This window comes from Triturus cristatus, chromosome 10 (genome assembly GCF_964204655.1).
Source record: "Triturus cristatus chromosome 10, aTriCri1.1, whole genome shotgun sequence".
Classification (NCBI taxonomy): Eukaryota; Metazoa; Chordata; class Amphibia; order Caudata; family Salamandridae; genus Triturus; species Triturus cristatus.
The window spans coordinates 239,679,030-240,693,259 of record NC_140593.1 but is presented as its reverse complement, the minus strand read 5'-3'; the positions used below and the strand labels follow the sequence as shown (position 1 = coordinate 240,693,259).

The window sequence follows — 1,014,230 nt, the reverse complement described above, 5'->3', positions numbered from 1 at the left end:
GTTTGGAGGTATGGAGGAGAGCAAGAATTTCCTTCTCCGAGAGGTGGCAGGGTTGCTTGCGGGGGCGCAGGTGTCTCAGGGATAGTGGTAGTGGGTGAAGGAGGGGCTTTGTGATGGGGATGTGGGTCGCGTTCAGCGAGAACCAGAGATTAGAGAAGGAGAGGTCGGTGATGTGAAGAAGGTGCTTTAGGTCCAGAATGGACTTGTGGATGCCTAGTGTTAATTTGGTAGCTCTGCGGTGAAGATTATCAATCTCTCTAAGAGAGGTAGGTTCTGGAAGATTATCAATATCTCTAAGAGAGGTAGGTTCTGGCAGGCAGGGGGCCAGTTGCAAGGGAGCGGTCCTGCTAGTGTGTGCTGGTAGCCTAGAGGTTGGTTTAGGCGGGCTGAGGGCCGGTTGCAGGCGAGCCATTCGGATGGATTGAGGGGGGCTAGGATGATCAGTGTCATTATGAGAGGGAAGATCTTGCGGGCAGGGGGCCGGAAGGGAGGGAGCGATTTCGTCTGACTGAGTGTGTAGCCTAGTGGTGGGGCTAACTCGACCAGAGTTCTGGGCCCTATTAGGCGTTTCCATACCAGTGTGGTGGGCCCTAGTAGGAGTTTCCGTATCCCAGAGTGCAGGAAGATTACGCGGGCAGGAGCTTGAGGGTTTAGGGGCACTTCTGAGGGTATGTGCTGGATGCGTGATAGTGGGGCTGGGTTGGCATGTGAAGTGGGCCCTAGGGGGAGTTTCGTAAGCCAACGGAGTGGGGATCACTTGAAGGTCTAGGTTCAGTGGTGTGAGCGCGCAGTGGTTGGCATGCATTGGTGACAGGGTGTCAGGGCCGGGACGCCCAGTGACAAGGTTCATGGCAGGAGTGTTTGGTGCGAGGCAAGGTACACTAGGCGGATTGGGTGAGAGGTGGAGCGTCAGGAGCGTGGACTGAGACGGGTTGTGAACAGGTCTGCAAATTTGATGAGGTTTTTGGGAGGCCCTTGAATTAGGATAATGCCGCTGTTGTATAAGGTGATGGTAAGGTCAGCACACAGGGTTGCGGATGGAGTGATTGTGAGGTTTTTACCGTGAGGGATGTTCCTGGCTTCCTGTACTTTGAGGAGGCTCTAAAAGGCATTGCGCCAGAGAGACTTATTCCTGGAATGGAAGATGAGGTCGTTGATGACAGTGCCCTGGTTAACGCAGAAACGATGGTCAGATATCAGTGTCTCGGGATGACTTTTCAGGATGGAGTGTTTGAGGGATTTGGAGGTGGATTTAGAGAGATTAGGAGGATAGATAACAGTGTAGTAATTATCTTCCGTGTAGGTCAAGCAGGGCTCTGCCATGCTGGGGCGAGTGATGGGATTACTGCCCCAGCGTTCGGTTTGCATCATGAAATATATCCACAGGTCTGCCCTACTATCAAGGTTTGCTTACGGAAATTGCAACCGAGTCCAGATGGCCCATCTTAAATGGGAAGCTAAAAGCAAGTGCAAGGGCTGTTAGACATATGCCCATGCCCGGGTGGGAGTTTACCAGGTCACATTCAGTAGATTAGGTTGAGATGGCTGAAGAACAAAGCGCATACTAAGATGGCCACTGTAAAGGTCTTCTTTCTGTTATTGTAGGTAGCTTCTGGCCCAGTCCTCTTTCTATTTTTTTTAAAGCATGGATCCGTCCTCATTCACTTATTATGAGTAGGGCAAGTGAGGACAGCTTCTATTGTGTGATGCAATCGTCATCAAAGTGGATGAACCAGCACATAACGGTTAAGACAGTTACAATCCTAGGGTGTATACAGAGCCAGCGTCTCTCAAGTGGCGCACAAAAGGACGATCACCCCTACAGTCATGGTAGCCAGCGTGGCGCTCACCATCTGTTAGGTCGGGCAGGCTGTGACAAAAACAAAGCAAGCCTCTCTCAAGTGGCAAATACAGAGATCACCCTTGCAATCATAGTAGCCAGCGTGGCGCTCACCATCCGTTAGATCAGGCAGGCTGTTGGCGGTTTTGTCAAGCAGGCAAGCCGGGATCTGAAGTCAGGGACTCAGGTGAGACGCCCTGCAAGGCGCTCCCCGCTTCCAATTAGCAATTAGGGTCCGGGCGGTCCGCCGAGAGATATAAAGCGTAGGACTCGCTCATCGGGAACCACGCCGCAACCAATGCCGTCATGGTCCTCCTTCAGCGCCTTGCAAAATGAAATGACCTGTTTGCAGCTGATGGAGGACACGATGTTGCACCAACAGGCCCTGTTGGATGCTGATTCTTTGTTGTGGCTTGTGCGTGGTCCCCGCAACACCAAACACCAAAAAGAGACACACTGCACACCAGTATATGTCCATAGCTGCCAAGGTTTCAGATTGCTTATGTGCGATATTTTCATAATTTCAGTGTAATGAGCGACTTTCAACGACCATGAGAGACACTTTCTCGCGAACAGTATAATGTCACCCACAATTAGTAGTAGAATGGCACAGCCTAGATTGGACACCTATTGTCGAGAGAGGCTGCAGAGAAACAATACATTTAACAGAGATTCCCAGCCTGTGCCTTCCTGGCTGGCAATCAAACAAATTATTTGCATAATCAGATCTGCTCAAGTGGCAGAGTTTATGCAGGCTCTCTGTCACGTGGGACCCGTGGCTGACGTCAAGATATGGGAGGGGCCCCAGCATAGAGCTCTCAGTACAGCTCTCCAATTAGGCCTCTCTTTTACTGCAGTTTAGACTGACCCAGTTTTTGGCATGCATTTAGAAGCTTCGTTTTGCGGCTGGACGTCCACCTCTGTTTGATACAATGGCTTGAACAGGAGGTGTTTTTTTGCACATTTATTAGGCAGGTGTGTGGTTTTGTGTTTTGGTCTTGAAATCTCTGAAGTTCATTTGGCTTACTGTGATAGCAGGATAATTCCACATCATAATATACTGAGAATAAAAAAATAAAAAATTCTAGCTGACGCAACAAGAATTTTCAATTCTATTAAGGACACGGAGGCGAGGATTATGCTTCTCCTAACGTTACGGGCATTCACAGCAGCCAATAAACTTTAAAATTGCATAATCCCGAAGGACAACCCCCTCCATTGTATGCACCAATCACCTATGAGTCCCATATATAACAGTCCTTGCATGACCTTCCTCTTCCTCTTTCTTTGTGAAAAAACCTTTAAATTCAGTCTTGAACTCGACTGCTGAACCGGAGCGGCGCAGACCACGCCTCCAACTGTAACTAACTTTAACCGTAGCGCTTCCTTACGAGCGAGACTTCCAATGAGTTCTATCCTGATCGTTCAGATTTGCTTGCCTTGATCCCCTGCAAAGACAATAGTAGTCGTAATACGCCATTCATAATCCATATATCTTTCATAACAATCATGTTATTCAATAGTCACAGTCTTTATATTTCCAATATCAAAAAACGGGTGGGAAGAAAAACCAAATCATCACCATGAACAGTACATGACATTTTTTACCAATTTTGCAATGACTAAGCTATCACATAGAGTACCATCCTCATATTGCCTGGGTGGGATAATCCTCGCCTCCGTGTCCTTAATAGAATTGAAAATTCTTGTCGCGTCAGCAAGAATTAATTTTATTCTATGTCAGTCCACGGAGGCTCAGATTATGCTAGTTTAAAGTTGTTCCATAACCGTCGAGGCCACACCTACAATAGGTTTATGATAAAATATCTTAAACGTTGAGTCAGAGGACCAGTCTGCCTCAGTCGTAATATCTGGTAAATGGGAGCCAGTATAAAAGACCTTGGAAGACATCGCTCCTCTAACAGAATGTGCTCCAAACATTGCAGTATCAACACCTGCTAGCTTTAATAATCAAGTAACCCACCTGGCTAAAGTTGCTGCAGTGACTGGGCGGAAAGATCTCTGTAATGAAATTAACAATTGCCCTGCAACATCATTCCTGAATTCTCTAGTACAATCCTCATAACATTTTAAACATTCTACCACACATAACTTGCTGTGATGGGGAAAGGCAGGGTATGAAATACATCTGGAATGTGTTTTTGTCCTCTTTGAAATTGTGAAAGAGATTCCAGAAGGAGTAAATACTCTACCTGCTATATCCAAAGCTCGCACATCCGAGACACGTCAGCAGGATACAAGACATAGTAGCATCGTAAGTTTAGCCGACAATTGCTTACGCAATAATCCCTCATTAGCTGGCCAAACCTTAAGGAAATGTAACACTACGGTAACGTCCCACAAAACAGAATACTTGGGTTTCGGAGGGTTAACCAAACGGATGCCCCTCACCACCTTACATACCAGGGGGTGTTCCCCCACCGGTTTACCATCCACGTGTGGATGTCCTGCTGAAATTACTGAACGAAAGTTGTTAATTGTCCGATATGCCATGCCTGAATTCGCCAGTTCTGAAAGAAAATTAACTATCAGATGGACACCGGATCCCAAGGGATCTCCTTGCCATTCAGAACACCAACTAACCCATCTACGCCGAGCTGATTCATATTGTTTGTGCGTAGCGGGTGCCCACAATTGTGATAAGAAGAACAGAGCCTCTTGTGAAACTCCCAGCATTTGCCATCGTTGCCTGAAAGTCTCCACGCCATGAGTGACAGTTGGCCTTGCAGTGCCAACAGGTGAGGTAACCCCAGAGGGTCCTCCAGAATCTCTGGAAATGACCGTAGTTGCAGTGGAAGTGCGCACGACAAGGTTAGAGCCACTGGAAACCACGCTTGCACTTTCCAACATGGTGAGACCAGTATCACCTCCGCCTTCTGTCGATGGACCTGAGCCAATACCCTCGGTATCATGGCGAAAGGTGGAAAGGCATATAGAATGCCCATCGTCCATGACTGAAGGAATGAGTCTGAGCTGATCGCCAACTGTAAAACTACGGTAGTTGTGCATTGAGTCTGGACGCAGAAAGATCCACTGAACATGGACCCCACTTGTTCAGTTGCCTGAATATTCTAGGATGCAGTCTCCAGTCGCTGGCATCCCGCAGAAGCCGAGAGTTCCAATCCGCTACCACATTGGAAGAGCCCGGAATGTGTTTCGCTGTTACAGCTAAATGATGGTCCAGGCAATAATGCCGAAAGTCTTTGGCTATCTCTACCAGAAGGCGAGACCTCGCGCCCCCCAAATGATTGATGTATCGTACTGCTGACACATTGTGTATTCGCAGTAGAATACAGCAACTCGCCCGTTGTAGTGAGAGTGTCCGAATCGCAAACGAGCCTGCAAGAAGCTCCAGACAGTTTATATGGAGTTTCAGTTCCTACTGAGACCACCGACCCCCAGTCTCCACCGAGCCGCATCGGGCTCCCCAGCCCCATCTGCTGGCATCTGATTCAATGACTATCTCCGGACTGGCTCCGAAAATGGCCTTGCCATTCCATGCATCCATGTAATCCAGCCACCAAGTCATTTCGGTCCGGGCCTTTCTGGAGATCGAGATCTGCTCTGCATAACTCAGACCTGTGCTTAAATGCAGAATCTTCAAACGTTGAAGTGCCCTGTAATGTAAGGGTCCCGGGAACATCGCCGGAATTGATGCGGCAAGAAGCCCCACCAATCTGGCCAGCGTCCTCTAAGATATAGTCGGAGAGGCAATTGCTCGCCTCAACTCCTTCTTGATAGCTACTCTCTTTCTCAATGGTAATAGTAATTGAGCCATAATCTAGTCTACCTGAAACCCCAGGAATTCCATTGACTGCGTTGGGATCAGAATGGACTTCTGTGCGTTGATGACGAATCCCAATTCTTGTAGGAGTTGGACCGTCCAGTTCAGATGAAGAAGAACCGTGTCCATATTCTGTGCCATAATCAGAATATCGTCTAAATGAATTATTAGTCTCACCCCTCGTTCCCTCAGATACTGAACCACTGGTTTTAATAACTTGGTGAAACACCAAGGGGCGGATGAGAGACCAGGGCATGGCTGAAAACTCGAACCACTGATCTCTCCACTGGAACTGCAGAAACCTCCGGTGAGAAGGAAAAATGGGCACCGCCAGGTACGCGTCCTTCAAATCCAGACACACCATCCAATCCTTTTCCAATAGTCTGAAACCTTTGTCCTTTTTTGGCACTAGAAAGATTGTACTTACAAAACCCAGCGGATGAGGAATTGCTTGCACGATTGCCCCTTTTTCCAACAGTGACTGAATCTCGTCGTCTATGAAAGACATCTCTGCATGGGAAAAATGTAGGGGAGGAGGAATATGAACCTGATGGGGCGAGGCATAAAACTCTATCTGAAACTCTCTTTTAAAAAAAAAAATCCTTTTTATTAAACAGCTTGCACATGTAGATTATACGAAGCCCCAGAACCGGGGTAAATAAGGCACTGAGTACAATATCCTGATACAAGCTAACGTTTCCGTATTGTGACATATCAGAACCCCCATAAAACCCCATCAAACAACCCGTCACCCATCCCCACCCAAATCCCGGCATGGTTTCCTATAATGAATACACCTAATGGCAGTACATTGTTCCATATGACATTACTCACATTCTAGTCCAAAAGTCCCAGCACACCAGTGTATCTCAAATCGCACAATAACTCACTGCAGGTCTGGATTCCCGAGAAGGTACCCCTCCAGAGGCGCCCAAAAGTCTTTGGGACGTGAGACCTCAGGCAGCTCCTCAGCGTATATACCCAACTGATCCCTGCTGTATATCAAGTCATGAATCCACCTCTGTACAGTCGGAACTGTTTTCGCTCTCCAACATTGTGCCACAGCCCACTTGGCGAACAAAGTAGAAATGGCTATCAGCCGTCTATTACAGGGTTTGAGCTTCTGCACCCAACCCAACAAGCACACCACCGGCTCACACTCAACAGTTTCCAGTACAATGGCAGTAAGTATGCGCGTGACCTTCGCCCAGAATTTAGAGATACCCATGCAGCTCCAGGCAAGATGCATAAAGTCCGCATCCGCCTGCCCACAACGCACACAACATGCATCATCCCGCAACCCAAACCTCAGCTGTAGTGGTGTATAATAAAGCTGGTGTATATATTTAAAATGAATTATGCGAAGATTACAGTTCGCCGTTAAGCGCCCCATTAATGTACAACAAGATTTCCAAGTTTCTAAAAGGAACGCATAGCCCAAAATTGCCTTCCATTTATTGTAGGAAGGGGAGTCGCTAAGATCAGTTTCCCTTAGAGACGCATTGTACAATTTGGTGATCAGACCCCCACGTGCCGCACACGCCAGCACCGCCCGCAGTGCCAACAGTGTGTGTGGCTCAGTCGGGTATGCCGGGTACACTGCGCGAATAGCCTGTCGCACCTGCACATACGTGAATCGCAGCATCATTCCAGCCTCACACCCACCCTGGCGATCTGGCAATGAGCGGGAGCGACCCTGACTATACAAGTCTCCCAGATGCTTAATCCCCGCGTCACTCAGCGCCTTCAGAGCTGCCGGCTCTCGCGCCGCCGATATGCCAGGATGTGCAGCGAGGGGCAGCGAGGGGCATTTAAATATTCCAGAATCACTCTCTTGGCCAGAGTTTTCCACGCCCAGGCTGTGCAATGTACAGGACTAATTTCTGCACGCGAACACCCCACTCCACCTGTCAAGGTCGCAGCAACCAGAGGTAATGGGAGCACCGAATCCGCCTCCACAGCCGTATGTGGCTGAAACCTCTGTGGATAGTACCAAAAATGCACATATTGCACCTGCGGCATAGGTAATAGAGGCGCATGTTAGGGGCCTCGAAACCGCCGCGCTCAGACGGCTGAACCAGCACACTCCAACTACACAGGGCTTCTTACCCCCCCCCAAACAAATGACAACACGGTCGACTGCAGCGTATTAAACTGCGCGCTTCAAGCGAATGGGAATATTAACAAATAAACAAAGCACCTTGGGTAAGAAGGTCATTTTTATGACCGCTATGCGGTACACAAGAGAGAGAGGGAGTTTAGCCCAGCTCTCAGCCTGTTTGGTAATCGTGGTGACTACTCTACCATAATTAGCGGTGATCACAACTTCCTGATCCCTGTGCAGCCACACAGCCAGGTACTTCACCGGATCATTCGACCACTTCGGGGGAAATTCAAGATCTATTTCCCTGGTGCCAGCTGTAAGCCGGAACACATTTGATTTAGCCCAGTTAATACCCAGGCCAGAGTATCTTTCAAACCGGATATACTCTTGCAACAGTTACGATAAATGTGTAGCAGGGTCGCGGACGTAAAGTAACATATCATCTGCATACAGCGACATACTAGGGGCCGCTGTCTAAACCACAGTGCAGCCCCAGCATGTCTCTGACGTAACTTACATGCCAGCGGCTCAAGAGCTAACGCAAATAGCATTGGCGACAAGGGGCACCCCTGTCGCGTGCCACAGTGGATAGAAAAGGCATCAGACACCCAGCCATTTACACGGACACGGGTCATTGGCGCAGTATACAAAAGATAGATCCACTTTAAAAAGAATGGTGACAGGCCCATTCGTAACAAGATAGCAAACATATATTCCCACTGGAGAGAATTGAACGCCTTGGCGGCATCTAAAAGCACCGCCACTGCCTGAAGGTCATGCTCGAAATAGTGTAATGTAGAAAAAACAGTCCGGAGTTTATGCGATGTGGATCTAGAGGGCACAAACCCCGACTGGTCCGGGAGCACAAGTTTAGGAACTAATGGCTGGAGTCTAGTAGCTATCATTTTCGCCAAAATTTTGGCATCAATGTTTATGATAGAGAGCGGTCGGTAAGAGTCACAAGCGTTGGGGGGCGGAGCTTGGCTCGCAACGAAGATGGCTGCTTGAGCTCGGAGCTCCGGCGAGCCACGCCATATATTCGCCAATAATCCTGATCCCAACGTCTCCCAGAACAACGGTTGGCCCCAGCGGAACATCCTGAGGTGCTGGGCAGTCGGCCGGCGTAATTTCCAGCCCGCTCGAGCGAAGGGGCGACCTCCGGAGCCGGCGACTCGGGAAGCGTCCTAGGCCGCAGATCCCCAGCCTCGAGTGAGGAGGACGGCCGACGACGTGGGGCAACGTGCGGCCGGCGGCGGCCGCGAGGGGCGGACCCGAGGCGCATAGTGGCGGACAGCAGAGATCGGATGTGATGACCCGCGGCGTGCACAGAGGCAGCAGATAGCGCCGTGAGCGGGGCGCCGAGAAGGAGCGAGCGAGATCGGCGGAGAGCACGCTGGGAGGCCCTGGGTGAGCCCCGCGGCGCTCGGAGCGCGGAAGGTCAGCAGCACCCCCTTCAAACCCCGAGGCGAGCAGGATAAGTGGCAGAGCGGCTTGGAGTGAGGAACGTTGGGGGCATTTCCGGGCCTCGTTGAAGTGGCGGCCTGGGCTGGGGGCACCGGTGTACCCGGCGGCGGCAGTGCGGAGGAGGCAACAGGATAGGAGAAACCACGGGCGAGGTGCCTCCGGGGTAGAGCTGGGCGCGAACGCCACGAGCAGGGAGTGAGAGAAGCTGAGGCAGAGCGGGCGGCCTAACAGCAGCACGGTGAAGACTACAGACGGCTGGTGCGCCAGGTGGTGCCAACGGGTGCTGAGCAAGCCACCAGGACGCCCGCGGAGGGCTGCCTGCGATTGCGCCACAGCTACGTGGCGGCGGGAGCGTGCCCAGGCCGAACGGCATCGCGCTGAACGGTGTGTGGGTACAAGATGGGTAAATCCGACAAAACCCAGTCAAAACTGAAGTTCGAGCAGCGGCGCCCCCAGACGCAAACACCGCAGGAGGATGCTACGGGAGGCGGATCTGAGCCCGCGGAGGACGACCGGGACTTGAGGGGCCTCTTGTTGTCCATGGAGAAGGGGTTGCAGAGCGGCATCACCGCCCTGGGCGCTAAGATTGATGCGCTCTCCTACCGAATGGACCGCATGGGGGAGCGCCTGGACAAGCACTCGGAGCGCCTGGACCAAGCTGACAGTCGCATATCGGAGGTGGAGGGCGCGCAGACGACACTGGATCGCGACCACAAGAAGCTCGAGCGCCAAATGCAGATGCTGCAGGACAAAACGGAGGACTTAGAGGCCCGTTCTCGGCGGTGCAACTTGCGAATCACTGGCCTGCCGGAGTCCACTGCCACGGGCCGAATGGAGACCTTCGTGGAAACACTGCTGATTGCGCTGCTGGGGAAAGATGTGTTCTCCGGGATGTTCGTGGTAGAGAGAGCGCACAGGTCCCTGGGCCCAAGGCCCCCGCCGGGTGCACCGCCCCGACCGGTTATAGCTAAACTATTGAACTACAGGGACCGGGATGCAGCGCTGAGAGTTGCCCGGGAAAAGAAGACATTGTCCTACGAAGGGTCGCCCATCTCGCTCTACCCGGACTTCACGGCCCGGGTGCAGGAGGCCAGGCGACAGTTTGCCCCTGCCAAAAAGCAGCTCCGGGAACTAGGAGTGGACTATGCAATGCTGTACCCGGCTAAGCTGCGAGTTAACCGGCAGGGCAAGTCGCACATCTTCCAAGACCCTAAAGCACTCCAAAAGGCGCTGAAGGACTGGGCGAAGGAGCAGCGCCGGAGCCCAGCGACGTCACCGCGGGGGGACGAGAGAGACGGCGACCTGGACGCACAGGACTGACCATGAGGGCAGGACTCACCTAGTTGGTATTATTGGCGGGACATGCTTGGCTGAAGGGATGTAGGCTTTGGGGGGCGCGGGTGGGGGGCGTTTGGACGATATCGTTATGGGGTACAGTACATTGTGAGATGCACCCCCCCCCTGACTAGGCGCAAAAGGGAGGCACATGGACAGTGACTCATCCCCCAATTGCTCCAATCCTTTATATGGTTATCGAGGACGCTGCTGGGGCCTACCATCTGAGAGGGCCGCTGAGTTGTGATAACAGTGCGCTGGGAGGGGACGGGAGACACAATAGTGGCTCGCTGGGCCGGGCGGCGGCAGTTAGGTACTAGGCGCTTCCACACTAGTGTGTGAGCGCTGAGCGACCTCCGCCCGCGTGTGCGTCCCACACCTTTGAGGGTTCAAAAGTTATGGGTGGGGTGGCGGGAGGTATGGGGTGCCCAAGTTTGGGAATCTGTAAGGCCGAGTTGGGGTGGGATGGTTAATCCCCGCGTCACTCAGCGCCTTCAGAGCTGCCGGCTCTCGCGCCGCCGATATGCCAGGATGTGCAGCGAGGGGCAGCGAGGGGCATTTAAATATTCCAGAATCACTCTCTTGGCCAGAGTTTTCCACGCCCAGGCTGTGCAATGTACAGGACTAATTTCTGCACGCGAACACCCCACTCCACCTGTCAAGGTCGCAGCAACCAGAGGTAATGGGAGCACCGAATCCGCCTCCACAGCCGTATGTGGCTGAAACCTCTGTGGATAGTACCAAAAATGCACATATTGCACCTGCGGCATAGGTAATAGAGGCGCATGTTAGGGGCCTCGAAACCGCCGCGCTCAGACGGCTGAACCAGCACACTCCAACTACACAGGGCTTCTTACCCCCCCCAAACAAATGACAACACGGTCGACTGCAGCGTATTAAACTGCGCGCTTCAAGCGAATGGGAATATTAACAAATAAACAAAGCACCTTGGGTAAGAAGGTCATTTTTATGACCGCTATGCGGTACACAAGAGAGAGAGGGAGTTTAGCCCAGCTCTCAGCCTGTTTGGTAATCGTGGTGACTACTCTACCATAATTAGCGGTGATCACAACTTCCTGATCCCTGTGCAGCCACACAGCCAGGTACTTCACCGGATCATTCGACCACTTCGGGGGAAATTCAAGATCTATTTCCCTGGTGCCAGCTGTAAGCCGGAACACATTTGATTTAGCCCAGTTAATACCCAGGCCAGAGTATCTTTCAAACCGGATATACTCTTGCAACAGTTACGATAAATGTGTAGCAGGGTCGCGGACGTAAAGTAACATATCATCTGCATACAGCGACATACTAGGGGCCGCTGTCTAAACCACAGTGCAGCCCCAGCATGTCTCTGACGTAACTTACATGCCAGCGGCTCAAGAGCTAACGCAAATAGCATAGGCGACAAGGGGCACCCCTGTCGCGTGCCACAGTGGATAGAAAAGGCATCAGACACCCAGCCATTTACACGGACACGGGTCATTGGCGCAGTATACAAAAGATAGATCCACTTTAAAAAGAATGGTGACAGGCCCATTCGTAACAAGATAGCAAACATATATTCCCACTGGAGAGAATTGAACGCCTTGGCGGCATCTAAAAGCACCGCCACTGCCTGAAGGTCATGCTCGAAATAGTGTAATGTAGAAAAAACAGTCTGGAGTTTATGCGATGTGGATCTAGAGGGCACAAACCCCGACTGGTCCGGGAGCACAAGTTTAGGAACTAATGGCTGGAGTCTAGTAGCTATCATTTTCGCCAACATTTTGGCATCAATGTTTATGATAGAGAGCGGTCGGTAAGAGTCACAAGCGTTGGGGGGCGGAGCTTGGCTCGCAACGAAGATGGCAGCTTGAGCTCGGAGCTCCGGCGAGCCACGCCATATATTCGCCAATAATCCTGATCCCAACGTCTCCCAGAACAACGGTTGGCCCCAGCGGAACATCCTGAGGTGCTGGGCAGTCGGCCGGCGTAATTTCCAGCCCGCTCGAGCAAAGGGGCGACCTCCGGAGCCGGCGACTCGGGAAGCGTCCTAGGCCGCAGATCCCCAGCCTCGAGTGAGGAGGACGGCCGACGACGTGGGGCAACGTGCGGCCGGCGGCGGCCGCGAGGGGCGGACCCGAGGCGCATAGTGGCGGACAGCAGAGATCGGATGTGATGACCCGCGGCGTGCACAGAGGCAGCAGATAGCGCCGTGAGCGGGGCGCAGAGAAGGAGCGAGCGAGATCGGCGGAGAGCACGCTGGGAGGCCCTGGGTGAGCCCCGCGGCGCTCGGAGCGCGGAAGGTCAGCAGCACCCCCTTCAAACCCCGAGGCGAGCAGGATAAGTGGCAGAGCGGCTTGGAGTGAGGAACGTTGGGGGCATTTCCGGGCCTCGTTGAAGTGGCGGCCTGGGCTGGGGGCACCGGTGTACCCGGCGGCGGCAGTGCGGAGGAGGCAACAGGATAGGAGAAACCACGGGCGAGGTGCCTCCGGGGTAGAGCTGGGCGCGAACGCCACGAGCAGGGAGTGAGAGAAGCTGAGGCAGAGCGGGCGGCCTAACAGCAGCACGGTGAAGACTACAGACGGCTGGTGCGCCAGGTGGTGCCAACGGGTGCTGAGCAAGCCACCAGGACACCCGCGGAGGGCTGCCTGCGATTGCGCCACAGCTACGTGGCGGCGGGAGCGTGCCCAGGCCGAACGGCATCGCGCTGAACGGTGTGTGGGTACAAGATGGGTAAATCCGACAAAACCCAGTCAAAACTGAAGTTCGAGCAGCGGCGCCCCCAGACGCAAACACCGCAGGAGGATGCTACGGGAGGCGGATCTGAGCCCGCGGAGGACGACCGGGACTTGAGGGGCCTCTTGTTGTCCATGGAGAAGGGGTTGCAGAGCGGCATCACCGCCCTGGGCGCTAAGATTGACTCGCTCTCCTACCGAATGGACCGCATGGGGGAGCGCCTGGACAAGCACTCGGAGCGCCTGGACCAAGCTGACAGTCGCATATCGGAGGTGGAGGGCGCGCAGACGACACTGGATCGCGACCACAAGAAGCTCGAGCGCCAAATGCAGATGCTGCAGGACAAAACGGAGGACTTAGAGGCCCGTTCTCGGCGGTGCAACTTGCGAATCACTGGCCTGCCGGAGTCCACTGCCACGGGCCGAATGGAGACCTTCGTGGAAACACTGCTGATTGCGCTGCTGGGGAAAGATGTGTTCTCCGGGATGTTCGTGGTAGAGAGAGCGCACAGGTCCCTGGGCCCAAGGCCCCCGCCGGGTGCACCGCCCCGACCGGTTATAGCTAAACTATTGAACTACAGGGACCGGGATGCAGCGCTGAGAGTTGCCCGGGAAAAGAAGACATTGTCCTACGAAGGGTCGCCCATCTCGCTCTACCCGGACTTCACGGCCCGGGTGCAGGAGGCCAGGCGACAGTTTGCCCCTGCCAAAAAGCAGCTCCGGGAACTAGGAGTGGACTATGCAATGCTGTACCCGGCTAAGCTGCGAGTTAACCGGCAGGGCAAGTCACACATCTTCCAAGACCCTAAAGCACTCCAAAAGGCGCTGAAGGACTGGGCGAAGGAGCAGCGCCGGAGCCCAGCGACGTCACCGCGGGGGGACGAGAGAGACGGCGACCTGGACGCACAGGACTGACCATGAGGGCAGGACTCACCTAGTTGGTATTATTGGCGGGACATGCTTGGCTGAAGGGATGTAGGCTTTGGGGGGCGCGGGTGGGGGGCGTTTGGACGATATCGTTATGGGGTACAGTACATTGTGAGATGCACCCCCCCCCCTGACTAGGCGCAAAAGGGAGGCACATGGACAGTGACTCATCCCCCAATTGCTCCAATCCTTTATATGGTTATCGAGGACGCTGCTGGGGCCTACCATCTGAGAGGGCCGCTGAGTTGTGATAACAGTGCGCTGGGAGGGGACGGGAGACACAATAGTGGCTCGCTGGGCCGGGCGGCGGCAGTTAGGTACTAGGCGCTTCCACACTAGTGTGTGAGCGCTGAGCGACCTCCGCCCGCGTATGCGTCCCACACCTTTGAGGGTTCAAAAGTTATGGGTGGGGTGGCGGGAGGTATGGGGTGCCCAAGTTTGGGAATCTGTAAGGCCGAGTTGGGGTGGGTCTTCAGTGGGTGGGGGGGAGGGAGGGGTTTGGGTTACGGGGGTTTGAGGTCACTAGGTCGGGGTGCGCGGTTTGATCTGCTAGTATGCTCCTGCGCTTGGAGACGCGCTCAGTTGAGGGATTTGCACCCTAGAGCAAGCTATGGCGAACACCGAAGCGGCCATACCTGAGAGGCACGACACACTAAGAATCCTCACTTGGAATGTAAGGGGACTTAATGATTACCGCAAAGCCCGTAAAGTAATGCACTATCTTAAGAGGCATAAGATAGATATTGCTTTCCTACAGGAGACGCATCTTCCTAATAACAGCCCTATCCTACGCACTAGGGACCTGCGGGAGGCACATGCGGCGGGGTTCACTACACACTCTAGAGGGGTGCTGACATGGGTAAGCGCGCGGGTGGAGCACAGATTGCAGTGCATTGCCACAGACAACGCGGGCAGGTTTGCGCTCACGCGCTTCCAGGGAAAGGGCATGGATTTACTCCTGGTTAATTGTTATGGGCCGAACTATGACTGCCCTGAGTTTTTCACAGCGCTGACAGGAGCGGTGGGGGATGCAGGCGCGCGGCATGTGCTTTGGGGCGGCGACTTTAATGTAGTGTTAGACCCGGAGCTGGATAGATCAGGCGGCCCGAAACGAGCGCAACCAGCGGCAGCGAAGGCGATTGCTCGAGGTATGCTTTGTTTGGATCTCGTGGATTTGTGGAGAACTCGTAACCCGGCAATAGGGGGCTACACACATTACTCAGCATACCATAACCTGCATACGCGGATAGATTACTGGCTACTATCTGCGCCCCTCCTACCGCAGATACGCGAGTGCGCGGTACTCCCGCGCACGCTTTCCGACCATTCGCCGATACTGGTCTCCCTGGCGGCGCCCAGAAAGGTCCCCCCGCCGTTTCTTTGGCGATTTCCCCCTTACTCGCTGCTGGATCCCCTATTTAAGGAGGAGCTGACGGCTGCTATCGAGCTATTCTTTGCCACCAATCTGGGCTCCGTGGAGGATTTCCAGACTGTCTGGGAGTCCTTTAAGGTCTACATTCGCGGAGTGGCGATGGCCAAACACTCGGGGGTACTCCGGGATATCCGGCGGCGCCTTGCGATGCAGGAGCGCAATCTGACTGCACTGGAGACCAGACTGCTAGAGGCGGGCGGAGAGGACGCTACTGAGGAGATAAAAACTCTCCTGGCAGAGTACCACGAAACTGCTGATGCAGAGGTGCTGCATCTAGGGAAGTACGCTACGGCCAGGGTTTATGGTGAGGGTGACAGACCGGGGTCGGTGTTAGCTAATCTGCTCAAGGCTCGCAGACGCAGAACCGCCGTCACGCAGATCAAGTCGGGGGATGGCTCGCTGCTCACGGCGGAGGAGGAGGTGGTGGAGCGATTTAGGTCGTATTACGCCAGGCTCTACGCTTCTCAGCAAGCCGGGATGGAAGACAGCATAGGGGACTATCTGGACTATATAAAGTTGCCGTTCCTAGCGAACGAACACAGGGAGTTTCTATCCCTGCCTATCGAGAGGGATGAAATTCTAGAGGCCCTTGCGAGCATGAAGGCGCAGAGCGCCCCTGGAGCTGATGGCCTCACTGTCGCGTTCTACCGCGCTTTTATAGACCAGCTTTTGCCGCACGTGTCGACGCTGTTCGACGATATGTGCATCAAGGGACATATGCCGCCGTCCATGCGCGAGGCGCTCTTGGTCGCTATACCGAAGCCGGGCAAACCACCCGATGAGTGCAGCTCCTATCGACCATTATCGCTGCTCAACGTGGATGCGAAATTATATGCCAAGGTCCTGGCCACGCGGTTAGCCCTTCTCGCTCCCGAACTGGTCGCCCCAGAGCAGGCGGGGTTCATGCCGGGCAGGAACCTCACATACAATTTGCGGACAGTGTTTGGCGTCATGCAACATGTTCGCCCTGACGTGCGCGCGCTCGCTGTCTTCCTCGACATGGAAAAGGCCTTTGACTCTGTCGAGTGGCCATTCATGCGATAGGTCCTGACGAGAATGGGGCTAGGCCCGATCTTCCTTCAAATGATAGGGGTGCTGTATAGTGGCCCCACGGCGAGAATACGATTGGGCGATCGAGTCACGGAACCGATAACAATCTCGAGGGGCACGAGGCAGGGCTGCCCCCTATCGCCTCTGCTGTACGCCCTGGTGGCGGAACCGCTGGCGTGCGCTATGCGTGAATACCACAGCCTACGAGGTATTAATTTTCCGACTTACAGGATAACGGTATCCACGTATGCAGATGACACCCTGCTGTATGTCAGGGACACAGAAAATAACCTGGCCCCAGTGTTGAGGGAGGTTGTTCAATTTGGAGCGCTCTCCGGGCTGAAGGTTAACTGGGACAAGTCTATCGTGTTCCCGCTGACACCGGTAACGACCCCATTTGATATGGAATATCCGTTGCAATGGTCGGAGGAACCGGTCCGATACCTGGGGATCCAGCTCCATAGGGACTCAGAGGTGGTGCTGTCTGAGAATTACGGAAGGGCCATCAGTAAACTGGAGGACGACGTGGAGACCTGGATCAAGCTGCCCCTTTCGTTATTGGGGCGCATATCCATCATGAAGATGGTGGTACTCCCTCGGTTTCTGTTTCTGTTTGCGAACATCCCCATGGTGCTGTCACGTGCTTTCTTCGCGCGGCTACAGGCGTCAATGCTAAGGCTGGCGTGGGCTGGCAAGCAGGCGCGGACCAGCTGGAGAGTACTGACGCTACCTTACCAGATGGGTGGCCTGGGGGCACCCGACATGGAGCTGTACTATCGGGTGGCGCAGGGGGCTCAGGCGCTTAGCTGGATACACGGGGTGAGACTGTCCCGTATCTCAAGTTAGAGACATTGTTTGCGGCGCCGCTGCCGCTCCCCGCGGTCATTTTTGAGCATCCGGACCGTCGCACGGGATTTCTTGATTCCTTGAACTCCACTAGGCATGCCTGGAACTGTATACTACAGCGCGAGTCGGGGGCGCAGCTATATTCACCGGCAATGTCAATTGCTTGGGCGGTGTGGCTGGCCCCTTGTAATGAGGAAGCAGTGCGGCGATCGCTTAACGAGATAGGTGTACACACCATGGGTGACATGTTTGCTGACGGCCAAGTCAAGACGTGGGAGGCGGTGGCAACCTCGGGCATGGAGGGCACGCAGTTGCAGCGTTTTCAGTATCACAGAGTTAGGCATGCCTGGAAACAGTTGTTGGGGTGTGACATGGAGGAGCCGGCGGAGGTTCAGGAACTGACATACATAATTAAGAATGACAACCCCCGCTGGCTGATCTCTAAGCTGTACCGAATGGCGCAATCTCATAGGGTGCACGAGTTTGCAAAATGCAGATTGGACTGGCAAAGAGACTTAGGGATCACCATTGACGATGCTATGTGGGCGTACTGCTGCACGGGGATCAAACGCATCTCTCTGCATGGCAGACATCGACTCGTTCATTTCAAGTTCCTCAACAGGTACTACTACACACCAGAGCGCTTACATAGATATGGGCTGCGTGAAGACCCTGTATGTGAACGGTGCAAACACCCGGCGGCGGACTTCCTTCACCTAGCGTGGCAATGCCCGGGCATATACAACTACTGGGAAGCGGTATACCACCAGATAGTAGGGGTGACGGGGGTAGTGTTGGCTCCGGACCCGGCAGTGGCGTTATTGGGGCATTCCAGAGTGGTGCCGAAGGCGGCCCGACGCCTGGTGGATATGGGGATGCTCGTTGCGAAACGACGAGTTGCGATGAGCTGGATGCGTGGCCCCTTGCCCACGGTGGAGCAGTGGAAGCGAGATGTGCTATACTGCTGCACCCAAGCGGAGAGGTTCAGCGAGTTGCTGCCACCGCGTAGCCGGCCTAAAAACTTCTGGGAATTGTACGTAGACTACCTGAGCGGGCGGGAGACTGCAGCGGGGAGCCCCGATGGGGGTCCTGATACGGAGATTGCAGTAGAGGAGGCTCCCGGGAGAGGTGTTTGTGTGGGGGACGCATGATGAAGATGAGTGGCGGCTGAGTGCGGGAAGCGAATGGGGCTGCGACTGACTTAGGACCTCAATTGTTTAGTTGGGGTGGGTGGGTTAGGGGAGTTGGGGGGAATCGTGGGGGGAGGAAGGGGGTTTGGAGTTTATGGCCATAAAATGTGTGACTGTGCCCTACGTTCTGGGGGAAGGAACACGCTAGAGCCTGGCCGCCGACAGGGGGTCTGCCCCGCACATGAGCGTCGAGATGGAGGGACACTCGAGAAGCAGTGGGTATTAAATCAGTCATGGTGGGATAGCCGATACAGTTGGTTGCGATATGAGAAAAAGTGGCGGGCCTCCGGTTGGTGGCGCATGGATATGTACATTACTGTGCCTTGTTTGCAGTCAATAAAAACATTTAAACAAAAAGAGTCACAAGCGTTCCCCGCCTTGTCGGGCTTCAGAAGAAGAGAGGGAGGCAGGGTACCAGAATCATACGCCTCCGCATAGACCTCCAGCAACCACGGCGCAAGTTCATCGACATGCCTTATAAAACTCGCTGGGGAGGCCATCCAATCCCGCCGCCTTACACGTGGGGAGCGACATAATAGCTAATTTACCATCATCAACATCAAATGGCTGCGTGATATAGTCGCACTGTGTTGTGGACAACCACCCCAGGGAGACATCCTCCAGATATGCATTAATTTCAGCGGCAGGCGGAGAAGCTCGCTTCCCATACAGGTCAGAATAAAAGTCCAGCACCACCCTACTTATCCCTAAGGTGTCATAATATGCCACTCCCTCCCTGTCCAGCAGTTCGGTGATGTGAGCCTGGCATCGCGGAGCCGCCAATTTTTGAGCCAACGAGCGGCTAGGATGTCCCCCCTCCCCATAATATCGAGCAGTGCTCCGACGGGATCTATGCACCATTTCTTGGTCCACCGTTTCGTTGTGTTCCGATACAAGCTCACATATCTTAGATAAGAGTTCAGGGGGTAGGAGTCTGAACTATTTCCGCAGCAAGCTTACCAATTCTACGTCGCAAATCTTTTAAAACCCCAGCCTGCGCTCCAATACATACCCCTCAGATCGTGACCTTAAAGGCCTCCCACAAGACACCCTTATTTTCAACCGTATCGACATTTTCCTTGAAGTAGTTGTTTATGGCGTCACCAACAGTTTAAACACCGGATCGGTCAGAGACGAAGGCTGCAACCGCCATAAAAAAGGGGGCCTAGCATAACCGGGAACCTGTATCTCAAGGAGTACTGTCGTAAATAAAGTATTACGCACTCATAATTTCTATAGGTATCAATAGGATCATGCATAAAGCAAGAGGCTGAGTCCGTGGTATCAGGTTCAAAAGGGCTTTATTCCAATAACTCGAGTTATAGGGAGAATGGTTCCATCACCACAAGGGATCAGGAAGGGTCTTCTGAAACTTTATTCACAGAGTACAGTATATATACATTCAATATTATACGTAAGCAGGAGCGCTTCAGGCAGAGCAAGAGAGAATGAGATAAGAGCATGTGGGCGTGTAAGTAGGCGTGAAGGTGGGTGTCCATGTGGGCGTCCACTTGATGAGTCATAGGTGAGTGTCATAGGTGGGTGGGTACCTGGAGGGGGTTGCGTGATCAGCTGGAACTTTACTGGAACTTTGCCTTACTTGTGCTCAACTCGAGCATGACGTGTAACTGACGTGTAACTGGGGGAAGGTTGCTGTGCAGTCGGGGAGTCTGGAAGAGAGGCCTTCAGTGTCAGGACGATCAGCACATCTTGTATTATCTGATATCTAAAGTCCAGAGCAGGAACTGATCTGTGACATAGGTTGCCCATCACCAAGAGCCGATGTGGCTTCTATTTCTTTATTCACTGCGTGGGCCGTACATGGGGGCTATGGGTTTTTCACTGACGTGAGCTTTGCAATCACTGAAAGGGAGACAGAAAGGCTAGGCTCTATCCTTTGCAGGCGGGTTTTGTTTATTCCTCCTTTTCCAGGCAGGAATGTGATTCAGTAGGAGTAAGCAGATAATCGTGCTCAATACCTTCTCGGCACCCCGGACTGGGCCCTTTTGGCTGAGGCCCAAGTGTGCGAGGCCAAGGCTACGCAGCTGCAGCTCTCAGAGCGTCTGAGGCCTGAAACCTCTTTTCGGGCTCCGGCTGAGCCACAAATTGGGCTTTCATGAAAATGGCACGAGTGCAGGAAAACATGATGCAAAACGTGTAGGCCTCAGTGCAGATTTGTCGTTTCTCTCATGGGAGACTTGATGGCAGGCCACGTTATAGCATAGGCATCATGGTTGACAGGCCATGGAGGGAAAATGCATGGCGTACATGCATGTACACGAAACGTTGGGGAACACATAGGGGACACATAGGCCTTGTCATAATCTTTATTTTCTCATTCTCTCCTTGTCCCCTAGTGGACCCTTCATGTCACATCTATTCTCATGAGACAGTCGATCTGTTCTTGCAGCATTATTTTTCCATTTTCAATGCTTTGTATATGGGGACGTGGAACACATGCAGTAGCACACAGGCCGCAAATGGCCGGGCCACACTGCAGACATAGACAACAACTGAATACCATTAGTAGTATTAACCCACAGACGGTCAACACTTTCCATCCCCATGCCGATATTACTCCCCAGAGCCAACTGGACCAAGTCCACGTGCCTGGGTCTTGATGTATGCTTTGGGCAATCTTGTGGAGCCTTGTTATTGCTTTGTATACAGATGGTGCGTTATTAGGAATAAAAACGCAACAGCTGGAGCCGATGATTCTACAAGCCCCGCCCCTATCCGCCAGGATGACGTCAAGAACAAGGCGGTTCTGAAGAACGACCATTCTCATAGCAGACTGTTCCTGGGTCAAGTTCCCCAGGGCTGATGCAGTCTCATTTACAACTGTTTCTAGAATCCTTGTTAGCCTGCGGATAAGTTTACTATTCTGGACGGGACCTATGAAGAAAAAGAATCCTTTGTTGAAATCTGTATATTGCTCCCAAGCTGTCTCGGTCTGGTCAATGCCGGAGGCATCGAGCCCTCGTCTGTGTCTGATAAGTGCTAGTTGGGGATCTTGATGATAGTTCGATGGGGCCAAGAAAACGGGTGGTAAAAGAAATGATATGTAGCACGTCCCACCCCAGTCTAAGGGCAGCTGTACATAGGCTGTCTGGCCACAAATAAAGTAGGTGTGTCGTGATGCTCTGAAATAGGACTTTCCTTTGTCTTTAAACTCTATTATAGTATTACACTCGCTGTGCCCCAAATGTACTGAGCCTTCTTTTCTGACACACAAGTCCCCTTTTACTGGCAGGATTGTAATTGAGGATGGACCTACATTGTGTATGGGCTTGACATTCAACATTATAAAGTCGAGGGTCGCATTTCCTTGCTGATACTCTTCATTTTCTAGATCTGTACCTTTTCTTTGGGGAAGACCTTCTTCATCTGGGAAACATGCTTCATTCATGACTTTATTCAAGTTACCCCATACCCAGTCACCCCTACACTCCTTGTCTTGACATTCTTTGGCATCACCGTTGATGGATGTCATTAAGGCAAACCATGCTCCGCAAGAACCATTATGGGGGAGAACGGAAAAGGGAAAAGAGACAACACTCCCTTCACCTTCTGATACGGGGGAAGTCGGCCACAGACCCAGCAGTCTGTAGCATTGCTAGTCTGATGTGAATGGTGCAGCATCTGAATAAAGGTATTGTTGCGCAGGGCAAGTCGATAGGATAGCTCATAGGATGGCAGATCACTAAATGTGTGCTTTATGGTATCATTAGTGGAGGAGTGTAAGAGTGAGGCAATAGGAGGAAAAATAGCATGTAGTATTAAGCTGATACATATTATCGTGATGCACAGAAGAGATAGAAAAATCAAAGTCACTATACATCTACCACGTGATATTTTACAGTATTTGCTTTTCATCTTGCTCTTTTTATGATTATCATTGTCCGAGATCTTATGCAAGTCAGAATACATGTTCAACCGATTCACCACCTAGTGGACTTAATTGATCAAACGGGGTCTGGCTTTCTAGATCTAAGTTTAGCTTTGTACTCCTGCTGAGGAGTCTCCTCTAGTAAAGGGGGCTCAAAGTCTGAAAAGTTTGTTTCCTTTTTAAAAGAGTCGTTATTCCCGAAGTAGCGCTTGCAGTGATGTATATGCAGCCATCCTTTCCGTCCTTCGACTTTAACGGCTGTCCTTGTGGTCAATAGCACTAACTTCGGCGCCTTCCACCTCGGCTCAAGAGGGCTCGTCCTGTCAAAGTTCCTTATTAAAATATAATCCCCAGGAGCGATGGAGTGTTCCTTGACCTGGGTGTTGTCAGGGAAGGCGGCGGCAACCTGCGAACGACAAGAGAGTAGTGCAGACATCAAGGAAGCCAGGTAATCTGTCAGCATGTTACTATCAACATCAGTAATCTTTTTAGGCATCGGAGTGCCCCACATATTCGGTGGCCTACCAAAGACCACTTCGTAAGGAGATAAGCCAGTTCTAGAATGGGCTACCATTCTCATGTAAAAGAGGGCAACCGGCAGGGCTACCATCCAATCTACACCTTTTTCTGCACAAATCTTTGCTAGTTTTGTCTTTAAGGTCTGATTGTGCCTTTCTACAAGGCCTGCTGCTTCAGGATGTCGCACACAATGAAACTTCCAGGTATACCCTAACAGAAGGGACACCTGCTTAATGAGTTCAGAGGAGAAAGGCTGACCGTTGTCGGAATATACGACACGCGGTAATCCCTAACGTGGGAAAAACTCTTGCACCAATTGTCTGGCGGTAGTTACAGCAGTATAATCAGGGACTGGATAGGCTTCTGTCCATCTTGTGAGTGAACATACAACTACCAGGACATATTTGTAACCTCTACATCTGTTCATTTGGATATAATCCATTTGGAGGACTTCAAAAGGATGGTCAGGTGGAGAGAATCCACCTTGTTCCACCGGAATGCCTTTACCTGGATTGAATTGGCAACAGATCATACATGTTCCGACTTTTTGTTTCGCTGCTGCACGCAGGTGCTTGTTGAACCAGATATTCTGTAAGCTGTCTAGCATTGCTTTCTCTCCTAAGTGTGCAGGACTATGTGCGGTATTTATGATCACTTGTACCATCGAATCAGGAAGAAACCTGTTGCCTTGCCCTTAGTCATCCAACCCTGATCAGTCAGTACCCCTCCTTGTTCCGACCATTTCTTTAATTCGTCTACAGTAGCATGTGTCTGTATATCTTGTACATCCCTGGAAGGATCCCTGACTGTCATGGCTTTGGTCATTGATGGTATCTGTGAGTTCGTCATGTCTAGTGGGGTCTGAGCTGTCTGTTTAGCAGTTCGGTCTGCCAGATCATTGCCTTGAGAAATGGTATCTGTGGCTTTAGTATGTGCTTTGCATTTCATTATAGCTATGGCTGTCGGTAAATGTATCGCTTCCAGAAGGGCTTGTATAAGGGGGCCATGCTGTATCTTGGCCCCGTGAGAGGTCAAGAAACCTCTTTCTCTCCATAGTACTCCAAAATCGTGAACTACCCCGAATGCATATTGTGAATCGGTGTAAATGTTTACTCTCAAGTGCTTAGCTCTTATGCATGCTTGTGTCAGAGCGATGAGCTCTGCTGCTTGTGCTGACAGTATGTCTATTCTTTTAGTCTCTATGATTTCAGTAGCAGTGGTCACTGCATACGCTGCCACTAATTCTCCCGCCCCCGTCCTCATGCATGAGCCGTCAACATAGAGTGTTAGGTCAGGGTCTGGGAGTGCAACATCTGTCAAGTCTTGTCTTGGTTTAGTCACGGTATGTATCACTTCAACACAGTCATGTGGTGGAACGTTGTCTGTACTAGAGGGCAAAAGAGTAGCAGGATTCAGTATGTTGCATCGTCTGATCTCTATGTGTGGTTGAAATAACGTCAGCTCATATCCTGTCAGTCTCGCTACAGTCAGGTGTTGGGTTTGTGTCCGGTTCAAGAGAACCTCCACTGCGTGCGGTACTTGTACTGTCAGGGGGTGGCCCAGCACTATCGAGTCACTTTGTCTTATGGCTAAGGCCGTTGCTGCAACAGATTTTAGGCACGCAGGCAAAGCCTGGGCTACTGGGTCCAATGTACTAGAAAAATAAGCACAGGGCTTGTGTTTTCCTGCATGATCTTGTGTGAGGACAGATAGTGCTGTTCCATCCTGCTCTGTCACAAAAAGCATAAAAGATTTGTTGTAATCAGGGGTCGCTAAAACTGGTGCTTGACATAAAGCTCTTTTTAATTCTTCAAATGCCACAGTGTGTTCTTGTGTCCAAGGGAGGACATTAGTAGAAGCTGCCTCCTGTGTCGTCAACTGTCTTAGGGGCTTGGCTATGTAAGCATACTGGGGAATCCACTGCCTGCAATATGAAGTGAGGCCAATTAATGCACGTACCTCCTTTTGTGTCTTGGGCTGTGAAAGGCCAGAAATCAATTGAATACGTTCCGGTGTCAGTCGCCTACCGTCCTTGGACAGCAAGTGCCCAAGGTACGCCACTTGCTGTTCACAGAATTGTAACTTCGAAGGGGACACTTTGTGCCCCTTGTCAGCCAGAAAGTGTAAAACCGTGAGTGATGCATCTTCGCAGTCAGTTTCTGATCTTGCTGTGATGAGAATGTCATCTACGTACTGTATCAGCGCTGTAGTGGTAGGCATATGAATACTGTCTAGTTGTCGTTTGAGTGCCTGACTGTAGATGCTAGGACTCTCTGTGTAGCCCTGTGGTGCTCTTGTGAATCTGAAGCTGCGGCCTTTTAAACTGAAGCCAAAAAGATATTGGCTGTCTGGATGTATTGGGATACTGAAAAATGCGTTCTTCAGATCGATAACTGTAAAGAACGTAGCCTCTGCGTCAATAGCAGTCAATAATGAAGAAATGTCCGGGACCACCGGGTACTGTGGGACTACACATTTGTTCAATTCTCGCAGGTCCACAACTAATCTATAGACAGGTGGTGCTTTGCGATCAGTTCGCTTAAGAATAGGAAGAACAGGTGAGTTGCATATGTTTGAATCAGTCTCCACCACCACCCCTTGTGTAATGAGTTTGTCGATTAATTTCAGTAACCCTACTTCAGCCTCAGGTGGGATCTTGTATTGTCGTATCCGTGGCAGCGCTACTCCTGCTTTGAGGGAGACCTGGTGTGGTGTAATGTTCATGAAACCTACGTCAGTCGGACCTTGTGCCCATAGGTGCTGTGGTACATTTTGGAGCCTGATGTCAAAATCTTTTATTACAAAATGTCCCTTGAAATCACGTAAATACAGTCGCACTCCTTCTGGCGAGCAACAGATAATTGCTCCCAGTTCCTTTAATGTCTTTATACCAAGTAAGTTTTCTGGACATGATTTAGTAAGCAGTAAGTCTGTTGTATGTATCAGTGAACCAACTCCTAAAGAGACTGGTTCCGAAACCTCATTAATAATTGGCTTTCCTGAAAAACCCAGGGATATGCTCTTTGAGCCCGAGAGGGGTGCCCCTGGAACCTCGGAATGACTGATGGTAGTTCTACTCGCCCCAGTGTCAATCAAAAACTTTTTATCCTGTCCCAGTAAACGTGCATGTACATAGGGACCCTCTTGGTCCACAGGAACTGGAATAAGGGGCAAGTCGAATTCCCTCTCTAGGCTGCTTTATGAATATGCTTGGTATTCTGGATAGTTAGGTTGAGCGTGCTGATACATTTGTGCTGTTGCGTGGGTGGGTGCAGGTGCATGGACTGGCGGTGGCGGCGGTGGAAACGTATCTGATGTCTGATGCGTGTTATTTTCCTTGGGAGGATATGGACGTGGCTTTGTTTTACCTGTAGCTATATTGTGTTTCAGTACTGCACATTCATTTACGTAGTGGCCTGGCTTCTTGCAATAATTACAGTTCCCTTTAACTGGTGTCGCGCTACTTTTGTTCGTGTTTGTGTTTGCCGGTGCCGATTGGGCCACCAGCATCTTCATCTTTGTGTCTTTCATGCGTCTCTTTTCCTGCTCGTGTTCTTCTCTAATTCTGTTCTGGTGATATTGTAACATTTGTATCATTTGTGAAGGGCTGTTTGCTTGCCAAGTACTCTCAACCTTCAGTACCCTATACTTAATCTCGGGTAGGGAATTTTCTACTAGTTTGCTCACGAAAAGATGGGGATATGATTCGCTACCGGGCTTAAGGCCACTATTGATAGTAAAACATTTCTCAAACCTAGAGTAAAAATCGCTTGTGTCCTCGTCTGGTTTCTGCTTACAGGCTGAAATAGCATCCCAGTCTTCCTTTTTAGTAACTAATAATCTAGGCAACACTTGTACAAGGAGTTCAGGTAATTCTTTAGCTCGGGGACCCAGACCAACCCCCGGGGCTCTGGCTGCATCCTCTCTTTCCAACACATCCCAGCTAATCTTTTTCTCTCCCACCTCCCAGTCCTTTTCTTTAAGCTTCTCGTAAATACCAGCAGGCAATAGTACTTTCAATAATTTTAGAATGTCAGCATATGTATACTCTCCTAAGCGGAGAATGTCTTTTAGTTCTCGGTGAAAACCCCCCGGGTCTTTATCATGGGAGGGCAACATCTTTTTCATTTCCAGTCTCTCTAATTTCGACAAGGGGGTGTAGACATACACCCGTTGTAGCACATTGTTTGTATCTTTTACAGGATGAACCTCTCGTAGGGGGTTCAGCTTGTCGTATAACTGTCGCCTATCATGGGGTGGAGCGGGAAGCAGGGACCTAGTCACGAATTCTATATATTTGTGTCGCTGATCTAGGATGACATTAATCAATTCAGTACCCAAGTTCGTCCACCTGTCTAATACTATGTCGTCTAGCAACTTATACAATAGACCGGGATCAGAATATTGACTCTCATACAATGTAATCAAATGTTGGACCATGTAAACACCAGCTATGCGCTGTTCATTTGGTGGGAGGCTCAAGAACGTTTGGGCTACTATATCATTATTATATGTATCATATTGGGACACCCACAGGGTGGCTGACCGTGCTAGTCCTTTTTCGGTCGGGGTGAGGGGCTGGTCGTTACCTATCCATCTATTCAGGGCCTTTTCGGTAGTTTGGAATAAACTCTCAAGGGAATATCTTTCTTTTATAGCCGTTCCCTGTTTACGGTAATTGAGGCCCTTGGGCCTCTCGAACCGTCGGGCATGGCCCACGTATAGTACTTTGTCTTTGTCCCCGGCTTCATCATCAGAGGATGACTCAGCCTTTCCGTCCGGTCCTGCTTCGTGTGAGGCTATTATTGCCTTTCGGATTTTGGTCAACATGCTGTCTGTCTGTCCTGATTTATCATGCTGACCGGCATCTATGTGATCACTCCAACCTATATAACAAGGGTGTACGTCCCCGTCACCTTCATCTTTTTCCCTGATCAGACAGTTAATTAGGAAACGAAGGATATAGTTCTTAATAATTACTTTTCTGTTTTGTGTGGCCTCTGCTATGCACTCAGGACCTTCCCCTGTTCTTATGAAATTGTACATTTTCTTTAGGTTTTTATCCATATCTGGTAATTTTTCCAAATATGCGACTGCTTGTCTAAGTCTTAGTGAAATCACGAGCATATTGCCCTTTCCTGGATCTGGATCGTATATACATTCGGAGATGTCTACTTTTACAGTCGGCCCCCCTCCTGATGCTGTCCCGGATCCCTCCCCGCCGTCCTCGAGTGCCTGGAGCTGGGCCTGTGTTGGGGGTGCAGGGAAAGATTCGTCTAGGTATGCTGGTGGGGATTCCTCTAGGTAGGCGGTAACAAACGCTTCGGATGCTGTTGGTCTTATTTTTCGGGGTACTTGTGGTGGCACTCTAAAGGGTCTTTCTACTGGGGCCACTCTTGCTAGTTCCTCTGAAAGGACCGGATAAATACCAGCAACAACAGTATTTCTTTCTCTTTCAGCCTGTTCTCTTTTTACCCGCTCCCCTTCCTCCTGTAACTTCTTTTCTTTGGCTTTTTCAGACTCCTGTCTACTTCTCTCTGCTTTGTGGAACTCTTTCTCTGTTCTTCTATGTGACTCCTTGCGCCAAAACTCAATGGCATCCTTCTGAGCAGGCCTACATTTTCTCTTCCATAGCTCTTCCTCTACCTTCATAATGCATTCCGCATCCCACGTTCCTGTGATAGGCCATCTATACTGTGTCTCTAAATCCTTCGTGTAATCCACCCATAGCTCTAAAAACAACACGGCCTCTAAACCATGTTTACAGTACATGAAATGTCCAGGTGTGTCTCTAGGCGGAATGTTAACTGATTCCTCTAATACACCTTTCCTAGTACCTACTTTACGCAGTTTCGAAAACAACGGCATGCTGAAATGTAACCTAAAACAAAATCACAATGAAACAATCTTATATACAAACCTGACACATTCAAACCTAACTGAACCTGACTAAGACAATAACATTCATACAGTTGAATCGGTGCACCTGAATACTTGAATACTTGAATTTCTCTATGCATGCACTTGTATACTTGAATACTTGAAAACTCTGTGCACTGGAATACAGCACAACCATACCGGTCTCACGAGTGAGACATGTCTTTACCGTGTTCATTAAATGAACCAGTCTTTATGCAACCCCCATGAAACTCACCGGGAAGCAGAACTTGAAGGCCTCGGACACTCGACGCTGCGCATGCGCGGGAATGGCGTATCTTTGGCGGATCTCTAGAAACCTTGGACACAGCTCTCTCGCAGGGTGGGCTCTGGGTCGGGACGATCCGCAATCCTCACCGCCTCGTATGGATGCCTGGTCGCAGTCCGTCTCCTCCGTTGGCCTGAGGGAGTTGGCGGGAAAACCCGCGACGTGTACACTTGAAGTCCGTCACGGCTGTAGAAGGGGGCAAAACTGGACCTTCATCTCCGGCGCGTGGGGAAGGGGATTCGTCCCTTTTCGGGCGCCATATAAATGTCGTAAATAAAGTATTACGCACTCATAATTTCTATAGGTATCAATAGGATCATGCATAAAGTAAGAGGCTGAGTCCGTGGTATCAGGTTCAAAAGGGCTTTATTCCAATAACTCGAGTTATAGGGAGAATGGTTCCATCACCACAAGGGATCAGGAAGGGTCTTCTGAAACTTTATTCACAGAGTACAGTATATATACATTCAATATTATACGTAAGCAGGAGCGCTTCAGGCAGAGCAAGAGAGAATGAGATAAGAGCATGTGGGCGTGTAAGTAGGCGTGAAGGTGGGTGTCCATGTGGGCGTCCACTTGATGAGTCATAGGTGAGTGTCATAGGTGGGTGGGTACCTGGAGGGGGTTGCGTGATCAGCTGGAACTTTACTGGAACTTTGCCTTACTTGTGCTCAACTCGAGCATGACGTGTAACTGACGTGTAACTGGGGGAAGGTTGCTGTGCAGTCGGGGAGTCTGGAAGAGAGGCCTTCAGTGTCAGGACGACCAGCACATCTTGTATTATCTGATATCTAAAGTCCGGAGCAGGAACTGATCTGTGACATAGGTTGCCCATCACCAAGAGCCGATGTGGCTTCTATTTCTTTATTCACTGCGTGGGCCTTACATGGGGGCTATGGGTTTTTCACTGACGTGAGCTTTGCAATCACTGAAAGGGAGACAGAAAGGCTCTATCCTTTGCAGGCGGGTTTTGTTTATTCCTCCTTTTCCAGGCAGGAATGTGATTCAGTAGGAGTAAGCAGATAATCGTGCTCAATACTATCTCGGCACCCCGGACTGGGCCCTTTTGGCTGAGGCCCAAGTGTGCGAGGCCAAGGCTACGCAGCTGCAGCTCTCAGAGCGTCTGAGGCCTGAAACCTCTTTTCGGGCTCCGGCTGAGCCACAAATTGGGCTTTCATGAAAATGGCACGAGTGCAGGAAAACATGATGCAAAACGTGTAGGCCTCAGTGCAGATTTGTCGTTTCTCTCATGGGAGACTTGATGGCAGGCCACGTTATAGCATAGGCATCATGGTTGACAGGCCATGGAGGGAAAATGCATGGCGTACATGCATGTACACGAAACGTTGGGGAACACATAGGGGACACATAGGCCTTGTCATAATCTTTATTTTCTCAGTACAGGAGAGTGATCAGACAGAGTTTTGGCCAAGTGTTGAACTTCGACCACATAGGGACACACCGTTTCTGACAAAATCCAGTAATCCAGGCGGGATCAAGTACCATGTTCAGTGGAGATAAAGTTATTTTCCCTGGTACCAGGATGCCGCGTTCGCCAGATATCATGCAAATTGCCAGCCTCCATTATTCCCAGGAGGGCGTCAGTAGATAACCTGTGTCTCGCCACCCCAGAGGCCTCCCTATCCACAGCCACATGCAAGCAAGTATTAAACCCCCCCCCCCAAATAATGTCTGCAGCAGGAAAAGCGGAGACTCTGTGCCATACATCATCAAAAAAGGAGTGATCGTCCACATTGGGGCCATAAACATTTACCAAAAGGACACTCATGCCTCCAATCGTCCCATGCACAATAGCCAGTCAACCCTGCTCATCTACATCTGTGCCATGCACGTGAAATGGAATACCCTTCTTAACAAGGATCATCACCCCCCGTGAGTAAGAAGAATATGAAGAGGCTACCCTCAACCCAGCCCATCTCATACCTACGTTCTTCTCAGAGATCCTAGTGAGGTGGGTCTCCTGCAGCAACAGTACATTTAACCTATCTAAGCAAGCAATCACAGTGCGAATCTTCTTAGGACCATTAAGACCACGTACATTCCAAGTAAGGAACCTTAATTTACTGCCCATATATCATAATATCTGCTATCAGGATAAAAAAGAATTTTTGATAGCGCAAACATATCCCGTCTTCAAGATGTACACATATTACTTTCAACACATGCCACAAGGTCCCCACCCCCCCACAGACCCTCCACCCACTTCGGCTCCCCCAACTTGCCAAAGCCATCCCAGGAGTGTTCAAACAAACCCCAAGAAAACCAGAACAAACTAGCATAGTGTGGGGAACTCCCATACAGGGGGCGTCGGAGTGCTACTACCCTCCCACGTCGTAGGGGGTGGCTGATCAGGTCTAATACCTGTGTTAGAATTCACGAACGAATACTAAATCATAAGGCATCCCCCAGCATACATATATCAATGTAAGACTAGCCATGCCATCAATGTAAGCAGCAATACACATATAAATTTTCAAACAGACGAATCCCACCAAAAGGAGGAGGCACAGAAAAAACACAATGACAGCCCGCACTTATTATCATCAGTCCTCCTCCCCATGTTCATTGTCGGCCTCACGCCGTTGTCTCTTCAATTGTTTTGCGTGTTCCATTGCTGCCTTTGGGGTGGAAAAAACCTTGAAATTCCCCTCTGTCCCCACACGGAGACGTGCGGGATACAGCATAGCGTAAGGAATGCTTTCGGCCTGAAGAACTTTTTTGACAGCACCATACTCATGCTGGGCAGCCTGAACTGCGACAGTTAAATCGGGAAAAAAAGACAGAGTGTTCCCCTGATGACTGATGGTGCCCTTCTCCCTGGCAAGCCGTAAGATAACATCTCTATCCCGATAGTTCAATAGCCTAGCTATTATGGGACGAGGGGGAGCACCAGGGAACCGGGCGCGCTGCCAAGGAGCGGTATGCACGCTCCACTACAAACATGGAGGACAGGTGCTCAGGGCCAAAGATGTCCGTGAGGAGAGTCTCAATGAAGTGCTCCATTCTTCCTGTGTTCGTCGACTCAGGGAGTCCCATAATGCGAATATTATTCCTCCTAGACCGAGCCTCCAAGTCCTCATTCTTGGCCTGTATGAGGGCTAGCACCTTTTCCATATTGAGGGCCTTACTAGTTACCTCACTGAGTCCATCTTTAGTATTAGAGACCCTCTGCTCAACCTCCCCCACCCTCGCAGACTGCTTTTCCAGTTGTGAGGACATATGATCCAGTCTATGATTAATAGTCGCCATGCTCCCCTCTATAGCCTGGAGACTTTTTTGCATCGCCAGCAGCGTGGACTCTAGATTAGGCGGGCTGTCTCCTAGTCCAACAGCCTCAGAGTCTGATGCCGCTTTTTGTTGGGCCCTACCTGACTTTCGCGCCTCAAACGTGAGGCAGGGTGCGACTTATCTGGTTTCCCCATAGTAACTGAGAAGGAGGGCAGGTGGGTGGCAATAACCCAGGCAATATTCCAGAGCAGCAGTCTCCCCCTACAGAACAGGAAATGTATGCCTTCGCAGACACGTCAACAGTCGGGAACAAGGCAGCGGAACACCTCATGAGCAGAAAGCGTGGCAGGGCAGGACAACAATGCTACGCTACTCAGTCGTTCCCAGCAGGCCCCTTTACTCGAGTAGGAAACACTGTACTAAGCTCCCAAGACGTGAAGGGACCAGAAGTCAAATGCAGGCCCAAACGTAGACCCACCCCTGATCAGCGACTCCCTGGTGCGTTGGTGATACCAATTCCCAATCAGCAGGCAAAAATATGAGTACGAAGCAACCCCATACAGCAGGCTATATACTACGTGATCGACCGAAACACAGCTGTCGCCATAGCGATAGCAGCACACAGGCATCTCCAAGGGTGGGGGGTGCCCCCCCCCACCCTGGTAGCAGGGAAACGCAGGCAGCCCCACGCGCGCTGCGCACACGAACCGCAGCCGGCAGGCCACGACCCAGAGCCCCGGCCCACCGCCACTTCCGCAGCCGTGGACCAAAGCCTGGGCCGCACCCACCTACCGCAGCCCACGACGGGCGCCAACAGCTGTCCTCCGCAGGGCCCAGGGACCGCACACAGGCCCCCGCAGTGACTTCCAAGCTCCACAAGATCTTCAAGCCCGCGTCAGGGCAGCAAGCAGGCCGCAACTAGGTGAGGACGCGGGGCCGTCCAGAAGCAGGATGCAGTCCTGATCGAGCCAGAAGCAGAGCGAAGCTCAACCCGCCAGAGGGGCACAGGATCCAGGCACAGGTACCGTGGGATCGCGGCTCTTGTCATCTCCGGGCGCTGGTCTTCAGGCAATCTCCACTCACATACAGCTCAGGCCGCCATCTTGACCGCATGGCGAGCAGAGCGATCCTCGCCGGTTTGCAATGCACTACAGACGCCCTTTCGGACCCAAACTGCAGCAGGGCTGGCATTCCACACAGGGCAGCAGACAGGTAGCTTGGATGCCTCTAGAAATGTCCGATATTAGGTGGATAAGGGATCAGCCGGGCGGAGCTGCATAAAGGGCGGCCATCTTGCCTGGCGCCCTCTAGCGCCCCCCATCTGAAACTCTCTTACCGTCTGAAGGATCCAAGGATCTTGTGTGAGAGTCTCCCTAATTTGGTGGAACAAAGCAATCTGACCTCCCACCTTGGTGTCCACAGTTTGCATTAGGCTTACCTGAATAAGAGGTGTCTCCGGAGGAATTATTCTGTCCTAACCTCTGTGTTGTCTCCCTCTGTCACCCCGAATGTGGGTAGGGTAGAATTTTGAGCGCTGTGCACCACCTCTACCACGTTGCTCGAAGCCTCGAGAGGTTTGATTAAATCCTCGGCCGTTCGCTCGACCCCTGAAGCGGCCGGCCCAGTAAAAAAGGCCAGTATGGAATACTTTTTTGATGTTCGCCTGAGCCTTATCTAGGGCGGAGAATGTGTTCACATATTTCCCCATCTCCTTCACAAATTTGTCCCCGAAAAGCATGCCACTGGCAAGCTTGCCTGGTTCTGTCTTCGCCATTTCCACAAGTTGCGGATCAATGCGCAAAAGGAAAGACCTTCTTCGTTCCGCCGAAAGGGCGCAGATCGCGTTCCCTAGAAAACACATAGCTTGATGCCCCCACTCCAGAACCTCCGTGGGGTCCAATGTAGTGTTGGAGTCTTTGGAGGTGACCGCGGCATCCAATATCTTTGTCAGGGGTCCGGTAACGTCAAAGAGTTTATCCTGACAGCCCCTCCAAGCCCAGTTGAGTCCCTTTTTGGGATCCTTGGCGAACTTTTTCGTAAAAGTGGCCATGTTCGGATCTATTTCTGGTGTGTCCGCCACTTTTCCCATTAAAGATGGTCTGGGACATTCGGAACATAAGGTAGACCTGACTTCCTTCTCGAAACCTCTCCAGAGATTCTCCTGCACACAGTGTGCCACCTCGACACAGGGAACCCACTCGGTGAACCTCGGGTGAATGATGTTTCTGGGGTCAAACAAAAGATTTTAATTGACCGGCTTGTCCTCATCGTTGTGGGACTTACGTTTCCGTTTCGTTGCCTTCCACGAGGCCTGCGACTCCCTATCCGAATCAGATGTGTCAGGCCCGGTAGGAGAAGACTCCTCCGCCTCCCCCGTCTTTAGTAGACTTGGAGGACCCCATGTAGCCATGGTCATTCATAACATTGCGGGCCATCCGAGTAAGGACCTCAGCCGAGGTATGACCTGAGGATTCCCCCTGCGAAGCACCAAACTTTCGTTTGCCATAGTTCTTTAATGGCTTGGTAAATGGCGGTAAGGCCTTAATTAATGCCCTGTTTACAGAGCCCTGGACGTGGGTATCCAGGGCCTCAAACAATTGCTCCTCCATATGGTGCTCTTCAGGTTCATCATATTCTGCGTATTCATTAAACTCAACCAACTGATCTTCCTCCTCGGCGTAGTATGCCATCGTGCTGCAGGAGGTCTGAAGGAGCTTCAGGGTGGGGAGAAACCCTGGGGTGTTCTTGCATGTGCAGGCACTGGTTAACACTGTCCCTGTCACAATCAACTTTCCCTAAACCAGTTCACCACAGAATTAAACTGTAAAGTGCCACCAATTGTAGTTGTTGTGGAGGGAGCCACCCCTATTCTCCCTTAAGGCAGAGCCTTAATCCAGAAATACGCTCCGGTCAGCGTTAGAATGGGACCGGAGATAGAGCATTCTGTTGGAAGCTGATGCGTGAAGAGCCGATCGGTAATTTCACTTGCATCGGCTTTTCACGCATGTGCAGAGCATGGGCAAGAAAAGAGGACTGCTCCCCGAGTGTGTGAAGCGCTCCACATGAAATCAGCCCAAAGGGCGCCGGAGCGCCTAAATGCCACAAAGAAAACAATCAGCACAAAAATCCTGACAATATCAAGTCTAACACCACAAAGTCATAAAGGGCGAGAATATCGGCAAATATAAGTAGCGCGAAAGCGTGCGTCTGCTGACGCAAGGCCTTGCGGCGTGAAAACGCTTAATTATACCAATCTGTGCAAATAAAGATACCCCCAAGTTCCCCACGATAGAGAAACGAAAAGGTACTTATCTTGCTGCTGCAGCAGCAAAGAAAGAGGATGAGGAAGGTCATGCAAGGGCTGTTATGTATGGGACTCATAGGTGATTGGTGCATACAATGGAGGGGGTTGTCCTTCCGGGATAATGCAGATTTAAAGTTTATTGGCTGCTGTGAATGTCAGTAAAGTTAAGAGAAGCATAATCTGAGCCTCCGTGGACTGATATAGAATCCTATACCTCCCGTTGTACACTAGTGCCATCTTGTGGCATTTGAAAAACGGCACTCGGAGCTCAGCTTTTATGCCTTACATCCCAGCAAAGCGAGAAACTGGAACTGCTGCACTGCAAGACACGGTTGTTTTGTGTGACAATCTCAGGTAATGAGGGAAAATTACGGGGAATGCGTTATTACAAAGCGAGATGCGTGGCACTGGGCAGAGCTGTATGTCTGGTGGGAAAGACCCCGATCAGTCTTATTCCCATTTATTTATATCATCGGCCGCGTCCGGCATTACATTCTGGACCCACGGCCACGCCGTAGTGGCCGGGTGGCTCACTACAGTCCCTTCCCACTTTGCTTCAAAAGAACCAATCACAATTCACACACAAAGTCCTTCAACCTCTGGCTCCGTTGAGTTTTAAGGCTCGGACTGTATCTGGCTTTGTGACTCGCCAACGTGGAACCCATCACTACGTTCATGTGATGGCCGGAAACTAGGTCCTTCGGGACCCACCCTGGATCACTTCTTTGGGGAGGTGTGCCACTCGTGTCAGCATCATAACTGCCTCCACATTCATCCAAGTCACTCCCTTCTGCGACTTTCTCACTTGAGGGATCAGTCACTCTTTTGAACCATGACACGTTCCTCATTACTGTTTCATCTCCATGTTCAGTTTTCACCATTGTGCTTTCCACTAATGTCATCTTCCACATCCCAGCTTCATACAGAGTACAGAATTTCCAACCTGGATGGCGATCTTTCACGAGTACCACATCTCCAGAAACCACATCTTCCACATATGCTCAACACCACCTGCTAGCATTGTCATTGTTGCTCTTCCTCCAGCCCTGCGTCCCGTCCTGGTCATAATCAGGCGGCGATCCCTCAGGTTGGACAGGAATGTTGTCCCTCCAATGTCCTTTCATCATCATCATTCATGGGGAGCATCTCGTGGTCCAGTGCAGAGTGCCCTTGAATTTCGGCAAGAAATTTGTTGGGGTAGTCTCAGGGTTGGACCCCTTGGCACTGCAAATCTCATGGCTTTGTTTAGAGTTCTCATGAAGCTTTCTGCATTTCCGTTTGCCTGTTGTTACTGGGGAGTGATGCGTCCGTGATATGTCCCAAGATGTTGCAAGAATTCCCCACATTCTGCTCTCTCAAACGGCGGCCTATTATCCGCCCTGATCTCCTCTGGTAGCACATATGTCGCCAGGACGTTATTGAGCGCAGAACACACATTGCTGAAAGCAGTTGAGTTCACTAATTCCACGATCAGATATTTGGAATGGCTGTCAACCAATGCTATGGTTAAGCGCCCATCGGGAAAACTGCGAAATCCAGACTTACCCTCTGCCAGGGAATGTTGCTTCTTCCTTCTGGAATTACTGGTGCAGGGGCTTCAGGACTGCTAGTTATCTAGCATGCTTCACAGTTGGGAACCACCTCGTCGACAGCTACCTCCGGGCCCGGGAACCACACTTTCTCCCCAAGACGGCTTTTGGCTTTGGCAGCCTCTTGATGGCCTCCATGCGCCAGCCCTGCCACATGACGGCCCGATTTGGCTGGCACCACATTGTGGCACCCTCTCAGTACCATACCTTAAGGGGTAGAGCAGAGTCCATGTCGGACCCTCCATAGTTGCATCAGCCTCTCTTTGTCCATGCCACCCCTTTTGTTCTTATCCTGCAAAAACAAGTTTCATGTCCCACTATGCAGCGTCTAGCTGACTCTTATCAACACGGCATTCTTTTTGGTAGCTTGACTGATGTCCTTGAAACTCAGAGCCCTTGGGCATGCCCATGTGTCACTAGCCTTAGGTAACCATCTGCTGACCATCAGTCACGTCCTGTGTTGTCATTACCACTCAGCTGGTGCTGGGAGAAGAAATCAGCGGAATTCCGTGATCCGTGCCGTTAGGCCACTTCGAGCTGGTATTGCGCAGTTGGGTCAATCACTGCTCATATCCTGGGAGGAGTGTGAGGCGCAGAGCCTTTGAAAAAGTGTTTGAGTGGTTGATGGTCAGTCCGGACTCTTAATGGACGCCCACACAAATACAGGTTAAATGCCCACACACCTATTAGATGGCCAGGGCTTCACGTTCAATCTGGGTGTACCTCGTCTCCGTCAGTGTGAGTGCCTTGTTTGCAAAGGCTACGGGCGCCCATCTGCCAGGCTCCATCTCCTGCGTTAGGGCAGCATCCAATCCTACCGGGCTGGCATCCACCAGTACCTCGGTCTTTTGCTTGGGTCAACGTAGGCCATTGTGGATTTGCTCAGAAGCACCAGTATAATCTTTTGAAACGAGTCTTCTTCTGGCCCCCAAACCCATCGAGCATCCGCTTCCGTCAAGACCCTAAGCGGCTCTGCAATGTTTGCCAGATTTGCGATAAGTTATCCACAGTAGGTTGCCGTCCCCAGGAAACTGCGAACCTTGGTGACAGTGCAGGGCGCCTGAGCCTGCTGTATGGCCTCTGAATTTCTGGGGCCAACTGGATGCCATCCTTGATGAACACACACTCAAAGAAGTCAATGGTAGACTCAAAAAACGAACACTTCTATGAAGGGTAAGACCATGGTCAAACAGCCATTTCAGAGTGTCTTTCAGGCGCTGGTAATTTTCTTCATGGATATATGTCATTACATCGCATACCAATATCACGCATGCCTTTACAACGCTGGTATTACTACGCGATGTCAATGAAAACAACATGCCATTACATCGCAAAATTTTACCACGACTATGCTTTTACCACGCATGCCATTACAACGCAAAGGCATGCATGGTAAAGCTATACTCGTGGTTAAAGTTTGCAAGGTAAGTGACTCTACCCTACCCCTGCACAACCCTCCCCCGACCCCCAGTCCTCTCCCTACAATAACACTACACTACCCTGCACGACCCCCTGACACTACCCTAAAACACTCCACAAACACTACAACACTACCCTAAACCCTAAAACACTACACTGCAAAACACTACAACACTACCCTAAACCCAAAATCACTACACTACACAAACACTACAACACTACCTAAACGCTAAAACGCTACACTACAGAAACACTACAATACTACCCTAAACGCTAAAACACTACACTACACAAACACTACAACACTGCCCTAAACCCTAAAACACTACACAAACACTACAACACTACCCTAAACCCTAAACCACTACACTACACAAACACTACAACACTACCCTAAACCCAAAATCACTACACTACACAAACACTACAACACTACCTAAACGCTAAAACGCTATACTACAGAAACACTACAATACTACCCTAAACCCTAAATCACTACACTACACAAACACTACAACACTACCCTAAACCCTAAAATACTACACTACACAAACACTACAACACTACCTAAACCACTACACTACACAAACACTACAACACTACCCTAAAACCTAAAACACTACACTACACAAACACTACAACAGTACCCTAAACCCTAAAACACTACACTACACAAACACTACAACACTACCCTAAACACTACACAAATACTACAACACTACCCTAAACCCTAAAACACTACACTACAACACTACCCTAAACCCTAAAACACTACACTACACAAACACTACAATACTACCCTAAATCCTAAAACACTACACTACACAAACACTACAACACTACCCTAAAACCTAAAACACTACACAAACACTACAACACTACCCTAAAACCTAAAACACTACACTACACAAATACTACAACACTACCCTAAACCCTAAAACACTACACAAACACTACAACACTACCCTAAAACCTAAAACACTACACAAACACTACAACACTACCCCAAACCGTAAAACACTACACAAACAAACACTACAACACTACCCTAAACCCTAAAACACTACACAAACACTACAACACTACCCTAAACCCTAAAACACTACACAAACACTACAACACTACCCTAAACCCTAAACCACTACACTACACAAACACTACAACACTACCCTAAACCACTACCCACACTACTCCGACCCCATACACTACCCAAACACCACTACACCACCCTAAACCCTAAAACACTACAACACCACAACACTACCCTAAACCACTACCCACACTACTCCCACACCTACACTACCCCTAACCCTAAAACACTACCCCTAGCACGACCCCCTACACTACCCAAACACCACTACACTACCCTGAACCCTAAAACATTACAACACTACAACACTACCCTAAACCACTACCCACACTACTCCCACCCCAAGAACAATCACCCTTACCTCTCTTTCCTCATGGTTCCTCTCCAGCGTCGACATCTCTGCTCCCGGTTCCTGCTTCACGTCGAGGAGCAGTGCACATCGTTGTGAGGAAACGGAAAAGCCTCTGTTTCCTCACAACGAGATGGATGGGCATTACATCGCATGTGTTGTAACAGCGCATGCGATGTAAAAACACGCGTAGTAATGGCTACGCTTTGTTACATCGCATGCGTTGTTACGCTTGCGATGTAATGGCATTGTGGGGAAACAGCCGCGTTGTAATGGCTGTTTCCTGTTCTTCAGCTGTAGTGGAACGCATAAGTCCCTGACATTCATTATGCCTTGTAGGCCAGACAAGACCTCATGGATAATGTTTTGAAATACCTCAGCTGCCGGCAATATGCTAAAGCTAAGGTGTAGTACCTGCGAAAAGCTAGGTGTGTCGAAAATGTTGTAATATATCGGCTGCCCTCATCCAGCTGAAGTTGTTGGTAGCCGGCATTAGGTCAAGCTTTGAGAACCAACTGGCACCGTTTAGATCAGCCATGATATGGTCCATTGTTGGAGTGATGAGCCTTTCATGCTTGATGGCTTTATTTGGTGGGCGCATATCCACGCAAATCCAGATCTCGTGAGGTTGCTTTGGTTTTTCGGCAGTGACCACACGGACACCCAGGCTGTGGGTCCGAACACTTTCTTAATCACATCCAGCTGCTCTAGTTTTTATATGGTTCTTCCTCAACCTGCGGTGGCATTTGAAATGGTACCCTACTGTGTCTGAGGGCCACCGGTTTGATGGATCTATCAATATGCATTTTTATCGGCGACGCTCAGAGGCAGGCCAGTCCTTGAAATAAGCTTGGGAACTGGTGCAGTAGCTCATCCATATTGAAACCCTAGGTCCTCCACCATGTGACATCCAACAAGCATTTACACGTTTGGGTCAATGATGTGGGATTTTGCTGGCTGTTCCATTCCATTGGAGCAGACTCGCACCTCCATGAAACCTCTCAGTTGCAGAGGGGTCTGCCCCCAGTAAGTGTAAATATTAGTATTAGGGGGATAAGCTCTGGTCTTGGATAAAGACAGAAGCACTGCTGATAACACATTACATTTACTGAGACTCCTGTATCTATTATAGACAGTCATGCCAGCGATCACCACGGCACATGCGGTACACCACCTTACACCACCAAACCCAAGGATATCGTCCACAGTGTACCCCAGAGCTCAACCCCATGCTCTTCAATGCATATAAGACCCTATTAGCCAACATCGTCAGATGTCACTGTCTCAACATAATATCTTGCGCAGATGACACCCAACTCATCCTCTCACTCACTGATGACCCTACCACCACCAGGACCAACTTCCACAGATGCATGAAAAGCATCTCCTACTGGATGAGAAACAACTGCCTTAAGCTGAACATGGAAAAAATGGTACTAAACTTTGGCAAGAACAAAAGCCCATAGAACGACTCCTGGTGTTCATTAGACCTGGGACCCTCACCCATACCCGCAGACCATGTCAGAAACCTTGGGATCATCATTGATAAGCTCACAATGAAATCACAGATCAATGCCGTCTCCTCTGCCTGCATCCTGACTCTGCGCATGCCACGCAAGATCTTCAAGTGGCTACCCTGTACACGAGATGCACTGTGACACAGGCCCTCATCACTAGCCGAGTGGACTATGGTAACACTCTAAGTAGGAATTGCCGCACACCTCCTACAGAGACATCAAAACCATACAGAACGCTCCAGCCAGACTCAGCCTCGACATCCCCTGACTAGCCCACATCACACCCCACCTCAAGCAACTCCACTGGCTCCCCGTACAGAAGAGATTACAATTCAAAGTGCTTTCCCAAACACAAGGCTCTACACAACGAAGGAACCACCTATATTAACCATCTCCTGAACTTCCACCAACCGTCGAGAAGACTACGCTCCGCCTCCCTGTCACTTGCTCACTCTACCCGCATCTACCGAAGCAGTAGTGGAGGACACTCCTTCTCCTATATCACAGCAGAGAACTTAAACAGCCTCCCCACACTCTCCGGATTTCAGATCACTAATGTGCCCTTCTCAACTGTAATGATATGCTGTGGTGTTCATTGCTCTCTAGACTTGGGTGATTTTTAAGAACTGTACACACACACACACATCTTCTTTAACCTTAGTGTTCAGACCCAGTTGTGTCTCCGGCATGTGTGGTCAGTGTTCAATGGAACCTGAAGCCACGGGGTAATGTGCCTGGTAGGTGAATATTCATTACCTTTCAAGTTTGATAATATACCCTCTATTGCTTACAATGTAAATAGAGTTGCTTTGTGTTTGCCCTTATTCTACCATTGGATTTCTTGGTCCAGCCTTTTTGAGCTATTGGCTTGAGACTTTGTCATTCACTTCTTGGCACAGCACAGTGGAGGATTCATCTCTTACCTAATGCTATTGGTTTCTTGAGTGTATTCTTCCACCTTCACTCAAGTGCTTGCTTTGAACTGCAAGAGTGGCTACATGACCACTATAGCCCTCTTTGCCCACCCTACTGACGTTACAAGCTTATGCTGCATTTGTTACAACATCAAACCCAAACTTATTGGTTTGCCAATGCTCTTTTTCCTTTTCCCTACTCTTCTTTTTTCTGCCCTTTCTCTTAATTTCTCCCATTTTGATTTCTCCTCGGTCAGTGTTTAAACTGATCTTTGTTCCTCCATATACGTCATGTAGCAGAGAAGACATTTTTAAATAGGACTTACATTTTATATCTGTTTCTATACACTGTCATTTAAATACATACAAACAGTAGACATTACCAGAATACAATTTGTTACAATTGACTCTGTCCATGGGATGGAATGCACAATAGTAACCTTTTGGTCTCCATCTGTGGTAGCACAGTTACTTCAAGATAAAAGATTTTGCACAGTGGGTTATTGCCATCTAAAACAGAGAGCCAAAGAGATAGCCCTTAGTCCTAATTAAGCCTAAGGATGTTGGTCTCATGTAATACACTTAGGCACAAGCAATGCCACTGAAATCATTCATATCCACCTAATTAATAAGAACCCAATGAATTGTACAGTTATTGCCCCTTTAGGCACAGAGAATGAGGCAGATTGGATGTGGTTGGCCTCTACTTTAAGCAGGCAGGATCTGGTAAATATGCCCCCATTAAACACCGTCATCTCATAAAGCACACTAACTCTGGCTTGCTGAAGATTCTTCTACCAGAGATATACATGGCCCATTACGACCCGTGGTCTGTATACTTAGCAATAGCTAATAAAGATCTATAATTGACTAGGGTTACAGAAAGCTAATTTTTATGTTTCACCTACAGAGCACATGCACTGTGCTGAAAGATGTATAGTTTAAAATTTAGTGGGCTTCCACCCTGCCCACAGCACACCATTAAGTTGTTTTATTTGCCACTCTCATCTGTAATCTTTTGATTGCTTAGCTCCCATAGGCTTCCCTTCCTTTCTTGTATTAGCTCCTCCCTGGAGCATGAACCGGGTACATGTGTTTTTCAACATATTTTCTTTTATTTTATGAGCATTTCGGTCCTATTCCTGGACATGGAATGTGCTTTTCTACTTCTAACACAGACAAACATTTTCTTATTTATGTTGCTTTCACCCTATCTGCTGTCCATTTTGATGCTTTATGTACTTTTACCAACAACTGTACTACTCAGCGCTGCTCCACTCTATGTCACTCTACGCCACTCAATCCCACTCCACACAATGCCACTCTACACCATTGTAGTTTAGATCATGGCACTCTACTCTGTAGTGTCTTACCCAGCCCTGGAGTATGCAAACAGATTACACCACACACGGAAGCTGTGGTTGAACATGTCTTCATTCTCCAACCTCCATTCATACTCTACCCATTACATCATACTTCCAAAACCACACCCGAACACCTGCCCCGCACATCATGTAATTCCTATTCAGAGTCTGTCCAGAACCACCAGGGTCCAAGTCCGCATAGCATCAATATGCTACATCTCCTTCATTAAATAAAAAGTGACAGGCATCACTTAAATCACATTTCCTCAGTTAGTCTGCGAGAAGCTTGCACTTGTCTGTCAGCTCAGGTGATCGTGATCTACCCTCATCAAGCAATGGAGGTTTAGGCTCGGAAGCTGGACCTGAAGGTGCGGTCACCTCCAAAGTAGTTTCCGTAGCTGGTGAGTGTTGAGTAACGTGTTTAAAGTGTGATGTGTCCTGAGTGATGAACTTCCCAGGACAATGTGCTGTCACCTTATATTCCTTGCACAACACCACCTGTGAAGGATCAGTGGCGAATCGGGTGTCCATTTTTTGTTTCTGTCTCTGTTTTACCAGTACCCAGTCTAATTTGGGCGCATATCAGCATATACTTTCATTTTACTCTTACGAGTAGTGTCGATGTCACGAAGTCTTTCAGCGTTCACTGACCCATCTGTGTCCATTGAGGTAGTTTTGTTCTGAATGCTCTCCCAAACAGCAGGGTAGCCGGACTCTCACCCGCTTTGGAATGGGCAGTTGATCGATAGGCACATAGGGCCTGACACATAGCTTGGTTCAAGTCAATTCTATCCATGGACACTCTTTGAATTACCGTCTTGAGGGTGCCCATAAATCTTTCAATTACCCCATTGGCTTAGAGCAGAGGGGTGTACTTTTTTGGTGTTTGACGTTGAGTTGTGCAAGAAACTCTACTGTTGAAGGGCAGGCCATTTATGGACTTGAGGGTCTCGAGGGAAACCCCAGGTTGCAAAGATGTAATCAAGATTTTCTATGACTTTATTATGAGTTGTGGATGACAGTGTTTCCACCAAAGGGAAACATGAATATTCGTCTATAGCTACTATTAAATGTTGTCCATTTCCTAATGGTCCAAAGAAGTCAACTGTGATTCTCTCCCAGGCATGGGCAGAAAGGTGAGACATTGTCACTGGCTGCTGAGTCATCTTGGGGGACAGGCAATTGCAGATGTGGCATGTTTTCAATTCATTTTCTACTCATCTAGTCGAGGGAACCACACTCTGTCCCTCAGTGCTCTTTTGGTGGCTACAATGCCAAAATGTCCTTCATGGAACCGCTGTCTCAGGCTCTCAGGTATGATGATCCTTGAGCCTCTCAGTATTATGCCTTCTTGTGTGACAGCTAACTCATCCTGTACGTCTTTGAACTTTTGGAATTCAGTATCATCAGCCGGAGGCTCTATGCTTCGTCTCCGTGAGTGTGTCTCAGTGAGTTCTTTGACTATAGTCATTTCATTGTTTGTGTTGTTGGCAACAATGATTTGATCTACAGCCAGAGCTGCAGGTGTACTGAACCTCACAAGAAAGTTGAGATATTTTTCCGCCATCCTGGATGTCGAGCTTGAAAAATGTAGCGCTTCTCATGAAAAGTAATCCACTGTGTTCTGATCCTTCCCAGGTTTGTGCACAATCTCATAGTCGTACTCTTGCAGCCTTAACCCCCACCTTTAATGCAAGGTAGCATCTTAGCCTTCTTGTTTCCAAAAATAGTGAGCAAGGCCTGGTGATCCGTGATGACAGTGAATCGTTTTCCATAGAGGAATACATGAAAAGGTTTGCAGGCCCACAGCCAGACTCTCCTTATCAGGCCAAGAGTAGGCACTTTCCGTTTCAGACAGGCTTTGACTGGCATAGGCCACAATATGCTTCTGAGCATTTGGGTGGCCGCTGTGTTGAGGCATCGTGCCCTCCAGCCCCACCGGGCTCGCATCTACCATGACTTCGGTGTATAGCCTGGGATGGAAGTAGGCCATTTCAATTGCATTGTCAATTTTGTGTTTTTTTCTTTGTAAATTTGATCACACTCAGGAGGCCATTGAATTGGAACATTCCACTTTGTCAAGTCTTATCTTATCTTATCTTATTGTTTTGGTAAAGCGCTACAGCTGCCCCGGCAATGAGGCGTTCCGGCGCTGGAACCCAGATCAGATCCTAAGCGTGGAGAGTCCATGGACAGAGGAAGGGTTACAGGCAAGGGAATAGAAAAGTTTTCACTGCTTTCCGGAAAGCTGATAAGTTGTCTATCGAGCGAATATGATGTGGTAGTTCATTCCACATCTTGGCTCCCAGGAACCTAAAGGAGCGGCCGCCCATGCGGCAGAGTTTTATGCGTGGGACGCATAGAAGGTTTTGGTTGGAAGATCTTAGGTTCCGTGACGGCGCGTAGGGAGTGAGAAGGGGTTGAAGCAGAGGGGGGGTATTGAGTTTGAGGATTTTGAAGGTCATAATGAGGGTCTTGAACTTGATTCTGGAGTCAACAGGGAGCCAGTGCAGTTTTCTGATGGTCGCTCTGGCTGAACATCTGCGGGGAAGGCCGACCAAAGTTCTAGCCGCAGAGTTCTGCACGCGTTGGAGTCGTGCTAACTCACATTTGTTGGCACCAAGAAGGAGCACATTGGCATAGTCTAGACGCGAGAGGATGGTGGCTTGGATGATGAGTTGGCGGGTCTTTGCGTCGAAGAAGCCTAGTATGTGGCTGAGGCTTCTCAGTAGGCCAATGCAGGTGCCGGCAACTTTTTTGGTGTGGGCTCGAAAATTGAGTGAGTCGTCCATCCAGACACCCAAGTTTTTCACTAGGGTTTTGGGGGGAGGGATGGTACCAAGGGAGGGCGGCCACCAGTGCTCATTCCAAAGGCTGGTGTTTTTGCCAAGGAGAAGCACCTCTGTTTTTCCGCCATTAAGTTGTAAACAGTTCGTTGTCATCCATTGGGCGACCGCAGAGAGTCCGTTTTTGAAATTAGAGGAAAAGTTGGAAGGACCATCTGAGAGAGCGATGGCCAGTTGTGTATCGTCAGCATACGATACTAATGTCAAGCCCCATTCTTTGGCCACTGCCGCCAGAGGCTGAACATAAAGATTAAAAAGAGAGGGGCTTAACGCAGAGCCCTGCGGGACTCCCTGTTCAATAGGGTGGGGTTTAGATAGAAAGGGGGGGGCAGAGACTCGAAAAGACCTGTTCTCGAGAAAGGATCTGAACCACTCCAAGGCATGACCAGTTACTCCAAAAGTCTCCAGACGTTTAAGAAGGATGACATGGGATACCGTGTCAAATGCCGCGCTGAGATCCAGAAGGATCAGCGCAGCACTTTGACCGGCATCTAAGATCGTGCGGAGGTGCTCTGTGGTGGCTAAGAGAGCAGACTCAGTGCTATGGCCTGGTCTGAACCCATTTTGTGATGGGTCCAGAATGTTGTTTTTGACCATATGCTGGGATAGAGTGCTGTTGACATGCGCTTCAGCGAGTTTGGATAGCCATGGGAGCAGGGAGATTGGACGAAAATTCCCCGGTTTAGATGGATCTAGGGTGGGTTTCTTGATGATAGGCGAAACCCACGCTTGCTTCCAGGCAGAAGGTACACACGCTGAAGTGAAGGAGAGGTTCAGGATGGCGGTTAATGCTGGTAGGAAGAAGTTGAGTGACTCTAGGAATTGAGCCGGGCGCATGGGGTCTGCGGGGGAGCCAGATTTGACTTTATTGCCTAGTCTGATGAGGGTGTCTTTGGAGATTTCTGGGATGTGGGTCAAGGTCGAGTAGCTAGGAGAAACAGAAGGATTACTGATAGTACTAGGGGCGTGCTGGGGGAAGGAGGTGTAGATTTTCCGTACCTTGTCAACGAAGAACCTGGCAAGTTCTTCGCATTGTTGCTCGGAGGAAATAGTAGGGAGGGGTGTTTTGTTGCTCTGCAGTTCTTGTACAAGTTTGAAGATTTCTTTAGCGGGGGTGGGACTAGATTCGATTTTGTCGGCGTAGAAAGCGGTCCGTGCAGCACGGATGGCTTTGTGATAAGTTTTCTGTAACAGAAGGTATTTAGCTTTATCTTCTTTGTTATATTCCCTACGCCAGAGGCGTTCTGCCTTTTTGCACTCTTTCCGTAGATTTTTGAGTGTGTCGTTGTACCAGGGGTTGGATGGAGAGTTACGACCTTTTGTCCATTTTGCTGGGATGAGACTGTCTAGTCCGCCCGTAATCCACTCATGAAACGTGCTGTAGTTAGCGTTGATGTCAGAGTTGTTGTCAAAGTAGAAATCCCCTAGGGTCTTGTGAAAGTCCTCTTGAGACAGTTTATGCCATGGTCTTTTTAGGCGGCTGGTCGATGCCGTATTGAGCCTGCTTTTATTGACCGGAATGGCCAGTTTAATAAGGGAGTGATCTGTCCATCCCATAGGAAGGGGTGGCTCTGAGGTGAGTTCTTCTAAGTTTGAAAAAACTGGGTCTAGGATGTGGCCAGCTAGGTGAGTTGGAGTGGAGATGAGGGGGTTGAGTTGCAGTGCGGAGAGGTCTGCAAGGAGTGTTTTGATCGTAGGGTCATTAAGTAGATCAAAATGAAGATTAAGGTCTCCCAGAATGGTAAAATTGGGGCTTTTGGTTATTAGAGAGGTTGTTGACTCAAGGAGGGCCTCAATGAATTTTGAAGAGGGGCCAGGTGGGCGGTAGATGTAGAGACCCGACACGGTGAAGTTAGGATTTATGATGATTTTGAAGTGGGCGCTTTCGGAGTCTGACAGATCTTCCTTGACAAAAGAACAGGAGAGCGTTTTTTTGTAGATTATAGCGAGACCGCCTCCTCTTCCCTCTCTGTTGATGGCCGACATCAAATAGTCGTCTGGTAGCGTAAGGTTGGGAATGGTGGAGGTGCCATCGCGAAGCCATGTTTCACAGAGGAAGAGGATATCTGGATTTTCATCCAGGATTAGGGTATTAACCTCAAGGTGATGTTTGGCTAGTGATCTTACATTGAGGTGAAGTATCGTGATGGAGGTGGTTTTGTCCGGACCTAAGAGCTGTCGAATGGCGTGGGGTTTAGTAGAGGAGAAATTGCAGGTTTGGCATTGTAGGCAGGTGAAGCCGGGCTTACCTGTAATGTTAGCGCAAGTTCTTCCGGGGTTCCAGCTATGAAGTGTCTCACTATCGTAGGCAAGGGGCGGTGACGGAAAAAGGCCAGGGGGTCTGGCGAGAGGCGATGACTTGGCGATGACGGGCGCAGACGGGCTTGCCTTTGGCGCGCCTTCGGCGCGCTGACGGCGCGCCCGCTGCGCCCGTCCGCTGCGCGTCCGGTGGTTGCACATTTTTTAAGGGGGAGGAAAGGGGCGGTGGGCGTGGCCTAGGATAGGCGTGGCCTCGTGTCCTCGCCGTCAATGGCGGCAGGCAAGTGATTCTGCCAAGTATTTGTTGCAGCGAGATGCGCTGTTTAAGGGGTTTCTGTCGCTCGATTCTGGAGAAGCCAGGCAGGTGAGTGGGGCTTTAAAATCAGTTATTTCAGCGAAAGGTGACACAGAAAATACAATAATTTTTAAAAAGGTGGACTCCCGGCTTCCGCCTCAGGAGTAATCAGGTTCTGTTTCCGTGGCGCCGCGAGCGGCGTTTTATACTAGATTGGGCGGTGGGCGTGGCCTAGGGTAGGCGTGGCCTCGTGTCCTCGCCGTCAATGGCGGCAGGCAAGTGATTCTGCCAAGTATTTGTTGCAGCGAGATGCGCTGTTTAAGGGGTTTCTGTCGCTCGTTTCTGGAGAAGCCAGGCAGGTGAGTGGGGCTTTAAAATCAGTTATTTCAGCGAAAGGTGACACAGAAAATACAATAATTTTTAAAAAGGTGGACTCCCGGCTTCCGCCTCAGGAGTAATCAGGTTCTGTTTCCGTGGCGCTGCGAGCGGCGTTTTATACTAGATTGGGCGGTGGGCGTGGCCTAGGGTAGGCGTGGCCTCGTGTCCTCGCCGTCAATGGCGGCAGGCAAGTGATTCTGCCAAGTATTTGTTGCAGCGAGATGCGCTGTTTAAGGGGTTTCTGTCGCTCGTTTCTGGAGAAGCCAGGCAGGTGAGTGGGGCTTTAAAATCAGTTATTTCAGCGAAAGGTGACACAGAAAATACAATAATTTTTAAAAAGGTGGACTCCCGGCTTCCGCCTCAGGAGTAATCAGTCTCTCAATGGAGCTCTCACTGTGGTGAAATTGCTAATGTATTGTGAGCAATAACTGGCTATGCCTAGAAAGGATCCCAGCGTGGTAACATCTTGGGGGGCGCAAATGAATGTCAGTTCTTGGATCTGGAGTAATTCTTCCATTAAAGAATATGTGCTCAAAAAACTTCAGTTTGGTGTTGTGGAATTCACATTTTGCTGCATTCAAATTGAGGCCTGCTTCAGCAAGTAACTAACACACTTGAGTCAGGGCTTTGTCGTGTTCTCTTTGAGTGCTTCAATAAACCAGTATGTTGTCACTGTAATTGAAAGCATGTGCAATAGAGGCCATTTTACGGAAGTGCCCCACTTTGCGCTTGGGGCATTTTGGTATTACAGAATGGGCCGCAGACGCTTGTGCGGCCCCTTCTGTAATACAGATACTGCTGGTGCAAATATAGCACCTGCGCTATCACCAGAGGATATTCCTCATTTTCATGAGGGCATGGCACCATTCAAATGAGGGAATCCCTTTGCCGCTGCAACCATGCCGTATTATAGACGCAGGCACAGAGACAAAGAAGCTGTCAAGAGGTGCACTGTCAGTGCGCCCCCTGATTCCAGCCCTCTGGAGGGGGGAACTGGGGTCCTATGGACCCCCCAGACACCCCATTGCAGGCAAGTGCAGTCACTCACTGCACCCGCCTGCAAGGGGATCTCTCTCCCCTCTTAAAAGTGCAGGCCGGTTGTTGCCTGCACAGTGAGTAGAAGCGGTTGCTTCAAAGGCACTCTGTTTTTCACTTGAATGCACCACCTCATGGGCAATTCGCGGCTGACCTTGGGGCAGTGCATTTAATGTAATAGGGCACATTTTCCCTGTTTGCACCACGGTGCATCTGTTTTAAGGAGCGCCGTGGCGCAAACAGGGAAAGTGCACCCATCCCATAATGCAGCCCCAGGTCAGATTACTCTGCGGATGATATTCTGAAATATCTCAGCAGTCAAAGATACCCCAAAGCTCAGTCTCTTATATCTGAACAAACCAAAGTGAGTGGAAAAAGTGGCTATATATCTGCAGTACTCTTCTAGCTCAAGTAGGTGATACTCTTTGTTTAGGTCAAGATGGAAAAAAACTTTAGCTCCGTTCACCTGCATGATCATGTCATGGGGACCAGGTTGTCTCATCCTCTCGATGGCTTTGTTTGGCTAGCACATATCAACACAAATGCGCACCGCTTTGCTGTCTTTCTTTGGTACTACTACTATCGGCAAAACCCATGGCGTGGGGCATGTGGACTGTCCAATGATGTCATGTTTTAACAGCATTGCCAACGTGTTCTCTACCGCTTCTTGCAACTGATAAGCGACTATATGATGCCGCTGGGCAACAGGACAAACGTCTTCATTGATGGGAATTGCCGCGTAATATGAGATTGAGCACAGATGTTATAGTTGAGGGATATTAACCCCATGTCAGATGCTGTGGCAAAACTGAGCGAGCATGTACTAGACAAAGTTCCTTGTAGAACATGAATGGTAGCTCCTACTGACGTTGCTTTGTGTTGTATTGTCGCTGTAAATGCCCCTTGGCTTTGTAATGGTTTAGAAACCGCCTAGGTGTATATCATGTCTGAAGTAGTGAGGCGTGGCACAGGCGAGAGGCAGTTGAACTTTTCCACTGGCATGATATTAATCGACACTTCACTGTCGTTGATGAACGTTATGGGGTGGCAGTTTACTTTCAATGTAATTCTGGGACAGTGTCTGAATGAAGTTCGATGTTTTGTTTGGTGAGCTTTTCCTAAACTTCGGTCTTCTTCGCAAGCAGCTAGCCCCACATGTGCATGGCATCTTTTGGTGGACATCATAAGCAAGCACCCTTCCTGTTCACCAGTACTTGATAATGATTTTGAACAATTGTTATGTGATAAATTTGACGAAGATTGACTTTGATGGGTCTCTAATTGGCACAGTTGATGTTGCGTCTTGGTTTTGTGAGAGTAGTGAGAGTGTTTCTGGCTCACTCTTGCATCGATCTTTTCTTTCTGTACTGATGACCTTGACATTTCATTAGCTCGACACACAATTATGAAATGATTCTCTTTTTCACAACCTTTGCAGATTTCTCCTAGAGTTGGACATTTGCCGTTAATGGGGAAACAAAAATCCACATCGGAAGCATAGTTTTGGTTTCTTCAAAGAGGTCGACTTATGTGCATCCATTTTGTGCTTACTTTTCATAGTCAATGTTCATTCATTGTGCGCCATCCCAGCTTCAATGTCATCAGCTTGTCGTTCTGCTTCTTCCTCTGCTCTATCAGCTATCAGCATTTGTTCTAGATTAATTGTCTCTCTCAACATGCGCCTTTTAAAAGAATCTGAAAGGCAGCCATCAATGACTCTGAGGTGCATGGCTTCTTCAACAGTAAAGTCACAGAATGTGCTATATTTAATAAGTGCGTGAAGTCTTTCAACAAACTCATCTATTGTTTCACCAGTCTGTTCTCTCGCCTTGTAGAAAACATACCTTTCAAAGTCAACATTTGGCATTGGATTGAACTTGACTTCCTGCGCTTTCACTTTTCGGTACGATGTTACGTCAGTCTATGAAACCTTCGTTAGTCCTTCTTTCACTCCATCACCTGCAAGGTTTTTCAAATACTTTATGATTTTCTTGTCATCCTCCACTTCAGGGGCATCTATAAAGTCTTCAAATGTTTCAATCAATGCAGTCCATCTGGCACCAATGTTTTATTTCATGGTTGTGTCGAATGGCAGTGGTGGCTTTAAGAACACTGCTGCATTGTAGTTCACGCTCCCTTCCTCTGCCATTGTGTTAGCACATGACTTTCAACTGATTACTGCGCACAGTGACTCACACAACTATAGCGAGCATCAGCCATGTGTAAGAGCATGTGTCACAGTACACTCCAATCGCTTATGAATGTGAGTGCTCTCTTTGCTTTCTGTTTCTTGTATTTTATTAGCGTTATAGTCAATTTCCTACGTCATCTGAATAGTTGCTCCCTTGGTCTGTGCAGATACTCTAGCTAGTGATTGGTCATTGCCCTTCGCAGGCGTGCATCGCACCTTCTTCGATCTACTCCATTTCTCAGTACGGACATGCGCGCAACACCATGCGTAGTTCAGGCCATTTCTGTAACTTTGGCGCGTTCAGAGCAATGTGTTGTTTCAGTTCGCTCCCTAATTGCTCTATGTTTGGGGCACAGCACAGCGTCCTTACCAACAAGCTCACCAGCAGTATTGGCAGTCGTTTTGAACAAGCTGCTTTGCAGGGCCTCTGATTGCTTCTGTGGCCGTGTATGGGCTGGAGCGGAGCTTTGACTCCGCATGTGCCGGCCGCAAACTGCTTTACATCGATTGTGGCACACACGGTACCGTAGCCAACTCTCAGGGAGTGCAGCCTTGTTTTCCAAGGGCACGTACCCCCTACTCGTTGAGAGATGTAATGTCTTCCCCAGCCCTGGAGCATGCGAACAGATAACTCCATACACTGGACCTGCTGTTGAACATGTCTTTATTCACCAGCCTTCATTCATACTCTACACATTACTTCATACTTCGCAAACCACATCCTAACATCTACCCAGCATATCATGTAGTTCTTGTTCAGTCTGCCCAGACCACCAGGGTCCTAGTGCACATAGCATCAATTCTGCTACATACTCCCGTCCACTCTAAGCCACTAGATTTGACACAACTCTACTCTATGCTGCTCCATTCTTCTGTTTGCCACTCTACAACACTCTGCTCTCCTCTATGCCACTTTCCTATACGCCACGCCCCTAACCTTTAGCCATGCTGAACAGCAGCCACACCACTGTACAACATGGCTAAAAGACATTGGCAAAGCCCATAGGTCTCACATAGGTGAGACCTATGGGCTTTGCCAATGCTTGTTAATCAAAGCCCCTTCTTAACCTGAATTGAAACTCATTTTAAAGAGGCAATTATTGATAATATCGAAGAAAACAGATCAAGAAAAGCTTGAATCTTATGCCCATTTTAATAGGAAACAAGTCAAATGCAGTATTATTTAACGGCGCCGGTTTGAAGGTCCTGCAGATATGATATTTTGTCCGTAATTGTTATGGTCCTGCCAATCAACATTTATAGACACAACTGGAGGAGTGCTCAGACCGCCAATCCTCATTGCAGATCCTGGAAGAGTAAAAAAAATGTTTTAATCCATCTTGCGCTTACAATACCTACAAAGCCTACTCTCGACCCTCTGACTCCTGGGAACTATCGCCCGATTTCTCTCCTCCCCAGTCTGTGAGAAGGTGGTCACCAGACAACTCACTGAGTTTGTGGATAAATCTGATGCTTTGCATCCGATGCAGTCTGGGTTTCGAGCCTCTTACAGCACGGAGACAGCGCTAGTTGAGATCTCTGAAGCCATTCGTGACTGCTTAGATGCTGGTGGTAGAGCAGCTTTGGTTTTGCTCGATCTGTCGGCTGCTTTCGACACGGTCCCGCACTCCAAGCTGCTCACCCGCCTCACGGAGATTGGTGTCTCTGGCCTGGCTTTGGCCTGGCTGAGGTCTTTCCTGTAAGGGCGGGTCCAACAGGTTTGGCTGCCACCTGCTGCCTCTTCTTCGCAGGAGGTCACTACGGGTGTACCTCAGGGGTCTTCCCTTAGCCCCCTTCTTTTTAATATCTATGTTACTCCTTTGGTCTCTTTGGCTGAGGAGTTGGGGGCTAAGGTGATAGCATATGCTGACGACACCCAGCTCCTCTTCACATGGGGTAAGGATGCGGACTCAGTAATGCCCGTACAGAAGTGTTTGTCTTCGGTATTTGGGTGGCTTGCTAGGGCTCAACTCAAGTGTAACGAAGACAAATCTGAGATCCTTCTCTACGGCAACTTTCCCCTGGACTTCAGAAATATGATTTGGCCTCCTGGATTTCCCCTTCCTTCCTCTAATGGGAAATCCGAAAAAAATCCAGGAGTATGGTTTGAGGATAACCTCTCCTTTTCTGTTCAGGTGAATAAGATTTCAGGTTGCTGTTTTGGTCTCCTCAAAACACTCAGGAGTTTTCTCCCTCTCCTCCCTAGGTCTGCCAAAGAGACGGTTATTCGGGCATTAGTCTTGTCTCGTTTGGATTATGCTAATGCCCTGTATATTGGTATCCTTGGCTACTCTATGAATAAACGGCAGGTGATCCAGAATGCGGCTGCCAGGCTGCTTTCGGGAATCGCTAGGAGGAGAAGTGTGCGTGTTCATCTCCGCGCCCTGCACTGGTTGCCCGTGGCGGAGAGGGTCAAATTTAAATCATTGGTAATCGCTCACAGGGCACTTTATGCTCATGAATCCATCTCTTTGTGTGTCCCGTCCAGACTATTGCGTTCTTCTGCCCTTTGGTTGGCGACAGTGGCTCGCTTCTCCCGCTCCAAATTGGGCGGTTGCTCTCTTGCTGTTAAAGCCTCTCAGGCTTGGAAAGCTCTTTCATTCTTTTTGTGTAACACTCAAGACCCGTTTGTATTTAAGAAACTATTGAAAACTCACCTGTTTCCGTAATTGTTGGCCCTATGCTGAAACTCCTCTTGGCTCCGCGCTGGGACACTCTTTGGAGTAGCTATTGCGCGTTATAAAAGGATTTAACATAACATAACAATGCTGCTGTCCAGAATTATTTAGATCGCCAAACTCTTTATAAACCAATGTTTAAAAAAATATGATATCAATTTGCAAAGAAGCTTTACAATTCTGCTCCTTTAATGCCTGTACTATAACAGTGCTAGTCTAGCTCTGTTTGGCAAAATCTAAAGAGAGTTCTTGATTGATTTGCGATGTTCACAATAGCACTTTTATAATTTACCTATTAAGTTAACAAAGCAGTTAAAGCAGCAGTTGAATAAGACATTTTTATACATAAACCGGCTAGAATTTTCAATTGTTTTAAGGGCTCTTTCTTCACTATATATTACATTTGTTTTTCTCAGCACCCATTCACATTAAAGATTTAAAAAACAAACTACATTCCCTGTAGTTCTTGTATGACATCATGCCATTTGCTCTAGTCAGCATGTCCCTGATGACTTAAAAGTCATCAATACCATTTTAGTGCCTCTTTCTTTGAAACTTGCAAACCATACTTAGAGTAAACCTTTATAGAAGACGTTCCAGAACTCTAGACTCCAGAGTGAGAAGGGAACCCAAACGTATCCGGCAGAAGAATAACTGCTGTGGATTTGTCTTCATTCAAGACCTGAACTGTTTAAATGTCTTTTCAGGAATGTTTCCATCTTGTCTCCTATTCTTGTATTTGATCAGCACCTAAAAATAAAACAAAGGATATGCATGTGACCTCTCTATGGAGTTTGGATTTTTTTTTTTTTATGTTTGAAATGCTTTATTGAAGAAAAAGTATAGTAAACAACAAAATACAGATCATATAAAGAACATTGTCATACAGAATCAAAAAGAGAAAAAATAGAGGATCATCATGTGTTAACATAAGAAACCTGAGGGAAAATTAAAAAGCATTTTGTAAAATTTTAAAGGCAACCAGGAGGAAAAGGGGGAAAGAGGAGAAAAAAGAAGGAGAAGGGAAGGAAGGGAAAGGAGAAAGAGAAAGGTAAATACGAGGCGTTAGGAGAAGAATAGATAAAGAGATCAGAGAAAAACTAGGTAGAATAGAAAGAGCAAATAAGCCAAGGGTAGGGAATAGTTGAAAGGCAGGAAAGAGAAATGCAAAATGTAAAAGATATAAGAGGGGTAGAGGAAGAAGAAGAAGAAGAAGGACAGAGAAAGAGTCACTTATGGGGGTTTGAAATTCTCAGAGGATAAAGGAGAGATAGATTTCAGAGCCATGCGGTCAAGATATGCTGTGAGAGGTAACCAGAATAAATCTCTATTGAGGGTAGGAGTGGAGGCAGCAGCAAAACGAACATCAAGCCTGTGATAGTGACAGAGAGAATTCCACCAACATTGTATAGAGAGCTTAGAGAGATCCTTCCAATTAGAAGAAATATGTTGGAAAGCCAGAGCCAACATAAGATCTAATAGACCAGAGGAGCGAGAAGGAATATCAAGAGTGTCAGAGATACTACCTAAAAAAAGAAGAGGGATAGAGTATGGAATAGAGATAGAAAATAGACGAGAGATATGAGACCACACCTGATCCCAAAGTGCTAGAACAGAAGGACACAGAAAAAGTAAATGAAAAAGATCAGCATTAGGGGCAGAGCAGGTCCAACAGGTAGAGTTCTTATCAGGGGAAAAACGAGAAATAGAAACAGGAGAGAGATAAAGTCTATGATATAGAAAGAACATAGATTGAGTTAGTGAGGCGGAACGGGAAATTTTTAAGGACCTGGCCCAAACTTTGTCCCAAACAGCTATAGACCAGTCACAGCCCAAATCAAGCTCCCAAGCAAGTTCCAATTTAGATTTCGGGCGGGTCGGATTGGGGGAGGAGAAGAATTTATAAATAAGAGAGGCTTTAGGGAGAGTAGACAGGATCTGAAGAAGTGGGGAATGGGATACGGAAGAGGATGACAAGGGAAGTGAATAATAAACATCAAGTATGATGGCCATGAGGACAGTGAATCCGCGGAAAAAAGACTGGGGGCAGTGAAACAGAAGTCGGAATCGAGGAAAAGAACATGGGAGAAAACCATCGAAAAGTTGGTTAACCCACATCAGACCCTTTGATCTCCACACAGTCCAACAAATAGGACGATTATTGAGGAGAATAAGCGAATTGTACCAGATAGGGGAGGCCAAAAAGGATTCACGAGAGACCGGGTCAGGACGGACCAGAGCGTGTAGAAGAGAAGAAGTGTGCTTGAACAGGGGTAGAGGAGTGGTTAAGTTCTTAGCAGAGAAATGTACAATTTCAGATAGAGAGAAAGGAGAGAGGAGTGAGCGTTCAATAGAGAGCCAAAGAGGAGCAAGAGGGGAGTGTGCAAGAACAAGCCAATTAGAAGCCTGACGGAGAGAAAAAGATTTATGATAGAGACGGAAATCCGGAAAGTTGACTCCGCCATTGGATTTCGGTTTACGAAGAGCAACTAGAGCAACTCTCGATTTTTAATTATTCCAGAGAAACTTAGAGAGACAGGAATCAATGCGTTTGAAATAGATATCAGGGATATGAATGGGGAGCATGGAAAGGATGTATATAAGAATGGGAGATATCATCATTTTGATCGAATCCAGCCGACCCCACCATGAGAGAAAGAGAGGATTCCAAGAAGAGAACAACTTATCGATACGGGATAATACAGCAGACATGTTCAACCGAATAGATGAAGAGATGGAGTTAGAGAACAAAATTCCAAGGTACTTAATTTTAGAGGAATTCCATGCAAAACCAGTGGTCGAAAACTGATGAGGGAGACAAAATTTAGTAAGAGGAAGAATCTCAGTTTTATCAGAGTTAATCTTGTAACCAGAAACTTGGGAAAAGGAGTCAAACTCAAGTAGTAAGGCCGGAATGGATTGGTCAGGGTCAGAAATAAACAAAAGAATGTCATCCGCATACGCAGAGAGTTTCAAATGAGTCTTGTCATAAGGGAAGCCAGAAATAGAAATGTTGTTTCTAATAGACGTAAGAAATGGCTCTAAAGCTAGGACAAAAAGTAGAGGGGACAAAGGGCAGCTCTGACGGACGCCACGCTGCAAGGGAAAATAAGGGGATAGCTGGCCGTTAACTAAAACAGACGCTTTAGGGGAGGAATAAAGTAAAGAAACAAGAGAAATAAAATTAGGACCAAAACCGTGCCAACGCAGGGAGGCAAACAGAAAGGACCAATCTACTCTATCAAAAGCCTTCTCAGCATCAACCGAGATGGCAGCTAGAGAAATGTTGAGAGAAGGTACCTTATTGAGAACATTGAGAAAAAGGCGGGAATTATCCGAGGTGAGTCTGCCCTTTACGAATCCACATTGTTCCTTACCTATGAGATGTGGGAGGAAAGGATCTAAGCGCCGGGCAAGAAGTTTAGCAAATAATTTATAGTCTACATTAACAAGGGATATTGGGCGATAATTTTTACAAAATTGGGGGTCGCGACCCTCTTTAGGTATTAGGCAGATCATAGCCTCGTGAAAGGTACCGGCAGCTGTGCCAGAGGTAAAGAAGGATTGGAAGAGGGAGAGAAGTTTAGGAAGCAGAAGATCTGAGAAATGCAGGTAGAATTCCACAGAGAAACCGTCCGGACCCAGAGATTTACCTTTGGTTAGAGATGTTAAGGCGCTATCCAGTTCGGTAATAGAAAGGTCAAGTTCAAGATCAGGGAAGTTAAGATGAGAAGTGGAGGGGGCAGGAATTTTATCCAAGTAGGATTGAATAAGAGCCGCCGAAGGGGGGGACTCAGGAGTATAAAGAGATTGGTAGAACTGTTGAAATTGGGCGAGTATATCCTGCTCCTTATGCAAGAGAAGATTATCGGTGGAATATATCGAATCAATCAGGTTACGCTCCTTGCGAGACTTAAGGTAGTTGGCCAAAAGTTTACCTGACTTGTTGCGACCTCCGTAGTAGCGGGCGCTGCTGCGAAGTAATATTGAGGAAGCGTTATCAGTGGTGATTTTGTTAAAATCGAGTTTGGCGCGTATAAGGTCTGGTAAAACCGTTTTAGTAGAAGAGGTGTAGAATTTATGCTCCAGGGATTTAATATGGGAGAGAAGGTCTTTCTGTTTCTTAAGGTAAGACTTCTTTTTCTTTGAGACAAAATCAATCACAAAACCGCGAGCGGTAGCCTTAAAAGAGTCCCAAATAACATGAGGGGGTAAAGAGGGATCAGAATTGAGTAGAAAAAATTCCGTAGCAAAGGAAAGAAAAGAAGAGGAAAAGAGGGGATCCAGGAGGAGAGAGTTATTGAAACGCCAGCGGGAGGATTTGGGATGAGGAGGAAGAAGATCAAGAACTGTGACAATGGGAGCATGGTCTGAGATAACTATCGGCTCTATAGAAGAGGAAAGAAGATTTTGAGAAAGAGACTGAGAAAGGAAGATGTAGTCAATCCGAGAGAAAGAGGCATGAGGAGGTGAAAAGAAAGAATAGTCCAAAGAGTCAGGATGGGACAGTCTCCATGAGTCAAGAAGGTGAGATTTAGAAATAGTGTCAAGGAATTGTGTATGTGATTTATGGGGGGTAAAGCGGGCAGAGGATTTGCGATCAAGAAACGGGTCAACAATTTGATTACAATCCCCCCCCAGAATGAACAGAGAATCACTGTATTGAAAACACTTAGAAGTTATTAGAGGCCAAAAATTACAATCAGGATGAGTGGGGCCATATACGTTAAAAACAGTCAAGGATACAGAATTGATTAACAGCTTAACTAAGACCCAACGACCCTCAGTATCATTTTCTTGAGAAAGAACTTTACATTTGAGCTTCTTGTGACACAAAATGGCCACACCATTCTTTTTATTAGATGTAGGAGAAAATAAAACCGTTCCCACCCAGCCTCTCTTTAATTTAAAAGACTCCGCCTCAGAAAGATGAGTTTCTTGTAAAAGAACTAAATCAGGAGTATAAGAGGCTAGATGGGAAAGCACTCGCTGTCGTTTAATAGGGCTAACAAAACCTTTCACATTCCATGAGATAACTTTGAATTAAATAACAATAAAATGTGCAAGGAACAGAGAAAAGGTATAAAACCAAGAACGCCATAAAGGACAACAACAAGTGAATGAGAGAAAAGAGCAAGACAAAGGAAAGTCAGGAGATACAGTAAGAGAAGAACAAAGAAAAAGGAAAGAGAGGAAAAGGGAGGAAAAGAGAAATAGAAGAAGAGACAGTACATATCCAAAACGGATGACTGAGGAAAACATACCTGAAGGGGGAAGGGAGATGACAAGATGACGATGGGGTATGGGAGGATTCGACAAGAACGGCCTCCTAAGCCGGAGAGCAACACACCGCACCAGGACGGAATATGAGGAAGACGAATCATATGATACGGAGAGGGATACAAGAGGGTTTATCGAATAAAAATCTAAGGGAGGGAAAAAGAAAAACGTGTTATGCAGAAGTCATGGTGATATAACAGTGCAAAAGCAGACATTATATGCAAAACAGGAAACCCAAACAACAACCAATATATAATCACATCAAGCAGAAGAAGAATCAAACCAAGGAGGGAAAAATTTCAGCAAAAACCTGTAAAGAGAAAAAACCAAACAGATAAATAATCAACCAGTAGGGGGATTGGATGTGTCCATGCCAGCATTGGTCTGAATGTGAATAAAATTCTTAAGTTCAGCCGGATCTTGGAAAGTCCAGGTGTTGTTTTGATGAGTTACCTTGAAGGTACAGGGGTGAAAGAGGCCATATCTAGCTCCAATAGAGCGCAGAGGGGCACGAAGAGATAAGAATTCTTTTCTTCTGGCAGCAGTGACATTAGAGACATCCTGAGAGAGAAAAACTCTCTGACCCATCCAGGACACTTGGCGCTTCGCTCGAGCTGAAGAGAGGACCAGAAGGAGATCAGTAAACTTGAGGAAGAGGATGATGACCCCTCGCGGTTTGGTTGAGGAGGAGGAGCGAGGGCCAAGTCTATGGGCTCGTTGGATACTGAGAGAGGTAGTAGCGGGAAGGTCCAGGAGTTTCAGGAGGAAAGAGGAGAAAAACGTGACAGGATCATCTCCTTCCAGGGATTCCGGCAGGCCGTAAACGCGTAGGTTGTTCCTCCTATTCCTGTTTTCCAAGTCTTCAGTGTGCTGTTGAAGGGCGAGAAGAGACTTTTCCAGAGAGGAGATGCGTTGAGAGTTTGACTGAATTTCTGGAACCTGCTGATCCACAGAAGAAACACGAGCTTCCATAGTTGACCATTTAGCCTCAAAAAGCTGCATCTTAGTATTAGTCTCCTCCACGAACGGGCGCAAAGCGCGAATCTCCTCAAGTATCAACTCCATAGATATAGGGGGTGGAGATGACTCGGATGGAGGAGGAGAGGAGTCCTGCTTCAAGCGCTTAGGTAAGGAGGCAGGAGGAGAAGACTTGCTGGAGGAAAGTTGTGATGGAGAAGAACGGGTGGAGGACATTGTCGCCATTTGATCTGTGGAAGGAGGATGAGGAGAATGACCTGTTGATGAGGAAGAGGCGGAGGAAGGTGGAGTCTTCGAGGGCACAAAGACAAACTTTGGGTTGCGTAGCTTGCCCATAGAAGCCTAAACGTGCCAGTGACAGGAAGGCAAAGAAGCAAACCAACACAACGACCTGCACTCAAAAAGCAGAGAATGTCAATATGTCTGGTCTGAAGAGCCCAGCGGTCAGCAGAAGTAGTGAAGGACACCAGAAAAAATCATGAAGAAACCCCGGACCCAGAGGTAATGCAAGCAGATGTCAAAGAGTGTTTCCAGTAATAACAAGGAGGTCACCAGTGAGCGCGAAAGCCATGCGCACTAAGACTTGGTGAACATAATTGCAACAAAAAGGAACCAGCATAAAGACGCAATGATGATGGTATGAGTCTTACGCCTTGAAACTGAAGAAAGTTATCATTGAAGAGCACAGCGCATGTGGTAGGCTGTGAGGGGAGCATGAAGGCAGAGGTCCCACAGGAAGGAGCGTCAACATGAGGAGTAAGTTGGAAGCATAGCGCACTGACAGGGCGCAAAACACAAAGGAGAGGTCCTTAGTTGCTTAGAGTAAAGTCCAGTGACTGGAGGGAGAGCAGGAAGAGCATGTCTGTAGTCACCTCAGCGACGCGCGCACATCGCGCATATTACAAAATGGCGGTCGCGCTGAGGGACTTACATCGAGAGGCAGGAATGGGCGAATAACTGCAGGAAAACGAAGTCTGGCAGTCACATCTTCAGCACGAAGTCATCCGGTTATAGGAGCCACAAGAAATCTGCCGAAATGATCGCGGATAACGGCAAAGAGATGAAAAGTCCGCCGCGGTACGGGAGAGCTCCGGTCTCAGGCGGCCATCTTGTTCGGCGTCCAAGCCACGCCCCTGGATTTTAAAGTACTAAAATACAATAATACATGAGAATTGTCAGGGTGGGCAGTAAAAGTCATTCAATCAAACAATTAATCATTAAACTGTTTCTGAAGGTGGGATAATCCTCTCCTCAAGTCCTTAACAGAAGTGATAATTCTAGATGTGTAAGCTAGAAAATGTTTAATTCTATGTAAAGGCTGGAGGCTTTGACTTATGCTTGTTTTAACATTCTCCATCACCACTGAAGTGATATCTAGTATTGGTTTGTATTAGAAAGATTTAAAATGGAGTCTGTAAACCAGTCTGCAGCTCTCATGTGATCGCCCAACTAGGCAACTAGTAGAAAGGATTTGAAATTCATTGCTTCCTTTACTGAGTGGACAGTAAATCTGGTCATGTCTATACCTGCTTCTGACATTAACCATTTTACCCATCTCGCTAAAGTCGCAGGTGAAACAAGATTGTAAAGTTTCTGTAGGGCGAGCTATAATTGGCTCCCATTGGTTTGCCTGAACTTTCTTTTATTTTTTTTTTTAAAAACCTTTATTGACATTTCAATCAATAACAAGTATGGGCCTACAACCCCCCGGGGCCGGCCGCTAAGCAATCAGAGCAACAAAGATCAAGTGTGAACACAGGCAGCACCTCGGGGAGCAGAATCTTCATGCTAATATAGTCTGGCCAGTGAACAGCGCAGGTAGGACACCAGGATAAAAAGGGTTTTCATTTTATAATGGAAAAAGACAGAAGGATCAGGTGCCGAACAATTTCCCAACAGCGATAAGAGGCAGGCAGAATAATGACATAAGCAATAATCAGCAATCTATTGGATCAATGGCGCAGACACAGGAAATTCAGGATGGGGAAGAATATCATGAGCAGTTGCGCCTGCAGTCCCCTGCCCTAAAGCCCAGGGAACACCCCGGAAATTGTGGCACACATGAAAAGGCGACGATTCACAACAAAGGAGGTGTACCACGCTGATCCCAGAAAAGAAAAAACAAGAAGAATCAGAGAAGAAAAAGGAGGCCATGGAAAAAGGAGATGAAAGACTAAAGAACCCCTTCCCCCAACCCCCCACCCTGCACCTCTGCAGATGAGTACGGCCCCCCCCCCCAGCAGTGTGCCTGTCGCCCCGGAACCAGACCCGAAATATAGAAGAAACAGGGAAAAAAGGAGTAAGAAAAGAACCCCACCAGACGGGGGGGTAGAGAAAGTATTAATAAACTGGAGGAGGGCCTTCAAAACATACCCCCGGCTTCCCCCTCCCGCACGGTAAGTTTTCCCCAAAGCAAACAGTAAACAGCACAAAATTGACCATGTCAAAGAAAGATGGGGAGCATTATGCACCGATTATGCTAATAGCTATACCATGAGAGCACGCAACCCCTGAGCCCGCCCGTCTACTAGATGACCACCCCTGAAGGATCAGCCTTATCCTTGACCACTCTTTGCAATTCTGCCCATGCCTACCCCTCGACCCAGCGCCATGTCCGATGTTCCAAGGTAAAGGAGTGTCCAAAAACGACCGGGAAGCGACACACACAGGTGGGGTGGAAGTCTCTGAGTACCAACACAGTCCACATCATGGAGGGACGGCCTTCCCAGTGCTGCCCCAGAGTCTGCACTGCACACAGGGTCCAGAAAGGCGGAAGCAGCCAAAGTAGACAACTGTTGCTTGAATTGTCCCTGGGTCACCGGAGGCCGTGCACGGAACGAGGCCACCACCTCCCACTCAGGTCCAATACCTCCGGAACAGATCAGACCCACAGCCAGCCGATCACACTGTAGCATACTGTCCGGAGTGTCCAGCTGTGCACTAATCTCAGGGGTGGCCGCGACTTTGTCCTCCGGTGTGCAGTGTGGGAAGTCCCTGTGTACCTGAGGACAGGAAGGCCGCCACTGTCCCAACGCTGATGCCACACCATCGAGCTTACTCCCCAAGACCCCGACGCCATGAACCAAGGAGGAATGAAGGGCACCGAGGGCCTCGAGGAGGTCGCCGTACCCCAGCATAGCTCTCTGCGATAGCTCCGCCACACTCCCAAAAGTCACACACTCCCAATCCTGGTGTGACCCAGTGGACAGGATGGTAGGCTTCATCGCAACAAAATGGCCGCCGGGTAGGCCCGACCCGTATGGGGGTCGGGACCCAGGAACAAGCGCCTCGAGGCCCACGGCGCTGGAAACAGGGTCCGGGGGCAGGCAAAAATTTATCCGTTGCGTGGTCACGGGCAACAGTCGTCCCCACCACGGACCAGCTCCCGCGAAAATCCGGGAGCTGCCCACAAGAATCAGGGCGAGTTACGGGCGGCGTCCGGACAGCTCGCCGCCAAGGGCAGGGGCTATCACCGGGGAATCTGAGAGTTGTACCCCCGGGCAGGCACTCGGTCCGCTTCGCTTAGCGGCAGGAACGACCACGGCGAAATGTAGGCCGAGGTTGGCACCGCTCCGGTGGACCGACTCCACCCAGTCACCACAGGCCGCTGTTGTTGAACTGCCACCCGGCCAAGGCGTCCACTCGAGGTCCTGGCTCCAGGGCTGCACGGGCCGCAAATTTAAAATGCACTTTTCTCCGGCGGTACCGCAGCCAGAAACCTCGGAGTCACACGATCGGTTGCCACTCTCATTCACAAACACGATCGCATCGCGCAGGCTGAGGATCTCATGCAGGATATCCGTGCGGGATGCGGAGGTTCACGGAGCCGGGAGTCTACGCTGCCGTCTCGGTCGCCATCTTGGCTCCTCCCCTGCCTGAACTTTCTTGTGCAGTCCTCATACTCTTTCAGATAATGAACAATACACCATTATGAATTGTCTGCGATACATAACGTGTTTTGAGAATGTTTTTGTTCTTCTAGATATGTTAAATGAAACCACATGTAGGGGAAAAACTCCTACCAGATAGATCCAGGGCTTTGAAGTCTGATACTCTTCTGCAGGATTCCTGGCAAAGTAGCATTGTTAGTTTTGCGGAAAGCTGTTCCGTAGATAAATGAGAGTTTGCTGGCCACCTCTAAAGGAATCAGAACACAGTATTCACATTCCATAGGTGTGTGTATTTTGGGTTTGGAGGATTAGCGAGGCAAATGCCTTGCATCACTACATACCTGAGGGTGGTCCCTTACCAAGGAATGACCTGACGATATGGCTGGGCTGTAGTTTACTGAAGTATATGCTAGACCTTCTGAAGCTAGTTTTGCCATTAAGTTAATCACAAAAAAAGTCTGGGCCCCCAAGGTATCCATCTTCTGTTAGTCGTTTCAACCCAGTCACCTCTGCCATGCTGATTAATATTGTTTATGGGCAGCCTTGGACCAGGATTGTGAGATGAAGGATGTAGACTGTCTCGGTACGCCTAGCAAAAACCAGCAACTCCTGCAATTTTCCAGGCCATGAGGTGTAACTGGCTTTGCAGTAACAAGGGGTTTTGGAACCTCTGTGTGTCCTACAGGAGGTCTAGGAACATAGGAAGTTTGACTAGAGAGATGCACGACATCTCTAGAAGTACAGGAAACCATGACTGAGCTCTCCAAAGAGGAGTTACTAGGATCAGTTCTGCTTGTTGGTTATGTTCATGAGCTGGAACTCTGGGAATCATTGGACAAGATGAGATGGTGCGGGTGAAACCTTACTCTCCCCTCCAATGGACTCTGATTTATCCCACGAAGACAGATGCTACAGAGCGGCAAAGACTCCAGCGAAACATCATAACAGATCACATTCCTGATGGAGGAACTCCCGGCGGACCGAAGACACTCCAGCTGCCGAGAGTAGAGCCCACAGATGCAACAGAGCGGCAAAGACCCCAGCAAAACATCATAACAGATCACATTCCTGATGGAGGAACTCCCGGCGGACCGAAGACACTCCAGCTGCCGAGAGTAGAGCCCACAACACCCTGGCATTGACCACAGTAACCTCCAACTAACATTGATGGGAAATCTAAATCCTTGGGGTCAGTGGCATAACGAAATTTGAGGGGGGCCTACAGCAAAGTACTTGGAGGGCCCCCTACACTCTGGACCCAGTCATGAGCTCTTAGCCTCCGCCTGTGCAGAGTGCCAGAGGGGGCCTCCTGGTGCTCGATGTCCCCTGCCCCGCAGGGGCTGCAGGGCCTTTTGTTATGCCATTGCTTGGGGTGCTTCCTCTGAACTCCAGTGTACTCTCCTCTATGTGTGGCCATAATACATTTGGAGTGGTTGGTTACTTTCCCCCACTGTTCTTTCCTTTTTCTATTGGGTACGGGGAATCATTGGGTCAGACTTGACTGGGCTCCCCATTGGGGATCAGGTGTGGTCTGCCTTGCGACAGGTACTTCCTGTTTCCAAATTATGGGTGGGGGATTGAGGGTTAGTTGTTCTTGAAAGTTTGGATATAATTTTCGAGGGGTATTTCTTGGTTTTATCATTGTGTTACATGCCTGCCGCACACCTGACATCCCACATGCCTCATCTGTCGACACTCACACCCTCCTTCTTTATGAGTGACCATCTTCCCACTGTTCAAATAGACCACTTGCAGGTAGTATCATGGAACGTAAATGGCCTACTTGATAGGGTTAAGAGAGGGGTGGTACTAAGGCATGCCAAGAGGGTGGGTGTAGATGTCCTCCTCCTCTGAGAGACACACCTCATTGGTAACAAAGTGTCATGGCTGGCTAGGTTCAGTTATTCTGAAGTCTTCTGCTCTAGGTTCATGAGGGGGACCAGGGGTACAGGTATCCTGATTAAAAATACTGTCCCATATCAACATATCAAATTATGGTCGGACCGACAGGGCCTATACCTTACAGTTACAGGCACACTGTTTAGGGAATCCCTCACATTTATATGTGTTTATGCCCCTGCCGCCTTGGTCCTACCTTCATGGCACTAATGACGAATTTATGGGGAGATCTGCTTGGGGTACTAATGGTGTTGGGTGGGGACTGGAATGGGGTGATGAACCCTACAATGGATTGATGGCGCCCTAGTGGAGCACTCCCGAAGTCTGGAGCGACAACATTGTCCTTCTTCATCTCCTCTTTGGGCTTGGCTGACGTATGGAGGGCCCATCATAAGGCTGAAGGGAGCTACACATTCTTCTAAGTTGCCTAGGGCTCATTATCCCATCTAGATTATTTCTTTGTCCCACCGCCCTACCAACATAGAGTTTCTGACATCACGGTTTTGGCCAGAGTACTGTCCGATCACTTCCTGATTGATATGCAGCTCCAGGTGAGCTTCCGTCGCCCAGCCTTCCGCTGGCACCTATTGCCCAGGTACCTGAAGAACCTGGAACGCTGTGGGAAGCACTGAAACCCACATTAAGGGGGTAGACATTAGCTATTGCATAGAGTTGCGGCAGCGTAAGACACTTGACTTGGTGTACCTCAAAACTCAAATAACAGCATTGGACGAGCGAAGTTGTGAGGCAGATGAACAGGTGGCATGCAGGCAACTGGGTCTCTTAAAGTAACAATACCAACAAGTCATGCAAGATGAGGCCAAACAATCCTGACATGTGACTCAGATTGGCATTTATCAATGGGGGGATACATCTAGTAAAATACTCCATAGACTATGTCAGAGTGTTCTCCACTCCTTGTTCCCCTAATTCAGAACTCCTCTGGCACGTTGCTCACAGATCCTCAGAAGATAGCACGCAGCCTTGCTCTTCATTTCAAGGGCGTATAGGCTGTTATGGAGGTCCCATCCCGGGGGCAGATTGTAGATTTTGTACAGTCCCTCCACCTCAAGATTTTTTCCACAACGGACTGTGAGTTTCTGGATAGTGCCCTTACCGTGGATGAACTCTCATCTGCTCTAGCGGGCTTGAATACTAGGAAGAACCAGAGCCCAACAAGTTCCCATGCAAGTTTTATAAAGCTTATATGTCCAAACTGCAGGACCATATGCTCAGAGTAGTATACTCTGCGGCCTGGGCTGCCATCCTCCCACTCGATTGGCGCCATGCAGAGATTGTGGTTTTCCCCAAGCCTGGCCGGCTGGCAGATAAGCATTCCTTATATTGCCCAACTTCTCTGTTAAATCTAGAGGTACAGATTGTGGCAAGGCACTTGCGAACAGGCTGATGCGCTTGATCCCCGATTTGGTCCATTCGGACCAGACGGGCTTTGTGACTCGTCGCGCCACTCGCCACAATATTCAACGCCTATTCAGCACGCTGGCACTTGCCAAAAGGCTGGGAGGTCTAGCGGCAATTCTTTTAGCTGACATCGACAAAGCCTTTGACCCCATGATTTGGGATTACCTGTTCGTTCTTCTTTAACGTCTTCATTTTGGGTCCCGATTTCTTTCTTACCTTAAACTATTGTATTCTGAATTAACAGTATCGGTCCTAGTGGTAGGTGCTCAGTCATTCCCGGGACATCGGAGAGGTGTGGCTCACTGGTTAGAGGCGGCAGATCTGTAAGCAGAGAATCGGCCAGGGACCAGGGTTCAATTCCCGACGCGGCAGGGTCATGGACCAGGGTCAAAATGGACTCGATAATTCTCGCCTCGGTACCTACTCTAACCAGGAACACACTCGGCAACTCTGGGCATTAGCTTGCCTCATCTCCACAACGGCCCCCCACATTCGCCGGGGATGCCTGGTTTCACCTTGGAGATACCCTGGAGGGACCATCTCACAGGGATAGCCAGGACGGGTTCCCCAGCGGTCTACAGCGCCAGGATGCCTCAGGGCAGCAGTGCGCTTTACAAGACACATACATTTACATTTACATTTACACAGCAGGTTTGTCTCCTATCTCCCGTACTGTTCTCTCTTGCTATGAAGTCGTTGGCAGTGTGGGTGAGAAAGGACTCCCAGGTGCTGGGCTTCGAATGGGGAGAGGGACTGTTGAATAGCATATTGTTATATGCAGATTATGTACTTTTCTTCCTCTCCACCCCTGAAGTCTCGGGCCCTGCGTGCTACAGAACCTGCATATTTTTTGGGAAACCTCGTTCCTCTACATCAACATATCTTAATCTGCGGTGTTCCTGTGGTGGGTGGTTGTCGGGATCTGACTGGGCATCCGGCTTGCAGGTGGTGGTGAATGGGTTTAAATATTTTGGCATATATATATCCTGATGAGACTCTAACGTGTTCAGTAATCTGGAACCGGATTTGGCTTGTCTGTGGGAGGATGTTCAGATATGGTCCATCTTTCCACTGTCACTGACAGGCCGCTATCCCATTTTTAAATGGTGTCCTTACCTCAGTTCCAATATCAACTGCAGAACTTCCCATATGACATTCCAAGACGATGTATCTGGAAATTGAATTACCTTCTTACTGCCTTTCTTTGGGACAGGGGGGCCCCATGTATTGCTCAGAGTAAATGTTTCCAATCCACCTACTGTGGGGGAATCACTGCACAGATATCAAGTCATATTATTGTGCATCCCATCTTTTGCTTAGCAACGATTGGTGGTACGACGTCCAGGTTACCCTGCTTATGTATCTGAAAGGTGGGCAATGAGGGACACTCAGACCCTTACTTATCTGTATGGTGGTGGTGGAGACAAGTGTTTTCTCTAACTGACGACAAGGGCAGCATTTAGTCTATGGCACGCCTCACTACAACAAATGAAGTGGTGGGGCAAATTGACAGAATAGACACCTCTGTGAAGAGGTAGCCAGCTCTCACAGGTAGCCACACTGGAAGGTTTCCGTAAGTGGGACCTCTTCGGGATCTGTACCTTAAAAGATGTAATGCCCTGGATGCCCTGGACAGTCTTTTTTTTTTTTTTTTTTTTTAAACCGTTTATTGCAATCTCAAGTATATACAAGTATGGGCCTACAACCTTCCGGCCGGCCGCTAGAGTGACAGGAGCACCTGACAAACGTACAAAAAGGCACTTGGCGTTGCAGAGAAGTAAATCAGGAGGTATCAACGACGTAGGCCACATGACTCTAAGCCCACAGTACGGTTTCATTTTATACAAACACAACAACACAGAAAAACCACACCCGCAAGGCAACCCGCAATCAAAAGTAACCGCACGTGCTCCTCAAATGAGGGACCCCGACCATCCACAGGAATCTAAAGAGGGGGAAGGGAAACAAATCCAGGACTGGGGGAACTCTGTGCCCGGGGCTGGGGGAGGGGGTCAACTAGGGGGACGGAGCCGGTGAGGCAGCAGGCAGCAGTGGTGGCTCGCAGATACCCCCACGGTAGGCGTTCCAGGGGCCCCATACTTTCACCCACGCCCCAGGCTTACCCCTCGCCACATACACCACCTTTTCTCGGAACATGCACCAATCCATATGTTCTTTCCAGGCCGACACCGCCGGGGGCCGCTGGGATCCCCACAGTTGAGCGATGTCGCGCTTAGCTATCATATATCCCAGAGTCACCCATCGCGTCTGCGGAACCGAGTAATCAGTTGGTTCCCACACATTCAGCAAGCATCTCCTCGCTTCAGGCAACAGCGCGACATGCGTAACCAGTCGCAGGACCTCATGCGCCCTGGACAGTCTTAAAGTTTTTCCATACTTTACAAACGGAATATCAATTTATCATAGCCAGTTTCATAGGTACCTCCAACTCAGCCATGCACTGACCCCCTACATAGCTGCCCTGACTGACCTCCCCGAAGGTAATCTGTTGAAGGACAAGCGTCTTATGGGCAACCTGGGAGACTAAGTTGCACAGATCTATCACAAACATATTCAGTCACCCAGACACGTTTCTTTCCCTCAGGGAGGCAGATGTTGGGGTTCTTGAGAACGAGGATTGGAAGGAGGCACTAGAGGCACCCCGTACTGCTGCCATAGTGGCCTGGCTCAGGCTGATCCAGCTTAAGTGTCTCCACAGAATATATTTTACACAATATAGCCTCTGCCGCATGGGTGTGATAGCCTCCCTGACCTGGCTCTGGTGTGGCGCTGGGGAGGGCACATTTATTCATACTGTGCGGAGCTGCCCTGATCTTCAGAGATTCTGGCATGGGGTGACAATCTGTCTAGGCAGAGTTCTCGCTTGGTCGATCCCAATGGACCCAAAAATCACCCTTCTATAGCTCAACAATGATTTGGGTGGAAATAGAAACCAATTGTCTCTCTTGTATTTGGGTCTGACGTTAGTAAAGAGGAACAGCATGGGAGTCGGAGGCTGTGACTCCCCCGTCCTTGGCAGTGTGGAAGAAAGGTATGGAACCCTTTTATGGGTTTGGAAGTGGCAGTATTTAAAGCATGGATTGCCCCCAGAAGCACCCCCAAAATAAGGCAGGTGTGGGTAGACTACCGGGGCATATAATTGGAACCTGTCCATCCAGTGTGCCAGTCGATTGATGATGAAATCCGGGCATTTGTGGATTGAGGGTGGCAAGGGTGAATGTGAGACATCGACTGCTACATGTGGATTTTCGTTATGTTCTTTTGATGGATGTCAAATTAAGGAGAGGAGGGATACGTGCGTGCAGGCATTTGAGTTTTTCTTTGTAAATCTTGTTGGTAAAAAATGTAATACAGGATTCAAAGAAAGAGCTAACCCTGCAAGTCCTAAGATTAGTACTCTAAGAGGAAATGGGTAATAAAGTCATTCTTAAACAATCACGCAGGGTTGAGGATTACTCAGATTAATTTATCCTTGTCAGACAGGCCTTGATAGGTGCAAATAGATTGGTGGGATTCAGTAGCAGCAACTGAAAAATCACCCTAACACTAAGCAGACAGGGCTGGCAAAATTAAAATTCAGTCTTTAATAACTGTAATGTGTGCTTAAGGCTTTATTAGGAAGTAGATTATGCAAGTTTAAGTGATATTGACTAGGAAGCAGGGTGCCATGATAACCTACAGGTCTATTCCTGGAATTCCTATGGACTCAGTTGGTTTTATAAGCTCATAATATATTTTTTTAAAGTGTTAGATGAAAAGGTAATACACCGTCTCCAAAAGATGTGGCAATCTGGTGATGAATGGTTCGCCCAAATTTACACAGAAGCAAGAAGATTGGCCATGGGGCGTCCCCCTGGTGGTTTCATTACATTCAACCAAGATCGCAAAAGGAATTACAGAAAGAAGAACTGAATATGAATGACTACAAGCATGTTTTATAAACCTATATGCAAATTCTGTTTTTATTGAAACCCTAATTATGATGAATGCATATGTTTCTTTGGGTGAGAATTTAATATGAATCAGGTTAAATTGCTGAACACTATTTGTTCTTTGTATCAAAACACCCCGTCTTAATACTGGGCGATTCAAACCTATGCCTCAGCCCATTCGAGGAGGACAGATGGGAGAGATATAATGTATCCTTCACTGAATTCCCCAAATCTGCCAAAGCAAAATTTGCAAGTGAAATGCCAGACTGTCGGGCTGAACCGGGTTTTATCTGTCTGAATGGATGATTCGTGGATGATATCCCTGCTGCTCAAACGATCAAACAAGGTAATCAGAAGTACCCTATTGATTATATGTTTATTTCGTTTTGCTACTTTGAGTTGTGTAAAATGTTTGAGGTGGTTAATGTAAGAGGGCGTAATGATCTTCCGCTAAATGTGGCAGTACATATGGAAATGAGTCCAAAGAAACGCGTGCTTTCCTTGAAAGTTAGTTTTTCAAAGCGCTTGGTAGCCCGGATAGATGACAAACAGCAGTACTTGTGCAGATGCAAATGCCACTGACATTTGATAGTATAGTTGTCAACCAAGGTGATATAATTAACTAGTATACCCAGATTATGAGGATATTGTGTACTGTTTAGTAGTTAATCCTAATGAAAATAAAGCTCATAAATCCCAGGAGGTGCTCAAGGCTAATAAAACACCTCTCTGGTTCAGTGCACAGTTCTGAGAAAACTTAGGCAAAAAAGTGGTCAATTTTGAAATGATAGCTGGCATAAGAACATCAGAGAAAATAGAGCAGAACATACCGCACTGATCAAAAGGAATAACATCATCTACTATAAATCTAAGTGGGAAGAAATTAGTAATGTGATCTCTTCAAAGCATTTAAGAAAGATTTAGGGCCTTATGTAGGTGGGCTGGCATTTACCACTTCATAAATACCGAATCATACCGATTCGGTATTTATGAAGTGGTAAATGCAATGTAGGTAATGAGTCGGTAAATATTACCGATTCGGAAAAATTCGGTAATTACCGAATCGGTAATGAGGCATACCTTCCCATTGATGGGAAGGTATGCCTCATTACCGAATCGGTAAATACCGATTCGGTAATGGGGGAGCACATGCAAGGGTGGCAGGGTGTCACATTGACACCCTGTTGCACCCCTGATTCGGCCATGTGTGCACATGGGGCGAACATACATGCCCTAAGGGCATGTATGTCTGCCACATTGCACACTTAAACGTGCACAGAAATGCTTTTTTACACATATTCGTCATTTACCACCAACCTTTAGTTGGTGGTAAATAACGAATCCCCACACCCACCACACACTCCCCCTACATCTCATTTCATGATTCGGTATTTACCGAATCGGTAAATTTACCGAATCGGTAATATTACCGATTCGGTAGTTTTACCGATTCGGTAAATACCGAATCATGAAATTCTCCCCCTACATCTCAAAAGCCAAAATACCGGTCGGTAACGGTATAATTACCGAAAATCGGCCGTTACCGACCGGTATTTGGCTTCCTACATGAGGCCCTTAGACACTTGCCCAAAAAGGGAAAAATGCAGACAGTAGTGTACCATAGTGTATTTTGCAAGAAGAATGTTTGGTCAAATATTTAAGTGAAATATATGTTAATAAAAATAACCATATTCAATATGAGTTGACATATTTCAGAGAAACTCGTTAAGAAAGATTAGAACGTTAGCCTTTGGAGCAATGGAAAAACAAGGAAACGCATTCTGTTGCTTTGCTGATTTCGCTCTGCCTTTGACCTAACTGACTGGGAGACTTTGGAAAAAATATAGAGGGAGGAATATACCCTTGACCATGGTGGAGTTAGACAATAGCAGAGCCATATCTCACTAAAGTTCAATAGAAAATGGTCTTCGGCGCGTTTGCATAATAGCCCCTCCTGGTTTACACAGTGCCTTGCAAAACTTCTCGTGACCCTACAGACTTTGCATTAATTTTCCCCATGGACGGAGACGTGTTCTGTGTTTACCATATGCTGATGATTTAACAATTTTGGACATGATGCAAGTAGAGCACCTAAGGAAACTTTATACCTTTCAAATACATTGTGAGTCAAGTTATTTAACAAATAATAATGGAGAAAATAATAATTTTGTTGATAGGAAAAATATGTAAACCTTTTAGTGGCTCAATTGGGAAGAAGAGGAAACCCCTCTTATATGTATTTCAGGTATGATTTTCAATAACGAATTAAAGTGGAAAATACATTTAGACACTTTGAAAACTCGACCGCTAACATCTGTAGGAGGGCTAAGGAAATTCCAATTGGACTTTGGTGGTTCCTCTCTACATTCAGTGATTACCCGATTTAAAGCTATGGTACCTGCAAAAATGCTAAACGGGGTTGAGATTATGTGCCTCAACTCAAAGTATGATTGTGTTAAGACAGCAGGAAAATTCCTTAAAAATCTGTTGGTCGAGGAGCGTGGCTTGGCAAGCCAGCAAGGCGGACGTGTACTGAGCGAGCTCCGTCCAGCCCGCCATATATCCTTCAATTATCCTGATTCCCCTGAAGCTCAAGTGACCACTACGACGACTCTGCAGCATCGACATATCTGCAGTGTCGCTCGGTGAGGTTTTGGGGTGCCTACCGTGGTTGGTGATGGAGTGATCGTGCCTTGGCCGGTGCGTGGCCTTGAGGGGTCACAGCCTAGCTGCCGGCGGTGGAGCCGGGACATCGCGCTCGAGACTGCTGGAAGTGGCTGGAGTGAGAGGGGCAGCCTTGGCTCCGTCTACTGGTGCGGAGAGCTGAACGACGTGCCCCGGAAACATCTGAAGGGCTGAGAAAGCTGGTGGGGAATTGACCGCCGCTCTGCGACGCGGCCTGCGACGGTGCCCGACTAGGGGGCCCGGCGGCTGGATCGAGCCGTGAAGGTGAGGTGTGGCGCTGGGGAGCGGGAACTGCGGCCCCCGATCGGATCCCCCGGCCATTTTGACGCGCCCACTTCATGTTGCTCCGGCGGTGAGTGCTTTGGAAGCGGTGGAGGTCACCTGTGGGTTGGATATGGCCGGGCTTGCTCTTCTTGACGTTCCCCTCCCCCTGTACTGCAGCCGGGGATCGGCGGCACAATCGGGCCGCGCAGGGGGTGGCCAAATGAGCAGCAGGGAGTCAGTGTGATACCTGGGGGGCTTCCAGACCCGCCTGGGGCCTCAGCGGATGTGAGCCTTCTTCCCTCCCCTCTGAATCTTCCCGGGCCTTGGGTGTGCTCATATCGGCAGCCGATCGGACCGCGTGGGTGCCTCTCAGGTCCCTGAGTCTGGTGATTTTCATTACATGCCGTGGGGGTGCTCAGCTTGGGGAAGTGTGCCCCGCGGAGGCCACGGACTTGGGGGACTGCAGGCGTGTGAGGGCTCTTCATATTGACCCAGAACGCTGTCACTTCGGCGGTCAGTCAGACCGCGCGTGCGCTGCTGGGAGCCTCTGGCTTGGTCTTGCACAGCGCGGCCCCTGGGGTGGCTCGCTGGCCCTAGTTCCGGGGTAGCTCCTCACAGGCTCCTGTTCGACAGTCAGGTCGGGCCGTGAGAGCTCGTCGCTGGGTGATTTCCACTTTTGCACCCTCCCCGGTTCTTCCCAGGCCTGCGTGGGGAGTCCAGAGGGCAGTCATGACAAGGGACAAAGGTCGCAGTGGCTAGACCAAGCAAGGCCCCATAGATAAATTCACAGGTCCGGGGGCCAGCCGGGGGCTATGCCGGGCAATACAGCACTCATGGCCGCTATCACCCAATCCAGGGACATGTTGGATGCCAAAATTGGGGCAGTGGGGTCAGACGTCATGCTGTTGCGGCAAGATTTGCGCAATGCAGTGTCACGCATCACCGAAGCTGAGACCCGTATCTCTGGAGTAGAGGATGATGTCATTTTGCTGAAGCAGAAGGTGGCTACTATGGAGTCTGTTCAGAAAGGGCTTGCACTGCGAGTGGAGGATGCGGAGTGACGGGCCCGACGCAATGATCTTCGATTTGTTGGGTTTCCGGAGGGCTGCGAGGAGGGCAACATGGAACGCTTTCTTACGCAATGGCTGGAGAGCTGGCTACCTCCGGAGGCCATGTCCCGATGTTTTGTTGTGGAGCCATTTATAGCAAAACATTTGAATTACCTTGATCGCGACGCAATATTGAAGCAGGCTCGGGCCCCTGGTCTATGACAATGTATGCATTCTTATTTTCCCTGATTACACGTGGCAGGTGCAGCAATAGCGCCAATCGTTCATGGCTGCGAAGGCCCGCCTGAGGGACCCCAAGCTCCCATACGCCCTCCTGTTTCCGGCCCACCTGCAGGTGGTGTATCGCTCCCGCACTCACTTCTTTGACACCCAAGAGGAGGTCTTCAAATGGACAGATGAAACGGTGTGGGTGAGGGCACACACGCCACCTGGAAGAGAGTCGGACTTCTCATCGAGCGAGATGTCCCGAAGGGGCCCCGGGGACAGCAGCAGAAGGGTAACAGACGGTCGCGTTCCTGGCGGCCCTCCTTGTCCTGTGGCGCCTCCTCTCGGGGGGAGGGGGGGGCCCTACCTCTGGGCGACAGACATTGGAAATCTAACGTACAGGCCCGCGAGGTACTGTAGAGTCCTGGACTGTTGAATGTTTACCGGGAGAGTCCTGATGTGGGCTGGTTTCTTCATCAGGCCAGTGCTGACGGGGGACGCGCCCAGTGGCCATGGGCTGTAAGTTGGGGATCCATTGGTTGGGGCGGTCCCTGTCCCCCCGTTGGGGATTGAAGACCAGCCCCGCCGCAACAGTTGCTTCAGTCTTTTTGAGGTGTGTGGTGGGGGGTTTGTTGGGTGTGGGTTGTTTATGTTCACAAGTCGCACTTCCGCTAGGGGTCCGCTGTTCTCCACACATACACCGACACAGCCTACTGCCTGTTATGCTGGTAGATGCGCTCCCTCATGGCTAGTATGCCCAACAGAGGACAGGTAACCCCGGGTACTCTCTGGCCAGGGATAGGTGTAGAGCTTGGGGTAGCTCCGAGAGTAGCCATCCCACGAAACTGCATTCTTTGGTGACGGGACTTGACTGGGTTGATGTATGGCGGCGCTTTCACGGTGATAGCCGAGAATTCACCTACCTTTCGGCGGCTCATGAGTCATTTTCTATAATTGACTACATCTTTGTTCCCCGGGCGGCGGTTGGTAGGGTGGTGTCGGTGGAGATTCTGCACCGCGGCCTTTCGGATCATTCCCCGGTGGCTCTAGAGCTCCATATAGGCAGGTGGAAGCAACCATTCCGGTGGCGCCTCTCTGTATGGCATTTACAGAATGATGATTACGGGGCTCATATGAGCGAAGCAATTGATCACTACTTGACGTCTAATGTGGGGTCTGTCTCTAGCGCTGACATTCTGTGGGAGGCGCTGAAACCCACACTGAGGGGAGTAGATAGATCCTGGTGCGTAGCATCGCGTAGGAAGCGCAGGGAGGAACTGACTCGTGCAGAAGCGGACATAGAGGCACTCGAACGTCGGCGTCAGGAGGCGGGAGGGTCAGCTTAGGAGACAACTACTCCTGGCTCAACAGAATTGTGCTGCCCTTCTGATGGACGAAGCCCGTCAAGTCTGGCTGGCGATGCATAGCAGGGTCTACCAATGGGGAGACGAGTCCAGCAAGATGCTGCACCGACTTTGCCAGGGCACCTTCCATTCACAGGCCCCCCGCGGGTATTCTGGATTGAGCAGGAACACCGATCACGGATGCCCCGGCCATAGTGGAGAGCTTCGCCGCATACTATGCGGATCTTTATGCCCCCCAGGAATGTCTGTCAGCGGCCCCAATAGATAAATTCATTACTGACTTACCACCCAAAACAGTGTCGGATGAGGTGCGGGACCAGTTGGAGATACCCCTGACAGATGAGGAGTTGGGCACGGCCCTGGGAGAGCTCAATCCCAGGAAGGCGCCGGGACCCAATGTGTTCCCAAGTGAATTTTTCCGGTGCTACTCGGTGCAGCTGGCCCCACATTATCGGGCGGTGGTGGGAGAGGCTCGAGAGAGGGGCTTGCTCCCCCCAGACTGGAGGCATGCGGAGGTGGTGGTGTTTCCTAAGCCCAGCCGGCCCCCGGAGCAACATGCCTCGTATCGCCCCATCTCTCTCCTAAATGTAGAGGAAAAAAGTTTGGCCAAAGCATTGGCCAATCGCCTTCTGCCCCACATCTCTGCCCTTATACACCCCGATCAGGCTTGGTTCATGCCCCAGAGGGCGACCAGACACAACATTAGGTGGGCGCACGTGGCGGTGGCGGCTATTCGGCAGATGGGGGAACCAGCGGCACTTCTCTTGGCTGACATAGATAGAGCGTTTGATTCCCTGAGTTGAGTATACTTATTTGCATTGCTACGCAGGCTCAATCTCGGCTCACGCTTCCCCTCTTATCTCACACTCCTGTACACGGATCTGACGGCGTCGGTGCAGGTAGCAGGTGCGGCCTCATCCACCTTTTCCATCGGACGGGGCACGCGGCAGGGCTGTCCCCTGTCTCCATACTTGTTCGCTCTAGCCATGGAGCCGTTGGCGGCATGGATGCGCATTGATGCACAGTTCCGGGGTTTTTAGTGGGCTCTGGGCCTGTCTGACAGGATCGCACTATACGCGGACAATGTGCTCTTCTTCCTTATAGCAGTTGACAGGACGGGGCCACGGCTCCAGCACATCATGCAAGTCTTTGGGGAGACATCAGGGCTTTATATGAACCCCCACAAATCCACATTGTGGGCTTTGGGGGATCGGACGAGAATGGGCAGGTGGGTTTCCTCAGTTCAGTTGGCGGTGGGCTGACTGAAGTATTTGGGCGTGTTTCTCTCGGATGTGCCGGCATTCTCCTGGGAGCGTAACTTGGCCCCAGTGTGGGAGCGGGTTCGTGCAGACTTCAAGTCCTGGTCCCGTATTCCCCTGACATTGTATGTTAGATTGGCGATATTCAAGATGGTGGCACTTCCCCGGCTTCTTTACCAGTTACAGAATCACCCTTTTCCCGATCCCTCCCCGATGGTTCTGGCAGGTGAATGCTGCGCTTGGGCAATTCTTGTGGGACGGGGGGAAAGGAGCGTGTGGCTCTACGTGCTTCCTGTCCACTTACTGTGGAGGCTCGCGTCCTCGGACATTCTCTCTTACTACCAGGCCTTGCCCCTGCTGGTCCTTAATGAATGGTTGTGTGGCGATAGGGGAGACCCGGCATATGCGCTCGAGCGGCAACTCATAGGGTGCCACTCGCTACATGCAATTTTTTATTCAGTGCCGGTGCGGTGCGCGTTGCCGTCGTCGCGCGGGTAGTGTTCCTGATTTGGAAATAGGCATTACGACGAATGGGATGGTGGAATACTCTGACTCGTGAAACTCCCATCTGGAATAATGGCTGCCTACCCCAATTGGCGGCCCTGCAAGGTTTCCGGGGATGGGACGATATCGGTATTTCAGTTCTGGGGGATGTTATGAGGGGCTCAACGCTCAAATCTTTCCAAGACCTCCAGGGGGAATTCCTTCTGCCACGGTCCCAGTTGTATCGCTATCTTCAATTTCGTCATGCCCTATCCCCTAGCTTAGAGGTTCTGGAGTCTCTCCCCGAGTTTAGTCCACTCGAAGCAAAAGTGTTGATGGGGGATCTGAAGGAAAAGAAAATTTCCCGATCTATCAATCCCTGGTTACTCATTGCTCCCGCAGACTTCAGAGGCTTCGGGGGGACTAGGAAGAGGATGTGGGCACACTGGAGGAGGAAGACTGGAGGGAGGCCTTGGGGCCTCCGTTGGGAGCAGCCATAGCGATGCTACTCCCCCTCTTCCAGTTAAAGTATCTACACAGGCTCTACTTTACTCGGGTGCGCTTGTGGCGGGCGGGACTGATCACTTCCTCGGAATGTCTTTGATGTGGTCGGGAGGAGGGCACATTCATACATACCGTTTGGCATTGCCCTTCCCTGGATTGCTTTTGGAGGGGGATATTTGTCTGCCTCTCGGAGGTCCAGGGGTGGGAGCTTCCCCGTATGCTGCAGCTGGCCCTGCTTCATGTCATGGAAGGGATAGGGGGTAATGTCTACAAGCAACACCTCATGCAATTGGGTTTCACACTGGCGAAACGGGACATCGTCAAGGCGTTGAAGGCACCGCGGGCCCCATCGGTGGCCGCATGCAAGAATGGATTAGATTTCTGTATGGGGCTAGAACAACCTACTTTTGTAGCCAGGGGGTGCCAACGCAAGCATTACAAAATTTGGAAAAGGTGGGCGGATTATCGGGGCTTATGGTTGGACCCGCCAGCTGTAGCAGAGATTCATCCATTGGGGTAATTTATCTGTGTATATTTGGTTTGTGGAGATGCTGTGTGGAGGGGGCCCGGGGGGGGGGTGTACTCTAGTATTCTAGGATTCTTCTGTTCTATATATAGGCTGTGGACAGGACTATGTGGACTTGGTGCGATCAAGGGGGAGGGGCCAGGGTGGGAGGGATTTGGGGGCGTTTTTTTTTCTATAATTTTTTGTACTGTTTGTATGTCTTCTTTACGTATATTGATCTTGTTCACAAAAGTCGATTGCCCTTATGTCTATATGGTTTGATTCTGCAGATGTCTCTGGTATACAGAGCCCTGCGATGTATGCGCAACTTGACAAATAAAATATGCTTTAAAAAAAACAAATTCTGTTGGTCCTCCCTTTATGTGCAATGTTTTAAACTCCAAAAATAGATGCCAATATAAAATCTTGGAACAATATAGTGAACTTTTGCTCATGGTTTTGGAATAAGCAGGTAACGATTATGGAATTCAAAGTGCCATAACACTGTTTTAAGGAAATATGCTAAAGTGAACTACAGTGGGCAAGATACCTGAAGGAACGCCTTCACTAGATTGCACATGATTTTACTATACACAAGTTTAGGATTGAAGGCCGTCTTCTTCTAACAAAAATGAATTAAAGAATGGAAACTCTATGGAATCCAGGTTAAAAGAACCTAAGTTACCTGGCCACAAAGCGCTCTCCCGTTTGCGTGAGAGAGTCCTGGTAGGATTTTAATATATACCCTCACCTCATAGAGCTTCCCAATCCCTCCATGCCTAGTGCACTATTGAAATTTTGAATAAGGTTGAACCTAGTTTACACATGTAGAGATGGAGTGAAAGCTGTTCAAGATGGAGATGGGAATTATGGGTGTAGGCTATGGGTTTGTTGTTCTAATGTACATGTACACATGGATTGTACATACTTTATAACTTTAAGATGTCTACTTTTAAAACCTGTTCTTGTTAAATATGGGAGAAAGGCCAGGATGGATGTGATAAGGTTTTTATATGCCATGCAGTTTTTTAAGTAATATGTGCAGTGGGTGGGTTGTTATTGCCTGTAATGCCACAGAAAGATTTTACATGATTTACATTTTTAATGTAAATGAAATAACATATTTTCAGTTTAAAGGATCATGGTCTTAATACCCATTTCTTTTCCACTACTCAATCTTAGGTACGCTTATTTGGTGTTCACCTCTAAATGGGAATCTAAGGCTGTGTCTTCATAGAATAAGTACTTTGCACTTTGTGTAGATTAAGGATAGAGGTAGGTAAGTAAAATAGTCAGCACTTTTTATTTTTCCGTTTTACAATATGTTCAGGTTGTACTTTATACATAGGTTAAGGCGTTTCTAAACAGGGTAATGATTCTATTAACACCTATAAATAACGCCAACCTGGTAGCAGAGATTCTGGAAACAACTTTGTTACAGGTAAGTTTATCATGATGTTAATCTCTGTGAGTATACAATCACACAAATAGTTTACACATGTAATGTTGTCCTGTTGTTCAGAGCTGTCAGGGAAGTAAGACCTTGGGCCATTTGTACGACCATACTAAATTACGACTCACAAATTGCCCTCGTTTGCGAGTAGCAAATTGCGAGTCACAATTTAGTATGTACGGCAGTGTCAGAGACACTGATTGCGAATTCCCAATGGGGTCGCAAAATGGGAGGCTCGCGAATATTAATGAGCACTCGCATTTTGTGACCCCATTTGGAATGGCTGGCCCTCCCAGGGATGGTGGCCTGCTGGGCTCAGCAGACCACCATGTCTGGGACTGCTTTTAGATAAAGCAGCTTTTTATTTTTTTAAATGCATCCCGTTTCTCTTTAAGGAAAACGGGATGCATTTAAACACAACATGTGCCCCCCAACGCATGCACCCCCAGGGTCACCTTACCTGCATGTCCGCCACCCTTTTCATGACAGAGTCCCTGCCATGAAAAGGGCGGAAGATATTCAGGTTCGAATATGCTCAGCACTGCCAGCATATTCAGGCGGTTGTCAGACTGCCACCGCTGAGGGATCCTTGATCCTGGCAAAGGCTGCGTGCTTGTGACAGTCCCACCGACACAATTGTATGAGGGAGGACGGCGGGTTGTGGTGGTCGAACTACCACCACATGTATGGTGGTCCCAGGACCGTAATAAGGCCCATAGACTTATTTTAGTTTCATTTAGTGACCAATTCGTTTTACCACCACCTTCTATTTTATAGTCTGTTTGTGTCATTTTAGTCTATTTTCTGGGATTAATATCGCAGTAAGGTCCTGCTGTTCCTCGGAAAGTCCTTTTAAAGGATTTTTTAAGGGTTTTGAGAGTGGGGGAATACAGGAGGAAGGTGTAGAGGTTAATTATAGTGTTGTTTCTGTTTTTATTTACATTTAGGGTCCTATTACGAGTTTCCTCGGACTGACACCGTGGCGGAAACGGGACCGACCCTTCGTCCGGTCGGCGGTGCCGACCGCCTGATTATGATGCGACTGCACATGGTGCGGTCGCATTCCCACATTTCTCTATAGGAGCATGTGTTACGACCATAAACTGGCAGTAGTACATGCTCCCATAGGGAAAAGTGAGGTTGTGTTAATCCCTGCCCGCGTGGCAGGCACCTCAAGGTGCCTGCCACAAGTTGCTGGGATTAACAGGGGAAAAATCAAAGGAAATGATGGACGGAGTGTTGAACATTGCAAGCACTCACCCCCAGTCAACTGATGTGGGTTTAATCCATCACTGTTCTTTAGCCCACTCTGCCACCCTAGTTCAGACATGGCCATATGCAAATCAGTCTGACCCTGTGCCTCATGGGAACAGTCCAGCTCGAACTGCCAAGCCATGTCTTCCCTGGACCGGAAACAAGCTTCCTAGGACCGGTTTCTGGCATTTCAGCCGTCTTCAGCCAGGCTTGCTTGAATCCAGTGGCAAAGTGAGCAAGGGACTCACGTCTCAGCATACCCTGCCAACTTATGGCGAACAAAGCAAAAACCAAAGGAAATGATGGACGGAGTGTTGAACATTGCAAGCACTCACCCCCAGTCAACTGATCTGGGTTTAATCCATCACCGTTCTTTAGCCCACACTGCCACCCCAGTTCAGACATGGCCATATGCAAATCAGTCTGACCCTGTGCCTCATGGGAACAGTCCAACCCGAACTGCCAAGCCATGTCTTCCCTGGACCGGAAACAAGCTTCCTAGGACCGGTTTCTGGCATTTCAGCCGTCTTCAGCCCGGCTTGCTTGAATCCAGTAGCAAGGGACTCACGTCTGAGCATACCCTGACAACTTATGGCGAACAAAGCAAAAACCAAAGGAAATGATGGACGGAGTGTTGAACATTGCAAGCACTCACCCCCAGTCAACTGATCTGGGTTTAATCCATCACCGTTCTTTAGCCCACTCTGCCACCCCAGTTCAGACATGGCCATATGCAAATCAGTCTGACCCTGTGCCTCATGGGAACAGTCCAGCCCGAACTGCCAAGCCATGTCTTCCCTGGACCGGAAACAAGCTTCCTAGGACCGGTTTCTGGCATTTCAGCCGTCTTCAGCCAGGCTTGCTTGAATCCAGTGACAAAGTGAGCAAGGGACTCACGTCTGAGCATACCCTGCCAACTTATGGCGAACAAAGCAAAAACCAAAGGAAATGATGGACGGAGTGTTGAACATTGCAAGCACTCACCCCCAGTCAACTGATCTGGGTTTAATCCATCACCGTTCTTTAGCCCACTCTGCCACCGAAGTTCAGACATGGCCATACGCAAATCAGTCTGACCCTGTGCCTCATGGGAACAGTCCAGCCCGAACTGCCAAGCCATGTCTTCCCTGGACCGGAAACAAGCTTCCTAGGACCGGTTTCTGGCATTTCAGCCGTCTTCAGCCAGGCTTGCTTGAATCCAGGGGCAAAGTGAGCAAGGGACTCACGTCTGACCATACCCTGCCAACTTATGGCGAACAAAGCAAAAACCAAAGGAAATGATGGACGGAGTGTTGAACATTGCAAGCACTCACCCCCAGTCAACTGATCTGGGTTTAATCCATCACCGTTCTTTAGCCCACTCTGCCACCCCAGTTCAGACATGGTGGCCATATGCAAATCAGTCTGACCCTGTGCCTCATGGGAACAGTCCAGCCCGAACTGCCAAGCCATGTCTTCCCTGGACCGGAAACAAGCTTCCTAGGACCGGTTTCTGGCATTTCAGCCGTCTTCAGCCAGGCTTGCTTGAATCCAGTGGCAAAGTGAGTAAGGGACTCACGTCTGAGCATACCCTGCCAACTTATGGCGAACAAAGCAAAGACCAAAGGAAATGATGGACGGAGTGTTGAACATTGCAAGCACTCACCCCCAGTTAACTGATCTGGGTTTAATCCATCACCGTTCTTTAGCCCACTCTGCCACCCCAGTTCAGACTTGGCCATATGCAAATCAGTCTGACCCTGTGCCTCATGGGAACAGTCCAGCCCGAACTGCCAAGCCATGTCTTCCCTGGACCGGAAACATGCTTCCTAGGACCGGTTTCTGGCATTTCAGCCGTCTTCAGCCAGGCTTGCTTGAATCCAGTGGCAAAGTGAGCAAGGGACTCACGTCTGAGCATACCCTGCCAACTTATGGCGAACAAAGTAAAAACCAAAGGAAATGATGGACGGAGTGTTGAACATTGCAAGCACTCACCCCCAGTCAACTGATCTGGGTTTAATCCATCACCGTTCTTTAGCCCACTCTGCCACCCCAGTTCAGACATGGCCATATGCAAATCAGTCTGACCCTGTGCCTCATGGGAACAGTCCAACCCGAACTGCCAAGCCATGTCTTCCCTGGACCGGAAACTAACTTCCTAGGACCGGTTTCTGGAATTTCAGCCGTCTTCAGCCCGGCTTGCTTGAATCCAGTGGCAAAGTGAGCAAGGGACTCACGTCTGAGCATACCCTGCCAACTTATGGCGAACAAAGCAAAAACCAAAGGAAATGATGGACGGAGTGTTGAACATTGCAAGCACTCACCCCCAGTCAACTGATCTGGGTTTAATCCATCACCGTTCTTTAGCCCACTCTGCCACCCCAGTTGAATCCAGTGGCAAAGTGAGCAAGGGACTCACGTCTGAGCATACCCTGCCAACAGGGGGGCACTCGGCAGGACGCCACAAGGGAAATGGGGCCATGCTTTCTGACAGGGTTTCCTGTAATCCAGATGGCATAAACCGCCATCCATTGGGATTATGGGCTGGTTCAGACTGGTCGATGGGCTCCTTGAGCCCATCAGAAGCCAGCCGGAATGACCATCCACTTTGAGTTCCGAACGACTGTATCGTAATCAGCCGCTCAGTATTGAAACCGATTGTAATCGGCCCCTTAGTTGTATTAATAGTATTTTTTTACTAGTTTGTAGTTTGGGGTTTTCATACACTGTTTTAGTAATGTATTGCTATGTTATATTGTATTATGTTACTTATTTTATGATGATTAAGTGTAATGTATGTGTATTTTTGGGAATGTAATGTGTTTTGCGGGTGAGTCTTCGTCTTTACTTTACAGGTTTTTGCCTACAATAAAGATCTGCTCCAGAAAATATTAGGATTTGTTTATCATTATTTAGGTTGTCTTATAACAGGAAAGGTTACTCAATTATGTGTCATTGTAAAATGTTCAGAGATTTCTATGTCTTGGTATCTTCTAGTTGCGGGAGGAGTATTGCTGGTGGCTTTTTTAGTTTGTGCAATTAAATGTTTTAAAATGGGTATTGGTGGTAGTTGGCCTTTGATGTGTTTGGGGACTGTAGGGAGCATATCTTTTAGGATTTTGGTTGTGGGTTCCTAGGAGCTTGCTCCCCTTATCTCCTGCAATACCTCCCTTACTTCTATTTTTTTCACATTTGGGGGGGGGGTTTCCTTACATTAATTACATCATCTTTTGTTGTGGCTCTTCCATAGAATGCATTAGAATAATATTTGGTAAATATCCAATTCAATTTTTCTGCCAATGTAGGTTATATATTTAGCTCTCCATCATTGTATCTGAAAGTAGTGTGATACTAGAAATAAATACCACTTTTTAAAGTTATACGTTTGTTATTACGTATAAATTCTGCAAATATTTCTATTATTTATACATACATGTATGTTCATTTTAGATATTTCACACTGTTTTGCAGCTTTTCTGTTTATGGTGTTGTAATGTGGAGCAAGTGCATTCTTTTACGTCAGGTTATTTGCTGGTAGTTTGTAGAGGTTGAGGTTATTAGCTTTATTTTTACTCGTTTTTGAGGTGAGTTTATATTTTCTAATAATTTATGCATAGTGCATAGTTACTTTATTACATCTTTTTGCTGGTTTGTGAAAGCTGTTTCTTTCTGGCAGCTTATCACTTTTCGAAGATGTAGTGTTTTCTTTCTGGAAGTGCATGTAAAGATATAGAAGTTGGAGAGTGTTTTGTTAAATATTTGCTATGTTACATTTTTTATTTACATGGTTAGGTAGTTGTTGAGATGTATGTACTTCTTCTTTAAGTGTCTGATCAGCAAATCCTGCATTTATCATTTTTGAAGTATTTAGTTGATAAAATTAATGTGCATTTTATATTGTTGATTTAATTGTTTGTCTGGTTTCATTGGTTAATGTTGTTTATAGTTTCATTTTATTGGTCAGTTTAGTTTTATTTTTTTTAAAATCAGTTATGTTCTTTTATGGTAAATGCAGTTTTGTACATGTTTGATATATATATAGTTTGATAGTTTTGAATATAATTATATATATTTTATGAATTTAGTTGTACATTTTATTAGGGTGAATTATAACTATTTTGGTGATGTACTATATTTATTTTTAATTAAAATATATGCATACAATATTTTATGTTTATCTTAAATACTTGTTTTACGTAAAAGTGTCGTATTTATATTTATTAAGGATAATATAATTTTCTGTAATATTATTGTAGTTGATGTTGTGTAAATCGATATTTTTGACATATATATTTCATTAAAGGTGATATTTTTGTTTCCGATATTTGTGTTTTCGATGTAAGTAAAAATGTATATTTTTAAAACAATATTTTGTTCTTGATATTTGTTCTTTTGTTAGTTAAGTTTAAGAAGGCAATACTTTTGTTACCAATATTTAGTTTCCAATATTTTCGTGTTTTGATATTGTATGCATCAATATTATGTCAGTGATCCCAGCCATGCCTAGGGTATGTTGGTTAAATAAAAAAAAACAGTTCTTCAGCTTCTTGGAGAACTCGAGAAGAAAGGAGGAGGCTCTGATGTGAAGTGGTAAGTAGTATCCAGCTTTAGGAGCAATATAAGAAAACTCCTGTCCTCCTGAACTGTTTCGCTGCATGGTTGATAATTATGCAAGTAGGAGTCATGTGAAGCACAGCTTTCTGAATGGCTGGTGGAAGGAGATGTGACTGTTCAGGTAGGTGGGGCCTAAGTTGTGTAGTGGCCTGAAGGTGTGTGTGAGGAATTTGAAATGAGTTCCTTTGTGTATAGAGAGCCAGTGGAGCTCCCTTAGGTTTGGTGTATTGTGAGTTCTGTGAGGTTGAGGTTGAGAATGCATCTGGCTGCCGGGTTCTGGATAGTTTGCAGTCTTTTGGTGAGATACTTGGCAATCCCAATGTAGAGGATGTTCCCATAGTCAAACTTGCTGGTGACAAGGGTGGGCATGAGGGACAGTTTTTCTTTGTTGCTTGGGAGTCATTTGAAGATTTTCCTCAGCATATGCAGAGTATGGAAGCAGCATGCAGTAAAAGGATTGAATTGTGTAGTCATTTCCAAATTGCTGCTGCTGATGATTTTGAGGTTATTGGCCTGGGCAGTGGGTATGGGCGTGGGTCCTTGTTTGTTTAGCTACCAGTTGGGGTCCCATGGTGAGCTGATCTAGCCAAAGATCTGTCTTGTTTGCGTTGAGCTTGCGACAGTTTGCTTTAATCCAGTTAATGGCTTAGGTCATGCAGGCAGTGAACATCTTTCTTGTGTTGTTGGTCTTGTCTGAGAGGGAGAGTATTAGTTGCTTGTTGCAGGTGTAGCAGAGGATGTTGATGTTGTGTGTGCAGATGACGTTGGCCAGAGGGATCAAGTACACATTGAAGTGGATGAGGCTAATTGATGATCCTTGATGAGTGTGCCGGCTTCTGAGGAGTAAGATGCCAGACTGACAGTTCTGTTCTGTCCGTTAAGAAAGAACAAATCCAGTAGAGAGTGGATCCTTGTATGCCAATCTCATGCAAGTGTCTGATAAGGATGGGTAATGAGACTGTATCAAGTGCTGCAGAGACCTCCAGGAGGATGAGGGCTGCTGCGTCTCCTCTAACAAGGATCCTGCGTAGCGTCTGTGGTGGTGAGGAGTGTTGTTTCTGTACTGTGGTTTGGCCTGAATATAGACTGCATGGCCTTGAGTCGTGACTGTTGAGGTAGTCAGTTAGGGATCAGTTGATAAGTTTCTCTAAGATATTGGCTGGGAATGGAGATGGGTCTGTACTTGGTGAGAATGGCTGTGTTAGTTGATGGTTTCTTGAACAGGCACATGATAGTGGCATATATATAGGTGCCCGGAATGTGTCAATTGAGGCACTGAGGATCGGTGTTGGTGCTCTGCTGATCGGTAGGAGTCCCTTGATGAAGGCGTGGTGGGGGCAAAGGTTAGATGGGGCTCCAGAGTGGATGGTTAATGGTAGTAGCTGTTTTGATGGTGATGACTGCTCGCCTTGAGGTCCGGGTTCTTTCTTCGGCCATGATAGGAAGTTGAGTTGCGATAATGATGGGGTCCAATTAAGAGTTAAAGCTGCTGTATATTTATGTGATTTTGTTGCAGAAGAATTCTGAGAGCTTGTTGCAAAGGTTTTGCGAGGAATGGTGTTCCTAGAGGTGGCAGGAGGCACAGTAAAGTCTTTGATGATGGATTTAGGCCCAGATCTCTGTACTGGGGTGAATGTTTGACAATGTTCAGCATTCCGCCCACCATCTTTTTTTGTGCTACTTTTAGAAAGTTGGAATTTTTCTGCCCTTAGCCTCTTTGTACCTGCAGCCTGGCCTAGGTCACATGGTTGAGTGTAACTGACAGTTAGACTTTGTGAATTCTTCCCAGACAGTCACACAATAAAGGGACTAGGTGTGCTTGGATGGCCATCTCTTGGCAGGATGGGGGGTGGAGCTGAGCACAACCCATTTGCAACTGACTAGGGAGTACTGTGCCTTCACACCAAGTACCTCACACCACCACATTGACACTGCAGTCATCTTAGAGCCACAACAGGGGAGTCAGAAAATTCAATGCACTTAAAAGCCATTATCTAGAAGCTTCTCTCACCTTCTAGATGGAAGGCATCGGGGTATAAAAAAAGGACTTCAGACATCAACTCTTCAGTACACTTCTGGATCTCAGGATAATCTGCCAAGAAGAAGGACTGCTGTGCCGCTGAAGGGGCCAACACTCTGCTAGACTGCTGACCTGCTGCTACCTTGCTGAATTGCTGCCTTTCTTGCTTGGGGAAGAAGGACTGGACTTTCAGTTTAAACCCAGGACCACCAGAATGACTCCAAAGCTCTAATTTGTTGGCATCCTAATCTGAGCCACAGGGACACAAAAGGCTCCCATCACCTTGGACCTACAACTGAACCTTGCCGAAGTGAGTCCTGACCCTCCAGGTGTTCCCCACCAGTCCTGGACCCATGGAAGTGATGCAGAAGGGGACCAGTGAGTCAATACTCAAAAGTGGGTACTTAGAAAAGATTTGGCTAAAAACTGCTCTGAAACCAGGAGGAGACTAAGACCAACCTGCTCGCCTATCTGCCCCGTCGGATTGACTTTGTAGCTTCTCCCGCTACGTTGTTCTCCGCAGCAGCAAATCCTTTACAGCTATACTTCGCCAAAGAGGTATCTGGCCTCGTGGAACTGTCTTTGGCTACAGCCCTCTGCCTTGTCCTCCTGGAGATTTTTGAATTTCATTTCAGAGACTAAGGTGCCGATTAGGATGCCATAGGAAACGGCTCCCACCCCCTGTTGAAGCCGTTCCTACTGCATTGTAATTGGCTGTTCGGATTCCTTTCCGACCGACCCATTTTGGTGGGTTCAGTCGCATCCTAATTTCTGGGTTGGGACTGATGACAGGAGATTGTTCTGTCCCAGTTCCGATCCGTCCGACATCATAATCGGGGGCCTAAGTCTGAATGTAGAAATCTTCACAGAGGCTTTGACCCAAGGTTATCTGACGGTGATGCTCCCTTCTTGGGCATGTCCTGCAGTCTTGCCCCGCTGAACCTTACCTTCTCAGAACATTTTCCTAAGAAATTCTTCTAAGTCTGAAGGTAAACAATGACTGGGCCTAATCCACTTCTTGTATCTGAAAAGCGCCCCATAGCGGTCGGTCATATTTTTCTACTTTGAGACGTTCTCGTGCGACTAGATGTCCCTGGTAGGCGCTTTGGTTTTTAAGGTGCTAGTTTTTACTAAAAACTTTAGAAATCCATAACTCCAGTTCTACTGATCGGATTTTTGTCATTTTGGTGTCAAATAATTAAATAACATTTACTCTAGTTATCTAAATTGGAATGGGAATTTTCTTATGTTGTGTTTTCCCTTTATCACTGTTTGTGTGCTGCATAAATACTTTACTTATTGCCTCTAAATTAAGCCTGTCTGCTTTTTGTGCCAAGCAGGATGAAGCACAGGTTAACTAAGTGACTTTTTGTGGTTCACCCTACAAGGGATTGTGGCTGTTGCTTCACCAGGACTCCCACCCCAGTCAATCAACAACCCAATTCCTCGTGACAATGTTTTGATTATTTGTGTATTTAGATGAAAGGAAGTTAAACACTTTTTAGCAAAATGGATTCCTAGGCCTGTGAACAAGAGTACAGGGGTATATTACAGTTATTGAGTAAAATGTTAAAACTGGACATGAAGTCCTGGTCCCATTTTTGATTTAACCTTTTTGTGAGTGCAATATTCTAGACTATGTTTTGGCATTGAATACTTTGACATGTTCTGTTGAAGTATTTTTGATTTGTCATGTATCATATTCTTCCATTTAAGTGTAGTGTGTTGTGGGTCGTGATGGGTTTCTGCTCTTTTTATTATTTAAAAGTCATCACATTCAGAGACATCTGCTGCAGACATAAATGTATAGACAACAATATAGCTAAAACCCATTGAATGAAGTGTGGAGGGCCTGGCAGGAGAGTTTTAATCTTCTATTTAAGAATTGAAAACCTAGATAACCAAGGAAGTATAGATGATTTTCCCAGCCTTTTTAGATCTTGTGTTAAATGTAACTTATGGAAAGTTGCAGTGAAATTTAAGAGAATATTCCTGTACAGCTTGAGATGTATAGCACCTCTGAGTACGTCCCCAGTGGTTAATGCAGACGTGTTTACATGACTTCTCATAAGATACTCAGTTTCTTCTAAAATGTAATTAGTTCCCATACTATTTTTAATGATCATACATACAGACATTATTAATAGCTCATTTTATTGTAGGCTTTTAGAAGTATTGCAAAGAGACACTTAGGGCCTCATGTAGGAAGCCAAATACCGGTCGGTAACGGCTGATTTTCGGTAATTATACCGTTACCGACCGGTATTTTGGCTTTTGAGATGTAGGGGGAGAATTTCATGATTCGGTATTTACCGAATCGGTAAAATTACCGAATCGGTAAAATTACCGATTCGGTAATATTACCGATTCGGTAAATACTGAATCATGAAATGAGATGTAGGGGGAGTGTGTGGTGGGTGTGGGGATTCGTTATTTACCACCAACTAAAGGTTGGTGGTAAATGACGAATATGTGTAAAAAAGCATTTTTGTGCACGTTTAAGTGTGCAATGTGGCAGACATACATGCCCTTAGGGCATGTATGTGCGCCACATGTGCACACATGGCCGAATCAGGGGTGCAACAGGGTGTCAATGTGACACCCTGCCACCCTTGCATGTGCTCCCCCATTACCGAATCGGTATTTACCGATTCGGTAATGAGGCATACCTTCCCATCAATGGGAAGGTATGCCTCATTACCGAATCGGTAAATACCGATTCGGTAATTACCGAATTTTTCCGAGTTGGTAATATTTACCGACTCATTACCTACATTGCATTTACCACTTCATAAATACCGAATCGGTATGATTCGGTATTTATGAAGTGGTAAATGCCAGCCCACCTACATAAGGCCCCTAGAGTTTAAATGAAGGTTTTATCCCTTCTATTCTTGGTTTAGTGTTAACCAAAATTAGTAGACTACTGCTTGGCCTTCTTATTGAGCTTTTGATGCCAGTATTTCCTAACTACAAAAAGCACTATGATAAAAACTTGAAGTTTTCCAGGATTATTGTAGATAGATGATAGGATTTAAAAAATTAGATCAAATTTGGACCACTTTGCTTTTTTTTTCTTTTCAATTCCAGCTATATTCTTTGTGCAAATTAGAATTTTGGCAGTGAGAGTACAATCATAATGTATTTGCTCGTCATATATCCTATGACTGTGACCGTATCAGGGACTTGATAATCCAGTCCCCTTCTATCCAAATTGTCTTCTTGATGTTCTTCTGACCCCACATTGTTTAACTTGTCTTTATGAAGAAAATATCTTGTAAATGCAGATTTAAGTTGTCGACGTTGTTGGAAGTACTTACCTCAGGGCCTTTAAAGTTTTTGTTCATACTGTGCATGGGGGGCATTAGGGATAGTTGTATCCAATCTTTGCTTTTCTTAAGGATATACAGCTGTGGGGGATAGTTTTGAGTAGAATGCCCCAGGCAGCTGATTTTGGTTGCCTATCCTATATTTTAGTTGTCCACGAGTTGATCAACCTGTTTTGTTAGTTACAGCTTTGGTGTAATCTCTACAAGGTGTGCTTTCACACCCACGGGTGACATGGGTGAACTTGGTTTAAATGCACCAGTGATGAATGTGAAAGACAGATTATTGTAGCCCCACAAGACTCTATTCAATGTATAACTGACATAGAAGTATTGCTTTTGGGTTACTAAGGCAATTTGGTAACAATTACGAACCTTATTTTTTTATTCATTGTATCAATCAATCAGGATCTATAAAGCGCAGCAAATCACCGTGACACACACTGTACTAAGAATTAACACTTTTAAGTTAAAAGCATGTATTACTACTTAGTACATATAAAACAACTGCACAGAATATTATAAAAACAGCAAGAAGACATGTTATAAATAAGGAGAATGAAATGAACATTTCTAGCATGGTTCAAAATGTCATCTAAAACTCAAAATCCTAATGCCTGTTTCTATGTGCTATACTAGGAGAGCATGGAAGACAGAGCAACATGCATTGTAGAGTTTCTTAGGAAAAAGAGATGCACTGCATACCTTGTTGACAGCAAAGGCTTCCTTTATCAGCGGAGGCATGAAGACAGTGTTCCCCACAAAGGGCAAACACATGCTGTGGTAGCGTTCTTGTCTTCCTCTGGGACTCAACTTTATCTGCTTCAGGAAAATGAGCATCTGCGAAGTGCACAGTGTGCTGGCAGTAGCTGAGACTGTCTCTGGCAGAATCTTGGGTGATAATTTGGGCGAAGTGCCTCTCCTGACAAGGGGTCAAGCTGATGCCCTTATATACGAAATCCTACCAGAAATTGAAATTTCTGACATGTTTAGAAATGTCTGACATAGATTATGTGTATCAAGGTGTGCGTCCCAGAAGCTTCCTTATGAACATATAAGTTGGAAGGACGTCAATTCAGACTACACTATTTTGGCTATATGTCTGTTTGTGTTCCTAATTAACCTTGACATGGTGAAAAGTAGACATTTGAACCAGGTGAATGTTGCATCAAGTGTTGTATCTGTGTCATTGATCAGATTAGTTGATGCTTTCACAATTCTTAGAAAGATAAGGTCAGGCGACATCTGTGTTTAATGGCAGACATGACAATAATTCTGCATAAATTGGGAAAGATGGCAACTTCTATTGTTTAAGAATGAGAAGATGGCGACCTCCATTAATCAAGATGGAGTCGGGCCTAGATAAGATGGAGTTGGACCTTGGGACTTTACGTCATTCCCAGCTTGTACGTCTGAATGTGATGTTATAGGGGCGTGTATAACCATAAAGGATTTAAAAACCTTGAATAAAATCCACACTTAATCAAACTATGTGCTTACCAGGTAATAAATGGCATTCAAATATCACAACTTATAGATGAAGCATTAATACATCATAGAGATACATGGAAAATACATATAAGTAATATAGTGAAGCACAAATACTTTTAAGCCCTGTGTTGTTTCAAATAATCAGTATATATATATTGTAATCTATCTGGAATGTTTCTTGCATGTTAGCGATAAAATATGCGATAAAAGAATGAAAAATAGGAGAAAATGAATCTAAATGAGTCTTATATAAAGAGTATAGATGATTCAGATATTTGCGGTATATTTCTTGAATTATTTTCGTTGGTCGAACTTAACTTGAGGAATTCATTCCTAGACAGAGGACATGTTAGCCTCATCAGGTGCACTAGCAGCATACATGTGATCTTTACGGAAACGATACAGAGCATGTTCATATTCAATATCTTGTGCGTTTCATGGACCAACAGTTGGTTTTTCGCCATAGCGGCTGGTGTTATGGAAGAGTGGCAGGGCAGGCGGGGGAAGGGGTTGGGGGCAACAAAATAAAAAAAATAAGTAAAAAACGTACCTGCAGCGGGCCGTGTCGTGCTCTCCTGATTGTCTTCACACATACACAGGCTCCCAGACTCCACTGCGGCCAATCCCAACGCTGCTAGAGCAGCCTTAGGATTGGCCTGAGTGCTCTGAATTTACGTTCCCAGTGAAACTGAGAACCTGTGCCTGCTCTCTCCAACGCTGCTCGGGTTAGAGACAGCTTCAGTGCGCATGACAGTTTGGCTGCCTGAGACAACCAATAAGACCATCATGCACATTAAAAAAGTGCCCATCAGTCCTTTGCAGCCTGTCCTTCTCCCATGCCCCCCTAAAGACTATTCAGGAAAGGAAAAATAAAACAATAATAAAACGTGCTTATTGTCGTTTTATTTTCCTTTCCTGATGGTTTGAGGCAGCTGGCAGGGGGGGGGGGGGGGTGACGTTCCTTGCCATAGCGGAGGAGCCACCGCTGGTTGCTTGTCTTGGACATTCAATGGTATTTGCGGCTCCTAACCAGGGGGCTCTAAAGATGACAGCGAGTCAAGCAATTCATCAAGAGTTGGGTCGAAATGCGCCATTGGTAATATTGCTCTGTCATAGATAGCATCCTGTAGAAGGGACAGATGCATTGCTCGGCATTATTTCTGGTGCTCATGTAGGGGAGAATAAGTGCTTCTGCATCACGATAAAACACCAGGGGTTGCTCCAGATGACTTCAGTTGGACAGTTTATGCACCAGAACTGCTTCTGTAGCATGTATTTTGCGAAAGCTGAGCATCCAATGCTCACTGAGTTCAGATAGCCAAGCATGTCCCTTTTAGAATGCTAGAGTCTATCTGCAGCCTTGTTCAGCTGGACTTGTGTCCTGCATGTTGTTGATTTCCCTTTCAAAACAGGAAAAAGATGATGATATCACAACCAATTAGCAGTATGATGATTGGAAATCCTCCAAAAAGACTTAAGAACACAGAATGAAGAAATGATGGAATCAGTCACCAGACCAGATCTAATGTTCTTAAAAAGATGCACAACACTATTTGTCACAGACAAATGAAATATCGTTTGTACGATATCTGTAAAATGTGTGGGGTATTGTCTGTGTAACTGCCTCTGAATTTTGAAGCAGTTCTGGTTGCCTGCAATATATAAACTTCAACCACTGTAATTAAAGAGACTTCTTTTTGTAATAGTACAGACAATAGTCTGTTCAGATTGCCAAAACACATAGATTTCATACTTATGCTGGGCCAAGGGGTGTTCCTATTGATATTTCGAGGTGGAGGATACAAGGTCCTTCACAACATCGCATTGTTTATGAAACTATTATGAAGTATGGCTGGCCAGGTTTCAACTCTCAGCAAGTATCATTTTTTTAAATAAATGAGAACTGTTATTCAGAAGATTATGATGTGTGGGAGTGGATACAAAGGGGAGAGGATGTAGTCTAACCGCTAGGGCGGTCAACCTAAAACCTGGGGAACTGGGTTTGAATCTCGGCAAGGACACCCAACATCCTGTGATTCTGGGCACATCACTTAATCTCCCCGTGCCTACCAAAAATTAATGTGTCTTAATGTAACGCAACTTATGCTAGTGCAAAGCGCTCTGATGCCTGATACATTCGGGTCAAGTTCCCGCTATATCAAACTCAGTAAAAAAAAGAACGGGGAAAACAGATAAAACACAGCTTAACCCTGCCCTAGGCCCACCTCTGTCGTACTGCTGCGCCGCTCTCCTTCTCCCCCATTTTTCTGAGTGTTTTCTCTTGCTTTTCCGTAGTTATTTACTGTTATCTCCTTCCTTTTTCCCATTGTTCTGAGTGCTTTCGCCTGCATTTGCTTTGTTTGTTACTAATTTCTCCTTCTTTTCCTCCATTTTTGAGTGCTTTCTCCTGCTTTTTCCTAGTTTTTTACTGGTTTTTCCTTCCTCTCCCCCATTTTTCCGAGTGCTTTCTCCTGCCTTTGCCTCTTTTTTTTATTGCTTTCTCCTTCCTCTCCTTGTTCTTCTGAGTGCTTTCTCCTGCTTTTGCCTCCCCAGGAAGCATGATTGATTGATCATAGCTCTACACATTCTGTTCAATGAAATAGTATCACACACAGAAGGGAGTGTCTAAGGGGTTTTGTACAATTTGCTGTACTGATATACACAGGGTCATCTTCATCATGGAAAGACATGTTTTCATGTTTATTTTGTCCTTGGAACAAGTAGGCCCAACCCCCTGCAGCACAAACTCTTTGGCTGCCATTTACAGTATCACATTATGGATCAGGGAAGGGCAATGTCTGCTGTTAAGGCAATATTTTTGTCCAGATTTAAATGCTATTTGAACTTGTATTTATGGTTCATTGATGCAAAGCCTTTATTATTAGAGTGAGCACTCTGATAAAATGAAAGCTCACACTGCAGTACTGACAATGGTTGCAGTATAAAAATGTGTACAAATATTTGTAAAGTTTAACAATATGAGGCTGTGTATAATGCTCCCAGAATGCTTTCTGATTAGATGGAAATATTTGCAGAAGCTTGAAAGCAAGATTGGTGGTTCTTTGCTTTCAAGATAAAAAGTTTTAAACAAATGCAACTAGGAATAAAATGTTATGCTAAACTACTGTGAAATGTTAGGTACCATATCTTTGAAGCATCATTTTGTAAAAGGTGCATGCTAGTATTATTTCCCAAAAATATTCATAATGGAAAATCAGTGCAAGCAGTTTCAAGATGATTATGGGAAACATGAAAATAACAAGCATTGGCAAAGTCAACAGGTCTTACATTTATGGTCAGCCTTTTACCTTTGTCAATGCTTGTCTTGTTTTGACATGAGTTTTGTAAAACTTTATTGTTCTGGGAGGTACTGGGCCCTCACCATTAAAACAAACATTGGCAAAAACCCAAAATATTTTATGGTCTCAAAAAGCACACATTGCCTTAGTAGTTCGTGACACTGAACAAAACTACTTTGTGTGCCGATAGGCTTCTTGTGAAAGAGCAAAATGCTGTAACTCACAATGAAGCAAGCCAATAGATAGCGAAAGAATTGTAACAAAAAATAAGGTGTTGGTTAACACTAGACCTAATTAGGGGCCCAATTGTTAAAGAAAGTCATGAAAGTGCACCCATGGTATATGTCCTTGCATTAGTGTAGATTTACGGCTTTCATTAATTCACAAGAATTTAAGAAGTAGGCCATGAAATCGTACTCCTAGAAAATGTTTGTGAACTGCATATTTGATAGAGACTTCCAGCCATAGGTTCCTTACCTTAGAATTTTCCCCAGGTGTCAGACAGGATCTGGATATTTTTCTTGAGCAGTACCCCTGCACGCTGGTAGGTGGTGTCGTTCGGCTCTGCGTGCCATCGTCCATGCCGGAGTGACGTGCACGGTGTCAATATTAGTGCCACCCCAGCATGCTGACGTCAATTCCTTCCTGTCCACACCAGTCAGTGCCGATCCGGGAAGATGTTTTATTGACTTTTTTTGATGTTTGTCTAAGGTTTTTGAGGTTTTTTTCTCTCGGTGTGGAAATGTCATTGATTATGTATAGGGCTCCCAGTTTTCCGTTTAAACGGATTTTTACATATAAATACAGACGGAAAACAATTTTTCCTTTGTCTGTATTTATATGTAAAAACGGCAAAATACTAGAAAAGTTTGCATACGTTTAGAAATGTTGGATTTTGGCCTTTTTACTGTTCTCCCCAGGCGCGCAACACCCATTACGCTCAAAGAGCTTCAGCCCCCTCCCCTTCGTGTATGTCAGCCTGGCGGAGACAGTTTACCAGGCTCACACACAGCCGACCCGAGTATTTCACAGGTCTTTAAAAGACCATTCACTTGCTAACGAGGCTTTGTTCTTTCACTCCTTAGAGCCCCTGCATATTCACTCTGCCAATTGCTTGGAAGAATCAGCCACCCCCCACCCCCCTCCCCCGAAATTGTGATTAGCCGCTCCCAAAATGTCACTCTAGTTGTGCCTCTGGTACTCCCCACGGGATACATTAATGTTTTGTCTGCGGAGTTGATTTTAGAGGCATTGTGTATATTGTTGTGGAAAGAAATTGGAAAATAAAGATGTTAATAAAAGAGAACACTGGTACCATTATACATCAATGTTATACTAATTTTCATGGGCACAGTATTTCCTCATTCTATTCTTTACATTGACCTCGGTTGCTCGTGCTCGGCACCCTAGTTCCAGACCACCCGACATCTTGCGCATGCCCATTCACCCCTGTGGCCTCTTACTTACCCTGCAGTCAAACAGCAATTTGAAATGTTGCCTTACTTTATTTTATCATGGGCCCCCTGATAGAGCCAGCTCTGTTCTGCAGTCTTGCCCTAATGACCTTCAATATGTCTTTAAAAGAGTGCTTAACTACAGTTTTCATGTAATTTCTTTTTAATATGGAACCAGCATGTGTTTCAGCTTTTCGTGCCCTCTTTTGCCAGGTCATTAGAGTGCACAGGAACACTCCTTCAAATTCTAAATGTGTTTACATGGATTATTCTGGGATAGTGAGGTGTGTTTTTAATATTGTTGTAACACAACAGCAGCTTATTTATATATATTACCGAAAATAATCAAGCATTGTCAATTTAAATAAATGTGGAAAAATACAAGCTGTAGCGTCGTCTTTTGCTTATAGCCAAAATAAATGTGGATAAATACAGAAAAAATGCCCCAAAAATAAATATGGATAAATACACACCTCGCACAGAAAGTTCTCTCGATAGGCCTCAACACTAGACCTCACTCCGTCAAACGCTGTCCTCTTTCCGATGGGTCAGACTGGTCTTGGTGCTACAGCCTGCAAGGCAGGTGGTCTTAGTTTCCCTGTATGATGCCCCCTCATCCAGCAGGGAGACTAGGAGGCCTTGGCCCCCAGTCTTGGTCACAGGCAGTAGTCTGGCTGAGCTTACGCTTCTCACACAGCTCGTATGGCTTCTTAGCAGATGACAAATTCTTGGGTCTCCACCTACACTTCTTTTAGTTCATTTCCAGATACCAAATGTAATTCTTTTGAAGTGTACATTTTTCTTTCTCTTCTTTCTTCTTGGAAGGCTGTCTGTCAGAGCAGGAGAGACTCTGAAGCTGATAGCTCCCAACACCAACCATGGGAGCGACTAGAGTTCACATCTGGATGTCAGCCACAGTAATATGTGCATCAAAAGGTTGATCCAGGGCTTCCAGCCATACTTTTTTTGATTCTCTTATCAGCCCCATCTACTTCCTGACATGTTTCCAGGCCCCTTCCTTGTGATCTATCACCAAATCAAAGAACAACCTTTTGAAGTGAAAAGAGGGAGTCATTCTCTTTGTACCTCCAATGTGTACCATCCAGTTCACAGGAATGGAGCAATACACAAATCTGTGTGGGGGATGCCTCTACTCCTCAAGTCTTATCCAGGCAGGTCCGGGCTTCTCAAAATGGAAACCAGAGTCCTCCATGTAATGTACCATTGCAGGCATACTTGCAATCAGTGTACATATACAGCACACAAACTGTCCAGTGCTGTCACCTCAATGTATTGTGCCTTCACAGAGACACATATATTCAGCCCACACATTCAATTTGATCGCATTGTTCAGTCCTGTAGACTTTCTGTATAGTAACAGGATGTACTATTTGCAAACCCACACACTACAAGCACACACCCCATGTGCGCTCTGCACAACACTTCACCCTTTATGTATTGTACTTGTCGCAAGAACACATACACCCACCAAATGCCTTTTTTTGCACACACACACTGCACAGCACTACATCTCTCATGTAATGTATTCCTCGCAGGCAAAGATACACTCAATACATGAACTAACCATGCATGTACTGCACAGTACTGCTCTATCCCTGTACTGTACCCTTCCCAGGCACACATACATCCAGTGCAGAGTCACAACTTTTTTGTAAATATTTGTATTGAGTTTGTGCAAAACAAAGGCATGTATACACCAAAATAAAATTAACAGCAGATATTAGGTGATATCTAGTGAAATATGCAACACAATAGTGCCGACATGCACTTGTTAACATCCTGTTATATGAATGAGTACATGCATATACAATATCGTATAAAATACAGTGGCACATATGCCGAAAAGAACAATAAGAAACCAAGAAAAAAAAGTGAAAAGAAAACAACAAATCAAATCATACAATACAACTAAGCTCAATATCGCCATTCCCACATGTTACCCCCTTCCACCGTTCCACATCAGCAGCTACACAGTGTGAAATTCTCTATAGGTTCAGCGATCTCTTGTGGATACCCAGTCAAACCCCAGGATGTCGACCAGGAGGTGACAACAGATCATTAAGCACTTCAATGTAGTAATCCACCCACTGCTCCAGGAGGTTACATCTCCCGTCCCTAGCATGTGCATCTGTCCTAATGGAAAGTTCTGCTGAGGCCCAACGAACCACATCCGACTGCCATGCCAAAAGTAAAGGAGCTGACGTTGCCTTCCATGACATGGCTATACTTCGCTGCAGAGTCACTACTTCTGCGCAGCACTGTACATCTACCTGATGTAGGCCAAGAGTGAGTTAAGCAACCAGTAGAGGAACTTTTAAAAAGGTGATTGAACCCGTATGCCTTATACTATTGACACGGTATAAAAAAGACCTATTCACTCCTACTGAACACTGCACTGCACTCTTGGTAAAATTGGCAGCCCTCCACCACTATGAGAGTAGCGCTTTGGGGTACACTCCTGTTCCAACAAGACCACAATCTTTTAAATAGGCCTATGTCATAGCACATAACCATGCTTGCCTATAACAACAAAAATCAGCATTAGGGATCCAAACAACAGTGCTGTTTGGCACTCAGGGTAGGGGTAAACTTCTTCTTTGTACGTGCAGGGAACCTTTCCATCCCAACAGCATTCATGTTGTCCTTCTATGGTGACCCATTTCAAGTCCTGATAGATAACACAAACACGATCTGAAATGCCTCCTGTGCTTGGATGCACTGAAACTGTGGTCTTGGGCTCATGATCATAATATCTGGCTGGTCATATCAATCTGATGGGCTTCATGAACATGCAAGCGGCGATCTCAGTCAGGGCCCTCACGCCACATGCAAGTGGTGTCTTCACCTAGAGGTATTAGAGCCCATCTCTGCCCTCAGTGGCAACCCTCTGGAGGATCTCTTTGCCACTCACAAGAAAATACACTGTATGCAGTTACGTGCCCTACAAGTCCCACTTCTGGGAGCTATGGGAAACATGTTCCACCTGAGGTGGAATATCCATCTCCATTATGCATTTCATCCGTACCCTCCGATTCCTCAAGCTTTAAAGAAGCTACATCAGACTGTGCGCAGATGATCTTAATCACGCAGGACTGGCAAAGATTGGTGTGATACTCTGCTTCATCTGTCCATGTGCTCTTCTCTTCCATTTCCGCTTAGGGTGGAGCTCCTCCCGCAATGGGAGGGCAGGCTCTGCATACAAACCTCTAGAGCCTTCACCTTCATGCCTTGAGCTTGAGCAGGGCAAACTGAGCTCCTAAGAACTGCCTAGATAGGTGGTGAATGTCATCTTGCCAGCGCATTGCCCCTCTAAAAAATAGGTTTGTTCTTGGTGCACTGAGGAGGAAATTGACCCCCTTCAAAGCGTGCATATCTCATGTGTTGCATGTTGCTTTTTCCTTGCCCAGCAAGGTTTTGCTGCGGGCACTTTTAAGGGTCTGTCTGCCCTTTCGTTTGACAAATCAACTGTCACTGTTTAAGGTCACTATTGATATGTATTTTCTGAAGGGTATGACCCATTTGTTTATTTCTTTTCATTTTGTCATGTCCTTCAGCCTAGGGCTTCATTTCTGCCAGTGGTGGCTAGCCTGTTTCACATAGGTCAGTGCATCACTCTAGCAACATTCTACCCATATCCCGCCATGGAGGTGGAGAGACTGCACAACCTAGATACTCACAGAACCCTCAGTTTCTACATTGACAGGACCCATGAGTACCTGATTGATGATCAGCTTCTCCTTCTGGATTGCACTGAGAATCAAAATCTGCTATTATCTTGTCAAGTAGGATCCTTCTGAGGACATCAGGGCCTGTTTTACCAAGACAAAGGCTGCTTCTTCATCAATATATGTTCCTTACCTGGCTAATTGCCCAGCTGCAATGTGGGCTTTTGTTCACACCTTCTGGGATGGCCATTTTGTGTGATATGTGTTGAGGTACTACATGTAAACCTACCCTGTCTGGCAACTATGTTGGGTATAGCATGTGAGGTAAATAAAGGAGGATCAGTGCATGGGCTTTCTCCTAAACCATCCACCAGAGTGTGATGTGTCTCTTCTATGCCTTGTTGCATCACCTAGTCACACTCGCGACTATCTTCAGAGATTCATCTATAAATGATAGCTAACTATGAATCATTCATGTTAGTAATTGCCCAGGCTTGAGCATAATTAATGCATTGTTTCACTGAGAATTAAATAACTATGTATTAATGATCCAATGCGTCCTTATTCGTATTCTTATCATTGTCTTCCATGAATACCAATTAAAAAAATCTTTTGTGCAGTCAACTGACTTGTGTTGATTTTGTAATTGGGAGCCAAAGTCAAACATGTTTCCTATGTGACTTTTATAGCTTGATGTGCCTTTAAAATGGACTGTTCGGGTGTGACGTCAATAAAGTGGCAAAAACAACAGGCATTCCGATTTCCATGCAGCAGACACCAAATGTAATAATGCCGTTTATGCGCTGTAACAAACAAACATAGCCACATAGAGCTGGAAGTACTAATATTAGGATTTGCTATGTCCAAATTACGATTCTCCCCAAATGAATTTGGAAAATGCAATTCCTAATGTACCCACAAATTCTTTTTAAAGTAGCCTTTCCTAGTATGGTTGCAAATAGACCTAACTCATGAATATTAATGAGGTAGGTCGCATACTTTAAAAGAAAAATGCAGCCTGTATTCCTTAAAGGAAAACAGATGCGTTAAAAAAAAAAAGGCATTCAAATTTTAAGTTTAATTGTTTAATTGTAGGCAGTGGTCCGTTTGAGCCCTGCGTGCTCTTAAAAATAATTTTTTTACATTCTCAAAGAGGACGGAGTCTCTTGGGAACCCCTTCCCATTTGCAAATGGGTTACCACCTCCTTTGAGGTGTTGGTGAAATAATAATGTTTTGTGACTTGACAAGTCGCATAACATTAATCCATACTAATGTGAAAAGAATTTGGAAGGGATGCCCTAAAAACCTTCCTTCCAAATACTGAATCGTAAATGCAAATTGTGATTCTGTAACAATTTTACAGTTTCACAATGTGTCTTTTGTACATCAAGAAAGCCTTTTTAGGGTGACTAGCAGCCCAATCCTGAATTTTAGGCCGTATACACCCTCAAAAAAGCTTTGTACATGTGGTCATAATCTTTATTTATGGGCAGGGTCTTATTGATCCGTATACAGGGGTGGATGGAGGATCAGGGAATTTTGAACCCCTACCAGGTCGGCTTCAGATCAAGTATGTCCACCGTGGACCAGATATTCAGATTACAGCTACTTTTCTGGAAAACGGTGAGGATGGAGGGTGGCAGCCTCTATCTCATATTTGTTGACCTGAAGTCCGCCTTCCATCTTGTCCCTAGAAAGAAGCTGCGGGAGGCGCTTGGTGAGCTTGGGATTCCATCATACCTTCTCAATGTGCTGGTGAGGCTACACACAGATAATTATGCACCTGTTAGATGCGGTAAATATGGGGAACTTTCCTCGCGCTTCTCTGTCAGAAAGTGGGTTAGACAGGGCTGTGTTTTAGCCCCTACATTATTTTGTCTTTACATCAATGGGCTTATTGCTTTTTTAAACAACATAAAAGATACTGATGCACCAAAACTGGCCACCGGTAAAATACCTGCGTTGATGTTTGCGGACAACACTTTGCTGTTGTCCAAGTCACCCCTAGGCATTCAACGCATCCTCGATGGGTTTGCACAGTTCTGTAATATGAGAGGTTTGGAAGTAAATTTATCTAAGACCCAATTTATGGTCTTCAACCCTCCAAAGAGCACACGCCCAAACCCCTCTCTCAATGGCATCTACCTTGACAAAGTAAGGACATTTGATTATCTTGGCATAACATTGTCCGAGCAATTCGGGTGGGGCCCTCAGATGAACAAAGCATGGCTTAGGCTCACCCAGTCAGTAGGGGGGATAATGAAAATGCTCAGAACATCTGCTTTCAAGCCAGCAGCCCCTGTGGTGGAGATATACAAGGCTCAAGCAAGAGGGGCCACATTATATGGGGCGGAGCTTTGGGGGCATAGTTCTACTATGGATTTTGTGAAGCTAGAAAATAACTTCATGAGACAGCTCTTAGGTCTACCACGCAGCACCCCACTGGTTCCCCTCCGCATGGACTTGGGCATGAGGCCAATCGATCAAGAGATTGCCCTCAGGCCCTTGACATTTTGGCAGAGGTTATGGGTAACACCCGAGCTGAATGCGTTTAAAGAAGAGCTGAAGGAGCTCCTCCCCAGACTCAAGCCTAGTAAAACACCCTGGTTGGCCCATATTAGAAGCCTTTCGAATAGGCTTGGGAGACCAGAGCTTTGGACATCACCTGAGCTATCCTGTCCCATGATTTCTAGGGTGGACCTTGTAAAACATTTTAGGCAATTCAACCTGCTGTCTTTACAGGAGAACGCTAAAGAGGGCAGGTTGACAAGGGAGTTTTTGCAAGTAAAGGAGGTGTACATGAAGGAACCCTTTCTGGATGCAATCCAGCCACCTATGGCGAGGAAACTGTACGCGCTATTTAGATGGGAGAATTTACCTTTGGCAGAGTACACTAGTTCATGGGCTCCGGAGAATTCGAGTGAGTGCCCTAGTTGTAAACTAACGGCTGAAAATGATCTGCATGTGCTGTTTTTCTGCCCGGCATATGTGCTACCCCCCAAACGCTGGGTAACCCATTTATGTAAAAACGTAGAATTTATTCGTTGTGCCGAGGCTTTTAGAGTTTTAAAATATGATACTGATCCTCCAATTGTATTCTTGGTATCTCGGTTTTTAAATGCCATGTGGCATATTAGGAGAGGACTTTTAAAGCATCTATAGGGGAGGATCAACTGGAGGCACCCCTTGTCTATTCTTAAAGTGTATTTAATGATTATCCGGCTCTTTTTTTTTTAAAACTGAACTTGGTAGTATGTGTTTTTAATTGTGCTTACACTATGAAAATGTAATTGTTGTATAAACTTGGGAATTGCTTTTTTTTGCAACTTTATGGCCTGATCGGCCGAAATAAAGTTTTTACAACAACATAATCTTTATTTGTTTTTTAATTTTAATATAGGATAGGGCGGTATATTCTAACTTATAGACAAGCACAAATATAGTTTAAGAAGCTCTAAATACATGCTGCTTCATTTCAACAAGAAGGCTAATGCTGGTGACCAAGCACTTTCAGAGTGCCCACCTGTGCACAATCAAGGAAGGGGAAGATAGGAAATGCAAAGCACTAAATTGTGAATCATGTGAACTATTTAAAACCTCATAGAAAAATAAAAGTGTTATTAGTGGTTTATTATTGTAAGACGATCAGAACAGTGGCGTAGCAAGAGTATCATGGGCTCTACTGCAAGGAAGAAAATGTGCACCCGAGCTGCTGTTTAAATTCTAAATACTGCAATAATCAGGGAATGGAAGCCACACCCCTTGATCGTAACAATAAAAAACCATTAGAAGCACCCATTTGTGGAGATGGCTCATACTGCCCTGTGAAGCCGATTGCTTGGAGCAGACCCTCCTGAGAGCAGAGAGCATGCCTTAGTGACACAACTCCAAAAATTACTGTACTGTACCCCTAACCATAAGACACCCATTTTTGTTAATTAAAGAAACTTGCTTTGAGTATAAAATTTAACTGAAAACCCCTATTTTGGGGCCTTATGTACTAACATTAGGAATACTGATGACCTAATTGTGATTACATGCAATAGAACCGAATCAGGTGGGAGACTCCTGATTTGTTAAGCCAAAAATAGCTTCGTTTTGGCGGTCTTCTGCCTGAAATTGCCTCTGCTTCAATAGAAGTCAATGGGAGAAATACATTCTCCTGATTACTTTTTTTTTAATTCTCCCACTTTTCTCTTCTAAAATGGTGGCATGTATGAGAATATATCAGAATCACAATTAGTAAATCAGTACTTCTAATGTGCAAACCGTTTTATTACTAAATAGCGATCCCCAGTAGGTTACAAATGTACCTACATTAATGAATATTAATGAGGTAGGTCAAAATTTGCGACCCATTAGGAACGCTGCCATCACAGGGACATCACAGCTGAGCTCAGCAGACCACCATTTCTGTGATTGCTTTTTAATAAAGCAATCTTTTTTTTTAATGCAACCCGTTTTCCTTAAAGGAAAATTAGATACGCTTAAAAAGAAAAACATGATACTTTGAAGTTTCATTTCTTACTCAACATTCTCATTTGTGAATGGGTTACCACTACTTTTTAAAATGGTGGTGAAGTATTACTGTTCTGTGATCTGAATTTGGTCACAAAATAGTACTACATACCATTATCACCCCCCTACCAAATATCAAATGCAAATTGTAATTCAGTAAGAAGTTACCAAATTGCATTTTACAATTTGTGCATTTGCAAAAGATTCTTTGGATCGGGACGTTTGTGACTAGAAAAATGCTTTGGACATCTGGACCTTGGTTCATATGGATTTTCACAGTGCAGTTCTCTGATTAAAACATTACTGTGACCTGTACAAGTTCATATAGTTTAACAAATAAAGTGTGGTATGGCAATTTTACCAGATGCCTTTCTGTTAAGTCTGGGATACGATTTCTTGGAGCACACCTGGCTGGGTAGAGGGTCACATTGTGAGTCTGTGAAGCTGATCTCTTTAAGCACACCTCCCTGGGGCGATGGCTCTCACTGCACATCAGAGAAGATGATCTAGTGCTTAGCAGATAACACAGGCAAACGTTGTGGTTCAAAAACGTATTGCACCTAACTAAACAAGCATTGGCATAGTGTGGGAGAGCAGGTTTGATATGCAGACGAGGAGGCTGTATATATTTTCCAAACGAAAGAATTTTATTTTCTTTAGTTGCAGTGATATGTCTAGAAAACACAGTTCCTTCTGGTTGTCCTCCTGCTGCTCCCTGAGCTGGACCCAAAGGGGACGTTGAAGCTGATGTGCCGGGCTCCTCGTCGTCGCTTGTATCGCTGTCTTCCCGGAGGCTCATAGGAGGAAAGAGAGAAGGAGCCGTCAGTTACGAATTTTGTTACACTCCTTTGTGTATTTCATATGACCTCCACCACACCATGAAGTGCTCGTTCTGGTTCTCTTTTGTTAGGGGTTGTGAGGGGAGGGGGAATACGTAAATAAACAAAGGGGCAACAGAAAATAACTGCGACACTATTTTTATGTGTCAATGAGGTCCCTTGTTCGTCTTACAATCCTGAGACGGGTTCGGGTTTTTTCTTTAGGAGGTTTCTCAGGGTCGGAGAAAACCGGGACTACCCGTGTCACACTCAGTTATATACTTAAGGGTGCGCTGAGGTCTTTATTCTCTATGGTCAAGACACGTTCCACTCAGTCCGAGCCTAGGGAGGAATATCTACACGTATCACCCCCTTTTATTTCAGGCCCTCCCCATTCCCCTTTCGTCCCCCCCTGGATCCCTTGGGACGGTTGTACTCACCGGCTCCGCCGCAACTCTCCAGAGTTGCGGCCGCTCCCCAGCATCCTCCGTCGGACACCACCACTCTTCACACCACTGCTCTTCCGGTTCTACGACATCGCCGCCTTCCGTCCAAATGACCTGCTTCTTGGCTTCACCTTCTGCTACCTCCGTATCGGGTCCGCCTTCTTTCTTGTGCTCGTCTCGCCGTCCTCCTTCCACTCTACCGCTGTTCTGGCACACCATCTCTCCGCTACTGCCTTCTTTCATTGGGTCATGGATAACACTTCCGAGGTCAACCCCGCCTACTTCCGGGTGCTCCTCTATCTCCTTCTGTGGAGACACAGGAGGTTTGCATGGGAAATGTAGTCCTTGGCAGTCCCGTTCTCCCGGAACACAGGGATGACCGCTTCGGCTACGAGAAGAACCCTCCCATAGCGCTCCACGGGTAGGTCCGTCCTGCGTTTCCTCACACATAGCCAATAGGTCTCGCTTTTGGGACCATGTAAGTATTTAGATATGCAGCAAAATATCCTTGGTGCAACAACATCAACTGTTGCATGGCTAAACACTTATAAGGTCCCAAAGGCGAGACCTATTGGCTATGCCAATGCTTGTTTTTATAAGATGGAGCAACAGTACTGGAGAAACTTCTCTTCATAAACCAGGCACACCTTGGGCAGCAACAGAACAAGCTTCCTTCTTCTGAGGAAAGGTGAAGCTAGGGCAGCATCAGCACATGCTTTTCCCATCACAGGACCGGTGAAATCCAACAGCAGCAGTGCAAGCTTTACTTTCTCATAGAACAGGAACAGCATGGCAGTAACAAAACAAGCTTCCCTCTCAAACAGAAGGTGATACAGTAAATATTCCATTTTCCACATATAAACTTCAGCATGGGACACTATTACAAGCCTTAATATCTTATCGAACATGTAGTTAAGGCATGAGTGACGTGCAGGTTACAGACAGATCTCCAGAGCCGGTGCTTCACAAAATTAGAGGAATGTATAGGTGGGAGAGTGAGTGAGTGAAAATCACACAGTAGAAGCGGTAACTGGTGTTTGTTTTGGGATCTACTTCAAATACTGGCAGTGTCCTGGTGTTAAGCAAAGGTGTAAGTACACTGAGCTACTTTCTTATTGATGAAAATTCCCGTTATTCGGATCGCAGCGATACACATGTAAACACATTCTGAAAACTAAATGATGCAAAGATAAAAGTTATGCAGATCTCAGACATTTTTTCGTTGTACATGTCATCTCAGTAGTAAAAACTCAGACTGCACCAAAGATGTCATCATCGACCCACAATTACAACCATTTTCGTTGACATAAAAAAGTTGTGAACAAAATTTCTAAACTGGTGAAGACATAATTGGTATTTGGAGCCTCTTACAAAAGTCACGATCCGCACATACTTATTAGTAAAAAAAAAAAACTACAAAAGTCCCTGTTTATTCCCTACAATTGTGTTAAAACCTTAATGATAAATAAATGCATTTGTTTTGTAAGCACCAACGCCAAACATATAATGCCCCAAAAAGATTAATTTATTTTTCGATAGAACTAACTCGTTTTGCTAAGGAAACGAGGAAGTGTTATCGAGATAACCAAGAAAAAGTAAAATGAAATAAACAGTACAGCAAACAAAAAGAAGGGGGAGAGAAAGGAAACAGTTAAGAATAACAAGGGCGCGTGCTCCTCGCGCTAAAAGTGGGAGGGGTGGGGGGAGTGCAACAGCACCCAAAGCATTTCCCTTGCGGGAGCGAGCCAGGGGCACCATGTGTTTGTAAGTTAATTATAAACATATGGTGTCAAGCTCGCTCCCGCAAGGCAATCGCCACACGTGCACGCATTGCCATTGAAGGCAATGGAACGCGTGCACGTTTTCAGCTGAAAAGCAGAAGCGATTGCATAGGTCTTTTTGCCTATGCAGCGCATGCGCGCTGTGTAGGCGAGACCTAAAAAGGAGATGCTACTTCCAAAAATATTAAATAAATAATGCTGCACACATGAAATTAACAAAAATAAAGAAGTACCTTTTACCCCATCACTACTTGCATTTAAATAAATGTACAAATTTGCAATATACTGATGGAGTGGAGATCCTTGGACCTCAATCACTGATCGTATAGACCTTTAGTTGTCATCTGAAATCATAAGTAAGGAACTAGCAGCAGCAATACATTGCAATCACAGTGAAACCAATGTAGCTCCACAGAAACAACAAAGAGGATGGTGTCCAGACCATAATGGTTTTATTAGCAGTTTAGTCAAGGTTACTCTTCAATCAATTAGCAGTAATTAATCAATTTATCATGTAAGAGTATTTATTCAAAATAATCATGCAATCTTAATTTGTATATTATAAGGAAGAAGATGCAAAATATGAAGACACATAGAAGACAAAATGTAAGATACTTTTAAGATTCAGGGGATAAGCACGGGTGCTCAAGCATACCGCTCCACACCCCGAGCAGGGGAAATCAGCTGAGTTGAGAATAGGTCTTCTCTCAGTGAAGTCAGAACAGGATCTGCTCAACTAATCTAAAGAACACATCATTAATATATCGAAGACATTTCTGGATGCCTCTCCACATCAGTTTCCACCAAACGGTCCAAGTGGATGAAGTCTGGGAGAAGGTATACTCCCTAGTTTCCCATCCTAGGGCAAAGAGCCACACACCTTCATGACCTTGAAGTAAGCAACAGTCCGGTCTACCTGGTAAAGGATGATCTCGCTCATCCCCACTCTCTACTTATCCACAGCCAGGTTCCCATTATCTCGAGCTGGCTTACAGTCTCAAAACAATAATAGTGAGGCTATTCTATCTAACGAGTATGTTGAGAAGACACCAGTGGAGAGAGAAAAACATGAAGCTTACAGGGCATTTTATGAATGAGCAATTTGTGTGACTCAGGCCTGGTTACAAGTTAGACCAACTTTAGAAAAACATGGCTTCCAAGCAAATGTAGTTAACATAAGCAAACACATTGATTACATTTAGAATATATATGTGGCTCTCACTTCGAGTAAATCCAGCTACATACTGTTAATCTGTTAAGTGCGACCATCATGAGGTGTATAAAGGACCCAGACGGGTCCCTCTACATTTATCTCGGAAGGCTTGGGAAGAGCGTTTTTCTTTTTTTATTGTAATGACGATCAGTGCACAGGGGGGGGCTAATTTCATCACATAAAGTGAAAGTATAATGAGCTGATTGCCTTGTTTTACTTTCACTGCATCAGTGCTCGGGCATATCTCAGCCCCGAGCACTGATTCTCTTGGGAGTGGTATCATTAGAAAGACGAGAATCTTCCCTTTTCAATTACATCTGTGCCCAGTGGGTCCCTGCTTGGTGATCGCAACAGGAGAGAGATTGCGAAGCAGCGATCCGCCCACTAGATGCCAGGGATTTGGGGGTAGCAGGCACATGGCTTGTCCAGGGGCTTGTGCTTCCCTTCCACCCTCCATAAAAAATGCAGTCTTTCGGCCCTCTGGGAGGCAGATGAGGGTAATTACCCCCGATCTGCCCCCTTCTCCCCCGGGGCAGAAAGCCCAAGAGAACCCAGGGAATATTACAAAAAGAAACATAGGGATGGGACTGACTGCCGTTAGCATGGCCATGCCCCCACCCCAAAGAAATGTGCGGACTGTCTTTCTGCACCCCATGCTGGTAGAAGGAGGTTATTACCCCCAAAATGCCCCTCTGGCATGGCCGAAAGCCCACTACACACCAGAGAAAAAAGCACCAGAGAAAATAGCATAAGGGTGGGGGCTGTCCACCATGGGCATGTCATGTCCCCACCCCAAAAAAGACTCAAAAGACTTCCTGTATCCCCGGGAGGCAGATGAGGCAATTCACCCCAAAGCCCATTAAACACCAGGGATTTTTAAAAATAAAAGAATATGGAGGTGGGATCTGACCACTATGGACATGGCCATTCCTCCAACCCAGCTAGGGCACAGACAGTCCTTCTTTCCCCCCAGGGTAGCGAATGGGGGCCGATTAGCCCCAATCGGCTCCTTGGAGGGACAAAACGGGCACTAGACAAAAGGGCAAAAAAACATAGTAGTGGGGCTGCCCACCATTGGAATGGCCATGCCACTATTCCCAAAAAAGGGCTGAACAGTCTTTCTGTCCCCCGGGAGGCAGGTGGGATAATTACCCCTGATTTGCAGCATAGATCCCACTAGACACCAGGGACTAAATTTATGCTGTAATTGTTTGGGTGGGGCTACCTAACTGGGCATAGTCCTATGTCCACCTCCACCTTGGGCCCAATAGACTTTCTCCTTCCACTGTGGGTAGATAGGGGTATTCACCCCAATCTGCCTCCTGGGGGCGAGTGGCAGAAAGTGCACTAAACAACAGGGATTTTAAGATGGTTGCAAAACAAACAAAGGGAAAGGGTGGCCCACCCTGTCATAGAGACATACCCATGCCCCAGAAGCTTCAATAGTGTTGTTCAGCCCTCCTGGGGGAAGATAGAGGTTTGTCCAATTGGGGAGGTTCCCCAAATCTGCTCCCAGGGTGAGTAGAAAGCCTACTAGACACTGGGAATTTTAAATGAGGGGCATAGAAATGAGCGTGGAGTTGCAATCTGGTGATGGCCACACCTTGACTTCATAAGGGGCAAACCAGCCTTCCTACCCCCCCTCCCCCCTCCAGAGGCAGACGGGTATTTTTCCCAGGTTGCCCCAGTTGATAGCATAAATCTCACTAGAACCTAGGGAATTCAAAGTGGTGTCAAAACAAACAAAAGGAGGGCCGGCCTACCCTGTTTTTGATCCATACCCCCAGCCTAGAAAGGGGAATAGTCTTTCTGCCCACTGGACAGAAATAGGAATTTTGTCTCATGGGGAGCGATTGCTCCAAATCTGCCCCCAGGGGGGTATAAAGACCATTAGACACCGGACATTTTGCATTTGGAGTAAAAGAAAGAGGCACAAGCGTTGCACTCTGGCACTGCCCAAACCCTCACCCCAAAAGGGACAAACCAGTCTTCCTGACCCCCCTCCGGGAACAAACAATGGGGTTTGTTTCTCATTTGCCCCTGTTCAGGGGGGACAGAAAGCCCACTAGACATCAGGGAATTCAAAATTGCACCACAGCAAACAAAAGGAGATAGAGGCCTACCATGACATTGAGCCATACCCTTACCCCAGAAAGGGCAATAGTGTCTCCCGCGAGGACAAATAGGAAGTTTGGCCCAATTGGAGAGGTTGCTACAAATATGCCCCCCCCAAGGGAATAGAAAGCCCACTAGACACCAGGAATTTTGCATGTGGGCTTAGGCAAGGCTGCAGGCATTGCTTTCTGACATTAGGCCATACTCCCATCCCAAATGTGGCAAGCTAGTATTTGAGCCACCTCAGAGGGCAGAGAGGAAGTTTGCCCTCAATATACCCCTGGGGCAAAAATCCTAAAGGATGACAGGACTATTTAAAAATAATAATAATAATAATAATGTGGTGGGTCTGGCCCATCCTGACATCAGGCCCCACCCTCACCTCAACAGTCTTTCTGCTCTCCTGCAGACTATAGAATTGCTTCCCACTGGCAAGTGAGAGGACATTTGATTCTTCTGAGTGTTGTTTTTAAATATATGCCAGGAGGGTGGTGCTAAATCCCAATATTGTCTGACTTGGCATGGCGATTGGCTGTACGTTTTGGTCTTGGGTAGGCTGCCCTCTGGAGAAAACTATATCACAAAAGGTATGGGGCTGGTAACAAAGTAAAGGAGTGAAAACACGTAGAGAAGTGAGGCAAATAAAGGGCTAGGAAGCACACAAGATAGTTGTTAGACCTGGCACCATTGGCGTGGGTCTCCCTTCCATTTTGTGCTGTTGCCTCTGATGTTTTTGCTGGTTTTAGATGCTTTGGGCACTGTGCCACTGCTATTCAGGGGCACGGTGCAAGTGCTCCCTATGTTAAATTGATGTATGGATTAGTAACTCCATGATTGGATTATTTGGTTTACTTGTCAGACCCTAGTACGGTGCACTGTGTGTGCCCAGGGCTTGTAAATCAAATGCTGCTGGTGGGCTTGCAGCACTGATTGTGCCACCCACCGAGGCAGCTTGTAAAGTGTGTCTCAGGTCTGCTTTGCAGAGCCTGAGTGCAGTCTGGTACTGCCATGTTGACTTGTCAAATGCACCCACTTGCCAGTCCCCAAACCTTCCCTTTTCCACATATCAGACACCCCTAAGGTAGGCCCAAGAGCAGGGTGCATTGTAGGTAAAAGGTAGGACATGCCCTGATGTGTGTGACATGTCCTGATAGTGAATTTTAGCCTTTTTTCGTTTTTCACTATTGCAAGGCTACCTGTCCCCATAGGCCAGAATGGGCAGTTTGATTATAACACCTTATAATCATAACTAACCCAGGGAACATGGTAGAGAAACAAATTTAGTATGCCTGAACTCAGAATGATAAAATACATCTTTTAGTGAAGTTGGTTTTAACATTCTGTGTTTGAAAATACCACTTTTAGAAAGTAGGTATTTTCTTGCCTAAGTATCCAAGCCTGCCTCTGCTAGGTTGTGTATTCCATGTCTGGTTTCTGAGTGACAGGGGCTGGGGGGCTCCAGGAGACAGGGTGAGTCAGCACAAGGCTGAATGGACCTATTCGCATGAGGAATGGTGGGAGGAGTAGCACCTGGGCCTGAATAGGGCTGTGCCTGCCTTCCACAATGCTGGCTCTACCTCCTGTGGTGTGTCTAAAGACCCTGTCCCACACTGACAAAGGAAGAAGGTGTACAGTGGCAGGGTGCACCCAGAACTGGTTTGGACTAGGTACAGACACTCTCTGCCTTCAGCGACAAAGGATTTGTGTGTATAAAAAGGGGGACCCAGACCCCAGAACTTCAGATTATTTCTGGCAATCAAGACAAACCTTTGCTGAGGAGAAGAACCTGGAAGCTGAAGGAGGAGACTGACTGCCCCTGTGCTGTGTGTTTGGGGGTTGGCCTGCAGTGGTTGCTTCATTGCCAAAGAAAGGAGAAGAGGACTGAGTGTCCTTTTCATCAACTTGAAGAAGAATCTCCAAGGGCCTGAACTTTGAGCATGCCTCCTGCCTGAAGTCTCAGGATACAAGACTTCACCAACCAGCTCCCCCCTGAATTCCCTTGCTGGGAATTGAAGTGCCTGCTGTTGTGCTGGCCTTCTAAGAGACTGCGTGCCGCTGGGAGCTGGAAGCGCGATTCAACGACGAGAAGCTTGTCGACGCCGCAGCAGTTGCCGTCGCATCGCCAAGGAAGTGTGCCGCCGCTGTCACCATCGCATTAACGAAGCGCGTCGCATCACCGGAGAAGCGTGCCGCCGCAGAGGTCGCCATCGCATCACTGGAGAAGCATGTCTCAGGGCCTGTCGGGGCTCAGAAGATTATCGAGTCGCCGCTCGGCCGTCGGGCATGCATGCATCGCATCAACGTTGTCGCATCGTAACCAAGACGCCATTTTGCCGCATCGCACCAGAGAGGGGTATCGCATCGAGGCGCCATCTTGTTGCATCATACCGGAGAGCAGTAATAAACCAGCGCATCACCTCCCCACACAGTAAGGAAGCGAGCATCAACTCCTCAGCACAGCAGTAAGGAACCGACGCATCCACTCCCCTGAGTGTAAGGAACCGATGCATCACCTTCCCTGCGACCCTTTTGTTTGCTTGGCATTATGCATCCAAGGTACTTTCAGAGTAAAGAGTCGCATTTACAATCTTAAGAGAACTTAGCTATTTCCTAACATTTTAAAGTCTATTTTTGAGTACAGTATTGTGGATTTTTGTCGTTTGGTCTTGTGATAAATCTATATAAAAATACTTATTTTTATAATACAACCTGTGTGGTGTTCATCTGTAGTGTTATCACTGTATTACTGTATGGGTTCACAAATGCTGTACACACTGCCTCTGAGATAAGCCTGCCTGCTCGTGCCAAGCTACCAAGGGGGTGAGCAGGGGTTGTTTTAGGAGTGTAGCCCCTTACCCTGACTAAACGCAAGGGTCCCTATTTGGCCAAAGGTACCTACCTCTGCCAACTAGAGACCCCCAAATCTAACAATAGTTTTAACTCGCAAAAAAAAAATTGTTTGCACTCTGCCCCTCCCTCACCTACAGATTCTAAAGTAGGGATGACAAAAGAAAACTCCCTGCTCTTCTCCTACGGGGAAATTGTAGCCTGCACTGGGTACCTTGCGGTCCCAGTGTGAAGAGGGGACCCTTTGAGGAAGCATGTCACCCTAGGGTGAGTGAGGGTTCTCATCTTAAAACAGCAGTGCTTCCTAGCCCCCTATTGTCCTCTCTCCTCTATGTGTTTTTGCTCCTTCACTTTGTTACCAGCCCTGTACCTTTTGTGAGATAGGGACTTAGGAGTAGTACGGTGGGTGGTGCTAAATACTCCAATTAGACTCTTTCCTGTGAGATACCCCTCTGGAGAAAACTACCAGACCCAGGCATTTCGGAAACTAGACATCGAGCGAAGTTCATGGTGGTATTCCTTGCATGGATTCCATGACGTTTTCATACCCACAATGCTCTGCGTACCTCAGACTCTGCCTAAAATCACACATTTTCTTTGCATTTCTGTGATGTAAACTTCCGGAATATACAGGGATACACACAATTTCTAATGTCCATCTTTTTCTCCCAATTGTTCCGATAAAAACACTACCTTCTTCAATGAGTGGGCCTAGTGTCCACAACAGGAAAAGCCCCTAAACGTACTGTAAAAACATTAACATTTCCTGGCAAAAAACCTGATTTGGCAATAGGGGTAGCTGTGTTAACTGGGCTCGGGCTCCACGTTGGAAAACCCACCAAACCCACACATTTATGAAAAGTAGACACCAGGGGGAGTCCTGGGTGGTGTGCTTTGTGTGGATTCCATTATGTTTTTTTTTACCTACAATGCCCTGTAAAACTCAAACATTGGCTAAAATAACACATTTTCCTTGCATTTCCCACAATTGTCCAATAAAAACACTACCCCACTTGTGTGGCTGGGCCTTGGATCGGTCCGGTCCTGTCAATGGCACTAGGCCCAGCCCCATGAGTGGGGCAGCATTTTTATCGGGACAATCAGGGGAAAGCTGGATGGTAGGAATTTTGTGAACACAAGGCATGCCACTGTGGAATCTCATGGGTGTGTACTTTTCATAAATGTCCGTGGTTGGTAGGTTTCCATGGGTAGGTGTAGCTAAATTTTGTTTTTAGAGGGGAAACACATGAAAAAAGTTTTGGGCAAGAAGTGTATTATTTTTCAAAAAATGGAATCGATGAAAGATTTGCTATGCTAAGATCACCATTTTCCCAGCTTTCAAGAACAAACAAAGCTGTTTCAAAAAATGTTTTGACAGTTTTGGTATTTTTCTAAGAAGCAGTCAATTTTTCCTAATTTATGTGATTTTAGCCTACTTGCAGTTTGTGTTGGAAACAAGTGTGAAATCTATGGGCTAGCACAGAAGGCTATGCATTTCTGAAAGAGTAGATACAATTCTGAATTTAGGAAGGGGTCATTTGTGTAGCTCCCTGAACTTTTTGCCAAAACAACAAATCAATGAAATATAAAATTAATGAAATTGAGTAAGACGAAATAGCCATTGTTGACAACATTTCCACTTGTAATTTTTTGTCTTGAAGGCCGATTTATGAAAGCAATACACCATAACATCTGTTAGACACTTCTGGTCAAAACCCTATACATGATTTCTAGGTTTTTCGAACAACACCCGAAACCCAGAGCCAACAACTGAGCTACAGCTTATAATTATTTTTCATCGTACACCAATAATGCAGCTATTCATATGGTAAACTCTAGTAAAAGAAAAATGGGTATGAAGAAAACCTATGTATTTCTAAAATGTTTACAAGATACTGAGTTTACGAATAGTAGTTATTTGCACACTCTGAATTTGGGGTTACCCATACTATCGTGTGATGGAGAGGGCGTTCTGCAAAATGTGTTCTTTCTTGCACACTGACTTACATTTGAAGGTCATAAATGCAGAGAAATCCAACTGGTAATAGCAAATGTTCTAATATTCAGTGTTCCCATGCTTCTCTCGATAAAACGGTATCGAACTTGTGTGGCTGTGTCTGGTGTCCAGCATACAACACACCTCAAAACTCGACCTGTAGACATCACATTTCACTTAGCGTGATCAACACATATTTATTACATTGTGGGTAGCTGCAGAATTTCCGCCCTAACTTAGCCACCACCCAGCGAAAGCCACTGAAACCAGACATTTCTGAAATTTAGACACTCTGGGAAGTCCAGAGGGATATGGCTGCATTGATCCCCCTACCTTTTCTTAGAAACAATGCCCTTCAAGCCTCAAACTTTGGCAAAAACGCACATCTTTCTCACATTCATATAATACTAAATTCCAGAAGCTGCAGGGATTCACCAAATTCCTACCACCCAGCATCCTCATGCCCCTCCGAATAAAAATGGTGCCCCATTTGTGTAAGTGGGCCCAACAGCCACAACACGAATGGCCCCAAATGCAACATGAACAGTTAAACCTTTTTCCACTTAAAACCAACCAATTTGTAGGTCGAGCCTAGAGCCAGCACGCATGCACTACTCTGCGAGATTTGTTGTAGTGGATTATGGAATAGAAGCCCTGCCCACTCGCCGCCCATATTTGTCATTGGCTTGTGTCATTGTCCTTTGTAAAGGCTGGATTCTGATTCATAAATAGGGTTGTTAGCCCCTCCTTAGTACCCGCTTGTCTTTTTTTGTAACCTCCCATGGCGACTGGCCCTTTTAATGCGGTTGTTACACGGTACGTGTTATTTAGTCACGTAAGCACTATTTTCTTTATTGAGTTTCTCTTATTGCAGGCAGCACATGGACGCCCGCTTTCAATAAAAACACGGGCCCCCACTTTCACTGTAACACGGGTGCCCGCTTTCTCTGTAACATGGGCCCCTGGTATTATAACAATCCCCACCCGCCCCGTCCCGGATAAATACCGCCCTCCTGTCTGTTTCCCCCCCCCCCACCAACCAGACCTAAAGCCTTGCCTCCTCCACGAGACCCTCTACGTTGCCCATACCCTAGTTTGTTTATTTTTACCTGCCCAGATATAGTACTGATCGAAAATATCTAGAAAAATGTAAGCGTTGTCTGAAGCCATTAAATGTGCTGACTCACACACAATGTACAGCGGGGGCAGGTCTGAGTATTGAACACGTCTATTTAGCTAAGTAAACTTTACAGGCATAGTTCAGCGTGGGCCTGCTTTCCAGGGGCGGGCCTTCATCCTGATAATTAGGCCTCACTTTACCACTTGCTATTGACGTTAAGCTGCCAATGAAATGAGACGCTCTCCCATGCAAGGGACACCGCATAACTCCTGTGGAAACGCTTCGGTTTACTTTCCACACAGTTACGGAGGCGTTGTTTTAAAGTTGCTAATTATTATCGGTGCATCGCACCCTCGTTTTTGTTTATCTGTCAGTTATTGTTCTTGATGGTGCTTTTGCAATTGTAGTTTGTGATGATTGACAGGTTGTTGTACCAGCTCTGTAGTTTTTAATGTTTTGTTTTTATAGCATCAGTATTCATATTTTTTGCAGCTCGATCAAAATGAGGCTTAGAACCTCATCCCACGCATTGAGAGAGGCCATAGGTCTATGTTGAAGGTGAGGGATGAAAACTCAGACCCCTTCCAAAATTATCCCTTCTCAGTCTCACTTGCTTTTTCTCAAGGAAAGTTCTGGATATCTGTGAATTCAAAGATTCAGCACCCCTGGGAGTCCAACAGACAAGTCTTTGCAATGCCCTGCTAGGTCGCTCCCCAGCCACTGCGCTGCCCCGCTGAGTGCCGCTCTGGTTCGCCCGCTACCTGATCGCCCGATCACCGATTCCCGCCGATTCCCACTGTTGTTTTTCCCCGCCCCCCTCCCCTCGCTGCCTGGTTCCCGCCGCTGCTCCCCTGCGGCCCCGCCAGACTCAGATACGACGCCGACTCCCTCCACTCACTCAACGCCGGCCGACACAACACCTACTTCCAGGCCACCCCGAAACGGACCCACGGACCCTTCTCCTGCCGCACCTGCAGCTTCACCTGCGACAGACCCACCAAACCTCCAAGAACTGGACCCAACCACCTCCGCTGCATTCTACTCAACACCCGCTCCGCACGCAAACACGCCGTCGAGCTCTGGGACCTGCTCGACACCTTCGCCCCAGACGTGGCCTTCCTCACCGAGACCTGGTGGAACGACTCCTCGGCACCCGGCATCGCCATAGCCATCCCGGACGGCTACAAGATCACCCGCAGGGACCGCGCCAATGGAATCGGAGGAGGAATAGCCATCGTCTACAAGTCCACCCTCAAGGTCACCACCCACGCAGACGACACCCTCAACACCGCCGAACACCTGCTCTTCCGGATCCACATCGACCCCAACACCACCCTCAGAGGAACCCTCATCTACAGACCCCCCGGACCACGAGCACAGTTCAACGACTCCATCGCCGGCCTCGCCAGCACCCATGCACTCGCCTCCATGGACTACATCCTCCTCGGGGACCTGAATTTCCACCTTGAGAACAACTACGACACCAACTCCGCCACTCTGAACGGAAACCTCGCCAACCTCGGCCTCAGACAATTCGTCACCGCACCCACCCACGCCGCAGGCCACACGCTGGACGCCGTCTTCTCCACAAGCACCCACGTCGCCTTCGACCACACCTCCGAACCCCACTGGACCGACCACCGCTGCATCCACTTCACCTTCAAAAAACCAACCATGCACCATTGCACCCAACAGCTGCCGCGCCGCAGCCCGCAACCTCAGACAGTGGATCGACGACTGCGCCAACACCCTCGCCCCACTCAAGAGACCATCCAACAGCCACGCCAGCAGGAGAGCCACCTGGTTCACCGACGAGCTCCTGACCTCCAAACGCACCTGCCGTAAGCTGGAGAAGAAATGGCTCCACAAACAAACACCAGAAAACCACGCAGCCCACAAGGATGCCACCCGCAGACATCACCACCTCATCAGACTTGCCAAGAGATCCTCCTTCAAAGTCCGCCTGGATAACATCGCACACGACAGCAAAGAGCTCTTCCGCATCGTGAAAGAACTCTCCAATCCCGACGCCAGCGCCAACGACATCCCGCCCTCACAAGAACTGTGCGACTCACTGGCCATCTTCTTCCACCGCAAGATCGCTGACATCCACGACAGCTTCAACTCCACGACCGCACCAACGATGCACGACTCCTCCCGCCCCGCGATCACCAACAGCGCCAACCGCCTGACCTCCTGGGCCAACAGCAACGACGACGGGACATGTAAGATCATGAACTCCATCCACTCAGGATCTCCGTCAGACCCATGCCCACACCACGTATTCAACAAAGCAGACGCGGCCATCGCACCCCAACTACGGAAGGTCATCAACATCTCCTTCGAAAAAGCGACATTTCCGGAAAGCTGGAAGCACACTGAAATCAACGCCCTCCTCAAAAAGCCCAAGGCGGACCCCACGGACCTCAAGAACTTCCGACCCATCTCCCTGGTCCCGTTCCCGGCAAAGGTCATCGAGAAAATCATCAACATTCAACTGACCCACCACCTCGAAGACAACAACATCCTGGACCCGTCCAAATCCGGATTCAGACGTAACCACAGCACCGAGACAGCCCTTATCGCCGCCACAGACGACATCAGACGCCAACTGGACAACGGCGAAACATCAGTCCTCATCCTCCTGGACCTGTCAGCCACATTCGACACGATCTGCCACCGCACCCTACAGACACGCCTCCAAGAAGCCGGAATCCAAGAGAAGGCCCTTGACTGGACCACGTCCTTCCTCTCCGATAGAACACAGAGCGTCCGCCTCCCACCTTTCCGGTCAGAAGCCACCGACATCATCTGCGGCATCCCCCAGGGCTCATCCCTCAGCCCGACGCTGTTCAACATCTACATGGCCCCCCTCGCACAAGTGGCCTCAACATCATCTCCTACGCCGACGACACCCAGCTCATCCTCTCCCTCACCAAGGACCCTCACACCGCCAAAACCAACATTCACGAGGGCATGAAGGCCATCGCCGACTGGATGAGGAGCAGCCGTCTGAAACTGAACTCGGACAAGACAGAGGTCCTCATCCTAGGACCCACCCCCTCAGCCTGGGACGACTCCTGGTGGCCGACCGCCCTGGGGACAGCACTGATACCAACCGACCACGCACGCAACCTAGGATTCATCCTCGACTCCTCCCTCTCCATGTCCAAGCAAGTCAACGCCGTCTCCTCCTCCTGCTACAACACTCTACGCATGCTCCGCCGGATCTACAAATGGATCCCAACCGAAACAAGAAGAACAGAGACACAGGCCCTTGTCAGCAGCAGACTGGACTACGGCAACGCACTCTACGCAGGAATCCCAGCCAAACACCAACGGCGGCTACAACGCATCCAAAACGCCTCCGCCCAACTGATCGTCAACGCCCCCTGCCGCAGCCACATCACCCCCGTCCTGAGAGACCTGCACTGGCTCCCCATCGACAAGAGGATCACCTTGAAGCTCCTCACCCACGCACACAAAGCATTCCACAACGCCGGACCAGCCTACCTGAACAGCAGACTCAGCTTCTACACCCCCACCCGCCAGCTCCGCTCCGCCAACCTCGCCCTCGCAGATGTCCCCCGCATCCACCGTACGACCGCCGGTGGCAGATCCTTCTCTTACCTCGCCGCCAAAACCTGGAACACCCTCCCAACCCACCTGCGACAGACCCAAGACCTACTCGCCTTCAGAAGACTCCTCAAGACCTGGCTCTTCGAGCAGTAGCGGCACCCACCCCCCCCACCCCGCAGCGCCTTGGGACCCTCACGGGTAAGTAGCGCGCTTTACAAGTACCCTGATTGATTGATTGATTGATTGATAACTCTCGCATTTGCTAGAGTTTGAGCTATTGACATTGTAAATGACGATGCCTTTTATTTATGACTTGGTTTTTAAAACATAAATAAAAGGCATTGTCATTTACAATGCCAATAGCTTAAACTCTTGCAAAGGCGAGACCTATTGCATTGCAAATGCTTGTTTTTCAATGTGAGTAACTGGATTTTGGGCCTGGGATTGGTCATCACTCAGAGAAACCTACCAAACTCAGACATTTCAGAAAACTAGATGCTCAGGAGAGTCCAGTTATGTGCCATTTACACATCCTTCATGTCCCACACACAATGTCGTTCATACCGCCAGCCACCGACCCAACTCAACGGTCCATGGCTGGTGCGTGACTCAGGGTCCTTGTTTTACAAGGACCGTAAATGATTGTTGAGAATTTGCTGCAAAGGGCTGTGCTGTTATTGTGTTTGTTGATAAACTTGTTGATCACTATTTATCACTTGAGTGTATCACCTCTAAAGAGAGCACTGAGCACATATAATTTGGAACAATATTCACTGCGCCACTATGTGCCATGACATTCTTTTTCATAATCTCCTTTGAATACATTTTATTTGCCATTTATTTCTTTGCACTAGAATATCGCTATGAGGGACCAGTGTGTTTTTTGTTATAGTTATTACCCCAGGTTCCCAGTGATGCTTGGGTCTCCCCTGTTGAAATAATATTACCAAGTTCCCTAAAGAACACTTCCATAACTAATAAGGGCTTTAGGTTTTGGAGCACAGTGTATTCTGTATCAACGTGGCTTATGTCCCCGTTCACCTTTTTGTGCACTGCTGTGACTGTAATGCACGTGTCATACAGCAATCAAATATCTACCACATTCTGACGGAGGATGTATATGACAAGCAGGCCACAAAAATGACCCATTTGTGTAGTGCTTGGTACATTGTTTTGTGTGTCTGTTGTATCATGGCCATCCGCCTTCTACCTACATGGTATCCTTATGAAAACATGCCTAGGCTAAGCTTTTCTGTATCTGTTCAGATCTCTGTATCCTTCAAAGTCCTGGCTAATCTTGTATATGTGGCAAGCGAACCTTTATTAACACCTGCCTCTTTCATCAACCTGAGGTTCAAGAATATGTGTCTTTCATGCACTTTTAGCACATTTGCTGTTCTAAAATGAACTCCTTACAGTTGTGGATCTAAGTTGGGGAGGGTGCAAGAGTACCTTTGGGACTTGACCTACATTGCTCAGACTTTGTGAGCATATTTAACTTTGAAACTAATGTAAGCATGCCGGATTAGACTGTCCTAAGTTCCCTAAAGGGCACTTCCAAACTCCTAAGGGCATTAGGTTTAGGTGCTCAGGGTACTCTGAGATAATGTGACATATATCTATCCCGTTCATTGTAATGTCTAGTGCGTTGACTGTAATGCACTTGTCATTCGGTGAATAGAACCTGAGCTACATTCTGATGGAGGATGAAGGTGGCAGGCAAGGCATAAGCAAGATAAAGTTGTAAGGATTTGCTCAACTGGAGGAAACATTTTGAAAGGCTGCTAGCCTAGTCAAGTAGGGGCCCATGAAAGATATGTATCCATGCACAACCACTGAAAGATGTAGAAACAACTAGAGAGTAAGGAAATAGTTGACTTGTCCTTTTCCCTGCGTAGCATATGAATAAACAAAATGGACAAGTACTTTTTTGAGGTTTTTATGTCAATGGTCCTGGCCAGAACATTCAAAAGAAAGGAGTGCAAACAACTGAAAGTAGTTTTAGGAAACCCCTCACCCACCTACCTAGTAGGTGGCATGCTTCATCATCGGGTCCCAGCTGGATCACATAATGCAATCCAGCTGTGCTTCAACGCCTGAGTTACAGCGGAGCAGGTTGTTTGTGTAGAAAAGTGAAGTGCTATGTGAAGTGCAGTTATGGGTTAAAAATGCCTCTAGGAATAACCCTTGTAAAAGTTTTAATAAAAGGGTCCTAGGACATAGGTAAAAAACATCATCGGGATCTGCATGAGGTTTTATATGTACCTCGGTATCCCTTCAAAGATTTAGGTCTACTAGTTTCAGCCTTTAGGTTAGTTCAAGAGGCTTTCGTCAGGACCAAATTAAAGTGAGTGATCAAAAAGAGAGAAAAATGGTCACGTGGGTGAAGATATCAGCACACACCCTAAAGTGTGCTGTGAGTGTAGTGGATTGTAGTTACTTACAAATCCTCTGTTTGGAGTACTTAAACTCTGAGTGTATTATGCCTCATGGATCCGATCGGTCTCTGCTACTCCCCATGCTATTCCCCATGCTGACCGTTTGACAGGGGAAAATAAGACGGTATGACCTACGCAGATGATCGGGTGGTATGCACCCGATCATCTGCGTAGGTCATACCGTCTTATTTTCCCCTGACAAACGGTCAGCATGGGTAATAGCAGAGACCGATCGGATCCATGAGGCATAATACACTCAGAAATATAGGCTAACAGTACACCCAAAAATACTCATTAAAATATTTTGACAATTTTATGTAACTAGAAAAAAAGTATATTTCAAGTAAATGTATTAAAATTTTAATAAAACATTTCAATATTTAAATGTTACTAATAAATAATATTTGTAAATATTAATTTCAAAAACGCAATTATATCACTGTCTTTAAAAGTAATACCTGTCAAGCCCTCACAAAATTCATAAATAAATAAAAATAATAAAAATAACTTTCTAATAATTTAAAACCAATTACATAACAAAATATTATATGTACTTATTTAAAAATAAGAATTATTATTAATTACTATTTCTTTAAAATAAATGACTACCCATAAATGGCCCCATTAGACCACACAACAGGAAAAACAATTCAATCATTTAAAATTATTTAAACATATTAATAAATAATTACCAGTTCATAAGTTTACAGAAATATTATATTCAATAAATAACAGGGTATATATATCTTTAAAAATAATTAAAACAATATTAAACATATAAACACATAATTTTGAAAAAATAAAACATGTAAATCTTTACTAATTAAAAAAATAACATACTTATTATAATAATTACCTCAACCAATATATATTATAAATAAAATACCCTCCCAATTGCTGAATAATCCCTATAATCAGAAAAATACAGTAAATAAAAAATTGAAAATAATCAAACATTTAACAATGTAGATATGTACATGAATAACATATTAATGAATTTACATTAATGTATACTTTAAAATAACACCACTCACCCACTCCCCCTATAAAGCCAACAACCAAAAAAAATAAACATTATTACAATTTTATTAAATAAAAATGAAAAATAAATGTCACAATAAAATAATTCAAGAAATGAAAACATAATACTACGTATTAAAACCATATAATAAAAAAAGCAACATTATTGTAAACAATATTTCAAACTTCGATTTTATCGTAACAAATTCAAAAAACGTATACTTGCATTCAGTATTTTGGTCTGAAATATGTTTGTAGTCATGAATCAATATTTTGGTGGAATAACTCAAGGGTGTCTAAGAATTCCACAAGAGATTCAAGATATAAGTTAAACAGGATGGGGAGGGTCAATATTTTTTCTTGTGAGAAATCAAATTGTGTTTTCATGTGGTGGGAGTATGATTCATTTATTTTCCCTATCTGTAAGTGATCATGTTTATGTTATTTGAATCACATAAGAATAATTTTAGCAAAACCAGTACGTGAGGAGAATATGTTAAGCAGTCTGTCAAGGTTAATTGTATCAAATGCTGCTGTAAGTCAAGCATGATCAACAGGTTTCATTGTTATTAAGCATTTAGGGCCTTATTACGAGTACAGCGGTCCATAGGACCACCTTATTTACGATGGCGGTCCGACCACCGCCACACTGCGGGCAAGCCGCATTACGAGTGTAGCGGTTGGACCACCACAGGACCGCTGCGTCCACGGGGGATCCATGAACCTGCGGTGGTCACGCAGCAGTCGGGAGCAGTAGTATGCTGGCGGTGCCGCTTCTGCACCACTGAGCATATTCTGAGTTGCATGTCCAACGCCCTTTTCATGGCAGTGAGCTGGCCATGGAATGGGTGGTAGAGAGGCAACTAAGGGGGCCTTAAAAGGACCCCCGTGCTGCTCCTGGGCCTGTGGGGTATGCAGGGGGGACATGTAGTGCCCTCGTGGAATTGCAGACTTTGACCTGCACAGTGTGGCATGCATGCCACACTGTGTAGGAACGTGCTGCAGGTGCTGTCACAGCAGTGGGCTGCATGTTAAGCTCTCCTATGAGCCAAACAGCCCTCCGCCGTGAGACCACCTCAGCACCGCTCATCCGCCATGGATTACAATTATAATCCGGCAGGCAGACACACCATGGCTTTGACGGTCCTGCCATGGATGTCATGGTGGTGGCGCCGCAGGAGAACCACCAAACTCGTAATAAGGCCCTTAGTATGTGTCTAAGATGTTAAGTGTAGGTATTTCAGTGATGTGGCTGTCAATGCAGTGCAGATGCAATCATTAATCTTAGTATGGAGCACTGATGGGGATTGCTACTCTTCCATCTCTCCCCAATGACCAATGGAACTAAACACTGAGAGGGGCTGAGGGTAAGACTGGTAAGGAAGAAGGTATAGGGATGATTCCTCTTGAGACTTGTTGTGATTTGGAGCTTTGTTATGCTTCACATGCTTGACTCATGCTGTCTGAAAAACATGTAATGCACACATGGTTCTTTATAGCGTTCTGAGTGTTTCTATCTCTTTGGTTCCCTCACTCACTTCTTACACCTATGTTCCTCCCCGTCCTTGAGCATAACCTACCTGTGACTGGTCTTGATTTTTAGATCGGCTGAAGTTAATGGGAAGAACTGATATAAAAGGGTTTAGTGAAGGTATAGAAGCTTGAAAAAGCAAAAGATAAAGGTTTGTAGACATTCACATGAATCATAACCACAAAGTTTTTCAAGTTGCCTTTAGTTCTTCAACTTGCCTTTAGCTGGATCAAGTCTCTTTATGACTGAAAGTGTAAGTCATACGACATGCGATTTGCAGTTCTTGATGAGTTGGGGTTAGCTGCTGCACTAAGCTGACTGAGGCTCCTGCATTGATTCCGATTCCCGACCGAGCAGGAGCAGTGGAGGCTCAGGCTTCAGTTCTGCCTTCTTCTACCTGATCAGCAGAGTGTGCGAGCAGGTAGAGAAAGCGAAGGCAGTGGCGGCTAGAAAAGACTGGTGGCCAGGCTGCGCCGCCACTGATAGCCGCCAGCCAACCAATGAGGCTATGGTATGGTCAGGAGGCCTTACCATGCAGGGGGTGCAGTTACTCCAGTAACTCCCAGCAATTCGCTGAGTAAAACTCTGCAAATACTGCCCAGGCTTAGTTGAAAGGTTATCTTTCTGCCATTTTAGCATTTCTGTGGTTGCTACAACAGCTGTCCCTTTTTAAATCCCCTATTGTACATAGGTTCTTGAAAGTTCTCCGACATATGTTTCAACCAACGTCTTTTATTATGCCCCAGTGGGACTTGAATTTGGTTGTTATGTTTCTGATGTGCGCTCCCTTGGAGCCGCTTCACAACTGCCCACTCAAACTGCTAACCATCAAAACGGCCAATCTATTGACGATAACATCTGCCAGGAGGGTCAGTGAGGTACAGGCACTGTCTGCAAAACCTCAGTATTATACCATTCATTTAGATAAGCTGGTCCTTCGGCATACTTTTTACCAAAGGGGAAATTTCTTTCCATGTAGGCTAGTCTATCACTCTGCCTACCTTAGTCCCTCCCCTAATCCATCTAAAGAAGAGGAAAGACTCCAGTGGCTGAACCCAAAAACAGCGCACAAAAAAGCTCTGGGTGGATGATCAACTCTTAATGGGGTACGTCGAGCGAAAAAGGGAAGGCAGTGCAGAAATGGACCATCCTGCAATGGATAGTGTTCTGCATCAAAATCTGGTTAGCATTGGCAAAAAAGCAGCCCTCTAAGGGCTTGTTTGCTCACTCTTTCAGAGCCAAGGCAGCGACCTCTGCATTTGCTCGCGGTGTTCCTGTCTTGGAAATCTATCAGGTAGCAACGTGGTCTTCTTTGCATACATTTATGAAGCACTGTTGCCCATTCAGCCCTACAGGACCTTATCTGGTTGAGACTCCATCTAGCTATAGATTCTTACCAACCCTCCCATCCTTCCTGCTCTGCAAACAGATTATAGTGTTTCAGGGCGGTTACCTCTTCTATGGGACCTAGCTTCAGAAATCAGTGGTCAGTGTTCCACGGGGCACAGCGCTTTTGTCATGGAAAGTCACAAAATGTAACTGATGTCAGTGCTCTTGGGTGGCACCTATATAGGCACTGTGCACATAATTCCCAGTGCGCCCGATGACGCCATGTGGAGAAAGACACCACCTACAGGCGCGCAGGGGTACTGCTTATCAAAGGTTTCCGGATCCAGTCTAATGCCTGGGGAATATTCTAAGGTAAGGAGTTTGCAGCTAGATAGAGTCTCATCAAATAAGGCATTACCAAATAAGTAACGTGTTCTTTATTTTCTTTCCTTCCATTACCATGTGCTGTTTTATTTACACGTATGAATACTGCAGTGCAGTCGCTCTAGCTGCAGAAACAGAGGAAGCTGCATTGCACAGATGACGCATAAATCAGTTCAGGGTTTCCCAGAAAGGGGTGTCTTGTCCAATATAAACGAGACTCATGGGCACAGCTGCATTATTAATTTAAAGGGGATCGTAAATTTTGCTTCTCTGGTTATGACAATTTGTGGTCTCTGCTACGTGTTTTGAACGGCTTAACAATAGTACCAGTTGAAATTCCTGCTCATGTTTGCAGTTTCGTAGGAGTAGGTTGTATGCTCAGCAGACCCTGTATTTCTTAATTGTAAGCATAGACACTTTTTTCCAATGTTAAACTTTTCGACGCCCTTTCATTCGCACGCTTCTCATAGCTGTAACAAATATTTCTGAAGTCTAATGTACAGAAAGAGTGTGCAGAATGTAGCTACGCTGCATAAGCTGCAACACATATTCGCTGGAATCTATTTGGGAAAATGATCCTTTGCAATTGATTCCGCCCAAAAATACTTTGAAACAACAGCACCTCCTGCACTCTATCGTGGGGATAATATTTGCACGAGAGCCTTGGTGTTAAGCTTCTGCGGAACCTGTGTCCTCTCTTTGTGATGCAAACGAGGTGTAAATGCCATGTCTGGTAAGGAATGTGAGGTGCCACGTCCGCAGTCGGGCCAGTAAGGTGCCCCATGCAAATGCTCCACATATTCTCAGTCAATAAGCATTGCTGTCCTCGTGGAATGACGTACCCAGAAGATTGAGTCAAAACATGGTCCAGATTTCAACCACGTACCTTTTAGCAGTGGCAACGTTGTAGTCATGGCTGTAGTGGCTTTCCCAGAATGTATTTTAGTTGAAGCGTCACAATTATAATATGAAAATTAAACACACTGAGGTTCCACGCTTATTGTCAACTGGGTACTTTAATGCCACTGATTCTCCCAATGCCTTGCTCATGGCCTCACAACTAAAATCACCGTTGGCATCAGAAATGACGTCATCGATAGCCATGCCCAAAAGTCCTCCGGGCACAGGTGGATGACCTATTCCGTTCCTCTCTACCCTCAGACTCCACCAGGCAGAGTGCATGGGCCACAGTCATGCCATTGTCACATTTTGCATGCCCCCAGAGTTAGGCCCTCTAACAGGCCTATTAGTCAAAACTCCTTGCCTTTTTTTTTTTTACCATTTTATCGCTTTTCAGTGTTGTGTTTTATGGTATGGCGCAGCGGCCAGAGCAGCTGACGCAGGAGTGCGGTGTTCACGGTTCGATCACCAGTGGCAGCTCAGCTCAGCATCATGTGACTCTGGGCAAAAGCTCACTTAATCTCCCCGACAGACCCCAGCACCTCGAAACCCTTAAGGGGTGCCATGTTTGCGCTTTACCAATAGGAATTATTATCATCATGGTATACCCTTGCGGGTGATAGTGCGCTTGATAAATCACATATCATAAAGTCACATAGCATAACATAACATGCAAATACAGACTCGCGCAAATGCTATTTATCTGCATTAGCACATTTTTGCCAGTGTTTGCTTAGGGAAGAGTGACTAATGTTTTGTTAAAGGGCGATATTTATCTTGCTCTGTCATATAAGAGGAAAGGAGGTAATTACTAAATTTCCTAGATTAAGCAGCACTGGGCTCAGTTCCTGAATGTTGTTTCAGGTGAGGTTAAAGTCGGCAAGTAGAAGGTCGTTGTCCTACAACACTGATGTAGTGTTTCCGAAGTCAATCGGTACCTCCTAGAAGGTTTTTCTATTTCCTGGAGGAGTGGTGGGATAAAAGCATGGTGATGTTTATTAAGCAAAATTGAGATCTGCATGTTAAATTTCAAGTAGTCCAAGAGTAGGGTGGGAGAGCTACAAACTAGGTGAATCTAACATGATCCATGTGAATAATAGCTATTCCACCTCCTGGTCTAGTTTCTCTATATTTCCCCAATATTTTTATCCTTTTGGGATCATCATGTCCATTTGTTTGGGTGCTAAGTGCACAAGCCATGTCTGCATTAGAAAGAGGCTGTCAGGCTCGTATGCTATCATGCCTGCAGTAGATGGGGCGTGAGTATTACAGACCAGCATTTTTTAAGAATGGACCTTAGTAGCAGGTCTTTCTTGTTTGTTCTTCATTTCTGTTTTATAAGAAAAGGGTCACTAAGACATTCTCTTCATCGAATAGTGGTTGTGATCACATTTATTTTATTTTTTCTGTGTGTAATTCTGATGGAAGGGTGGGCATTTTGGGTTGCTGCTGGCCCCTGGGTTGTGCCATCCAGACACAGGCCGCAATGTAGGGCCACCAATAATAATAGCACACACCACACCCTGGATCTCTGGTACTAAAGTGGCCCTGAGTGACCCGCACCCTTTTTAGGTCTCGCCTAGGCAGCGCTTGTGCTGTCTGTTCGAGACATGTTCTATTCAGGATATGTGTGCTGCGCAAACAAATGATGGACGTAATGCTGAATAAATCATACATTCACCCCCAGTCAAAAGATCTGGGTTAAATCCATCGTTCTTTTGCTCACCATGCCACCCCAGTTTAGACCCAGCCATATGCAAATCCGTCTTGACCCTGTGCCTTATGGGAACAGCCCAGACCAAACTGCCAAGCCAGGTCCTCCCTGGACCGGAAACAAGCATCCTGGGACCGGTTTCTGGGTATTACCCTTCATCAGCCAGGCAAGCTTGAATCCAGTGGCACAGTAAGCAAGGGATCCACGTCTGGGCATTCCCATCCCACTTAGGGTGAAAAATGCTATGCAAACAAATGATGGACGGAATGCTGAATAAATCATACATTCACCTCCAGTCAAGAGATCTGGGTTAAATCAATTGTTCTTTTGCTCTCCATGCCACCCCAGTTTAGACCCAGCCATATGGAAATCAGTCTTGACCCTGTGCCTCATGGGAACAGTCCAGACCATAATGCCAAGCCAGGTTCTCCCTAGACCGGAAACAAGCATCCTGGGACCGCTTTTAGGGTATTACCCTTCATTAGCCAGGCTAGCTTGAATCCAGTGGCACAGTGAGCAAGGGACCCACGTCTGGGCATACCCATTCCACTTAGGATGAAAAGTGCTACGCAAACAAATGATGGACGGGATGCTGAATAAATCAAACATTCACCCCCAGTCAAGAGATCTGGGTTAAATCCATTGTTCTTTTGCTCACTATGCCACCTCAGTTTAGACCCAGCCATATGCAAATCAGTCTTGACCCTGTGCCTCATGGGAAGAGGCCAGACCGAACTGCAAAGCCAGGGCCTCCCTGGACCAGAAACAAGCATCCTGGGACCAGGTTCTGGGTATTACCTTTCATCAGCCAGGATAGCTTGAATCCAGTGGCACAGTGAGCAAGGGACCCACGTCTGGGCATAACCCTCCCACTTAGGGTGAAAATTGCTATGCAAACAAATAATGGACGGAATGCTGAATAAATCATACATTCACCCCAGTCAAGAGATCTGGGTTAAATCAATCGTTCTTTTGCTCACTGTGCCACCCCAGGTTAGACCCAGCCATATGCAAATCAATCTTGACACTGTGCTTAATGGGAACAGTCTAGACCGAACTGCCAAGCCAGGTCCTCTCTGGACCGTAAACAAGCATCCTGGGGCCATTTCAGGGCATTACCCTTAATTTGCCAGGCTAGCTTGAATCCAGTGGCACAGTGAACAAGGGACCCACGTCTGGGCATACCCATCCCACTTAGGGTGAAAAGTGCTACGCAAACAAATGATGGACGGGATGCTGAATAAATCAAACATTCACCCCCAGTCAAGAGATCTGGGTTAAATCCATCGTTCTTTTGCTCACTATGCCACCTCAGTTTAGACCCAGCCATATGCAAATCAGTCTTGACCCTGTGCCTCATGGGAACAGTCCAGGCCGAACTGCCTAGTCAGGTCCTCCCTGGACCGGAACAGGCATCCTGGGACCGGTTTCTGGGTATTGCCCTTCATCAGCCAGGCTAGCTTTAATCCAGTGGCACAGTGAGCAAGGGACCCATATCTTGGCATACCCATCCCACTTAGGGTGAAAAGTGCTACGCAAACAAATGATGGAAGGAATGCTGAATAAATCATACATTCACCCCCAGTCAAGAGATCTGGGTTAAAGCCATTGTTATGTTGCTCACCATGCCTTGAACACTGTGGGCCTGCTTCACAAAGGTCCTTCGCACTAGTCATGGCAGAGACCCTGCAGCCGTGTGAGAGTCTCAGCGCTCAGGATGGAATCTCGGCAATGAGAATTATCATTGCGGGGATTCCACCGCGAGTGCGCAGACTCCCCCACTACTTCGGGGCCTCTGCCATGACTAGTATGGAGACCCTATGTAAATCAAGCCCTGTGGGTGTGTGTCCAACTTGCACTCAGAGCCAAATAGACATGAACTTTTAAACGTTCAAATGTGTTTAAAAGTGACATATATTCGTATTAAAATACTTAATTTACTGAGTCGATGATTATGGAGAGGTGCACCACTAGATTGTCTTTTCCAATGATATAGACGGACAAAATTCCTTTATGTTTAGGTTTCCTTTATTTTAATAATATCATATAATAGGCTCCAGCCAACGCGTTTCGTTCACTGAGGATTGAACTTCATCAGGGCTAAAAGCAACAATATAAAAGAACATAAATATGCATGTACGCTGAAGTAAACACGATGTGACAATATACATGACGTAGGAGTCATGTGATCTGGAAAGAAGTACACAATACAATCATACAATAATCCATTGGACAACAAAAATGCAAAACTAGCATCAGGAGACAACGAAGACAGAAGTAACCATGGTCACAAATAACATACAATATAAACAACATACAATATAAAAATCATTTTCATGTTGTGCTACACATAAATATTTACAACACCAGCATAGTAACACACAAACCCGTGAAATTGTTTGTTAAAAAGAGGCCTAGCACTTACCACATAATTGTATTTAACAATTAGTGATGATTGAAGGGCATCAGAAATGAAAAATGTATATATATGTATTCCAGTGAGGGGCTATTAATCCCATTTTATTGTGTCCTTTATGTGTTTATTCCATTACTGCTTTGCCCTGCATTCAGTTTTACTACATACTGAAGCCTGCACGATCATTTAATATTGTATGCTATAACATTTTTATATATATATATATATATATATATATATATATATATATATATATATATATATATATATATATATATATATTCACTGAAAAAACCATAGGTTTCACACACGTTATAGTTAGGAATTAGCATTTAAAAAACCTTGCAAATTCACTGAAAAAACCATAGGTTTCACACATGTTATAGTTAGCGGAAATGTTACTGATAAAAAACCAATGAAATTCCCCCGTTATAGTTAGTGCAGGCAACTATAACTCACGCGACCGCAATCCTCTGCTGATGCTAATACTGTATTTAGACACTTATTTGCCCATGTCTTCTTCCATACATTTTTAGCTATACATATATTACAAATATTTTTTTTTCATAAAGACACATATGTCATCAGCAGAAGATTGCGGTCGCGTGAGTTATAGTTGCCTGCACTAACTATAACGGGGGAATTTCATTGGTTTTTTATCAGTAAAATTTCCGCTAACTATAACATGTGTGAAACCTATGGTTTTTTCAGTGAATTTGCAAGGTTTTTTAAATGCTAATTCCTAACTATAACGTGTGTGAAACCTATGGTTTTTTCAGTGAATTTGTACGGTTTTTTAAATGCTAAGTTACTTTACGCCACTCGTGGCGTGCGCGCACACTTAACGCAGTTCGTTCCGTGCGCGCACGGTGCGCTTCGCGCACCGTGCGCGCACAGTAAGCACGCGGTGCGCTTCGCGCACCGCACGCCCACTTTACGCAGTTAGTGCCGTGCACGCACGGTGGGCACGCGGTGCGCGCGCTAGATGGGCCATGTACGCACGATGCGCTTCGCGCACCGTGCGCACATGGAGGACATATGATGCACTTCGTTTTGAAAGGTAATATTTTAATTTTTCGTAATTTTTATAAGCCATGCACAAATGGTGCCCTTCGGGCACCATTTGCACACAGGGTGGACAGAGTGTGGATAATTTTTTTTTTAATTTTTTTTTTTTAAAATATTATAGTTTATCTCATCTGTTATAAGCTATGCACAAATGGTGCCCTTCGGCCACCAATTGCACACGGGGTGGGGAGAGTGTGGATAATTTTTTTTTTTATATCATTTTTTACCGTACGCGTACGGTAAGCGTAATCGGCGAAATTAGCGAAAAAAAAAAAAATCCGTTTTTGGCCTTGGGGGATCTTTGGGGACTCCCTCAACATGGCTATGTGTGTGGGAGCTGTCTAAACAGCCCCTTTACATGTTTTTGTGCTTTGTATTTTCATCATCACTCTCAGTGCGAGAGAGAAAATGGCGGCCGCCGCTTCCTGGTTTCGGCCAATTCGAATGTTTACTAAGATCTAAGAGCCAATCAGAATCGCGCTCGCGCACGCCACCGTACGCGTACGGTAAGCGTACCGTAAGCGCACCGTAAGCTGGCTCAGATATCTATATTGATTTAAAGGCTATTTTCTCAGAATCTACTGAACAGATTTACACCAAACCTACAAAAGGCACTTCCTTGACCTGAGGACTACATCTCTGCCAAATTTCAAGTAATTCTGTTCAGCCGTTCGGGCTGTAGCCCTGTCTAAAGGTCCTATGGAAAAATGCATGGGAAAAACGCGTTTTGGGACCCCCCTTTCATCTCAGCCCCCGCTTGACGAATCCCCCCGAGACTTTCAGGGTAGGAGCGGAGCGTAGCGCCCCACCTATTTTGAAAAATTCGCGAGGATTCGTCGACCGGCGCCAAAGTTATTCAAAATAGAATGTTGCGGATTTCTTATGGAAACGTGGTCCTAACTATAACTACCTACTGGCGACCGCCAGTAGGTAATATATATATATATATATATATATATATATATATATATATATATAAATAATCTACTGGCGGTCACCAGTAGATAGTTATAGTTAGGACCGTCTTTCCATAGGAAATCTGAAAATTCTATTTTGAATAACTTTGGCGCCGGTTGACGAATCCTCGCAAAATTTTCAAAACTAATGGGGCGCTCCACTCAGCTCCTACCCTGAAAGTCTCGGGGGGATTTGTCAAGCGGGGGCCGAGAAAAAAGGGGGGTCCCAAAACGCGTTTTCCCCATGCATTTTCCCATAGGACCTTTAGTCGAAGGTACAGCCCGAACGGCTGAACAGAATTACTTGAAATTTGGCAAAAAGGTAGTCCTCAGGTCAGGCATGTGCCTTTTGCATATATGGTGTCAATCTGTTCAGTAGTTCCTGAGAAAATTGCATTTAAAAGCACATACATATCTATAGCCGCGCAACGTGCGCAAGCGTAATTCTGATTGGTGGATTCATGACAGTCAACATTCGAATCGGTCGAAATCAGGAAGTGTCAGCCGCCATTTTGTGTGTTGTGTGTGTGGCAGGGAAAAAGAAAGGACCCTTAAGGGTGAAAAAAACATTTTATTTTTTTTGAAAAAATCGCGGGGTGCCGCCATTTTGAGTTTTAGAGGTAGAAGAGAGCTAAAAACACAAGTGGAGAACGTGAAAAGGGGGCAGGGTAGAGAGTCCCTGACCCCCTAGGCTTTCTCAGGGGGACCATAAAAGACCTCTTAGGTCTCAAAAAAATAAAATAAAAAAAAATATCGCGGGGTGCGCGCACGGTGCGCGCACGATGGCAAAAAAACATTAAGAAAATAGATTACCTACAAGTAAGTACCGATGCAGAGTCTAAAGTTCAAGAGGAAGACTCTGTTCCCTTCATCTGTGAAATGAACACCGTCGTTGTTGTGGTATATAGAACCCATACCATAGTCTCTGAGGAAAGCAGAAACAGACTTATTGACGTGCTTTCTTGCTTTGTCAATCTGTGGACAATATTGGTTGGACCAGTTCCACTTTTGCCTTTGGCATATATTAGAATATACAAAGGTAGTTTGTGGAAAAAGTGACATCAATTGCACAAAGGTGTCCTTAACAAGCATTTCCAGACCTACCCCAGTTAAAGTGCCTAGGTCATTTCCACCACAGTGCACAATTATAAGGTCAGGCTGTGGAAGATGTAGAAAGGATTTCACCAAAGGCATTAATTGGTGCCACTTTAACCCTCTCTGATCAATCCATTTAATGTCTACATTTGGCAAAGCAAGGTCTTTGAAAATACCTCTTTTTTCTGCATACTTTTCACTCCAGAAGACATAGCTGTAACCTACAATCCACACTGTGAACATCTTTCAAGGAGATCTGGATGCACTCAGAAGGTGTCTTTCAGTAGAATGTCAATATGAAAAGAAAGATAGTTGTAAAATGGAGGCCTACAAACTTTTTTTAATAAAAAGAGCTCATTGGCTGTTTCAGATCATTCTACACTAAAAACTAGGCTGTAAGTTTAAATTTTAAAAAGCATGTTTTGTATTGGTTCAGAAAAATGTGTTCCCACAGAACATTACTTTGGATTTGCTGTTAGGTTTGAAAAGTCAAACACTCTTGCTCTTTGGATTAGAAACATTGTGTGCTGAACTTCTGACCTCTCTGCTCACACCAGTGTTCCATGACCTGTTGCTATGGTAGGAGGCAGAAGTCATGTTGGGGGTAGGGATCATTTGGAAAGGGTTGAAATTTGCAACCAATAGAAATGTGTGTTTCCATTTGAAAAAATGTGGGAAGCACTGTGATTTGAAGTTAACATGTATATGTGTGAAAAAAGAGAGGGAAACATTGCCATTTACTGGTCCTGCTGAGAGGTGTACAGTTCAGAGATTCTGGCTCTGATAATCTGCTGTGTGAGTCCCACATTTCTTTCTCAACTAACTACTTTTAAAGGTGAGTTATGAATTTGAGAGGGGATGTATGTGGTGCATTTTGATAAAAAAAATGTAAATGAGATTCTTGTTTTAAAGTTGTGTTTTACATTTTATGTTTTGGAAGATATTTAACTGCCTTGAACTTGTCAGATATTATGGAGTATGTCTTCACCATAAGTAAAGGTGTACTGGTATCACCCAGGAATATTGTTTTCTGCCTAGAATCACACCATGAGTCTGTGTGCAAAAAGGAATTTGTTGTCAGAGATTTAATTTGTGGTGGTCTGGTTCTGTAAGACTTGCATTCGTAGGAAAGGGGCAGCTTGTTTTCTTGAACTGTGATGGTTTGCATTCAGCAGAAATCACTATCTCACAAATGAGAGGCAAATGCTAACACATTTGAAAACAACAGGGTAGATTTTCTTTCAACTCCTGCCATGGGTGAGGTAGATTCTACATGTTCAAAACTGCAATTAACCCTTACCCCACATGTACTCTTACATACATCTGTGCAGTCTTCATGCAGTTCTGCAAGCGTCCATGCAGATCTCTCTTGCACCTGACAATACACAGTCCCAGAAGCACGCTCTTATCACACAGGCAGTTGCTTCTCCTGCACTCCCATGCTAAGTATTCAGCACTGTGTGGTATTTAGATAGCAGTGTGTAACGCTAACACATTCAATGTCAACAAGGCTCATTTCCTTTGCTCTAGTCTAACCACTCACCCAGGTTCCACATGCTCATGCTCTCAAGTAGCTGTTAGGACATGTGCTCTTTTCTGCCTCTCTTAACTATAAGGAAAATGTGTCAGGCTATTACAGTAATTATCACTTGCAAAACCACAGCTGTAAATGTGCTTTGAAATTGCAAATGAAAAATCGTTTTCTGTCTAGAATCACACCATGAGTCTGTGTGCACACAGGAATTTGTTGTCAGAGATTTAATTCATGTTGGTCTGGTTCTGTAAGACTTGCATTCGTAGGAAAGGGGCAGCTTGTTTTCTTGAACTGTGATTGTTTGCATTCAGCCGAAATCACTATCTCACAAATGAGAGGCAAATGCTAACACATTTGAAAACAACAGGGTAGATTTTCCTTCCACTCCTGCCATGGGTGAGGTAGATCCTACATGTTCAAAACTGCAATTAACCCTTACCCCACATGTACTCTTACATACATCTCTGTAGTCTTCATGCAGTTGTGGAAGCGTCCATGCAGATCTCTCTTGCACCTGACAATACACAGTCTCCAGAAGCACACTCTTATCACACAGGCAGTAGCTTCTCCTGCACTCCCATGCTAAGTATTCAGCACTGTGTGGTATTTTAGATAGTAGTGTGTAACGCTAACACATTCAATGTCACCAAGGCTCATTTCCTTTGCTCTAGTCTAATCACTCACTCAGGTTCCACATGCTCATGCTCTCAAGTAGCAGTTAGGACATGTGCTCTTTTCTGCCTCTCTAAACTATAAGGAAAATGTGTCAGGCTCCTACAGTAATTATCACTTGCAAAACCACAGTGGTAAATGTGCTTTGAAATTGCCAATGAAAAATCTTTTTCTGCCTAGAATCACACCATGAGTCTGTGTGCACACAGGAATTTGTTGTCAGAGATTTAATTTGTGTTGGTCTGGTTCTGTAAGACTTTCATTCGTAGGAAAGGGGCAGCTTATTTTCTTGAACTGTGATGGTTTGCATTCAGCAGAAATCACTATCTCACAAATGAGAGGCAAATGCTAACACATTTGAAAACAACAGGGTAGATTTTCCTTCCACTCCTGCCATGGGTGAGGTAGATCCTACATGTTCAAAACTGCAATTAACCCTTACCCCACATGTACTCTTACATACATCTCTGTAGTCTTCATGCAGTTGTGGAAGCGTCCATGCAGATCTCTCTTGCACCTGACAATACACAGTCTCCAGAAGCACACTCTTATTACACAGGCAGTAGCTTCTCCTGCACTCCCATGCTAAGTATTCAGCACTGTGTGGTATTTTAGATAGTAGTGTGTAACGCTAACACATTCAATGTCACCAAGGCTCATTTCCTTTGCTCTGGTCTAATCACTCACTCAGGTTCCACATGCTCATGCTCTCAAGTAGCAGTTAGGACATGTGCTCTTTTCTGCCTCTCTAAACTATAAGGAAAATGTGTCAGGCTCCTACAGTAATTATCACTTGCAAAACCACAGTGGTAAATGTGCTTTGAAATTGCCAATGAAAAATCGTTTTCTGCCTAGAATCACACCATGAGTCTGTGTGCACACAGGAATTTGTTGTCAGAGATTTAATTTGTGTTGGTCTGGTTCTGTAAGACTTGCATTCGTAGGAAAGGGGCAGCTTGTTTTCTTGATCTGTGATGGTTTGCATTCAGCAGAAATCGCTATCTCACAAATGAGAGGCAAATGCTAACACATTTGAAAACAACAGGGTAGATTTTCCTTCCACACCTGCCATGGGTGAGGTAGATCCTACATGTTCAAAACTGCAATTAACCCTTACCCCACATGTACTCTTACATACATCTGTGCAGTCTTCATGCAGTTGTGGAAGTGTCCATGCAGATCTCTCTTGCACCTGACAATACACAGTCTCCAGAAGCACGCTCTTATCACACAGGCAGTAGCTTCTCCTGCACTCCCATGCTAAGTATTCAGCACTGTGTGGTATTTTAGATAGTAGTGTGTAACGCTACCACATTCAACATCACCAAGGCTCATTTCCTTTGCTCTAGTCTAATCACTCACCCAGGTTCCACATGCTCATGCTCTCAAGTAGCTGTTAGGACATGTGCTCTTTTCTGCCTCTCTAAACTATAAGGAAAATGTGTCAGGCTCTTACAGTAATTATCACTTGCAAAACCACATCGGTAAATGTGCTTTGAAATTGCCAATGAAAAATCGTTTTCTGCCTAGAATCACATCATGAGTCTGTGTGCACACAGGAAATAGTTGTCAGAGATTTAATTCGTGTTGGTCTGGTTCTTTAAGACTTGCATTCGTAGGAAAGGGCAGCTTGTTTTCTTGAACTGTAATGGTTTGCATTCAGCAGAAATCACTATCTCACAAATGAGAGGCAAATGCTAACACATTTGAAAACAACAGGGTAGATTTTCCTTCCACTCCTGCCATGGGTGAGGTAGATCCTACATGTTCAAAACTGCAATTAACCCTTACCCCACATGTACTCTTACATACATCTCTGCAGTCTTCATGCAGTAGTGGAAGCGTCCATGCAGATCTCTCTTGCACCTGACAATACACAGTCTCCAGAAGCACGCTCTTATCACACCGGCAGTAGCTTCTCCTGCACTCCCATGCTAAGTATTCAGCACTGTGTGGTATTTTAGATAGTAGTGTGTAACGCTACCACATTCAACATCACCAAGGCTCATTTCCTTTGCTCTAGTCTAATCACTCACCCAGGTTCCACATGCTCATGCTCTCAAGTAGCTGTTAGGACATGTGCTCTTTTCTGCCTCTCTAAACTATAAGGAAAATGTGTCAGGCTCTTACAGTAATTATCACTTGCAAAACCACAGCGGTAAATGTGCTTTGAAATTGCCAATGAAAAATCGTTTTCTGCCTAGAATCACACCATGAGTCTGTGTGCACACAGGAATTTGTTGTCAGAGATTTAATTTGTGTTGGCCTGGTTCTGTAAGACTTGCATTCGCAGGAAAGGGGCAGCTTGTTTTCTTGAACTGTGATGGCTAGCATTCAGCACAAATCAATATCTCACAAATGAGAAGTAAATGCTAACACATTTGAAAACAACAGGGTAGATTTTCCTTACACTCCTGCAATGGTTGAGGTAGATCCTACGTGTTCAAAACTCCAATTAACCCTTACGCCACATGTACTCTTACATACAACTCTGCAGTCTTCATGCAGTTGTGCAAGCGTCCATGCAGATCTCTCTTGCACCTGACAATACACAGTCTCCAGAAGCATGCTCTTAGCACACAGGCAGTAGCTTCTCCTGCACTCCCATGCTAAGTATTCAGCACTGTGTGGTATTTCAGATAGTAGTGTGTAACGCTACGACATTCAACATCACCAAGGCTCATTTCTTTTGCTCTAGTCTAACCACTCACTCAGGTTCCACATGCTCATGCTCTCAAGTAGCTGTTAGGACATGTTCTCTTTTCTGCCTCTCTAAACTATAAGGAAAATGTGTCAGGCTCTTACAGTAATTATCACTTGCTCAACCACAGTAGTAAATGTGCTTTGAAATTGCCAATCAAATATTGTTTTCTGCCTAGAATCACACCATGAGTCTGTGTGCACACAGGAAATGTTGTCAGAGATTTAATTTGTGTAGCTTTTATTGTGTAAGACTTGCAGTCGTAGGAAAGGGATAGCTCATATGATATGTTTTGAAAAGCTCATAAAAAATATAGTAATATATATAAATTACATAAAGGTATTTTTTTTAGTTTCTTTCAGGTATTGCTGAACAAGACTGAAATAAATTAAAGATGCCTATAAAATCAAGAAAGAGAAAAGAACAGCAACAACATCTATATTTGAAGACAACTGGACAAAAAAATTAGTTGAAGAACCTCATGTTGGAAAAAAGAAAAAACCTTCTGGTAAGCAGACTAAGGATTTTTTTTTAAATATCCTCAAGCAAAGAAAAAATGTAAAAAATATATCCACTGGAAATAGTGTTTCAAGTAGAAAACAACAAGACAATCGACAGAATATACTAAATGCTAATGTACAAACAGAAGTAAGAAAGAATGACTTAAAAAGAAAATAGATTTTAAAAACATTCGTAGAAAAATGTTTGAGAGAAGAGTGATGTTCAATTTGCTAAAGGATGTGAAAAAATATAGGAAGAAAGCCAAATTTTATAAGAAAAAGAAACATATTGAAACAATTGTTGCCAAGGCTTTGGAGTTAAAAAGGAAACTATTCATTTTTATTTTGATCAGGATCCGTACATTAGATAAATTAGTGAATGTAATGAAGTCAAAAAGCAAAAGAAAAAGAGAAGTAAAAAAAAAAACTTTTGTAAAGTGTTCTTAGGAGAATGGAAGCATAGTTCAAGTACTGAACCATTTTTTAATGAAGAGAGTTATCTTCAAAGTAATAGTTTGCTGCATGCAGTTGACACCAGTGGTCGAGCATATGAAGTTAAGGATGGTTGTGTAATGGAAAAGGAGAAAATGGTTCCAAGAAATGAGGAAGAAGTGTTAGCTGATGAGGTTATGGGGAGACGTCCTAAAGCCCCAGTGTACACTTGGAATTGTAGTAGTATTTGTACTGTACGACAGGAATCTATTGATAAATTTTGTGACTTTCTAAGAGAATATAGTAAAAAAAGTGTTAAACAGAAGATTAAGGTGCTTCAAAGACTAGATCCATGCAGAGTGAGAGAGAATACTGGTTGGCAAGGACATTCTCTGGCCTGTCTTTCTAGGAAAGTTTGTCAAAGTGTTTTTCACCATTTTAGGATGCTGGCAGTTCATCATACTGAAATGAGAAAGTTTGTGAGAAGATTGTATTTTGCTAAAAGTCCAGCACTAAAGTTACATGAATTGAATAGTGCTCTGTTCCGTGGATCTGTAACAGATGTGAAGAAGGTTTGTGAGGAGATTGAGTTTTGTTACTTTGGTCCAGAGCAAGAAAGTGCAGGAAATGACACAGTTATTGAAGAAAATGTGGAAGAGAATGTAGAACCCACTGTTAGTAAAACATTTGAAGATCAAATGACAAAATTTACTATCATCTCTAATGAAAGACCAAATATTTGTTGTATTTGTTGCCGGAGAAGCCATGACAAAAATCAAACAAGGAATGTTGATCTCTATAAAAAAAGTGAAAAAGAAAATAATTCTAAGTGGAAGGATTTTGCTACATATTTGTTTCTGGAAAATTGTTTTGATTTGGGTGAAGATCAGCGTATTTGTAAATACTGTTATAACAAGTTAGAAGAAAATAAAATGCCTGCTAGAGCTGTACATAATAATTTAGAATTGGTTGATATTCCTGCAGAACTTAGTGATTTAAATATGTATGAGTCTATACTCATTCAATGTGTGCATCCGTTTCCGACTATAGTTCGTATGGAGCCCAAAACAGGCAAATTACCTCCTACAGATTTACAAAGAGGTTTAAAAGGAAGAGTTGTCTATTTGCCATTAGATTTGAAAAAAAATATTGAAACAATTAATGCAGATAGTTTGGAAACTGAACCATTAGTTATTCTGGTTAATGGTGTACCTACAAAGAATAAGAAAATTTGGCAGTAGCTGGTGGATGTACGAAAAGTACAAAGAGCAAATTTATATTTGAAAAGAAATAATAAATGGTATGAATCAATTTATATGGATGAAGATGAAGAAGATTTACTAGCAGGCACAGGAATACCAACTGGGCAAATTGAAAAAGTGGATAAGTCAAAAGAAGAAGAAATTTATGAACATTTCAGCATACATCCTCTTCATTCTAAAGAAGTTATGGGAAACACTATTGATCTCTTTCAGATGAAAAAAGCAAAAGGAACTCCCGTGAGTGTATGGGAGGAGAGCTTGGAAGCTCGTTGTTTTCCCCAGCTGTTTCCTACAGGAAAAGGTGGACGATATGATGAACGTCCAGTACAGATTCCTGCTTCTGAGTATCAGACTACAAGATTATATGCAGAAGATCCAAGATTTCGTCAAAGTATTCCTTATTTGTTCCATCTTTTATTTGAAAGTGACTTATCAGCACTATCTTATGTAGTAAATCACATTTTGAAAACTGGATTACATCTACATAATGGGTCTGCAAAGGATTTTCTGAACAAAGTGCAACAGCGAGATGATCATTTGGAATCTCAATTGATTAATCTAATGGCTTGTCAGCGTGGGACTAATGAATATTGGTACCGACGCCATGGAATTGAAATGTATGTTACGGAATTTAGGAACTCCTACATGGTTCCTTACCCTAAGCTGTGCAGAGTACGCTTGGGATGATTTACTGGATTTTCTTCGAGAGGCAAATTCAAATATTGAAAACATCCAATACAAGACAGCAGGAGAATTGTGCTCATTGGATCCGGTTAATGTTTGCAGATATTTCAATCATAGATTTGAGGCTATGATGTCCTTCATCTGCAATAAAAAAAATCCACCTCTTGGAGAAGTTGTGGATTTCTTTTGGAGAAAAGAGTACCAAGCAAGAGGTGCTCCTCAACTTCATATGCTGTTGTGGATCAAGGATGCCCCAAAATTTGGAACAGATTCTGATGATGCAGTTTTATCTTTCATTGAAGAATATGCAACATGTGCTATACCTAAAAGCACAGAAGAAAAAAATTTAAAAGAGCAAGTTTTACGTTTCCAAAGTCAGCGGTGTGGAAAATACTGTTGACGAAAGTACAAGAGTAAAGATAAATTCGACACAAAATGTCGATTTGGATTTCCACGACCTGTTCTTTCAAAAGGAAGAGTAAACAGTTTTATGTCAGCTGTGCAACATACTATTACAAGAAAATCACCTAAGAATACCTACAACCTACGAAGAAAAGAAGAGTCAAAATATATAAATGACTACAACCCAGTCATGTTATCCATGTGGAATGCTAACATGGATATTCAGTATGTAGCTGACAATTTTATTGCTGTTGCTCGGTATGTCACATCTTACATCACTAAATCTGAGAAAACGGAATTGAAAGAAATGTGGGAAGAGATTTCTTACGAGAAGACTGTCAGTAAAAAGCTATACAGTTTCAGTTTAAAGATGTTATCACATCGAGAAATTGGCTCTTACGAATGCTCAGATAGGTTATCATCTGCAAGTCTGTACTCCAAATCCAGTAGAATAATTTGGGTAAGTTTAGGCCTTGCAGGAATGCGAAATCGGGTACTGAAATCTATTCGAGAAATTGAATATTTAGCAGAGTACGAACCTGAAAGTACAGACATTTAAAGAACAAACATGTTGGACACATATTACCCAAAGAGAAGTCATCATCTTGAGAACATGTGTCTCTATGAAGTGCTGCAGAACTACATTTATAAACGGAATGCCACAGAAGACATCAACAATGGAAAATATAAAGTCATTGGTGAGGAAGGATGTTTGGTAAAACAAACAAAAGGAAGTTTGATTAATCACAGAAAGCTGAGTTGCGACACTACTGACAAGAAGGAATTTTACCACTTAGCACTTTTACAGTTGTGTAAACCATGGCGCTCAGAGGATGAATTACTTGGACATTTTTAAAGCTATGAAGATTCCTTTAATGCATGCAAAGATACCGTAGAATGCAATACTTTCACAACTTATGTACAAATGTTAAATGAAGAAATTGAACAAGAAGCAACAATTGCAGCTGAAGTAGCTAGAGACAGTTCTCAAGACAGTCAAAGCTCTGGGACGCTCAGTCAAGATCCCCTAGGACAACCAATCGTAGAAAATGAAGCTGCAATAGCCATGACTGAAGTGGAAACAGCTATGAATCAAGCTCAGGAAGATTTAATAGACTTACCAAGTTTGGAACAGCAACTGAATGATGAACAACAACAAATTTATGAGGAAGTCAAAAAACAAATTGATCATGGATTACTACATGAAAATAAAGAGTGCTCATGCACATCATTTGAACCAATCAGAATGTATGTGAGTGGACAAGCTGGAACTGGAAAAAGTTTCTTGATTAAAGTAATTAGAAGCTACCTACAGAAAAAATCTGATTCAATTTTGTCTTGTGTTGTTACTGCTCCAACTGTGTTAGCAGCATATAACATAAAAGGAATCACCCTCCATCGTTTGCTAATGTTACCAGTAGAGCATGAGAACAAAATACAATACCACAAGCTAACAGGAGAAGCATGTTTTGAAGTTGCAAGAGTATTGAAAAAAATGAAAGTTCTCATTATTGATGAGGTAAGCATGGTATCAAACTTAATGCTTGCCTTTGTGCATTTAAGAATGCAGCAAATTCTAAAGACAAACTATGACATGCTATTTGGAGGAAAACATGTTATAGTTTTTGAGGATCTACTGCAGCTCACTCCAGTTAAAAGACAACCAGTATTTCATACTCTTACACATGAAGACAAGAAAAAGTCGTTAGGAAGTATAGGTAATATGAATATTTGGACATACTTTGAGTATAAAGAACTCATTACCAATATGCGGCAAGCAAATGATGATGATTATGCAAGTATTCTCAAAGATATCAGAATTGGACTACTCACAGAACATGGCAGAAAAGCTTTACAGAGTCGATTGCTATGTAATTTGTTTCCAACAGAACAAATTGTTCCAGAGAAAATATACAAGAAAATTGCTGGAAAAAATACTGTAATCTGCTTAATGCCAACACTACATGAATGCTCTATATTCAATCAAGAACTTTTGAAATTGGAAAATGAAGAGATTGTAAAACTGAAAGCTGTGGATAAAATACAACATGAAGGAATAACTTTAATATTGACAAGCAAATTGACAACTAAATTGGATTCTCTAGAGAAAACATATCGAAAACAGCTGGTTTAGAAAAAAATCTTTATGTATGTATGAACTGTCGAGTAATTTTAAGACGTAATTTGGATGTAGAAAAAGGTTTAGTGAATGGAGCTATGGGTAAAGTTGTGGGTTTTGTTAAATACCAGAAAAAAATGGAATTGAATTTTTAAAAATAAAATTTGATCAGATTGAAGAGGTTAAAGACATTTGTCGTTGTTCAGTTCGTTTCTTGCTTGTGAAAGACTTCTATGTACGTAGGAAGCAGTTTCCATTTTCTCTAGCATATGCTGTAACTATTCACAAATCTCAAGGATTAACTGTAGATAGTGCTTTTGTAAACATTGGATCTACTGTGTTTAAAGAAGGTATGGCATATGTTGCTTTGTCACGTGTGAAACAAATATCTGGTATATTCATGATAGACTTTGATGAGTCAAAAGTTAGTGCTGATGCAAACTGTGTAAAGGAATATAATAGATTAAGAAGAAGCTATGCTCCTCATTTAGGTCAGTATCCTGTGTTTGAAAAACGTGTTGTTTGCCGGAAAAGGAGAATTGAGAATATCTGTAATGAGGATGTACAGAAGAGAAAACAAAAGGAGAGTGATGTGATTCCAAGCAAAAAGAAAAAGGAAAATGTTGAAAAGGTTGTTGGTTGTCCTTTTGAAAATAGCTCTGGTGTCAACTGCTACGTTATGTAGTGCTGAATGTTGTATTTTATCTTGAAAGTTTGCAAGAGCAGATAATACTAAATCATGAAAAAAGATTCTGTTCTTTGCTGAGTTTTCTTTTTGAGAAGCTGAGTAATGATAAAACTAAAATAGAAAGTGCTTCTGATGTTAGAAATCTTTTAGATGTATGTTCAGGATGTACACAGTTTACTCAAAATGTCCAGCAAGATGCACAGGAATTCTTAATGTATATGCTTATGGTACTGGAAGATGAAGGGGTAGAAATAGAAAATATGTTTGGTCTCTCTTATAAATGGGAACATAGTTGTGAAAACTGTTTGAACACATGCAGCTCTAATGTTGATTCTGAAAGGTTCATATATTTAACATTACCAGAGAGTAAATCAGTGACTTTTAGTAAATTAGTTAAAGATGCAAATCACAACATGGAATGTTCTCAATGTAAATCAGACATGTTATCAACGTTATTTTTAAATAAATATGGACAGTATGTAATTTTAATGATGCAACGTTGTAGAGCTGATGGAACAAAATTGCACACTTTAATAAAGAAGTTTACAGGACATCAATTATCAATATCAGGAAAAACTTTTGTTGCACTTGCAATAATTTTCCATGATGGACTTTCTATAACTTCTGGTCATTACACAGTTTATCTAAAATGTGAAAGAGGCTGGACACTGTGTAATGATTCTCAATTGATTTTCAAGCAACGTTTGCCTGCAGAGTTACCAAATTCCTACTTAATTTTTCTAAAACCAAAATTTTAGATACAAATTGCAGTATCTGAAGAAACCATTATGTCGATTTTATTGGATTACCATTGGATATTTCACCAAAAAAGTATTTTAAAATTACCATTTGGCCTCATGGAAAGGTAAAAATTTTCTATTGTGGACTTCTTTGACAGATATTATTTGGGTGTATGAGCTTAAGCAACAAGATTTACAGACGTTATTTATTGCAAATAGTTATTGTTCTTTGAAGATATTTGTAATATATATGTTACATTTCTATCAAGGTATGTTTTACTGAGAAGAGATTCAGGGCTTTTTTTTAAACAATCTTTCAGATTGTTAATTTTTTTGCCCGCTGTTAAGTGATGAATGCAATTGATTTCACAATTTGCAGTGAAATTCAATATATTCTGAAAACAGCAAAAAAAGGGCAAAAAATTACTTTGTTAAATATGAAAATATGTGTACTGTATTCTAAAATGTATTGTTAAATATTAATACTTTTTTTCTTTTTTTTCAGATCGAGAAAGAAAATTTAGGAAATGTAATCCTTTTTTCTAGCAATTAAAAAAAAACATTTATTTATAATTAAGTTATTTTGTTGGTCAGGTAAGTTTGAAATATCTGTATTTCTCACCCCTTCACTTTCATGCTCCCTTTTCTTCACTAACTCCCTCATTCCTTCTATACTACTCCCCTAGGTTTACTGCCTCCATCACTACTTTTTCAACCATGTATCTCTCCCTGTCTCCATGTGTCTCAGTCATTCTAACTGCCTTACTCCTTCTCAGTTCCTTGCTCTCTGTCTCTGTCTCTCTCCCTTTGTCTGTCTTACCCTTAATTTCCTTTACATCTCTGGGGCAGATTAACAAGGCCTCTGCGCCACCACTACGTCACTTTTCATAACGTACTGGTGGCGCAGGGAGCTCCTTCATATTTACAAGGAGAGGAAAAGCCACCCTGCGTGACTTTTCCTCTCCACATAAATACAGCCACTTCACACGCAGCCCTGTGTGTAGAAGGGGCGTTCCATGGGTGTTGTTGTGGGTGTTCCTACGCACCACACAAAGAACTAGATACATCTCCAGGTTTACGAGAAATCGTAACTCTGGAGATGCGTGAGAATGCTAAGCCACCCTAGAGGTGGTGTTGCGAGGCACAACAAGGAGAAATGTTTTTATTTCTCCTCGTTTTTTCCTCTTTTAGTGCGTCCTCCATTCTACAGCACGCATTGAAAGAGGAAAAAGCCTCTTGTGATTGTTTTTGTGCAGGAAGGTGTCCCTTCCTGCAAAAGAACAATCTCCCCACCACGCAGGCATCCTTGTACCATGGTGCAAGGGAGCCTGCGCTGGCGCATGGCTGCAGTTTGTACGCCTGCGCAGGGGAAGCATAGAGATGCGACAAAAAAATCTTTAAAAAAATAGAATTAAAAAAAAGTTTAAGTGTTTGGGTGTTGGTTGGCTCTAAAAAGAGCCATTGTGTTAATTGAGTGTTTTTTGGTACCTATAAGTAAGTATCGATCCAGTGTCTAAAGATCAAGAGGAAGACTCTGTTCCTTCATCTGTGAAATGTACTCTTGCTCTTTGGATTAGAAACATTATGTGCTGAACTTCTGACGTCTCTGCACACACAACTGTTACATGATCTAATGCTATGCTAGCAGGCAGAAGTTATGTTGGGGGTAGAAATCATTTAGAAAGGGTTAAAATATGCTTAAAAAAGAAATGTGTGTTTCCATTTAAAAAAAAGGTGGAGAACGTGAAAAGGGGGCAGGGTACAGAGTTCCTGACCCCCTACCTTTTGACAGGAGGTCCCTGAAGGACCATGAAGGGTGAAAAAGACATTTTATTTTATTTAAAAAAACAAGGGGTGCGCGTACCGTGCGGGCACCGTGCGCGCACGGCGGGGGGAAAAAAAAAATGATTTACATTTTTTTTTCTCAGATGCTAGGTGGCTCTAAAAAGAGCCGTTGTGTTAATTGAGGGACAGAGGAAGGAAAGAATGGCAAAAAATATAGGGTGCCGCACGTGTGCTGCTGTATCTTGATATCTATTAGGGGAATGCTGGTCTCCCCCAAAGCAAGAAAAGCATTACACGTATTGCACCGTATATGCACCCTCTCAAACAGAGGGTGAATGTCCAGAGGAGCAGAAGAAGGTGAAGCTGCCACCGCAGATGAAGTGCTCGGCTGAGTTGCCGATGATGTACTCGGCTGAGCTGCTGCGGATGTGTTCGGCTGAGCTGCGGGAGGGTTTTCTCTAGCAGCTCGAGCATAAGCCACAGGATGTACATCCCTAACGTGCCTGATCATAGTGAAGATACTAAAAGAGTATTTCTTATTAGGATCTCCTCTTGATAAGACACGACTACAAAGACTGCAGGTGACTTTGGGAGCATTGACTTTCTTCTGCCCCTCTGGAAATGTAAAATATTGACAGATAAAAGAATCTTTCTGTTTCCTCTGTCTCACAAGAGTCTCCTGCTCACTCCCAGAAGATGACGGCTGCTCTGCCATTGTATCACAAAAACAGTTCAGCTGCTTCTCCCAGGGAATCAGAAGAAATAATGAGGGGAGTTGGTGTGGTGTTGGAAGTTTCTGGAACTGAAACTACTATAAACCAATGAAAAGTGTTGTTTCTTGATCACATGACTTACCGTGCGCGCACCGTACGCTTACGGTGCGCGCACGGTACAAGCACGCATGCGCGTACGTAAGACGCGCACATGCGCGTACGGAGCACACGCGTACACCGCACGCGGGCATGCGCGTACGGAGCACGTGCATACGGAGCACGTGCGCATGCGCAAAAAGAACATGCGCGCATGTGCATACGGAGCACGCGCGTACGCATCGTGGACGAAGTATGCATGCGTACGTAAATCACATACGCATGCGCACACGGAGCACGTACGCATGTAAACCACATGCGTGCACCGTACGCGTACCGTACCGTGCACGCACCGTAAGCGTACGGTGCGCGCACGGTCAAAATCCCTTAAAAAAAAAACCAATGTTTAGAGGTTTGTAGAAGATATTAACTATGCTGTTCAACTATATCTAAAACATTTTTTAAAAAGGTGAGCCATACCATATTGCAGGATGCAGTAAATCTATAATTATATACATAGGTAGCATATTGTAAAATAAATAAATAAATAATATAATAATACGTTCATAAATTAGCATTTAAAAAAACCTTTGAAATTCACAGAAAAAAACATAGGTTTCACACACATTATAGTTAGGAATTAGCATTTAAAAAACCTTGCAAATTCACTGAAAAAACCATAGGTTTCACACACGTTATAGTTAGCTGGACATTTCACTCGTACAAAACCAATGAAATTCCCCCGTTATAGTTAGTTCAGCTAACTATAACTCGCATGCCCGCAATCCACTGCTGATGACATCACATATTACATCACTCATGACATGGTCAGTGACATCACTCATGACATCACTGATGACATCTCAAATGACATCACTGATGACATCATCCATGTGATAAATTAGTGCATCTTCTCACACCCTAATATAACCTTTGATACACCGACTCAAAATTACAGAGTTCAGTTTTCAAAACCATACATACTCTAATACCAATAACTACATACCCACTTATTAACTGTTAGGTCTACATACACCTCCACTCATTCACCTGTACAGTCACTCATATTTACAGTCACTCCATACAAGACTATCATATGCATTTATACACGTATATAGACACTCACACACCGCCAATCAACCATTGAGGTACTGACACACCTAGTCAGTCGTACAAGTAATTAAACACAGTCCAATTTACTCACCTATACAGTTAAACACACTCAAATTCACTTACTCATAAAAATAGTAACACATTCTTACACTCTTATAGAATCATTGATACAAGCACACAATCATCCATACAGTCACTGTCATAATCACACACTCTCACATCTACCCACTTATATACTCTTACACGCATATACACTGCCTTTCACATATGTAGTTACTCACAAATGTACCACTGAGATATACATTCAATCCCTAACACACCCATACATACACTCACTCATACATACAGTCCATCACAGATACACTCTTAAAACCATGCACCCATAGAATCACCCACTCACACATCTAGTCACAGAGTCACACACACCCTACCCACACAAACACTCAGGAACCCATACAGATACTCAGATAAGCAATCAATAACTCATATAGACACTCATATAGCTATTCACAAAACCATGCAGCCACTTATACACCAACATAAAGACACAAACAGACATTTACACAGTTTAGTCAGAAGTCTGCAGTAAGATACATTTAATGACTCACTTATAGAGTCAAGTCAAGTCAAGTCAAGTCACAAAACTTATATAGCGCACTACATACCCATAGGGTTTCAAGGCGCTTAGGAAGGGGAGGAGGATTACCTTTCAAATATCCAGGTTTTAAGTTGCTTTCTGAATGCTAGGTGGTTCTGGGTGAGGCGAAGGTATGCGGGGAGAGAGTTCCATGTTTTAGCAGCCAGGTAAGAAAAGGATCTGCCTCCCATGGTGGTCTTGTTGATGCGAGGGATAGTGGCGAGGGCTTGGCTGGAAGAGCGTAGTTGGCGGGAGGGGGTGTAAAAGGACAGACGTGAGTTGAGGCATTCTGGTCCGATGTCGTAGAGTGATTTGTGTGCGTGGGTAAGCAGTCTGAAAGTGATCCTCTTATTGACGGGTAGCCAGTGGAGGTCTTTGAGGTGACCAGAGATGTGTTCGTTGCGTGGGATGTCTAATATGATTCTGGCTGAGGCGTTTTGGATTCGTTGGAGTTTCTTCTGGAGTTTTGCGGTAGTACCTGCGTAGAGGGTGTTTCCGTAGTCCAGTCGGCTCGTGACCAGAGCGTGGGTGACAGTTTTCCTTGTTTCGGTGGGGATCCAGCGAAATGTTTTTCTGAGCATGCGAAGAATGTTGAAGCAGGAAGAGGATACGGCGCTGACTTGTCTGTTCATTGAGAGTGAGGAATCCAGGATGACGCCTAGGTTCCGTGCGTGGTCCGTCGGGATGGGTGCTTTTCCGAGGGCTTCCGGCCACCAGGAGTCGTCCCATGAAGAGGGGGACGTACCTAGAATGAGTACTTCAGTTTTGTCTGAGTTCAGTTTCAGACGGCTGTGTTTCATCCATTCGGCAACTTCTTTCATTCCTTCGTGTAGGTTAGTTTTGGCGGTGCTGGGGTCATTGGTGAGAGAAAGGATAAGTTGGGTGTCATCCGCGTAAGAGATGATGTTGAGGTTGTGATGGCGTGCGATGGCCGCGAGGGGGCTCATGTATACGTTGAAGAGGGTGGGACTGAGTGAGGATCCTTGTGGTACGCCGCAGATGACTTCATAGGCCTCGGACTTGAATGGTGGAAGGCGGACTCTCTGGGTTCTTCCGGTGAGGAACGAGGTGATCCAATCAAGTGCTTTTCCTTGGATCCCGATGTTTCTGAGGCGCTGTAAAAGGGTGCTGTGGCAGACTGTGTCGAATGCTGCAGAGAGGTCAAGGAGGATGAGGGCGACTGTGTCTCCATTGTCCAGTAGAGTTCGAATGTCGTCTGTTGCTGCGATGAGGGCGGTCTCAGTGCTGTGTTTTGCTCGGAAGCCAGATTGTGAGGGGTCGAGGGATTTGTTGGCTTCGAGGAAGGCGGCGAGCTGGTTGTTGACAGCTTTCTCGATGACTTTGGCCGGAAATGGAAGAAGCGAGATGGGGCGGTAATTTTTGAGTTCGGTGGGGTCTGCTGTGGGTTTTTTCAGGAGGGCAGTGAGTTCAGCGTGTTTCCAGTCTTCTGGGAAGGTAGCGGAGTTGAAGGAGCAGTTGATGACGTCTCGGAGGTGCGGTGCTATGACGGAGTCTGCTTTGTTGAAGACGTGGTGAGGGCATGGGTCTGTGGGGGATCCTGAGTGGATGGAATTCATCAGGCGGATGGTGTCCTCAGTGGAGATTGGGTTCCAGGCGTTAAGGGTGTTCACGGGGGGAAGGTGTACAGCAGATGGTGGGGTGGGTTGGTTTCCGGGTTGGTTGTCAAAGCTGTTGTGGATGTCTGCAATCTTGTTGTGGAAAAATGAGGCTAGGGAGTCGCAGAGGGTTTGAGAGGGGGTGATGTCGTTGGAGTTGGCCGAGGGATTGGAGAATTCCTTGACGATGTTGAAAAGTTCCTTGCTGTTGTGGGCGTTGTTGTCAAGTCGATCCTTGAATGCTGTTTTCTTGGCTTTTCGGATTAGTTGGTGGTGAGTACGGGTGGCGTTTTTGAAGGCGTCCTTGGTGCTGGTGGTAGGGTCTTTTTTCCAGGCCTTTTCGAGGGAGCGGCAGAGTTTCTTGGATTTCTTAAGCTCATCGTTGAACCATGAGGCCTTCTTGTTGCCGGGTTTGTTTTGACGTTTTTTCAGTGGAGCTAAGGTATCAGCGGTGTTGGATAGCCATAGGGTGAGGTTGGCGGCGGCTTCGTTAACGTTAGAAGAGAGGGCTGGGGTGTTTTGAAGGAGTAATGCGGAGATTTGGTCCGTGGTGATTTTGTTCCAGTTTCTTTGCAGAGTTGGTTGGAGGTGGTTGGTGGGTTTGGGCTTGTTGTAGGTGAAGTGGACGCAGCTGTGGTCAGTCCAGATGAGATCCGTAGTGTGGCTGAAGGAGACATGATTGCTGGAGGTGAAGATGGGGTCGAGTGTGTGACCTGCGATGTGGGTGGGGGAAGTGACCAGTTGTTTAAGTCCGAGGTTGGCGAGGTTGTCCACGAGGGTGGCGGTGTTGTGGTCGTTGATCTTTTCGAGGTGAAAGTTTAGGTCTCCCAGAAGGATGTATTCTTTGGAGGGGAGCGCGTGTGGGGTGATGAAGTCCGTGATGTCTTCACTGAATTTTGCGCGGGGTCCTGGTGGCCTGTAGAGGAGTGTGCCTCTGAGTGTGGTCTTGGGGTCGGTGTGGATCTGGAAGTGAAGGTGTTCGGAGTTGGCGAGGTTGGCGTCGGAGCTGGTTGAGATGCGGATGGATTTCTTATGGACGATGGCGATTCCTCCTCCTGTGTGGCTGGTACGGTCTTTGCGAGTGATCTTATAGTCTTCAGGGATGGCAATGGTGATGTCTGGTGCGGAGGAAGCGTTCATCCATGTTTCCGTAAGGAAGGCGATGTCCGGAGAAGTGGTGTCTAGTAGATTCCATAGGTCGATGGCGTGCCTGTGGACCGATCGGGTGTTGAGCAAGATGCATTGTAGGTGGTTGGGGTCGGGTATCTGTGGTGTGGTCGTAGTGGAGATGTTGTTGGTGCCGCTGAATTTGCAGGAGAAGCAGGAGAAAGGACCGTGAGTTTGTCCAGGGGCGGCTTGGACGCAGTTGGGGGCGCGACCGGGGTTAAGGGCTAGGAGGGAGGCGGCATCGTAGGTAATGCGGGGGGGCTGGGCAGCGCGAGGGGCAGGGGGTCTGGCGCTGGGCGCGGTCCAGGCGCGGACGGGCGTAGACGGGCTTACCTTTGGCGCACCTTCGGCGCGGGTTGGGCGCGGGCGCTGCGCGTGAACGCTGCGCGCGGGAACAACTGTCATATATGGATAGTGGAGGGGGAGGGGCGAGGGCGGCTCAGCTGGGAGGCGTGGCGGGCTCAAGGGAACAACAACAACAGTAACAGAGCCAAAATGGAGGGGAGGGCAGAGCAGGGCGCCGATAGCACACGATGTCAATTACACAATGCAGGAAAGTAATGGAGCGACCAAGCAAGCATCCGGTGAAGCAGTGACCAGGCGGTGGGAAATGATAATGATTCCTGGCGCTGTTTAAATAAATAATTAAATGCTCACACGCTCTAAAATCTTTTCGCTATGCAAATATAAAGTACCGCAACTCTGAAACGCTGAAACGCTATGGCGCTATTACAATCAATGAATCACTCAGCTTTGTAGCACAATACCGCCTTTCAGCAGCAAGCAGGCAGGGGAGCGACCACTCGAGGCAGGAGCAAGGAGTGGATCACGGAGCACAAAGGTCAGAGGGCGCTCTATATTGTTAGTGGGAGGGCGGCTCAGCTGGGAGGCGTGGCGGGCTCAAGGGAACAACAACAACAGTAACAGAGCCAAAATGGAGGGGAGGGCAGAGCAGGGCGCCGATAGCACACGATGTCAATTACACAATGCAGGAAAGTAATGGAGCGACCAAGCAAGCATCCGGTGAAGCAGTGACCAGGCGGTGGGAAATGATAATGATTCCTGGCGCTGTTTAAATAAATAATTAAATGCTCACACGCTCTAAAATCTTTTCGCTATGCAAATATAAAGTACCGCAACTCTGAAGCGCTGAAACGCTATGGCGCTATTACAATCAATGAATCACTCAGCTTTGTAGCACAATACCGCCTTTCAGCAGCAAGCAGGCAGGGGAGCGACCACTCGAGGCAGGAGCAAGGAGTGGATCACGGAGCACAAAGGTCAGAGGGCGCTCTATATTGTTAGTGGGAGGGCGGCTCAGCTGGGAGGCGTGGCGGGCTCAAGGGAACAACAACAACAGTAACAGAGCCAAAATGGAGGGGAGGGCAGAGCAGGGCGCCGATAGCACACGATGTCAATTACACAATGCAGGAAAGTAATGGAGCGACCAAGCAAGCATCCGGTGAAGCAGTGACCAGGCGGTGGGAAATGATAATGATTCCTGGCGCTGTTTAAATAAATAATTAAATGCTCACACGCTCTAAAATCTTTTCGCTATGCAAATATAAAGTACCGCAACTCTGAAACGCTGAAACGCTATGGCGCTATTACAATCAATGAATCACTCAGCTTTGTAGCACAATACCGCCTTTCAGCAGCAAGCAGGCAGGGGAGCGACCACTCGAGGCAGGAGCAAGGAGTGGATCACTACGCACCACAGAAAATCATCCATTTACACACTTGTACACCCACTTATTCTTCAACAGGCCTTTCCCTTTAAATATTAAACCCATTAAAATTGTTCAGAAACACGTACTCAATGGATGATGTCATCAGTGATGTCATGAGTGATGTCATTTGAGATGTCATCAGTGATGTCATGAGTGATGTCACTGACCATGTCATGAGTGATGTAATATGTGACGTCATCAGCAGTGGATTGCGGGCGCGCAAGTTATAGTTAGCTGAACTAACTATAACGGGGGAATTTCATTGGTTTTGTACGAGTGAAATGTCCAGCTAACTATAACGTGTGTGAAACCTATGGTTTTTTCAGTAAATATATATATATATATATATATATATATATATATATATATATATATATATATATTACCTACTGGCGGTCGCCAGTAGGTAGTTATAGTTAGGACCTATTTTCCATAGGAAATCCGCAACATTCTATTCCCAATAAGTCTGGCGCAAGTTGACGAATCCTCGCGAAATTTTCCAAACTTTTGGCCAGCTCCGCTCCGCTCCGCTCCTACCCTTAAAGTTTCGTGGTGATTCGTCAAGCGGGGGCCGAGAAAAAAGGGGGGTCCCAAAACACGTTTTCCCCATGCAATTTCCCATAGGATCTGTTGTCGCAGCTACAGCCCGAACCGCTGAACGGAATGACACCAAATTCGGCAAAGAGGTAGTCTTCAGTTCAGACTCGTGGCTTTTGCACAAATAGTGAGAATCCATTCAGTAGTTCCTGAGAAAATTAGAGTTAAAAGTACATAAATATCTATGGCCGCGGAGGATCCGTGGACCCTACACGCACTGCAAGCGCACCCATCCTGAAGCGAGCGCGCACCCTCCCGATCGCGTGCTGAATGCTAATTGGCTGTCGAGTGTCTCTCTACATTCGAAACCAGGAACTGTTGGCGGCCATTTTCTGCCTCTGTAGAAGCGAGGCTGAAGAAGCAAGGGGAAAAAGTGTGTAAAACATATAAAGGGGGCAGAGTGGAAATATTCTGACCCTCTAGAGGTGCTTAGGGGGTCCCAGAAGGACCCCCTGGGGCCCCCCTTTTTAAAAAAAAAATGGCAAAATGCGCGCACGGTGCGCGCATCCTATCGCGTTGGATGCACGGATTCTCTCGCGGTGGGTTCGCGGATCCAAGGAAAAAAAAAATGAAATTGTTGGGAGATAAAGATTAAGCTTAAGGGTTTTGTTCTTGAGTGGCTCTAAAAGGAGCCGTTGTGTTCATTGAGTGTTTTTGGTACTTATAAGTAAGTCCCTATACAGAGTCTAAAGTTGTTGAGGAAGACTCTGTTTCCTTCATCAGTAAAGTGTACTCCATCTCTCCTATACATCTCTTGCATATGAAAGCGCAGATTGTTATTGTAAATGGACCCCATTCTGTAGTCTCGGAGAAAAGCAGAAACAGATTTATTCACATGTTTCCTAGCTTTCTCAATCTGTGGACAAAAATGATCGGACCAGTTCCATTTCTGCCTTTGGCATATGTTAGAATACACAAAAGCAGTTTTAGGGAAAAGTGAAACCAGCTCTGCAAAGGTGTCCTTCATAAGCATTTCCAGACCTACCCCAGTCAAAGTGCCTAGGTCATTGCCACCACAGTGCACTATTATGAGGTCAGGGTGTTGGATTTGCATGAAGGATTTCACCAATGGCATCAATTGGTGCCACTTTAACCCTCTCTGTCCAATCCATTTAATGTCTACATTTGGCAAACCTAGGCCTTTGTGAATGCCTTTGTTTTCTGCATACCTTTGGCTCCAGAAAATGTAGCTGTGTCCCACAATCCACACTCTAAGCATCTTGTAAGGAGGTCTGGATGCACTCAGATGGTCTCTGTAAATGAAATGGCAGTTTGGAAAGTAAGATGTTTCTAAAATGGTGGCTAAGATGCAATTTTGAAAAAAGACAAGAAATCATTGGTTGTTTGACAACCTTCTACACTGAAAGGTAGGGTGCATATTTCTGTTTTTTAAACGCATGATTCTTATTGGTTAACAAAAACTGATTGTAAGGAACATTATATATGATAAGCTGATATGTTGAGAAGTCAAGCACACTTGCTGTCTTGATTAGCAACATGGTGTGTGCTGAACTTGTGACCTGTGTGCTCAGTACAGTGTTCCATGACCTGTTTCTATGGTAACGGGCAGAAGGCAGATTGGGAGAAGGGTTGAAGTTAATGACATTTGGAAAGGGTTGAAATGTTTAACCAATAGAAATGTGTGTTGGCTTTTGAATTTATGTGGGAAGGAATGTGATTTGATGTTTACATGTATATGTGTGGAAAATGAGAGGGACACTTTGCCATTCTTTGGTTCTGCTGACAGGTGCACAGTGCAGAGATTCTGTATAAGAATATCTGGCGTGAGACTGATATCTGGTGGGTGACGGATATACCTCTTAATCTACAAAACATCTTGAAAGGTGAGTTATTTAATTGTGAGGGGATGTATGTAGACTATTTTTATTTTAATCAGACTAATGTATTTGTTCTGCTAAAGTGTAGGGAGTACTTTTTTTCTCTACAATCTTATTGACAGTGTGTGTGCATGTAGAAACCATTTTGTGATAAGGATTTGTTTTTTTCATGTGTTTGTAGACAGATAACTATGCAGTTTTTATATTTTGGTAGAATTAGAATCCAGTCATTGTTTATGAATTTGTGAAATGAGTTATGTTTCTGCACTAAAATGTAGTACTCCTTGTAGATGAAGAAATGTGTTTTGGTATAGTGCAAGGGATAGTGTTGTTTGTCTAGAATCACACAGAGAGCCTGTGTGCATTTGGGAACCACTGTGAGAGAAGCATTTAGTAACATTGTGTATTTGCTGACAGATAACTCTTTTAAAAGCTGTCATGTTGTCAAGTTTTAGTAGCATTAGAAGCCAGTCTTTGCTTATGCATTGATTAAATGAGTCAGGCTTTGACACAAAAGTGCACTCTTGAAATATGCACATTGTGTGCAGTTCCCTTACCACTTCCATAGTAGTAAATATGTTTTGGTAAACTCCTAGGGATAGTGGTTGTTGTCTAGAATCACACTGTGAGTCTGTGTGCATTTGGGAACCACTGTGAGAGAAGCATTTGGTAACATTGTGTATTTGGTGACAGATAACTGTTTTAAAACCTGTCATGTTGTGAAGTTTTAGTAGCATTAGAATCCAGTCTTTACTTATGCGTTGATTAAATGAGTGAGGCCTTGACACAAAAGTGCAGACCTGAAATATGTAGATTGTGTGCAGTTCCCTTACCACTTCTACTGTAGTGAATGCGTTTTGGTAAACTCCTAGGGATAGTGGTGCTTGTCTAGAATCACACTGTGAGTCTGTGTGCATTTTGAAACCACAGTGAGAGAAGCATTTGGTAACATTGTGTATTTTCTGACAGATAACTCTTTTAAAACGTGTCATGTTGTCAAGTTTCAGTAGTATTAGAAACCAGTCTTTGCTTATGCGTTGATTAAATGAGTCAGGCTTTGACACAAAAGTGCAGTCTTGAAATATGTACATTGTGTGCAGTTCCCTTACCACTTCCATAGTAGTGAATACGTTTTGGTAAACTCCTAGGGATAGTGGTGCTTGTCTAGAATCACACTGTGAGTCTGTGTGCATTTGGGAACCACTGTGAGAGAAGTGTTTGGTAACATCGTGTATTTGCTGACAGATAACTATTTTAAAACCTGTCATGTTGTCAAGTTTTAGTAGCATTAGAAGCCAGTCTTTGCTTATGCGTTGATTAAATGAGTCAGGCATTGACACTAAAGTGCAGTCGTGAAATATGTAGATTGTGTGCAGTTCCCTTACCACTTCCACTGTAGTGAATTCGTTTTGGTAAACTCCTAGGGATAGTGGTGCTTGTCTAGAATCACACAATGAGTCTGTGTGCATTTGGGAACCTCTGTGAGAGAAGTGTTTGGTAACATCGTGTATTTGCTGACAGATAACTGTTTTAAAACCTGTCATGTTGTCAAGTTTTAGTAGCATTAGAAGTCAGTCTTTGCTTATGCGTTGATTAAATGAGTCAGGCATTGACAGTAAAGTGCAGTCGTGAAATATGTAGATTGTGTGCAGTTCCCTTACCACTTCCACTGTAGTGAATGAGTTTTGGTAAACTCCTAGGGATAGTGGTGCTTGTCTAGAATCACACTGTGAGTCTGTGTGCATTTGGGAACCACTGTGAGAGAAGTGTTTGGTAACATCGTGTATTTGCTGACAGATGACTGTTTTAAAACATGTCATGTTGTCAAGATTTAGTAGCATTAGAAGACAGTTATGGCTTATGCTTTCATTAAATGAGTCAGGCATTGACACTAAAGTGCAGTCGTGAAATATGTAGATTGTGTGCAGTTCCCTTACCACTTCCACTGTAGTGAATTAGTTTTGGTAAACTCCTAGGGATAGTGGTGCTTGTCTAGAATCACACAATGAGTCTGTGTGCATTTGGGAACCTCTGTGAGAGAAGTGTTTGGTAACATTGTGTATTTGCTGACAGATAACTGTTTTAAAACCTGTCATGTTGTCAAGTTTTAGTAGCATTAGAAGCCAGTCATTGCTTATGCGTTGATGAAATGAGTCAGGCATTGACACTAAAGTGCAGTCGTGAAATATGTAGATTGTGTGCAGTTCCCTTACCACTTCCACTGTAGTGAATGAGTTTTGGTAAACTCCTAGGGATAGTGGCACTTGTCTAGAATCACACTGTGAGTCTGTTTGCATTTGGGAACCACTGTGAGAGAAGCGTTTGGTAACATCGTATATTTGCTGACAGATAACTGTTTTAAAACCTGTCATGTTGTCAAGTTTTAGTAGCATTAGGAGCCAGTCTTTGCTTATGCGTTGATTAAATGAGTCAGGCATTGACAGTAAAGTGCAGTCGTGAAATATGTAGATTGTGTGCAGTTCCCTTACCACTTCCACTGTAGTGAATGAGTTTTGGTAAACTCCTAGGGATAGTGGTGCTTGTCTATAATCACACTGTGAGTCTGTGTGCATTTGGGAACCACTGTGAGGGAAGTGTTTGGTAACATCGTGTATTTGCTGACAGATAACTGTTTTAAAACATGTCATGTTGTCAAGTTTTAGTAGCATTAGAAGACAGTTATGGCTTATGCTTTCATTAAATGAGTCAGGTATTGACACTAAAGTGTAGTCGTGAAATATGTAGATTGTGTGCAGTTCCCTTACCACTTCCACTGTAGTGAATGAGTTTTGGTAAACTCCGAGGGATAGTGTTGGTTGTCTAGAATCACACTGTGAGTCTGTGTGCATTTGGGAACCACTGTGAGAGAAGTGTTTGGTAACATCATGTATTTGCTGACAGATAAGTCTTTTAAAAACGATCATGTTGTCAAGTTTTAGTAGCATTAGAAGCCATTCTTTGCTTATGCGTTGATTAAATGAGTCAGGCTTTGACACAATAGTGCAGTCTTGAAATATGTACATTGTGTGCAGTTTCGTTAACACTTTCATAGTAGTGAATCAGTTTTGGTAAACTCCTAGGGATAGTGGTTGTTGTCTAGAATCACACTGTGAGTCTGTGTGCATTTGGGAACCACTGTGAGAGAAGCATTTGGTAAAATTGTGTATTTGGTGGCAGATAAGTGTTTGAAAACCTGTCATGTTGTCAAGTTTTAGTAGCATTAGAAGCCAGTGTTTGCTTATGCATTGATAAAATGAGTCATGCTTTGACACTAAAGTGCAGTACCATGTAGTATTGTCTTCACTGCACCAGAACTGAAAATTTAAAAGTTTTACCCAGGCACTGTCCTAGAAGTAGTCTGATGATTTAGTCAGTTTCTAAGTACTTATGTTGTGAACCATTCATTATTGTGAACCATTCATTACCAAATAGACTGCTTCAAATGTCTATGCAGTATGCATGTAGTTCTCTAACCACCTACACAGTTGTTTTTCGCACCTTCAATTCCCTAGTCAGTATCCATACACTTCCAGGAAACACCCTGTCACTCCCTTTGCAGTCCTCTAGTGACCCATTCAGCACCATGTACTAATCCATTCACTGTGCCAAAACTAAGGGTGGGCGTAGTGGGCGTAGTGGGGCTACGTGAAGCAGCACGTAGTGTGCCCGAATCTACGCACACTACGTGCTTCGCGTAGCCCCACTACGCGCCACCCGCCACCCGCCTCCCGCCCACCCTCCTTTTAAAAGATAACATAAATTTATAATAAAGGAAATTAAAAGGCACTTACCTGAAGCGCGGCGTCTCTGGGGCTCCCTCTTTCTGGTTTTCAACTTTTCTGACAAATGCACATGCATGGACGCCCGCGCATGCGCATTTGCCTACTTCGAAAACTGCGAAGCAGGCAGCGCTACGCACACTACGTGGGCGAAGCGTAGTGTCGCGCCCAGGGTTAGCCAAAACCCAAACACTTATAAATTCACCAAGACACTCTCTTTCCAGTACTCTAATGATTCAGTCACTGCCTAAGTATTCATGCACTGAGCCAGGCCTTAGCACATGGACTGCTTCAAACCCCTATGCACTATGCATGCAGTCTTCTAACCACCTAGACACTTGTCTTTCACACTTTCAATTCCCCAGTCAGTATCCATACAGTCCAGCAAACATCCTGTCACTCCCTTTGCACTCTTCTAGTGACCCATTTAGTACCAAGTACTAATCCATTCCCTGCGCCAAAAGCCTACCACTTATAAATTCACCCCGGCACTCTCCTTGCTGTAGTCTAATCATTCAGTCAGTACCCAAGTACTCATGCAGTGAGCCAGGCCTTAGCACATGGACTGCTTTAAATGCCTATCCAGTATGCATTCAGTCCTCTAATCAACTACACAGTTGTCTTTCACACCTTCAATTCCCCAGTTAGTATTCATACACTTCTAGCAAACACCCTGTTACTCACCCAGTGTGTCTCCTTTTAGTACTGTAATCATTCAGTCAGTTAGCATGTAGTCTTTTAGTGAGGTAGGCTTTAGGGCATGAACTGCTTCAAAGTAGTATGCACTATGTATGTAGTGTTTTAACCATCGTCACACTTGTGGTTCATGGCTATAGTTTCTTAGTCAGTTTTTATATAAAATGTGTTTGTACAGTAATGGAATACTGTAAATTTCAAAGTTATTAATATATATTTATTTGTGATTCTTTTTTGCAGATACTATTTTTCAACGTTAAAATAGAGAAATTATGCCAGAAAAAAAAAGAAAAAGAAAAGAACAGAGACAGGAGGATTATTTGAAGAAACATCAACCTCAAGCATTGAATGAACAAGATAATGTGGCTAAAAGGACAAAATCTTCTGGTAAGATCACAAAGCAATTTATTAAAAATGTTTGTAGGAGCAAACAGAATGTAGATAATGCTGCAACTTCTGAGAATTTTTCAAGTAAGAAAAAAATTCAAAATAAGAGGAAAAGTAAAAAAGCAAATGTTCAGTCAAAGGAGATAAAGTATGGTAAAAGAAGACAAAATCAGTATAAGGAATTACGCAAAAAAATATTTTACAAGAGAGTAGTGCATAATTTGCTGAAAGATGTGAAGAAATATAAAAAGTGAGCTTTATTTTATATAAAGAAGAAGCATATTGAAAGCATTGTGGAAAAGGCTTTTGAAGTAAAAAGGAAACTGTTTATTTTAGTGTTAAACAGAATTCGATCACTAGATAAACCAATATATGTAATGAAGGCCAAAAGTAGGAGGAAAAGAGTTATTAATAAAAAAAAAAAATTGTCATTTTTTTGGGAGAATGGAAACACAGTTCTAGTTCAGAGCCTTTTTTTAATGAAGAGAGTTATTCACTGAGTGAAAAATTATTGTATGCAGTTGACACCAGTGGTAGAGGTTATGAGGTTAGTGATGGTTGTCCAATGGAGAAAGAGAAAATGGTTGAAAGAAATGCAGAAGAAGTGATAGCTGATGAAGTTTTAGGGAGACGTGCTAAAAACCCTGTGTACACTTGGGATTGCAGTAGTGTTTGTAGTGTACGACAGGAATCTATTGAAAAATTATGTCGTTTTTTACGAGCCTATACTAAAAAAAGGGTAAAACAAAAGATTAAGCTGTTGCAAGGACTAGACCCTTGCAGAGTGAGAAAACATACTGGTTTGCAAGGTCATTCTCTGGCTTGTCTTCCTTGGAAAGTTTGTGAAAGTGTTTTTCACCATTTCAGAATGCTGGCAGTACATCATACTCAAATGCGGAAGTTAGTGAGAAGGTTGTATTATGCAAAAAGTCCAGCACTAAAGTTAAGTGAGTTGAACAGTGCTCTTTTACGTGGGTCAGTTTCAGATGTGAAGCAGGTCTGTGATGATATTGAGTTTTGTTACTTTGGGCCTCAGCAAGAGAGTGAATAAACTGACACATTAGTAGAACAAAATGTTGAAGACAATGTAGAACCTGTAATTACAGAAAAATTTGAGGATGAAATCACAAAGTTTAAGGTAATTTCAGGTGAAAGACCAAATGTTTCTTGTATTTGTTGTCGGCGAAGTCACTATAAGAATCAGACTAGGGGTGTCAATCTGTATTTAAAAAGTGAAATAGAAGATAATGATAAGTGGATGGAATTTGCAACTTATTTGTTGCTAGAGGATTGTTTTGATTTGGGATGTGAGCAGCGTATTTGCAAATATTGTTATAAGAAATTAGATGAGAATAAAATGCCTTCTAGAGCTGTTCATAATAATCTAGAGTTGGTTGCTATTCCTCCAGAGCTGATAGATTTAAATACGTATGAGTCTATTCTGATACAATGTGTTCACCCGTTTCAGGCTATTGTTCGTATGGAGCCCAAAACAAGTAAATTACCTCCATCAGAGTTGCAAAGAGGATTGAAAGGAAGAGTTGTGTATTTACCATTTGATTTAAGGAAAAATATTGAAACTATTGGTGTAGATCATGCAGAAAATGAGCCACTAGTCATTCTAGTTAATGGTGTTCCTACTAAGAATAAGAAAATCTGGCAAGAGTTAGTGGATGTTAGAAAAGTGCAAAAGGCATCATTGTATCTGTTAAAAAATAATGAGTACTATAGAAATGTGTTTGTTGGAGAAGAAGAAATAGATTTAGCAGAAGATAGTGAAACATTAAGTGGACAAATTGAAAAAGTGGACATGTCCAGATGTGAAGAGATCTATGAACATTACAGTGTACATCCACTTCATTCCAAAGAGGTGATGGGGAATACGATAGAGTTGTTTCAAATGAAAAAAGCAACAGGAAGTCCCATGAGTGTATGGGAAGAGAGCTTGGAAGCTCGTTGTTTCCCGCAGTTGTTTCCAACAGGAAAAGGTGGAAGATATGATGAACGTCCTGTGCAGATTCCTGCATCTGAATACCGGACAACAAGATTATATGCTGAAGATCCAAGATTTCGACAATGTATCCCTTATATGTTTCATCTTCTGTTTGAAAGTGACTTGTCTGGACTTTCATATGCAATAAATCACATTTTAAAAACTGGAATGCATCTTCAAAATGTAACGACAAAGGATTTTATGGATAAAGTGCATCAGAGAGATGATCATTTAGAATCTCAGTTGATTAATCTGATGGCATGTCAGCGTGGGACTAATGAATATTGGTACCGTCGACATGGAGAACTGAAATGTATGCTACGGAACTTGGGAACTCCTACATGGTTCGTTACACTAAGCTGTGCTGAGTATGCTTGGGATGATTTACTTGAATTTCTTCGAGAGGCAAATTCCAATATAAAAAATATTGAATACAAGACACCTGGAGAATTGTGCTCTTTGGATCCTGTCAATGTATGCAGATATTTCAATCATAGATTTGAAGCTATGATGTCTTTCATCTGCAATAAAAAGAATCCTCCTGTTGGAGAAGTTGTGGATTTCTTTTGGAGAAAGGAGTATCAAGCAAGAGGTGCTCCTCACATACATATGTTGTTATGGGTCAAGGACGCCCCCAAATTTGGAACAGATTCAGATGAAACAATTTTGTCTTTCATTGAAGATTATGCTACATAATAGCAGAGAAGAGAAAAACTTAAAACAACAAGTCTTACGATTTCAAAGCCACAGGTGTGGAAAATACTGTCGACGAAAGCACAGGTCAAAGGATAAGTTCTATACCAAATGTCGTTTTGGATTTCCACATCCTGTATTATCCAAAGGAAGAGTGAACAGTTTTATGTCTGCTGTACGACATACCATCACAAGAAAGTCTCAGAAAAACACCTACAACTTAAGAAGAAGCGAAGAATCAAAATACATAAATGACTACAATCCAGTTATTTTATCCATGTGGAACGCTAACATGGATATTCAGTATGTTGCGGACAATTCCATTGCTGTTGCTCGATATGTAACGTCTTACATTACTAAATCAGAAAAGACTGAATTGAAAGAAATGTGGGAAGAGATTTCTCACGAGAAGACTCTAAGTAAGAAATTATACAGTTTCACTTTGAAGATGTTATCGCATCGTGAAATTGGAGCATATGAATGTTCAGATCGGTTATCATCTCAAGTCTATATTCCAAAAGTAGAAGAATCATTTGGGTGAGTCTAGGTCTTGCAGGAATGCGAAATCGGGTATTGAAATCTGTTCAAGAAATTGGATATTTAGCAGAAAATGACCCTGAAAGTACAGATATTTTGAAAACCAATATGTTGGACCCATACTATCCAAATCAAAGTCATCATCTTGAGAACATGTGTCTCTATGAAGTGCTGCAAAACTACACTTTTAAACGGAATATTATAGAGAACATCAACGATGGAAAATATGGAGTGATTGGTTCTGAAGGATGTCTGGTGAAACAAAGGAAAGGAAATTTAATTAATCACAGAAAACTGAGTTGCGACACTGCTGACAAAAGGGAATTTTACTATTTAGCCCTTTTGCAAATGTTCAAACCATGGCGTTCTGAACTGGAATTACTTGGAGATTTTCCCAGCTATGAAGATTCATTTAATGCTTGTAAAGATAGCATACAATGCAGTGCTTTAGCAAATTATGTCAAAATGTTGAATGATGAAATTGATCAAGAAGCTATAATTGCAGCTGAGATTGCTAGAGACAGTTCTCAAGACAGTCAAAGTTCTGCTGCACTGAGTCAAGATCCACTAGGACAACCAATTGTTGAAAATGAAGCAGCGATTGCAATGAATGAGGTGGAAGCAGCAATGTATCAAGCACAAGAAGATGCAATACAGTTAGGAAACTTGGAAGAGCAACTAAATGTTGAACAGAAACAAATATATCAGCAAGTGAAAGAGCAGATTGACCATGGATTACTTCATGAAAAGAGAGTGTGCTCATGTTCATCATTTCAACCTATCCGAATGTATGTGAGTGGTGAAGCTGGAACAGGAAAAAGTTTCTTAATTAAAGTAATTACTACCAGTAGAGCATGAGAACAAATTGGAATACCACAAGCTATCTGGAGAAGCTTGTTGTGAAGTTTCAAGAGTCCTGAAGAAAATGAAACTTCTCATTCTTGATGAGGTGAGCATGGTTTCAAACTTGATGCTTGCCTTTGTGCATTTAAGAATGCAGCAAATTCTTAAAACAGAGTATGACGTGTTATTTGGAGGAAAACATGTCATAGTTTTTGGAGATCTACTGCAACTGACACTGGTAAAAGGACAACCGGTATTTAAAACACTTGCCCATGAAGATACCAGAAAGTCTCTTGGCAGTGTTGGTAATGTGAACATTTGGAGTAATTTTGAATACAAAGAACTGACAACACATATGCGACAGGCAAATGATGCTGAATATGGAAGTATTCTTCAAGATATAACAATTGGAATTCTTTCAAAACAAGGGAAAGAAGCTTTGGAGAGTCAATTACTTTGCAATGTCTTTCCAAATGAAAATGCAGTTCCTGCAAAAGTGTACGTGGAAATTGCTAAAAATAAGTCAGTGATTTGCTTAATGCCAACACTGCGTGAGTGTTCAATATTCAATGAAGAATTATTAAAATTGGAACATGAAGAAATTGTAAAAATGGAAGCCGTTGATAAAATACTGCATGAAGGAATCACTATTATTTTGACGGGTAAGTTGAGATCAAAACTGGATTGTTTAGAAAAAAAAAATCGAAAATTGCTGGTTTGGAAAAAACACTGTATGCGTGTCGGGTAATTTTAAGGCGTAATTTGGATATAGAGAAAGGTTTAGTTAATGGTGCAATGGGCAAAGTGGTGGATTTTGTGAATTGTCAGAAAAAAGAAGGAATTGAATTTTTAAAAATTAAATTTGATCAGATTGATGAAGTTAAAAAAATTGGTCGTTGTTCAGTTCGTTTTTTGCTTGTTAAAGATTTATATGTCCGTAGGAAACAATTTCCATTTTCTCTGGCATATGCAGTGACTATTCATAAATCGCAAGGATTAAGTGTAGACAGTGCATTCATGAACATTGGATCTACCGTATTTAAAGAGGGTATGGCATATGTTGCTTTGTCGCGAGTCAGAACATTATCTGGTTTGTTTTTGATTGATTTTGATGAGACAAAGGTTACTGCAGAGGCAAACTGTGTAAAAGAGTATAATAGGTTAAGAAGGGTGTATGCTCCAAATTTAGGTCAATATCCTGTATTTGAAAAGCGTATGGTTGGTCGAAAAAGAAGGTTAGAGAATATCTGTTCTGAAGGTATCAAGAAAAGAAAAGAACAAGATAATGTTGTGATTGCAGGTAAAAAGAAATTGGACACTGTTGGAGAGATTGTTGGTTATCAGTTTGAAAATAGTTCTGGTGTCAACTGCTATGCTAATGTAGTGGTCAATGTTGTTTTTTATCTTGAAGGTTTGCAAGAACAAATTATGTAGAATCGGCAAAAAAGATTTTGTTCTCTGTTGTATTCTGTTTATGAAAAATTGACAACAGATAGAAGTAAAATACAATCTGTTTCAGATGTTCGTAGTCTTTTGGATGTGTGTTCTGGTTTTACACAATTTACACAAAATATCCAACAAGATGCTCAGGAATTTTTTTTTTATTTTTATTTTTTAAAACCTTTATTCTTGAAAACATGGACACAGCTATTTAGCCGACATCCCGGAGGTTCGGCAGCTTTGAGAAAGCAACAAGGAAACGTCCACAGAGCATAGAGGAGAATCAAAAAGGTTCTATTTTAAATAAATACAAACTCACACAAAACCCCAGCAAGGCGAATAACACTGAAAACCACTGGTGATTGCCCCTCAGGGGAGAGCAGACCCCCGTCGTCTAACAGTCACAACTCTGTGTTAAGAGGAAAAAGGGGGGAAAAGCAGAGGCCCAAAAAGTCAATTATCAATCAGATACATATACAGATGCTGGAAAGAATGTTAAGGAGAGAGCTGTTCATCGGGGAGATCCAAATCAGGGGCAAGACATATGCCACCCCTATACTGGTTCCACCTCCCCCAAATGGCATGCCACTTCCGGGGGCGCCCTCTAGCACAATATACTGTCTTTTCCCTCAGCATGCTCCAGTCCATGTTTTCTTTCCACGCAGTCAATGTGGGGGGAGCCGCTGAGCCCCAAAGGCGCGCGATGTCTCGCTTAGCCACCATATTACCCAGGGTCACCCACTGGGTCTGTCCCACATCGTGATCGGTAGGCCCCCAAACATTCAGGAGACAGCACCGTGCCTCCGGCTGCATAACAATGCCCGTCACCTCCCCCATCACCGTATGGACTCTCCTCCAGAATTCCCTGATAACGTCACATTCCCAAATGATATGCATAAAGGTACCCACCATCCCGCATCCCCTCCTACATAAACCCTCCTCCGAGAATCCCATACGAACCAGCCTAGGCCCCGTGACATAGATTCTGTGGAGTATTTTGAGCTGCACCAGCCTCAGTCGTGATGGGATCGCGACCTCCTTAGGAGAGGAGACCGCAGACTGCCAATCCTCGTCATCCAGTTCGAGCCCGTCCCTAGTCCACTGGTCCCTCAGCCCCAACAGCAGGTCCGCCCGAACGTTTATCAATTTCTTATATATGAGAGAAATCGTACTCTCCGGCATATGGCCGTCGAGGATCCGATCCTCCAATGGAGAGGACTCAGGCACCTTCTCTCCGTCTACGAGAACTGATCGCAGGGCATGACGCACTTGAATGTAGCGGAAGAACTCAGATTTCCCCAACTCATACTCCTGCTGCAGCTCTTCAAAGGACTTCACCCTCCCCTTACTCAGCAAATCTCCAACCCTGGAGATTCCAATCAAGTCCCATTTATCAAAACCTTTCGTATGCCAGAGCTTCCCCAATCTGTCAGATTCAAACAACGGGGTAGCTAGGGTGAGCCTATCCTTCCAGCCCAACGAGTCAGTCGCCAACCTCCACACGCGCACCGCCACCCCCGTGGGCCCCGTGAGGGACGAGTCCAGCGCCCGAGAGTACAGCGCTCTATGATAATTACCGCCGCGCAGCAACCATCGGTCCATGGCATAACCGGGGCTTAGAGCCGGACCATAGAAACCATGATTAATCGCGCTCAACTGGGTGGCCCAATGATAGCGTCGAATGTCCGGAAGCGCAATACCCCCGTCGTACCACGGAAGCGTCAACTTAGCAATCGCTATGCGAGGCCTACCATCCCACAGCAATGATCGTTGGAGGCTTTCAACCTCCCGAAAGTAACTGGCCGGTACCCAATCAAGGGTATTCTGCAAAGCATAGAGGAACCGGGGGAGAGAGATCATTTTAAACAAAGCGGCGCGCCCAACGAGGGAGAGCGGCAGCTTCCGCCAGCCCGCAACATCCCGCCGCAAGCGCGCCAATGGGGGGAGCAGGTTTCTCTCATACCGCAGGGTGGAGTCAGTGGAGATAAAGATCCCCAGGTACACAAAGCCCTGCTGGGCAATCTGGATCGAACACGTTCGCGGGACAGGCGGAACCTCGCCGCTCAGAACATACAAATACGATTTACTCCAATTGATGACGAGACCCGAGTTCCTACCAAAGGACGTCAGAACGTCACAAACCACTATAAGCGAGTTCTTGGGCGAGGCGAGATATAGCAGGATGTCATCGGCATAGAGCGAGATACGGTCCTCGTGCTCGGGCGACCACCTAAGTCCACGTATATCCGGATGCCAGCGTATCCACGCCGCCAGCGGCTCGAGGGCAAGGGCGAACAACAAAGGCGACAAGGGGCATCCCTGCCGAGTTCCCCTCCCAAGCTGGAACGGAGTCGACGCCCGCCCGTTTACTACAACACTCGCAAGGGGACCCTCATACAGCAACCTCACCCAGCTCAAAAAACCAGGGCCAAAACCGAACTTAGCAAGCACTGCCCACAGATATGCCCATTCCACCGTATCAAAAGCCATCGCGGCATCAAGAGATGCCACAATAGCTGGTTCTCGGATCGTGCCCGCCCTGGCAATCACTCCATGGAGGCGCCGAAGGTTCAAAGCGGTGTTACGGTGCGGGATAAAGCCGGATTGATCCGGATGGATCAAGTCTCCGAGCACCCTGACCAAGCGGCCTGCCAGAATTTTAGCCAGAATTTTCGGCTCAGCATTAAGGAGTGATATTGGCCGATAGGAGGAACACTTATCTCGGGGTTTACCCTCCTTGTGTATTACAACAATCGTCGCCAGTCTCTGGTCCAACGGAAGGGCCCCTCCCCCCCGCGCCTCCACAAACATGGCGCGCAGGTGAGGGGCAACCCTATCCGGGAACAGCTTATACAAGTCAATCGGCAAACCATTAGGGCCTGAGGCCTTACCCGAGTTCAGCGCACGGATGGCACCCGCCACCTCATCGACCGTTATGTCTCCATCGAGGTCGTCCCTATCTACGTCAGACAGGCAGGGCAGATCAATGTCCCGCAGGAGGTCAAGCGAGTCCTCGGTCGGCCTATCCGAAACTGCGGCATAAACCATACTGAAATAATCCGAAAAACACTGTACTATCCCCTCAGGGTCAACAACTACCTCTCCCCCCTCTCTCGTCAGTTCCGGCACTACTCTATTAACCCATTCTTTTTTGTCCAGCCAAGCTAGGAGCTTCCCGGCCTTATCCCCAACATCATACAAGCGGCCCTGCTGTTCCCTACTGAGGGTCTTGGCGGCATTAGTCACCAGGTCCTTATATTCGGCTTGCTTCAGGCTCAGCTCATGCAGTGAGGCCTCTGTAACCTCCTCCTCCAAGGCCACCTCTAAAGCCGCGATCTCCTCCTCAACCTGCATAACCTCGCCATCTCTCCGCCGCTTGGCCGCCACTACCAGGGAGAGGGCCTCTCCCCTCAGCACAGTCTTAAATGCTTCCCACAACGACACGGCCGAGTCAACAGACCCCTGGTTGTCCTTAAAAAAGTGATCAACTGTCTTCAACAGCGCACTGCGCATCTTGGGGTCCCGAAAGTACCAGGGGTTTATAGGAGCAACCCTGCCCCCTCCCTCACGCCCGACATCCAGCCGAACCCACACTGGCGAATGATCCGATATGCCCCGCGCCATATGCCTGGCCTCAGATACCAACGAGGCATGCGCAGCCAGGGTAAGCAGGTAATCTATCCTAGAGAGGCTACCATGCGCCCCGGAGTGGAAGGTGTATTGGCTCTGTGTGGGGTGCCGGAGCCTCCAGCAGTCTACCAGGCCGAGTGTGTCTAGGAAGTCTGGAAGCCACTTCTGAGCCCCCCCGGTATCCCTGGGCGGGTACCTATCCAGCAGCCCAGAGCCGACAGCATTGAAATCGCCCCCCACCACTACCATACCCTCCGGGAGGTCCAACAAGGCCCTACCCAGATCTGTGAACGTGGAGGACTGCAGGGCAGGAGGGACATAGACCGAAACCAAAACCAAAGTTCTGCCTTCCCACCTCCCCGCCACCGCCACAAACCTCCCCCTATCATCAACAATGGTGGAGTTCACCTCAAACGGTAGTGAAGCTCTAACTAGGATGCCCACACCCCTGGATCCAGAGGAGAATCCCGAGTGAGCTATGAATTTGTAACCTTTCCTATTAAGAGCATGGCAAGTATTACCTATAAGGTGTGTCTCCTGCAGTAGGACGACATCCGGCAAAGACCGTTTCAAGAACTGCAGGACTATCCCCCGCTTAATGCGATCCCCCAAACCATTAACATTCCAGCTAAGAACATTTAAACCCCTACCCCCCATCCCCACACCACAAGAGACCCACCCCACACCCGAAGAGCCACCATGATAAAATCCTGACAATGATTACTGCGCCTTGCAAAAACAAACCCCCCAACAACAAACCCAAAATCCCAACTATCCCCCCCACCCTGCACCCCTGCTGCAGCTTACAAAGCCCCCCCAACTTGCAGTGTGCCTGTCGCCCTACCAATGCCCAAATCTACAAAAAGTACCCTGAGGGAGGAAAGAGCTCCCATCGTCCTCCCGCAACCCTCCGTATTGTACTGCAATGGTTCAAGTCATCATCCGGAACCAAATCAAGTCAGTCCGGCTCCAAAGGCATCAACCCTGCTCATCCCGGCCACTGTCCCCGTCTGTGGCGGCATCCTCACCAGTCCGTCGTCGGGGCAAAGCGTCCAGCCATTCACCGGCCATAGCAGGCGACTCAAAGAAGAAAGTTCGGTCTTCATACACCACCCGTAATCTGGCAGGGAAAAGCATGGCATACTTCAGGTCCCTCTCCCGAAGCCGTCTCTTCACCCCCAGGAAGCTTAGCCTTTGCTTTTGCACCAGCTGGGTGAAGTCAGGATAGAAACTCACCGACGCGTTCTGAAAAGGGACCGGGCCCGTCACCCGAGATGCTTGCAGGATAGCGTCCCGATCTCGGAAGTGAAAGAGCCTGGCGACAATCGATCTCGGTGGAGCTCCCACCCTGGGCCTCCCGCCTGGCACTCTGTGGGCTCGCTCAACTGCGAAGAACTTCCCAAGGCCCTTAGGCTTCAGATGGTTAAGCACCAAGTCCTCAACGAGAAGGTCCACAGAAACCTCGTCCGAGGATTCCGGGACCCCGATAATGCGCACGTTGTTGCGCCTGGCCCGGCTCTCGAAGTCCTTGAGCCGACGGGCGGAGAGGTCACTCTCGGCCCGCAGCTTACGAACCTCAGTTTGAAGTTCCGAGACATCGTCAGCGAGGCCCGTGGTCTTAAGATCAAGGGTTTTTACCCGTTCATTGGTTTTGCCCAAGTCCGCGCGGATCAGGTTAACGTCCACCAAGATGGTATCCACTTTATGCGCCAGGGCATCAAACTGTCTCCCAATCGAGGCCTGCATCCCTTCGAGTGCGCCCATGATGTCCTGCAACGAGAGCTCCGAGGACGGGGGTGAGGCAGTCTTCTGTCCGTCCAGGGACTGGCTCGATCCACCGGGCGACCCCTTCTGCTGGGCATACCGGTCCATGTTATCAGCTTGAGTATAAGCTCCCCGCCTGGTAGCCTTGGGTTTCAGACGATCCACCTCTGGTTTACCCGACATGTCTGGCTCCAAGCAGTCCGGTGCCAAAAGACGGCCCTCTCTCAGGTAGAGGGAGCAGGAGAAGTCAGTACTGCAGTAGCCCGCCTGGGTAGGGCGCAGAGCGTCCAAAGGATAAGAAATCAGGCGAGAGCACTCCCAGGCCAAGGCAGACAAAGGGCGAGAAAGTGAAAGTGAAAGGACGGGATCTTCCGTCCGACAGTTCACACCTCGCCTGGCCGCTGTTGTTCAATTAGAGGTCGGGCATCCAGCCAACGCCAGCCCCTGGCATCCCTCGGAGACAGGCCTCAATCTTCCGCCGTGCACAACTCCGGTTCCTGGTGGGCGATCCGAACTCGGGCGGCATCAATCGCCTCCATAGCGAGTCAGCTGCAAGATGCCGTGCATATAAAACAGGATTGAAGACAGGATAGTCGATGGAGGGCGCGTGGGTCTCGGGAGCTCAAAGCTCACGCGGCCATCTTGGTCCGGCGCTAGGCTCCTCCCTGCTCAGGAATTTTTAATGTACATGCTTACCATTTTTGAAAATGAAGGTGTAGAAATAGAAAATATTTTTGGCCTTTCTTACAAATGGGAACATTATTGTGAAAATTGCTTGTATACATGTAGCACCAATGTAGACACTGAGAGATTTCTGTATTTAACATTACCAGACTGTAAATCAGTGTCTTTCAATAAATTAGTGAAAGGTGCAATTCAAAACATGAAGTGTAGCCAATGTAAATCAGAAATGTTATCCACATTATTCTTAACAAAATATGGAAAATACATAATTTTAATGATGCAACGTTGTACAGCTGACGGAAGAAAATTGGATACTTTAATAAAACAATTTGTAGCAGCACAACTATCAATATCAGGAAGGACTTTTGTAGCAATTGCAATAATTTTCCATGATGGACCTTCCACCACATCTGGACATTACACTGCCTATCTAAAATGTGACAAAGGCTGGACACTTTGTAATGATGCCCAGTTGGTTTTCAAACAACGTTTGCCTAGTGAATTACCAAATTCCTACCTAATATTTTTAAAGCCAAAGTTTTAGGAAGATAATGCACTCTCTGAGGAATTTATTATTATAATTTAATAGGACTACCATTGGACAATTTACATAAAGAAGAAGTGCAAAAATACCATTTGGACTCAAGGAAAGGTATATTTTGAATTTTTAATGCGGCAACATTTACAGTTTTTATAAGTTAAAGTTATAAAACTTTGTAATCTGTAAGCATTTCATATATGTATGATTTGTATTTTCTGGTATTTTACTGACAGTAGTATGTTGTTTTTTTTTTTAACAATCTTTCTGATTTTTTTTTTTTTGCCCGCTGTTAAGTGATGAGTACGATTGAAATCACTATTTCTAATGATATTCAATATATTCTGAGAACAGCGAAAAAGGCAAACAAATTAATTTGTGAAAATTATAAGCAATTTTTAAGAATTTAGATTTGAATGAAAATGTGAAAAAAATGTGTACCATTTTTTATTCCTATTACTGTGAAGGTAAGTTTAACTAAGTCTCAATATGCAGAATGAGGAGGTCTGCAAGAAGCTACAAAGTGGAAACATGTTTCTAAAAACACTCTGTTTATACCTATGTTGTTTTGAAATCTGACCATAATCAGATATCGTGTGACCTGCAAAAAAAGAGATTTGAGGGGTTCATATTATTTCCTATTTTAGCTATTGAAGGACCGCAATTATTTCAACCATTCTTCTTTGAACATCTTTGCAGACAAAACTCTGTGCTTACCTTTTATCATTCGCAAGGAATTTTAAAAACGGAAATATGTCACTTTTTGTAACATAGTTATTGTGTAAGATACTGTTTCATATTTACAAAGAGAGGAAAAGGCACTCTGTGCACTTTTTATACTCCATGTAAATACAACCTCATCATGCAGACCACTTTGCGTTGATAGGGTGTTCTATAAGTGTTGTTGTGCATGATTGCACTGAATACTCATAGAACAAGACACATGTCTAGATTTATCAGAAATCATAAATCTCGATATGTGTGTGAATGGTGCACCATTCTAAAATTGGTGTAGGAAAACACAACAAGGAGAATTGTTTTCATTTCTCCACATTTTTATATCTTCAATGCATGCTGAAATGTTCAGCATACATTGAAGGAGAAAAATGCATTTTCTCATTGTTTTTGTGCAGGAAGGTGTGTCTTCCTGCAGAAAAAAAACAGCACATGACACAGATGTCCTTGCACTACGGTGCAAGGGTGCCTGTGTCACCACATGGCTGCAGTTTAAGCAGCCGTGCAGACAGAAGCATAGATTTGCAACATATTTATGTACATATGTTGCATCCCTGTGCTTCGGAAGTACTACAGCACACTGCAGTTAAAGAGGTTACTGTGTGATGCTGCAGCACTTCCTCATACTTCTGCACTTATACATTCACCATATGCTACTAATGCATTCATTCAGTCAATTACGTACTACACATACATTCATCTAAACTAACACTAACAAAGAAATTTAGCTCTTTTTTTAAACCAGGAAAGTTAGTTCTTACAAGAACTTTTTTTTTTCTTCTTTCTTCTTTTATAATTTTTTGGGGGTTTCTGAACAATTTTTAATTTTTTTTGGTTTTTCTGCAAAAAAACAAACAAAAAAAAAAACAAGAGAAACCAAACAATGAACTTCAGGGAACAATAAAATAAAAATAAAAACTAGCAAATGTGACTTTCTTGGCGGCGGCAGATCAGATCGATCTACTGCTCACCATAGCACAAAGTTGCATTGCACTTTTACAAATTGAAATTGAGGACGGATGTCCAAGGTTTGGGCTGATGGATGCACTCTTGATGTGCTCGGCTGCGATGAGGTGGATGGCGCAGGAGCAGGAGTGTTTCTCATCCGTCGGCAATCTTCTCTTGCAAGATTGTTTGGATGAAGGGTCCTCATGTGCTTCATCATACTTGCTGTGCCGCAAGAGTATTTCTTGTTAGGATCCCCTCGCGACAGGACTCTTTTGCAAATCTTGCATGTGACCAAGGTGGCATTGGTCTTATTCTGCCCCTCGGGAAAAGTAAAAAATTTCCACACCACTGAAGAAAAACGTTCTTTGGGTGGTGCCTCCGGCAAAAATTCATCTTCAGAAGTATGAGGTGATGCAGGTGATGCCTGCTGCCCTGAAGCCATTTTTGGTTGAAAAAAGTTAGAGCTAAGTGTAAACTTAGTCTAAAAAATCTTCTTCTCTCCAAAGAGATGGTGCTCTAAAGAAGGTCAAAGAAGAATGATTGAAATGGGTGGGGTCTTTCAATAGTTAGAAGAGGAAGTGTAATGAACCAATCAAATCTCTTTTTTTGCAGGTCACATGGGATCCGCGCACCCTGCGCGTACGCAGCACGCACCCAGCGCGCATCTGCGAAATTGAATAAAAAAAATTATGGTATAAGATGTAAAAATATTTTAGTTTTAAGACTAGTTTAGAGTTTGTCTTCAATTAATATTCACATGAAATACATACATATGTTTTTTTAAATGTTAAATACTTCGCATTATCCGTGCACCTACCGCGTCAAAGATGCAGATGACGCATCGCGGAAGCGCGTAAACGTCGCGTTACGTACATCGAACGTGTCGCGTATAGGCTGGGAGCCGCGTACCGGTCGCATTGGAATCGCGCAATAGCCACGTACCCGACGCATACCATGCGCGGATGCAATCGCGTAGGGATCGAGAACAGTGCACATAGGGTCTGCGGATCCAAAAACATTGAAAAAAATATATAAAATACAGTTTTGAACATATAGTTAAAAAAATATTTTGAAAAATATAAAAAAATATGTTTGAAAAACCCATTAAGTTCAAATAATATTTTTTAATTTTTAAAAGAATTAATTGAAAAAATAAGTTAAAATGGTGATAAAAAAGTATTTTTAAAAAAAAAGATAATTAATGAAATTGACACACTGAATTTGAAAAATATAGAAATCCAATCAAAATCATTAAACATGATATCTTCAGAGATAAGTTATAGATAGGAATTAGCATTTAAAAAACCTTTGAAATTCACTGAAAAAACCATAGGTTTCATACTCGTTATAGTTAGGAATAGGCATTTAAAAAACCTTAGAAATTCACTGAAAAAACCATAGGTTTCAGGGGCGTTATAGTTAGCTGGACTTTTCACTCGTACAAAACCCTAGAAATTCCCCTGTTATAGTTAGTTCAGCTAACTATAACTTGCGCCCCCGCAATGCACTGCTGATGACGTCACATATTACATCACTCATGACATGGTCAGTGACATCACTGATGACATCTCAAATGACATCACTGATGACGTCATCCAGTGAATGTGTGTTTTTCTTAAAAGTTTAAATATGTTTTATATATTTATAGTGAAAGGCCTATGGAAGAATGAGTGTATAAGTGTATAAGTGTGTGAATGGGTGATTTTCTAGGTGCGTAACTGGCTCTATAAGTGAGTCATTAAATGTATCTTACTGCAGACTAGTGACTAAACTGTGTGAATGTCTGTATGTGTCTGTGTGTTGGTGTATAAGTGGCTGCATGGTTTTGTGAATAGCTATATGAGTGTCTATATGGGTTATTGATTGGTTGTCTGAGTATCTGTACGGGTGCCTGAGTGTTTGTGTGGGTAGGGTGTGTGTGACTCTGTACATAGATGTGTGAGTGGGTCATTCTATGGTGCATGGTTTTAAGAGTCCAACTGTGATGGACTGTATGTTTGGGTGAGTGTCTGTATGAGTGTGTTAGTGATTGAATGCATATCTCAGTTGTACATGTCTCAGTAACTACATATGTGAAAGGCAGTATATATGTGTGTAAGAGTATATAAGTGGGTATATGTGAGAGTGTGTGATTGTGGAAGTGGCTGTATGGATGAGTGTGTGCTTGTATTAATAATTGTATAAGAGTGTCAGAATTTGTTAGTATTTTTATGAGTAAGTGAACTTGAGTGTGTTTAACTGTATAGGTGAGTAAATTGGACTGTGTTTTTAATTATTTGCACAACTGACTAGGTGTGTCAGTACCTCAATGGATGATTGGCGGTGTGTGAGTGTCTATATAGGTGTATAAATGCATATGATAGTCTTGTACGGAGTGATTGTAAGTATGAGTGACTGTACAGGTGAGTGAGTGGAGGTGTATGTAGACCTAAGAGTCAATGAGTGGGTATGTAGTTATTGGTATTGGACTATCTATGGTTTTGAGAATGGCCGCCTGAAATTTTAAGTCGGTGTATCAAAGGTTATATTAGGGTGTGAGAAGATGCACTAATTTATCACATGGATGATGTCATCAGTGATGTCATCAGTGATGTCATTTAAGATGTCATCAGTGATGTCATCAGTGATGTCACTGACCATGTCATGAGTGATGTAATATGTGACGTCATCAGCAGTGCATTGCGGGGGCGCGAGTTATAGTTAGCTGAACTAACTATAACAGGGGAATTTCTAGGGTTTTGTATGAGTGAAAAGTTCAGCTAACTATAACGCCCCTGAAACCTATGGTTTTTTTAGTGAATTTCAAAGGTTTTTTAAATGCCAATTCCTAACTATAATGCCCCTGAAACTTTTGGTTTTTAAGTGAATTTCAAAGGTTTTTTAAATGCCAATTCCTAACTATAATGTGCATGAAACCTATATATATATACACACACACACACACACACACACACACACATATATATATAATCACTAAAAAGAACAAATGTTAAAAGGACGTGATAGTTAGGTACGGTAATAATATCTTACTTTACCCAAAAAAACAGAAGATTAAACAGATGTTATAGTTTGGTGAAAATGTCAGTTAAAATGTAACATTTAATGTTTTTCAAAAACCCTTGCAATTCACCAGTTATGATTTACTGACCTAACTAGAATTTGCGCCCGCACCATTCTCAGTGTCCTTATGAATGAGAACATCAGTAATGGCATCAATGGTGTCATTAAACAAGTCATGAGTAATGGGAACATGTGAGGTCATAAGCAGTGCATGGTGAAGGCGCAACCAAACCTTGCTCCCCACACCCGCGGGCAGCCTGGGGCGGCTACAGGGGCCGCCCACTGCTGTGCATGGGGGGGTTGGCTGCAGGGCCAGAAATTCACAAGTTATAGTTGTCTCTTGTAACTATAACTTGATCCCTAAATCAATTATAACTCGTGCCCTCGCCATGCATTGTTAATTATCCCGCATATTACCTCACTGATGACATGATCTATGACATCATTGATAACATTACTGCAACATCTGAAATTACATCATTGATGACACTACTGTGCATGGCGGGGGCATGAGTTATAGTTACTTTAGGAAACCAATTCGCAAGAGATAACAATAACTGGTGAATTTAACTGCATTTTTTAGTTTAAAATGTTATGTTGTCACCACTGTTGCCTGTAAGGTATGCGCATGGGCGCGTGCACCTGTCTTACCTGGAGCGCACAGTGGGGTGTTCAAAGAGCGCACAGCGGCAGGTAAGTTTAGCAGTAAATGCCTCCTGCACTTGCTGCATTTCTTTTGCTAAACGGGTGCAGTTGCAGGGCAGATTGCATACCTTTGTGAAAGTATTCATGTAATCGCAGTGCCCATCATGCGCTGCAATTAACATGATTACTTTCACAAAGGCATGCAATCTGCCATGCAGCCGCGCCCTTTTAACAAAAGAAATGCAGCAAGTCTACAAGCACGACGTGGGCTTTTAGATGATTCTGAAAGCACACATCGTGCTTGTAGACTTGCTGCATTTCTTTTGTTAATGGAGCAGGCGGATTGTGTTCTGCGCTCTATTAACAAAAGAAATCCAGCCTGGACTTTAAGCAGGTGAGAAGACGGGCCCCTATCGGGCTCCTCATTTTTCTTCACGGTGGGGAGGAAAAAAAAGCTTAACTCTCTTTTAATGTAACTTCAAAGAGACGCTCTTTTCAGTTTTATATAGCACAAACTTAGAGAAAACATGAACAGCAGTAACATTTTCATGTTTTGAATTACAGGTTGTTTGATTGAGCCGACGTGAGACTCAAACCTACTTCTCAGCTCGAAAGTCAGATTTTTCTAGCCTTAGCCACAACCTCGCCCACCAGAATGGAAGCATTTTCATTATTATATGCAAGGAAGTAATACCTGCTACTTATTTATTTTATGGAATTTACAATCAATGACAAAGCCAGTAGCCCTGGCTTGTTATAGGTGTAATGTTACTTTTAGTGTTATATATCTGGATGAATGGACAGATGCAGCAATATACCACTGGGGCAGCACACTATGCTAAGTACAGATTTTTAGCTTAAGTGTTTTAAGCCACTCCCTTAATTACATCGTTACAATTGATTGATTGTCTCTGTTTAATGTGTGTGCAATGGAAAATACACCCTACACTGGTATGAGTGGCGCTATAAAACAAAGTCAATGTATCTCAAAGAGAGTGGTAATGGAGACTTGATGGGCTCTCTTAAAGGATAATAGTGAGGGAATCACTGACAGAGACGGTCCTTGGGGGACGCCAACAAACATCACACAGGGCACCACCAGCGCTAAGGCCGTCCCTGTGCGTGTCATTGAGAAAGTATTCTTGTTAATTGCAGCACACGACTGACGCTGCGATTAACATGAATACTCACAAAATCCGCACTTATATTTGTCGCTGCACCAACACGTGCGGTCATGTTCCTGGCGCACATAGCCTTGGCTGAAGCTCACAGAGACCTTACACTGCTGCACACAGAGGAAATAAAATAGAGGGAACATTGGTTGTCACTGACATTTTCAGCTACTATATATTTTAACCTTTGTTTTTTTGAGTGAATATATATATATGTATATATGTATATATATTATATATATGTATATATATGCAAATTACCTACTGGCGGTCGCCAGTAGGTAGTTCTAGTTAGGACCAAGTTTCCATAGGAAGAGCATTTTTTGTTTTGCTTATAACTTTGGTGTTGTTTGATGAATCTTCATGAAATATTTTAAACGAATTCTTTGTTCATATCAGCTCCTATGTTGAAAGTTTGGGGGTGATTCGTCAACGGGGGGCTGAGAAAAAAGGGGGGTCCCAAAACGTGTTTTCTCCATGCAATTTCCATAGGAAAATTTAGACAAGGCTACAGGTCTAACGGGTGAACGGAATTACCCCAAATTTGTCAGGGAGAAGGGTCTTGGGCTAGAAAGCACGCTTTTGTTTATTTGGTGTAAATCCGTTCAGTACTTTTGGAGAAATATCGAAATTTACAGATATCGATATTTGGGAATTCTGCCATCTGACTGGCTGAGGCGTTACGAGCACGAGTTTGCTGGTTATTGGCTGCGAACGGTTGCAACTAGGAAGTGTTGGCAGCCATTTTGTGATTCTGTTGAAGCGAGTAAGGGAAAAAAATGGCAAAAAAAGTAGGAAAGAGGAGGGTAGGAGCGCTGTGAGCTCTGTGGGGTGGTTAGGGTGTGCTATACAGGGAGTGTGAAGGAAAGTATTCACCCCTACCGGTGTGAAAGTGCTGTTTTGCCCAGAGTGAGATGGTGCTGAGGTGAGGTGCCGGTACACTCGGAGATGAAACCGTGCGCCTAAACCGTGAGCTGATTGCTGTAAACTGATGTGCTCTGGGCGCTGCAGCATAGCTGTGCAAGTGGTGTTAGTATGCATTTAGACTATAGCGGGAGTGGGAAGCAAACTACTCACTCCTACCGGTCTGAAGACTCGGGGATCAAACCGTGAGCCTAAGCTGTGAGCTGATTGCTGTAAACTGATGTGCTGTGGGCGCTGTAGGATACTGGCCACTGTAGCATACCTGTGTAAGTAGTGTTAGTATGCGTTTATACTATACAGGGTGTGGGAAGTGAACTACTCACCCCTACCGGTGTGAAGACTCGAATGCAGTGTTTTAGCAAGCAGGAATAAAGAAATAATCGTGAAGAATATAATGCAGAATGTTGCAATCCCACAGAAGACAAATGGTGAAATCAGATGTGTCTAAGAAAGTGGCTTTGTGTAATAAAGCGATGGAGTGTGCCACAGCACCGAGACCGCCCTCATCGCCTCCACAGATGACATCAGGATCCTGCTAGACAATGGCGAGACGGCGGCCCTCATTCTCCTGGACCTCTCCGCCGCCTTCGACACCGTCTGCCACTGCACACTACGTACGCGCCGCCACGATGCAGGGATCCGAGACAAGGCCCTGGACTGGACCACCTCCTTCCTGTCCGGCAGAACTCAGAGAGTCCGCCTCCCCCCGTTCCGGTCTGTAGCCTCCGAGATCATCTGCGGCGTCCCACAGGGATCCTCCCTCAGCCCGACGCTGTTCAACGTCTACATGGCACCACTCACACTCATCGCCTGACAGCACGACCTCAACATAATCTCCTACGCCGACGACACGCAGCTGATCCTATCCCTCACCAAGGACCCCCCCACCACCAAATCCAAACTCCACCAAGGAATGAAGGCTGTCGCCGACTGGATGAAGGAAGGCTGACTTAAGCTGAACTCAGACAAGATGGAGATCCTCATCCTCGGGCCCAACCCCTCAGCATGGGACGACTCCTGGTGGCCCGCATCACTGGGGACATCCCCGGCTCCTACCAACCACGCACGCAGCCTGGGAGTCATCCTCGACTCGAAACTCACCATGACCAAACAGTCTCCTCTACCTGCTTCAACACCCTCCGTATGCTCCGCAAGACCTACAGATGGATCCCGACAGACACGAGGAAAACAGTCACCCAGGCCCTAGTCAGCAGCAGACTCGACTACGGAAACACCCTCTATGCCGGAGCCCCGTTCAAGCTCATCAACAGACTCCAAAGAATCCAGAATGCCTCTGCACACCTGATCCTCGACGTCCCGCGCCGTGACCACATCACCCCCCACCTGAGGAACCTGCACTGGCTCCCCGTCGACAGAAGAATCTCCTTCAAGCTCCTGATCCACACACACAAGGCACTCCACAAAACCGGCCCAGCCTATCTCAACAGTCGACTCTCCTTCTACGTACCCAACAGGAAACTCCGCTATACTGACCACGCCCTGGCCACGGTTCCGCGCATCCGTAGAACCCCTTCCGGAGGCAGGTCCTTCTCCCACCGCGCCGCCAAAACCTGGAGCACCCTCCCCCTCAACCTACGACAAACCGAAGACCTGCTGACTTTCAGGAGATGACTCGAGACCTGGCTTTTCGACCAGTAGCAGCAGCACCCCCCCTTTCCCCCAGCGCCTTGAAATCCTTATGGGTAAGTAGTGCGCTTTACAATTAACTGATTAATTGATTGATTGAGTGTGAAGGTTATATAAAAAGTGTCTTTATTTAATTGCCAAAAATGGACCCACTGGTGCAAGAGCTAAGTCATCCAGCTGAGGCAAACTCCAACCGCTTCTGCTGTATTCAAACCTAAGCTCCTGCATCAGTGAATTCCACATTACATGTTACAGTTCCATGTGACATAATCAATACCTATCAGACATGAATGACTCTAAATTCTATAATGAAAATAAAGATAGGATACGATTACCACATGTATCATTTCAGAAAACAAAAAAAAATCCAAAATGTAATCATCAAACTTCTTAGGTACCCTGGTACTCCTTTTTTGTAACACAATATTATCAACAGCAGAACAGTCAGCAATCTCTTCTACAGTAGATTGAATCTGGTGCGTGTCAGAATTGGTAATAGTTCTACTCACATCGGAAATTTGAGGAGGAACACAAACATTGCGCTTCTCAGAAGCACATTCGGTACTCTTCTCGTCAAACCATACATTATTGTCTTCAGCCCTTTCAAAAAAACATTCTTGAGCAAGAGCTAAGGCATCGCGCTGAGGCAAACTCCAACCGCTTCTGCTGTATTCAAGCCTAAGCTGCTGCATCAGTGAATTGCACATTACATGTTACAGTTCCATGTGACATAAATAATAGCTATTAGACATGAATGAGTAAATTCTATAATGAAAATAAAGGTAGGATACGATTACCAGACTGTGCCAACTAGTTCCTAAACAATGTCGTGTTTTTTGATCTTGATCGCCAGCTTGTGAGCAGAGGCTGAGGATGAGCTAATTTGTGTGAAAGGGTTTCGTGGATAACAGGCAGGCAGAGAGACGTGTGCACAAAGGATAGACATGGTTTCAAAATGGATGTCAGGTTTAGGCCATACATCACCCTGGTTAGGCTGGAGACGTAAGGGGCAATAATGAAAACAGAGTTCAAATGCCTGAGTATACTTAGAAAGTTATTATACGAAAATAGTTCAATTGAAGTGTATTAAAAAATATACAGTTAAAAGTCAAAAAAGTTGGAAAAAATCAATCCAAGGATAACGTGAATTTCTTACAAGTCTTGGATATTGCAGTCCGGAAGTTCTTCAGCGGCTTGAGATGCGTAATGTTCCAAGAGGCGATTGTTGCCATCGTGTGAGAAAAGCGAAGCGATCCAATTCATATCCTCGAAGGGACAGTAATGTTCCTCGAATGTTGGAGCGGTAATTTGAATTGGCAGTCAATCTGCGATGTTGTCAAAGGTCGCCCATTGCAGGAGATCTTTCGCGGCTGTGCAGAAATCCCATTCCACCAGGATACCTTTTTGTGTTGCATCCACCATTGCTCCACTGCCCGAACAATCAAGTTCATGGTTTTCAAGATACTGCATTACCTGCTGGAGCGATTGTTGGGATGTTGGCAAGGCATAGATCCATTTGCCAGTCGAATGGGCAAGTTTTGCAATAAAAAGATGGTTGCACACAGATTGCATATGTGTAAATAAATGTCATGTTGTAGCTGGCTCCGATAATAGATAGAGGCAGGCAGCCGAAAAGTTTTTCCATATTTTCACTGTATTGATGTAGCTTCGCGTAGAGGCGTATTCTGTCAGACATGATTGTTACCACAGGGAGCGCAGCCATTTTTTACAAGCAAAAATAGTAGTAGGATGGCCGCAAACAGAGCGAGAATTATGGGCACTGTTCCTGTTATTTCAGAGATGATCGAATGAATGAAGTCTGGTATTATACCAAAAACTGTTTGAAAGCCTGTGACAAGGCCGGAGGAGACAGTGCCAGACCTTGAGTGTCAGATGTGTTGAAAATTGTGTAACAATCACAAAGTGTAATGGGAGGTTCGTATTTAAAAGGGACTGTATTTTACTTGAAGTTCGTACTATCTGCAGTCGATACATTTCTTTTGCAGAAGTGAGGGACACTTCTGTTTGAAACAAAAGTGCTTTCAGTTTGCTCAGTTTAATTAAATCTGTTTTCAAAGTAGGTATTGAAAGCCAAGTTGAACTGTGGGAGTTACTTTGTGTGAGTGGGAATAGACATTGCCACAGGAAGTTACTCGGTTTGAAACAGTAAGGACATACGGTATGCCAGCTCACATTCCGTAGCAGTCTATGTTATTAAGAACCAGATAACTGCTGTTAGAAAGCTGTGTGAATGTTTGTCTGATTGTGGGAGTTGGCGTGCTTTTAAGAAAGCACGCAAGATTGGGGGCAGTAAGCTTAGAAGCGTTGTGCAGTTGGACATTCTTGCATGGTAATGAATGACTGCCATTGTGGTCGCACTTTTCACCTGTGAGAAAAACTTCTGTATCCTCTTTAAGACAGCGATATGTAAATGGGAGAAACCACTGCTCGTGAATAAACGCGCTACCTTATATAATCACATACAACATGACAAACAATATGTACACCTAGCAGACACAACGACACTACGTACTGTGGGAACCGTGGCTAGCCATGTACACAAACCAAACATGGCATGGCACCTCTGCCACACAATGCAGAATGCGGGGAGAGATGGGAGCCAAGTATGTGCGTAGGTGGCAAGTGATTCTCGATTATAAAAGTATACAATGCAAAGTGTTGAGGCGATGTGCCGGAGAGACTTGAGTATGCAGAGCACAGACTTGTACATGTCAACATACACTGATGGTCATTGAGTGAAGTGGACAGTGGACGCAACCATGATAGTACAGTCAGTAGGCAAGATTACGAAAACATAGCGTGTACGTGCCCCCTCCCCCCCAAAATCTGTAGCGTAGTGGGCTGGCTCGGCGTACGCAAGGCTAGTGTAGTGGGCTGGCTTGGCATACACAAGGCTAGTGTAGGGTTATATATAGAAGGTACGTTTCTCTGGGTGTGGTTGTCTTCCAGAATGGCGAACGTGTCTGCCAGGTCTGCGCAGCCTACACCACCACGAGGCTGACGCCGTGAGTGAAGGTGGGTGTGTGAATGATGCTCTCAGCCTGCTGGTACCCAGAAACCTTCATGGCCGCTGCGACGCACATATGCCCAACACTTCACCTTTCGACACCGTCGTATGTGAAAGAGGGCCCACCACGTGCCGGCGGAAGCTCCTGGGCCGAGGTCTGCGAGCTGGGAAGGCTTCTGAGATCAACACTGGCTACCGCGACACAGACACACAGTGCCCAGCCTGAGGCCCAGCACCGTGGAGTGCTCTGTATACTGCTAACACAGTAGTCGAACAGGTACCAACAGTGGAACGGTGTCTTGATCCCACAATGGACGATGTTAGATCTGTATCTGTGAGTGGAGATGAAGGTACTGCCTTCGACCAGGTGCAACCAGCTCTAGGTCATGGAACGGTGTCTTGATCCCACAATGTACGATGCCCAATATTACCTGCTGCTTGGTTTTCACAGAACTCCCTCCGTTGAGGTGCATCATACTCTGTGCTTCCATAACTAACTGCTGCACATGATTATTGGGCTTGGTTGACTGCAGTCGCTGGAGTACACCGTGGTACAGCAGGTCCGAACAGTGAAACGGGGTCTTGATTCTATGATTGAGGATGTCAGAAGTTAAAGTCAGTGATGATTTCTGTGTATCCCCTCCGATCAGGTGCAACCAACTCCGTGCTTCCGAATCCAACGTCACGCGGCTGTGAGGCGTTAATGACCACTGCCTCTGGCCTACACTGCGGTCAGCAGGGCTCACAATTCAGATCGAGTGGTGATTGTTAAATTACGGAATCCAGTAGGCAACTAACTACAACGTCTATTGAAATATACACAATATCATTTTAGTATACTTGCTTGAAGAACTTTTTTTAGATGAGTTATAGGTTTAGTAAAATGACCAAATTCTTCTTGGTAGTGGAAAAGAACACTGAATAACAGTCTACACTGTGGACAGCAGAGATTGCAATTCGAATTGTTTTGATTTATTTATTGCCTAGTTTTTTGTAAGTTATGTTGTTGTATTTTGTGAAGACGAAGTGAGAAAAAGTATTCATGGATGTCTGTGCTGACTACTGCCTTCAAATTACACTGCAGACTGCAGTGTTCACAATTCAGATCGAGTCGCTATTGTAGATGACGCAGTCCTGTATTCAAAAGACATTGCTCCAGTGCGCTTTGTCCGCACTACGCATACGCATCATCGCAGGCTCCGCATACAGTGTTTGTTGCTTCATGGACTGCAAACAGGACAGCTCAAGTCAACAACACGTGGCTGTGGGCCCTTGCTGACCGCTCTCTCTGGCCTACACTGTAGACAGCAGTGTTCACAATTCAGAACGAGTTGCTATTGCAGATGATTCAGTCCTGTAGACAACAGACATTGCTCCTAGTATGGCCCGCCTGCAGCACGGATCATCGCTGGCTGTGCACATGCTGAATGCTTTTAATGTGGCTATCTGAGTGCACTAGAACTGATGGACCCTTTATGATACAATCGTTTTGTGTATTATTTCAGATCTACTGCCTGTATCTCAGTATACCACAAGTTATGGTTCTTTTACAATAGAATATTTTGTGTGTTATTTCACATCTACTGTCCCTACCTTACTGCAGCACAAACTATTGACCCTTTTATTATTGAATCTCTGTGTGTGATCCAATGATTACTGTTGTAGTTGATGCTAGCAGCAACCATTCCCTGAGGGCTGGTTTACACTCACCCCACACGCATTTAGCACAGACGTCACTGGATATGTGACCCTGGTAATAAAAAGGAGTCGAGCGCACGTGCCCATACCCACTTCCACTATCTATCTGTGTCTGTGTGTTCATTATCTATGCATGATACTGCCCCTGGGCCGTACCACATTACATTGTGCTGTGGACAGCCTATGCAACCATGTTACCTCTGGCAGTGGGGAAAACTTCGCTTTTGTAACTTTTAGGTGCATGGCTATCACAGGTGGAAGGCTACTTTACAGACCATGAATATTGATGAAGATGATGGTTGCATGTTGTGTGTAGTGTAAGATATGTGTACATAGCAAAACGTTTTCAAAAAAGCTCTCTAAGCAGAAGAGGTGTGCCTCATCAAATGCTGTAGAGAGAATGACTAAAATGGGTGGCGTTCTCCAACTGCTACAATGGGAAATGTTATGAACTAATCAAATGCTTTTTTTTAAGGTCACATGGTAATCGCGCACCCAGCGCGCAAGGAGACCGCACCCGATGCGATTTTGAGAAAATATATTTACCATAATATAAGTTTATTACAGTTAGAAATATATAAATGTTTAAAATATTTTAGATTATCGCTTGCTCTCATATACACTTTAAAGTTATTAAGATATAGTTTTGAGACATAAAGAAACTAGCACACTGTCTGCATTTAGGACGTATTTCTTTGAAAAAAGGCAAAACTGATTTCAACTGCATTAGGAGCGTGTTTACAGCAATCAATAAATGGTCGACCACCCGTGTTTAGGAGTGCGTCGTACTGCGCTATGAAGCCCCGCTGGGTGGAGTTGATGCTACATAAGATATTACATAAATAAAGGGGGCTGTTAACTTTGTTATTCTGTTCAGAGGTGGGGTCTGTCCTTTAACTGAAGACCCAATAAGAGATGGCAGCTAACACTTGTTTGAAGAGGCGACCCCTTTCACTGGAACTATTTACCTCTCTTATCACAAGAGCCGGGTCCCGCTGTCCCCAAACTAACCCCTCCAGCCACCTTTTCAGATCTCTTATCCGTCACTAGTGGCCTCCGCCCCTGCGAGAGACATTAAACCTCTGTTTGCACAGTCGGGCCGAGTGTCTGGTGTCAAAGGACGGCTGGTTACACAGGGGCTCGTTCACAGGGCCTCGGCACCCGCTTTGAAGAGAAGTGAGGCAAACAAGCCTGCATCCTGCAGCTAGCCAGCCGAGCGTGGTTCGAGTCACTGCGTGCCGAGCCGGAGGCAGCTGCTGCACTACAGAGTAACACTTTTGGCGTGTATGCGCACGATGTAAAGCATCATGCGCATGTGAGAGTCTGGACAGGTCAGGCAAAAGAAAGTGCGTATGCAAGCAGCCAATCATATGAAAAAAAAGCATTTACAAATGCAATAGGACTCGTATTTACGCAAGTCCTATTGCATTGTAAACAAAAATGCGGGCACCGAAGAAGGCAGGAACGGGAGATGGTGAGGGGGTGGTGGTGGTGGTGGTCAGAGAAGTCACGGACTTTGGGAGGGAACAGGGGGAGGCAGGGGAACAAAAGAGTTGCTGAAGTAAAGGGGCTGATAGCCATGGAAGGATAAAATAACGTCATGGCAGTAAGGAGGTGGGACTAATATGCCGGCAACCAATGAGAATGCAGCATTTCAGATTTGAGCCAATCAAAAGCATGGGCAGAAAGTGGGCAGAGCTCAGCCCAAAATACTGTATACAGCATCTCTCGCTGAGACAGCGCATGCGCTGCCTAGGCGAAACCTAAAAATGAGGGAATGGCGTACCTGGCGCGACACCACACATCTATGACGTAACACAGGGCCTGGCAGCGTGCACTTGTCGCATACAGAATGCGCAGCCGGCGCGACCCCATACGTATATGACGTAACGTGCGGCTTGGTACTGTGCACCCGTCGCATACCAAACTAGCAGCTGGCGCGACCTCATATGTATATGATGTTAGGCGGGACACGGTGCCACGAACCCATTGAATACGAAATGTGCATCCTTTACTAGTTTAGTAATATGGCGGATAGGATTTGCGTGCTGATGGAGCCTGATAAACTACCGGTACGGGACTCCAGGTTTCTCCCAAAAAAAGAAAAAAAGATATACATACTTTTTTTTGAAGATATAAAATATTACATAATTTTTTTCATTAAAAAAAAGGATAATAGAGTTCCAAAATATTACAAAAAAAAATAGAAAAAATATAGGTTTTATAAATATTAAAAAATGAAATTAACATTTCAAAAACCTTTGAAATTCACTAAAGAACCATAGGTTTCAGGAACGTTATAGTTAGTTGGACATTTGACTCATATAAAAACAGAGAAATTCACCCGTTATAGTTAGTTGAGCTAACTATAACTTGCGCGCCCGCAATGCACTGGTGATGACGTCACATATTACATCACTCATGACATGGTCAGTGACATCACTGCTGACATCATCAACGTGATAATCTGATGCACATACTGATGCCCTAATCTAAACCTTGATACACACTCTAAAATACAGACTACTATTTTTGAAACCATACACACAACAATGCCAGATACTACATACCACCCACTATTTCCTAGGTCTACACACATATCCAGTCACTTATACATACAGTTACTCATCAATACAGTACTATAATATGCACTCATACACCTATACATACAGGCACACTCTGCCGTTCATCCATAGAGTTACTCACACACGTAGACAGTCATACAAAGAATCAATCACATACCCATTTACTCATGTATATAGTTATACACACCAACTCCGTTATTTATACACACACCACATCACATATTTATGCAGATACTAACACATACTTACTTTGTTATACAATCACTGATACAAGCAGACACTCATTTATACATCCACTCTTCAAATAACTTACTCTCATGTATAGTCATTCATATACTCCAACACTCACATATACTGCCTTAAAACATATGTAGTTACTCACACATATACCACTGAGACATTCATTCACTCACCAACACACCCATACACACATTAACTCACCCATACAGCCCTTCCCAGATGCACATTTGAATCCATGCAACCAGTGAATCACCCACTCAGACATCTATGCACAGAGTCACAATCCCCCACCCACCCACACAGACACTCAGGCACCCATACAGATACTCAGACAACAAATCAATAACCCTTATAGACTCTCATGTAGCTACTCACAACCCATGCAGTCGCTTACACACCAACTGAGAGACTAATACAGACTTTCACACAGTTTAGTCACTAACCCATGAATTCAGTAAGATACGTTCAATCACTCACTTATACAGTCAGTCATCCATTCAGGCACTTGTAAATCCACTCATTCTTCAATACACCTTGGCATAGATATATATGAAAAATATTTAAACTTTACAGAAACACACATTCACTGGATGATGTCATCAGTGATGTCATTTGAGATGTCATCAGTGATGTCACTGACCATGTCATGAGTAATGTAATATGTGACATCATCACCAGTGCATTGCAGGCGAGCGAGTTATAGTTAGCTTGACTAACTATACCGGGCGAATTTCTCTGGTTTTATATGAGTCAAATGTCCAACTAACTATAACGTCCCTGAAACCTATGGTTTTTTAGTGAATATATATATATATATATATATATATATATATATATATATATATATATATATCTATATTCATCAACAATTTGCCCTGAGCATTCCAAGTGCACTCGACAACGTTCTGCCCTCCGGCTCTGACTCACAGCCTGCCCTCCTGCTTCCCATTTCATTAAAATTGCCGACGCTTTTCTAGGTTAACAAACCCCTTCATCCTGGGCTGCACAGATGACAAACAAGAAACGCATTATTTTTCATTTCCGGTTTCTTTTATTACAAGCCCCACAGTGGGCGTATGCTCAATGCACAGTCCTACTGATGCTTGACGGGACTTGAAGTCCGTAATGCGTACATGGATGCTAACTTTAAGTAAGTTTGTTTGTTCATTTGTCAAATTAATGCTTCATTTATTACCTATAGTAGGTTGTTCAGCATTCGAGCAGGCTCATTTTGCATTGAACGTTGTGCCATGGAATACCACAAAGTTGGAGACTCCAGCCTCGCTCAGCTGTAAGTCGCATTTCTCTACCCCGCAGGCGATGGTGCGCTCAGCACGGCTGGGCCGCCGTGTATAGTATTGTGGTAAATAAAATTCTTTACCGGGACTTAATTTGATACGGAAACATAATAAATATAGCTCAGTAAAATGAGAGGCAGAATCCGTGGTATCAGAGGTTCGGAATGGGCTTTATTCCAATGAACGATTATAATCGGTTGCTCCAAGTTCCATCACCACGGAGGTTCAGGAAGTGAAGTACATACTTTATTGACAAGAAATGACTTTTATAGTACATACATTACAATGAAGCGAATACAGTAGGCGTAACAATTGATAAGGAAAATGACGATTCATATGCGTAACCGAAAATGGGTGTAATAAGGAGTAAAAAGGAACATAATTGGTTATGATGTCATATATAGGTGGATCTATAAGATAATACTTGGCATAGATGCGCGCGCAGCAGCATGACGTGTGATTGACGTGCAACTAGGGGGTGAAGGGGACTTGACATTTAGCTCTACATGTGGAGACGAAAAGTCTGGGGGGTCAAGTCAACCTAATCCCAAATCATATCTAACATCCTATGTTTAAAGAACTGTGTTATCCACAAAAGAAGGACTCTCGGACAGAATCTATTCTATACTGACTGTGCGTGCGTGTACAAGCGTCTAAGTGTCTACACTAAATGCGAGGGGGTAAGAATATTCCATGGTAACAGGACTATGAATTACTTGCATAAGACAGAGAAGCCGAGCCATTGCTCGGTAGCTGGAAGAATGTTTATTTAAACTACTAGACAGGAATGCATCGGCTGAGGGGTGAAGCAGATAACTCGAAGGTGAAATACAGTTCTTGGCAGAGAATAGGCTGATGTCAGGCTTCGTGAGCCGCGCAGAGAATGAGACAAAGTTCATGGTCACAGATGCAGGCTCAGACTGGAGCTTTCAGAGGCAGAAGGCAAGAAGAGTTCGATGACAGAATCAGGGCCTACTTGCCTGGACTGTAAAATGGCATAGGTGAACCATATAAAGCCGGTGGCTTTTCATACTTAGGAATGGAATATCCGGCCTATTCATGGCGGATCTGACAGAGGACATGTTGACGGTGGACGCACATGTGTTTGCGTCTTCATAACTGGAACTGGAGGGAACATACATGTACTTGTAACATGCACATAGAACCGTTGGGGTCCAAGATAGGGGACATAACTGACCAGAAAAATCCATATTTCCACATTCCCTCCTTGTCCCCTACTTGCCCGTCAAGAGATATCAATCTTCATCAATCCATTGATCTGTTCATATAACATCATTTGTTCTTCTTTCTTCTTCCGTGACGAATGAGATCTTGGTGGTGGAATACACGATGTGGCACACAGACCACAGATCGCTGGTCCACATTGTAGACATAGACAGCAACTGAATAGTATGAGAAGGCCAATACCTAGGAATGATAGAACTCTCCATCCCCAGGCTGATATCACACTCCAAAACCAACCGGACCAAGTCCAAGTGCCTGGGTTCTGGTGTATCTGGCTTACAATCTCATGAAGGCGAGTTATAGCTTTATATACAGATGGCGAATTTTCTGGTATGAATACGCAGCAGCTTGATCCGATGACCCTACAAGCTCCGCCCCTATCAGCCAGGATGACGTCAAGGACAAGACGATTTTGAAGCACAACAACCCGCATAGCAGACTGCTCTTCTGTTAAATTGCCTAAAGCGGAAATAGTTTCATTCACTACTGCTTCAAGGGTTCTAGTTAATCTACGTATCAGCTTACTATTAGTAACAGTACCTATATAGGGAAAGATGCCTTTATTGAAATCTGTGTATTTTTCCCATGCTGTTTCAGTGTAATCGACAATTGGGAGATCTCTCCGCTCTCTGTTGTGTACTAAATGAATATTTCTATAATAATCAGGAGGAGCTAGGAAAACAGGTGGCAAAAGGAATGCAATGTAGCAGGTACCATCCCAATCTAGGGGTAGACGCATATATGCAGTCTTACCACATATAAAGTAGGAATGGTGATAAGCTCTAAATGAAGATTTGCCTTGATCACTGAATTCTACTGTAGTAGTGCATTTACTATGGCCCATATGTATGGAACCAACTTTTCTTACACACAATTCACCTTTCGCTGGGAATACTGACATGGTTGGTAAAACTAGTTCAACTTCGGATTCGACATTTAGAACCATGAGATTAGGAGTAAAGTTACCTAGTCCATATACTTCATTTTCTAGATCAGTTCCTGTTCCTTTGGGGCGACCCTCCTTGTCAGGGTAACAGATTTTGAATAAAACTAGGTTCAGATTTCCCCATACCCACTGGTCTTGGTAAACGGCTGTATCTGAGTCTATGGAATTAATTAAACTAAACCATGCTCCACAGGAGCCATTATGTGTAAACGGATGTGGAAAGAAAGGCAGGACTCCTTCATAATTCTGATAGGGAGGGAGCCGGCCACACACCCAACAATTAGTTGCATTACTAGTCTGATGGGAATGATGTAACATACTAATGAAAGTGTTATTGCGCAGCGCAAGTCTATAAGACAATTCATGTGGCGGTAGGTCACTAAAAGAATGTTCAGCAGTAACATTGTAAACATGTCTAGAAATAGGATAATATATGTGCAACAATATACTTGCAGTAATTATTAAAAGACTTGAGAAAAACAAAATTAATAATGTCACTATGCAGTGACTACGCAGTGATTTACAGTACGCCTGTCGTTTCAACATTTTCCGGGTGTTTTCTCTATTCAGGTCCAAGGGATACATGTCAGAGACAATTCAACCGCTTCACCTTGGAGAGGACTTAAACAATCAAATTGCTCGACTGATTGGGCCTAAGCTTTAGTTTATAGTGTTCAGAGTCACTTTTTTCCACAAAAGGAAGTTTTGAGTCAATGGGTGAAGACACACAAGGTGAGGTATTCACATCTGATTTTAGTCCATGAAATTTCTTGATATGACTTGAATGAATCCATCCCTTTCTGCCTTCGATCTTCACGGCTGTCCTTGTGGTCAGCAGGACCAACTTGGGTGTCTTCCACCTGGGCTCCAGCTGAGTCTTTCGGTCGAAATTCCTCACAAGGACGAGGTCCCCCGGAATTACGTCATGGGGTTTCACCTCAGTGTTGTCGGGAAAGGCTGCAGCTACCTGTGAACGACAAGATTGTAGTGCAGACATCAAGGAAGCCAAGTAATCTGTCAGCATATTACAGTCAATATCAGTTATTTTGCGTGGTATAGGCGTCCCCCACATATTTGGTGGTCTGCCGAAGATCACCTCATACGGGGATAGCCCTGTTCGAGAGTGTGCTACCATTCTTGTGAAAAAGAGTGCAACTGGTAGTGCTACTACCCAGTCGACACCTTTCTCCCTGCATATTTTGGACAATCTAATTTTCAGGGTCTGATTATGTCTTTCTACGAGACCTGCGGCTTCGGGGTGTCGGACACAGTGGAATTTCCACTGATAACCTAACAAAAGTGAAACATGTTTCATTAATTCGGATGAGAACGGCTGGCCGTTATCTGAGTGAACAACACGTGGTAAACCGTAGCGTGGGAAGAATTCTCGAACTAACTGTTTGGCAGTAGTCGGGGCAGTGTAATCTGAAACCGGGTATGCCTCCGTCCAACGGGAAAGAGCACAGACAACTACGAGAACATATTTGAATCCTCGACATCGTTCCATCTGGATATAATCCATCTGGAGGACTTCAAAAGGGTGATTAGGAGGATGAAATCCACCTTGTTCTACGGGAACGCTTTTTCCTGGGTTGAACTGGCAACAGATCATACAGGTACGGACCTTTTGTTTGGCTGCTGCTCGTAAATGTTTATTGAACCAAATGTGTTGAATGCTGTCTAGCATAGGTTTTTCTCCTAGATGTGCTGGACTATGTATAGTGTTAACTATAACTTGGACCATTGAATCAGGAAGGAACCACACAGACTTTTCCTTCATCATCCATCCTTGGTCCGTTTGGATCCCTCCTAATTCAGTCCATTTCTTTATTTCGTCTGGCGTAGCATGTGTCTGTATGTCAATTACGTCAAAAGTAGGATCTTTAACTGTCATACAATGTGTCGGCATCGGGACTATTGTCTTTGTCATGTCGGATGTTTGGGTTTGAGCAGTCTGTTTAGCTGTTCTGTCGGCTAGATCATTGCCTTGAGAAATGATATCAGTAACCTTCGTATGAGCCTTACATTTCATAATTGATATTGCAGTAGGTAGATGTATTGCATCTAATAAGGCATGAATGAGGGGTCCGTGCTGAATGTGGGCACCGTGGGAAGTTAAATAACCTCTCTCTCGCCACAGCACGCCGAAGTCATGTACAACTCCGAATGCATAACGTGAATCAGTGTATATGTTGACTTTTTTACTTGTGGCTTGAATACAGGCTTGTGTCAAAGCAATAAGCTCTGCGGCTTGAGCTGACAAAGTATTTATACGATTAGTTTCAATGACTTCAGTATCTGTTGTGACTGCGTAAGCAGCCACCAACTCTCCTGTATTTGTTCTCATACATGAACCATCTACATATAATGTCAGGTCCGGATCTGACAATGGGACATCGGTTAAGTCTTGTCTAGGTTTCGTCGTGATTGTAATAACATCAATACAGTCATGGGCTAGTGGGTCTGTTCCGGTTACTGGCAAAAGTGTGGCAGGATTCAATGTGTTACAGCGTCTGATTTCTATGTGTGGCTGAAACAATGTAAGTTCGTACCCTGTAAGTCGCGCTATAGTCAAGTGTTGTGTTTGCGTTCTATTTACAAGAACCTCTACTGCATGTGGTACTTGAACTGTCAATGGATGTCCTAACACTATGGCATCGCTTTGTCTGATTGCTAAAGCTGTCGCTGCTACTGATTTTAGGCATGCAGGCAAAGCCTGAGCTACGGGATCTAATGTACTAGAAAAATAAGCACATGGTTTGTGTGCTCCTGCTTGTTCCTGTGTGAGTACTGACAAGGCAGTACCTTCGCGTTCTGTAACAAAGAGTGTAAAATGCTTTCTGTAACATGGCGTTGCTAAAACAGGTGCTTGACATAAAGCTTTCTTTAGGCTTTCAAAAGCTTGTGTATGTTCCTGAGTCCAAGGGAGAACAGTCGATGTGGCTGCCTCCTGTGTTGTCAACTGAATGAGTGGTTTTGCTAGAAATGCATATTGAGGGATCCACTGTCTACAGTATGAAGTGAGGCCTATGAAAGCCCGTACTTCCTTTTGTGTCTTAGGTATTGGCATGTTAGCTATTAACTGAATGCGGTCGGGTGTAAGCTGCCTTCCCTCCTTGGACAGCGAGTGTCCAAGATAAATAACTCGCTGGACACAGAATTGCAGCTTAGAAGGGGACACCTTGTGCCCCTTTTCGGCTAGAAATTGTAAAACTGTCAGTGATGCTTTTTCACATTCCGGTTCACTTCTCGCGGTGATCAACAGATCATCGACGTATTGAAGTAAGGCAGTGTTAACCGGCATGTGGATACTGTCAAGTTCTCGTTTCAGTGCTTGGCTATAGATGCTGGGGCTTTCTGTAAATCCTTGAGGTGCGCGTGAGAATTTAAAGCTACGTCCATTTAAACTAAATCCGAACAAATATTGGCTTTCCGGATCTATTGGGACGCTGAAAAAGGCATTCTTGAGATCGATTACAGTAAAGAATGTCGCTTCGGAATCAATAGCTGTCAGTAATGACGAGATATCTGGGACCACAGGAAATTGTGGCACAATGCATTTGTTTAATTCGCGCAGATCAATAACCAATCGATATACTGGCGGGGCCTTTGGATCTGTTCGTTTAAGAATCGGAATTATTGGTGAATTACATATGTTGGAGTCGGTTTCTACAACTACTCCTTGGGCAATGAGCTCGTCAATGATTTGTAGTAAAGCCACTACAGCATCTGGTGGTAACTTGTATTGTCGCATTCGTGGTAGCACCACTCCTGCCTTTAATGTGACTCGATATGGTGTAATATTCATGCATCCAACATCAGTAGGGCCTTGTGCCCATAGATGTGTAGGTAAAGTCTGCAGTCGGGGATCCATGTCTCTAGACACATAATGACCTTTAAAATCACGTAAAAACAATCTTACTCCTTCCGGAGAACAACATATTATAGCTCCTAGAGCTTTCAGTGTTTTTATTCCTAACAGATTTTCTGGACATGATTTAGTAAGCAATAAATCGGTAGTTCGGGTCAAAGGTCCTATCGTAAGTGGAAGAGGTTGTGACACTTCATTAACAATAGGTTTTCCTGAAAAACCAAGGGAAATATTCTGTGAGCCTGAGAGGGGTGCCCCTGGAACTTCACTACGTTTTATGGTCGTTCGACTTGCCCCTGTATCGAGTAAAAATTTTCTGTCTTGGCCTAACAATTCACTATGTACATAAGGTCCTTCTTGATCTACAGGGATCTCGATAAGGGGTAAGTCAACTTCCCTCTCTAGGCTGGTTCATGAGTATCGTTGATAATCAGGATAGTCATACTGTGCGGTCTGGTACAGTTGTCGTGTCGTGGTTTGTGTGGCAGCAACGGACAGCGCTGGTGCAGCTGGCACAAACTGTATAGACCGTTGTGAAGCTGGCATGGACTGTGCATGCTGCGGAGCTCCTTGTTCATTCTGGTCCTGTCTAGGTGGCCGTGGTCTTTCTTGTGTCTTACCTATGGTGATATTATGTTTCAAAACTGGACAATCGTGTACGTAATGACCTGGCTTTTTACAATAATTGCATGTCCCTTTTACAGGTCCTGCTGAATCACCGGAATGTGTCATACCCTTTTTATGTCCTTCAGCTGGAACTGTCTGAGAAACTAGCATTTTCATTTTCGTGTCTTTCATGCGTCTGTGTTCATGTTCTTGTTCCTCTCTAATTCTATTGTGATGGTACTGTAACATTTGTAACATTTGTGATGGAGTGTTACCTTGCCAGGTACTCTCGAATTTTAATACTCTATTCTTTGCTTGGGGCAGGGCATTTTCTACTAATTTTGTTACAAACAGATGTGGGTATGATTCGCTACTTGCTTTTATGCCACTATTTATACCAAAACATTTTTCAAATCGGGCATAGTAATCACTAGTGTCTTCATCTTGCTTCTGTTTACAGGCTGAAATTGTACCCCAATCTTCCTTTTTCGTAGTTAATAAACGTGGCAGTACCTGTACTAATAAACCTGGTAGTGCTTTAGTTTTATCCCCGAGTCCTGCTCCTGCAGTTCGGGCCTTTTCTTCTGCTTCTAATACTGACCATTCTATCTTTTGGTCTCCTACCTCCCACTCTTTTTCCCTGAGTTTCTCATAAATGCCAGCAGGCATTAATACCTTTAATATTGTCATAATGTCGGGATAGGTATACTCTCCCATGAGTAACATGTCTTTAATTTCTCGGTGAAAACCCGCTGGGTCTTTGTCATGACTGGGTACCACTTTCTTCATTTCTAACAATTCTATTTTTGATATGGGCGTATATACAAATACGCGCTTAAACTCGTTGTCCTCGCCCTTTATTGGGTGCACTTCTCGTAAGGGATTCTGTCTATCCATGTAATACGTGGTTCTTTCCTTGATGGGCAGTGAGACATGTTCTGGGCATATAAAAAGAATGTACTGCTTTCTTGATTCTAGTATTTCTTTAATTAGCTTAGTACCTGAACCTCTCCATCTATTCGTGAGTAATTCGGTCAATATATCAGATAAGGGACCAGGATCTGAATGTTGGCTTTTATATAGTATAAGAAGTTGTTGAATCATATAAATCCCAGCTAAACGCTGTTCATCTGGGGTGAGATTCAAAAATGCGCGTGCTACTGTATCATCACTATATTTTCCGGGACTGTCCACCCAATGGACAGCTGCCCTAGCTAAATCTTGTTCATCCATAGAATCGAGGAAATGATAACCCCTTCGTTCTCGGAGTAGTTTGTCGGCGGCTTGGAACGAATGCTCGTTAGACCTGATGTTAATTATAGGTATTTGGAAATCCCTGTTATTATCTGGACATATCGGACGTATCGGGTCAATAGGACGTCTAGTACTATTACAAGATCTTCTTCTACCTACATAGGCTATAGTTTCTGACTGTCCTGTGGGCAGTCCTGATGCTTCTTCCTCGCTTTGTTCGAACTGATCTACCGCTAATCTTTCTTCGTGTAGGCGTTCTATTTCTTTACGGATCTTTCGGCACATGGCTATTATACAATTTTGTTTATCATGTCTACCTTCTGATATATTCTGGCTCCATCGGGTAAGAATTTGCATTGCTTCCGGGTCTACCCCCGGTCGATCTTCATTTCTGATCACACAATTTATGAGGAAACGTAACAGTTCCCCCTGTATCTCCACTTTCTGGTATTCCATAGCTCTGTTAATACATTCTGGATCTCGCCCTGTTTGGACAAAATGGTATATTTTATCTAGATGCGCAGTCATTCCTGGTAATTTCCCTAAATACACTGCGGCTCGTCTGATACGCAATGATGCTAGGGTCATTTCGTCCTCTTTTCCGGGCACAGGGTCATATCTGCAATCTATAAGAAGTTCCTTAAGCGTACGGGCATTAATGAGTTTGGGTGTACGTGAATGTCCTGACTCTTGAAAACTAAGTTTATTTATTCTGGGTGGCGTAGAAAAAATGTTACTAGCACCTCCCGTAGCCCCATCTGGGGTGTCGGGTGTGAAAGGATTCGTTGAACGTGACACAGCAACTATAGGTGTGGACACAGCTATAGAAGCAGCTGTAGGAACAGATGTAGAAACAGATGTGCTTGTCGGAACTCGTTGCTGTAGAGATACGGGTACCGGATCTTGGCGTTGAACCTCCCTGACAGGCGGTCTATGTGGGGCGGAATTAGCATACTCGGGAGCTGCGTCATCTAAATATGAGGAAAGAAAAACATCTTCTGCGGTTCTAGGATGCCCCTTAGGATGTACCTTTATCGGGAACAATGGGGTTGGCAAGTCTTTCGGTATTTCTGGAGTAGCCTTAGGTAATCCTTCGGCCAGAAGGGGATACATACCATTCATAAGGGCATTTCTTTGTCTGTCTACTTGTTCTGATTTCACTCGGATACCTTCCTCAATTAATAGATTTTCTCGGACTTCATTAGAATTCTCTTTACTCTTCTCTTCCTGTCTACGTGCTTTTTCTGTTCGTCTATGTGATTCTTTACGCCATAATTCAATGGCGTCTTTCTGTGATTGTCTAGCTTTCTTTTTCCATAACTCTTCCTCGACTTTCATGATGCACTCTGCATCCCAGGTTCCCGCTGTGGGCCACCTCTGACTTTCTGGTAATTCCTTGGTGTAGTCTACCCATAAATTAAGAAATAATATAGCGTCTAAGCCATGTTTATGATACATGAAGTACCCTGGAGTGTCCCTAGGAGGAATAGGAACGGCTTCTTCGAGTACCCCTTTTCTTGTAGTGATCTGTCTTAGTTTCGAAAAGAGCGGCATATTGAGAACTGATCTGATACTTGATTTTGAACACACTTAGTACAAAAGCACAATAATGAACAACCATTCATACCACAATATGCAGGACGTTTAACACATTAAACATTAAACATTAAACACATTTTTTTTTTAACCTTTAAAATAACCGACAATGATGATCGTCTGCATAACTAATCACCAAGCATAATTCTTTGACAATAACTAGATACTTCGGAATACTTGATATACTGCTAAACAGTACATATACACTGCTAAAACAGTGCAGACCGGATTTGTGTACCCAAACCCGTCTTGACCGGCACAACCTATGTGCACGTCAGAAATGCCTCCCCAGTAATGGTACTCACCGGGTAGCTTCGGAAACGGAAGGCCTCGGAAACTGGACTTGGACCGGACTGGACTCGACTCGACTCGTCGGAAACTGGACTCGACTTGGGACTTCGGAAACTGGTGGGCCTCTGTATACCTCGGATCTTGCTTTCTCAGCTAGGCTCTGGTCGGGATACTTCGCACTTCTCACCGCCTCGTCTGGGTGTTGATCGCAGCCTCAGTCGCCCCCGCTTGACCGGAGGGAGATACAGGAAATCCTGCTGGTACGCGTTATTGTCCGTCCAGCTGTGGCAGGAGACCGGGCCTGCAACTCACCGCCGGCGCGTGAGATGAGAAAGTGTCCCTGTTCGGGCGCCATTCATGTGGTAAATAAAATTCTTTACCGGGACTTAATTTGATACGGAAACATAATAAATATAGCTCAGTAAAATGAGAGGCAGAATCCGTGGTATCAGAGGTTCGGAATGGGCTTTATTCCAATGAACGATTATAATCGGTTGCTCCAAGTTCCATCACCACGGAGGTTCAGGAAGTGAAGTACATACTTTATTGACAAGAAATGACTTTTATAGTACATACATTACAATGAAGCGAATACAGTAGGCGTAACAATTGATAAGGAAAATGACGATTCATATGCGTAACCGAAAATGGGTGTAATAAGGAGTAAAAAGGAACATAATTGGTTATGATGTCATATATAGGTGGATCTATAAGATAATACTTGGCATAGATGCGCGCGCAGCAGCATGACGTGTGATTGACGTGCAACTAGGGGGTGAAGGGGACTTGACATTTAGCTCTACATGTGGAGACGAAAAGTCTGGGGGGTCAAGTCAACCTAATCCCAAATCATATCTAACATCCTATGTTTAAAGAACTGTGTTATCCACAAAAGAAGGACTCTCGGACAGAATCTATTCTATACTGACTGTGCGTGCGTGTACAAGCGTCTAAGTGTCTACACTAAATGCGAGGGGGTAAGAATATTCCATGGTAACAGGACTATGAATTACTTGCATAAGACAGAGAAGCCGAGCCATTGCTCGGTAGCTGGAAGAATGTTTATTTAAACTACTAGACAGGAATGCATCGGCTGAGGGGTGAAGCAGATAACTCGAAGGTGAAATACAGTTCTTGGCAGAGAATAGGCTGATGTCAGGCTTCGTGAGCCGCGCAGAGAATGAGACAAAGTTCATGGTCACAGATGCAGGCTCAGACTGGAGCTTTCAGAGGCAGAAGGCAAGAAGAGTTCGATGACAGAATCAGGGCCTACTTGCCTGGACTGTAAAATGGCATAGGTGAACCATATAAAGCCGGTGGCTTTTCATACTTAGGAATGGAATATCCGGCCTATTCATGGCGGATCTGACAGAGGACATGTTGACGGTGGACGCACATGTGTTTGCGTCTTCATAACTGGAACTGGAGGGAACATACATGTACTTGTAACATGCACATAGAACCGTTGGGGTCCAAGATAGGGGACATAACTGACCAGAAAAATCCATATTTCCACAGTATCTTCAGCAACAATTTGCCCTGAGCATTCCAAGTGCACTCGACAACGTTCTGCCCTCCCGCTCTGACTCACAGCCTGCCCTCCTGCTTCCCATTTCATTAAAATTGCTGACGCGTTTCGAGGTTAACCAAACCCCTTCATCCTCGGCTGCACAGATGACAAACGAGATACGCATTGATTTTCATTTCCGGTTTCTTTTATTACAAGCCCCACAGTGGGCGTATGCTCAATGCACAGTCCTACTGATGCTTGACGGGACTTGAAGTCCGTAATGCGTACATGGATGCTAACTTTAAGTAAGTTTGTTTGTTTGTTCATTTGTCAAATTAATGCTTAATTTATTACCTATAGTAGGTTGTTCAGCATTCGAGCAGGCTCATTTTGCATTGAACGTTGTGCCATGATATCCCACAATGTTGGAGACTCCAGCCTCGCTCAGCTGGAAGTCGCATTTCTCTTCCCGCGGGCGATGGTGCTCTCAGCACGGCTGGACCGCCGTGTGGAGTATCTTCATCAACAATTTGCCCTGAGCATTCCAAGTGCACTCGACAACGTTCTGCCCTCCGGCTCTGACCCGCAGCCTGCTCTCCTGCTTCCCATTTCATTAAAATTGCCGACGCGTTTCGAGGTTAACAAACCCCTTCATCCTGGGCTGCACAGATGACATACGAGATACGCATTATTTTTCATTTCCGGTTTCTTTTATTACAAGCCCCACAGTGGGCGTATGCTCAATGCACAGCCCTACTGATGATTGACGGGACTTGAAGTCCGTAATGCGTACATGGATGCTAACTTTAAGTAAGTTCGTTTGTCCATTTGTGAAATTAATACTCCATTTATTACCTGTAGTAGGTTGTTCAGCATTCGAGCAGGCTCATTTTGCATTGAACGTTGTGCCATGGAATCCCACAATGTTGGAGGCTCCAGCCTCGCTCAGCTGGAAGTCGCATTTCTCTTCCCGCAGGCAATGGTGCGCTCAGCATGACTGGGCCGCCGTGTCTAGTATCTTCATCAACAATGTGCCCTGAGCATTCCAAATGCACTCGACAACGTTCTGCCCTCCGGCTCTGACTCGCAGCCTGCCCTCCTGCTTCCCATTTCATTAAAATTGCTGACGCGTTTCGAGGTTAACAAACCCCTTCATCCTGGGCTGCACAGATGACAAACAAGATACGCATTATTTTTAATTTCCGGTTTCTTTTATTATAAGCCCCACAGTGGGCGTATGCTCAATGCAAAGTCCTACTGATGCTTGACTTGACTTGAAGTCCGTAATGCGTACATGGATGCTAACTTTAAGTAAGTTCGTTTGTTCATTTGTCAAATTAATGCTTCATTTATTACCTATAGTAGGTTGTTCAGCATTTGAACAGGCTCATTTTGCATTGAACGTTGTGCCATGGAATCCCACAATGTTGGAGACTCCAGCCTCGCTCAGCTGGAAGTCGCATTTCTCTTCCCGCAGGCGATGGTGCGCTCAGCACTGCTGGACCGCCGTGTGGAGTATCTTCATCAACAATTTGCCCTGAGCATTCCAAGTGCACTCGACAACGTTCTGCCCTCCAGCTCTGACTCGCAGCCTGCCCTCCTGCTTCCCATTTCATTAAAATTGCTGACGCGTTTCGAGGTTAACAAACCCCTTCATCCTGGGCTGCACAGATGACAAATGAGATACGCATTATTTTTCATTTCCGGTTTCTTTTATTACAAGCCCCACAGTGGGCGTATGCTCAATGCACAGCCCTACTGATGCTTGACGGGACTTGAAGTCTGTAATGCGTACATGGATGCTAACTTTAAGTAAGTTCGTTTGTTCATTTGTCAAATTAATGCTCCATTTATTACCTATAGTAGGTTGTTCAGCATTCGAGCAGGCTCATTTTGCATTGAACGTTGTGCCATGGAATCCCACAATGTTGGAGACTCCAGCCTCGCTCAGCTGGAAGTCGCATTTCTCTTCCCGCAGGCGATGGTGTGCTCAGCACGGCTGGACTGCCGTGTCTAGTATCTTCATCCACAAATTGCCCTAAGCATTCCAAGTGCACTTGACAACATTCTGCCCTCCGGCTCTGACCCGCAGCCTGCCCTCCTGCTTCCCATTTCATTAAAATTGACGACGCGTTTCGAGGTTAACAAAACCCTTCATCCTGGGTTGCACAGATGACAAACGAGATACGCATTATTTTTCATTTCCGGTTTCTTTTATTACAAGCCCCACAGTGGGCGTAGGCTCAATGCACAGCCCTACTGATGCTTGACGGGACTTGAAGTCCGTAATGCATACATGGATGCTAACTTTAAGTAAGTTAATTTGTTCATTTGTCAAATTAATGCTTCATTTATGACCTATAGTAGGTTGTTCAGCATTCGAGCAGGCTCATTTTGCACTGAATGTTGTGCCATGGAATCCCACAATGTTGGAGACTCCAGCCTCGCTCAACTGGAAGTCGCATTTCTCTTCCCGCAGGCAATGGTGTGCTCAGCACGGCTGGACCGCTGTGTGGAGTATCTTCATCAACAATTTGCCCTGAGCATTCCAAGTGCACTCGACAACGTTTACATCAATGGGCTTATTGCTTTTTTAAACAACATAAAAGACACTGATGCACCAAAACTGGCCACCGGGAAAATACCTGCGTTGATGTTTGCGGACGACACTTTGCTGTTGTCCAAGTCACCCCTAGGCATTCAACGCATCCTCAATGGGTTTGCACAGTTCTGTAATATGAGAGGTTTGGAGATAAATTTATCTAAGACCAAATTTATGGTCTTCAACCCTCCGAAGAGCAGATGCCCAAACCCCTCTCTCAATGGCATCCACCTTGACAAAGTAAGGACATTTGATTATCTGGGCATAACATTGTCCGAGCAATTCGGGTGGGGCCCTCAGATGACCAAAGCACAGCTTAAGCTCACCCAGTCAGTAGGGGGGATAATGAAAATGCTCAGAACATCTGCCTTCAAGCCAGCAGCCCCTGTGGTGGAGATATACAAGGCTCAAGCAAGAGGGGCCACATTATATGGGGCGGAGCTTTGGGGGCATAGTTCTACTGTGGATTTTGTGAAGCTAGAAAATAACTTCATGAGACAGCTTTTTGGTCTACCACGCAGCACCCCACTGGTTCCCCTCCGCATGGATTTGGGTATGAGGCCAATCGATCAAGAGATTGCCCTCAGGCCCTTGACATTTTGGCGGAGGTTATGGGTAACTCCCGAGCTGAAGGCATTTAAAGAAGAGCTGAAGGAGCTCCTCCCCAGACTCAATCCTAGTAAAACACCTTGATTGGCCCATATTAGAAGCCTTTCGAATAGGCTTGGGAGACCAGAGCTTTGGACATCACCTGATCTATCCTGTCCCATGATTTCTAGGGTGGACCTTGTAAAACATTTAGGCAATCCAACCTGCTGTCTTTACAGGAGAACGCTAAAGAGGGCAGGTTGACAAGGGAGTTGTTACAAGTTAAGGAGGTGTACATGGAGGAACCCTTTCTGGATGCAATCCAGCCACCTATGGCGAGGAAACTGTACGCGCAATTTATATGGGGGAATTTACCTTTGGCAGAGTACACTAGTTCATGGGCTTCGGAGAATTCGAGTGTGTGCCCTAGTTGTAAACTAACGACTGAAACGGATCTGCATGTGCTGTTTTTCTGCCCGGCATATGTGCTACCCCGCAAATGCTGGGTAACCCATTTATGTAAAAACTTAGGATTTATTCGTTGTGCCGAGGCTTTTAGAGTTTTAAAATATGATACTGATCCTCCAATTGTATTCTCGGTATCTCGGTTTTTAAATGCCATGTGGCATATTAGGAGAGGACTTTTAAAGCATCTATAGGGGAGGATCAACTGGAGGCACCCCTTCTCTATTCTTAAAGTGTATTTAATGATTGTCTGGCTCTTTTTTTTAAAACTGAACTTGGTAGTATGTGTTTTTAATTGTGCATACACTATGAAAATGGAATTGTTGTATAAACTTGGGAATTGCTTTTTTTTGCACTTTTATGGCCTGATCGGCCGAAATAAAGTTTTTACAACAACATTACCTATAGTAGGTTGTTCAGCATTCGAGCAGGCTCATTTTGCATTGAACGTTGTGCCACGGCATCCCACAATGTTGGAGACTCCCGCCTCGCTCAGCTGGAAGTCACATTTCTCTTCCCGCAGGCGATGGTGCGCTCAGCACGGCCGGGCCGCCTTGTGGAGCATCTTCATCAACAATTTGCCCTGAGCATTCCAAGTGCACTCGACAACGTTCTGCCCTCCGGCTCTGACTCGTAGCCTGCCCTCCTGCTTCCCATTTCATTAAAACTGCCGACACGTTTCGAAGTTAACAAATTCCTTCATCCTGGGCTGCACAGATCACAAACGAGATACGCATTATTTTTCATTTCCGGTGTCTTTATTACAAGCCCCACAGTGGGCGTATGCTCAATGCACAGTTCTACTGATGCTTGACGGGACTTGAAGTTCGTAATGCGTACATGGATGCTAACTTTAAGTAAGTTAGTTTGTCCATTTGTCAAATTAATGCTTGATTTATTACCTATAGTAGGTTGTTCAGCATTCAAGCAGGCTCATTTTGAATTGAACAATGTGCCACGGAATCCCACAGTGTTGGAGACTCCAGCCTCGCTCAGCTGGAAGTCGCATTTCTCTTCCCGCAGGCAATGGTGCACTCAGCATGGCCGGGCCGCCGTGTGGAGTATCTTCATCAACAATTTGCCCTCAGCGTTCCAATTACACTCGACAACGTTCTGCCCTCCGGCTCTGACTCGCAGCCTGCCGTCCTGCTTCCCATTTAATTAAAATTGCCAATGCGTTTCGAGGTTAACAAACCCCTTCATCCTGGGCTGCACAGATGACAAACGAGATACGCATTATTTTTCATTTCCGGTTTCTTTTATTACAAGCCCCACAGTGGGCGTATGCTCAATGCACAGTCCTACTGATGCTTGACGGGACTTGAAGTCCGTAATGCGTACATGGATGCTGACTTTAAGTACGTTTGTTTGTCCATTTGTCAAATGAATCCTTCATTTATGACCTATAGTAGGTTGTTCAGCATTCGAGCAGGCTAATTTTGCATTTAACGTTGTGCTACGGAATCCCACAGTGTTGGAGACTCCAGCCTCGCTCAGCTGGAAGTCGCATTTCTCTTCCCACAGGCGATGGTGCGCTCAGCACGGCCGGGCCGCCGTGTAGAGTTTCTTCATCAACAATTTGTCCTGAGCATTCAAAGTGCACTCAACAATGGTCTGCCCTTCGGCTCTGACTCGCAGCCTGCCCTCCTGCTTCCCATTTCATTAAAATTGCCGATGCGTTTCGAGATTAACAAACCCCTTCATCCTGGGCTGCACAGATGACAAACGAGATACGCATTATTTTTCATTTCCGGTTTCTTTTACTACAAGTCCCACAGTGGGCGTATGCTCAATGCACAGTCCTACTGATGCTTGATGGGACTTGAAGTGCGTAATGGGTACATGGATGCTGACTTAAAGTAAGTTTGTTTGTCCATTTGTCAAATGAATGCTTCATTTATTACCTATAGTAGTTTGTTCAGCATTCGAGCAGGCTCATTTTGCATTGTGCCACGGAATCCCACAGTGTTGGAGACGCCAGCCTCGCTCAGCTGGAAGTCACATTTCTCTTCCCGCAGGCGATGGTGCACTCAGCACGGCCGGGCCGCCATGTGAAGTATCTTCATCAACAATTTGCCCTGAGCATTCCAAGTGCACTCGACAACGTTCTTCCCTCCGGCTCTGACTCGCAGCCTGCCCTCCTGCTTCCCATTTTATTAAAATTGCTGACGCGTTTTGAAGTTATCAAACTACTTCATCCTGGGCTGCACAGATGACAAACGAGATACGCATTATTTTTCATTTCCGGTTTCTTTTATTACAAGCCCCACAGTGGGCGTATGCTCAATGCACAGTCCTACTGATGCTTGACGGGACTTGAAGTCCGTAATGCGTACAGGAATGCTGACTTTAAGTAAGTTTGTTTGTCAATTTGTCAAATGAATGCTTCATTTATTACCTATAGTAGGTTGTTCAGCATTCGAACAGGCTAATTTTGCATTGAACGTTGTGCCACGGAATCCCACAGTGATGGAGACTCCAGCCTCGCTCAGCTGGAAGTCGCATTTCTCTTCCCGCAGGCGATGGTGCGCTTAGCACAGCCGGGCCACCGTGTGGAGTATCTTCATCAACAATTTGCCCTGAGCATTCCAAGTGCACTCGACAACGTTCTGCACTCCGGCTCTGACTCGCAGCCTGCCCTCCTGCTTCCCATTTCATTAAAATTGCCGATGCGTTTCGAGGTTAACAAACACCTTCATCCTGGGCTTCACAGATGACAAACGAGATACGCATTATTTTTCATTTCCGGTTTCTTTTATTACAAGCCCCACAGTGGGCGTATGGTCAATGCATAGTCCTACTGATGCTTGACGGGACTTGAAGTCCGTAATGCGTACATGGATGCTGACTTTAAGTAAGTTCGTTTGTCCATTTGTCAATTTATCCCTGCCACTCATTGTTGAAGAACTCATCTTTGCATTTCACTGTTTTTAATCATTACAGATATTTTGTACAATATGAACTGAATGATGTTATGAATTTGATGTATTTTTTATGCATTTGTTTTTCGATTAAATTTTATTGTTTTTTATAAATTTATTGTACTTATTTCTTGTATGATATTGTACTTACGTGAATTTAGGTTGCCTGGGAACTATACCTTCCATTGTGTTTTGCCCTGTCCTAGGAACTACATTGTTCTACAGGGGGTCCTTGATACTCACATGTTCCTAGAGTTGTTTAACATAGAGGTGATTAGCAATGTAACCATGCTTTTCGTGACAAGTAATGCTGTAGGTTATTGTGAATATATTTTAGTAAATGCATAATGATTAGTTTTTATGTAATGTAACGTGTTAGTTTAAACGTGTGCCATGTTAAAGTTGCACATGCAGATTGCTTAGTCGTGTATACAAGAATAATGAACTACTGCTTAACATGTGATTTAGTGATGTGTTTAACAGTGTAAAGGCCTGATCGCATAATCGTTTAAGTTGAAAGGCCTGTTCATTTCTTATGTTAGCTAATGTTGTAGGTTAAAAATGATTTCCCTTGTTAAAGCCTTTAGGTTACAGGACGATGGAAAATCTTAGAGAAGTGAAACGTTTTTCATTCCCATGTTTCTTTTGCAGGTGCAAGGACATTCAGCTCGTTAGAGAGACTAGATCTTTGTTTTAGGAGTTAGGATGGTACGAGAAGCCAACAGGGGAGTACATTGGAATTTGAGGATGATACTTTCAGCGAAGAATGTGCCTGGGACCCAAGGTCAAGCTAACCGTCGTTGGATGCATTACAAGTTCTACTGGAAATGTACTGGGAGAAGACCTGGCTGAAGAGGCGTGCCTAAGGGCGTGTTCTACGTTTTGGGGATTTTGTATTAGGGACAGTGCCCCATGGGTTGAGCAGTTGAGGTTTAGATGGGAAGCTAGAAGGAGCATCCTAGAATGAGCTCTGACTAAGTGAGTGTACTTCTAAGGAAGTCTTCACTTCTGACACCTTTTATTCTCTTGCCTGGGAAGGGAAATGTTAATTAGGGATGTCACGTTAGAGTGAGAGTAGGGATAGACTAATTGTTTTATTCTTTAGACTAATGATTCCTAATGTGGACATTGGCTTAACCATTGCTTTTCTGATGCTTTTAGAGTCGGTGATTCTTTTTGTTTTGAGTCGGATGAGAATCTTACGTAGACTTGCCTGTCTTCAGGCTCTCCTCTAGACGTCCTTCCGCACAAGTTCTGGAAGGTGTTTGGGCAGGAGTTGTTTCCTCCTCTCCACGCAATCTGCTGTCAATCTTTAGGCTCTGCCCAGGTTCCGGACAGCTGGAAGCTTCCGGTAGTCTCTCCGCTGTTGAAGAAGGAATCACTGGACCCCTTATCTCCTGCTAATTACAGACCTATCTCATTGCTCCCGTTTCCGATTAAGATCTTGGAGAAATTGGTCACAAGACATCTGACCAATTTCCTAGAAGCTAATGACTGTCTGGACGCAGCGCAGTTTGGGTTCAGGCCAGCCCATGGAACCGAATCAGCTTTGGTGTCCGTTTTGAGTGACCTTCGTTCGCGTGCCGATCATGGTCAGGCTGCCTTTTTAGTGCTGCTCGACATGTCGGCAGCGTTCGACACGGTCAACCATGCCATCTTGACCAGGAGGTTAGAGGAGGCTGGGGTGATGGGTCTGGCCCGAGATTGGCTTGTTTCATACCTGGCCAATAGACATCAGGTGATTGCCCTGCCTCCCTTCAAGTCCACCATCAGAAGGGTAGGGCAAGGCGTACCCCAGGGATCAGCCATCAGCCCTACTCTTTTTAATCTTTACCTCCGCCCCCTGGTCAAATTAATCAAATCTTTTGGCATAACGGTCACCAATTATGCTGATGACACCCAACTCGTCTTCTCTTTTGAGGGGGAGAAAGCGGTGTCATTGGAGACCTTTCATCACTGTATGGTCTCCACGGCAACATGGCCCGTTGCAATTTAACAGCTCCAAGACGGAGGTGTTGCATTGTTCAGCGGATCGTGTTCCACGCTCTCTACCGCAAGACTTCTGGCCTACCTCTGTTCAAGGCACGGTAGCAGCAGCAAGCTCGGTTCGTAATCTGGGTGTGACTATGGAACCCAATCTTCAACTGGAGGGTTTCATTGACAAAACAGTGTCTTCCTGTATGGGGCTTCTTCGTACCCTGCGGAAGATTCTTCTTCTGCTCCCTGCCCATGCCAGACCAGAAGTAGTGCGTAGTATCATTCTTAGTAGACTTGACTACTGCAATGCACTACTTCTGGGGGCTCCCATCACGGCATTGGGCAAACTTCAACGGGTCCAGAATTTTGCTGCCAAGCTAGCACTCTCTCGCCGACGGTTTGACTCGTCATCTGCAGCCCTCAAAGATTTGCATTGGCTGCCTATTTCCCAGCGGGTTGAATATAAAGCTTTGTGTTTGGTCTTCCGGGCCTTACATGGTTTGGGACCACTCCCTTTACAAGAGATGTTCACTTGGTACAGCCCTACCAGATCTCTCCGCTCTGCTTCAGCTAGTTTGGTAACGGTCCCCAAAATCCGGAGGAAGCGGATGGGGGGACGCTCTTTTGTCTACATGGCATCTAAGTTGTGGAACAATCTCCCACTGCCGCTTAGATGTGCTGGAGACTTTCTATCCTTTCAAAAACAATTGAAAACTCATCTGTTTCCTAGGATAGAGTAGCTTGTCGCTGTTAGTACTAACTTTTTTACAGGTTTTGTCGGATCACAGCGCCGGGATGCCCGTTGGGTGATTGGAGCGCTCTATAAATATGCTATACATACATACATACATACATATATATATTTGAGATTTATATTGCGCATGGCTGCCTCAGCAACGAGGCGTCCCAGCGCAGCACAAGAACCAGAGACGAGAGCTAGAGCAGGTCACGGCAGCTAAATGGTAGCAAGGGGGAAGAGCCAGGTCTTCAAGGCCTTACGGAAGACCAGGTGGTTAGAAATAGTTCTAGTGGGAGTCAGAAGTGAGTTCCAGAGTTTGGCTGCCAAGTGACGGAACGAACGGCCCCCTGCCCTGGCCCTTCACGCTCGAGGAGCGCAGACCAAAGTTTGTTCAGCATATCGTAGTGAGCGCCCAGGAACATAAGCCTCCAACAGGTGTAGGAGGCCCGGCGGGGCCTGTTTGGCTAGGATCTTATGTGAGATGCACAGTGCTTTAAACTGTATCCGCTTATCCACTGGCAGCCTGTGAAGTTTGGATAGCACCTGGGCGACTGAACAATGCTTGGGTAATGAGACCAGGATCCGTGCGGCTGCGTTCTGGACCCTCTGGAGGCGGTTTACGGTAGTCCTGGGAGCTCCCAAATATAGACAATTACCATAGTCTGATCTAGAAAGAACCGACGCCTGGATGATAGTCTGTCGCACCGGAGGAGGTAAAAACCCGAGCAATGGCTTAAGACCCCGCAGGAGTCCAAAGCAGACCCCAGCAACGGCTTTTGTTTGTTTCTCAAATGTCAGTCCTCGGTCGAACCATACCCCAAGATTTTTTACAGTGTCCCTAGGGACTGGGGCAGGTTTTAAACGGTCCGGCTAGTGAAGATCAGTCCATAGCTCCCTATCCTTCCCGAATAGCAGGATTTCTGATTTCCCGGAGTTCAGTTGTAAACAGTTCACTGCCATCCAGTCAGAAATAGCCAGCAGATCGTCCTTGAAATTATCTAGATTGATGGTACATTTCCTAGAAAAGGCTATCATCAATTGGGTATCATCGGCATAGGATACCAACGAAAGCCCCCTTCCCTTAGCCAGCTCCGCCAACGGGCTAACGTATAGATTAAATAATAGTGGGCTCAATATAGAGCCCTGTGGTACCCCCTGATGTAGTTCAAACTCCTGTGAGGCAAAGGGAGGCGCCGAGACCTGAAAAGATCTTTCTGATCGAAATGATTTAATCCAGGCCAGGGCTAAGTCCTTGACCCCAATGCCTTGCAGACGTTTCAGGAGTATTTTATAAGATACCGTATCGAAAGCGGCACTTAAGTCCAAAAGGACCAAGGCCGCTGAATCCCCTACATCTAAGTGACTCTTAATTGTTTCCGACACAACCAAAAGCGCAGATTCTGTACTGTGCCGGGGCCGAAAGCCGTGTTGCGTGGGGTCAAACAAGGCATATTGCTCAACAAAGCTAGCCAAGATAGAGTTGACATGCGTCTCCGTCACTTTAGCCAGAAAGGGTAACTGAGAGATGGGACAATAGTTACTCGGTTCGGCAGAGTCTAAAGAGGGTTTTTTCAACAAGGGGACGACTTTAGCATGTTTCCAAACCCGTGGGACTGATGCCGTTGACAATGACCGATTAATCACATCCAAACAATCCCCTGAGATGGAAGAGTAGAGCTGGTGGAAGCGAGTGGGAGTCACTGGGTCTGCTGGGGAGCCCGATTTAATTTTAGAGCATAAAGCCACAAACTCCAAAGGCGAGATGGAAGGAAATGCCACCAGACTGCGACTTTCCACAGTCTCGCCCCCAGTCGGGTCCGCCTCCACAGACAGGGAGGCCACTTGCGGGAGTCCCTGATAGATCTGTTCCACCTTATTAATAAAGTGCAGGGCTAGCTCATTGCATTGATGATTGGAGGCAACCGGAGGGGCCCTATTGCCGCCTGGATTCTTCATATTGCCGAGTAAAGAAAAGATAGTCTTAGCTGGGTTAGAGCTGCCGAGGATTTTACTGGCAACAAAGTCCGCCCGCGCTCTACGGATATCCTTATGGTATGACTTAAGGGCGGTTCGATATTCCAGTTTTGTAGTCGCAGAGTAGGTGCGTCTCGAGACGCGCTCCAGCTGTTTACAACCCTTCTTAGCCAGGGCGAGGGTGTCGTTAAACCACGGATTGGATGGTCCGCGACCTTTCCTTCCCCATTTAGAAGGAATGTGACTGTCCAGGCCAGCCGTCAACCAATCATGATAGCACTGGTTCGCTGCATCCACGCACAAGGGTAACTGAGGTTGATGGCTAGATAACCAAACAGAGAGAACCTCAGGGTTAAACCAGTGCCAGGCACGTTTCAGTGTTTTAGTAGGGCAGATAGAATCAGCCTTAGTCTGAAGTAGCAGGGAAAAAGGGACCAAGAAATGGTCGGTCCAGGCCTGTGGGATTGGGGCGCGCATTATAATCTGAGGAAGGTTGGAAATAACGGGATCCAACAGATGACCAGCTGCGTGAGTGGCCTCAAGCACATGCTGTCTTAATTGTAAGGCTTCTTGGTCTGCCAGAAGACTGACGATCTCCACTTTTTTAATGTTCTCAAAATGGAGGTTGAGATCACCTAGAATGGTAAAATTGGCTGCCTTGCTGGCAAAGTGACCCACTTTGTTTAATAGGTCTTCCCTGAAGCTCTTTGCTGGTCCGGGAGGCCTATAAATCAGGAGACCGGCCAGTGAAAAGTTGTGTGTTAGCCCAATTTTGAACGTGGCAGATTCACAGCCCACTATAGGTTCGCTTTCCAGACTAGCCTTATATGCCTCCTTGACTACCATAGCCACCCCACCCCCTCTCTCGCCCTGCCGATTCAGCGTTTTCAACACATAGCTGGGTGGAAGAGCCAGCCAAGGCACTGCCACGACATCCTGATTAAGCCAGGTCTCTGTGAGGAAGAGAGCATCTGGAGACTCGTCAGATAGAAGATCAAAGACCTCAGCATGATGCTTAATCAGAGAGTGGCAGTTAAGGCTCAGGAATTTGAATTCCTTAAACCCTACAGGGCACAAGGCCCTCTGGGCTGGAGTGAGTTCAAATGAACATGATTTACAGTAAAAAGATTGTTCATACGGGTGCCAGAGTGAAGAAGAACAGATAGAGGCCAGGGCAACAAGTTCCTCCCGCGAATATTTAATGAAGTCAGGCACGGTGTCACCCAGGGTGCCAGCGCCCTGCGCTGGACGGGCGCGGATGGGCGCAGACGGGCTTGCCTTAAGCGCGCCTTCGGCGCACCAGCGGCGCACCCGCTGTGCCGTCGCGGCAGTGCAAACATTTATGGTCTTCTGTGAGGATCCGGCCGGCAGCTACACCGCCAACTTCCCCCCTATCCAAGATGGCGGAGCTACTCCGACCGTCTCGGGGAGGTTAGCGCGGAAATCCCTAACCTCACCCACCGCCCACGGCAACTCCACGCTGTCCGCAGAGCACCAATGGACCCAGGTAAGTATCTTTTATAAATTGGTGCCTGTACTTTAATATTGGTGCTTGTACTTTAAAATGCGGCGCGCTGGCTAAAATACAATTTAAACACAGTTAAAAAGATTCCAACAGAATTGAAACTAAAATAATACCAGTAACGTTGTGCCACTGCTCCCGGCTCAAGCCTCAGAAGCTAACTGCTAGCGCGGTCTAGAGGGGAGATCTAGATCAAGATAAGAGATTCTAGAGGCCCATAGAAGTCAAGTGATGGTGACTCATCGGATGGTGAGCGGCGGACGATGGCGGCTGGCGGAGATTGATGGAGAGTAGCGGTGCGGCGGATAGCAGCAGTTCGTGGAGGAGTGAGTATGAATAGAGTGAGATGTTTTGGGGTTGATTTGAATGCGTGATGTCTTGCGGAATTGGAATGAGTGTTGAGTGATTGTGAGATCAGGCTGTGAGCGCGTGCAGCCCGGGAAAATCTTAGGCTCGACGAGTAGCTTAAGTGATTTTGGTGTAGAAGACACCCAAGGTAGATTTTGTTGACCACCGAAAGGGGATCGTGAGACGTCATCGATTACCCGGACCAAGATAGGGGGTGCGAATGTGTGAGTGTGTGAGTAACCGACGCTGGTCGTGGGTTGTCATATGTGGAATTGAGTATATTGAAACCTATCAGTTGAGGCGATTGTCCAGTGGTTTCGCGGACAGACAGTTGCCAGTTGAGGTTGACAATTTCGAGAGACTGTGGACGAACAGTCAGAGAAGTAACTTATTTGGGACAAACGTTTATTTTATTTTTTTTGAAAATTCTTTTTATTGGCATTTTGAGGTTTAAACGTACATACAGCGTGTGTCGCAGAGAGAGTTGTGGTACATAGGTATTAGAGTAGACCTCCGTCAACATAAGGAGTACATCAATATCTTGTTCAGTGAGGATGTGGTCTGTGTTGTAGCAGAGCATTGCCATAGAGGGGAACTGGGGAAGAACTGAACTGGGGTATGCCATGGGGTGTGTAGTGTTAGAGTGGGCGTACGCGACGGGTCCATTATTGCCTACTCGACAGTGCAGTTGCTGCTCGCTCAGGGGGAGGCGGGTGTGTAGAGTGATGTGGGGGGCCGTTGAGTGTGATAGAGTGACGAAGACGGACCCGACTGGTCCGGTGATGGCACAGGGGGTAGTGGTGGAAGATCCACTGTCTCAGGGGCCTGTATAGCAGAAGGCTGTACCGTGTTGGGGGCCTGGATGGCAGTGGCTGTGGCTTCCGGGGTCTGGGATTGTCTGAATTGGTACAATAGGAGCGCCCATTCCAGGGAAATAGGGATTTTGCGGATACCTTTGGCTTCTTCCGCACGGATTACCTCTTCCTCAGCAGCTGCCCATTTAAGAACCGCTCCTGCCCATGCCGCCAGCGGGGGGCCCGATGGATCACGCCAGTGCATGGCTATACAGCGCTTGGCCAGCAAGTGAGCTAGGGATACAAAGCGCATTGGTATTTTGTGTCGTTTCCTCCGTCCCAGTATGCCCAATGCACAGCCCTCCCAGGTGGTCAGGTGGGTCAACCCGGTAAGCTCCTTGAGTGTTGAGTGGATAGATGACCAATAGGTCTGAATGCCCGGACACGTCCAGAACATGTGATAAAAGTCAGCGTCTCCAGCTGGGCAACGCGGGCAGAGGAAGATCGTATCGGGGTAAAAGCGTTGGAGGCGTGCTGGTGTTAGGTAGGCCCTGTGTAGGATATGGTACTGTATGTTCTTGAACCGGGCATTCCTGGAGACTTTTTTGGGGAATTCTATTGCTCTTTCCCATTCGCTATCGTGGAAAGGTCGACCAATTTCCTCCTCCCAGAGGGTCCGTAGGGGTCCTAGGAGCGGGGGTGTCAGTTCCCTGATCGACTTGTATAACCATGTAGTGTGGTGGTGCCCCGGCCCCATTCGTAGTATGGCGTGGAGAACCGGGTGTGTGGGGGGTTCACCCAGGGTGAGGTCGGCGTATGGCCGGTAGTGGCTGAGGAGTTGGCGATGACGCAAGAATTGGCCGGGGGGCAGGTCACACTCATCCATGAGTTGCCGGTACGACCGCAGCTGTCCGTCGTCGAACAGTACTTCCGCTTCGGTGATGTCCCTTGCCGTCCATTCCCGCAGCATGGCGGAAGTAAAGAACCCTCCCTGTCTGGGCCAGCCGCCCAGCGGTAGCAGTGGTGTGTACGGAGGGCAATCTGGCGCCATGCGGTGTATACGTTGTACGCACTTCCGGGCTATGTCTACTTGTAGGGGGTATGTCCGTGTGGGGCGAGACCCCGGTATAAGTAGGCGGCGTAACTCCGGTATGGGTATGTTACCTGCGGCAGTACATGTTTCGAGTGTGCATCTGTCCGCAGTCCAATAGGAGAGCCACTGGAGCTGTGATGCCAGGAAGTAGGCTTCGAATGATGGTGCGCCGAGCCCCCCTTGTGTCGTGGGTAATTGCAGTTTGGCTAGCGCGATTCTATGCCGTCCCTTGCCCCATATGAGAGATCTGAGGAGCGTGTCTAAGTCCTTGAAGAAGGAGTGGGGCGGGATTACTGGGAGGTTGGTGAAATGGTATAAGAGCCGCGGGACCAGGATCATCTTAGCCAAGGCGACCCGGCCTATCGGGGCCAATGGGAGGTTCCGCCAAAACCCGATGGAGGATCGTATCCCTGCGAGTACCCTGCGGTGGTTGCCCTCGTAGAGGTCGGCTGGGGAGTGGTATAACCTGATTCCGAGGTATCGGGGACCCTCTGCCGCCCAGTGTAGTTTCTGGCCACCGATCCGTACATCCTGGGGAGATACGTCTGGGTGGAGGGGGTACACCATCGATTTGTCCCAATTCACTTTCAGGCCCGAGGCCTCTGTGAATTCCGCCAGGGCGGTCTCTAATGTGGTGAGATCCGCTGTCACGTCACGTATGTATATGAGGAGGTCGTCGGCGTACATGGACACGCAGTGCGTTGTGTCCGCTAGTGGAATGCCCCAGTCTTGCCCGTCCCGACGAAGTCGGATAGCCAAGGGTTCCACCGCGAGCGCAAATAATAAAGGCGAGAGGGGGCATCCTTGGCGTGTGCCTCGATGTATTTCAAATTCCGGGGAGATGTAGCGACCAAGACGAACCAGAGACGTGAGGTTAGTATATAACAGGCGCGTGTAGGCGAGAAGCGTGGGACCCAGCCCTGTCCGTTCGAGAACGGCAAAAAGGAACTGCCATGTAAGAGTATCAAACGCCTTCTCGAGGTCCAAAATTAAACACGCCGCCCGAGGGAATCGACCGCCCAGCTGATCCTGGATGTGAAAGAGGCGCCGAATGTTGTGAGAAGTATTCCTCCCTGGGACAAAACCACATTGGTCCGGATGTACCAGCGAGCGGAGAATTTGTGAGTATCTATCCGCTAAGATTTTCCCCAGGATTTTACAGTCGGCTGCCAGTAGCGTGATGGGGCGATAAGAGGCCAGGAGTTGGGGGTCCCGGTCGGGTTTCGGGAACGTCACTATCACCGACGCTCTCATAGAGCCGGGTAGCTCACCGATCCTGAGTGCCGTGTCCAGTACCGCGAGGAAACGGGGAGTCAACAGAGAGGCGAAGGTGGAGTAGTATTCGAGCGGAAACCCATCCAGACCTGGGGCCTTGCCTCGGGCCAGGGCCCTTACCGCGCTGGTAATCTCCGTGGCTTTTATTTTAGCGTCCAGCCCCGTCTTGTCCTCAGTAGAGATCTGAGGGAGGGGCAGAGGGTCCAGGAAGTGGCCGACGGCCCCTGGGTCGAGAGATGAGGGGACCGTGTATACCGCTGAATAGTGTTGGTAAAATGCCTGAAGGATCTCGTCTTGGGATTGCACCAGGGATCCTTGGGGATTTATAATTGCAGTGATGGGCCGAACCTCCGTGTCTTGTTTAGCGAGCCATGCCAGGAGTGTGCCCGTTTTATCACGGTCCTTGTGCATGCGGGTAGCGTACGTCCGGAAGTTGTGACGTCGAAGATCTGTGCACGCCGTTTGATATGCCGATTTGGCTTGGGCGACTTGGATCGTTGTCGCTACCGATTGGTCTGCGGCTTTGGTAGCCGTGGCCAGTCGCTGTTCCGCCACTTTTAGGGCGTGTTCTAACATGTGTCTCATCCCGACCCGCTGTTTAATACAGTCCCCACGGGCCACCACCTTGAAGCCGTCCCACTCGACCAGGGTTGACGACGCAGTCCCCGCGTTATGAGTAAAATAGTCTGAAATGCTTTGTTGGTGGTCATGTGTGAAGACCTGGTCTGTGAGGCATTCCCGTGAGAGACGCCATGTGGGGACGGGGGGGTGCGGGGGTCTCCATTGGAGGCAAAGGAGATGTGCATCGTGATCGGATACAACTCTGCCTAGATAGTCCGTGTGGCATACTTGCGGGAGAAGCGTAGCGGAGCATAGGAAGCGGTCAAGCCGAACTCGTAGATTGTGTGGGATGGAGTGGAAAGAGTAGATGCGGGCCTGAGGGTGGTGTGATCTCCATGCGTCTGTGAGCGACCAGTGCGCCACCCATGTTTTAAAGCGTTTGATTTGTCTGAGGATGGGGGAGTGCGGGGGTGGGGGATGTGAGCGGTCCAGTCTCGGGTCCAGGATACAGTTAAAGTCCCCGCCTAAGATCCAGGGTACATGGGTGAATTGGGCCAGGGAGTGTGTAAGCCGGTCCCAGAATTTATCCTGGTCTACGTTCGGGGCATATATACTTCCCAAGAGGACAGCCCTGCCATCCAAAACCCCCTCCAGCAAGGCGAATCTACCTTCAGCGTCCACCACCCGTCTAAGTTCCCGGAATGGGGTCCCTGGGCGAATCCATATCAGTGCCCCCCGGGCGAATGAGGAGTAGGTCGTGGCGCAGATTAGGCCGCGCCATTTTGCTCGCAATTTGCCCACTTCAGTCGAGTTAAGATGGGTTTCCTGTAGATAGAGGATGGATGCCTTCTGTCGCTTCGCGTAGGCGTATATCGCATAGCACTTACGTGGGGTGTGTAGGCCGCGTGTGTTGAGCGCGAGTATGTTTATGTCTGCAGTGCTCGGCAGCTGTGCCATGGGTGTGTGCGTCTGTGTGCGGGTCGGCCAAGGCTCCCGACAGGTAGATTATGTCGTAGCCCTCTGAGAAAGCGCTGCGCCTGTGAAGAGTAGGTAGGTGGGAAGCCCGCCCAAGCGGAGAGTCTGTAACGTGAGGCCCCATGGCAGGGTGGGACGAATTTGAACTGGGGTGTTGATAACGTGTGGGGGTGCGGGAAACCGTCCCAATACCGAGGACTCATCGTTTAGGAAACGAAGCGTCCAAACTTCCTCCCGTAATACGAGGGGGGATAACTGCTCTATATGAGGGGGGTGACGGTATGCATATGCGAAGCTACCCGTTAAGTGGGCATGTAGAAGGAGCAATGCGCGTCGTGTGCAGGGTGTCAGCCTCTGGGTGTGAGTTCGTGTGCATCAGACAGACATATATGCAAGGATACAGTGCGGCAGTCCGTATGCCTGAGTTGCCTCAGGGCCCGGTAGGAGAGGTCAGTCCGTCCAGCATCCCATCCGCAGTTTGCGGGGTGGCGTGGGGAAGCACCGCCAGGTCCATCCCAGAGACGGTGCCGTCGCTGTCGTTTTCGCCTTCTGATGAGAACAGGTGTGGGGGTCGATCTATGAGTTCCGAGGGCGGTGTAGAGCGCAGATCAATTGCTGCTTGTAGAGCCCCGCGTCGTTCACGCATAATCTGCTCGAGGTCGGGTGAATCGTGGGAGCTGCTTGTGGGCCTGGATTCAATATGGTGAAGCTTCTTGGGGCGTTTCCGGGTGCGGAAGGTTGGGACAAACGTTTATTTCAGCGTATGAAAGGGATGTGTGAGTGGGTACGCGAGCTGTAAAGGAGGGGAACTGCTGCGAGCGGGGGAAGCGTGACATCAGAAGGTGTCGCACTGCGATAGGTCGGTTTGTGTGAGTCGCGCTGTTATTGGTGGATCTGGCATCAGGAAGTAAACGAAAACATTGTGTGCGATCGAAAATTGTTCATCATGAAATGTTTTAAGGTTTTCCGAGAACTATGTAGAGGTGACAAACATGTGGTTACTCGAGGGGGTGAAGAAGCTCCTCCCGAGGATACTCCGGCACATTACATGGCAAGAAATGTAGGATTGCATATTATAATTTGGCTTGAAAATTGGCATCAAATGACCCAAGGCGAGGGAGAATTGGCTTTCCCACGATATGGTTCCTTCAGGTTGGAAGTGTTGTATCAGTTGAAATCTGTGATGGCGGCACTACGACCTTTGCCGAGACCAACTCAGTTTGAGGCGTTGCATGCATGGATTAGAGCAGCGCATGATAGGAAAAGAGATCGAAGTCAAGAAAGGGTGAAGAAGTCGATTAAGGCAGTTCAGGATGCGAGGTGGGATACAGTAGAAAAAAGGTGGAGAGTACAAACGATAGAGGGAGACAGGTTGTATCCGCTACTGGTAAAGTCAGATGGCTCGAAGGCGAAGAGTGCGGATGACGATGACAGTGATACAGATGACAGTCTAGTAGAGAGGTTGTTGTCTGAGAGACCACCTCCATACAATCCGGACTCTTATGAAGGGAAGTCGTTTCAGGCAGAAGGGACTAGTGGATCACAGACTCAGTCAGAGATGAGAGTAGAAGGGAAAATTTTGCCAGGAATTGAGGGCACGAAAAATCAGCCGGTGGTAAACACAGAGATTGGGAGAGGTGTGAGGTTACCGGATGCTTTAAAGGTACCGGTTACCATCGGACCCATTGTCTCCGTTTACGACCCAGATCAAGAGAAAGTTGGGAGTCTAGCACAGTCTAAACCAAGAGGACACAGTTCCTATGGGCGGTGCAAAAAGTCACCAAGCCTTAAAAAAGAAAAAAAGGAAAGCAGAGTGTGAAAATTTCCTAGATTGGAAACCCACTCATGAAACTGGAAGACCACTCTTTGTCCTCTATTGCCCTCACACACCCCGAAGGGTGTCATGCTTCATCATCGGGCGGTTGCTCCTCGTAGGGCCGGCGCTGCAATTCCCTACGGGCCCGCGAAGGGTCTCTTTGTCGGAGATCTTTTGAGGACCGCCGGATGGTGCATGTGGGTGTGTGGGGAGTGGGTTGTTGATGGGGGGTAAATGAAGTGCGTGCTAGTTGGTGTGAAAAATATGTAAAAAAGGGTCATCATGCAGCAAATTTTATTAGATGTACCCTTAGCAGGCTTTGGACTGCTGAAAAGTTATGACCCTAGAGGCACGCTATGCCCAGGGGTCATAGGTCATAGGTCAACATGTTTCGCGCTTCTTCCGCCTATAAGAGGTCGATGGCGCTTCGTCAGGACCAAATTGTTAAAATTAAGGGGCAGACACACAGACACACCCACTTCACAGAGAGAAACTAAACATTAACTTTTGTTCCTGCATCATGGCGGCAGTAGCTCAGCTCGGGACTCTCCAGGAAGAGGCCACTTGTTCCATTTGTTTGGAATATTTTACTGACCCGGTGATGATTTTTTATTGTGGACACAACTTTTGCCGCTCCTGCATCACTCAGAGCTCGGACGGAATAGACGAAAAATTCCCCTGTCCACAGTGCAGGGAAATATCTTCTGGGAAAAATCTCCGACCCAACAGGCAACTGGGGAAGCATAGCGTGCCTCTAGGGTCATAACTTTTCAGCAGTCCAAAGCCTGCTAAGGGTACATCTAATAAAATTTGCTGCATGATGACCCTTTTTTACATATTTTTCACACCAACTAGCACGCACTTCATTTACCCCCCATCAACAACCCACTCCCCACACACCCACATGCACCATCCGGCGGTCCTCAAAAGATCTCCGACAAAGAGACCCTTCGCGGGCCCGTAGGGAATTGCAGCGCCGGCCCTACGAGGAGCAACCGCCCGATGATGAAGCATGACACCCTTCGGGGTGTGTGAGGGCAATAGAGGACAAAGAGTGGTCTTCCAGTTTCATGAGTGGGTTTCCAATCTAGGAAATTTTCACACTCTGCTTTCCTTTTTTTCTTTTTTAAGGCTTGGTGACTTTTTGCACCCGCCCATAGGAACTGTGTCCTCTTGGTTTAGATATTGAATTTAGGGAGCATGGACACTGGACCTTTCTGGCTCCTAGATCCCCCCTCTTTTTGTGTGATATATAGTCTAGCACAGTCAGCTGTAGGAGCGAGGAGTGTGGTGGAGGGAAATGGATCAGTGAGTGGAATGGAGCAGACTCCAAAACCAATAGTATGGAGTACGCCACTGCCAGCCACTGCAGACTCCTCTAGGGGACAGGAGGATGCGAGATCAGTGAGGCCGAGGTCTTTGGCTGAGTCAAGATCGTATTTGCGGATGTGGGCACCGCCAGTGAGAAATCAGAATCAGAGTGAGAGAACTGAAGAAAGTGAACAAGGAAATTTAGCAAATCGTTCCGTTCCTATGAGCATGTCAGAAGGGAGTAGATCTCAGGAACAGGAATGCGAGTATGATGAATGGAATGGAGCAGCTTGTCGAGAAATATAGAAGGGAGCTCTGAAAGGGAGGATGCTAGATGTGGTAAGGTTGAAAGCACAAGTAGATGAGATAATAAGCGGAAATTTGACACTTGAGAGAACGTACATGTACGAGCAAGATGAGTTACTTTTCGTAGCGAAAGATATGACTCGCAAGGCAAGAACTGCACATGAGAAGTTGTCAGAATTGGCCAAAAGGTATGATGTGGATCTGTCCAAAACAAAGTCATTGCAGGGAAGCCATAGGTTGCAGTATAGTGACCAAGAATTGGAAGAGAAAAGGATCATGGGATTGAGGACCCATATCAAGGATTTGATTATAGCAATGCGTGCATGGATCATGCTTGACAAATGGGAAGAAAGGTGGTCTAAGAAAAAGAGTTCAAAAAGGACAATAGGAGAGATGCCACCTCCGGGGGGGGGATGATGGAGGTAGGAAATTTCCCTTTACGAGAGGTACAGAGTGGAGGATATGTGCATGTGCCTTGGAGTAGGGGTGATTTGGCTGCATTTACGAACGACTTTCCCCGTTTAAGGGAGAAGCCTGTTGAGTGGTACAAGCAGGTTGATCGGTTTGTCAAGATCTCAAAGGTGTTGTGGATTGATTTGAATACATTGTTTGATATTGTGGTTCCGAGTGATTTGTGGTCGGCCTCTAAAATCGCCATTGAGTGGCCAACTTCAGAGCCTGACAGGGATCCTGTTTCAAATGGTCCGTCACCCATAGTTATGAAGAAGTTCGAACAAGTAATTACGTGGCTGAAGTCGAAAATTTCTCCTCAGGATATTGATTGGGTCAAAATAGATCGTACGGTGCATGAGTTTTATGAAAGACTGTTGCAGGCCTTTAAGCAGTACAGTGGATTAGATGTATTGGATACAAAAGACATGGGGCAGTTTGTTTCGAAGTTCGGGTTGGGGTTGAGGCCAGAGGTTAGTCTCATGATACAGCAACATTTGATTTGTTGGCAGAATAAGCCAGTGGATGAGATTTTGCGGTATGCCAGGTACTGTAGTGATGAGATAGAATCGAAGCACAGGAAGTTAAAGGACAAATTGATGCTTGTTCGGATGCAAACGGCTCAGGGACAGTCTGGTGGATGTACATTAGGAAGGAAGCAGGGAAATAACCAAGGAGGAAATTGGAATGCCCAGTATCAGGGAAGACCAAAGTCAGTTGATCCTAAGACAGGGATGGATGTGGCGACATTGAAAAAGACCACTGCGTGTCACCTTTGTCATCAGGTTGGACATTGGAAACGCGAGTGTCCCTTGAACCCCCTAAATCAGGTGCAGCCAGAAGTAGAGATTGTTCAGGTACCTGTACCTGAAGTAGATCCCACAGTGACTAGACCTAGGATGGTCAAAGGGGGGACTAGTAGTCCGCATGTGCAAGTTCCTCAGCCACCTAGGGTTCAAAATGTTCAACAAGGAGTTTGAACTTACCAACAGATGCCCTTGCTCGAAGAGTGTGAGGAGTTCGGTCCAGATCCGTTGGCATGACGGTACCTGAGAGGGGAGGAAGACTGCACACTTGGAGCAGTCTTGGAGGTAGACCAGAGGAGACCATTTGTAGAAGCAGATGTTGATGGTCAACCTACCACATTTTTGGTTGACACTGGTGCTACCCGGTCTACTGTAAGATCAGCAGTAGTCCCCAACCTACCCCTCTCTGGACAATCAATCTAAGTTGTTGGCGTAGCAAATAAGAAATTGACTAGCCCGTTGACAGAGCCAATTCCTGTGAGAATAGGAACATTCCGAGATCGACACCAGTTCGTGGTGTGCGACTCGAGTCCAGTTTGCCTGTTAGGAAGAGATCTGCTGTGCAAGCTGAATTGCACCATCTATTTCACACCAAAGGGAGTTGAAGTGCAAACAAAGGATGATGATGCGACCTTTAAGGTTTCGAATCAGCGCGTGTGTATAGAAATGTATCCGGTGTTGACAGTGGAGGAGCTTCCACTTGATTTGAGGGATTCTGTGTCAATTTATGTGTGGGATCTCAGTGGAGAAGAGATTGGATTGGTAAAAGGTGTAGAGCCCGTGAAGATTCAGGTCAAGCCGAATGCAGAATTTCCTAGGACGCCCCAGTACAATTTGTCACCTGAGACAATTGCAGGGATCAAGCCTGTAATTGAGTCTATGATTAAGCAGGGAATTCTGAAAGAGATCATAGGTAGCCCATGCAATTCACCTATAATGGGACTACAGAAACCGAGTGGGAAGTTCAGGATTGTGCAGGACCTGCGAAAGGTCAATGAGATAGTTGTTCCACGTTGTCCGGTGGTACTGAATCCATCTGTGATACTATTCCAGATTCCATGTGCAGCAGAGTTGTTTAGCGTGATTTATCTGTGCCAAGCATTCTTCTTGATACCGTCTCCACGAGGAAAGCCAATTTCTTTTTGCTTTCCACCTGGAGAACCGTGTGTTAACGTGGTGTCGTATCCCACAGGGGTACACAGCGAGTCCATTGATCTTTAATCAGATCCTGAAGAAGAATCTTGAAGGTCTTGTCTTGCCGCAGAACTCTGTTCTGGTGCAATACATTGACGACTTGCTCGTTGCTTCAGAAACAGAAGATGCTTGCAGAATTGATACCATTGCTTTACTGAATCATTTGGCCGATAATGGACACAAGGTGTCCCCGAGCAAATTGCAGTACTGTTTGAGTGAAGTGCAGTATTTGGGTCACAGAATTGAGAAGGGCAAGAGAAAGGTGTCACCAGATCGCATTGAGGCATATCATGAACATGCCTGTACCTACCACTCAGAGAGAAGTCAGAATGTTTTTGGGAATGGTTGGTTACTGTCGCCAATGGATTCCCAATTTCCTCTTTGAAGCGAAGCCCTTACAACGGCTGACGCACAAAGATGTGAGTGATCCGGTACCATGGGATGATGACTGCTTGCGGTCATTTTTTAGGCTGAGAGAAGCCCTGTGTTGCGCCCCAGCTTTGGGAATGCCTGATTACAACAAGGCATTCACATTGTTCTGTTGCAAGAGAGAAGGTTGTGCATTGTCAGTTCTGACTCAGAATCATGGAGGTGTCCGTAGACCAGTTGCCTACTTTTCAGCTACTCTAGATCCAGTAGCTTCCGCGTTGCCCGGATGTCTCAAATCTGTTGCTGCAACAGGTGTCAGTATTGAAAGATGCGAGAGTATCGTGATGGGACATCCACTTACAGTTTATGTGCCACACTCTGTTGAGCTGTTGATGACGAGGACTAAAACACAGCAGCTCACATATAATCGATTGACACGTTATGAGCAAGTTATTCTTGCTGCAGAAAATGTGACTTTGAAGAGGTGTTCTGTTTTAAATCCCGCCACATTGATGCCTATTCCAAATGCAGATGATGGAGATTGTGAGGATCACGATTGTCTCGATGTGACTGAACTATGCACCAAACCTAGACCAGACATTGTTGATGAACCGCTCCCTGAACCAGATGAAATTTTCTTTGTGGATGGTTCATGTCTAAGGGATGATGTCGGTCGATTGAGTGCAGCGTTTGCTGTCTGTACCATCACAGGAGTGGTTGAAGCTGCTTGTTTAGAGGGAGTACACTCCGCACAGGTAGCTGAAATTATTGCCTTGACCCGTGCCTGTTTGGCTGCTGATCAGATTCGGATAACGATTTATACCGATAGTCAGTACGGGTTTGGTGTTTTTCATGACTTCGGACAGTTATGGTCACAGAGAGGGTTCATGACATCTTCAGGTTCGCCTATCAGAAATGGGGAATATGTGAGGCAGTTGCTGGAAGCATTACAATGTCCGAAAGAGATTGCAGTTGTCAAATGTTCCGCCCACTCCAAATGGAGTGATTTTGTGTCTTTAGGGAATAACTATGCTGACGAAGTTGCCCGATTCTGTGCAGAACAAGGATGCATATTTACTGGAGGGTATACTGGGGAAAGCCAAGAAAGAACCGATCTCAGCATGATGTTAGCCATGGCCGATACATGGGAGGAACTAAAGCGATTGCTGGATGAGGTTACAGATCAAGAACGAGATAGCTGGATACAAGCAGGATGTGAGAAGGGAGTTGTGGATGTGTGGGTTTCGAGTGATGGACGAGCTGTGCTGCCGGAAAATCTATTGAACCCAATGGCAAGATTGATTCATGGTGCAGTACATCTTGGTAGAGACGCAATGGTGCGAGTGTTCAGACAGACGTGGTACAATCTGAAGTTTCGTGTGGTTGCTGAAGCTGTGTGTCAGAGGTGTTTTACGTGTCAGCAGATGAATGCAGGAAAGAAGACTGCTGTAACCTTGAGTCACATTGGGAGGTCAGGGGGGCCTTTCAATAGAATGCAGTTGGACTTTATCGAGATGCCGAAGTGTAATGGGTTGAGGTACATCCTAGTTGTGGTATGTGTCTTTTCAAGATGGGTGGAAGCTTACCCAACATGTAGATGTGACACACTCACTGTAGCTAAGCTGTTGCTGAGGGAACTTATAGCTAGGTTCGGATTTCCGACCTCTTTGGAGTCGGCCAGAGGAACACACTTCCATAGTGAGATCATGAAATTACTCTGTGCTGCCTTGAATGTGGATCAGAGATTGCATTGCAGTTATAGACCAGAGGCTTCTGGGATTGTGGAACAAGTTAATAGGACTTTGAAAGCACGGATGGCCAAAGTGTGTTCTTCGACATCCCTGAAATGGCCTGACGCACTGTCCTTGGTCCTCATGAGCCTTCGTAGTGTTCCTGATAGGAGGACGGGGTTGTCACCTCATGAGATCCTTATGGGGAGGGCAATGCGATTACCAGCGATACCTGCTGCTGCTTTATTAACATCACAGATGATTTAATTCTCGACTAATGTAAGGGGCTGGCTGACGTAGTCCGTTTTGTGTCCCAGCAGGTGCAAGCAGCAACTGTTCCAACCGCAAGTGACCTGTGCCACAATCTGTGCCCGGGAGACTGGGTGTTTGTCCACAAGCACGTGAGGAAGAGTTGCCTGGATGTTCGTTGGCGTGGTCCGTACCAGGTAATACTGGTCATAAACATGGCAGTAAAGTGTGGGGGACTGCTGAACTGGGTACATGCATCCCATACCCGCAGAGTTCCAGCACCCTTGGAAGATACAGCCCCTCTTGTGAAAGAAAATCCAGCTGAGGTGGCAGGGCCATCTGAGAGGGCAAGTCAAGCTGTGAGGGTTGCTGATGCAGTTGGTTGTGCACTAGATCGAGCTGAAAGGGGTTGTGCAAGTCAAAGCCCCGAATTTGACTCAGACGGAGAAAGTGTTGCTGTGGGCAGAGAAGAGTCAAATTCAGTTGAAAGAGGAAGCAGTGCACAGGGTACTCAAAGGGAGAGCAGAGGTGACGCAGGAGCAGAAAAAATTTGGCCCGTGAGTCAGAGATGGCTGAATTTGAGATTGGCACCTGAAAGAGATCTTGCTCCAGTTTCTGAAACATCTGAATCTGAACAGAGTGACAAATAGCAAGCTCGAGGTGGCTTGAGAAGGTCCAGGAGGAGAAGAGTACTGTGTCAAAGGTACGCCTCACCAGAGTGGGCATACGCTGTAACTGATGCCAGGAGTGTTGAGCTCAGGGAGACTGAGGTCCTTGACACTGGTCGGCAATCCTCCGAACCGGAAAGTGGATGTGTTGTTGTTGGTTCCAGGGGTGGAGATCGAAGGAGTACTGACTCTTAATATTCCGAATCCACCACTTCTGAGCAAGATTCGTGAGCTGATCCTGGTGAGATTCGTCTTTCCGACCTTTGGTTATGTACCACCGCAGCAGGAATTGATGGTACTTCGTCTTGAACTCTTGCAGTGTGTTTTACAGATATTGGGAGCTGATGTTATTCTGGACTGAAGGTGAACTTTCCGGTCTATAAAAGTTTAAAGAAGATAACCTAGGCCCGAGTGGAAGAAGAATAAACTTAGGGACTTTCCATCGAGATAGCAAAAGAAGGCTAGGGAAGTCTTTTTGATGAACTGTGTAAATAAGGAACTGAAAATTGCAAGGGGATTTCCAGCTTTTGAAGTATCGTTTGAACTGTTTAGCAAGTGATATTTGGAGGAGAAAGAGACTCTTAATTATCGCTGCTGAATCAAGAACTTTGAGAAGTTTGCGAAAATGGCAGATGCTGGAAATACTCATCGTAGGTCTAAATTAGTGATAGGTACACTCATAGGGTTGGTAATACTTTCTATAGCCATGATAGTTATAGCCTCGTATGTCATTTCACATGAGCAAGAAGGGGAGGTACAGGGAACAGCTACACCTACCACTTCTAGCCAAAAGGAGGTCACTATAGGAGCTAAAAGAGCTTTACTAATCGAAGAGAGTCGTAGATTTCACATAGACCTGTCTAGAAGTGATTTTAAGCTTAATGCGTATGCAAAGCTGTTGTATGAATATGTGGATGCAATGGATTGCTATGTGTGCATACAGTTGCCTTCTTCAGTAGATGAGGGTATTAGATACCATCACCTTCCACTAACGTATGGAATTTCTTATAGTTTGTTGCTTAGTATCTTTTATGAAAGAGGTCAGTTTGAGTATTTCTTTTCCAATTACGATGCGGTACTTCCTGAGGTTCCAGCTTGCAAGCATTTGAATAAATATGATTACTATAAGTCAGAGGATAGACTTCAGAAGTATTTCATACCGTCTTTGGAACTGGATATGGCTTATGCTCACAGACTTAATTTGACATGTTCCTTGTCAGATACAGAGAAGAAGTTTATAGGTCAAGTACAAGATAGGTATAGAAAACTAACACAGACACGAAATACAGGAGAGAGTCCAGTAGATTGGACTGATGAGGAGAGATTACAAAGATCTAAGGGGAGTTATGGACCCATAGCATTGGACCAGGTGCAAAAGGGGAAGTTGTGTGTGAGACGTCCTCAAACCTACTATGAAAAGGTTTCGGTAGGACAAAGTACGTGTGATCATGTCTTCACGATGGAAGATTCGGCTAAAAACATTTTGCAAGGCTCGGTGCAAGTGATTCCAACTGTGTATTATGTGTGTGGAAGAAATGCCTATGTGAGGTTGCCTGCGAATTGGTATGGTACATGCTATTTGGCCATCATTTTTCCAAAAATCTATCATGCAGAAGACTTAGAGCTTTTGGAGACTGGACATCACTCTAGAGCTAAGAGAGCTGTGAGTGCAGAAGCAGTGATTGGAGATGTCTTTGGAGCAATGATACCGATTTTGGGTGTGGTTTTGAATGATGTGAAGATCAGAAGGTTGGCGACTGGGGTTGATGAGTTGTCAATGAATACAGCAAGGTCTTTGATGTTGGTGGATGGAGAGATGTTAAAGATAAGGACGATGGTATTGCAGAATCGTCTTGCTTTAGACGTATTATTGGAAAAAGAGGACCTAGTCTGTAAATTATTGAAGGTTCAGGAATGTTTTACGTATATTCCAGACAATAGTAAGGATCTGGAGACATATATAGACAACATTACCACGATTCATCAAGAGATTTGGGATTTGACTGAAGAAGGGGTGTGGGAAAAGGTTGGTAAAGGATTTGGTCGTGTGGGAAGATGGTTTGCAAATTTGGGGAAAGGTTTTCTTGGGTTCGTGCTAAAACCCCTTATCATCGTTGTGGTTTGTGTGATCTGTTTGTGGGGTCTCATTAGAACGTATAAGTGGTACAGAGGAAATCGGATTGAAAGAGCTCTCAGAGCGAGTGAAATGCGAATGGCTAGACTGCAGGACAGTCAATATCAGAATATCAAGAATATGGAGAGGTTCCGACGGGGGAGGATGGCAACAAGTACTGTTTAGGTCGGTTCTTTCTCCAAGGGAATGAATTGTTTGATGACATTTGACATCAAAGGGGGGAACTGATAGAGCGTCATGCTATTCTGAAATTTGTAGGGGTGCATCATATTCACCGTTAGTCAGCACCCGCATATTAATCGATGTAGGTTAAGTGTGCCATAGAAATGTATTCCTAGAGTTGTTTAACATAGAGGTGATTAACAATGTAACCATGCTTTTCATGACAAGTAATGCTGTAGGTTATTGTGAATATATTTTAGTAAATGCATAATGATTAGTTTGTATGTAATGTAACGTGTTAGTTTAAACGTGTGCCATGTTAAAGTTGCACGTGCAGATTGCTTATTCACGTATACAAGAATATTGAACTAATGCTTAACGTGTGACTTAGTGATGTGTTTAACAGTGTAAAGGCCTGATCGCATAATCGTTTAAGTTGAAAGGCCTGTTCATTTCTTATGTTAGCTAATGTTGTAGGCCGAAAATGATTTCCCTTGGTAAAGGCTTTGGGTTACAGGACGACGAAAAATCTTAGAGAAGTGAAAAGATTTTCGTTCCCATGTTTCTGTTGCAGGTGCAAGGACATTTAGCTCGTTAGAGAGACTAGGTCTTTGTTTTAGGAGTTAAGATGGTACGAGAAGCCAACAGGGAAGTACATTGGAATTTGAGGATGATACTTTCAGCGAAGAAGGTGCCTGGGACCCAAGGTCAAGCTAACCGTCGTTGGATGCGATAGAAGTTCTACTGGAAAAGTACTGGGAGAAGACCTGGCTGAAGAGGTGTGCCTAAGGGCGTGTTCTATGTTTTTGGGATTTTGTATTAGGGACAGTGCCCCGTGGATTGAGCAGTTGAGGTTTAGATGGGATGCTAGAAGGAGCATCTTAGAACGAGCTCTGACTAAGTGAATGTACTTCTAAGGAAGTCTTCACTTCTGACACCTTTTATTCTCTTGCCTGGGAAAGGAAATGTTAAGTAGGGATGTCACCTTAGAGTGAGAGTAGGGATAGACTAATTGGTTTCTTTTTTAGACTAATGATTCCTAATGTAGACATTGGCTTACCCATTGCTTTTCTGATGCTTTTGGAGTCAGTGATTCTTTTTGTTTTGAGTCGGATGAGAATCTTATGTAGACTTGCATTTGTATTAGTGCCCATTTATCTTTTTCACCTTGTGCTAAGGTGTCTGTATGTGCAGTTATTTTTGGTTGTAATAAAATCCCACAAATTTTAGATTTGGAGTCAGTGGTCCTTCCTTAATGACATTTGATTTGAGTGATTATGTGCTAAGAACTGAGCTTTCTCCCCTCTACACTATTTAGCGATAAAAAGATCCTGGAAACCTGGAAGGATTCTTGGAGAGAATCAGGTAGGCAAGAATCCGGTCCTATCATATGTATATACACATTCATATTTCTTTCTATATATTGTATACGTAGATATATAGAATTGTGCATATAATGTTTTAACACTTAAACACATTTTTAAAAAGACTACTTATCTATGAGATAAAGTAACACGAAATAAACATACTAAAAATTACCCTTGATGTACTTACCTGCTATATACTTACTTGTGATGTATTCACTGCGCTCTAAAGTCTGCATATCCCCTCTATTTCCTTTGGTTCATCTTAGGACAACTTTTCGAGCTTTCGTGTGAGTCTATCAAGCAACGCTAAGAGCAGTGACAAAAGTATGTGATGAAAATTAATATTATGTTAAAAAGGTTTCCCTAGTTATATTGTTTATCCCAGTGTATCACTATATGTTTTTTCAAGCAGTTACAGACAAAAAACTCTACATTATTTACTAAACATGCAAGAAGGTCCTATAAGATATAAAGGCTGCCTGACCGAAACAGGTGTGGGCTTTACTCAATATTACATTTGGCTATCTTACAGCTACAGTCAAAAGAATAAGAATATATGTGCAGCAATGTTGGACTTTCAACATTCCACAGACTTCACCCTCCTTTGCCAATAGGATATCAAGGGCAAGTCGATTTTGTAAAACCATTGATCTGATTGCAACCATTTCCGTGTCAATTATCAAGAACCCACCAGCAGTATCGGCAGATAATTTGTGTGAGTTTGGAACGACTCCAACTGAGGGTATCAATGCACCAAATATATCACCTACTATTTCTGAGAAACTTGCTCTTTTGTTACATGTTAGTCCTTGCTTTATTTCATTCAGTTTATGACTACTTCGGTCCATATGATAGACCTTAGGCAAAATAACAACTTCCATATCAATGTGCAGGTAACCTATAGTAGGCTTTCTTACCACACACATAATAGACTCCTGGAAAGACAGGATCAGTTCCACCCTTCAATCCCCAACCTCCAGTAATTTGGAAGGCATGCTCACATTCACTAGAACCAATAAAATAATTATTATAGTTAGTCTTCATCCTAAACAAACATATTTTCCCCTTCTGTGACCAGGCCAGCGACATTGCAGCGTATTTTTCGCCTTTCTCATAAATTCCTTCTCTAAAATCCCATGGTGGTATCCGTGACCTTTGTTAAGCAGCTTTCTTTGGAAACTATCTCTTCTATTTTCTATCATCTCTATAAAAAGTTTGTCCTTAACTCGCAAACTACAGGTTAGGTTGTTTTTATAAGCATATTCTATGGCTAAAGTTTTAGTCATATGGAAACATTCTCCCATATATCGTGCATTCTTACCATTTAGAACTTGGTTTAATTCTTTAATAACAGGAATTTCTGGAAGTACTAAAACTATATTAGAGAAGTAGTACTCACATTTCCCCGTCACATAAAACAGACTGGTAAGTATACTATAAGGCACACCATAGGTTAAAGGAAGGTGTTGATGGGTCACCCCTTCTGTGTCAGGAATCGCGTTTGTTAGCGCCTGCCTGACTGTAGGACTTCATGTCCCAGAAGGCCTAGAGGAAGAGTCGGAGCTTGGGTCCGTATCAGGCATCATCGGCTGAGAGCGGATTCGGACAGAGGGATCTCCGTGCTCCGCGTTGGATCGTGAATATGTCTCGCGCAGACACATCCTTGGTTGGTGCTCGGCTGAGCACATCGTGAGCCCCGCTGCTGGTTAGATTGCTGCTACTGGCGTTCCGCTTTTGAGGACTCCGGTGACTGCGGAAACGCCCACCCACGCCTGAACGAGCATTGCTGTGGTACCGAGAACGGATGTTCTGTCCACAAAGGGACATTCTATTCCATGGTGTATTAAGGAAACCGCTTACAGTGATTAGGACGCCTATACTCCAAGGTAGGAGTACAGTTTACTTTTCTTTGCCTTGCTGTTAATGTCTGGAGAGTTCTTGATAAGGAGCAGTTCCATCGAGAAGCCCAGAAAATTTTCTTTTATGTCCGGATGTAACAGCCAAGACATTATATGTATTTGCTGTGATTCCATATCGGATGGAGACTTTGGTTGTTGGTCTCAAGACTTTTTCCTCCCAGAGCCCACCTTATATGTTTTGATAGCAAGACTTAGTACCTGTATGTATAGGGGGGGTAATGAAGGATGAATGCTTTGGTTTGGTGGTTGTGTTAGGAATTGGTAACCTGTTGTTTTTTGTGCTTTCTAGAAACAGCTCCACGCTTGACTAATCGTTTTGGTTCCTGAAGCAAGGGACTGTTGTGCTAGACATCAGTGTGGAAAAGGTTGTTCAGTAACTAGTGAGACTTTTTGAGAGTAGTATTGCATTTACCTGTATTTACCTCTGTTGTTCTTTGTTGTTTTAGGTTCTTCTCCTTGCTGTCCTCATCCTACCCTTCCCTCATTTGATTGCCCTAATACTCCGTATATTTGAATGGGTGTTTGGGGATGTCGAAAGGTGGACCCTTTATTGCATCATTTGTATCCTAAGGAGTTGGCGATCCTTGGAGAATTACGCACCCACGAATAATCACTCCTCCTGGTCCAGGTGGGTCAATAAATGGCATCCATGGATGACGTCATTCAGGCCTAGGCTTTGGTTCAGCAGGAACTTGCGGCCTCCAGAGCTGAGACGGCAGCTTTGCATGATAAGGTCGACAAGCTATCCCGAAACCCTTTTGATATAGCTGCCCCCACACCACAAGTCTATGTTACCGTATCGCCTCCCATCCCACTAGCGAGCCCCGAGTGATATGCCAGTGATCCTCAGAAGATTCAGGTGTTTTTAACGCAGATTATGCTTTACTTCTCCTGCAAACCTTCACCTTTTCCCAGTAATCATTCCAGGGTGGCTTTCGCTATATCTTAATTGATCAGCGATGCTTCAAATTGGGCGGTTCCACTGGTCCGAAACAACGACCCAGTGTTGTCTGACTGGGATGCTTTCCGAGCTGCATTGGGAGCTGTGTTTGATAGGCGAACCACCACTTTCAGAGCGAGAAGTGGTGTTTGATAGGCAAACCACCACTTTCAGTGCGGATCATGAGCTCCTGGATCTGAAACAAGGGAACAATGACCTAATCACCTATCTTACATCGTTCAACCGATTGGTAGCTGAAGCCTCTTGGCCGGAAGAAAAGAGAATGTCTCTTTTCTATCAGGGCCTGCGTGATGGGTTGAAGGATGTCCTGGCACAAATTGATCCACAGCCAGCCACTTGTACTGATCTCATTAGTCTTACTTTGTGGCTTGATGGGCGTATGGCAGAAAGAAGGGGTGAGAGGCATAAGGGAGAGAGGTCTTTTTATTGATCCGATAAGAACCCTACGAGGGAACAGTCTAGCGGTGAGTCCATGGCAGAACCTATGGAGATAGGTGCGATCAGGGCACCTCTGTCACGTACAGTAGGGTTCCAGCGGGTGCCAAGTCTGGTGCAGTGGGGATTAAGCCCTCGGTGCCTCCGGAAAAAACGAATGGAAGATTCCATCATTGTCGACCAATGAGCTCAAGGAAACAGAATCGCACATAGTGCTTACCATGAGTTCGGAGTATAAACAGCATATGTTTCAGGTGTTAGCCATGTTGCATTCAGGAGCTACAGGTAACTTCATCGATAGAGAGTTGGTAAAGCAGTAGCCTTATGTAGCGTACCACGTGAGTTCCCAGAGGAAGTATTGTCAGTGGATGGGAAGCCTCTGAAATCAGGACTCAACACTGACCAAACAGAACCAGTGAGGTTATCGGTTATGGTGGGGAAGAGACAGCATTTAGAGGATTTGGCTTTGAATATCATAGAAGCACCCCAGTACGAGATAATCTTGGGAATGCCTTGGTTTTGGCATCATAATCCCACTATAGATTGGAGAACCAAAACGATCCAGTTTTTATCGGACGTATGTAAAAGTCATTTCTCATCAACTGCCTCATCTCAAGCAGTAGCTCTGGCTCAACCGTTCTGTGTAGCTATGGCAGCAGAGAAGGAGGTGGTGTTGCCCTGCGAGTACATCCAGTTTACTGATGTGTTTAGTAAAGCCCAGGCAGAACAGCTTCCACCTCACAGGATCTATGACTGCCAGATTGAGTTAGTCGAAGGAGCAACCATTCCAGCTTGTAGGGTGTATGCCCTGTCAGACCCACAAACCAGACACCTTAGAGAATATCTTGACCACTTGCTTGAAATAGGGTTCATTCGACCTTCACGTTCTCCATCAGCCACTTCTCTTTTCTTTATAGCTAAAGCTAGTGGTGAGCTGAGGGCCTGTTGCGATTATAGGATGTTGAATAAGAACACTGTGCGCAACCGATATCCTTTGCCGCTCATCTCAGTGTTATTAGACCAGGTGCGCGAAGCCACTGTGTACACCAGGCTAGATCTGAGGGGAGCCTATCATCTGGTCAGTATCAGAGAGGGGGATGAATGGAATACTGCCTTTAAAACACGTTATGGTCTGTTCGAGTATACTGTGATGCCGTTTGAGCTGTGTAACGCCCCGGCAGCGTTTCAATACTTCCTGAATGACGTGTTGAAAGAGTATGTAGATCGTTTTGTAGTGGTATACATAGACAATATACTGATTTATTCAGAGTCCAATGAGGTACATCACGAACAAGTTGTGCAAGTGTTGACAAAACTGAGAGATAATCACTTGTTCTGCAAGCTTAGCAAGTATGAATTCGGTGTGCACGAAGTGGAGTTTTTAGGGGTTGTGTTATGTTCGGAGGGGTAACAACCTTTACAACGCAACTTTTACAATGCACTACCATTACAACAAAACTTTTACAACGCAAATGCATTTACAACGCATGCCATTACAACGCAAGTCTTTACATCGACTTGCACTAGATGGCGTGCTAACATTACAAATAGTGTAGTTTACTATCCCAACACCTTCCCTACTGTTACGTGGACTGGAGTTGGAATAGTAAATTACACTTTTCTAATGTTAGCACGCCATCTAGTGCAAGTCGATGTAAAGACTTGTGTTGTAAAAGCATGTGTTGTAAATGCATTTGCGTTGTAAAAGTTTCGTTGTAACAGCATGCGTTGTAAAAGCATGCGTTGTAACGTCATACATCCCGTTCGGAGGGGCTGTGTGTGGCAGAACGTAAGGTACAAGCAGTGCAGGAATGGCGGATCCCCAAGAACATGAGAGACGTACAATGTTTTCTGGGATTTGCAAACTCTTATCGCAGATTCATACTGCAGTTCTCCCAGGTGGCGATACCTACCATCAGATTGCTGAGAAAGGGGGTTCCTTTTGTTTGGACCAGGGAGGCCTCGGCAGCCTTTGCCTTTTTGAAACATGCTTTCACCACAGCACCAGTGCTGAGGCATCCCCGGCTTGAGGTTCCATTCATAGTTGAAGCAGATGCCTCTGATGAAGCTATAGGGGCTATCCTCTCTCAGAGAGACCAACACACAGGACAACTGCATCCCGTGGCTTATCTATCCAAATATGCCGCAGAAAAGAACTACACTATTGCCGAGAAGGAATTGTTGTCTATAAAAAAGGCGTTCCAGGAATGGCGGCAGTATCTATGGGGAGCCCGTTTCCCCGTCACTGTGTACTCTGACCATCGGAATCTGCAATACCTGGGAACAGCTCGGCACCTCTCATAGCGACAGATGAGGTGGATGCTGTTTTTTGCAGAGTTTGACTTTGTGATTAATTTTAGACTGGGATCGGAGAATCGCAAGGCTGACTCTTTATCCCGGCAGGAATCTACAGGAGAGACGGTCACAAGAACCTCAGAGACCGTAATCGATCTGACTAAAGTGTTATGTACTGTCCCAGGCCTGAACGTATCCTCAGAATCAAATTGATGCTCTAAGGGGTCCACCTCTCAACCTCCCCAAGTCTGGACATCAATTTTACGCAGACTAAAGGGTGGTTAAGTGGGGAAAGGAAAGGAAGGGGGCAGCAGGGAGGGAGACCTGTAGAAGACACAAAAGAGTAACACGGGTTAGTACCAGAACCACCCCTCCCACTCTCTCGCAGTCCCTCTCTACCTCCTCCCGTCTCTCTACCCTACTGACCTGTAAAGGAAAAGAACGAAGACCAACCAACAGGGGTGCAGAGTAGACCTTATTGTGCCCACAATGGATCAGTATGTGCTGGAAACTTTGGCTCTGTTAGGCACCCCTGTTGAAACGAAAGAATAGCACAAACACTGGTGTTTGACTATGAGTGTCAAAATAGCAGGTACGTAGTATCCCAGAGCACCCACTGCTCAATGTAAGAGTCTGCCAACTCACGGGTCACAATAGCAGGTACTTAGTTCCTCACTGCACACACAGACACAGGTAACAGTTTGCCAAATACAATTGTCGCAATAGCGGATACGTAATTCGTCAATGCACTCACTGCTCAAGGTGATATGTTGCCAACATCAACCATTCCAACTTTCGTAATATCCAGTAGAGTTACGTCACTCATACCTCTGGTACAGACAGATAAATGAAAAGGCGTACTGAGGGCGTCCCCTCTGTATATAGGTTTTACTGGTAGTTTTTTCCCTCGCATGAACTCTGATATTTACTCAGGGGAGAGTTCGCCAACATAGGGAAAGCACCCTGCAATCTCACTGCCTAGAAGCTAAATGCGGGAGAGTAAGTCTCAGGAGCGAGAACCAAACTTGCACCGCGCATGTCTTTCCTCATGCAACGGCAGGACTGACCAACAAAATTTACCAACTCCAAGGGCAAAGTATTTTACAGAACGACTGGTGCCACTGACACCCTTACCAGACCTCCGGTACAAAAACGAAGTCCATGGAAGCCTGCATTCATCTGAATAATCGGCAGCGTTTCTTCATGCTGCCTCTCCTTATGCTGCTGCTTCCGATTCACGTGTGATGCGGCGGAGACGTCCAACGTCCCGCAGCGCGTCAAGGCTGCCGGGAACTGTTGTGTCTCCGTTCAGCGCCTGCCAGCAGGAACGGAGCTGCGGTGACCTGCAACATGTACCATCAAGGGAGATAAATTCCTGGAGGAGGTGAGAGAACATAAAAGTACAGAGGAATGGAAACAATGGGCAGAGCAGGATGTAAACCATTCCAACAAACAAGGCTGTCCTTTCCAAAATGACAAGTTGTACCGCCCGACCCCTGAACTCCAAAAGAGAGCGTACATATGGTGTCACAAATCCCCTTTAGCTGGGCATCCAGGCATCCTCAAAACAGGACAATTGTTACAACACCATTTCTGGTGGAAATCTCTGCTCAAAGATGTCCGCAGATGGGTATCGAGATGCAAGGACTGTGCTAGAGGAAAAGGGGATACAACCAAAACGAAAGGGAAGCTCATAACCATACCTACTCCTCAACAGCCCTGGCTGAACATCAGTTGGACTTCATTACAGGGCTGCCTGTGGATCAGGGGTATTGCGCCATTCTAGTAGTCGTGGATAGCTTTATGAAGATGGGCCATTTCATCCCCTGCAAGAACCTGCCCACTGCGGGACAAACCGCTCAACTACTGCTGACCAATATCATAAGATTACATGGAATTCCAAAGGTCATAGTATCCGACAGAGGACCTCAATTCATAGTGAGCTTCTGGAGAAAGTGGTGTAAGGCATTGCAAATCGAATCTGCGGTTTTCATGAGCTTCCATCCGCAAACCGATGGTCAAACCGAGAGGACCAACCAGACTTTGAAGACGTATTTGCGTTGTTACTCTAAGGAGGCTCATGATTCCTGGGTTTCTCTGTTGTGGTTGGCGGAGATGGCCTATAACAATGCTTCACACTGTTCTACAGGGGTGTTTCCGTTTGTGGCTAACTATGGTTACAGCGCCAAGACTTTGCCCAGCAGTATACCCGAAGACCTGGCAAACCAACCTTCAGTCTGTGAACACATCAAGTCCCTACAGACTATACATAGGGAAGGAAGGAAGCATTTGATACTGGCAAAACAAACGTACAAAAAATTTGAAGATCGTCACAGAATCGACGGCCCAGTCTGGAGATCGTGTATGGTTATCCACGAAGAACATTACGTTTAAACTACGTAGTATGTTTCATCCGAGGTTCATTGGGCCATACACTGTGGTTAAACGGATCAATCCCGTTGCCTACAAGCTGCGATTGCCAGGCACTCTTCGCATTCACCCTGTCTTCCATTGTAGCCTTCTGAAACCCGCTTTAGGGGTACCTCCTCCGGTGGTGTGTGATGGTGTGTGATGGTGGTTTGGAATACGAATTTGGGAGAGTACTGGATTCGCAGTACAGCAGGGGCAAGCTTTGGTACCTCATCTTATGGAAGGGTTATACGCTGAGGATGATTCCTGGGAACGCTGTTATAACGTACATGCACCAGCCGCTTTTTCCCCAGGCATCCCCACAAACCTGGATCTAGGAGGGGCATGGCAGGGGGACCTACTGTCAGGAATCACGTTTGTTTGCGCCTGCCTGACTGTAGGACTACATGTCCCAGAAGGCCAAGAGGAAGAGGCAGAGCTTGGGTCCATATCAGGCAGCATCGCACACAGGCTTGCATGCGTAATTCTTTGTTGGTGTTCGGTTCTCGGCTGAGAGCGTATTCGGACAGAGGGCTCTCCGTGCTCCACGTTGGATCGTGAGTGTGTCTCACACAGACACAACCTTGGTTGGTGCTCGGCTGAGCACATCGCGAGCCCCGCTGCTGGTTAGATTGCTGCTACTGGCGTTCCGCTTTTAAGGACTCCGGTGACTGCGGAAACGCCCACTCACGCCTGAACGAGCATTGCTGTGGTACCGAGAACGGGTGTTCTGTCCCCGAAGGGACATTCTATTCCATGGTGCGGTAAGGAAACCGCTTACAGCGTTTAGGAAGCCTATACTCAGAGGTAGGAGTACAGTTTACTTTTCTCTACTTTGCTGTTAATGTCTGGAGAGTTCTTGATAAGGAGCAGTTCAATCGAGGAGCCCAGACAATTTTCTTTTATGTCTGAATGTAACAGCCAAGACATTAAATGTATTTGCTGTGATTCCATATCGGACCAAGACGTTGGTTATTGGTCTCAAGCCTTTTTGCTCCCAGACCCCACCTTATATGTTTTGATAGCAAGACTTAGTACTGGTATGTATAGGTGGGGTAATGAAGGATGAATGCTTTGGTTTTGTGGTTGTGTTAGGAATTGGTAACCTGTTTATTCCTGAAGCAGGGGACTGTTGTGCTAGACGTCAGTGTGGATAAGGTAGTTAAGGAACTAGTGAGACTTTTGAGAGTAGTATTGCATGTACCTGTATTTACCTCAGTTGTTCTTTGTTGTTTTAGGTTCTTCTCCTTGCTGTCCCCATCCTACCCTACCCTCATTTGATCGCCCTAATACTCCGTATATTTGAATGGGAGTTTGGGGATGTCAAAAGGTGGACTCTTTATTGCATCATCAGGATCCTGAGTAGTTGGCGATCCTTGCATTCTGAGACAGACAAAGGTAATTGCATGCACACATAGCAATCACTCACATTCATGGTCTATATGTATTCATAGAGTAATTTCGTAAAGACATTTAACCAGAAATCATTAATTGATTTATTATGATGGAGAGTGCTTCCCTCAAAAGGTACTATATTAGTATTCGGAATTTTATTAGTGACATAATTCATTCTTTCACTTGTTACATCATTAGTATTGTTTCTTTTATCAGTTACCATTAGAATAGGTACAAGGACAGTTAATAATAACCACAAAAATGTTAATAACAAGACACTACATTAGCAAGCTTTAATACACCTACGTTTTAGACTAGATTTTGGAAGTTCAGTCACTTCTGCTTCAGCCCTTTTGTTTTTTCTAAAAAAAAATAAAAAAAGAAAAATATACCTAAATCTATAAATTCTAACCTCTTCAAACATCAAAAATTAGTAGTGTAATCCTATACTTCAAGGCTTCCTTTTTACCCCCTTCTTTTATTCTTTTTCTTTAGTCAGTTCTGAGTCTTTATTTCGTTTTTTTCAACCAGCAAATTTGCACCTTAATTTATCACAGCTCTTTAAGGAGGTCTTAGTTTGCTTTCATCAGCTTGCTCATTATCAGAATTGTCTTTTTCTTCACTTGGATCTGAGTTTTCAATTTGTTCCAAAATAACATTCAGGTGCTCTGTATTTCTTACTCGGAATTCTTACTCTTCTTTTTTTCCATTCTATTTCTTTTCCTGACTCTTCTTGTTCTGTTTGGCTTGAAACTTCATCAATTTGCTCTGGTCTTTTTCTTAACTTTCTTTTGACAAGAGTGTATTTTAGTCTTTTCACAGGTGCATTTGCTTCATGTTCAGCTGGAAGTTCACTTTCTTCTGCAACACCAGTGAACTCCCTTCTTTCTGGCTCAACGTCAGTCTCTTGAATCCTAGAATCTTGCTCCCACCATACTTGACTTGTGCTCGGCTGTTCACCATCTGGTTGTTCGTTAGAATCTGTCACTCTAGATTCATCAGCTTCACATACTTCAGCCACTGGTCTTTGTTTTTGATTCACCAGTTGTTGCTCCTTTGATCTTTTAGGCGGATCTAGGGTTTGTTTGGTGAGGCTCGCGTGAATCCAATTTGGCAAGCCAGCACACTTCACTGCCGTTGTCATCACCAGTATGATTTGATAAGGTCCGTGCCACCTGGGTTCCAAACACAATTTTCTTACGTGCTTCTTGATGAAAACCCATTCACCAGGACTCAGATCATGAGCTTGATTCCGATGTATTGTTGTGGCATCTTCTCCAACCTGGTGAGACACAGAATGTACCAGTTCAGCCAATCCTCTGCAATAGTCAAGCACTAGATCATCAGATATACTCATCAGTTTGTTTGCTGGTATATATGCCTTTCTCATTGCCCTTCCCATGAGAATTTCATGGGAACTCAATCCAGTCTTTTTGTCAGGAATGCTTCTTAGACTCATCAGCACAAGGGGTAAAGCGTCAGGCCATTTCAGTGATGTGGATGCACACACTTTCCCTCATCTGGATTTTATAGTGCCATTGATTTGTTCAACTACTCCAGATGCTTCAGGTCGATAGACACAATGCAGCTTTTGTTCAATTTTAAATGCTGCACAAATCAGCAGAATTATCTCATTATTAAAATGTGTTCCTCTATCTGTTTCCAAAGTGACTGGAATTCCAAATATTGGGATCAGTTCTCTCAAAAGTAGTTTAGCTACTGTAAGGCTATCATTTCTTCTCGTGGGATAAGCTTCCACCCAGCAAGAGAATAAGCAAACAATGACTAGTACATATTTTAGTCCGTTGCAAGGGGGAAGCTCAATAAAATCAAGCTGGAGTTGGGCAAGTCGACCTCCTGCTCTCCCAATTCGTCCCCAACTAACAACTGTTTTTCTGCCTGGATTCTGCTGCTGACAAATAAAGCACCTCTGGCAAAGGCTCTCTGCAATGACCCTGAACTTCGGTTTATACCATGTTTGCTTGAAGAGTCTGATCATTGCATCTCTTCCTATATGTGCATTTCCATGGTAAACCCTGGCCATGTGGGAATGTAAGGAGTCTGGGAAAACTGGTCTCTCATCATGATAAACCCACAATTCATCATCTGGTCTCTTTTAACAGTCTGTAATTTTCCAGATTTCTTTTTTCAATCACTTGTCTCTTCTTGCATCTGCCTAACTTCATCCCAAGTTTCAAATGGTGTTGTGTACATAAGATGGCATTTGGTATTTCCTCTTTCAATTGATCTGTTTAAAGCCATTATATTTTGTGCACCATAATGTGCAATTTGGTCGGCATATCTGTTGCCCTTCGTCACATAATCATCGCCTGATTTATGTGCGGCACATTTGACTACTGCAATTCTTTTGGGCAATTGCAAAACATCCAATAGTTCTTTTCCAGTTTTGTCATTTCTAATAGGGGTACCTGAGGAAGTTAGAAATCCCCTTTGCATCCATAGCTGGCCGAAATCATGTACAATTCCAAATCTGTATTGGCTGTCTGTGAATATTGTTACTCTCAGGCTTTTAGCAATTTTGAATGCTCTAATCAGAGCTATCAGCTCAGCTATTTGGGCGAAGTTTACTCCTTTTAGACAGGATGCTTCAAGAACTCCTTCTATGGTGCAAACAGCATAGGCAGTACATAATTCACCTGTTTCATTTCTCAGACATGACCCATCAACAAACATCTCGCAATTTGATTCTTCCAAAGGGCTATCTTCTATATCTGGCCTAGGATTGGTGTATAACTCTGTCACATCCAAACAATCATGATCTGCTTCCTCTCTCACGTCTTCACAGTGTGAATTAGCCAATAGAGTTGCCAGATTCACTGTACTGCACCTGACCACAGTTGCATTTTCAGCACCCAGGATCACTCTCTCGTACTTAGTCAGCCTACTTGATGTGAGATATTGAGTCCTGGTGCGAGTCAAGAGAATTTCAACAGAATGTGGCACATATACTTTAACTGAGTAACCCATCACAATTGGTTCACTTTGTTCCAGACTCATGCAAGTAGCTGCTACTGCTTTCAAACATCCTGGCAACGCTGTAGCCACTGAATCCAGAGTAGCAGAAAAATATGCCGCTGGAAGTCGTGCCATTCCATGTTTCTGAGTCAAAACTGAAAGTGCACATCCATCTCTCTCACAAAAGTACAATGTCAATTCCTTTGTATAATCTGGCATTTCCAATGCAGGTGTTTGACAGAGACTACTTCTCAATTTTATAAAAGCATCCATAATTTCATCATCCAAAACAATTGGATCTTTCACATCCTTTTGTGTCAACTTCTGTAGAGGTTTTGCAATTAGTGAAAAACCACACATCCACTGATGACAATATCCAACCATTCCCAAGAACATTCGTAATTCCTTTTGAGTTTTGAGTGGACTCATCTGTTTAATTACACTGACTCTTTCTGGGGTTACTTTCCTTACCCTTTTTTCTATTTTGTGTCCAAGGTACAGTACTTCCTGTTTACAAAATTGTAATTTTGCTGATAACACCTTGTGTCCTCCCTCTGACAAATGGTTCAATAAGGCAACCGTGTCTGTCAAACATGCCTCTCGTGTCTTTGATGCCACCAGTAGGTCATCAATATATTGAACCAAAACCGAATTACCTGGTATGACTGGCGTCTACAGACATTTTTTCAAGATTTGTTTAAAGATTGAAGGTCTCTCTGTGTACCCTTGAGGAACTTGGCACGAGGCCAAAACAGGGTCTCCGAACCGGAATGCAAACAAATATTGTCTCTCTGGATGCAAAGGAATTAAAAAGAATGCTTGGCACAAATCAATCACTGTGTACCATTCAGCATCACAGGGAATCTGATAAAGAATCACTGCTGGATTTGGCACTACTGGACAACAGGGCACTACAATTTTAATAATTTTACGTAAATCCTGCATTATCGGTATTTTCCACTGGGCTTTTTAATACCTATGATAGGCGAATTACAAGGACTGCTCATTATTTCTTTTAGAATTCCTTGTTCAATCATTTGGTCAATTACTGGAGCAACTCCTGCATTCACTTCTGGGCTCATCTTGTACTGAGGTGAGTTCTGATACACAGCACCATCCTTGACTATTACCTGAATTGGATCTATATTTGTCATTAGACCAATTTCCTTTCCTGTGAAATCCCACACATCTGGATTCACTGCAATTTTTAATTCTTCAGGCAGATTTTCTTCTGTGAGAAGTGAAAACAACTCATCCACTTCTGTTCCTTGCTTTGCGAGCATCATTTTGAACTCTACATCCTCATCTGGGGTTTGAAATGCAATACCATCTGGTGTACAATAGATGGTGCAGTTCATTTTACATAGCAAATCCCTTCCCAAGAGATTCACTGGGCTTGAGTCACATACCACAAGCCGATGCATGTCTTTGAAGTTTCCAATATGAACTTCTATTGGGGTTGTGACTGGCGTTTTAGTATGCTTATTCAAGACTCCTAAAACGTGGATAGTTTCTCCTGAGTGGGGTAGGTTCAGAATTTCCACTGCTCTCACAGTAGAACGGATAGCACCAGTGTCCACTAAAAATGTAATATCATTACCTTCCACCTTTCTGTCAACAAATGGACCTGACTGATCTACCGCCAAGGATGCGCCAAGCACGCACTTGTTCTCTCCCCTCAGGCACCATCGTTGAGATGAGTCTGAATCATTGCAATATTGTGGAATCACACCTTGATTCTTACTAAGCGGGTCACCTCCGAGATATCCAGTGTTCACACTGTATCTCTGCACTTGAGCATTCACATTATAGGGCATGGGAGCTTGTGGCACCTGTAACTGTGAGGTAACTATCTGCTGCTGCTGCTGTTGATTTACACCCACTTCACTCTGCATCTGTGGAATCAAATTTTGATTTGCCCTGTTACTCTTTTTTATCAGATCTACACTAATTTCTCCAATGTCCAAGCTTTCCGCACACATGACAATGAAATTTCTTCATAGCTTCCCCTTTACTTAATTTTCCCTTTCCTTTACCTCCACTGTAATTCTGTCCATTTTGATTCTGACCACTCGTCTGATTATTAGTTTGAGGTCTATTATTAGTAGCTTCTTGCTGTTCTGCCACTTTCACCTGTGCCCACACCATCTTCTCTTTTAACTTTGTATGTCTTGATTTAATGTCATCACTACGATACTTTGCATACCTCAAAATTTCGTCTATGGTCTTGCTTTGCCAACAAATCAAATGCTGTTCAATCAAATTACTAATTTCATGTCTTAATCCAAATACAAAACGATACACAAAATGTCCCATATCTTTACCTCCAATGTTTTTAAATCCACTATACTGTTTAAATACCTGTAACAACCTTTCATAGTAGGCATGTACCGACTCTTTTGGTTCCTGGGTAGTTCTGTCAATTTTAACCCAATCTGTTTCTTTTGGGGAAATTTTCCCTTTCAGAAACGTGATTACCTGATTGTACTTTTTCATCACCTCCTCTGATGAAGCACCTGTTTTAGCATCCCTAGGATATTCATCCTTGGGCCAATCGACAGTGATCTCACACTCTGTCCACAAAGCAGCTGGAACAACAATATCAAACAACCCATCTATGTCCTTTAGTAGAACTTTTGAAACCTTCACAAACCTTTCTAATCGTTTGTACCATTCAACTGGTTTCTCTCTCAGTCTGGGAAAATCGTTCGGAAAAGATAATATATCTTGTCTTGACCATGGAACATGTACATAACCACCACCAGGTACTTCTCTCATCGGACATGCCCTTCAACCTGTTCTGTTTCTTCCATGGGAAACATAGATGCTCCTTTACTAGCTGCTTCTTCCTTCTTTTTCGTCCACCTATTTTTCCAGCGATCTACATCTCCCCATTTCTTCAAAATATTCATTATTTCCTTTACCTGCAATCTTTTTCCAGACGCATTCAGACTTTCTAAATCCTTGTCAGTGAAAGCCAACCTATACGATTTCTGTAATACTTTCGATTTTTCTATGTCTGCTGCATACTCACTAGCATCTTCAGATATTTTCTCATGTAAATTCTTTGCCCTCCAGGTAATACTTTTACACAGAAACAACAATTCTTCATCTCGATATGTCCCCAATCTATCTGGACTTATTGTGCCAATAATCATTCCTCCAAATCTACTTTCAACTGACTCACATTTATACTCTGTGGTTGTGTTTTCGGCTTCGTCATTTATTTTATCCAATTATTTAATTCTTCTGATGAAGGACCTGCTGAACTCCCTGCTTTTGGAGTGACATTTGGCCCTATTTTCCTCAGGTCTAATTATATACTTCTTTGTGGAGTCTCTGTTATCAACTCACAAACCGGACGATCTAACAATGTGTTATTTGTATTTACCTGCACTTTAGACACATTCTATCTATCTCCATACAACAGAACTACAGGACCAATTGTTACCGGTACCGTCAATGCTTCCGCAATCAAACTCAACTGATTCAGTTTCTGGACCTGTCCTAATCTGGCCTTATTCAACAATTTTGCTTCATTTTCCTTTACTACTTTCGCTACATCCGAGACTTGTGGAGTCAATGGGGTTCCCATTTGTGGTGCACTTGGAGTTACCACCCCTAAATTCTCTTCATAAGGCAAAGGTCTTTTATTCATAATGACTACTGTCAATTCATCGTCATCAGAATCATTCATATCACCCCTTACACCCAGAGTCTCTATATGATTCTTTTTCTCCTTACATTTTCCTCCAATTTGCTCATCAACAGTTAACACTGGGTATAACCCTTCTGTTACAACAGCTCTCTTCCATCTTTTCAGATTTTCTTCCCTACTCTCAAAAGGATATCTGAACATCATACTCCTGTAACCTCTGTTACCAATTCTGTACTTCTCTCTTTCAAATGCCTCCACTTCCCATTCTTCCAAAACTTTGCACTAAGTCAATCAAGGATTTAGGACTGATGAAATCATTTAATTTCTCAGATTCTGCAATATCCTCACATTAAATGTACCTTGGGGAGCCGCTTCGTGTGCTGGGTGATTCCTGCCTTACCTGCAATCGACGGACAATCTTCGGACTTCATTGCCCAGGAGGCCTAGCAACGCTGCTCATTGGCCGCAGCTGACCGGTGCAAGAGCTTTAAAACTCCTCGCCGCTCCCGCTGCGCGGGAGCCGCTTCGTGTGCTGGGTGATTCCTGCCTTACCTGCAATCGTCGGACAATCTTCGGACTTCATTGCCCAGGAGGCCTAGCGACGCTGCTCATTGGCCGCAGCTGACCGGTGCAAGGGCTTTAAAACTCCTCGCCGCTCCCGCTGTGCGGGAGCCGCTTCGTGTGCTGGGTGATTCCTGCCTTACCTGCAATCGACGGACAATCTTCGGACTTCATTGCCCAGGAGGCCTAGCGACGCTGCTCATTGGCCGCAGCTGACCGGTGCAAGGGCTTTAAAACTCCTCGCCGCTCCCGCTGCGCGGGAGCCGCTTCGTGTGCTGGGTGATTCCTGCCTTACCTGCAATCGACGGACAATCTTCGGACTTCATTGCCCAGGAGGCCTAGCGATGCTGCTCATTGGCCGCAGCTGACCGGTGCAAGGGCTTTAAAACTCCTCGCCGCTCCCGCTGCGCGGGAGCCGCTTCGTGTGCTGGGTGATTCCTGCCTTACCTGCAATCGACGGACAATCTTCGGACTTCATTGCCCAGGAGGCCTAGCGATGCTGCTCATTGGCCGCAGCTGACCGGTGCAAGGGCTTTAAAACTCCTCGCTGCTCCCGCTGCGCGGGACACGCGCGGGCGTGCGCAGGGCGAAGCCCGGGCCAAGGGCGGGCCCGTTTGAGCCCGTTCGAGACTGTTAGAGGCTGGGCTGGGCCCACCTTCGTGCAAGTATATGCTGAGTGCGTGTAACTGGATTGCCGTGTAGTTTCTGTCATATTGGTGATACACCTTACCTCGCTAAATTGGGTGTTTGACTGTCGTATTCTGTTCTGTTGTAATTTTGTCCTGGTGTGTAACCCCTTTCCATTATGAACTTGAGGGATGGTAGATCTACAAAATGCCACTCGGGAGGGAGTGTTACTGGGACTTTGGACAATTTTATAGTTAGGGCTGCTTCCCTATTAGAACGGGAAATAACTCTTACTGAGAGGCGACTGTCTCTGGATCCCCATGGGACCAGGAGATCGTCTCTGGGCCCTCTAGCATCTGTCACTACCCCTGATAGGATGCCTGTTATTAACGACGACCTTGCTATGGCTCTTCAAGGAGCCAGCGCTCCTCCCTCGCTGCTACCTCCTTGTCCTGGTATGGGTGATGCTGATAATGTTCGTAGTTCTAATTTAAGTTCCCCTTCCCCTACTAATTCCGAAACAATACCAGCTCAAATGTTGCCTCCGAGATCGAAGACGGTCAATAAACCTATGCTACACTCTTTAAGTAAGGAATCCGTCCCCCCCAAAAGGAAGAGAGGCGGTAAGCTTCACCCAGAAAAACCTGCCAAAATGCCAAGGCCTGCAAAATTGTTGATGCTACTAATTTACCATCGTCTCTGGTTATAAATAGCCCACATATGACTAACATTGATTTGGATCCTCCCCAGTTGAGTTCTACCCCGCCTAGTGGCTTTGACGAGACTCTCCTGTTGAAATTAAAAGACATGTTAACTCTTATGCTCAATCCGGTTCTTGACAAATTGGCTCAGATTGAGCGGAAAGTTCTGCTCTGTGATCAATGTGCTAAGGTCAAGTTAGCCTCAGGAGTGGTCAAATCTGTGGCCATACAAACCACTGTAGTGGCTCCTTCTGTCTCTAATTCTTGTTTACTTAGTGGACCACCCTTGTCTAATCCCTTTGCTCCGCTTCCACCTATCGCTCCCTCAACCTCGAATTTCATGGTTGAGGGTCCTAACATGTGCATTCCAACACACTGTACCTTAAATAAGGGTTTGGAACTCGCTGATATGTCCGGGAAATCAGCGCTGTGTATTTCCAGTCCCCCTCCCAAAATTGTGGAAGTTTGTCCAAGAGGGCCTAATACCGACTTAGAGACCAGGCATACCCGGATGTTGGGAAATAGTGTTCATACAAGTCTGTCTAAAAACTTGGGCCAAGTTAGATCCGGTTCTGGGCGGGTCCCGGGAACACTTGACTTACCCCCGGCAGCAGCCCCGTTGGTGGTAATATTAAAACAAGTGCCCCCATTGCAAGAGGGACAGAACGAATCTACCGAACAATTGATGCTGAAAGTAATGCATTGGCTCAATACCAAAATGAAAAGTAGAGTCAGCTCGGAGTGGGATATTAATGGGTACCTTATTATGGCAAGGCGTTGTTCATGGCTGGGCTCGGCGGTAAAAACAGAGAGTGGAGACTGTGTTGTGGTCAACTTTAATAATCCTGAAGTTGTAAGCATGATATTGGATTACTTAAGCCCAAACACTGGGGGATCTAACATCTTGGTTTGCCATCGAAGTGCATTTTACAACCCCCCTAGCAACTCTTTGTTAAGCCGTGGACGGCAGGGTGGTTTACTAAGAGACAGAGGGGTGTATCGGGAAGGATTTCAGGGGGCCTCTACTTCAAATCGATTTGCTCCGTTATCAGGGCTTGAAGAGTGTGATTGACTTCTGCAGGAGGGGAGGGGTGAAGAGAAGTCTATACAGCCTCTCTCTATCTTGGAAGCTTCCTCTGAGAGTCCGGCTGCTGAAAATAACCCCTGTAGTGCTATCCCTGCAGACGAGAGAGTTGTCACTCCGGGGTTACTTTGTTCATTCACACCTAGTACATTTAAAGTACTTTCATGGAATATAGCGGGTCTAGGGTCCAAAGTTGCCTCAGAGGATTGGTCATCATTTATAGAAGAGGCGGACATCATATTGGGCTAGGGAAACATATTTTAGACCAGGCTTTCTGTCCTTTGGGAAGCAGGCTATTCCTGCACCTAGGAATAAAGGAAGATCTATGGGAGGTCTCTTAATCTTGGTTCGCCAACGGGCTGATATTTCAGTCAAGGAGTTAGTAACGGAGGATCCGGACATTCTTGCTGTTTCCATCTCAATTGGTAATGCCCTTAAGTGCACTTTAGTGAATGTAGACGCCAGCGGTCAGGCGGGTGGAAGAATATCTCCCACAGTGGTTGCTCTGGACATGTTCTTACAGTCCTTAAATAATTCTGGCAACCTAATTATTGCCGGAGACTTTAATTGTTCCTTTGAACCCCTTGGGTCTGAAGATGGTAATTTTTCGTGTGACGAGGATACGGTTTGGGGTATCCCGTCTTTGTCATTAGATCCGGTTAAATCTTGGTCGCAAGCTGCACTCCAGCTAAAGGCACTTACTATGGGATTCGGGCTTAGGGCAGTTAATGGTAGGTCCAAATCAGACCTCCATGGTAAATCCACATATAATATGGGTAGCAAGCATAGCAGGATAGATTACTTTATCCTAAGTGTTGAACTATGGCCCAAACTGATCGACATGGAGGTGCGTTCTAGGACAGAGAGTGATCACGACCCTCTCCTAGTACAGTTGAACATCTCCACCAATGTGAGTGTACATATTGAGAGAGTTGGTGTTACGCCCTCTATTTCACTCACTAATAACTGTCGTAGAGTTAAGTGGGACCAGATTATAAGCAATGAAGCAAGTTGCTCTATGATTAGACAAATCCTACTAGATACCCTAGCTGCTGTTACTCGGTTAAATCCTAATACTGTAGGAAGTGATGCTTATGGATTAACATCACTCCACTTAGAGATGGTTAAGAAGATGAGACCAATTCTTTATAAACCGGGTCAAAGCCACAAAAGCACTAACAATATTAAATATAAGTCGGCCAAATGGTACAATGATGATCGCAGGAGGGCTTTTAGAGCTCTTTCTTGCTCAATCAAAATGGGGTCAATTCCAGAAATAAGGGAATGCCGAGCGGCATACAAGCAAACCCAATACTTAGCTAAACGGATGTTTGATGAGTCAAGATGGAGAGACTTACTGGTATCCTGTAGGGATAGGAATTGGAGTAAATTTTGGCACCAAATTAAATGGGGAAGTGGTATTGATAATCCAAAACCGGTAAACCACGTTTCCCCAGAAGATTGGGTCATCTTTTTTGAAACCCAGTTTGCCTGTTCTAATACTCCGATCCCCTTTTCCCTCCCATTTGATCCTTGTGTGGGGACTTTATCTTTTTCTTATACAGAGGTGGAACACGCACTGAATGGTTTGCCGGCCGGGAAAGCACCCGGTCCGGACGGGCTCCCTTCCGATATATTTAAATACGAACGTGAAAACTGGGTCAAATACATTCAACTCCTGATCAATGGTATCGCAGGAGGTGCCCCAATATCCGATTCATGGTTAGGGGCCGTAATTATACCAATCTACAAAAAAGGTGACCGGGCCCTGCCATCTAATTATAGGCCCATCAGCCTGATTGATACTTCCCAGAAGCTGGTGGCTAAAATGGTACTTAATCGGCTGTTGGAGTGGATAGACGAATATAGTATACTATCCAACTTTCAGGCGGGTTTTCGGAGCCATACCAGCACTATTGATCAGGTTTTTAGATTTATGATGCTGTACTGGAACACAGTAGTGCTGGGCGGTGGTGCCCTATATGCAGCCTTTGTGGACCTTAAATCCGCATTTGACCTCGTTCCACGTAACAAGCTTTGGGACTCTTTGGAAAGGGCCGGGATGCCTCAAGGGATTTTATCATTTATTGTAAGGCTCCATGAAAATAACACTGCTTGTGTGAGATGGGGAGGGCAAGGGGAGATCACTAATAGCTTTAAAGTCGATAAAGGTGTGCTCCAGGGGTGCGTTTTAGCACCCACTTTATTCTCCCTTTTTATCAACAATGTCGTTTCCTATTTCACTGATTTTCCTACTGATGCCCCCACACTTGATGGATTAAGAATTCCGATTTTAATGTTTGCAGATGATACCCTTTTATTGTCTAAAACTAAACCCGGCCTTCAAGGTGCTTTGGATCGCTTCCAACTCTTCTGTAGTGATAATGAGCTGGAGGTCAATGTCGGGAAGACAAAATTTATGGTTCTTCACAAGAAAAAAAAAATCAGTACTGCACTTAGAATGAATAATGCTCCTATTGAGCAAACTGATTTTTTTGCATATTTAGGGGTGACTCTGGGGCGGAGACTAAATTGGAACCATCAGTTGGTTCTCCTAGTTATCAAACATAACCAACTGGCGGGAGCTCTTTTAAAAGAACATAGATCCTCCCTAACCAAACCAATAGCTCCAGTTATGAAGCTGTATCAAGGGAAGGTTAGAACGTCTATTCTCTATGGCGCGGAACTCTGGGGTTTCGAAAACTTGCGTCCGCTGGTACTGGCCCAAAACAAGTTCTTGCGATCTCTCACTGGTTTACCCCAATCTACACCCTTAAAACCATTGTTGCAGGATTTGGGGTGCGTGTCCTTTGAAGAGGTAGCTGGGTTTAGACCATTGGCATACTGGAGACGCTTGTGGACAACCCCAGAGTTAGCTCGTTACGCTTTGGCCCTTAAATATCTCATAGGGGTGGACAAGTGCCGTCAAATTTCTTGGTTACATAACATTAAAGTAGCTCTTAAGGCTCCGAACCTAGGCCATCTCTGGTCAGATCCAGAAGGTTCTTCTTTTCCGTCCAAGAGTGAATTTAAGAGATTGTATGCTGAGATGCTCCTACTTAGGTCCCTTGCCAAGACCCCTAGGGATTCATTATCCGATCTTTTTATGGACCATAAGGTCGATTATTTATTGGAACCCTATTGGGACATTATTATTGGAACCATTGACAGGAAGTTGTACCATCAATATAGAGTGGGTTGTTTGCCCCTAAAATCTTTTACTAAAAAATGGGGAAACAACCAGGCTTCAAATGCAGATTCCTCCTGTCATTGTTGTCATGGGTCATCTGAAACAATTTCACATGTGTTATTTGTATGTCCAGCATATAGAGCTCCTCGTATGAAATGGATCAAGCCACTGTGTAAACAGTTAGGCATAAGCTCAGCGCAAACAGCTCTGCGTATCCTTAAGTGTGATACCAAGGAGGTGATTGTGGTTGCCATGGCAAAGTTCTGGTCCACGTGTTGGGCCATAAGGAGGAATCATCTAGATCATCTGCAATCGTAAAAGCTATTTATGGGTTATGAGATTTTATTGTTATTATTGATTTACTGTTACTATTCTAGTCTTGGTGTATTTAATGCTTTTTTATCTAATTTATTGATGTGGCTTATATATTGTGATGCTGTGTCTTTTATGATTTTTTAATCGAATAAAGACTTAATGAATAAATGTACCATGTTGTGCAAAAGCGAAAACACCATCACCTTTTGTATACTCTATCTAATTTTCTAACCACATACACGTGTGATATCCTCGTTCTAACATCATAAAAGAAGCAGGCGTATTTGGAGGCAGAATCGGAATTCCCTCTCTAGTCACAATTGGTTTGTCCTTCTTAAATTGTTTATTTTCTACATCAACTTCATTTTCTGATTCCCTCCACTAATGGGTCTTATCATGAACAAACTAAACAACCCTTCCGTAATTCTACTTATTCTATTGGTCAACTCGCGTCCTATACTAGCATGACTCACACCACCTAACCAATCATGGCACTGCTATGTAAGCAAAGTCTCAACCACAGCTAGCGCGGCTCACACCAACTAACCAATCAGAACTCAGTATTTGCCTGTTGCCTGACCAATGTCAGCGCGGTTCTCTCTGATGTCAGTATTACTCCTTCTACTGAACCTCCCTTTACAAACTTTTACGGCAATAATTTTCTGAGTTTTCTTAAATCACAAGTTGGTTAGTAACAACACAAAATACTGCTACCTTGTCTGTTCCACTAAATATAGAGACAGTCTTCACTTTCAAAAGAGATTTTTCTTACACTGCAAGCAACAATAACGACCAGCGTTATCTCACTTCTCTATCAAGCTCCAGGAGGACCTGGTACTCTTCTAGGGATAAGGCCAAAATTTCACAAGAGGACTTTTTGGAAAAGAGGTCTTGTTACTTTCCTGGGGATAAGCCTAGAGTTTCGGAAGTAGACCCTTCGCTATTTCAGACACTATACTTATATACAAAATTTCCCTAATATAACACCTACAGCCCTCTGTAGCTTCGGTATTATTACAACAGACAAAGTACTTCTGCAGTGTGATTTCTTTACCACACTCTTCTTCTGCCTACTTCAGGCTAAATTCCATTTCCGGGATTCCTCAGGTATCTCTGTACCTGTACTTCTTAGACAACATAGAACAGGACACTAACTTTTCTTGTTAAGAACATATAATCAATAATCATTACCAAACTAATCAATAATTAAACCACCCTCTGCTACCACAAAACTGATCCAGCGCAAGGCCAATACCTGATCAGGCATCAATACTCGATAATATCACAGAACAATGGCCCATACACATTCACCCGAATCCCTGATGCGCTGGGGTCAATTTATATATGTTCAATTCTTTTCCTTCTATTAATCATGTGTGACATTCCAAAATACTTGTCTAACTTATACATCAACTTTCCTTCTACTTGGTCGATGAACCAATTAGTTGAATAGCTGATGGTAATGATAATACTATCTAACTAACTATTCAGTCAGCTAAATAATCACAGACTCTCTGTAAAGTTAATAAAGCTTTATCTCAAAATAAATGATAAATGCTCAAGGCATACAGTCACAAATGCAAATAATGAAATTCACCGAAGGGAGAGAAGACATCAATGAATGCAATCAGAGTAAACTTTGTCATTCAACATATGGTAACACATGATGAAGTGAACAGATTAAGAGACATAAGTTTCAGAATAATAATGCAAAACAATGTATTATGACGGAGTGGATAGGTGAAGAGACAAAAGTTTCAGAGACAAAAAAATTCATTTGCAAGTAATTTGCAAGAACGAATCAGAATAATAATACAAACTCATAGGATCTGTCAGGGGACAAAGATTACTGGGACAGGAACAGGACAGGACAGGAACAGCAAGACCTCTCTGCAAACCGACAGACAGTGACGCATCTCCCCTCTCTCTCTCTCTGTAGCCAGCCCTTACCTAACCACACCCCCAAAGGCACCCCAATTATACCCTAAAACCTACATGTCCGTCCCACATCAGTTGAAACATTTCATGTAACTCAACAGATGAATGGAGAGTTTAGGAGGTGGCTCTGTCACACCACGGTGACTTCATTCAAAGTTTGGGCTTATTCATTATTCTACATCCATTCCCATGATTTAATAATTGTTCCGTTCACACAAATTAATTAATGTTACAATTGCACATAATTTTAATCAATGTCTGTGGAAGGAGTCCTTTTGTCCCACAGCCAGACACATCTCTTGGCAGACAATCATCACATTGGCCTTCAACTCCTGCACTTCTTCTGCTGTGCTCAGCGCTTCAGTGTGCCTTTGACAGATCAATTTCACTCATTTATCCTGCCCCTCCTTTATTCGGCCAATTTAAGAAAATATGGACTACCATTCAGCTCACTATAGCAAATGGAAAATTAACATTTATTAATTATATGATAATGCAGTTTTCACTGTGTACCACCCACCCTTGCACTATTCCCTGTTAGCGTCTTTCCTAGCATAGCTTTAAGCAAAAGCGGCATTATTTGTTATTTTTAAAGCAAGATACAACATGCAAACTACGAAATACACATGCGGCCTAGTCATGCATTATTTCTCGTTTCTTTCAAAGCATCATGTAAATACGGTTTTAGTTTTTACATGCATTAATACACGTTAGTGCATACATGCGCAAAGCTGTTTTCCCTCGTGTTTATGTAAGGTGCACATTAGTTTTCTTTTACTACTTACTGTTAGTACGTATTATGGGGGTATTCTTTCGAGCATGTTTCTTCTTGTGAAATACTGCTCCATCACTTGTGTGCCTGCAGTGATTCTGTACCTTGAAACCATCTGAACCCTTCTTTGCAGTTGTCCAGGATGAGCTTCTGCTTCACATGCTCTTGCAGTTTGTTTTATGACTTCACTTTTCAAGGTTTTTCTTTGTAATGGAGGTTAGAAGTTGGTTGACCATTGTACATCACATGAAGCTTTGTTGTGGGCATCTTATGAAGGGATGGTGGCTGCATATTTTGGAATCTCAGGACCTGTGACACTCAAAAGATTAGCATTAAGTATAACTACATGTTGTCAGGTACTAGAGATGGGAGAACTTTCTTCAACAATGCAGCTGGGTATGATTCCACTGGGAGGTTGGAGGGTTTGCTTTTCTTGGCTGAACAGATATGTTAGTTTTGTGTTGTTACTAACGGATATTTTGATTAAGAAAACTCAGAAAAATATTGCCGTAAAAATTTGAGAAGGGAGGGTCAGTAGAAGGAGTAATACTAACATCAGAAAAAGCCGCGCTGGCATTGGTCAAGCAGTGGGCGTGTACTGAGCCCTGATTGGTAGGTTGGTGTGAGCCGTGCTAGTATTGGTCAAGATAGCAGATACGTAGAGAGCTGTGATTGGACAGTTGGTGTGAGTTGACCAATAGAATAAGTAGAATTACGGAAAGGTTGTTTTTGTTTATTTACTGAGATACATTAGCGTCAGGAGTTAAAAAAATGAAGTTGCTCAAGAAAATAAAGAATTTCTTTAACAAAGATATACCGATTGTAACTAGAGTGGGAATTCGATTCCACCTCCAAAACGCCTGCTTCCTATATGATGTTGGAGCGAGGATATCATACGTGTCTGTGGTTAGAGAATTGGATGGAGTATATAAAAGATGATGGTGTTATAGCTTTTCCACAGCATGGTTCATTTAATGTGAGAATGTTGAAGAATTTGAGAAATTGAATAAATTCTTTAGAACCAAATCCCAGACTTACACAGTACGAAGCTTTGGAGGAATGGGACGTGGAGGCATTTGAAAGAGAGAGATATAGAAGTAACAGAAGTTACAGGAGTATGATGTTTAGGTACCCTTTTGAGAGTAGGGAAGACAAGCTGAAAAGATGGAGGAGAACAGTGATAACAGAAGGTTTATACCCAGTTTTACTTGCTGAAGATCAGACCGGAGGCAAGTGTAAAGAAAAATATAGAAACTTCAAGCTTGAGGGATGATCCAAATGATTTTGAAGATGATGAATTGTTAGAGGATATCATGACCAAAAGATCTCTGTCATATGAAGAAAATTCAGGGAAGGTGACTCCAAGTGCCCCACAAATGGGAACCCCATTAATTCCACAAGTCACCGAAATAGCTAAAGTAGTACGAGAAAATGAAATGAATTTGTTGAATAAAGCAAGGATAGAGTAGGTCCAGAAATTAAATCAGTTGAGTCTGAATGCAGAAGCATTGACGGTACCGGTAACTATTGGTCCCGTAGTTCCATTGTATGGAGAAAAACAGAATTTATCACAACTATATACGTTGACAGTTGCAAGAAGTGGTGTCAGGAATGAAATGATGACGATAGCAAATGAGAATAGACAGGCTGATCTGACTAACTCATTGTTAGATCTTCCGGTTGGTGAATTGATAACCGAGACCCCTAAAAGAAGCATACAAATTGACCCAATAAAAATAGGGCCGAATGTCACTCCAGTAGCAGGTAGTTCAGCAGGTCCTTCACCAGAATAATTAAATAAGTGGATAAAAGAAATGGCAAAGCCAAAACCTCAACCCCAGAGTATAAATGTGAGGCAATTGAAAGTAGATTTAGAAGAAATGATTATTGGTACAAAAATTCCAGATAAATTAGGCACTCACTGAGATGATGAGCTGTTGTTCTTGTGTAAAAGTATTACTAGGAGAGCGAAGAATCTTCATGAGAAAATATCTGTAGCTGCTAGTGAGTTCGGAGTAGACATTGAAAAATCGAAAGTGTTGCAGAAATCGTACAACCTTTACTGACAAAGATCTAGAAAGTTTGAATGCGTCTGGAAAAAAATTGCAAATAAAAGAATTGATGAATGTTTTGAAGAAATGGGTAGATGTAGATAGATGGAAAAATAGATGGACTAGAAAGAAGGAAGAAGCAGCTAGTAAAGGAGCGTCTATGTTTCCATTGAAAGAGACAGACCAATTTGAAAGGGCATATCCAATGAGAGAAGTTCGAGGTGGTGGATATGTTCACGTACCTTGGACTAGACAGGATATATTGTCTTACGAATGATTTTCCCAGATTAAGAGAAAAACCTGTTGAGTGGTACAAACAGGTAGAGAGGTGTGTGAAGGTTTCATAGGTTTTGTTAAAGGATTTAGATGGATTGTTTAAGATTGTCATTCCCGCAGATTTATGGACAGAGTGGAAGATCATTGTTGATTGGCCGAAAGAAGAATATCCCAGAGGTCATAAAACAGGTGCACCATCAGATGAGGTAATAAAAAAGTATAATCAAGTGATCTCTTATTTGAAAGGGAAGGTTTCTCTGAAAGAAACAGATTGGGTTAAAATTGAAAGGACGACCCAGGAGCCAAAAGAATTGGTGCATACCTATTATGAAAGGTTGTTGCAGGAATTTAAGCAGTACAGTGGGTTTGAAAATATTGGAGACAAAGATATGGCACATTTTGTGTATCGTTTGTGTTTGGACTAAGACCAGAGATTAGCAATATGATACAGCAGCATTTTATTTGCTGGCAGAGCAAAACAGTTGATGAAATCTTAAGGTATGCAAAGTATTGTAGTGATGAAATTGATACCAAACATAAAAAGTTAAAAGAGAAAATGAGTGGGCGCAAGTGAAAGTAGCAGAGCAGCAAGAAAACAATAATACTCAAGCAGGTTACCAGATGAATGGTCATAATCAGAATGGTCAGGTACCCAGTGGAGGTAGAGGAAAAATGAGCAGAGAGGAAGAAATGTCCTTGTCATGTGTGCGGAAAGCATGGATATTGGAAGAATGAGTGTAGATCTGCTAAAAGAATAATGGGGTAAATCAAAATTTAATTCCACAGATGCAGAATGCGGTGGGTGTAAACCAACAGCAGCAGCAGCAGGTAGTTACTCTACATTTGCAGGTGCCACAAGCTCCCATGCCAAATATTTTGAATGCTCAAGTGCTGAAGTACAGTGTGAATACTGGATTTCACGGAGGTGAACAAGTCGGTAAGAATCAAACTGTGCAAATGGTTCCGCAATACTGGGTGCAATGCAATGAGAGTGATTCAGACTCATCTCAATGACGGTGCCTGAGGGGGTAGGAAGAGTGCGTACTTGGAGCATCGTTAGCGGTAGATCAGTCAGGTCCATTTGTTGACGGAAAAGTGGAAGGTAATGATATGACATACCTAGTGGATACTGGTGCTACCCGTTCTACTGTGAGAGCAGCAGAAATTCCGAACCTACCCCTCTCAGGAGAAACTATCCATTTTGTAGGAGTCTCGAATAAGCATATTACAACACCATTCACAAATCCAATAGAAGTTCATATTGGAAATTTCAGAGACATGCATCAGTTTGTGGTATGTGATTCGAGTCCAGTAAACCTCTTAGGTAGAGATTTATTATGTAAAATTAACTGCACCATCTATTATATGCCGGATGGTATTGCATTTCAGACACCTGATGAAGATGTCGAATTTAAGATGATGCTTGCGAAGCAAGGGACAGAAGTGGATGAGTTGTTTTCCCTTCTCACCGAAGAGAATTTGCCTTAAGAGGGTTGAAAGGTACAGTAAGACCGGATGTGTTGGAAAAGAGATTGGCCTAATGACAAATGTAGATCGGATTCAGGTTACAGTAAAAGAGAGTGTTGTATATCCAAACACACCTCAGTACAAAATGAGTCTAGAAGTAATAGCAGGAGTTGTTCTTGTGATTGACCAAATGATTGAACAGGGCATTCTAAAGGAAATGATGAGCAGTCCATGTAATTCGCCTACTATAGGAATTCAAAAGCCCAATAGAAAATATAGAATAGTACAGGATTTAAGAAATATCAATAAATGTGTAGTACCCTGTTGTCCAGTAGTGCCAAATCCAGCTGTGATCCTTTACCAAATTCCCTGTGATGGTGAATGGTACACAGTGATTGATTTGTGCCAAGCATTTTTCTCGATACCTTTACATCCGGAAAGCCAGTATTTGTTTGCATTCCGGTTCGGAGACTGTGTTTTGGCATGGTGCCGAGTTCCTCTAGGGTACACTGAAAGTCCCTCAATCTTTAATCAGATCTTGAAAAAATGTCTGGAGACTTTAGTCATGCCAGGAAATTCAGTTTTGGTTCAGTATATTGATGACCTGCTAGTAGCATCAAAGACACGAGAGGCATGTGTGACAGACACAGTTGCCCTATTGAACCATTTGGCAGAAGGAGGACACAAGGTGTCCCCGGCAAAACTGCCATTTTGTAAACAGGAAGTCCAGTACCTGGAACACAAAATAAAAAAGGGAGTCAGGAAAGTAAGACCAGAATGAATTAATGTGATCAAACAGATGAGCCCGCCCAAAACTCAGAAAGAAGTGCAAATGTTTTTGGGAATGGTTGGATACTGTAGGCAGTGGATCAGTGGTTTCTCACTGATTGCAAAACTCTACAGAGGTTGACATGAAAAGATGGGAAAGACCCGATTGTTCTGGATGAAGAAAGTATGGAAGCTTTTACTACATTGAGAAGCAGTCTGTGTCGAGCACCTGCATTGGGAATGCCAGATTATGCAAAGGAGTTTGCGTTGTACTGCTGTGAGAGAGATGGGTGTGCACTTTCAGTCCTAACTCAGAAACATGGAATGGCACGACGTCCAGTAGGATATTTTTCTGCTACTTTGTATTCAGTGGCTGCAGCATTACCAAGCTGTTTGAAAGCAGTAGCCCCCACATGCGTGAGTCTGGAACAAAGTGAAGCGATTGTGATGGGATATCCAGTCAAGGTGTATGTGCCACATTCTGTTGAGATTCTTTTAACTCACACCAGGGCACAGTACCTGACTTCTAGTCGGCTGACTAAGTACAAGAGAGTGATTCTGGGTGCTGAGAATGTGATTGTGGTGAGGTTCACTACTATAAACCAGGTAACTTTATTGCCGAATTCTCGTTGTGAGGAAGTGAGAGAGGAAGCGGATCATGATTGTTTGGATGTGACAGAGTTGTGCACTAAACCCAGGCCTGATATAGAGGATGTTCCATTGGAAAAACCAGACTATGTGATATTTATGGATGGGTCATGCCTAAGAAATGAGAAAGGTGAATTATGCACTGCCTATGCTGTTTGCACCATAGCAGGAGTTCTTGAAGCATCCTGTTTAAAAGGGGTATACTCCGCTCAAATCTCTGAATTGCCAAAAGCCTGAGGGTGACCATATTTACAGACAGCCAATACGGGTTCGGGGTTGTCCATGATTTTGGTCAGCTATGGATGCAAAGGGGATTTCTAACTTCTTCAGGTTCCCCTATTAGAAACAGCAAAACTGTAAAAGAATTATAGGATGCTTTGCAAATGCCCAAAAGAATTGCAGTGGTCAAATGTGCCGCACATAAATCAGGAGATGATTATGTGAAGAAGGGCAACAGATACACTGACCAAATAGCGCGTTTCTGTGCACGAAATTTAATGACTCTTCAGGCAGACATGGTACAACCCAAAGTTCAGTGTCATTACAGCCTTTGCTAGAGGTGCATCACCTGTCAGCAGCAAAATCCAGGCAGAAAGACAGTTGTTAGTTGGGGACGAATTAGAAGAGCAGGAGGACCATTTACCTGACTCCAGTTGGATTTTATCAAACTTCCCCCATGTGATGGGCTGAATTATGTGCTGGTTATCATCTGCTTGTTCTCTCACTCACTGGAAGCCAATCCCACTAGAAGAAATGATAGCCTCACAGTAGCTAAACTGCTTTTGAGAGAACTGATTCCTAGGTTTGGTTCCAGTCACTTTAGAGACAGATGAAGGAACGCATTTTAATAATGAGATAATTTGGATGATTTGTGATGCATTAAAAATTGAGCAGAAGCTGCATTGTGCCTATCGACCTGAAGCATCTGGAGTGGTTGAGCAGAATAATGGCACTATAAAATCCAGGTTAGGGAAAGTGTGTGCATCCACATCACTGAAATGGCCTGGTGCTTTACCCCTTGTATTGATGAGTCTTAGAAGTATTCCTGACAAAAGGACGGGGTGTGTCCTCACAAAATCCTAATGGGAAGAGCAATGAGACAAGCACACATACCAGCGAACAAACTGATGAGTATATCTGATCATCTAGTACTTGACTATTGCAGAGGATTGGCTGATCTGATACGTTCAGTGTCTCACCAGCTTGGAGAAGATGCCACTACAACACAGCGAAAGCAAGTTCATGATCTGAGTCCAGGTGAATGGGTTCTCGTCAAGAAGCACATGAGGAAATCGTGTTTAGAACCCAGGTGGAACGGACCTTATCAAATTATACTGGTGACGACAACGGCTGTGAAGTGTGGTGGGTTGCCAAATTGGATTCATGCGAGCCATACCGGATGAGTCCTAGGTCCACTTGAAAGACCAAAGAGCAACAACTGGTAAATCAAAGTCAAAGACCAGTGGCTGAAGTGTGTGAAGCTGAAGAAACAAGAGTGACAGATTCTGAAGAACAAACAGATGATGAACAGCTGAGCACAAGTCAAGTAGAGTGGGCACTAGATACTGGGGCTCGAGAGACTGCTGTTGAGCCAGAAGAAAGTGAGTTCACTGCTGAACCAGAAACAAGTGAATTCACGGCTGAACCGGAAACAAGTGAAATTGCTGTTGAGCCAGAAGGAAGTGAGTTTACAGTTGAAAGAGAAATTAATGTTGAATCAGCAGAAACAGAAGTTGCTGAAAATCAGGAAGAACAGGTAGAAGAAAGGCCAAATAAAAGGACCTGTGAACCAGATGCAGAAGGTGAAAAAGTAGTTAAGGCTAAGAAACCAAGAAAAGGTGATAATTGGCCAATTGGGGTGAAAAGGTTGAAATACACTCTTGTCAGAAGAACGTCAAAGAAAAAACCAGAGCAAAGTAATGAGGTTTCAAGTCAAACAGAACAAGAAGAGTCAGGAAAAGAATTAGTTCAAATGACAAGAAGAGTAAGAATTCCAAGCAAGAAATACACAGCACCTGAATAGACTTACGTCGTATTGGGAGAAATTGAAAGCTCAGATTGAAGTGAAGAAAAAGACAATTCAGACACTGAGCTAGTTGGTGAAAGCAAATTGAGACCGCCTGAAGAGAAATGTGACAAGTTAAGGTGCAACCTTGTTAACCGAAAGAAAACTAATTGAAAGACTCAGAAACCCCAAAGAAAGAAAAAAAACAAAGGTGTAAAGAAGAAAGCCTTGAAGTGTAGGATTACACTATTATTTTTTAGAAATGTTTGGAGCAGATTAGAGTTTATAGGTAGATAGATTTTTATTTTTATAGAATACAAAATGGCTAAAGCAGAAGTGACTGAACACCCAAAATCTAGTTTAAAACGTAGATGTATTAAAGCTTGCTTATGTAGTGTCTCTCTATAACCTTCATGTTGATATTATTAACTGTCCTTGTACCTATTCTAATGGTAACTAATAATGGAAACAATACTAATGATATAACAAGTGAAAGAATGAGTGATGTCACTAATGAAACCCCCAATACTAATATAGAACAAATGGATGGAAGCATTCTCCAGCATGATAAATCAATTAGTGATTTCTCGTTAAATGTCTTTACTAAATTGTCATATATGTACATTAACACAATCAATGTGAGTGATTGTTATGTGTGCATGCAATTACCGTTGTCTGTCTCAGAGAGGGTGACCTATCACCACCTACCTTTAACATATGGTGTGTCTTGCAGTGTACTAACTAGGTTATTTTATGTGACGGGGAAGCTCAATTATCACTATTCCAATATAGATTTAGTATTTTCAGAAATACCTGTTATTAAGGAGCTGAATAAAGGTTTAAGTAGTAAAAATGCACGTTATATGGGCGAGTTCATCCACATTACCAAAACTTTAGATATAGAATATGCTTCTGAAAATAACCAAACATGTAGGTTGAGTGTTGAAGAAAAGATTTTTATAGAAATGGTAGAAGATATAAGAGATAATTTTCAAAGAAAGGCTGCTGAACAGAAGTCACGGGTACCACCATGGGCTTTTAGAGAAGGAAATTATGAGAAAGGCTAGACATACGCTGCAATGTCCCTGGACTGGTCCCAGAAAAGAAAAATATGTTTGCTTAGACGAAAACTAACTATAACAATTATTTCATTGGTAGTAGTGAATGTGAGCATACTTTCCAAACTACTGGAGGTTGGGGATTAAAGGGTGGAACTGATCCTGTCTTTCCAGGAGTCTATTATGTGTGTGGTAAAAAAGGCTACTATAGGTTGCCTGCACATTGGCATGGTAGTTGTTATTTTGCTTTTGTCTTTCCGAAGTTCTATCACATGGACCGAAACAACAACAGACTAAAAGAAGTAAAACAAGGACTAACACATAACAAGAGAGCAAGTTTCTCAGAAATAGGTGATATTTTTGGTGCACTGAAAACCTCATTTGGAGTCGTTCTGAATTCACACAAAATTCGAAAGTTGTCCACAGTGGTTGATCGTTTATCAACAGACACTGCTGGTGGGTTCTTGATAATTGACACAGAAATGGTTGAAATCAGATCAATTGTTTTGAAAAATCGACTTGCCCTTGATATCTTATTGGCAAAAGAGGGTGGAGTCTGTGGCATGTTGAAAATCCAACACTGTTGTACATATATCCTTGAGGGATATATAAAGAAAATTACAAAATTAAATGAAGATTTGACCCAACTGGAGGTTGACGGTGTTTGGGAGAGACTTGGTAAGAGTCTCTCCTCTGTAGGCAAATGGTTTTCTACCTTTGGAAGTAGTTTATTAGGAAAAATAATAATGCCAATGGTTTCAGTAGCCACAATAGCCTTAGTGATAAAAATAACTTATAAGTGTTGTAAGTGGAAGAGTGGAAGAAAAGAAGTGACAGAATCAAAGAATCTATGAAGAATAGAAAAAGAGATGAGATAGAATTAAAAGACATGAAAGGGGAATATTATGATATGATGAAAGATTTAGACGAAAGTGCCATAAAAAGAGAGAAGAATACTGAGTTTTAGATGAATGAAGACGGTACTTGATAGGGTAGGTATTTTATGATGGCTCCAGGAAGCCATCAGAGGGGGGGATTGATGGAGCAGGATTTCACAAGCGGAAACCTGCTCGAATGAATACCCCCATAATACGTACTAACGGTAAGTAGTAAAAGAAAACTAATGTTCACCTTACATAAACACGAGGGAAAACAGCTTTGCACATATATGCACTAACGTGTATTAATATAAGTAAGAACTAAAACCGTATTTACATGATGCTTTGAAAGAAACGAGAAATAATGCATGACTAGGCCACATATGTATTTGTAGTTTGCATGTTGCATCCTGCTTTAAAATAACAAATAATGCCGCATTTGCTTAAAGCTATGCTAGAAAATACGCTAACAGGGAATAGTGCAAGGGTGGGTGGTACATAGTGAAAACTGCATTATCATATAATTAATGAATGTTCATTTTCCATTTGTCATAGTGAGCTGAATGGTCATCCATGTTCTCTTAGATTGGCCGAATAAAGGAGGGGCAGGATAAACGAGTGATATTGATCTGTCAAAGGCACACTGAAGCGCAGAGCACAGCAGAAGAAGGCCAGGAGTTGAAGGCCAATGTGATGATTGTCTGCCAAGAGATGTGTCTGACTGTGGGACAAAAGGACCCCTTCCACGGACATTGCTTAAAATTATGTGCAATTGTAACATGAATTAAATTCTGTCAACGGAACTATTATTAAATCATGGGAATGGATGTAGAACGGTGAATAAGCTCACCGTGGTGTGACAGAGCCACCTCCAAACTCTCCAATCATCTGTCGAGTTACGTGAAATGTTTCAACTGATGTGGGACGGACATGTAGGTTTTAGGGTATAATTGGGGTGCCTTTGGGGGTGTGGTTAGGTTAGGCTGGCTACAGAAAGAGAGAGGGGAAATGCGTCGCTGTCCGTCGGTTTGCAGAGAGGCCTAGCTGTTCCTGTCCTGTTCCTGTCCCTGTAATCCTTGTCCCCTGACTCTATTTCAGGGGACCCCCACCATTCAATTTGGCCAAAGGGGTGGTTTTCTACAGATCCTATGGGTCTGTATTATTATTCTGACTCGTTCTTGCAAATTACTTGCAAATTTATTTTTTGTCTCTGAAACTTTTGTCTCTTCACCTATCCACTCCGTCATAATACATTGTTTTGCATTATTATGCTGAAATTGATGTCTCTTAACCTATCCACTCCCTCATGTGTTACCGTATGTTGAATGACAAAGTTTACTCTGGTTGCATTCATTGATGTCTTCTCTCCCTTCGGTGAATTTCATTATTTGCATTTGTGACTGTATGCCTTGAGCATTTATCATTTAAATTGAGATAAAGCTTTATTAACTTTTCCGAGAGTCTGAGATTATTTATCTGACTGAATAGTTAGTTAGATAGTATTATCATTTCCATCAACTCTTCAACTAATTGGTACATCGACCACGTAGAAGGAAAGTTGATGTATAAGTTAGACAAGTATTTTGGAATGTCACACATGAATAATAGAAGGAAAAGAATGGAACGTATATACATTTACCCCAGCGCATCAGGGTTTTGGGTGAATGTGTATGGGCCATTGTTCTGTGATATTATCAAGGATTGATTCCTGATCAGGTATTGGCCTTGTACTGGATCACAAGCAAATTCATTAAACCTCCCCACAGGCATTTGATGGAGACCACCAAGCACCTCTGACCCTAAGGTAATAGTCAGCCCCAAAGTGTTTGAATTGTGTTCATTATAACAAGGAAGTTAGGACAATTCTTGTGAAAGCTAACATCTGGGAGCGATAACAGCACAAACTCAAATAGCAACAGAACTACACACGTCTTCTTCTTCCTCTTGGAAGGACATTGAGATACTGATTCAAAGGCAATTATGAGAGAGGGTCTATCGTCTTAGATTTACTGTTGCCCCCTGTTATTTGTATCATACTAACAAAGTGTGCCACAGTATATTGAGAGTACTATGTATTTATTGAATACAGCATAGATTGTGACTGGTGTAGAGACAACAGAACGAAGCACACTGAGAGGACACCGTGAAATGATTGATATTCAAATGTAGGAGACTTTTAGTATTTGATCCTATATAAAAAAGCAGTGATCTGGAAGATTTTACGCGTGGTATGCAGGCAAGAGACTCATTTTGATCCCGGTTTTATTATCCATTTTTATAAGAAGCAGTAGAATTTATGCCATGGATTCCCGTACTGTGATTTGCATTTATTTGATTAAATGATTTTCCAAAATATGACCACTGGGGGGCTTTTGTTAAGTTTTGTGCTTTCAAAAGCTAACAGACCATTATTCTCCAGCGAGAAACCTCAATTTTTCATTGACCTACCTAATAAAACAACATCCCTTCAAATAACTTAAGTGTGGTAGAAGATCCTTGAGGGCTCAAGGGTCTGAAATTAGGGACCACTTTAGCCCCTGCCTTTGAGCCGAAGCTGCTTACATTCAGTTCAGGAACTCCTAAAAAAACAACTTTTCAAGCCGGCTTTCAACAAGAGCAGTGTCAGTACGGTAGCGAACAAAGAATGACAGATCTCCTATGTTGTGTGACCGTCATCAAAGATGTAAGTTTGAATAGTTGCTTAATTGAGAAACATTTTCTGTGAATAACTTCAAGTCCGAGTAAATGTGAAACAATGCCTATTGACTTAAAATGTGTTAATGTTCTGGGTGCGTTGTTGAGCACACTGAGTTTCTTGATGGAAAAATCAAATACAAATATATATATATTTTTAAAATGCCAGATCTCGTTTTCTTTCTGCACAAACTGTTTGATTCTAATTCTCATGTTCTTCGTACTTCCCACTGTCTTGGTTTTTGACTTCTGCAGAAATGTTCTGAAATGGTCTATGTTACAGTTCACTATACAAAACACATAAGTATTATTTTGTCCAAACATTCACAGAAATAACCAAATTCCGTAGTTATGTGGCGTAGGATTATTTTGGCCGTACTTTGTTGGTTCGTCCTTTTTAGATCTCGCATATGACAGAGCATGCGCTGTCTCCTGCACAACCTTTTGTTTTCTAACAGTGGGCTTAGATGCTGCCCATTGCTTAATATTCATTGGCTTCATTGTCACTCTTGTTTGCTTGTTTCTTCTTGTTCAGCTGCCGTAGACCTCCTTCCTCTTTGTTTGTTCCATCTCTGGAGCATGGACACATTACTTGTGTCCTCCCACTGCTTTTTTTCTGGGTGCTACTTTTTTTCTTTATTTTTAAGTACTCTATGAGAATGCGTGTTTTTTATGCTGCCTTGTGTACTTCTCTCCCCTCCATTTTCCTCCTGCCTGCTGACCCTATGCTGTCTGTCTGCTTGCCACAGCACCTTTCCTCTCAACCTCTGTTGTCTGCCTACTTGCCCCAAGCCCCTTCCGACCACCCTTCATTGTCTGTGTTGCCCCCACCGTCCTCCCTCCATTGTACGTGTTTCCCCCACCCACCCTCTCTTTGTTGTTGGTGTTGCCTACGCACCAGCTCTCCCGCCATTGTTCATGTAGGCCCACCACCCGGGCTCCCTCCATTGTCTGTGCTATCTCCCTACCTGCCCTTGCTCTGTCGTCCGTGTTGGCTCAACAACCACCCTTTGTCCCTCTGTTGTCCATGATTTAACCCTCCATTGTCCATGTTCCACACCACCCACCTTCGTTTTGTTGTCCGTATTGCCCCCACTCGATATCCCAACGTTGTCCATGTTGCTCCCTACCGTTCCTCTCTAAGTTGTCTATGTTGACCCCCCCCACCCACCCTCAATCCGTTGTCCGTGTTGACCTCTGTTATCCATGTAGCCCTTCGACCCACCATAGAAAACTGGTGTGATGCGGACACTACTGGCCATGTCCTAGCGCTTTTTTCCCCCAATCCCTCCGTTGTCCTTGTTGAGCACCCACCTACTCACCCTCCATGCTGCCTCTTGCTCTGCCCTCCATTCCTGCCGACAATATTAAAAAAAATACATTGTGGCGCAGCCAGCTCTTTTTTTTTAGGTTTAGCCTTGGCAGCGCGTGCGCTGCATGCGGTGTCTCAGCGAAACTTAAAGTAATCGGTATATTGGCTTCAACTCCGTGTAATTTCTCCTGCCCCTCGCGATTGATTTAAGTCTGGCATTGCTGTTGTTTTCTTGATTTCTGTTAGCTGTTGGCCCTATGGTAACTTCCTTGTAGTCCTGAGGCAGCGGCGCCTAACTACAGTTTCGCTCCGCTCGCACTTAATTGCGTGCAGTGTGCCATTTGGTTGGTGGCGTGGCCCTCCTCCTCTCCCTCGCTTTGCGCGGCCGCTTGTTATATTTAGCCTCAAAATGGTGGGTTCACTCACGACCGGCCGGGATCTTTATCTGTATGCAGCAGAGTGGTTCCGTCTGCCTGCTCAGATGTTTTGCCCAGAGCCGGCAAGCCGTGCCTCAGCCCAATCCGTCTTGCGCCTCCAGGCTAAGCCCCGGCAGGTAGGCCAGATGCCGCGTGGTACCGGCAACCACAACCTGGCACCCTCCTGCGGTCCCCTTCGCAGTGGCAGCACAGCTCACCGTCTCAGGCTCCCGATTGTCGATCTCCGCCTCCGACGGCGACACAACACCTCAGCTACAGTTCATGGGCTGCAGAGTTGCGGCTCACCCCTCCCCTGTCTCGACAGCCCGACGGGCTGCACGGGATCATGGACCTGTCTGTGCCCGGTCGCACACACCTCGCGTCCGCAGCCTGTGAGCGCCCTCAAGCAGTGTTTCAGGACAGTATTATGCAGCGGTGTCCCTTCTGCGCTCTCATCGCATATTTCGGGGTCAGTGGTCCTCCTTGTAAAGTGGCAGTGAACTACACGACCTTGGAGCAAAACAATAAAGGTGTGGTTATGTATTTTGTTTTTTTATACTGTGATTCACCTTTGTCGGTCTCACAGTGTATAATCTTTTGAAAGAGCGCATTATTGCTGCTGGTATACACATACCACCAGTGCGTCACTCTGCTTTGCGAGGGGTGGGGGAAACAACAGAGGTGGCAAGGCACCTACATTTAACCTGTTGGCACATTAACCCTCAGCTGTTTTTATGGGAGTCTTAAGTAGAACGTATTCTGTAGTAACATTGATTCAGATGAACAGCAGTGTAGGGCTAAAGTTAACCTAACACAGGCACACCTGAGTCATTAATTATACTGATATGAGCAGTACAATAAACATTTGCGCTCTTTTCCCCCTATTTAGTAGAAAAGGCGGGGGGATGCTCGCAAACGTTTAGTATTCAATCATTCACAGACGTGTCGCAATCTATTTCGATAAAGACATATAATATTTATTGTTTGCAACACATTTTACCACACACAGCATTAGGCATCTAATGAAACACATCAATTCAAGTGCTTAGTTGATGAATGCAGCTCGGTAGTGTAGGTTGTCCCAACTGCAACTTTCGTTTAAATACTGCTTTTGTTTGTAATATTATCATTTTTATTGCCAAATGAATGCATTTCCAATCGCATCTCTCCGAAGCAATAAACATGCCACGCAAAAGCGTTGTTTCGTCGTTTCAAGGAAAATACACTCACAGCCTCGCACTGGTCATAGCTGCACCAAATGTGAGATCAGAAAAAAATAAAGGAAAAGCTGAGAGATTCGGGCTTTTTATGATATTGTGGTACCAGTGGAAATGGCAGAGAAGCATTCACCCTGGCTCTCTTTATTGCGCTGCAGGCTCAGAACTGTTCTCCCGCCAAGAGCCATCTCTCATTGACTGGGTTAATAGTTAATATCACACGCCGCACATCAGTTCTAATGCCTGCACTGCAATTCACAACCCTTTTAAGGATGAGCAAGAAAGATAAAAAGAAAACTAATTTGTTATAAAAATTGTAATCCACCCACCTATAAGGCTTAATAGCTCTTTTTACCTTTGATTTGTGGCGCAGATAGAATCGTGGAGAAAACAAACTGAAAAGGAAGATTGTTTTTGCCCTGAGCGGAGCTACACTTTAATTGCGAATTACAGCGGTCCATTTCCACGAAGACATTCTAGTGTGGAAGTTACTTCCTTCTACCTGATACTAATCGAATAATCTCACCTTCCTGCTATCTCACACTACTCTTTTTTTTTTGCAGAGTTTTTATATAGCGCGAACTTGACCTGAATCCAATCAGGTATCAGAGCGCTTTACATAGTACCAGTTACGTTACATGAGGACATTCTTTTTGTTAGTTTTTTGTTGTTGTTTTTTTTGTTTCTTCTACTTCTCGCACTCCTTTCATATCCCTCCTACTATTCTTCTACTCCTCTCTCCTTCATTATGCCTCATACTGCTCTCCACACTTTCCTTCATTCAAAAGCACGCTATTCTCCTCCACGCTTTATTCTTTCTCCCTCATACTGCTCTCCCCCCGCACCTTTCTTCTGCCTGATGCTACTCTACTCCTCACTATACTTCATTAGCACAGCAAAAGGCTTTAATTTAAACAAAAGCGAGACCTATTGCATTTCAAATGCTTGTTTTACTTTCAGCCATGCTGCACAACAGCCCCACAGCTGTACAACATGGCTAAAAAAAACCTTGACGAAACCAATACCTCTCGTAGGCGAGAGCAATTGACTTTCCCAATTGCAGGACCAGACAATATTTTCAAGCCAAACAGTTCTTGTTCTCTGGAAAGAAACAGTACTTTTGTTTCCCATTCCCACACATGGAAAAAGAGCAGCCTGTCCCAACAGACAGTTCTTCTGTTGCATTTTAATCGCTCAGCTGCATAACACGCATTTTCTACTCAGTGTAAAGAGGAGGAATGCACCAAACAACGTACTAACTCGGTGCCTGTAACTGGGACATATTTTATTTTAAGAAAGGGAGTTTCTGCATCCACATAAGAACTGTCTGAACAAAGGAGTTAGAGGAAATCTTTGTTTTAAGCGTTTGCCACAGGCCTGTTCAACCAGATCACTCTCGAGAAATCTGTGTCAGGGATACCATGCAATCGAGGGTAACTCATAATTTAAAATATGTATTACTTGACAATTAATTGTCCTGCAACTTAAACATACAAATAATAAGGACAACATCGTAAATCTATTACCAGATAATAAACAGCTGGTCTGAAATCTGAATCGTGATTTAATATTCTACCATGGCCAAAACAAACAATTCGGTTATTCAGAACTGAATCTCCCGGCTACACACGCTGAGGGCTTATCTGCAACTGTACAACAAAGTAGGCCAAACGTCTTCATTAGTAGGGTGACATTAAGAATAAGATGAGTAGAAGTAGGCGTTTCCAGGAAGTGAGAGGGGAGAGGTGAGTCAAATGCAATGCAATCGGACCTTTGTGGGTGTACATGAACATTAGCTTTGCATTTCACACACTTATCTGCACTTACACCTTAATGAGTCAGTCGTAAGTGTGAGAAATAGAACCATTTCCTGCCATTTTCACAGGAGAGCACAAGAAGAAAATACAATTAATGAAAATATGTTTCCCTGAGTAAAAGAATACGTTAAAAAATATACATTTTTCAATTTCGTTATTTATTTTACCCGACACACATGAAATCTGTGCAATGCTGACATTTTGCACACCTAGGGGCCGATTCCGATGTCGGACGGAACGAAGTCTGTCCGACATTGGTTGGGAACTGAACCTCCTGTCGTCGGTTCCAGCCCAGGAAGCAGGATGCGACCAAACCCTGTTCGCAATCCCATACTTTACAATGGGAGCATTGCAAAGAGCAGAGGTGCAGTTCACCCCTGCACCTCAAGGGGCCTCCCACCGGGAATATGGATGAATGGAGGTAAGTAAACACTTAAACAAAACCAATTTCCCTGCCTCGCAAAATGGAATGCAGTGTGCGCAACAAAATGTGTTTTATTTATTTAATTGTTTACTTACCTTCGTTCATCCATATTCCGGTGTTTACTACCCCCCACCCTGCCCCTCCCCAGCCCCACCGCCCAAAACCACTCCCTCCACGGGCCGCTACTGCCCCAAAGACAGATTCCCAAAGCCTTTCTGTGTCCGAAAGGCAGTGGGAATCTGCCATCGTAATCCCTCGGTCGCAAAGAGCCAGGCGAGGGATTACTGCTTGTTTCTGAATGGCAGACGGGCTCTCCAAGCTCAACGGAGGCCATTCGGAAAACCGTTTCGGATTCCCTTCTGCCCGACCCCATAGAAATGGGTCAGTCGGAAAGTAATACGGCCAGCCAACTAAGATGTGGGCTAGAGGGCTTCAACCGACGGTCGGAGCCTTTCCACCCCGCATCATATTCAGGCCCCTAGTTTCTGATTCACAAAAATGGGTGAATAAATGTACTCATGTAGTGAATTACAACCTTTCAGAAGTATAAATCTTCGACCTAACCGATTTTATTAAACCTAAGTATTCAATATTTGTCTTGAGAGGGCACAATTATACATGAAATTAATGGATGAAGCATCATATGCCTAAATTTGTGTTCATAATGTTGTAATGCACAGCTTTTTGTACCAAAATCAGTGTGAGTGTAACATAGTGAACACAAATTTGGGTCCAGGCAGAATAATATGCCTGCATTAACTAAGGGTATTGCGTAAAACTGTTATGAATGGGGTGTGACTAGTAGTCAAAGCTGTGTCTCTCCAGCAGCACCGTGTTAGTGATAGCAGAAGAGATACCAACAGAGGATGACGTATATACAAATGAAGAGGATGAGGTAGACATTGTGATCTACTGTGTGGTGAATCACTGTGGAGAATTCGCCTATGCACACTTTCAGAGCAGCAGACAAGCAGAACATGTGACCAGAGCTCGCTGATATGGTGATAACTTAACATAAAATGACATGACATAACATAACTTAACAAACATAACATGACATAAAAACGCCTTGTGAATGGAGAGCTGGAGGTTAACATGTCAATAGTAGAATCAGAGGCATTAGAAAAAGACATTTGCATTACCTGCCTCATGTCTTTGACTGACCACCACGGATCATTGTATAATCAACATCAGACGCTACAGCATACTGCAAGACCTGCTTGTTTCAGGGATCATAGTTTAAGGACTATGTAAGGACCATTCCAAATGAAGATACTCACTACGATATGTTCCCTCCATATTGCCAAAGCACCACAATAACTACCTCACTTAGGGGGAATGTTTAACAATTGCACCATCTTTGCATGTCTGAGAAAAATGAAGTCACACATAAAACAAGTTGTGTCGATTATCTGTGTCTTGCTACTTTGAAGGCCCATTGGTGGCAAAGGCACCCACCACTGCCACATATAAAAACCGAGTGTTGCAATGTTGTAAGTTAGATTACCAATATGACCCACACTGTGCCACTGTCAGGTAGGTGTATTGGTCTCATGGTATCTTCCATGTGGTCTTCCCAATAAGTCAGCAACTAGCAGATTACTTGTTGGACTTGGCCCTTTCTGCAGGGTCATCCCCAAACTTTTTTGCCATTACGCTTCTGATTTCTGAACCCGTTTTTGTTGACTTTTAGGACTCCACACACTTTACCAGTACTAACCAGTGCTAAAGTACTTGTACTCTCTCCTTTAAATTGGTAAAATTAGCCTACACCAAATTTGAACATATAATTTACCTATAAGTGCCTAATAATTTTGTACTACATGTATCCAGGGCCTGTAAATTACATGCTACTGGTGGGTCTGCAGCACTTATTCTACCACCCACTAAAGTAGACTTCTAAACATGTCTCAGGCCTGCCAGCCTGTGTGTACAGTTTTAAACTGCCATTTTGACCTAGCAAATTACACCATTTGCCAGGCCTAAACCTTCCGTTACAATACATATAAGTCAGGATTAGGCCTTAAACGGCCCATAGGGCAGGTTGCAGTGTTCACGTTTGACATGTAGTCTCTCATAAGATAGCATTGGGTTAACTCATTTGATTTAATAAGTGATAACTTTCAATTGGAAGCAGGTTGGAATGTTGAGTTTTGGTGTCTAAATAATTGTAAATTAAAACCCTTGTTAATGGTAAAGTTGTTTTTAAGTCACAATTCTGAAAATTTCACTTTCAGAAAGTTGGCATTAGCTTATCCTAACTATTTAGTGCCTGTAGCCTGTTTACTGGGTCATGTGACTAGGTGTAGTTGGAAGTTGTTTTTTGTATATTGCTCCCAGACAGTGTGACAACGAAGCATAGGAATTGGCAGGATGGGCTATATCTGACTTGATGAGGGGGAGGAGCTGTCACCTACCACACTTACACATTATAAAAGCTCTGCCTGCGCACACTCTATTGTGACCCCAGACAAACTGGGTCTAGTGCAGGGAGGCAGGGAATTCGAAACACCTCTGTGGGTGGAAACCTCCAGAACTTTCTCTCACTTCAAAGTGGGCACCATATATAAATATTGGACCCTCAGACCAAACTCTTCAGTATACCGCTGGACCTGTGGAAGACTCAGAAGGACTGCTGTGTGGCTCTGCAAGAAGGACTGCTACTCTGTTACCCTGCTGCATAAGTGAATAGAATGGTCCTGCATCTTGAACCTAGGATCACCAGAGTGACTTCAAGGGCTGGTTGGCTGGCCTCCTGATCAGAGCTTCAGGGAAAGCAAAGGCTCCAACCAATAAGAACCCAGCACCTGGACTCTGTCTGCAGTGAGTCCTATCCCTTAGGTGGTGCCACCCCTGTCCCGGACCCTTGGAAGTGGTCCTAAAAGTGTTCTGTGAGCCCAGCTGTGGTACTGTGGTTGAAACTGATGCAGCACGATTCAACTCCTCGCACTCCCGCTTTGGAACTGCCACCACAACGCTGTATGATGCAACCTTCCAAACATGACAGCTGATGGGCTCAAGTGGAGTGTGGCCTGCAATGATTTAGTTATCAGATGTCTGACTGGATGCTGTGTGCTGCAGGCCTTGAGTTGCACCGCACTAAGAACAACTATGGGTAGCAAAGTGATAGGGGAGTGGATAGCCCTTTCCCCCTAAGTTTTCTGAGCCCTATTCCCCATGGGTTTGACTACCTCCAGAAATTCCCCTGGGCTCACCCGTGCTCCGCTGTAATCTATTCCCTTCCAATGCTCTATAGTTGGGTGTGGTTGTGAGATTTGTTCGAGCCTTTCTGATAGTTGTGCTTAGGCTATGAAAGCCGCTATATTAGTGACATGGATGGTGCAGGTCAAGAATCAACAATGATCTCCTTTATCAGCCCCTATTGAGGTGCATTCAGATTACCATTGAGTCCCAATGTCTCTATCACACCTGTACGTCATTGTCCCTTTGGTACATGCACTGTTCTGGCTCTGGCATACTGGTAGTTGTGGCACTCAGTGGGGAGCATTATGGAAACACTCTGGGATGGATCAAACTACAGCACACTAGGTCTTAGACATCCCTTGTCCTAACATTGTTAACTCTTCTCAGTGTTACAGTGGTGACGAAAGCAATATCCGTTAAAAGTATTGCAAAGGACACTTTCAGCTCTGTTTACTTTCTGTAGGAGCTATAGCTTGACCTGCAATATTAGCAAATTAAGCTTTCGGAGGGCTGAAGCAAGGCCAGTAGTTGAATGTTGTGATGTTAGTGGGATCTCAGTGACCCTAATTGCATTTCTGCTAGGTCTTCCATGTAGCAGATAGAATTGTTGGTTCATTTTTTTAAATGTCCCATGCAAAGACTTTAGGCAGCTGAGCTCTGCTGCTTGATCTTCCTGATCAACATCCTTCTTCTCTTCACAATCTGTATTACATCCTCTCCTTTTTCAAGGTCTTAGAAGAAGGGTCTATTCGGAGGCCTAGTCCAGCGACCAGCAATGTCATGTTCCTGCAAACATATCTCTGGTGCACATAGCCTTCTTCAGAGGTTCTTCAGAGGTTCAGTCAAGTGTAACTATTTGTTGGATATCCTCTTTTGGAGGCAATGGCAGAGAGCCAGAGCCAACCAAAATGTGAACTGCAATAGAATTTTGAACACTCTTCCAATCAGAGCAGAATGCATGGTCCAAAGCTTTTCCAGAGAAGGTACAAAATAGAATTTTACACATTTGCTTGAACCATTATTTCACAGTCCAAGCCAAGGTCATTGGTTATCAGGTAACATTCAGCACAACACTGGAAAGGGACAGTGAGCTCAAGAACAGGTAAGCAGAGTAATGTCTGTCAGGGAACAGATGCTCCACCAGACAGAGATTTAGGACAGAGATATTGGAACCAAATCCATATTGGTTGTAATAGACCTAAGACCACTAACCTTCTGCATCATGGAGTGTAGATTGTCTGTGACCGATCAGATCCTCCAGATCATGCTCCATCTGCATAGTTTGTGGAAGCTCTGTATAAACACACAATGACAGGAAGTACAGTCACTGGTGCTTACACCAACATACCTATACAACAATTAAGTGTTAAATAACACCCAACACCAGCACACAAATACTCACTTGTATATAAGCAAAATAGAACTTTGTCCAATCTTTTGCGTTGAGTGATACTTGTTCCTTGGACCCGACCACTGTGGAGAGATCTCTTTTGGTTCTCGTGATCCCAATCCCATCTGAGTATGACTCACCACTCGTTCTTGAGTGTTTTGTGGACTCACCTGTGTGTTAGCATTTTTATCAATATCCTTTCCTTTAACACCCTCGGATGTGGGAGGTGCCTGGCTCCCGTGCTTTTAAAAATTAACCCACTTTCTTTCCTTATAGCACTTATAGTGCAGGGAGGTGCCTGGCTCCTTTTCCTTTAACTACTATTTGTGTCTCACGCTTTTATTTGAGCTTCCTTCTTTTAGCGACCTCCAGGGGAGTAGCTCTCCTGACGTGTGTGAGGCTGGGAGGCTCCGACCTCTACTGACTGCCCTGCCACTCTCCTCCTGATTGGCCGAACTCCAATGCCTCTCCAGAGGACGCCTATTTCAATTTGGGCGATGTGTGAATGCGCCCCTGGTGCACCGAAGGTGCCCCTAAGGCAATCCGTCTGTGCCTGCCCTTTTTAACTCCCAGCATTGGCAGTTTTTCTCCAGGGAGCACAAGATCTTTGCCCCCCTACTCACGAAGAGTGCATTGGTTCTATATAGGTAGGCTAGGCCATAGTACAATGTAGACACTGTGACTTCTCGTTCTCACCTAATGCCCTAAATCTAGTGAAATGCCCAACCACCCTTCACAATCACTTTAAAGGTTTCTCGCTCAACTGTCGCTCGCTGCCTAAACACAATCAGAAAAATGTCAACATGCTGAGGGAGAGGCACCCTTATGCCCTCTTCCTGACAGAAACTTGGCTCTCAGAGAATTCTTCGTTGGATATTCTCGATGCCCTAACCCCAGATTACAGGATTGTGAGATGTGACTGCCCTTCGCAGCGTGGGGTGGCATTGTGGTTTTCTTCAAACTTTCCTGGAATTGCACTCTGAAAGGGGTGGATCTGTGAGGCTGGCAATTTTCCATGACTCTTTCTAGTAATAACTCCTTTACAGGACTCCTTATCTATCGACCTCTGGGGCATGCTACCAACTTCATATCAACCTTAACTGATGTTATTTCACAATTAGCCTTGCGCTACAGGAGCTGCTTATACTCGGGGACTTTAATTTGCATTTTGAGGCAGCCGACTGCCGGGCAGCATCTTCCCTAATTAGAGACCTTGAAACGCTACATCTGTCCCAACCGACAAACGTAATAGGACATACGCTTGATTCTAATTTTTTCCAATGATCCATCTCTCAGAGTAGCTCTTCCCATTAGACTATCTTGGTCCAATCACTATGTGGTCCTTTTCTTCATTCGGATGACCCTGACGGCCCCAATAATTCGCACCGCCCCTTCCTCGCGTTCGAGGAAATGGGCTAAGACCAATCCAGAGAATTTCACTACCACCTTGATGGCATCTGTCCCGGTCATAGGGGAGGACAATTATCTTAACCTCGCGGCTCACAACTTTGATTCTCGGTTAACTAGTGCCGTTGACAGCATAGCGCCCATGTCATCTAAACGCCACCTTAGATCTTCTCCTTCTGCACCCTGGTATAATGAACAGCTAGCTGCTACTAAAACACATTGCAAACAGCTTGAACGCAAATGGAGGAAAGATTATAATACGATCAGTCACTCTCAACTTAAAGAAGCTCTGAAACAATATCATAAGCTCATTAGAGCTTCACTTAAAGAATACTATGCCTTGAAAATCGACTCAGCAAGAAAACCTACTAAAGAACTATTTTCCTTACTTAAATCTTTATCATCTTTGGAACAGGTATCAATTAATATTACTCCTTCTACAGAAAACTGCAATAAGATAACTTCCTTTTTCTCTGCAAAAGTCCCTAAGATCTATGATGCCTTCCCTGTGGTAACACATAAGGAAGACTATCTAGTGATCTGTGAAAATTCTGGCGATATGATCAATTTAAACATCCCCTCTCTTGATGAACTCAACGCCCTCTTTTTAACCATTAAGGCAGGCTCACCCCTAGACCCAGCCCTGCCCAAAATTCTATGCTTGGGAATCACTGCTTTTCTCCCCCATTTATCTAAACTGATTACTAAATCTATCAATCTATGCTTAGTACCGAAAGCAATGGAAACACGCAATGGTGCACCCCATTCGGAAAAAACTCTCACTGGCTCCCTCCGTCTTAGAGAACCTCAGACCCATATCTCTACTGCCTTTTTGGGCTAAAATCTTAGAGAAACATGTAAACAATCTTCTGACAACCTTTATTGAATCGAAAGCTGTGCTCCATTCTTCTCAATCTGTCTTTAGGGCTCGTTATTCTACTGAGGCATCTCTTTTCCTGTCGGAGGAAGTTCTCAGACAGAATGTGGACAAAGGTCAGTCCTTTACCCTTATATTGCTGGACCTAAGCGCTGCCTTTGACACTGTGTCCCACAGGATCCTAATTCATAGGCTCCAAGAATGTGGGGTAGGTGGTAGAACACTTAAATGGTTCAACTCTTTCCTCCAGGATCGAACCTTTCAGGTAACTCAAAAGCCCTGTGTGTTGGAAACCTTTGTCTCAGCTCAAGGAGTTCCTCAAGGTTTGATCCTGAGTCCAACCTTGTTTAATATCTATATTCGACATTTAGCAGGTATTATTAACAAATACAAAGTCCAGGTGGTGTGGTATGCTGACGACACCCAACTTATTGTGAATCTCTCATAACCCAACATCCTTTCTGCAGATCATTTTAGAACTTGTCTAGTTGAAGTTGCCACTTGAATGACGGACAGCTGTTTAAAATTGAATGCAAAAAAACAGAACTCCTGATAGTAGGCAAGACCCCCTACATTTGGACCTCCACCTGGTGGCCTGTCTTCCTTGGCCAGCCTCCGGAACCCAAACAAAGGGAAAACTCTAGGAGTCTGGTTTGATTCCAAACTCTCCTTCGAAGATCAGATTAGAAACATTGTGGGCAAGTGCTTCAGCGCCCTCAAAACCCTTAGAAAAATCTTAGACTTAATTCCAATTGAAATCCTGCAAAACCACTATGCACGCTCTCATTACCTCCCAATTGGACTATGGTAATGTCCTGGATCTTTGAGCCACAAAGGCGAGTATAAACTCGCTTCAAAGAGTCCAAAATGCCGCAGCTAGACTTGTGCTCAGTATTCCCAAAATATTCTCTGCAGCCCTCAACCAGCTGCACTGGCTCCCAGTGTCCCAAAGAATAAAGTTTATACCCATGTGCTTTTGCCGCCGCATCCTTCATAAGCAAGGCCCAACATACCCGCATTCGATGATACAACCTTACACCCCAGGTCGCAACCTCAGATCATCCGATGCTAAACTAGCCAGAATACCAAACACAATGAAAGCCAGACTGGGGGCTTGATCGTTCTCCTTTCTGGCCACTAAAATGTGGAACTCCCTTCCTTATGATCTGAGAGCGTCTCCCTCAGAGACAACGTTCAGAAGTAAACTGAAAACATGGTTGTTCCGCAACTCTTGTTAACTCCCCAATCTTGCTTGATTCTTATCTCTCTCTTCTCCGTTGGTCAGGGCCTCAGCACAGGGACACAACGTCCAGATGTAACCATGCGCTTTATAAAATTAGTTATTATTATTATTATTATTGGTTCCTGTTAACGGATATCGTTGTTGAAGTCAGAACGGGTCGCTTGCAGTTTGTTACTAGCACTAAGGTTGCCAAATGATAAGTGTTTGCACATAGTCTTTGTTGTTGCAATGCTGTGTTTGTTATGTCAAGTGTGCCTTGTGGGCATCACTAACTGATGCTTAGTATTTTCTGTTTTGTTTTGCAAGTTTAGAGGATTGCAGGGTCACACGGGCTAGGAGATCAGAAGACGAGTCCAAAGGTGCCTGAAAATGGGTCACGTGGGAAAGTGACTTGGACCAAACAGGTAAGCTCCCAGCAGAGCGTGGAGGAGAACAACCTAGAGCACCCAAGAGAGGGGCAGTAACCTTTGGGGTGGTTTAAATAGGACCTTGCCCTGGATGGATTCTGTCCTCTTGCAAGATCTCCATGCCATACGGATTCTCATGGAAGAACAGGAGGTCATGCCCACTCTGAATCAAGCTACTAGAGGGCCTGCTAGGGGTAGCAGGTGAGGTGATGAGATTCAGGGACCAACCATTGGGGCACACACCCAGGGACCCAGCCAGGGTGTCAGCAGGGTCTGTCTAGCTTGGTGATAGGGAGGACAGACTTGGCATTGGAGCATGCTGGCAGAGAGGTGTGGATGTGATAGCAGGAGGAAGATGATGATGACCTTGAGGTGAGCCATCATTTCTTACAGGTGCTCACAGTACTCTCTATTCGCACCATCAACCCTTCACATCGCCAAACAGCACATGTGAACCACTGCACAACACACACAGAGCCTATAGCGATCAATTAGAGGGGATTGTATGAATTTTACCGGGTAGGGCTAGGAGGCTTATCTCCCATTGCTGGGGGGCAGGATTGATAGCCTGTACCCCTTATCCTAGACTCAGTTGATACCAACTGTCAGTCACCCATAGCTTGCTGTGAAGGGACAGTAGCCACACTCAGCTATGGGTCTGGGTATGGTTTCATGCAGCCCTTAAACAGCAGAAGCCAGGCTCTACTTTCAAATGCCTCAGCTTTACATGGAAAAACAAAAAAGTGATATGTGGGATGCTTGAATTAAGCTCACCCACTGGTATATACGCAGGCTGCATTCCAGTCCTTCCTCTCTTCCCACTAGTGGCTGAGAGTAATTGAAGCCTTCTACCCATCACTTTGTTTTTCTTAGTGCAAGATGGTAAAATTCCTAGATTCCTAATTTCTAAGTCCCATTAGAGGAAAGAACATAGGCCCAGATGAAAAATATTGAACCTGGGTAGGGTGGTACAGCTTCCACAACTATGAGAGAAAGCAAACACGCAGACATACTGTCTCACACTCCCAATCTCTCTCACACACATTCATCCCACTCTCGCACAGGCACACACTCTCACTTCCAAACACACAATGTAAATAAGGGTCCCAGGGGAGTTAGTTTAAGGACTATCACACCTCCAATCCCCAAAGGACACTGGAAAAAACCTAACAGAAGGTGTTAAGTCCGTTCTTGGAGAACAGAAAGCCACTGAATGCTGTAAGAAAAAGTGAAAACCTCTTCAGATAGTTAGTACATCACCTAGGAGGAGTTAAGAGTCCATCAGCCCACCCTTGTTGGCGGAGCTTCGTCATCTGAGACTCTACGGGGTCACGGTCTGGGCCCACAATGTCGAGCCAGCAGGCCCTGCCGAGTGCCCGACCTAATGATCCCAAGATAGAGAAACTCCTGCTACGGTGTGTATTCAAACTTATGAAGACTCTAATGATGTGCAGTGCTCAAGTGTAAATGTGCATTAAAAATGACTACATGGGCAAAAAATATGTTTATTGAGGATTGTCCAGGTGTCATATTTAAAAGAACAAATAGTCTTGGAAAGATTGACTATTTCCTGACTTAGTCTAGCAAGGTCGACATGTTTCAGCCGGTGTGGTCAACTGACCCGGCTTTCTTCAGGACCTAAAATGATGGAAATCAAGGCTACTGCAGGGTTAACTTGTTTGGTGTCTAATTCGTGAAAAACAAAAATCTTCTAAACAGTGAAAATACAATCATCAGGTAAGTTTGTGGCAATAGCCTTTTGCTTGGATGTAAGAACTGTGTCTTCTTTCCTAAAGGGAGTTTGGAGAATCAAACCATCAGAAAGGCAACTCACATAAAAATACAGCATCAGTGACTACTATTCTGCAGTGCCCTTTACGCACTGCACTTTCTATGAAAGAACCCAAAACGTGGTTACAAATGAGTAATATTTCAGAAAACTAAGTTCAACTCACCCAGCTTGCTGTGGGAGGAAAGCCTCACCTCACCCGGCTGACTGCTCGGAGATGGAGGCACCGCTCTGTTTAAATGTAAGGACAAAAGAACAAGTTGCACACTGATACTTGTCCATCTACATTACTCACAGTGTGTTTAAACATTTTAATAAACCTAGAAACTAAAAAGTCAATGACCTTGAGAAACCCGCCCCGCAGACATGACAGTCCAGGTGTATGGGGAGGTAATTCCCTGAAAACTTTCTAGTCTGTTTGGAGAAACCCCAGATCTAACGTTCAAAAAGGTTAGCCCTCCTTCAACAACTAATGCAGTCAGGTTAGGGGGAGACCGCTGCCACTCTATATATGATCCAGAGGGAGAGGTATTACTATCTCACTGTCTCCTCCCAACCAGCTACTTTTTGTTGAACAGAGATGAACCTATCTTCATCATACAGAGCATAGAACTCCCCTCTCCTTACTCTCACTTCCCCTTCCCATCCCAAACTGACATATCGAATTGGTTCTAATTGATTGAGTCCTAACAGCCAGCGCTTCAGCATATTCTGACATCAATGACATGAGTAGGGTGGGCCTTCAACAGCATTCTCTTATGGCCAGGGACCAACACGAAAGCATGGTGGTCCCTGCCAAGAAATAGAATCAATGGCTGCCTGGCACAGCAAGAGTATTTGTTGTGCATTAGGGCCATTGATATCTTGTTTTGCAGAAAGAAATCCACCCCTCCTTTGAGGGGGTCTAGTTCTGCAAAACAAAACCAAAAAAATGATGGGCGCCGCCATAACGTGACAGCCGACCAGCATGTTCTAATTTGACACAAGTATTCCTGTCATGCTCCATGATCACTTTCACAGAAACAATCTTCTCTATTGTTAAATATTGTGTGGGTGGGGGTCCTCTGCTGGGGTGCGGAGGCGAGGGTCTCTACAGCAGTATCTGGCCTGCTGGCCACCCAGAGAGACATAAATGCACTTCTCAGTGTGTGTGGTTAAATACGCTGCGGATGCGCCGCCCAAGTTCTGTCCGAAGCATGGACGTGATATGTTTTTGTACTCATCGCGGGATTTGAGTTCAATTCCATGTAATCACAAAATGCTTCAGTATTGTTACACATTCACTCAATCTGCATGAGAAGAATAGTTAGGAGCAGCTGTTGTTAATCTGCCTCTGATCTGACCATCCTCCTGTTTTTTTTCCGGGACGAGGTTTGATGCCGCATCTTCCTGAGCCGTCTTGTGCTGGAAGTCCACGGTGCAGGCCAAGTACCAGTCAGCGGTGCTGTCACTCAGCGAGCTGTTTCTTCACTGGCCATTCCATTCGGCAGTTTTGGATTTTAGTTGTGCGACAGTTCGACCTTGCTGTTCCTTCTGCACAGAATGTTTTGTGCATGGAGTAATATTTACCTTCCTCAAGGGACTTGTTCCTCATCATTGGTCAAGTAGGCATCTTGCTTTCTTAGTGCCAATATCGGCACAATCCCCAGCCCTCCCACAGCAAAACATGTAATAACTCAGACACAACACAATTTTGGTGGAGAAACTTGCTGCAGGTTTATTAACATAACAATATGTCAACATGGTGGGTTAACTTACGGGCGATCCCAGGGCAGGCGGCCCCTCACCGCCTGCCCCCCTGATGAGCCATAAAACCCAGTCGCCGCGACCAACCGGTGTTTGTCCATTTTGGGGAGGGGTTAGCCCCTCCATCCGGCAGACCGCCAGTCCGCCCCTTACTCACGCCCCTCCCCACTATAGGGGGGGCGGAGCATTGCAGGCAACCCCCGGTTGCTCAGGTGCACAACCGCCCGTAGGACTAACGGGGCGTCGTCGCTCCTCCAGGATCCCACGCGAGGACCTCCCTGGGGATAATTGGCTTTAGCACCCTTACTGTGCTCCTGTAGAGGGTACCCATCTGTACCTTACAGCCTTTGGATCGCCCTGTAACTCCGCCACAGCCCTGGTGTGGCCCCCGTCACCCCAGGGCCCCCCACCATATAGCGCTACCTACTTACACCCTGCTGTTTCCAAGGCCTCCCCCAGATCCAACAAGAATAAGTCCATGCCCACTCTGGACAGGTGAATCCCATCTGACTCGAAGCACCCTGTGCATTTAGCGTGTAGCAGCCCATGGCGGATAAACCCAAAACCCCTTTGCTCCATGAACTTCCGCATAGCGCTGTTCACCCTTCTGCGCGAGGTCTCCATGGCATCCCTGGAACGCGCGCTCCGCCATACCTGCCTAGGTGTGATTTCCGACCACCATAATTCACAGATCCCCAGCTTGTTGCTCAGTTCGCACATGGTGGCCCTCATCTCGTGAAGCAGGTCCCTTCTCCCCAGGAAAACCAGATCATTCCCCCCTAGGTGTATCACTAATACATCGGGCGGTGGGCCACCCTCCCCTAATCTCTGAAGGACCCTCTTCATCAGGCTATTTCAACGCATGTCTGGTGTCCCAATCCATATTATCCTCGTGGCTGTAAACCCGTGCCGCCATTTTCTGATATCCGCTCACTGAGACACCCTCTGGACTCCCGAATGGCCCATCACCCAGACCGTCTTCCCTAGCAAATAAAGATGAGGAAGTTTGAAAATCAATTTATTACACAGAGCACTGCAAACGCCATTACACTTGCACACAAGTACACCAAAAGTAAAACACCGACATGAAGTCGCAACCTTATTTGACACAACTAACACCCTTCCTCGTTCCGTGTTTGCATGGGGCCCCTTATGGGCGAATGTATTTCTTATAAGAATTGGACTCCCAACGCCCCACCAGTTTGATGCTTTCCTCCGGCAAACCCGCCTGGAAAGCAGTGGTCACTGCCCCAATACGGAATGAGTGACTGCAGAATCGTATGCCCTGGATCTTTTTGCCTGACAGCTCTAAACACACCGCCATTACGCGCTGTACCTGGTATTTGGTTAAGGGAGAACTGTCAGCGTGCACTAGCAGGTAACCTTCTGTTGTGGGCCGCAATGCCAGGTAGGACGCGACTAGGCGCACCAGACAATACTTGGCGATCTCTAGTTCGTTGAGCACGATCAGCTTCCCTACCCCTTCCTGGTCCGTTTTGGATCTATGTAGACTAATGGTGAGGGAACCGCCTGCCAACACCGTGTCCTGACAGTTCAATGCCACCCCCGACGTGTCTTGTCTAGATCTCGCTACAAGTTCCCCCATTCTAAAAGCCCCGAAGAAGGCCAGGCTAAAGGTAGCCACGAAGAGGGCTGCCTCAAAAGCAGAGTGGGTCGCCCTGCTAACCCAATCCAGCATCCCTTGCAGCGTTACGAAATCTATGGCTGCCCTGTTGTCAGGTGCTCGAGGCTCACTCCTGGCCCTGCCTTTGAGTGCCGCCCGGATCAAGAAGGACTTCGTGGGATCTTCCTGCCCCCTTAATCTCGCTTGGTGGCTGATCGCCGACAGGTGTCCCCCAATCCACGGTTGGCTCTTCTCTTGGTCTTTTGCCCACAAAATGAAGTCCTGAGTCCTGCTCCCCAGGGATGACCTCCCTTCTTCCCATGCGCCAGTTACGGAATAGAAATTGTTCACACACGCCCTGTACTGCTTGACAGTCCGAGGTGCTAAGGACAGCTCGCCCATCCCCCTCAAGCGCCTGACAGATTCAGTAGGAACCATAGATGTGCTGGAAAAGGGGTCATCTCCTCCCTCACTCTCGACCATGCCTCCCGGAACCTGTGCCACTGAAAACGAGAGAGAGCATCAGCTGCTATGTTCTGCACCCCCAGAATATGTCGCGCCCTACACTCGATGTTTTTCACCAGACACACCCTCACCAGTTCCCTCAGTAAACACAATACAAGCGGGGCAGGATGCAGACTGAGAATTGATAGCCTGGACCACCGCCAGGTTGTCGGACCAGAAAAGGACCCTAAGTGCAGACAGAACAGAGGGCCATAAGTGGAATGCCACCACTATTGGGAACAATTCCAGTACTGTAGTGTTGGCCGTGATCTTCTTCCTGCGCCAGACATTGGGCCAACTCTGCGCGCACCATTCTGTGTCCAGGATGACCCCAAAGCCCTCCCTGCCAGACGCATCTGTGAACAAGGCGAGTTCCGGGGATCCCGCCCAAGGTGCCCTCCATAAGACTGCGCCATTGAATCTTTCCAAGAGGCTTGACCACATGCCCAGGTCTTTCTTCAACCCCTTGCTTAGCCTGACTAGGTGATGCTTCCTCTTGACCTTAGCCATTGCCCTAGCAATCCTCCGTGCAAACCCCTCCCCGCTGGTATTATCCTGGCAGCGAAGTTGAGCTTGCCCAGCAGGCTCTGCAAGAAGCCCAACGTGACCTTCTCCTCCCCCAAGGCTGACTGGATGTGCTGTGCAAGGTCCTGGACCTTGTCTGCTGGGAGCCTGGATTCCCCTGCTAAGGTGTCAAGTTCAATCCCTAAAAAGGTTAGAACTTGTGCTGGACCTTCCGTCTTCCCTGGCGCCAGGGGGACACCCAAATGGCTGGCCAGCCGCTCAAAATCCTTAAGGGCATTGCTGCAGTCCTGCGACCCATCAGTCCCAATGAATAGGAAATCGTCTAGGTAGTGGGTCACCACTACGACTCCATAGCATGTCTGAAGGGCCCACTGGAGGAAGCTACTGAATGCTTCGAAGTAAGCACAAGAGACTGCACAACACATGGGCATGGACCGGTCGTAAAAGTACCTGCCTTTTAGCTTGTAGGTGTTGGCTGCTTGGATGCACTGGTAGCAAGCAAAACGCCGATTCGATGTCCGCTTTGGCTAACCATGCGCCCTTGCCCGCCCTCCTGACTAGGTCCAAAGCCACGTCCAGTGTACAATACATGACAGAACAAGCGCCTACCTCCAGCCCATGGTTGACCGAGCACCCTTCCGGATAAGAGAGGTGATGTATAAGGCGGAAAGACCCAGGCTCCTTCTTGGGCACCACCCCCAGAGGGGAAACCACAAAATTCTTCAGGGGCGGGCGCATGAAAGGGCCCGCCACTCTCCCAAGTGCCCTCTCCTTCTCTACTTTGGCCCAAACAACTTCAGGCAGTTCTTTGGCTGACCTGAGGTTACCGGCCTCCCTTGCCCCTTCGGGTCCCACAAAAGGGATTCTGAAGCCCACGCAAAATCCAGATAGAAGCAACTGACTGTCCTGTGTGAGGGGGTACTGTCTGAGGAGAGGTAAGAGGTTTGACAAACAGACTGGCGAGGGACCCTTAATCGTGCCCCCATCTACCTGGTGTCGGTCCCCCGTGTGAAAAGGTGGTGTGTTGCAAGGGCAAAACTGTGTGGACCCAGAACTTCCTACTTCGAGGGAGGGGAAGGGGAAGGGGAAGGGGGAGGGGGAGGGACCTGAGATGCCCACACTAACTAGCAGAGTCTTGCTTGCCCTTGGTGGTGCCTCCTTGTTGTGAGTGGCAAGAACCCGCTGGGTGTGGCCCCCCACATTTGTTGCATGCGTGTAAAAATTTGCATGTATTACCCAAAGAGCAGGACCCCGTGTTGAATAAATGGCAGGTCCCTGGTGGCGACCTTCTGAAACTCCCTCTATTGCCCCCTCTCCACCTGTTCCCCCCCAAAAGGACTGTTTGTCCCCTGTGTCTCTGGGTGAGAGGTAGTACTGCTAGCTTCCTTGGTAACCTGACTTTTACTTTGTGCCCCAGCGCCTAGCAGCATGCGTGATCCCATGTGATCGAGCCAAAGCTGTACTTCTTTCTGATCCCACCGCATCTCCGGACACGAGGACATCCATTTTCTAAACTCCCTGTCATAGGTAATCCAGCCCTGTCCCCCCCACTTCACCGCCTCAGTGCGGATTAAAGCCTCATATTGAATCAGCCCCTGCGCCTGCTCTGGATGTTTCTCAAGGATGACTGCGGACAAGATGGCAAACGCATCTAGCCAATTCTCTATGGTCTTTTCTGGCCACGGCTGGTACTTAACCCTCTTGACGTCCTCCTTTACCCCCGCTTTTCTGGCATCTACCCCATCCTGGGCCAACAAGAGCAGCGAGAAGATATCTATCAGATCACGCCTCCAGATAACCTCCTTGGCCGCTAAGGGGACCTGCCAGGCCAAGGAGCAGTGACCGGACAGTAAAGGAGCTGCTGCGACGAGCTGGACTGGAGCGGGGGGACGTGGTCTGCTGAACAGCGGTGGCCCCCAACGGCAGCGTGATGGCCGGGAAAGATGGCGTTCCTAGCGAGGCTTGACTAGCACTTGCAGGGGAGCTAACAAGCACACTGGCAGAAGGCGGGGAGCTAACTGATGCAGTGCCCGTTGGAACTGCTGCCTCTTGTCCGTTAGGAGGCGCTGGGAGGCTGGCGGGTGTTGTGGAAAGGGAAACCTCACCCGCTCCCTCAAGAGCCTTGCTTGGCGCAAGCGTGGCCGACACTCCAGATGACCCCCCAGGGGTGGCGGGGGCAGGCGCCAACAGCAGGGTTTGCTGAAGATCCGTCTGGCTAACCCACACCCTTGCAACTGCCTGCACCCCTCCCCTCCTGCAGGAGTGCTGTTGTTCAAAGGTGGGGGGGCAGGGGCTCAGCTGTCCCCCTCTTAGCTCTGCCATGAAGTTCTTGAGCGTGTCAGTGAGCTTACCAAGGTCCTCTCGTGTAGCGTACATAGATGCGGACGGATTTTCTTGCGGGGTCCCTGGCCCCAAGGGCGGAGGGGTAGCTTGCTGGGGCCCTATCTCCTTCTGCGCGTGCAGGGCCCTGGATTTGGCTGGCAGCGGGTCTGCCAGGAAGTCCTTTGACGTTGGCTTACGGACCCGCTTTGAAGCTCTCGATGGCCCGGCCACAGTGTTGAGGTCCAGCTCAGGAGGGGGTGGCTCGCAGACAACATTTCATAAGCGTAGAAATTCACAACATTAAGTGACTATACGCGCTTTTTTCATTTTGATTAGGGGAGTAGCCAACTTCATTAAAATTGTCTTGATCGGACTTTCTCTCCCTATTTTAAAACTTCACTTCACATTCCACATTCACCTACACCACACTAGGACCCTCACTCACACATCACCTGTCGGCCTTGGAATAAAGATCTCCGTTAAGTAGGCCCCATCACGGCGCCTGATCGGGCATTGCGGCGCCGGCCCGAGTAGGAGCGGACCCGATGATGAGGCAGGACACCTACTTGTTGGGTGTGTGAGGGCCTTTTTCCAACAGGGAGATTGCTCTCCTGTTTTTACTGATTTCCACCCAACAGTTACGTCATCTTCCTTTTGATAGGGACTGCATACTAGTTGTGTTTACATGGCTCACAGACGACGCCAGAGTCCTCCGATTCTACGGCCTTCAGGATTCCCGTGGCCCAAGACAGGCCCTTCCGGCAACGAATCGTCCACCTGCGACGTCTGTGTGAAAAGGGGTGGTGACCCTTGGCTCTCCATGACCGATCGTCGGATCCCGTGTCCCTCAATCTACGGAGATAAGGAAAGTGTCAGATAGCACAATACTACCCCCTGCTTTGGCCAGGACTCTTGCTGCTAGCTGCTGTCTCCCCTCCACACCACCCTTAAGCACTTACTCAGAGAAGACGTCAGAATGATTGTGTGCGTTCCAAGACTGAAAACTGCAAAATTCGAAGTGAGAGATAAAAGATAAGTTAGCATAGTTCCCCTTAGTGTCTAGAGACCTTCCTTGCTGGACACTGAAAATTCTGCGACCCCTCCCGGTCCGTGTCTGACACACACCCTCACTGCAGCACCACCTGCCTGTACCTGATCCAATGTTCCGCGTCTGGCCATTTCTTATTTCCGCTTGAATGTCCGTTCAATTAACTTCTGAAAATAGAAAACAAGCGTTAGCCTCATTGCCTTGTTGCCCCAGCCCACCGCACACTGGCCCTAGTGTGCTCTGCCCCTTGTAGCTGTCGATGTTACTGGTAGTTCCCAGGTGAGTTGGGCGGTGTTCGGCGCTGTTCCTGCATCGGGACAAACGAGATAAACATGAGAAAACCCTTCTCCCCCGATCCGCACTCTCCTGAACACAACTTATAATTACACGTGGCCCCACCCGCCTCCACCTGGAAGGGCCTGGGCATAGGAGGCCGAAAATGCGCATGGCCCCTGTTCAACATATGCCGGTAGTGGGTGGTTGAAGCAAACTGCTAAAAGGAGGGGAAAAAATTGGGCGACAAGCTATGCATGAAGGCTAAACTCACATATATAAATATAATTTTAAAGTATTAAACAGCGCGAACTTGACCCGTGTGTATCAGAGCGCTTTACATACATTCTGTAAAGAAAACGGCCTGAAATTGTATTCCCGGTAGGCAGGCAGAAAGTGAGCTAAACCGGGGATAGAAAAATATGCATGTAAGACCCCTGCCTGGGCAAACCTGATGTAGGGCACGAGAAAATACAAATAAATAAGAACATTCCTAAATCTGGATAAAGAAAAGTAGCACAAATAAATGCCATAGGACCCAGCATGCATCAAAGTCCCCCAAAGGCGAGAGCACGCGGAACGTCAAGCCGGTGCAGAAAGAACTGGTTGTCCCGGGAAGGCGCGAGGCGGCTGCAGCGCCGGGCAAGGTGAAGAAAGGCCGGGGGAGAGTGCGTGTAGCCACCTGGTGGCATGAACGGCGCGACACGCAAGGTGGAGGAAAGAAAACAGGGATGGAGGGGGTTAAAATTGGCTAAGGCGCGTTGGGGTGGAGCGATGCGCGAGAAAAGCGCATGCGCGAAGCGTGGCCACTAGCAGGGGGTGGAAGATGAGGGTGCCTAAATGGCGGGTGCTCGCAAGGCCCACGGCGGGACCAGGCCGGGGTGGCAGGCAACCCCGCACCGCCTGGAGGGCGCGGAGCACGGTAGGAAAGGATGAATTGAAATCGGCAGCGACTAGGTGTCCCCCCGCGCACACGCCCGGTAGTTCGGGGTGCGGGGCCGGGATGCACGGCCCAGCAAAATCGGAGTCCAGGAGGCAGCGGGGGCGGCGGGCCCAAGGCAAGCCCGCGGCGCAGCGGAGGATGCCCGGGCCCACAGCCGACGCCCCACGCTGGAAAAGGCCCGCAAGGGAGGGCCAGCGCTGCCGCTACCGCCACCGGGCCGCCCAGGAGAGGTCCCCAGCTGCACAGCGAACCCGGGCCGGCGGAGGCGGTCCGCCGGCCCTGCAGCCCTGCGAGACACCGCCAATGTCGCCTGGCGATCAAGGAGGTGAGCGGGGCTGGGTGGGGGGGTTCCCACGTGAGTCCAAAAGCGGCGGAGGGGGCGGCAAGGCCCCAGACCCAGAAAGGGGTGGGGGGGGGTGGCAAGGGCTGAAAAACAAGGAGGGGAGGGTGTGTTAAAAGGACGATGGACCGGGCCGGAGGACGTTGCAGGCGAGGCCCTAGGCCCCCAACCAGGAGGCTTCGACCGATGGCCCGAGCCTTTGGGTGGGTGGGGAAGTGACCCCTCCAACCTCCCCCCCGTGACAAAATATACCCCCGGGGCAAGGGGGGAGACCGGGTAGACACTCACCGTAGAGGGCAGCTGAATCAGAGGGTGGGCCACAGTCACCTACAAACAACGATCAGCACGATGGTAAAACAGCGTCCGGGTAGACCAGCAGGAGGGGCACCGTCGGTCAGCAAAAAGAGGTTGCTCGGACGGCGGGAAAGGTATAAATAACTTTCCCCCGCCCCCCCTCCTGCCGGAAGTGACGCTGCACCGAGGGGCCCCCCAGGGTCCCCTGACCACTACAATGCTGGCAACAGTGCCATCCTGTGGCACAAAGGCTGGCCGCCCTCTTAGGAGGGACCCCAGCGTGGGCCCGGGGCAGCCTGACATGTGCTTCTCTGGTCCTGTTGGACTTTGCGGTTTCAGTATCTTGTTGGTGATTGCTTGGAGGCAGTGTCATCTTCAGGGACAGTGGTGTTTTTGTTGCATGTATGTGGGCTGCGTAGTGGGAGAAGATTATTATCGCTTTACAAGGATTTCCTGCGAGGCAGCCTGATGTTCTGGTCTAGAGGGTGTGCTGCTGTGCTTGGCTCTCTGGAGATGCCTTCTCTTCTCTAGGTGTGTGGGCTGATCCGTGGCAGTAATACATTCACAGTCATTGGTGAGGGGGCCTTTGTCTCTGCTGTGTTTATGGGTAAGGAAGAAGTTCTGCATACGTGAAGGAGGGCTGCAGGACCTTTATCTACTTTGGCTGCATCAGATCCTCTAATGTGCAAGCTAGGTATGCTCTTCTACCAGGTGGTGCAATGGGTTTCTACTTGGTGATTGTTGTTTATCATGGGTATTTGTTGTGCATGTTCCTTTTTTATGGATCTTACTGATGAACAATGCACTGGCTGTTGAACTGTAGTTATTTTCAGGAGTGTGGCCTTGCAGGGTGCATATTGGTGTTAAGCACACAATAAGCAGTTATAAGAATATATAGCTATTTAGTAGAGCACCACAGATATAGCAGGTATACATGCACCTAAAACATTCACCACACTATAAATGGAAAATGAATCAATTAAAATAATTACATCAGTAAAGATCTGTGTATGAATATAACTTGATGAGATGGGGAAGAGTTGGTACATACCTGCAACGTTAGAACAGACGGAAGCAAGAAAGGTTCCTTACAATGACAAATGGGCATCCAAAAGTGAAACTCGCATCACAATATGAACCCCAAGGTCTAATCATCTTTGGAATCCCAGGGAACAATCACACAAGCACCCCGACCTGCAGGACACAAAGGGCAAGAGAAAACAAGCATTTGCAATGCAATAGGTCTCGCATTTACGCAAGTTTGAGCTATTGGCATTGTAAATAACAATGCCTTTTATTTTTGTTTTTAAAACATAAATAAAAGGGATTGTCACTTACAATGCCAATAGCTTAAACTCGCGTAAATGCGAGACCTATTGCATTGCAAATGCTTGTTTCACCATGTGTCCTGGCAGATTTCACAACATTTAACACGTTCGGTTTTCAGGCGACTAAACACAGGAGGCAAGTTTCCATGTGTTCCGATACTTAATGGGTTAGCTGCCCTTAACAGAAAACTAATTAGCACAGATGATGCTGTGAGCATATGACGACCCCTTAATGCCTCATTGCCTGTATTTTCTGTGTTTATTGCACTGTTAATTAATCATTTCCATCTCCGGCCATGAATGCAAATGGTAGCCCTATTTCTAGGTTTGTGGAAAGTCTCTATTTTTGTTTTTTTTAAAAATCTAGTCCCCCTCGAAGTGCCTGCTGTTGGTAGCAGTTTTGCTTTCTTCATTATCACAGTATTCAAGTCCTGGGTGCTTGGGCACTAGTAGCAACAAAAAAAAAACCACCAACAATAAAATAAATAAATAGCCGTTACTTGCTAAAAGTGTTACTGCTGCGCCTGGCAGAGACAGTTGTCCGCTTTTGCGAAATTGTGCTCTATGGTGAGGCATCATTTAGAAAACAAGAATCATAAAACACGATAAATCATGACCAGAGATGTTAATCTTTAAAACGTGGCACTTTAGGTGTCATTTTAACTAAATTCGGGTAATTGTGGTCTATTTTACCCCCCAAAATAGTCTTCTGTTTAAAATAATTATCAATGCTGTATAGGGGGTTTGAAAAGCACCATTTTAAATGTGACGAAAAGGACAATGTAACTCAGAGAAAATGACGCGGTTAAAATACACAATCCAGCGAGACACATATGCACATGTTCATTCAAATGAGTGCATGTAAATACAGGGTCATGTGATAACTGAATAACTTGGGCGGCATGCTACATAAAATACTATTAAATAGTGGGGCTGTTAGAAGCACTAAAGTCCTCCGATCTGAGCTGCCGGCTGCACGCCTGTCTGAAATGGTGTGGTGCCAGTATCTCACATCCAAAGACGAGCCACCAGTGTCCTTGCAGTCCACAAACACTACACAGCATGGCAGCATTCCCTGTGGCTAATATGATTATATTGCCTTCTTGAACAAGTGAATATGGAAAACTACTGCTATCTGCATTTATTGAACCGGTTACTGGCAAGAAACGAAAGTAAGGATCTAGTTGTGACGGGCATTACATTGCAATCCCTGTGCAAAGTGATGTTTGCAGTAGGGGTCGAATTTAGGAGTTGTGCATCCATGATGAATTTCTGCACATTTAATATGCCGTAATATATGCGTTGTGGGGGAGGGAAATCACCCAGTAATTACTGGGGTATGCAAAGTTTGATCCGGTAAGCACCAGAAATCAGCATGTTACCCCAGGAAATACAAACAAGCGTTTGCCGCGCGCGAGCGGCTGGAGACGCAATATGTGGTGGGGGAGGGGGAGAAGCGGGAGTTGTGTGTGCGCGTGCGTCATCTTGATCGCGATCGCTCTGAAAGCGAAAGTGATCGCAATCGCGATGACGCACGAGTTTTTAAAGTGCTGCTGGCGGCCGGCTGCGCGCGCACGATCGCGTGAACGCAAGCGTTAGGCCAGCCAGCAGCACTTTGAAATTCCCACATACAAAATGTCTCTTCGAGCCAGCGCATGCGCTGGGCTCAGCGAGACCTTAAAACGATTCGAAGCACTGCAAAGGAAATCATTGGAGCCAAGGTGGAGCTGCGCCGCTCCTTGCAATACCTTTACGCCCTGCTGGACAGTGGCGCCCTGGGCCCCGTTCTGCTGGACAGTGGCGCCCTGGGCCTGGGCCCAGCTCGGTCATGCCAAAATCCAGCCCTGGTGACCTTGGCACATGAGTGTTTGTGGAGTGATGTAGGGCACTGTGATTCTGTGGTCTTCTCTTTTTGGGTCTTCCTTGTTTCCATGGCTATGCTCCCTGGGTTGAATGGTGGTACAGGATGACTAGATGTGGTTTGGCCCCTTAAGCCAGTGACCTCTCTGTCATATCCTGGTCACCTGCCCTGTCTGCGCCTATAACACAGGCTGGATGGGGGAGATATGAGGCACAGCCTCTAGAGTTCTACAATGACTTCCTTTAGCTTCCTGAACTTTCTAAAGAGCAAACCAGCCAGAGCCCGGTGACCAGCTCAGACCGCCTCCCCATCATCAGGCCCTTAAAAAGGTGCTCTCTGGTAAATCACTGCAATAAATAGATGCAAGTTTCAGATCTGATAGCCTAACAAATATGACCCGCAAAAAGTAAGCTCTATTTTTGTTCATAGTTAACAGTGGAGAGCGTTGTGATTGTGGTGATGTTGTCCATAGTAGTGTCTTATAGTACTTGAATGTGGCTTTTTTTATGGAGAGTTGATTGTTGGGCGAGGTCGTGTGTGGCTCTTGATTTGAGCGTGTTGCTAGAATGAAATGCGGCACAAATTTCCGGCAGTTTGGTGGCATGGGTCACATTCTATTTTAGTAACTTAGGTAAAACCAGGTGATGAGCGCTGCAAACCTTTTACAGATAGTCCACATTCTTTGGAGCATTTTGACAGCCAAGATAACTAGTTTGTGCATCATAAACGCTGTTTTTTTTTCGCTAAGGTGGAAAGTGATATGCTGTCCACTGTTAGGTTAGGCCACAATGTGTCTTTTATTTTTTGAGCCATCGACAAATATTAGACCCTAAAGAAATCTTTACATAAAAAACACGCTTTGAAACCCATTTGGATTTATGGCAGTGCTTTAAAATATGATGGTTGCATACCTAGGGTGATGCATGCTGGAAAGGATGGCCGTACGGATGTCGACGTGCCAATCACCCTTTCAAGAGGATGCAGATGATGCCATGGAGGGTGGCACCTTTTAAATAGTTTTAGTTAGCACATGCGGAGCTGAGCAGGGCTCGTCGGTGTAGACTGCTTGGTGGTTCTGTTTTCGCCGTACACTAGTTCACATTTTGCTGTGGGTTATGCGGCATGTGAACCGATGTTCATGCTGTGTCTACTGTTTTACTTTTTATCGAGTGTTGTCATATTTTCCTGTGCATGGTTGTGTGCTTTTGGCTTGCTGTTGTAGGCGAAGGTGGATGATGGTGGAGTGTTGTGCTGTTGAGTGGGGGCCTGGCCGCCGGTGAGGGGCCTTTTTTTTGGGGGGGGGGGCCCTATCACTTATTTATTGTCAATTAAACACCGTCTGAAAACTCATGCACCACGTCATCTTTGTATATTACTTTCGTTTAGGAGATAAACTGTGTTAAACACTGCAGTTTGTGCAATAATAACCACATCATTCTCCAATACTTTTTTCACAGTCACAACTAATAGACTTCAATAATTCTATGAAAACAAACAAGTTAGGTGACGATTCATTGATGGGCACAAGACCACAATTTACACCACAGGTAGTATTGGAGTCCATACAACAGATGAGCACTACTGCAACTGGAAAAGAGAGAAAGAGAAACAGAAATAGGGGTGGCGCGAAGATAAAGAAAAGGAAAGACAGAAAGAGGGAAAGAGGGAAGAAAGCTAATTTAAAAAAAAGTGCGTTGTACTTGTGCAGCAGCAAGTACCCCTTGCATCTGACGGAGCGTAATTATATTAAAATGATTTGTCTGAATCAATCCCTGCTCATGAAATAGTGTGGTACTAATACATACTTAAGGCTGTAAACGACACTAACCCTGCGCCATATGCCTCGCGCTGGGCCCCGGGACCGCACAGCTTCCCTCCATGATTTTACAGCTGAAGGTGCTTTTAGTTGTCCTCATAAGATGAACTGCTTATTCCATGTTTTTGTCAAAGTCAATTGCCTGCATTATTGACGTTCATTTTCCCAACAGAGAGTCTCCGGGCTGAAGGTGAAGCAATATGTACACAAAGGGCTCTTCCATGTGCATTGCTCTGCCTTCGATTTGATCAGGGAATCACAGAAACGCACTTCACATCAATGACCTCGCAGGGTATCAGCGGAGCGTAATATATCCGTCGTGGGGAGGGAAATCACCCGGGAATTACTGGGGTATGCAAAGTTTGATCCGGTAAGCACCAGAAATCAGCATGTTACCCCAGGAAATACAAACGAGCATTTACCACGCGCGCGAGCGGCCGGAGATGCAATATGTGGTGGGGGAGGGGGAGAAGCGGGAGTTGTGTGTGCGCGTGCGTCATCGTGATCACGATCGCTCTGAAAGCGAAAGTGATCGCAATCGCGATGACGCACGAGTTTTCAAAGTGCTGCTGGCGGCCGGTTGCGCGCGTGCACGATCGCGTGAACGCAAGCGTTAGGCCAGCCAGCAGCACTTTGAAATGCCCACATACAAAATGTCTCTTCGAGCCAGCGCAAGCGCTGGGGCTCAACGAGACCTAAAGAGATGAATAAGCCACTGTTCTTATGTACAGACCATTCACACAGCAGACTACCCAGTCATTAAATGGCACGCTTAGCTGAGCCTCTGTCGAGCAAAGGATATGATGAAAATAACTTCCCTGAGTCCCCAGGGCCAAGAAAAAGCTGGGGAAGACAGAAGACTGTGGTCTCCACAGAAAACGGTGTTAGACTAGTCAAACACCAATCATGCTGCTAGATCTGAATTCAGTGCATGACATGGATTCAAAAACAATCAAGTTGTAAAAAAAAAAGTCAAAGAAATTCTAAATGTATTTGCTTTTTTGGTCTTAAAAAGTGATTGTATAAAAATGCCCTTTTTGTGTGGTCGCTCCCTCATGTTTATCTATATTTTATTTCTGGTGTATGGTCCCTGAAGACTAGATCACTGCCATCTAGCACCCAGTGCATGTGCTCTGAACACTAAAACATGTGGAATTGGCTAATCCCTGATTGGCATATTTAACATACCTATAAATCTCTAGTCTATGGTGCACTGTGTGACCGGGGCCTTTCAGTTAAATGTCGCCGGTGGACTGCAGCACCTATTGTGTCAACACTAAAGTGACAAGGCAAAGCATGTCTTAGGCCTACCTCTGCAGCTTGGGAGTGCAGTTTTAAAGCTGCAAATTCCACCTGCCAAAATAATCATTGTGCCTAGCCTAAACCTCCCCCTTTAATACTGATAAGGCACCGCTCAGGTTGGCCCTAAATGTGGGAAAGGGCCTTTACAACGTAAGCTGAGCCACGCATGCTGTTTCCCTGCAGGTGGATCCACACTTGCCTTAATCACGCAAATGCCTTAACCACACATATGTGTGGTTAAGGCAGTGGGTGATATAGATGCTGGGATGGGTGGGCACAGTAAGAGGAAGGATCGGGAGAGGACGCGGTCTGGTAAGTGGGGCTGCGGCTGGGTTTTGGCAGAGTGGGGGTAGTTTTTAAAGGTTGGGGCTAGTTTTTAGAGCTCAGGGTTGGGGGGTTGTTTTTAGGGCTTAAGGGGTGGTCTGGGGTGGTGTTAGGGTTCCAGGGGGGGTTGAGCAGTGCTTAGGGGTAGGGTCGGGGTAGTGTTTAAGGCTCAGGGGGTTGGAGTATTTTTTAGTGCTCATGGGGATCAGTGTAGTTTTTAGGGCTTTGGGGGTCGGGGTAGTGTTTAGGGGCTTGGGAGAGTCAGGGTAGTTTTTAGGGCTTGGGTAGTTCCTAGAGCTTAGGGCAGGGGTCTGGAGTGTGATCTTTGGCACACATCCCTTCACCAGTTATGCCTTTACCACTAATTTGCGTGGTAAATGTATGTGTGGTAAAGGAATGCGTTCAGATGCATTCGTTGTTCGGGCAGCGTTGTAGAGGCATGCGTGGTTTAGCCATGTGTGCCTCTGTCATACAACCTAAAAATGCCAATAGGGCAGGGTGCATGGTATTTAAAATATAGGACATGCATACTTATGTTTTACATGTCCTGGCAGTGAAAATTCCACAAAGCGGTTTTTTACTGAAAACATTTGAAGGTTGTCATTTTCTTGGCTGAACCATCTAGCAGGCTTTTAAGAATGAATTCCCTACTTTCACCTGGCAGCCAACTGGGAGATGTGAATGGCTATCATGATAGACAACAAAAGGGCCTTGGCTGGGAGGAAGTGTGACGTCCTCCTGACAGGCCTGCCTGGTGAATGTGACCAACAACTGCACAGGCTTCAAAAGGACATCCCCTCTCACAGCAGATGTAACTCACACCTAGGCCACCCCTGCCATTGTCCAAGTAGCCAGAGTGAAACAAATCCCAGAGAAGGGAAAACCTGTTCCAGAATTGTGTTGCAGGGGAGATTCTCATGTTCATAGACACACCTCAGAGGTTTCCCCAGAGCTTTGACCAGGATAAGATAGATCCTGCCAGGTTGGATTTTGGCAGAGCATGGCCCTGTGGGGTTTTTTACGGCCAACCCCCAGGAGATGATAAGTGTGTAGGGTTGTTCCTGGGATGTTTTCCTTATTGGATTGCAAATTTCCCCCCACCCACAAGCTAGTGTCAGGAATAAAAGTGGCATCCCTGGATACCTTCTTCAGAACATTTCTGGACCTGAGGAAGACAGAAGAAGGCCTGCACCTGCTGAACCCTTTGGACTTCTGAAAGAAGACTGGACCAACTGTAACCTGTGGAGAGGAACACCAAGGGCTGAACTTGCTCCCCCTCAAACCCAGTCCAGAAGAGGGGACTCCAAGTGCTAGTGGCTAGCCTCCTTGTAAGCTACAAGGACACAAAATTGTAAACTTGCCAGACGCTCACCTCCCTGAAAAGCCCAGCTGACCATTTCTTGCTGGATGTGCCCTAGACCCTGCTGGTGGCTTCCCCTAGAGTGACTCCTGACCACCAAGTGGTGTTCCTAAGGTCCTGTGCCATCGGGCAAGTGTCAGAATGTACTCCTATGAGAAATTGGGTTGTGGGTTAACTGGAGTGTGGTCCTGGTCAGGCAGCAACCACAATCCATGTCAGTGTGAGGCACAAGCCAACCCTAAATTAATCAGCGGTCAACCCTCTGGTAGCTTGGCAAAAAGCAGTCAGGCTTAACTTATAGCAAACTGTCAAGTATTGGTCCAACACTTCAAACAGTAATAACGTGAAAAACACAAGACAAAAAGGATGCCACTCTAAGTTAGGAAGATAGAGTAGAAGCTATTAAATAAAACAAGACAAAAGTCCAGTCAGTAGAACTGAAGGTATGAATTTTGAAAGATTTTTGTAAAAAATAGAACCAAAAGGCACAAAGTGCCAACTATTGCTATCTGGTCATTCTGGACCGAGTCAAAGTCACACATTCAGACCAACCACAATGGAGTGCATATCAGCTACAGTCACTAGGCTGGGTCAGCTGAATTTTACCTTTTCAAATCCACGCCAAGAGTCCCATTTTCATTGGAAGCGGCCGCAAAGAGCAGGGAGAGCATTGTGGGAGGCTGTCAGAATGGCACAGAGAGCAGGCCAGGCGTGGCTGGTGAGCGTGCTGGAGCTTCGCTTTAGCTGTCCCCCGCTAGCAGTCGATGCTGTTACTCAAAGTGATGGCTTCCAGAGCATCATGCTGAATTGCAGTGAGAGCAGAGAGGTCTTGATGCGAACGGGCCTGTTCGTGATTGCGAAGAGCCCAAAAGCTTGAAGACAACTCCCTGAGCCACACCAAGGGTCCAGGACATGAGAGGCACCACTCGGGGGTCAGGAACTCACTGCAGCTGGATCCAGGGGCTGGTGCAGGATGGTGGGGAGCCTCTTATATCCCTGAGACTCAGATCAGGAGGCCAGTAGACTAGCCGTTGTAGTCATTCCTAGTGTCTTGGGTTCAAGGGTGAAATTGCACACCCAGGCAACAGGGCATCAGGTTAGCACAGCAGGGCAGCAGTTCCTTCAGCGCAGCAGTCCAACAGAGTGGCAGCCCTTCTTCTGGGTAGAGTATCCAAAGGTCCAGAAGTGTACTGAAGAGTTGGTGTCTGAGGACTAGTATTTATTCCCAGTTTTGCCTTTGAAGTGGGAGAAGCTTCAAGAGGCATGCCTTTAAAGTGCACAGGTGCCCTGCCTTCCTGGCCCTTGCTCCAGACTAACTACAGGGGGTAGGCGGTTCTTTGTGTGAAGACAAGACACAGCATATTCAAATGTAAGTGGGGATGGGCCCAGCTCCTCCCTCCCAACCTCCCATTGTGAGTGGCTGTCTAGGAGGAATACAGAAAGCCCAACTGTCAACAACACCTAGTCATGTGTCCCAGAGACAGGCTGCCGGCATCAAATAGCTAAGGGAACAAAATTCCAACTTCCTAAAATGGCATTTTCTAAATTCAAATTTAAAATCTGACTTCGCCATAAGTTAGAATTTCAAATTCCAATTCCAGAGACCCCAAACATCAACTGGTCAACTGTTCCCATTTGGAAATTTTACTTATAAAATGTAATAAAGTAACTCCAATGTTATTCTACGGGAGAGGTAGGCCTTGCAGTAGTGAAAAATGTATTTAAGCATTTTTCACTACCAGGACATGTAAAGCTTAAAAAACATTTAACCCAATAGATGGTACTAGATCTGGGCTAGACATGGACGAGCAGTAAATGCCCGATAAGAAAAAAAAAGTTTGACCGGCATGTCTCTGTCACTGGTCTCAGAGTCCACCAGGAAAGACAGACTTCTATTTCATTGGCGGCAATTACATTAAAGACAGCAGAAAGGTTCCTGTGAATGGAGTAATTGGGTTGTTGGTGGTTTAATGCTTAGTGTCCTCTGATGGCCTCTGCGCTTTGCCGCTGTGTTCTCAAGGCTGCACTTCCACACATCAGCGTGACCTTTGCACTGTGTTTTGTGCCCGTCCCGAAGTCTTGTGGGCGCTCTCAATGAGTAGATTGTTGTAGCCTACCGTACGTTGTTTCTAAAGCCTTGAGTTGTACCCAGTCTCGCCTGAGTGCTCTGCTGTTTTGTTTCCCCCCAGGGTTCGTGCCATCCCCATCGAAAGAACACAGGGTAAAGCAATTTAAATAGAAGGCATCCGGACCAGAGTCTCACAGCCTCTGACTTCTGTAGACAATGCTCCTTTAACATGAACTATGTGGCCCACCTCCCAGACTTCGGAAACTGGCTTCTGGCCCATGCCTCTGGATCCAACGGTGTCTACAAAACATGCTCAAAAGATCATATTTGTACCAGAAGCGTGAGCCTGCTGTTTGCAGGAGCACAGATCCATGCGGAAATATTGTTTGCATTTATTTCTTGCTCATTTTTAAAACGTGTAAAGATGTGGACCTATTAATGTGCAATTACAACGTCTCCTAAGGTAAGCAAAAAGATCCTTTAATTCGCAAATGAGTAACTCATTTAAGTTTAGCCTATGCAAATAGGATTCGAAGTTGCAAAAGTGTCTACTACTGGTGCATGAAGTTGTTTTTTTTACTTTATCTTATTTTTCAACAGAAGGTCTTTTTGGTTTATCTGGAAAAATGCATGAAACTGGGATATTTGGCTAATGGCACAGTCATTTATGTTTTCAATCATTGGAAATGTTGGCAAATATTTCCAGGACAATTTGAGATCTTTGTTAAAGAATGTTTTGAAATAACAAATATTGTGAACCATATCAACTGTTATTCTTGATCTGCACATAACTTATAATATATAAACTATATGTAATATATAGCTTACTCCTGTAAGTAGTTTGAAATAAATATGCAATGTGATATATAGCTTATTCTTGTAAGTAGTTAATATTAGCCTTAACAATAAAAATACTTATATCATTGCTACCACTTCTGCTGCTGGTTGTTGTTCTTCTTCTTACTATTATTATGATTATTACCATCATCATTACATGTTTACATTCTTTTTTATTGAAATTAAGATACTTCAGAGTATTTTGTGTTGTTAAATATTGTCTTTTTTTTTTACTATTGTGGTCGCATTTAAAAAGCACGAATCAGCTTCATGATCGCAGATTTTTCCCGAACTGTGAATGCCAAAAGCGCTGTGATGAGTAATAACTTTATAGTTTCTGTGTAATTAAGTTGATTTGAATGTCATATTTTAATATTAAAAAGCATCTATCTTGTCTTAGTAAAGAAAAGAAATTGGAAATGGGGTGCGTCAATAAATAACAACCATAATGTGATCCATTCTTCCCCATGAGTGCAGCAGTAATAAAACATGTCTTTTCCATTCAGAGGGTGGATTTGGACAGCAGTCAGAATGTGGAAGAGACATTATGCCGTTTGTGCTTGGTTTTTGGCTGTGGTTGGCAGTCCTCCAGTCTATGGACAAAGCAGACGGAAGGGCTTGAAGCCAAGCGCCGCGGCAAGGCAGGAGGGTGTACAGGGTAAGACCAGACATTGAATATATATCATTTTTAACCACCAAAGCAAATCTGTGTACCAGTAGGGTATCACGTTTACCATAAAATAAAGAAACATGTCGGGGTCCCCCTGAAAAATGAGATTGGGGGTTCAGGTGAGTCCCTGTATCCACAATGTAAGTGTCAGGCTGCCTACGCTGCTGTTCAGTCGCCATCCTCACAACAGATGTGCACATATATTAGGCCGAGCCTGGGGAATTGGGGTTTTCCACTGCAGAGGCTTTCGTAAGTGCCCGAAGCTTTACTTGTTCATCATTGTTCATTTATTTCATTGTATCCGGGGAATTCATAGCGTGCGTTCATGCCATGAATGTGTTGGAATGCGCAGGTGACGGATATAAAGATATGCAGTACACATAACTCATCAGTCCCAAATATTTTTCAATATTTTCAAAAGGCATGACAGTCCTGCGGCTCTGTATGGAAACAGTAATCTAGTAACCTTTCAAATTGTGCAGGACTCCCTTTAGGAACTTTTAGCACAATACACACCAGGCAACGACATGCGTGAATTTTAACAGCAAGTGAGGGAGGCACTCCACAGATGAGTTTGCAGGCTTCCCAGGAGTAAGGTGCCAGGCTGACAGCTTGTGTTCTATCCGTTAAGAAGAGCAGTTCCAGTGGAGAGCGAGTCATTGGACGCCAATCTCATGCAGGTGTCTGATGAGAATGGGGTGTCAGGCTGTAATGCAGAGAGGTCCAGGAGGATGAGGGCTGCTGTGTCACCTCTGGCGTGGATCATGCAAATGTTGTCTGTGGCAGCAATGAGTTCCCTTACTGTGTTATGGTTGGGCCTGAATCTGGATTGTGTGGCGTAGAGGAGCTGGTGGTTGCTGAGGTGTTTGGTGAGGCGTCGATTTATTTGTTTCTCTTAGACTTTCGGTTGGTATGGTAGGGTGGAGATGGGTCTGTAGTCTGTACTTGAAAAGTATGGCTGTGTCAGCGGATGGTTTCCTGAGCAGAGGTGTGACCGTAGCATGTTTCCAGGTGTCCAGAAATACTGCTCGGTCGATGGAGGCACCGAGGATGAGTGTTAGTGCTTCGCTGATTGGTAGGAGTCCTTTGGTGAAGGCATGATGGGAGTGTCAGACAGGCCACCGATTGGATGGTCTTCATGGTAGCATCTATTTTGACGGAGGTACGGGATGCCACGAGGTCAGGGTTCATTCTTCGACTGTGATGGGAAGTTGAGTTGCTATGGTGACGGGGTCCCGTTGAGGCTCGAAGATGCTGCATATGGAGGTGATTTTGTTACAGAAGAATTCCAAACGCTTGTTGCAAAGGTCTTGTGAGGGGATAATGTTGCTGGAAACAGCAGGAGGTGCAATGAAATCTTTGATGATGGGAAAGCCACCGTAAATGAGAATCACTATGCGGACCTTGAAATGCAGGAGACACTGGGTGAAAATCTGCATAGCTGCTCAGATTCTCTTGAATATTGTCATGCTCTTGATAGATGGAAGATACGATGGGGCCAGTACGGGATGTTGGCTAGGGAGGGCATCTGGTGCCAGGAGAGGCTGTGGCCTCTCTGTGGTGGTTGGGGGGGTTGTCTGCTCCCCTTTGGTTTTGGAGGCAGCATGTTTGAGGTGGGCTGCTCCTGTGTTTGCAACTCCTAACCATCGTCACCTTGTAATTTCAAGTCCAGAAACGTCAGACTACGCTTAGTATGGTGGAGCAGTAACCTCCTACAATTCCGCTTCACTGCACTCGTAATAAGGCCCCTGTGTGTGTCTATGAGTCCAGTTGCCACTGAACAAAACACTCTGCATTTGATTACTGGCAGAGTCCTCCAGCTTGCCTTTGTATTTTCAATTGCCTAGCCATGTAAGTTGTGGTCAGGCATGGGGAAGACAGTAAGGCTGTGCAAGCCTCAGCAATGATGGGATTTCAAGATCTCAGTCCAAAACCTGGCCACAGTCACAGTAATTGAAAACTGAAACTTTAAAAAATATACATTGAATTGGTATCAAGCCAAGTGGAAACATGGTCTTTTCTGAATATTTGGATCTGGTTTTAGCCAGAGGGCAGATTTTATTAGCAGAAGGGAGAACTCATGTTTTAAAAAAAGTAACCCCCAAAAAGACCTCTTCTTACGCTGCTCAAAGAGACCTCAAATGTTCCGTTGGAATTGTCTGGCTAACAGCATTGTGCCAGTGACTTCTAACACGGCGTTTGGCAAGCAAAGCTGCTCTGTCTGGCAAACATAGCAAAACATCCCACCCTGGCTCCAGTATGCAAGGCATGTTTAAACACATTTCTCTGCGCGCGCCAGTCAGGCACGAGCGTGCTCCACCTTGGGGCTGTAATATTTCCTTAGATGCAGATGTGCTCTACAGCTATTGACAGCCGATCTCTGAGACAGTGTGTGCATTGTAATGCTCCCACAGCTGGATATATTTTAGGAATCACATTTGGGATGGCCCGAATTTAAAAACAGGGGCGGCTGGTGACATTTGAAATTAGTTGGGCCTAAAGGTTTGGGATTAGTGGCTGTTGGTGTGCTCGCACAGCGAGCAAGCCCGACCGTCATAAGGTAGAACCCCCCCCCCAATTTTTTGGGGTAAAAATAGTGTGCAAATGGTGCATTGTCGAGGATATTTGAGATACCAAGAAGGCTAATAAAGCTATTGTGAAAGTGCGGTTATGGCAACAATAAAGAGATTTCGTATAATGACGCAGGTAGCTACTTATTCAGTATAACCACAGAACTTCATATCAGACTTTGAGATAAGCCTGAGTACCTCACATATTTCTTTATTTGTTGATCTACATGCGCAAATTGTATCTACTGATGGTTGGTCTTTGCTTGGAACAGCACAGACAAGCTAAAAACTCAATGCCAAGTTTCCAGAATAATGGCGAGTCATAAGAAGTCAGACAATTGTTACTATGTATTGGCACCAGCTCACAAAACTCATTTTCACGTCAGATAGGTGAGGTCTGATAACTATCTCCTAAATATATAACATCAAATGGACCAATAATGTTCGGTATTGCTGTTTGTTTTCCTTCATCATCTATTGATTCTTTAACCAAAACCATCACATTCACAATCTAATTAGTCAACAAGTAACCTGTTCCTTCAGAAAAATATTATAATTGTACCATGTTTATACAGGAAATACAATTAAAACATTGAATAATTGTAACTGTATAAATAAAATGGGTCACCCTGCATTCCCTAGGCCAAGAGTAAAAAGTTAGAGGTAAACTGAACTACTCAAACTCGAAGCATTTTACTTGAATGTTACGGAAATAGTTTCTCTCCGTGCGAACACTTTGTTTTTATTTCAATCTAGTTGCTAACAGATTTATGGAGCAAATGCGCAGCCCATTCATTAGCTCCATGCCTGTTGCAGAAATCTGTTCGCAACCAGATTTTTTAAAAAAAGCAATTTGGTCTCACGGAAAGAAACTATTTCCGTAACATTCATGTATATTGATCACGATAACATTCTTGACGGTGAGGACAGCACGGGTTCCGAAGACCCACTCTTAAATGAGGGTCAGCCGACCCTAGTGGCAATCCATTACCCACCACCAGGCACAGCAAAGCGGAACATGAGAATCTCCATTTAAGTTACTATCTGTGAAAATTAAAGAAGCCCAGCTCTTCGCAAATGAGTGCCCTGCGGCCCGTAGCAAATATCTGTTGCAAAGTAAACAGATGTCTGCAGTAGGCGCGGAGCCCATTCAGCTACCTTGCAGCACACGATGGGCTCTGTAAAATCTCACCAAATCACAAGGAGTTTCAGCAGGGCATTCACAACCACCGGGCACAGTAAAGCAGAACACAAGGATTGGCATTTTAATTTAAAAGCGCCACCACAGGGAGTACACATATTCCAGGGTCAAGCACTGTTGTGGCTCGTGGGGGGGGGGTTGTATGTGTCGCGAGGGGGGGGGTCGCGAGGGGGGGGGGTCGCGTGGGGGGGGTCGCGCGGGGGAGGGGGGGTGTTCAAATAAATTTTAAAAAATCCTTATCATCCTACCTGAGGTCCTGAGCACGTCCATGCCGCCTCGGGTCCGTCCGTTGGCGCCTACAGCCCCTCTCAGACTCTTAGCCAATCCTGGCACTGCCAGCAGTGCCAGGATTGGCTTAGGGAGCGGTTACTGCTCGCCCGCCTGCCCATTAGGAGACCGAGGTTTTAGCCTTTGCTCAATCCTCGGTCTCCTAATGGGCATGCGCCAGCCAGAGCAGACACAAGTGCGCATGACTGGGCACGGAGCAAAAATTCGCTCACCTTTCCCAATCATGCGCACTTGTGCTGCTGCCTGTTGCCCCTGCCTGGTCTGTCTGACAATCATGTCAGTCAACATGACGTCGGACCGCCCACCCCCGGGTGGGCGGTCCGACGTCATGCTGACTGACATGATTGTCAGTTCTCCTCTTTGAACTTAAGTAAACTGATTCAGTTTACTTAAGTTCAAAGACGCCGAGGCTGCGGGCGAAGCTGCGGGTGGGGGGGCTACGCCCCAACGCCCTAATGGATGCACCGCGCCTGCTGGTAAATGCCCACATTATTAGCGCATCACAAAGTGATCCACAATTGGCTGGCAGGGCGTACTGGCTGTAGTGGGCACCGGGCATTTCCCCGGTGGGATGCCATGGTGGGAGCCGGTTTTGGACTCCTGGGGGGCCGTTTTTGTTACCGGGGGCCGGTTTAGCAGCATAGCTGCAATATCGGCCCCCGGTAACAAAGTGATGCTTTCCACTAGCACCCCTCTCTGGGGCCGGTCGAATTTTTTGCCAGGGCCAGTTTCAGTTCCCAGTCCGGCCCTGTTAAGGCTAGTGCACAGTATGAAATAACATGTGGGAAACAGTGTTTCCATACCAATTTCTGTATGTATGCGCATGTTTGTGGGCTTTTACTAGTGACAAAATACTCTGAGATCACATGAAGAGTTGTCCCTGGTAAGAAATGTGGGATTAAAGCACTTGGGGATACTGGGTGTAGTAATACTGCATCACTTATGATTCCCAAATGGGACCGTAACAGCTATTACAGGCCCCTCTAGGTGCTCTGTGACAATTATGAGGGCCTCAGATCCTGATTTTGGGTTTGACAGCGGACATTACCTCTGCCATCACAAGGGAAACGCCGCCTACCAAATTTACGTTGCCCATCGGCCCTCTGGCAACTCTGTACATTTACAGGAACTGCTGTCATGGCAGGTCCTGTCAATGTATGAAAAGGTTGACAGAAGGTACCATTAGGCAGCGCAAAGTTTCAAAACTTTTCTGTTTTTATAAAAACAAACTCAAAAAGTGGGAGCTTGTTTTAGAGAAAAAAAACCCTAATGGCCCAACACCCTGGGAGCTTTCTCCCAGGGTGTGGGGGTCATTATTTTTTTCTTCTATCCTTTACCACCAGGTATTTCCTGGCATTGATGGACAGGGAAAAAAAACCTGGCCAGCATCCATTCTAAATAGGATTGTCAGTGTAAAGTCCTTCCTACGACGGCTCCTACTCTGTTGGGCCATCAGTATTCGATCAAGGGGATTCCTTTTTGGCTCCATTGACGGAATTCTGACTATCACCCTACTCAAAATAGGGCAGGCGAACAGGGAGTCTGGCAGTGAGAGTACTCCTTCATGTTTGCTTGGAGTACCTTGTCCACTGATCTCTAAACCAGGGCCTTAATGTGTCCGATTAGCCCTCTGTTGAGAACACTTGTTCTCCTGCCAGGATTTGTGCTCATAAAATCATGTAATTTGCACATATTTTCCTAACCTATGATGACAAAAGTCTTTGTAAATTGAGCCCACAAATACCAGTTGCCATTTTTTGTGTTCAGTACGGGTACCACTGCTGCAGTGCTGTATTTACCTGGCCGTCTAGTTTAACTAATGGAAATGTTTACAGAGGGAAGGATAGGCGCACAAAGCCTCAGAGCATACATTTTTACATTCACTAGGTCATTTGTATACACATTGAACTCTGCCAGAAATGTGAAAAGGTAATTAGAGGCTCCCTCACGACTGGCCATAAAAGAGGCAGAAACACAAGAGTTTCATAATTGTTCAAGACAACATGAAACAAGCATTGGCAAAGCCAACAGGTCAGACTTTTATATAGCGCATGCACACAGACTCTCAATGTTCAATGCACATTGACATAGATTTTGCCTTTGTGCACATATGCAGACAGAGCAATGTACCCACGTGTATCCATGCACACAGAAACCATCACACAGTCAAACACCCATGCATGCAGAACTACAGGTGCCCCTGACAACACTGCCCACGTGGTAATGAGCCTTACTGGCTCCAGTCATTAAGAAGTCTTAGGTACCCCCTGGATTTAATGAGACATAAAAGTGTTTGGTTTTAGTGAACATCATTGAACCTAGGAAGTAACGAGCAGCAATGCCTCCATCCAGCAGTGAACCTAAATTGCCCCAGACAGTGAGTCACCCTTTTCAAGGCATATATTCACCCACTCCACAAGCGGCTGCCGCACATTAAGGTTCCTTCTCATATGGGTCAAGGAACTTGTCCAGGGACGCCCACATTCCCCTGCCATAAAAAGAAGGAAAAAAAAGGTTCCTTCTCATAACTGTGCAGACAATACTCAAATGATGCTTAACTTATAGAAATCCCTCTTAGATCTTAGAACAGCTGAATTTCCATTCTGGTCAATCCAAGTCTTTATGGATGGAAATTGGCATAGACCTATTGCAGCCAAGACAGAGAAGGTTATTTAGACCGCAGTGGGTTGCTTGTCAGCCAGCCAAGTCAGTGGATGCCCACCATATTATCAGATTCCCACCTGTGTGAGGGATCTCACCGCCCTATGTGCATCCTTTATTGTAGCGGCTGCACAGAAGGCAGAAAAGTAGGTTGAGCAGATGTCATGTTGTTATGACCCTGCTCTGCAAACTATTATTGTTTTTAAGGAACAAACTCAAAAGCAGGGGATTGTATTTGAAAAAAATCATGGCCCTGATGCTTTGGTAGTTTTTTCCTAGCTCTTTAGAATGGTTTTTCTATTATTTCCTAATTAGAAGTGCCAGATTTTTCCTCGTGGTTCCAAACAGGAAAACAGTACATTGGAAGGACAGCTCTGAGTATGTGGGCATTTGAAGGGCAGGCTGCCAGTCACAGGTTTTCGGGGCCACACTGCTAGAAACTTGGCTCTTCCCCTAACCATCAAAAGTGCAGGCAATCATTGAATCCTATTTATGGCAGAGGTCCTGTTCGACCAAACTCTAAATGAGACCCTGACTTGCTACTGATAGCAAGAAATGACTTTCTATAAAAAGATGAAAAACGGGTACCAGGCATTTAAAGTAAAGTAAATAACTCTGAAATTGTGTCCGAAGACAAAGTGAAGACTCCTGAAGTCTACTTTGATGTTTGTTTACATATGTTCAGTCAGGTGAATCTGCTTAAGCAACTGCCACAATCCCTGTAAGGGTGAACCACAGAAGTCACTAAATTAATCTGTGCTTAACCCTGTGTTAGCTAGGCACAAAAGCAGACAGGCTTAACTTATAGGCAATGTGTAAAGCATTTATGCAGCACACAAACAGTAATAAAGTGAAAACACAACACAATAAAAATCCCACACCAATTTAGAAAAATAGAGGATATTTTAGTAAATTATTTGACACCAAAACGAAAAATGTCCAATCAGTAGAAACAGAGTTATGAATTTTAAAAGTTTGAGGTAAAAAAAAAGCAGCTACAAAAAAACCCCAAATGCAACAAAAACAATTGATGGACAGACTGCAGAACAATGTCATACATTCATCCTAGTACAGATATCTAGGCCTAAATCCATTGTTTATTTGCTCACCATGCCATTCCAGTTTGGACCCAGCCATATGCAAACCAGTCTTGACCCTGCACCCAATGGGAACAGTCTAGCCCGAACTGCAAGGCCAGGTCCTCCCTGGACTGGAAACAAGCATCCTAGGACCGGTTTCGGGCTTTCAGCCCTCATCAGCCAGGATAGCTTGACTCCAGTGGCATGGAGAGCATGGGACCCACGTCTGGGCATTCCCGTCCCACTTGGGGTGACAAATGCAAAAAGAACAATTGATGGTCAGAATACAGAACAATTTCATTTATTCACCCCAGGACAGAGATCTGGGCCTAAATCCATTGTTTTGTCCCGTACTCACTACACCACTGGATTTATGCTAGCCTGGCTGATGAAGGGTGATGTCTTGAAACCAGTTCCAGGATGCTTGTTTCCGGTCCAGAGGGGACCTGGCTTGGCAGTTCGGGCTGGACTGTTCCCATAAGGAACAGGGTCAAGACTGATTTGCACATGGCTGGGTCCAAACTGGGGTGGTGTGGTGTGCAAAAGAATGATGGATTTAACCCAGATCCTTGTGACTGGGGGTGAATGTTTGCATTGTCCAGCATTACGTCCATCAGTTGTTTCTTTTACATACCAAAAAATCAAGCCACCATCCGCGGACATCTAGTTGAAATATATGGCTGACCGAAATGGAGTGCAAGTCGGATATAAGAAGTAGGCTGGGCCGAGTCTGCGCCTAACTTCAGACTTAGAAGATATTTGAAGAACATTTTTCTGAGAAGGTAAAGTTCAGCGAGGCAAGGCTGCAGACGGTGTCCAAGGAGGGAGCGTTGTTGTTGAGCTGCTGGATGAAGCCGCAATGAAGATTTCTTCGTTCGGATGTAGTCACTTTTTTGGAAGTCAAAAATCTCCAGAGTTCTACAAGGCCGGATATCGGTTCAACAAAAGAGCATTTAACAGGATTTGCTACTGTGGAGAAGAACGTAGCTGGAGCTGTCACATAGTCATGTCGACTGGAAATGAACCTTCAGAGGATAGACGAGCAGGCTGGTCCTGGTATCCTCCAGGTTATCAAAGCAGATTTAGTCACAAATATTTAAAGTCCCAGGTTTTGGTTCTTGGCTAGCTGGCCACCTTAAGTACCACCACCAAGTGTCCAGGAATGAGGGGGCATCACTTGGGGGGTTAGCACTCACTCAGGGTGGGTCCAGGTGTGGGTTCAAGATGGTTGAGGCCTTTTCCGTCCCTGAAACTCTGATCAGGAGGCCAGACCACTAGCCCTTTGAGTCACTCTGGTAGACCGGGGTTCAGCAGTGAACAGGGGTAAAGGAGCGGGGCAGGCCTCTGAGGGTTCAAAGCAGGTTCTTCCAGGTGCAGTAAAGCAGTCTTCTGAAGTGCACAGCATGCTACAGCAGCAGACAGTCCTATGAGAGGCCTTCTGCAGGGTTCAGAAAGTGAACTGAAGATTGGGGCTGAAGGTCCTATTGTTTTTAAGTGCCTTCTTTGAGGTAGGAAACGTTTCTAGAGCATTCCCTTTGAAGTGCTTGAAGTTTCCTGCTTCCCCCGCCCTGACTGCAACCTGGCTGCATGAAGAATGCAGGGGTGACAAGTCCTTTGTGTGAAGGCAGAACACAGCCCATTCAGTTGCAAGTGGGACTGTGCCAAGCTCCGCCCCCCTTCAGTGATGGCCCATCAGGCATACCTAATCCCTCTATTGTGTGGCTGTCTAGAAGGAATAAATAAAGTCCACCTGCCAACCACACCTAGTCATGTGACCCAGGAACATGCTGTATGCACTAAATAGTTAGGGTAGGGCAGGAAAATGCCAACTTTCTAAAAGTGGCATTTATAAAATTGCAACTAAAAATCTGACTTTACCATCAGAGGGGATTTTTTATTACAATTTCTCAGACACCAAACATGAACAGTTCAGTTCTCCTCAATCAAACTTTTGTACTTATTAAATGCAATAAAGCAACCTGATGTTATCCTATGGCAGGTGTAGGCCTCACAGTAGTGAAAAAGTAAAGTAGGAGTTTTTCACTGCCAGGACTTGTAAAACGTAAGAGTACATATCCAACCTTTTAATTACAATGCACCCTTCCCTATGGGCTACATAGGACCTACCTTAGGGGTGACTTATATGCAATAAAGGGGGAGTTTAAGGCTTGGCAGGGAGGTTAGATTGGCAAGTCGAATTGGCAGCTTAAAACTGCATACAGGAGGAAATGGCAGGCATGGGACATGTTTTAATGTGGTGGCACAATAAAAGTTGCAGGCCCACTAGTAACATTTAATTTAAAGACCCTGGATATATGGTATACCACTTTACTAGGGACTTATAAGTAAAGGAATTATGCCAATTAGGTATAAGCCAATTTTACTATGTTTTAGGGAGAGAGCACACGCATTTTAGCACTAGTTTGCAGTGGTAAAGTGCATGGAGTCCTAAGGGCAGCAAAAACGAATTCAGAAAAAAACTAGGAGTGAAAGCAAAACATTTGGGGGGGTGACCCTTCAGGGAGGGCCAAGTCCAGTATTCCTTTATCCCACATGCAGTTAAAATTGCTGAGAAGAGTCCAACCTCTAATATAGGAGTAAAAACTGTTATTGAGTCAAAATGTATCTATTGATTTTTCCTGTTTGTGGGCACAAATGAAGACAATTTCCATTTGCAGTTTGCAACCTTTAAAGTAAAACCAAATCACACCGCTACAAAAGTCCTGCACTGCCTTCTGGTTTAGATGCAGACACATTTTTTATCCTAACCCTGACTCGTCAAACGCTGTTTGGCGCTACTTCAATTATCTAAAAAACCTATGACAGATTTCCCAAATCCATGTGGCGCCTATGTCCAAGCAGCATTAACCCTATGCCAACCCCACCCCACAGGATAAAGAAAATCCAGTCAAGGAGGACATTTTCCACCTAGACATGCCTCATGTGGAATGCATTACCAGAACATTTAAGATTCAACAGCTAAATTCTGCCTTTTAAAAAGCATAGCGGGTATTAGAGCCTACTTCTTTTGAGAGATAACAACTGTAACTCTCCATTGCCCACCTCAGTCAGTCCCAAGTAGTAAGAAGCCTAAACGGCCCAAGGCAGTAGTGTCTGTATAATATCAGAATCGTTCTGTAGTCTTTCATGTACTAGGGTAAAGAATCATGTAATGTGGAGGTCCCCAGAGGGAAACTTGCAGAGCTAATTTAACAATGACTTTAGTAACTTAAGGGCCGATTCACAGAACTGATCTGAGACAAAATCCTAAACGTACTACTTTTGGTATTCACCGAAGGCATTTAGTAGTAGTAAAGTTAGGATTTTGTCTTAAGTTTGACTTAAGACATACTTGAGACAGACTTAAGGCAAACTTAGGACAGACTCAGACTTAAGACAGACTTTTTTTTGTTAAATTTCTTTATTGGGAGTTTTACATTTCATGGTACATAGTTACAAATCATTATTAACACATGTTGACAGGAGAGTGTAGGCAGTTGAATGGTATCATTGCATCACGGAACAACCATCCCATCTTATATTTTTCATCACATGTAAGGAACAGCAAAATGAAATGGGATTTACCCTTCAGGTAGACTATAACATGCAATGTTAGGTTGCCTGGTGCCTGCATACGTGGGTTTCCCCGAGGAGTGGGTTGATGTTCAGTCCCCAGCTCTATCCCCGCAAACCTTCTTATATAGTGTCCATGATTGTGTTCCCAGTACGGATATGCCGACTACGTGGGTGTCAGGGGGAAAACTTAGAACAGTTAACTAAGGGGGGAAATGAGAGGGAAGGGGAGGTCGGAGAGCCTACGGATCGGATCTTGGTAGTTGCCTATTTTGTGGCTGATTCTGGTTTCTTCGTTAATGTGCTGTGGTGTCAATAGTGGGGTAGAGAGGAGCCCGGGGGGGCTTTGTGTCTCCCATCAGGGACCGGGGTGTTAGTCTGAGGGGCCTTAGTACACAGTCGGTTCTACGCATCACACGGCTGCTTCGTATTAGTGTTTGTTTGCACCATGGGTGACAGGGGTTGGGATTGGGATTGCGTGACTTAAGACAGACTTAAGACAGACTTAAGACACAATTCTAACTTTACTACTACTAAATGCCTTTTGTGAATACCAAAAGTAGTAAGTTTAGGATTTTTTCTCAGATTAGTTCTGTGAATCGGGCTCTTAGGTCATAGCTACAAATGGAGTACGACCATAACTATTCAGCCTGCATGTTATGTACAATGTGCATCATTTATGCTTTCCACAGTTTGCTGAGAGTCATAAATGATAATGATTTCTAAAAGCGTGAATCAGGTCAACTGGTGCTGTGGTCTTTCAGAAGAAATGTGCTTTCTGTCCCAGTGAACTACCATCAGTGTTCCTTATTTGACATCATAATGATATAGTAACTAATACACAATCTAAAAAAACCTATGAAATGCATGTTTTAGCAACAGCATTGTCAGACTCAAGAGAAAGATGATTTAGGTCACTTTAATGATAATTTTGACCCCTCTTTTGTTTGGCGTGCTTCTTCAGGAATGTACATGAAAAGTGCTGATCACCAATGAAACAAGTTCCAGCAACTTGGTAACTCATCGAAAATAAGCATAGTGAAGTGGTCAGTGCCATCAGAGGGGATGATAATTCCACATAAGGTTTGTTGCCCGGTAGAATATTGAAGTTTAAAACAGGATATTGTCATTCCATTTCATTTTTCTGAATGGCAGCTTCCCTATGAGCCAACACCCATACAAGCCCACACACAACATTCTTCTGCACTTGTTCAGGTGTTGCCTCCTGTATGCATGGGAAAGCTGCTGCTGATGAAAAAGTGAGCAAATTGGTGAGAACCTGCCAATCGCTCCTTGGTGGCTGCTTACGCGAGGCACTTCCCATGCTGTTTTATGCATATTTCCACTTGCACTTTGTTTCATCCCTGGGCACTGGACTTTTTCTTCTTAAAACAGAACACACACACTGGGGTTGTTCCTTGATTAATACTAGAACCAGTCCCGCTCTAAATACAGAATAGGGGGACCCCCGTATTCTGTTGTATATTAAATGTCTGTGCCACACCAAGGGTTTTTGTACTCTTTAATCCACTGCCAGACACTCCCTGCCCCTTTATCTCACCCCTGCAGGTTCCTGCATTCTCTCTTGGTGATGGTTCTTCTTCCTTTCCCTTCCTCCTTCTTTCCCGTGTGTGTTGTTCTTCCTCTTGGGAAATGTCTGATGAGGAAAAATAAGTGCTGGTCCCCAAAAATGAGTGCTGATGGCCCCCACTGGCAACCACCGCCTCAAATTAAGCACTGCTTGCTGAAATGAAAAGAAAATATCCTGCTTTAAAGTAAAATGCTTTATTTCGTGACAAATCACATGCGCAGATCCTGCCTCTTCAGAGGGTACTAAGCATTTCATGTTGATTAATAAGGATGAGTTCAAACGTGTAGCAAAATTTTTTAGTTGATGAAAAGTATGTTTTTGTTGATTTTAGTTTCATTGTCCTGACAAAGACCTCTGAATAATGGACGTGTGGAAATGATCATGGACTCATCCTAAATCATTTGTCTCTGACGTTTGCTGTCACAAAAACGCACATTATTTGTTTTGATTAATGCACACATAAAAACTTCGATAAGAAACACGTATGGCTGCTCACTGGGATGCATCTCTTGTCTTCCTTTGGCCACCACTCGACAAGTTGATTTGGTTCATGTATTTTGCAAATTATACATTTTATGGGTTTTAGCACTCTGTGGCAGCATGAATCATAAACATTGGCTGTACATAACTTGCAGTCTCGAGTAGTGAACCTACTACAGTTTTAGCAAAGGCCTGATCTGTAGTTTGAAGGATGGTACTCCATCCGCCAAGGTAGCGGAGGCCATTACGTCCGCCATGCTGATGGACTACCGTCTGCCAAATTTAGAGATTACCACTGGCCGAACTTTGGCCCAATGTTTGCCAGCCTTCCAAGTCCATTTGAAGTGTACATCAGGGACATGAAACAGATGAGTACACTTGGCGTATGTGTCTATTATCGGATGGGGGAGGGCGGGGCTCTCTGGTGCACGGTGCAAGTGCAGCTTGGGCAGGTAACTCTGAATGCATGCAGAGGGAAATACCTCTTAAATGCCACTAGCCTAAAAAAACCAAATGTAGGTGCCATTAAGTCCAGATGTTTACTTGTATTGTTACATTCTTTTACAGATTCTATCTGCCCTGTTGATGTCATTTTCATCTTGGACAGTTCTGAAAGTGCAAAAAATGCCCTCTTTGACAAGCAAAAGAATTTTATCATTCAGTTTGGGGAGAAGGTTTTTCAGATGAAGTGGGACATTGGTGGGAAGTACAGTCCGAAGCTGGCTGTCATGCAATTCAGCAGCTCAGTCAGAACAGATCACCCTTTCCAAGAATGGACTGGGCTGGAGAACTTCAAGCAGATAGTCAAATCTATGAACTACATTGGGCAAGGAACCTATACCTTTTATGCAATTTCCAATGCCACTCAGATCTTCAGGACTGAAGGCCGAGCTAAAAGCGTCAAAGTGGCCTTGCTGATGACTGACGGTGTTGACCATCCAAAGAGCCCAGATGTCCAGAGTGCATCCGAAGCTGCCCGAGCTCTGGGGATCACATTCATCACCATTGGCCTTTCGGACAGCGCTAAAGTAGTTGCCAACGCAGCCAAACTCCGCTTAATATCTGGTGATCCACCCTCGGAACCCATCCTGATCCTGAATGACCCTACTCTTCTCGACAGGATTATCAATAAACTGGTAAGCTGGACAGTTTCATTGGATATGTTTTGTGTATGTATATTACTTCTTGAACCACCTGTTAATCTACCAGTCTATACACACATGAACTTCTCTGGTGGTGCTTATTTCCTCCGAGTTGCAGTTAGCACCATATGAAATATGGTACCAAGTGGTATTTTGCTCCATTGTTCTTTGTGATGGATGTGCTGTTTTGTGGTGCTCTGTCTAAAACAACAAAATAAAGACATTGATTTATGCTGCTGCAGAACCCGCTGACTCCTACAGAACTATAAATAAGTGCTTTTAGTGTAATTGTCCAGTGCATTGTGCAAAAGAAATGGGTAAAAGGACATGTGGTAAAAATATAGGCAACTGCTAGCTCTGATCCTTGCCATCGACGTATCACAACACATGGGTGTATTAGAGCTAGTCACCCATTGAGCCAATGCCCGTCTCTTTACTGTCAACGCTGCGCCTGCGCTGCATCGCCGATTTGGCGTTGCAGCAGCACGCGCAATGTAATTCATTTTGTTTATTTATTTCTTTACTCAACTTTGTTCGGCCCAATTCCGGAGTTTACTACTCCTCCACCCTGCCCCTCCCCCGCCCCGCCCTACCGCCCCACAGCACTTCCTCGAGGAGCGGCCACTGCTCAGATTTTGAGATGGTCTATATTTCTTGATTCCAACTGCCAGGAAGCTATGGCCTTTTCAGTTCAGGCATTTAAACGGCATGCAAAATACTTTAAAGCAGATTCGCTCATGTACGGGAAGCCAAGGTAACTCTTTCAGAAAGTGCATGACATGTGAGTGCTGAGGCAAGAAAAAGATCAACGGTGCTGCATCATTCAGAATGATTTGTAGTCTGTGTAGAGCAGTACGTGGTAGCGCTACACAAACTGCAGGTATCATAATCTAATCTCTAATTGATGACTGCTCTTACAATACGTTTTCTAGCATTAAAAGACAGCAAGGAATCAATTTCCTCACATTTTTAAGTAGAAGGAGCATTTAGAAACTACTGGTCCTTATCTAAGGTTTAGGGTCCAAATTGCCATCTATCACTAGTCAAAGACTTTTGGCAGAAGGTGTTGGGGTAGATACAGGGCTGAGATCACTGGGCCAGCAGTTACTGTTCCATTGATCACATTTCTCAGCAGAACAAATTCCTTTTGTCGTTATTCAACTTTAGTTGATTGGTTATGATCCAGTTTGCAACAAATCTTAAGGTGCTCTGGTTGGGTAGGTCTTTGGATGCTTTCGTCTTGGCATCTAATTTCTTCAAGGAGATAAGCTCATCTAAGATCAGACAGGTTTCCTTCCAATTATTGGCAGCTTTTGAAATCCGGACACTATAGTATTTGGATTTCACCCATTGAAGTTTGATTTTATATCCTTTTTGTCCCTCTTTACATTTGTTTTTTTCTGCTCGTCCAGGATATCTTTACGCCACTGGTGCTCAATCTGCTACTGTTTAAGTTTAGCTTCCTGCAGTTCCTTATTTAACCAGGGAGTTGCCTTTGCTTGTTGAGCTATGCATTGTTTTTGCACTCTTGCAAAGTTATGTGCTACGGCTTTAACCAGTGAGTGTAGTGTCTATCTGCCACCAACACAGATCCCACTAATATCGGAGTTGTATGGGCAAGCATGGCCTCCTTCTCTTGGAGATTAGCTCGACTCCATTTCCGAATATTGGTAACCTCAATAGACTATGGGGCAGATCTATATTGGAGATGCGCCACTTTTACGCCGCCGTTGCGTCACTTTTGTGACGCAGCGGCGGTGTAAACCCTGCGCCACGTTGCGCCATATTTACATCGTGACGCATCTATGGAGATGCGTCACGATGTAAAGCCCTGCGCCACGTAAAACCTGCGTCAGGTTTCACGTGGGCGTGTCGACAGAGTGGGGGGCGTTCCGTCGCAGGAACACCCCTGAAAAGTGACTCAGTCAAATCTATAAGATTTGACTGAGTCACTTTCCCAACGCTGATGCGCCAAAACCCTGCGCCTGCTTGAAGCAGGCGTAAGGCTTGACGCACCATGTTAGGGATAGGGTAGGTTGGAACAGTGCTGGAGTTGCGTCGCGCTTGCGACGCAACTGAAGCACTGCGCCAACCTTACGCCATCGGATGCGTCACGCATCTGTTTATTCCTGCGCCATGATGCGCCGCATTGTAAATGCGGCGCATCATGTGTGGCGCAAGGGTAAACTTGCGTGACGCATCATTCCTGGCGCATCCTTGCTGATTTGCAGGGATGCGCCAGGAAACATAAATCTGCCCCAATGTGCTGAATTTGCTGCAGGTGGGAGTAGATACTCCAATCAAGTAACAATCAATGCAAACTGTTTACTAAGATCCATTATCTCTAAATCTAGTGTTCACACTAGATATAGCAGATGACCCTTAACATAGGTACGCTTATCTATATGTTGGTGAAATATCAAGGAAGGCATAGAGTCCAAAAAGTCCTTGCATTTTGAGCAAGGGGTATCTAGCCAGAAGTTAAAATTGCCAATAACCATCCATTTTCAGAACTGGATCAAGAGAGGGCAGATAATCTCGAATTATTCTCGACTGAAGTTTACCATATATTGGGGTGGCCAATACACTAATCGCCAAGCTATTGGCCCGGATCATCGAGAGACACAATTTGAAACTTGTGTCCTACGCTGAGGATGCAGAACTGTTTGTGACGTTATCTCAGGAAGGGGAAGAATCCGCAGTGCAATTTAAAGCCTGCCTGGTTGAGCTGGCAAAGTGGATGTCTAAGAGCTGTCTAAGACTCACCGTGAATAAAACCGAGGTCCTCATTGTTGGAAAATCTCTCTCCATCTGGACCTCTGTTTGTATGAGGTTGGATTTCAGATCCTAAAGCTAAAAACCTGGGTGTATGGTTTCACCCCAAATTGTCTTTTGAGAGCCAGATAATTAGTGTTGACGGGAAATGCTTTGGTACCCTCAACATCCTGAGAACGATCTTAGAGCTACTCCCTTTGGCTGCCAGGAAAACCATAGTACATGCTTTGGTGACTGTGCAGTTAGACTACTGCAATGATCTCTACAGAGGTGTAGCGAAGGGGAGCTTGAAAAAACTACAAAGGGTACAAAACGCAGCACCGTGGGTGGTATTAAATCTATCCAGGAGTGCATCTGCCAGTGCAGCCCTTTCCAAACTACACTGGCTTCCATTAGACAAGAGAATTTCATTCAAAGCCATGTGCTTCTATCATCAAATCTTCAATGGCAGGGACCCAAAATATCTGTCCTTACTAGTGAACCATTTCATTCACCGCACAGCCTTAGATCGTCTGGCGCTAACTTAGCAGTAATACCCTGTGTAAATAGCGCCATGTTAGGGGCCCGCTCTCTTGGTTTCCAAGCAGCAAAGATGTAGAACTACCTGCCAACCCACCGGAGGATGGAACCATCTGAGCTGATCTCCCATGAGCGGCTTAGGATAGGTTTGGCTGGCAGGTCTCGTTGTCCAGGCCTATGCTCTTCTTAGTACAGTGCCCTCAGCTTTAGAAGATGTTCTGGTCCTAGCGCAGGGACACACCGTGTGGTGTAACCATTGCACTTGAGAAAATGATTATGTTGATTATTATTGTGCTTTTTGTCAATTCAGTTTTCAGCAATAGCAGCTTCATGTAGCAATTAAATTGCACTGCAGGTGGGAAATCCTCAAACATTTATTGGCAATTGCAGCTACCCTTCTCCCCCTTTTTCTAAAAGAGTAAGTTATCTTCTAGGATTACTTCAATCAATTTAGGCTTGGATTTTTTTGCCAACCAAGACTCACAAATCAGCATTAAGTCTGGTTTAGTACGTTAAATAAAGTCTCTTCCAGTTCATGTTTAATTAGGGAGCGTGTATTGTAATGGATCAGCGAAATAATTTGGACCACGAATACTTAATTGGTGTAGGTCTGTCCAGACTGATTTGCCCAGCAGTGTCAGCCTAACCCTGTGTTGCACGTGGAGTTTTTGCTAAGATTCCATGGGAATTTAAGGTAGTAGATTGTTCTGTAGAAATAGTGAATCCTACCTTGTGTAATTGGAGGAGTTCCCTCCTTGAGTAGGAAACCAATTGGGTATTGGGACTGGCCCCTGGTCTTGGCCAGCCGGTGCATTCACCAAGTGTGTCTGCTCTGCCTTCAAAATTGCAGCACCCAACAGTAGGTGTCAGTGCAGTGCCTCTTGTGTGGAAAAGCGCAAAATAGTGCCCAACTTTACTGACAATAGGTTTGCTCCCAGAAACTCCATTCCCACCTACTCAGTAACAACATGCCCTCCTAAAAGTTTAAAATAAAAACACTCCAAATTCATCAAAGCTACATTGTAAAAAAGGTTTAAAGTAAGTTATCATTAATAGTTTAAGTTAAAATGTTATCAAGCATTAGAGAAGAGCAGTCCATCTATACGTGCTCAGATGCACTGCCTCTTCCATTAAATAGGCATCCTCTTGGTCTGTTCATTGGCTCTCTCATTGGCTCCCCAAAACACTAGAGTGCTAACTGCACTGCCGAACCAAACATGTCGGCACCGGAAAGTGGGTACCTCTTATGTGGAAAAGTGGAAAACAGTGACCAACTTTCCTGACGATAGCTTCACTCCCAGATACTCCCTTCCCACCTATTCTATAACAACATGGCCTCCTAAAACTTTAAAAGTAAAAACATTCCCAATTCATCAAAGCTACAGGGGTATTTTGACAGATGACGATGAGGACACATTAATTATGTATTTAATTTTGCCTTGTGGTCGTCTGTCGAATTCCCCCCACCCCCAGTTGGCCACCACGGCTCTTACCTGCACGGACCGCGGCTGTTGTAGCCACTGTAGAAGGTCTTGGTGGTGGCCTGGGATTAGCTATCATGCTAATTGCTTGCATTATGGGTAGCACAATTAAACTTGACTATTGCAATGTGATGTCTACAAGAAGAAGAGACTGCAGTGGAATGAAATGATAGAAGTGTTTGGAGCATTTGGAGCAGAAATTGGACCCAAGCGGTAATAAGCTTCAAACTCCCCAGGCAGTAAGAAGCATGACTCAACCTATGCATTATTTGGCATACATGACACCACACAGCATTGATTATTAATGACCTCTCACATCAATGAACATTATTGGCCAACGATGGTCATGAATATTAATAGCAATAAATTTCTTTATACACGGTCAAGTTGCTTTTGTCAGCTATACAGCTATATAAACCAATTCAAATACGTAGAGAAAATTGTCTGTACATGTAATATTATCTCTTGGCACTAATATTCATCAGTATTTTCATACTCAATGACACTCATTGCTTATCACATCGTTTCATATTGTTTTTAACATTTGACGGAAAAATACTTACAAAAATAAGCAAATTGCCTCAAAATCATGCTGAGTGACGTGTTTTCTTTTTTGTTTCCTCAGGGTACCATTGCTAATGAGCAGGTGAGTAGTTCACATTATTACTTTTTATTCTTAGTTGTTGAAGAAGAGCTAATTGCACACTGGTGGTAATCTCACAACATTTCTCTAAAATCCAGATCTTTGAGAGCATCTGGCCTAGATGGTCTCTGGTCTTTAGCACTAACACATTTTACCATGAGGTTCCACTTATGTTATGTCTTATTATTCAAGTGACTGATCGAGATCAGCTCACTCATGGAATGGCAATATTTTGTTTTCTGAGAAAGAAGTGACAGAGGACCCGTTCTGTTTCTTTTTATTGACTACTACGTCTAACATTTTGTCCTAGGTCTTGTGACTTATCTGGTGAACTGGGTAAAATACAATTCCATATTCATGTTATTAGACCTGTCATCCCTAGGGTGGCCTTCCCCAAAACTTTTTGCCTGCTTACCTCATCTTTTTGCTGCATCTGTTTGTCAGCCCTAGGACTCTGAGCACTTTACCAGTGCTAAAAAGCATGTGTTTGTTCTCTAAACTGGTGACATTGGTATATACATGATTGGCATATTTAGTTGACTCATAAGCCCCTTGTAAAGTGGTAAACTGTACCAAGGGCCTGTCATCAAATGCTAGTAGTGCGCCTGAAGCATTGGTTGCGCCACCCACACAAGTAGCTTTTCATACCAGTCTCAGGCCTGCTATTGCAAGGCCTGTGTGTACAGCATACTGCCACTTCGACTTGCCATTTAAAACCACTTGCCAAGCATTAAACTCTCCTTTTATTACACATAAGTCACCCCTAAGGTAGGCCCTAGGTAGTCCTAAGGGCAGGGGTCTGTGTAACTAAGAGGTAGGGTATGCACTTTTAAGTTTTACATGTCCTGGAGGTGACAAACAGCTAAATTAGCTTTTCACTACTCTCATAGGCCATTATTGGGAATTCTTCAATATACTTATAAGCTGTCATTCCTGATTAGAAAGGAGTAGCTGCATCATGTTTCATATCTTTGAAATGGTAATGATTAATCATCTTTACTGGTAAAGCTGAATTTAACATTACTGTTTTAGAAATGCCACTTTTAGAAAGTGGACATTTCTCTGCTCTTACTGGTCTGTGTACCTTTCAGCCTGTCTCCAATAAAAATCTGGTGTGGGTGACAGCTACACTTTGTGTATTCCCTCTAGACAGCCACAAACACAGGCAGGGTGGGTGTGACAGAGAACTCATCTGCATTCATCTATATTCTAATAGCTCTTCCTGGGCAGGAAGAGGGAGGGGGAGCTGACACTTACACCTGAATAGCTAGTTTCCTGTGTCCCACACAAAGGGCTGATTACTCCTCTGAGATAGCCTGGCAGACAAGCCTGGGATGAAAAGGGAACTGTGCACTTCAAGAGCCACCTTTGAAGTCACCCGCACTTCAAAGGCACATTTGTGTGTAAGTACTAGGGCCCCGATCCTAGGAATATATTACACTTCTGGACCTGTGGAGAACTCTGCCAGGAGTAAAGACTGCTGTGCTAAAAGGATTGCTGCTTTGAAGAACTACTTTCTGCTTTGCTGAGCTGCCCAGCTGCATGCTGATCTCTGCCCTGCTGAGGACAAGGACTGGACCCATCTCACTTGAACCCAGAGTGACTACAAGGGCTTGCTAGCTTTCCCCCTGTTCTGAATTCTCAGGGCCATCAAAGACTTCCTGCAACTCTGCAACAGCACCGGGACTCTGCCATCTGTGAGTCCTGCCTGCCACATGGTACCAATCCAGTTCTGGGCCCCTGTGAGGTGATTTCTGCTGTCTAGAACCATCAAATGCGATGCAGTGATGACTTTGCGCCGATCAGAACTGACGCAGTACTGTTTGACATCAATGCAGTTCCGATCCGAGGACATCCCTGTGTAGCTCGGCGACGATGCGGGACCCGACTGTGAGATTCAATGACAACGCAGTGCTTGCATCATGAGAGGTTCGATGCAGGACTCGACTGCGAGGTTCTATGACAACGCATTCACCGGAGTGCGTGAATTGGAACCAATGCATCAAGTCTTTGACGCCGACGCTTACTCCATCCAAGGTACTTTTCCAGTGGGACCTGCATGAGTCCTGTAGCCAGCCTGCCCTCCATCACGGTCAGCCTGAACTTTGGATTTGCCCCAGTCCAGCAAGATCTTAGGAAACCCCTTAGCTCTACTGACTTCTAAGCACTACTTTTTGATTTGTTCTTTAAAATTCACAACTCCGGTTCTACTTGGATTTTTGTCGTTTTGGTCTTGTTTTACTCATAAAAATATTCTCTATTTTTCTAAACCTGTGTACAATATTTTTGTGGTTTTCATTTGTGTTACTGTGTGTGCGTTGCACAAATACTTACACATTGCCTCTTTAGATAAGTCTGACTGCTCTGTGCCAAGCTACCAGAAGGTGAGCATGGGTTATCTTTTAGTGTGTATGTAGCTTACCCTGACTAGGATTGTGGTCCCTACTTGGACAGGATGCATACCTCTGCCAACTAGAAACCAAATTTCTAACATTAGCGATCATTGGTGAGGATAGGACTAGTATTTGTGCAATACCATATAGTAAATCATTGTTCACTACAACTCTATACTAAGACCAATTCGGGCCTTTTTCAATTCTTCTAAATTGTCTTTTTGATTTTTCTGCTAAAACCATGTCTCACTCTGGAGTTGCAGCACCTGCACCTTCAGTAATTATTTTTGAGCTGGCCAGGTTTGAGCCTTACACTGTGCTCCTGCTGAAGGATTTCTGTGAGGACTTTCAAGTGTCTACATAGGGTTTCAACTGGAAGGTGGAGCTACAGAAGACTTTGAGAGCCTGAGTGGAGACCCAGCTAGCAGGAGATGACAACCCAGAGGAGGAGCAGAAAATCATGAGTAGGAGCATGACCTGATCATGGATTCCAATGTGGATTAGGGACTGCCTGTAGAAGGGGCCACCAACTTGCCAGGAGCAACAGTGGTTTCCAGACCAGGGAGTAGTGTCTCCTCCAGCAACCTGTCCCCAGAGGAGCTGGCAGACAGGAGGGAGTAACGGAAATTAAAGCTGGAGCTTTCTAAACTGGAGCAGGCTCGATAACAGAGGAGGCTGGCCATAGAGGAGAGGAAACTGGCCCATGAGCTCATCCTCAAGTAGCTGGACATTAGAGCCTTACAAGTGGGGTCCAGTAACAGAAATTACATCACCATTCCTGCAGTGTCCACTGATGAGTCCAGAGTCAGGATTCCGTAGGACTTGGTGCCCATTTATGTGGTGGGGGATAACAGAGACATATGCCTTGCAGCCTATGATATGAATATGAGAGTGCACAAGGTCCCAAATGAGTTGTGGGGTGGCAGTTTATGAAGGTACACACTCCTTATGCTAGAGGTAGAGGACCAGACATGATACACTGCTATGAAGGCCATTCTAGTCGATAAGTTTGAACTGACCCTTCAGAAGTATAGGATCAGATTCAGGGGCAGCCACAAGATCTCATCACAAACATGGGTGGACTACTTGGATTATGCCAGCAAGGCACTGAAGGGCTGGGTGAGGGGCAGCAAGGTTGATGATTATTCAGAGCCGTACAACTTAATTTTAAAGTAGCACATGCTTGATATTGGTTTCCCAGAGCTGCACCAACACCTATATGATAGCGAGCTTTCTCACCCCAGAAAGCTTGCTCAGGAGGCGGTCATCTGGGTCAGCACCAAGTGTCCAAGAAGGCATCTGGAGTGGACTCCCAAAAAGGTCCCCATGAGAGGAAGGGGGAAAGATAACAAGACAGGATTCTATAAAGGCCCCAATACAACTCACAGGGTAAAGGGGAAAGGGGAAAGGGGAAAGGGTCTGGTTCTTATTCCTAATCTCCAGAAGAAAATTTACCCTGACAAAGGTCAGCAGCCCAAGCCAATTTAGGGCTATGAGTGCCATGAGTATGGACACTACAAGGGGATCCCAATTGTACAAAAAGAGAACCACCTCCCACTGGAGGAACTACTCTAGGGGTGGCTAGTGTAGTGCTGGGGGAGGAGTTTGTCCCAGTTAATGGGGAGTGTGTTAGTGAGGTCCCCCTAGTGGTTCAATTCTACTTAACCTTCAGACAAAAACTGTGATTTTTAAATGTAATTTTTAGCTACATACGTCAAACACTTACTTTCAACATTATACTTGAATTGTATACGGTAGTAAATAAACTTTCAAGCATGTTTGTATCATTTTTGCCAGTGAAATTGTAAAACTATACATTTATTTACAATCAGGCCCTCATGCAGGAAAACTGAACTTTTTGAACACAGTGACACTTAGCTTTTGTTACCTGGTCATTGTAGGGGCATACATTTCCTTAATTTTTAGTATGTGGCAATTTAAATACTAAGCACCCAGCCATGCGGTCTTAAGGACACTTTACTCTGACCTGTGTTGCTACAGTGTACTTAAACCGCATTCAGACAGAACACAACGTTTTTAATTACATCTCCTAGTTTTGTATTTTTGTTGAGTTGTCTTGTATTTTGTTTACCCTGTTTTTAAATATATTGTATCTGCCCACACTCTTGCATCTTAAAACGTGGCCTCACCGCTGTTTTGCGGGTTGTATTGCCGATTTTTTAAACTTTTGCCGCCATCTTGGGGGACTGGATTAGCCGGTAGCGCCATTGCACTGAGCGCTCTAGTGCTCAGCTGAACTGGGGGGGAACTGCTATTTAACCCTCCCTTGGCTCGCGCAGCGGTAACGCGCAGCGGTCGTGCCTGACCCGTGCCTGAGTCAGGCCAGAGTCCTGCCCGTCTGCGCCCGTCCGCGTTCCGGAGGCGTTTGAGGCGACGGGCAGGACGCGGCCATTCGGCTCGAGCTAGCTTGCCTATTGAACACCATGCTACACTACTCGGGTTCGGAACTTCGGTCTTGGCGGTACATAAATGGTTTCTGCCGGTCGGTTTTCCCTGCTCGCCACAAGGGCAAGCATTGCTGCCCTGAGTGTGGCTGGCGCCCGCAGAAATATTTTGGCGATGCGCCACTGAAGGCGGCGTTTTGCACTAAACATCTGGGCCTACTGCTCAACACTCGATCTCTGGGCCGGCACGCTTTGGATGTTTTTGATTTGCTAGAGTCAGAAAAACCCCTGTTCCTAATGCTCACCGAGACGTGGCTCGGCGTGGCGTCCAACCCAGATATTGCCACTGCTATCCCGCCCGAGTATAACATCTTCAGGCAGGATAGGCCGAAGGGGCGTGGAGGTGGCGTGGCATTAATAGTCAACAAAATGGTCACCTGCACCATCATTCCATCGGATGCGATCAAGGATTGCGAATCCCTTGCCTTTGCCCTTGTCCTTTCACCGCACCAATCGATTAAGGGTCTCCTAGTCTATCGGCCGCCAGGGCCCTTGGGCTCTTTTTTTGAAGAGTTCCAGTCGGTGACCTCTTCTTTGTTACTTACATCAGAACATTGCATTGTCGCCGGGGACTTCAACGTCCATATGGACGTGGAAACGGATCCCGATGCGATGAAAATGTTGGAGGTCACAGCCCCTATGGGCCTGGTTCCCTATCATGTCGGGCCGACCCATGAGAAGGGACATACCCTGGATTTGACCTTCTCTACGATCCCTATAGAGATGTTGGCCCCCACCCAGGTGCTTTGGTCTGACCACAGGCTGGTGAGATTTTATCTCTCAGATGCTGGGAAGCCTGCCGGTGTCCCCCGGCAGTCTTCAGTGGGATTCAGGCCACTCCACCGGATTACTCCGGAACTGTTGGCACAGTCCTGCGCCGATCACCCCTGTGCCTTAACCGGGAACTTAGAGGAGGATGTGGAGCGTTTGCAGGTCTGGCTCTCAGAGAGGCTCAATGAGCTTGCTCCTCTGAGACCCCTCCGCAAACCCGAAAAAGGTGCCTCTGCCCCTTGGTTTACGGAAGCATTGGCGGCCTCGCGTCGGCAATGCAAGGTAGCGGAAAGAGCTTGGCGCGTGAAATACGACGCGACGGCGAAACTCACCTACAGGTCTCTGGCGAAAGCGTACCATCGGAACATCCTCGCGGAGAAGAAGGCTTATTTTGCTAGAAAAATTGAAGCCGCTTCCAACTCCTGTAAGGAGCTTTTCGCCATTGTGCGGGAGTTTACAGCCTCTCGCGCAGCGCCTGCCCAGACCCCCCCTCCTGCGCCTTGGGTCAGGGCGATTGCGGACTTTTTCACCTCTAAGATCCAGCGGATCCAGGATTCCTTCCTTGTGTTGGATCCTGAGGTACCAGGTCGGGTGGAGAATGTCGCTGCTACCCGACTGAGCGCCGGTGTGGCCTTGGCAGTTTTCCCTCCTCTCTCGCTGTCAGCTTCATTTGACCTGATGGGGGGACTAAAGTCAGGTTCCCCTCGGGATGCCTGCCCCGCAAAATTCCTGGCTAAAATGGCAGCTGTCATTAATCCACTCGTGAACCCCCTGTTGAACTGTTCTCTTGCACAGGGTGTGGTTCCCCAGTCCTGGAAGCAGGCAATGATTATCCCCCTGCTTAAAAAGCCTGGTCTGGATGTGGAGGTGTTAGCGAATTATAGACCTATCTCGCTCCTGCCGGCTTTGGCGAAGGTCATTGAAAAGCACGTGCATAGGGTGCTTGCCGATTACTTGGAGGCCCACGACCTACTGCACCCTACCCAGTCGGGTTTTCGCGCCAATCTTAGCACCGAAACAGCCCTCTTGGAAGTCTCGGAGGCGATAAAGGAGGTGCTGGATTCGGGTGGGAGAGCGATGCTGGTGATGTTAGACCTGTCGGCGGCCTTTGACACCGTCCCCCATGAGGGTCTGCTTGCTAGACTCTCAGAGATTGGTCTTTGTGGGACGGTGCTCCAGTGGTTTCGATCTTTCCTGGCAGGTCGTCGACAATCGGTCTGGGCTTCTGCTTGCTCCGCCGAGATGTCGCCATTGGGTGTCGGAGTTCCTCAGGGCTCTGTCCTGAGCCCGACTCTATTTAATATCTTCATGACCCCTCTGGCGGCCCTGGCGGAGTCTTTCGGGGCCCAGATCGTTTCTTACGCCGATGACACCCAGCTCCTCTTCACCTGTGAGAGGGGTGCGGACTTCGATGGAGGTAGGATCCAGGGTTGCCTTGAGGCTGTGTTTCAGTGGTTCCATCATAACAGCCTCAAGTGCAACTCGGATAAATCCGAGGTCCTCTTCTTTGGGTGCAGCTCGGACCCGGACTGGAAAGTGTGGTGGCCTGAGAACATGTTTCCACCAGCAAGTTCGTCCCAGGTAGCGAAAAACCTTGGGATTAAGATCGACAATGGCCTCACACTACGTTCGCAGGTAATCGGTCTCACAGGGACCTGCTTCGGCTTACTCCGGATGCTTCGCAAGTTCCTTCCTTTGCTATCGGAGGAACATAGGAAGATCACGGTGCAGGCGATGATAGGCTCGAGAATAGATTATTCCAACGTTCTCTATCTCGGCCTGCCAGAATACCTGCTTAAACGACTACAGGTCGTTCAGAATTCGGCAGCACGTGCTATTTTTGGACTACCTCGCCGTGCCAGAGCCTCGGGCCTTTTGGAAGCTCTGCATTGGCTTCCTGTCCGGAAGCGGATAGTTTTTAAATCTCTCACCCTGGCACACAAAGCCTTGTACAGATCTGGAGCAAAATACCTCCAGGAAAGGTTGTCCTTTTACCGTCCGGCCAGATCGCTCAGGTCTGAAGCCTTGTTTTTTGCTGTAGTGCCCCGCGCGAAGAGAGCTCGCATCGGTGGCCGCTCCTTTAAATGTTTAGCGCCTCAGCTGTGGAATAAATTGCCTGTGTCCCTGCGTAGCACCCCAAACTTGTTGGCCTTTAGGAAGGGGCTTAAAACTTGGCTTTTCACTTCTTAGTTTCAGGTCCTATCAGGTTTCCTCTTTTTATGTTTCTGTTCATTTTCCCTGTTGTGTTTCTGCGATTAGTGTGCAATCCAAAGCGTCGGGACACTCTTTCGAGTAGCCGTACGCTATACAAAAACCTGCATAACATAACATAACATAACAACGGTGTTCCCTTGAGTCATACATTTTTAAAGATACTAGTGGGCGATTAAATATACATCTTGGCACATATATGACATTTAACTTCCATGCCACGGATGCGTTTCCTCCTCCAACCCATCTTTGCCTTATTGGAAAGATAAATAAGGCGATGGTATATAAGCAGTATAACCAGTGTTTTCAGGAGTAGAGCACGTGCACAGTAAGACTGAGTGGCAGTTTCACAGCGCCCAGAGTCCTAATGTCAGCAACTGCAACAATCAGCCAATAAAAGGTGAAAAATCTATGTATAACATACAAAAACGTAAACATTGCCACACTCCTAGTATCAGCACACCAGCACAGAGACTCGGCCCAGAACCAGCAGAAAAAACTGCAGTGCTGGCTCTGACGTTTGTTCCCCCGTTCATATTTTTGCCCAGAAATGTGTTCCACAATTGCATTTTTGAATGTAGTAGACAGATTCTCATCTGAGTAAAGACTGCATCCCCTGGTCAGCCCCTCCTTGCAAAATCTCAATTTTTCCAATAATGGAAGGCTGCTCCTTTTGCCTCTGTCTGCCCTCTCGCATAGGCGGAAGTGGTGCTGTGCCAGAAGGACCCCACACCTGGGTGTCAGGAACTGCCTGGTCATGGTCACCCTTGTCGTCCACCCGCGAGCGCCACAGCACCCGGCCGCCCTGGTGTGCATGAGCTGGCCTAGCCTGAATGATGAACTGGCAGTCCTTGCCTCGATGACCCTCAGCTTGTGTTGGCACCTCTTTCTGCCCAGTCATTAATACCAGGCCGGGTTAGCCTACAGCTCTGAGCCTGCAGCAGGTAGCCAAGCACAAGGAGAGGTGTGGCTCACTGGTTAGAGCAGGCAGACCCTGAAGCAGAGGTCAGACCTGGGACCAGTGTTCAATTCCCGACGCGGCAGGGTCTTGAGCTCAAATGTCCATGGACTCGATAATTCTCGCTTCGGTGCCTGACCTAATCATGGGTTCACACTCTGCAACTCTGGGCATTAAGCTTGCTTAATCTCCACAACGGCCCCCCGCGGCGGGATGCCTGGCTTTCACCTTGGGGATGCCCTGTAGGGGCTATCTCACAGGGAAAAGCCAAGACGGGTTCCCAAGGCAAGCGCGGAGATACCCCTTCAGGGGTCGATTCAGGCGCTATATAAGAAACATATTAATAATAATAATAATAATAAGGAGTCAGGTCATCAGCTTCTGCACCAAGTACTTCATCCTCCCTTTCAGCGACATCCTCTGGGATGTCCTGGCCTCGAGGTGCCCCGCCATGGGTTGTGGCCACCATTCCTCTTCAACAGCACCCTGGTGTGAGTGCCCCACCCCGGGGAGCCCCGACCTGCCTTTTTCATCAGCCTGCTGCAGCCTAACAATCGTAACTCATAGATCTCTTATGGTATCCTTCCCTGGATTACAACCAGATGCCACAGTAGAGGCACGAGGACATCTTGCTGTTACCATAAACACAGACACTGCTCTCCCAAGACTAGGGCAATTTCCTAAACCCGGTCCCGCGTTTCCTGGAATCAAACAACTGAAGAACATACCATGGAAAGGGCAGGAGCCTGTGCTCAAGTAGGAGGTTCCCCCTCCCTCCACCTTTAACAGCAAATTTCAAGTCATCCAGACCAGAGAATGCCAGTGATATGCAGGGCTTGATTTGTAAAGGTTGTGCCAGTATTCTGAAGCTCTGCTTAGAAGCCCGCGGTTGGCGCTATTAAATGTTAGCGGTCCCAAGACCAAGACTGCGGTTTCTTGAATCCATCTCAGGCCTCTTTAATTCCCTGCTCGGTACCCCCTAACCCTTTATCTCGCTATTTTAGGCTCCTCCTTTCTTACTTTATGACGTTTTTTCAGGTCTCCAAAAATGAGTGCTTGTGTCCCCTCCCCCCCGGTTCAAATTAAGCACGGGTGAGATGGAAACAGAAGCTTCTGGGAACTGCAAGGATGTTGTACATTAGCTGAAAGTCTCAGGAAGGGGATTTTTATTGAAACCTTCTACTTTTGGCTTTGGTCAGTAACTCAGAATTGTGAATTCAATTGGCCAATATAACTGGAATTGACGAGCTATAAGGCTAGGGGCCCACTATATAAAAAGAGAATTAAACATGCTTATCAGCCTCAGGTGCTGCCCGAGTGTCAAAGGTCGCTCGTCCATCCCATTTTACAAGCCTTTGAAATTTATAAAATCTTAGGAGTTATGTGATCTATTTATTTGTATTACTTCAGTTGGAAAGAGCATCTCCCGTAGAAATGCAGTACATAGGCTAAAGAAAACGGCATTTAAGAAGCAATGTTCGTGGCGGCTTCTGTGAGCCTGTATTACATATGGCGAGTGTGCGAGGGGGATGTGAGTGAGACATTTCAAAGCTAGAGCTACATAATGGGCCAGTGTACACTTTAAAAAAAATCAAGTGTTCTATGTAGGCAGGGCTGGAAATGTCAAGCGGAGCACAGAGAGGCCTCAGTGGGAATCTTCGTGCTGGAAGGCAACATATCCTTTGACTATGCAACGCGAACAAAACACCCTAAGTAGTTATATTTCTACATATATATATGGGAGCAATGTTAAAGCTGTCATAGATCCAGAAAATGACCCCAAATCAATCATATTGTTGCAAGTTATCATTCAGCTTATAAATCATTTTCTCGAAGTTTGCCACTTTATACATGTCTTTCAAGGCAGGATTGAATTGGAGGGGGCACGGCACATCTGTCTCCCAAAAAACGTAATATATTGATTTTGGCGAGGGCAAAGGCTGTGGAAAGCCATTTAAAAGTATGTATGGACATGGGGGTACGTTTGAAAACCAGATCACCTCCACTAATTCCAAGCGGAGAGGGTGTCACTGAAAGGATGCAAAGTGGAAAAAGAAGCTGCATGGTCAGGATACAGAGGGCTGTCGGGGGTGCTGAGTTTGTGAGCCGTTCCTAGAGTACCCATCGACCGTCATCATGTGATAGAGGGGAACAGCACATGGACTGGTTTAAATACGTCAGGACATTCATTGTGCAGGCACAACTGCACATTTAGAAATACCCAGCATTGTGCTGCAAAGGATGAGGCCCGGTGCGGCATAAATAACCTGAACAGAGGCAGAAAACTAGAATCTCTGAATTATCAAGCCTTGGCAAGGCAATAGGTCTAGTCTTAAAAGGTGAATGCCGAACTAATGGGTTTGTTATTGTTTATTAGCATTGGCGCTCTCACACGCTTTTTTATTTGATTTTACTTTACCGTCCTGCAATGGCCATCGGCAATGTAGGAAGCGTCAGGTGAAACAGCCAAAACAGTGGCGGGTGCTTCACAATGCAAACACGTGCACGCATGCGCACTGTGGCCTCTCTGGAATGCTTTCTATTTTAAGAAAAGTGCTGACTATAAATGTAAATTTTGTCCACATAATGGACACTTCTGTATGCAAAGATTGTGAATCAAACACTTATTTCGTAACCTTTGAAAAGGATTTTTCAATATTTTATTTATTGCAGTTTTCCACGTAAGTGGCAAAGTGCAACATGTCTTGGGCTATTCGTAGCATAATATTGTCACAATTTACCTTTAACATCAAAAGGTAAATGAGTAAAATATTTTAGAACCAGTTCTGTCCTCTGATCATTTACTCAGTATTTTTGTTTGCTACGTTCCAAATATGCTCAAGGATTAAAAAAAAGTGTTTTCATCTTTTGAGTAGAACTGTTGATGGTATTAGATTTTATTATGTAATTTTCTGTACCAATTAAAATGGTAAATGAAATGTATAATATTTCGTTCATTCACTTACTCTGCAGTGTAACCGTAAGACCTGTGAGTGTGAAAAGGGAGAAACAGGCACCCCAGGACCGCCCGTAAGTATATTTTACTTTCAACTATAAACCTAGGCCACATGACACTTCTGTTTTTTCTAACTATTATTCTGATTGTGGCACAGGGGTACACCGTGTCTAGAGCGTTCGAATAATAGTTAAGATGTTATAACTGTTTGCCTTATCATATCAGCAGATGAAAAACAACACCATATAACATACCCATCTACTAACAGATCCCCAAAACCAGGTGTCAGCAGACAATACATGTTAACATATTAGTGAGAGGGAAGAAACTCTTAGATCATTTAGGAAGGTCAGTGAGGGAGAATGAACCAGAGCTATTCTTTTGAACACCATTTCAAACCACTGACAGACGAGACTTGAAGCCACCAAGAAAAGGTGTGTAATACAAGGGGACGATGGTTGTGTTATGGTTGTCATCCAGTTCTTTTAAGGATACACTCATGATCTAGGATTGCTTATCTTGTAACATGTGTCCCTGATGTTGGCTTATCAGGCATTGACCGGTAACAGGTCAGTATAGCTTGGGTGGGTTGCAAGCCTCAGTGGTAGGTATGTGGAGTGTGGAAGCTCTGACACTTAGTCGCCCTAAGTGGGAAGGGTATGCCCAGACGTGGGTCCTGTGCTCACTATGCCATTGAATTCAAGCTAGCCTGGCTGATGAGGGGTGATACCCCGAAACCGGTCCCAGGATGCTTGCTTCCGGTCCAGGGAGGACCTGGCCTGTCAGTTCGGGATGGACTATTCCCATGGGGAGCAGGGTCAGGACTGATTTGCATATGGCGGGGTCCAAACTGGAATGGCATGGTGAACAAAAAAACAATAGATTTAGGCCTAGATCTCTGTACTGGGGAAAATGTTTGACAATGTTTAGCATTCCATCCATCATCTTTTTATGCTGCATTTCGAGACCATGCCATCAGAGTAGGGCTGAAAAAAGACAGTGTGGCTTGTCTTTCTAGGTCTTTGTCTATCAGCATCTTCTGTGCACCTAATCCTGTCTCAATTTTACAAAATGAAAGACTTTTGACCACAGTTTTTTGACTGTGCTTACTGTTTCTCAATTACAATCTAAATTGGAATCTATAGTGACACCTAAGTTTGACAATCTATTTGACAGACTCTCTGCCATCAAGAAGTCCGTGTCTTCCATCGTCAATGCTCCTATGTATCCCAAGCTTATCCATGGTACTTTTAGTGTTTTGCTTAATAAAATCATATCAACTAAACTGCCTGACTCTGTTGTTAATGTGCCACAGGAGGATACTCCTCATTGTATCTGTTACTCCCAATATTCATACCTGTCAAATTGTACCACAAGTGTGTTTGCTAATCCCCAGTATGTCTCCACCTGTTAATACTAATGCTATTCTACCTATGTTTTTGTGTGTTTAATAAGCTTTATTAAGTAAGTAACAATTACATAAGATTAGGCCATGAAAAAACAAAATATTCATAGTATAATAAAACAAGCATTAGCATAGCCAATAGGTCTCGCTTTTGGGACCTTCTAAGTATTTAGTTATGCAGCACAATATCCTTGGTGCAACCACATCAACTGTTGCGTGGCTAAACACTTATAAAGGTCCGAAAGGCGAGACCTATTGGCTATGCCAATGCTTGGTGTGGTTGTGTTTGTGGTTGTGTGTGTGGTTGTGTGTGTGGTTGCGTGTGTGGTTGTGTGTGTGGTTGTGTGTGGTTGTGTGTGTGTGGTTGTGTGTGTGTGTGGTTGTGTGTGTGTGTGGTTGTGTGTGTGTGTGTGGTTGTGTGTGTGGGTATGGTTGTGGGTGTGGGTGTGGTTGTGGGTGTGGTTGTGGGTGTGGGTGCAGGTGCGGTTGTGAGTGTGTGTGTGGATGTGTGGTTGTGTGTGTGGTTGTGTGTTTGTGGTTGTGTGTGGTTGTGGTTGTGTGTGTGTGGTTGTGTGTATAGTTGTGGTTGTGTGTGTGCTTGTGTGTGTGCTTGTGTGTGTGGTTGTGTGTGCTTGTGTGTGTGCTTGTGTGTGTGGCTGTGTGTGTGGTTGGGTGTGGTTGTGTGTGTGGTTGTGTGTGTCTGTGGTTGTGTGTGTGGCTGTGGGTGTGGTTGTGTGTGTGGTTGGTTGTGGTTGGGTGTGTGGTTGTGTGTGTGTGTGGTTGTGTGTGTGTGTGGTTGTGTGTGTGTGTGGTTGTGTGTGTGTGTGGTTGTGTGTGTGTGTGGTTGTGTGTGTGGTTGTGGTTGTGTGTGTGGTTGTGTGTGTGTGGTTGTGTGTGTGGTTGTGTGTGTGGTTGTGTGTGTGGTTGTGGTTGGGTGTGTGGTTGTGTGGTTGTGCGTGTGGTTGTGGTTGTGTGTGTTGTGCATGTGGTTGTGTGTGGTTGTGGTTGTGTGTGTGGTTGTGTGTGTGTGGTTGTGTGTGTGTGGTTGTGTGTGTGTGGTTGTGTGTGTGTGTGGTTTTGGGTGTGTTTGTGGTTGTGTGTGTGGTTGTGTGTGTGGTTGTGTGTGTGGTTGTGTGTGTGTGGTTGTGTGTGTGTTTGTGTGGTTGTGTGTGTTTGTGTGTGGTTGTGTGTGTGGTTGTGTGTGTGGTTGTGTGGTTGGGTGTGGTTGTGTGTGTGTGGTTGTGTGTGTGGTTGTGTGTGTGGTTGTGTGTGTGGTTGTGGTTGTGTGTGTGTGGTTGTGTGTGTGGTTGTGTGTGGTTGTGTGTGTGGTTGTGTGTGTGGTTGTGTGTGTGTGGTTGTGGGTGTGGTTGTGTGTGGTTGTGTGTGTGTGTGTGGTTGTATGTGTGGTTGTGTGTGGTTGTGTGTGTGTGGTTGTGTGTGTGGTTGTGCGTGTGGTTGTGGTTGTGTGTGTGGTTGTGGTTGTGTGTGTGGTTGTGATTGTGTGTGTGACATTAATACTAAAAGCATCTCAAAATAAAGGAACACAAACATCGAGTTTATGGAAAGAGAAAGCATGTTGTAAGTCAAACGGGCACAGCAAAGCATTAACACAACAACAAAACAAACATGATCACTTAGCGAAGAGTGATGATAATGTATACACACAGCCCATCATCTTAAGAGTTCGATTGCAGCCAATGTGCACTCAAACCTGCCCCCTCCTTGTGAGTTGCACCCCATATTTCATGAGTTGTAACTGCTGCACCCACCAAAGAGCTTTGAGATCTAAAGCGCTACATAGGTCTAATTGATTAACCAGTCGCCAACATGCTGTGCTTTTAAAGAGAATGTGCCAAAAGTTTCCAGCTTCCTCATTATGTCCTCATGAAAGTGCCAACGAAAGGACTCCCTGAACGGTTCAATGGACATGAAGCAGCCGCTGCGATCAGAAATAAACACTGTCAACGTTGTCCAGTTTCACAGTAACATTTCCTTAATCTTCTTTAAGTCACAAAACAGTAATACTAAAAGCATCTCAAAATAAAGGAACAGAAACATCGAGTTTGTGGAAAGAGGAAGCACATTGTAAGTCAAACGGGCGCAGCAAACCATTAACATAACAACATGTTCTTCGATGTTTGATGTTCTTTGAACGAGAACATCAAAGGGGCGCCGCGAAAGTGATCGCGGGCGAAAGTGAAAGTGATCACGGGCGCTTAATGAGCATGACGAGGTTTGACAGCCTCTGCTCCTAAGCGCGTGCCCGCGCACATGCACTGTAGCTGTAGGCTGGCCATGGTAGCATTTTTTGAGCCCTCCCAAAAAGTCTCGCCAGACCAGCGCATGCGCTGAGTCAGGCGAGACCTAAAAATGAACAGACGAAAAAGCAGAGTAGAAAGCTGTTTACATTTTAGTAATAATAAATGGAAAAGGGGGGAAGGTAGGAAAGGAAAAGAGGGGATATATACTACAATTCTACAATTGAAGATCATGAGAGTAAAATATAGACTTATTAAACCTAATCAACTTATTAAGCATAATATACATATGAAACATATCCAAGAGGCAGGTAAATATTCAAAACATAGGAAATGCAATAAATGAACAAGGGAATAAAGATAGTGTAGGGGAGAAAAACAATGATAAAATGATCTATGGAGGATGGAAATTCTCAGAACGGATACGTAATACATAGATTGAAATCTTAGTTAAATAATTGGTTAATGATAACCAAAATAAAATCCTATTTACATATGGTTTAACAGAAGAAGCAAATTGAATATCTAATCTATGGTAATGACAAACGTTGTTCCACCAGGCCTTCACCTAAAGTTTAGTTGAACATTTCCAAATAAGTGAGATCTGCTAGAAAGCTAAGGCCAACATCAAATCAAATAAACCCTTTTCATGTACAGACAATCCCAATGAATCTGACAAGCTACCTATAACGCGATTAATGTTTGATAAAGGAGTGTGTAGGTTAAAAATAATTGAGAGCTGCTTCCAAACATCCTTCCAGAAGGAAGCAACAGCGGGCAAAGACAAAGAAGGCGCATCATATCAGCCAAAGGAGATTGACAGGACCAGCAAGCCTCATCATTAGAGTGTGTAAACTTAGCTATAGATGAGGGCGTATAATATAATCTGTGATAAACAAAGAACATGGACTGAGTAGTGGAGGCTGATCTGGAGGTCTTCAAAGACCTACCCCAGAGTTTGTTCCAAAGATCTATGCTCCAAACACAACCCAAATCCGTTTCCAAAGCAGTTTCTATTTGAGATTTAGAGCGAACAGGATCAGGGGATTGAAGAAGTTTATTTATCAAGGAAGCTTTGTGAAATGTAGTTAATATTCTGAGTAGAGGATCTGCTATGGGAATGAGTTCAGTAGAGGGTAGAGAATAAAAAACATCTACAATTATTGCCATAAGAGTAGAACATTTGTGCCAGAAGGAGCGAGGGCATTTAAAGGGTTCTAGAAATTGAGGGAATGAGCATGGAGATAAACCATCAAACAAATCCTGAACCCATATAATTTCCCTAGGTCTCCAGGATTTCCAAAAAGAGGTCTGTTATTGAAGATAATGAGACGATTTTACCAAAGCAGAGACTGAAGGAAAGTAGTCCTAGAGATAATCTCCAATCGATAATGAGGCTTTAATAATGAACAAGTGAGTTTAAATAACGAAAGAGAGGTAATATTGACCTTTGTTGAGAAAGCAAGGACTTCCTTGAAAGAAAAGGGTGTAAGTAAAGAACGTTCAATTGAGACCCATAAAGGTGTAAAGGGGAAGATTTCGGAAAGGAGCCATTTAGAAGCTAATCAAACTGAATCTAATATGGAGTTGTTAAACCAAATGCCCAGGTATTTGATTTTAGAGCTGTTCAAACGGAAACCAGTGGCATCAAAGTGCTGCTTAAAACAAAATTTGGTGACGGGAAGAATTTCTGTCTTGTCAGAGTTTATTTCATAACCTGAAACAAGAGTGAAATCTGAAATTTCTTGCCAAAGAGGAGGGATAGAGGTTTCAGGATGAGTTATAAAGAGTAAGATATCATCCGCATAGGCAGATAATTTCAAATGTTGATCACCAAAAATGGACGAATTATGGCGGATATGTGATAAGAAGGGTTCAAATGATAAAATAAAAAGGAGGGGCGCGAGAGGGCAAACTTGACGTACACCATGGTGTAAGTTGAAAGATTGAGATACAAGACCATTAACTACTACAGAAGCTTTAGGAGCTGAATAAAACAAAGATATCAAAGAAATTAATTTAGGACCAAAACCATGCAAATATAGAGCTTTAATTAAAAAGGACCAATTAACTCTATCAAAAGCCTTTTCTGAATACATAGAGACAGCAGCAAGAGGTCATGAAAGAGATAAGGCCTTATTTAAAACATTAAAAAATAAACAAAAGTTGTCAGATGTTAATCTACCTTTAACAAAACCACATTGTTCTAAACCAATCAGTTTCAGGAGAAGAGGTTCAAGACGTAGCGCAAGTAGTTTGTAATCTACGTTTACCAGAGAAATATGACAATAGTTTTTAGACTGTTTGGGATCATGGCCATCTTTATGGATTAAACAGATTGTAGCATCTAAGAAAGTACCCTGTGCTTTACCATTAGTGTGGAAAAACTGAAAATGTTGTAAAAAATTTGGGGAAAAAAGATGTGAAAAATGTAGAAAAGATTCTACCGTAAAGCCATCAGGACCTGGTGTTTTATTTTTTAAGGAGATTTAAGGAATGAGATATTTCTTGGATAGACAGATTAGAATCTAGAGAGCTAAAGTCAAGGTCCACATGAGAAGAGGGAGAAACTTGATGAAGATATGAGTCAATAGAAGAGGGGAGTGGAGAGGATTCTGGGGGATATAACGTTTTGTAAAATTCTATGAATTCAGTTAAAATGTCTTGGTCTTTGAAAAGGGTTTTCCCATCCGATGAATTAATAGAATCTATCAAAACAAGTTCTTTACGAGATTTATGATAGTTTGCCTGGAGTTTGCCAGCTTTATTACAGCCGCCCGTAGCACTCGTTCAGAGAAGACCGAAGAGGCATTATCAGTAGTTGTTTTATTAAAGTCGAGTTTGGCACGAACAAGTTCCTGTAAGGAATACTCAGATGAGGATGTATAAAAATGATGCTGTAGACTTTCAATATTAGCTATCAAAGTTTTTTGCTGACTAAGTAAATGTTTCTTTTTCTTGGATACATAATCTATAACAAAGCCTCGAGCTGTAGCCTTAACAGTGTCCCAAAGCAGTGAAGGAGGATATCAGGAGATGAATTCAAAGTAAAAAATTCTTCTGTAAAGGAAATGAAAGAGGGAGAGAAAAGTGGATGTTGCAGAAGGGAATTATTAAGCCTCCATCTAGAAGACTTGGGATGTGAGCGGAGCAAAACGAAATCAGCAACAACCGGGGCATGATCAGAAACGACAATGGGTTCAATTGAGGAGGAAATAAGGTTCTGTGTTAAGGCAGAAGAAAGAAACATATAGTCCAAACGTGTCAGAGTGCCATGTGGGGGAGAGAAAAAAGAGAATTCGGAGTTGTCAGGGTGAGAGAGTCTCCATGCATCTACAAGATGAGTCTGTGATATTGTGTTTTGAAATTTTTTGTGGGTCTTGTGGGGTATGAAACGGACTTGGGACTGTCGATCAATGAAAGGGTTCATAACTTGGTTTCAATCACCACCTAAAATAAAAAAATTGTCTTTCTGTTGATTGCATTTTTTTGTGATATTAGGCCAAAAGGAAGAATCCGGTTGAGTTGGACCATAAATATTAAAAACTGTAAGAGAAATATTATTAATGAGCAACTTGACTAATAACCATCTACCTTCTGAATCAGTTTCCTTAGAAATAACAGAACATTTCAAACATTTATGAACTAGACTAATTACCCCATTTTTCTTCATGGTAGTGGGAGATACTAAGACAAAACCCACCCATTGCCTTTTAAGTTTCAAAGCTTCTGACTCTGTCAAATGAGTCTCTTGCAGTAAAACTAAGTCAGGGTTATATGTAGCTAAATGGGATAGTATTCTCTGCCTCTTTATAGGATTAATAAAACCTTTTACATTCCATGAGATAACTTTCAATGTAAAAAAATGAATTAAATATAGAATCACACGATCAATATTGATGCAAAGAAAGAAGAAGAAAAAAGAAGGTTATAGATTAAAGTCTCCAATGAAAACAATGAGAGAAAGTGGAGAAAAGAAGAGGAGCGAAGAAGAAGAAGAAATATGATCTAAAATAGGAGAAGACAGTACATGTCATACGAAGAACAATGACGACTGTAGTACATACCTGAAGGGGAAACAGTAAAAAACTGGGACTGGCGGCAAACGACAAAGACCGCACGACCAACAAGAGAGACAAACCACGCCGGGAGATCGAAAAAGAAGACAAGGTAACGGAAATGGGTATGAGGAAGTTAAAACAATCTGTAATAATGATAAAGAACAAAAAGTTAGAAAAAAGACAATTATAAACAGATAAGGCTACCGGAACATAACCTGCAAAGAAAATGATTAGTGAGGGTTAGAATGAACTTCACAAGAGTCATTCAAAAATTAAAAAATCTGAGAGATTTTCATATAAGAGTCATGTTATTGAAGAAGGACCAGCTGTATCCATGATGGACGTGGAATGAAGGTGACGAAATTTCTGAAGGTCCGCAGGGTCTTCAAAATTAGAGGTGTTGTTTTGAAAAGTTACTTTGAACAAGCAAGGTTGGAACAAACCATAGCCGGCACCCATGGAACGTCTGAGATCTAAAAATTCTTTCCGCCGTTTCGCTGTTGCTGTCGATACATCCTGGGATAAGAACACCTTAGAACCTGACCAAATAAATGCTTCTTAAGTTTGGGTGCATTAAGGACTTGCAAAAGGTCCGTGAATTGTAAGAAAAGAATAATCACGCCACGGCATCTTGAGAGGGCGGATGCAGAAGAGAGGCGAGGGCCCAACCTGTGGGCACGCTGGATATTCAGAGAGGTTGAGGCAGGAAGGTCCAAGATCTTCGGAAGAAAGGAGTTAAAGGTCACAGGGTCATCTCCCTTGATACCCTCAGGAAGACCATACAGACGCAGATTATTGTGCCTGTCCCTGTTCTCCAAATCCTCCGCAGATTTTTTCAAGAGGGTCTCCTCCTTCTCCAGAGATGAGATTTTTGTGGAAGAATCTTGAAGGTCGCTGACGTGCTGTTCCACCGTAGAGAACATGGAGTCAATCGTAAACCATTTAGTGTCCAATACCTGTAGGCGTGTATTGGTTTACTCAATAAATGGGCGTAAAACACGTATTTCCTCTAGAACAGTGTCTAAGGACACTGGCGAAGCAGGCTTCGTGGAGAAGGTGGGTCTTGTTTGAGTCTTTTATTAGTGGATGAGGGTGAGTTTAATTTTGAAGGCACAATGGATGAAGAAGCTGCTCTGGAAGAATTAGAGTAAACCATGCTGACAGAGTTGTGTAAGTTATCCATAAGAGGTGCCACAGAAGCGGAGTGCGTCACAGATAGACCAGTAGTAGCCTTTTTGGTAGAGTGTAACAGGTGTTTGGATCTGCCCTTGAAATAGGAAGTTACTGTCAATCCAGCGTGATAGGTGAATAAATAAGCTTGCTCTCTCTTTCATAATGATAACAAGAAAAGTACCTGTGACAAGAAAAATGCCCCTAAAAAACAGCTGGAGCAAGATGCTGTATAGTAAATATGCAAGACTCAAAGGCAAATGTGTAGTAACAGTACCATATGCCCTTAGCGCAGCTGAAAGCAAAAAATCCAGTCAGGAAAGAAGGCAAAATGGTGGCCGTGAAGTCAGAAAAGGTATCCCATGATGTTTCACCTCACCAGCATTGACAAAGGGGTCCAAAACACAGCCTCATGATCAAGGGGACTTCCGTTTCAGAGAACTCCCCATTAGACCCAGAAAACGGCACTGGGACAGCAAAATAACTCAGGAGATCTCCTGACGTAGCGCAGAGCTCTAAGTTCAGGCGGCCATCTTGAATGGTGACACGCGCGTGTCCTGTTCTACTTATTTTTAATCTTCCCCTGGATGCTTGTCTTTATGTTATGGTTTTAACAAACATACAGAGACCTTTACTAAATGTAAAAATAAGGTGGTATACTAACTTCTTAACAGAGTCAATAATCTGCCACTGTAAGGCTAGATTTTATTTGTTAGACTTATTGCCTGGGTTAGCCCCCCTCCCGAGTATTACAATAGGAATTGTGCTGTGATCAAATTTTATAAACAGAGTTCTTTTGCTGGTGTTATACGTTAATGGTAACTATTTCAGAAACTCCAATTGCATTAGCAATGCTCTCCCATTAGGTTACTTACACAGACCATCATACTCTTGTCCTCAGTCATTTTGTTTTACTGTGAAACTAATGTTTCTGCATATGCCCTATCCACATTTCTCGCTTTTAACTCAGATCCAATATTCTGTTCATAGTGCTATAGATGATAATGACTTGGGGCCACATGTACAAAAGTTATTAGCAGTCACAAATGGAGAATCGGGCTGTTTGCAACCGCTAAATAGCCTTTTGACATGTACTAATCCTATTTTGCGAGTCAGTAACCTATTACTGAATTGAAAAATAGGCTTTGCGAGTTGGTAATAGGAAGTAGTGTGTTAAGGGCATCCCTTCCTAACAGCGAGTCGCAGTGGGATGTATGTATGTTTTGCGACCGGCATGCGGTCGTAAATCATTTGCATTTTGCCGCCTTTTCCAAGTCACAAACAGGAAGAGGTCCCCAGGGGACTCCTCCTTTGTAAATGGTTGCATAAACCCTTTTTAAGAGCAGGCAGTTGTCCCACAGACAACTGCCTACTCTTAAAAAAGGTGACTAAAACGTCTCATTTTTCTTTCTGAAACACATCCCATTTTCCTTTAAGGAAAAAAGGCTGCATTAAAAAAAATGTTTTAATTTATTTAGAAGCAAACACAGACATGGTGGTCTGCTGTCCCCAGTAGGCCACCATCCCTGTGTTTTTAGCGATGCCTAATGGGTCGCAAATTGCGACCAACCTGATGACTATGGATGAGGAATGTCCATTTGCGACTGACTGGGAATCGCTAAATGTGTCTGAGACACATTAGTACATCGCTGTTTGCGACTTTCTAATTGCAAATCGCAATGATTAACAATTAGAAAGTTGTAAACAGATTTGTTTGTACTTGTGGCCCTGAATTTCCTATCCTTCTAGCTGCTTCATCTCTGTGCCCAATGTTAAACTTTCCCTTCCCATTTGTGGCTCTATAATGAATGTAGCAGTCACCTTCCTGATAATTATACTGATAGTGCACAAATTAAGCAACTCTCATGGAATATTGCAAGATTGTCTTTTAAATTATATAATGAGAGTTGGGTGTCAAAGTACTAGGAACAATGAGTCACTGCGTGGAAGTTAAGGGGGATTTCCATAATCAAAGATTGATTGTATTTTGTTTTGGATTTCTTCTCAGAATGTTCTGAACGTCATACCATGAAAGATCATATGATTGAGAGAGCCTGATGCTTCGTGACAATTCCAGCATTGGTCGGAATCTAGAAGGCCCATCTCAAAGAGTTTTTTAGGTGCCCAGTAGGCCTTATGTAGTGTCCAGAATTTGCATTGGGGGAGAATAGGAGATACTTTGTTACTTAGGGAGAATTTCCAAAATGTTTTTCCAGGAGTTGTCAAATACAACCGTGGGGCAAATTGTGGTAGGAGGACTTCTTCATTTATTTTGGATCTCTGATGTTAACCTATTATTAGCTTTGCTGGAGTTTAGTATTCTGTAACTTTTAGCTGCTGCATGAGGTAGACTGGACAGCTTTGTAAGGAAGTTGATGAGGTTGATGAGATCTGATTTGTGTGGTCTATTGCATTTATTTATAGCAACCTTGAGTTTTAAGAAGTTGTAAAAGTCAATGTTGTTTAGGTTATGGTTGGCCTGTAGTTGGGCAAACTGAGTAACCAAGGTTTTTGATGCATAGTATGTTCTTATCTGCCCAATTCTCCCAAATTGGAGACTTCCCTTCTACCGTGATTTTTTTGTTGCCTCAATGGAATGCATACTCTGATTGTTGGATTTAGTTAGAGAGTTTTTTGTCGAGGACTTTGATGGCTGAGATGGTGTCCTTGATAATGAGTTGGGAATGATGTTCATTGTTAGTATCGAGATCAGAGAGAATGGTTTTGCAAGGTGCTCTTTGATGTGTAGCCATAAGAGTTTATCGTTGGAATAGTTGTTATTTATAAAAGTTAAGTATATTGAGACTGCCTTCAAGTTTGCTCATTTTTAATTTGTTGAGGGAGATTCTACCTTGCTTACCATTCCACAGGAAATCAGATATCAAGAACTCTGTTTTTCCACATCTTGGCAGACTTCCCCTTGGGCAGGGGGACTAGACAAGGCTGCCCCTTGTCACCGCTCTTGTTTGCGCTGGTGCTCGAGCCATTGGCGGGTTGGTTAAGACAGGATCCGGTAATTGTAGGGCTCAAGTGGGTGGAGGGATGGGAAGACCGCATTTCCTTATATGCGGACGATGTGCTATTGTACATGGCATCCCCCGCACGCTCCATTAATTGCCTTATAGACATTTGCGCTGCATATGGTACAGTTTCAGGATATTCCATTAACTGGGTGAAATCACTGTTGTATGTGCTTAAGGGCCCTCCTACACGACTACCTAGAAACTGTGAGATACAGATTGCGGAAAGTGTGTTTAAATATCTAGGGTTATATATAGCATCACACCCTGAGCAGTTCACTGAAAAAAATCTCCTGGAACCCTTGGGTAGTTTCCGACGGGATGTGAAGCACTGGCGAAAATGAAGGCGCTCCCTAGGTTCCTATGTGCCCTGCAAAATACCCCTTTTGGGGTTCCCCCCAACTATTTTAAAGCCATTGAAACCAAAGTCAGCAATCTCCTTTGGGATAGGAAGCCCGCCAGTATAGCAATACATAAATTGGTAAAGAGCTGGTACGATGGCGGAATCGCCCTTCCAAACATAAAAGTATACTATTGGGCATCACAACTCACCGTGATAAACCCAATGGCTCCACAAGAGGAACCGGCATTCCGTATGGACAGGTATGTCCTCGGTGGGGTAGCATCATGGGAGCGCTTATAATAAACATCGGGGACCAAGCCTCATGGGGACAGTGGCACACACCGTACGAATATGGTTCACTACACTCTGTGCGCTTGGCTGGGAAAGGGTACTGACACAAGCCACACTGCTGTGGGAAACCTGACGCTTAGGAAAATTATGCAACACCAAGAGATTTAAACAATGGGACCTAATTGGTATCTCCTGTGTTGGGGATTTGTGGAAGAGGGGTAAGATCATTCCATTCACCCAGCTCCAGGAAACATATGGGATGGCACAGACGGAAACTTTCCATTACATGCAGATTAGCCACGCGCTTACGAAACTGATCCTGCCGGATACTGAGCTCCCAGAGGCCTCACCACTATAGGATAGATTATTGACAGACCACATGATGAAAAAAGCGATTTCTCATACATACCGCAAAATTATAAATAACCAACCGGACCCCACAAAAACCCTCAGGGACAGAGGGCAGACCGACATAGGGGAACGGGACGAGACAGACTGGCAGGAAGCACTTTTGTCTCCGAGAGAGGTAGCAATCCCCTCTAAATTAAAGTTAGTGCAAATTAAAATTCTCCATCGAATCTACTACACATGAACGACTATGCACCGCATGGGATGCGCTGACACACCATTCTGTCTACGGCAGTGTGGGGGGCTGGGTACCTTTTACCACATACTGTGTGATTGCCTGGAGATCAAACCATATTGGGAAGCAGTCTTGCGCAACATTTGTGATCCGCCTAGGATTGAGTCGGTGTCTGATGTCAGCAAATAATTTTACAGACCGGGGGGGCTATGCTGTCTCGGCCAATTCACATCGCAGTGTCACTAGGAACGTGGGGGAAACTGTACTGAAGAACACGTAGATGTATTCAATGTGTATAAGATTAATCGTAATGACATGCATTATTTCTATACCTCCGTATGCAGTAATATGTACCAATTAACGGAAAATGTTAATAAAAACGTTTAAAAAAAAGAAAAAAACTCTGTTTTTGATGAAGTTGGTTGAGAGTTGAAAAGGTAGGATGGAGGTGATAAAGTTAATTTGTGGGTGATCATCATCTTGATAGATTCCACTTGTCCACACCAGGTCATGAATTTAGATGTACATGTAAAAAGCAGTTCTTTAACTTTTTGGAGGAGGCTATCTTCAGCTAGTTTTCTTGTGTCTTTCAGATTGTTCCTAAATTGTATCCCAAGGTATTTGATTTGGGACGGTTCTAAAGGGATTGTCTGGGGCCCAAGAATGGCTTTTGCAGGTGTTTCCAGAGAGAATCTATTGTGCTCCTAAAGCATACTGCCAACTACTATGCAATGGTGAAAAATCCCAGAGAATCCCCGTGTGGTGGAATGCTATTTATCGTTAGTTACTAATTTAAGGTAGAGATAGCTATTAATTTTTAGGTTGGGTGTTATCCACCATCAACATATTTTCCCTAGAGGCTGGGTACGTGCTGATTTAGTATGTTGTTGTCCTGGTGAGGAGAACTCTACCCAATCACTGATACGTTTTCTTTTCTGTGTTTTTTATGAATTGATGCTTGGGAGTTACCATGTACCTTTGCTTTAAGATGTTGGTTTTATTAGTTGTAAGCCGGCAGTGACGTTTATACAGCTGTCATCGAACCCATCGCTTTGTGCACTGCTATTGGTTGTTTTCAAAAGTCTTCAGCTAAACTACGTGATTCAATGCTATTTCACCTTAGTATGTGTTTGCTATATTCTTTCATGAATGTTGTACCTTTTATGATTTACTTTTACAAGCCAATCAACGAATATTAATTGAATAATTGGTTGATCAGAAAGGACTGCAGTACTACAGAACTCCTAAGCTGAACTCTGGTCTGATTCTTGTTATCATAAGAACAACATTTCTTGCACTGCCACTTTGCTATAAAGGTATTAAAGACTTCTATGCAAGGACGTTATGTACGCTCAGGGCCGGACTGGGAACCAAAACCGGCCCTGGCAAAGTGCTCGGCCCCCCCCCACCCACCCCCCTCCGGTTGGGGGTGCCGCCGAGCTCTTTGCCAGGGCCGGTTTACAGCCGATTTTGTTACAGGGCCGATTTTGCAGCTAAACGGCCCCCAGGGGCCCAAAACTGGTCCCCACCCGTGCGGCGCACAGGGGGATTGCCCGGTGCCCGCTACGGCAAGTCCGGCACTGTGTACGCTCTAAAAATTAAATTTTAGCCCACTGCGTCACCCGGATTGTATTTTAACTTCTTTTATTTTGCATAAGTACTTCGCCTATTGAATTTTAATGCCAACATGAATTTGTTTTAATGATTGGTGCAACGGTTTTAAGTAACTGCACACTTAATAAAGTATTCATTCACTCATCCATTCATTCATTGGTTGACCAGTCCATGTGCGTTCTGTCCAATACAAACAGTATAGATGGCTCTGAAAATTCCTCATTTTCCTTATGACTGTCTCACTCTTCGGAGTTTTTTTTTGTTTTTTTTGGTTTACAAATTCCCTCTATGGTCCCTACCAGGAATGGGTAGCAATTCTGCTAAACTGTACAATATAATGCTAATGCATGACTATCTTCATTCATACAGACTTGCATTATTTCCTCAGACTCAAATCACTCAAGTATTCAGTCAGTGCAAAATTTGTAAAATAATGAGCGCCAGTTCCCAAAGCGCTGTTAAGAAGCTCCGTCGGCGTTAAAAAATGTGAGCGGGCCGAATACCACAACTGCATCGTCTGGAATTCACCTCAGGTCTATTTAAGACAGTGCCAGAAACTGACCAACCCTTAATTTCACTCTTGCTGCAGGTTCCTGCTTTCTCCCTTGATGACGGTTTTCCGTCTTTCTCTCCTTCCTTATTTCCTGTATGTGTGTTTTTCCCTCTCATGCTCTCCGGAAATATCTGATCAGAGGAAATAAGTGCGGGCCCCCAAAAATGAGTGCCATTGGCCCCCACAAGCAACCTCTGGCTCAAATTAAGTTATTGAGCTATTGCACTGAACCACAAATTCAGGAACTCCAGAAGGACGTCAAGTGTTTTTGGAATATAGATCTTTAGTAACATTTATGTGAAATGCAGGCATTAGGGTTTGCACTTTAGAGTATCTTGTAGAAGAACATTATATAAGCGATAACTGTATTACTAGACACAAATCCGATTGTCCCAGTAGCCTTGGCTCAACAACAGATGCCTTTATTTTGCAGTTTTTCTGCTTACAAGAAAACAAAGGATCACTGTCCAGCATCTTGTTGTTGACATGTTAACAGCTCATAAATAACCTCCCATTAAAGATGGAAAGACATTTAATAGTGTTGCTCGAATTTCAGCCTAGAAACTGCCTGACAACCTTAGATCTGAATGCTACTCATCTACATTATCTGAGACTAGCCTCAACAAGTGCAGAGCATTGGTGGACAATGTTTAATAATCACTCTTTTAAGAAGTTGCAAGAATTTGGCAAGCAGATATAAACGTTCTTGCTATTGTGTGTCCAGTAAAACATCTTAAAGTTCACTATGTAGGAGGAGCCCTGTTGGAAGACTTTATGAGAACTGACGATTTTTACTTTCTGTTGATCTTTGACTGATCATGGTGCTTTCTTTGTAGTTTAACCCTCCTCCTGCTTCAAACCTTGCAACTTCCATCAGCCAACCTTTCTCGGTTTTGCTTTGGAGCCTCAGGCACAAATTGCATAGGTAATGTTGATTGGGCCAAACATTTACATTTACACAATCTCCAGAAGGTAAGAAAAGGCAAAAGCTATAGGCAGCCATCAGTGAATAGTGCCAAATAACAAGAAAAGGTGCAAAAAGCGGCTCCCTGTTTATTTGTGGATAGTGAATAGTAAACAAATTCCAAGGCAGTAAGGGCATGGGACTTGAGAATTCCCTTATATCTGCTGACATGCATGATCGTTGGATGATGTAAATCATGACATTTGTTGTTGCTCCAAATCATATCTGATGGATGTATTGAAATGCCAATGGGACCACATAATCTTGCATCGTCATTGTGTTTTTTATCACTTTGAGGGCCCCTTTTCTTGTTGCTGGGTTTAGAACTCTGTGCACTGTACCCCTGCTAACCAGTAGTAAAGTGCTGTACTCCTCCTTGGTTAAATTGGCATACTCCTAATTGGCTTATTTATCCTGCCTAAAAGTCCCTAGTATATGGTACAAATGGTACCCAGGGCCTGGAATTTAAATGCCACTAGTGGAATGCAGCACCTATTATGCCATTCACTATAGTGGCAGTAGAAACACGACTTCAGGCCTACCGTTGTACCCTGACTGTAACAGTGAAAAAACTGTAATTCGACTGGCCAAAATAAACCATTTTGACAGGTCAAAACCTCCCTTTTAAATATTAATGTCACCGCTATGCAAGCCTTCTAGCCCACATGGCATGGTGCATGGTATTTAAAAGTGGTACATGTTGGCAATTAATATTATCATATTCCTACAGACCTGAAAAAATACGACCCATCTCTCTCCTCCCCTTCACTGCCAAAGTCACCGAGAGACTCTTGAACGCCCAGCTGACCACCTTCATCGAAGAGAACGCCATCCTAGGCGCCTCCCGGTCGGAATTCCACAGCAACCACAGCACCGAGACTGCCCTCCTCGCCGCCACTGATGACATCCGCATGCTACTCGACCAAGGACCAAGGACACACTGCGGCCCTCATCCTACTAGACCTCTCCGCAGCCTTCGACACCATCTCACATCTGCTCTTGCACCCAGACCTCACGACGCTGGGATAAAAGGAACCGCCTCAACTGGATCCAATCCTTTCTCTCCGGCAGAACCCAGAGGATCAGACTACCCCCTTCCTCTCCGAACCCACAGAGATCAACTGCGGAGTACCCCAAGGATCATCCCTCAGCCCCACACTTTTCAACATCTACATGGTCCCCCTCGCCACCATTGTCAGACAGCATGGGCTCAGCATAGTATCCTACTCCGACGACACCCAGCACATCCTCTCCCTCACTAAGAACCCCGAAGACACCAGACTCTGCTTCCAGGAAGGAATGAAGGACGTCGCAGCCTGGATGAAGGATAGCTGCCTGAAGCTCAACTCGGAGCAGACGGAAGTCCTCATCCTTGGACCCTCCACCTCCACCTGGGACAACACCTGGTGGCCCTCCGCCCTCGGTAACTCACCCACCCCTACCGACCACGCCCGGAACCTTGGCATCATCCTAGACTCATCCCTCACCATGACCTGCCAGATAAACTCTGTCGCCTCCTCCGGTTTCAACTGCCTTTGCGCCCTCCGCAAGACCTTCAAATGGATTCCCCATGAATGCAGGAGGACTGTCACCCATGCGCTCATCACCAGCAGGCTGGACTACGGCAATGCCCTCTACGCAGGAATCAACAGAACTCTCCTACACAAGCTCCAAACCATCCAGAACACCGCAGCCAGACTCGTCCTCGGGACACCAAGACAAGAACACATGACCCAACACCTGCGAGACCTCCACTGACTCCCCGTCAAGAAGAGAGTCACCATCAAACTGCTCACCCACGCCTACAAATCCCTCCACAACATCGGTCCCAAATACCTCAACGAGAGTGTCTCCTTCCATTTACCCATGAGGAACCTCCGCTCTGCCGACCTCGCCCTAGCAGAGACATCCACAGAAGCCGAGCAGGCGGAAGAGCCTTCTCCTACATTGCAACCAAGACCTGGAACCAGCTCCCAGTGAACATCAGACGCTCCCCGACCCTGCATCTGTTCATGAAGAACCTCAAGACTTGGCTCTTTGACTGAAACCAGAGCTACACCCCACCCCCAGTGCCTTGAGACGCTCACGGGTGAGTAGCACACTTTAAAAAACCCAGATTGATTGATTGATAGTGATAAGGTCCAAAACGATGCTTTCAATGTGGCAGTCGTAGCTGTATCATTTAGAAAACCAGAGTACAGATTGAAATACTAATACTGCTAACTCAGGAAAGGGACCAGCTATGAAAATAATTAAACAACTATTTTTTAACAGGTATAAAGAATCCAATTTGGTGGTAGTCAGATTTCTAATAAATATTAAGGAAAAGTAACTTTTGCAAAGTTAGTCTTTACCTACCTGAACAGTTAGAAGGCTAATTAGCATAAACCTCTGCCAGCTCCAAGAAAGAGACATTTCTTGTGTATCCACTGTATGGTTGCTGAAGAACCTTACTTTTGTCTTACCAGCTGTCTGTTTATGGGTTTGTTGTGAGTATAGTACCTGCTATAATCTGGATTATTGTGTTAGATGTGGGAGGACACTAGGATTACCATAGTGCACTCCCCCCCCCCCACAAACACCCCAACCCTCAGAGCCCAAGTTTAGAGTAGCCGAAGACTTTTGCCCTCTTGGACATGCCCTGGCACACTGAACTTTAGACCGGTTTGCATTAGGGCAAACAGGGAGTGAAATTGGGCTGTTGGTTGACTGAGGTGTGAACTCTGATCAAGCAGCAACCACAATCCTTGTCAGGGTGAGGCACAAGACAACCCTAAATTAACCTGTGCGCCACCCTCTGGTAGCATTCAGGCTTAACCTAGAGGCAATGTGTAAAGTATTCATTGAACATTTCAAACAGCAGTAAAGTGAAAATACCGCACAAAAAGGATCCCACACCAGATTAGAACATTAGACACATTTTATTAAATAAAACAAGACTAAAACAATAAAAATCCAATTAGTATAACTGGAGACATGCACATTTAAGGATTTCAGTGAAAATAGTGCCAAAAAGCACAAAGTGCCAACTCTGGATATTTCGTTGCACCAGCCTGGGATAAGTCACAAGTTCAGGCCTACCGCAATAGATCGCAGGCCAGCTAAAGGGACCCAGTTAGGGCCGCTGAACAAAGTACCTTAAATCCTGGTTCGTGGAGCGCTGTGAGTATCTGCTTCGAAGATTCATTGTGCAGCCGAAGACATGCATCGGTTCTGAGATGCAGCGAAGCTGCGATACAAGGTCCTGAGTTATTATTGAGGATTCTGTCGAGAGGGGCTTGCAATGTGAAGTTCACCATCGCGGATGCATTGTGGAGTTGAGCCAATGTGTCGTTTCGAGGAAGTGCGAGGCTGTGATGTGGGGTCCTACATCGTCATCGAGGCTGCCATCGATGAGGTATACAAGGGCCTGCACCGAGGATGTGCTGCGTGGCGGACATTCCAATGAGGCGGAGGACAGCTACGCAATGCAGGGCTTTGCGACGGAGAAGAGCCATGCATCGGTGACGATGTGTCAGTGATGGGTCAGTTCTGCCCAAGGTTGTGCTGCACTGCAGAGGAGATGCGTCAGTTCCTCAGGATCCACAGAGACTGGCAGATCACCTTAGGCCTACTTCCAAGGGCCCAGGACTGGCATGGCCCCACTTTGCAGAATAGACTCACAGATGGTAGATTCCAGTTGCTGGGGTTGAAGTTGTTCAAGCCTTCTGTCCCTGGGACTCAAGTCAGGAAGCCAGCCAACTAGCCCCTGGAGTTACTATGGGGTCATGGGTTCACCAGATGCTGGTCCAGTCCTTCTCACCTAGGGAAGAGTACATAAGGTCAGCTCAGCAGAGTGGCAGTCCTTTCAGCCGCCCAGCGGTCCTTTCTGGCAGAGTACCCACAGGTCCAGAAAACTCCTGAAGAGTTGGTATCTGAGGTCCAATATTTATACTCAGTTCTGCCTTCGAAGTGGGAGAGGCTTCTAGAGGCTTCCCTTTGAAGTGCATAGGTTCCATTCCTTCCTTGCCCTGGCACCAGATTAACTATATGGGGTATGCAGTCCTTTGTGTGGAGGCAGGACACACTCTATTCAAGTGTAAGTGGGACTGTGCCTAGCTCCTCCCTCTCAACCTGCCAGTGATGGCCCATCCAGGCACACCTAAGCTCAGAATTGTGTGTGGCTGTCTAGAAGGAATACACAAAGCCCAACTGTCAACTACACCCAGTCATATGACCCAGAGACAGGCTGTGGGCACCAAATGGCTAAGGCAGGAAAAAGCCAACTTTTCAAAAGTAACTTCTTCAAAATTGTAATTTCAAATCCGACTTCACCATAAATTAGTATTTTTCATAATAATTCCAAAGACACCAAAGATTAATGATTTGCCTGTTCCCATTTGGAATTCACAGCTTATTATGTGTAGTAAGTTAAATCCAATGTTATCCTATGGGAAAGGTATGCCTTGAATTAGTGAAAAACAATTGTAAAAGTTTTTCCCTACCAGGACATGTAAAACTGAAAAGTATGTTTAAAGTGCTATTTAAGTAGATGGTACAATCAATGCGTTTAATTTACAGGCCCTGGGCACAGGTAGAGTCACTTTACTAGGAACTTACAAGTAAATTAGGTATGCCAATTGGGTGTAAGACAATTCTACCATGTTTTAAGGAGAGAGCACAAGCATTTAGCACTGGTAAGCAGCGATAAAGTGTGAAGAATCTTAAAGCCAGCAAAAACAAAGTCAGCAAAACAGGAGGTCTGAAGGCAAAACGTTAAGAAGTAAATTACACCAAGGATGCCAGGTCTAACACAACTTCCCTCCAGCTGAAAGTGGGGAGATTTTCTCAACCCCTAGGGAGTTCTCTTTACTAAGGAAGAAAAACCTGGGGAGACCAGCAACATTGGCGTGGTCTGTTCCAGGATGGTGTTCCACCGTAAAGTCCATTCCCTGTAGGGAAATGGACCACCTCAACAGTTTGGAATTCTCACCCCTGGTCTGCATTAGACATCTGAGGGGTCTGTGGACCATCTGAACCGGGTAGTGAGCACCAAACAGATATGGTCTCAACTTCATCAGTGCCCCGATCTCTGAAAAGGCTTCCCTTTCTATTGCAGTCCAACTCTGTTCCCGGGGAAGTAATCTCCTACTGATGAAGGCTACAGGTTGATCCCAGCCCTCTTCATTTAGCTGTAAGTGCATGGCCCCTGTGGTGCCATTGATGAGCTCCATTCACACGCTTTTTTTGGTGACGAAGTCCAGTTTGGGTCTTGCATCTTGCATCTTGAGAGCGTGAGCAGTAGCCGCGGTGGCGAAGCGGAGACCGATGTGGCGCGGTGGGGCGAAGCGATACCAGGAGGCCGGTAGACAAGGATAACCCCGCAGGAGAGACCCACCTGGTCCCGCCCGGACCCGCAAGCTGCAAGCCGTAAGCTGTGGCCCATCTGGAGAGAGCCTGCCGCGAGCCGCTCCTAGCCGCCGCAGAAGGTAAAGGATTACTGGGTTAGCAGGGGCAGGAGCGGGAGCGGCATAGGAGTAGAGACCCCCTCCCCCCTCCCACCTGCCGCCTGCCACCGCAACGCAGTGTTGCAGTGTTGCAGGAAAGCAGGGCAGCGGTAGTCGTGGATTCTGTGAGTCCCGTGAGCCCTAGGAATTGCAGCAGGACTCCGGGAGCTATCACAAGACCACCAAGGCCACTATAAGGCCACCACAAGGTCACATAAGGCCACTGCAGCTGGAGAGTATGAAGTGTGGGAGCAGCGTGGGAGCATCAGAGGCGTCAGAGGCAGCAGTCCCACTCCCAGCAGCCCCTGGAGTAGGGGGCCACAGTAGGAGTAGTTGAGTCTGCTGAGACTGCTGAGAGCATAGAGAGGAGGACGAGGTCAAGGCTGAGGTGAGCTGCGGGCGGCAAGCGTCTCGGTATGGCTGTTCAGGGGTAGTGGGGAAAGTGGTGGAGCTAGTGGTGCCCATTGGTGCCCAGCTTCAGAGTGCCACCTGTTGTCGCCACCTGCAGCCAGTTCGGGCCTGTTGCCCCCCTTTTTTCATTGCTGCACTATCACTGATGCTGTCACACTCACGTTATCCCCGGCTTCGTTGAGGCTGAGTGGCTCAGAGGCCAAGAGGTCAACAGGGGCCAAAGAGAGCAAAAGTACCATCACTATAACTGAATGGAAAAGTTAAATTGAAGCACAAGGAGTATAAGGAGTTTGGCACTAGTTTTGGCTGACCTAACCCGACCCTGACGAACTCCACGGTTTCAGTAAACCCGGTGTTTTAGCAGCAACAACCGTGCTGTGGCAACAACAGCAGTAACAACGGCAGGGTGCAAGTACCAGTAGCAGAGCAACAGAGCAACAGAGCCCGTCAGCAGCACACTCCAAGGGAGGCACGGAGGGCCAGCAGAGGGCCAACAGATTCAGGCTTAGTAGGCGGCTCAACTGGAAAACATAGGATACATAGGATCACACAGGATCATACAGGAGCACTGGAGTACAGGAGTACACAGGAGTACACAAGAGTACACAGGAGTACACAGGAGCTCTCAGTGCACCCAAGAGGGAAATACCCAGAACAACAGAAGTACACAGAATAACCTGTCCCCCCAATAACCAGAATTAAAAAAAACTTTTTAAACTTCCACGAAGGAAATGAAATTGGGGAAAATTCGTCAAGTGGCAACAGGCAAAATATCAAATAAAACAAATCTAAAAAATCTTCTGAAGAAGGCCCACCATCAAGCCGAAAATGAAAGGCTGCAAGACCGAGAGAGAGGTTGGTCTCAGCGCCGACTCCGGAAACAACAACGCTGAGCCCGAGAAGCAAAACCGGGATTCATAAATTCTTCTTTTTAAAGGACACTATGGCGGCAATCTACACACCAACAGTCGAGGCTACCCAGCTGCCAAGCCCTATTTTCCCAGATGGAACTAAAGCTCCCTCCATACAGGGACTGGTAAACACCAACGACACGCCAACAGGGAACCCAGCCCCACAGAAATCAACGATAGACCTACCAGCGAGCAAACTGGTAACCGTAACTGCACAGGTGCACAAGTTTAAGTCAATAACAAAAACAAATGAAACAACTAGAAGTGAAGTAATCGAGGGAAGCACAGAGGAATCTACGGAGGAAAAGCTAAAGCTAAACAAATCAACCAGAAGCGTAGCAACCAGGAACATAGTAATTGAGGGAAACGTAAACATAAAGGAACCTATGGAGGAAAAGTCAAAGTTAAACAAATCAGCAGAGCGGGTAGGCCCAGCGGAAGAAGCCTGGTTAAACTCATTTTCCTTATCCAATGACTCCAACCTTTTAGAAATCCTGGAAACCAAAACACAGAAAAAAGAAACCCAAGGAAAAGTCTTACCACCAGAAATTCGCATGGGAGCACAACAGAGTAGATTGGGAATGGCGGTATCCACCCCTCGAAGCCCGTCGCTCAGCAATGACCAACAACAGATTGTATTAGAGGATGGCAGTAGTTTTTCAAGGAAAGTAAATCAATTAAACCTGTCATACCCAATTACAATTTCATCCCTGAGTAGGATAGATCACGAGCTAGGGGACTCGGGGAAGTACCGTGAAGACCAACAAAATACACAATGGAGTCAGACCTTGATAGGCACAATGGATCAAGCAATAAGGGTACTGAATTACCAATCAGATAAAATGGAAGTCCAAATAGACCTTATAAACTTAATCGCCGGACACATCTCAGGCATAAATACTAAGATGGACTTAATCACGTCACTACTAACATGCAGGGGAAACCCGGAGCAAGAAACAAATAATGACAAACCACTGCCTAATTGTGGATGCGGCAGCATAATCGAGAAATTGGCAAGTCTTCCTGAAATCCTAATGGACATTCTAGGGGCGGTAAAACTAACAAGTAACAACAAGCAGAATATGGAAACTCAATATGAGATTGAAATGAAGGAAATACCAAAAGGTAATAAATCGATAACAAAGTCAAGTAGTATAGCCAAGGGTGAAATAGAGCAAGTGGAATTTGATGATCAATCGGACATAACAGATTACTAAATGGAAGCAATACAGAGCATCCTTAAGACCTCGCCTCCCGTAAAATCAACAAAAAGGCAAAGAAAACGTGCAAGGAAGGCCAGGCCTAAATATAATAAACAACAAAGCACGGGTTTGGAGAAAAGCTTTTCAATCTTTACAATCAAAACATCCCAAGGGGATAAAAACAAATCGTCAAATTTGTCCATGAGTGGGGCAGCACTAACAGACACAGATCAATCAAAACATATATCAGAACTCAAGCTAATGCAAGAAAGTTTGTTCTCCACCGCTCTCACCATCCCAAAAAAAAAGACGAACCAAGATTACCAACTGGATTTGGGACGCCCACTAGCAAAAGAAGCAGACCAGAAGTATAGACAGGAAACATGGCTACCAGAAAGAAATCAATCAATTAAGAAAGGTGCAGGGCAAGAAAAAACATCTCAAGCACCAGATAAAAATGCATCTTGGAGTACCAAATGTCCAAGCCCAGATACAGGAGAAAAATCTTCCATTCGGAATGAGGAGAGCAAAACATGGAACGAACCAAGAAGCCGGGAAGATTTGACAGGCAATAGGTGGCAGGAGAAAGCGAACATCAAAGTTCTAAGCAAGCATAAACCGATAAAGGTCACAATAATTGGAAAGGGCCAAAGATGCAGGCTTCCTCTCATGGAACCAGAACCTGAGCCAACAGGGATAAGGATGACAAAAAACCCTGGAAAAGTGGAGAAGAAAAAGGAGGAGGTGAATGTGGTACTAGTGGAGCAAGAATCCCAAGTTGCTCAAGATATAAAAGAATCTAGAAACCCTGCAGCCGGAAAAGAAAAAATCCTACAATCTCCCAGTAGTTTCCAAAACAAGTTAGATGTGTTTGAATTAAAATTGACATTTGTGCCCGAATATTCAACTAAAGGAAGGCAAGACATCCTGAACCGAGGGAACTTGTTAAGGCTGTTTAAAGAAATGCCAGAACTAAATGCAATAGCCTCACAAGATCTAATAGCTGTGGAATTCCAACAAAAAAGATCAACTCAAGATATTGAAAAATCCTTGACAACTTGGTCCTCAGAGGAAATAGTGGACAAGATATACTCGATGAGAGCAAGGTTTGGAGCATGGGGAATCATGCTGATGCTACATAAACGCCCAAGGTACCCCTACCCCCTCCTAAACAATTCTAGAAACTTAAAAGAGGAGGACACATTCGGGAAAAGCCAAAAAACATGTGTACGGGGCACCCAATCCACCACTCCTGTAATGCCTTCCAACGTAAACAGGGCCAATATAACAGCAAACCCATTAAATGCGGAAACATCGGACGGGATGGATTGGTCCTGGGTGCCAAAGGTGTTAAGTAAAAAGCATACCTAACAAAGTGCTAAAACCAATAACGGAAGAAGAGACGCAGGACTGTAACTGGAACTGGGGGGATAAAAGGCCAGATAGTATTACAATCTGCTCATGGAACGTCCATGGCTTTAAAGACATGGGCCAGGACCATGAAACTCTATCCTTTCTCCGACAACAAAAATAATCCTGCTTCAGGAAACTTGGAAAATGGTTCCAGCATCAATTTCAGGATTTATAGAACATCAAATTCGTGCAGAAAGATTTTCAATCTTCGGGCATCTGCGAGGCGTGTTATCGATATATGTTGCTCAAAAGTATGACTGGTCAACCGAAGAACTGGATGCTGGGGTTAATTGGGTTCAAGTGATCAAAGTTAGTGGTAAGTCCCCACTCAATAAATCAATGTGGCAACTACTCCTAGCTAACATTTACATTCACCCAGACAGAAAGAACCAGAAAGAAAAATACACTACTTTAATGACCTTGATAAAAGCAATGCAAAGATCTCACGAGCGATGCCCTATGTTCATTTCAGGAGACTTTAACTGCAATCTCATAATCAAAAATCGGAATGAAAGAAAGAGGCTGGATAATTGGGGAGTACGAATAATAACGAATGAATTAGAAAACCTTGGACTGAGAATTTTGAACGGTAACACAAAGGGAGACACACCGGCGGCCATTACACACTTGAGTGGAAAAGTTCGTTCAACAATAGGCTTTTCTATTATTAGCAATAAGTTAGTCCCTAGTATTGATACATTTCAAATCGACTCACGAATAGAAAGCGACCACCTACCCCAAATCACGAGAATGAACATTTCACACAGGCCCAAAAAACAAATGTCCTCTCACGACAAGCAGAAAAGTTTAACCTAAGAAAATTAAAATGGCGGGGAGTGGACTTTCAAAACATCCAGGAGACAGCCAGGGTACCCGTGAGCAAACTAGGGCCACAGACTGAGGAGGAACGTGTAAAAAACTGGGAACAGCTGGCCTTGGCCCTCATTCGAAGATTTCCAGCTATTTTGGGTAGCCAAAAAAGACCAGACACCAGGAGGGAACCATGGTTTAACATTGAATTATGGGATCAAAAGAGAAGGATCACAAGAGAGTTGCGATTACAAACACGGGCGGCAAGAATGGGCAGAAAAATCAATAAAGGTAAACTGAATGAAATAAGGAACAACTACAGGAAAATGTTGAGTAAGGCGAAAACAGCGTATAAGGAATCCATCTAGACAAAATAACTGTGTGCAAGCAAATTGCCAAACAGCAGGGACCTTTGGGGCATTATAAATAACTTGATTAAAGGCGCAAGACTGCAACTAGAAGCAGGAATTGGAGAGGAAATGTGGTCTCAACACGTGCGAAACATGTACAGTAGCATGGTATCAGGGGCTGTAGAAGAGTCCCGAGGGCCGTTCCTTGAACAGGAAAAAATACAAACAACATCCAGTCAGGATAGGGCGAAATGCAAACACCCAGGACTAGAGATACGTAGTAATGACCAAAATACCCTGACTGATATTAAACAGTTAAGAGGCATAATACAAAAACTTAAGACCGAGGGAGCAGCAGGTCCAAATGGGCTTCCCAATGCGCTTTTTAGGAATGACCCAGATTTCTGGTCGGAGTATCTAATGCCACTCTTCAACCAGATTTATACGCAGACCAACGTCCCCGATTCCTGGAAAGGGAACATAATCCATCCAATATTTAAACATGGTGATCACTGTAAACCAGGAAACTACAGGTTGATATCTCTAATTGATGTAGAGGCCACGCTTTACACTTCTTGTCTCCTAGTTCAGCTTCGAGATTGGATGGACGAAAAGAACATCATTCCCAAGTTCCAACTGGGTTTTAGGCAAGGGATTGGCACAATAACAAATTTGGCCATCTTGGCGCTTTTAACGGAAAAAGCGGTAAAAAAGAGAACACGGCTGTATGCATGTTTTGTTGATATAAAATCCGCTTTCGACCGAGTGAGCAGAAAACGGCTCTGGGAAAAATTAAACGCATGGGGATTGCCGACTCCATTATTGAATGCAGTAATTGCCCTATATACAGACACCTGGGCAAGAGTGAAATTAGGCGACGAATGCAGCACAACCTCGAGCATCCATACGCAGCAAGCTTTAAAACAAGGCTGCGCCTTAGCGCCAAGCCTATTCAATCTGTTTCTCTCAGATATCAGTAAATATATGGAAGCAGCCGACTGTCACCCACCGAACATGGCCAACAAGCCGATTTCTTTTTTACAGTACGCTGACAACATCGTAGTGTTGAGCCAAACCCCCATCGGACTACAAAGAGCAATAAATAATCTAGTATCCTATTTGGACCAGGAAAACTTGGAATTAAATAAAGAGAAAAACAAAGTCGTTCGTCTAGTGGACACTAAACAAATCAAGTTTAAATGGTCGGTGAAAGGGGTAACGGTGGAAGAGCAAGGGTCCTACAAATATCTTGGCATAACAATAGGGCAGGCCATAACACAAAAGGAACACAAATTGGCTATAAAAGCCAAAGCGCAATCGCTAATCTTCGCATACAGGTCACTATACAAAAAATTAGATTGCCCGAACCACAACCATCTCTTAAAAGTGATGGCTGGGCAAATTCTGCCTACTCTGTCATATGGCTTAGTCACTTGGTGCGGCAAGGAGGCTGACCTATTAAAAGAACTTCAGATGAAGGTTTACAAGGCCGTTTTCAACCTGCCAAAATCTGCCTCCCCAGCTCAGTTCCGGCTGGAATGTGGCCTCCAGAAACATAAATTCCGGAGTATGAGCGGCTTTGTCAAGCTATGTCATAAATTCCGCTCCTCCGATTCAGACACAATGAACAGGTTATGTTGGAAAGAAATTAAGTACCAGATGGACCAAGAAACACCGAACTCATGGGGAAGTTATTTGAGAACATCACAGGCCGACCTGGAAATACAAACAGCATGGGAAAATAGGGTAGACAGAGCAAGCATCAGTAAAGCGGTCAATGATGCAGCAAAAAAGAAATCTTTCCTGGAAGATAAAAAAACTATTTCCAAACGTTGGCACAGGTGGACTGTCATCACCTTTTATAAATCTTTAAAGCCACAAGCATATTTAACAACTCATTTTAGCCTGCAGTTAAAAAAGAGCTACACAGATTGTCGGATGGGCTTGCACGACTCAAAATACCTACAGCCGTCTTGCAAAAACACCCAACAATGAGCACATTGTCGACTGTGTGGTTTTGACAAGGAATCTTTAACTCATCTACTATGTGTATGCCCAGTAGTCATGGTCCTGAGAAGACTATCTAAAATCCATTTTTAATGAACTGAATATTCGCACGTGCAGGCAAGCCGTGATATGCTGGTTGGACAGCTCCTCTATAATCTTGGCCTGCCGGGGAGTAAAATACCTGGCCAAGGTAAGAAAACTTTTACAGCAAGCCGATCTGGAGGAAAACAAAGAAGCATGACCTACCTGGCATGGGCCCAGCTGACTCATCTGTGTAATAAATGGACTGAATGTAAATCATATTAAGAGACTATTTAGTTAGCAGGACCACAGAAGTTGGATTTTAAAACTCACTTTGCACTAACCGTCTAATTGCACTTTCTTCCAGGATCCTGCGATTTTTCAGGGCTTTCTAATAAGCTAGCTAGTTGTTTTAAAAATTTTGACTCACTGATAGTATGTCTTTCATGTTACCATTCACTAGAGTGGGAATGATTATATAACAGCAAGGTCCAAAAGCACTATCACGGTTCTAGTAAGGAAAATGATGTACTTATTTGACTGCTTTACAATGCATCTTATAACATTTTATGCCGATTGTTAAGCACACGCACTTTAGCTAAATAACCAATGGAATATCATCAATGTTGTCTGGTTTTAACTGTGAAGGTAAAGATATATATATATATTTTTTTAATTCATTTGGAAATTTGTAAAGATTTTAATTAATCATACAATAAACTATGACTTGGTGCTGGCCCCTATGCCATGCTCTGAGGTGTCTGTTTGTACAATTAATTATTTGGAGAAATCAGGGGTCTTCAACAAGGGTGATGTGCACATGAACTACTTCAGGGTGTCAAAAGCATTCTGGCATTCCTCCGTTCAGATCACCTGTCTAGGCTGCTTCTTAGAAATCAGCTCTTTCAAGGGTGCAGTAATAATGCCATACACCTTGAAAAATCTCATGTAACAACCAGTAAGGCCTAAGAAGTCTCTCACCTCTTTCCGAGTTTTGGGGGGGGGGGTTCCCAAGCCAGAACGGTTTGGATCTTAGCCTGAATGGGCTGCACTTTCCCACTCCCAATTGGTTAATCAAGTAGACCACTGAACCCTGCTGTATCTGGCACTTAATGGCATTGATAGTGAATCCTGCCTTCTAAAGAGCCTTAAGCACTATCCTGAGGTTGGACAGGTGGTCCTCCCAGCTACAACTGAGGAACACAATGTCATCTGGGTAGGTGGCAATGAAGCTTTCCAATCCATCCAGGACCTGATTGACCAACCTCTGGAAGGTGGCAGGAGTATTTTACAACCCAAAGGGGATTAACTGGGAACTGGAAGGGTCCTTATGGAGTAGAAAACGCATACCTCTCTTTCGCCCCCTCATTTAAGGCAATCTGCCAGGATCCAGACTTTAAGTCAAACGTGCTGAAGAACTTGGCAGCTCCCAACCGATCTATGAACTCATCAGCTCAGGGGATAGGGTGTGCATCAGTCTTAGTGATGGCATTGAGCCTCCGGTAATCCACAAAGAACCTTAGTTTTGGGGTGGTACCTAGAGGATAAGCCTTGGGAACCAACACCACTGGGCTGGACAAGAACTGTTTGAGCTTTTGATTCAATTACCCCTAACTCCAGCATTTTGCTGACTTCCTCCTTTATGCTGGTGGCTCTCACCTTGTCAGACAGCCTTTAGATTTAACTCTTCACTGGCATGCTGTCCCCAGTATCAATATCATGGGTACACCAATTAGTGAGTCCTGAGGTAATGGAGAAAAGTGAAGCAAACTGCCCCAACAAAAGCATGGCAGGAGGACGGCCCCATTCTGCCTCCAGGGCACTGAGAGACCCCTGGTAATACCTTTTAGGGTCTTGTTAAACCTATCAACAAGCCCATTAGTTGGGGGTGGTAAGGAGTGGAGAACTAATAGGTTACCACACACTCCTTCCACATGAACTTCATGCACGCCAATATGAAGTTGGTACCTCAGTCAAATACGAACTTCTTGGGGAACCCCACATGGATGAAGATCCTCATCACGGCCCTTGCCACAGTGGGCACAGTTACTGTTCTTAGAGGGATAGCCTCTGGGTACTGGATAGCATGGTCCACCAAGACCAGGATGAACCTGTTGCCCAGGGTGGTCTGGGGTCCGGAGGCCCAACAATGTCAATGCCCATCCATTCAGAGGGAGTGTTAATGACAGAGAATGGATGCAGTGGAGCCTTGCACATTTGTCCTGTCTTACCACTGGGCTGGCAGGTTGGGCACGACCTGCAGAATGCTTCGAAGGCCATCCTCATCCGGGGACAGTAAAAGTGGGTGACAATCCTTTCAAAGATCTTGTCCTACCCTAGATGTCCTGCCAGGGTGCATCATGAGCCAGACCCAGTAGGAAGACCCCAGAGTACTGGGGGACCACCAACACATGAGTTGAACCAGGCTCAGAACCCTGAGGCTCGCTACACAGGAGACCATTCTCCTAGTAAATCAGGTGATCACCAGAGGTCTTGTCAGCTGCCTTGGACTTGGCCTGCTGCTGTAGGCCCTCAAGAGTAGAGCCCTCTCCATCTCCGCCTTGCAGAACATCTTCCTTATGGGACCCCCTTCCTGCTGTTAGTTGGTCAGGTACATTCCCCAGGGCGACAGTGTCCTCCCCTGTAGGTTCTGAGACATCACTCTAGGGCTCAGCCTCTTTCCAGAATTCTATGTTCTGAGAGGAGCCCTGAAGGACTGGGCCTGCTCCTTCTTGTCCTCAGGACAATGAGGAGAACTCCAAAGGTCAAGAGGCCTTTTCCTGGAAGTACGCAGATGACCAATGGAAACTGGAGCTGGAGTGGACCCTGCCTTTGGCTTCTGCTAGACACCCTGTGAATCTCTAAGGTCCTTCCCTGAGGCCCTGATGGGTCTTAGAAGTGTACTTCCATGGTTTGACCGTGACAAACCTGGTTAGTGTATCTGATCCATGCTCCATCATGGTCAACTTTGATTGGCATATAAGGCCCTGGTCTACCACGACATTTTGACTGTCATTGGCGCTTTGGGCTTTTGATGCTATTTGTAGTTGAAAATTCATATTTTTGTGTTCCCCTTATTGTATTTTTTTGTTATTTTTTTAATAAACTGTTACTCTATTTTTCTAATTTGGCTTGGGATTTTTATTTTTTTGCTGCCTGACTTTATTACTGTTTAGGTGCTGCATAAATACTTTACACATTGACCTAAGTTAAGCCTGTCTGCTCTGTGTCATTGCTACCTTAGGGGTTGAGCTCAGCTTAATTTAGTGACTTTGAGGTTTTATCCTGACAAGAGTCGTGATCATTCCTTGAAGTGGGTTGTCACCCACTCTAAATAAAAATCTATTTTATTACACTTCACAATACCTTTTGATGACATTTAGGTTATCTGGTCAACATTTCAGTATTCTAAACCCAAGATCATCCTGTAAGACATAGCTTTAAAAGGTTCTAATGGCCACCAATACTTATTTCCAGTAGCCTTTAATTTCAACATTGTGTCTGCAGTGCTGTGGCCACTCCATATATCCCCTTTGACAAAGTCTGGATAACCCCATGTTCGCTGCATGCAACATGTTCCTATTTTGTAACACATCTTACTGTCAGCTCAATGAGGCAGTTGTCTGAGTTTTTGGTTTTGCTATTTCCAGATCCTTGCTCCATTTTATTATATAAAATCCTTTAGGCACATTTTGGTGAACAATTAGTATTTTGTATAGCCATGTAAGCAGCCGGTGAAGTCTGTACATAATCATACTCGTTCAAACAGTTTTATCCTTTATAGCTGCTGTTTTTATCGAGGAGGGTAAAACAAAGAGCCTGAATTTATAGTACTGGAGTTGCTGGACCTCTCCAACGTTGAATTTCTTTTTCAACATTTCAATTGATTTATATAATGTCTTCTTCAAATATGTCACCTATTATTATGCACTTTCCAAGTCTACAACAGATTATTTCGAGATTCTCTGATGCAGGAAGAACTCTGAAACTTAGTGCATGGGTATCATACAAAATGGAAAGATAATAGGTGCCTTGAGGAATGCTACACCATCCAATATCTCTAACGATGGGTTGGTGATTGGGCTGCAATAAAGATGTTTCTGCCTGCCTCTTTAGGTACCTAAAAAAACATCTCAGTGCGATCTTCCTGTCACTGCCTTGGCCAAATGCAAGCAGTACTTAACTGATTCGCAGTGCCCATTGCCCCAGTGACCGAGGCTGTGAAACCTCCTGGTATTTTGTCAGGTCCAGGAATGCCACATCTTCTATTTGGCTGTGTGTCTTCACGACCTTGGCAGGAAGTCTGGGCTTCATTTCACCCCACACAAAGGCAAGATTGATATTCTGTAGTCCTCCAGTGTGCCACTTGTCATTCTCATGTGCTGTGCTGTATTGGTTATTTAAATGCCTATTATTCCTCCTAACCAAAATACATATAGATTCTGCAATGCATGGATATTATCCAGGATCCGCTCCTTCAGTTCAGGACTATTTGTCCTGTAGATGTTGCTCTCTCAATTGGCCTTTTCGAAAGTCTATCTGCTGTACATTGTATTTCACTCATTTGAAAGAACATATCCTGCCCAGTATTAGCCAATAGTTCTGTTTGTTCAACTAACCCTTTTTGAACCTCTATACTGTTTTACATTTGCATAGCTCTCATGTCAAATGTATAGGGTGCTGGGTTGGTTGGCAGAACTACCCCAGTGTGATCGCTCTGACATCCAGATTTCTTCTTCATAACACTGCCAGTTGTACTAAAGTTACGGACCCCAATAATGCGACCTTCTCGTATTCTCAATGCTTCTTTTTTGGCGCTCTTCTTGCTGTAGAGTTTTCTGTTTTTCTCTTAGAGTACTAAGTGTGATTTTCGTCTCTGAGTTAAAACTGAAGTGTTCAAGGTTATTGCTTTTTAGTCCTTTCTCTTGGCCAGCTTGGAGTGTGCCACATCTTGCAGAAGTGTAATGGGGCCCTCCTGTTGCTAAGAGGTCTGACGTCTTGCATTATCCAATGTTTTTTAGGTCTCGCCTGCGATGCAGCGCATGCGCTGCTTTGCCTTGGCGAGATCTATTGTCCTTGCTTTTGTGTCTGGCTTCTGTGGAAGCGGGGTTGGTGTCCACCCTGTCGGCATTAGGCCCCGCCCACCCGGACTGGGGATTTCGCTCGCGCACGCTCGCGCACGCTCGCGCACTGCGTCTCTTCCAGAATAACAGCGTCTAAGCAATGGAAGATGGCGCTAAGGGTGGGGGGTGGAGGAGTCAGCTGAGGTACGCACTGTGTCTACCTTCCGCTTTAGTGACCTTTGCAGGACAGACCATTTTGCATATTAAAGCTAGTGAAATCAAGATATTTGTCTGCGTTCCCCGTGCACATTATACATTAAAGACTAAAGTAAGATTGTCCCAATGTTCTGCGGACACAACTGATGTAAAGGGACAGGAGGTGAGCTTCATGCACGCTCTGCCCTTATGACCCTAACACTAAAGATGGCTGGCAGCATCGGTTCTTCCTGTGAAATAAAACTACATTTACAAACCCAGCCGCGAGCAGACAGTCGAAGAACAGCGAAGGGAGCGATGAAGAGAAACTGAAGAGGGGCACAGGTGAAAGGGAACCGTAAAGTGTCTGTGGCATTCGGGGTGCCATTTTAACTTCAGCTGCACACGGGTGTGTGTTCGGATGTTGGCGGCTGGTGCTATGCTGCTGGTGATAATTGAATGATGAATGCACCTTAAGCCCAGACTTTTCTCACTTATCACCACGGAGGCTGCGTATGCTTCTGAGGCATGTCTGCTGTGGGACTGCACGGGGGTCTCGATGCCCTGCACCCCGGATTACTACTATTACTATCGGACTGGCATGCAGTGTGAGCTACGCGGCATGTCTGCAGACACCTCAACAAAAGAAGGCATTAGGAAAGGAGCACGAGAGATGAACACAACGAGGCTTGGGAAAGTCACAGGCGCCACTGAAACCGGAGCTACCACCAAATGTTGGATGTCTTCTAAAAATACCAAAATGTAGGAGTAATAATAAGTCAAACATTTTCCCCGGAAATAAACTCATATAGAGTAGTGATCAAATGTTGTCTCCAAGAGAGTGACACTGCTCGGAACCTTATAAAATCCAGTGAATACTTATATATAATCTGCAACTAGCCACACCAATGATTTATTCTCCGTGCATGCCAGGCAAAGGAAGCCCAGATTGTACTGGGAAGCAAGTTACTACTCACACTTGGGAAATAATTAATGGTTTCATGTGGAATACAGGATTCATCATCATCATGCCAGCCCCTAAATCACTCTGCAGTGCTTTATCATTGCCAAGGCCACTAGGGTTATGTGGCCAGGTTATCCAAATTATGTGGCATGGTTATTTAAATTATGTGACAAAATGCCAAATTACGCAAAACATTATTTGGCAGTATATATTAATTCATTTCACCTCAGAATATTTTTTGTGTGAAATCTGCAAATGATGTGGCAAATTATGCAGTAACTGCAACTCCCTAATTATGTGGTAATTGGCTGATGCTACAGGAACACATAAATTCACTGGTCCTCATCTTTGTTCATTGTTTATGAACAGGTAATGCATGAAAGTAAACCTAAGCATTTTAATTCCCCTCAGTGCTCATTGTTAGGAGCACTTTGAAAACAAGCATTTGCAATGCAATAGGTCTCGCATTTGCGAGAGTTTGAGCTGTTGGCATTGTAAACGACAATGCCTTTTATTTATGTGTTGGTTTTTAAAACATAAATAAAAGGCATTGCCATTTACAATGGCAATAGCTTAAACTCTCGCAAATGCGAGACCTATTGCATTGCAAATGCTTGTCTTTTTTTGTTGTGTAATACTGGGGTACAATAAGGGCTGTCAGTGGCGTAACAATAGCCCCTGCAGGCCCGCGCTACGGGGGCCGTCGAGCTCCAGGGAGCCCTTTCGGCACTGGGCACAGGTGGGCCTGAGAGCTCCTGACTGGGTCCGGAGCTTGGGAGGGATCATACACTTTGCAGAGGGGCACCCGCAAGTTTTGTTATGCCACTGAGGGCTGTATGTGTATGTGCAGGATAAGGGAAACCACCACTGTGACTTCCTCCTGGGTTGAGAATAAGCCCAGAGGGGGTGTCATCCTGAGTGCTGGCTAGAATATATTGATAAGTAGAAGGAAATGGGGTTCCCCACTCTGGTGGGGGGCGCATGAAGTCAGTGTGATTCACTATCATGAAAGGGAATTCCCTGTAGACATGCAATGCTATTATTGACAAGGGCAACTGATAATCTGTAGGTGACAGCACATGGACAACAAGCATTGGCAAATCCTGTAGGTCTGACGTTGTCCACCAGCCTTTTGGCAATTCTTGTTCTTTCATTATTTTTGTAAAACATTATTATTAGGGAAGTTGCCGGATCATCATCAATCTAAAGAAAAACATTGGTTGGGCTCAATAAGCACATATTGGAATAGTACTCCCTGCCACCAATCGGCTGAACATTGCCCCTGATACAGTTCGGAGTGTTTGAAAGAAAAATGTGAATGTCAGAACCACAGAATAATAGACGAAGTCTGGCTGAAAACCCCTATAAGTAACTATACATATAATTGTAGTAAAAGCAAACTGGCAGTGGGCAGCATCTGAAGGCGACAGCACATGCACAAAAATACACTTTGCATATACAGACCACTAAACACAAGACAAAAATTGACAACTGTCATTACTCTTCATAGCACTGGGAAGGAAAACTCAATAAATAAAACATTGGTAAACAAATGCAACAATATAGTACCCTAGTAAGGGACCCAAATGCTGTGTAGTTGTCCTTCCACAAGCCCACTTCTGCGTGGAGTGTGAGAAACAAAGAGGTGAAATGCAGCTGACACGCCAAAGGATCAGCAAATGAAGACTGTAAAATAAGCAGATCAACAGAATGTCCCCTGGCAAGGGACTCTGACGCTGTGTTTACACCATTTTGAATATGACATGCTGTACGTTACTTCTGGCATGCTCCCATTAAGGCCTGCTAATATGCAGGACAGTCCCTTCCCTGCAGATGAATTTTGGGGTCCCACTCTGGCGAGTGCTGGGGTCTCCAACCTATTCTGTAGTGAGAGCTAGCTCTAATCAGTGAAAATCATAGTAAGCTACTGGAGGCTAAGCAACTCGTGCATTGTTACCAGACACCCCATGCCCAGTTCATTGACTTTGAGCCTAATGTCCATAGAGCTATGGTTTTAACAAAATACTTTGACTAGGGCACTATGACTGGGCTGCTGTGTGTGTCAGTGAGTGTGTGGTCTTTGGGGATGTATAAACATGTGAACGTCTCAATGAGATATAGGGGTATGGATGAATGAGAGCCTGTGTTGTATGTTCTTGTGACACAGGAAATACCTTTTTCCATAAGTGGCACCATCATATGCATAAAACAAAAATACAATTGTTTTTTAAATGGGAAAGCGCAGAAAAATGTTTTGCAAAAATGTTCATAATATGGAAAACATTTCTGCACTTAAAATTTCTCTGACTTAAAAAAAATTGCTGTATTTTTCAGTTATAATTATAAGACTGTGTGACACAGTGTGTATCAGCCACTGGGAGCTAGATGCCTGCTTTGTGTAAATGCAACTCTTTTGAAAGGGAGAAAATTAAACTGAAGAGTTAACTTTATGTCTATATGGTTTCCACAAAACTCATCATTTAAATTGTCTACCAAAGTGTTGCACTTAAAACAGTACGCATCTAATTATAACTGAAAAATACAGCTGTTTATTTAAATGGGAGGAATTCAAAGTGAAGAAACATGCTTCATACAATATTAAGATGTAAATACCTTAACTGAAAGTTGAGAAAAACACTAAGATTTAATGTTTCATAGAAATATTTTTCTGCATTTTAAATTTCTCATATTAAACAAATGACTGTACTTTTCATTTATAAATATGGCACCGTGTCTACTTGCCACTCACTGGGAGCAACAGGCCTGCTGTTTGTAAATTCGAGACTTTGTAATGGAAGTAAATTAAAATGAAGAGTTAACTTAATTATTAAGCTAACTCTTCATTTTAATTTTCTCCCATCTAAAAACATTCCTAAGCATCACTTTGTTTTCACCAATATCGAGTTGACTGGGACTTTTATTTAATCTGGATTGAATCCATCATCATTCTTTAGCTCACATCACCACCCCAGTTCAGATCCAGCCATATGCAAATCAGTCTTGACTCTGTTCCTCATGGGAACAGTCCAGCCCGAACTACCAAGCCAGGTCTTCTCTGGACCGGAAACAAGCATCCTGGGACCGGTATCAGGGTAACACCCCTCATCAGCCAGGCTAGCTTGAATCCAGTGGCAAAGTGAACAAGGGACCCATGCAATGGAGGCTGGTGAACTTAGAAAGTGGTGGGCATAAAATAAATACCTGCCTCATATCGGTCTAAGCTGAGCACAGCCAGTGATCCAACTGCCTTCCTGGTCATTAGGCCCATGGTCAGCAATTGCTCTTCATCTTAGCACCCAGGAAACTTTGTAAAAGCAGGCCCCATTGGTTCATTTTACAGTAAACTTTTCATGTTAATTAACTACAAATATTGAAGTTATGAAGGCACAGTAGACTAAATTTTATTATAGTTTTGTGTTATTCCACGCGGGACATACCCTCCGTCCGAGAACTGTACCCTCTGTAAGTAATCTTTGAAAAGATCTTTATCAAAATGTCCCCCAAAATATTCTTAAGAGTTATATGTGTTACAGGCAATTAAGAAATGTAATTATGTAACGGCGCATGGCCTATCAGTTTGCAAACTATATGTCATGTTTTACTCTGCTAATGTTATCTGTTCTGTATCATGCCACAAATAAATACGCATTTTGAGTCAGATTAATGCATTTAGGTATCAGGTAATGAGTTATGAGCAAGAAAGATGCACATAATCTAATAACAATTAAATGTGCCTTGTGTTGTTAAAACACACATCTTAGAATTGACTCCTTCATATTCATTTCCTGCCTTCTAAACACACTGGAAGCTTGTGATTCACACCCATCTCTTCGCACTCACTGTGCCAGGGGTGTGTGTTGCAGTTTTGTCGCAAAATCTGGCACACTGCAGGATGGATGATTTTACAGCCATCATTTACAGTAAGGAGCACAATCATCAGGAAACAGCAGAAGTAGTACCATCACTAAGCTCTTGGCTTGAAGACACTCAACTTCTAAAAGAAGAACATAGGAACTCCCCTTGCAATCGCCCCACAGACAAGAATTGTGGAGGCAAAGATGGCTACTTGGGTCTGGCGCAGAGATGCGAATACTGCACTCGGTCCACAAGTATGCTGTTTAGGGCACTTCCGTAATAGGGTAAAACTAGTAATAATGATAAGCGCATTAGAGAGAACTCTTCAAGATGCCTAGCATGGAAGCTTCCGACTCTGAGTCTCCAATTAAAATAAATCAATGCCCAACACCCCTGCTCTTCAGGTCCCGCTGCCTAGGGGGCTCTACACTTCCACATATCTCCTGTCAAACTGCACTAGGGGCCCTCAATTTACCAGCAGGTTTTGGAAAACCTGGTGCTCAACCCTTCGTATAGCGAACAACACCTCCACAGCCTTCCACCCACAAACGGATGGTCAGACAGAACGTCTGAACCAAACACTAAAGAAATACCTACGCTGCTATGTGGATCAAGCAACGGACGAATGGGTGGACCTTCTGTGGTTAGCTGAAGTTGCATATAACGACGCTCAGCATAGTTCAAGTAAACTGACACCTTTTTTCTGTACTTATGGATTCTGTTGACTCGAAGATTCCTCGGGAGCGGATCGATGCCAAAAGGGGTCCACCTCTCGACAGCCCCAACCCTGAATGCTGTTAAAGCACAGGAGAGTGGGATGGTCAAGCGGGGGAAGGAAAGGATGGGAACAGCTGGGAGGGAGATCTGAAAAGGAAGACACTCAATACATTAGCCTCTCCTACAATATGTCAGGTTCAACTCAGTCTTATGTGAGGGTTTCGTACCTGTAAATAAACTTAAATCACGTTTTCTCCAGGTGTACTCATCCTGGATTCCACACAAGCAATACCCTGTTCTGAATGCTATATTGGCTTCTATGAACAAAAGGAAGGCAACATGAAAACACGCTCCTTACACTCTGTAGCCAGGCAACAAACACTCTGCCTTACGCGCGTTACCATACACACCATATATGTTGTCGTGCTTCACTTCACAGGGGATGAGCAGATTGCCGCCTCATGGCCCCCTGCTAATATACAAGGATAAGGAGTCAAAATGCTTCTTTTAACTCCGTTACACGTAATTGAATGTCAACAGTTTGTAACGTCTCAAAGCGACTGTAATATTCAGGCAATGTTAAACACCTAATAGCACACAGGAATTGCGTAGTAAATTAGGCAAGAATATGATGCTCAGCAAGATACATAAATGCGAGGGTTTCCCCCGCTTACGCAAGGAAGGTCTGTTCACGAGCGCAATGCTCCCGTGTTTACAATGACGAGAGCTGAGGGCTCTCAAGGTTCCAGGCGGTGCAGGTGCACCCTAACCCTACACGGGCGAACAGCAGAAGTCAGGATTCTCGGCTGCGTCTGAAGAATAATCAGCAGCGAGTGAAGCGCTGAGTGGCGTTTTCAACAGTCTGCTTCTTCCGGGTTTTGCCCACGTGACCGGACTCGGTAGCGGAAGTGCGGGGAACCTGGGAGTTGTAGTATCCGCTCCCGCTTTGTTCTTGTCTCGCCTCCACCACCCGGCTAACCACCCCCAAAGTGCCATTGCCTTGGCCTCTTGTGGAGGGCCCCCACCCTCGTGATATCGGTTCAGGGGATTACGCTGTTCAGGTAGTACTCGGAGGGGGAGGAGTTTAACATGGGCAGCCTTACAGAATCCTCTTAGCCATGCTCTGAGCTGGGGTGCCAGAAAATCAGTTCCTTGGGTGTTAGAGCCTTAAACACCACCAGCATGCCCAAAGTCATTGACACAAACCCAATGAAGAAATGAGGGTTTTGCAGTTGCATAGTGGTCCTTGCAGTGTTCTTTAGGGGCTACCTTTACATTTGGAAATGTGTCACATTGTCTGATATAGTGATTGATACTGGTCCTTGATATTTCTTCTCGGTCCATCTCTTGTGGCATTTTCGGTGCCCACAAAGTTTCCTTCCTTCAGTTACCAGATCTGGGAGAACTGATCTTTTAGAACTCTAGCATTCTAGCAAATTCTGCATCCCCTTTCATTCATTTATCCCAACTTACTTTTATAATTGCAAACTCTGCTTTCAAATCCTCATCCATAACATGTAGTTGGAGTATGTTGAGTTTAGTTTCGATAAGGCACTTTTAATTTTAGTAACTTTTATTGATCGCCTTCTGTAGTTTGTATTTATTTTTTTATCACAGATGATCTAAGTATCCTTTCAGGCCTTTTCACAAGGGTTCTATTTCCACTTTGAATATCTTACTCCATTCCTCCTGATATTCCTTGAGGCAGGCCTTAAGGTAATGTTATAAGACATACATTTTTTCACCCCTCCTCTGTTTTCTTTGGACTGTGAATCAGCTGATATGTGAATACCTTGGTATTTGTTGTCTTCAATGCTATCAAATGTACATGTTGAAGTTGCCCATTGATGTTGGTTTCTTTCCCCGTGTGAATCATGTAAGCATCAGCTAAGACACTGTGGTCACGTTTTGTATACAGATTAGCGCTCCTTCTCAATATTTCTCAATTCCTCAGAAACTGACATCTATGCTCCCCGTGCTCTTCAGGCTCCTTGCAGCATCTTGGGCTGTGCCTTCTCCTCCAGGAATCCACTGCTCAAGACCCTCTCTTTCCCTCCCTATTCCTCCCTTAGGTCCAACCACCTGTATGTTTGGTGGGAGGAATGATCAACCTCTGCCTGTCAAACATGGTTTGCAGGTTATTTTCCTCTTCATAGCTAATAAGCAGTGGCTTCCAACCTCTGTTTCCGACCTCTTTGACTTCATCTTCTCACTCCTCAAATTCAGAGAATTCTAACAGGGGGTAAACTGTAAATTAAAAAGCAAGAATGCCTTCCCTTGATGATGGCACCCAGAGAGATTCATGCCACATTAATCTACCCTCTGCCAATCTCCAGAGTGGAGTGCCCTCCTCTTCCCACTGTTCTCCTCCAGCTGTGCTGTTATCTTGCACCGGTGCTTGCCCATCTCCTTCGCTCGCCTACTGTCTTCTGTGCTATTGTCTCTCTGCCAGCATTAGTCTCCTTCTTATGTGTGTATTCTGGTATAAAGACAGAGTCATTTTAGGGGTCCCTCCTAGAACCTAGACCCCGCTGTCTCTGGGTGATTAGCACTTCTTGCCAGGCCATTTTGGTAATGCTCTAATTCAAGACTGTTTGTGCCTTCAAAGTCTCTGCATTTCTAAAATCAAAGGGGCCTCTCTCTCGTTTGGGTGCAAAATCTCTGTTACCTTAAGCTAGTGGTTGCACCGTCTCCCTGCCTCACCTGGGGTTTCTTGTACTGTGGTGTCTGTACTAGGACTGCTGCCTTTCAGGGTGCAGAGAACAAAAGACAAGGGAGACCCTACTCACGAGGAACCAGGGTAGTCAAATTATTAGCAGAAATAATGGTTCCTGTGGATTAATATAATAATCTATACTGATATGGGTATGCTCAATCGCAACGGAAAGGGTTAGGATGATGTCAAAAGCAGTGGCAGCTGGTGAGGTTTGTGAGTGGCGGGGCTAGGCTTGGGCCTGGGCGGGGGGGGGGATTATTGTTTTCGGTAAGTTAGTCGCCATCTCCTGTGCAAATTCTAATAAGCGGAAATGGGATCAAAAAAGCTGCATTTTTCAGCCCAATTTTATTTTTAATAAATAGAACAAAGGCCTGGCTTGTTAGACAAGCCTGACCCCCTTCACTGCTTTAAGTCTGGAGCACAGTCTCTGGACATCACGTATGACTGTAGTACTCAGTACTAACAGATGGCACTGCTGGCAACACACTCCATGTACTTCAAAATCCGAATCAGTGATACTCTGAAAAGCACTTTGATATCTTGTCAAGAGGTAAGAAACCACAATAGAAATACTAATACTACAATACAATGCAAAACATGCTATGTTGTCGACTTGAGTACCAGTCTGTATCTTGTACACTGTCAATGTTTACACACCACTGGAAATTGCTCTGTGTAGCATTCTACTTCATGGTTTTGTGTCTCACCTGTGTCACTGCAGAGTATGCACCTTTAGTAATAGTTCAGTGTACTGTTGTGCAACAGTATACCAGCAGGATAGTCCTGTGAGTTAATGATTGCTGCTGACATCTTGTATGATCTGCAGGTTTCAAGCTCAAATCTTGGTTAGACGAACTAAGCCTTCCTGCCTAAAGAGGTGGAAAAAACAATAACTTACAATGCCTATGCATAATGAAGTCTGTTGTATAATCTCTGAATTCTCCATTTTTCAGTCAATGATAAATCGTATGAAGGGTAGAAAATCCACCAAATGAGGAAAGGCAGCAGTTTTTGGCGCTACCAAGAAGTTGCCTGAAATTACTGTATAAGACTTTTCAGGTCTGGTGTTAGTCAAGACCTTTCAATTTTACTAAAATGAAAAGTTTAAAATGCTTACTGATAAAACAGCTGTCAGCAACGCTTTATTTAATATTGGTGAGGGCCAGGCAGCCCCTTCAAAAGTAACATTTTACAAAAACTATTAAAAAACAAAGCCACCATTGACAAAGCCAAGACCAGTTAGCTTTGCCAATTCTTATTCACTTAACAGGGTGGGCTCGGGGAAGAAAATCTTATTCTGCCTCCAGAGCTGAAAAACCTCACAGTTTCAAGAAATCATAGGAAAGAGGCAAATTGTACTACGGGTCATAGTATTCTAAAGTTACCTTTGGGAATTGATAAATCCATATTTGTGTAACCAGTAGCAGACCACAAGAACCCTCTTTAGCCAATTTATCCCGCCTTATATTCCTTGTTGTTTCTTTCCATAGATGGTGGAACTCACATTTTGGGAGCTAATAATCTAGTTAGCACAGAACGAAGCAAGTCTCTGATTTACACATCTCTTGTTATAATATCATGGCTGAGCAGACCACAATCTGATTCCATGGATCTTATGGGGGAGCAAAACTTTTTTTCTTGCATGCTTAATACATTTCTATGCAAAAGTTTGAAACGTGAAAACTTTGCAAACCTTTACATTTCCCACACATTTGTATGCAAATTCTGACTTTTAGGACGACTGGAAAGATTTCTTGCAATGCACAGAAATAATACTTACAGCGTTTGAATAAACGTTTCGTTCCATTTATGGAGGGCAAAAAATAGATATGCGATTGTTGAACTCAGAACTGAACTAAAATATTTGGCAATGCACTGTGTATGCCCCCCTCCCCACTCCTACATCAATCCACGTGACAAGTCCCTAAGGCTAAACGGGCCTACATAAGTTAAAAAAATGGCCGCCTGAGCCTTACCTTGTGAACTGCCCGACTCCCGCCGAGTTCAAAGTAGTCATAGTCCTACTGTCCTAGTACTCCTCCGGACAGCAACCTGCAGCAGTACAGTGCTGGGCGCAGCTGCAAGCAACCAGGACTAGCTCAGCTGCTGCCGGCACTTTAGTAATGTAACGTTGAATCCGATTCAGATTGACTGGCTCGGGCCCTGACCTCGACTCCTAAAACCATGCAGTGTAAAGTGACGCAGACAGAACTGGTCTAATGGCTTCCATCATTCCAATTGATGAAGACTTGCGAACGGGAAGCAGACTCCAAGTCTGCGCAGACTTTATTCCTTTGCTTCCCACCTGCCACAGCCACACCCTTGCCCAAGTTGTCACAGGGGGGGTCCCACCATGCCCTGTAACGAGTTGGAAAAGGGAGGGGTGACAAGCTCTCCACTCTCTGATTGACGTGGAGGGTTAGCGATACCGGGCTTGAAACTAAAACGCCCGGGGATAACTCTACCTTCACGCCATCAAGGGGTGGAGACTGGGCCTTGAAACTAAGTATTTGCCGCGCTGAGGACCTCACAGGCTTCAGGGCTGTGAGGTTGTCATCCTGGCAAACACTTAAGCTTCTTTTGGCCCGCCCGGAGAGGGAGCAAGCAAGCAGTCAAGCGAGTCACCACTGTCACTGCACAACGGCGGCGGTGTCAGTGAATGGGGCAGACAGTGCCCGTGTTCTACTAGTAAAACTAGTAAGTAGAGTAGACCACTACAATACCAAAAAACAAAGGGGGTATTTTTTTTATTAAAATAAAATGTATATGAGCATTGCTGTAATATTGTAGAATGTAATGCGGCAGAGCCACGACGCCCTCGATGAGAAACCGCCACTGGAAGGAGAAAAGACCACATACACCTTTGTTTCTGTTTTTCACAATCGATTTTTATGTTTTTGAAAAGTTAATAAAATCTATACAGGAAGTAATAAAACAATAGTACGTGGTGTCCCCAGTGAGAATGGAACCTAAAACAATCGTGACATATTAGTAACATATGTGCATGGTTTCCAATTTTTCAAAAAATCGACCATTTCAAAATGTACAGAATATAAAAATCGCGTCTCTATACAATGAAAAGCGCTGGTTAATGGCTCGCTTTAGTTATTTGTCGACGACGTTCTGACCCTTTGTGCAATGTAGGGTCTCTTCAGGACCTAGAAACGCAGGGACATCTAAAAATAGAAGGAGACTATAAGAATGTGGCCACGGTAATAGTAATAGTGCTTAAATTGGAGCGCCAAGGGTCACTTAGTACCTGAGAGAGTGTCTGCGGAGCCGGGTGATGGATGCCACAAGCAAGTGGAAAAAAAAGGAAAGGATACTCACAAGGGACCCAGCCGGGTGCTGCACATGTGAGAAGAGAAATGTAGTACATTAGAGAGGATCCGATAATATAAGTCAGTATTAGCAATGTAACCATGGTGCATAATATGCTAATACATGAGCGCTTACCCCATTGTGATGGTAGGGGAGGGCTGACCAACCAATTAATAGCACAGGCAGGCGCCCAACAGCCATTGGACTCACAGGGCTTCAGCCCCCCCGTCGCGTGTGGCAGCCGGGATGAGACAGCTTCCCGGCGCACACACAGCCGCACCCGAGCACTTCACAGGTCTTTAAAAGACCATTTGCATGTTAATGAGGCCTCGCTGTTGTTTCACCCCTTCTAAGAGCCCTTGCAGCTCCACTCTACCTATGGCTTAAAAGATTCAGCCCCCCCGAAATTTTTTCTTAGCCCCCCCCCCGAAATTTGGCTCTAGTTGCGCCTCTGAGCACAGGGCGATGAAGCAGAGATACCGTGGTGGGACCCAATCTAGGGCGCACAACAATGTGTGCGATCCTGTTTCGATCTCTGTAGGAAAAAGAGGATGTCTGTGAGAAATATTGCATTGCCTCTGGTATATCAGCGGTAGAGAAGAGAGATGATAAATGGTCTTACCCAAAGGAAATAATGCAAACACAGGAGGTGCAGTCACTTGGTCCTGTGCGTTTTAAATGAATCCCACGACTTAGTTATTCAGTCTTATGGGTGGCGATTCCTATTATACAATGTACATGGATAATACAGGAGGTGCTGCCACTCCAGCCTGTAGGTTTTGAATGAGTCCCACGACTTAATCAGTCATAGGGGTGGTGATTCCTGTAAAATGACAGGAGGGTAAGATTTAGAAAGGGGTTCATTCCAGTGTACGGTCTGTATAGTTCACTGCGAAAGGGAGAAGGTCTCACCTATTAAGTAATACAATTGGAGATCAGTGCCGCGTGCCGATGCAACGCGTAGCGGCAGAACTTCGTGTGTCTGTCTGCCGGGGCCGGATGACAATGAGCCCGCGGTGACCACAACAGTCAAATAGACTGGGGTCCCACCAAAACCGGCTCATAGTTTCACCGCAGGCATCACTTGTGATTATTGCCTAACAGTGTTATCCGGTTTTCCGGTGTCAACAGAAGAAATGAAGGAAAGACCAGTGATGGAGAGTGAAGAACAGATTGAGTAAAAGAGTAGAGACAGATAGAAGTGAAAAGTGGCAATATTTTTTATAATGGCCGGCAAAACACGCAGTGACCTAGGTGTTATAAGAGTGCCCAGTAATTTAATACTAACAAGGATGGCCATGTGTTCTGTAAAGAATTAATTACAATGTCTAGTGAGTGAGTGCCGCGCGTGCACTGCTCGGTGTGAGTTAGTGGTGTTTTCACTGGTGTTGTACACTCATTTCAACAATATAAATTACAATTTGGTTATATACCCAGTATGCTTGTTCCGCACCTTTGCAGATATGACCCATTTTGGTCATAACGGGTGTTGTTTAATTAACACAAATGCTGCTGCGCGTGAAATGACAGTGCCCACGTTATATTAACCAAGCAAAGCATGGTAGTATTTTACACTTATCTAGGTAAAATGCACTACAATTGTATTATGTATACTATATGATTCTGCTATATCTTTGCGGACATTGACCATTGGTCATAACGAGTATTGTTTGATAAGTAACATAATTGTTGTTATGCACAAAATGATGTCACAGCAACGTACGTGAATTGAGTTTAGACAACTAAGCAATGGAGGGCAGCTCAATGTAGATAACAGAGTTAGACAAATCATCAGAAGAAACTACATAGCTGGATGCCGACTGGGCCAAGCTCTCCATTTCACCCCAGCCCCTAGAAAAGGCCTAAAATCCAGAAGGAGATGTAATGCAGCGACTTTACATTAGCACCAATAGGAGGCGCACCACCTTACAAGAAATGACCAAAATAGATTTTTTTATTTTTAAACACATTTTTATTGAGATTTGTATATAGAACAAGGCACAGCATTTGCAGAATAATTATGTACATTTAATTCGGTGTTTCGTTAAATCTTTGGAGCAGGACTTAGCACATGCAGGCCAGCCCAACATGTGTCTGTCCCCACCAAGTCCTTGGGGAGGCTAGGAGTGTAAGGGGGAAATGCGCCACCAAGGCGCAAGCAGTGTTTTGTGGCCTGTGATGAGGTATGAAAAAATATTGCTAACTGGGGGAACACAAGGGAGGTAAGGAGGTTCAAGAAGAGGGAAGTTGGGATCGAGGGACCAGAATTATAGCTTGGGGACAGTTGCCCTCGAGTACTTTGTCAATGGCTAATAACTGGGGCATTGGAGGTAGGAAGAATATTAAGAGGAGAGCGAGTCCTCCGCTGGGGTAGGCGGTCTCCCCAGAAGTTCATCCCGGGCTGGAGCGATCAGGAGTAGCCTGAGACTTCGGGCTTCCTCTCTGTGTTGGGCCCTGGCCTCTGTTTCCGCCCAAAGAGTAAAGGCAGTTTGCCATTCTATACTACGTGGGGGTGTTACAAATTTTCATTGCATATTATGATGGTGTGTTTAGCAATAAGAAGGGCCAGATCTAAAAAACGGGATATTACCTTGCCTTTTTTAGGACATTTGTAAAGGTGAACGACTCCAGCCTCCCAAGAGGCCAGCCCAGGTACTTTGGTGATGTTGGATAGGGTTTCGGTCACCTCCGTTCAATAGGGGACCAGTTCAGAACAGGCCCAAAGTATATGTTTGAAGTCAGCTGCCTGGGAGTTATTGCATGGGTAAGAGTCTGCAGCACATGGGTAGAGCCTACATATCTTGGCTGGGAAAAGGTATGCTCTGTGAAGGATATAGGGTTGTATTCGTTTAAGCCGTGTGTAACGGGCAACCAGGTGAGTGTATTCCAGGGCTCTGGTCTATTCTTTGTCATGAAGAGTGCACCCAAATCTCTGTTTCCCATTTGTCCCCAAGGCATTAGTGAGGAGCCTAACCTTCTCCATGAGCTCCCAGGGTCTCCAATGCTACCACAAAGAGGAGGGGTAAGGGAGCACCACTGCTGCATACCTCTGCAAACTGGTAAAAGTTCATAGATAAATTCTCCCAGGCCGGATAGTGGGGGCAGAGTACAAAAGGCAAATCATACAGATGCTATTGGCATCAAGTCACAAACCCAGTGAGGACCTCAAAGAGATGTGCCTAATTCAGCAAATCAAAAGCTTTCTTCAAGTTTAGAACTAAGGCTGCTGCCTGGATCAGTTGTGTTTTGCGGCCTCCAAGACCCAGAGTAATCTTATTATATTGAATGAGGTATTGCGACCCGGCAAAATTCCATTTTGATCTTGGTGGATTAGACGCAAGAGTGCTTGCTAGATTCGAGGGCAAGTGTTTTGCTTAGGATTTTGTTAAAATTGCTATAGGGTGGTATGAGGCTGGATCCGCTGGGTCATTGTTAGGTTTGAGTAGTGAGACTAGGGAGGCTTCCTAGAGGGTAGATTCCTATGCCTCTTACAACATGGTCAGCCAAGGCTCCAAGGTAGCTGCAAAGGTTTTTATAGAACTCTACTTGTAGACCGTCTATATCGGGGGTCTTATTGCCGGCTAACTCACTGGTGGCTGCTCTGATGTCTTCGACTCGACATCGCTATTGGAAGCATGGTACCCATCAGTATTTGTTTCTGAGCTGCCTGCCTTTTGCTTTTATCCCATTGCAGAGGCTCTCGAGCTCGTTGGATTGGCAGCTCATCCATAAACCAACACTGCTGGCATTAAGCATACCCTGTGAGAACCTTATATTGAGGAAGCCTGGTTATTTCAGTCCCATTTTCAAGCCCTTAAGTATCGTTTTTTTTTACCAACGTTGAGACAGCTTTGGATTCCTCAGTGGGTTATTTCATCTTATATTTAACCCACATTGATTATCATATTGGACCCGAGGTTACCTGCATCCTTAGTAACTTTGGTTATATTTATCTACACAACTAAGAATAGTCTCCTATAAAATTCAGCACTACTTACCCAGCGAATATACTATTTTGGAGGTGGAACTCCTGAGGAAGGCAGTGTGGGCTGCCGAAACGCTCGTTGAGATACAACTTGGAAACCACCCGACAAATCATGTGTTCAATGGATACTCTTTATAATAATATATACTGCTGATTAATGAATTGTATATTTATCTGAAGAATTATCCTTTGCAAATTCTTTTTGAAAAGTCTGACAAATGACTGAAGTCAAATATACTGCTCAAGTACATTTTTTACCTAAAGATGTATAATGATTAGATTACCTCTTTTTAGATCTATTACCATGTATAATAAATACATATTTTGCATTTTTCTATATATTAGTGTCACTAATTTTTATCTGTGTATTGTTCAGTAATTACTGAGCTTATTATCTTGACTGAAGCTGCCCTAGCCCATTTACAGCATGTATTTCCCTGTCTAGGTGAACTTCACTATAGTTTTACAAGGGGGCCCTTGTCTTTGCATTTTGGGCAGTGATCAGTGCATCAATCGCCTCCCTTTCCCCAGGGCATAAACTTGGGAGACTGAGCCTGTGAAGTTCCGGATTGCCTAATGTGGGGTGTCCAACTACTGTCTATAGAGGTCACAGTAGAGTTCCTAGAAGACCCCTTTAATTTCATGATGGGAATAGAGCATCTCCCAATTCCATCCGCAGAGGCCGTGACCTACGGGTGTCATAATTCTCTGTTTGGAAGTCCTGCAAATAAACGTCCAGACTTATCACCCTCCATGTGGACTCAAGCCGCATGTGATTTATAGTCTAGACAAAGAAGTCATTCAAGCAGTGTTGCCTGTTGCTTGCAAAGCTGAGAGGGACTTGGATGGAGCTCCGAGGTCAATGCCACGTTGCGTTCGTCATTCTTGGTGTTCTCCTCCACGGCCACCAAGGCTTGCAGTAGGGCCCATCACTCGCCGATAGTTGCGCAGATACAAGTTCTGTGTATAACCATCTTAAATTACACCCACTCAGTGATCGGTGAGGAGATGGACCCCTCATTATGGTCAAAATATTCCAAAGTTGGTCTGCAAGTATATTCCTCAAGGCTGGATCTTCCAGCACCACGGACTGGAACCACCAACTAGGTATGGGGGAGGGACTCCTGCCCCACGTCAGAGTGAGCATTAGGGGATTGTGGTCTGAGATTGTTCTGCCCAAGTATTCTGGCTCAACCACCCTGGGGCAAAGAGATGTAGAGCATGCTATCCTATCAAGGCATATGTAGAGGTCATGGACCTAGGAATAGAGGGAATAGTGCCTGACTTCTGGGTTATGGAAGTGTCAGGCATCTTGGAGTGACCAATCCATTAGCCCGTGGCTGTTGGTGGTTGTGGGAGCTCCGGGTGAGGGGTGTTGTGATTGATCCAGTCGGGTATCGAGAACACTGTTAAAGTCTCCGACTATGACCCAGGAGTCATGGGCGAATGGGCCAGCACAGCAGTGAGACGCCGCAAATAGTCTGGCTGGTTTGAGTTAGGGGTTTAACAAGACTCCAGGAGTAGGGGGCTTTGTAGTATTAGATGATGGGTGGTCCAGCACCAAAATTATATTTTGCCGGGCAGTGATAATCTTTTCACCTTTTCTGCCTCGTAGTAGGTGGAGTGGAGATTTATTACCCAATTTCCCTTTGCCTACCGTACCCAGGAAATGGAGTCTCTTATATTTTCTTTTGAACCCTTTTCTCAGGTATCATTTTATGCAAAAGACTTTTTTAATATTATGATGGATGTGGCATGATACATCTGTGACTGTCTTTAGGGCAGTGCGACCGGTGCCACTGCACCTGGTGCCGAGCTCTGGGATCGCCGTGTTTTGAAATATCTTATGGGTTTGAAAGCAACTGCTGCAAAGTTCCTTGTGTGCCCAGCAATTTTCAGAAAACCATACAAATGTCAAGATAACTATGCTGTTCAATAAACCTGCTGGAGAGAGATCGTAGTTTCATCTAGTGGAAGTTTTGACTCATTATAAAGTAGGGCAGAGAGTGAATTTGCCAGCTACAAAGAATATGTTCTATGCAGGTCGATCAATTGTATTTTATGTAGATAGCTCAGTGAGTTCCTGCTTTTGTCTCAGAGATCCTTTTTGTACGAGTGAGCTATGAACTGTCATCGAACAGCAATAGGCAAACTACTTGCAAATTACAAGGTATAGGTTAGAACCTTATGCTTTTTCTCCCAGTTTTTTGGTATCCTAATGTTGCTAAAAAAGGGTTTGTATGGGTAGAAATAAATTCTTATTAGTAGAGCCAACCCCAACCAGTGTTACATTCTAAATCCCGAGTTTATGCTTCTCCAGACCAAGCACTCTTAACATATACTGCCTACCAGTAAGGATGATATGTCAATCCAACACCTTGTAGTCCTCATATTCTTTTGTAATATTTCCTATACACTTATCTATACATGTATGATTAATTGTCTCTATATAATGAGTGGGTGAAGTAAAGTGCTCTAACACCCTACACTAGTACGAGTAGCGCTATAAAACAAAATCAATACATGTCAGTGCTAGTGAGGGAATCAGTGGAGGAGATAATTGTGGCTCCAACGAAGATTGTCCTACCAGCCGACCAGAAAGACACCTCCTCATCACATTGCAGTTTCAAGACAGCTTATACCAAGCATTACTGCTGAGCAGAATAAAAAAGAAGAAATAATGACCTTGGGCCAGAGAATATCTAAGCAACCATCTGTCTGGTAGGGTCAATCCGACTGATAATGGTAAAATTATGTTCTCCTCGTCTTTGGCAAACATTAACCTGTTGTAGATGCTCTCTCCTGCTGGACAACAGGTATCTAACATATTTCTTGCCAAAAGCTGTATTCTTCAGAGTATAAAAGTGTTCCGCAAGAATTACCGCCACACATTCACAGTATTTCCCGGAATGTCAGAAATGATGTTCTAGTCTCCGGAGAAGCGATCCTGTAACACAGACCTTATCCAGCAGGGAATTCCTAGGCAATGCATCTCTCAAAGCTGGGCTTCCTGGTCTTAAACTAGAAGAAAGCATTTCAAACAGTGATTTACCCAAAACTGTAAGGCAGATAGAGGTTGCTAGCTTTAGCAGAGTACCAGCAGAGGCAGCACCTCATAGTCATGAACATTATTCAGAATGAATATTAGTTCCATTCTTTCTTTATAGTGTTTCTCAGCTCAATGCTACAAAAGCATCAGCAATCTGTTTGCAAAGCCCTATACTATCATTAGAAACCTTCAAAGAATCTCAGCACATAAGATCAGAACTTCATATTAAAAGTAACATTTCCAAAAGTACAGTCAAAAAATACTAATAGGAAAATTAGGTACTGTAGAACAAAGTAGAACTCACCATCCTCTTAGGCAGTGCACCCTATCAAATATGCAATATCAATGCCAACAGCTCTGGTTCTAAGGTGCTAATCATGGAAACACAGTTGAGCACAAATTTGCACAGGCCATTTGTAGTGGACGTCTGTGCACCCTGCATCTTTCTGTGCTCTAGTTCTTGTCCCACAAGCTTATGTTGCTGCATGGAGTCTATTGCACAAAGATTAGGGAATAACAAAAACAGCACTGTAAGCGAGTGGAATTGAAAACTGGGCACAGACACAAGAGCATTGGCTATGATTGTGTGTGAGCTTTCTAGATTTTACCATTTCCGTCCTCGTAGGGCATGGGGAGGGTGTGTTAAGGTCAGGATTTTGAAAGAAAGTAAAGTGTGGCTTTTGGATTGGGAAGGTGCAGTGTTGTAGTAGGTTGCAGTCTGAATAGAAGGATTTGAAGAGGGTCACCTGTTTCTTAATGGATGTTGTAATGCCTAAGGAATCTGATCACACATGTTGAGTTGTGCAGGGACAAAGGTGCAAATCTAGGCGCCCCCCCATATGCACCCCAATGGCCAGATGTGCCTGGGGGCCCTGTTAGGGCTCCTTACCTGCATCTCCGCCACCCTTTTCATGGTGGGGTCCCCGCCATGAAATGGGCAGAGGAAATGCAAGCCGGAATATGCTTGGCAGTGCCAGCATCGGCACCGCTAGCATATTCAGGCCCCTTTACACACAACCACTGCTGTGGGATCCAGGTAGAGGCGGTAGTCCTGTGGCGGTCCCACTACCATCATCATAATGCAGCGGGCAGACTCAAAGAGGTGTTGGTGATTGGACCGTCACCACGAGTACAGCAGTCACAGAACTCGTAATAAGGCCCTAAACATTTGCTCCATTTATTATAAGAATCTAGCCCACATATAGGGTACACATGATCCTAGACTTGCCTCTTACCTCACTAATAGCATTGCCATAAAGCCAGTGGCATGACTGTTTCTCAGTTCATGATTAAGAATTAACTTTTAATTTATATATGGGGCTAAATGCAGAATCTAGGGATTGTGATTTCCTAATAGCGATTCTTTGCAAACCACAATTATGAAATCGCAGTCCTAACATACAAAAACCTAGAAGTTTGAAATAGCGATTCCTAATGTGGTCGCAATAAACCTACCTCATGAATATTAATGAGGTAGGTCGCAGTTTGTGACCCTTAAGGAATTGCAACTATCGCAGGGGTGGTGCCTGCTGGGGTCAGCAGACTACTATGCCTCTGATTGCTTTTAATAAACAATTTTATTTTTAATGCAGCCCGTTTTTGTTAAAGGAAAACGGGATGAGTTTGAAAAGAAAAAAATTAATGTTAAAGTTTGGTTTTTTAAGAGTAGCAGTGGTCCGTAGGACCACCACCTGCTCTTAAGAAAAATGTCTATTAACATTCACAAATGGGTAGGGGTCCCTTGGGGAACCCTTCCCAATTTTGAATGGTTACCAACCCTTAAGGTGTTGGTATAAAATGAATGTTTAGCGACTGTAATCTGGTTGCAAAACATTCACACATATCGCTGCGAATGGGTATTAGGAAGGGCACTAAACACGCCCCTTCCAAATACCGATTCACAAACCCAAATTGCGATTTGAAAACAGGTTCCTGAATCACAATTTGCCTTTTTTACATTTTAGAAACCTCTTCTGCAGTCGCAAATGACCTGATTCTGTTCAATGGGCCGTTTACGACCTCAAAAAAGGTTTGTATATATGGCCCTATATTACTAAAGCATGATGTGGTAGCACACTGTCATTTACAGGCAGTAAATGTCCCACTGAAATGGCCAAAAACATTCCCATTAACATGCAGTTTCACTGATAAAAGTATAAAGTGTATAAACAATATGTGTGAAAATTGGGTTTCAGCAAACACATTTGTCATTTGCACATCACCTTGGTGCCGATTCCGATCCGTTGAAAAAAAATTCCGTACGACTCGTATCCGTATTTATTTCCGTATGAATCGTACAAGTCACGTCCGACCCGTGTAGTACGATTCGTACGCGAAAAAGTACATACGGATCGGCCCGATCCGTACGAATCGTAGCGGGAAAAGTTGTACGAGACGTACACAGAAAACGTCCCGTACACGGGGAATGACTCTACCCGCTACGAAGCGAAGTTTGGACGACTCGTACCCCGGGATAAGTTGTTCCCGGGGTACAAGTCGTACAGGCCCCCCCCCACCCGCGTATGTACGCACCGTACCCCCCGTATGTACGCACTGTACCTCCCCCCGTATGTACGCACCATACTCCCATATGTACGCACCGTACCCCCGTATGTACGCACCGTACCCCCAGCGCGTACATACGGGTAGGGGTACGGTGCGTACATACGGGGGGTACGGTGCATACATACGCGGGTGGGGGGCCTGGACAACTCGTACCCCTGGGGACTCAGCTTTTACAGCTGTTATTGGCTCCCGTAAAAAAAGAGCTGTAAGGAGTGCCGTAGGGACGGATCGTACTTGCTGGGCCGTAAAACGCTGCTTACATACGTACGGACGTTGCGTACAGGCTGTTCCGGATCAGATTCGTAGGTTTTTTTTACCCGTACGGTCTTTTGTACGATTCGTACGGAAATAGGCTTTCTGTACGAATCGTACTTCCTAGGTGGTACGGACAGTTTACCGTGTACGAGTCGTACGGAGAAAATGCTCTGTACGACGATTCGTAGGGCCTTTTTACAGGATCGGAATCGGCACCCAAGTGTTCTGATTTGGTTTTATCATATTATTATATTCATGGATTTACAAAAAATGTGCTTTCATAACTGTTGAAATGTATTTTTTTAATGTTTGTACAGTTAACTCATTAGCTATTTAATTGTTGTGTGTTAGAAACAATCCTGACTCTCTAAAGCCTTTAATTTGCACTCTTTGTCCAGCAGAACAGACAGTCATTGTTACAAAATGTTGGTACTCTGCAGTTAGAGAAAGAAAAGTAATTGTCAGACGACATAAACTGACTTCTGACCTTTGTCTTTAAACACATAGCAAATGTGACAAGATAAAAACAAGATTTAAAAGCATCTTTATTGCTCCTTCACTTTCTGAGTGAACAGAGCACCTGTTCTTTATCAGCTTGCCAGAATGGATGAGTAGGCTCTAAATATAGCTCTCTCTGATAAAATTTGACTCGCCATAGCCAATCGGTGAGTAGATTTAGCGAGGCCTGAGTAATATTTGTGTTTAAATGTTTTAATATATTTTGTACATTTACATGGCATACAATTTTTTTTATTCATTTCATTAGAAATTATTAGTTTAAGAGCTGAACTGTTGCGATTAGAGTAGGATGTTTTTCAATAGTTAAATTATTATTTTTATTGGTTAATTATGTTTGATGTAATTCATGTATGTAATTAGTAACTTATGTCATTTAATTGATTGATTAACTGTTAATTAATTATGAAGGGGTAATAGTAAATCCTACCCCAATTGCTACATTGCGGGGTGCATAAACACCCAGGGCAAACAAGGGCATTCTCCCATTAGTGCCCTGGACCCCCGCATATCTACCTTGTGGGTCGAGCAAAGTCTTGACTAGTCAGAAAAGTGGGGCTTTTCCTCACCAGGATCCCCCCCCCTGGAACCCTCTGGTGTAGCCTTAGCAAGCCAGAGTCACTTGTTGGCCCCGATTTAGGCAAGGAACATGGTTGTCTGCCAGATGTATTTCCTGCAGTAGTATCAGGTTCAGGGCTTTGCGACCAACCCACGGTTGAGCTTGCTGATCAGGTCATTGACTTTCTATGACAGGATGTTCAGTGGGTGTGGCTCACACACACGCATGTCATTTATAATGGCAAGGCTTCAAGTCACCCCAGCTCATTGAATCCTCTGTAGTGTATCCCATCTAACCTGCCTGTGTTTTTGATGATGTTCTGGACCACAATATTTTAGGCACAATATTTTTGTAGTTTCATATAAACTATGTAAACACAATATTTTGGTTCACAGTATTTTGTTTCGTGATTTTTTATCCCACAACTGCTCAATGCTTTATTGTTTTAGCTGATTAGGTTTATTTTGTTTTTTTTTAAACTGTATCCTGGTCCTGTATTTAACAGCTGCTCTCTCAATTATTGAAAAGTCTTCTTTTAATGGGGTATATGCAGTGCCATCAGGTTTTAGAAGGAATGAGTGTTTTTCAGAACATGATTAGATTCAGTTCCATCAGGAGTCTGCGGTCATCATGTGGAAGGCCTGGCAGTGTGACATTGGTGTTAACTGCCTGTAGTATCTAGAGAAAAACAGACTGTGACTATTAGCATATACTGACTCATTTGATTTAGCCTCATAGGTATTCATACCAAATTAATAAAGTTCCAAATAATAGAGCAGAACTTCAAGTTGCCACCTTCCTCTCCCCCGCAATTGACTGCATGACCACCTTTGGCTATTTATTATCTCTTTGTTTTCAGAGTTTCCATATGTGAGATCAAGGAAGGACCAGATGGGTCCTGGATAATGATCTGCAGATTCCTGTCTCTTTCTGATTAATAAACCTGAGGAAGGGAATGCTAGGTCTCATGAATGGTAGGAACATGGATTAAGTTAGATGGCAACAGTGTTGTTTAACAATCCATATTCAAGATCAATAAAGTCATGTGCAAGTCCTGACATTAGAGTACATAATATAGGGTACCTGAAGCTATAAAGGAAGTCAAACACAAATTGTCATGGCAGTTTAAGCACATGGAAAGTCAGAAGTCTGGCATTATTTAATTCTATAAAATTATAAACTAAACACACAATATTAATAGTAAAATAAATAAGCGTCTACACTGCAGCCTCAACTGGATAAGAGGCTGTTGACTGCTTGTCAATTTGGATTTAAATTTTGTATTTCTAGTTTAATTGGTATTTAAAGTCATCACTAACATAAAGGGTATTTTGATGCTATGCAAGACCCTAATAACATTAAAAAGTGCTAGTGTAACTCCAAGACATAGACACTTATAAACATGAAATTCAGAGGCAATTGTCTAGAACGGACAGTTACTTGAGACTCACATCAGATCCTACAAGGGAGATTCAGACCCTCATCCATGAAATCACAGAAGAGGGTAGATCACAGGGGTTCTTAAGTAAGAATGAGTTCCTATATTTAAACACCAGATCACCCCGTACACCGGTGATCTATACCCTGCCCAAGGTTCATAAAAATGCAATGACCCCACCGAGTCGCCCCATTGTATCTGGCTGCGGTTCGATTCTGGAGCCTCTGGGGAGATATGTTGACCATTTTATCAAAGATTTTGTCCCCAATACGTTATGCTATATAAAGGATACCATGGCTATGGTTAATCTGGTTGAGGGACTCCCTTTTGACTCAGAGCAATGTATACTCTGCACTCTGGATGTCGATTCGCTATACACCAACATCCCCCAGACGAGGGTATTGACGTTATCGAAACTATTTTCAACTCAAGACCTCACCCTCATCCGGTCCCTACTTCATTTATTCACCACCTACTCAAAATATGTCTGTCACGTAATTTCTTCCTGTTCAATGGCAGCTTTTACCAGCAGGTGAAGGGTACATCCATGGGCACAGTTTTTGCGCCCAACTTTGCCATTCTATACATGGACTGGCTTAAAACCCAAAGGATACTGTCCCCCTTTAACCCATTTCTCACAAACATCTTAGAGTGGAGAAGGTACAGAGACAACATTTTCCTAATTTGGAAAGGGACTGAAGAAACCCTTCTTCAGTTCCAGGAGTGGCTGAACGTCCACTGCAATGGTCTGAATTTCACCCTAACACAAAGGAGAAAAGAGGTGGCCTTTCTTGCCTTAACAATCATAGCGCACACCAACAGGCTATACAAAACATTCTACCTTAAACCTACAGAGAAAAACACTTCACTAGCTTACAACAGCCATCACCCACAAGCATTGCGGGATTCCCTTCCCTACTCACAATTCCTTTGTATCCGACGCAATTGCTATCTGGACACGAATAGACCCGATCCTGATTGAAGTATTGTGGTTATCTATATTTATTTGCCTTGAAAGGGATCTCTGCCTCTTAAAAATTAGTGTTACTAATAGATGTTGTTCTAACTATAGGCTCCTAGGAGATGTAACATGTTGAATTATGCACTGGTAGCAGTAAATAACAGAGACGTTTTTCACTTGGGAGTTCTTAGTGACATTAAATAAACAATGAGAGTGGAGTTTGAGTTGCCTATGATGTCACTCAGGACTCAGAGCATCAGGTTGTAGGAGTTTCTTGGCTTTGCCCTTAGAGTTGGATTCAAGACATCCCATAGTTTCAGGCCTTGGACACCAATGGATATGGCAATATTACTGACATTTGAAAAGTGTACTCTGATGTAAAATTGAATGACATAAATATCTAAATAAAACCCATCCAACGAGTGTATGGCAAAAACCTTGTGTTGGTTTGGTCCCAATTTCAGTTAAGCCTACAGACATCATACATAACTAGTGTTTCTCCCATTTCTTCTAGCAATTAATTGAAATCATCCAATACCACTAATTATGATGCATACAACATGAGATAAGAAGCCATGTCCAATAATGCTTCAATCAATAGTTTTTCATAGCTTGGGCGGCCCTATCATTAAAAAAAAAAAGAAAATGTGTTTGCAATCTTATGTCTCACTAATGCTTCCTTCCTATAACATACTTGCAATCTTCCTAGGCGTTTGCCCTCACCTATCACCTTAGTTACTGAATTATCCTTCGGGTCTGCTTGATTATGTACAGTACTCCAAATGTTGTCCTTGCCTTACCTACCATTTTCTCACACTTCACTAATTGACCATGAAACCATGAAACCGCGTGGTATATCAATGATTGGATGCTATGCAATGCATTTCTGTTTCAAATGCTCGTGCCTTGATATGAATATATAAATAAACGAAGTAAAGTCCTTTCTCCCTCCATATATTCAAGGCCGGTGATTGTGAACCAATCACTAATCCATCTGTATCACTTATGCCAAGACTGAAGGGCAGTTATCAACGAATGATGACTCTTTGAGGAATATCATGTTAACTTTACTACTCAGAATGATATACAATCTATGTTTTGTTGTCAGTCATCCATTAGCAAACTGAGGGGCTCATTACGATAGCAGGCGGACATGAGTCCGCTTGCCATTGTTGCGGTGGTTGGGACCGCTCACCAGTAATGCGGCGGTCCCACCACACATATTACGATGCGCCTGCCAGCATGGTGGGCACATCTCGGGCCATTAACATTGAGGACGGTGCTGCTGGATGCCTCACCGTTCGCAATGTCCAAATGGCATGCTCTGCATTTCCCTGCACTACAGTGCAAGGAAATGCAGGGGGGTACCCCAGGGCAGCAGCACCTCCCCACTAGACAAGGGGGGCCCGCAACGGGCCCCCAAACCCCATCCCCGCTAGCCTTTCCATGGCAGCATCACCGTCATGGAAAGGCCTTGTCCCAACAACATCCTAATTTGGTGGATGGTGCTAGGCAGCACCACCATTTTAGGCACCCCGCACCGTCCACCAATCAATCGGCATGATTGCCTTTGGCGGTGAAGTGGTGGACGGACTTTGCGTCTGCCACGGTACCCACCACCATCCTAATTGGGCGGTAGCTAACACGCTTAGTGATGGCGGAAGGACCGCCACCGCCGGCCTGCCGGTGGCAGTCCTTCCACCATCCTAATGACCCCCTTAGTACCTAGAATGCCTACCTGAGGCACCTCTAGCCTAGGCTGACTATGCGGAGCGTGAGGAGCACCGTCCGCCAATCAATCGGTACGATTGCCTTTGGCAGTGTAGTGGTGGACGGACTTTGCGTCTGCCGCGGTACCCACCGCCATCCTAATTGGGCGGTGGGTAACACGCTTAGTGATGGCGGAAGGACCGCCACCGCCGGCCCGGCGGTGGCAGTCCTTCCACCATCCTAATGACCTTATTACCTAGAATGCCTACCTGAGGCACCTCTAGCCTAGGCTGACTATGCAGAGCGTGAGGAGCAGTGGCGGTTTCTGTGCACGGGCGTCGGGGCTCCGCCCCCTTTACATTCACAGAAAAATTAAGTAATCATAGCAATGGTTAAAATAAGTTTTTTAATTAAACAACATTTTCCATGTAAGTTTCTAGAATGGGGGCACTGTCTGCCCTACTCACAGACATCGCCATTGTTGCTGTGCTCCACAACAATGCGGACACGTGACAGCGCTTTAACTACTTGCTCCCCTGGGCAGGCAGGTATTTGCAGGGCTGACAATCTCTCAGCCCTGAGGCTTGTGAGGTCATCAGCTCGGCAAAGACCTAGCATTAAGGCCCAGTCTCCACCCCCCCGATGACATGGAGGTAAAGTTGGCCCTGGGCGTTTTAAAAACAAGCCTGATTTCGCCAAGCCTCCACATCAATCAGGGAGTAGAGAGCATTGTCACCCCTCCCTGCCCTAACTCATTACAGGGTGTGGGTGGGACCACACCCTGTAATGAGTTGGAAAAGGTGTGGCAGATGGGAAGACCAGAAATCGAGTCTGCGCAGACACGACTTGTTGTGTGTCTGAGACTGCTTCCTGCATGAGCTTGTTCATTGTGGAGTTGGACGCCTTTTTAGCAGTAGTACGTGTGTGTCTGTAGTATTCACACAGTCGGACACAAGAATGATTTACGCAGTGCTGGCAGCTTGTGAGCAAGACCCCGTATGTGAAGGAGTCGGCAGGCAGTTTACCAGATAAGGACCTGCAATTGTGCAGTGGGGCAGAGTGTATGCTAAGTGCTTTATGGAGCGCATGAGCGTCCAAGTTGCACGGGCTGAATGGATCGGGACCCCGTCCAGTACCCTGTCCAGTACCGCCGAACTCCCGCTGGTGCCAGACTATCAACTACAGGCTCCGGGGCCCCGGATGCACTTCCTCGTAGTTTTGGGACCGGGCTCATCTCAAGGACCGTTCGCCTCAGCAGGCACCGACACAGGTCCCAATCCGTTCTTGGCCTCCCCTTTGAGCACGTCTCATGCAGGCCTAGGAGTCTGGTAGGCAGCAATCCCCAGCAGGCCGAACCATTTGGACCAGGGCCGACTGCCCTTCGATAGCCGCTTTGTGGTCACAGACCACGGGTGCACCCTTGTAGCAGTGTGCACTCGGATTGTGCTCGCTGCTCCGGGTCAATATATCCAGGTGGAGCATTTCAAGGGCCTCACTTTAGGTCAAAGGTTCATGACCCTGGAGATGCCTAAGGATAAAGGAGGGATGATGTTTACTATACAAAGTGCATCCATTTGCCCATTCCCTGTGTATACCTCAGCTGCACATGACTGATCCTGCCGTAACCTTCACAACACAGCCTGGCTGCTGCTTTTGGCTTGTCCTTATTACTTGCAATAATGAAAAGCCTTCATTTCGAAAGCTTGACTGTTTTCCGCTCTCTATAACGTCTGCAAGAATAAGTGTAGCAGGCCAATTGTACATTTCATTGGCATAAAAGGTGCGGCTACTTACGGTGGAAATCTTTATCACTCCAAGTCCCTGTCCTCATCGTCGCGGCCCTTAGAAGTGAGCCTGAGACAGACAAAGGCACAGACCTCTCCAAGCTCAAAACTGAAAGCCACCTGATTCAACACCCCCAACATGGCACACTTTCTTTTCTGTTCCATAAAGCTGAGGTTGACTACTAGTAAATACAAATATTAACATTATTTCTTTTTTTTCCGCTCTTCTCTGAACTTTGAGGCATAAGGCAGGGAAGGTAGACATACAACAAGGGGGACTATGACTCCGAGTGATAAAGATTATCGTTAAATAATTCTGGCATTACCTCATCTTCCGTCCTATTCATCACAGCCCTTACAAAGGAGCATATAAACAAGCAAAAAGTTTTAAAAAATTGACACAGAGTCAAAAAGTCATTTTTGAAATGCTACGCCACAGTGTGATTCATTGATAACAAAAACTATAAAATTTGGTGAAATAAAAAAGAATTAGGAATTTTGAACAGAAGCTAAAACTATAGTCATAGCTTATTTATTTATTTTTTTTAAAACAAACTTTATTGTGATTTTCATATGCAGGTATTACAAATTACACCTCACATTGCACAGGTAATTATTCCGGAAACACAGGATACAATTCAGGTTTTGTGTATTATCCTTTCAAGTTGTGCTGTAGTCCACAATATAACACGATAATGTCTCAATCACTCTAGGAGGGTCGCCATTATGTCACAGTATTGTGCTCTCCATACCCAGCTTTTGAACGAATTTGGTCAGGAGGAGCGGAGACCACTCAACTATTCACAAACCCCAATCCCACCCAAAACCCACCCGCCATACCCACCCATGCCACAAAGTAAGCAGTCACAGTCTGGGGGCCTCGCAGCATCCACTCGGGGGGGGGGAAACAAGAAGGGACCGCAAGCCGGGGCAGAGGGCCGCCCCATCCCAAGCCCCTGGATGAGGGCGAGCAGAGGCCAATCCATGTATCCCGACAGAGGGGCCCCGATCACACCATTCACCCCTTCGCACATCGCCCGGAGTCAGGCACCCCCTCTCACTCCCAATGAGCCACCTCTATCAACGAGCACTACCACTTATGCGGGGGGAATCCGGGGGGTTAGGCACCGTAGCTCTTCCCTCCGCCTCCTCCATCTCGCTCTTGAATGATTCAGTCAGATGTGCCCACTCCAGTGAGATAGGCCGCTTACGCAGCCCCCGACTCTCCTCACGATACAGCGCCTCGCGTTCCGCTACCGCCCATCGTAACACTTCTTCTCCCCAAGTCTCAACACGTGGCGGCGTGCGGGATTTCCACCGTTGTGTGATCAGGCGCTTTGCCAGCATTAATGCCAGGTTAGCGAAGCGGCATCGCGGCTTCGCCTTCAAGGGGAGTGGTAAAAGCCCCAGTAAGCAAGCTTCTGCTGTGTCCCAGGAGGGACGTTCAACAACCGTGCTCAAGACGTGCGCTATCCCACCCCAATACCCCCGCAACCTCGGGCAAACCCACAGCATGTGTACCAGGTCCGCATCCGGCGCCACGCAGCGGGGGCAGGTTGCATCCGCCGTATTGTACATCTTACCCAGCTTATGAGGAGTAAGGTAGGCCCTGTGAAGGACAAAGAGTTGTATAGTTTTTAACCGACAGTTACGGGATACTTTTTTAGGGTATTCCAAGACCTGCGCCCACTCTTTATCACTAAATGTCCGTGATAAGTCCGTCGACTATAGTCATAGCTTATAATGAGTAATAAAGGTAGTTGAAGAGGCCCAGGCTGCAGCTGCACAAATGTCCTCTAAGGTAGCTTCTTTGAAAACTGCCCAAGAAGTGGACACGCCTCTAGTACAGGGGGCATGAACCACAGAAGGAAGATAAATACCGACCTCAATAGAAACAATTATTGTATTATTTAATGTGTGTGTGTGGTGTGCGTGTGTGTGTGGTGTGTGTGTTTGCATGTGTGTGTGAGAGAGAAAGTGTGAAGAGAGAAAAATTATATTTTTTCAGTGCTATGTATGCTCCATCATGGTAGGGGTTCTGGTGAGAAAGTACACAAAGACGGCTTTTTGTTTTTTGTTATACTGCATGTTTATTTCAGGTGCTATTAGATTTAATAACGTATGTGTCTTCTGCAGAGTAATGTTTACTGAAAACAGAATGTGAAACACTGGACAGTGTGGTTCGGTTGCAATTAGTAACAATACCAACTTGTTCAGTTATGTTAGTCACAAGGGGGAGTTTTTCTGATTACTTTATGAGACACCCATCTGTAGAAGATGGAGCATTTCTGGCAGGCCTTTGTCACTGAGCACTTGAAATGTTGTTCTTCTGGGGGCAGTAAAACCATGGTCTCACGGCGTCATTGTGCAGGTCAGGCGCAGCACTTTGTTCAGCCACTCATTGGTACTAACATTGGCGAGGTGAAAGTGGACATTTGCAAATTAGTCAAGAGGGGTTTCTGTGACGTCAAATTTGCTTGAAAATACACCATTTGTCCACTCTTTTTTCTAAATGTTCTCGGGGGGAGAACCCCCACAAACCGCCCGTAGGTTGATTGGACTCACTTGCTGCGCTCGCTAGCCGCAGTGCAGTACGGCAATTATTTTACGCTTCACCACTTTCAAATGTCACCAGCCACCACTGGTGAGTGTCAACCAGCAACTTTTTCTTTTTAGATATTTTAAAAACTCAGATGATCTATCTATCTATCTTCTGCTTGTACAACTCATGATACTCAGCCCTTACAACTTCCTGATATTGCCTGACCTCTCCACTCACAGTTGTCTTGTGCACCAGTGGCACAGATGTATTAATGAAGAGTCAACAAGTCAGTGTGGAGAGGTAATGCAACATGCCTACTTTGCATCCAAATCTAGAGAGGTGTTTCTCATTGAGAAGCTGCAACTGCATAATTTCAGTTCCAGAGGGGAGCCCTTCTGTCTCCTCCAAACTGATGACGATGTCTGATCTTTTGATAGGGGAAGTATAAAAATTGACTCTAATGACCACTTGCGACTTCTCAATATTTTGGTGTGTTTTTCCAGACCACCACATTTTCTTTTTAAACCTTTTAGGATCCTTTTATTTTACATTTAATATAGACCCTCCCCTGATCACATCAAAGCATCAGACATCACCTTACCCTGTCAGTATCCCTAATTGTCTGAGAACTAAGAAATGTGTTGTGACTGCCCTGTCAATCTCTCAGGCTCCAGTTCTCTTATTGTCTGTCATTAGTAAAGCTAGACTCACTTTATCCCCAATGCAAATACGCTACTGACTTTCCATCACTGTTTCCTATTTTGTGTTTATTTCTGTGTTGATTGCTGTGGAATACTCAGGCTTTCTTTCTTCTGCACTAATATGAAAGACAGATGGTGTTCCCATGAAATACCACACAGATGGTAGTAAATCGTGAATGTAATAGCAATCGTGTAATCTCAATGGTTTATCTGTCTTAATGGAGTTCTTTACCATTGAGACTTTTTGACTAGATTCTGCATAATGTAAATTTTCCATCCCATCAGATTTCATAGGATACTTTGGAGCTACCTTGTGTCATGATGTGCATGCTTCCTTCTGTAGCATAAAACTACACAATCTACTATTACTATATGTCACTTTTCGAAAAACAGTAATATATGATATATGTTTTTAGGGTCGGCACGGTGCCCCTGGTGAAAGAGGTGAGCCAGGTCCCAAAGGAGAAGAGGTAAGTGTTCATTAGATCTTCAAAATTATATATTTTTAAATAATGGTTGACACTTAACGTTGTAAATATCTATAACAGTGAAATAAACTCCGGTCCAAACTTCTAACAAATAAGCACAAACTATCATTGATTAATTGCTACAGGTTTTTTGGCTGTGTTGGATTAAGTCAAATGTCACTTACCATGAACTCATGGACTATTCCATATTTAGTCAAGGAATGCTTGGGAGACATGATGTCTTAGAATAAAAATGCACCCTTGTCCCTGACAAGGTTGCCGGGATTTTGTAAGTGCTGTACCTTGTTTAGATTGAATGGGACACTAAAGAACAAATGTATATAGCACATGATCCAGATTGATGGTATAAACTATTCAAGAGTGTAAGTACATATGCTTCAGAAAGTAACTTTTAAAACATTTTTTTTTAAATCACCAGTTATATAGGTAATTAACGTATGAAATGTAATGCATTTATTTATTTATTGTGTGATGATAAGACACAGAGAGCTATTGGAGTTTAGGATGGGCCAGTAACCTATCAAAATGGTCACTGAGTATTAGATAAAACAGATACAGGAATGTGTAGATGTGACTGCAATGACCAGAGGATTAAGATGGGTACTTATCTGCTGTTTATTTTCCGGAATTGGAGCACTAGCCAAGACGTCTTGCTATGTTGAACTGCAGGCTTCAATTTCTGCATCCATTTTTGAAGTTCACCAGCTGCCACTGCTGACCAGTAAATACTATCTCAAAATTGGAAGTATTGAAAGAGCATTGGAGTATTTCTCTATTCATATATATATATACATATATTCACTGAAAAAAACCAAAGGTTACAGGAACATTATAGTTATGCTGACATTTCACTCGTACCAAACGAGAGAACCACGTGGCCCCCTTCCCGAATTTTCTTTTTTTTTAATAAAACAAAAGAAATTGGGGGCAGGCCCTGGGGGATGGGGTCCCCAGGGCCAAAAAATTAGAAAAAGATGGGGGGCTACACAGCCCCCATTCTAAAAGAAAAAAAAAAAAAAAAAAGGGATCGGGCCGGAGGCCACGCCCCTCCTTGCACCACTCTGCAAACGCGCCCCCTGGCGCGTTTGCAGAGGGGGATCTAATTTCCCTTGAATACTGGGGCTCCCTGGGGGCCAACTAGCCCACCAGGAACCTCCAGTATGCACCAGGGGGCTGTGTTGCAGAGAGGTGAATTTCTAAGCTTTTTTAAATGCTAATTCCTAACTATATCAGGCCTGAAACCTATGGTTTTTTCTGTGAATATATATATATATAGATCCTTCCTTCCTTTCTCCACTTCCTCTCTGCATGCCCTCCTTCCTTCTGCCTTTCCCACAAATGTCCTCCTCCTCCCCTTCATTCCTTCTCTCTTCCTAACTTCCTTGCTTCCTTCCTCTTTCATTACATCCTTCCTTCCTGCTGTCATTCTTTCTTGCCTTCCTCCTCACATCCCTACTTAGTAGCTTACTTCCTTTGTTTCTCGCGTCCTTTCTTTCGTCCTCATCCTTTCTTTCTGTTAGTCCCGCACCCCTTCTTTCGTTTGTACTCCCCTCAACCCTTCCTTCTGTTTCTCCTTTCTTCCTCACTTCCTTTCTTTCTTCTTTCATTCTCTTCTTTCGATCTCCTTCCCTCTCCCTCCCTCCTTTTTTCCATGTCCCTTATTTTTCTTAATTTGTTCTTTTCCCCCTCCCTCCCGTCCTTTCCAACTTATTCATTTGTTTGTTGCATCCTTAGTTCTGTCCTGAAGCCCTTCAAATTTAGCAGACATAACAAGAACAAGAACTGTCAGGAGGCTCTAGAGTGAGCAATCAACATGAAAGCAACGTTGCAACACAGCAAATCACATCTAAGAGCCACTTAAATGAACTGTGGTCGAAAGATAAGAAGATAGATCACAAGAAGTAATCATAGCCATTATGAGTTGGGAAGGTGCCACAGAACTATTAAATTGAAATGACTGTAACCCAGTTGGTTAAACATGACAAGGAATTTCAAGAATCAAACTCCCAGGATTGGGAGCCAAATTGTCAGCATTCACACTGAACCACCAATAAGAGGCAGGAGACAGAAATGTTTCAAATCCTGTCTGGGTTCTGTAGAAGTATGCCCATAGTCAGTGAATTCACTTGAGACAAGCAGATCGCATCCAACACCCGCCGTCACAAGATGAATTCCCCCCCCCCCGAAACTGTATTCACACCATTAACACCAGAAAAAGCCCTGCCAGTTGTGGGAACAGACACCTCCTGGTCTTGGAGGCAGACGGACTGCACCGGGTGCACAGGCACACCACTGCTCAGTACTTGTTGGGTACCATTCCTGAGATAACCACAGTAAACAAATGTTTATATATCAGAGAACTTTGAATGGAGCATGTTGTTGGCTATGTAACCAACATTTTTCACAACATAATTGAATGTAAAGTATTCCAATTTCACTTTTGTACAGTTTTTGTGTCAGTATTTTGTTAAGTTTCCCCATCTCTACATATGGCTCACCAATATTGATGAACTGTGATAAAAGTTCTGCTCTGTAACATGAAAGTTCTTGTTGCATTCTAAATCTATTTATTTTAACTTGAAAATGTGAAAGCAAGGAATACTGCATATTGGTTGCTAAACAAACATTAATTGTCATACAATCCATTCTTTTGAAGATGCTTCTCGTATTGTACGTGTCAAATCTGGGACATGACCTGTGAAATTCTGCACTGTGGGGAAAGAATACTATGAAGCTGGCTCACCTGATAGAAAACATGCTGACGTAACTGTTAAAATCTGAGCCCATCATATAAATTAAACCTAACTTGAAGCCCAGATTATTAACAACATCTCCAGGCTTGAGAGCAAACACCAAGCTCCTGTATCCAGAAAGGCAGTTCCCTTGGGTCTTGCTGCCACTTGCCTCCAGGTTTAACTGAGTTGATGTATGATTGTGGTTACTTATCCAGACCTGGACCTCCACCATATTGTTGGAACTTTCAAACCATCACTCCCAAAGAGGCTGTTGTACATAAAAAAGTGAAAGGTATAGGTGTGGTTTAGATGCACCAGAGGCTTGATGTTGGTGGTAAAAAGGCTCTCTAACTGCAAGGTGTCCTGGAGAATACCACAGGAGTAACTCTTGGGTTGAACGAAATCAATCTAAAGCAGACTCTTCCTTACCTATGACTTTTAGGTGATACTTGAGAATTGTCCATGTGATGGTGTCATATACCACTAATAAATCAAAAAAGGATCTCAAACTTGCCAAAATCACTCAGCCTCTCAGATGATGGCATATTCACAAACTCTACTCCATGAAGAACAAGTCTGCTGCTTTATGATAGTTCCAGGAGCTCATTGACTACAAAGCAAAACAATGGTTCCCTGCGGGAGATGTTTCAAACCTAAACCTCCTAGGCAAAAGAATTGAAATTCAAAGTCAATCCGTATGATCTGAACAGATAATTTAATTCAATGTATCAAATTACAAAGCAGGTGCTCCAAATTCAACACACTGAAAGTGAAAGTGACATCAGTGAGGAAGATGTGCTTCGGTGCTGTACAATCAATCAATCAATCAATCAGGGGTTTGTAAAGCGTGCTACTCACCCGTGAGGATCTCATGGCGCTGGGGGGTGGGGGGAACAGCTCCGGATCAGTCTAACAGCCAGGTCTTGTGGTCATTCCTGAACGTGTGCAGGGTCAGGGAGCATCAGATGTTCACAGGGAGATCGTTCCAGGTCTTGGCCGCGATGTAGGAGAAGGCTCTTCCGCCAGTTCTGTTTCTGCTGATGCGAGGGACCTCTGCCAGGGCGAGTTCGGCAGAGCGGAGGTTCCTCTTCGGTACATGGAAGGAAACTCTCTCGTTAAGGTATTTGGGCATGATGTTGTTGAGGGATATGTAGACATGGGGGAGGAGTTTGAAGGTGACCCGCTTCTCCACGGGGAGCCAGTGGAGGTCTCGTAGGTGTTGGGTCATGTGTTCGTGATGCGGAGTCCTGAGGATGAGTCTGGCTGAGGCGTTCTGGATGGTTTGGAGTCTGTTTAGAAGAGTTCTGTTGATTCCGGCATAGAGGGCATTGCCGTAGTCGAGTCTGCTGGTTATGAGTGCGTGGGTGACGGTCCTTCTGCCATTTGAAGGTCTTGCGGAGGATGCGTAGGCAGTTTAAACTGGTGGAGGCGACGGCGTTGATCTGGCGGTTCATGAAAAGGGTGGAGTCGAGGATGATGCCGAGGTTTTGTGCATTGTCTGTAGGGGTGGATGGGTTGCTGAGGGCGGAGGGCCACCAGGTGTTGTCCCAGGTGGAGGTGCAGGGTCTGAGGATGAGGACTTCCGTCTTCTCTGAGTTGAGCTTCAAACAGCTGTCTTTCATCCAGGCTGCCACATTCTTCGTCCCTTCCTGGAAACAGAGTCTGGTGTCTTCGGGCTTCTTCGTGAGTGAGAGGATGAGCTGGGTGTCGTCAGCGTAGGATACAATGCTGAGCCCATGCTGTCTGATGATGGTGGCGAGGGGGGCCATGTAGATGTTGAAGAGCGTGGGGCTGAGCGATGGTACTCCGCAGTTGATATCGGTGGGTTCGGAGAGGAAGGGAGGGAGTCTGATCCTCTGGGTTCGACCGGAGAGAAAGGATCGGATCCAGTCGAGGGCGAATCCTTGTATCCCCGTGTCGTGAAGTCTAGCTGTGAGTGTGCGATGTGAGACGGTGTCGAAGGCTGCGGAGAGGTCTAGCAGGATGAGGGCCGCAGTGTGTCCCTGGTTGAGTAGCATGCGGATGTCGTCGGTGGCTGCGAGGAGGGCAGTCTCGGTGCTGTGGTTGCTGCAGAATCCAGACTGGTAGGCGTCCAGGATGGAGTTCTCTACGATGAAGGCGGTCAGTTGGGCATTTAGGAGTCTCTTGGAGACTTTGGCCGCGAAGGGGAGGAGAGAGATGGACCGGTAGTTTTTCAGGTCTGTTGGGTCGGCCGTTGGCTTCTTGAGGAGGGGTTTAACCTCCACCCGCTTCCAGTCGTCTGAAGATGCCGGACATGAGGGAGACGTTGATGGTCCGTCCTAGTTCGGGTGCGATGGCGGCGGTGACCCTGTGGAATATGTGCGGTGGGCAGGGGTCTGTAGGGGTCCTGAGTGGGTTTTCTTCATGGTCGTGGTGATGTGTTCTACGGTGGCGGGATTCCATCTCTTGATGGATGGCTTATCGGCGGCGTAGGGGGGGATGGTGTCCGGTGTCTGTTCGCTGAAGTTGTCATAGAGGACCTTGATCTTCAGATGGAAGTAGGAGCTGAGCTTGTCGCAGAGCTCCTGGGAAGGAGTGACGTCCGTGGCTTCGCTGGGGGGTTTCGCGAACTGCTGTATGATGTTGAACAGTTCCTTGGTGTTGGTCGCGTTGGTCTGGACTTTGTTTCTTATGAAGGTCCGTTTGGTGTCTCTTATGTGCTGGTGGTATTCCTTCAGGGCAATCCTGTGGTTGTCCCAAGCTTCAGTGGTTTTCTGGTTTCGCCATGTTTTCTCTAGGCGTCTGCAGGAGCGTCTGGCTTCTTGCAGTTCTGTGGTGAACCAGGCAGCCTTCATGGGGCGTTGTTTGGCGGGGTGGCAGAGGGGTGCGAGCTTGGCAGCGCAGCAGGAGATCCAGTGGTGAAATTCCCTGGCTGCGGAGTTGGTGTCAGTCGTGGCGCTGGGGGGGTCTTGGAGGAGGGTGGTGTTTAGGTGTTCCACTGTTACCTTGTTCCAGTTCCTTCGTGGCAGGCGCAGGGGGGGCTTGGGTGAGGTGGTGGTGTTGAAAGTGGTCCATTCAGAGGGGCTAGGTGGTGTGGCTGAGACAGATGTTTGTTCCTCCCGCGAAGATTGGGTCGAGTGTGTGTCCTGCTTTGTGAGTGGGTGTGTTGACCAGCTGCTTCAGTCCGATATGGTCGAGGATAGTGGAGGAGTCGGGGTCGTCGCAGTTGTTGAGGTAGAAGTTCAGGTCCCCGAGTAGGATGTAGTCCGTGGAGGTGATGGCGTGTGGTGCGGTGAGCTCAGCGATGGTAGTTGCGGACTGGGTGCGGGGTCCCGCTGGTCTGGGGATGAGGGTGCCGCGTAGCGTAGTTCTGGGGCTGGTCTGGATCTGGAAGTGGAGGTGTTCTGTGTTGGAGTGGGGGTCACTCGTGCTGGATGTGGAGAGTCGGAGGGGGGTCTTGTGTGCGAGGGCGAGTCCTCCTCCTGGGCGGTGGAGGTGGTCCTTTCTCTGGATCTTGTAGCTGTCGGGGATGGCAGTGGCGATGTCGGGGCCGGAGGTGGCATTGGTCCAGGTTTCCGTGAAGAAGGCGATGTCGGGTGAGAGGGTGTCAATCAGGTCCCAGATCTCTACGGCGTGTCGGTGCAGGGAGCGCAAGTTGAGGAGAATGCATATCAGGGTTTCAGCAGTGTGTGCGTCAGGTGGGCCTTCATCAGTTGTGGTGGGTTTGTTGATGGTGAAGGTTTTTCGGCAGCGTCTGCACGAGAACTGTCCATGGGTGGTGTTAGGCGAGGATCTTTGGCGGTCGGTGTGTCTTCTGGGGTCGAGTGCGTGGAGTTCGGCGGAGTTGTATCGGTGGGGTCCCGGAGATCCAGGGTTCCTGGCGCTGGCTGTGGTTGGGTCGTGGACCGGCGCAGACGAAGGGTACAGTGAGGGGGGGCTGAGAGGGGAGATGTGCACGAGTGGCAAGGAGAAAAGCACAATACAGTACAATTATACAGAAAAGGCACAATAAATCACCTGGGGCAAGTTTGAAAAACAATACAATGCAGAAAAACACAGGGCAGAGACCAAATGAGCAGAAGTGGCAGAGAGCAGTATCGAACCCTACCAGAGTGGGGCTCGCGGCGCAGCACAGTACAGCGGAGTTGTGGGGGAGAGAGCAGGCCTCAGACCCGACAATTAAACAGAAAAGGCACAATAAACCACACATTGTTATCTAGGGGCTGATAGAATGGATTTGTCTTGGCAAGACTCCAAATGCGAGTACATAGTGGTTATCATGCTCAATCATATCAATTCAGTAAACTACTTTAATTGTTGATGTTTCAACCATTTTTAAAGCAGATTCTTCAGGATCATCATCAGGACAAAATGACAATGGTAGCGACCTGCAAGAAAAAGGAAAGCCAAGCTAATTAGCATCTACCCTAATCTTACTGGGGATACAAGTATTGTAGCATCAATTAGAAAAAGCATACCAGTTAGGGGATATACCCACGATGTAGAGAATAAATCAAGATGTATTGCTGAATATGCAAAGGATATAAAACCATTTGGTCAAATGTCACCTGAACAAATTGGGACATGTATGTGCGAAGAACAAAAGCTAGAGAGTAAGTGCCAAGTCTGAGAATCCAAAGAATACCACAGATGTATCCATGGGTGTGCCACATAAAAGAACTCACTAGCACTGGGTAAAGCCAGTCAAAAACTGGGAACTTCAATACTTACTTAAGGAAGACAAAAACGAGGTCTAAATGTCATGTCCGCTAAAGAAAACGTGTTTACCGCTTAAGCTAAAATTGAAGTAAAAAACATATTAAGGCATCACTAATCGGAGAAACGCAAGAACCATATATGACAGTTTCTTAATAAAACATATTGAATATAGACAGTGATGACTTATCATGTTTGTTTGTTAAAGCTACGTGTGGCAGATACAACGAGAAGGAAACGCTGAAAAAAAGCTTTAAAGATGCTTATCGAATGGGAAGACACCCTCAGTGTAGAAAAAGCACCGTCTAAGGATCTGTGCTGTGGGCTACTGAGTTCTGTAGAAGAAAATTAGAAGACCCAACTGCATAACCTCGAAAGTTACAAAAATGGAAAAATCATGACTTACAGTGGAGAGTCCAAAAAACAAAAACCCTGATCTAGTGCTGCCACGCTACGAACTGCACTGCTGTGTGGACCGTGCATGCACCAGCTTTCTAAATATAGGAGATAAGGGTGTGCATAGAAGGAGTCTACCAATAACAATGTAAATACTGCAAGAACAGAGTGAATTTAAATGCAAACATTAAAAGCTCAGAAACTTAATTACAATGAAAATATTTGGAAAGGTGTAGGTCTGTGGATTTTAGAACTACAGTAGACATAGAAAAATCACTATGCATAAACCCTGCTTGTGGCAGGGAAACACTATGAACAAGTGGAGCCTCACAAAGAAACAAAGTGGATCCTCACCGAGAAACAAAGATCAACATTACCACACCGCTGGAACAACCACCGGTGATGATGGACATAAGATAGAACTTGTAGCGTCCTCCCCAGCCTGGTAGCATGGAAATGACTATGCCACATATGGAGCTCTGTGGAGCACATATTTATTCTTCAAAGTGCAACCGTTAATTGATTCGCACTATGTCACCAACTTTATTTAACCACATCTAGACACTCCTCAACGCTTAGGTCGTTCCTACAGAGTCCTTCAGGGGCCAGAAGGGTTCTGCTATACAAATATATACAAGACGCAAGATAAGTTCAAAACATACAAATGCAATTCATTGTAATTAAATCAAGTGTAGAGCTTTTACAGTGAATTAAATTATCTCTTTAATTCATACGGATTGATTCAGAATTTGAATTTTTTTGCTTGGGATGTTTAGGCTTGAAACTTTCCCCGCAGGGAACCATTGTTTTCATTTGTATTCACTGACCCAATCTCCCAGGGTTCAGGGCTGTCGCTTAATACTTTCTGAGGAGATCATTGACAGCAAATACACCATTTGAAGACAAGAGAAGAAACAGTGATAACCAAACCAGCAAGAAGACTAATGACTCTGAGCAATTTCTGCACAACCTACATAAACACCATCCTAGAGGAAAAAGCTTCATACTAAGCAAAAATCACCAGTAATGCCTTCAAGAAAATCAGTGTACATTTTGTTTGTATGAATCACTTTGTGACTGTCCCTACACATCAACACTCCAAAACAAAGTGCACGCAAACAGAAGCCAACAGTTTTACAAGGACAAGAAACATATAGAATGTGAAAGTACAAGGCAAGGCAGCTCCAGAGAAAAACATCTTGATTTCTCTGCTCAGCATTCCCAAGTTGACAGCCTTCAATAGCCTCGCCTTCAATGACCTAATAAGTCTCCTCTGCTCTTTTAGGGCCACCTATTTTGAAGACTAGAGGTTCCCCTTGTTTATACTGATGGGCTTGCCAATGGAGTTTTCACACCACTACTCAGCATCATCAATGCATTTTTCATCCAGAACATACTCCTAGACATCCTTAAATCTTGACAGATCCTGCCCCTAGTAAAAAAAGAAAAACCTGAATTCTTAAGGCCTTGCTTACTATCATCCAGTCTCTCACCTGTCGTTCCCGACAAGCATCATAAAAAATATGTTTCTAACCAATCACATGATAAAATCAAATCCAACACCTTCGTATTTGATTACTAAACTGCCTTCAAGCCACAATGCAGCATGGAATTAGAATCTGTTCAAGTAATTGATGCCCTTCAGATAACTGGCAGTGGCAAGTCCTGTATCATACGATATCGTCATCCTTTTTCGTCTACTCCATCAAACAGGAAGTCCTACTCAAAACCCTTGCAATTAGACTGGGTTTCAGTGCTGTCCTGCAAATGTCTTGTCCTACCTAATGAGTGGATCCAAATTCATTTAGATTACTTACTGTAGGGGTAAACCCATTTGCGAGGTCTCCGGTGTTCCCCTATGCTCTTCCTCTCACCAATGATCTTCAACCTCAAAATTGGGCTTCTGGGAGTGCTGCTGACTGATTGTCACTATCAATCAGTATGTGTAGTATGTATGCAGTATGTATGAGTATGTGCAGCTGAAAGTCTCTGCTGGACATGCCATTGACCCTCTAAACGTGTGCTTGGTTGGAAATGGTGTACCTCAAGATAGACCCGATACAAAAATAATATGTGCTCACAGCCTGTGAGAGACAGCCACAGCTTAGTTCAATTTTGGCTCTAAGCAATGAAGATCAGTGGCTTACTCGATCTGTTGACAACACCGCCGCCATCACATCCCATACGTAACTCATGTACCTGCTGCCCCATAACGGTACCAATCTGCCTGCAGTTCTCCTTCCTTGTACTTCGCTCCTTGTAAATCTTTTGGTTGCTTTGTAACTAAGGGGGTCATTACGATGTCGGGGGGTCCACCCACCATCGTGGTGTGAATTGGGACCTCCTGCCATGCATGCGTCGGTCCCGCACACCCAATTAGGATGCGACCTCCACCATGGCGGTCGCATTTTGTACTTTAACATTGCGGCGGGTGCTGCTGACTGCAGCACCCGCCGTGATGTTAAAAATGCATGTTGTGCATTTCACTGCACTATGTGGCAGGCACCACACGGTGCCTGCCACTAGGTGCATTGAAAAGTAGGGGATACCATGGGTACCCCCCAGTGCACAAACACCACCCTCAGACAAGAGGGGGGCCCGCAACAGGCCCCATAAACCCGCCACGGAAAGGCTGGCTGAGGACAGCATCCTAATTTGGCGGATGGTGCCTGCTAGGTACCACCACCATTTTATGGGTGCAGACTGCTCCGCAAGGCAATTGGAACGATTGCCTGTGGCAGTTCCGTGGCGGACAGTCTTTGCATCCGCCACGGTCGTAATCTGGAGCCCCCGCCATAGTAATGTGGCGGGGGAAAAATCGCGGTCCGATGGCGGAAGGACCGCCACTGCATGGCTGGCGACCCCCTAAGTTCGTACTATAAAAGTCACACACATACTTGTACACAGAAATATATTTTGCAAGGAGAACATACAATGAAAACACACCTGGTATAAAAATGATGTGTTTTATTGGCTCAAGGATCCTCTGTAACAAGAAAACCTTGTAGACAAATAATATTTTCCAATGTACAACCCTCATATTAGAGTTTTTATAAAACTGACATATGCTTCACTTTCATTCTATGTGTGTATTTACAGCATGTCTTCTACGTTCAAGTTGTCTTTTGACAATTCTATTTTGGTTTACAAAACACATAAAAGCACAAAAAAGAACAACACTGATCCTGTGCTTGCTTTTCAATGCTTGTGGTATCTATATGTTGTTTAACTGTGGTTTCTTTATTTCAAAAGGGTGATGCTGTGAAAGGAGAGCCAGGAGAAAAAGGTGCCGAGGTATGTAGACTGGATTGCACACTTCTTCATTCACATTCACAAAATACCTCAGTGAAATGCCTTTATTTACACAGCATAATGCACCTATTTAACATCGCATAGCTGATGAGGGACCTCAGAGGTAGGTGGTGATCGGTCACTTGCCTAATGAATGAGAAAGTCTTTTCTCGGTGCCCTCGCCTCATTTATGGAGAGTGGGAAATGAAATTCCCGATGGTGCAGCTTCTTGAAAGTGTTCCCTTGGTGGACCCGATGCTGGTGGAAATAGGGTTGGAGCATCCACCCAATGTAGGGCATCTTATCCAGTGCTATCTCCAACCCTGGACTTTCTGTCAAGGTTTGCCATGTAAACCATGGTGGCGCCACATCATTTACAATTGTGATATAATTGATTTATTTTTTATTTTTTACAAGAACATCATATTGTACATATCTAATCAAAACGTACACAACAAAGAGCCTTATTTAGAATTTGGCACATGATGGCCAACCACCAAAAAGTGGTGGGTGTACTGGCTTCCATATTAAGTGTGCATTGATGTCAATGGTGGACGCGGTATTCATCACTTTCCTGTGTTAGAAGAGTGATTGGGTAGAGGATGGATATATCCACGGTAATTTTAAACCGGATTCTTTAAAATGTGTGCAATGGACAAGTGGGTTATATTAAGACTATTGCAGATTTGGCAGTGGGTGATAGTGGCAGTGGCAGTGATGATTCACAACAACATTGTTACACCTGAGCATGACAAAAGCGCTGCTACTGAGGCAGACACCCTCCACTACGACACTCCTAAGGCAAATGCATTCTTGATACGCACATCTCCCCTCCATTTTGAAATACACTACGCTTACTATATATTAAATTTGCTTCTGCAGGTAAGAAGTAATATGATTTTAGCACTGTTAGAACGAGTCTTTACAGGGTATTTAGACAGAATATCGAAAACACAAATGTGTGGCAAAAATATCGAGGACAAGAATATTGTCAAGGTAAGTTTCTATAAGTAAGTAATGTTTTACTATACAGTTCAGTTCAGTTCAAGAAGTCTTTATTTCGAAGTATTTCATCATAAAAGACATTAACATGTATAAAAAAGCCACAATTAAAACGTACACCGAGATAAAATCTGATTAAAAACAACATTAAAAAACCTACGACAAAAGTAGAATAAAATACCATAGTGGGTTTCTAAGCCATCAGAACGGGTCGTTAGAAAGCCCTTTTACTATACATAACTCTACATCTACGTACCTTGGTGATATATATGCATATATACATATATTTATATAATATATATATCTTCAAGGTCATATATGTATATATATATATATATATATTTATATAAATATATATATTCATATCTTCAAGGTACGTAGATGAGTGAAGAATAGTAAATCTATACTTACCTGTTTGCACTTACCTTCCCGATATTTTGGTCCTCGATATCTTTGTACGATATTCTAACCTCACGATATTTGTGTTTTCAATATTCTGTCAATGATCCCTTTCCAGAAAGCAAGCTTTCATCATTCACAACGGCGACTATAGGATCAACACGATTGTGACACTCACAGAATGTGCCGCCTAATTCACAAGTGTTTGTGTAGAGTCAGAAAACAAATATTCATGAAACCTGCCTAAAGAGAAGGGTGTGCCAGCTAAAGCAAAATTGTTGGCATGTGTACTTTAAAACTTGTATATATTTATTTGTCAAACATATTAAAGCTAATTGCTAATCAAATACCATAATCTGCCAACCATAAATTTGCTGTAGCAAAAATCGAATTGTACAATTAATAAATTCATAAATGCACTCTTTGAGAGAATCTGAGGATGTGCACTGACACATGCTGTGAGTGTTAACAAGCAGAAGGCATGTGTGTGGAGCTTCCTGGCTCAGGGAAGAGTTGGCGTTCGTCATTGCAAGCACACACACAGTTTCTACGCGTGCCAAATCTGGGAGGGTGCAGGTAGTAGCACTCTGTGCAAAAGAGCCACTTCTGACTCAAGTGGACTTCACAGATGTCTCTCCCCTGAGGCGGAAGCCGGGGGCTTTGCTCTGATCGAATTTTAAAATACTGCATAATTTTAAAACTGTAATTGTATTTTGTATCTTGTGCATGTTTAGTTGATTTTAAAAACTACCTGCACGTCTTTCCGCCCTCTCGAACCCGATTCCCAGCGCGCATTTCCAGTTCCTGGCGCTTGGGGAGAAAGGGTTCGGCCATCTTGGGTGAGGGAGGGGTAGCGCAGCAGCTGCTGGCCGCCTCCCGCCCTCCCAGAATATTTAATCAGGCGAACAGCGCTGCGCGCTGACTTCACAGATGTCTCTCCCCTGAGGCGGAAGCCGGGGGCTTTGCTCTGATCGAATTTTAAAATACTGCATAATTTTAAAACTGTAATTGTATTTTGTATCTTGTGCATGTTTAGTTGATTTTAAAAACTACCTGCACGTCTTTCCGCCCCCTCGAACCCGATTCCCAGCGCGCATTTCCAGTTCCTGGCGCTTGGGGAGAAGGGGTTCGGCCATCTTGGGTGAGGGAGGGGTAGCGCTGCAGCTGCTGGCCGCCTCCCGCCCTCCCAGAATATTTAATCAGGCGAACAGCGCTGCGCGCTGACTTCACAGATGTCTCTCCCCTGAGGCGGAAGCCGGGGGCTTTGCTCTGATCGAATTTTAAAATACTGCATAATTTTAAAACTGTAATTGTATTTTGTATCTTGTGCATGTTTAGTTGATTTTAAAAACTACCTGCACGTCTTTCCGCCCCCTCGAACCCGATTCCCAGCGCGCATTTCCAGTTCCTGGCGCTTGGGGAGAAGGGGTTCGGCCATCTTGGGTGGGGGAGGGGTAGCGCTGCAGCTGCTGGCCGCCTCCCGCCCTCCCAGAATATTTAATCAGGCGAACAGCGCTGCGCGCTGACTTCACAGATGTCTCTCCCCTGAGGCGGAAGCCGGGGGCTTTGCTCTGATCGAATTTAAAAATACTGCATAATTTTAAAACTGTAATTGTATTTTGTATCTTGTGCATGTTTAGTTGATTTTAAAAACTACCTGCACGTCTTTCCGCCCCCTCGAACCCGATTCCCAGCGCGCATTTCCAGTTCCTGGCGCTTGGGGAGAAGGGGTTCGGCCATCTTGGGTGAGGGAGGGGTAGCGCTGCAGCTGCTGGCCGCCTCCCACCCTCCTCACACCGGATATAAGGGCATGAACATCCGTCCGCGCAGCGGGCGGGCGCTGCGGGCGCGCCGGCGGCGCACCGAAGGCGCGCCAAAGGCAAGCCCGTCTGCGCCCGTCCGCGCCTGGCCCGCGCCCAGGGCCAAGAACCCTGCTCCGGCTCCCTCATATCACAAGTCAGCCTACTCTCGCATGGCCCTGATGGAGCTTCAACCAACCCCTTCCTTTCGATGCACTAAACATGACCTATCACAAATACCTATGGTTGCCAACTTGATTTGCCCCCACTGTAATAGTACAATTTCTATTAACAACTTGAAGACTCCTCCTAAACTGCAAAGCGACGTCAACGAGGTGGTCATTCTTATGGCCCTCATCAATGCGCGGTCACTGGGCAAACACAGCCAAGAAATAGCGGACCTTATCACTGATAACAACTTAGATGCCCTTTATATCACTGAAACATGGACTGATGATGCATCAGCCACTGATCTAGTAATTGCAGTCCCTCCTGGCTACAAAGCCTACCGGCAAGACAGGGTTAGAAAAAAGGGAGGGGGTCTGGCCATTATAGCAAGAGACCGGTTCGAGGTCCGAACATCATCTATTCCTGTTACATCATGTGAAGCCATGCACTTTAACATAAAGTTCACAGCCCTTTTTAACTTTAAGGGAGTTCTCCTATACCGTCCCCCTGGGACAAGAGCAGCCTTTTTGACCAACTTAAGCACGATAACTGAATCGATAGCCACCGAAGAGTCGACGACAATTATGGGTGACATGAATTTCTACCTAGAACAAGAAAATGATAGGGACACCGCCGCCCTTACATCAGACCTAGAAATAATGGGCCTTAGACAACTGGTTACCTCTCCCACCCACCAGGCAGGACATACGCTGGATGGTATTTTTTCTAACGTAGAGGGCCTGCACATATTAAACATTCTACCCATGCCATGGACGGATCACTTTGCTATATTTAGCGGCCTGACAATCAAGGAATCATTGAGGAAGAAGGTCACATCTACTAAGCCAGGCTCTTTCAAAGTATGGAAGAATATAAACCATACTGAACTAAAAATACTTCTGGACAAAGCTTGCCCAGACCTATCCAATGAACCCAATACCGCCACTCGTCAATTCCATGAATGGCTAGGTGATGCCACGAATCACCTAGTACCCACTAAACTCCATTCCAGGAACAGAAGCACACCGACCGCTCCGTGGTACACAGAGGAATTAAGAACCCAAAAACAATTAAGTAGGAATAGGGAAAGGCACTGGCATAGAACCTATGACACCGAAAGTAAGATCAAATATAAAGAACCATTGGCCACTTACAAAACTATGATTATTGCAGCCAAAAAAACATTTTTTTCGGAACAAATTGAAAATGCTAAAAACTCTAGTAGGCAACTATATGACATCACTAAAACCTTATCTGGTAATGCACCAGATCTAAATCCATCCCCATCACAATCATTCTGCGACGCGTTGTCTGAGTTCTTTTTCTCCAAGGTCAATGACATATACCAAGCTTTTACTTCAAAAATTAACATCACCAGAGCCCCTCCCTCTCACATTTCCTCAGGAAACACCTTGTCCAGTTTTAAGGCTCTTACTACTGATCAAACAAAAATCATTATCACGTCTATTAAAACGGGATCGGCTCTGGACCCTTGCCCTTCCTCAGTTCTTTCTATGGTGATGGACACTACTGTTCCGGTCATCACTCATGTTTGCAACACAATACTGAGTTCAGGGACATATCCAGATTCCTTAAAAAACACACTGGTTAAACCCCTGCTGAAGAAACCCAGTTTAGATAAGGAGGAACTAAAGAATTATAGGCCCATAGCAAGCCTCCCTTTCCTAGCTAAAGTGGCGGAAAAAGCCATGAACCAGCAGCTATCAGAGTACATAGAGAAACATCATCTATTGGACGACACACAGTTTGGCTTCCGTAAGTATCACGGTACGGAAACTGCCCTTATCAAAGCAGCAGACGACATCAGAATTATCCGTGACCAGGGAGGGACAGCATTACTTGTATTGTTAGATCTCTCGGCAGCTTTCGACACGGTCGACCACAAGATCTTGGTGGACCGTGTCGGAAGGATGGGCATTCACCACACTGCGAGAGACTTGCTCTCCTCCTTCCTGGCCGATAGAACGCAGGTGGTCACACTGGGGCCATACCAATCGGCCAAGCTGTCACTTCCGTGTGGGGTTCCTCAAGGCTCATCCCTTAGTCCGACACTATTTAACATCTATCTGTCGGACCTTGCTTATGTAATCAAAGCATACGGGATGAGCCTATCCTCATATGCTGATGACACGCAACTGGTGTTGGCCATTAAAGGTGACGGGCTGGAGGTGGCAGATCGCTTCCAAAATGGAATGATGGCGATTGGAGAGTGGATGGCAGGTAACTGCCTGAAGCTCAACTTCGATAAAACGGAGGTGGTCATCTTTGGACCCCTCTCCCCGATTTGGTCTGTATCCTGGTGGCCACCAGCCTTCGGTACCCCTCCTAGCCCGACCCCTAAGGTCAGGAATTTGGGAGAGACTTTTGATGATCATCTCAACTTCATGGCACACGCGAACCAAGTAGCAGCCACAGCCCATCATAAACTTAGAATGATAAGGAAAATCATCCCTTTTCTACCGGATGCTGCTGCCAAAACACTGGTCAGTTCCTTAGTACTTTCATCCTTAGACTATTGCAATGCACTTTTTCTAAATGCCCAAGCCAGGGTAGCAAAAAAACTGCAGACAATACAGAATGCAGCAGCACGTCTGCTGTCTAGAACACCCAAGTTTGCACCCATTTCTGATACTATAAGGACATACCACTGGTTGACGATCCAAAACAGGATCAAGTTTAAATCACTCTGCATAGTCTACAAGGCACTTCACGATCAAGGACCACGCCCCCTCAAGGACCAGCTTATACCCTATAAACCGGTCAGACAGCTTCGATCCATAACTCTCAACCAATTAGTGGTTCCACGTTCCAAAACAGTCTCCTGGGGTGACCGCCGATTTTCAGCTGCGGCTCCTAAGATATGGAATACTTTGCCACAACATATCAGAACCAGCCCCTCACTTTTGCAGTTTCGGAAGAAACTAAAAACCTGGCTGTTTAACCAGTGACACTGCCCATGATCTTCCGAAGTTATCAATATCTTGGGGAAAGATAGCTGTATAGTTTAGCGCCGAGACGCCTACGGGTATTCGCTTGCGCTCAATAAATGTTAGAAATAAATAAATAAATAAATAAATAAGTGTGCAAGGTAGTTTCAGAGTACAGCAGCACTTGTGACCAACAAGGGTGCCACTGCGCCATATTTACTTTATGCAGAAGGTCATGAAGATGCCAGTTTTCTATATCTTAAAAATCCAATCTCAATAAAGACGAACTCGTCAATGACAAATTTATTAGTGCAATTTGTTTAATTAATTAGTGTCCTCAATAACGATTTTTTCTTATTTTGTGTGTTTACATTTTTTCCATATTGCCCCTCCACGCACTGTATCAAGCTTGCTCCTGCACCTTTGGGGCCTCATTTACAAGGAATGAACGCAGCGCGGTGCCGCAAACCATTTGGCTGCGCCGCACAGCGTTAATTCTGAAGCACAGGGATGCGTCATATCTACAAAGATATGACGGATCCCTTTGCTCTCCCTTACGCTGGCGCACAATTTGCTGCCATATGCCGACACAGGCACACTTGCACCATAGTTAAACCAGATTGGTCGCACACTGCTACACCTACCAGGCGTGTTCCCCCAATGAAAATGGTCCCATAGTGCAAGGCTGCCTGCTTTGAGGGGAATGGTTGTTTATGTGCAAGGAGGTGCCGCTTCCTGCACATATACAATCTAAAATGGTGTTTTTAAAGTTCTACGTGTGCTGCTTAATGCAACACACATAGAAGTTGAAAAACTGCGTTTTTTTCAATGATTGTTTATGTGCAGGAAAGGACACCTTCCTGCACTCCCTTTCACACAAATTGTTGCGTGTAAAGGGGCCATATCTACAAGGACACGAAAAACCACACAGGGTGGCTTTACGTGTCCTTGTAAATATGGGGCACCAAGTTGTGCCGCTGGTGCGTCACGAAAAGTGATGCACAGGCGGCACAAGGGGCTTGCAATAAGCCCCTTAGGGCCTAATTTATGAGGTTTTGCCATAGTGCAGCCCCGCAGGCCTTCCTGCAGCACTGCCCTACGGCATATGGAAAGGGCAGGGATGCACCATATCTATCAGATACGACACATTACTGTCCTTTTCCCCTGCGCCGGGGCACAATGTGCTGCCATGCGCCAACGGAAGCACCTTTGCACCATGTTGCAAGGGTGCTTGCGTTGCAGGAATGATTATTTTTGTGCAGGAAGGGAAACCTTCCTGCACAAAAACAATCACAAGAGACTTTTTTTCGCTTTCTATGTGTGCTGCAGAATGCAGAACACATAGAAAAAGGAAAGACAAGGAAAAACAAGGATATTTCTCCTCTTTGTGCCTCCCTAATCCCTCCCCTGGGAAGGCGTAAATTATTAGCGTAGCCTCACAGTTATGATTTCTCGTAAATCTAGGGCAGTGTCAAAAAGCCATGGTTGTTGGTGGGAACACCCCCAGCAACACCCATTACACGCCCCTTTAATGCAGAAAACTGCAGTAAAGGGACACTATTTACGAGGCAGCATTAAGCCAAAACAAGTGGCTTAGTGCTGCCTCTTAAATATGGAGCAGGCTCCTGTGCTACTGAACCTCACAAAAAGTGACTTTCCGGCGGCGCAAGGGGCCTTATAAATAAGGCCCTTCATTTCTTGTGCACCAGTATTTTAGTTCTTCTAGTGTCATAATCTTGCACACTCCTTCCTGATGTTCAAGTCAGTTTTTTTATTATGTATCACAATTTATCTCTGCGCACGCAGGGCTTTACAATGGCACGTATTGGCGCTATCTTTTGTGTTGCGTTGTGTCATGCAAACGCCCATTAAAAACCATTAGTAAATGTATGCCCTGGTGTCGTATAATAGTATTTAAAAAACAGTCAGTGCAGTTAGTGTATATTAAAATGTTCATGTTTAGAAACAGCCCAAAAGGAACCCAACGCTTGATTTGTCATAAGAAAAACATATATATATATATATATATTTTTTTTTTACAAAGTTTTATATAGCGCGAACTTGACCCGAATCGGGTATCAGAGCGCTTTACATAGCATCAGTTGCGTTACATGAGGACACACTCATTTTTGCTCGGCATATTTACGTACAACTGTGTTAGTACCTCAAATGCTTTAGTCTCAAATCACTTTAGCACTTTGTAAGGTATTCTTATTGTGATACGACTTCCCTGATATCTCCTTGAGAATAACATCACAATTACAGTGTTTAACACTACACTCATTGTATGTGGCATGGCTGTGACATTCATTGTTAGAAATGATCCTCCAATAAAGAATGTCTAAGATACGAAATGCATTTCACAATCTTTGAATCTGTCTTGGCGAGAATGCCACAGATGCATCTGCTGTGTTACTCGTGCAGGAATGCACAACAGAGAGCTGTGTGGAAGGCTATGGAATGCGACAAAGATCCCTTCTTGTCCTCAGAAGGCCTAAGGGGTTCCAGCATTGCTGCACTTGTGGGGATAAGACTATGCTTCATTCTCTTGCTGGACAGAACTCGTTTCTTAAAGCCATACATTGAGAGGAAGAGTAGCATTGTAGTAGCATTGAATAGAAGACCAGTGAATGCCTGTGCTTTTCTATACACTCACTAGCAATTCCCACGCCCATCATGTCAGTTCTGTTCGCATTTTTGTACAGTGAGAAACCTAGCTTGTCCACCTCCCTCAGTCTCTCATCTGCTCTTTACTCTGTGACAATAGGAGTTATGTGGCGCTCCTTTTATTCCATTGGCCGCATTAGAAAGCTATTGTATGCGTATACTATTTTTGAACAAAATACGGGGCATCGTTACAAGGGCTTACAAAGCCAAAAAAGCGGAGAAAAAACCAGCGCCCTATTTACAAGAGGGTGCTAACATGCATAATCGCATGTTAGCACCCTTTTTCCCAATGCCTCACTTTGCATCTCCAATGAGATGCAAAGTGGGCGTTACTGGGTACCCAAGATGGACTACCTTGCAAATATTGCTGATGTTTGCATCGCGATATTTACAAGGCAGCCCACATGATTTTAGCACACATTAGATTTTGGCGAAAACTACCGTTTTCGCCAAAATCTAACGTCTGCTAAAATCCTGACTTAGCCATCCCCAACATAGGGGGTGGATTATGCTGATACGGTCGTATCAGCAAGGTTATCGCCCTTTTGCAGGGAACATCGCTGGAAAACCAACGATGTTCCCTGCAAAAGGGCGATAACCTCGCTATCTCTGGAAGTTTTATCACCCTGGAGTAACGCGTTGTTAATAACGCGCTACCAGGGTGATAAATACCAGAGATAGTCTGCGATAATATAATTATCGCTAAGCACGGCCAGATATATATATTGATTTAAATGCTAATTTCTCAGGAAATACTGAACAGATTTACACCAAACCTACAAAGGGCACTTCCTTGACCTGAGGACTACCTCTCTGCCAAATTTCAAGTAATTCTGTTCAGCCGTTCGGGCTGTAGCTGTGTCTAAAGGTCCTATGGAAAAATGCATGGGAAAAACGCGTTTTGGGACCCCCCTTTTATCTCAGCCCCCGCTTGACGAATCCCCACGAGACTTTCAGGGTAGGAGCGGAGCGTAGCGCCCCACCTATTTTGAAAAATTCGCGAGGATTCGTCAACCGGCGCCAAAGTTATTCAAAATAGAATGTTGCGGATTTCCTATGGAAACGTGGTCCTAACTATAACTACCTACTGGCGACCGCCAGTAGGTAATGTATGAATGTATGTATATATGTGTGTGTATATATATATATATATTTATATATATATATATATATACATATATATATATACCAGGAATCCTCTCTCGGACGAAAGAAGGAAGGGACACAGCGGGGTTCGTTTAGGACATTTATTTAAAGAAAAGTCGGCATGACCGGTTTCGGCCGTCAAGCCTTTTTCAAATGCCGCAGTTCGTAAAAGGTGTTTCCGTCAGGTTGATATCGAGTTCCTCCCATGCAGTGATGAAAGGCCCAACTGCAGCGCATTACTGTGCTGACGTCACAGCAGCCTCTGCCACGGACTGCTGATACCATCATGCACCTTGTTGGTATCCAATGTGCCGCAGCGGAAAGTGACCCACGAAAATGCTGGAAACAAATGTTCTTGGGTCCCCTACTCCCTAGCCCCCATAGCCGATATCACCAAGGCTGGAAGCGAAGGACAATGCAGACGCCTCTCCCCGGAAGTCCCAGACCGCCATCTGGCAGCAACTCCTTGACAACACAGGTATGCAGGCGGGCTGTGATTATACGATACCTCGGGGAAGTCCAAGTTCGTTTCCTAACGTTCTGTAGTTATCACAGCCTAAGCAGGAAGGGTCCCTTCAAAAAGTGCCACAGGAATGCACTTGAATTATGCCAGGAATCCTCTCTTGGTCAAAAGAAGGAAGGGACACAGCGGGGTTCTTTTAGGACATTTATTTAAAGAAAAGTCGGCATGACCGGTTTCGGCCGTCAAGCCTTTTTCAAATGCCGCAGTTCGCAAAAGGTGTTTCCGTCAGGTTGATATAGAGCTCCTCCCATGTAGGGATGAAAGGCCCAGCGCAGCGCATTACTGTGCTGACGTCACAGCAGCCTCTGCCACGGACTGGTGATACCATTGTGCACCTTGTTGGTATCCAATGTGCCGCAGCGGAAAGTGACCCATGAAAATGCTGGAAACAAATGTCCTTGGGTCCCCTACTCCCGAGCCCCCATAGCCGATGTCACCAAGGCTGGAAGCGAAGGACAATGCAGACGCCTCTCCCTGGAAGTCCCAGACCGCCATCTGGCAGCAACTCCTTGACAACACAGGTATGCAGGCGGGCTGTGATTATACGATACCTCGGGGAAGTCCAAGTTAGTTTCCTAACGTCCTGTAGTTATCACAGCCCAAGCAGGAAGGGTCCCTTCAAAAAGTGCCACAGGAATGCACTTGAATTATGCCAGGAATCCTCTCTCGGTCGAAAGAAGGAAGGGACACAGCGGGGTTCGTTTAGGACATTTATTTAAAGAAAAGTCGTCATGACCGGTTTCGGCGTCAAGCCTTTTTCAAATGCCACAGTTCGTAAAATATATATATATATATATGGAGTATCTATGGTGTAAACATAGCCAAAAATGCAGCCGAGCACTGCATGGGTACAAAGCATGCAGTATGGTCAATAAGCCAACCACTCTGATCACATTTTCAGTCGTTCGTCGTTCGGAATCAGCAACACAGCTTAATTTCCTTAACTACTCAAATGGTTTTCTACTGCCTCTCTGACTTCTCCTTCTCAGTCTTCTAGCAGACAAGCTCATCAGAGGCATTCCCAAAACCCAGGCTCGCTCCTTCATCTATGTTTACTTTATTTCCTTTAGTGACATCATCTCTTCCTTTGGCATACTCTACCACCTCTTCATTAATAACACACAGATCTTCTCTTTTTGAACATCCCCTTCAAGTCAGAAATGTGAGTTGTCTCACAGCCACCCAGCACATTATGTTTGTATACACCTGTAAAATAGAGATTATCTATTTCCACCCCCTCATCTTTGTCGACCCAGACTTCAATCCCACCGCAACTCTTTCAACCTCTGGCTGGGTGAGAAATCTAGGTTTTGAAATCCACTCTAGTTACCACCACCGCCACAAACTATTGATTACATGTAAGATCAGCGTTCACTTGCTCTATCACACTACCAGGTCTCTCAACAACTCCTTCACATTAATAATCTTGACTATTGCAAAATTATCCTGGTGGTCTTCCACAATATACATGCTTAGTAAAACCAAATTGTGAGGCTTCCCACCCCCACTATTTTAAACTCACCTGTGATGCAACTGCTTCCTCTGATTGCAATTAGGTTGGTTGTCTTTCAGAAGGAAAAAAGTCACTACATTCTTTATTTGATAGTCCATGGAAACTCACTTTCTTTCTTCTTCCTAAATGTGTCTCTGCTCAAACATTACATGTTCCTAACCTCAACCATTTTTTCCTTTCAGACCCACTTGTATTCCATTTATGTTTTATCATTTTAATGTGCAGCTCCTTTCCTTTAGAACACTGTACCCACAAAATTACAAGATAAACCCTTTCTTTCCACTTTTCAAGCCCGTACTTAAGACATTTCTTTCCATACTTTTGTACTAGCACACATAACTTTTCCACACATCACATTTTCTTTCGCCCTTTTCTCTGACCCTCATTCCAATGGCAGCCCCATGTTACGAATTGCACATGTATCAAAACCTAAAATTATGTTATGTGTTCACTTTACTTGTAGGTATATTATGCACCATATTGTCACTGTATTATTGCATCACCCCCCCCCCACCCAATTAGTTCAAATGTATTCTTTGTCACCAGTCCAATAGTATTTTTTCTGGCAGTGTGAAGCACTGTAGCCCAGTGTCACTTCCGATCAAGATCCAGATCTCTCTCCCACTCTTATTCTTCCTCCAAGCCTTCACAAGAGAGGAAAAGGAGATAAAAGTAGAAAGGAAAGTGATGAAATTACCTCAGGGTCAAAGAAAATTAAGAGATAAGTCACTGCAACATACCCCCTACAGAGGTTTCTCTTCGGAGACGGAATTAGTGGAAATAACTCCACCTCAGGATCCCCTTCTGCCATCAATGGAGATTTCACATCCGGGGCCTCTCCCAGCCCAGCCGCCTGTGACACTGCTGGACTACCCTGAGCTTTCGACCCTATGGGATCATGTGGGGCTCCCTTTGGGATCCTGCATGTGAGTGCCCACTCGGGCACCATACACCCTCATTCCGCTAGGGAACAAGTCTGGTGCCAGCCAGAGTAGTGCCACCTGCAAGATCCTCATTAGATGTATGATACAGGTGTCAATTCCGGCACCAGTACTTCCACCACCACATCAGCCAACTCCTTCTCCTCCTCTTGATGCTCTGAAAGTGCTAGTCAAGACCCATCTCTCTAGAAGAGAGGCTCAGAGGCTTGTAGAGGAGAAAAAATGCAGGGCAGGCCGAGACAGCTCGCACCATTCCTACTAGCAAAAGATACATGATGTCTTCAGATCAGATTCTGACCCTACACACATGCCGAAGGGGCAACAAGACGCAGATCGCAGCAATGACGTGGCATATCTGTTTCCACCCCACTCTGTGGAGACAGCTGATAATCTGGCTATGTGAAATGCCAGCGGGATGGACATCTCTCCAGATATTGACATAGACCCTCCTTCAGGCTCAGCCCCGGTGGAAATGGAATTGTTCCACTCAGTGCTTAAACGTTGCCTGTTCTATTAGTGGAAGTGAAAGTAAACATTTTTACAGAAGTCCTGCAATCCACCTCTATGTCAACGAATTAGCTCCTAACTTTCAATGATGGAGCCTATGAAGGACGTATGGGACAAGCTGACATCTGAACCTGCAGTGAATAGATCTGTGGCAAGATGATACAGATTAACACCAGTGATCCAATGTTTTGTCTATTCATGCATCTCAGGAAAGTCTTGTAGTGCAGGCCTCTTCATGTGGTATGAAGAACCCGGGATCCCTTCCAACCCGCCCGCCTGACAGAATCCAAGAAATCTGAGGCAGTGGGAAGTGTATAAGACCACTTATGTGAGGTTGTCTTGATGGCCAGAATGCTTCAAAATACATCATAATGGTGGGATTGGATACAGTGGATTTAGTGGAAAAGGTTGTGGCCTTCTTTGTCTCCCTACACCTACATGCCTGGTTGAGATCTATAGGTCTTCATCGAAAGACTACAGAGAATTCAGGAAATGTTGCTTCTTTCTAAAGGCTTCCGAATCCAGCAGCATCAGACCATTCCAGCAGCTGCAACAGAAGCCCCTGGTCAGGCAGTACTGGGGTGGAGGCAAGGGACGAGGCCGGTAGTCTTGGCAGCTCTCCCCCTCGTCTTCCACACCACCTCGAGAAACCACTTTAGCTCACATCTGTAGGTGCATGTACATCCTGTTCGATGACAGATTTCCTCCTTTCCATAAGCCTAGAAAGGAGTAACAGCGGACCAATGGGTCTTTCAAATTTTAGACTGGGGGAATGCCCTACCCTTCCAGCAAACTACTCCCCACATCTCACCCCCATTGGTCCATTCAGTTAGAAGAATATCTGCACATACTGCAGCAGGAGGTGACAGCTCTGCTGCAGAAAAGAGCATTGGAGATGTTGCTAGAGCAGGAAATTGGGCTGTGGTGCTTGTTGGACCCGACTCTTTTTGAAGGGTCACCCCAGAGTTTTGCCTTCCTGTGCTGAACCCGTTTTGTTGGCTTTTAGGACTCTGACCTTTACTCCTGTTAACCTGTGGTAAAGTGCTTGTGCTCACCCTTCTAAACATGGTAAAATTGGACTACATCTGATAAGTACATTTTTATAAGTGCCTGGTAAATGGCACTACATGTACTCAAGGCCTGTAAATTAAACGCTACTAGTGGGCTTCAGCACTCATTGTGCCACCCACTAAAGCAGCACTGTAAAGCATGTCTCAGGCCTGCCACTGCAACCTCTAGTGCAGTTTTAATTTGCCATTTCGACCTAGCAAACTAAACGGTTTACCAGCCAAAACCATGCTTTGTAATGTTTATAATTAACCCCAAAGGTTTTGTATCGGGGGAGCTTTGGCACAGGAGGAATGACTTCCCATTACACTGCAAGAAAGTATCCCACCAGTAGACAGATACTCTAAGCAGCAATGAAAACAGCATGCCAGACCAACAGGGGTTCTGGTATTCGGGAAAGGAAGGCTGCTTACCAGGGCAAAGACTGTAAAGATCAGAGGCTGCCAGGGTACCATCCTGGGATGAGGAGCAGACAGGAAATTTGGGCCTGCATACTCTGGCTCCCCAGCGGATGATGAGACGGTAGCAAAGAGAGTGTTGGCAGATGCTCAGGGGACTGTCCGAGGCCTTAGATCAAATGTAGGATAACCGTTGCCCCTAAGTGGTCGAATTCATTTGCAGTGCAAGGAATGACTCTACATCACCAGCAGTGTTCTTGATGAGTGCAACTTGGTATGGGCCACGCCAGTGAGGCAGTAAGGCTGTCTTTCTCCAATAAACATGCACATACACAAGATCACTTGGCTGGAGGGAGTGACAGACCTTGGTGGAACACTCAGTTAAGGTATCTGCCACCAGTGAATGGAAACTGTACAGATTCTGTATGAACTTTCTGCCATACTGTAACATCACATCATCATTCTAATGTAAATCTAACTTTGTGGATGAAATGGGGGTGGGTGATGGAGGGCGGCATCATGGGCTGGCCCATGACTATCTCATAGGGGCTCAGCTTAGTTGTCTGGGTGGGTATATCACAGACCATAAGGCTAGAGAAAGGCCTCTGGGTACTTCAACTGAGTTTCTGCACAAATCTTAGCAATTTTATTCTTCAGGGTCCCATTACTCCTTTCTGCTTTGCCCAAGGACTCTGGGTGGTAGACACAATGGAAGTGCTAATATATTCTTTCTGCTTTGCGGACTGCCTGTGCTACTGCGGACATGTCTCTTAGTCACTACTGATCTGGCTCAGTACTTCGAACCAATGGATGAAGTCCCTAGCAAGCCACTTAGCAACAATGATGGCTTCTGCACAGGCACAAAGGTGCACATCTACCCATCTTGACAACATACAGCCCACAACTAACACATAAACATTTGGGTAATTGTATGAAATCTACTTGGAAGTGCATGAAGGGACCCCAAAGGGAAGTGTGAGCATGGGGGTGGGGGGGGCTTTGATCCCTTTTCCAGCTATCAGTGCCAAACACAAGGACTGGCAATAACTTGAGGAAAAGAAGGATGCATACCAGTGGCTTGCTGCAGCACGAATCATGCCGCCCTTACCACCATGGGCTGCTCAATATACAATATACAACCTGGTAACTTTGAGGAGTAGAAATCTCGGTTACATTGCAGCTTCATCCAAACATGTTTTTCACTTCCAGGGGCTTGTTCCTGTAATTGAGATAACTCTTTTAGCATTGATACAGGAAAATTATCAGGTTTTACAACATACACGGCACAATACAATTTTTAACGAAATAGCATTATTAGCAGCAAAATCAGCAAAAATATTTCCTTTAGAAATATCATCATGAGGGTGCTGAAGGGTCGCACGCTATAACTACAGCTATCTTTCTGGCAACTACAGCACGTCTAAAAGGTTGTGAACATAGTGTCCATTTTAATGTGGTTGCCTGCTGATGTCAGGAACCCCCTCTGCATCTAAAGAAGACCTAAGTCATGCATCACTCCAAATGCTGTTTGATCCTGTGTATATGGGAAAAGTCTTTCAATGTGCTAGGATTCAAGCTCAGGTGAATGCAATGAGCTCTGGCATCTGAGCTCAGTTAACAGTGGGCAGCTCTCTTCCACAATACATAGAGTGCAAACATCGTATCCTGCACCAAAAGTACCTTCTTCATTTCTGAGACAAGAGCTATCTTCAAAATAAGTTATTTCACAGTTAGGTAAAGGTATTTCGTTTAGGTCAATGCGAGGATTAGTAACTGGTGCAGTTGTTAAAATACAATCATGCAATTTTCCCTCTTTGTTAGTAGCCATCAAAGAAGCAGGGTTCAGTGTAGGACAGTGTGAGAAAAACCTTTTGTGTGTGGTCACCCCTGTTTTCTGCTGAATTTCATTGCTGGGTTTTAGACTCCACCCACTGGGGCACTGCTGTCCACTGGCCAGTGTCTGTGCTCGGACTGCTAAAACATGTAGAAATTGGATCCTCACCGATTGGCATTTAAGTCCCCATAGTATATGGTGTAGAAACTATACCCATTGCATTGAAAGTTAAATGCCACCTGTGGAATCCAACACTTTTTGTGTCATCCGCTACTGTGGCGAAGGAAAACATGGTTTCAGGCCTCCAATTGTAAGCTGACTGCTACAGTGTAAAAACCTGCTACGTGACCTAGTAAATTAACCATTTTTTTTTTTTTTTTTAAACCGTTTATTACAAAACACATAAAAATATACAAAGATGGGCCTACAACCTTCCGGCCGGCCGCTAGTAAACAAAAGGAGCATATGATACACATTGTAGAGCGTGCATTGCGGCTGAGGAAGAAGCACAGGAGTTAGCAGCGTTGATAGCAACACCATCCGGACCACACTATACGGTTTCATTTTAAACTGAAAGAACAACCAAAAGAACAAACCCACAAGGCAATCCACAGTCAGAAATAGCAGCATGTGCTCCCCTAGAAGGGGGACCCTACCAGTCCATGGGAGTATCAAGAAGGGGAAGAAATCAGGACTAGGGCTGGGTAAACTCAATGCCCGGAGCGACGGAAGAGGGATCGGCTAGGGGGATGGGGCCGGCGACAGATCGGGCAATAACGGCGGAGCACAAATCCCCCCGCGGTAGGCGTTCCAGGGGCCCCATACTTTCACCCATGTCCCAGGCTTACCTCTCGCCACATACACCACCTTTTCCCGAAACATGCACCAGTCCATATGTTCCTTCCAGGCCGAGACAGTCGGGGACCTCTGGGATCCCCACAGTTGAGCAATATCACGCTTGGCCACCATATATCCCAGAGTCACCCACCACGTCTGTGGCGCCGAGTAGTCAGCAGGTTCCCACACATTCAACAGGCATCTCCTCGCTTCGGGTAGCAGCACCACATGCGTAACCACACGCAGGACCTCATGCACACCACGCCAGAATCGCTCCACCTCCGGGCATTCCCACAGCATATGCAGAAAGGTCCCCAAAGCACCACACCCACGCTTACACAACCCGTCCACAGCATAGCCCATACGCAGGAGCCTTGGCCCCGTCATGTAGACTCTGTGGAGTATCTTGAGCTGGACGAAGCGAAGGCGGGCCGGTATGGCCACCTCTTTCGGGGAGGCCACCGCAGAGGTCCAGTCCTCGTCGTCCAGCTCCAGTCCATCGGCAACCCAAGCCTCGCGAAGGGCAGTCAGCAATCCTGAGCGGTCATTGATCAGTTTTTTGTAGATCAGTGAGATCGTGCTGTCCGGAACATGTCCATCCAGCACTCTATCCTCCAGGGGGGAATACTCCGGGATGGATGCAACGTCCGGGAAGACGGAGCCCAGTGCATGACGGATCTGCAAATACCGAAAGTACTCCCTATCATGCAACTGGAATTCCGTCTGCAGCGTCTCGAACGTTTTGAATCCTCCCCTCGTCCAGAGATCCCCCACTTTACTGATGCCTATCATGTCCCACTTCTCGAAGCCCTTCGAGGTCCACAGGGAGCCCAACCGCTCGGACGCGTATAGTGGTGTTGCCCGGGTCAGACGGTCCTTCCACCCCATCGCCGCATTGGCCGCGTGCCACACACGCACCATGACACGCGTGGGGCCGGTCAGCCGCGCGTCGGGCGTGCCGGAGTAGAGCGCTCGATTATAGTCCCCACCCGGGAGTAACATCTTATCCATTTCATATGCCGGGTTTAAGGCGGGCCCGTACAGGCCGTGATTAATCGCAGCCAGCTGGGAGGCCCAATAGTACCGTTTGATATCCGGGAGGGCGATCCCTCCGTCATACCATGGGAGCGTCAGCTTTGCCAGGGCGATACGCGGCCTCCCGTCCCAGAACAGGCGGCGCTGCAAACTCTCCACCTCACGGAAGTAGCGCGCTGGGACGAGGTCCATGGTGTTCTGCAAAGCGTACAGGAAACGCGGGAGAGACATCATCTTAAACAATGCCGCCCGGCCGAGCGGCGAAAGCGGCAGGCGCCGCCAACGTGCGACGTCTACCTTCAGGCGCTGGAGGGGGGGAAGCAAGTTCCGTTCATACCGGGCCTCCGGGTCCAGAGTAATGAAGACACCCAGGTACCGAAATCCCTGCGGGGCGATCTGGATCGGACAGCCCCGCGGGAGAATAGGAGCCTCCCCAGAGAGAACATACACGCACGATTTAGCCCAGTTGATGACAAGACCGGAGTTACGACCAAATGAATGTAAAACATCAACCAGTACTATCAGTGATTTACGTGGGGAAGCTAGGTACAGAAGGATGTCATCAGCGTATAGGGATACGCGGTCCTCATACTCGGGGGTCCAACGGAGACCACGGATGGAAGGCTCCCACCGCAGCCACTCCGCCAGGGGCTCCAAGGCAAGCGCAAAAAGGAGCGGCGATAAGGGGCAGCCCTGTCGCGTGCCCCGGCCCAACTCAAACGGAGCCGATACTCTACCGTTCACCACCACCTGCGCCAATGGGCCCGAATACAGCAATTTGACCCAACTGATGAACCCTGCGCCAAAGCCAAACTTCGCAAGCATCGCCCAGATGTATGGCCACTCAAGCGTGTCAAACGCCATAGTGGCGTCCAAGGACGCCAAAATGGCCGGCTCACGTATGTGCTGAACACGTGCGAGTACCCCATGCAAACGCCGCAAGTTAAGGGCCGTGTTACGCTGGGGAATAAAGCCGGACTGATCCTGGTGAACCAGCTCGCCCACCACGCCGACCAGCCGATTGGCCAGGACCTTGGCGAGAATTTTGGGCTCCGCGTTCAGTAGCGAAATGGGCCGATAGGATGTAACCCGGTCCCGAGGTCTCCCCTCCTTGTGGATAACCACGATTGTAGCCAGACGCTGGTCCAGCGGGAGGGAGCCCACCGAGTGAGCTTCCAGGAACATCGATCGGAGATGTGGCGCTAGCGTATCCGGTCGCAACTTGTACAACTCGATGGGGAGACCATTAGGACCCATGGCCTTGCCGGAAGCGACCGAACGTATGGCGAGGGCGATTTCGTCGGAGGTTGGAGGGGCGTCCAACGACACTCTGTCCTCCTCCGAAAGGGAAGGCAGCGCGATATCCCTGAGCAGGGCACGGGAGTCCTCTTCAGAGCGGGAAGACACCGGGGAATAGACCCCACGGAAATAATCCGCGAAGCAGGAGACAATTTCTTCCGGCTCAGTCACACACACACCGTCCGTCGTCTCAATCAGCGGGACTACACGACTCGCTCTCTCCTTTTTGTCCAGCCACGCAATCAATTTACCAGCCTTATCACCCACATCATACAGTCTCCCCTGTTGCTCTCTACTGAGGCCCCTGGCCGCCTCCGTGACGAGGGCCCTATAGGCCGCTTGCTTGAGTTGGAGAACATGTAATACGGCATCCATCACCCCACATTCTAGATTACCCTCCAACTCGGCTATCTCAGCTTCCACCCGGGTCACCTCCTCCCGCTCGCGCCCCCGGGTGTGGGAAATAAGGGACAGGGCCTCTCCTCGTAGTACTGTCTTGAATGCCTCCCACAGTGAGACAGCCGAGGGCACGGACCCCACATTCTCGTCAAAAAAGCGCTGGAGGGATTTAATGAATTCAGCGCGAATGGTGGGGTCGCGCAGGTACCAGGGGTTGATCGGGACCACCCTACCCTCACCCCTCGGAAAAAGATCCAGGTGTAACAGGAGCGGGGAATGGTCCGAGATACCCCGTGCCAAATGGCGCACCTCTCCCACCCTCCCAACATAGGCCGCCGGGACCAGGACATAATCTAGTCGTGAGAGACTACCATGGGCCCCCGAATGGAAGGTATACTGTAGTTGCGTGGGATGTTTTAAACGCCAGCAGTCCACCAACCCCAAAGTGTCCAACAGACCAGAAAGCCACGCTTGGGCCCGGGGGAGGTCCCTAGGGGGGTGACGATCCACAGTCCCGGAAACCACCGCATTAAAATCCCCCCCCACCACCAGAATCCCCCCCGGAAGGCCAAGGAGGAGGCGCCCCAGGTCCGCAAAGGTAGTCGACTGCAGCCCCGGCGGGACGTACACTGACACAAATACGACCACTTTGCCCTCCATCCTTCCCACCAAGACCGCGTAACGTCCCCTGTCGTCATGGAGCACCTCATCAATCTCCAAAGGGAGCGAGTTCTTAACCATGATGCCCACACCCCTTGAGCCAGACGTGAAGCCCGAATGGGCTACCAGGCGATAGCCACGCCGATTCATGGCGCAGAAGGAATTGCAATGAGGTGTGTCTCCTGCAGGAAAACTACATCGGGCGAGATTCGCTTCAAGAACTGCAGGACTACCCCTCGTTTTATCCTGTCCCCCAGTCCATTCACGTTCCAGGACAACAGAGTTAATTCCCTACCCCCCATCATAAACAGAAGCCACCATTTGTCCCCCCGAGAGCACTATTGAGCTAGTACAATGATAATTTTGCCTTGTGGTAAAAACGAACAACACCCCCCCATCCCTGCCCACCCATCCCAACAGAACTCCCCCCTCCCTGCACCCCTGCATGAGCCCGAACAGCCCCCCCAACGTGCAGTGTTCCTGTCGCCCCATATATATAGTAAAGACTAGCTAAACCCCTTAGAGGAGGAAGGAGAACCCCCAGTAGACCCCACACAACCTCCATAGGAGGGGAAATTATACAAACAGACGCTTAATCGAGAGTGGCATCAGTTTTGTCCAGAGCGAAGTCCAATATTACCCCCTCAATCCCGATCCAGAGTGCCGTCTCCCCCCGCCACCCCCCCCCGCCCCCCGGATCACGATCCCCAGACAGAGTGTCCAGCCAGTCTCCGGCCGCTTCGGGACGGTCAAAAAAGTGCGTGCGACCCTCTACCTCCACTCGCAGCTTGGCCGGGAAGAGCATAGCGTATTTAAGGTTCAGGTCCCGAAGACGGCGCTTGACGCCTTGGAAGCTCAGTCTCTGCTTCTGGACCGCTGGGGTGAAATCGGGGTAAAAATTCACCTCCATATTGTCAAGCTTAACCGGCCCATGCAGTCTGGATGCTTGCAGGATAGCGTCTCTGTCCCGAAAGTTGAAGATCCGGGCAATGAGAGGCCGCAGAGGGGCTCCGACCTTCGGCCTTCCCCCGGGAACCCTGTGGGCCCGCTCCACAGCGAAGAATTTACTCAGCCCCCGTGGCTGGAGATGGGTAGCGATCAGGTCCTCCACAAACAGGTCCGCCGCCGCTTCCTCCCGTCCCTCAAGCACCCCAATGATGCGGATGTTGTTCCTCCGGGCCCGACTCTCGGAGTCCTCCAGGCGCCGATCCATAAGCGCGGTCGCCTGACCAAGCCGGCGCACCTCTGCCTGTAGTACCGCCACCTCAGTGGTAAGGCCCGATGCGGTGTGGGCCAAAGAATCAACTCGGTCATTGGTCTTGGAAAGATCGGCCCTCACCAGGCCAACATCCACGAGGACCGAGTCGATCTTCTGTGCCAGTGTGTCGAACCGCTGGCCCACCGAGGCCTTCATCTCGGCGATGGCGCCCATGACATCCCGCAGAGTCAGATCCGTGGGGAGGTCCGGGGCATCAGGAGGGCCCTCAGGGGATTTGTGCGGTCCGCCGGGAGATCCCTTCTGGAGGGTGTAGCGGTCCATACTATTGGCCTGAGGGGTGGTGCCACGCCGGGTCGATTTGGTCTTCGCCCGATCTCCATCTTGTTTCGTGGCCATGGCCACCAGTCCCCCGGTCGCACCAGCCACGTCGTGAAGGGCAAGCAATCAGGGCCACAAGCTCCGGGGGGGGGCACCCCAGATCGGCGGGACGGTTCACAGCCAGCAGGCAGGCCGAGTCTCCCAGCGAGACCACACCAGCACAAAGAGCCCCGCGACCCAACCCTGCAGAGACTGCAAGGGGGTGCGAAAGCGAAAGCGAAAGTGCGGGGTACGCGACTCGCCAGGCCCGGCCCGCCGCTGTTGATCACTTTGTCACTGGGTCCCCCCTCAGCGCAAATCCGGGGTCTGGCGAGGAGAAGGCCGCAGACTTCAAACGGTGCTTACTCCGGTGTCCGAGGTCCGATTTGACAACGGGAAACGGGTGCCACCTCAGCTCAGGCTCACCAACACATTCCCCTCATCCGAGACAGGATTAATTCAGGATAGTCGTAGGAGGTCGCGGAGGTCCCCGGGAGCCTCGCACCTACGCGGCCATCTTGGTCGCGCGCTAGGCTCCTCCTTTAAATTAACCATTTTTAACGGCTAAAAACCTTCCTTTTAAATATTTGTAAATCACCCCTATGTAAGCCGTGTAGCCCACAGGGTAGGATGCATGGTATTTAAAATTGTGACGTGTAGAAAATGAATGTTACCATGTCCCTAAAGCAACAAGCCTAAAAAGCTATTTTCACTGTGGCAAGCCTAGCTATGTAGAAAAACAGAGAGCAGATTAAAATACTAATACTGCTTACTCCGGAAAGGAACCAGCTAGAAAGTTCATGAAATCACTATTTTTAATATTTATTAAAAATCTAATTCAATGACACACGTGGATTTTTAATAACGATTAAGTAAAAGTTACTTTTAGAATGTTACCCTTTACCTGCCTAAGCTTTGAGGGAGCTGCTTTGCATTATCTCCCCAGCTGTTCCTAGGTAGTGCGCATACTTGAATGAGGTGTGAGTGAGGTGTGAAATTCATCCCAGGAGCACCCAATCCTCTTACCTGAATGGGCGGGCAGAGATGACTCCTTTGAGCTCAGCAGAATATGCAGGGTGGGGGCTGTGCCCCAGCTGTTGACAACCCAGTGTCAAATCTTGAAGGCAAGTCTGTCTGAAGCACCTGTAAAGGTTTTCCACCCTTCAAATGGACCACACAGTATGCAAGTACCATTATTGTGTATCATCTATTTTGTTGCTGAAGGACCATGCTTTTGTCCTGGGCAGCTATGGCTGCTTCAATTTGGATTTTAGTGTTGGATTTGGGAAGACAATAGGATTACCATTGTACACTCCCCACTCATACCCCTAACCTCAGAGCCCAAGTTTAGTGTGGCAGAAGACACATTGCATTTTTGGGCTTGTTTGCATTAAATCAAACAGAAACTACTGCAAAAGTAGGTAGGTCTCCTTCCACAAACACGTTTCCACATTGCTGCACCAAACAACATTTAATTGACCTTGTGTATTACTAAATTCTTACCAGTCATATTCAATGAGCACATTACCTCCCCTCTGTTGCTTCATTGCAGAGAGATTTTCATATGTTGAATCCTGCAGGAACTGGAAAAGCAAGGCAGGGGTATTTGCTTTGATTCTTCAGTATCTTCTGCTTCCTTCACTGCAGCCACCTTGAACCATATTTCTTTTCCTTCCTTCCTCTCATTGCCTGAACCATTACTTCATTGTGCAACTAGTACCACAGGGGCTTCCTTTCATTAGACCAATCTCTGAATTTTGCTGCAAGTTGAGAGGTACAGCAACATGCTCAACACTATCATCATGGGATCTGCACCATATCACCATGCCACTTCTCCATCTTACATGGCTGCTGCTCTCCCTTTGGCAGGGTGGAAGCAGTATGTATCTCTCATTACCTCCGGCTGTGGGCATATCAGGCTTCCCACACCCACCTTCTCTCCTCTTGCTCTCACCATGTAGTTCCATGGCTTGGTGCTTGTGCTCCAGACCAATGTGCTTTTTTCTCTAGTATGGAGGGTTCTCTGATCACACATGATAGTTGCCTCAACTTTCTAATTGGCTGTTGCCATATCAACAGGACACTCTGTCATGATTCCCACGTCCCGTGGGAGTGTACGGACGAAACAGGTGTATGGTGTCATGTTCGTGACAGAAGGGACCCTCTACTCTTTTCCCAGCCGGAGGACTCCCAGGACTGGGCTGTCTCACGGAGCCCCATGCCGGGGTAACAAGCATCCCTTTCCCAACGAGGTTCCTTTAACTGGGAACTCTTGCCAGAAGACTCCACCTCCGGGCCTTACGTCATAGACTCAGACCCAATAACAGTGGAGAAAATGGAATCCAGAAGACGCCGTTGTTTGGAGGATACTGGCCCCGCGAGTAGCAAACACGAGAGGAAGCCACCGGACGAGGGAACTCCGTTGCTGGTCCTGGCTGTGAGAGATGGAACTCCAGGGGAGTCGGGAGAGCCAGGAAGCCAATGTTTCCACGCTTCTCCCCGCCACGCTCCTGGAGGAGCGTGGCTCACCCAGTTACGGTTGCGGATCTCAGGGTGGGCCGGGAGGAGGGAGAAAGTCGGCAGTAGTGGGCAAAATGTCTAATAGCCCATACCTATCCGACCGTCCTCTCCTCACAATCGTACAACCATAGTGTTCAAAGCACTGGGTGAACTTTACGCCCAGGTCCCCAAGGCATACTTAAAAAGGCTCTCTTATCAATATTGTACTTCTCTTTCCTCAAGGGTTATCGCACCCATGGGGCAGAAGACGCTGGAGAAAGAATTCCGGACCCTGATGAAAAGACTATCATGGAAGGATAAGCCGTATTATCCTGAGTGGACCCTGGCATATAATACCCGCCGTGTATATAAAGAAATAAAACCAAATTCTATCAGCTCTGTGGTGCGACCCGATCCTTTATAAACTTCACACACTCCTTTTTCCTCTTTGAGACCCGTTAGGAGTTCTGGCTGCACAGTTTCTGCAGGTCTTGGCTGGAAGCCTATGCTTTGCTTTGCCACTCATCGTATACGCATCTTTGTCTCGCCACATTGTGTCCTCCAGGAAAGAGGGGTGGTGTCTTCTCCACTGCGCAAGTATGGTAAGTCTTCAGGAAAGAGCCACACCATTGAGCCTCATAACCTGATCCTTCCTGTTAGATGATCCTCCTGCATCCTTCTCGCAGGCTCACACATTTCAGCAGCAAGATCTTCCCTAGGGTTTGACTGTCATGTTGATCACCTGGCCATGCTCCGCAAAACATTTTTGCAAGTAGTAATAGTTGCTACACTTGCAAATGCCATCTATGGACACCAGTCTTCTACTTAGCAAGGAGGCATAGATAGCAAGGAAATCTCTTATCACCATTCGTGTGGGCTGCTAATTGAGCACATAGACAGGTTCTTCATTTCTAGAAGGGGGCAATTATAACAAGCATCCTTTTCCATTTGGCGGACACAGTGACTTGAAATTAAGATACCTGACTAACTTCACAGTAATCCATGCATAAACACTTTACCGAAAGACACACAATTGATGGACGGAATGCAGAACAAATCAAAACATTCACCCCCAGTCAAGAGATATGGGTTAAATCCATCATTCTTTTGCTCACCATGCCACCCCAGTTTACACCTGGCTATATGCAAATCAGTCTTGACCCTGTGCCTCATGGGAACAGTCCAGCCCGAACTGCCAAGCCAGGTCCTCCCTGGAACGGAAACAAGCATCCTAGGACCGGTTTCGGGGTTTCACCCCTCTTCAGCCAGTTTAGCTTGATTCCAGTGGCACAGTGAGCCCAGGACTCACGTCTGAGCATATCTGGCGCACGTAGGGCGAGAAAGCAAAAGACACACAATTGATGGACGGAATGCAGAACAAATCAAAACATTCACCCCCAGTCAAGAGATCTGGGTTAAATCCATCATTCGTTTGCTCACCATGCCACCCCAGTTTAGACCTGGCTATATGCAAATCAGTCTTGACCCTGTGCCTCATGGGAACAGTCCAGCCCGAACTGCCAAGCCAGGTCCTTCCTGGACCGGAAACAAGCATCCTAGGACCGTTTTCGGGGTTTAACCCCTCTTCAGCCAGGATAGCTTGATTCCAGTGGCACAGTGAGCCCAGGACTCACGTTTGAGCATACCTGGCACACTTAGGTCAAGAAAGCAAAAGACACACAATTGATGGACGGAATGCAGAACAAATCGAAACATTCATCCCCAGTCAAGAGATCTGGGTTAAATCCATCATTCTTTTGCTCACCATGACACCCCAGTTTAGACCTGGCTATATGCAAATCAGTCTTGACCCTGTGCCTCATGGTAACAGTCCAGCCCGAACTGCCAAGCCAGGTCCTCCCTGGACCGGAAACAAGCATCCTAGGACCGGTTTCGGGGTTTCATCCCTCTTCAGCCAGGATAGCTTGATTCCAGTGGCACAGTGAGCCCAGGACTCACATCTGAGCATACCTGGCACACTTAGGGCGAGAAAGCAAAAGACACACAATTGATGGACGGAATGCAGAACAAATCAAAACATTCACCCCCTAGTCAAGAGATCTGGGTTAAATCCATCATTCTTTTGCTCACCATGCCACCCCAGTTTAGACCTGGCTATATGCAAATCAGTCTTGACCCTGTGCCTCATGGGAATAGTCCAGCCCGAACTGCCAAGCCAGGTCCTCCCTGGACCGGAACAAGCATCCTAGGACCTGTTTCAGGGTTTCGCCCCTCTTCAGCCAGGATAGCTTGATTCCAGTGGCACAGTGAGCCCAGGACTCACGTCTGAGCATACCTGGTGCACTTAGGGCGAGAAAGCAAAAAACACACAATTGATGGACGGAATGCAGAACAAATCCAAACATTCACCCCCAGTCAAGAGATCTGGGTTAAATCCATCATTCTTTTGCTCACCATGCCACCCCAGTTTAGACCTGGCTATATGCAAATCAGTCTTGACCCTGTGCCTCATGGGAACAGTCCAGCCCGAACTGCCAAGCCAGGTCCTCCCTGGACCGGAAACAAGCATCCTAGGACCGGTTTCGGGGTTCCACCCCTCTTCAGCGAGGATAGCTTGATTCCAGTGGCACAGTGAGCCCAGGACTCACGTCTGAGCATACCTGGCGCACTTAGGGTGAGAAAGCAAAAGACACACAATTGATGGACGGAATGCAGAACAAATCAAAACATTCACCCCCAGTCAAGAGATCTGCGTTAAATCCATCATTCTTTTGCTCACCATGCCACCCCAGTTTAGACCTGGCTATATGCAAATCAGTCTTGACCCTGTGCCTCATGGGAACAGTTCAACCTGAACTGCCAAGCCAGGTCCTCCCTGGACCGGAAACAAGCATCCTAGGACCGGTTTCGGGGTTTCACCCCTCTTCAGCCAGGATAGCTTGATTCCAGTGGCACAGTGAGCCCAGGACTCACGTCTGAGCATACCTGGCGCACTTAGGGCGAGAAAGCAAAAGACACACAATTGATGGACGGAATGCAGAACAAATCAAAACATTCACCCCCAGTCAAGAGATCTGGGTTAAATCCATCATTCTTTTGCTCACCATGACACCCCAGTTTAGACCTGGCTATATGCAAATCAGTCTTGACCCTGTGCCTCATGGTAACAGTCCAGCCCGAACTGCCAAGCCAGGTCCTCCCTGGACCGGAAACAAGCATCCTAGGACCGGTTTCGGGGTTTCATCCCTCTTCAGCCAGGATAGCTTGATTCCAGTGGCACAGTGAGCCCAGGACTCACATCTGAGCATACCTGGCACACTTAGGGCGAGAAAGCAAAAGACACACAATTGATGGACGGAATGCAGAACAAATCAAAACATTCACCCCCTAGTCAAGAGATCTGGGTTAAATCCATCATTCTTTTGCTCACCATGCCACCCCAGTTTAGACCTGGCTATATGCAAATCAGTCTTGACCCTGTGCCTCATGGGAACAGTCCAGCCCGAACTGCCAAGCCAGGTCCTCCCTGGACCGGAAACAAGCATCCTAGGACCTGTTTCGGGGTTTCACCCCTCTTCAGCCAGGATAGCTTGATTCCAGCAGCAAAGTGAGCCCCGGACTCACGTCTGAACATACCTGGCGCACTTAGGGCGAGAAAGCAAAAGACACACAATTGATGGACGGAATGCAGAACAAATCAAAACATTCACCCCCAGTCAAGAGATCTGGGTTGAATCCATCATTCTTTTGCTCACCATGCCACCCCAGTTTAGACCTGGCTATATGCAAATCAGTCTTGACCCTGTGCCTCATGGGAACAGTCCAGCCCGAACTGCCAAGTCAGGTCCTCCCTGGACCGGAAACAAGCATCCTAGGACCAGTTCAGGGTTTCGCCCCTCTTCAGCCAGGATAGCTTGATTCCAGTGGCACAGTGAGCCCAGGACTCACGTCTGAGCATACCTGGTGCACTTAGGGTGAGAAAGCAAAAAACACACAATTGATGGACGGAATGCAGAAAAAATCCAAACATTCACCCCCAGTCAAGAGATCTAGGTTAAATCCATAATTCTTTTGCTCACCATGCCACCCCAATTTAGACCTGGCTATATGCAAATCAGTCTTGACCCTGTGCCTCATGGGAACAGTCCAGCCCGAACTGCTAAGCCAGGTCCTCCCTGGACCGGAAACAAGCATCCTAGGACCGGTTTCGGGGTTCCACCCCTCTTCAGCGAGGATAGCTTGATTCCAGTGGCACAGTGAGCCCAGGACTCACGTCTGAGCATACCTGGCGCACTTAGGGTGAGAAAGCAAAAGACACACAATTGATGGACGAAATGCAGAACAAATCAAAACATTCACCCCCAGTCAAGAGATCTGCGTTAAATCCATCATTCTTTTGCTCACCATGCCACCCCAGTTTAGACCTGGCTATATGCAAATCAGTCTTGACCCTGTGCCTCATGGGAACAGTCCAACCCGAACTGCCAAGCCAGGTCCTCCCTGGACCGGAAACAAGCATCCTAGGACCGGTTTCGGGGTTTCACCCCTCTTCAGCCAGGATAGCTTGATTCCAGTGGCACAGTGAGCCCAGGACTCACGTCTGAGCATACCTGGCACACTTAGGGCGAGAAAGCAAAAGACACACAATTGATGGACGGAATGCAGAACAAATCAAAACATTCACCCCCAGTCAAGAGATCTGGGTTAAATCCATCATTCTTTTGCTCACCATGCCACCCCAGTTTAGACCTGGCTATATGCAAATCTGTCTTGACCCTGTGCCTCATGGGAACAGTCCAGCCCGAACTGCCAAACCAGGTCCTCCCTGGACCGGAAACAAGCATCCTAGGACCGGTTTCGGGGTTTCACCCCTCTTCAGCCAGGATAGCTTGATTCCAGTGGCACAGTGAGCCCAGGACTCACGTCTGAGCATACCTGGCGCACTTAGGGCGAGAAAGCAAAAGACACACAATTGATGGACGGAATGCAGAACAAATCAAAACATTCACCCCCAGTCAAGAGAGCTGGGTGAAATCCATCATTCTTTTGCTCACCATGCCACCCCAGTTTAGACCTGGCTATATGCAAATCAGTCTTGGCCCTGTGCCTCATGGGAACAGTCCAGCCCGAACTGCCAAGCCAGGTCCTACCTGGACCGTAAACAAGCATCCTAGGACCGGTTTCGGGGTTTCACCCCACGTCAGCCAGGATAGCTTGATTCCAGTGGCACAGTTAGCCCAGGTTCCAGTCCAGGGAGGACCTGGCTTGGCAATTCGGGCTGGACTGTTCCCATGAGGCACAGGGTCAAGACTGACTTGCATATGGCTGGGTTCAAACTGGAATGGCATGGTGAGCAAAAAAACGATGGATTTAGGCCCAGATTTCTGTACTGGGGTGAATGTATGACATTGTTCTGCATTCTTTCCATCAACTGTTGTTTAGGTCTCGCTGAGACAGTGAAAGCTGTCTCTTTGAGATATTTTGTAAGTGGGTTTTCAAAAGTGCTACCCACATGGTTTTGCTGGCCTAGAGCTTGAGTGCACGATGGCGTGCACGTGCACAGCTGCTCCTCTGCTCATTGCATTCCCCCATCCCTTCTCACCCAGCCCTTTGATGCTCTGCTTGCATCCCCCCAACGGGATCACTTTCACTTTCTTTTTTTAACGTAAACCACATCCTCAAAACAGCTGCTCCTCTGCTCATTGCATTCCCCCCTCCCTTCTCACCCAGCCCTTTGATGCTCTGCTTGCATCTCCCGAACGCGATCCCTACTGTCTTTCATATGTGTTTGCTGTATCTCGCTTGTCTCCCCCCCCCCCCCCCCCCACCCCCTTATGCTCCTGGCTTGGTCTGTTTCACTATTTTTCGGTAGTCTGTCTTTCTGTCTGCCTCTCTGCTTTCCTCAGATAGATTGTGTCACTCTCGGTGTATTTTCTGTCATGCCTCTGTTCTGCCTGCCTCTTTCTGTCTCCCCCGTGCCGCCCATCGAGGAGGGTCCGAGTCATTGATGAGGTCAGTGTATTTACACTCCATTGTATTGGGAGACGGGCACTTAGGCTCCTCCTTCCCCCTTACTCCTGGCGTCTGCTGGCCCTAATCCCCTGATAAGAGTGTGTAAAGAATGAAAGCTGAGGAGCTCCCGTCCATTGGAGCCCCTGCGCAAGTCTGGGACACCTCTTACAGACAATCCTCACCTCGGCCTGGCTTGAAGCTCAGGAGACGCCGGACCGCAGGCCCCTGATGCTGGGACACGCCTCGGGCCATGGAGACCCCCTGCCTGGAAGGCTTTGGGCCAATGATGCAGGTCTCCCACCACCAACAGTGCCTCCAGCCCCCTCTAGGAGCCACCAGCTTCTCTGTGGCCCACTGCCTGCCCCAGGGCACTATGAGGGGCTACTGCACCACCACATAACATACTCCAGCAGCCACTGCGAGCTGCCATCTTACCAGGACAACTTAAGGGCTGCAGTGACCAACCCGGACTGGTATGGGGGCGGCCAGGAAGGCCACTACCCATTAAGTAAGTACACTCGCGTACTGCATATGTTATTGTTTCCAGCATGTGACGTGTTTGTTCTTTAACAGAAAGATATATTTTATCATTACTCGTAGGCCGCATTTCGGCCTTTGCTTTGCTCTTATACATATCTTTAATTATCCGGCAAACCCCGTGATAGGTTTCATTTCAAGCTGCACTGACTCTCTTATCCATCTGAAATAGGTAAAATTAAGGATATTATAGAGTTCGAAAGTCTATGATGTACGTACCAACATATATATATTTGTCTGATTGGACAATGTAAATAAAAGGCACTATGTAAGTGCTCAATGATATCAACATTTGTTCATGCAGATTTCGCTGTTGTACATACAGTTGGTAGTGTATATGTGTATATTTATGACGTGATACCCATGTCATTTATTTATGAAACAAAGTCCTTCTCTCAGCATAAGCATATTTTTTTCTGTTTTGGTAACGAGCAAGCTGCCCATACCGCAGCACTGTCAGAGGCTCTCGCACAGTTCTGCTCCGATATGAGCCATTTTCACACTAGTTATTTGCAGCGCCACAAAACCGTAGGACTGCTTAGCAGGCGCTACACAAGGGCACATTCTAATTCGGCACTTGCTGTGAGAAGGTTAGTGAGCGGGCCAGATTGGTCCCATATACACGAAGCATTTTCCCCTAACACAAGTGAAAAGTCAACATTTGGCCACCCATATCACATTTTCACAACAATATTGGAAGTCTGAGAGGAGAAAGTGATGAGATTTTGCTCACAGTGTGCGGAAATTGTAATATTTAACCAGGGACTGCATAATATGGTGAAAGGAAGTGCACCAGGAATTATATCCTAAGACTGGAGTAAAAATACCAGATTTGCATCTCACGTAATTTTACAGAAATGTCTCATAATCATTCAAAAGGTAATTACGCAAATTTCTCACACCCTCAATGCTATTATCTCATCTTAGGTCACTGCACCTAGGAGTGGGATGGCATTAGGAAGAATGAGACATCTATATTGCCACACCTCACACAATTCGCCACTTTAATCTGTAGAGCCGAGATTTGTGGTCTAACAGCGCAGGCTTGCAGCAGCACTCGCTGCCATTTCAGAGAAGCCTGAACCAAGTGTAATGGGTTTCAGTTCAGTGCTTTGTAACACTTGATTACTTTAGAAGCCTTCGCTTCCTCACGCAGAAACCAATGACTGCGTTTCCGCCTCCGTGGACGTGGAACCTGACTGTTGTTGGGGGACACCGGATGGTGGGCCAGATGAATTTGTACACTCAGGTTTTCACCCCTCCTGGGAGTCTGGCAGTGCCTGCTTCCTCTTGACTCTGCCTGTGGTAAGACTGTTGCTACTAATTTCATTTCCTACTTAAATTCCACGAGTTTTGGCCGCGATTTGGTGCCTGCGCCTCTGAAACCTCGGCACAGACTGCAGATGTTAAAGCGCTTCATGCGGGCCTGACACTCCCTTGGGCCGCAGACCAAGTGGGAGGCAGGCTGTTTACCTGGTGCTTGTTGAGAGCAGGTGCAAGGCCTCAACATGTAGCTCTGCAAAGGGTTAAAGACACTGAGACATGCTACATGTACATGAACACAATGACAGTTACACACACAAACACACACATGCATTAATATACATAAGCACACACAAAGCCATGCACCCACAGCCACACACACAATAAACAAACATACACACACAGCCACACACAGAGCCGCACACAAACAGACACACCTATCAACTCAGCCTCATTTACACGGTATCAATCACTTTGGGCTCATTCTCACCCGACAAACTTTTGAAAGAGCTTGCACGCGTGTAGCCTTATTTATACTACTATTTTCTCACTCGCTATTATTTACATAAAGTATAGCACTGCAGCCTCAGCAGCTAACTCTGTAGCACAAGGCTCACGGTTCGATTCCTGGCGCAAGCAGCAGGTCATCCTAGCAATGTCTTATTAGAAGCAAAATAGCTTACTCGCCTTTGGGACCTTATAAGTATTTAGCCATGCAACACTTGATGTTGTTGCACCAAGGATATTGTGCTGGATAACTAAACACTTATAAAGTCCCAAAGGCGAGACCTATTGGCTATGCCAATGCTTGTTTTGCATTTGTCACCCTGAGTGGGACGGGTATGCTCAGACGTGAGTCCCGTGCTCTCCATGCCACTGGAATCAAGCTATCCTGGCTGAAGTGGGGTGAAATCCCGAAACCGGTCCTAGGATGCTTGGTTCCAGTCCAGGGAGGACCTGGCTTGACAGTTCGGGCTGGACTGTTCCCATGAGGCACAGGGTCGAGACTGATTTGCATATGGCTGGGTTCAAACTGGAATGGCATGTTGAGCGAAAAAACGATGGATTTAGGCCCAGATCTCTGTACTGGGGTGAATGTATGACATTGTTCTGCATTCTGTCCATCAACTGTTGTTTTTGCATTTGTCACCCGAGTGGGACGGGTATGCTCAAACGTGAGTCCCGTGCTCTCCATGCCACTGGAATCAAGCTATCCTGGCTGAAAAGGGGTGAAATCCCGAAACCGGTCCTTGGATGCTTGGTTCGAGTCCAGGGAGGACCTGGCTTGGCAGTTCGGGCTGAACTGTTCCCATGAGGCACAGGGTCAAGACTGATTTGCATATGGCTGGGTTCAAACTGGAATGGCATGGTGAGCAAAAAAACGATGGATTTAGGCCCAGATCTCTGTACTGGGGTGAATGTATGACATTGTTCTGCATTCTGTCCATCAACTGTTGTTTTTGCATTTGTCACCCCGAGTGGGACGGGTATGCTCAGACATGAGTCCCGTGCTCTCCATGCTACTGGAATCAAGCTATCCTGGCTGAAGAGGGGTAAAATCCCGAAACCGGTCCTAGGATGCTTGGTTCCAGTCCAGGGAGGACCTGGCTTGGCAGTTCGGGCTGGACTGTTCCCATGAGGCACAGGGTCAAGACTGATTTGCGTATGGCTGGGTTCAAACTGGAGTGGCATGGTGAGCAAAAACACGATGGATTTAGGCCCAGATCTCTGTACTGGGGTGAATGTATGACATTGTTCTGCATTCTGTCCATCAACTGTTGTTTTTGCATTAAACATTTTACTGAGCCCTCAATATTACTGTCCCTAACCATCTTTGCTATCTGTCCCAGTAGTCCATAAGAATTTTATGATCATGCCCACCCTGTGTGCACAAAATTGTTCAGTCTATGAAATACTGCGTGCACCACAAGTATAGGGGACACTTAATGAAAAGAGTAATTTTTCTTAACCCCTCCAAACGCTGGGCCTGATTTAGACTTTGACAGAGATGGAGCACCCTCTCTGCCAAAGCAAAGTTCCTCCCACCTCATTTAGAGTTGGGCAGAACTTCAGCTGGTGGACAGTGGAGACTACTTAAACTCTGCTATCTACATACACCCTTGACAGCCCAACAGATTATGGTCCGTCAGAGGTTTGGTCATGTGTTTGACTGCCTTATTTAGAGTGGGCAAACATATGACCAGTTTCCAGTTTCCATCACCGCCATGTAAAACTTGCTGGTAAGGGGCAGTAATCTGCTAAATGACTCACACGCTGTGGGAGGAAACTCCCATATCAAGTGGGGTCACTGTTTTTTTATTTTCAGAAACAAAATCCTGCTTTGGAATTTTGTTTTCGAAAATAAAAAAATCTTGACAGTTTGATGTACGGCTCTGTCATGTTAACGGAGTTGTCCGTCAAACTTTCAAAGCATTACAGGAAATGACATAACGGCGGTTTCTGTAAATGCAAGAAATGTCCGCTAAGGAGGCAAAAATCTCTAAATTTGGCGGGAGGTATACCCTCGCCATGGCAACGGTACCTAATACATCTGCCAAGGTTTAAACCAGAGGAAATAGCCTTTACAACGCGGGCTGAGCCATGCTTGCCGTTTCGGGCATGCAGTTTCCCCGCAAGCATAATAGCACTTTCCTGAACCACGCATCTGCCTTAACAACTTGTATGCATGGTTAAGGCAGATAGCGGTCTAGTGTTCCTCTTTCTCTCTCTGATGGGCTGGGAGAGGAAGGGGAAACATCTAAACAGAAAGCTCCAGACGCAGACAGGTGAGTGGGGCTGGGGCCGGTTTGAGGGGGTCGTTTTTAGGGGTGGGGGTCGGTTTTAGGGCTCAGGTCTGGATAGTTTTTGGAAGGGGGCAGGGTTTTAGGGCTTGGGGGGGGGGGGAGGGAGGTCGGGCTTGTTTTACGTGCTGGGGCCGGGTTTGGGGGTGGCAGTTTTTAGGGGTGGTGTCGGTTTTAGGGTTCAGGGCAGAGATGGCCAGTCTTTTTAAAAAGGAATAATGTTTTAGGGCTCAGGGAAGGGGTCGAGGGTTGGGGTAGGTTTAAGGGCTTGGGTCAAGTTTGACGGGGAGTATTTAGGGGTGGGAGGTGTCTCAGGACGGGGGGGGTTGGATAATTATTTTAAAGGTGGGCAGGGTTTTAGGCCTCCGGAGAGGGGTGTTGCAGGGATTCTGCAGGGATTCTGCTCATGCACAGAACTATGCGCAGGAAACCAGGACCTCGGTGTATTGTTGTGTACCAAAAAAGCCACCTCAGTGCCCAGAACCCCAATCCGACTAGAATTAATGTCTCATTCGTTCTCCTTACTACAGCGAAGCTACCAATGATTAGACAACCTAGAACATGCGACTTAGTAAACTCTCAGGAATAGTGGGAAACAAGAACACTCTTTCGTTCACACTCATACTTGTCCACAACATGAGTATTTAGAGAGACTGTATAGTTTAAAATGTTTATTTTTAACTAACGTGCTCTAAGATGCAGTACTCTAACCAATACGAGCAGCATAATGCATAAAAACAATATAATTAGCATTGTTACAATTCCATAAAGCACAAAAGAGGAAATCATATTATAAGGACAGTGGAAACAGGACTATAGCTCCTTTTACCACACTTCCAGTGCTCATGAACTAGTTTAGAATAATTATAGAAGACCTCTGGACTTTGTCAGCGAGACCCCATACCTACGAAATCAGATGCAGTGAATTACATCTCAGGATCAGCACAGCTCTTCTATGTTGGAAATGGTTTCTCCAAGTGCCTCCTCATGCATGTAATGCCATATTAAAAGCACCCGAGTTGGGCCGCTGTGCTTCATGTTATATCTATGTGTGTGGGACTGACCAAAGTGAATCAACAGCATACATTGTTATTCGACTTTGAACAGGCTGTACAGACAGAGATCGCGGTGCCCCGCTGGATATGTGAAAGGTAGGCAGTTCTCATGTGAAGCAGCTTCAGAAAAGTATTTCACAAGAACAGAGCCCTGTAGTATTGTGTGCAAAAGCGGTAGAGTGGCAGCTAAGCGTATACTACTCATGCTAATTTAGCAATGTCTGCTGTTAACCCCATTTCCTCATTACAGGGGGAGGGGCAGGGGTAGTTTTAAGGGCAGCGTGGCGGTAAATTTTAGGCTCAGGGTATCGGGGTAGTTTTTAGTAGGGGGCAGGGTTTTCAGCATCAAAAAGAAAACCATCTGTCCCCACTGTGAAAGTAACAAAAATAGCCAGACAACACTGCTGACAATCAAACTAACTGATCATATTAGTGTTTGGTAATAAAATCTTGCTTGATATGATTCAGTTTTCACGTCTCATAGGCGCTGGAAGTAGGGGTGCTGCAGCACCCCCAGAAATAATCAAACTTAAGTTCAGAAGGTGAATGAGGAAGAAAGATGCCTTTAAATTGTGTGTGTATCCTGTCACATTTGCTGCCCGCGTTCAAAGACAAAGGTCAAATATCAGGCTATATCTTATGACAAATTGCTGTCTTATTTAGACACTGGAGTGTATTTTTATTTTTGTGATTGCAGGACGAGAGGAAATGGAAAGGCTGTAGCATGTCAGTTTTTTCCTACCACACAACAACATTTAAATATCGGGAAATAAACTATACACATATTTCAAACTATATCAGCAGTTAGGAAAGCACAAATGAAGCACTTTTTTGTAAATGAAAAGTGTGATGGAAACAAAAATTTTAATAGGATCAAGAGAAATCAAGACACTTTACTTGGTGATGTGCAAGTGATAGAGAGGTGTGGCTCACTGGATAGAGGCGGCAGACCCGTAAGCAGAGAATTGGCCAAGGACCAGGGTTCAATTCCCGACGCGGCAGGGTTGTGGACCAGTGTCAAAACGGACTTGATAATTCTCGCCTCGGTACCTACTCTAACCAGGAACACACTCGGCAACTCTGGGCATTAAGCTTGCCTCATCTCTACAACGGCCCCCCACAGATGCTGGGGATGCCTGGTTTCACCTTGGAGATACCCAGAAAGGGACCATCTCACAGGGATAGCCAGGACGGGTTCCCCAGCAGTCTATAGCGCCGGGACACCTCCTCGTGAGGTAGCTGTTCGCGCTTTACAAATATCAGTATTATTATTATTATTATAAATATTGCCTAAAACCTGATTTCCACACATATTATTTTTGAGCTATATATTTTTACCAGTAACACTGAATGTCTGTGCAAATTTAGTGATTATTTCAATATAAAATGTGCTGTCTGTAAATGACAGTGTGCTACCTCACCTGTGCTCCAAAAGACACTACCAGCTACATACCACACCCTTACCACTCTACTGCTGAATGGGTGTGGCACATTTGGTCCACTTGTTTTACTGTATGGCGGTTGGATCCTTCACAATCCCTATGACTTCATTGATATAACATTAATGGCAGCTCCCTCACTCTAAAATTTGCTCCAGCACCACTGATCTCAGGATCAGTATTTTCATGCTAATGTACTTCTGGTTGAGATTTTACTGCTGGCCAATTATTTGGGAAGAGTACAGATTGCTGTTTTGTCATTGAGATGGAATTTCATGGTACATATGCCATTCAGAGTTGATAAGCTTGGAAAACACAATATATTCATGTTTTGCATGTTGATACGGATAATTTGGTATCACAAAGCAATTTAATGAGTGCACAACAGGTTCTTTCAAGATGGACAGCAAACACAGAAGGGCATTCAGTAGACTACATTAATTGTAGTTGCTAGATGTCAGTCATGATGTTCTGGTGTTACAACCTTTGATTGAGTTTTTAGTGCTCAATTTGTCTCCTTTTCTATTCTAGCCTGTGGTATAGACTTGGAAGAGTTTGCCTTTTTTTTCCTTCCACTCTCCTCCAGTGTGTTGTCGAATGCAATAATGACTGAACATGGTGTTTGGACTCAATTTAAACAAATAGCTTATCAAGCAAGCAACATACTGTGTTATTCTACAGACTGACCCAATTGTGCTTTGTTCTATTTTCTCTCCACAATCAGCTCTAGTGGGTCTTTAAACCCAAATTCAGGCGATAGATAAAGAAATAGTTGAATGAATCAAGGCATTGTTTCATTACTGGTGGTCATTATTTGAAACTGGAGGTAGTTGTGTTGAAAATACAATATCCAAGTAAATATTAGAGCATGATAGTCTTAGAAAATTGTTCATTTGCCTTCCGTAACAAGTTTCACAAATCCCAGGCTTTTACTTAGTCTCAAGAAGGCCCTTTGGTGCATTGCTGACTGCCTTTCAATCAGACTGCTGAATTTGAGTGCACAACCACTCTCTGATTTTCAGAACTACTTATTGTGAGAAAGTGGATTATTAATTGAAGGGAGTGGTCGCCCTCTTTCTGTAATAGTGACAGTATTCTTCGCAAGGTCCAGTTAAGTTTAACAAATGTAATCCCTGGCTCAACCCTTGGTAGCTGAAGCACAGAGCATTCAGGCTTCACTTAGGAAAAATGTGTGACTGTGTAAAGCATTTATCAGTACTAAAAGAGTTTATAAGTTAAAAGACACAACAAAAAACCTCCAATTTATGTTTAATGGGAAAATAGACACCAAAGCAACAAAACTCCAATGTAGGGAACCGGAGATATGATTTCTCAAAGTTTTAGATGTTTCTTGCACAAAAAAGCGTGAAGTGCCAGCCACAAGTATCTGGTTATGGTAGACCGGGTCAAAGTCAAAAGTTAAGGCCAACTGCGATAGTGCACAGGTCGGATTCAGGGACCATTTTACCTTCAGAAGAAGTGTTTTTCTAGCAGAAAATATTTTTTTGATGGGCTAGTCGGTGGGTCGGGTTGCCGGCTGGATCTGAAGAACGACTCACCAATAGTGGCCTGATGAAGTCCAAGTGACTGCTTGAAACTTCCTATTGGTGAAAAACATGGGGAGGTTGTTGTCAACACAAAGAACTCCATGCAGGCGAAGCCTGGAGTCGGTATCCAGGAGGCCTCAGCAGCAGTTGGAGGCAGGTTCTGCATTGGCTTCGGTGAAGTACATGCACATAGACGGGTAGACGTGGGATGGTTATTGTCGATGCCAGGAACTCTGTGCCGAAAGTCCAGCCAGATAAATCTGGGTTCACCTTGTGGGGTGGGTCTAGAGTAGCAGGAAGCCAAGGTACAAGGTTTCACCAACAGGTCATCTGGTGCTTCCCGAATTCCGCTGGGAGCAGAGAATTGGTGTAGTTGGAAGCTGGCATGCTACGGGGAAGGGAGGCCCTCTAAAAACAGGTTGTACAAGTGGCCTTGCAAGCAAGTGCGAGAGGTCCCAAATGGAGGCTAGGGTCCCAAGGGCCTTAGGGGCAAGGGAGAACAACCAGTTCTTCATTACCTAGGCGGGCGGGCTGGGTGCAGAGCAGATAGCTTGGCCAGCCCTAGTGCGTAAAGTTGCTACTCGCAGTCAGGGCCCTGCAGCTGGCAGGGATGAATTCAGGACTACTGGACCACTCTGAAAGTAGGTTTTGGGGTCTTGATGTCCCTCAGTGGCTGTGGGGCGCTGGTATAGTTGGAGTCGCCACTGGCCTCTTCCATGTTGGCCTTGGTTTCAGGGCATCCGGTACCCTGGGAATTGGTACTGCACGGCTCTGGTCAGTCCTAGTTCGCCCGCACTCAAGGGGAAGACTGATCTGACCTTCCAGAGCATGAGTACCTCTTCCTGGTTGGTTGCTGGGCCGGTCAAGCTGGGAAGCTGCAAGTCGGTCCACCGGATTCTGCGGTTTCGGTGCCTGCCGTCTCCAGGGGAGTAGCTCCTCCACTCCAAGGGAGTTCTTGGGCAGTTTGCGAAGGCTGGTGGTCCTCTGGGGTTCTTAGAGGCCACACAGCAGCAGGGTGAGACAGTTCATCTTGATTGTCGAGTCTTGAAGTGGCAGGCAGGGGTTCGCACCAAAATTCTGCGACAGGCACTCGGTTCTAGGGTTAAGCGCTCTTATTTGTCCTCTTCTTCTTTAAGTCAGTTGAATCTGAAGTTCTGGCTCGAGGGATGCTACCTAAATTCACAATTTAGAGGCGTTAAGGGGAGTGCCGGGTAGTAGTCAATTAGCTACCTACCTTTAGGGTGACTACACCTTCTATATGGACACTTCCTGTGGGAAGTGGGCATAACCCTGACACTGATAGGCTAATTCCCTCCACCACAAGATGGAGGATTCTAAAAAGTGGGGTCCACATCAGCTGACCCACTTTAGGGGTGGTGCTGGGTCGGTGTGGGCACACCTCCTAATCTAAATAATTTTCCCACCCGTCCTTTCCCCAAGAATGAGGTCAGGACAGGGTGGTATGCATCTTCCACTAGCTGAAGAGGCATTGGTCGCATATCAAAGGCCCATTCTGCTTGGAGGTGGTGTGAACACCTCAGCCCAGAGCAGGCTTTGTTCCTGACCTCAGAGCGCTTAGGCTCTCACCTCAGGAGGTCAGAAACCTGTGTAGGTTTGCTGGCTGGTCGAGACAAGTCAGTAAACACACTAGTAGTCGGTAGGTTTTCCGGGGGCACCTCTAAGGTGCCCTCTGTGTGTATTTATTAATAAATCCAGCACTGGCATCAGTGTGGGTTTATTAGGATGAGGTGTTTGGTACCAAACACCATGTGGAGTACTGTGAAGCCATCATGTAGATGGGGAACAGGTAATCACGAGTGTCCAGCCTATGTTCTCTTCAGCGCTTCCCTGTGTCCTGGTAGATATCACTGGGACATATCCACTCTTGCAGATAGGCCCTCACATGGGTATAGTGAACTCTGCCTTAGGACTGTAAGGTATGCTGTAGGAGTGACTTACCTATACCACATGCAGTGTATTGCTTGCTTGGCACACAGAGGTGTGTGCTATGTCGACTATTCGGTTATCTCTGCAAGCGGCAATGGCACTTTGCATGAGATTGGTGAAGGGTCCCTTAGAGTGACACAATTCGTGCTGCAGCCCTTAGGGACCGTTTTTAGTTCCAAGGCCCTAGGTACCTCGAGTACCATTTACTAGAGACTCACAAGGATCCTAAAGGGGTGCCAATTGTGGAACAATTGTATAGTTTAGGGAAAAAACACTTGTACTTGGGACCTGGTTAGCAGGAACCCAGGAAACTCTCAGTCAACTTTGCGCCGGATACTAGGCAAAAAGTGTGGGGGGGGGATACTGCAACAAGAACCCAGTTTCCTACAGTCAGGCTTAACTTAGAGGCAACATGTAAAGCATGTGTGCAACATTTCAAACCGTGGCACAGTGAAAACACACTACGAAAAGATCCATACTAGATTTAGGACAACAGATTTTTCTTTAATACATAAAACAAGACCTACTTGAACAAATCCAATCAGTAGAGCTGGAGTTATGCAGGTTTAAAGATTTCAGTGAAAATAGCACCAAAAAGCTCAAAGGGCTAACTGTGGCTGTTGGGTCTCGCCGAACTGGGAAAAAGTCACTTTGTTGGGCAGTTCCCGTGTGGGCTGCGAGGTTGATGCAGAATCGTTTGCTTTCAGAGAACCCTCATAACAGAGGTTGATGTAACAATGTATAATTTGTAAGCTACGCAACTCTCCTCATGTAAAGCGCTCTGATGCCTCCGGGTCTAACCAGCGCTATATAAAACTCAAGTAAATAAGGAAATAAAAAATAAATAAGAGGTGATGCTTTGGTTCTATTTGGGTTTACACCGCACAGCAGAGGATATAAGTCAATTCTGCTGGGTCCACAGATGGGGTCGCAGAGCAACTTCAGGCTCACTTCCAAGGGTCCAGGACTGGAATGACACTGCTCAGCAGGGTAGGACTCACAGATGGCATAGTCCAGGTGCTGAGTTCAAGGTTGTTGGAGCTTTCTGTCCCTGAGGATCAGGTCAGTAAGCCAGCCAACTTGCCCTTGGAGTCACTTTGCGGCCCTGGCTTTACAGATGCTGGTCCAGTCATTCTCACTCAGGCAAGAGGGCAGCAGACAGTAGGTCAGCACAACAGGGCAGCAGTTCCTTCAGAGCAGCAGTCCAGTAGAGTGGCAGTCCTTTAAGTAGAACAGCCTTCGTCCTGGCAGAGTGTCCACAGCTCCAAATGTGTACTGAAGAGATGGTGTCTGAAGTTCAATATTCATAGCTGGTACCCTTTGAAGTACAGAGACTCTCTGCCTTACCTGCCTTGGCTCCAGACTACCTGCAGGGGGTATGCAGCCCTTTGTGTGGAGGCAGGACACAGGCTATTCAAGTGTAAGCAGGACTGTGCCCAGCTCTGTTCTCCCATCCTGCCAGTGATGGCTCATGCAGGCACACATACACTCTGTATTGTGTGTGGCTGTCTAGGAGGACTACAAAAATTCCAACTGTCAGCTATGCCCAGTCATGTGACTAAAGGCAGGTTATAGACACTAAGTGGCTAAGACAGAAAAATGCCAACTTTCTAAAAGTGGCATTTTCCAAGTTGCAATTCAAAATACGACTCTTCCATGAGAGAGGATTTTTCATTACAATTCCAAAGATATTAATCATGAAGTGCTTACCTGCTCCCATTTGGAAATCGTCAATTATTAAATGTAATAAGATAACTCCAATATTAGCCTATGGGAGAGTTAGGCCTCGCAGTTGTGAAAAACGAATTAAAGAGTTTTTCATTGCCAGGACATGGCAAACTTAAAACTACATGTGCAACTTTTTTAAATACACTGTACCCTTCCCTCTTGGCGGTGACATATGTATTAAAAAGGAAGGTTTGGGCCTGGTAAAAGGTTTATTTTGCCAAATCAAAATTGCAATTTACAACTGCACACAGGACATGTTTAAAGGGCTACTTAAGTGGGTGGCACAATCAGTGATACACCCCCTGCGGTACAATTTCTCCAATTGACTACGCTCACCCCAGGCCACTCTGTCCACCCTGTAGGCTGGTTCATCATGTAGGAAAAAAAACATCCGTTAACGTTTATAAGATGAGCAGCCCAGTAGTTTTTTTTTTTCTCGTTTTTTTAAATTAAACTTTTTATTGAAGAAAAGTCTCATTTCAACACAGCCTCTCGCCTACAACCCTGGGGGCCCGCAGCTTGACATTTCACAATAGCATACACAGCTATGGAGCCAACAACGCAAGGGGCAGGCAGCATGCAGTAACCGTAGATATCATGAGATCATTCCTTCGTAGTGGTCTTGGTGCGCCATAAAACGTCAAAAGAAAAACATACATAACTTACATTAATCAATATAGAGCAATACCCGTGGACGGCATACAAAGGTCAGTGACAAGCACTAGTGTCGTGAAGGTGGGATACCTTTCTTATTGATTGGCGCCAGACCAAGCCTCTCTCCCGGGGAACAACCTTTACAACGCAACTTTTACAACGCACTACCATTACAACGCATTTTTTACAACGCATAATCCATTACAACGCATGATATTACAACGCATGACACTACAACGCATTTTTAAAAACTACCTTTACAACGCATTCCATTACAACGCATACTACCATTACAACGCATACCATTACAACACATAATATTACACTATACTATCCAACACTTACCCTACTGATGCACCCCCTGGAGTTAGAATAGTAATTTTTACCCCTATACTATCCAACACTTACACTACTGATGCACCCCCTGGAGTTAGAATAGTAATTTTTACCCCTATACTATCCAACACTTACCCTACTGATGCACCCCCTGGAGTTAGAATAGTAATTTTTACCCCTATACTATCCAACACTTACCCTACTGATGCACCACCTGGAGTTAGAATAGTAATTTTTACCCCTATACTATCCAACACTTACCCTACTGATGCACCCCCTGGAGTTAGAATAGTAATTTTTACCCCTATACTATCCAACACTTACCCTACTGATGCACCCCCTGGAGTTAGAATAGTAATTTTTACCCCTATACTATCCAACACTTACCCTACTGATGCACCCCCTGGAGTTAGAATAGTAATTTTTACCCCTATACTATCCAACACTTACCCTACTGATGCACCCCCTGGAGTTAGAATAGTAATTTTTACCCCTATACTATCCAACACTTACCCTACTGATGCACCACCTGGAGTTAGAATAGTAATTTTTACCCCTATACTATCCAACACTTACCCTACTGATGCACCCCCTGGAGTTAGAATAGTAATTTTTACCCCTATACTATCCAACACTTACCCTACTGATGCACCCCCTGGAGTTAGAATAGTAATTTTTACCCCTACACTATCCAACACTTACCCTACTGATGCACCCCCTGGAGTTAGAATAGTAATTTTTACCCCTACACTATCCAACACTTACCCTACTGATGCACCCCCTGGAGTTAGAATAGTAATTTTTACCCCTACACTATCCAACACTTACCCTACTGTTGCACCCCCTGGAGTTAGAATAGTAATTTTTACCCCTATACTATCTAATACTTACCTTAAATGTAATTTAATATTATGCGTTGTAATGGTATGCGTTGTAAAGGTAGTATGCGTTGTAATGGTAGTGCGTTGTAAAGGTATTTTTTAAAAATGCGTTGTAGTGTCATGCGTTGTAATGTCATGCGTTGTAATGGATTATGCGTTGTAAAAAATGCGTTGTAAGTGCATGCGTTGTAATAGTGTGCGTTGTAACGTCATACATCCCTCTCTCCCATCCAACCTGCCAGACATTCTGGGGGCAGAACACCCCCATTAGCAAGGCGCTCAGGGGAGTGTCACGCAGAGTATCCTGTAAGCAGGAAATCAAGTGCCAGATGTGTGGTTATTATCGTCAGGAGTGGTGGGGGTTATCCCATCAGGGGCTACGTCTTTGGTAAGCAGATATGTAGTGTATAATCCCCAGAGGTTCTTGGGTCTGCTCCTGGGGGGGAAGTAATTAGCTGAAGTTCTCAGTTTGGGTACTGCAGTAAAGCATGTTGTGCGACCATTGCGTCAATGTGGATACAGGACCTTTCAACCAGCACATTGCAACCTGTCGTTTCGCTATAAGGAGACCCATGTCTACCAGTCTGCGGACTGCCTTAGGCAGCTTTTTAGAATAGCCCATGAGGGCCAGAGCCGGATCCGGAGTGAGTTCTGTGCCAACCACCCTCCCCAGTTCCAGAAAGATCGATTCCCAATATCGGTACACCTCCGGGCAATGCCAAGCCTGGTGGATAAAATCTGCAGTGTGTGCGTGGCACCTGTCACAAGCCAGGTTTTCCCCCAGTTCCTATCTAAATAGCCTCTCTGGGGTGTAGTACACTCTGTTCAAGTACTTGAAGTGGACTAGCCTATGTCTGCAGAGTATTGATATACGTCGTATACTGGTACAACAATATGACCACATAGAGTCATCTATTTCCAGTTGCAAATCACATTGCCAGGCTAGCCTGGCTTTCGTATAGTGATTCGCTCTGTGAGACATTGCCAATTTGTAAACACTGGAGACCACCTTGCAAAGCGACTTAGATTTAATAATGTAAGACAATTCCAGCATCTCAGGGGGTACCTGCAGATCCTCCCCCAGTACGTCCCGTAGAGCCTTCCGCTCTCTATGAAACTGAAATCTCTGCAGCTGGGTGCTGTCTACGGCCGAGCCCTCCACGTCCTCCCAAGTCTTAACCGTACCGTCTTGAAATAGGTCTCCCGCAGTTATTACATTCAATGTCTGCAACGCACGAACAACCCCTTTATCCCTACATGGAGCCAGCCAAAGGGTCCACTCCAGGGGCATAACCGGAGAGTACAACAGGGCCCCCACCTGTAGTCGCAGTAAATTATGCCAGGCGTGGCGCATTGAATTAATGGTGTTCAGAATCACCGTCCTGCGGTCGGAAGGTTCAAATATCGTGGCTGGAAGGGGGAGCACGTCAGCAAATAGTTTCTCCATGCGGAGAAACGGGATATCTGGCGAACCGTGCATCCAGTAATAAGCATGAGCGCCTTGCGCCGCTCTGTAATACAAATTCAAATCTGGCGCGCTCAGCCCCCCCTTATGATATGGGAGAGTAAGTATCTGCCATTGCACCCTTGCTTGCTTGCCTGCCCGCCCAGGCTAGTTTTATTAATAATGTAGTGACTGTGAAAAAATGAGGCAGGTAAGACAATAGGAATATTTGTGAATAGGAACAGAAAACAAGGCAGAATCACCATTTTCATGATGGAGACTCTACCAAGTAGCGATAATGGTAGCTTGATCTAGGCTTCTACGTAATCCTCCAGTCTACTGACCGCAGTACTGTAGTTTTCCCTAAACACAATCTCCGAGTCAGTACGGAGACGTATCCCCAGGTAGCGGATCGCATCAGTGGACCAGTGTAATGGGAAATCCGGATCAAAACGCGTCGTAACTGGGGTAAGTGGGAAGATTATGGATTTAGACCAATTGACTCGCAATCCCGACAGTGCTCCAAAGTGCACAGCTTCCCTGAGAACAGAGGAGAGATTGTTCTCTGGATCTCGGACGTACAACAACGTATCATCCGCGTAGGTGGACACTACTATCTTATAAGTCGGGAAACATATACCTTCATGACTATGATATTCCCTTAATGCGCATTCCAGCGGCTCAGCGACTAGGGCATATAAAATGGGGGATAACGGGCAGCCCTGTCTCGTCCCTCGAAATATAGCAATGGAATCCGTCACCAAATTACCTATTTTCATTCATGCCTTGGGTTAGTCATACAGGATCCCGATCAATTGAAGAAAGACAGGGCCAAGTCCCATCCTAGATAAAACGTGACGCATGAAGGGCCACTCGACAGAATCAAAGGCCTTCTCCATGTCGAGGAAGACCGCGACAGCCTTAGTGTCCTGCCTAACATGCTGGATGGTTCCGAACACAGTGCAGAGGTTATAGGTAAGGTTCCTATCTGGTACGAACCCCGCCTGCTCAGGAGCTACCAATACTGTCGCCAGTCGGAAAGACGATTGGCAAGCACCTTTGCAAATAGCTTGGTGTCTACATTGAGCAAAGAGAGTGGGCGATAAGACCCACACTCATCTAGCGGCTTGTCTGGCTTAGGGATGGCGACAATCATCGCCTCCCTCATCGTTGGTGGCATTGTGCCTGATACGCACATGTCATAGAAAAACTTGGAGAGGTTTGGGAGTAGTAAATCTACAAAGGCCTTATAGAAACCGACGGTTAGGCCATCCGCTCCTGGGGCACTAGATGCCCTCATACCAGACTGAGCCAGTAAGATTTCGTCTTTTTCTATGGATCGCATGAGGAACTCACGGTGAGTGTTCGTAAGGAATGGCAATTTGATATGCGCAAGATAGTCAAGGATTTGTTCCTCCATACCGGAAGACCGGGAAGTGTATAATTCCCCGTAATATCGTTTAAACCTATTTGCTATGTCCGCTTCTTCAGATAGCAGCTCTCCCTCCTCCGATTTAAGCTCAGCCATCAGCGTTCTGCCGCGCTTAGCCTTCAGTACCTGCGCCAGGTCCGAGCCGGGCCTGTCACCCTCCCCGTAGGTACACGCAGTAGCATATTTGCCTAGATGTTTCAGTTCGCTGTCTGCAACTTCATGATATTCCCCCAACTGGTCTTTTATTTCCTGCGTGATAGCCTCATCATGACTCGCTAGCTGACACTGTTCCAAAGCGCCCAATTCCCTTTCCAGAGTGGATAGTCTACTACGAATCGAGTGGAGAACCCCCAAGTGCTTGGCCATGGCCACGCCTCGAATATAAACTTTGAATGCTTCCCACACGACTTGAAAACTGTCCACTGACCCCACATTAATGGGGAAAAAGGTTTCTATGGCCTCTGCTAATTCTTCTTTAAAAAGAGGGTCTAATAGTGAATAAGGGGGAAAGCGCCAAGTGAATGGCGGAATCGTCTTCCTAGGCGTGGTAAGAACCAGCAGAAGAGGAGAATGGTCCGATAGAGTACGCGGAAGAACCGAGCACTCCCGAGGGTGCTCCATGAGCGAAGAAGAGGCCAACCAGTAATCTATGCGAGTGTGCAGGTTGTGATAGGCAGAATAATGCGTGTAACCTCTCTTGTCCGGGTGTCGTGTGTGCCATACATCGCAAGGGTCCATGCCCACCCTAGCGCTCTCAAGCGCTCTAGCTGCTGCCGTGGGCCTCCTCATAGAGCCCCCAGACCTGTCCAAATTTGGGTTTCTGACCAAATTATAGTCCCCACCTCAGAGGAACCGTGCTTCCGGGAATCTAGTTACCGCGCCTGTAAGTGTTGTGAAGATCTCCGGGCAGTCATAGTTAGGGCCATAGACATTCACTATGATTGAGTCAATGCCCCTCTCCTGACATCTGGAAATCACGTATCGACCATTCGTGTCTGAGTCTAATTGGACCAATGTATAAGAAGATTCAGGGTTAACCCATGTCAGCAACCCTCGGGCATGCGTGGTGAAGCCCGAGACGTTGACATGATCCACCAATCCTCTACTGCGTAAAATTGCGCTATGCAGTGGGAGGTGTGTCTCCTGAACCAAGGCTACATCAATGTTCTGCCTCTGCAAGTAGTTCAATACCTTACGTAGTTTACGGTGGTCGTTAAGCCCCCGGACATTCCACGTGAGCGCGCAAAGGGAGTCTAGCGTCTTCAGCACAGGAGCCTCACTAGGTCCCATCATCTTTAATAATGCTGTCTATAATGTAACCTGATCTAAGCAGCCTGTAGTTAGTATGCACACCATGTAGAGACCAATATGAGACATGAAACAACAAAAACAACAATACTGTCCCCTCTCCCCATCCTCCCCCAACCCACGACAGACCACCCCCAACTTGGTCACGAAACATCCCCCAGAACACCCAATCCACTTCCCACCACCCCCCCCCTAATCAGAGATTACCACCCTCTTGTGTTGCACTTGTGGGCAGATGTTGCTCTACTTTGCAAGGAGAAACAATATGAATATTAAACTGCCATGCTCCCCACACATCGTCCCAAACAGAAACACAGCATCGCAGTCCCAATGGCCACAGACCTCAACAATCGCATAGAACAATAATATAGCAATGTCATCCCTTGGTCTTGTACCAAATGATCCGAGACTCCAGGACAGCCTACATCAAGAGGTCCAGAGCAGGCTCTATGTGTTCCCCGACTGTGCATCTCACCAAACGTCCTTCCCAGACGATTAGGAGCTACTTATCGGCTAGCCCCCCAGTCCAAATTCCGTGGTAAGACCTGAGCCTAACCCGCAGTGAACCCAAGTTAGTTGTGGACCTACCACCACGGGCCACGAATAGCAGAGCCCAGTAGACCCAAAGGGCCACCCCCCCCCACTATCAAGCCCCAAGGCCATACTTAACAGTGTGCCGCAGTCTGCCGCAGCTAGTCCTGGTCTTCCAGGGTGCCCCCTGCCGCCTCACCGAGTAGTTGCCGATCCGGACTGTGGCATTGTTCTTTGGACCAATCCTTTGGGTCCGTTAAGATGTGGGAACGGCCCTGTCTGTTGACCCGAAGCTTAGCAGGATACAACATGGCATGGTCTATGCCCAGATCACGCAGCTGTTTCTTCATAGGGATGAACTGTCGGCGCGCCTCCTGAACCCGGATTGTGAAGTCCGGAAATAGCAATATCTCGGATCCCTCGTAGGTCAATGGCTGCGTATCTCTCGCTAATCTCAGGGCAGTGTCTCTGTCTCGGTAATTGAGCAGTTTTGCAATGATCGGTCGCGGTGGTGCCCCCGGCGGCGGACGAGGCCCCAGGGAGCGATTCGCTCTCTCCACCACAAACATAGTGGAAAAGACCACTTCTCCCAACAGCGTGACCAACAGTCTCTCAATAAATTTCTCCATGTTGCCAGTCTGGGTGAACTCCGGAAGGCCAGTGATTCTGAGGTTACAGCGACGAGAACGCGCTTCTAAGTCCTCTGTTTTATCATGTAGAACACGCAAAACTCTACCAAGCTGCTTGTGTTCAGTATCAAGCGTGGGATGTGCTTCCTCCACCTCTGTAAGCCTCCGTTCTGACATGTCCAATCGTACAGCATGCTTGTCTAAATGCTCAACCAGTCTATCCATCCTATAGGAGAGAGCGTCCATTTTCGTACCCAGGGAAGTGATGCCGCTTTGCAGGCTCTTCTCCATGGCCAAGAGCATGCTCCGGATGTCCGGGCCAGGGTCGGCAGACGTGTGGGCATGCATCCTTGCAGCATCGTCCGTAGAGGCATCATGTGATTTCGACCGCTTCTGCTCGAAATTGAGTTTGGGCTGTGCCCTATCTACTCTGCCCATTTTCGCTACCAGGAGGGTGCACCGGGCAGAACTCCGTCACTCCTCAGCATCGCAGCCCAGTACACCACACCACAGGAATAGCCGTGAGGTTCTCCAAGCCGCTACAGTCCTTCACCACTTACGGGCAATACCCCAATCCAAGAGGTACCGTAGACCTGCTCACGGGTGCCGGCTCACGTCGCCAGAGTCATCCACTAAAGTGCATGCCAACTAACAATAAACAGCGTCCAGGTTTACACACTCAGTGCAGGTCTCGATCACCAGCAGGCCTGCACATTGCTGCACCTCGTGCGACCTCCAGCTCCGCCACTCAGTCCTGTATATCACAGTAGGAGCACATAATCAGGAGACCACCCACAAAGTTAGGGTACCGTTGCAAAAGGGCATAACAACAAGCCCACCTTTGCGCCCACTCCAAACTGCGTGCGTCTCACAAGTCCGCACTCGCCGAGTATGTGCAGGGCTCACCAGCGGACTTAGCAGATGCAGCGACCCCCGCGTTGCCACGATCCCGCGGCGACCGCTGATCCGGCCTGCGCTCACCTGGTGGTCAATGTGCTGCCTCGAGGTCCCCCATTCCAGGCATGGCGAAAACTGGCCTCCTTCACCGCGTGAATGCTCGGGTCTGGGCGAATCGTGCCCGCTTCACTGGAGCAAGATGGCGGGTCCCAGGGACTGCAGAGGTGTCGGGCACTTAGGTATCCAAGGCGACTCTGTGTGGGCCTCAAAACGGGAGGCAATTGACCCGCGTCGCCCACACGCCGAGTCAGAGTACCACTGGCAGCTGCAGGCGCTGCGTTCCGAGCCTCCACTCACACCGGGCCATCGATCAGCCCCAAGGAGCTCCGGGCGGCGGTGCGGGCAGCCGTTTGTCACTCCGAGTTCCAGGTTTCCCTCCGGCGTGTCACAGTGAGCAAGGGTTCTCGTGTGCGGCCATTGTACCGGTCCTCCCAGGCCGCCACAGCGATGCTCTTGCCTCAGGCGACACCGTGCCTCTGCCCAACTCGAGCCCGAGGATTTGAGGCCTGCAAGACGGGCACCTTCAGGGCTCCGTATCTTAGTTGTTCCCAGGCAGAGAGGGAACGGAGATCCACCTCCGCTCGCCCAGCATATCCCGGAATCTAAGCCACTCCAGTGTGCCCGTTATTAGGGAGCAATGCTGTTGGATTATATGCCGATGGTTGGTCGATGTTACAGAGCTAAAGGATCAAGCGGCTATCTTGGTAGCGAGCAAGCTCTGCCCCCCATGAGCAGCCCAGTAGTATTTCTTAAGATCCGGGACTGCTTCATGCATTCCCTTCTGTAGTTTCTTGAGTGCAATCCTGGGACTGCCTCCCCCCCACAGTAACTGGCGTGCAGTAAACGCGGGAGGGCCATCATCTTGAAGAGGACTGCCCGCCCCATAAGGGAGATCAGGAGCCCCCTCCAGTGCATTGTGTCATCTTGCAACCTGGAGAGCTGCACCTGCAAATTCAATTGTGTAAACTCCGCCTCAGTCTTGGTTATCCATATGCCCAAGTACTTAAACTTATCCTGCAGCACCATCTCCGAGCATGCCGACGTCAGGACCGGAGGGCTCCCGGCTAGAGAAAAATCCAATGATTTGTCCCAGTTGATGCGATATCCAGAATAGGAACCAAAAGATCGTATTATGTGAATGAGCCTATGGAACGTTTGTAGGGGCTGGTGTGCATAGAGAAGGATATCTTCCTCACCCAGGTAATTATCAGGCCCTGGGGAGCTCAGCGCCGGCCATCACGGTTTCCTGGGTGCTCCGCTCCGGCACACGATGCAGCACCAGCCGCAGGCCTCAAGCAGCGGATCTCGAGTGGCAGAGATCTCGGGCCGCTCACTCCAGGGGCAGGCAGCGCTCCAACGCGACTCCGCCTCCTCACCATCCGGAGCTCCTCAGTGATCGCCGGGCAGACCCCTCACCACCATACATGGGACGCAGCACCATCCGGGGTCGGAGACACCTCCCCCAGCTCAGGATGTTATCAGGCACACAGCGCTGGCCGTCTCCGCTGTCCAGCCGCAGGATCAATTACGGATTTCGCGGGCAAAAGCGAGGGTCCAGACGGAGCGAGAAGGTTACGCCGCCATCTTGGCAAGATATGCTATATGAAGTATTTTAAAGTAAATCAGTATAAATCTCATGATACACAATATTTTTGAGGGTATTCAATTTATGTGGTTCAATGTTGTTTGATTAAATTGTATTTATGTCACGTTCCCTTAACTCTTTTAGTTCAAAGAGATCTTTTTTAGATTGTTGTAAAAAAGACTAAGATATAGTATTGTAACTGCTTCTCGGGCCCTGTCATGTGTTAGTTTGGGGGCTCTTTGTCTGTCTTTTTCTATGTGGAATTTATTTGTCTAACTACCTTGCTATAAGGTATGAATTGTCCCATCGACATTTGGGAATTTTGTCTAGTTTTTCATATGTTAGTATCTTGTGGTTGTCTTATAGATTCTCCTAGTGTGATAATATTGGCGTTACTCCAGCATGCTATGTCAGAGATTGAACTTAATTTGCAAAACTTGGGATGCAGCTACAATGTGAGTTCTGGGGGGTATGCTTCCTCGTTTTTTGCTTTTGCTAAAAATTTCTGCCAGCAGTATTGAGCTGCCTTCAATAGTCTTGAGTGCATCTTAAGTCTAATATTTAAGCCTAGCTCCTGCAAACCCATTTGTTCCCCATTCTCAGGGCTTCCTAAGGATGTTTTGTTCTCCACTCTTGGGTTATCCATTAACTTTGTTGCCCATTGTGCTGCAAGAAATGAATTTTCATAACCTGGGACACCCAACCTGGCCCTCAGTAACTGGTAGCTACAGTGTGGGCAAGGCTACCTTGTTCCTGGTTCCTCCTCAAGCCAGATCTAAGAGAGTCTTATTCAAGTCCCTAAAACTCCTATTGGGTACTATTAATGGCATGTTTCCCAAAAAAATCTGCCCATCACTGACAAAGGCAGCGTATCAAAGATTTGTATAGGCTTATTTGTTGCCGTTATCATCCTGCCTAAATTCCCTCAATGGTATCTTGGTCCTTCTTATAAATGTAGATCCCCAAGTACTTGAAATACCCACGGTTCCAATTCAATGGTAGTATGGTGTTTGTTATAATTATCTTAATAAAATGTATTTCACCAGTGTATGTATAAATATATTCTATTGTTTTATTTCTTCCACTATGGTATGTCCTTGTTTTCCCCTCCCCTTACCCATGTGGTAGTGTCCATATTGATAGTTTTGAATGCTCAGCCATTCTGATGAGAGATTTGGAGACATGGAATATACCTGTTCTTCCTCTTACCTTGTTGGCATTTCTATTCACTTTACTAACGACAAGTGAACGCTGTGTAGGGGACAGCATCTGTCTTCACCTCTCACTTCTACTCGTCATAAAGATTTAGGAGACCTGCCTCCCTGCCTTATCCCATTTCTGTATTGACATCACTGTTTCCAGCAACAGTGCCTTACATCTGACCACGTTTTCTGCCCTCCCATATTGTGTGTTGTTGCCAATTTCATGTGAGCACCCTTGTGTTGACATGTTTCCTCGGAGGATGAGGGAGGAACACATGCTATTGGGCACAATGTGACCTTCCTAGTAATCGTGGCAGTCAATTTCCTATCTTTGCAAAAATCTCTGCAACTCTTAATTTTAGATAGTTGTCATGCCAAGAAAGATTGCTCCTGCCCTGTACGTGTCAGCACTCAGTCAGGTGGATCCTACCCAATTCGACACATATCTCTGGAAGGACACCTTTTGCCTATCTTCTACAATTCCTTGTCCTGCCTTTTCCTTAAGGAGTTACTGCTGTGTAGTCTCTGGAGGAGACTCAGACCAAGACTGTGAACTGTGCCGGGCCTCCTCAGCCCGTATTAACGTCTCATCGGACGTCAACGAATCTACACGTATCCAAAGAATTGGGAGTTGGAAGTCTGTCACAGTGATATACACACCAAATCTTAATGTCAATTTTGGCATCTCCTTTGTCCACGATGAAACCATGCTTCAACCTTATAAGTTTTGAATATGGAAGTAAATTCCTGTCACCATTACTATGCTCAACAATGTGTTTCCTCAGCTTGTCACAGTGATAGGCATGCCTATTTATATAGTCAGTTGGACACCTTTTGAACTGTGTATTTTCTGGTTATTATCTACAGGTGTTGCTCCTTTAATAAATGCCTTCGAGGAGCATTATTTATCAGTGAGTTAGTTCATAACACATTACAGTTTTCTTTCTCTTCTTTTCCTTCATATACAAATTATACTGAGTTACCTTGTATTATTCTCATTCCATGTTGTTGTCTAAGGCAGTATGGGCCCGATTCACAGAACTAACTTAAGAAAAAATCCTAAACTTACTACCACTCTGGTATTCACAGAAGGCACTTACTCATTTTGGTATTTACAGAAGGCACTTACTCATTTCGGTATTCACAGAAGTTAGGAGTCCTAACTTTAGGACTCCTAAATGCCTTCTGTGATTACCGAAAGTCTTAAAATTAGGATTTTTCTCAGTTTAGTAGTAGTAAAGTTAGGACTCCTAACTTTAGGACTCCTAAATGCCTTCTGTGAATACCGAAAGTCTTAAAATTAGGATTTTCTCAGTTTACTAGTTAGGACTCCATCCTCGTGGTGCTTATAGAGGGCAGTGCTTCCACTCCTGTGGCTGCAACAGAAAGTCTCCACAGGATATGATGCACTTATTAATGTTTTGTTTGTTTGTATATGCTTTATTTTGACAACTGGTGTAATAAAAGCTGTAAAAAACGTTTTTAAAGAAAAAAAAGGAAAATTCAAGATAACATATAATATAACAACATAATCAAAGTAGTACATATGAGCAATCATAAAAGTACACTGTTGCACCCTCAATGGGAGATACAATTGTCGAAAGCTACATGACAAAACTGTTACACAATTCATCTGTAAAAGCATAAAAGAGATTGCACTAAAAATAGTTTTAAAAAAGTAAAAAAATAGCAGCATGGCAATCCTTCACGGTGTAGGCCTCATGACAGGCAAAATGTGGAACCCCCAACGCATGCCTGGTAGAAGCGGGTTGAGCTGGGTAGCAGCAGAGGAAGTCAAGTATAAAGTGCGGATGCGTAAGGTGTAGTCTCAGTGAAAGGCTAAACAGCCATCAGGCGTTGCCACAATTTCATTACAGCTTTAGGTAGTGCAGTGTTAGACTACTCTTGACAAGGCTTTTCACCTAATTAGCCATGCGTGGCTGAGAAACTTGCCACACCGCATGCAAAAAGAGGTCTGGGATCAGACCTAAGAATGCGCAGGGCAGCTCGATGGTCCTGTGTGCCCAGTTGTCGGAAAACTGGTTTTAACCATTTAGATCTTGGAGTGTTAAATGCCGGACAGGCAAACATAACATGTGCAACACTTTCCATCGGGGCTCTGCAGCAAGGACAATCCTCTGGTGTCTGACTAGGTGGATGCCATTTTGCGGTTGTCGCGCAGACGGGAAGCGTGCTGAACCTAAAATTAATCTACAGCATTCTGTCCCTCGGGACCTGGATTATGTCTAAATAGGGCTCAAGGCATCTGGTCTGCTTGCGTAGATAAAATTCTGCCGTCAGTCTGCCCACATTGGGTTTGCAGATTTCCTGGCAGTCCACCACTTCCCAGTACAACCGTTTGAGCTCCTCTTTGCTTGGTGGTTCCTGCCTGTCCCAATGTCCTTGAAAACCGAGGGCTGACAGTGTTTTTCTAATGTTAGAAATCCATCCAATTCTGCGGCCAGTGTCTAATTTTATGACCTCAGTAAGGGCTTTAGCATACTTAGAGAGTTTGGGGGTCCGACTGCTACGAGCTCAAAAAAGTAGTGGGCGCAGGCTTGCTGTGTCTCCAATCGACCTCCTGCCCAAGTCAAGCATTAAAGGTGCAAGAGGAATGTTGCAAGGCAACATCACCAGGTCCCTGAGTGTCACAATTAACTCCCTGTGCTCTCGTTCTTTCCACGAGGGGACCGAATAGTGGGGATTTTCAGTGGTCTAAAAAGCTTTCAGATCCTCCCCTTCATGTAGATACTAACTTCCAGCCATTTAGATTCTACTTGCAAATTGCGATCCATTCCCAATCCATGCCGGGTTTTGTGGAAGCCAACCTGCTCATTCTGGAAACTCCATCACCTAGAATTCACTGCTCACTGCTCTGTCTCCACCCCTGCAGGCTAAGGATGGGTGAAGGAATGCAGTTCACCTGTGGCTGGCTGCTGCTAGCCTGCTCACACCTGATGCATATGATTACTGTGAATTCTTTTAAGCCCCAGCTCCCTTCAGGCCAAGGTTGGTCATTGTAGCTGTTTTCCGGTGGGACCGATCCTTGTTTCCTGAGCTTTTGATATTCCTTGCTTCCTGAGCTATAGTTGTTCCTTGTGCCTGAATTAGCACTGCCTGCAGTGCTACCTTGGTTCAGGAGCTATAGCTATTCCTTGTTCCTGAACTAGCACTGCCTGCAGTGCTACCTTGACTCCTGAAGCTTTAGTAATTCCCTGTTCCTGAACCAGCACTGCCTGCAGTGCTACCTTGACTCCTGAAGCTTTAGTAATTCCCTGTTCCTGAACCAGCACTGCCTGCTGTGCTACCTTGACTCCTGAGCCTTAGCTCAATTCTTGTTCCTGCCCCAGCACTGCCTTCTATGCTACTTTGTTTTCTTGATTCCTTAACCTGCACTTTTCTAGTATACCCTTGTAGCCTTACCTTCCGTATATCGTTTTCCAGTCCCTGCCTTTCTTCCCACTCCCTTGGTTCCAGTTCCTAGTTTGCTGTCTTTCTATTCTGCTGTTTTGCATTTGTTGCCTTGTATGTGTGTTACCTGCTTTCTGCCAAGTGTGCCCTGTGATCTCCTTCCTTTCCTGTTAAGCACTCCTCCTTGCTAGCTCCTTGTCTATTGTGCTTGAGTTCAGTTCTACCCCCTTGCTGTTACTGCCTTGCGTGTTCCTGTTTGATCGCCAGGATCCGTGGGCACAGCTGACTACCTAGGTGGTGTTTCTTGTTCACTGTGAGTATTGTCTTTGAGTTACATTTATAACATCACCATAGGTATAAGCTCCACAGACCCTGCATTTGCATGCATATCCTATATGTGGGTATTTGCAGTCAGTATCTGTAATAGCAACTGTGGGTGAGAAACTTACTGAGCTTCAGTCTTACCGTGTGGAGCTCCTGAAGGCTTTACCCCACACTCCCCTTTATTGTTAATGTTGTGTCATATATATGTCTTACACATTCATCCTGGGTGTAGTTATTCTGAATGCTAAATTGCCTTGAGAGTGCCCTTCCTTTCTGAGTCTTACCCATCTTGTTCATTTGTACAGGCTTCCCCTTTGGATCCCTTTTTCTCCTCTGACTCCCTGTGTGATCCTGGGCAGCGCTGTACTACTCTTTCTGTACACTGTACGTTTTCTACCTAGTTCCTAGTCCCTGCCCAAGTCCCAGACTGTGTTCCTGACATAGTCCCGGACAGTCCCTGACACTGAGGAACTTGTGTTCAGATCTACGGATGTCATCAACATTGTCAAACCCCCATAGCTCGGCTCCGTAAAGAGCTGTGCTGACTACTTTGGCATCATAAACCATAAGGGCCGGTGCAACTGGCCTACTATGTGAGAAACGATGTTCTTTCTCTAGTGCTCCTGCCACACGTTTATGCCCCATGAGCATCTTTGCTAGGTGGGTCCTCCATCACATTTTATCAGAGAGTCGGACTCCAAGATAGTTGAAGGTTCCAACTCTTTCCAGGGGTGCTCCGCCCGGCATAAGATTGCTTCTAAAGGATTTGTGGGGGTTAAATGTCATGAAGTTGGTTTTAGAGGTGTTGATGACCAGTCCCTGGGAATCACAGAAGAGTTGAAATCTATTGAGTAGTCTTTGCAATCCTGCTGGTGTCTTAGACACCAGCAGGGTATCGTCAGCAAACAAGAGGATCGGTACCTTGTCACCTGCCAGGGTTGGTGCATTTGCTGGGTCTTCATGCAGGAAACTAACCACCCCATTCATGTATAAGGAGAACAGGGTGGGAGCCATGACACAACCCTGTCAGACTTCCCTGTTGACCGGAATCCGATCTGTCAGCTGACCTTGTGTCCCCCATATCACCTGAGCATAATTGCCCTCGTGAAGCCGGACCAACAGATTGAGGATGAAAGGGGGAATACCCATGTCTCTAAGTGTGTGCCACAGCTTGCTCATGGGGACCAGGTCAAAGGCTGTCTTTAGATCAATAAACGCGAGGTAAAGACTACTTTTGCCGATTACCACTATTTTCCAATAAATGAGGAGCAGCCTAAAAACCTGGTCGATCGTTCCAGTGCAGGCCCTAAAGCCGGCCTGATACTGAGAGAGGATAGCTTTGTCTTCTGCCCACAGTTGTGTCCTCTGCAGCAGAACTCTACCGAAGACCTTCTGCAGGGCATCTATCAAACTAATTGGTCTAGAGTTTGAGGGCTCTTTTGTAAATCCGGACCACCTCAGCGCCCTTCCAGGACTCCGGTATTGGGCTGCCGCTAGCTATAGCATTAACGAGGAAGAGAATGTAGCGTGCCCAATTTGGAATGTCTGCGAGGAATAGGTCACCAGGCACTATTTAGCAGGCACTATTTTCCCTATTGCAGCCTCAATCTCAGCCATTTTGAAGAGCTCACTGTCCGCATTGGAGAGATCATAAGAATCACGTGGCTCCACGGATGGCGCGACCTCAGGTGCAGAATAGAGCCTCAGAAAATGGTACATCTCTCATTGCCCCAGGTAGCTAGGGTCCAAAATAAGTTGGTATCCTTGGCTAAGCTCGCTTCCTTCCATTGCTGCCAGCGGGATTTGTCCCATGTTATCTTTGCTTGATGCAAAGCTGCTCTATAGTTCTTCCTGGCAACTTTAATCAAGGTAATTCTAATCACAAGAAAACTCCACTGAATGTGTGGAGGAGGGAACAAGAGGCGTGTGGTTCTAGGAGCTAGCAGCCTCCAATACTAAATATTTACCACAAAAGAGCTGCTCCTAGTGTGATAACCCAAACGAGTTACAAGAACGTCGTGAGTGTGGGCATCTCACAAAAAGTTACGGACTGGTCTCACACACCACCTGGTGTCATGCTTCATCATTGACCAGTCCTCGCCCTCCAAAACCTTCGTTTGATGGAGGGCGGGCATACCCTTGACGATAAGGATGCACTTCTAAGTGACTAAGTGGGGGCCCGTGAATATGTGAGTGGGGTTAAAAATCATTATAGTAGTCAGAGGCGTTTTTAATGTGAAATGAAAACTATATGATATTAAAATGTAAATGTGACGGTGATTGGGGTAGTTAGTGTCCCCTACCGTCTAGTGAATGGTCGACATGTTTCTGCCCAAGCGGCCCAATTGGGTCCATGGCATTCATCAGGACCTAGAGATGAGAAAGGGGCTCCGTTCTTACCAAATGTTGGTAAGATGTTACCACTGTGTGAGTGTGGCGTTGGTCACACTTCACTGTTTTTAACTGCTTCCAATGGTGAAGCCCTAATTGAATGGACAACTTGTCCCATGGGGGAAGGGGCGGAGGGAATCCACAGTTTTTGTCTCCTTATGACATGTGATGGATGTGTCCCGAATCCTGTACGTCCGCTCCCGGTCGCACCAAACCTAAACACTGGAGTTTCCCCATTCACCTTACTTAAGGGAGGGAATCCATGCGCAAAGCTCTGTTCATTCTGTATTGGTGAGGGAAAAAAATGCATGTAGACTATGAAAAATGTAAAGACAATGCAAATAATGAGAACCGTATATATAAAATATGGTGCTAAAAGGCAAAGTTGGTCAGTAAGTGACTGAAATATGGCGAAAAAGCCTGATAGAGAGTGTGGAAGGTGAGCAAATTCTACAAACCTATGGCATTGTTAAGTTTAAACACAGTGCTGTGACAGTTGAAAATGGTCATGTGGAGCATGGATAGATTTGTTAAATCCCAAGATGAAACACCAATAAACCAAAATACCAACCGAGATTCAACCAACTAATGTCTCAAATGATAAAGACTCTACAATCCTCAAAGATAAAAAGTAGTGCTAACTTGGAAAAAGGATTTGATATGAATTAACTTTTATGTCTGCTGATTTATTGTGGGGAGATGTGTTATAATTATCTTAAGTAATATATTTCACTAATGTATGTATGACTATATTACATCATTTAACTCCTTCCACTATTGTACATCCTTCCCCCCTCCCAATCCATTTGGTAGTGCCCAGTTTGACAGTTTGGAATGTTGGCTCTCGCATTCTCAGTCATTTAAAGGAGATCTTAGAAAACAGTAAATAAACTGCTTCTTTCTCTTAGCTTGTCTGCGTTTCTATTCACTTAAGTCTTCTTTCTGGGTGCGATGCTTGGGTTGCAGAGGTAGTATACATGACCTCCTATTATGTTTTCGACCGGAATGTCTTTCAAACTACTGTAAGAGATCAAGGTCCCTAAGACAAATGATCTGCACATAGCGCAACAATGTGCAAAACCACACCTGTAGCAGGGTGGACAGGGGGCAAACCTGACTGGTTTTCCTCTGCACCTTCGAAGCCTCAGAGATAATCTTGCCTCTTTGAATGCGCACTGTTGGGTCTGTGTATAACAGTCTGGCCAGCATCCTGAAATCGACCCCAAAGTCGATCTCCTCCATCATCACCTACAGGAATTCCCAATATAAGACGTCAAAGCCCCTTTCCATATTGTTAACAGCAACAACCGCATTGGGAGCTCATATTAGATTGCTGTTGACCAGGTGACAGAGTCTATGGATGTTCAGGAATGTATTCCTACAAGGGATGAAGCCGGATTGATGAGGGTAAATGAGTTCCAGCAGCAGGGGAGAGAGTTGCTTTGAAAGTAGTTTAGCTAAAATCGTTTGGCTACACAGCATACAAACATACATGGTTCTGGAAGATTGTCAAAGAAATATGCTAAGGTTTATCAATGCCGCATAAATTCAAAACACATTTTACAAAATACTTATTACTCCTTTTTCTATTCTTCTGCTTTACAATACATAGAAGTTAAAAACCAGAAATCTGTTTATTAATTTGTTAACCGATGCCTGGGTCGTTGGGAAGGCAATGTGAATGTCGACATGTTAGTTGCGTGTCCTTTTTCTGCAGTTCAGTTCAGTTAAATTTTAACAATCGGTTGTTTTGTTTTGTTTATATAGGGGGCTCCCGGATACCGAGGAGACAAGGTAAGACACCAAACCAAAATGTAATAAGATGGCAGCACACTTTCCAGGAATTATACTTAGTAGAAAGTCTGTACATCATAACGAAGCTAAGACTTCAAGGCACCCTCGAGCAATACTTTGACAGTGATACCCCTATCTGATTCAACTACCCCAGATGTATTTAGTTAAATATCAGACAGAATGTTATTACCAAGCTGCACGTGGTAATACAACGTGTGGCTGCCACTAACGTGATTCAAACAGTGATGTGACTTGTACCACTCTCTATGGTTTTTTTTTAACACAGCCAACATTGATCACTGCATTTAGTATTGACTACATTCACCCTAGCTTATCCAAGTTGTATTAGCTCGGCCTGTTTAACAATCCAAATTTGTGTCACTGATTCTCAGGGCTTGATTCATTAAAGTAAACTTACACTTTTGTGTAAGTTTGCGTTTGTTTGCTGTTCACAAAGAGATTTACAAGTAGTGTCTATACAAGTGTCGACACATAAAATGACCTATCTTTTTATGTGCGGAGACTCCGCAGTCGTAAATATTTCTACCCGTAAATTCCTTTGTGAATTAAAAACAAACATAAACTTACACAAAAGTGTAAGTTTACCATTGTGAATCAGACCCTCAGTATTACTATGTACATGCAACCCATTCATAAAGGCCGTGCTGGACTGGCATGTGTGGCACTCTGGCAGTATGACACTGCCGCCAGAGGCGTCACCTTGAACGGGCCAGTGAGTATGTTGGTTTTGTTTTGATGAGGTGGCGAAGTGAGCTAAAGAATGATGATGGATCCAACGCAGATCTGTGACTGGGGGTGAGTGTCTGAAAAGTTTCAGCGCTCCGTCCATCATCTCCTTGTGTTTGCTTTGTTCTGGTCACCTGTGCCGTGAGGGGACCACGAAAGCAGCCCAAGAACTGGCCCATGTAGCAATGCAAGACGGCCCAACAGGCCAGTCCTACAGCGTGTAAAGAAACATGTATGTGGAATAATTAACTCCTTTTAGAGACATCACAGCCTATAATGCTTTTGTGGAAACCTAGTAAACTCATCCTTCAGCATGGTTCATGTTATGATGCTTGTAAGAGGCGCGCTTCTGAGATCATCTGAAAACTAAAGGAAATATTGGATGCAAAAACTTTATTAAAGGACATTTCACTCTAGAAAATATGACCAAACTGGAACTTAATGGCAGATTCACAAAGAAACACATGGATATTTTATTCCATTGGTTTATTAGTGAGTGTGGAGCAAATGCAGACTGGTTAGGGATTCATGAAGAATCCCTGGAGAATTCTTGGAAATTTATACCAATCGTAATGTTTCATCTGTAACATTTACTCGAACGGAATTTGCTAGCCCGTGGAAATTTCTACATAAGGTTGTTTATGTTTCTGGACAGGGAAACCATTTTCACTGTTACCTCCCTGGAACTGCACTTATTTCTGTCCTTCAGATGGGTAAATCTATATAGTTTCCTATAGTCTGAAATTATCTGCTTGGGTTACAAAGTGAACACACACAATCCTACAGGTATGTGGGTGTTCACCTACTTTTGCAGGTAACGCTCATACTCAGTTATCTAAAATTGGAACCCAGCATATTCAACAGGTGCTGTGTTCTAAGCACACTACTAATCAGACACCGAAGAGTAGACTTTAGTACATGCATAATTATACAGTTCACTACCCGCCCATGAAACAGTACAAGTGAAGAATCTCTGCTATCGGAAATTATTATTATTATTGCTATTGGCGCGTCTTATGAAGCGCTTGCCTACCCCAGGGGGTTTCTCGGCACTAGACCCAGGTAAAATGAGTACAGCCTCTAGTTTAAAACAGCCAAGTCTTCAATACATTGCGAAACACCATAAAAGAAGAGCAGTTTCACAAAGATTCCGGAGGGCGTTACAGAGCTTCGTACCAGGGTATGAACATGACCTGCCCCCCATCCTTGCTAGTCATATTCTCTGCAATTTCCACAAAGACTGGTTAGATGACCGAAGCAGGCATAAGGGCTGATAAGACACCACCAATATGTAGCGAGGTGCAGTTCCGAATCTAGACTTGTGCATATAGCACAAGGCATTGAACTGTATACGTTTGTCTGCGATCAGCCAGTGAAGCTCCCGAAGACGATGCGACACCGACGCATGCTTAGAAAGGCATAAGAGCAGTCTGACTGCAGCATTGTGAACTACTTGTAGGTGCCAAATATCTGCCTTCTCAGCCCCCAAGTATAGGATGTTCCTGTAATCAATTCTTCACAGGATTAATGCTTGAATCAGTTTTCTGGGCATAGAGTGGTATTATGCCTATGATCTTTCTTACCCATCTCAGAACTAAGAAACAAGAGGAGGCTACCTGCAGCTTCATAGTAAGCTTCTCATCCAGCCAGAAGCCGAGGTTCTTTACCTTGGGTGAAAAATATGGGAGGCTACCCAGAGCCTCTGGCCAATGCTGAGGAACCTATATTTGATGATCTTTTCCCAGGACCATAACCTCAGTCTTCTCGCTGTTGAGCGTAAGTGAGTTTGTGCCCATCCATGTGGAAATCCTGTTCTGCATAGGTTCAGCGTTCTGGTGCCATCACCCTGTGCAGACGACAAAGCAAAGATGATCTGTTTGGCATCTGATAATAGAACAAAGTTAAGCTGCAGCTCTCACCACTTGTGCAAGGGGACGTACATAGATGTTAAACCGCATTGGGCTTAACGCTATCCCCTGGGGAACGGCACAAACAAGTGCATGTGGTTCTGATTTAGCACTGTCTGATAAGACCTGAAATGAATGGTCTTCAAGAAACAAAGACATCCAGGCTAGTGCAGTACTCTGCAAACTCAATGACATTAGCTTTCCCAGGAGAATGGAATGGGACAGTGTCAAAAGCTGTACTGGGATCTATTAAATCAGTGCTGCTGTACCGCCCTCATCCAGGAGCCATCTAAGATGTTCCGTGACCCCTAGGAGGGGATCATTTCAGCCCAGGCCCATGTGTCACAAACGAAGATGTCAATGGCACTAATGTTTTATCAGTAAATACCAGTGCATGTTTTCAATATTTTTATACCTTGTTCTCTTTTGTTAGGGTGAAAGAGGCGAATGTGGAAAACCAGGTGTAAAAGGAGAAAAGGTAAGTATAAAGAGTGATACCTTGAAATTGTGATTACTGTTTAGTATTTGCTAACATCAGATATATACTCTATCTATAACTAACGCCTGCTGTTAACTCTGCACCAATAAATGTAGGCAACTCACAAAACATTGTTTTAATATGTAATTCCTATTGAGGTCTTCATCAGAAATTTAAATGTAGTAATTTTACACCGAAAATGACTGATATCAGTAATTTTGGGATGGGAAATTGCCTAGGAAATTTGAGGTATCCCCTATGGATTTCCACACCACTTTCTCAATTAATGAGCTGTTTTTTGTTGACATGTTTCGCTAGGTTTAACCAGATAAACGTGTTTACCAGACAACATTTTGGTAATTCTATTCGAAGCTATACTTCATTACTCAAAACTTCGGTATTAACAGGAAATCTTCTATTTCCAGTACCACATGGTGATAAACCAGCACCAGTCACACTGTGCAGAAAACATATTTTGGAAAAATCATATATGACATGACAAATGTCTGATATCTTGATATGTTTCTTTGTTGACATGTGGGTGAATTTATAATTTTAGCATATGTTGAAAATTTGCCAAGAGGCATCATTTTTCGTTTTAATTACGGTCTTAAAACATGGGATGCTTAAATCACATATGGGTACAAATAAATGGTTATGATGTAATTAATGTTTCAAGTTTTCTTAAGTTTTCCCACCTTGGAGGAGCCACCATCCCTCAGCCAACTCTTCATTACCAGGAAAAAGTTTGGTCACATAGGGGAAGGCACCACTTACTTTCACAACAAATGCAGAGTTACCTCTTGACACAACAAAGGACTTTCTTCTTTTTACTCTTAGTAAACTAGGCAACTGCTAGGTAATCCCCAGACCATGTAACACAGAATTTAGGAAAGCCATACATCTGAATTATGTCAACATTTGTAGTATTTTATATCTCTTTTTTAATTATTTTAATTTTTGTTTTTTGTTTTTAGTCTTACATTGTTGTGTTGTATAACCTTCTCAGTTCTGTCCTGTTTTAAAGTCAAAATATCAAGTCTGTCAGTTGTATCTGCTGTGACTTAAATGCCATTTGTGCCCTTTACTTTTATTTATCATATGTCCTATACTATTCTCATTCAGCTTATTGCATTCTCTGTCCATGGTCACTCTATTACTACCAGTAATCCACACAAGAAGGCAGCCATTTCAGAACAAAAAGTATACAAAAACCCGAATGTCCCTCGTGGTTTCACAGTGTCCTGATATGACTTGGCAGAGGGCGGTTCCCATGTGTGTATGTGTCCGTGCCCATGTATTTAGCATGTCCTGGTGGTAACGTTGTTCTTCACTAGCTTGAGTTTAGCCTCTTTCCCTCCAGTCGATAGTTCCTGAGTGACCCAGCACTGACGTCTCTAATATCGGCTCATTATTTTAAAATGAATTGTGCAATATTGCTTTGGGCACTGAAGAATGCGTTCTAAAGTGAATAGTTGTCATAAACTACAGTCATAAAATTAACCACATGTGCCCCAGAAAATTAAATACAAAGAGAGCGAAATGTAAAAATGCAGCGCTACAAATTAGGGCGCATTGCTAAAAAACATGAACATCTTTTTGTTATGCCTGATATAGTGAAATCTTAAAAGATAATTTAATGAGAAAATACACTTTAGCTCAGAATAAACCCTTAATTTGTTTCTTGTAACTGTTTCTTTTATAGGGCCCAGAAGGCCCCGTTGGGCAGAGGGGACTTAGAGGACCACAGGTAAGCACACCTGGAGCGATTACCAATATTGCACCTTCAGACTCTTGCAGTAACTGTTTGACTATCGCCCTGTGAGGCTTAGTCTCTGGGTCAAGAATGTGCTCCTCTCAGAGGCCGACCTCTGTAGCATATGCTGCTATGTTTGGTGACCTGCCTTGATTTATGAGACACATCTGGAGCATTCCAGTGATTCTGGGACACACATCTCACACTTTGATTAGTCATTGGGAGAGGTGAGGAGAGGTTTGACTGCAGCAGGAAGGTCTGTGGTGGTAGCAAGGGGTTTTGAGAGCTGCTGATTAGTTGATTTTCTGCTGCCATCACCCCTGTGAGTCACATTTAAAATACCATATATTATTGGGCATGTTGGGGTGACTTGAGCTGGACATTATACAACATGTGTGGGATTACTTGTGTTTTCATACAGAGGAGATGTGGCCCAGCATTGTGGCAGATCAATATTTATTTGCATATCGTTGGCTTATATTTTTGCTCCCCTAAATTAGTGGCACTGTGAGCACAAGAAAGGAATGATGGACTGAAATGTGTCCCAGAGTAATACTGGAATACTTGGTCTCTGACGTAAGAGTCGGAGGTCATGCTTACAGCTCGCTGTCGTGTGAGGTCATAGAGGTTGTGCAGATCAGTGCAATGTGGCTGTGTGGGTGCCCATCATAGATTCCTATGGTAGGCCGATCCGGCCAGGGAGTTTGGGGGAGTGGGGTGTACTTCAAAGACAATACCGGCATCTGGCTTCCACAGAGTAAGTGGGTGTGTAGCAGGTTTGTGCGTGTGTGATTTAGTGAGTTAACATCTGTGTGGGTGCATGGGGTGGGTGTGTTGATGCATCTACGTGTGTGTATGGATGTCTGTATGCAGATTTATATGAAGAGCATCATAGTACCGCTGACATATGGTGGGCATCTGGTGAATACTCCTGCCTTCTGGTGGCCACCACTGTCCTAAGATGGCCCTCATTGCCTTCTCCTGGTCATCACACATATCTGGTTGCCACTCATGGTATGAAATGACCATCCTGCACATGGTGGACATCTATGACTTACAGTGCTTATCCCTAGCAGAAGATGGGTATATCGGGCATTAAAAGACACACCTGATATCTAGTGGCTTCCCCTGACATCTGGTGGGAATGCCTTATATTTGTAGTTATTCAGGACATTTGGGCGCTATATATTGGCAAAAACTGAAAAACGTGGTGACTCACTCTGGCATCGTATGCCCATCAGTATATCAGGTGATCATCACTGACTTATGATGGGCACCCTTGGTATCAGCTCACATCTGGTGGCTACTGCTGGCATCGATTGGCCACTTCAGGCTTCTGGTGGGAACCCCTGGCACAAGGTGGACATCCATGTCATAGGGTGAGCTTTTCCAATGTCTGTTATTAATCCTAGCAAGTGGCAGATGTCCATAAATTCTGATGGCCAGAGAAGGCCACTCAAGAAATCTGATTACCATCTACAACATCTAGTGAGTACTACTGATATTTTGGGGTTACCCCGGCACGTGCTGATCAGCATTCCTTATTAGTGGGGAGTACTCACCGTGTCTGGTGACAATCACTTGTATGAAGTGGTTGTACATGACAGAGGGTGGAAATGCCTTTCTTCTTATGGGCATCCCTGACAGCTGGAAGGCATTATATGCATATTCGGGGCACCTCTTGCAAATGGGAGACATATTATGGACATCCTTGGCATGTGATGGTGACATAGCTGGTTGTGAAGCAGTTCCTGTCCATGGAGTAGTTATAAATGTGTAAACTACAATTTGGTAAAATGAAATGTCGATATTTGTGGGCAAAATTTGAGTATTAAATAATAATTAGAAAGTTCAAATTTGCTAACTGAAAAATCTGTTTAGTTACCAAAAATAAAAATCTATTATTAGGGGTCCATATGTGTGTATTTAAAGATCATTGCAAGCGGATGCTTTTGGGAAAAAAATTCTCTCTCAGGGATCGCCATTGATAATCATAAGCACTGAATCCTGCCCACGTGTGGGAACCCTGGAGCACCTCTTTCAAAGTCACATATTTTTACAGCATCTTCACCTTACTTTATAAAGGACAGGAGTTACATGGGACAAAACAATGACGTTTCTATAGCCTTAGGACAGACAATATTGCTAATTCCATTAATTTACTTCAAAAGAGGGAAGAAAAAAACGTATAGCCTTTAACATCCACCGAAAATAAAAAGTAACTTTAAAAACATTTGCTTTCTTTTAAAGTTAATGATATGGAAGGATAGGGCAATGTAACTATGTAAGCTGCAGTATTGGAACAATGAGAATAGAACACTGTGCCTTTAAGTGTACCCTGACCTCGTGTCCCATCATGCCCTGCAAGATGCAGTTTAGCCAACTCATTTTTTTGAGCTTCTGCTGGGAGGATCCTAGGGCAAATCTCTGCCTTTTGTTAGCTTTTTCATTCAGATTTGTCACGAATTTTTTTTTTAAAGTCATTCAACCAATGCCCTGTTGGGTGAGAAGTATTTTCTGTTGTATAACTGAAATGGAATATATCTTGTGTATTGCAAAATCCCATCCCTTTTTGCGAAATACTGAGATTGTGGCAGGAAAATGGCAACAGCATACCTACACAGCATCTGTATTCTTTGTTTGCCGGATTCACATGAACCCAAGACATACCATCACTGCAGGACTCTCTCCAGTTGCACCTAGAGAGAGAGAACATGTTCCTACCTGGCCAAGTCGAGTCAGAAAGAAATAAAAAGATTCCCTGGCTGGAGAGACATCTGAGGGGCAAGGAGAGACTGTTCCCTCTAGCAGTGCCTCTATCCCGCCCTCTGAGGACTCCTGGAGATGACTTCTCTGTTCGACGTCTAGGACATTGAAGTTGAGAAGAAGTACAGGACTTACTTGTTCTCAATCAAGGGCTGGTTCAACGTCGAGGACACACAAGACGTCGAGGAGGAACTTCGTTGTCAAGACATCTGTCGACACTAAGAACTTTGATGTTGAGGCATGATTTGACCCCGAGGCGTCATCCTACAATGCAGAAGATGGCGGGATGGCTTTCACACATGAAATCTTGCAGGCTCCCATCAGAATTGGATTTGGAGTACTCCAGAGCTTACTCTCCATTCAGACCAGTTTTTTGAGCCCTCATACCGGATTTTCATTCTCCACATCTTACACCTCCACATCACTCCCACAAGTTCCTGCAGAATCTTCTACTCCTCCACCACAACTGGTAATTCTGGTGCAGATCGGCGCTTCGGAATCCCCTCTACTTCCACGAACGGAGTGATTTCGCAGTCACACGCACACACACACACATCACACGCTGGTGGGGCCTATTACACCAACATTCATCCTACCACTCTATCCGTGCCATGAATAAGGGGAAACACTTTTCAATCTCCTCTTAACCAATCTGCATGTACCCTGAGGTCGATGCGACCTACTAGTTGCTATAGATTTGGTGAAAACAATTCAAACACTCTGCATATTCAATAAAACATAACAATGAAATAACCACCCGACACAGTAATTCAAACTGAATATTGTTTATCTAAATCAATTTGTAAGAAAAGCCAATTAAATTCAAGATTATCATTTTCCATATTTAACTATTCTGGCTAAAAGTCGTTTTCTAAGTCAGAACCGGTCCTCAGCAAAAAGTTAAAGTTTCTAGCCGTCATGTAGAGTCACCGTCCTCTCCGTCAGCATCGGGACCTCTGATCATTGGTTCGGGAAGAAGTGGCACTAGACCTCTCTAGTCTACTAATATTTATACTAAAATTTACATTCAAAAAGTTACAAACAGAACTTTCAAACATCCGTTAGGCAGGAAAAGATGTCGTCTTGATACATTAAGGAATTTTCCCATGTATTGATAACTTCAAATTCTGAATAGAAAATCAGAAGTCCATAGCTAATTCGTTACTTCTACGGATGTCTCTTTTGGATAAAGTATCTTATTGGTGGGACCATTATAAATTCATCTGGTCGGATTATTCATTCGCAACAAATGTTCACTTCCAGGGGCAATTGGCAGTTGTCCTGGATTTGTCGTCATGTACATGGCTTTTCGGTTCAAGTAGAGGACAGGGTCGCAGTCAGCGCAAAGCCTCTTTTCATTTTACATCTACTCGAATGCAGGCTGCAGATGGTGGCCATCTTTCAGCAGGCCACAATGGTCAACTTAAGTAGAAAGAGACACAAAACATTATTACTTCATGGAAATGACTATACAGTGTTATTCCCCTGCTAATACCCTTATGTGTATGTATTTATCTAGCCATTTGCAACATCAAAAGCCATTAATGCATATTAATTAAAAGCGCAAAACATAATAACATCACATAAGCAACATCTATTCAGTCAATTTGCTCACCAACTTAGTTCACTTATTATTTTAGCCATGCAATTGCACTCCCACGTGTAATTCTTCTGTTAATAAGGTTGGTTAATCAAGACTCGACAAATCTCTAGTAATTAATTATTAATCAATAGTATTTTTAATAATGACATACAAAAATGAAACTGGTATTTGGGTTTAAAAAGGAAACCCTGCTCCAGCAATCCCCCCTTTGGTGATATATCATCACCACAAAAATCAAACCCCCCCCCCCCAAAAAAAAATCAATTTAATTTCCCCTTTTAGAAGAAATTCAAAATGTCTTCTTGTTCATTTTCTAAACTCTTGTTTCTCTTTCATCATCTCTTTTTGTTTCTATATACATGCTTTCCCTAAGTTCTTCTAATTCTATTTCTTGTGGATCTCTTTCTGGTTTCTTTTGTCTCTTTTTAACATTTTCTCTTGTTATTTTCTTTTTATTTCTTCTATATCTACAACACAGGCACCCTAATCTAAGAATCAATAATGCAACAATTACACATGTTAATGGAAATAATATCTTACCAAAAATGGTACTACCTATTTTAGCTGTAAAGTTCTTAATAGCATTCATCTTGTTAGCCATTTTAGTCCAGATACTTTCAGCTTCCAGTGGTACTAATTACTCATGCAAATCAGTAATATTTTTGATATAGACCTTTAGATCTTTGCTTTCGTCTGGAATGTAAGTGCAACAATGTTGAACTTTCAGCATTCCACAGACTCCACCCTCTTTTGCCAATAGAATGTCAAGGGCAAGACGATTTTGCATTGCCATAGCGCGTAAAGCAACCATTTCAGTATTCACCAAAAGAAAGCCTCCAGTGGTGCTTGTTGACAAGCGATCCACCACTGTTGACAGCTTCCGAATGCCAAATGCATTCAATGAAATTCCCACTGCTGGAATTAAAGCTCCAAAAATATCTCCTACAATTTCTGTCCATGTTTCTCTTCTATAGCGTGTTAATGGATTAGTTTGTTCTGCATCTTCTACTCTATCCATGTGAAAAATCTTTGGAAAGACCAGGCCAACATAACATGTGCCATACCAATGGTCGGGCAACCTGTAATAAGCCTTGTTCCCACAAATATAATACACTCCCGGAAAAACTGGATCTTCTCCTCCTCTAAATCCCCATCCGGTTGCAATAAAGTATGTGTCATGGCACTCACTAGTCCCTATGAAATAATAATCATACTGGGATTTCCTCCTGGTAATGCATAATTTGCCTTTCTGTGGTGTATCTAGAGCCAAAGTTGGACTGGCCCCATTTCTCAACTCTTTTTCTTTCTCAATATCCCACATTGTTTCACTCATCTCATGTCCTTCAGCTTTCTTATGCATGTTCAACCTTCTTCTCTCAACCATGTCTAGGAATGTTTTCTCCTCTTCCTTCAAACTGCAGGTTAAATTATTTCTAAAAAATATAATCTAATGTTAATTCTTTAGTTTCAATAAAAATTTCACCTAAAGTGTTAGCTTCCTTAGCAGGATTCAGTTCTTTATTCATAGGCAACTGCCCAAGAATATTATCTTTATTAGACATGTTATAATCTAACTTCCCTAATAGATAAAATATACTAATTAACACACTACATGAAATTCCATACGTAGCCGGAAGGTGATGGTAAGTCACTTCCTCTGAAACAGATGCAGGTAATTGCATACAGACATAGCAATCCCTTACTTCCATTGTCTTTACGTATTCATACAATAATTTCGAAAATACATTACTAGAAAAATCATTAATAGACCTATCCTTGTGTATATGTACATTGCTAATTCTAGTTGGAACTACTTTCTGCGAACTCTTCCCTATGTTAGTTATATTCTGTGTGTGTCCTTCTAAAGTGTCTATTGTAACTCTGAAAGAAATTAGTAGAGCAAGCACGCTCCACAGTAGCATTAATAATCCTGTACAGCAGCAGCACATTTTGCACCATCTTTTCATGAAGGTACATCTACTTTGATTATTCTCAGTGTTGCCATCTCGTTACTTTGACCGTGTCTTTTGACTTAGCCTCTTCTACTCCACTACTGAACTTTTAGGGCAGCAATTACCCACTAGATTATTACAATCTGTTAGTCCTTAATTTTACTTCTTCACTTTCTTTTCAAGTGACCTCTTTGAATTTATTCAATTTGGATTTTCATCACTCTTCACTCTTTCCTCATCGTCATCAAACTGTATTAGATCCTGAACATCCGTTTCTTCTCCAATGTCAGACAAGATAACTCTCAGGATTCCAACAGCTTCTTCTTCTTCAACCACTTTCAGTAAAGCCTCCTCTGGATTTCCTTGACTATCTGCCTCTTCTCCTTCTTCAGGCAGTGCCACATACGTCCATTCTGGTGACTTATACTTCTGGTTTTGTTTTCTGATTCTTTTAATTTCTTCAGATCCTTTTATTTCCACTCCTTTCGTTTGGTTTTGACTTGACACTTCGTTCACCTGCTCTGCTTTCGAAGAGTTAACTCGTGTCAGTCGGTATCTCAGTCTCTTTATCTTGTTGGGCCAAAGATCTCCTTTAGCATTTCTTTTCTGTTTTCCCTCTTTACTGTTTCTTTCTCCAATCCAAGTTCTCTTTCTCAGAACTCGACCTTCATGTGTCTCATTCTCACTTTCATCAGATTCTGTCTCAATTGCCTCTTGTTCATCAACAATTTTTCCACCAATTGAGATTTCCCTACTTCTGTCCCTCCTCGGGTCTCCGACATGCAATCTTCTTGCTGTCTACTTGTCCCTTCACCTAGCTTGTTGTCGATGTTCCCTACACCTCCTCGGGGTTTTTCCGCAATCTGTCCCTCTCTATCTTTTTATGTCCATTCTTCTTCAAGAATTATCTCAGGTGGAACTTCTCCAACTTCCTCATTTGATTCAGGTGTTACCTCTGTGGAAATGTTCTTTTCTTTTCTTTCTTTCTTTTTATGTTCTTCACTGTTAGTTGGGACTTCAGGCACTTTTTCAGAATCTGGACTCGTCTCTGGAATTTGCAATGTTCTTTTCAGAATTTCTTCTGGTGAGAAAAAAGAATCTTCTGACTCTCTTTCCCCCCTTTCAGGATTCTTTTTTCTTTTTACTGCTTCACTGTCTGCATCATCACTGGAATCTGATTCCTCAAAGTATTCTTTTCCAGTACCATCACTTGGATTTGGAACTCTCAGAGTGTGACTCGCATGTATCCAATTCTTCACTCCAGCACACTTTACAGCAGTCGTTGTAGTCAGAATGACTTGTCTTGGCCTTCCCCACCTTGGAACCAGGCAGTTTCTTCTTCTGTGGACTTTTATTCTTACCCAGTCCCCTGGGCTCAGATCATGGGCTGCTTTCTTTTCAAGTGTGGTGGCGTCCTCTCCAACCTGGTGAAACACAGAATGGACTGCATCAGCCAGGCTTTTACAGTAATCCAAAATCATGTCATCAGTTATAGTCATCAGCTTGTTGACTGGTACAAACGCATGTCTCATTGCACGTCCCATGATTATTTCATGTGGACTCAACCCTGTTGTTCTGTCTGGAGTAGACCTAATGGTCATCAGGACTAGAGGCAAGACATCAGGCCATTTCATTCCTGTGGCTAGGCACATTTTGCCAATTCTGTTTTTGATGGTACCATTCATTTGTTTAACCACACCAGAAGCCTCTGGTCAGTAAGCACAATGTAGCTTCTGCTGTATACTTAATGCTTCACAGATTAAACCCATGATTTCATTATAAAAGTGTCCTCCTCTGTCTGATTCAATTGTCACTGGGAACCCATACCTTGGGATGAATTCTCTTAACAGCAACTTGGCCACTGTTATCCCATCATTTCTTCTGGTTGGATATGCTTCCACCCACCTTGAGAACAAACAGATTACCACCAGCACATACCTCAATCTATTGACTTGGGGCATTTCAATGAAGTCTACCTGCATTCTGGTGAAGGGTCCTCCCTCCCTGCCTATTGTACCTAGGCTCACCACTGTTTTCTTTTCAGGATTGAATTGCTGACATATCAGGCATCTCTGGCAGATACTTTCTGCTATTAGCCTAAATTTTGCATTGTACCAGGTTTGCTTAAATGCTCTTATCATAGCATCCCTTCCCAGATGTCCCTGGCCATGATACATCCGTGCCATTGTTGACAGCATATTTTAAAGAACAAAGGTCCTTGGCATAAGAGGAGATAGTTTAAATGTTTCAACATAGACTACAATGAGCACTATGGAGGTTCTTCCAATGTCCAGCCGGACAGAGGAATATTTATTCAAGTAAGATAACAGGATGGACAAAATACAAGGCACAACAGAGATGGCGAACGGCACAGTCCTGTACCGAGCGTTTGAAAAGAAGGTATAGGGAGTATAGACACAAGAAGGAAACAGCAGGCAAAAAAGGGGGGAAGAGCAAAAGGCGGCTTACATTTACATAATAATACTGTGTAAGCTCAAACCAACAAACAACGCACTCATTTTGTCACAATGGTTGAATAGTGGTGTTTGCTACAAAGGTCGACGTTTCGATCCCTAGCTCTCAATACTATGGGATCATCATCAGGACTAGAAAATGAACTGTTGCCTGATAGATAGTGTCAAGGAGCCTGTAGGGTAGTAAGACAGGAAACAAAGAAACAACAAAAAATGATAAATAAACAATAAAGCCAGTCCGCCTTACTTTGAGCATATCTAGTCAGGAGACCGTTGGAGGGGTGTAACAATTCGCTACGTGAAGAGGGTGAGTGCGTGTGAATGTGATGGTACACATGCGGAAGGAAATGGCAGCGTTGTTGGGTGCAGTGGCGCACATAGTGAAGACACGACCGAGGAGGTCAATGACGGTGAGGGAGCAACAAGAGACGTGAAGAGTGCCCGTAGGGATCAGTGAGAAAGGATGTTAACGATGCGTGACCCAATAAGGAAGGAAGTTGCGACCAGAAAATGATGTATGTCATACCGAGAGAAACGAGGGTAAAACCACTAATGGTGGAACGAAAGGGGGTGGCGCAGTGCTGTTGGGAGCGAGTTGGTGCTGACGAGGAGGGATCCGTGTGAATTAAATGGACACGGCTCAAGTATGAAGGGGTGGTCTGTGCTAACCTGGGAAGCAGCTCGGAGTGGACCTGGGAAAGCTCGGTGGGTGCCAGGAGCAGCTCAATGGGTGCCTGGAGCTCGTCGGCAGTAAGCGAAAGCCCCACGAGGGCGTCTGGATGCTGAAATGGAGGAGTGAAGAAGGGGTGAGCCTGGTAAGGGCGTGGTCCGTAGGATAATGAGACCAGGGAGGTGTTTACCTTGATCGTAGTCCACAGTTGGTCGTATTGTGGGACAGTGGGCGACGGATGAACCAAGCGTTCAGGAGGGCTGGAGCTGGGGAAGGCAAGGAAAGTGTTGGCGGGACCCCAACCAATTTCGGCTAGTAAGTTCCGGGGCCGTCATAAGAACGGGCTTACCTTGTAGATACAAACAGGGCGCAAGGGGCCAGAACCGAGTGTTCAATGGCCAGAGGTAGAGAGTATATGCAGCGGATAGGGCTGCCAGACAGCGCGGGACCGGAGCTGGGAGAAAATGAATTTAGAGTGATTACAGGGAGGAGCACACAATTTGCGCTCTAGCGGATGGCGTGTGGAGCAAGGCTTACCTCTCGATGAGTAGCTGGCGGCCGGAGGAAGCAAGGAACTGCTTTTCCGTTCGGCGTGATAGCAAAGGGCAAGCGGGACTGTGGGTGTTTTAAGGCGGGCCAGGGGGGTGGGCGAAATCGAGGGAGGACTAAGAAAGGGATCGAGAAAGGCCGGGGGCCATGATGGAATGGGAAGGAAAGGTGGTGAGGGGCTATGTGAGCATGCTTTTCGGAATAGCGAATTGTCACTGGAAGTTGATAGCTTGAACCAGTTGGAGAAAAGCCATAGAGCAAAGGAACACATAAAAGGTAATCACAGTTTACCTAGAGGTTAATTATAGCAATTGTCAACGGTCGGGTGCAATAGGGTTGCGGGGGGGAAAAAAGACAGCTGAACATTGTTTGCATGAATTTACGTTTTAGGTTTAGGCATGGAGTTCCAACAACGATAGTCAGGCTATCTTAGAGTGACTGGGGCGAGGAAAACAGGTGATTCACAAATTGCACTTGATTACAGTAAGGATGTCCAGTCTTCTGTCCTATTGAGTCCGGTGTTGATGGAGTTAAACAGAATGATTGTCTTTAGTTCCTCTCTGTTTAAAAGTTGCGCCATATTGCCACCTCTTGGAGGCAACTTCAGTGATTTGAGTACAGTCCAGCGCAAATCATCTTCATTGTGATTGGCCTCAGCGAAATGTTCGACCAGGGGGGCGTTCTGTGTCTTGCATCGGATACGGCTTCTGTGCTGACAGATTCTGGTCTTGATTCTTTGGGTGGTCTGTCCAATGTATATTTTCAAACAAGGGCATTGGATAAGGTAGATGACATTGCAGGAATTACAATTTGTGAAAGCTTGACAATGCACTGTAATGTTATCAAATGTGAAACTTTTTCCTTCAATGGTGAACACACAGACATTGCAAGAGCCGCATTTTGAATGACCAATGATGGGGGACAGACCCCAACTGGCAAGGAGAGAAGTATTGGGAGCGACAGGTAGTGCAGCCCTGACCAGATGGTCCTTCAGATTCTTGCTTTTTTTGAAGGCGAATAGTGGTTTATCAATAGTGAGATTCCCTGCATTTAGAATGGGCCAGTGGTGCAGTATCGCTTTTCTCAATTTGTTGGATACCAGAGAGAAAGTGGTCACACAGGCAATTCTCTGCAGTTCTTTTTTAGGTTTAGGAGTCAAAAGCACCTCCCGGGGACAATACCAGGCTCTTTTTGAAGCATTTTTTACGATTCTTTTTGGGTAGCCTCTGTCTTTTAGTTTGGACGCCAAAACAGCTGATTCTCTGAAATAGTCAGCCCTACAGGAGCAATTTCTCCAAGGTAAGCCCGTTCTTATGACGGCCCCGGAACTTACTAGCCGAAATTGGTTGGGGTCCCGCCAACACTTTCCTTGCCTTCCCCAGCTCCAGCCCTCCTGAACGCTTGGTTCATCCGTCGCCCACTGTCCCACAATACGACCAACTGTGGACTACGATCAAGGTAAACACCTCCCTGGTCTCATTATCCTACGGACCACGCCCTTACCAGGCTCACCCCTTCTTCACTCCTCCATTTCAGCATCCAGACGCCCTCGTGGGGCTTTCGCTTACTGCCGACGAGCTCCAGGCACCCATTGAGCTGCTCCTGGCACCCACCGAGCTTTCCCAGGTCCACTCCGAGCTGCTTCCCAGGTTAGCACAGACCACCCCTTCATACTTGAGCCGTGTCCATTTAATTCACACGGATCCCTCCTCGTCAGCACCAACTCGCTCCCAACAGCACTGCGCCACCCCCTTTCGTTCCACCATTAGTGGTTTTACCCTCGTTTCTCTCGGTATGACATACATCATTTTCTGGTCGCAACTTCCTTCCTTATTGGGTCACGCATCGTTAACATCCTTTCTCACTGATCCCTACGGGCACTCTTCACGTCTCTTGTTGCTCCCTCACCGTCATTGACCTCCTCGGTCGTGTCTTCACTATGTGCGCCACTGCACCCAACAACGCTGCCATTTCCTTCCGCATGTGTACCATCACATTCACACGCACTCACCCTCTACACGTAGCGAATTGTTACACCCCTCCAACGGTCTCCTGACTAGATATGCTCAAAGTAAGGCGGACTGGCTTTATTGTTTATTTATCATTTTTTGTTGTTTCTTTGTTTCCTGTCTTACTACCCTACAGGCTCCTTGACACTATCTATCAGGCAACAGTTCATTTTCTAGTCCTGATGATGATCCCATAGTATTGAGAGCTAGGGATCGAAACGTCGACCTTTGTAGCAAACACCACTATTCAACCATTGTGACAAAATGAGTGCGTTGTTTGTTGGTTTGAGCTTACACAGTATTATTATGTAAATGTAAGCCGCCTTTTGCTCTTCCCCCCTTTTTTGCCTGCTGTTTCCTTCTTGTGTCTATACTCCCTATACCTTCTTTTCAAACGCTCGGTACAGGACTGTGCCGTTCGCCATCTCTGTTGTGCCTTGTATTTTGTCCATCCTGTTATCTTACTTGAATAAATATTCCTCTGTCCGGCTGGACATTGGAAGAACCTCCATAGTGCTCATTGTAGTCTATGTTGAAACATTTAAACTATCTCCTCTTATGCCAAGGACCTTTGTTCTTTAAAATAAGTTATTACCCGAGGTCCCTAGGCTACCAGAACGGGTCCCCTTGTTCTTTTCTCTACACTTAGCGCAATCGCTGGATTGCAAGGGTTTGATTCCCTCCCCACCAATCTCTTGGTTCGGCCATCCTAGTTTTTATGAGTGTCTTTCAATTTAACCTTCCATTTTTGTTTCGAGTCCCCTTCCTTACACCACAGTATGTCAGCTTTTGCACCGTTGTATACTGATGATTACATTAAACAACTTTGCTCAGGTCCATCGTTACTCTCAGATGCCCCCGAAATACCCACCCCTTCCAACTCCTCAGTCCCAGATCAATTGGAGAAACTCAGAAAGAAGCAGGTCCGTTTACAATTAATGATCCTCATGCTCACAGATTACCTCAAAGCAGAAGTCATCCCTCTAGGTCTGCAAGTACGTAATATCCCTGGGATCTTTACCGACAACCCTAAATATATTTCCAACTTCAGCTACATCGGAACCACATGTTCCCGCCACTGGCTAGTACTCGGAATAGATATCGCCACTGAAACTCTGAAAGAGCTAGAGACCGAGATCTCAGATATACTCAAACAAATTCAAGATTCTAACGCAACCTCTGATGCCAAAAAACTGTTGGAACAGATTGAGAAAACTGTTGCAGATTTCCATAGAATCGAACAGAACAAGAAAGCTAACAAAATAAAGAAAGACATAAAAACCTATAACATTCAGACTACCTACCCTTACTTGCAAAAAGACTTCTACACTAATAGGTCCTACTCTACACATCAAAACAACCGTCCGTGGGGCCGCTACAACAGACGCCACAACCTAGTAGGCTTTTCAGATACGTCAGCTGATTCATCCGACAACTCGGACCCAGGTGAGGGAACTAGTACCACCAGACGTGGAGGCTTAAATCAAAACACTTTTTTAGCCAGGGGCCAACAAGATCAACCCCAACGAGGCAGAGTGAAGAAAACTCAGCGGTGTTACAATCCACCGGGAGAGAGACGCACACGCAACAATTTTTACCAATGGTAATGACAGATACTTCTGCCAACCAACATACTGACGTGATTCCCATCTTCAATCTCTCTTCTCACTCATTGACCCCCGACGAACTCTCTCTCCTTAAAAAAGGTTTATCCTTTGTTCCTACAATTCCACCCAATTTCATGGACCTACAAACCGAGCTTCTCAGATTTTTCCGGCGCATCCGCCTACAAGCATTTTTCCAACTGCACCCTATGCCAGATCAAGTGGCCAATACTCCCTTCCGGCCCCCATCCACTTTCTCACCATCAGCCAGTATGGTACCCCCAGAGGTAATCACCTTTGAGAAAATGTTATTGAAAGATCTCTCTAATCTACAGAATAACAAAAGGTTCATCCCATTTAACATTACACGCAAAGAGAAACAAGCTATCACCCAGTTAAAGAACACCGACTCCTTGATAATCAAAAGTGCAGATAAAGGTGGTGGAATAGTGCTCCAGGAAAAAACAGCGTACATATCGGAGATCCAACGCCAACTTGACAACACAGAACACTACCTGAAGTTAGCATCGAATCCCACTAAAGAGATTCAGGGTTTGATCCTCAAGACAACCACAGAGGGTCTCCATGCTGGCTTCCTTTCAAAAAAGGAGTTTAATTTTCTCAATGTCAAGTCAGCACGTACACCCGTTATATACACGCTCCCCAAGGTCCACAAAAATATTTCAAACCCTCCAGGCCGTCCCATTGTTTCTGCCTGCGGCTCAATCTTAGAACCACTGGGGTCTTATGTAGATTTCTTCATTAAAGACTTTATCCCCACCACTCAATGTTTTGTCCGAGACTCGATGGCAATGATTAACATGATTGAGCATCATCCATTCGATCCTTTGACTGAAACTCTGTGTACCATGGATGTTGAGTCATTGTACACTAATATCCCTCAGACTGCTGCCCTTCTAGTAATCCAAAGAACACTAGATTCACGTCCACGCCCACATGCTGTCCCCAGCAATTTCATACTACAGCTTCTTGAACTTTGCTTAACCCGTAATTTTTTCAGCTTCAATAACACCTTCTATCAGCAAATCAAAGGCACGTCAATGGGGGCTATTTTTGCCCCAAATCTGGCAATACTCTTCATGGACCAACTAGAGACTAATGTCATTCTGACTGCCTCCAATCCGTTCTTCCCAGGCATCGTGTTTTGGCGTAGATACATCGACGACATCTTCATCATTTGGAGACAACACGTCGATGTTCTACGCCAATTTTTACATTGGTTGAACAACAACTGCTCTGGTTTATCTTTTACCACCACCACTGACACCGCCTCCATAGCATTTTTAGACCTTACGATTTTTCATGACAATGGTGAACTACTCACACGCCTCTTCCGCAAGCCCACAGAACGCAACACCCTTTTAAATTACACCAGCAATCACCCTAGGGCTCTAAGGGATTCATTGCCGTACTCTCAATTTTTGAGAATAAGGAGAAATTGCTCCTGTAGGGCTGACTATTTCAGAGAATCAGCTGTTTTGGCGTCCAAACTAAAAGACAGAGGCTACCCAAAAAGAATCGTAAAAAATGCTTCAAAAAGAGCCTGGTATTGTCCCCGGGAGGTGCTTTTGACTCCTAAACCTAAAAAAGAACTGCAGAGAATTGCCTGTGTGACCACTTTCTCTCTGGTATCCAACAAATTGAGAAAAGCGATACTGCACCACTGGCCCATTCTAAATGCAGGGAATCTCACTATTGATAAACCACTATTCGCCTTCAAAAAAAGCAAGAATCTGAAGGACCATCTGGTCAGGGCTGCACTACCTGTCGCTCCCAATACTTCTCTCCTTGCCAGTTGGAGTCTGTCCCCCATCATTGGTCATTCAAAATGCGGCTCTTGCAATGTCTGTGTGTTCACCATTGAAGGAAAAAGTTTCACATTTGATAACATTACAGTGCATTGTCAAGCTTTCACAAATTGTAATTCCTGCAATGTCATCTACCTTATCCAATGCCCTTGTTTGAAAATATACATTGGACAGACCACCCAAAGAATCAAGACCAGAATCTGTCAGCACAGAAGCCGTATCCGATGCAAGACACAGAACGCCCCCCTGGTCGAACATTTCACTGAGGCCAATCACAATGAAGATGATTTGCGCTGGACTGTACTCAAATCACTGAAGTTGCCTCCAAGAGGTGGCAATATGGCGCAACTTTTAAACAGAGAGGAACTAAAGACAATCATTCTGTTTAACTCCATCAACACCGGACTCAATAGGACAGAAGACTGGACATCCTTACTGTAATCAAGTGCAATTTGTGAAACACCTGTTTTCCTCGCCCCAGTCACTCTAAGATAGCCTGACTATCGTTGTTGGAACTCCATGCCTAAACCTAAAACGTAAATTCATGCAAACAATGTTCAGCTGTCTTTTTTCCCCCCCGCAACCCTATTGCACCCGACCGTTGACAATTGCTATAATTAACCTCTAGGTAAACTGTGATTACCTTTTATGTGTTCCTTTGCTCTATGGCTTTTCTCCAACTGGTTCAAGCTATCAACTTCCAGTGACAATTCGCTATTCCGAAAAGCATGCTCACATAGCCCCTCACCACCTTTCCTTCCCATTCCATCATGGCCCCCGGCCTTTCTCGATCCCTTTCTTAGTCCTCCCTCGATTTCGCCCACCCCCCTGGCCCGCCTTAAAACACCCACAGTCCCGCTTGCCCTTTGCTATCACGCCGAACGGAAAAGCAGATCCTTGCTTCCTCCGGCCGCCAGCTACTCATCGAGAGGTAAGCCTTGCTCCACACGCCATCCGCTAGAGCGCAAATTGTGTGCTCCTCCCTGTAATCACTCTAAATTCATTTTCTCCCAGCTCCGGTCCCGCGCTGTCTGGCAGCCCTATCCGCTGCATATACTCTCTACCTCTGGCCATTGAACACTCGGTTCTGGCCCCTTGCGCCCTGTTTGTATCTACAAGGTAAGCCCGTTCTTATGACGGCCCCGGAACTTACTAGCCGAAATTGGTTGGGGTCCCGCCAACACTTTCCTTGCCTTCCCCAGCTCCAGCCCTCCTGAACGCTTGGTTCATCCGTCGCCCACTGTCCCACAATACGACCAACTGTGGACTACGATCAAGGTAAACACCTCCCTGGTCTCATTATCCTACGGACCACGCCCTTACCAGGCTCACCCCTTCTTCACTCCTCCATTTCAGCATCCAGACGCCCTCGTGGGGCTTTCGCTTACTGCCGACGAGCTCCAGGCACCCATTGAGCTGCTCCTGGCACCCACCGAGCTTTCCCAGGTCCACTCCGAGCTGCTTCCCAGGTTAGCACAGACCACCCCTTCATACTTGAGCCGTGTCCATTTAATTCACACGGATCCCTCCTCGTCAGCACCAACTCGCTCCCAACAGCACTGCGCCACCCCCTTTCGTTCCACCATTAGTGGTTTTACCCTCGTTTCTCTCGGTATGACATACATCATTTTCTGGTCGCAACTTCCTTCCTTATTGGGTCACGCATCGTTAACATCCTTTCTCACTGATCCCTACGGGCACTCTTCACGTCTCTTGTTGCTCCCTCACCGTCATTGACCTCCTCGGTCGTGTCTTCACTATGTGCGCCACTGCACCCAACAACGCTGCCATTTCCTTCCGCATGTGTACCATCACATTCACACGCACTCACCCTCTTCACGTAGCGAATTGTTACACCCCTCCAACGGTCTCCTGACTAGATATGCTCAAAGTAAGGCGGACTGGCTTTATTGTTTATTTATCATTTTTTGTTGTTTCTTTGTTTCCTGTCTTACTACCCTACAGGCTCCTTGACACTATCTATCAGGCAACAGTTCATTTTCTAGTCCTGATGATGATCCCATAGTATTGAGAGCTAGGGATCGAAACGTCGACCTTTGTAGCAAACACCACTATTCAACCATTGTGACAAAATGAGTGCGTTGTTTGTTGGTTTGAGCTTACACAGTATTATTATGTAAATGTAAGCCGCCTTTTGCTCTTCCCCCCTTTTTTGCCTGCTGTTTCCTTCTTGTGTCTATACTCCCTATACCTTCTTTTCAAACGCTCGGTACAGGACTGTGCCGTTCGCCATCTCTGTTGTGCCTTGTATTTTGTCCATCCTGTTATCTTACTTGAATAAATATTCCTCTGTCCGGCTGGACATTGGAAGAACCTCCATAGTGCTCATTGTAGTCTATGTTGAAACATTTAAACTATCTCCTCTTATGCCAAGGACCTTTGTTCTTTAAAATAAGTTATTACCCGAGGTCCCTAGGCTACCAGAACGGGTCCCCTTGTTCTTTTCTCTACTATTGTTGACAGCATGGCATTTGGCATGACTGGTCTTCCATCCCTATAGACCCACACATGGTCTTTTTCCCTTGGTGCACAACCTGCTTTTACCCAATCTTTCATTTCCTCATCTCCTGCTTCATCCTGCAACTGCCTCACTTCCTCCCATGTTCCCATCACATTAGTAAACATTAAGGAACAAGAAGACATTTTCTTCTCTTTCCCCCTGTTAATGGAATGATTATTCCTTGCACAATACTGTGCTATGTCATTGGCAAATTTATTCCAAAGGGTGACAAAATCATCACCTTGACTATGAGCAGCACATTTTACAACTTCTAGTTCTTTGGGCAGCTGTATCGCCTCAAGCAATTTTCCAACCACCTCAGCATTCTTTATGGGAGTTCCACTTGAGGTCAGGAAACCTCTTTGTAGCCATAGCTGGCCAAAATCATGGACAACTCCGAAACCATACTGGCTGTCAGTCATTACAGTCACTCTCACATTTCTTCCAATCTTGCAAGCTTTCGTCAGTGCCACCAATTCTGCCACTTGAGCGGATTTAACTCCTTTCAGAGGTGACGCTTCCACAACTCCTGAAACTGTACACACAGCATATGCAGCACTCAGCATTCCTTCATCCGTTCTCAGACAAGAGCCATCCACAAACAACACATGATCACTCTCAGGCAGTGGCAGATCTCTTATGTCTGGTCTTGGTTTTGTACAGTAGTCAAGCACATCCAGGCAATCATGATCAACATCATCTCTCACACTCACATTCTCAGCATCTGGCAACAAAGTTGCTGGATTCACATTCACACATCTCTCCAGAGTCACACTTGATGCTCCAAGAATGACTTTCTCATATTTAGTCAGCCGACTATGAGACATAAACTGTGTCCGGCTCCTTGTTAAAAGGATTGCCACATCATGAGGTACGAATACCCGTGCAGGATATCCCATTATTATACCCTCACTTTGTTCCAGACTTCTGCATGTAGCAGCTACTGCTGTCAGGCAACCTGGTAAACCCACAGCTACTGGGTCAAGTGTTGATGAGAAGTACGCAATTGGTCTCCTCAGACGTCCATGTTTCTGGATTAACACTGAAAGTGCACGTCCATTCCTCTCACTGCAGTACAGCTCAAATTCTTTTTCATAATCTGGCATTCCTAGGGCAGGGGCTTCACATAACCTGTTCTTTAATTCTTTGAATGCTGCCATTTCTTCTGGGTTTAATTCCAATGGGTCTTTTACCTCACTTTTAGTCAATTTGCTATCAAAGAAAAGTTACTTATCCACTGACGACAATAACCAACCATTCCCAGAAACATTCTTACTTCTCTCTGTGTCATTGGGGCTCTCATTCCTCTGATGATTTTGATCCTGTCAATGGTCACTTTCCTCAGGCCTTTCTCAATATTATGTCCCAAATATTGGACTTCTCTCTTGCAGAATTGCAATTTTGCTGGAGATACTTTTAATCCTCCATCAGCCAAGTGATTCAGTAAATCAATGGTGTCTACTTCACAAGCTTCACGTGTTTTTGATGCCTCAAGCAGGTCATCAATATACTGGACCAAAACTGAAATTTCTGGCATTGTCAAACTTTCCAGAGATTTCTTCAGCAATTGATTAAATATCGAAGGGCTCTCTGTATACCCCTGTGGAATTCGGCACCATGCCAAAATTCGCTGTCCAAACCGAAATGCAAAAATCGGCTGGCTGTCATGATGCAACGGGATTGAAAAGAAAGCATAGCACAAATCAATTACTGTGTACCATTCTGCATCATGGGGAATCTGATACAAAATCACTGACGGATTTGGCACAATGGGACAGCATGATACAACAGTTTTGTTGATCTTTCTCAAATCCTGTACTATTCTGAACTTCCCATTAGGTTTCTTCAGTCCCATTATAGGTGAATTACATGGGCTGCTCAGTATCTCCCTTAACACCCCCTGCTGGATCATTTTATCAATTATGGGTGTTATTCCTTCAATTATTTCTGGTGTCAGTCTGTATTGTGGGATGTTAGGGTAAACTATTCCATCCTTTACAGTAATTTTTACTGGATCTACATTTCTCATCAGACCCACATCTTCTCCAGTAAAATCCCAAACTGCTGCTTTTACAGTCTGTTTCAATTCTGGGGGTAATTCATCTGGATTGAACACAGCATATGTTCCAATAGCCTCACTTTCCCTATTATCTAGGGTCATTCTGTACAGGACATCCTCATCTGGTGTCTCAAAGGCTATTCCATCTGGAGTACAAAAGATTGTGCAATTCATTTTGCACAATAAATCCCTACCTAACAAGTTTACTGGACTGGTGTCACACACCACGAACCGGTGCATGTCTGAAAATTTCCCTATCCTAACCCTTACTGGTTCAGTAAGATGGGTCTTAATCTGTGTGTTGGATACACCAACCACTTGGATTGCTTCGTCCGGGAGAGGAAGATTCTTTATATCAGCTGACCTGACAGTCGATCTCGTAGCTCCTGTGTCAACTAGAAAAGTAACACTTTCACCATTGATTTTCCCATCAACAAATGGTCATCCTGATCTATTTCTAGAGTTGCTCCAAGTATGCACTCTTCCTCCTCTCTTCGGCACCGTCAGAAGTCCCCTTCAGAATCACTTCCCTCATTCCTTAGCCAATATTGTGACACAGCATTTGCACGTTTTGGCTTGTTTACCTGCTCTTCGTTGTAGAATCCAGAATCCTGGCTGTACTTCTGGGATCCTCTGTTTTGCGGCAAGGGTGGTTTTGGCTCCCGATTCTGCTGCTTAACAGCTTTATTCTGTTGCTGCTGGTGATTACACCCCTCGTTCTGCACCTGTGAATTCAATGATGAATTGTCATTATTAGCAGACGGTGGATTCTTACACTCGGATATCCAGTGCCCTAATTTTCCGCAGTTGTGACACGGAAACCTTTTCTTTGCTTCCTCAATATTGCCCTTTCCTTTTCCTGGACCATATCTGGGTTTATTTCCTGGATTATTTGCTTGTTCAACCAACTGTGCTTCCAGTCTTTCTGCAACTTTCACCTGTGCCCACATTGCCTTTTCCTTCAGTTTTCTTTGCTTTGCCTCAATCTCATCACTGAAGTATTTTGCATGTCTCAGGATCTCATCAATCTTTTTACTCTGCCAGTCTACGGTATGCTCCCTTATCATTTCACTGATTTCAGGTCGCAAGCCATACACAAATCTATATACAAAATGGCTCAGATCCTTGTCACCCAGATGTTCATCTCCACTGAACTGTTTGAAAGCCAATATTAGTCTTTCATAATAGGCATGGACTGATTCTTTCGCTTCTTGATGTGTTCGGTCTATTTTAACCCAATCTGTTTCTTTGGGAGGTACCTTATTCTTCAGGAACACCATGACCTGCTCATACTTTTTCATTACCTCCGGGTCTGGAGCTCCTGTCTTGGGATCTCTCGGATATTCTTTAGTGGGCCAGTCTATGACTATCTTACACTCTGCCCACAAGTCTGCTGGTACAATTATATCAAACAGACTATTCAGGTCAATCCACAGTACTTTTGACAATTTCACAAATCTGTCAACCTGCCTATACCACTCGACGGGCTTCTCTCTCAGTCGAGGGAAATCATTCGTAAATGACAAAATATCCTGTCTGGTCCATGGGACATGTACATATCATCCTCCTGGAATCTCTCTCATGGGATAAGCTGCCTCTGCTTTCTCTTTTTCTCTCATGGGGAATGTTGAATAAGTCCTATCCACTGCATCTTCTCGTTTTCTATACCATCTATCCTTCCATTTTTCTACATCTCCCCATTTTCGCAGCAATCCAATCATTTCCTTAATCTGCCCTGTTCGGCCAACATCATTCAGATTCTCGATGCCCTTATCTGTAAAATCCACTCGGTAAGGCCTTTGTAAAGCTTTTACCTTGTCAATGTCAATTCCCATTTCACTGGCTATACCTTTCAACCTGTCATGTGTGTTCTTTGCTCTCCATGTGATACTCTTACACATGAATAATAGTTCCCCATCGTGATGATCTTTCAGTGTTTCTGTAGGAATTGTTCCCACTATCCTCCAATTCTATACGTAGTCTAGCTACATCAATTGCCTGGGAATCCTTTTCCTTCCTTTGCAAAACTCTCAGCCAGTCATTCAAATTCTCAGCTGTTATTCCCGCAGATTTTTCTGTACTCACTGGTTCTGTCACTCTTTGTGGTTCTAGAATCGATCCTCCCATCATACTGGTCCCTTCCACACAACCAGCATTTAAACCTGAGTTAGACTGTACATTCAATTCTCCACCACATATGGTATGTCTCCACTGATTTTCTCCTGATCTCCACTGATTCTCTCTCGTTCTCATTTCTGACTGTTCTGGAGGAACAACCAATCTGTTACCCACATACGGAACCGTTAAACCACTTTCACCCGTCCTCTGCTTATCAAAAATAGGAATAACCGGACCTATGGTTACAGGCACCGTAACAGCTTCTAGATTTTTAGTCAGTTCTCTGATTTTCTCTGTCAATTCTAATGTGGTTCTTGCTAGTTCTTTTGTCTTTTCATCCTCAATTTCATTCTCCCTTTCTCTCTCTCTCTCTGCAAAAGAGTTATTGCTTTTCAATTCAGGGGTCATAACTTCCGTCTTTATGATCCGCAGGGTGTCTCTCATTGGGGTAACTGGTGTTCCTACTTCTGGTTCTCGTCTATATGGGGGTGGTCTTTTATAGAACAAGTCATCTAAGACATCGTCTTCAGACTCATTTGCCCCATACCTCCTTGTTTCCACATTATGTACTTTGTCTGTACATTTTCTCCCTTCTGTTTCCACGGCAGTTCTTACAGGATATAATCCCTCAGTCATACTGGCATCTCGCCATCTCCTCATTCGATCATGATGAGTTTCACGATTATACTTTCTCCCGAACATATATCGGTAGTTACCTCCACTCCTCTGCTTTTCTCGTTCATGCACTTCATCTTCCCATTCCACCAATGCCTCGAACTGCGTCGGCCTAGATTTAACATCTTCTCCCGTAAATTTCTTAACACGGCCAGATTAAATGAGCCATGTTCCGGGAAAGCTAAAACTCCATCCTCCTTAGTATACTTTGCCCAGTTGTCTAACCAAATACAAGTATGATACCCATATTTCACAACCATGAAGGATGCAGGGGTTCTCGTCGGAGGAAGTAACTCTCCTTCCCTAGTTACAATATCCTTATCCTTGTCAAACCAGGTCTTAACCTTACTGAACAAGGATTTCTTTTTCTTCTCTCCATTGTGGTAATACATTTTCTTGTTTTCCGCAACCCTTAGTCTTTTCTACAACTGTATGATGTCCTGTCCAATTGCAGCGCGGCTCACACTAACACACCAATCCGGAGCGTCTACGTCACTGTCTCAGTCCACGAATCTCAGCGCAACTCACACTAAAGCACCAATCCTGGAGCGTTTACGTCACTGTCTCAGTCCACGAATCTCAGTGCGACTCACACTAACGCACCATTCCTGGAGCGTTTACTCTGTTCTAATCCACTGTCCAATCGACGTCAGCAGTCGCTGCAGCAGCTTCTGCTCCAGTCTCCTGTCTCCCGTCTACCCCTCCTTTACAAAACTACTCGGTAGACTTTGTTTCAATTTCTACGAGTCTTGTTAGTTACAACATACAAACATCTCCATTGTCTGCTTCGCTAACCACAGAATAGCAAAAAGACCTTTCCCACGAGAATTCTGCCTTTCCCGAGAGCAGCGCTTACCTCTGCCCCACTACAGAATCGTTACTTCCGTTGATAAAGTAGCACATCCCTCTACTCTACCCTTCTAACAAGCATCAATTAACTGTTTACTCCGGAATGCTCCTAAGAGTTTCACAACTAACCAGAATGCCTTCTCATTCACGCACTTTCACACCGGAAAATGTAGTACATTCACACAGAATCCTGTTTTTCCCGAGAACAGCGAACAGTCTGTCCTACTACAGAATTATATCATACGTTAACAAAGCAGCGCTTACCTCTGCTCTGTCCTTCAAACAAGCTCAGAGAATACCTATTACCTTCCTAGTGATAAGCGTTATTGGAAATCCCAAAAGGATCCCTGATACCTAAGACCAGAACTTCACAGATAACCTTCGCTATAATACACACTTCTCGCACACAGAGAATACGTTTCTAACGGCAACACACAGCGATGCTACCGAATCAAACCCAGACAATGCGACGCGCAACTTCAACTGTTACACGTTTTCCCCTGCATTCATACAGGGCCAACAATTCCGCCTCTTCCGAGAGCAGCGCTTCCCTCTGCCCTACTACGGAACTGTCACCGACTCCCTACGTCCCAGAAGCCGTACACACTACATAAAACTCAATATGACTTCAACATATAGTGTTAGTACATATATCAACATCAATCAACAATCAATAAGCTTATATACATGCAAATTCACCAGATCAAGACATTAGTTAAACCATCATTCTGCTACCAAGAAACTGGTGCAGATCGGAGCTTCCCAATCCCCTCTACTTCCACGGACGGAGTGATTTCGCAGTCACACGCACACACACACACATCACACGCTGGTGGGGCCCATTACACCAACATTCATCCTACCACTCTATCCGTGCCATGAATAAGGGGAAACACTTTTCAATCTCCTCTTAACCAATCTGCATGTACCCTGAGGTCGATGCAACCTACTAGTTGCTATAGATTTGGTGAAAACAATTCAAACACTCTGCATATTCAATAAAACATAACAATGAAATAACCACCCGACACAGTAATTCAAACAGAATATTGTTTATCTAAATCAATTTGTAAGAAAAGCCAATTAAATTTAAGATTATAATTTTCCATATTTACCAATTCTGGCTAAAAGTCGTTTTCTAAGTCAGAACCGGTCCTCAGCAAAAAGTTAAAGTTTCTAGCCGTCATGTAGAGTCACCGTCCTCTCCGTCAGCATCGGGACCTCTGATCATTGGTTCGGGAAGAAGTGGCACTAGACCTCTCTAGTCTACTAATATTTACACTAAAATTTACATTAAAAAAGTTACAAACAGAACTTTCAAACATCCGTTAGGCAGGAAAAGATGTCGTCTTGATACATTAAGGAATTTTCCCATGTATTGATAACTTCAAATTCTGAATAGAAAATCAGAAGTCCATAGCTAATTCATTACTTCTACAGATGTCTCTTTTGGATAAAAAAGTATCTTATTGGTGGGACCATTATAAGTTCATCTGGTCGGATTATTCATTCCCAACAAATGTTCACTTCCAGGGGCAATTGGCAGTTGTCCTGGATTTGTCGTCATGTACATGGCTTTTCGGTTCAAGTAGAGGACAGGGTCGCAGTCAGCGCAAAGCCTCTTTTCATTTTACATCTACTCGAATGCAGGCTGCAGATGGTGGCCATCTTTCAGCAGGCCACAATGGTCAACTTAAGTAGAAAGAGACACAAACCATTATTACTTCATGGAAATGACTATACAGTGTTATTCCCCTGCTAATACCCTTATGTGTATGTATTTATCTAGCCATTTGCAACATCAAAAGCCATTAATGCATATTAATTAAAAGCGCAAAACATAATAACATCACATAAGCAACATCTATTCAGTCAATTTGCTCACCAACTTAGTTCACTTATTATTTTAGCCATGCAATTGCACTCCCACGTGTAATTCTTCTGTTAATAAGGTTGGTTAATCAAGACTCGACAAATCTCTAGTAATTAATTATTAATCAATAGTATTTTTAATAATGACATACAAAAATGAAACTGGTATTTGGGTTTAAAAAGGAAACCCTGCTCCAGCAATTCCAGCTGTAATACCGCCACCAAATCTGCCAGCCATGCCTTCTTGAACACCACCGCCATCTGTACCAGTGGTACCTCCACTGAGGCACTCTAGATCTTTATCACATCATGCTTTGCACAAAATTCAAGCAGACGTGTTTGCCCAAATGTTACATAATTCTCTTCCTGGATATTCAGAGGATATTGAGCTAGCGGTCACCCAGTATACATATGTACCCAGTATATATGGACACTGCTGCTCATTCATTAGCACATGTTAAAAGGACCAAGACTAAAAGACATAACATATCTGCTCCCTGGTTCTTAGACAAAAGTAGAGCTTCGAAGCAGTGCTGTTGGAGAAAGGAGAAAAAATGGAGAGCTGGTTACTCCGAATGAGAGAGAACTAATTATAAAAAGTGTCTAGCTGAGTATAAATCTTTGATCATAAAGGAAAAAAATGCTTATTTTTGTACGCACACAATTGAAGCAGCTATAAATTCCTCAAAATAACTTTTTTCCACTGTTAAAAAATTGACCAATGACACCGCTTACATCTGTAACGACTTTAGTCAGTCTTTCTCCGACACAATGACTGATGCTTTCCGTTGCAAAGTTGAATATGTTTACAACAAACTTTCTACCATGTCATCCATCTCGCCTTCAGACCCGCACTCTTCCATACGTTTGGCTATGAGCAGCACTCTTTGTCAGTTCAATCCACCATCTAGAGAAGAGGTCATCAAACTGATTAAGTCACTAAATCAGGTTCTTCATGTGACCCTTAAACACCAAGGATTGCTACTTTAGTAGCGGAGACCATTGCTTTCCCTCAGTTTGGAAGAAGTCTTCAGTCCTGCCTCTAAATAAAAAAATCTTCTCTTGACCCTCAAGACTCCAATAGATACCGTCCTATTTCATGCCTACCTTTACAGGGAAAACATATTGAAAAAATCATGAATAAACAACTTGTCAGTCACATTCACGCTAACAATCCCCTGGATGCCACCTAGTATGGCTTTCATGCTGGTCACAGCTCTGAGACAGCACTCATTAAAGCCACTGAGGAGATTAGGTTCTCTCTTGATCGGGGCGGTAGAGCTGCCCTTATCCAGCTCGACTTATCAGCAGCCTTTGATACTGTGAATCATGGACTGCTGATGGAGCGGTTGGGAAGGATTGGAGTGACAGGTATTGCATGGGAGTTGCTTAATTCCTTTCTTAATGGCCGTGAACAGTCTCTACAAGTAGGTGGGCTTGCCTCTCACATGGACTCTCTGCCATGTGGGTCCTCCAGGGTCCTCGCTTAGTCCGACACTGGTCAATGTCTATGTCACTCCATTGGCAGAATTGATAAGATCTTTTGGCTTCTCCCTGACATCCTATGCTGAAGACACATAAATTGTTGTCTTATTGGACACTGATGTTACTGGAACTGAGTCAAGCTTCTGTGAATGTATGTAGGCAGTCAGTTCATTGATGCCCATGAACTGCCTGAAATTAAACTCAGGAAAGACGGAGGTCTTGATCTTCTGTGCCCAGCCATCCTTCTGGTCTCCTGCATGGTAGTGTGGTGGATTCCCCTTCACAGCAGCGTGGCCCGACCACTCCAACATGGCGGCCGGAGTGCTCCAGACTGGAATTAGGCCCGGCAGTCTAGATGATGAACACACCGGCAACTACAAGAATCGAAGGAGGGACCAAATATGCCGTTCTTACAGTGGAAAACTCCATTGCTGTGTGCACAGGGCTAAAGGAGACAAGAAAGCGGACCCGGAAGAAAAGGACCACACGCGAGAGGCACAGGAGAGAAGAATGACGGAGACACCACAGACTGGGACTTCACCCTGAGATGAGGCGAAAGAAGACGCCGTCATCCGCTCTTGGAACAGTGCCTCTGAGTCCAGTACTCCAGCAAGGGAAGCAGAGGCTGAGACTTCCCTCCCTGTGGTCCAGGAGGACCGTGGGTTCAGGCAAGTGCCTGGTTTCTTTTCGGGATTGGTGGGCGGGATTACGGGGCACCACACCGTGAGCACCTCCTCCCCTTCCCTCACTTATGCACATCACGGGAGTAGGGAACGTATGAGGAGAGCACTATTCCCATATGTGCATATAATTTCAGGACAGCGGCCTGACATTTTTCTTCTTTCTTTTCTCCCGGTTCCCTTCGATGGAGGCAAACAAAGACCCACAGAAAAAACCAACCCAAACCCTGGGAAAGCGTCAAACCAAGGTGTGGCGGGGTGATAGGGACAGAGTCGACAACCAGGTTAGGGCAGTGTAAAGATGGCTTTATTTTAGACAAAGTTCTCTTTTGGCGCAATGTCCTTCTGCTGGCTATAGACAACGGAGAGTCTGATGGTTTTTTCCCCGACGCCTCCAGGCTTCTGGTAGGGGAACGCTTCTCCGCACCCCCTGGATGGATCCGGTGACCTCGCAGCAGTGATATCGGCAACCGAAAACAAACAACAAGGAAAACCACGGATTAGGACAACGTCCTGCTCAGCTTGCATTAAGGGCCGGGAGTGAGGGACACCGAGTGCTCTAGTGCTCTTTTACCCGCCGGCAAGTGAAATGGACAGGGTGTCGAGTGAAGGGAGGGGGTTGTGACTGAATTATACGGGCACTTTAGAGTAACGGCGGCGGCTTCCGTCCCACCCAGCCCGCTACTTTCCCCCGTACCTGCTCAAGCCACGCTCCTCCCGTGGGAACGTGGCGGGGCGACTCGAGGGGTCGGTGGCCTCCTGGCTTGCAGCGGTCTTCTCTGCTCGGCTCCGTGCTCCTGTCGTCACGTCTTTCGCTTCCTCGATCTCTCTCCTGTCTCCTCGTACTCCTTGGCTCGGTCTCTCCTTCTTCCTCCTGGGAAACGCCGTCCGTCGTCTTCCGGGTATCCGCAGCCTTTATCCGCCCCTCTACGATGACGTCCTCGGTGGGCGGGGTTTCGTCCAATTGGAAGGCCGCATTAAAGGAGCCCTGTCCCTGTTCCAGAGTCCAGTCCTGTGTGGGAAAGGAATACCACTCTGAAGCGCTGTGGTCCGCTGGTGGCTGTAGGGGAAGAGAAGGTGATGAGTCCCACGGGTACCCTACTGTTGGGGCGTAACTCTCTTCCCCGTCACACACCTCCCCCCCTGGATTCTCCCGTTCGGGGAGAGGAAAGACCCTGGACAGATAGTCCGCATTCCCATTGTCCTTCCCCTTCCGGTGCATCACTGAAAAGGCATAAGGCTGGAGGGAGAGGAACCATCGAAGAATTCTAGGGTTCTGGCTCCGGTTCTGATACATCCATCTAAGAGGGGCGTGATCTGTGAAAAGAATGAACGGTTTGCCCTCCAGATAGTAATGCAATTTCTCGATGGCCCATTTTATGGCTAGGCATTCCCTCTCTATCGTGGGGTACTTGGATTCCCTAGGAAACAACTTACGACTTATGAACAACACCGGGTGTTCCAGCCCCCCCTGGTCGACTTGTGACAATACTGCCCCTATACCTATGTCTGAGGCATCTGTGGCCAGGACAAATGGTTTATTGAAATCTGGGGACACCAGTACCGGATGGGTGGTTATGACTGTTTTAAGGTCGTTGAATGCTCTCACTGCCTCCGGATTGGGTGTCTGTAACTCTCGGGGTCTGGACCCTTTTCGTAGAAGGTCAGTGAGGGGAGCCGCTAAATCGGCGAATCTGGGGATGAACCTGCGGTAGTACCCTATCAGACCGAGAAACGCCCTTAAATCTCTTTTGGAAGTAGGAAAGGGGGTTCCCTCAATAGCCCTCACTTTGTTGATTTGTGGAGTGATGGTCCCGTCCCCCAATACAAAACCCAAGTAATTCACTCGGTGATATGCGGCTCGGGACTTCTTTGCGTTAATATGTAAACCTGCCCGTTGTAACGCTGAGAGGATGGTACGCAGATGAGTCAAGTGATCGGACCAAGTTTTGCTATAGATGACTATGTCATCCAGGTAGGCTGAACTAAACTGTTGGTAGGGTTGTAGTATGGTGTTCATCAGGCGTTGAAACGTAGCTGGAGCCCCATGGAGTCCGAAAGGCAGCACAGTAAATTCGAACAGGCCTTCATCCGTTATGAAGGCCGTTTTCTTCCTGTCCTCCTCTCGGAGGGGTACCTGCCAGTACCCCTTTGTTAGGTCCAATGTGGTTATGTACACAGCTTCCCCCAGTTTCTCGATCAGCTCGTCCACCCTTGGAATAGGATAGGCGTCAAAAGATGAGATAGCGTTCAGGGCCCGAAAGTCCATACAGAACCGTCTTGACCCATCCGGTTTGGGGACCATTACAATGGGCGATGCCCAATCGCTTTTGGAAGGCCGGATGACTCCTAGCCGCAGCATGTCGTCTACTTCTTTTTTGATGGCTTCTCTACGGGCTGCTGGTATTCGGTAAGGTTTTTGTTTTACCCGTTTTCCTGGGTGGGTCTCGATGCTGTGTTCCACCAGCGTCGTTTTTCCGGGTAGATCCGAAAATATATCATCGTAGGGTACTAGCGTTTTCTCTAGCTCCTCTTTTTGTTGTGGCGTGAGCTCTTCGTTGATAACCAACTTCTTCAATGTTGACGTTTCTGTGTTTGAGGTGGGAATGAGTAAGTGCACTCTCTTTGGTGGGGGCCCAATCCATTTTTTTAATAAGTTGATGTGGTACGACTGTACTTTGGTGGATGTCATCTTCAGGCGGTAAGTCGTGTCTCCTATGACATCCACCACCTCATACGGTCCCTTCCATTCAGATTTTCCTTTACAGGCAATGGGCGGGAGCAGTAGAAGCGCCCAGTCTCCTTTGTTCAATCTACGGAGTCTTGTCCCTCTATCGTAGTATTTCTTTTGCTTTTCTCTTGTTTGTTCCAGATTGGAACACGCCAGATTTTGCAGTTTTCCCAGTTTGGATCGGAGCTGCTGGGTATAGTCTAGCATGGACAGCTGTTCTTGCTCTTCTTCTTTCTCCCACGCCTCTTTCGTGATTTCCAATAATGACCTTGGATGTCTCCCGTATAACAGCTCGAACGCCGAACATCCTAAACTGCTCTGTTTCTGGGACCGTAGGACGTAGAGAGCCAGGGGCAACAGCCGATCCCAATCACCTCCTTCAGTCGAGAGCATCTTTTTCAGAGTGGTTTTCAACGTCTGATTGTACCTCTCCACCAAACCATCGGTTTGGGGGTGGTACACTGATGTACGCAGGTGATGGATGTTCAGTGTTTTGCAGACCTCCCTCATCATTTTAGACGTGAAGGGTGTCCCCTGGTCGGTTAGAACCTCTTTTGGAAAACCAACTCTGGAACAGAGCTCGACAAATTTTTCTGCGATATGTGCCGTTGTCGGTGTTCTTAGTGGAAAAGCCTCAACAAACCGTGTTGCATAGTCCACGATGACAAGAGCGTAGAGGTGGCCTCTCGATGACTTGGGTAATGGTCCGATCAGATCCATACCGACCCTCTCAAAAGGCCGTCCGATGGTTGGTAAAGGTTGCAGTGGCGCCGCAGGGGGCCGGTGTACGTTCTGTCTTTGACATATGTCACATTTTCTGCAGTACTCTTGAACGTCTCTGTAGATGCCTGGCCAGTAGAAATGCCGTAGAATACTATCGGTGGTTTTTTCCTTCCCACTATGTCCTGCTGTGAGGTGTGTGTGTTTAAAGAAGAGCACTTGCTCCCGGAATGAAACTGGCACTAACAACTGAGAGTCTCCTCCCTCCACTCCTTCCCTATATAGAAGTTTGTTGTAGATCCGAAACCTAGGGTATCTCTGGGTTTCCTGATCCTGGGTGACATGGGCACTTTCCCAAGCGTTACCCAGTGTAGGATCACTAGCCTGTGCAAAGCGGAAACTGCGGTCTAATACCCACGGTTCCGCAGAGGTGAGCGCTGCTACAGGCTCGGACTTGCATGAAGGGGGAAGGGACAACGACCGTTTAAACAGAGCTAGGAACTCTGGATTATCCACCCCTAGTATCACATCCTCTGGAAGGGAATCCACCACCCCCAGTCTTACGGTGCAGGGTTCTTTACCAAGGGGGGTCAGGGTCACTTGGGCGAGGGGGTAGGGCTTTATATCCCCGTGTACACATCTTATGTGGACCTTTGCCCCTACTACGTACTGTTTTGGCAGTACAAGTCTCCTACGTATCACTGATTGTCTGCACCCCGAATCTAATAGGGCCTGTACCGTCAAACCGTTCATCCTTAAACTCACATAGTAAGACGCTCCCATTTCTGCTGAGTAGAGTACAGTCCTGGGTAGATACCCGACCTCCATGGGCTCGTCTGCTGGTCTTTTCCGGGGACAGAGTCTTGCAATATGGCCCCATTCACCACAGTCGAAGCACTGGGGCCCACGTATTGGTGGTCCCTCCATCCTCGTAGGTCTAAGTCGGGTAGGTTCGGGAGTAGGCTTCCCTCTTCGTTCTGGTTTTACTGATGGTTGGCCCTTCGTGTTTTTCTCTGTGTCCCACCCTAGGGTTTTCGGTTGGGCTCGGGCATAATTGGCCGCCATTTCGATGGCTTGTTCTGGGGTAAGGCCGGGATGCTGTTTCAGCCATCGCTGGGTAGCATATGGTAGCGCTTCCATGAACTGTTCCAAATATATTCTGTTCATGACTTCCTCCTTTGTACTGGAGGCCGGTCGTAGCCATTTATCTGCTGCCATCTTCAAGCGAAAGAAGAGGGTCTTGGGGTTTTCTCCTGGTATGCCCCTTTCCCTCCTGAACCTTAGCCGATATGCCTCCCCATCTAGACCTAGGTGATCCAAAATGACTTCCTTGATCGCCGGGTACGGTGTGATTCCCATGGGGTTGGCCACTTGGTAGGCGAATTGCGCCTCGCCTGATAACAGTGGGGCCAGAAAGAAATGCCATTTTTCCTCGGGCCAGCCCAAAGCCCTAGCAGCCCTCTCAAAGTTCATGAGGAAGACGTCCGGATCCTCCCCCGCTGCATATTTCTGCAAAGCGATCCCTGATGGGTTTTGAACGTTCAGTGGTCTGTTCTCCAAAGGAGTAGGGGTCACCGTGACGGTGCCGGATTTCTGCAGGCTCTCGATTTGTGCCGTAATGGTGGTTTGGAATTGTTCCCGATCTGCTTGGGCCGACGTCATCTGCCTCTGCACCGCCCATTCTAACTTCTCTTGTCCCTTGATGAGATGTTGAATAAGTGCGTCCATCTCGGTACTACAGACGGACTTTGTTGGAGATCCCACTTCTGACACCAGTTGTGGCGGGGTGATAGGGACAGAGTCGACAACCAGGTTAGGGCGGTGTAAAGATGGCTTTATTTTAGACAAAGTTCTCTTTTGGCGCAATGTCCTTCTGCTGGCTATAGACAACGGAGAGTCTGATGGTTTTTTCCCCGACGCCTCCAGGCTTCTGGTAGGGGAACGCTTCTCCGCACCCCCTGGATGGATCCGGTGACCTCGCAGCAGTGATATCGGCAACCGAAAACAAACAACAAGGAAAACCACGGATTAGGACAACGTCCTGCTCAGCTTGTATTAAGGGCCGGGAGTGAGGGACACCGAGTGCTCTAGTGCTCTTTTACCCGCCGGCAAGTGAAATGGACAGGGTGTCGAGTGAAGGGAGGGGGTTGTGACTGAATTATACGGGCACTTTAGAGTAACGGCGGTGGCTTCCGTCCCACCCAGCCCGCTACTTTCCCCCGTACCTGCTCAAGCCACGCTCCTCCTGTGGGAACGTGGCGGGGCGACTCGAGGGGTCGGTGGCCTCCTGGCTTGCAGCGGTCTTCTCTGCTCGGCTCCGTGCTCCTGTCGTCACGTCCTTCGCTTCCTCGATCTCTCTCCTGTCTCCTCGTACTCCTTGGCTCGGTCTCTCCTTCTTCCTCCTGGGAAACGCCGTCCGTCGTCTTCCGGGTATCCGCAGCCTTTATCCGCCCCTCTACGATGACGTCCTCGGTGGGCGGGGTTTCGTCCAATTGGAAGGCCGCATTAAAGGAGCCCTGTCCCTGTTCCAGAGTCCAGTCCTGTGTGGGAAAGGAATACCACTCTGAAGCGCTGTGGTCCGCTGGTGGCTGTAGGGGAAGAGAAGGTGATGAGTCCCACGGGTACCCTACTGTTGGGGCGTAACTCTCTTCCCCGTCACACAAGGCCACACTAGGACAGTGACGACACCACCATCAGAAGCTCCTCTGTGTTTATTTTATTTTTTTCTCTTCATACCTTGTTTCCACCCTCCCCACGAGACCTTCTACCCAGAAATATTGGGGGAACCTTATAAAAAACAAAAGGAACCAGAATAGTAAAAAAAGATAAACCCTCTTCCGTACTTGGTACTCATTTTTGTGTCCTCTTGATAAAAAGGGACTGTGGGAGGCCGACAAAACCAGAGTCCGTTACAGGTAGCCATCTGATTTAGGCCCACTTCCCACACCTGTGAGTAACAAAGAACCTAGGAGTTCTTATTAACGACAAAGGAGCCTATTTACAAGCCCCTTGGGCCGCTGGTACGTCGCATTGCCTGACGCACCGGTGGCGCAACCTGCTGCGTGATATTTACAAGCACACGTAAAGCCACTCTGCTTGGCTTTAATTGTGCTTGTAGATATCGCCCCTTTTCACGCAACACTTTGCATGTTAGGGGCATGATATGGGTGTTGCTGTGGGTATTCCCACGCAACATCCATGTCTACTGATACATTCCAAGCAATCATAAACCTGGCAATGTGTCAGAATGTAATGCAACCCGAGGGGTGGTGTAGCGAGGTGTAACTAGGGGAAATGTTTTCATTTCTCCTTGTCTTTTCCTCTTTCAGTGCGTGCTGCATTCTGCAACATGCATTGGAAGAGAAAATCACCTCAATTAATTGTTTTTGTGCAGGATGTGCCCTTCATGCACAATGACAATCTCCCCACGACGCTGGCGCATGGCAGCAGTCTGTGTGCCAGCACAGGGGAAAACACAGGGATGCAACATATTATTGTAAATATGTCTCATCCCTGTGCTTCAAAACTAACGCAGCGCAGTGCAGCAAAATGACTTGCGACACCACGCTACGTTACTTTCTCGTAAATGAGACCCAGATTGCCTTACCATGACCAGATGAATGCAGTTTCTTCTGCCGCCTAGTAAACCCTCAGGCTGATCAAGAAGAATCTACCATTTATCCCAGTTAACTTACAGAAAACTGTAGTTGCCTCTCTGGTGTTGTCTAAGGCAAACCATTGTAATGGGCTGTATGTGAATGCCCATCATCATGTGCTCCACAAACTACAAACTTTACAAAATGCGGCAGCCTGTGTGCTTCTGAACATCCCAAAATACCAATCTGTCTCTAAATCTATTAGTAAGCTTCACTGGCTCCCTGTAAGGCAGAGGGTTCTTTTTAATTCACTTTGCACTGCATGCAAAGCATTGCATGATCAAGGTCCAGATTTTTTAAAGAGGAGCTGCACCTGGTACTTTCCAGCTAGATCCTTATGATCTATCTCTGCCAAATTGGTGTTAGTGCCCAGCTTCAAGTGTGCAACCTGGGGTGGCAGAGGCTTTGTGCTGGGAGCTACAAAAGCTTGGAATGATCTTCCTCCATATATCAAAGCTATGCCAGCTCTTGCAGCTTTTAGGAAATCCTTGAAAATATTGCAGTTTTCTGTTAATTCGCTTTTTCTTTGGGCCTCCTTTTCTCCTGTTCATCTAGTGCTTTGACATATGTGGCCATTCGAGAGCTCTATAAGAATAAATAACATAACATAACATACCAGTTCTAGGTCAAGATCCCATAATTATAATTACTGGTCAAGATCTCCTAGACAGTTTCGTTCAAGATGAAGATGGGATTCTCCATCCTGATAGACGAAGATGGGATTCTCCATCCTGATGGGGGTAGTCAAGATCACATTACTCAACCTCTGCTTCTGGTATATCCACTCCCACATTGACAGACAATTTCTCATGTTCATGATAGTAATACTTTCCAGGAGGGGCCAACAAATTTAATATTGGCTCACTGAATATCACAGCCACCATGTTGGTAATCTTTGAGACACTGCACCAACGATTCTTCTCCAGTCCATTGTTACCTGTGGTTGGAGGTCTCAAATGACCAGCCATGGATTTGTTCCTGACTTTGGAATCTATTAAGGCTGCACAATCATGCCTACAAACAAATTACAGGCCACCAGATCAGGTGCATTTCCCATAAAACAGGAGCTCTGGGCGCAAACAGGGAAAGTGCACCCTGTTACATAGACTGTGCTGCCCCCAGTGCAGCCAAGGACTCGTGCTGCCCTGGGGGCAGCGCATTCAGGTGAAAAACTGAGCTGCTTTGAAGCAGCCAGTCTGTGTTTCACTGTGCAAGAAGAGAGGCAACCCCTCATTAGGTCTCGCGAGCCAAAGGCTCGAAGAGACATTTTGTATGTGGGATTTTCAAAGTGCTACCCACAGTTTTGGCTGGCCTAAACCTTGAGTGCACGATCACATGCATGTCCACAGCTGCTCCCACTCCCCCCTCCCTTCTCTATAGCTTTCTTTCACTTTAGCTGCTTTGACCCTTGCATTCCCCCCTCCCTTCTCACCCAGCCCTTTGATGCTCTGCTCGATTACTTTCACTTTCGCCGCTACAAACTTTTCAAGCCTTTTACCGCCTTTGATTTTCTTTTATTTTGCTGAGCCTTGATTCATACGCGCTTGTTCCGATTTCAAGGGAAGTCTTACCCATCTTCAACTAACAGCATGCAGCCAAGCGTGAAGGATTATCGCTTGTACTTTCATTTCATATCATCTACAGCGCGTGTCCTCTAACGCATGTAAATAAATGTAACGGCACGATCAGACAAACGGTAAGGATAATCGCTTGTGCTTCCATTCAACTTTGTCTTCAGCACGTGTGTTTGTCAGCGCGCAGCAGATTTTCATGTTTCCTCGCTCATGACTATACATCGACGCTTGCATCATGTTTCTCCATCTCTCCCTTCCTCCTATGTTGTCCTTAGTTAACTTTACATCACTCTCTGCTCCTTTGCCACACACTCATTTGTCCTCAGTGTATCGCCTTCACGCTTTGCTTCCACTGATAGCATAACATAACATAGTATAGCATAACAAAACAAAGCATAGCATAACAAAACATAACAAAACATAGCATAGCATCACAAAACATAGCATAGCATACCAAAACAAAGCCTAGCATAGCAAAACACAACAAAACATAGCATAGCATAACAAAAAATAGTATAGCATAAAAAACACAACAAAAAATAGCATAGCATAACAAAAAATATCAAAGCAAAACATAGCATAGCATAACAAAGCATAGCATAACAAAACAAAGCATAGCATAGCATAACAAAACAAAGCATAGCATAGCATAACAAAACATAGCATAGCATAAGAAAAAACTAGCACAGCATTACAAAACTCAACAACACATAGCATAACAAAACATAGCAAAGCAAAGCAAAGCATTGCATACCAAAACACAACAAAACGTAGCATAGCATAACAAAACATAGCATAGCATAACATAGCATAGCATAGCATAGCAAAACAAAACATAGCATAACAAAAAACAAAACATAGCATAGCATCACAAAACATAGCATAACAAAACATAGCATAACAAAACAAAGCATAGCATAACAAAACACAACAAAACAGCATAGCATAAAACATAGCATAGCATAACACAACATAGCATAGCATAACAAAATATAGCATAACAAAACATAGCATAACATAACAAAACACAACAAAACGTAGCATAACTAAACACAGACAAAGGGCAAAATGCAAAGTACTGTGGTGGGGGAGGGAGGGGAGCGCGCACAAGCCCAAAGACCTGCAAGCCCGCTCCATTCATCCGCTTTTGGATGTTATAAAATCCACAGTAGTTTAATACACCATAACATAGCATAACATAACAAAACATAGCCTAGCCTAACATAAAATAACAGCATAACATAACAGAACATAGCCTAACATAACAAAACATACCATTACATAACATAATAAAACATAGCCTAGCGTTGCATACCATTGCATAGCATACCATAACTTAACATAACATAACAAAACATAGCCTCGCCTAACATAACATAACATAACAAATCATAACATAGCATAACAAAACATAACATAGTATAGCATAACATAGTATAGCATAACATAACATAGTATAGCATAACAAAACAAAGCATAGCATAACAAAACATAGCATAGCATCACAAAACAAAGCCTAGCATAGCAAAACACAACCATTGCATAGCATACCATAACTTAACAAAATATAACATAACATAAAAAAACATAGCCTCGCCTAACATAACATAACATAACAAATCATAACATAGCATAACAAAACATAACATAGTATAGCATAACATAACATAGTATAGCATAACAAAACATAACAAAACATAGCATCACAAAACATAGCATAGCATAACAAAACAAAGCCTAGCATAGCAAAACACAACCATTGCATAGCATACCATAACTTAACATAACATAACATAAAAAAACATAGCCTCGCCTAACATAACATAACATAACAAATCATAACATAGCATAACAAAACATAACATAGTATAGCATAACATAACATAGTATAGCATAACAAAACATAACAAAACATAGCATAGCATCACAAAACATAGCATAACAAAACAAAGCCTAGCATAGCAAAACACAACAAAACATAGCATAACAAAACAGTATAGCATAAAAAAACACAACAAAAAATAGCATAACATAACAAAAGTATCAAAACAAAACATAGCATAACAAAGCATAGCATAACAAAACAAAGCATAGTATAGCATAACAAAACTTAGCATAGCATAACAAAACATAGCATAGCATAAGAAAAAGTAGCATAGCATAACAAAACTCAACAACACATAGCATAACAAAACATAGCAAAACAAAGCAAAGCATTGCATAACAAAACACAACAAAACGTAGCGTAGCATAACAAAACATAGCATGGCATAACAAAACATAACATAGCATAGCAAAACATAGCATAACAAAACACAACAAAACATAGCATAGCATCACAAAACATAGCATAACAAAACATAGCATAACAAAACAAAGCATAGCATAACAAATCACAACAAAACAGCATAGCATAAAACCTAGCATAGCATAACAAAACACAACATAGCATAGCATAACAAAATATAGCATAACAAAACATAGCATAACATAACACAACACAACAAAACGTAGCATAACTAAACACAAAATAGCATAGCATAACAAAACATAACAAAACAGCATTGCATAACAAAAAATGGCATAACAAAACAAAGCATAGCATAACAAAGCATAGCATAGCATAACTAAACAAAACATAACATAGCATAACAAAACATAGCATAACAAAATACAGCAAAACATAGCATAGCAGAACTAAACAAAACATAGCATAGCATAAAACATAGCATAACAAAACAAAACAAAACATAGCATAGCATAACAAAACATAGCATAGCATAGCAAAACAAAACATAGCATAACAAAACACAACAAAACATAGCATAGCATCACAAAACATAGCATAGCATACCAAAACATAGCATAACAAAACAAAGCATAGCATAACAAAACACAACAAAACAGGATAGCATAACAAAACACAGCATAACAAAACACAACATAGCATAACAAAATATAGCATAACAAAACATAGCATAACATAACAAAACAAAACGTAGCATAACTAAACACAAAATAGCATAGCATAACAAAACACAACAAAACAGCATACCATAACAAAAAATGGCATAACAAAACAATACATAGCATAGCATAACAAAGCATAGCATAACACAACATAACATACCATAACAAAACATAGCATAGCATAACAAAAAACAACGAAACACAACAAAACATAGCATAGCATAACTAAACAAAACACAGCATAGCATAAAAAAACATAGAATAGCATAGTATATCAAAACAAAACATAGCATAACAAAGCACAGCATAGCATAACAAAACATAGCATAGCATAACAAAGCATAGCATAGCAAAACACAACAAAGCATAGCATAACACAACACAACAAATCACAGCATAACATAACAAAACATAGCATAGCAAAACAAAGCATAGCATAACAAAACAAAGCATAGTATAACAAAACACAACAAAACATAGCATAGCATCGCAAAACATAGCATAGCATAACAAAACCAAGCATAGCATAGCAAAACACAACAGAACATAGCATAGCATAACAAAACATAGCATAGCATAACAAAACATAGCATAGCTAAACATAGCATAGCATAACATAACAAAACACAACAAAACATAGCATAGCTAAACAAAACATAGCTTAGCATAAAAAACATAGAATAGCGTATCAAAACAAAACATAGCATAATAAAGCATAGCATAGCACAACAAAACATAGCATAGCATAGCAAAACACAACAAAACATAGCATAGCATAAGACAACACAACAAATCACAGCATAGCATAACAAAGCATAGCATAACAAAACATAGCATAGCATAGCAAAACATAGCATAGCATAACAAAACACAACAAAACATAGCATAGCATAACAAAACACAACAAAACATAGCATAGCATAACTAAACAAAACATAGCATAGCATAAAAAACATGGAATAGCATAGCATATCAAAACAAAAGATAGCATAAAAAAGCATAGCATAGCATAACAACACGAAACACTGCTACACACCTCACACTGCTACACGCCTCACACTGCTGCATGCCTCACACTGCTGCACGCCGCTCACTGCTGCACGCCGCTCACTGCTGCACGCCGCTCACTGCTGCACGCCGCTCACTGCTGCACGCCGCTCACTGCTGCACGCCGCTCACTGCTGCATGCCGCACACTGCACACTGCTGCACGCCACACACTGCTGCACGCCGCACACTGCTGTCTGCCGCACACTGCTACACGCCGCACAATGCTACACGAAACACTGCTGCACGCCACACACTGCTGCACGCCACACACTGCTGCACGCCACACACTGCTGCACGGCACACACTGCTGCATTACTCACTGCTGCATGCTGCACGACACTGCTGCACGCCGCACACTGCTGCACGCCGCACACTGCTGCACGCCGCTGCACGCCACACAGTGCTGCATGCCTCACACTGCTACAGGAAACACTGCTGCACGCCGCACACTGCTGCACGCCGCACACTGCTGCACGCCGCACACTACCGCACGCAACACACTGCTGCGCACACTGCTGCATCACACACTGCTGCATTACACACTGCTGCACGCCGCACACTGCTACACGCCTCACACTGCTGCACGCCTCACACTGCTGCACGCCGCACACTGCTGCACGCCGCACACTGCTGCACGCCGCACACTGCTGCACGCCGCACACTGCTGCACGCCTCACACTGCTGCACGCCTCACACTGCTGCACGCCTCACACTGCTGCACGCCGCTGCACGCCACACAGTGCTGCATGCCTCACACTGCTACACGAAACACTGCTGCACGCCACACACTGCTGCACGCCGCACACTGCTGCACGCCACACACTGCTGCACGCCGCACACTGCTGCACGCCGCACACTGCTGCATGCGGCACACTACCGCACGCCACACACTGCTGCGCACACTGCTGCATCACACACTGCTGCATTACACACTGCTGCACGCCGCACACTGCTGCACGCCTCACACTGCTGCACGCCTCACACTGCTACACGAAACACTGCTGCATGCCACACACTGCAGCATGCCACACACTGCTGCATGCCACACACTGCTGCACGCCGCACACTGCTGCACGCCTCACACTGCTGCACGCCTCACACTGCTGCACGCCTCACACTGCTGCACGCCTCACACTGCTGCACGCCTCACACTTCTGCACGCCTCACACTGCTGCACGCCGCACACTGCTGCACGCCGCACACTGCTGCACGCCGCACACTGCTCCACGCCGCACACTGCTGCACTCCACACACTGCTTTTATGCAAGTTTATGCTACTGACATTGCAAATGACAATGCGTTTTATTTGTTTTAAAATCAAAACATAAATAAAAGGCATTGTAATTTTATAATGCCAATAGCTCAAACTCTTATAAATGCGAGACCTATTGCATTGCAAATGCTTGTTTTTAAAGGGTATTAGAGATCACCTTGCCAGCGGGTGCAGTGAGTGACTGCACCCTCCTGCCAGGGGGTGTCTGGGGGTCCATAGGACCCCCTTTCCCCTCTCTAGAGGACTGCTGTCAAGGAGAGCATTGAAAATGTGCCCCCCTGACAGCTGCTTGCCTCTGCGCCATGTCTATAATACGGCACGGACACAGAGGCATTGGGATTCATTCATTTGCATAGGGCCACGCCTCTATGCAAATGAGGGAACGCCCTCTTGAGAAAGCGCTGGCGCTGTATGTGCGCCAGCATCTGCAGTATTACAGAAGGAGCCGCACAAGCATCTGCGGCCTCTTCTGTGATACAAAAGTGCCACGGGGGCCCAAAAAGGGTGCAAAAACCTGTTGCGCCCCCGGGTCACTTAGTGTGACATGGACACTGGAGCACACAAGCGATGTGTTGGTTTCTGGGGAATATCATCCCTCCTTGCTTGTGCCTGCTTCTGATAGAACTCAATTTTTTATAGAAAGTCCGGTCATGTTACCTTAGTAGATTGTAATTTGTGGCAGTATCTATGGATCTTGGCAATGATACACTCCCAGAAACGGTCCCTTGATCAAAGTGGCACAAACAGGATTTTATACCCTTTGTTCTGGAAAGAAAATCACTGCTGCAGCTCCTAACCCCTTTGTGTCATCAGAGCACAGTATTACTAAATCAGGGCCAAATCTAGCTGATATTTGGAGTAAGAGGATTTTATTTATTATAAGTGAAAAAGCTTAGATTTGTACGCATAATTTGTGTTATTTAAGAGACTGGTAAACGTATATTTTCAGGAAAAAGATTGTATTTCTAACTATAAAAACTAGGCGAGGCTCAAGCCTGTTTTACTTCAATAAAAACCTGTGGGTTTTTGAAAATGAACAACAAACTGTATCTGTTTTCCCCATTTTTGTAAATCAATATTTTCTCTGGTGGCCTGGTATAATGATCCGCCAATGTCTCAGGGAGAAGATCCAACTCTCCTGCTTGCTTACTGCAATTGATGTTGGCAATTTCCACCTCACTACTTTGAAAGTTCATCAGCTGCTAGGGATAACCACAGACCGTGTAAGTCATAGCGAGGCTGGAATGGTGGCAACCCTGAATTTTGACCCTACAGTATCAATGGGACGCAATGTTGAGGAAAAAATATGGAGAAAAAAATCAACAGGTAAGTCTAGACTTTCTATACTTAACTCCACTTGTAGGTACCTACACGGTACATATGTCTTCAAAGTACATTGACGTGGAGGCAGGAATAGTAAATCTACACTTCCCTATACGCACACACCTTTCAATATTTTATTCCTTGATATTCTTGTACCAAGATATTCTGGGGGTCAATAATCAGTAGCACGAATGGCTTGAAAAATGAACCTACTGAGAAAATGGCACAAATTACAGTTTGTGTAGGGAAAAATAGTTCGGTTTCACATGATGTGGAGTGGTGTAATACATATTTGTAATAGTTAAGTATACACTAGCAACAAAATTGTGATTCTGAACAGCAACACACACAAACAGATCCGCAGGCACAGTGTTACAATATTAACCAGGGCCAGTCTGGGAACTCAAAGCAACCCTGTCAATGTTGTCGACCAGTGGGAGGGGGTGTGTGGAGGCGTGGTAGGGGGGCACTGCGGCTATTGTTACTGGGAGCTGCTATTGTAGCACCGCTGCAAAACTGGCCTCTAGTGACAAAACCGAACCCACCCTTCAAGACTACCAGGTAAGCGTCCGATGCCTGGTATGGCAAGTCCAGCCCTGGTATTACTGCCAAGTATGTATTTAGGTATATATGTGGGTATGTGGTTAGAGTAAATCTGGATGAAAGGCAGCAGAGTGCTGTACATGTCCCAAAAGTTTTTCCACGAGGAAGAAAGTCAATAAACATCATGCATTTTAATGTGTTCACTATGCCATATTTTCAACCTTAAGTACATATTACATGCACTCAACCCTATCTACGTACCAAGGACTAGGATGCTCATACAAACAACATGGGTATTTGTCTTGTGGTGTTTATTTCATGAGGCTGATTGTACCCCCCTGAATCAATTATATTCTCAATCAATTATTTTCTACCTATATAATCACTTCCAACACATCGAATGAAAAGAATGAATGCACGTTTATTTATTTATTTAATGTGCTGGAGGTGATTTCAGAGGCAGAATATGATTGATTCAGTACAATCAATAGCTGTATGCCTCAAGAAATGGAGCCCACAGGAGAAATATCCATGTTATTTATATTTTCAATATTGACATGACTGACATGATTTATAATTGTGTCTCTTACTGTGTGTTCTGTAGCAAAATAATCCCTAAGATTCATATGGAGCAGAAATTGGATGGTTATTTTTAATGGGTTTGTCTGTTCATTACTCTCTTAAGCACAGAATGGATCACAGTTTAGGATGTTGTCAGTTCAGTTTTTACAGTGTGTAATATTGGTGTATAATTTTAAGAGCCACAAGTCTGAATGGGGGATAATGTGTTATTACCCAATGGGGTATATTTACAAGAATGTGTGATAACTACCGCAAGAGTAGCCTAACGCAACTTCCAACATCGCAGCCCAACGCAGGAAAAATTACGCCGTGCCAACCAAGTATTCACAACACAGCGGTAGCATGTGATAGTCACCAGATAACGCGTCAACTGGCCACGCAAAATGCAATGCCACGCCGCAAAAATGCGAAACGCTAATGCAAAAAAAAATGCGACGAGGCCAACGTGGTACAAAAAGCCGTGAAAATCAGCCACAGGCCTGCAAATACCACGCGTCTGGCGGGCAAATGCACCACAAAAAAGACAGAACCACACCAGAAACAAGCCAAAGCACGTAGCAACATGGATGCAAACTGACCCAGCCCAGAGGCCAACGCGAACCCCACAACCCCCACAGACCACCAGCAAGGGACAACGGGCTCGGGGAAGGCCAAGGAGAAGAGGGAGAGGAAGAGAGGTGCAGACCGCAGGAAAACAAGACCAGTGTTATGGAGGTGACAGAACACTACCAGCAACTGACCCACAAGCAGACCTCCTGGAATGTAGTCAAAGTGCCCAGGAGGCCAATCCAGGAGGCCAAGAAGCGCCGGCATGACGTGACAACTGAAACCAGGCACAAACCCACTGCCAACAGGAAGGCAGCATCGGCAAAAGGAGGTGGCAGTCCAGCAACACAGGAGGAGCTGGAGGAAACCCTGGCCAGTCATCAGTGTGGAGACGGTGCCAGGAGTAGAGACTACGGACACAGCTCAAGAGGACCTTACAACATCAACAGGGCGAGTAACGAACAGGGACTGGGGGGACGGGAGAGATTGGCACAATGGCACACAGGCACACGAGATGTAGCACACTGCACACCCACAATTACCCAGAACCATGTCCCTGATCCCCTTGGCACACTGCAGCACACACACATTGCAAGAACAGCACACCCACATTGACGACAACGTGGTACAATGCGCATAGCCGACACTGCAGAACAGAGGACACAACTGGCTCCGCACATGCACAGAAACATGCCTACTACATCTGACAGAGCTGGAAACTGTGAAATGGAAATGTGCGCGTACGACCTCACATCTGTCATGTAGTCCAAATGTTCACTGTCCCGCAGAAGAATCCAGCACATCACAAACAGTCACAATGCACATTGCCATACAGTCTGCATGTAAACCAGAACAATGTACCAACAAATGTCAACACAATGTCAACATGCATCTCCCCTTCACGTTGCAGAGGGGCAAACAACACGTCCAGCAGAGCACAGAAGACAACACATCTGTGATGCCGGAGAGGACCACCACACCGTCAACACCGATGCCCTACAACAGCCCATGGATATCCCACGCAACCCACCACCAGGACCAGGGCACGCAAGCTACTCAGAGAACACAGAGCCTGCAACAGACCACACAGCAGGAAGCACCCGCAAGCACAGCTGGCTCACGACACTTCACCCACCTACACATGGCACTCCAATGCCAGGTGTCAGCACGCTAAAAGGAGGTGGCCCAACAGGTGTGGGTGGGTGCCAAAACCATGGAAGGCGAACTAGAGCACATACGTTGGTGTCTATCACCCTCAGGGACCACCCACACCCCACAAAGAAGCCCCACACTGCCATAGAGACACATGCAGACGCACATTCACAGTACACAACCACGCCCAGGGGCGCGCAAATAGCAGTCACACACCCACGTTGGCCCTGCGTACGATGGCCCTGGCCACTCCCCTTATGAATTGAGTGGGTGACGACAAAGCTACATGTCCAAGCTCAAACCCGCTGCCTGTGGTGACATGTCTGCATCTGATGTACACAGCACAATGTAATGTCGTAGGGCACAGGGCCCTCATGAAGACAACAAGACCACAGGGACACACGTAGACATCATGTTGTACTGGCTACGGGCACGTGTGCCTGGCCCCTTTATTGGCAGGGCCACATGTACAGTGACGCCTGTGCTGGAGGGGTGTAGGGTGAGTGCAAGCCAGCCCACATGCAGTGCTTGCTGCTGGCAACCACTTGAACAGTGGACACCAGTGCAACGGAAACTGAAAACACCTGCATGACAGTCAACTGCTGAGCAACATGGAGGGAGCCGGAGAATGTCGAGAGGTAACACAACATGCAAACAGAAGTGTCCGTGAGTTGCAGTGCACTGAGGTAGGGACACCACAGCTGAACGCGCCCATGTGAAGAAAATGTCTCGGATTGTGTCCCTTCAAATCATTCCTGATGCAGATGCAGTGGGGTGTGTTAGATCTGTATCATCATCCTCATCAGCATCCCAGGTCTCCCACACTGCTTGAGGTGACATTGCTGCGCAACCTCTCCACAACACAAAACTCAATAAGTAACGGACGATGGCTTGTGGTGCAGTCAGTGGCACCTGGAGTGCTGAGCAGGGTATCCGACTGATGATGGCATCCATGACAGGTGTGAGCAACTCCGTACGTCTGTCAGGACCACCGTTTCAACTCTGGCAGATGGTGGTTGGAGGTGGTCTTGGCGGTGGTGGCGTGTGCCTCCTGCGGTGATGCGACGTCCGGGTCGGTCAGGCCTCGATTTAATGTGTGAGCCCTGGTGGACCGCAGTTGAGGCCAGAGGCAGCGGACAGCGCAGGGCCACAGACACATGGCATTGATGACCCTGTAGCCATCGCCTTAGAGGCCATCTAATATCTCAGAAGAAGGGGTCCCGGACCTGACCAGCACAGAGTTAGTGGCCTTGTATGCACAGCGGCCGGCACAGGCACCCTACCACGGGACGGTGACTTGCGGTGCACTGAGGTAGGTCCACGCGCCATGAGCGGGTCCTCATCGATGTCCAAGGTGAATGTGGCGTATGCTTGTGGGGGACAGAGGAGGGTGTTCTCCAGGGCATGATGCGGAAGGTCTGATGTTATCAGGCAGCAGCAAATGGAGGAGTGGAAAGCGCCAGCCTAGTTTTCACCACCAATTCGGTATCAGCTACACGAGGATGGACACTAGCCCCTAGTCCATAGACTCAGACGCCACCAATGTACGACCAGAGAGTGTCCATGAATGTCGGGTAACAGACTTAGTGGCACCGGTGCTGAGAGGGGATGCAGTCTGCGATGATGCCGGTACACTGATATGAACTCCGCCATCGCTAAATAAAGACTCTTTGACCTACTGGACCGCAGTGTAGGCCGGAGGCAGCGGTCAGCAGTGGCCCACACCCACCTGTCGTTGGCTCGCGATGCACAGAGTTAGTGACACCAGGGCAGTTAGTGTTCGATCACCTCCATAACGATGATACTGTTCCTTCCGGACTGCAAAGCGTCATCTTCATACACCTCTCCTTGTGTGCGAGGAGATGTATTCTGCCTTTGAATAATCGATGTTCAGTTCAAATTCTGTGACCTGCACGTGCGCAGCGTAGGACGAGGGCAGTAATCCGCGAAGGCCCACAGACACGTGTGGTTGTACTGCTATGCACAGACTTGGTGGCACCACATCGAAGGAAGTATAGTGACATAAACTCTGCCTTAAATAATGTTCACTGCCATGGTGCAATCAAGACTCAGTTCCAAATGTGTGACCTACTTGACCATGGTGTAGGCCGGAGGCGGCAGTAGAGTACGTCAACGAGAAAGGACTATGTTATGTTAGGAGATTTGTAAAGCGCTCTACTCACCCTGGGGCATCTCGGCGCTGCCTAATAGACTAACATCCTGGACAAAAAACAGCAAAGTGAACTAAGGTGAGAGTTCAGAACAGGAAGGCTTTCAACTGTTTCCTAAAAAGTTCGTACTTAGGAATTGATCGCCGAGTCTGGGGAAGCTGATTCCAATATTTTGGAGCAAGATATGAAAAAACTCTGCCTCCCGTCCGAGTAAGACGGACACGGGGGACCTGAAGGAGGCCCTGCAAACTAGATCTAAGACTCCTTGATGGACAGTATTTAAAAAGGTTTTTTTTGTAAATAGAGAGGACCTCGATTGTTCAGAGCATTATAGGTGAGACAGCAAATCTTGAAAAAATATATTTTTTTCACCGTTAACCAATGTGATTCTCTGAGCAATGGAAGAGAGGGGGAGCCTGCCGGTTGATTAAAGATCATTCTCGCTGCTGTGTTTTGAACCACCTGCAGCTTAGCTAGGTGGGTCTCTCCTACTTCTGCCAGCAGTGCATTGCCGTAATCTAAACAGCTAGTTACCAAAGCTTGCACTAAAGTCCTACGATAACAGGTAGGCATATATGGAAGGATTTTTCTCAGAAGCCGGAGGCTATAATAGCATGAGGTGGATGTGGTCGCGATATGGTCCTTCATGGACAACAACCGATCAATTGTTATGCCCAGGTTTTTTACTGAAAATTTGGGGGTAGGGGCAGAGCCCAATTGAGCAGGCCACCAATCATCAGACCAGATATCAGTTGCTTTACCCAGCAGCATAATCTCTGATTTATCTGGATTCAGCTGCAGGTAATTGTCCGTCATCCAGTCATATATCTTCTTCATGCCATTTGCAAAGCGGATTTTCTCATTCGCTAAGTTTTGTCCAATAGTGAACATAAGTTGCGTATCATCTGCATATGAGATGATCTCGAAGCCTAACTGTTCAGCTATCCTCGCCAAAGGGGACATGTAAATATTGAAGAAGGTAGGACTCAAGCAGGAGCCCCGCGGAACACTCCTCTTCAAAGGCATTTTGGGCGAGGTAAAGGGACCCAGTATGACAGTTTGGGTTCTGTCAGCCAAAAACTATTGTAGCCACTTCAGGGCAGTCCCTTTGATACCACCAGTGGCTAATCTCTCCGCCAGCTTTATGTGCAAGATGGTATCAAAAGCTGCGGCGAGATCTAAGAAAATCAGTATCACTGAACCCCCTGAGTCTACTGTTCGTCTGAGCGAATCTGTCACTGCCAATACGGCTGTTTCGGTACTGAAGCCTTGCCGGACACCCGATTGTGAGGGGTCCAGAATTCCATTTTGTTCCAAATAAGAGAAAAGTTGTCTATTTATAGTACCTTCCAACAGTTTTCTCAAAAGTGGTAGTAGGGAAATAGGCCGGTAGTTTGAAAGAATTGAAGGATCCGCTGAAGGTTTTTTCAGTATAGGGCGGACAAAAGCCTCTTTCCAAACAGTGGGAATAGTGCCCGTTATTATGGAACAGTTGAAAATATCTCTAATTGCCGGGGCCCAGCTTGTAGCTAAAAGGGCAATAACTTTTGGAGGGCACAAATCATTTGGGGACCCAGATTTTGCTTTAGAGAGGCCTTTAATGACCTCTTCAGTGGTGGTCAATTCAAAGTGCTCCAAAAAGCCATTAACTGCCTGACCTCCATCATTCATTTTAGGCGTCATATCCAAAGTTGAAGAGGTTACTGGAGGGAAACTATTGTAAATTTTGGATATCTTGTCCTGAAAAAAAGATGCCAAAGAAGTACAAAGGTCCTGAGATTCTATAAGTGGCTGACCGCAAGCTCTAGGAGATGAAAAGTCTTTAACTATGGAGAACAAGGCTTTCGAAGAGTTGCTGGCTTGTTCTATCTGCTTAATGATGATGGAGCGTCTCGCTGCTTTTAGATTTAAATGCTAAGTGGCCAAAGACTGTCTATACAAAAGTCTATTTTGATGTTCCCTATTTGCCCGCCAAGTCCTCTCGAGGCGCCTACATTTGGCTTTTTCCATCCTAAGCTCCTCTGTGTACCAAGGAGTCGAGATTCGTCGTATAGCCGAGCTCAATTTTCTTGGTATAGTTACATCAAAAGCAGATTGTAGAGCAGCGGGCCTCTGTCGTGGAGCCCGTGATGGTCTGAGGAGGCTGCCAAGTTCGCGGGCCTTGGGCTTGGAGCTTGCACCTGCACGTGATGGGCCCTCTGTGACACACGCCGGTGTCGGCAGGTGATCAGTGTGGCCTGGCGGAGCAGGGACGGACCTGACGGGTTCGGGGTCCAGTGGTCCGAGGTACGGCATGCACACAGTATTGCAGGCAACTCCGCTCACAAGGACGGCGTCGGCCTCGTGGCGTGGTGAGCGGCGCCACCCTGGCAGGGACATTGGGCTTTCCGGAAGAGGACCACGCCCAGGGCTACGTTCTTTTTATTCACACCCCTACGGTGGCCTGGCATACGCCAGGCCATCCCGCTCCGCTCATGCTTACGGGGGGGGGGGGGGGGGGGGCGTAACAGGCAACATTTACGCAAACTCCGCCACTGGCCGGGGTGACATGGTTGCGTCGACTATCAACTACACACCATGGATATGGGTGTGTTCTGCATACAGCGGTCTGTCCAGCACATCTCCACCACTCTAGTAATTCCCAATCATGGTTCTCCTGCATCCTTCACACATGCCTGGTTGCCACCTCTCCCCACATTCGGCTAGTGTGTGGCTGAGGTGCCATGCCGTTGATGGCTCATGTTCACGGCATGCCCAGGTTACCATTGTGAGTTGTCCTGTCGTGTCTGGTGGGTGGGCATGTTGTATGTTGGTTTTGTTTTTGTGACATGTGCATTGCCAGAGCTGTGAGTTGCATGGTTGTGGAGTTGAGGTGAGTGGGGTGTTCATTTGGTACTTGATGGGGCTGTGCATTTCCCTTGGTGACATTCTGGGGACGCTGGTTGCTGATGGAATGTCGAAGGATGGAGGAATCGTGCACAGTGGCTGGGTATTTGGAGGCGAGATTGGTGGATGTTCCATGGTGTTCGGTTGTTGCCTGCACATTGATGCTAGACATGTGCTTTCTGTTGCGGCTATTGTGTGCTGTGTGGGCAGGGGGCACAGGTATGACATGTTTGCTGTGGATTGCCCACAGAAAGTGCGTGCATCCAGCTATGGCGTATGGTTCTTGCGTGGTTTCCAGTGGATCCTGCGCATTATGTTTGATGTATGGGGACTGGGCTACCAGGCTGTTGTGATGTCCAGTACAGGTGGGAGGGACTTGGATGTGGCTGGCTGTGTGACTCCTCCGACTGTGGCGGGTGTTGGTTGGGGGGTACCAGGGGCCAACAGGTGCAGCACAACCAACAGCTTTGTGTGGGATGGGATGTTGGTTGTCCGCTGTGTTGGTGCCGTCGGCCTGTTGGGAGTTGTTGGTCATGATGCGTGCAAATGTTGTCCTTTTGAACCTGTATTGGGCAATGACATTGTCAGGTGTTGGGTCTGTGAGGCTGGTGTTTCCTGGGGGTCCGCTGTCTTTTTCAGCGCTGCCTGGGTGGTGGTCCAGGGGGGGTGTTCCGGGTGCTGTATGGGGTCATGGGGGGGTGGCGGTGGGTATTGTGGCCCTCTTGGGTGTCCAGGCCGCATGACCAGTGGCTCCATGGCATCTGCTCTTCCGATGTGGCTGTGGGCTGTGCTCCCTTTTGTGGTGCAGGCTGCGGTCCGACTTTGCACCAGGTCAGAGCAGGTGTTATTTTCCTGCTGCTAACGTGCCTTATCGCCTGTTTTGTCTTTTTATCGCAGTTCTGTCTGTTTGTTGTGAATGTTGTGTTGTCGCGGCTTTTGGCACGGGAACGCCTACTCTGCATCTCATTAGCGATAGTTGTGGGGGTCATCCGTGGCGATGTTTTTTGCGGCTGCTATTGCGGGTTAACTGGTGCTGTGGGCTGTTAACACCAGCTTGTGAATGGGGCGATACATTTATTGCTACTTTGGCTGTGATAAAGTGCCGTTAACTCGGCGATAGTTCCTTGTGAATATGCCTCAATGTTTTTTGCCATTTGCACTGGAAAACTCTGAATATTGCACTTTTTGCCTGTGGAAAGTTTACCAGGTTTTTCCTGGTGAAATTTATACCTTGAAAACTGCTTTGTCTGTGTGCTAATTATACATGAATTGCAATCCTGATTCAGGTGCTAACTCCATTTTGTGCTAGAACTGGGATTACCACCCAGATTACAATTAAGGGTTATCATATGGTTAGATTGTTATTTAAAACTTTTATTAGCGATGAAATCTCATACAGTTCATTTGAAAATTGGAAAGATGACAACTGAGAGTCGGTCTCAACTTTTATAATGTATATGTTCTGTACTCCAATCTTAAACAATTTCGCTTTTCTATAGTACATATTTACAGCGGCAGTGCCTCCATGAGAGCGGAGGAGCGTCGCCTCTCCGCTGTAAGTGAAGGAAACATGAAAAATAAAATGGTATTAAAACAAATGTATTACCATTTTATTTTTCATGGTGGAAGCAGCTGAGTCTGAGAGGGTGGAGCCAGCAGAAGGTAGGAACAGTGTTCACTTCAGTTTAAAGTGCGCATTTCACTTTAGCCGGCTGTCTTGGGATTGCCAGCCTGACATGCAAACTTTAAACACTCCAACCCAAGCTGTCTTAGACAGCTGGGTGGAGAGCAAACACAGTCCTCCAGGACCTGAAGGAGCATGAAAACCGGCGCGCTTCAGCCAGTCCTGGTGTTTCTCTCATGCAGCATGAGCGCAGCACCAGGATTGGTAGAGGGGAGCTGGATGAGGCTTCCAGCTGTTCTGTGGATGCTCGTTTGTGATAGAGACTTTGTCAGTGACTATTGATGAGACACCGTCATTCAGCATGTGTAGAGCCCTGAAAGAGACACCTCCCCAGGAACCACTTGATAAACCCTGTATGTTAGAGTGGTGCTATTTTTTTTTTATTTCAATATACTTTTTATTGTTTTTTACAACATATAACATATAACATGTAATCCTCAACGCTTTGTCGTTACAGGGCAGTCCGAACTGGCTATGTTAGATGTAGAACATTTTCGGTTGATATATGCTTGACTGCCCCCTATCCACTGTCACTGTAAGGGAAAAGGAGAGAGTGAAAGGGGAAAAGATAGGAATTAAAGTAGAGAGAAAAAGAGATAGCATACCTGAAGTTTACTATTTTCCTCGCTAGTGTCTTGACCCAGTGGGGGTGTGCTTTTCGAGCCGTTCTGTTAGTACTACTCAAGGCGGATCATATGGGACTAGGAACTTGTCCAGGGCCGCCCACATTCCCCTGCAGGGTTGTCTCCATGGTGAGTTTCGTAGGGCAGTTGTGTCAGCGCCTCTAAGATACGTCACCCAATTGAGCCAGCCCTTGAAGTTTGCCTTGGAAGTGTCTTTCCATTTGGTGAGTATTATTTTGACTGCCGCTGTTAGAAGGAGATCCAGTAGGTCTCTGTCCTGTTGTGAGTCTACCTCTGTTGTCATAAATGCAGTAGTTAGAGTAGCAAATTCCTCTTTTAGTGTGCATCCTAACATTTTATTTAAGAAGGTGAAAATCTTCTCCCAGAATTCTTTAACTTTGGGACAGTGGTAGATAAGGTGTGCCAGGTCCCCCTTTTCCTTGTCGCAATTCCAACACTGATCATTGTCCCTCAGGCCCAGGGTGGCCAGTCGAGCCGGTGTCCAGTAAGTTTTGTGTAGGAGCCAGAATTTTGTCTGTGCTAAAACCGGGGAGATTTTGTTTTGCGTGAAATAGAAGAGGGAACATTAGAATCCTAGATGTTCCGGAGGGAGAGGAAGACAAAACAGGGTCGTGCATGGCCTTTATCGAAGACATGATCCCCAAAATTACGAACCTCAAATTTGACCACCCTTTTGAGCTTGACAAGGCATACAGGGTACAAGCCTACAAAGCCACGAGTGGTGCTATTTCTCATTAAGAGAAAACTATTTCACCATACAACTTCCGGGAACTGTGGCAGACTATGTAAACAAATTTTCCTGCGGCGGTGCCTCTGAGAGTTGCCCCTCCTCTGAAAGTGAAAGAGAAGAAAACATGAAAAATAGAATGGTAATAAAACAACTTTATGATCCTTTTATTTTGTATTCTGGCAGCAGCTGAGTCTGAGAGGGCGGGTCCTGCAGCAGGGAGGAATACTGTGCACTTCAGTTTAAAGTGTGCATGTCACTTTGGCCGGCTGTCTCGTGACGGCCAGCCTAACATGCGCACTTTAAACACTCCAACCCAAGCTGTCTTAGACAGCTGGGTGGAGAGCAAGCACAGGCCTCCAGGGCCTGAATGAGCATCAAACCAGTGTGCTCCAGCCAATCCTGGTGTTTCTCTCATGCAGCATAAAAGCAGCACCAGGACTGGTAGAGGGGAGCCGGATGAGGCTTCCAGCTCTTCTGTGGACGCTCGTGTGTTATAGAGACACTGTCAGTGACTATCGATTAGACAATGTCATTCAGCTTGCGGTGAGCCCTGAGAGAGACGCCTCACCGGGAACCACCTGATAAGCCCTGTGTGTTAGAGAGGTGCTATTTCTGACTAAGAGAAGCCAAATTCTCCATACAACTGCCGGAAACCCTGGCAGACCACGTAAACAAATTTACCGATGGCCGGGCTGTACCTAAAATTTAGGTACGTTGAACAACAAGGACCTCGTGGTCAAAGTCCCACTGTCACAAGAAGCTAGTGTTTTTTCTGAAACACTAAATGATTGCTCAAATGCAAGACGTGAAGGCCAGGGCATGACATTGGCTGCACACCCTGGTGAATACCATATACAAGTTCATTCGAACCAGTCTTCCACTCGCAGGTGCGAAAAGTCGCAACCTGAATGCATATTGACTGCACCTTTTTACGTCGAGCGTAGACAGCGCTTGCGCTGTCGCTTAGAGACGGACCTCTTGTGTATACTTTAGCAGTTGAATTGCTCTCATTGCTGTCAGATGGTTTTTATTTGGCTGTGTTACTGTCCTTCACAAAAACTTGTTTGCCAATGGCTAATCCTCCCTTTATTTCCTTCCTTTTCCTTTCCGTTTTGGCCGGATGCAGCACTGCCCAAGTACTATATTGTTACGCCTTATGTGTTGATGTCTTCGTTTGAGGACTTCTTTTCTTGTTTATTTCAGCTGCAAGCAGGGCCGGACTGGGGACCAAAACTGGCCCTGGCAAAGAGCTCGGCCGGCCCCCCTGGGTGCAGCTGAGCTGTTTGCCAGGGCCGGTTTCGGAACGATTTTGTTACAGGGGCCGATTTTGCCACTATGCAGCAAAAACGGACCTGTAACAAAAACAGCCCCCACCCTGGTGGCCCCCCGGGAAAATGCCCGGTGCTCGCTTCGGCCAGTCCAGCCCTGGCTGCAAGCCGCATGAGCTGGGATAATGGAAGGCGTACTTTTCTTTTGTTCATTGGTTTCATAATAGCGTTCACACCGTGCTAAATATGTAAAGTGGAGGGAGCGGACACCTACCGGAAGAGTCCTGATTGGGGAGGTTAGCAGTTGAGCTGCCTCCATGTAAACTGATGCAGGGCAAGACGCGCAGCGGACGCGCAGACGCAACGGACGTGATGCTGGCGCACCGAAGGCGTGCCTAAGGCAAGCCTGTCTGCGCCCGTCCGCGCCAGGCCGTCGCCAGGAGCCAGAACCCCTGCCGGTTTTCCCTCAGATCAGGCAAATAAGGGTAACATCTCTCTTACATACTCCAGTCAAGAACTAGTTAGAATTAGAGATGTATTGTTCTCTTTCTCCAACAAATAATAAAGAGTGCACCCCACCTTTATCCTTAGAAGGACTCTTCGCATGCAAGACCTGCAGATTTCAAAGCTCTGTTCCTACATTGCCCCTAAATAACGCAATCATTGATACCCCGTTCAATCGAGAGATTAGGCCACCCATTGTCACTAGCGAACAGGAAAGATCCCCGCACACCTCCCATCATAACAACAGAGGCTGGAATTGCTTTGTGGCCGATGTCAGATCTCTACCCAAACATGCTACACACATATGGGACCTGCTATCTTCCACTCTCCCCCACATCGGATTTCTGACTGAAACCTGGACCAAGCCTTGCTCTAACCCTGATATTGCTGTTGCACTTCCCGAGGGTTACCACATTCAGATTTGGATAGACCTCACAAGGTAGGAGGAGGATTAGCAATTATATATAAAGATCTGATTAAAATCTCCATTATTGACCAACAATGCAGCGAAACTATGGAGATCCTAGTTTTCAGAGCTGACCTACATCCTCAACTTAGTTGGAAAGGTGCTCTCATATACTGGCCCCCGGGACCCCTTTCCAAATTTTCCTCTCAACTAATGGAGCTAATCTCACCCCATGTTATTTCAACTAGAGACTTCCTACTACTTGGAGACTTTAACATACATGTTGAAAACCTCTATAACAGAGAAGCCATATCTTTATTAACAGACCTATCCACGCTCAAATTAATTAAAATAAACAATGAGCCCACCCACCAGGCAGGACACGCTAGATTTAATTCTTACTTACTCCCCCATTATCATCTATAGAGCCTCCAGTCCACTGACCTGGTCGGACCACTCTTTGATTTCCAAATTAACAGAAAGAAAGGCAGCACAACCCCCAAAACATATCCCACTAGGAGATACAGGCAATGGCATAAACTCACACCCACAAAGTTCCACGAAATGTTCATACCCCCCCAGAACTCCGATTCTGACACTACTCAGGAACGCTTAACTTCTTTTACAGCCAGTATGCTATCCACCATTGACCGCCTAGCCCCACTGAAACTGCAACCGGTCGCAGCCAAACGACAGCAGACTCCACGGTTATTCCCCCGATTTAAGATCTGAAAAAAGCCAATGCAAAAAACTGGAACGGCTCTGGCGCCTTTCCAAAGACTCACAAGATAAAGAAATTCAGGATTGCACTAGCAATATACCATCAAAATCTAAAACTCGTTTGGAAAACACTACAACTCGAAAAAGCTGAAACCTCCCCTCGCCACTTATTCCGGGTCCTAAATTCATTTAACAACCCTAGGGCATGTATCACCGAAGAAGCCCCTTCCCAAACTTTATGTGACAGCATTGCAAACCATCTCTCACAAAAAATAGAAAACATCTATCAAAAGATTACTTCAAACTCCTATCCTCAGGCAGGACCAAGCATTGACCCTCCCCCTATCACACCCGATACCTTAACCCTTGAAACCTTCCCAGCTCTAACCACAATCGAAGAGGAATCATTACTAAGAATAGTTAAATCAGGGTCTTCACTTGACCCTATACCTGCCAAGACCTCCGCCCTACTATCCAGGACACTTGCAGCTCCCATCAGCTCAATCCTTAATAGATCCATGGAGGAAGGCAGCCTCCCCCTGGAGTGGGAAGCAACTCAGGTCATCCCCATCAGGAAGAACCCTAAAGCCGCCCTCGAAGATGTTTCTAACTATCGTCCCATCTCTCTGTTTCCTTACACAGCAAACTCTTAGAGAAGCACATAAACAAGCATTTGTCCATAGGGTCCTCCCTCTCCTGCCAACATCTGTACGTAAACTCTAGTTCAGGCTCTGATCCTCAGCCGCCTGGACTATTGCAATGCCCTGCTGATCTCTGCAAAGGAATCCTCTTAGTAAATTGCAAGTAGTTTAAAAATACCGCAGCTCGACTGGTGACCAATGCCCCTCCCAGAACCGCATCTACTCCGTTACTTCAAAAACTACAATGGCTCACAGTGTAAAAGAGAATAAAATTTAACATCTGCTGTATGGTTTACAAATCCCTAAACAACATGGGATCCAGCTAGCTGACTAAAAAGTTGCTCAGCTTTATACCACCCATACCCCTGCGGTCAGATCACCAAGGACTCCTGAATACCCCGTGCTGCAAACTAGCCCACATGGGCGGTAAAGCATTCTCCCACCTTACCCCACGATACTGGAACCAACTCCCCATCCAGCTGTGCCAATGTACCAACTTCTTGGCCTTCAGAAAGCTGCTGAAAACGGCACTGTTCTAAACTATCTCCTTGGGTCGGTCACTAGTAGTCACAGCGCGGAGATAACCCGATGGGGGTGATTTGGGTGCTATAGAAATCATATAAATGAAATGAAATAAATAAAGTGGTGGCCACGCTTTTGTTTTCAACATTTGAAAGATGTATTTAAGGCTTTTTGACAACGCTGCATACTGTGCTTCCACTTTCATTGTATTGGACGCGCTCTGTGTCCCCCGATACTACTGCGTCCCCGGCACCACATGACACCCCCTGACCCCGCCCCCACTAATTCAAAAACAGCAGTGCCACCGGTTACAAACGCCATAGCGTCGAAAGCGGCAATGTCACTGGCACGGGAATCACGTAAATGCCCTTTGAATGCGTGCTTGTGCTCGCGAAGAAGCATTTCTTCAGCTTCTTTACGATTGTTACTTTCTGCCGCTGCTTGCATTTATTGTCCTTACCTTTCCTAGCGATGGGCTTCTTTTGATAGGAGTCAAGCATGTTTGCGCGTCTTTCCAAAGCTATTCCTGCATGCTTTGGATTCGATGCCTGGCGGGGACACTAACAAAAATGCACTCACACAGATTCTCGCAAATAATTACTGTTTCAAAGTAATTCAGCTTGATGGCTGTGTTGTATTATATGCGTGAAATGTGCACATTTGATTGGACTGGTGAAATGGGAAATTCCTTGACTTGCAACATTGTTTTTTCACTTTTGATGTGAACATTGTCAGGTTAATGACTTCATTTAAAAGGGCGTTGTGTCTCCTGGAGGCTGGGTGATTACAGTGTGGAGGAAGTGAAGTATGAGGTGAAAGGGCCACCCATGCTGGAAACTGTGTACATTAATATGCTTCCACACTCCCTGTTGTGTGACCTTTTCACATTCAGAGGCATTAAGTCAATGTCATTAAAGTGTGAATATTATTCTCCACCGTGCCAAGGGCTCATATTGATGTGAACACATGAGCATCCTTCTCCCATTGAAGGAAGACGCTACATTTTAGTCAAGTCCCAATCCTCTCTTGCATATAGTTGTAGTGTTAGGCATTACACGTCTCAAATGGCAAAGCCCAACACTTTCGTTAGCAGCTATGTTTCGGATTGCAGCAGCCAGGCTTCGGCACTGGAGGCCGTGCCAGGCCAGGTCCTCCCTTGGGGAACCGACATAAGCCAGGGAGCCATTAGCAGACGGAATCTCGTTAAAACAAAATGATGGAAGGAATTGTCAACAATTAATGGGTAGGGTTGGACTTGGTTATGCATAGATAATGTAGCATAGCCTCTCACCATTGGTTTTAGCAACTCCTTTTCTTCCCTTAAGCCCTGCTGCTTAATCATGAACTGCTGTGTAATATTTCTAATTGTAAATTTGTCCAGGGGTTTGGGGCTTAGAAATAAGTCAGGGCAACCTAACCATTTTGTCAGTTCCCTTAAGTACTTTAGCGAGGGGATATATTCAGCCCTGTCTAGCGCTAGACAGTCAGTAATTATTATTTGGTTTAGATTTATGATAGGGCTTGCCCAAACGCTCAACCAGCACATTAAAGGGGCTACTGCTATCTGGTCTGATATATATCCCACCCTTAATTCTTCATCTAATATGTATGCGGGGGTGGAATGCGGGACTGCCAAAATCTTACGTAAAAACTTGTCTTAGTCATGCTGAATGTCTTTTCCTTCCTTATATCCCCAGATGTCACCGCCATAGGTCACCATGGGGATACATTTTTCCTTATATATTTTCATCAGGGCTGGAATGGGTTTAGATCCTAATCTCTTAGCAAAATGTAGTGTTGCCCTCGTTGCTCTAATGAGAGTATTCTTTTTTGCATAATTTGTGGGCACCATGATACGCTCTCATCAAAAAGTACCCCCAAATAGGGGAAGTGTGGAACCCTTTTCAACTCAACCCCTTTACAATAGAATTGTCTTTTTTTGGGACTTTTCAGGGCCAATGTGAGATTTCTTTAAATGTGTTGAAAGATCTATGGAGTCAATAAAAACTATAAAAGCAACTAGAAGTGATTGAGGGCCCACTGCAGTTCTAGCTAATATAACTGTGTCATCCGCGTATAAAAGTGCGGGGATCACATTTTCGCCAAACCTAGGGATGTCTTTACAACTGGTTGTAAAAAAATCCCCGAACTTCTTTATATATAGTGTAAATAAGAGGGGGACCAAGATATAACCTTTACGTACCCCTCTCTTAACATCCCAGGGGGTTGTCAGATCTCCATGACTGTTGTATTTGACAGCAGCCGTATTATTCTCATGGGTAGCATATAAGAAATTCACAAGCTCTGGTTCAAGACCCATATCACTTAGGATTGACCACAATTTTAATCTGTTGACACAGTCGAATGCTTGTGTCAGATCCATAAACGCCAAATGTATACCCTTTTTGGCAATGCTATAATTCCTTATCGCTAAATGTAAATTTAAACATTGATCCAAGGTCCCTTTACCTGACTGTTATGGCTGTCTTTTTGCCAGCTCTCTGGAGAAGGAGAATGATGGAGAGTGACTCCAGCCTATCACCCCCATAGCATAGGGATTAGGCCGATAAACAGGGACCTTGTCTTACAGATATAAGGGCATTTTCGTGCCATTTCTCTTAGAGTAAGGCTTATGAATTTAAGTGAGGGGTTAGATATATAAGTATTAGTCATGATTTACTCATTTGCTAACATGCCGATCTGTTTCTCATGGAGCTATGCATATTATGGGCTCCGTAGGCCTTAAGCGAGACAGACTCCATTTTGCTTTCTGCCTGGTAGCTCGAGAAGGCTTTCTAGGTTAAAAGTGATGTTTTAGTTTTAAGCTGTTGTTCGCTTGGAGAGAACCGGTTCAGGCTGACCCTTATCGAAGGAATGTATTTTTCTCCACTCCGAAGACACAACTTCAGGCTGGCCAGCTGGGAAAGTGTCCTTGGTACGGGGAGGTACAAGAATTTGGTGGGCGGCAGGTTACTGGCCGTGAATTTCCATGAAGGAACGGGCTTTTGATATTAGCAAAGGTGTTAGTCTTTCAGTCAGTCAGTCAGTAGGCGGCATCTAGCCGTTAGCATCTCTGCCATTATTCATTTTCATGGTGGACAAGTCGCCATCTTTGAAGTCGGAGAAAGATTTAAGACCGAAACTCTCTGAAGATAGACTGAACGAGAAGTGGCGCGGAGCGCACTAACCCAGAGAGAGAGAGAGACGGTAGCTAATTAACAGCAAGGTTCCGAGGTCCTGAGGGAGAGCAGACGAGTTTGAGCCTATCAGTGCAGACGTGTACTTGTGACGGCTGAGGGTGACTGCAAGGCGAGCCAGGACCCAGAGACGAGACAGGAGCCTAGATGACTGCCGAGTCCCGATTTCCCATTAACCAGGTGAAGTCCGACCGATTCTTATAGTGCGTGCACCCTAATCTTTCTCTTTTATTTCTTGTGCAAATGTAATGCTGCATAGTAATGTGATTTATGTTTATGGTTAATAAATGCCCTAATTCATATAGAATTATCGTGTACCTGGTTCTTGTGTCCAATCTTGGTAAATGATGCTCCTAGTTGAGCACTGTTTAGACGAACGGATGAGAAATCCCGATCAGACGAATAGTTATCAAATAAAGAGGGAGTGAGTGGACCTTTGATGTCGTAAGCACGGAGTACACTATATAATCTGAATCCATATCCAAAGTTATTATTTTAGTTTTATCCTAAGTAGATTGCTAAGATATCATCCTAATAATGTTTCATAGGAATGTGGTCGTCGTTGATATGCGGCGTTAATGAGAGCGCTGGGGAGGATTACCAGCGTGTAGGGCTGCCGGATTGCAGCCCGTGTGTAAATGAGAGCGGCGGGAGGGATACCGCCGTGTAAGTTTCGCAGGATCGCGAACGATTTGGAAAAGGGAGCATTGGGTTCTGCAGGCCCGTGTGTAGACACGCCGGATTGCGTGTCAGATCTGCCCTAGGGTAGAACGGTCTGGGTCAGGGCGACCGCGAGGCCAACTGATGTGAATAAGATATTGTAGAAAATCCATATATGTATATTGTCATTCCCCATTCTTAGGTGCGACCTGTATATTCATCTTTATATCTACCCATTGTAAATACGATCTAAGAAGGGAAGGTGAGTACGTTTTGGCTGGGTCACAGGGGCCCCTGGGGGCTGATCCCATCTAAACAGAAAATCCAGCCATTACACTGACCTAAAACCATATTGCAAGTTGGAAATAACATTTCAGTAGTCCAGCCATGTCGTTAGGTGGTTTAGTACGACTTTGCCCATTATTTTGACTGCGGAATCTAAGAGTGCGATTGGCCTATAACATGTGGGCTCATCCCTCGCACCCTTTTTAAAAATGGGAACAATAACTGCCTTCCCCCAGGATACTGGGTATCCCTGTAAGCACGCAGCATTAAAAACATTTGCCAAGATACTAGCTCACACATTTGGATCAGCTTTGTATAGATCGGCCAGGACCCCGTCGGGGGCGGGGCCTTTCCCCCAGATGTGGATATGATTGTTTCATGGACCTCCTCTACACTGAAGTGGAGTGGCATACTAGTTTGCCCACCTTCTCTATACCCATTAGCTTTACCCATGTTTGCATCACTGAAAATATTTAAAAAATGCGATACCCATTTATCTGCTGGGATTAAACAATCAGTGTTGGAGTTAGGAGTTTCGGAAAGAAAAGGACTATTAACTACCAACCAAAATTAGGAACTATCTTTCACTATATTAGCCTGTTGTATTACATCCCATGCCTGCTCCCTTAGCTCCTTCTTCCTATTCTGGACTGCTAGCTTATAGGCCTTTCTTTTGTCCCTAATTTCTGCTTTGTCTCTGGGGTGGATTTTAGGGCCTGTACAAGCTCCTTTTGGGTCATTGAGCATGCTCCGTTAAACCACCTTACAACCTTCGGCCGTCTGACCCCACCCATAACCATGAGGTCAGATTGTATTTGTTTTGTTAGTTTCCCGAAGGCTATTAGGGTAGAACAGCCCTGTGTATCTGGGTCTAAACAGGACTCAATTTCCGGGGCACTGACTGTGTACAAGTTATCCAAAAAGTTATCTGGTACTATCGTTTCCCACTATAGCCTACGGGCCTGATCTTTGGTGCTAATATCTTCATTTGTCAAGCAAATGGTAGGTTCTCCAGTTTCTATAGCAGAAAGTGATATAGCAACAGTAAGGGGATTATGGTCGCTAAAACCTGACCAGGTAACAATTAGATCCTCGGTAAACAAAACTAGTGGAGCCGACAGTAAAATATAGACAATGGTGCTTGGCCTTCCGTTCCCCACATAAGTGGATACTGACGCCAAACGATCTATTTGCTGAAGGTAACATAGATTTTGATTTTAAAGAATGCCTTCGATCAAAATACCTGAAGGTGTATGCTCAAAATGAGTAAATGAGGAGGGGAACTCCCCCGCTCCTGGTTTATTGAAAAATTTAAGTAAAATTGATGGATAATAAAATCCCCTAGGTTTATGACTTTATAATAAGATTGTTTGGTCTCCTCATATCATTCCAAAAACTCCTTTAAATCATGTAGATGTTCCAACTCATGCCCTCTGGAAAAGGATTTATAAAAATGTATCACTAACATGGTGGCACGATTCTTAAAAGACAATTCTAGAAACAAAACATTTTGAGATTTGCAGTCAACCTAGCGTGTCCTACAAGACAGCTTCAGGGAAAACATTAGGAGTAAACCCCCTCTAGCTCTGCCCATATTCGATGGAATAGCATTTTTATTAAATGAGATAAAACCACCTAAGTAGAAACAGTCATTTGCTTCCCACGTTTCCTGGAGAGCAATAATATGATACATAGAAAGAAAGTTTTCCCAGAGTGAGTTTCCTTTTTCAGATCTTATTCCTGCTGTGTTCCATGAGAGGATCTTTTCGTGAGTGGCCATAGTGGGAGTTAAAATGGGGGAAGTTCCTGGAGATGTAGTAGTTATTTCAACATGATTCAAGATTGGTAATGTATATTTTGAGGTATGTTAACTTGAGGTGTACCCCGGTATGTTTGTTCCTCTAGCTCTAGTAAATCATTTTCATCCATATTCTGGAGACTAGCTAGGGGTTGAAACCGGTTACTCATTGGTAAGCTATTGTTTATATTAGTTTAATTGACAGGCCTCCCTGGATTTCGGGATATCTGCCATTGCCCTTGCGGAGGGCATCTGTGCTGGCTAGGGGGGTAAAAATGTTGTAGTGAAACTACTCTAATTGAAGAGTTTGAACTACTCTGGTATGCACAGTGTATTAGCCTCTTCGTGTTCACCGAGTCCAGAAAGTTGACAACTATCCAGTCTCCTGCACCAATCTTTCTTGTTTGGTGACCTATCCAACCCACTCCTCTGGCCATAATAATGTCAGATGATATACTCAGAACAACAATATACTCAGGGCATTTATAACATTTTTAGTTCACCAAATGAGTCACTTTGTGTATTAGTTCCTGGGTGGTTTCCCTAGTTTCTAGAGAGAGAGAGGGGACCTCCAGTAAGACTGCTACTAAAGGAGCAGATGCAGAGGGCAAACCAAGTATACTTTGGTTCATGACTTTAGGTATAACGTGATTAGATTGGGTACGTGTAGGTAGAAGAGCCCTCTCTGAGTTTAGAGGTCTGCTCGCCTGGGCAGCCTCAGAATTCTGAGCTGCAGATCCTATTGCCGCGGTTATATTTGACTGACTAGAACCAGTAGGTATTCCCTCGGTCCCTAGAACATTTACATTTAAACATGGGCCGGATGAGCCAAGTTGAATTAGATTCAGATTCTGAGGCGGGCTTGCCGTCCCTACCTCCATTAGTTTTAACATAGCATATTTATTACAATTGGTAATATGGTCATGAACTAATTTCTCAACTTTTTCCACTTTTAGCATTATTGGAGTTAAAAGAGCCTTTGTCATTGACTCCAGTTTTGTAAATAAAATGTCCAGTAACTGTTCTAAATTCAGACCAGGTTGTAAAGATGATTGCATCCGTGTTTGTGTCAGTGGGGATTTCCTCGAAGACTTATTACAAGCAGTTTGTTTTCTCTTGGACGGTGATAAGTCTAAGGCCACATCGTTCCCCTCTGTTATTTTGTCAGCTAAAATATTTGATAACCTATCCGATTTGTCAGGGGAGAGTATTTGGCATGAGGATACAAAGGCAATTCCGCTCGATGAGCCTTGTAAAAGACCCATAGCAGCTGCTGATTTTCCTTGTTACCCCTCCTCTCTGTCAGCGTTGATTTGAGAACATTTTCCGACCTCTAATGATAAACTTCTCTCAGCCAGGGCTATCTCCTGCGTGATTGCATGTGCAGCTTTAGTAAAAAATGAATCAATTTTTCCAGCCATACAGACCCCCGAGGTCCCCCCATGTGAAGAGGGTGTTACCCTTTTGCCCATTTGCGGACACTGAATCCAGAACCCTAATGTCCCCAAATTGGATCTCAATAACATACTGGGTTAGTCAGGGCTAATGGAATGACTAAAAAGTACCTTGATTTGATGACTGGTTTCCGTCTGATTTCCAATATATGGTTAGAGGGGTCCAGAATCATAACAGCCAAGGGGTCTGGCCCAAACCGGCCTCCTCCGGTCGCTGACGGGCGCAGACGGGCCCGCCCGTGTGCGTCCCGCGCTGCGGGAGCCCGCAGCAGCTCTTAACGCGCCTCCAGGTGCAGAATGTGGGCATCAGCAGCGGCGTCAGCAGTGGTGTCAACGCAAGGGTGCCTGGGGCTAGTAGTCCTGTTTTGGCCGTTCCCCTCACAGCGTTGAAATCGGCAGCACAAGGGTGACTATAGCTGCTTGTTGGCCGTTCCCCTCACGGCGTTGGAATCACAGGCTTCGCTTGCTGCGGGAGCCCACGGCAGCTCTTAACGCGCCTTTGGGCGCAGGAGGTGGGCATCAGCAGCGGCCTCAGCAGCGGCGTCAGCGCAAGGGTGCCTGGGGCTAGTAGTCCTGTTTTGGCCGTTCCCCTCACAGGACTGCTCTGCTTCACTACCCTTAGAGACTCAAGGGCTGCAATTTGGCTACTTGGTTGCCGGTAAAGGAAAGATAGTGAACTTGCTACTTGTGAAGGACTCACATCCTTTGCAATTAATAACCCACTTTCTTACATTTTACATTTCAGGGTCAGTAGATACTAAGACTGTTAGATCTGTCAGTCTAAGGGTGGTCTTCCCCCAAACGTTTAGTCTTTCTCCTCCATTTTTTGCTGATTTCGTTTTTGCTGGCCTTAGGTCTGTGTGAATTTTACCACTGCTAACCAGAGCTAAAGTGCATGTGCTTACTTCTTAAACCTAGGTAACATTGGCTTATCCCCAATTGGTATATTTAATTTACTTGTAAGTCCCTAGTAAAGTAGTTACATATGCCATAGCCCTGTAAATTAATTGCTACCAAGGGGCTTGCAACACTGATAGTGCCACCCACCTATGTAACTCTTCAAACATGTCTCAGGACTGCCATTGCAGCCTGCGTGGGCAGTTTTAAACTGCCTTTTCGACCTGACAAAATAAACCTTTTGCTAGGCCCAAGCTTCCTTTTTCATACATAGAAGTCACCCCTAGGGCAGGCACTAAACAGCCCACATTTTTAAAAAGTAGGAAATGTAATTGTATGTTTTACATGTCCTGATAGTGAAAAACTCTTTAAATTCAATTTTCACTCCTGCAAGGCACACCCCTCCCATAGGATAACATTGGAGCTACCTTATTACATTTAGTAAGCTGTAATATCCAAATGGGAGAAGGTAACCAGTTTATGGTTGGTGTCTTTGGAATTGTAACGAAAAATCACCTCTGATGGCAAAGTCCGCTTTTATATTACAATTTTGAAAATGCCAGTTTTAGGAAGTTTCAAACATAAATAGATTTTCAAATTTAGGGCCAGTGAATCAATTAACTGGACTCTTGTATTTATTAACATTATTTCAAAATCATAATGAAGTGTAGAAAAACATATTAAATGTCAAAGAGAGAGATAGCTTAGGTGTACCTGGATGGGCCATCACTGGCAGGATGGGAGGGTGGAGCTGGGCACAGTCCTACTTAAACTTGAATATGTTGTGGCCAGCCTCCACATAAAGGGCTGCATAACCCCTGTAATTAGTCCGGAGCCAGGACAGGGAACGCAGGATGCCTGGGGACTTCAAAGGGAAATGTCTAGAAACTTCTCCCACCTTCCAGAGGGATGGCACAGGTTATAAATATTGCACCTCAGACACTACCTCTTCAGTACACTTCTGGACCTGTCGATACTCTGCCAGGAAGAAGGACTGTTATGCGTCTGAAAGGACTGCTACTCTGCTGAATTGCTGCAATGAAGGACTGCTGCCCTGCTGTGCTGTCCTGCTGCTCTCTTGACTGGATGATAAGATCTGAGCGTGCATCTGTTGAACCCAGGGCTCCAAAGTGACTCCAAGGGCTGGTTGGCTGGCCTCCTGATTACAGCCTCAAGGACTGAAGGCTTCAACAACCTTGAACCCAGCAGCTGGACTCTGCCATCTGTAAGTCCTACTCTGCTAAGTGGTGCCACCCAGTCCAGGACCCTTGGAAGTGAGCCTAAAGGTGCTCTGCCCGCCTATCTGTGGACCCAGCAGAACCAATGCATCTCCTCTGCTGGGTGCCGCAAACCCCAGCAGAACCGCTGCATCACCTCTGGGATGAGGATTCTCAAGACTCAAAGGACTCCGCATCGACCTCGCAGCCTGCATCAGAACCACTGCCTGTGTGATGCTTACCAACGAAGGCCCCCGCGTCCGTCATTGATGGCAGCCTCGACGATGATTCTGATTCTTGTATCGCATCGTCACAGCTTCTCGGAACCGACGCATCACCTTGACTGCACGACGCATCCTATAACGTGGATCTGGGATTGCTAGCCCTCATCGGCGGGATCCTTAATGACAATGCAGCCTCTTGCTTTGCTGCTCCACAGCACCTCTGAACAGATGCATTAGCCTGGCTGCGTGACACGTCCTCGGCACAGAATCTCACAAAGCTACGCAACCAGGACCTAAGGTACTTTGTTCAGCGAGCATAACTGTGTCCCTGTAGCTGGCCTGCACCCCATTGGAGTCAGCCTGAACTTATGACTGTCCTGGTCCAGAGCAAACAGATATTCCCATTTGGCACATTTGTGCTTTTTTGTCACTATTTTTGCTGTAATCTTAACCTGCATATCTCTGCTTGTACTGATTGTTTTTTTTCAGTTTTTTTTAATAAATCGTTTTATTGTATAAACCAAACAAGAGCAGCATACGGAAAAAAAATCAAGTGCTGTGTAGTGCAATGTTCATCAAAGTCGACATTCCCAATGAAGTAGTACAACATTTTTCATAGTAAATCAAGGGAACCATAACATGATCGCGTGTCATATGCATTACATCATGTGCAGACATTAATCAACATCATGGTCATCTGAGAACAGGGAAGCACCCTTAAAAGGAGTTCCTATCATCCCTCGACATACATTCCATGGCCCCCAAATTCTAGTCCATTTTTGTGGGCATCCTCTGCCTTCATAAATCACTCTTTCTGCCTGCATACACCAATCCATGTCTGATTCCCAATCCTGGAACCTCAATTTCGCTGTTCCTTTCCACGTTCTAGCTATGTTGTGTTTTGAAACCATGCAGCCCAGGGAAACCCACAATCTTTCGGGTCTAGACAGGTCGGTAGCCTCCCAGATGTTGAGAAGGCAGAAGCGGGGTGATACTTCACCAGGTTTATGACAGGTGGAGGACATCACAGACGTGACCCTTTCCCAGTACCTCTGAAGGATTGGGGATTCCCACCACTGGTGGAGGTAGGTGCCGGTGTGACCAAAGCCCCGGGGACAGGTGGGGGAGCCCAACACACCCATTTTGACAAGCACCGAGCTAGTATAGTAGACCCTGTGTAATATTTTAAGTTGAATACGTTTGAAACGGGAGTGAGTCACTACCTCACGGAGTAAGGCCAGTGCCTCCTGCCAGTCTTCCTCATCGATGTCCCCGATGTCATCCACCCACTTGGCGCGAATTTTCCACAGTGTATCTGGCGTGTTATTGAGTATATTGTGATATGTCAGCGAAATTGCTTTTTCGTGGAGGTAATTGTCTAGTAATCTGTCCTCTAACGGGGAAGAGACCGGCAAATTGGCACCTCTGGATACCGCTTTCTGTAGTGCACTCCGGTCTTGTAAGTATCAAAGTTTCCCCGCTATGTAGTTGATAATCTCGTTGAAGGTCACTGAATGGTACCACCTTGCCCCAGCCCACATGTCGTCCACCTTTGAAAGACCTATCAAGTCCCATTTCTTGAATCCAGGGCACCTGAACAATACTTCCAGCTGGTAGGCGTCGAGGTGTGGTGACCTGTATGATTTCGGCTTTCCACCCCAGGGCGGTCGTTGCCATATGGCATATGCCATATGGCGATTGTAGTGGAAGTGGGGGGGTGTGTTGGCGCGTGTTGTTTCCCACCATAGAGGGCCCTGGGGTAGTTGCCGGGGAGCATGTTGTGTCTATCCATCTTGTATGCAGGATCTGTACTAGGATGATGCACCCAGTGGTTAAGAACCACCAGCTGTGAGGCCCAATAATAACTTCTAATCTCAGATAGGGCAATGCTACCGTCATACCAACTTTTTGTGAGTTTGGCCAAAGCTATTCGGGGTACCTTTATTCCACAGTAAGGCACGAACTTCTGAATCGATAACATTAAAATATCGCGGTGAGACCAGATAGGGTGTGTAATGTAGGGCATACAGAAATCGGGGAAGCGCCATCATCTTATATAGCAAAAACCAAAGGAAATGATGGACGGAGTGTTGAACATTGCAAGCACTCACCCCCAGTCAACTGATCTGGGTTTAATCCATCATCGTTCTTTAGCCCACTCTGCCACCCCAGTTCAGACATGGCCATATGCAAATCAGTCTGACCCTGTGCCTCATGGGAACAGTCCAGCCTGAACTGCCAAGCTATGTCTTCCCTGGACCGGAAACAAGCTTCCTAGGACCGGTTTCTGGCATTTCAGCCGTCTTCAGCCAGGCTTGCTTGAATCCAGTGGCAAAGTGAGCAAGGGACTCACGTCTGAGCATACCCTGCCAACTTATGGCGAACAAAGCAAAAACCAAAGGAAATGATGGACGGAGTGTTGAACATTGCAAGCACTCACCCCCAGTCAACTGATCTGGGTTTAATCCATCATCGTTCTTTAGCCCACTCTGCCACCCCAGTTCAGACATGGCCATATGCAAATCAGTCTGACTCTGTGCCTCATGGGAACAGTCCAGCCTGAACTGCCAAGCCATGTCTTCCCTGGACCGGAAACAAGCTTCCTAGGACCGGTTTCTGGCATTTCAGCCGTCTTCAGCCAGGCTTGCTTGAATCCAGTGGCAAAGTGAGCAAGGGACTCACGTCTGAGCATACCCTGCCAACTTATGGCGAACAAAGCAAAAACCAAAGGAAATGATGGACGGAGTGTTGAACATTGTAAGCACTCACCCCCAGTCAACTGATCTGGGTTTAATCCATCATCATTTGTTTTTTTGTTTGTTGTAACGCTTTTCGCCCTAAGTGGGATGGGTATGCCCAGACGTGGGTCCCGTGCTCACTACGCCACTGGAGTCAAGCTATCCTGGCTGATGACGGCTGATAGCCAGAAACCGGTCCTAGGATGCTTGATTCCGGTCCAGGAAAGACATGGCTTGGCAGTTCGGGCTGGACTGTTCCCATGAGGCACAGGGTCAAGGCTGATTTGCATATGGCCATGTCTGAACTGGGGTGGCGTAGTGGGCAAAAGAACGATGGATTTAACCCAGATCTCTTGACTGGGGGAGAATGTCTGCATTGTCAGCATTCCGTCCATCATTTGTTTGTTGTAACGATCATCTTATATAGAGCAGCCCTGCCAAGCAAAGTGAGGGGTAGAGTCTTCCAATGCTGCACGTCAGCATGAAAACCTCGCAGCAGAGTGTCGAGGTTTCGGTCCTGAAAAATGGTAGGATTAACCGTAATGTAGATACCCAAGTACACAAAACCCTTGGTAACTATTTTGGCCTCACAGCCCGCAGGCAGAACCGGGCACTCCCCACTCAGAACATAAACCAGGGATTTATCCCAATTAATGATATAGCCAGAGTATTTCTGAAATAGAGCAAATATATGCAAGACACGGTGGATGGAGAAACGAGGCATGGCTAAATACAGCAAAATATAATCGGCGTAGAGTGAGACTTTATCCGTTCAATCCACTGTCCAATTGAGGCCCTTAATCAGGGGGTCACGCCTAATCCAAAACGCGAAAGGCTCCAAGGCCAAGGCAAAAACTAAGGGGGAAAGGGGACATCCCTGCCTTGTTCCCGTCTGCAAAGCCAAGTTTGCCGATTGCCTTCCATTGACTGTTACGTGGGCCAGCGGTTCAGACTAAAGAAGCTGTACCCAGGATAAAAATTTAGACCCAAATCCATACATTTTGAGTGTAGCAAATAAGCAAGGCCATTAGATCATATCGAATGCCATTTCGGTGTCCAATGACATATTCACGGCCTCCTCTTGAATTGTGGATGCTCTACCCAGGACCCCAAAAAGGCGTCTAAGGTTAAGGGAGGTGTTTCTGGTTGGCATAAGGCCAGATTGATCCAGGTGTACCAGTTTATGAAGGAGAGGCGATAGACGCCAGGCCAAGACTTTGGCTAAGATTTTAACTTCCCTGTCCAGGAGCGAGATAGGTCTGTACGAGCCACACTGCCCAGGAGGTCTGCCTTTTTTTTAATGAATAACGACGATATTGGCCAGTCTCTGGGTTTCAGGCAGGACACCCCTAGTCACACTCTCCTCGTACACCCGTATAAGATATGAGGTAATAGTAGAGGCATTTAATTTGTAAAGTTCAATTGGAAAGCCACTAGGACCCATGGCCTTACCGGAATCGCCTTGGACACCTCCTCGCATGTCAGATCAAAATCCAGGTCCTTTACATCTTTGGGCTCTGACAGGTAGTCCCAGAGTGGCTAGTAATTCAGCCGAATCTGAAGTGGAGGCCAGAGTGGAAGTGTAAACTCGGACAAAGTGGTCCACAAACGCTCCTACAATTCCCAACCTGTCCTGCCTTTTGGTACCGTCGGGGTGGACGGTCTCAGCCACCCACCTATGAACTAATTCCCTTATCGACAATATCATAAATCCGGTGTTGAGTAGCCAGATATTGAGCTTTAGCTTTGTCTTCCACGATGTTCCTATATTCGGTTTACTTCATATGCAGCTTGTGTGTGTGGTGTCTGGAGTGTCAGTTGCCGCGAGCTCGCACTCGAATTATTATATTATGTGTGGAGGACTACAGCCAGAGTGAATCAGCCTTTCATGGACACTGATGATAATTGTTTAATATTTGTACTAACACAGGGCATCAGCGGACCTCTTGGTGACCCAGGCCCAAAGGGAATTCAAGGAGACAAGGTACTGACACCTTTTATTTGTAGTCTACTTTTTGATGCAGCTATTATTGCTTGTGTGCTTTCAAAGCATTTAAGTTCCATTTTAAAAAATGTGGCCCATTTGTTATTCTGCAAGGAGTACTTGTGGGCTGTTGTACATGCCAGAAATACACCTGTAGAAATATGAATTTTCCTGAAAAATGTAGTACACAAACAAATTATTAATACACTCATTCTTTTTCTCTATGTGCACCATTCCGGAAGGTATCAGACACTGAAATACTTTAATTTACTGCTCAAACGTCTAACAGTGAATATATTTTCTGCAATGTATTAATGAGCATTTCACTTATTGCAAAATGTTCAAGTTAAGTAAGTGCATGTCGTATTAAATTCGGTACATGTTACATTAATTTCAGCCCGTCATATTCATTTCACTGATGCTATATTCATTTCATTGCCTATTTGCCATCATCTATCGTATTTATTTTAATATATATATATCATATTCATTTTAATGCAGGTATTGGTCATTTCAAAATATATCATGTCCATTTCACGACAGCTAGCATTTATTGCAACGCTTCCATTTTAATGCATGCCAAATATTTAAATGAAAATCACATTTATTTCAGTGCATTAGAGATCTAAATGTGTTGCATACTCATTTCAATACATTCCATGTTTCAGATTCATTTCAACTAAAGTCATATTCATCTCAACCTTTATCGTACTAATTGCGAAGTATGTTGTATTAATTTCAGTGTACATCTTATAATTTTCAATGCCTGTGATATTCACAACAGCATTTATATGAACTAGAAGATATGTAATTTTAATTTGTACGTGTTCTTTCATTGCCTGCCATATTCTTTTCAACATGTCATTTAGTTAAGAGTAGGTTATTTTCATTTAAACCCTCATATTCATTTCAACGGATGTTATGTTCATTCATTTATGGGTTATTTGCCTTTCAAGGTATTTGTTTTTCATTTCAAAACATCATATTAATTTGAGCATAAATCATACTTATCTAAACACTTTATTTTGATTTCAACATGTTCAAGTTTGGAACTTACAGAGGTAATTGAAATACCTTTTAATAATGCCTATATTAGACAAGAAAGAGAAGTAATATCCAGAGTGTCTCGGTGCTCAGGCCAGGGTTGGCCTTAATCTTAAATGTAAATTCAGATAAATTGCAGTCTAAAAATCTAGACAATATTATGAATGGCTATACCATCTTATAAATTCACTTATTAGAATAGCTTTTCTAGCACAAAACACATAGAACTGATCGATTTGCACAACAAATGTTCGGTGTTATTATAACAATTTTCTCTGAAACTTCAGCCGACATGTTTCGCACTGCATAGATAGTTCTCAAAGGGCTTCCGCAAGGCAGAAAATTAAAGTGTGTATAGTTTGTTATGGACATAAAAATACCCTTTAATCAGTACATAAATAGTGTACAACTCACAAGTCAAGCATTACAAACAAGTGGAATGAACCGTATGCCAACTTGTCGGCATTCTGTGAAGAGGAGAAAAATTACAGTAATAGGTAGTTTGCTTTGCTTTGCTTTTGCTTTTGCAATGCCTTGTGAGGTATTATAGAAAAGGGCATGTGCCCTAGTACCAATATGTCATCTTATAGATTCACTTATTTAAATAGCTTTTCCTGTACAAAATGCAGAGAACAGGTGATTTGCCAAACAGACATTAGGTGTTATTGTAACAATTTTCTTGAGATATTGAGCACCTCATGTTGTTCCTTAGAACTTCAGCCAACATGTTTCACCATAAGTGGGTAGTTCTTCAAGGGCTTCTACAAGGCTGAAAATAAAGGCGTGTATAGTTGGAAATGGACATAAAAAGGAAATTAAACTCAGTGGTAATTTCCTTTGCCCAAAGTTCAAAATCATTAGCTGACACAGTGTGCATGGGACCATGTCGCCATACCCGTCCAAATTAGAGCAACTAAAGTATAACCGAAATCATGCCAGACCTGGCTGATGAGCCCTAAGGAGGGCAAAATTGGTCCTGTTTACTAGTGTTCAGTGAGGGAGGACCTGACCTGGCTGTTCAGTCTGGACTGTTCCCATTGGAGCAAGATGAAGACTGTTTTGGGTATGGCTGTGTCCAAACTGAGACGGCATGGTGTGCAAAATAACGAAGGATTGGGATGCAGCCTGAGTATTTACCAGTGGCTGAAATTCATTCAAGCATTAAATCCATCACTTTTTGGTGTACTTTATTCTGACAATGGAGAGTTGCAGTGAATGCAGGGGGCGGGGGGTGATTCAGAATTTTGGTGCAGGCATTTCCATCTACCAATGTAGCAGATCTACGTTTTAGTCAACATTTGTTGTGGACATCCACACATTTCGAGTTTGCTGCCATGGTGTCAGAGGTTTCTCCATCAAAGCTTCTGTTTCTGTTGTTGAATGAGCCATTTTGGTCAGATGGACGTTTTTGGCTCAAGGTTGACTGAGCCTGATGGAGAATGGTGGCATTTCCACCAAAAGAAATGGAACTTGAGAGGTACCCTCAAAGTCAGAGCATATTGTCAGTGCGCAAATAAGCTGTCTCCCAAAAATGATGAGGGTGTTTCCAAGCATGTTACAGCACAAAGTTTTGAGAAAACCGTCCACCCTTTCAAGAACCATTTTTCATGGTGCGATATCTAACATTATAGATACAGCACATTTGACTAATTTAACTTTGGCAAAGTATGTACTTCTACTTCTTCAGACTCGGATGCTAGGGTGGAAGTGCCATACCATACAAAACTATTAATTGAGTGGATATGTCACAGAGATACAAATGGAGAATTAACTATTTTTTGGATCATTATCCACTACCATCCTCTTGTAAATCAGGCCACAAGTTCCTTACGATCAACACCTAAATGGTTTCTTTAACAAAGAAGATCTATATTTCAGTGAACCTTCTGGGCCAATATAGGACTGAATTGTTTTGCAGTGTCTTGCCACACAGTGCTGCACCATCACGGATTGAGCATCAGTAAGCATAAAGCAAATATAAGGCCTAGATGCATGCAAAATGTAATATTGCAACTCATCTTAGTACTGTAATAACTCTTTGAACTTTTATTAGTGCTATTTGTTTGCAGCATTTATCTTAGTTTTTATGGCCTCATATTGAACATTATTTTCTTTATTTTCCTAAATTTTAGGGTGAGCCCGGCCCTATTGGTCCTTATGGTCCAATGGGAGCACCTGGTATTGGACATCAGGGCGAAAAGGTAATTATGAGTACTTTTTCTTTTTACTAGCGTTGATTCTACAAGACAGCATCAAGTGTAAGATTCAATATAGTTGCGCTACTGATAGAACATAAACAATGGCAATGTGAAAAGGTAAAGGTCACAATTTTCATAATATTCATCAAAGCAAATCTATGTCATTAATTTGCTATTATTATTTGAATGAGGGCCCAATTAAAAGTATGGTGGTAACGAAAAGGTCTTGGATATGTACACAAAGTGGTACTGGCAGAATTTCCTCCAGATAGAGTAGTACAGCAGAGTTTATTCCACCAACATATTCTTCTCCGGCAGAGACCCCTCCTACGGAAGACTTTCCTCCAACAAGCTGATTGTAACTGTTACCACCCAATTTTAAATTAGGCTATATTATTCCTGTTTGTTCTTCAAAATTACCTTTAGTACACTTTTCATTACTATATGAACATATTACCACTACAATCTTACTGAATTTGAAACGTTTAAATGTTGCATTGCTTTTTGACAGTTATTGTATGTTTTTTAACCCCTTAAATGCTGAGGCTTCCCTCCCCCTACTAGTGCTGGACCTTTTGTTTTTGTTTGGGCCACTTTGTAATTAAGCCTTCATAATTGTTTTTCCACAAAAGGTATCAAGTCAAAATTTGTGTCCCTTTTCCCCACATGTTGGGGATTTTAAAGGTACCCAGGGTTTATGAATCCTCCTGGAGTGAACTGAGAAAATAGACAACATATAGCATTTTTTCCTAGAACTCTTTGAAAAAGTGCTGTTCAAGAAAGCATATTTAGTTTTTCAAAAAATTGCATCAAAAGCTTATCTGCTGTGGGATAACCATCTTCCCAGTTTCAAGAATGTTTATACCTTTGTGGTTGAAACAGGTGTTAAAACCATGGGAGGTCCTGCAACTCTATACATTTCTGAAACCTAGACAAACTTCCGAATTCAGCACGGGCGGGGTCATTTGTGTAACTCACTCATGACTTTCCACAAGAAACTAATTATTGAAATCAACCAATAATTAAAATAATTAGGGAAAATTAGAAACAGGTGTTAACATTGCCATCTATGATTCTTTGCCCCACTGGCCGATTTACAAAAGTGATATACTCCTTAGTCCATCAGATTGTTTGGGTTGAAGGGATATGCATATATATTTATATATATATATATATAGTTTGTTGGTTGTCCAAAAACACATAATACCCAAACCCCATGACTGAGCTGCAGCCTATAATTAAATTTCATTGTGTAACATCCATCCAGACATTCATGTGATAAAAACGAAAGAACTAAAAATAAATATGAAGAAAATTGGTGCATTATTAAAATATGCCCAAGATACTTGAGTTTATGAATAATGATTTTTTGTAAAAATCTGAATGTGGGGTTACCTATAGCATTATGATTTAGAGGGCATTTCACAAAATGTGTTCTTTCTTGCATGATGGCTTTTAGTTAGAAGCCAAAAATTGAGAGATATTCAAGGGATAATAACAAATGTTCTACTATTCTGTATTCCCTCACTTCTCACAATACAAATGGTACACCACCTGGGTGACTCAGCCTATTTCCTAGAATACAGTAGGCCCCAAAAAGCAACATTGAGACTTCAAATGTTCGCTATGAAAATGTACCCAATATGGCGATTTGCATAGCTTCTGTATTTGGGACTGGGCTCAGCTGCCACCCAAGGCAACCTACTAAACCTAGACATTTCTGAAAACTAGATACTCAGGAGAGTCCAGGGTATTGTGATTTGCATTGATCCCACAGAATTATCTTACCAAGAATGACCTGCTGACCTTAAACTTTAGCCCAAGTCTGTGAAGGAAGATTTTGGAATCTGCAGAGATCCACAAAAATGCCACCATCCAGAGTTCCCACACTTCCCTGATAAAAACTGAAGAAAAAAATGGCACAAGAGGGGAATTGGATTTCAAATATTGATAAAGCTAATTATTTTAAGCTGTCTAAATAGAATTTTGGGGCAATAGTTATTAGGTATAAGGATATTTTTCCTCTGTCCTGAATTTATGGACAGATTTTTTTAAAACCTCTTAACTGAATGTGTACTCCCATGGAACCCCAATTCAGACAGTGTCCTTAATAGTTCTTTTTGAAAATGTCTTAATGTTAGCCTTTTAAATTTGTTAACACTTCTCAACTTTAGAATAAATTCCTGGAATCTGTATTGGACACTCTCTTTGAAAAGTAAATAAATATCTGGGTTCAATGGTTTTGTTATTTCCGTTGTCTAGGTGAGTATTTTCATTTCCTTGAATGAGAGTTCTATGATAGTAGAATCACTTAGCACAATCTGCCAATCGTCTTACACAGTGTAATATAAGTGTTTTTATACACAATAAGCATTCATAGAGTCATAAAAGTACTCACCTGCACCGTCTTCAATTTGAATAGAATTTCTATGCTGTAAATATTCACACCGGATAGATTTCATAACTTGGCATTGAAGAGAATAGAGGTAGTGGCAGTAGATACTTCGTCTGAAGCTAAATATGTGCATAGCAAATTGTGAAAGAATCTGCTTTGCTTTGAAAAGGTTCCATTCAAAATGGTTTTCATGAGTATTGTAGGTATTTGCTCTTGGCAAATCTGATTCTCCTTTAATTTTAGCATAGTACTCAGGTCCATATAATAAATGCACTGGCACAACCTTGTGGATGCTTCCACTGACTACATCCTACTCGGAGACCTCAACTTCCACATGGCCAACCCCATTGACCTGAACACCGCCTCCTTCTGGAGAACCGTGCCAACATCAGACTTAAGCATCTAGTCACCGCACCGACCCACACAGCCGGACACACGCTCGACCCCATATTCTCCGCCTATTACAGCCACACCACCAAACTCTCCTGGACCGACCATCACTTCGTGCATCTCACCTTCGTCGCGCCAACAGTACACCACCGTCATCATCGCCCCCGTCGCAGCTGGAAAATGACCACCGAAGAACTTCTTGTCAACTCCCTCAGCACAACCACTGCGCCAGCGCCAACGGACGCCAACACCTAAGCACGCAACCTCCACTGATGGATCTCCAACTGCGCCGACACTCTGGCACCCCTCAAGAAAAGACCAAGCAAGCAACACTCCAAGAAGGCCAGTTGGTTCACTCCCACCCGCCTTGAGTCCAGACACACCTGCAGACAACTCAAGAAGAGATGAAGGAACAACAAAACCCCAGAAACTCCCGCAACCTTCAAATCTACCATCACACACACCACCTCCTCCTGAAAACCATAAAGAAAACAGCCCTCCAGGACAGAATCAACGCCAATGCGCACAACAGCAAAGAACTCTTCGCCATCGTCAAGGAGTTTGCCAGGTCCAACAGCGAGACCACAGATGTTTCCCCCCCTCCCAAGACCTCTGCAATAAACTCAGCACCTTCTTCCACCACAGGAGCAGGAAGATCTACAACAGCTTTGACAGCCTAGAACCGGCCACCACACCCACCACCATCGCACACAACCAAGCCGCACCCCAACAGACCGTGCTCTGCTGGACCCCGCTCACAACAGAGGACACGCTCAAGATCCTTGCCCGTACCACATCTTCCACAGAGCAGCCGCCACCATCGCCCCCAGCTTGGCCGCACTATCAACTGCTCCATCAAAACTGCCACCCTCCCCGATGACTGGAAACACGCCGAGATCAATACCCTGCTGAAGAAGCTGTCATCAGACCCGACAGATCTCAAACACTTCAAACCCATCTCTTTCGTGCCATTTCTCACCAAGGTCATCGAAGGCCATCAACGCCCAAATCGAGTTCATCGAAGTGAATCACGTCCTGGACACCTCCCAATCTGGCTTCCGAGGCAACCACAGCATGGAGACTGCACTCCTGGCCACCACAGAGGGCATACGCTCCCTCCTCTACCGGGGCGAGACTGCAGCCCTCATACTACTAGACCTTTAAGCCACCTTCGACACTGTCTCCCATGGCACCCTAAACACGAGACTGCACAACTCTGGGATCAACAACAAGGCTCTGGACTGGATCCACTCCTTCCTCACTGGCCAGACCCAGCAAGTCAGACTACCATAATTCCTCTCAGTACCCACAGAGATCAGCTGTGGAGTGCCCCAGGGTTCCTCCCTGAGCCCCACCCTCTTCAACGTTTACATGGCCCACCTCGCAGCCATCGACAGAAGCCACAGACTCAACATCATCGCCTATGCCAACGACACCCAGCTGATCCTCTCCCTCTCCAACGAATCCACAACCGCCAGAACCAACTTCCACAATGGAATGAAGGCCGTTGCTACCTGTATGAATGACATCTGCCTCAAACTCAACTCGGACAAGACCGAAGTATTCATCCTGGGACCCAATCCTTCAGCTTGGGATGACTCCTGGTGGCCATCCGCTCTGGGATCTCCGCTCACCCCGACGGACCACGCACGCAACCTCAGCATCACATTTGACTTATCGCTTACTATGAACCACCAAATCAACAGATTCCTCAGCCTGCTTCCACACGCTCCGCATGCTTCGAAATACATTCAGATGGATCCCCACAGAATCCAGAAAGAAGGTCACCCACACACTCATTACCAGCAGACCCGACTACGGCAACACACTCTGCGCCGGTGTCACCCAGAAACAGTTCAAGATACTACAGAACGTCCAAAACACCGCAGCCAGACTGGTCCGCGACATCCCCTGCTGCAGCCACATCATGTAACACCTTCGACAACTCCACTGGCACCCAGTCAACAAGAGAATCACATTCAAGCTCCTCTCACGCCTACAAAGCTCTACAAGACCAAGGACCAGCATAAATGAACCACTGCCTCACATTCCACTTACCTGCCAGACAACTCCAATCCTCCCAACACGCCCTTTCCTCCGACCCCATGATCCACAAGACAAGAACCGGAGGAAGGTTGTTCTCCTACCTCGCCGCCAAGACCTGGAACACCCTGCCCATCCACCTCAGGCAACCCATGTCGCTGACCCAATTCAGGAAGGACCTCAAGACCTTACTCTTTGAATGATCCTCCACCCAGTCCGACCAGCAGCCCTCCTCCTCCCACTGCCTTGAGACCTTCACGGGTGAGTAGCTGCGCTATACAATACCCTGATTGATTGATTGATCTCACAACAAGGATATCTGCTTTCAAACTTAACATATAAAAACATTCTGGAAAGCTAGCACTTATTCACTCCCTTCTGTCTGGCATTACTATACTTTTCTAGTGTTTATGAGGCTCAATTTAAAATATATATTCAATTACTTTCTCATATTATTACTTTGAAACTTAAATGATACAGCTTCCAAGTTGTTGAAACGAAACTTTCCTCCACTCTTTCCTGCCATCCTAAATTCCAGGGGATGTGATTTGTGCAGGCCTGGTTCAAGACAACACCACCCTGCTAGCTACATCAGTACTCCACATCATCACCACACTTTCAACTAATCAGTGGCGGTGTAGTCCTGAAAATGCCATTCAACCATGGAATCCTAAACAACTCCAAACAAACACACGGCTCCCTTGTATTTCAGTAATCCGGAATAAGTAGTAATCTCTCACTTTCAAAAGTCGTTGGACATGCACGCTCATCTTCCACCTCTGGGTTCTGCACTGGTGTACAGCATAGAAACAGCCTGACTAGCAGTGTGAATGCGTTTTTTGCTTATTAATGACTCTCTTTAGAAGGGCATTTATCCACTGAATTTGAAGCAGGAAATGGAACTGCCTTTATTGAAAAAAAGGCTGTCTTGGGTTCATAAAATCCTCAGAATTGTGTATCAATATCTACGCTGCCCATCATTTCTAAAACTATGCAAGTAGCAGTCACTGATTAACCTCAGCGTTATTTAGAGACAAATATGTTGCTTTCAGATATCCAGTTTTGGGTTGCCCTTCCAAGGGCACTGGAATAGTGATGATGGACATGAGAGAGAAGTTAATTGACATGATTGACAGAGTGGCCTGTTGAATAGATCCTTTTAGTTTTTGTATTTGAGAGTTTTTAATATAGCAGTCATAGCTTAAAGAAATGTGAAATGGTTATCCCCACAGTCTTTGACACCAAGGATGAAACCATTAACATGTATCATTTAGACCAGATGCTGTGTATTCATGGTGTTGTCTTGAGTTAAATTAGACAATTCCTCTCTTCTGCTTTCCCATTCCTCAGGGTTCAGACCATTCCCCGTTATTATTCAATCGCTATCTTCAGAGGCCCTGCTGACTAAGGAGTGTCAGCTCTTTGCTAATAACACCCAGTTGCTGCTGGATGTGCACAGAAATTCTAAGGACCCGACTGAGCTGGGGGTTGCCTGAGGTTGGTCCAGCTCTAGATATAAAACAGTTGTATTTGCCTAAATAACAGTAAGACCAAAGTCCAAGTCCGAGGATACGCAGGATCTTCTGTGGTGATCTTTGACTGACCTGGGTGCCGGTGCCCTGCTCCCTTTCTCACGGGGTTGGTTAGTAATCTTTGAGAGATTTATGACAGTGATCTCGCCTTTCAGCCACTTATAAAGGCCGTGGTGAAGTTGACTCATTTGGACGTCTAATCCATTTTCAAAGTCTGCCCCCCCCCTCCGTTTGTATTGCTAATGGTAATCAATGTTTTTTTTAATTGTTTTACTCCAAGGCCTCTCTATCTGTTCCTTAATAATGAGCTACCTCAGGTGTTAGTTTATAACTTTATTCTTTTGTTTTATGCCTTTGTATTGGCTGAGAAAGCAGACCTCCTCCTCACGCTAGTTTTGCCCCCTCATTTTGTCAAATACCTTTTTATTATACACACAGTTTTGCACATATATTGATGAATTTGGAAAGTTTTTTGACTGCCGTTTGCCTATGTCCAAGCGTAGTTTTCTTCACCAATGTTAGTTGGCACTGGGATGTCACCATGGTTGTGTTTGCTTTTTCTAGTGAGTACATTGAATACTAGCCCAAGCTACCTTGGAACCATATCAAATATTGTGTATGATTTTGTATTTGGGAGCTGCTTGTGTACATGCCACAGTTGATTCTTTTAAGTGTAAATCATGGGAAGTGTACAAAGAATGAAGGCCTGTTACTGGTGTGTAACATGCAATATCTATATTCATTAGGGTGAAAAGGGTGAAGAAGGAAGAATTGGGCCACTGGGACCCACAGGAATTGGGGAGCCAGGATCACCTGTAAGTAAACAAATCTTGTGTTTACATTTACATTAATGATGCAGAGACATATGCATTATTTAATATTCGTTGTACTTGTAACTAACACACAAGGTGTTATCAAAATCAACAATTTATTATTCTACACATTTTAATCAATTACAAAGATTGTTTTATAAATATCATCTGACATATCATACAGGTTGTATTTGGAGGAGCAGGAACAGGATCAAATATAGAAGGTTTCAAAGAAGGGGAAATAGACAACTTTGATTTTATTTCAATATACCCATGAAAGGTTCTTTTTGATTTTAAAACAAATCAACAGGCTCTATACTTATTCTAGTGAGTGACTGAAAAATACCCATCACAGCAGGAAGCCTCTTCGATCTACTGCCAATGTAGCGGAAGTGACATTACTCAACCTTTCAACCGGAAATCGCATGGTTGAGGACATGTTCCAAACTTTCACCTTCAGGACCTTTGTAGTCTAAGGGAAAGGCAGAGTGTGGCCATCAGCAAGAGTAAACAAAGATGTAAGAATCCTCTTTACTTTCTGTTTCTGCCTTGATAGCCCCTGGGCCAGGGGTGGCAATAGCAGTCCCAGGGATGCATAATGACCAGGCAGTGCTAGCAGCGGATACCTCTGGTCACCCGTGATTGAAGTCCATCTTTGCTGCTTTGTTTTTAACTACGATATGTTCACTATGCAATTGCAGGAGTTGGGCTAAGGTGTTGATATTACAGTATTTGAAATGATAATTACATGTTAATTGTCATCTCATGTACCACCAGGACCTTCTAGACTATTTTGGGGAAAATATTGGATGTTTCACTTTAAATAGGTGGCATGCAATCTCTGCTTACGTTTGCTAAAAAGCATTTTATATCTGCATACACATCTTATATGTTCAAATTTGTAGAATATATATTCAGTGTAATCTCTTTTCATTACATTTTGATAACATATTCTGTTTAGGGGCTTCCTGGTCCCGACGGGTTGCCAGGTGAGAGAGGCTTGCCAGGAGAAGGAATTCAAGGACAGAAGGTACAATTTAACAATCATGGTATTTTATTAAAATAGGCATTTATAATATTTGTGGGGTCAGTGTGACACTGGATGGAGTTCTTTGAATACCTGTGGAACAATTGTTATATATGCACAAGGCACTGAGATTGCTGGTCGTTGGATTGGGTTAAACAACAGTTTTTGCCCACAACCAGCTCTCCAGGTCGCTCGTTCTCAGGTACCACCAAGCAGCTTTTCATTGAGAACACAAATTCTATAAGCTGATGAAGAGACCCGGCTCAGGGTTTGATGAGCACTCTTCTTTATCCCTGCGGTCCTCTGAAGCAGCTACCCGCACATTATAGAATTGCTAGTATTAGGACTTAATTGCCTTCTTTACTCAGTACTGCTCTACAGTGGTGGGTAGTGTCTTGAATTTCACCAGACTTGTAATCTCCCTAATTTTGAGCTCTGTTATGTCTGATAAAGAGAGAAACTTTAACGCTTTGCATGGTATGCCCCTGACCTTCTGCCTATTATTTTGGCTGATTTTGAATACTGTGCAAATATTTTCCAGTATTATGAAAGTATTTTCCAATACTGGAAAATTGTTTTGTAAAGCTATGAATTGCTTTTCCATTACTATACCTTTGTTACCATCGGAGTAAAACTATTATCTCCAATGAAAGTCATAGAGTGCACTCTGGATATTGCAGAGATTGTCCTTCACATCAGTGTCCCATCAAGAACCGAAATAGAAAGAAAAGGATATTATTGTCAAACAACTGGAGGAGAAAAGCTTATTCCTCATTATACAATGTGGCCACATACAAAGACAATCTTTTCAAATTAAAGTCAGCCATTGACATAGAATAGGTCGGTGGGCCTGCTTATTTCCATTCGGACCTTCTACTTTCCAACATACAGAAAAAATACAGCATTTCCAGATTACTTGTCAATACTATTTTATTGTAAAGTTCAATTAATGCACCCTAATTGAAGTTCCATTCTAAATATGGACCAATTGATAAGCGCCAGGATGCAGGATGAGCTCAACATGTATCCCAATTTTTTTTTTAAATCTTCCCTTTTCAATTCCAGGACTTTAGTAATTGCTCATTATTGTAATCACATCACATAAATCCTTTTTGTTGCGTTATTCCTGAGTCCAATGTTACATCTAAAAATGATTAAAAGAATGACAAAAAGGTAGAAAATAAAAAAGTAAAAAAAACTTAGCCATCAGAACTATTCTATGAAGTCCACAAAATGTAATTTGTTGAGATTTGGGTCTAATTGTGCCTAGTGCGTAATAGATACTTTTCACGATTCAAATATGAAATTCATAAGTTGTTCTCATTTCTGCCATCAGTGAGATTTAGCTTTAGTGTGTTGAGTAAAAAATGTTTATTTCAGAGAAAAACAAAAAGGAAGACAATAGCTTAATAACTGCAAGCTGGTGAAATTTCATTCTGTTTAATTTGTACATTTCGAAATTAACAAAAACCCTTTCCTTGAAGATTTCAAGGAAATTCAACAAAAATATCAACAAAAGACAGTACAATAAAGGGTACAAAAAGGGACACAAGAAAACAGATAAGGAGAGAAAGGAATAATATAATGGAGAATGGAAAGGATTGACACTGACCTGGGTTTTGGGTAGACACGCACCACTTCTGCCTAGTTGAATGTAGCAGTTGGGGTACTCTAGTCGGCTGACATGAGAAGCTGATATACGGCGGACATTTTTCATCTTGGGACAGCTAGAGCGGCCATTCTGAGAGTGCGCGCTCTAGCTTCCCGGCTCTTAAACAGGGTTGCTGCGGGGACGCACAAACCCATTTGCACTCATCAGTGTCCCGGAAGCGTCCAGCGCCAGCCACTATGCCAGAGCCAACTCTAATGGTATACACCATCTTTCCTACAGCTCTACGGAACTCCATGATCTGGCAACTGCTCCTAGATATATACCTTTTAGCCCATATACTCTAGGCCCTCTAGGAAACAAGAGTTCATCCTGTAATTTTAACACTAATTATAGTGAGCAATCCTCCTCACATCATTCTGAGCTGCTATCCCCCTTGTAATGCAGGCTTGAGTAATGCCTGCTCCCTTCCAAAACATGCTAATAACATACATGACTTACTCTGTGATTAATGTTTTGACGCATTGTTTGTAACTGATACGTGGCTTACTGATTCCTCGGGTCCTGACATTTGGTCAGCAGTTGTAAGGAAAGACAGAGATATGGGCAGAGGGGGAGGGCTTTCCATTATCTTTAAGGATTGTTATACCCTGACCCAGTTGCCCTATATGGAATTGAAGGGGGCAGAGATATTAGGGTTCTCCCTCTCATCTAAACAATCTATATCCGGGGCCCTTATATACAGACCTCAAGGCACCTTGGGCCCAGAAAACGGGCTCCTGTATCACAAGTGCTCTCCTTATTTCCCGTCTGCCTTAATCACAAATTAGTAAAGAACACAGGTCCTGCACCAAGCTAGAACCCGCCGCCAACGCCGTCCGTCGGAGCTAAGGGGGGCGGAGGCGGCACGAGTTTTAGGGGCGGTGGTCGTCCCCCCTCCCCCGGCTTTACCTTCGGCCGTCGCAGCCACATAAATCGGCAGCTGCCCCCCGCTCTTTGATTGATCAGGCTGCCATGGGCAGCAAATGCAGGGGCCGCCATGTGTGGCCTAAGGCCTAAGGCCTAGCTGCACCACTGGACACCCAACTGCTATTCACATGGAAGGAGAACGAGCCCTACCCAGGCAAGTTAATTAGTACTTGCCTCGCAGTGGTATTTGGGTGGCTGTCAATGAACCAACTTAAATGTAACGCTGGAATGTCAGAGCTGCTCTGCTTTGGCTCAGTTGCAGAGACACCCTTGGAGTCCTTCTGGCCACCGGATGCTCCACCCCCTCTTATCAAAAGTCAGGTGGTGAAAAACTTGGCCTTTAAATTTGATAGTCACCTGCTATTCCATACCCAAGTAAACTCGGTAGTGGGCACCTGCTTTGCCCTCTTGCGACTTCTTCTGAAGTTTTTGTTCCTATTGTCCTTGGTGGCCAGACAACAAGTGATCGAAGCCCTGATCATATTACGTCTTGACTATGAGAACGGCCTTTACTTAGGCATGCCCAAGTACCTGATGGATAGACTTCAGCTGGTCCAGAATGCAGCGGCTCAAAACTATTTTCGAGCTCCCCCCGGGATGCTCAAGTATCAAGCCTTTTCAGGAGTCTTCACTGGGTGCCAGTGAGGATAAGGATTATTTTCAAGACACTGCTTGTGACTCAGAAAGCCATATATGGAATGGGCCCTGGCTATCAGAAACACAGTATCTCGTTCTATGCTCCACAGAGGAATCTCCTCTCGGCAAATCTTTTCCTTGCCAGTACTCCATGTATCAAAAAGGCCCGGTCAGGGGGAAAGGCCCTCTCCTTCCTGGGCCCATCCCCTTGAAGCAAACTGCCTCTGACCCTTAGAAGCATCAAGTCAACGCCCGTGTTCCGGAAGAAGCTGAAAACTTGGCTTTTTTCCAGCCCATAGCTCCTTCTTGCCCCCGCTGTCACTTTTTCGGCAACCAGTGCCAGGACACTCCTTGGAGTAGCAGCTGAGCTTTATAAATACCCCTACATAGACATAAACATAGGATTTAGGCTAACAGCTTGGATAGAGCTATAGTTGTATATGGGGAGATGGATTCAGGTATCAGCGGTACTAGGGTATCAGAAGGACGTATGTATACTAGGATATCAGTAGGGGTAAAGGTAAGAGAGTATAGGCAGCAGTGAATGGGCTAGGTTGTAAATGGGGAACACATAGTAGAGAATAGGTATCTGTAAATATATATATTAAGGTATAGGGAAGAGAAGCAAGATTGAAAGAGTAGAGAAGCTAGAATATAGGTAGGAATAGGTACGGATCGATGCACAAGGGTATAGGAAGGGTAGAGTTATCAAGAAATACATAGTGATATAGTTATTACTAGATAGCGTAAGGTAGGTTTACTAGTGTATAAGTGCTGTAAAGGTTCTAGAGTACAGGCAGGGTAGAGGTACCGTGATATTGGTAGGAATCGACATTCTAGGACATAGGAAGAATAGAAGCACTCGGGGTTAGTTGGGGTAGAGAGATGTCAGTCCAAGCAGAATATGAAACAAGGGTGTAGTCTAAGCTAAAGGACCAACGTAAACCTATTTGACGAAGAAGGTGAGAGGGACCGACTTAGGTTTCAGAAGAAGGATGACTAGAGGAGGAGAGTAAATATTGCACGGGCATGGACCTTGTCGGTTCCCTCTCACAGACCAGACAGAGGATGAACAGGGAGTGGAGAAGGAGGGCAGAGGGTTCCCCTGTTAAAAGGAAACAAAGCTCAGCGTAATTACTTGTAGCTAGGTGCATGCTCTATAAATGCACATGCATACGTACATAGATCCTGGAAAAAGGACAGCAGTGATTTTCCTTGACATGAAGGTCACTTTTCGAGATGGATTCAGCATTCAACAGTATTCTTAAATATATTTTTTCCAGAATTATACAGAACCAGATTTTTAATTGCCTTTTTTTCCATAACGAAGAGTTACAAAGTCCTACATATCTTTGTGGTATACCTATGAAAACAGCTAGGTGCATTTCACACAATAAAATAAAAAGGTGCATTTTAGGAAATGCCGTTTCTAGATCTGATTAACAATATTTCGCAGAGAAATGCCTTTATTTGTAGCATGCATAAAGCCCGGTTAAACATTCACTTGTGAGTGTGAATGACTTGCTTGTGCTATTCTCAGTTATCTGTACATACATTGAAGAAGTTCCAGTGTGGAACGAAACGCGTTGGCTGAGTATCTGTAAGAAAATAAAGGATATAACTAAAGATACCGATTTGTTTTGGACTTCTCCTGACTGGTGCACCTTCCATCTTTGTTTATCTTATCTGTACATAAGTATACCCCCGATGTCTACGAAGAGGGTGTCGCTGAGGCACGTCCACTCGATCTATAAATGCAAATCTAATGAGGGGAGCAGGCGCAGTCGTATTATAAATGTGCACTGTTTTCTCACACCTTCTGCACATCTAGCTTACATCTAACCTGCACCTGAATACTCCAAGTGTAAGTGATGCAAAAAGTGTGGGAATGTTCACCAGTATTCTCCAATCTATACTGTGTTTAGGAAGGAAAAGCATTTCATGAAACATATCTTTCATGAAGAAAATGAAGAGAGAAGTATTAAGATTAGGGGGGAAAAGTTTAGGGGCAGAGGTATAAGTGAGCAATGTTTGCTAGTTCTATTAATATTGCTTAATTTACAAAAGGGCAGTTTAGGCACAGTTAGGCCATGGATCAGCTCCTCGTAAATTCCAAACATGTGTAGCTGTAAACAGTGCTTTAAATGGGCCGGTACTCACCGGTACTGAGTACCGGCACTTCTTAGATTTATCACTCGGAGTACCGGCACTTCTCTACTGCCGAGAAGAGTACCGGTACTCATGAAACGCTGGCGGCCTGTTTTTTGATTACTAAGGCACTTCTATAGACCTGCGCCGAGCCCAGCTGAACAATTCAGCGTGGGCTCATTTGCATACCATCTCGGTGTTCACAGACATCGAGGCAGCCCAGTGATAGCGTAATTAAGAAAGCCATGGGAGGTAACCAGGTTCAAATGGCTTTAAAGCGTACCGATTCTTTTGTTAAGTGACTGCTTATGTTTGCTTGCCTGTGATTGTTGAGAAAAACGAGAGAAGGGGACGACAATAGAGACACTCTTGGAAGTTATATTAGCGGAAATGTGTAGAATGTTTTGTCGGTGCATGTCTGCTTGTTTCTTTCTTTGTCACTCGAGAACAGCAACAATTTATGTTGCACATTTTACAAAACAACCAAAAGTTGAAATATCGCCGCGTTTGGGTTTCGTGTTTTTTGTTATAAGTAAACAAACCTGCTTTGTTCATTGAAAGACATTTCCCATGTGTTTTGGTATGTGCTGCAAGTTAGTATCGAAGTCAATAAGTATCGGCATGTCTTGCCCTAAGCCCCGCCCCCAAGCCCCGCCCACTCGCCACATTTAAATGAGTGCCTGCACTATTTTGCCCCCATTTAAAGCACTGGCTGTAAACATGTGTGTCGTAATTTACAACTCGTGTTGTGACTTGGCCCTGCCTCGTACTAATCTCTGGAAATGTACTGGGGATTAATGGACTGGGGAGATTGTTTGCTGTCTACAGTGCTCTGTGGACAACAATGTCAGTTATAAGTATAACGTTGGAATCCTTAGTGACTAAAATAACTTTTTTTCCCACATCTCATGAGACATGTGGTCGTACAGATTTTAAATCTCATGTGCATCATAGCATTGTAAGCCCTGAGGGAAGGTGTTTCACAAGACAGATGCACACGTGCTGTGTTCCGTCCATGAGTAAACATGAGTGACTGTGTGTGTGTGTGCGTGTGTGTGTGTGCGTGTGTCTCGTTGATATCAGAACTGTGTGTCTGCCCTTGAGCGTGTGTCTCCTTTTAATCCAGTCAATCCACATGTTTCTTATCTTTCAGGGTGAAAAGGGCTCTGAGGGGCCCTCGGGCCCTGTTGGATCGCCAGGCCCAGCAGTGAAGGGTGATAAGGTAACGTAGTACACACGAATTGCCACTCTTACACGGCAGCAATAGTGGTTTCTTGTTATAATTGCTGTGGTTATGTGTGGAGGAAAGGTGCCAGTTTGAAAATAAAATTAATGTGATGGGGGGAATGACATGCATTAGTGTTTTTGTATACTTAAATCTTATTTTGTCAAACTGATGCTAAGGACTTGGTAAACTGATTATTGTATGGCATTTTATCTGGTGGAGTAAACATTACCACTCGGTGCAGCACATTCTGAAATGAGTTTTCTGTACTTCGAGCCATTATCAAAACTCATGAATATTTTATAATACATAGTGCTGTGGATCACATAATGCTCATGCAGGGAGGAAGGAATACTTTTACAGTCAGTTATGCATGGGGATACACCATTAACAGCCATTCTAATCATATACAGTTATATAGAAGCATGCATCTGGTAGAGGGACAATGGAAAAAGACCTGGAACAAAACTAAACTGTGAATCAAACACGGGTCTAAAATCACGAAGCTAAGTCCTTCAAGAGAAATTGAGTTAAAGTGGTGGCAAGAGTTCCAGGGTTAAGTATCGGTCTAATTCGACAGGGTTGTATTCATTGACAGGCATTCACCCAGTGGGTGCTATTCTGTGTTGAGTGGGCTTCTGGTTTGCTCCATAGCAGAAGCGGTACTGTCAGAGGGGAGCCTGTGCCACTCTTACTCCTGGGCCACGGCACATATCTTCACGTGGATAAGACCTCAACCTATACACGGGCAATGGGTGGTCTGCCAAGCCCTCTATTTTCCTCGTGATGGAGAGCGAGGCTTTCATTCTGAGGCCATATCTACATTTCTCTATGCCATTGACTCAGAAGTGGCGCTGTTGAGGAGCGCAACGCCATGGCGATGGCTCTTCTCACCAACAGCAACGCAATGTCCAAAAATGTGTTTCCCACCTTATTTAGGTTAATGTGACTGAAAAGGGCTAACATGCGATATATCGGTGAATATAGGTCAGCACGCCATTCTGTCTCTTCCAGTACCTCAGGAACATGTTTACAATACCTATTAATGACAGGGCACTCCCATTCCATGTGGAAGAAGCCGGCATCTATACGTGTACATCTGGAGCATGATGGAGTTTCTGCATGTATGGTATTGAGCCTTTTGGGAGTCAGGTATATTCTGTGAGTGTAATTAAGTTGGATATTCTTAAAACAGGAATTTCTAGATACTTTCAGTGCATTCCAGTGTTTACTTTTTTTTTTCCTTGTTGCATATTTATATAGCGCAAACTCAACCCGAAGGTATTGGAGCGCTTTACGTAGCACCGTAATTACATTACACATTCAGGCACGGGGAGATTAAGTGATTTGCCCAGAATCACAGGATGTGGACGCGACCCCGAGGCTCGAACCCTGGTTTCCAGCACCAAAGTCGGCAGCGCAGCCGACGGACCACATCCTCTTCCCAACTTCCTGTCCCAGTCACTCAATTCTGTTTGTACGCTCAGGTCCCATTTGCATCTGTCCCTGTCTGAACCGGTCCTGGTAGTGGAGTGCCCTGTACAGCCATGGGTATTGAGTTGGGTAACAATCAGGCGCACAACACCCATTGGGCTCACCGGGCTTCAGCCCCCCCCCCCCCGTCATGTGTGTCAGCCCGGCTGAGACAGCCTTGCGGGCTGGCGTCCGTTTAATTGCAGCCGCACCCGAGTACTTCACAGGTCTTTGAAAGACCATTTATTCGTTAATGAGGCTTTTGTTGTGTTTTCACCCCTTCTTACAGCCACTCTGCCTATGGCTGGAAGACTTAGCCCCCCCCCCCGAAATCTTTTTCAGCCCCCCCCCCCTCCCCCTTCGAAATTTGGCTCTAGTTGCCCGTCTGGTAACAATACACATCTGGTATTGAGCACCAAGATTCCTACGGGTGAACGTGCACTTTACAAACACACCTTATGTTATGTAACCGTCTTGCTGCTCTCGCTCAGACTGAGTAGTAGCTCATGGGTTTGAAGTTTATCCTCATCCATAACTAAAATGTGCACAATTAAATTATAAAATTAATTAGATTTATAAAGCTCACACATACCAAAGGCGTCAAGGCACTACAGAGGGGGAGAGCTCCAGAGAGAAAGTACAAGGAAAGGACTCCTGTCCCTAGGAAATCACTGGCCAGGAATTAGAGTGTAAAGCCGGTCGTCAATGCTTTCTGAAAACGGTTCTGTTCCTGAACATCCCAGATATTGCATAGAAGAGAATTCCAAAGTTTCGCTGCGGCCACGAAAAAGCCCTCTCACCCCACGAGGTCTTCCTAAATGTAGGCACAACTACATGGTTGTAGTTTGCCTGACAATTCCTATTCTTTAAAAGCACTAGACATCTTCACTCGGCTGTCTGTCTTCCTCAGTCAGTTGCTCAAGTTTTTTCATCACCCCGGACGAGTTGCAGTCCCCTACTGTCTCTATTCCCGCTCTCTGCCAGGCCACGAGTTGCTCAGTTTTAAAATGACTCTGGGCCTTGGTAGTCCCACCAAGAGGAGGGCCGGGCTGTACCTCAGGGATTGTTTGGTCCGCACCATGAAGTTGCGCCAACATCTCCACACTGTACGTCGGAATCTGATACCAATGTCAGTTGGACCCACACATCTCAGGGTGAGGTTCATCCGTGTCCCATCAACCAGCGCTTTCCTGGGCAGGCACGTCATTCAGGTGTGCCCTTCTTATACAGTGCAGTATCCATGGTAACTGCACTTCTAAGTAATATTGTTTGAAATCTGCTGCATCCAAGCCAGCTTATGTTATTGGAAGTTTGATCTTATCAGGAGCAATGTGGTGCATGCTCCAAGCCTAAATCAATTGAACTAACACAATCTAGTTCACTGTAGAATGTTTTACGCACCCATATAAGGAGGGTTGTGAAGTAATCAAGAGACAGGGGTCAAGGCTGTGCCACAAACATGGTCTGAGGCAACAGTGACTTTGATATTAAAACCTAATAAGGACCCTCTGATGGTTGAATCATATCGGCCAATCTCGCTGCTGAATACTGACTATAAAATCTTTGCAGGCGTATTGGCAACGAGATTGGCCAAGGTTATTAAATCAGTGGTCCACAGTTATCAAAGAGGCTTTATGCCGGGTAGGCAGCTAAACGAACTTACTTTTCAGGCCATCGCTGCCATAGATGTAGCGACTAATGAAAAGTCCCCCCTAACTATCGTGGCCATTGATGCCGCAAAGGCTTTCGACCAAGTTAGTTGGCCTTATCTCTGGGAAACATTAGCTGCATTCGGTATGCCTTTGAACTTTATAGCCTCGATTCGATCCTTATATTCTAGTCCCAAAGCAAAAATTTTAGTAAATGGTTTTCTCACTGAGTGGGTACACATATTCCGTGGCACTAGACAGGGATGTCCCCTTTCCCCTCTTTTGTTTAATTTGTATATCGAGCCTTTAGTTGTTAAGTTGAGAGCTGACTCGACCTTCAAACCTTTTAATATCGCGAATTTGGAGTTGAAGTTTGCTCTCTATGCGGACGATCTCTTAATGTTCACACCAAACCCAGAAGAGGCCGTCCCTAGACTTTTTGCATGGGCAGAAGACTTTGGGGCAATCTCTGGGTATAAAATAAACAGAGATAAAACCGAGCTTATGCACTGGAATTCGGTAGAGGAACATTTGGCTGTTAAATCTAAGATGAGATATCTGGGAATATATCTAGTTCAAGATATAAATCAGACAACTAAAATAAATTTCGATAGAGTTTATAAGGAAATCTGTCATCTCCTTCAACGGTGGTCTGGGCTTCCGCTTAATATATTTGGCAGAGTGAACCTCGTGAAAATGACTATTTTGCCTAAAATTACCTTCTTATTTAACTCTATTCCGTTATCTTTTGATCCAAAAGACATAGCTAAATTGCAGGGAAAAATAGGTTCATTTATTTGGAACTCTAAATCGCCGAGAATATCTTGGAAAAAATTGACGAGAAAACTAAAAGTTGGGGGCCTTGCCCTTCCAGATTTACTTATCTACTGCCATTCGTTCCAATTTAAAAACTTCAGACGATTGGCTGATAAGGCAGACACTACTGTTTTAGGCTCCCTATTTCAGGCTTTGTTACATAATCTACCCCAGGGTCAGGAATACTTTTTGTTCAAATTTGGTGATCCCAGGTTTTTAAAAAAAGTCAGATTGAAGATTCTGTTAGCTGCCCTAAAGAACTGGGTCTTTTTCAGGAAAAAGTTGGGAATCCCCTATTATGCTCCCCAGGCCCCGATATGGGAATCACCAGGGACCCCAGAGTGTTTGAAAGATCAGCTAGCTCGTCCTTTGAGGTTGGCTGGTATCACACATTGGGGAGATCTTCTAAAGGATACACATCTTATTGATTGGGATTTTCTCTATACCCTGACGGAGGGTTCTCTCACCAGGTTCAAATATTATCAACTATCAGGTTGGTGGGCTACTCTCGCGCCGGTGTCTTGTACATCTAATTCAAGCTTTGACCTCATAAGCAAGAAAGAGACCTGGAAAAGAGAGTTGGCCTTTTGGTATTGGGCCATGATGGGAGCAGAAGAAATTCCGGAGATTGAACTCTTAAAATTATGGGGTGAACAGGTTGACTTGGATTATAATAATCTCAAGGAGCTGTGGGAGGATTCCTTTGCTATGCTACATAATGTGGTTAAGCCAGCTGCACTTAAAAGGAACCATCTGTTCACCCTGTATAGAGTATATATCTCACCAAAGAAACTTGTAAGATTCACCAATCTGGAACATCGGTGCCCTCGTTGTAGATTGCTCGCCGCTGATGACATACATATGTTTGTGGATTGTCCTTCTTTGGCGCTATATTGGGCTAGATTAGGTGAATTCATTGCAGCAGTATTAAATGTACAATTTACCATAAATCCAAAGATAATTTTGTTTGGGTTAGTTAACGATCATCAAACATGTGCCATTGAATCTAAACTTATTTTTTATATTATGTTGTTAGCAAGGCGAGAAATATGTAGGGCGTGGAAAAACGAGAAGGCACCTATCTTCTCAGATTGCTTGAAACATATCATGTTCACCTGTGAGTCAGATATTGCCTGCGATCCCTCCAGTGAAGCAAAGGTATGGGCACCCTTAATGGCATGGCGGAATAGATGATGGAAGTATTCCGATGATTTTACCTGGGCACTGTTGGGGCTCATTCTCTAACACCATCAATGGGCCTCTCAGTGAGTAAACGTTGGAGTGGACAGAGCAAACAGTAAAATGCCAGAGAGGTTAGACCCCTCCCCCTCTCCCCCCCAGGGTCCTAAAATCCGAATCGTACTTTTTCTAGTGGGGGTTGAGGGGAGGGTGCTTCCCTATTTGGACTGCCCTTCCCCGTCTGGTGGTATATGAGGAATAAAAGGAAAAGGAAAAGAAAAAAAAAAGAGACAGGGGTCATATTTACAGGGGTATGGCACAACCGGAGAGACACTTTTTATGACGCTTCAGTGACACAATGCCCTGCTCCATATTTACAAGGCAGCCCTAAGCCACTTTGCGTGGCATAACGCCGCCTTGTAAATATGGCCCTCCTCGCCACAGTTTTCTACGGCAAAGGGGCGTGCAGTGGGTGTTGCTGTGGGTGTTTCCACACAACACCAATTGGTTTTTGACAGTGCCCCACATTTACAAGGATCTGTAAATTTGAGGCAGCGTAAAAAACAAACGCCTTTGAAGAGGAGGGGTTATAGTGGTGCAACGAGGAGAAATACTTTTATTTCTCCTCGTTTTTTGCTCTTTCTAAATGTGCTGCATTCTGCAGCACATATAGAAGGAGCCTAACACCATTAATGATTGTTTTTATGCAGGAAGGTATCCCTTCCTTCACAAACACAATCATCCCTGCAACGCAGGCAGCCTTGCACCACGGTGCAAGGGTACCTGCGCTGGTACTAGGCAGCTTTTTTAGCGCCGGCACAAAAAAAAGCACAGGGGTGCGCCATATTCTTGTAAATATGGCGTATCCCAGCGTTTTTAAATGATGCAGCGCGGCACAGCAAAATTGCTTGCAGCGCTGCACCATTTTGTTGTAAATATGCCTCAGGGTGTTTACCCTAGAGCTGTTTTGCCATTACCGATATAGTCAAGGATTACCAAAAGTCCACACATCCTTTGTAGGATTGAAAGGCTGTCCGGGGATTTACCCCTGTTGATCATAAGTCCCGACCATTGACCACATTTTGCTACTGCTGGTCTTTAAAAAAAGAAAACCGTGCTAAATCATCTGCATTTGAGGAAATCGTGCATTCACCATTCGTCAGGTTTAGTCTAGTTCCCGAACCTACATTTCTATTTATGCCTTCCGGGGGCTCTGTTGCAAGGGCCTAGGGGGAGTGGACACCCAAATCTCAAGGAGAGTCAATATTATATTGCCAGACTTCACCTTGGCAGAGGGATTGCTTTCAGGAAGGGAGGTCCAGCAAAGCATCATGCCTCCAAACCTCAGGTGACAGAGTACTGCCAACCTATCGCGCCAATTAAGCATGTCAAATGCCTTCCCCGACCTATTGAGAAGACTATCACCTTCGAGTGATCAGGGGCGCCCTCTTTTAATATTCTAAATAGGCAGTGGAGGTTCAAGGAGATACTATGCTTAGAGATTAAGTCAGTTTGGTCAGGGTGCACTAAAGAGTAGGGTGACCTGATGTCCTCAGACAGCCCTGGACTTCCCCAGAAGGTCCAGGTTTTCAGAGATCTGTCCCGGCATCCCAATGCTTTTGTCACTTTTAAATACATGTCCCGGTCTTTGGGACAAAGGTCGTGTCATACTACACAGCAGAATTTAAAGGTATTCTGTCTTTTCCACATGTGTCTCTAAAGTCTCAAATATCCTAAGTAATTGAAATGTTTAGGTCTCGGCCTGACGTAAGCAGCGCATGCGCTGCCCTCGTCTTACAAGGCTTCTTGGAATCGATAAGATTCCAGAAGCCTCGTCTCAACTCCGCCTTAAGCTTTGATTCGTGCGCGTCGTTTTGCATCACAAATTATGCCAAAGGCAGTGCAATGATTGCACTGAAGGCATGTCAATTGGCGCTTGTTGCCACCCTGTCTCCTTTAAGCCCTGCCCACCGGGATTTGATCTTTTACTTGCGGCGGGAGACAGTGTCTCCTAATTAGGCACTACACACTTTTTTGTGATCATTCCCCTTTGACAAAGGCAGCGCGTGTGTATAATTGCACCGCACTTTCACTTTAAGTGAAAGTGCGATGCAATTATAAACATGCGGCTACCTTTGCCAAAGCCGAGAACTTTTTATGTATTTTTTCTCTTCCGTTACACATTTGTGGGAAAATCTCCCTTTGAAAGGTATGCTTTATACGGCCGCTCCATCGCATGTGCATTTACCTCCTTACCACAGTACACAAGATAAACTTTAACTAGCATTGTCCTTTTTCTAAAGTAATAATCGTGATCTGAAAATATGCTGAAATCGACAAAACGTGGGCAGAAACAGGAAAGCAGGCGCAGCTCTGTTCAGATTCACTTATCTGAGAGGATACGGCAAAAAAGCTGTAAAAGCAATCTGTGAATGTTAATGTATAAGAAGCTGGGTGATGCACGGGTGCACATACATCAAACTGGAGGGGTTCATTGGTCAGTCCAGAACTCTTCGAATCAAGTGCTTTGCTGTCCCACGGGGGTTCCCCGTGAAGCCGTCTGCAAGTTTTAACTTGCAGAAGCAGTTGACCCAAGGACAACATCGATTTGGGAAAAAGGAGGTGGTGATGGACAGAGTTTCTGAATGATGCAGAATACTCTTACCAAGTCAAGAGATCATGGTTTTAATCCATCACCATTTTTTAGCTCACTGCACCATCCCAGCTCAGAACCTGGCTACATGCAAATTAGTCTGTACCTGTCCCAGTGCATGATGAGAACAGGGCAAACCAAACTACCAAGCCATTTCTTATACTGGGAAGGAAACAAGCTTCCGGGGACAGGTTTCTGGCATCACAGCCTTCGTCGGCCCGGCTTGCCTGAATTCTGATGGTGCAATGAGCAAGGGACTCACGTCTGAGCATACCCTCCCACACTGAGTGTGGACAAAATCGATTTGGGAAAAAGGGGGTGGTGATGGACAGAGTTTCTGAATGCTGCAGAATACTCTTACCAAGTCAAGAGATCATGGTTTTAATCCATCACCGTTTTTTAGCTCACTGCACCATCCCAGCTCAGAACCTGGCTACATGCAAATTAGTCTGTACCTGTCCCAGTGCATGATGGGAACAGGGCAAACCAAACTACCAAGCCAATTCTTATTCTGGGAAGGAAACAAGCTTCCGGGGACCGGTTTCTGGCATCACAGCCTTCGTCGGCCCGGCTTGCCTGAATTCTGATGGTGCAATGAGCAAGGGACTCACGTCTGAGCATACCCTCCCACACTGAGTGTGGACAAAATCGATTTGGGAAAAAGGGGGTGGTGATGGACAGAGTTTCTGAATGATGCAGAATACTCTTACCAAGTCAAGAGATCATGGTTTTAATCCATCACCGTTTTTTAGCTCACTGCACCATCCCAGCTCAGAACCTGGCTACATGCAAATTAGTCTGTACCTGTCCCAGTGCATGATGGGAACAGGGCAAACCAAACTACCAAGCCAATTCTTATACTGGGAAGGAAACAAGCTTCCGGGGACCGGTTTCTGGCATCAGAAACTCTGTCCATCACCACCCCCTTTTTCCCTAATCGATTTTATCCACACTCAGTGTGGGAGGGTATGCTCAGACGTGAGTCCCTTGCTCATTGCACCATCAGGATTCAGGCAAGCCGGGCCGACGAAGGCTGTGATGCCAGAAACCGGTCCCCGGAAGCTTGTTCCCTTCCCAGTATAAGAATTGGCTTGGTAGTTTGGTTTGCCCTGTTCCCATCATGCACTGGGACAGGTACAGACTAATTTGCATGTAGCCAGGTTCTGAGCTGGGATGGTGCAGTGAGCTAAAAAACGGTGATGGATTAAAACCATGATCTCTTGACTTGGTAAGAGTATTCTGCATCATTCAGAAACTCGGTCCATCACCACCCCCTTTTTCACAAATCGATTTTATCCACACTCAGTGTGGGAGGGTATGCTCAGACGTGAGTCCCTTGCTCATTGCACCATCAGGATTCAGGCAAGCCGGGCCGACGAAGGCTGTGATGCCAGAAACCGGTCCCCGGAAGCTTGTTCCCTTCCCAGTATAAGAATTGGCTTGGTAGTTTGGTTTGCCCTGTTCCCATCATGCACTGGGACAGGTACAGACTAATTTGCATGTAGCCAGGTTCTGAGCTGGGATGGTGCAGTGAGCTAAAAAACGGTGATGGATTAAAACCATGATCTCTTGACTTGGTAAGAGTATTCTGCATCATTCAGAAACTCTGTCCATCACCACCCCCTTTTTCCCAAATTGATTTTATCCACACTCAGTGTGGGAGGGTATGCTCAGACGTGAGTCCCTTGCTCATTGCACCATCAGGATTCAGGCAAGCCGGGCCGACGAAGGCTGTGATGCCAGAAACCGGTCCCCGGAAGCTTGTTCCCTTCCCAGTATAAGAATTGGCTTGGTAGTTTGGTTTGCCCTGTTCCCATCATGCACTGGGACAGGTACAGACTAATTTGCATGTAGCCAGGTTCTGAGCTGGGATGGTGCAGTGAGCTAAAAAACGGTGATGGATTAAAACCATGATCTCTTGACTTGGTAAGAGTATTCTGCATCATTCAGAAACTCTGTCCATCACCACCCCCTTTTTCCCAAATCGATTTTATCCACACTCAGTGTGGGAGGGTATGCTCAGACGTGAGTCCCTTGCTCATTGCACCATCAGGATTCAGGCAAGCCGGGCCGACGAAGGCTGTGATGCCAGAAACCGGTCCCCGGAAGCTTGTTCCCTTCCCAGTATAAGAATTGGCTTGGTAGTTTGGTTTGCCCTGTTCCCATCATGCACTGGGACAGGTACAGACTAATTTGCATGTAGCCAGGTTCTGAGCTGGGATGGTGCAGTGAGCTAAAAAACGGTGATGGATTAAAACCATGATCTCTTGACTTGGTAAGAGTATTCTGCATCATTCAGAAACTCTGTCCATCACCACCCCCTTTTTCCCAAATCGATTTTATCCACACTCAGTGTGGGAGGGTATGCTCAGACGTGAGTCCCTTGCTCATTGCACCATCAGGATTCAGGCAAGCCGGGCCGATGAAGGCTGTGATGCCAGAAACCGGTCCCCGGAAGCTTGTTCCCTTCCCAGTATAAGAATTGGCTTGGTAGTTTGGTTTGCCCTGTTCCCATCATGCACTGGGACAGGTACAGACTAATTTGCATGTAGCCAGGTTCTGAGCTGGGATGGTGCAGTGAGCTAAAAAACGGTGATGGATTAAAACCATGATCTCTTGACTTGGTAAGAGTATTCTGCATCATTCAGAAACTCTGTCCATCACCACCCTCTTTTTCCCAAATCGATTTTATCCACACTCAGTGTGGGAGGGTATGCTCAGACGTGAGTCCCTTGCTCATTGCACCATCAGGATTCAGGCAAGCCGGGCCGACGAAGACTGTGATGCCAGAAACCGGTCCCCGGAAGCTTGTTCCCTTCCCAGTATAAGAATTGGCTTGGTAGTTTGGTTTGCCCTGTTCCCATCATGCACTGGGACAGGTACAGACTAATTTGCATGTAGCCAAGTTCTGAGCTGGGATGGTGCAGTGAGCTAAAAAACGGTGATGGATTAAAACCATGATCTCTTGACTTGGTAAGAGTATTCTGCATCATTCAGAAACTCTGTCCATCACCACCCCCTTTTTCCCAAATCGATTTTATCCACACTCAGTGTGGGAGGGTATGCTCAGACGTGAGTCCCTTGCTCATTGCACCATCAGGATTCAGGCAAGCCGGGCCGACGAAGGCTGTGATGCCAGAAACCGGTCCCCGGAAGCTTGTTCCCTTCCCAGTATAAGAATTGGCTTGGTAGTTTGGTTTGCCCTGTTCCCATCATGCACTGGGACAGGTACAGACTAATTTGCATGTAGCCAGGTTCTGAGCTGGGATGGTGCAGTGAGCTAAAAAACGGTGATGGATTAAAACCATGATCTCTTGACTTGGTAAGAGTATTCTGCATCATTCAGAAACTCTGTCCATCACCACCCCCTTTTTCCCAAATCGATTTTATCCACACTCAGTGTGGGAGGGTATGCTCAGACGTGAGTCCCTTGCTCATTGCACCATCAGGATTCAGGCAAGCCGGGCCGACGAAGGCTGTGATGCCAGAAACCGGTCCCCGGAAGCTTGTTCCCTTCCCAGTATAAGAATTGGCTTGGTAGTTTGGTTTGCCCTGTTCCCATCATGCACTGGGACAGGTACAGACTAATTTGCATGTAGCCAGGTTCTGAGCTGGGATGGTGCAGTGAGCTAAAAAACGGGGATGGATTAAAACCATGATCTCTTGACTTGGTAAGAGTATTCTGCATCATTCAGAAACTCTGTCCATCACCACCCCCTTTTTCCCAAATCGATTTTATCCACACTCAGTGTGGGAGGGTATGCTCAGACGTGAGTCCCTTGCTCATTGCACCATCAGGATTCAGGCAAGCCGGGCTGACGAAGGCTGTGATGCCGGAAACCGGTCCCCGGAAGCTTGTTCCATTCCCAGTATAAGAATTGGCTTGGTAGTTTGGTTTATCCTGTTCCCATCATGCACTGGGACAGGTACAGACTAATTTGCATGTAGCCAGGTTCTGAGCTGGGATGGTGCAGTGAGCTAAAAAACGGTGATGGATTAAAACCATGATCTCTTGACTTGGTAAGAGTATTCTGCATCATTCAGAAACTCTGTCCATCACCACCCCCTTTTTCCCAAATCGATTTTATCCACACTCAGTGTGGGAGGGTATGCTCAGACGTGAGTCCCTTGCTCATTGCACCATCAGGATTCAGGCAAGCCGGGCCGACGAAGGCTGTGATGCCAGAAACCGGTCCCCGGAAGCTTGTTCCCTTCCCAGTATAAGAATTGGCTTGGTAGTTTGGTTTGCCCTGTTCCCATCATGCACTGGGACAGGTACAGACTAATTTGCATGTAGCCAGGTTCTGAGCTGGGATGGTGCAGTGAGCTAAAAAACGGTGATGGATTAAAGCCATGATCTCTTGACTTGGTAAGAGTATTCTGCATCATTCAGAAACTCTGTCCATCACCACCCCCTTTTTCCCAAATCGATTTTATCCACACTCAGTGTGGGAGGGTATGCTCAGACGTGAGTCCCTTGCTCATTGCACCATCAGGATTCAGGCAAGCCGGGCCGACGAAGGCTGTGATGCCAGAAACCGGTCCCCGGAAGCTTGTTCCCTTCCCAGTATAAGAATTGGCTTGGTAGTTTGGTTTGCCCTGTTCCCATCATGCACTGGGACAGGTACAGACTAATTTGCATGTAGCCAGGTTCTGAGCTGGGATGGTGCAGTGAGCTAAAAAACGGTGATGGATTAAAACCATGATCTCTTGACTTGGTAAGAGTATTCTGCATCATTCAGAAACTCTGTCCATCACCACCCCCTTTTTCTCAAATCGACCCAAGGACAACAGCCTGTGAAAGGGCACATCCGGATATTAGTCCGAGGAAGAACGCATCTGCAGTTTCATTTCCGCCTCCTACTAGCACCTTTCAGACCAGCGTCAATCGGGGGCCATCATTTTAAGCATGGAAGCAATGGATTTATTCAAAGTTACCAGCAGATTACTCTACAAAATTGTGCGTTCCTGGCCTTTGACACAAAGTATTCTGGGAGTTGTAGTACGGGCAGCAGAACGTTCCCAATCACAGTAGTGTGTAGCAGAACGCTTTAGTTTCCCGATTTACTTCGCCTTCCAAGTTTTTTATTGTCCATTCTGATGCTTGTAATCCTGATGTTAAAATTGGACACCTCGTTTCCAAGGCAAAATTGGACACACAGAACTGCATGTCCAAAAGGCGAGGGTTAACCTGTTCTGGACTCTTGGGTTTCTCTACTACTCACTCTCTACTCACTCTCTACTACTCACTCTCTACTACTCACTCTCTACTACTCACTACTACTCACTCTCTACTACTCACTCTACTATTCACTCTACTACTCTCTACTACTCACTCTCTACTACTCACCCTCTACTACTCACCCTCTACTACTCACCCTCTACTACTCTCTCTCTACTACTCTCTACTACTCACTCTCTGTTACTCACTATCTACTTCACTCTCTACTACTCTCTACTACTCTCTACTCTCTACTACTCACTCTACTACTCTCTACTCTCCACTACTCACTCTCTACTACTCACTCTCTACTACTCTCTGCTACTCACTCTCTACTACTCTCTACTACTCTCTCTACTACTCTCTACTAATCACTCTCTACTACTCTCTACTCTCTACTACTCTCTACTACTCATTCTCTACTACTCTCTACTACTCTCTACTCTCTACTACTCACTCTCTACTACTCTCTCTCTACTACTCACTCTCTACTACACTCTCTACTACTCTCTGCTACTCTCTCTGCTACTCTCTAGTAATCACTCTCTACTACTCTCTACTCACTCTCTACTACTGTCTACTACTCATTCTCTACTACTCTCTACTGCTCTCTCTCTACTACTCACCCTCTACTACTCAATCTCTACTACTCTCTCTCTACTACTCTCTAATCTCAACTACTCACTCTCTACTTCTCTCTACTACTCTCTCTACTACTCTCTCTCTACTACTCTCTCTCTACTACTCTCTCTCTACTACTCACTCTCTACTACTCACTCTCTACTACTCTCTACTACTCACTCTCTAATGCTCATTCTCTACTACTCTCTACTACTCACTCTCTACTACTCTCTACTACTTTCTATTACTCTCTACTACTCTATACTACTCACTCTCTACTACACTGTGTACTACTCACCCTCTACTGCTCAATCTCTTCTACTCTCTCTCTACTACTCACTCTCTAATGCTCATTCTCTACTACTCTCTACTACTCACTCTCTACTACTCACTCTCTACTACTCTCTACTACTCACTCTCTACTACTCCCTACTACTCTCTACTACTTTCTATTACTCTCTACTACTCACTCTATACTACACTCTCTACTACTCTCTACTACTCACTCTCTACTACTCACCCTCTACTACTCACCCTCTACTGCTCTCTCTCTACTACTCTCTACTACTCACTCTCTACTACTCACTATCTACTACTCTCTACTATCTACTACTCACTATCTACTACTCTCTCTCTACTACTCACTCTCTACTACTCACTCTCTACTACTCTCTACTACTCTCTACTCTCTACTACTCCCTCTCTACTACTCTCTACTACTCTCTCTCTCTACTACTCTCTACTACTCCCTCACTACTACACTCTCTACTACGTTCTATTACTCTCTACTACTCACTCTATACTACACTCTCTACTACTCTCTACTACTCACTCTCTACTACTCACTCTACTACTCACCCTCCACTACTCACCCTCTACTACTCTCTCTCTCTACTACTCTCTACTACTCACTCTCTACTACTCACTATCTACTACTCTCTACTATCTACTACTCACTATCTACTACTCACTCTCTACTACTCTATCTACTACTCTCTCTACTACTCACTCTCTACTTCTCACTCTCTACTACTCACCCTCTACTACTCACCCTCTACTACTCACCCTCTACTACTCACCCTCTACTACTCTCTCTCTCTCTGCTACTCTCTACTACTCACTCTCTACTTCTCACTCTCTACTTCTCACTATCTACTACTCACTCTCTACTACTCTATCTACTACTCTCTCTACTACTCACTCTCTACTACTCACACTCTACTACTCTCTACTACTCTCTACTCTCTACTACTCCCTCTCCACTACTCTCTACTACTCTCTCTACTACTCTCTCTACTACTCTCTACTACTCACTCTCTACTACTCTCTACTACTCTCTACTCTCTACTACTCACTCTCTACTACTCTCTACTCTCTCTCTACTACTCTCTCCTACTCTCTCTCTACCACTCTCTCCTACTCACTCTCTACTACTCTCTGCTACTCACCGTCTACTTCTCTCTACTACTCTCTACTACTCTCTCTACTACTCTCTACTAATCACTCTCTACTACTCTCTACTACTCATTCTCTACTACTCTACTCTCTCTCTCTACTACTCTCTCTCTACTACTCTCTCTACTACTCTCTCTCTACTACACACTCTCTACTACACTCCATACTACTCTCTACTACTCACTCTCTACTACTCACTCTCTACTACTCACCCTCAACTACTCACCCTCTACTACTCACTCTGTACTACTCTCTCTCTACAACTTTCTACTACTCACTCTCTACTACTCTCTACTCTCTACTCTCTACTACTCGCTCTCTACTACTCTCTACTCTCTACACACTCTCTACTACTTTCTCTCTACTACTCTCTACTACTCACTCTCTACTACTCACTCTCTACTACTCTCTACTACTTTCTATTACTCTCTACTACTCACTCTCTACTACTCACTCTCTACTTCTCTATACTACTTTCTATTACTCTCTACTACTCACTCTCTACTACACTCTCTACTACTCTCTACTACTCATTCTCTACTACTCACTCTCCACTAGTCTCTACTACTCTCTACTCTACTCTCTGCTACTCTCTACTACTCACTGTCTACTACTCGGTCTCTACTCCTCACTCTCTACTACTCACTCTCTACTACTCTCTACTCAGTCTCTACTACCCTCTACTACTCACCCTCTACTACTCACTCTCTACTACTCACTCTCTACTACACTCTCTACTACTCACTCTCTACTACACTCTCTACTACTCATTCTCTACTATTCACTCTACTACTCTCGACTACTCACTCTCTACTACTCGCTCTCTACTACTCACTCTCTACTACTCTCTACTCACTCTCTACTTTTCTCTACTACTCTCTCCTACTCTCTACTCTCTACTCTCTCTCTCTCTCTCTCTACTACTCTCGACTACTCACTCTCTACTACTCTCTACTCTCTACTACTCACTCTCTACTACTCACTCTCTACTTCTCTATATTACTTTCTATTACTCTCTACTACTCACTCTCTACTACACTCTCTACTACTCTCTACTACTCATTCTCTACTACTCACTCTCCACTAGTCTCTACTACTCTCTACTCTACCCTCTGCTACTCTCTACTACTCACTGTCTACTACTCGGTCTCTACTCCTCACTCTCTACTACTCACTCTACTACTCACCCTCCACTACTCACCCTCTACTACTCTCTCTCTCTACTACTCTCTACTACTCACTCTCTACTACTCACTATCTACTACTCTCTACTATCTACTACTCACTATCTACTACTCACTCTCTACTACTCTATCTACTACTCTCTCTACTACTCACTCTCTACTTCTCACTCTCTACTACTCACTCTCTACTACTCACCCTCTACTACTCACCCTCTACTACTCACCCTCTACTACTCTCTCTCTCTCTGCTACTCTCTACTACTCACTCTCTACTTCTCACTCTCTACTTCTCACTATCTACTACTCACTCTCTACTACTCTATCTACTACTCTCTCTACTACTCACTCTCTACTACTCACACTCTACTACTCTCTACTACTCTCTACTCTCTACTACTCCCTCTCCACTACTCTCTACTACTCTCTCTACTACTCTCTCTACTACTCTCTACTACTCACTCTCTACTACTCTCTACTACTCTCTACTCTCTACTACTCACTCTCTACTACTCTCTACTCTCTCTCTACTACTCTCTCCTACTCTCTCTCTACCACTCTCTCCTACTCACTCTCTACTACTCTCTGCTACTCACTGTCTACTTCTCTCTACTACTCTCTACTACTCTCTCTACTACTCTCTACTAATCACTCTCTACTACTCTCTACTACTCATTCTCTACTACTCTACTCTCTCTCTCTACTACTCTCTCTCTACTACTCTCTCTACTACTCTCTCTCTACTACACACTCTCTACTACACTCCATACTACTCTCTACTACTCACTCTCTACTACTCACTCTCTACTACTCACCCTCAACTACTCACCCTCTACTACTCACTCTGTACTACTCTCTCTCTACAACTTTCTACTACTCACTCTCTACTACTCTCTACTCTCTACTACTCGCTCTCTACTACTCTCTACTCTCTACACACTCTCTACTACTTTCTCTCTACCACTCTCTACTACTCACTCTCTACTACTCACTCTCTACTACTCTCTACTACTTTCTATTACTCTCTACTACTCACTCCCTACTACTCACTCTCTACTTCTCTATACTACTTTCTATTACTCTCTACTACTCACTCTCTACTACACTCTCTACTACTCTCTACTACTCATTCTCTACTACTCACTCTCCACTAGTCTCTACTACTCTCTACTCTACTCTCTGCTACTCTCTACTACTCACTGTCTACTACTCGGTCTCTACTCCTCACTCTCTACTACTCACTCTCTACTACTCTCTACTCAGTATCTACTACCCTCTACTACTCACCCTCTACTACTCACTCTCTACTACTCACTCTCTACTACACTCTCTACTACTCACTCTCTACTACACTCTCTACTACTCATTCTCTACTATTCACTCTACTACTCTCGACTACTCACTCTCTACTACTCGCTCTCTACTACTCACTCTCTACTACTCTCTACTCACTCTCTACTTTTCTCTACTACTCTCTCCTACTCTCTACTCTCTACTCTCTCTCTCTCTCTCTCTCTACTACTCTCGACTACTCACTCTCTACTACTCTCTACTCTCTACTACTCACTCTCTACTACTCACTCTCTACTTCTCTATATTACTTTCTATTACTCTCTACTACTCACTCTCTACTACACTCTCTACTACTCTCTACTACTCATTCTCTACTACTCACTCTCCACTAGTCTCTACTACTCTCTACTCTACCCTCTGCTACTCTCTACTACTCACTGTCTACTACTCGGTTTCTACTCCTCACTCTCTACTACTCACTCTCTACTACTCTCTACTCAGTCTCTACTACCCTCTACTACTCACCCTCTACTACTCACTCTCTACTACTCACTCTCTACTACACTCTCTACTACTCACTCTCTACTACACTCTCTACTACTCATTCTCTACTATTCACTCTACTACTCTCGACTACTCGCTCTCTACTACTCGCTCTCTACTACTCACTCTCTACTACTCTCTACTCACTCTCTACTTTTCTCTACTACTCTCTCCTACTCTCTACTCTCCACTCTCTCTCTCTCTCTCTCTCTACTACTCTCGACTACTCACTCTCTACTACTCTCTACTCTCTACTACTCACTCTCTACTACTCACTCCCTACTACTCTCTCTCTACTACTCTCTACTACTCACTACTATTCACTCTCTACTCTCTACTACTCACTCTCTGCTCTGTACTCTCTACTACTTACTTTCTACTCTGTACCTCTCTACCTCTCTCTCTACCTCTCTCTCTACCGCTCTACCTCTACCTCTCTCCACCTCTCTAAGCGCACAAATATGCACATATATATATATATATGCATTTATATATGTATGTATGTGTATATATATATACATACATACATATAAACATATATATACATCTTCATATCTATTTAAATACAAATGCATGCATCCATATATGCATATATATGCATGTTATGTACATGAAAGTTTGAAAAACACTAATAACAAGCATTTGCAATGCAATAGGTCTCCCATTTATAAGAGTTTGAGCTATTGGCATTGTAAAATTACAATGCCTTTTATTTATGTTTTGGTTTTAAAACAAATAAAAGGCATTGTCATTTACAATGTCAGTAGCATAAACTCGCATAAAAGCAGTGTGCTGCGTGCAGCAGTGTCGTGCAGCATGCAGCAGTGAGTAATGCAGCAGTGTGCAGCAGTGTGTGGCGTGCAGCAGTGTGCGGCGTGCAGCAGTGTGTGCCGTGCAGCAGTGTGTGCCGTGCAGCAGTGTTTCGTGTAGCATTGTGCGGCGTGCAGCAGTGTGTGGCGTGCAGCAGTGTTTTGTGTAGCAGTGTGCGCCGTGCAGCAGTGTGAGGCATGCAGCAGTGTTTCGTGTAGCAGTGTGAGGAATGCAGCAGTGTGTGGCGTGCAGCAGTGTTTCGTGTAGCATTGTGCGGCGTGCAGCAGTGTGTGGCATGCAGCAGTGTGCAGCGTGCAGCAGTGTGCAGCATGCAGCAGTGTGTGGCGTGCAGCAGTGTGTGGCGTGCAGCAGTGTGTGGCGTGTAGCAGTCTGCGGCATGCAGCAGTGTGTAATGCAGCAGTGTGTAATGCAGCAGCAGGCGTGGGTGAGTGTGAGAGGATGGCATTAAAGTGCTGCGGTAGAAGACGGCTCACCTGGCAGTGCGTAGACAGTGCCTTTACGCTTTGCGCCCTCTCTGCAGGCTCCGTTCACGGTCACGAGCTCCGGGTTTAGAGCGAGTATGTGATCTTCTGGGAGCCCCATGACCCGGAAGTGAGAGAAACTCACTGTTCACACAAGTTATTCACAAGCGCAGTTAGCGCACTCGAGGTGTCGGCGGTCGATGTGAGATGGACTGAAGCCCAGCCATCGCCTGGTTACACCATCTACTATGGGGCAACAAGATGTATGTAGTCTTTTAAGTGATGAAATGCCGACTGGAACTTGCGCCGGACTCTCTGGGGTACAAGTGTGGGGGGGGGGAGAGGGGGGGGCTCAGAGCGCTGCCGCTGCCATGGAAAGAGTTAATGTGCGCACAAAAGCGGTGTCCGAATTTAGATGGGAGGCTCTTATCACCGGCAAACGGAGCTTCAAGTCTGTAACTTAAAAATAATAGAAGAAAAAAATATATTGCCTAGGCGTTCAAAGCCCTGCCCCTCGCAGAGCACCACGTCCAGCAGCAACCACTTCGGCGCAGAGGCTGGTTTCACTAATTATGGTGCACAGAATGGATTTGATGTATCCTTTTTAGGTGGTGCCCTCCCCCACAGATACGAAATGTGCCTTTAAGTACGAGTTCGCAATTAAACACGGGCAGGGATCTTGAAAAATAATAACGAAAGAAAATATATGCAGACAAAGTAAACTGTAGTGTTTTATCAGGTTTTTAAGAGAGGGAGGAGAGAGAGGAAGAGTGAACAGGGTGGGTGGGGAGCCAGTGAAGGGGAGATAGACGGGAAAAAGAGATAAGAAACAATGCCAAACGAGAAGGGAGGGGGGAATGTCAGCAACAGAGGAGCCCGCGAAAGTGAAAATGATCGTGATCGTGATTACGATCGCTACGGAGGAAAGACACATGGCGCTGCGCACGTGCACGTTCACGTGCACTGTAGCTTTAGGCCACGGCAGCACTTTGAGAAGCCCACATATAAAATGTCTCTTCGAGCCTTTGGCTCGCGAGACCTAAAAACACAGGTAAAAAGCCACCTAATTACAAACAGAATTGCTTTAACTTAAATCAGGGCGAGACCTATTGCATTTTCAATGCTTGTTCTTTCAGGCAGTTCAGGAGGCAGTCAGGACCATGCATCCCAGCAGAAGGGAGACAGAGTGGGGTGGGAAGGAGGGCAGGGGTGCACAGAGTGGAGATCATGGCATATTTGTCAACTCTCTAGCCACCCTACATTAACCATAACCCAACACTCTATCATGCACAGTATTTCACAAAATATTTAATTTAAGATGTCATAAGTGTTGTTCTAAAAGCAATGATTTCACATAGGATAAGTAATGTAATTTGAAAGGGTATATGAAGTGCATCGTAAAGGCGTGAGTTATAGATAATGTAGTGTGGCTAGCGAGTTGACAACAGTGTGTACAGAGGTGCATGAGTTATAGTAATTTGAAGGTGGTGCATACATGATAAATGTAAGGTATAGCTAGAACTTTAAAATTCCTAATATTTATATATTTATAGTTTGGTATGTATAGAAAGAATAAATATAGATTTCCTTTGTTTTTTCATTGAATTTGAATGTTTTTTATGTTTTAATAAAAAAGTGCTTCAAATCTTACAGTGGAGTGTTAAGTACATTGTTATAGATTAGAGTGTAGGTCAGTGTTGTACAGTGTAGTGTCGTACAGTGGAGTGTTGTGGAGTGGTGTAATAGCATACAGTGGAGTGATGTAGAGTGACACAGAGTCAAGTGGTGTAGTATTGGCAAGCATAAAAGTCGAGTGGTGTAGAGTGGAGTGGCATAGTGTGGAGTGACATAGAGCGGAGTGGCCTAGAGTGGAGTAGCGTATAGTGGAATAGCGTACAGTGGAGTGCCTTAAAGTTGAGTGGTGTAGAGTGGAGTGGCACAGAGTGTATTGGTGTAGATTGGAATACCTTACAGTAGAGTGGCGTGAAGTGGAGTTGCATAGAGTGGAGTGGCATACAGTAGAGCGGGGTCAAGTGATTTTGATTTGATTAATTTGATTTTTGGTTTTGTATAGCGCTTGAATGCCCTGAGGCGTCTTGGCGCTGCTGCTGTCTTGTGTGGTGCTGAAGGGAGAATGGTTGCTGCTGATCAATAGCGTGTGAACAGCCAGGTTTTTATTAACTTCCAAAAGGTCAGGAAGTCAGAGGATTTCTTTATGTCCAACGGTAGGCCATTCCACAGTGTAGCTGCTTTCAGTAGAAAGCTCTTGCCACCCCAGGTAGTGTGCTTTGCTCTTGGGAGGGGTAACAGCATTGCGTCTGAGGACCTGACCTTTCTGCCTGGGGAATACCAAGCACATTTTTCACAAAAGTTGTTTGGTCCTGAGTTATGCAGTGCTTTAAAGGTGATGCATAAGGTCTTAAACTCTATATGCTTTGCTATAGGTAGACAGCGCAGATTGACCAGTGTCTGAGCCACTGATTTATGTTTGGGAATTCCAGAAAGAAGTCGGGCTGCTGCATTTTGCAGTGTTTGAAGTTTTTGTAACAACTTTTTCCGGATGCCAATAAAGAGAGCATTTCCATAGTTCAACTTGGCTAGAATCAGGGAAGTGACAAGTGTTTTTTGAAGTTCATTTGGAATGTATGGACAGATCTTCTTTATTCATTTTAGTGTATAAAAAACAGAAGAAGTGAGTGCTTTTACTTGATTGTCAAAGTGGAGTTTATCATCAAAGGTAACTCCCAGGTTCCTTCCTTTCTGTACTGGCATTGGTAAGGGTTCCATATTCTGAGGCCACCAAATTGGCGATCAAAATGATCTATCATTTCTGAATAGTAGGACCGCTGTCTTACCAGCGTTTAATTTTAGGCAATTTGTTTTCATCCAATGTTCTATTTGGACCAGGCAGGAGCTGAATATATGACCCACTTCTTGCTGTTTGGAGATTGACACCACAATTTGGGTGTCATCGGCGTAGGACACAACTTAAAAATCTAGGGACTTTATTAGTTTGACCGGGGGGTGACAGATTGAAAAGGGTGGAGCTTAGTGAAGAGCCTGGCAAGCTGAATTGTTTTAAAGTAAAATTGCCCAAGGCCACATGGTTTCTTCTGTCAGTTAGAAAGTCTTTGAGTATGGTCAGAGCTGAGCTTCTTATTCCCAACTCAATTAGTTGGTTGATTAAAATGCTGTGGTTGACCGTGTCAAAGGCTGCTGAGAGATCGAGTAAGATCAGGACGGCTTGACCGCCACTATCCATGATCCATCTGAGTTCCTCTGAGGTGGCAAGCAAGGCTGTTTCTGTCCTATGAGCCTTTCTAAAACCATATTGGGAAGGATCCAGCTAATTGTTATTGTCAATGCAAGCCATCATTTGTTATTTATTGCTTTCTCAAGTAGCTTGGCCGGGAAAGGAAGTCTGGAGATGGGCCTGTAACTACTCAGTTCCTATGGATCAAGATTGCTTTTTTTCTGTAGGGGCAGGATGGATGCCGCCTTCCATTCGGTGGGGATATGTCCTGCACTGATCACTTTGTTCAGGGTTTTTGTGAGTTGTTCTTCAAAAACCCTGGGAGTGAAGTGGGGACCCTGATTTGCATGACATTGTAAGTTTCAGATCCTGCTCTTCGTTAAGGGGGGAGAACCTATCCAGAATTGTAGGGGGATTGTTCGTTGGAGGCATGGACTCTTCGTTTGTGATTTAATGTGAAGGAATCGAGGACCTCAGTGACTTTATTTTGAAAGAAACTAGTGAGGGTGTCACAGAAGGTTTTATTTACTGTGCCATCAGTTTTAGTAATCATTTTTGATAATTTAGTTATCGTACTAAAAAGTTCTTTAGCTGAATTTTCTGCTAAGAGAATTTTTTCAGTGAAGTATTTTCTTTTCTCTCCTTGTATAAGGATTTTATGTTCAGCACTGGCTTTTTTGTAGATCTCTCTATCTAGAGGATTATACTTGGATCTCCATACTCGCTCTAGTTTCCTGCAAATTCGTTTCTGAGCCCTTAGGTGCTCAGAGAACCAGGGTTCAGACAGGGTACTGCGACAGTGTTTCTGCACTTTTTTTGGTGCTAGAATATCCACAGCCTTTTTTACCCAAGAGGTGTATCTATGTGTGGCTGTATCAACATCATCAGCAACTACACTTATTGAGGGAAGTGTGTCTAACAGGGTCTTTTCGAGCTCGTCTTTCTTTAGTTTGCTCCATGGTCTGAATTTGTGGGTCCCTGAGGATGATGCCATAGCTGCTTTATGTGGTTGGGATAAATTGATGGAGAAAAACACAGCTAGTTGTCTGACCATGACAGGGGGAGAATGTCTGTTACTTCCAGGTGTAAGTTGTTTGTGAAAATCCCGTTCAGTGTATGACCCGCTGTGGATGAGTAGGGCCCTCAATTCTCTGCTCAAGGCCTAGAGTCTCCAATCAGCTCTAACAGTTGGCTGGTGTCACTGTTCTTTCTGTTTTCTAGGTGGAAGTTAAAATCGCCCGGTACTAGATAGTCTGAGCTAGTGATACTGTGCTCTATCAGGGTGCTTCTTTTAGAGAGAAATATCTTTCTTGACCGGGGGGGGGGGGGGGGGAAGAGGGGGAGGAGGGGCGATTCAATAGTGTTCCATTAAACGAGTAGTTTTTTGTTCATTCAATTTGAAAGGAGATGTTTTGGCAATTTGCGACATTCATAGCTGGAGTATACTTCATAGTTATTGAATCTCTAATGATAATGGCTAATCCCCCACCTTTTTTTTTTTTACTTTCTGTTGGCATGCACCATTTTGTAGCCTGAGGGTATTGCTTCAATCAGGTCCGGGCCTGACGCTTCATTTGCCCAAGTTTCTGTAATAAATATTATGTCTGTCTTGTAAGTGTCAGCATGGAGCGCGAGTTAATGTCTATGCTTGACTAGCGACCTCGCGTTTATTTAGGAACATTTAAAAAGCTTGCCTTTCTGTGAGCCTTCTTTTGTCTTGAGTTCCCTACTCTTGAATTTCTTAATTGGTAACTCCTTGAGGGATAGCTTACAATTCTGGCAAGTAGTTAGGTTTAGGTCACTGTCCGGTTCTAATATGGAGCAGCTTAGGTGCTTACCTACTGCTCCCAATATTCGAAGCTCTCCACTCATGTAATGTATTGGGTGCCTCCCTCCTAGGGTAAGTTGGGAAGGGGTTCTGGCCCTCAGTGCGATCTGGGCGCGGACAGGTGCAGACAGGCTTGCCTTTGGCGTGCCAGCGGCGCACCAGCTGCGCTCGTCCGCTGTGCGGACACGACAGACTGCTCATAAGTAGCCTCTCCTCTCCAAACCACTAGAGCGCTAACTGTGATGGCGGACCCGCTCTAACTTACGGGTTTCGTCACCGCCACATGCAAGTGGTTTAAGTGAATTGTGCAATGTGCAAATTCAAGCAGTTCAAATTCAGGCAAGTTTAAAATATTAAAACTTTAAAAATGAAGCAGGTATTGTTAAAAATTGAGACACAGTGATCGCGATCTAAAGCACATGATCAATGAGCAGCTTACAATCTCCCAGGAGCTGGGGCCGAGACAGTGCAGTGTGGACGCGACAGGCTGCTCATAAGTAGCCCCCCTTCTCCAAACCACTAGAGGGCTAACTGTGATGGCGGACCCGCTCTAACTTATGGGTACCATCACCGCTACATGCAAGTGGTTTAAGTGCAATGTGTAATGTGCAAATACAAGCAGGTCAAATTCAGGCAAGTTAAATATATATTAAAAAAACGTAAAAAATTAAGCAGGTATTGTTAAAAATTGAGACACAGTGATCGGGATATAAAGCACACGATCAATGAGCAGCTTACAATCTCCCAGGAGCTAGGGCAGAGACAGCATAGAGGAGAATGGCGTTGAGGGATGAAGAGTAGAATTGAGTAGAGTGGAGTGGCGTAGAGTGATGTGGCATAGAGTGGAGTGTTATAGAATGGAGTGGCATAAAGTTGAGTGGAGTGGGTTAGAGTGGAGTGGCGTGGAGTGGTGTAGAATGGAATACTGTTGAGTGAAATACTGTAGAGTGGAATACTGTAGAGTAGAGTGGCATAAAGCTGAGTGGAGTGGGGTTGCGTATAGTGGAGTGATGTAGAGTGGAATAGCATAGAGTGGAGTGGCATGGAGTGCAGTGGTGTTGAGTGGAGTAGCATACACTAGAGTGATGTGGAGTGGAGTGGCATACAAGGAAATAGCGCAGAGTGTAGTGGCATAGATAAGATTTGCGTAGAGTAAAATACCTTAGAGTGGAGTGGCGTGGAGTGGTGCAGAGTGAAATAGCGTAGAGTGGAGAGACGTAGAGTGACATAGAGTCAGTGGCGTAGACTGGAATATCATAGAGTGGAGTGGCATACAGTGGAGTCTCATAGAGTCGAGTGGCGTACAGGAGAGTGGTGTGGGGTGGAATAGTATACAGTGAAGTGGAGTATAGCAGAGTGGAGTGGAGTAGAGTGGCATGTAGTATAGTGTAGTAGTGTAGAGTTTGATACAGTTGAGTGGTGTGTTGAGGAGTGGGATGGAGTGGAGTGGTGTGTGGTATAGTGTCTTAGAGTGGAGGGATGTACAGTAGAGTGGTGTAGAGTGAACTAGGATGTCATAGAGTGGAATGGGATAGAGTGGAACGGCATCTTGAGTGGAGTTGCATTTCAGTGAGTCGAGTGGCATGTCATAGAGTGGAGTGTTACAGAGTGGAGTCATGTTGTCAAGTGGAGTGACGTGTGGTAGGCTGGAGTGGCGTGTTGTGCAGTGGCTGGCATGCTGTAGAGTTGAGCAGCATGGAGTGTCATATAGTGGACTGGACTGTCATAGAGTGGAGTGGGGCGTCCTAGACTGGAGTGATTTGTCAGAGAGGATTGGCGTGTCTTACAGTGGAGTAGAGTAGCGTGTCATAGAATATTGTTTAAAGGGATGTACTGTGAAAATGGCTGAAAGGATGTAAAAGAAATGTGTCAGAAATATATATTATGTGGTGTAAAAGGTCCTTTTTGATAGTCTGACTGCCCGATCACAAGTTTTGCAGTGAGGCCACGTCAATACCTCCTTCAGACCGCTGCTTCCGCCAAGAGCTGAGCTCCTGCGGCGGTGTGGATAGGGGAAGGCAATTGAGGCAGTGCTAATGGCCTCTACAATCGGCCTTCCTTCCAAGCTTTTCATGGTGGGCACACCGCCATAAAACAGTTGGCGTAAAGGCAGGTTTTGACGGTGAATTCATGTCTCCAGGGTGAGTGCACCTTGGAGACATGTTCATGATGACACCTATATGTGCACCCATGCCATCTGCACAGTTGCGTGCACTGTTTCTTCTGCAGACCCTGCTGCAGGGAAACAGTGCGCCCGATAACCTAGATGCATTGCAGCATGGCCTGCTTTAGCTGGGGCTCTGTCCTAGAGCCGCAGCATGTTGCTGTCATGACTGTGCTGCCACAACACTGCCAGCTCGGTGCAGTCACTTCAGCTGCTGTCTTGAAAGTCTCAGGGTGATCCTTCAAGCATGGGCCGAGAATTTTTTTTCTTTTTCCCCATGTTAATTTCAACTGCTGAATGGAATTACACCAAATTTGGCAAAAAGGTAGCGCTTGGTCCAGAAAGCAATCTTTTTTATTAAATGGTCTAAATCCATTCAGCAGTTTCTCAGAAATGTAAAGATTTCTCAGATATACAACTATGGCCGCGGTGGATCCACAACCTCTCCCAATCTCGTGCCTGAGATCTGATTGGCTGCCAACATTCCAAACCAGGAAGTCTGCCATCTTGTGACTCGGTTGAACCGAATCACAAGAAAAAACTTTTAAAAAATGATAAGGGGGCAGGGTAGAAACACCCTGACCCCGTAGGCCTCTCGGGTGGCTCCCAGAGGGACCCCCAGGGTCAGAAAAGCATTTTATTTTACATTTTCAGCTAGATTCACGTTGGATTTGCGACTCCTGCCTAAAATGAAAAATAAACAAGCATGGTCTCCCACGCTTCCTTTAATTTAGGTCCCTGGGTGGGCCAGGTCCTGGGGGTAAATAAAAATGATCGTGAGCCCCCACAACCCCGGGGACCACCACCTCCCTGGTGCTAAACACAGCGGAAATGCGGGGCGCAATGTGGCCCCCCCGGCAGCCCCGGGGACCGCCCCCTCCCTGCGGCTAATTCACATAAATGTTGGGGGGGAGGCACGCAGCCCTCCCCCAGCCCTGGGGACTGCCACCTCCCTGGGGCTATATTTAAAAAGAATGCACAGGGGCTCCAGGTTTCCCACTCAGCACCAGGGACCGCCACCTTCCCGGGCAACTGCATACTAAATTATATATGGGGCCACGCGGCCCCGGTAGCCCAGGGTCCACCATCTCCCCGGGGTTTAATTTTAGTTAGAGGGAGGTGATGCGGCCCCCCTCTTGGAGCCGTAGGCTTGGCACAAACACTGCTCCCGCCAAGCCATAGCAAACACTGCTCCGCTTCATGGAAGCAAGAGCATTAAAAATGCTCTCACTTCCATGAAGCAGAGAAGAATTGCTTTTGGACAGAGGGAGCTGCATGTTTGCAGCTCCCTCTGTCCAAAATCAATGCCAGCTCCTGCAGGAGGCGTGGAGCTGGCAGGGACCGCGGGGGCCTTGAGGCTCCCCCCGTGGTCCCCAACATGATGGCAATATTGACTCGGGGCGGGGGGCCGTCCTAGCCCCCTCCCCATAAAAAAAAAAATATGAAGCCCTAGCCCCGAGAAGATGAAGTCCCAGGGCCGAAATAGGCCTGGGGTCACGCAGCCCCCTCCCTTTTTTAAATACACAAACATAAATAAAGGCTTGGCCCCGGGGGATGGGGTCTCAGGGCCAATATTGGCCTCAAGAGGTGGACATGTGGCCCTCCTACCTTATTAAAAAAATCCATAAAAAAAAAAAGAATAGGCCGGGCCCCAGGGGATGGGGTCCCCGTGGCCGTAATCCACCCGGGGAGGGAAGTCGTGCGGCCTCCCTTCTCATTTAAAAACAAAAGATTGGCCCCGGGGGATGGAGACCCCAAGGCCGAAATCGGCCTAGGGAAGGGAGGGTTACGCAGCCCCCTTCCCTAAAAAATGAATATTTTATAAATAAAATTAAAACTCCGGCAAGTCACCGAAGACCATGCCCCCTTCACCACCACTCTGCAAATGCGCCTTCTGGCGCAGTGGTGTTTGGGGAATGAAATCCCCTTGAGTACTGAGGGTCTTTGGGGGCCAACAAGCCCTCTTCCTGCCTCCAGTAAGTCCCAGACAGTGGAATTGCTGAGACAACTTGAAGGTCACACCCCCTTTCTCTACCACTTTGCAAACGCTCCTACCGGCACGCTTGTGGTTGAGAAATACATTTCACCATACTCTTGAGGGACCACAGGACTAAAGTGGACTGTTTCCCCAACCAGTAGTGCGTCAGGAGGCACGTTTGCAGAGTGGTGGAGAAAGGGGGCATGTCATCTGACAACCTCTCAGCAATCCAGCTTTGTGGGTCTTACTGGTGGTGGCAGGAGGGGTAGTTGGCCCCAAGGACCTTCAAGAGCCAAGGGAACTTCATCTGCCAACTAACAGTGAGCCAGGGGGTGTGTGTGCAGAGTGGTGGAGAAAGGGGGCATGGCCACGGAACACCTCTCAGTAAACCCACTCTGTGGGACTTACTGGACTTAACAGGAGGGGTAGTTGCCCCCCAAGGACCCTCAATAGCCAAGGGGACTTCATCCCCTTAGTAGGAGTGCACCAGGAGGTGCATTTGCAGAGTGGTGGAGAAAATGGGCGTGGCCCCAAACCAGGTCTCTGCAATCCCACTGAGTGGGGACTTACTGGAGGTGTCAGGAGGGGTAGTTGGCCCTCAAGGACATCCTTGGGGGTCCAACTACCCCTCTTGTTATCTCCAGTGAGTCCCACACTGCAGGATTGGCAAGAGGTCTTTGGAGTCCACCGGTTAGGAGATGAAGTCCACCTTACTCTTGAGGGACTTTGTGGATCAAGAAGCCCTCCTGGTACCTCCTGTAAGTCCTACACAGTGGGATTTCTGGGAACTGGCCGGTTGTCCAGCCCTCTTTCTCCAGCACTCTGCAAACGTGACTGCTAGTTAAAAAAGCTTCGAAATTCACTGAAAAAAAACCAAGGTTACAGAGACGTTATAGTTAATGGCAGATTTTACTTGTACAAAACCAGAAAAATTAATCAGCAATAGTTAGCCGAGCTAACTATAACTTGTGCACCTGCAATGCACTGCTTATGACCTAACATATTACATCACTCATAACATGGTCAGTGACATCATTGATGATATCACTGATGACATCTCAAATTACATCATGGATGACATCACTGCAGTGGATCTTCATTTTTATCATTGTTTTTTGATCTGCGTATCCTACGCTGCTTTACAGTAGGGGTCGCACTGAGCACCGCGATGGATCTACGGATAAGGGATTCAGCCAAAAAATACTTGTTAGCAATATTCTATCCTATTCTAACCCCTTGTGTATTTTGACACTTTATTTCTCCCACCCGAGCCAAGAGACAAAAGAAAATGTCAGCCACAACTTTCCTATCAGGTTGCGGCGAGCCAATCAGGGCCCTCTATTTCTCCTAGATCCACGGATCACCCGCAGGTGGATCCACGATAGATCCGCATCTCTAAATATGAACACATTTCTTTTTTTAATATCACTGAGACGGACCAACAGATTTACACTCAATTGCAAAAAGCACCCTTTCTACACCAAGATCTTTCTTTTTGCAAAATTTGATATAAATCTATGTAGTGGTTCGGGCTGTAGTTGTATTACAAAAATACAAAAACCTCATAGACATTGCATAGGGAAAAAACATTTTGGGAACCCCCTTTTTCTCAGCACTCACTCCACAAATCACCCTGACAATTTCCCGACAGCAGCTCAAGTAAGTTTTACATAAGTTTTGAAAATGTCAAAAAGATTTGTCAAACAGTGCCAAAGTTATTCGCAAAACTAAAAAAATATTATCTATGGGAAAAGATGGTCCTAACTAAAACTATCTACTGGCTTTGGCCAGTAGGTTATATCTCTGTGTCTCTCTCTCTCTCGATATATATATAATTTTTTATGAAGTTGATATATTTTTCAATATATTTAAATATATGTACTTTCCTATATAATCTCAATTATTAGTAACATAATATTTTGGAGATGATATTTTTGTAGTTTACATTAATTACATTATAACTGCTTATACTCAATATTTAGTACCACCTTAATTGTATTGCAATATTTGTGTATCAAGATATTTTTGAAGGCACTAGTATGTCACAGAAGCCCTTGATGTATGGGCTGTCTGGTGTGATAGGGGCACTTATAACAGTTTCTTTCATAAAAGAGCAAGACACCTTAGCAGGGTCTCAACACTTTTAGAATGAAATGGCATAGACAGCTAAGGGTCAAATTACAAATGTGGAGTCAGTTCTGGAAGAGGTTCTTCGTTCATTCATTTATTCACACTCAATCAGAATTCCTTTGCACATGCTGCAAATTACCTGTGAGAATGGGGCAATGTGATCACAACACCGTTTATTCCCTGTTAATTCTAAGGTTCATAAAAAGTAACGAAATAAAGGGTGTCACAAGCAAAAGAAGCAGTGGGGGTCAGAGGTGACCATGAACAAGTACATTTGATGTAATCATTTATAGTATAAATGACATCTTTTTTTGTTGCAGGGTGAGGTTGGTCCACCTGGACCTCAAGGCCACGTGGGATCTCCTGGCGTTGGTATTCAGGGAGTGCAGGTAAATATGCAGCCTCCAAAGTTCATAATTTTTAAAATATAGTATTGTTTAAACTTCGGTAAATCTAAACTCTGTCACATTGATGTCATTTTCTTTAAATATTTAATCAAGAAAGCTAGGAAATCCCCTGTAAGTTAAATTTGCTTTAGTAAATAATTTAGATAGGTGCCTTTGTACTTTTATACATCCCAATCTTCAAAAAACCTTTTTGCAGTTCTTCTGGCCTACAGTTTTCAGGACCAGAGACTTAATTTTCACCCAAGGACCATTATCTGAAACGCTTAAACAGTGGGAGGGTATTTCTGGTGCTGTTTTGACATGGTCTGTACTTTCCTAGCCAAGCACAGCCAAAGAATAAGGATTATGCCATTTTAATCATTGGAAGAAGAAATACTTTATTTCTCTGATGTGCATGGTATCCTGTGAACTTTCCCCGGTATCATCCTCTCTTACCAACAGTTTAAAATATAGGCTTATCTCCTGGCTCAGCCTGTCAAACAATACCAGGTGAGCTTCCAAGTTTTTGCAGGTGACATGCAAATCCATTCCAGATAAATAACAAAGTTAATAATCATAACCGCATCACATTGCGCTTAGAGCATCTGCTCCACTGAATGAGGATTGCACATCTTTGCAAAGGGAAAACACTAGTTTGTCCTTTCTCCTACTGGCCCAGTGGCATTGGAATCCCCCTTTCACCCTTACAGAAATCTGGGAATATCTTTTGACTTCGAACGTTTATTCTCTCTGCAAGTCAAAGCAGTGGTCAAAGGTATCAATTTTCAGTTGTCTGTACTTTACAGAATCCTTCCACTTCTACCACCTGGAACCGCAAGTTGAGTTTACAAGAGCCTTTGTCGTAGCATGCCTAGACTACTACAAAATTTTATACACATCAACAAGTGAAGATATTTGCCATATTGAACAGGATACAAAACCAACTGCCAGACCTGACTTAAATCTCCACAAGGGGGACCACATCAAGACCATCATGAAATCTCTTCACTGGCATTCCAGTACAATCCAAGATCAAATTCAAGATTCTTTGTACAGTCCATAAAGCCTAATGGGACAAAAGCCAAAATATTTGCAAAAAATCTGGCTTCTCACTACCCTCCGATTATCTGCCCTTGACCTGATTCTTCAATGGCCCTTCAAGGGGAAGACGCATTGTGGCCGGTTCCTGGCAGTACAGATCCCCGGATGGTGGAATGCCCTTGATTCTACCTTGAGATCCAACACAAGCCACCTTTGAGTGAGGAAACACCTGAAAACTCAACTCTTTAGACATGTTCTCTAACTGTATTTCTCTCAGATTAGAAGGAAGAACATCAGGTATGGGCTCTAATATATGTACTGTCACATTTCTTTACACCGTTAACTTCTCCAGCTTTCTGAAGTATTACAAAGGTATTACTAAGGGCCCGATGAGGAGTTTGGTGGTGCAGCGCTGGTTCTGCACCACCGCCGCACCGCAACACCCGTGGTGAGGCTGCCCGGCAGATCAAAGGTGTAACTCGTGTCTGGCAGTCTTTTTTTGGCGTTCCCACGGCGTTGCCTTTAAAAATAGGCACTGCAATGGGAGTGATAAAAACAGTTCCTTAATGGCATGGACTGAATGGTCCATGTCGTACATGAATTGGAGTAACTGTTGTGCATGCACACAGGGGTGCAAATGTTGTGCCCCCTTGTGTCATCCACAGAGCGCAGCGGCACAGGGGCTCCTGTAGGGCTCCTTTTGTTTTCTCTCCGTCAGGGTTTACATGAGAGAGGAACCGCCATGTAAGCCCTTGCGAAGAGGAAACTCCTAATATGCTTGGCGGGACCATGGTGGTCCGGCCAAGCATATGGATGCTTCCTGACCACCGCAACACCGCCAGGGAACAGCGGTTCCCTGGAGGCTGCGGTGGGGCTGTGCCGATCACATAATAGGGCGGGCCACCTCAAGACCGCCAGACTCGTAATCACGCCCTAAATGCTTTAGAAAATTCTTAAATACATAACTAGTCCGTGCATTTGTTATAAATTGTAATCAGGCAACTCTTGAAAATATGTTTTGCCTGAATATGTATTAGACACACACCTGACTGATGGTTTGAGCACTACTGAACTTCGCACAGTCCCCCAGCATCTTCATTCAACATGAACTGTGACAAATGACATCGACGGCTTGCTAACAAATGTGGTTGTCATCATTTGTTCATGATCAATTTACTCTTTTGATTGATTTCTAGTAAATTGCAACCCTGACACTACTTAATGCGGAGTTAAACTGTGCTCGAATACCATGCAAATTAACCGTAAACAACCAGTGTCGTTTATGCAAGAGTCATTTTCAAGTCTCAAGTGAAGGTGATACTGGCCGCCGTTTTCAGAGCCCGAGAGGTCATGGCTGTGTTTCTACCAGGCAGTGAATGCTCCACTCCCTGTCCAAGCGCCTCTACTGTATTAAAATCCGAAGTGTAACAGACACACTTCCAGGGACCCTTTGGAGCTCTCCTCGCAGCTATCGCAGGAAACAGCCTCTCGTGACAATTGAACACACCCTGCCTGCTTCACACTTCACTTCACAGGAATGGATATTAGACCACATTTAGAAGTGTGAATATAATCATTCTGACACAGGGGAGGCCACTACATCATCAATGCTTGCAAAAGAAGGCGAGGGGGAGGGTCGGGGGGTGGGGCATGGTTGTGATTTTTGGGGACCCCTAAATGACACCCAATCATGCAGTTACTTTCTCACATAATACATGCTGATTGATTGGCTCCTAGTTTCCTCCTGCTGGGGAGCGACGGCTCACAAAAGCACTCATATCTCCGCCACTGTGACGGAAAAACTCAGGGTGTCACCAACTGGAAAATGAAGAGCCTTAGGTGTAGGGCGGAGATATAACACCGGGCAACCGATAAAGAAGTGTCATCTGGGCTCCTGTTGCCATGGCCCTGTCCCACTAGCCCACGTCCTTTGTATGTATTTCTTTAATACAGTTTAATATAGCGCGAACTTTACCCAAAGGTGTCAGTGCGCTTTACAAAAGAACCACGGGGCATATCAACAACAACCGGCGATAATTATCGCTCAGCGCTCTTAGCGTGAGGATAATTATCGCCGGCTAGCGTGAATTTTTATCGCTGAGATAGCGTGCTATTAGCAACGCTTATCTCAATAGCGATAAAAATCTACACGCTAACAGGCTAACGTGAGATTATCGCTGGAAACCCAGCGATAATCACACGTTACCTTGTTGATAGGGACAGGCAAACTTAGCCATGATATCCTCCTTCCATAGGATATCATGGCTAAGTCTGAAAATTAGCAGATGTAAAAAAGCAGCGTTAACCGCGGTTAGCGCTGCTTTTTTTGTCTCTAACAGGGTTAGCGACATTCTTGATAATAGGAGAAATGTCGCTTAGCGACATTTCTCCTATTATTTTACTCTGGAACTCCCCCTTTGCAGGGGAAGCGTAGAGTAAAAGGGTGCTAACATGCAAATTTGCATGTTAGCACCCTGTTGTTGATAGGGTGCTAGTTTTATCTCTGCTTTTTTGGCTTTTAAAGCCAAAAAAGCAGAGATAAAGCCCTTGTTGATATGCCCCCACGTAAGTCACAAAAGGTACACAAGATAGACAAAACACGTTAACAAGTTACATACATACAGTTACAAAGGTGCACAGTGTAGAATACACATGACAATAAGTTACATATATACAGGTACAACGCTAACAAGTTGAATATTTATATTGTAAAAAACTAAAAAGGTGTCAGCGTTAGGTTAAAATAGGAGTAAAGTACATATTTCCAAGTTCACCTCATGCGAGTGCAATGTGTCCGCAAGGGTCACGAAATGACCTTACGCTATATTTGGTTTGAGTGACAACTGATTTCACGCACTGGTGCTGCATACTGAGTTTCCCGATCTTGTTTCAAAAACAGAGGTCACACGTTTTTCGATGATTGTTGGAACTGCAAAGATTTTAACATGCGTCAGCTGCAGTGCAAGCATTTTCCGAGTCTCTGGCAGAATATATTTTGTCGTTTTAGCTATGCCTATCCCTTTTCAATCGGGCTATATTAAGTCTGCAATCTGGCGCCTCCTAGTGGTACCGTCTTAGGTGGCAGTCCACAATCCTTTTAATGTCTCACCAGGCCTGTGTATGTTGTGCTCGCGTCTGCAGCAGTACTAGTACCGGATCCCTGCTGGCTTCATCCAACTTATAACAAGCATTGTTAAATGCAAAAAGTTTCGCCTATGTGATTATTAATATTTTTGTTGTAAGTTTTAGCTTGATGAGCAGGTGTAAAACTGATTTGGTAAACTAATATTTGAACGGGGTGTACGTATACCAGGCACTATGTTACGAGTTGTAAGGCATAAATAACAAGAAAATCAACAAATGAAAGCATGAGAGAAGGAGAGATTGAGGAAGGAAGCAAGAAGATAAGTAAGGATTTATAAAAAAAAAAAAAAAAGAGCGAGCAAGTAAAACATCAAAGAGAAAAGAAATTAGTAATTTCTGAGTAGTGAAAATGAAAAAACGGAAATGCGGAGTTTTGGATGAATCAAATAAAGGTTTAGGATGTTCTGGCCACAGCGCCTATTCTCTGGGCGGGATAGCTAGTGCGGCTTCCAAACAAGTTGCAGCGATACTGGGCCCAGAGAGGAGGAACCCCTTCCAACTCCATTGAGCAGCAGGTGCAGCCTTTCTTGCCATGCTCATTCAGTGGCAGTAGGGATATTTATTTGATTCTGGCTAGCTTTAAAGTTCAAAAGCCTTCACGGAAGGGCACGATGCAAAACAGCTACAGGCCAAGTAACTACTTAAGAAATGTATTCCGTTGACAAGCGCCGTGCAGGCGAAAACTAACAAGCGCTGTGCAGGTAAAACCTAACAAGAAACGCAATAAAAAGATTCCTAATAGGCTATCTGCCATTATAGTACTACTCTGAGGAATTTCAAGCGGGCGAAAGTGCTGCTATTGTGTAAAACGAAATTGCAACATTAAATAATTTACTAGTCATGTGGTTCGATGAAAGGCTGTGTCCGGTTTCCTTTACACATTGAACTTGTGTGAGCAGCTTAGCTTAACTGGGACGGGCACGTCAGATGAATGACATTTTAAAACACACAGTGCGTGCTATGATGTTCGCGGTTCAGAATAGCAGCGCTTTCAGATCGCCAATCATTTCCATTCAAAGTGAACCAAGATTTGTTGTCTGTCGCTCTTCTGCAGCTTCTAGAAGCCTGTGTTGGGTATTTGGAAGCATGTTGGTTTACAGCACTAACAAATGGTGCATAGAAGATACCTCACCCAAAGCTAAGTATGTTTGCTCCTGTTTTTTTTAAAAATAGGGTTGTGTTTATTCATTACAACGATCCTCGGGCAACCAAGCGCTATCTCAAAGTTCAATAAAAGACTCTAAAAAGTTAACACACATTATTGTTACTTTTACTTGGATTTTAATTTTGCAGATCTGCTCTCGGTTTAAACTGGAAAACTACAGATCGCCATTAAAAGTACTGGAACATCATGATTCCAGTATTAAGACTACTGTAAAGATAACACAGGGTGCCTAGATAGTCAGCTTGTGTTTCCATGTTTCCATTGTCAGTAAAAACACCCTTGAACATGGGTGTAGCACCAGCGCTCGGCCTGCCGCAGCCAATCCATGCATAACGCCATGCAGCCTATGACAGGCTCCATAGCAAGGCAGCCACAGTGGGTCTCCACTGCCACCACAGAAGCCAACGATGAACCTATGCAATGGATGGAGGTACTTTCTGTTCTCATAGGTAGATGGCCTCAAATGCTTCTAAGAAATAGTTACGATTTATTGTAATATTTAAAATGCATAAATGTGCACTCAAGCACAAACATTAATCACTCCTAGAACAGTGTAGTCTCCCTATTTCTTATCAGGTGCGGATACTTCGCTGTGGCAGAGGAGCGTCGTCCCACTGCTTTCAATCAGTGTGAGAAGCAGAAACATAAAATGCTAATAATTTCCAGTTATCATTTTGTGTTTCCTGCATGTTTGTGGGCGGGGTTGCTCTGCTCACGGAGCAGGGCAGGGGAGGAGTGGTTTGGTCAGACTCAGCCCTCTCGGAGCACCCAAACCAGTCATGCACACTTTCCCCCTTCGCCATGTAGGCTGCATTACAGTTATAGAAAATGAGAGGGACCTCTTAAGCCAAAGGAATAGGGTACCATACGAATATGAAATCACAAAGGTATCCTTTGGACAACACTATGCAACCTACCATGTATATTACCTAACCAGAGTCTCCAACTTTATCACTCAATCACATTCATTACATTCAAAATAGGAGAATATATCTGTATACCCAAGGCTACTCTTATGTACAAGACTAATAAGAAAAGATTAAAAATATTGTATTCATCATACGACACACAATCACGGAAGCAGATCTACACAATTAAGAACAATGTGTCATGAAATAAAAAGCATTTTTCTGATAGTCACCGTAACGGGGGTCGTGAGGCTGTCGCCCGTCAGCAAAAAAACCTAAAAAGGAGATTTTCTCTCCTGCTCCCATCATACTCTCCTAGGTTCCCCAAGTAGGATCGTTAATTGTAATGCTAAAATACTTTTTCACAAACTGCATTCTTTAAAGTATGTTTGACTGCCACATTTGTTTATGTTTTGTGTTTGCTGTTTAGGGAATTCAAGGTCCCAAAGGCCTGCCTGGCTTCAGAGGCTTCCCAGGAGTGGGTCTGCCTGGTCCTAAGGTACTGCTCCAATGTTTGCTTTTTAATATCGTTAGAACAACATCATGCTTACTGAAGAAGTTTAGACAGAACTGAGTACATTTTTGCGTTTTTGCTGACATTTGTGTTTTTCATTTACAATGTAGTTGTTTTAAGCACAAATACTCTGTACAGCACAAAATATTATTGAGAAATTAGCAGCCAGTTTCAAATGTGTATATTTGTGAGGCATTTTACGAAATCGCGCTTAGGTGTTCATTTTAGTTGCTGCATGCGGGGCACTAGTGCACAGAGCCCCATTTTCTGCATATTTACGTTTTGGCATTGATTTTAGGTCCAGCTTTAAAACTGATGTGGTGTTACTACTAGTGGTGAAGCCTGATTGTCATGCCCCCTATTTTAAGCTATTGAACTTCGTCCTCAGCTGGTATTTAAATACTGCTATGAGGTGCAGAACGCCCATAACATCTCTGGGCCCCAGTGTCACTGAACCTGCTACATTCATGTCATTCACAGGTCTTCAAGCTCCTCATTCTACTCTTCTTTCCGTTTCTCATCCCTAGTTCCACCCCACTCCACTCTCCTTTCATCTCCTTCCTCCATTTGATGCTCTCCTCTTTTTCTCCTTCCTTAGTCTCTCTCTTAGCACTCTTCTGCCTCTCACTCATCCTCATCCCCTTTCTCCTGTATCTCCTAATTTCTGGTTCCTTTCGCTTGCCCACTTTGCTCATCCTTACCTCCTATCTCTTTCTCGCTCAGCATTATATCCTACATTTTCCGGCCCTCCTCCCTGTTCTTTCACCCTCTTCTTTTCTTTCATCCCTTTCCTCTCACTTCTATATTGTTCACTTATCCACTACTCACTCTGTACCCCCCCCCCTGAAAAGTAAGCCCAGCGAAGCTTCCGACATGCACTGTTCCTAATAAAATAACAAATCTGAACAGGATACCTTTGAAATAACATTCGCAGTGGCAGGGAAGACTGGACCCCCTCCCACCTCCTGCACGCCCTGATTCCTTGCACCATCTGCACCAATGGTAACTACGCCCATGCTCTTTACAACTAGGAATCAGGGCCAAGGATGGACGCATGCAATGGATAGCAGAGGTCCCTCCTTGTGTTGCGTTCCTTCCAAGTGAACATTTCTTTTTAAACGCAGTCCATAGCAGTATATGGAATTCTCTTAAACGTAATACTCACAAGGAGGAAAGGGCATCGGGGGGAGCATGCATGTCTACTGAACAGGAGGCTCCCTGCCACGATTCCCTGCAGAACGTTTGCCCTTTACAAATCAGTTACTACCCCAATTCAGGTGTCGGTAACTAGTTAATATTTTGTGACTACCATTGAAGCCTCAAACCATTGATTCATTGCACTGCAACTTGCAAATAAAAGGGGGACGTCTCTGTCATGCACCGCCAGTGCAGCTACAGTCATCAGAGGGGGGATTGTGAGAAACATTTGAGTTACACATCAGAAGACTCTGATCTCTACCCAATATACTCTACTTTCACAAATCTGAATGAATGCAGTGATTTTATTTTTAGAAAGCATAGAGAATATCCGTTTTATATATCCCACCTAGGATTCAGAAAGTAAAGCACCCACCACCTGGGAAACCCATCGTCTCAGGTCTTGGCTTGGCACTAGAACACCTACCCCCCTCTAGCAATTGGAGTCTGAGACCGTAAGAAATGCCATCTTACCTCAATAAAGCAAATGCTTAACACTCTAGATGAGAGGGATTTGAGTATCAGAATGAATAACTTATCGATCTGGACACTGTACAATTATCCTGCAGGAAGAAACCGCATGGGTGATAAATTTGTTCTCGATTATGTCCATATGTAACTAACAAGAAAATACTTTGGGGTCTATCCCGCCACCCTAGTGGTGCTGGGACCGGCCGCCAGTGGTGCGGCAGTCTCACTGTGCCAATTAGGATGCGACCGCCACCATGGCGGTCGCATCCTAATTGGTACAATGTTAAAAGGGCATATTGTGCATTTGCATGCACAACGTGACAGGCTCCGCGTGGTGCCTGCCACCTTGTGCATGCAAATGTCGGGGGTACCATGGGTACCCTCCAAGTGCAGCCACTCACCCCCAACCCCTTGGGGCCCGCAACGGGCCCCCAAAGGCATTCTCCGCATGCCTCACCATGGCGGAGTCTCCACCATGGAAAGGCATGAGACCGCCATCATCGTAATATGGATGGCGGTGCCCGGAATGCACTGCCACCATATTGCAGGTCTTTTCCGCCCAGTAGGCAATCGGTCGGATTGCCAACCGGTGGAAAACTGGCGGACGGTCTTTCCGTCCGCCTGGGTCCCCACCGCCATCGTAATATGGTGGGGGGAAATGTTAGGCGGGTGGACGGAAATGGCGGGCGGATCGCCACTGCCATATGGGCAGTGGCGATCCACCTGCCATCCTAATGTACCCCTTTGAGTTTAAAGGTGAATTCTTCCTTCAAACACACGGGACTTCTATAGTCAGTACATTCACTCCAAGTGTAGCATGCTTGCATGTATGTATTACAAACACACAGACCGAAACAGCTTCAATCTGAGATCCCTTAGAGAAAATGTACCATTTGGACAATTTTTAAGGTTGAGAAGGAACTGCACAAGGAGAGCTGTTTTTTTAATAACACTTCAAAAAAGTTACTTCCAAACTTCTGGAGTAATACCATGAAATACTTATTTCAAGAGCTAAGAAGTGGGCATTTAATAACAGTTGTGAACAATTATTACAAATGTTCGTCAAAAGACCAGCAGATAAATTGATTTATGTGACAACGTATAATAGCCCTTATTCCAATCTCATAAAAAATACAGTCCGTAAGGGGCCACCTCTGGGGACAGCGGATCTATGTACTCCTGATCCAGTATATGTAGTCAAACACTGTATATATTTTGTTTTGCCTTGACAAAGATGACTGTATAATGCCTTGCACCGATGCATTTTTGTTATCAATAAAAACAGTTTAAAAAAAAAAAATACAGTCAGTAAAAATTGGACAAATCTGAAACTCATTTTGGAGAAGTCCGTGTTCTTATTCAGGAAAGGAATGAGCCTATGAGATATCCTCCTACACCCAAAACCAAAAACATCAAGAGCAGGAATAGTTGAAAGAACGCTGTGGAACCTCCCTCCAGTGACTGATCCTTTTCCATGTTGTAAATGTAATGCATGGCCTCTCGCCAAAAAGGTCACTGAAATTGATCTAGGCCTAACAACCCCGTAGACACTAAGACAATATACAAATTGCAATTCTGTCAGTGTCCTATATATCGTTCAATTCCCTGTAAGTTAAAATACAGCTGCAAGACATCTAGGAAGGTATGGACATGTACGTATGAAAATTGCAGGACATTTAGATGTATGAAAACTATGATAAAATTCACAAAACACTTTTTTGATTAAAAACACGTACTGCGAATGATCTTGAATGGTATTTTTTAGAGAGGTTACCACTACTCTAGATGGAAATGAATGCAGCATTGGTCAGGTATGAGCAAGGCTGGATCTATCATTTGAGGACAAATGTGAAGGGACGCAATGATAATGAAAAAATAATGGTCAACATTACATTGAGAGATATCCTGCCATGTAGTAGCACTGGAAATAGGAGAGTAAACACTGTCACTTTTGGTTCCAGAGCACAGAGTCATATAGTATGCAATATCCAGCATCCTAAGACTTATTTAGGCAATGTTTGGTGCTCCGAATGTGGGTGGAATTTAATAAATTCTCCCACTGATTGATTGCTTTTTTACTTGATGTTGGTTCTTGAGTCCCTCTAAACCACAATGTTTTCTAATGCTTTCTTGCAATTGAGAAAAGTACTTTGCACTTTTAACAACAAGTGAGTCCAAAATCGTCTGTGCGCCGCTAAATGCATTTGGAAGTTTGTTGGTACTCCATGTCCCATGAATTAACGTGGCCGTCCTATCATGATGAAGTTACACATAGCATGCCCCAGTGTGATGTATACGCCAAAACCTTGGGGACTTGACATTCACAACAGCTCATAGAACTCTCAGCCTTTCCACCGAAACGCCAGAATGAATGCCGACGGTGGACCTACAGTGAATAAACATAGACACAGCCTCTTGACAAAGGAAGTAGTGTGAATGTTGAGGATGCATGATAATACTCCAATGGCCTAACGATTTTGAAAAGGGGAGATAAAAGATGACCACGAATGAGTGCATTAGTCCTCAACTTAGTCATTAGTCTTACGGCACATGCCTGCTATGCCACAATATGATTTGAAATTTGGGTTTTGATTTTTTTAGGTGACAGTGGTACTATTTACTAGAGCCATTTTTTTGGCTCCATTTAAAACAACCTTGAAAAGTAATAGGCACTTATAAAGGATACGAATGATGATACCTTGTGGTATAAAAAATATGAAAATGAGACCCAACCCACTGTCACTTATCATGTCATGTGCATTTTTTACAGCCTGCTTTTAAAAACAAACTTCAATTGTTGCATATAGACATTGATAGAGATGTAAATGTTGATTCCTGGGGGATCGAACACATGAAAGTTATACCCATCACACTGCCACCAATAATGGAGCATATGCAAAAGGAGTATATGTGATAATGGCAATGTAGACATACATGTGAAACTGTGACTGAAGTATGTGATATAGAATGGATCAATGTTTTTAGCCGATGTAAGTGGGTGTTTCCCTTATTACAACCATGAGGACTTGATATTCCCTAGTTAGGATAAGTAGAAAGCAAGAATGCGTGTATACCCACCCAAACCCCGTGTGGCATGTTGATTTGCAGTGTTTGCAATACTTTCGCTTTGGGAACTTCTATGTTTTTATCCTCACATGAGCTGTGTATATGTAAGCAAGATGTCCAAATTCCAAAACATTTCATGCATCCACTGAGGTTTTTGGATTCGACCTAGTAGGAAATGATTTTTCCTTTAGAATTAGTATGTATGAATGAGTATTTAGATAGGGATCTGTATTAGGCCTGAAGAAAGCCTTTGACCTGTTTGGGAATTAATATAGGCTGAAACATGTCTACATTTTAAAGGAAGTATGAGACATCCCTTTGTTGTGTTTTAACCTTACCCCTGGTACTCATATTAAAAAGAAATGCCTTTAGGTAATTTTAGTCTCTTGGATCACTGTCTATATCCACGAGCCTCTTATAAAGAATTCCCTCTAAATGAGGTTGAGTCTGTCCTGCTACTTCTACCTGATCAGTACAGAGTAAGGTTACTGATGATGAAGCATATCATGAAAGTGGATGAAGTTTTCTTATCAAGAAACATCTATTTCTTTTGGTTATTTTTTAAGTGTTGCCCCTATTAATTGCTGCACTCATTCATTATGAAATATTGTATTATAAGGGAGGTTGTGCAAAGGTTTGCCCTTTTTCTCTCCCTCATGATGATATTAAATCATGTTGTTTTTAAACCCACAGGACAGTCTCTAAAAATAACCCTTGTTCGCAGGAAAGAAATCTACATTCAAATATTAGATAAGCCACCCCTAAGTAGGCCTTGTATTCCAGAAGGTTCAGTGGCAGAACATTTAAAAGTGGTCCATGCATAAATGTAATATTTGCCATTTACATACACTGAGTATCCTTCAAAAGCTATTTTCATGTAAAGGGTGATTCGCTGTCCTAAGAGAAAAACTAAAGTACAGAATAAAATCATAATTTTGCTTGACTCTGGATTGGGACAAGCTACCAGAACAATCCAAACACTGTTTTGATGGTTGTTAAAACCAAACTCAGTGGTGAAGTCAGATTTTTAATAAATATTTAGGAAAAGTGCATTTTAAAAATATTTGCTTTATCTGCCTTAACCTGCCGTGGGCTCAGTAGCATTAGCCTGCTGACAGATAGCTCTGCAAATGCTTTCCCTTAAAGAGGCGTGAAAACTTCTCTCAGAGCAGAAGCAATGGTTTAAGCCTTTTGGCAGGATGACTTGGCTGTCAGGTATGTGACACATGTCAGCTCTGTATGGGCAGCTTGGTGGGGTGGGGTCAGGAACTTCATTAATTTGAAGGGGACCAGGCTGAAACCCATCCATTCATAGTTAAGTGTAAAGGGAGTCCTGGGGAAGAGAACTCAGTAGTCACCTGAGCTCTCTCTAGCCTGTTTGCCACCTGCCCATAGGGTTGGGAAAGCTGGGTCCAGACCCAGTTTGATGAATCTGAGAAGGTGGGGCTACTCACGTCCCTAAACACACCCCTGGGTAGAAAACAAGCTCCCTTCAGAGGTAGAAAGAGTTTACCATATTGAATTTGTCTCAGAATAATGCACTGTGGGATTGTTTGCAGTGAGGCAAACAGGATGTGCTGCAAAAATGGGAAGGTTTGCCTGTGGGAACTTTTTTTTCATAGGTTAGGGAGTGTTCAGGAGTCACCTCCAGCCACTGGCTAGTAAACCCTACACAAGTGGCACCTCACAAGCAGAACACTTTATGGACCTGTAGAGGCACAGAAGAGAACTGGACCTGCTTCTCTGACATGTGGAGACCTGAAGTGCCAAACCTGCTCCCACATGTACTCCTCACTAAGAAGTACATTTCTAGGGTCAGTTGGCTGACTTGTGTGGCTACAGGGACCCATCAAGCTTCAATGATGCTTTTTCCTTGCATGCACAGTTAGCCTCACACAACGGGACCTGGACTGGATTCTTCCTCTGGCCTCTGCTGGAGTGAGGCTTAGCCTCTAAGGGCTGTCCCTGATATCCAGTGAGCCTTAGAAGTGACCATGAGGAGCTTTGCCAGAAATTTTGAAAACTTCTATATTTCCAAGACTTCTGGAGCATCAGTAGGTCCCTGTGACAGCAGAGACTGATTTTGAGAGGACGTTGTCAGATGTGGCTCCAAGCTTGCCCCACTGGCGCATTCAGAGTGCCATAAAAAAGATTAAGAGGGCAATTACAACGTAGGTGGTTTTCCTGCCAGCCTGCCGCAGCAGTAGTCCAGAAAACACTAGCATGCCGGTGGCATCTCGCCTGCTGTATCACAAGTTTCTCGCTAGGCTGGTGGTATGTGGGCGGCGGAGTCATGACAACGGCCCGCTTTGGCTCTGGTAATGAGCCAAAAGCCATTGCCGGCCATGCTACAGTGCCTCCAGCCAGTCGGGCGCACTGCTTCCTTGCATTACATTGTGCAAGGGAAGCAGTGCGTGCACCAAACTAAAAGGCATTGGAGGGTGAAACATGAGCACCAGACACATTTCACAAGGGCACATTCGCCCTCAAGCAAGTTATATGCCTCATTACCTGCCTTACCGCTGAGTTTTGCATGGCAGTTCCCCACCAGGAAAAGGTTGGCGGAAAGGCAGGAAGGGCTGATTGGGCCGTCTCTGCCTCTTCCTCCCGGTAGCAGAAATGTCGGCAGTTGAGGTTGGCTTGTGGTGGTCTCAACGCACAGACCGTAATCGAGTGGTTGGACCTCTGAGGAGGCGGCGGTCAGACTGCTGAAAACGAAACGGCGGGACACATCCCTCTGTCATCATAATCAGATCCTAAGTCCAAAAGTAGAAATCTTGACCATATGAAAGTGTGAAAAGTATCCTCCAGGCAACAGGACGTAGACAACTGCAAAATTTAAATTTTGCCCTCTGGAAGCTTTTGTGGGACTTCAACCTCATCCATCGTTATCCAGCTACAAGAGGGCTCCATTGAATCCCCCTGAAATCACACCTAAATCAAGGTCAACCACAAACAGTTACTACTGATTGGCACTTTACTTTTTCTTAGTGCTGTTCTTCTTAAATCTTTTTAAAATCATATCTCTTTTTTGGATGTTTGTTTTGGTTTCATTTTGCAAATTAAAGTTTTCTCTATTTTTAGAAATAAGCTGTAGTATTTTTGTTGTGTTCTGTTTGGACTTTTTAACTGTTTTCTTACTGATAAAAGGTTTAAACATCTTTGTAGGTTAAGCCTGCCAACTCTCTGCCATTGCTACCAGGGGTTTGAGCCCAATTTAAATTATTGAAACTATATTTTACCCTGAAAAGTGTGTAGTCTCACTTATGGGGGACACCCAACCCCAATTAAAAACCAATTTTTTACACATGCATACCTCCATACATACATACAATGGGGCACTGTTTGAATATGCCATTATTTTACCTTGATTTTGTTTGATTCATACTTAGCTATATGAAGGCATTGATCTGATCCCCAGTACAGGTAGTCAGGTATGCCTCTGTGCAGGTATAAGAATGTAGCAGAATAGGCAGTAGGCCTTAAGCATGCAGTGGCATAGGGGAACGTATCCAAGATGTGCCAGTTATATAATCACAATGCCTTTAATAGGTGCGGGTGGTGATACTGGCTGTATCCTGGCGAATGTACTTTTAGCATCATCAGCATTTCCAAAAGTTACACGTCATCGTAAAGGTTGATATTTTTAGCCAGCCATATACAAAACATAAGAACCAGTTAGGACACTAGAGATAATTAGTTCATGAAACATACGATTATATCCCAAACCAAGTGCAGGTGGTTTGGCATTCCACATCTTTGTCCCTGTTGAGCATCACTTGAAGTGATTATCTAATAGATCACAAATATAATGTCATTACTGAACTTATTCTGTACTACCCTTAATAGTGTGCTATTGTGTATTCTTCTACCTCCCCTCGCCTCTGTGGTTTGCAAACAAGGGCAAACAAATGTAAAGCAAAGTAGTGAAGAAAGACTTAAGAAAAAGACATAGGCCCTCATGTTAAGTGACTAGATTTTCCTCAGCACCCCCTGTAGTTAATGATACCAGACGTACTGGCGAATTTGTGGGTGGGGAAAATATACCATGACAATTTGGACCTTAAGTGCCCACTTAAAAACGAGGACTTACTGTGGAGTTAGTAACTCAGGGGCATATTCACAAGGACTTATCTCCGAATTATCTCCACCTTAACGCATCAAAAGTGGAGATAGATCTAGCACCCCATTCACAAGCTGGTGCAAACTGCAGACATCACCAGTATTCCCGCAATAACTGCCCCAAAATCTATCTCCACGGTGGACACCACCAACTAACCCTAATGAGATGCAGAGTAGGCCTTCCCGTGCAAAAACACACGAAGAAACCACAATACCACTTTCACAACGCAATGCCAGATCCGCGATGCGAGTCAAAAACACTTGATAAGCCGCGGTAGCCGCAGGTATTTAACACCTGCCTCAAGCAGGTGTAAAGACGGACGACTACCTGCAGTAGGCAACGGAGCCCCGCACGCAGCCACACCCGAAGAACAAATGACGCCATGGAGCTACTCATCATGCAGCTCGGAGCCCCAACAGGGCCACAACACCCACCACCACCTCTCCCAGGACCCGGACCCGCCCCCCCCTGGACCACCATAGAGGCAGCGCAGAGTAAGTGCACCACTCTCACAGACCTAATGCCCGAGGAAGTCATTGCCCACTACAGGCCCAAAAGGACAACAATCCTCCGCATCATGACCCACATCGCCCACAGGCTGACGGTCCCAACACAGCGGAGAACCAAAATCCCTCCGCAGACAAAGCTGCACGCTATGCTGCACCTGTTGGCCTCTGGTAGCTTCCAACCAACAACTGCCAGAGTCGGAGGGGTCTCACAGCCAGCCCTATCAAAGTTCATAATACCTGTCCTGGATGCCATCCTCAGCTTCATACCCCAGTACCTTCACTTCCCCAACACTGCGCAGGAACAGCTGGAGACTAAGCAAGACTTCTAAGCCATAGCCGGATTCCCAGATGTGTTGGGGGCAACTGACTGCACACATGTCCCACTTGTGCCCCTTGCGGATACGCACACCACTACCGCAACAGAAAGCACACGCATTCCATCAATGTGCAGGCAATAGTGGACCACCGGGGACTCTTCGCCAATGTCGTCACAAACTACCCCGGCAGTGTGTACGATTCCTACATCTTCCAACAGTCCATCATCAACCAGCGCTTCCAGGATGGTACCTATGGAACTGGACTGCTCGTTGATAAGTGCAAAATCAACACATCACACACCCCAAAGCCACCAACACACAACGCACAACTGTGGGAATGCACATGTGACCAAACCACATACAACATGAGCACCTACCAGACACGACAACACCACTCCATGGACATCCTGGGCTACCCCTGCACGCAATACAGACATATCATGGCACCACAGCCACACAACAGCTGAACGTGTGGAGATGCAGAATGCAGCCATGTGCGGAGGATGCAAGTGACCCGTGCATGGGAATGTACACAACGACAAGTGAGGCATGGATGTGCAGGACAGACATAGGTATGCAAACCAAAGACATGTCCATGCAGACCACAACTGCTGGTGACTGGAGAGTAGTGAACGGTGGACGCAACCATGTCACCCCAGGCCGTGGGTCAGATAGCGGGAGTGTCGCACGCTGCGTCCCCCCCTGTGTGCGTGAGCGTAGTGGGTTGGCCCCATGTACGCCAGGGCTGCGCAGGTGTGTGGTCAAAAACCCCATTGTGCAGAGCGTCGTTCACTCCCTGGAAGGCCAACGTCACTGACAGTGCGGCGCCACGTGGCCTGCCACAAGGCCGACGCCGTGTGGAGCGGGGCCTGCGACCCTGTGCGCCTGCTGCACCCCAGGACGCTGATGCACAAACCAGGCCTGCCCGCCCCAGTGCACCGGGCCGGACTGCTCATCTGCCGATACCGTCGTGTGTCAAAGAGGGCCCACCTCGTGCCGGTGCAAGCTCCAAGCCCCAGTTCCACGACCTCTGCAGCCTCCGCAGACCATTGCTGGGCCCCCCGACGCTGGCCCACATCACTCCTTTCTTATTAACATACTCCGCCGGCGTCCTCTTCGGCCCAGTAGGTCCCACATGTGGAACTATGTCCTGAGTTCAGAATGGCAGTGACCACAAGTCCGTGGCAGTGGCCACAGCACCGGACTCCCTTCGATCAGTGAGGCATAATTCCATATCGCAGGCCTGCGACACGTGGTGCCACTAACCCTGTTCAACGCAAGCCGGCAACACGTGGTGCCACTAACCCTGTTCAACGCAAGCCGGCGACATGTGGTGCCACTCACCCTGTTCAACGCAAGCCGGCGACATGTGGTGCCACTAACCCTGTGCGCCATGAGTGACCGTCATCCTCCTGCACGACATCGTTGGTGTCTGAGCCTGTGGCCTGGGGGTTGTCATCAGCAACGACCAGGTATGGACTTGGTGTCTGGCATGGGTCTGTGGCATTCGTATCCGCCATGCTGCCGGGCACAGCTGGCATGTGCCCTCTGCATCATGCCCTGGTGGTAGACCTCCCATTCTCCCCCGTGACACTCCGCGGAAGGCACCTATGACACATGCGAGGCCCTGCTCTGCCCTCATGACCCTACCCCAGTCTCCCGCAGGTCAGCGTCCCGTGGCGGTGGGCCTGTGTCGGCCGCTGTGCATCCGGGGCCACTAGCCCTGCGCGACTCGAGTCTTTCCCCCTTGTGGTTCAGACATTGCATTTCTAAGTGCCTGATGACTGCTGGAGTTGTTGCCAGCACCAGGTACTCCCTGAGGGCTGGCTTACACTCACCCAACACACAGCCCGCACAGGCATCACTGGATTAGTGGGCCTGCCATCACATCCTGCCGAACCAAGTATTGACCTTTTTCTCCCTGCACTGATCACAGGTGATCAAGGATATGTACTCTGCCCTTGGATGATGACACCCCTCCGAGACTCGAACACCACCTCCCAGAGACAGTACAATGTGGCCCACATACACACCAGGGGCATCGTTGAACGCACATTTGGCGTTTTGAAGTCACGTTTCAGGTGCCTGGACGGCACAAGTGGAAAGCTCCTGTACAGCCCGGACATCGTGTGCAAGATGATCGTTGCATGTTGTGTGTTGCACAACATCTGTGTTCGCATCAATGCCCCATGGATCCCAGTTCCAGAGGTACCGGACGGTGATGGTGACGATGGGGCAGGTGGCCCGCATCCCCCTGCAGCTGCAGCAGGAATGGCCCGTAGGAACGCCATCATTGACACTTCTCATGAGCACGTCACATTGTGACCATCCATGGCAATCATGGGACAATACAAGATGTCCAATTGTACAGCATGTAATTAAAACATATTTGCAGGTTACAGGTTGTACTTGGACGTGGTCATGTTACATTTTCCTGCAGTTACAGATGTGATTTGCCATGTTGTGCACATTTGCGAAACCAGTTGTGTCCTATTTTCTGTTGTGGAGGTGTTGCTGTTTGTACCGAGAGGTTGTCAATGTCGAGGTGCACTTCTGCTTATGTGCGTATGCTGCACGGTGGGTGAGTCGCTCCTGAGGCTCTGATTTGTCTGCCACTGGTCTCTTTCATGCGGTGTGCCTGTCGGTTCTGTTCTTCCACGGTGCTTGGATGTTGTGGGGTACATGTTGTCCTCTGCAGACGGTCGGGGTGCATCCGTGGTACTCTGCAGTTGATGTCTTATTTTTCTGTGGCATTTTCCGTAGGCTGTTTGTGTGCTTTTTCCCGCATTATGCGTGAGTATTACTGCCCTCGCGCTGATTGTCACTGTTTTCTTATCGCGCTTTGGTCCATCGCAGGTTTTTTTGTGTTGTGGTTTGTGTTTTTATCTCCATCGAGGTGGTTGTATCATGGAATTGTCCGCGGTGTCGGCAGACTATCGCATGGTACCGACTTGTTGTGAATTCCACATTGACACAGTGTGATTTTACCGCGATAGGCTGCGATGTGTAAAGTTGCGTTAACATTTTTTGGTGTTTATCACACGTTCTTGTGAATACACCCCTCAGTGTCCTATTCTCCAGGTAACTCCTCATTCTCCCTCATAGTTTTACAAATAAATGTTGGCTGTTTTAAGCAGCCAAAATCTCAGAGTAAAAGTTAATACATCTGTGATTTTCCCAAATATCTCATAATTCTGATGGGTCAGGTAACTGGTTTTGCTGGCTTCATCCTACTTAAAAAGCTACTTATAAGGAGGGTAAAAGAAAGAACTTTACCTTTACAATCACAGTCCCTGAATGAACCGGAGGTGGGAATTGGAGACGTGGGTCTAACTCCCTGTTTTTTATCAGATACTGCTCAATCACCAGAGTCCCACTCCCAAAATGAAAGTGCAAAACGAGGTACTCAAAGTGGAACCTAGGTCTCCCAAGTGACTTATATGTAAGTTACATCGATTTTAATCTGTCTTGAGCTATTTGTGCTGTATTTTTGTAAATTAGTTTCTACTTTTCTCTCTTATTATCTCACCTTCTTCTCTGCTGCATCAAATCTATGAACTATAGTATTGTGGAAATAGCTGTAATTAACCTGACCTTACTTTGCCCAAAAGTCCAAACCTCTTCTATTCCCCACCAAACTCACATGAAGCCTGTCTTGGGCATTGATTCCGATTTCACTATAAAAAATAATTATCAAGGAATATCTGACTATTTTTGTACTCATATTGATTTTAGTGGGTCTCTAAACAACATTTATTTTAAGGAGCCTAGAGAATGGTTACCTGAATTTTATAAACAGATTGCTGCCTTCTTCTGCCTCACAATTTTGTGGTATTTAGATAAAACACTACTACTACTTTTATATCATGCTCTTTCTGCCTTTTTACTTATTTTTTTCTTGACTTTTGTGTATTATGTGGATTGCATCTGGCCTGCCTGAGCACCTCAGTTATGCCTTTAGCTAGGCCTAGTTGCCAAAGCATCTATGCTGCCAATTCACAAATTAAGAAACCATGTTTAACTCAAATCAATTCAGGTTTATTTAGGCCCATTCAAGCTCATAAGTTTCAAAATACATAAAAAACAATTATACACAATATTTAGCAAGTGCTACAATATTGTTATGAAGTTCATACAAAAGTGTTATTAAAAAACCAGCTTAAGCTAAAATGAAACGCAATGCAGAAATATTTGCATTGAACTACCAACTAACAGACCATCATATTAGCTGTATCTGCGGTCATTATTACAAAGGAGCATACTTGGAGCCTGATGCACAAAGGTAAGTTGGCATGTGTAGACCTATTCGCATGTAGAACTACGGCTACATTTAGGTGTAACTCTACACTTTTTTACTATTCACCATTTTGAGACCTGTGTCTAGTTTATAGACTTAAGTTTCTCCACTCCCTCAAAAACAGGAGTATAGACTCATGTGACAGAATTTATGTGTCTACAGTGACTATTAGTAACTTTCCAACTCTTTTTGGCGATCTCTGCCACCGTGGCCGAAAATGTAGGGACATTTAATATAGTTTATTGTTTAAAAAAAATCAATAAAATTAATTAGTTGTAAAATATTTGTAACAAATAATACAAACCTGGGTCTATAAAAATCTGCAACATACTTACACCTAAAATGTATTTTCTATTCAATTTTAAATTAATTAAAAATAATCATTAATTTTGGAAACTTGAATTTTGTTACAAATACTTGAAAATCACCTACACTGACTTACATATAAAAAAGTAACCCAATTTAGAATGAATTATACATACATTTTTAACACACACACATAAACATATATGCAATTTCCATAAACTCCACCCATTTTTTTTATAATTATTTCTCACTTTTCCACCATTCGTCCTTTTCTTTTCCACATTCACTACCAAATCATATATGTACAAGTGCAGAGATCTCTGTCAATGTGGTGGAGACCTCTGTACAGAAAAGATACAAGAGGAAGAGGTGGAGATCTCCTGCTGAAGGTCTGTGAATTGCATTTTGTAGCGCGTAAAGTAGTACTGATGAAGTACTACTTTACATACTCCAATAATGCCATTTTACTAATCAGGCCCTTAGTGTACCTTTTTCAACCCTTTCAATAACTTTTGCAACTTCATTCTCTACCAGTCTGCCTGATATGTTTTACAAATGTAAATTACTTGTTTAAGGTTAGTCAAATAATAAATCAGTTAATGTAACTTAATAGACTAAAAACCCATTTAAAATTCTTACATATTTACATTTCTATATGATATTATAATTCCTCTTATTTATAAATTTTCTGTTCTGATTAAATATTTAAGGTATAACACTCAGCCCTGATATTTAAGCTCTCAATTGTTTATGAGTTGTTTAGTCTATGGCATCATATGAATTCTGACCAATAAAGGGGAGTAACAATGGGAAGCAGGCAAGTTCATCATTTAATACAAACCACCTGTCTCTCTGACATTAATATTTTATCCATCTACTTAGAACTCAGAATCCATTCTAATTAATCTAATGCCTATTTCACAATGGCAAATTAGTTAAATGAAAAGGAAATGGGAGCTATCTTCTTCCTCTTTATAATAATAAATATGTTTATCCCAGTTCCCCGTACTTAATATATTTACTTGTTTGAGTGGCAGGACACACATAAGTTTCACCCATAAGGCCTTGAATTACTGGAGTTCCACAAATGATGTATAACTATCTAGTTATTTTATGTCTACAGTGAAAGGTTATGTTAATGTTTTGTAAAGCTTTTTTTCAGAATCATATTTTGTTGTTGACATATACAATGCCTATGCATATTGAATGCATTTGAAACAGTGTTATGTTAACTTTCTACCTGCTTAACACTGGGGCATCCAAAATGCCGTACCTTCTTAGTGTTCTCATTCTCCATCAAATTCCAATTTTTTGTACTAAACAGGGATGTATTAACTATTAGAACATTGGAATGTGGAGCACTCCATTGTAGAAAATGGAGTGTTCCGTGCTTCTACGGGTCAGTAAAGACCTGCAAAGCAACATTCCAATGTTTTCACAAAGGCCTCTCGGAGCCTGTGGCGATTTAAACCCCCACGAACTCCGAGAGGCCTTCGTTTTATTTGTTAGAACATTCTGCCCTCTAGTGGCATAATGTTCTAAATAGCCTCATAGCCCTTCGTAGCTGGGCTAAACTGGCTAGTAAAGTCCCACTCCCTTGTTAAAGGCCCTCGACTTCGGCTCGGGCCTTTAACGCTGGAGCGGGCCTTTAGTAGCCGGTATAGCCCGCAATGGCGGGCTATAAGGCTATATTATCTCAGAGAGACTGAAAACAAGACCTAATAAAGTCAAGTGAGTTTTTTTGTTGGACCTGCAATGGAATAGAAAGGTGGTAGTTCATCATATTGGTAAATATAGCCATTGTTCACAATCCTAGCTCAAACAAGAAGCAACATGTTTCGACTCCTTGTCAATGTCCTTCATTCCCATTTTCAAAGGACAATGGGGACATATTTGCTTTGCTTCAATGATAACACATTCATAGAGTCCTCCTAAACTAACCCCTAAAAGGAAATTGAACTGTATTGAAATGCTCATAAGTCTTAGGGCCTAATTAGGACATTGGTGGTGTGTTAATGGGCTGCCACGCCACCGCCCTGCTCCGCTCCCACACTGCCAAAGTCGACTGCTGCCTGCCCACCAGACTACTAGTTTCCTCGTGGTCTATCGGGCGGTGCTTTGGCGGCCCAGCAGGGATGCAGGTCGAAGGCCCATATGTGAGCCTTAGAACTGCAGCGTAGAGGGAGCAGCAAAGCCTGTTTCTGCACGGATGGACTGGGCAGTCCATGGTGTGCAGGAACAGGGGTGCATGCACAGAGGGTGGCACAACATGTGCCCATCAGCCTGCACCCCCATGCACAGGGACACCAGGGAGCTTTGTAGCACCCCCTTACGTTCCTGACCGTCACACTACTCATGACAGGCTCACCGCCATGAAAAGTGTGGAGGTCTGGAAAGTCGTAAAATACTGCGGCACCACCAGCATATTTCTGCCCCAGACCTCTGCGCTATCGCCAAGGGATTGTGGATCCCCAGTGGTTGCAGCGGTCCCATGGCAGTGTGGCCGCCAAAGTTGTAATATGGCGGTCGGACTTCTACTGCTGCGCCGCCATGGGTTTGGCAGTCCCCGGATCACCAAATTCATGATCAGGACTTCGTAAGTACAAATAGTATTTGAGGGAAATGCAAAGGCAATGAAGACCGAAAGGCTGAAATATAGTGAAGCGGTAGCGTCTTGCTAGGACAGCCATCCAGCCAAATTGCTGTATTGAATTGAGCTGCAGAAACAATGCAAACAGTAACCGTATATTAAATAATTTCTTGCCTAGGGGGAAGAAGGTGAAGCCGGACCTCCAGGACCCCCTGGGCCTTCCGTAGTTGGAGCACCAGGCCCTAAAGTAAGTCTTTAAAACACTGTCTTTGTGATTCCAATTAACAATTTTATGTTATGAACTGTATTCATATTTGCACGTGTGTCAAGTTCTGTTTAAGACCTTTACTCCTGACGATCATGCAATGAGATATGTCTTCATTGTGTGCAGTGAAACTTTATTTAATTTTTAGGTTGAAATGTAGGATTTATTTAATATATTATGTGCCTGTTGTAATAGTAGTAGATAGACTGAGTCCTGACCATGCTGAAGGGGGAGCGCCATTCTGCTCTCATGGCCTTTAATGGCAAATTGTTGCTTTGCGTCAACGTTGCTCAGCATTGGTCCACACTCCTGTTTGGATTTTCCCATAGTACTTCCCAGGGACAGGAGGAACTTGAAATAATCTGTACAAATGGAAAGGGCTGCTTTATTTCCCCGCAGTTTTGTAAAAACGAACTTGACCCGACGGTATCAGAGCGCTTTACATGAGCAACAGTTGCTGTTACATACGGACACGTTCATTTTTGTTAGGTTAGATTAAGTAATTTGCCCAGAATCACAGGATGTGGTTCGTCCCTGCCGAGACTCAAACTCGGTTCCCCTGCGTCAAGGTCGACCGCTCTAGCCCTAAAGCCATATCCTCTCCCCTTAATTGGCTGCTTAATGGGCAAGAGTATTTTCTCTGTGGAGAAAAAGAAATATAAGCAAGTGCTTTTAGATATATGCAGTTGACGTCTATCTACAATTATTCATGGGTGAATACTTACTCCTGTGATACTCCTAGAAGAGGGAACCTCTTAAGAGTACGGCTGGTATTCTTTCCGATTCAAAATATTGTCATTTGCGCCCAAATGTCGGTGTTAGCCAGAGGTGCAGATGTTACTTTGTGAATCACACCCCTTTTATGTAACTCTCAGATGATTTGACTAAAATGAGGGGGGTTAAAGCTTGTTCACTAGGATTGCATCCATATGCACAATATGTCATGGCAGAGAGTCCTGTGCATATTCCATTTAGCAGGATGAGCCAAGAACCACAGTGCCACAGGGTCATTGCTGAGCCACATACTCTTCATATGCAGCCCAGCAGAGATGAGCATGGGTACTGGCCGCGCGACTTGTACACACATGGAGCCATGTAATGTGGTTAACCAGAAGCTTGGCAGATAATCTGCATTGTTCAAAGGATCCCAATAAAGAGTATAATGCTGTACTGAAAAATACTGACAAGCAGCAGATGAGTGCTGACAACAAATGGAAGGTCAGATTCTTCGATTTTCATTCTTTAACATTACATTCTGACATGTTCCCATAGCAATGCAAATGGTTAGTTGCTCATAAATTAATTCTGCATTCACTGCCTTCTGCTTAACTCTTTCTCTGCTAAAGGTGTTCGTCCTGGTAATACTGATTACTTCAATTCCATCTGCCTCATCCCAGTCCTTACAGTGTGAGGCATATGTACATCACAGACAAGCACCCTGCTGTCTACCAAGAGGAAAAATAAAATCTAGGGTTCTAGCTTCAAGCTTCATGGTCAAAAGATAGGAGAAGACAAACCTGAAAAATTTAATGACTGAAGTTCCATCAGATTTGGTAGCCTTCTCACCTTGCCTGCAACATTGCCTTTTTCTTTATAAACAAATGCTATTGTTTTATTGTAAGGGAATAACAAGTCACATGTCCCATCCATTAAAACAGAACAGCCAGTAACAAATACAATTTGCAGCAAGCCCAGCAGCTTGTTCAAACCTGCGCACATAGAAAGAAAGAGACATACAAGTTGTATTTTCATTCGACTCCAGCGTCCACTCCCAAAGCCCCAAGCCATTTACTCCAAACTTTTGCATGTTTACCCAGGCATCCACTGGCCTCATACACATTATTTTCTTTTTGCGTGTACTAGTCCTGTCCACACCTTCACAATGTCAGCGATGGTGACCTGAGAGCCTTCCAATGTGCAGCAATATCTCACTTAGCCACTACAAGAGAAGTTCCCAAGAAAGCCCTGTCTGCCCTAGAGTATCCCACCCCATAATCCACTCCTAAGAGAATCAGCAAAGGGGAGAGTTCCAACGTCAGGTACAAGACGTCCGATAATTCAGACACCACCACCTCCCAGTAACATGTTATGGAAGGACAGGACCACACCATGTGAAAGAAGTCCGCAGGCATATGACAACAACTGGGTTTGGTCACCAGGCCATCCTGAAACAGCCTGACTGGAGTAAGGTAGGCGCAGTGTAGGTAATAGGTTTGCACCAAACGAAGCTTGGATGAAATTGCCATTACTCTAGGGACCATCAGCGCATCGCACCAGACAGCATCTTCTAAGGGCCCTATCCATGCCTCCCAAAGGGTCTTGAGGGCTTCAAATGACCGAGGGCTATTAAGGATCAGGGGACGTGGGTTCACAGTGCATGGCACAGCTGCAGAAATGTATGAAATTGTGTATTGGAGAGTGAATGGGTTTGCTGGAGATCTTGGAAGGAGACCATATGTGAGCCTGCCCAGACATCGCCTAGAAATGTTATATCTATGGTGTTCCATCGAGCAAATTCCTCAAGTGTTGCCACCTCCACCAACCATGTGCCCTGCTTTAACAAGGTTTGAGTGTGATTCTTCCACTGCCCGCCCTCCATTAAAAATCCGGGGTAGTCACCTCTGGTATCGTATTTGGTATGGTAATACCATAGAGTAACGCCATAATGCGGGAGAGACCCATCGTGGAGAACTCACGCCAGTGAGATGCAACATTTCTATGTCCTATGTTTTAGCAAAAGGTCTGTAACGTCTTCCCCAGTACTCCAAAAGTCTTTAACTGTTCTAGATATCAGACTACAGAATTAAGTTGTGTGAAGTCTCCTCACACCTCCTAGTCAGGACTGTAGCCAAATATCTAGTGAGAGGCTGGGGATGGAGGAGAAGACACAGGATAATCATCTATCATTCCATTGCCTCTCTTGGGTCACAGGAGATCCAGGGGAGGTGGAGGGTCATTGGTGGCCATGGCACCGGATCAGAATCTGGGGTCAGATGTACGTAGGAAAGTGTTTCTGATTACTAAACATCACATTTTTGATATTCACTATTTGGCAATCCACACACCCATGTACCTGTGGGACCACTACCTGCTCTTAAAACATGTTTTTACATGTTTTGTGGGAAAGGGGCCTTCCCATTTGTGAGTGGGCCACCACCTACTTGAAGTAGGTGGTAAAATGTGAATGTTTTGCGACCGCATTTCGGTCTTAAAACATTCACACAAACCACTGTGATTCAGTATTAGGAAAGGACACCCTAAACACGCCTCTTCCTAATATCAAATTGCAAACCCAATTTGTGATTCGATAACTGGGTACTGAATTGCAAATCGGGCCATTTGCACACGAAAAAACCTTTGTACATCTGGCCCCTGGTTATTCACTGCTCTGATGTACGAGCACTGAATAATTAAACTCGATGCTCGCTCCTTTTACTTCAGAGAAGTGAATAACTTAGTTTCAAATATGTGACTGTAACTATATTTATATCAAGAAAAGCAATGAAAACTAAAGAGCTGGATGAATTTATACACAAGCCATGTGTTGCGATCTGATCTGCCAAACGAAGGTTGCTTTGAACATTTATCAGTTTTTTTGCCTACTGTGCACTGTTTTAGTTTGATAACCTATAACATAATCTAGTATGCCATAATATATGTTCCAAAATTTGAATGTAGGAAATAAAGATAGTGTTAATGTAGTGTTAAATAAACGTATATAACTTTCTTCTTAAAACTTTGCTTACTTCAGGGTGATCCCGGCTCGCAGGGATTGACGGGAGAGCCAGGATTACAAGGAAAAGACGGAGAGATGGGAAAAAAGGTGAATAGCCTTGATTTCTTGGTGTATAAAACATGTTTATCATCTTGTGAATTCAAAGGGCCTGACTGTGAATAGGACGGTAATGTCATTGCTGGCAGCCATTTTTAATTTAAGGGGTTAAACCAGGGGTCTTCAAACTGTGGGGCGCGACCCCCAGGGGGGCCGTGGAGTTGTGCAAAGGGGGTCGCGCCTTCCCAGTCACACTTCTGCCCAGGCCCAAGGGCTTCAGCCCCCCCCCCCCTTCCCCCGTCCTGTGTCTCAGCCCGGGCTGCTGCAGTGAAACTTGAGCTGCTGGGGGCTCAGCTGGGCAGTGTCTGGATTCCTATCTCTGGCACCCCCGTGTTTTTTCACAGGTCTTTAAAGACCATTTAACATGCCTTTGTAAACTGGTTACAGAGGCTTAGGTTTTTTTGCTGGTTCCAGTACCCCCTGGGTCCCCACTGTGCCTATTGCTTACATTTGGATTTTACATTCACTGCCGTAGTGTGAGAATGCATTTCATGGAAAGGAATACAAAGTTGGCTTCCTGGGGGCGAAAGTTTATTGTGCTTTTGAAGCACCTGCTGCAGCGTTTCTTTCCCCGGCAATTGCCAGGCCTCACATAACTGTCAAGATAACTTGTGTGATTAATTATCTTCCTGGAGAGAGATCAGAATGTTGTATAGTTGAGGTTTTGACTTGGGTGATGTTAGTGCAGAGGGTTAATATGCCTGCTGCAAAGAACGTGTACCAAGTAGGTTACAGAGTGCGTATGATGTGAAGAGATCAGCAGGTTACTGCTTTCAAAAGAGACATCCTTTTGTTACTTGCAATTTATAACTTAAAGCCCTAATAGAGAATAGTGAGCTATTAACTTTCATCCTAGAACAGCATGCACACTACAAAGAATACATTATTAGACCATTGATTAATGTTGCAAAAAGGGTTAATTTGGCTAGAAATCAATTCTTATTATTAAAGGAAACTCCCAACTATGCTGTTTCTTTTTCGACTCTGAGTTTGTGCTTCTCCACACCAAGCACTCTTGAACTATACTGCCTACCAGTATGGATGACATGTGACTCCTATACTTTTAGTCCTTTGGCTTATGTAACATTTCCTATACACTGATTTACACACTTATGATTGTCTCTGAGTAATGTGTGTGTGATGCAAAGTGCTCGGACACCCTACACTGGTATGAGTGGCACTATATAACTAATTCAATGCATCTGAGAGTGTGGGGTTATGGAGACTTGGTCACTGTTAAAGGGTGCTAGTGAGAGAATCCGTGGTGGGGGTGGTCATTGTGGGGGGCACCAACAAACATGGTCGCACAGGGCACCACCAGCACTAAAGCCGGCCCTGGGAAGTATGCACAGATAAGCGCTGAAAATACCGCTTTAGGTGATTGTTTTTTTTTGTACCGACTGGGCCACCAAAATAATCTGCTGGCAACCCTAACCATAGGACTGGAAGTTTGTTGCAGGATCAGCACATTATTTATTTCCTTCACCCTCGATCCCCGATTAATGCCGCAATAGTTTAACTTAGATCTTAAAGTCTACGCCCCGTCAATAACATGCTGAGTTACTTCATGGGTCTGGGAATGCACCCTGCATTCAGACAACTCATTCCTCATTCTCGCCCTTCATTGTCATGCTCACCCTGCACTCACAGTGATCACAATGCACTCACACTGATCACCATGCACTTGCACCATTCACCCGCTCACCTTGCACTCACAGCGATCACAATGCACTCACACTGATCACCATGCACTTGCACCATTCACCCGCTCACCTTGCACTCACAGTGATCACAATGCACTCACACTGATCACCATGCACTTGCACCATTCACCCGCTCACCTTGCACTCACAGCGATCACAATGCACTCACACTGATCACCATGCACTTGCACCATTCACCCGCTCACCCTGCACTCACAGTGATCACTCTGCTCTCAAAATGCACTTGTCCTGCTCACACTATACCTCAACCTGCAGTCACACGAGTACACTACTCATCCTGCACTCATGTGACACTTCACTCACCTGTCCCCCTCACTACTCAATATGCAACTCACTCAAACAAGCCCATCAGTAATCATACATTCATTCATCCCATTCTGAACTTGCATCCGCACCCAAAATGAGAGAGGACAGCAAGGGAGTGAGAGAATTTGATTGAAGAGGTCAGGGATGAGGAGAAATGTGAATTGCCGAAGAGAAGTGTGGACACGCAAGAAGTGAGTGTGATCCAAAGGTGAGGGCTTCTGTTAGAACAAAGGGGAGATGTGAAAGAGGAATGGGGGGACTGGAGAGGTGTAAGATACAAATAGACAAAAATTTGAATGAAGAGACGAGGTGAATGAGAAGTGCTGAGGGGCACGGGAGGTGACAGGGCCAGAGGGGCCATGAGATAAATGTGAGAGACTGTTAGAGATGAGGGCAGTGAAAGGACAGAATGGCAAGAGGTGATTAAAGGTGAAGTGAGAGGTTGAATGGGGAGAGTTCAGAAGTTGTAAAATGGGGTGAAAGAAAATGACCTGCAAAGTGAGAGAGGGATCCGGGGTTAGGAGAGGAGAGAGGGATGGAAGGGAGGGGGTGAGAGGAAAACTGCATGGGTAAAAGGCTTAACTCTACACAAAACCGCCAGGGTTTTAAGGGACCCCTGCTTTTACGGTCAGGGCCAGGTGAGCTTCTAATGTGGCAGCACGTATTGCTGCAGAGTGGAAGGCCATTCACAAAAGTTGACTTGAAATCTTTCTGATGATAATTGCTGTATTTTGGTTATAAATGGGTACTGATTGGGTACAATCTTTCCTCAGCGTTACTATGTGTAACAAATATCAAAATAATGAAGCAATGCTAACCCAAAATACGCGGCATCACATAACCTTATTTACATTTTCATCCCACGCAATTTAGTCAACAGGTTTAGACATTTTTGTCACGAGGGGGTCCTTACGCCTCAAAATGTTGACAGGGGGGTCTCGGCATCCAAAAGTTTGAAGACCTCTGGGTTAAACGGAGGTGGGAGTGTTGTTTCCCATCAATTTCGCTTCCTCACTGCAGCATCCTTCATCTGCAAGGGACGTCTGTGCTCAGTGTATGGTGAGTGGGTATTTCCACAATGGTTAGTACCAGATACGTTTTGCTTTTAATACCACAAGTGGAAAGCGTTCATGGACTTTGCTAGCAGAAGGGAAATGTTTGGTCTTGGGTCGGAAATATTTATGGCAGCTACATAACAGCCTGTTCATGTGCAATGACTTAAAGAGAATTTCTTGGAAATCCACCCACTCATCGAAGAATAACGCAGGAGGGGAATGACTTAGTAAGTAATGGGAGGATGTCCTGTAAAATAATCACAAGTATCTGCTTCCAATTCATTGAAAAATAAGGAAAAAGGTTCATGTTTATTCAAGAGTGGAAATAAATTCCAAGAGAGTTTGGAATAGGTGTGTGTTAAAAATCCAGATGGTGCAAACATCCCTAGACTGCTGAATAAAATATATTGAATACCTTTTCCATCATATTTCTTTCCTCTCCTAATTTTTTCATTTATTTTTCATTTTCAAGAAACATAAGGTGGACGGTAGGATTGTCACAGCAGACTTGGGCCCTTTCTATTGGAGGCACTCTCAAGGGCTGGGTGATAGTGGTCGAAGCGGTCAGTGCTGCGCTTCTCAGATCATTAAATTGTGGGCAGTGGCGGCTGCTAGGGACCAGAAGTGGTGAGGCAGCGGTGGGAGGGAAGGGGGTTGAAAAGAAAAAAGAAAAAATCACTTACCTATCTACGGCTGCCGCCTCTCCTCTGTTCTCTTCTGTTCCTGACTCTCGGCAGCACACAGGCTCCTAGACTCCCCCAAGCCAATCATAGCGCTGCTATCATTCTGGTAATGGTATTACCAGCATGACAGCAGCTGCTTGATTGGTCTGAGCGGCTTGGTTTGCTGCTCAGCCAGTGCCCGGGACTGTTTTCCACCTGGCTGTGCAACACAGCTGGTTGGAGAAATGCTAAGTGCGCATGAAGGTTCGGCCGTCCTGCGCACTTATAGTGCCCACCACTCCTCCTCCCTGCTGGCTGCTGCTGTACGCCGATATAGCACAACCCATCCCGCCCTGGCTCAGTACTGAAAAATAAAATGATAACATTGTGTTATTGCCATTTTATTTTTCCTTGTTGCACTGCTCAGAGAGCGGTGGGGTGACGCTCCTTCGCCTTAACGTAGGAGCCGCTGCTGATTGTGGGTCCCAGTCACAAAGCGTCTTGTGTGAGATGAATCATCAGGACTGATTTATAAAGCATATTTTTGGAGAAGTAGTGCCGCACTCTAGCCTAAGATGTGTCTTACTCATTAACTTCCTGGAATAAGATTTGGTTACTCCCTAAAAGAAAGTTTTTTTGGATTCACAAAGAGATTAAGCATGCCTGAGTAAGAATGCTTCACGAATAAGTTCTGGTTATTCAGGTGTGATTCACGTTTGAGATCAGACTAATCATGGGAGCAGCATGGGGAATCGGATCGGCTGTCTCACGAGGCAGCCAAAGTATATACATCGCAAATCTTCTTTTGTAGGTTTACTCCTACTTTTGGAGTATGTTGTTTGGAGTATATTTTTTTTTGAATTCAGAAATGTTTTCCGGAGTGCGCCTAGTAAGCTCTGACTGTCACGGTTTTCCCATTAGTGCTCCTGTGAATCCTATTTTTTCATTCGCAAATATATCAGTGCTATGGCGAAAAGGAAGTGGGCATGTATGGAACTGCCAACTTTATGCCCGATTTTTAAAACAATTTTGAAATCGGCACTTCAAGGTTTCCAACCTTGCATGGGTGCAGACATGCAATTTTCTTTAAATTCACAATGTTTCCTAGTCTGAGTAGACTTGTGAACATGCCTTTCCATGTGTGCGATCACAACTTTGTGCTGTTTTCCCCCATGGGAGAAAATATGGAAGCCAGAAGAAGATTCCTTCTACACTTCAACCAGCTTTAGAGGCGCTCCCATTCCACACCATGTTGTGACCATGAAGATTTGGCTTTTACATCTTGAATACTAAAATTTAGCATGTTAGTGAAATAAGGCAGAAGTTACTGATCCATTTGACCAGAGCACTGTGCAGCGTTTGAACACACCCTGAAATTTCAGTAGCATCTCTCCAGGGCTACAATGTGTCATTGTGCTCTTTCCCTACAACAAAAATGTAACTGATACAGAATTATTACAAGTCTAATCATTTATCCATCAAAACAACTTGTTAAGATTTGATACCAGCAGAGGGCCCAACATTACATTTAAAGCCTTGCAAACGCACCATGAAGGCGTACCTGCCGTGGAGGCAGCAGATCAGTGAAAAGTTAGGCCACATTAGTGAAAAGTTAGGCCACACTTCGCAGTGTAAGTAGCAACCCAGCCTGCCATTTAAAGTGGGGGCAGAAGTCCCTCTGCAAGCGGGTGCTGTCAGTGAGTGCATCAACCTGCATGCAGATACCTAGGGGCCCACAGGACCCCCCTTCAAGGTCACCCTGTGGGGGCACACTTTGGGCCTGATTACGAGTTTGGCGGACGGGTCACTCCATCACATACATGACCGATATCCCCTCCGCCATGTTATGTGTTCCATTATGTTTCATTGGATATAATGGAACTCGCAAAACGGTGTGACACCTCTTTCTGGTACACAGTTAGTGCACTTCTTGGCAGCTCCTTTGCCTTTGTGCCAGCTTATGTAACATACTCAAAAGTATCCAGTAGCTACTGTTTAGAGCTTATTCAAAAACCAAGCCAATGGAATCAATTCATAGGCTTGTGTGATTTATTTCACAGTTTTTTAAATTATTCCATAGATTCATTAATATTCAAATCAAATCAAACATTAAGGGCAACACAAAATAGTGACAGTTTTCGACATGTGAGTCACATAAACAAATAGCAGATATGAACAAGCATTACAAATGTGTATAATACAACAGTGATTTATGTGCAATTACATAAACACATAAAAAAATAATGAAAGCACCAGTCCATAAATCAAAGGTAGCAATGAGGCGGAGTAGCAAGTCGAAACTTGCAAACCACTATACATTCTCCTGCCTGTGTGCACAGCTCTGGGGATCCTATGAATCAAGTTAAGGGTAACTGGGGAGGGAAATTAGTTGAACCTTCTCCCTAAGTTATCAAGATTAGCTTTTCCCAGACGCTGTTGTCAACGCGCTTCCAACCCCATCAGCATTCAGGGGTTTTCATCAGGACTTGGATATGGTGAAATCTAATAAAAGAAGTCAGGTGTGGGTGCTTTAGAAATAGGAGAAACTTCTTCAAACAGGCTTATACCACCAACCACTTATCAAGAATCTAGTTCTGCCTCTAGGGTTGAAAGTAGAAACACTATTCCTATAGATACAGCCACTACTACTCCGACTTATCAAAGTAATGCAGCTTTGACCATACGTGGTATGTTTAATACACTATAGCAGGCTTAGACCAAGTGCAAGACCTAGATCTCCTGAATTCATTGATAATAAACATCAGCTTGCCAGTTCCCACAAGTCTAAGTTGTTGCTACAAAAACAGCAACTTCAAGCTAAGTGTTTTGTGAAAAATGTTTGTGAGTTTGAGATAGCGATCACATTTGTTTTAATAATATTTAATAAACACATTAGGCAATGTGTAATGAAACTGGTTAATTGACCAAGGCTGTTACCACTCTCTGGTGTTATCAATGAGGAGAGCTTAAATCAACAGCGCAGGCATGGACATCTCGCCACAAAACTGCATGGCTTTGAAAGGTGTCTTGCTGGTTCTACTAGTGTTCTCTCTCAGAGAATGGGTAATTTACAAATCAGGATGGGCCATTTTAGTGGTGATAGTTTTGGGAATCCTGAAAAATTAAAAAATGTGCTTGAGAAAATGCAAACCGTACATGTTTCTAGGGCAGAGGGAGGTCATGTTGATGATTGTGAAGAGGCATCCAGCCAAGGGTAAAGTAGTTTAAGGCACAGTGCTAGAAAAGTTGTAGAGATAAAGGGCACAGCAACTGTAAGTTCTACAGAAAGAGCTATTGTCTTTAAAACGAGGAAAGGGGGCTGTGAATAATTTTTGTGTTTATGTTTCTTCAATAGCATTTGAAATTATAATATCCATTTATAAAAGATGTTGGCAAATGAAAGTTATGATAATATTTTGGATCATATTTCATCTTCTTTTCAATTCATATTAACTGTGAATGAATAGAAAAACAGATTTCTAGTAACTATTGCATTATAATTAATATATTTTTAAAGTTTTAACATACAAATAAATATTAGTTCCATCCGAAATGGTTGTAGGTTATTTACATGCTTAGTCTTCTTCCTTCCATTACTCTTTTTGTATCTGGATTGGGTTATGTTGGTGAGTGGATGGTAGAGCGTCAACATCACTTTCTTCATCTATTGGTTACAATGGGAAGCCTTCTTGTTGCAGTATTATACAACGCAGCACAGCATGCTACAATCTTATAATAGGTTTCTGAGGCATACTTTATTGCTTCTCCACTTTTATAAATGTATTGGATCTATCCTCTAATACGTCAAATGTATATTTAATCACAGAACATGGTTGCCTGTGCGCTATATTGAACCGTCTCTCCCTTGCACACAGGTATGGTGTCTAGCCAAAGTTAAGTTGGTTTGGATGGGTTGGACAAAGGATACTTTCTCCATATTTCACCTTACATTTCCTTTTGACAGGCCGTTTTACAATTTGTCGCTGGGTCCACTTTAACTGATTTTCTTCCAAGAGGAAGAAAAAACACCTCCCCACATCCAAGCCATTGTTACTGCTCTGGGAGCCATTTTTGCACCTCATTAAGGCCAAACATAGGCAGACCAGCTATCAGTTGCTTTCAGTAAGCTAAACCTAATTAGCCTACTGAAGGTTCAGGCAAATAAAATGTAACTTTCCAAAAGTTACTTTACCTAAGTATTTATTCAACGTCAGACTTTACCATTAAATTGGATTTTTACTAAATATTAAAAATAATCTTTGAATGACTTCCAAAATTGCTTCCTGGTTAAGCTTACAGATTAAGATTTATAATATGTATTTTGACATTTTCTAGTATTCACCTACAGCCATGCCATCACTGGAGCAACATGCCAATTTAAATTTTGCCATTGTTCCACTTTAAAATATCAGGCACCCTACCCTGTGTGCAGCAAGGTGTACTTAGCGGTGACCTTTTAAAAACAGTATTTCCTGCTTGTCAGAAGCATTATTTTGACATGTTTTACAACAGGTTTTTAGACTGCTACCATCAAATTACACATGGTAGGCCTGAAGCCTACTCTGTAGATGGCACAACCGATGCTGCAGTCCACAGGTGGCATGTAACTTACTGGGCCTGGGTGCATTTAGAACATCATATACTGGAGATGTATGAGCAGTTTAAATATGCCTATCAGGGATAAGTCAATGTAACAATGTTTAATAGGGGAACACGGTCACTTTACCCCTATGTAGCTGGGGTAACAGTACACAAATTTCTAAGCCCAGCACAAATATGGTCCAGAAACAGATGAAAATCTGGGAGGACCATGCAGGAAAGGTAGATTTTCTACAGCTCTCACATTTTATAATGCAAAGTCTGGACCTCAAATGATTCTCATCCAATAAATTGGTCTGACCTTTTCCTTCCTGTTCCGGGTCATAAGTAGGGGTGGGCGGAATTTTCGTAGTCGCGCTACGCAAAGCTCCGCGAAACGGTAAAAAATCTCCGCGAACATGCAGAAATTCCGTGAACACGCGGAATTGCTTGTTCGCAGTGCTTTTTTCCTGTTCGCGATCGCTGTTTGCATGCTCGGGGGGAATTATCTCTCGAACACGCATTTTGAGAACGCGAACAAGCAAATTCCGTGAAGCCGTGGAACGCAGAATTTTGGGCAATCCCGCGTTCTCCGCGGAACGCGAAATTACCCGAATTTACCGCCCAGGCCTAGTCATAAGTAGCAGAGACAGTATCACAGTCCAGGGACAGAGATGCAGCCTGACGGGCATCATTGCAAGCTGGTATGCTTCCTTTTCTTCCAGGCAGTTCATCACCTGGCTCTCGCTTGATAATTTGGAGTGAATCAGGCACCATATGAGCTGAGGAAGAAAACCAAAAACTATGTTGCATAAGATGCTAGATCATATGCATAGGTAACGTACCCATTTGTTGTTTGACATTAAAGTAAGATGTTATCCATGCTTAAGGAGGGGATTTTCTTTGTTTTTAATTATTAAATTAAACCATCCGTCACTGTTTTTAAGGACTAGACCTTTGTGATCCAGAAAAACTACGGACATTACATGGATGTTCTGTACCCTAAACATAAAAGGAGCACAAAGTTGGCATCAAGTGAATTGGCAGGAGGGCTAGCTTAATTTGGCAACAAGGATCAGAGTGTCAAGAGCAATGACATTAACTACCTGTCAGATGCCAAATGCAGATGGGTGCTGATGGATCATCATACGATTCTAACCAGATCACCTACCAAATGCTTTGCTAGCTAGAAGTATTACACTATGGCATGTTATCCCAGATCCTTTCTTAAAAGGGCTTACCTCTACAGTGACATGGAAAACACCCAGTTACTAACTAGCATATTAATACCATACAAAGGATGAAGACCATGTGATATGTCTGGCAAAAAAACACATTAAAATGCTTTGTAACTAAATCCTATTTAACTTCAAAGGAATCCTTGCAGTGTTTGACCCATTCCCTATTACTGGCACAGTATTACCAAGCAAGGGAAAGAGCAAGCCTTGCCCCTTTGGACGGTCTATGGTTTATCCTAAGCTAGTGGACTACTTATTCAGGAATGGATTTTTTTTTTCATTGATACTTATTGAGCTTTCATGTTTTAAAAAATATTAAGCCATACATTTTCGCACAATTTTTTTTCAAATATTTACAAATTAGCGCCTCTTTCTATAGTTTTTTAGCCTTAGTACACACAGTTTTCATTTTGTAACATCTTTATATTAAACAGGAAAGTATAGCACAAAAGAAAAGGAAAAGAGAACTTTGTGCTTTTTTTAAATCTGTGTTACTTTTGCATTGTTGCTTGTAATGCACCAAGATGAAAACTAATTAGCCCATAGTAATCATTGTGGGTGGCAGTTAAATAATTTCCAGTTACCACATGCTGTGTTGCCCTGAGAAAGTTGATGCCAAATAATTCTGATTATGTCCCTTGTGTGATGTTTTACTTTTCACTGAGGGTTACGTAACCCCATCCCAAATTTTGTTTTTAATCTTCACCTTCTTTTTTGCAAGCCCTCATTCATTTTTCCAATTTTAAAAGAATCTTGGTGGCATAGATCTATTTGTTGCATCAATAATTGTGGGATGTCCTACCTTTAGTTCGGTTATAAACTGTCAAGGAGGGTATTCATCAGTTTGTGGTCTCATGGATTTCCGGGTATTGTCCTATGCATTATATATCACCCCTCTTCCTCTCTGTGGTTGTATGATCATCATTCTATGCCTCTTCCCATTTTATTAGGTCTTTTACACAGCTTTGTGTAGGGTGCCGCCGTTGCTCTTTTTTGCTAGAACATATGCTAGGTAATCGATTTTTGTTGGCTTCTTTAGGTTTTTGACTCTGGGAATCTGTCCTAGCAGACACTCTGTTGGGATGTGTTACAGCCACCTATCAGAAAATTCAGCGACCAGGGTGAACACAGTTTACCAGAAGTACCCAAACTCTGTGCACTTCCAGACAATGTGGGAAAAGACAGCTGATGATTTATTATTTCTTTTTTTTTTTTGTAAACAAATTTTTATTTGTCAAATACACATGTCGCGAAGCTCTGTAGCCCAGAGACTTCCATCGTATCAAGAAACAACATATCAGCTCTGACAAGTTTCTCATAAAGTACCTAATAACAATTACAGAAGAGACGTGCAAAACAAGAACCGCCCCCTCGATTAAAAAACAGTGAACACTCCCTCCCCCCCCCACCCATCGCACATGATTTATTATTTCTGAAACATTTGTTTATTGCTCATCATACTTCTGGCCTATTCCTTTGTGTGAGATGTGAATGTGATGTAAATGATTGAATTGGATAAATTTAAATCTGGGGTTTCTCCACACAGTCAGTCAGTCAAAATCACTTTATTCGGTTATTTAAAACCAAAAAAACATATTAAAATTATCCATTGAGTAAAAACCAAATAGTACATGACCATTAAGCGAAAATCAATCATAATTGATATACAGTGCAGGTTAAAAGTACACATAATTAGAAAAGTTCACTAAAAAGTTCAAATTATATAATATAAGTTACATTGATGAGAGAGAAAAACATTTCACATTAATAAGGAATAAACATTTAATTTGTCAGATCATGTGGACCGTCTTTTTTTCCTTTCTTTGACTGCCGCTAGTAAGAAGCTAGCAACATTGAAGGTTTCCCAGGGATTATTCAGCATCTGCAAATATATCAGGGCTGGCCTAGGCTGCAAAAAACCTTTGTCCTTTAAAATTGGGAAGATAAAATGTTTACGAATGTGCAAATAATGCTCACAACTCAGTGCAAAGTGTCTTGGCTCGAAAAATTATCACAATTCCATGGATCCCAGATCCTATATCTTTCTCCTTCCCTGGGGTTCGGCCAATAAAAAGTGCAGATAATTAAACCTCAGTCTTGTTAAAATGAAACGATGTTGGGGCTTAGTACTATGTCTACAGAAGGCTCCATAAAATAAGTGGTTTTTACAATTTGGTGAGCCCGTACAGTAGGTTTCAATAACTCTTTGGCCTCTCTTTCTGCAGATGCTAGATGTAAAAATGAGGTCTTAGCCCACACCAGATCTTTTTTACATAATGTTTCTGGGTTATCAAATACCTCTGGGCGGCCTGTCAGCCTTGCTATACTTTTCACGTAGCTAGGCCAAGGGATGCTACTTGCCCTATCTATTGCAAGGCAGTCTCGTATAATTTCCTCGATCATCACTAATTCTGCATTGGTCCAAATCGAGATCCATTTGAGAAAGGCGGCGATTCTAATCAAGTCTACCACAAAACCAATACCAACTTCTTGATGAATAATTTAAAAAGGAACTGAGAGCAAGCTTCTCAAAAATGTATTTTCCACTATTTGAAGCTCTACACAATCCTTGTATCCCCAGATTTCAGAACCATAATTCGAAATAGTAATACTCTTGGCTTTGTATATGTTTAACATTGCTTGCACAGGCTTGGCACCCAACCTTCGAGCAAAATCAAGCACCGCGGCTGTCGATCTTGCCATGGCATTTCTCTTCGCCTTCCTTTGTGGGGCCCATGAGCTCCTGTCTTCAAATAAGACGCTTAGCTATGGGAATGCAGTAACCCTAGTTATTTCATTTCCTTCGCAATAATGCGTTTTGGGTTTTCTTGGCTTCACTCCCATAATCCTAGTGTGTGATTTTGAAAAATGTACATTCAAATCCAATGAACCCATAAAATCGGCAAAGGAGTTCAGAAGGCACTGTAGGCCCACTGTTCTGCGTGCAAGCAAAGAGGCGTCATCTGCCTATAGGAGTGCCGGAATCAATCGATTCCCTACACATGGGATATCCTTACTAGCTCCGCACAGGACCGAGTCTAGATTGTTAATATAAAGGGTGAACTGCAGGGGGGTCGAAATGCATCCCTGTCTGACTCTTATAATACCAATCTCTTGTGTAAGATCACCCTTTTCATCAAAACGTACTGTTGCCAAAAGATCCCTGTGCAAGTCTGACAAAAATACATGATGTTTTTATCCATACCCAGTAAGAGCAGCAGCTCCCAAAGTTTGGATCTGTTCACTCGGTAAAAGGCAGAGGGCAGATCCATAAAAGCAAGATGGAGTGTTCCTTTCTTTGCTATGGTATATTTCCCTCCTAGAAGTTGTAGGTTAAGACACTGATCCACGGTGCCCCTGCCTTCCCTAAAACCGTATTGAAGGTTTGACAGGACATTGCGTTCATTAATCCAATCTGTTAATTTACTAGGGACCACTCAGCCTACCACCATGACCGCAGAGTCAATCAATGATGTTGGCCTAAAACACCTGGGATCTCCTCTCTGCCCTTTTTTAAAAACTGGAACAATAATTGACTTTGACCAGGATGTCGGCAGACCATGTTGACATGCCATATTAAATACATTTGCCAATATTTTTAACCAAAATGTAATGTCCACCTTAAAAAGATCAGCAGGGACCCCTTCTGGGCCAGGTGCTTTATGGCACGTCATTTGGGCAATGGCCGCAGCCACTTCTTTTTCAGAGAAATCCATGCTATATCTGCAGCCATATGTGGGGTGCCTATGTCCACCTGGTCTGGCTGATCACCGTAAAAGTGTTTAAAATGGTTAAACCACAGCTCTTCCGGTATATTACATTCAACAGTGGTGCCCCCAAGACCAGAAAAGAAGGGTTTATTTACAATGTCCCAGAATTTCGCACTCTTCTTAATAACATCTACGGACAGCAGTTCATTCCAGGCTTCATGTTTGATCTGTGATGTGCGGATATGCAAAGCCTTCTTATACTGTTTCCTCAGAGCAGCTACTAAGGATAGATCTTGAGGTTTTTGTTTTAAAACAGATAGTAATTTCTGATGGGCAGCTGAACAATTATGATCAAACCACCCCTTGCCGTTTTTGATACATTCCTTATTAGGGTAGGAGAGGGCAGTAGCTACCTGCTTACAGATCCTGTCAAATGCTGTAATAATCTCAATTCCCCCTTGGCTATCCTCTTGACATATAACTATCTCTTCCCTACACAATTTTTTTTTCTCCTGTTTTTTTATTTATTTTTATAACTCTTTTTATTAACATACATCGGCATCAGATATACAATGCAGAGGAATCAACAAAATTGTGCATAGCGATGACAGTATGTAAAAGTGCACCAATCAAGGTCTTTTTTCCAGGCCTCTATCATGGGTGATTGAGCTGCACCCCATATCTGTGCGATATTTCTTTTTGCAAGCATGAATCCCAGTGTGATGGGCGCTAGTTGAGGCATTGCGCAGGCCCGATAGAGACCTGGAGGAAGAATCAGACCCTCCTCTAGACTGCTGACCACGGGGGGCTGTGGGGAGGACGTGGTGATTGGACACGTTATAGACAGGGAGAGTGTCTGACAATAGGGGGATGGAGGTCATCCCACAGAGATGGCATATTTTAGACATAATACCTACAGATCAGATCACATTGGAAATTGTGCATTGAAGTGGAGCACACTGGAGGGTGGGATAGGGGTGGGGGAGGGAAGGAGCTCTGTTGTTGGGGGGGGGGGTTGAGTAACATTGGCACTAGTATGAAGTACTTGCTGAACTGCCACGAGGAACCGTAAATGGCTGCCCAGATAACAATATGTAATACTGTGTTTGGAAAAGATAACAACTCTGAACTTAGTGGGCAGCGGGCAGTTAGTAACTATGTGATGTATGTTCCAATATGAAGATGTTATGATGCAGATGAATGCAAATAAAGAGAAAATGTTTAAACAAGAAAAATGAATCCCAGTGTGACCCATTGAGTCTGATGAGTGTTCAGGTCCGTAGCTTCACCTCCGTGCCTCTGGGTGAAGGTGGACGGCGAGCACTACATTAATTGCATCGTGTATTTTCCACCAGAACTGATATGTTCACACTCCCATATGATGTGCATGAATGTTCCTAGGTGGCCGCATCATCTCCTGCACTCCCCCCAGTCAGCCCTCCCCATGTGTACCAACCGGGGTCCTGTGATATATACCCTGTGGAGGATTTTAAGCTGTACAAGTCTAAGTCGCGCTGGAATTGCGACCACTCTCGGGGAGGATATTGCCTCCTGCCAGTCTTCATCATCTATTTCGATGCCATCCCTTATCCATTTCTCCCATAATGATTGAAGGGTATCTACCATGTAATTTATCAATTTCTTGTATATTAAGGAAATAGTTTTTTCGGGTTGGTGGCCATCTAATATTCTATCCTCCAATGGCGAGGAATCGAGAGGAGTGGAATCCCTCGGTAGAAGGAACCATAGTGCGTGTTGGGCTTGCATGTACCTAAAACGCTCAGTGTCAGCCAACTCCTATTGTTTTTGAAGTGTGGTAAAGGACTTCACCTCTCCCTCCCCCCAAATGTCTTTGATACGTGAGATCCCGATGAGTTCCCACTTGTCGAATCCTTTTGATCTCCATAGGTTACCCATCTTCTCAGAATTCCACGTTCCCTACACTATTTAATAAATCATTTAGAAAAAGATCTGGTACAACCTTGGCCATTTAAGTCTACGACCTTGATCTCTGGTTTTTATGGTAGGTGCTGGGGCGATATTCTCCACTTTAGCCGTGTCCTTTAGGCACCCTCGTAAAGAGAGCTGGATGGGATTATGGTCACTAAAATGTGACCATTGAGCAGCATAATCCAATACCAGGGGAAGTAAGTTTGTATTAACTATTATGTAACAGATTGTTAAAAACATACCTCTGCCCTTAAAGGAGAGAATCCAGCCCTGTCCTCTGTCAGGTTTGGATGTGCCAATCCAAATTCAGCTAAAAAATCCTCTAAATACTCCCCTTGTTGAGTGTGTTGAAAGTGTGTCTCTAAGTGAAAATCTGGGCCAAGGTCGCCAGAGACCTGACAATTTGTTTTGCACAAATGAATATTAGAATCTCCCAGCAAAACGATTGAGAACTGGGTGACTTGTTTCGCCCTATATAAATCTAAAAAGTGATTTTAACTGCATTGATGTTCATTTATACACGATTTTTCAAAAGAATTATAAAAATTAAGGACAAGTACTTTGGGTGCATTCACATCGATAATCTCTACAGCTAGACAATTAATGAACCCAGAATACAGTTTACTATGACTTACCCTGACATTTAAGGAGATCAATGTTAATAAACCACCCTTCGGTCGGCCCGCTACAGAGGGTCGTGCAGCCTAAAAATTAGTTGTGCAACCGTCAAGCCAAAATGTATTCTCGGTTTCCCATGTTTCTTGAAACCCCACTATATCATACTCCCTTACCAGACCAAGCCACCTATGATCATCTCTCTTATTCTTTAAGCCCGCTATGTTCCAGCTGAGTACCTTAGAAATTTCTTTCGATCTTCCTTCCTCCCTCGTTAATATACTCGGGATAGAAGTGCCCTGATTTAACTGGTACAAGGCATAGGGGAATATTTTGATAGTTAGTCGTTGGAATCTAACTGACTCAGGGGGAAAAATCTGTTTGCTAATTCTAAAGTGTTCCCTGCTACTCTTTCACCGGTACCAACCTCTGGTGTTGACAAACTTAAGGTTTGATAATTCGGATTCAGAGTAAACAAGCAATTGCAATACAATTGGTCTCGCCTTTGGGACCTTATATGTATTTAGCAATGCAGCACATTAGCCTGGGTGCTGAATCATCTACTGTTCTTTAACATGGGGGGAAAGTATGCACCAAGCTGCGTGACACACCAGGTATGGAAACACATGGAGAAAAATGTTGCCTTTCAGCGGGATATGGTCAAGGCCAAAGCTTTGTTTTTAATACCAAATCAGGGGCTTCGGTGGTCATATCACTGAACAAACTAACTAAAAATTATTGCCTACGGGTGGAAGACAATTTCTATGGACTGGAGTCTAGAGAATGCTAAAGTGATTCTGGTATTTTACTGACCTCTGCTGGTCGTTTTCTATCAAAGTTAAATAGAGGCAGATGAACAAGCAGAAAGCAATTCTGGTATTTTACTGACCTCTACTGGTCGTTTTCTATCAAGACATTTAAATAGAGGCAGTTGAACATAAAAAAGTCCCTAAGTGGTACAAGACAAGTCCTAGGGCTGATGTCCAGATCCCACAAAGGACATACACATATAAGTACATACTAAAGTATATACAAGAGGTCTTGAATGCTCGACCTAAAAGGGAAAGGAAAAAAGGTGCCCTCCCCCAACAGGAAACAGCCTTTACCATGCAAGTAAATATATAAGGTAAATATGTATCTCTAATAGTAAGGTTAAATTTAGGGTTATGGGGTGGGTGGTAAAAGGAGGCATTGGTAATTTGAGGGGTGAGTTGTGGTAAAGGAAGCTTAGGTGGTAAAAAAGGGTCCCCAAAAAAATTATATAAGTTTCACTTACCTTAAAGATGCTTACCACGCATGGTATAGGCTACATTGTAAAGACATGCATGGTAATGTCAATACAACCTCCTCATCGCTCCAATGATATGGGATATAATTGTCCAATGGGAAACCAGGCGTCTAACACTAACACACACAGACTGCTTGCAATTAGCACTGTCTTCTCAAAAATGTAATGCAAAGCCAGTAGGTCTGGTGTTAGCTGCCGACCGTTTGACTTCTCCAATTCTTATTTTGTATGTGAATGGCGTTTTGCAAGAAGGCACACATGGCGTTTTGTGTGAACGCACATATTATATACCTGTTAACGCCAGACCTAAATACACATAGTGCTGAAAGTAGCTTTATCACAGGAGGTACACAGGTGAGTAGCATACGCCGCACCCCTGTAAAAGTGCAGTTATACTATGCACAACTATCACAAAACGAGCAAAAAGAGGCTTTGTCACGCATCGCGCAAGCGATCGCTCTGGAGCCTCTCTCCTATACTATATGGAAAAAGACCTTTCATAGACAAGTGTGACTGGCCTCATTTCAGCAAGATCAACCTTCCTTAAAATCAACAGGGTTCTTGTGCCCTTTAAACTCTTTGTATCTGATGGCAAAATCCCAGCCCTATCCATCAGCTACCCTCAAATTTACAACCCGGAGAGAGATTATGTATATGCGATTGCTGGGCCTACCGATTCCGGACTTCAATCCAGCATGGGTCAACCAAGACAACAGAGGTGCTTGCAGGTTATGTAATTACAAACACGACTCATGGCCGCACCTTCTGTGCTGTTGTCCTGCCATAATCAAGGAAAGGAGAATTCTACTCAGGCAAATACTTCTGAAACAAGGTGCCCGCACCTGCACAGAGGCATCGGCAGTATGCTTTTCAGAAGCGGAGGTTCCCACCCTCGCTTGTTGCGGGAGATTTGTAAAAATGCACTACATCCTCAGCCTGACCCTTTGCAACATCCTTATAAAGTCCAGAAACTGAAATCGGACTACTGCCAAAGAAAGTGGGAGACAAATAACTTTGCCTATGGCACTGTATATTCCAGGAAACCCAGAGTTGGAGAAATGCCTTGGTGTCATGTAAGTGGCTCACATTGCAACGCCAAAGGCAGGCTCTCCGCAGGAATCTAAAGCCACCTTCCAAGAACCACAATTATCACTGAGCTAAGAATGCTCTAGTGAGCATATTTTAACGCACTTTAATTTCTTTTTTCGAACCTAGTGAATATAGTATGGCACCAGCACTTTATACTGTTGTATTGTGTCCCAAGAAACAGTCACAATTATATAACCCACCTCCCCCAATAATAGAGTAGTCATGTCTTAGAGCGTTTGATACATAGAAAGAAGGGTGAGTTAAAATGCACTTACATTTTGTATGAACTGATTTGCATTTTTTTTTTTAAAGTTTATCCTTCTGTATTTTGTTTTAATTAACTGATACAAATAAATTTGATATGATATGATTGATATGAGTTCTACAGTGCAGGCATATCACAAACAGCATATACAAAAGTGAGTTAACTACTATCAGCTTGTCAGAAAATACACAAGCCTCACCAAGTGCCGACAGAATACACATTTCAGAAGTAGAGTACAATTTTATTGCACAACGCATGCAAGTCACCGGCACAGACAGCAACTCACAAATGGATGAGCAGTACAGAATGCACAATGGCCAGCAGTCCTGGGTGTAGCTTTATCACATAGCAAACAATGTTCAACAAAATAACTTTATTACGGAGTACAGAGTCCACCTTAGCGTAAATTGAACAGTGGCACTTCATTAGAAAGCAGAGGCTTGCGAAATTGAGTGCAGCTTTGGGACAGACTATTTATAGATAACAGAGATAGGGAGCCGCGTCTGCAGCTTAATCAAACACTACACACTGCAGCCCTATTAAAATCGCAGAGGCCAGCCCTGCAGTGTGCAGCTTCATCACAGTCCTAAGCTGGCATCAAGTCCACCTAATGAGCAAACCACTCTGTTGTAGATGGACGGCGGGATCACAACACGAACGTCGTCATTGGTACAGGTCGGAGGTAAGTTCTTTAGTTCATGTTAGGCTTCGGCAGGGTATGCCCAGACATGGGTCCCTTACTCACTTTGCCACTGGTGGCAGGGTATGCCCAGACATGGGTCCCTTGCTCACTTTGCCACTGTGGCAGGTTATGCCCAGACGTGGGTCCCTTGCTCACTTTGCCACTGTGGCAGGTTATGCCCAGACGTGGGTCCCTTGCTCACTTTGCCACTGTGGCAGGGTATGCCCAGACGTGGGTCCCTTGCTCACTTTGCCACTGTGGCAGGTTATGCCCAGACGTGGGTCCCTTGCTCACTTTGCCACTGTGGCAGGTTATGCCCAGACGTGGGTCCCTTACTCACTTTGCCACTGGTGGCAGTGTATGCCCAGACGTGGGTCCCTTGCTCACTTTGCCACTGTGGCAGGTTATGCCCAGACGTGGGTCCCTTGCCCACTTTGCCACTGTGGCAGGTTATGCCCAGACATGGGTCCCTTGCTCACTTTGCCACTGGTGGCAGGGTATGCCCAGACGTGGATCCCTTGCTCACTTTGCCACTGTGGCAGGTTATGCCCAGACATGGGTCCCTTGCTCACTTTGCCACTGTGGCAGGTTATGCCCAGACGTGGGTCCCTTACTCACTTTGCCACTGGTGGCAGGGTATGCCCAGACGTGGGTCCCTTGCTCACTTTGCCACTGTGGCAGGTTATGCCCAGACGTGGGTCCCTTGCTCACTTTGCCACTGTGGCAGGTTATGCCCAGACGTGGGTCGCTTGCTCACTTTGCCACTGGTGGCAGGGTATGCCCAGACGTGGGTCCCTTGATCACATTGCCACTGGTGGCAAGTTATGCCCAGACGTGGGTCCCTTGCTCACTTTGCCACTGTGGCAGGTTATGCCCAGACGTGGGTCCCTTGCTCACTTTGCCACTGGTGGCAGGGTATGCCCAGACGTGGGTCCCTTGCTCACTTTGCCACTGGTGGCAGGTTATGCCCAGACGTGGGTCCGTTGCTCACTTTGCCACTGGTGGCAGGTTATGCCCAGACGTGGGTACCTTGCTCACTTTGCCACTGTGGCAGGTTATGCCCAAACGTGGGTCCCTTGCTCACTTTGCCACTGGTGGCAGGGTATGCCCACACGTGGGTCTCTTGCTCACTTTGCCACTGTGGCAGGTTATGCCCAGACGTGGGTCCCTTGCTCACTTTGCCACTGGTGGCAGGGTATGCCCAGACGTGGGTCCCTTGCTCACATTGCCACTGGTGGCAGGTTATGCCCAGACATGGGTCCCTTGCTCACTTTGCCACTGTGGCAGGTTATGCCCAGACGAGGGTCCCTTGCTCACTTTGCCACTGGTGGCAGGGTATGCCCAGACGTGGGTCCCTTGCTCACTTTGCCACTGGTGGCAGGTTATGCCTAGACGTGGGTCCGTTGCTCACTTTGCCACTGGTGGCAGGTTATGCCTAGACGTGGGTCCCTTGCTCACTTTGCCACTGACCCTAAGTTGGCTTCTAGATACAGTCACAGCCTGAGAGGTCCCCTTAGGGCTCTATTTTCCCATCACATAGACACCAACATTTCATGCATCAGCACATTCACACAAGCATCAATACTCCCCAGCATGCCCATGCACAGGCAGACAAGACATCACCACATCATCCCCTTTCCTTACAGACAGCCTCCACCACACCAGCACGACCAAATCCATTATGTAAGTTACCCCATAGATCAGCGTCAGTCCAGAAGGTAGAATGACACCGCCAATTGTACAGCTGCGACTCTTTCACAGTGAGGCATTCAAATCTTGGTTCTTTGCAGACTTTGCAGACATAAGAGCAGAACCCTGTGAAACCACCTTTTGAAAAAATCTAAAGACACGGGTGTTCCCCACTATCAAACCAGAGCAGATCCACTAGAACTTCGGTCACATGCCTCTTTGTTTTGAGAAGAGTTCTCTACGCTGCCTCACTGAGAATCTGCTTCTAGCGCAGGGACACACCAAGCGCTTAACAAAATTGATAAATAAATGAATACATGTCAGCGCCATAGTTTCTGCAAATAAGCAAGCCCTTTGTCAATGGGCGGCTCTGGTAAATGCCTTGACTCCACTTCTGCTGTCTGGAGCACTTGACAACCGGACACACAAACTTTTTTTTTCCGTTTACTATTCAAGATGGGAAAAAAATGGGGAATGTCAACCATTTAGGAGAACGGTAAAAAATGTCGAGCATGGTGTCAATCCAAATGAAACCACGTGCAGCTGTTATTTACAAGTCTAACCAAACGGGAAACAACCTTTACAACGCAGACATTGCATCGCACTACCTTTACAAAGCAGTCATTACATCGCAACATCTCTTACATCGCATGTCATTACAACGCAGCCATTACATCGCATGTCATTACAATGCATGTCACTACAACGCAGGCATCACATCGCAAGTCATTACAACACATACTATTACAACGCATAGTACCCTTACACTATCCAACATTTACCGTACTGTTGCACTCACTGGAGTTAGAATAGTAATTTTTACCCCTACACTATGCAACACTTACCCTACTGTTGCACTCACTGGAGTTAGAATAGTAATTATTACCCCTATACTATCCAACACTTACCTTAAAGCGATGTAATGGTATGCATTGTAATGGTATGCATTGTAAAGGTATAATGCAATGTAATGGAATGTGTTGTAAAGGTAGTTTCTGAAAATGCGATGTAATGACATGCGATGTAAAACAATTGGTTGTAAAGGATGGTGTGATGCAAAAACTGCGTTGGAAAGGCATGCACTGTAAATGTATGCGTTGTAACATCATACATTCAACCAAACTGTTAAAAGCTTATAAAACCTAGCAAGGAAAGCCTGCAGTGATGTATACAAAAAAAAAGTGTTAAGCGCCGATGAACCTGTGTCTCGTTGGTTATTAATAACTTAGATCCATAAATTGATCAATTAAAACTACTAGCTTTTGTTCAAATCAACACCATCCACTTTAAAGACCACATTAACTAGTTCTTTTAATCTTGCCCAGACAGAGTAAAATGCATTCCAATGGGCATGCATGTGACCAGACAGCAACTACACTGGTCTCATGCAAGCCGATGTAATTCCAACATCAGAAGCGAGGAGTTACCTGTACTAGTTTACTTGTGCAATGCACGAAACGTATTCCCATTTTACAAATAAAGGGGACAGGACATAAAAAAGGCAGCCAAATCACCAAGATCGCACAACGAGGTCAAGTGTGAAAGGACCGCTTCTATTGCAACCACCCTCTATCCCGGTCTTCTGAAGTATGCCCACTAGGAGCCCAAAATGTAGAGCACTAGTTCTCAAACAGGTGTGTCAAGAGCATAAAACCGTGCCTATTAATGCAAGAGTACTGTCATAGCTCTCAACCTGTCAGTGGAGCCGTCAGCCCTCAGATACGGCAATGCCGCTCTAGGTTTTAATTGAAAACCTGAGATCTAAACGTGAAATGTCTCGCTTTTTGTCCTTAAAAAAAAGTTAAACAATTATTCATTCTTCCACTGATACTCTAGACTGGCAATGAGGTGTCAAACTACTAAGCAACGCACACTGAAACCCACATCAAATCGGGAAGAAACTGATCCGGTAGAATGGCCCAGCCCCATCGAGCGCTGCGATCACAGATGGGAATCCCGACAGAGCAAATAATTCGATTCTTCCTTCAGAGATCGACAAATCAAGTCCTGTTGTCTGGGCCAACAATTACATTTATTAAGTGCAAACAGACATACGGAATGTGGAGTCCGGTATATAAACAGGCTTTTTTGTGGAGTTCTGTGGGGCTTTGACTTCCTCAAAAAATGTCAGAATGTGCAATATTATACCTGTACCTGGGAAGCCTATAGCCTTCAACGTGTCAACGCTTCAATGTCAGGCAACTGTCATTAAAAAGTCGCACTCGCTTCAACTTTTCACTGAAGGAAACTTTGTTTTTTTGTCTACAAATAAAGACCACGTGACTGCTATCCTTTTCACCACAAACTTGTCAAAATGCAAGTAAACATTGGTGGCAGCGCAACCTTTGCAGGAATGTACTTCACACCAAGAAAGGGCAAACCTAAACCGGTAAAATATAAAGCGGCCCCAAATCATGCCCTCCCTATCTCTTCAGACATTGGTAAAACTATGTCCTTTATATTACACAACTAAGCATTCTCTGCCTGAATGCAAAGAGATTGAGTGTTCATTATAAAAATGCATTTCTTTAGAGAGGCCCCTGTTGACACTCTGATATTGTATGAAATACTACTAAAACAAGGAGGCACTGCAGCTGCCGTCCTGCGTGCCGCTGCTCGCTCCCGTGGAAAAACGCTGTGGGAGTGAACCTTACAGAAGAGGTAGGACATGCACCCACCTTTAGCCATTTGCAGGCTTTGATTCCAGAAAGATGCATGCAAAAGCCAACCCAATGCGTGGGAGGAGTCAGACCCACACAGAGTAATTACAAGAAGTCTCACAGAGCAGCACATGCGCGCTGCGCTAGGCTCGACCTAAAAAGTTGCTGTCCCTGTTTTTACATCTATTGCTCAGCCCTTTCTGTGTTCTCTCTGAAGGGTAACCAGACAGGAATGTAGGATTTCTAGCCTGGTTTCTCACAACCGGGCGGTAAAAGTACCCAACGGGGAGCGCTTTAATGCCGCCCTGGCCATGATTACTTCCGTCTTCGAAAAGGAGCCCAGCTACGTTAACCTTGTTAAAGTTTATAATGACACAGTCGCCCTCATCCGTCTTCATACCCTGACCAACCCATCCCACCCGCCTAACCATTATAATTTGAGATGATGCTTTTGTCCCACCATCAGACATCTTGGTACAACAAAATTTGACTTTACGGATCAATTCATCAGGGGTCTTATTTATGTTATCTTTAAGGTGAGGTACCGCTACTAACACCGCAGCTAAAGGGGTGGCCTCCGGGAGTAAATGAAGCCTGCATTTATTACCAGACCCTTGCATGGAAAGATTACTCCGCTCTCTATGAACGAGAGTTTCTAGCTGTACAAGCGGTAAGTGGGACCCCATGAGAATTTGTTGCGCAGCCAGCTGCTGTGACTCTTTATTATTATTCCCTATTTTATTGTAGTCAGGCTTTGGGACCCCAGAGTGTTGGATGGTATGTTGAGGCCCCATCGATGGTCCTGCCAGTGGCGGACGTGAAGCAGTTTGAACACCACGTGCCTCATTGTCGATGCATTGTTATCATTGTTATTGTTCAACCCCAGCATGCACTGCCTTAGCTCACTTAGCTTTAGCTCTATGGAGGCGAGTTTAGTCAGAATGTCTTCCAAAACACTTTTAGTACAAGTATTCAGGTTCACCCAAAAAGGTCTCAAAGTGCGTTTGAATAAAGCCTCCTACTACAGCGGTGAGATGCGCTTTGGCCCAGTCCTCTATGCCCAAAGGTACTTCGCTCCCCACCTGGGGCTGAAAGTCAGCTGTATTGGCCCCCTGCTTCGTGTCTTTTTTCCGCCTTTTTTTGTTTGGGGCTGCCATCGAAGCAGAGGAAACATCTCCACCCAGGCTTCTCCCAGTTTTATTCACAGGTCCCTGAATAGAGGTCGTCGGTCACTGTGTGACCCGGGTTGAAATGCCCTCCTCCACATCAAAATCTGTCTCAATGTTAACAACTGGTATTTTGTGTTGTGAGGCTTCTGTAGGGGTGGTAGAACGGTTATTACCAACTCTAGATCCCCCACCCTAGTCCCAACTGCTCCTCCACATCATGGTTTTCCTCATTTAACGCCCCAACAGCTGTCGCTAAATATGAGATAATTGAAGGCACAATTTCGCAGGATCTTAGCTTTCAGTTTACCCCCATGGCTGTTAGAAGGCAATTTTCGCTTACCCATGCCGATTTCCAGATGAAAGAGAGCTGGCCCAGCCCAGCCTCTGCCAGGCGCTGACGGGCGCAGACGGGCCCGGGCTAGCCTGCGCGCATCCCGCGCTGCGGGAGCCCACGCTGGATTTTAAAGCGCCTACTTGGCGGCTTCTCACCACAGGGAGGCCTGGCTCTCGTAGTCCCGGTGGCAGCAAAGACAGAAAGGCAATTACGGGCGTCCTCCACACACTTTTAATATATTCATGGTATTTTGTCCATTCTGTATGTCTCATGTCTGAGTCTGATTTTTGATTTTGCATTCAGCCCTGAAATATCTGTTTTAATACTGTTAATTAGGGACATAGCTTGTTAGCTGTGGCCAAGCGTCAATATTAGCTATAGCTGGTCTGACTTGGGTGGCTCTGTTTCTTCATCACTCACTGTCTGTGCTGCTGCTCTGATCAATGCACTCTATATCATGAATTTCTCAGCAGTGATGTTATGTATCTCTGCAATGTGTTCAAAGCTGTGTATGGTAGCATTATCATATAGTTCACCTACTGTCTTGAACCCTTCTGATTCACTTAGAGGAACATGCTAAATTGTGGGGGATGAAGGATATGCACAGCAATTCATTCTAGACAATGGTGCTTCTGGTGACGTAGCAGTGCAAATGATAGGGTGATATAGTGAAGAAAGTGCACATGTAAACATTACAATGGTTACAAATGTAGTGCAATCTGATACTCCAAGACATCCACTGGTGTACAAGGCAGGTCTGTCCTTCATTTAATTATGGCCAAGTAAAGTAAAAGTCGACATTTCGATCTTTCAAATAATTTGACGCATGTCTTCATCAGGACAAAGGAAATAGGTAACAACCTCAGGAACATATGTTCAAACTACATAGATCACCCAGTAAAATATATCAACTAACCAGTTACACGTCCACATGGGGGAGAGCGCTCCGATTTTTCACTTCTGGACCTGATCACACTGGGTCCTCATTGCGTGGAAAACACAGCACAGTTATCAGGAAGTGCTGCAGTTTCGGGATTCTTCTTTGTGTAGGGCCTTCTCCTTCAGATGGAGTCTTCCCAGGTCCAGGAATGTTTTGAGGAGGCGGTGAGGTGCCAGATTTATCCAGTACACTAGACACCTGGCAGGCCTGCCTTTTGCTTCTTGGCTGCTCCCCTACCTGGCAGGGCCAACATTGGTTTTCCCTCCTACTGTGAGTGGGTTTGACTGTCCAGAAGAGTTCAAGTGAGTCTAAAGAGTGAATGCCAAAGCTGCCCTTTGTCCTGCCAATTGTTCTTATCCACTCCCAGATACCTAATCTTGGCATTGGCCTTCCTTGGGCCAAGAGGGTGCCATCTTCAGCTTGATCGCACTCCAAGAAAGGCTTTTTAAATAATGCTTGTTCAATAGATTTTTAATCCTTACTATAATGAAAATGTAATTTTATAGCTTTCAAGTTTTCAATTAATATGCTTCCTGTAAACGATCACAATTGACGGTCCATATTTTCACATTAGAGTTCTATCTGCTTATTCAGGGTCTCTGCTCATACAATAAAATCTTATGACTCATCAGATAAAAATGTGTGACATTAACACTTTTATTGCATATTCAATTAATAGATGTTTTTATTCATAGACGTTGGTCTTCACAGTAAACTAGTACCAGATTATTTTAAGAGTACTACCTGAATCACCATGCAGATTTATTATCCCAATTCCAAGGCAGATGTCATCAGCATGTGTGTCATTTAGAGACCTTCCTTGTACCCCTTGTACTGCATCTCTCCTCTTACTATAAATTGCCTTTATGTCTTGTCCTTGTGTGCACATCAAAGTTATTCCCTTTACTGGTTATTATTTATGCTAGTACTTTATTCCAGTACCATACGCCTAACTAGAGCGTGTTGACTGTCACTGTAAACAGACAGTCCAGTGGGAGCAGTCTCTCAAGAATGACTCTCTTGGCTTAAACACCCCGATAAATAAGGTAATGTGAATCCCTCCCATCTTTGGAATCTAGAATATTCTTCAGCCTTCTGCCGCTACTTGATTCAGAGGAACAGCTATGGTCTTTTTTGTAATCATAGAGGGCTTTAGAAATGCCAATTGGAAAGAGGGGTTGATCTTCCAACGACTACTCTGGCGATTTCCCTGTGTGCTGTAAATACCGCATTTCTTGCTGTTGGCTGGCATGGGACTCGGTCCCCCAGCTCACGGTGCGCCCAGAGAGGGCAGCTATCTGTGCACTTGAAGTCTGTTTTGCATCTTAGATCCTCCGTTTTGGCACATTACTTGCCCCTGAACCATACATATCTGATGAAAACAAGTCAATGGTGGGGTCTGCATATTTTACCTGGCATGGTCTCATTAAAAGCCCTACCGACTTCCAGGTTTGATTCTGTCCAGTGGTGCACCTCAATCCTTGTCAGTGAGCACCTTGTTACTTATTTCTCTTGCATTTGCTAACACATTTTATTCTATCTGAGGGCGTTCTTCGCCCACACGTCATGAGGAAAAGAAAAGCCAAGGCAAAGAACACGACAGAGAAACGTCTCAGAACTGGTAGTTCGATCTTTTCCTTCTTAAATACAGCTGTGGATGTTCTCTCTGAATCAGTTTCACGTGTCGAAGGAGCAGTTGACTCATTCAAGACCGGGCATTGACTCTGACTGCAGGGGGAGATCGTACTTCAACAGCGCCATGCACTGAGCAAAAGGGTCACATAAAAGGATCTTCTACTAAACGGAGCCATGCATCTGCATTGCATCATGAAGCCCAGGTGGACCCACAAGTCCTGACACCAACAACAAGTCTCTCAGGGCCTGGTGAAGTGGCAGGGAGTCAAGACCGAAAGGCAAAAATAAATAGGGGTTACCCTCTTATTCCCCTCAAGCCTGTAATAGCGTCACTAGAATGCAGAAAAGGGGGCAACCGGCTGTTTCTACTGAGAACTGCTCTCCTAAGAAATTGTTTGGTGACTTGGAAGTCAAAATTCTCGCTGCCTTAGAGAACATCAGCCACAGACTTGACACACTGCAGGACAGAGTGGGCTCTATGGGGAATTCTGTTGGGTCCCTTCGGGAGAAGGTTGATAATGTTCTGGGCAAAATATCTCCTACCTCGAATACCCAGACAAAAATTATGCAGGGGAATGTTCCCTCTTACGATAAAACTGTGAAATTAGTATGCATTTTACCCCAACTTGCTTAGCTTTTAACTTTTGCCATGCCCATAGGGTGGGGTTTATCTTATCTAATTTTCATGTATACATTATTATTATTATTATTACGTTCTTATTGAGTGCAGCTGCCACCCCAAGGGTATCCTGGCGCTTGACCTTCAACAGTTCATCAGATCTAACACATTACATTGCTCTTGGAAAGAGATAGGTCTTTAAATCTCTTTTAAAGGAGGTTAGATCTTGCTTACTCCTGAGCGACAGAGGGAGGGTATTCCACAACTTAGCGGCTGCAAAGCTAAAAGCGCGGCCGCCCATCCTCACTCTGTTGATTTTAGGAACTTTTATCAAAAACGCCGAGGAGGATCTTAAAGGTCTGGCGGCCTGATACCAGGAGAAAAGATTTTGGAGCGGCAAAGGTCCTAGCCCATGCACAGCCCTGAAAACAAGGCACGAAGCCTTGAAAAGAATCCGCTGCTGGACAGGCAGCCAATGAAGATCGAATAGTGCTGCCGATGATGACGCAGAGCGTGAACGAGCTAGGGCCAGTTTGGCTGCCATGTTTTGAATCCTCTGCAACTTAGATACCAGGGTATTGGGAGCCCCCAGAAGCAGTGCATTACAGTAGTCTAATCTACTGAGAATAGTGCTACGAACCACCTCTGCTCGAGCTCCCAAGGGGAGCAACGGCAAGATTTTACGTAGGGCTCGAAGTAAGCCCTTACACGTTGCTGTAGTCTTATTAACAGAGGCATCAAGCTGCAGGCTAGGCTCAAACATGACCCCCAAATTACGAGCCGACTCGGCGGCTGTCACTGTGCCCAAGATAGAAGCCGGCCAGAAATCCTTTGGCAGCGGGCGGAGGGGTCGATCCAAGGAGCAATAGAGCACCTCGGTTTTTGCCCCATTAAATTGGAGCGAGTTAAGCCGAAGCCACTCTGCTGTTTCCGACATGCACTGGTGAAAGGTGTCCCTCGACACCGCCTCCTTACCCTCACAGGAAAAGATCAGTTGAGTGTCATCGGCATAGTTGATAACTGAAATGCCGAATGACTTTATCAAACTGATTAGGGGTCGGAGGTAAAGATTAAAAAGGATCGGACTGATCGCAGACCCCTGCGGCACACCCTGCTGGGGTTTTCTTATCTAATTTTCATGTATACATTCTATAGCCCATGGTGGAATCTGTGTACTGCCTTTGGGTTATTTTGTATAAATCCTAGCGAATAGGGACGACCCGCCAAGGGGGTCTTTATGAAGGTGACACCACGTAAACTGCTAATATTCATATCCCGAATCAGAGACCCAGCCCTGCCTTGTCTGACCGTTATGAATCTTTGAGCGGGCTGAATAATCAAGATTGACTGGGGAGGGTCCAAATGAATACAGAAGCTATCAGTGGGTCTTCCACCCTTGAGGTTCTTCAGGTTTTTTTGTTGTTGTTTTTTTTGGAAACATTTTATTATCATTATAATACACATCAAGCAGAGCAATTTACAATCATTACTGTCACAGAGAATATTTGACATAGTGTAACACGCAGCAATTCCATACACGATGAGTTGTAATGTATATACAGTTGTGCCCATCCCAGTGCCATACAGTTGCCGAGTTTCACACCTCACATTGGAAACTTTCTTATGGCGTGCCTGTTTTCGGGTTATCAGTCACTTAAGTTCGAATCTGAGCCTGCTGGTGGATGGGCACAGATATTTCCCCAAAAGGTGTTCCAGTTCCCCCACACTCGTGTCCATTTTCGGGGGCATCCCCTATTAACAAAGACTGCTTTTTCTGCCACCATGGCGCTATGTAGATCCCGACACCACTGCTGGTGAGTGGGTAGTGTTGGGGCTCCCCAGTGTTGCTCAATGTTCCTTTTGGCTAGTGTGATGCCGAGTGTTGCCCAATCCTGAGCCGCATGGTTTAGATCTGTGGGCTCCCAAACATTAAGCAGGCGCATCCGAGGCTCTGGGGGTACCTCAAACCCACACACCTGGGAGATTGTCGTCATAACCACCCTCCAGTATTGTGTAATTAGGGGACACTCCCATATCGTGTGGTAAAAAAGTACCCGTGAGCCCGCAACCTCTCAGGCAAAGTGGCGTGTCTTCCCTCCCTATTTTGAGTAGGGTAGATCGTGTGAAGTACGTTCTATGTAGTATTTTAAATTGCACTAGTTTTAATCTGCAAGGGGTCGCCACCTCCCGCGGGGACTCCAGCGCCTCCTGCCATTCCTGTTCGTCCATCTCCACCACCTCTGCTCGCCATCTCTCCTTAAGAGTCTGTAGGATCCTTCTGGTTCTTCAGGTTTTAAGCTGGAATATAATCCACAGTGGTTTAACCCCTTCGCTGCTGCGGACATTCCGCTGCAGCGCTGGGGGGGGCAGGGGGGCAGCGCGGTGGGCCTGTGCTCATGACGGAGCCGCGCCGTCATGAGCCACAGTTGAGCTGTGCTCATGACGGAACGGTTCCGTCATGACTCCGCCCATTTGCGTTGTCCCCCCTCACAGGCGGGGAAACAGCGCCGCGTAGGCGGAGCGGCCGCCAACGGGCGTGTCATGACGGAACCGTTCCGTCATGAGCACACGGCAACCGTGGCTCATGACGGAACGGTTCCGTCATGAGCGGGGAAGGGGTTAAGAGTCTAACGCCCTCTGACATTATATGTTTTCAGGAGATGTGGGCTATGTCAGGGAGCCTTCATCTTGATGGTTTTGCTTCCTTTGCTATTAATGCTTCACCTTCACTGGGACAGCAAGTGGGGGCCTTGTGACCTTTGCTAAATTAGATATGACACATGGAGAAGTGTGGCTCACTGGTTAGAGTAGGCAGACCTGGAAGCAGAAGTCAGCCCGGGACCAGGGTTCAATTCCTGGCTCGGCTGGGTCTTGAGTCCATAAATTGTCCATGGACTCGATAATTCTCGCTCCAGTGCATACTCGATTCATGGGTTCGCACTCTGTGACTCTGGGCAATAGCTTGCTTAATCTCCACAATGGCCCCTCGTGGCAGGATGCCTGGCTTTCACCTTGTGGATGCCCTGCTGGGTTATCTCACAGGGGAATACCAGGACGGGTTCCCTAAGCAAGCGCTTAGAGACCGGTTGGTGATTTGCGCTATATAAATATCTGCACATTTACACATAAAATGAAATTGATCTTCTGAAACTCCCCTCACATCCTTGGGGATCTCCTTTCTTTTGCTAACCATACTAGAATATTATGTAGAAACATGTATAATGCAATCTATGGGAAGGAGTCTGATGACGTGGTGATATTGCTTGGTGCTTTCTTAAAATCTTTTTTTTCCTTTCAGCCCCGCAGACACACTATCCTTATGATCCCTGGTGATTTTCATCTTCACCCCTGTAGAGACTGATTTCTGTATGAAGTGATGGACCTTGAAGTTGGCTCTCTGAATCAAGTCCATCTTAAGCACACAGTTCAGTGTGATCTGGTGAATGAGCTCTCGTCAGATTATAATTTGGTTAGTCTGCTGAGTGTTGGGAATTTGCTCTCTGGTAACAGCACTCTGACCTTTAAAGACCCGGGGCTAGTTCTTATATTGACTATGTGTATGTCTCAGTGGGCTTGTTTAACTCTCTGAATTTCTTCTCAGTGAATTGGAATGACTTTAGTGATCATAATCCCCTTTTTGCTAGTTCCCACTGGGACAAGAAGCAGGTTGTTTCACACCATTCTTTTAGAACCCTAGTAAACCTTAAAGGACAGTGGCATTGATTAGGAGTGGGACAAAGTCATTCCAAAAATTATTTTTGCCTAGCTAGTTACGGCTTGCCAGTCTGAATTCCAGATTTTCCTGGATGAAGAGGCCCCTGTGATAGTATGCCGAGGGCTTTTGACATGGTGTGTACCCAAGTCAATTCTTCGCTTCTGAAGCCAGGGTGGGCAGGACCTTCAGCACCAAGTTGTTGGTTTGGCAAAAATTGTGCAGCGGTACGCAAGGCACTTGTAGCTTTGGTAAAAGAATCTGCGTAACCATAGTGAGGTGAAAGAGAGTAGCGCCAAATAGAGAGCAGTTTTAAAACATAGAAAGTTAGAATTAAAGAATGATTTGTGGGAGGATCTCCTCATAGTCAGTACCCTGAAAGATACTAGGCTCTGGAAGGCAGTCAATAATCCCTTCTTTAAAGAGCAACAGGTGCCTGACCAAGCAGCGCTAATCCCGGCTCAGGCCTGTGAGGACCATTTTCCTGCCCTGTACTAGGGACAAAACTTACAGTTTCTGACACCACCCCTCACACATGGTGTTAAGTTGACACTATACTGGGATGAGATAAGGAATTCCATCATGTCCCTTCCTGCGGGCATGGCCCTGGGTGCCAATGGGTCCCAGGCAGGGAAAGAACATCCGCTAAGGCTGAGGAGCATCGCCCCACTGCTCTAAGAACAGTGAAAAAAGGAAAAATAAAATGATAACAACATTGTTATTATCATTTTCTTTTTCTTAGTTACGTGGCTAGGTTAGGGCGGGGTGGGGCTGGGGTCACAGGGGGCTAAGTGGTGGGTACACTCTAAGCGCGCATGACAGTTTGGCTGGCCGTCTTGAGCCGGCCAAACAGTCATGCGCACTTTGCATGTTCCCCACCAGGCTATAATGTACAGCCCGGTGGGGCACAGGCTCATAGTCCCCGTCTGAGCACTGAACCACGGCGCCCAGACCAATCACAGTGCTGCATTGCGGCATTGTGATTGGCTTAGGGGAGCCTGTGTGCTTCCTGCTTCTGTTCGGGGACTCGTTGGAAGAGAGGAGAAGAGACAAAGCCGGCTGAAGAGGTAAGTGTTTTAAAAAAAAAAAAAATTGACCCCTCTTCCCCCTGCCCATCCACCCACATTCCCTGCCACTGGTCCCAGGTGATCTGTTTGAGTCCCTTTTGGCCCCTTTACTAACCATTCATATTAATGCTGCTTTCATTTCCTCTTTGCCTGAGGCTTGGCATCATTCTGTGATAGTACTTGTATTCAAGAAGGTGGACAGGGGTGTCGTGCTTGCTACAGACTTATTTCATTAATTGACATGGAGGTGAAAATTATCGGACGGGTCATTTTGAAGAGATTAACCCAGTGGACGGATGAGCATAACATATTGTCAGACTTACAATATGGGTTTAGACCTGGCAGGGGTACGGTGGTGCAGAACCTAAATTTAGATTTAATAATAAATAAATACTTCAGGGCATAAAGGAGATCCTTACACCTTGCCTTCATGGACCTCAGTCAGGTCTTTGATATGGTTAATAGGGACAAGCTCTGGGCTGAGCTGGTGTCCGTGGGGTTGGACCACTCTTTGGTTGTCTTTCTTAAAGACCTTCGTTATGGTCTGAGAGGCTTCGTCAGATATGGAACCACGGGGAATGCACTCTGCACTTTTATTTTAGAACAGGTGTCCGGCAGGGCTGAATCCTGGCACACTTTCATTTTATAATGTATATTAACCGACTAGAGAGGGTACTAGAACTAGATGAACCAAGAGCTGGGGGGTGATCACTCCCAGCTCTGTAATATGGAGATGATGCGGTCCTTTGTTTTTGAAATATCTTTTTATTGCGATAAGCCAACAAAAAATATACACTGCAACAGAAAGGATCAGACATATTAGCACCATGACATAGCCCAAGGCATTGCTTAAACCCATCAAATGTAGAAAAAAAAACTTCCTTCCATCACCCTCCCCCCAATACAATTCACAGGGCTATTTGTGCGGGTGAGGTCTCCAAATGTAAAGCAGCACAAGCACCCATGGGGATGGGGTGAAAAGTTCTCCTCTATACTTATTCCAATTCCCCAAAATTTTGGTCCACTTATGGGTACAACCTTCTTTCTTCATAGACCACCTTTTTGGCCAGCATGGACCAGTCCAAATCATTCTCCCAGTCCTGCAGCTTGGGTGCCAGTTCGGCCTTCCACATTTGACCAATGTTGCACTTGGTGATTATTAACCCCATGGTCATCCACATCTGACCCATCCTGTAAAGTTCAGACACACCCCAAACATTTAAGAGACACCACTTTGCGGGGGCCTCCATGTTGCTACCACACACCCCATTCATGCAAGTGACTTCTGCTTCCCAGTAAACCTGGATGACGGGTAGCTCCAAATCATGTGGAAAATATTCCTTCCTGACCACATTTCCGCCAACCGAGCGTACGTCGGTTTTGCTAATTTTAATCAAGGTAGTATAGGCATAGTAGCTTCTGTGTAGAGGTTTCAACTGTATGAGACGGAATTGGCTCTGAATAGCCACCTTCGGGGAGATACTAAGGCTTCCAGCCATTCATCATCTTCCAGGCCCTCAAGGTCTCGATCCCATTGTTTCCTCAGGTGGGTGAGTGTATCAGGGGAGTTTTTGATCAGCTTACGATAAGTAAGGGAGATCACTTTTCTGGGCACACATCCATCTAGTAGCCGGTTCTCAAGCAGCGAGGAGCCAGGGAGTTCCTCACCCTTGGACAACACTTGTTGTAGTGCATGCCTTATTTGCAAGTATCGAAAGACCTCAGTGGGTGCAGGCTGGTACTTGTGTTGGAGGTTGATAAACAGGATTACCCTATCTTGTGTCCATAGATCTTCCGCCCTGGAGAGGCCAATGAGGTCTCATCTGTCAAATCCTGCATGTGTACCCAGTATGCTCATTTGAGCGGCATCGCAGAGGGGGTGTGGCCCGTGTGATCCTCCCCACCATCCTAGGTCCTTGAGTGCTGTGTGCCAGAGTGAAAGTGTGACCACTGTTGGAGCAGGAAAAGTAGTGATGCATGACCCTCCATATATGGCCCCAATGTAGCCCCCGAGCCTCATGACAAATCTGTCCATACGGTAGACAGGCTCTCCCTCTGGTAGATGCACCCAGTGGTTGACAACGATGAGCTGTGCCACCCAATAACACTTTTGTATGTCAGGGAGCACAATGCCACCATCATACCTGCTTCTCGTCAACTTCATAAGGTCTATTCGGGCTGGACCCCATCCCAGAATAGTGTCCGAAGTTCAGACTCAATCGCTTGAAAGCATGAGGATGAAACTGGGTACGGCGTGTTCTGTAGAGCATACAGAAAGTTTGGTAAAGCCATCATTTTGAACAAGGCCGCCTTCCCAAGTGGCGATAGGGGCAGAGCTCACCAGTGGCGGACATCTCTACGGAGGGCTCCGAGTGGCAGTTCGAGATTATGGATAATAAAGTGTTGTGGGTCAGTTGTGATACATATCCCCAAATAACGGAAGCCCTTCTGCACCACCCTTGCTGCACAGTCTTGGGGTAAGCGAGGTGCAGGACCATGTAGTAGATAGATTGGGGACTAGTCCCAATTAATGGTGTAGCCCCAGTGCTGGCAGAATATGTCAAAGATATGCATTATTCTGTCAAGGGTATGTGCAGGGTCAGAATCGTAAAGTAAAATATCATCAGAATAGCAGGAGATTCCGTCCTCCCAGTCTTCTGTCCATATCAAACCTGTAATCAGGGGGTCACCACTAATCCAGGCTGCCAGGGGTTCCAGGACAAGGGAGAACATTAAGGGGGAAAGTGGCATCCCTGCCTTGTTCCCTGTAGTAAACCGAAAGTGAGGGATAAGTCCCCATTCACCATCACCTGGGCCAGAGGGGCAGTGTATAGGAGGCTCACCCATGATATAAATCACCGTCCAAAGCCCAGTTTGGCTTGGACTTCACCCATGAATTGCCATTCGACGGTCATAGGCCATTCGCTCATCCAAGGCAGTACTAGAGTAGCCTCACAAAGGCGCACGTCCAAGGACGCTGTGTGCACACCGCAGTTTGAGGGAGGTGCTCATACAAGGCATAAAATCGGATTGATCTGGGTGGCCCAGGGTCCAAATTACCTCGATCAACTGGGTGGTCAGCAATTTGGCCAAGATTTTTACCTTTGCACTTGATATTGAGATTGGCTTGTATGAGTCACATTTCTTTGGCGGTTTGCCCTCTTTATGTATAACCACTGGACTAGCTAGCCTCTCATCTCTGGGCAGGGAGCCTTTAGTTGAACATACGCTGGAGATATGGCGCCATTTTGGATGCAGTGAGTTTATATAGTTCCATAGGTATGCCGTTGAGGCTCACTGCTTTGCCAAAGTCTAAGGTGCGATCCCCTGTATTACTTCGGGTTCTGTGATCGCCTGTTCTTAGAGGTCTCTATTTGGCTGTGGGAGTTTCAGGAGCTGTATGTCAGACAGTAACTCACAGCTGAAGAGTAGAAAGTTGTGTAGTAGGCCGTGAAGGCATTTGCCACGCCCTGTTGGTCCCTCACCCGTTCCCCATCCTCGTCCAGTATTTTAAAGACCCAACAGTTAGCTACATTCAACTTATCTAGCCAGGCAAGGAGCTTCTCTGCTTCTTCCCCTACCTCGTAAGGGCAGTGTTGAGTTGTGTGGTAGCTGGCCCTAGCGGCGTCCATTGCCACCCCTCTATATTCTATCTATTTAAATGTCAAGAGGTATCGTTGATTCTCTATCCATCGTCCGTGAATTAGGGCTCTATCTCTAGCATTTCTTGCTCAAGTGACTCAAGCTTAGCTCTCTTTTCCTTCATGTGCCCTGCTGCTACGGCTAGTGAAAGGCCTTGTCCCTTTATGACTACCTTATATGACTCCAATAGTGTCAGCGCCAATCTCATGGAACTCTCATTCTCCTCAAAGTATTTTTCGATGGCATCATGAAGGCTTGTGCAGATGTGGGATATTTGTAGGTACCAAGGGTTGAGCACAATGCATCTTTGAACATGCCGGCCCAGTAGGGCATAGACTGCCTAGATCTGGGAGTGATTAGAGATACCTCTGGCAAGATGGCGAACCTCTCTAAAGAATGGGATCAGAGTGGACAGCGTAAGTTTATGATCTATATGTGAGAGGCTGCCGTCGGCCCCCGAGTGATGTGTGCATTTTAGTAATGTGAGGTTGAGGATACACCATGTATCCGCAAGACCCAGGGCTTACACAAAGTCTGCCTTGGGAGAACAAGTGGGCCCCTCCCCCATAGGGGGCAGACAGTCTCTAATGTCACATATGGTGCTGTTCAAATCACCTCCATCACTAGCCTGCCCTCTGGGAGACAAAGTAGAAGGGTGCCTCGCTTTGTGAGCACCCACTCGCGTAATCTTGGAGGGACATAGACCAAGATTATGTTAAGTGTCTGACCCTACCAGCTTCTGGAATCCTCTATGTACCTCCAATGGGTATCAGCCCAAATGTTCAAATGATGCAGTCCTTATCGCTCGTATCACTAGAAGTCTTCAGTGGCTGTTAGACCATTTTTTGATTGATTGTATGGATAGTTTGGACCTACTCACTAATTTAAAAAAATCTCACATCATGGTCCTGGGCCCAAAAAATACTAAAAGCTCTACCTTTATGGTACAGGGTCAGGTCTTAGGCAAAGTGGATACTTTTACTTATTTGTGGATTTTAATCGAATTGTGTTTCAGTTGGCAACCCTTATTACACAAACATTGGTAATGCCAATAGGTTCCACTGTTTAGTGGAATTTAATGGCGTGGATAGGAGAGAAGAATAGTGTTATGAAGTAGTTTAAAGTGTTGTGAAGTGCTGTGGAGGTAGTATAGTGTTGTAGAGTGGATTATAGTATTAGAGTTTAGTAAAGTGTTGAAGGGTGTATTGGTTTAAAGAGTTGTGTTGTGATGTAGACTATATTGTAGTAGTGTAAAGGGTGTTGTGTAGAGTGTTGTAGCATAGTGAAAGTACAGTGGCGCAGAGTATATTGGTATAGAGTGTAGTGGTGTAGGGAGCATTTGTTTTGAGTAAAACGGTGTAGAGTGTATTGGTATTTTTGTGTAGTGATGTAGAGAAGTATAGAGTGCTGTGGTATAGAGTATATAGGTGTGGAGTATTTCGTAGTTGTATATATTGTAATGGTATACAGTGAAGTGTGGTATAGTGAATTATAGTGTTATAGAGTGGAGTAGTGTTGGGTACAGTGTAGCGGTGTAGAGTGTTGTGACATAGAGTGTAGTATAGTTGAGAGGAGTTGAGGGCATTAATATAGATTTTAGTGGTATATAGTGCAGTTATGCAGAATTGACTTTAGAGTGTAAGTTTGCAAAGTGATGTGTTGCATTGTGGTGCAAAGTATAGTGGTGCAGTGAGGAGTGAGGTCGAGTACTGTGGTACAGAGTAGAATAGAGTAGTATGTAGTGTTGTTTTTTAAAGTGTAGTGACATATAGTGCAATGGCATAGAGCGATGTAGTGTGGTAGAGTGCTGTGGTATATATTAAAATGTAGTTTTTGTATAGGGGTGTAAAGTGCAGTTGGGCAAAGTAGTTGTAGGTGTAATGGTGTAGGGTTTATCAGTTCAAGTGGTGTTGAGTGTATTGGTATAGAGTGCAGTTTTAGACTGCAGTGGCATAGCATAGTTTGTAGAGGTGTAGAGTGACATGGTGTATAGTGTAGTCGCATCAAGAAGCATGTTTTGTAGTGGTATAGAGTGTAGTAATGTACAGTATATTGTTTTAGAGTATAGTGAATTGGTGTAGATTGTAGTGATGTTGTGTACAGTGGTGTTTAGTGATGTATGTTGTAGTGGCATATAGAAGAATGTTGTAGTGTATGTTATTGTAAAGTATAATGGTGTAAAGTAGTTGGCGTAGGTATTGTGGAGTAGAGTGTATTTATTTTTCGTAAAACGATTTAGAGTGAAGTGTTGTAGAGTGTAGTGGTTTTCAGTACAGTGGTGTAGTGTAGAGTGCAATGGTGTACAGTGGAGTGACGTAGAGTAGAGTAGTATAGGGTAGTAGAGCATAGACTGTAGTGTGGCCTGGAGTGGTGTTAAGTGTAGTGGTTTATGGTGTAGTGGTGTATGGTGCAGTTTATACATTTAAATGGGTAATAGTGAAATGGTATTTAACATTGAGTGGTGTATTACAGAGTAAAGTAGCATAATGTTAAGTGGTAAGGTCTCTCTTTTGGGACCTTATAAGTGTTTAGCCATGCAGCACATTATACTTGGTGCTACAACATCTACTGTTACTTCATGTTTCACTGGTGAACAGCCACACACACCCAAGGTCGGGCTTTTGTGCTATTTAATGATCACTGGAAATGCAATTCATGCCCAGATAGGGCCAGGCTGCAACCTTAAGGAGACACGGTGAGCTAGTGCTGCTGCCTGGTGGTCCGAGACACATGCTGAGACAGTGCTGCTGCCTGGTAGTCCGAGACACAGGGTGAGACAGTGCTGCTGTCTGGTGGTCTGGGACACATGCTGAGACAGTGCTGTTACCTGGTGGTCCGAGACACAGGGTGAGACAGTGCTGCTGTCTCGTGCACCTGGAGACATGGCGAGGCAGTGCTGCTGTCTGGTGCACTAGGAGATGAAGTAATGCTGCAGCCTGATGCACTGGAAGACACAACGAGGCTGTGCTGCTGTCAAGTGAGTTTGCACATACGAAAAAGGCGCTACTCGTTTCTGACATATATTGCTCTGTGAGACGTGCTGTGTCTAGGGTGCTTGGTAACATGGGGAGGCAGTGATGCTGTGTGATGTGCAGGGAGACATTCTGAGACAGTTCTGCTGTCTTGTTTATTGGCAGACATGGTGAGGCAGTTCTAGTATCTGTGGTACTTTTGTGGGATGGGTGATGTGGTCTGTGGTGCGGCTGACATGTCAAATGTGCTGCTGCACTGTGTCTGACTGTGTGTTTGAGTTGGTGCTCTGTGCTGGTCTCTACTGTTGGGCAGCACATGCAGTTAAAATGTGCAGTGTAATTGACTTCCTGAGGCTTTGCAGGATGCTCTGTGATGCATTATAAGATCATGCTACGACTGGTCTCCTGAAGAAGTGGGTGCTGCTTGTGCACTGAGGGAAGGCGGGGCTGTGTGGCGCCTGCTATGGGGCGTTTCGGGCTCCCTGCGAACTGTGGTGTTAGTTGGTGTCTTGGATACCTCTAGGGTATTTGTGGCCTTTTGTTTTTCTGATTGACATAAGACGTTCTTTGTTACCTCGCGTTCCTGGTGTGCTAGGTAATGGGCCATAATCTTGTTGCCCAGGTAGCAAGTGCATGACATCCACAAAGGCCAAAAGAGCTGCATGCTATTTTTGACATCTTAGACAGACAACAGCACATTACATGCTGTGCCTCTTAAAGCAAATACATACACCGGTAAAATATAAACTACAAGTCCCAGAAGGCAAAGTATTGTTGACTAAAATGTCATGACTGGGTGAACGTGCTACACATGACAAGCAGCCATTTGAGCAGCTGAGCATATCAAAACTGCATCAAGCAACCAAGCCAAGTCCCCAAATGTTATCAAAGACTTCACAAAAACCTAACCCGGCAAAGATTTAGTATAGCATTTTTTACACTAAAATGTATACAGGCCACCAGACAAAATAGGAAATTGTAACTATAATTAATAATAAAAAACTAAAATCAATAGACACGGTTTATAGTTACCAAATGATACTATACTGCATGTTCCACCTAAGTCTTCATTTAACACTTGAATGCATTTTGGGAGTTGTAGTCACTAACCTCCTCTCAAAGTACAAATTGGACTATAGAATTTAGATTCCAACTGTGTGTACAGTTTAAAACTCGGATTCAATTTGGTATTCCTAGTACAATGTTGTCTGACAATCTTATAATTAACTAGAATAACCCGCATTGACACTTCCCAGCATGAGCCAGATGTCAGCAATTGGTTGCAGAGAAATCATTTGAATCTGGTTCAGTGCAATTTCAGTATTGGATGAGGAAGACCCCGGAACTGTAGACCTTGGAACTGCAGATTAGTCTGCAACAGCAAATGAGTTAGTGAAAACAGCGTCACCACGACAGAAGCGAGTTGCAGCTGCGCGTGGCTGTGTGGGAAGAGATTGAAGTTAGTGCGTTGTGTAGCATTTGGGTGGCACTTTCTGCCCTTGACAAGAGGCAGAAGCGCTTTGCCAGTATATAGTATGAAAAATGCCATAACTGTTCTTGGATGATGGAAGCTGTTCCTGATGAAAACACAAGGACAGAACAACTTGGAAACACTGAAAGGCTCGTTCAAATAAACGGTCAGCCACCCCTTACCACAATTAAGCGGAAGGGACTATTAATAAGCATTTGCAATGCAATCGGTCTCGCCTTTGGGACCTCATATGTATTTAGCGATGCAGCACATTAGCCTGGGTGCAGAAACATGTTCTTTAACATGGAGGGAAAGTAAGCACCAAACTGCGTGACACGCCAGGTATGGGAACACATGGAGAGAAATATTGCCTTTCAGTGGGAAATGGTATAGTCCAAAGCTCTGTTTTTAATATAAAATCAGGGCCTTCGGTGGTCATATCACTGAAAATACAAGATTTGAAAAAAATATTATTGTCTACGGGTACTTGTAGAAAACAATTTCTGTGGACTGGAATCTAGAGAATGATTAAATGATTCTGGTATTTTACTGACCTCTGCTGGTTGTTTTCTATCAAGAAAATTAAATAGAGGCAGTTGTCAGAAAAATCTTTAAAAAAAGAAAGTCCCTCAGCAGAAAGCAATTCTGGTATGTTACTGACCTCTACTGGTCCTTTTCTATTAAGACAGTTAAACAGAGGCAGTTGAACAGAAAAAAAGTCCCAAGCGGAAGCAGACAAGTCCTAGGGGTGATCTCCAGAGCCCACAAAGTACATACACATATAGGTATATACTAATTATAAGTATATACTAAGGTATATACGAGAGGTCTGGAATGCTTGACCTAAAAAGGACATATGTTTGAAATCAAGCACAATTTAGTGGTCTCATCAGTGAAAGTCCAGTGTCTGCAAAACTGTCTAAATAAAAAACATGTCTCACTCCCAATGTACACAAAGCATGCTTCCACCTGGATCCTGCACACAGACTGGGGCTGCTGAACCTGTGCACTTTGGAGGAAGCCATTTCAAAACAAACATTGGTTTCTCAAAACAAACCGGATACAACATCCGCATGATTCCCCCACCCCACAAAAACACACATGCACGTTATTTTAAGCAGGAGTGCCAGGGACACAGGGTGTCTGTTTTTTAGACTGTGGAGGGTTAGGAAACCAAGCAGGAGAAGGGACAGAAACAGAAACCCGATGCAAATATTTACTCAATAGGGTGCTCTGGGTCACAGTAGTCCCCCATGTTCATTGGCCACAGACAAATCTAGCATGGGAGAGAGGTAGAGGGAGGGGTGAAAGCAGAGCATCTAAACGCAAGGCAGGATTTCAAGGTGCAGGCATTTCTAACAAGTGTTCAATGTAAATAATAATTAAAAGAACATTGCGCAAATCGCGCATCTGTGAAGCGTATGCCACATCAAACACTTGAGGGAAGTGCTTGATTACATTGAAGCACAGTGGCCGCGCACACTCAAACAAATATAAATAAATGGGTGCTCTCACTTACGCGACGAAACACGGTCACATACGAAACCAATTAGAACACGGTTGCATCTGCACAAAGCTGTTCAAATACACCAAAAACGGTCCTAAATAGTAAGTAATAGAGAAAAAGCGGAAAACTAGAGGCCATTTGACAATACTCCAGTAGAGTGAACAACTTCAAAAAGAGGAGGACAAGGAAGCCCAATTACCCACTGTCAAGGCAGGATTTTTACAAGACAACCAAATAGACAAATCCAAAGCGATGGGAGGAGTCAAATCCCACAAAGTACATTCAACAGATCCTCCTGCAGCGCAAGCACTGTTGATGGATCTATAAAGAATATTGGAAGCCTTAAGAGGGCCTGTGCCAGTGTCAGTGTCATTGACTTTTCTCGGCTAGGCCAGAAGCCATTGAAAATCATGCTTGATGTTTATAAAGTTCCATTTATTGCAATCTTCACGTTTGGTTGTGAGATTTGGGCTATGTTAATATAGCCCCAATCCTGGTGGAGGAGAACAGATTTCTAAGGGATTTCTTGGGCGCTGGGCAGCGTACACCCTCCTACATTTTACACAATGAGCTCGGGATGACCTACATTGCTGATTTTATCCATCCACGGCTGCTCTTATTATGGTGTGCGGTCTGGCTAAAGGAGGAATTTAGCCTTAACATGTTAGTTATTCAGGATTGTTTGAACTTAGATAATATGTCCAATATTACATGGTTGCATTACGTGATGGTAAATCTTAACGCCCTTGGGAGGTCTGAGCTATTCTCCAACCCTGAAAGCATTGGGAAACAAGATGTCTGGTTAAGGAAGGCCTTAGGGTGGGAGCAGAGAGGGAAGCTTCTGCTTTGGCCAAACAGACATACCGTCATTTTGCCATGGTTAAAACTGTCAACAGGATAGAATCTTGTATTCTTCTTGAAATGACCTATTTCAGGCTGAACATATTCCATCAGCGGCTTTTTCCAGAGGGCTCCTGGTTCAAGAAGGCAGACTTGCCACCATATACTTGTTACCAGGTCTCCATCTGTGATACTTTGCACATTGTACTTATTTGTCCTATTTGTAAGACCCCGCATCATGCGTTTTTAAGACCTCTCCTTGTAACTTTGGATGGTAGGCAGGCTAGACCCGCTGACCTCTCCTTGTACCTTTGGATGGTAGGCAGGCTAGGCCCGCTGACCCCTCCTTGTAACTTTGGATGGCAGGCAGGCTAGACCCGCTGACCCCTCCTTGTAACTTTGGATGGTAGGCAGGCTAGACCCGCTGACCCCTCCTTGTAACTTTGGATGGTAGGCAGGCTAGACCCGCTGACCCCTCCTTGTAACTTTGGATGGTAGGCAGGCTAGACCCGCTGTCCCCTCCTTGTAACTTTGGATGGTAGGCAGGCTAGGCCCGCTGACCCCTCCTTGTAACTTTGGATGGTAGGCAGGCTAGACCCGCTGACCTCTCCTTGTAACTTTGGATGGTAGGCAGGCTAGGCCCGCTGACCCTCCTTGTAACTTTGGATGGCAGGCAGGCTAGACCCGCTGACCCCTCCTTGTAACTTTGGATGGTATGCAGGCTAGACCCGCTGACCTCTCCTTGTAACTTTGGATGGTAGGCAGGCTAGACCCGCTGACCTCTCCTTGTAACTTTGGATGGTAGGCAGGCTAGACCCGCTGACCTCTCCTTGTAACTTTGGATGGTAGGCAGGCTAGACCCGCTGACCTCTCCTTGTAACTTTGGATGGTAGGCAGGCTAGACCCACTGACCTCTCCTTGTAACTTTGGATGGTAGGCAGGCTAGACCCGCTTTACTATATCTACCGCTCTTTGCGGCACCCAAAAATAGTTTTCATGTGTCACGATACCTGTCAGGGGTTTTCAATGCTAGTCGCTAGGCCCCACAAGGCCCCAACTCCCTGTTTTCATTATCCAGGTCAGATTGCTATGTAGATGGATTTTTACTGTGGATGTGACACTGACCATGCTTGTTACTGAGTTTAAAAAAAAATGTTTTTATCTTGGACACCTGTATGATTTTAATTGTTTTTAACGGTACTTTTGTGCTCATATTTTTATTTTTGTGTGCACGTGATGTGATCTTTTTATCTTTGCTGGTAAGATTTTACTTTTGTAACAAAGGCTTTGAACTGAACAAACTACAAACAGGCAAGCCTCATAACCATGGAAGTGCTTACGTTATCACTTTGAAAAGTTTCAATTTACTGAGATATGAGCATTGTTTAAGTCCAAACGTATGCAAATTACTGTAAGTGAGCTACCCACTGTGTCCGACTCTCACTTCTTCTCTAAGATCCCTGGGCATACTGGACTCTACACTTCCGATTTTACCAATCCCATCTCTGAAATGTGTTTTTGCAAAGTCAGATTTTCTTCTAAATATGTTTGTCAGCAACTGAGCTAACTTTACCTCAGCATTTGATTCATTTATATTCTACATCTACTCAGGAAGACTTTAAGCTCATATTGAACTAGTTCATAGCTACTTCCCTCTGGGACATAATCTTAGCCTCCCTTCTGCATTTTACGTGTATTTGTATAAATAGCCTTGAATGGGGCCAGAGGCCAACGAAACACAAAGCTGCCGGATCGCTTGAAAGTTCTTACAGCTAAAGGGCAAGAAAGAGTTTCAACACAGACAAACGTGCAATTACTAACTGAAAACAATGCACCAAACTGACAGTTGGAGTTTCCCTAAACCTAATTGCCTTGTTAACCGGTTTGCCTGCATCAGTGAAATAAAACACGCAAGCTAGTCTTCAAATATGTCTCCAGTTAAATGCCCTTTAATACTTACTGGAGGTTACTATTGAAATAACACTTGTTGGAACAAGTAGGCGAGCCACCTTGCCCTGAGTATTTATGGTTGAAGGACAGATTACTCTGCCATGTCGTTGGAAATACGGAAAGGGAACGGCGGTACGGCCAGAGCTGTCATTTGGATTCGGGGAACCACTTTCGAGTCTCGGTGTTGGGCCTTAGGCCCGCATCACGTAGATGGTGGACACAGACGCCAGGCAAGGTAGTGTAGTAACTGGCCACGAGCACGTGCACCCGGGCCTTTTTATTAGCGGGGCCACGTCACTCGTGACACCCGTGATGGATGGGTGTCGGGTGCAGTGTGTCCAGCCCTCGAGGGAGTGGCTGGGGTTACAGCTTCCTGTGAGACACTAGAGTGTGTCTCGCAGGACACTACATTCCTCCCCAACTTTATTGAAGGACAAACAAAGAGTCAAGTCCAACCTGTCGGGAAAAACACAGTTGATGAAATACCACAGGGTCCATCAGCTTCTCGAGTCAGGTGGCAGGACGACATCAGACGTGGGCTGGTGAACTTGGCTTGCAGCAGAACCTTCTCCGCGGGCACTCGTAATTTAACCTGAGGGACTCAGGGCACGACCGCTGGCTTGGAGACGTCCGCTGCATACCGTCCGTTCGCTGACAATGACGTGTCTTGCATGGCTTCCTCTTGGCTGACGTCGGTGATGGTCTGTGGTGAGATCTACTAGTTCTTTTGGTGGGCTGCGTCATGACCATGGACGGGGTCTAACGTGAGAGTTCACGGAGGTGTTGCTGGACCGACTGTCCCTGTGGAACTACTTGGCTGTGACCGGTACCCTGTCGGTGGGGCAATGTCTCTTCTCGCTCTCCCGCCTGGGGAGGCCCGTCGTCGGGGTTGCTGCGGGACTGTAGGAAGGCTGCGCTGGAGCCGCTGCTTGTGTGCCGTCTGGGGGCAGCTGCAGGACCGCTGAGGAGCCGTTGCTTGGTCGCCCGCACAACCTTCACGGGTGGAGGAGTGTTGGTCAAGACTTGCACTCGCTGTCGCTGTTCCGGTGTAGGCCAGGTTCACAGGTGGTTTTGGGTTCCATTGAGTCGGCTTGTGTGGCAACGGTTTCGGACTCCAGTCCATTGGTACTCGGGGAGTGGTGCTTGACGCATGTGTTGATGGCTGGCGTGGTGATGGCTGCCAGCCATGTGGTGAGTCGTAATTACAGGTGGTGGTGGTTTGCTGAGAGAGTTCGGATGTTAGGATGGACCTGGGCAGCCACGTGCCTCCGCCTTGCTGATGTTGAGCGTCCGTGGCGGTTTAACACGTAGAGTGTGTTGATCCTCTCTTGCCTGGCTTGGGGCCACTGCCGACTCCATCTTGAGGCGGTGTGAGGACTGACACTCGGAGTAGATCTTTACTCGTGGCATCTGCGGACAGGAGCTAGGATGCCACTTGACTTGGACTGCCGACACTTGGGGAGTGGCCGTTCACCTGAGGAAGCGTTGTGGAGAGACGCGGTTCGCGACTGCTGCGGCTTACATTCGGTTCTCCTGTGAGGCTGCGTCCAGGGGCGGTGGTCCGCCTTGGTGGCTGTCGGATGTGTCAGGGTGAGCTCTCGGCTTGCTGTGAGTCCTTGGTCTTCTCCCTTTTCTGGTCTGTTCAGCCCACCTGTGTCTTCCAGGGTGACAGGCTGTCACTCTCCGTTCTTCGAGGGCGTTGTGCTTGGACCTCGAGGCGGCGCTGTCATGGCGCCGGTTTCTGCCTTCGCTCCGGCGCGCTCCTTGCTTGCTAGGCGACGTGACGTCCAGTCGTGTGTCGCTGGCGTTGGAGCGCCTGTTGATGTGGCGGCCGCCACGTGGAGTGTGCGACTCCTTCCTTGCCTGTCGTGGGTCACCGCCGACTCCATCTTGAGGCTGTGTTGAGGAGGACACTGTGTCACGGACACTGTGACGCTTTCGGGCCGCTGCGGGTGCGACTCCTCTCTTGCCTGTTGTGGGTCACCGCCGACTCCATCTTGAGGCTGTGTTGAGGAGGACCCTGTGTTGCTTTCAGCCCACTGTGGGGCTTCGCTGGTGCAGTGGGGACGTGGTCGCTCTCTGTGCTGCATTCAGCTGTGTTTCGTTGCGGAGATGCTTCTATCTCCCGGGCGCCTGTCCGTGTTGTCGGATTCCCTGGTGTGGTCTTCTGCGCGCTTCAGACCACGTGCGCTCCGTCTTCGCCTTGGGCGCTCCCTTCTGGCACTGGTGTGCCTGTGGTGTGGTTGGCGGTTGTGCCTGTTCACCAGAAGGGGCGGGTGATGCGACCTCTTCACTGGTGGTGGCGTTGGGCACTCTTGGATCTGCTGGCTACTGTTGTAGGCTGGTTAGCTGGACGCAGTGCTATGATATGCTGACATCGGTAGCGGTGAGCAGCCAGTGTGTTGGACCGCTCTTTGGATGTGCGGGTGTGGATCCCCCTGCTGGGATCAGCTAGCAACCTCCTGTCGCTGATCTAGCCACTTCCCTCAGGGTAGTAGAGTGTCCGGGCCTTGTCTCCGGCGCAATCTGGGCTGACGGTCGTGGGGCACAGCTGGTTATCCGCCCTGCCCCGGCAACATGTCTGTCCTTCAGCACGTTGCACCTGTGGGGCCCCCCGGTCGCGCTGTAGTCTCCTTGGTGGCTTGCTCTGGGTTCTGCAGATTTGGGTTTCCAGTCGGGTTCAGGGAGTGGTACTCTCCTTGTTGAGGGCTGCGTCTTTGGAGGGTGTGGCCTACTTGCCAGATGCCTAGGGCTTGTGTCACTCCGTGCTGGTGTGCGGTTTATTTACCCCTGTTAGTAGGTTGGGCTGTGGTTAGAGGCAGAGTCATCTTCTGTGGTCACAGAGTGCATTCAGTGCTCTGCTGGCTTGCGTGCACAGGGTGCATTCAATGCTTTGCTGGCTTGCGTGGTGCCTGTATGCAGCTTGTCGTGTGACACTTTGACCACCAGGTGGTGCTGCAGCTACTTTCTCGGCTGTGGCTACTTTCCTTCCGTGGCGGGCCGAGGGGAGGCTTGGGCAGAGACAGTCACTCCTGTAATTGCTCCTTACCGCTTCACCTTTCCGATGCGGCGCCGCTCGTGTCAGCCAGGTGGCGCTGCAGGTATCTCGCAGGCCAGGCCTCTCTTCCCTGAATCTCGCTCGATTCGAGCTGTCGATGCGGGCAGGGGCATGTGATGTCAGACGGACGGTCTTCTCAACCCCAGTCCGGGCGGTCTAATGGAATGGCCTCGGTATGTGTCTGCTTTACTTCTTAGATTCCCGCACAGCCTGTCTTGCCATTACGGTGGGCCACTCTCACCTGGGCTGGCATCGTAGACGGGCTGCAGGGGGCATGAATATTGCTCACGAGTGCCGTGGAGCGGCTTCGCCAGACGGCAGGGGCTTCTTCTGCTTTACCTCGCCGTCTATGAAATCACTGCGGCTGCTTCTTGATAGGGAGCAGGGCCGGCCTGTGCTTCACTCTTCCAAGACAGGGGCTCGCTCCGCTGGTGGTCTCGTTTGCGGCTGTGGTGTGGTCAGCATCGCCTTGCTGACATTCTTCCTTTCTCCTCTGCGGGCAGGCGTGGGTTGTGGCCAACGGTTTTGCGGTCAGCGGGATGTGGCTGGGCTGCGTGCTTTCGCTTCCTTCCGGCGCTGGACATCCTCCCCGTCCCTCCGGCGGTGCCAATGGAGGCGGTGAGTCCCCCCCAGTGCCGGACGAGGACGGGCGGTGCAGGGTGCGGCGCGGCATGGGGGGCTGGTGTCGCGGCGCCTCACTTTAGTGCTGCAGACGCAGGGAGTGCAGTTGATGGAGCAGTGCTTTGCTCAGGGGTGGCAGGGACGCTCTCGGGTGCTGCACAGTGAAGATCGCAGGGCTCTGCAATTGTGGCGGTGATTGCTTGAGTGTGGCGCGGCTCTACTGCAAGTATGGAGGGGAGACTCACGCATTCCCTGGCGTTCCAGCGGCTGCTGCGGGGGGAGCCCCTCCAAACTGATGTGGGTAGGAGGCAGCCAGTCTCCCTGCCTTCCTCCTTGCAGGCAGAGGGCAGCGTCGCAATGTGGAGCCCACCTTTCACAGCAGTCACGGGTGGCGGCTCATTTCCTCCTCACAAGGGGTGACGGAACACTGCGCAGCAGGCGTGCGGGGTTAGCTGCCCGCCTCGCCGCCAATGTGGTGTTGGGCCTTAGGCCCGCATCACATAGATGGTGGACACAGACGCCAGGCAAGGTAGTGTAGTAACTGGCTACGAGCACGTGCACCCGGGCCTTTTTATTAGCGGGGCCACGTCACTCGTGACACCCGTGATGGATGGGTGTCGAGTGCAGTGTGTCCAGCCCTCGAGGGAGTGGCTGGGGTTACAGCTTCCTGTGAGACACTAGAGCGTGTTTCGCAGGACACTACATCAACATCCTGTGATTCTGAGCAAATGAATAATTAAATACATATAAATGTGATCTTGTGTAATGTTAGTGGTGCTCATGTAAAGCGTTCCAACAACATCGGGTCGAGTTTGCACTAAAATAAAACTGAAAAGAAAAAAAAACACAGTTAGAACTGATTTGTAAACCATCCTCATTTTTGCGACCAAGTCCATATCACAGAAGTTGAAAAAGTTCACATGTAACACTCGTTTTCAATAAAATGAATTGAGCACCACTTAAAAGGGTGTTTTGCCTAAACAGCTGCCCAGACCCCCTATGCTCCTTATTCAGCTGTTCCAGCCCGTGTAAATATGTTTTTATTGATTCCAGTTTCACATAGCGCCTATTCGGGGAGGCATTAGAACGCTTTACAGGAGAAACATATTACTTTACACATTTCGGGGCATATCATCAAGCCCCGGAGATAACATTTTACCGGAGAAACATATTACTTTACACATTTCGTCTTTGCGGCACAGGGAGATCGAGGGATTTCTCCAGAACCACAGGATGTTGAGTCCCGTCCTGGGATTCGAACCTGGGTATATTCAAACACTGAGTATGAAGTTCCTATCGGGAAACGAAAAAAGGAGAGAAATGCTAACTGTGTGGTTGAAACCGAGGAAAATTCGGAGAGTGATCTCCTTATTGGAATAAGACCCTCACACACCTGACAAGTAGGTGTCTAGCTTCATCATCGGGTCTGCTCCTACTCGGGCCGGCGCTGCAATGCCCGATCAGGCACCCATTGAGGGGCCTACTTCTCGGAGATCTTTTTTCCAGAGCCGATGGGTGAAGTGCAAGTGTGGATCCTAGTGTCAGTATACGTGAAGGTGTTGTGTGCGTTAAAATAGGGAAAAATAATCCAATTCAAAAGAATTTTTAATGAGTATGGTTACTCCCCTAATTAAAATGAGAATAGCGCGTATCGTCACTACAATGTTGTGTTGTGATACGCTAAAAAGAGGTCGACATGTTTCTTGCCTATTTATCAAGGTTGATGGCAATTCCTCAGGACCTAATGATATACTACCTCCACATTTTTTGGTGGTGGTCACCCAAAGCGAATAGTGAAGGAGCGGCCACCATTACAGCACCCTAAAAAATGTGTAGGGGTGGTTGGTACCTTGGTGTCAACCGGGGTAAGCAATGCTTAACCCTCGTTCAATCCGTGCCGGGCCATATTGGTATCGGTCTCCGCCAGCACTGCTGTGGTTTTGCAGTTGGATTATAGCGTTAACCCTACCCCTGCGGAACGGCCGGTCCAAGTAGTCCGGTAGACCGGCCGTTCCGCAGGGGTAGGGTTAACGCTATAATCCAACTGCAAAACCACAGCAGTGCTGGCGGAGACCGGTACCAATATGGCCCGGCACGGATTGAACGAGGGTTAAGCATTGCTTACCCCGGTTGACACCAAGGTACCAACCACCCCTACACATTTTTTAGGGTGCTGTAATGGTGGCCGCTCCTTCACTATTCGCTTTGGGTGACCACCACCAAAAAATGTGGAGGTAGTATATCATTAGGTCCTGAGGAATTGCCATCAACCTTGATAAATAGGCAAGAAACATGTCGACCTCTTTTTAGCGTATCACAACACAACATTGTAGTGACGATACGCGCTATTCTCATTTTAATTAGGGGAGTAACCATACTCATTAAAAATTCTTTTGAATTGGATTATTTTTCCCTATTTTAACGCACACAACACCTTCACGTATACTGACACTAGGATCCTCACTTGCACTTCACCCATCGGCTCTGGAAAAAAGATCTCCGAGAAGTAGGCCCCTCAATGGGTGCCTGATCGGGCATTGCAGCGCCGGCCCGAGTAGGAGCAGACCCGATGATGAAGCTAGACACCTACTTGTCAGGTGTGTGAGGGTCTTATTCCAATAAGGAGATCACTCTCCGAATTTTCCTCGGTTTCAACCACACAGTTAGCATTTCTCTCCTTTTTTCGTTTCCCGATAGGAACTTCATACTCAGTGTTTGAATATAGTCTTCTGGGCATGTATGCTGGACCTGATCATAAAAGCCCTTCCTTGACTTCCCCTTTATTTTTGTTGTAATTCGAACCTGGGTCCCCGGTTCCAGTCTGCAGCTTTGGTGCTTTATTTCGAGAATTATCCTAACTCAAGCAGAGATCCTTGATCATATGGCAACATCATTGATCGCAATGACCCGTGTGTGTGAGAGCACTGGCATGGACCTCAAAGAGGAAGACACATTAAGGTTTTGGGACAAAAAAGGCTAAATACCTTTTTATTCAGGCTTTCAAAAGGTCCTTTGAAAAGGTTGATCTCGTCAAAACAGCCACCGATTCTCCCTATCCAGGCCAGTTGTTGCCTTGTAAAGTTTACCTAAAGTTTTACCGCTATACCACGCGGATACACTCCAACAAATCGCCACAAATATCCAAAGCCAGGGACAGTTTATCTGAAGGTGCATACACCGCTGCATAGTGTACTGGGACTGTTCCACATTCATAGCGCCCTCAGCCTTTCAGTGAATGTCGCATTTGGAACTTGCACATCTTTCCACATACCCTGCAGCCACCTGTATGGTACCTGAATGTATCCGTTTCCATCACACAGAACAAAATATAAAAAGAAGCTGAACAAGCAAGGACAGGTAAGGTTCTTTTGTGGAAGCTTTAGTACACACAGACAGGAGGAAGCACATGCAACCATGGTGGAGTGAGGGGCAGTCCTAAATTCTTCTTGACCAAGGAACAGAGGGCTACAGAGTACTTGAAGGACTACAGCCAGTCTCCCTGAGGTGAGGGGACATCACCTGAAGTCTTGACTTTCTGCTGGAGGAGGTGAGGGTCTGCCTGAAGTGACTTGAAGCCTGCCTGTTTTGTGATGGAATGAAGGAGCATGCCTGCCCCTTTCAGGAGGGCTGACTGCGCAGGAGGAGAACCTCAGTCTGTTTCCGGTGAATGGAGCACCTAGACAAAGGTTACTATTGCAGGAGCGAATCAAAGAGTGCTCTGTGCTGTGACGGAGCCCCTCAGTCTTTCTGCGCTACCCCCATGGAAGCTGCACTAAAACTGTACAGAGAAAATACCACTGTGATGCCCAGCAGTCAACCGAGGACTAAAAACAATTGTGCTGCTGCAGACATGACGGAGAGCGACGTCTGTTACCACCGAAGAGGGTGGTCCTGATCGGCCTTCTGAACTCCTGTCTGTAACCAGCCGGGAAGATCACTGCTGTTGTAGGAGCAAGCTGCCACGAGAGCAGCCTCCTCACTCTCCTCCCCTGATATAATCCACCGTGTAGGACCCAAGTAGTCACATAGTTTGATCACGGACCTCCTATAATAAAGTTGTGGCAGTGAAGATGACGACAACGCTGTGCATCTTGACATATTTCTTCACCCCACATCTCATAATGGCAATCATATAAAGGTGAGCAGCTGGGGCACACGGGACTATCGGGTCGCCCTGCGCATCCTCAGATCAGATCCTAGACCACTCTTTGCCTGCAGCGTGGCCAAGTTCCTAAGTCATGCATGGCTCATCAGAAGAAAGATCCAGACAGGAACGTTGCAGCGCTTAGTAGTATGAGGATTGCTTGCAGCTGCCTTAGGGCATATAGGCTGGCAACTTATGTTTTATATAAATGCAATGCACTGGCACTTTATTGCTTTTAGTCTCTCCATGATGTTGCCTCGATGAGGGCTGGACATTTTAACAAGGCTTGCCGAAGATTGCAGATTGAGTCCAACAGAAGACGCACCACACTATGAAGTATTGTAACGCTTCCTCCTACTCATTTATAATGTGTCTAGTGTGTGTTTTTATTGTATTATGTTGTATTGATTACTTTATCGCTGATCTGTCGAACTGCATATTGTACTCTGGTTGCAGTCGCGTACTAGGTTGGATTTTTAAAACATGTTAATCTGCAATATGCTGTTATATGAATTTTTAATTTTTATATCTCTTTTTATATATAAACTGGTGTTTTTATAGCTTTTATGACATGAGATGTCGAAATAAAATCATACAAACAACAAAATAAAGGTGAATTATAAAGCTATCCATAGTAACAGAACTCTGATTCCTCCTCACTCTTTGTCAACAACTATTACTTCTGCCTGAGCCATGTGATCAAAGTGGACATCTTCCTGCTACAGTCACCCTAGAAAATCAGATAAAGACCATAAAATATAAACTACCAACACAATAAATTGACCTGCCTGACTATCTCAGGCTTTATCAATCCGCACACCACTGAGTGTGGCGTCCCATAACTGCACCTCAGTGATCAGCACGCACGACATGGAAACCCTTTCCACATAGGCTCAGAAATAAAAACAACACTCTTACGACCATCCACCCACTTGGTGTGTACTGCTACCCATGTGAACAAGCGCTAATAATTGCACCTTTTATTTACAATACTTAGAAAAACAAATAGCGAATGAAACGCCATATAAGGATTGGTCTATTATAATAGGCAAAGGCTGCAACCAGGCAAACAAGACTTCCAAGGTGTGATGCAAGGGCAGTGGATGCTCTTTCATTATTCCTTAAGTTGGTTTTCATATTTTGGAATACATGGCATTCATATAGATCCAAGAGTTGAAGATGATGGATTTTTTCTCATACTTTTGTACCTCTTTTATTCACTGTTTGCTGTTACTTTTGCTCAATCTTGTCCCTTGATTTTCTGCGTCTTACGTCACATACGTTTGTGATACTTCTGTGCCTTTCATTCTTACTTTTTTGACTTTTCCATCTTTGCCGACAGCCCCCTCATCTCTCTCCCACACTGTTCATCCTACGTTCCTCCTTCTACCTGTCCCCACTCCTTACCTGCTCTCCCGTATCTTCTGCTTCTTCCTGCTTCTTCATCCTGCCTTTCCATAGCCCCGCCCACCTCCCCCTGCACCTCTCCCAGGACCCACTTAATTACGGCTGCTGTGTGACTGTGTTGCTTGCGTGCCAAAGGCATGCCAAAGACAATCCATGTGCACTCATCCTCGCCTGGACCGCACCCAGGGCCACAACCTGTGGGTGGATCACCCACTGCTGCTACTCCGCAGCATCTCTCCACTTGCTCAACCCAGGACGCCTGTCCACCCGCTGCTGTCGCACTGCGCCCTACAGCACGGCAGGACCTTTCTCTTGCTCCCACTGTCTCTTTACCTGCAGCAACACACCATCACACTTTCCCCATACCTCGACTCCCACATCACCCTCTCACAATCTCACCTCACCAAACACCACGCCTGACCTTCAGCGAACTCTCAAATGCATGCTCCTCAACACCCGCTCACTCAAAAACCACGCTATTGAAATTTGGGACCTCATCTGCAGCAGCACACCAGATCTCCTCTTCCTAACGGACACGTGGATAAACTTCTCCTCATCTCTCAACATCACTGTGGCCGTCCAGGCAGGGCCGCCTACACAAATCTGGCGGAGGACTCACCGTCATTTCATTATTTACAAAGACACCCTCAAATGCACAGCTAGCATATATCCGGACACCCCTTTCTTGGAACAGATGCATTTCAACCAAAAACAAACATCAACCGCACCCTGAAGTGCACCCTGGCTTATTGACCAACCGGTACACAAGGCAACTTCAGCAACCTCATCTCAGACTTCATCACCCCCCTCACCATCAACTCCGAGGACTTCCTACTTCTCGGTGATTTTTTAACTTCCACTTGGAACTACAACTCGGACCACTGCTCCACCGACATCCTTGAAAGTCTACACAATATAGAACTTTCCCAGATCATCACAGACCCCACGCACAATGCAGGACACATGTTAGACGAATCTTCGCCTTCAGCCACAGCATCAGCTACAACTCTGCCTCGCCACTCAAATGGACCGACCATTACATCATCCATTTCAAAATCTCCACGCCACAAGCCAAAGCTGCCACCAACACCGACCAATCCATCTGGAACTAGAACAAAATGATGGAAACTGACTTCTGCAGCACCTTGAAACTAACCAAGGCAGTACTACCAACAACCTAGCCAAGGACATCACCTATTTCAACCAGTGTATCTCTAACTGTGCTGATGCTCTAGCTCCCATCACCAACCACCTGGAACTTCACAACCTTCTTAAACACTCTCAATCTGGCTTTCGAAGCAACTACAGACGGCATTCATTCTTACCATGCATAAGATCTGCACCTTTCTAGAGAGGAGAAATTGCAACCCTCATACTGTTGGACCTCTGAGTTGTGCTCGACACCATGTCACACCTCAGCCTCATCAAAAGACTATATGCAAAAGGAATCCAAGGGCCAGTCCTTGAATGGATATGGTCCTTCCTCACAGGGAGAACACATTAAATTATACTCTCTTCCAGCACAGCAGAGCCCAAGGACCTGATCTGCGGAGTCCCTTAAGAATCATCTCTCAGCCCCACCCTATTCAATATGTACATGACACCACTCGCCCACGTCATCAGGTCTTACTGCATCGCCATCATCTCCTACACCAATGACACACAGCACATCCTTTCAATGTCAGACAAATCCCCTACGACCAGCTCCAACTTCACCAATGCATCATCTGCATAGCAGAATTGATGAAACGCAACTGCTTGAAACTCAACCTGTACAAGATAGAAGTGCTGATCTTTGAGAACAAGACCTCCCATGGGACTTCACCTGGTGGCCATTAGAGCTTGGCCCAATACCATCACCCACTGACCATGCATGAAACCTGAGAATCATCTTAGATGGTAAACTCAACATGGCCTCACAGGTGAATGCCGTTTGAAACTACAGCAAAATACTCTATGATAGAATCACCAACCATCTCCATCATAGCGTCCAGACCATCCTGAATGCCACAGCCAGACTCATCTTGGACCTCCCACGGTGAGCCAAATCACTCCTAACCTCAGAGAACTCCACTAGCTGCCAAGACACAAACACTGCCAATGCAAATTCCTCACACATGCATACAAGGCACTGCACAACATAGGACCAGCTTACCTCAAATACTGCCTCTACAGCTACCATCCTCCCAGATACCTACTGCCTCACTATCTCTCACACACACCCCTCACATTCGTAAAAGCAGAATTGGATGCCTAGTCTTCTTTTACTTCACACCCAAAACTTGGAACAACCTTTCTCTACACATAAGAGCCTCCTCCTCAGTTCAGGAATTCCGTAAGAAGCTGAAGACCTGGCTCTTCAACTAACACCCTGCTGACAACCTACACACCTGCTTTAGCACCTAGATACCCTTTGGATGATAAGCCATGCTTTACAAATTCAAATAATATAACATAACAGCATTCACTACTCCATTCTCCTTCCCATCCTCCATCCAGAGTGCTCTTTTCTCCAGAGTTTTTAAACTTTTTACTTTCTTGCTTACCGCTGTGCTGTTGATGGGCGGCCATCCTAAAATGGTTCTCTGAACTTTACAAAAGGTCCACCTGATAATAACACATGTACCCACTTGTGCAGAAAGCATACCTTTATTGGGTTTTGTTTTATTTTGAACAAATGTCATTTGAAGATTGGATGGCACCACGGATGCATTTGCATACACAGTGACCATTTTGAATGCAAGAAAGTGCAAAGCGGCTTCTGTGAATGCATGTTAATCTATGTCAGCTATGTTTCAACAGCATTTTGGATAACAAAGTGAAATGCATTCCAAGATGGCTACCGTGGATGCACAGACATCAGTTTCAGCCATATTCGAATATATGTATTGTTTTACTGACCTGCTTCAAGATGGCTGCCAGAGATGTGTGCATTTGCAACGGTTATCTAATACAAAAAAAGCACTTGCAAAGGGAACGGATTTCTAAACCAAGATGTATTGGCTTTGCCAATATGTATTTAAATGGAGCCCTGGCTGATTAGTTTTGAATAAGCTGAAGGTTTTGGATGCTCTTGCTGAGGTAGACCTAAATATACTTTAATATCAAATTTAATGTGAGATTGTGTGAAAGTGCTCAAGGATGATGTGGGTAAAAGACAGAAAAGGGAAAGTATTTTGAAGTGTCTGTAAATGATGTCATCTATTGTTCGAAAGAGAGATTGGAGTCATTCAGGTTCCCCAAATTAACAGATTTACATGGAGTGCACTATACAATAACCATAATGACAACATCTATAATAATAATAATACTGTGTAATATATCACTTCATAGCACACTTCTGCAGTTTCCAAGTACTATAAATGTCAGTGTTATTGGTACCCAGTGGCCCTCTACTTTTAAACATACACATTAGACTGCATATAGGCAAAGGTTCACTGATGTCTAATCAAATATTCTCCTTTCATTCAGGGTGAACAAGGACTACAAGGAGCAAGAGGACTAGAAGGGCCTGCTGGGAAAGGAGAAACTGGGCCAAAGGTATGAGTGACAATCCAGTGAGGAAACAAGACAGCTAAGTGCAGACTGGCTGCAGATGACGTAATGTGTTACGTAGTGTGCGACACTCCGAATGATGATTATTATTCTTTCATGAGTGTTTGCTCCACGGATGGACTGGCCATTCGGACCCTCTAGCAGTTCTAGTTGGCCACCTTGCTAAATGGCTTTTTTTAGAACATGGTGGGCTGCCATCGTCTAACCATGAAACCCTCGCGGCCCCATTACAGCATGCTGAATATTTCTGCCTGGGCTAAATCTCGCTTCTGTCCTGTCCCTGCTTTGCTCACTATGTATATTTGCTCTCAAAATTATTTCACATCTTGTTTTTCTTCACATTTTTAATTTGCGCGAGACCCTTGTAGGACTGAAGATGATGTAAAACAGCTTGTTAGGAGGGATTGAATTCGCCTTCCCGGCAAAAGTTAGGCCAAACATTCACCCTTCCATTAAAAAACTTGCCTTAGGCTCTGAGTTGATAATTAATCATTTCACAAACCTTGTCTGTGTTTCGCAATTGTTCTCCACTTTTTTTGTACCATTGTCAAGGATTGTTTTGTGAGTAGAGATAAGCCATTACTCCTTTTTACCATAGAATTTCCAGGAATAAGTCACACACGGAAGCAACCGTTGTGCATGGGCCTGCAATAAACTTTCAACAACTTGTGTAGATAGGGATTGGGAGCTCCTCTAGCTATACTGATTGGATTTTTGTCCATTTGGTCTTGATTTATTTATTAACTTCAGCCTTTTTTTCCCAACCTGGTGTGGGAATTTTTTGCGTGCTGTTTTCACAGTTTTACTTTTTGAAGTTTTGCACAGATACTTTACACCCATCAGGGGTAACAAGCGCTATATAAATGCAAAACTTTTTCCCTCTTCAATCCCTCCACTATCCTTCTGAATCCAAATAACTGACTAACCTGTCCACTACTCAAATTACTTTCATATTTCACTATACTTATTCAACACTAATCCTTCTTGGGTTCCGAAGTAGCGTGCTACTCGCCGAAAAAGTGCTTTGACACCTCGTCTGGGGTAGTAAGCGCTATATAAATGCAATTACAATACAAAACATTGCCTCTAAGTTAAGCCTGACTGCTTTGTGCCACACTACTAGGGCTAGAGCACTGGTTCATTTGGGGATTTCTTGTACCTTAAAATTGACATTTTTTTGACAGGTGCATTGTGATTTTACATCAACACACTATGAGGAGTAGGGAGTGAATGCACGTGGTGTTGTGTTATAATGTGGAGGTGTTCCCAGTCACATTTTGGAAATATCGATTTCTTCTTTTCTTTATGTTGTGTTTGTCTTACCCTACCCTATTGCTCCATCCTAGGCGTTGGCTGCGCCAGGGTGTTTTGTAAGCAGACCTATGATGAAGCATGTCACACTTCGATGTGAGTGAGGGCAGTATTAAAACACACAGCATGTTTCCACATTATAACACAACACCACGTTCATTCACTCCCTACTCCTCATAGTGTGTTGAAGTATTTGACTGGGGGCTCGGAGTAGGTGAGCACCATACCCTCTCCCTTCGTTTGTGTGTGAATAGCATTGTGATTTTAGCCTGACACCAATTTGTGCAGGTCGTTTACATGAAGTTGTGCATTTATTTTGAATCGAACCTCCCTGACATAAAACAATAAATATTCTGAAATAGGCACAGCGCAAATAACCACCCTATTGCATAAGGAACATTACCATATCTCCTAAGTGTCTGAAACATCCATTATTATTGGCACCTTCTGTCAACCATGTTTTATTAAACAAAATGCACTCATTTCACATAAATATGGACTTTAAGTAAATATAGTATTATCTAATAAGTGAATGCAATTATTGTCTATGTGACATAGGATTAATATCCCTTTATTTCGTAAACTGCTAAGCAAACAGTATGGTTAGTTTTTTTTATCCTGGATGATTAGTGCAGAGATGAAACTAACCTTACTATAGGTCAGTTTTATTTGAATGCTCCTTTCCATACTAACTGAGTTTAGCAAATGTCTTTCAAGTAGCTATACGTATTTTTCCTTGTACACCAGACATTATACAATGTACATATGTATTGAATTTATTTGAAAAATTATTTTATTTATATTTGTGTACAGGGTGATCAGGGAGAGAAAGGATCTCGGGGATTTGTTGGCCCTCCAGGACCACAAGGACCTTCGGGGAATAAGGTACCTCTTTTTATTAACTTTTACTTGTCTCTATGATGCACTATGTTATCAATTGTTAATGACATTTTACTTAGAGTTGTTGGGTGCATTTGTTTAAATTAATTAATAGCACTGGTAATGCAAGCGAGGCCATTCAATGTATATATAACCAACTTGGCTTCCCACTAGAAGTGTTTTCATCATTCTAATGGTTTCCTAGGTGAGCGCTCAAAGGATGTCTAGATAGCATGTGAGACTGTCCTTCCATCACTTCCAAAAAATTATATATATATATATATATATATATATATATATATATATATATATATATTGTGTGTGTGTGTGTGTTTATATATAGACACACACACACACACACACACACACACATATATATATATATGCTCACAGGAAAAAAACAAAGATTACAGGGACGTTATAGTTACGCTCAGAACAAGTGAAATTCAGCAGTTATAGTTATCTGAACTTACTGTAACTTACGTCCCTGCAATGCACTGCTTATGATCTCACATATCACATCACTCATAACATGTTCAGTGACATCACTTGATGACTTCCCTGTTACCTTTGATTTTTTAGGTGGAGTTCTAAGGCTTTTTTAATTGTATTTCCTAACTATAACGTCCCTGTAACCTTTTTTTTTGTCAGTAAATGTCTAAAAAATCATGTTTCCTAACGATAATGTCCTTGTAACCTTTGGTTTTCTGTGACTATCTCTGGTTTTAATGTATGTTATTTCCTAACTGTAATCTGTAACCTTTGAGAGTGAGTGTCTCAGTGGGTGTGTGGATGAATGCATGAGTGTGGCACTGGGTGTGTGAGTGAGAGAGTGTTTGACTGGGTCTGTGAGTGGGTGTCTGAGTGGGTGCATGAGTGTTTGAGCAGGTTTGCGAGTGCCTCCATGAGTGTGTCAGTCACTCTGTGAGTGACTGCATGAGTGTCTTAGTTGGTCTGTGAGTGAGTGTGGGAGTCACTGAGTGGGTCTGGCAGTCTCTGAGTAGACCAGTGAATCAGGGCATGAGTCTCTGAGTAGATCTGTGAGTGGGTGAGAGAGAGTATGACTGATTCTGTAAGTGGGTGCATAAGTGTCTGGCTGGGTCTGTGAGTGGATGTGAGTGTCTGATTTGTTCTGTGAGTGAGTAATTGAGTGACTGAGTGGGTTCTGCTTGTTTTCTGCCTATTTTCAGCTCACTTCTGACCTTTATTTGGACTCTTTCTGTTAGTTGCTGACCTTTGTTTTGTCTCTTTCTGCTAGTTTCTGACCTTTATTTTGCCTCTCTCTGCTCGTTGCTGGCCTTTATTTTGCCTCTTCAGCTTGTTTGTGACCTTTATTTTGCCTCTTTCGGCTAATTTCTGACCTCTACTATGTCTCTTGCTGGCCTTTATTTTGCCTCTTCAGCTTGTTTGTGATCTCTACTTTACCTCTTTTGCTTCGTTTCTGATCTCTATTTTACCTCTTTCTGCTCATTCCTAGCTTCTATTTTGCATCTTTCTGCTTGTTTCTGATCTCTATTTTGCCTCTTTCTGCTGGTTTCTGATCTCTATTATGCCTCTTTCTGCTCATTGCTGGCCTATATTTTGCCGCTTTCTGCTCGTTGCTGGACACTATTTTGCCTCTTTCTGTATTTTGCCTCTTTCTGCTCGTTGATGGCCTTTGTTTTGCCACCATCTGTTTGTTTCTTACCTTTATCCTGCCTCTTTCAGTTTGTTGCTGACTTTTATTTTGCCTTTTTCTGCTTGTTGCAGACTTTTATTCTGCCTCTTGCTGCTTGTTTCTGACTGCTACTTTGCCTCTTTCTGCTCATTTCTCACCTTTATTCTACCTCTTTCTGCTAATTTCTGACCTTTAATCTGCCTGTTTCTGCTCGTTTCTCACCATTATCTTGGCCCTTTAGCTCATTATTGACCTTTATTTTGCCTCTTTCTGACCTTCATTCTGCACCTCTCTGCTCGTTTCTGACCTTTTTTTTTTACCTCTTTCTGCCCTTTTCCCCCCAGGACTGCAGGGGAGCCTCAAGGTCCCAGCCAGCTCCCCGCCTCCTGCGGGAGCTGGCATTACTCTCACATGAAGGGAGCTACGGAAATGCAGCTCCCTAAATGCAAGAGCAATCGGTTTAATCTCTTACCCTTACAATTGCATGTTTGCAGGCAGGGAAAGAGATGAAACCTCCACTTCCAGCGGGTGGGAGCTGGAAGCAGAGTATTTGCTTTTCTTTGGCGGGAGCAGTCAAAGCGCCCGACAAAGCAAAGGCATACAGCTATGTCCTGGGGTTGAACAGGAGCTGGCCCTTGGGGGCGGAAGTCCCCAGGGCTATGTAAAGCTCCAGGAGGTGGGCCATGCGGACCCCCTCCTTCTATAGGGACAGGCCGCCTAGGGAGGTGGTGGTCACCAGGGCCAAAACGGCCTGGGAGGGGGGCTGTGTGGCCTCCCTCCTTCTCATAAAACGTGGCCCCCGCACACAATTCACATAAGCCCTGGGGAGGTGGTGGTTCCTGGGACCATAGGGGTCCATGCAGCTCCCCCTGCATCATTTTTATTATTAAAGCCCGGAGAGGTGGTGGTCCCCAGGGCCCAGTGGGGTCTGCGGACCCCCGCAATAATACAAAACTAAGCCTCAGGGAAGGTGGTAGTCCCCAGGGCATAAAAATACCCTAGGAGGGGGGCCCATGCGCCCCTCCTTTATTTTATAAAATGCTTGCACATGCCGCTGGAACCTGGCCCACCTGGGGGCTTTAGTATAAACAAGGCTTGGTTTTTTCTTCATTTTTACAGTGAATTTCACAAATTTACAGCAACATATTTTTAAGAAATGCTTTTTTGCCCTGCTGGGGTCCCTCTGAGACTACAAGACCAAGGCATAGGAGTCAGGGTATTCTTATTCTGCCCCCTTTTTGTTTTTTTTACATTTGTTTTGAGACATGGCTGAAGCCAAGTCCCAAAATAGCTGCCAACAGTGCCTGGTTGAAGTATCTGCAACCAATCAGAAATCTGCATTTCCTTGCACAAACTCGTTATTATTCACATATTGGCCGCAATCGCAGATAAACAAATTTGGATTTTCTTAAATTTCTGAACAACTGCGGAACAGATTTAGACCAAATAACAAAAAGCACAATCTGCGGACCAAAACCTAGTTTTCTGCCAAATGTCGTGTCATTCCGGCCAGCGGTTTGGGCTGTAGTCGTATTCAAAGCTTGTATGGGAATTAACATGGGAACTGCAAGTTTTTGACTCCCCCCCCCCCCCCCTTTTTCTCGGCCCCCACTTGACGGATCACCCTGAAACTTTCCAGTATAGTTTTGAATAAGGCACATATATGTGGAGTTTAGTATAGTAAACCTATTCCTCCCTATAAACTCTTACCTTCATACTTATCTGGCTAACGATATTTTTGCCACAATATTTTGGCAAGTTGAGACTAAAGCCTCAATATTCAGATGGTAAACTGATGCAAGTGAATCTGGAAGCAAAACACAACGATTAAATTAGTAGCAGATTTTGACAAATGCTTAGTGTCGTAAAGATAAAAACCTCTGGTGTAGTAATGGAAAAAGGGAAGTGAACGCCTGGTGAAGGGAATCATAACGGAAGGATACAAAGTCGAGCATGAATATACATCACACAGTTGGTGCGAGCAAATTGATTTTTCAGTTACTGTCCTATCAGGCTCGACTTTGTATCCCTTGCCAAGATCATAAAACAAAACTATTTAAAAGTCTGCTGTGTCAACACTACTAGAGGCTCCCGTTGGGCTTGATCTTTTTCTCCGCAATTTATTGTGGATCCGTTCTGACGGACCTTGAGGTCCAGTTTCATATTAAAAATATTTTCTAGCTGAGAACTCGTCAAACCTTTCAGAAGAAGATCTTACCTGCTGTGACTTTGTTGAATTGTGAATGGTCCTGGGTTATGTTCAATATCCTGGCCTGGAAGAAGCTGTAATTTTCTTCAGATCTCATGTACGGCTGCCCCACACACACACCACTAGCAGACTACTATGGCAGTGTTGAAATGGATGCAAAGACTCTTACAATCGTAGGTTGTAAAATGCACTAATAGTTTGAAGTGGCCATGACCGATCATCGTTTCAGCAACGTCTAATGACACCAGTGGCGTAATGATTATTGAGGCCCCCCCTGCAAGGTGCGTGCAGGGGTCCCCTCCAGACTCTATCAGGAGCTCTCCCGCCGAAGTGCTGTGCTGAGGGGGCCCCCTGGAGCTTGGGCCCCCCTGCACTGCGGGGGGAAAGGGGATGCGGGGGGCCTTTGTTACGCCCCTGAATGACACAGTCTTCTGGACCAAAACGCTTTGGCAGCAGTGCAACAATTTAGCTTGGATGCACATAGTGCTTAATTGTCAACACTGGAGCTTGTGACGTTCTGCCAAAAGGTGGCGCTCTCGGGCTAAATTAGAGATGACCACAACAACAGTTAATTATTAAGTCAATATACATTCAAAATGACTATAACCTGTCTACTAAGCCATTCTTATAGCTTTGGGGGCCTGGAATAGTCTGAATTGTCACACTTGAGTGTGATGGTTTGTGGTCGTGTTGTTACTATCATTGGCAGCATGGCATGGGCAATGTGTGGTGCAAGCTGCAGTGCCCTCCTGACCAGAACCCTGGCACTTTCATTTAAAAACACAACCTCATTCATCTCAGGGTTCATCTGCTACAAGTTGGAAGGAAAGAGCTATGAAATCCCTGTGCTACAAAGATCAAAGCAGTCATGGTTTTAGGAAAGTGCGGAGGTCTGAGTACTCTTGGTACCCATGGCTGTTTTTAAGGTTGCATGTGACCCAAATTCCGTGGCAGTTCTCTAATTATGATGTGGTGGAGTTGGGGCCGATGGAGAGATTGAGAGGGATTGCTCTGGGTTTAGGGAGATTTTATGGTTATAAACTGTATCATCTAAATGTGTCCTTCATTTGCCATTTCAAGGAGCTCTAGTAAGGTGTGTATTTCAGTGCGGACAATAAAATATCTTGCATACACTCCTTAGCTTGTTATTGGCTCCTTAGTAAATAGGTAAATATCTTTTGCAGTTGTAAATACTCTATAAGAAGGGTTAATCCTTACCCAGACAAGAATGAGTTATGTTGTTAAGATGTTTGTGCAATGTCAAGAAGTGATATCAATAATGTTTTCCGTTCCGTTGTCTATGTAATCTGTTTTGGGAATCTTCATGTAGGTTCCATAACAGACCAAAACTGAGGCGTTCCAAAATGTATTATTGTTGCTGGAGATACAGTGCATCACTCAACTCTGCAGTACCATTTTTACATGCTAATATTCTTTTATTTAAAAATGTTTTTTCAATTCTTTGGCGCGGAAATGGAAGCTGGAAAGTTAAGAATAAGCCATTAACTTCTCACTGGTACTTCTAGTTTTTTTAATCAATTTGATTGGGTTTTATCAGAGCATTCCATAAGTACAACCGTACGGATCTTCATTATTTACCCATGTTTGGTTGTCCCTGTACACACAGTGCAATATATCAAGTCCAACAGGAGTAATTAGTTCAATACAATAACAGTGAAACATACTCAACTTGAAGTCATGACAGTTGATAGATTTAAATATATAGATTCCGAATAGTGTAAGACAATTAACACCCATCCATGTGTCCGACCCTCACACAACCCACAACCCCGTGCAGAATGACCGCAATGTGCATACAACATTTTTGACGGCATCCCTCTTAATCCCAGCTTCATTCGTTACCCACCCCTGCATTATTTAAGCTCAAGGTAAGGGAAGCAGGGGGATAAGACACTGATGTCCCAGAATGTGGTGTCGGTTGGCCACTAGGGTGCTATCCCTCCTGTCCATCACCACCCCCTTTTGTACCGCTTTGTTCGCCATAAGTTGGCAGGGTATGCTCAGACGCGAGTCCCTTGCTCACTTTGCCACTGGATTCAAGCAAGCCTGGCTGAAGACGGCTGAAATGCCAGAAACCGGTCCTAGGAAGCTTGTTTCCGGTCCAGGGAAGGCATGGCTTGGCAGTTCGGGTTGGACTGTTCCCATGAGGCACAGGGTCAGACTGATTTGCATATGGCCATGTCTGAACTGGGGTGGCAGAGTGGGCTAAAGAACGGTGATGGATCAAACCCAGATCTGTTGACTGGGTCTGAGTGTTTGATTGGTTCTGATGCTCCGTCCATCACCACCCCCTTTTGTACTGCTTTGTTCGCCATAAGTTGGCAGGGTATGCTCAGACGTGAGTCCCTTGCTCACTTTGCCACTGGATTCAAGCAAGCCTGGCTGAAGACGGCTAAACATATGGCCATGTCTGAACTGGGGTGGCAGAGTGGGCTAAAGAACGGTGATGGATCAAACCCAGATCTGTTGACTGGGTGCGAGTGTTTGATTGGTTCTGATGCTCCGTCCATCACCACCCCCTTTTGTACTGCTATCCCTCCTCAGCCAGGGAGAGCTGCCCGAATCTCCTGTAACTTATGCAACAAATGGTCCCAATCCTCAGCTAAGGAGATTCTGCTCAGTCCTCTGGTTTCTTCCTGCCTAAGTGCTACTGATACAGCCCTGCCCCATTTCATTGTCGCCATGCACCAGTGGCCCAGCCCAGGTAATGAGTTGGCTTTACAATGCATGGCAATGGACCTGTGCACTATGAGGAATGCCAGGTCTATAAAGGGATTCACGGTGCGCCGAGCTTTCTTTCTCTTACATAGTCCCGAGACTCTGCACGCCATGGTGAAGAGTTCTTTACGTCCGTAATGCCAAAGGGTCTAACAGAACTGATACAAATCTTGGGGGAGTATTGTGACATAGTCAGCATCAGGCACAAGCTTCATTAACGCTAGTATGAGCAACACGCAAGACTCTACCGGTCTCCCGGGGAATCTCACCTCTTGGCAAAAAGGCCTCCTGCACCGCTAGCTGTGTGCAATCCACTGAGGGCAATCCCAGTCCCTCTGGCAGCCGTCTCCTTAACCATTGATTGGCCATTGTAGTTGCATTGCTAAATAGTAATGTTCGAAGTTAGGGGCCCGAGGACTCCCTTCTTGCCTGAGAGTTGCAACTTGTGTAGAGCAACGTAACGCCTGCATTGATTCCAGAGGAATGCAAAAAGAATCATTGATGGGCTGAATGCTGATCAATGTCAACCATTCACCCAGTACAGGGATCTGGGCCTAAATCCATCGTTTTTTTGCTCCCCATGCCATTTCAGTTTAAACATAGCCATATGTAAATCAGTCTTGACCTAGCTCCCCAAGGGAACAGTCCAGCCCGAACTGCCAGGCCAGGTCGTCCCTGGACCAGAAACAAGCATCCTGGGGCCAGTTTTGGGGTTTCACCCCTCCTCAGCCAGGCTAGCTTGACTCCAGTGGCATGGAGAGCTAGGAACCCATGTCTGGGCATACCTCTCCCACTTGGGGTGACAAATGCAAAAATGACAGTTGATGGTCAGAATGCTGATCAATGTCAAACATTCACCCCTGTACAGAAATCTGGGCCTAAATCAATCCCTTTTTTGTTGCTCTCCTTGGCATTCCAGTTTAAATCCAGCCGTATGCAAATCAGTCTTGACCCTGCTCCCCATGGGAATAGTCCAGACCGAACTGCCAGGCTAGGTCCTCCCTAGACCAGAAACAAGCATCCTAGATTCAGGCTAGCCTGGCTGATGATGGTTGGTGCCCCGAAACCGGTCCCAGGATGCTTGTTTCCGGTCTAGGGAGGAACCGGCTTGGGAGTTCAGGCTGGACTGTTCCCATGAGGAGCAGGGTCAAAACTGATTTGCATATGGCTGGGTCCAAACTGGGGTGGCGTAGTAAGCAAAAGAACAATGGATTTAACCCAGTTCTCATGACTGGGGGTGAATGTTTGATTTACTCAGCATTCCTTCCATCATATGTTGTCACAGCACTTTTCGCCCTAAGTGCGATTGGTATGCCCAGACTTGGACCCTTCACTCACTGTGCCACTGGACTCAGGCTAGCCTGGCTGATGACGGGTGATGCCTCAAAACCAGTCCTGTGACGCTTGTTTCCGGTCCAGGGAGGACCCGGCTTGGCAGTCCGGGCTGGACTGTTCCCATGAGCAGCAGGGTCAAGACTGATTTGCATATGGCTGGATCCAAACTGGGGTGGCATAATGAGCATAAGAACAATGGATTCAACCCAAATCTCTTGACTGGGATGAATGTTTGATTTACCTAGCATTCTGTCCATCATTTGTTTCTGTAGCATTTTTCGCCCTAAGTGGGATGTGTATGCCCAGATCATGGGTCCCGTGCCACTGGATTCAGTCTGCTTGGCCGATGAGGTGATGCCCCAAAAACGGTCCCAGCATGCTTGTTTCTGGTCCAGGAAGGAGCTGGCTTGGCAGTTAGGGTCGCACTGTTCCCATGAAGAACAGGATCAAGACTGATTTGCATATGGCTGGGTCCAAACTGGGGTGGAGTAGTGAGCAAACGAACAATGGATTTAACCGAGATCTCTTGACTGGGGATGAATGTTTGATTTACTCAGCATTCCATCCATCCTTTGTTGCCGCAGCACTTTATTCCAGAGGAAGCCCCCCTACACAGTATGTGGAGAAGGAAACGTACTCCGGGGTATACCCACAGGAAGATTGTGAAAGAAATACAGTAGACATGGGAGCATTATCATTTTAGATAGTGATACTCTACCTAGTACAGTGAGGGCGATTGTGCTCCAGAACACCATTTGGGGAAGAAATGTCTATAGTAAGGTTGCCATCTATGAGATCTTGTGTGTTATGTTAAATTTTGATGCCCAAATACCGGAAGGGGCGCAGCTCCCAGCGGAGCGGGTGTGAGTCCACCAGCAAGTGCTGTGACACGCATTCTGGGTGAATCAGGAACAAGCAGAACTTAAACCAATTCATGACAAAGGCAGCCCAGAACTCCATCAGGATATCACTAATTTCGGATATACCATCACAAATGTCTCGTACATAAAATTAATACTTAGTCAATTTAAAGAGAAACAGTGTGTATCTTGTCTTTCAGTGGTATGCCCCGAGTCTGTCCCTGTTGCCGGAGTCTCTGTGCCAACGGATCCATGGCCAAACCAAAAAAAAGTGGAGACAACGGGAACCCCTGGCGTGTACCTCTCTTTACCGGGAAAGGGGGTTAAATGCACTCTCCGATCTAAACCCAGGCAGTAGGCTCTGTATAGGAGCGTTTAATTAGTCTCTGTAGCCCTCCAGTTATGCCTATAGTCGTCAGCATCGAGAAAAGAAATCCCCAGTAAATAGTATTGAACGCCTTTTCTAAGTCCAACACTGTACATGCCACATAAGACCATTGGCTAGGGGCCAACTCCAGCACTCTATAGAGCCTGTGAACATTCAGAGTATTGGATCTGCCCAGGATGAAGCCATTTTGATCCAGATGCACCAGGTGAGCGAGGTGTTCCAGGTGTCACACCGCAATGATTTTACTTAAAAGTTTATAGTCTGTCCGGAGCATAGATAGTGGGTGGCATGATGCCACCTCCAGTGGGTGCTTGTCAGATGTAGGGAGTGATATAAGTAACATGTCACGGAACGTCAGCAGGAGCCCACCTCCGTTAGTGCAGTCTGATACAATTCCAGAAGTTTAGGGACCAAGAGGCCCTTCGTATGCCTTGTAGAACTTGATTAGAACTCCGTCCAACCCCAGATTCTTACTCTTGGCAGTGTCCCTAATGTTGCCCCTGATTTCTTACACTGTGATAGGTGCATTGATTTCCTCTCTGCCGTTGGGGGTCCATGGCAGGTAGTGCAACTCCATCAAGGAAAGCTCGTACATGGGCCTGGCGATCCACCGGTAGGTTAATCATACATGGTACGGTAATGATCTGTGAACACTGCATGTATGTCCATTTAGCTAGTAATCAGGCGGCTTGGGGTCACTCTAAGCATGTTAATCGGGGTGACTGGTGTTGCACTCCTCAACAGCCATGCCAGTAAGCACCAGATTTATATCCCTCTGCATGCATTTTGGTCTGATAGGCCCTAAAGTATAAGCAACACAGCTGCTGAAACAGTCGAGCATGATGCTCCTTCGTTGACATTAGTTCCTGTCTTGCAGTGGGAATTACACACACTTCCCCCTGCAAGGCTGTCAGAGATGTCTACGCCCAACCACGTCCCTGTGGTGGCTCGCCCAGCATCCACCATCACATGAATACATTGTTCCCAGAGCACCACCTTCAACACCTCCCACTTCACTGATCTGGAGGTAGCTGTACCCAAGTTATCGATAAGATTTTTTTAATATTAAATATATTTTTATTTATATATGTTTTTATTTACTTTGTTTTTAAAATATTTTTATTTTGTTGATAATATTTTGTTTGTTTTTAATTTTGAACTGATTGGAGTGGGAATAGTAAATGTTATTCCACCGCTTTCCAACACTCCCTACTGTTGCACTCATTTGAGTGGGAATAGTCATTTTTACCTCTCCACTATCCAACACTTTCCGTACTGTTGCATTCACTGGAGTAGTCGGAATAGTTATTTTTACCCCTCCGCTATCCTACACTTTCCCTACTGTTGCACTCATTGGAGTGGGAATAGCATTTTTTACCTCTCCGCTATCCAACACTTTCCCTACTGTTGCCGTCACTAGAGTGGGAATAGTAATTTTTACCCTACCCCTCCGCTATCCAACACTTTACCTACTGTTGCACTCATTGGAATGGGAATAGTAAATTTTACTCCTCTGCAATCCAACAGTTTCCCTACTGTTGCACTGACTGGAGTGGGAATGGTAAATTGTATCCCTCCGCTACCCAACACTTTCCCCACTGTTATACTCACTGGAGTGGGAATAGTAATTTTTACCCCTCTGCAATCCAACACTTTCCCTACTGTTGTATTGACTGGAGTGGGAATAGTAAATTTTGTCCCTCTGCTATCCAACACTTTCCCTACTGTTGCACTCATTGGAGTGGTAATAGTAATTTTTGCCCCTCCGTAATCCAACACTTTCCCTACTGTTGCACTCACTAGAGTGGGAATAGTAATTTTTACCCCTCCGCTATCCAATATTTTCCCTCCTGTTGCACTCGTTGGAGTGGGAATACTAAGGGGCAGATTTCCAACTTCTGGCGCATCCCTGCAAATTAGCAGGGATGCGCCAAGAAAGATGCGTCACGCAAAACTACCCGTGCGCCACCATGGATGCGCCACATTTACAATGCAGCGTGCCGCGGCGCACAGATAGGCAGATGCGGGACGTATCTGCCGGCGTAAGGTTGGCGTAGTGCGAGAGTCGTGCTGCGGGCGTGACGCAACACCAGCACTGTTCCAACCCGGACTATCTCCAATATGCTGCGTCACACCTTGCGCCTGCTTCAAGCAGGCGTAAGGTTTTGACTCAGCAGCATCGAAAAAGTGACTGAGTGAAATTTTGTAGATGTCACTGCGTCACTTTTCCGAGGCTTTCCTCCGACGGAACGCCCACACTGCGACGGAACGCCCACATGAAACCTGCTGCAGGTTTCATGTGGCGCAGTGCTTTACAGTGTGACGCATCTGCCTAGATGTGTCACGTTGTAAATAAGTCGCAACATGGCGCAAGGGGCTTGTAAATCTGCCCCTAAGTTTTGCCCCTCAGCAATCCAACACTTTCCCTACTGTTGCACTCACTGGTGTGGGAATCGTAATTTTTACCCCTCCGCAATTCAACACTTTCCCTACACTTGTACTGACTGGAGCGGGAATAGTTAATTTTATACCTCTGCAATTCAACACTTTATCTACTGTTACACTCAGTGGAGTGGGAATAGTATATTTTACCCCTCTGCTCTGTAACAGTTTCAATGGTGTTTTATCTGCTGGAATGGGTGCAGTAAATATTACCTATGTATAATCTATTACTTTTAGTACTGTTGCATTTATTGAGGTAGCAATCGGGAAAAGACTCAGACAGAAGGAATCACGCCACATTCTTGCTTTCAGAACTCTGGTTCCGTATGGACTAAATAAGGACGAGGAGATGCATTCGCATCTATGAAGCAAATAAAAGAACATTGGTGATACTTAGATCCAAGCTATACCAATAATGGATAAAATGTACCACAGTCTAACCATTATTATTATTAATTTTGCCTCTCGATTTCCAGATAGGACAAAGGATACCATTTGTGTATATTATGTATGCACAACTTTTTTAAAATTCACCTTTCGTAAAATTGTAATCACAGAATAGTCTAGGGGGGACTTAAGCGGTCTGACTAACACCCACTTGAGGGTGCAATTAAAACATTTAGAGATATAAATCACAGCCCACTAGAGGGCAACAGAGTATAATACAATGGAAAACCTAACAAAGGTTAAAGACTGTCAGATCAGACGTTAATTAAATTAATAAAATTACGTGACCCACATACCCTAAGGTTCCCCTAGAACAACTCCCCTATGACAACTACTCTGGGTTACAATGATACGTAGAATACAAATGAGAACAAACATTGGTTGTTGACATGAAAACTTAATATAATCCTAACACAATTTGTGCACTACAATGTCCATAATGCAAAGCAGGATATGATGTAACATCATGTGATTGATATATAAAAAAGGAAGAAAAAAATGTCCGTTACCCGTGAGCAAGGTCTGAGTGGACTGAAACGCGTTGGGTTAACCTGCTTGCCAATTTATGGAATTTATTAAACTGAATTGATAATTTCACCACACCAGGGAGTGCGTGTGGATTTTTCCTGTCAAGGAACTTGATCGATATTTACAACGGCTGACTCTGCCGTCTCCACGATATATATATATATATATATATATATATATATATATATATATATATACACATTTATTTGTTATATTTTTATATCATTTTTAAATTATAAAATACATTCAAATTATACGTTTTTAAGTAAATATATATATATATTAATTATTCGTCCGTAGCTTGCTGCGAGAGCAGCCCCCAGGCCTGCAACGTTGGTGCTGTCAGTGGCGGCAGCAGCCACTGTGATATAATCCAAGTCTTATGCTCCAAGAGAATCAAGGAATAAGAAGACAGCACACCAGGAAACCGCACAAATACTTTATTGTGCGCTAGCTTTAGAAGGACGACGCGTTTCGGCGTTTGCCTTTGTCAAGTTACTTCCTGTATGCCCATCGGCCATAGAAATACGAATGCATCATTCATAAACATAGAGAACATACTTCGAGAATACATTATTTCGCAACCACTATTACCGTAATGAATTCATTAGGTCATGTTAATAATTCAGGCACACCAATAAATACAAATATATGGATTAGAAGGCAATTGTCTTAAAGAAACATGCTGTTTTACGTGAGTCAAAATATTGAAAATAAGGTTTGTCCGAAATGTTCGGAAACAATAAAGTTATAGTGAATAAATAAAATACGCGTGAGAATTCACTGCTTGTTATGAACATAGTAATTCAAATTCAGTCTAATGCATATACCTCTCCGTGTGCTAGCATGCTGGAAGCGCCTACAAATACATCTATGTGGGCTGCATCAGTAATATAAATGGAAGTAATCGCTCCACCCAATCTGAATAGACATGCTAATCACACTGCGAGCTAACAAATTCACGATTACAGCATATGATTCAAAATAATAATGATGAAGAACAACATACTGCCTAATCAATGTCAATACACCTTAATAAAAAGAAAAGGTTGCGCATATTGAGAATGAGATTGACACATCATCTCAAACAATAATAGTTCCTTTGTAGCACCTTGGATAAAGAGTGAATACTGCGCGCAATTGCGTTTATCACATGGCAGACAGAAAAATTAGTAATGGACACAATTAGCCATATGTAATTAATGGTACTGTTGCCTTAATATGTATCCAGAACCAAGGGTCCAATGTTATTTGGCTAAATAGAGAGCCTTTAGTGAGTGATGCTGGATGTGTCAATAATTCCCAGTGGTTAGGTAATGTACTCTCTTGATATCCAACCGGTTATGTGATGGGCAAAATTCGGAAGTATCCTACTAGTGAGAGCTGGAGATGGGGGGGTGAAAGGGTAGTGGTGTATTTAAAAATAAGTGATAGAGGAAGGGTATAAAGGGGCACAAGGGATGGCTCGTGGCTGTATCCAAGAGCAACCGCAAATACGGTAAATGTTTGTATACTGTCCCAATTGGGGAAATAATATATTAACCTAAGTGCACCTGGATCCCTATCTTAATAAAAGTGAGATAAAAGGTGAAAGAAATTAGAATAAAACAGTTTAAACTTAAAATCCCAACGATATATCGGGAGTGCTCATATTTTTCTTGGGACTATATAGTAATGATCAGTTTGTCTGAGAGGCCATATAATGGGTAACTACAAGCCTATGTGAGTTGCAAGTTCCTCCCCACTGTTGAGCCCTTTCGGTATTTTACAATCCAGATCAATGATGAATCTGGATTCTAATACTCTTAGGTCCTTTTCACGATCCCCTCCTCGAATATGTTTCGGGATTCTCTCCACTCCAAAGAATCGTAGGCTACTGTTGTCACTATTATGGAGTTCAGTATAGTGACGGGCTACCGGATAGTTGTGATCGCGGTTGGAGATGGCACGCAGATGCTGCAAAATTCTGAGTTTAAGTGGCAATTTTGTACTGCCCACATACCTGAGGCCACAAGGGCACTCAAGTACGTAGACAGTAAAATCGCTGTTGCAGTTAATTTGGTGTTTTATAGGTCGTTTGTAGTTAGTACCTATACTGTATTCTTTGCAGTTAATGCCATTGCGATCTGCCTTGCACATTCCACAAGTAGTGAAACCATTAGGCCTTGTGAGCCAATGTGATTGTGTAGTCTCATCACGGTAGCTATGGACTAATCTGTCCTTAAGTGACCTGGCTTTTCTGTAAGTGATATGTGGTCCGGTGCCTATAGATTCACCAATAATGGGGTCTGCTCTTAATAGGCTCCAATGTTTCTTCATAATTTTGTTGAGAGTCCATGCTCCCCTACTGAATTTGGTTATCATTCTTGGAATATTCCTTTGGTTGCTGTCATTATTAGTTCTTTTAATAGTACTCATGGAAGGTTTAAAGAGTATGTCATGCTGATTTAAATCCTTAACTTTATTTTGGGCTCTCTCTAGGGTTTCCTCTTTGTATCGTCTTACCCTGAAACGTGTGAGCATGGTTTCTTGTTCATTCATAAAGTCCCTATTGGTACTGCAAGCACGACGTGCTCTAAGAAGCTCCCCATAGGGTATGCTTTGTTTTAGGGGGACTGGATGATGACTAGCTGCGTGTAATAGTGTGTTGCCTGCAGTCTGTTTCCTAAAGAGACGTGTTGTAATTTTCTTTTCTTTAATTTCAACTGCAATATCCAGGAATTCACAGTAGGTCGGGCTGATCTTGTGAGTAAACTGTAAGTTCAGATCATTGATCCCCAATTTGTCAATGAATTCATTGGCAAGATTTTGGGGGCCATTCCAGATCAGGAACAGGTCGTCTATATACCTGATCCATACAAGTATATGGTCGGTATACATTTTCCACTCATCAGTCCACACTATCTGTTCTTCCCACCATCCTAGGAACAAATTCGCTAGGCTGGGGGCAAAACAAGTACCCATCGCGGTACCTGACCGCTGGCGATACACAGATTTTTCGAAGAGGAAGATATTATTTTGGAGACAGAACAACATCATGGTCTCCAACATTTTGTTGTGTTCCCAGAGGTCTATATGTCTACTTTTTAGAAAGTGCATGCATGCTTCCACCCCTTTCCGTTGGTCTATGCACGTATACAAGGAGCAGACGTCTAAACTAATCATAGTGTAGCTGTCTTCCCATTGCATGTCGTGAAGTTGGCGTAGGAAATCTGAACTATCTTTACAATATGATGCTAAATTAAGAACATATTTAGACAGAAAAGAGTCCAAGAAAATTGATGTGTTTTCAAGAAGTCCTCCATTTGATGAGACAATAGGACGCCCTGGTGGTAAAGTGGCATGCTTATGAATCTTTGGTAAAAAATAAATGCATGGTATGCGTGGTTTATCCGTTCTCAAGAAGCTGTATTCATTAGTGTCAATAAGACCATGAAAATACCAATCACTTAATAATTTATGGTAATCCTGAATAGTTTCCTTGTATTGTGCCCAATCAATGAGTTCATAGCAGGTTTCGTCTGAGAGCTGTCTCATCGCCTCTGATCTGTAATGTTCCATGTTCATCACTACAACATTACCTCCTTTGTCCGAGGGCTTGATTATGATTTTGATGTCAGATTTCAAGGTTTCGATGGCTTCCCGTTGTGTCTTTGAAAGATTGTCCCATTTCGATTTTTGGAATGACTCTCGTGATTTCTTGAGTTCAAGAATGACCGCTGAGTTGTATGCTTCAATGTTATCAAAAGGCACATTGGGGTTGAACTTTGATTTCCTTTTGAGACCGCTATGCGTGTGTTGCATACTGGTAACGCCACATGCTTGCAATAACGAATTGTCATCGCTACAATGATTGTCTTCAGTTTCTAGGTCATGCATAATTCTTAGTAGTTCCATGTCTTGTATTTGTAAATTGCGTGTTTCTAGATCATCTGAATTGGTTATTATTTCTTTGGACTTAGATTTCGAGCGTGCCTCGAACATTTTCATCAATTTTAGTTTCCGGATAAATAAGAAATCAATCCTGGTGTCCATATAGTTTAGATTGCTACTTGGACAGAAGGACAAGCCCAGTTGTAGAACTGAGATTTCCACGTCACTCAAGCTTCTAGTGGATAAATTGATGACTGTTTGATTTGTTGTTTGATCTTGGAGTTGCAAGGTCGGTGTATGAAATTTTTTTGACCTTCTCTTGCTTAATCTTTTTCTTTTGCGGTCCCTCGTCCTCTTCCTCTTCTTTGCCCCTTTCCTCTTGCCTGTCCTCTCGTTTGGGGCTTGTTTACTTGAGTTTGATCTTTTTTCTGCTTTAGTATCTGAAACTCGTGTAAGAAAGTGAGAGGACGTGTGGCTAAAGGGATCGCTATGCTGGGAGCTTCTGAATCAGTACTGATATCAGAACTGGAACCTGTTGACAAAAGTTCCGTTGTCCGTTCAGTAGTGGTGGCTCTCAGGTTTCTTTGAGCCCAGTCGTATTTCTTGGCGTAAGTTAGGATACGTCCCTCAGCGTAGTCACGCTTATCCCTGAGGAATTTACGTTGTTTCTTTTGTTTGATTGAATCTTCGTATTCCTTAAGTTTCTTTGGAAGTGTTGGAGCATAAGACTTGGATTATATATTAATTATTATATATGTGTTCAACTTTTTTTAATTACGTTTGTTTGCTATATTTGTTAAGTGTATATTAAATCTAATTAATCTTTTTTAATTAATGTTATTATTTAATATAGTTAATATTTATTATTTTATATATATTCAAAAAATGATATTTTGTACAATGATATTATTGACATCGATATTTTTTTCAGATATTTTTGTACTTACCATTATAAATCTCATCCAAAAGTGCTCAGGTACGAGGCCGCACACCGCTGATAGGTAGTTTCACAACTGCTTTATTTGTAACATGCAGCTTTCCATCCCGCTGGTTAATCCCACGGCCTTACGCGTTTTGAAGCCTTCGTGCTTCTCATCAGAGGCCAGCATCAGGAATCAATTGTTCATTACCTACACACCATTATAAATATAGGATGTCGATATTATTGAAATTGATGTTTATAGAGGTCCCTAGTGAGCATCATAAACTTTGAAGATATGGTAAATCCACCCTACCCATAATGCATTGCATGCAAGACAGTACCACGAGTACATTCAAATAGCTATGTCCATATATACAATTAGTAGCTTTGAAATGTGGCAAAACAATTATTATATTAATTGCCGATTTGGAGCTGATGAAGCAAAATGTATAGAAGGTCTAATATAAATGTGAAATGTGCTAGTAACCACTGCCAATCTAGTTTAGGACCAAGTGAGTGTCCTGTCTGAAGGCCTTTAAGAAAATAGTGCCTTGAGGCTGTAATTAAAACCTAGGGTGTAACAACATATGTAACAAGGGGTGTCCTAATGGGAGGTTACAAGAAGAGACAGGGCGGTACTAAGGAGGGACTACAAAGCCTAATGACCAATGAAAAGCCACCATTTATAAAGGACAGGGACAGTAGCCAATTAAAAAGATGGGCAGGAAGTAGATGGAGCTTTATACACATAACCTGAATACAGCATATCTCCAAGAGACAGCGCAGGTGCTGCCTAGGCGAGATCTAAAATGGGACAAATGGGCCTGCGTACCTTATGAATGAAAAAAGTGCAAACAGTCGGGAGGGATTTTCTAATAGACCTACCAAAGCTCGGACAGGTTCTGAAATTGAAGGAAAAAAATACACACTGGCTCCATGTAGGAGGTGAACGTAGGTGGGAACTTGCATGTGAACTTGCTGGTAGGTCGCTCCCCCACCACAAAGCTCCGCCTGTGTGCCCTGACTCTGCCACTGCTGTAGAAGTCGAAGCCCTCCTCCACCCGCAGGCTACCACCTGCGCCTCATCCCTGGTGGCCAGTGGTAGGCCCTAGGTTTGTATCTTTGCGCCCGTTTTTTTGCCTTCTGTCTCCCCCTCGCTGCCCTGATTTATTCCCTTTTGCCTTCTGTCTCCCCCTCGCTGCCCTGATTTGTGCCCGTTTTGTGCCTTCTGTCTCCCCCTTGCTGTCCTTGATTTATGCCCTTCTGCCTTCTGTCTCCCCTCACTGCCCTTGATTTGTGCCTGTTTTTTGCCTTCTGTCTCCCCCTCGCTGCCCTGATTTGTGCCCTTTTGCCTTCTGTCTCCCCCTCGCTGCCCTTGATTTGTGCCCGTTTTTTGCCTTCTGTCCCCCCTCACTGACCTTGATTTGTGCCCTTTTGCCTTCTATCTCCCCCTCGCTGCCCTTGATTTGTGCCCGGTTTTTGCCTTCTGTCTCCCCCTCATTGCCCTGATTTGTGCCCTTTTGCCTCTGTCTTCCCCTCGCTGCCCTTGATTTGTGCCCGTTCTTTGCCTTCTGTCTCCAACTTGTTGCACTGATTTGTGCCCTTTTGCCTTCTGTCTCCCCCTCGCTGCCCTTGATTTGTGCCCGTATTTTGCCTTCTGTCTCCCACTTGCTTCCCCTGTTGTGCCCGGTTGCCTTCAGGTGCCCCCACCGCTCCCGTTCCCGCCGCTGTGTCCCCTGCAGCCCCACCCCCTCACTTCCCATTCGCTGCCCCTGCCTCCCACCTCCCAGATGCTCCTCCCTCCAACATCCCCATATAAGGCAAACCCGTCTGCGCCCATCCGTGCCTGGACCGCGCCCAGCGCCAGAACCCCTGGTCCCCGCACCCACCACGATGACCACCGCTGCTACGATGCCAGCACACTCCATGCTCTCAATCCCAGGCGGACCCACATCTGCTTCAAGGCTACTCCAAAACGCACACACGGTCCCTTAACCTGCCGGAATTGCAGCTACACCAGCCTCAGAGCCACCAAACAACCCACCAAGAAAGACCTAAACCACCTCCGATGCATACTACTGAACACCCGCTCCGCACGCAAACACGCGGTCGAGCTCTGGGACCTGCTCGACACATCATTCCCGGACATCGCCTTCCTAACAGAGACCTGGATGAACGGCTCCTCTGCACCCGACATCGCCATAGCCATCCCAGACGGCTACAAGATCACCCGCAGAGACCACACCAATGGAGTCGGAGGAGGAATCGCCATCGTCCACAAGAACAGCATCAGAGTCTCAATGACACTCTCAGCACCGCCGAACACATGCATTTCCAGATCCACACAGACCCCCAAATCCACCCTCAGAGGCACCCTCGTCTACAGACCCCCAGACCCCGACCCCAGTTCAGGGACTCCATCGCCGACTTTCAGCACGCATGCCCTGACCTCCACTGACTACATCCTCCTCGGAGACCTGAACTTTCACCTGGAGAACACCAACAGCAACTCGACAACCCTGATCGATAACCTCGCCAACCTCGGACTGAGGCAACTCGTCACAATGCCTACCCACTCTGCAGGCCACACGCTTGACCCCATCTTCTCCGCAAGCCCCCACTTCGCCTTCAGCCACACCACCGAACTCCTCTGGACTGACCACCGCTGCATCCACTTCTCCTTCCAGAAACCCACCATACATCACCGCGCCCAACAGATCCCTCACCGCTGCTGGAGAAAAATCACTGAAGACCAACTACACGCAAACCTTACTCTCAGCCCACCCACTGAACCTCCAACACCGACGACGCTGCCCACAACCTCAGAAGCTGGATCAACGACTGCGCCAACACCTTCACCCGCTGAAGAAACCCCCCCACAGAGACACCAGTAAGAGGGCCAGCTGGTTCACCCCAGAACTCCTAGCCTCAAAGGGAGCCTGCCGGAAGCTAGAGAAGAAATGTCACAGCGAACAGACTCTGGACAGCCACGCAGCCCACAAGGACGTCACCCGCAACCACCATCACCTCATCAGGACTGCCAAGAGGACCTCCTTCAAAGACTGCCTCGACAACAACGCACACAATAGCAAGGATCTCTTCAACATCATGAAGGAACTCTCCAACCCCAACTCCAACACCAATGACATCCCGCCGTCGCAAGCCCTGTGAGACTCCCTCGCCACTTTCTTCCACCGCAAGATAGCAGACATCCACGACAGCTTCCACACCCAGACAGCCCCAACAGACAGCAACACAAGTCTCTCCCCACACCATTGACCATGACCCCCTGCTAGCCTGGACCAGCGTGAGCATCGATGACCACCAAGACCATGAGCACAATCAACTCCGGCTCCCCGTCAGACCCATTCCCGCACCACATCTTCAACAAAGCCAGCAGCTCCATCGCACCCCACCTGCGCAACATCATCAATCTCTCCCTCGAGACCGCGCCCTTCCCAGAGAGCTGGAAACACGCTCTACTCAAAAAACCCAAAGCAGTCCCTAGAGACCTCAAGAACTTCCGGCCCATCTCTCTGCTCCCGTTCCTGGCCAAGGTCATCGAGAAGATCGTCAACAGATAGCTAATCCGATACCTCGAAGAAAACAGAATCCTGGACCCATCCCAGTCAGGGTTTCACAGCAACCACAGCACCGAGACCACCCTCATTACCGCCACCGATGACATCAGGATACTGCTGGCCAACGGTGAGACCGCAGCCCTCATCCTCCTGGACCTCTCCGCCACCTTTGACACCGTTTGCCACCGCACACTACGCGCACGCCTCCACACCATAGGGATCCGAGACAAAGCCCTGGAATGGACCACCTCCTTCCTATCCGGCAGAACCCAGAGCGTCTGCCTCCCCCCCCATTCCGATCCGAAGCCTCCGAGATCATCTGCGGCGTACCCCAGGGTTCCTCCCGCAGCCCGACACTGTTCAACATTTACATGGCCCCGCTCGCACACGTCGCCCGACAGCACGACCTCAACATAATCTCCTACGCCGACGACACTCAACCGATCCTCTCCCTCACCAAGAACCCCATCACCGCCAAAGCCAACCTCCACGAAGGAATGAAGGCCGTCGCCGACTGGATGAAGACCACCCGACTGAAGCTGAACACGGACAAAATGGAGGTCCTCATCCTCGGCTCCAACCCATCAGCCTGGGACAACTCCTGGTGGCCGACGGCACTGGGGACAATCCCGACACCCACCGACCATGCACGCAACCTGGGAATCCTCCTCGACTCAACGCTCTCCATGACCAAGCAAGTCAACGCCATCGCCTCCTCCTGCTTCAACACCCTCCGCATGCTCCGCAAGATCTACAGGTGGATCCCGACAGATACAAGAAGAACAGTCACCCAGGTCCTCGTCAGCAGCAGACTCGACTATGGAAACGCCCTCTACGCGGGAGCCCCGACCAAGCTCCTCAAATGACTGCAACGCATCCAAAACGCCTCGGCATGACTGATCCTCGTCGTACCCAGCCTCGGCCACATCGCCACCCACCTGAGAAACCTGCACTGGCTGCCCGTCAACAAGAGGATCACCTTCAAGCTCCTCAACCATGCACACAAGGCACTCCACAAGACCGGCCCAGCCTACCTCAACAAACAACTTTCCTTCTACACCCCCAACCGCCAGCTCTGCTCCGCCGACCTCGCACTCACCACCGTCCCGCGCATCCGAAGAACAAGCACCGCGGGAGGTCCTTCTCCCACCTCGCCACCAAGACCTGGAACACCCTCCCACTGAACCTACGACAGACCCAAGACCTGCTGACCTTCAGGAGGCTACTCAAGACCCGGCTGTTCAATCAGTAGCTCCCCTCTCCCTAGCGCCTTGAAACCCTCACAGGTATGTAGTGTGCTCTACAAATGTTGTTTGATTTGATTGATTGTGAGCAAGCAATATATAGAAGTACTACAATACTTACCTAACAATTGTGTGTAGAACAGTTTTACATCTGTGACCCACCGTCAGACCTGAAGACCGTAAAAGGAAAGTGAGTTTAAGTATATATACAAAATGCATGCTTAGGAGACTATTTGGAAGGAAAGGAGTGTCCATTAGGAACTTACTGAGCAAAGCAGCCAGGTGAGTACAGAAAGGCTTCTTTAACTAGAAGCTGAGCGCGAAGACGCGCTGTCTTTTTTGTTGTTTAAATATCGGCTTTTAGGAAAGCCGCATCCGGTCTCGAGACCGATGTTGTCCCTTTCTCTGCAGTGATTATTTCAATTAGAGCGTTACGAGCTCTCATTCAGTCGGCTCTCACACTCCAGAGGAAACGGAATCGTACTGCTTCTTCTCTCATTGGCGCACAATATAAACATTGCTATTTTACTCGTGCTTTCGGGCTGCTGCCTTTAAATGGTGCCGCTCATCTTGAAATCACTCTCTCTGCCATTAGGAAGGTCCAGGAAACGCTGCCAGAGGACGCACTGCTATTTGTTCCGCTAAGCAGGGTCGTGCCGCTGGTGGGAGCTTCTCCGCATTCGGCGGACAGCCTGCACGCTCCCAGCGTGCACTTGACTCCAGGGCTACCTGTTGCCTTTACCGGGGGACTGCGAGGACCAGCAGCCCCTACATCTAACAGCTGGTGCCTCTTCCCCCGGTGGCCACGCCCCCCTCAGCCGCCTACTTACATTTCGCGACACCCGCTTCGCGGGTGCCGCTCATCTTGAAATCACTCTCTCTGCCATTAGGAAGGTCCAGGAAACGCTGCCAACAGAGGACGCACTGCTATTTGTTCCGCTAAGCAGGGTCGTGCCGCTGGTGGGAGCTTCTCCGCATTCGGCGGACAGCCTGCACGCTCCCAGCGTGCACTTGACTCCAGGGCTACCTGTTGCCTTTACCGGGGGACTGCGAGGACCAGCAGCCCCTACATCTAACAGCTGGTGCCTCTTCCCCCGGTGGCCACGCCCCCTAACTGTCTTATTATAAATTGACCAGCTCCAAACGCAACGCGGGACGCTCGCGGGGAGAAGCGCGGGCGAAGCCCGGGCCAAGGGCGGGCCCGTTTAAGCCCGTGCAAGACCGGGCAGGACTGGACTGGGCCACCCCATTTACAGTTGGTGTTTTAATATTCTGCCATTGATATTTCATATTGATTTTATTAATATTGGCTTGAGAATATTCATTGTTCCTTAATATCGTAATAACTGTTCATGATACAATGTCTCCGAGAACCACTAGGAACACAGTTAAAAAACAGGCTCAATCCGCTGGTGAGGTCATTGGCCCAATTGACCAATTTATAACTAAAGCCAACGATGCTATTGAGCAGGGCATTATCTTACTGGATCGAAGGATTTCACAGGACCTGACGATTGCCAGACGCTCTTCGATGGGCCTACTGGGCACTGCAAAAACCCCCTTACGTCCTGTTGTTCTACCCCCTCCAGTGACAGTGCATGCAGAAACGCACACCGTTCCCTGCACAGTGGACCTTTCTGCATCTTTGGTCTTGTCTGATTCCCATCTATCCCTGGAAAAATCTCCTGTTATTTTTGCTACCCAACCAGATAACACCCCCTCCTCCTCAATGGCTAGAGGTATACGAGAAGGAGCTATCCCTAAAAAATCAAAGAGGAAGACAACCACTAAGCTTCCTCGTTCCACTATTCCTTCCGTTACAACCATCTCTGTAACTCCTCTTGCCTCTAATTCTCCCCCGCAAAACCTTAACCCTTCATCCCTCCATCATTCTCCTTCACTGTCAAATGTTCAAAAAGAGGACTCTATTCCTGCTAATTTGAACATTAGCTCCACCAGCTCAAGTAGCATTTACAGTGGAGGAGATATGGTGCATGGCAATCTTACAACCAATGCATGTACCAACGATAGCCTATTGCTCACCAGAATTGGTGATCTATTTAAATTTCACTTGGAACCCATAGAAAAGGCTTTACATATGGTGCAGTCTCAACTTACCCAGCTGTCCCTTGTACTATCCCAAAGTACAGGTAAAAAGAAGGATTCCAACTTGGTGAAAGGCAGGCCCATTACTTCAAACACTCCAAACGCCAAAGCATCAAAACCAGGAACCTTCGCGCAGAACCCCAATTCTAATAAACAGAAACTTTCCGAGAAGCCTACTCAAAATCATTCCCTAACATCCATAAACAAGCCGCAACCACCTCCTAAATCCTCTAATCCTTTACCACCCCGCCCCGTAACCAATCCTAAATCAACAGTACTTTCCCTATCAAACCCTCCTTCTTCCCTTTCCACCTCAATAGGCCCCACTCCCGCTCCTGTCCACTCCAATATTGCTACTGGATTCAACACCATTCCTAATAATCGTAATAGAAAGATTCCCCCCATCCATCTTCCACCCGAGGCCTCTCCATATGTAGTAATAATGACTGGGGTTCCGGAACTCCCCCCAAATCAGGACGAACCGATTTGGTCCCTAAAAAATAAAGTAATCTTCTGGTTGTCCAACAATAGACCGCTTCCAATCTTTATGGACAACAGAGTTACTACAGTGCGTAGAGTGCCTTGGTTAGGCAACCAACCAAAAAACATTCAGGGTGACTGTATAATAGTAAATTTTGAAAATCCTAATACAGTCGAGCATGTCTGCTCTTGGGGTGATCAAACCTCTACCGAAGGGATAGCTACCCATAATTTGTCGTACTTCTATCCCCCTAACACACGACGTAACGCAGGCCCTCCGTGGTCCTGGACGAGGGTAGGAAACTGGGGCGGAATCAGAGACCGAAACCAGTGGTCGGGGTATGGCTTTAGCAACCCACCACCAGGCCACTTTAGTAACTGGAGAGGTCCACTACTATCCAATCGATATGATTGCCTGGATATGGTGGATTGACTACCATCTCTACCCATGATAGACAGCAGCTACAACAGCGTCTTTCCTAACCCAAAAGACCCCTGTAAGATCATTCGGGCGGCCGGCTCCTTCTCGTCATCTTCGTATGGTACCCAGTCTGACTCTTCCCCTCCCCAGTATACCCCGATCCACCAGCAGTCATCTTCTCCTCACCAGGTCACGTGTTACACCATGTCAGCTACCCCCGCAGACCCGTTCCCAAATCTACAATCTACTTCCCCCCAACCCAGTGAGTTTAAACCCAACCCTCCTCTTTCTGCTAAAACCACCCAGCCCCTGTCCCAACTCCCACATCCCTCTGCTGAACCTCAGCCTCTAAATTCTACTTTACTATCAACCCAGGACCTTCCAATTATATTCTGGAATGTAGCTGGCCTAAGATCGAAAATCCATCTTCAGTCCTGGGTGGAAGTAACTAACAAATTTAAGTTAATCTGCCTAGAAGAAACTTGGGCAATTGACCCTATTCATATTCAGGGTTTTAAAACATTTCACCTTCCTTCGTTACCGTCCACTCATGGGAGACCTAAGGGCGGCTTAGCCATCTATGTTTCCAATTTAATTCCTTTTACGATCACGGAAGTTCAGTCAGTTTCGTCAATTTTTCAAATCCTTAAAATAGTTCCAGACAATAACTCCTGTTATTATCTCATCAATATGTATAATAACTCTCCACCCAACGACTGTGTAAAATCTCTCTCGGAAATTACTTCGTATTTACAAGACCAAAAAGCTATGAGTCAAGAGTTAAATTGTCATATTGTATGGGGTGGGGATTTCAATGTGTATCTGTGTAACAATCATGGCAAAGGTATTTGTGGGCTTTTAGACGAGCATGATGTCTCCCTGGCCCACTTCACCCACAGTGCAGTGGGTCATGCACTAAACACCTGTATCTTCGCACTTGAACTTGAATTTGCGAACATTTTAGTATGTCCTGCTGTAGAGTTCAAGACGACTTTTCATGGTAGAGGTGCTACTACAACCATCGATTTTATCTTATGCTCTCAACCCTTAAAAAACCGATTGAAGCAATTTATAACTGGCACCGACCCCTCAAGCGACCACTACTCAAATAGCATAACAATAGTATTAAATACTCCATCCTCAGCCTGCCCAAAAACAAGCCTCTTAGCGCAGCACTCTCTGGAGATGAATAAAATCAATGGTTATACTGTCAAGTGGACGATGACCAATCCCACAGAGATCACTAGTAAGATCATCCAAAAAACTCTTCCTTTTATCCACCATTGTTTGGAGACGTCATCTTCCCCCAAACTGATCCTCTCCAGCTTCATTAAGATATTAGAAGTTATCAGACAAGAGCTCACCCGTCCCCACAGGACCCGTGACAACGATAAGGATTCAAGAGGGTGGTTTGATTTCCGCTGCCGTAAAGCGCAGCGTGCATTGAAAAATGCTCTACGCAAACAGACTAGGGACCAGCCCCAAATTGCCTCCTTGAGGAAACACTATAAGATGGCACAGCAATCCCGTAAACGGGAAATAAAAAAGAATCTCTGGGCCCAACTACACCAGAGTACTCTAACCAAGGACTCCACTATGTTCTGGAGAACAGTTAAGGCCCCTTTTCTAGCTGATGAAACTGCGATACAGCATCTAGATGTGGCAGTACCTGCTGATAAATGGGTAGCACACTACTCGCAGATCTTTGCGGATAACTCTTTGACAACGGAGGTTCCCAGACCAGATGTGGAAGCTCCTACTAGTAATAACATCTTCCCCATTGATCTCCACTTCGATCTAGAGGAGATAATCGCAGCACTGACTGCTTCAAAGACCGGTAAGGCGCCCGGTCCAGACGGGGTCCCTTTAGACATATTTGTGAGCAATATAGATCTTTGGTCTCCAATTGTCACACAGGTCATGTCTGCAGTTACCCAGATCGGCCTTATTGATTCTTGGTCTACCTCTGTGCTCCTGCCCATTTTCAAAAAGGGAGATCGGGACAATCCAGCCTGTTACAGGCCCATCTCCCTTTTGGATTCCCTAGGCAAGGTAGCTGGCAGACTAATTCTGGAGCGATTAAGGGACTGGGCTACAGAGAATAAGATCTTAACTGACTTACAGTTTGGGTTTCAGGAGGGCCTGGGCACTGTGGAACAGGCCTTAAACCTGACTTTACTCATAGGCAAATACGTTGGGGCCAAAGGCGGTAAACTTCATCTAGTCTATGTGGATTTGAGTTCCGCATTCGATTGCGTAATCCATTCCAAGCTATGGGCGATTTTGAAAAATCTGGGCATAGATCTCGCACTTCTGAATTTTCTCCGAGAGCTATACTCGGATGCAAAAGCTTGTGTGAGATACGGTACCAAAGGGGAGCTTACCGAACCCTTTAATATCGAAAAAGGTGTAAGGCAGGGATGCGTCCTTGCTCCATTCCTATTCAACATCTATACTAATGGACTGGAGCAAGCGATGTTGGTTGATAGTAAAGATCTACCCTGCATAAGCTCCCGCCCTATCCCTGCATTATTGTATGCAGACGATTCAGTTATCCTAGCAAGGACACCCAATCAACTTCAGATCCAACTAGAAAAATATTGTGAATTTATGTCTTCTCTTGGTCTCAAAGTCAATAAATCTAAGACTTTTGTAATGAATATCGGGAAGAGAGCCCAAAAATGTAAATCACTCTTTATTGAGAAGACCAGACTAGAAACTGCCACTACCTACCCCTATCTAGGTATTCTTATTGATAACCATCTGTCCTGGAAATCTGCTATATCCAGCAAAAAACTGCAGTTTCAATGCACCACTTCTGCACTGACTTCGTTCTCTAGGAAACTGGGTAAGCCCGCTCCTACTGTGCTTTTGCAGATCTACCAAGCTAAATGCATGAGTGTGGCTACATATGGTGCCGGAGTCTGGGGCTATGTGTCTACAGATGAGTTACAAATTATAGAAAACTACTTTCTGAAATACATATTAGCCCTCCCCCGTAGTGCTCCTACATTCGGCACACATGTGGAACTCGGTCGGGAGTATCTGACTGATATCATTAGCTACCAGCCGATTCTACTATGGTACCGTATATGGACTCAGGAGCAATGTCATCTAACTAGGTCATTAATATCTGACTGTCTCACTTTGTCCCATTGGAAAAAGATTCCTTGGCTGCTATATGTTTCAAGATTTTTGACAGATTTGAATCACCCTGCTTATTTTACTGACCCTGAATCCTTATCGGATATATCTAGAAAATCCTTGAAAAAGCTATGTGCTGACCACTTAAGCAATCTTCGTTTGTGTTCTGAACTTGTCAAAAAGTCAAATGCTCATTTAACGATGGTCCAATTTCCGCATGGCATTCAACTTTATTTGTCATTTTTTCTGTCAAACTATGAGAGGTATGTTTTATCCAGATTTCGGTTTGATGTGTTTTATCGCCTTGTCTTATTGCCTGTACCCTTAGACTGGTCACGGGAACCAACAAACTGTCCCTGTGACGGTCTTACTCGCCAGTCAACTCTGCATGTAACCTTTTTCTGCGGTTTCTATAAGTCCCCGCGGAAACGATGGCTGGTTCCATTGCTCCGACACTTAGGACTGAGAAGATGCAGACCGGCTCTTTTGGCACTTCAATATCTAGATACCCCGTACGTTGCCAAAACCGTAGCCTGCTTTCTCAAAGCCTGCTTGAAAATTCATTCCCTACTATTGGCAACTGTTCCCTAAGATTTTATTGACTATTCTGTTATTATTCTTGTATATAGAGTGTTAGCGTTTACTTCTAAATGCCTGCTTTCCTTAACAGCCACTAAGCAAACCGAATTTCTACATTTTTACTGACTACTGTATTATTATCTTTGTACTTAGAGTGTTAGTGCTTATATATAAAATGCCTGCCTTTCATAGCAGTCAATGAGCAAACCGATTTTTATAATGTTGTACTGTTTTAAATGTACTTTTTATGATTGTAAATTCAATCGAAATAAAGAAACATTGATGATGAGTACAGAAAATTGTCTGTGTCTCAATTAAAGAGTCAGGAAAACAATTCATTGAAATGGAGTGCCCCCAGTGGTGGAATGTGTGTGTGCGCAGCAGGGCGATCGTCCCTGTCAATGTGGAACACTGACCATGTGTGGCCATTTTTGCTCTACTGCACGAATGCAAATGAAACCATTTGTTATTTTTAATACAATATTCCACACAGTGAATTTTTACACATATAATAGCTGCAACTGAAATCAATCAAATAGAAAATTTAGGCATAAACTATGTAGGGCAAATTATGAGCCTGTGTTTATTTGAAATTGTGTTTTTCTCTATTTTATCAGGGTGAGCCTGGAAGTTTAGGACCCATCGGTATGCCTGGACCATCCGTTCGTGGATCACCAGGACCTAAGGTAATGGAAGCATACATTTTCAGACACAATCATTTGAATGCTTTGCAGCCTTCCCAAACTCAAGATGGAAGACCACAATTATGCAAAGAAAACCTTTGAGATGTAGTCATGAACAAAAAGCAAGGTGTCATTCATATGCTACTTTTATTTGTAAGGAAAAAGCTATGATCAACACTTTATCTGCATTGCCTATTTAGACTAGCAAAGTTTTGCTGTGCTTTACATAGCCAAGGTAAAATTACTGTCACTTGTTCATAATGTCTCATTCAGAACGATGAAAAACAGAGGTTGAAAGTATATCACCCTGTGCCTCTTTTGAGCCAGTCTCACTGATAGTCAGTACAAAAGCCCATTTAAATTTCATATTTAAAAAAATAAAATGCGTTTATTTTATTGGTGAAATTTCAAAAGCAGTACCTTAGCTCTTAAAAGACTCAGAATACTGAACAAAGAAACATGATATGGATTCAGCAGCTTGTATGTGCATTTAAATTGTAAACTAAGGATGGAAAGTATGTGAAAATACAAATGGGATCAGAAACATCACCATAAAGGGTGGAGGTGGAAGGGAAGTCTGCAGTCTGGTATGGTAGAAAGAGTCTGAAGAGGTGGGATTTGATAGCTTTCTTGAATTGAAGCAATCGAGAAGCAGCTCTGATGTGCAAGGGAAAGTGTTGGTGTGTGGGGGACTTTTTTCGCTTTCAGCCTCGTGGTGATAAAGATAAAAAACACATAGATTTCAGATTCACGGTATTTAGGTTAAGACGAAGTCATAGCTCACACAACCGGCTTTAAAATGGGCCCTGGCTGGGTGATGTAGCCAGAGCAGTTTTCTGGAGGTAAATGATATGTGATCAATCAAGTTGTTCCTTAAAAGATGAATTAGATTGATACAGAGGACCCTGGAGGACTAGTGAGGAGCGGGCTGCCTCTGTCCATTTGTGATAAGAGAAGGACCTGGACTAGGGATCAATCACTTGTAGGAGGTAGAAATAACTTAACTTTGTGCAGACAGGCGGCTTGTGCTTTTTTCTTGATATGATTCTTGAAGGACAGAGAGGGGCCAATTATTATTATTATTATTATTAAAAGGCTCTTATATAGCGCATGGCTACTCGGGAGCATCCCAGCGCTTAAGACTAACCAAGCAGAGATGGGTTAAAAATGAAGAGTTATTTTAACTAGTTTTTTGGAAACAGAAGAGTTTTTAACTTTTTTCGAAAGACAAGGAGGTTAGGCTCTTGGCGGAGAGGTGGGGGAAGAGCATTCCACAGCCCAGCCGCGTTGTGCGAGAACAGGCGACCTCCTGTGCGGGATCTGCTGATCCTAGGAACTGTCAGCAGATTTTGTTGGTTCGAGCGAAGATTCCTGGTAGGATTGTAAGGTCTGATCAATGAGGAAGCCCAGGGGTTTAGAGGAGAATGAGAGACCGGGGTAGACTGGAGGATACTGGGGTCACACTGTTGAGCCTCGTCTGTGTGACCGAGAAGGGAAGATATACATTGAGAGGTCTGTCCTAAATATGGTGGACCTCGTGATGCACTGATGGTAATGGCCCTGTGTCATCAATGAATATATGCCGGTAAAGCAGGCAGAGGTACCACTGCCGGACAATCACTAGTTCCTACACGTATAGGGTGAGCGAACAGTTTGGTACAGCTCCCACTTTGCCAAACACTAATTGAGAAGTAATAAAACCATAGCAGCAGCAGGCATTGCAGGATCACACAAAAGCAACCAAATAACAGGTACTAGCAAATTTTGTAAGCAGAGATGTAACCATATCCCACAGGAGCATGTGATTAGTACTGAAATGCCAGGATGTCTAACACATACAAGAATGTAGGTGAACAAAAACGTTATAATAGAAAAAGAGCAGCCCCTCACCAAACACGTTTCTCAGCTGAATGACTAGAGAGGGTAACAAACCACACATTAACGTTGGATACCTCCCAATTAATTCTTGATGTTTGTTGGGTGTTGTGTATTCAGCCTCAGCCGGCAACTTTGAGTGAACTTCATATAAACAGTTGCACCTCTGAAATTAGGGTTAACACCTACCTCCATTACAAATTCTGGAAGTGCACCTTTATTAACTCTGTTCTCGCGTGGCCAATTTGCATGAAATTTAAGGGGAAAAAGTTCCTAATTGAAACCTAAAGTGTGTCAACTATGATGTTGATTTGTCAACTCTTTAAAAAGTTCTAAAGGAATTCCATATCTTCTCGCTTTTTAATTTAACTTCGGCCATCTTATAGTAAATGTGCCCCAAAAAACCTCTGCCTGAAAGTTCACAAACCTTTAAAGGCACAGGAGCCTGCCTGTCATTCAGTATCTTTTCGTGGTCTTGGGAATTTTTATCTAGCCATTTTTGAGATACAAGCAAAAATGCAACTGTTTATTACTCATGTCCGTGTGCTGTACAGAAACCAATGTATAATCTGGGGGAAGTTAAACACAAATCACCACCCCAGAAGAGGGGTAGTAATTGTACCCAGCCCCTTTTGATTTAAAAGCCACCCACATGAGTCAATTGCAGAGTTTAACTCTTTCAGACCTCTTTTGTGGACCCACAAGTGCCGCACTGTGTGTGTGCTGCTTAATGCAGCACACATAGAAGCTGCAAAACGTCATTTTTGTTCAAAGATAGTTCATGTGCAGGAATGGACACGTTCCTGCACATAAACAATCAACGGTGTTTTGCTGTTTCTATGTGTGCTGCACAACGCAGCACACATGGAAGCAGCAAAAACGAGGAGAAACAAAGTTTCTCAGCATTTCGCATGTTTAAGACCAAGTTTTCCCTGGTCTTAATTTTGGAACTGCCTCCTATTTACGCCACCCTTGTAAATAGGGGACAGCGTCAAAATCAATGGGTGTTGTGGTGAATTGCCCACCGCAACACCCATTGGCCCCCCCTTTCACACTTAGGGGGTCATTAGTATAGCGGGCGGATCACCACCGCCCGTATGGCAGTGGCGATCCGCCAGCTAAAAATCACCGCCCGCTTACAAATTCCCCCCAGCCACATTACCATGGCGGGGGGACCCCGGCAGACTGGAAGACAGTCCGCCGGTTTTCCGCCGGTAGGCAATCCGCCCCATTGCCTACCGGGTAGACACCTCCATCCATATTACAATGCAGGCGGGGACCTGCCTTTCCGCGGCAGCGTTGCCGCCACGGAAAGGCAGGTGGGTTCTGACATTGGGGGCCCGTAGCCAGGGATTCTGGGGCGTGGGGGGTGCACATGGGGGGTACCTATGGTACCCCCCCTGCAGTTCCATGCACAACATGGCAGGCACCGCGCGGTGTGAGAGCACCGCCCGCCGCAATGTCAGGAATGCCGGATGCGCCCGCCAGTGTGGCGGGTGCATCCTAATTTCACCTACGGGACCCCCACACCAATGGCGGGTGGTCCCATTCCAGGACAGGATGGCGGGCAGACAAAGTCCGCCCGCCATCCTAATGACCTTCTAAATGTAACGTGAAGGGGTGCCTTATTTACAAGGCAGCGTTAAGCCACATAAGTGGCTTAACTCTGCCTTGTAAATAAGGCAAAGCCCCTATCGCCACCAAAACATCTGAAAAAGTGACGTTGTGGTGGCATAGGGGCTTGTAAATATGCCCCCAAATCTACAAGAAGGCAGTTGTGCTTATTCACTCAAACTAATTCGAGATAAGTATTCAAGCCCAGTAAAAGCAATGTTCGAGCACAGTATCAACCCCTTACTTGAACTTGTCGGACATGCTGTTTCTGCTCCTTTTCATTTACACAGACAATGCCACGAAATAGGGCAAAATGTAAAGTAAAAATGTAAAAATTAAAATTTCTCTTTGCTGTTTGTTGTCCTGCCCAGGTCTGCCATGCATCTCCTGGCAGACACAGACATGGAAAATCAGTGGAGGTGGCCAAGCTTTCGACACTGCAACCCAGAGGTCCTCTAAATGAGATGGGGTAATTTTTTGTGCCAAGGGTTTTGCCAAATTATGAATGATGCCCTCTCTAGTACAATGTGCCACATTATCATCAAGCTGACAGGTTAAACGCTGTAAATATAAGTTAATATCTCAATATGAAACAACAAAAGTGTGCCATACTAATGTCTATATCCTACGCTCTTGTAAAGAACAAGCATTCAAAGTGTGTCCCTTTCTGTATTTGTAGGGTGACATTGGACCTTCTGGACCACCAGGAGCTAATGGGGAACCCGGCAATTCAATAGTAGGCCCAAAGGTATGTGCATCCAATGCTATTGTTTTCCACCGACAATCTCTTCTCATGGCGATGAACTTTCTTCTACACTTCACCCTGATTAGGGTTTCGATGCCAGGGCTTTCATGAACATTATAGACAGATGAAACTGACTATAGCCGTCTGAACTCCATGATAGGACATTTAAGAAAAATAATAATAAAATATTCCAGGCAAACTCCCAGTGTGACTGGCCTCTGAATATCTCCAGCATCTGACCATTCAGGTGAAGTAGGGTTCGGACAATCATTTTTTCCTGGGTCTAGATTCAACATCCCCTATGATGTCCATCTGAATTCTATTTTTAAGAGGTAATGTTTAAAGTTGTTTGCATATACTTGTTTTTACATTATTATTCAGTTTAATATCAAATGTTTACCTAGCAAATTATATTTGAATGTAATTATGTTTCTATTAGTTACAATTGTACATAGCACTGTTACCTCTTGAAGTCATGTGTATATGCTTTATACAAAAATAAACAAAACATAAAGATCAAAAGAAAATGGTGACATTGGAGGAGTAAAATGAGTAACTAAAAAGACAAAAGTACATTTCATGGTAGTTAGAGCCATATAGTAGAAGATCGGAGAAGGTAGTAAAACAAAAATAGAAACAAGCGAACAAATTCCATAGAAAATGTTAGTTTATGGTTATAAACATACATGTTTTATTATGTTTCTGTATTGATAGGCCCAAGGGAAGCCACTGTTGTAGATTGACTCAAATGAGTTATTAAGATACATTTATAGCAGTAATGTAATCACACAGTCATTCCATAGATGAACTGTCATGTACATTAGGGATAACATCTTGAGAACTGATATGTTACTGATAAATGTGAGATGATTCTATCTCTGTTAGTGTTTGCTATATTGATTATTTTGTCGTGCTTTTAATTAAACATACAAATGAACACATATCCCCTCTCTCTACCCCTTTACCCCCATCCATGAATGAATTCCCCGGTCCTTCTCAGAGGCGGCTTCTTGAATAATGGTCTTTGAAGACTAAACACCCGCACTCAATGTGCTGGATCTTAACTTAAAAGATTTCAATACACTTTGATCTAGATATGTGATTTAATTTGGACTATGTGGAAACGGTATTCGTGCCTAATCCCTGGGGAAGCTCTTGTCGCTACACATACCCTAATTATATGTCCCGCAGGGATACCACAGTGGTAAAAGACTACCCAGAATTACTAAGTCTGCAAGTATGGCAATTCTGGGGTGCAATGTTACCACAGTATTCTGAGTTTCCCCTGCGGAATGGGGAATGGTTGTGGAAAATGGTGCTTGCACACTAAATCCTGCCTTCTGGGCACATTTTCCCACATACATTTCAGCAGGATTTCCTGGTGAAATATGCATGAGGAAAGAAATTAGGATGTGCGGTGTTCCTGTACATTTTCTAAACCCGGTACGTCCGTTAACTACATTTCTGATTGATTCTACAGCTTATTTAAATGTTACCCTTTGCTAGTTCAGTATCAATTCATAATACATCTTTCCTGTTTCATGCAGTTGAGTTTCCATAAAATATTTTAAACGGCACAGTAGGCGATACAATCCTGTAATAAAACTTTGCATGCCCTTCCTTTTTTCTGATTCCTCCTTATTGAGTTTGTGTAATTGTGTTTCTTTGTTTCACAGTATGTTCACTTATAGATTGAAAGTGGTCACTTCGCTGTTTATGGCTAGAACCAAATTCCCAGGTGGAGTTACTGGGTAGTTTTTAGTCCCACTCATCTTGTTTTATATGTTGTATTACTGCGCTATGTTGGGCTCTGGTCTCTGGAAGTGGCCTTCTTGGAATCCTCACTAGAGCACAGGTGGTAACTGGGGCTGTGATGTCACTGAGAGGATTCCACATACATGACTGTTGAGGATTCCGCAAAGGGTGCAAACAAGACAAGTCAGTCTTTTCACGTCCATGCCACAGTCACTCCCTAGAGCCTTTCCAGTTACTTCTCAAGAAATAGGCCTGGGTCCAGTGCCTACTGGATTAATAAATACATTGAAGACCTTAAGACAAAAGATTAAAGAAAATGTATGAAAACCTAAAGAGAAGATGAAACAAAATGCTGAAGTTTATCGAATTCCCTCTCATGTACAGGCCAAGAGACAAGGTGTGGATTTTTATACGATTCCCTCCATCTTATCAGTCTTCAAATAAGTTCATGGGCTTTCAGAGCTCAGCTCCAGTTGCATATTTCTCAGCTCAATAACTTCACAATAGAGACAGACTGTGACCTTCTCAGAGCACAATATCTGATTGAAAACACTTCTTTTATTCAGCGAACGTATGCAGGTTAGAGGCCACCTAAGAAACTCAGATGGGCACTTTCATACTAAAGATTTAGTGAGGGGTTAAAAGGAGGGATTGGCAACCTAAGACATAATTGCTCAGTTTTAATGAATACCATAAAAACTTTGCAATATGTTTGAATACTTTTTTGATAACCACTTTCATTGCCACTGTATTGTTTCTTTTTGGAGTTACATGTATTGATAAAATCTGCATCAGAAAAGGGCATTTATTTTTAGGTCAAGCGTAAGCGTACGACCTCTTGTATACTTTAGTATACATATATCTTTGTGGGCCAAATGCCATTCCTTGCTTCTCATTTGTTTGTTTCAATGTCCTTTAAAAATCCTTGCTTACTAGTGGCCAGTCCTGCCCCTTTGTCCCTCCTTTTTCCTCCAAGGAGCAGGGACTTAGTACAATATCATTATACTTCGTACTGTTCATCTGCTCGTCGGAGGGACTATTTTATTATGTTTTCAACCTCTTATTACACTGTGGGTGCTCAGACGTAACTGCTTACCTTTTATTACAGCATTCACATCTTGTCCTTCCTGTCCGAAGCCAGCAGCTACCAGCCATGCTTTCTAGCTACTGCTGCTCTACATCATGTAAAAAGTTATACCAAAACTTAAACACAGCTTGAAATGATACTTTAATATGCATGCTGCTTGTGTTTTTTCCTCCCCTCCAGCACTGGTGCTTGGCTGCTGGTTGAGGAGTTCGAAGTTTCTCCTCATCGGTTTTGCGCTGAGGCCAAAATGTTTCCTTCTGGAAAAATGTTCCCTTTACAATGTGCATTTGAATGTATTACATTAAATAAAAGCAGAACAAGAACACAGGGCCAGCACAGGGGCTGTGCGATCTATCGCACTGCATACTGACTTCAGACGGGCAATGTTTCCAAGTTTATTTTACTTTTAAAAGCATTCCAGGCATTCCTGGCCTCCTGCAATTGCCAGACAGTAAAAATGTCAAGATAACTCCGGTGATTGATGTTTTTGCTGGAGAGATCAGAGTTGTCTAGTGGGAGAAGTTTTAACTCATTGGGTTAATATGCCAGCTGGGAAGAAAGTTTACCATGGAGATTACAAAGTGCATGAGATGTAAATAGGTCAAAGGGTTACTGCTCTTCTGTTACTTGTAGCTTATAAATTAAAATCCTAACAGAACAGTGAATTTATAACTGTCATCAAAGAACTGCATGCACTGCAAAGTAAAGATTAGAGGAGATATTAAAGTTGCAAAAAGGGGTTAATCTGGATGGAAATTTATTCTTTTTATTTAAGAGAACCCCCAACTATGATGTTCTGTTTTCAATTCTTAGTTTGTGCTTCTGGGGCCCAAGCACTCTTTAGCAATGCTGCCTACCAATATGCATGACTTGTGACTCCTACACCCTGTAGTCCTCTGTATTATGGAACATTTCCTTTACACTAATTTATACACTTATGATTGATTGTCGCTGTGTAATTTGTGTGTGATGCAAAGTGCTATGACACACTACACTGGTATGTGTGGTGCTTTATAACTAATTAAATGCATCTGAACATTAATGGTTATGGAACTTTAAGGGACACTGTTAAAGGGTGGTGGTGAGGGAATCTGAATCACTCTGCCTTACCTCAACATCACCTGAGCACCACCTCAGCATCAATGCAGCACCACCTCCTCATCAGTGCACCACTAGTGCAGCACCAACTCAGCATCAGCGCAGCACCAACTTAACATCACCACTGCACAGCACTATTTCAGCATCAGTGCACCACCACCAATGCAACCCCACCTCAGCATCAGCGCACCACCACCTCAGCACAGCACCAACTCAACATCGCTCAGCACCACCTGATCACCAGCTCAGCACCACCTCAGCACAGCACATCAGCATCAACACAGCACCACCTCCTCATCAGTAAGCCACCACCAGTGCAGCACGAACTCAGCATCAGTGCAGCACCAGAGTAGCACCATCCCCTCATTAGCACAGCACCACCTCAGCATCAGCACAGCACTACCTCCTCATCAGTGCACCACCAACTCAGCACCAGCGCAGCACCTCATCAACATCAGCACAGCACCATCTCAGTATTAGCACAGCACAATGTCTGCATCAGTGCACCACTACCAGTGCAGCACCACCTCAGCAGCAACTCAGGACCCATGCAGCACCACTTCAGCATCAGCGCAGCACCAACTCAGTATCACTCTGCACCTCCTCAGCACCAGTGTAGCACCACCACCTCAGCATACGTCAACACCACTCATCATCACTCAGCACCACCACAGCATCACTCAGCACCAATGCAATATCACTCAGCACCACCTCCTCATCAGTTCACCACCAACACAGCATTAGCACAGCACCACCTCTGCATTCGCATAGTACCATATGCACATCAGTGCACCACCACTTCAGCACAACACCACATCAGCATCACTTAGCACCAACTGAGCACCAGCTCAGCACCACCCGAGCACCAGTGTAGCAGCACCACATCAGCATGACTCAGCACCACCTCAGCACCAGCGCAGCACCACCTCAGCATTAGTACAGCACTATCTCCGAATCAGTGCATCACCACCAGCTCAGCACCAAAGCAGCCCCACCTTAGCAGAAACTCAGCGCCAAGTCATCACCCAGCACCACCTGAGAACCAGCTCAGCACCACCTCAGACCCAGCGCAGCACCAGCACCTCAGCCGCACTCAGCACCACCTCAGCCCTACTCAGCACCACCTCAGCATCATTCAGCACCACCTCATCATCACCTCAGCATCACCTCCTCATCAGTTCACCACCAACTCAGCATCAGCGCAGCACCACCTCAGCACCAGCACAGCACAACATAAACAGCACAGCACCATTTTGGCATCAATGTACCACCACCACCTCAGCAGACCTCAGCACCCAAGCAGCACCACCTCAGCATCAGCAGAGCACCACCTCGGCAACAGCACTGCAACACCACCTCAGCATGAGTCAGTGCCACAGCGTCACTCAGCACCACCTCAGTAAGATTCAGTATCACCTCCACACCGGCTCACAACTATCTCTGCATCACTTAGCACTACCTGAGTTTCATTCAGAATCACCTGAGTATCACATCTGTACCAGCACACCACCACCTAAGCCCCACTTCAGATTTACTCAGCTCCACCTCAGTGTGCCCTCAGAATCTGGAATCTGGCATCTGTTGATTCTCTAACAAACATATATACGGAAGGGTCATAGGGAAAATAATTAAAGACTGAGCAATCTCCAATCCCCATTCAAAGACTTGACAACTAACATGAGATACTCAGTCTATTTAAACTAAACAGATACCTGCTAAGACTAGTGAAAGAGAATAGTGAAACTAAAAGTGGAAACCTAAGAGATCAGATAGTTTGTTCATAAATCGGTAAGATTATAGAGTCCATCAGCCCACCCTTAATGGCGGAGCCTCGTCATCTGGACCTATAGGAGAAAAAGGATTCAGGCCATAGTCTTGAGCCAACAGGCCCTGCTGGGAACCTGACCCTGATGCTCCAGAAGAAACTCTTAACCAGATGTATGTTATAACTATGTGAACTCCAAAAAATATATATATATGTGTGTGTGCAGTGCTCTAGTGCAAGTGCTAGTTAAAAATGACTACTGGGGCAAAAACCTATGTTTATTGTAAGTGTGTCCAAGTGTCATGTCTAAAATCACCTAATAGTCTTAAAATATATAGACTAATTCCTAACTAAATACAATTGTGGTCGACATGTTTCAGCCGGATGGGTCACTCGACCCGGCTTTCTTCAGGACCTCAAAAAATATAAGGAATGAATAGAGATAGCTATTTGTGGGGCAGTAGTTTGAATTGTGACGGTCAATGGAAAGTGATCACTAAATGCACAATCATGAGTGATGACATCGGTGATCAGGTTAGGGAAAATATTCCCTACTAGAATGAAATCAATACAGGAGGATAAGCCTCTGAAGTTAAAAGTTGGGGCAAAGGAAGTTGTGGGGATGGTAAGTTCATTTGCGAAGGCCAGTTGTAAAAGAATCATGGTCTCATTCAGAACAGACCCCTTATGAGAGTGTGAAAAATGGGGGATATTATTTTGTAAATGGTCCAAGTGACCGCAATTACCATTTAAGGTACTCTTACATAATGCTGAGTTAAAATCCCCCCCCCCCCAGATTATTATTGGTTCCTTACCTTTAGTGGAGATAAGTTGTTTTTGTAAGGAAACGCAAATTTCTTTTATAACCTCTGCAAATCTAGTATCCAGGAGGTTATTGTAGAAGTTAACTATTAGGATAGGTGACATTCTACTTGTGGTGACTCGTATAATCTGGTATTGTGGCTCAATTTTAAGGGTGTGGGCCTCCAAGGTTGGTATTAAATATGAGACATATATGGTTAATCCACCCTTTGCTCTGCCAGATGTTGAAGGGAGTGCTGGGCTGAAAATGGTCTTAAAGCCGTTTATATGTAAAGGGGTTGTTGACCATGTCTCCTGGAGAGCAATGATTTCGTTTTCTTTAATAAATGTAATCCATTCTTCGTTTTGGATCTTTAGACGGAGACCTGATATATTCCAGAATGTTATTTTTAAAGGTGAGTTTATTTTCTTGCATATAGGGTTAATCCTAAGAATGTTATGGTTGTATGCAGTAGGGTCCATGATGGTACTGGTGTCACCCTCCCTATGAGGTCTAGCTGTCGGAGGGGAAATATTTTCAGGAGTACTGATCTGTTCAGGATTGAGTGCGTTCCCTTGTTGATTTGTAGGTGTTAAGTGAGTTGAGAAAGGGAGGGTCTTATTTTTTCCAAGATGTAACTCAGAGTGGGCAGTTGATAGAGGTGGAGGAAGGATGGCGATCGGAGGGACAGAGTTGTCCGATGATGTTAACTGTCAGTCCTCCTCCTCTAGTGTGATAAGCTGTTCGAATCTGTTTTGGGTAAGGATACACCCATTCCCTCTATGAGTACTTATTTGCTCGCTGTGGTAGAAATAGTCAAGTGACACCATGTTAATGTGAGTGATTTCATGTGTTATTGTCCTGTTGATCCTGAGTAGAGAGCGAACTAGGCCTAGTGACCTAAAGTTTACAACCATACAGTCTCCGGGACTTTTTTTGTGAGAGTCACCAATCCAGCCCACTCTCCGCACCATCAAGATCTGGTTTATATGTCTTGGGTGGAAGTAGGTGTTTTTAGTAAGCCAGTAGGTGACCTTGTTCCTTAGCGAGACCCATGTTTCAGTAGAGTCTTTTTGTAAGAAAGGGACATTTGTTAGGACCAGAACGTATGGCCGGGCAGCTGGTGGTAAGTGTAAGTGATCTTTATTAGGGATAGTAGAAGCTATACAGTCTGCCCTGTTGTTATGATTTGGAGTTACTTTAGAGCTCACAGGTGGGTCTAATTCAGTATTTGGTCTTAAGGGTCCCTTTGTTATTTGAATCTTCATCGGTCTAGTTGTGGGGAGAAGAGTAGGGGTATTTACACTAGGGTTATTGGAATGATTGATTAAGGGTGGTGAATTCCGGTTTTGTTGTGCATTTGGTTGACTGGTTACCAACGATGTATTTGTCAAGTTTGGTCGGGTTATGCCATCGAGTACGGTTTTAGTGAGTTGGACAAATTTATCTTCAAATACCGAAGAAAGTAGAGAGATCATTTCACCAAGTTTGTCTTCGATGTCATGACTGACAGCTAATTGTAGTGTCTTTACACTATTTTCTACCGATAGCTTGATCGTCTCGCCAAGAGTAAATAATTGGTCATGGGGAGATAGATTTATTTCCTCTGTTTGTATGCCTATATCACAGGTAGCTGGAAATGGTAAAGTCTTCCCCCCTTTGGGAAGCTGACCTTTTTTATGTGTCCCCCTCCCTATACTCATTTTAGTTTTGGCTTTCCCTCGTGTTAGAGGGCCCTTTGATTGTGGTACACCGACGTTCGACCGGAGTCTAATTCGTTCAGATGAGGTTGAGGGGGGATTAGGAAAAGGTTCAGTGGTGATCATCAGGGTAGGTGATTTAGGCAGTGAGGATGAATTTGAAACATCAGAAGTTCTGTTGGATCTTGTCAAGGGTTCTAAAGAGAGCCTCCTTTCGGTTGATTGTATTTCCTGTATGATTAGGGATTCTGCCCTCAACAGATAGGCGTCTAATGTGCCCGCTGTACTTTTGCGTATTTCCATTTTGGAAAGGCGGAACGATTACAAACAAATGGAAATTGATGAGTAACACAATACGGTTCACGCTATGGTAAAGGTAAGATAAGACTTTACCGTCTGCTATGGTTAACAGAACCTTAAGGAGCAATGGGGGGGCAGTAGTCTTTGATCGGATGATATGACTTTGCGACAATATCCCAATGGCACGGCGAAGAGGAATGGCCCGGCCCGGCCTCCCTCGGCCCCGGACGGCCACAGACGGCCCGCCCTCTGCCCGGGCTCCGTCCGGCGCCGCCCGCGCATGGTCCCGCGACGCGGAGGTTGAGCGCGCTTTTAGTAGCGCCTCCAGGCGCGTCAAGTGGGCGTAACCTCCTGCCCCGCCCCACCAGGTTTTACTGGGAGGTGTAGTCCCCCTCCTGGCCGCAACCGCTAGCGTTTCAAACGCGGTGACAGGCGGCGAGAGGGGGACACGGGCACAGGCAGGCAGAAGGCAACTGGAATCCCCAGCACAGAGGGCAACGCACAGAGTCCGTCTCTGAAGCAGCAAACAGGTTTGAACACCCCCGCTCCACCGAGGTTGAGCGCGCTTTTAGTAGCGCCTCCAGGCGCGTCCAGTGGGCGTAACCTTCCGCCCCGCCCCACCAGGTGTTACTGGGAGGTGTAGTCCCCCTCCTGGCCGCAACCGCTAGCGTTTCAAACGCGGTGACAGGCGGCGAGAGGGGGACACGGGCACAGGCAGGCAGAAGGCAACTGGAATCCCCAGCACAGAGGGCAACGCACAGAGTCCGTCTCCGAAGCAGCAAACCGGTTTGAACACCCCCGCTCCACCGAGGTTGAGCGCGCTTTTAGTAGCGTCTCCAGGCGCGTCCAGTGGGCGTAACCTTCCGCCCCGCCCCACCAGGTGTTACTGGGAGGTGTAGTCCCCCTCCTGGCCGCAACCGCCAGCGTTTCAAACGCGGTGACAGGCGGCGAGAGGGGGACACGGGCACAGGCAGGCAGAAGGCAACTGGAATCCCCAGCACAGAGGGCAACGCACAGAGTCCGTCTCCGAAGCAGCAAACAGGTTTGAACACCCCTTGAGTATCTCATGTTAGTTGTCAAACCTGTTGATTCTCTCCTAGTGTCTGTCCGCTGCTCATGTTGTAATTCAGGTACTATTTCTCAATCTCCACCCTCCTATTGTTTATGTCCCTGCATAACAAAAAAAGCTATACCAAAGAAGCATTACAACAGGCTGAAGGAGGTTGCCGGCATTGCAAGGACAAAAAAACTAGGAGACATTTTTTGATAATTCTTTTTTTTAAAGAGTCATTCTATTGTACACAATGTTGTCTTTAGACTCCTCTACATAACGCTCCACAACACAAAATACCATTCCACATACTTACACTCCATTACACACAGTCTCATACCACATAATGCCAAGACACTCAAAAATACATAATTACGATCCACATAATACAACTGCACACAATACCATATAATTCCACTACACAAATCCACACCACAGTTCCACACCACACAATCCCACAACTAACAAGTCCAATTCAACTCACATAATTGGTACACACCACATACATCCACTCCAATAGCTCCAACTCTTTCCTTTTTTTTAAACTCATAGATCTGATGCTTAGCTCCTACCTATTTGTTCTTTTCCAACACCACAAACACAAAGCTATACACAAAGGTCCATACCACACAATTCAGCTCCACACATTTCCAACCCACACCACATAATTTAACACCAAACCACATACTACAACTCAACAACACAATGACCACACCAAACACATCCAATCCACACCACACAATTCTACATCGTGCCGCAACATTCAACTGCATGCCACATAATTAAACTGTACAAGTTACCACTCCACACGATCCCATTACACATAATGCCACTACACTGAATGCCACAAAATTGCTAACCATATAATTCCACAGCACACCATGCCACATAATGCCACTACACAAATCCACTCCACACCACACAACTAACTAATCCAATCTAACCCACATAGTTCCACTACACACCACTTACCTACACTCCATAACACATAAGTAAAATACATTGCCATTTACAATGCCAATAGTTTCAACACAAACAAATGCGAGACCGATTGCATTTCCAAAGCTTGTTTATAAAGCCTTAAATATATAGTGTGGATTTCTTTTTTTTTTTTTGTAAATATTTTTTATTGTATCGTTCAGGAAAACCAAGAGAACAATGTTACAAAGAGAAAAAGAATAAAGAACAGAAAAGAAAATGTCAAATGATCACTGCAGATTCCACAAATTACTAAAGACGACTATATATCCCATAGTACAAGGTAGAAAACACGGAGAGTTACATCTTCTACTTTAAATCTCATCAGTTTCCCAAATCGGACCCCAAACCCGAAGACCTCTTTTTTTAGCTCTTTTCCCTTTACAATTATAGAGTGCCATCTCTAAGTTAAAAACATGATGCAATCTTGCATACCATTCCTGAAAGGAGGGTGGTTCAGCATCCTTCCAGTGAATTGCGATAATTAAACGAAAAATGGCAGAAGCCATGAAACAAAAATAAACTTGGGAGGAATGCATATATAAGCTATCATCAATCCCAATTAAGATCAAAGTAGGAGTTAATCGTGCTAGGCCACCTGTGAATTGATTGAGAAAATTCTCTATTTTTAGTTTCAAAATGTCAAGCTGGTTACACCCACTAAACATGTGAATCATGTCTGCCGGGCCCTGATTGCATCTCGGACACCGATCGGTTTCCCTTTTTCCCCATCTGAACAGTTTAGCAGGGGTATAATAAAGCCTAAACAGAGTTTTAAAGTGTTGAGCTTTAAGGTTAGCTGCGAGAAAACATTTTTTTGACAAATAAAGGGACCTACAAATGTCCACGTCTGGATCCCCCAGCAAACCTGCCCAAACGCTTTCTGAGCTGGCAATATCATCTTGGTTGGCATTCAACATAATTAAATATAAATCTTTAACCCGTGGGTGCCTATGCCCCAGCCAATCAAGTATCGGAATATTATCCAGTTCAGTTATTTGGGCCATTGCTAATTTAATAATCTCCCTGAATTGTAGATATTTAAAAAAGGTCTTGGTTTCTACCCCAAATTGGGTTTGAAGCTCTTCAAAGGATTTTAGCTCAGATTGCTCAAATAGGTCCCCGATTATCTTTATGCCAGCCTGTTCCCAAGTTTTCCCTAGATTATCGTAAAATAAAGATGGGAACATGGACGAGCGCCATATAAAATGATACCTGTGCAGCTTAGGGATTCTCAGAAGTTTACTTGTTTTATTCCAGACATTCCAAGCGGTTCTAACAATTTTGAACCGCGTTTTTTTATAATAGCTCCCCTCAAGTTGCCTTAATAAAACACCTGATGCGAGATCCCCTAGAGCCAGCTCATAAATAGAGGGAGGAGACTCCCTGCTATGAATTGCCGAAATAATTCCTATTCCAGTTTTAGGCCGAAACAGACTAATCATTTGCTGCAAAGTTACAGCCCAAAAATAATATTGCATATGGGGGATTGCCAAACCGCCACGATTTTGTGGCAAAGTCATCAACTTTATTGATCTTCTGGTCTTTTTATAGCCCCAAATAAACTGTGAGAATATCCCTTCAATTTTACTAAAAAACTCTTTGGAGGGTTCAATCGGGATACATCTAAATAGATAAAAAAAATTAGGGAACATAGTCATTTTAATGGCATTAGCACGTCCTATAATAGAAATGTATAATTTATCCATTCGCTTTAAGTCAATGCTAATCTTAGTTAACAACTGTGCCAAATTAATGTCCCAAATAGTTCCTACCGCCGCATTTATATTTATCCCTAAGTAAATAGCCTCCGAGGACCTCCGAGTATCGTAGAACTGGGTATTATTAGAGCAGACAATCTTGGTTTTAGCTGTATTCAGCCTGTAGCCAGATTGACTACCAAATTCTGATGCCAAAGCCTCAATACGAACCAAAGCGGCCTGGGGGTCAGGGGTAACTATGGCGATGTCATCCGCATAGGCTAACACTTTGGTATTAAATCCCCTAACCACTATAGGTTTGATAGCCTGATCATTGAGCATCGCTCTAATTAAAGGATCTATGTACAAAGCAAAAAGAATCGGGGAGCATGGGCATCCCTGTCTCGTGCCACGTGCGATCTTAATTCTCCCGGATTCCATCCCCATCAGTTGTATTTTTGCGTAGGGTTTTATATACATGGCCTTTATAGCTGTCTGAATACGGGGACCAAAACCATTAGTACTTATGATCTGCCATAAGAAAGCCCACTCAACCTGATCAAAAGCTTTCTGAGCATCTAATAAAATCAAAGACATTTGACCCCCCGTCTGTTCGGTGATATCGAATAAAGAGATCACCTGGCGAACAAGGTCAGTTGTTCCGCGAGCAGGAATAAATCCATGCTGCCATGGACTAACCAGGGAAGCTATTATTTTTGCTAGTCTACGAGCTATAATTTTAGAATATAATTTCTCGTCCGTATTTATCAAGGAGATTGGTCTATATGAAGCGGGGTCTTCGGGTAGTTTCCCTTTTTTCAAAAAGATAATTATATTAGTGTCCTTCCAAGACTGAGGTGGAGTGCCATGATACTGTACTGCTAAAAACAAGTCCAATAACATATGAGCTAGCTCAGGCTGCAAAGCCTTGTAGATTTCTATCGGAATTGCATCTGGGCCAGCAGCCTTGCCGGATGCCATAATCTGTAATGCCTAAATAACTTCAGCTAGTGTGATATCTTTTTCCAATTCCTGTATAATTGTAGGAGGAATAATTAAGCCCAGCCCAGCTGCTATTTGAGGATCAATCTCAGATTTATAAACATCTCCATAAAATTCAGCAAAAACTTGAAGAATGTCCTGAGGATCAGTTACTATGTTCCCATCCCGCCGTTTAACCTCCGAGATATTGTTAGCTGCCGTCCTCTGTTTCAATTGTAATGCGAGGTGTCTCCCGGTCATCTCCCCATATTCATAATTATCCCTAGCCCGTGTTTGATATAATTTAGCATTCCTATTGTTATATATTCCGTTTATTTTAGCTTTAACCCTTATCACTTCTAATTCAATTAACCTCGATACATCTGTCTGTTTGCTTTCAATAGTTCGCAAATGTAATTCCTCGTTCGTGGAGAGATCAGCCATAAGTTGTTGCAAAGCCACCCTCTGGTCTTTCCTAAGATGCCCAGCAAAACTAATAATCTCCCCCCTTAGGCATACTTAGGCATACTTTAAAGGTATCCCAAACAATTTCCCTTGATGCACTATAACGATTTGCCTCAAAAAATTGCTTGGTCCAACTCCTAAAATGATCGAAAAATCCTTTGGTTACCAAAAGTTTCCTATCGAAGGACCATTTTAAGGGACAGTTCAGATGTTCCAGAAGCTCTATCTCCAGTATCAAAGGGTTATGATCTGATAACACCTTAGGGAGTTTCCGTATGTTGGCTCGCTCTATAAGGGAAGTAGATGTAAAGAAATAGTCAAGCCTAACATATTTCTGATGGGGACAGGAAAAGTAAGTATAACCAACATCTCCTGCTTTTTTTCGAGTCCACACATCGACTAATCCATTGCTCCCTGCTAAAGCTTTAAGGGCCTCAAATACCCGTGGCTTCCTCCCGTCATACTTTCCCAGAGAGATATCCGATGAGACCTAGGTGGATATTGAAATCTCCACAAATTATAAGTGGAGAAGGCCAGGCTGCTAACTCAAGCTCTAACTTGGCCCATAGATCAGAGTCATCGAGATTGGAGCCATAAATTGTGCATAAGGTTATCCTACAAGGTAATAAGGCTATTTCCCATCTCCCCCATTTATCCGCAAGGGTTCGCTCCGCGACAGGCATCCGAGTGGAGGTGTGAATAGCCACTCCTCTTGTAGTGGTAGTCTGCCGTGAGCAAATCGCCTGCGTGTACCCGGGAATAATATTTATCCCTCTTTTCTGGAAAGGTAAATGGGTCTCTTGTTGGCAGATAACGTCCGCCCCCCATGATCGAATAGCTTCTGCAGATCTATAACGTTTGCCAGCATCGTTCACCCCCCCTATATTCAACGAACAAATTCTCAGCCTACCCATCACAATAATTTTTATTCCAATGCAGTGACTTTAAACATTCCAGCATCTCAATATCAAGCAAGTTTTGCCTCTTTTCTGGTTTCCCTGAACTTTTTACACCCCACCCTTCCCTACCCACCCCACCGCCTACCCCTCGCCTCCCCAAACATCCCCCCACCCTGTAAATGAAAGCAACAGACCTGCCAGGTCTTTGGTGGATGAATATTGTGCTCTCCCAAAAATGAACAAAACTAACCTTAGCTAATACCCCCTATTTATCCAAAATAACGCCTCCCATGGCCAAATGGCCCTACGTTCTCCATTCTGACCGCCCTGAGAGAAGAAAGAAAAAGGGAGAAGGGGGGAAAAACAGGATATAGAATTAGCTTAATTACACCTAAGATTTAGCCTTCCCTCCTGCATCCAGAAACTCCTTCGCCTTTATCTCGGACGTAAAAAAACTTGTAGTATCCCTCCAAATTACTTTTAAACGAGCGGGGTTTAAGAGGAAGGCCTGAGCTCCCTTCTCTTGAAAGGGCTTAATCATCTGACGTAGACGCCACCGGCGCTCTACAGTGACATGACAAAAGTCAGGTCTAGCAAAAAAAGAAAACCCCTCAGCTTTTAATTGGGCCTCTGGTCTTGCTCTTTCAAATACACTCTGTCTCAACAGAAAATTACCAAAATAGACCAGTAACGCCCTAGGTTTGGCATCGGGTCGGGCAGGTTGACAAATGGAAAAAGGGACCCGGTGTGCCCTTTGTACCTCCTTATGCCAGTGCCAACCGACCAAGTCCGGCAGGGAGGCCTGCAATAATTGAGCCACATAGGTACGAGGATCAGACCCTTCACTTCCCTCCGGAATACCCAAAAATCTCAGGTTATTCCTACGCTGGTAATTCTCCCCCTCCTCCAGCTTCCACTGAATGTCCACAATTCGTGCCTCATGACCGTCCACTTAACCTTTAGAGCCTGCGACCTCTATTTCCAAGACTTCTGTCCGAGACTCAATATCGGTCATACGATCACTTATATCCTTACAAGTCCTTGCGACCTTCCTGATTGCCCCTTGAAGTTTACGATAGGCATTCTGTGACCTCTTACTTTCCATCCGGGATTCCTCCCGGTGTGCAACCACGCACTGCATAATTGACTCTAAAGTTGGAGGAGCCTGCATAAGCCCAGCTTCAGGCCCATTATTGGAATTAGGTTTAATAGTGCCCATCAGTTGGTCCCCGAGTGCGTAATCCCAATTCAGGGTCGCCTGTTTTTGGCCCTCAAGTTTCTTAGGACAAAGATTCAGAGATCGAACCGTTGCTGCAGAACCCGAGGCGGAGGCTGGCTTAACCTTATGCTGTGATGCCTGCTCGTCGCTGGACACAGTTTCCCCGCCTGAGTCTGAGCCAAGTTCTGACCAAGTTGTATCAGATAATGAAAAAAAGTCATTCGCCTCTGAATCTAAATCTTTATCCCAGTCCCGACGTGGGGTCCGACGACCCCTAGAGCTCCCTTTATATTTTAACCCATGGTCAGTCATCTGAGCGGGAGTACTCTGGGCCTTATCCAAAATTAATTCGATCTGGCCCCCCTGGAGCCCTGTTTTCCGATCAGAGGGTATAAAGTTCGGATTTTCCCCATCTTCCAGTGAATCCACCAAATACCCCCGGCTGGCTTCCTGAACCTGGTCGGGACAGAGATTCTGTTTACCAGTCCCCGAAGCATATTCATGTCCTGAACTGTCCCCTGGGGGGTTTACCCAGGTCCGAGAGTCTAGAGGTAAAGTTCCTTCCCGTAGACTGTACTCTTCAACAGAGGGCATAGGTACTTCCTTAACCTGACCATCCGTACCTAATGCTGTATGCAGCAACACATTGGGCGCAGGCTCATTCCGCCCCTCTTCTCCCCCACTCGGCTCCTTACCCGGCATTTTGGGGGCACCATCATCTCCGTCTAAACCGTTTCTCTTTCTGTTAGAGGGACCGGGAGCGCCTGACCTCTGATTAATTTGATTACTGACACTGAGGGCCGATGTGGCTGGGGCTGAGCGCCTCCTCCCCTCCCCTTCCTGTCAGCCGAGGTCTCCGTGTGAGCGCTGGGCTTCACCTGCGTCCGCGAGCCGAGATGTCAGTCTCCGGGGGTAGTACTGGTGGACCCTGGCGTTCCGCTGTAATTCTGTTTGTTGCTGTGGATTTTGGCCCCATGGCACAGGCAGAGATTGGAGCGGTGGCCGGCAAGAGAGAAGCACAAAGCCTCTCAACGCGCTCCAAGCGGAAAAACAGCTGTTCCGTGTATCGGGCTAACGCTGAAGCCCAGTTACGTAAGTTGCATGTATTGCTACTGAATTCTGCTACCACACAGCCATTGTTTATGCGATAGAATTCGGAGGGGTTCCACATCCTTAAGTTAAAGTATCAGCATTTCTCATAGTGCAGCTACATCATTTCGGGAGAGCAGAAACGGCTGTCGCTCCTCACTCCTCACTCAGCCGCCATCTTGCTCGATATAGTGTGGATTTCTTCTGTGTTGTACTGTGGGGAAAGACATTTTGAAACTCACTAATCATACAGATAATCCTGAAGTCTCACAGAACTGATCATTGCCCCATCCCAACATCCTCAAGCAGTGCCTGCGAGATCTATAGGTTACAGTCAGAGGGTTTAGGGGATCTAAGTTTGAGCCATATTTGTTGATAGCATTTAAAAAATGTATTATGGTGCTCAATACGTGCCCCAGCTTTGAGTACCCTTGGGATACACATGCAAGATTGTACCAATAATTGCTAATGCAGAGACATCCATTATAATGTTGGTTTCCTCCCTCAGACAGGAGCTTCCTCTCTCCTGAAGCGTTTGCAAGCTTGGGTTATCCCCGTTCGATTATATTTTTCAATCTCATTTTGATTCTGTCTTATGCAGCGGGGAACCACGCCTCTACGCTGCTAGGTGCGTCCATGGCCACTCCTCCTCCTTTCACCTCGCCTCACAGAAACGCCGCGCGGACGCCGCGCTGATGGCAGACCGCTGGATAACGCGGAACTCGCTGTTGGCAAATCGTCGCTGAGCTGAAGCTGCCTGAACGAATCTAGGACATCGCTGGACAACTCAAACCCGCTCAAGACGCTCAGCTACCATTTTACCTGGGTTTATATACAACGGAGGAAACGGAGGCAATCGTCGGATTACGCCATCTTGCAGGGTTACAACCTGCAGTTCCACGGTCCCGCTCTGAGCTCTGAGCATGCTGAAAGCAGTTCTGCACACCGTGAGTTTTGCATCAGACATAAGGAGGAATATAAGGGGCCTGCTGGCTAGTGATATGGACTGGGCTGCTTAAACCGTTTTAAATCAGTATTACACTGGGGAATTATTTCCAGTCCCCTCGGGTTGGCGTACTCGTCCGGGGGGGAAATTCTGCCTCCCTATTCACTGAAAATGGTGCGACCACAGAGGGAAGTCACTAACCTTAAAACGGCTAGAATCGAGGCGTAGAAAGTGAAAAAAAATCGCCGCGCCCTTGCCAAGTCAGCACGTCAAGCAGCTCAAAAAAGCGACATTGGGGCTGTCCCTTCCTCACCAGATAGCTCCCTTATTACTTCAGAAGAGGATACGTCCCTCACTATGGTGGCTATTAATCAGACTTTACTACAGGAGACGCTGCCGGACCAATTGAATGCTAGCCTGGAAGGGGATAATCAACACGTCTGCACTGGTGGTAATGTGCAAAAGGAGATGAAAAAATTTCCTTTATTCACTAAAAAACAAAGTTTACCACCTACCCACTCCTCTCTTCTTCCACCGGATATTGATTTCGGCACGTCTTCTCCAACAATTGGATCAGCAATTGGTTCAGCGCCTCCAGCCGAGGGTCAAGGCATCGACTACCCCTACTTGGTGCCCTCACTATCAGGTGTGCAGGTAGATGCTCCTGCTTTGATTCAGGATTTGCCAGTTTTGTCAGATCACCCTGAGTTAAGTCAAACTTCAGGAGACCCACAGGCTCCTTTTTTGCAATTATTGGATCTCTGTCCGGAATCTCAAGAATTACCTTCATTCAATGCTGGAATCTTATCGAAACTTAGTGCAGAGAAGTCTGAAAATTTTCAAATCGACATCCGTGATATGCTGAATTTAATTCTAGCAGAGATAAGGGAAATGAAAAAGCTTCAGCAAATCGAGATCAATACCCTCAACCAGCGTCTAGATAAAATCGAAGATGCTATCCAGGGTCTCCCTACCAGATTCTCTGAGGCAGAGGCCAGAATTTCCACCATCGAAGATCAATTGGTGACGGTGATGTCTGTGACAAAAGAAGCATACAAGAAGAAAAGATATCTCGAGAATAAGGTGGAGGAGTTGGAAAGCCATTCCAGGAGGTCCAATCTGCGTCTTGTGGGGGTGCCTGAGGGGATTGAAGGTGTTCAGACTCTCCTTTGGGTTAATACGTTCATAAAGCAGCAAGTACTACCTGATTACGAAGGAGATCTGTCAATCACAAGGGCACATCGTATTCCAGCCCAACCCTTTCCCAATTCTCCTTACCCAAGAACAATTCTTTTGAACTTTGCGGATTATAGAGTGAAAGAAAAAGTATTGGCAAAGGCTATCCAACAACGTCAATTCCCCCTTAACGAGACACAGAAATGTAGAATCTTCTCCGATATGACAGCCGTCGCAGCTCGAAGAAGAAAAGAGTTCGTTAAGATGCTGCATCTCTTCAAAGCCCATGGGGCTCAGGCCTCTATTGTTCAGCAATCCAAACTAAAAGTACTGGTAAAGGGGAGGTTTTTCATGTTCTCGGATATTGAGGAGGCCCAGACTTGCTTGAAGGGGATATCAGGTTCCTCAGGTTAATTGTGATATTCTGATTGGATTTAAGCTGACGCAGGATATTTGTAAGGAATGCTCTTAAAAAAAAAAAAAAAAAAAAAAAAAATGTTTTTTCGCGGCTTGTTCTGATTTGGTGTGGGAGGAGGGGTGTGACCATGATCGTACCACGGGGTGTAACAACACGACACCCAGGTTTAAGTGTGGGAGGTGGGAGATGTGGTTAGCGTGGTGCAGGGGGGGGTGATTCACACATCTCCAGGGGTGGGGTTCTTTCCAGGGTGGTGGGGGGTTGGGTGTTAGCAGGAAAAAGAGCAGTAGCAAGAAGGTTTGTAATGATACATAGAGTAAAGAAGCATGGCAACTGGTAGTTGTAAGATTTTGTCACTAAATACCAATGGGATATTAAACAAGAAGAAATATGGTGCACTTATAAGATGGGCCGCTTTTCTTGACCCCCATGTTCTCTTTCTTCAGGAAACTCATCTTAAGTCCAATTCCCCCAACTTGTTTATTCCTAAAAAATTCTCTAAGGCCTTTTTTGCTTCTTCAGGGGCAGCAATGAGAGGGGTAGCAATTTATTTCTCGAACAAAATGAATTGGGAGTTTCTTCAAGTCCATCGAGACATTTTAGGGAGATGGATCTGGGTATCAACTAAAATCAGGGGTCGGATAATAAACTTTATTAATTACTACGGCCCATTATCCGATAATGTATTACCCCTGACCCAGATCCACGAAAAGTTGATTAGTTCTCCTGGACAGATTGTCTTAGGGGGGGGAATTTTAATTATATTATGGATATCAGGAAGGATACCACTAATAAAAATAAAAGACAGTCAAAGCCCAATACCAAAAAAATGATGTCGACAATTATGGAACAGTTTGGGCTTGTGGATTCTTGGCGGGAGCTTCATCAAGAAACAGAATCCTTTACCTTTTACTCCAATCGCTTCTCTACAGCCTCCCGACTAGACTATCTTTTAACATCTAGATCTATACAGGTGATGAAGGCGCGGATCAGTAGTAATTCTTTTTCCGATCATGCACTGGTTGGGGTCTCTCTGTTTTTAGGGGGGAGAGATAAGGAACGATCTAGGTGGCAGATGGATCGTCTCCTTCTGCAAAATGAAGATTGGATCTTGAGATTTAGGGAGTGGATTGTTCAATATTTTGAGATCAATGATAACACCGCCACCCCCTTTGCCATCTGGGGAGGTTTTAAGGCTGCGGCCCGGGCTCAAGTAATAGCTGTTATGGCCGCTCAGTCTAAAACTCGGAAGTCACAAATCGAGAACCTCCAAAATAAGGCGGATCAAGAATATGCCTTAATGTTACATCACTCCCCCAATTCCTTTATCAAAGCTAGTAGGGAATTAAGAGATTTTTTTATCTTGGAGGAAATATGTAACTCCAAAATATACCAACAACAAATATATGAAGAGAGCCAGCTAATGGGGAAGTTGTTAGCCAATTCCACCAGAAAAAAAATGGAATCCTCTCTAATCACCTCCATCAGGGACCCTGTTTCGGAATTAGTGGTATCCGATAGGGAGAGTGTGTCACGGGTCTTCCTCCACCATTATGGACAGCTTTATTCAACCGAGTACCCGGTTAATAATGAACTAATCTCAAAGTATTTGATGGACATTGATCTCCCTACACTCTCCGAGGAGAGAATTAAAAATTTAGATAATGAAATAATGGAAGAGGAAATCATAAATGCAATTAAATCTACATCAGGGGGAAAGGCATGTGGTCAGGATGGATTCCCGATCAAATTTTAGAAGGTCTTTCTTAAAGAATTGTCATCTCCCTTAAAGAGACTTTTTAACGATATTAGAAAGGGTGCAACTATACCTACCGAGTTCAAGGAATCTGTAATAATATCTTTTGTGAAAAAAGATAAGAATCCTCTAGATGTGAACTCCTTCCGCCCAATCAGTTTACTGAATTCTGACTATAAGATTTTAATGAAAGTATGGGCTCAGCGCTTCCTCCCTGCTGCCCAAGAAATAACACACAAGGATCAGACAGGTTTTATAGCAGGCCGATCTATGGCTACTAATATTCAATTTTTAATTCACGCCTTAGATTTTTTTAACATAAACGAAATCCCTGCTGCAATAATTATAGTTGACGCTGAAAAAGCCTTCGATCTTGTGAATTGGCAAACATTGTTCTTAACGTTGAGGAGTTTTGGCTTTCCACAACAGGTTAATAATATGTTAAAAAATATTTATTATGGTGCAAGCGCTAAGGTGGTTATCAATCAGGAACAATTAGGGGAAATTATAATAAAACGGGGAACCAGGCAGGGTTGCCCGCTTTCCCCATTACTTTTCACCTTTTTTATTGAACCCTTGGTTTTAAGAATACGCAATAATGCTGCTATTTCTTCTCCTATTCCGGGGATGTCAAAAGTTAAGTTGTTCGCCGACGATATCATCTTGTATTTAACCCCCACCAAAGAAAATCTAGAGCTTGCCTTTAAAGAATTCTCTTTGTTTCAACAAATCGGTGGATATAAAATGAATGAAAAAAAGACCGAGATACTGGCTCTCAATATTGATCATAATGTTCTACCCAATAATTTGAGATTTCAAGCGATGAAAACTGACCCAATTAGATATTTGGGTATCTATGTTACCAATCAGTATCACAAATTATTTGAATTGAACTATCTTAGAACTAAACATAAGATCAAGAGACTTTTCGAACAATGGTCCATACTCCCCCTCACAATTATAGGAAGAATTTCTTTGATCAAAATGTCTATTCTACCTTTACTGATTTTTTTGTTTTTAAACGTCCCTATTCGCCTTAATCAAACCTATTTCAAGTTTAGGGAATTTATTTGGGCAAAAAAGTTTCCTAGAGTAAAATTAACCACAGTACAGCTGCCCATAAATCAAGGAGGTTTAGCACTTCCGCAGATACGAACATATTATCAGGCTGCCCTTTTCAATTTAGTGGTTGATCTAATTTACTATAAGTGCATCTATGATAGTTTTTTTATTGACAAAATGATAATTGAAGGGGGAACGCAAACACCCGCCTTTTTGAAGACTGCTAAATTACCTAAGAGGACCCGTTACAAGTCCCTACGAGAAGTCCAGTTTAGGCTCCAAGCAGTCTTTAAGAAAAATAGCTCCTCTGGCTTTCAATTTTTGGGTCTGGGAGAATGCAATAGTCTGGGCCTACATTTATAACCAAGATATATTGAGATTTGGAGTGATTGCGGGTTCTCACAACTTAAACACTTCATTGTTCATAAGAAAATAATATCTTGGCAAGAAATAATGAGTAGGGCAGAAGGTTGTAGAAAGCCCACGTTTCTTGAATATATGCGGATAGTTCATTTTATTTCCAATACTGCGGGCATTTTGAATACTCCACACTATACCATGGTAGAACTTTATGACCTTAAGCTCTCGGGACTTGGGAAATGGTACTCTGCATTGCGGAAGGATGAACACAAAGGGGATAGTTTCCCATATCGAAAAAATAGCAAAGGATACGGGCTCCAGATTTAGTCTCAGGGAATGGGAAAAAATATACCTTCTAGGGCATAGGTCTCTACGTGCCGCTAATTTTAAAAGAATGTCCTTTCTATCAAGATGGCTTGCATATTGGACTCCATCAATGATTCAGAAACGATATCCCGATCATCCCAATAGGTGTTTTCGCTGTCACCAGGAGGAGGAAGGTGGATGGCTTCACATTTTTTTTTCTTGCCCGCAACTGATACAGTTCTGGGGGGGGGATCTTCAATGATATGGGATCAGTTTTAGGCATGAGTGTCTTTCCCCAGGTTGAAACCGCATTATTCGGATACTCAAGGGACGAGGCCAATTTATCTAGCTCCGATAGGGTTTTTATAGCCATATCTTGTATGGTGGCACGATCCTTGATACTTCAAAATTGGAAATCTAACGAGATTCCGAATCATTTGAATTGGTTTAATAAAATGAAAAGGATCTGGAAATTCGAAGAGGCATATGCCAAAAGAGCAGGGGGTATAAGGAAATTTAAGAAAAATTGGGATAAATTTGAAGAATTACTCCTACTCAAGGATAGGCCCTAGAGATGGCGTGGATTCTCTAATTGGTTAAGAGGAATACAGTTTCAATCACTAAAATACTATTGATCCCCAAATGGACCAGTATAAGTTTTACACTATTCAAAAAGTACAATTTTTGGGGGTCAATGTTGTTAATGTTACTCCCCTCCTTAGGTGATTTTTAGTAGCTTTTAAATGGCTGTCATCTGAAATTGCACTTTACCCCGTTCGCTGATATCTTGTATTCCACAACAAAACTTGCTGCTAGCACAATTGCACTTTAAACTGTAATAATGTTAATAATATTGTATTTTAATAGGCAGATTTTTGTTGTTTTTGCATTTTCACTTTAACTTAGAATCCAATTAGGTCCTTAGAGCTCTAGGATGTGTGGAGCTATATTCGATTCTGCAGCTTTATTTTGCATTTGCACTTTATGCGTCTATATTTTTATTCGATGCCAAGTGTACTGTATTTGTTAAGGTTAACTTCGGTCGCTATTGCACTGGGCATATCGTCCTGGATTTTTAATCTTGTCCTGTGTGATTCAAGACGAGTTTTTTTGCTGTGTTGTATGTTAACTTGTAGTCCTATTCTGCATACGCACTTTATTTGCCAACTTGTCTATGGACAATGGAACGATATTTGTCTGCCTACTAAATAGGAAAATGCATAGCATTTTGTAAGTAGCCTTTCAACAAACCAACATCAATGGTGGGTTTAATTTTGGTGTTTCAATTATTGCATTTGCACTTTATTCGTGATGCTAAGAGTACTGTATTTACCTAGGTCGACTCCGGCTGCTATTTGCACTGGGCACTTTAATCGGGAACTTAATCTCTGCCTCGAGTTAATATTGTGTCTGTCTTGTGTCTCAGCTGAGTTATAAGTCAACTTGTTATATCTTTGCACCTGCACTTTTTTTTTCTTTTTTTCTTGCGACTGCCTAAAAAATATGAATAACTTATTGCACTTTGCACTTTGCACCTTGTTTAGTAGGTAGCCCACCAACAAATCAACATCTACGGTTGGTTTAATTATGGTGTTTTTGAATGTTGCTCTTGAAAATTATGTATGTACCTTTTTTGCTCTGCTCAATAAAAAATAATAATAAAAAAAAAAAAAGATTTTGTCTTAAAATGGAGGCTGTACCTGTTGTGATAAAGCTAAACATTTGGGGTCTGGTGACAGAGTACCTTACAGGACGAGGGTTCCTGAGATGGAGGGGGTCAAGTAATTCTAGTGGCTACAGCAACTGCAGCATAACCCTATCAAATGTTTTACTCAAGGGTGGAATTTGAACTAGTAGATCCAAACATTAGGCATTTTTTTGCTTATAAATCTGCCCCTATTCCTCACAACTACAAACCATATCAAAGACTGGAAATCCATATAGGGTATCCACAACAGCAAGCATGGTTTCAGGGCAATTTACCTCATGTGGGGAAGCTGTAAGAATGGATCCTTTCGGACTTCCTGGTGGTATCTGGCCCATATTTGCTGGTTTTATTCCTTATCCGTATGCAAGAATGTCCCAGAACTAAGATATTGGTTAGCTGAATTAATAACTATATCTAGATGACTTCAGCAATATGTGCTACAGATGATAGGCACCTGCTCCAGTGCAGACAAGTAATCACAGACTGCTAATGTGATTACGGGCAAAGCACTCACAAGGTGAGATGAGATCCCATTTTGGGTTGCTTACACAACAAATCAATTGGAAATTATCTGTCCTCACACAGCAGCCAAAGCTTGAAATGTTAACTATGTGTGTTCCTCTTGGTGTGCTACAACCCACAAATACTTTTACTACATGGCAAACTATAATTGTAGGTGTATATATATGTCTACGCATCCACAGCATATGCTTTCATTGGTCATTGGAAACCTTCGTCTTTATCTGGCTACCCGGCAGATTTGGATGTTCTGCAACAATCATCATACTTTCTTGGCAGGGTGTATCCACCATCCTTCCCAAGCATCTGGGGACTCTGGTAGGGCACACCTGTCAGGACCAACCATTGAGAGAGACTTTGCTTCATTCTGGAAACTATTGGTAAAAAGCTTTTTTAGTACATAAAGTAGTACTCTAGTAGTACTCCTTTACATAGTGACAAATGGGTGTCACTAACAGGGATAATTAATAAAGGAGCAAATTCACACAGACATCTTCAAGTATGTGAAGTATGACTCATGTAGTGCTAGTTCACATACTAACCAAATGCAATTCACTAAGTTGCAGGCTGAGAATTTACCTGTCCTGTACCACAGACACAAAACAAAAATATATGTGACGTGCTCTGCAACCTCTTATAGTAAGTACATTGAGAAACAGTTGGAGCAGACGGTGTGGGCCTTTCTTATGTGCTTCCAATAATATTGTTTGGCGGTGTGATTGATTTTCTTCAAGCAATGGCTGTTTCTCTATTCGTTTCACTTCATAGTTCTACATAGCATAGGCTGAGATTTCCACCTAAGCTTAGTCGAAAGGTTTTAGTTGGTGTGCACATAAAATGTGCCCAGAAAATGACTTGTGGTAATGTTGTGGTTATATTTTCAATTGTGTGTGCTCGCACCCTTCAAGAAAGTGCACTGTGTCACGTACCACTACTTCTTCGTGGTGTATTTGTGCTGCATGGTACATAAGGCATTCATGCATATATTGTTATTCTCCACTGTGGTGTTTGATATCATTTGTTTATTAACAAGATCCCAGTCTTGCTCTGCTATTATTCTACCATCAGCATCCAAAGGTCTCAGAGCCTCTTTAAAATCTGGATTTTTCAATTTGGCTCCAATAGCTTAGATTATAGTTGTTTAAGTAGTGCCCGTATGGCTTTAGGATTCATAAGAGGTAGAACCTCTTGAATTTCACTTGACACCTCTGTAGAGGATTTTCTTCTGTAACTCCCTTCTGGTCCCTGTAGCTGTACTTGTAAGCGCTTACTATGGGTTGTGTATAGTGGCCTGTGTAAAACGTTCTACTCCATTCATCCTTCTTATATTATTAAACACATTACTGGATGAGTGAGAACCATTACCACAACTTTATTTTATTTTTTTAAACGATTTCTTCAATCCAAGGATATAGATATATAGGATATAGCAAACTCACTTTTACAACACTTGTTTGTTCCCAACTAGGCCACAAGGGGATTCAAGCATTAATCAGATGCAGTTCATGCAATAATTATTTCTGACATTCATCTCTTATTTGATGCTAGGAGCATAACAGGTCCACTGCTGTATATCTGTAGAAAATAGAAACCAGGTCAAAACCTAGTCGGTTGCATCAAATAGTTTTCACAGATCTCTTACAAAGGTTAGGCAGAAGGGTCTACCCAATTATACTCCAAGCATGAGTGCTCTCCTGATGCAGAGCTTTTCAAGAACACATGCAGGCTCTTCCATTTTGCTAGAACTGTGGGCTGTAAACTCTCTTTTTACGTAGGTCAGGTAGAGAGCAGAGAGATGGAAAGAGAATTTGTTGTTGCGCTTACTGTGGGGGTTAAACTATATTGCATTCTTCTCATTTCACAAAGAAATCCCCACATTCAAGTAGGCTGTGACCATTCTTCTAACTCACTCACCAATGTGCCTCATGATGGTGCTTTGTAACACCTGCAGTGACCACATTATACAAAAGATCTTACAAGGATTTGCACTACATACCCAATAATCAACTGTGTTCTCTCTGCAAAATGACAGTTGTCTTTATTTTCAAGTCCTAACTATTTTGATCAATTTCTATTGTCTAGGGCCCGCAGGGTGCTCCCGGACCACCAGGGCCCATAGGACCTAAAGGAGAAGGCTTTCCTGGTTCAATGGTAAGCAATGCAATTTAGTTTTGTATCCCAACAAAAAACCCTAATGACAGATCATGGATTTGAAAAAAATGTTCTACAGAAAAGCCCACTTCTTGAAAAAGACAGAAATCTGTAAAAAGTGTAATCATGCCAAAATGGAGTCAGATATCCAGAAAATACATTTTACAATTGCATTTACTCATGTCTAGCATCAATAACTAAATGATTGTTGTCTAAAGAAAGTGCTTTGTAACTGGTTTATAAAACTCCGTACAGAATATCTGGTGACACAAATGGACAATGATATAATAATCCAAAGCATTTTATCTTCCTATATCATAAGTAAGCCAATATAGAACTAGGGACTTCATTCTGGTATTCCTTCATGAAACAACTTCCAGGCCTTGAGATCTGTAGAGGAACATACAAAAACTGTGTGTATTTCACAAAGCAGTCAAATTGCGGCACACTCTGAGAGCTGGTGCATCCGTTGGAGGTTGACCAAACCTCATAACAATCTATATACACACATATGTATATATCAACTCCCTCCCTAATCCCAAGGATGACGACACAGCATACGAGTTTGTTAAGTTTTTTCTTTATTCACTGGCCAACATTAGGTGGATGATCAGTTCTTTGTGGGGTTCTGTGGGGCAAAGAAAGGTAAGGCAGTGCTGAATGTGACTTTGTCCAGATGGATAATCGTTTGCACTAAGATCTGTTAAATGATGACCAAGAAAGCAACCTCCAGAAGGATTAAGGGCCCATTCCATCAGGGTTACGGTTGCTACCACTGCTTCGGCATGTGGAGTGACTGTCTTAAATATTTGTCAGGATGCAACGTGGGCATCAGTGCACACGGTTACAAAGTCAAACTGTATTGACCAACGCAGGTAAAGTAAGAGTGGTTCCTGGTCCCACTGTTGGAATGTAAGGAAGATGATTGGTATGTATTATTGGCAGTAAAACATGCACAATTCTCCAGCTAGCGGTGCAGAGAGAGAGAGTGTTTGGTTTTTAGCAACCGCCTTTCACCAGCAGAGAAAGACTGTGGGTGGACACCTGAACCGTTCAAGTGGTGCCACAGAAGCTGTTGTGACTACACTTTTTCATGAACACTTTACTTTTATTTTATAAAGCACATTATCACCTACAGAGAAGGTTTCTCTGGACAGTCGAAAAATTGAGTCAGTGGGACATGAAAACTGCTTAAAATAGAAATTAAGAAAAAATGTATTTGATCTTTTAACTAAGATGGAGTGCATGACCTCTCATTCAGCTTTATCAATAATGATGGATTATTAGGTATTGCATAGAGGTTGATAGTGCAGTAAACACTGGTTGAAATGTGAGACTCTAGGGCCTGATTTAAAATTTGACTGGCAGAAATTATGTGCAACTTTGTGGTGACGTTTCTGCTGCAGTCTATATACAAATGTGACCTTCTCCTTTATATAAGACTGAACTCTTCAGGGGAAGACTAAGATGCTTCATTTTATCTCCCTGAGCACATGACTTCTCTTTCAACTATTGATCCGTGATGGACTGAAAGACTGAACTCTTTAGGGGAAGACTAAGATGCTTCATTTTATCTCCCTGAATACTTGACGTCTCTTTTAACTATTGATCCGTGATGGACTGCAAGACTGAACTCTTCAGGGGAAGACTAAGATGCTTCATTTTATCTCCCTGAGCACATGACGTCTCTTTCAACTATTGATCCGTGATGGACTGGAAGACTGCATACTTTGTATATTGGTTCCATGACAGTAGATTTGGTTGTCCTAACAATACACGCTAGAATGGGTTTTAGTCATCACACAAGTCTATGCTACTGTTATTTTCCAATATGTTATAAATAATACGTTGACATGCCCAGTGATTGCTATAAGCTCTTTGTGGATGACATTGTTAAAATGGTTAAGATGAATATGCTTCAGCAAGGTCTCCAGGGCATACAGCTGGCGCCAGAATATTGCAGTTACAGAGTTAAAGTGACCTTAGTGTGAAGCAATTCATTCTAAACAGCAGAAGGTCCTTGAAGCTAAATCATCCTCCTTACAAAGAAGATGATTGAATCTAGAAGAATGCAACCATCATCCTTAAAGACACAACAAGGGTGGGAGCACACCGCTTCACCTCTCAGGCAAGGTTCGCCCCTGGGATTCTGGTAAATACAGTCTCTAGTAGCTTGCTTTGTTGAAATATTTGCGAGCTTTTCGCCAAAGTTGGGGCAGATGGTAGTGATCTCTAGACACGTGTTTCTGGTTTGTTAGCCGACATCAGTAGAGATTACAGTCTTACAATTTGGGGTTTGCTGAGTAGGCTGCCAAACATCATATCAGGTCAGGTACCTCTCACTGGTGCGCAGGTGCTTCATCCATGAGCTCGTCAGCTCTATGACTCACGGGCGTACTTTTAAACAGACAACAGGGATGGGATCACACCGCTTCACCTCTCAGGCAAGGTTCGCCCCTGGCATTCTGGTAAATGCAGTTTCTAGTAGCTCGCTTTGTTGAAATATTTTCGAGTGTTTCGCAAAAGTTGGCGCAGATGGTGCTGATCTCTAGACACGTGTTCTGGTTTGTTAACCGTCATCAGTAGAGATTACAGTCTTACAATTTGGGGTTTGCTGAGTAGGCTGACAAACATCATATCAGGTCAGGTATCTCTCACTGGCGCGCAGGTGCTTCATCCACCAGCTCGTCAGCTCCATGACTCACGTGCGTACTTTTAAACAGACAACAGGGGTTGGAGCACACCGCTTCACCTCTCAGGGAAGGTTCGCCCCTGGCATTCTGGTAAATGCAGTCTCTAGTAGCTCGCTTTGTTGAAATATTTCCGAGTGTGTCGCCAAAGTTGGCGCATGAGCATGAATATGTACCAAAAGTGAGGCTGTCACAGGAGGAGGCCTATTTTTGAGGGGCTGAAATTTCTCAGGAGGAGCTCCAGTTGGCTCTTCAAGTCCTTCCATCAGGTAAGGCCACCGGTACGGATTGCATACCCTTAGAATTTTATAAAACTTTTTTTTAAAGAGGTTGGCCAGGAAATCTTGGGTCTGTTTAAGGAGGTTAGAAATGGGGCCATATCACCGGCTTCATGGGAGACCGCTAACATTATTATGTTTTTTAAAGAAAGGGAAGGATTCTATGAATATGGGCTTCTATAGACCGCTAACACTGTTAAATAGTGATACGAAACTGTATTCGAAGATATTTGCATCTCACCTTAATAAGGTTATGCAGCAGTTAGTAACAGTCTGGCAACATGGTTTTATTCAGGGGAGAGGGACGGATGACCATTTCAGACGGCTTATTTAGTTATTTGATGCGTTAGAAGTATTAAGGAAACCTATAGCTGCAGCCTTTTTGGATGCCAAGAAGGCTTTTGACCGCGTGTCATGGAGTTATTTATGGAGGTGTTTGGAAGCTAACGGTCTAGGAGTAGGGTTTATTAGAGCCATTTAGATTCTATATGCTAAACCTATAGCCCACTTACAGATCATGGGAGGGGCGTCTGAGGCTTTTTCAATAGGTAGGGGAACTAGACAGGGGTGTCTATATATATATATAGATCCCTTTCTTCTGTGTCTTGAGGCTTCCCCGAATATTTCTCCAATTAGGCAACAAGGCTGGGACACAAAATTGTTGGCATATGCCGATGATGTGTCAATCATTACATTTGATCCTGAGAGAGCGATGGCCGAAGTCGAAATATTGGCTGAACACTTTGGCATATTTTCTGGCTATCGGTTGAACAGAGCTAAAACCCAGATACTAATAAATAGGTATACCTCTGCCGTTGACAGTAGGATTTTGGAAGAAGCTATATATTTAGGCATACGTGTAAGGGCAAAGGTTGAAGATATTATAGACATAAATCTTACTCCCATAATCGGTAAAATTAAGAACGATATTTGGCGATGGGGCAATTTAAAATTGTCCATAATCGGCAGATGCACCCTGATTAAAATGACGATTCTGCCCAAACTACTGTACATATTATGTACAATTCCTCTTGAAATTCACAATGATTGGTTTAGGCAGATCGAGAGGGAGGTTGCTAGATTTATATGGTCATATAAGCGGACTCGCAGATCGAATACATTTCTTTCTCTCCCGAGGGAAAGGGGGGGGCCTTGGTTTACCTAATTTCAAATTATGATTTAGCAGCTGCTTTACAATCTTATTGACCTCTTTTTGGCATAAGAAAAAAGGAAGTAACCGATTCGAACTATAGTTCCATCAATATTTGAGAATCTGATTGGCTCACCGGCCAATGGCGGTCTATTAAAAATATATGAATCTAGTTATTTTAAAAAGGCTCGTTTTAAGACTTTAATAGCAGCATTTCGAAATTGGTTGGTTATTAGGAAAAAATTAGGGCTTGGCAGATACAGTAGATACACACCAGTGATTGCTAATGATCAGCTACCTGAGGCTTTGTCAGATGAGTGTTTGCAAAGGTGGGAGAAAGCCGGGGTTTACAGGATAGGCGATCTTTTGAATGGGTATCATATTGCCTCTTTTGAAGTACTTAGGGCCAGATTTAACATTGGACATCGAGAATTTTTTATGTTCTTACAAATACGGTATTTCTGTGGTATCTTGTATTCGTTGCCATGCATCTTTCCTACTTCCCTGCCTTGCTGCTCAGCCAGAGTGCATGTGTTGTGAGTGGATGTGTTGTGGAATGCTGGTGCATGTGATGTTCTGGAATGTTGGGGATGCCTGGTGGATGAGTGTCAGTTGGGAGTATGGGCTGAGCAGCAAGGGAGCTGCTCCTGGTGGGGCTCGCAATTATCTACATGCTGATCTTACCATCTTCAATCTTCATCAATAAACCATCTTCATTTGATATACACCTCGGCATCAATGGATTTATTTTATATTATAACAATTTCCTTTTCAGAAAAGCTGGTGGGGCAGCGGGTTTTTCATTGATACCATTGATGGAAGCTTTAATTCGCACATCCGGCTTCTCAATCTCGTCTTTGTACAGCTTGTTGTTGGAGGGGGTTACTGATGACCTTGAAAAGCATTCACTGAAATGGCAGGCTAGGGTAGGTGTCGCCAATTCCTGCTTTTTGAAGTCAATAGAAATGGGCAAATTTGTATTATTGTCTGCAAATTTGTGGGCACAACATTTTTAGACTCTTTTTGACTTGTATATTATGCCTGCAAAAATTAAGTTGGGCGGTACGGAGGGGACCAAATGCTTTAGGTGTAAGGTATACGGTGCGGATATGACTCACATCTTTTCCACATGTCCCAGTTTAGATTTAATAAGGAGGGAAATTTCTGGCTTTTTGCAATATGTTTTAAAAAAAGAAGTACTGCTCTCTCCTCAGCTTATGCTACTAGGGGTAACGACACAAGATGCCCTGGCAGTGAGCTCTTATTTATAACAATGTCAGTTTTTAGATTATGTGTCGCTTCAGCGTGGTTAGATTCTTCCCCCCCCCAACTTTTCAGCAATGCTACACATATTTAATCTGGAAAAAGCACTCTATGAACAAAAAGGTAGAAATGGTAGAATGAAAGGGCGGACTCCTTTAAAAGATTGGGCTAATGCATTAATTCAGAAGAGGTAATTTGTCTATTATGATGAGCTAGTCAAATTTAATAATATGTTTCTCTTTTTCATGAATATGTTCCCTGGTCTATGTTAGTTGTTTTCGCTTTCTGTATTTCATTATTTCATTATTTATATGATCATATTGCTGCTACGAAAAGGAATATTGTGTTACATAGATTTAAGCTGTTTTTTTGCTTTCTTTTGTTTTTGCTTTTGCTTTGTGTTATGTCTAAAAAAAAAAGGAAAATGCATGCTGATCTAGTCATCTGAATTACTTGATTAGTGCAGTCTTCTCATTGCTGTTTCATTAGGCTGAAGTTTCTTTCTGACTTAACTAATACATTGCTGAGCAGCTTAAAAGGACTCCCCTATTATCCTCAATAGACTTCATGATTTTACTAATGTCATTAAAAGAAAATCATGGGTACAGATAGAGCTACATGTTACCCAGAACCGGTTTACCCAGGACCGGATCACCCGAGTTATGGGCCCATGTCCCTTAGGGAGGTACATGAAACACACAAAAGTTGAAGGGAGAAATGCTTGCAATTTTTCTAATTTTCGATAGCAAGCCTGTTTCATAAAAAGTTTTCTTTTTTTACACAATCATATTCTTCATTACTTATTATGTCATTGTGTTTATAGTGCTATCATGTTTTCATGCTAAAAATGTAAACACGAATTCCTGAAAAGGAATGTATTGCAAATGTTATTCCTCGCTGCCTTTAAGATGTAAACAGAATAGGTTGTTTATTGTACACATACCGCAAAAAGTTTATATGTTTCACTTATTGAATTAAAAATGGTCATTGTCCTCGTTTAGAAAGGGATGGAGTAGCAGGGATTCGGTTCACTCTTCGTGTAATCCGGTTACCGAGTATGTATATTTACCCACTCTCCTGTATGTCTTTGATGGTTGACGTAACAACTGCAAAAACTTCATGGTAATACCATCACTGATTACCAGCAGCTAAAGATAGCAGCTGAAGAAATAGCTGGTGGTGAAAAAAAAAAATCAGGAAATGTCAGTAATCTAGTTTCCAGAAATGATTCCCCATCTTTTCTGCCACACCTCTAAATGCACCGGTAATGCCTTGCCCTGGCGGTATTACCGCTGCCGGTCCTTATCTCTTTATTTAACACTGGGTTCCGAACTGCTTGATCAGCAGTGAGTAATCAATCCACCCTGCACCAACCTTTCTCTTTGTTTCATGGCCAGCCCAGCTTATCAATATGAACCACTTAATTTTCCTTCAGTATGCTTGTCATACCATAATCGAATTTACTTTGAAAACCCTCGTTATCAATTAAATAATACAAAAAACGATCCCAAATAATGCTGTTTGCACTTGTCCATTTCATAATGGAAAAAAAACAGTCACCCTGAAACCATAACTCTTCGGTGTAACTAACGCGTCACAGCGCATACAGCGCTATACAAATAGAATATTCGTCTCCCCGCTTTCCTATCCTGGAAACGCCCGATGCGAGTAATAAGAGAAACAAATAGATTAGTGGGTGACGTCACCAAGATCAGGAAACCATAAAATGCAAATACAGAAATGTACGACACCTTTACGATTTTTTGGCATTAAGCTTAAGTCTACACCCCTGAGGCTAATTACACACCCTGATCAGAGCACATTCGGGGAAATGTACGTTTAAGAGGCTACCGAATGCTTAAAATAAACACCAGCATATTCAATTTGGAACTTTTGCTTTCACGTTCGTTTTGAGAAATATGCCAAACATAGCATGTGAAAAGGGAATCTTTTTACCTTTTAAATCGTCTAAAATAAAATCTTCATTTTATCATTAATAGGAGTTTGAACAAAGATAATATATGCACTGCTAAAGCCATTGCTACCCCCTTAAGGTTGGATATTTTTTTTTTTTTAAAGTAAGATTATTAATATTTTAAGAACGCAATAATTGCTAGGTCCCTCGTCAGGAGACCACTGCAGCTTTCACCACACATTGCCCCTGCCATGCTGCCAGTGATAGTAACAACACAGCTACGAACCATCACACTCCTACAAGTGTGACAATTCGGACTATTTCAGGACCCCAAAGCTTTAAGACCGGCTCGGGCACCAGGTACTAGTCATTTTTAACGTACATTGAATTAATAATTAACAGTTGTTGTGTTCATCTCTAAATTAGTCAGACAGCGCCATTTTACAGCAGACTGTCGCAATCTCTGGTGTTTACAATGAAGTGCTGGTGCCGAGCACCGGAAACCACCGGCTCAAATTAAGCACTGAATGCACTTCCCTTGCTAAAGTTCATATGTACATAGAAGGTTGATAAAGTTACTCCCCAAAAATTAATTAAACAATAAATTCTATGTGGATAATTTGCATACTTTTTTTCTATGGATACTGCATCATTCTTTCATTGAAATCAGTAACTTTTACCCAAATTTGGCGAGGTTTCTGGGTATGCCCTGCTTATACCCATCATGTTCTGGAATTGTATTAGTTCAGATAGATTGCATCCTCTGCTGAAATGAGATTTCTGGGACTTCATTTCAAATAGGTTGCACTAGCCCAGACTGTGCCATGGCACACCTTTTTAAGTGGGTGTGCCTGGCGCAGACCGGACCACTCCACAATATTACACTTATGCACTGTTTCCATGCCTGCACTGCGAGCAGCACATTAGTGAAAGGTGGATTGGCTGTTTGATGTAGCTGGGCTGCTTTTCACTGTGCAGGCAAAATGCCACCCTTCAGTTCAATGTGGATAGGTATCTCCTGGCAGGCAGGTGCAGTGAGCGATGTCTATGAATTCTCTGGTACCCTTTTTTCACCCTCTCAAAGGGCGCCCTTTGGGGCACACTTACTATGCATCTCCTCTACATGGTGCACAGTCAGTATAACTCAGCCCTCTTTTCCTCTGCAGCCATGTCCGTAATACGTGCATGGAGTGTTTCATCATTTTTATGGGGCCACACTCCCATAGAAATGAGGGATCACTCCTTCGTGATCATGTTGGAGCACAATGTTCATTGTCCAAATTTGTATTATAGAAAGAGCTGCACAAGCATCTGCTGCTCATTCGGCAATATTGAAATGCTCCTTGTTCAAGAATGTGGGTAAAAACATCCATTTTGCCCATAAGGCACTTGGAGTAATTCAGCACCTGTTATGTAAATACCAGCTTTGCTTAAGGGCTTTTATGCAAATTGTGTTCCGCTTCTCATGGAAAAGATCAGAGCCTATTTGCAATTTAAGAACGATGCCTCCATTTTGTTTTCAAGACTTTGGATTCTAGGACTACAGCAAGGCAACATCCCACCCAGCATATCAGAAATTTAATTTCTTTATGGTTATGGCAGTAGTGGGTGTCCATGTCAGATTTTAAAGCTTATTTCTGCTGGATACATCTTCCAACAGATTCCTCAGCTTTTGACACCACGTCAAATTCTCCTCAGAGGACTTCAGATTTCAAGCATTGCAGACGGTGATGCAAGAAGATGTTCCTTTTGGACCACCACAATAGCCTTATGTGGTGTTTGAGGTCAGGTCATATTTTCACACCCTGTTAGTTTTGTAAATTCATGCACCCAAAGGCCATCAGGGAGAGAAAGACCAAGTTAGTTTTGGCTAAGGCCTACAGGGACAGTTAGACTCCCTCTCCCAAAGTTCAGTAGGGTTCCAGGTTATGTTCTTTGAAAAGAAAGTCCCACGAAAAGAACAAGAAGTTCCTTAGGAAGGGGAAATACTCAAGGTCGTCCGCTGATGCCAGGCTATTCTTTGATAGCAAGCAACCCCCAGCACCTAAGAAGTTGAGACTAGAGTTTCCAATCCTTTGCCCAGAACCTCTCAGGTTGAGACCTCTGGGCTAGTGATGCTGGACCTTTTCAGAATGACTATGCAACAATCTGGGCTACTTCCCATTGGGATGGGGGGGCCTGTTCCTGCAGGCTTAGCTACTACAAATACTCTGATGCCTTATAATGCTGCACCTCTATGGGCTTCTGCCCTGGTACCTAAGGTGAAGTTGAAGCCAGCCAGAGCACCATGTCTGTGCATTCAAGTCCTTCCTCAATACTGATCTTGAAGTCAGCAATGACGACACCCACTGAGCCAACTCCGGTGCAGCCAACAAGTCAGAAATCCTGATCCTTTTTGCCTTCCTTCTCTACTTTTTTTTACCTTCTTTTTGTTGGCTTTAGGACTCTGCAAACTTTACCACTGTTAACTAGTGATAAAGTGCATTTGCTCTCTCCTCTAAACATGGTATAATTGGTGTATACCTGTTTGGCATATTTGATTTACTTGAAAGTCCCTTGTAAAGTGGTATATCAAATACCCAGGGCCTGTAAATTAAATGCTACTAGTGGGCTTGCAGCACTGCTTTTGCCACAGGAGTAGCCTTTCAAACAAACCTGTCTCAGGCCTGCCACTGCAGGGCCTGGGTGTGCAGTTTACTGCCACTTCGATTTGGCATTTAAAACTACTTGCCAAGCTCGAAACTCCCCTTTCTGTACACATATGACACCACTAAGGTAGGCCCTAGGAAGCCCTAAGGGCAGGTTGCTATGTAAATGAAAGGTAGGATATGTACTGTGATGTTGTGCATGTCCTAATAATGACAAACAGCCTATTTTCTTTTTCACTTCTATGAGGGCTACTTCTCTGAGCTAGCATTGGGAATTTCTTAATACACTGTTAAGCTGTAATTCCTGATCAGAGAAGAGTAGCTTTTCATGTTTCATATGTTTAAAATGGTAATAACAAATCCTCCTTACTGGTAAAGTTGGATTTAGCATTACTATTTTAGAAATGCTACTTTTAGAAAGTGGACATTTCTCTGTACTTATAACTCTGTGTGCTTTGCTGCCTGTCTCCAATACACACCTGAGCTGGGTGACAGCTACATTTTGTGGATTCCCTCTAGACAGCCACATTACAGGAAGGATAGGTGTGTCTGGCTACCCATCTGTATACATCTGCATTCTAATGTCCTTGCCTGGGCAGGTTGGAAGGTAGGGGCTAACATCAAACTTGAATAGGCTGTGTCCTTTACAAATTGCCTCTTTAGATAAGCCTGACTGCTCTGTGCCAAGCTACCAGAAGTTGAGCACATGTATCTTTAGGTGTGTATCTAGCTTACCCAGACAAGAGTGGTGGTTCCTGCCTGCCTGAGTGCATACCTCAGCCAACCAGCAGTCCCATTTCTAACAATTATTATGTGAGCATCTTCAATGCCCCAGAGTTTTGGCTGCTTGGAAGAGATTTGTGGCACGGATTCAAATGCTTTGGGCTTGAAGAAGAAGAGGATGACTCAAAAGTGGATCCTCTTGTGTTACCTTAAAATATGGACACTGGCATTTACTTTGACTGGAAATATATCAGTGGCCCAAAGACTTCATCAGAAGCATAAGGGACATTTCCTACCCCTCTGGCTCAGCGTTGGAGGAGGTCTCCTCTTTCACAACAGTTGCTCATAAGGCAATGGAGGCTAAGGAAGTGACTTTGCTTTCTGTGGAAGTGAAGTTTAACATTTTGACAGAAATCTTGCAACCCTCCACAAGTTTATGAAGCCTTTGATTGTGTTTAATGAGGTGTTTCTGGACCCTATAATGGCTGCATGGAAGAAATTCTTTTTGGGACCAGCATTGCACAAAAAAGAACGCCAGACACTTTAAACCTGCTCCGAGTCACCTGCACTTACTGTACTCTCATGTCACTGGAGAGTTGGGTTGTTAATGCATCACCTTCTAAGCAGAACGCAAATGCCTTCCTTACAGTTACATCAGATAGGGAATCCTAGAACGTGGATGCCTTGGGCTGCTTGTTTTTTGCATCTGGTCATTTTGCTCTCCACAGGACTAATGCCATCTGCCTTTTAATCCAAAATGTCCATGCTTTTGGAGGCATTTCAGTTGATCTCATATCTTTTTATCCAAGCTTTATTTATCCTTGATGTGATTGGCACATTTGTTAAAATCTCTTGAGTTCATAGCCTCCTCATAAGTCTTCTTCGCCACCTCAGGTACACAGTGAGCTTCAGCTCCACAACAGAACCCTCCAAGCAATTTTACGTTCCAGTCCTCCCATCCCTCCCCACCATGGCAGACCACCTTCAACCCTGACCCAGTACAAGAGGAGGCACGATCCACCCCACTTCCTGTTTTTTTTGTTCTGCGCTGCAGACTCTCCGAGCACGATTGACAGATAAGTGGGGTGAGGTCATGCCTTAGCTGGTCCGGACGCCCGGGGTAAAGGCCCTGCGAAGCAGGCTGTGGTTGAAACTCTCCTTTTTTCCTTATTCTACGTTGCTTTTCAGCAAGGCTCGGCGAAGCAAGCTCATTGTATAGGTCGGAAGCCCAGCTTCAGTTGGATCATTCTGGGAGTGTGGGGGCCATGCAGCGCAGCCGCTGATTGTCACTCTGCCCCTACGCCCGCCCATTTTTTTCTTCACAGGTCTCTACGGGCTCTTTGTGTGGGCAACGCCCTCCTGGTCCAGATGATCTACCGACCCGGTGCGCGTCTTCACCGGTGGCTTTTGTTTCCCAGGACGATTGTAGGGCGGCCAAATGTTTTATGATGGCCCAGCTCGACTTTCCTCATGCTGCGCCACACTTTCCTGCCTTTCTGGCATCTTGCTTAGGAATGTGGACGTGGCACCCAGTGTCGGCAGGCTCCCTGCTGTTGGTATATGGTTACTTGGGAACCAGCTGGGTTTTCGGTTCTGTATGTTTTTTCACAATGCCAATTCTCTATTTATTACCTGCCGGTCACTGGGGGAATTGTCTTCTTCTCTGTGTATGGGCAAGATAGAGCCTGGTGAGGGACCCCACATGGAAGCAGGCTCTGGCTTTCAGGCTTCTGCGAAGCAGGCCACCCAGCAGATGATTCAGGCTGCTGTGGCTGCAGCATTTAAGGAGCGTGAGGGCCCCCATTCCCCTAAGAAGCAACATCTTAAGCCTTCCACCAGTGCGGAGGTGGATGGGGAGGAGGATGATCTCCATGGCATATGTGCAGGAGCTGAAGGAGGTCCTGCAGCACATTAAGGATAATCTAGCTTTTTCCGTCCTTCAGATGGAGGATGATGCTGATGATTTTTCTCTGTTGGCTGGGTTATCCTCTCATGGGTCCATCATTTCAGACGATGCCTCCCCTTCGGACCCAGTAGAGAAGAGGGTGGAGGCAGCAGTTAAGAGGTCTTTTGCCGCAGCCAACTTCTCCATTATGGCATCAGCCTACCTCTCCTACACCGTTCAGTCGCTTTTAAAGGACTTTCCGTCTCTCGCCGAGGTTATGGAGCACTCGTTCTTGAACCATCTCCTGTCCCATTGGTCTCCTTGTTCCGCTGCTTATGATCTTCCAGTGGTAGTGTCCCCTCAGATTCAGATCGCCTAGGGTTGGTGGATGGTGGGGCCCAATCTGACCAGGGGTCTTCCTAATCAGGTGTCCCCCTCCCGGGTGGTGATGACAGATGCCAGCCAATTGGTCTGGGGAGCGATGTTGGATTCCTGGTCGGTGCAGGGTCTCTGGTATAGGTGTGTATCTAGCTTACCCTGACTAGAGTGGTGGAGACTGGAGCTGAAGGCGGTTCAGATGGCTTGTCTGGAGTTTGCATTGGCACTTCAGGGGCATCATGTTCTGTTCCAGACGGAGAATCAGGTGGGCAATGGGTTACCTCAATCACTAGGGGGGCTGCAGTGTTCGATCCCTGTGGCTCCTGGCTCAGGAGATTCTGACCTGGGTGAAGGGCACTGTGTTGTCTCTGCGGGCGGTGTATCTCCCGGGGTTAGTGAGCAGGGTTTTACCCCTTATGTCTTCAATTTCACTGTTAGAGGAGGTGTTCCGTGTGTTGCAGATGAAGTTTGGGTGCCCGATGGTGGACTTGTTTGCAGCCAAGGACAATGCTCAGCTTCCCCGCTTCTACATGATTATTCTCTGTCCGGAGGCGTGGCGGGTGGATGCAATGTCATTCAGGTGGCCGGACACCCTGCTCTACGCATTTCCTCCAATCCCTTTGATTGCCAGGGTTCTGTGCAAAATTCGTCTGGGCAAGGCTTTTGTTCTGTTGATTGTGTCGGGTTGGGTTCACTATCCGTGGTATCCTCTGCTGAGGGAGCTTGCCGTTCAGGAGTGTTGGGTGATTCCGTTCTTCTGTATCCACTGAGTGGTTCGCGTCTTCCCATGGTGGTTCTGTGTCAGCTCCATCTTCAGGCCTGGCTCTTGAGAGAGTGAGTTTCTTGCCCCATGGTTTCTCCAAGGAAGTGGTTGACTTGCGTCAGGGTTCCCGCCGTCCAGCAACTCTTCAGTCGTATTGCCAACATTGAGGGTCCTTTTCTAGGTGGTGTGTTTCTAAAGGCCTGGACCCGATAAGGGTGCTGGACTTTTTTGTCGGATGGTTTTGCGTTGGGCCTGGCTCCTTCTACGCTTCGGGCTCAGTGGGCGGCTTTGCGGGCGTTCCGCAGTCCTGAAATGAATGGGCTTGATCCATTGGTGGTCCTAGAGAGATTTGTCTTGCCCCGACTTGGGATCTCCGGTTGGTGTTACAGGTCCTTCAGGTGGTTCCTTTTGAGCCCTTGGGGTCTGTGGACGTTAAAGTCTTGACCATGAAGGTGGTGATTCTGGTGGCCAGCAGCGGTTTCTTGATTAGGGCACTGGGTGGCCACCCACTCACCTTTTTGGTAATCCCCTTATAATTTTTACATAAATATAACTCTGATAGTCAGTAGGCATATGTAAGGTAGTGATAAATGCTTTACTGCCTGAGCCTCATGGGAAATGCCAGGTAACCAGGCACTTCCTGAAGTTCAAGTGTGCAGGGCCCAGTCACAAATGATGCAACGATGTTAGGCTTACCATTTTACGGCCCTTCACATTGTGGGAGGGTGTTTCAGGCAAGCAAGCTGCAGCACAGCAGACTGACGATCATCGGGCGTTGCAGAGAGAAGCCTAGCGTCAGGCTTCATGTCACTAAAGTCAGACTCACGTCGTTTCCTTTTCCCCCTCGTCACAAGGTGCGGTAACAATACGAGTGCGAGTCACATGAAATGAAGGAGCTCAAATATAACTCCTACTGCCTGCTTGATGTTAGTGGCACCGGCCCAGGTTCTTGATTGCTGAGAGACCCAAATCAGAGTTGAATAAAGGCAAATTTGACACCTCTGCAGCTGCTAACCTGTGCTAAGATAGGAAATAAAATAGCACAGTTGACTGCCTTATGATTAGGGAGGTTTTGCAGCAATTGTCAGAGTTCACCCCAATGCAAGTTGTCTGCTCGGTGTCATGAATTATTGCTTCTGCGCTCTGTTACTTATCTCACATATTTGTGCCACTTGGAGCCTTTCTTTTCTGTCTTTAGTTTTGCAATCTGTACATATTATGCGAAGTAATACATTTTTTTAACCAGGCCCACTCACAAGCCATTCAGAAAGTGAAACTTTCAAATACAGTAACAACTAGAAGGACTGTCCAGTTAGCACATCTTCACTCAGATAAAATGAAGCACAGAATTTTGCTGTTGCTGGAAGTTAATTGTGCATTTCATTTCGTTATGATAATGGGCTTGCAGTTAGAAATTAGCCAATGCTGTAATAAGCAACATGTATTTAAAAGCCATGTTCCTTTCCATGTGCGGAATGAGGTACAGGATAATCTATCTACAGTCAGCACAGCCTTTCTAAAACCTATTTTGCAGTTAGTGTTTTTCACTCTGTTCTCATGTCTTAGGTAGAACTGAAAGGGTTGTTTCTCATGCATTAGGGCTTTTTAAAAAAAATATATGTACATGTTCATTCACTGGACATTTTATTGGGAGAATACAGTTCAGTCTCAAGTTTTGTTTTTTATCCCTAAATCCTCTGGATGTCTATTATCTTGATGTCAACTTTTATTTCCTGCCCTCATCTAAGCACCACTTTTTTCTGTGAAATATCAATGTTCTTAAGATTCCCATGTGGTGTGATCCCCCTAGACTTTTCAGCTGTCTGTCATGTCAAATGTAAATAAGCAAAATAGCTGTCAAAGGCAATGTGAATTACTTGAGGCACCCCAGTTTATAAAGTCATTTTTTTAGCATAGATAGTTAAGTAGTTAGCTCGTACCCACACACCCTCTATGATAAGGCAGGATTATATAGCTCACTCAAAGTTCATAAAGAAAAGGCATTCCCATGATCAAGTGATGTTTTATAATTCCACACTGTACATACTAGTCTATGCCTTACCACTTTCAAAGTTCACCAGCTGCCACTGCTGGTGGCCATAGTGTCCGCTGGTTGGATTGGAGAGTTGGGGTAATTTTTGCGGTCTCCTCCTTTCTTGCATGTGTTGCTGGATCATGTTGTCCTTCGCCCCGATCCTAAGTTCTTGCCCAAGGTCCCTTCAGTTGCCTACCGTTCCAGGGAGGTCCTTCTGCCGACTTTCTCACCGGTGCCTCGGTCTAGGGTGGATGCTTGTCTTCCACTGCCAGATGTCAGGCGGGCGGTGTTGGTTTATCTGGAGGGGACTTTGCCTGTTTGTAATTGTCACTTTTGGCCCGGTGAGATCGGGTCATAAGCCTTCTTTGTCCACCCTGAGTAGGTGGATTAAGCAGACGATCCTTCTGGCCTATGGGTCCCAGGGGTCGGAAATGTTGGCCCGGGTCCAGGGTCGGTCTACCCGGGGTATTTCTGTCTCCTGGGCCATTTTCAAGGGCGTCTTGATTGAGGATATCTGTAGGGCCGCTATGTGGGCCTCTCCTCACATGTTCATGGACCACTCTCATGTGGTGTAGTGTGGTCCTGCTTCTGGCGGTTTTGCTGACACTGTTCTAGAGGCTGCCTCTTCCTGCACTTGATTGGTGCTCCAGCTGTTTGGTGTCTGTTTGTTTTTTTCCCTCTGCCTTGTTGTTTGGATTAAAATCTTGGTGTTTGCCTCAACCTTTGGTCTGTGGTTTTTGTTGGTGAACATGAAGCCGCTTCGCTTTGGTATATCTTCACTATGTAACTCAGGTGGCGACGAAGACTTATGAAGAGGTAATGCCTCTGCTAATCTTCATGACTCCGAGTATAGTCTTCCTCGCCACATGAGTTCCCATCCCTGCCTCCCTGTTTGTGTATTGGCTTCATGTGGTGGTTTGTTGGGCTTGGTAGTTGTACAGAAAGTGGGGTGGGTTGTGCCTCCTCTTGTACTTGGTCAAGGGTGAAGGTGGTCGGCCATGTTGGGGAGGGATGGGAGGACTAGAGCGTAAAATTGCGTGGCGGGTTCTGTTGTAGAGCTGAAGCTCACTGTGTAACTCATGTGGCGAGGAAGACTATACTCGGAGTCATGAAGACTATACTCGGACTAATGAAGCTTACCAGTAAGTAACCGGGGCATGAATCCACCTTAAAGTTGTGGCCGGAGCAGGGATGAAAGGGAGTAAGTAAGTAGGTCTAAGAATGTTTCAAAGTGAAGGACGTTTTTAATGTAACATTTCGACGCATTCCAATAATTAATTTTCGCCTGAAATTCTGTTGAACAACGTGTTAATATTTTTTGGCAGCTCCACAAATATTTCAGGTGTAAGTCTAATTTTTAAATCTGTAGCCTTCAGGCTCTTCTTTGGGGCTGGGGGAGGGGGCAAATGTTACCCCTTGTGATTTTGGAAGTTTCTCTGGAAGAATAGTGTGTGTTTTGCACTCAGTGTTGGTTGCAGTACAGAAATCACTTTTTGCTGCTGCAGAAGGGGCCACAAAACCCATGTTCTTGTGCTAACACTTTTAAATTTGGAAATAATGAAAGAGTGCCACATCCAGAGCAGGACATCCTAGATGTGCCTGATTTTTTTTTTAATCTCTTGGTGACTCGCAGTGTAGACAACCAAGGTCCCCCACGGCCCTCTGCTTTGAGGGTACAATAATTAACTTCAAGAGTTGGGTTCTGCCCCTCTCTGAACGGTAGAGAGGGGATCACTGGTTTACTTGAAACCCTGTGCACAGGGACAAGCTCCAGCGGCGGCCGGCACAGTTAAATGTAGTGAGTCGGGGCAGAGTGAAAGGGGGAGAAGTCGACAGACAACGGAATAGGTATAAATAAATAAATAAATAAATACTTTATCCGTCGTATGTCGGCTTCCCACTCTGGCGCGCCCTGCCCGGCCTACCACTCTTATCTGTGCCAGCCGCCACTGGCAAGCTCTACTGTCATTGTCAGACAGGCTGACTCATTACCGGTGAGCCTTGTACCCTCTCTTTGAACATGCCTGCAGACAGCTAAAAGATGAGTGAAGTGAGGTCAAATAATGCACATATCCTCGTAATCCCACCTCAAAGGGTGGGGGACATGGGCAAAAGTGTGATGCATCAGACCACTGCTATGTCATTGACAGCGGGCTGCTCTGCGTTGTTGATGCAAGCACTATTGTCCTGTGCAATTTCGTAATCCTGCACACACAGTCATGAACTGCCAACAATATTTGTAATCCAGCCCTGTAACTTCCCAACTTGAACGTCTGGTAAGGAAATCCAATATTTAAATATGTTTACTCACAAGTTAAGTAATTTCACTCCAGACCTTCTGGTGCTAACACGTACAATTACATAAAAAATATTACAGTAAGTGGATGGATTTTGTCACAGGAATTTTAGCAACATATCTCCTCTTCGAGCAGCGTTTTCACTGGACTTCAATGGAATTAACAATAATTTAGGAGTCTGTCCATTATTGAGTTGTTTTAAGTATTGTTACTTTCAAATGGAAACAACGTGAACACTAGCAAAGGAGTAAAAGGTGATGTATGTGAGTGATTAATTAATCAATGCCTGTACTTAACTGAAGATTTATTGCAGACTGTTCCACAAAAAGGAAATTTGTATCATACAGATATGTGGCAAGCTTACAATAATGATGCGTGCACGCTTCTCTCACGGTTGGGTTGAACAAGCCGCTGACCTCATTCAATTTCTATTGGGTTTAGGGGCCACCAGGATTGCCAGGACCTCCAGGGCCACAGGGGGCCGTAGGTACAGGGGATCCAGGACCAAAGGTAAAGTACTCTGATTTTAGCATCTTCTTCCTCTGCTCAGCCAATGGTCTTAGCCTTAGTTTTCCAGACCTGTTCATCAAAGAGGTCTGGCATAAAGCTGTGATGGACCAGCTGGTGGGACAAGATCAATCAATCCCGGTTAAACACAACTTAGTAATGTTGAAAATGGAGGAGGTGGGACACTACCTGGTCTACTGAAAGCAAGGATGGTTTACTCTAAGCAGATTGATTTGCCTCAGAACTATTCAATTAACTCGTATTATGGATGTAAAATTGAATATACGTAGTGCAGGATTGGTCCCACCACACATTTCAATACCAAAGCCATACGTTAAAATTCTAGCCCACTGTCTTCTTTACTTTCCTGTATCTCTATCAATAAAACAGTGGATACAGTTTATGTTCTCCTTTACTTTTTACTGTGTAAACGTAGAGAAAATGTTGCTTGTCCCTGGATTTGCCTCGGTACAAAGCTTTAGTTTGGAATAAGTACTGGTTCCAGTTTAGAAAACAAAAGTAATGAACTTGCAGTGATTGACATTCCTAGGAATAGTTATTAGAACTTTGTATTAGGCATCTTCATCCATTATTATAACTACTTTTTTGAATAACCAGAAGACGCTAATACATTTCCATTATTCTCAGTATTTTTATCAGCTTCAACCAATGTCACTATTAATGTTATAGGACAACACTAAAATAATAAAGATTACAAATCGCATACAGTTCTTTAATTAGCATTGTTACATTCATTTGGTGTTCTGTGTAAGTACCTTCATGAAAAGCATATAGAAATAGTTTTATCCTGTTTCCATACCTTATTTGTTCATGAAAATACGCAGATAATAGTGCTTTTGTGTGTTCCTTCAGGGTCAGCCTGGAATTAGAGGTCCGCCCGGAGCCTCCGGGCCACGAGGGATAGGTTTGCCTGGTTTAAAGGTAACATTTCATATTTGATATTTATCTTTCGGTTTGAAGCCTAAAAAGATGCAGGGAAGTTGAGAAATTGTGTAATTTTAACAGGCAGATTCCAGACTACCTGGGACTATCATGTTTCAGAAGCCGTTCACGCATTAACTGATCCTGCTTTGTTAGAGTTCAGGTCGAGTCTTAAGGCTTTAGGATTAAAAACATGCATGATGTAGAATCGGTCCATTGATCATGTTTATAATTACTAAACATTATATTTCATGTTTTACATTGAATTATTAAAAGTTTCATGCCCCTAGTTTTTTTTTAATTTTATTAAAATATTTACGTTAAAAACCATTAGTAGGAAGGCCTCATTTAGGCACCCCTCAAAGCAAATAGAAAACCTGCACAGCATAAAAGAAACCCTGCATGTGTTATAACGTGAGCTTCTTGCCTCTTTTACCCATCCCCAACCCATGGAAACACACCCACTCCCAACTCACAGCAATACCCAACAAACTCCAGCAAATGGTTGTCTTAGACTCCGTGGGGCATATTATCAAGCAAGTTTACGCCAGTTTCGCGGCACTTTCCGGGGATAAAGCGGCGATTTTTACATCGCACCATTAACTCGCTAACAAGCCTTAGCGCTTGTTTTACGACGATATTAGCCGTTTACCTTCTCGCTTTGCATGTCAGCGATATATATCACTAATGACATGCCAAGTAGGTGTTCCTGACTTAAACTCTATTGAAACAGTCGCAAACACAACTTCCCTCTATTATCAATGCCCGTGAAGCGATAAGAAAAGTCGCGCTTATCGCTGTAATTTAACACCTGAAAAAAACTTGACTTAACCATCTTGTCAATGGGAGGTGGATTGTTAGGTTAAGTAGACACTTGCATATTAGCAAGCATTTCATTAGCGCAGTTCATTTATCGCTGGAATTCTGACGCTATTGCTGGTTTTACACGCTATCATTGGATTTCCTATCGCCTTTGCGATCCGCGTTGATAATACCGTGCTATCACGGCATGGAAATCCAGCGATAAAAAAAACTGTGCTAAGCGCACTTTGCAATAATTATCGCAAATCGTTGATAATATGCCCCCCTGTTGATTAGCTTCACAGGCAAAATGTTTGCTCGCTGTAGATTTGCACTGAAAGGTTTGTTTGTGAGCAAGGAAAGATACCGTGTGAGCCAAGACTGACTGCAATATTTGTTTTCACTTAAATGCGAAGTTATCAAAACTGACGGTACCTGGAGGCGGAGGCCCACATTACACAGTTGCTATCAGAGTGTGTAAACACTGGGTGCTAATGGCAGGTTGTTATCAAGTACACAGAAGCTAGCGGCTGCCCTCTGTCCCTAGTGCTGACAGGATATTACAGATACAAAGTTAATGATCTGTGCACGGCTGTTCGTGTTGAAAGTATGTAACAAGGAGTGGGAACAGTGTGTTGCCCAGATGCAAACTTCTCAATTTTGGCCTCCTCCGCGACTCTTATCCAACGACTAACACATTGTACAGCCTTCTCTAAACATGCACGCTGCTTATTTTATTTATATTAGATGCTTTTCTTGAACTATTACGAGGAGAAAATGTACTGGGCTTGATTCACAAATAGTTTACTGTGTTGTAGACATGACTTACCCTTGTAATACTTCTGACTTACTCCTGAATTCCTGGAGTAAGCCATGAGTATACCAAGAGCAAGTCACAGTAAAATCATTGCGAGTCAGACCCATGTTTTGAAGTAGATTTACCAAAGAGAAGCTGTTGCACATGAAAGAGATAGATCAACTAGAGAAGCTTGACGTCGGTCTCAAATGCAAATGACACCACCAAGCTGGAGGACAAACACTTGTAAAAAAGAAAACCACATGAAAGAGACCTTCTCCGTTTACGCACCCAAGATCGGTAATGATGTCCCTGTACACATCGGGACTACCTGAATCTCCTAATCAGGAAGGAACTGAAGACACACCTCGTCAAAGAACTATACATCTCGGCACCTTTGAGGGCCCTTCTCACATCACCAAAATCTGCTTATATGCTCCGCCTTGTAAATGATCAATGATCACTGGTCGTTATCTTTATGATTGGCCTTGTACAGGGCTCCATTGCTTCTTTTCTGCTACAAGAGAGATGAGTAACAGCTAGCTGTGGTGGAGGGATATAGTATGTGTACTTAAGAAGGTTTCTTCAGCCAACACGCCTTGATGAAGTATTTGCCCACTTATGGAGTAGCACAGAATAATAGCAGTTAAATCATGCATTAAATCATTTTAAAAGAAGATCCCGACTCAAACCAGTAGTTGTATGAGCTACTGAGATTTGAAAGTGCAGAAGTTGAACGGTAGAAGAAATATATGGAGGATGACAAGATAGATCTCTTCTGTGACAGCAATTTGGCTAACTTTTAAAAGAGATCTCTGAGGGTCGTGAAGAAGGTGGATGTAAATACACGTTTCAATCGGAATGTAGCGTTGACGTTGTTGGAAGTTTCCTACCATGACACTTTTACCAATAAGATAGATAAACTTACTCAAGTAATGCTAGGATGCTTTGAATTTGAGGGATTAGAAGTGTACAATTATGGGTGAACAAGTATGAATGTAATGGACGTAAGTAGAGGTGCTTCAAGAGCGAAAAATCCCTTCCAAAACGGTTTTGATACTTAAAATTAATTATATAAAATAAAATGTTTATAGGTAATTAATAATGAATAGACTTTTTGGAAGTTGCTCATACTGGGTTCGGTTTTATGTACGGTATAGAGATAGTTTGCTCTGACAGTTAAAAACAGAAAATAAAAAACATGAGGCATTGTTACTTGGTGAACCTAATGGAACACTAAAACATAGCTAGGGCAATTTAAGTGTTGATAGTTGTGTCCTGTTCCCCCAGACCTTTGCTAGAGATGGGGTTGCCTTGCTATATGAAAAAACAGGGCTCCATTGCTGTAGCTAGGTTTGTGCTATAGAAATACCCACACAGATGCATGTGCACAAAGTACATCCATCAGAATGCATAACACAGAATCAGGCTTAAAATGAGTCAACAGAGGGTCTTTTTCATGGCATGGTCCAAATGGTGTCTTCCCCCTGTGTTCCACAGTCTACAGTGCTGTACATACATTCCTGAACATGCATGGTGCTAGTTCAACAGTCTTCACGCAAATCCCTTAAAAGTAAATAACATACTTCTATCAGTCCGGGGCCAGCATGACTCACGGGTGGGGGGTCGCACGGGAAGGGGGTCGCACGTGGATGGTGGGGGGAGTCAATTTAAATAAAAAATTAAAAATTAAAACTTACCTTCGCCTCTGGTCCTGCATCGCTTATCCTTCTCTCTTTGCTCTTCGCAGGAAGCGTGCAGCCTCCCTCTCCTCCCCTAAGCCAATCACGACGCTCCAATTGCAGCATTGTGATTGGCTGGGAAACCGACCCCATAGACGTCTATGGGGAGGCCGTTTTTGCCATGCAGGCTGCACGCAGTAGGACCACCCACCCGCCTTCACCCAACCAAACCCTCTGCTTTCTCGCAGTGCGAGAAGCAGAAACATAAAATGGAATTCATAATACCATTTTATGTTTCTTCTTCTCGCACTGCGAGAAAGCAGTGCGGCGACGCTCCTCCGCCCATGTGGAGGAGCCACCCCTGGCTTCTGCCAAGAAGAAAAGACGATAATAAAGTAGAAGTAGAAGGCAGCTGTTGAAAACAACCTGAAATTAATCTCATGGTTTGGCTCATATTGCTTTGACTTTCGGCATTAATAAATCTAGACTACTTCGGGGACTTTTTAATGGCGCATGAGTCACATTCTTTTTAGGACAGGAGCTAGCTCAGTAGAGGTCTCTGAGACTTTTAGGCACTATCAGACCTGCTCAGACATGTGGCCTGCAATCTGGGTAGTGATATCTGAGGAACACTAGACCGCTATATGAATTGGGGTGGGAACATTCGGGTCAGAGATTTAGCTACAGGTCAGCCATAGTAGAATCATTTCTTAACCACACTGTAATGTCTCCTTCCATGGCAATATTTTGTGGCTACATTGGCTTGTCACTTTTACTCGATTCATGTGTTCCAACTTTGTTATTTTCCTCCCTTCAAGTTCCTCGAGGCTTAATCATTGTCTTGTGTCTTTTTTACCTTGGCTTGGTTATATGCTATTTTCTACCATACATCTGCTGCTGTTTTGTATTCTTCCGCTTCTTGGCCTTCTAGGTACCAGTGCTGGTATCGTGGTCAATTTCTGGTCTCATTACTGCAACGCCACTCTGGATCACAGTAAGCTACTCCGTCGGATTGTAGATATGTCCTCTTTGCACCTGCTCAGATTTAGTAATTATTGTGCACTTGACCTGTTGGTTTATACCTTGCTTATTTAGAACTCCCTCCATCCGCAGCTGAAGTTATGGCTGCATATCAGACTGCTAAAAAATGTCAGTCTATGCCGGGTATTTCTGATAAGGCGTTATCCTAGCAAATACTCCTGTGTCTTTGCTTTCCCTTCTCCCTCATTTTCTGGTGAGGTATTTCAATTCTCTGTGCCTGCAGAGAAACTCTGGAAATGTGGAGATTTACAGCAGATCTACATTCTCAGCCAAAGCATGATAGTCCTGCTCTTCAAGACTACCAGGAGTTGTTTAGGTCTCAAATGAGGTGCCATAAGATCCACAATTTGTCGAACGAAGAGATATTATTTTTCTACTATCTTGAATAAACCCATTTGTGGCTTTGCTGACCCTTTCAGAAGCTCATGCTCCTCTCCTTGGATAACATGTAATCTGGAATTAAAATAATATTTCTTTAATATATTATTGTTCTATTTACTCATTCTTTTCCAAATAATTATTATAGACACTTGAGTTTACATCAATCAGACTGTATACACACAGTTCACTAGAAGAATCCTTTTTTCTTTTATGAATGCACCTCATTCTGCAAGGACTAACAATCGCTGTTTTCAAGAAAAGACTATCCAATCTCACAAAACAATGTGATTGACTGCTTCCTAATCTCTTGATTATAGAGCATCATAATAAGTAGCAGAGGAACTCACTCACTAACCCAGCAAAGCTTTCCCTGTTGCAGCCTTCACCATTTCTGTATCTTTCTCCTTCACTTCCTTTACTCTGGCTCATGCTACTGTCTCTTTTTGCAAGATAAAATCTCTACTGTAGTGAATCGGTGGTGGACCTCAGTCTTTCAACCTTCTCCATGACCACATGACTGGTTCTTTGAGTTCTTATTAGTTTGGCCACTCACTAACATGTTCCTGCCAAGCAGAAAAAAACCTAGGATCCTGATGTATTTCTCATTTCACAGGTCCTGTTACACACCAGAGTCTTTTTCTACCACCTTCTTCTGGGATCTTATTGTCATTGCCACCATTTTGTCCTCTTCAGGTCAATGGACCAACCGTGCTTATGTTCTCTGAGTTCTCCTTTACAATCAGGACACGGCTAGTATAGATATTCTGATGGATACGTTTAACCGCAGATTCCTCTTACTTAGACTATCTAAGTGACTATATGTTGCAGAGCATAAGAAGAGTTTGTGTTGGAAACATCAGACGTGCTCATGCTACAAGTCACAGGGCCGTTCTCAGTACAAGTGCCAATGTCTTCAGTTAAATCAAAATTGAAACCATGCCCTTAGTGCAAGAAAGACATGTGGGATTCAACCTCATCCCACTGCTTGAAATCAGGTGAGAATTCACAAGGGCAACCCACTGCTTCGAAAGTCTTCTGAATCTGATCTGGCACCACTGCTGGTGTTGGATTGCCGCATTCTACCAGCCATGCTGAAGATCTTTCTGACGCTGCTGGGTCCCTCTTGTGCACCTTCAGGCCCCATGGAGCAGCAGGGGCCTCCAGTCAGACATCCACCGATGGACCCTCCCACAGCACCAGCTGCCCACTTGGGAACAACTTTCTAAGCCTATACTAAAGCTGGTCCAGACTTCCACTTCAGCTCCAAGGTCTATGCCAGTTCCTGCCATGCTGGCACTGGTGCTGATCCCGTTGATGCCTGATCTGATCCCAATACTGCTCTCTGAACCCCTAACAGACACTGGCCCTTGCCAGGCCTATGCCACTCTATGAGAATACCAAGGTGCAGCCAATGGTCATTCAATCAGATCTTAACCTCCTCTAGGATGCTGGTTTTCCCATATGCTGGAGGTCCTCTTTGGCGCGAAATCTGATGGAGTCCAGAGCCTACAACATATTGTCATGACACTGATGATGATGAGGAGGTAGACTATCTGTTCCCCTCTGGTCGCACTGAGGAAGGACTTTATGTAGAACTACAGAATGCCAGTGGGCTGCACATCTCCTCTAAGGCTGTGCTTCACTTATCACCAGATCCACCAAAAGAATAAAGTTCCTCCTTTCCAATAGTAGTGCACACAGCAGCAGACCTGTCTGATTTACAACTGCCCATGGTGGAAACAAAGGCCAATTTGTTGACTGAAAGACTCCAACCAGGCTGTCTTCAACAGAACCTCTGTTGCCTTTTAACAAGGCACACAAAAACCCGCATTGCCGCTATTTCATAAACATGTTTGGCTTCTCAAGTCAGGCGGACTGGCTCTGAGCAACCCTGATTTTCTGACAAATGATTTCAAATGCCTTTCCCTTTATCGCTCCAGATAGGGGATCAATTCATTCAGCAAAAATATGATTGATTTGGCTAGTCTTGCCCTATGGTCCTCAAATGCAGTGTGGCTTCTAGACAGATACATTCACAAGTGGGAAATGTTCAGCAAGATATTGCTGGCCATCCAGGGGAAACCACAGGGTGTCTCTTGCCCAAACTATTTAAGATGGACAGGAGGTAGCGAAATATGTGCTGTGTGCTGGACACCACCAATGGGTACGGATTCAGAATTTTTGAAGACAAGGCAATTTGGCACTTAAGCATTTTTAAAGATAGCCAAGCCACAACATAATCCTTGGAGTTATTGTCCTCAGTCTGGCAATTCCACCAGCAGTACAGAAAGTTCTGATGAATACTTCTAACCACAGATTATTCAGCTTTAGAATATTCCCCAGGTGTCAGACTTTATCGAGGGAACTTTTCAGCAATGCGCTTGTGCACCGCAAGCTGTCATTGTGCGGCTCCTTACGCCCTAGAAAGTATAGAGTGGAGCTCCATATAGGCACCAACCCTGCACACTGTCAGATCCTTTCTTTCCAGACCTTCAACATAGATCTGGAGATTTAATCTCATCTTTGTTGGTCTTTGACATTTCCAAATTGTATCTCAGACAATGTGCAATAGAGTATGTCCCTCCAAAAATTACAGACTTCAAGCCATATCAATACTGCTGCAAGTAGAACTCGGTCACAGATCCCCATGAGGTGTGTCTTTGCTGCCCGGGCTCTGGTCACTGCTCCAAGTCATATGACCAATGTCTCATATTGCTCCTGAAGTTGATTTAAGGCAATGCTTTACATCTTTGAGTATAAGAAGAAGTCTTAGATATCATACCATCCTTTTCTTATTCCAAGTCACAGGACTGCTCCCGGCTGGTGATTGCTCCATTTCCTGCTCAAAATCTCCAGGTAAGTCAAAGTCCAAACATAAGCTCAAGAAAGGGAAGCAGGACATACCCCCATTCAACCACTCTATTTCCAAAGAAAATGTGCAAGGGTGTCAACATCTAAGGTGCACTCAATCGAGGTCACCGGCCATAGCTCAACTGGTCCTGACACACCATGAGTTTTCCAGGCCATTTTCAATCCTGCAGCAGATTAAGGCCTTCAAGGAGGCAGTGTTTCAAATTTTAGTGTACTTTCTGGTGCGCCTTTAGGCCCCACGGTGCCACAGGGCCTTCCCTGATTTAGTTTATCCCCTGGAATTCATACCAATGCCAGTATAACCTTCCATGTTAGACCCATAGTTCATGCTGATTTCCACCACACCAGTGCCATTGCTGGCTATTCCATTGCTGATCAATGACTCATTAGCAATGTAAAACCACAAATAAGTAAAGTGCCACCAGATGTCATGTTACCTGATGGTAACCCGACACCTCAACCAAGCAGCAACTATTAGCAGAGGTTCTATTCTCTTTTTAGTTCTAACTCCCATCCTAGACCAGACAAAGGAGCATCCCAGGGTACTGATGAAGATGGGGAAGGTGTGGCTTGCTTCCCCTTCTTTATACTGATGATGCATTATACTTATTATACTTGCAAAATGACAGTAGGCATAACACCTCCACTGAAACTGAGCTTTATTCGCCACAGGGGGCACCAACACAGGAAAGTGCCTCATTTATGGTTGTGGTTCAGAAGGCTTTTGAGGTACTAAAATCGAAGTTGCCCTCCATTGACACTAAGACAAATGTCCTTAGGGGGATTATCCAACTTGGGCCAGAAAAATTAGAGCCCTTGATCACATTCAATGGTGTTTTAATGCCTTGCTCCCGTTCAGTGGTGCTTTCATGGATACCTTAATGACTACATGACCAATACCATGTATTTGTCCACCTGTTAATCAGCAAGCAGCCAGGTGGCACAGGCATGCCCATGGTTATTCGATTTTAACTCAAAACGGAAAGACTTATTCTGCATGCTTTGCCCAGTAACGTTAATTCTAACTCATTGTTGCACAATCTCCTTAATAGAGAATGCAACTGATTGAAATGTTTGGCAAACAGATGTTTTCTTCTGCCAGCTTGGCACTGTGTTTCATAAATGCAGTCTACCTGTGACGCCACTACATGCAAGCCTCATGGGACATGGCCAGGGCAATATTGTTGGCAGCATGAACGGTGGCTCAGACAATCTTTGAAGGGCAGGATGCTGCAGTATATGTTATCCACACAGGCCTTGACACCATGGACAGCATTTGAAGAGCTGTTGGTTCCAGTGTCATTCTTTAAATGCACACCTGGGTGAGGTTGAGTGGTTTTCTGGTGATGTTTGTGCACTGTTGATGGACATACCCTTGAATAGGTCTAGACTGTCTGGAGAGAAGGTTGACTGTGCACTGGAGAGGTTTAAAGACAGGATGCTCTTTGGAGATACTGACTCCTGAAAAACAATTTCCCCATCAGTTTTGGAAATTTAGAGGCTATTTGAGAGTGTTAACCTATAGACAACGATAGCCTTCCCAGCCAGTGATACAGCAGGCTGTTCAACCCATTTGGGCTGCAGATATGGCACTAGCAGACATCACACAGGAAAGCAGGGGCAACAGTCCTATATCTGCTCATTCCCTGGTGAAACAGCTATCAATACGCTTTAGCTTGTCCTCAATGACCCATGGCCAACTGATGGGAGGTAAGATTCCTTCTTCCCTACGAGGTTGGTGATCCATCACATCTGAGAGATAGTTCTTAGAGATTGTTCAGAGTGGCCACACCTTGCCTTTCATTTCTTCCTCACACCATTTTCCTCCCCACACCAGACAGAATTTCGAAGTAGCTCTGTCCAACATCCTGCATGTACCCCTTTTACTCTCCATGGGTGCCATTGAAGGCGTAATGTACTCAGAGAGAGGAGAGGGGGTTATTAATGCTACTTGTTCATTCAAAAATAAAAAGGATAGTGTCCCAAGCCTATTCTGGACCTTCAGCCTCTAAAAGTCTTCCTGCTTCCAGCAGAAGGAAAAATTCAATCAGGTTTTACCTGTCTTGGATGCGGGAGACTGGACGGTGTCCCTGGACTTGCAGGATACATATTTTAACATACTTATCCTGCAGTTCCACAGATATTACTTGTAGTTCAAGGCAGGCCAGGAGCCCTTTCAATTTACTGCGCTCACCTTCACCCTCAGCTCAGCCCTGAGATGTTCATGAAAGTGCTTTTGGTAGTCACTGTCCATATAAAGTTGTTGGAAGTTCATGTATTTCAATAACTCAATGACTTGCTAGTGATATGGGCTCACCACAGTAAATCAGAGACCGTCTCTGAAAGATGACAGAGCTCTTAACATTGTTGGTTTTCACTATAACTAAGCCAAAGTGCCACCCGATATCCTCGGAGAGGCTTATGTTCACTTGAGGTGATCCTGGATATGGTAACATTCAAAGCCTTTCATCCACCACTGCGAGCCTGAGACATTTGGACTGTGATCCCGTTGTTTCAGGTTTAGTCCTGGATCTTGTTGAGCATGATTCTGAAGCTTCTTGGTCTCTTGGCCTTGTGCACTTGTGCATCCTCCTTATCAGCAACCCCAGGTGGAGCATGTGGCCCCTGCAATGGAACCTCAAATTCCAGTGGGCCAACATCAAGGCTGTCTCTCTCTCACTCCATCAAGGACTTGAGGGAAATGACCCAAGATCATCAGTGATGGCTGACCAACAACAATTTATCCTGTGGCATACTGCTCTCTTACTCCCAACTAGAGCTTATAGTGGTGACAGATGCATCACTACTGTTTTAGGGATTTACCGGGGAGGTAGAGATCAGATGCCTCTGGTGTACATGGAGGCCTCGAAGGCTTTCCTGCCTTTCCTCAATGGAAGGCTGGTGCAGGTCCTTATGGACAAAATGATCCCCATGTGGTACTCCAACAAGCAAGGTGAAGTGATGTCCATAATCCTGTGCCAACATTCTTAGAGACTCTACATATGGCTGGAGCAGCAAAACATCTTTCTAGTAGCCAATCAGGTGGCAAATAAACGATGGATTTAGGCCAAGATCTCTACTGGGGTGAATGTATGACATTGTTCTGCATTCTGTCCATCAATAGTTCTTTTTGCCTCAATCCACAGCCGACAAAATGAGTAGATGCCATCTGGCAGATCAGCATCTGGATCCAGATAGAGAATGGCAGATTTGATCAGTGGGGATAGCCCTGGATAGACTGATTCACCTCCACTAACAATGTGCAGTGTCAAGGATTCTTTGAATTGGAGCTTCCATGAAAGCACTCACTAGGAGATGCTTTCTGGCTGGAATGGAACTAGGGACACCTGTACACCTTTCCTTCAAAGCCTCTCCTGCCAACAGTTCTTAAGATCAACACTGACCGGACCCACGTCTTCCTAATTGCCCCAGACTGGTCCAGGAGAGTGTGGTACCAGGGACTCCTGAGAATGATCATTTGTCCTCTGATCAGGCTATCACTGCAGGAGAAAATTCTATCTCCGCAACAGGGCAGGGTCCTTTATCTGAGCTCCGGCAACTAACACCTCCATGTGTGGAGATCGAGCAATGGTAATTAACTGAATTTAAGTTGCCACCTAATGTGGTAGATGTCATCCTTGTTGGCAGATTCTGTCCACAAAATCCATCTATGCAGTGCATTGGGACAAATTTGTTTCCAGGTGTGGTGCCTGAAGCACTGACCCCTTACAAGCTTAGTTCTATTATTTGTTCTTTTTTTTAGCCCAATTAGGCCTTGCATTGGGCACTGTAAAAGTTTGTTGGCCATGTCAGCTTTTCTGCATTTGCCAGACCAGCCAACCTGTTTACATGACCAATTCGGAGGTGGTTTATCAAAGGTTTGACACACAATCTCCCTCTCAAACTATTTGTGATTCCCCGGTGGGACCTTTACTTGGTTTTGACTAACACCGGGCGGAGACCTCCGCTGTGCCCGTGGAGTGTGCGGAGATTTGCCTACTTCGCATTCCATGGAGTAGGCAAATCTATGCACACTCCGCAGTGGAGCGGAGTTGGTCAGCCCCCACCTCCACCCCCCATGAAATAAGTAATTATACTACTTTAAAACAAGTAAATTGAAACCACTTACTTGTCCTGCAGCGTCTCCGGGCTGCCCTCCTACTCGCCGTCTCTGCAAATCCTTGGGAAAACTGCGCATGCGCGCTCGACTGCGCATGCACATTTCGTGTGGGAAATGCGCGGGCGCGCGTACATGCGTAGTTTTCCCGAGGATTTGCAGAGATGGCGAGGAAGAGGAGGAGGGCAGCCCGGGGAAGCCGCAGGACAGGTAAGTGGTTTTAATTTACTTGTTTTAAAGTAGTATAATTACTTGTTAATAATGGGGGGTGGAGGCGAGTGAGCAGTGGGCTATGCGGAGGGCCACGGAGTTTGTTTGCAACTCAGTGGCCCTCCGTGTAGCCCGACTACACCCACTACACCCAGGGTTAGTCTTGACATTTCTAATATGTACACCACCTAATCTCTGGACAATCTGGTTCTGAGTACTATGGAAGCCTTCTTACCGGAGGTTGTGAGTCATTTCCACATTGGGTAATCGATTACTCTAGCAGCATTTTTAGGTCCCCCATACCCTTTGAAAGGGGAGGAGAGGCTTCATGGGTTGGACACCAAGAGGGCTTCAAGTCTTTATATCGATTGTATCAAGGCTCACCAAGTGGTCAATCAACTCTTTGTGGGGGTTCTGGAGTGGAGAAAGGTAAAGCTGTGCAGAAGAGGTCCATGTTGCGGTGGGTAGTCCTCTACATCGAGATCTGCAACACATTTTCCAAGAAACAACAAGGCCTCCGGAGTAATTTCTGTAATTTTGCATTACTCATTTGGCATGAAGTTACAGAAAATTACATGCTTACACCTGCTTCCATAATTATGAGCAATTTAGCACAAAATTCCTATCACGGATGCAAAGGAACAATAAACTTAGTGAGCGCAAGTGACTGCTGCAGTTTACATTTTTGTTACATTTAGCACTATTTTCTGAGGGCAAAATGCATCCTCTGGTCCTTTTTGGATTCAAGAGTGCATTTTGCACTAAGAAAATTGTGCAAAATGCTGGGTTATCCTCCTAGCATAATTCCATGTAACCTTGTGTCATCTTGCTGCTTTTGAACATATTTTTGCAGTAGATTTTCATAATTACACTTCAGACAATTGTGCAAGTTACACCCACCCCTAGAAACAACCCCCTGAGGGTATGTGGACCCATTACACAACGGCCAAGGCTGCTATGACAGTGTTGGCATGAAAGGTGCCTGTCCTTGACATTTGCCAAGCAGTGATTTGGGTGTTTTTGCATACGTTAATAAAGCACTATTGCCTTGACAACCAGGTGTGGCGGGAAGGTCAATTTACCTGCTCGGTGATGCAGAGCCTTTTTATGTGAGCCCACTACACAGGCCCTACACCAATGGGAGGTACTATTTTACTACCTATTCTAAAGATGAGGAATGTGCTGTCAGTGACTCACTTTCTGGTAGATCCCTTATCGAAGTTGAATACTATATTTAGTGGTTAACCTGTCTTTTTATAGCATTCGAAGACTATTTTACGTCAATTTTAGCATTCAGTAGTATTCTTTTTGTGAAGCCTAGTGTATGAAGACTACTGGAATGTGAGTGATACTTCTTGAACACTAACAGAATACTTCTCAAATACTTATTTGCTAATCAAATAGTCTTCATTTACAATGCAAAAAAATCAGTGAATATGAATACTACAGGACTGTAATGAATATTACCAGACTACTGATCACATAATTCTTCTATTCAAGTCTTGCTGAATTGAATATGCAGAGATTTGTATGAATAAGCTATATGTTTACTACTAACATAATAAAAGATGTATGTGCAAAGCATTTTTGTCCAAAACTTTGAAAGCTATACTGAATGGTATGGCTAGGTTAATAATATTCTATCACAATACTACCAAACCAACATGCATGTGGATATATTTTCATTATTATTAGCATCAATTTTAATTATTAGAGCCTTAATTGTAGTGCTATTAAAAAGATGTACCATCTTGTCTTCATTGCTTGATTTTGCTTGTGCGAAAGTGTCACTCATTGAATGTCACTCATAATGACACTAAAATTATGAAAATGTCACACATAGCAATCTAAAACATTGGCAGCTATGACAGTGACATGGATATGGACTGGGTTCGCTTAATAATTGGTTAAGTGAATTAGAACTACAACCCCCAAAATACACTTCAATTTTAATTAGGAGCTAAAAAAATGCAAACTAACTTGTGAAACTTAGCCTTTTGACATTACTACTGTAAATGGTTTGAGCTATAAAAGTTGTTTCTGCGTTTTTCAGACAATTTAATTTAAATATTTTACATTCATATTTTTATTTTCATGCTGCAATACGTTATTGATTGAACTACATATAAAGCTGTTTGATTTACAAAGGATAATAAATGTTTCTCCTCGATGTGCTCGTTCACTTTTGTAACCTATTTTCATCATTATGTGGAACTCCAGTTCTTTCAGGCTTTCGACTTTCTTCTTTTGGTCTTCTGTTGATGTGCGTTTGGCTTGTTCTGTCGAGAAGAGTTGAGTTGGGCTCTTTTTGGGCTCCATTTTGTCCAACTTGGGCTGCAAAGTTTCCTTTGCTCTGCTGCGCCTGCGCAGTGTTTTGAATTGAAAATGAAGAGTGGTAAAGTTGGTGGAGGCGCGCGTGAAACGTGCTGTGGGCATCACCAGAAATGCGAAAGACTAACTCCCCCTGATCCACTGGCACCAGTCGAAGGTAGCGGGGACGTTCACTCATGGAGGGTTGGGGTGGTGAGCTTGCTGGCCTAAGTGCTACTCTATCAAAAGAATAATAACTTATACTGTGTATGTGTGGCTTGTGTGTCAGTCCCGGAGCCCCGATCCCGCTCCCGTGAACAGCGCTCGCTTCATACAGCGGTTCGGAAGCGGCCGCGCTCCACCCTCGCACCGCTTGTGTGCCTCGATTACCATTGCGTGAACAATCATAAATCTTGGATTTTTTTGTGCTAAAAAAGTTTGGCTTCATTTTTATTAAAATAATTGTGAGAGATCAATGCCACCCCCACTCCCAAAACCAATGTCTGAGCTTGCTTTGCAAACCATGAGCTATTGGAACCTCTCACGGCAAAACAGCACCTAAAACATTTCTAACATTTCATTCTAACATATTCTTTGGAAACTTGAGTTGTAAAATGCACAGTTTAGCCCCGTTTTGTTCAAGCATGTCTGTGGAGAAGAACTCCTCGGGGCTCCCTTTGAGAGGCTCGGGCGCTCTGTAGTGATTTAACCCCTTCCACTCCGAATCTTCGTCAGCAGCCCAGCCTCTGGTTACATGTGTCATTTCCTGGGCATCACAGCGCCCTTTCACGCTGACAGGGCAGCAGCTGTAATGATAGCGGATTACATCAGCTTTGGGACCCCAGCATTTAGCCTTGATAATCTCGGCATTAGTGTTAAGAATGTCAGCACAGAGCGCGTGACGTGATGTATTATATCTCTAGGCAAACTGCTTCTTTGAATAAATATCGGGTTTTAATGTAGGGAAGGGACTTAACTTCCTTCATTCCCTTTTCAAGAGATGACGCAATCGTTTTTAATTAAATTCTGCACGATTACTATATATCAAATCCAAAGCAGCACTATTGAAAGAGGAATATGTATTAAGCATCTCATACATTTCTCTTGGATTAGCACAGATACGCCGCAAACTTCTTTGCAATAACACAGATACGCCGCATTACTTCTACACATCTGCATCTGCAGTGGCTGCCAGCGATTTAACTGTGTAACTTTTTCTTACACAGAAGCGACATATCTCAATGCCAGTAAAACACATGCTAACTAAAATTAACTCATATTTATTTAAGAAGTTCTATTTTCTCCCAAATGTAGTCCATTTCTACGGCAAATCAGAAGTGTTGACAACCTTTCAGCCTAATTCGTCTGCAGTGTCCTCCGTGGTCAGAGGTTTGATCTCGCCGCCTGCGTGCTCTGCGTCGCGGCGGATTTCCATGTTAGCCTGTGGTGTCACGTAGAAAACTCCAACCATTAAATGGACCGAACGCGTAACTCTACCAGCGTCTTTATATGCACGCCCCGATCTCCAAACCTTTACACCTGAAGCTAATTAATGCCTCGTGACCTAAACCATTTCCGTTAAAGAAACAGACGAAATACTAATATCATAACTCTATGTGCGATGGATAAATTGCTTAACATAAATAATTAATACAAACTAAATCAACATCGTGACAAATTATTGTATACTGGCCGAACAACATAATAAATGTGCTGTTAGTGTTCAAAAACTCAACCTTGTGTTTTGGAAAGAGGTGTAACTCAGATAGTCTCTGATTGGAAATTTGCGTATTGTTTTTAGTACTATAGGTGTTAATAATGTGGGGCGATCTGATTTGATGACGTTGATTGTAATGGGAGAGCCGGTAGGCTCGATCGTTGGGCTATACGCACTGTATCTGTTGAACTATTGTTCATTGGCTCCATTCGCATTGTTCAGTGCAAATGGACAGAGCAGGGAAGGAGCAGCACGCCATATATTTCAGCTGGACAACTTTGTGTTAAGTGTGGTGCACATTATCGACTAAGCTAGTAACTTCACTCTAGTCCTGTTCACTGGTTCTTTGGCACGCGTACAGCACTAGGCCCCAGTATTTATAGAGAAAATCTGCACAGCTTTGGAAAATGGAAGGCATGCTCTTTTACAGCGCTTATATATCAAATCTGTTTATTTAACCATTAAATGCGCACTCATAATTCGATGCCTGTCCTATGTTAGCACATCTAGAGCCAAATATAATTAAACTATCAAGCCACATGTAAATATGTGCATAATAGCATAAAGATTTGTTAACATATGCAGCTATTTAAGGAAATGTCATGTGTTTTTGACTCCACGTGGTCTCACTGTGCACAATTACTGGCTGGGAATTCATGAACAAAAACAAGTCATCGAAAAGATGCTCAATTTTCTGTATGTATCCACTTTTGAAAATAAATACACCTGAAAAACATATTTTCTGTCTGTATTTATCTTTAAAAAATAGTAAAAATGGAAAACTGGGAGCCTTAATACCAATGCAGTACAGCGTATTTGAGCTATAGCTTTACTCACCAGCACTCTCACCCACTGTAAGACACGTGCCAACCACGGCTGTACCCTCTTCAATCTACTTTTCATCTTAAGGACCTTTTTAGGATGAATTGGTTTGGGCTTTGGGCAGGCGAAATCATACTGCGCAGTCAGCAGGAGAGCCGGCACCGGATGGTCCCTTTTGCATCAGACTGCTCAAGCTGCCAATCCAATTGGGATGTGGGACCTGGGTTCGAATTTCGGTCTGTATTTTGCAGCGGCACGTCATTTAAAAAATGCAGGGGTGTGCCGTATTTACAAGAACACATCGCACCCCTGTGTTTTCCCTTGCGCTGGCATTTCAAATAGCTGCCTAGTGCCAACACAGACACCCATGCGCAACAGTGCGAGGGTGTCACATACAATTAAAAAATGCTTACTAAATGCATGACTAATGAGTTTGTAAGAGGCGTATTAGAATCATTGACTTCCAAGATATGTAACACATAAAATGTAATCCAAAAGCCATCATTAAAATAAGCCTTTAGCAAGCGACCAAATTAATAAAATTGCTATAAATTAATCAAAATTTATGCGACTAGTGTTCAATTAACATTCAATTTGGATTCTGCTAGTCTTACTAGAGTCTTCACAATCATTGCCGTTAGTATTCAGATATTGCTCACAAAGAATACCACTAGTCTTCACACAGTGGTCACAATCAATGAGACTAGCCTTCATTTTGCTCTTGAAATAGCAAAGGAGCTGCAAATAAACCCTATCAGAATACTACTAAGCTTCAAATACTATTCTTCTAGAATACTAATAGTCTTCTTTTAGCATTCAATTGAAATGTTCATCATGTATTTGAAGGGTGGTTGAGTAGAACTAGTATTCCCTCATTTGCATATTTTGGCTTGTGGGCATACTACATAGTCTTCATGCATACTAAATAAATACTATATTTTAATAGTAAAATGAATAGTAAATGAATACTGCTGTAAACACTGGAATCACACTAAGTGAAGATCTTCCATTTTGGTGAGGGATACTCTATCCAACCACAATTCATCACTGCCCTTCCCCATTCTGTGGAGTGGCTTCTGCAACATCTAAAAAAGTCCCAAGTTAGTGATCAGCACACTGCCACCAACAATTGTTTTGTGCGTCATCTCTAATGGCGCAAAAATGGAAAAGATAAGAAACTGACAACAGCAGACAGGGGTGATGGTTATAAATGTCTCTGCTCCATTATTTCTGGGGCAGCACAGAGCCAGCCCAGAGCCACATGATGCCACATACCAACACTCAAGATCACTGCTGGAAAAGAATTCTCCGGATCCAGTCTAGTACCTTGAGGATATTTTAAGAGGAATCTGAAAAAAGATAGATTGCCCACTAGAAAGAGCATTACCACATGTAAGTACCTTGTTCTTTAGGGATTGCTCCAGAAGCCTAGTTCATCAGCAATGTCAAAAGTCTCAACCAGTACAGCAACTGACAAGCGTTTTTTGAGGCAGAGGATGTGGAGAAGGTCATTCATGCTGCAGTGTCTCCAGAGCCACTTTTATTAGCCCTCGACAACCAAAAGTCAGCAAATTGTTCAAAGGGAATACACATTACCTTTCATTTATTCCCATGTTCAAATCCCCCATGCCAGTTCAAATTTTAGTATCCCACCCTCAATCTTAATGCAGGAAGTAAACATCTTCCTGGCCAAGGGTGCCATAAAACGAGTACCTCACTTGGAGAGGGATAAGGGATGCTACTCTAGATTCTTCCTCATGCTGATGAACAGAGGCATTAAGCCTATACTGTATCTCCAGCAGTTGACAGTCTTTCTGAGAAAGGCAAGTTCAAAATGCTCACTCTGGCCAGACCCTCTCTGCTTTGGATACACTGGATGATGTCCCTTGACTTGCATGATACATATTTTCATAAGCTTCTCTGTCCTAGCATTCCCACAGACACTACCTGCAGTTCACGATGTGGTTGTAAGACTTCCAATTTACCATTTTGGCCTTACGTATCCCCTTGCATGTTCACAGAAGTGATAGTGGTGGACACAGCTCCTTTTCAGCGGTTGGGGATACATGCTTGCCTGTACCTCAATGTCTGGCTGCTCAACAAAGTCATACCACTGCCAATCACAGACCACCGATGGACGAAAGACAATGTCTTGACCTACTTTGAGTTTGCCAACAGTAAACTGAAGTCCCACCTGATGCCTATGCAAAGACTTCTTATAGAGGCTATCCTGGATATGGTGACACTCAAGGCCTTTTCTGCTGCAGGGAGTCTGGGAAATTCAGGATATGTTCCAGATGTTCCAGGCTCAATCCAGGGACCTGGTCAGAATGGTTCTGAGGCTTATTAGACTCCTACTGTTGTATATCCTCCTTGTCCCGAGCACCAGATAGTATATGCAGACCCCGCACCGGTGACAAATGCATTACTGCTGGGTTTGGGGGGGTCACCTTGGGTAGGTGGAGATTAGAGACGTCTGGTCTCCTGTGAGGAGCCAACTCCTGAGCAATCTTCTGCAACTTTGGTGATCAGTCTAGCCCTGAAACAATTCCTGCCATCCATCAAGGGGAGGCTGGTGCAGGTCCTTATGGAGAGCATGATCACCCTGTTGTACTGCTAGAAGCAGGGCGAATGGGATCCTGAATCCTGTGATAGGCATCCTACATCTCTGGAAGTAGTTGGACCAGCAGATCATCTTTCTGGTAGCCAACCATCAAACAGGATCTCTGATGCCAGATCAGACGAGTTGAGCAGCTGTAAGCTGGCAGATCGTAAGTGGCATCTTCCTCCTTAGGTGGCGAGGGACATCTTTGATCAGTGGGGCATGCCTGTTTAGATCTGTTTGCCACCTTCAAGAATGCTGCATGTCAAAACCACTACACTGCAGTTTCCTCCAGGAAAGTCATTGGAAGATGCTTTCTGACTGTGTTGTTGCATGCGTCTCCTGTACACATTTCCACCACTTCCTCTCCTGCCTCAAGTTCCTCGAAAATTCAGGCTGGACAGAGCCTGAGTCATTAAATTACCCTGGATGGGGCTAGGAGAGTATGGTACTCAGAGCTCCGGAGCCTTTGCCCTTTGACCCAACTACCACTTTGGTAGGAACTCCTGTCTTGGCCACAGAGTGGGACTTGCATCTGCGTCTCCGTGCATGGAGGTGCAAAGGTGGTGCATAAATGTATTCTGTCTACCAGTTACAGTAGTCAATGTCATCCTTGCTGCCAGTCACCCTTCAACAAACTCGATCTATGCTGTGTGCTGGGAGAGATTCTTTGCCAGGTGTGTTGCTCGTCATACGACTCTCTGCAGGTCAGACTTTTGGACGTAATATTGTTTGTTCTAAAAATGGCCCAGCAAGGTTTTGCAGTGGGCACAGTTAAGTGTTACCATCAGCCTTTTCGGCACTACATGTTTGTCTGATCAGCCCTCTATTTAAATTCCCTGTTGTGATGCATTTTCTCAAAGGTATGATTCACATGTTTCCTTCGAAGTCATTTGTCATGCCACAATGGGATGTGAACTTAGTATTGCCATTTCTTGTGTGCACACCTTTCAAGATGATGCACAACTGTTTGTTTTGACTACTGATGCTCAAACTAGGTTTCCTAATTGCCAGTACCGCATGAATAAACTACAAGCTGGCTAGGTAAGGCCACCCCACACCACCTTCTTCCCCGATAAATTAGTCCTGATGAACCTGGCTGCCTTTTAACCCACAGCAGTGACACCTTTTCACAATGGCCAATGTATCACCATTCAAAAAATTTGGAGAGGCTCTATCTGCTCAACCCAGTGAGGGTTTTGAATTTTCACAAAGACCGCACAAAAGACCATCATGTGAATGATCAATGGTTGTAGGATTCCTTAGAGCAAGGAAAGGGAATATGATGCAGAATAGGACACTATTGAAATGGTTAGGCCTGTTTATCAAAATCTGCAAAGTGCTTGCCAAGAAGCAAATCCTTGTTGGCCTGTGGGCACATTCCATTAGGGCCAAGGTGGCTAAAATGGCACTGGTAAGGGAGCTAGTTCTAGACATCTGTCAGGCTGTGATGTGGGCATCAGTGTGCATATTCAGGAAACACTACTGCCTTGACAGGCAGATCTGATTGGAGGCCCATTTTGCCCGCTAAGTCCTGCAAGACGTCTTAATCTGTGTCTACTCCTCAGACTTTTCACCTTTGTTAGGTTCTGCTGTGGTACCTATTATAAAGGTAAGACATTTGTAGTTAAAAGAAACCATCAGAAGGCTGAATTACTTACCATTATGGTGGATTATCTATCTGCAGATTTCTTTCTGCCCTCCCATCTCCCCATTCTAAAAAGTGGACTTCTAGCTTGATAAAGTTCAAAGTGAGATTTTGGCACACTATCACCTACAATGAGTGCTTCCCGTGTGAGGGAACTGAAGGAGAATAATTTATAAACTGATGTCAGCGCACAGGGCTAGTGCTTATATGTGGCTCAGCTCCGTCATTTTGAGGACAGTACAGAGTCACACATAAGGGAGAATTCTCCAAATCATACCTGGTTTCTGGGGTATTCTAAAGGGATCTGTGGTTAGATATACTTACTAAGTACCCCTGGATTTGGCCAGGACAATGTGGTACCCAGATTTCTTGAGCCTGCAAATTTGCTCTCTGATCTAGCTACCTCTTCAGGGGGACCTCCAGTCTCAGCAAGAGGGGATGTTCCTACACACAAATCTTCTCTAACTTACAGGTCTGTGCATTGAAATTAAACTGAAACCTTTGATTTACCCCTGACTAATATCCTTGCAACCAGGCATACTTCAAACCCATCCTTTTTTTAGGAAGAGGCCCGGGCCAGAAGAAGAGGCAAAGATACTGAAATAAAGGTACTAAACCAATGCCTTGGCTTTGTTCCCTGGCCAAAGGATGACCCTTTCAAACTATAATGTGAATTGTCAGGATTATTTTGGAAAACCTGATTAAAATATTTCTTACACAATAAAACAGATAGAGAGGAAGTTCAAAATGCAGGATTAAGAAATCCTTCTACCATCAGCCCCCTGTCATCAACATTACTGTGTGAATTCAATACATTAGAACAGGCAATCCTTAAAGAGGTCTTGAAGCTTGGTCCTAAAACCACTTTTCAGAATATCTCTAGAGAAGAATGTGAAGCAATTTGGACAGTACAGAAGAATCATTATCAAACCAGTGAACAAAGGAGGCGCTATAGTAATTATGTCAGCTGAAGCCTATAGGAAAAAATGTATATGTCTATCAGATGATAAGAGTTACAAGAGAATCAACAGTAACCTCACCACTACTCTTGAAAAAAAGATCAAGATGATTGTTCATGAAGTCGAGACTATAGGACGGATTCCCAACAGAGAGGCTCATTTAAAAAAAAATCTAAAATCCCATATTTCTACATTGTACCAAAAATTCACAAAGGGAAAACACTACCTCCAGGACACCCCACAGTCTATTGAATTGACTCTATCTTGGAACCTCTATCCATTTTTTGCAACTCATTCCTTCATAATCCATTGGCAGACACACCCTCCTTCTTGAAATGCATAAAAGATGTGCTCAACCCTCTAGACACCATTCACTTAGAAGGTGAAGAGAATTTGGTAATGATTCTTGATGTAGAGGCCCTCTACATAAGCATCCCGCAAAACGTAACTCTTGTCGTAATTGATGAAATATTAAGGACTTCCACCTGCACCTGGATATCGATCACATGTGTGAGTTTCATTATGGCATGTGCAACTTTGGTGCTAAAAGGTAAAAATTTCCAATTTGAAAACAAACATTACCTTCAAACCCAGGGCACTTCCATGGGAAGCACATTTGCTCCAAGTTTAGCATGTCTATCTATGCACCATTTTGAAAAACCATTCATCTTCAACAAAGAGAATCTATTGAAACAGGAAATAAGTAGGGGTGGGCAGAGCACATGGAGTTTTACTCAGTGGAATTCTAAAGAGTTACTTAAAACTCCGCGAGATTCAGCAGAGTTCAGCAAGCAGCAGAATTCCAGGCCGTCGCTCTGATGATAGTCCCATCAGACTTGGCCTATAAGCTTCTTTTAGTTCTCCTCAAAGATATGAAAACATGACTAAAATATATGGGGGTTACTACTATGAATTCCTCTGCTCCCACCAGCAATAACGGTTTGAAAGTATTGTGAACACCAAAATTCCCCTACTGGAGAATGGACACTCTAAAAACTACAGGACTCCTGTGGACCTCTGAAGTACACCCTATTAAGTGCTCATGTCTCCCACCCTTTTTACTGGTATCCTGCACAGACTTCAGTCCCAGGGTACCTCATAGCAGAGGCAAAGACCACGGCCAGGACTCACCTTACTCTGCAGAGGCTGCATGGTGATCCCGCAGGTCTGGGAAGAACCATACATTTCTTGTGTGGAGAGAAGCCTCCAGTGCTGCTTTGTCCCCGTCACGGGGAACGGCGGGAGCAGGTTCTGCTTCAGAGAGTTCCGGCGCTGAGGTAGCTGCTTCTTTTCTGCCTGTGTACTCACCTTGGCAGTGGCATCACCATTCTAGGCCTGTCTGGGTCTCCTCTCCCCATACAGCAGAGCAGGCCCTGTGGCTGGCAGAGAGCGAGGGAGGAAGAGCCTGCAGCACACAACACAGAGAGGGCCAGGAGAACAGCGCAGTGAGGAGAGACAGGGAGGAGGTGCACAGAGCCCAGGGAAGAGGAGGGACACTGGACTTAGGTAGGAGGAGTGCAGTGCCCAGAAGAGGAGGAGCTGCACAGAGTCATGGGGAGAGGAGGTACCCAGAAAATGCAGTAGAAGCCGAACACAAGGTGGGGCAGGAAGTGATGTTCCCAGGGAGTTGGGACACAGATTTCACATGGACGCCAGAAAGGCAGTTTTCTGCTTGTTCTAACAAGCGTTGGACTTCCATTTACATGACACAGAAGAACATTTTGGGCCAAAGATGGCTGTTAACATTAGCTTTGAGTCTGAGCGGGAGTTACCAGTTCGGTGGCATTGAGACAACCTACTGCCCTTGAAATGGACAGTTAGCCTTGACAGAAATCATCAACATGGCCCAAACAGATAAGATGTGCAAAGATAATGTAGGGATCAGTTATGATGGGCAGCAAACTCCGCAATGCGGCGGTTGGCAGAGTTTTTGCCAAACTCTGGGCTCAAAGAAGAGTGGCAAAACTCGCTAACTCTGCCGGCAGAGTGGAGTTCACCACCCACCCTGTGAAATAACCCTATTGCTGAGAGTCATAGACGACAACCTGATAATGTGGCACAGCAATATTTCAAAAGCTGAAACATTCTTCACCTGGATTAACACTTTTGATCCTTATCTAAAATGTATTTAGACATACTCCACAGACCTGATTACCTATTTGGATCTCACGATCAAGATTGAAAATCGAATACTAACAACAAAACATACCAATTGATACATGCACAACCACGGAAACCTACACCCACCCAATCATGCACACTACAATGGGGTTTCCAAAAGGTCGAGGACATTACCCTTATGGTGATTGTAATATTTGCCACCTAGAAGAAGTAAAAAGATATATTGACTTATTCTGCAAATGAGAAATACATGACTTTACAAACTGCAATACAAATAGCAGTGTATATTTAATTCAATGTCTTTGTAAAATTTTCCGGAGACAGCGTTTACAACGCTTGTAATACAACGTGGGTAGATAACAACGCGGACGTTACATCGTCCGTGTTGTTACCATGCATGGCATTACATCGCAAGTCGCGCTAGATGGCGCACAACACCAGGGAATGTGTTGGATTTTAAATCCAACACCTTCCCTGCTGTGGCACTAACTGGAGTAGGAATAGTAATTTATACTATTCCTAAGTCCAGCGTGCCATCTAGCGCAAGTCGTTGAAACGACTTGCGATGTAATGCCATGCATGGTAACAACGCGGACGATGTAACGACCGCGTTGTTACCTACGCGTGGTATTTGCTCTTGGTGTAACATCACATATTGAAAATGTTCTATATAGGCATGACCACAAGACTGGTAAAGATAAGAATCAATGAACATCGTAGCACAATCAGGTGCCAAGGAACAGCAACAAAACTCAGAAATCATTATGTTTCCAAACAACACACTCCGAACGACATGAAGTGGATTTTTTGGAAAAATTACAGATGGACCTACAAAACATCACAGACTACTGCTCCGAGAACAACGCTGGATTTTCAAACTCCGTACCAATATTCATGGTCTGTACGATGAAATGCATTGGATGATTCTCATAAAGAATTAACTCTCTTAAGTCAACTCTGTTTGGCGCACTCTATAGGAGTTCTTATAAGCCTTTATGCATTCCTATATATTAACATGGAACATCTAAGAATGCTGAATCTTGTCAATCACCCACTTCCACATGCAGACTGTAGTATCACCCTTTTTGCGAAACATGTAATATCAAAGGACATGATCAAATATCTGTGAGAGATAGATGACACCAATCTCCTGCTGTCACATACAGACTGTAGTGATAGGTCCTCTTTTTCGAAGCACTTACAGAGGTTCTGGTTTTACATACTTTACATTCAGGGTAATATAAAAAGTTGCCTTCTTTCCAAGGTGATAATAAACAAATGAAAATTGCAATAACTAATATAGGGAAATTGATCTTGAAAATTGTTACTTTTTTAATACAGTGTATCTTGCTTCAGAATTTTTTTTATTACATCCAACATGGCACCCACCGGCACCACCATTTACCTGGACGTTTACACCTCCATCTGTCTAGAGAATTCCATATCATTTGATGTCTTCTAAGGTGTAGGTTAGGGTTAGGCCAGCACCACGTGACACAATACGATCACAGTGTGGGGACAATAACCACACCCCATCGGTATTCAGCCACTTTTGGGAGTGTAATTAAGCAGACAGGTTCTTGACAACATTTCTCCATACCACAAGTAAGTGTTCACCATGATGGTCTCTTTGGCCACAAAGAACCTCGTACTGATGACTTTTCTTTAAACATCTCATTTTGTCTGCTAGCAAACATGATAAGCGGCTCCACGGCACTCTAAGGGGCTCATCAACTTTTAGTAATTGGTGAGGTTTCTTCACTTGATTATGATAATTAACAGTATTTGCATTTTGTAGTAAACACGCAATTTGTATGCTGGCTCACAAGTCTGCACGGTTTCAGTACATCAGAGTTAATTTTTTGTGCGTACATATATACACGTTTTTTAGGTCTCGCCTAGCGTTGCAGCACGAATGCACTGCCATCGCTTTGCGAGCCATGCAGTATACACTATAGTGTGAAAGCTTCGTGGAAGCTCCGCCCACTCTCCGGCCCATCTTCTTCATTGGCTTAGGTTATAAATGCTGCCTTCAGGTTGGTTTTAAGCTTGGTAGTCCCTCTCCATGACAGCCATGTCAGTCATTTGTATCCTTCCATGGCTACTGGCCCCTTTACTGCACAGACTACCTTCTCCCTGTCCCTTCATACCCCCCTCCCGCAGTGCGTGACTTCTTGGGGTCCCCCACCCCCCTCCAACGCATTCCCGGTCGTGCTCGTGCCTTCCTGCACTCCCGTTTTCAATGCAATAGGTCTCGCGTAAATGCGAGTCCTGTTGCATTGGCAATGCGAGTTTATTATTCCTGCTGCCAGAGCCCCGGGACACACTTGAAACGGAGACGGCTCATCCCACGTGGTCCATCTCGCTGACCAAAGCTCAAATGTACAACTCAGGTCTCCCGCGATCACAACATGTGAATCGGGGTGGCAGCTAGATAACTCTTGCTCCAGGGATGAAACAATAGCTGAGGACGCTCCCCCTCTTGCCCCCCTTACATATACGTTGAACAACTCAAGAGTTATGGCTCCTTTATTTCCATTAATGGTAAGCCTCATTAAGTCTGTGCTTGCACAATTTCGTTCGATGATTCTACAGTCCAAAGCAATTTTACCCAGGCAATCCGACCCCCCGAGGGGCGCCCTCTCCCTATGGTAACAGCTGGTATGAAAAAACAAGTGTAGCCAGACTTGTAAAGGGGGACTAAACTCCAGGTTTCATGAAAGAGGCAGATGTCTTGGCCTTCTATTAGTTTATTCCAATCAGGCAATGGCAGTTTACTGCTAAGTCCGTCTACATTCCAAGGAATGATCTTAAGCTGGGGGCAAGGGGCCAAAACGGGGGCTGTCACACGTAAGAAGGTTGCTTGGGGCTGGAACGGTGAGGCAAGAGGAGCACCAGGGGCGGCCCTCTCTGTGTCCATGTTTACAGCTGCAATCTGATCCCTCGCCTTATTAGTGCAGCAACTAATGTGATTGATGGGAGTTAGATTTATAGGTGGTTGGTCAGGGACAGTTAGAGGTGTTATGCTTGGAAGGATTTTTGGGGTACTATTGTGGGAAATGTACAGAGTCCAGATGTAGAATAGGGGCTATTCTCAGTCAGTCGTTGGCATCTAATGTACTCCTCCCTTCTGTGCATGACTCTGGTATAGAACCCTGTACTCTAGCATCAATATTTAGTGGAGAGCATCTGAACTGGATAGCTGAAGACCCTGGGGGACAGGTTCGAAATTCTAATGCTAGCAGGTTTTCAGCCAGATCGGGCTTGGCCAGAGTGAGTTCGATGTAATCTAGAGATTGATTATGGGTGGTACATCTCCGTGCCCTAACTATATCGTCCCGTATCAGTGATCGACAGCCTCTGGTGTGGCGGATCCAATGTATTGCCTTATTTTTTAGGGACTCTTCATTTTCTCGATCACCATGTGGCTCAGTCTTGGGGATATTAACCATAAGAACTGTACGTGATTGTGCAAAGGGAAGGGTTGAGAATTTTTCTAGATGGCCAGAACCTATGGGACGGAGACAAGAATTTGCTAATAAGTTAGGCGGTCTAGTACGCTTTGTGTTGTTTTGCAAAAAAGGTTGTTTTACCTGGTTGATAGGGACAGAGGCTTGGGGGGAAACCACCTGTTTATAGCTAGGTGCCTTATGGGTCTGGTCAGCGCATACTTTGTGGGAAGAATTGCCTTTGTGTGCAGTAACTCCTTCATTGTGTATATTTATAAGTGCTCGTTGTGGATGGAGATTAGGAGGCAGGCTAACTGCTAGTCGGTGTAGCGTGCTTCCTGGTGTCTTTAGTTTAACTAAGGCCACTAACTCCTCTATCATTGTCCTCATTGCGCCTATTTCCAACCTGAGCTTGCTGACAATCTGCATAGGATCTTCTGGTGTAGGGGCACATGTTCTTACTGGCTCGGGTGATATTTGGGTAGGGTTTGAACTTAGGGTTAGACATTGGGGTACAAGTTCCCCCAAACATTTAGGGGCCTCGGCCAATGCCGCAAATTGATTTGAACAAAGGACAACAAAAGGCTCTAAATGACTCACAGCATCGTGAGTCAGTGAATTGTTTTGCTGAGTGAAGTTGATCTACTGCTGTCCTATCATCGAATGGTCAGCCTGACTACTACATAAAGCGATATTATGGGGGAATTTCTGGACCATTGAGGGTATTATAGTTGGGCGCAGTTGTCTACAGCTTTTCTCAGGTGGAGATTTGGTGACAGGACAGATTTGGTAACTCGGCTACCAATATCCCTTCGCATTCTGTGATTAATGTCTCAATTCTATCAATCACACAGTTGATGGGAATGTTCTTAATGGATTTCCTTGCTTTTTTCCCCTTACCCACCCCGCCAGATGCTCCGTGTGCCCCCCGTTCCTTCCATGGTTTTCCTTTTTCCCATGGTTGCACCGTCAGTGATTTAATTAGACACAGTAAGGAGTCCGAAGAAGGTAATGAGTCAGAAGCGAGAATGCAACGCAAGCTTTCACAAATGACGAATATTTAAGCGTCTTTAAAACCCATAGTGCACTCGGAGGAGTAATACATTGCCACAGGTCAATACAGTACCTTATTTGATGTTTAGTGACTCCTCTAGGGTCAATTAGGCGATGAAATGGGGGTGGCCCTGCCCTGTCTCTTTCTGGCGATGATGGGCGGGTGCAGCCTGGGTGCGTCCCGCGGGAGGAGAGACAGCGCTTTATACGCAGGATGATCTGAGCGCCTCCCCCTTGTCAGCAGCAGCTGCGGATGGCGCTGTGCACCCTGGGCTTGGTAGTCCACTGCTCAGGTCAGTTGGAGGGGAGACCTGCAGTGTACTGGTAGCGTAGGTGGAGTTGCTCCAGTTCGTCCAACACCGCGATGATCCCTCGAGTGATGGCAGGCAACGGTAATCCGAGGCAGGAGGTAAAGAAAGCGAGCGCAGAACAGCGCGATATAATTGATTTATTTGTATTCGAGGGAATATATGTGTAGTGAGATGGAAACTATAAAATCAATCTACTTTTTGAAACAAAATCACTGAATAATATTATAATTTAAAAATTCATATAAATATTATTGGAAAAAATTATATGATAAACAGATATTCTAAAGGATTTTTCAATGGACAAGGAAGTATCTGCTAATTCAATAAGGCGGCTTCTTCTTCGCAAACGGATGCTGCCCTGTTGTCCTCTTTCTATCTCCATGCTTTAGCAGCCGGGTTTTCTGGTGTTTCACAGTACTGCTGCTGAAGAAGATGATGGCGGAGAGCGGATACAGCGTCTCTCCGACCACTTTCAGATGAGCACACTGAGGCTGTAGTTGGTGTTTTGGTCATGGGGGCGAGAAAGTGGGCAGCTTACCTGTGCCTGATCTATACAGCTAACACTGCTGCACTGGGGCATGAACTACCAGTTTGTGGCCTCGTCAGGGATCCTGCAGAGTCATGACTTATTACGAACTTCTTGCCACCACCACCCCACAGAAGATAATAGAAACTTTCTAAATGCCAGGGGCGGAGGAGTCGTTGATGAGAACACCAGGGTCACATCCTTCCTCACAATTATTGTTCAGCAAGTGGAGCTTGTAATCTTCCAAGAGCAGTGGCACTGTCTGTCAGCTGGGGGCACAATGTTTCCAGACGGGCTATTCATTTACAAATTTTGGTGTACTAATGTTTGCCTGTTTGTCATGACACATTAATATATTGAATTAAGCATCATCGTCCTGTTACGCCACACCCCTCTTATTCTCCCTACCACTCTTCTTCCAAGAACTGTCTATACCCGTGTGTTCTTTACTTTTATTTAGCATTTTCTCATTGTGCTGCCCTTCGCCCCTCTTGTCCCCGCACACTTTTCATCTGGCATTACTCAATACTTCTCCCTTTGATGTGGCTCTTAGTAGTAGTCAACTTTTTGCCTTCAACCGCAGTTCAGCCGGTAGCGCCAAGAGGCCCTTTCAAAGCCATTAGCACAATAAGTGTGTTAAAGTAACATAACGTTCTTTCTCTGTCTTTTAGTACTCTGCCTGGAGAGTCCCTTTGCAGCCAAAACTAAATCCTGGGCCAAAACATTGCAAGATCAAAGGATCTATCTATAGCCGCCTATAGATAGACCCTAGATGCTGCGGTGCTTTGGCCCAGGATTTTGTTTTGGTTCCAAAGGGACACTTCCGGTACAATGCAAAAAGACACTAGCATTGACAAAACCAATAGCTCTCGCATAGCCAAGACCTATTGTCTTTGCCATTGCTTGTTAAACTTGGTCTGGTTTTTCTCTGATTAATAAATAGTGGCTTCTATCAACCCATAGCCAATTTGAATCCTCCATACCAATCTAACACTTCCCTCTCAGAGCTGGGCACAGGGTAAACCATTGAACAGCTTGAGAAAAAGATCTCTGTCAAAGAGTCCCCTCCTAGGGGCCTGTAGGGAATTGCAGTGCCCGCCCAGCGAAGAGCACAGCCCGATGATGAAGCAGGCTACTACGGTGGGTGAGGGCCTATGCATCCTAAAATAGATGCCTTCAGTGTCAGAACTACAGTATCAGCAACAGTGTTGTATTGACATACCTACGGAACAGCAAAATATTATTAGATAATTTAGTAAAGGAAGGGAGATGTGTGCTGGAGTGCCCAATTCCTCTCACATCTCCTATTTTTTCTTGGATTCTTCAACAAACTCCATTTACGCTGGACACTGGGAGAAGTTTGTGGTGTGGTGCCTGTCATCGTGATCCACTGCAGGCTAATCTTTCTGATGTATTTTAATTTGTTTTGTCATTGGTCCAGCAAGGTGTTTCTGTGGGCTCAGTTAAGAGTTGGTCATTCTGGCTTGTTTGTGTTTAACTTCTGTCTTCCCATTTCAAGTCACCTCTTGTGATGCACTTTCTGAAAGGTTTGACTCGCATGTTTCCTATGAATCCTTTTGTCATGCCAAGGTTGGGGCTTCATTTGGTTCTTTGTTATTCTTTGGCAAGATAAGATCCTCTGAAGTCCTGCAGGACCATTCCACCAGGGCCAAAGTTGCAACAACGGCGCTGGCAAGAGGAGTTTCTGTCCTGGACATCTGCCACAATGAGATGTGGATTCTGATGCATACATTTTGCAACTGACTTGACATGCACTTCTGTAGAGAGGGTCATTTTGCCTTCTTGGTCCTACAAGACTTTCTGGTTTGAGTTCACTCCTCAGCTCCTTCATCTTGAGCAAGTACTGCTACAGTATCTAGTCTAATGGTGAGTAATCTTCCATTAGACGTTTTTAGCAGAAGAACATGTTTGTAAACTTTGGTAATGTTTTTTCTGGTAGATACTCTCTAATTGCAGATTCCTCCATGCCCTGCCTCCTTGGCAGTCTGTGGAGTGGACATCTACACAGTGTAATAGGGTACCAAGTTAGATTTCATCACACTGTCACCAATAACAATTTTACAATGATCAGTGTCTGAGTACAAAGAAGGAGAAAGATTAAGAAAGTGACATCAGGACGCAGGAGTTGTGCCTATATGAAGCCAACTCCATCGCTTACAGGGTGGTACGAGATAGCCAGAGAGCCACACAGCGCCACATGTCATCACACAGGAGTCATTGTTGAATTTTCTGCTTCTAGTCTGGCCATTGGGGTATTCTAAAGGTGAGGAATATGCAGTTACATAGACTATTGTTAGAAATGAAATTCCTGGTTGGCTGAGGTATACACTCAGGCCAGGCAGGAAACAACACTCCAGTCAGGGTAAGCTAGATACACACTAAAAGATAACCTGTGCGCACCCTCTGGTAGCTTGGCTCAGAGCAGCCAGGCTTATCTAAAGAGGCAATATGGTAAGTATTTGTGCAACACACTCACACAGTAACACAACGAATACACCCTAAAAGGACTCCACAAAACAAGCCCCAAACCACAAGAATCCAATGTATAGAAGTTGAGATGTTGAATTTTAAAAGAATAAATGCAGTAAAGCGCTTAAAAGCAAGTACTGCTAAAAAGGTTACTTTAGGTCATGCTGGACCGGGGCAAAGTCAAAGTTCAGGCTGACCGCAATGGGGCGCTGGCCGGCTACAGGACCCACACAGGCCCCAGTGAACAAAGTACCTTTCCTGGTCAGAAACAGCAAGGTGTGTTGATGTTGAGGCCCGCAGGTGCAGCATGAGTCAATCTTCTCCACGCAGTGAAGGCAATGCGTCAGTTCCGAAGACGGGTGCCGGAGTCGAGAGGCGTTGAACGATGCGCCAGATTCTGCCACGCAGTCCTGGGGATACATCGACCTCAACAAGCTACAGTGGTGGTTATACGCTGTGCGATGCATCGATCTCTGGAGGCAAAGGGCTGGTTCCAAGGCATCTGGGTCGATGCGCCGGTTCTGCTACATGCAGACAGGAGATGCATCAAAATCCGTGTTGCAAGTATCTGAGCCACTTCCAGTGAACCAGGCACAGAAGCAGGGGTAAAGATTTTGATATCCCTGAGTCTTAAGCAACAGGAGACAAGCCTACAAGCCTTTGGAGATCACTTGGAGTGAAGGCAGAGACCAGCTCTCCTTCATCAGAGTCAGAGAGCAGCAGGAAGAAGGGCAACAAACAGAAAAGCAGGCTTTCCAGATCAGCAGTCCAGTTGAATCCTTTAAGCAGCATAGCAGTTCTTCTGGCAGAGCTTCAGTTACAAGTCAAGTAGTGTCTGATTTAAGGGGTCAGAGACCCAGTATTTATACCCAAAAGAGCCTTTGATGTGGGGGTGACTTCAAAGCAGCTCTCCAACGTGTACAAGTATCCCTTTCATCCCAGTCTTGTATACCAGGCTATTGGGGGGGATAATTAGTCCTTTGTATGAGGACAGGACACAGCCTATTCAAGTGAAGTGTTAGCTCCTGACCAGGCAAGGCCATCAGAATGCAGCTGTATGTAGATGGGTACTCAGACACACCTATCCTTCCAGTGTTGTGGCTGTCTGAAGGGAATGCACAAAGCGCAGCTGTCACCCATCCCAGACGTGTATTGGAGACAGGCTGTCAGGCTATCAGGCCCACAGAACAATAAGTGTAGAGAAATGTCAACTTTCTAAAAGTGGCATTTCTAAAACAGTAATGTTAAATGCAGCTTTACCAGTACAGAGGATTTATCAGTACCATTCAAAAGATATGAAACATGAAAAAGCTACTACTCTCTGATCATGAATTACAACTTAAAAGTGTATTAAGGAATTCCCAATGCCAGCCTATGAAAGGGGTAGGCCTCACAGTAGTGAAAAACGCATTTGGGTGTTTGTCACTACCTGGAGATGTAAAGATTAAACACACATGTCCTACCTTTTACTTAAATGTCACCCTGTTCTTAGGGTTACTTAGGGCCTACCTTATGGGCCACCGATACATGATATAAGGGTAGTTTGAGGCTTAGCAAGCAGTTTTAAATGCCAAAGTCGAAGTGGCAGTAAACTGCACACACAGGCACTGCAATGACCGGCCTGAGACCGGTTTAAAAGGCTACTTCTGTGGATGGCACACTCAGTGCTGCAGGACCACTAGTATCATTTGACTTACAGACCATAGGTATATGTGATACCACTTTACAAGGGACTTGCTAGTATATCAAATATGCCAGTCAGGTATACACCAATGTCACCATGTTTAGGGGAGCAGCACATGCACTTTAGCATTGGTTAGCAGTAGTAATGTGCTCAGAGTCCCAAGTACAACAAATAGAATCAGCAAAACAGGAGGAAAAGGGAAAAAGGAATGGGGGAAGACCACCTTAAGTATGACAGGTCTAACACCTTTCTACCAGACAGAGCATTACAGCAGGTAATTATTGTGTTCTTCATGCCATCTGAGACACCGCCACTTAAGTCTTACTGCTGCCCTCACTTGTTGCTAGCACAATAATCCGAGCATGTTGAGGACGGTGGCAGAGACACAGGGCAGCCTCAGCTACAGACCCTGCACCTCTCTTTAAAGGTCTCATGTAACCCTGAACCTTGTGCATCAATATCTTTTTTCTTTTGCCTGTGAGTGTCACTGAATAATCCTTCAGCAGTTGATTATTGCATCTGTCCAGTGCCAGGAAAGATACTGACTTTATTAAAGAATGTAAAACCTTTGCTCCAGGAAAGTGACTTCAAAACTGCCATCAAGTCATTGTACTTTATGCACGCTTGCCTATGGATCGTAACCATGCCCAGCATCATGACCGTTCAGACTCTACACTGACCACCTTGAAGACATCCTACACATTGATGGACACATAATCATGGAACTAAAGAATTATGAGCATATTACTCCCACCATGATATAACACTATGTGCTCCCTTTGCCGACTCAAGCCATCTTTAAAATCAGCTGCATTATCTACTGTGCCATTACGCCCAACAAACATGCCTATCTGGCTTACTACCTCATGTGTTTCTTCATACACCTGCAGTAAGGATACCAACAGACTGGAGACGAAGATGTGAATAAGGCACCATGCCTTCTTCCCTTCATCTATGCAGCCAGGTTATGGAACAATCTATCAGAACCGCCACAACACTGCACCAGTTTAGGGAGGTGCTGATTGCACACCTCTTTAAAGAACACCACATCACAATGCATTAACAGTCCACTTCTGCCCTCACAATCCAGCTAACCCTTCAAGCACTTGTTGTCTGTATTTTTGCTTTGACCCTCTACAGCTCTGCGCTGCCCTTTTGGATAGGTTCACAATACTACATATATACACAGACATGTTCAAAAGTCTTACAAAAGACAAAAATGCACACAGCAGCTGACCAAGGTCAAGCACTTAAGTTCCACCAGTTTCATATCTCCCACATGAGTGCAGCTACTCCCGACATCCGCTGCTGAGGGATGTCAATCAACAGAGAAAGTCCACAAGCAAGGAAGGCGCACACTGAATGAAGTCACTCAGGAAATATATGTAGTCCAAAAGATCTTCTTTTTAATAAAGTTGTTTGTTTTTTAAAACCGGCACACAGCCAACGCGTTTCGTTCCCTAGTGCCACAGAATCTTCGTCAGGGTTGTAATAATCATAACATAAATATATATATAGAACATACAAATACACACTGCACATTAGACAATAGATTTTTAGACAATACCAAGCAATTCGCCTGAAATGATCCAAGATCAATATTAAAATTAAAACACACGATATTTAGGAAGAACTACATGACAACAATAAAATGCCAAGAGATGTAAAGTACATACACAATTGGAAAAAGCACATTTGACCATACAATTCAACCAAAAATATAAGTGTGAAAAGGTGGGGAAAGCAAAAGGTAGGGAAGATAAGTGATACATAATAATATTTAGACAGTGAGATGAAATATAGTCAGCATGGAGAAGGCCCACTGTCAGGGGCTTCAAGCCAGAAAACGAGAGGGGAAGGTAATGAAAAGGATAGAAAAAAAGATGATGAGACAATAATGAAAAAATATATAGGCAGGGAGAAAGTGTTAAAAGAATATATTGAAAACTACAAAAAACCGAAGAGATCCGATAGTATGACAAGGCATCTCACCTTACTCAGAAATCAAACATATGATTATATAACCGGAACAGTCCCAAATAGTCCATTGAGGTGTAACGTCACCTACTTAGATTGCCCAATATAATCAGTCCAAGTATCTCTGGTGGAGAAACAACACAGGACAACCATTCAACAGTTAGACAAGGATCAAGAATACAGACCCCTAATAATAACACTTAAGTCTGTGCAAAATACCAGGCCAAATAAGGCCCATTACCAAAATAATCGCCAAAGAGGTGGCGTTACGAAAGGCCATTTTTAAGACTATTCATACTTGTGAGAAGTAACATAAAATTAGGGCAAACATAGACTGTCTCACCTCAAACGTTGCCAATTCTTCCAAAAAGATATATTTAGGTGTATGTAGCACAAAGGTAAAAGCAGCCGCTCTCCTTGGATCTGAGAGGACAAGTATGGAAAATTCCAAAACAGCAATATCTGCAAATTAGAAGAAGCGGGCGTGTGTAAATGCGGAGCATAAATAAAGGAGCTCAACCAAGCTAGAAAGGTGAAGTAGGGAAACAACGCTGGCAATAGATATCGCAGAAGAAGATAAAGCAAGATAGCGACAGCGGACTAGTTGTACTTCAGCCACAAACTGTCTCACCTTAAAAACGGATCAAAAGGGCATCCAAAGTATGTAGCTCCAGAGCACGCAGTAGTCCGCAAATTTAGAACAAACAGCTGTCAATAAACCCCGAAATTGCGTGCTGTAAGTAAACAATTATGTTAATGAAGAAAGAGAATGAGCAGGTAGTCTCACCTAGCCGCTATGAATAAAGCGCATATCAAAAGTAGTGTCTGTCCCCAGAGGTCACTGATGCATGAGAACCCCCTATCTCAAGGCGCTTCTACTGCAAAATTAGTGAGAGCCGGTGGGGGTCACAGCTAAGTGCTGCGGGTGTTCTGGCAGTCATAGTAAGCTGTATACATTTCTTGGTATAATCTCTCTAGTAATAGGTGATGCCAGTTCCCCATTAGTATGCTGCCCGTGAGAGAGGGGTATATAGAACCGGTAACCCGGTATGCGGAGCCATAATAGTAATGACAAACATACCACGTCACTTTATATAGTAAATTAACTCGCTGATAAAAGGAATGGGTCGCCACCATAAATGACAAAAGTTCTATCTATAAAGAGTAGTCCATGCAGCACGCGATGTAGACAACAGCAAAGGCGCACTACAACGCATGAAATATTAAAAAAAGACGATGCATTGGCCCATCTAGAGGGCGCACCTACTGGCATGGCGAGAGTTTACCTCTATGATAGGGCACAGTTACCACACGGCATGATAACAGGCAGCAGCTTGACATACAATTCCATACAATTACCTTATGTGCATTAATGGGCCCTAGATATACTCAGGCCGCACGGCCGTGACGTCATCACGCTTACTGTCGAGTATTCAAAATCGTACTTCATTCAATGGCGCGCGTGTTCGTGTCAAGCTGCTGCCGGTTATCATGTCGTGTAGTACCTCTGCCCTATCGTAGAGGTAAGCTCTCGCCTTGCCAGTAGGTGAGCCCTCTAGATGGGCCAATGCATCGTCATGGCCATATGCAAATCAGTCTGACCCTGTGCCTCATGGGAACAGTCCAGCCTGAACTGCCAAGCCATGTCTTCTCTGGACCGGAAACAAGCATCCTGGGACCGGTTTCGGGTTCATAACCCTCATCAGCCAGGCTATCTTGAATCCAGTGGCAAAGTGAGTGAGGGACCCACATCTGGGCATACCCTGCCAACTTAGGGCGAACAAAGCGATACCAAAGGGGATGATGGACGGAGCGCTTGAGCAAATCAAACACTCACCCCCGGTCAACTGATCTGGGTTTAATACATCATCATTCTTTAGCTCACTCCACCCCCCCAGTTCAGACATGGCCGTATGCAAATCAGTATGACCCTGTGCCTCATGGGAACAGTCCAGCCCGAACTGCCAAGCCATGTCTTCCCTGTACCGGAAACAGGCATCGTGAGACCCAGGCTATCTTGAAACCAGTGGCAAAGTGAGCAAGGGACCCACGTCTGGGCATACCCTGCTAACTTAGGGCGAACAAAGCGATACCAAAGGGGATGATGGACGGAGCGCTTGAGCAAATCAAACACTCAACCCCAGTCAACTGGTATGGGTTTAATCCATCATCGTTCTTTAGCTCACTCCACCACCCCAGTTCAGACATGGCCATATGCAAATCAGTCTGACCCTGTGCCTCATGGGAACAGTCCAGCCCGAACTGCCAAGCCATGTCTTCCCTGGACTGGAAACAAGCATCCTGGGACCGGTTTCGGTCCCAGGCTATCTTGAATCCAGTGGCAAAGTAAGCAAGGGATCCACGTCAGGGCATAATCTGACAATTTAGGGCGAACAAGATGGTGGAGAACTGGGGTGGTGGAGTGAGCTAAAGAATGATGATGGATTAAACCCAGATCAGTTGACTGGGGGTGAGTGTTTGTTTTGCTCAAACGCTCTGTCCATCATCCCCTTTGGTATCGCTTTGTTCGCCCTAAGTTGGCATTCAAGATAGCCTGGCTGATGAGGGTTATGAACCCAAAACCGGTCCCAGGATGCTTGTTTCTGGTCCAGGAAAGACATGGCTTGGCAGTTCGGGCTGGACTGTTCCCATGAGGCACAGGGTCAGACTGATTTGTATATGGCCATGTCTGAACTGGGGTGGTGGAGTGAGCTAAAGAATGATGATGGATTAAACCCAGATCAGTTGACTGGGGGTGAGTGTTTGATTTGCTCAAACGCTCCGTCCATCATCCCCTTTGGTATTGCATTGTTTGCCCCAAGTTGGCAGGGTATGCCCAGACGTGGGTCCCTTGCTCACTTTGCCACTGGTTTCAAGATAGCCTGGCTGATGAGGGTTATGAACCCGAAACCGGTCCCAGGATGCTTATTTCTGGTCCAGGGAAGACATGGCTTGGCAGTTCGGGCTGGACTGTTCCTATGAGGCACAGGGTCAGACTGATTTGCATATGGCCATGTCTGAACTGGGGTGGTGGAGTGAGCTAAAGAATGATGATGGATTAAATCCAGATCAGTTGACTGGGGGTGAGTGTTTGATTTGCTCAAACGCACCATCCATCATCCCCTTTGGTATCGCTTTGTTTGCCCTAAGTTGGCATGGTATGCCCAGACGTGGGTCCCTTGCTCACTTTGCCACTGGATTCAAGATAGCCTGGCTGATGAGGGTTATGAACCCGAAACCGGTCCCAGGATGCTTGTTTCCGGTCCAGGGAAGACATGGCTTGGCAGTTTGGGCTGGACTGTTCCTATGAGGCACAGGGTCAGACTGATTTGCATATGGCCATGTCTGAACTGGGGTGGTGGAGTGAGCTAAAGAATGATGATGGATTAAACCCAGATCAGTTGACTGGGGGTGAGTGTTTGATTTGCTCAAACGCTCCGTCCATCATCCCCTTTGGTATCGCTTTGTTTGCCCCAAGCTGGCAGGGTATGCCCAGACGTGGGTCCCTTGCTCACTTTGCCACTGGATTCAAGATAGCCTGGCTGATGAGGGTTATGAACCCGAAACCGGTCCCAGGATGCTTGTTTCCGGTCCAGGGAAGACATGGCTTGGCAGTTCGGGCTGGACTGTTCCCATGAGGCACAGGGTCAGACTGATTTGCATATGGCCATGTCTGAACTGGGGTGGTGGAGTGAGCTAAAGAATGATGATGGATTAAACCCAGATCAGTTGACTGGGGGTGAGTGTTTGATTTGCTCAAACGCTCCGTCCATCATCCCATTTCGTACCCCCCCTCTCACATGGGCAGCATACTAAGGGGGAACTGGCACCACCTATTACTAGAGAGATTTTACAAAGAAATGTATACAGTTTACAATGACAGCCAGAAGTCCCGCAGCACATAGCCGTGACCCCCACCGGCTCTCACTTATTTTGCAGTAGAAGAGCCTTAAGATAGGGGGTTCTTATGCATCAGTGACCTCTGGGGACAGACAATACTTTTGATATGTGCTTTATTCATAGCGGCTAGGTGAGACTACCTGCTCACTCTCTTTCTTCATTAATATAATTTTTTACTTACAGAACGCAATTTAGGGCTTTATCGACAGCTGTTTGTTCTAAATTTGCGGACTACTGCGTGCTCTGGGGCTACATACTTTGGATGCCCTTTTGAACCGTTTTTAAGGTGAGACAGTTTGTGGCTGAAGTACAACTAGTCCGCTGTCGCTATCTTCCTTTATCTTCTTCTGAGATGTCTATTGCCAGCGTTGTTCCCCTACTTCACCTTTATAGCTTGGTTGTGCTCCTTTATTTATGCTCCGCATTTACACACGCCCGCTTCTTCTCATTTGCAGATATTGCTGTTTTGGTATTTTCCATACTTGTCCTCTCAGAGACAAGGGGAGTGGCTGCTTTACCTTTGTGCTACATACACCTAAATATATCTTTTGGAAAGAATTGGCAACGTTCGCGGTGAGACAGTCTATGTTTGCTCTAATTTTATATTACTTCTTACAAGTATGAATAGCCTTAGGAATAGCCTTTCCTAACGCCACCTCTTTGACGATAATTTTTGTAATGGGCCTTATTTGGCCTGGTATTTTGCACGGACTTAAATGTTATTATTAGGGGTCCATATTCTTGATCCTTGTCTAACTGTTGAATGGTTGTCCTGTGTTGTTTCTCCATCAGAGATACTTGGACTGATTATATTGGGCAATCTAAGTAGGTGACGTTACACCTCAATGGACTATTTGGGACTGTTCCGGTTATATCCATATATTTAATTTAGGTGAGATGCCTTGTCATACTATCGGATCTCTTCTGTTTTTTCTACTTTTTCAATATATTCTTTTAACACTTTCTCCCTGCCTATATATTTTTTCATTATTTTCTCATCATCTTTCTTTCTATCCTTTTCGTCACCTTCCTCTCTCTTTTTCTGGCTTGAAGCCCCTGATAGTGAGCCTGCTCCATGCTGACTCTATTTCCTCTCACTGTCTAAATATTAATATGGATCACTTATCTTCCCTACCTTTTGCTTTCCCCACCTTTTCACTCTTATATTTTTGGTTGAATTGTATGGTCAAATGTGTTTTTTCCAATTGTGTATGCACTTTACCTTTCTTGGCATTTTATTGTTGTCATGTGGTTCTTCCTAAAAATTGTAGGGTCATATGTTTTTTGCTCAACTGTCTATGCACTTTACCTTTCTTGGCATTTTATTGTTGTCATGTGGTTCTTTCTAAATATCGTGTGTTTTAATTTGTATATTGATCTTGGGTCATTTCAGGAGTATTGCTTGGTATTGTCTAAAAATCTATTGTCTAATGTGCAGTGTGTATTTGTATGTTCTATATATATATTTATGTTATGATTATTACAGCTATGATGAAGTTCCCGTGGCACTAGGGAACGAAACGCGTTGGCTGTGTGCCACTTTTAAAAAACAAACAACTTTAATAAAAAGACGATTTTTTGGACTACATGCGTTTCCTGAGTGACTTCAGAGTGCGCCATCCTTGCTTGTGTATGTTCAAAAGTCTGTTAGAATTTGTGGCAGCTTCAATAAAAGTTTCACACAAATAAATCAAGCATCACCGGTACATCTCTGAGCCTTTTCTGAACTTGGTTTCAGAATTTACAAAACTTGGTAATAGGAATTTGCCCCTGGTCTGTAGGTACAACATTTACTACAGCCAGTAAGCTTCAGGTTTCAGGCAACCTAAATTTCTTGTATCTAAATTCTGATAACCTCTGAAATTATGTCTGAAGTTGAAGTTAACAGGCATTAGTTGAAGTTGATGGTATTACAAATGCATTATAACTTTGTAGACAAATTATTTTCTAAGGCCAAACATTGTCAAAGAGGCTTTTGAGAATGCTCAAACTGATGTGTTTTTAAGTGTTCATAAACTCACAAGCAACCTACTCTTGTTATTCCTGCTTCTCAACACCTTTATGGGATTTACACCTGCAGAACTTTAATGGAGTTGTTTGTCCAATTATGCAGCTGTTATAGGATTTGCACCTGCTTGGTATTCTTTTTTGAATACTTAGCAGGTGTATGTATAGCCATTCTCAGCCTTAGTACATTTGTAGCTGAAAAACATGTCTGAATCGATTCCAATAGATCTAAAGGGTAGTCACTTTTAATTAGTATTTATCTTGAAAACCTGCCAAAAATGTAAACCTCGTGGACAAGGGTTGCACATCCATTGGAGCAGAGTACATGTATGTCATCATACAATTATATAGCTTTTGGTAACATGTGGCTCTTATATATTTTGCCTTCAGGGTGCAATGGGTCAGAAAGGCTTGCCTGGCCCAACTGGGCCTCCTGGATATGGCACTCAAGGGAACAAGGTAAATATAGTCTTCAGCATTATTCATTCATGTGTGATTGTAAAATGTGTGCTCGGTTTCTGTATGAACAATGAGATGAGGTTTCTTACTATGTTCTACTAACTGTACCATTTAATTTTGATAGAGCGTTAACTTTATTCTGTAGTTAAGTGGCAAATGCCCAAAATAGTCTTTTCAAGTAATAGTTAAAAAATAAAGGTGTAAATCTTGAAAAAGGTTCATCATGAAATCCTAGAAAATCAGCATTCCTCTTACAGAGATGCATTGTGTTACAAAAATATCATGAAGGTATATATATATTCACTGAAAAAAAACAAAGGTTACAGGCATACTACAGTTAGGAAATAGAATTAAAAAAACCTTAGAAATTCATTGAAAGAACCACAGGTTTCAGGGACATTATACTTAGGCTCAGATTTCACTCGTACAGAGCCATAGAAATTCAGCAGTTATATTTCCCTGAGCAAACTATAACGTACGCCCCTGCAATGCAATGTTTATGACCTCAAAATTGACCCTGGGAAAGGATGTATGTTCACTGTAGTATTGTCACTTAATTTAGAGCCGAATTCAGTGATGAGTGGTAACTTGGGTTCTGTCATTAAATGTTAAATATCTTGCCCACCCATCCCTGCAGTCTTCTGCCTTCAGTCCCCTGGCCCATTAGAAACTGGTGGAAGACACTGTTTCTGATGTTGCAAACACTGCTGGCTCCTGCAGCACGAAGAACATCAGCAGGCATGACGTCACTGGAAAAGAGCAGCAGACCAAGTTTCCCAATTCCCCCACCAACTTCAGCTGAGTCCCCCGTGTGCAAAACTCTCACCTAAACAGAAGTAGCCTTGCACACAAATCCGCATACATTTCTCTGACATGTTGGATGAAAGTTTCAGCATGTCAGGAATATTTCTATTATGGGTATCCCCAGCTTGAGAGTTCTTTCCTATACCCCCAGGAGTCACTGAAGAGCACCCGCAATTCGGGGCTTCAGAATGGGGTTAGAGTCATGAGGTGGATTCATGAGGGCAGAGCACTTGGGTGGAGGGTCTGGGTGAGATATGAGGCATCAACCATTGGGGAAAGTCATGTGGGGCAGAGTCAATGTAGTAACTCATGAAGGTGCAGCTCAGTGGGTGGTTTGGTAACAGCTGTCAGAGTTTCCTCTCCGAAGCAACTCATGCTACACTGACAGGACAGGCAGAATACAATGAATCATCTGCTTGCCTTTTGGGGAAGGGGTTTCCTCCATCACACTTGCAGGTATTGTTCCAACACCAGTTCCCTAAATAAGTTTGTTATTCTGAGAGCTAGTGCTTGACACCTATGATCTGGTAAGAGCTAAGTTAGCAACGTTTCAGCTGATCATGCAGTCTGTTGTAACTGGCCCAAATCCGCACACATTTACCTGCTTGGAGTAGGTGGTAAATGTTTTTGGGGGCCTTTTATTTCGGTAGCGACGTGGGGGCACGAGACAGGAGGGTAGGGAGGGTTTAGTTTCAGAGAGGGGTGCGGTGGGAAGGGCAGCCCATTGCAGCAGCTTCTTGAAGCTTCACTACCGAATTCAGGCCAGGTGTGTCGGACCCGATAATTCTGTCCCTGTATACAGTGGGAAACTGGCAGTGCGGTGCCGCTTTGGGGATACCAGACTGCCAGACGCGTAATGGGGGTGTAGCTCTTTTCTTAATTCACTCAATGTGCACCATGTCCTCGATGTCTTTTTATCATGGCTAAACTATTCTTGGCAAAACTTTTGCTTTGCACAATTACTGTGTTGTACCAGTTCAGCATTGAGTTAGAATCTCAGTGAAGTGTCATTAGTAGGGCTTCTGTCATGCACTGTGTGGGCACTAACTAGTTGCACTTTCATTGTATAGATCTTCTTTTTACTCACAGTAGGCAATGTTTTGGTTTTAGGTTGGGTTCAGGTATTAAACAGATTTTTTACCCTTATTTTTTGGAATAGAGAGGCTTAGAATGCCTCATTTTGAAGTAACAGTCTACTGAAGGCACCTCAGCGAAGAATACTCCGTTTATGGAGTAACGTTAAGAACCCTGTTAAAAGTTTTAAAAAATCAATTTCAAAAAGAACATTTCGAATGAACACTGTATGTGGTAAAAACAACTTCTACTATTTAAAAATAGTAGTTTATAATCCTTTCATCCCATTTCACTCTGTAATATTATTTTTACATTTTTCCAACAGGGAGAACAAGGCCATAAAGGTTTACCTGGACCAAAGGGTTCACCTGGACATGGAATACCTGGGCAAAAGGTAAAAGCCAAATATCGTTCAGGCATCCTGGATGGCATAAAGATTTATATATGATACATTCCTCTCTATGTATGGTAAGTGTGAGTGTGGATTGTGGAACTGTGTTTGTGTGTGAAGGTTGGTTAAGAGCAGCTGTAGACTGCTTGAGAACTATGTTGATTGTAGTTCTGTACTCAAAACTCAATTAAAAAGATCAAACATTTCTGGTGTCAGTGTCTATATTACACTTAAGGTGAGTGCATCCCCACTTCAATCCTGTCTGTAAAACTCTTCTAAATCAAAACTGATGTTTTGTGTGCTCTGTCACAGATCAGGTAAAAGCCCTGAAGACAACAATCACTACAGGGCGGCCGGCTGCAATCAGGCTTCCTCTAGACTCTAGCTTTAGCTCTGTAGCTTGCTGGCTTACAATGAGGATTCTGTATAAGGTATATGCAAATATGTCATCTTGACTAAGTCATACTATGAAGAGGCGTGATTTAAGGTTTTGTATGAAGCCAGTCCAGTTGGAACCGTTGTCAAGTTTTGGAGAAAGTTTGTTCAATAACTTGGAGCTCAGCTGTAACATCCTCATTCCCCATTAGAGGTTGAAACGTGTCTGTCAATCAGTTTGGTTGAGATAAAATCCATTTGCATAATCATGTTTGGACCACACAAGACCAGTGTCGTCACATGGGAAAAATTAGTAATCTAATGATTCACCTACGCATTTTAAGTTGAAAGGAGCTCTAGAAGTGTGTAGGACAAATGTGAGATTTAAGAGCAAAAAGTAATGTTTATTTGGCAGTGTATTATTGGTATGGTCCCAATTAGGTACCTTAATTATTAGCATGTTCTTGGTGTCATCTGTGTAATTGCAGAAGCTTAAGTTTCGTTCTAAGTAAATTGCACCAAAGGATGAATATAGATATTAATACTACTCAGCACCTCCACCAGAACCGAAGAAGCCAAAATCAAGGAGATCCTAGAATATAGTAGATTCCATTGGTTGAGCACTATTTTTGCTAGAAGCTTGTCCAGGTGGTGAAATTTGATACAAGCCTAAAATGTGCATGGTTATGTGGGTCACCGCTGCAGGTTTTACAATGAGGTAAAGAGGCTACACATGCCGTAAAATATTTCTTGACACAGCGGGCAGTTTTAAAATTGATTTGAATATTGGTGGTTGGCAAGGATTCATGGTAAAGTATGAAGATTTACTTTAATTTATCTTCTCACCTATAGAAAACAGGCAGCTACAACAAAGTTTAAAAGATGCTTATTTTCCTTCCTGGCACAGTGCCTGTTAATTTGGTTTTCAGTACGTCAATTGTGTATAGTTCTATTTTTTATGTGCGGAGACTCCTCAGTCATAAAGATCCTACTCATAAAATACCTTTGCAAATAGCGAACAATTGTAAATTCACACAAAAATGTACGTTTACCTTTGAGAATCAGGCCTACTGTTTCCTTAGTACCTTCACTCATGCTACATGTAATTAACCTGTGGTTGTGTGTTGTGTAGCACAACACAGTTGTTTTTTACACCTGATGATTGTTTCATTATTGTTCTTGCTTTGTGACAGGGAGATCATGGACAAAAGGGTGAAGTGGGAAAAAGAGGTGACAAAGGAGAGATTGGTGATCTTGGACCTCAAGGACCTAGGGTAAGACTTTCTACTTTATACATCTGCATCACAGCCAGTATGATAAAAGCAAAAATAACAAAGTCAACCTGGTGACTTACTGTGGATATGAATTGCATAGAACTACAAAAAAATCAAAGAAACATGTCCATGACCTAATCACAATGCAAACAGGAATGCCAACAAGAATTCTGACTGTCACCACACAATATGTAAATGTTTTGCAACCCCCTGTTGACTGAACTGCATCTGTACTAGCTTGCCTTTGTTCAGAAACCTGATATGGGGTGCAGATCACAATGACGCCTTTGTAGATCTGGCCCTTGAGACAGTTTTAACTGCCTCGTCAGACTGCTATTTTCTCAAATATTCATGCAAAACATACATAATTATGCTTTTGGTCAGCAGACATCATCCATTGGTCTGTTGAATTGTCATTTGCATTTAGCTTCCACCCACCACAGCACACTTAATGGGGCAGTGGGTCAACCCACTTTCCCCACTGGTTCCCTTCACTCTAAGAGACTGCACAAAACGCGTGCACCTTATTCACATGCACTTTAAAAACTTTTTGTATAGAAAAAATTGCTAATTATTTTGCTTGCACTGCAGGGGCCCAGTTAAATGGTGATTTTTTTTGTCTAACTTTTAAAGTTGCTATTCTAAAGTGTTTAGTGACGTTGAGAGATTTTTGCTGCATGAAATTTGAGTGCTTGGTCGGGTAAGGGTTTCTTTTTGTCACTTTCATATAACAATAATAACTAAATACATGGCACAACTGATAAACTTGCTTTTTTAAAAACAGCACTAGTAAAACAGCAAACCCAGTGATTTTTTTTTTAAAGTTTAAAACTTTTACTACAAGCATATGGTGGTATATTTTTACGTTTTAGATGTATGACATATGCTTTCAATAAAAAATGTAAAAAACACGTTTTTCTGTGCCTGATCACAACCATATGCTCCCTTGTGTGTAATGTGGCTGCTACATATTCGGCAAAACATCTCACTGGCTCTTCCACATTCTCCTCATATGCTTAATATTCATTCTGTTATCCTCAAAAGTATTCTGAAGGGTTTGTAGTTGAACGAGGCATAATTTTAGATTTGAAATTGGTGGTGGAGGCAATGACAATTTTGAATAATTCGGGAGTGGGTGAAGAGTAAGGGCAAGGTGCCAAACTTGGCTAGGATGTAAGAAGATGAGGGGTAGATCAGTATTTTTATGAATTTGTTGTTATTGGGCCTCCCTACAACCATGTTTCAATCCAACCCTTACACAGGGGTGCAGTGTCCTCTAATGCATAATACTATCTATGTCCTTGCCTAACAGCCAGCAATCTCTGCTGCTCGGGCCTTTCTTGATGTAACTGATTTGAATCTCCATAAATCCTGCAAAATGTAGTTCTTGAAACCTGATGGCTTGTATATGTATGTTTACGAGCAATTGGGACAGGGCCCAGCACTGAACCACATCTTATGGCACAAAGGCAGTCCTGGTAAGTAGGGGAAACCTGTTGGATGCCAGTTCCTGCAGTTATTTCTGGGCCCAGGGAAATATGTTGAATTGGTCCTGGTGTCATTTTCGGACACCAAGACATAGTTTGCAGCGCCTGCACATTGTCTTCACTTCTTTCAGAGTAGCAACCTACAAGTGGCAAGGGAGTGGGGTGGTGGTTCTATTTTCACTTCCTGCTGGGCCCAAAGTAAAGGACTGAATTCACGGGTCATCAGCCTTTCTTTTGCTCCAGTATTACCGTGCTGGCAGCCATCTGGAGCCTAACACCTAGATGCCAATACCAATGGAAGGGAAGAAAGGCACAGTCACTTAATATGTAATTTAGACAAACTATGACTTGGAGACCTGTTTTTTACTTTGTTCAAAGCTCCATGTAAGAAATGTGTATGAAGTGTAAGAATGCAGGATTTATCTGTGTGTATGAGTAAGTACACAAATATTTATTTAAATGACACCCACTTATTTTTTATTTTATTCTTTTATAGCACTACTCATACCAGTGTAGGCGGTCAGAGTGTTTTACATCACACAGAGACACACAAAATTATACAAGTGTCAAAATAAATGTACAAGAAATATTACATAACGAAATGAGGATTATAAGGGGTACGAATCACATATCATCCGTACTTGTAGACATTTTAAAATTCCTGGGCCCACAAAATATTTTAAAATACAACCTTTTTATGACCAATAAACTTAGCTACAACAGATTTATTGCCACATTTGTCCCTGTTGCCAATTTCTTTGTTTTAAATAAATGTATAAGTTGACTGCCAGACTCTGCTTTTCAAGCTGGGCTTCGTGACTCCACCCCTTTCTTCTGCCACATTTTGACCTTCAATCTATGGATTCCAGCAGTACATTTTTTCCAATTCCAGCACAGCACACAGGGATAGAGATATCTGATTGATTTCTATGGACTGCGGATTTTGATTTTCCCTCCAATAGAAACAACGGCTCCAGACAAATTACAACTCTGTGAAGGTAACTTACAGACTGCCTCGAACAATATGCTACGTCAGTTGATAGACATAGCCCAAGAAGAATTTGACAAGAACAAATTGGAAGTTGAGGCCCTTTCAAAAAGAATTGAGGATGCAAACTGGGGTGAAATTACAATAAAAAATTATGAAATTCTAAGTAAAATCTTAGACATACATGAAGAAGATATAATACAAAGAAAGAATTGGAAATTCCGACGAGACCAGACTGATTATCAATCGGGCAGCGTACACATTTGCACAAAAATATGATAATATTAGCACAACTCCACAAACGCAGATGTATAGCTCAACAGAAACGCCTTATCATCTGAAGCAGAATCTGTGGATGAACAACCAACTACCAGTAACCAACGGCCCATGGTAAATTTTCGGGAGGAAGTTCAAGGACATCGCCTAGGTACTGCTCAAGACAATCGCACCAGACCACCCAACCTCTCGACACCAAAACCAAGTGGCGTGGGCGTACAGACAAGAGCAAGTAAAATGGAATTCCACAACACACCGAAATAATGCCAAACAACTTGGTGATTAATCTCTCATCGATTACACTCACCGAGACTCACAATCAAATTCTTAACAAAGGACTATCCTTTTGTCCCATGGAGCACTGAGATCTTGTACAAACAAAGGTTGACCTCTTCAAATTCACAAGGAAACTAAAGCTGCATCCCTTCTTTACTGACAATCCTACGAGGTACGCATCAGTAACCAGAGCTCAACAAAGCAGCGGTTTCACTGCACAAGACCTAGAAAACATCAACCTCTTGGCAAATTTATCAACGGACGCCCTACCAAATAATTTGGAATCTCTAACCACCACTGCTGAGGAATTGGGAATAGACATTTTTCATTCAAGACCGAACCCTCTCAAAAAGAAATCAAAATCGACTCCATCCTTACCGACTGGTAACTCTATAGATATGTTCTTCAAAGCTGTAAATAAAGACCTGGATAAAGAATTTGCAAAATTCCAAAATAAACAGAAATACATATCAAAAAACATAACGAATAAAGAGAGCAAGACACTGGCAGAACTAAGAAATGACCTCAACCACATAATCAAGGAAGCAGATAAAGGGGGAAACCGTGTTGTCTTAAACACCCTAGACTATTTGGAAGAGGCCCACCGACAACTAAGTGATGCAAGCTGCTATTTGAAAGTTGATCATAATCCTACAAAAGAAATTCAAAGTAAACTTCTCCATCTTCTGAATACCGGATATGAAAAAGAGCTTTTAACTTTGGATGAAAACCGACTCTTATACATCAATAAACCAATAATTCCAACCTTGTACCTCCTACCAAAGGTACACAAACCAGGAAGAATACCCAAAGGCAGGCCAATTATCGCAGGAATCGACTCAATTTGTTCGAATGTGGGTACCTTCATTGACGCACAACCTCTTCTGTGTGATTTTACGTCTTTTATCAAAGACACCAAAGATGTGCTATGAAAATTAGAAAACATTGTCTGGCAAGTGGACTATGTTCTGTCCTCAATTGATGTTACCAGCCTTTACACCTCAATCAGGCACACGGATGGAATTGCAGCAACTAGAAAATTTCTACCAACTAGATCAGTCCACTTAACAGCCAGAAACAATATGATATTGGATTTGCTTGAATTTAGTCTTTTCAATAATTACTTTCTCTTCAATGGAAATTTCTATATACAACTCCAGGGTACGGCCATGGGGGCAAAATTTGCACCTCCGTATGCCTGCCTCCTGATGCGAGAAGTAGAGAGAAACTGGATATGGGGAGAAAGATCGATTGATTTCACTAACAACATCGTAATGTGGGTAGATATATCGATGACATTTTGCTTGTCTGGCAAGGATCTAAAGATCTTCTGAAACAGTTCATCGATTCACTTACCCCCAACAAATGGGGAATCAAAATCACTTATACCATCTCGACAACCGAAATTGAATTTCTGGACCTTACTATCTACATTGAGAACAACAAACTGGAAACTAAAATACACAGAAAACCGACCAGTGCAAATTAAATTCTCCATGCATCCAGTAGTCATCCAAACCACACTATAACTAACATCCCAGCAGGAGAATACCGCTGAGCTCGTATGAACTGTAGCGCTACTGAAGACTACACGACCAACTCAAATGAAATAACCAACCGACTAAAAAGTTGATGATACAAAACACGAGTCCTAAATACAGCTCAGAAGAGGTATGCTGACACCGAACGACACCAATTGCTGCACAATAATTGCACTAGAGAAAGCAAATCAGTGATTCGTTTCTCCACACAATACAATAATGGACACCAGTACATCCGTAAAACACTTAACAAAAACTGGCATCTCCTGAAGGAAAATCCTACAATATCGGAAGTGCTCCATGAAAAACCACAACTTAGCTTTTCCAGAAGTAGAAACCTGAGGGACTTTCTATGCCCATCCTTTCTGGATATAAAACAAGAACCTATCAAGCTTCTACCACAGCCACCTGTTCAAACTGTTTGGTACGTAAGCTGGGAAAATCTAAGGCAAAAGAAATCACTATCAACGGCAACATGTACAAAATAAATGATTTCATCAATTGTGAAAGTGCCAACATAATTTACCTTATTTTCTGCCCTTGTAACTAACATTACATTGGAAGTACCATCAGGTCATTGAAAATCCGTATCCAAGATCACTACCGCAATATCCATAAATCAGACACTCGACAACCCTTGGTGGAACACTTTCTGACACACCACTACCACCAACGACACTTTACGTTCGTTGGCCTAAAAAAACTGAAACAACATAAACGAGGTGGAAACTTGGAACTACACCTTCGCAAAGAAGAGAGCACACTTATTATAGGCCTTGAAACAGTGGAAAAGGGTCTCAATATAGAACATGAGTGGCATCACTGGCTCTAAGAAACCATACGAACCATCAATCTGACATAGAGACCGCTGAAACATTGGACTTATGTATCATGTCTGATATGGCTTGAATTAATTGTACATGTTAAAGAAATCTGTGCACGATTGTACAAGATGTTAAGTAAAATGTGCAGCTAATATAACAATGATTACACCTTAAAGAAGGGAGCCACTTTGGTTGCTAAGTATTTATGTCACGTATCTTGCTCTTCCTGTACAACAAAAAACGAAATTGGTTTATCAAATACAACCAGTCCATGACACTGTGTCAATTATTTCTACTGATTTTAAATTTAATGTTATCACATCCCACAAAATATGAATTGGACGTATTAGACCGACTTAGTTCATGACCCTTAGTTGGGAACATTTTCTCAATGTTGATCTTCAAAAAAGTTTGCGAGAATGTAGACCCTTCTTAATAAAAATACCTTTCGTCTGCAAAGCAATGCCGGTTTGTCCAAACCGCCTTTGCCCTTATCGCTTTTAACACTCTGCCACTGATATTATATCTATTTTCTGTAAACGGACCACTTAATATTGTAACAATTCTGACGCTTAATCCACTAAGTATCTTGTCTGAAGGGATGAACCTTCATGAGCCACAATGACAGAATTAGCCATCAACCTGACTCCTTATTCCTGAAGCCTGCTTCTTATAAATACGCCTGGCTGAGACTAAAAATTGCATGGCCTCGATCTTCTCTGCCCATTCCAACATGGCGGCTGTATACACATCCTCCATAACACTCTCTACTTATAACTCGGGGCTTCGATCGTGGGATTTCAAACTGTCGTATTATGGGTATTGATTGCACTCTGAGGGCTTTAAAAAGAATAATATGGCACATACGATATTTTCGCATTTTTCTCGGCGCTTAGGAACGCATCTCGATCACGTGGGTGGGTTCATTAATGGTTCAACGCGGCCAAACAAGGTACTTAAAATGGCCACCCCGACACTGACACCAAGCGGAGCGGATTTTCCCGGTGACTAGATGAGAAACTATATTGAACCGTTTTCAAGTAAGTGACTCTTTTGATATATTTTGTTTAGCGGTTCCCCTGCTCGTGTCAGGACATCGCTAGATTTAACCACTAAGCATCCTTGCTATGCAACGCGTTAATAATGGAACGCCTTTCCCTTTCCACAAACTCTGTCTCGGCTCCTTATTAGTTTACTTCAGTTCAAAGCCGTGCCTCAAAGCGCGCAAAATAAAATCCTGTTCAGCAGTTCCCCTGCTCGTGTCAGGACATCACTAGAGCAAACCACTAAGCATCTTTGTTAAGCAACGCGCCAATAATGGAACGTTTTTCCTTTTCACAAACTCAGTTTCGGCTCCTTATTAGTTTACTCTAGTTCAAAACCTTGCCTCAAATTGCTAAAAATACATAACCGTTGTCTCTCCTTTTTAATAGTTACAAGGTGTTCAGCAAAAAGGCAGAACATCATAAATATGTTAACTTTGACCACAGATATATTATTGAAGATCTGCCATGTTGAAATCAGCAAAGTGATTGTATCCTTAATCTGAAGGGACTGTGCTTGCTATCTCTTGAGTGCGTCTGCACACAAAGCTGAATAATCATTACGTATCTTTTTTCAACTCTTATGAATGATGATTATAATTTGTCTATAAAATATGCTTGTGCCTGCAGATTTGGATATTTTTAACAATGTCACGCTACAATTCTTGAAAATGTATGAAACTGATGCTGATACCTTGTCTCACTGGAATAATATAAATAGGTATCATATACCTGCTTACCTTATTTTCACTACCACCAAGCATGCTCTGACCCTGCATGAACCCTCTAATATTGCATGCCACCGTTCTCTGGCTAAGACCATAACGTGCTTAGTCTGCCATTTCGCTACTTCAATCATACTTATGTATCATATGCACAGTAACAATCTTCAATATGCCGTATGTCAGCACTACTATCTTAGCTGCTTGGAATCATTTATTCTTAAACAGTTATTTCTAGCTGAGAACTATTGGAATGGACATGGGACTCAATGAGTTTCTTTTCTTGGCACTTTTCTTCCGTTTTCATAGCATTAGTTAAAAGTAACTGTCCCACCACTCTTTTAATCTCTTATTTATGGCACTTTCTGTATTCAGTAAGACAATGACAACACCATCAAAACACTGTTCAATACTTTTCCTCACTCCAACACTTGGCTGGTGTCCCCTTTCCTCTCTTGGGAGCCATGTGCTCCAATATTTATACTTCTCTCTTTTTCCATTAACAGCCCTGAGAAAGCCCTGGCCTTACTCGCCACACGGGGCGAAACACGCTGTTCTCTCTCTCTCTTACAATGTTGACTATGAAAAAATGATAATGAGTGAAATGGACCCAATTAAGTGAAAAATAAAAAGAACTACTTTCACTCATACCTACGTCTACTGTGCTACCTTCAAAATAGGAATTAAGGAACACATGCTCACAACCCTCTCCTCACTTGTTCCTTTTGAGGCAGAAAAAGTCCAGAGCCTTGAGCAAAACTCCTCCAAAACTCTAGGGATTCATATCCAGACCCAGGATCTCTGGACCGTTCTTTTCTATCATAATCATCTGTATGCAGTGTTTGCATGGATCTTGCCTTTATATCCTTTGCCTAATATTTGTACTCGGGAGTCCCTTAAGTTATCACATCACAGTGAGGTGAGGTGAGGTGAGGTGTCTACATGCAGTGTCATCTATCCTTTTCATCAACTGAGAGCCTCCATAGCAAGAGGCATGCTTGTTAACGATGAAAAGAGAACACTTCACAATAATTCTCAATTAGGTATTTATTGAGAAATTTGGATAGTAGATTCCAAGGGATCTATTCACAAATGCATTTTAGAGCAAGTAAAGTAGCCCTCCTGTTGTACTTTTACTCTTACATGCGTTATGAATTGGCCACAAAACATCTAAAATGGGACCATTCAGGAAATATTCATATACTATTAGCACAAATAGAGAGAGCTGTGCCCTCTTTGCACTTTCAATAACATGGAGTTGGATGTTTCAGGGCTAATTTACAAAGGCCTGTAAGAGTATGTAAAAGAGTATTCCTGACTAAAATGTTAAAGATTGAAAGACAGTCTTTTCACATCTTTACATGTTGGTCAAATGTCTCCAGATAAGGCACTTATATGTTATTTGTTTAAAACATAAAATATAAATCTGTAAAAAAACACACCCATGAAAATATAACACGGACGTTTTTTAAACAATACACAGTTTAGCCGATCAAAAGTTAGTACATTGTATCAGTAGAAAAGGAAAATTGTGTTAGGTATGCACACCTCCCCTGAAGAGACTGTACGTAATGACAGGGAAATGCAATAAGTGTACATGGAGACCACTGAAGGCAGCAGGTTGGTTTAGTGCACAAAGGCAGAGAGGATGGAAGGAGAGATGTGGTGTGGAAATCAGAGGATATGAGAGTTTTCCACATCAACTCAAAATTGAAAATGTGACTAAATGACGAGAGACCATTGATGATTTGAAGAAGTTAATAAACTGCAGCGTGATTTTGACACATGTGCATGATGTAGACGTGAGTCACCACCAACTTTTACAACACCGTGATGCTCTCTTGCTGGCATTGCTGAGCAGAACCCACTACTCCAGGTCTTCTCTGGCCTCTCTCCATCAGGGACCCACCTGTGCTAGTGAGTAGGAGCGAAGACACACCTTACAGTGCCATCCAGACATCACAGGTTGGAAAATGTCCCATTTCCAGACTATATTTGTGGTCAGCTTGGCTTCAGTTGAAGATAGCCCTTCACTGAGGAAGAAAGGCCAGAAACATCTCGCAACTAGGAGAGAAGCTTCAGCCAAAAGCAGCACTTATTGGTATATGTTTGCATAGCCTCTGCCCTGATGAATAGCTGAAGGGATAGTTCCACAATGAATCGTACCCTACAGTCTACCTTACCTTATTGAATGGTTTCACAGCTTGCGTTCGAAAGAGTGGTCACACAGTCTGTGAGCTAGACAAGGATAGGATAGGATAGGATGTACATTTGTATAGCGCGAATTGCTGCCCGGAGGCGTCCAAGCGCTAGGAAAACCGAATACCTACAGCAGGCTTGGAAGGAGAATTAGGAATGAGATTAGCTAGATTGAGTGAAATAAATGGGTCTTTAGTTGTCTGCGGAAGGTTGAGAGGTTAGAATTAGCTCTAAGGTGCAGTGGGAGGGCGTTCCAGGCTCTAGCACCGTTGAAAGAGAAGGTCCTGCCTCCGGATCTGGATCTTTTTATTTTGGGGGTTTTTGCGAGAAATATTTGACAATACCAACTCGACTGCGCTTCTCTCATAATCGTGCATCAGCATCCCGGTACATGTGTCCCAATGAACAACAACCCATTCTTTCTCCTGCTATAAACCCACAATCTTTTCTCTGATCAATGTTGAGCCAATCTCTGGCATGATTAACAACGCGTGGTCTCTAGTCCAGTCATTTGTGTAATTAGGCTACCAGAAGGGGCCATGTAACCTCCCATACATGCAAGTCTCCTGTCCTACCATTTGGCTGACCATCGAAATATAGCTGATAGTCTTGATTCCATCAGTGAAACAAATTGGATGGGACTACTGCACTATAATGGTCTGTAAAAGGAAATTCCAGGACTCCAGCACTGCATATGGTAACACACTCTTCAACATTATGGTTACCATATGGTTGAAGAGTGTGTTACACTCAAGCAAAATGGGCAAAGTAGCGTACTTGCCAATCTCTCTGGATGGGTGAATAATACCAGAGAAATTTCCTCATGTAGGAAAGTGGATTATTAGTAGATGGAGTATTCACCTTCAGCTGGTAATAAAACCACAATCACTAATAGGTCCAGTCAAGTCTGAATAAATGAATCCTTGCTCAGCCCTTAGTAGTTTGGCAAACTAGCAGTCAGGCTTAACTTAGGAGACAATTATGTGTAACTGCAGGTAGGATAGGATCAGTGCTAGGTCCCAGTCAAAGGTTTACCTTCGGAGTTGCACTTAGGGGCCTATTTACAATAATTGTTGCGCAGGGCTGTGCAGCAAGTTACCTTGCCACGCTGCCCAGGGTCACAGGGGAAGGGCAGAAATGTGCTGTATTAATCCAATATGGTGCATTTCTATCCTTTGCCCCTGCACTGGCACCGTTTCGGTAGCTTAGCACCGAAGCAGGCACCTTTGTACCTTGGTGATAGGGTGCCTGTGTTGTAGGCAGGATTGTTTTTGTGCAGGAAGGTCACCTTCCTGCACAAAAACAATCCATAGAGGTGTTTTCCTCTTTCTATGTATGCTGCAGAATTCAGCACACACAAAGATGAAAAAACTGGGAAAAATAAAGATATTTCTCCTCATTACGCCTCATCTGGGGAGGGGTATCTTTTGGGCACATTGCAAGGTTTGCTAGACTTTCTAAATCTACAGTGTGTCAAAGACCATGAGATTTACGTGGGAGAACCAACTTCAAAGCCCATGGGACGCCTCCCTTGCACAGAGTATAGTTTTGAAGCCATTTGAAGCCATGTAAAGTAGTGTTCTGTGGCTTCATAAATATGATTTACAGATTTGCGTCGTGCATGTATCATGTGTGGTGCAAGCATAATTCAAAGCTCCACTAAATATACCCCCCAACAGTCTCGTTGGCGGGTTCTCGGATCTGAGGTTCAACTTGGTGAGGTGCATGCGGCAGCATTGTACCTCTGTGAATCTCTGGAAATCTTTGCCCTCGACAGAGAGGAGCTCTAGAGCTTTCAGCGGGACAAACCAGTGTGATCAGGCCAATTTGGGAGTCAACGATGGCAGCTTGACTCTCGACGCCAAGCTGGTCTCCTCCTGGAGCTTTTCAGAAACACTTTGTAGAAAGTTTCCAAACTTTCACATCTTGTTCCTTGTTGGTTCCTTTGGGGGTAGAGGTGTCCAACAGCACCAGCCAAGGATTAAGAGATTCTGGATTGCCTCTTGGGGGCTAGGACTCAATCTCCCACAATGCACCTGCACAGGCCAGGACAAATCCAATTGCAAATGGTCAGCTTGCAGGAGACTTGTTCCAGCTCTGTTTTACCTGTGGCTCATCGTGGAGTCCGCTCCTTTTTCTTTGAGTCAGGCATAGTCCTTTCTTTTTGGAACCTTGAGAGTACAGCAGGTGCAGTCCTTAGTGAGTGCAAGCCTTCTGTGGTGCTGTCCAAGGGTCCAGCAGAGCAGTCTTTCTTCTTCTATTGTTCGAGGCAGAGTTTTTAGGAGCTCCTGCAGGTTTCCCATAATTATCCTCCATTCTTGGCTGGCAGGAGCGAAGAACACCCTCAACAAATAGGGGTAAAGTTACCTCCTTCTGTTATGACCACTTCCTGGGTGGCATATTTTTGACCCAGAATTCACTGTTTTCACAAAAATCAAAGTGGAGAAAATCTCTCCTTTATGTGTGTGTCTGTGTAACCGAACCCAAATCTGACTACACTCCTCTTCCAGCCCCTCTCCTAATCTAATTAGGGGGGGGCTCCCATCAGGCTGAGGATCAAGGAAGTGGGGGCGGGTCTGGTTTCTGTGACATATGTTCTCCAGCCTATGAAGTCCAGCATATCTCCCCAGGCCCTTCCTCTCCCTGGCTTCTCCAGGAAGCAAATCTCCTCCCACCAAATGGCTGTATTGTTCACCTCAGGCCTCTTCACACCTACTCAGGTAGCAGCTTAGCTCAGGCTGTAAAAGACTAAACAATCAGAAGAGGCTGCTACTGTGCTGCTTTAGGTAACTTCAGGATGGAAAGTTCTAAAACTACTTTTCTGTGATAGTTATAATACATCAAGGTGTGGGTTTTATTGTAACCAATATTTTGATATTTTTAATGATATTGCTAGCTAGCACCAATAAAAGGTTAACCTTTATTAAGTTAATAAAGCCTTCCCATGTTACCCTATGGGGCTTGCAGCACTACAATAGGGAAAACTATTTTGGCTGTTTTTCCCTACCAGGGCATGTAAAACATACTTTATATTGTCCCTGCTTTTTATAACAATGCACCCTACCCTCGAATTTGGACATTGTTTTTTTTTAAAACCAGCCTGAAAGGCATGTCTGGCTTTAAAGTGACACCAGACACCACAGTAGTTCACACTGTCGTCCACTATGTCCACAGGGGTCTCTAAACCCACATGTCCTACTATATACCAGGGACTTACAGGTAGGTTGTCTTGGCCAATTAGAATAATACCAATTACTAAACACCTTTTGAGGACAAAGTACTGGCACTGGGCCTGGATACCAGAGCCAAGGGCACTTCTCAGAGTCAGTAACCACTAGCATCAGTCAAACAATGGGGTGAGCAGGGCAAATAGGATGACTTTCCTATACCTACGGTCCACACATAGATGAATTCCATTTTAGACGTTGCCCTGAATATTCGTGTTTTGACCTTGCACATAGTGCAGCGTGTGACCTGGTGAATGCCAGCGAAGTTGAATTTCTGTTGGTGCAAGCAGGTGATAGAAGAGGTACCACGAGTACCATCCCAATTGCTTAAGTACTCAGCAGTGTTGATTACCCAATGCATTTGTGAAGAAAAGCATTATCTGGACGTCAACATGGAGACACAAAGCTGACGGAAGAGTGGAATAGGAGTTTACTAGAACTACTCATGTGGCTACTGTGAGTAGATAAATGAGAGATCTCCATATAGGTAATATTCGAGTATTCAAGTAAGATAGCCAAGCAAACACAACGGTGACTGATTTACATCTGGTAGACGTACAGCTGTAGACCTTACTGTCAAAATCCAGTAAAAATCAAAGGTGATATGCTCTAAATGTCTCCCCAATCATTGCCATAGTCATCAAGAGGTATATTCAGTAGCCTTCCCTGCTACTTTTGAATTTAAATGTAGGGGAAATATTTTTGGTAACTAAGCAATATACATGCACATATTGGTATAATGCAAAGTATGATGGCGTGAGCTTAGATGTTAAACATCCATATTAGCCACAACTCAAGCATAACTATACATTGTTTTTTTGTGTTTGTTTTTAGGGATTTTCAGGATTGAAAGGAGAAGCTGGCCTAACTGTAAGTATATGTTGTAATGCATGTGTTCATTTTTATATTACATTGTGCTATCATGTTGCCCTCTGCACACAATGCTTTTGATTACCTATGTGCATGCAGTTTGCTAGCTATTTTCTGCTCATTCCAATACACAATATACAGTTGTTCTAAAAACAGATGGATTTGTTTTGTTCTACTTTTGTGTTTTGTCTAATGGGTCTTTCAAAGTTAATACTAGAAGTCAACTCTTCATAATTTGCTAAAAGGCGTCCAGTGAAATATTGAAAGATGCTACTTAACTGCCATGTTGCTCGAACAATGGCCATATTAAACCAAATATAATTTGTTTAAGAAGACAGTGCACAAGAATGTGGTGTTTGTGTGCTGTGTGAAACTCCAGATTCGTTTAAGGGATCTCCATTGATAATCATAAGCACTGACTGACTGACTCAGAACTGGAGGTGAATTGGTGAAGCTGGCGATTGAGTTCGAAGCTGAGAGGCTTGCAGCAACATGCATCTGGGATATAATGATCTAGAATGAGACAGAGATGACAAGAGGTCCACCACTAGTGTAACTTCACTGGAAGGGGAGTACTCCCTAGAATACTCAGAATCAGCAGAGACTAGAATCGTCCTTTTGTATAACTCCCGCAGAAAATGTAATGTTCTTCTTAACATCAAGCCTTTTGTTATGCCTCGACGTCCAAACATCTTTTGATGTCAAGAATCTCAGTGTCTTGATTGTTATGGGTCTCTGAGTCATCGATACTGAGTGACTCGATGGTGATGCATCCCTTAATGATGAAGAGGTAGCAATTGTGCCTGTCCTCAAAACTGAATAGAGACAACCCTCTTTGGAGCATTGTTATGATCTCCATCTTGAGGAGTCCTTCGAAAACGCGAAGAAAGCTGTGCTAGAGGGGGTCCAGGCTCATTCCCCTTTAGATCGCTATGACATTGAATCTGCTTTGGTCCTCCTGCAGGGAATTTGGAGAGGATGTTTGTTCCACAGCTTTGGAACAGTGACCAACAATGCCTTTCCTCCAAAACGGACCCATTTTGCAACCAGTGGCATAACAATATTTGCGGAGGCCCCCCTGTATGATGCATGGAGGGCCCGCCACTATGAACTTTATCAGGAACTCTTGGCGGAAAGTACTGTGCTGAGGGGGCCCCCCCGCACAGCGTGGGCTGCGGGGGCCTCTGTTACGCCCCAGTTTGCAACTACAAGCTTAATGTTAGCTAATGAATGTAGCGTTCACCCTAGTTGGGAAAACGGTAACAATTTAGTAGGATTCAAAGGTACTGTCTCATGGACCACTCTACAGTCTGGTGATAGCCTCCACTATACAACTTTTGCACCAATTGGAATAAAATCTCCAATTGTGGTATGACAAATACTCCTACCCTCAATTGGTTTGAGTCTGCATTGGACATGCAGTCCTAAACACTTGCAGCATACCTCTTGCTGCTCCATTCAGCAATGTAAGACCAGCTTGCAGGTCTGTCCTTGGCATGGTCAAATGTAGATTTCCCCCATGAAAGCGTAGCTAGAGCTTGTGGCGCCCGGGGCTATCCCTCAGATTGCCGGCCCCTGGGGAGGGGGTGGCTGGGAAAAAGGACGGCAAGCACTTGAAAGAGGTCCGAGAGACACCTAGTATCGCCTCTAATAGTTACCTCGATCATGCAAGTTACATGCACATACATGACACGGTCCAAGGCTACACAGTTGAATACACCGCTGACCGGCAGTACAAAGGAGAAAACACAGACTGCATGATCTCTCTGGGGACTCAGAAAAACCGCATGTGACATCCATCAGAGAGCTGCGTGAACGAATACCTGGTAATCCCCTCAGCACAATGTAAACATGCACATACATGACACTGTTCGGGGATCCATCATCTACAGCTGACATTAAATGACCAAATATCATGGTCCCCCCAATTAACTGGCTTCATTTTAGCTTCTGTATCTATTAATTAATAAAAAGCTTTTCAATTGCAGGAAAGAAAACAACAAGTAAACGCAATATATCTATCTATCTAACTATCGATCTATCTATGGGCAAAGTGTAATCTATTATTTGTCAGCAATGTTCTGGATAGTAGGGGAAGTGATTTACAAGAAGCAAAGCCTCAAGTGTGTCATGAGGACTATTCCCTAACTCAAAATTGGTAGTACATAACACGTTACCCTTTGCATTCTTTATGTATGGCTTGTTTAGTAGTTATAAACAAATACATTTAAATAAAATAAACATTTAAGAGGAGATAGTGGATTAAATCCGTACAGTGAGATGCAGGCACACTGAATAGGCCTTGTGAGCATCAGCAGAGATAGTATACTCTAAAGACATAGTAGCAAATAATCTCTGAGGAAAAAGAGTGTTTTTTCCACATTAGATGGGTTGCTCTATGGCAATAACATAAAATCTGACATTTGTTCTGTGGTATAAAATGGGAGTGGGGGGGAAGGCATACATGTATTAGTATACATTCTCCCCAGTAGCATATTTAATTTAGCCACATTAATTTTCACTGTCATAGCATCGATCTATATATTGTTCCATTAACATAGATGCCCATATATATATATATATATTACCTACTGGCGGTCGCCAGTAGGTAGTTATAGTTAGGACCACGTTTCCATAGGAAATCCGCAACATTCTATTTTGAATAACTTTGGCGCCGGTCGACGAATCCTCGCGAATTTTTCAAAATAGGTGGGGCGCTACGCTCCGCTCCTACCCTGAAAGTCTCGGGGGGATTCGTCAAGCGGGGGCTGAGATAAAAGGGGGGTCCCAAAACGCGTTTTTCCCATGCATTTTTCCATAGGACCTTTAGACAGGGCTACAGCCCGAACGGCTGAACACAATTACTAGAAATTTGGCAGAGAGGTAGTCCTCAGGTCAAGGAAGTGCCTTTTGTAGGTTTGGTGTAAATCTGTTCAGTAGATTCTGAGAAAATAGCCTTTAAATCAATATATATATCTGAGCCAGCTTACGGTGCGCTTACGGTACGCTTACCGTACGCGTACGGTGGCGTGCGCGAGCGCGATTCTGATTGGCTCTTAGATCTTAGTAAACATTCGAATCGGCCGAAACCAGGAAGCGGCGGCCGCCATTTTCTCTCTCGCACTGAGAGTGATGATTAAAATACAAAGCAAAAAAACATGTAAAGGGGCTGTTTAGACAGCTCCCACACACATAGCCATGTAGAGGGAGTCCCCAAAGATCCCCCAAGGCCAAAAACTGAATTTTTATTTTTTCGCTAATTTCGCCGATTACGCTTACCGTACGTGTACGGTAAAAAAATATTAAAAAAAAAATATTATCCACATTCTCCCCACCCCGTGTGCAATTGGTGCCCGCAGTGCACCAATTGTGCATGGCATATCAGAATTTCGAAAAAGCCAAAATATTAAAAAAAAAAATATTAAAAAAAAAAATTATCCACACTCTCCCCACCCCGTGTGCATGGCTTATAACAGGTGCGAAAAATTAAAATATTACCTTTCAAAACGAAGTGCATCATATGTCCTCCATGTGCGCACGGTGCGCGAAGCGCATCGTGCGTGCTCGGCACTAACTGCGTAAAGTGGGCGCGTGGTGCGCGAAGCGCACCGCGTGCTCACTGTGCACGCACGGTGCGCGAAGCGCACCGTGCGCGCACGGAACGAACTGCGTTAAGTGGGCGCGCACGCCATGAATGGCGTAAAGTAACTTAGCATTTAAAAAACCGTACAAATTCACTGAAAAAACCATAGGTTTCACACGTTATAGTTAGGAATTAGCATTTAAAAAACCTTGCAAATTCACTGAAAAAACCATAGGTTTCACACATGTTATAGTTAGCGGAAATTTTACTGATAAAAAACCAATGAAATTCCCCCGTTATAGTTACTGTAGGCAACTATAACTCACGCGACCGCAATCTTCTGCTGATGACATATGTGTCTTTATGAAAAAAAAATATTTGTAATATATGTATAGCTAAAAATGTATGGAAGAAGACATGGGCAAATAAGTGTCTAAATACAGTATTAGCATCAGCAGAGGATTGCGGTCGCGTGAGTTATAGTTGCCTACAGTAACTATAACGGGGGAATTTCATTGGTTTTTTATCAGTAAAATTTCCGCTAACTATAACATGTGTGAAACCTATGGTTTTTTCAGTGAATATATACATATACACATGACAAGCGCAAATGCACATCAATATACTGCTATTGATTGGTATTTATATGAAATCTGTTGCCTATTGTGAATACGCACTTAGGCAACCGTTCTCTTCTGCTCCAGAGCCCAAACTAGTTCTGATACAGACTCAACACAAAATGGCTTCAGTTTCTGCTAAATTATATAAACAAGCATTTGCAATGCAATAGATCTCGCATTTACCCGAGTTTAAGCTATTGGCATTATAAATGACAATGCCGTTTATTTCTGTTTTAAAAACTAAAACACAAATAAAAGGCTTTGTTATTTGCAATGTCAATAGCTCAAACTCGAGTAAATGTGAGACCTATTGCATTGCAAATGCTTGTTTTATAGGACTTTTCTGTGAACTGTCTGCCACTCTGCCACTCACTAAAGATCCTTTCCTCCCCTCTGAAAACCGTTTAGCTCTTACCTCACTCAGACTCCTGTACTCCAGCAGCCAGGGTATCTATGGTAGGGGTTGGCCAGCACTGACAAAGTCAAAAGCTGGTAGCCAGCTACAGGCCTAATGGTTTTGCCAGTAAAAGATATGGTAGTTGAACCTAGATCAGAAAGTGACCATAATCCTCTATGTGTAACGCACTGCTGGTGGAAGAATGGCAACTCAAAAGAAGAGGAGACGAAATCCATGCTACCTGAAGTTTTCCCCTCCAACGACATGCGCAGGCTCAAGTGGAGTGTGGTTAAGTCCAATGACAAGGTTACCGATAGCATTGACAATCAGCTGTCAAAAATTATATTGGAGTTTGAGAGTTATAAGACCACTGTCCCAGGCATCTCGCTAATCACTGGACTCCACAAAACTTTTTTCAAGGGATTACGCCGGTATTTTTTCAAACCTGCTAGGAAAGACAAGTCTCCCTCCCAAGCGTCTACGGTGGTATGATAATGACTGCAGGAGAGCCAGAGCCGATCTTACTACAGCCCTCTCCAGTGGTCGTAATGACCACGTGCGGAAAGCTCGCCAATTTTACAAAAAATGTATAAGTCTGGCCAAAAAGAAATGGGACGAGCTCTATTGGTCTGACTTGAAGGATGCCAGCCATGTCAGGGACACCAGACTATTTTGGAATATCATCAAGTGGGACAGAGGAGGGTTACCCGACAGACCCTAAAATTATGTCTCACAAGATGAATGGGTAAACTATTTTAAACCCCAATATGCATGTGACCCTCAGTCTAATCCCACCTGGGAGATAACTCATGTTTTTTTTCGCCAAGGACCATTTAGCACCAAAGATGCCTTAATGGCTCTGGGATCTGTAGCATCTGGACGAGCACCAGGACTTCATGGGGTTCCATCTGATCTTTTTCTTCACAACAAAAATTGCTGGAGTAAATACATCATTTTACTAGCAAATGCTGTTGCTGAAGGTGCCCCAGTCCCTAAATCTTGGGGGGGGGGGCGGCTGTTATAATCCCAGTGTTCAAGAAGGGTGACAGAACGCTGCCTGGTAACTACAGAACAATTAGCTTGATCGATACAATCCAGAAGGTTATAGGGAGGATGGTACTGAACCAGTTATTAGTGTGGACTGAAGACAATACGATCCTGTCCCCTTTTCAAGCTGGTTTCCGTAAATTAACTAGCACAGTGGACCAGGTCTTTCGCTTCGTGCAACTCCACTGGAAAGTGGTTACTTTGGGGAAAGGCAGTCTCTACGTAGCTTTTGTGGACTTAAGAGCTGCCTTTGACCTCGTGCCTCGACAGCGGTTGTGGGCAGTGTTAGAAAAATGAGGGCTCCCCGCAGAAATTTTTACCCTGATAATGAGGCTCCACGAGTCTAATTTCGCTAAAATCCAGTGGGGAGGACCGGGTGACGTTACTCCTGAGTTCCCGGTAGAACGTGGTGTGCGGCAAGGCTGCACCATGGCTCCTACGCTTTTCTCCCTATATATCAATGGGATAGTTAAATCTATGCTTAGTGCCACCACTGATGCCCCTAAGCTTGCCGGAGTTATCACCCCGATATTAATGTTCGCGGATGATACGCTTATCGTATCAAAAACTCCGAGTGGCTTGCAAAGAGCTTTATTAGTTTTTGAGGATTTTTGTCTTGGCCATGGTTTGGAGGTAAACGTGGCCAAGATAAAGCTCATGGTTTTTAACCCACATCCCAGCTTTAGAGGGAGAAAGTTCTTCATGGATGGACAACCGTTAGAATTGGTTACTAATTTTGTTTATTTGGGCATACATATAACTAGTAACAATAAATGGGACAAGCATATAGAGATGGCCGCCCTGAAGCATAGGCAAATATCAGGAGCATTAACTAGGGAGCACAAAAAATCTTTTACCAAGCCCGTAAAACCTGTGCTCCAAGTTTATGAGGCTAAGGCCTTAAGTTCAGCTTTGTATGGGGCAGAACTATGGGGGTTTAATCGGCTGGCTGTTTTAACTACAGCCGAAAATACATTCCTCCATAGCACAACAGGCCTTCCTCAGAGCTCCCCTATGGTTCCCTTAAGATATGAGCTTGGTAGGAAGGCCATTGCGGATATAGCCAGACTCCGTCCGGTTCTATATTGGCGAAGGCTCTGGACTACTCCGGAGCTTTCCCTGTATGCCAAAGGGCTTATGGATGTTATAGAACTAGACGTCTTTCACAAGATCGATTGGTTGAGGCAGCTCCGCCAGACCCTGATAGATTTGGGTATGGAGGGGTTGTGGAGCGACCCAGCGGCTGCACAGTTTCCTCCAAAGAAGTCTATCCAATCCATATACTGGGAACGAGTTGACCAATATACTGGGAACGAGTTGACCACCAAGTATGGAGTAGAGCAAACCCCAACGGGATGACTGGGCGCTATCTCGAGGTAAAGATCACACCTGCTCTAGAACAGTACTGGGACTTGATTGCGAAACCCAGAGACAGGAAGCTTTACTTCCAGCTTAGAGCAGGCTCTCTACCACTAAAATCTCTCACAGGTAGATGGTCTAGTCCCCGAGAGGAAAAGTGCCCCGCTTGTGGGTCACAGACAGAATCTATTGCCCATTTCCTGTTTGTCTGCCCAGCATTAGCCACTCCTAGGCGAGTGTGGTTGTCACCTCTGTGTAGAACTCTAGGTACCAGGAGCTGTGTTGTTGCTTTAAGAATTCTATGCACTAGCACTTTACCAATTGTCTCCATATCAATAGCTAAATTTTTGGGCTGGGCATGGACCCTAAGGGCTCAAGCCTGTGGCAAATACTAGAAACATTTCCATTATTTTGCCCAAATTGACGCAATATAGTGTGATCCTTATTAATTGATCCTCCATAACTTTGTAGCGGATGTGGGTTCATTAATCATGTTTTATCAATTCCGTTGTCATCTTGATCTGTTTAATGCTTTTTTACCACTTTTTAAGTATTTATTGATGAATTTCAAAAGTTTTAATGGGTTTTACATGTTATGCTGGGATATATGTTTGTGTCTTCTATGATTTTTTTAAATCGAATAAAGACTAATGATGATGATGATGGTTTTGCCAGTGCTTTTTTTTAATGAAGCATTTTACACCTGGTTTTTGGGAACTTCATCAACCTTTGTTCGAAGATGTTAGAACAACATTGAAGGGATTCTGCACACTTAAAAACATTTTGATAGCTCTGCTCATTAAAGGGCTCGCAGAGCCAAGCCAGAGCATCGACTGGGTTTTCCCGGTTTATTTGTTGGGTGGGTTGGGCAGGACAGAAGAAAAGAAAGGAAGAAGGGAGGATGGAAGGAAAGAAATGAGGCAAGAAGGAAGGAAAGAAAGAAAGAAGAAAAGACCAAAGGAAGGAGATAGTAAAGAAAGAAAGATGGAAACAAAGAAATAACAAAGGCAAGAAAAAGAAAGGAAGGAAAAAAGAAAAAAGGAAAAAAGAAAGCAAAAATGAAAGAAAAAACAAAGGCTCAAAAAACGAACCAAAAAGGAGAAAGTAAAAAGAAAGGAAAGAAAGGAGCCAAGAAAGAAAAAGGAAGATAGCAAGACAGAAAGTAAGAAAGAAAGAAAGCAAGAACAAATACAAGAATGAATGAAAGCCAGAAAGAAGGAAAAAGGAAAGAAAGGAAAGACTGCAAGAAAGAAAGACGGCATAACTTAATACAGAAATCTACACAACCTATTATGCTATGAAGTAGCTGAAGTCAGATAAACAAAACATACTCACTCCAACAGCTATTTTCAACACCATTGGCAGGATAACGAAACTGATGAGACCGGACTGTGCCTTTCTTACATTAAAAGCGTCCTGCTATCACTGCAGGCACTTGACTGTCCTGAAAGGCCAGGCAGGCAGTGCAGTCTTTCGGGGTGTGAGCAGCTGACAGGTTGGACATCCCTGGCTTGAAAGGCAATATCAGACAGCTTGCACAATCGTTCACGTTCTAAGCACTCAACTGGAAGCTCTTATCCTGCTTGCTTCCCTGTGCTGCTTTTGGGGCATGAGTAGCCATCAAAATGAAAATCACTTATGGCCAACAAGAACTGGCTCTTTAGACTTTCAGGGCTTCTATAGCTGGAGAACCACGCTTCTCTCACAAGTAACACTTTATTTTCAGCAAAATATCCCACAGCGGTGGCACAATCTCTCAGGGCTTGAACCTTTGGTAAACTGCACTTGCCTAACTGAAAGTCCCTAATAGGTAGTGCTATCTGACAGCTCAAAGAGCCAGATGTGCTTTCCTGTTGACTAATCCACGGCAACTGTGCAATCCGTCATGGTTTAACACCCCACACCCCTCTTGTGCTTCTGTCACTCAAAATGGTAAACATGTGATGTAATGTATTGGTGCTATAATTTGTAAAAATATTTGTATATACAGAAACATTTGTTAGGTACTTTTCAGTCTGACAGCCTAGAACAGAATGTCGTTCAGTCAAAGGCTCGAGGCTAAAAAGTAATGGATGGCTTACCCAAGCCCACGCTCCAACAGTTTCTCAACAGTATGTGCCAACTTCATGCAATAGTATGACTGGCTATCTATCTCAACCTTAAATTTGAGGCTCAAAAGTAAATATGAAAAAAGAAGCATGAGAATTATAAGAAAATATTTTGTTTTGATTTGGCAATACTTTTTACCGCATGAAAAGCATACATTCTTAACAATTGGGCACAACTAGGCTGCACAATGTGTATGAGTAACAAGAGGTGACAATTGAGGTAATTAAAGAAGAGAATCCACCCATAGCCCTAGCATACCAAAACATTTTATTAAATGTGGATTAATTTCTTGCCTTTTTGTAGACCTCAATAGATTCCAGTGGTGCCTGCATTAGCATTGTGAACGCCAGCGCCATCATTCAATTTGTGGCACCACCGCAAAACGGCCAGCACGGAGGCGCGCACCTTCCTCAAAACTCCCGGCCCGCTCCAGCAGCAGGATGTGACGTCCGCAGCAGTTGCGACCGTGCGCTTGCAGTTCAAAAACGGGACACTAGTGGCCCGTTGCGGCAGCCTTTATAATTTATTTGAGGACACTGACTTAGTGAGTGTCCCCAAATAAATTATAAAGGCTGTCACAACGGGCCACAAGTGCCGCGCGGCTGCCACCCCTAATTAGTGCCGCCTGGGGCGGTCCCCCCCCCAGCTACGCCGCTGCATGGAAGGCAAGTCGCTTACTCAATGCACAAACCCAAGGTAGGGAGGTTCCCTATTTAGGCAAGGGGTGGAGAGGCATTCAATGAGGGAGTACGTCCTCCCGTGTATAACACTAAATCACTTATAAGTACTCCCACGATGGTTCAGCCAATGATAGCAGTACACTGCTAATTCAGATGGTGGTATGCCCTATCCGAAGTATAAGACACCACCTAAGTGTGGGGAAGGAAGCAAGTCCTTTTGATTTTATTTTCCCTCACACACCCTAGTGGTGTCATGCTTCATCATCGGGACACCCTGACGCCTAGAAGTCAGGGTGGGCTCAACCAGTATTTCAGGGAGCACTTGATGAGATGTTATTTGGCCAGGAGGTTTAAAGATTTAAAAATCAGTGTCAGACCCCAGTGTCCCTTTATTCTTGGGTTTGGCGCTGATAATAAAAATAAATACAAAGGTGTCCAGCGATATTATGGTCCTAGGACCCTATTGCCAACATGTTTCGGTCCTGTTAGCCCCGTAAAGGGTGCAGGGACTTTCTTCAGGGCGTGTGCCCCCTGTGTGAAATAGAAAGGAAATACCCTATACTACTACGCAAAATAAGGGCAGGTAGCTGCTCCTTATGATAATTGTGTCGTTCTGTTAAAAAATCACTCCATCCCAATTTGGGAGAGGATAAGCATCCTGTGGGCCCTCTATACGTGGGGTAGCCCTGTAGTCACACAGCCACCAAGGGTCCTGCCCCGTTTTTACACCTAATCGGTATGGGTTCCCACGAACTGGACTGGATGCTTATCCTCTCCCAAATTGGGATGGAGTGATTTTTTAACAGAACGACACAATTATCATAAGGAGCAGCTACCTGCCCTTATTTTGCGTAGTAGTATAGGGTATTTCCTTTCTATTTCACACAGGGGGCACACGCCCTGAAGAAAGTCCGTGCACCCTTTACGGGGCTAACAGGACCGAAACATGTTGGCAATAGGGTCCTAGGACCATAATATCCCTGGACACCTTTGTATTTATTTTTATTATCAGTGCCAAACCCAAGAATAAAGGGACACTGGGGTCTGACACTGATTTTTAAATCTTTAAACCCCCTGGCCAAATAACATCTCATCAAGGGCTCCCTGAAATACTGGTTGAGCCCACCCTGACTTCTAGGCGTCAGGGTGTCCCGATGATGAAGCATGACACCACTAGGGTGTGTGAGGGAAAATAAAATCAAAAGGACTTGCTTCCTTCCCCACGCTTAGGTGGTGTCTTATACTTCGGATAGGGCAAGTCACTTACTCAGTCATGTTTTTTCATTGAATTATATTCATTGTAATTTTTTTTGCAGAATGCAAAGAAAACTATTACTGGACATGCTACTCAAACCAGACTTGGAACAACTCAGAATATATACATGCCAGTTTAAATGAGGAGCGCTACTTAATTTGTGCACATGGAACACATTCAGCGTATGCATCTTCATTTTTATAGTCCAGTCCAAATCTTATAGGGAATCAACAGAGAGATTTACTTAGCAATAAGGCTGACATTAGAAACTCAGAGCAAGACACAGAAGAATAGCAGCCGCACCGCCAGTGGTGGTGGGAACTGCCAGCAGCCGGTGGCAACATCCAGCACAGTCTGGGCGCCACAGAACCTATGTATTTATTTATTTTACAAACAAATCTCTTTACAGAGATCCGCTGCCCTCGGGCTATGTTTGCGCTACACATCCAGACATACACAAATTATGTATTAATGAATTCAGTTGGCGCCTGTAGACTGTGTTTGGATTTGACACTTGCTCTGTTCAGTCCCACTTCTCTGATGTTGATGGTTTTCCTGTGCAGGTGTAGACAAGGTTAAACAACTTAACAGGTTGTCTTCGGAAGCTCTGCAGTAATTAATGTAGGGGTTCCTGCTCGTTATCTACAACCTATAGGAAATACGCTAAATTAAAAGAATTGTATTGTGGAAATAGAACTCCAGAGACGTATATTAAAATCTTCAACCGAAAGATGCCATTTCGACTATATGAAAGATGATGGCCCATATGTACGAAATCCCAAAATTGCAAATCCATAAAAAACACTATTTGGTAATCGCAAATTGGAATGTATGTAACCTGCGATTTCCTAACTGGCATTCCCACAGATTCGCATTCGCTATTAGGAAATCACAAAATTGCAATTTCCTAATAGGAAACTGCCATTTAAGAAACGCACCATTCTGGAAATAGAATGAAGATGTCCAGAAGGAATCATAATGTAAAGAGGCTCAGACCCTACAAAAACCATCATCAGGTGTTAGAATCACAAAAACCCCATTCAAGGAGGTGAATATGTTGCAAAATTAACCAGTGCACGGCAGTGTTGGGAATACAATCTACCCTTGGTGCTGCCAAGTGGGAGGGCATGCCACTACCCAATCGAAACAGTGCCCATTATCTCCTACGTGCAAACTTGTGGTGGAGCTAACTGGAGGACAACCATATTGGTTAATAAGTAAGGTGCCCCTAACTGCGATCTATATAAAAATGCAGTGCCAGCCCTCTTCGTTAGCACATGAGTTTGCTACTATTCAGTGTGCTGAGGTAAGGATCGCACTGCAGGGGTCCAAGCGTAAACCCATTGAGGGATACCTGTGCTGGTGATTTAGTGTAGCTATCGTCCCATGGTCTCTGGTCGCTAACCAGGAACACTTAATACTGGTGTATGGGGTCCTCTAGTCAGAGAATGCCCACAAGGACATAAGCCACCGTGTAATGCTACATCGTGATCATGCGCATAAAAATATACTTGCCAATAGCGATAAAGGATAACTACACAAGTGCTGTGATCAAGTTACGGTATGGAATCTCTCAGTATCATGACAATAACCCCACCATCCATGCAGCGTGGGGCTAATCATAGGCGTTTTAGGATCTACTTACATCTGCGGTAAACCAAAACCTGCTAATTCTTGTTATCAGGTTTTGTGATCCTAATGGAAAAAATAGCCATCAGCTCAGAGGCCACAACATTATCCCAAAGTGACCATACATATTGTACTATGTATCCAAAACTTACTTACAATTTACTCTGGCAGCATTTTGGGTGCTTGTTTGATTTTGGCATCTGGTTACCATCAGATCCGATTCGATGATAATAGCATTGCCTAAATTCCCATTTTGCGACTAGTCGCAATTAGGAAATGCTATGTACATGCGGTTACTGAATCTCAAATAGGAAATTCCTATTTGTGAATTCCTATTTTGTTATTCGCAAAATGCATATTTATACTGGGTAGGAATGGCATTTTGCGATGCCGTTTATGCTGTTCGTACATACCGAAATAACGGACCGTTGAAAACATGCAATATTGGTTTGTACATATGGGCCTTTTTGTTGCTAAGCATTCTAATATGTTCCTTTGTAAGAGTTACCAGAAAGCACCTTCTGGCATTAACATGAGGTAAATCAATTGCTTCGGGAACGAATTGAGGTTGAGATCAGAAACTAGTGAAGAGGGCCACCTTATTCGGTATTTTGATGCACTTGGTAACGGGCTGCCACTAGTGAAGAGTGCCACCTTATTCGGTATTTTGATGCACTTGGTAATGGGCTGCCACTAGTGAAGAGTGGCACCTTATTCGGTATTTTGATGCACTTGGTAGCGGGCTGCCACTAGTGAAGAGTGGCACCTTATTCGGTATTTTGATGCACTTGGTAGCGGGCTGCCACTAGTGAAGAGGGCCACCTTATTCGGTATTTTGATGCACTTGGTAGCGGGCTGCCACCAGTGAAGAGGGCCACCTTATTCGGTATTTTGATGCACTTGGTAGCGGGCTGCCACTAGTGAAGAGTGCCACCTTATTCGGTATTTGGATGCACTTGGTAGCGGGCTGCCACTAGTGAAGAGTGCCACCTTATTCGGTATTTGGATGCACTTGGTAGCGGGCTGCCACTAGTGAAGAGTGCCACCTTATTCGGTATTTTGATGCACTTGGTAACGGGCTGCCACTAGTGAAGAGTGCCACCTTATTCGGTATTTTGATGCACTTGGTAACGGGCTGCCACTAGTGAAGAGTGCCACCTTATTCGGTATTTGGATGCACTTGGTAGCGGGCTGCCACTAGTGAAGAGGGTCACCTTATTCGGTATTTTGATGCACTTGGTAACGGGCTGCCACTAGTGAAGAGTGGCACCTTATTCGGTATTTTGATGCACTTGGTAACGGGCTGCCACTAGTGAAGAGTGCCACCTTATTCGGTATTTTGATGCACTTGGTAACGGGCTGCCACTAGTGAAGAGTGCCACCTTATTCGGTATTTGGATGCACTTGGTAGCGGGCTGCCACTAGTGAAGAGGGTCACCTTATTCGGTATTTTGATGCACTTGGTAATGGGCTGCCACTAGTGAAGAGTGGCACCTTATTCGGTATTTTGATGCACTTGGTAACGGGCTGCCACTAGTGAAGAGTGGCACCTTATTCGGTATTTTGATGCACTTGGTAACGGGCTTCCACTAGTGAAGAGTGGCACCTTATTCGGTATTTTGATGCACTTGGTAACGGGCTGCCACTAGTGAAGAGTGCCACCTTATTCGGTATTTTTATGCACTTGGTAACGGGCTGCCTGAGACGTCGCTCATCATCATTAAGACAAGGGCGTCCCTGTTGTCAAGCACCACAGTGTGGCCCTGCTTGTGTCCTGATTACGGTCAGCCAGGAAAATACTGAAATATTTATTTTACCTGATATATTCACTCACTGCAGGAATCAAAATTGTTTGGGTACGATAAATATCACCCAATTACGATCACAGCCTGACCAAAGAGGCTTGACACACCAAACTCTGCATGTTCTGTTACTTACCAAGGATTTTTTCCCCAATACATTTTTTAGCTGGTTTTATCTGTCAAGTTTTACAGGGTGAAAATGCGGGTGGTGTGGTGCTTAGCCAAGAAATCACAACTGGGATATGTGGGGTAACAGGAACTACTGCACATATCATAGTTAATCAGGCTTACCGTAATCAGAGCCTTAGATGTCCTGAGTGGTGTAGAAGGCCAGTGGTCCACTACAACAGATATCCATCTAGAGGAAACGCCGAGTTCTGCGTACTTATCAGGCAGATGGGCTCCCTCTTAGATCATGGTCGTAGGAAGAGCAGTGGAAAAGAAAGTTTGCAGCTCAGATCTAATAGATTACATCCTGCTGGACTCTACCCTAAATACCCCCTACCTAGGTTTCAATCTAGAAGCAGTCCTCCTACCAAAGGAATACCATAGCTATAGGAAATAAGGGTGAGGTGTGGTGTGGCGGCAGCAGTTTTTCCGTGACTGGATATCTTGGTGTCCCACTACAAGATCTAATCCATAATTGAGTAGAGGTATCCCCACCACTCAGGTTACAACAAGGTCTCAGCAGAGCAGGCATCTTTCGAAAGCTTCAGACCATTTGCTTCATATTAGCGTGTGGTTCCGTGTGTTCCGAATCATTTCAGCTAATGAGACCTGAAATGATAAGGACCTTATCCCCAAGCCTTCTTTGGGAAAATGCTGTTTCAAATTGTAAAGAGACGCGGAGGCAAAGATTATGGTTGTCAGGCAGGTCAAACGCGACTCCTGGAGCTATGTAGGACTGTTTCACAAAACAGTCGCAGTTCACTACCCTTCACAGAAGGGTGGTAATCCTCTCGAAAACAGGAAGGGGTCCCCAGGAGACCCCTTCCCCGTTGTGAGTGGCTCACCAAATATTTGTTAAGGGCAGGCAGGGGTCCCATGGACCACTGCCTGCCCTTAAAGAATGAAACTGAAAAGTTTCATTTTTATTTTTTAAATGCATCCCGTTTTCCTCTGAGGAAAATGGGCTGATTTTTAAAAAACCAAAACCTGTTTTATTTAAAAGCAGTCCCAGACATCGTGGTCTGCTGACCCCAGCAAGCCACCATCCCTGGGAGTGCCTGCCATTCCCAAAGGAGTCGCAAATTGCGACAGCCTCGGTAATATGCATGAGACATACAATTTGCGACCCCATTGTGAATCTCAAGCAGTGTCTCAGACACTGTTGTGCATCACTCACGTCATCATAGATTTGACGTCTAGAATGCTGGTTTTATACATAAAGTAAAGTGGAGCATGAATTTGTTTTCGTTTAACATGCATTTTAAATAAGAGATTTAATATGCAATAGGTTTTATCTTTTCTGCCTCTTAGTATACATTGTGGATCACATTTATTATGCACTAGTGGATTATGAAATTTGTTAAACTTATTGTCTATTTATTATATATGCGATTGGAGAGTCTGCAAATTTGTATGTACTATGTCTGTTCCCTACGCTCAATAAAAAATATTTTTTTTTAAAAACTGTTGTGCATCACAATTTGTGAGTCGCAAATGTGATGCAATTTGCGGCTTGCAAATTGGTGCATCGTACATCTGGCCCAGTATGTGTTATTTACATGGAAGTACAACACATAAGGTAGGTGATGTGATATTATTTCACTACACGCTTGGTGGTAGTTCTAGTGGGGAAGTGACGCTCCTAGGCAGTGCGCGGATATTATTGGGTAAGAATTAAGGGGCCCATTAGGGTGACGGTCGGAAAATCTCCCCGACCGCCATGGTAGCGGGAGAAGACCACCCGCAAGAACCGGGGCACAATATAGCCGGTCCAATTAGGATGCTCCGCAGTCGAAATCCGACCGCGGCATTGGATTCTTGCGAATAGCATTGCGGCGGTCGCTGCTGCCAGCAGCACCGCCGTGATGTCAGAAAGAGCATGTCCTGCATATCCCTGCACTGCGTGGTAGGCACGGCACAGTGCCTGCCACCTGGTACAGGGACATGGTACACCCACACCCCCCCAAACACATTGGGGCCTGCAATGGGCCCCCGGAACATGTCTCCGCATGCCTTTCCATGGCGGTTTCACCGCAGCGGAAAGGCTGGCTACCGCTGGCATCATAATCATGCCGGCGGTGCTTGGCCCTGATCCGCAAGAATTGTAGTAGTCCAGCTCCGCCCGCCAGGCAAGTAGGCGGACTGCAACCAGTGGAAAAGTGGCAGTGGAAAATAACACCGTGGTAGTCACGACCGCGATGCTAATCTGACTGGCGGTTTTCTGGGTTTCGATGGCGGCCATCCGCCCGCCATCCTAATAGACCCCAAAGTGTGAGTGTGGTGCAAAAAGTGTAGGGAGAACCACCCCTCTCCCTAAACTGTGGTGAACCACAAAGAAAGAGTTTAAAGGTCCCCTGCACATGCTCGTAGTAAACAAATTCAGTTAGTACAGTTATGAGAGAAGAAAGGGAAAAGAAAAAGAAACACTCTTTATCCACTGTTTCGTGTGGTTCCAGGATTTATTGTCCTTGTTGTGCTTTCCTTCGTACAAAGCCTTAGCCTAGCCAACACGTGTTTCGTTGCTACCACTGGGTACACCTTTGAGCTCGATGTGCTAATAATTGGCACACATGATGCCTTATTAACATGGGAGGGCAACACATGTGTCAGATAATATGCTAACGTCTGGCGTCCAGGTTATCTCATTTACTTGGGAGTCCAGCGCATAAAAGAGGTGATATGCTGACATTTGGCACACAGGATACCTTATTTACGTGGGAGTGCAGAACATAAGGCAGGCGATACGCTATTCTATTCTATGTTGCACTTGTATAGCACATGGCTACTGGATGGCATCCCAGTGCTGTGTGAAGCGACTGTTCAAAACCTCAGAGGCGACTATTATGAAAAATCCAGGTTTTTAGAAATTTATGGCATGGAACTTCCTTTGTGATGGGTCTCAGGGGTACGGGGAGGAAGTTGCATAGTCTAGGTACATTGAACCGGAAGGACCGACCTCCCTATCTGGATCTTCTGTTAGAGGGGCAGTTGGCAAGGAAGACACTAGAGGAGCGAAGGGTTCACCCAGAGATATAGGGAGAAATCAGAGAATGGGTGATCAGAGGCCCGGAATTCAGAAAGGCTTGGTGGACAATGCTAAGTGCTTTGAACCTAATACGTTCTGCTACCGGGTGCCAAGTGAAGGGATTTGAGACTGTGGCGAGAGGAGTGGTGTTTAGGAACTTTATGGAGGTTATGAGCAGCTGCATTCTGCACAACTTGCAGTCTCCTTATGGTCATTTTGGGGTCCTCTAAATAGAGGGAATTTCCATAGCCCAGGCGAGAAAGTGTAAGGGCCTGGACCATTAGTCTACCAGAAAGTGGTGGGAGTAGAGGAAAGATTTTTCTAAGCATCCTAAGAATTCCAAAGCATAGCTCTGCAAGTTTAGTTGCCTGGGCCTCCAAATGAAAAGAGGAGGCCAGCCATTTACCCAGACATTTTATGGCAGGTTTGGGAATAGGTGCAGGACCCAGGCAGCTTGGCCAGCCCAAATCCAACAAGGGGTTTGGATTATTTCCAAGAATCAGGAGCTCAGTTTTGTTTCCATTCAGTTTCCGACAGGAGTTATTCATCCAGGAGGCAACCTTCTCCAGGCATTAGCCTAGGGTGGCAGACTGAGGGTTATGATTCAGTGTGAGAAAGAAGACAAATTGGGTGGCATCCGCATAGCTCACAATTGAAATTCGAAAGGGTTGTCCGACATCTGCCAATGGCTTCATATATACATTAAAAAGTGTAGGGCTCAACGAGGAGCCCTGTGGAACACCGCATTTAAGTGGGTAGGAAACTGAAGCATAGCCACACTCACACATCTGGAAAGATCTGTTCTTCAGAAAGGATTTGAGTCACTCAAGAGTGATACTCGAGATTCCAGCACTGTTAACTCTTTTAATGAGGATGTCGTGGTTCACAGTGTCAAATGCTTCTTTGAGATCGAGGAGGATGATGGCTACCATCTCTCCACGATCCAGCGGCTCTTTAGCATCCTCCACCTTTGACAGGAAGGTAGTCTCAGTGCCATGGTGCGGACGAAATCCAGTTTGAGTGTCATGAATAATACCATGGCTTTTTAAGAAATCAACTAGTGTGGAATTCACATGCTTCTCTAGAAGCCTACTCATGGCCGGGAAAAAAGAAATTGGTCTATAATTCCCCAAACGGAGGGGGTCCTGGTTGGCTTTTCTTCAGTGAATCCTTCACTATTGCCTTTTTCCATGTTGGAGGGACAATTCCTTTGCTCAGTGAAAGGTTTAGTCAATCAAAGTGGAAAGAATTTCCTTTGCAGCCTTCCCTAAAATACAGGGTGGGCCGGGTCCACGGGTGAGCCTGATTTGACTTTGGATAAAATGTCTCAGAGGATATCTAAGCTGAGGGTAGGAAATGCAGTGAGCACATCGGGAGAGAAAAGTGATTGATGCTCAATGGTCAAAGCTTCCATGGAGGGTTGGAACGTGGAATACATGTCCAAAACTTTCTTATGAAAAATTTCAGCAAGATTATTACAACGGGAGCAGGAGGTAAAAGGGGAGGACCTTAGAAGGAAGGCTCTATTTGTGTTTTTACCACCTGCCACATTTTTGGTGCAGAATTAGAGTCAAACTTGATTCTTTGCTCATAGTATATTGCTTGGGCTCATCTAATTTCAGATTGGCAGAGTCTAACCTTTTCCTGGTATTTCTGTTTACTGGTCTCGCTATATTCTTCCCTCGAGCACATTTCTGCTTTCTTGCAATCTTGTTTTAATTTACAAAGGGAAGGAGTGGACCGTGGTGCAGACTTATCTTTACTATCGCTAACAGTTGGCAAACAGGATACCTTATTTACGTGGGAGTGCAGCACATAAGGCAGGCGATAGGCTAGCATTTGGCATACATGATGCCTTAACATGGATGGGCAGCACATATGTTAGGTGATATGCCAACGTCTGGCGTCTAGGATACCCCATTTACTTGGGAGTGAAGCACATAAGTCAGGAGATAAACTAGTATTTGGCACACAGGATACCTTATTTACATGGGAGTGCGGTGGATATCTACAAAAAGTGAACTTCATTGAAATGAAAAATGCTCAACAAAGATGGAGAAAATGCCAAGCTCATAATATTTCTCTTTTTAGAAAGAAGATGTCATCAGGCTTATACTTGAAATCTGTGGTAAGATCAACAATCCAACACATTTGAATGTTTTAATATAATTGGCAAGTTAATGTTTGAGTATTTACTATTTCCATTGCTAAGCCAGTATAGCTTTGTTTGTTTTCTTTTGAAAAATGTGATTTTCATTTAATGTCAAACGCCCAAATCTCAAAGCTCTTTATGCAGACAGCACTAGTTACGACGTCTATTTCACCCTTATTTTGTCTCTGTCACTTAGAAAGGCCAAAGGATTGCTTCCTACAAGTTATGTTTTACATTTGAGCACTTTCTGGCTTTTCGGGAATTTGGAAAGCTGCAAGAGATGCAGATTCCCAGGACCACTCCGGGAATTGTTTTTAAGTTCCTAGAAAGGCAGAGAGTTGAAACTAGGGTAATAGTAAATACACGTTTTGTGACTATCCTGAAAATCTGGTATGGAGTCATCCTTCCTGCACCCATCCTGGACATCAGTGCCGTTGAATGGTGTCCCCTCACAGTCTATCATGTCTTTGGGTTAGCATTACCTTTCGAATAATGCGTTTGGTTTCTGCAAGTATGAGGCATTAAAGGACTGACTGAATGGCTTGTGGTGTTTGTGTGCTGTAACGTTTAAACAAGAGAGAGAGAGAGAAAGAGAGGAAGAGAGAGAGAAGAGAGAGACAGAGAGAGAGAGCGAGAGAGATAAAGAGACAAAGGGGCATATTATCAAGGCGGCGTTATGAACTTTTTCGCCGCTTTTGCGTCCGTTTTCGGCCGAAAAGCGGCAATAATTTAATCGCCTAATCATCAAAGACACGCTATTGCGTGTTTTGCTGACTTAGCGCCCGTTTCCAGCACGCCTAACTTTGCATCACTAATGAGATGCAAAGTAGGCGTGGCTGTGAAACCAACCAGGGAGAATATCGCGAAGGCAGCTTCACGATATTAACAAGGAAGGGTAGCGATTTTTTAAATCGCGTTAAGTATGCCTTAAAGCAGGAATTTAACTTCTGTTAAATTCCTGACTAAGGCATACTTAACATGGGCGGTGGATTCTGTGGCTCAGACCACAGGCCTCTATCATCTAGGATATCGCCGATTTGCACCATGGAAAACGGCTCTATCCACACTATCTCTTGAATTTTTATCGCCTCGGCAATGCGCGTTGTTGATAACGTGCTAACCAGGCAATAAATTCCAGAGATAGCCGGCGATAAATATGAAAGCGCTAAGCGCGCTTTGCAATATTTATCGCCGGCCCTTGTTAATATGCCCCAAAGTGAGATGAGAGTGAGAGAATTAGAGTGAAACATTCTGCTGATTTCTTTCTACGTCATCTTCTTATTGACTGGACTTCCAGTATTTTAGATTAGCTTTTGCTTCAGGTACGTCTCGTGTCCTGCACACGTTCAGCATCTTTTAGGACATGACAGATGGCAGAGGCCTGACTGTGCGATGGTCGGCCAGGAGGGAGGATAAGATATTACCCTGTCAGAAGGAGGAAGAGTGTTTGTGCTGATGTATGCTCTGATGGAATGGCACTTTTTGGGATAAAAGGAAAGGGAGATAAGCATGTTCAGTGATTATAATTTATAACAGCCTATCACATATCTAATAAACACATTAACAAACATAAAAAAAGACATGTATATGATATACGAAGATATTCTTTTAAAATTCCGTGGCAATGTCATCACAATAATAAACAAACTGCTTTACTCTTGATCCTGTTATGCAGATACATTAATGAATCAGGCACTGAATGTTCAGTCCAGGGGTGAATGGTGGGAGAAAGGTGTGTGGTGGTTATTGCTTCATACCAAATGTCAACCAATGCGGTGATTGTTTTTCATCTAAAACTATTTGCCTTTCAGGTTGTGGAGTGGAATGTAAAGAAGTTCCCATGGAACTAGTCTTTGTGATAGACAGCTCTGAAAGCGTGGGGCCAGACAACTTTCAAATCATCAAGAACTTTGTAAAAACACTCATTGATAGAGTGACTGTCAATCAAGCCACCACCCGCGTGGGTATTATAAACTTTAGCCACCAAGTAGAGTTGATGGCCACCCTACAGCAATACTCAACAAAAGAGGATATTAAGCAGTCTGTTGAGCAAATGCAGTACCTTGGAGAAGGAACATATACAGCTAGTGCCATAAGGAGAGCAAACGAAATTTTCCAGGCGGCGCGACCAGATGTGAGAAAAGTGGCCATTGTCATTACAGATGGGCAGGCAGATGTTCGGGATCAAATGAAACTGGAGACTGTGGCGAGTGAAGCCCACGCAAGAGGCATTGAAATGTTTGTGATTGGAGTGGTGAGCAAGAGTGACCCCAACTTTGTTGAGTTTCAAAAGGAAATGGACCTCATTGCTTCAGATCCAGACAGTGAACATGTGTACCAGATAGATGACTTTTTAACTCTACCAGGTAGGTTTGCAACAGCCTGTTTCATTTATGATAAACAGATCCACTGAAAGTATGCAATTTTGGGGCTGCTGCATATTTGCCATAATGATGGATTTGCCATATAACCCATCATCTGCTGCATAATTTGCAGATTTTAGCAAAAAAAGTTTGTTTCTAGCAGATCAAAAGTCACTAAAAATGTTGCAACACTTGTTGGTGTGCAGCAGAAGACACTTTGCAAAGGTTGACTATTCACTTTGCAGTTCAATATTACTGTACTTGGGTGTTAAACTATCAATCAATCAATCAAGACATTTGTAAAGCGCCCTACTCACCCGTGAGGGTCTCAAGGTGCTAGAGGGTGGGGGAAGCAGCAGCTACTGGTCGAACAGCCAGGTCTTGAGAAGTCTCCTGAAGGTCAGCAGGTCCTGGGTTTGTCGCAGGTGGGTGGGGAGGGAGTTCCATGTCTTGGCGGCGAGATGGGAGAATGATCTGCCGCCGGAGGTCGTTCGGCGAATGCGTGGGACGGTGGCGAGGTCCGTGGAGCGAAGCTGGTGTTTCGGGGTGTGGAAGGTGAGTGGTTCGTTGAGGTAAGTTGGTCCGGCATTGTGGAGTGGTTTGTGAGAATGGGTGAGGAGCTTGAAGGTGATCCTCTTGTTGATTGGGAGCCAGTGCAGGTCTCTCAGATGGGCAGTGATGTGGCTGTGGCGAGGGATTCCAAGGATGAGGCATGCGGAGGCGTTTTGTATGCGTTGAAGTCTTTTCTGGAGTTTGGCCGTGGTTCCCGCGTAGAGGGTGTTGTCGTAGTCCAGCCTGCTGCTGACGAGGCCTGGGTGACTGTCCTTCTGGTTTCGGTGGGGATCCATCTGTAGATCTTGCAGAGCATGCAGAGGGTGTCAAAGCAGGAGGAGGAGACCGCGTTGACTTGCTGGGTCATAGAGAGCGTTGAGTCCAGGATGAACCCCAGGTTGCGAGCATGGTTGGTGGATGTGGGGGCCATACCAGCATGGTCGGCCACCAGGAGTCGTCCCATGCGGAGAAGGTTGAGCCGTGGATGAGGACCTCCGTTTTATCCGAGTTCAGTTTAAGGCGGCTGGTCTTCATCCACTCTGCGATGACCTTCATTCCCTCGTGGAGGTTGGATTTGGCGGTGGCTGGGTCCTTGGTGAGGGAGAGGATCAGCTGGGTGTCGTCGGCGTACGAGATGATGTTGAGGTGGTGTGCTCGGACGATGTTGGCGAGTGGTGCCATGTAGATGTTGAAAAGGGTCAAGCTGAGGGATGATCCTTGGGGTACGCCGCAGGTGTTGAATGGGGGAGGCGGACTCTCTGGGTTCTGCCAGTGAGGAAGGAGGTGATCCAGTTCAGGGTTTTGTCGCGGATCCCTGCGTCGTGGAGGCATGTGCGCAGGGTGTGGTGGCAGACGGTGTCGAAGGCGGCCGAGAGGTCCATGAGGTTGAGAGCCGAGGTTTCGCCGTTGTCCAGCAGGGCCCTTATATCGTCGGTGGCGGCGATGAGGACAGTTTGGGTGCTGTGATTGATTCGGAAGCCGGATTGGGAGGAGTCCAGGATGTTGTTCTCCTCAAGGAAGTGGGTCAGTTGTCTGTTGGCGGTGTTCTCAATGACTTTCGTCGGGAATGGTAGCAGGGAGATGGGTCAAAAGTTCTTGAGGTCTTTTGGATCCACCTTAGGTTCCTTGAGTAGGGCGTTGATCTCAGCGTTTTTCCAGCTCTCCGGGAAGGTAGCGGTCTCGAAGGAACTGTTGATGATCTTCCGGAGTTGGGGGGCGATGATGGAGCTTGCTTTGTTGAAGATGTGGTGGGGGCAGGGGTCTGAAGGTGAGCCGGAGTGGATAGTGTTCATGATTTTGATGGTATCTTCATCGTTGATGTTGTTCCAGGAGAGCAGGAGGTCGGTGTGTTTGGTGGGCATTGGGTCGGGGTGTTGGCGTCTGTCATCGTTGTCTGGGTGTCAAAGCTGTTGTGGATGTCTGCGATCTTGTGGTGGAAGAAGGTGGCCAGGGAGTCGCAGAGTTCTTGCGACGGTGGGAAGTCGTTGGAGCTGGGGGTGGCGAGTTCTTTCACTATGTTGAAGAGCTCTTTTCTGTTGTGTGCGTTGTTGTCGATGCGCTCCTTGAAAGAGGTCCTTTTGGTGGATCGGATGAGTTGGTGGTGCTTGCGTCTGGCGTTCTTGAGGCCTGCGTGGTTGTCTGGAGTCTGGTCGTGGCACCACTGCTTCTTGAGTCTTCGGCAGGTTTGCTTGGAAGTCTGGAGGTCGGCGTTGAACCAGATGGCTAGTAACTAGTAATAAGAAGGTGAAACCTTATTATTGTCCAGACAGTATTCACATGTGCAAATGACAAAAAAATGAACTGATATAAAATGTGCAGCATCGTGCCGCAAAATTTGAATTTCCTTGCCCCATAATTTCGTAAACCCCGCCGCATAATTTGATCCTCCCTTGCTGCATAATTCCAGTGGGCTTGATAATAAACAATCAGGCAGGAGGGAAATACTTTCTTTTGCATGAGAACAAAGTTACATTTCATAATGCCTCAACATAGTTTTTACAAATTAAGGTAAATTGACATTACTACTTTTTGAATTCATTCCTTGTCATAACTCCAGAACTTTGTACAACTGAAAGAGTATTTAAGGGGATGTATGACGTTACAACGCATGCTGTTACAACGCATGCTGTTACAACGAAAGTTTTACAACGCGAGTGCATTGACAACGCAGGACATTACAACGCAAGTCTTTACATCGACTTGCACTAGATGGCGTGCTAACATTAAAAAAGTGTAATTTACTATTCCAACTCCAGTCCACGTAACAGTAGGGAAGGTGTTGGGATAGTAAACTACACTATTTTTAATGTTAGCACGCCATCTAGTGCAAGTCGATGTAAAGACTTGCGTTGTAATGTCCTGCGTTGTCAATGCACTCGCGTTGTAACAGTTTCGTTGTAATGGTAGTGCGTTGTAAAAGTTGCGTTGTAAAGGTTGTTCCCCATTTTAGGTCTCAGACGCCAAATTCAGAAAATTTGGGAATGTAAAAATCCTTAGTAAATCTGCCCCCCGGCTACTTCAGTGTGAAAAGGGGTGTTCATGATCGGAACAATCAGGAGCTCTGGAGTTAGGGTTGAAGGCAACATGAGTTTCTCACGTTGCCTGTCAATGGGTCATGAAGATATTCAGACCACATGCCCATCCAGTCTTCCGCATCACAGGGCGACGGTCACATATGAGTCAATTGCAATTACATTGCTCATCAGTTGATCATGCAGCTGTTTAGCTTATGCACCCATCCTGTTCTTGGCCTCTTAGTAGAGTGACCAGAGCAACAATGGCCACATAGGTGCGAAATGTAATCTGAATAAGTGGGGAAACGTGTGAAAGACATACAGAACAATTGAAATATTGCAGTTCCAAAGGGAAACAAAATACAGTGGGGAGAATGTGTGTAAGTTTAAGTGAGCAAGAGAGGATAGTGAAGTGGAGGAGACTAAACGAAGTACATGCAGAAGGAGAATGCAAGGACAGCAATGAAGAGGAAGGACATGACGCTGTTGGAGGGACTCTAGAAAGAGAGATGTGGGAAGTTAAGAGCCTAACACCAAGGAAGCGCTTGCAGAGGTAAGTGATGTAAAAGGGAGAACAAGAGTAAATGAGAGGCTCAGAAGGACACCCCTTCTTCCAAAGACCTTTGTTTGTTTACTTTAGATTCTTATATTTGATAGTTTTTCAGACTATCACACTATTTATGAATTTGTCAAAGAATCAGGCCAAGCTCTTAATTAGATTACATGCCTCGTGTAAAGCATCCCCAGGTACACTGTTTGGCCACACGCCTTTTAGAGACCCCTCTGCCCCTTTCTTCTCATTTAAAGGACTAGTTATGAAAACCCCTCGTTGCACATGTGTAATTAGAGCAAAATACTGACAGAATCATTGATGGTCAATTGGTGGACATTGTGTTACACTTAGGCTGGCAATGAAAACATACATTCCCAATGATTCATTTGCATTGTTATCGCATATTTGCAGCACTTCATACCCCTTAGGACGCACTGACACGCACATGCACTAGTAGACAGGTAGCACGCTACCCTGTGGGGAGCGATGCTTGATTGCAAGAGTGTGGAGTTGCAACGTGGACTATGTGGAAGAATTCCAGTGTTTTGTGTGGCTAGCCACTCTGTGCTCTTATCCTGCGTTATGTCACAATGCCCCAGCATGTAGTGGACTGAATAAGTAAGAGATAGAACACAGGGCAGCTCTTCACATACCCCAGCCTTAGCCATGAAAGTGCAGGAATATTTCACGGGTGCCCTTTCAGAGTACTCTTTCCAAGTGTACGGTTTTTAGCCAAGTGAAAATTAGTCTGTGAAATGCACTATTGTACTGCACGTTGTCAAACATTTTCGACGGGGGAAAACCCCTCATGGTCTCATTTCTGTCCTCTGTCTCTTCCTTCATCTCTTAGCTCTCTACCTCCTTTCTATTTCTCTTTTCACTCTGGAACACTAACATAAGAAGGGTACACACGGAACGGTATGACATTAGTAATTTGATGTGACGTTGTAAGCCCTGTTAGAGATCTACTAATGTGTTCCTGTATCTTCTTTATAAAAAATGTGTAATAAAACTTGTTGAAATCAAGAAAATAAATAAAATAAAAAGAAAGATGGGCGTGCTTTCCCACTGAATATCAACTCTGCAATGTACAGACAGGAAGGGAGTGGGGCCAGTATTTAAAGTGGGTGGAACCACCAGTGTAACTCTGGTCCCATAGGTGCGAAATGTAATCGGGGTTATGGCAGTTGGTGAAGTAGATGTGGTAGCGAGGAAGTGGGGTAAAGCCTTCTAAGATAACATCCGCATTTGTAAATGTTATGCAGTTTCATACTCAAGGGAATCTAAAACCTTTGCAGATTGTCTTGGGTATGCCTGGCATCTTTGTGAATCCCATCAAAATCAGAAGCTTTCAATAAATGTAGGAGTCTTCAAGCAAAAGCAAGTGTATTCATTTCTCTAGCCAGGCCAATGTGGATCAGACTGTTGTGCTTCTAAAGACATACAGGCACATGCATCAAGGTAGGATTTTGCCAGTCCTTAATTGCGATTATTAAGGAATCGTAATTAAGGACTCGCAAAAGCCTATGCATGTAGGAATCGCTATAAAAATAGCGATTCCTACACATTCCTTATTTGAGACTCGCAAATTGCGAGGCGCAAATAAGGAATGGCTTCCCATTCATTTCTATGGGCCTCCAGGCCCATAGGAATGAATGGGAAATTGCATGCCCAATTTGCGAGTACCAATAGGTCCGCGCAAATTGAGCATGCAATTTCAGGATGCAAGGATGTCAAAAGGACACCCTATTGCACCCCTGAAATTGATCTGTGCACATATGTTGGGCACACACATGCTCTAAGGGCATGTGTGTGTGCAGCATGAAACTTTGAAAAATGCACTAAAGTGCATTTTTCTAAGTTTTTGCAAATTACCGTGAAGTTCAACTTCATGGTAATTTGGTAAATGATGTGGTTCTGGAGCTCCACTCCCAACTTTTGTTGTTCTCACAACGATTCCAGAACTTCTAGGCAGGGTGCTAGGGAGTGATGTCCCCTCTTCTAAATACAGACTTTAACTCCTGCTGAGACTGGAAGAGGCAGATCTCAGTCACTGATCCTCACGAGGTGTGTATTTGATACCTGTGCTCGGGTATGACCCCAAGTTAAGCTACATGCATGCTCTCAAGCACCCAAAGGCAATCCAGGTCCAGAAAACAAAGCTTTACATTGCAGAACATAAACAGAGGTAAGGGCGCCGAAGCTCAGGACTTGCTCCCCACTCCAAGTCATTGACCTGGTCCTGGTCCTCATAACTTGATGATTCCTACAAATGATCTATTTCCCTCTTAAAGTCTTCAGGTAATATAAAGTCCAAATGCAAAAAGATGATTTGGGCCTCAATCCCAGCCCGCCAGGCTAACTCGAAAGAGAACGTGCGAGGGCTTCATGATTAATATTTGACGCATTTGAAACTCCAGTTTCAGAACCGATTCCTCATCTGATCATAGGCGCCATTCTGTTTTTAGCTGTCATTCTGACCTCATACAGGAGACACAAAGAATCGCTCTTTCTGCACCAGGTAGGGCTAATGTGGATTGAGGTACCCCCTTAGTTACTTTCTGACTGGTCTTTTTTGGGGACTTTGTGTCGACCTTTTTGAGACTTTATCTCCTGGTGCAAGGATGTCACCCTCGGTGACAGTAGGTTTCCAAGGATCCTACGCTGGATCCGGAGCGGAGCCGCCGGCGAGACTGAGACCTTCCTAAGCACCTGCTCCAGTGCCAAAACCATTGGCATCGCTGACGTTGTTAGGCGACACCATCCCCATTGTTAACCCCGACTCTGACACGGAGCCTGGATTGGCCTGGAGAGGGAGACATTTGGGAAAGGTCTAAAGACCCTTATGGCGAAGACCCAGTTGAAGAGGACAACTAGTCATGCAGTCTGTCTCTGCACTGCTGATTTTTTCAGCTGTGTTACTAGCACACTGATTTACTCGAGTCATTTGGGGGTTGGGAGGTGCGACTACTAGCCACTGACTAGACTGTGGCTGTGCAACTTGCCTGTTTGTAGCACGGTGCCGGACAGACAACAACAATCTCCCCAGCACAGGGCAAGCCTAAAATAAATTACAGCTGCCTGCCTAGCTGTGACCTAAATGAGTGCATCCCACTATCAGTTTTTTAATGCTTACTGCTCATGTCGCAGGCGGAACTCGAGTGAGTCTGCGAGTCACTGAACTGATTATAATTAAATTATGAACGTCTTCCACACCGCTTTATCTATTTTCCGTAATTTTGGCCTAAGTTTGATAAATTAAAGTTGTTTAAAAATTATTTCTTAAGCTTTGCAGCAGTTAACTTAGAGTTTCTCTTTGCTTAAATTGGTGTAATTTCTGATATTTATATTTTTCCCTCTTCTTCATTGCTTATGTTTTCTTGTGAGAAATTGTCGCTCATAGTCGTTGTAATGTCACTCATAATTAAACTGAAATTATGAAAATGTTAAACATAACATTCTGAAACCTTGGCAGCTTTGAATCAAATGCACTAGTGAGATCTGCAAAACACAAATAAAGTAAGCCTGGCTAGTCTCTTGTATATTTCCCAATCAAGAGCTTGAGATTTAGGCATTGTTCCATTGTCCCAAATCCCTTTCTGAATCAATATTGGGTCTCCGGCAAGATTGAATTGTCGGTTGCTCAGTCCTCCAATCTCCTCAAGACAACCTGCACAAGAGTTTCGCAGATAAATCCATGAGGGAAATGGGACGGTAGCACTTCCGGTCACATATATCTCCCATCTTGCATATGGGCATGATAATAGAGATAGCCTATGAAGAAGGTAGAGAACCCCTTGCCACTGCATTAAAAAGTCAAGTAAGAACTGGGGCCCACTGCTCGTCCATTCCAATAAAAGCAATTACCGGGACCCGCCGGTTCCAGGAGCTTTCCCTTTGGCACATTTAAGCATTGCATTCAGGACCTTGTCTAACGCAAAGACCAGGGGAAGACCACTTCTAGGGATGGAGGGCCAGATGTAAGACCCTAAATTGCATGCGCAAATGGGTTTGCGACCCGTTTGCACATGCAAAATGTTACAGGGCCATGTACAATTCCTAAATAGCGAGTCTCAATTTATTTGTGACTCGCTAATTAGGAATTGCGAGTCCCTATTAGGAAGGGGTGTGCCAAGGGCATCCCTTCTTAATAGCGAGTCTCTACCCTATGTAAGAATGTTTTGCAACCGCAATTGCGGTCGCGAAACACTCGCAAATTACGGCCCTCTTCAAGAGGGTGGTAATGGAGTCGCAAATGGGAAAAGGTCCCCAGAGGACCCCTTCCCCTTTGTGACTGGCTCCAAAAATATGTTTTAAGTGCAGGCAGTGGTCTAGGGGACCACTACCTTGCCTTAAAGAATGAAACGAAAACGTTTTTTTAAAATGCATACTGTTTTCCTTTAAGGAAAGCGGGCTGCATTTAAAAAAAAAAGCCTGCTTATTGAAAAGCAGTCCCAGACATGAAGGTCTGCTGAGCCGAGCAGGCCACCATCTCTAGGAGAGCCAGCAATTCCTAATGGGATCGCAAATTGCGAGTGGCTCATTAATATTCATGAGCCTCGCATTTTGCGACCCCAATGGGAATTGCGAACAGTGTCTCTGACACTGTTGTACATTTGGACTTTGAGCTGCTATTGATTAAAGGGTCGAATGTCCTTGCAAACTGATCTACCCGCACTTGTAAGGGAACAGGAGAAGTTAGATCAGGGCAAGAATCACTTTTCAGAAATGGGGAATTTATGGTGTGCCAAAACAGAGTAATATTGTCAGTCTCTGCTGCCTGCAATAGGTTCAGACAAGCATTTTCCTTAGCTCCTTCTTCCTAGCTGCTAGAGCCTTATTATACTCTTTCCTTAGACGTTTGACAGTGATGTGATCACTTGCGACATGATGTAAAGCAGCCCTCAGATTTTTAGACTCTTGTGTACACGTGTGGTTGAACCAACCCTGCCTTACAGCCGACCCTGTTTTGGCCAGGCGCGCCAAGAAGGAATAAGGGCCTCAGTAATAAGCTTGAAACCAGCATTATCCACAGCAGGGGCTAAACACATGTCAAACTCATTTCCCATTTCGGACAGTAGTCGATTCCTGACCATCTAATACGTACACCATTTGGTCTAGTGGGGAGTAATAAGTGAAATATCTGAAAGAAACACAATAGTTAGATTCCTTACCTTAGAATATCCCCAGGCGTCAGGCTGGATCCGGAAAGATTTTTCGTCAGCAGTACCCCTGCGCGTCGGTAGGCGTCGTCTGCGGCTCCGCGTCCGTCGTCAGCATCGGTGATCGCCGGGATGACGTCATCGGAGTGCTTAGACGTCGCCCTCGCGCACTGACGTCAGTTCTTCTTTTTTCCGCGCCAGCAAGCGCAGATCCGGGAAGAGTGTACCCTTAGTCATTTTTTGACTAACTTTTTGGACATTTTGTCTATCTTTTTCGAGTCGACTTCGACTCCTGGTGCCGGTAGGGATGCCCGGGTTCAAGCCGTGTGACGTCTGTTACCGACATGTCTGTTACCGACCCCCACCATCGGTGTCTCTACTGTCTTGGGGCCGACCACGATGACAAGTCGTGCCCCGACTGCCGGGCCTTGACGTCGAAAGCTAGGCGGGAGCGGTCCCACAAGCTCCTCGAGATCCGGCAGTCGGCTCCTCGAGGTCCCGGTCGAGGAGGAAGTTGAGGACCGGTCGTGGAGCCGCAGTCATCACCGCTCGTCGGGATCCAAGTCCTCGCACTCAGGTAAGTCGAGGCATGGCAAGAAGAAGTCGAAGAAGCGACATCGCTCTTCTGACTTCCCTCGCTGGTCGTGCGACTCGGCCGAGGGTTCGGGTGGCACCACCCGCGTGGCTCCACCGGAGCCGCAGGAGTCGCATCCAGCCCCACACCCTGCGGTCCCTGGGCTTCATGCGACTCCAGGCGAGATTCGAGACTTCCTCGTGGCCATGAGGACTCTCTTCCCGCCTTCGAGGCCTGCCGTCGCGCCTCCGGGCCCCGCAGGTTCGACTGGGGGTCCTAGCGAGCCGGCGTCTTCGGCCCCGGCGCCATCTTCGACTTCGGCCCCAAGGCCGCAGGCCCCCGTAGGATCCAGGCCTGGATCCCGGTCGACGCCAGTTTCCCTCACGACTTCTCCGCTAGCGCCGACCCCCATGGTGTTGCTCCCGGCGCCATCCTCGGACGACGCCGTCCCTGGTTTCAGCCCCGGTCCGGGTCCGGCGTCGGAGCAGCGCCGCTCGGGGCCGTCTCCGGCGTCGATGGGTGAGTCTTTCGCCTATGACCCAGATCCGTCATTTCTCCCTGTTTACCAGGACATGGATGAAGGGGAGGACTGGGAGGGGTCTGAGGACCCTCTGGCACAGCAGTGCCAGTTAAGTCAGGACTGGACAGATGAGATGGGGGAAGCCAGTGGTCTAGACACTTCGCCTGACACTGGTTTCATCTCTCCTCCTTCCGTGGCTACGGAGGTGGGTGCTGTGGTGCTGCGCAAGGCGGCCAAGGTCTTGCGCCTGGTGCTCCCTGCAGCGGCCGTGAGGACTAACCTCCTCACTGAGGTGCTTCAACTGCCAGTAAGCTCTTCGGAGCCTCTGCTGCAGTTTAATGAGACCCTCGCCGATGTTCTGATGGGCACTTGGTCCAAGCCATCCACAGTCTCTCCTGTGGATCTGAACGTGGCCCGGCGCCACTGCCCAGCTCCGGGCGACCCCTGCTTTGTGTCCGTACACCCCACCCCTGAGAGTCTGGTTATCCAGGCCTCCATGTCCCAAACAGCCTTCCCGTCCGCACCTCCGGACCGGGAATCCAAAAGGATGGAACAGTTTGGCAAGAAACTGTTTTCCTCACTCAGTCTTGGGTTGCGGTCCAATAATACCACATTCCTTTTGGACCGATACACCCACTATCTGTGGGATACGGTGGCGGACGTGCTGCCCCAGTGTCCAGAGGAGGCCATGACAAGGCTCGCCCAGGCTCTTGCTGAGGGGTGTGATGAAGCACGGTATTCCATTAGATGTGGACTTGACACCACGGACTCGCTGGGCAGAGCGATTGCAACAACGGTGGCGATTCGTCTTCACGCCTCGCTGAGGTCCACGAACTTTTCAGGGGATGTCTAGAGCACTCTCATGGACATGCCCTTTGATGGCCGTCGCCTTTTTGGCGACAAAGCAGATAGCACGCTGGAGCGCTTTAAGGACTCCAGGGCTACGGCCAAGTCCTTGGGTCTGTCGGCCCAGCACCAGCGAACTTCTGCTTTTTGCCCCTTTCGTGGCCAAGGAAGGGGCACCCCGCGTGTTCGTCCAGCCACAGGCCGCAGAACCAGCCTCAACGTGGTTGCGGACGTGGATTCCGCCGTGGCGGAGCAGGGGGACAGAGAGCCGGTCAGTCCACATCTGCTCCCACAGCATCCTTAAGGAAAACTGTAGTAGGAGCTCTGGTTCTATCCCGTATAGATTACTGTAATGCACTATACTCTGGGATTGGTGAGCGACAACTTTTAAAACTCCAGTCTCTGCAGAATGCGGCAGTAAGATTACTGCTGGACCTCCCAAAGCATCATCCCACCTCAGCAAGCATGAAGAGGCTTCACTGGCTTCCTGTGCGTAACCGCATTCAATTTAGGATTCCTATGCCTTGTGCATAAAGCAGTACATGGAGGAGGTGCAGATGACATGAAAACGCTATTTCCTCGGTATGTTCCAAGTCGCACACTCAGATCCATGAGTATGGGTCTAGTCGGCATTTCTAAATTCAAAAGGGTCCGTTGGGGAGGTAAGGCATTCTCTTTCCAGGCAGCAAGCTTATGGAACAGATTACCAACAGAACTACGGTTAACAACAAGTAAGATCCTGTTTAGAAAGGCCTTAAAAACCTGGCTCTTCACCAAACCGTAGATCCTCTCCACATACCCTTTTCCAGGTCAGCGCCAAGACGCCTCGGCATAAGTGCGCTTAATAAATACTTCAGTCAGTCAGTCAGCATTTGCCTCAAAGCCTTCCAAGCCCGAGCTTTCAGGCCCATTCCACGCCAGTGGGAGGCAGAGTTCGCCATCACCTGCTCCACAGGCGTACCATCACTTCGGACAGGTGGGTGCTGCAAATCGTCCGAAGGGGCTACTCCCTCCCCTTCGAGGCGACCCCTCCAGCCATGCCACTGCAGTACCACCGCATGTCGGGGGATCACTTGCAACTTCTGCAGGAGGAAGTTACGGCCCTCTTGGCCAAGGGGGCCATAGAGCGCGTTCCTGGCCCAGAAGTAGGATGGGGTTGTCACTCCCACTACTTTCTGGTTCCCAAGAAGGGCAAAGGGGGCCTACGCCCTATGTTGGACCTCAGGAGCATCAATGCCTTCCTCCGGAAGGAGAAGTTCAAGATGCTTACATTAGCTCAGGTTCTGGCTGCCCTAGACCCTGGATGGTAGCGTTGGACTTGCAGGACGCTTATTTCCATATCCCCGTCCTGCCGGCCCATCGGCGTTACCTGCGGTTCACGGTAGGCCACGAGCACTTTCAGTTTACCATAATCCCCTTCGGCCTCACCAGTGCCTCTCGGGTGTTCACGAAAGTGATGGCGGTGGTCGCAGCTCATCTGCACAGATTAGGGGTTCCAGTCTTCCCCTATCTCGACAACTGGTTGTTGAAGGCGGGCTCGCCCCGAACAGTCGTCTCCCACCTCCAGACTACGGCCGACCTCCTGCATTCGCTGGGGTTCTCCATCAACGTGCCGAAGTCACATCTGAGTCCCTCCCAGAAGCTCCTCTTCATCGGAGCGTTTCTGGACTCAGTGCAGTTTCGGGTCTGTCCTCCCGAATAGCGGGTTCGGGATATTCAGGCTCTGATTCCGATCTTTCAGCCTTTATCCCGAGTTTCGGTCAGAATGGCCCTACGGCTTATGGGTCTGATGGCCTCCTGCATTCTGCTGGTTCATCACGCCAGGTGGTGGATGCGGGCTCTGCAGTGGGACCTGAAGTTCCAGTGGGCTCAACATCAGGGCAACCTGTCCGACCACGTCCTGATCTCGGAGGGCACTGCAAGACAGTTGCAGTGGTGGCTCACGGACCGCGATTGGGTCAGTGGCAGATCCCTCTCCCTACCCCAACCGGAGCACGAAGTGGTGATGGATGCATCCCTCCTGGGATGGGGGGCCACATGGGAGAGGCGGAGATCAGAGGCCTCTGGTCTCCGGCGGAGTCCCGGCTCCATATCAAGCTATTGGAGCTGCGGGCGATCCGGCTTGCACTGAAGGCATTCCTTCCCTCTGTCCAGGGAAGTGCAGTGCAGGTGTTCACGGACAACACCACCGTCATGTGGTATTGCAACAAACGCTTGCAGGTGGAACACATTTGTGGCATGGTGCACAGCAAAGGCTGTGGATCCCCTTTCCGCCCCTCTTTCTGAGGTTTTCCTCTTTCTTCTTTCCCTGGCCCAGCAGGGATCTGCTATGGGTACCATCAAGGGATATCTTTCAGCTATTTCAGCCTTCCTGATCAGCCTTCTCTTTTCAAGTCCCCTGTTGTCAATAGATTCTTGAAAGGCATTACTCACATGTTTCCTCCTGTTCCCTTTGTAATGCCTCAGTGGGACTTGAATCTGGTGTTAGCTTATCTGATGTGCGCTCCCTTTGAGCCACTTCATAACTGTCCTCTTCATCTTCTGACTCTCAAGACTGCTTTCCTGGTTGCCATCACCTCTGCCAGAAGAGTGAGTGAGCTCCAGGCTCTTTCTTCTAAACCTCCTTTCCTCTCTGTCCATCAGGACAAGGTTGTTCTGAGGACTCGTCCTTCTTTTCTTCCTAAGGTGGTTACCTCCTTTCACATCGGGCAGTCCATTACCTTACCCACCTTCTTTCCGCCTCCGTATCCCTCGAAAGAGGAAGAGAGGCTCCACCGTCTGTACCCAAAAGGTGCGCTCTCCTTTTATCTGGATCGCACAAAACAGTTCCGGGTGGACGACCAACTCTTCGTTGGCTACGTGGGCGCTAACAAGGGGCGGGCAGTGCACAAGCGAACCATCTCTCGGTGTGTCGTTTTGTGCATTAAGGTCTCTTATTCCTTGGCTAAGAAGGATCCTCCTGTGGGGCTGAGGGTCCATTCCACTCGGGCCACAGCGGCTACTACTGCCTTGGGACGGGGAGTCCCTCTGCAGGACATTTGTCAGGCAGCTACATGGGCCTCGCTGCACACGTTTGCCAAGCATTACTGCCTGGACAGCCAAGTCCGGAGAGACGGCTTCTTTGGCCGTTCCGTTCTCCAGGACTTCCTGGTGTGATCTTGGTTCGCAGACCCACCACCGGGGTTGGTATTGCTGGGGTATCTATTCTAAGGTAAGGAATCTAACTAACATGTTTCTTTCAGATGCACAAGTTACTTACCTTCGGTAACGATATATCTGTAAGAAACATTAGTTAGTTAGATTCCTTACCGCCCCACTCATACTCCCCGTTCTGCAAACCGAAATCTAGGGTTAAGGTCATCCCTTTCAGGGCCCTAGTTTCATGGCACCAGTGTCGGTTTCTTGCATGGCTCTGCATTCCTGGTGCGGAAAGCTATGTACAGAACTGACGACAGCGCGCGAGGGCGGCGTCTAAGTACTCCGACGACTTCATCCCGGCGATCACGATGCCGACGACGGACACGGAGCCGCAGACGACGCCTACCGACACGCAGGGGTACTGCTGACGAAAAATCTTTCCGGATCCAGCCTGACGCCTGGGGATATTCTAAGGTAAGGAATCTAACTAACTAATGTTTCTTACAGATATATTGTTACCGAAGGTAAGTAACTTGTGCATTAGCAGGGGCTACTGAAGGTCAACATATAAATTCATGGATAACATTAATGGATTGTAATCACTAACTGCGGTTCATTTAACTCTGGTATTGGAAACCAAAGGATCAAGAGTAGAGCTAACCAGAATGTGATAAATTGTGGAGTGGGAGCCCCTTCCCACAAACGTGTGGGTCTGGAGATTTCCTACACGAGTATGTTCTGTCAGCAACAATAAATCATATTTGTGAATTGGAGTATTTAAACCTTTTCCATATTCGCTGTGTTGAAAATGTAGGGCACTCTCCCCAGCCCAGTTAATAAAACCACACACCAGTCTTGCCGAATAACAACACCATTGGATATTAAAATCCCCAGCCCATACCATTGGACAAGCATACTTAAATTCTTAAATTGTAAAAGAAATGCATCTAGGTCACAATGAGTAGAATCAAACACATTATTATAATAGTTAATAATAATCACGTCAGTCCACTCCACTCCAGTCTCAAATTTAGGCTGACTGCGATGGAGCATGGACCAAAGACAGGGACCAGGGTAGACCTGCTGAAAATGTTACCTTCTCAAAGTCCGGTGCAAAGAGTTCCATTCGCGTTGGAGGAGGCCGTGAAGAGCGAGGAGAGTGTTGTCGATGGTCGTTGCTATAGACAAAGATTAGGCCTCGCCTTGTGGATGGTCATTGCTGTAGCATAAAGATCCTGTCAGGTATTGTGGACAGTCGTTGCTGATCCTTTCCATTGTCAGTCACTGAGGGCAGTCATCACTGTAGCTTGAAGTGTAGATCTCTCATTTCCAGACGTCGCTGTAGCACGACACGTTGGGCTCTCTAGAGCTTCACGTTGGCGACATTCACGGGCAGCAATATCAGCAAAAGGGCCTGGTTGTGGTTGCAAAGAGTCCGAAAATTCAAGATTCCTCCCTTTCTTCACAAAGGTAGCTCAACTGATGCCAGACAAGGGTCCAGGATCTGGGGAGGCACCTCTTGGAGAACAGAAAATCACTCCAGCTGGGACCAGCAATGCTCAGGCAAGTCCAGTGAAGGGAGGCCTCTGGAGCTTGTTGTGTCCCTGTAGCTCAGAACAGGAAGTCAGCCACCTGATCCTTGGAGTCACTCCAGTAGTCCTGGGATCAAGCAGCAAGGCAGACCTGAAGCAGCAGGCTAATCCGCTGAGGGTAACAGACAAGCTTCAAGCTGCAGGGCAGTCCTCTGGTAGCAGCAGGTACATCCTCTGAGGTGCAAAGCAGGCCTTAAGCAGCATGGCAGTCCTCTGAAGTGTAAGGCAGTACTTCTGGGGGTCCTCCACAGGTTCAGGAGTGAACTGAAGAGCTGGTTCGAGGGTCCAATATTTATACCAGTTGCCAGCTTTGAAGTAGAAGAACCTTTTAGAGTTCCACCCCACAGATTGTTATGGAATTTCTATCTTACCTGCCCAAGCTCCTCCAAGAGGTCTGGGGTGACAAAAGGCTAGTGTGAAGTTCTTTGTGAGTGTGCTGAGGCAGCTCCCTTGAAATACAAGTGGGGTAGGGAACAGCTCCACCCCTTCTATCCTGTCTCATTCTGCAAACATCTAGTCCCCCTTTGTCTCTTTGTCTGGGAACAACACACAAAGGCCAACACCCAACTGCACCCAGTCATGTAACCCAGGACACAGGTTGCAAACACTAAATGGTTAGGACAAGAAATCGCCAACTTGCTAAGAGTGGCATTTACAGAATTGTGGCTTAAAATCAAACTTTACCATTAACAAGGGTTTTAAATTACAATTTATTTGAGTTTAAACATGATATTCCTACCTGCTCCCAATCAAACGTTATTGTATTAAATGTAATAAGGTAACCCAATGTTATCCTATGGAAGGGATGGGCCTTGCAATAGTAAAAAACATATTTTAAAACATATTTTAAAGCTTTTGACTACCAGGACATGTAAAACTTAAAGGGAGATGCCAACCTTTTTAAGTACACTGCACTCAACAATATGTATTAAACAGTAAGGTTTAGGCCTTAGGCCTAGGCAAAGGATGTATTTTGCCAGGTCTATTTGCAGTTAAAAACTGCACACAGGCTGCAATGGCAGGCCTGATACATGATGTAATAGGCTACTTAAGTGGGTGGCACAATAAGTGCTGCAGGCCCACTAGGAGCATTTCATTACAGGCCCTGGCTACCAGTTTCAAACTGACATTTGGACCTGGAAAAATAAGTTCTTGACAGACCTAAACCCTCCTTTTTAATACATATGTCACTCCTAGCGTAGACCCTAAACAGCCCATAGGGCAGGGTGCATTGTATTTAAAATGTTGGACATGTACTTTTAAGCTGTACATGCCCCGGTAGTGAAAAAACACTTAAATTCATTTTTTACTACTGCAAGACCTACCTCCTCTAATGAACAGCATTGAGTTACCTTAATACATGTAATAAGTGATAACTATTGTTTGGAAATAGGTAAAATGTCATGTTTGGTCTCTAATGAATTGTAGTGTAAAACCCTCCTTAATAGTAAAGTCAGATTTTAAGACACAATTCTGAAAAGGCCACATTTAGAAAGTTGCAATTTATTTTTCCATTTGGTACCTGCACTCTGTGTCCTAGGTCACATATCTGAGTGTAGCTGGCAGTTGGTCTTTGTGCATTTCTCCCAGAATTAGATGTTGGCAGGATTGGCCACCTCTTTATTACACTCCTTGACCTGTGGATACTATAGATGAAGAACTGCCCTGCTGCCAGAGGACTGACTGCTGCTGGAGCCTGCCCTGCAGACTGAGAAATAAGACTGTGTCTTCTCCCTTCATCCCAGGCTACCAGAGACATAACAAGCTCCAGTGGCCTGCCTGCAACAGTCAATCACAACCAGAAACACAAGATCTGAGTTTTGAGATATAACATTGACAGCCCAGAGACACAGCTAACATGAAGCTACAGCAATTACCGTCCTCGATGCCTGACCGGAACTGCGCATGACAGCGATGATCATCTACAACACCTGGGAAAGTGTTGGATAGCGTAGGGTTAAAAATTACTATTTCCACTGCAGTCAGTGCAACTGATAACACCGGATTCTTATTTTACCTTACCACTCCTAAGAATCCTCAGCCGACTGGACCTTTTTACCTGTTGTGAAGTGTAAAGGGGATAAAAACAATTAATTCGAAGTTAGATCAATGGACCAATCAATTCAGAACTCGAAAGGATCAGTAAATCCGAACTAAATTTTAGGAGTTTTATTACAAAGCCAAAAATAACTGAACATACAAGCACCTCATAACGAGGTTAAAGAAATACATAGGCACTAATATAAAGTTAATTCTACGCAGCAATCTAATCTGGTGAAGCATAAAAAGAATAAGAATCTCCAGAAATATTAAACAAGCGATAACTGCTCCAACAGATAAATCAGTCTTCATTGATACCTGTGAAGAAATCCATTAATCTGTCCCTACACTATCACTAAGGTGACATCCCTACTTAGCATCTCACAAGCGAGATCAAGAAAAGGTGTCAGCTCATGAAGACTTCCTAAGACGTACACTCACATTGTAAGGGTCAGTAGCCAAAGCTACAAATTCGCTCTAAGTCTCCTTCCTCAATATCAATCCTTTCCTTCTACCCTCCAATGGCTCTCTCCTCCCTCTGCTCTCTCCTCCCTCTGGGCACTATCCCTAATACAAAAGGCACAATTTAGAGGACACGTGTCTGAAACACCTCCTCTGTCTAAGCACCTCTCGTAGGTAATTTTCCACCAAAACTTGTACTTCGTCCAACAACGGTTGATATGTCCTTTGGTCCCAGGCTTCCTCCAATTATCGCCATTCCAGGATACAGTGTTTCAGCTCCCCTCCATACCTAACTCCTAAAACAAAAGTCATCTGCCTAACTAACGAAGATGGTGTACTTGCACCTGCAACAGAAGCATGAGAACAGAATATCCTTGAACGCACATGAATTTCGCTGACTACCTCAAAAGGAGAGCTTTTCCAGGGAAAGTACCCTTCAGGCCTACATAATTCAGCTAACATTTGAAATGCGAATCGGCCTTTCATAGCAAAACTAGAACATTCATTTAGGCCTTTACACATCAAGAGTTACACGCATTAATCAATGTTGCATCAGCAAGTACTATTCTTCATCACGTCTAAGGCCCAATTGTTCATTTCTACATATGCAGACTTTAATATGATGCACGTTTAAATCTAATGCATTACATTTCACATGCGCTACTTCACTAAGCATTTGCAATGAATATCGAAAGTTATACAATCACATTTAAATGCCACTTTCACCTTCTCAAATGGCACAAATTAATTTTCTATCATAACACGTACACAATCTGTTATTTACTTGTATATTTCTAATGATCACCTTTTAATACAACACGAGAATATATGCAGGTGCAGACTATCGACGATTATGATGCACCCCTACAATTTTCAAAACATCATGACGCTCTATCAGTTCCCCCCTTTGATGACTAGTGTCATCACAAAAATCACAATTCCCTGGAGAAAGAACCAACCTAAACAGAGTCTTCCCTGTCGGAACTTCTCTAGATTCTTGATATTCTGGTAGTGACTGTCCTGCAGTCTAGCCATCCTTATCTCTTGCTCCCTGAGGGATCTTTCAACTTGGTTCGCCTTGTACCACTGGTAAGCTCTGGCAAATCCCCACAAGCAAACCACACAGACCACAGTGATAACGATAGGCTTCAGAATATAACCAAGAATCCCCTTCCCCAAATTCACAAACCAATTTCCTACTCTGCCAAAACCTTTACCAACCTTTTCCCAAACACCCTCTTCAGTCAAATCCTGAATCTCATGATGGATCACAGTACAGCACTCTTGAACCTTCAACATTTTACAGACTCCACCCTCTTTTGCCAATAACACATCTAAAGCAAGACGGTTCTGCATCATCATCGTACTTATCGACAACATCTCCCCATCAACAAGTATCAACGACTTACCTGTATTAGTCGATAACTTGTCAATAACAGTCGCCAACTTTCTAATCTTCACATCATTCTGAATCACTCCCAAACTTGGTATTACTGCTCCAAAAATATATCCAATCACTGCTCCTGCACTTGCTCTAGAATGCTTTTCACCTTCCAAAAGTTCTAATTCCTCTGTGTTGTAGATTTTGGGGAAATAATTCCCAGATTACAAGTGCCATACCAATTCGCAGGCAGTCTCACATAAGCATTCTTTCCACACACATAATATACTGTTTGCACTACTTGTACCGGACCTTGCAAAAAGTTCTTTGCAGACTCTTCCATGGTGAAAACATGATTATACGTACTCTGCCCCACATAGACCTTATCATAATAAGTCTTTACGCGTTTCACACACAGCTTCCCCTTCTGCACTAGGTCCAATGCTATAGGGCCATAGCTCCCCTTGGCTCTGTGAGCCCTCTCCTCCTCTGTCTAATCTACTGGACTTTCTCCGGTGTTACGTGTTTGTGTTAACTGTCTATATCTATCTTCTACTTGATCTACAAATTTCTTCTTGACACTTGTTAGTGAACAGGTTAGATTATGTCTATGGGCATAGGCTGTGTCTAACGGTGTAGTCGGTATGAAATACTTCCCAATCCTATCTTCCTGCTTATGATAATCATACTTATTCAGGTGCTTGTAAGCTGGTACCTCTGAAAGCACTGCATCGTAATTCGAAAAGAAGTACTCATAATGACCTCTCCCATAGAACATACTAAGCAACAAACTACACGAAATTCCGTACGTCAGCGGAAGATGGTGATATTTAATACCCTCGTCCACTGAGGCAGGCAACCACATACACACATAACAATATTTCGCATCCATCATCTCCACATATTCATATAGCATCTTGGCATACGCATTTAGCTTAAAATCACCTCTAGACAAATCTACATGCAATCTACGATTATTCCGATCTAGCATAGCCTTTTCAGCTCCTATGATACCCTCTTTCTTGTTTGAAGTACTGGGTGTAGGTGTTCCCTTCACCTCTATGACTTCTACCTCATGTGGAATAGAAACTGCCACTATAATAACCACAACTATTGAAACTATCACTCCCCCTATAAGTGTACCTATCATACATTTGGACATACAGTTCGGATTTCCAGCCTCCATTTTCGTTGTCGGCTTGTTTTTCCGCAAACGAACACTTAGAGTCTCTTTCTCCACCACAAGTTGCTGTTTAACCAGTTCAGACACCACTCCGGAAGTGCTGGAAATCCCCTTTCCAGTACGTTAGTTCTTTATTTACACAGTCCAAAAAGACTTCCTTAACTCTTTTTCTTCTATGGAAAGTCCCTACATTTATTCTTCTTCCTCTCGGGCCCAGGTTATCTGCTTTAAAGCACTTATTTACAAATCACAGTTCATTCGCAATCCACGATAAGTTCAGTTCCAATTGCAGCTAAAACATGATGCAAAATTTCAAGACCAACATCTACCATTTGGTGAGGTGGTGGTTCAAATCCAAACGTCAGAAAAAACAATCTGTGCAAGATCAGGATTCGTACTTTGCTCAAAACTGGAGGTTTCTGAACCGTGATCGTCAGCACCCCTTCAATTTCAAGCCCTGGAACTAACAGTTCCACATCGATTTTCAGTTGAGGACTCCTGCTGATCACTTTCATGGACCTCAGCCTCCTGGAACTCAGTCCTCCCGGCATCAGTTACTGCGTAAGTCCACTCCGGGACAGCGTATCTCTGGCAAGGCACCCTTGTCCTTCTTGATCTCGTCAGATTTTGAGTTTGCTCTTCTTCACTCTCTTCCGATTCAGAAATCTCAGACACAGGGGCAAGATCTCTCTCGGGAGCCAGTCTCAGATTCAGCCTTCTCTGTCTCCCAGGCCACACTCCTTCTGCACATACAGCCCTTCTGCTTTCCTCCAAAACCCCCTGCGCACCACTTCCTTCCGCTGATTCTGACTCTGTATCACTCCCAATGTCACTTTCTTCCTCAGAGTCAATATCTGGGTTGTGTATAGCATAACCCTCCTCAGCTTGGTTTGTTGAGCAACCAGCTTTGTCAGCAGTCCTTACCTTACAGCTTGACTTGTCCCCTCTCGTGGCCCTGCTGCCACAGCTGAATTATCATTCGTGAGAGAAGCTGTCTTTTCCAAAGGTGCTGAAACTCTGCGGGTGTGGGAAGCATGTATCAAGTTTGGCAATCCTCCACACTTCACTGCTGTGTTCGTTACCAGTATTACCTGGTAGGGGCCTCGCCATGAGCATCTAGGCAGCTCTTCCTCACATGCTTGCGAACAAGTACCCAATCTCCCAGGCGCAGGCCGTGGCATAGGTCACTTGAAGCTGGAACAGCGGCAGCTTGCACCTGCTGAGACACAGAAACGGATCACATCAGCTAGTCCTTTGCAGTAATCAAGGATTAAGTCAACAGTAATGTTTATCACAGTTGTAGACGGTACTGCTGGCAATTGCATCGCCTTCCCCATCAGGAACTCATGTGGGGAAAGACCGGTTCTTCTATCTAGGACACTGCGAACACTCATCAACACCAAAGGCAATGCATCAGGCCATTTCAGAGATATAGACGAACACACTTTTGCCATCCGTGCTTTCAAAGTTCCATTAATCTGCTCCACTATCCCAGAAGCCTCTGGTCGATAGCTACAATGGAATCTCTGATCAACATTTAAGGCAGCACAAAGCAACTTCATGATCTAGCTGTGGAAGTGTGTTTCTCTATCCGACTCCAACGAGGTTGTAAAACCGAACCTGGGAATCAACTCCCTCAATAGTAGCTTCGCCACTGTGAGGGTGTCACACCTTTGTGTTGGGTACGCTTCCACCCACCGTGAAAAAACAAACACCACCACTAGAATGTACCTCAATCCATTGCACTTAGGCATCTCGATAAAATCTAACTGCATCCTATTGAAAGGCCCTCCTGACCTCCCAATGTGACTCAGTGTAACCACAGTCTTCTTTCCAACATTCATCTGTTGACAAGTAACACACCTCTGACACACTGCTTCAGCAACCGCACGAATTTGTGGATTGTACCACGTCTGCCTGAACACTCGCACCATCGGATCCCTTCCAAGGTGCACAGCACCATGAATCTGCCTTGCCGTCGGACACAACAAGTCATCTGGTAACACTGCTCAACCATCATTTGAAACCTATATGTCAATATCCCCTTTCTCACATCCTGACTTGATCCATACTTCCTTTTCCTACTCTGAAGCATCTTCCTGCAGGCGCTTGAGCTCATCTCCAGTGTCTGCCATGGCCAACATCATGTTGAGCTTGGTTCTTTCTTGGCTCGCTCCTGTGTAATCTCCAGTAAAAATACACCCTTACTCCACACAAAAACGTGCAACTTCATCCGCGTACATATTGCCAAGAGAAACAAAATCAGTCCCCCTCCCATGTGCTGCAAATTTCACTACAGCAATTTCCTTGAGACATTGCAAAGCCTCCAACAGTTGTCTCACATATTCCCCAATCCTGATGGGCGAACCAGATGATGTCATGAACCCCCTCTGAGACCATAGCTGTCCCAAATCATGAGCCACACCGAACCCATACTGGCTGTCGGTGTAGATGGTGATTTGGATCTGATCGGCTGCCAAACAGGCGCGAGTCAAGGCAATAATTTCGTCCACCTGTGCACAGTATACTCCTTGTAGACGAGCAGCTTCGACCACTCCCGTAATGGTACACATAGCAAACGCTGCTCTCAACTGACCAACATTGTCCTTAAGCATGAACCATCGACAAAGAAAATTTCATCAGGGTCAGGCAGAGGTTCATCGACAATGCCAGGTCTCGGTTTGGTGCAAAGTTCAGTCACATCAAGACAGTCATGGTCTTCACAATCTTCATCATCTGCATTTGGCAAAGGCATCAGTGTAGCAGGATTTAAAACAGAACACCTTCGCAGAGTCACATTTTATGCGGCAAGTATGACTTGCTTGTAGCGTGTGAGTCTATTGTTGGTCAGGTGTTGTGTTTTAGTCCTCTTCATCAACAGTTCAACAGAGTGTGGAACGTAAACTATCAAAGGGTGACCCATGACAATGCTTTCAGACCTCTCAATGCTGACATCTGTTGCAGCAACGGATTGAGACATCCGGGCAACACCGGAACTATTGGATCTAAAATAGCTGAGAAATAGGCAACTGGTCTACGGATACCTCCATGACTCTGAGTCAGGACTGACAATGTGCAACCTTCTCGCTCACTACAGAACAATGAAAAGGGCTTGTTGTAGTCAAGCATTCCCAGAGCCGGAACAAAACACATGCCCTCTCTCAACTCCAAGAATGACACCAAACAGTCGTTGTCCCATGGTACCGGATCACTCACATCCTTGTGCGTCAGCCTTTGCAAAGGCTTCGCCTTCAGGGAGAAATTGGGAATCAACCAATCCCAAGAACATTCTGACTTTCCTCTGAGTGGTAGGTACAGCCATATTCATGATCGCCTCAATCCGATCTGGTGCCACCTTTCCCTTGCCTTTCTCAATTCGATGACCCAAGTACTCCACCTCACTCAAACAATACTGCAAATTATTTGGGGTCACCTTGTGTCCATTCTCTGTCAAATGATTCAGTAGCACAATCGTGTCGATCTTGCAAGCATCCTCAGTTTCTGATGCGATAAGGAGATCGTCAATGTATTGCATGAGAACCAAGTTCTGCGGCAACACAAGACTCTCAAGGTTCTTTTTCAAAATCTGGTTAAAAATCGATGGACACTCTGTATACCCTTGAGGGATACGATACCACGTTAACACACGGTCTTCCAGCCGGAAAGCAAATAAATATTGACTTTCCTCGTGGAGGGGTTTAGAAAAGAATGCTTGACACAAGCCAATCACAGTAAACCACTCTACTTTGCATGGAATCTGGAATAATATCACTGAAGGATTCGGTACCACTGGACCACATGGAACTACAATCGTGTTGACCTTTCGCAGGTCTTGCACGATTCTGAATTTTATGCTTGGTTTCTGTAGTCCTATAATGGGCAAGTTGCATGGACCTCCCATTATCTCCTACAGGATTCCCTGCTTAATCATGGAATCAATTATAGGTTTGATCCCAGCGATCGTCTCTGGTGACAGATTATACTGAGGAGTTCTCGGAAACTCATCATTCTGCTTAACCTGGATCTTAACTGGCTCAACACCATTGATCAATCTAATTTCTTCTCCCGTGAAATCCAACACATCCAATGAAACAGAGTCTCTTAAGTCAAGTGGAAGCTCTTCCACTGTCAACGCAGGATACATTTCTATGCACAAATGCGGATTTGCAACCTTAAAGTTGGCATAAGCATCCTTCGTCTGTACTTCCACTCCCTTAGGTGTGCATTAAATGGTGCAGTTTAGCTTGCACAAAAGATCTCGTCCTAGCAAGCAGACTGGACTTGAGTCGCTCACCACGAATTGGTGTCGATTTTTGAAAGTTCCTATTTTCACAGGAATCGGCTTGGTCAGTGGATTAGTCATTTTCTTGTTTGCCACTCCTATGACTTGGATCGATTGTCCCGAGAGGGGTAGGTTGGGAACTACTGCAGATGTTACAGTAGAACGGGTAGCACCAGTATCAACCAAAAAGGTGGTGGGGTGGCCATCGACATCCGCCTCTACAAACGGTCCCCTCTGGTCTACCTCAAAGATTGCCCCAAGAGTGCAGTCTTCCTCCCGTCTCAGGCACCGTAATTTCAATGGGTCTGAGCTGTACTCAAAGTTCTCGAAAAAGGGCATCTGCTGGTACGTTTGATTTCCCTGCGGAATTCTCAGAGGTTGCAGGACTTGCACCTGTGGGACCATCGTCTCCCCTTGCATAGATCATGGTCTTGTTACTCCATTGATGACCTCAGGTACCTGCACTAACTCTGCCTCTTGTTGCACCTGGTTTGCTGGATTCAATCTATACTCGCGCTTCCAATGCCCGATTTTGTGACACAGGTGCCACGCAGTGGTATTTTTCAATATTGCCACATCCATCCCTGTCTTGGGGTCTACAGGTTTCCCTTTCCCTTGACCCTGCGCATTCTGAGTCCCTCCTTGATTGTTTCCCTGTCTTCTCCCTAGCGTCCCCCCATTTGGCTGAGTCTGGAGTTCCCTGTCAGCGGTTTGCATTTGGACTAGCATCAGCTTGTCCTTAAGCTTTCTGTGTTTCGAGTCCACCTCATCATTGCAGTACCTGGCATACCGCAGTATTTCATCCACTGACTTGTTCTGCCAGCAGATCAAATGTTGCTGAATCATGAAGCTAACTTCTGGTCTCAGACCCAAAACGAACTTGGAAACAAACTGTCCCATATCCTTGGGGTCTAATGTATCTAGCACACTGTACTGCTTAAATGCTTGTAGGAGGCTCCCGTAATATTCATGGATAGACTCCTTTGGTTCCTGGACCGTTCAATCTATCTTAGCCCAATCAATATTTTGTGGCGAGATTTTGGATTTCAACCATGTAATTACCTGTTCAAACTTTTTCATAACAATAGGTGAAGGACCATTTGTAACAGAATCCCTATCTGGTTCAAAAGTTGGCCAATCAACTGCAACTTTACAAGCTGCCCACAAATCACTCGGTACTACAATGTCAAACAATGTATTCAGATCAACTCACAACACCTTCGAGATTTTAACAAAACGATCGACCTGCTGGTACCATTCGACAGGCTTCTCCCTCAGCCGAGGAAAGTCATTTGTAAATGCTGCCAAATCACCTCTGCTCCAAGGCACATGCACATATCCTCCATTCTGTACTTCTCGTAAAGGGTAATTCTCCACACATATCATTCCCCCTCCTGGAGGCGGTGTCTCTCCTACACTCTTTTTAATGCTTTTCTTCTTAGACCATCTTTCCTCCCACTTATCAAGCATGCTCCATGCTCATATCCCTATAATCAATTCTCGAATGTGTGCCTTCATTCCTATGACTCTCTTCTCTTCCAGTTCCTGGTCATGTACTGCAATCTATGATTTCTCTGTAACATTTTTCTTTTGGTCAGGTCCACCTCATACCTTTTTGCCAGTTCAGTCAATTTCTCATGTGCTGACCTTGCCTTGTGAGTTACATCCTTCGCTACAAACAGTAACTTGTCTGGTTCATAAAGTTCCACTCTCTCCAAAGGCAGGTTCCCACTAATTATCTCATCTACTTCAGCTTTCAATCTCACCACATCCAACATCTTTGCTCTTATAGCAACTTTCAGGGTCCCTCAACTAGATGCGGCACTTGATTCTTCATTCTCTCTGCTCTGATCGCCACATCGGGCCTTTTCCGCTATATTCCTTAGGACTGGTCGACTTTCTGAGTCTCCGCGATTCCAGTTTCCTGTTATCCTGTCACTCTGGTTTCTTACTGGTGGTTCCCACATACTTAGGTCTGATCTTGAATCAGCCAAAGACTTTGGTCTTGCCGTTCTCACATCCCCCTGTCCTCTAGAGGAGTCTGCAGTGACTGGTAATGGCGTACTCGATTCTATGGGTCTCGGGAGGTGAACTATCCCACTCACTGTTCCATTCCCTCCAGAGCCAATCCCTTCTCCTCCTGCTGACTGCGCCGGACTCCCATTTCTTACCTGATCTGGGTCATATACTGACACTATGGGGCCAACGGTAAGCAGTACCGTAAGAGCATCCGGTAGCCTTGTAACTCCATTAACATCAATACTTGCTGGTGTCCGTGTTATCATCCCTTCTGTTCCTGTTGAGATTTTCCCCACTACTCTCGCATTGGGCTGAGCCTGCGATTCTCCCATCCCCTCTGTCGGTACTGACTTTACCTCTTCTGAGTCTGGGTTATGTGGGGGTGGTCTCTCTGACAGTAACCTTTCTTACAGGCTGTCATCTCTCTCACTATCGTCTTCATCAACACTCTTCTTCTGCCTGTCTCCCACCTTCACCTTCAACGGGAATATTCTATCCCCCTCAATAGTTTCCACCCTCCAGCTTTTCTCCAGTGCGTCCCATCACGCATCTTGAAATGCCCTAATCGACTTTTTCACACTTTCCTGACTTCGATCTCATTTCCTGTCATGTGCTGCTCTAATCCATGCATGTAACGCCTCAAACTGTGTTGGTCTGGGTAGAGGTCGCAACAAAGACACTGTTTTCAACTGGTACAACGCCTCCAACCTGAAAGTACAGTAACGTGAAAAAGCCAATTCTCCCTCTTTCTGCCAATTTTCAAGCCGCATTATAGTATGCAATCCTCCATTCGTAGCCATGTAATGGGCCGGAGTATCTTCGGGTGGAGCTTCTTCTCCTTCCAGAGTAACCACCCTTCTATCTCCTCTACACATGTCTTGTAAAACTTTAAAACATTTCATGATGAAATCAGCTCCTTTCTACACACAGCGTTTCGCTCTACTTCCTGATATTAAACCACCAATCCCAGAGCGGCTTCACACCAACTGACCTATTGCAGCGCGGCACCCACTGACGTCACTCTTCCTCCACATGCAGCAGTTCCCCTCCTTCACAATTCGTCTCTTACACACTCACGTGTCTCTTTCATACAATGAAATAACTGTTTGTCCACCAAATGACCGAACAGTCACTTCTCAGACTGCCTGTCCACCAACGACCGGACAGTCTCATACAATTGTCGACCTCAACTCCGGCAATCGTCTGTCCACGAAACGACCGGACAACTGCCTCAGACTATCTGCCCACGAACGGCCGGACAGTCATGTACTTAATCAATAGGATCTACCCGCTCAATAATCCACATACAGTAGCCCACGGCCTGCGACGGTTACTCATGCACTCATACACACGTTCCCCTATCACCAGTGGGTCAGTCAATGACGTCTCATGGCTCCCACAATAACTGGTCAGACAATTTCAACTCTGGGTGTCTTCAACACCACAATCTCTTATCCCGGGATATCAAAATCAAATCTTATGGACCGCGCGTGCTCACAGTCCGAAACCACAATCACTCGACTCTCACACCCACTCCGCAAGACATCACATAATCAGCACAAAACCGAAATCTAACAGGTGTGCCTCCCTGTTCATACTCACTCTCCCACGAACTGCTGCTTCTGCCGCACCGTTACTCTCCGCCGGCTTCCATCAAATGCCGTCATCCTCCGCTCACAATCCACTGGATCACCATCACTTGGGCTCTATGGGATCAATATCTACCCTTCTCTACTTCTCCCCTTACTACAGAGATAACCATCCTACTCTGCTACCAACTGATAACGCCAGATTCTTATCTTATCTAATCTTACCACTCCTAAGAATCCTCGGCCGACTGGACCTTTTTACCTGCTGAGAAGTGTAAAGGGGAGAAAACCAATTAATTCGAAGTTAGATCAATGGACCAATCAATTCAGAACTCGAAAGGATCACTAACTCCGAACCAAATTTAGGAGATTTATTACAAAGCCAAAAATAACTGAACATACAAGCACCTCATAACGAGGTTAAAGAAATACATAGGCACTAATACAAAGTTCATTCTATGCACCAATCTAATCCGGTGAAGCATAAAAAGAATAAGAATCTCCAGAAATATTAAACTAGCGATAAGTGCTCCAACATCTAAATCAGTCTTCATTGATACATGTGAAGAAATCCATTAATCTGTCCCTACACATCACTAAGGTGACATCCCTACTTAGCATCTCCCAAGCAATATCAAGAAAAGGTGTCAGCTCGTAAAGACTTCCTAAGAAGTACACTCACGTTGTAAGGGTCAGTGGCCAAAGCTACAGATTTATTCTAAGTCTCCTTCCTCAATATCGATCCTTTCCTTCTACCCTCTAACGGCTCTCTGCTCCATCTGCTATCTCCTCCCTCGGGGCACTATCCCTAATACAAAATGAACAATATAGAGGACACGTCTCAGAAACACCTACTCTGACTAAGCACCTCTCGTAGGTAATTTTCCACCAAAACTTGTACTTCGTCCAACAACGGTTGACAATTGGAAGGCTTCTTCCAATTATCGGCATTCAAGGATACAGTGTTTCAACTCTCCTCCATCCCTAACTTCTAAAACAAAAGGCATATGTCTAACTAACGAAGACGGTGTCCTTGCACCTGCAACAGAAGCATTAATAAATGTTGCATCAGCAAGTACTATTCTTCATCACGTCTAAGGCCCAATTAATCATTTCTACGTATGCAGACTTTAATATGATGCACGTTTAAATCTAATGCATTACATTACACATGCGCTACTTCACTAAGCATTTGCAATGCATATCGAAAGTTATACAATCACATTTAAATGCCACTTTCACCTTCTTAAATGGCGCAAATAAATTTTCTATTATAACACATACACAATCTGTTATTTACTTGCACATTTCTAATGATCACCTTTTAATACAACAAGAGAATATATGCGGGTGCGGACTATCCATGATTATGATGCACCCCTACAATTTTCCAAACCTAATGGCGCTCTATCACAACAATAGGAAAAGTGTTGAATAGCGGAAGGGTAGAAATTACTATTCCCACGCCAATAAGTGTAACAGTAGGGAAAGTGTTGGATAGCTGAGGGGTAAAAATTACTATTCCCACTTCAATGAGTGCAACAGTAGGGAAAGTGTTGGATAGCAGATGGGTTAAAATCACTATTCCCACTCCAATGAATGCAACAGTAGGGAAAGTGTTGAATAGCGGAGGGGTAACAATTAATATTCTCACTCCAGTCAGTTCAAAATTATAAATAAATAAAATATTAACAACAAAAATATTTAAAAAGCAAAATAAATATAAAATATATAAATATGTTAAAAATTAAAATACAAAGATATTTAATATTAACATTTAAAGATCAAACATATTATAATGTTAAATACATATGACAAATATCTACAAATATATTAAATAAAATAAAAAATAATTTTCAACCAAATAAATATTTTTAATTAGAAATTATTTAGAAACAAAAACATTAATTACTACATACATTTACTTTTTTTATTTCCTACCCTATAACACCACACAATTCACAACCCACATCTACATTTTAAATAAAATGTACTTACATAATTAACATAATTAATTACCAATGAAAGAAATATTATTAATTAAAAAACAAATTAAAACTCATAAAAATTAGTGAACCTCCCCCACTTAACCCCTACAATCCTCAAAACCCACAGCTGAAATTAAACTGGAAAAAAATATTTACACGATTAAAACGTATTTTAAATTAAAAAACTAATAGTATTTAACAACTAATTATAAAGTGAGTAAAATTCATTTGCTCTCCACCCTTTACTCCTATAAAAGTAAAAACCACACATAACAAATATAAACAATTACCATGGGGCCATATGTAGGTAAAACGTGTTTTGCGATTCTCTAATTGAAATTATTTGGGAATCGCAATTAGAGAATTGCAAAACGGAATGTAGGTAGGATTAGCAAAATATTTTGCGATTCCCACCTATTCCTTATTTGCGAATCCCAAATTCAGATTCGCAAATAAGGAATACCTTGCCATTCATTCCTATGGGCTAGAAGGCCCATAGGAATGAATAGGAAGACATTCTCAATTTGCGATTCTCAATTAGAGAATCGCAAATTGAGAATGCAATTTCAAGGTTGCAAGGTGTCAATAGGACACCCTTTTGCACCCCTGAAATAAACATGTGTGCACATGTGGCGTACATACATGCGCTAAGGGCATGTATGTGTGCCACATGGCACTGTGAAAAATGCAAAAAAGTTCTGAGGTTGGTGGTAATATGCGATTCCTTAAGCCAAAATTGCACAACTTGGGTGCTTCCTACATTGCATTTAAGGAATCGCAATTTGGGATTCCTTAAATGCATTAGCAAAATAAGGAATCGCAAATTTTGCGATTCCTTATTTTGCATGTGGGTTTTTGTGTGCTACATAGCACACTGCCCAAATTGCGATCGCAAACGCCGAAATTCGGCGAATTTCAGCATTTGCGATCGCAATTTGCCTTCCTACATATGGCCCTCAATTAATTATCAATTAATTATTTATTATTAATGATAAACTAATAATTAATTAATTAAACATAAATTACTTCCCACCCTTTACCCCTGTAAACCCCACAACTCACACCTAAAATGAATTACATAATTTCCATATTTAATTTTCAATTAAGTAACTAATATTAATTAAGACCTAATAATTAATTAAACATAAATTACTTCCCACCCTTTACCCCTATAAACCCCTCAACCAGCACCTAAAATGTATTACACAATTTCCAAATTTAATTTACAATCAATTAATTATTATAAATTAATAACGAATTATTGATTAATTAAAAATAAATTACTTCCCATCCTTTACCCCATAGACCCTACAATCCACACCTAAAAAAAATTACACAATTACCATAGTTTATTATCAAATAGTTAATTAATATTGATTAACAACCAATTAATAATTAATTACAAATACATTACTTCCCACAATTAACACTATAAAATCTCAATTAAATAAATATTAAAAAATAATCATTAATTTATTTTAATTAAATTACTTCCCACCCTATTCCTCTATAAACACACAACCCACTACAGAACTAAAAAACGCAAAATGTAATTAAAATAAAATTGATAACTACTACAAATTCAACACATATATTAAAAAATATAAATAATACTTATACAAAAACATACATCACATACATTTAAAATGTAAACTAAAATACATAACTCTAATTAAAAAATCTATATTTTAAACAACTATATTTTTGCAAAAGATATTTATGAATTCTATATTTTTATAAACGATAGTTCTTACCTTAAATTCGATATTCTTTACGAGGATATTCTTTCTGTCGATATTTCTGTGTCACGATATTTCCAACTCAATATTTGTGTAAGTCGACATTTCCAACACGATATTCTGTCTGAATACCTTTTTATATCTCACCTGCAAAGTCATTTGCACAAATCTAGTCTTTATAAATTAGAGTGTATGGATTCAAAAACTCAGTTATTTTTGATAAATGTATGTCAGCAACATAATATTGTAAAATGAAAAACTCTAAAAATAAATCTACTTGCTATCAAGATTCACAACTTTACTCCATTTTAACACTGCTTTCTATGAATAAAACGTTGTACTTAAATCCCAAAGTTATTCCGTTGTGTTATACAATCACACGGACAAAATCGCTATCCGTAAATTCAGAGGTGTTACATCAGAAGTTTTTTTGAAATGTGTTGCAGGCAACTAATGATGTTAGGTAGGAGTTCTTAGGGAAGGTGAACACTTTTCTAGAATTTGATCAATACAAAGAGATGGTAAATTCAACCGTATGTTACTTGGGCATCTTCCAACTTTGTATACACAAAAGTGCTGTTTTCCCTTTCCTGTACAATATATTTGAGAGGGAAGAAACCACGTCAGTCATTTTCTAGCATCTGAGTGATGACTGCCAGCTTTATTAATTTAGATAACTCATGTATTGTGTTGAAGTTCCTCATAGTGACCAACTGCTAGATGTATTTCTGAAAGGTGGTAGTCACAAACGTCAAATCTTTGGTGTCAAGCACCAGCCTTGATTTCCTAGAGTACTGCATAAATTAATGTATTTGTGGTTCGTTCACTTTATTCCCCATTAGCTTGTTTTGTGATGCTCTGGCTTGTAACAGCCAGCCACTTCTTAGAACAGACGAGTTCATAGACAGATAGGATGTACAGAGCTCAATGCATGTCATGTCATTTCTCTCGCGTCTGTGTGACTGCAGGGCAGTTTTTAAATTATTGTGAAAACTATTAATATTGTCCTTGTAAACACAGAAATCAAATACTATTGTGAGTTCACTGACTTTCAGATTAAGTCCTCTTAGGCCTTGTCTTTCAGTGGGAAGTGAGGATGAGGTCAAGGCTTACTCTAGAAAAGGTGGTGTGAGCTAGAACATGTATCACTCATAATAAATATGCTGTTCAAACTTTGTTATTTTCTAAAGCTTACATTTTATTTACATTAGTTTACTATGCTTAGTAAATTCAGTAACTCTTATCATGTAATCTTTACATTCAGGCAGGGATGGCAGATAGTATGTGACTCAGTCTGTGACTTTAAGAGCTTGCACATATTCCCAGCAGAAATATAAATACACACCTGTAAATTGCAAGCTAAACGCAAGCACTGCATTGTGTTTTGTCAATTACTGTCATCTAGTTGGAAATCTTACTTAGTTCATGGTTTGGTGGAAGCACACGCTGTGCAGGGGTTGAAAAGACACATTGGCATCCTGGACTCACATGGGCCATTATGCCAATAGGAGCTCTACTCTGGTTATAATGGTGGGGGTAACAAAGGACACACAGTGGGCGGAGAGGCGCATGGACCCTCATGCTTCTCATCAGTGCTGCTTGGGGAATAACGAGTGCACATTGGTCTTGAAGGCGAATGGGCCCTCACACTTCTTATACTTCTTGTACTGCTGAGAGAAGAAAGAGCACATAGAAAGTCAAGGAGACATACAGAGCTGAAGGCTTCTCCTCACTGCTCCTCCGCGGTATCCTCTACAGTCGTCTCTTGGAAACTGCAGTTGCATCGACCATCCTCATGGCAGCACTGATGGTTTCTTGACTGAATAAGGAAGGTTCTTTACATGCAAAGCAGTCTTCCTGCTTCTCTTCTTTAGATATAGCCATGGTAGTCTTTTCCTCGGTGCCAGGGGTCTACCCCTTACCTCTGCAAGGGAGAAGTCAAAGGTTTTGCCTGTGGTCCCAGCCTTTCCATGGGTTCTTTGAAGAGGAATCAAAAACTAGATTAGGCAAAAGGATCAGCGGATATACACTACAATACGGTTGGCCTGCAACTAACTGTCCCCACCGGTTCGATGTGGACAACAAAACTTCGAGGGAGCCAATCATGTAAAATTGTATATTCCTTGCAGGTGTGTCACAGTGCTGTGGTAACTATCTTCAGGCCAACTGTCACTTTCATGTGTGTCATTGCTCTCTGGCCAATTATATGTTGTTGCTGTGGTCTTTCCTTTCCACCAAAACAGGATGGAGGACGAAGGGTATGGGAATGCCCTCAACCAGTTCATTGTTCATGTGTTGCTCTTGCCAGTCCACATGCTGATCATCTGCAATGAGCTTGGCGCAGGTCCATGACCTTCCTACTTCTTCAAAAATGTGAATTAAAAACCTGAAACATGACCTTGATTTACAGTCAATGCTACAGGGATCGAATAACCACAAGAGCTGCACTGGTGGGGGTGAGGGTCACATGTAGGGAGAAGGGGAGAATGCAGCACTGATTTCCACTAACTGTGCGGTGCCAAAAAGTCTTAGACATGCAACCAAACCCCCAAGCTGTTTACATTTCTGTGAATCACAATTTTACTGCAAAAAGAAGAGAGTCCTGAAATGGGTGCAATTCTCAGTATCAAACTCACAAAAAGTAATTCTGGAATCAAGAAGGAAAAGAGAAAAGAGAAAGCAGCAGGGAGGATCAGTGTCTCCAGGGGAGAACGCTTCTTAAGGATGAGAACCCTCATACATCCAAGGATGATATGCTTCATCATTGGGTTCCCGTCTCACAACAGGACGGCAAGGTAGCTGGTGTGGGCTACAACTCCCAAAATGGGAGGAGCAGAGGTGTTTTAAATTAGATGAGCAGATGTTGTCGCAGAGTCAGGGGCAGATTGCAAAAGGAAGAATAAGGATAAAACTCTCTCAAGAAAGGCTGGACTGAGTTTATTCGGATGCCCTCTGTGATAAGAGGATAGAAAGAGGAAAAACCAGGAAGAAATAAAGTTTTTTCTCTTTGTTACGCCTCATTGGGGAAGTGTAAGGTTTTGACACCTCCCCAGGTTTACATGGTGTTGTAAATCTGTGAAAGTGTCAATATCCATGGGCGTTGCTTTGGAACGCCCATGGAACACCTTCAGTAAAGCAACACAGCGATTTGCGCAGCATTGCCTTACTCCATGTCTATGAGCCCATTCAAAGTCACGCAAGTGGCTATGCGTGGCCTTTTAAATATGATTTGGTAGTTTGCACCGCCGAAGTGGCTCATAAATAAGCCCCCCAGTATTTACTAAAACGTGACAATACTATATTACATCATGGAAACATATGGAGGATGTCATGTGCAAAAGGGTTCTTGTAACTACTCCATGCATAAATATGTAAATATATCATCAGAAGTCATCACTCCTAATTATTCCAAATTTGTGGAATAGGTAGCCTAAATTGGATATTATCGCATGTTTGTTGTGTACATAGCCCAACTACTGTAACATAATTACTGTCTTGGGGGATTACTCTGAATTTAGGGACAGTTTAAGACTAAGCATGCTCCTAAAATGTAAGCAGAGCAAGTGTGTGTGTGTGGGGATGTGTGTGTGTGTGTGTGTGTGTGTGTGTGTGTGTGTGTGTGTGGTTGTGCGCGTGTGTGCGTGTGTGTCTAACATTTTCAAACCAGTTGATCTTCAGCTTTGACATTATTAGCATAACAAGCATTTCCAAAGCAAATAGGTCTGTCTTGTATGTGCTGCAATCTCATAGGCACACCACTCACCCTCCTCTCCTACAGACTCAGCACTCACACACTACACACAGCTAACCCTACACTAATAGAGACACACTGCTTACTCTGCACTCACACCATCATCCTGGCATCATAAAGGCAAAACACACACCTATGTACTCATTAGCATACCTCTCACCCTGCACTGATACTGGGACAGGCCTCATACAGGTACACCTGTCACCGGACACACAATACACACAGCCCACCGAACATTTATACAGGCACGCCCTGCACTTGTGCACTTTGCTCATCATGCACTCATACAGACACATCTTTTATCCTACACTCACTAAGGTACACTGCTCACCGTGCACATGAACAGGAGCACCTTACACACAGGCACATTGCTTACCCAGCACTCAAACAGGAAGCCCCTTATCCAGTGCATACACAGGCACTTTCACCCAGGCACACTCCTCATCCTGCATTTTTCCTCCAGCAGTCACTCCTTGTAATGCGATCCCCACAGCCAACTCCTGACAACCCTTACATGTACTTACCAGTTGTAAGGGAACATGTGGGAGGGAGGTGGGACATGAGACAGTTAGCCCAGTGCCCTCTGTGCTGACACCTCAGTCTGTTACCTCTGGCCAGCCTCAGGCTGAGAAGGGGAGGGCCGCAGGTTGTTTCTCACCAATGACACTGGCTCAAGCTTAGCTCTACCTCGCCAACTGGAGCACAGTATACAGCAGGTTCGCGATGTAGCTTTGGGGTCATGAAGGCTGGCAATGGTATTAGGTGGCGCTCATTAGGTTTCGCCTGACCCAGCGCATGCGCTGGTCTGACGAGACTTATTGAGAGGGCTCCAAAAAGTGCTACCAGGCCAGCCTAGAGCTACAGTGCATGTGCGCGGGCGCGCGCATCGCGCTTTACCGCGATTACTTTCACTTTCGGGCCGCATGACCGCTTTGATGTTTGATCGTGATCACTTTCACTTTCGCGGCCGCTTTGCAGAGCCAATAGGTCTCGCTTTTGGGACCTTATAAGTATTTAGTTATGCAACTGTTGCATGGCTAAACACTTATAAGGTCCCAAAGGCGAGACCTATTGGCTATGCCAATGCTTGTTTTTATATGCTGTGGGGCTCAGAAGTGAAAGGGTACTTAGTCATGTGGGGGCATATTATCAAGGACGGCGTTAACATTATCGCCGGGTTAGCGGCAGAAAACTGCCGCTAAAGCGGCGATAATGGTCTTGATAATATGCCCTGGAGAATTCCAATAGAAGCCCAGGTTCACACCAGAACCTGAGCTTCTATGGGAATTCACAAGGGCATATTATCAAGCCCATTATCGCCGCTATAGCGGCAGTTTTCTGCCGCTAAACCGGCGATCATTTTTAACGCGGTCCTTGATAATATGCCCCGTGGAGCGGAGAACCCTGCGCCTTCACATTTTGAAGCAGTAGTAGGCAAACCCTCGCCAGTCGGTAAGATTCCACTTTGAGCCGCCCAAACTGACCACCGTCTCGTTACATTTGGACATTGTGGCCATCCTAAATTAAGCTCTTAGTTTAACGGAACCAGGTTTGAGTCTCGGAGTCGGCTCAACATCCTGTGATTCTTATTCACCCCATGCCTACAAACATTAATGTGTCCTTGTGTAACGTAACTGGTGCTCATGTGAAGCGCTCACATACCTACGGAGTTCTCGCTATGTAGAACTGCAAAAAAAGAAAAAATAAAGAAGCTGAAAGAGTTCCTTTCAAAGCTGGAGGGAAGTTTAGAACTATAGGCTTTGTGCTGCTTGTCAGATGTGCTGTTGCTACAGCAGCCCTGTTGCTGTCACCCATGTGGAGCTTGCCACTGTGCAACATTATATATCTCTGAGACAATCTGTCCGCAGCAGGGACAGTTTCTTTTGGGAGTGGACAGTAAACATATAATAACAATAACCCCATGAGCATGGCATGGGCCCTTTGCTGTCCATGCAGTGCATTGGAACTACTTTATCAGAGTTCTGACACAACTGTCGCCCAATAAATGCCTGTAAAGAAGCTCTGCATGGGCTGGAGCCATAGACCCATTCTCTATACTGCTTCTAAATGCTCTTTTTCTGTGATTACATGCCAAACCTAAACATGAGCAGGGATGTCCTCAGTGCTTAATTTGTAAAATATTAAGTGCCAGGGCCCTGACCAGGAGGCCACTGCAGCTTGCACCACCCATCGCCTTTGTCATCGCTACCAAAACAACTACTAACCATCTCTTTCACCTGCAAGTGCGACAGTTCAGATTATTCCAGGTCCCCAAAGCTAAAGGAATGGCTGGGGAAGCAGGTATTAGCACTATTTTAATGTACATTGTATTGCTAAACAACCGTTGTTCTGCTCATCTCTAAAGTAGATGAGCAGCGCCACCATGTGGTAGACTGTTCTATGTATGGTGTGGACAATTAGGGGATGGTGCCCAGCACCGGAAACTAATTAAGTGCCGGTGCTTAGCACCGGAAAGCACAGGCTCAAATTAAGCACTTCCTCAGCCAAGTTACAAGATTTCAAAAGACTGCACTTGCCGGAAACTGTTTATGTTTTTGGACAATCCTTCTCCACTTGTTTGATGCTGTCTGTGTTTCATTTCTAACTTTTACGTGCAGGCCTAGTAGTTGTGAAGTAGTCAACACAGATCTAGCAGCCCACTGACCTGCACCTGCACCCTCTCTCTAACAGGGAAACACCACTGGGTGACTATTAATTATTTTTTACCTTAAATCTCAAGACAAAAAAAACTATAAAAAGGGATGTCAATAAAATGATTTGCCATCAGTGCTTAATTTGAGCTGGTGGTTGCCAGTGGGAACACCGTCACTTATTTTTGGGGACCAGCACTTATTTTCCAGAATCAATGGGAAAAACACACAGATCGGGAAGATGGAGGATGAGAAACTATGGCAATAGGAGTAGAAAGGGACCTTCAAGATTGAGGTAAGGGGCAGGGAGCATCAGGTAGCGGATTAAAGACGCATTACGTGGAGTTAAGACATGCTTGCCACCAAAATACAATAATGTGCCTCACATTTACGGATATTGAGCAACAAAATGTCCTAATCCATGTCGCATATCCGAGGGAATCAGGAGGCCCATCAATACTCTATTGGACTAATTAACAAATAGGGAGTCGATGGGCAGTCGCCCTGCAGGTTAAAAACCCTCTAAATCACCACTGTAATCAGGGGTCTCCAACCATGTTTAGAGGAGTACCACTTCAATCTGTCCCCTTATTATCCATCAGCCTGCCAAACAATGTAGAAAACTTGTCTGGGGACTTGTGACAAAAGTCTGCTTCACACGAAAAAATATCAAGTAAGCCAAAGTGAGAAAATGCATAGAAAGTTGTATCGGGGACACTGCAGGAGGGAATCTCGAACCTACAGAGAGCCTGTTTCTCTTCAGTGCTAGCTTTAAATGTATAGGGAAATGTAAAGCTCTTATGCATTTATTCCCCATAATGCAATATCTCGTATTGCATTTAGTTATTGAGTGAGCAACATAAAAAGCACGTCAACACTGACCTGTTCTAGCCCAACAAACAACACATCTATGGAAGTTTCTCCTTATCCCTCCATTTTGTTCTGAAAATGTAATTTTTTTCTAGATGAGATTTTAGAAACCCTAATATTTTTTCTGAGATTGCGCTAGCCTTTTCATATCTCTGTGTGGTTTAATATTTTTATTTCGCCTTTTTCAGCGCTGGAAAACAAGCTTTTCAAAAAGATCTGTGAGAAGGACTTTGATACCTACATTAGTTTAATGGAGAAGTCATCACGTGCCCCTGGATTTAGAATATCTGACGACGATAATGGACACAACGACAAACCATCTAAAGCTACAATTCCTCCACCAAGCATAGACCGCGCAGTAAGTGAGCCCACGATAACCACTGATTACATTACCAAGCTGAAAAGGGACATTTGACGTTCTGTCTCTTGTAATAACGTTGGATGGGAATGGAGTGATCTGATTAGAGGGGTACTGTTAAACGTCTTTAGGGCTACACCATAACATCATTTGCTTTGCACTGTCCAGGGATCACAGCTAAGTATTACGTAATAGCAAAACTTAAAAAAAGTAACGAGTGCTCTTTGATTCAGAGAGAGGTCACTGGAAAGGAGCCTGGGCCAGTGGCGTAACGAAAGTTTAAGGGGTCCCCCTGCAATGTACACATAGTGACCCCCGCTCCGGATTTAATCCGGAGCGCTCAGGCCTGAGTACTGTGCTGAGGGAGTCCTCTGCAGCTCGGGGCCCCCCGCCCCGCGGGGAATGCGGGGGCCTGTGTTACGCCCATGGCCTGGGCACATCTCAGGATGTAGATGTGGCTGATATGAGAAACATTAAGAGTAGGTCAGAGGCCCGGGGTAGCCTTTTGATACACATATCACTGTGGCTGACATCCAGGTGTGAACCTCTAGTCACTCCCATGCCCTGTGTTCTGTGGCTATCCAATTTGGAATTGCTCCTTCTGTGACAGACTGCTTCTGGAGGACATTTCAAATGGAAACAGAACCCCAACACAAACTTTAAGGACTCAGACCCTAAATCTTATTTGGCACATGGAAATGGACTATAAGAAGGGAGGCCGAGGCCCCCCAAAAAGGCCAACGGTCAAGCAGCCAGACGGGCTGACAGAGGAGGGGAAGTTCTGTAAAACCTCTGCCTATGACCAGAGCTGAAGACTAAGGCCTTCTAGTCTTCTAGCTGGGTGAGAGGACATCGTACAGGGACATCCAAGACCACCCGCTTCTGGAGCCTGGGGCACCATTGCTTGCCATGTGAGGTAGAGGAGAGCACCGGAGGGAGCAGGATCCAGGGGAGGATCCTGGTGAGTGAATCCAAGTAGCAAGGTGTGCGGAGTTGGCTCCTGCACCAATCTGCCCATTGCCTGTGTGCAAGTTCAAGTCGGCAGCCTCATTTGCCAGACGGTGCAGCAGCAAAATTTGCATGGGATTGGGCCGTCATCCTTGTGCGGTGTGTAAGCCAGAAACCTCTTACGCCAGACAGGGCTGCCATTTGTAAAAACCTGTTGCTGTGCCAATCAGGATATTGCCTGAGTGAAGAGCAGGTGTGGTTACCCTATATGCCAGAGGGTGCCACTGGAGGAAGACAAGGTTCATAACCTAGTTGCTGTCATCTTTGTAGGAGGGGCCACCATGGTGACATGTGCAGGCCCGAGTCCAGACTGAGAATCAGAACCAGAAGCTTTCAAAATAAACCCCTCCCTCATCCCCTGTGTGGGGAAGACCAAAATACACTTACCTTTGCATCGGGGAAGCGTCAAGGACACCCAGCCGCAGCCCCTGCAGAGCTGCCTGAGTGAAACTTTCCTGAGGCAGCTGCTGCAGCCACTGCACCCGCAAGAGTGACGCCCTTGCGTGTTCGATTGGCCAATCCCTGCTGGTGAAAGTAACACTGAGTGAAGGGCCAGAAGGCCCTGGGGGAACTTGTTTGCCAGAAAGCGCTTCGGTACTGGAACACTTTTGATCCAAACAGTCGGAGTGGCATTCCTGAGACTCTGGTGGCTAGTGGGCCTAACCTGAATGTTGCCTATAGTGAATGGGGGATTCAGATAGTGAGAAGGAATGGGAACACATGGGACTGCCAGGAAACACTAGAACCCTGACCTCAGGGAGCTATTAGCATTGTTTGTGGATGATGTATCTTACTTTGTGGTCGTATATAAAGTCTCCTTTTTTCATGAAAAAAAAGAATTTGATCGTATAGTGGTTTATTGCTTCTATTGAATGTATCTTAAGTTGTGAGATGTTTTTCACCCATCTGTGTTGATCCAGTGGAAGTGTGTGTAAATATTTTTGTAAGCTCAGACATGAGCTCCCTACCACACCTTACAACTCAATCCTCAGCAACACTATTCACAGTAACTCAGAGTTTGGCCCATTGAAACTCGACAATATTTCACAACCCCGAGGTCCTCCGATAGATCTTTGTAAGAGCTAATAAGGACTCAGATAATTAGAGATGGAAAGCCACTCCTTCATGAGGACCTGGAATAAAGAAGTGTCAATCTAATAATAATACTTTCCCAATATCAATAATATCATCAATAAGAACATCAAACACATGGATTAGTCATCAAAATGCCTTTATCTAAACTTCAAGATGAATGGTCAAAGCATAAAAAATACAATAGAATCATTTAATTGACAGTAATTCTTTTGTAATACAGGTAAATCACAATACATCACAGCTTAGAGCAAATACATCATCAAATAACATCTTGCGTGAGGGAGAGAAGAAAGAGAGAGATAATACATTGCAAAATACAAAATGCAACTTGAAATCATACAAACCAAGAATTAGTTGTAGATTTTTCAGAACCAGGATATGATATAAGTCCAATAGAATGCTAAAGTATGGGAAACAACCTTTACCTACACAGTAATTACATCGCACTACCTTTACAACGCAGTCAATACAACGCAACATCCTTTACAACACATGCCATTACAACACAGCCATTACATCGCATCTCACTACAACGCATGTCATTACAACGCATGTCACTACAATGCATACCATTACAATGCATACCAATACAACGCATAGTTTTTACCATTACACTATCCAACACTCACCCTACTGTTGCACTCACTGGAGTGGGAATAGTAATTTTTACCTTAAACTATCCAACACGTACCCTACTGTTGCACTCACTGGAGTGGGAATAGTAATTTTTACCCTTACACTATCCAACACTTACCTTAAATGCAATGTAATGGTATGCGTTGTAATGGTATGCGTTGTAATGGTATAATGCGATGTCATGGAATGCGTTGTAAATGTAGTTTCTAAAAATGCATTGTGTTTGACATGCAATGTAAAATCTTGCGTTGTAATGGATGTTGCAATGTAAAAACTGCATTGTAAAGGCATGCGTTTTAAATGTTTGCGTTGTAATTTTGTGGTATGATGTGGAAATCTGTGGTCTGGTTTGGAGATATGTGGTGTGTTGTGTAACTACGTTGTGTAGTTGTAATATATGGTTTGGTCTGGAATTATGTGGTGTGTATTTTAAATGTATAGTTTGGTCTGGAATTATGTGGTGTGTATTTGAAACTGCATTGTAAAGGCATGTGTTTTAAATGTTTGCGTTGTAACGTCATACATTCGTGCGTGGGTGATGGTCTTGCTACATTCGGGGGGATCCACTTGAAGGTCTTGCGGAGGATGCGGAGGGCATTGAAGCAGGTGGAGGCGGCGGCGTTGATCTGGCGGGTCAAGGTGAGGGAGAAGTTAAGAATGATGCTGAGGTTCAGGGCGTGGTCAGTCAGGGTGGGTGGGTTTCCGAGGACCGGGGGCCAGCAGGAGCTGTCCCACACAGTAGGGGAAGTTACGGGGACGAGGACCTCAGTCTTCTACGAGTTAAGTTTTAGGCAGCTGTTGCTCATCCAGGCTGTGACGTCTTTCATTCCTTCTTGGAAGGTGAGTCTGGTGTCTTTGGGTTTTTTTGTGAGGGAGAGGATGAGCTGGGTGTCGTCGGCATAAGATACTATGCTGAGCCAATGCTGTCTGAAGATGGCAGCGAGGGGGGTCATGTAGATGTTGAAGAGCGTGGGGCTGAGCGAGGATCCTTGGGGTACTCCACAGTTGATCTCTGTAGGTTCCAAGAGGAAGCGAGGGAGTCTGATCCTTTGGGTTCTGCCAGAGAGAAAGGAGCATATCCAGTCGAGAGCGGTTCCTCGTATGCCGGCGTCGTGGAGTCTGGCTGCGGGAGTGCGGTGGGAGACGGTGTCGAAGGCTGCTGAAGGTAATCAGGAAAGTTCAGCTCAGGGAAAATCAGAGTTCAAACTGACAGCTTGTCAGGCTCAAGATTTACAGGGAAAATAGCTGTACCTGTCCTTTTTCCACGGAAGTATTATACCTTCTTACGTAATCAATTCCTACTCACAAAATAACTTTTTCAAAGTTTGCATGAATTCTATTGGTCAAAATCTGTGGTGCCGCCGTGGTGTGATCGTTTTCTAACCCAAATCGTCCGAAACCCATACGTAATATCTTTGTTCAATGTTCACTGTTTTCTAAGAATGTATTATATCACTTCTCTTCGGAAATAGGAAATGCATTTGCGACTTCTCATGTCTGCTTCACACGCGCTCCTCTGAGCTTGCAACAAGGTTGATACAGGTGTTTTTTTAGTTACATGTCCATTATTCAAACTGTAGGAAAGAACCTTCAGCGATAATACTCATAGCTATAATACAATCAGGTCAGCATTTCTAGCCTATTTGAAGGAAATAATAAAAACTAAATATATTTCAAATCTCGAGGTCTACATGGGAAACTACTAATTCATCATTTTCTAATGAACAAACACGCTAATATTGAAAACATTTAGAGAAATGCATAAGAAATAATACAAGAAGCATAATTTTATGAAACTTAGAAACATAGTCTGATTACGATTCATTAGAATTTAAGCAAGCACTTTCTCTTAGATTTTTATGTCAAAGAAACTATAAGCAGGAATCATTTTACTTAAGTGTTTTCATAATAATATTTTGCTAAACTATGATTTACATTATTACTTTTCACATTATTATCCCAGCACATTAGTGGGTTTCTCTCTCTGTCATGAATGACTCAATCTCAAACCAGTTTGTGACACTTCTGCAAGCTTTTACAATGCAGTTTTAAACTTTCACGCATTCACAAGACACTCTATAAGTCATGTTTCTTAAGTAAGGATTAGTATCATACACAACGAGCAGGATTTGATCGAGCAAGACGTTCTTAAAAATCAGGCTCCATCAGTCTTCCTGCTGCTTATAAAAGACAGACAGCATATGTGTCTATTATTGCTGATGCATACTTATATTGTTATTGTACTGTATTTCGCTGAAAGTCTCAGAAACAAAATTATTTGCTATCCAAATAATTCCAATCAATATTCACATGATCATTAAAGACATTTGCTTTCAGTTCACATTTTTCAAGTTAAATGTCAGACGCTGTGCATAGCAGTTGGCTTTGCAATGATTTTACAGGTTAAGTTAGGCATTTTCAATCTCGTTTATATTTTAGTGCCTTGCAAGATGTGATATTTAACTCATGATATTGAACAATGTGTTCTTCGGCAAGGAACTGAACACACACATATGCGATCTTTCACTGAAGAAAAGAGAAACAGGGCTCTGGTGTTAAAATGTTTTTTAGTTAATTGCTCTTTTGATATATGACCTGAACATTAAATCATACTTCTGCTTTGAGATTTGCCTCCACTCTGAGAGTCACTCTTCTAGTGTAGCTTCTCAAAATGCATGTTTTTTCTTGAATTTAGCTCATTCCCCATTCCATCTCCTCCCCCGTTGGTTTAGAGCGATAAAGGAGCCCTCTATCCCCAATTCCTCCCATGTATGAGTCTGCCTCATTGAGGAGGGCGTGGCTAAATGCTGTGCAAGGCGGCCGTGTTTCAGTAGTGCTCAATGATTGTGCCACCTTCCAGGGAGAAATACCCTGAAAACTAGAACTGGGGTACTGCTGGTAACACAACCAAAAAGAGCGGTGGTGGGTCTGGAGTCGAGAGAAACAGACAATTGGGTGATCACTGGACCTCTGGTTCACCATGAGGCGTCAAGCGAGGCCCCCCTTGACCAGCTGGTTGCTCATCTGGACAGGAGAACTTATCCTTGGGAGAACCAGGCAAGCAGCGAACAAGACGTAACAGACTTGTGGTGGCGCTGGCACTGGAGTGTGCAGCGGCCAGCGATGGCGCAAAGCACATAGAGGAGAGGCTATTGGGTTCCAGATGATGCAGAAGGTCTGCCGTTGAGGTACCAGAGGCTTTATACAGCGTCATCTGAATACTGTAGTGGTGTGTAAAAACATAATCTTGTATTCTTATTTCTTTAACGTCAGTCTCTATGCACCTGTATTTCACAACATGCACAGCTTTCTTATCAATCTGAAGTGCCCTTTAGCCTCAATATGCCTGCTAAGATTCATGGCTCTAGTAGGCCTACAAGCAATTTTATTTGCAGTAGTACATTTGCACATTTTCTGCATCTCGTAGAAAAATGTAGCGTCGCTTTCGATACTGGCAACTAACTAGAAGCTTGGTTTTAAAAAATGAATGAAGTGAGCAGGGCGTTCGTGTATTATATCTTTTCTTCACGGAGGTCTCGCATTTTCTCTGCGACAAGATCCTGCCACCTGTTAATGAGATAAGTTTTGCTGAAAGTAATATGTTTCTGTCACGTGTTTGCCCCTATAGACTTGTATAGAGAGAATTCAATTATGCATACACTTTAGCATTGTAAGCCCAAAATGGCCTTTTTTTGGGTGAAAGCTCTGGTCGGTTAAAATGGCAAATGTCTTTTGATTATTTGCTATGCTGCTCGCTATTTTTGTGGCTGTCTTTTGCGTGTATGAGACTTTTTGGCTTCCCGAAGTGTTATATTTTATGTTATCAGGTGCTAGAGTGGAGATGGCAGAGTAGTGAGGGGAAACGTTCTTAAGAACAGTCAGGCGTGACATGGCTTCTAAATTGAAGCACTGCCGACAACTGTGGCCCTATATACAAGTCAATTTCTGAAAGGCAGTAACTCTAAATAGATCAATGGCGGTGAGCGGGAAGGACTGGAATGTGCACTGGCTGACAGTGACGAGGCCTACCTGTCCACATGCATGGCAGTGAGTGAGACATGCCAGCATTATATGGATGAAGGTATTTGGGGCCTGTTGTGCCCTCCTGACTACAGCATATTATGCTGAGGGGACACCATAAATGGGAACCTGGGCCTTTACAGAATTACAACTTGCACATGAGTCTGAACCCACAAGACAGAAGAAAGACTAGTCTGACCATAGTCTGGGAAAGATAAGGCAAAGGAAGTGGCTAACAAATCTTAGGCCTACACAAGATTTATAGAAGGGGAAACTGTTTGAGTGTTTGCCACACAGCTGACTCTGTTCAAGGAATTGTTGGTGGTGTCAGAGGTGGTTGTTCTGATTGTTGCTCTTCATATTTCCCACCTTGTTACAGGGACTAAATGAGGAAATGAAGAAGTGAATTTGTGGGATGAAAGTAGGGGAACTAATCAGTAATTACACCATGGGAGTCATTGCTACAACCTACAAACCAGGAAAGGTGAAGACACAACTCGTGCACAACTCGCAGTTGTGATACGCACACTTAAAGGGAGGTAAAGGGACAAGCCGGGCTTGGCAACTATAGAAGACTTATCTTGAGGCGCCGTAAGGATTTGTGTTTGAAGTGGGAAAAGGTAAACAGGCTTGGCAACAGCATGGACGAACACACCTGATGAAATATGCCTTCAGCAGGCATTAGAAGGAGTTGTCCTTTGATGCTAGGAATGAAAAATTGAATGACAGAACCTGATGCACATGAGAAAGAGCCCCCCCTTCGTGAAGAGCTCCAGGCAGTGACCACCTCTAGAACAGTACTGAAGCACTAAATCAACTCTATTGCTATAGAAATTAAAGTGGGTGCAGAGGACATTGAGGACATACGACAGCCAATGTGTTGCAATTGATGAGCAAAACTATGATCCTCCAACAACGGATATGTGACGTTACAACGCATGCCATTACATCGCATGCTGTTGCAACGTAAACGTTTACTCCGGCTTTCTGTTAGGGGGGGCGCTGGAAGTTGGAATAGATTAATTTTCTATTCCAACTCCAGTGTGTGCAACAGTAGGGAAGGTGTTGGAGTTAAATCCAACACCTCTACCCGCTGCTGCACACCTTTTGCGTTGCAACAGCATGCGATGTAATGGCATGCGTTGTAAAGGTTATGTTGTTAAGGTTGTTTCCTCCAACAAATCCTTAAAGCCTCAGAAGACAGATCTAGGCACAATATGGTTTGCTTTATTGGCTTACTCGAAAGATCAGAGGTCCATAGGTCAGAACCGTTCCTTCAAGAGTGGATTACAGCGGTAATGAAGGCAAAGGGACTGACAGCATTATTCTTTGATTGGAAGAGCTCATAGAGTACCAGTTCCCCCGCCACTGTTATATGTAACATGCATGCTACACATAACAAAATTGCTTGCATTTTTTAGCATAGCTCTGAAAATAAATCCATTCCGAGATAATAAAAAGCATAATTAAAATAAATATCTTCTGAGAACACGGTTATTCTTTGGTCTATCTGTTTGAACTTGCTTTGATGTTCACAAAGAATCAGGAATCCTGTTTTCTACCAGTTTGTAAGGGCATTTCCATCTGTTCCACAAAATGCGAGAAACCTCGAACACTATGGTCACTTGGTATCGTATCACATGCATTTCCAGGAAGATGATAAATGTCAAAATCACTTGATTGATGTAGACAATACTATGAAAAGATAATCGGAAAAGCATAGCCCCAAACCAGGGACAAAGTTTTATTGTGCAAAAATGCAAATAGTTCGAGAACTTACAATAGCTTGTACTACTTGCCGAACAATAAAATAGACGCAGATCACAATTTTAGAAGATTCACCACAGGTTTATGTTTATATGTTTATAGAGCGCTCCATTGCGTGGCGTCTTGGCGCTAGGGTGTGTGGACAGGATCTGCGCCCTGTATTAACTGGGGACCTATGCGGGGGTAAACAGCCATGTTTTCAAATCCTTCCTAAAGAGCTGCCAATTGGGTTGAAGTTTCATGGCCGTAGGCATTTTATTCCATAACTTTGCTGCGCAATTCGATAGCGACCTGCCTCCCATCTTGCCCGTATGGTCTTAGTGATCTTAAGAAGACCCATACTGGCAGAACTAAGGGCGCGTGGGGGGGTATAGGGTGGGAACATTCTTTGGATGTCCTCAGCACCGCCACCGTACAGTGCCTTATGCACAAGGCATAAAGCCTTAAATTCCACCCTCTGTTGGGCAGGGAGCCAGTGTAGTGATTTGATTTCTGCCGAAGTTGACTGACCTTTAGGTATGCCTAGAAGTAGTCTTGCTGCGGCGTTCTGTGGGGATTGCAATTTTCTCATCTGGAATTTGTCAATGCCCATTTTGTCAGTGTTAATTTTCAGGAAGCTATGGTTCATCCAGGTCATGATCTCAGTGAGACAAGCATGAAACCTGGCGGCGTGGCCTCAGGCTGATTAGTAATGGAGATGACAATGGAATTATCAGCATATGACCAGGGCAAAACCATGCCTCCTGTTAAGCCTGACCAACTGGGTTACGTAGATGTTACACATTGTCGGTGATAGGGCTGATCCCTGTGGGACGCCACATGGAAGTTGGAAACTATCCGATTGCAGTCTATCTCAGAACAGCCTCTGCTCCCTCACCTCCAAAAAGGATAGGATGGCCAGGGCAGAGGCCTCCACCCCCACATCTCTCAGCCGCTGCACTAACACTGTGTGATTCACGGTGTCAAATGCAGTCGACAGATCCAGGAGTATGAGGACCGCCCCCCCCCACCCCCCCCCTCATCCACCGTCCTGCGGATCTCTTCAGTTGCAGTGATCAGGGCTGATTCAGTGGAGTGGCAGGACCGGAAACCATGCTGTGTGGTATCCAGTAGATTATTGGCGTCTAGATAGTCAGGCAACGCTATGTTTACTGACTTTTCTAGGATTTTTGCTCCTATTGGTAGGCCAGCGATAGGATGATAGTTTTTTGGTTCGGTTGGGTCCAAGTTTGGTTTTTTAAGAATAGGTCTGATAGATAAGAGGTGTAAGATTGTCGCAAATCTTCTTGGCGGCCAAATGCATGATGGCAGCGGGGCAGGGATCTGTGTGTGAGCCAGGTTTTATGGAAAGGAGGAGTTTTTGTACCTCATTGTTTGTGACTGTCTGGAAATGGGATAGTCTACAGTGAGTTGAGTGTGCCGCTTGCAATTGATCTTTTTTATCCTGAAACCCCGGAGTACTCAGAAGGCCATTATAGATCCCTTGCACCTTATCCTGAAAAAATAGGGCCAGTTTGTTACACATAGCTTTGTCTGGTTTAAAAGCATTGTCCTGTTGCGGTTTAGCCAGCAGATTAACGGATTCCTTTATCTTAGTTGTGAAAAAAAGCCTTTTTGCAGCAATAATTGCTTCCTTGTATTGTTGGATAGCTAAATTATAGATTGTTTTCATTTCATTACTGTAATCCTGTCTCCAGAGACGCTCAGCTCTTCTGCAGTTAACGTTTAGGCACTTGAGCTCGGGGCTGTACCAAGGTGACGATATCTTAGATCTCTTTACCGTCACCAGTTTTTCAGGCGCAACACGCTCAGCCGCTACCAATAGCCAGCCATTGGACTGCGAGGCTGCTTCATTATTATACTTCGCTAGTGGGGCAGGAAAGTGACCAAGGGCCAACTCTAGGTCATTGCCTTGAACTTTATTCCAGCGCCGAATTTGTACCTTGGATGGCTTAATCTGTATGCAGTGATGTGGCTGCTCAACTTTGATGTTGAAATGGACAGCCTAATGATCTGTACATGGGAGGGTTAATATTTTGGTCAGATTAATATCAGGGTTGTTTGTAAAAATGCCATCTAACGTATGTCCTGCCTGGTGAGTGGGTTCGGTTATTAATTGATTTAAGTTAAAAGCCTCAAGAATGTCAGGTGAATAATACCTTGAAGCGTACGAGTCTAAGGGCCCGATGCACAAAGCATTTTTACAGTTGCAAACACTCTGATTTGGATTTTGTGACTGCAAAAATTATTTTTAAAATATACTAATCGCAATTTAGGAATCATTAAAGTTTTATCGATGCCTAAAATGGAAATGCCTCCCCAAGTATGCATCTGGAAGGGGTGGATTGTTAGTGTTCCTTCACATCACCGAATCGATATGCAATGTATCAATGTTTTGTGACTGAAATCTGATTGCAAAATATTGATAAATTACCTGACTTCCAAGTTGGGATGGTAAAGCATTTGCAAAAAGCAGGGGTCTCTTTGGAGCCCTTTTAACTTTGTGAAGGTAAAAAATAATTTGTTGGCAATCATTGCCTTCTTTCAATAATAGAAAAACGTTCCTTTAAAATTCAGCCCTGTTTTCTTTGAGTAAAACGAACTGCATTAAAAACAAGCATTTGCAATGCAATAGGTCTTGTATTTGTGAGAGTTAGAGCTATTGGTATTGTAAATGACAATTTATTTTACCTATGTGCTTTTGTTTGGAGGGGGAGTGGATGTATGTGGTGTGGAGTTGAATTATGTGGGTTGAATTGGAATTGTTAATTGTGGAATTGTGTAGTGTTTATTGTATTTGTGTAATGGAATTATTTGAAATGGTGAATAGATATGGATGAGAGATGTACAGAATAGATAGAAAGGAAGATAGAGTGGGATGAGCAGTTTGTGCACAAAGTGGTGAATGAACTCCAGACAGAGGAGCAGAAAGAGTATGTGAGAACGAGAGAAAGAAGAGGAGAGCAGGACATAGACGCATGAATAGGGAGCGCATGTGCATGCAGAAGACACCCTAAGAAGAGGAGGAGAGCGTGTGTTTGAGGGACGGAAACCTTGAAAGGCTATGGGGAAGAAAATGTGCATGAAGACCTCAAGTGAACCAATTGAGAGAGGCGGGAAGAGTGTGAGAGAGCGAGCGAGATGTGTTGGAGAGGGTACAAGAGAGAGAGAGAGGGATGAGTGGGGGGCAAAGGGGGTGAAGGAGAAAGGTGGACCAATATACATCATGAGGAGGTATAGGAAGGTAGTATGTGTGAGCAGGCGGTATAGAGAGGAGATAGGGAGTGTGAGGGAGGGATGAGGGGGCAGTGGATTTGCGAGATGAGTGGGTAGTCAGCCTCAGCCCATGCAGGTAAGAGCGGTGGGGCGGTGGGGCTGGGTGGGGGGAAGATTTTGTCAGACAACAACAAGGGAAAATTTATTATTTATCTATTTTTCCCTCGTGGTCGTCTGCCGAATCCCCCCCAACCCTGCCCCACCACTCTTAGCTGCATGGGCCGTGGCTGTCGTTGTGGGAGTGTGAGGGAAAGATGAGAGGGGCAGTGGGTGTGTGTGTGGGAGAGATGACAGGGTTGGTGAAAGTGTAAGGTAGGGATGGGTTGTCTTAGAATTGTTTGTTGTATGGAATGGAATTCTGTGTTGTGGTGTGGGGTTGTGTAGTGGAAATATGTGGCATGGTGTGCTTTGGAATTATGTGGATAGTAATTAAATTGTATTAAGTGTACTGGAATTATGTTGAATGAGATTGTGTCTTAAGGAGATAAATATGTGGAATGGTGTTGTGGAATTGAATTATATGACGTGCTGTTAAATTTTGTGGTATAATGTGGAAATCTGTGGTCTGGTTTGGAGATATGTGGTGTGTTGTGTAACTACGTTGTGTAGTTGTAATATATGGTTTGGTCTGGAATTATGTGGTGTGTATTTGAAATGTATAGTTTGGTCTGGAATTATGTGGTGTGTATTTGAAACTACATTGTAAAGGCATGTGTTTTAAATGTTTGTGTTGTAACATCATACATTCGTGCGTGGGTGACGGTCTTTCTACATTCAGGGGGATCCACTTGAAGGTCTTGCGGAGAATGCGGAAGGAGTTGAAGCAGGTGGAGGCGGTAGCGTTGATCTGGCGGGTCCAGGTGAGGGAGGAGTTGAGAATGATGCTGAGGTTCAGGGCGTGGTCAGTCGGGGTAGGTGGGTTTCCAAAGGCCGGGGGCTACCAGGAGCTGTCCCACGCAGTAGGGGAGGGTCCGAGTTCCATGAATTCTGTGGCAAGGAACTGTGTGGCGTTGAGTGAAATTATGCTGATTGGCTGGCTCTCAGTGCCCCAACTTCAACAACAGACATAGTACGAACTACTATATAAAAGGTTGTAAATTTGCTCACTCTCAAATCGTAAGATAATGTAAAAGGTAGGCATGGAAGAAATATGCCAATGGGAAATAAAAATACATTAATGGAAATAATGTATGTTGTTGATAAGAACATTTTGTATTATCCAACTGACATTCTGTGCACCAAGCTCTAATGACTATAATTTATATAATTTAATTCTGGCAACTTGTAGCACAGCCTATTGCAACAGCATCCATAAAAAAGACGCCCGAAAAACACTTGCAGACAAATACCACATCCCCCAAAGTATTTTGACAGAACTCTGTTCAAGGCTGTACCCGGCTTGAACCTCCCAGACTGACAGCAATGGCAGATATGTAGGAGACGTGTAGGATGTCAGCACAGAGGACGGTGGTCCACGTTCACAGTAGAAAAGGATGCCATCGATCATACAAACACATGGTTCCTGTTATGAAAAACAACTTGCTGTAGGGCTCACATTCAGCCCCACACATGAAATACTAGCAAGACCTTGCAGCTAACTTGTGAATCCTAAATGTCAAGTTCAAGTTCAAGTTCAAATATCTTTATTCGAATGTAAACATTACATTCATAAAAGTACATTTTAAAAACATACAGACATAACATATTCCATTGATATAATATAAAAGAAAACCATCCATTTCATCTATGAGACGCAAAATAATGTGCGAGGGTATTGTAGAACCAGAATAACACATAAAATGCAACAAGTTAAAAATATAAATAGTTATACAAAGTTAAAAAGGGTTAAAAGTACAACGATAGTAGCAGCATAATTAACCTTCCATACTTTTCCTGAAAATAATAGCTAGTTTCAAAAAGCTACATACAAACAAAGTACAGTCACAATTCAGGAGTTGGAGGTAATAAAGTGCTGGTTTGATCTGGGTAAATTGTAGATCTTTTAAACAAGGCTTTAAATACAACTTCCGAGGTACTAAATAATAAGGACAAACAAATAAGAAGTGTGCCAAATCTTGCGGAGACTTCCCGTCGCAGCCGCAAGCAGGTAACACTTGGCCTCGGTGGGCTCCTCTTGGTGTTGCCAACAGGAGATGAAATAAGTCAAAACGGAACCTTGTCAGGAGATAGCGTTCATACCCAGACATAGGCCAGGATAGATATGGTTCCATTTGAGGACCTGTTTTAAGTAGGGCGTGTTTCCTTACACTGTCTTTCATCAGCTCGCCCTCCTCCCGGGCAAGATACCTAGTAGACATGAATGTCTTTTTCACAAAAATTACATCAGCTTTGGTTATAGAATTTGGGGATGAGAACAAATCCGGCCGTCCCATTTCAGTGAGGCGGTCGTTAATGTACCTCAGCCACGGAACCTTGAACCTACCTTCCCAGGTTAGAGCTTCTTCTAATATAGCATGAGTGAGAGGTATATCGTCGTTTAGCCAGGAGTTCAGCCAACATAATAGGGGATTTGCTGCTATTCTGTCACTCAGGAATGGTACACCTAATTCCTCGTGTACCGAAAAATTTCCGGTGCCCCTTGGCAGCCTCAATACCTTCTTTAAGAAGTTATTTTCTGCAACCTCCAGGGCTCGTGTCTGGCAGTAGCCCCATATCTCACTGCCATAGCAAGCGATGGCAACACTTTTGGCTTGATATAGTTTGAGCAAGGCGGCCACCGGGCTATTGCCCATTTTTCTTGCAAAGCCAAGTATTGCTGCATTGACACGTATTACTTCGCCCTTCTTTTTAGCAACAGCTGGGCCCCACTCTAGTTGGTCGTCGAGGAGGACCCCGAGGTATGAGAAGGTTTTGGAATTTGGAATTCTTTCCCCATTTGTATAAAAAGAATTAGGTTTACGCGACCCCTGGCCTATTTTCATAGTATAGGACTTTGAGTTATTGATACTTAAGCCTCTAAACTCCATAAATTCAAAGAAAGAATTCAGAAGTTTTTGGAGACCAATTGCGGTCCTTGAAATAAGGACAGCGTCGTCCGCGTAGAGTAAGACTGGGACACCTTTTCTGCCTACATAGGGGTAGTCTGCACCTATTCTCAACAAACAGTCCTCCAACTCATTTATGTACAAATTGAAGAGAAATGGTGCTAGAATACATCCTTGGCGGACGCCCCTGTTTATTCTGATGTCCCCTGTCACCTTCAGGTCTTGGGAGTAACGGACGTTGGCTCTTGTATCTGAGTGCAAATCGATCAGGACATGAACTAAGTTCTGATCAATGCCCATTTTTAACATAATGTCCCATAATTTACCTCTGTCCACACAGTCAAATGCGGACGATAGGTCCATGAAAGCCATGTGTATGGTTCCCTGGCGGGCTAGAGTGTATTTGCTTACAATTAAATACAGGTTCAGACACTGGGTTACTGTTGAGTGGCCAGGTCTGAAGCCGTATTGTATTGAAGATAGAATATTTTTCTCGTTTGCCCATGTTGTAAGTCTGTTCAAAATCACACCCCCTACCACTTTTGCTACAGAGTTAATTAAGGATATTGGCCTGTAGCATAACGGGCTACCACGATCACCCTTTTTGAACACAGGGACGATAGTTGATTGTCCCCAGGATTTTGGGCACCCAGAAATTGCAGCTGCATTTATTACATTCGTAAGGATAGGAGCCCATAGCCCGATACAAGATTTAAAAAGATCCGGAGGAAGGCCATCCGGACCTGGTGCCTTATTACTAGTTAAGCCTTGGATTGCCTTTTCTACTTCGTTGACTGAGAAACAAGGAGAATTCTCCATTGAGGTTAAGAAGTCATAATCTGAAAGTTGATCATGGCTTTTAAAAATTGCACTAAAATGGGACACCCAATCTGCCTCTGGGATGTTTGTGCCTATTGCAGTATCACTTGGGTTGTCAAACAAAGGTTTGTTGACAATCTCCCAAAATTTGCTGCTATTTCCCAGGACAGTTGGGTCAAGCAGGGACTCCCAGATATTGGCCTTAATTTCCTTTTTCCGCTTATCTAATGTTTTTTTATAAATAAAGCGGAGGATCTTGATTTCGCCTAGATCTCTAGGTTTGATTTTTAACGCCTTTCTTAAGTCTCTGCTTGCCACGGAGCATGCGTGATCAAACCATTTAGGGTAACTATCAACTTGCCCATTCACTGGAACTAATAACATAGAGCTTACTGTTAACGCTACACCTTCAAAAGTGGCTAAAATTTGCTTTGGGGACATAGAAGTTGAGACACAGGTCGCTAATTCCTCACCACATAACTTGTTAATATCATTGTAGAGATTTTCTTGATTTACCCTATGCCATTTCAAGCGACGTTTACCATTTGTACATTGTAAAATGCCCCTATCTTTACATTGTTTACGTAATTCAAATATACCCCCATTCAAGTTAATAGAAATGGGGTTGTGATCACTATAAATATTCATGTGAATAGTAAAGCAGGAGGTCTGATTAACAAGGTCAACAGATAATAATATGTGGTCAATAAAAGACCCGTAACGAGACCCTTTAAACGTCGGGACATCGAAAATTTTGGATTCTGGGACCAAGGACATGGCTACAAACAAGTTATTTTCATTAAGTAGATCATTAAGAAAAGAGCCACGTCTAGTATGATCAAAGTGAAAACCATCCATGCTGTTACACCCAAGGGATCCCATTGGGGTATCTCGAGGGTTACCGCATGGATGTACGTTGAAGTCACCTACAATCAATACTTTACAAGGTAATATGCCTGATCCTTCTTTCAACATTTCATTCAACAACAATATGTTACATTCCCCTTGACTAGATGTGGCGTTATAAAAATTGACTAAAGTCAAAGCATTTTTGCCTCTCTTCAGTACAAGCACTTGAAAGTTGCTATTTACATATTGGTGATTAGTTATATCACAAGAAAGGGCCAAGTTTATAAAAATGGCCAGGCCCCCTTTTGCTCTGCCGCTAGTTGAGGGGGATGCTGGTCTAAGGAAGCTTTGATACCCTTCAATGAAGGCAATGTTTTCTTCCAGCCATGTTTCTTGGAGACATATAATCGCATATTTTTTGACAAATGCCAGCCAGGCAGGGTCACATATCTTGTCTGCCAAGCCTGCAATGTTCCAAGAAACCAAACTCATTTTACAAGCATCATCATTCTCTATGTTCATGGGAGCCTCGGTACTAATAAATTCTAATAACTGGTTTGGTTGTTCATCAACAGTAACTCCCGAGATTTCTACTGCAGAGGGTTTTAGTTCTACGTTAGATAGGTGAACATTAAGTGCTTCAGGCTGATGATGCAGTATATTAGAATGCTCACGATCAAAGGATACGGACCTGGGTAATAAACGATCTGTGTCTGGTTCTACAAGATTATTGCTATCTAGTTCTTTGTTTGGATAAAGAATAATAACATCGTGGTTAAAATCGCTTAATGAGGAATCAGCAAGCGTAGGCATTGCTGCTGCAGCATACAGTCAATCAACCCCCTCCAGACCATTTTGCTCGTAAAAAACATCAAACCTATTTGAGGTTGGTACATTGTAATATGTGTTAGAAGGTATTGATTGAAAATGATTTTGATAGCAGTATGGGCCATCTGGGGTCTCCCGTCTTTCATAATAAGCAACTGGATGGTTAACATTTCTGGGCCCCCCAAATATATCACTTCTATGCTGTCTGTGAGTTCCTGTATTATAAGAATACTTCATCGGTATTTCTCCGTTAAAATGTGAATTGTAGATGACATACTTTTCTTCTTCCTCAATGATAGGGTGTATAGACAACTTATTAATGCCGTGATCATTTGAGGGATAAAAATAACTTAAGTCTTTAGTACGGATCAAACTATTGATCGTGTCATCTTTCCAGCCAATAATGTGCTTTACTGCACGGTTATCAGCAAAAGTAACGAGAATGCAGTCCCCCTCGGTAGATTTAAATCTGTGGCCCACCCAGTCGACCCTCCTGACATTTAAAATTTTACCACTGATGTGTCTGGGGATCGGTCTATGGGTGGTTAACCAATGACTTACTTTATTTTTCAAGTCCTCATATCTCTCTGCCTTATCCTTTTCTAGTTGCGGGACACCTATCATTACTATGGTGTGTAGTTGGGATTCCGGAGGGAGATTAATATGAATGGGTTTTTTATTTTGTGGGGGCTGCATAGGATTTCGTGTTGATCGTATGTTTGTGGCTAGGGGTACCGCTGGTGGAGTCCTAATGGGCTTAGCTTGGTCGGCAGGTGATACTTGGGATAAATCTTCTGTGGCCCATTCGCTCTCGTCATTGTCAACTATGGAGCATGCCAGCATAGGAGATACACTCGGCAACACTATTGGTTCTTTTTGTGATCTTATGTGTTGTGGTTGGTCGTTCTGAGCATTAACTCCCGCGGAATTAATAATTGCCGTATTGCAACTGACAGTTTCTGTATTGTCAGTCTGTGTAAAAGTAGGAGGAGGTTTAGGGTTAACGATCTGGTCATTATCTCGATATTTCTCGAGTTTTACTAAAATTAACTCTATATTAGTAATTTTCTCATTTATAGGCTGAAGAAGAAGTCTAACCAGCCGTTCTAAATCTTTCAAATGAGATGTATCAGTTAAACTCACCCTTTCAGTCTGAGTTGTCTCATCCATGTGAGGTTTTTTAGTTTTTGGCTGATTTTCTTTGGCTATTGGTAAATCTTGCTTGGCAGGTGTTATAATCATGTTAGATGTACTCGTTATTGGTTTAGCCAATCTGAAATTAAGCCATACATCTTTAGCTGAGGGCTTATGGTTACCCAGAGGTTTATAGATCTTCCTCACAATAGATTTGGTTTTTTTTCTCCCATTGCGCCCTTTCTTCTTTTTGGGGGAAGGAGACTTATCTGTTACTGTTATACTAGTCAGGGGGGAACTTTCAGCAAGTACTTCTCCTGGGGAGTTTATTAACATATTTCCTGGTTGTACTAGGCACGGACTAGCCCCACCATTGGTAATAGGTGAGGGGCTTCTTTCATTACTATTTAGAGTGATTAGACCTGAAGGTGTTTCATTTCTACAACCTTTACCACTCGGTAACCCCGAGAAAGATTGCAGCAAGAGTGAGTCGTCCACGTTTATGGTTGACTCCACAGTGTTGTTGTGCTCAGTGGTGTGCATTGAGAGATTTGGAAAACACATATTCGGGGTCAAGGAGAGGCGTCTCTCCGTATTTTGGATCGCATCAGCTACTACACTGATCGTTTTCTGCAGCATGAGGTCAATAGCTGTTAAAGATGGCAAGGGTGTGGATGGGGCGGGATTTTTTCTAGTGGATGATCTTGTAGCCACAGGGGTCTTTCTGGCTTTCGTCATTTTTTACAAACTATCCCACACTATTACAACACAGCTAGATATGACACTTAACCTGTACACAAATCCGTACGAGCTAACGTATGGCACACGGATAGGATACAGGAATCACCTCAAAGCTTTGACCTGGGCGGCAAGATGAATGCAATGGGGGTGGCCCGTCCCGTCTCCCTCGGTCCCCTGAGGGCCACAGAGGGCCCGCCCTTTGCCCGGGCTTAGCCCGCGCGCGGTCCCGCGATGCGGGGGGCGGAGTTATTTTTAAAACGCCAGCGGGCGCGAAATGCAGAGTGTCCGCCTCCGGAAGTTGGTGCAAGGGAGCCTGGGCACCGTAGTTCAATGTAGCCTCCACACAGCGGTCGCCGCCAAACTCAAAGCGACAGCGGGAGGAGAAGAACGGCAGTTAGGGAATCACCAGCTCCATAGAAAGCGCCACAGGTAGGGATATTGACACCAGCTGCATTGCCAGAAGTGCCGAGCGTAAGAACCCCTAAATGTCAAATATGATTAATAAGCAAGGGCAGCATCTGTCTACGGCGCAGCCGTGGCGCACTCTCTCGAACTATATGGAACAAAATTCGGAGGAAATTAAATGTGACTACGTTAGAAAACGTTCGTACTAAACTGTGACTACACGTGTGTTTAACGTATTCAAAAGCCACACAGAAAGAAAAACTCTCCATTAAACACACATTAGAAGTGTTTTTTTCAACTCATGATGCAGTTATCATTTTATAAAAAAAAACAGACAATTACACCTGAGGATCACTCCAGTGTCCAATTGCATTAGAAAAAGCTTTGCTTCTAAGGGCCTGCATTCTCCTTTTTATAATAACCTCTATTCAAAGCAAAGCAAACGTCAGAACCTATGAAGGAAACACTGCAATGCTGAGCACAGTGCTTTAGTTGACAGCGTTTTTAAGAGGAAGATTTAAAAAAACAACAAACCTCTAGTTAATGCATGGTGATACCAAGATAAAATGTATGTGGTGTGGGGAGCCCCACCAAAAACTACTCAATTTATACTGCGGGTATTTTCCTACAGCTATTGTTATATGTACATATTTGAAATTGACAACATGAAAACTGTTCCTCAGTTACACCAAACTTGCAGGTAATGAATGTGACAAGACAGCTAGTTCAAGGGGCATTGTAGCTTTTATTTCCTTACCATAACACAATTAATTTGCAACAGCGGAGCTTACAGGGTGTGAATTAGCCAATCCCATTTCTTTAGCCATCCTGCTGGGGTCTTTCAACTTGTGTTCTGAAGCACATCGAAATGAACTGCTCAATATAGGAACCGTGCTAAGTAGCACCTTGGAGCAATTTTTGCGATGTTGTAAACTTACCTGCACCTCAGAAAAGCAAGCCAACATTGAAAATACCAGTATGCATTTGTTGAACTGTTTATCCCCGTTAACGATGAAAACAAAATGCAGCGACTGGAAAGATGAAATGCTAATCAAATGTAAAAAAGAGACCAAGCGAAAGCCTTTGCAGCCCAGTATACGCACGGAAGATCAAAGGGAACATTCCAAAACCAGCAGATGGTTGGAAAGCAACTAATAACAAGCAGCAAGGGGCTGAAAGCAACAATGTCCTGTCCAAACAACTGTTCAAGAATGAAAACGTACGGAAACTGTACTTGGTCAGTGCAACTCTGTCCTTGAATGGACGTGATGTATGGGCTACCAAACGAGTTAGGAGGCAGCAAAAAAAGAACAACATTGGAGTGAACGTACGGCAAGCAGGAGATGGGACCAAAGTAGTTTTTTTAGCTACAGCAGGTCTTGCAGACAGCGCATGCGCGCTGCCTAGGCTCGACCTACAAATGTATCTTATTAAGGCAATCACAGACATGGTGGTTTGCTGACCATAGTAGGCCACTGATCAGAGTGTGTCACATATACAACCCACCACATTTATATTCACGAGGTACGTTGGATTGCGACCTACTATGAATTGGAATTCAGCAAAACAACCTGTTACAAAAAATACTGCTATCAAATTGTGACCAGATTTTTGCGACCAGTGACTAATATTTTGGGTCCCTATATTCATTCTATGTAGTCACTATTGGAGCCTACATTAGCCATGAAGTGATTAAAGGGAATGCTAGTATCAAAATGGCTAAAATAGAAAATGCCACTAGGAAGCTAATGCCTCCTAACCACCCATGTTTCTGTTTTGCTCCATAAAGTGGACACACCAAGGCACTAACCTGTCTGACTACCAGCAACCCTTTGGACAGAGCCTGCTCTAACATACCCACTGGAAGAGATAATGATCCTACTCTGGTCTTGTTTCTACAGTACCAATTGTGTACTCACTTTAGGCCTTACTTTTGGAAAAGTGTGAACTATAAGGAAGTGCGCCATTAGAACGTGGCCCCCCGGGAACCCAGCCACGCCCCCGTGGTTCCTCTTCAAAGTATTGGGCGTGTCTACAGCATGAATCACTTCCGGGGCAACATCGTGACGTCACTATCGGCCGGGGCAGGCAACAACGAGGGGGAGGAGTGGGCGTGGGCCTATTTAGGGCAACTTGCCCTGGTCTTCGCCCTCTCTTCTTTATGGCGCCGGCCCCGGTATGCAGGGGACTCAGTGAATCTTCTGGCAGCGGAGAGTTGTCTTTCTTGTTCTTTCTTTGGTCCCCATGCAGGTGGTAGACGGTCTGGGCCGCAGATGGTCGCAGGACAGCTGGTCGGGATAGTGTGCTTCGCGGACTGGAGAGAGCGGGGCCTTGGGAGGAGAGCGTCTCGTAGTGATCTTAATTTGCGGTGGGATTCCCCGCTCAGGCAGGCTTACGGTGGTGGTGCTTTGCAGCACATGGAGGTAAGGGGCGGGGGTCTTTGGTCTCTGTGGTGGGCAGTCGCGGGGGAGGTGTGTTCGATAAGTTAAGACCAAAGGGGAACTGTAACACGGTGACCCCTTGCACCTCCCCCCCCTTTTTCCCTTTGGCTGCCCGGTATAGAGAGCGGACAAACGCACCTTAAACGTTGTACGCGTTGGTAATCTCTAGTTTCCCGTTAACCCTCTAACTTGTTACATGATTAAGAGCCTGATTGTTAGGGTGCCCGGTGTGCATGGCGAGTAATCCTCAGCTAAGATAACATAAGCTTACCGTGAAGGGGTAGTGATTGTTGTGGTATCAGCACTCCCTTGTATTTGTGATTTTATCTCGCCAATTGCCGAGAGTGAGTTGGGGAATTATGCCAGGCGAAACGAGAGAAGGAAGGACAGGGAGCCTGAATTGGCCCAGTGCTTTAGCTTGTCACGATGTGAGACAGAGTGCTTTCGAGGGGACAATTGTTCATCAGCTGGTGATTTAGAGGTGTCTAGTGCAGTGCGGCTCCGCTTAATCAGAGGCATCAATGCGCTTAGTCATTGGGCACAGGGGGCACACATGGATCTGAGAGAGGGGTATTTCCGGTGAGATGGGTTTATTTGGTGCGGTCGGTCGTGGGGGGCGTGTTTCTTAGACTTCCAGGCGTGGGCATCCTGGGCAGCCGTCCCAGGTTCGCAGCGGCGTGGGTGCGGCCTCCTGCCAGGGTACGGTATTGTAGTTTGTGTCTTCCTGTGGTGGCCTTGGTGGTTGCGACCGAAGGTCTTGTGGGCTACCGGGATACTGTCTGGTAGGTCTTGGTGGCAATTTCTGGGTTTGGGGGCACGGACGCTCAGTGGGTGTAGTAGGACGTTTTGCTTGGGTTTGGTGCTAGTATGGATTACTGAATGCCGTATAAATGTAATCTTGTTTCGCGCATGACGCGGCCATTCTGACGGCAATGGTGGGGGTGGTATGGAAGAGCGAGTGCTTCGTGGGAGGTTCGTGGGAAACTTCCACGGCGCAACGGAGTGGTTGTCCCTCTCGCGAGCCATGTTGGCCCTGAGGCGAGATTGTGGTCACTTTGGTGACTTGATAGGGCTGTGTGGGACGCCAAGGGGGGGCAGACCGCCCACCACAAAGGGTAATAGGAGACGAGATTGTTCAGCCATGCAGGGCGGGAGATAAATGATATAAATACACCGCTCCTGAACTCGTAAGGTTGCTGGCTCAAGCATTAAAGCATTGTGCCCATTCCGTGGAGGGGGGCCGTTCATGTCACTGGGTGCTGCCGGTTCAGTAGCTGGGGATGGTATTGGTGGTGGCGCCGACGGGCTCGAGGAGTGGAACGTGCGGTCCGCCACCACAGTAATAGTGCGGTAGGTCGCTCGTGTTGGTAGCTGATAGTTATTAATTGGTGATACCGGGTAATGCGAGGCATGTAGGACCGGTGACCCGGACACGCAATTTAGGGGCAGTTTTCTTGGCCGTGAAGTCGACGAGCCAGATTAGAGCGTTGGCGGGAAAGCACGACATGTTGCGGTCCTTGAAACCACGGAATTCCACGTTTTTGTGTGTCCTTCTGTGGCGTGATTGAAGTTCAGGGAGGGCGCTCAGGTGCTTATATGGCTAATCGTGTTGGTTGTGGTACATAGGCAGGGTTTCCTGGGATGGAAGTTGGCATGGAACACCAAGGTGGTGGTGCCCCAGCAGGCGGCTCGAGGATCGGTGCTGGGAGGGCGGGGTAGCTTAGCTGCATCGCCACAGCTTGTCAGATGGACCAGGGTGGCGTGCAGGATGGTACTGGCTACAAGTTTTGTGGCTCAGGACTGGCCGGAGGGGCAGCGTGTTATGGCCAGGGCAGGCAGGGGGCTCACTGCCCGATGTAGGTAGCACTAGCTGTGTGTTATGGCTTTATGCTTTATCAGCGATACGCCTACCGCTCGGTGTTGGAATTTCTGTCACAAGGGGTTTCAGGGCTCTTTCGAGGTGCTGACTAAACAGACCAGACAGTAAAAGAGTGATGCTTGCTGGTTGGTGCAGCACTGAGAATCTGTTTTTCTGCCAGTATTAGCAGTTTATTTACTGCTGAGAGCTAGGAGTATTAGCTCACAGGGTGAACATTGTATGTACTGCTCAGGGCTAGGAGTATTGGCATTGTTGGAGCTTTGTAAGGTAGGCTGCAGTAGCCGTGGGTAGACTGTTCAATGCTAGCAATATCAGTATGGCCAGTAACAGCATTGCGGGGGGCTAGCAGTACTTACTCGGTAGTTAGGGTTCTTTGGCGGCATACTGTTTACTGCCCATTGCTGGAGGTCCATGCAGTCCCACAGATGTTCCCACTGTTAAGTGCATCAAGTATTATCAGCGTTTACTGCGGATGGCTAGTCTTATTATTAGCAGTGTGTTGTGATAGGTGCTAGCAGACTTTTTTCAATTTCAATTAGTGGGAGTCAGTATTCTTCCCGGTACGGGCAAAAAATTGTCAGTGTAGTTACTTCTCACAGTAGCTTCTTAGCAAGACCTACTAGGGTTTGGGGTAGCAGTCGGCACAGTGCTCAGGTCTGGGAGTCTGGGTTTATTAGTACCATCTGCGGCATTACTCCCTCCAGGGTGGGGCATTCACGTGCGATGGGGGTCTTACACATGTATGTAGGCGCGCCGGCTTGGAGCAGGCAGAGTCCCCATTTTCCTTCATGGGATCAGAGCCCCCCCCGTATCATGGGGGCCGCCGGGCCCTTCCAGTGTCAGCAGTAGACTGAAAGTTAGCTTACCTCGTAGAATGGGGACACCCTGGGCAGTATGTTCAGGTTACAAGAGTCCGGGAGTTCACATTTTGGATACCAATGGATCGGATGCCCTTCCGTCAGATAATTAGGGTTAAGAAGAGTGTCTTGCTTTGCCTACCTAAGCGTCATGTTACTCTTTTCGAGTAGTCCCATCTTTCCCGTTTTCTTGTAATTTCAGCGGTTCATTGCTTGATTACATCGCTGTGCTGCTGTTTTGAAGATAATTAGGCTTAAGGAAGGGGTCCTGCTCGGCCACGTATCTAAGCATTTAGTTCATTCAGGGGATTATCCCCATCTTTCCGGTATGCGGTATTTTCCGCGCTTACGCATCACAGAATAGGCAGAACATACGTGTCCTGATGATGGTTTCGGGCATGGAGGAATTGGTAGTTGCACGGGCACCCTTTGCTGGTTTGTGCAGGGCTACAATTTCAGATGGGATTAGATTGCTGGGTCGCAACACCACTTTTTGGGGTTTGGGTCTGGCCCTAGCACAGTCAGGGGGGGTTCACCCTGCGAGCACACTCAGAAGGCATGCGAAAGAACGTAGGCTCTTTGTCCACCGAGGGCTCGCGCAGGGCTGTTTGCAAAGGTTGAGATCACTAAACAGCAGGGTGCTGGACACAGCATCGGATGGTGTTCGGTTGCATCAGCAAGCGGAGGGGATGAAGAATGAGGTCAGTTCCCATGGGTGATTTAGACAACAAGTAGGGCACCCGTGGGTAGATGACGCCTTATCATGCTTCGCTGTCCACCTGACCAAGAGGGGGCCTACTGGATTAGGCGGGCCACTCTTTCCCGGGGGTAGGGTGGGACTCTGGGACACTTTCAGCTACACCTGCAGTTTGACCATTCCAAGCAGCTGTGTTGGGCCAGGGAAAAGGCTGCGCGCATAACACTGACGGTAATTAAGGGTCCATCAGGCCTCCATTCAAGCAGCAGCTATACGGCTCGGTTATAGTAGTTGGTAGGGGCATCCCTTGTGAGCGCACTCAGAGGTCAGGACCAGGAGTGTTTAGGCCTTTCTGGACCTGGGGGTGTCAGCGGGGGAGGAACATGCCCGACTGGAGCCCCACTTGGGGCGGCTGGCATTTATAGGGTTCGTAAAGCAGGCCTGTACCTGGCGCAAGCACACAACTGATGGTGGTCACTTTCGTTGCCAAACTTAGGGGACTCAGAATGCGGTCAACTCCTTCTTGAGGAATATGATGTTAGCAAGTTACGGGTTGGGTGGCACCCACCTCAGGGGCAGTCATCCGACAGACTTACCTTATTACCCGCAACAGGGGCGGGGTTGGTTTTGGGGGCCCGCCCAGGGGGAGCAGTCTGGTGGGGGCTTTGCGACTCGGGGCAATGGGAGGTCTGCAGTTCCTGGACACTGGGTTTCTAAGGTTGAAAGGCTCACTCCCTACTGGAGGTTATAACCTGAGTATATTAGGAAGGGTCCTGTAGCGGCTGGGTGGTGCTCAGGGGGGTGTACATGCCCATCGATTATCAGGTGCAGACTTGCGCATAGTTAGTGCATATCGCATGCTGAACTAGTTCCCGCAGCTGAGGGATCAAGTTGGTTGGTCACTATGATCAGAATTGGGGCCGTGACATGCACAGCAAGCCGGATATTTCACTTAGCAAGATGGAGGTAGTACGTTTTCCAAAGCAGTGTAGACACTGAGTCACTTGCCCGTGCGTTGGGCCCGTATGGCTCATTGGCAAGCAGCAGCGCGAGTTGAAGCTGGGGGCGGTGAAAAGGTCTCCCTCGGGTGAGTGACAAGGGTGATCCACGGATCCCACACATTAGCAGCTGGCGGAAGACGCCATGTGGGACTGCAGTCCCCTGAGTTGGTTTATCCTGCATTACAGAGGTAACCAGACTGATGAATCCGTGAATTTGAAACCGACATGGCTCCGAGCCTGAAGAGTGATAGGAACCTAATGGTTCAGGGGTTGCCTTGTGGTGGGGAGGGCGAAGTGCGGTTTGCCCTGATCGCCCTTGTGGCAGTAAGGAGGCCACATACATTGCCTTACATTGTTAAGGGGAGTCCTCCTGCATACTCCCTAGGCCAGCACTGAGGGGGAGAGACGGTAAACTCTCCCCAGAGAGAATGGAGACACCGGCTGGGGGCAAGGGCGCCAGTTCACAAACTAGGGCATGGGGCATCCGCCCCTGGTTATTCCCTACGAGCCCCAATGGGCAGCCTGGTGGTGGAGGGGTGGGCCACTCAGGTGGCGGACAAGGACCAGATGGCAGAGGCTCACCTCTCAAGGACGCAGGTGGGTTGCGCCTTGCGTGGCTCTCAGTTGGTTGGGGGACGCGAGCCAGAATGCCCCTTAGTGCTGGAGCAATAGACAACATTCTTCTGGTATATAAATTAAATTCTGTCAGACTTGCTGATGGATTAATGATTTTATGATCAACTTAAATGTAAATATTGCTTAACGATTGAATTTGATAAATCCATATCATATCGAATTGTATTAATTAAATATTGTCATGTTTATGTGATGGTTTGTAATAAACATGGCCTTTTTTACCCACAGCTCTGGTCGTCAAGTATTGATTTGTGGGTTTGGATCGGGGCGGGCCGGGAACCAACCTAGGGGGTCCGGGTCCTATGGGACTGGACCAGTGGAAGGAAGAGATTACAAGTTATTTGTAGCTGCTGCAATCTCTGGCGCATTTTTTTCAAGATACACCATCCTCCGGCTCATGGACCCCTGCTGGATTCTCACCTACTGCCAGGCACCAATACCTAATGAGAGGAGAGTTCTCCAGTGTGAAACACTCTCAGGGATGCTTTACAGAGGAGGTCCATCATGTACAGCTTCCTATTGCATCGCCAGTCATGAATTGATGGAACTGCCTGGTAATAGCTCTTCTAAGAGACAGATTCCCACTTAGACAGAACCGTTGCTTCCTTGCCTGGCGACGAGAAGGGAATATTAATTTAAGCAGCATTGATTTTTTACGGATTGTAAATTTCATTAGATGAAGGCAGAAATAGGGCACTACTGCTTTCTTTACAGTTTTGTTTCCAGTGGGGAAACAGTCCAAAGGAGGCTTTACAGAGAGGACTTGTCATGTAAAACTACCTACTACATCACCAGTCGCGCATTTGTGTCTTGTAGTAGAACTATTGCTTCCTTGCCTAGCGGCAGGAATGGAGTATTCATTTAACCATCATTGTCTTGTTACAGACTGAATACAAATATGATTACATTAAGGGAGAAGTGAGACACTGCTGTTGTCTTCACTATTTTTGGTTCAACCACAACTGAAGAGAAGCAGTGCCAGCCCCCATTTTGCCAATTGGGCGCTACTGTTCACCTGCATTTCAGGATAAGATTTGCATGAGAGCCTGCATCAAGTAGATTGACAACCATGATATGTATCCCTATAAGGATGCCTGTTAGTGTGGTCGGCAGCGGATAATGGCCTGGTCTTGCATATAACTACCCTGTTGAAAAGTGGCAGCTTAAAGGAATTGTTGGGTTAACCCTGCAGGCAAAGGAGCTGCAGGTAGGCCAGTCTCTTATCTGCCCCAAAATAGTAGTTGATAAATCTGAGTGCCAGGCGGCTGCTGCATTTTACCTCTCAGTTTTTAACAGAGCCTTAATAGTTCAAAGCATTTTCTAAACGTGTATGTGGTCATTCTTTTCCTATCAGTCTCAAGAGATTTTAGCTGTTGAAAGAAATTTAGTTTCAGTCCTCTTCCATATTTGCAATTTGTATTAATCTTGGAAATGTGAATCCCGCAGATGACCCATACTATAATAACGGTCATATTTCCAATGTTCTAGGTGCGTCCACCTGAAGGAAGACGGGAGCCTGAGACATTTCAAGATGCAACAGAGACTTGGAGAGATATCCCAGACCAAACTCTATTACCTCTCCCTCCCATCTTTAGCACTCAAAAAGCTTCAGAATCATTCAGTCCCATTGCTTCACCATCACCAAATCTGATTTTAGAAGAACCACCATTTCGTCAAAAAGAGCCATTCCTGGAAGCTATTGGTCACAGAGGTATGTGCTACTCAACATATTTGGGAAATCTGATGAATCTAAATATTATTTCAATATTGCCTAACTTGTCAATGTCTCTTTCTCACTTCTCCCTTCTCCGAGCCTTCTTTTACTCTCGTTTCTCCCGCCTTTTAGCCTTTCCATTGCCTCTATACAAATGTTGTCTCACCTCTGCAGTTACTCATTACTTCCTTTGGTCTCTGTCTGTCACTGGTCTCCAAGACTCATTCTTCCAGGTTTTATCCCTCATCTCTTATCACACTCAGCATTCCCTCTCTCTTGCTAATTTTTGCTTTCTGACTCCTATTTCCTAATATGTTACAAGTGTTCCTCTTTTGGAATACTCCTAGTCAAAATCTATATTAACATTAATGGTGTGGCATTGCTCTGAACATTCGCCTGACCAAGCTCCACTGATTTCTGTGTGTCAATTTCCATGTAACATCCCTTAGGTTATAGCAGGATATCATGGCCTAAATGGCTCAATGCTGCATCAATTTACATTCCTTTGAGCATGACCACATATCTCTGTAGACTCCAGGTACCTTGGTTATGCCAAATAATGCTCATCTTTCTCCTAGATAGGTTTTATCTGATCCCTTGACCATAAGTACATGTTTCCAAGCAGTGAGTCTTGTCCTCAACACTCTTCAATGAACATATTTTGCACCTTTGTGTACTTCATCGCAGTCTCTCTCCGCTTGGACCCTCATTACGAGTAGGGTGGGAGATGTTGACGTAAATATTCCACAGGGTGCAATCTGGTACCCTGGGGATCAGACTATATCAGGTGTCATAATTACCTCTAATTCCCCACTGAAAATAGGGACTAATAAGGGGTGAGGTACAGGGTGAACAGCGCAAGTGCATTTTGAGTGCAAAGTGATCACTGTGACTGCAGAGTGTACTGTGTTTTCATGTGACAGCAGGGTAAGTAGAGGGAGAACAGTGTGAGTTCATGGGGAATGGCATAAGTGCTGTGTTGTCATTGTGAGTGCAGGGTAAATGGTATGAGTACATGGTGATCAGTGTGAGTGCATTGTGATCACTGTAAGTGCAGGGTGAATGTGAAAGTGAATGAGGAGTGAGCTGTCTGAATGCAGGGTGCTTTCCCAGACACTTGAAGTAACTCAGCATGTTATTGAGGGCTGGCGTAGGGTTTCAGATACAAGTTAAACTATTGCTATTATGGTATTATCCAGGGACAGGGCCAGGCTGGCCCGAGCGGGCTTCGGGCGTTTTCTCGGTGGGCTAGAAAGGTTAGGGCCCGTTTTGGACCGGTGGGGGCAGAGGGAGCCAGTTTTGCAGCAGTGCTGCAATATCGCACCCTGTGCCAAAAGCATCTGCAGTGTTTTCCACATGCACCCTCCCATGCGCCCCCTCCCTCGCGGCCGGTCTGACTCAATTGCCAAGGCTGGTTTGCGTTCCCAGTCCGGCCCTCTTCAGGGATCGAGGGTGGAGGAAATAAATATTGAGCTCATCCTGCAACAAACTTCCAGTCCTGTGATTAGGGTTGCCAGCTCATTATATTGATGTCCCAGACGATACTAAAATAAGCAGTCAGCTAAAGCTTATCTTCAGCACTTATCTGTGCATACTTGGAGCAGCATATACAAATAGCAAGCATTTTTAATTGTGTTCTAGGACTGCCTTAATGATCCATGACTGATAATGAAAGGGAACAAAGACAGAAAAGTTACATTACAAATGAATACATACTTTTTCATATAGAATCCTATTTAGCGTCAAGACGAGGACTTTGCAGGCTCTTTAAACAAAAAATGGCTGCCATTTTTCTTTTGGCAACCCTACTTTATATTCCTTTTCATGAAATGCGTTCTCACACTAAGGCAGAGGGGAGGCCTAGGGGGTGCAGGAACCAGAAAAAAACTAAGCCTCGAGAACCACTCTACAAAGGGATGTAAATATGCAAAAGGTCTTTAAAGGCCTGTGAAAAGTGACTCCAGACACTGCCCAGTCGAGCCCACCGCAGCTCGAGCTGCTGCAGCCCGGGCTGAGACACACGACGGCGGGGGCTGAAGTCCTTTCAGCCCTATGGGCATTGGCGCCTGACTGCAGTATCTGTTTGTTTCCACCAGCGAGCAGCCACTTCCACATGCAGGAAGTGACTTATCCTCACCTGGTGATTCCGGTCCATACATGTCATCATTCTAAAAGAGAAATCTGTATCCTACAATGCTGGAATGAAAACCAGAAATAGAGTAAGGCATTCGCCTCTAGCCGCTACAACGACAGCTTATGCTGATGGCAAGTGATGCTGTTGTCTCCATATGAAGACGATCTGAATGCAAAAAGCCAACACGGTTCGCTTGCAAAAGCGCTCTGTGGAGCGTGATCCTAACAGTTGGCTTCAAAGCTGGCATTGGCCACAGGCTAGCCCGAGTGTTTGGATACACGGGTGGGAATATTTGTACAGTAGATGATGAGTACCTTATTGGGTAAAGCACAAGCCAGGAAGTTACTCAACACCAATACTTGCCAGAGTCTGCCTATCTATCCTCGCAACATGGGAGCCCTCAGGATTCTTATATACAGTAGATTGTTTGCACATTAACAGATGTGGTGGTGATCAGGCCATTCGCCGAGTTCATTGCAGAGAAGAATAAGAGCAGCATCTGTCCTGCTGAATTAAACACCCCAAAAGCAGCTGGCAAATTTTTCCAAAAAGGAATTAGAATCACTTTGTTATAATTCAGGTTAAAATGCTGCGTCCAAGATTCCGTAGAAAGATGCACATATTCTCTCCTTCCTGTAATAATATATTGTGTGGGGGGAAATCAACATTCCCATAAATATCTACTTTCTTCTGATCACTTTTTCTTTTCAGAAAACATTGAAGCCAGTTCCAGTTTTTCTTGTTTAAGCTTCAGCTGCAATCATGCTCTGTGGCCTGCCTTCCACCTGGTCTGTTGGCTCTGGCAGCAGGCATTGTCGCGTGCAATAGCTTATAAAAGTTGAGCAGCTGCTCATTTATGTATTACAGGTAATTAGAGATGTCACAACTCGCCTGTAATTAGGAAATTAGAGACAGGCTTGTATGCACAAATTACAAGATACCTTGTGTCATAAAGCACTTATGGAAATTGATGTTTGTCATATAATTCTGGGAATCCTCCTGGGAATCGCTGTAAATTTCTAAAATGACAGGACGCTTACAAGAGAAGATTCTTCACACTGTGAATCAGGGCTCTATTAATCTCTTACATAGACACGGGAGATAATTGCGACACGCTTAAAGTGGACATTCATATATAGCATTTACCACAATATGGGAAATGCAGAAGCCATATGCAAGGAATCCATGGCAGGTGGTACTGGGCCCAAATGTAACCCTTTGCCACAGGTGTCCTGAAGCCACCTATTTTGAGGAGACCTCAACTGGGAACTAAGTACCCTTTTTAGGTCTCGTCTGATTCAGCGCTTGCGCTGATCTGGCCGAGACATTTTGTAAACAGGCTTTTTCAAAGTGCTGCCGTGGCCTAAAGCTACAGTGCACGTGAACGTGCACGCGCGCCCTCCGTTGCACACGATCGTAATCGCGTTTGCGATCACTTTCACTTTCGCGGCCGCGTTGCCAAAGCTTGTTTTTAATTTCTCATGGTGACTGGCCCTTTTACTCCGGTTGTTACACGGTACTGTGCTTAAGTCAGTCAACACTATTTTCTTTATAGAGTTTCACTAACTGCAGGCACAACATGCTTTATTACATTCAATGCACAATGCGCGCGTTCACTTTTCAAGCAGCCAGGACACAGGCTTGAACCTGGCTCCCCAGCTGCAAAGTCGGCGGCTCTGTAAGGCCACAATTTCTCCCGCGCTTCATGTCGCACTTTGACTCATTTTAAGTGCTGTACATATCCAGCCTTAGTATCACCGAATGCAATCAATTTATTTTAAAGCGCTCGAACGACTTTTGGACGGTGGGGCTGGAATCAGCTCAATTACATCTCAGACAGCAGCTTGAGTGGTTGTTTTTAGTGTGAAGTGTGGCGTTCTGCTGAGCTGTTGTGAAAAGCTTAACAGGTGTGACGTCATGTACAAACCGCACCACAACAATTTAAGCAGAGTCATAATCAGGGTCACTGGAAGCATGCGACAGGAGAGGAATTCATTATGCTGACTGAATTACGAGGCAAGAAAAGGCAAATTATGCAGCGTAATTCGGAACATTTTGTGAGAGGATTACTTCATCATTTTTTATTTTTTACCCTTGTAAGCACTGTTTTAGCAAAGTTTTCAGTTTATTAGTACCACTTTCATACTCAAATTCAAGCTTGTTTTACTTTGCTTCCATTTCTGTTACGTTTTTTCTGCCTTAGTTCTTTTTTCATTTCTGTTTTTATCTTTCTTTTCATCTTCCTTTCCTTCAGTCTTGGTTTTCAATCTTTCTTTGTGAACTTCCTTTTATCATTTAATTCCTTCTTTCATGTTCCTACGTTTCCATTTTCGTTTTCATCTCTCAATACTTCTTATTTCTGCCTTTTACACCATTATTTCCTTAATTTCTCCTTCATTTCATTGTTTTTATCATCTCTACCTATGTATTGCTGTCGATTTTGTTTTTCTCTTCCTCTCTTTCTTGCACACTTTCTGTTTGCTACCCCTTTAATTTACGCTTTTCTGTTAAATGTATTGATGTATTGATTTCTCCTGTACTCTCTGTCTCTCTTTTGGTGTCTGTGGTTTCTATAGAATTGCTAGGCCCTCGGCCCTTTCGTGTTATCTGAGTATTTATGTGCTTCTGTCTGAGTTTCTCTTGGACTAAAGGCAAAGAGGCCATAGAGACTACATAATTAATTTAATTTAATGATGATATTTCCCAATCATTTATCAGGGGCCCCTTTGAAGGTGGTGGGAGCTCTGGGCAAATGCCCACTTTGCCCATGCCTCAAAACGGCTCTTATGATTGGAAGCAGATTTAGTCTATAGCTCTAAGTCACTTAACTGCCAATGATGTTCTGAACTCTGATTGCTGACTGCCATCTTGCCTTGTTTCTAAAAGTCTATGCTGGCGCTGCCTTCAGACACCCTTTGCCAGCCTGGCAGCAGTGACATTCCTCTTGTGATAACAGTTTATGACTTTTATGGTGGTAAAAAAAAAAGTAAAATTAGCAATGAGTCCCCAACGCTGCGAAAAAAAACTCTTAACACATCAGGGTATTACTATCTTGTTTTGCAGAAACAACCACACTACTCTGAGAGTCTATTTCAATAAAATGTAAAAAATGATGGACAGCTTATTTGCTCTGAAAAAAACCTGCTAGAGTTGTGGGGGGCTCCAATTCATACGAGGACCTCTGCCTCTATGCAAAGAATAATGATTTATGAAAAAATCATCCCTTTGGCAATTTTTGAAGCATGGTTTAACGTTATATTTTGATTAGATTACATGTAAGAATAAGAGGAAAAATAGAAAAAAAGAGATAGGATATTTTGATGAGATTCAACCAATGTCTACACAAATAGAAATATGATGTAGCGAAATATGCCTCCCTTTCTAAAACACTTGCAAATATCTCAGATGCTTGCATCAAATGTTTACACATATAGAACGTCAAGTTCACAGTCAAAGACAATATCTAGTTTAAAAGGCTCATGGGCAATGGTTTAAATGAGGTACTTTGAAAAAACATGATCAAGACGAACTTCTGTGTCACTTTTGATGCAGCATTAGGATTTACCCACCAAACAGTATTATCTACCAACAATTTACAGACAAAATGTAATAGAGAACGATTCTCTTTGGACTTACTGTTTTTAGGATTCTACATCAATTCATCAAAACAATACGCATATTTAAGCTTCCATACCCATATTGTTTCCCAAGTTTTACTCAGAGACCATTTATATGGAGGGATTTATTGACGGCTAACAGAAACAAGCATTTGCAATGCAATAGGTCTCGCATTTACGCGAGTTTGAGCGATTGACATTGCAAATGACAATGGCTTTTATTTTTGTTTCCGTTTTTAAAACCAAAATAAAAGGCATTGTCATTTACAATACCAATAGCCTAAACTCCTGTAAATGCGAGACCTATTGCATTGCAAATGCTTGTTTTAGCACTTGACTCTGGATAGCAATACAAAGCAGTCCAAGGCTTAAACAGGGGAGATGCTGTGGGCTAGAGACGCGGAGTTCAGCAACAAACAACGCATGATGATGCAATGTCCAGTCAGTGAATTTTCTTTAAAAAACAGAAAAGTACTTTATTGCCACACAAGTTAAATATTAGCAAATTGATATGTAAAAGAATTAAGGTGGAAATGCATATGGTGACACTCTCTAAAGGGTCTCACAAGCACGAGAGCGCATACACTAAAGAAAGATCCCACAGGCCAAGTGACCACCTAAATGTACCCTGAATCACCTGCCCTAGAGGCAACTGTACGAACTTGCCCCAGCAAGCCAGGAACCATAAAACCACAATAACCCTGTATGCCTCACACAACATGATGGTTACTTTTTGAAAAGTCAAGCCTGGGTTTGTCAGGGTGTCACACAATAATTAAAGGCCAAATGTACATTTAAAAAAATGCAAATCATTATGGAATCACATTTCAGGACCGTACCACCTCTCAATGTCATAAAAGCATATGCAATGATTTACCGTCAGCTGTCTGCATGTCAAAAAGGTTTCCAGTTTTCAATATAGCGCAGCTTATGATGGTTTTTTACCATCCACTTAGCTGCAAAGCAACCACAGTGTCTAGCAACAAAGGTTTATGCAAACCACACCATAAAAGGAAAGTCGCACCTCCTAAAGTGCAATGAGTAAATTGTCCCGGGATTATCCTTTTTGGGCCCCAGGGGTCTGGGGTGACTGAAACAGAAATTATTTGGAGCTCATTGTGGGCAGCCCCCCCAAGTACAACTAACTTACATGGTGCCACTGTCCTCTTCTGTGAACCTCCAGACTAATATGCAATTTTTTGTCATCGCCCTGCTGGCTAATGGGGCTGAGCCAGCCATTACACACCCTTTAAAAAGTTGCTGTGGCCCCTCAGCTTTTCCATATTATTTTCCTTTCTTGAGACTCTTGTGGTGTATTTTCTTTCATTTCCAGGTGCTGCGGTCTTAACTGGGATACACGCCAAACATGTGAATGGGGCTCCCAGGGAGCCCCATAGCCCCACAGCCCTCGAGATCCTGCCTGGATCCAAACCTGGCTGGTAAAGCTTTTGAGTGCTATGCTAGAGCCGACTTACTTCTTCTCCAACCTACGGTCAGTGTGGCTGGGAACTGCTGTACACTCACTCCAGACACAGACATGGGGAGTGAGTGAGGCACGCCAATGCTCCCGGAGCTCTGGCTCTCCCCAGGAGGTTCTGTAAGCGGAGCACAATATCACCCCACAATGCCCATGGGACACTGGCCCTCTTCAGGGGAAATGAGCATGCTGTGGGAGCTCCTGTGAGTGAAGTGCAGTGGCACTCCACAATACATCCGGATCACTTTCCCTTTTCGTAGGTGAAACTGGAACATGGGGACGCCCACATTCTCTCCTTGAAATGGCACACGCCCCCTAGGTAGCACGTAGCCCTATGGGCTCTGATGCACTTGAAGTAAATCCCGTTTAGTATTTCCGTAATCTGGTGTTGTCTTGGAGTGTTGCTCACAATCAGCAATTGCAAAGCAGGGTATATCTAGCCACAATGGACCATTTGCATTTTTTTATGTTTTGCTCCTAGTGGTATGCTCCATTCACCAGGAGTTTTGGATTTTATATTCCTGGCTCTAAAGTGCTTCAGATTTGTAGAGTATATTTTTTGTAACTGCTCTATCTCCAATGAGGGTAGAGCTCAGGGCCAGTGCACCTGGAATGAACAAATCTGGAGACCCGGCACAACGCAAATAAATGCACCTGCTTTATAGAAAAAAATACTGGGTGTTCCGCCTCCAAACCTACATAATGGGTTTCAATGATGATATCCCTTGGAGTGAACTTGATTAACATTAGTCACTCCAGAATATCTTGTAGCCATCCCATACAGGTGGATTGATATAACACACACTTACATCTTTTTTACGGCTTGTATTGGACCTTCATTAACATATATTCCTCCCTTTCAAGATTGTTTTGGAACTCGTTTTTTCTGAGTCCCTTGTGGATATAACATACTCTGGTTCTTTATTAGATCAGTCACCTTTAAATGTATACGTATATTGTGACTTGTAACACTCCAACATGTTCAACGCTTAGCCGTGCCGATCCCTTTGCTACCCTTCTAGCTGTCGAGTCCCTCCACAGTATGCTACAGTGACGGGCGCATGCTGTAGCGTGCCACTCGCACACAAGAGGATGCACGGCTGACACAGGATACTATGGCGCAAACAACAGATATTTTAGCCACGACCTCCCCTTAGTGAGGTCAGCCGGCAATTACCATGCTCAACGCTCTGAATACATCTTCCCCTTTTTTTGGACTCTCTAAATTTGGGGCTTAATGTTGGCTATACTTTGTCGGTTTCCAGAGACCACACACAGCACGGTTTTCCCTTCAAAACACAAGGGACCTAATTAATACTCAATAAGGGTAAGACATAGTGGATGTTTCTCTTGCTGACCTCCACAGTGTGGGGGGGGGTCCAACATTTGTTAATTTCATGTTTGTCTTGTCCAGTGTGTCACTACTGATTGTACCATGCACAGGGGGCACATTCCACAATTACCCTGATATGCATCCATGTTGAATGCTAAAACACTACTTTTAAATAATGCACTTACAATGGTAAGACTTGACGGAGATGCCTAAAATCATATGCCTCTCTCCCAATTTTTTTTCAGATCGGATTTCTGTACCCTCTCTTCATTATGGTTCCATAATGAGACATTGACTTAACTACACTTCACAAGTGATTTATTCAGATTGGGCACTTTACCATTTTGAACACCTGTCCCAATCCTTTGTAAAATAGAAAATGTGACAGTCCTGAAGAATTGCCACAGATCATTTATACCTTCATTCAAGGCAAGACAATTTTTGACCCTGACCGTATTTAACTTTATAAATAACAAGCATTGAAAATGCAATAGGTCTCGCCTTTGATAAAGTTAAAGCCATTTGCTTTGCTAATGGTATTGTATAGCAAAACAAATGGCTTTAACTTAATGAAAGGCGAGACCTATTGCATTTTTAATGCTTGTTTTTAATCATATCTCATTGATCCAGAGAAAGAGAGAAAAAGCACAAAAACGAGATAGATGAAGAGAAAGAATAGAGGGAGAATGACTCGGTGAAAAAAGGAACCAAAACAAGAGAGACAAAGTGCCAGGAGGTGTCTGGTGGCGCACGGAAGAGTATTGGCATTGACTCAAAATGACAGCCTTTGTGTCTGGCTGGAGGAGCTTGACTAAGGATGGCTGCAGGTGTCTGAGCAAGTCTTTGGCCTCAGCAGACACTCTTTTACCATTTAAGCGCTGCATTTTGCGACCTCCGTCTTTCTGCTCCTCCTTGATTGACAAGTTGACAACTTAAACGAACAGAGATTGTGGATCGACTCCTATATTTTTATTTCCCTCAACCATTTGACTAAGTGGTAATTCTTGAATCAGGTCTGACTGTGGCCAATTCTCTCTACTAATGCTTCCCAAGCAAGAATTACTTCCACTAGGACACAAACTCTGTTCAGACTGCAGTGATCAGGGGAGCACTGAGTCGGTCTTTCGGAAATGCAGAGGTAAATGGGGAGTCCTACCGTAGTTGACATGCCTCGAAATTCTCCTCTTTGTGCTCTAAAATTGGCTTTATCTAAGGTAGGTTCTTCAGAGATCTGGATTTGGCCGAGCCTTGGGCCCAAACTTTGTCTGGAACCCAGCGTCCGGGCTACTGAAGGCTGGCGTGACATGCACCAAGGCTGCGCAGTTGTGATTCTACCTCATGCCTCTCTCATCCACCACCAAACACGTCCTGTCTCTTTATCTCACTGTTTTTCATCCCTGCTTTCTACCTTTGACATCGTTTTCCCTCTTTCGCTTCCTTCTCTTTTTGTGTTTTTCTCTGTCTTGCTCTGGGTCAAAATCTGTTGAGTTTAAAAAAAGAGTACGTCCCCAAAAAACAGAATGACCTGAAGCCACCATCTCAAATGAAGCTTTAATTTGGCCCAAAAATTATCGAAGCAATCCCAATGGGCTGCCTAGAGCCACCAGCAAAGTGATTGGTTAAAAAGGAGCTTACGTAAAAGATTTCCATAAAGCAAGGAATGAGGCATAGAGGTTCACTTTCTCCCTTATTGATTGATATTTATGTAGAACCTTTATCAGGCAGAAGCAGGGAAACTTCAGAGATAGCAACATTTAATGTAAGGGGATTTGAGAAAAGGGAGCGCTCTATGCCATAACATTGCTGTGTTTACAAGCTGTCCAGAGACGAGTAGCCTCAAAAAGGAGGGAACAAACAGATATGTTGGCAATCCCTGGCGATAAGGCAACTGATACAAATCAGATACTGTAGTTTAATACCCACTTTCAGGCAGAAGATTAGATCCCTCAGAGTCACTGTTGTTCCCAAAGTGGAACTGCTGACTCAGATTAACTAAAAAAAAGAGTGACGGATGAAGTCAGAGAACTACCTAAGAGATGAGCGGGTATCCGCTCAACTTTACAAGGAGGATCAACTTGATGAAAATGTCCCTTCTTCTGAAATATGGTTTTATTTCTCAGTTTATCCTCTTTTGTTTAGATTAGTGTAAGGTACAGAATGCCAAAGATATGTGTAATGTCTATCTATGGAGGGGCACAGATTAGTGTGGAAGAAATCAACCTGTGCATTAAATAAGGGTGGACGGGCCCTGCCAAACGTTCGGTTATACAGTCGGGCCCTTCAAGTCAGATATGGAGATGTGGACTTCTGCCCCACACCCCTTCTCGGAGTTTGGCTTGGACCGCTCTGCCTCAGTACCATGAGGGTCAAGGGTGGCTATTAGAAGATGCTGTGCAGCTGTTCCTGTGAGGCCAGAGGAAGACTTCCGAAGCATAGAATGAGAGAATGAGCGCCACCGACCACTAGGGGTGGCACCTGCATAATTGGTGCTCAGTTTGTTAGTAAGGTGGCCTCAGAACGAAAAGGACACTTCAATTTGAGCCCGAAATTCCTTGCTCCTCCCCCACAAATCAGTGTCCACATTTCATCATCAACTGCACCGGCGGTGCATTTTTATTGCCTTCTGTCCTAGATGAAATCAGCCCTTCTACTGTCTATCTTCCTCAGAGCCCCTGGCTTTAGCAATGTAAGAGGTGTACTGGTGGTAGCAATAGAGGTTCATGCTGTGTGCACCAGCAATGTCAAAACTTAATAAAGTCTCGACCTTCAGTTGAGAACAATACATAAGCTCGTCATTCCCTGGTAGTGCCTCAAGAATCTGGAACTCTCTGCCTCCCTCACTCCCTCCCTCCCTCCGCCCAACAACCTGACTAGTCACCTGCAAAGAGGACCTCAAGCTCCTTCCATGTGACAGACACCTTGGGCAATCCCTCATGGCCATACTTCAGTGCTCTCTCCACCAGGATCTGAACTACCTTTGTTGTGTGACCCCACAGTCTAAAGCTTTAACTGTGTACAACCTTTGACCAACTGCTGTAATTGTCTCTTGTGGTAACTCCTGCACACATCCACCAAAACTAACGTTCACGTTTAATCACTGCAACTGGAACCCGCTGTACCCATGTATCCTGCTACTGTTGTAATGCGCTCTGATGCCTTCGAGCCATGTCTGTGCTATATAAAACTGCCAGACTAAAATAAATACATTCAGAACACAAATGAAGTGGCCTTGAGGGTGGTGCGCGTTGCAAACAGCCAGGCTGCTATCGTGTGCTCACTGCCTCTGCTTCAGCAGTGACGTTGTATGTATTGTTTTCACTATGGTTGAGTTCCTTCCAGAGTGGACACCTGTCCCTGCCAGTGCAGGTGTTACAGTGTACGCTGTACTATGCTGTTCTTTCTAGGGCACAAGCATGGCACCTTTGACACTTGTATAGTGTAGCGATTCCACTTGGTAGTGAAACAGCTGCTCCCTTCAAGCTTACTGTGCCACGCATACGCTCTGCACGTGAAGAGTACTGTGAAAGGATATTTTATCCTTTGTTATACTAACTTTGGCTTTAAGTACGTTTCTATCTATTTATGATGTATTGTATCTGCATTTGCACTTTTATGGCCCTGGTGGGCGAAATAAAGTTCTTTGGAGTGACTGGCTCTGCACGTGAAGAGGACTGTGCTGCACATGTACACTAGGTGTGTTTGCACACGGGAGCAGGCGTGGCTTCAGGTTTGGTGCACTTGAGCCGGGGTCAGCCGGAAGAGCAGATGCTAAAATTGCTACAGCCCCATCACGTAACGCCAGATGCAGAGTCCTAGAGCAGAGCACAAGAGTCTGTGGGCACTGGATGACCGGGGAGGGGGGCTGAGACTCAATGGCGTTACCAGCTCTTGCGATGTCAGTACATATAACCGGTTGTGCACATGATGCGGGGGCACTGCTTCCTCAGGGTGGACAGCCAACAGCCGCTGGGCAAGAGTTCCTAAAAGTAAATAAAATGGACAGTCTGTGTCCATAATGTCACCTCACCTCCACCTCCTATCTGTGGGCAGCCTCATTAGGAAAAGCAGACAATCAAGGTTCACAACCGGAGGAAGACGAACGAATGGCGCAGTTTTATGTCAGACGACAGTCGCGCCCACTGATAAAAAATACACTCCGTATCTACAGCCACCACTTTAACAACAAGTTATCGCTGTGAGAGTCGTGCGTTCTGCTCAAACACCGCTATCGCGGACAGGAGAAGTGCGTGTGTGTGCACATAGCCTGTCTGGGCGCGTGCCATCTCCTGTCTCCCTTCGCTAGCAAAAGCTAGCAAAACCGACGACTATAGGTCTGGCCAAGGTGAGCAGCGCATGCGCTGCATCGCTAGGCGAGACCTAAAAAGGAACTTTATTTCCTGTTTAGTTTTACGCTGTTTTTAAACTTGACAAGAACCATTATTATAATTAAGTACTGGTATTGTGGCCCTGAGTCGATTTTAACATTTCACTCACTTCCCTTCCAATCTACACCTTTCAAATACCCTCACTATAGGCTTGCTATGGCATATCATTCTATAAGGTCTCCACTGAAGAGTCTCCTCAAGGGGCCCCTTGGGCTTTGCAGCACCAGCCCAATGAGGAGCTACCCAATGATGAAGCATGCCACTCATTTGGGTGGGTGAGGGCTCTTGCTCCTGAATATTCACATTCCACCAACCACCACTGCCATGGGTATACACTAGTGGTGTTCCCCTTTATGACACATTTAGGAATTGCATACTCCTTGAATATTGACACGGTCAGAGTGTACCTCCACTCCAAAGAGGAGTTCATCCACGTAGGGCCCATCTGTCCTTGTCCTCTCAGGTTTCAGGGTTTTTCAGAATTCTTCCTCTGTCATGATGTTTAAAATTAAAGGTGGAGAGTTCTAGAAAGTGGACCACTCTTCTTAATCCAAAGATGTCACATCATGTCTTCACCCCTATTTTAACCAACTGCACTGAGTTTTGGGGGCTTTCAAAAAAATGGTAAATTGAAGCTTTGGTCAGCCACAGCACTTCAAAAGACTTTAGCTTTACCCCAACTGACACAGCAAGCTGGTTCCTTGAATCAAAAAATTCAAAAGAGCCTTTCCTGTGAGTAGGACCATGGGTCTGGCTAACAGACATGTCAGTAATTAGGGGTTAATAAGCCCATACTGATTTCTCTCCTACTCTTTTCCTCTCCCAGAAGCAGGCTAATCCTCTCCAAATGGGTCTATTGTCTGGACTAGGCTTAGTCCTACCTGGTGGCCAGCACTGTAATTAACTTGGCCCAGTAGGGTAGTTCATAGCTTGAAACCCATTATGGATTGACTCAGGAAAATACTGCAACACCCAGAGTACATGAAGGAGTGTAAATATGGCCAAGTCAATATTAAATTTGCACTTGGGAGTTTTTTTTATAGCTATAGAAACAGTTGTTAATCTTTGCTCCATGTGGAGCCAATGCGGAGTTCATATGTTGGTGCAGCTTTCACCTACAGTATGAATACAGCAAAGCACTAAAAACTTACAATGAAGTACTACAAACTCAAAGTAAAGCAATACAGACTCACATTACAGCCGAAATTAAATGAGGATATTTCTTTTTGAATGCGCAATTAAATAATATTTAAAGGTCCAATCTGAAATAAGCTACCTGCACACAGAGACCGAACTGAATTAGATAGTAGTCTCACTCACTCAGCCCATGCACGGGTGCACACATGCACGTAGGTTGTCAAACCAGCGCAGAGCCTACCACCCCAGCTGTGCAGCACCGGACCTTATTTTAGAAGGCAGACACTGGCGTATAGCACTCAAGTCCATCTTAGCAGAGCTTACACTGAGTGAGACACAGTTAGTAGAACTCACTCTCAACAGAGGTTAAAAAATCGGGTGGTCCAAAGTCACAACTTTAGGATAGTTCATCCGGTCAGAACTGAATTCGTCGAACCATATTTTAAAATTTGTGTTTTTCCCAGTTAGTTCCATAGCATCTGCAATGCCCCATTTCCCTGTTAGCGTATTTACCAGGTGTTCTATGTGTACTCTAGCCGGGGATGAGTTTATGACTGACCAGCTTATACTGCATCCAGAAAATCTGATATAACACACCAGACAAGTCAACTGGAATTGCCGTATGGAGTCATCTGATGGAACATAAACTGTTTAATGTTTGCAATTCTTGTGCCCACAGCCAATCTTCTAGGTGAAAACTTATTCTATTCGCGTTAAGAATGCGTGATGACTTTGAGTTGGTTGAGGAAATGTTGGTCATGATTTGCTGCAGAAGCGCTTGTTCATTAGGTTTGAAGGTGATCCTTTGTCACTACTTAGCCATCTGACCCTACCAGAGCCCGAGTCAAGTTGAAGAGCATGAGTAACCATGTCAAGACGATCAGTGTAGAACAGACTCTGGTGGGTTCAGACTGACTGCACTCATGGCCCGGTGCCAAAAAGCCAAAGTTGTATTGCATGTGCGTTCAGGCAGTAATGTTGGCTCAGTACTGTAACTATTTGTGTGGTTTGTTCTGTGCTGCTCTAAATTTCCATGCCTCCATCTTCTTCAAGCACTACAGAATAGTTATTTTTCTTCACCAGCTGATGATGCCATTATGTTGACCCGTATGCGGTGCTACTTATGGCCTGATGTCCTTCCTCAGGAAAGATAGTTAAATAGTTAGCCTGTGTTTCCTGTATTTTACCAGCCCACCTTTTGATATTAAACAAGATGATGTAAACTGATAAAGGCATCCCCACACAGTGAGGGGCACATTTATAGGGGGAGTTGTGTCACTCTTCCATCACGCAACATGGTGCATGTGCGACACAAGTCCAAAATGTGATTTATGATGCCATGCAGGGCCACCTTGCATGGCCCTGAGGGGCTTCATCAACCAGGGGTAATACAACACAACGCACATCGCTGCCTTGTGATACTGTGCCTTGGGAAGGCATTCCATGGGTGGAGCCTGGATGTTCCCACACAACTCCCATGGATTTTGGCGCATTCTCAGATTCTCAAAAAGTGGTAGACCTGGGAATGCACCAAAATGCTACACCTTCCCAGGGGAGACATGCCAAAGGAGCAATATCTTTTTTTCTCCTCGCTACCTCCTCTTTCTATGTGAGCTGCATTCTGAAGCACACATAGAAAGGGGAATATGCCCCTCAGGATTGTTTTTGTGCAGGAAGTTGCCCGTTCCTGCACAAAACAATCCTTCTTACAATGCAGGCACTAATTCACGATGGTACATGGGTGCGTGCGTTGGTGCTAAGCAGCCAAAACGGTGCCTGCGCAGGAACAAAAGCAGGATTGTGCTGCATTCTTTTAAATACGGTGCATTCCTTCCCTTTCCCTGTCATGCAGCGCAGCAAGCTGACTTACTGCACTGCGCTGCGTGACTGCGTACCTCTCAGTTTTTAATGTGAACCCTAATGTAGCACCTGAAGTTGTTAATGTAGTTCAAAAAAATCTGTTAAAGGTTGAAATCACCAGTGTCACAGCTGCTCATGTCTGTGTCTTGCTGCTTCTATGCGCTTCAGCTCAGGGTAGCATTTAACTGTTTAGATTTGTAGCTTACCCTGCAGGGAGTACAATGATCCTTCAACTCGTGATTCACTCAACTGCATATAAAAACAGGATATGCATAAGGAGTTCAGTGGGAAGGGTGATCTCTTCAGAATAAGACATTTACAGATAATTCGGAGAGCCGAGATCCAGTGCCTTGTCTACAAGCCTCATCTGATGGAAGCTTGCCTTCATAATGATTTCCAGATGTGCGTATTGCTCCGTGTTGAGTTAATTCATAAGATGAATGTGTCTGCAATAAAAAGGGGGTTATTTATGAAGGTTGCGCGCACGTGTGAGGATGGCGCAAAGCCACACAAAGCATTAGGGGGCATATCAGCAAGGTCCTGCGATAATTATCACTCAGCGCTCTTAGCGGGAGGATAATTATCGCAGGCTAATGCCGGATTATATCGCGGTTATAGCGTGCTATCAGCAAAGCTGATCTCCCAAGCGATAAACAGTGTGATTATCACTGGAAATCCAGCGATAATCGCACTGCGACCAGTGATATCTTGCTAATAGGGCAGGGTGGTCTCAGCCATGTAATCCACCTCCCATTGGATTACATGGCTAAATCAGATTACAAGCAGGCGTAAGGAAAGTAGCGATAACTGTGGTTATCGCTACTTTTCTTATCGCTCTGCTTGTTTGCGTGCAGCTTGATAATTGGAGAAATGTCGGTTAGCGACATTTCTCCAGTTATTTTGGCACGGAACACCCACTTTGCATCTCATTAGAGATGCAAAGCTGGGCGTTGTTGTAAGGGGCGCTAAATCAGCAAAACACGCGATAGCGTGTCTTTGCTGATAAGGCGATTAAATTATCGCCGCTTTTCGCCCGAAAACAGACGCAAAAGCGGCGATAATTTCATAGCGCCGCCTTGCTGATATTCTCCCAGGTGATTTGCCAACCATTATAAAAGCCAGTGGCTGCAGTGCAAAAATACACAGCACAGCGCAAGCATCTGAGCAACCCTTGGGAAACCTAAGCCAGGGTATAAACTGTTCTCCAGCCCAACACACACCTAGAAAAGATGTATTCCCACATCACACAGCTCCACTCAGCTATTATTTGTGGAGATGCTTCATTACATACCCCAGAGTCAAGGGATTGGCAAAGTCTGCCAGTGATAACATATTTTAAAAGTTTCAATTTCAGTAATTCGAAGCTAATATTCAGAATGATGCTGCAAACCGTAGTGACCTTTGAGCAGCCAGTAAATAAACACATCTCTTTAATAAGCAACAATCAGAGATGCTTGCTTCCCTTCCTGAAATGCATGAACCCAGTTCTTGTACCAGTGTCTAGATTATAGAATGAAAAGAGCTGGTTTTGCCGACTGTTTTTGACATTAGGATTTTTTTTTTTCTTTTTTACTGCACATGACAGTATATATGTCTTACCCACTGTTTTTAAGTTTTGACTAAGGGCAGCTTTAGCTGTGTGTTGTGGAAGACCTATTGTTAACGGTACCGATAGCTAACAGGCCTATTGTTAACAGTTGTTTGGGTCAGTCCCTTACTCATGGTTGAACAGTTTTCATGTCTATCCTACTTTCCTGCTTGGATGACTTTTCTCCTTATCCCTATGTTTGCCGCACCTTAGGAGTTTTTCATTCCCACAGTGCTTTGATTGGATGTCCTGCATCTATCTGCAGTTGACGCCAGATCTTTTATTACAATATATATGAGGGACTTTTTTCTCTCCATCTCTCTCCCTTCCTGGTCTTTCTTCTTTCCCTGTCGCTCTTTTTAATTAATCCCCATCCAAAGGCCATTTGTGCCCGACTCTAAACGTGCTTTGAATGACACCCACCATTCTATGGCTAGGAGGCTATCTTAAATGTTTTTGTTAACCATTCCAAAATAGCCACTTGCACATGCACACACATGTGCACTTGGCATATTTAAGTGTATTTAGCTTTATTTTAACAAGCCCCAAATTTGGCAGCCGCAGGTGCACAAACACCCATGGCAAACATCTTTAAATGGAGTTTCCTAAAATATAAAGAAGTATATTGAAAGATATGCCACTGCAGATGCACATACATGCATCCACAGTGGCCACCTATCAATGATTGTTCTTACACTTTAAGAAATTCCATTCAAAGATGTCCACCACAGATATGCACACCCCCACAGTGGAAATTTTTTAATGGCATCCACTGTGACCATATATGAGAAATAAGTCAAGCATTAGCAAAGCCAAAAGTTTCACACCCAGGACCCATTAGCTTTACCAATGCTTTTTTCTGTAGGTGAGTCTTGAGCTTTCGACCTCGTACATTCCCCCTTCAACCTCCCTCCTCCATGACATGCAGACATCACAGCTACGAAAGATGGAGATGAGATTGTTTGCCCATTTCCTTGACCCTGTGCTATCTGCAGCAATTGTTTTATCTTGTGTTATTGCAAGACCATGTCCTATTACGGATGGCATAGCGCTCTCCTGTAGCTGTGTACAGACTCAGAATGTGACTATCACATAACCTTAGATGACGAGGCATGTGCACCATTAGAGATCAAGACTACTTCCCTACCCATCCAAGCTCTGGCTGGGTGATCCCCCTTCCGATTACTGTGCCGGTGAGGTGAGGTAGCATGCTTATATCCCTATCTGCTTGCAAGGGGCTCATCCTGTGCTCTGTGTGCTGCAGCGATCCCTGCCAGGATCGTTGGTGCTCACATCTGTATTCCCAGCAGTTCTTTCTCGGTGCTGCATGTTAACCTCCTTATGTGCTACCTGGGATGTTCCTGCAATGCTCTCCACGATGGTCTGAACACTAATCCTCCCCATTGTGAGAAGTCTGTGCCGAGCAACACCTATTCACACCAGACCCGGACTGCCTGTTTTATTCACTGGGCATTTCCCCGATGGGCTGGAGCCTTTTGAGGTCAGTTTTTAGAGAAAGGGCTACTGCCGGTAACCAACGGGGGCCGGCACAGGTAAACGCGGTGGGGTGGGGCAGGGTGCGGCTGAGGGGAATCTGACAGGCAATGGAATAGGTATTATATATTTATTTAACTATACCTATTCTGTTGTCTGTTGACTTCCCCCCCACCCTGCCTTGCCCCCGCCCCACCGTCCCACTGCGTTTACTTGTGCTGTACCAGTGACACTTTCTTCAGCTTCCCCAGGTAATTACAGCAGACGAGAGGGCAGCTTCTGGGTGAAAGAGAGGAAAGAGAGAGAGAAAGAGGGAGAGATGAGAGAGCGAGCAGGTAGGCAGCTGGGCTGATTTGAAGGTTTTTGTCAAGGCTGCTCTTAGTTCCCAGTCCGGTCCTGCTCCACACTCATAGCCTGAAGAACCTTTCAAGGCTGCTCTAAGTTCCCCGTCCTGTCCTGCTCCACACTCTCAGCCTGAAGAACCTTTCAAGGCTGCTCTTAGTTCCCAGTCCGGTCCTGCTCCACACTCACAGCCTGAAGAACCTTTCAAGGCTGCTCTAAGTTCCCAGTCCGGTCTGCTTCACACTCACAGCCTGAAGAACCTTTCAAGGCGGCTCTTAGTTCCCAGTCCGGTCCTGCTCCACACTCACAGCCTGGAGAACCTTTCAAGGCTGCTCTAAGTTCCCAGTCCGGTCTGCTTCACACTCACAGCCTGAAGAACCTTTCAAGGCGGCTCTTAGTTCCCAGTCCGGTCCTGCTCCACACTCACAGCCTGAAGAACCTTTCAAGGCTGCTCTAAGTTCCCAGTCCGGTCTGCTTCACACTCACAGCCTGAAGAACCTTTCAAGGCTGCTCTTAGTTCCCAGTCCGGTCCTGCTCGACACACACAGCCTGAAGAACCTTTCAAGCCTGCTCTTAGTTCCCAGTCCGGTCCTGCTCCACACTCACAGCCTGAAGAACCTTTCAAGACTGCTCTTAGTGAATAACCGAATACAGACGTTCCTCTCCCGTGACCCCCCCCCCAGCCTATCAGTACTCCTTCCTCTTGATAGCTATTTGCAGGTCTGAAGTAGAGTCCCCCGGATGTAGCCTGACCCACACTTTTTGCCCTTATGCCTCGCCTTTTGTTTTTAGTTGTTATTTATGTTAAACCTATGTATCCTGCTTCCCTAGGAATATCCGGAGCCATGTACGGGGCTGGGCCCCGGGAGTCGACTACTGCCTTAACAACTGTATGATCCTTTCTGAATCTAGCGGCCGGCCCTGGTGGTTGTAGGCCCATGCTTGTAATTGATTTATTGTTCAATAAAATTTAAAAAAAAAAAAAAAAAAAAAAAAAAGACTGCTCTTAGTTACCAGTCCGGTCTTGCTTCACACTCACAGCCTGAAGAACCTTTCAAGGCTGCTCTTAGTTCCCAGTTCGGTCCTGCTCGACACACACAGCCTGAAGAACCTTTCAAGCCTGCTCTTAGTTCCCAGTCCGGTCCTGCTCCACACTCACAGCCTGAAGAACCTTTCAAGGCTGTTCTTAGTTCCCAGTCCGGTCCTGCTTCACACTCAGCCTGAAGAACCTTTCAATGCTACTCTTAGTTCCCAGTCCGGTCCTGCTCGACACACACAGCCTGAAGAGCCTTTCAAGCCTGCTCTTAGTTCCCAGTCCGGTCCTGCTCCACACTCACAGCCTGAAGAACATTTCGAGGCTGCTCTTAGTTCCCAGTCCGGTCTGCTTCACACTCATAGCCTGAAGAACCTTTCAAGCCTGCTCTTAGTTCCCAGTCCGGTCCTGCTTCACACTCACAGCCTGAAGAACCTTTCAATGCTGCTCTTAGTTACCGGTCCGGTCCTGCTCTACACTCACAGCCTGAAGAACCTTTCAAGGCTGCTCTTAGTTCCCAGTCCAGTCCTGCTTCACACTCACAGCCTGAAGAACCTTTCAAGGCTGCTCTTAGTTCCCAGTCCGGTCCAGCTCCACACTCACAGCCTGGAGAACCTTTCAAGGCTGCTCTTAGTTCCCAGTCCGGTCCTGCTCCACACTCACAGCCTGAAGAACCTTTCAAGGCTGCTCTTAGTTCCCAGTCCGGTCCAGCTCCACACTCACAGCCTGAAGAACCTTTCAAGGCTGCTCTTAGTTCCCAGTCCGGTCCTGCTCTACACTCACAGCCTGAAGAACCTTTCAAGGCTGTTCTTAGTTCCCAGTCCGGTCCTGCTCCACACTCACAGCCTGAAGAACCTTTCAAGGCTGCTCTTAGTTCCCAGTCCGGTCCTGCTCCACACTCACAGCCTGAAGAACCTTTCAAGGCTGCTCTTCCCAGTCCGGTCTGCTCCATACTCACAGCCTGAAGAACCTTTCAAGGCTGCTCTTAGTTCCCAGTCCGGTCCTGCTCCACACTCACAGCCTGAAGAACCTTTCAATGCTGCTCTTAGTTAACAGTCCGGTCTTGCTCCACACTCACAGCCTGAAGAACCTTTCAAGGCTGCTCTTAGTTCCCAGTCCGGTTCTGCTCCACACTCACAGCCTGAAGAACCTTTCAAGGCTGCTCTTAGTTCCCAGTCTGGTCCTGCTCCACACTCACAGCCTGAAGAACCTTTCAAGGCTGCTCTTAGTTCCCAGTCCGGTCCTGCTCCACACTCACAGCCTGAAGAACCTTTCAAGGCTGCTCTTAGTTCCCAGTCCGGTCCTGCTCCACACTCACAGCCTGAAGAACCTTTCAAGGCTGCTCTTAGTTCCCAGTCCGGTTATGCTCCACACTCACAGCCTGAAGAACCTTTCAAGGCTGCTCTTAGTTCCCAGTCTGGTCCTGCTCCACACTCACAGCCTGAAGAACCTTTCAAGGCTGCTCTTAGTTCCCAGTCCGGTCCTGCTCCACACTCACAGCCTGAAGAACCTTTCAAGGCTGCTCTTAGTTCCCAGTCCGGTCCTGCTCCACACTCACAGCCTGAAGAACCTTTCAAGGCTGCTCTTAGTTCCCAGTCCGGTCCTGCTCCACACTCACAGCCTGAAGAACCTTTCAAGGCTGCTCTTAGTTCCCAGTCCGGTCTTGCTCCACACTCACAGCCTGAAGAACCTTTCACGGCTGCTCTTAGTTCCCAGTCCGGTTCTGCTCCACACTCACAGCCTGAAGAACCTTTCAAGGCTGCTCTTAGTTCCCAGTCCGGTCTGCTTCACAGTCACAGCCTGAAGAACCTTTCAAGGCTGCTCTTAGTTTCCAGTCCGGTCCTGCTCCACACTCACAGCCTGAAGAACCTTTCAAGGCTGCTCTTCGTTCCCAGTCCGGTCCTGCTCCACACTCAAAGCCTGAAGAACCTTCTTGGCTCTGCTTGCTTTGTTGCTGTAAGAAAGTGAGTTGAGGGCTCCTGGTTCTGCATTTGCTCTCCTACAGGTTTCGCTTTCTGCTGAAGTTGATGAATGCATTGAGCTGTGTCTAAGCCGTGCTATCTGCTCAGATGCATGAAAAGCTGAGCAGTTTAGATACATGCCACTAGGACACTGTGTTTTTTTTGCGCTGTTTATAAACGAAAAACCTGGGAGCAGTCCTCCGAACCGCCTAAACCTCTTGCACAGGCGTACTTTTTGTTTTCGCCTACACAGCCTGAAGAACCTTTCAAGACTTCTCTTAGTTACCAGTCCGGTCTTGCTTCACACTCACAGCCTGAAGAACCTTTCAAGGCTGCTCTTAGTTCCCAGTCCGGTCCTGCTCGACACACACAGCCTGAAGAACCTTTCAAGCCTGCTCTTAGTTCCCAGTCCGGTCCTGCTCCACACTCACAGCCTGAAGAACCTTTCAAGGCTGCTCTTAGTTCCCAGTCCGGTCCGGCTCCACACTCACAGCCTGAAGAACCTTTTAAGGCTGCTCTTCGTTTCCAGCCTGAAGAACCTTTCAAGGCTGTTCTTAGTTCCCAGTCCGGTCCTGCTTCACACTCAGCCTGAAGAACCTTTCAATGCTACTCTTAGTTCCCAGTCCGGTCCTGCTCGACACACACAGCCTGAAGAACCTTTCAAGCCTGCTCTTAGTTCCCAGTCCGGTCCTGCTCCACACTCACAGCCTGAAGAACCTTTCGAGGCTGCTCTTAGTTCCCAGTCCGGTCTGCTTCACACTCATAGCCTGAAGAACCTTTCAAGCCTGCTCTTAGTTCCCAGTCCGGTCCTGCTTCACACTCACAGCCTGAAGAACCTTTCAATGCTGCTCTTAGTTACCGGTCCGGTCCTGCTCCACACTCACAGCCTGAAGAACCTTTCAAGGCTGCTCTTAGTTCCCAGTCCAGTCCTGCTTCACACTCACAGCCTGAAGAACCTTTCAAGGCTGCTCTTAGTTCCCAGTCCGGTCCAGCTCCACACTCACAGCCTGGAGAACCTTTCAAGGCTGCTCTTAGTTCCCAGTCCGGTCCTGCTCCACACTCACAGCCTGAAGAACCTTTCAAGGCTGCTCTTAGTTCCCAGTCCGGTCCAGCTCCACACTCACAGCCTGAAGAACCTTTCAAGGCTGCTCTTAGTTCCCAGTCCGGTCCTGCTCTACACTCACAGCCTGAAGAACCTTTCAAGGCTGTTCTTAGTTCCCAGTCCGGTCCTGCTCCACACTCACAGCCTGAAGAACCTTTCAAGGCTGCTCTTAGTTCCCAGTCTGGTCCTGCTCCACACTCACAGCCTGAAGAACCTTTCAAGGCTGCTCTTCCCAGTCCGGTCTGCTCCATACTCACAGCCTGAAGAACCTTTCAAGGCTGCTCTTAGTTCCCAGTCCGGTCCTGCTCCACACTCACAGCCTGAAGAACCTTTCAAGGCTGCTCTTAGTTCCCAGTCTGGTCCTGCTCCACACTCACAGCCTGAAGAACCTTTCAAGGCTGCTCTTCCCAGTCCGGTCTGCTCCATACTCACAGCCTGAAGAACCTTTCAAGGCTGCTCTTAGTTCCCAGTCCGGTCCTGCTCCACACTCACAGCCTGAAGAACCTTTCAAGGCTGCTCTTAGTTCCCAGTCCGGTTCTGCTCCACACTCACAGCCTGAAGAACCTTTCAAGGCTGCTCTTAGTTCCCAGTCTGGTCCTGCTCCACACTCACAGCCTGAAGAACCTTTCAAGGCTGCTCTTAGTTCCCAGTCCGGTCCTGCTCCACACTCACAGCCTGAAGAACCTTTCAAGGCTGCTCTTAGTTCCCAGTCCGGTCCTGCTCCACACTCACAGCCTGAAGAACCTTTCAAGGCGGCTCTTAGTTCCCAGTCCGGTCCTGCTCCACACTCACAGCCTGAAGAACCTTTCAAGGCTGCTCTTAGTTCCCAGTCCGGTCTTGCTCCACACTCACAGCCTGAAGAACCTTTCAAGGCTGCTCTTAGTTCTCAGTCCGGTTCTGCTCCACACTCACAGCCTGAAGAACCTTTCAAGGCTGCTCTTAGTTCCCAGTCCGGTCTGCTTCACACTCACAGCCTGAAGAACCTTTCAAGGCTGCTCTTAGTTTCCAGTCCGGTCCTGCTCCACACTCACAGCCTGAAGAACCTTTCAAGGCTGCTCTCCGTTTCCAGTCCGGTCCTGCTCCACACTCACAGCCTGAAGAACCTTTCAAGGCTGCTCTTAGTTCCCAGTCTGGTCCTGCTCCGCACTCAAAGCCTGAAGAACCTTCTTGGCTCTGCTTGCTTTGTTGCTGTAAGAAAGTGAGTTGAGGGCTCCTGGTTCTGCATTTGCTCTCCTACAGGTTTCGCTTTCTGCTGAAGTTGATGAATGCATTGAGCTGTGTCTAAGCCGTGCTATCTGCTCAGATGCATGAAAGGCTGAGCAGTTCAGATACATGCCACTAGGACACTGTGTTTTTTTTTGCGCTGTTTATAAACGAAAAACCTGGGAGCAGTCCTCCGAACCGCCTAAACCTCTTGCACAGGCGTACTTTTTGTTTTCGCCTACACAACGCTTGTGCCGTACTTGCAAAATCTCTTGTAATGAAAAAGAAATCTTAAAACGGGCTTAGAGCCCGCCCATTACTTACCTTTGGTTGGCTTCCACGTCACTCTTGTTTCCTTTCTTCCTGTTGGTCAGAGCCTCCTCCTGCCTCCAGCTTCCTGCTCAGCTTCATATCTGCGTCTTGCTGTGGAGCTTGAACCAAGTACTACTTCTGGCAGCCAGTATCCTTTCACTGGTCACACACTTGTAACGTACATTTTTTTAATCACTTTCCAGCATCCGCATTCTGTTCACTGCTTGTACATCCCTACCACCACCTCACTTCCGTCGCTGAATGCCTCTTCACTACATGCCTCTTTCTCTTCCAGGGGATCCTCATCAATAGTCATAAGCACTGAATATTCCCGCCCATGTGCGGGGACCCCGGAAATAATAAAATTATATATGAAAAACACATATATATATACAGCTCTGTATATGTATAAACATATATTATTATTTTTTCCAAGCCAATGCAGCCCCCATAGTAGGCTAGACAATGTAGATATAAATATCCAATAACACACCATAGGTATAATAATACACCTAAATCTCTTTTCTTTATTTTTTTTTATTTTTTTTAATGAGGTAAAACTCATGAGAAAGAAAAGAAAACACTGTGCAAAACACAGATCCACAAAACATTGTTAGCCTGCAGGCTGCATTGCAATACAATACCATAGAGCCTGAAAAGCCTTGTACAGGTAAAAACTGGCACCGTGCCTTTAACCCCTTCGCCGCGGCACAAATTTTGCCGCGGCGCTGGGAGGGTTTGGGGTGTTTGCGGCGCCGCCATGCTCGTGACGGAACCACTCCGTCATGAGCCACGGGCGCGCTGTGCTCATGACGGAGTGGTTCCGTCACGACTCCGCCCACTTGCATTGATCGCCCGCACAGGCGGGGAATCAGTGCCGCGTGGGCGGAGCGGCCGCCAATGGCCGCAGGATGACGGAACCACTCCGTCATGAGCACACGGCGCCCGTGGCTCATGACGGAGTGGTTCCGTCATGAGCAGGCAAGGGGTTAAGGCAGCCCTGATTCCAATATCCCATCATGCCTCAGGGGTGACAGTTGGGTCAGTTGTTCTTTCCGGCTCCTTCAGTTAGGACCCTGGAATTCAGCTCTCTTCAGTTTTGACTTTCTAGTCAAGATTTGCTAGTTTTCTAGTGAATTGTTTGCTTCATCTTAATTATTTCCTTTTGGTGAAGCATTTTTCCTGTTTTGCTGACAGATTTCAAAACTTTTTTCTGTCAGAAAATGCCTTCCTTGTTCATGCCCTGTCCATCCTGTGGCAAAAAGAAGGCTTCTTCAGATACTCACGATGTGTGTATCATCTGTCTACCGGACACTCATTCTCCTGCTTCCTGTCGACATTGTAAAGACCTTTCTAAGAGGACTTTGAAAGAAAGGGAGAGTAGTAGGCTTTATGGCCTTTCTGAAATGCAGTCGACGTCGAAGCAGTTGATCCCTGTGTGTTCTCCATCGGCGTCGGGCTCGGCGTCGAAGACTCCAGCGGCGGGATCGTCATTGAGAGGTGAGGAGACCAGGGAGGCTCATGCTTCCAAGAGAAAATCAACGTCGATGCAAGATCCGGCAGTGAAATGCATTCGTTCGTCGTCGAAGACTTCGCCGTCGAGGAGATATCGTTCGGCGTCGAAGGAGAAACATCATCGTTCGATGTCGAAGTCAACATCTAGGAGGAAGTCGACGTCAAAGGAAAGAAGATCGACGTCGAAATCTACTTCGAGGCGAAGATCGTCATCAAAAGAACATGGGCGATCATCGACGTCGAGACTTGGTTCGCCGTCGACGGAGAAGCGATCGCCGTCGAATACATTGCCGATGTCGAGACGAAGATCGTCATCGGAGCATGAATCGACGTCGAAGCGGTCGCCTCCGTCTGGATCGACGTCGAGGCAGGTGCCTCCGTCTGGATCGACGTCGAAGCAGGTGCCTCTGTCGTTAGAGATGTCCATGACGTCGGCGATGAAACAGACGTCGAGGCGAAGTTCCCCGTTGGGATCTAGGCCTCCGTCCAGGAGAAGCTCTCCGTCGACGACAAGGCTCTCGACGTCGAGGCATGACTCGTCGCCGGTTATCCACTCGGCGTCGAGGTCCAGATCTCCGGCGATAGGCCTATCACCGTCAAGACAGTCCTCCGCTGTGGGGTATCAGGAGCGTCAGCTGACATCCAGGTCAGCGTCGAGACGCAAGACTCCGCATAGAGTGAAGTATACTCCGGATGTGGCATCGGAGCATGATTCATCTTCTGGCTCACCGCCTATTTCTATTTCGCCTTCAGCCTCAGCAGGATCAGGATCTCATCCTTGAAGATCCAGATCACCTGAAGTGAAAATTTCATCTCCAGCTCCTATTTCACCTATAGAGCATCCTTGGCCGACAAGTCCTCGATTGACAGCGTCACCGACACCAATAAGGCAGGAAGAGGATCATCCTCCGGGACAAAGCCCCACCAGAGTGCTGCCTCAGTCTATACCACCACGTATGCCTTCCATGGCGCATGCAGTAAGCATTTCCTCAACTAGATTGAGGAATCTTACCCAGCCTAGGAGACCAACAAGTTCTCGCTCTCGGGAAAGAGAGTATGATCGGCGCTCACGTTCGCCCAGGAGAAGATCGAGGTCCAGCTCTCGCAGAAGATAGTCGGGGCGATCTGAGAGAAGACGGCATAGGTCTCCTACATCCACTCCTTCTTCAAGCCGTTCTTCCAAGAGACACTTCAGATACTCCTCCATCTCGAGTTTCACCAGTGGATGACATCAGCACTTTCCAAGATGTTTTGTGCAGGGGAGCAGCAAAGTTGAACATTCCAATACCTGTTCAAGAGACAACTTCCTCAGTCATTTTGGGACCCTTCACAAAAGAACGGCGTCTCGTCCACTGTTGCCCCTGGTCCCTGGGTTGCTTAATCCAGTGATGGACGTCTTCCTCACGCCGCCTACCATCAAGTCAGCTCCGGCGCGAATACTTAAGAAATATCGTCCTGCTCCGGAGGATCCTCTGTTTCTCAAGGCGGACCCTCCACCTGACTCTGTGATCACTGCGGCCGCCAGGAAAACCCATTTGGTGGCTTTGTCATCCACAGTGCCGCCGGACAAAGAAAGCAAGACGCAAGATTCTTGGGGAAGAAGAGTATGCGGATCGGCTGCCTCCAGTTTGAAAGTGGCCAGTGCCTCAGCGCTCTTGGGGCGCTACGACAGATCACTTTGGGATTCTCTCCAAAGATTTGTAGAGAAACTTCCGCAGGAGGATAGAAAGGACTTTGAGGAGATCTTGCAGGAGGGCAGTCTGGTCTCTAATCAAGTCATAAGTGCGGCAGCAGATGGAGCAACGCTGGCAGCTCACTCCTACGCCCATGGTATTTCAGCCAGATGATCTTCCTGGCTAAGATTAACGGCTCTGAAACCTGAGGCACAAGCCAGAATTGTCAATCTGCCTTTTTCTGGGAGTTCACTTTTTGGTTCACATACCGACGACGAGATGGCTCGGATGAAGTCTGAACTCGAGACCATGAAAGCCATGGGGCTAGAGAAAAGGAAAGAATTCCGTCGTCGTAGGGGAACTGACAGGCGTGCCTTCCAGCAGAGGGTTCAAACCCCTCACTGGCAGAAGAATCAAGACCAACAAGGACAGAAAAAACAACTATTTCAGTCCCGCAGATCAACTAGAGGACGAGGAAACAACCGCCAGTCCAACAGTGGAGACAAGGCTCAAGGCAAGCAATGAGCTATCGCTTCCTCCAAAACCGTCCACCGCTCCGGTGGGAGGAAGTATTTCACGACATCTTCCAGAGTGACAAAACATCACCAGAGACAAGTGGGTTCTGACTATACTGCAGCATGGATACTCTCTTCGTTCCCGGAGTCCTCCTCCATCTGTCCACCCGGTACATTCGTCTCATCAACTCAAGATGCTAAGAGAAGAGGTGGCAACCCTCCTACTCAAATCGGCCATAGAAAGGGTTCCGAGAGCACAGAGAGGGAGAGGAGTCTACTCCAGATATTTTCTAATTCAGAAGAGAAGTACGAAAACAGAGTTCAGACCCATCTTGGATTTACGAACACTCAACAAACATATCAAGAGGGAGAAGTTTTGCATGCTTGCACTTCACCAAATATATCCACATCTCCGTCGAGGCGATTGGATGTGCTCGCTGGACCTGCAAGACGCGTATTTTCATATACCCATCTGCCAGCGTCATCGGAAATTCCGAAGATTCGTGGTAGGAACCTCCCACTACCAGTTCAAGGTTCTATCATTTGTCCTGAAATCAGCACCTCGAGTGTTCACAAAGTGCATGGCGGTGGTAGCTGCTGCCCTGAGGCGCGCAGGAGTCTTCGTCTATCCCTATCTAGACGACTGGTTACTAAAAGGTCCATCGCCTCAGGCTGTACGTTCACAGCTGACACGCTGCCTGGATCTGTGTCACAGATTGGGGCTCCAGGTGAATCACAAGAAATCCACCTTCACACCAACGTAAAGGATAAACTACCTAGGAGCGATTGTAGATTCTGAACTAGGAAAAGTGTTTCCTTCGGAGGAGAGACAGTTTTCCCTCGCTCAAAAAGGCAGGCATGCTATAACCAACAGGCTATCTTCAGCGCGACAGATATCATCCCTGTTAGGGGCCATGGCATCTTGCATATTCCTAGTGCCCAACACCAGGTTGCGGATGCGTCCTCTCCAACAGGATCTAGAGGACAAATGGGACCAAAAATCCTCTCTGTGGGAGGACAAAGTGTGCCTTTCGACAACGGCCAGGCAGTTTATCAAGTGGTGGTTGAAGTCGAGCAATCTGCAGGTGGGGATTCCTTTCCATCAGGAACCTCCATCGCAAACACTGATCACCGACGCATCACTACAAGGTTGGGGCGCGCATCTGGGGTCTCTTCAGACTCAGGGGCTGTGGTCCAGCAGCGAGCAGCTATATCACATCAACATGCTAGAGCTCAGGGCAGTCCATCTCGCCCTCAAGGCATTCCTGCCCTCAATCAGCACGAGTTCCATTTTAGTACAAATGGACAACACCACCACAATGTACTACCTGAACAAGCAGGGGGGTACTCGTTCCAGGATACTCTCGCTGGAGGCTCAATCCCTGTGGCACTGGATCCTGGCAAGGAACATTTCCATAACGGCGGTGCACCTGCCAGGCGATCTCAGCGTTCAAGCGGACTCACTCAGTCGACACTTTCAAGACCCAGAGGACTGGGTCCTCAACGACGAGGTGCTAGAGAACATTTTCGAGGAGTGGGGCCGTCCACAAGTAGATCTCTTCGCGGACGAAAACAACACGAAATGCCGAGGCTTCGCCTCAAGGTACTATCGACCAGGGTCTCTGGGGAATGCCCTTTTGATCGACTGGTCAATGACATTTGTGTACGCCTTTCCTCCTCTTCCGTTAATCCCGAAAGTGGTGACCAAGCTGCAACACTCGACCACCAAGATGATCCTAATAGCACCGGACTGGCCGAGGCAGTGGTGGTACCCAGATCTCCTTCACCTATCGATCCGGCCGCACAAGCTTCTGCCGTGCAGGCCGGACTTGCTAACCAAGATGCAGGGGAGGATTTACCATCCCAACCTTCCCTCGCTGAGCTTAACAGCATGGCTCCTGAAGTCCTCCAGTATGGCCATTTAAACCTTCCCCAGGAATGTATGACCATATTGAAGGAAGCTAGGAGGCCTTCTACGAGACACTCATACTTCTGTAAGTGGAAGAGATTTTATTTATGGTGTATTCAAAATCAATATAATCCTAAGAAATGTCAAGGGGAAGTGATATTACCCTATCTACTTCACTTAGCCAGGGTGGGGTTGAAATTCTCCTCCATCAAAGTGCACCTGGCGGCCATTACGGCCTATAAGCGCTCTCCATCTCAGCATTCGTTCTTTAAGATTCAAGTGGTAAAAGATTTTTTGCAGGGACTCAAAAAGGTTTACCCCCCAGTGAGGCCTCCCTCGCCTCCTTGGGAGCTGAACCTGGTTCTTTCAAAGCTTATGAGTCCACCTTTCGAACCCATACATAAGGCTACATTACAGCACCTTACGTGGAAAGCAGCCTTCTTGGTAGCTATCACCTCAGCACGTAGGGTGAGTGAAATACAGGCCCTCTGCTCAAAAGAACTCTACACGGTTTTTCACCTTAATAGGGTGGTGATGAGAACTCATCCTTCATTTTTACCTAAGGTGGTGTCTGATTTTCATGTGAATCAGTCTATCTCACTACCAACTTTCTTTCCCAACCCCTCCTCGCCAGCTGAGAGGGCGTTGCATTCTTTGGATATTAGAGTTCTCAAATTTTACCTAGATAGAACTAAGGCGGTCAGAAAGTCTGTTTGTAAACTATGGTGCTGTCCGTACAGGTTTTGCAGCATCTAAACGTTCTATTGCCAGATGGATTGTGTCAAGCATTAAGTTAGCTTACCAACTAGCTCAGAAACCGTTGTGGCCTCTTCCTAAGGCACATTCCACACGAGGGAAAACGGCTACTGCTGCGTTTCTCAATAATGTCCCACTCTCCGAGATCTGTAAAGCTGCTACTTTCAGATCTGTCCGTACATTCACGAGACATTATTGTCTGGACTCGGACACCAGAGCAGCCACTCAAGTAGGGCAAGCCTCCTTGAGGAATCTGTTCAACAACTGATTATTTTGGTTGTTATCTTCAATGTATAGTGCAGTTCTCATTTGCCTTCGGTGGAAGATGGGCTTGCTATTCTATTCAGTGCTTATGACTATTGATGAGGATCCCCTGGAAGAGAAGGATAAGTTACTTACCCGTAATCCTAGTTCTCTTCCAGGGGTATCCTCATCAAAGTCATAAGCAACCCACCCGCCTCCCCAGGCAAATGAGAGGACTGTATTATTAAATATGGAAGAAGTATATCTTTGTGTTTAGGACTACGGTCCCGCAAAGAACAACTGACCCAACTGTCACCCCTGAGGCATGATGGGATATTAGAATCAGGGCTGCCTTAAAGGCACGGTGCCAGTTTTTACCTGTACAAGGCTTTTCAGTCTCTATGGTATTGTATTGCAATGCAGCCTGCAGGCTAACAATGTTTTGTGGATCTGTGTTTTGCACAGTGTTTTCTTTTTTTTCTCATGAGTTTTTACCTCATTAAAAAAATAAAAAAAATAAAGAAAAGAGATTTAGGTGTATTATTATACCTATGGTGTGTTATTGGATATTTATATCTACATTGTCTAGCCTACTATGGGGGATGCATTGGCTTGGAAAAAATAATATATGTTTATACATATACAGAGCTGTATATATATGTTTTTCATATATAATTTTATTATTTCCGGGGTCCCCGCACATGGGCGGGAATATTCAGTGCTTATGACTTTGATGAGGATACCCCTGGAAGAGAACTAGGATTACAGGTAAGTAACTTATCCTTCCCATTCCTTGTTGACCAGTCCCTCCCACCACCTCACTCCCATCACTGCATGCCTCTTCACTAACTTGTTGATAGTCATAGCTTATTTTATATAGCGCAAAGTCGACTAGAAGGACTTGAAGCACTTTACATGAGTGCTAGGTACATTACACAAGGACACATTAATTTTTAGAGGCACAAGAAGTTTAAATGATTTCCTAGAATCACCGGATGTTGAGCCTTTGCTGAGATTTGAAGATTGTTCCCCAGCTTCAAAGTCAGCAGCTCTAGCCTTAATGCTAGAACCTCTCCATGCTCAGTGTTCGTGCTAGCTACACATTTGACACGCTGGTAACTGCAATGGGGATTTATTCAACGATATAAACTGCATATTAATTATAGAGAAAATAACAATTTTCACTTGTTTGTACTTGGGATGTGTTTTTTGTTTTTAACTTTCAGCATTGGTATTATGTTTGTGGCTTGCCTGTCCCTACTAACACCTTGATTCTGTCACTGCATGCCCCTTCCCTATTCGCTGCTGGCTTGTCCCTTCTACCACCTCGCTCCAGTCACTGCATGCCCTTTCCCCACCCCACATAGCTTGTTTTGTATAGTTCGAAAGGACTTGGAGCACTTTACATGAGTGCCAGTTACAATACACAAGGACACATTAATTTTTACAGACACACGGAGATTCAGGGATTTTCCCAGAATCATAGGATGTTGGCCCGCTGCCGAGACTCGAACCTGGTTCCCCAGCTCAAAAGTCAGCAGCTCTGGCTGTAATGCCACAGTCTCTCCATGCTCAGTGTTCCACTAGCTACACTTTGACACACTAGTAATTGCAATTTTTACTTGTTTGTATGTGCATAGCTTAAAGGGGGAAAAAAAGCGATATGACGTGGTCTGGCCACGTCATATCACCTTTTTCTTTTTTTACTTTAAGCTCTGTAGCACAGCAGCTCACACCATTGTTTGCATAGACGTAACCTTTTGTCTTTGCCAATGCTTGTTTGAAGAGTGTTGCTAGTCAAATGTGTAGGAGAGTAGGGTCTGCTTTCTATGTTCACCCCCACTTTTTGCTTTTGCTTTACTGGTTTTCGACTTAGATGTGGCTGTGGGCCTGCTAATCAGACAAAGTACAGCAGGTACCCCAAAGTCAGTGGGCAGCTATCTTGTGGCTCTCCTTCTCTGAGAAAGGTAGAGACAAGCTCCTCACAGTTAGTGATGAGGATGCAGACAATTACACTGTACTGAAGAGTGCTCTAATTGATGGGTTTGGCCTAACCACTGAACAATACAGGTTGTTGTTCAGGGATACCCAGAAGACACAGACTCAGGACTGAACTGACTTTGTAGATTGTGCCACTAAGGCTCTGGAAGGCTGGCTAGTGGGAAGTAAGGTTAAGGACTATGCAGGATTGTATAATTTGATCATGAGAGAACAAATCCTTAACAACTGTCAAAACCAGCTACTGCATCAACACCTGATTGATTCTGATCTGACTTCTCCCCAAGAATTGGGAAAGAAGGCAGATAGATGGGTCAGGACTAGAGTTAAGCAGAAAAACCAGAACCAGGGCGGTGATCAGAAAAAGGCAGACCAGAAGGGTAATGATCAGAAACAAAAAGACCAGAAGTCTTCACCAGGCCCCCAAAAGGCTCAGGGGGAGGGTGGTCCCAAAAAGGATAAAAAGAAAGATGGCCAAAAGAAACCATGGTGCAACTATTGTAAGTCCAACTCACATTGGTTTAGTGAGTGCACCAAGAAGGATAAGCCCCCAGCCACCATTGCCCCTAAGGCAACTGTACCCCCTAGTTCAGCTGTAAGTGGTGGTTCCCAGCAAAAGGGTGTAGTAGGGTTAAACCTGGGAACTGAGGAGGATTCTGGCCTAGTCAGGATACCTACTCAGGCTGTTCTGATCTGTGATGGGGACATAGCTTTGTCCTCTACTGTAGGCCCCAGTAACCTGGGCAAGTACAGACAGACTCCTTTTATCAATGATAGGATGGCTCAGGCCTACTGGGACACTGGGGCTAGTGTCACAATGGTGACACCTGCCTTTGTGGACCCTGGACAGATCATACTAGGTGAGAACTACCTAGTGACCAACGCTAGCAATGCCACTACCTCCCATAGTGTGGCAATTGTTAACTTCTCCTGGGGAGGGGTAACTGGCCTCAAGAAAGTTGTTGTTAGTTCAGACCTTCCTGTGGAGTGTTTACTGGGCAATGATCTTGAAACTTCAGTTTGGTCTGAAGTGGAGTATAGGACCCATGCAGAAATGCTAGGGATAGATGCACATGTCCTTGCTGTGACCAGGTCACAGGCCAAAAATTGCACCACTGAACAAGTGCTGGATCCTGGAACTATGGACCAGTCACAAACCAAGAGAAAGAGCAGTAGGGTAAAGGCTGTGCCTTCCCCCCTGCCTCAGGCACTGGATCAGCCCTCACAGGAGGATGATTCTGAGAGCCCTGAAGGAACTGTCCTAGAAGAACTTGAACCTGATCAGGTTGAGTTTCTTGGGACAAAGGGACCTTCAAGGGCAGATCTGAGGCAGGCACAATTAGACTGCCCCTCTCTTGAACCTCTCAGACAGCAGGCTGCTGCTGAGGCTGCAGGGAATGCTCAAGGTACCCATAGAGTGTATTGGGATGAAGGGCTGCTGTATTCAGAGGCTAGAGACCCAAAGCCTGGTGCATCCAGGAGGTTGGTCATACCACTGAAGTTCAGAGGCTTCCTTCTTACCTTGGCCATGATATTCCCCTTGCAGGACACTTAGGCCAGAACAAGACTTGGGACAGGCTTGACCCTCACTTTCACTGGCCCCATATGTCAGAAGATACCAAGGAGTTTTGTCGCTCCTGTGTCACCTGCCAAGCCAGTGGCAAATCAGGTGGCACCACAAAGGCCCCCCTCATACCACTACCTGTGGTGGGGGTTCCCTTTGAAAGAGTGGGCATAGATATTGTAGGACCAATGGACCCACAAACAGCATCTGGGCACAGATTCATACTGGTGATAGTGGACCATGCCACCAGGTATCCAGAAGCTATTCCCCTGAGGACCACAACAGCTCCTGTTGTGGCAAGGGCCCTACTTGGAGTATTCTCCAGAGTGGGCTTTCCAAAGGAGGTCATTTCTGACAGAGGTGCCAACTTCATGTCAGGATATTTGACTGCAATGTGGAAGGAGTGTGGTGTGAACTACAAGTTCACCACACCCTATCAACCACAGTGCAATGGGCTTGTTGAGAGATTCAACAAGACCCTAAAGGGAATGATAAAAGGTTTACCAGACAAGCTTAGGTGAAGATGGGACATCCTTTTACCCTGCCTTCTGTTTGCTTACAGAGAGGTCCCACAAAAGGGGGTTGGCTACAGCCCTTTTGAGCTTTTGTTTGGGCACCCTGTAAGAGGACCCCCATGTTTAGTAAGGGAAGGATGGGAGAGACCTCTCAGACAACCCAAACTTGATATAGTGGATTATGTACTTGGTGTCCGCTCCAGGATGGCAGAGTATATGAAGAAGGCTTCTAAAAACCTTGAGGCAAGCCAAGAACTCCAAAAAGCTTGGCATGACCAAAAGGCTGTGCTGACTGTTTACCAGCCAGGGCAGAAAGTGTGGGTGTTGGAGCCAGTGGCCCCATCAGCACTCCAAGACAAATGGTCTGGACCCCACACTATTGTTGAGAAAAAGGGAGAAGTCGCCTACTTGGTGGACCTTGGGACTCCCAGAAGCCCCCACAGGGTGCTTCATGTCAACAGATTGAAGGCATATGTTGACAGGGCAGACATGGGCTTACTCATGGCTACAGATGAGGGGCAGGAGGAAGAGAGTGACCCTCTCCCAGACCTGTTGACTCAGAACCCTGATGATGGCTCAGTTGATGGTGTGGTCTTTTCTGACAGCCTCACTGTCCATCAGCAACAGGACTGCAGGCAAGTTCTGCAATCATACAGACATATGTTCTCTCTGACCCCAAGTCAGACAAACTGGTGAACCCATGAGGTGGACACTGGTGACAGTCTGCCTGTGAAGAGTAAAATCTACAGGCAACCTGACCATGTCAGGGACTGCATAAAAGTTGAGGTACAAAAGATGTTGGAGCTGGGAGTCATTGAACCTTCAGAGAGCCCTTGGGCTAGTCCTGTAGTTCTTGTGCCAAAACCTCACACCCAAGATGGTAAGAGAGAGATGAGGTTTTTCGTGGATTACAGAGGTCTCAATGCTGTCACTAGGACAGATGCCCACCCAATACCTAGGGCAGATGAGCTCATTGACAGACTGGCAGCTGCTAGGTTTTTGAGCACATTTGACCTGACAGCAGGCTACTGGCAAATCAGGCTAGCTGAGAATGCAAAGGCCAAAACTGCTTTCTCGACCCCAGGAGGACATTATCAATTTGTGGTAATGCCCTTTGGTTTGAAGAATGCACCTGCCACTTTCCAAAGGTTGGTGAATCAAGTCCTTACTGGGTTGGATGATTACTGTACAGCTTATCTTGATGATATGCTGTCTTTAGCTCCACCTGGGAGGATCACCTGGTCCACCTGAGGAATGTTTTAGAAGCCCTGCAAAAGGCAGGCCTCACTATCAAGGCCACTAAGTGCCAGATAGGGCAGAGCAAGGTTGTATACCTGGGCCACCTAGTTGGTGGGGGTCAGGTTCAACCACTGGAGAGCAAGATCCAGACCATAAAGGACTGGACTCCCCCAACTACCCAGACTCAGGTCAGAGCTTTCTTGGGCCTGACTGGGTACTACAGAAAGTTTGTTAAGAACTATGGGTCCATTGTGACACCACTTAATGACTTGACCTCCAAGAAAATGTACCAAAGAAAGTTCAGTGGACAGTAAGCTGTCAAAAAGCATTTGATGACCTGAAGCAGGCCATGTGCAGTGCACCTATTCTGAAAAGTCCAGACTACTCCAAAGAGTTTATTGTCCAGACAGATGCTTCTGAGTTGGGTGTGGGAGCTGTTCTTTCACAACTTAATATAGCTGGTCAAGACCAGCCCATTGCTTGTATAAGTAGAAGGTTGACCCCTAGAGAGAAACGTTGGTCAGCTATTGAGAGGGAGGCCTTTGCTGTGGTTTGGGCCCTGAAGAAGCTGAGGCCATACTTGTTTGGCACTCACTTCAAGATTCAGACAGACCATAAGCCCCTCTTGTGGCTAAATCAGATGAAGGGTGAAAATCCCAAACTTCTTAGGTGGTCCATTTCCCTACAGGGGATGGACTTCACAGTGGAACATAGACCTGGGACTGACCATGCCAATGCAGATGGACTCTCCAGATATTTCCACTTAGAACATGAAGAGTCAACTGGTCAAGGTTAGTTTAATGTCCCTAAGTCTGGGGGGGGGGGGGTTGTGTAGGAGAGAAGGGTCTGCTTTCTATGTTCACCCCCACTTTTTGCTTTTGCTTTACTGGTTTTCGACTTAGATGTGGCTGTGGGCCTGCTAATCAGACCCACAGCCCTGCTGTTCTCTCTCTAAATTAATACTATGTACTTTAGGTGCATAACCCATTTGGATAGGATCACCTTATTGGCCCCTGTACAGTGTACCTTAGGTACCCAGGGCATAGGTGTACCCTAGGCCTACCAGGGGCTGCAGCATGTATTATGCCACCCCTGGCCTGGCCTTCCATTATGACACAACTGGCTGATCACTCAGCTGGGGCAAGGTTGTGTAATCACCCCTTGCTTAGGTGTAGTATTCCTATACCTATCTTATATATAGACACATGTGTACCTATCAGCCACTCCTATGGCAGGCCTTAACAATCCTGGAGGCAGAGTGCTTGGTAACATGTGAGATGGTGCTCTAGCATGAGCTGAGCCTGTCTGCAGCTTTCGGAACCATGTCCTTATAGCTGTTCTATGATATAGCCTACCATATACTCTTAAAGTGCCTTATAATCTTAAACAGTTATGGTAACTATGGTTTGGCTTTATCAAAACATGTCGTGTAAGGTGTCTAACACTTTGGAATAATACCCCCATCCCATTTCTGGGGATGAGGATATTATCCCTCCCTTCTAGAGGGAGAAGACATGTTGAAACCTACTTACCCGGTTAAAGTTAACCAGAGCCCGAGCATCACAAAATGGATGCTGCTGCCACGACACAAGTCTGACCTCCTGCTGCTGGGAGTGATCCCGGCACGGGAGGCTTGGACAATAGGTTTCCTGCCTTGGGAGGTGCGAGCACCACCCCAGACAGGCCTTAGTGTATTGGGGCAGGGAGGGATGAAGGAAACGAGACACTGCCTGGGGCACACAAGGTGTCCCATGCTTAGTCCAGTTCAAACCGGTGCTGGGGCACACCAGCCCCAGTCCTGGCGCGAAACTGGACAAAGGGAAGGGGGTGTAACCACCCCCCTCCCAGGTCCCACCCATAAGGCGTGACCTAGCAGGCAACCCAGCCCCCCAGATTAGTATAAGAGTGGTAGCTGGGCCCCAGGATATTAGATTATCCTGAACCTGCAACTTGAACAGAAACTCTGGACCTTCGACATTCGACGAAAGAAGAAGACTGAAGAATCTCCCTTGTGGCCAAGGAGTGGCTACCCTGTGCAAACAGGCACCATCAAGAGACTTACCCTTTGCTTTGCTGAAGTTCTACGAGGGACCGACTGCAGAGCCTGACCAGAGCCTTTACTTCCAGACTTCTCCGACCCTGATCCACATCCACAGCCGAGCTGAGATCCGTGGAGGCGACGAGAGACGTGGGACCGGCTACCTGGGGAAAGTGGCGAGTATCTTCCAGCGCAGCTTCGGAGGTACCCTCAAAGTTGTGCACCGGGGATTGAGAAGGCCCAACCCCAAGCACCATCTGCACCGAAGATCAGCCCCCCACACTCCACGAGTCCTGCGTGGGGCCCTTCTGCATTTTCCTGCTTGCCGCGTCTGTCCGGTTGCTTGCCCGTTGGCTAGCGGCCTTTGCGACGACACACCTTTGAATCTCCACTGCTGGTTTGGCTCCTCCAGACTGGCTCCTGCTCCTCTGCAAAAGAGAAGCACCCCAGACCTTCCTGGTCTGCACCAGAAGCAAGTCCTCCATTCTTCGTGGGTTCCGCTTGCCAAGGCTTGGTGAGTCCTAGTTCGACTTCGACGCCGCCGACAGCAAGAGCCTTCGTGGGACAGCTCGCCTCCTGGTCCTGGTCGTCCTCGACATCTCCTGGTACCTGTGGCAGCTGCGACGAGTTTCACCTCTTCACCTGCAATCTTCACGACATCGCCTGGTTCCTTCCTGGTTCCACGTGGTCACTGGCTAGTGACCCAGACTCTGTCCCTTCTGCTTGCAGGTATCCTCTCTTCTTGATCCCAGCCTTGGGATCCACCGGACACTCTGCACTGACTGCCTGTCAGCAACTTTCCTTCAGGCATCCATAGAAGTCCACGACGAAACCCGACGCAAGTTCACACCTATGCACCCGCAGCCCGTGGGCTAGGTAACTCTGGTACTTCGGTGCTCACAAGGGTATTGACTATCCTAGGGTCTAGTTTCCGAGTCTCGACTTTCTAGCTATACCAGAAGTGTCCTTAAACTGCTTATTTCTAACTGCTAGTGATTCTATTGACGTTTACGCATTACGCGTGAGTGTTTCCACTCTGCACCTGAATCCCGTGGGCCTCCCACTTCCTAACTGTTGGTAGTGTAGTGTAGCCCCAGCGATTCCCTAGGCCTAGGCCTAATCTATTTCCGTGACAGTGGTCCTTATACCTCTTCTTTAGTATATGGTTTTTGTGGCCCCTAGGGCCTAACTGTATTACTTACCTGTGTGACTTAATGTATGCTTAAATAAGACTGCGTTGTACTTACCTCGAAGCTCATAAAGAGTGCTGAGGGTTTGACTAGAATAAATATACTTTATTTTATATATATCTGTTGTGGTGTCCTTTCATTTGGTATTCAAGGGATTGTATATGGTATCACAGCTGGCTTCACATGCCATTCAGAGTTTAGCCTAAGACTGCTCTTGTCCATGCTACCACTAGGATAGCTGGTCTATAAGGTTGACTTTACAACCAATCACCATAAAGGTTGTTTGGACTGATATAGGGTGTACACTAGAACTAGTGACATCATACATCAGGCCAACTTCTCACAAAATGTATATGAATGTAGAAATGTGCCTTGAACTTGGAGCCTCCCCCCACTCTGAAGATGTGTTCACTTCTGTTTCTTTAGAGTGGGTTACAGACACAAGACAACTTTATCAGAGAATCATCCTCTAAATGAATCTTTAGCTAAGGAAATACTTGAAGAAAATAGCCCATTCTGTTAGGGGTGTGTGAAATGGAGTGCTAATGTCTAATATATGTGTTTATTTTGCTTAGCTCCCAGATGTTCAGAACCCCTGAAACCCGGAGAATGCCGAAAATATGTGGTGAAGTGGTACTATGATAAGGCAGCAAACTCGTGTGCAAGATTCTGGTACGGTGGCTGCAATGGAAACAGCAATCAGTTTGAATCCGATCAGGAGTGTGTGGAATGGTGTGTCCGGTACTAAGCAAGTAAGTGACGCTGCAGCCTATGGACCAGGTACTAATGCATGACGTGTGTTGATGCCTCTTCAGCTGTTTGCATGTTCACATAACATCTGGTCTCTAGTGATGCTTTGTATGTATTAAACACTCCGGGACTCATTGCGAGTGATGATGTACACGAGGAAGTACCAATACTGCAGAGTATGGCTTTGGTCAGATGTGGTATTACTGCAGCATGCACTTCAGGTTGGAATGAGGGATCAAGTGGTAATACTGCATCTCCCCCTCCCCCATTTCTAGTTGCAAAAAATCTGATATTGCAGGGTTTCCCCACATAACTTTCACCAGGTTGTACCTGGCAGAATTGGTATGCCCATTCTGCGCAAGTTGTAATCCCGATATTTAAAGTGGTTAACGCAGTGGCGTAACAAGGAGGGGGGGCGTGCAAGTTTTGGGGACCTCCCCCTCGCTCTTACCAGCGGCCATCGCGGCAAACGCAGGGATACCCAGCACCCCCCCAAACCTGCAGCAAGGCAGCAAACGCAGGGGCCACCACATGCGGCCAAAGGTCTAGCTACGCCACTGGGTTAACGAGTAACTGAAAACAACTAGGGCCAGATTTCTCATCATATGGCGCGATGCAACACAGCAAGACAGCTTGCCGTGCTGCACTGCATCAAATGGAAAAAGCAGGAATCTGCCATAATTACTAACATAGCGCATTCTTGCTTCTCTCTTTGTGCTGCCACACTTGTGGTTGCCAAGCACCAACGCAGGCACTCTTCCGCCATGGTGTAAGGATGCATGCATTACAGCCAGGGTTGTTCTTGTGCAGGAAGGAATCCCTTCCTGCACAAAAACAATTCCCAGGGGCAATTTGCTCTTTTTGTGTTCTGCAGAATGCAGCAGATGTAGAAAGATGACATAACAAGGAGTAATAAACATATTTCTGCTCGTTATACCTCACCTGGAAAGGCATAGGATTTTGACGCATTCCCAGCTTTACTAGTCATTGTACATCTGGAAATGCACGAAAACCGTAGGTTTATGCGTGAGAACACCCATGCTCCACCCATGGAATGCCTTCCCTATGCACAGTAAAGCCAGAGAGCGACTCGCGCTGCATTGCGTAACTCCAGATTTACTATGTTGTGCAGAGCCACGCAAGGTGACTTGGCATAGTTTAGTGAATCTCACTGAAGCCCTTATGTTACATCGCGTTGCAATGCCTTGCTTACTCTAGATTTATTAAGCCACGGAAGATGGCTCTGCATGGCATAGTAAATCTGACTTAAGGGCTTGCATTGCCTTTTGTCGCCTTACGTGAACCAAGGGCAACGCAAGCCTTTGATACATCTAGGCCCTAGTATCTAATGAGCCTTTTTTTAGGTCTTCAATCAAGGTGTGGAGGAAAAGTGATTCAGTCATAACAAGAATTCCTCGCCGAATAAGTAAATCTGAGTTTCGCGGTAATGTTTCAGGTGAAATCGCCACACTATCTCGGTGTTCTGGGGCAACTAATAAGGAATTACCTGCAGAGATCCTTGCAATAACACAGATGTTTCCATCAATTCTCGGTTCCTTCGAGGATGAGTTGTAGCAATGCAATAGTTTTGCATCCTGAAATTATCCGTTCCGGGTACAAAATTTCTGATGAGAAATTAATGCCTACATTATATAGACCACCTAGCTCTCCCCGAACCCCGCCCCCAACACCCCACCCCACACACACTTAGTGGATAGTTTCTACGTTCATGCCCAGCCACAAAAATCTGAAGTGTTGTCACAAAATAGGAAGGTATTCTATATAACTATTCTATAGCCTACAATCTGAGGTAAAGGATTGCCAACTCTTCACTCTGGGAAAGCTTTTAACAAGCAGCTTGTTCAAATATGCTTCTATGTGTACATATTATTTACTGGTACAGCTCGTTTTTCTCGATAAATGTAGCCATACTTTGGCACATTTAATCATAAGGGGGTTGAGGACTGAATATAACGGCAAACAGTCGTGGAGCTCTGTAGTTATTTGTTTAATGAGAACCAGGAGGATTCATTCTTCTGAGTATAGAGTGTGCAAATAGAATGCATTAACTTTACGTTCAAATCAGGAGCATATTCTGAAAAATCTTCATGAAGAGAGAGAAATTCTCCTTAAAATATCAACAGTACAATAAGCAGAGATTATCTCAAGCTGATAAAAAGAATAGCAGTTGTCCATAGAGGCATGTTCTCATTGGCTGTGGAGCTGCTTCGTTTCTAGTGATTGGAGCAAAAATATGATTCATGTGCTCCTATTGGTCACTCTTTGTGTTTCCCCCCTTTGAATACATTTATTTTATTTATTTATTTATTTGAAAAGTTTTATATAGCGCTGGCTAGACCCGGCTTTATCAGAGCGCTTTACATGAGGACAAGCATTGTTTCAGAGCATAGTTAACAAGTTACATAGTTACACAGTTTCAGAGCATAGTTACAAGTTGCTGGAGCGTAGTTACATGCGTTAAAAACATATACGTAAGGTAAAAAGCAGGTAAGGGGAGACATTCAGGGGAGCAGGGATAAGTGCAGGGGAGGTAGACAAAGAATGAAAGCGGGAAAGAGGTGGGGTAGTGTGAAGGAAACACAACCGGGAGACGAGACGATGTCCGGTGTGCTGTGATCCCAGTGGAAATGGTGTTATTCCCACACCTCCGCTGTGTGTGGCTCCCTTTACGACGTGGACTCTCTCAGAGGGTTCTCTGAGACTCCAGGGTATACATACTGGATCCCTCCCCAACAAGGGGAGAGGGAGTGCTTTGGCAAGGGGCGCCATTCCCACAATTCCGCTGTGTGTGGCTCCCTTGATGCTGTGGACTCTCTCAGAGGTGGCTCTGAGACTCCAGGGTATAAATGTTGGATCCCTCCCCAACAAGGGAAGAAGGAGTGCTTTAGTAAAGGGCACATGGTTACAATAGTTAGAGTTGCAAAAGTCCAAGACAGAAGAAACAGGGGGGGTTAGGGGGCTGGGAAGAGGGTCAGATCTGGCAGATCCGCAGTGGGAGTGAGTAACCTCATGGGGGCCCAAGAAGGGAGAGTAGAACAGGCCCCACGCTTAGATGGGGGCTCATAGTCATAAGTTGACGTCTGGGTGCCATTTTAGAGTCAGGCAAGTTCCAGGTAACTGGGCACAATGATCCCTGGGCACAATGGCTGCCATCTTAAGGTCAGGCAGATGAGATCTGTTCGGCCCGTGCTGAATACCCCGGAATCAGGGTATCACCAGAGGCACACACTTTCAATGTCAGGGGGTCCCTCGGCATCAGTCGGAGTCCCCAACCACCAACATCAGAGGTCTCCTACTGGTACGCCCCGCAGGGCGGATGACGGGAACCCCTCTTCTCGTTCTCCGGTTGCAATTGGCCTCCGCTCCTCGCTACTTACCGCCGCAGCCTTGGGGTCTCGATAGTGGATGTAGCCGCCCCCCACTGTCACCTGCTTGGCCCCGTTACAGCTGCACTTCGCACCCAGCAGGCACTCAATCGGGCGCTTGGCAGGCCCAGCCTAGTAGTGCAGCCTCACCTTCAGCGGTTCTGGAGCCCGGATTACTTCCCCAGACACTCCTGAGACCCGGTCTTCAAGGATCCCTCGTCCGGTGGATTCCACCGCACAGTGCAGTTGTCTCCGGGGATCTGGGTCGCGGTCATTTGTTCCAGCATCGAGTCGCACTGGAGTGCGCGTCGGCGGGTGCGGTCCTCTGTCGTTACTGCTCCAGGACTCACCAGACGATCGGTAAGTCCAGGCAGCCAGCGGGGGCACCAGGTCGCTCTACAGCTCTAACCGCAAGGCTCGTTCTATGGTATCTAGCGCAGGTCCGCCATTTTTGCCGCCACCATGTGATCTTGGCTGTACTGCATCCCAGACGGCTCCCGACCGTTTTTTTCAGGGCTGTTTAGGCAGGGGAGGTTCGCTGTCTTTCCAGGTACCTTTTGAGCCCTCGATGCCTGCGAATGACCCAGATTTGTGCCGGATAATATTCCCAGCCAGAGGAGCTACGCTAGTGCGCAGCCATCTTGCAGCTGGCTCCTCCTCCTCCAGCCTTATCGCAGCCTTATCACATCTGGCCGCTGTATTCGTATAGAAAAGTCTATATCTGTAATTGTTATATTTTTTAGGTTCTTGGCTAGTAGTAATTGATTTTTTTAATTCATGATTGCATTAGCTAAAAATTCGAAAACACTGATTCAAGGTGCTTTAACGTATCACCATTGTTAGATGTACCTCCCTTCTTTTGCGAATTGGGCACCTGATGTACTGTGGAGCAGATTCACAAAGGGTCTCCACAGTTGGTGCGAAGGCCCCGCAGCCGCGGGGAAGTCTCCGCACTCAGGCGGAGTATCTGCAATTAGAGTTCTTATTTTGGAGATTGCACCCCATGCGCGGAGACTACCCCACGTCTGCGTGCCTATGCCACGAGCGCGGAGGCCCTGTGTTTCATCGTAAAGAAAAAAAATTGCAAATGATCACAATTTTCTTATGGAGTAAATAGATTGTTGCCTTCCCTACTGAAACTGATATAACTATGGCAGCAGGAAACCTCAGTTTCAATATGGTGTATGGCTCACCACCTACGAGGCACACAAGATCTAGCTCCTAGAAGTAAACATGTTTCTGTCAGGCATCCTGAGAGTTCTCTCCAAAGCTTATCACTTATGGTGAGGCCTTCCTGCATTTAGCACAAGAATAGCTACACCAAAACAACGTTCCAGTTGAGAAATAAATATATTACAAATACCAAACAAATTTGGGCAAAAATATTTACTAATTAAAAGATACCAAAACATTTAAAATAGGACATGGAGATCAGTATTTATAAATATATTTTTTTAAAACATCCCCAGAACACAGTAGGGAGAAGAGCTGAGTGAGGTTGGATAATTGTAAGGATGAAAGGAAAATCTTTGAAGTTATCGTTCAGGAGGAGTTTCAAGCAGCACTACAAACAGAAAACTTCTGGGAAGATGTTCTCAACATCTGGCTTGAAGATAACCTCGACTGGCTGAGCCAGGGACAACCGAGATGAGCTGAGCCCAAGTGTAGGAACACAGCTGCGGAGTGGAGCCCAAGCAGAGGCTTCTTCTCATCAAAAAGGAAGGAAGCCAAGCACCTGGCTGCTCCTTTGGTGTGGCTTTTATAGACTGATGGGTCCTCAGATCCTGGGATACTTGAGTCTGCAGTAGTTCCTCCAATCCTGTTGTAGCCTGCCACTACGATGGGGCATACAGTCACATCATTTGTGGTGCCATCATAGAGGGAAGATTGAATTTGCTGGTGATGGGAGGGGTGTTCCAGCTGTGCAGCACGTGACAGCCAAACTCCTTGGCAGCATGACTCCTCTCACATCAGCGCAGATGGCATCCTGAGTGGCAATGCCCTGAGCAGTGGGTGGAAGGCGTAGCCAGCCTCGCCTAGGACTATTGGTGGATGGCACTAGGGGCAAGCACTTGTAACAGAAAACTTTCATGACTACCACTGCGTGGCAGTCAGGAAAGATTTTATCTAGGAGAAGCTTTGATCACTGGTATCGGGGCCACTCTCCTGGGAGGGGCATAGGTGGTAAAGTAACCAGTCTCAGCATCTGGATCTGAGAAACTTGTAGATTTCCATTTAGGTTGCAACAAGTCTGCTGCATTGCAGCTGCAGGCCTGATCCACCCTGATATAGTTTTCATTTGTAAGATTTCTGGAAAAAGAACACTGGCTCTGTGCCAGATCAAACCTGCTCTCCTTGGACATCTTCCTGCAGGAAACAACTGTCCTTCCAAGAAGAGTATGGGAGATGAGTGTGCTGATTTATGCAAGAGGTGTCCTGGGTTCTCTCCCCGCTCGCACATTGGCGATGAAGAAGGACAAATTATTTAAACTAAGATGTATGCTCTCTCAATTATTACTGATTTGTGTTATTGGATATTGTGCAAGGCTGTAAGCTTAGTTAATATTATTTTATAATACATATATGGTTTCAAAAAACAAGTAACATATTTGCTTAGCATTAGGCCTCACCACACTATTAATCCTGTTAATAAAAACATGGTAAAAATATGTCATAGTTCATTCCCCAAAACATCTATTCAAGGAAAAGGTTCATTAACCCAAACCTATACTGGCGCTGCGCTTTGGACACTATTTTTAAAGTCTTCGATACCTCCCACCATTTAAATGTCTTGCATACACCTGTAGAAACGTTATGTCCACTGTGATCTCGCCAACTTATCTTCTTGTGGTTTGGTGTGGTCCGTATCTAGCAGATGTCATTTTTGAGGAATTTTCCACCAGGATATAAAAATAATAAATGTTTGCCCAGATCATCATTATGGTAATGTTTGCATGATGTGGTTTATTTTAGAGTATCAAAGAACAGCAATGGGTCTTGGCTCCAATCAGTAAGGCTGAGACTCTAATACACAGAACAACAAGAAATTGCCAATACTGATATTATATCAAACCTTCATTCACTGGTGCATAGAAATGAAGTCTATCACACCCCTTTTCTGTAATTGAATTATTTCAACTTTATTTTGTTTTTTTGGATTCATAGAAATTGTTTTAAATATACATCAATACATTTGAAATACTGGTAGGATTGGGAGAAGTCAGTCACAAGTCGGACCGGTGCCCCTGAAAGGATGGCAGAGCTGGGGCACTTTCTTAACTTCTTTCCAATGTCAAATTCAAAATACTTTATTTAGACGGTCAAGTCTATCAAAGTGTGAAAATGCCAGATAGAGTTAAAATAAGGACTAGTACCTCGTTATTACCAGAAATGTAGACTAATAGACAGAAAACCCAACCATCTTCCTTCAGGTTCAATCAATGGTGGTACAGGTAATAATTTAAAATACATTTTGTAGCTTCTAACTTAGTAAAAATGGTCTTTGGTTAAAATTTCGGCTGTGTAATATAAAAATACAACTGGTAAAATATCTTCAACATTGGACCATACAAAAGCTTATTATTTCTGTCCAGTCAGGATGGATAAAATAATCAGTACTTTAAGTAAAAATAGTATATCTCTGTTTCGGGATTATTATTGGTACTGCAGGGAATCGAAGTTAAGCCGCTTCTTCTTTGTGTAATTCTACGTTAGTTCCTAGTTGCTTATCTGTTTTATCCACAAATTTTACAAATTTGGCAATCACAGCTGCGCATTGTTCAATAAATGGCTGACGGCAGATGGTAATGTCCGTAGCCCCTCATTAGTCCACAGGTGCTAGAGAAGTCTTCTGCGATCTTCAAAGAGGGCAGGGCATATGCAGAGCAAGTGGGTTATTGATTCCTGAGATTGTCCGCATAATCGATATGTTTTAGACTTGGTTTTCGCTGTCCATGGAGGAGATAAGTCTAATGACAAAGAGCTTATCCGCAGCTGCAGGTATTTAGATTTGTAATAGGGTGAAAATGGTTCCATAATATATTTTTGTGTGCCTTTTCTATCATAACTGCTGAGGACCAGCTAGGCATGTTCTCTTTTAGCAAATGCCTTGTGATCAGATTCAAAAGATTACGGTTTTACTTTTCTGTTCAGAGCTATTTTAAACTGTGGGTGCGGTAGTTTTAAATTCCATAGCTTTGCCCAGCCTGTTTGCTCCAGGGCTTCAGAGAGGAGGTGTGTACGAACATTTGAGTAGCATGCGCTGTAGGGGCATGCTACTCCGAGCCAGATAAAGTTTTTCAATGATCCTTGCTCAGCTATCCTTGTGGAGTGCAGATATGTCATTATGCTGGCCTCCTGTATGATCAGTTGGTCCCATAATGCAAATTCCATCCTGATCTGGGCTGGCAAAGTATTACACTGTAATTTAAATAGTGTTCTAAAAACTGCACTCTGTGCATTGTTTGAAAAGGACCCCAGTTTTTCTGGGAAGGCATCTGATCCATATGACAATGTTGGCACTAATTTGGCAGAAACTATTTTCAACAGTGATTCAAAGTAAAACTTTTAGTGCTCTTAAGAATTGCTCGAAAGGCACATTGCAACAAAGCTAGTTTTGTTTTCAATGAACTTAGATGTAGTAGGTAACCTTCTTTGTCACCTAGCCAGCATCCCAAATATTTAGATTTGGTTGCGATGGTCAGGCGGTGGTTATTAAGATGCCTGTTGTGTTTTTTCTTTTTCTGGCCGAAGATAACAATATTGTTTTTTTCATAATTGATTTTCATCTTGTTTGCCAGCAGTGCGTGTCTAAGATATCTAACAATCTCTGGAGCCCTACCGGCGTTTGGCACAGCAGGACAACATCGTCCGCATATAGCAGAGAAGAGATGTGTTGATTAGCTACTTTTGGAGCATGACTGTCTGCTTTGTTTAGTGCAGTAACCAAGTCGCTCATGTACAGATTAAAAAGGGTAGGTACTAATACACACCCCTGATTGGCGCCTTGTTCCATGCTGATTTTTTCAGAGACTGTGGTGTATGAGGCTCATTTTACTCTGGCCCATGTATTAGAGTAGAGCAGCAAAGCGCCTTGTAATAGTGGATTTGTGAATTTCCAGGCTGTAAATTTGGCCCAGAGTAGACTACCATGAACTAGGTCAAAAGATTTACTGTAGTCTATGAAGCAGCAGTACAGCTCTTCTTTCTTCCTTATTTGTTTGGTTGCAAGCATCCTTATGGCCACCAGGTTTTCTATGGTGCCGTACCATGTTCTAAAGCTAGATTGGTTGAAGGGAAGCAGGTTATTTGTTGTTGCCCAATCTTTTAAATCCTCGAGTAGTAACCAGGCAAAATATTTTGCCTCAATGTCGAGTAGTGCATTCTGTCGATAAATGTCTGGCTGTGAGATAGAGTCTTTTTTGTAAATGGGATGAAGAATCGAGCCTTGCCGGGATGGTGGAACGATGTGACTAACTATGCATCTCTTGAATAGGTTTTCCAGTATACCTGACCAGAAATTGATGTCGTGTTTGTAGACTCATGCTGGGACGCCGTTGGGGCCTGGAGCACTATCTGCTCTACATTTTTGAACTAGTGTTGCTATTCTGCTGGCATCAAAGGTTATTGCGTATTGATGATGTTTGGTAACAATTGACATCAAGGTAAGCTGTGCAGAGTTTTATTTACATGAGACTGACACATCATTGGGTGTTGTCGATGTCGATTTATGTGGCGTGTTAATGTGCTTTTTCGAATTTTCTGCAGTGACCTTGTTCCCATTTGTCGTATTTGAAGTTGAAATTGAGACAACCTGTTTATAATTATCCAGAAACGTCTTGCATTTTTGTTACGATACTCCATGAAGAATTTGGTTTGGAGTGATTCCTTATAGTGTCGTTCAGGTTGCCAAATGCATTCTTTAAACTGGCTACGCAGGGTTACGACCTCACCATGTAAGTTGTAATTTGATTGTATTTTAAGAGATCAATACTTTTTGTTCAGTGTTCTCTTTAACATCCTCAGTTTTTTTTCTGCATCAGGGTTTAGTGTTCATGAGATTTACAGGAGCAGTGCCTTGTTGGCTGTTGGCCGGGGCGGCAAGTAGCTTTTGTGCTAGCATTTCCCATAAGCTTACAGTGTTGATAAAAGGCCTCTCCTGGTCAGATAGTAGTGTCTCCAGTTATGTTGTGATTCTTTTTAGCCTATCACTGTTAGTATTGAATAGGAATTGATTGAGGTTAATAATGACCAAACCTGTGGCATGTGATCGCTTTCACAGAGCAACTGGATGGAGTAAGTTTGAATGGAGCTGAAGAGCGTAACAGAATTAAGGTGTAATCCAACACTGCTGACCTTTTCGGGCAGTGGTGAGTAGGGCGGGTAGGTTGGTCTTCTAGAAAGCGTCAGTTCAATGCTCACAATGACAGGGCTCTAGAGCTGCAAGTAGCTTACACCCCAGAGAGTTTGCTCTTTGTGGTCATGAGACTTGTGAGAGTGGTGAGAATAGATGAGTATGTCCTTTGGTCTTTAGGTTTTAATTCCTGTTTAGAGCTCTTTCGTGGGTTTAGAGAGAATGTATTTGTCTATTTAGATATATATACCAGTTTAGACATATTTGTCTTTTGTGTTCATTATAAATTTATTGTCACATGTGTTTTTGCTCCGTAACTGATTATTTGAAATATCAATAAATTGATTTATATCATTTGTTAATTCTACTTTTGTATCTTGTATGTTTGCCTGTTTTCTTCGATTATTTTTAGTTGTTGGTTCTCCCCTGAACCCAGTATAGTGTTCTCTCTTATCCTCTTGAGACGTTATTACGCTCCTTGAATTTATCCTTGGCAGGTGGCATTTTCCTTCCTGGACCCCGGGGTTGGACCTTTTTCCTTCATGTATTGAGATGAGCCAAGGTTTATATTATTGTTATGAGTTGTTGTAGTTGTTCTTGATGTAATCTCCTTATGCTCTGATTGGGAGTATGCGGACTGAGGCTCTCTGTTGATACTTTTTATTTCCTGTGTAAAAATGATTTTTGGTCTTTCACTGCTGCTTTGCCACCTATGACATGGAGGGGAACCTCGGACTTGCTGGAGGTGGCCGTCCCCATGATTTATTTTGAGGGTGCGCCATCTATATCCTGGCTGGCGTATGTTGTTTGTTCTATTTTCACCGTTATCTGATTTTCATCTGCCGTTATTTTGGGCAGTGTATGCAGGGGCGGCTGGTGACATTTGAAAGTGGTGGCCGCAAACTTTGTGTCGGAGGTTAATGAAGCAATTGTGAAAGTGCAGTTATGAGATTAATAGACTAGACAACCACACTGCCAAAAGCATACTGTTGAGCAACTCTGGTACAAGGGACCAACCGACTCGCAGCAAATCTGGCTCTCATTCAAAACTGGCACTCCCAGGGGGCTGCAAATGTGAAGCACGCATCACCTGCACAATTTCCCTCCCCCACCCCGTCAGTCCCCCAGACCTTCAGCAACCAGAATAACCCCCACCCCCCAAAGTGCATTTCCACCTTCACCATTAAACACCACCAAGAGGCAAGAGCAATGCAAAGGTCTCAGCGCATGCTCACGTCTGTCAGACACCAGTGGCATTCACGCTGCCGCCATTTACTTTGCACAGTCAATCTAGTGACGTACATGTGCGAATGTGTGTACTGCTAACACAGGCACACCACAAACTGACATGTACCCATACCCTGAAGAAATGTCTGCTTTACTTATTGCTGGCCTTGTTGCTTCACTATAAAACCTACACGTCTCTTAACATTCGAAAAATCCACATTACTAATTACGGACCAAAACAATGTCAAAGCTAAAAAAAAAATCACATTTTTGCAGTCCTATATTATCACGATTTTTCGCAATTTTACTAAGGAACACAGCCTTTTAAAAAACCGTAAAACGTGTGAGTCAGAGGGCAAACATTTTATACACATGGGAATATTCATCACATACCCCCAATAGACCGCACTCGAACGTCCACCCCATATTTCACTTGAATGTACGTTTATTTTATAGTTTTCATACAACCCTTCTTCACTTAGCAGTAGACAGGGCCTCATAAGACATGTTTGAACTTTGTATTAAAACTGTCAAAGATCTGTGTTGTCTTCACACTCCTTGTAGTAACAAATACAAATAAAAAGTGCTGCGTGCAGCATTTTACATTGGAAAAAACGAGCTTTGCCATATTGATTCGAAAAATCTAAAGGTTTTGTTCACCCTTGCCCCCACGCAGCCCTGGCCTCAACCCTTCACACCTTGCAGCCTGTCTCTCTCCCCGGAAGTGGAGAATGGCTCCCTCTCACTGTAATACACTGAAGGATTCACACGAATGCCAGGATACATTCAATTGCTCTCACAAAGAAGGCCGTCACGTCAAAGTGCTAACAGCCCCTTCCACAACCATATTATTAATAAACCCCCTCGTATTCCTGTCTAAAAAGTACTGTCTGGGTGGTTTTCACTGCATTAATGTTGGGGGGCGTCCGCTCACAGTGTTCGACCTCTCTGCTTGCTGCAGGAATTTTTTGTCGTAATATCAGGAAAACTGAGAGTAAAAACGTTCTCACCAGAGCATAAAACAAGCCCACAAGCAGCCAGTAACCCAGTCCATACACTACTCTGGAAGACCAGCCCTTCTGGCACTGCCGAATTGCCAAATACACTAGTCCGTCCAGGCGTCACTGAAGGAAAGCACATTTCCAAAACAGCATATATAGGGAAATTGTTGTGAGTGTTGAATTTACATTTCAGTCAAAACGTCCCTGGAAAAAAGAAAAACAAACCCTCGAACTTTGTAGGATTCAAACAAAAGACTGAACGAGGTGGACAGTGTTATTGAACAGAACATGGAACAAAAGTGACTTTTTTAAAAGTTCTGTGTTAACCATCTATGATGGTCGATACTGCACAGAAGTAGATAAACGCTGCCATCTGAAAACAGGAGCACGGGGAGGGCATCTGCTTAATGTAAGCCTGTCCTACATACACACCAACCCCTGCACAGACCCTCCAAAGATGTGTGGAGGGGGGGGGGGGGTTGGGGTCGCGCACGGGGGGGGGAAATGAAATATTTAATTAAAAAAAAAAAAACTTACCTCACAGCCGGTCCCGTCCACGCCACCTCGCTCTCTCAGACCTCTGATCCCCTGGGCGCCTTCACTAGTGACGGTACTGGAGGAGGGGCCTGCCAACCCCTCTCAGCCAATCTTGGCGCTGCCAGCAGCGCCAGGATTGGCTGACGGCACAGCTTACGCTACGCCCGCCGCCTGCCCATTAGGAGACCGAGGGGCTCCTAATGGGCATGTGCAAGGCAGTAAAATCACAAGTACGCATGACTGGGCACGGAGTAAAAATTAATCTCCATGCCCACTCATGCGCACTTGTGCTGCCTTTCCCTAGCTTGTGACAATGCATGTCAGTCAACATGACGCCGGACCGCCCAAGGTCCGACGTCATGCTGACTGACATGCATTGTCAGTTAGTTCTCCCCCACCCTCGGCGTCTCTGAACTTAAGTAAACTAAGTTCAGAGACACCGAGGGAGCTGCGGGCGCGGGCGGGGAGGCTACGCCCCAACGCCCCAATGGACGATCCGCGCCTGAGTGTATGTCTTAAAGATCTGATGAGATTATCCGTTTTTTGGGTGATGTTACAAATTTGGGTGGTGGTGCTGATCTCTGGGGTCGCCAGGGTTGAGTTAGAGGGAGTTTTGCCCTGTAGGCGTTTCCTGTTTGTTGGTGCGAAAGTAAGTGTCTAATGTCATTGTCTTGTGTCTCGCTGTAGCTTGACCTGTTTTTTGTTCAATTTCTTAAGACACTTTTTATTTCACTTTGATAATTGAACTGATAGGAGAGGGTGACATGAAATGTCCGGGATGGCACAGGGTTTTAGTGCAGTATTTGGATCCTTTGTGTTCTTTTCTTGTTGTCTTGTGAGATCGTTGTTGTTCGAGTTTGTGAATTCAATATTACCAGGTGCTGGGTGAATCTCTGCATCCACTACCATGATGTTCTTCCGAGGGATTGAGTTACTGCAGGTGGTGGGATTTTTTGATTGGTCGTAGCTTATTAGAGCTGGTGGCGTTTGAGTGCTTCTGGTGTGCAATGCAATTAATTGTGTTGTGTTAAGGAATTATTATTCGGGGTATCCTCCTTCCTAGTCTTTTTGACTTCCTGTAGTAGTTCGCCCAATAGTGAGTGTAGTGCGATCAGTTTTGCCATGAGGATTGAACACATACAGTCTTTGTTGTTTTCATTAAAGGAGGGAGTGGGGGAACCGGAGTGCATGTGTGGCTTATGAGGTTCTTGGAGTAGGCTTTTATGGTTTTATTAAGCCTTTTGAAGCACAAGTCTATATTTGTGATATACTGGGCTGGGGTTTCAAGCAAAGATATTTGAATGACAAACTTGATGGACTGATATTCCAGTGCTTCTGCGGTGGAATCTAATGTGTTAATCAGTTGCTCCCACATCTCCATGTTTGGCAGGGGGTTGATGATAGAATCTTGTGAGGCCAGTATGAATTTAAGTTTGTCAAAAAATACTGAATCATTTGTACCTGAGGAGTCAGTGATGATAATGGGTAACAGGCTGGGTGGCTTGCCCTGTTCTTGATCGGGGTTTACCTTGCGCCCTTCTCCGACAGCTGTGGTTATTTTTATTCAGGGTTAAAGGTTAAGTAGCAATGTAATCCAGATTAATCTAAGGATTCAGGAGACTGTTCCAGGGGATATCATCATTTAATCCCCTGGTGGAACTTCCAACTCTATAGATCCATTTCTGTTCACATAGAAAAAGGGCTCTTTCTGGATTACCACTACTCAGATTGATTTTAGGTTTGTCAAGCACTGTCCAAAAGAATTCCTCAGCCGAGTGCTTCTTTTCTTTGAAATGATTGGTCAATCTGCTAATAGTTTGTTGACATCTGACGGTCGACCTATGCTCCATGATCCTTATCTTGACCCGTCTTGTCGTCATACCAAGGTATAACAGATCACAGGGACACTTCAGCAGATAAATTACATAAGCGGAGTTACAGTTCGTATGATTCCGCTGTTCCCAAGGATGGAGTAACCCTACATCAATGCTCTTTGTATTTGCTGTAAAATGACAAACATCACACATACCGCATCTTGTGTGACCTGAAATTGGTGGAAGCTCTTTCAGTGTGCAATTTATTGATTGATTTCTTTAAAAATTTAAATCCTTACCTCAGCATTACCTTCTTACAGAGAGTGCGTGTGGACGGCTGTCCTCACTTCCCCGCCATTTCCAGTTTACTAATTCAATAAACTCGGTAAGTTGGGCATAGTGTATGGTGCCGGGTGGTCCGGTGGTGTCTTTTGAGCAATTATTTCCTTTGTAGTTTATCGTTTATAACTACACCTCCTGTTTTGTATATTAACTATCGGGGGCTATAGCTAGTAGCTATATTGATACAGTGACTGTAGGCAACCACCTTTATCCCCACATGAGGGGAAATATGAGTATGCTTCTGTGAATATTGTGTTTTTTCCGTGTGTGTTGGGGAATATCCACCAGTTTTATGTTCATTTAAGTGTTTTTTATTCACTTTAGGTTCCTCTCCAAAGGCGAGAGACCTCACTTGAGGTGTTTTTCTTCGTTTCCAAATTGGGAGGAAGCAGGTTCTACACCTAGGATCTTATGTGGTGAGAAGTCCTGAGGAAAGCCGGGGTATTATTTAGAGCTGGCTGAAACATGTCGACATTCATGCAGAGTGGGGGGGTTGGAACCTCATTATAAGCTCTACAACCCACGTTGTTTGGTTTTTAAATCCGTTCTGGGCACCTATTATTAAATTCGAAATAAGGATTTCCTGGGATCGGTTTTATATCACGGACTATGACTGGTTCTGCACCTTTAACTCACCTTTGGTTCCACTTATATTGTGTGTTGTATTGTCTTCCCCTCCCTTATTGCTCCACCTCCAGCATTTGGTTGACGCGGAGGTGTAGTAGCAGCCCTATGATGAAGCATGACACAGCTTGCTGTGTGGAGGGCAGTTTTACTAAATTGGTGGATTTTCCTCCTCCCCCCCACACTCATGGTTTTTCACGTAACTTCGTTTTTAACCCTCTTCTTTTTGTGATATTCACTTTTAAGTCCATGCCTTGCAGCAAAGGGGGTGACTGCGCACAGGGGGACACAACATATGCACCTCTGCAGGCACCCCATGGCCTGGAGGCAACCCCCTTTGTTTCCTCACTGCCACAGTTGTTATAGTAGCCTCAGCACCATGAAAACTGTGGTGGTGAGGAAATCCTAATATGCTTGGCAGTGTCGCAGCGGCACTGCCAGCATATTAGAGCCGCTGACAGCCGCGCCACCTCTGCGGCATCCATGATCTCTGGTGGTTGCAGTGGTCCTGTGGCGTTTCCATTAACATATTTGTAATATGACAGGTGGACCGCCACCACAGGTTTGGCAGTCTGAATGACCGCCAAACTTGTAATCAGGCTGTTAATCTTCCCGTGCCGACACAAAATGAATGTGTGCTTATGTTGGGTGCTCCAACACCTGCAGTTCAAGTTCGCACTATATAAAAGCTACAACAAAAATAAAAGTCAGAGGATGGGTCAAAGGCTTCCGGCCTTCTGGCTAATTTATTGTGCTGTGTGGGGAACGGTAATGGGAGGGAGGGGGAACAAGCAAATATAGACAACGGAAGGGAGCAGACATCAGAGCCAGCTACAAAAGATGCACTCTGTAGAGTGAATCAACAAAATGAAAAAAATAGCTCCCAAAAGCGCGAGCAGTGTAAGGACACATACTAGGGCCATGATCTAGGGGAGGGTCTCATGCAAGAAGATAGAAGTTGTCACCAAAGTGCTGACCAGCAAGACACAAGCAATTTTCAGTATCTGGAAGGGACGCCCTTAACACACACCCTCCAAATAACGAATCTGTACATATTCCCAAACCCAATTGGCTACTCGGTAAGAATCAGTAACATGTCACTAAATAGCTATCTGGGTTTGGGAAATAAAAAAATGCCAGTTTGTTGTTGGATAGCCTGTGTTTTTCTGATTTGGAGCCTTACCGATCATAAAATGGTTCTGTACATGAGGGCCCTAGTCACTATAGTAAATGTATATGTGTTAATTTACTCCCATGTAAATCTACTCATGCACCTAAGAGTAAATCTATGCTTACGTGTGATTCACAATTTTTGAGTGGAGATTTACAGCTTTGTGTACATTTACATGTCTTACCTCATCCTTTTAGGGGGTCGAGACATCTAAGACTGAATATTTTAGTGTAAAGTTTCTGCTAGTTACTTTTTACACTTAGGTGGAGATGTCAGACACGGTGAAAAATGTATAAAGTTTACTCATTTTCTTTTTAAATGTCAGAAATAGTTTTAAGTAAAATATAATTGCAATGCTTTTTTTTAAAGTATTCATTTTAAACTAGAACTAATACAGTAACATTTTTAATCACAATAAACCTTCAAAATAATGTTTAAGTGTTTAATAAATAATTACATATTTTAACAATATTAGTTTGTTTTTATAAATATACATGTTTCAGCAAAATATAACAAAGTCCAACTTGACTAGCATTTTTATTTTTAATTAATATTTAGTTCATTTAATTACAAATTGTGTTTAATATTTTAGCAGTCTTTTACTTTTTCAATGCAAGTTCAAAAATATAATTTAATGGTTTTTCCAAATAAGGTAATTATTCATTTTTAAAATCCAAAACCATATTTAAATCAAGTCAAGTCAGAGATACTTATATCGCGCACATATCACTCAGAGAGTCTCATGGCGCTTGCAGAAACTCCGAAAAGAAAGAGGACCACAGATTAATTGCCGAAGAGCCAGGTCTTTAACTTCTTACGGAAGTCACCGTGATCAGGCATGTTACGGAGATAATAAGGCATCTTGTTCCATGAAGAGGGGGCCAAATAGGAGAAGGCACGGCCACCCTGCCTGGCAGTGTGAATCCTGCGGGGGGTAAGCAGGGCAGCATCACTGGATCGCAGGGCTCTATGGGGTTGGTACCAACGAAGTTTTGGCAGCCAATACTTGGGACCATTTCCATACATTTGCTTGTGAGTTAAGCATAGTGTTTTAAAAAGGGTTCGCTTTCTTACTGGGAGCCAATGAAGGGAGTTTAAGCAGAGGCGGGCCGAGGTCCTATATGGACAGTTCAAGACTAACCTGGCGGCTGTGTTTTGAAGGACTTGGAGTTTAGCCAAAAGATCTAAATTAATAGCATGCAGAAGCGAATTGCCATCATCCACTCTTTTCATGATAAGGCCTTGTATTAGAGGTCTGCGGGCCTCTAAAGGGAGCTACTTAAACACTTTACGCAGGCTCCGCATAACACCATAGCATGTGCTAATCACATGCTTTGCGTGGCCGCTCATAGACAGGTTATTGTCGATGTAGAAACCCAGGTTTCAGGCCACGTTCTTGTGCGAAGGGCAAGGTCCGAGCCTAGACGGCCACCAGTCATGCGTCCAATGGTCAGCTGCTTTGCCAAACAGCATGATCTCAGTTTTGGTTCCATTTAATTGGAGATGGTTTGATGACATCCAGTCATCCACCTGGATCAGACAGTCTTTAAAACGCTGCCTAGTTTCCTCTGGGTCAGGGCCCAAGGTGATTAGAATCTGAGTATCATCTGCGTAAGATATGACATCAAAGCCATATTGTCTAATCACAATGGCCAGCGGAGTCATGTAAAGGTTAAAAAGGGTGGGGCTTAATATAGAGCCCTGGGGAACACCCATCTTAACTGTTCGTTCACTAGACGTACGGTTGCCCATCTGGATCATGGTTTTGCGATCCCTCAAATAACAGCTAAACCAGTTTAGGGCCGGCCCCCTGACCCCCATCTCCCAAAGTCGGCGTTCAAGTATATGATGGGAGATGGTGTCGAAGGCCGCCGACAAATCAAGCAGAATAAGGATGGCTGACTGTTGCTTATCCAAGGCTGATCTGATATTGTCCGTGATCTCAATCAGTGCTGTCTCTGTTCTATGTGCCGCACGAAAACCGGATTGGGAGGGATCCAAAAGATCATGGCTCTCGAGGTGATTTACGAGATGCTTATTTACTAGAGACTCCAATATTTTTCCAAAATAGGGTAGCAGGGAGATTGGCTGATAGTTCAAAAATATTTCTGGGTCCGCTGAAGGTTTTTTTAGAATAGGCCTGATTCTGACTTTTTTCCAGCACAGTGGAATTTCAACTAGTCTGGTTAGGACTGTAGGGGCCAGTGAAGGGAATATTTTAGGAGGGAAAGGGTCATCAGGGGAGCCAGATTTGATTTTAGTGATGGCCTCAGCGACCGACTTGAGGTCACATTCCTTAAAATTCAGTAAAAAGTCACCTGAGCTCAAAGGAATCTGAGAGAGTACTTCCAGGTCTGTGTCTATGTATGCAGGGGTCGGCAGAAAAGTACTATGGATATTCATGATTTTGGCCTCGAAGAAGTCGGAGAGGGAATCCGTCCATGTTTGAGAGACGGGCGCTGCGGATGCGTTGGTAGTTGTTGTGAACTCTTTAAGGATATGGTATAACTCCTTAGAGCAATTCTCTGCCCTATTTATTCTATCAACCAAGTATGATTTCTTGGCTAGTTTAATATCAAGCATATAACCATTATGCATCTTTATATAGTTGTCACGATTAGCGAGATTTCTAGTTTTCCTCCACAATTTTTCTGCGATACGGCACAGACGTTTAGTGGCCTTAAGTGAATCCGTGAACCAAGGAGAGTTTCTAGTCTTGGGCCTAATGTTCTGGACCGGGGCAATTAAGTCTAGAGTGGTTACAATCGCATTGTTTAATTGCAATACATCGTAGTCAACACTCGAATCGTAGTCTAGGGGATAAAAACTGAAGTTATCTTTGAATAGTGAGGTAGGTCTACTAAAAATATACTCATTACCCGGATGAGATTTCTTTTTAGGTGCGGAAGGAATAGCAAACTTCAGTAGGTGATGATCCGTCCATATTAGTGGTACTGGAGTTTCCACAGTCAGGTCCAATACATTGGTGAACAAAAGGTCAAGCGTATGACCCGCACAGTGGGTAGGCCCATTTACCAATTGGCCTAACCCAAGAGTGCTCAGATCTGAGAGTAGTTTATCTGTGTCTGGATTGGCAGATAATTCCGCGTGATGATTAAAATCCCCAATAAGGGGGCGTGGCTTTCTGCCAAGCAAGATGGCCGCAGCTTAAGCGAGCTCCGAGGGTGAGGCCCACTCCCCACGCATCCGCCTATTTATCCGTGACTCTCTTCAGCCCTAAGGTCGAGAAACGGGGAGCGGAGGCGAAGCGACCTCGCCTGCTCCCGCTCCTGAATCCCTCCGTGGCTTGAAATGCAATTGGCGAGCTCCGGAAGGTTACGGCCTACCAGACCGGGACCTCGGGTTGGTAGAGTGTCCCAGGTGCGGCGCAGACGATCCGGACCGCTCTGTGCAGGCTGCCGGCTCGGGGCGGACCGGGCGCTGTCGCGCGCTGCTCGCACCCTGATCGGCTTTCCCCCAGCACACGAAGCATCGGTGGACCCGGGGAGGACGAGATCTAGGCAGCGGTGGGGCGGACGGCCCCGTAGTCACTTTCCGACCGGGCTGAAGGACCCGCCTGGCGGGTGGGGCCGGAGACGTGCTCTGGGGTGCCCCGGTCCTCGGCGCTGCTGCCGACCCTGAGAATTGGCTGATGGTGCTGCCGGCGATCGTTGATGGACCTACGTGAAGTGGCCCCCCTTCTGTTGAGCCGGGGGGGATGGGCTGCTGACTGTGGATCCGCCTGGTGTTGGGCCCTGAGCTGCTGGGGGAGTTGGCCCTGGACTACCAAGTTACACCCGAGGGTGTGCCCCGTGGTGGTGATCGGCTCCGCTGCTGGCCTGGTGATATTGACGCCCGGACGGGGCCCCCCGCTGCGACAGCTGCCTGGTGGTGGACGGAGCGTAAGTCTGGCGACGCGGCCATGAGCGGGAAGGGGGCCCAGGGAGGCCAGCAGAGCAAGCTGGACAAGTTCGCCTACAGCAAGGACCCCTCCTCGCTGCCGGACCGCGCGGGACGCACAGAGCGGACGGCGACGGAGCCGGAGACGCCGAAAGTGACACTGGAGGACATCATGGCTGCTCTGACGCAAGTGCAGTCCACTGTGGGCTCAATCTCGTCGGATGTGTCCCTTCTCCGTGCGGACTTTCAAAAAATGTCAGCCAGGGCCACAGATGTGGAGCAAGTGATGGCCACCCTAACGAAAGACTCCAGCTATCTCCTGCAGAAGGTATCGCAGCTGGAAGCGGAGAACAAACGTATGGTGGCTAGGTTGGACGACCAAGAAGGGCGCTCTCGACGTAATAATGTGCGCATAACTGGGATTCCCGAAAGTGAGGGGCACCCTGCCATGGACCTATACGTGGAGGAGCTGGTAAAGTCCAAACTACAGCCCAGGGGTCTCTCTGCCTTTTTTTCGGTGGAGCGCGCCCATAGGGTACCCGGTGGCCGGCCGAGGGTGGGTGCGCCTCCGAGACCGGTGCTGGCTCGCCTGTTTAACTTTCGCGACCGAGACGCCATTCTCCAGGCGGTGCGGGTGGCGCCGCCCATCCGTCTCCAGAACTCCACAGTGTCTTTCTTCCCGGATTACACGGCGGCGGTGGCGGCGCAGCGGAGGAGCTTCCTGGAAGTCAAAAAGAAGCTTCATGCACGTGAGCTCCCCTATGCCATGCTTTTCCCGGCGCGGCTCCGAGTGGTGGCGGATGGGACTACGAGATTCTTTGACACGCCGGAGGAGGTGCATGACTGGCTGGAAGGATGGCAGCGCGTCAAGGGTAACAGACGTTCGGACCGGCGACGAGGACAGTCTGGGGGCTCTGAGGATCCTGATGGTCGACAGCGGCGGACGGGTGAGATGAGGAGGGATCTGCCGGATGAGGTCCTGGCTGAGGCCTTCCCCGGCCTCAGCCAACTGTAACGCACTCAGAGACCCACCGGCGCTGGAGTGGCCTATATCACGTTGTTTGACTGTATAACCTATGGGACCTTGGGACAGGGGAGGTACTGGTCTTACTCGGACCTCCCGCTCCTTTACATGCAAGTACTGTTCGGCGTTATGGGGTTCGAGCACTCTGCTGAGTTGGGGTGGTGGGCAGTTCCAGGTCCGTATGGCAGGGAGGCAGGGAGGGGGGGTGGAGGTTGGGGATTGTTTTCCTGTTTTCCTTATAAGTTTTGGTTTTTGGTGGCAATGACACTTGAGACACGCAATGCACGTTTTCACTGTAATGCACATGCCCCACAGCAGTACATCCGCGAGGCTCACGGCTTCTCGCCCCAACCACCGTAATGTCCGGGGTGGAGTGCGACACGCAGTCTGAGAACAATCTGACCCCAGTACGGCCTCTCTCAATGCTCACGTGGAATGTGCGGGGCTTAGGCGACAAAATCAAGCGGGGCCTGGTATTGCATGGTATTAAGAGGTGCGCCCCAACGGTGGTCCTGCTCCAGGAAACCCACCTGGTTGGCACCGCTAGCAAAGCACTAGACAGATGGGGGTACAAGATGGTGGCACATTCTGAGTTTACTTCCGGATCGCGGTGGGGGGCATACTGGTGCGCCGACAGTCCCATCTAATTGTGCACAGCGTTCACACGGAGGGGTCGGGGCGATTTGCAGCGATCCATACCCAATGGGAGGGGTGCCCCCTTAACATTGTGTCTGTTTATATTCCACCTGCACTGCAGGCTGTGGCGTTCCCGGCGCTTAGTGGCTTCCTGCTGGCACTACCGGAGGGGGAGGTGATACTAGGTGGTGACTTTAATACGGTTATGAACGACCTCAATGATCGCTGTCCCCCACGGCCAAGGGGCAGGGGCGTATCGCGCCTTGAGAGCTTTGTGGAGGCGATCGGGCTGACGGATTTGTGGCGGTTGCATCACCCGACGGCACAGCAATTCACGTTCCATTCTGGGGTGCACAATAGTTTGACTCGTATAGACTATTTCCTGGGATCGACTGGTTGTGTTCACAACATTGACAGTGTAGAAATCAGACTGCGAGGCATATCAGATCATTCCCCGATACTCCTACACTACACAACTTACCACTTGATGCGTCATCGCATTTATCCGTTGTGTCCCGGTTACCTACGGCTCCCCGAGATTACTAAGTCCATAAAGAAGGCGACGAGCCTTTATTTTCAAGAAAATACCACCTCGGTGGCTTCCCCTACTGTCCTTTGGGAGGCGTACAAAACGGTGGTTCGAGGGCAGGCTATGGCTTCCATCGCGGAGCACAAACGCGGGCAGCAGTCCGAGCTGGAGTCGCTGGAGCGTGAGCTTCATGCGGCGGAGGCTCGCCAAGCCCGGGACCCGTCCCCCGCGGCCTCCCATGACCTGCGACTGGCGCAGATTATGTACAGAGAGCACCTCGCGGAGCGCACCAGACAACGCTTGGAGGCCTCGCGGCATACCCTTTATGACGTGGGGGATAAAACGGGGAGGTTGCTGGCGTGGCTTGACCGCCGCGACAGTGGCGCCCGGTGGATTGCGCAGCTTGATACTGCTGAGGGCCGGACGACGTCCGACCCACGCGCCATAGTGCGTGCCCTAGCGGAGCATTATCGGGGGGTTTATACCTCCACTTCCTCCATGACGATGGAGGAGGCATTAACATACATCAAAGACCTTCAGATGCCCACACTCTCCCCGGCGGCTCGGGAGGCCTTGGAGGCTGAGCCCACGGTGGAGGAACTCCAGGCGGCTATTGGCGCGTTGCAGCCCGGTAAGGCTTTGGGGCCCAACGGCATACCGATTGAGCTATACCAAAGGCTGTCCGAGACGTTGGCCCCACACTTACTAAATATGTTTACTCACAGCCTGCGCGCGGGCGAACTTCCGTTAGATCAGCGCACGGCCACCATTGTGGTGATTCCAAAACCAGGTAAACCCGCTGCTCAATGTACCTCTTACCGTCCCATATCACTAATTAATGTAGAGGCCAAGATCCTTGCTAAGCTACTGGCTATCAGGCTGACGCCACATCTGTCTGAAATTGTGCACCCAGATCAGTCCGGCTTTATGCCCGGCAGAAGTACATCCCACAATCTAAGATGCCTACACGGGGTACTGGCCCGGGCGGGACGGGTGTGGGAGCCGGCGGTGCTTCTCTCTCTGGATGCGCGCATGGCGTTCGACATGGTTGAGTGGCCCTTTCTTTTTGCGGTATTATCACATCTGGGCTTCGGGCCCAAATTTTGTGCCTGGGTCAGACTCCTATATACTAACCCACTAGCTCATGTCGCGGCCAATGGGCATATGTCGGAGGACTTCCCCCTGACGCGAGGGACACGGCAGGGCTGCCCCCTCTCGCCACTGCTCTTCGCCCTGGTGCTTGAGCCGCTCGCGGCGTGGATACGCTGGGAGCCCATGATACGGGGCCTCCGGTGGTCGGATGGCTGGGAGGACCGCGTCTCCCTATACGCGGATGATGTGCTATTGTATCTGTCCTCCCCTAGCCGCTCTATATTGGCGTTACTTAATACCTGCGAGATTTTCGGCCGGGTGTCCGGATATACGATAAATTGGTCCATATCGGTCCTATTTGTGTTGCATGGCCATCCCCCACGCTTGCCATCGGGTTATCCGCTCCAGGTGGCGGACGGCTCGTTTAAATATCTCGGGGTGCATATTACGTTGGATCCGGCGGAGTTTTTTCGGCGCAATTTAAGCCCTCCGATGGACCGCCTCAAGCGAGATGTGCTTCACTGGGGAGCGCTGCCGCTGACTCTGCTGGGGAGAGCGGCGCTCTTCAAAATGATGGCTCTGCCACGTTTCCTATACGTACTAGAAAACACGCCGTATCCGGTGCCTCCGGCCTACTTCCGCGCGATAGCAACGCAAGTCTCCAGCCTGTTGTGGGGTAACAAGCCGGCACGCATTGCGCAATCCAAACTAGTTCGCGGGTGGTATGACGGGGGAATTGCGCTCCCGGATATCCAGCTCTATTATTGGGCAGCGCAGCTGAAGGTTATTAACCAATGGCTCCATGCGCCGCAGTCCGATCCGGCATTTAAGGCGGACAGAGACATACTGGGTGAGAGGGGTATGCTGTCCTCTTTATATGATGGACGATTGGCCCCGAAGTTGATCGGCCCTTTGCGACAGACGATGTCTATCTGGCACACAGCACAGGCTAAACTCGGGTGGCGGGGGGTCCTGACTCAACTCACACCTCTTTGGGATGCTAAGCAATTGGGGCGGTTGAGGGGCAGTAAAGGATTCGATGCCTGGGACTCCATCGTCATTTCGGTAATAGGTGACATGTGGCACAAGGGGGCAATCGTCCAGTTCACGCGACTGCAACAGCAATATGAGCTCGCTCCTTCGGAGTGGTTCAGATACACTCAGATTAAACACGCCCTGATGATGCACCTGACACCCGGACAGGAGGTTCCGAAGTCATCCCCGTTGGAAGATAGGTTGCTGACGGAATACATGCCCCAGAAGGCTACGTCCCTCACATACCGCAAGCTTATTAATAACCTGACGGACCCCATGGGGCCCCTGCGGGAGCGGTGGGCAGAGGAGGTCGGTGAATTTGATGACCCGGAATGGCGTGAGGCGCTGGCCTCGCCGCGAGAGGCGGGTATCCCTTCAAGGCTGCGACTGGTGCAGCTTCGGATCCTGCACCGCTCGTACTACACCAGACAGTTATTGCACAAGATGGGTAGAGCAATGCACCCCTTCTGCTTGCATGGTTGTGGGGAGGTGGGGACCTTTTACCACACTATTTGGGACTGCCCGGTCATCCAAGACTTCTGGAGACGAGTGATGAGGACGATGTCGCAAGTGTGCAGAGTGTCGTTGGTGCCTGAACCCCGGCGATGTTTGCTAAATGTGTGGGAGCCCAATGATCTCAATTGGCAGGCACAGAGCTGGGTGACATTGGGGATAATAACGACTAAAAGGAACATAGCCCAAAAGTGGGGGGCGGAGAGGGGACCAACACTGACCGCATGGGGAAGGGACATGGATGCAGCAATGTTTGCGGAACGCTCAGTGTTTATCAGGCGGGGGTGCCCCCGCAAGTGGGACAAGGTTTGGGGGGCTTGGAACAAATTCAGAGGAGAAATATGTAACCCTCCACCACTGTCACAAGATGAATCCTCGGACTCGGACTAATGGGGCGGTTCCAGGGGTAGAGGGGTCGGAGATTACTACCGGCTGTGCGGCAATGTGCTGGTTTGGGGTCTGCTTATGTATTTCCAAGTGGTGTATGCTGTTAGCAGATATGATGGGCAACATGAAGTTTCAAGTGTCTTGTTGGTTTGCTTGCAAGAAAATTAATAAAAATGTTAAAAAAAAAAAAAAAATCCCCAATAAGCAGGAATTTATCTGAGGCCAGAACATGAGGGACGATGATTTCGACTAGCTGGTCGGAAAAATTGCCATTTGAGCCAGGGGGGCGGTAGACCAGGGCTCCTCTCCAGGAGACATTTAAAAGACGACAATTTTAAAAGAGCAGATTTCAATGGTGCTACAAGATACAGAATCCAGGATGCTTATAATAAACGCTTCTTTGTATATGATAAGTAGGCCCCCCCCTCCTTTCTCCTTTCTATCGATTCGAATAATTTTGTATTCTGAGGGAAGGGCCACATGTAAATCAGGACCAAAATGCTCATGTAGCCAGGTTTCAGTGATAAAACAGATGTCTGGGTCTATGAGAGTCAGAAGATCCCATATGTCCAAGGCATGTTTAGAAATAGAACGTGCATTGAAATAGATAGCAGTCAATGAAGTAGAACGAGCGTTCGTTTGAGAAGTTTAGGTCTGGCAGATGGGGTAAGACTAATCTGATCGTAAGAACGCCTGATTTCTGGGCACTGAGACATGACGGATTCATAAGGGCTTGAGTATGCAATGAGCGGGATGTTGAGGCATTTTAATTGGGAACTAGAGTATTGAATTAAGGCCATTTTAAGAGTAGGTCCCGGTAATAGCAGAAAGGAAAATGTGAAAGCCAAATAACACAAAAACCATGGGCAAACCTGTGCAGAGCAAGGAATTTGGCCGCTGGACGCGACCGCTCGCGGACGGGCACAGACGGGCTTGCCTTTGGCGCGCCGCTGCGCGCGTCCGCGCCCGCGCCCTGATTAAGTAGGAATTGAGCCAGAAAGACTAGAGCGCGTCCCTAGACTTCCGCGATAAACTGGAAGTATGATCAAGCCCCTACTGACCCTCCGTGCAATCGGCACACGCCGTGACGGAACGGGGTCGGGCTCGCACTAACAGGAGGCAGGAATTTGGAGCGGGTAAGCTTAAAACGATTAAACAACAGTTATAGTGGCTTTCAAGTAATTAGATTTTCAGCAAATGACCTTAACGATATTCTAAAAGCGTGCAAACTGCAAAATGTAACGAAAAGTAGTGCAAGCAGTCAGGGCAGTAAACATAAATTTAAAACACAACATTTAAGTTTAAAAATAGAGCGATTTCAAAGCAGTGATTAAAAGCTAAAAGCAGCAGCCAGTCTGTTCTAACCGGAGTATTCATTTTATATAAATTTTAACAGTAACATATGTATAGATTGCTAGCTCTCATAGGATATGCAGATATGCTGTCCAAAAACGCGCGTAGATTTGTAGCAACAGCAATGCTCTTGGCGAAGCGCAAAATAGTTATCCGTTGGGGCACTAGGCAAAAACCTACAGTTAAACACTGGCTCAAGAGCATGTCATATTGCGACACCACAAGTGAATTATACGCCGGTCTGCAACCACCCACATCCCACCCTAAGGACATATGGCAGCCCTTAAGAGACTACCTCCGTCAGCAGGAGGAGCGCAAAACACAACCCAGTCAAGGGGGACAGAACTCGGGCAAGGTGTTTGAACAGCTGGAGGGTACGACAGGAATCGTAGTGTGAATTGGCATTGGCTGGCGTGCGGAAATTGGTGATCAGATGCTGGTCAAAGAATAGAAGAGTAGGGAACAAGTAATGTACAGCATAACTGACTATAACTATAACTGGGAAAACAATGTTTGTTTACGGTGCCGGTTGTACCATGATTGTGGACTTGAGGAAACTGCATCTGCATATCAATGTATCTTACGTTCCTGTGTATTGTTAATAAAACGATTAAATAAAAAAACATATATATAGATAATTGCATAGAAACAATAGGAGAGGCATACGTTTCCACATGTAGGTTTGTAAATAGCATTTTTTAGCATGCCAGTAGTACTTCTTTAGTACTACTTCATGTACTACAAAAAGCAGTTTGTGAATAGGCTCCATAGTCTTTTTCTCATTTATGACCTGCCAATGGTCATTCATCTATTACTCTTGGGCTTTAGGTAGGTGGACTGTCACTTGTGTGTCATCTGCATTACTATGAAATGTACATGTTTATTTTACATGTCAAATGGGCTCTTTGCAGATATTAAATAGAACCAATGAAGGACTCCGTATTGTACCAAGGTTATTTTCATACTCCCCTGTCAGACAAAGATCTAAGCACAATTTTCCCCAGGGAAAAATCTAAACTAGTAGTTGGCAAGACTAACAAAATCTACAGAAAGGCCCAACTTAGCAATAGTGAGGGATCACCAGTGTCCAATATTTAAAGCCACATCTTTACACAGTTTAGAGGCAGATATTTAAAATCAGCGTTTGAAAAGTTCCCTCTAATGTTTATGATAAGGAAGTACATTTATTACATGTTCTAAATCATGGACATTTCTTTTTTTAAATTGTCATGGACTGCTGGAATTTAGGATGACTGAGATTTGGGTTGTATTACATTGAACACTCTTCCTCTACAAGCAATCTAAACTGTGGCAATTTCATGGAACACAATTAGGGGGACAACCACTTCTGCATGAAAGTTTTTACTTTTTTTTTTTTACTTTGACATTCCTTTCTAAGTCAGTAGGTGAAAAGATATAAAGATTAAGAATATTGTGATTTTGTTCAGATCATCTTTTTACCAATTATTTTATTTTATTTGGTAGAAATATCATAAATGATGCACCTACTCAAACCAGATCACCTGAATCCCTATTTCCTAATAGGCACTTGACACATCTAGCTGTCGGATACTATAGATATTGTTAATCAAAAATGTTTTCGCAGCATTTCTACCGCCACTTTAACCAATCCACACCCAGTTTCCAGAGAGGTAGTGAGTGGCAAATGCTGCCTGAGCATGGCCCTTCATTGTAATTGTTCACCTGTGGGCAATATTAGAGGCAGCTGTAAATAAAGAATTAGCATGGAAACTGCATTGTGGCCCCTCCTAGTAAGAGGCATCATTATAACTTATGCTAGTTAGTTATGCATGCAGTAATATTCAGTACAAAACCAGCAGTGTAAAAAGATCAACATGCTGTAAATTCTTTATATTATTCATACATTGAAAGGTATGTGACGCTAACTGTTTTTTTCTATTAGCATTCAGAAGATGAAGATAACCATGACTGAAGAAAAGACATGGAGGATGATTTTGAAAAACATATCAGCATGCCACAGATCTAACAACATGTAAACAGTCTACAGGTCACGGTGTTACTAATACAGATGATTAAATCTGGAAACTGGGCAATCCTGACTTTTATTTTTGTAATATGATTCGTGTTTTCAAACTTGATGAAGTTGTTTTTTTATTCATTTGTGAAAAATGCAGATACATCTGAATAATGCACATTAAGCATTATTTCCCTTTCTCAAGTAACTATCAGTGTCCATACTGTGTCTGTAGGTGATAGCATATGGGAGTGAACTATTGTGTTCAAGCTTATTTTTCTTTATCTCTTGGATTCATGACCTTTAACATATATTTGAATAAAGGTGTTTGAAGGTGCACTTACAAATAGTTTTATAATTAATGACAAAAAAAAATAGAAGAACATTCATATAACTCTCTATTGAATATAGTACCATCTTCCTGGACTGGAACTTTCATCACATCTTTCTCTAGATTGTACAATAGTTCTAATGTATTGCTAAGCGTAGGTTAGTCAAATTGCTGACAGCATGCATTGAACAGACACAGTGATATAGAGCATGGAGGATCTTGAGGTTTCAGTAAAAAATACAATTAAAAAGAAAGAGTAACACAAATGCAGAGATAAAAAGTAGGAACATACAAAAAACTGAATAAATGGACAAAACGAAAGAAGTTGATGAAAAAATGAATGGGTTAAGGCTTTTGGGTAGGTTTAAGTTATGCTGAGGGTTTAAAGTTCCTTTTAGAATAGAGTATGAGATGGAGATTGTTGCAAGGTAAGGTTAGGCTCAGTGTAATGAAAAGAGTTAGAGAATGGCAAAGGTATTTTGTTAGATTGCATGTGGGGGTTCATTCGGTTAAGTATAAAGGCTGCTAAGTGTTAGAATAATGAAAGTTGTAAGTGATGGCTTAAACCCTTGGATGCCTAGCAATGTATGTATACGTCATAAAAAGGTGTCCCCAGGATGCCCTTATAACATGCATATATGTCACTTTTTAAAAATTGCGCCCTCTTGGGGGTGTTTGTTTTGTATGTTTACAAACTGCTTTAGTAGTTGGGGATGGGGAGAGGGATTTGCTTGTACTCAATCTTTTCTGGGTACTGTCAGACTTCCGATGAGACGGTCCATTGCTCTCTTCACCTCATTAGTATGTGTGTGACTTCACTTACATATCAGATGGGTCTGGGAGGGATTTCTCTAACTCCTCCCAAGTCTGTTGTAAAGATCAATCCACAGAAAATGTAGTTAAATCCATAAGAGTTTAATAAGAAGGTCCATATACACCTCAGCCTACACACACAGCTATGAATGTAAGACTCAACAGCTGTCCTTTGAATACTAACATTCTGAGTAGTGATTGTTACCATGACATGTGGAACTAAAGGGGTATCAATGTTCCATTGACATCGGGAAATACAAAGTACAGCATACTACACACCTTCCTCCTAATAACCAAAAAAAATGAACATCAGGAGAATAGCAAATTGAAACTAATTGTAGAAACATGGAGGAAAAATTTTTTAGAACATGTAAATCACAAATAGTTTTGTAGATAGTTAGGTTTGAAACAAAGTCTAGTGCTGGGTTGTCTTAATTGATTGTGTATAGAATTGCTTTCTTTGTACGAGGAATCCTCACCGTCGTTTCTGTAAAGTTCCTCAGAGGAGAAAGAATGAGAACATTTGGCTTCTGAAGATCACTCTATGATCTTCAGTTTTGACAGCATTTTTGAAAACTTTGATGACTCTTATGGGTAACAAGAACTTCGACCCATTCACAAAGGTTCCTTTGCGAGGATTCTTTATTTTAACTAAATCACCTACCTGTAGGAACAATTTTTTACACCTTTCATGTTGTCAATCATTCTTTTCACTTATTTTTCAAATTTCCCTTGATCATCTTCAATTTCCTTCAATCCTTGAGATTTGTTGAGAATTCAAGCAGGGCATAACATGGTCTGAGGCTGCCTTTTACAAAAAAGTTCAAAAGGAGTTTTGCCTGTTGTTGAATGTGGTGAAATTCTGTAACTTTTGACTTTATTGAGAAGTTCAGTTTGCCAACACTTTTGATAAGATAAGTCGCGTTGGATGGTCTCTTTGAGCACTTTGTTGAACCTTTCAACAATGCCATTAGTCTCTGCGTGATACAGTGCTGACCTTTGTGAATGATGCCTCTATTGGATAAATACTCGCTCATTTCTTTAGAGGTAAATTGGACTCCGTTGTCAGAGAGCAATATTTTGGGAAAGCTTTCCCTTTCAAAAATGTTTTCCAAAAACTTTATTACATCTCTAGATTCCGCAGAGTTGGTTATTTTTACTTCCGGCCATCTGGAATAGAGATCCAACAGTACAATAAAATATATTTGTCAGTGTTACTGTGATGGATGGGACCTAGAATGTCTATTGCAACTTCTTCCCAGGCCATTCTAGGTAACTTTCTTAAGACCATAGGTTGGACCCTAGTTTTAAGAGCCTTGTCACATGTAATGCAATCAACACATTCTCTGACTGACCTTTCAATGCAAATATCCATACCAGGCCACCAGTAAGTGTGCAAAACTGATTAATTGATCCCTCAAGATGATAGGAGGGATCAACCTGGGCAGTATTTCATTTTGGAATGATAGTTCATCCTTGACCCGATGGAGCCCTGCTAAGGCATCATTGGTCTTATCGTCCTTGTTCCAGCCATTCTTGATGCAAGCAATAACAGACTTTAAGACAGCATCTTTAGAGAGTTCATTGATCCAGGTTTCTTCTTTTATTATACTGTCATCAACATAACAGACCGCATTTTCATCAAATTCATTTAATGTTTCTTCAGAGGAGTCGTTCTCATCACTTTCTATAGTAGTCAAACGAGAGCAGCAGTCAGCTATGTTATTTTTTGCACCAGGGACATATTCCACACGAAAGTTGAATTCTTGGAGAGAAATTACCCATTTGCGTATTCTGGAGGATACATTGTCAATTCCTTTCTTTTCAAATATTTCTTTAAGAGGTTTGTGGTCAGTTCTTATCACAAAATTGTTATCCCACAGAAATTTCCAGAGCTTCCTCACTGCCCAAAATACTCCCAATGCTTCTTTTTCAATAACAGAGTAGTGACACTCTGCTCCTCTTAGACTTCTGGATAACAACAATATTGTAACTTCCTCTCCATTGAATACTTGTAACATGACAGCGCCTAAACCTGTTCCACTAGCGTCTGTCGTGATGGTTACTTCTCGGTTAGGATCAAAACTGTTAAGTGAGCAGGCTTCAGATAATTGTCTTTTTATGAGTTTGAACTCTCTCTCACATTCAGAGTTCCATTTGAAATTGACTCCCTTCTTCATCAAAAGTCTCATATTAAAGGTCTTGTCTGCAAAGTTCTTTATAAATTTTGTGTAATACTCAGACATGCCCAAAAATTTGACAACTTCATCTTTGTTCTTGGGACTGGAAAGCTTGTTGATGGTGTCTATAAGTTCTTTTTTTGGCTTGATACCAGACCGGTGATGGTATGTCCCAAGTAGTCAATGCTGAAAATATTGAACTTGCATTTCTTTGCTTTAAGAGTCAAGCCATTGTGTTTAAGTTTATCTAATACTTTCCTAACTCTGCTAGTATGTTCTTGTTGGGTGTTACCAAAAAAAAACCATCATCTTGGTATATCTTTATTCCATCACACTCTTTAAGCACATGCTCCATTACTCTCTGAAACACAGCAGCAGCTGAAATAAGCCCAAAAGGCATCCTCAAGATCTTGTATGTCCCAAACGGTGTTATAAAGGCCGTTAAATCTTGAGATGAGGTATGTAGCTTGCCCTGATGATAAGCTGAAGTTAAATCAACAGAGGAGAAAAACTTGGCTCCACCTAACAATGACAACATTTCTGTAATATTAGGTAAGGGGTAGTGATAAACAACAATGCATTTGTTAAGTTCTCTTAAGTCAATGCAGAGCCTAGACTCTCCATTGGCTTTAAGTGCCATGACCACTGGAGCCAACCATTCTGTGGCTTCTACCTCAGTGATGATTCCACCTTTTAACAACGTGTCCAATTCAACTTTCCTTTTATCTTTGACCTTGATGGTAAAATTTCTAAGTTTACTAATTACGGGTACAGAATTTTCCTTAAGAACAATCTTGTGTGAATAACCTACCAAACATCCTAATTGGCCATTAAATACCTCAGGAAACTCATCTTCGAATGAGGTGACAACTGTTTGTAGACTACATTGATCAATACTGGAAATACCGTCATGGTTCAATATTGAGTCTACAGGTTTATCAAGTTTCAATCTTATGGAAGGTGTTTCGTTGGGATCTAGAATGACTTTAAGATCTTTTTGGAGAGCCCAACTCACCAAAGAATCACCTCTTTCGGAGATGTAAATCTTTCCTGATGTCACATTTGTCTTGTAAGAGATTTTACCAGGAAAGAAACCAAAAAGTTTGATGGGTTCGCCACCATAACCCTGAGCATTGATGTCAGGTTTTTGTAAGCTTATCTTACTACACAAATGATTATCATAAACTTTCTTGGGAATTAGTGTGATTTTAGCTCCAGAGTCAAATAACATTTGAACAGGAACGCCTTCAATGAGCATAGTGTCAAAAGGGCCACTTTTCTCACCATCACTAATCCTTATGATGATTTCCTCAACTTCACACTCATCTCCACAACATATTTCTTGAACCCTATTCTGCGACAACATTTTGATACAAGACCTCTCTTTTTGCATCTTTTGCATGTGGCTTTCCAGCCAATGCAATCTTTTAATGCCCATATTCCCCACATTTATAGCAGTTACCTTGGAACTTCCTGACAAACAAATCATTTTTATGTTCAACACATTGTTTGCTACCATTCTTGTAATTGAGAGGACCCTTGTAAGGAAAAGTACCACTACTCTCTCCTTTGTACTGTTGAGAGGATGTCATACCTTGTTTGTCTTTGGATTTGTGCACCACCTGAATATTACCTTCTTTAGAAGTTTCTACATCTCTTTTCTTTAACTCATCAACACAAGTCTTAGTGTGTTCACAAGATTTTGCTATTGTAATTACCTCAGAGAGAGAAGGGTCGTGTTTAGCCCAACATGCTTCTTTCACTTTTTCTAAGGTACAACCTAGCATGAACTGGTCTCTCAACCTTTCCTCATAGTTGGCTCCAAAATTACAGGTAGAAGCCTACTTTCTTAACTCAGTTAGATATTGTTCAATACTCTTGCCAGAGTTTTGCATACGTTTGCCAAAATGATCTCTCTCTAAAACCGTTGAAACTTTCGGCAAGAAGTGTAAATCAAGTTTCTGTAAACAAATCTCATAATCATTAAGATTATCAGAATCTTCAGAGGATAACTCAGGAAGATGTTGAAATATCTCTTGTCCTTCTGGACCTAAACAATGTAGCAAAAGTGACATTTTCTTTTCTGCACTTAACGAGACACCACACACTCGAGAATAGTGTGAGAAAACAATCTCAAATTTTTTCCACGGTATAGGTGGCTCACCAGGTGCAAACAATAAATATCAATCCACAGAAAATTTAGTTAAATCCATAAGAGTTTAATAAGAAGGTCCATATACACCTCAGCCTACACACACAGCTATGAATGTAAGACTGAACAGCTGTCCTTTGAATACTAACATTCTGAGTAGAGATTGTTACCATGACATGTGGAACTAAAGGAGTATCAATGATACATTAACATCAGGAAATACAAAGTACAGCATACTACATCTGTCTAAGAATCAAGCTGTGGGTAGGGCAACAGAAGCGGCTAAGGACATGTACTAGTGCACCCAGCTTTTCCCTAGATAGATATTCTCACCAGCTCAGTCCACTTTTATCTGCTGGTGGGAGGATGGGAGGAGCAGGCCAACTCTTCCCACCACCAAAAAAAGAACTAAATCAGGGGGTGGGGATTGTAAAGAGAGAAAAGGGAAGGACTAGGATTATTCCTTCCAATATCCACTTTCTGATTTCACTTTACTCAGACACACATATCTGTGCCACTAGCAAGGAGCCAGATGCTTATTGGATTTATTCTTAGCCTAAGCAAAAATCAAAAGTGCACCTGGCTTCTTGCTAGGACACCAAACTGTGTTTTTTGCGCCCAGAGAAATCCCAACAATGTATTGTTCCTTGATACGACATAGAATTGTGGAGACAAACAGTGGCGTAGCTAGCACTTTTTCCGCCTGGGGTGGTATTTCAGTCTGACGCCTAGTGACGGCCAGTTTGTGCATGTAGGAGCGGGGGTGTGCGGGTTAAGTGAAGGGGTGAAGTGCTGCCACACCACCCTAAAAATAAGTGCCACCTTGGGCGCCCCGCCCACCTCCGCTGGCCCCCTAGTTATGCCACTGGAGAAAAAGAGTAATAGATCACAAGGTTTTCACGTAGTATTTTTTTGCGCAAAAGGAACATCCTAAAAAATAATATATCATTACTTTTGAAAGACTCTTCCGGTAGCTTGTAGTTTGCTCTAAAGCCCATGATACCCAGAGCCTGCAATCAATCTGTGGTTTACGATGGTTCTTCATTGTGTATAAAATAGGCATCACTTGACAACAAACACGCCTAATAAGTACAAATTTGGGGTGAAGGAAAGCTGTATATTTTTTACATGGACGCAATAATCTGAGTTTAGGGCAAGGAAACGTCTGTACCACATGAATTCTGGATTACCCATAAAGCCAGGCGATTCTGACAAAGTTTTTATGATGACTGATAGGAAGCCAAAACTATTGCAGAATTCAATATATATTAGCAAATATCCTGCTAACCTGTATTCCCACACTTCGCAAAAACAAAATGATACCCCACATGTGCATTGCTTGGGATAGGAAAGGCCCAAGGACGTAGTTGTGAAAAGAGCAAGAAAAAAGCTTGTAATTAGATACATTTTAGGATGCAGATAGGCCTGGGGTTGCCTGGCACTTAGTTAAACCCACCAATCCCAGACATTACTGTAAACTAGATATCGAGAGGAGTCCTGGGTGGTGAGGCTAAAATAGATGCCCCCACGTTTTCTTACCCAAACTGCAGTCCACCTAATACATTAGTTAAAAATAGAGGGCCTCATTTATGAAGCCCCTTGCGCCGTCAGAACGTCACTTTTTGTGACACTCTGTGGCGCAGGAGCCTGCTCCTTATTTACAAGACAGCTCTAAGCCACTTTTTTGGGCTTGATGCTGCCTCATAAATATTGACTATGCCCCTGATTTACCGGAAATCATAAATCTGAGGCAGCGCCAAAAACGTACGCCTCCCCAGGGGAGGCATAAGGGAGGCACAACAAGGAGAAATATCTTTATTTCTCCTCGTTTTCCCCTTTCCTATGTGTGCTGCTTTCTGCAGTACACATAGAAAAAGGCCTCTTATGATTTTTTTTGTGCAGTAAGGTTTCCCTTCCTGCACAAAAACAATCATCCTCTAAACACAGGCACCCTTGCACCATGGTGCAGCGGTTTTGCACACTCCAACATCAGGCATCCCGGTCCTTTCGGGTTCGTGGTAGGAGATCCAACAGACAGCGTCTTGGCCCACAGGACAGCAAACCTCAGAGTCCCCCACCCCGACACCACTAGCCGCCAAGCTGCTTTAGTTTGTCCATGTCAGCAAACGACCGCGCTGGGGGAGGCAGAATCAGTCATTTTCTCCATGGGTAACACACCATAACATTCAACGGGTGGGTCCTGCAGATAGCTCAACTTGGTTACGCCCTGCCATTCCTCTACAAACCGTACACTCCATGTTCCAATCTTGCAGGCCCACAAGTACTACTTGTGGTTCAAGGTGGTTCATGTCATGAGCATTTTCAGTTTGCTGTGCTCCCTTTCAACCTCACCTGTGCCCCTTGGGTGTTCACGAAGGTGATGACGGTGGTCGCAGCATACCTTCAGAGGTTGCTTGTACCAATCTTCCCAAACCCGAGGGTTGATGGTGGCCTAGTTACTGTCAGTCCTGTGCCATCTCCAGATAACAGCAAACCTCCTCACATCATTTAGTTTGCTATTAACATGCCAAAGTGACACCTGACTCCTTCTCAGAGGCTTACTTTCCTCCAAGTCATCCTGCATATGGTGTGTGGATATGGTGCATTACCAGGCCTTCCTTCCAGATCAGAGAGTCCAAGACATTAAGACTATGATCCCAATGTCTCAGCCTTGGTCCTGGGTCTCATTAATAGTGGCTCATAGGTTTCTTGGACTATTGGCCTCCTGAATCCTGCTTGTCAACCATGTCAGGTGGCATATGTGGGCGAGCTTTGCGGTGGGATCTGAAATCTGTGTGCCCAGCACAAAGGGAACCTTTCAGGTTCCATCCAGATTTCAAAGGAGACTGCCAAAGATATACAGTAAAGGCAGCTTGAACCACATTTACACCAGCATCAGACCCCTCTACCTACTTGCCCAGTGCTGATGGTAGGTATGGACGCATCGTTGCTGGGTTGAGAAGATCATCTGAGAGAGGTGGTGATCAACTGTTTGAGTTGTGGACCATTCACTTGGCATTGAAAGCTTTCCTGCCATCCATCAAAGGGAGCCTGGGTCAGGTCCCTATGGACAACCCTACCGCCACATGGTACTGCAACAAATGGTAAAGTGGAGTCCTGGACCTTGTGTCAGGAGGCCTTGCGCCTTTTGAACTGGCTGGATTATCAATGCATTTCCCAGATTGTGGTGATATCTCTAAACTTTAGGGCTGACAAAATCAGCCAATGACGGATCATGAATGAAAGTTACACTTGGAGGTGGCGCAGCCTCTGGATCGATCTCTTGCCACTGTGGAAAACATGCAATATCAACTGTTTTGCATGTTGGAGTTCCCAAGAAGGCTCACTCTCTGAGCCGCATTCTGCTCAGAGTGGAGAATAGGATTCCTGTATGCTTTCCCACTGCTACCTTTCCTGCCCTGAGTTCTGCTGAAGACCAGAAAGGACTGGACTCAAGATATCCTAGTGACTGTGGATTGGGCAAAGAAAGTGTGGTATCCAGAACTTCTAGGCATTAGCTTTTGTTCTCCGATCAGGCTACTGCTTCGGGAGGGTTTCTCTAATAGTAGCAGGGTGGAGTCTTTCAACCAGGCATGCAAAATCTACACCTCAATGCATGGAGAATGAGTGGTAACAGTTGACTGCATTTGATTTTCCTCCTGGAGTAGTGGTTGTCATTGTTGCAGCTAGGGGTCCTTCTTCTAAGTCTATTTGCATTGGATGCTGGAACAGGTTTGTTGGTTTGGTGTGTCACACGGAATACGAATCCTTTACACACCAACCTGTCAGATCTCTTGGTATTTGTTTTATCTTTGACCCTGTAAGGACTGCTGTAGGTTCGGTTAATGGTTATCTGTCAGCTTGTTCATCCATTTTGAAATTACAGGACCATCAGCCCTTGTTCAAAACACCTGTTGTGATGTGATTTTTCACAGGCTTAATACACATTTCCACCTAAACCCTTTATGATGCCACAGGGAGACTTTAAATTGGTTCTCACTGTTCTACTTTTGTTATTTGCACCCCTTTTGAGATGCTGAACCTGCTGTACTCTATGTCTTCTGACCCTGAAGGTGGTCTTTCCCATTGCGATAACTTAAGCTTGTTCAGTGAGTGAGCTTATAGCTCCGTCAGTCAAGCTGCCCTGCACTATCTTTTTTCTGGACACCCGTGTGCTGTGGACTAAAGCAGCGTTTCTTCTTACAGTAATGCAGTGGTGGACACTTATTCGAGCAGGAAGGGGGAGAGACGGGCCACCCATGCTCACTCAGTCACACCCATGCATTCACAAGTGCCCACACACCCATTCACAACACGCACTTACAAATACACATTTGTAAATTCATACACACACACATGCACGCATGCACAAAACATTGAAAAAACATAAAACTTACCAGCTGCAGTGTCCCAGAAGGGAAACTTAGCTGGTACCTGACGATTGGGACTGCTGCCTCCTCTCACTGGTTGACCTCAGTTCAGCCAAGATAGGAGGTGGCAGTCCCTTTCTCATAAAGCCGAACACGAAGGAGCCACATCGTTCCCTTCCAAGCTGCACTACCAAACGAATCCAATGAACCAAATTCATGATTAGCTCCTTATTTACTCCACTTTTCACTTCCTTTAATTCATTTATTTACCCTTGGTTTATTCAATCCATTTTACTCGTTTTTTCTTGACCATTCGCATTTTTCACAAAATACGCAGGAGTATCAGATGTTCCACATGCCACGCTTTATTAAAAAACCCAATGCATTTCGGGACAACCCTCCATCAGGGGTATCTAAAAAAAGTCATTCAAAAACCATCAGTCAAATCTCAGTATCACATGTAATACGATGCATAAACTGAAAAACACTCATTTAAATTCCAATAGTTTAAACACTTGAATGAATATATCATTTCAATACTATTACATTCTCCCGCCTAAATATCAACCAAAGTCTAATCACCACGTTACCCCCGCGCTATATATATCTCAGGTCACAGCGTTCAAGGTTGCTTAATCCCTCAGGACCCTGTATTCACCTCCAAAAGCTTTGTTTTGTCTCTGTGCCAGAATAACACCCAATTAAAGTGCACTCGTGCCCCCCAGCTTATCGATAGTAACTGCTATTATTTCCCAAATTTCATACGAACTCCACACTGCTTACCGTGACATGTGCTTCACTAACTCATCAAAACCTTGTGCGGTGTCATTTCTTTTAAACGTTTTACCGTTTCTTTTTCTCCCTTATAAACCCCTACTTCCCCTCAGGTGATCTGTCACATGTCATGATATGCTTGCTAAAATGTGGACCGGATTTCAACTAATGCACTCACTATTTCGCGCTAATGCACTCCATGTCCCAGAATCCGTTGGAAATGTCTAAAACAAATCATCTATCATCCATCAGGCTTTACTTATCCTCCAACCTTTTAAACATGCATAACATTATATTAAATAAATTAAATAAATAGCGCCTCGAGTATTCAACAATTCATTAAACATAATATGGGTAAAGTGGTATGATAACGAACATATCAATTGTGCCCACAATGTGTTCACATCATCTGCAAAATGATTAATTAAGTCCGTGTAATTGTACTCGTGCATGGTAAAGAAACATCACTCCTGTGTAGTTCGTCTTGTGTACAGATCTCTCTTTAATCTCTACTTAGTATTCCATTTTCAGCCTGGTTGCAATCTCGCCGGTTCAGGACGGAAGGTTCATTCATAATATAGGACAAAGGTGGTGAGATGCACTCCCGATTTTTCCGATTCTCTTTTTCATTTTTGTATTAATGTTTGTTCATTTCGCCTTGTAGAGGCGTGCATACTTGTTTAGCGCTCCGCCCAATCGCCCAATCGCGCTGCAATCATAAAGCGATTGGGCGGAGCGCTAAACAAGTATGCACGCCTCTACAAGGCGAAATGAACAAACATTAATACAAAAAAGATTAAAGAGAGATCTGTATACAAGACGAACTACACAGGAGTGATGTTTCTTTACCATGCACGAGTACAATTACACGGACTTAATTAATCATTTTGCAGATGATGTGAACACATTGTGGGCACAATTGATATGTTCGTTATCATACCACTTTACCCATATTATGTTTAATGAATTGTTGAATACTCGAGGCGCTATTTATTTAATTTATTTAATATAATGTTATGCATGTTTAAAAGGTTGGAGGATAAGTAAAGCCTGATGGATGATAGATGATTTGTTTTAGACATTTCCAACGGATTCTGGGACATGGAGTGCATTAGCGCGAAATAGTGAGTGCATTAGTTGAAATCCGGTCCACATTTTAGCAAGCATATCATGACATGTGACAGATCACCTGAGGGGATTAGGGGTTTATAAGGGGGAAAAGAAACGGTAAAACGTTTTAAAAAAATGACACCGCACAAGGTTTTGATGAGTTAGTGAAGCACATGTCACGGTAAGCAGTGTGGAGTTCGTATGAAATTTGGGAAATAATAGCAGTTACTATCGATAAGCTTGGGGGCACGAGTGCACTTTAATTGGGTGTTATTCTGGCACAGAGACAAAACAAAGCTTTTGGAGGTGAATACAGGGTCATGAGGGATTAAGCAATCTTGAACGCTGTGACCTGAGATATATATAGCGCGGGGGTAACGTGGTGATTAGACTTTGGTTGATATTTAGGCGGGAGAATGTAATAGTATTGAAATGATATATTTATTCAAGTGTTTAAACTAGTGGAATTTAAATGAGTGCTTTTCATTTTATGCATTGTATTACATGTGATACTGAGATTTGACTGATGGTTTTTGAATGACTTTTTTTAGATACCCCTGATGAAGGGTTGTCCCGAAATGCATTGGGTTTTTTAATAAAGCGTGGCATGTGGAACATCTGATACTCCTGCGTATTTTGTGAAAAATGCAAATGGTCAAGAAAAACGAGTAAAATGGATTGAATAAACCAAGGGTAAATAAATTAAGTAAAGGAAGTGAAAAGTGGAGTAAATAAGGAGCTAATCATGAATTTGGTTCATTGTATTCGTTTGGCAGTGCAGCTTGGAAGGGAACCATGTGGGTCCTTCGTGTTCGGCTTTATGATTGCAGCGCGATTGGGCGGAGCGCTAAACAAGTATGCACGCCTCTACAAGGCGAAATGAACAAACATTAATACAAAAATGAAAAAGAGAATCAGATAAATCGGGTGTGCATCTCACCACCTTTGTCCTATATTATGAAAGTCCCTTTCTCATCACACAGTGGTATGGGTAAAGTGAAATGGCTGACTCCACCCCCCTCAAACGAGGTGTCAGCGATAGATACTCTGCCCTGGGCACTTCAGGCTTAAAACTGAAGATCCCAGGTCCAGGCTATCAGTGACACACCTCGTCGTCATGAGAGGGAGGGCCTTGAAGCACTTTGTCGAGCTGAGGACACACCCACAGGGATGTGACTTCTTTAGCCCGGCAAAGTTCTGCTCAAGCAGCCAAGAGCCTGTGGATTTAGCAATTGTACAGCACCTGGCTGCCTGATCTGAACATAAAGAGTGTCTGTCAGGCTGACTTTTGCTCAGCCTGACAGACACTCTTTATGTATGCAGAAAGGTGAGGGGACAGGGCCCCTCTGTCCTTCAAGATGTGCCCCTGCTGAGGTTACGACTCGCTTCCTGTTAGACAGTCCATAAAACTTTCAATGTTCTTTTGCTCAGCATCACCCTTCAAAAGATTAGAGGCTCCATCATTTGCACCCCAGAAGAGCACCAAGTTTTTACATTGATCGTTAAAAAAAACGTGCTCATTTATAATATCCATATAGCTCTGAGTTTGAAACCTCTCACCAAATGTGCAACATAAACAGTAATTCTGCCACAAGTTTGTGACCTGCGCTACTATTGGACAATAGATTGTGCAAATTACATTCCCAAGGAGAACCCACACATGTGAGATGTTACCAGACTCCAGACATTCACGGCAACATTTTCTTAGTTAGTTAGTGTGCAAACACCGAGGCAGTGAAAGGGTTAAGAAGAAGGTGCAGCTGAACGGAGCGACCAACATGGTTAAGGGATGGCCTGCTCCCTTATGAATTCCCAGAGGCAACATGGTATTGATATTAAGAAAAAACATTGTTAGGTTTAATGAAGAAGTAACAGTCAGAGATTATGTAAAGGGCTATTGTATATCTTTGCAGATTTCACAAATGCAGTGGTAAATTATTTCCTTTTTCCTTTGGCAGTCATGTTAGCTTCACATTTTCATGTTTTCTTTTTCCCTCTACTCTGTTATAGCTACGTGTTTGTATTCTCATTTTTTTTTTACTTATAAACGTATCTTCTGAGCCTCACATTCAAAGATTACTAGAAATGAGACAACAATTGAGCAACATTTTGATAGCAATGCCATTTTTTAGTTTGTTTAAAGACGCTGATGTTCAGCAGCTTTTGCAAACAAACAATTTTTCAAACAGAATAATATTCCATGTGAATTTAACTCTGCACTTTTAAGTTTAAATTATTTTAGTATACAGTTTGCGAAAGTATCAAACTATTCCTAGGGACATAATTTAAAGTTGTAACCCCTTTTGATCAAGTACAGGTACTTTGCCTACATTGCGAATTTATAAATGTGGGTATACCAGGTTCCTAGTTCTTATGCAAGAATGCAATTTTCAATATATTTGAGAAAATAAAATTTCTTTTGTTTCTATGAGTTTACGTCCCCTAAGAATAAAATATTTAAGATACACAGTATTCATTTTTGAAAGTACAGACTATGATAGCATGGTTTTCACAAAGCAAGTTAGGTAAAGCTTATTTTACCATGGCAGGGAATCCAGCTTAATATAGTGTACTTTAATGAGGAAAAATGCTCACAAGAACATACTGTAACGATTTCCACTCTCTCACTAAAATCAAAGTTATAAGCTTTGCAGTCATAATATTAATAAAAACTCTTGGCAAATAATACAAGACATGCTGTTGCAGAAAGGTGGCTATAATAAAGGGTGATTTCTCCTGTTGGTGTGACATTATTTTAGGTTTCACTCGCTCAGATTACCTTTCCACTAATTTATAAACGTACTGAAATATGTTATTCCATTGAACTATATCACAGTACTGTATGTTATGAAAAGGAGAAATACTTGATCTAAATAAAACGGTGATCCGCCTTGTGGTTTCCCTGGTTTTTATAATAACACATTTTTAATGAAACAACACTCTACATCACGCATTTATGATTTAATAAAGCAAAAAATATATATTTAAAGAGGAGTATGTACAAATGTATCTTT

General features: G+C 45.1%; 1 protein-coding gene across 1 annotated transcript; it reads left to right on the top strand.

Moving 5' to 3' along the window:
- Positions 1 to 311,717: 311,717 nt before the first annotated feature.
- COL28A1 (collagen type XXVIII alpha 1 chain) lies at positions 311,718 to 999,825 on the top strand. The gene is made up of 36 exons (XM_085630877.1): positions 311,718 to 311,854; positions 312,735 to 312,886; positions 326,909 to 327,477; positions 332,884 to 332,904; positions 344,673 to 344,729; positions 410,841 to 410,894; positions 421,973 to 422,014; positions 484,372 to 484,398; positions 487,486 to 487,530; positions 489,236 to 489,280; positions 561,697 to 561,750; positions 564,927 to 564,995; positions 572,099 to 572,167; positions 573,126 to 573,194; positions 579,707 to 579,775; positions 610,828 to 610,896; positions 617,582 to 617,650; positions 634,720 to 634,788; positions 638,558 to 638,629; positions 696,709 to 696,777; positions 698,917 to 698,988; positions 728,555 to 728,623; positions 732,789 to 732,857; positions 760,077 to 760,145; positions 778,612 to 778,680; positions 779,551 to 779,619; positions 821,485 to 821,553; positions 823,757 to 823,825; positions 825,391 to 825,471; positions 838,889 to 838,924; positions 858,690 to 858,726; positions 860,562 to 861,116; positions 900,707 to 900,876; positions 929,459 to 929,681; positions 970,393 to 970,569; positions 999,415 to 999,825. The coding sequence occupies exons 2-35, from the start codon at positions 312,760 to 312,762 to the stop codon at positions 970,563 to 970,565; spliced, it is 3,495 nt and encodes a 1,164-aa protein (XP_085487003.1). The 5' UTR covers positions 311,718 to 311,854; positions 312,735 to 312,759; the 3' UTR covers positions 970,566 to 970,569; positions 999,415 to 999,825.
- Positions 999,826 to 1,014,230: the final 14,405 nt, after the last annotated feature.

What these genes read in the sequence shown, in the direction of transcription:
- COL28A1 (XM_085630877.1), top strand. Translation starts at nt 312,760, where the DNA reads ATGTGGAAGAGACATTATGCCGTTTGTGCTTGGTTTTTGGCTGTGGTT. An exon ending in GGGGACTTAGAGGACCACAG is followed by an intron (nt 489,281 to 561,696) that starts GTAAGCACACCT and finishes GTACTAACACAG; the next exon opens with GGCATCAGCGGACCTCTTGG. An exon ending in AAGGAATTCAAGGACAGAAG is followed by an intron (nt 573,195 to 579,706) that starts GTACAATTTAAC and finishes CTTATCTTTCAG; the next exon opens with GGTGAAAAGGGCTCTGAGGG.